The 1,133,438-nt window shown below is 43.8% G+C and overlaps 6 protein-coding genes and 2 long non-coding RNA genes across 28 annotated transcripts; 4 read left to right on the top strand and 4 right to left on the bottom strand.

Moving 5' to 3' along the window:
• Nucleotides 1-113,700: 113,700 nt before the first annotated feature.
• Nucleotides 113,701-370,811, bottom strand: ARMH4 (armadillo like helical domain containing 4). 6 transcript variants are annotated; one of them, XM_029598229.1, is made up of 8 exons: nucleotides 370,589-370,811; nucleotides 349,840-351,123; nucleotides 337,800-338,015; nucleotides 333,398-333,607; nucleotides 292,723-292,983; nucleotides 127,635-127,666; nucleotides 114,140-114,274; nucleotides 113,701-113,938 (listed from the first exon to the last, which is right to left on the bottom strand). In XM_029598229.1, exons 2-8 carry the CDS (start codon nucleotides 351,080-351,082, stop codon nucleotides 113,870-113,872), a joined length of 2,166 nt encoding a protein of 721 aa, XP_029454089.1. In that variant the 5' UTR covers nucleotides 351,083-351,123; nucleotides 370,589-370,811; the 3' UTR covers nucleotides 113,701-113,869. The 6 variants fall into 6 exon arrangements, with proteins under 6 accessions (XP_029454089.1, XP_029454091.1, XP_029454088.1 ...); XM_029598231.1 differs by having other exon boundaries at nucleotides 370,613-370,811; XM_029598228.1 differs by lacking the exon at nucleotides 370,589-370,811 and having other exon boundaries at nucleotides 113,701-113,935; nucleotides 349,840-351,219.
• Nucleotides 370,812-392,477: 21,666 nt separating this feature from the next.
• Nucleotides 392,478-438,633, top strand: ACTR10 (actin related protein 10). Its single transcript, XM_029598226.1, has 13 exons — nucleotides 392,478-392,746; nucleotides 395,014-395,086; nucleotides 396,768-396,850; nucleotides 408,723-408,831; nucleotides 413,596-413,703; nucleotides 417,853-417,920; nucleotides 419,262-419,341; nucleotides 420,153-420,188; nucleotides 427,362-427,441; nucleotides 427,525-427,598; nucleotides 427,782-427,863; nucleotides 430,963-431,164; nucleotides 437,675-438,633. The coding sequence occupies exons 1-13, from the start codon at nucleotides 392,553-392,555 to the stop codon at nucleotides 437,854-437,856; spliced, it is 1,371 nt and encodes a 456-aa protein (XP_029454086.1). The 5' UTR covers nucleotides 392,478-392,552; the 3' UTR covers nucleotides 437,857-438,633.
• A 25,621-nt stretch (nucleotides 438,634-464,254) lies between these two features.
• On the bottom strand, nucleotides 464,255-468,118 carry LOC115089861. Its single transcript, XR_003856254.1, has 3 exons — nucleotides 468,035-468,118; nucleotides 467,246-467,338; nucleotides 464,255-464,892 (listed from the first exon to the last, which is right to left on the bottom strand). It is a non-coding gene; the product is annotated as an uncharacterized LOC115089861 (long non-coding RNA).
• A 36-nt stretch (nucleotides 468,119-468,154) lies between these two features.
• PSMA3 (proteasome subunit alpha 3) lies at nucleotides 468,155-531,857 on the top strand. Its single transcript, XM_029598225.1, has 11 exons — nucleotides 468,155-468,299; nucleotides 490,226-490,308; nucleotides 491,885-492,008; nucleotides 495,870-495,971; nucleotides 496,133-496,206; nucleotides 496,990-497,062; nucleotides 507,470-507,535; nucleotides 514,697-514,743; nucleotides 520,026-520,093; nucleotides 528,160-528,224; nucleotides 531,645-531,857. Exons 1-11 carry the CDS (start codon nucleotides 468,279-468,281, stop codon nucleotides 531,687-531,689), a joined length of 768 nt encoding a protein of 255 aa, XP_029454085.1. The 5' UTR covers nucleotides 468,155-468,278; the 3' UTR covers nucleotides 531,690-531,857.
• Nucleotides 531,858-552,275: 20,418 nt separating this feature from the next.
• Nucleotides 552,276-582,409, bottom strand: LOC115089859. The gene is made up of 4 exons (XR_003856253.1): nucleotides 582,101-582,409; nucleotides 580,278-580,364; nucleotides 557,160-557,291; nucleotides 552,276-554,092 (listed from the first exon to the last, which is right to left on the bottom strand). It is a non-coding gene; the product is annotated as an uncharacterized LOC115089859 (long non-coding RNA).
• Nucleotides 582,410-582,444: 35 nt separating this feature from the next.
• ARID4A (AT-rich interaction domain 4A) lies at nucleotides 582,445-760,555 on the top strand. Of its 8 annotated transcripts, none has more exons than XM_029598217.1 (26): nucleotides 582,453-582,669; nucleotides 583,720-583,854; nucleotides 587,252-587,362; nucleotides 588,812-588,877; nucleotides 591,568-591,658; nucleotides 602,792-602,871; nucleotides 602,964-603,058; nucleotides 608,736-608,868; nucleotides 618,447-618,526; nucleotides 630,637-630,713; nucleotides 645,471-645,670; nucleotides 662,953-663,025; nucleotides 686,972-687,066; nucleotides 687,193-687,290; nucleotides 690,669-690,897; nucleotides 691,338-691,576; nucleotides 701,285-701,482; nucleotides 702,047-702,125; nucleotides 708,225-708,317; nucleotides 718,972-719,173; nucleotides 725,796-725,858; nucleotides 736,708-737,859; nucleotides 738,043-738,147; nucleotides 740,111-740,320; nucleotides 743,705-743,851; nucleotides 758,726-760,555. In XM_029598217.1, the coding sequence occupies exons 2-26, from the start codon at nucleotides 583,774-583,776 to the stop codon at nucleotides 758,827-758,829; spliced, it is 4,101 nt and encodes a 1,366-aa protein (XP_029454077.1). In that variant the 5' UTR covers nucleotides 582,453-582,669; nucleotides 583,720-583,773; the 3' UTR covers nucleotides 758,830-760,555. The 8 variants fall into 8 exon arrangements, with proteins under 8 accessions (XP_029454084.1, XP_029454078.1, XP_029454077.1 ...); XM_029598215.1 differs by having other exon boundaries at nucleotides 582,454-582,669; nucleotides 701,282-701,482; XM_029598219.1 differs by having other exon boundaries at nucleotides 582,457-582,669; nucleotides 583,720-583,779; nucleotides 701,282-701,482.
• A 26,165-nt stretch (nucleotides 760,556-786,720) lies between these two features.
• On the bottom strand, nucleotides 786,721-802,100 carry TIMM9 (translocase of inner mitochondrial membrane 9). Of its 4 annotated transcripts, none has more exons than XM_029598213.1 (5): nucleotides 801,781-801,969; nucleotides 801,551-801,647; nucleotides 799,636-799,702; nucleotides 798,607-798,702; nucleotides 786,721-787,310 (listed from the first exon to the last, which is right to left on the bottom strand). In XM_029598213.1, the coding sequence occupies exons 3-5, from the start codon at nucleotides 799,672-799,674 to the stop codon at nucleotides 787,179-787,181; spliced, it is 267 nt and encodes an 88-aa protein (XP_029454073.1). In that variant the 5' UTR covers nucleotides 799,675-799,702; nucleotides 801,551-801,647; nucleotides 801,781-801,969; the 3' UTR covers nucleotides 786,721-787,178. The 4 variants fall into 4 exon arrangements, with proteins under 4 accessions (XP_029454073.1, XP_029454074.1, XP_029454070.1 ...); XM_029598214.1 differs by having other exon boundaries at nucleotides 801,583-801,647; XM_029598210.1 differs by lacking the exons at nucleotides 801,551-801,647; nucleotides 801,781-801,969 and adding an exon at nucleotides 801,976-802,100.
• Nucleotides 802,101-802,171: 71 nt separating this feature from the next.
• On the top strand, nucleotides 802,172-1,101,872 carry KIAA0586 (KIAA0586 ortholog). Of its 6 annotated transcripts, none has more exons than XM_029598205.1 (32): nucleotides 802,172-802,596; nucleotides 804,502-804,584; nucleotides 807,503-807,569; nucleotides 809,103-809,172; nucleotides 809,343-809,520; nucleotides 819,748-819,981; nucleotides 821,143-821,308; nucleotides 824,540-824,707; nucleotides 831,988-832,102; nucleotides 848,594-848,735; nucleotides 862,783-863,009; nucleotides 880,684-880,756; nucleotides 883,542-883,799; nucleotides 890,597-890,774; nucleotides 903,369-903,428; nucleotides 905,244-905,432; nucleotides 906,289-906,476; nucleotides 906,762-906,878; nucleotides 916,794-916,874; nucleotides 936,894-937,078; nucleotides 937,603-937,715; nucleotides 937,836-938,020; nucleotides 960,157-960,301; nucleotides 966,183-966,414; nucleotides 967,483-967,736; nucleotides 967,897-967,973; nucleotides 972,343-972,477; nucleotides 987,830-988,001; nucleotides 1,007,991-1,008,130; nucleotides 1,018,203-1,018,290; nucleotides 1,061,047-1,061,112; nucleotides 1,101,492-1,101,872. In XM_029598205.1, exons 1-32 carry the CDS (start codon nucleotides 802,347-802,349, stop codon nucleotides 1,101,635-1,101,637), a joined length of 4,782 nt encoding a protein of 1,593 aa, XP_029454065.1. In that variant the 5' UTR covers nucleotides 802,172-802,346; the 3' UTR covers nucleotides 1,101,638-1,101,872. The 6 variants fall into 6 exon arrangements, with proteins under 6 accessions (XP_029454065.1, XP_029454064.1, XP_029454069.1 ...); XM_029598204.1 differs by having other exon boundaries at nucleotides 848,594-848,744; XM_029598209.1 differs by lacking the exon at nucleotides 903,369-903,428.
• The last annotated feature ends 31,566 nt before the right edge of the window (nucleotides 1,101,873-1,133,438 follow it).

Raw genomic sequence — 1,133,438 nt, 5'->3', positions numbered from 1 at the left:
TGGGAAACATGAAAAAAAGTCTTGTGATCTGGCTTTATCGGTTTGGCTATCTTTTCTTCCACTGGTGTCTTTTGCCATTCTGGCTGCTTTCCCCACTTCTTTCAGCTTCACCAGAAATTTTCCCTGTGCTCCTTTTCCTGAGATTCTTTGTACCTATCGAATGATTTTTTTTTTTTGGCTCTTTTCTAGCCGTCTCTCTTGAAAACCATATCAGTTTCTTTTTCCTCTTATCTTAATTTGCTAAAAGTAAGAGCAAAAGGAGACCAATCTGGTTTTCAAATGAGATGGCAAAAAAAATTAGGACAAAAAAAAAAGCTTGAATTTCAGAAAGAGGAGCACAGGGAAAATAGCTTTTACCTAATTAGACTGAGGTCCTTCTCCTTAAGTGAACTTCACCTAATTATTCTCTTCATAGAGTCCCGCCCATCCAACTAGATATTTTCTTATCTACAGTTGTATGTAAATATTTAGGCAGCCCCTGGTCAAATTGTGTGTTTCACTGAATCTGTAAATGAACATTTATTGCATAAGCAGGTTTTATCCAAATGAAGGATGCGTAAACAGATTTTAATCCTAATAAAGAATGATATTTATGCAATAAGGAAAACTAAGTCTGTTTAAATCTGCTGTGCTTATGCAATAAGACTGAGTTTGCATTTAAATTTATGTTTATATAAACTTATTGACTCTTTTGACTGTTAACCAGACCACTTAAAACAAATATCACAGCACACATTTGCTCCAACTTCATTGGATTTCCAAAAAGCTGATACAACTTAGGCATGATACAAAGTTAAATACTCAGCAAATAAAGTGGAAGAATATAAACATTTTTATAAATGTCCATGCAGTTCATCAAGAGGTTCTACCAGTCCTGATAGAAAGTTTTAGGCTGTATGTTGCCACCCTTTTAATTTACTGAATAAAAATTGCTATGAACCTCTGATGAATTGTATGGACATTTATAATGTCTATATCCTTCCACTTTATTTGCTGATTATCTTTTGATGGTTGGAAACCTCACCTTCTTCTGCTATAAAATTAAATACATCTTTCTGCAATTGTTAATGCAAAATACTATTTATTTGCTGATTTTAACATTGGAAAGTATAAATCGTGAATATGGCATATGCAAAACTTTGAAAGACCTTCTAAACTGATTCATTTCTACTTTTAAAAAAAAAAGTGTTAATAAGACCCAAAAAATTCATTGACTGGTTAGGCCTTCAATTATGTGAAGACAATTCCACAGTTGAACAAATACCTTGACTCTTCTAACCTCTCGACTTCTGTCATCTTTCAACAACCCTGGGCTCCTCCTGTTTTACACATTCGGGCCGATTCAGTAAAATTCGCGGGAGAGCCGGTTCTCCGAGGCGAGCGCCCGCTCTCCCGACGCGCGCCCAGGCCACTCTCCTGGGCGCGCAATTCTGTATTTAAATGAGGGCCTGCAGTAATAAGGAGGCACTAGGGATACTAGCGCGTCCCTAGAGCCTCCTTATTGACAGAAGCAGCGGCTGTCAGTGGATTTGACAGCCGACGCTTAATTATACCGGCATCGGTTGTCAAACCCGCTGACAGCCACGGGTTCGGAAAACGGCCGGCGGCAAAACTGAGCATCCGTCTTCCAACCTGTGGGCCGTGGGCACATTTTTAATTTTGGTTTTTTTTTAGAATTTTAATTTTTTTTATTTTTGGGGCCTCCGACTTAATATCGCTATGATATTAAATCGGAGGGTGTACAGAAAAGCAGTTTTTTCTGCTTTTCATTACAGTTTCCCAGTGCTTGCCGAAATTAACTCCTGGGCAGGCGTAAATTTCTGAAAGTAAAATGTGCGGCTTGGCTGCACATTTTACTTTCTGTATCGCGCGGGACTAACCAATAGGCTCATCAACATGCATTTGCATGTTGCGGGCGCTATAAGTTTTTGGGGGGTTGGACACGAGTTTTCCTCGCGCTATTACCCCTTACTGTATAAGGGGTAATATTAACGCGTGGAAAACGTGCCTCTAGACGGGGGCTAACGTTGCGCTCAGCCTGTACTGAATCGGCCTGTTTATTGGTGAGATCTCATCTTGAATATTATATCCTGTTATGGAGTCCATACCTCTGGCAGGATATAAACAGAGTGGAGACAATCCAGAGAAGAGCTACCAAAAATAGTGCAGGAGCCCTAGGAAATTAGACAAGGATCTAAGGGGGTCATTTATCAAAGACTTATCGCATGCGAAAAGGGCCTTTTCGCATGCGATAGAATGCAAATTAGGGGGAGGGGAGGAGTTGGGGTGGGGAGGGGGCGGAGTCGGCGGTGTCTTCGCTGCCGGCGATAATGTTACTAACATTATCATCAGCAGTAGCATGCCGAATAGCACCACCTTTCACAGTGGCGCTATTTGGTGCGAAAGCTGGCAGCCAGCGCACCACTGTGGTGCAAAGGCTGCAGGCTTTCACAGGCCCGCCCCCCCCCCCCCCCCCCGCCTCCCTTTTTCACAGGATTCATCATTCTGCGAGGAATGATGAATCCAGGCCTAAGTATGTATATCCTAGAGGAGGGGTGAGTCAGGAGAAATATGATAGACATTCAAATATCTGAAGGTATAGGAGTAGATTTTCAAAGGGTTACGCGCATAACCTTTTAAAACCTACTCCTGCGCGTGTCGAGCCTATTTTGTATAGGCGGGGCGGGGGTCCGGGGGCGGAGACGGGGGCAGGGTGGCGGTCCTGGGGCAGTCCTGAGTCTTCTGGCACAGCGGCTGTGCTGGGGGTTGGTGAGCCAGCAGCCGGCCGGCAGGCGCAAGTTACTTACTGAATCGTGCGGGAATGACTAATAGGGCCATCAACATGTATTTGCATGTTGCGGGCGCTATTAGTTTCAGAGGGGTTGGACGCATGTTTTCGACGTGCTATTACCCCCTTACTGAATAAGGGGTAAAGCTAGCTCGTCAAAAACGTGCGTCCAAACGCGGGTTAAAAGTGCGCTCCGCCAGAGGGATTGGAAGGAAAAGTTTGCCTTTTTGCAGATGATACTAAGATCTGCAACAAAGTGGACACACCTGAAAAAGTAGAGAGAATGAAAAGTGATTGAAGAAAACTCAAAGAGTGGTTGAAGATTTGGCAGCTGGGATTCAATGCCAAGACATGCAGAGTTGTGTATCTGGGGTGCAGTAATCCAAAAAGAACTGAATGTGATTGGGGGGGGGGGGGGGGGTCGTGGGCGAAAGACTAATGTGCATGGACAAGGAGAGGGACCTTGTGGTGAAAGTGTCTGGTGATCTGATGACAACAAAGCAATGTGACAAAGCAGAAGCTATCAAGCTATATGACAAGGCAGTAGCCATTTTTTGACATTTCCTCTATATCAGCTGACAGTTTCCTGCTCCCTTTAGACATCATTTTGACAAATGTGCTTAGGTGTTCCTGTGAATGTTGACATTATTCTCCCCAAGTACGGTCTTTTTCCTTATTACAATATTTAACTTTTATATTTGATTAATGTGTTATATAGGGGTTCCTTTTTTGTTTATGTGCTTATTTGTATATGTATTATCTCTTCTGAGATTTTTTAATTTTGTTTGTTTTTAGCTTGGTCCCTCCCAAGGAAGCTCTCCGGTGAAACATGGCCATGTCGGGGACTCAGTTTACATATCACTAAGGGGGTCATTTTCTATGCGTTTCGCATGCGAAAAGTCCCTATTCGTGTGCAATAGCTAGATCGGGGCAGAGTCGGCCCCGGAAGAGGAGGAGTCGGGGCGTCATCGGGGTGGACGCAGCGGAAACTTCGCTGGTGGCGAAAAGTTAGGACCCCTTATCGCCGCCAGTAGCGCGCCCAATAGCGCCACCTTTCACGGTGGCGCTATTGGGTGTGAAAGCCGGCAGCGATAACATTGAGGTGGTGCAATCACTGCCGGCTTTCGCAGGCCCTTATCCCGCTTCGCCCCCACCCCCCGTTACCACGTGATTCATAGAGCTGTACATCGTTAGAAAATCCAACTCTAAGTTGGGAGTGAAAGTTTGTTTATACCTTTATTTGCGATTTTTTAAAAATTTGAATCATCAGTGAACCTTGAACCTTCGGTTCTACTATATTGGAACACCATTAGTCCATAAAACAAATACTAAAAAAAAGCAAAATAAATGAAAAAGCTTTTTGCTTGTTACTTCTTGGGACATTTATAATTGTACCTCACATTTTTTTTTTTTTTTTGGTAAAGCAATAGCTATTAAAGCCAGAAAAATGCTGGGCTGCATAGATAGAGGAATAACCAGTAGAAAAAGGGAAGTGATAATGCCCTTATATAGGTCCAGACCTCACCTGGAGTATTGTGTTCAGTTCTGGAGACCTTATCTCAAAAAGGATAGAGACAAGATGGAAACAATTCAGAGGAAGGTGACCAGAATGGTGTGGGGTCTGTTTCAAAACACCTACAAGGAGAGGCTGAAGGATCTAAATATGTATACCCTGGAGGAGAGTAGGAGCAGAGGTGGTATAACACAGACCTTCAGATACCTGACAGGTTGCAATGATTCACAAACTTGCAAACTCTTCTGTTGGAAAGGAAAGAGTAGAACTAGGGGTCGTGATATGAAATGCCAGGGGGGGGGGGGACAATTCAGAACCAATATCAGGAAATGTTTCTTCATGGGGAGGGTGTTAGATGCCTTGAATGCCCTCCCAGAACAGGTAGTGAAGGCAAGAAAAATAAAGAAATTCAAAAGGGCATGGGACAAACACTGTGAATCCCTAAAGGCTTGAGTTTGGAAATGAAGAAAGGGAGTGATATAACATTTCTGCATGGGGGGGTAAACTGCACGGAGCGGCAGTTACTGCCATAAGCAGACAGCTGTGGGCAGAACAGATGGGCCCATGTGATCTTTGTTCTTCCATCTTTACTATGTTACTTATGATGAGTTACAAAAAAAAAGTAAAGAGACAGTGAATGAAAGAATAAATTAATAGCTGGGTCTGTCTGGCAGGATGCAAATACAATAATACGAGGAGGTCCTAGTGAAAACGCAGGTCTGTCAGGCTGTGATGATAATAATTAATTAGCAGCTGGGTCTATATGCCAGGCTGCAAGTCTGGTAAAAACTTAGGGGTCCTAGCAAAGGTGCAGGTGCTCAAGTAGCCCACTCTGCCTAGGAAGCTACATGTTCCTCTTGTTGATCGGGTCCGTGCAGCGGGCTGGACTAGTGACAGAGTACCATCCAGAGAGGCCAGAGGCACCTGCAAGGCTGGATGCTCAGCTAACAGCCATGCTGGAGCGGATGCTTGTTGGATTACTCTGGGACCCTGAGGTTGGACATGGGAGGAGGAGATGCTGGTTATATAAACTAAAAAAGGGGGATCTTGCATGTTCAGCTACCCAGGAGGGTGGAGTACGCTGGAGGAAGTCAGCAAAAAACTGTCTTGGATAAGACCTGATATCTTACAGGCAGTCATTCTCTTTGACCAGCAGCTGACATCTGTCTTTGACACTGTGGACAGGAAAGACTGAGCAGATTGGATGAGCTGCTTGGTCTTTTTTGTGCTGTCATCTAGTATGTTACTATGAAAACCTCCAAAAATAAAAAAGTGGAAGAAATTGACCTACAAAACCTGCCACCTTCTCTTAAAAAATCTAGGGGGTATGTCTCAGTGACAGGAACCTTTATTCAGGTTTGGATACATGAGTTTTGGGGATGGTGTTTATTTTGTTTGTTTTTGACAGTTTTGAAGGCAAAAAGCAGGGCTTAACTTGCAGGGGAATGACCTGGAATGCAGTTCCAGCACCTCTTATCAGACCCAGGAGGCAGAGCAAGCAGGCGTCTTCTGCTCCAGCCCCTCTCCTTCAGGGAGCCTGCAAGGAAGAGGACAGGAGGGAGAGAGCTGATGCAGGAAAAACAGAGAACCATCCCCTTTACTCCCTAATTCAGCTCATCTCCTGCTGCTCTGCAGGGAACAGAAGGGGAATGGGTATTACTGAAGCAGAAACTGCAGAGCAAAGAAGACACACAAAAAAGGATTTGAATCAACACAGGCCTGGAACTAACGAGCAAGAGAACCGGTCATCAACGCTTCAGCCCTGGCCTTGAGGATTGGCACTGCAGCTTACAAGTTCCAAACCTAGGTTAATTCATCTCTCTTTAGTGTCTGTTACCCAGGGCTTAATTTCTGGTGGAACAGCCCAGAATGGCATTCTGCTACCTTTTTTTCTGGGATCCCAAGGAAGTAGAGCAGAGCCTGTGGTGTAAATCAGTTTTGGTTCCCCCCACAGAAACAGAGCAGAGCCGGTGGTGGCATGTATCATTTATTGCCCCCACCTTCCCCCAGGCAGAAAAGCAGAGTGTATTGGAGCTGTTTATCCTTAGAGGGGGCAACAAAAAATCATGGGCTTGATTTTTATTCAATTTCCTGAAACAGTTAAGGAGGCCTTGAGGGAGAATGGCCAAGGTCAAAGAGACACAAGGTGAATGCTTCTCAGCCCTAATGCTTCTGCTGCTACTGGGTGTGTCATCTTCCTGACCAAGTTGCTATTTACCACGCTGGCTTCCCGGGATCTCCCCCATCTCCTTCACTGGTGACCACACTAAGGGGGTTATTTTCTAAAGCTTTATCGAGTGCGTTAGGGCCCTAACGCAGGCGATAATGCCATATCGCATGCGAAAAGGGCCTTTTCGCATGCGATATAATGGAAATTAGGGGGAGGGGAGGAGTTGGGGCGGGGAGAGGGCGGAGTCGGAGTCGGCAGTGGCTTCGCTGCTAGTGATAATGTTACTAACATTATCGTCGGCAGTAGCACATCGAATAGCGCCACCTTTCACGTTGGCGCTATTCGATGCGAAAGCCGGCAGCCGGCGCACTGCTGTGGTGCAAAGGCTGTGGGCTTTTGCAGGCCCGCCCCCCGTTTTCACAGGATTCATCATTCTGCGAAGAATGATGAATCCAGGCCTAAGAGAGGGGGAAAGGGCAAGAGAGTTAGTGAAGTGATGCTGGAGAGAAGGGGTGGGAGAGTGAATGAAGGAATCAGAGGAAAGCAGAGCGAGGGTGAGGGAAGGGAAAGAGAGTGTGCCAGGTATGGACCCATGACCAACTGATCTTACCTCCAGCTCCGAGCCACAGACAGGATTCCCCAACAATGGGGCAGACCCTGTGAACGGAAGCACAGCAGGCCATTAGGTCTGTACAGGCCTGATGCACCAATTTGAGGAATACCGGCACCAGCTCTCTGGGCTCCTCTAGGCATGCGCGCGCCAAACTTGCTGCCCCTTAAAGGGCCCATGGCAGAAAATTCCCCTTGGTGCTCTCTGATGATGTCAGGAGCCACTCTGTATTTAAGGCTCCCTCCAGCGCCCCTCAGACACATCAGCAATAGGCCAACTCCACTGGAGTAGCAGTTTCCCTCTGCATTCCTGGTTCCTGTTCCACTGTGCTTCCTTGAATTCCTGCATCCTGTTACTGGTTCCCTCGCAAGTCTGGTCTTCTGAGTTCTTGTCTTCTTGGACTGCCTCCCCTCATCTGTCTCCAGTGTCTCGTTTGTCCTGCTGTTCCTCCTCTCCTCACCCCTTTGGATTGGACTCCTGGCTCTGACTTTGGATTGTTCCTTGATGCTGCTTGACCTCTGCCTTCCTTTGACCACTGCCTGCTCATTGATTTGTTTAAACTCTGCCTGCCCAGATCTCTGCCAGAACCATGACACTGAACAAACTCCACCTGAATCTGACCACAACCTGAACCAGTCTCTTCTGCCTGCCACCTACCCCGACCTCTGCTCGCACTGACTCTGCTTCTCTCCATGCTGACCTGTAACACCCTACGTGATGGATCTACATCTCCACAGAGGCCCACGCCTAAGTCCAGCCGGCCTCAGCATCCAGGGGCTCAACCTAAGGAGAACGAGGGCTGGTACTGGCAGGCTGAACGCGTGGCCAACCCCCCCCCCCCCCCCCGAACCTAATAGCGCCCGCAACATGCAAATGCATGTTGATGGCTCTATTAGGTATTCCTGTGCAATTCAGAAAGCAAAATGTGCAGCCAAGCCGAACATTTTACTTTCAGAAATTAGCGCCTACCCAAAGGTAGGCGCTAATTTCTGCTGGCACCGGGAAAGTGCACAGAAAAGCAGTAAAAACTGCTTTTCTGTGCACTCTCCGACTTAATATCATGGCGATATTAAGTCAAAGGTCCCGAAAGTTAAAAAAACTTTAAAAAAAAATTTTAAATCGGCCGCGGCTCGCGGGTTGAAAACCGGATGCTCAATTTTGCCATCGTCCGGTTTCCAAACCTGTGGCTGTCAGCGGGCTTGAGAACCAACACCGGCAAAATTGAGCGTCAGCTGTCAAACCCACTGACAGCCACCGCTCCTGTCCAAAAAGAGGCGCTAGGGACGCGCTAGGGACGCGCTAGTGTCCCTAGAGCCTCTTTTTACTGCCAGCCCTAATTTAAATATTTTAGTTTACTGAATCGCGTGCACAGGACACTGGCCTGTGTGCGAACTTTACTCTATCGGCCTGTGGTGAAGCTCCTGTTGGGCCTCTGCTCCAACCAGCTCTGCCTGCCAACAGTAGGGACCTTAGGGCTCCTCTCTGTGAGTTGCGCCAACTCCACCTCGCTCCAAGGGTCCACTTCCGCAACACAGAGAAACAAGGCGACATAAGGAAACCAATATTAAATGTTAGGTAACTAGTGTAGCATGAATCGGACTGTGATAAAGAGATTATCAGAGCAATAAACTAGACATTGGGTTGCTGAAGAAGATATCAAAGTGCTCCTGGAGTCTAAAAAAGACTTCAATTGCTCTGGAAGAAAAAAAACCAAAGCAGTCATTATAATATCTAATAACACATTTGCAAGGATATCTAATTACAAAGGAACATCCTAAAGAGATGGCTTTTTGCCTAAGAGCAAGAAAATCCTTTCTTCCTTCTTGAGCAGCACAACAAGCAAATCTGGAAAAATTTGAATCAAATGACACTGAAATAGAGAAGAAATATTCCTAAAATATCTTTTCATTACTTCACTTAGATCTTGCTCAGAAGTAAAGGACATAACTAACATAGAGCACTCAGAAATCTCTAGGCCTGAATTTACAAGTAAATCTGTTAAATTAAATTATCTATTAACATTAGAAGCCCTATGATGTTGTTGAATATTAGGTTGATTAGTTACTGGTAAGAAAAATGCTCTATTAATAGAGTGAACTTTATCAGAGTTAAAATAAAGAACCTCCAGGAAGTATTTTCTCAAAGTAAATGATGGCATTTCTCCCATCATTTTAGGAAAATTCAGAAAACGAAGGTTTAGATGCCTAATATGATTTTACAGAGATTCAGTCTCCCTAAATAAAGCATTTTGTTCCTTTACAACAGCAAAATTGAAAGCCTGCTGTCTCCATATCCGAGATCTTCATTTTAATATCTGAAATCTGAGAGTCACAGTTCAACCTGATAGACTCTATTTTAATAGACAAAGGGGTAGATTTTAAGAGGTACGCGCGGGCGTACATGTGCTTGCGCTATCCGGCGCAAAGACATGTACACCCGATTTTATAAAATGCGCGCGCAGGCATGCGCATGTTATAAAATCGGGGGTTGGGACGCGCAAGGGGGTGCACAATTGTGCACCTTGCGTGCGCCGAGCCCACGCCGAGCCGCACTGATTTCCCCTGTTCCTCCCTCCACCCCACCTTCCCTTCCCTTCCCCTAACTCCCTCGCCCCCAGCCCTAAGCTAAACCCCCCCAAAAAAAATTCCCCTACCCTGTTGCGCGCACCAGCTGACTGCTGGCATGCGATTCCCTGGCACAGCGGCAAATGGCGGGAGCCTCTGACCCCAACTCGCCCCACCCCCGGACTGCCCTTCCCCGCCCCCTCCCTGCCCCCTCCGCCCCTTTTTCAAAGCCCCGGGACTTAGACGCGTCCTGGGGCTTTATGCGCATCTCCGGGCCTTTTTAAAATAGGCCCGGCGCACATAGGTGCAGTTAAGCATGTAACGTTTTGAAAATGCAGCCCAAAAGATCTATCTTCAAAGTCAGTCATTCAGAGATCTCCTGAAGCCTGTCAGCAACTCTCATATAGTATATAGCATTACAACTGCAAGCTTTGGTGACAAAGAGAAGGACTCACCAGGGGCACCAAGATGTTCACACCATGGGAATCCAACTAGCACCAATCCTATTGCTGCCACTAAATCCCTACCACCATCGAAAGGGGAAGAGGAGACCGGGCATGCACCAAAACTTTCTCTCCCGGAGCCTTCCAACAACAAAGAAGATAACCGCTACACAAACACGAGTCTCCACAAGCCCCTCCACCCCGGTCATCAGTATCGTGTCATCATCTGGCACTGCAAGCTATTGTTCTGTGGCGTGTCTTTTAGCCAGTGGGAGCCTCTGATCCAGGGGACTGAGTGAAACCTCCCCAGGAAGTTTTGGTGCTCCTTCACCTATAGCCGCAGTAAATTCTTCAGTTCCGAGTTCCACAATCAAACAGGATATTTGAGATGAAATGACATGCTGACCAGGCAGGAGTTGAGTTTCTGGAGGGAAAACTCAAACTCTCCCTTTATACTTTGAAGGCATAGCAAAAACTGAGGTAACAATTGCAAACCAGAGTGAAGAACAGTAAATATGTCCACATTCACACTGCCATTTTGCACCCCTTTTCCCCCCATTTTCCAATTATTGAAAGAAGTTATTTTTGCTAATATAGCCTCTTTCACCTCATTTTTTAACCATGCCAATTATTTGGCCTTTCTTTCGTCTTGCCTAATGCATGGAATACATCTGGTCTGGGCTTCCAAAATAGTATTTTTAAACAATTCACACCTGATATAAACTCTTTACCTTTGTAGCTATACCTTTTTGTTTTTTTAACTATTTTCTTAATTTAATCAAAGCATCCCTTTTGAAAATTAAATGCCAGAACAGTAGATTTACTTAATGTCCTTCTGCCAGGCATTAACTCAAATATGATTGCATTATGATCACTGTTGCCGAACAGTCCCACTACCATTAATTCTCACACCAAATCCTATGTTCCCACTAGGAATTAGGTCTAAAATTGCTCCCCCTCTCTTCGGTTCCCATACCAGCTGCTCCATGAAGCAGTCATTTATTTCATCTAGAAATGTTACTTCCCTAGCATGTCTCAATGTGACATTTACACAGTCAATATTGGGATAATTGAAATCTCCCATTATTACTATGTTGCCAAATTTGTTAGCTACCCCAATTCCCATTAGCATTTCATCAGCTGTCTGTTCATTTTGGCCTGGTGGACAGTAGTATACCCCATCGCTATATTTTTCCCTAATACACATGAATTTCCACCCATAAAGATTCTACTGTGCATTTAGTCTCCTGCAGAATTTTTATTCATGTTGGACTTTATGCTATCCATAACGTAAAGCGCCACCCCCCTCTCTTCCCACCAAGTTGATCCAACCTATCATTGCAATATAATTTATACCCTGGTATAGCACTGAACTGCATGTTTGAGAAACTGGATTGGATGAAATGGAAATAGCTGTTTTGAGGGGAGCATTTCCAAAATAATTTTGGCACAGATATAAGAGTGGAAGTACAGCTGATTAAAACAGCCCTATAATGTTTAACGATGTGTTCGGTGAGAAACATTCACAGTGTGGAGAAGAAAATGATTTGACGTAGACTTACAGATGGTTAAAAGCCAGTTTGGAGGTAATTCCAAGGAGACTTTGAATGTTGTAGAAAAAAAATGCCAGACGAATTTACAGGGACTTAATGCTTGGTAAGTTTAATTGTGTGCTCCATATAGGGTGTTCCAAAGCTGTGAAACTGAAAACAGTGCACCAGTGGTTTTATAGAGAGAGTCATTTTTGTAGTTCACTAGGCAGCAATAACCTTGATTTTATCATGATACAACCTGAAAATTTTCATTATCAGTTCCACAGGACATCTGCATGTGGTTCAGTAAGTGTTCTCCTCTATGCATTGTACCCTGTAGTTTCTACTTTCCCCCAGGAATATTCTTATACCAATATCCTTTCTGATATTAAAACTTTATTATGTTTTGTAAGCTTGGTTAATTAGTTTCCCCGTAGTTTGTTTCTTAGTGGACTATCTTATTCACCTAGGATTACTAAAGCTCTTTAAAGACTGGCTTTATTCTAAGCTATCAATTTCCTAAGCATTTATTGGGGGGAGGGGGAAGAGAATTATGCTTGGAAAATGTGGCACTTCGTCTTATATAATGAAGACCAGACACGCCAATTAAAGACAAATAATACATTTATTTAAAGTACAATTTAAAGTTTTGTTACATTTCAATGACTGATTAAAGTTAATTATGCAATAGAAACGTTGGTAGACAACTTCAATTAGTTTATTGATTTGCAGGAGTCATTGTGGGCTGTGATACCTTTTACTTTAAATTGCTTATTATCAGGCATAATGAAATAACAGAACATATAGACCTTCCAAGCACAGCATTTCTGTGCAATTATAACATTTTTACCCATTGATACCCATTATTGAAAGACCCTTTCCCTCCTCCCCCTCCCAACCCCCTCCCTTTCCCAAACAAACAAATGTGATACCTTTTATTGGAGTGACAAAAACCTTGCTGTAGGTCACAAGCTTTGGAAGCTACTTACATATTTGCTATGATCGTTGTGCCATGTTTTCATGTGGAAGTGCTTCTGCCTGATTTTTTGAATGCCTGGGGTATCCATCTTTTGTGATAAGATGTACTTTTCTATTGGATATACTAATAGATTTTCTGGACATATAAGGCAGCCTGGCAAGCTATTTCTTGGATCAGTTCTCTGTCTGAGCAACTGATGGGTTTCCCTAAATAATGATCTTTGTAAAGATGTTTCTGTGCAACTGCATCCGACTGAGAATCCCCAATGTGTATCGCACTTGAGAAATGTATGTGGCGCCCCGGAGTATTACGAGAAATGGAGGACAAGCAATTCATCCTTAACATATAGGAGCACCAAATCTCGTATACCTATAGCCATCCAAAGTGCCCTAAAAATAAGAGTGCTGAAAAAGGGACAATCATTTTATTCTGACCTTCAACTAAATAAGGAAATTTACCGCTATAAGGTAACTTTGTCAAGCTTGTGTTGTTATGCAATAGGGATTCATGTCTAAATCTACTCTACTTAAAAAATAGTGCCTTAATTTCTTGTGCAATTTAGAAAGATTTGTTTATGGATATAATTTAGTTAAGTGTATACACTTAATAAAGGGTATCACAATATGTTTTTGTTTTCCTGTTTCATTTTCTTCGTATTGTTTACCACTATGCAGACATGGTACTTATGTACTAAAAGTTACAGTCCTCCAGAAGCAACCTAATTATTGGTGGCCTGCTCAACAATCTGAGCCAACCTCAAGCATTCTGGGATTCAGTTAACACAAGCGGTAGAAACCAGCAGTACTGCAGGATGCAGTAAGCTAATGGGATGCAAATCATCAGGGGTAAGAAAGGCATGCCAAGTGAAAAAAATGTGCTAAAATGTCAGTTAACCTGAAAGTTTGAAGTTGGAAGGATTGTGACTATAATAGTCTTGCATGCAAGATTGGCTCTGATTATCCCAACTTGGGCAAAGTCTCACATGCAAGGGCATTTGGGCAAGGCATGCAGCGTGAAATCAAAGGATAAGTTCTCTTGGGTGGGCACCTACAGCCAGATAGTTGCACTTTGATACTGTTTATCCTGACTAGGGTACAAAAGAGTGTGAACTGTATGGCTGCAGCTGCCAACTCCAGAGAGCTTACCCTTTCATTTCACTTGGCAAGCCTTGCCCAAATGGCCTTGCATGTGATACTGTGCCCAAATCAAGTTACAATCTTGCATGCAATGGTGCCAAAGGTTAGTGTTGTAGGTGGGCTGTACTGGAGGAAAGGGAAAGTGTCAGGGAATATGTTTAATAAACTGTGTACAGGGCCGGTGCAAGAGTATTAGGCTCCCTAGTTGAACCTTCTGCCTTGCACCCACTCCCCCTCCCTGGTCCCGTCCCCGTCTCTAGTCCTGAGACATCGCTTGTGACCCACTGAGTGTGTGCTTTTTTTGGGGGGGATGGGCACTGCTCGCAGCCAGCGGATTCTGTGTTTCTCTGGGCCGCGAGCAGGATGGGCGCCGTTCCCGGTCCGCCGAATCTGTACTCTTCTATGCCGCGAGTGGGATAGGCTCCGCTCGCGGCCCCACATGGCTGCTCGTCGGCGCCCCCTAATGGTTGGCACCCTAGGCGACACCCCTCCCCCCCTAGTTCACCTAATGGGATACACCAGCCCTGTTTGTGTATAGCTGGGAACAAATTAAATTGCTACGGCTGGCAAAACACTGGAAATGTAACTCGAAGGCCTGAGGTGGAGTTAACTCATTTTTCTGGTGGCTCTGATATTCTATTGCTGTTTTCATGTTGTAGCATCTAGTTGTTTCTACCATACTGGGCACTAGGGATGTGAATCGTTTTTCAACGATTAAAATTATCGTCCGATAATGTTTATATCGTCTTAAATCGTTATAGAACACGATACAATAGAAATTCTAACGATTTATCGTTAAAAATCGTTAAATCGTGTTAGTGCGCACTAACTCGAGTTAGTGCGCACTAACTCCCCGTTAGTGCGCACTAACTCGAGTTAGTGCGCACTAACACGATTGATTGATGTTACCAATATGGTTGGGGGGATGTGAAATGGAAACAGTTGGAAGCTTGACAAAAAAAGTAATGTAATGATCAGCACTCACGTGACTAGAACTTGTTTGTTTATTATTTTTGTTAGCAGGCACCTGAAATGCTAGTGCATGTTGAATTTGCCAATCACTGTGCATTTTAGAAAGGTGGTCCTGGCTGGAACTGTACACAGTTCAAATATATGTAATTGATTGTTGGTAAGTGTATTTTTTAAGTAGCCACACTGGCACCAGTATGTTTACTTTTCCTCCTACTTAACTCACTAGCTCAGCTTTGTAAGAAGGGCTTCTCTGCTTGTGTGTTGTTTTTGTTTGGTGTGAGGAGAGCAGAAACATCAGATCTTTATTCAATCTACTACAGTCATCTCTTACAGTGCCCTATCCCTATTAATACCAGGAGTGTTGTGATCTTCCTGCACACAGTGCCCTAACCCTGATACCAGTCTGAGACAGCTCCCTCCCTGCATTACTAGTGAGAGGCTGGCTTCACAGACAGGGGGGAGCTGCCTGACCCTCACTCCTGACTTCCCCCATGTCCCAGCTAGTGAATGGTGTGTGGGTGAGGGGGGGGGGAGGATGGTGAAGTCTGAGACAGCTCCCTCTCTGCATTACTAGTGAGAGGCTGGCTTCACAGACAGGGGGGAGCTGCCTGACCCTCACTCCTGACTTCCCCCATGTCCCAGCTAGTGAATGGTGTGTGGGTGAGGGGGGGGGGGAGGATGGTGAAGTCTGAGACAGCTCCCTCCCTGCATTACTAGTGAGAGGCTGGCTTCACAGACAGGGGGGAGCTGCCTGACCCTCACTCCTGACTTCCCCCATGTCCCAGCTAGTGAATGGTGTGTGGGTGAGGGGGGGGGGGAGGATGGTGAAGTCTGAGACAGCTCCCTCCCTGCATTACTAGTGAGAGGCTGGCTTCACAGACAGGGGGGAGCTGCCTGACCCTCACTCCTGACTTCCCCCATGTCCCAGCTAGTGAATGGTGTGTGGGTGAGGGGGGGGGGGGGAGGATGGTGAAGTCTGAGACAGCTCCCTCCCTGCATTACTAGTGAGAGGCTGGCTTCACAGACAGGGGGGAGCTGCCTGACCCTCACTCCTGACTTCCCCCATGTCCCAGCTAGTGAATGGTGTGTGGGTGAGGGGGGGGGGGAGGATGGTGAAGTCTGAGACAGCTCCCTCCCTGCATTACTAGTGAGAGGCTGGCTTCACAGACAGGGGGGAGCTGCCTGACCCTCACTCCTGACTTCCCCCATGTCCCAGCTAGTGAATGGTGTGTGGGTGAGGGGGGGGGGAGGATGGTGAAGTCTGAGACAGCTCCCTCCCTGCATTACTAGTGAGAGGCTGGCTTCACAGACAGGGGGGAGCTGCCTGACCCTCACTCCTGACTTCCCCCATGTCCCAGCTAGTGAATGGTGTGTGGGTGAGGGGGGGGGGGGAGGATGGTGAAGTCTGAGACAGCTCCCTCCCTGCATTACTAGTGAGAGGCTGGCTTCACAGACAGGGGGGAGCTGCCTGACCCTCACTCCTGACTTCCCCCATGTCCCAGCTAGTGAATGGTGTGTGGGTGAGGGGGGGGGGAGGATGGTGAAGTCTGAGACAGCTCCCTCCCTGCATTACTAGTGAGAGGCTGGCTTCACAGACAGGGGGGAGCTGCCTGACCCTCACTCCTGACTTCCCCCATGTCCCAGCTAGTGAATGGTGTGTGGGTGAGGGGGGGGGGGGAGGATGGTGAAGTCTGAGACAGCTCCCTCCCTGCATTACTAGTGAGAGGCTGGCTTCACAGACAGGGGGGAGCTGCCTGACCCTCACTCCTGACTTCCCCCATGTCCCAGCTAGTGAATGGTGTGTGGGTGAGGGGGGGGGGAGGATGGTGAAGTCTGAGACAGCTCCCTCCCTGCATTACTAGTGAGAGGCTGGCTTCGCAGACAGGGGGGAGCTGCCTGACCCTCACTCCTGACTTCCCCCATGTCCCAGCTAGTGAATGGTGTGTGGGTGAGGGGGGGGGGGGAGGATGGTGAAGTCTGAGACAGCTCCCTCCCTGCATTACTAGTGAGAGGCTGGCTTCACAGACAGGGGGGAGCTGCCTGACCCTCACTCCTGACTTCCCCCATGTCCCAGCTAGTGAATGGTGTGTGGGTGAGGGGGGGGGGGAGGATGGTGAAGTCTGAGACAGCTCCCTCCCTGCATTACTAGTGAGAGGCTGGCTTCACAGACAGGGGGGAGCTGCCTGTCCCTCACTCCTGACTTCCCCCATGTCCCAGCTAGTGAATGGTGTGTGGGTGAGGGGGGGGGGAGGATGGTGAAGTCTGAGACAGCTCCCTCCCTGCATTACTAGTGAGAGGCTGGCTTCACAGACAGGGGGGAGCTGCCTGACCCTCACTCCTGACTTCCCCCATGTCCCAGCTAGTGAATGGTGTGTGGGTGAGGGGGGGGGGGGGGGAGGATGGTGAAGTCTGAGACAGCTCCCTCCCTGCATTACTAGTGAGAGGCTGGCTTCACAGACAGGGGGGAGCTGCCTGTCCCTCACTCCTGACTTCCCCCATGTCCCAGCTAGTGAATGGTGTGTGGGTGAGGGGGGGGGGGAGGATGGTGAAGTCTGAGACAGCTCCCTCCCTGCATTACTAGTGAGAGGCTGGCTTCACAGACAGGGGGGGAGCTGCCTGACCCTCACTCCTGACTTCCCCCATGTCCCAGCTAGTGAATGGTGTGTGGGTGAGGGGGGGGGGGGTGGATGGTGAAGTCTGAGACAGCTCCCTCCCTGCATTACTAGTGAGAGGCTGGCTTCACAGACAGGGGGGAGCTGCCTGACCCTCACTCCTGACTTCCCCCATGTCCCAGCTAGTGAATGGTGTGTGGGTAAGGGGGGGGGGGGAGGATGGTGAAGTCTGAGACAGCTCCCTCCCTGCATTACTAGTGAGAGGCTGGCTTCACAGACAGGGGGGAGCTGCCTGACCCTCACTCCTCCGGGGTATTGTGATCTTCCTGCACACAGTGCCCTATCCCTGATACCAGGGGTGTTGTGATCTTCCTGCATGCAGTGCCCTATCCCTATTAATACCAGGAGTGTTGTGATCTTCCTGCATGCAGTGCCCTATCCCTATTAATACCAGGAGTGTTGTGATCTTCCTGCATGCAGTGCCCTATCCCTGATATCGGGATGTGTGCAAGAAGATCACAACACCCCCGGTATCAGGAATAGGGCACTGTGTGCAGGAAGATCACAACACCCCCAGTATCAGGAATAGGGCACTGTGTGCAGGAAGATCACAACACCCCTGGTATTAGGGATAGGGCACTGTGTGCAGGAAGATCACAACACTCCTGGTATTAATAGGGATAGGGCACTGTGTGCAGGAAGATCACAATACCCCTGGTATCAGGGTTAGGGCACAAGTTCTAGTCACATTGACTGATCACATTACTTATTTTGTCAAGCTACCAACTGTTTCCATTTCCCATCCCCCATATACTGTCAGTAGGAAACTTGGTAACATGAATAAATAAGAGGGCAGCCAATAGGAATACATATTCATTCCTAAACTGACCTTAACTGACCTGAAAAGTGTCAAATTGTATCATTTTCAGTTAGTGCGCACTAACTCCCAGTTAGTGCGCACTAACTCCCGTTAGTGCGCACTAACTCGAGTTAGTGCGCACTAATCGGAAAAAACGATTTTTAACGATTTTTTAACTAAAAAATCGTGCCTAAGACGATTTTCTTGCCCTGCCACACGATTTCTATCGTTAAGACGATATGGAAAACGATTCACATCCCTACTGGGCACAGCAATGAAGTGACTACAGTGTGTGTGTGTGTGTGTGTGTGTGTGTGTGTGTGTGTGTGTGTGAGAGAGAGAGAGAGAGAGAGAGATTGGACAACAAAATTCTGAGCATAGCTACAGCTTTCTGGTACATTAAGTGCAAAACCATGCCGGAACTGTTATCCTGCACAAAGAATCAACATGCAGGGCTTCCACAACATCACTTTGTTCTTAAAGTGAATTAATGAAGCACGGCCGTGCCCTGGATTCTTCCCCGCTATCATGTGGAACACGTTTCAAGCAGTGGCAACAAGACATGCCAATATGATAGGAAAAGGCCAAATTTTTAGAAAACTCACCTAAATAGTAATGAAAAGATTGCTGTGCCCAGCGTGGTAGAAGCAACTAGGCACTACCACACTGAGCACAAAAATAGTATAACATGGCCACCAGGCAGTTAAATTTCCAGTGTTAAGAAAATGTGCTTTGTGCTGTCTGCCCTTTAACGCACCTCCCTGCATTGCTGAGGAATAGCTAACGCTTTCGTTAACATGGAATGTGCATGCACCTGTGTTCATTTTTGTGCTGGTTTTTACTCCTGTTTTAGCATGCGTTTTTTAGAGTTAACATACTGTGGAAAAATGAGGGAAAATGTACGCCAAAACAGGACTAAAACTTGTGCTACATCAGCACCCCTTCTTACATTGGCTCCTTTATTTATTCTTAAAAGAAAAATCTGTGCAATCTTTGTTTTGAAGGAAATACCACCAACTAATTCCAATAAAAACTATAGGCCTGCACGCACAAATCAAGTTCTACATCTGCATCCCATAGCCCATTTCCACCCATTGCATGTTCTACAAACACAATTATAACATTGGCGCTTTAACTACTTTTTCCCACTGTGAGCTGTGTATCCAGTCCTAGAGGTGCTGAGCATTCAGGGGCCGAATTGCTTGCATTTGAAAGGACTGGAGACAGTAAAAGTTAGATTGCTTTCTGAATGCTCCAGACTTGAAAGTCGATTTTAAAAGCCCTATGCACGCTAAAGCCCGGGAGATATGCGTGAATCTCAGGCCAGCGCGTGCCGCATGGAATTAAAAAAGTGTGTGAGTACGCGCGTATCTCCCGGTACACGCACAAATCAAATACTTTAAAAGGGGGCAGGACATAGACAGAGCATGGGCAGGACATGCGCATTCCAGGAAGTTACTTTGAAATGTGCGTGTAAGTATTTATGTGCACAAGCACGCACCAGAGTCCCTACCGTGTAACTAGGTGAGTCATCAGGGTTTAAGGGTTGGAGTTAAAAGGATAAAAGAGAGGCTAAATAACAGGGGGGGGAGGGGGAAGGGGAGGAAATCTGATCCGTTAACTGAGCAAACTGGGAGCAAACTGGGAAAAAGGGCTATTGCGTTGATGCGCATATCTAATAAAATCCCCCCCACTTACACGGTAGAGCCGGCATTTGGGCGTATATGCGCGTGTCCATATAAAACTGTGCGCACATAATTTTATATCATACGTGCATATACGCGCGTATGTTATAAAATGGCCACGAGCCGGCATATACGCGTACATGTACGCCTGCACGGCTGTTTGAAAGTTACCGCCCCCGTGAACATTTCATTGTCTCCTCCTGTCATTGCTAATATTTAGACACAACTAGACGCTCTCAGATAGACTAATGTGGTGAAGGAAACCACTTGAAACTTGACTTTAATACTCTTCTATGTCTGTAATTTGTAATGTATTAAAGTAGTGAGTTTAGAGATAATTTAAAAATAAAAGCTCAATAAAGATTAACTGTTTACCATTTCGACAAATGTATGACAAATTGACATCTTCACTCCTATAGAAATAACCGCCAGTTCTTATTTACTTAACCCTATTCTGTAGACGTAAACTTTTCTTGAAGACTGTAATCTGTAAACACCTGTATTTATTATAAGAACTTGTATTTACTATTTATATTTATTATTTAGCTATTAACATTGTTCTATTACCACTTGGTACTATTTCTCTCCTTCACCTCTAACTCTAAGTTCCTACTAAGTTAGCCATGTTATTTATACCCAATTGTTGGATGTAATTGTATATTTGTTTAATTGTTCAATCTGTTTGATGTAATTTTCTGTTCCTTGTTCCGTGTAAACCGAAGTGGTATGCACTAGTGCATGAACTCCGGTATATAAAAGCCTTTAAATAAATAAATAAATAAATCTTATATATGTATGAAGTCATTCTTGCCATTAATGTCTGGCCTGCCTCACCAATATAGTTTGCTTCTTCACATTTTCTGCACTGAATAATATATACTGTTTTACTCTAATTCACATAGACACAAGATCAAACATCACAGAGAAGACCAAGGTGACACCTCCATGTGGGAGCACTTTTCAAAACCAGAGCACTGCATCAATAACCTTTTGATCAAGATAATGAAAATAAAAGTAAGTTAAGACTTTTGAAATTAAAATGATCAGATGCTTCAGAACTTACAAGAAAGGAGCCATAAAATAACACTAATTGTCAACTTCTGATCACCCATCAAAATCTCCACACACACACACACACTTATATACCCTTCAGCTATCATTGCAATGCTTTTTATGATTCACTTATATTTCCTGGTAATGTAATTTTTTTCACATTCTATTCTGACCTAAGGAAGAGAGAATTAGCACTCAAAAGCTAGTCAAGAAATATGTTGTTAGTCCAATAAGAAGGTATCATCTTTATATATATTTATATATATATTTTATCTGTTAACATTTATTTCCATGCATTCAAGTTGACTAACATGGTAGCCACACTACTTTTAATATGGGTAGCCAGGACTTACGCTTTTCCCGAGCCAGCCCCTTCATAAAATCATCACAATAAACACACATACATCTAAGTGGGCTCAAACAGGCCACAGCTTTATTACAAGTAACACCCAGGATCCCGAGCCAAATATAAGATAGCAACCAACCCACATTGTTTATCCGCCACCGACCAGCAAGATGGACACCACCAGGCCACCCAGACTGTAAGTTAACATCATTAACAATAACCATACCCATGACCCTTGCCACCTCCCAGCAAGGGGCAGTGCATGTAGACCCCCGCCACCATCCAGCAAGGAGCCGTATGTGGGACAACTGCAGCCAGTTGTTCTCACAGGAATTCCTGACATGACCACCATCAAGTCAGCCAGCCGCTCAACACCAGGCTGAACCCCCAATTGGCTCAAGCTACCCACCGCCTCCCCCAGCTACGACGATAAAACTATACCCAACCACAGCAACAACTAAAATAAGGGCAGGCGGGTGGGATGCAGCAGCTCCAGCGTTGGCAGGCAAGTGTCCCTTACACTGCCGCGCACAATGCCCAAAATGCCCAAACTCCACCCACTACCCGACCATCCCAGCACCCAGGAACCAGTCGGTTCCCAGATCCCCAGTGGTTTAAATTCAAACCACTTGCCCTAGCCTAACGGACTGGAAAAATCCAGTCACCACCAACCCTCCCCTTGGTCTCCATTTACTTCATCTGCAAGGGTCCAGAGGGGCAGGAGGGATGCCCACTCGCCTCCTGCCCCAAGGTCATCCGCAAGAAACAGCTCTGGGCCGGTCAGCTCTAAGAATGGTGTCATTGTATGATGTCAAAATGGTGCTACATACACAGAGTGGAAAGAAATGCTTTCTCTGGGCTATCTTCAGAAAGCATAACGATGTGAGTATGTTGCAGTGGTTCTTTACTTTAAGCTTTTTTTTAAGCATATTTTAAACCTTCCTTAGGCTCTTTATCTATCACTCTAGCAGCCTCTGAGTCTAAATAGTTATTATGCCTGCAATCTACAAATCTTTAACTTAGTCCTTCCTTGTATATGATATCCCAATTCTAAACAAAATACAGTTGCACTGGTAGTGGACTCTTGGCCCAAGATGGGGTTGATGCAACTCGTAGGGTAAGCCCCAGGGGTCCCCACCATCAGAAGGCGGAGCAGACCGGGAGATGGAGGCCAACTGGAGCTTTACCAATACTAGCCCTCGTTCCCCGCAGGTTGAGCCCTTGGGTGCCGGGGCCGGCTGGTCTTATTTTAGCCCTCCATCAGATGACACCCAGTGGAAGATGTAACAGGTAGCCAGGGACCAGCACAGGTATCGGAGGGACCGAGGCTGGTCCGGACGAGGCAGGGATCCAGAGGCCCGGGCAGCAAGGATAGGTCGGAACAAGAGTAGGTAGACGCCCAGGCAGCAGAAGGCCGAAGCCTAGTAAGGCCAAGTCCAGAGAGATATCAGAGGCATGGTCAGGAACAGGCTGGAGTCGGGGTAAGTGGCAGAGCTAGACAAGGTACTGTGGAGCAAGGGTCAAGGCCGGTGATCAGTCCAAGCGTAGTCCAAATGTATCAAGGGTCAAAGCCAGTAACCAGTCCTGAGCATGGTCCAAACGTAGCAAGAGTCAAAGCCAGTAATCAGTCCAAGGCAAAGGCTAGGTAGGAACCAGGAAAGGAGTCAGGAACAGGAACCAGGAAAGAAGTCAGGAACAAGGATGAACAACGAGCACACAACTAGTGTGGAGACCTGTTACCAAGGCAAGGAACAAGTGGCGGGCCCTGCCTTAAGTAGCAGGGCCCGATGATGTCATCATCTGGGGCCACGGTAAGTTTCTCACCGCGGCCCCTTTAAAGGCCAGCAAGGCGAGCGCACACCTAGGAAGAGGCAAGACGCTGGATGGCAGAGTCTCCCTGCTGCACATGTGGGGAGATCCACCAGGATCCAGGGACATCCGCAGAGGAGCCAGGAATGGCCAAGGAGGCAACGGGGGTGCGGGAGTGCAGGCAGCTGCCTACCGCCACCAGTGAGGATGGGCCAGGTCCGGGAGACAGGTGCTGGAGGTGAGTAGGCCCGATTGCAGGCCTGCCGTGGGTGGGACATGCAACACCAGTGCCCTAGTGTTAATTCAAAATGGCGATGGCCAGCCCTGCATCAAAGAGTGACATCAAAATGGCACCTTCTCAAGGCTGGCCAGTGCCATTTTCTTGGCATTGGATACAAACTGTATTTATATATAATTAAGAAGTAAGCCAAACACCAGCAGTGTCAAGAAGATTCATGAAACTCTTTTTAAATCCTCCAATTTGATCCAATGCATTGTATCTAGGGTATATTTAGCAACACTTTTTTTGGACAGGGTGCCAAAAAATTCAAGCATGGAGTTCAACCGTTTTCACATACCACAAGAAAGGGCATCCTAGAACCATCTGCCAACTGGGCAATTCTATTAAACTGTCAGCATGATAGATGGCACAGATAGAAAGTAATGTAGCACAGAAAAAGTAGAGTGGAATGAAGTGACCCCAAAATAAGAAAGAAAACAATTTATGATAAGAATTCCAAGTTACTAAGATGAAGTTTTAAATGTGTGTGTGCATGTGAGATAGAAAGAGAGAGAAAGGGAGAGAGAGGACAAGATTCAGAGCATAACTACGGCTTTCCAGTACATTAGGTGTAAAACCAGGAAGGAAATGTTATCCTGCTCAAAGAATTAACATGCAAGGCTTCCACAGCATCACTTTGTTCTTAAAGTGAATTAATGAAGCAAGGCCATGCCCTGGATTCTTCCCCGCTATCATGTGGAATACATTTCAAGCAATGACACCAAGCCATGTCCTCATGAAAAGGAAAAGGCCAAATTATTAAAAAAACTCGCCTAAATAATAATGAAAAGGTTGCTCAGAAAGTCCCACTCTCTGGTGAAGTGCCCTTACACTGTATTCATCAGCTTAAATATTTATAGCCATCAAAAGCAAGAGAAGGGGTTGGTTATGCATGAGATCACTGCACAGCACCACAATCTGCAGTATTGGATATGGTCTCCATACAGTAATAGATTCTTGCATTGTCTTACTACCACATTAAAATGGAATAGTTAATATTGACTGTTATATTCTGGGCGCTACATTCCAAAGATTTTGGCCTATTTTTTTCCTATGGCAAACCTGAAAATGGAGTACTCTGGCCACTAACAGGTCCAATTTTTAATGTAAAATAATGTGATGTCTGTTAATAACATGCAACAGATAGAGCAAGGTAACTGTCTTTGGAAAGGCTCTACTATCCTATAAGAACATAAGAAATTGCCATGCTGGGTTAGACCAAGGGTCCATCAAGCCCAGCATCCTGTTTCCAACAGAGGCCAAACCAGGCTACAAGAACCTGGCAAGTACCCAAACACTAAGAAGAGCGCATGCTACTGATGCCAGTAATAGCAGAGGCCATTCCCTAAGTAAACTTGATTACTAGCAGTTAATGGACTTCTCCTCCAAGAACTTATCCAAGCCTTTTTTAAACCCAGCTAAACCAACTGCACTAACCACATCCGCTGGCAACAAATTCCAAAGCTTAATTGTGCGTTGAGTAAAAAATAATTTTATCCGATTAATCTTAAATGTGCTACTTGCTAACTTCATGGAATGCCCCCTAGTCCTTCTATTATCTGAAAGTATAAATAACCGATTCACATCTACTCGATCAAGACCTCTCATGATCTTAAAGACCTCTATCATATCCCTCCTCAGCCATCTCTTCTCCAAGCTGAACAGCCCTAAACTCTTCAGCCTTTCCTCATAGGGGAGCTGTTCCATCCCCTTTATTATTTTGGTTGCCTTTCTCTGTACCTATCTTCTTTTCTGTGCCCATGTCTTAAATCTTTGGACAATAGGACTCTTGCTAGTTTTTCAAGTGTTGAGTAATTCTGAAACTATTAAAGCAATTTATTGCTTTTTGCCTGTGCAGATTTTTAAGGATTACAATAAAATGAGCCCAGGTAAAAAACGTCAATAATTATAGTATTTCTCAGTCTAGAAGTTCATGGTTGTTTTGGAAGAGCCCATCTACAATACAAACATTAATATTATAAATTGTCTTAATAGCAATCCAATTATATGATCTGATAATTATAAACAGTATTAAAATGACATTTGATAATTAAATATAGGGTACAGAAATAAAAGTTAACTAATAAAAACAAAAAATATATAAAGTGGTACTTTGATATTGGACTAACAATTCACCAAGTGAGATTTTTTAAAAATCTACCATCATCACCTCCGCCCCTATAGCCTCTCAATGCTTTCCTAACCAGTTCCATTCTTCCTCCCTCCCACCAGACTCTCTCAGCCTTCAGTTTCTTCCTCATTGTCTTAAACTCCAGTCGAGAAGGGAACCCCGACAAAGTATCGGGGAGCCCTGGCATAAGCCATGCCGGCACCCGGGGGAGGGGAGGGGGAGGAGCGGGGAGAGTGGGCCACCGCGTGTGCGTGCCCACACTGGCATGCCCGCTCATTGGCTGCCATCCCTGAGGACGAATCCAGTCCTCGGGGAGGCGGGCCTGGATCCGTTCATGGCAAAGGTAGACATTGAGTCTGCTTTCCGTCTGCTGCCGATACATCCGGAGAGTTTTCCATTGTTGGGTTTTCAATTCCAGGGAGGTTACATCGTGGACAAATGCCTACCGATGAGTAGGCATTTGTCCACGAAGCCTTTTTCGAAGCTTTCAGCACTTTTCTACATTGGGTGATCGAACAAGAATCTGGATTATCGAACATAGTGCATTACTTAAACGACTTCCTATTTGTGGGTCATCCACATGCGAGAGACTGCGAAGACCTCTTACATTGCTTTCACCAGGTTGCAGACAAGTTTGGTATACCCATTACGGAAAACAGCTGGTTTTCTTGGGCATCGAAATAGACTCGATATCCATGCAGTCACGGTTACCAGAAGAAAAAGTGAACGAACTTAAACGACTGATCTCACAAGCACACAGCACGAAGAAATTGATGTTAAAGCAGGTCCAATCACTAGTCCAATGGAACGTTGTTGTGGCAGTCTGAAGCGGTCTCAAATTATGAGTTAGAACTGTTTACTGATGCAGCGGGATCGGTTGGGTTTGGTGCATATTTTCAAGAAGCATGGTGTGTGGCTCAGTGGCCTGAGGAGTGGGTGCAATCCGGCACCACCAGGAATATCAGCTTCTTAGAGCTTTTCCCCATCGTTGTAGCAGTGGTACTTTGGGGCGAGCGGATCAGGAACAAAAAAGTGATTTTCTGGTGTGATAACCAGGGTGTAGTTGAGGTTATCAACAAGAAAGCAGCAAAAAACATGTTAGTCTCGGATTTACTGCTCAAATTCATCCTTCAATGCATGGAATTAAATGTTACTGCGTGGGCACGGCATGTGCCGGGCGATTCTAAATGGCTGATTCTCTTTCTCGTTTGAAGTGGGACACGTTCCGGAAACTCGCGCCAGAAGCGGATCCACAGGGAGCTTCAGTGCCTGCTTTCCTTTGGCAGTTTGGTATCCAGAAGCCTGGAGGTTGCTACAAATGTCACTAGCCCCTTCCATGAGGTCTGCTTACATGAAAGGGGCTGAGAAGGTGGTATCCTTTTTCTCCAAATGGGGATGGAGTGGGGGACCAGTTTTGGAGTGGGGCATAATGCGATACATAGGGGTGGCAAAAGCAGAAGGGACATCAAGGGCGGCAGTTGCAAGACAACTAACAGACTTTTCCTTCTTTATGAGGTCTCTTGGTTGGGGTTTCCCGTGCGGACAATTTTTGATACATAGTGTATTGTTGGGTTGGGCAAAAGAAGGAGCATGAGCAGTAGAGGGGACACGAGCGGTAGACAGGAAACATCCGATTACCCATGATACTCTACAGAGATTATGGGACAGTTTAACAAACATATGTAGTTCCAAATACGAAACACGCTTGTTTCGCGTAGCTTTCGTTTTTGCATTCTTTGGAGCTTTTCGGGTCAGCGAACTAGTGGCTAGGGCCACCAAAGGTTGGGAGTCTTCCGGTTTGCGCTCCCAGTACATCACCCGGATAGCAGATTCCATCATGTTGTTTATACCACGTTCCAAAACAGATCAGATAGGAAAAGGTTCATACATAGTCCTACGCACCATCCCCAACTGCAGGACCTGTCCTTTGGCTAACTACAGGGCTTTCGGGGAACTTCTCCCCTCTGAGGGATCCAGATTTTTGGTTCACTCAGACGGCAGAACGCTCACCAAATTTCAATTCGATGTGGTGCTACGCAAGTGCTTAACGTACTTCTGGTTGGACTTGTCCCATTTCAGAACACATTCCTTCCAAATAGGTGCAGCTACCTCAGCCACTCAAGCTGGATTATCGGGAGGTGTAATTCAGCGGATCGGGTGCTGGAAATCGGGTGCCTTCAAAGGTTACATACACCTGGGACATCAATAACCAATGCAATATACTAACACTTCTCTCTTTTCAGGTCCTAGAAATCGGGTACAGCGAATATGGATTGTGGGACACTCCTTCATCACGTGGGCTTTCAAGCATGCCCAGGAGCGTCTTTATGGGGTTCATTGGACTTAACGCAGTATAACGCAACAATCCATTGGCTGGGACGCAGGGGCACGGGCTGGGATGAATTGCTTCCCTGCCTGCAAAGGAGCATAGTGCGATTTGGGCAACCACAGATTCTGATTATCCACCTAGGTGGTAATGATTGGGGTTCGATGTCTTGGCGCCAGTTTATCGCTATGGTACGGAAGGACTTGACATCTGCCACGGTCTTGCTACTGACTACAGTAATTTGTTGGTCCGACATTATTCCAAGGCCTGCTGAAATGAATAGAAGGATTTGGCAACACTGCCGGGCCAAGGCAAATAGGCAAATTGGTTCCTGGCTTACTTTATTAGGGGGTCGTCACATTCATCACAAGTGGTCATGGGAATGAGGGAAAGTGCTATTTCACCCTGACGGGGTGCATCTTTCCTTTATAGGACAGGACTTGTTCCTAAATTCATTTCAGGATGCCTTGGAAGTGTTGCTGCAGTAGGGTTCTAGGCCGCATCTTTGGGGGGTCACAGGATGGGTCCATCCTGTGCCAGTGGCGGGTTGCCCAAGCCAAATGAAATGCAATGTAGTGATGACAGGACAATTGGGTGCAGTTGTCCTGCGGGAGGCTCCTTGTTGAAGGTGGTGGGAGCTGGTGGTCACAACCCCTTGCTGGATGGTGGCAGGGGTTGTGGGTATAGTGCAATGTTAATGGTTCAAACTGGATCTGCGCACCTTGCTGGCAGGTGGCGGGTGCGCAGGGAAGCATATGTAAATTCCTGGCTCAGGCACCTGATTGTTGTATAATAAAGTTGCGGCCTGTTTGATCCCACTCTTGCCTAAGTCTCATTGATGTTATTGATTGCATTGCTTGTTATTGACTTGTGAGAGGGTGGGTGCTGAGAGAAAAGTCAGTCCTGGCTACCCATATTACAGAAAGGCACCCTGACGAAGTATTGGGGTGCCCAGGCATAATGTGAGTGCCAGGCACCCGCCGTGTCGGCACCCAGGGAGGAGTGAAGGGGGAGGAGTGGGGAGAGTGGGCCGCCACGCTCGTGTGCCCACGCTGGCGTGCCCGCTCATTGGCTGCCATCCATGAAGATGAATCTGGTCCTCGGGGAGGCGGGCCAGGATCCGCAATTGGCTCCCCAGGGAGAGGGGAACCAATAGGCTGGAATCCAGCCGATTAGGTTCCCAGGGAGTGCCGGCAGCCACCTCTGCCTGCTGATGCTCCCTGGACTCGCATCCCCCCCATCCACCCTCATGGCACTTGTTATGTTAAGTGACTATGTTCATGTTGTTTTATGTTAAGTGATTATGTTCATGTTGTTCATTAGAGGTGGTGTTGTCGCAACTGGGGGGGCAGGTTGCCCGAGCCGACGGAGATGCAATGTGGTGTTGGCAGGACAATTGGATGCAGTTGTCCTGTGGGAGGCTCCTTTCTGTAGGTGGCGGGAGCTGGTGGTCACAACCCCTTGCTGGATGGTGGCGGGGGTCGTGGGTATAGTGCAATGTTATTGGTTCAAACTGGATCTGTGCACCTTGCTGGCGGGTGGCGGGTGCGCAGGGAAGCTGATGTAAATTCCTGGCTCAGGCACCTGATTGTTGTACAATAAAGTTGCGGCCTGTTTGATCCCACTCTTGCCTAAGTCTCATTGATGTTATTGATTGCATTGCTTGTAATTGACTTGTGAGAGGGTGGGTGCTGGGAGAAAAGTCAGTTCTGGCTACCCATATTATTGCATCCTTCAATTTCCTGCCTCTGAAGGGATCCATCTTGGGACCCCCTCCCAGCTTATCTTGGCTCTGCCACACAGGCTCCAGCCACTGCAATCTGACGGAGAGAAATAAAGGTTAACAATAAATATTTATTTATTTATTTATTTATTTTTTTATTTATTTATTTATTTATTTGAGGTTTTTTCTATACCGGCATTCGTGATAAGTATCACATCATGCCGGTTTACAATAAACAGGGGGGTGTGATAATAGGTTACAATAAAAAAAGAACAAATAACAAGTGCTGAGCGAAAATAATTGCAGTTACAATAAAACAGGGAAATGTACAATGTATATATGTATATATATGTACAATGTATATATATATATATATCAGTTGTTACCTTTTTATTGGACTAACTATACCGGTGCGATATGTATTCTTTACAGGAACATCGGTATATAAAAATTAAAAATAAATAAATAAATAAATAAATTTCTTGACTCACTTTTGAGAGCTAATACTCTCTTCCTCAGGTAAGCATAGAATGATCATTAGATGAAATTTCCAGGAAATATAAAGGAATCATAAAAGTCATTCCAATGATAGGGTGAAAGGAGGAGAAGGGAAGGGTGCACCGAGTTTGATGGGTGAGCAGAAGGTGACAGGTAGTAAAAATTGTATGGCTCTTCATGTGGTAAGAAACCTAGGTCTTTGTTGAGCCTTTTTCTGTCACTTCCAAAGTGTCTGATCATTTTAACTTCAAAAGTCTTGCATTCCTGAATAGTTTTAAATGTTCCTTTAATTATCCTCTTCATAAGTTCATGGATGCAGTGGTTTGTTTATGAAAGTGCTCCCCCACAGAGGTGGCACCTTCATCCTCCCTGTGGTGTTTAGTCTGTGTGAATTGACTCTTGCCTGTCTCACCAAGATAGCATCTTCCTCACATTTTCTGCCCTGAATAATATATATATATATATATATATATATATATATATATATATATTACCTTAGCGAAGGAACATGAGTAGGATCCCCTTATGTTACATTTTTTTTTCCATGTGGGTGATGGTGGGGTCTTGTGATATGTACTGGCAGGGATATGTGCCCTGTTTTTATTACTGAGTTTTTGTTAGAGGTTTGGGTTGTTTTTGTTTTTTTTACTAATTTCTGCTTCAGATTCGTTATTTCCCTGAAAGAGAAGGAAATATTTCTTTCAGTGCTTCATCTTCCAAGAGTCATGGCTGTAGGTCTTCTATGATTTTTCTTAACTTTTCTAGCTCTAGGCTGTTTGTAAGTACACGAAGTGCTCACTCTTCGGGTTTCCTTTCTTTGTATTGCAGTAGATTTGTCCTGGGTGTCTTAAGCACACAAGCAATCTACTTGGAGATGATTTTTGTGTTATAGCCTTTTTGTTTGAAGGATTCAGTCAGGACTTAGTGTTCATTCCTATCTTTCGAATCAGAGCATACATGGTGTTACTGTGTGGCCTGACTGTGTATAATGAACTTTCTTGTATGTGAAAGCTGAAAGCTGAAACTGTGAAGGTAATGACATCTGTCAATCTGTATACAGATGTTTGTAGATGGTCATTGTTGATAGAAACTGGGGTATCCAAAAAGTTGATTTTTACTGTGGAGTAGTCTATTTTGAATTTGATTAAAGGATGGAGTGCATTAAAGAAGTTGTGAAGTGTTTTGAGTCTCTTTTTCCTATGTCCAAATCCAGTGCCGGTGCGAGGGTCTGCTGCCACCCCAGGCAGTGATCACATGATGACTTCATCTCTCTCTCTCTCTCTCTCCCTCCTCCCGCTGCCCATTTTCAACATTTGCACATTTACCAACAACATCGACTAGACCCGAAGCCTACTGCTCCATTTCTCCCCTGCATCTCCTCCCTCCATGCTGCCGTTTCAAAACGGCCGCCCTCGTTCAATTCCGCAGCCTCACCCACGCCACCTAATGGTCCCACCGGCCCTGACCAAATCATATAAAATGTCATCAATATACGAGTAATGTCTGAAGGGTCTAGTCTGATGTTTATTCAAAAATTCCATTTCCAGTTCTGCCATTATAAAGGTTGCCATACTGTGGTGCCATTGTGTTTGCCCATGGGAATGCCCAGGATCTGTAGATAGACGTCATTATTAAAGCTGAAGTAGCTTTGTGTCCGGATGAATTTTAAAATAGTTTCCGGTGTGTTTTGGTGGTCCAGAGTGGATGGGTGGCTGGCTGGCTTTAGAAATGTTCCACATGCAGTTATACCATGTGCATGGGGAATGTGGAGAGGAAGGGTGGTGATGTCCTTTCTACTGCCAGAGATCTTCTGAATAGTGCCTATGGGAGAGAGACCACCCCCTTTGTCCTGGGAGGCTTGAGCGCTCTGGTAGATACTCAGTGGGGGGGGGGGGGGGGGGAGCGGAAGGCAGGAGGGAGGGACAGTTTTAATGGAAATACAACTAAATGTCCGAGAAGTAGCTGCAAGGCGAATTCCCAAGGAAAGAGTAAGAAGGGGTCAGTATTGCTGCAAATCACACATCATTGCACACAATCAGCTTCGTATCATTATTTACTTTTATTTAGCTTTAGCAGCCTTCGGGTCATGGTCGGCTCCTATTCCTAAAGCATTCATCCTCTGCAGCAGCCCACACAATAGAAATCCAATAATACTGCAAAAAATACTGGGAGTTCAAACACTAGAGTCTGGCCCAAGGGCATTTTAAGGTGGAGAACATCTTTGCTAGTACTGTAGCATTATCTTTTACAGCCCTGAATCCCATTTGAAGTGTGCAGTTTTTCAATCCATCCTTAATTTAAACCGCTGCAGCAAGATCTGACACCCTTCGGCTCCACTGAATTTCCCTCGTACATTATGTGTCACTACGGCAGATGCAATTTTAGAGCTCATTTCGGTATCTTTGATACCAAGCACTTGCTATTTCACAGATAATACAGCATCCAGCACATCTACAAGTAGGGGCAGATGAGGTCTGTCGACATTGGTCCACTGCAAGAGAAAAATCCAGTTGCTTAGGTTAATGTACACTCAATGGATGTCAGTTTAGTTATTGATTAGATATTACATTAAATATACCCATCTATCTAGAAAAAATTGAGAGAAGGCTAAACCTCAAACTTAAGCTGGTTACCTTTCTCAGCTATAATATTTCAAAATGTGTTTGATTTCATTTAATTGCCTACGGTACTTACAAAGCCTCCGAACATTCTCTCTGGCTGTCTTCCTCCACCTCAACCAATACCCCACACCCCCCACCCCCCCATCTTGAAACAGTAGTAGGTGAATGCTGCATCAACTTTTTTTTTTCATAAATTCTTTATTAAAGCTTAAACATATAATCTATGGCCATATAAACATTGCATCAACTTTTTATAATACACAATTTCTGTAGGGAGAGGAACACTAACCTATAAATGTGTGTCTACAACATCTCAACAATCTATCTGACGAGAGAATGTGTATATTTACTAAGCCTGTATCCCAGAAAATATCAATGGAAGGACTTGTAGTAGCACAGTAATGACGGCAGAAAAAGACCAGATGGCCCATCCTGACTGCCCAGCAAGTTTCTTATGATGGTAACTGCCACTCCTATGATAGTAAGTGCCGCTCCGTGCAGGTTACCCCCAAGCCTTATGTTAAAGGTAGCAATAATCACAATCTAAACCAATCATCTGTCAAACCCATGACAACACTTTTTACAGGGTAAGCAGCCTTCAGGATAATTTAGTCAATGCTGCTTGAATGTGCTTTGCTTTGTGGACTTGGCCATAGAAGCAGTCCTGTGCTTTATCCTCAGCGTCTGCATATCAATATTCTAGACCGTAAAGATCGGGGCCTAGCATTGGCTGTCATCTGAATCTAATTCCCCTTTTTCCTCCCCTGCCATTGAAGCAGAGAGTGATGTTGCAGTTGCAACACAAACATCAGGCTAATTGGTTAAGGGTAGTAATCTCCATGCCTTCTGTTAAGGGTAATAACTGCTAGGGATGTGAATCGTTTTTTGACGATTTAAAATATCATCCGATATATTTTAAATCGTCAAAAATCGTTAGAGCTGCGATACAATAACAATTCCCCCGATTTATCGTTAAAAAATCGTAAATCGGGGGAAGGGGGAGAGGAAGGGGGAGGGCGGGAAAACCGGCACACTAAAACAACCCTAAAACCCACCCCAACCCTTTAAAATAAATCCCCCACCCTCCCGAACCCCCCCAAAATGCCTTAAATTACCTGGGGTCCAGAGGAAGGGTCCCGGTGTGATCTTTTACTCTCGGTCCTCCGTGCGTTGTAGAAATGGCACTGGCGCTACCTTTGACCTGTCATATGACAGGTCAAAGGTAGCGCCGGCGCCATTTTGTTTTTTTGTCCCCCAACGTCAGGAGCGTAGGAGATCGCTCCCGGACCCCCGCTGCACCCCCAGGAACTTTTGGCCATCTTGGGGGGCCTCCTGACCCCCACAAGACTTGCCAAAAGTCCAGCGGGGGTCCGGAACGACCTCCTGCAGTTGAATCGTGTTGCCGTACGGCCGGCGCCATTTTGCGCCGGCCGTATGGCAACACGTTTGATCTGTCATATGACAAGTCAAACGTAGCGCCGGCGCCATTTCTACAACGCACGGAGGTCCGAGAGTAAAAGATCACACCGGGACCCTTCCTCTGGACCCCAGGTAATTTAAGGCATTTTGGGGGGGGGTTCGGGAGGGTGGGGGATTTATTTTAAAGGGTCGGGGTGGGTTTTAGGGTTGTTTTAGTGTGCCGGACGATCCTTGAATCAGATCACCACCATACCTCTGGTTCCTGAAGAGGTTGCACAGGGGCAGATCTTCCTTACCCTGGGCCCCCCAGAGACAGGGTTCCCCATGCCCTGTACCCCAGATGATACCCAGGGGTCTCTCAAGGCTTCCTACCATGAAAAAGGTGCAAAAACCTAGTAAAACAATCCAGAAGTAAGCCCAACCAGCCACTAAGTGGACTGGTAGTACAGCCTCCTGACATTGCTCAGGATCCCCAGGCAGGGTTTGCCTGGATCCTCCAAATAGGCCCAAAAATCAACTTAGAGAAACAGATCTGACTGCTACCTAACTCTAGCTCAAAGCACTGCCTCTAGTCTCTCAGTAGAAAGCTGCTTTTATTATCTCAGAGATGGACAGTCATCCCGGCTCCCTCAAAAGTTGCCTCCACTATATCTCCACCTATCTGTCCCTAACTGAAGGAGTTAAACTAAGGGCACTATTAATAATGAACCCCAGTGCATCAATACATGCATATTTGATCACTTTGCTCATTGCTCCTTTTTTAGATTACAGGTATTTATGAATATGTTACCATTGGTCCCAATACAGCTCACTCAAGCACTTCACTATTTACTTCTCTCCGTTGGGAAAACTGATCATTTTGACCTGCTCTCTGTTTCCTATAATTTAACCAGCTATCATTTCACAATAGGAAATTACCTTTTACCCATGACTTTGTAATTTGCTAAGGAGTCTCCTATATGGAACTTTATCAAATGCCTTCTGAAAACTCAGGTGCACTTTATCAACCAGCCCATCCTTATCCACATGTTATTTACACTTTCAAAGTATTGTAATAGAATGGTAAGACATGACTTCCCTTTGCTGAAACCATGTTGGCCTTTTCCCATTAAGCCATGCCTATCTATATACTCAGTAATTCTGTTCTTAACTATAGTTTTTACTATTTTGCCCAGCAATGATGTCAGGATTACTGATCTATAGTTTCCAGGATGACCCTTGAAGCCCTTTCGGCATTACATTGGTTATCTTCCAATCTTCAGGACAGTGGCAGGTTTTAATGTTATAGATTAACAGAAGCAAATCTACTGTTTTATATTTGAGTTCTTTCAGAACTCTAGGGTGAATACCATCAGGTCCTGGAGATTTGTTGCTATTTAGCCACTCAATTTGCTCTAATATATCCTCCAGTGTAATAGTTATTTACTTCTGTTCCTCTGATGCATCTCCCCAATTTCTTCTTAAGTAAAGATCAAAGCAAAAAATTAATTTAGTTTTTTTGTGATAGCTTTGTCTTTTCTGAGCAGTCCTTTTATCTCCTGGTCATCTAGTGGTCCAAATGACTCTCTCATAAACCTCTGGCTTTTGATATACTTAAAAGTTTTTATTATTAATGTTTGCCTCTTCACAAATTCTTTTTTGGCCTGCCTTATTAATGTTTTACCTTGCCAGTGCCTATGCTCTTTCCTATTCTCTATTAAAATTTGCTTTATATTTTTTAAAAGATATCTTTATGGCTTTAATAACCTTTTACATAGCTCCCTTTAACCATGCTGGCAGTCGTTTGGTCTTCCTATAACTTTTTTTTAATGCATGGAATACATTTTTTCTAGGCTTCCAAGATGTTTTGGGGTTTTTTTTTAATTTGCGCTTTATTCATTTTTCAATTCAAAAAGTAAGACAATTCTCACTATTTAGAAAATAGGAACACATTTTCCTGTAAACATCCCATACAGAAAAAAAATACATAAATTAACAAAATCTTTAACATTGGAATATGTTCCTCCTATAGGAAATATAGTGGGGGCGAATATATGGGAGATATATTGGAATAAAATTACACTCTATTATAAAGGTAATTGGCATAACGTTACTGACAACATTACTTTACTTTCAATCTCACTTAGTATTAACTAGGAGTTACAACTGTAATCACCCTAGCTTTACAAATGATTTAAGTTGCTCAGGATAATGAAATACAAAAATCTCTTTCTGTTTCTTCACAATACATTTGCAGGGGTATCTGAGCAGAAAAGAATAACCCAAAGATATCACTTGCCCCCTTAAAAACAAAAACTCTCTTCTTCTTTGCTGCATAAGTCGAAAGAGATCTGGGTATATTCTAACTAATGCCCCATAAAAAGGTGTCGAAATATTCTTTAAAAAACTTCTCATTAAGATACCCATATCCTATCCTGCTCCGAAACAAAAGTCACCAAAAGGGGAGCTTGGTCACATAGCTCCTCAGCTGAATCCTCAAGGTGTTGGGTAAAATTTTCCAAGATCTGTGCTTGATTTCCTTCCTGTTGTCTGTCCTTCCTTGAACCTGGAAGGAAAAACATTTTGGCAATACAAGGCATCTTTGACTCCTCGAATTTCAAAGTTTCCAGGAAAAATTTCTTCAAGGTAATTTCTGAATTTTGACCTGCTATTTTAGGAAAATTTAAAAATCTTAGGTTAAGATGTCGTGAATAGTTCTCTATATTTTCAATCCTTCGTGAAGCACTTGTTAGATCTTTAATTATTTTAGTATTACACTCACTATTACTTTTCAGTGAGGCCTCAATTTCCTCAATCCGAGGTTCCATACTGTTATTTTTTTATTTCCAAATCATCCACTTTTGCACTGATTCCCTCTACGTTTGTGTTGAAACCTTGAAATGCTAAACTTAAACTGGATACTAAGTCCCAGAGCGCACCAAGAGTCACATTATCTGGCTTTGGTATTATCTGAAGTTGGCTAAACTCACCAACTTTCTTCACCAGTTTTTCCTCCGCCTGTACAGCTACAATTCCCCAGGTCTCCTTCCCTCCTCCTTCGGGGGTAGATGTTTGTGGTCTAGCCTCGGTTCCCCTTTCTCCCTCCTCCGAGGCTCCGTCGGATGGCACAGGGACGCTGAAAAATCCTCCTCTCTGCTCTCCTCTAGCCAGGTCTGCAGTCAGCACTTCGGTTGGCTGCTTCTCGGCAGCAGCAAGGAAGTCAGGCGGGGAGGTCATCACTGGGCGCTGGGATTCCGGAGGGCTCAGAGTCACGTCCCCCAAAGACGCTGAGGCTCCCTCCTCGGACGCCTTAGCGGGGGTTTTCACCTCCTCAATCGTCATCGGTGCAGGTGAGTAAGAAGTTATTAAACGTTGTCCCGCCATAAGGGGGGGGTCGGAGAGGTAGACTCGTGTTTTCCCCTTACGTTTCGCAGGCATTCTTCTATAATCAGGAAACAAGTCTCGGAGATGCTCTCACTCAATTCCTGCATGCCGCCATCTTGCCCCCTCCAAGATGGTATTTTTAAAAAATCTGCATGCCACTTGCTGATTTTTAACCCTTGAAAGTGTCCCTTTTAGTTTCTTCCTGACTAATTTTCTCAAAGTCTCCTTTTTTGAAGTTGAATCCTACTGCAGAAATTTTATTTAATATTTTCCATTTGGTGATTATATCTAATTTGCTTGCATTATGGTCACTATTGCCATGCAGCTACACCACCATTACTCTTTGCACCAGGTTCTACAATCCACTAAGAACTAAAATAATTCCCCCTCTCATCAGTTCCAGGTCTAGCAACTCTATGAAGCAGTCATTTATGGCATCTAAAAATAATACTTCATTGAAATCACCCATTATTGACTTCCGGTGATGATGTCATGGTGGTAGGAAGCATTCTGCACTTACTCCCTAGGAGTCAGCAAAAAAGATAAAAATAAACATTTTAAATTTGAGTCCGGAAATAAATACTCACCGAAATGCAAAGTTGAGTTCATGGACAATTTTGTTTTCAAGAAAACAAGCAATATAGCAAACCAATCAAAAAGAATCAGCATAGATAAAAGTGTGACTGTAACAGAGGAGAAAATGGCACCGAAGTAGGTCCAAGCCTAGAGAGTTTATCAGAAGAAATGATAAAAGAACTCACCAACAGCAGCGGTTACAGATGAGCTCCAGAAATTACAATTATCAGTAGATGAGCTACGAAAAAAATGTGAATGTTACAATGCAGAAATCGCTGAACTTGGTGAGCGAGTTAATGCACACAATGTGCATCTTGAAAGCATGGATGCCAAAAATAAGATTATGGAAGAGAAACTCGATGATCTTGAGAACAGAAGTAGATGTAATAATTTACGCATATACTTGGTGTACCAGAAACACTACAAAATATGGCTGCCGGAATTGCTGGGGCTAAGCATGCAGGACAGATGGATATCATCGTGTAGGCCCAGCTGGACAACCCTCTGATAAGTCAAGGCAAATGATGGTAAAATATCTCAACTACACGGATAAGGTGAGAATATTGGCTGCGTTCAGAAAAAACAAAGACCTGACATATGAAAATAAAAATCTGTAAATATTTCAAGATTTTTCTAATAAAGTGATGGTGGAAGAGAGTTTACTCCTTATTGTACACAATTGTACTAGAGAAGCATAAAGTTTTCTTTACAGTTTCCTAAGCGACTCTGTAGTTTTCATCATGTTCACCCTCCTTGTTGAATGTAACTTTGCTGCTTCCGTTCATTTGTTTATTTCTGTTTCAGTTTTTTACCCTGTTCGATGTAAACCGATCTGATATGGTCATTACCATGAAGGTCGGTATAGAAAAGTGTTAAATAAATAAATAAATAAGGAGAAATGAAATGACTCACTACCAGTAAAGTAGCGCAATATTTTATTGCTTAACTTCCCAATTGACATGAAGACGTTTTCATTTAAGTTATTTGAAGATTTTAAGCTATGTGCTTTTTTTCTTCTTTTTCATTGGAAACTGGGCAAGTTGGACTACCAGCTTCTGTGCATACAGCAGTATGCCATGCTTTAAATGGTAAGTTATAAGTTGGAACTGTTTGTCAGTGAGATTGCCGTGCTTGCAATTGGATAGATTTCTTTTAGGTTATCAGCAGAAATGGCATTCATTGCTAAAGACTGTGTCAAGGAAGAAATGTCAGACGATTCCCGTGAGCATTTGTAGCATTATAATGTGTATGGAATGGACTTTATTTTTTCTTTTGTTCAAATGTTTTTATGAAGTAGTTTAAGCCATTAGACCTGAGTTGCTCACTTGTGGGATAACGTGATAACAATGTGATAACAATGTGATAGGTTTCTCATACTGGCATGGCTGGATGTACTGCCGGATGAAGATTTACATCATTTAAAAGAATTTCGCGGGCTCCGGAAGATCCCTTGAATCGAGCTGGAGAGAGTCTCACAACTGGGGAAGGAAACACCCCATGGATTTTGGGGTGTGAAGTGCTCAAAGTGGATGGGTTGGGGGGGGATGGATTTTTAAGGTTCTAGAAATGGGATACGAGGATGGTATGAATGGGAATGTGTGTGTCTGCTGTGTTTTGTATGGTGGTACAGAGAATTTTTTTTTGCATTAACCTCTTAATTTGCTAACCCCTTATGTTTCACTGCTGAATACTTCTGGCCGTCTGCTTCTGGGGAGGGGAGCCTAAAGTGGGGGGGGGGGGGGCCTTCACCAGCTGCAATACATTTAAATACCTTGCACAAAAATGTAGACATGAATGTCTCTTGATTCAGTATATGTTTGTTCATTTAATGTAGATGGGCTGCATTTTCCTGTCAAACAAAAGAAGGTATTAATGGGTTTAAAACATTAAAAAGTGACATAGTGTTTCTCCAAGAGACTCACTTAGATAATTAGTATCACATACAAGATTGGTTCTCAGTCCACAAAAAAACAGAGATTCTGTGGCTAGATAGGAAGAAGACAATAAATTAAATACTTCATTGTCTTTCTCTATACAATGACAGAATATCAAGATTCTTGAATTTGCTCAAGATTTGGGAGTAGTAATTGATTGTAATTTAACAACAACATCAACAATGTAATCAGAGCAGGTTATAATAAAAACTATCAGGGTCATTCATCAAAATGCGTTAGAGTCCTAATGCCTATGATAATGCTATAACACAGGCGTTATTTATTGCATCACATGCTGACTATGCAAATTTCTGAAAATTATTCGGTGGGCAGATTTTGGGGGAAGTAAATAAAAATTAGAAGTGCTAAGCAACCAAAGGCCAATCAAAAAGATTTAGGGGTAGGATTTTTGTCTCAGGAATTATGTCTTATAGATTCTTGGAGATTCTTGCATGTAGAAGATCAAGAATATTTTTATTACTCTAATGAACATAGGAGTGGATTTTAAAAGGGGTACGCGCATATATTACACGCGTAACCACGAAAACCCACTCCTGTGCGTGCTGAGCCTATTTTGCATAGGCCCAGTGACGTGCACAAGCCCTGGGACACGCATGTCCCGGGGCTTGAAAAAAGGGGCAGGGCCAGAGCCTCCAGGCACAGTGGCCATTTGCTGCTGTGCCTGGGATTGCGGGCCGGTGTTGGCAGGCGCGCAAAACCTATGCCTGCCCGGAGGCAGGTGCAACTTATAAGATAAAGGTAAGGGGGGGGAGTTTAGGTAGGGCTGGGGGCAGGTTAGGGAGGGGAATGTGAGGGGGTGGAAGGAAAGTTCCCTCCGAGGCCGGAGCGACCTCGGAGGGAATGGAGGAAGGCTAGGTGGCTTGGTGCGCACAAGTTGCACAATTGTGCACAACCTTGCGCGTGCCGACCCTGGATTTTATAACATGCATGCGGCTGTGCATGCATGTTATAAAATCGGGCGTACATTTGTGCACGCCGGTTTGCGCACACAAATGTACGCCCGCGCGTACCTCTTAAAATTCGGCCCATAATTGTTATGATAAGGTGTGTTTTGTGGATCCTTGGGTGCTGTGGAGATGGCCATGCCCACGGGGAGGAGCCCCGTGAGGAGCCACAGCACTGGGCTAGACTTGTACACACAAAACACGGTAAGGTTCTTTATTTTACAGCTTGAAGATCTCCACCAGAGGTGGCAGTAGTGAGGCAGTCTGTGGTTGTAGTCTCTCCTTAGATGATGTCAAGAGGTTCTGCAGCAGGTCTCCCAGCGAGGAGATACTGTGGATGAGATTAGACTGAGAGTTAGAGTACTCACTAGGTGTTAGCTGTTGGTATGCGATTCCACCAGGTATGTTGTAGGTGGTACAAGCACCGAGGCAGGGAGAGCAGGTCCTCGAGGAACGAGTACCTGTTCCCTGTAAGGCACCTGAAATAAACCAGAGGGGCCCCAAGGAGCAGGTTCCCAGGTTAGCATTTACCCCAAAGGACAGAGAGAGAGAGCTTCCTGCGGCAGCACGGAAGCAGCAGAGTAGCATAGACAGGAACGGATTCGAGTCCTTGCTAACTAACAGGTCGATCCAGTAAAGTGTGCTCCGTCGGAGCGCACTGTCACCCTGCTCTGGACGCATGTTTTCCCTTACCCCTTATTCAGTAAGGGGAGGAAAACACGCGGCCCACCCGCGGCACCTAATAGCGCCCTCAACATGCAAATGCATGTTGATGGCCCTATTAGGTATTCCCGAGCGATCCAGTAAGTAAAATGTGCAGCCAAGCCGCACATTTTACTCTAAGAAATTAGCGCCGCCCAAAGGTCGGCGCTAATTTCTTCCGGCGCCAGGGAAGTGCACAGAAAAGCAGTAAAAACTGCTTTTCTGTGCACCCTCCGACTTAATATCATAGTGATATTAAGTCGGAGATCCCCAAAAGTAAAAAAAAGTAAAAAAAAAAAAAAAAAATTTTGAATTCGGCCCGCGGCTGTCGGGCCGAAAACCGGACGCTCAATTTTGCCGGCGTCCGGTTTCCGAGCCCGTGGCTGTCAGCGGGCTCGAGAACCGACGCCGGCAAAATTGAGCATCGGCTGTCAAACCCGCTGACAGCCGCCGCTCCAGGCCAAAAGGAGGCGCTAGGGACGCGCTAGTGTCCCTAGCGCCTCCTTTTCCTCGTTTGCACCGCGTCGCCTAATTTAAATACTGGATCGCTCGCACCGGCAAGGGGCCGGTGCGCGCGCCGGGAGAGCGGGCGTTAGTCCGCTCTCCCACGGACTTTACTGGATCGGGCTGTAAGGGAGCTAGCAAATGAGTGAAGGTAATATACCCGGATGGCATGATGTCAGCATGAGGGAACGCCCTCGAGGTTCGCACCAAGGGTGGTACAAAGACGTGGGTTGCGCGTGTGCACGCACCCTAGTAGGTACCTGGGAGGAGCAATGGTAGGAGGCTGCACCATAGCAGTTCTGGGGACACCAGAAAGGTCGGCTAGACGACGCTGCAGTAGCCATCTTTCCCAGGCAAGCGGGAGGAGCCATGAATAAGGTGAGACAAACGGGGCGAAGCCGTCGAGGACCGACGGATGCTACAATAATGTGTATTCTCAACTAGACTACATATTTATTGCTGTCTGAAAATTTGTTTCACAAAATTATAACAAGTGACATGATTGATGGTCCATACTCAGATCAGTTTATCATCTCTCTTAAGTTATAATTTGTAGAACCCAAGCCCTAGCTTGATAGTACCCAGCTAGAGATGCATCAAGCTAGGGTGAGAGAACTCTGTAGAAATCTCATCTTTGTGTATCTTTCTTCACTCCAAATCACATCAAATGTTCACTGTACTGTTCATACATCTGCCAATGTATGTAAACAGGCCCCAAAACCCTAGTCCATTACCAAAACCTCACCCTGAGTTACTAGATGGTCCTCCTATATTGGTATAAATTGTTGACTACTATGCAAACCTTATAGCAAGTTTCTCTCTCTCTTTCTCTCTCCTTTGTGACATTTATCATGAGTTCTGTTTCAGGCTTAACACCAGGGAAAAAGGTGCAGTTATTAATGTGCATGCAGCATTAATGCCCCTCATTTTCAAAAACTCCTCCTCTTTGTCTTAAAATTTGCATCTTGCGAATATCGCATACTTTATCACAGGCCCTAATGGCCTAATACATTTTGATGAATGACCCTGTTAGTGTGTTGGACACAATAAAAAATTGCCTTAATAAATGGATGGCGTTTCCCTTGTCATTAATGGGATGCTGTGCAGTGGTAAAGATGGTGATCTTACCAAAAATGTTGTATAGTGCGCGGATGCTTCCAATATAGATTGAAAAATCTGAGATCCAGTATCTTAAAGCGGCTATTAGTGCTTTTGTGTGGAGAAAAAAAAGAGAGCAAGGATAAGTTACAATTTATGGTGTAAAGAAAACTGTCAAGGAGGTCTTGCACTGCCTGACCTAAGGGTTATACAATGTAGCTTCACTGCTTTGTTATATTCGAGATTGGACGTCATTACACATAAAATTGATAATAAAAACGTATTGGAATAATTGATAAAACCTTTTCACCCTATTAACCTTCTCCATACTGTTAAAAAAAATAAATTTTCCTAGAAAGGTTTCACCTTTCTTATTTTTGACAGGTAATCTGGATTTCCCGGCGGAATGGAGAGCAGTGCACTGTGTTCCAAAACTGGAATGTGAAAGGGCTGTATTGTTTAGGACAGTTTATCCATCATGAGCAGTCCTGTCTATACTCATTTCAACGGCTGCAAACAAATGCGGGATATTTAGGGTTGCAAACCGGCTCCAGATTTTCAGCACAGGTCCTTCCAGTCCTGGTTTTACCCCATTGCATGTAGGGATTTGTAGCCTTGCTTTTCTAAGGACCGGCAATAGGGAAATCAGACACTATCGTATGAGTATTACAGCTGAGGGTTTAGAAAAACCCTTTACAGATGAAGAAACCTTCATGGAAACCGTGTCTAAATGTAATAACATTAGCATCTGGGTATATCATATTAAGCGAGTTTATCCAAATATGCAGATTAGTGAAGCGGCACACATGGGGTGCAGACTTGGGTTTTCAGCTTGAAGTTAGGGATAGTATTGCAGCTTTTGCAACTTTATATAGGTATCTTCAACCAGTGAATTTAAGAGAAACACAATTTAAAATACTTCACCGAATATATATTACTCGTGTTTTAGGTGCCAAAATGCAGCTTTGGGAATCAGATTTCTGCTTAAAGTGTATAATCATCAAAGCCATATTCTTTGTCACATGTTTACTGAATGCAACAAAGTACAAGCATTCTGGAGCAAGTTTATGCTATCTAAGATCATGTGTTAAGGAAAGATATGATTTGGAATGGCAAAATGTCATATTTATACTTATTGATAAATCATTGGCAATCCCTGCAGGCAGTGCGAAACTACTAAGTATGGCCTTGACCTTAACAAAGAAGGTCATCCTCTCCCATTGTTATAGCATTGAATTATCAGTTTTTCATGTGCGGAAATCAGAAATGCAGATATGTGCAACTATGGAACAAATGAGACAAAGATTTCGCTGGTAAAAAAGCTTTCTTAAAGCACAGAAATCATTTCCAGTTGTGGAGGAAAGTGAATAGTTTTGTTATAATTTAGCATTTGGTTATTCTAAAATATAGTACTCCCTTGATGTGGTATGGATGAGTAGTGTAAGGGTAATAAGTGGGATGAGTGGCTGGAATGGAAGGATGTGTTGGGGTGAAACTAAATTGCAGTGAGTTAATTTACGGAAAGTTACGATGAATTGTCCTGTTATTATGATGCAAGTTGTTATAAGATTTGTTCTATGTGAAGGATTACTCACTTTAACAAACATTTAGGGGAAAAAAAGAAATCCCCCATTATTATTTCTTGTTAAAATTGTTAGCCTGTCTAATCTCTGTTAGCATTTCACAGTTTGTTTCATCATGCTGATAGTATTCTCTCATTGTTATACTCTTCCCTGTCTCACATGGAATTTCTATCTGTAGAGATTCCAGAGTGCAGTTTGTTTCCTGTTGAACCTTTATCCTATTTGCCTCTATGCCATGCTCAACATATAGGGCCACCCACTGCCAATTTGATCTGCCCTATCATTTCTTTAATTTTTGTACCCTGTTATCACCATGTCCCATTGGTTATCCTCTTTCTACAAGATCTCTGAAATGCCTATTTTGTCTATATCTTCATTTAGCGCCATACAGTCTAACTCTCCAATCTTGTTTTTTTAGACTTCTGGGATTTGCAGACATATAAATCTACGTTTTTTATCCCTAAGCACAAACTGCCTATTGCTAGCAGTTGATTTGGGTAATTTTTTTTTAAACTCTTTATTTTAACTTTTCTGGCATACTTTTGAAGCATCCCTATTTGTCTGCTTTTTCTTCATTTAAATCCACCTGAGCGACCTCAGCTTTTACTGCTTCCTCTCCATCAGGAAATTCAAACGCCTCTGTTTTAACAATATCCTTTAAAAATAACCTCGATCTAAACTATGTGCTCCTGAGCAAGTGCCAGATTTCCCAACATAATCTAGAACAGTGTTTCTCAACCTCCGATCTGTGGACCGGCACTGTTCCCTGGCAACATTTTCACTGGTCTGGGGAGCAATGGAGATTGGAGGGGAGGATGAGGATGAGGAGGAAGCAAGACTGCCCTGCAGCTCCACACACTGCACTGCACCCTGCACCACAGCCAGCAGAGACTTTTCCTAATCTCTTCCCCCTACCCTGTCTTGCCCTGCAGACCATTTGTTTTCTAGTTGGGTTCAGTCCCAAGGCTACATCAGGAAGGGGAGCAGCTGCAGCTGAATGTTAATCTGTTAAAGAGTTATGTGTGAGACTGAACAGCATCTGCTCCACTTTCAGGTCCTGCATCCTGTATAGAAGCCAAGAGGGGACAGGAACCTCACAGGGCCTGAGCGTGGAGCAGACACTGAGTCGGTCTTGCATTGGCTTTTTAACATTAAACATTTGTTGCTCCCTTCCCAGAGATGGAATCTTGGAACCAGCTCCAACTTAAAAGTCCACAGGGTGGAGAGAGTAATTTTAGTTGTATTGCTGGGGGGGTGGGGGGCATGCAGAGAGAGGAAGGAATTCCTTATCTTTTTTTTTTCTTTTTTTTTTAACAAGCTGGTGGCTGACTGGATGGGGAGGCAAAAAGAGAGGGAGGGATTTGTTTTACAATGATCAACTTGTAGCAGACAGGGAGAGAAAGGGAGGCATTATTTTTTCTTTTCTACGTACAATACTATTGGTTGGCTGGGAGAGGAAAGAGAGTGAAAGATCCTTTTTTAACAAAAGCAATTCGTTTTTTAGAAAGCAATTTTCTTAAACTGGTCTGTAACCTTTTGTCGGACTGACCCATGAGGTTGAAGACCAGGTGTGGAAGAAAGTATATCTTTCTTCCCTGTCCCCTGCTTCCAAACTGCTCTTTAATTTTCTGGTGATCCCCATCATCCTGCTCATCAGTGCTGCAACTGGTCCATGCAATTTAACATAAGAACATAAGATATGTCATACTGGGTCAGACCAAGGGTCTATCAAGCCCAGTATCCTGTCTCCAACAGAGACCAATCCAAGTCACAAGTACCTGACAAGTACCCACAAACATTAATACATCCCATGCAACTAATGCTGGTAACAAGCATTGTCTATTTCTTATTGATTAATAGCAGTTTATGAGGGGGGGGGGTCACATGATGTGGTGAAGCCAACAGACACTTGATTGCTGAGCTCCGGGTACCGCTCCAGTTTATTTCTTTATGGCGCCGCATTTACGGGCCCTCCTAATGAGAGTCGTATCTCCAGAAACATGGGAAATCCAGCACAATACCTTCCAAGAGTCGCAGTGGTGCCATGTCTACACTCGTCCACAAAAGAAAGACAAAGAAATAGCTAAGTTGCCAGACAACAAAATAGCGGATGCGCGGGAAGAATCGGAGGCTTGCGGCCTGACTGAACAAATGGTCACCGTGCTGACTACTGCAGTTGTTCAGGCATTGAAACAGAAATTTGATAAACTATCTGGGCAAATCCAGGAATTAAGCAAATCACTTGATTCATTTATCAACCGCATGGATATGGTAGAAGCACGCATTGGTCATAATGAGGATGAACTTTTAGCATTACAAGGCAAAGTTCATACCCTTAAGAAATCCCTAAAAGACAGGGACGCTAAACTAGAGGACCTAGAAAATAGGTCACAAAGAAGTAACTTGCGGTTTGTTGGTCTCCCCAAGGACATACCAGAGCAAGACTTAGCAGGCTACCAGATGCCCTACAGTTGACCTTGTTCCACAGCAACTTGATGTTGGAACAAGTACAATGGCTGGGTCCACATAGAGATAATAGATCTAAGCTGAAGATGGTGATTGCAAAAATCTTGAATTAAGCCCATAAATTGGCAATTATGTTCAATTTTATAGACAGCGGAAATTAGTCTATAAATTTTTTTAAAGTCTTGATATTTCAAGATTATTCGGCAGCTGTATCTCTCAAAAGGAAGGAATTTTCCCGTATCTGCAGCTCTTTGACTAACCAAAAAATCAAATTTGCCCTCACCTACCAGACAAGACTAAGGGTATGGAAAGATGGAGTCACTCGCATCTTTACCACTGTGGAGGAGGCTCATTCCTTTTTGAACTCTATGAAGGGAGAACTGAATGACCAAGCTGCAGAAGGTTGACTCTTTTGCCCAATAAAGCCTAACATGGCTGTTATTTTAAGTTCCTGGGAATCCAGGGCAGTGGTCATATCATTTGCATAGAACATATGCCTTGGATCTTATGTTGCTTATGGATGATATTCTATCCTTGCACTTTTTTTTTTGCTTTCTTTGTTATGTTAATTTTCTGTCTTTCTCAATTATTGAGTGCATAGGAGCCTTATGTCTATCTGAGTTATAGTTACATGACTGGCAACAAGTTGGATAGTTGCCATTTTTTTCAGGTTCTATTTTTGTTAATACTTTAATGCATTTGGTCTTGTAATAGCTTACACAGACCAGGTCGGCACCCGAAAGTATCTTTTGATTTTCCAAGCTCCACTTTGGGAGCTCATGTGGATTTTTTACGCAGGCTAGGGGGGCAAGGGAGAGGGGAAGGCTGGGGATGGGGGATGGGGGAGGGAGCCAGGGAGTAGTGAGAAGAGTGCTGGTAATGTTACTTGTGCAGGTTATATGCTTCATATTGGTATATGGAATAGGTGTAGTTATATATCTCTGCAGATAGTATTAGATGGGGAAATGCAGAGTCCCTGGCATGTTTTAGCATATTTCAGGGCATTGCAGCTATGTTATTATTTGCTTTTCAGTTCACATGGGATCCCGGTTTAATATTATAATCTGGAATGTGGCGGGATTGGGCACGCCCATAAAACGCAAAAAGTGCTGACACATTTCTGCAGGCTGAAAGGCGACATTGTTTTCCTACAGGAAACACACATGAGAACTAAAGAGCATGTGAAATTAAAAAAGAGATGGGTGGATCAAGTTTTCGCTGCTCAAGGGACATCTCATAGCAGAGGCGTTGCACTCTTGCTACATCATAATGTCACATTTATAGAAAAACACACTTTTGCTGATAGTGATGGGCAATAGGGATGTGAATCGTTTTTCAACGATTAAAATTATCGTCCGATAATGTTTATATCGTCTTAAATCGTTATAGAACACGATACAATAGAAATTCTAACGATTTATCGTTAAAAATCGTTAAATCGTGTTAGTGCGCACTAACTCGAGTTAGTGCGCACTAACTCCCCGTTAGTGCGCACTAACTCGATTTAGTGCGCACTAACTGAAAATGATACAAATAAACACTTTCCAGGTCACTGAAGGTCAGTTAGGAATGAATATGTGTTCCTATTGGCTGGCTGCCCTCTTATCTATTGATGTTACCAAGGTTACCACTGAGGTGATGGTTGGGGGGATGGGAAATGGAACTGGAAACTAACGAACACCAACAGAAAATGAAACAAAGTGTTCACACTTCCCAGGTCAGTAAAGGTCACTTAGGAATGAATATGTATGTATGTATTCCTATTGGCTGGCTGTGCTCTTATCTATTGATGTTACCAATATGGTTGGGGGGATGTGAAATGGAAACAGTTGGAAGCTTGACAAAAAAAGTAATGTAATGATCAGCACTCACCTGACTAGAACTTGTTTGTTTATTATTTTTGTTAGCAGGCACCTGAAATGCTAGTGCATGTTGAATTTGCCAATCACTGTGCATTTTAGAAAGGTGGTCCTGGCTGGAACTGTACACAGTTCAAATATATGTAATTGATTGTTGGTAAGTGTATTTTTTAAGTAGCCACACTGGCACCAGTATGTTTACTTTTCCTCCTACTTAACTCACTAGCTCAGCTTTGTAAGAAGGGCTTCTCTGCTTGTGTGTTGTTTTTGTTTGGTGTGAGGAGAGCAGAAACATCAGATCTTTATTCAATCTACTACAGTCATCTCTTACAGTGCCCTATCCCTATTAATACCAGGAGTGTTGTGATCTTCCTGCACACAGTGCCCTAACCCTGATACCAGTCTGAGACAGCTCCCTCCCTGCATTACTAGTGAGAGGCTGGCTTCACAGACAGGGGGGACCTGCCTGACCCTCACTCCTGACTTCCCCCATGTCCCAGCTAGTGAATGGTGTGTGGGTGAGGGGGGGGGGGTGGATGGTGAAGTCTGAGACAGCTCCCTCCCTGCATTACTAGTGAGAGGCTGGCTTCACAGACAGGGGGGAGCTGCCTGACCCTCACTCCTGACTTCCCACATGTCCCAGCTAGTGAATGGTGTGTGGGTGAGGGGGGGGGGGAGGATGGTGAAGTCTGAGACAGCTCCCTCCCTGCATTACTAGTGAGAGGCTGGCTTCACAGACAGGGGGGAGCTGCCTGACCCTCACTCCTGACTTCCCCCATGTCCCAGCTAGTGAATGGTGTGTGGGTGAGGGGGGGGGGGGAGGATGGTGAAGTCTGAGACAGCTCCCTCCCTGCATTACTAGTGAGAGGCTGGCTTCACAGACAGGGGGGAGCTGCCTGACCCTCACTCCTGAATTCCCCCATGTCCCAGCTAGTGAATGGTGTGTGGGTGAGGGGGGGGGGGGAGGATGGTGAAGTCTGAGACAGCTCCCTCCCTGCATTACTAGTGAGAGGCTGGCTTCACAGACAGGGGGGAGCTGCCTGACCCTCACTCCTGACTTCCCCCATGTCCCAGCTAGTGAATGGTGTGTGGGTGAGGGGGGGGGGTGGATGGTGAAGTCTGAGACAGCTCCCTCCCTGCATTACTAGTGAGAGGCTGGCTTCACAGACAGGGGGGAGCTGCCTGACCCTCACTCCTGACTTCCCCCATGTCCCAGCTAGTGAATGGTGTGTGGGTGAGGGGGGGGGGGAGGATGGTGAAGTCTGAGACAGCTCCCTCCCTGCATTACTAGTGAGAGGCTGGCTTCACAGACAGGGGGGAGCTGCCTGACCCTCACTCCTCCGGGGTATTGTGATCTTCCTGCACACAGTGCCCTATCCCTGATACCAGGGGTGTTGTGATCTTCCTGCATGCAGTGCCCTATCCCTATTAATACCAGGAGTGTTGTGATCTTCCTGCATGCAGTGCCCTATCCCTATTAATACCAGGAGTGTTGTGATCTTCCTGCATGCAGTGCCCTATCCCTGATACCGGGATGTGTGCAAGAAGATCACAACACCCCCGGTATCAGGAATAGGGCACTGTGTGCAGGAAGATCACAACACCCCCAGTATCAGGAATAGGGCACTGTGTGCAGGAAGATCACAACACCCCTGGTATTAGGGATAGGGCACTGTGTGCAGGAAGATCACAACACTCCTGGTATTAATAGGGATAGGGCACTGTGTGCAGGAAGATCACAATACCCCTGGTATCAGGGTTAGGGCACAAGTTCTAGTCACATTGACTGATCACATTACTTGTTTTGTCAAGCTACCAACTGTTTCCATTTCCCATCCCCCATATACTGTCAGTAGGAAACTTGGTAACATGAATAAATAAGAGGGCAGCCAATAGGAATACATATTCATTCCTAAACTGACCTTAACTGACCTGAAAAGTGTCAAATTGTATCATTTTCAGTTAGTGCGCACTAACTCCCAGTTAGTGCGCACTAATCGGAAAAAACGATTTTTAACGATTTTTCAACTAAAAAATCGTGCCTAAGACGATTTTCTTGCCCTGCCACACGATTTCTATCGTTAAGACGATATGGAAAACGATTCACATCCCTAATGGGCAATATGTGATAGTAGTGGGATCATTACTGGGCAGGCGTATGGTCTTAGTTTCTATATATGATCCAAATGTTTTTGATGCTACCTTTTTTGCTAAGATACTGACCATTTTTACCAAACTGGGGCCTGTTCAGTAAACTGTTGGCGGGGATATGAATTGTGAAGTGGACCCACTCATGTACAGACAAGAAGGAAATCCATCCTTTTACATGAAAGTGGCGATATGTTGCAGCTTTTAGATATGTTGCAGCTTTTAGATATATGGCGAGTGTTAAATCCTCACAGGACTATACTCATATTTCTAGAGCACACTCCTCTAAAGCTAGAATAGATTATTTCTTCCTATCTAAAAGTTTATTTTCTAGCTGTTCCCAGGCTACCACTGATCATCTCTGATCATTGCCCAGTCTCCTGTGTGCTGGGGGAGAACTCCACCAATGCATTTTCAGCCAATTGGAAAATGCCAGCTTGGCTACTGTTATATAAAGGCTTTAATCACAAACGCACCCACCAACACGCAATAGTGTATTCCAGTAACCTTATTTGTCAACAAAATCAAAAACAATGATTAAACTGGTATAAATTTAAAGCGTTCCCAACTGCCATACAACTCTGTTGGACCCTTGATCCTAGAGGCAGTATTAACAACAGACTCTTTTGAGATATAGGGTCAATTTATTTTTATTTAATATCACTTATATTTTTGTTCATTTTTATATATTTTGTAAAACCAGTTTCTCAAAATAGCTGATGAACTGACAACTCCAAGTCTTAACAACTGATATTCAGTCTTTTCCACAGTGAAGCTGCAAACCAACACAGTAACCGGTAACAATCCCAAAAAGTATGAAAATACTTATTGCAGAAGAACGCGTCACAGTCCCGACACGGCCATGTCTCGGACACCCAGGTCCTGCTTCAGAGGAATGACTTCTTCAAACACTGCTTATCTGTGTAAATCCAAACACCGTTCCATCAGCGTAACCGAATGGCTATTCATGTGTAAATTTTTCCCGCGGCATAAATGCCTCTAGGATCAAGGGTCCAACAGAGTTGTATGGCAGTTGGGAGTGCTTTAAATTTATACCAGTTTAACCATCGTTTTTGATTTTGTTGATATATAAAGGCTTTAAACAGTTTTTAATCAGTATGTGGCAAGCCTTCATTTATCATAACCAGCAACATAGAAGCCAGCCAATATTGTCCTGGGAAACAGCAAAGGTGGTACTATGAGGAGAAATTCTTGGTTATTCTATCCAATGTAGAGACATTCTTTATTTAACTAATAAAGTTAAAAGGGCTAAAAGACAATGGGGCAGATTTTCAAAGGGTTACGCGTGTAACCCCCGAAAACCTGCTCCTGCGCGCGCCGAACCTATTTTGCATAGGCTCGGCGACGCGTGCAAGCCCCGGGACACACGTATGTCCCGGGGCTTTGAAAAAGGGGCGGGAAGGGGGCAGGGCACCGGTCCGGGGGTGGTCTGGGGGCGGGACCAAGGCCTCTGGCACAGAGGCCGTGCCGGGGGATGGCATGCCGGCAGCTGGCCGGCGCGCACAAGTTACACCTGCCAGAGGCAGGCGTAATTAATGAAATAAAGGTAGGGGGGGGATTTAGGTAGGGCTGGGGGGTGGGTTAGATAGGGGAAGGGAGGGGAAGGTGGGGGGGAGCAGAAGGAAAGTTCCCTCCAAGGCCTCAGAGAGAATGGGGAAAGCCATCGGGACTCCCCTAGGGCTCAGCGCGCACAAGGTGCACAAGTGTACATCCTCTTGTGCGTGCTGACCCTGGATTTTATAACATGCGTGCGGCTGTGCGCGCATATTATAAAATCGGGCGTACATTTGTTCACACCGGGTAGCGCGCACAAATGTACCCCGCGTGCGCAAGTTATAAAATCTGCCCACTATATGTAGATAGTGATAAAAAAACCTTTTTTGGGAGTATCACATTCTTCTTATTGCAAAACTCCATCAAAGAGCACTGTCTTCAGTGACCGCCTTGAAGCATAAATTATACTTGCAAGGGAACAAAGTAGGTATGAGCTTATGGCAAACCTACTAGAGGAGCATCCTTTGTTAGAAGCATGCAAACCCCTGTTGGGAATGTGGTGACATCCACGAAAGAGATTGTGGCAATTTTCCAGCAATATAATGCACAGTTATATTCAGCGGAAAGGGAATCCGATATAAGGGATAGATTTTTGGGCCCTCTGTCTCTACCCAGGAGTTATCAACCACAGGAGGACATTCTGCTGAGGGGAACTGAGTGCTAGCAAACAGCTACGGAGCTGGGTATCCGGCGCACATGACTGCCAGCCTGGAGAGACCCGACTGCAAGAAGGTGCTGTGCTGGTGGAAACGGAGTGCCAGTACCGAAAGCTTTGGAGCCTGTGATCAGGCACCTCTGTGAGCCAACCTGGGGAGGCCAACCACGCGAGGAATTTGTGCCAGGGGAAGCCAAATGCAGGAACTCGAAGCTGCGGGGCCATACAGCATTCGTGAGGAGACCAATCACTATAGGGCGCTATAATGGGGGAAACCAACTGCTTGCTTCAGGAGCTGTGTAGCCAGCAGTTGGCCACAAAGTATGCTTGAGTGGGAAGAAAGAGAGAGGGGACACTGCCAGCTTCTCTGCCAAGGTCTCATGAGCAAAAGAATGCCGATTACATCTGTATGCCCTCCTAATGTGTAGCCTTTCCAACTTGTTATAAGTACTTTCTGTGCCTCCAAGTAATCAACCAGCAGGCAGATGCAAAGATAAACCCAGAAAATACACTAAAACCAGAAAACATATAAATGACAACTCGCATTATTGATGGCATGTATGCCTAGAAACCTCAAATTAATTGAATCAAGACAAACCGTGAACATTTAACACCTTTACATTTTGATGCAGTTCTGCAGTAATCTGTCATCTAAATGGCACCAATAATCAGCCAGGCACAGAATTGAACTGCATACACTATGAATTATTTACCTTATAAAGCATTTGCAGGAGGACTGTGAAGGCTCTGGTGCTAGAATGCAGTGTTAGTTAATGCAAACTGCAATGAAAGAGGACTGGGAGCACATTTCCGCCATCCGTATTCCCTTCAACTCCCATTTAGAATCCAGTAGTATGGAAATATACCGTGTCAGTCCAACAAAAGTAAAATGAACTGAAAAAAACACAGCAGGCTAGTTGGGTAGTGATGTTTCCTTTCTAAAGCCAACAACTGTTTTCCAGGATAGAGGTTTTCAGGACTGATTCTGAGTGAGAGATCTCAATAGTCCCAAAAGCTTGTGCTGTTCAGCATTCTTTGGCCTTATCAAAGTATCGTTTCTATCAGATTATTTTTGGGGGGGTTTCTTTTAACTAATTTTATTGAGAACTTGGGTGCTGGAAGGAGGATTTGAAACTAATTGTCAAATGTCGGTGAAGCCAAAGGTTAGGTATAAGAAACATGGTCCAAAGATGTGGTGGAGGCTTCTTAACTGAAGTGGCTCTAAAGCACATTTTCAGCACTGCTTACAGAATTTAAAACCAAAAGGTCAATTTTCTGTAAGTTGCCGAGTGGCAAATGCAACCAGCTAATTTTACCCGGCTGTCTTTAACCACATTTTCAGCCATATCTGACCAGCTAATTTTACCTGGCTGTCTTTAACCACATTTTCAGCCATATCTGACCAGCTAATTTTACCCGGCTGTCTTTAACCACATTTTCAGCCATATCTGACCAGCTAATTTTACCCGGCTGTCTTTAACCACATTTTCAGCCATATCTGACCAGCTAATTTTACCCGGCTGTCTTTAACCACATTTTCAGCCATATCTGACCAGCTAATTTTACCCGGCTGTCTTTAACCACATTTTCAGCCATATCTGACCAGCTAATTTTACCCGGCTGTCTTTAACCACATTTTCAGCCATATCTGACCAGCTAATTTTACCCGGCTGTCTTTAACCACATTTTCAGCCATATCTGACCAGCTAATTTTACCCGGCTGTCTTTAACCACATTTTCAGCCATATCTGACCAGCTAATTTTACCCGGCTGTCTTTAACCACATTTTCAGCCATATCTGACCAGCTAATTTTACCCGGCTGTCTTTAACCACATTTTCAGCCATATCTGACCAGCTAATTTTACCCGGCTGTCTTTAACCACATTTTCAGCCATATCTGACCAGCTAATTTTACCCGGCTGTCTTTAACCACATTTTCAGCCATATCTGACCAGCTAATTTTACCCGGCTGTCTTTAACCACATTTTCAGCCATATCTGACCAGCTAATTTTACCCGGCTGTCTTTAACCACATTTTCAGCCATATCTGACCAGCTAATTTTACCCGGCTGTCTTTAACCACATTTTCAGCCATATCTGACCAGCTAAGTTTGTAGCTGAAAATCCCCCCACATCTAGCCGGAGAGCATAGGAATAGTTTGCCTGCTTAGTTGGAGCTGGGGTGGGGGACAAGGAGTAGGTTGGTCGTATAGGTTGGGCGGGGGGCATAGGTAGGCCAATTCAGCACTATCATCTGGCACATTCGAAGAGGAACCACTGCCCCATCTCCCTCCACCTGCACCCCCAATAAAAGGAAAGAAAACGTCTACCCCAGACTATCATTTGTGCGACCTAGTAGTCTGGTTAAATCTAGCAAGTTAGCACTGAAGATCCGCACTGGCCAGGCACTTCTTTTTTGGCCAGCTAAATGTGTGCACCCTGTAACTTTGAGCAGGCAAATAGTCAGGCAGCAGGGGAGAATACTCAAAGTCAGAAGTTTACCCAGCTAATTTCCAAAATCGAAAATTCACCCCCCAAAATGTTCAAAGATAAGGTTTCCAGTCCCTTGGCTCGCCTTTACTTTGCTTTGGGTACAAGTCACAAACCAATTAAACAAATTAGCAGATGTCTGTTGCATTTTGTAGCTTTTAATGGTACCAGCAAGGAAGTCATTTTTCCCAGACCTAAGCAAGTGTTTAATATATTAACCCAGAGATGCATTCCCTCCTGTAATTCATTCATCAGCTAGCAGACTGCATCCGCAGTGAGAGGCAAGTTTCTGGGATTCCACCTAGTGATTCCAGACAAAAAAACACACAGCGAGGAGCTGTCCCAGGAGACAGGCAGGGCACGAGGAGCAGGCTGGGCTTCGGCAGCAAGAGCAGCAACTGGCAACAACACAGCAAGGAGCAGCGTGCCAAAAATGTGGGCATTAGTTCATTGTAGCTGTGCATTTAGTTCTCCTGCCACTTGCTTAGAAAATCAAGGAGATTCAACTGAGAGAGGCTTATTTTAAGGAAGAGCAACTTTTCCACCAACTCTGGTATCAGCTGTGAGTGATATGGACTCCTGATGCCCCTTGCCATTGAGAATGCCTATTCACTATTATACTGGTGGTTGATGGGCAGGAGATCTGTGGCTGTGTCCTTGATGGGTTCTACGAATTAGAGTGTGGCTGAACTTTGTGCAGGAGTCTCCTTTGCTGGGGGAGGATAATCTCCTCTGCTGCCAAACACTGTTGCCAGGGTTTATGTCAGGAAAGCCTATTCTGCCCATTCCTGGGGGGTGTGGTTGTAAGATAAAGGAGGGAGAGGAAATGGTAGCTAACAGGATGCTGTTCATGCTAACAGTACAATGTAGGGTGCCCACTCTTTCCTGTACTGCATCCCCACACTGTAGTCACCAGTAGTGTCTCCTTACAGTGAATTAGACTGTTAGACCAGAGGTTGATACACCCCTTTATCTGTGGGTCTCATAGCTTGGCTAGCATTTAAGTCATGTATACTTCTCAGTGAGGGGTTTGATCCTATCTTGCACCTGTTGCTGTAAAGAGTCCATGAATGGCAATACTTTTCATGGCTGTCCCTGTTCCTGCCAGAAACCCTCTAACTAACTTAGAGGGAGGAGGAATAGCCTAGAGGTTAGAGCAGTGGGCTACGGACCAGGGTTCAAGTCCTGCTGTCACTCCTTGTGACCTTGGGTAAGTCACTTTATCCTCCATTGCCTCTGGTACAAACTTACAGGCCGATATGGTACAGTACACTCCGGCAGAGTGCACTGTTAACCCACGATTGGATGTGTGTTTTGGACGCACTAGCTTTACCCCTTATTCAGTAAGGGGTAATAGCACATCCAAAACACACATCCAACCCCCCCAAACCTAATAGCGCCCGCAACATGCAATTGCACAGGGAACAAAGTAGGAACAAGCTGCACATTTTACTTTCAGAAATTAGTGCCTTCCCAAAGGTAGGCGCTAATTTCTCTGGGCACCAGGAAAGTGCACAGAAAAGCAGTAAAAACTGCTTTTCTGTGCACCCTCCAACTTAATATCATGGCAATATTAAGTCGGAGTTCCCGAAAGTTAAAAAAAGTAAAAAAAATAGAAAATTTTTTTTTTAAAATAGGCCCGCAGCGCGTGGGTCGAAAATTGGACGCTCAATTTTGCCAGCATCCAGTTTCCAAACCCGTGGCTGTCAGCGGGCTCGAGAACCAATGCTGGCAAAATTGAGCATCAGCTGTCAAACCCGCTGACAGCCGCTGCTCCTGTAAAAAAAGAGGCGCTAGGGACGCGGTAGTGTCCCTAGTGCCTCTTTTTACCGCTGGCCCTAATTTTAATAAATTAAAATACTGTATAGCCCACTCTCCTGCGATTTTACTGTATTGGCCCGTTAGATTGTAAGCCCTCTGGGGAATAGGGAAATACCTACGATACCTGAATGTAAACCAATGTGATATCTCAGATCAAATGTCGGTATATAAAAATAAATAAATAAAATAAAAGTAAATAAACTTCTCTTCCAGGATGTTGACTATGGGTATGAGCTTACCTATAGCAGCTTTTGTGGAACTGAGATCTTCCATGGCATCCTTGAAGGATTTCTGTGTCATATGTGGCCAACCATGATGCCACAGAGGGCGATCTGTACATATCTCACTTCCCAGCAACAAGTCACGAAGGGCCATCTATTGTCCCACGAACCTCTGCAGCATCAGATAGGTGGGATTTCATCGGGTGCCCACATCATGAATAAGCCAGTACAGAGGCACTCCCACTGCTTTCTGCTTCTCGTGGAGCTCCTACCCAGCCGTCTCACTCTGGTGAAAATGCACCACTATTTTCATATACTTCTCTATCAATTTCTTCAGGACTAAGCTGCCATATTGCTCCTTCGCTCTCAGGGCATCCTTTACTGCTAGGTGCAAGTATGGAAAGCAACAGATCCCCTCATGGTCCCCATCTTCCACTGATTTTTTTCAGCACTACTGTCTGAAATTTAAAAAATAAGAACAGTTCTGTCTCTCTGATCTAGCTGCCAGCTCTCCATTATCTTTCTTACTGCTCCAAGATATTAACCAAGGTATGGCCAGGCTGATATCCATTTCTTGGGGTGCAGCACAGACTTGTTGTTGTTTTAGTGGGCACCTTTCTGGTTCCTCTTTTGGCGGCAGCTCTGCCTTGCTCAGTGGGCAGTTTCCAGTTCCCCTCATGGTGCATCTTTGACCCAGTGGCAAAAGAAGAAACTCAGCGCAGCTTCAGCAATGCGTTCCCCGCAGGACCAGTGCAAGCGTATTAGGCGCCTTAAGCGAACCTTCTGCCTTGTGCCCTCCCCCCCCCCCCCCCCCGGTCTTGGCGGCGTGACATAGGGCGCTGGGACTGCGCGAGGCGCCTCCTCTGCCAGCCCCACCCCTGCCTCCTGCCCCCTGCCTGTCACGAGATGAGCTTGTGCACTCTCTCCCACTCCTCCACGCCAAGAAAGCCGAAGCAAGATGGTGGGAGGCAGTGCAAGCCGGGCCTGAGGGAGCTGCCACAGGTGAGGTGAGGTGAGGGGGGGGGGGGGGGACCAGGTTATCACATGGCTGGCAAGCTGTCAGTGCCCGCTAGGGAGAGAGAAGCGCTGGCTGGTGCCCAGAGAGGAGGAGGGGAGGGGAGGCATGTGCGCTCACCTCTCGCAGTTGTCAGCAGTGCAGGGGTGACAGCGGCAGAGAGCCCATGGAGCGTGAGCCAGGACCTTCCCGCCGAGGCCAGAGCTGGCCCCTGTGCCTATCAAGGCTGTCGGTGAGGGCCAGAGGCTGCCTTTTCAGGAGTCATCTGGGAATCCACATGACTGCTCTTCGGTGCCCCCTAATGGTTGGCACCCAAGGCAACCACTTAGTTCACCTAATGGGATGTGCCGGCCCAGGTCCCCCCCCCCCCCCCCAGCTCAACTTCAATGGCATGGTCCACCCCTCCTGCGGCGCATCTTAAGAGTGATCCAGCCCCCTCACCTGGTGGCCATCTTCAATTCCGCGGACCAGCAGCAACACATGAACCTCTTCAGCCCATGACACTGTCCTCGCGGCGCAGCTTCAGTGACGAGGCCCACCCCTCCTGCGGCCTTGAATATGAGTTTGAGAAAGGAGGAGAGAGAAGGAGAGTGCCAGTGTTTGTCAGGGAGAGAAAAGGAGAGTGCCAGTGTGTGTATGTGAGAGAAAGAGAAAGCCTGTGCATGTGAAAGAGGGAGTGCCAGTTGGTGTGTGTGTGTGAGGGAGTGCCTGTATGTGTGGAGAGAGCCACTGAGAATAAGAGAGTGCCTGAGTGTATGTGTGTGAAGGAAAGCGAGCCACTGAATATGAGAAAGTGCTTGTGCGTGTGAGGGAGAAGGAGCCACTGAACATAAGAGAGAAAGAACCACTTCTACACACACTTGTGTGTGTGAAAGAGAGAGCAAGACTGAGTGTGAGAGCGCCTGTGTGAAGAGAGAGAACCACTGAGTGTGTGAGAGCTTGTATGTGAATATGAGGGGGAGAGAATCAGTGAATAAGCACATGCATGAGAATGAATATATGTGTTAGAGTGTGTGTGAAAGAGAGAATTAACATTTGTTACAGAGGAAAAAGTTTGTGTACCCTCCGCGTCCCCCTCCACTTCCCCCACTAATACAGGAAAATCTCAGGGTGGCTGGAAATCAAAAGTTCCCAGGTATGGAAAGCGGATTTTTTTTCATCCTTATTAGTTTTACATAATTTGATGTTATTTGATGTCTCTGCTGTTTTGAAATATTTTAATGATATTTGGTAACTTTTTAAAATTTTTTGTATGCATTTTTTATTATTGGATATTTCACTGTTCATCAGCTGGTTTAAGACTTGGTTATTTAAACAAGCCTTTCTCTAAGTTCACTGATCCCCATAGCTATCATTACAGAACACTCAGCACACTGTAAATAATTGTTCTGCTCATTGAGTTACCTTCTGCTTTGTATTCTTTTTCCCCCAGTTCTATCACCCCTGTTTCAATGTAACTATTACTTCTCTTTGCTATGTTAATGTTTAAGGTTGTTGTACCCTGGTTCCATGTAAACCGGCATGATATGATTGTAAATCATGAATGCTGGTATAAGAAAGCACTAAATAAATAAAATAAATAAATAAATTTATTCTTTTTATTGGAATGGTTGATGATGTTTTATATTTCTTGATTGTATATTGTTATTGATCTGCTCCCCCAGAGGGGAGGAGCTAGCAATCTGTTATCGATCAGCTCCTCCTGAGGGGAGGAGTAGCAATCTATTATGGATCTGTTTCCCCAGAGTGGAGGAGTTAGCAGACTGTTAGTAATCAGTTCCTCCAGAGGAGAGGAGTTAACAATCTGATGTAGATCTGTTCCTCCAGAGAGGAGGAGTAGCAATCTGTTATGGAATCTGCTCCCCCGAGGAGAGTAGCCGGCAGTACTCTGTAGACGGAGTTAGAGATCTGTTATTTATTTATTTATTTATTTTATTTATTTACTTTTATATACCGGTGTTCGATTTTACATATCACATCGGTTTACATTTAATCTGTTGTGGGTTGGCTCCCCACAGAGTGGCAGTCTGTTATGATACCCCTCTAGAAGTGTAAGGAATGAACACTTTAATGTAAATTGGTGAATCCTTGGGCCGATGGCAGATGACACCGCCCCCAGGACGATATCCTGAGAGGGACCACCGGCTAGGCTGGAATATGGAGACAAACACAGATAGTTCTTTATTAAACAGGAAGTAGAACCACCAGAGGTGGCAGTAGTGAGCTGATGTGCCCGGCAGGGCTGAAGTAACCTCAGATACTGGAACTGCGATCTCTGGGTTGCTGAGCTGTAGAAAGAGACTATAGGTAGTGAATAGACAGGGTATGCTGGATACAAAACCAGTAGTAGATGATACACTCACAATTGTAGATATCTGTAATGGCTTTTATGCAACAGAGAGTCTTCAGTATATTCAGGAACAGGAGCCATAGGCGAGTACTGATTCCTATATGCAGTCTGGAATAAGAACTCACAATATCTGTGTATGAGATGGCTTCTGGAATAGAAGAGAGTCTTTGGAGGGTTTTAGGAACATAGGCCCTCGTGGAGCGAGTACCGGTTCCAATCTGCAATCTGTAATAGTAATTCACAAGATGTAGGTATGCGATAGCTTCTGAGATAGAAGAGAGTCTGTGAAGAGTTTTAGGAACATGGGCCCTCGTGGAGCGAGTACCGGTTCCTATCTGCAATCTGCAACAATAACTCACGATCTCCGTACCTGCGATAACGTCTTAGAAGAGAGTCTTCAGAGATTAGGAACATAGGCCCTCGTGGAGTGAGTACCGGTTCCTATCTGTAATAGAACTCACAGTGTTCACGTCTGTGATCGCTTCCAGGCAGTAAGGAGTCTTCTGAACATTCAGGGACGTAGGCCCTCAAGGAACGAGTACCGGATCCCATCTTAGCAATCTGAAATCAAGAAGAGAGAGTGGGGCCCCCGAGGAGCGGGTACCCCTAGGTAAGTTTGTGGAGGCAGAGCAGCAGAGAAAGAATTCCCCTTGCTAACTCGATTCATAGTTGCAAGCAAAGACCTTTTAAGTTGGAAGCGGATGATGTCACAACGGGGGGACGCCCCCAAGGTTCGCGCCCTTGCCAGTACAAACTCTGGAGCGCACACGCCCTTACATCATCAGGAACATGGCAGATCCACAGCGTCAGGCCAGCCTGGGGATTCCGGGAGAAGCGGCGAGGAGAAGCTGCGGCAGCATCTGTCCATCAGACCCGAAGGGAGTCGCCACCAAGATAGAGAGGGTGGAGCGAGGGTGAGAACAGGCACGAATGCAACATATATGCTGTTTAACAAGGAATAGTGATTTTTTTTCCATTGTTGCATTGCATACATATTCTGGCTTGTTGTGGTTTCCAATTCAATTTTTATCTGTCTGTTTCTATTTATACTTTATAGTCAGTTTATTCTATTTGGTGAGGGTCTATCTGTGTTTTGCATTTGTGACTATGGTGAGGTATTCTGCTATGTGTAGTTGCTGTATAGATCTATAGCAGTTTGCTTGTTCTATTTTCCTAATAGGTGGTGTATTGGTGTTGTAGGACCTGTTGTAATATTTGCAGTGTTGCATTTTCATAGGTAGGGCTGTTACTGTTTGAGTTCTGGCATTTAGTGCTGTGTTGGTATGGAAGGTTTATAACATTGTAATCGTAATTAAGTTTTCTTATGGCTATCTGAGGGCCTAGCCTACATCCAACACACTTTCCAGTAGGCCTAATACCATACAGGTTCCAAGTGTATTTTTTGCAGGGTTTTCTGCATAAATGCATAATTTTAAAATGTGTGTGGGGGGGCAGAGAGGTGTAGTGGTGCATGGTTATAAGGTTCACCTAGGAATCCTAATACCCTTGCATCTGCCCTGAGAGAGTGGCAGTTGGTAGGGTTCCTGGGAGTGTAGTAGGTTTACCAGTTTCCTAGAAATGTTATCACTGGCACTTTATCTGGCACTCCTTTGGGAACCATGACCCCTTGCTTTTTCCCTTTCCCCGGCATTTCAAATCACTGAAAGGGCATACTCCAGGAGGAACCCTTTCCCCTGGTCCACTCAGTAATTTGATCTATCCTGCACTTGGTGGGGGGGGGGGGGGGGGGCGCCATCTCATCCCTCGCCTCAGGCAGCAGATTGTCTTGCATCTCGCCCCTCGCCCCTGCGTCTCTTGGCCCGTTTTAGCAGCAGCTGCTCCTCCGTACCATCAGCGACTCTTCACACAGCGGCGGTCCTCTTGTACGGCCTCCTTTCCAGCCGCAGTTCTGACACGGTTATGCTCATGCCCCCCCCCCCCCACCACCACCACCACCACCACCACCTTCAGCGGCAGCGGAAAACACATTTCCTGCCTCCATTCACCGGCTCTGCTGTTTTTCCCTCTGCTTCTGCGGCAAGGATTTTCTGTTCTCTGCAACAAAAACTGGTTATTTAAAAAACAACATCTGGGCCTTGCATCCCACCCCCTCCCACAAGCCAAGAACACCTCCTCTAATTCTCCCAGGGCAACAGCAGGCTTCCTACCCTCACCTGTTCTTCTGGTACCTTGGTTCCCTCCCTAACCACCAAAGTAAGTTGAAAAAAACTTTTTTTTCAGTTATGTGTGTGTGTCTGTGTCACCATGCGTGAGAGTGTGTGTAAGTATGTGACTCAGTGAGTATGACTATGTGTATGTCAGTGAGCATGTTTGAGAGTCAGAGTGAGCGTGCATGTATGTCAGGATGTGGGTGTGAGTCAGTAAGTATAAGCTTGTGTATGACATAGGACCATCGTAAATATTGGTAGAAAAAGACCCAAGTGGTCCATCAAGTCTGCTTAGCAATCTTTTTTATGGGTAGTAGTGAAGGAGTGTGAATCTCAGCATGAGCATCTGTATGCATGTATCAGTGAGCTTGTGTGAATCTCAACGTAGACATGCATGTGTGTGTGAGTCAGCATGTGTTTGTGTGAGACTGAGCATGTGTGCAAGTAAGTGAACAATCCTCTTCTTGTGGGAACTTGCATTCTGCTCACGTGCATACCAGTTGCAGGCGGGGGGGGGGGGGGGGGGGTGAAGGGAGGTGACCCGTGAAGACTGCAGGAAATGGTGAGGTTTGAGTATCCCTACAGGTAGGCAGGCACCCTGAGCGTTTGCCTGGCATGCTGTGAATATGCGTGTGTATGAGAGAGTCAGAGAGCGAATGAATGACAGTGAACATGTGTGTGAATCGGGAGCCCCACAGGTCTCCACCTTTGGTAGGCAAGGCTGGTGGAAAGCAGAGGCCCAGCTGGAGCTTTACCACTACCAGCCCACATGCCCCTTAGGTTGAGCCCTGGAGTTCTGGGGCCAGCTGAACTTAGGTGGGACCTCTGCAGGGATGGATGACCAGGTAAAAGAAGTGTAGCAGGAAACATGCTGAAGGGTCAGAGGCAGGTGGCAAAGCTTGTGGTCAAGGTCCAGGCAAAGGTCAAAGCCAAGATCAGCCCAAAGGAGCGAGGGAGGAAGGCGAGGAACACAGAAAGTAGGAAGGAATTCAGGAACAGGCAATCCACGTCTCAGAAGAGAGGACCTATTGCCAAGTCAATGACTGCAGGCAAGGGCCACGGGGCTTCTACCTCCACGGGCCCTTTAAATTCTGCATGCGTGCCTAGGAGGTTGAGTGCAGGGCAGGACATTGGCGGTGTTCCCAGTCACGGAGAAGGCAGCAACAGCATGGCGGCACCCAGAGCCGCAAGGGAGAGGCAGCGGTTCGTTGGTGGTGGCAGCACTCAGGGTTGCGAGGATAAGGGGCAGCATCAGCGGCGACTTCCCACTGTCACGAGGGTGCCCGGGGCTGTCTCAACCACAGTAGTGTGGTGTTGGGTAAGTGAAGCCACCCATGGGGCTCCACAGGCGGCAGACGCAACAGAAATCAAGCCAGCGATAACAGTATGAAATATTATCCTGGGGCACAGTTCAAAATCCCTGACTTGGACATGTCCCCACATGAGAAAAATTGGATTTTGTTGGCTAATTTTGACTTTTTCTGGCATGTAATTAATTCTCCTGTTTCTAGGACATACCCACCAATATGGAGGCTTTTTTATTGTGCTCAGAAATATTTTATGGTAACAGAATTTGAAGAATGTACTTAAAGTAGATTAGTATAATTTTCCATGGGGACAGTCCACTGGACTTCCCCCTCCCATCAAAATGAACTGCTAATTCACTACAAGCACTAAGAATAAGAAAATGCCATACTGGGTCAGACCAAGGGTCCATCAAGCCCAGCATCCTGTTTCCAACAGAGGCCAATCCAGGCCATAAGAACCTGGCAAGTACCCAAAAACTAAGTCTAGTCCATGTTACCATTGCTAATGGCAGTGGCTATTCTCTAAGTGAACTTAATAGCAGGGAACAAGCGTCCCAGATTCATCTACCAGAACCCTAGTAACCTTCCCACTGGGAGGTGAACAGCACTTCTTACCTGTGTGTGTGCAGCCTCTGCCAGATTCAGTCTGAAGTTTGAATGTGAATCAGCTGGGTCAGGAAGTTCAGATGTCAGACTGAAGCTGGCAGAATGAGGCACACCCAGGTGAAAAGGGCTGATCTCCTGCTGGTAGAAGGGGAAGGAGAGTGAGAATCATGCAAACTTTGGTTTATCACAAGGATTGAGCAAACTTGAAAATGTGCCATGAAATAAAAAAAAGGCTGAGAAGCATCGTTGTTACGTCATTTTTGTTTTAAGTTGGTCAGTGTTAATTTTGTTGATAATGTCCTACCTGTGGGGGTGGGGGGGCGGTGACACCTCCAACAGGGTCTAGGGGTGACAAAATCCATCCTTGACTATAACACTGGGGTCATGGCCCTAACAGAATTGTAGAGAATGAAGAAATTATGATCACCTGGGACTTTCCCATTCTAACCAATGAAAAGCTTGATGCTAGAAAACGGGTCATTGTGGTAAAGGAGAAAAACACATGAATGGCGTTGCTGATAAAAGTGTCAGTTCCGTACCAAGTCTGTGGAACATATGAAGAGAGAAAAGATCCTCAAGTACTTAGGGATGCTATCAGAGAACAAAAAAATATGGCAGTAAGAATCAGAAATAACCCCAATTGTATTGGGTACCACTAGCCTGAATAAAAAGAATATCCCAACGCATCATGATATGTAGCCTATACATATTTCATCCTATGAAATTCAGAAGGAGACTTGGTCAGTCAGTTTAAACTGAGATCATTCCTAACATACTGGTTTAGGGATGAAGTTCATTCCTGTCAAGTTTTGTGTAAAACAAAACCATCTGGAGAAACTGTCCCACAAAAGACAGTCTGAGATGATTTTACTCATCCTTCAATCTAGTTGAATTGAGAGAATGGTATGATTAACAAAGGGGAGGGTTCCAGAAAACTCTATGTTGAATATACCTTATCAGCTATATTTGAGTTTTTTCATTTTTATGAACTCTTGATCAGAATCATTTATTTTCTTTTTTTTTATTATTTTAAGTAATGATAGTGCTTGAAAAAACTGGCAATGTAAAGAAAAAATAGCCCTTCCTGCAAACTTAGTTATAGAAGTTATAGAATATAAGCCTAGCTAAACAAGGCAGAGATAGAGAAAACTTCTAGAAGACTAAAAAATGTGAGGTGCTTGTGCTACTATAGTCAGGATGGGATGACATGGATAACTAGTGATTCTAAAATTAAACATTCTGTTCTTTAAACGAGCCTCTCTAGTCAATCATGACCAACCATGAAAGAATTATTTATTTTCTACGGGTTGACGCCAACTAGTTGAACTAATCTCTGGTGTAGTCCGGGATACAATCTCACAAGTACAAGAAAGTAGCCAAAGGAAAAGCAAGACACACTCCAAAATGGATGGTTGATTACAGAATCATGAAAAGCTCTTTCTGCATCGATGATGGCTAACTCTATTATTCAAGGATCACAAACATAAGGTCAACGATGAAAGAAGTCCTACTTTATGTACATTATTAGTTATTAGGCTACTGACCCTGATGCAATCAGCAATGAAGATACAAGAAAAATGATACATTTGGATACTACTCTTCCAAAAGAAGTTGCAGTAATCCAATCAATCTCCTGTATTTGTGCTTCTTTCCAGAATCAAAACAGTTGGAACAGCAAAAATAATGTGAAACCGTCTGTAGTGTCCCAGTCAGTGTAGGTTTTCACCCATTCTGCAACATGTGAAGGCTGGTACTATTTGTACAGTTGCATATTGTCAGGTATTTCAGCAACATTCAGTACCAGAGAAAACGGAATCAGTCAATCTGAGTTAGCAGTTTGGTTGTTTCCAGTGACTGTTATAGAGAAGTGCGACCAATATGCAGCTACTTAAAGTATGATTCAACTCCCTCAATATTATCTTTCTGTGGGGGGAGGGGGAGGCTACTGTAATAAAACCCAGTAAAATCTTTTGGGAAATAACATCTTTATGAAAGAATGCCTATCGTATTAATAACGACAAAAAATTAAAATCAGACTAAGATGAATGGGCTTCTGCTTCCTAGGTTGTTATGTGGTGTTCACAGTTAGATGTGGTGTTTCTCTTTGTTCACAGCAAGCAATAAAACTCCTGCAGCACTGGCAGTCAACAGAGCTCCGGCGTGGCCACTTACAAGTCAGACACAGCTTTATTTTCCTGCAAAAAATGGATTTACTTTCTCTCTCCATTTTTAAGTTCTGAGCAATATGTACACTGCTTGAGTGAGCTCTTTCACTTGATAGCACTGTGCCACTAAAAACAAGCCAGAACACTATTATAACTGGTGTTTTAAGACCTTTAAAAATTCTATTGTTTATTTCTCCATCTCCATTCACTGTTTCTTGAGCCACATCCCTTCCTTTTGAATATTACTATTCTAACTGAAATCCACAAATTATCATCTTCCAGTTCTCACTGTTCCAACCCTTCAACACCCCAACAACTCCCCTCCATCGCCCCTTCTCATTCCTCCATCTTCCTCTCACTAGGCTACTCCCCCCTCCCCAGTCTCTGGCTCTCTGATTCCCTTGTCCTCCCCTACAACAGCCAGTTCCTTTGTTTAATTATTTTAAAGGATTTATTCCTATACTATCTATCATTCAGGGTGCAGAACATCAAAGACATTCATAATCAAAAAATATATAAATAGGAATCAAACAAACACATATATGGCCTGTTTGATCATTAATAACAAAAAAAGAGTAAGTCAGCCAATCAAGTGAACAGAATGTTCTAATCCTGGAATTCAAAGGTTTGCCGAAATAAAGTGCACATTTACTTGTAGCTTTAATGACTGCATTCTAGTGATTATTCTCAGTGTCCGGTAATGAATTCCACAAAGCAGACTGTGCTACTGAGAAAGCTTTTTCATGGGTATCTGATAATCCAGCAGTAATGAGGAAACCTCCAGTAGACCACAGTGTATTGATTTTAAAGCCTATGGAGGATTATGCAACCTCAGCAGAGCAGAGATCCAAGGAGGCATATTGTTATTAAACAGTTTATGAATCAAGGTCACAATCTTATATTTGACCCGCCATTGTACTGGAATGCAATGACCGCAAGTCTGGAGTAATGTGCTCTCTTCTGCCAGAGCCTGTCAGCAGACATGCTGCAGCTTTCTGCACCAACTGCAGTGCCCTGAGAGTACTCACTGGATCTTCATTGAGGTCAATATTCAAAAGCCATTTGGACGGATTACTTAAAATTATCCGTTTAAATGACAAAACTGGCATATTCAGTGATGTATCCAACTAAATTCTAGTCGGATAACCAGTTCTCTGGCTAGAATATAGCCAGATAAGGGGGGGGGGGGCATTCCGGGGCCAGACCGGAGGCATTCTGGGTAGGAGCATCATTAGCTGGATAACTTATCTCGCTAACTCTGGTTGGACCAGACTTGTCCTAAAGATAGCCAGATAAACGTATCCGGCTATCTTAAAGATAGCCAGGTATATTCATGGCAGGAGCCAGGATCGGCGGATGGTGGAAGGGAGAAACCTGCACTAACTCCCGGCTCTAATCTTTTTTTTAAACATCGAGATGAGGCACTATGGGGAGGAGGCAGCACGTTCAGCCCCACAAGACCTTTGGAGCTCTGGTGGGAGGAAGGCGGAGGAATGGTTTGGACCTGTAGGCCGCAATGTGTTTTTCTTTTTTTTTTAACAGGATCACCATTTAACCAGTTATGGCCTTTGCAAAAAAAGGCAGTGAAAAAATTGGTCTGTAATTTTTTTAATTGGATGGCTCAAGAGATGGATTTTTCAACATCTGGCATACAGCTGCCTGCATCAACTCCAAAGGTAGGCAGCCTTCAAGTACTGAGATGTTCATTACCTTAGCTACACAGCCACTGATCTTATTTCTGAGAGTTTTTAAAATGGTGGTTGGGTGGGGATTTAAAGGACAGGATGATTAATTCATACCACTAATCAGCTGGAAGACTTGTTCCTCAGAAACTGGCACAAACTGATCCCAGCATAGACCCTGCTCAAAGAGAGAATTCATATCTATACTGCCATTGTTTGAAATCTCATACAGATCTTTTCAATTTTTTTCTGAGAAATAGACAGTTCTCACCAACACCACCCCATTCCATCATCCCCAAGCTGGCTCTCTCTCTCCAACCATGCCCTTTCATATCTCCTAACAATTCAATTTCACTTTCCTCCTTTCCAATCATCCCCTTTCATGCTAATCCATTACCTCCTCTTTAAATCACCTTCTTTTCCATGTTCCCTATATTTCATTGTCTTGCAACCTACCTCAATCATCTCCATCTGTGGTCTTACTCCTCCATCTCCCATTTCCTATTTCCCACATCCTACATCTCAGTCTTGTTGTGATTCCACTCATGGGGGGCACCCGTGGGTGGCTCGCTTGCCTCTTGGCATAGCCTGAGTCTTGATGCTGCTTCCCGCAGTGGGGTAGTTACCGCCGGTCCTCTGTGCAGGTGGGTGCCACCATCCTGCTGGTGCAGCTGCTCCCCGGTGGGGAGTCTCCTCCAGCTTTGTGGCAGAAAGCTGCCACCATAGCTCCTGCTCCTCCCAGCATGCCTAAGTGCACTTGTGTGTCTTTTCTGGATTTAAAGGGCTCGTGTGGGAAATGCCGTGGTGTCTCCCGATGATGTCATCTCCTGCCAGTCTTATTACAGGGCTCTTCATTCTATGCTCCAGGCCTTCACAAGGTCTTCTATTTCCTATCTTCATTGTTGGAGGTCCTCCATGTCTTCATTCCTGTGATATTCTTGGTCTCTCATCATGTTCCTGGTCCCTGTGTCTTCTGAGTCCTGGTCAAATCTTCGCCTTGTTACTAAATCCAAGTCTTCATCTGGTTCCTGAATCCAAGCCTTTGCCTTGCTCCTGGTTCTAGCCTTCATCCTGTCTAGAGTCTTGTTGCTGGTTCAAGTCTTTCCTTGGTTTTAAAGTCTGAGCCTGAGTCCAAGGTCCTAAGTCTGAGTCCAAGTTCCTGAATCTGAGTTCCTGAGTCCTGTCCCTAGTCTTCGGAGTTCTTTTTCCAGCTTCCGTCTTGTTCCAAGTCTTTGAGTCCAGTATTTGCGCTGCTATTGGCGAGGTCCTTCATCCTCCAGCCAGGCCTCACGGCGGGGCTCAGTGTCCTCCATGGCATTGGCCCCGCCCCTAGGCATGCATGCGCGGACCACCCGGCACCTTGTAGAGCCAGGGGCAGGTCCCAGCTCCATGGCGTGCCATGATTGATGGATGTATATCAGGAAGCTCCTGCCCTGACTTCCTCGCCTTGGCAATCGGGTCGATCCTTGTGATTTCTAGTTTGCCTCTGCGTTCCAGCCTTTGTTCCAGTCTCGTTCCAGTCCTGTTCCAGCGTCCTTCCGTTCCAGCCTCCTCCTATTCCAGCGTCCTTCTGTCTCCTCGTCTCCCCAGGTAGTACCTTTTGGACTGTCTTCTCGGTACTGACCTCGGCTTCCCTTGACTACATTTGATTGCTGCCTGCCTCTGCCTGATTACCGACCACGTCTGCACGCTGCCTGGAACTGACCTCTGCCTGAACTTGACCTCGTCTGACTGCCTCCTGGAACTTGACCTTTGTATTGACTGACCACCCACGGACTGTCTACTGGTAACTGACCTCTGCTTTGCCTGACCATCCTCGGACTGATTACTGGCTCTGACCCTCACATTGACTGACCACGCTTCCTTGAATCTGGCCTTGATCCTTGCTATACATTCAGAGACCCTCTTCTGGCCTTCTCAGGCATCCAGGACCTCCGGCCTGAGTATCAACTGCATACCCTTGATCGTGATAGGCACACCCCTGAACTTCCTATCAAGGAGATCCTGTGAGGCCCACCTAAGACCAGGCAACCCGGGTACCCAAGGGCTCAATCCGGGAGTACCTAGGGTTACTAGTGGCGAATCTCCAGCTAGCCTCTGTCTCCTCTTGTGCTCCGTCTCCTGGTGGCAGGTGCTCTCTAGGTCTGACCAGGGAGCCTACCAACCTGCACTAGGCCAAGGGTCTGGCGCAACAAGAAGTTGGACGACTGCAGTTGCTGCAGTAATTCTCACTAGCAGGAAGCCCTTCATAGCATAAATGGAGAGCAGCTTCATGGTCTTTCTTCTACCCATCTGAACAGAAGCAAAAGCAGAAGGGCAGCGTTTCTACATTTTTAAATAAACATTTGAAAGGATTCATGTCACTATGTACTATCCCGACCCACAGTGACGATTGTGATGCAGCAGCAAAGATATATAGCATGAAGCAAAACAGACTCAGTAGGATGGACCTAACAATATATTTTTGCTACGACCCCACAGTTTGTAATAAAATATCAGCAATTTTCAAATGTCCTTCTTACCAGCCCTCCTTGCTCTGCACATAGTGCTAATGATCTGTTTTATTTCTTCGGTATTATGTGCAGTTAGGAAACTAAAATATATATCAGCACTTTCATCATGACTATATAACTGCATGAAAAAGGAGACAAGCTGAGCCAGTCCTGGTGTTAAAACATTTCCTGCATGGAGATGTAGTTCTTTTTTTTGGCTCAGAAAAATCAGTTGGAAAATTAGAACTACATTTCCAAACAGGCAATAAGACAAAAACCAGGACTGTCTTAGCTTGTCCCGCTTGACACGGAACTATACAGTCATTGCACCAATTTTATAAGCCATCACCAGCTACCGTTGCGATATGGAGCATCTCCTTGTTTCTGGTGTAAGACTTTATTATGAAGATGATTCCATGCTGGAACAGCTACAAGCTTGATAGAATAGACAGGACCTCAGGAAGATATCTAGTTGTCCCAGCCAGACTAGGAAAATGTTTCTCTACATTAATCTTTAAAAAGTCCAAATGTCAGAGAACCCATGAAATCCCATATAATTTATTTCATAAATAGGGATCTTTTGGCTGAAGTAAATACTCATTTTTCTTGGCAAAGGGTTTAATCTCTTCCCTCGTATCGTGAATGTTCCAGGCCTGAGAGCAAAGGGGTAGATTTTGTCTTCTGCCAGTAAGTGGAGCCTCTGTACAGAAACTCCTGTTCTAAGTTTGCACTGAGGGAATTCTAGGTCAAAGGTAGACAACTCTCGTCCTGGAGTACCCGAACCAGGTCTGGTTTTCAGGATATCCACAATGAATATGCATGAGATATATCTACATACAGTGGAGGCAATGCATGCAAATCTATCTCATGCATAATTATTGTGGATATCCTGAAAACCAGACCTGGCTGTGGCACTCCAGAATTGATGTTGCTAACTCCTGTTCTAAACTTTACACTGAAGAGAAAGGCTGTAGAGTAGGAGCTCTCCCTTAAAAGAGAGGAGGGCGTGGAGGAAGGGAGAAAGGGAGAGAGAGGATCTGTCCTGGAAGAGGAAGGTTTCTAAGTCTTGAGCTATGTCCATGGAGTTTGGAAGGAGGCTCAGACTTATAACCCTAAGCAAGCAGGCGAGGAGATCACCTGCATAGGGCGGCAGTTACAAGCCTGATCACCTTGCTGAGCAGACTGGATTGTCCACTTATTCCTTATCTGCTGTCATTTATGTGTTAGTTTGTTAAATAAATCCCTAGAGAAAGGGGTTTCTCCTCCAAAGAGAAGAGTGGAGCAAAGCACTGGAGAGAGCTGGAGCTTGCATTCTCCAGAAAAGTTCAGCCCTTAAGGTTTCTGTAAAAGAAGAGAGAGATGATCAATTCCTAGTCTTGGGTTAGATCCAGTTCATAACGCTCACACAAAGCCTGAAGGAGAAAAGAAAAGCGATGAAGCTAAGCATGAGAGTTCTGTGTACTAGTAAAGTCTATGGAAGCCCCTAGCTGTAAGGACTGTCTGCAGAGATAATTGCATCAAGTATTAAGGCTGTGGGAGAAATTAAATTACTTTCTTTAAAAAGTCATTTTTCTGCATCTGTTGAAAATTGTTCTTTAAGTTGCCAGAACAGAAGTGTGAAGAGAATGTTCTCTTGCAAATAATTTTTCCTTTTTACTTTCTCCAAGTAAAGCGCCTTTGTTTATGGGAACCCATACTTGCTGTCCAGGGTTATTAGTTTGGCGAGTGAGAGGAAGTGTGTAAAGAGACTTACAAGAGTCAATGGAAGGTCCTGAAGAGATGTATCGTTCCTCCCCACCCCCACCCCCACCCCCCTCGGCCCCATAAACAAGATCTCCAGCATTACTGAGATTTTTGTGTGACCAACGTGCAAGGGGTTACACGTAGGTTAACTACCCTCTCGGTTAGAAGGTCTTCCTGGGAAGGCAAGACACCCTCTGTGATCAGATGCTGAGCGAGAGCTCTGCGAACAGTGTGGCTTTCCCTGGTTATTTTTTTTCCTTATCTTTTTGAGATGTGCAAGCATAAAGGGAAACCGAAGTCTCCAACTTATCCAGATAGCACTCTCTGGGGCCCTTTGGACAAGCACTTGATTGTTTGAGATCTGCTTTTGCATTGTGCCATAGGAGGCAGAGAGTGAAAGGAGACATCAGTGGAGCATCCCTGAGCTCTGGTGCTCCAACCCTGTGCTACTGCCAGCAACTCGGCACTCGTTGGTCTCTCCTGCACCTATTGCACCTCTGATGCAGGGTTTGGAGAGGACAGAGGCAGCGTCAGTGGGAACCTTGGATGTGGGCTTGCTGTGGCTCAGACTGAGGGTAACAGCCCTACACAGGTCACTCCTGATAATAGTAGAAATTCAGGTAAGGTCAGTCTGAGCTTTTCTTTCTCCAGATGGGCCCCACTGCTGGAGAAAGTTCCATCCCCATTGGCACAGATAGGTGATCAGTTATTGGCCCTTGTGACTGTTGGAAAAGCCCTCTCCGAGAACCAAATGGCTACCAGACCGTGAGCATGGAAACTTCCTAGCTCCGTGGAATCTCTGTAATCTTTTCCTTTGTTGTATTGCCTAATCTTATTTTTCTGATGCCACACACCAAAAGAAAGGCAAGGATACGAGACAACCTTACCTCAACCCCCGATGCCTTATTGCGACAAATGCGGATCGAGGATGTTTTCTGGACCATGCAGCAGACGCTGGAGGGCGCAGCCACTGGCATTATCAGTGGAAAGCGGCCATCGGACGCTATGGCCGAAGAAGCGTCACTCAGCCGCGGAGCACCAACAATTCCACCCTTGATCTACAGGCCTATAAATGAAGAGGGGACGGAACAGCAAATACTAACGCCGACAATACCAATTGCTGAAAGATCTGTTGACCCCAGAGAAGAGACAGAATATCACTGTCGTCTTCGGAGAGCCCGTCGATTTTAGGCTCCAGGGGGAATAAAGACGAAGCGCGGCGAGTGGATTTAGACAAGGATGGCCTCTTGGAGAGGGGAGGTAAGGAGTCTGATATACATGTGGTTTTGAATACTCCATTGGAAATGCCGAATAAAATAACTCTTGAAGAAATTTTTAAAGCACTTACAAAAATGAATATGGCTATAAATGATTTAACTAGTGTGGTAAAACGAAATATGGAAGAGACATATAAATTGGAAAGTAAGATTCAATTGGTGGAAACGTCTTTGAATAAAGTGGACACAAATTAAAAATATAAAAGAAGTGCAAATCTGAGAATTTGGTAATGAAAAGAATGGATTACTTTGAGAATGAGATAAGAAGAAATAATTTAAGATTTCTGAATTTCCCTAAAACAAATTGGATGACACCAAAGGACCTTCTTAAAAGTTACCTTATTAATATTCTAGGTTTCTCTGAGACAAGTATTCCAATGACTTCTAAGATATATTATTTGCCTGGAAAAGAAGCAAAGAAGCAGCAAGAAGAACAGGATATTATTTCTTCTGACAATCTTACAGATATTCTGGAAGAATCTTACAAGGGCAAAATAGAAACTAGAGCAATATTGCTTGTGACTTTCATACAGTCTTCTGATAAAGACAATGTTCTAAGACTATCCTTTTGGAATCAATCGCAGTCTTTCTATGGTTACCAAGTAAGGTTATTTCCTGATATTACTAAAAAGATGAAGGAAAAAGGAAATTGTTTCTATTAATGAAGAATGAAGTGATCTCAAGAGTTGCCAAATTCTATTTAAGGTTTCCCTGCAGGTGCATATTGGTACATCAAAATGATAGATATATTTTTTCTGAGGCAGAACAACTACGTATATATTTAGACTCGCACTCCTAATTTAATCCAAGCGGTGTTGGTTAAATGAGAATTACTGTTGCATGACATGGTGTTTCAGCTTAATGTTTAATAATGATTTATATCTCTTTTGAATCCGCTTGAATTGGTTCTCCCACAATTCTTATAATAGGTAATTCGTTATATTTCTTGAATTATGTCTAAATAGAGAGTTATATTTCTACTTTTTTTCTGTAAACATTATTTTCAATGTATTATAATATTGAAACTTCAATAAAAAGAAAAGCCCTCTCCTTGAGGAATGTCTGGCAGTTGGTCACAAGGATTGAGAATACTTTGATTAATTCTACCCTCTCAGCTTTGATTCTTTACCAAAACTATGGCTACAACTTTGTGGACCACGATAAGAAGATTAGAGAGTTGGAGGAACAATTTAGCAGGATGAGTACTCAAGTTTCAGTATTGCAAAGTGCTAGCATGGCCAATATACACGACAGTCTGGTCTTGCGCACCAAATCTGAAGCCTTGCAGAATGCAACAAAGTCTGGGAATTTGCCTATTTTCAATTTTACAGTCTGCTATCCCCTCAAGAGATTTCCAAATTACAAGTGAGGATATAATTGGAACATGCAAACTGTATTATGTTTCATCGGGAGTCCATAATGAGAATGTGGAAGAGGGAGCATTGGTACCATTTTTGCTATGGATGTAGCAGCATTCTGGGAATTTTCACTGGATGGGACTGCAGCTATGCAATGAAATGGACAAAAATTGGGTTTTGTGGTTATGTTTCAAATTTAAAAATGTTTCCTTTTGTGGTCAAACAAGGTTGGCATTCCCTTATGTGGCTCCTGCCACACAACTTAGGGAGATGTTTTTTCTTGAGAAGAATTCACTGAATTCACAGCTTATTAGGGTTATATATAGACTTAATTTTGTTATTCTTATTTTTCTTGTCCCCCACCCATTATACAGACTGGATGTAATATGGCAATACAGTTTTCTTTTCTGAGCTTTAATCGCCTTTTCTTATAGTTAGCCTTGTAAACCTTAATAATGTTGCTAGCAATTTAAGCCTAGTAATTTTTGTCTTATCACCAGTGGTAAAGAGGAAAAAATAATGATTTAATGATCTGTGGATTTTATATACAGTATGTTCACTTACGTTCAGCTGTACCAAAGGGTTTCTTTCATTTTGTGTCCACGGTGTTGAGGATAAGCTGTATTAGTGGACCCTTGGGCCGGCCTGCGGGAGACTGGAGAGAGATGGACTATAGTCTCTGCTAGGGGGCAGGCCGGGAGGCCAATACCAGGCAGACGATGGACGGTGAGCTTCACCCAGGAAGCTGGTGCTCCCCCGGGAGGAGCCCGTAGGATCCCAGCCGCTGGGACTTAGGAGATCACGGAAGCTGGAGCTGAAGCAGGCGGGCAGAGATCCGGAGTCAGGCAGGAACTGAAGCAGGACAGGTACTGGAACCAAGCCGGAACTGAAACAGGACAGGTTACTGGAACCAGGCTGACACTGAAGCAGGAGAGGTACTGGAACCAAGCCGGAACTGAAGCAGGACAGGTTACTGGAACCAGGCTGGCACTGAAGCAGGAGAGGTACTGGAACCAAGCCGGAACTGAAGCAGGACAGGTTACTGGAACCAGGCTGGCACTGAAGCAGGAGAGGTACTGGAACCAAGCCGGAACTGAAGAAGGACAGGTTACTGGAACCAGGCTGGCATTGAAGCAGGAGAGGTACTGGAACCAAGCCGGAACTGAAGCAGGACAGGTTACTGGAACCAGGCTGGCACTGAAGCAGGAGAGGTACTGGAACCAAGCCGGAACTGAAGCAGGACAGGTTACTGGAACCAGGCTGACACTGAAGCAGGAGAGGTACTGGAACCAAGCCGGAACTGAAGCAGGAGAGGTACTGGAACCAAGCCAGAACTGAAGCAGGACAGGTTACTGGAACCAGGCTGACACTGAAGCAGGAGAGGTACTGGAACCAAGCCGGAACTGAAGCAGGACAGGTTACTGGAACCAGGCTGGCATTGAAGCAGGAGAGGTACTGGAACCAAGCCGGAACTGAAGAAGGACAGGTTACTGGAACCAAGCCGGAACTGAAGAAGGACAGGTTACTGGAACCAGGCTGGCACTGAAGCAGGAGAGGTACTGGAACCAAGCCGGAACTGAAGAAGGACAGGTTACTGGAACCAAGCTGGAACTGAAACAGGTTACTGGAACCAGGCAAAAGCAAAGACAGGACTTGGACACAGAAGCGTAGCAAGTCATAGGCAGGAACGGAGCTGCTAACACAATAGCACGCTCCGGGGCTCGGAGCAACTGGGAACCGCAAGGAACCCCATTGCAAGGCGAAGTCCTGGGCTCCATGGCGGCCTTACATAGGCCGCAGCGTCTGACGTCAGGGGTAAGGCGGAGCCTTCAGTGGCGAGAAAAGGCCTTCATAAGCGCGGCTCTTGCGCACAAGCGCAAGAAGGGAGACGGCGTCCAGGAAGGGTTTCTCGGCGGCATCCCCCCCATGGGGACACCGCGAAACAGGCCGCAGGCTCTCGGAGATGGAACGGGACCAAGGAGGTAAGGGCCGGGTCACGACTGTCGCGACCGGGACCGGGAGAAAGTTTAGCACACCTGACTCTAATTTGGTGATGGGGAAGGGATGGACAATTCTGCAGTTTTCAGCTTGTTCACACATCTAGGGCCAATCAGATCTTCAGGGGATAGCCATATTAGTCTGGTGTAGCAAAAGTAGCAAGAGGTGGGTGGCTCTTATAGATTACTTTATTGGTATTCTGCCATGCTCTGCTGGTTTTTCCTTTGTTCATGGACTAATCTGCTACCTTACTGGAAAAGAATGTTATGCTTATTGGACTCTGTTAGAGTATCTTCTGGATACTGCTGGAACAGATTCCATTGTTCAACAGTTTGAGTCATTCTGGATTCATTTTGGGGAAGGCAGGGGACTGGGGAGGAGCAGTAGTTTTCTCCTTCTCCTTTATACTTCTAGCTCAGTCAGAACCAGGGAATTTCATTTATAATTTTCCTCAGATAGTTTACTCCTATTTTCTCACATCTCTGTCCTTCACTTAGGCCGACCTCAGAGGCAAAGATCTATGACCAGGGCTCATAACACCATGGCGCTCTCCAGAGCACATAATTGTGGTCCCTGAGTCTGGCCACTAGGTGTCACTGTTAAGCAATGGCCAAGATTTCCATTCTACAGGAGGATGTGAATGCTGCCTCTGCTGCAGCCCCAGTGCCAATCAGCCTGAGAACCAGAGCTCAAACCCAGATCCTGCTCAGCCACTGGCCAGCCCAAGTCATTTCAGCTTTTTTAGTTTGATCTTGGTTAGGAACACTGAAGGTTTGGGAGGTTTTATCTGCAAAGGCCTCGCTTATTGCTTTTTTGCTAGTTGGGAGTTGTCTAAGGGCAATGACAGACTCAGACAGGTCTATTTTTTCAGGATATCCACAAAGAATATTCATCTGCTGTATTTGCATACCTGTGGTCTAAAAACAAGGCTAATTTGCTGAAATTATTTACCCTTTAAGACCAGACTTGAAAACCCCTCAATTATTTCATTTCATAGTAAAGCTGGACTGGATCAAACTGTTATGCAATGGGAGTCTTGTGGGGGCCTATTTACCATACTACATTAATGCATGCGCTTGCAGTAACGCATATGCATTACCATTAATAAGGGTGTGCACCGAATAGTTTTTTTGTTTCATTTTGATTTTTGTTTTCTTTTCTTTCCTTTTTCATTTCTTTCGTTTTTCATTTCATTTATTCTCTTCATTTCATTTCGTCTGTTTAAAAGAGGCTAAGAACAAGCGGGAAAAAAAAAAAGATGAAATGTTCAGTTCACCCTACCCCTTCCCCTCTGCTGCCCCACTAAACATCCCCAGAACCCTCCTCTCCCAACTACTTACCCCAATCACTCCTACCCTACCAGCTATCCATTTCAAAATGGTGCTAGCGGGCCTTAAGGCTGGTGCCATTTTCTTGTACTGAGGTACATCTGTTCCGCCATATTTTTATTTATTTATTTATTTGTATGCTGTCCTTCTGTTGAACAATCACAGCAGTTCACAAGGTTCACATTCATAAATTTAAATAATACCAAATACATACATAAAATCAAAAACAGTTACTTAACTACAATTCGACCTTTAATCACACATATACAGCTACCTCTGTGCACCAAAAAAAGTTCTGGCATCAGGATCCATCGGCACCATCTTGAAATGGAGAGCAACTGGCAAAGAAGCAATTGAGGATTATTCCTGCTCCTTTGACTGGAGGATGGTGGTAAGAGGTTGGAGAGGATCCAGGGGAGTGCAGGATGGGGCGATGGCAGCAGCCATTTGAAAGCAAAACAAAATGAAAACTAGCAAAATTTCATTTGCTTTTGTTTTGCTTCATTTGCATTTTGTTTCATCTTTTCAAATGGAAGCATATCCCTAACCATCAACACAAGGAGGGTAATTTTCAAAGGAACCTCTGCAGGTAAGATTGTGTTTTGCCAGTAGAAATGGCCGTTTAGAAAATTGCATGGTTAATATGCACAAATACACGTAGAGGAGAGGCGTTCCAGAGGGGGTGGAGTCTAGACAGGGTTGGAACACATGCACATACTTTTTGATTTTAAAAGTACACGTATAAAATCTCCTGGCAATACTACATGCACCAACTAGCAGGTGTAATTTTATGCGTGTAGTTTTGCTGGGGAAATTTTCAAAGTGGACTTAATGTACATAAGAACTGCTTTGAAAACTGGTGGAACTTATGTGCCTATTTGCCGGCTAACTTATGGAGAATGTTACTAAATTAATTCCAAAGCTTCCTGGCATATAGCAAATAATATTTAAATGAGTGGTGTAGTATGTAAATGTATGTTAAAAAGTTCATTAATATTCATATTCAAATAGTGCAAATCATATTAACAAACAATCCTCCAGGACTGCCTAAACTTTGCTAGACTTCAGCGGATATAGTAAGTTATTTGGGTCACTTTGGCATGCTCATGCACCTGTTGAGATAGCCAGCACCCATCCCTCACCAAGACCAATAAGAAGGATGCCTGCTGACCAGTCCACCAACTCCCAACTTGTAAAGATGGGCCCTTGATGATGGTTGTGCCAATAGATGTTCTGTTGCAGAGTAATTGCAGGCCCATTGCCGGGCCGAGAAGTGTCCTGGTAGTCTGTGGCATGCCCTGCCAGGGAAGATGGCATAGCCAGCCATGGGAGGAGGGGACAGGTTTCCTCAGATGATATGGCAGCATTCTGGCATCCAGATAGGAACTGCAGAGAGCTCCTGCTGTCTTGGAGTGCTGGTGGCCCATCCCTGAAAAGGCACGTTGGCACTCGCTTAGTCTGCCTCTTCTGACAGCCTTGTGTAATTGTAATAGACTCAATTAAATTGTCTTCTCAAATGTTTTGAACAGAGTGATTTCCCAAACACAAGTCCTCCATGTTTATTGACTGTACAACACTCCAATTTCCATTTTTTTTGTACATTGTAGTCAGTAACCATAATGACATAACATGCTAACTGGAGTTTTAAAATTATTTGATATCTTTTTTTTTTATTATTATTATTTTTAGGCTAAATTAATGGTAATCATAGAAACTGCAAACAAATGCAAGGCATTCCTCTTAAACTACAGCTCTACCCTGGCAATTTGTCAATCCTGTTCATTTAAAGCCATAATTAGATTTTCTTTCAAGCAGACATGTTGTGCCAAGGAATTTTATTTCCTGGTGGCTGCTGCTGATTATGAGCCTTGCAGTACCAGGCATTCAACAAAGAATGTAATATTGCACCAAGGACCTAATTCACTACCTTTTTTTTCCCCATAAATATAGAATAGGAGAAAAACCTTTGAGAATCAGGCCCTAAAGAAACATATTACACTAAAAGCTTGATTGGAGATATAGGCTCTCAACAGTAATGCACTCCAGTACTGAACATACTGCTCATTTAAAACAGATGGAAAACACCAGCCACATTTGTTGTTTTATTGTGTGATGTTTCCCCTCCAAAACAATACAAACAACAACAAAATTGTGCTTTTCATGGCACTCGCTAAATGGTTTTAGCGCCTACTCAAACAACGTAGTGCACACTAAAAATGCAGAAATGTAACAAAATTTATAAAGGAACTGACTAGCGAAATGAAAAAGAAAACAAACGTTTTTCCCATATACACCCTTACTGACGAGCAGGTAACAAAAAGGTGCCTGGTAATTTAAAAAAAAATAGCTGTGTAGCAGCACCTACATTAATCTATTTGTGAGGAAATCTCCTGTTTACTGGGGAAAAAAAAAATGGAGTGACTAAACCTTTGGGCATGAAATACGTCCATAAAAAATCCATAAAAACTGTAAAGAGATGATGTGCAAGGGAACCCTGTCCCAGGACAGCCATAGCAATGTCAAAAACGATTTACAGCACAGAGGTTTTGCAGTTTCTGAAATACATTTTAGTATTAAGTTAGCGTATTGTTACGCTGGCATAGCACACACCAGAGTGTTTTGGCTGACTGAGAACATGTATAAATATGAAATTTAATTACAAACAAGGTTTGCTCTCTGTATTATTATTATTTTTTATCATCTTCTTTTGTGAATGAAATAACCATTAGGAAAAATTTTTAATTACATTATATGCCACGGGATTAGCTTCCTTTCCATTTCATTACTCTTTACAAACTAAAGTCAATATTTGAAGCTGCCGCACCTTTACCATGCGGCTCCTACTCTCTTGAGCCACCATTTTCTCACTGCACCAAGAAGAAGCAAATGAGTGCAGAGAGGGAACGCAGTCTGGACAGATGATCTTATTCAGGGTATGACCCCTCGGAGCTATTGAACTTTAGATTCCCTTCAATCTGTTGTAGCACAGTTTTTGTGCATTTTAATGTGTATGGCATGATGATGAAAAACTTGCTGGATCAAAATAAGGTGATCAAGTTCTACTTTCAACTTAAGCTATGTTACAAAGCAGAAACAAGACTGCACTAATTCGTCATTGAATTATTCCTGTGTTATTTAGCTCTTAAGAGTTTATGAGAGAGAATGAACCACTTAGAGGAGTGCCTTGAGGATCAGTTCTGGGACCGGTTCTGTTCAATATCTTTGTGAGTGTTATTGTGGAAGGATTAGAAAGTAAAGTTTTTGTCTTTTTGCAGATGACCCTAGGATCTGCAACAGAATGGACACACCTGAAGAAATAGAGAGAACGAAAAGTGATCAAAATACAGCTTAAGGAGTGGTCGAAGATTTGGTAACTGGAATTCAATGCCAAGAAGAGCAGAGTCGTGCATTTGAGCTGCAGTAATCCAAGGGAACTGTACGAGATCAGAGGCGAAAGACTAATGTGCATGGACTGGGAAAGAGACTTGGGGTGATAGCATCCGATCTGAAAATAGTGAAGCAATGTGAAAAGGTGGTGGCTAAGGCAAGAGTGACATTGGGCTGCTAACAGAAAAAGAGAAGCGATAATGCCCTTGTATAGGTTTTTGGTGAGGCCTCACCTGGAATACTGTGTTCAGTTTTGGAGACTGTATCTCAAAAAGTATAGAGACAGGATGGAAGCAATCCAGGGAGAGGCAACCAAAATGGTGTGGAGCCTGCACCAATGATTCTTAGACTGGAGGACCTAAAGCTGTATACCATGGAGGAGAGGAGAGACAGGGGAGATAGGATAGATTTTTAAATACCTGAAAAGATATAAATGAAGCACAAGAATCTAATTTTTTCTGATAGAAAGAAAGCTGTAGAACTAGGAGTCATGATATGAAATGTGAAGGGGGTAGGCTCAGGAATAACATCAGGAAGTATTTCTTCACGGAAGGGGTGGTGGATGCCTCGAATGCCCTCCTGGAAGAGGTGGTGAAGAATTCTAAAGGGCATGGGATACACTCAGAGGATCCCTAGTGGCCAGAGGATGGGAATGAAGGAAGGAGCTCACCTGTGTTAACTTCAGGTGTAACATTTCTGCATGGGGTAACCTGTGAGGAGTGGCACTTATTGCCTTTAACAGAAGGCATGAGGGGTATCCTGCACGGAGTAGCAGTTACCTTCCTAACCACCTGCTGGGCAGACTGGATAGACCATTTATGTCTTTATCTGCCATCATTTATTATGTTACAATTCATGAGAGGTCTTGAACGAGTAGATGTGAATCGGTTATTTACACTTTCAGATAACAGAAGGACTAGGGGGCATTCCATGAAGTTAGCAAGTAGCACATTTAAGACTAATCGGAGAAAATTCTTATTCACTCAGGGCTAGATTTTAAAAGCCCTGCGCGCCTATTTTGCATAGGCCACCGGCGCGCGCAAAGCCCCGGGACGCGCATAAGTCCCGGGAATTCATAAAAGGGGTGGGGGGCGTGTCCGGGGGGGGTGTCGGCAGTCCGGGGGCATGTCTGGGGGCATGTCCAGCAGTCAGGGGGCAGTCCGGGGCGGTTCCGGGGGCATGGCGATGGTTCGTGGGCGGGGCAGGAGGGCGGTCCCGAGTCCCCCGGCACTGCGGCCTGTGCTGGGGGATGCCGAGGCGGCGCGCGCAAGTTACGCCTGCTTCAAGCACAACAAAAGGTAGGGGGGGATTTAGGTAGGGCTGGGGGGTGGGGTAGATAGGGGAAGGGAGGGGAAGGTGGGGGGACGCGGAAGGGATGTTCCTTCCGAGGCCGCTCCAATTTCGGAGCAGCCTCGGAGGGAACGGAGGCAGGCTGCGTGGCTCGGCGCATGCAGGCTGCCGATTTTGCACAGCCTTGCGCGCGCCGACCCCAGATTTTATAAGATATGCGCAGCTACGCGTGTATCTTATAAAATCCAGCATTCTTTTGTTCACGCCGGTTGCGCGAACAAAAGTACGCGCGCGCGTACTTATTTAAGATCTACCTCTCAATGCACAATTGAGCTCTGGAATTTGTTGCCAGAGCATGTGGTTAGTGCAGTTAGTGTAGCTGGGCTCAAAAAAGGTTTGGATACTAGCTGCCATGGTGTGGCAACCCCGTGGCACATGGGTACACACGGGATCCCTGCCACTGCTGCTTGATACAACTTTGAAACTGTGGTTTAAATGGAAGGCTCCTCTAGTGAGCAGAAGGGCATATTTTTATTCTACTCATCTATTTTACCATACACATTTCCCAGCTGGCCGTCTAAATCGATCATTCCGAGACTGGCGTGATCGGGGCCTCATACAGATAGAGCATTTTCTCAGTCGGGGTCCAGTAATGTCCTGGAAAGATATACAAACGATTCATGGACTATCCGCGAGGGATTTTCTTGCAGGTTCCCAACTTTTATACTTTCTGAGAACACTCGATATTGTGTCTTCCCTCAGTCAAGGAAAGACTCTCCTAGAGCATTATTGTGAGAACACAGGCAAGAATAGGGGCATGGTTTCCAAAATTTATGCTCTCCTGATGGGCTCTGATCCCCCACCTTTCCCACATACTAAAGGGTGGGAAGCAGATCCAGACCATCCTCTGTCAGAGGCGGTATACACTGCGGCCCGAAAATGCTCGATATCCGCCACACTGCAAGAGAACTGTTATAAGATGTTGACACAATAGTACCTTACCCCACAGGTATTGCACCGTCGTTACCCTAGGGTCAGTGACCTATGTTGGCGTAACTGTGAGCAAACTGGGACTTTTCTCCATATGTGGTGGTCTTGTGAATCTGTACACAATTTATGGAAAGCAGTGGTAAATTGGATTGAAGGACTCTTAAACTTAAAGGGCCTACTGAATGCAGGATTTATGTTACTGAGTCATCCCCATACAGTTTTGGATAAACCACAGACACAATTATGTCAGCAAGTGTTTATTGAAGCTCGGTTAGCCATTGCATGGCATTGGAAACAATCTGATATTCCATCATTGAGCGTAATACAACAAAAAGTACATCAATATTGCAGGATGGCAGCCATAACAGCAGAACTACATAATTCGAAGCCGACATTTCTGGCCACCTGGACTCCATATCTGCAATGGGAACAAGCGGCGGCTACATAAGAACAGTACATCAACTGCTGAGCAGGGCTGATCGGTACAACTAGACATATTTAGTTATTGACACTTTCTCATCCGGGACAATTGGAGTCTCTATAATAGGACTGCGTTAGTGAGCTCATGGGGGAGGGAGGTTGGGGATTTGGGGATTTGGGGAGGATTATGGATTTCTGCTGTGCCAAGTTTGTATGGTCTTATTTCAATTGCTACTGTTTTGTTGATTTTAAATGCAATAAAATTATAAATTACAAAAAAAAAAGGTTTGGATAAGTTCTTGGAGGAGAAGTCCATTAACTACTATTAATCAAGTTTACTTAGGGAATAGCCACTGCTATTAATTGCATCAGTAGCATGGGATCTTCTTAGTGTTTAGGTACTTGCCAGGTTCTTGTGGCCTGGTTTGGCCTCTGTTGGAAACAGGATGCTGGGCTTGATGGACCCTTGGTCTGACCCAGCATGGCAATTTCTTATGTGCTTATGTGCTCTTAGACATTTACAATTAAGAATGGACGGTCTGCCCTCTACAACAAAGGAGCAGGACACGAAGAATGAAAGTATCCTTTTATGCTCCAACTTTGAATGGCTATAAATAGATGGTTTCATCTATGACTGTTGTTACAACTTCTGCCTTGAAATAAAACAGTGTCCTTGGACCCTGTGTAGTCAGCAACATCATACACTTCCTTCCCTTCTGAAAGCAAACTAAATCTGCCCTCCTCTCTCCTAAACTAAGGGACATCCAAGCCCTTCATTTTTTTTTATTTCATTTGTTGTTTTTCCATTTATAGCTTCATTTTAATTAAATTAAATGAAACAAAGAAATGAAACAAAAAAATATCAAAAACCAAAATAAAAGGAAAAAAATGACTTGTACACGTCCCTAATCCTGAGAGCTTTAAGGTAAAGTATTTCCCTACCGGAAAGCCAAAAATGTTACTGAAATAAAAACATAGATAAACTTGGTAGCACTCGAACCCTCCAGTAGACACCAGACTACATGAAGAACAATGAAAAACGAACTCTTGGTTTTAAAAATATGACCTACAGGAAATTTATAATCCAGTAACCGAAGACATAAACCATTTCAGTTTACATATGCAGATTTTATTTTCCTTGTTTTAATTCAACAAAACCCTACATCCCACAATTACAAGTGGTTGCTGTGAGCTGTTCATAGAAGCAACAGCTGTCTTCTGCAATTCAAAGGGAGATGAACATTTGGCATCACAAACATTTTCATTTGGCAGCTCTATGGTAAAGTTCTGTGTTCCAATAATAAATCAATATCGACAAGGATCAGCTTTATTCATCCCTTTCAAAACAAAATCTATACACAATGCAATTCAATTAGCACAGGTTTCAAACCTGTGACTAGTAGTGCTAATCATCAAGAGCGCAGCCTTCCTACCTACTGTCCATATGCATATCTCTCTTATTAGCATGAAAATTTCCATTACCTTAGGGAAAAAAAACTCTAGAAAAAGTCAAAGTAAAAATTCCATTCACTTACTTCATGCTTGGATCATTAAGAGCTGAGCCTACTGGCTCTGAGCTTCTTAAGGGCTTCCATTAGGAAATTTAAATATCAATAGAGAAAGGAGGTTTGAAGGGGAATGTGATTACCTTGTGATGGGGCACATTAGCCTCCCACATGGATCACAACCCCCTCCAAACTTCCTGTTCTTATTGATTTATAAGTTTCCTAATAGACAGTGTTTTAAGGCAACTCTCTCCAAGCGCTCTGCCTTAGTACATTGGGTCTGCAATCAGATCTGATCAGGTTGCCACGGAAAAGTTACCACTGCCTGATGCTCAGTTACAGATCTGCTCTCTGCACTCTGCAGCAGCAAGAGACACAAACCATGACTCTTAAAATGCAGGAGCTCCTTTTTGAGCACATGGGTAGTTATGCATGCTATTGCTAGCTACAGCACGATCCTTGGGAGTGTGGGAGTTAACAGGCAGCATGCAGGACACAAAATAGCTGGACCCACTCATATTACACACAACATCTCCACTTCTCCCCCTCCTTAGCATCCTCCTCTGAGACCTTTCAGCTTCTGTCTTATCCTCAGTCTGGGTGATATGGGGAGAACATGCCCTGAGCACTGGATGTGAATCACTGAGTGTTGGTAGCTGCAGCAGTAGAGGAGCACTGGCAGTCACGGTAACTAACTGACCCCGGGATTCATCGTTCCGCTATAAATATAGCAGAATGATGGCCCTCGGGGGAAAAAAAGTATGCAGTCAGCCGCATCGCAACTGTGCATTTTCGCCCACCACAGTTACAGCCGGGCCGCACACTTTCGCCCCCATAGCGCCAGGGGGAAAAGGTCTTGTTATTTCCCACGGTACTGACAGCGATAATGTGGAAAACGTTAATGCCTGCAGCGTTGCAGGGCCATAACCCCGCCCAAACCCCACCCACACTCCTCCCCTTCCCCTGATTTAAATTATACCACCACGATAACGGCTTATCGCAGTTTAAAGAATGACCCTGTGAGTCAGCTTACTTCTGCATAGTGTTTAGTAATCTCTTGTGGTCTTTTTTGTGTTATGTGTGGGTCATGACACCTGAAGAATGCAATGAATGAATCTGTGTGTCAGTTTAGTAAAATGCATGTGTCTGTGTAATGTCTGAGCACTTAAATTCATATTACCTAATTATAAAGAAGGATTATTATAGCAGATATAGGGATTACCAGATAGAGGGAGCTAAGGCCATGACAGAATTTGTCTCATTGATTAATTTGAATTTGTTTTGCTTGTTATATTAGGCTTTAAATAACATATAACATAAATAACATAAATAACATATAACCGCTTTTCCATTTTCAAGACTTTAGAACAATACTACAAGCAATAATCTTCGCAAAGTTAGATTACTGCAATGCTATCCTATTAGGTCTCCCATCCTCATATACTAAACCTCCACAGATGGTCCAAAACGCAGCAGCAAGAATACTCACGAATACCAGAAGAAGAGACCACATCTCACCTATCTTAATACATCTCCACTGGCTCCCTATTCACTTCAGAATCATCTACAAATCCGTTACCATCATATATAAGTTCATCCACCACTTTACTTCACTTGACCTTCAATACCCGCTCAGCCTACACAACCCCCGTAGACCGACCGGAGAAGCCTACAGAGGATCCCTCCAGATACCCAATTCGAAATTCACATGACACATAACTGCAAGAGAACGTGCTCTCTCTCGACAGCCGGACCATCACTCTGGAACTCCATCCCCACTAACCTTCGCCAGGAGCCTTGCCTGCCAACTTTCCGAAAAAGATTGAAAACTTGGCTTTTCAAACAAGCCTTCCCAGAGCACATCTGAATCACAACCACCTATTCAAAGAATGTAGCCACTCCGGTTCTATAAATAATTATTAATTTATGAGTTAACTTTCTACTGTATTTTCTCTTGTCCCAGTTCCAGTATCCCTGTTTCAATGTAACTGCACCTCCTCTGCACTAAATTCAGTTTTGTACTGTTTGTACACCCTGTTCGAATGTAAACCGGCATGATGTGATTTTTTCACAAATGCCGGTATATAAAAAACCTAAATAAATAAATAAATAAATATACATCTAATACTGATTTATATGCCTGAACAGAAAACCAACATGGAGAAGGAAATCCCCAGAAGCCTCTGCTTGTCTTTGGCCTGCCTGGGCTGAATGGACTGAGTGACTTACAGAATGTCCCTGAATATTTATAGAAGCATGCAAGCTGGCACCAGACAGGTGATGTCTATTCATAGAGTCACCACAGGGGAGCTTCAGGCACCATTCTCAGGAGTTTGTAATTCACACAGTTACAGACATGTTGATTGCCTTTACCAGTAAGAGTTTAACAGAACAAAGAGAGCCATGGGAAATGGGCTACACATCCTGGGAAGCCAATCAGGGTAGTTAGCGATGATTTAATCATGCAGTTGACATTACAACTTATGTAAATGATCCTTTGGGCAGGACCCAAAAAACACGAAGGAAGGCGATCTATGAAAGCCGTCAGGTTGAACAAAGGAATAGATGCCAATAGTCTTGAAAAAAACTTTATTGAAGTGGAGACACAAAGTAGCCCGACTCAGGCCGAGTGTTTGTCCGCACAAGTGGAGATCGATCCGTGCATGCGACTGCAAGATTCATTACTTTCATTGATCATATAATGGTATATATGATCCCTCATATATGATTTGTTTTATTTGTGTACTGAAGAGAATACACACAAGCCCCTGAGGCAGCCGTCTTGATACGGCGAAACTCGGCCTGAGTCGGGCTACTTTGTGTCTCCACTTCAATAAAGTTTTTTTCAAGACTATTGGCATCTATTCCTTTGTTCAACCTAATGATCCTTTGGGCAGTCATGCAAGTCTCTAGAACCTTCTATCCTTTTCCTGTATTTGAATGTTATCTATAAAACAAGGGTCACTTCCTGTATCCAGGGAGATGCTGGTCAGATTGTAAGATTAAGGGCACCCAGTACCCAGCATCTCCCGAGAACACTTATATTGACTAATAAAAATACATTATACTTTTTACTGAGTCTAAGTGTTCTTGTGTCCCTGGCCATAAGCATAGAGTAAGCTTTACAATAGAGAGGGAACTGGGTCTGCGACTAGGGAGTTTTGCTCATAGGGCTGGATTTTAAAAGCCCTACACACATAGGGGGGGTTATACATGCCGGGCCTATTTTATAAAGGCCTGGCGACGCGTGTAAAGCCCCAGGACGCGTCTAAGTCCCGGGGCTTTAAAAAAAGGGGCAGTCCAGGAGCAGGGCGGTCTGGGGGCGGGACCAGAGGCTGTGCCGGCAGGCTGCTGGCGCTCACAACATGCGCCTGCCCAGAGGCAGGCGCAAAAGGTAAGATAGAGATCGGGGGGGGGGGGGGTTAGAATAGGGCTAGGGGGTGGGAAGGTTAGCAGAAGGGGTGGGAAGGCTAGAGTAGGGGGAGGGGAAGTCCCGGAGCGGCCTGGGAGGGAACAGGTGAAGGTCACGGGCGTCGGCGCATGCAAGGTGCACAATTGTGCACCCCCTTGCGTGCATCAACCCCCGATTTTATAACATGCGTGCGCATTTTATAAAATCGGGCGTCCATGTGTGTGCGCGCCAGGTAGCGCACACACTCATATATGTCCGCACACTTCTCTGAAAATCTACCCCATAGTGAGGAAGAGAAGGGATCGGATAGACAGGAGTCCATGCATGGTGAGAAATGGAGGCCAGAGAAGGTGCAGGAGTCTATAGGCAGTTTCATCTCTAACAGGCATCCCTTTTCCTAACCTGACCGCCGGCACACTTTTTAAAATTTTTTTTACCATTCTCCCTTTTCAGTCCCTCCAACTTAATATCGCCACGATATTAAGAACATACGAACAGGCCATACTGGGTCAGACCAAGGGTCCATCAAGCCCTGCATCCTGTTTCCAACAGTGGCCAATCCAGGCCATAAGAACCTGGCAAGTACCCAAAAACTAAGTCTATTAAGTCGGAGGAACTATAGAAAAGCAGTATTTTCTGCTTTTCTGTAAACTTCTGGGTCTCTTCAAGAATTAATGCCAGCTCCGGGGCCGGCATTAATTTTTGAGAGTAAAAATGTGCGCATCAGGCAGACATTTTTCTTTTTCATCGGGGGGGGAGAGGGTAATAGCTAATAGCCTCATCAACATGAATTTACGGGCGGTGAGCACTATTAGCTAAGCGCTCGATTGGACACGCTAACCCCCGTTGTGCAACAAGGGTTACTTTTCTACTTTAACAAAATATAACTGGATGGTATTTTCCAAAGTCTGCAGTCACTGAAAGAAATTCTGTGTGCACGGTTAGTTCCAACGGTGGAAGATAGTCACAACTACTGAAATAGCTGTCAGTCCCTTCGTTCTCTAGGCAGACGCCTCCAGTGAATGAAGAAACGCATGGGCGAATTGTAGTGACACATTATTGACTGCTTTAATGAAGCTAACTTTTGTAAACATTACTTTTCTCATTAGACTAGCACAGCCAGACTACTATTAAAATATTGTGATAGTACTCTTTATGGCTAAATGTAAAACTTGGCAATTCTGAGGATAACAATTACTTAAGTAGCTTGTACTTCAATGATCCCGCTATGATATATCACATGCAGTACGGTTTGATTCAGGGACCGTAACTCACATGTACCATAGCACATACCATACAATATGTACTAAGTATCTTCCTAGCCGATAGAGTACAAATTTGCATTAATATGTAGAAGCAGCTAGATTATTTTTTAATTTTTGTTTACAAAAAAATTATTATGCTTAGTGATAAAGAAACCTGCCTTGACCACACTCCCATCCACATCTTTTCCTCTCTTACTTGTACAGTATGAATAGATCCAAAGCAAAAACTATAATTTATTGCAGCAGAATGAATTTTTCCCATCAAATATTTCATTATTTTAAATATTTCACGTACACTTTCATTTTGGCAACGGGACAGCCAATGCAAGTTAGTCAAGTCACTCCCAATAAGTGTATCAAATTAAAATTTATCAGAGAAACATGGAGTAACCTGCACAGAGCAGCAGTTACTACCCTTAAGAGAAACATGGGGGTAACCTGCACGGAGCGGCAGTTACTACCCTTAAGAGAAACATGGGGGTAACCTGCACGGAGCGGCAGTTACTACCTTGGGAAGCTTGCTGGGCAGACTAGATGGACCATTTTGGTCTTTTATGCCGTCATTATTATATTAGACTTTGTGTAATTTTCTGCGAAATCTGTAGCTTGGCATGTATGCAGAGAGCAAGGTTCCCTTCCCATGGGGCTATGACACCCTGAGGAGCCACATACAGCAACTTCTCAATAGGCTCAACAAGGGCTACAAGCTGGAGTGTGACACTTGGAAAAATGCTTTAAAATGTTAAATGCTGGAGAAAATTCATTTATTTTCTTCTGCTGTGTGGATACAGCACTGTATTTCAGTGGTGGACATGCAGGTCCACTTAGATGATTTTGTGAGCTGCTCTGATTGAAGTGCTCCTTTAAGTATCTCTTAAACTGTCTCATTTATTCACTTCTTAGTATGGCACTCTCACAACAAAACATCCATTGTTTCTAGCTCAGTTCAGGATTTTACATTTTATTGTGCTCCAGGTCCAGAGGAACCTTGACAAAAACTCTTGAGGTCAATATTCAAAGGGATTTGTCCAAGTAACTTTTTAATTGACAAACAATGAGGTTGAAATATCCCACCCCTCTACAGGCTCCATTTTACCTGGGCACATTATTGTGGATATCCTGAAAATCTGATTAGCTGTGGGGGTCACCAGGACAGTTTTGGGAAGCCCTAGGATAGGGGCTTTCTGTCATATGCAACACCATTAATGCATTTTAATGCTGTTTTAATGCACTTTAGACATCAAAACAAGTATTCAATGCACATTAAGGCATTATCATAGTTTAGTAAATAGGCCCCTTGGTGTTTATAATAGGTGCCAGATAAACACACTGCCAGCTCAAGTGTTACGATTTCAGCTGCTATGCAGCCTCCCCTCCACCAGAGGACTGCAGTAAGCCCCACTCTTGTGGATCTTCAAAAGCACACTGTCTGGGCTGGCCAAGCTCCTCTTGCCTGTCTCTAGCCACTTCTGCCTTGTGGCCTTTAGGCCATCTGACCTCAGCTTCCAGCTTTGCCTTATGGTCTTTGAACCACAGGCCTGCCCAAGCCTAGCTCTAGTCATCAAGCCATAGTGGACACTCTGGATGTTACATGGCTTATTTATTTAATGTAGATTTTTATATTCCACTTTTCACACTTTTTTCAGCACTTCAAAGTGGATTCAGGTACTGTAGGTATTTCCCTAATCTAAGTTTGTACCTGAGGCAATGGAGAGTAAAGTTCATTGTTCATTGATTTATTTTTATATACCAACATTTGATCTCAATTGAGATATCACACTGGTTTATATTCAGGTACTGTAGGTATTTCCCTATCTCCAATCTAAGTTTGTACCTGAGGCAATGGAGGGTAAAGTGACTTGCCCAAGGTCACAAGGAGCGACAGTGGGACTTGAACCTTGGTCTCCTGGTTCATAGTCCACTGCTCTAACCACTAGGCTATGCCTCCTCCCTGAAAAGTGACTTGTCCAAGGTCACAGGGAGTGACAGTGGGACTTGAATGCTGGTCTCTTGGTTCACAGCCCACTGCTCTAACCACTAGGCTACTGCTCTATGCCTAATTGCATCCAATTATTGGCCTTTCTCCACCAGCTTAAAACTAGAGTGCACACAGTTTTTCCCACAGATAAACAGGAGGAATTAGCCATGCTGTCTGGGAGCTCCCTCTGGTGGCCTGAGGCGGGAGCTTCTCTTAGAATGTACAGAGCTTTGCTCCTGCATGCCTGTGCGGTGCCTTCCTGCACGACTGCCTGCATTGCCTCAGTTTTCACTTTTCCCATGCAGCTAACGGATGCAGGTTCTTCCCTCTCTCACCTCTCTAGTTTTTTCCTCTGTTTCTTTCTCCTTATCTTCACCTCGGTGAACCGCAAAGAGCACTTTTCAGTGCTACCATGGTCCCCAAAGATCCCAGGCTTTAAGTTTTGCCAAGGTGGCAAAATAATGTCCGTTATGGACAAATATAATTATTGCTACTTATGCCTGGGGCCGAACCATGACCATACATCCTGCCGGGATTGTGGCAGGATGTCTCCATGGGTCCAGTGCCAGCGGGCTACAAAGATCATCAAGCTTCGGGAGTCAGAAGAGGTCCCATCAGGCCATTATGTCCCCCATCTAGCGCTCCACGCAATCTTACCCGGGCCGAGAGCCCAGGAGGCTGGATGAGCAAAAGCAGGCATCCTCTCTGGAGCCGTCTTCCAATAAGTCTCAGGGGTTGAAACCCCCGAAGAAGTCTAGATGCAAGACTGGGAATGGGAAACCTCGACAAACCTGCGCAGCCTTGGACACCATGGAGCAGAGTAAAGAGGGTGTTCCTCGGTCGAGTGCGTCGACCGCGACGCTCAATAAAGAAGACCGGCGCAGAGCCGATGCATCTAACCTGGCGCATGGAGACAGTTGACGCAAGTCACCCGACACAGAGCATCGATCAATAGAGATGTGAATCATTTTTTGACGATTTAAAAAAATCGTCCGATATTTTTTAAATCGTCAAAAATCGGTACAGTGCGCGATACAATAGAAATTTTCATGATTTATCTTGAAAAATCGTTACTCCCGTTAGTGTCCACGGGAGTTATTTGGGGGGAGGGAGGGAAAACCGGCACACCAAAACAACCCTTAAACCCACCCCGACCCTATAAAACTAATCCCTTACCTTCCCCCACCCACCCCCGAACCCCCCCAAAACTTTTTACGAGTACCTGGTGGTCCAGTGGGGGCGCGGGGACCGATCTCCTGCTCTCGGGCCATCGGCGCCATTTTGGCTGCCACTCAAAAATGGCACAGATGGCCCGATTAAAAAAAACCCACCTGACCCTTTAAAGATGACCCCTTAGCTTCTCCCACCCTCCCGATCGCGCCTTGCTTCGGGAGGAGGAGAGAGGACTGGCAATCCCGAGCGTACCGTAGGATTGCCTGTCCTCTCTCCCCTCTCTCTCTTGCAACTTTTATTTTTTTCACTTTTTCGCTTTTTTTTTTCCGCTTTCGTTGCTTGCTTCGGGAGGAGAGGAGAGAGAACCATCCACTTCCTGGTACCTGTCATTTCAAATGACAGATACTGGTACCAGCGTGTCCGTGAAGCGTTAGGCCAGTGCACCCAGGATACTGTATAGCGCTCTAAACAGTAAAATGGGCTGCGCAGGCCTAACGCTTCACGGACGCTTCTTACCGTAGATGCAGCTTGCATTTTTTTAAATTACTGTATAAAGAGCGTCACTCTTCTTTTTCAGTCAATCTGTGATTCTGTGAGCTCGCAAGCCCAAAAGGGAAGAGAATGCAAGCTTTGTTTTATTTTGTTCAGCAACTGCCCTATATATTGGTGATATAATTGGACATCTAGATTAATAAAATCTCATACAAATTGCTATAAGAAGGAAGGAATCAGATTAGTCTGAGTTTCCTTTCTTCTGCATTCTCTCAAAGATCAACAAATGAATGGAGAAGAATGGATGGAAATGGACAATGTGCTCAACACCCTGTTCTCTCAGGATTCAGTAACATCAGTGATCATTTTCTAGGTTTGAGTCAGCAGCAGCCTCCACCTTTCAGTTTTTCCCAATGGAGAAAAGGAAGCAAGTTAAAAATGATCCCAGCAGGCAGAAGTAGTTGAATACAGGCACCGAGGCAGGGAGAGCAGGCCCTCGAGGAGCGAGTTCATTTTTTTGTTCAACAATATACCGGTATGTGAATTCTTCTTCATGGAAAAATAAGACATCCCCTGAAAATAAGGCCTACTGCATCTTTGGTAGCAAAAATTAATATAAGACACTGTCTTATTTTCGGGGAAACAGGGTAAAGAATATACCCCAATAGTTCATTCTCCCCAAAACCTTTAAGTTCTAAAATTTCCCAAAGCAGTAATTACATGTCAGCTAATTTCAATGCAGCTAAATGGCTTTACCTTGGTGAAAAGGACCCTTAGGCTATATCTTCATCTTGTATACAAGATTCCATTGGCACATATTCATGGGCCTACAGGCTACAAGTAATCACTCAAGGACCACCTTCTCCCCCCACACACCCAGATTGCCAGAGAGTCACACAGACACCCAGACATACTAACAGTGCAACCTACACAATGACAGTAAATGAGAAACAAATAAATCCAACAACCAGACTCTCAGAAACCATAGCAAGCCACAAAGCCCGCAGGCACAAGGCAGACACAAGCCCGCAGACACAAGGACTAACACATACCACACATACAGGCCGGAGCATAATGTGCCGTTAACCCAAGGCACAGGCCTTGAACCCTCTCATATTGTGACTGGATACTTAACTGCTGATGCAGCAAGCAGTTTCATCCTTAGAAAAATAAAAAAAGACTGTAATCTAATTTCTTAGTGCCCTAATATGTGAACTCTATGCTCATGAGGCCATTACATGTCACATTGTAACTCAGTGAGCAGTAGTGGATGCCCAAACATCCATTTAATGGGAGACTTTGAAAGTCTGGGAGCAAGGTGTGGTGTACTTTGGCAGCACAGCTGTAAGGCCACTGCTAACCTCCCAGACTGCTGCATTACCCACTCAGCTGCCACTCTGCCCTGATAAGTATGTCGGTCTCTGCCTGTGTAGCACAGTGCCCAAACCACATTGTGGGAGTTGCCATGCCAATATGTGGCTACACAGAGGCAACTACAGCCAGATCTCAACTCTATTTCATACTCATCTGACAACATGACACTGGGTGTCTGAGCTCTTATGCTGCCAATGTTCTCAAACCCTTCCGGCTGAATGAATAAACAGGGTCAGGACAAGGAGGAATGTTAGGTAACAATGTGCGAGGCCGTTTTCTAACCTCCTACACATTAACATACTTGTAGTTTCCGTTCTAAAGAGTGGAAGCACAGGATTGCTTGTGGCTAAAACCAGTATGTGCTCATTGGGTGCACACATTATACATGCTCTGGTGTATACATTGATGTGGAAAGGAAGAAAACAACCAGACCTACAACACCCCCAGACACTGATATACATCAAGGCTTATACAGCACATCACTCACCCAGATACACCCAGACACACATATGTTAGGGAACTGCTGTTTACAGACTCCCTCCAGCACTTTGGCAACCTACAGAGGGAATACATTGCTGTTCCTGGCCTGTTCATCAAACATCAATGATGTCTGTGCCAAGATTGTCCCTACTTGCTTATGAGGTAGTCAGAGTCATAACTACTCACAGAAGATTGTCTACACCAGGCAGCCTGACAGACATCTGTTGGAAGCATATATGCTCACTGATTCTTCTTTGTAACAGACATGGGCACCTCCAGGCTTCAGGTGCCAAACAATGCCTGTATTTCCACTAAACAACAATGAACGTGCAGAAGACATCATGCCTGCCACATAATACCTTTGGGAGCAGTTTGGCTATGCAGTTTTCACTGTGGCTGTCTTCAGAAAAAGGCTTGTTTAGGCTCATGAGCTCATCAGCTGACAATGCCTTCTCTTGCTTTAATGCTGTACACAGAGTTGATGACTGAGAGTCTTATCAGCACATCTGCCTTAGTCTTAGTATCCACAATGTCAAAAATGCACTAGCACCACAGGAGACACATCCTATAGGACTGTAACTCTAGCATGTTGGCCACATACTCTGGTATGTTAGAACATGACCTTTTCTAACTCCTGCGTGTCAGCCATGTGGAAAAGCAAGGGCCTCAAACCTGTATACACCTGAAAGGTTGCACCTCTGCTTGGAGGATACCAATTCTGACAGCATGTCTCCCTTGGAGTCCTCAGCCTATGTATTTTAAGGGTGGCCACATATAGGATAAGGACTGTAACTGATACTAGCAATCTGAACAATCAAACTACTCTGCAGATCTTCTACGTACCTACATAAAGCAGGACAATATGAATAGCCCAGAGCTAGACAGGCAAAGGTCCTTGCTAGCCTCTGATATCTCAATATTTCCCATTGGCTACTTGTTACATAACTTCTAATAGAGCTTTGCCTTTGGTTCAATGGGGTGAACCTTTTTTTGATGTCACACATGGGTGCTGTTGTTGTCATTGCCAAACTAACTATGATCAATACATTTCAGAGGTTTCTATCTATACCATGTGAAGGCATAACACCATCCTATTCCCAATCCATCCTTACAATAGTCAGACCAGCATCCTTTAATAGCCTCTCTGTTGCATCCGTCGGTCTCAGGTGGCTTCGATTATTGTGCCTCACCTTTTTCTCTGCTCTCCCCACTAGCCTTGGGAAGATGGCTACCGCCGCATCTGCAAGCCGCGTTCTCCGGCGTCCCCGGAACGGCTATGGCAAAGCCTCACGCCATGTTTCTCCAAAGGACCTCCTAGGGTGTGTGCATGCACGCCACCCACGTCTTTATCCACATCATGGCGGGAATCTCGGGGGCATCCCCCTCAAGTGACTTCACGCCATCCGGGTATTTAGCCTACGCTTGTTTGCTAGCTCATTGACTTAGCAAGGATTGGACTCGTCCAGTCTAAGCTACTCTGCCGCTTCCGTGCTGCCGTTGGAAGCTCTCTCTGCCCTTCGGGGTATTCTCTAACCTGGGTACCCACTCCTTGGGGCCCTTTGCTTGTTTTCAGGTGCCTTACTGGGATCAGGTACTCGCTCCTCAAGTGCCTGCTCTCCCTGCCTCGGTGCCTATTACCATCTACTTCTGCCTGGTGGAATCATCAACCTTGCAGCTACCATCTAGTGAGTAATCTAATTCTCAGTCTGTCTCATCTACAGCTCTACCATGCTGGGAAACTACGTCTGGAGCTCCCTATACCATCTCGGTGAGACGGGTTCCCTTTGCCGAGGGTCCCGGTCTGTTACCTCTGGTTCACCTCACTATTGCCACCTCTGGTGGTAGCCATCAGCTGTGCAATAAAAGACAAACTCTGTGTTTGTGCATCCCGAGTCTAGCCCAGTACTGTGGCTCCCCACGGGGCTCCTCCCCGTAGGCATGGTCATCTCCCACAGTACTTGAGAATCCACTCAAACACCTCAAAACCATAACAGATTGCTAACTCCATGGATTCAGCTCAGCTCACTGCATTGCAGGCCATCCCAGGCCTGGCCCAGCAAATCTCCGAACAGCAGAACGTGCTGGAGAACCTGACTGCTGCATTTAACCAACTGCACGCACAGATGAATTCACCAACCACCACAGGTAAAGAAGTCACACCGCCACAATGACGGTCAAGACTATTGTACCTCTATCTGCTCCAACACGCTTCTCAGGGGAAGTTTGGAAATATAGGGGGTCATTTACCAGACGGATCGCACGCAATACCAAGATGGGGGCGGAGTTGGCCCCAGAAGAGGAGGAGTCGGGGCGTCACCGGGGCCGACTCTGCAAAGACGCCACGGATGACGAAAAGCTAAGGGCCTTTTCGTGTCCTATTTTGTGCCCAATAGCTACACCTTCTATGGTGGCGCTATTGGGTGCGAAACCGGCAGCGATCGCACCGTGGCGGTGCGATCGCTGCCAGCTAGCACAGGACCGCCCCCCGTTTCGGCCCCCCATCCCTCATTACCTAAAGTATCGCAGGCCTGCGATACTTTAGAAAATGAGGCCCATAGAGGATTTATCAACCAATGTTGCATGCACTTTTCCCTGCAACCTAATCATTTTCCTTCAGCCTATGCCAAGACCACCTACATCTTGTCTTATCTGGACAGAAGAGCATTGGCTTGGGCGTCTTCACTGTGGGAGCACGATGACCCTATCCTACATGATCTTGCCGGGTTCCTTGAACTGTTCAGATCAGTTTTTGATGACCCTGCCCGGCACACAACTGCAGCATCTTCGTTGGTTCACCTGAAGCAAGGTAATAAGCCTTTATCAGACTTCACCATAGAATTCAAGATACTGGCATCAGTATTACATTGGGACTCTAAATGCCTGAGGATCCTCTTCTTTGAAGGACTGAACTCTCATTTGAAAGACGAGCTGGCAGCTCGTGAAATGCCTAAGACCTTGGCTGAAGTGGTGAAGTTGGCAACAAGGATTGATCGCCGACTTCGTGACAAGGTTCAAGAGACCAAGACTCCCAGGAGACCCCTTCAGGGTGAAACCCAAGTGAAGTCAACACCCAGGCTTGTTCCCTCGGTCCCAGTTGCTGGCAAAGAAGAACCAATACAATTAGGCCGCAGTCACCTGACGTCCAAAGAGAGAAGAATGCAGAAGAGGTTGCGACTATGCATGTATTGTGGACAAGCTGGCCATGCTGTACAAACATGCCCTATATATCCGGGAACCTGGAAGACCTATGTCCTGAGGGAGGACTCTTCTTAGGTCTAACTGCACCCTCTCCTCCACTCTCTCTTCTTATATCCTTAATCTGCAAACATTTAGAATACCAGACTCTTGCCCTAGTGGACTCAGGAGCAGGAGGCAACTTAATTTTGAAACGATTAGGATTCCCACCACCACCATGACATCTCCACTACTCTTATCTTCCATTCACGGGGAGCCCTTACCGGGCGAAGTAACCCAACTCACTGAACCTGTGAGTTTACGGACCGGTGTTCTCCATTCAGAGACTATCTCCTTCTTTGTACTAGAAAAGGCCATGCACCCTGTAGTACTGGGGCTACCGTGGCTGCAGCAGCATATGCCTCAATTCAATTGGGCCACTCTGGAACTTTCACGTTGGGGTCCAGATTGCCATGGTAAATGTCTGATGGAGGTCTCTCCTATACCCTGCATGCCAACTACCCCATTGATGCCTGGGTTGCTGCCTCAGTATGCGTCTTTTCAAGATGTATTTTCCAAAGAAGCCACAGACGTCCTACCTCTACACAGATCCTACGACTGCACCATCAATTTGAAGCCTAACACTGAAACACCCAAAGGAAGTGTTTGCCCTCTCTCCATGGTAGAAAATAAAGCTTGAACCTTCAGAAAGGCTTCATAAGACCCTCCAAGACTCCTGCCGGCGCAGGCTTCTTCTTTGTGGGGAAGAAGGACAGAACATTGCATCCATGCATTGACTACTGAGGTCTAAACGAGATCACTGTGAAAGACCGCTATCCCTTACCACTCATCTCAAAGCTATTCAATAGACTACAGGGAGCCAAATTGTTCTCCAAGCTTGATCTCAAGGGAGCCTATAACCTAGTTCGCATACGCTCTGGCGATGAATGGAAGACACCCAGGATGGGCACTTTGAATATCTGGTGATGCCCTTCGGCCTGTGCAATGCCCCGGCTGTCTTCCAAAACATGATGAACGACATTCTGCATGATCTACTCTACAAATATGTCGTTGTATACTTAGATGGTATCTTGATATTTTCCCAGGACACGAACACCCATCTGGAAGATGTTAAAAGAGTGCTGCAAAGACTCTGTGAGAATCGTCTATACGCCAAGTTGTCTAAGTGCAAGTTCCACAAGGAATCAGTGCCTTTCTTAGGGTACATTGTTTCCAACCAAGGTTTCCAGATGGACTCACAAAAGCTGGAGAGCATTCAGAAATGGATACAACCCACAGGTCTAAAGGCTCTTAGACGATTTCTGGGATTTACCAACTACTACAGAACATTCATCAAGAACTATTCCTCACTAACTGTTCCACTAACAGCAATGCCCAAGAAAGGTGCCAACGTCACCAATTGGTCTACGGAGGCTGTAACCGCATTTCAGAAACTGAAAGACGCCTTCTCGAGCAAGCCATGCCTCCGACATCCGGATCCGACCCGGCCCTTCATCATAGAGATCAATGCCTCAGACGTAGGCGTAGGGGCCATGCTAAGCCAGTCTGGTGACTCTAAGACCTTTCATCCATGTTCTTTTTTCTCCCAATGCTTCTCGCCAGTGGAGAAGAACTATGCCATAGGGGATAAAGAACTACTGGCAATAAAGATGGCATTCGAGGAGTGGTGCCCTTGGCTTGAAGGTGCACAACATCAGATCACTGTTTTCACAGATCACAAAAATCTGGAGTACTTCGGCCATGCTCAGCACCTAAACCATAGGCAGGTGAGATGGTCCCTGTTCTTCAAAAGATTTGACTTTGTGCTGAAATACCGCCCTGGAGATAAGAACATCAGAGCAGATGTCCTATCTCGCTCATTTCTCTCTGAGGACGTACCTGATGAACCCTGACATATCATCGACCCGAAAAGAGTTATCTTGTCAGCTATTCACCCAGTATCTGTGGGTAAGACCATTGTACCCAAGAACCTCAGGAAAAAATTGTAGCATGGGAGCACGATTCAAAACTGGCTGGACACCCTGGTCAACGCAGAACTCTGGCTAAACTTCAGAAGTACTACTGATGGCCCATCATGAAGGAAGACACATTCTCCTATGTTGCTTCTTGCTCCAATTGTGCCAGACAGAAACTGCCACCCGGACTTCATTGGGGCCTTCTCCAACTCTTGCCAATGCCAGACAAGCCCTGGACTCACATTGCTACAGACGTTGTGGTAGACTTACCACTCTCGGGAGGTAACAATACCATCTGGGTCACAGTGGACTGTTTCTCGAAGATGGCTCACTTCGTGGCTCTCCCTGGCTTGCCCTCAGCCATGGAGCTTGCAAAGCTTTTCATCACTCACATCTTTCACCTACACAGCATGCAAAGCACATTGTCTCTGACAGAGAAGCCTAATTTACAGCTAAGTTCTGGAAAGCTTTGAGCAAGAAGTTTGATATCTCTCTCGACTTCACCTCCGCATACTATCCTCAGACAAACGGGCAAACGGAGAGAATGAATAGGACACTCAAGCAGTTCATTCATGCCTATGTGGGTACACGTCAAAATGACTGGGCTGAACTGTTGCCCTGGGCTGAATTCGCCATCAACTCTCATCCAGCAACATCAACTGGATCAACACCATTTGAAGTGGTCTACGGACAACTACCATTACCACCCTTACCTCTTCCACTTTCAGTGTCATCCCCGGCAGCTCAATCTACTGCCAAAGATATCCAACAACTATGGACTAAAACTAAAGAGATGCTCCATAAAGCAGGACAAAGAGCAAAGAAAGGCTATGATGCTCAACACTACAAGGCTCCAGAATTCCAGCCTGGTGACAAAGTCTGGCTGTCTACAAAACATCTAAGACTCAAGCTACCATCAGCTCATTTTGCTCCATGCTTCGTCAGACCCTTTCCCATTCTCCAATGACTAGGTACTCTCTCGAACAGTCTGAAACTTTCACCAGCAATGAAGATTCATAATGCGTTCCATGTCTCACTACTGAAACCGCTAGTCCTTAGTGAGTTCTCCACCAAGACACCTAAACCTACACCTATTGATGCAGAAGAAGACATCGAATACAAGGTAGATGCTATCCTCGATGTGAGAAAGAGAGGCAGAGTATGGGAATACCTCCTGTCATGGGAGGGTTATGGACCTGAAGAAAACTCTTGGGAACCTTTGGCTAATATCATGGATAAAGAGATGCTTCAGCAATACCACAGAACGTATCCTCAGAAACCAAGACCAGGTAGGAGGTCTGGAGGGGGCCCTTTGAAGGGGGATACTGTTGTGTCCGTCGGTCTCAGACAGCTTCAACCCTTGTGCCTCACCTTTTTCTCTGCTCTCCCCATTAGCCTTGAGAAGATGGCTACTGCCATGTCTGCAAGCCGCATTCTCCGGCGTCCCTGGAATGGCTATGGCAAAGCCTCACGCCATGTTTCTCCTAAGGGCCTCCTAGGGTGTGCGCTCGCAAGCCACCCACATCTTTATCCACGTCATGGCGGGAACCTCGGGGGCGTCCCCCCTCGAGTGATGTCACGCCATCCGGGTATTTAGCCTACGCTTGTTTGCTAGCTCATTGAGTTAGCAAGGATTGGACTCATCCGGTCTAAGCTACTCTGCCGCTTCCATGCTGCCATTGGAAGCTCTCTCTGTCCTTCGGGGTATTCTCTAACCTGGGTACCCGCTCTTCGGGGGCCCTTTGCTTCTTTTCAGGTGCCTTACTGGGATCAGGTACTCACCCCTCGAGGTCCTGCTCTCCCTGCCTCGGTGCCTGTTACCATCTACTTCTGCCTGGTGGAATCGTCAACCTTACAGCTACCATCTAGTGAGTAATCTACCGTGCTGGGAACCTACGCCTGGAGCTCCCTATACCATCTCGGTGAAAGGTTCCCTCTGCCGAGGGTCCCTAGACTGAAACCTCTGGATCTCCTCACTACTGCCACCTCTGGTGGTAGCCATCAGCTGTGCAATAAAAAACAAAACTCTGTGTTTGTGCATCCTGAGTCTAGCCCAGTACTGTGGCTCCCCACGGGGCTCCTCCTCGTGGGCGTGGTCATCTCCCACGGTACCCGAGAATCCACTCAAACACCTCAAAACCATAACACTCCCTTTGCAGCTAACATAACCAACATGACAAACCAAGGGCCAAGGCCCTCACTATCTGTTCATGAGAGTTGACTGCTTATATAGATGTAGCAGGGCTTAGCTGTGCATGGTCACATACAACCCCTATGAAATATGCTAGCTTGCAATGATCTGAGAATTTTGGTATTCCCATGATATTGGACATGTGCTTCAAAAATGGCTCTAAGAGAAGGCCTTCTATGTGAGATATGTCAGCATTGCCTCAGAAACTGATGAGGAGGTGCCGACAATGTGTCTTTGCATGCTCATCTGAGACTAAGAATCTGATGTACATGTGGATATATTCAGATTAACATGAATGTCAGCTAGGGAATCTGGCTGTAACATATAGAGTTAGTGACTGATGATTGTAGCTGTCAACTTGTAGATTCGGGGAGTGCCTTTAAGCAGCTGAGTTACTTGTGATTTATTGTACAAATAGAGCATTTGGCTCCATGTCCTAGGCCCTGCAAACTTCCATCCTACATATGTAACTAACTTACCAACATCATGTAAGGGCTTGGCAGGGTGAAAGGTGAAGCCGGGGCTAGCTATGCCATGCTATGCATACTGTTTTGGAAGTCTTACATGAATGCATTGGTGAGATGTGACTCTTACTGACTGACATTCAATATGAATACATTAGGATAGCCACTTCTCTTTGTTGTTAGGTTTATTTTGTATCAACTTTGTATACTATTGTCAATTGCAGCTAATGATCTCTTTTCAAAATGTTGTCCAACTATGCCTAAGTGGTATCTGTTACACACTGACCTAAACAGAGTATCATTGAGTAAAAGAAAGATACAAATGTGAGAAGCCAGAACTACTCTGCTGTGCTCTGTTCCATTCAATGGGAAGGATTAGATGATGATAACACGTTGCCAAAGCTGGCTACCAGTCCGTGTGCTCTCCCTGACTCGTGCAGGGGGGCAAGGGGGATCTTCAGGTAGATATGGAGCAAGGTCAACTGTGATGCCATAACATAGAGCAAGATTATGAAATATACAGCAGATAAGCACTATTTCTGCTACTCTGGCTGGGGCATACATTAAAGTTTCCCCCATTTTGTCCAAATAACAAAATCTACTTTTAGAAACTCCAAAGGTGTGTTCAATGACACAGCAGGTAGACTATAAGGCCTGGTTATACCTCGTCTCTGCTGGTGTGTTGAGAAAAGTGAAATAGCGACAGGTGTGAGAAGCCAGGTCCTGCAACCACATCCTGAATCTCCTGTGGCAAAGAGAGAAAGGCTGCAGCACTCACACCACCATGACTTTGTTATATTGCTGCCAACCCACAGCATGCTGTAAGACACTAGAAGCTAAGCTATAGTTTGACGTGAGACATAAAAGGCTATTTCCAAACCCATGCCACCTTTTACTGTAACACTATATGTATGCAATAGCACTTTATTATGCTATGTCAGATCTTCATGAAAGGAAAAAATGCATCTGGGGTTCATACATAATGTGTACATGTCACTCACAACCAAGCAATCTCTACCCATTTCTAGCACTCCTATAACACTGAAAGTGTACATCACACATGTCACTGGAGAAAGACATCAACCTTGTGGTTTGATTGTTCATGTCCCTGGCTGTTCTGCAATATGTCATCCAGAGATGCACATTTGTCAGACATGACGCTGTGACTAGGATTGGCCCAAAATGCGCATTCCCCAGCTTCAATTGAACCCTATGATGCTCAAGACAAACTGGGTGACATCCTGGCTGCAGAGCAATAACAGGACACACCTGATTTGGGAGTCCCTGCATTATGGATCCAAAAAGGGTTTGGTTGACAAGTGACATTTCACCAGCTCCAAGAAAGAGGAATTGAAGAGTCTTGTTTAAAGTTGACAAGTTGAAAGTCTGTAGTGCTCAGTCACACACTGAGCTTAGTGGCAAGTACACTGTATGAACATACAACATTATCAGGCCTCTACAGCACAGAGAGAAAAACCTGGGCTCTGCCACTATGACTTGTTGACCTAAATATACAAGACACTTGTTATCTAACTGATGCAGTCACATCCCTGACAGACGCCCCCCCCCCCCCCCCCCCATGTCATCTGTCGTTTTCTGTAAGCACATAGCTGGAGAACGATGATAGAAAAAAAGCACTACTCTTACCTATTAGCCAACCATCACCATAGCGGGCATCTTCAAACTGTTCAAACAGGCCAGATTGCCTAAGTATAAAGAAATTGCGAGCAGCTCCCGAGTACCTGGCAACCACATCAAGGATGCATAGTCGAGCTTTACAAACCACTTGCACATTGATGGAGTGGAAGAGCTTTCTGTTGCGGTAGATCTCCTCTCTGAGACGGGGTGGGATGATGGCTATGTAAGTGCAGTCGATAGCTCCCAGAACATTTGGAAAGTTCGCTATGGCATAAAAAAACTCTCTTCAAGTCCAGCAAGTCCTGCCTTTCATAAGGGAATCTTATGTAATGATTAATGCGGCTACGTGCAGCTCTTATTACCTGGCTCAGACAACGGGAAAAAGATGTTTGCGACATTCCCCCAACAACCCCAACTGTTGTTTAGAATGAGCCAAATGCCATAAAATGCAGGGCACACAATAATTTGGTGAGGCCTGGTATAGCGTAGGACCTTTCTGTGACAGGATCCAACTCCTCTATGAGTTCTTGATATAATTCCATGATAGCCTGAGAGCTCAGGCGATACCTCATAACCACATGATTCTCTGGCATCCCCACAATGTGGTGCAGAGATGAAAGATGTACTCCCTGTACTAGGGATGTGAATCGTTTTAGGACGATTAAAATTATCGTCCGATAATTTTAATATCATCTTAAACCGTTATGGAACACAATACAATAGAGATTCTAACGATTTATCGTTATAAATCGTTAGAATCGTGAGCCGGCACACTAAAACCCCCTAAAACCCCCCCCCGACCCTTTAAATTAAATCCCCCACCCTCCCGAACCCCCCCCCCCAATGACTTAAATAACCTGCGGGTCCAGCGGCGGTCCGGAACGGCAGCGGTCCGGAACGGGCTCCTGCTACTGAATCTTGTTGTCTTCAGCCGGCGCCATTTTCCAAAATGGCGCCGAAAAATGGCGGCGGCCATAGACGAACACGATTGGACGGCAGGAGGTCCTTCCGGACCCCCGCTGGACTTTTGGCAAGTCTTGTGGGGGTCAGGAGGCCCCCCCCAAGCTGGCCAAAAGTTCCTGGAGGTCCAGCGGGGGTCAGGGAGCGATTTCCCGCCGCGAATCGTTTTCGTACGGAAAATGGCGCCGGCAGGAGATCGACTGCAGGAGGTCATTCAGCGAGGGTTCCGGCGCCTCGCTGAACGACCTCCTGCAGTCGATCTCCTGCCGGCGCCATTTTCCGTACGAAAACGATTCGCGGCGGGAAATCGCTCCCTGACCCCCGCTGGACCTCCAGGAACTTTTGGCCAGCTTGGGGGGGACCTCCTGACCCCCACAAGACTTGCCAAAAGTCCAGCGGGGGTCCGGAAGGACCTCCTGCCGTCCAATCGTGTTCGTCTATGGCCGCCGCCATTTTTCGGCGCCATTTTGGAAAATGGCGCCGGCTGAAGACAACAAGATTCAGTAGCAGGAGCCCGTTCCGGACCGCTGCCGTTCCGGACCGCCGCTGGACCCGCAGGTTATTTAAGTCATTTGGGGGGGGTTCGGGAGGGTGGGGGATTTAATTTAAAGGGTCGGGGGTGGGTTTTAGGGGGTTTTAATGTGCCGGTTTTGCGATTTTACGTTTTTTTGATTTTTTCACGATTTTTCACGATTTTTCACGATATTTTACCCCCCCAAACGGCAACAATACGATTCCCTCCCCCTCCCAGCCGAAATCGATCGTTAAGACGATCGAGGACACGATTCACATCCCTACCCTGTACTGCCTGCATGCCCTCTTGCATGGCATGCCCTGATGTAGCACAATAGAAAGTCAAAAAAATACCGACAAGATATTGGAAATAGTACAAAGTAGACGTCAATATAATTACTTTTCGCTTAGCAAAATACTTCTTTAGCCAACAACCAATTCAAACAGGACTTTTGTTATCATGATATCACAAAACAAGATATCATGTCGGGTTATGCCAAATGGGGGAAGTATCTCTTCTTTTTATAAAAATGTAAAATCTATAAAAAATATATTGAAAGTGTTTCTATGGACCAATGATTAAAGCTTACCCATAGCGGTGAAAAGACTGTCTGCGGGGTGATATGACGGTCCTCAACAAAAGTCCTATTTGAATTGGTTGCTGTCTAAAGAATTATATTGATGTCTACTTTATACTATGCCCTGATGTAGGCCATCGCGCTCCACTGGCGGGACTTGCAGCTCTGGCTCCAGTGCGGGTACTTCTCTAGGAAGCGTTTGAACCTCCCTTCCCTGTTGTTGTTGAGCAGCCTGAAGCAGCCAGTGTCCCACTACTAGTAGTCTTCCATCTAACATTCTGGCTTTATGAAGACAGAGCAGGAAACAAAAGGCACTTTTATTGGCTAACCAGGGCTTTGTAGGTGTGCTAGAGAGAAGGCCTCATTTTATTGTGTGTGATAATTGCTGCTACCCCATGATAACAGCCGCACTGTCGCAATAAAAACTTTTTTGACACCCTACCACAAATATAAGAGATGTTATTTCCCATGTTAAATCTAGCATTAGTATGTGATATTTTACAGTGAAATGTAGTTGAAGTCCTTCATTTACAATATGTTTTTGATTTTGCATACTCATTATCATATTTAAATACTAATATACATTGTAAAATATGCATTGCTTTATTGAGCACTAGACCCTGTTTAGCATGCAATGAATTTCCTGGTAAGTTTGTACCTGATGCAATGGATGATAAAGTGACTTGCCCAAGGTCACAATGAGCAGCAGTGGGATCTGAACTCCAGTTTCCCTGGTTTGTACCTTACTTCTCTAAGCACTAGGCTACTCCTCTACTCCACCTAAGGCTTGTCATGGACTTTCCTTGGGAAACCGCTATCAATCTTCTAGCCTTTCCTATTGAAAGGTCCTTTTTGTCTACATGCCAGCTTCTGGATGTATATTCAAATAGTCAGGGCCGGATTAAAGTCAACTGATGTCTTAAGCACAGCCCAACAATGGTGCCCCCCTCAGGCCTTCCATTTTTTAACTGACAAGACATTAAGACTCAATGGGCCAGATTTTCAAAGGGTTACGCGTGCCGGGCCTATTTTAAAAAGGCCCGGCGACACGCGTAAAGCCCCGGGATGCGTGTAAGTCCCGGGGCTTTACTAAAGGGGCGGTCCGGGGGTGGGGCGGGGGCGGGGCTGGGCCAGAGGCCTTCAACTGAGTGGCCATTGCCGCTGTGACGGAGGATCGTGTGCCAGCAGGCTGCTGGCACACGCAACTTGTGCCTGCCCAGAGGCAGGCGCAAAAGGTAAGATAAACATTTGGGGGGGTTAGAGTAGGGCTGGGGGGGGAAAGGTTAGGAGAAGAGGTGCGCATGTTATAAAATCGGGCGTACATGTGCACGCGCCGGGTAGCGCACGCACATGTACGCCCGCACGCAACCTTTTAAAATCTACCCCATAATATGCTGAAGGTGAAATAGATGAAAAATTCAGGTTTCTTCCAGGCTATCCCCCAGGCCAGACCCCACAAGTATATTAAATATAAACTTATTTTATTTTATAACAAGGGGGCAACAGAAAAAAATGCAAATTTTCAACACTCTGTGGTGCACCCATTCCCTTGGTGTCCTAAGCACTTGCCTGTTTTGTTTAATGGTTAATATAGGGCTGCAAATGTCCCCCTTCCTCTCATGCTAAAATTTAGAGGGTAGGGTTCATGTACACCAGGATCTGTGCTTCCAAAACCCAAGTTTAAAGCCAAATAGACTTTGAACTGAACATTTTGCTCACTGCATTTTGGTTAATCAGATCTGCTGTTTTGCAAACCAACTTGTTGATTCACAATGCCTCTTACTTCCATTTCCAAAAAAAAGGTTGCAAATATTTTCTCATAGATTTCTGGAAGGATCTCAGGTATGAACCAGATTTATTTTCTTTAGTATCACATTTACAACATAAATATAAAAATAACTGCACAGCAGGCTAAGAACATTTGCAAGAGCACGCTAGCTATAGATTAAGATGCAGAACTCTTTGCAAGAAAGCAGCCAAACCACACAAGCAAGGAAAGTATTATAGCATTTGTCGAGTTGGTTGCTTATATTTATTGCACAATCATACTTTTGTTGAAAAAAAAATGACTGTAGCATTTTGATGACAAATTGTATTATCAGCATGCTAAATCTTTTTTTCTTTGCAAACTCACAATTCTATTGCTATACAAATACAATATTTTGCCTCTTGTGAAGAGCCCAATTCTTGCATTCATCACCTACAATAAATCTTAGCTTTTTGAGAATATCATGCAAAATTCATGTGTTTATTGACAGCATATGCAAGACTTCCAGTATTCATTTCAGAATATTTTGATGTATAATGAGCTAAACAGAATGTCCATGCAAATTCTAAGCTACCTAATTGGCTGAAACACAGGGTATTAATCCCCTAGAAATATGATTTCAGTGACTTCGGTATTCAGAATGATAATGTCAACTGCTGCTTTCAAGAAAAGTAAATTTAAACTTTCAAATAGCACTAAAACAAAATTTAGCCTATGGTAGCAATAAGTCCCTTTGAGCATGGAATTTATAGGCAATTAATGACCCATCTGGGCTAAAGACTCTTGTCTTCACCAGCAGCCTTCACCTCCTCCATACAGGGCACTAACTGCATGTAAATGTCCTGTCCAGAGAGGATTACTGCTCAAGTGCTCTGCATTAGGGATGTGCAGAGGGACGCCATATGTTGCATTCGGGATTCGGATTCGTCGGGGGGCGGATACGTTGCATTCGGCCGTATGGCGCCCCGATGCGTTAATACATCCATTTTGATTCGTTCCCCCGCTAAAATTAAATTAACTACAACCCCCCACCCTCCTGACCCCCCCCCAAGACTTACCAAAACTCCCTGGTGGTCCAGCGGGGGGTCCGGGAGCCATCCCCTGCACTCACACCCTCAGTGCTGGTTTCAAAATGGCGCCGATAGCCTTTGCCCATACTATGTCACAGGGGCTACCGGTGCCATTGGTCAGCCCCTGTCACATGGTAGAAGCACAAGATGGCGCCGATGGCCATGTGACAGGGGCTGACCAATGGCACTGGTAGCCCCTGTGACATAGTAGGTCAAAGGCTATCGGCGCCATTTTGATTACTGGCAGCCGACGGTCCGAGTGCAGGAGGTCGCTCCTGGACCCCCGCTGGACCACCAGAGACTTCTGGCAAGTCTTGCGGGACCCTCCTGACCCCCAAAGACTTGCCAAAAGTCCAGCGGGGGTCCGGGAGCGACCTCTTGCACTCCGGCCGTCGGATGCCAGTACTCAAAATGGCGCCGATCGCCTTTGCACCATTTTGAATACTGGCAGGCGATCGCCTTTGCCCTCACCCCGTCACAGGGGCCGACCGTCGGCCCCTGTGACATAGTGAAAGCAAAGGCGATCGGCACCATTTTGAATACTGGCAGGCGATCGCCTTTGCCCTCACCCCGTCACAGGGGCCAACGGTCGGCCCCTGTGACATAGTGAGGGCAAAAGCGATCGGCGCCATTTTGAGTACTGGCATCCGACGGTCCGAGTACAGGAGGTCGCTCCCGGACCCCCGCTGGACTTTTGGCAAGTCTTGTGGGGGTCAGGAGGGTCCCCCAAGACTTGCCAAAAGTCCCTGGTGATCCAGCGGGAGTCCGGGAGTGACCTCCTGCACTCGGACCGTCAGCTGCCAGTAATCAAAATGGCGCCGATAGCCTTTGCCCATACTATGTCACAGGGGCTACCGGTGCCATTGGTCTGCCCTTGTCACATGGTAGGAGCACAAGATGGCGCCGATGGCCATGTGACAGGGGCTGACCAATGGCACCGGTAGCCCATGTGACATAGTAGGTCAAAGGCTATTGGCGCCATTTTGAAACCAGTACCGAGGGTGTGAGTGCAGGGGATGGCTCCCGGACCCCCCGCTGGACCACCAGGGAGTTTTGGTAAGTCTTGGCGGGGGTCAGGAGGGTGGGGGGTGGTTTCTTTAGGCAGCCAAATAATTCGGAGAAGATTCGTGTATTCGTGCGGAATCGCAATACGTTACGCTTCCCCACGAATACAACGAATATGGCCACATCCATTGCAGATTGCCAATACGTAGGGACCGAATGCACACCCCTACTCTGCATGCTGCAGCTGAAGAGCATTACAGTTTCTGGAGTTTGCAAAGAAAAACATGTTTTTATGATTTACAAAAACAATATGTACTAAACAGAGATGCAGTCATTTAAAAAAAAGGTTAAAAAGTACTGAAACATTAAGCAGTTGCCTTAAACTAAAAACTACAAATTAAATTATTATGGTAATATTAAGCTTGCATAAGGTTCTTTTTCTGTAATTGTCAATATATATATATATATATATATATATATTCTTTCCATTTATCCCATTTTGGTGAGTATACTGTATACTGCTTGCAAAACCCTCTCTTTAGTAACAGTCTTATTTCCACGGTAAATGTAATGAAAACAATCTAATATTTCATCAAAGTAAATGTTTAAAATGGGTTCTCCCAATTTTGGAGGATGGCATTAATGCCAGCTAATGGTGCTTGATGTAAAAGAGAAATGGATGACAATCACAGGCAAGTAGAAAAACCATTATTTAAGACCTACTACAGTTAGAATTTCCTTAATGAACTAATTTGACTCCATGTCGTATCTTATGGATTAAACAGAAAGTCTCTTCTTAATGAACAAAAAAAAAAAAAAAAACGGACACTGCATTTCAGAATGTTGTGGCCTTTGTCCAGAGGTCATTTAAGTTCACCAGCAGATTCAGCAGGGCAAAGACTGCCATACCAAATTAAAAGATTTCAAATGGCATGATTTGTAGCACAAGTTGCTAAGCTGAATAAAATGATAATGTAAAAGAAGGACAAATGTCAAACAGCTCTTGCTGTCTTGACTCTGCATAATAATGAGGAGGAGCAGAGTGTGGATGTGACTGCTATCCTATACGACTCCCCCCTCCCCACCCCCCCCACCCCAAATATTGTTAAGAATACAACATGCCATTCGTTTCAGTGCAGTAGAATTCATTAAAGGATGGTACACAGTTGGCCAATAGAAGTGAGTGAGCACAACCTCATTCCTCAGTATAAAAGTCATTGGGTATCACAACCGCACCATGATTAGATTCAAAATTCATCTTCAGAGCTGTCAGCAAGGAGCATTACTCGATCCTGCATGCTGTTAAATTCTCTCTGCTTGAGAAAGAAGAGAGAGAAGCATTAAACTGCTAATCTTCAGCAGTGAAGTCTAGTATTTGATTTGTTTAACTCACAGCGCTCAGAGCTAGTCATGGACATAGTTCAGTGGATAAGGCATGGTGCTGCAGGATGAGGCACTATTTGCAGGGTAACAGAAAAGTAGAGGGGAACCCATAGTCTCTTTGGTTATTATGGTACCTTTTTCTTGTGCCTTTTGAAGCCATTTCTCCTTCGGCGATTCATAATCTTAATGCTGTAGAGTGCTCCCAAGATAAAAAAGGCTCCAGCTATGCCAACCCCCACAGGAACCAGCATGCCAGACATGGATCCTGCCTACATGAGAAGGGAAGAATCAGAGGAATACTAAAGAAGGATTCTTCGTCTTTGCAGTACTGAATACATCTTTATAAATGCAGTCAGATATTCTGTTTGGTAACAAAACAGCATAAAGCTCCTGCTCTGGGCAGACTAGTCACACATTCTCAAATAAAAATTCTCTGCAGCATTCATAAGCGCATTTGTCAACCTTATTCTTTAGGGGCAGAAACATGATGTGTACGGTGGTTATTAATCAAGGCATTCTCTTTTTTAGAAATTCATTAGTGTAGGGATGGTTTTGTAATAACAGAGATGTAAGAGAAGATTTATAGTCATATAAAAAATTCAGCATTTTTTCTCCCGGAAAATGAAATGGGACCCATTTGCGAAAGGCACCAAAGTATTCTCGGGATTTGGAATGCACTGATGTAACCAGCCAGGTCTGGCCAATCAGATGCTGCTGACCTCACAGTCAAAGAGGTAAGTGACATCACAAAGGCACCATGAAAGTTTCACTCAAACTAGAACAGCTTGAAACAGCTGCAGTAAAAGTTAATACACATTTGTTAAACAGAAGTGCCCTTCATGTATGACATAAACTAAGTATAGAGGGTTTACCCCATATTCCTATCAGTAAGGCTTATTCTCCCTGTTTTCCTGTGAGGGAAGGCTTTTACTGCTTGTGAGTTAGAACACATTCTCCTCCTCTCATAATCTCTCTCTCTCTATTTTTTTCTATGACAACTTCAGTTTGAAATAGAACTTTCCATTGGTTCAGATATTAATTTACCTAAAATAAAATTAACTTCTGCCAACGAAAGCTGTTAATCAGGGCTGGATTTCATATTTTGGTGCCTATAGGCAGAGTGTTACCCTGTGATGCTGTGCCAGCATACTGCCCTAAAGCAAGTGGAAGAATGATCTTTCTTTGGCTTGGATATTTGATGCCTTCAGAATTTGGCACACTAGGCAATTGTCTATGTTGCCTATGCCTAAATCCTGGCTTGCTGTTAATAGCTCATATAGATGATAAACCTTCCAAGGTCAATATTCAAAGCCATATAAACAGATAACTCAAAAATTATCTGTCTAAGGCCTGGATTTTCTAAGGTCGCAGACCTTAGAAAATCCGGCAGTAACAGGGTGCGGGAGGGCGGGCCTGCGAAAGCCGGCAGCCACTGCGCTATAAAATACACTATAAAAGGTGTAGTTATTCGGCGTGAAACTGGCGGCGATAAGGGTCCTTACCTTTTGCCGCCAGCGATGTCACTGCAGCGTCGGCCCCGGTGCCACCCCGACTCCTCCTCTTCCGGGGCCAACTCGCCCCGACTCCGCCCCCATTTAGTGATCAAATGCAAAAAGGGACTTTTCGCGTGCGATCGCTTTTGAAAATGACCCCCTAAGTGTCTACTTTTGAATAATTCCCTTGCTTATCTGGCTAAAAGTTAGCCAGATAAGTCATTATCCAGCTATAATTTAGTAGAATAAGCAAAGGGTATGGTGGGGGTGTTCCAAGGTGAGTTTGAGTTAGCCGAATAACTTATCTAGCTAACTCTGATACCTGGAAGTTATTTACCTAATTCTGTTCATACCTGAGAGCAGGTCTAAAGTATCCAAGAACCTGTTGCCAGATAACTTTAGACTTAACCGGCTATATTCTTTTGGCGAACTGCTAGGAGAAAAAAAAAATATGGTGGGACTACTGGCCCAAACACTGCCCCCCTCTTCCCTTCCTTCCTAGTTCCAGGGCTGAGCCTGCAATCCCCCCCCTAAAACCACTTTTCTCTATTTTTGAAAAAATGCATGGCTCAGGACCAGTGCCAGGCTCAGGACCAGTGCCAGTCTCAGCCCCCCCCCCACACACACACACACACACACTGACACACACACTCTCTGATCCAATTCAAATTTTAAATGTTTAAATCTTACCCTCCTTATTCTTTAATTTTACTGAATCTTCAGCCAAGATTGTAGTAGTGGCTACCTCAATCTGGGACCGGCACTTCTGCCATCTCTATGCAGCTACAATGGAAGTGCAGGCTTCCAGCATAGTGCTTCTAGGAGCTACCCTAGAAACATGCATAGTATAAGAATTGCCATACTGGGTCAGACCGAGGGTTCATCAAGCCTAGTATCCTGTTTCCAACAAGGGCCAATCCAGGTGACAAGTACCTGGCAAAATCCCTAAACAGTAAATACATCTCATGCTGCTAACGTGCAGTGATAAATAGAGGCTATTCTTCAAGTCTATTTGGTTAGTAAAAATTTATAGACTTCTCCTCCAGGAACTTTTCCAAACTTTTTTAAACCCAGCTATGTTAACTGTCATAACCGCATTTTCTGGCAATTAATTCCAGAGCTTAATCATGCATTATGTGAAAATAAATTTCTATGATTTGTTTTGAATGTGCTATTTAATAACTTCAGGAAGTGTCCCTTAATCTTTGTATTTTTTGAAAGAGTGAATAACTAATTTACATTTGTCTGTTCTATTCCACGAATGATTTTAAAGACCTCTATCATATCCCCCGCTCAACTGTCTCTTCTCGAAGCTGAACAACCTTAACCTCTTTAGCCTTTCCCCATAAGGGAGCCATTCCATCCTCTTTATCATTTTGGTTGCTCTTCTCTGCACCTTTTCCAATATGACTTAATTCCCCTTACTTAACTCTCTCCCCCCTAGTATATTATTATTGTACATAAGCTATACTTGCATTTAATTATGTTTTTGTGTCTAATTATTTGTACAACATAACCTTGGTTTCCCTTATCCCCCTACCCCCCCCCCCCTTCCTAGTTCTCTTAACAGTTTCATTGTAAAGCCCCTTCCCTCTACCCCTTTCCCCCCCTCATTAGTTATTTTTATTCAGTTCTATGTAAAGCCCTGTTGGACACTTTTTGTTCTATGGAAACCGATGTGATGTTTTCTAAACGAATGTCGGTATACAAAAACTTTAAATAAATAAATAAATAAATAAATAAATAACTGCTGCACACTGAGCCAAGGATTTCAAAGTATGATCCACTATCACGCCCAGATTCTTTTGCTGGGAGGTAAGTTCTAATATGGAAACTAATATCAGGTAATTACTAGGGATGATAAGAAGAAAAAATTTTGTTTCATTTTTCTTTTTGTTTTTTGGGGGATGTTCTCCCACGAATTTCATTTCGTCTAATGTTTATTTCATTTATTTTGTTAAAAACAAAAAATGAAAAAAAAACCTAAAAATGAAAAAAAAAAAGAAATGGGGCCTCCTGTGCCCCCACCCATCCCTCCTGCCCAAAAAAATACTAGGGCCAGGATTCTCCCTACCTACCACTTACCATGACTAGGGGGAATCTGACGCCAAGACCCACACCCAGGCCAAAACCTGGTCCTCACATAAGCCCTAGGTCAAAGTCACAGTGACCAACTGCAGTCTAGGCCTATGCAAGGCTAAGGATTTGGCCTGAGCCTAGGCATCAGGACAAGCTTCAAGACCTGATTCTGACACCTAGGCCCAGGACAAAGCATCAGTCTTGTGTAGGCCTAGGCTGCAGTAGGTCATCCTAACTTCGGCCTAGGCCCTACACAAGGCCCATGCTTTGAAGCCTGAATCCAACACCTGGGCCTCGGACTAGGCCAGGGCCAGGGCCAGGGCCCAGGCCTGATGCCGGGGCCTGACAGAAGACTGGGTCCCGATGCTGGGGTTTTAGCCTGGCCCTAGGCCCGATGCCAGAGCCCAATCTGGAGGCTGGTTCCCAACACCTGGTCCATGGCCTAGGCCAGGTCCTGGGCCTTGGCCCAATGCTGGAGTCCAGGTCTTGATGCCTGAGCTTTGGCCTAGCCCGGGCCTGGGCCCAGGCCCAATGTCAGGACCCAGTCCAGAGACCAGGTCCCAACACTGGGGCCTTGGCCTAGGCAAGAGTTCGGGTCCAGCCCAATGCCAGGGCCCGATCTGAAGACCAGGTCCTGACACCGGGACTCGGTCTGGATTCAGGCCCAATGCTGGGGTCCGACTCAGAGGCCAGGTCCTGATGTCTGGGCCTTGGCCTAGGCCAAAACCCTGGGCCAGCCCAATGCCAGGGCCCAGTCCAGACATTAAGTCCCAACGCCATGGTCTTGATCTGGATCCAGGCCCGATGCTGAGACCCAGCTTGGAGGCTGGGTCCCAATGCTGGGGTCTTGGCCCAGGGTCAGGCCTGGTCCTGTTGCAAAGGCCTAAGAGGACTTCTTTCTTCCTTCTTTTGTCTTCACCGATGAAATGACCCCATCAGCTGGGGAAGCACTAACTAACTAACTAACTCTGGATGCCCCAGAGTTAGTTAACTCTGGGGCATCCAGAGTGGATGGTGTCATTTTGTTAACAAAGGCATCAGGTCCCGGGCTCCTGGGTCTGGGCCCTGACCTAGGCCAAGGCCTAGGAGTCAGGACTCGGCCTCCGGGTCGGACACTCGCGTCAGACCTGGGTTTGAACCAAGGCCCCGACATTGAAACCCAATCTCCAGACCAGGCTCCGACATTGGGACTGGGCTCGGACGATGTCCTAGACCATGGCCCAGGTGTTGGAACCTGGCCTCTTGGTCAGGCCTCAGCTTCAGGCTTGGGTCCAGGCCAAGGTCCCAGCATTAGACCTGGGTCCGGGCCAGGGCATTGGAATCAGGCCAGAGCCCAGGCCCTGACCTAGACTGAGGCCCAGGTGTCTGGACCTGCTTTCTGGTTTGGGTCCTGGTTTCAGGCAAGGGTTTGGGCCAAGGGCCCAGAGTCAGGATCTGGTCCCTGGCCTAGGCTGAGGCCCTGACATTGGGACCCGGGCTCCAGGTTGGGCCCTGATATCGGGCCTGGGCTTGGACCACAACATTGGATTCCCAATAGAGCAGGTAAGTTTCTACAATTTTTGGGGTATCCGCCGATGCCCTAGCATCATGTCTGGGCCTCAGCTGAGATCCCTGCATCACGCTCGGGCCTAGGCTATGGCTCCTGCATCAGGCTGCAGCCCATGCCTAGGCCCAGGCCCTACCCTGGCTTTGCACTTGGGCATAGAACGAAGTCCCTGCTTTGGGACTCGGCCTATTCCCTAGGCAACGCCCCGGCTACGGGCCCGGGCCTGGGCCCAATGGACCATTTTTTTGTTTTCAAAACAAAACGTGAATACCAACAAAATTTCATCAGATTTTCTAGCATTTCACTTTGAGAATGAAATGAAATAGGAAATATTTTCTCATTTCCTATTCCATTTCTCCCGAATGCCCAACCCTAGTAACTACCTTGTGGATTACTTTTCCTTATGTGCATCACTTTGCTCTTGCCCACATTAAATTTCATCTGCCATCTGAATGCTCAGTCTTCCAGTCTCACAATGTTCTCCTGCTATTTTTCACAATCAACTTTTGATTTAACAACTTGAATAATTTTGTATGATCTGTAAATTTGATCACCTTACTCATTGTTTCCTTTTCCAGTGCAAGAATATTTGGCACCCTAGGCAAACCTTTGGCCATGCACCCCCCTCTTCCAACTTACCTACTATTGGCAGTTCCAACACAGAGCTCTGTCCTAATGGCAGTAGTGCTCTAGCAGTAAGCTTCATTTTTTGATGGTATTGATTCTGGCACAGCAGCCCTCTGCGTCTCATGCTGGTGGGATTGTACCTGAAGACTGGAGGATAGCAAATGTAACCCCAATATTTAAAAAGGGCTCCAGGGGTGATCCGGGAAACTACAGACCGGTTAGCCTGACTTCAGTGCCAGGAAAAATAGTGAAAAGTGTTCTAAACATCAAAATCACAGAACATATAGAAAGACATGGTTTAATGGAACAAAGGTCAGCATGGCTTTACCCAGGGCAAGTCTTGCCTCACAAATCTGCTTCACTTTTTTGAAGGAGTTAATAAACATGTGGATAAAGGTGAACCGGTAGATGTAGTGTACTTGGATTTTCAGAAGGTGTTTGACAAAGTTCCTCATGAGAGGCTTCTAGGAAAAGTAAAAAGTCATGGGATAGGTGGCAATGTCCTTTCATGGATTGCAAACTGGCTAAAAGACAGGAAACATAGAGTAGGATTAAATGGACAATTTTCTCAGTGGAAGGGAGTGGACAGTGGAGTGCCTCAGGGATCTGTATTGGGACCCTTACTTTTCAATATATTTATAAATGATCTGGAAAGAAATACGACGAGTGAGATAATCAAATTTGCAGATGACACAAAATTGTTCAGAGTAGTTAAATCACAAGCAGATTATGATAAATTGCAGGAAGACCTTGTGAAACTGGAAAATTGGGCATCCAAATGGCAGATGAAATTTAATGTGGATAAGTGCAAGGTGAGGCATATAGGGAAAAATAACCCATTCTATAATTACGCAATGTTGGGTTCCATATTAGGTGCTACAACCCAAGAAAGAGATCTAGGTGTCATAGTAGATAACACGTTGACGTTGTTGGTTCAGTGTGCTGCGGCAGTCAAAAAAGCAAACAGAATGTTGGGAATTATTAGAAAGGGAATGGTGAATAAAACGGAAAATGTCATAATGCCTCTGTATCGCTCCATGGTGAGACCGCACCTTGAATACTGTGTACAATTCTGGTCGCCGCATCTCAAAAAAGATATAATTGCGATGGAGAAGGTACAGAGAAGGGCTACCAAAATGATAAGGGGAATGGAACAGCTCCCCTATGAGGAAAGACTAAAGAGGTTAGGACTTTTCAGCTTGGAGAAGAGACGGCTGAGAGGGGATATGATAGAGATGTTTAAAATCATGAGAGGTCTAGAACGGGTAGATGTGAATCGGTTATTTACTCTTTCGAATAGTAGAAAGACTAGGGGGCACTCCATGAAGTTAGCATGGGGCACATTTAAAACTAATCGGAGAAAGTTCTTTTTTACTCAACGCACAATTAAACTCTGGAATTTGTTGCAAGAGGATGTGGTTAGTGCAGTTAGTATAGCTGTGTTTAAAAAAGGATTGGATAAGTTCTTGGAGGAGAAGTCCATTACCTGCTATTAAGTTCACTTAGAGAATAGCCACTGCCATTAGCAATGGTAACATGGAATAGGCTTAGTTTTTGGGTACTTGCCAGGTTCTTATGGCCTGGATTGGCCACTGTTGGAAACAGGATGCAGGGCTTGATGGACCCTTGGTCTGACCCAGTATGGCATTTTCTTATGTTCTTATGTTCTTCCAATTTTTTGGCGCTCTAGGCAACTGCCTAGTTTGCCTAATGGAAACCCCAGTCCTGCTCTTTCCAAATCATTTTTAAATATATTAAAAAGCATAGGTCCGAGTATAGATCCCTGAGGCACTCCACTGTTTATCTTTTTCCACTGAGGAAACTGACCATGTAGTCCTACTTCTGTTTCCTATTTTTAACCAGTTTGAAATCCACAACAGTACATTTCCTCCTATCCCATGCTTTTTTAATTTTCTCATGAGTCTCTGATGGGGGACTTTGTCAAACATCTTCTGAAATTCCAAATATACTATATCCATCAGCTCACCATTATCCACATTCATTCACCCCTTCAAAACAATGTAACAGATTGGTGAGGCAAGATTTCCCTTGTGCATATCTGTGCTGGCTGTATCCATTACACCATATCTTTCTATATGTTCTGTCATTTTGTTCTTTAGAATAGTTTCCGCAATTTTTCCTGGCACTGATATCAGACTCATCGGTCTATAGTTTCCTGGTTCACCCTGGAGCCCTTTTTCAAAAATCGGGGTATCACTGGCCATATTCCATTCATCAGGTACAACACTTGATTTTAATGACAGGTTACAAATCCTGGCCCCAGTATTTTTTCGGGCAGGAGGGATGGGTGGGGGCACAGGAGGCCCCATTTCTTTTTTTTTTTTTTCATTCATAGGTTATTTTTTTTTTCATTTTTTGTTTTTAACAAAATAAATGAAATAAACATTAGACGAAATGAAATTCGTGGGAGAACATCCCCCGAAAAACAAAAAGAAAAATGAAACAACATTTTTTTTCTTACCATCCCTAGTAGTTACCTGATATTAGTTTCCATATTAGAATTTACCTCCCAGCTAAATAATCTGGGTGTGATAGTGGATCATTTATTTATTTATTTATTTTAAGTTTTTCTATACCGGCATTCACAATAGATATCGCATCATGTCGGTTTACAATTAACAAGTGGATAGGTAACAAAAAAGGTAAAAACTAATATTTATCTTATTAATAATAATAATAATAATACTTTCATACAAGTCCAAGGTCCCCGGGGGGACCTTGGACTTGGATTTAGATGGGCCTCGCAGGGTCTCCTGGGAGAGTGGAAGTCCGGCGTGCCCACACACAGAGGGGGAGCGCGGTCAGGTGGAAAAAGGAGGACCAGAATAGCGAAGGTGATGACAAGGCTAGGAATAGAGCCAGAATCTAGAGACGAGGTCAAGCAGGCAGAGGTCAAAGTCCGAGAATCAGTCCGAGGAGTGGTCAACAAAGCAGAGGTCAGATACCGAAGGTCAGATGAGGTCACAGGCAGGCTGAGGTCAGGAGGCAGGCAGCAGGCAGGCGAGTCGAGTAGCAGGCTGGAGTCAGAAGGCAAGCAGCAGGCAGGCAGGTCGAAGAACAGACTGGAGTCAGAAGGCAGGCAGCAGGCAGGCAGGTCGAGAAGTAAACCAAGGTCAGTACCAGAGAGTCAGTCCGGGGTACTACCTCGGAAGACAGACAGACGAACAGGAACAGGAGGACGTTGGAACTAGGATGTAGGAACAAGGCAGGAACAGAACTGGAAGAGAAGGATCCTGGAACGAGACTTGGAACAAGACTAGGACAAGATTCAAACGTAGTGACAATCTAGGAGAACGCCAACCCGATTGCCAAGGCAAGGAAGTACAAGCAGGGACTTTCTTATAACAAGGAATCAATCAGGGTGCGCCGCAGAGCTAAGACCCGCCCTTGGCCCTACAAGAAGCGAGGCGGTCCTCGCACGCGCGCGAAGGGGTGTGGCCAACACAGCCGAGGATGCCGAGCTCCAGCATGAGGCCTGAATCGCAGTGGAACGCCCAGCGACCGTTGCCGCGGGATGCCGAGGCCTGGAAGTGCTAGCAGCTGCCGCTAGGGAGGCCAACCCGGGACCTGCCTTGGAACCATGAAGGTGAGCAGGCCCATGCGCGGGACGGGCATGGATGGGAGGCATAACAGTATCCCCCCTTCTAGGCCTCTCCCTACGTGGCCTTGGTTTGTCAGGATGAGTTCTATGAAAGGTTTTCAGGAGTTCTTTAACAAGGATATTCTGAGAAGGTTCCCACGAATTCTCCTCGGCCCCATAACCCTCCCAGGCTAGGAGGTATTCCCATTTTCCTTGACACTGCCGAACGTCAAGGACTTCTCTTACCTGGAGGGAAGAGTTAGGTTCAGCAGAGACCCATGGAGGAGAGGGAACTCTGCGTGAGGACCAGGAGAGGACCAATGGCTTTAACAAGGACACATGGAACGTGTTATGGATACCCATGGCACGAGGAAACTGGAGTTGATACGATACAGCTCTCACTCTTCAGATTACAGGGAACGATCCTATGTATTTCGGAGCCAAGCGATGAGAGGGAAGTCTCAGCCGTATGTGCCAAGCGCAGAGCCACACTTTCTGGCCGGGACGGAACAGTGGAGCAGGACGTCTATGGATGTCAGAGTTATGCTTGGAGCATTCAGCAGCTTGAGAAAGATGCTCTTTTACTTTGTTCCATACTTGACGAATGGTGTAAGCCATGAATTGTGCCGCTGGAGAAGGAACTGTCAGAGGAACAGGAAGAGGCAGTCGGGGCTGCCGTTCGAATACCACAGAAAACGGGGATACATCAGTGGCTGCAGCAACATGAGTATTGTGCGACAGCTCTGCCCAAGAAAGAAGATCAGACCAGTTATCCTGCTGATCATTTACATAGGAACAGAGGAATGTCTTCAGAGTCCGATTGGTCCTTTCAGCTTGGCCACTGGCCTGTGGATGATAGGCCAATGTATAGCTTAAGGAAATGTTGAACTTCTTACATAAGGAACGCCAATACTTGGCATCGAACTCTGGTCCCCGATCGGAAATAATCTCCTTGGCGAGTCCATGAAGGCGAAATATGTTCTTCAGAAACAGCTTCACCAATTCTGTAGCCGAAGGGAGGCCCGGCAGGGGAATGAAGTGACCCATTTTTGAAAAACGGTCGATGATGACCCAAATCACAGTGTTGTTCTGGGAAGGAGGCAGTCCGTGATAAAGTCCGTCGAGATGCTAGACCATGGCTCGGTAGATACTGGGAGTGGTTGAAGTAAGCCCCAAGGCTTTCCAGTAGGCGGTTTCTGTTGGGCACAGATAGGACACGAGTCCACATAGTTTTGGGAGTCGTGCACCATATTGGGCCACCAATAGTGTCTTCGCAACATCTCTAAAGTCCTGGCACGACCTGGATGGCCTGCCAGGAATCATGAGCCCATTTCAGAACTCGTTCTTGTAATCTATGAGGAACGACGGTTTTTCCATAGGAACTGTAGTGGTCACAGCAAGGGATATAAAGGCAGGATCAATGATAAAGCTAGGAACTTTAGGGACATATTCAGGTTCAAATGATCTGGATAGCAAATCAGCGCGGAGGTTCTTGGAACCTGGAAGAAAACAGAGGACGAAGTTAAAATGTTCGAAGAAGAGTGCTCATCGGGCTTGACGAGGGTTCAGGAGTTGAGCCGCTTTAAGATGCTCGAGGTTCTTATGTTCGGTGAAGATGGTAAACTTGTGTTGCCCCCCTTCCAACCAGGGATGCCACTCTTGGAGTGCCAACTTGACTGCGAGGAGTACACGGTCACCAACAGTGTAACGCTGTTCCATGGGAGAAAACTTATGTGAATAGAAAGAGCAGGGAATCAGTTTGTCCTTAGGGGAAAACTGGCTCAAGATGGCTCCTGCGCCGATTGCAGAGGCATCGACCTCTACGATGAATGGACGTTTGAGATCCAGGTATTGCAGGCAAGGGCCAGAACAGAAAGCCTCCTTGATCACCTGAAAGGCGGCTAGTGCTTTGGGTGTCCACACCCGGGTGTTGGCCCCTTTCCTAGTCATAACGGTAAGTGGGGCAACTAGGGAAAAGTAATTAGCAATGCAGCTCCAGTAATAATTGATAAAGCCAAGAAAACATTGTAGGGCTCGGAGGTCTACTAGCTAGGGCCAGTCACAGATCCCCTGGACTTTCTCAGGGTCCATGGAAAATCCTTGGTCAGAAATGATATATCCTAGGAAGGGTAAGCGATTTTGTTCAAACAGGCATTTTTCCAACTTGGCATACAAGTGGTTCTCTCTCAGGCACTGAAGGATGATCCGAACATGATCTCAATGAGATTCCAGGTCTTTAGAAAAAATCAGGATGTCGTCAAGGTATACGAATACGAAGGAATACAGAAGATCTCGGAAGATCTCGTTCATAAGGCGTTGAAAGACCGCTGGGGCATTACATAGCCCAAAGGGTATCACAGTGGAACAAGGAGGACCAGAATAGCGTAGGTGATGACAAGGCTAGGAACAGAGCCAGAATCTAGAGACGAGGTCAAGCAGGCAGAGGTCAAAGTCCGGGAATCAGTCCGAGGAGTGGTCAACAAAGCAAAGGTCAGATACCGGAGGTCAGACGAGGTCACAGGCAGGCTGAGGTCAGGAAGCAGACAACAGGCAGGCAGGTCGAGGAACAGACTGGAATCAGAAGGCAGACAGCAGGCAGACCCGATTGCCAAGGCAAGGAAGTACAAGCAGGGACTTCCTTATAACAAGGAATCAATCAGGGCACGCCGCGGAGCTAAGACCCGCCCTTGGCCCTACAAGAGGCCGGGCGGTCCGCGCGCGCGCACGTAGAGGTATGGCCAACACAGCCAAGAATGCCGAGCTCCGGCATGAGGCCTGATGCGCAGTGGAAGGCCCGGCGACTGCCGCCACGGGACTCCGAGACCTGGAAGTGCTAGCAGCTGCCGCTAGGGAGGCCGACCAGGGACCTGCCATGGAACCATGAAGGTGAGCAGTCCCATGCACGGGACGGGTGCAGATGGGACGCGTAAGAAAAATATATCCTGGAGAATTTGGGGACTGAAATGAATTTCCACCCATGATCTGGTTATTCCTGGGTAGGTGGGCTTTCTAGATCACAATTCCAAATTGAATGGAAACAACTTAGTAAAACCTCAACAGAATGAATCATCTCTTTGATAACATTATGGACTGCTGGTTTCATTGCAATGCTTCCACATCATTCTTTCACAATCTAGAATCTAGTGACATGATATAGCTACAAAATATAGCCTATGAGGGAACAGGGGTGGGGCTGCCATAGAGCCTGTGAGTGCTCACTGATCTGGCTCAAAGGCCCTGTGTGCTGACTTTCCTTTTTTGTTTCCGCTGAATGCTAGAGAAGAGGAGAGGAGAGGAATGCTGCTACAGGCAGTGGCTGTTGCTGGCCCCGGGCACTCTGTGCCTGCGGGCTGACAGAGACATTGCAACAAGGTGCTCCGTCATCAGTACTGACTCGCAATAGGCTCCAACTTTGTACTGAGTAACTTCCAGGCTTGCCATACACCCTCACAGGTCAGTGCCCAGGGAGCCGAGGCCCACCTTTGCCTTGGTAGCCCACTGGACCACTGAGAGGAAGTGAAGGGAGGATCGGGGCCAAGCAAGGATCTCCCAGAGGATCAGCACCCCGGCCACCAATGCCTATGGTCAGTATTGGAGGAACTGGGGTGGGGCTGGGGGGAGGGGCCGACGGCATTTTGCCTGGTAAGTTCTTCCTGTTCCTTTTGAATTTCCAGCTCCAATTAGAATGGCATCATTAACTTCGTTCACAGTTATCTGGGACTTAATACCATTCTTATTGTTTCATCCCCCACCTCAAATATTTTTTATTTTAATTTTATTTGTATTTTATTTCCCACTTAAAGCTTCAAGATCCAAACATTATTTAGAAATACCATACTCACAAATACCCCCCCACAATACAAAAAGGCTTCTTCCATAGCTGCCACAGCAGCAACAGTCCTCTCTTAAACCACCAGTAAATGTCACTGTTGCACGATGGCTAGGACACCCCCCCCCCCCTGCTTCTGCAGTACCCCCAAGTCCTTGCCAGCCCAAAGAGTATAGAAAAATAGAACAGAAAGGCAGATAAATACCATATGGCCCATCCGCATCTCCCATTCAGCTTTGAACAGGACTCTAACTGGGCCTAATTCAGAGGTTTATTGCATTGCCCTACCACAGAAGAAACAAAGACCTTTATTTAAATTATTTTCCCATAGGCATATAATGGGAAAAATCCCTTTTTGAATAAAGCCCAAAGTTTGAGAATCCCATAGCTGCATTCTCCAATAAGAAACAATAGAAATTTAGAAAAAAATTCAGAGGAGAGATTTATGCCCTACCTTATCTTTCAGTTTCTCCATCCAGTTTCTTACTAGAAAGACAAAGAGTATGATTTGTTACAATTCTTTAGATACATTTTGTGCTGATATTTACTGCCATTACATTTAATTCTCAGATAAATATTTCAGCATTTTGTGCTTCAAAGTCAAGTAAAAGCACAATAACAAAAATACTTGTGGGAGCTGATACTGCATAGGAATTACTGTGCAATCTACCCTTGCTTCTTTTATTTAGGTATGTTTCTTTTTCTTATGCAAATTTACAAGACATACCATGGGTGGTACTAAGAGCAGTAATCCATATTTTTGATGTCAGTGTTCAAAATCTGCCAAGACTTTATACAATACCAATACAAAACCTCCTGCGATAGCCTGCAGCCCATTTCAGACCTTTCCAGCTGACAGGCATCTCTTATTTAGAGGACCCACAACATGAAAAAGGTCCAATCAACTTAGACAATCACATTGGTTAATCTGGCGTTTCCTGGTGCTTCAGAAAGGCACAAGTCAGGTCCTTGATATATAACTGAAATTATTTTTCAATTCCATTCTTTTCTCCTAAAATTTCAGACAACTTCAAAGTAAAGATTAACAATGTAATTCCATTTACCAAACTATTTACTTAAATAGCTTACATTTTTCCTGGCAGAGAAAGCTGTGTTGACTACACATAGTAATCAAGAAACCTTAGGTTAACTTGCAAACTTTAGTAACGCTTAGAGTATTGTATTACCAGTTGACAGTTGTAAGGCTAGGGCTAAAACAAATTATTAGCAGGATAGCATAAGGCACAGCATGAGCAGGAAACTAGAACGGAGAATGTCAAGTAGCGATATCTTTATGTAAATTATTATTTTATAAGCAATTTACGCATATAAATGCGGCACCTTACTTGCGTATATTTACTCCTGCTCAATATCAGGAGTAAGTGATCGTAAACATCTTAAAAGTGAAAATATGACTGGGTAGAGGGTCTGGGTGAAATGGGGGACTTCAGGCTGAAAACCAGGACGGTTTTCACAAGTTACAGATGAACTGGGCGAACTGGCAGACTAACTGGTAATACATTTCATTGCCGCACGCATTTTACAAAATCCCCTGACTTACGCATGTAAAAGCCTGTGGTAAATGCATCTAAATAACATGAATAAACTAAGTAGTGCCTTTGCTGCTACATAGATTTTATTTATTTTTATTTATTTATTTAAAAACTTTTATATACCGCTTATACAAAAAGGTAAAGATCTAGGTGGTTTAAAGGCTAAAACATACATAAAATGACAAATTAAAAGACTAAATAAAATAAGAATAACATAATAATAAAAATAACAAATGACAGGGTATTCATTAAATAAAAAGGTAAGGATTAGATTTTAAAAGGGTTACGCACGTAATATACGCGTGTAACCCTTTTAAAAGCCTCCTTTGCACGCCGAGCCTATTTTGCATAGGCTCGGCGACGCGCGCAAGCCCCGGGATGCACGTATGTCCCGGGGCTCGAAAAAATGAGCGGGGGTGGGGCCGGAGCCTCCAGGCACATCGGCCATTTGCCGCTGTGCCCGGGATCGCGGGCCGGCCGTCGCACGCAACCTACGCCTGCCCGGAGGCAGGCGCAACTTAAAAATTAAAGGTTGGGGGAGGGTTTAGGTAAGGCTGAGGGGCGGGTTAGGTAGGGGAAGGGAGGGGAAGGTGGGGGGGCGGAAGGAAAGTTCCCTCTGAGGCCGCTCCGATTTCGGAGCGGCCTCGGAGGGAACGGAGGAAGGCTACGTGGCTCGGCGCGCGCAAGTTGCACAATTGTGCACTCCTTGCATGTGCCGACCTTGCACATGCATGTTATAAAATCGGGCGTAGATTTGTGTGTGCTGGGTTCGCTCACACAAATCTACGCCTGTGTGTAGTTTTTAAAATCTGGCCCTCAGGGGGTATTACTCTGAGTTATGTGTCCCAAAGGCAGTAGAATGTAGATAGGTTTTTAATTTCTTCTTGAATTCTTTAGCATTGGTTATGAATCTGAGGGTGGTTTGGGATGGAGTTCCAAAGGGACAGACCTGCCACTGAAAAGGCGCATTTTCTGGTTATTTCTGTTATGCTCAGGCTTGTGGACCCTTGGGCTGACGAGGGGATGTTACACCTTGCGGAGGATCCGTAGGTTCTCTTGTCGGGTGGCGAGGCAGGACAGAGGAGGAGAGCAGCTGACTCTTGGCACTGAAGACAGAAGCTACTGTGGAGATGGACAAGGAGATGAGCAGATGAGCGATCTTCACCACTGGTGGTCTGCAGTCCCCCCGGGAGGAGCCCGTAGGGACCCGACCGCTGGGACTTAGGTGGACCTAGAGAGGTCAAGGTATCGGTGCAAAGGCCAACTGGAGCTTCGCCCTGGAAGCCCGTGGTCCCCCCAGGAGGAGCCCGTAGGGACCCGGGCCGCTGGGACTTAGGTGGGCCTTTGGAGACGGTGGTCTTGAAGGAGTCCTAGGTCGGGTGCCAGAGGGTAGACGCTCACCAGTCCGAAGTCGTGTACCAGAGAATCACCGCTTGCCAATCCGAAGTCAGGAACCAGAGAATCACCGTAAGCCAATCCGAAGTCAGGAGCCAGAGAATCACCGTAAGCCAATCCGAAGTCAGGAGCCAGGAACACCAAGACGAAACAGGAACCAGAGTCCAAGCACAAGGAACTCACCGAAGCAAGCAGACTAGACAGCGTTGGAGGACATTGCCAAGTCATGGAATGAGCAGAGGAAGCCTCCTTAAATACTTCCTCTGCTCTGGATCATTGGAAGCAGGTGAGTATCATTAAAGGGATTAGGTCCCTTTAAATCCAGCAGGGGGGCGTGGCCTCGCGCCTAAAGATGGTGGTGGCCATCTTGGATTTCCTCCGAGGAGGAAAGCCATCAGAACTCCGCGAGCAAGGCGCAGGGACAGCTCCCCAGCGGGCGGCCAGACCGCAGACCATCCCCGGGGTGATGGGCACCGGCCCCGGGGAGTGTGTCAGGAGTTGCCACGGCGGGTCCCCGCCATGGTGGAAGTAGGGGGCCGTGCCCGTGGTCAGCCACGGGCGTGGAACATAACAATTTCCAGCCTGGCGATTTTAACCATTGGGACCTGGAGAAGATTTTTATCAATTGATTTTAAATGACGCTGAGGTTGATACAAGTGTAAGGATGTGCATAGCCAGAAGGCAGAGGAATTGTGGATTAATTTGAAAATTAGTATCAGGATTTTATATTGAATGCATTGTTTGATTGGAAGCCAGTGAAGGCTGAGAAGAGCTGGGGTAATGTGTTCCTAAAGTTTGGTATTTGTAAGAAGGCAAGCTGCGGCATTTTGGACAAGTTGGAGTGGACGTATCATGGAACCTCGAAGACCAACCTACAGTAAATTGCAGTAATCTAGGCCAGAAAGGATGAGGGCTTGCAAAACAGTTCTGCAATCTGTAGGGAATAGTAGGGGTTTTAGTCTTTTTAGAAGATGCAGTTTGTAGAAGGAAGTTTTTACTACCTTGGATATGTTGATTGTCATGGATAGCAAATGTTGCTTACCTGTAACAGGTGTTCTCACAGGACAGCAGGATGTTAGTCCTCACATATGGGTGACATCATCAGGATGGAACCCAATCACAGAAAACTTCTGTCAAAGTTTCCAGAACTTTGACTGGCCCCTACTGGGAATGCCCAGCATGGCACTAACCACACAGCCAGCAGGGGTCCCCCTTCAGTCTTATTTGATAGCTACAGGCAGTACCAAAAATATAAAACAAGAAAACGTTACGAACCCAACACCGTGGGGCGGCGGGCAGGTTTCGTGAGGACTAACATCCTGCTGTCCTGTGAGAACACCTGTTACAGGTAAGCAACATTTGCTTTCTCACAGGACAAGCAGGATGGTAGTCCTCACATATGGGCGAGTACCGAGCTGAGGATGTCCGCACATGCACCAAATGCACCCAACGGCGTGCAACAGGCACAACAACTGGGGTGGAATTTGATAGAGGGCATCCTGAACCCCACCGGGCAGGCAGAAGGGTGTTGGTACGTCATGTTGGAAATAGGTTACGCAGGACAGACTGGCCGAAGATGGAATCTTGTCTTCCGGCTTTGTCCAAGCAATAGTGGGCTGCGAAGGTATGGAGAGAGCTCCAGATGGCAGCCCTGCAAATGTCAGGAAGCGGCACCGATCTTAGGTGTGCTACTGAAGTCGCCATGGCCCTCACAGAGTGTGCTTTAACATGGTCTTGAAAAGGAATGCCTGCTTGCTAGTAGCAAAAAGATATGCAGTCCGCCAACCAGGAGGAGAGAGTCTGCTTACCCACAGGTTGCCCTAATTTGTTGGGATGGAAAGAGACGAATAACTGAGTGCTCTTCCTCTGGGCAAGTGTACAGTCTAGATAGAAAGCTAGGGCCCATTTACAGTCAAGGGTATGCAGAGCCTGTTCCCCTGGATTGGAATGGGGCCTGGGAAAAAAGATAGGTAGTATGATGGATTGATTAATGTGAAACTCCGAAACTACTTGAGTAAAGGTAGTGTAAGGTGGATAGATAACTAGGGCCTGTAACTCACTAACCCTGCGAGCTGAAGTGATAGCTAAAAGGAAAATCACTTTCCATGTGAGATATTTTAGGTCACAGGAGTGAAGAGGCTTGAATGGTTGTTTCATGAGCCGACCAAGAACCAGTTTAAGGTCCCAAGAAGGGGCCGGAAGACGTAAAGGTGGCTTGATATGGAGCAAGCCCTTTAAAAATCATGTTACGAGGGGTTGTACTGATATAGGGACATCCCCGACACCTTTATGGAAGGCGTCTACCGCACTGACATGCATTCTGATGGAAGACGTTTTTAGACCTGACTCTGACAAATGCCAGAGATACTCCAAAAACCTTGGGATTGGACAGGAAAAGGGATCAAGGGACTGCGAAGTGCACCAAGATGTGTACCTTTTCCATTTATAGGAATAAGATTTTCTTGTGGAAGGCTTTCGGGAAGCAATCAGGACGTGAGAAACCGAATCTGAAAGGTTAAGTGGTTGAAGGATTAACCTTTCAACATCCATGCCATCAGGGACAAGGCCTGAAGATTGGGATGGCGTAGGCATCCGTTGTTTTGAGTGATCAGATGCGGGTCCGTTCCCAAGGGAATGTGCCTGCGGATGGAGAGATCCTGGAGTATGGGAAACCACACTTGGCGTGGCTAGTGAGGTGCTATCAGGATCATGGTTCCTTTGTCCTGACGTAGCTTCACAAGAGTCTTCGAAAGAAGAGGAAGTGGAGGGAATGCATAGAGCAGACCGGTTGCCCACGAGAGGGAGAATGCATCTCTGGTCTGAGAGCGCTTGCTCCGAATGAGGGAGCAGTAATTGTCCACTTTGTGGTTCTGAGGGGACACAAAGAGGTCCGTCTGGGGGTATCCCCATTGGCGAAAGATTGAGGTCGCTACCGAGGGGTTGAGAGACCACTCGTGTGGCTGGAAGACGCGACTCAGTTTGTCTGCCAAGACTTTGTCCACTCCCGGCAAGTAGGTGGCCCTGAGGTACATCGAGTGGGAGAGCGATTCCGCCCAAATCTGCGCAGCTTCCTGACACAGAAGGAAGGAGCCTGTGCCTCCCTGCTTGTTGATGTACCACATGGCCACCTGGTTGTCCATCTGAATCAGGATGACATGATTTGACAGGCATTCCTGAAAAGCCCTGAGAGCATATCACATTGCTCGAAGTTCTAGGAAGTTTATTTGATGTTTGGCTTCCCGTGGAGACCAAGACCCTTGTGTCTGTAGATTGTCCACGTGGACTCCCCACCCGAGGTTGGAAGCGTCGGTGGTGAGAATGAGTTGAGGATCTGGCACTTGAAATGGCAGTCCCTGGAGGAGATTGTTCTGATCTTTCCACCAGGCGAGAGACAGACGGAGGACAATGGTCGACAGAGGCTGAACAGCTTGAATCCATTGTGACCTCAGAGTCGAATGCATGAGCCTCATGGCCAGGCGGGCCATTGGTGTGACATGGACTGAGGATGCCATGTGTCCTAAAAGGACGAGGAATTGGTGAGGTGTTGCTGTATGCTGAGACTGCAACTGGTGAGCGAGAGACACGAGGGTTAGCGCTCATTGTTGAGGTAGAAAGGCTTTTGCCTGCAAGGTGTCCAAGTCTGCCCCAATGAACGACAAGGTTTGAGATGGGACTAAATAGGATTTTTCATAATTGACGAGAAATCCTAGAGAAATTAGAGCGTGTAGGGTCAATTTGAGGGACGACCGAGCGGCTTGCTGGGTTGGAGCCCTGATTAACCAGTGGTCCAGATAGGGGTAGGTGTGAACACCTTCTTTCCTGAGAAAAGCTGTGACAACCACGAGACATTTGGTAAAGATTCATGGTGCTGATGCTAGGCCGAACGGAAGCTCGCGGTATTGATAGTGCTTTGGGCCTACTAAAAAGCTGAGGTACTTGCGATGAGCTGTGTGAAGGTCTAGAGAGCAGAGCCAGTCTCCTCTTTGCAGAAGAGGTAGAAGCGAGCCCAAGGTTACCATCTTGAACTTTTCTCGCTGTAGGACAAACTCCCCTGGATTTTTTGGGGATCAAAAAGTATCGGGAATAGAATCCTAGGCCTTGCTGCGAGAGAGGGACGAGTTCTATTGCTCTTAACTGGAGAAGAAGGGAAACCTCCTGCTCCAGAAGGACTGAATGGTCGGATACTCTCCATGCTTGTAGAGGTGGTGAGTCCGGTGGAAGAGCAAGAAAGTTTAGGTGGTAACCCTGAGCAATGATTGCTAGCACCCATTGGTCGGTTGTGATTGATTGCCACGTGCCGTGAAAGTGGCACAATCTACCTCCCACTGGTATGCTTGGAAGAGGAATCAGGCTGCTGCTCTCCAAATGAAAGTCAAAAACCTGAAGCAGGCCCTGGCTGGGGAGCTGCTTGCGGCTTTTGCTTCCGAGCCTGGCGAGGCTGAGGTTTTTGGGAAGGCCTCATAGTTCGGGACCTTGCTGGTGGAGGATAGTACTTCCTTGGATGGAAGAATGACTTCTTAGAGTCCTTCCGAAAGGGCTGTCTTGAGGGGAAGTCGGAAGGTATCGATGAGAGCTGTTTAAGGGTCTCATTATGGTCCTTTAATTCAGCCACTATTTGCTGGATCTGTTCACCGAACAGATTGTCTCCTACACATGGTAGGTCAGAAAGCCTGTCTTGTACTTCTGGCCGAAAATCAGAAGATTTGAGCCAGGCCCATCGTCTTGCCGAAATGGCAGCTGCAGACACTCTAGTAGAGGTGTCGAAGATATTGTAAGCTGTTCTTATCTCATGCTTTCCTGCCTCAAACCCTTTGTTCACAAGGATTTGAAGCTGTTGTTGGAATTGGTCAGGTAGGGTTTCAGAGAAGTCCTGTATCTGCTTGAAAATGACCCTATTGTATTGGGTCATATACAGCTGGTAAGTAGCAATTCTGGAGATGAGCATGGCCCCTTGGAACACTCGTCGACCAATATTCTTTTGAGCCGATTCCACCACAACTGAGTGGTGGTCGAGCTGAGATTTTTGAAAGCCGAGGGCTGACTGTACTAAATAGGTAGTGTCAGCTTTTCTATGGATTGGGGCAATGGATCCTGGGTTTTCCCAGTTCTTTTTGAGGAGGTCAAGAAGAACTTGATGAACAGGAATAGAAGTGATCACTTTAGGGGCATCCAGGAATTGGAGAAGCTCCATCATCTGGTGCCTATCATCCTGCTCCGTCTGAAGCTGAAAAGGGACCAACTCAGACATTTCCTTCACAAAATTAATGAAAGAAAGGTCCTCTGGAGGAGAATGCTTTCTACTTTCAGTAGGAGAGGGAGGTGAAGGTAAGTCATCGGTGTCTGTGGAAGTATCATCACCCCAGGTGTCATAAGGATCAGCAGACTGACCTGTAGGACGAGAAGGGGGTTGGATACCCGAAGGCCCCGGCTGAGGCTCCGAGAAAATCGAAGGAATCGCCGGGGGCACCGTGGACGGCCTGGAAGGCATCAGTGCAGATATCGAAGGCATCGATGGCGCCGATGTGCGTATCGCTCCCGATGAATGAATCGGTGGCGAGGGACGAATTGGCATCGATGGCTGAGGCAATACTCCCGAAATGCGGAACAGTGTTTCTCCTCCCGATGAAGCTGTCAACGGGGAGCGCACCGGAGCCATCGGAGACCCGGAAATCACCGGTGGAAGGGTGGTCATAAGCGCCTCCATCCGGGATAGCAGTGGTGCCAGCGCTGCTGTCCTCAGGTCGGTGACCGGTTCCACTCTCGGTGCCGGTGTCGATGCCGGAGGAACCTGGAGCCATTGCATCGCCTTGTTGATGGCCTCCTAGACCATCCGATACAGTTCTTCCCGGAGACCTGGAGCAAGCAGCCCCGGCTCCGTGACGGAAGAGGGAGGCGGAGGCACAGTCGAAGGGACCACCTTTACAGGCAGAATCGCAACTCCCAAACCCTGATCGAGTGAGGGTGGCCTCGATGTCCCGGTCACAGGAATGGTCGGTGCCATTTCTGGACGGGGGCTTCTTCGATGGTGGCCCGGACAGTGGCAAGGTCGATGATTTCGCTCCCTCGACGGTCCGAGACTTACGATGTCGATGCGATGTTTCTCCCTACGATCCCCTCGATCTTGAGGGGGAGTAACGGGAGTCGATGGCTGTGAAGACGTCGATGGCGGACGGTCACCAGACGGAGGTCGATGCTGGTGCGACTTCAACGGTGCCAGTTCCGATGACTGTGCGATGGACGGCGTCGGGTGTGAGCACGGAAGAGGAGTCCCATCTTCTCCATTCTGGCTTTGTGACATTTTGGTATCATGAAGGCACATTTGGTGCAAGTCAGGACATCATGCTCACAGCCTAAACACATTACACAGACTCCAGGAGGGTCTGTGATAGACATGATACTAGTACAGTCTGGGCACCGACGAAACCCAGACGCCATGGCCATAGAAAAAAATCGAGCTGCGGTACTGTCAACGGCCAGTAGGCCGTAAGGGCCAAATTCGACGGTAATCAACGAAAGACGGTCAAAAACTTACCGGAGTACCGCGGCCTGAGAAAAGTTAGAGGAGGGACCCCTGTGGGGCAATTTAAGTTTAATTAACTCCGTGAGGAAATTCCTGTCAGGAATCTCTTCAGAGCTCCTAAACTGCGAGGCTACTGCTGCGCGGAAAAAAGAAGACTGGAGGGGGATCCCTGCTGGCTGCAGGGTTAGTGCCATGCTGGGCATGCCCAGTAGGGGCCAGTCAAAGTTCTGGAAACTTTGACAGAAGTTTTCCGTGATTGGGCTCCATCCTGATGATGTCACCCATATGTGAGGACTACCATCCTGCTTGTCCTGTGAGAAAGTTTTGAATCAACAATGACTCCTAAGTTGCAGGCATGAGTGACAATAGGAATTGGATAGTTATCAAATATGAGATGAGGTGGGGGACAGCATGAGGAGTTGATAGATGTATTATTTCAGTTTTGGCAGTGTTTAGTTTCAGTCGGTTGTGAGATAACCAGGCTTTTATGGTTTCTAGGTAGAGGGAAATTAAAGAGAAGGTATGGGTACAGGAGGAGGTATACGGTATGAGAAGTTGTATATCATCGGCATAGATCTTAAAATCTGTGCCTAGACTAGTTAGTATGTGACATAAGGGCAGTAGATAGATATTAAATAACATAATTGACAGAGAGGAGCCTTGTGGGCCTCCAGTTGTAGTGGTATACCAATCTGGGGACGATTGGATATGGACAAATTTGAACTTATCTGGATAAGTAGCGGCACTTGTCCAGCAGTATTCCAATTTATCTGGTTAAGTAGCAGCCAGATAAGTCCGAAAAGCGCTACTTGTCCATCTAAGTAGCATATATTGGGTAAATCTCAAAAGCAAGATAGCTGGATAAGTCTAAAAAAAAGCACTACTTAACCTGTTAAGTCTTAAAATGCTACTTATTTGGCTAAGTTAGATAGCCAGGTAAGTCTAAAAGCTCTACTTATCCAGCTGTCAGATTTAGCCGGATATGTAGGGCTTTTTAGACTTAGCTGGCTATCTGGCTTTGCTGGAAAAGTAGTGTTTTAAAACTTAGCCAGTCAAGTAGTGCTTTTTTTAGTCTTAGCCAGCTATCTTCCATATCCGGATAAATCCAAAAAAGCACCGCTTAGACGGACAAATAACACTTTTCATACTTATCTGGCTAAGTGCTGCTACTTAGCTGGATACGTCTGGATTTGTGCGGCTCCTGGCTTCTACATAGGAGACATGCTTGCATAGCGTTTGCGCATAGGTTATAAAATACAGTAGTAAATTTGCGTGTGCTCATATACATGTGTAAAAGGGCACACGTAAGTAGCTCTGAAAATTATCCTCTCTGTGAGGGCTACAGGTACACATGAGGTTTACAAACTGAATCCTTAGATTCCATGATCCAAGAACTAAGAACTTCGACCAGCGCCTTTAGAGACACTGTCAGTCGGAAAGGGGACTCGCATGTAATGAAAGAGCACCTACTTTTGGCAGATAAGCTAGTGGAGAGGCCAAAGGAACAGCTGCTAGAGTCTGGATGGTTGACAGCACGTAGAGGCAATAAAGGAATTAGCCCTCTCCATAGCCACTCTAACAAATATGCTCAACGATAAGAGGATGAAAAAGAGGTACATGGAAGCTGAGGGGTCCCTGGATAGTGCAGGGTCCTCAAACCCCTGAGGAACTGTCCCTCCAATGAGGAAGAGCCACAAAAGAGGGGAAGCAGTCAGAGATCCCAAAAGACAATGCATGGTGACACAGGCTTTGATAACCAAGTATACATCTGGTGGGAACTGCATGGCCCATTTTCTTCTAATCACTGTGTCGTAAGGCTGTGGATATTGGATATTGTTTTACACATCTCAGAATTCTGCAAAGTAGAGGTTTTATTTATTTTTATTTATTTATTTAGAACTTTTTATATACCGACAACCGTTTGCACATCGTATCGGTTTACATGTAACTCAACTTTCCGGCAATGCCTTTACAGGGAACAATAACTATGTATACAAGAACAAGGTTAACGTGAATAAGTGGAAATTCAGTTAGAATGCCTGACATACAGGTTGTAACTCATCTAAAGCTGCTTATATGTGTCTGTATAAACCGTGTGCAAGTATTTTTTACAGCTAGTTTTACTAATGACCTGCTACTCTGCTGGTAAAATTAATTTGGGATGTTGAAGGGCCATGACATGAAGTTAGCAAATTAAAAGTGAAAGTGATGGGCATGCAAAGCGAGACTGTAACTTGATTAGCAAATACTTTAATAAAAAACACAACATTTTGTCATTCAGCCCATTTAACTTTGGTATTATTATTATACTGTATGAATTCTGGCAAAGAATGGTGATTTGAGCTTTAACAGTAAGCTGAAACTCATTAGCTCGTGTCTATTCTTGAAAGCAATTCTATAAAATGCATAAAATATGCATATAATCTTCCTTTAAGACCAATATCTAGAATTAGGTTAGTTAATAATTGATGCCTTTGTTCACCAAATTATTCACCTAAGCAATTAAAATAAGTAGTTACTGTATCAATTTTACTTTCAAGTGCTCTGACAACTACAATAGTATGCATACATAGTTCCTTGTGCTAAAAATATGAACATTTTTAAAGATACAAATGCACCCATATATATAGAGAGATAGATAGGAATGAATGGAAGTAAGGTGCTGAGAGTACCTGAAAGGATTAAGAGGACCACCGGACAATTAGAGAAGACAAGTGCAAAAGAAAGAGGAGGTATTAGGGGTGCAGAAGAGAAGTAGAGGCAAACAGTAAAAGTGCCAAGTCTGAGGGAAAAGGAGAAGAAATGATCGAGTGTATGGGTTCAGGGAGGAAAAGAAAGCATTTGCAAATAAACCTTAGGGGTTCTGGAAGCATCAGTATGGGTGAGGGCATGTGGAAACATGAGGGAAACAAAGAGGGGAACGGAAGGTTTATGGGGATAATAGAGTGTGAGGGAAGATGAGAGACACAAGGTGGAGAGGGGGCAACATTGGAAGTCGTAAGTCCCATCTGAACCATGGCGTTAGAAAAAGTCAAGGGTGGGAAAAATGAAAGGTAAAATGAGGAGGGAGGGACTTACGGGGGATAAACTGTGGTGAGGCTAGAGAAGAAGGGGAAAGAAGGTACCACAGAAAGCGAAGGGGGCCATATCTGGGCGAGGCCTTTCAAGAAGGGAGGGCAAAGAAATCCCAAGGGAAAAGCAGAGAGGACATAAAATGTTTATAGGGGAAGGCACCAGAAGGCAGGGCCGGTGCTAATATTTTTGCTGCCCTATGCAAAAATGTGCTGTGCTGTCCCTGCCCCCCGGTTCTTTTTAAAAAAAATAACACTACATTTTTGTTGTTTTCCCCAATAGCCAATACACTACAGAAACTGTCAGTCTCACGCTCTGTCCAAGACCCCCTATTGCCACCGAAAACAAGCTCTGCTCTCTCCAGCAATCCAAACTGTCAAAACTGACACACTTCCATGAACCTATTTTACATTCTCCACAGGTCCAAAATTTCTAAATTGGGCAGGAATGATCCCCAGGTGCTCCAGCTCCACCTACCGGTACATAAAATTAGTGCCAGCTGAGCCCTGTGGCTGGCACCAGTTTGTTATTCAGAAAAACATGCACTGATGTGGTGCCACCCAGAAAACCCTGCAAAAAAAAAAGACACTTGGAACCCATATAGCATTAGGCCTATTATAACGCATGGGTTTGGCCCTTGGACATTTGCTGTCTTCAGACAGAATACTTCTTTTAGATTCTAGGTTCTTCTATGCTACTAAACACTGGGAGTGAAATTACTGGGACAGATTTTTCATTGCAAAAACCTGCTACAAAAATGATCTCTCACTGCCTGACAACATAAGCTACACTACACCTCTAAGTTTCCATCTGTAAAAATTCATTTTTGGATTTGTAGGTAAAGAGCATTATGACCATTCAGCACCTAGGGTTGTCAATTCACCCCAGATTGATCCAGTCCTGGTTTTGCCCCATTGGACGCATGGAATTGTAGTTCTGATTAAGGGAAATCAATGGGACAATCAGAACTACAAACTCCATGCAAACCCAGGATTGGATCAATCTGTTCACCTGAGATGAACTGACAACCCTACCAGCCTCTTCTAGATGGCTTTCCCCTCTCCTTCCACAAACTACAGACCTGCTATGGACGCCCCCCCCCCCCCACACACACACACACACACACACACACACACACTGTCGAAATCTGGACTCAACATTCATAGTCGACTCAAACTTGTGGCTTACACATGTTTATGTATAATGTTAAAACTTCTCCCATTGTAAAACATTACCCCCGATAATTGTAAATAGTTATTTCCTGATTTGTAATTAGAATTCTGCTTTTACTTTGAGCATTTTGGTTAGAAACTGAAGACTGTAAACAAATACCTTGACCAAACTACTCGGAGCACCTCGATAAGTTAGCCGGATATATTTATCTGGATAACCTAATCAGGATATTTAGCAGTGCGGCCACACCGCTGAATATACCCAGCTATCTTAGGCTAACTTTAGGACAGCCCTGCAGCACGAGCAGAGTAAGCCACACAGGTTAAGTGGCTAACTCAAAATATCAAGTTAGCCACATAATTTATGCGGATAACTCTGGCCCACCCCGAAACACCTCCCACATGCCCCCAGACCACCCCCGAATTATGTGGATAAATTCTAGTCACATATCGCGTTATTCAGCTAGAATTTAGCTGTATACGGCTTCAAATATCGCCGCTTTGCCATTTAGACGGATAACTTTTCATTTATCAGTTTTAATGGCTTCTGAATATCGACCTCTCTATTTTCAAAGACAGTACTACATCATCAGTCTACTATAACATGTTTTGAACTCTTTTGCTGGAAAAGTGTGAAACAAATAAATGATGATGATCCAAGAAGTCTTATCAGGGTGCATGAGGTTTTATTTGAATTAAACACTGTGAAGTAGTTATGAGTGGCTTTGGAGTTTGTCAGATACCTCAGGGTCAGTACTCTACCCAGAAGGAAAATCTTACTTTCAGCTAAAGGGAATATTAACCACAATATCTGACAAGCTTTTCACTGCAGAACATTTTTTTTTCAACACAAAAAGTAAAGAATCTGTGAATGGTTTGACACAAGACAATGAAAGAAAGCTAACTTAGATACATGATGCTGGAGAACGTTGTTTGCAGTAAGTGTCGGCTGTGTCTAGTAAGACTGCTGTGTTCAAGCAGAAGGCAAAAAGCCTTGCACGAGTCGGGATGTGTGCTAATATCAATCTTACCATACATAATATCATGGTTTAAGGTGCTCATGGGGAGGGTAATTTTCAAAAGAATTTCTGCAGGGAAAGTATAACTTTCCCTGCAGAAATGGCCCTTTAAAACATTTTGTGACCAATATGCACATAAAATTAAGTGCACACACACATACACACACTCTCTGTGTATACTTTTATGTGCATAGGGAAGAGGAAAGCAGGAGCAGACACAAAGGTCACTGAGATATTGATACTACAATCTCGATCCAGCTTATTGCAGAAAGAAAATAGCCCATAAGTTGTCAGATGCTTGTAATTTTGACTATTTCAAACCAAAATTATAATTCCCCCGGAATGTTTTCTTCCAACCCCCCCCCCCCCCCCCAGCAGAATTTCAGTAACATCTGTTCAGCAGTTTCTGACCCATCCGACAGATGAAAAGACAAAAACATAGACAGATGGACGCACCCTTGACAATGGACGCTCTCCTCCAGCGAAACATACCTAGAAAACTGAACTAAACAAAAGAAAATGTGAAAAGCAAAGAAAAAAATAGGTTTATATTTTCTCAAGTACAAAACATGAAGATTATGTGGTGGAATGCTGCGCGTAATAAACCACTGCATTGACCAAGGGCATTGTTGCATTACAGGCTGAACTCATAAGGTATGGCAATGAATCAAAACACAATCTCAATGATAAGAAAAAAATGTAAACTCTTTATTTAAAGCTAATGGTCAACATAACATCGGTTTACAGATAACTATTTCATAACCTGCAATAAATAAAAATAATCTGTCTCTTGCAAATCTGAGTTTTCATGCCTTCTGAAAATAGGTGCATAAGGTAAATTTAAATCTGTTTTGGTCAACTAGGATGCTCCATTTTCCCCACAGCATTTTGTAAGGATCAATAAAGCGTCAAAGATATTTACACTGGAACTCTGGTTAGTTCTACAAATGTAATAAACAAAACTGGTTTACTTTAGTTAGAGCTAGCACAAGGGTACAAGGTCCTGTGTCTCCCTCCCCACCTGGCTTACCTACTGCTAGCAGCTCCAGCACAGTCCCCCTCCTATGCGTGGTCGCCGCAGGGGAGGCAGCTCCGGTTCCATGCTCCCTTCTGTGCCGGCAGTGGTTCTGGCACAGCCACCCCTTACTGTCTTCTCTCACCCTCAGGCCAGCATCCTCCTCTTTACCCTGTGCTCATAGTACCCATCATCCCTCCTCTCCTCCATCCAACATCTCTTCTCTCTTTTTCTCCACCCTCACACGGAATTCTTCTCGCTCACTTCCCCTGCCTAGCCAGCATCACCCCAATTTTGCCCTCTTTCCACAGTGCCAGCTTCCTCTCTCGACTCCCCATCACCTGCCCAACACCTTCTCTCTCCACTCTGATGTTCAGCATCTTCTCTCTTCACCCCCCACCCACTCAGCACCTTCTCTTTCTCTACCCCACCACCAGCTTAGCACACTCCCCTTCATTTCATCCCCACCCACTCAGCACACGCTCTTGACATCTCACTCAGCTCCTCGCTCTCTCCACCCTCCACCTGCTTTGGCACACACTATCTCTCAAATCCCCACCCTCCTCCTCCGCACTTATCTCATATTTATTTCCATCTCCCTCCTAATTGTGACGGATCCAGGCACTGGGCCTCCTGCATTCTTCAGCCTCTAGTGGGATGAACTCCATCAACAGCCGGTGCCAGCATCACAAGCATGTTTAAAACTTGTGGGCCGATATATGTCTGATCTCCTGACTGCTGATCTCACAGTGCACAAGGTCAGGAATCAGGAATTGAAAGCTGCAGTTTTAAAAATGTGTGGTCAGTGCCATGGGATTTTGCCAGCTCTCAAATGCTGGCACTCTAGGCGACCACCTGCTTTGCCAAATAGAAGAGCTGGTGCTGCTGGCTCTAGTGTGAATGAGAAAATGCTTTGAAACTCTGAAAGGATCAATGGTGTGTAACAAAAGTCAAAACCAGTCAGCCTCCAATTTCCAGTAAACTTGAGCAAGTTGGTGCAGCTTGTGTGTCCGTATCTGGGTCACGCTGAAACAGCACAGCCAGTCCTGCATTGAACAATGCTCTGAAATGCTCCATGGACCTTGGAGCAATTTCCTGAAGGAATGTTCAGAAGGCCAGGAAGCAGGACCAAGACAGTCACAAGACACGCAACTCTTATCCTGCAGCTGAACAACATATATCTGACAAGTGACAAGGGAAAATGACAGGTGTGATGAAAGATCTGCGCAGTTAGCCTAAGGCCTGGTGGAAAAATACAGCCAGACTGGGATACACATGGGCAGAAATAATAAAAATATTTCTGGATTCTTTGATCTTTCCAGGGCTCTCAGAAATGGGCAGCGGGGTCAGATTGGCCCATTGCTCCTGGTACTTACATGCTTCCTTCACTGTGTTGCTGTTTGTCCTTGTATGCCTGGTTTAGGTCTTAGGTGACTATAACTGTAGTGTTTTTTAATTAAAATCATAAACTTACTGGAACTGCTAATGGTACTGCTTTGTGTACTTGGTAGAAATCTTTTTTATTGTACTTATAAGTAGTTCGGTAACACAAGTGTTCAAAATGCTAAAAGCCCATGAGAATTTTTTTTTCTGACTCATCAGTTAATAAACATTAAAACTGCATCGTAACATCATAACAGAAAGCTGCAGAGTGCATCACAGGATGAGGCGCAGGGCTTGGCCTTGAATTTTGCAAGGAGAGCCTCCAACTAGCAGGTAAACCAAGCAATGCAGCAAATAATCTCCTCAAAACTCCAGAGAAGATGGAGAATTTCTAAGAGACAATTATGTACGACTGGAAAACAGCAGTCCTGACTCAGCAAGGTAGAAACCTGAGTCAGCAATGAGGATCTTTCAATTAATATGGAAATGGTTCTTCATGCCAAAAAATGATTCCTCATGCACGAAGAATTGATGTGCTTGAGACGCTCTAAATTTCTGACTAAAGCAGAAATTGATTGGACCTGGACGTATCTCCTTCTGCTTGGATATACAGCAGTCCCCTTGCTATATGAAGAAAGGACATAACAGACTAATGATGGCAATTGGAAAGGGCAACCATTGTGAAATGTTTTGGACAAGAACAAAATTGTAATTAGACCCTGTAGTCAGACATCATATAAGCCCAGAAATTTGAAACCTGGTTTATATTAAAAATAAATCCTTTTGAAAATATTTTTAACATGATGCTTGTAATTGATTCTGATAGTGTAATGTATGGAACTGGGCACCTGAAGGAATAGAGCTCCATATAGGGAAGTGCAGTGGTGTCACTGCAGGAATGATGCTCCCCTATAAGGAAGTGCAGTGGTGTCACTGCAGGAATGATGCTCCCCTATAAGGAAGTGCAGTGGTGTCACTGCGGGAATGATGCTCCCCTATAAGGAAGTGCAGTGGTATCACTGCAGGAATGATGCTCCCCTATAAGGAAGTGCAGTGATGTCACTGCAGGAATGATGCTCCCCTATAAGGAAGTGCAGTGGTGTCACTGCAGGAATGAGGGTCCCATAAAAGGAAGTGCAGTGGTGTCACTGCAGGAATGAGGGTCCCATAAAAGGAAGTGCAGTGGTGTCACTGTAGGAATGAGGGTCCCATAAAAGGAAGTGCAGTGGTGTCACTGCAGGAATGATGCTTCCCTATAAGGAGGTACAGTGGTATCACTACAAGAATGATGCTCCCCTGTAAGGAAGTGCTGTGATATCACTGCAGGAATGATGGTCCCATAAAAGGAAGTGCAGTGGTGTCACTGTAGGAAGATGGAGCTTCAGGCCTGAGCCAGAAGGAGCAAGGGAAGCATCGGGTGCATGAAGATAAGAAGTTGCCATACTGGGTCAGACCAAGGGTCCATCAAGCCCAGCATCCTGTTTCCAACAGTGGCCAATCCAGGCTACTAGTAACTGGCAAATACCCAAACATTAAGCAGATCCCATGTTATTAATGCCAGTTTTAGCAGTGACTATTCCCTAAGTTAACTTGATTAATAGCAGTTTATGGACTTTTCTTCCAGGAACTTATCCAAACCATTTTTAAACCTAGCTACACTAACTGCCCTAACCACAACCACTAGCAATGAATTCCAGAACTTAATTGTGCACTGAGTAAAAAAAAAATTCTGTTTTGTTTTAAATATGCTACTTGCTAACTTCTTGGAGTCCTCTCTTGTCCTATTATTAACCAATTCACATTTATCTGTTCTAGTTTTCTCATGATTTTATAGACTTTCATATTCCCCCTCAGCTTCTCTTCTCCAAGCTGAACAGCCCCTACCTTTTTAGCCTTTCCTCACAGGGGAGCTGTTCCAACCCCTATATCATTTTAATCAACCTTCTCTGTACCCTCTCTAGTGCAATTATATATCTTTGAAGGATCAGAGCAATGCATCAGTGAGCTATCGCCTGAAGAAGGAGCAGGGGGCATGTCAAGGTACGCTAAGCTGGAAGCAGCCATGTGGCAGGAAGATAGAGCAGTCCTGTAGGCCACCCGAGAGAGGTGTGAAAGTTATTGTGTGCGTATTTACCTACAGTAAAATACCTACAGTACCTGAATGTTATCCACTTTGAAGTGCTGAAAAAAGTGTGAAAAGTGGAATATAAAATTCTAAATAAATTTAAAAAAAAAATGTTGACATATCTTTATGAAGGAGTAAGTGTGTAAATGTGCATGTGTATGTGGAAGTGATAAGGAGTGAGTTAAGTGGGTTTGTGTGTGTGGAAGAGAGAACTATGAGTGGGTATTTGCGTAAGAGCAGGTATGCATAAGTGTGTGAGAATGATCATGTGTGTGTGTGTGTGTGTATGTGTGTGTGTGTGTGTGTGTGAATTACAGTGCCCTATCCTCCCCAGTCCCCTTGCCTCCCCCCCCCCCCCCCCAATCCACAACAATCTCAGGGCGACTACAAATCAAAAGATCCCAGGTATGCCAGCAGGCTGCCAGCAGAGTCCAACCTGTGGCCGGCGAAAAATGGAGGCGGCCCAGTGGCTACCTGCAGCAGAACACAATGAGGCCTCCAGCTGCCTGCTGAACTCATCGCACCCACAGCCAAAAGGTAAAATGTGAGGGAGGTAGAGGGAGAGTGTCTGTGTGTGTTTTTGTGAGAGAGCATATGTTTATGTGTGAGAGCGTGTGTGTGTGTGTGTGTGTGTGTGTGTGTGAAAGAGCATTATGTGAGAGTATCTGTGTGTGAGAGCATACATGTATTTCAGCATCTATGTATGTGTGTGAAAGAGCATGTGTGAAGGCAGCTGTGTGTGTGCAAGAAAGAGAGAATGAACATGTGTGTATATAAGAGGAGGAAAATTCCCCTCCTTGCCCCCCTCCCGTGCTAATCCACGGCAATTTCAGGATGACTGGAAATCAAAAGTCATCTTTTGACATCTGCATTACAACAGACCTAATACCATATACACTTCAAGTGAGCTTATTGCAGGATTGTGAGATTTTTATCTCAGAAGACAATACTTTCAATGTCCTTTTTCTTGTAAAATTGGTTATTTTAAATGCGGAATTTGTAATTGTGTGTGGTGAGGGCGGGGAGCGGGGCTGCGGGCCCAAGGCTGTAAAGTTCACCTGAGGTGCCAAATGCCCTTGCAGCTGCTCGGAGAGAGTTTGCCACACACAGACCTCCACCATTCACCCATCTCCCACTTCTGCAGGGGAGAATGCTGCAGGGTAGGAGGCAGGTCTTAGGGTGCCTGGGAGGGTGGCAGGGTTGCCAGCTTCCCAGAAATATATTTTATCACTAACACTCTATTTTATCACTGCCAATCTGCCACTCCTCTGGGAACTCAGACCCCTGCTTTCCCCCTTCCACAGCATTTGAAATAACTGAAAGGGTGCCGTGCCTGGGGAGGGGGGAAGGGGGGAGCGCTATCTCATCCCTCGCCTCGGGCAGCAGATTGCCTTGAGCTGCCCCTGGGGCAGAGTGCAGAGAGCCTGTACAGAAAGGAAAAGGGGGGTGGAGGAGAGAAAGAGAGGCTGGGCAGAGTGTGAGAGGCAGAGGAGAGAGAGAGAGGCTGTGCAGAGTGTGGAGAGATAGAGGCTAGGCAAAATGTGGGGGGAAAGGGATAGAGACTGAAGCTGTGCAGAGAGTGGAGAGAAGGTCAGAGGCTGGGCAGAGAATAGGGTAGCCAGAGAGACTGGGCAGAGTTGGCGGAGAGGAGGAGAGAGAGGCTGGACAGGGTGTGGAAGGGAGAAAGGCTGGACAGAGTTTGGAGCTGGAGTAGACTGGACAGAGTGTGGGGAGAGACAGAGAAACTGTTGGAGACAGGATAGAGAAAAAAACTGGTGGGTGAACAATTATTTGCCCTCCTCAAAGGTGAAGCTCTTTGCTACTGTGTTCTAGTTTTGTGGCTCTTTAAGCTTAGAAGGTTGACCACCCCTGTCATGGGGCCCTGTTCAATCTGAGGTCAATTTTCAACAGGCATAGGCTCCTAATTTCTGACTAGCACAACCAGATCTGAGCCAACTGTACTCATGAAAAGCTTGGCACAAATTATGCTAGTGCAGTCTCCAGATGTGATGCCAACTAACAGAGGGAAAAGGTCCAACCTGTTCTTCCACAGGTCCATGCAGACTTCTGAATGGTAACAAAAAAAGACCCTCCTCTTGATTTTTTTTAATCAGGTTCAGCGGTACCCAGATAGGGCATACATGCCATTTAGTTTTTATTTTATTTTTTTTTCAGCATTTATATTCTGCCTTATGCAATTTTTATCGTTCTGGGATGATTACACTAAAAACATAACCATTTTGTATGGAAATAAATAATTTTATGGGGTTATGAAAGAATTAAAGAACAAATCACAATGCCAAGGTGACAGTAGTCTGTGCCATGAAAGAAGTGCCACTTCACTCCAGTTGTGCCGTCTTCCTGCCCCTAAACAGACACACAGAGAGAGGCAAATGCTTTTACACCAAAAGCAGACTTTTTGCTTTTCTGAATTATTCCGAAAACAAACAATTGGTCTCTTTTGCCACATCCATAGAAGCAGATTTTAAACAATATATTGGTTTTTAACCTTATTTGCTGAAATAGTTAGCTTGATTCCACCATTTTCTATGGAAAGTTTCACCATTAAACGCTAAATGCAGACAGTGAAAAAAACTTAGAATCTGCAAAGAGCATAAATTACTTTCCGAACGTTCTTGCGATCTTTACTAGTTATAAATCGCTGGGTCTAGAAATGTGGTCTTTTAGTTCTTTATTTGCTGTTCAGAAGACTGAGATATAAACTGCAGCCAAGAGCCTGTCGTCTCACTTGGAGGATTAAAACATCTGATCTTCAAGGAGAATGGAAGAATACATTTGGTTTGGTGGAGACAGTTGGAGGATTCAGAAGACAGAATTTAACAGAAACGTGAGATTCATCAACTTTCCAAAACTGGAGTCCATTGGCCTGCATGAGCTTTTTCGCCAATAGTTCATGAGGTATTAAAAATACCTGAAGGATACCAGCCGCCTACAATTAGGGCGACTACTTATTGGTTTCCCTATAGCAAATGATTCACTGCTGACAATGGTCCCGTGGTAGGGAAAGATAAATAGCATGCATACAATTAAATTCTATTTGCTCCTTAATGAAATTAATTTTATTGTAATTATGGCTACAAAAGGAATTTTGATCAGGAAGTTGAGCCGTGTGTCCATTTCATCTGCCACTGTGCCATGACACCCTGAGTCATCCAAACTCTAGAAAAAGAGGAACAGTAAGTATTGCAAATTTATTTCAAGCAATGGATTGTCTTGAGCTGTGTGTACTAAAGAATTGAGTGATGCAATAATAATCTATCTTCCAGAGGCTGCAAAGGATTATAGAGTGTAACAGGTGTTGTATATTTCATAAAATTCACAGCTTTTAGGTCAAGACCTCAACTGCTGCCAAGTTGATTGGATTTCTGAGGGAAATGGAAAGGGATGGAGCATTATTGTCTGCCACGGGGATAAAGGTGATGCTGTGAGTCTTCAGAATGTGAAAGCAGCTGTGAAGGGAGGTCAATCCAGCTCTGTCAGACACAGGAGGTCAATGCATGGGGCTGAGGTGAGGAAAAAAAAAATGAAGAAACTACTTTGGGCTGAGGAGAAGAGGTTAACAGTGAACTGGAGTAAAAACGAGAGACCAAAAGAAAAACTGACAAATCTTTACGTACATATGAAACCCACCCCCAACCCCTACACAATCCGTGTCTCTTGGCCTTCTTCATTGATCTCTGCTACAAAACACTAACATTTGAGGCTTAAGAAGCAACTTCAACAATTATCCCTGTCCCATCTAACCTGCTCCTAGGTTACAGATGGGATTACTGATCTGCCTTCCATGGAGAAATGCCTCCTGATAGCTCAGCCACATCACGGGGAATTTAGGGAGTCATTTTCAAAGCCACTTCACGTGTGCAAGACTCAGTTTTGTGCGCATGAATGGATATATGCTTTTCCATGCGCTGAGCAGAGGTGTTCTGAAGGGGGATGGGGAAGCAGAGTCAGCCCTTACGCACATACCTCTTGATTTGAAAAATTAGGTTCATAAACATGCACGCATAAGCAAAGCCGTGCTTGAAACAAGTGTAACTTTGTGTGAGGTCATCTGGACATGCATTCTTTGTCAACTGCTCGAGGATTTTCAAAGCCAACTTTATGTACACGAGCGCACTTTGAAAATCCTTGGTAAAATCTGCAGGGATTTTGAAACAGCTGGCACAGTGGTAAACCCTGCATGTAAACTGTGCGCACTGATGTTACCAAATATTTTCAAAGGAAGTTGGAGGCATAGGCGTGCCTTGAAAATACTCGGGTAATTAGCCAAGTATGCGTGCACATTTGCTCACGTAAAGTAACACCACCTCCTCGGAGGGTCTAACTTACACATGTACATGTGCACACACATTGATTATACGTGTACGCATGCATGCACACTTTTTAAAATCAAAAAAACATACGCCCCCAACTTGGCTTCCCTGAACATCTCTGCATAGTTCACGTACCAGTTTACGCATGCACCCTGATTCTGCGTGTGGGCTTTACATGCACTGTCCCGGTTCAGTTTCAGAACAGCCATTTTATGTGCATAAAACTGGATATTATGTGTGTAAATGGCTTTGAAAATGACCCTCTTAATGACTATTTTTCAGAAGAAACTAGCAGGATAATCTGGTGTAGGGACAACACACGACTGAGTAGCAGAAAAAGGCATTATCTTCTCAGTAGCTTTAATTTAAAGTAGATAGCCAAAACAGAAAATATGCAGAAAGGTTCTTTACCCCACACTTGAACAATGCCAAATCTTAATGCTATTAGGGTTACCACCTCTCCAGATTTGACACAAAAAGGCGAATTTTAAAAGCCCTGCGTGTGCCAAAACAGGAGATATATACACATAAGTCGGGCCAGCACGCCAAATGGATTTTAAATGCTAACCGTGTAAGCTTGTATCTTCCGCTATGCGCACAAGTCAAACGTTTTGAAAAAGGGGCGGGGCATAGGCATGGTAGGGTAAGGCCAAGAGATGTGTGCATAAATACTTACATGCACAGGCGCACTCTGGGGGTCCCCTGCTGCGTAACTTTACTACTGCTATGGATGGCGTGAAAGTAATAAAATAAAAAATTCTAGGCTAGTCAGCGAGATTTTAAGGGTTGGTGCTAACAGGGGGAAACGGAGGCTATTTAACTATGGGGGTTAGGAAGTCCTATCCCTTGCCAGTCTGAACTGGGAATGAACTGCTAAAACTGGCAATGGCGTGGACGCTTGTCCCTTTTAAAATCCCCCCACTTACGCGGTGGAAGCCGGATTTGCGTACACGTGTGCACCACTTACAATTGCGCACACATGTGCATGCTCAGCCTAATTTTTAACATGAACGTATATACGTGCAAATGTTATAAAATAGCCGTATCCATGGGCACAAGCTGGCAAATGCATGCATATGTGCGCCTGCGTGCCTGTTTAAAAGTTGCCATCCCTGTCTGTGGGTTTTAAGCACCCATCTCTGGGTTCCAGGTCAAGCCTGTACATCTCTAGGTTAAAGGCCAGAGTGAAGATACTTGGTGTGCATGGAATGCAGTGCTGGCTACTTGCCTTTCCCTATTTATATATTTTATTAAATGTATTGCTTGATAAACAACTGAGTGCTCGTAATGACTTAAAGGCACAGTAGGTCCTTACTGTCTAAGCAGGAAATGAACACTAGTGGAGATGTGTATTACAAATGCAAGCTCTCCAACCAGAGACTCTGCAGCCATTGCTACTGCTACATATCACTTTCTGGCCCTGTGATGCCCTCCAAATGGTCTGTCAAACTGCCATAGTTCTGGAGGGCTGCTGACCAGGTACAGCTTAAATTGGAGCAGACCAGAATGCCAATAGTGGAAGTCAGTACAGCTTCACCAGGTCATCACTGCTTGAGGGAGCAGATGCGGCACCATGGTCACTGTTGATGGAGGGCTTGAGTTGCGGGTTTAGCTTCACCAGGCCACTGCCTATTGTTGGAACTGCAACTGGAACTAACGTGACCCCATCAGATTGCTACCAATGGAAGGAGCTGGAGCCGCCCCACTGGTCTGCTGTCTGTAGGAGCTAGAGTCAAAGCCCATGCAGACCCACTGCTGACTGAGGGACCAGGGAACTGATGCAAATATACGGGGACACTGGCAATTGTGGGACTTGGCTCCTCTACTGAGGCTGCTGGAACAGGTCTCTGTTGACCACCCAGTACTGGAAGAGTTCCAGGGTCTAGGAAAAAGCGAGGAGAGATAGAGACAAGAGAGGGAAGAGGGAGATGGTAAGAGAGATGGGGAGGGCGTGAGATGAAAAAGGGCTGAGAGGGAATGAGGGAAAAAGAGTAGTTGGGTTTTAGGGTGCTGGTTTTCCCCCCCTCCCCCGATTTACGATTTTTTACGATTTAAAAAAAAACAAAAACCATGACGATCAGATTTCCCTCCCCCCCCCCCAGCCAAAATCGATCGTTAAGACGATCGATCACCCGATTCACATCCCTAATAGATATTCTTCTATAGTCTCATAATGTTCTTTGGAATAGGGAACAAGAAAATTTAGCAAATGATATGGGTTTTTTTATGTTATTGGATGCTTCTATATAAATATTTTGATATGTAGAAGTAAGTTAGTGGATTAGATGGGAAGACCACATATATTGTACATATATAGATAACAATTACTAATTTTTGCAAATATAAGTAAGTTGGGGCATGACACATGTGCTGTCTTCACCCTTCCATCCTCCTCTCTCCACTGCTCCGTTAAGAAACGCATTTGCAAGAAGAAAGGAAACTTTTTTTTTTGCAAGACTGGGGCAGAGCTGGGTTGCAGCTCCGGAGAGCCCAGGGGGATTGGCCCGTCAATTTGAGAGGACTGGGGCTGCCCCGGAGACCGGCACCCATGGACGCGGCCAGGGCATGTGAGCAGGGGCTGGGGGAAAGTTTGCTGCCTACCCTTACCCCTGCCTCTAACGCAGGGGTAAGGGTAGGCAGTAAGTTAGCAGGTTAAACGCACGGGAAAAGAGCAGGTTTAAAAAGCAATAATAGGGCGCGCGTTACTGTATGGGAGGGAATAGCTAATCCGATCGTTTACATCTCATATACATGCCGCGGGCGGAAAGGGTTACCCGTTGAGTTAAAGAGGCGGTAAGGATGGGTTAAAGGGGATAGTGAATAACAGGTTGGACTAACGCGGGTTAGAAGCAGGGTAACCGCGGGTTAGAAGCAGGGTAACCGTGGCCGCACTTTACTGTATTGGCCTGTTGGTTTGGGATAGAAACCGCCGCAACAAGCAAGCTACTCCCCATTTTTTTGTGAATGCAAATCCTTTTCTCCACATTTCCTCTTGCCGATGAAACATAGAGCAATGCTGGAGTCGCATTGACAGTGAGAATGTTTATTGAATAAGGGTATTAATCTCTAGGTAGTAGCTGTCATTCCCGCAAGCTACCTCCATGCCTCTTCTCTTCATTCACATACTGTTATGGCTAGCGTCAATCTCGAGCAAGCACTCGAGGCTTAGCATACCAAGGCTCTCTAGGTGGAAGAGAAGTGAGGTGTGCCCTTGCAGTGGTGAAGACGGTCCAAGTCCCGGCCACTCCACCGACCTACATGCCCTGGGAGACCACACTATTATGGTGGTCTCTGAATGGTCCTCCGACCATTCCCAGCCCTTTCGGACCTGCCGCAGGGAGCAGCAGAGGCGGCAGGCCAGACGGAGGTCAGGTTGGCACAGGACTGAAGCGGAGAAAGCAAGGCCTTGGAACTTGGAGCAATGCACAAAGGAGTTCAGGACGAAGAGAGGAACAAGAGGGATGAGCAAGACCCTCAGGCGCCCTACTAATCCATTGCCAATGGGTGGTCCCAATGGACGGTTGCGGACCAGACTGTCTCCTTCGCGCCCTACACAGCCAAGAGGCTGGTCGCGGACCACGAGAAGAGCGGGAGAAGCTCGGAAAGTCACTCAACCCAGGGTAGTGGAAACCCCTCGGGGCCTCCAGAGTTGGAACTAGGAATCAGAAGCAAGAGTCTAAGAACTCGGAACAGAAGCAGGAACTCTTGGAGGCATGGGTCCCACATCCTGGAGCATCAGGACTGGAACATCAGAAGCAAGCAGGAACATCAGGACTGGAACATCAGGAAGTCCAAGGGCGACATAGCCTAGGTAGAATAGCGCCATTGGCGAAACAAGGACTGAGTGAAAAGTAAGTCCTTTTATAGGACAGGAACAAGCAACTCCCTGGGAGGAGTTCAGATGAGCCAGGCCTAGCTGGCCCTATAACCGGAGAGAAGAGCTGCAGGCCGACCCCTAGGGAGAAGGGCGTGGCCCATACCAGGAAGTCCAGGCGAATACTGAAGCAGGCCTCAGGCAGGCCCCGAGGACGTCGAAGGCCTCCCAGGTCATGGAACAAAACCTGGGCAAGCAGATCAGGTGAGACCCCGGCTTCAGAGCGGCCTCCAGAGAAAGGTGAGAAGCCTCCCGTAGCTTCAACTACGGGAGGAATCGTAACACATCCTCCATTCTATGAGGGTCACTAACTGTAAAATATGCACAATGTAGGCTCCAGTAAGTAAATCACACACTGGAAGCAATTGTCACATATAAATTATAATATAATATTTCTCTTTTTCAGCCTTTTGGGTGTTATATATTACATAGGCAGAGGTGGAAATATATTTAGATAACGTATTGCAAATTAGTTTCAGACTTTTCTAGCTTTTTCACTGTTTGTTGTTAATATGTTATTCTACTTTAGCTTGGTAATACTATTTTTTTTTTTTTGCTTCTTTTTTCTTTTAATTTTGTTTGCTTTTTTTTTACTTTTAGGTGCTGGATGCCAAATTTTAGGAGCCAATATAATCTAGCTCCTGGATTTATTCCATCCCTGTACTGTTTGGCAGCTCTAAAATATAGTCTATTCCAGGGAAAGGCATCACCTGGAGTGCCACAAACAGATCTGGCTTTCAGAGTATCCACCATGAAAATACATGAAGTATACTTGCCTGCACTGCTGCCACTGTGTGCAATTCTATCTCATGCATATTCATGGTGGATGCCCTGAAAACCAGACCTGTTCACTGCACTCCTGGTCCACTAGGTCCTCAAATTGGACTCCACGCCCAGTTGAGTATTCAGAATATCCACCATGAATACCCCGAGATAAATGAGGTGCATGCATGGAGACTCAGTGTATGCATACTTATTTTGTACCTGCTTCATGGTGGATATCCTGAAAACCTGATTGGCTGTAGAATCAGCAGGACAGGTTTGAGAAGCCCGGAAGTACACGGTATGTGCACCCCCAGTGGCTGCATCTGATCTTTTATGTGCACCTGCTATCTGTGAGGGTGGCTGCTCAGGGTAAAAAGGCATGCATTACTTTGAATATCAGATGTAAGTGGGCCGGGTTTCATCCCCTCTCATCTGCTAAATCTAAACCCCAGTGAGTGTGACCCAGCTAAAATTCGGCACTGTGTGAAAGCCAGCACATACTTTGTAGCTGCTGTGAGGAGGCCATTTTTCAGTCAGAGCAAGAATCGGCCTATGTGAATCCCTTTGAAAACCATCCGTCCCACACTTCAGTCGAAATAAAATGACTGTTTGATGGACCCAATGAGCTTACTGGTGCCAACATAAACTCGGCTTGTTGGCGTTCAGACTCAGAGTCAGCATTTTCTGTTTCTGGAAGTGATCTCATTTCATCTTGTATTTTTTTCCCAGCCAATTTGTTAATCTTTCTTAACATAAGGTTCAATAAGCTTAAAAAAAAAAATAAATAAATTTAAATGATTACTTTCCAGATTTTGACTCTTAGGAAACCATAAATATTGCTGCTTTTCTCATTTCTGTTGTTAATTTCAATGAATGTTTTGTTGTTGTGTGTGAAGGCGATGGGTTTCAGCCAGAGTCCTGCTATTAATTAGTTAGAGCTGCGGAGATGAGGGTGGGGAGGGGGGGGGGGTGGCTGGGGGTATGGAATCACATAGAATGCAGCCTCTGGGTCAGGGGAAAAGGCGGGCTCAGTAATGTAAGGGGGCGGCTCTCTTGCAGTCCTTGGATTAGTTTTGAAGTACTTGATCTGGTTTCCTTTTCATTCCTCTACACACAGTCATTGAGGAAAATGAACAGGAAATCTGCCTGGGAGGTGCAAAGGACAGGGGGGTGGGAGAGAGAAAGGGGGGAATACTAGTAAATTGCTTGGTAGAATTAAATAGGGGTCCCCAAACGCTGGCTCAAGGGCCGGATCCGGCCCGCAGAGCTGATCTGGGTGGCTTTCTGTGCTTTTCCATGGCACAGCTGGATCCAGGCACCACTGAAAGACTGAAGAAAGTCGCTGGTGGGGGATGCCAGGCTCTGCCAGTGAGCGGGAACCACCCTGCACTGATGAGAGCTGCTGGCGAGGATGCCAGGCCCCACCAGCAGGAGAAGGAGAACCAGGACCCCTGGAACTGATATAATCTGTTGAGGGGAGTAAAGGAGAAAATGAGAGAGAGGAATGGGAAAGAAAAAGAGTGAATGAGAGGTGAAGATGAAGGGGAGGGGGTGAGTGGGGTGGGGCTGAGCAATATAGGCGGGAGGGATGAGAGAAGGGGAGGGGATGAGGGAAGCTGGGGGAAGCGTTCCGAGCCTTGAGTGACCGGCGGGAGAGGGTGTGACTGGGATGGGGGCTTGCCGTGCGGGGCGGGCCTGCGCCGCCGGTCGTGGTGCCCCGCGGGGCCCGCCTGGGCTGGCTGCTCCTGCCGCGCCCGAGGGCGGCGCCTGCCTGCGCCGGGCGCGGCGGGTGAGTGGTCCGGGTGAATGCTAGCGTCCTGACGGAAAGGTCAAGGGTGTGAAGAGGGGAGGGGAGAGAGGGGTGGGGCGAGAGGGAGGGGAGGGAATGAGGGCAGTGAAGGGTAGAGGAAGAGGTGAGTGAACGAGATAGAGGGGAGGGGGTGCACAGCGTACACACACATGCACCTCAGAGGGCAGATGCAGGGGAAGGGGAAGCCAGGGAGCAGGGTTCCTGGAGGTCGGTAGGGTTGCTAACTTCTGAGAAATCTAAAAACATTATTGGCGCTATCTGGGAGCCCTCTTCCCTCGTTTCTCAACTCATCCAAAGGGCCAGATATGCCCTCCCCCCCCCCCCTGCAAACTCTTGAGGGGGCTTCTCAAACCTATCCTGCTGATTCCTCAGCCAATCAGGATTTCAGGATATCCACCAGGAACCAGGTACAAGATAAATATGCATGCACTGAGTCTCCATGCATGCACATGTAGGGCCTCTTGGCGATTTGAAATTTCTTATGTGGCCCCTTCCTCAAAAGGTTTGAGTTCTGCTAGAGAAGACAAGAGAGCTTCTCCAGGAATTGTGCACAAGCTTTCCATGTGCTGTGCTACAGGCTAGTAGCTATGGAGAACTGCAAAGCAAGTTCTTCATTACAGATGGAGAAAACAATTCTTTGAAATGACTGCTAAATTCCTGGAATTCAGCCTAATCTGAGATCAGTTGCAGCTCTGCTATTATCTGCTGTAGATGAGGGTTTCCATGAAATGCAGATATTTTACTTGCTTTTGACTGGAAGAGGTAAATCAAAGAACAATGAATATGCTTTGAAAATTAACCCCCCCAGGTGAGTAGTTTTTCTCGTTGCAGAACAGGATGTAAAGATATGTGTGTGAACAGCATGCTGTTTTATGTGCATTACGGGGTAGATAATCAAAGCTGGCCCTGTAGGTAACTTGCGCGAGTTGCTTAGAACTTATCTGAATAAAGTTAGATGTATATACACATTTAGCCGGATAAGTCTGCCTGGCTAAGTTTTAGATCTGCTCAATGGAGCATCTAAACTTACACTTATACTTATGCGGCTAACTTCAAATGTCAGTAGTTAGCTGTAAAAGTCATATGGCTAACTCTCTCTGCGCCCCCAATCTACTCAGTACACGCTTACTTTCTGTGCATGTAACTTTAGCTGTAGAATGGACTTATACAGCTAAACGGTTGCCCCAGACGTAGGCGCATATTCAGCGGCTGCTACTTAGCTGTGTAAGTCCTGCCTATCCGGCTAAATAGCGCTGAATACTCTTTGAATATCAGGCCCTGCTTTTTGAAATTTAGGTATAATGCATAAATCTTTAATATTCCCCAAAAACGTCATCCAAGAATGCCATTCATTTGTGCTTATTATGAAATTACACCCCTATTTTTAGGTGGCCAAAATCCATATTGCATGCTTAGAGTCGAGTTACACATAACTCCTTATTTTATGTATACATTGCTAGGTGGTAGATAAATTTAATAATAATATAATAATATAGATCTTAATTAAGCTTTTGAAAATGTATTCTTTGGAGGTAATTTTCAAAAGAATTTACGTGCATAAATGAACTTTTGAAAATTGCTACTTTCACATATGAAACTTTTGAAATTTCACTGAATTTTCAAACGTTTTTACGTGTGTAAATGGGCTTTTGAAAATTGCTACAATATAAGCTACTTTTACACATGTAACTCCTTTGAAAATTCATTCCTATATGTGCGCACCTGTGTTTGGGGAAGTTACATTCCATTTTTTTCAGACCTGGAAGTTTACTCCGGTTCCTTTTGTCCTCCAGCTCAATTGGAATGAGTGCTGGGACCTCGAAGAATGCGTGCCCGCCGGCTCCCGCCTCGACGAATGCGCGCCTGCCGGCTCCCGCCAATAAGTTTACTTTTATCCCACTTTATTCCCTTTTGTTTTAACTTTCGCCCTGCACCTTGCTTCGGGAGGGGGGGAGAGAGGACCATCCACTTCCTGGTACCTGTCATTTCAAATGTCATTTGAAATGACATTTGAAATGACAGGTACCAGCGCACCCAGGATACTGTATAGGCGCTGTACAGCGCTCTATACAGTAAAATGGATTGCGCGGGCCTAACCCTTCACGGACGCTTCTTGGACGCGGTTTGCATTTGCAAGCTATTTAAATACAGTATCGAGCGGTAGGTGAGCTGGACTGTGCGTGCGGCAAACGCAGGTGCTCTTTGCCCGGCTTGTCCACAGAAAGCACTTCTACCACATTTAATGAATAATACAGAAACTAACTCACATTAGAACCAGGTGTTAACTCCTGGTTTTAATCAGATTTAGTAAATGGACTCTTTGGATAGTAAGCACTAAGGGACAGGTACAGTAAAAAGCACTAGAAGTACTATGTAAACAGTACATGTGCTACAGTTTATACCCACATCAATGTAGTCTGAATACTATCTTTGTGAAGCATCCTTTTATCTCTTCCTTGAGGTTAAGATAAGATAAGATAAGATAAGATAGGAAATTGCCATGCTGGGTCAGACCAAGCGTCCATCAAGCCCAGCATCCTGTTTCCAACAGAGGCCAAACCAGGCCAGAAGAACCTGGCAAGTACCCAAACACCAAGAAGATCCCATGCTACTGATGCAATTAATAGCAGTGGCTATTCCCTAAGTAAACTTGATTAATAGCCATTAATGGACTTCTCCTCCAAGAACGTTTCCAAACCTTTTTTAAACCCAGCTACACTAACTGTACTAATCACATCCTCTGGCAACAAATTCCAGAGCTTAATTGTGCGTTGAGTGAAAAAGAACTCTCAGATTAGTTTTAAATGTGCCACATGCTAACTTCATGGAGTGCCCCCTAGTCTATTATCTGAAAGAGTAAATAAGGTTAACATAACTACCTTTCAACCCACTCTAATAATTTGCAGCCCAGTCTAGTAATGCCCAGATCTTGAGCAGAACATGTGTTTTTCTTATTTACCTTGATAAGTGGAGTAAAATCATCTTTTTATCTGAGGTACTGTATAGTACATGCATGCACCTGCTTACCCAAGAGGAATACTGGACACCTCACCTTTAACTCTGGTTTCCAAATGGTGTCCCTTTGTCTTGAACAGAAACAAAAAAATTCATTGCTCCCTATTCGATGAATAATTTTCCAATCCTTCATTGATCTGCATTGCTAAAAGATTTTTAGGTCAATATTGAGTAGCAGCAAATTACCTCGGTTAATTTTAGCCAAGATATTCGTCGGGATGTGTTTCCCACTGAACATACCTGGTTAAGTTGTTTTCTCGAATAACTTTAGACCTGCTCTTCACCGTGACCTGACTTGCACAGGTAGAGTTAGCCAGATAGCACTGAATATTGGTGCCACACAGCTAAGTTTATTAAACCCCCACCCCCACCAGTAACACTGCACCCTGCCTCTTTTTTACCCGGACAAGTTTTACCTCACTAAAATGTACCCGTTTAGCGGGGCAGGAAGTTCAAACTCAGGGCTTGTCTGGCTAAGTCCAAACATTGCCAGACAAACCTGTTTGAATATGGGCCTCTTTAAAACTCTTTTGCTCTCCTAAAATTATGCTAGATCTGTTACATTTGAGAATAAAGACGGAGAAAACATGTTTTTCCCAGCACCAGAACAGTGTTTCTCCACTAATTAAACCCAAAGCACTAAACATTGATTAGACTCTGGGAAAAAAAAAAAACCTAATCTTCGCTGCAATTCATTCCTATTCAAACCCTTTTATGAGAATCAATAAAAACAAACCTGCTCTTCTGTTACGTCAGAGTAAAAATGCGTTTTCCTCTATCTGCTCACAAACAAAGATGGACCAGGCTTGATGCTTGACAATTAGGATGTAAGGTTTTAGGTTTTAACCAATAAATAGTACCAATAAAATATCCCCCTGCACAAAAAGAAATGAAATCACTTTTTATTGGATAAATGCTGTCCACCCAGTATTCTCCCAACCTTTGCCTGCCTTAGACCCACTGCTCTATCTTTGAATCTGTTAATACTGAGAGGGTCTGACATCTGTGTAGGCCAAGTGTCATCTCTCAAGTTAGGGTTCAGAATACAAAAATAGGTCAAGCAGATGGTGCAGTAGACCCTGGTTAGAGGCAGAAGGGGCATATATACTTTTTTGTTGAGCAGGAACAGAGAAACACCATCCACCTGAGACTCCCCTCCTGGTGCCCACTACCCAGTTTGCTGATGTTAGATCCCTACATGTACTCCAAATAAGATCCACATCTAGATATCTTCCAAACAATCAAACTTCTATTTAGGGGGTAACCAGCAAGGAAATATTTACAGGGTAGCACAGGATAGAAAGGGTAATTTATTTAAACAAAGTTCTCATGCTTTCACAGTCAAATTGCAGCTTTGAAAACATCTCAATTACAAGTTGTTAACCAGTTGCATCAAACCATGAAAATTACTACCAACTCTCCCAAGATTCTGCAAACCTCAGAGTCTTATTCCTTTAGAAATATGGTGCCCATATCTCTTTAATGTTTCAGCACCTCCACCTGTGCCACAACCCACCCACCACATCAATTAGGGCACCTCTTCATCTCAAGATTTCCACAATTAACTTCAGTTACTTCAAGTACTCACTCATAAGCATCAGGGTATCACCCTAGAACCAGTACCTCTATTCCTTGGCAGTGCTCAAGGACCTCCCCAGTATGCTGGGTACACTCCTTCCCTTGGCACTCCACTGACTGTAAGGCCAAGCTCTTCTACAAATTCTCCTCCTATAGGGTAGACCTAGTAATTTCCTCATGAGAGGAACTCCTCTTCAGCCTCAGGCCTTTCCCCTTGAGGGGGAAAGTCCCCGAAGGGCCTATCCTAAAGGAGCTCACCATCCTGCCCACTCCTTATCCATGGTAGTCTCTCTCTGTCAAAGATTGAAGCAGGATCTTCTTTCCAAATCTCTTAAAGGAACCATATCATTATAATTCCATTATTAACCTCATCTAGAAACTTCTCTATTATATAACATACAAAAGGTGCTATAATCATCTACTATGCCATCTAGTGGTGTTTCACTGATAATGCATGTTTAATAATTTTCTACAGTTTTTCGCAAAAAGAAACCCTGGGGCTGCACACAGAGCCAAAGATTTCAAGGTATTGCCCACAAGAACTCTGAGGTCCTTTTCCTAAGTGGTGACTTCTAACATGGAATCTAGCATCGTGTATGAATAGTTGGCTTTATTTTGCACTTGTCCAGAATAAACTGCATCTGCCATTTAGAAGCCGAGTCTCCTAGTCTCACAAGATCCTTCTGCAGTTCTTCACAATCCACTGCTGTTTAACAACGGTAAACAATTTTGTGTCATCTGCAAATTTGGTCACCTCACTTGTCATTCCTTTTTCCAGATCATTTATGAATATGCTAAGTAGCAGAGATCCCATTACAGAACCTTGGGGCACTCCACTAACGAACTTTCTCCATTTGGAAAACAAGCATTCAAAATGACCTAATTTATAGGAGGAGGCAGATATTTTATAAATTATGCACGTATACTTTGTTGAAAATACTTACTCGCGCTCAGACTTGGAATCCCCTAGTGAACCTAAGTGAGCTTAGAACCAAGTTCGCCTAATCCTTCTTCAGTTGGCCTAAACTCTCAAGCACTTCACCCTAAACCTTCACCACTTCACCTAGTCCTCCTACCCAAAAATTGCAGACAAGTCTGATTTTACTTGCATGAATCAATTAGCAGGTGTAAAGGTGCATGAATATGTTTGGCAATGTAAACATGTATATCTCTTGCAAAATAGCAATAACTGTACATACTTTTAAATCCCATCCTGAAATGCTCCTATTCCTTGGTGAAATATACATGCCAAATAGAAAATATGCATATACTCACCATGTTTACAAAATAGCATATATAAAAGTACATAATTCTTACGTGCGTATATTTTGTTTTTAGATCGGAACCCCCTTTGAAAATTCACCTTACAATTTTTCATACTCAACCCATTCTCCATTCATAAATTATAAACACTTAAAAACAGAAGTCATAATTGTACTTTAGTCACTTTTTGTCGACTGAAGTAGACCTGTGGTTGGATTTAAAACAGAGTTCAATTCAAAGAAGGAAACAGCAGCTTTTTATCACAGGAACACCACTTCAAGTCCAACCTTAAATTCAAGTCTCGAAACTAACAAAAGACAAATTGTAAATCAATCACTTAGGAATTCAGGTCACTTGCATTGGCAGATGTCTCAATGCGTGACCTAAGGATTATTTCCATTGCTGTCAATTGATCATGACAAGCATAAGATGACTCCAGCCTGTCAATTAAGCAGACAAAGTTAAAACTTCTTGAAAACCTTTAGTCATATTCCAGTCACCCTTATAGAGACAAAGGCAAAATGGCTCTATATTCACAGCTGCCACCTTTCCCAGAATGTCCTGCTAATGATCTCTCAACCTAAATATGGGGAAAACATTCCATCTGGAGATCAGATACTAGCTGCAGAGTTAAAGTCAGTTCAGTGCGACCTCAGGGCCTCTCTTAAACAAAGATTGTCTTGCCTTGACTGATGCATTTGGGTTTTCTGATAAATGGCTGTTCATGAGAGAGCTAAGGCAAGAAAGCTCATTCAAGTCACTACAATTAAACTGTTCTTTCCAAGGTGAAAAGATAGTGCTTCATCAAATATGTTATTTTTCTGGATTTTCTTTTACTTTTCAACCCTCAGAATCACTCACTCTCCTCTTAGCCCCTGGTTAGATGTCTTATCTTTGTCTCTCCCATTAAGCAACTTGATTTACCTCATAGATTAACTTATGTTCTTATATTCTTAACACTTTCATGAGGGCGAAGTAATCATGGGCCAAGGAAAAGTAAGTATCTGCCTTACCAGGTTTGAATAGCGGTAGATCAGTTTTGAAGCTATCATGCACCAGCTTCCTTTTTATTCTTTCCAGCCAACAAAGTGTTGGAAAGCACAAAAAGGGTTTGCATCTGGGGGCAAAAAATCTCTCCAAAGAAGGAACCATATAACCACCTGGAGTGGGGCAAAGTGCTCAAGCAACTTCCAGGGTCCCTCCTGCATCTAGGTTGTAGACGGTGGTACCGTGGGGTTTTCTTTGGGATGCTACTAATGGAAGTATTATGGACCCCGATGCCCTTCCCTAGACATCTACACAAAGAGGTTACCCTACTGCAAACCCAACAATCCCACTACAGTATCACTTGGCAATTACTCCTCTACTTCCACGACTTTAGGACGGTCCTCCAGGCTACCCTATTTTCCAAGATAGACTACTGCAATGCCCTCCTGCTGGGACTCCCCGCTTCTACCACAAAAGTCCTTCAGATGCTTCAGAATGCTGCCGCCAGAATTCTGGCAAACTCCAACTGAGGAGATCATATCACGCCCATTCTCAGGAATCTCCACTGGCTCCCTATAAGCTTCAGAATCCTGCATAAGTCCCTCACCATTATTCACAAGACCATACACAATCAGCATTCACCCGACCTACATATCCTGTTACGACTGCACACTTCTATAAGGCCTATAAGAGAGGCCTATAAAGGAACCCTTCATGCCCCCACCACCAAATCCACCCTTTGTACATCCACCAGGGAACGGGCCTTCTCTACATCGGGGCCATCCATCTGGAATACCATGCCTCAAGACCTCAGACAGGAACCCTGCCTGTTGACCTTTAGGAAAAAACTCAAGACCTGGCTGTTCCAACAAGCTTTCCCATAACCTGATCCTAACTCTCATAAATCCTCTCTTAACCCCCTCCTCCTAATTCCCTGAACCTGGAAAGTCCAACCTTTATCCATCTGTTAATCCTCTCTTCCAGTATTGCCACTGCATTACATTGCATTGTAGCCACACTTATTCTTTTGTATATAAATTCTATATTTATAGAGTGTTCTATATGTGATCCATGGCACAACCAGTATTTATTTTGTTAAGTTTATATTGTTAAACCTCTGTCACCTGCACTTTCAGTTACCCAAGTTCCCATAACCCCTTTTTTATTGTAATTTATCTTCTTCTTTAATGTTATTGTTATAAAACCCCTGTTCCATGTGAACCAATATGATATGATATGTTTCATGAATGTCGGTATAGAAAAGAGTTAAATGAATAAAATAAATACATTTGGAGAAATCCCACCCTGTCAATGCTTCTTCCGGAGGCTGGAAAGAGGGGCTAGGATGCAAAAATAAAGAAACTTGATTTCTACTCCAGGTCGGTTAGAGGATTTCTGGGAAAATAAAAACAGTGTACAGAACTGACCTGTTCAAAGAACCAGACTTTAGATGAGTGCAACAATATGTGTCTATTCTAGACAGAAGAGTGACTGGTGATCAGAAGAATGATGGAATTCCCTAAATAACAAGTCACAAAAAATTTTATATGCCAAACCTGTCCTTTTTATGTACACTCTAAAACCTCCTTGGTTAACAGGTATTCCTCTTCTGCCAAGAAGATGTATTGCTAAAGTAAATTATTTCACTCTTATTTTTCTTCTACAGTATTCCTAACAGATTTAACATGTTATGCAATAACTCTTTTCTGTTTCTTTTCACTTACAGGTTTTAAAACTTTTACAGATAAAAAGCAATAAATATCTAACAATCAAAACTGTAAACAGCTTCTCTCTTTTAATTCCTGTTTCTCTACCTTCCGAGATATAGTGTGCACAGGATCAGTGTAAGTATTATGATCCTGCACTAATATTCAAGTCTCTAGTCTGGAGCTCCCCAAACTATGGCTCGCAGGCTGGATCTAGCCTACAGAGTACATTTTTCCAGCCTGCCAGCCTTTCCCTGTCCACAGCTTCTTTTATTTTTGGACCAGGTGTGAATAGTTTGATGATGCAACCAATTCTGCAGGGCCAGTCAGATTCCGACCTCCTGCTGTCAGAAGAGAAAAGCTCTGGAATTCATTGCCAGAGGATGTGGTTACAGCAGTTAGTGTAACTGGGTTTAAAAAAGATTTGGATAATTTCCTAGAGGAGAAATCCATAAACTGCTATGACGGTAATTAATAACCAATAGTAGCTTGTGATTTATCTAATGTTTGGGTACTTGCCAGATTCTTATGGCCTGGATTGGCCACTGTTGGAAACAGGATGCTGAGCTTGATGGACCCTTGGTCTGACCCAGTATGGCATATCTTATGTTATGAGAACCGTGCAGTGGTGTGGTGACTGGTGACCTGCCAGCAGGGTTTCCTTCCCCCACTCACTCCAGCCTTGGATTTGTCAATAGGCAACCATTATGCCTGTGCCTAGGGCTGCAAACATTTAGGGGCAGCAGGGTGGTTAGGATTTGCTGCCTTCCAGCTCTGCTGAATCTCATTCACCAGAGAACAGCCCTCTGCTACCCTGTAACAGACTCTTACAGGAAGTGGGGGGATGAAACACCAAAACTGCCTACGGGGTAGCAAAATCCTAAATGTGTCTGCGGGGCCCCACCCCTGCTGACAGAAGTGTAAAGACACCCACGTGGCAGCACACTGACTGGACAAGAGCCTGTAGAAGAGAAAGGAGACCCGTGTGGCGGCACACTGATTGGTGAAGTAACAGCAGGGTTCCCACCCCCACCACCAGCTGAGGAATACCCGCTGGGTGGGGTGGGGGAAGTAGCATGAGAGGAGAGGTGAGGTAGGGGAATGGAGAGGGTGTGAATGAAAGGGGAAGGATCGAAAGAGCAATGTAAGTGGAGTTGAAGGAAGGGGTGTGAGAAGAGAGGGACAAGATTATACGAGAAGGGTAAAACAAACACACACCCATGCCTTGTATCTGCCCCCCACTCCCCTATGGGCAGATACTGAGATGGAAGGAAAGTGGTTGAGTTCTCAGAAGTACTGCAGAGTTGACAACTTCCTAGAAATATTACTGACACTCTATCTGCCTTAACTCTGGGAATCCCCGGCGTCAAGCCCCCCATTACGGTCGGACCGCCCTTCCATACCTAAAAGATATTATTTGATTGCAATTAAGGTAAGCAGCTCTTCATATTTTCTGTCACTAAAATTGAGTTGGAATTAGTTGTGATTGTTTTGAGGGAATTGTAATGGAGTCTCCTATAATACTTTGCATTTTAGTGCAGACTGTTGGGATTTGTAACTATGCAAACCACTGTTATTAGTTGTGTGAGAAAGTCGAGTCAATGCAAATAATCCATTTAATTTTTCAAAATATATGTTTAAATGTTTATTATGTGTTTAATAAAAGAAGATGCGTATACATAAAGTTAAGGATTGATATAACTGTGAAAAAGCAAGTGCAGGCAGATTACTGACTCTGCTAGCCCAGGACAGACCGTTTGCTCTGATGCAATGCCTAAACGTTATTATTTGTTTGCAATTAAGGATCTATGCACTGTGAGGACTTCAGGGTTGTCTGATTTCTTGGAGGTAGAAGATTTCCTTTGCTGATGGCTATTGTAGCGTGGACAGCTCATCAGCAGAAGCAGCAGCAATAACTTTTCCACCCATCCTGCATTCAGATCGGTTACACAGGAGGCCATTTGAGCTGAAAGACTGTTGATTGTAGTGAAAGGACTTGCAAAGAGTTTACAGTAGCTGCTATGCACTCTAGCATTGTTTTGCTATTCTCAAGCAAATCCTATTGCATAATGTTAAGAGCGAGATAAACAAGTTTGCATATTCTCTTAGTAAAACTGAATGATTTCATATGCAAATAGATTGTGCAGTTTCATTATTGATGCTGAGTTAGTGATTGAACTGAAAGTGCCTGTAGTCTTGAACATTACAAAATCTGAGCCCTGCAAAGCCTTAGAGGCAGTATTGTATAAAAGTGAAAATACATATCCTATGTTGGATCCCAACGCTGCGTTAATTGCAAATTCTGATTTGATTGTAAGCTGTTCTAATGCCTCTGTTCATTTACATTTATTGTAATCTGCCTTGAGACCAACTTTGGAAAGAGGCAGAATATCTAATGTTCAGAAATAAATAATATAAATATATACATACAAAGATATATATACACACACACACATACTGCAAGGTTCCACAAGACAAAGTCCAAATCTATGATCCAAAATTACAAGGCACTCATGGCTAGGCAGAAACAAGACTAGGCAAAGCAAAACTGAAACAAGAATCCTTGGGAGAAATAAGGCACTCACGACTGGACAGAGCCAAGGCCAGGAAAACAATGACAAGCCCATGAGCCAGCACCGGAGCCAGCCCAAAGTGAGGTAGAGCCCACTAGAGGCTGGGCCAATCAGAACCAGACAGAAACAAGATGACTGCTGAGAGGAAGTGAGGAGCACAGAGCTAGGAAGACAGAATAGAGATTAACATGCACATTTTTCTTAACTGACATTGTGGAGTCTCCCTTCAATAATGACATATGAGTTTTCTGCAACTTCCTTTGACTAAGTTTGTTTCTGTGTGTTTTGATGTGATATAAGGCCGATTCTTGACTTGCCGGTAAGACAGGTGGAACTTACAGTTGATAGAGTTACTGAGTTGGCCTTTCTTCTCTCCTTTATTTCCTTCTGTACTTGTATTTGCTTGGTTTCCAAGCTGTGGATTACCAAGTGGCAAAGCTACCTCCATTTGACTTTGACCAAAGCCATGTTCTCCCAGCTATTGATGTCTGCCTCCCAGATTTTAAGATTGTGCCTGAGGGTTTCATCGAATCTAAAGAATGGCCTTCCATATGATCTCTGCCAAATCTTCAGCTAGCCATATAACACAGCTTTGGGAATTCTAGCCTGCCCATTAAAATTGAGTTTTCCAATACTAGAAAACTGGAACCTTTCAAGGAATTATCCATTGGAGATTCTGTCTTGCTGCCTTTTACTGCAGATGGATCTCAGGGAGCAGTGATGGAATTGATCCAGTTGCCTGAGATGTCTGCAGTATAGCATCCAGGATTCACATCTGTACAGCAGTGTGGACAGTACTACTGACCAGTACACTTTGATCTTAGTGGGCAGTCTCACCCATTTCACAGCCCATAGACAAGCCAGAGTCTGCCAATGAAGAGCTTGCCTTGGCAATGCACTGTATACTCTATTGTAAGGGTTGGTGGTGTTAGAAAATTAATTTCAAGATAGTAGATAGCGATTATATAAACTATGTAGTATACTGGGATTCTGTGTGGATGAACAAAGCTAAAAATAAATGATTATTACTGTCAGAGGTTCAGTAATCTGTATCATATAACAATCAAAGGAAGAAAAGAAGCAAATAGGCATTGTTCTCTAAAGACTTCTCTGTTATATCTGCAGTTTATATTAAATTTCTCCTGTATGTTTGTGACTTACAAAGTGATATTGCATCCATGCAATGCATCTCTCTACAAGACCTCCAATACTTCATGCAGCCTGCATTAGCAGAGGAAAGATAACCTCTGTAAAGTTGCATGACATACAAATGGAACTCTTTCATTTGGGTTAACATTTCAATCTTTCTGAGATGTGAACGTGCGGCATAGAGCTCAACAACAAAATATATATAAAAGGATATCTTTTAATTGAAACACCACCTGATGAAGGGAGTATAGCTCTCAAAAGGTAGAAAAGAAATGTATTAAGCTAGTCCAATAAAAGAGTATCATTTTATATTTATTTTGTTGACCTTCATTTTCAAAAGCTACTAAACCTACCGACAAGTCTAAGCAATGTTCCTCACCTATACAACAAAAAACAAAAAGGAACAGTTATCAAATTGATCTTCTACAGTTGCAATATCTATATCTATATTATATTGATATTTTGTTAATCTTTTGAAAGCTGGCATCATATAATCACTACGAGGTCCATATTCAAAAGCTATTTAGACGGATAATGCAATAGTTATCTGTCTAAATGACTTACCCAGCTATAATCAGCCCTTATCCGGCTAAATTCTTGCCACCTAATAAGTTAGGAAGCTAGAATTTAGCTCGATAAGTTAGGAGCGGTCTAGGGGCACAACTGGGAGAAGTTGAATTAGCCAGCTAAGGGGGTCATTTTCCAAAGCGATCACACGCGAAAAGTCCCATTTCGCGTGAAATCACTAAATGGGGGCGGCGTCAAGACCAGAACAGGAGGAGTCGGGGCGGAAAAGAACCCTTTTTGCTGCCAATTTCGCGCCCAATAGCACCACCTTTTATGATGGCGCTATTGGGTGCGAAAGCCGGCAGCGATCGCACCGCAGAAGTGCGATCGCTGCTGGCTTTCGCAGGCCCGCCCCCCGCTTTACCCCCGCCCCCCCTGTACCGCGCGATTCAAAGAGCCCGCACCATTTTTTAAGATGGCGCCAGCCCATTGCTCCTACCATGTGACAGGCCGGCCAATGGCATCGATAGCCCCTGTCACATGGTAAGGGCAAAGGGCCACCGGCGCCATTTTGTTTACTGGCACCTGACTGCCCGAGAGCGGGAGATCACTCCCGGGACCCTCACTGGACCACCAGGGACTTTAGGCAAGTTTTGGGGGGTCGGGAGGGTGGGCGATTGTAATTAATTAAATCTGAAGGGTTGTGGGGGGGTAGTTTTCCGGTTCAGGACAGCCGGAAAAAAATCGGCCCGAACTATGGAAAACGAAATTTCCCGCAGCATGCCGATAAGAAAGGCCGAACCAAAAGGTTCGGCTGAATCACATCTCTAAACTTTGCTATCTGGACTGTGTCCGAATATAGACTTCTATGTTGCCTAAAAAAAGGCATAGACATGTTCGAACATAATCATCTACCAGCCCTTCCACTACCTCCCTTGCTTGTCAGGTGTGTAGCTCTCACCTGCAAGAAATACTTATCTTTTTGTATTTTTTTCTGTTATGCACATAAAATAAAGTTAAAAATAACAAGTGAGCACTTCTGTTTTCTTTTTCACAGTGACATAATCACTAAGCAAGTGAATGATTGTAAGATATGCTCTCCTCCATAAACTCTCCAAGGTTTAGGTGATTTCAACCAGCTGTATCATACTTCTTCAGTGCTCGCTTGTTAAGGTCACCCAGTTTAGGTTTAAAACCCACTGGTAGCCAGAAACGCCTAACACTGCAACGTTTCAGGAGACTTTTCTGCCTGCATCAGGGACTTCTTAATTATCTCACTGAAATCGGGGAACTTCCTCATTTCCCATTCAAGTGGACCAGGATGGTAAGTACACTCTTCTGGCCAAAACATGAAAGGAAATAGATAAATCTCCTTGGAAGCAAGTGAGCACAACAGCTTATGATTTTCAGTTGTATGGAGAAGAAATCATCTTTAAAAGTCCCAGAAAAGAATGAATACAAGTGATTATGATGTGAACTGCTTTTATAGCTATAGAAAGTGCTTTGGTATAAAAGCATTATACAAATAAATAATATATATTTGAATTCATAGAGGATATGCTAGGCCGTGGTAGCAACTGGTTTGAGAGAGCTAGTAAAAGACATGGGAAGTAGTTGATTTTGGTTTAAATACGGGAGCAGAAACTCATTAGGCATGTGCTTTTCTTTGTTGAAATTTCCTATTTTGTTTCCAATACAAAAAGAAAAATGAGTGAAATATTGTTCATTTTTCATTTTGTAAAGAACTGGTCACCAAAGTAAAAACAAGGGTTCCTTTTCCCCCCCCTCCCCCCCGTCCAAGCCCCTCCTCCTGCCTGCCCAGCTTGTGAAAATTAATTGGGCCATGGTCCCCCTTATCCCCTTGGATCCCCTCTTACCCTAGGTGTACATGGGGCAGAAGTAATCCCCATTCACTCCTGCCCCATTGCTTCTGCTTTCCCAAAATGATGCTGGCCACCCTGAGTGCAGCGCCATTTTGTTGTATGGCAGATTCTGATGTGGAACAAAATGGCTCTAGTAGCAAGTCAGCTGGCACTATTGTGAAAAACAGAAGTGGTGAGGCAGGAGCAACTGGGGGTTATTCCTGCCCCGTTTAAACCCACAGATGGAGTAAGAGGGGATCCATTGGCTTCAGGATGGGCTGAAAAGGCTGGTTGGCTGGATGGTGCCCCAGACGGACACTGTTTTTTCCTTTTTTTCATTTCATTTTATTTTGAATAAACAAAAACAGCAAATGAAATGAAAGAACCCATAAAACAAAACAAAATGAAAATGTTTCTATATACATCAAATCATCTACCTAGTGTGATAGCGAACCAGAAAGGAAGTATCTAGATGGGGCAGATTAGATGGGGCAAGTTGGATGGGCCAATTGGTCTTTATTTGCTGCTAGAATCCAACAAGGGTAATGCCAGCAGGTTGCTGGTAGCTGGATTTTGAACCACCTAGCTTACTATAACTCACTATTTCTTGGTCTCCCTGCGATAATAATATGCCTCTTGTTCAAAACACTACAGCTAGGATTCTGACCAGTTCACAGCTCAGGGACCACATTATGCCCATCCTGTGTTCCCTCAATACCTTACTGGATTCAATACAAGGTGTTAACACTCATCCACAACCTACTTTGTGGAGACTCTTCTTTATGGCTCAAATTGATTCTTTGTCTCTACAGTGTGCTGTGGCGATCAAAAAAGCAAACAGAATGTTAGGAATTATTAAGAAAGGAATGGAAAATAAAATGGAGGATGTCATAATGCCTCTGTATCATTCCATGGTGAGAACGCACCTTGAATTCTGTTCTGGTTACCAAATCTCAAAAAGGATATTGCTACACTTGAGAAAGTGCAGAGAAGGGTGACCAAAATGATAAAGGGCATGGAATGGCTGCCCTATAAGGAAAGGCTAAAAAGTTAAGGCTGTTCAATTTGGAGAAGAGACGATTGAGGGGAGATATGATAGAAGTCTACAAAATCATGAAAGGACTTAAACAAATTAATGTAAATCTGTTATTTATTCTCTCAGATAATAGAAGGACCAGGAGGCACTCCATGAAGTTAGCAAGTAGCTCATTTAAAACAAATCAAAGAAAAATCTTTTTCACTCAGCACATAGTTAAACTCTGGAATTCATTGCCAGAGGATGTGGTTACAGTAGTTAGTGTAACTGGGTTTAAAAAAGGTTTGGATAAGTTCCTCAAGGATAGATCCATAAACTGCTATGACAGTAATTAATAAGCAATAGTAGCTTGTGATCTATCTAATGTTTGGGTACTTGCCAGGTACTTGCCAGGTACTTGTGACTTGGATTGACCACTGTTAGAAACAGGATGCTGGGCTTGATGGACCCTTGGTCTGACCCAAAATTGCATATCTTAAGTTTTTATGTACAAATCCTCCAGGCAACTATGCTCCTCCATTAAGAAACTACTTTAGATCCCAGCTCCATAACTGGCCAAACTAGACAATACAAGGAACAGAGCTTTTTCAGTCATTGGCCCACAGTTGTGGAACTCTATTCCAGACTGCTTGCGTGATCTTCCTTGCTCTAAGACATTAAAAAAGGCGCTAAAGACTTTTCTCTTCTCCAAGGCCTTTAATCTACCTTACCAGCATCCAGAGCAGTGACTTATTCTGTCCTTCTGTATCATTTTGTGTAACCTCATATCTGTTTGTTTGCTCCCATATTATGTATGCTTTTAACGACAGAAGCCGCCGCAGACTAAAATGAAGAGTGTGGATTTTAAAAAAAAAAATTCAAAAAATTTTTTATTATAACATAGGAGGATAAAACAGGAGAACAATAACTAGTGACCAGTAAACAATTACAATAGCTGACAAAATTCAAGCATGTCATAGGTCAGAAAACAAGAGTGTCACTACAGTCCCATCTCCACCATGTCATTTTAACAATAAATACATTTAAAAAAATGTTAAAAACTAAGTTGAAGTCCCCTTGCATACCTGCAGTTGCCTACTCGGAGAATACCCCAACTCCTCAAGTTTGGCTTGACTTCCTGTGACAGAGCTTCATAAAAGTGTTGCCATATGGAAAGATTCTCCTTCAAGACCTTATGACGCAACATGCAAACATCATATCTCTCCAGCTGCATAAAGTTTACCATGTGCTCCCTCCAAAGTGAGATGGAAGGAGCAGTTTCTGTAATCCATTTCAATAAGATACACTTCCGAGCTACTAGTAAGGTTACGGAGATAAAAAAATATATTGACTTTTCGTAATATATGGGACCACTGAGCATAACAAATTTGTTCCACCCATTAGCAAATTATCCCCTTGGAAGGGCAACTGAATAGATTTACCTTGCCGTATGGAACAAATTACCTCCTCCCAAAAGAAAAGGTTCTTATGATATGTCAACAAAAGATGAGTAAAGAAGCCCGTGTCAAGATTACATTTATGACAGCCAGAAGAGTCTACCAACCCCATTTTATGTAAACGTACCCTGCCAGCTTGACAGTGATGCAGGATTTTATACAGCATTTCTCTGAGGGGAACCCCACTTGTAATTTCTGCATTTCCAAAAATATCAACCTCAAAGCTTCCCCTGTCACCATACCACCAAGTTCCCACTGCCAATAGTCCGCCAGACTGACCAAAAAGGAAGACTCTAAGTGGGATTTACAAAAATGATACCATGGGCTATAAAGTTTTTCCTTCTAGTGATCTGCTTCATCTCGATTGCCAATTTAAGCTCTAGCTTAATCAGGTCTGTGGCCAGTCCCAAAGACTGAAAATAGTGCCGCACCTGTAAGTACCCAAAAAAATGTGATTTTGGGATATGATAGGCAGACTGTAACAGCGAAAAACTCAAGAAAATTCCTGACTCTTCATCCACCAACTGCCGCAAGAAAACAATTCCCCTGGCTTTCCAGTCCACAAAAACATGACTGTCCAACCCAGGCAGGAAACAGACATTATTTAAAAGCGGGAGAAAAGTAGAGACATTCAGTGGCCTTCCCAAGCATCATCTCATATGCTTCCAGGCCGCTGTAACAGAGCGCAAAAAGATATTCCCTTTCACCACCCTAGGCAAGATTACAGGCGACAAGAGACTCAGCCCCATCAGAGACAATGGTGCACGCTTCCTCTAGCAAGTGAAAAGCATCAAATGTAAATTTATCCCCCCAGTACTCACCCAAAAATGTCAAGTGGCAGGACAGATTATATATGAGGAAATTCGGGACATCTAGCCCACCCTTTTCTTTGCTTCGATTTAATTTATCATATCCAATTTTGGGCTGTCGTCCTCTCCAAAGGAAACGGGTAACCATAGGCTTGAGCTGAGCCAAATCATGTGTGGGAATCCAGCATGGCAACATTTGTAGTCTATAAACTAACTTAGGTAACAGAACCATTTTGAACAAAGCATTCCTGGCCATTAAAGATACAGGCAAATCTTTCCAAATCTGCAACTAATGGTCAAAGCCATCAATTAAGCCTTTAAAATTAGCCTCAAAAACTGCATCAAATCCCTAGGAACCCACACTTGTTGAGGTGCCCACCGAAAAGGGAAACTACTCCGCCAATCATCCATCAGTGATATGTGTAAGGGGAGAGCATCCGACTTTTCAAAATTGATTTTTAGCCCCATAAAGGACTGGGAGACTGAAAAAGAGCACAGGACCAGAGCTATTGCAGAGCGAGCATCAGCTAAAAGTAACAAAATGTTGTCCACAGACACATTTCAATTTCCCTCAATCCAATAATCATCCCCTTTAATGCCTTATCCTTCCATAATTTCAAGGCTAAAGGTTCAAGTGTAAGCACAAACAATAATGGGGATAATGGACAACCTTGCATTGTACCACCCCTCAGGGGGAAAGAGTCTGATAAGGTGCCATTCACAAGATAAGAGCTGTGGAGTCTGTATAAAGCAGTTTAATCCAGTCTAGAAAAGGACCATCTATCCCATATCTCCCCAGCACCCAGAACATATACGACCAGTTAACATTGTCAAAGGCTTTTTCAGCATCTAGGCTTAACACCATTCCCTCCTTATAGCACCCTGAAACCTTATTTAGGACAGCCAACAGTTTCCGTACACTATTCACCACTTGCTGGCCGGTGACAAATCCTGTATGATCTTCCCCTACCAAAGAGGGTGGCACCCTTGCTAACCAGACAGCCAAAATGGAAGCTAGCAATTTAGCAACGACATTCAAAAGGGAGCTAGGTTGATGAGATGCAGAATTACCCACGTCCATCCCCTTTATGGGCAAAACTACAATAACTGCTTGATTCATGGCAGATGTAAAGAAGCCATGAGCCAGAGCATAATTCAACATTTTTGTCCCTGGAGCTAGGAGTTGAAATTTAAGGATCTTGTAAAACTCGGGTCCCAGACCACCACTGCCGGCTGCCTTCCCCACTTTAAGTTTAGTAATAACACGGAACACCTCTTCTTCACAGATCGGTTTATTCAAATTGACCATCTGTGCCTCAGGAACTACAGGAAAAGTTAACCCCTCAAAAAATGAATCCCGTTGGTCCACATCACAAGGCCGCACAGCTTAAAGATTTTGGGAAAAGGACCTAAATATATCTAAAACTTCTGTCGTTTCCACCACAGGAACACCACAGCTATCTTTTAGCCCCGTGATATAAGCCTTTTGTCGTGGGCCCTTCATTAAATCTGCTAACAGTTTGCCCACCCTATTGCCAAATTTGAAAAGGTGTAATTTAAATTGATTAAGAGATTGTACAGCCTTAAGATGCAGCAGTTGGTTAAGAGCAACCTGTATGTCCTTCATTGACTTCTTCTGATCATCAGACATGCTGTGAATGTGATCCCACTTCCTATCCCTTAACAGATTAGTGAGGCACAATATCTCAGCGACCCGTGGTCTCCTCTATTTGGCTGTGAAAGCAATAATTTCACCCCTCATTACAGCCTCCCCGGCCTCCCAAACTACAGTAGGGGTTAAATCAGGCGTGGCATTCAACCTATAATATTCCTCTCATTTAACCCTTAAGATTTGGCAGAACTCTTCATCTTTAAGCAAACAACCAGGTATTTTTCAACTTGGGAGCTGAGCAGCTCTTCCCCCAACTGTAGGAAATCCCGAGTATGGTCAGATATGGTACTAACATCAATAGTAGAGCTAAGAACTGCAGGGACTATTTATCAGAAAGGAGAATATAGTCTATTCTAGAATAGCTCTTATGTGGGTTAGAGAAAAAGGTAAAGGGCGAAATTTTTAAAAAATACGCGCATGCATCCATGTGCGCACACTACCCGGCGTGCACAAATGGATGCGCGATTTTATAACATGTGCGCCACTGCGCTCATGTTATAAAGTCGGGGGTGGTGCGCGCAAGGGGGGGTAGATTTTAGCTAGGTTTGCGCGGCGACGTATCGGAGCTTCCTCCAGTTCCCTAACCCCTATCTTAGCCTCCCTTTCCCTTCCCCTCTCCTCCTCACCCCCTAAACCTAATCTGACCTACCTTTTTTTTTTTGTTCTTTAAGTTGCTGCTCCTCCGGAGCAGAAGCAATTTGCGAGCATTGGCAGTCGGTCGGCGCGCGCTCCCCCGGCACAGCGGCAAATGGCTGCTGTACCGGCACCTCAAACCCCGCCCCTCCCCGCCCCCCAGACCGCCCCTCTTCGCCCCAAGACTGCCCCCTTTTCAGGCCCCGGTACTTACTCCCATACCGGGGTTTATGTACATGGCCAGACCCGTTTGAAAATTGGTCCAGCGCATGTAAGGCCCGGCCACGCACGTAAACCCCCAGTTCTTTGATTAAGAGATTTACCCCTTCTGATGGTCCTGAGCTCTGGGAGGCCAAGTCAGTCTGCAATCTTCAGCACTATCCACAACCATATTGAAATCACCACCCAATACCAAGTGATAGTCAGAAAAGGAGAGAATAATATTCAACAAGGAAGAGACAAATTGAGCAGAGTAAACATTAGGAACATAAATACACCCAAGAAGATAGTTCCCTTCATACAAAGTGCCAGCTAAGAAAAGAAATCGACCCTCTGGATCATTCATAGTTTTGTCCATTTGAAAGGGCATGTCTTGGTGCAAAAGTATTGCAACCCCTCTTTGCCACCTTAAATACAAAGCATAGTGCCAACTACTCACTCAATCTTTTTCCAATTTCAAGTGTTCTGCATCAGAGAGGTGGGGCTCTTGCAAGCATGCAATGTGTATTTTTGCTTTTTTTTTAACAAGGTAAGCAGTTTAGTACGCTTCACCAGTGAATGAATCCCATCAACATTCAAGGTGGCAATCGTAAGATCACTCCCTTTCATAATAGTCATGAGGTAAGCTTAACAAGATACGTGCTATGACCAAAACGACAAATATAAGTCTCTGCAACCCCCAGCTTAGGTGCAAAGAGCTAACCCATATTATCAACCCAGCAAACTTTGGGATATAAGCTTTATTTAAATTCCAAGAGTCCCTTACCCAAATTTGGAACTTCATAGAAACAATTACAACCCTTGTATATACCCACCCCCTTCCCCTCCCCCTCTCTCCCCCTCCCTCCCCACTCCCGATCCTGCCAGCATTCACACCGGTATTCATACACACTCACACATCCCCCCAGTATCCACGCATCATACCCAATAAACAAAGCTGCAAGGGCCCACCACCCTCCAAAGAGCATAACAAGTTCCAATGCTCCTCTGGAGACTGGACCCAACGTGGACCCCTCCCAATGACCATAGCATATGAGATACAAAATATCCACAAAGTGCTCTGAAAGATTTGGAGATGGCAATTGTAAATCTAACTAAGATTACATTAAAATCAAACTTAAGTTTTCAGAACATTGAGAGTAAAATTGTTTCACAAGATATGAACATGGGACAATTAGAGGCAAGAGTTGCTAAGGTTGAATCAATGCAGCAGGAAATATTGAGGGTAGAAGTGGTGAACATTAAGAAAATGGAAAACATAGAGAATTTCGGAAAATATTCTAATCTTTGTGTTCTTAATTTTCCGTTTGTGGAAATGATATCCTCTCATGATATGTTTAAAAATTATCTTGTCAATATGTTAAATCTGTCTTCTGATTTGTTACCTGTGTTAAATAGAATTTATCTTCCAGTTAGAGAAGAAAAATTGAACAGGTAACAACCATTAGATGCCACCTTGAATTTAACTCAAGTTCTGGAAATGTCGTTGGATACGAAAATTTCAAAAAGAAGGACTTTGTGTCTTTCACTTTACCTTCAGATCGAGATTTAGTATTCCAAAAGTTTATGCAAAATAGGTTAAAGGAAGTTTATGGTGAAAAAATGTGGATATACCCAGACCTCTCGAGGATCACACAAGAAAGGAGGCAAACGTTTCTTATGATGAGACCAGAGGTAGTATCCAGAGGGGGCAAGTTTACCTTCAAATATCCTTGCAAATGTCTTGTGAATTATGTGAATAATAATTATATGTTTCTTGACCCCTTACAACTGCGTAATTTCTTGGACGCCTATACTCAAGAGGTTCCTGACCAGGTTTTGGTGGTAGGCTAAATTAGTTCATTGGGTCTCTACACTGCGACTTTTACAAAACAAAAATGTTTTATTTTCTTTTTCTAATTTGTATACCGCTAATCTACAACACTCTTCCCATTTTCCTAGAAACAAGTACAGATAACAGATAATTATAGTATAGAAAAGTGTTACAATTGTAATTAATGTGGGGATATCTGTTTTCTACAACAAATGCAAAAATTGTTGTATATTTTGAAAATGATAAATTAAAAATAAAAAAAAATCCACAAAACATTCAATAGTCAACAGCAAATAACAGATCCCCACAAAATGAACGCTTAGAAAACAGCCTCTGAAAAAACAGAAAGGTAATATATCGCCTGCATATTCCTTTCACAGCAGGGACATATATAAGTAGCAAAAAAGGAAATGAAAATATAACAAGATATCATAAAATAAAACATAGCGACAATCTGCGCTAGAATACTAGGATCTGTGATGAAAGATAGAGCTGCTACCAGCATACCCTCGCCAGTCAGAATGGCAGTGAGCAATAATGAGGCGCATCAACACCCCACTAATAAGGCAACATGTAAAAGAAACCGCAGGCCAAAAATCTACAGCTGACGATCATTCATAGGTGACTCCTAAGACAGAGAAACAGACATTTTACTAAAGCGTCACGTGCATATGCAGCTCAATGAGATAGGTCATGTCCACAGCAGCCGTAGTCAACACCTATGAGAGAGTATTCAAAAATTGTGAAATCTCTTCTTTAGTAGTGAGGACCTGTGTTTTCCCTCCATGCTGAACCCTTAACTTAGCACGGTAGAGAGCAGCAAAACGGATCTCCTGTTTGTGAAGCTCAGCACAAGTTGGAGAGAGCTCCTTCCTTTGCCCCGCAATCCGGGCAGAGAAATCATTAAACAGTAACAGTTTTGAGCCTTCGTATTCCAGCCCTCCCTTAGCTCTATAGGCACTTAATAGTTTAGTCTTATCAGCCCAGTTCAAGATCTTAGCGATAACAGGCCTAGGCTTGGAAACATTATCCTTAGGAACGCCGATGAGATGAGCGCGTTCACAGATTATAGGCGAACCAGACAGTCAGGCCCCACCGCAGCAGAAAGCCATTTTTCAAAAAATGCAGGAAGAGCACCGACCTTAACTGCTTCAAGTAAGCCAATGATTCAAATGTTGTTTCTTTGGTTCCTATTGTCCTGGTCCTCCAAAAGCTCCAGCAGATTGGCATTTTCTTTCTGTAAATTTGATATCTGCGCATCTACTTGGGCCGCGTGGTCTTCCTGCTCCGACACTCTCTGCACCATCTCAGTAAGATGCCGAGACTGACTTTCCAAACCATCTTTTATTTAAAAATAAATTAATAAATAAAATAAACCTCACTCACTGCAGGCCATGAGGTAGCCAGGTTGGAACAAGTAGACTACAGTTCCCCAGAAACTAACTGGGTTGAGGTCACAGGATTAGGCAGCCAGAGGTTCAAGCAACAGCTTCACTGGTTTTGGTAGCTGTTTTCATTATTACAAAACTTTTGATAAGACACTAGGGGGAGGGTCTAGGTGGATTAAATATGAGCATGAACACGCTCCTCTACTCAGGGTAGTAGAAAACCAAATAAGAAGATAACTGACTTTGATAAGAAGCAATATCCTATAAGCAGTCAAGCTTTTACAGCCAGCAGCTGCGATATATAACTTGACAGCGTGGATAGGCCCAATTGGTCTTTATCTACCATCATCTACTACGTTAAATATGAGTCTATGCAAAATGCTAGCTACGTAAGTGAACATGACTAGCAATGGTCCATTATGCAACATGGTTCTGCAAACTATCTAATCAAAAGTAAAAAGCAATAACAGCTTTTCATACGCACCAATGAGCATTTTGCTTCAAGGATATTAAGGTATTATCATTCTGACACAGTTCAGTGTGCACTGGAAAAACATCGGCTGCAAACAGAGACGCGAAGCTGATCTGTTACATAATTAGTGAAAACAAAGACTAATTTGTTTTCTATTTCTCTTGCCTTGAGCTCAAATGGTCAATTCATTCTTTCAGAAAATTACCAGGCCTTTGAGGTGACTCTAAACAGCTGTCTTAAGAAGGCAGGTGAAAAGTTTACAGTAATTCTTCACCACTGAGTTTTTCAATTTTCTCAGAAATGTTACACTTTTCTCTGAGCTAAATTACTAATAATGTGAAAGTAATGACTAAAGGATTTTACTTTTACCAACAACAAACGGTTCAATATTTGTAATCTCTTTTTCTTTGCTTATGGATTTCAATACGTTCCTCATGACTGCTGTTAGTAAACTAGTGCTAATATTCCCAGATCCCAGGGGTGCTGAATCTTTTCCCAAAAAAACCTCCAATACTATTCACCTTTCTTCATCTGATGCCACAAAGGATGACTTTTGTAATTCAGCACATAAGTAATGTGAATGGAAGGTCTTCTCTTGACCACTATGGTTTGTTTACAAGGCACACATTTTGTCCATGACCTGTATCCTGCTCCTTCCCGCCATCTAAATAATTACAACTGTTTCTAAAAAGAAAAGCCATGGGATTGGCCCCAGAGACTGGCCCACATTCCAGTCTTCCATGTGGAACTGGTGGGGTGTGGATGCATTACGGAGGTGCTGTGCTCAACCACCGGGAAGGAGGACAGTTGCCAGTGCAGGGTTACACCTGTTGGCACATAAGCAGTGCTGAAGAAATAACGTCCCAAAGAAGACTTCTCTTGCAGTCCTAAACTGGGAAGAGTGACCAGGATCACAATTGCCTAATAGAGACAAAGACTGGTCCTGAGACCAAAGTCAATTACAGTCTGTAGTACTTCAGTAGACAGGGAAAATTGGAAGATTAGACAGGCCCAGTGATTGTAATTATAAAATGTATGGCTAAGAAAATTGCATGAATAAGTGTAACCCTTGTTTGAGGGGTTTAGGTCCCAAGGGCACACACACACATATTTGTTCTCTTCGGTGCATATGTCTGGCCAGCACTTACTCTCATGCTTAGCTCTCTGTCCCAGGGGGGGAGGCTCTTGCTTATGGCCCAGATAGTGTTTTGTAAATAGCTGCATCCCAAAGGGTGAGATGCTGGGCCAAACCAGGCAGGACCAGGTTCTGGGTATTAAAATAAAGTTTACAGATTTTGCAACAATTAAAGCCCAATTTGTCCATAATACTGAAGTTACAGATGGGAGTTTCTTGTTAGGTGAGTGTCCATTATTTCAGGCATCTGGGTGAAGCTTCCCATAGTGGTATTTAATGAACAAAGCTCTCCTAGTGTCTAAATGGGAATCTTATTGGAGGTGTAGGAAGATATTCCATGTTGTACCACTGAAAGCACCAAATATGAATCACAATAGCCAAAGCAGTATGCAGACCAGTGTACCGAGACAGGCCAAAAACACTGTCACAGCTAAAGAAAAGAAACTTTGGCCACATGAGAACTGTAAACAAGCACTGAAGGATATTTATCAAGATCTGCCTGTTTGTAAGGGCCTGTGTAAATAAAACCAAGGCAGAGGGACAATGCAGCCATTTAAGCTCAAAAGCAGGACTCACGGACCATCCAAGGGAAATCCAAAGGTCAGAAGGACCCCCACCCTTGCATGAAGGGGGGGGGTGGCAGTTTGAGATGGAGACAACGCTGATTCTGGCAAACAGCTTGGCATACTGACGTGTCAGCACCCCCCCCCCAAAGAAAAAGGGAGGGGGAAAAGACCTGCAATGCGGCAAAGACCCTCCACCCACCACATGATTATTCATGAGCTAATACATATTTATCAGCTGGAAAGAATAAGATGATAGGGCAAATAAGAAGAGGGAGCAACCCTGAAAGTAGGAGCAAACCTAAAAAAGAAGAGAACCCAAAGCAACCTGGCACCCCCTATCGAGGAGGGAGAAAACTAGGTGTGGCCAGGAGATCGGAGAGAGGAGACGCCTTGCTGGGGGTTGGATGGATGCTCAGTGTCAGGTGGTGAGGAGCCAAGAGCAGCCCGTTTTCTCTGCCAGCACCAGACCCAGAAGCAAGCCCCTAGACAGTCCAGCAGCTCCGCCAGTACCATAAGAACATAAGAAAATGCCATACTGGGTCAGACCAAGGGTCCATCAAGCCCAGCATCCTGTTTCCAACAGTGGCCAATCCAGGTCATAAGAACCTGGCAAGTACCCAAAAACTACCAGACCGGGAAGCAAGCCTTCTCCCCTTCCCACATTCTCCAGACCTCCAGGCAGAGCTGCATCAGAAGTGAACAGAGGGCTATCACCTGAAGTTGGGACCAGGGGAAGTAAATTAGCCATGTATTAATATATTAAGCAGGCTAAGCTTTATGGCATGATTGAAACCCACTCATGGGTACAGAACTTTCTTTAGAGTAAACTGGTACTTAGTAGCCAGGATATTAGAGACAGGAATTGTTGTTATCTTCTAAATGCTAAATCCTGCCAAATCTGATAAATAAAAATCTATTTCTGAGGCGAGCACATTGTCTTTTTCCTGAACTTAGGATCGTGAAATAAAGTGGGAGGGCAATTGGAAGTGTCCAGTAGTCAGAAAATCCTCCCCACAAAGCAATTGTTCAAAATACTTTCTTAATGAAAAACTGGAAACATCTTCAGCCATCAAAATCTCTCTCAGAAGGAGATGTCACTGGTCTTGCCCACCTAGGGAGTAGAGTGGAGCTCACGGACCTTCAGTCCTTTGATTGAGAGCCCCAAAGAGGATTCCGGCCCCAAATCTATCTCTCTGTAACAAAAGACAAGGGACTCTCTGGAAGAAAGTGCACGATGAAGGATTTCGTCGAAAACAAGGAGCATGATGAGGCTGGGAGGCCTCATCAGAGAGTTGAAAAAACAAGACATTCTCGCTGTTCTGAGGCTACATAACACTGACCACACAAAACACTAAAATGGCTGCACTAAACAGGATGCGGCGTCCAATCCAAGCCCTCCAGATTAGGAGGGGCAAAGAGGGATGGAAGGCGCATAGATGTAAGGGTTCTAAGCAAGGATCTAGGACCATCTAGTGGATGACCCATGGGGGCACCACATAAGGTCCTAAGAAAATGCAAATAGCAGAAGCTGCATCTGCTGGTAAGTGAGCAGGACTTGTGAATATTGGTTTGCTAGGGAAAGTTTGTGTTTAAATAGTAACATAGTAAATGACAGCATCCAGTCTGCCCAACAAATTGTTTAGAGTACGTAGTAACTGCTACTCTGTGCAGATTATCCCCATGCCTTCTATTAAGGTTAGTAATTGCCGTTCCATGCATATATCTCCATGCAGAAGCATCACACCTAAAGTTAACACCGGTTACCGTGTTTCTTGATGTCCATCCTTTAGCCACTAGGGATCCTCTGTGTTTATTCCACTCCCTTTTGAATTCCATTACCATTCTTGTCTTCACCACCTCTTCCAGGAGGGCATTCCTTGCATCCACCACCCCTTCTGTGAAGAAATGTTTTCTGACATTATTTCTGAGCCTAATTTCTGGGAGTTTCATATCATGACCCCTAGTTCTATAACTTTCTTTACACTGTGGAAATAATTTACTTCTTGTTCATCATTAACACCTATCAGGTATTTAAAAGTCTGTGTCCTATCTCCCCATCTCTTTTCTCCTCGAGGATAGATCTTTCAGTCTCATCTCAAAAGTCTTTTGGTGCAGACTCCGTATCATTTTGGTTGCCTTTTTCTGAAGTGCTTCCACCCCATCTTTATCTTTTTTGAGATACAGTCTCCCAAACAAAACACAATACTCCAGGTGAGGCCTCATCAAAGAGGCCTCAATAGGGGGCATTATCCCTTCCTTTATCCAGCTGGTTATTCCTATCTCTATGCAACCTGGCACCGTCTGGCCATAGGCACAGCTTTGACACATTGTTCGCTACTTTCGGCTCATCAGACACTATCACCCTGAGGTCTCTCTCCCAATTTGTGCACATCAGTCTCTTGGCCGCCTGATCCTCCCCCCTTCATGCACAGCTCCTTCGGTTTACTGCATCCCAAATGCACACATCTGCATTTCTTGGCATTGAATCCCAGCTGCCAAACATCTGACCACTCCTTAAGTTTTCTTAGATCTCTTCTCATTCTCTCTACTTCTACAAATGTGTCCACTTTGTTGCACATCTTAATGTCATCTGCAAAAAGTCAAACATTATCGTCTAACCCCCTCCATAATATTGCTCACAAAGATATTGAACTGAACCAGTCCCAGAACAAATCCTTGAATCAGTTCACTTATAACAGTTCTCTTTTCAGAGAAGGTTCCATTTACCACTATCCACTGATGTCAGTCAGCCAATTCATAATCTGTTCCACCACCATGGGACCCATTCCTAGGCTTATTATTGTATTCATGAGCCTCCTATGGAGACCGTATCAAAAGCTTTGCTGGAATCCAAGTAAAACTCATTGAGATTTTTTTCCTTGATCTAATTCTCGAGTCTCGCTATCAAAAAATTAAATTAATCAGATTCATGTGACACAACTTTTTTCTGGTAACCCACTGGATTGTAGATAGTTCGCTATCCTTACCTTCAGTGGAGTATTAATTTTCTCACTACCTAGGTAAATCTAACTAGCCTGTACTTTCCAGTCTCCTCTCTGCTTCCACTTTTGTGAAGCAGGACCACAATTGCCTTTCTCCAATCTTGCAGTACCACTCCAGTCTCCAAGGATCTATTGAATATGTCCTTCAGTGGACTCACTAACACCTCTATGTGTCCTGGGATGTACCTCACCAACATCCTTTGTGACCTGGGATATATCTCACCAGGACCCATGGCCTTGTCCAGTTTCAGTTTTGCTAGTTCCATCCAATTTGTTTATGAGTTGAACTATTACTGTGTATGAATATTGTGGGAAAGTAGTTTGCAAGATTGAATTAATCCTGTGTGTAGTTTGAGGTTTTAATTTAAACTCTGAGTGTATCTTTGGATGCTGGGAGAGTAGTTTGCAATTTGAATTAATTGTGTATACTTGCTCTGAAAAGATGTGAGAGCTGATTCCTGAACCAGTAATCAGTGATGTTTAATTCCCACCCCAGTTACATGTTTTGATATAGAGATTGTTACCCCAATTACAAGGAACATTTTTTCACAGTAAGAGCCAATTAGGGATTTACATCTTTCTGAGGCCAAATTGAAAACCCCCATAAATGGAGAAATTATCAGGGATATTCAGCAGGATAAATACCATGCTGAATATCCCCAAATAAAGTTATTGAGTAAATTTTCCTGGATAATTCTCAAACCTAACTTGCTATACTTGAATATCCCTGGTTAGATTTCAAGGTTCCTAGATAATGTTAACCTAAGTAGAACATTTTAATCCATAAGGATTCCAGATAGCAGTCTGTTTCCTGCAGAACTTTTATCCTGCTTCACTCTATGCCACCCTTAGCATATAGTATCACCCCTCCAACAATTTGATCTGCCCTATCACGTCAATATAATTTCTACTCTGATGTCACAATGTTCTATTGATTATCCTCCTTCCATCAGGTCTTGAGGGGACAAATATTCAAAAAAAGATGAGCTCCTAAATTTAGGCCTCAGATCTTTCCCAAATAAGTGAGATTCAGGATAGCGTGGAGCCACCCAAGAATGTAGGTTACTTTGACACGGTCGGTGAGAAACAAGGATGCTTGAAGTTCTAAATGCATCCGTCACTGATTTAAAAAGTCTCTACACTTAACTGGGTCACTGTCATACCTTGGAAGTGGAGGCAGATGCAAGATGAATGTAGCAGGCTGTACCATAGGTGTTGGAACAGGGGAAGATCTGGCATTCTTGACTTGAAGGTACCCTGCCATGGTGTTCAGCTGATCCTGTTGCTGCTGGAGCTGGTGTGTTAGCCCAGCAATGGCGGAGGAGTGAGGCAAGTCTTCTGAGCTTATGGCCTCAGCAGTCTGTAAAGGCTGGCATAAGCACTTGGTGCTGCGGCGTAACTGACACAGCCTCCTAGGTAAACCTATGAGGCCTACGTGGGCAGCTGGCAAACGTGCTCTATAACAGGACATTCTGGAGCTTCACCTATACCAGCCGCCTCCCCCACGGGTTGAGCACTTGGTTTCTGGCAGCCGGCAAGTCCCTAGTGTGGAAGCAAGAGCAAGATTCCAATAGCACACTAAGGTCAGGACAGGCAGAGGACAGACAGGGTCAAAGATAGGCCAAGGTCGGAGCAGGCTGTGAACAGACATGGTCAGGTCCAGACAGAAGGTCAGATCCAGGCAGCAGGCAAAACGTGGTCAAGTTCAGGCAGAAGGTCAAGATCCAGAGAATCAGCCCAAGGGAGGCCAAAGACACTGAAGATACTGGATGTGATGGACATGACAAAGCTGGACAAAGGAAGCAGGAGAAGACAAGGAAGGCAGTGTTACAACCGTCGGTCACAGACGGCCGCGACCGCTGTTGCTCACCTCCTTCTTTGCAGTTTTAACTCTGTGGGGAAGACTTGCGGCCTCCGCCAGCTATCGCCAGCCTGCCTACCATTCCAGGGCCTCCCTGGATGCCGCGGACGCTGCCGACCACCATCTTGCTCTCGGAATCCCCTAGGCACGCGTGCGCACAGGCCAGTTTTAAGCACGTCATGGCGGGAACCTCGGGGGTGTCCCCTCCGGATGACGTCATCCTTCCAAGACATTTAAGCTGGCTGGCCCTGCCTACCTACGACTTGGCAACGAGATCCCTCATTGCTGAATCCGCTTCGCTCACTACGGACTTCCCATTCCAGTTCCTGTTACTTTGGCATGAGACGCTCTGGGTGCCCGCTCCTCGGGGGCCCTTCCTCGTCTCTGGCTATCCGCTCCTCAGAGGGCCTTTTGCCTTGGACTACTACTTGCCCCGTTCCCCAGGGCTTCTCCTGGAACCTTCACTACTGTGAGTACCTCCACTCTACGGACCACTACCGTATCATCTCTAGTGTGGAATCCTCATCGGTGTACCCTGCGCTGCAAGCCACTACCGTGTCATCTCTAGTGAGGAACCCTCATTGGTGTACCCCGTGCTGCAGACCACTACCGTGTCATTTCTTGGTGAAGAACCATCATCGGTGTACCTCGCACTGCAGACCACTACCATGTCATCTCTACGTGAGGACCCCTCATCGGTGTACCCCGCGCTGCAGACCACTACCGTGTCACCTCTACATGAGGATCCCTCACTGGTGTGCCCTCTCCACGGACCACTACCATATCATCTCTACTGAGGAGCCTCTTCGGTGTACCCCGCTCCGCAGACCATTGCCATATCTTCACTACAGAGGTATTCCCCTTGGGTATACCCCATCGCTCAGACTCTGTGTCTTTCTTCTGCACTCCCCGCTCCATGGGCAGTGCCTCTCTCTCTAATAAAGACTCTATTCCACAGCTGTGTCTGATGTTCGCTGAGACCTCGCCTCCCGACGGTGAGGCTCACAGGGCTCCTTTCTGTGGGCGATACCATCTCTCGCCTCGGCCCAGGGCCCACATACCTACAAATCCTAACAGGCAGAACAAGGCTGGAAGAGGCGAGGAAAGGCTGGATGAGGCAAGGCAATGTCTGACAAGGCAAGGCAGTCTGAAAAACATAAGACAAGGCAGGAGAAGACAAGCTGAAGATGCAGGAACTCTGGAACGCTAGTAACATGTACTGCAAAGTAGGAGACCCATTGCTGAAGCAATGGTGAGCTGTCTGTGGAGCTCTTATATAGAAGGGCTGTCTGATGTCATCAGAGGGTACTGCAGGGACTTTCCTGCTGTGAACCCTTTAAGGCTTGGAACTGCACACATAATGGGTCGCAGTGTCATGATAATGAGGGATGTTTAGTCCAGAGGCATTCCTGCCATGCTGAGTCCAGGCTGCATCAGAAGCTGACTCTGGTGGCTTCCAGCCGCACTGAGAATGACTGGCTTGGGGGTGAGTGCTGCGGCTCGTGGAAGCTACCTGCAGGCTGTGAATCTTAACAACACTCTAGTTATCCCCCTCTCACTGGTGAGGATATTTTCATCCAGGATGAAGATTTAAGAGTAGGAAGGGAAGTGACAAGAAAAACCATTTGCTTTTTATTGATCATTGAATGTATGTTAATTCTTAAATTTGTCATTTTGACCTGGATCCTCTTCTTAAAATTACAGTAAAGACTATCCTTTTTTTGCAACACCAACTACAGACTCCAGTGTTTTCTCTGAGTGTTCCCCATGTGGACTTAATAGAGGATGGATGGCCTATTTCTGATTCCTGGTTTCTCCCTGTTTTGCTAATTTTGGCTTCCCTGTTCCTATTTTTTACTATATTGCACTTCCTGGAACTATTTGATCTAGAGTGTGAGGTGGTCATTGAGAGTATGATTGACAGTGCAAGGGCCCCAGAAGAGAGGTCTTTCTCCCCGTCCAGACTTGAAACCGGACCCTAGCACCTCCAGTCTAGGATAAAATACCGAAATGGGGGAATCTGCTACAGAAGTTTATAAAATCATGAGTAGAGTGGAACAGGTAAATAAAGGACATTTGTTTACCCTTTTAAATAATACTAAAACAAGGGGACACTCCATGAACTAACCAGCAGATTTAAAACAAATTGTAGAAAGTACTTTTTCACTCACTGCATGATCAAGCTGTTGAATCTGTTGTCAGGGGGCATGGTCAAGGCTATTAGGATAGTTGGGTTTAAAAGAGGTCCGGACAAGTTCCTTGAGGAAAGGTCCATAGAACATTAGCCAGGTAGTCTAGGGAAAGCATTTGCTTTGATCTACTTTTTGGGATCTGCCTGGTTCTTGTGACTCAGTCTGGCCACTATCAGGGACAGGATGCTGGGCAACATTTTGGGGAAGGGGGAGCCTGTTCCAAAGGGATAGGCTACACCTTAACCAGGGTGGACCAGGCTGCTGGCGCTAACCATCAAAAAGGAGTTAGAGCAGCTTTTAAACTAGAACATAGGGGAAAGCCAACAGTCACTCAGCAGCACATGATTCGGAGGGAGGGATCTTCAAAGGATACCTCCCTCCATATCATAACCATAAAAAACAAAAAACATTCTTTGAAGTGTCTATATGCTAATACAAGAAATCTACAAAGTAAGATGAGAGAGTTAGAATGTGGAGCACTGAATGAAGAGGTAGACATAATTGGCATCTCAGAGTTCTTGTGGAAGGAGGATAACCAATGGGACACTGCTATACCAGGGTAGAAATTATATCGCAATGACAGGGTGGATCAACCTGGTAGAGAAGGGTGGCACTTTATGATAGGGATGCATAGAGTCCAACAGGATAAAGATCCTGCAGGAGACTAGATGCACTGTAGAAGCCTTATGGGTGGAAATTCCATTTGTGATGGGGAAGAATGTAGTGGTGGGGATATACTATCATCCACTTGGCCAAAATGAACAGACAGACAATGAAATGCTAACAGAAATTAGGGAAGCTAATACATTTGGCAGTAATAATGGGAAATTTCAATTGCCCCAATATTGACTGGGTAAATGTAACATCAGGACATGTTAGGGAGGTAAAGTTTTTAGATGCAATAAATGACTGCTATATGGAGCAGTTGGTCTGGGAACCAATGAGAGGGGGATCCATTTTAGATCTAATTCTAGTGGAACACAGGATGTGATGCATAAGGTAACGGTAGTGGGGCCACTCAGCAGCAACAGCAATCATAGTGGGGGTCATTTTCAAAGGAGTTACGCATGTAAATGTGACATACTATCGTAGCAATTTTCAAAAGCTATTTACTCGAGTAAAGTGCACTTACTTGAGTAAATCCTATGGACAATTCAATGGCATATATTGTAGCAATTTTGAAAAGCCCACTTACTTGAGTAAAGTGTATTTACTCGAGCAAAAACCAGTTTTGCTCGAGTAAATGCTTTTGAAAATCTGGCCCAGTGTGAGCAAATTTGACTTAATGACTGTGAAGCCATTAAGTAGATCTACAACTCTAGTATTAAACTTTAAAAAGAGAGACTTTGATAAAATGAGAAAAATAATTAGAAAAAAACTGAAAGGTACAGCTACAAAGATTAAGAGTTTACATCAGGCATGGTGACATTATTCTGCTTTAATGGATCTTGTTTTATGCCAAGAAGTTATGGAGTTTCACCATTGCTATAAAGATTAATCGCTTGCACTACCACGTTTAGTAAGGACTACATTAATTGTTTCACACTCTCCTCCTTTTGTTAATTCTTGACTGTTTAAAAATACCATCTTAGAAGCCCAGTCCAGATGTATTCCACACATTTAAAAAAGTGGAAGGCAGGCCAAACGACTGCCAGCATGGTTAAAAGGTGAAGTGAAAGAGGCTATTTTAGCCAAAATAACTTCTTTCAAAAATTGGAAAAAGTATCCATCTGAGAAAAATAAGAAAAAGCATAAGCATTGGCAAGTGAGATGTAAAACATTGATAAGACATGCTAAAAGAGAATTTGAAAAGAAGCTGACCTTAGAGGCAAAAACTCATAATAAAATCTTTATTACATATATCCCAAGCAGGAAGCCTGTGACTGAGTTGGTTGGACCATTAGATACCAAGGAGTTAAAGGGGCACTTAGGGAAGATAAGACTATCACAGAAATATTGAATGAATTATTTGCTTCTGTGTTTATTGAAGGGCTCCTCCTCAAAAATTTATTTATATGTTGCCTAGTTCATCATATTATATTATGTTATCTGTTATATGTTATATGTACGGGCACTGCCCAATGGTTTTTTGTTCACTGTGAACCGATACGATGTGCGAACGGATATCGGTATAAAAGAAATGTTAAATAAAGAAATAAATAAAGAAATAAAGAAAGAAAGAAAGAAAGATGTTGGGGAGATTCCTGTAAAGGAAACTATTTTCAATGGTGATGTTTCAGAAGAACTGAAACAAATCACTGTGAAGCTGAAAGATGTATTAAGGCAGATCAACAAATTAAAGAAGAGCAAATCACCTGAACCAGATGGTATACACTCCAGATTTCTGAAAGAACTCAAAAATGAAATTGCTGGTAATTTATAACCTATCATTGGGATTGCCCATTGTGCCTGAAGACTGGAGAGTGGCCAATGTAACCCTGATCTTTAAAAAAGGCTTTGGGATTATCTGGGAAACTACAGACCGGAGTCTGACTTCAGTGCCAGGCAAAATCGTGCAAACTATTCTCAAGAACTAAGGCCTGGATTTTCTAAGGTCGCAGACCTTAGAAAATCCGGTGGTAACGGGGGCGGGGTGGTGAAGCGGGGGGTGGGCCTGCGAAAGCTGGCAGCGATCGCACCTCCTCGGTGCAATTGCTGCCGGCTTTCGCACCCAATAGTGCCATCGTAAAAGGTGGTGCTATTGGGCGCGAAACTGGCGGCGAAAAGAGTCCTTACCTTTTTGGCATCAGCGGTGTCTTCGCGGTGTCCGCCCAGGTGCCGCCCTGACTCCTCCCCTTCCGGTGCGGACGCTGCCCAGAACCGCCCCGATTTAGCTATCGCATGGGAAAAGGGACTTTTCGCATGCAAAAAATCTCTTTTTGCGTGTGATACGGATAGAAAATGACCCCCTAAATCACAGAACATATACAAAAACATGGACTTATACAAGTGATATCTTGCCTCACCAATTTGATACATTTTTTGAAGGGTTTAATAAACATATGGATAATGGTAAGCCGGTGGATGTAGTATATTTGGATTTTCAGAAGGTGTGTGACAAAGTGCCCCATGAGAGACTCCTGAGAAAATTAAAGTGTCATGAGACAGCAGGCAATTTCCTATTGTGGATTGCAAACTGGTTAAAAGACAGAAAGCACAGAGTAAGACTAAATAGTCAGTTTTCTTGGTACAGAACACTAAATAGTGGAGTTCCTCAGGAATCTGTATTGGGATCAGTGCTTTTTAATAGAGATGTGATTCAGCCGAACCTTTTGGTTCGGCCTTCATTATCAGCCCCAACCACCCCAAAACTTGCCTAAAGTCCCTGGTGGTGCAGGCCATCCATTACTCCTACCATGTGACAGGGGCCGGCCAATGGCACTGATAGCCCCTGTCACATAGTAAGGGCAAAGGGCCATCGGCGCCATTTTGATTAGTGACAACCAACAGCCCGAGAGGGGGAGATCGCTTCCGGGACCCCGATGGACCACCAAGGACTTTTGGTAAGTCTTGGGGGGGGGTCTGGATTTTGTTTTTTTTATGTGCCCTTTCTCCCCCCCAAAAAAAAATGATTAAAAAAAACACACAAAATTTCGTGGCTTTTCCTATCGTTTCGGCGACCCCCGAAATGTGACAAAATAGGAAATATTGACTATATTTCCTATTTCGTCGCAAACAAATGCACATCCCTACTTTTTAATATATTTAGAGATGATCTGGAAAAGGGAATAATGAGTGAAGTGATCAAATTTAAGATTATTCCGAGTTTTTAAATCAGAAGCGGATTGTGAAAAATTGCAGGAGGATCTTGCAAGACTAGAAGACTGGACATTTAAACGTCAGATAAAATTTAATGTGGAAAAGTGAAGGAATCCACATGGGGAAAAGTAACCCACACTGCAGCTACATGATGTTAGGTTCTATATCAGGAATTACCTCCCATTAAAAGTCCTGGATATCATAGTGGACAATTCTTTGAAATCCTCGATTTAGTGTGGGGTGATGGTCAAAAAAGAAAACAAAATTGGAGAAATTACTTACCTGATAATTTCGTTTTCCTTAGTGTAGACAGACTCAGGACCAGTTGGTTATGGGCTCTTCTGCTAGCAGATGGGAGACGGAGTCAGATTTCAAAGCTGTTGTCACTCTAGATATACCCCTGCAGTGACCTCAGCTCTTCAGTATTCTCTTCAAAAAGCCATTGTGGATATATATTTGCTTAAATAACTTGATTAAACTGATTAAACTTGATTGAACTGATTCAACTGACTTAAAAAACTGGAGACTGCCAGTGCACTCAACCAATTAACGCTGACACTGGACAAACAGCGGGTGTCTTGAACTAGGGGTAGGCAACGGCTTACCCATATTTGCTTAATCTCGAGGTTCGCATTCCGAGGTCCTCCTTCTCTGGGGCAGCTGTGGGCGGGATGCTGAGTCCATCTGTCTACACTAAGGAAAACGAAATTATCAGGTAAGTAATTTCTCCATTTCCTAGCGTGTAGCCAGATGGACTCAGGACCAGTGGGATGTACAAAAGCTTCTCCCAGACAGGGCAGGAGGCTGCCCGTGGCCCACTTAGTACTGCTCTCATGAAGGCTGTGTCTTCTCGGGCCCGAACATCCAGGCAATAGAACCTGGAGAAAGTGTGTAAGGAGGACCACATCGCTGCGCGACAAATCTTGGCGGGTGACAACAGTTTGGTTTCTGCCCAAGATACTGTCTGGGCTCTAGTAGAATGAGCCTTAACCTGTAGGGGTAAGGGCTTTCCTGCCTCTATGTAGGCCACCTTGATTACTTCCTTTGATCCAGCGAGCTATGGTCGCCCGCGAGGCCGCTTCTCCTTGAATCTTCCCACTGTGGAGAATGAACAAGCGATCCGTTTTGCGTACCGGTTCCAATCTTTCCAGGTATCGCACCAGAAGTCTGCCAATATTTAGATGGTGAAGAAGGCATGAGTCTTCCGAGTCCTTAGTTCATCCGGAGATGATAGGGAGATGGCTTGGTTCAAATGAAACTCGGAAACCACTTTCGGTAGGAAGGAGGGGAAGGTGTGCAGCTGTATTGATCCAGGAGTGAACCTAAGGAATGCTTCCCGGCAAGATAGTGCCTGTACTTCGGAGATGCGACGAGCTGAACATATTGCCACCAGGAATACCATCTTCAATGTTAAGAGGTATAGAGACAGACCACGCATGGGTCTGAAGGAAGCCCCTGCTAGGAAGTCTAATACCAGATTGAGGTTCCATAGGGGCACCGGCCACTTTAGGGGTGGCCGGAGTTACTTAACCCCTTTTAGGAAACGGGCCAAATCCGGATGAGCTGATAGACGGATTCCGTACACTTCGGCTCTGAAGCAGGAGAGAGCTGCTACTTGTACCCTGAGGGAGTTGAGTGACAACCCCTTCTTCATACCGTCCTGTAGAAACTCCAGAATCATGGGGATCTTGGCCGTCCTTGGGAATATCCCGCGGTTCTCGCACCAGGCTTTGAATATTCTCCAGATCCGTATGTATGCCAGAGATGTTGAGAACTTGTGCGCTCGGAGCAGGGTGTTAATTACAGCCTTTGAGTAACCGCTCTTCTTCAGGCAAGTCCTCTCAAGGGCCAGACCATAAGAGAGAATCGAGATGGATCTTCGTGAAGAATTGGGCCCTGCTGGAGAAGGTCCTTGTGTGGAGGTAGGCACAGAGGGCTCCCCGCAAGGAGTCTTTGCATGTCTGCGTACCATAGGCGTCTTGGCCAATCCGGGGCCACTAGTAGAATTAGTCCCCTGTGGTGTTCTATCTTGCAGATGATCTTGCCCAATAGTGGCCATGGGGGGAAGGCGTACAGTAAGTCTTACTCTGGCCAGGTCTGGACAAGCGCGTCGTTCCCTTGGGAGTGTGGCTCTCGTCTGTGGCTGAAGAACCTGGGGACTTGGGCACTGAGAGAGGTGGCCAGTAGGTCCATGGCTGGGATGCCCCAGTGATTTACTATCAGTTGGAAGAATGTGGTCGACAGCGTCCATTCCCCCGGGTCCAGGCTCTCTCTGCTGAGGAAGTCTGCTGAGACATTGTCTTTTCCTGAGATGTGGGAGGCCGAGATCCCTTGTAGGTTTATCTCCGCCCATGCCATGAGAAGGTCTATCTTCAGAGACACCTGCAGGCTCCTGGTTCCTCCCTGGCGGTTGATGTAGGCAACCGTTGTAGCGTTGTCCAACATTACTCAAATCGCTTTGCCTCGGAGTTTGTGGCTGAATCGCAGGCACGCTAATCTGACTGCACGAGCTTCCAGGCGGTTTATGTTCCATCCCGCCTCTTCCTTGCTCCATTGTCCCTGTGCCATCAGTTCCTGACAGTGGGCTCCCCACCCTCGTAGGCTCGCATCTGTGATGAGCACGATCCAGTTTGGTGAGGATAGGCTTACTCCTCTGCTTAGGTGGTCCTTCTGTAGCTACCACTGAAGCTGAGAACGTACCTCTGCTGGTAGTTGGAGAAGAATTCAGTAGTCCTGGGACAGTGGGTTCCAGTGTGACAGTAAGGAGCACTGGAGTGGTTGCATGTGAGCCCTTGCCCATGGAACGACCTCCAGGGTTGATGCCATGAGCCTGAGGACTTGAAGATAGTCCCATACCTTGGGGCATGCATTGGTCAACAATCGCCATAATTGTTCCATCAATTTCCTTCTCCTCGGTGGGGGGGGGGGGGGAGGGAGGAAGACTTTGTTCTGTTTGGCATCAAAACAGGCCCCCAGGTACTCTAGAGACTGAGAGGGCTGCAGACTGCTCTTGACCGTGTTCATGACCCAACCGAGTTCCTGCAGTAGGTCTTCTGCTGGTCACCTGCCGGCTCTCTTCCGAAGACTTTGCCCTGATCAGCCAATAGTCCAAGTAAGGGTGTACCAAGATCCCTTCTTTCCTTAGTGTTGCTGCCACAACCACCATAATTTTGGAGAATGTTCTGGGGGCGGTTGCTAGGCCGAAGGGTAGTACTTGGAACTGGTAATGGTGTCCCAGTACCGCAAAGCGTAGAAAATGCTGGTGATCTTGATGGACTGGGATGTGGAGGTAGGCTTCGGAGAGGTCCAGGGAGGTTAGGAACTCTTCCGGTTGTACTGCCAATATTACGGAGCGGAGAGTTTCCATGCAGAAGTGTAGTACCCGCAGATGGCGGTTGAAGTTCTTGAGGTCCAAGACAGGTCGGAATGATCCTTCTTTCTTGGTAACGATAAAATAGATGGAATAACGCCCTGTATTTTTCTGGGGCGTAGGTACCGGAGTTATAGCCTTCAGACTGAGTAGTCCTGCCAGAGTGGATTCCACTGCAAGTCTCTTGGTGGGGGAGTGGCAGGGTGATATCATAAATTTGTCCAGAGAGTAATCTTATCGAATGCAAAACTCCAGAGAGTAATCTTATCGAATGATGTTTAGTACCCATTTGTCTGACGTGATTTCGACCCATCGTTGGTAGAAGAGGGAAAGCCGACCCCCTATTTCCTCTTCCTGTGGATGGGTCGGCCCATTCTCATTGAGAAGCATGGTTCGAGCCTGCCCCCAGGCCTGTTCCTCTCTTGGTTTGTCGGTTCCGAAAGGGCTGGGACCTTCCAGAGGGGCGAGGTACATGGAATGATGAGTTCCTGTAGGGTAAAAAATGTTGGGAGTCTCTGCCCCTAGTTCTTCTGGGGGAGAGGCGTTGGGATCTTTTACCCCTGTCTTCTGGTAGTTGAGGCACTGGGGATTCGCCCCATTTGCTGGCTAACTTCTCTAATTCGCTTCCAAATGGGAGAGATCCCTTAAAGGGCATTCTTGTGAGATTTGCCTTAGAAGTTGTGTCTGCCGACCAGTTCCGCAGCCATAACTGCCTTCTGGCCGCCACAACCGAAGCTACTACTCTGGCTGAGGTTCGTACCAGGTCTGAGCTTGCGTCCGTCAGGAAGGCTGTAGCAGGTTCGATCATTAAACCGGCATATGTTCCGGAATTATCTGCCTCTCTCAATAGAAGCAAGCCGGAATGTGCCACCAGCGCGCAGCAGGAAGCTATCTGCAGTGTCATAGCTGTTGCATTGAATGCTTGCTTAAGGATGGATTCTAGTCATCTATCCTGAGTATCCTTCAATGCCGCCCCTCCCTCCACAGGAATGGTTGTTTGCTTCGAGATGGCGCAGACCATGGCATCCACTTTCGGGAAACGCAGGCGTTCCTTGGTTGCTGGCTCCAGAGGGTACAAGGCTTCCAAGGCCAAACCTCCTTTAAAGCTTGCCTCCAGGGCATCCCACTCCTGGTCAATCAGTTCCTGGATGGCTTCTATCATTGGGAAATAGCAAGAGGCCATACGAAGGGACACCAAAATAGGGTTCTTTGGTTCCGCCATGGGGTCCTTGCCTGGGATCCCCAGAGTCTTCAGGGTCTGTGAAACCAGGGCCGGTAATTCATCCCTGTGGAAGAAGGGAAGCATTGTTCTATATGGTTCCAGTTCTGGAGGGATTTCCCCTTCCTCCAGTGAGGCACCATCATCGTCTGAGGTGTATGGGTCTCTTTCAGTAAAATTCTTGGTGAGGCGAGGCATGTCTCATGGCAACCGAGCAGGGCAAGGAGGGTCAGGTGCTCCTGGCTGGGGTTGGACCTGGGTCGCAGTCGGGGCTGATTACGCCTGAACGAAGGCTTGCAGTCCCTGGAAAAATTCTAACCAGGAGAAGGCCCCCAGTGGGAGTCGGAGCAGGAGCTCCTGAAATGCCCTCTTGTGGAGATGCCATTTCGGAGTTACACAGGTCCGGGGTGCTATCGTATTAAGTAGTTCCGGACCCATCCTCAGACTGTGAGGGACCAGGCTTTGGTACCCCTTGGGCTTCCTCGCAATGATGGCACAGACAGGACTCTAGTTCAGATGTGTGCAGAGTTGTGCACGCGGTTATGCGCGCAACTGTGCGCGCAGCTCTGCATGTGTCTATATTGGATGCGCACAAGTTGGGCGCATCGGCCGTCCGGCCTGCCCCGCACGTACCACCAGTCAGGGAAGGGAAGATGGTGCAGACGCCCCCCCTGAGTAAGATGGCGCCCACGAGGGTCTCCACGTGTCTGGACCACTGCACTGGATCGGGTCCTAGCCCAACCAAGGCTGCTCAACCCAATCGGTGCTCTTTTTTGTTTTTTTACCTCGCTGGAAGAAAAACTGAATTGGAACGGCAATCCGAGCCCCGGAGACCTTAATTTAAAGTTTTCTGCTTACCTGGTCTCGGCGCTTACCGATCGCATGCTGGGACGGTCTCCAGCTGCAGGGAGAGAGGGCTTTACCTTCACCGCCATACTCGGTTGTGCACCCGCTGCCTTTCAGCCACTCTGGGGGCTAAGTCCACGCCGGAAACCAGCTACTAGACCAAGGCCCACTTCTGAGGGACATCGAAAATCACCTCAGGAATTCTCAACTGGGGAAGGGACCCTTAGGTATCACCTCAGGAGAGTGGGGCTAGATCTTCTTCAAGGTAAAACATTTTTCTTCTTTGCTGTAATTCTTAACACTGTTCTAGTGTGTGTAATAGTGTCCGCATCTGCTAGGAGATGGAGAGATACTGAAGAGCTGAGGTCACTGCAGGGGTATATCTAGGGTGACATCAGCTTTGAAATCTGACTCCGTCTCCCATCTGCTAGCAGAAGAGCACATAACTCACTGGTCCTGAGTCCATCTGGCTACACGCTAGGAAAGTTAGGATTTATTAGGAAAGAAATGGAGAATAAAACTGTGAATGTCATAATGCTCCTGCATCACTGCATGGTGAGGCCCCGCAAGGAATACTGTGTACAAGCCTAGTCACCGCATCTAAAAAAAAATACAGTTGCATTGGAAAAGGTCCCTAGGCTGCCAAAATGATAAAGGGGATGGAATGACTCCCCTATGAAGAAAGGTTAAAGGGGGTGGGTCTGTTCAGCCTGGAGAATAGACATCTGATTTCCGCACAGTACTCCAAGCCATCATTCTCCCGAAACTGGACTATTGCAACTCTCTTTTGCTGGGACTCCCCGCCTGCTCCACCAAACCCCTCCAGATGGTACTAAACTCCACAGCAAGAATACTCACCAACGCCAAAAAAAAAGACCACATCACCCCGATCCTCCAGCACCTCCACTGGCTCCCCATTAAATACAGGATACAGTTCAAAAGCAGCATGATGATGCATAAGGCACTTCACAGCTTATCCCCACTCAACTTAACCTTCAAACTGCAACTACATACTTCAGATAAGCCGACTAGAAGAGCATATCAAAATAGAATGATTACCCAGCCCGCAAAATCCTCCCTAAGAAAACGCGCTCTATCAACTGCGGGCCCGTCCCTCTGGAATTCCCTACCACCAGACCTCCGCCTTGAGCCATGCCACACTACTTTTAAGGCGAAACTAAAGACTTGGCTCTTCCTGCAAGCATTCCCAGAGAGCTAAGAACTAGAAGATATAACAACCCCTGCCCTTTGGTTCTAATGTACTGCCTTATTTATCCAAGATTATAAATTGCCTTATTTATATGTTTAAAGTTGAGACTAATTAGTTCCTGTCTTCTTATTACTTAGATCGAGTATTCTGATTTGTTCCATGTAAATGGCCATGTTAACTGTTCCTTGTAAACTGTTCCTTGTAAACTGTTCCATGTAAACTGCCACCCGGCAGTAATTATTACTGTTCTCTGTGAACCGGAGCGATATGTATTGTATACAGGAGCTCCGGTATATAAAAACCATAAATAAATAAATAAATCTGAGGGGGATATGATAGCAGTCTATTAAATCATGAGTGGAATAGAATAGGTAGATGTAAATCAATTATTTACTCTTTCAAAAAATACAAACAATAGTTGGCACTTCATGGAGTTAGTAAGTAGCACATTCAAAACAAATCGGAGAAAATTCTTTTTCACTCAACGCACAATTAAGCTCTGGAATACAATACTGAATGATGTGGTTATGGCAGTTAGCATAGCTGGGTTTTAAAAAGGTTTAGACAAATTCCCAGAAAAGAAGTCAATAAACTGTTATTAACCAAGTAGACTTAAGAAATAGCCACTACTTATCACTGCACGAGATCTATTTACAGTTTGGGATCTTGCCAGGTACTTGTGACCTGGATTGGCTACTGTTGAAAACAGGATCCTGGGCTTTCTGGACACTCAGTCTGACCCAGTATAGTATACTAGCAACTGTATCTGTTCTATGCCCGGGCGGCGAGCCTTTTTATTGGCACATATGCTCTTGTATGGAAGCGTTAGCTGAAAAGGAAAAACAAAATTGTTTTCACCCAGGGCAAGGCACATTTGCTAAAGCCAGGGCTGGCAAAGTTTATTTACCAAGCAGTCTCTCGCACTCCCCCCCCCCACACCCCCTTTCCTCTCTCACACACACATTCTCTCTCACCGGCATCCCCCTCCCCTCTGATGTGGCAGGCTGTGCAAAGAGAATGTCTTCTGAACTTCTTGGATGCTGGTGCCATTGCCTTTGTATACAGATGCACAGGTAATGCGTTTCAATATGCGCTCAGTTATATGCGTGAGCACTGTGCACGCGTGTAGATATAAGCGCGATTGTGTGTGTAGTTATGCATGCGGTGTGTGCTCGGTTGTGTGCAGAGTTGTGCACGCGGTCACCCTCTCTCTGAAACCCACACTCAAGCATCCCCACACCCACCCTCTCTTACCTCCCATGTTCTCTTTCACACCCTCCCCACCCCCTCTTACCAACCATGCTTCCTGTCACCCCCTCTCTCACACACACATTCTCTCTCACCAGCATCCCCATCCCCCATGCTCTCTCTCACACCCTCCTGCTCTCTCTCACCCTCCCCTCCCCTCCTTGACACACATTCTCTCTCACCGGCATGCCGCGGGACCCGCGCGCCGTTCACGGCGAAGATGAAGGCCCGGCGCGCCGTTCGTGGCACACTAGGCCCTTCCATTTTCACCTTGAGCAGAAAATAAGAGAGGAGACCCCAGCATGCCGCGAACGGAAGCGCATCCCGCAGCACATACTCCGTTCGCGGCGAAGATGAAAGCCTGGGCGTGCCGATCGCAGCACACGGTGGCCTTCCCTTTTCGCCGCGAACGGCACACCAGGCCTTCATCTTCGCCGCGAATGAAGTGTGTGCTGCGGGACGTGCTCCATTCGCGGCATGCCGGGGTCTCCTCTGCTATTTTCTGCCTGTCCCGCGATGGCCGCTGTCCTTCCGGTTTTGAATAGTCTTCCGGCGAGGGAGGAAATCGGCGAGGTGAGGGAGGAAATCTGCGGAAAGGAGGAATTCTGTGCAAATTCTGCATTCCGCAATAGCGCTGAATTCCCCCAGGAGTACCTCTTGTAGCTGGTGTTGTGACACGGCCGCTGTACGGCGTGTTTGAGCCCCCAAGGCGGCCAGGGAGCCGCCTACGCCATCTATCGGTGGGCTGGGGAACATGCGCGAGCACTGACGGACACACTACCAAGCCCGATATATTATAGCGCCATCTATCGGCAGGCCGGGGAACATGCGCGAGCACTGACGGACACACTACCAAGCCCGATATATTATAGCGCCATCTATCGGCGGGCTGGGGAACATGCGCGAGCACTGACGGACACACTACCAAACCCGATATATTATAGCGCCATCTATCGGCGGGCTGGGGAACATGCGTGAGCACTGACAGACACACTACCAAGCCCGATATATTATAGCGCCATCTATCGGCAGGCCGGGGAACATGCGCAAGCACTGACAGACACACTACCAAACCCGATATATTATAGCGCCATCTATCGGCGGGCTGGGGAACATGCGCGAGCACCGACAGACACACTACCAAACCCGATATATTATAGCGCCATCTATCGGCAGGCCGGGGAACATGCGCGAGCACTGACGGACACACTACCAAGCCCGATATATTATAGCGCCATCTATCGGCAGGCCGGGGAACATGCGCGAGCACTGACGGACACACTACCAAGCCCGATATATTATAGCGCCATCTATCGGCGGGCTGGGGAACATGCGCGAGCACTGACGGACACACTACCAAGCCCGATATATTATAGCGCCATCTATCGGCAGGCCAGGGAACATGCGCGAGCACTGACGGACACACTACCAAGCCCGATATATTATAGCGCCATCTATCGGCAGGCCGGGGAACATGCGCGAGCACTGACGGACACACTACCAAGCCCGATATATTATAGCGCCATCTATCGGCAGGCCAGGGAACATGCGCGAGCACTGACGGACACACTACCAAGCCCGATATATTATAGCGCCATCTATCGGCAGGCCAGGGAACATGCGCGAGCACTGACGGACACACTACCAAGCCCGATATATTATAGCGCCATCTATCGGCAGGCCGGGGAACATGCGCGAGCACTGACGGACACACTACCAAGCCCGATATATTATAGCGCCATCTATCAGCGGGCCGGGGAACATGCGCAAGCACTGACGGACACACTACCAAGCCCGATATATTATAGCGCCATCTATCGGCAGGCCAGGGAACATGCGCGAGCACTGACGGACACACTACCAAGCCCGATATATTATAGATTGTTTGGATCATCTCTTCTGCTTGTATTGCCTGTATTTACTCCTCCCGCAACCTGTTATAATTGCTGGTTTTCTCTTTTGGGCTTCATAATATTTTATAATCATCGACTCCACTGTGTTTCTTTCATTTGTTTGTCAGGGTTGTGATTATTTTATGAAATTTGTGGATGTCTGTGGTACCCTGCCTCGATCTTTTTGTAGAGTGCGGGCTATAATTTTTTTTTTAATTAATTAATTATTTAGATGATCTTATGTCAAACCAATATTCTTTGACATTTTTTTCATTATCATTTTCTCCATCTTTAGGACTTTCTCCACCCCAAGTGACTACACAGGTGACTTTGTTTCTTAATGGCAGAGAGCTGGAGTAGAAACCTACTTCAACACTGAACTCCTCAGCTCTGTTCCTGTGCCAGCAATTGTGGCACTATTAGCAACCATCGCCTTCCCTTCCTCTCCGGAGCCTGAGTCCATCACCTCCATGACATGTACAGGACAGGACAGGAAACTCAAACTCATAACTCTCTTAGAATAAAGCACAGTGTCTACATGATGCCATGATGCAGACTTAAAATTACTATTTTGCTATATTTTACTTAGTATGTATGTTGATATGTATGCATATCAACATACATACTAAGTAAAATAATCAGAATCAGACTGTTGCATTTCCTGTTATAGACACATCTTATGATAAAAGCTACACATTGACATTTGAAGAAGCTGCTGTGAAAGTAATATACACGGTATTTTTTGGGAGATTACAACCTTTTGGCTCATCAGATCTACTCAGTTGCCCCTACTTACTGTGTCAACACAGACCCTTCTCGCGCTCTGGTCTTCTCTTTTTCTTATCTTTACCACTTCACTTTGGGGGTAATTTTCAAAAGGAGTTATGCGCGTAAATGTAACTACTATTGTAGCAATTTTCAAAAGCCATTTACTCGAGAAAAGTGCACTTACGCAAGTAAATCCTATGGACAATTCAATGACATATATTGTAGTAATGTTCCAAAGCCCACTTACTTGAGTAAAGTGCATATAGCTCTGTTATATTTCAGATGTTTGTCTCATCTGCAACAATATACAAATGCAATAAACATCACATCTATAAACGGAGGCACCGCTTTTTAGCTTATACTCTTAAAAAAAAGAAATCATGATGCCCTTTCCCTGCAGAAGCTTGCTTTCTGCTTGCTGCCATCCTAATTCTTTCCTGGTAAAGCCAAATAAAAAGAGTTTCAGCAGCATGTAATGATGCTGAAACTACATAAATACAGACAATATCAAACTAATAAAATATGACAGCACTGAAATTCTTTGATAATACATTAGAGTAAAAAGCACTTCCCAATGGATTCTAATTGGGTTGGGGGATGGGCTTTGCCTTCTTTCAGGGTAAGCTTACTATCATGTTTGGATGCCACACATTCCAGCTTTAAGACAACTGGTAAAATGAGCATCATTTATGGGAAATAATTTGCCTAATTTGGAAATGCTTTGACCTTTATGGGGAGATATGCACAAGATGGGTTTGTTTACAAAAAAAAGTCCCAGATACAGCTGACTGTTGCGATCCTGTACAGTGACGATGCTCATTTAATTACTGTGTCTAAATATAATCCTCTTTGAGGTGTCACAAAAGGTGGAATATAAATGAATTAAATTACATTTGGTAAGTTTTAATTAATTTACTAACTGTAATCTTACTGAATGTTACCTTTGTGGTCTCCTGTCACCCTCCTACTCTGTTTTTAATACCTTCTCGTGCCTAGTCTATGCACTGTTTTATTATTATAATGCAAGAGATGTTGTCAAAGCCAAATCATATATTGAAAGGTGACTTTTTGATGAGCAGGAAGCTAGCCATTAGTTTTGTGTTACCTTGAAAATTGCCAAATGGCTGAAATTCTCTTTTGCTAAAATATGAAAAATAAATGGCAACAGCAGATCAACTGTGGTTATCCCTTTGCCACTGTTACATAGCAAATGTTATCAAGGTAAAACTCTTTTGTCATGGGGGTTGCAAAGAAAGCATTTTAATAACGAGATCTGTCAACTTCAATAACAACCTTTATTCTAGTTGCCAGCTGGCATTAAATTTTATTTTAATTTAGAAAACTGTGACTCAGTAGTTTAAAACTACATATATCTCTATTTATTGAAAAATTTCTAAGTAAAAGGCAGCTGTACACAATAAGGGATGTGCTTTTATTGAAATGAAATGGGAAACTTTAACAAAATTTCCCAGCTCATTTTAAATAAAAATGAAAGAAAACCAAATTACATTTCTTTCATTTTCCTTCATTTTTTTTAAAGTTGTCTAGTCCATGCACTGCCAAAAAAAAAACCTGTGTCTGTCTCTGATACCCCCAATCTCCCCTAGACCCTCTTACCCCGTGAAGTCTTTAACACTCTTTAAAATCTTCATGAGGCAGGAACAATCGCTGGTCGCTTGTCACTATTTCAAATGGCGACAACAGACCAAGGCTGGCACTATTTATTAATTTGTTCCACTCCCTCCATGCCACATGTACACATCCAGCATGCCCTGAGTTCTTTATTTCCTTAAATGGGACACCTCATGCCGCCCCACAATTTCTAACAGCCCCACCCCCAAACAAATCTGTGACATAATCATTGTCCTTATATGAAATGGGAGCCTGTGGCCTGATATGTTGTCTGGTTTGCCCAGCTGCTAGACTGGTCTCTGGCTTGATGTCTGGATTCCGGAAGGCTTGACTTTCAGCCCCTTGTTGGGACAGGTTGATTGGACTGGAGGTTACAGGAGGTGCAGTGAAAGACGTGTCCCATCCCATCATTCCAGCACTCTGTCTCTAGGTGTGGCAGCTGGGAGTTCCCATCTCGGCCCTGGGCAACTTCCTATAACATATCTGGTTTACATGAACATGAACATGTAAACTACTGGAAAAGAAATCCCAGTATTTCCACCTTATACCAAATACAACAAAAAAATGTACAATCAGGCACAGATAAATAACAATGCACCGAAATTTTATTAGCAGAGTTTTCCTGGCAATAAACAGAATTTAAAGTAACATTTTTAACCATTTTCTTGTTTAATTATTCTAGTACAAACAAGTAAAGCTAGTAATGTTACTGAACACAGCAGAAGCTGCACTTCTCTTTCACTGAACAAAAGCCACACAATATAAACAATATTCTGTGAGTTTAATAAACTGTATATTCTTCCTCTTACCTTAAAGGTATAAACATTATTTCTATCCTCAATTGTTTGTTGGACGAGGCTTTTTATCATTAGTCTCTCCAGTTGTTGCCTGTTAATTTTCCCTTCTTTCCTAGACAACATTTGAGAACATGCCATTCTAAGCTTAAGGTGAATAAATGCAGGGAACACAAATTAGAAGCCTAATCTCAAAATGTTGAATTCCTATTGCCCCAAGTTAATCTCCAAACTAATTAGCTATAAGTGTAATGTATGAATGGGCTAACCCTTAGTGGATCCCTCCACCTCCTAGCCTCTGTAACGAAATACAAACAAATTATATGCTATGTGACCCCCCACCCTTTCCAGTAACTCCACCAATTCCAGGCTTTCACTTAAAATAGGAATTCACCCAAATTTGACAAGCACCACCACCCAGAGTTGCTACCCTGTAAAGCTGATTAGTTACTCCTCATCTAATAATTATATCACATGAAGTTTAGCTACTTCATAAGTCTGTCCAAATAAAAATCTTTAGCAGGACATGCCACTATATTGCCAGGATCCTCTGTGATGTCTTGTGTTCCCACTGCTTCCCACTGTCCACTGTAATATTCTTGGTTTAAACATCTGTGCTGATGATTTTGCATGCAGTCATCATAGGCAGAGCTTAGCTTGTCATTGTTGTGCTCCACGAGCAGCCTCACTCACCCCGCCACCGACGTGGCCAGTCCCCTGCTTTGTTGCAGCCTGGACTGCCGCGCTGGTGCTGCCGCCATGTTTTCCAGCAGGCCCACCTTGCTGCGGGCTCCTGCATCCTTCACTGCATGGAAGCCGCTGTCTGCCTCTCTTCGCAGGAAGCCACCGATGACCTTGTCCTCACGCAGCAGGGACCGTCGCTGTGCGGCAAGGGAAGCGCTGTCATCTCCATCCTCCCGCAGCTGGGATGCCGCTGACACCGACTTCCTCTTTCACCTTCTGGCTCCTCTAGGTGCGTGTGTGCACCTCTGTTCTTCTTTTAAAGGGCCAGCGGCAGAAAAGCCCTACGGTCCAACTGATGATGTCATCACTCCTAGTCATGTCTAGCCCTATAAAAGGACTCTCCTCCACTTCCTCGGTGCATTCTCATGGATCCTCACAGTCGTCTATACTTCCTTCACCATGCAAAGTTCTCCGTGGTCTCCACCTGCCTTGATGGTCTTCATGTTCGATGTTCCTGGTCTCCTGTGAATGTTCCTGGTCTTCTTCTTCATTGGAGCTCCTTTGTCATCTCTCCGGTGTTCCTGATGTCCCATGTTCCTGATGTTCCTTGTTTTTGATGTTCCGAGTTCCTGGTGTTCCAGTCCTGGTCCTGATGTTCCCGTCTCCGGCTCTTCGTCCTGCTTCCAGGTTCCCTGGTCATCCACTTTTCCTGGCGTGCCACCGTCATGGTCCATGACAAGCCCATGGGGGGGTTGTGTAGGGTGCTTCATGGCACAAGGCCTGTCTTCATGTCTGCAGCGCAAGTCTCCAGAAGGTCCTTGCTTTTATTGCCAAGGTCTGTTCCTGAATCCAGGTTCTGAATCCTTGAATCCTGAGTCTTGAATCCTGAGTTTTGAATCCTTGAACCCTGTTCCCGGTCTTCGGAGTTCCTTGTTCCTGCTTCCGTCCATGTCCTAGACTCAAGCCAGAGCCTGCTCCGCTTCAGCATGATCCATGACCAGCCACGGGCAGCTGAAAGAGCGTGCTTCGGTGCAGGCCTCTCCTGAATCTTCGTCGTGTTTCCAGCTTCAAATCTTTGAATTCTTGCCTGGAGTCTGCTTCGCTTTTGGCATGGTCTGCGACCAGCCACAGGCGGCTGTGTAGGATGTGCTTCAGTGCAGTACTCACCCTGTACTAATGCCTGTATCCTGAATCCTTGTCTGAGTCTTCCAAGTTCCTTGAACCCTCGTCTGAGTCTTCCAAGTTCCTCGAGTCTTCACCTGAGCCTTCCAAGTTCCTCGAGTCTTTGTCTGAGTCTTCCAAGTTCCTCAGTTCCATGTCTTGTCATGTTCCTATCCTCAGCCTCCGTCTGGCCTCATGCACTGTTCCCAAGCAGTGGGTCCAGAAGGGCTACTAAGTGGCTGGAGGGCTAGTCTTGAGACCAGTATTGTGTTGCTGGGTCTCACCTGTGTGTGTAGGTCCAGTGGAGGCCTGAACCTGCCTTGTTCCAGTTCCTCGATGTTCCATATCTTAATCCTGGTCCAGCCTTGTTCCAGCTCCAGCCCGTGCTTGGTCACTCTCGCCTCCCATGGTGTGTGCCTTGGTGCTCTTCCCTGAGCCACGCCGTGGCCCAAGAGCTCACATCCCTCTAGAGCAAGTGACCGCACCCCCATGCTCACAATAGTCATCATCAGTATTTGGCTCTTAAGTGGCTGATGTCTGGTGTTAGGCCTTTTTCATTGGTTAGCCAGTTCATAGACATCTGATTATTTGGCTTTCCAGATATCTCACTAGGTATGACTGAGCCTTATGACAATCAGTGGGACACTTTGCAATGTCAGAAAGTTGTTAGAGTTCATTTCAAATCTGACTGGATAGCAAGGCTGTCAAATGTCAGACCTTAATTGGTAATCATGGCCTGTTTAACAAAAGTCCATAGTACTTTCCTGAGTTTTATATCTGCAGTTACTTATTTGGACATCTTTCCATGCTGTGCTGAATTGTGGTACAGGCTTTAGATCCTTGTTTGTTTCATGCTGGCAAGTCACACCCTGTTTCTTCATTCTACCGTCAGCTTACATTAGTCTCTCTGCTTCTCTGGCTTAATCTTGTCTCACAGATAATCATGTTTTTTCATTTTACTGTCAGCTTATATTAGTTTCTCTGCTCTGCTGATTTAATTTTGTCTCACAAAAAACTGTTTTGCTTTTATGATTTTATATGTGTTTGTCTTGTTTTAGTTGCTTGTTTCCTTTTATGAATATTTTTATTGTTCCCCGCCCCAAACTTTGGAGGGGAGGGTAATAAGTGCTTTTAAACAAAACAAAAAATATACATTTTGTGTGTGATATCTACAGCATTAAACTCAGATCTATTTTACTGACCCATTTAGTTTCCTGCATTTTAGTTTCCTGCATTTGCTTCTAACTTCTGAGCTAGAAAATGCTTCCATGTATGTTCCTATCATACAGGATACATCTGCAAAAGGGGCAGAAATTAATTGCCTGTCTCTATGAAATAGTTTCAATCTTTAAGCTTAGAAAGGCAAAATATATCAGAAACAAAGAAAGTGAATATTTTGCGAAGGGTCCCTTACAAATATACCTTTACAAACACATTTAACAGATCCCGAAACTGAACATACGTCATACATAACTGCCCAAAATTTCTTACTAATCTATTATGATGAGTAGCATGGAAATGAGACCTTGGTGCTGTGTAGTAGACGACACTGCCTTGTAGGTGAACCTATGAGACCTACGCAGACAGCTGGTGAACAGGCCTTGAAGCAGGACAGGCTGGAGCTTCACTTATACCAGCTGCCTCCCCCACAGGTTGAGCCCTTGAATTCTGGTGGCCAGCAGGGCTTAGATGGATCCCTAGGATGGTAGAGAAAGCAAGAGTCCAAGAGTACACCGGAGTCAGAATAGGCAGCAGACTGGAGAAGCTGGAGGCAGGTCAAGGTTGGGACAGGCGACAGGCAAGCAAGTTCAGGTTCAATGCAATAGGTCAGGTCCAGGTGGCAGGTCCAAGGCAAGAAGTCAGTACCAGGAGATCAGAACAAGTGGGGACGAAGACACACATAGAGATACTGGATGAGACTGGGACAAGGAGGTGAGGCTGGACGAGTCAGACTGGGCAAGGCAGGACAAGGAACCCTGGAATGCAGGAACAGAGGCACAGGAACACAGGCAAGCTGAACACAGGAGCAACATGCAATGCAGAATGCAGGAGACCTGTTACTGAGGCATCCACCACTTGTCTGAAACAGCCTTATATAGTGGGAGCCGGTAACATCATCAACGGCCATCGGGACTATGTTCCCGCCACATGCCCTTTAAGTATCGGGAGATCAGGCATGCATATACCTAAGGTAAGCTGGAGGAGGCACGGTAGTGTTCCAGACCAGTCTCAGTGGTGGTCAACAGCAGGCAGCATCAAGGCCGCAAAGAGGTGCTGGGGTGAGACCTTCCCATGAGCTGCCAAACATAGCAGTACCGCCCCCCCCCCCCCCCACCCCCAATCATCTGGGCTTGGGTTTCTAGGGGAATCTCCTGTTGAAATCTCATAACAACTGGGGGGGGGGGGCTTGGAGGTTAGAGACTGGCTCCAAGGAATTTTCTTCAGGCCCAAAGTTCTTCCAGGAGATTAGGTATTAGATTTTGTTCCTGACCTTCCTGAAAGCCAAGATCTCCTCTACTTTGTATTGAGTATCTTCGGCTGCTGTTTCTGTGGGCCTGAGGGGCAGTCTGGCTGGCCAAGATAAGATTGCTGGTTTTAACAAGGATACATGGAATAAATCATGGATCTGGAGAGTCGGATGTAGGTTACCAGCCCCACCTGTCACACCGGAGGAAATAAATCCACAAATCTGGGGGCAAACTTCCGCGAATGCATGTTACGGCACAAAATTTTTATACTGAGTTCAAACAAGGTTTCCAGCCTGGAGTTGAGGTGCTAGGCGATGTTTCTTGTTCACTGCCTCTTAAAACACTCCAGGAGGTAATGCGTCTTTTGCCAGAGCTCCTGGAGTTCGTGTCCCATTAAGTTGGCTGCCAGGCAGGTGACAAAGACTGGGACAGGCATTGGCGTATGAGAGTGACAGCCGAACACCATATAAAAATTTGATGATTTACAGTCCTTTGAGATGTTCCCTCCAAAGGGCTTTCTGGAAGGAGAGGATTTTCTTCTTCCCTACTCGCACCTATTTGACTGTCCTCGATAGAGCCTTCCACTTTCGAAGTTCCTGAGGGTTGTGGAGGTGTAATTGGGCCGTTACCTGGACTCAGTGGCACTTCAGAAGTGGCACTCTCACTGTCATTTTGTGGCAATTTCCTATTGACATGGGCATCCATTGGCCCAACTATATTTGGGGCCGGAGAGGAGGTGTAGACTCTAGCTTTACGCTTTTTCCCCATAAGACTTCAAATAATTGAATTACCTGTTCGGCAGAGTCAATCGGGTAACCTCAAGCAGTCAGGAAGGTCCGTGGCTTGGAAAGCGTTCGAAGGCGGTCGAAGCCGGTCAAAGCCGCGCGCGCCCCTTCGGCGCACGCGGCTTAGGCAGCGCGCCGCTCAGCAGCGTGCTTTTGAAGTTCCCGCGGTCCTGCAGTGATGACGTCAGCCAATCGGTCGCGCTCGGTCGCAGGTGGTCTCCTCTCTCCGGCTTGACAGCAGGCAAGGCTTTCGGGTTCCTCTCGCCTCTCTCTCGCTCCCCAAACAGACCTCTCAGCCGCGGGCTTTTGAAGTTCCTGCGGTCCTGCAGTGATGACGTCAGCCAATCGGTCGCGCTCGGTCGCAGGTGGTCTCCTCTCTCCGGCTTGGCAGCAGGCAAAGCTTTCGGGTTCCTCTCGCCTCTCTCTCGCTCCCCAAACAGACCTCTCAGCCGCGGGCTTTTGAAGTTCCCGCGGTCCTGCAGTGATGACGTCAGCCAATCGGTCGCGCTCGGTCGCAGGTGGTCTCCTCTCTCCGGCTTGGCAGCAGGCAAGGCTTTCGGGTTCCTCTCGCCTCTCTCTCGCTCTGTTGAGCCCTAAGGAGCCTTCAGATATTACGCTGAGAGACTTGTGGAGGATGTTAGTCAGACTAGACTCTAATGTCTCAAATGTGAATGAATCTCTTACGTCATTAGTAAATGTGAATAAGTCCTCAATTGATGAACAAGGAAAGAAGTTGTTTGAATTGGAATCTGTCGTAAAAACTATGTCTAATAAGGTGCAAAATATTCAAAATGTTGAAAGTATGCATATTGCAGATAGTTTATCACTGCATTCAGAAATTGAAAACATAGAAAATATGTTACGTATTAAAAACCTACGTATAGTTAATTTTCCAATAACGAGGCTACTTTCACCATATGAGATGTTTAAGAAGTTCTTAATAGAAAATCTCGCCTATGAGACAGATAAAATTCCAATTATATCTAAGATCTTTTATTTCCCTAATCAGACTAGAAATCCTATAGCTGGAGAGCTAGAGAAAAGTCCAGGAATTTCCTCTTTTCTAGAGGATTCCTTGGATATTATTAACAAACGAGCAACATTATTTGTTTCTTTCTCTCTTGAGAGAGAGAAGGATCAAGTATTAGAGAAGTTTTTTAGGAATAAGGAATGTGCCTTTTGTGGGCAAAGAGTATACTTGTTCCCAGATGTCTCGAGGCCTACTCAGGCACGACGAAGACAGTTTCTTTCCCTGAAAAGTAAGGTCCTAGAGATTGGGGCTACATTTTATTTAAAATTTCCCTCAAAATGTTATGTAACTTTTCAGGGAAATAAGTTTATTTTCTCTGACCCCACACATTTAGAGACATTCCTAGCTGATAAATCTGAGACAGAGAGAGTATAGTAACATCTTATTAAGGCCTAATATAACTCCATTGACGCCTCAAGCCTTTCAGAATTATTGTTTTGTTTATATTAATTATAGTTTTTGCTCCCCCCTTTATATTTTCTTGTTCAACATATAATTTTTATTAGAAACTAATATGGAAATATTGGATGTTGTATAACAAGATTTCTTTTTATTTTGAGATTATGGAAAATGTATATAAAAATTCTCAATAAAGAATAAATTAAAAAAAAAAAATGTGATGATTTAGTCAAGCTGCTTACATGATTTTTATGGCAGAACTCCATCCATGGGAGTAAGGATGCCCAGTTGTCCTGTCATTGATTTACATAGGAATGCCTTTAATATCTGATTTATCAATTGGGTTGCCTGTTACTCTGGGAAGCTATACTGAAATGAAATCCAGGATAATTCCAATTTTCTTGCATAGGCTTTTCCAGAAGCAGGCCATAAATTATACTCCCCAATCCAAGAGGATGTAAAGAGGGAGCCCATGTAGATGGAAGATGTACTGGAAGAAGAGATTGGCCAGTTCAGGTGCTGAAGGGATGCCAGGGAGAGGCGTGAAATGAACCATCTTTGAAAAACAATCCACTACCACCCATATAGTGGTGTTGCCACTTGAGAAGAGAAGGACAATGTTAAAATTAGTGGCCAAGTGGGTCCAGGGTTCCTTGGAAACTGGCAATAGCTGTAATATCCCCCAAGGATGAGCTTGAGAACTATTATTTATACCACATGTAGAGCAGGATTCTATGTATAGATTCATGTTGGTCTTTATCTGCAGCCACCAGTAGTGCCAGAAAATTAACTCCAGAGTTCTAGTGATCCCCGGGAGGCCTGCCAACTGGGAGTCATGGGCCCACTGAAGAACTTTCTGATGTAAATACTGAGAAACACAGTGTTCCCCAGAGGAACTGTCACCTCAGTAGTAACCACGATCCTTGCAGGGTCGATAATATGTCATGGGGGCTCTAGAGTCTTCAGTATCAAAAGAATGTGAGAGGGCATTGGCTCAACATTTCTTTTCTGCTGGATGATACTGCAGCTCAAAGTCAAACCAACTGAAAAACAATGGACAGCAGCCTTGCCAGAGATTCATCTTTTGTGCTTGTGCCTGGTGTTCCAGATTTTTTTGATCGGTGTAGATAGTTACTGGGAATCTGGCCCCTCCAACCGATGTTGCCATTCTTCTAAGGCTAACTTCACCGCCAGCAGCTCACGATCTCTAATGATATCGTTTTTCTCTGCAGGAGATAATTTTTTTAAAAAGCAGGAGCAGGTCACAGGATACTATTGTTGTTGCAGGATACTATTGTTGTTGTGCTGCATATGGACAGTCCCTAGACCAAGGGTAGAAGCATCTACCTCCAATATGAACAGTTTAAAAGAGTCCAGGTGGTACAGTCATGGGTCACAGGTGACTTCTTCAAGGCACTCAAATGCCTAAATAGCACTGGTGGTCTAATTCTTGGCGTATGACTTTTTTGGTAAATGCTGTGAATGGAGCCACTAGTGTAGAATAAGCATGGATGAATTTCCTATAATAGTTTGCAAACCTGAGGAAGCACTACAGGGCCTTGTGGCCCACAGGTAGGGCCATTCCAAGATGGCTTTCAACTTTTCCAGGTCCATGCGTAGGCCTTGCCAAGAACTGCGTTAATAGAAATGGCGCCGGCGCCATTTTGCAATACGGCCATACGGCCGGCACCATTTTGCAATACGGCAACGAGTGCAAGAGGTCGCTCCCGGACCCCCGCTGGACTTTGGCAAGTCTTGTGGGGGTCAGGAGGCCCCCCCAAGCTGGCCAAAAGTCCCTGGGGGTCCAGCGGGGGTCCGGGAGCGATCTCCTGCGCTCGTGACGTCGTGACGTCGGGGAACAGGAACCAAAATGACAGGGCAAAGGTAGCGCCGGCGCCATTTCTATTAACGCAGCCGTGGCCCGAGAGTGGAAGATCACACCGGGACCCCCCCACTGGACCCCAGGTAATTTAAAACATTTTGGGGGGGTTCGGGAGGGTGGGGGATTTATTTTAAAGGGTCGGGGTGGGTTTTAGGGTTGTTTTAGTGTGCCGGTTTTCCCGCCCTCCCCCTTCCCCTCCCCCCTCCCCCGATTTATGATTTTTGACGATAAATCGGGGGAATTCCTATTGTATCGCGCCTCTAATGATTTTTTACGATTTAAAATATATTGGACGATATTTTAAATCGTCAAAAAACGATTCACATCCCTAATATAGCGTGTACAGTGGTCACAGAGATCATGGTAGACAGTACCAGGAGCCCGAGAAGAGAAGTATTCCTCCCTGTCCGGATCTGAACCCGAAACTGTAGCACTTATAGTGTAGGATAAAGCACTGATATCGGGGACTGGCTACACTGCTAAATGTTAATTGTAAGCAATTGTAATGGGAACTGCCATTACTAATATCTATCTAGGTTAGTAATTTCCAAGTTTTAAATCTGTGCCCTTTAACCTAGTGGTTATAGGAATAGGCTACAAACCAAAATTCATAACCCACTGACATTCCTTGTGACCTTGGCCAAGTCACTATATCTCCTGTTGTCTCAGGCACCCACCTAGATTGTAAGTTCATTTGGGTAGGGACCTTAAAAATGTTGCAAACCGCTTTGAGCTAAAAAATGGAAAGGCAGTCTAGAAATAATTACATTATTTCTATTATTATTATTATCTCTGAGAGATTCATTACCTCTATGGGACTACCCATTTTAATTTCAGGCTAATAGGGAACCAATTAATCTCCATTAATAACTTCAATGAAAACCCATGCTACCCTCAGCAAGTTCTCATTTCCTTAGGTGCTTTGCATAATAAAACTGATAATGTATTACATGAATCAGAGCAGGGTCTGGTCTAAAAACTCAAATAACAATGTTTAACTGTATGTGTTTTTACTGTAAGCTGTCTAAAACACTGGATCATGCAGCATAGAAATGTTTTAAATAAATAAAAATGAAGTAAACTTTTCAAAGGCACACAAAGGCCTCTGATTGACATTTATTTTATAGTTAAACATGTTTATTGGCAAAACACACAACAACATGCTTAAATTTAACCATACAAGTGTAGTTAAGGGCCAACATATATTTTCTTTTGGCCTAATTTTTATATATTCCTTTTTATATAGATATTAGTAGTTAATAATTTTTTTAGGTAGATCATGTAATCTTTTTTTCACATTTCTCTCTTTGAATTCTGCTGACTTCTAGCATTCCTCTGGCCAGCTAACCTTTCACTTTTATTGTCTATTATCTTAAGTTTCTTGCTACTTTTCTACTCTGAGATAAGGAAGAAGGGAAAGACCAATTTTCTTATGGCAGATGGTGGGTTTCGATAGTAATCACAAGCTGAACTGTTAATTAGCCAAAAGCTGGGAAACTGTCAGAAGTATACCCCAGTGGACATCAACTCATCAAAGATGGCTATTTGAAATTGCAAAAACTGTAAAAATAACTGTTGGTCTTACAAAGTGCTGAATGTGTGACTTTTGTAAATGGACATTGTTTCAAATCTGGACATCGGAAACACTAGCTATCAGATGGAAGGCAACCTCTGCTTAACTGGGAAAAGTTTTCAATATCTTTCATAAACAATGTTGGCATGATGTCACTGCAAGATTTGTGGGATTTGTAAATGTTGTTTCCCTATTTTAAAAAAGAGCTGATCACACATTTAAAAGGATGTCACAAGTTTAAGATAACAGACTACCAAAAATTTTCTTATAATTATCAGAGATATGTTTGATTTTAAACTGGGAGTCACTGAGAATATTGTTGTGAATTGTTGTTGTGGCTAGTGACAAGGTTTTTAAATCAAACTGGAGGTCTCTGAAATTTTGTCATAAAGATGTGTGATGACATACCTTGTCTGCTATTATGAAATATATTTTGTTTATTGTTAGGAAACTTTATTAATAAAATCTGGGTGAATTTTATTTTTTGGGTCCAACACTGTGGTTACCTTTGTTGTATTTGGTGTAGAGTGGGGCCTTAAGATAAACAATGGAAGTTTATTAGGATAGTCTTACCCCAAATTAGCTGAGGAAAAGAGATTTGGGGGTGAATTTAAAGATAATTCACCAAGGTTTCTTCCCTAGTAGTTTATACAAGCACTTCCAATTTTGTTATACCCCTAAGCCAACTAACCAACATGCACTTCAAAACACTTCTTGAAAAGGTATCATATGAAAATAGAGCAGCAGACAATCACAAAGAATTTAGTTCTTAATGCAATCAAATACTACCTATAGTTAATCATTCTTATCATTTCAAAGTTGTAGCATCTTATGCATTTCTTCCTGCAAATGTTCAATGAAGGGGTTCCAAACTTGATGAAAAAAAGCATAGTCCTTGGCAGACTGAGAAAAAAACTATATGATATTCCAAGTAACCATATCTAGAATCCGCTGATTCCAATCATAAAAGGAAGGAGGTATGTCTTTCTGATTCACATTTCTTTAACATAAAATGTGATTACTTTGATTTGAGTTAGTCAGCAAATAACCATTTGCAGGCAAAGTGGTGGAAGAACAAAGCAGACTAAGCTGCCATTTAGAGCACCACAGTTTTGTGGGCGGAACCACAATTGCATCTCCTTCTTCCCACCTATGCAGGCCCAGAAGAGGAAGTGGTGTTGCATGGGCCTACACAGGTAAGAAAGAAAAAATGCCATTTTTAGTGTCAGAAGGAACAGGATGCATTATCCAGTGCATGGCCAGAAGGAGAAGGCAGAGAAGCATCAGCTTGCATAACCAGAAGGAGCAGGAGGCAGAGTAGTATTGCATCAACTCACACAGCTAAAGAACAGATCACCTTACTTGTTGTTCCTGTTACAATGCTGCTCGTGGGCCTAGCTGTGAGCAGCCTCTCACCTCTCTCACAGCCCAGAGGCCGCCGATGCTGCTGCCTTGCATGGCCTGAGCACCACCACTGTCCTCTCTCTGCGGCGGGCAGAGCCACCACCAACTTTCCTCCCTTGCGGCCTGGAGGTCACAGATGAAGCCTCTCCCAGTGTGGCTGGGAAGCCACAGCTGCCTTCTCCTTTGCGGCAGAAGCGCCACCCCAGTCTTCTCTACATGACACGGAGGCCACCAACATCGTCCTCTCTCCAGCGGGTGGAGCCAGCCGCCGCCAACCTTGCCTCCTCGCAGCCCGGAGGCCACCGACGTTGCTGTTCCCTTGGCCCGGGTGCCGCCTTCAGCCTTGCTTCGTAGATGGGACGCCGCTGCAGCTGTCTCCGGTTCTGGCTTCTTCCTAGGTGCGCGGCCGCGCCTCTTCACGATACTTAAAGGGCCCACGGCAGGAAAAGCCCTGTGGCCCTGCCTGATGACATCATCCCAGCATCTTATCTTCAGCCCTATAAAAGGGCTCTCCAGCAGATCCTTGTTGCCTTTGGAAGGAGCCTGTTTGCTCCTGGGTTCCTGGTTTCCAGCTTTTCATTCCAGGAGGCTTCTGAGGTCCATCGTGACTGTGGAACAGTGTATTGTTGTACTGCCACCTGCTCTTCTACTGAAAATAGTAAATGTTCTCAAAGTAATAGGTTTCTTGTTGAATGAAAGTACTTACTGAAATATTTTATAAATGATATATGTGGGTGCGGCCCATGGATTTTATAACATGTGCATGCCGGGTAGCTTTTTTTTATGTTTTAAGGGATGTGTGCATATATATGTAAATTATATATGTAAATTATATTGTATGTGTAATTGGGTACCCATGGGCCAGTATGGAGAAAAATCCCCCGGGCCACCATTTTCCCACAATCCGCCCCTGGGTATGGTTGTTGCAGTTTGAGTGCTGGCAGTTAATGCTGTTTTGGTATAGGATGTTTTCTATATTATAATTGTAATTCAGTTTACTCATAACTTTCTGAGGACCAAGCCCACAGCCAGCATAGATTACAATAGCCCTAATACCAAAGGGGTTGCAAGTGTCTTTTTTGCATTTTTGCTAGATTTTCTGGTCGGTACTATTACAGTGCATGTTAATATAGTATACATGCTATTGTAAATGATATTTTTACCTCAGAAGATTGTACTTTGAATATCCATTTTGTTTTGTAAAATCTGTTGTTTTAAACACATAATTTTTAATTTTGTGTGGGGAAGCTGTGACCGGGATTGGGGGGGTGGGGAGGGACACAAGGCTGTAAGGTTTACCTAGGATGCCTAATACCCTTTCACTAGCCCAGTCTGCTGGAAATATTATTAAATCCTAAACTTGTGTGATTTGAGCACCTTCTTTAAAATTATTTTTACCTCCAGTCAGTGCTCAGCATTACATAAGAGAAATACCCACCCACATGATCATTTCAGCATCCCTGACTCTTTATTTAGCAATTCTGAAATGCTACTTTAGGGAAGATATGTCTCATGTTTGTGCTCCCTGGCTTCTATTCATATTTCCCAGGCAGTTGTGCTGCAAGACAAGAAAAATATACTGGTGTCATTTTGGTGACCAGATTGCTGCGCTCTGCTCTCATGGTTCTGAACTAAAACCTGGCCAGGCCCGCACACCTCCAGGCTCTCTTCCGTCTGAATTAAACGTCTGTTTCATGGAAAGTGCAGAATGTGCTGCCACTGCTAAACTAAGCCAACCAGATTAATATCTCCATGACTTCCACCTAAACGGCAATGGCAGCTGCCCCTGAGCAGGAAGGGCCGCTCCAGCTCAACTGCACTAATGAATTTATTAATGGGGCTCCCTAAGAAGTGCTTACTGCGCCAGAAGAGGAGAGGGAGGTGTGGAGCTGTGGAACCAGAGCTCATGCTCTGGGGGAAAAAATGATTACAAGTGGGAAATGATGTTTAGAACTATAACCCTCCAACCACCATATTCTCCTTGAGAAATGTATCATGAATCATTCTGTCCCTCCTCATCTAATCACAGACCAATAATTCCAAAAGTGGTTCTAATTCAGGTCTAATAGATGTACGGCTAAAAATGTGCTTCGCACGAGAGAGACGATCGCTATGAGTATGAACATAAGAACATGCCATGCTGGGTCAGACCAAGGGTCCATCAAGCCCAGCATCCTGTTTCAAACAGTGGCCAAACCAGGCCAGAAGAACCTGGCAATTACCCAAACACTAAGAAGATCCCATGCTACTGATGCAATTAATAGCAGTGGCTATTCCCTAACGGGCCGATTCAGTAAAGTCCACGGGAAAGCGGACAAACGCCCACTCTCCCGGCTCACGCACAGGCCACTCTCCTGTGCGCACGCTACAGTATTTAAATTAGGTGGTGCGGTAGAAACAGGCAAAAGGAGGCGCTAGGGACACTAGCGCATCCCTAGCGCCTCCTTTTGACCTAGAGCGGCGGCTGTCAGCGGGTTTGACAGCTGATGCTCAATTTTTCCGGCTTCGGTTCTCGAGCCCGCAGACAGCCACGGACTCAGAAACCGGATGCCAGCAAAATTGAGCGTCCGGTTTTCGGCCCGACAGCCACCGGCCCATTTAAAATTTTTTTTTCTTTTTTTTTTTTTTACTTTTTTTACTCTTCGGGACCTCCGACTTAATATCGCCATGATATCGCCTCCGACTTAATATCGCCATGATATTAAGTCGGAGGGTGCACAAAAAAGCAGTTTTTACTGCTTTTCTGTGCACTTTCCCGGTGCCGGCAGAAACTAGCGCCTACCTTTGGGTAGGCGCTAATTTCTTAAAGTAAAATGTGCGGCTTGGCTGCACATTTTACTTACTGTATCGCGCGGGCATACCTAATAGGGCCATCAACATGCATTTGCATGTTGAGGGCGCTATTAGGTGCCGAGGGTTGGATGCGCGTTTTCCTCCCCTTACTGAAAAAGGGGTAAGGGAAAACGCACGTCCAAGGGCAGGCTAACAGTGCGCTCTGTCGGAGCGCACTGTACTGTATCGACCTGTAAGTAAACTTGATTAATAGCAGTTAATGGACTTCTCCTCCAAGAACTTATCCAAACCTTTTTTGAACCCAGCTACACTAACTGCACTAACCACATCCTCTGGCAACAAATTCCAGAGCTTAATTGTGCGTTGAGTGAAAAAGAATTTTCTCCGATTAGTCTTAAATGTGCTACTTGCTAACTTCATGCAATGCCCCCTAGTCCTTCTATTATCCAAAAGTGTAAATAACTGATTCACATCCGCTCATTGAAGACCTCTCATGATCTTAAAGACCTCTATCATATCTCCCCTCAGCCGTCTCTTCTCCAAGCTGAACAGTCCTAACCTCTTCAGCCTTTCCTCATAAGGGAGCTGTTCCATCCCCTTTATCATTATGTACAATCACTGCAATGTTTTAATGCCCATTTCCATTAAGGAACTGTACCCAAGCTGCCTGGTTCTAGGGTTTGCACCTTAAAACATTTGTCAGTCTAAGAAAGGCATCAGAGCTACGGAAATATTTTGTTGAGACCATGATATCAAATTGTATTTTTGGTGGGCTAAGGCTCTAGAAGCAGAGATCAGAAAAATGTATTCAAGAAAGGGATGGGGAATGCATGGAACAGCTTCAGTGGTAGAGGCAAAAAAAAGTAACAATTTGAAACAGCCTGGGATAAGCAAGGAGGACCCTCAGTTGAGAGGAAGTGAAGGTAAAGTGAAACATGAAGTAGAGGTCTACAATATCATAAGAGGAAAGAAATTGGGCAGACTAGATGGGCCTTTTTTGCCATTATATTCCATGTTTCTAAGTTTATCAAACTAGGCTAACTATGGAGTGTCCCAGAAGCACCACATAGAAGTCCCATAACAGAGAGCTGCATGGTAATTTATGATCGTGTATTATATTTGTCCCCTGGCTTTCTGATATGTTAAATTTCCCAAATGCAATACTTTGCTCAAAGCCCAGATAAATCTGAATGTTATTCACTCAGCAGTCAACCTGGAAGTAACTCCTGTACACCAGCACACTTAATCAGCCTTTGAGCACCATTCAGATCTGCTCCTTTATTGCAGTATTTTATGAGTGGTCCTATAAATCCAATCAACCGATAAGCTTATTTCTAATTCCAAAGTCAATTTAAATAGGCCTCTCAGTTTGAGCATGCATTACAATGACAAATTATCCTCAAAATTCTTTATTACTTGTGAAAATAATTCTCTGATAATCTACAACACCTCTCTACCTGGACAAGGAAAAATTAACAGAAGGCACCAAAAGCATTATAAGGTGAGACTTAAGAACCTTAGGCCTAGATTCATCAAAATGTAATGTGATAGTGGGGACCCTCCCTCGAAAACACATCCTGGCTCCATGACACGTTCTTTTGTGTCGCGGCCAAATATCACAACACAAAAGAATGTGGCAAGTGGCCCTTTAACATGATGGTGACCCCCAATCTCACGGGACTGCCATCATCTTGAAGGGCCGCTGGCCGCCAAAAAAATTACCCGCGCCCAAACGGGGAGGTTGAGCGGAGGTCACTGTGACCCCTGTTTCGACCTAGGGCCACCATTCAAAGTAGCCCAACTTCCTAAAACTAAAAATAAAGTTAAAAGAATGCGTACGGTGGTGGCGGCCCTCCCCCAGCACCCCCCAAAAGAAGAAGGCCTCTTCCCCGGGCCCCCTTGACAGAACAAGGCCCCCTCCCCAGTCACCCAAAAGAAGAAGGCCCCTCCCCCGGGCCCCCTCGAAGGAAGGTTCCTCTACCACCTTCCCCCACCCCCCCAGAGACCCCCCCCTTCTCTTGTAATGCTTCCTGCATTGCACCCGTCCCCAACGTGGGAACCATTACAAGGTAAGAGGGTCTCTGGAGCGGGGACAGGGCGGGGGGAGATGGGAGGGGGGCTTGCTCTATCGGGAGGGCCAGGGGAAGAGGCCTTCTTTCAGGGGACCGGGGGAGGAGGGTCTTGCTCTATCGGGTGGGCCAGAGAGGGGCCGCCTTTTTTCAAGGGGGCCAGGAGGGAGGGGGAGAGGTCCTTCTTCTATCAGGGGGGCTGGGGGAAGAGGAAAGGGGGCCTTGCTCTATCAGGGGGGGCCAAGAGGGGGGCCATCTTCTTTCTGGGGGGCGGGGAAGGGGGGCCTTGCTCTATCAGGGGGTCGGGGGTCGCTGCCACTGCCACGTGCATACTTTTAACTTTATTTTTAGTTTTGAGGAGTCGGGCCAGCCTCGACCAGTGGCCCAGGGTTGAAACAGGAGTCAACTTCCCTGTTTGACTGATATTAAGTCAGAGGTAGTACAGAAAAGCAGTATTTTCTGCTTTTCTGTACACTTTTTGGGATGCTTAGAAATTAACACTTGCTCTGAGCATAAAAATGTGCTCAGAGCACTTTTTTTTTAATCAGGGGAGAATAGCTAATAGCCTCATCAACATGCATTTACATGTGATTAGCACTATTAGTTTTCCGGGAGGTTGGATGAGCATTTTGGATGTGCTAATCCCCTTATAGAATAAGGAGTTGTGGACGAGTGTCCAAAACCCGCGTCCAACCATGGGTTAAACAGTTCGCTCGGCTGTGTGCACTGTATTGCATCAGCCTGATATTGTAGCAATTTTCAAAAGCCCACTTATACGGGTAAAGTGAATTTATACATGTAAAACACAATTTTAAATGTGTAAATGCTACTGAAAATCAGAATCTAATAGCCTAACACGCTGAAGGTACATTTCATCCCTTTCTGCTCTCTCCATGAGATCAATATACAGAAGTGCCAGCTTGCAACTTTTAAACATATTGATGGAGCCGGCACAGATGGAAAGGAATAGCGGAAGCATGGACTCCCATTGCGCCTCCTGGCTCCTGCCTAGCCTTATGTGCAGTGTGTATGGGGCCTGGAAGATGTGTCTGGAAGGTCGGACAGACAGATACATATCTATAAAATTAAATTTTACTTTCTTGTTAACTGCAGGATGGAACGGTCCAGATACACGACATTTTGAATATCAGAATAACATTCCATACATTGGCTGACCTGTCTTCAAAATATTGGGGGCCTGGTTTAGACTTAGGGCCGGATTTTAAAAGCCCTGCGCGCATAAATCCGGCTGGATTTACGCGCGCAGGGCACTCACGCGCCGGCGAGCCTATTTTGCATAGGCCGCCGTGCGCACATAGCCCCGGGACGCCCGTAAGTCCCGGGGCTTCGTAAAAGCTTGGGGAGGGGGCGTGTCTGGGGGTGTGTCCGTGGGTCAGGGGGCAGTTCAGGGCGGGTCCAGGGGGTGGCGCCAGCCCAGGGGCGTGGCCGAGGCCTCCGGACCAGCCCCCGGCTCGGGTGATGGCGCGCCAGCAGCCTGCTGGCGCGCGCAGATTTACGCCTGCCTTGGGTAGGCGTAAATCTGCCGACAAAGGTAGGGGGATTTAGATAGGGCTGGGGGGTGGGTTAGGTAGGGGAAGGGAGGGGAAGGTGAGGGGAGGCAGAAAGAAAGTTCCCTCCGAGGCCGCTCCGATTTCGGAGCGGCCTCGGAGGGAACACGCAGCACGCGCCGGGCTCCGCGCGCACAGGTTGCACAAATGTGTACCCCCTTGCACGCGCCGACCCCGGATTTTATAAGATACGCGCACGCGCTGTTTTTGAAAATGTACCCCTTAGTGTTTACAGGGCTCTTTCAATGGATTTTCGACATAAAAACTGAAAAGATAAGTGTCGTTACATTGAACTTATCTTCTTTCTTATATATGATACAAGATTTTATATGCAAAAATCTAACAAATGTTTTTAAAAAAAAATATTATTTGTTAAGAGACCTATGATTAAAAAACTGAGTTGCAATACATTTAAGCAATAGGTGCAATATTCAAGCACCGTTTTACTGCTCTTAAGTGAGTTTTAGCAAGCTCTCTGAATTTATGACAGTCTCAAAAAGATAATTCTTGTGATGTCAATTTATTTTGGTGGTTCTTTTGATGGAATTTGTATTTTTTTTACCACTGAAGTTTTGGGTTTATAATTTATCTCTTCAAAATACTGGAAGCACTAAATGGAATTACTAGAAGACTAAAGCAGGTTCAATTTGATTTTAAGATGTTTAACTAATGGATGATTGTATAATTATTTCCTCATTATAGTAACATAGTAAATGACAATAAAAAAAAGACCAAAGGGTCCATCCAGTCTATCCAGTAAGATTTTTTTTAATGATAGTAAATGCCGTTCCCTACAGATTGCCCCTCATGCCTTCTGTTAAGGGTAGTAAGTGCCACTTTATGCAGATTACATCCTATAGCCATTAGGGATCCGCAGTGTTTATCCCATGCCCTTTTGAATTCCATTAGCATTCTCATCTTCATTACCTCTTCCGGGAGGTATTCCAATCATCCACCACTCTTTACATGAAGAAATATTTCTTGATGCTTTTCCTGAGTCGAAAATCCTGGAACTTCATATTATGACCCCCTAATTCTACAGCTTCTTTTCCACTAGGAATGGCTTGATTCCTGTGCATCATTAATACCATTCGAATATTTGAAAATCTGTTTCATAATTCCTTTGTCTCTCTTCTCCTCCAGGGTATACATATTTAGGTCCTTCAGTCTCATCTCATAAATTTTTTGGTGCAGACCCTACATCATTTTGGTGCAGACCCTACGCCTTTCTCTCGACCTTTTCCATCCTGTCTTGATCCTTTTGGAGATGCAGTCTCCAGAACTGAACACAGTACTCCAGGTGAGGTCTCATGAAGGACCTGTACAGGGGACTTATCACCTCCTTTTTCCTGCTGGTTATTCATTTCTCTATGCAGCCCAGTATCTCTCTGGCCTCAGCTACAGCCTTTTCACATTACTTTGCTACCTTCAGATCATCAGACACTATCACCCCAAGGTAATTTTATAATATCCCATAAGAACATAAGGCTTGCCATACTGGGTCAGACCAAGGGTTCATCAAGCCCAGTATCCTGTTTCCAACAGTGGCCAAGCCAGGTCACAAGCACCTGACAGGAACCCAAGGGGTAGATAGATTCCAAGCTGCTTATCCCAAGAATAAGTAGTGGATTTCTGCATCTCTGCCGTAATAATTGTTAATGACTTTTCCTCCAGAAACTTTTCCAGACCTTTTTTAAATGCAACTATACTAAAAGCTTTCACCACATCCTCTGGTAACAAATTCCAGAGCTTAATTATGCATTGAGTAAAAAAATATTTTATCTTATTAGTTTTAAATGTATTACCCAGTAACTTCATTGTTTGTCTCCTGGTCTTTGTACTTTTCGAAAGAGTAAACAACTGATTAACATTTACTTGTTCCATTGCACTCATTATTTTAGAGACCTCTATCATATCTCCCCCTCAGCCTCCAAGCTGAAGAGTCCTAACCTCTTAGCCTTTCTTTAATTGTTCCATCCCCTTTATCATCTTGGTCGCCCTTCTCTGTAACTTTTCTAATTCTGCTATATCTTTCTTGAGATGTGGTGACCAGAACTGCACACAATATTCAAGATGAGGTCGCACCATGATGTGATACCGAGGCATTATGATAGTTTGTTTGTTTATTTATTTATTTATTTATTTAAAAACTTTTCTGTTTTATTCTCTATTCCTTTCCTAATAATCCCTAGCATTCTATTTGCTTTCTTGGCTGATGCTGCACATTGAGCAAGATTTCAACATCTTTTCAATGACACCTAGATCCTGTTCCTGAGTGGTGACTCCTAATGTGGAAACTTGCATTTTGTAGCTAAAATTTGGGTTACTCTTCCCTAAATGCATCACTTTGCATTTGTCTACATTAAATTTCATTTTCCATTTGCATTTCCAGTCTCTCAGTTTTGCAATGCCCTCTTGCAATTTCTCACAGTCCTCTTGTGATTTGACAACTTTGAATAATTTTGTCATTGTGATCACCTCACTTATTCCCCTTTCCAGGTCATTTATAAATATATTAAAAAGCATTGGTCAAAGAAGAGATCTCTGGGGCACTCCACTATTCACCTTTTTCCATTGGGAAAATTTACCATTTAGCCCTACTCTCTGTTTTCTATCTTTTAACCAGTTGGCAATCCACAATAGGACACTGCCACCTATCCCATGACTTTCTAATTTTCTAAGAAATCTCTCATGAAAAACTTTGTCAAATGCTTTCTGGAAATCCAAATATACTATATCAACTGGCTCACCTTTACCCACATATTTATTTACGCCCTTAAAAAATGTAGCAAATTTGTGAGGCAAGATTTCCCTTGGCTAAATCCATGTTGGCTTTATCCCATTAAGCTATGCTTATGTTGCGACCGTCGCTGCCCGACGTCTTCACTCCGCCCTCTTTACCTCTGTGGCGACTCCCTCCAGGTATGAAGGACGGCTGGCTGCCGCGGCGTCTCCCTGCCGTCTCTCTCCGGCATCGCCGGGCCGACTCGACGCTGCAGATCCGCCATGTTGCCTGAAGCCTAGGGCGCACGCGCACACTCCGAGTGACGTACCAGCAAGGGCGCGAACCTCAGGGGCGTCCCCCTGAGATGATATCATCCGCTTCCGATATTTAAAGGTCTCTGATATCGCTACTAGTTAGTTAGCAAGGGCTAAGGTTCACATTGGGTTCCCTGCCTAAGCTACTCTGCCTTCTCGGACTTACCAGAGGTACCCGCTCCTCGGGGGCCTCGCTCTCTCTCTTTGCCTTTCAGATTACAGACAGGAACCGGTACTCGCTCCTCGAGGGACCTCGTTCCTTACTATCTGCTGATTCTCTTCTGCCTGGAAGTCATCATTATCTACATCTTTATGAATTACCATCGCTCTCTCAGAGCTTTCCCTGGTACCAGGTACTCGCTCCTCGAGGGCCTATCCTTTCCAGCTCCTGAGCTCCCTGAGACCAATTTGTGAGTGTTGTCATCTAGTTCTGTTCATGAACTCTGCATACCCTGCCTACTCACTGTCTCCAGTTTCTCAACAGCTCAGCCATCCAGGGATCGCTGTTACAGTATCTGAGGGACTTCAGCCCTACTGGGCACTCCAGCTCACTACTGCCACCTCTGGTGGTTTCAAGACCTGTTTAATAAAAGTAAAGTCTGTCTCCATATTCTAAGCCTAGCCGGTGGTCCCTCTCGGGATCTTTCCCCGGGGGCATGGTCATCTGCCACCGGCCCAAGGATCCACTTATTACTATCTCCGGCAGTCTATAACAACAGATTGCTAAGTCCGCCTATGGAATACATCAGATTGACACCCCTATCTGATTGCTCCTCCCACCTGCATAGCGGATCATGACAGCTTATCTATATGTTCAACAATTTTGTTCTTTATTTTATTTATTTATTTAACAGTTTTTTATACCGACCTTCATAGTAAATTACCATATCGGATCGGTTTACAATTTAACAAAGGGAAAAAACTAGAGTAACAAATTCACGTAAACGAAAGATAACAATAAGTAGGAATAAGTCAAAGTTACAATCAACAGGGGGAGAGAATTTGGAAGCTTGCAACAAGCTGGAAAGAAGATAGGCCGGTAAAAGAAATTTTACCATAGAGTGTACAATGTCTACCATTTTTTACCATAGAGTGTACAATGTCTACCATTTTGCCTGGCACAGATGTCAGACTCACTTGTCTGTAATTTCCTGGATCACTCTTTGATCCCTTTTTAAAAATTGGCGATACATTGACAACCCTCCAGTCTTCAGGTCCCATAGAAGATGATAGTGTAGTTTACAAATTTCCAGTAACAAGGCCTCAATTTCATTTCTCAGTTCTTTCAGCATTCTGGGATATATACCATTTGGTCCAGGTGATTTGCTATTCTTTAGTTTGTCAATTTGCCATAGTACATCTTCCAGGTTCATTGAGATTCGTTTCAGTTCTTCTGAATCATCACCTTTGAATATCATTTCTGGCATGGGTATATCGCCTACATCTTCCTCGGTGAAAACTGAAGCAAAGAATTCATTTATTCTCTCTGCTATGGCTTTGTCAACTCCTTCATCTTAAATGTACCTGAAAAAGATTTTATTATGAGTTTTTGCTTCCTCAGCAAGTTTCTTTTCAAATTCTCTCTTTGCCTTCCTTATCAATGGTTTGCATCTGACTTGCCAGTGCTTATGCTGTTTCCTGTTTTCTTCATCCGGATCCCTTTTCCATTTCTTGAAAGATGTTCTTTTAGATATTATAGCCTCTCTCACCTTACCTTTCAACCATGCCGGTAGTCATTTAGCCTTCTTTCCACCTTTTCTAATGCATGGAATACATCTGTTCTGGGCTTCCAAAATGGCATTTTTAAACAACATCCATGCCTGAGCTAAATTCTTCATCTTTGTAGTTGTTCCTTTCAGTTTTTTCATAACCATTTTCCTCATTTTATCATGTATACTTTTTTGAAATTTAAATGCTGTCATAGTAGATTTCTTCTTTGCACTTCCTCCAATGTTGTGATCACAGATACCTCTCACACCTGTGTTCCACTAAGGACTAGGTCTGAAGTAGTTTTCCCTCTTGTTAGTTCTTGTACCAGCTGCTCCATGAAGCAGTCATTTATTTCTTCTAAGAACTTTACCAGTTATCCCGCATATTTAAAGTATTTGCCTGCTGTCACACAGCATGAGCAGTCTATGGCTGGCTGGAGAACAGATTACAGTCTGGTGTCTAGCTTTCTCTTGCATGCTTTTATTATATACAATAAAATGATACGTAGAAGCAGCTTACCTCAGCAATACATCTTACCAAATCACATCAACCAAGCACTATTTAAATAGAGCTGCATTCTCCTCATCTTCCCAGGGCCTGTCTTGCTCTCCTCTGAGCCTATGCTTTATTCCTGCTTAGAGGAGATATCCTGAACACAGAATGCCCTGGGATAAGGTGGACTGGAAACAGGCAATTGAGACCAGTCTTTTAAGATGTTCTGAGGGTTTCTGCAATGCACTCTGGCACACCTGCACACTTTCTCCCAATTTTCAAAGGGACAGAACGCACCAGATGGGCAAATATGCAAAAGACCATTTCTTCAGGCAAAGCACTATAACTTGTGGAAATAGCTTTGAAAATTACTTTCGCTTTTTCTCCTGTGTCAATTTTATGTTTGCTATATGTTGCAATGAGGTGTATGTACCATGCAGGTCCAGAGAGGTTAATCCAGTCCTGAGTTTTGCCCCACTGTATGCATGAAGTTGTAGTTTTGACTGTCTAAGGGATTGATTGAAACAACTTCATGCACGCAACGGGGCAAAACCAGGACTGGATCAACCAGATTGTTTGACCTGGAGAGAGCTGAAACCCTAGCACACTGATCTGATACTGTGGGAGCAGGGAAGAAAAGTCTCTGCAAGCTTGGTAAACTCTGAACTGAAAGGGGATGGGGCAGGGAGGAAGAACCCTCTACAAGCATTTATTTTGAGAGTACTAGAGCAAGGAAAAGCCTCTGCTAGAGTTTACTTTGAACACACTGACTGACAAAGCAAGGGCAGGGCTTAAAGGGCACTGTAAGCGTTCTGTGGGTCTCAGGAAACGTTGCAGTGGAAACAAGGAGTAGAAGCTTCAGCAGGTGAAGGGAGGCAGGAGGAATAACTTTTCATGTGGCCAGGCCCTTACTACAGAGTTTCTCCGAAAGCCGTCAGTGTTGGGATTACAGAGAGTTGCTGAGAGATTGTTGAGCCTGGACTCTTAGGTGCCAGCTCTATAGGCATAATGGGTGCTTGAGCACTCTCGATATTGAGCAAACTCATTCACTGTGTGCAGGGAGGGGTGATTTGTATTCTTTAGTACCCCCAATCATTCTGAAGCATTAGCTCCTGTGATTGCACTACAGGAGTATCCCTGGGGGGAAAAAAAAGGGCTAACTCATCAAGGTTTGTCTTGGTTTTATTTTCTGTTGTTTTGTTCGCAGCTTGTGCTACAAGAAAGGAGTAGCTTAGTGTTAGAGCAGCAGGCTGAGTCCCAGAGAATCCAGCATTCAAATCCTGGTGATATTGGGCAAGTCACTTTACTTTCTGTTGCCATAGATACACATTTACAGCATAAGACCTCCAGGGACAGAAGAGTACCTGAATGTAACTCACCTTGAGCTACTAATAAAAAGGTATGAGCTATAAATACATTTGTATACATCAAAAATTGATATCACTAAAAATAGCACTGTGATTGACTGAATTCTTGTATATGATTAATACTGCTGCTGCCAATCGAGGGCAAAGCCTTCCAGTTTCCTCACAGTCTTTGGACACAAGCACTGAACATAGCAGCATACATGCTCTAGAAGAATAGGGTTTCCTGCCATGTCCCATTACCAGTTATGCATCAATAGGACACTTTTCTCCCTGGCTAAGCATACTAATGCTCAGGGTGCTGAGGATGCCAGCAGCACTAACACGATTTCCCAAGCAGTTCCCCGGGCTTTGGGCTACATGACAAAGCACAATATCATGGCCCTTTTTTCCAATGCTGGCCAAGTCAATGAAGAAAAACGAAATGCTATTAAAGCAACTGTGTTTTACCACATTCCCTTCTGGGAGGGTCTGATTGAAGATGAGTTTCAGGTCGCCTTGTGTCTGCTGATGGCCATTTTCAGTCTTTAGTAGGAGGACATACAACCTCCTCTATCCCTCCCAAGTGCTGTTATCAGTCTTAGATCTTTATTAGATGTGTCTAATGTTTCTCATTGGGGCAGATTTACCAATAGGCAGATTAGAAAAGTGCCATCTTGTAGAGGGTCCAGGCTCGCCCACAGACCACATGCTTAAGGGCAGCCAGAGAGTATAAATCTGCAGCTATTTCTAATGATTGTTCATATTTAGAATAGGACCTCTGATTATATTTTGAGAAAGCAGGGCTTGCAAACTTGTAATTTTTCTGGCTGCGGTGCTTACTCATGCTCTATGTATTGTATATAGGAGTTCAGTGCAAATAAAAGAATAGCTTAATGCAACTCAACCTTTTCCTCTTCAAATTAGAAAAGCCTGGGAGTGCTCTTCGGTGATTAACAAAGATGGACACATGAATAAGAAGCTCTGCACCCCTGATCCCTATTTCCACCTGCTTACATTGCTCAAAACTTGCTTTTTTTGCTACCATTAGCTGACTTATTGCTGGTTAAGTGTTTCGGATGGCGTCCAAGCAAAAAAACTGCAGATTTGAAGCAGTTCTCGTTTAGCCAGCAGGCCGCTGAACCCCTTGGGACCGACGACACGGCCGACAGTGGAGGTTTCTGAAGGCTCGACTATGGAAGACGCAGCGGGGCTCTCCTTCCTGCTTCCGATATTACCGACTTATCGACCAGGGATGAACTGCAAGTTTGATTCCTGGAGATATGAGCAGATTTAAAACAGCATAAAAAAAAGATCTTTTTGAGTACCTATCTCTGAGGTGAGGGAGGATTTAGTGCTCTGGGCTCCCGCGTGGATGAAATTGATGTCCGGGTTGAAGGCCATGCTGACGCCATTGATAATTTAATGGCGCAGCAGAGGCTCATGCAAAACAAAACCACGGCACTGGCAGAAAAATTACAAGAACTTGAAAATCAGTCGAGACATTGCAATTTGAAGATTTTTGGAGGGGGGGGTGTCCTGAATCTGATGCGTACAAAGACACGATGCCTGTCTCAAAGAATATTTGCATTCACATTCTTACTTTTCAAGGAGATGAAGCCGTGACTGCTGATAGCCCTCTTTCCCAAGTAAAAACTGAAAGAGTTCACAGGGCATTTAGTCCTAATACTAATAATAGGGCTAGAGACATTGTTTTGTATGCATAGTTTTGCTCAAAAATCTCTCATTTTTGAGGCGGTGGGGAAACATTCTGATTTGATTTGGGAAGATCATTCTATTACTATTTTTCATGATTTGGCACCTTCCACTCTCCGCAAACATTACGAGTTACGTGAAGTGACTCAAATGCTATATGACACACATCTCCGATACAGAGGGACTTTTCCATTTGGCCTGCTTTTTATGATTAAAGCACCACATATCATGTGAAAACCGTTATGGAAGCAGTGGGAAATTTCAAACAAGCAAACATTTCCTTCAACTTTTCTGCACCTAAAATGGCAGCTGGTGCATCAAAGATGGATAACTATCCGAGATGGCAACAAGCTGGAAAAGGAGGCAGGAGGCTGCGTCGGCAATCGGAGAACTCCCATTCAGCTATATCTGAAGTGCTTCAGATCTACTCTTTTTGGTGTTCGTTTGGACTTCCGAGTCTAACTGCTATCAGTTACAGACTTCTTATCTTAGCAAGCAGCTCATGATGCTTTATTTGATTTGCAATGGTTTCATTGCATTTTCACAGCTTATATGTTGGAATTTACTCCTGGTTATCTTTCTGCATGATGGTTCTTGTTGGGTGATCAGGGGGGATGGTTTCACTTCCATTTTGGTTTGTCACTTATGTCCCCCAGGAGTAGTTGGACCTGCCGGGGAGGCTGGGTGGATCAAATACAGGGTTGTGGGCACTTCTTGGGGGGGTGTTTACATTTTTTTTTTCTTCTTTATGCGTAGAATTCGGTGGATCAGCTTACACTTTCTATCTATATCACCAGAGCACAGTATCTAGGGTCTTGAGAGTAGGTTTATGTAATATATAATGGTCACCAGAATGTGAAGGGACTTAATTTGTTTAGGAAGCACCAAATTTTATTTGCAGAACTCACATATCAAAAAAAAAAACAGCTATCGCATTTCTACAAGAGACCCATTTACAGAAGAGGTATGAATGTCTCCTTTCAAATAAAGACTATCCACACCAATATTTTGCAGCTAGTACTATAAGAGCCAGTATTCGGAGTGGTCATTTTGATTTCTAACTTTTTTACTCAAAAAGTACTTTTTCAATTTCCAGATCCGTGTAGTAGATTTCTTTTGCTAAATATCAAAGTTTATTTAATTTATATATTCATCTAATTCAGAACAGCTTTCTTTCTTTCTTAAGAATGTTGGATGAAGTATTGCTTTCTCACACGGAAGGGCTTTTAATCCTAGGTGGAGACTTTAATATCACTAAACGTCCATCTTTAGATAATTCACATCAGACATCCAGGTCTTTAGAAGGGGCAAAGAGAATTCTTTGTTCTCTGATATCTCAATGGGGCCTAGTTGATATTTGGAGACAAAGATATCCTAATTCCTGAGTCTATACCTTTTTCTACTCTTCCCACAGGTCATATTCCCACATTGACTATTTTCTTATTGATAAACTACTGCAAAATCAGGTGACGGGGTCCAATATAGGGAACATTACCTGGTCCAACCATGTACCCCTCTGGTTGGATGTCTCTTTTACAAATTTGGATTGTGGCCAATGATTTTGGTGCCTTAATGAAAGTCTGTTAAAAAAATACCCTGTTTATCGATACTCTAGGTAAGCAGATACAGGAGTATTTTCAATTACATGCCCATACATCCACATCTCAGTCCATGATTTGGGAGTGCTCTAAAGCAGTAGTGAGAGGTCTCTTAATCTCTTATGCTACACACTGCAAAAAGGAAAAGGAATTTAAATGCTCTCGGCTCTTAACAGAGATTTCACAGCTATCATGAGAGCATATGCGGACGCAATCCAAAACTATGTTTTGAAAATTATCCTCAGCCCGTTTAGAGCTACAGTCCCTAGATGATCCAAATTAGTTAATAAACCTGAATTAACTAAACAGGAGTATTTTGAAGACGGAAACAAAGCCGGAAGATATTTAGCAAAGCGTTTAAAAACCATATATATCCAGAATTCTATTGCTAAAGTCAAAACTACACAAGGGGACATGGTTACTAAATCGGTGGAAATTCAGTACAGACTTCTCTATTGCTGATACTGATACACATAAATAACTCACTTCCATCCCACTCCCCTGTCTTACACCCAAACAACAGAGCTTTATTGATAGCTCAATTAGCATGCCTGAGGTCTTACAAGTTATTAAAACCTTAAAAGCATGCAAATCACCCGGACTGGATGGGTGTTGTAGTGGCTATTATAAACTATCTTCATATGTTTTAGTTGCTTGACTGATATATTCAATTCTCTACAGGGCAGGGGTTCTCTTGCAGTAAATTCTAATGTAGCTGGAATCTCTTTCCTGCGAAGCCTGGCAGGGATCCCACCCTCTGTGGATCCTATCGTCCAATCTCCTTAATTAAATTAGACCTCAAAATCCTAGCTAAGGTTTTAGTGGAATGTCTGAATAAGATACTGTCTCAACTAGTGCACTATAAGAACATAAGAATATGCCATACTGGGTCAGACCAAAGGTCCATCAAGCCCAGCATCCTGTTTCCAACAGAGGCCAAACCAGGCCACAAGAACCTGGCAAGTACCCAATAACTAAGTCTATTCCATGCTACCGTTGCTAGTAATAGCAGTGGCTATTTTCTAAGTCTACTTAATTAATAGCAGGTAATGGATTTCTCCTCCAAGAACTTATCCAATCCTTTTTTAAACACAGCTATACTAACTGCACTAACCACATCCTCTGGCAAATACGCTTCAATCCTAACTGATCTCAGCAGATAATGTTCGTAACATTGTTGATCTGTTAAGGTGGATACATAAGGAAAATGCTTTGACTGCCTTGCTGTCTATTGATGCAGAGAAAGCATTTGACATGGTGCACTGGTTCTTTTTGTTCAAAACTTTACAGAAAATGCAGTTTGGCCCTTTTCTTTTTTTTATGATGGATTGAGAAACTATATGACTCTCCAGAAGCCCATGTAAAGGTAAATGATGGATATTGGGACTGTTTTGCAATAGGCCATGGAACACGGCAGGAGTGCCCACTGTCTCCCCTGTTGTTTGCTCTCTTTTTAGAGCCCTTTACTACCAGAGTTAGACTTTTAAAACAGATTAAGGGAGTTAGTGTGGGGGATCTGCAATTTAAAACATCTTTATTTGCTGATGATATTCTTTTCATCATCACCGAGCCATTCCTTTCCTTGACAGGGGTAATGGATGAATTGCGCTGTTTTAGTGCGGTTTCTGGCTTCAAAGTTAATTTTGACAAATCCAAAATTCTGAATGGCAATTTAGATGAGCCTACTGTGGGCAGACTCATTCGACAATTTCCCTTTCGATGGGCTAAATTTTCTCTGAAATACCAAGGAATTCATATTGGACCCAATGTAGATGACCTAAATACGACAAGTGAGATAATCAAATTTGCAGATGATACAAAATTGTTCAGAGTAGTTAATCACAAGCAGATTGTGATAAATTGCAGAAAGACCTTGTGAGACTGGAAAATTGGGCATCTAAATGGCAAATGAAATTTAATGTGGATAAGTGCAAGGTGATGCATATAGGGAAAAATAACCCATGCTGTAGTTATAAGATGTTAGGTTCCATATTAGGTGCTACAACCCAAGAAAGAGATCTAGGCGTCATAGTGGATAACCCATTGAAATCATCAGTTCAGTGTGCTGCGGCAGTCAAAAAAGCAAACAGAATGCTGGGAATTATTAGGAAGGGAATGGTGAATAAAATGGAAAATGTCATAATGCCTCAGTATTGCTCCATGGTGAGACCACATCTTGAATATTGTGTACAATTCCTGTCACCGCATCTCAAAAAAGATATAGTTGTGATGGAAAAGGTACAGAGAAGGGCACCAAAATGATAAAGGGAATGGAACAGCTCCCCTATGAGGAAAGACTAAAGAGGTTAGGACTTTTCAGCTTGGAGAAGAGACGGCTGAGGGGGGATATGATAGAGGTGTTTAAAATCATGAGAGGTATAGAACGGGTTAATGTGAATCAGTTATTTACTCTTTCAGATAATAGAAAGACTAGGGGGCACTCCATGAAGTTAGCATGTGGCACATTTAAAACTAATCAGAGAACGTTCTTTTTCACTCAACGCACAATTAAACTCTGGAATTTGTTGCCAGAGGATGTGGTTAGTGCAGTTAGTGTAGCTGTGTTTAAAAAAGGATTGGATAAGTTTTTGGAGGAGAAGTCCATTACCTGCTATTAATTAAGTTGACTTAGAAAATAGCCACTGCTATTACTAGCAACAGTAACATGGAATAGACTTAGTTTTTGGGTACTTGCCAGGTTCTTATGGCCTGGATTGGTCACCTTTGGAAACAGGATGCTGGGCTTGGTCTGACCCAGTATGGCATGTTCTTATATGTTCTTAATTATAATCCACTATTATGAGGTGTGTTTAGAGATCTGAAAAAGTGGACTCATGAACACTTTTCATGGCTAGGTTGAATAACCATTATTAAAATTAATGTATTACCCAGTTTCTTTATTTGTTTATAACTATCCCTGTTTATCTGACTGCTGCTCTTTTGCATTTGTGGCAGAGGAAAATTTTTTATTTCAAATGGAAAAGGCGACCACCTTGGGTAGCCCAGATAATTTTGTATCAGCCTAAAAAAAAAGAGTTGATTTGGGAATCCCCAATTTATTGTGGTATTTTGCAGCATCACAACTTGAGTTTCATAGATCCTATACAGTAAAGCAATGGACCTTACTTGAACAGAAGATGATAGGGAATATACCCCTTTTGGCACTCCCGTGACTACCCCGTCCCACTTGGCGCTCTTTGCAATGCTTACCTATAACTTTGCGAACAACGAAACAAGTATGGTTTCAGTGGAAACTCAAGCTTGTGGGTAACACCTTTTACTTTTATCTTTCACAGCTTTTCCATAATATGACCTTTCCCATATGTATACCTTTCAAAGCATTTGAGGAATGGAAAATGTACGGAATAACATGAGTCAGTCATTTATTACTTTGAAGTGATGTTATGCAACCAAGTGATATTATTGGTAATTATCATATGCAAAAACTGAATTTTCTGGAATATGCTCAAATAAGGCACTTCCTAATTGCACAACAAAAGGCTTCAGCCTTAAGGCAAGGCAAATCATTGTTTGAAAACTTTGTGATCAGGTGGATAAGATAAAAGATCTGGTTTCTAAGGTTTATGACCTTCTTAACAGTCATGTAACTGATAAATTCCCACACTTGCTTGCCTGGGAGATGGATTTGGGAGATAATTTGAGCACAAAGGATTAGGATTCTATATATTCCTGTGCTATATCTCTGCCAGTCTTCAAGAAAACTGTTACAAAATGTTGTTTCGCTGGCACCTAACTCCAGCTAAGTTACATCATATTTATCCATCGTGAGTAATTTATGCTGGAGGAATTTTGGGGCTACAGGCACTTATAAACATGTCTGGTGGCAATGTAAATTGATTGAACCTTGTTGGCGTCAAGTTACTGACTGGACTTCCACTATAATGTGGGTGGGAAATGTATTTGATACCCGCTATGTATTACTGAGACTGCCGTTGTAGGTATTACTAAGCCTCAACAATATCTTTGTCAACAAATCTTTATAGCTACTGTCTAGCTATAAAGTAAACAATGGAAACATGTAGACATACCCTCTTTTAAAGATTTAATACAACATTTATATACTCGTTATTGTTTTGCCCATATTACGGCTCTGCAACATAACCGTTTATTGTCTTTTCGTAAAATCTGGGCTCCTTTTGTGCAATGGAGATGTTCCCAGGAAATGGATACTTCTTAATAAGAATTTATATATATATATTTCTTTTCAGAATACCTTGACTTTAGTTTTCTATTTTATTAGTGTGCTCATGATGATTTATGGTGGCAAAAATTAGGTGATACTCTCTGATTGTGTTTTTCTTTATAACACACATTCGATGCTTTTCCAGGCATGTGCAGACCTGTTCCTATTTATGCTTTTGTTTAGTTTCTCTTCTAATATGTGGTAAGGGGTGGGTAGGTTTGGGGTCCATACTGAAAAAATGTATGGATGTTTGTTATTGTATCACTCTTGTGCTGATATCCAATAAAAATTCCCAATTATGGAAAAAACAAATTAGAAAAGGTAAATTTCATGGATTTGCCCCTCTAAGTCAGAGGAAGAGTGCATTATTTCTGATCTCAGCAGGTTCATATAGCCACAATTTTAAAACTGAGCAAATGTAGGTATTACTGTTCTGGGTATAATAAACACACTTGATGTTGTAAGAAAGACAGGATAGTGATGCTAAATGAAACAAATCCTGCAGATTCGAAGCCCGGTACTCTCTGTGGTGACCTCTGCATTAAGGTGGGCAGGAACATCATTCATGGCAGTGACTGTGGTAATTGCTGAGGAGGAGATTAAAGCCAGTTTGAACCTGAGGAGCTGGCTGAGCTGTGACTCTCAAACGTGTCAAACTTATGCTTAGCTTCTCGCGCAATGTTTTCTGGAACTTCTGGAGCATCTCTCAGACAGACTGCCTCGCTCCACCACACCTGAGGATTGGGGATGCCAGAGAGCATGCAGTTTTCATTCAATGCCTGGCATATGCAAGACAGATTGAAAAAATGTCCCAAACAAAAAGCTGGATCCCTATTTGAATCAATGCATTGTGGGATACCACATCTATAGCTCGTTTCTCTCCAGTGGCACTAAAATATGGGTCGAGGTAGATAGAGAAAAGCAGCTAGACAGTAGTCTAGAAATTTATCTTAAAAAAATGTTTAGTGAAATAAGTCAAGAATATCCAAAATTCTAGCAACATTTCCTAAATGCTTCTTATGAAAGCAGTAGATCCTCTCACAATCTATACACTGATATGAATCACCTTCCTACAAGGCAATGTAAATATATGTAATTTCAATACTGGATATTTGGACATAAAAGCCTGAATAATATTCACATCTAAGACTCAGGATCCTCATTTCAGACAGGGCACCTTTGGCTATAACAACACTTCATGTTTTTCAGAAGATGAAGTCATATAGCATCAGAAGGCAAATGGTTGATATCCAGAATCTTCCCCAATTTAAATTCAAAGCATGGGCAGTCAGCACCTTACATCTCTCAGCACTGAAATTCAAATAACAGTGATTGGCACCCCATGGGTTCCCAATGAATTTCAATAGGAAGAGTCGAGTGGCATTGTGTCATTTCACCTTGGACAATGACTTTGGCGTCAGGCAAAAAAGAAAAATGACAACAGAGGCAGCCAACAAACAATTTAACCATGTTTGATATTGAGAATACATTTGTGTCTTGTTTTATACTTCGGAGTCAATATTTCATTTGTAGGTGCATTTATCAATGCAAAGCACCTATTATTGACAATCAGTCTGTCTACCTGTCTGTCCATTCCCCATCCGTAAAACTCGCATATTACAGCTGCACAACCATGTTATCGGATTTGCCTGGAATTCGGTACGGTGGTTGCCTGATGTATGTTGTGGGGGGATTCCCAAATTTGGTTTGGATTGATCCAGGTTTGGAACCACCTGAACACGCCCCTGTGTTACACACACCTTAATTCTTTCCAACTTTTTTCACTAAAGCCTTCCAAAAAGATGGGGAGAGAGAAATATTTTGAACTTTAAAATCAGTTGCCTCTTTGAGCGGTCTTCAAATAGTAAAACATCTTCAATTCTAGAAGCTTTTGTACCAAGGACGATCACTGCACTGCTGGAGAGGAGGAGGCATTTAATATGTTTGATAAGATCATTTTATTGGGGTGGAAGGGGAAGAATATGGGAAGGAGCACTGGGAATTAAATGGGAAGAGGAGCTTGAATGCTTTCTACATCGGCAGACTAGTGTAACACTGAGCCAGCTGTGTCGGCAGTCGTGGCTGGCCTCACTCACCCAGGACACCATCTGGCTGCCCTGATGCTGCTGCTCCTTAGCGCAAGCCCATGCTTCATCGCAGGATAAGTAGACCCCGCGGCGGGAAGACTAGCCTGGCACACACTGATGATGTCAGCCTGCCAACAAAGCTTCCAGACCTCACCTCAGCAACAGGTCATCCTGCGTAGCCTGCAGTATGTGTTGCTCTGTGTTCCTGCCTCGCCTTGCTCCAGTCCTGTTCCTCGCCTTACCTAGTCCATGTCTTGCCTATTTTGTCTCGTCTGTCCCCACTTGTGTTCTGTCTGTACTCGCCTTTGTCTCCCCCTTCCTTCTCTGTCTAATGATTCTTAGTTCTTGACCCTGACCTAGTTTCTGAAACTGCTTGATTTCCACCTGCCCTGACCCCCGCCTAAACTCTGACACCACTTGACTGCTGCCTGTCCTGATCTTGGCCTTCTGCTGGACTTTGCCTGATTGCTCCCTACAGGACCTTCGCCTAAGCCCTGCTGGCCCTTGGAACCCAAGAGCTCAACCTGCGAGGAACGGGTCTGGCTCAGGTGAAGCTCAGACCTCATCCCGGTCAGAGCGTGTCCACCTACTGTTGGCTTGGGGCTAGTGAGTTTTCCTGCCAGGCTGCATCAACCGTGCCACAGCCAAGGGCTCATATGGCATGACAACTGGACTGGCTATATTATCTTTATCTGCAGTCATGTTCTATGCTCCTATGTACAACCTCATATCAAAACTGTTATCTTCATTCTGACAATGTTATTTTTTTTTTTTTTTTGCATCCTTGGTGAATCTTTAAAAAAAACAAACAATTGCCTAAAAATGAAAGCTTAAATTCTTTTCAATTGGAGTTTCATAGAATTTGAAAGACATATATCATTCTGACAATATCCGTGTACGTCTGAAGAGGCTTTAAAGCTTTGGTTTGTATTTGACATTTATTAAGATGCAGTGAAGATCGTATGTCCATAAAATCTTGCATTAATTTTGTCTTTGCTCCAAGAACATCAATTAGTCAATTGACAATTGTCAAGACTGCAGAGACACAGAATATTGTTAACAAACTGAATGCATTAATGACTAGTATATGCAGACTGGTTTTATTGTGTCCATATTTCACACCTAATTTATGAGCATCAAGCAGAAGCCAAGCTAAGTCTGAGGCATAGGAGGCAGCAGACCTGCATCAGTTGTCTTGTGAAGCAGTTATCTGCAAAGGCTCAGAATGGTTATCAGACTGCAAAGCCTGGAAAGAGAAGCACCTCCCACTGGTTCAGAACCCTCAAGACCGGGAACTCTTATCTGTTAAAAAAAAATAAATAAATAGCACTGCAAGATTGTGTTGGCATCTGGCCGAGTGTGTCAGACATCCCAGTTTGGTATGCAAGGTTTTCACTTTCCTTCCTAACACCAGGATACCATGTCTGGTTAGGCAGTACAGCATCCTCCACAGTGCCCATCAGCTGGCAATGTATGTCACTGGTCTACGTGTCAAATTATGAGTGAGACTTTGAGATATAACTTAGTAAATGGTGGTTTCCAAAATGACCCAGTGTTTAGGGGTGTAATTGCTGCTCCGTGCAGGTTATCCACTCGCCTTCTTTTTTAGGGTTGAAACTGTTGCTCCATGCAGGTTACCCCCATGCCTTCTATTCAGGATCAAAACTGCCACTCCAAGTTCCATCCTCTTGCTACTAGGGATCCTCTGTATTTATCCCATGGCTTTTTGAATTCCATCACCATTTTTGATTCATCATCTGGAAGGGCATTCCAAGTATCCACCACTCTTTCCATGAAAGGGACATTGCTTCTGAGTCTACCCTCTGGAGCTTGTAGAATATCCTGAAGGAAAAAATACCAGAGGCCTCAAAATGAATTAAGGCTCTGAAGAAAGAAGAAGAAGCTATGGTGAACTATGGCCTAGTTCTGCAAAGCAACATATGAACTATGGCCTAGTTTTGCAAAGCAAAACACACATTAGCAGAATCCAGGTGAAACGTCAACAAGTGAAGTCACAGGATGAGCATAAGATAAGAAGATGACAGGTCTGAGAAAGGGTATCTGTGAAGATAACAGATCTGAAAAAGGGTATCTGTGAAGAAAGTTTGTGCATATGAAGTAAGATAAGATCAAACAGGAACAAAGAACAGCTGTATTTGCAGCAAGGTTAACTGAAATCTTGTGGTTTGGAGTAAATAGTAGTTATCAATTAGCTTACTGAAAATGTATATAAAAAGAGCTTGCAAAAAGAAAAAATTAAGCAAATGTTCCAGACCATAGATGTGCTATGTACATTGTTGTAAGTATACCTTTGCTTCCTGCGTATACCATTGCTTATACTCAGTATAATAAATATATTATTGTGTGATTTAAGACTTGGTCAGAGTTGTTTATTTGCAAACAATCAGAGTTGTTATTACAAACAATTGGTGGATTGAATGCGGGCATTCGTCACATGTTTGCGGAAGCAACTCTGATTATTTCTTGGGAAGAGTAGAAGATTTACGTTCTCCTGGTGTGATCCCCTAGGGCCCAGCTTGATCAACTGGTCCAGGAGTGATCGGTAATTAAAGCCAGGAGTCCTGTGTAAATCGTGGTGATAGTTTTGAGAAAAGGCGCCTGAGGTTTTAACGCTGCAGCAATTGTTGTTTTTCTTGTATTTACTGTGTGGGTTAATATTAGCGTGTATATATTTTGTGTTCTTATTTTGTTTTGGTTACTATATACAGTTATATGTGCGTAGCCTAAGTAAACGACAGTTTAAAATGATTAACACACACCCAACCCCTAAAAGGGTCCCAGAAGGACAATTAGGAAAGCCTAACACGGTACGTACATTATATGTTAACAGTGATGATACATGTACGGCTGTCCAGCATGTAATTAATTTATTTCCATTTGAAAAAGACCTTATTAAGAAAACAAATGACAAATGGGGTAAATACTCTGCTAAAGATTCCTTTTCCTGGCCCATGGAAGGATCTTTGAAACTCAGTTATTTATTGCCATTGTTAACATTCCTACAAGATAATAAAAAGAAAAATAGTCTAAAGAAACACCTGCATGTCTGGAATTTATTTTCAGTGACAGGTGACTTATATACAGCTGATAAAGAAATAAAAAAGAAAAATAAGGTTATAGGTGAGATAGGATCAAAATCCCTAAATCCGCCCCCATATGTGACTACATGTCCCCTGCTGGAAGACAGTGATCACGAAATTTTAATGCCTATACCAGCAGGCTATGGTCCGTTGAAAGGTCCTGTACAAAAGCCTAAACCCTTATATCCGGACTTAGAACAAGCAGCTAAATTTGAACGGGAAGCTGCTGAGCTTTTCCCTGGAACAGATAACTTTAAAATCAAGGGATTAGTGCACCTGACACCTGCCGATGGCAAGGACTGTCAGCAATTACGGGTTAATGTGTTATCAGAAACCCCACAGAGTCGGTCAACAGAAACGGCTCAAGGGTCATCCTTGACACCAGAGATGATTAAAGAAAGGATTAAAACGAATGAGGAAGGTTCATATGGGGCTCCATGGTGGACCACTGTTAAGACAGAATTAGGCAATGCAAATATAAACACTCCTTGCCACCCGGAAGGGCCAGTAACTGAAGCACAGCTTTCAGAAATAAGGGAATTAGTCGACAAATATTGCAAGGAGTCAGAAGATTTGGAATTTATCCAAAAAGGTTTAGACATATGGTTAAAATGTATACAAGATTTAAACTCGCCACCTGCTAAGGGAGTAAGAAACAAGAAAGATAATGTGGAATTGAAAGAATTTCCTATCTTCTTAAGAGATAATGGGCAACAGCCACCCATTGCAGCTTATAAACCATATACACCAGTAGATATTAGTACGATTATACAAAAATTGCCTAGTATACATAAAGGAGCAAGGCTCTGGCTCGAGGCAATAGATACTAATACGGCCGGAACACATTTAGCCATAGGGGATTTTAAGGCGCTATGTGCAGCTTCCGGCATTAGTTTACCACAACTCTCAGCAGTAAGCGCACGTCCAAGGTTTCTCACCCATATTGCCGACGGAATTCCTTTCCAAGGCCAAGATAGGATAGATTTGGTAAATGCTTTAAATGTCCTGTATCCTACAAGTATAGATTTTACGGCCATCACTGCAACCAAATGGGATGGCTTAACTGATTTTGCAATGCACTTGACAAAATGTATGGACATGTATAAGGCACAAACCGGGCAGGATGCTGATATACAGCCAAACATCCCTGTATTTTTACATTTATTCTATGCTACTTTGCCTGCAAATATGCAGACTAATTTGAATAATGTTGTGGCACTTTCAACAAAAACATGGCCAGAGGTGAGAAACACTTTAATGCATTTCGCCTCAGTGCATTGCAAAATGATAAGAACTTCTAATAAAGAGCAACAGAAAATGGCTAGCAAATTAATGACATTACAGATAGCGGACTTAGAAGAGAAAAAGAATATGAAAACACAAAGAAATCAGGATACAGTAAACCTACAAGGCAGTGATATACAGGATTGTTATGTGATACAGGGTCCTCCGCGTACCCCGTATGCAGGAATATATCAGGGAGCATATCCCTCCTATATCCCCCGAGGTCGAGGGATGAGAAGGGGAAGGGGAGGAAGAGGTTTTGCACAAGGGATAATGAATAGACCGTCCCCTGATAGAAGAGCTCATGTGCAGTGCTGGAATTGCCAGTCATTTGGACACTATGCAACTGAATGCAGGCGATCAGGAGTCCCTGATCACACACAACAAACATTACAGACACCGCCGCCGCTTAACCAAACATTGCAGACACCCCCACCGTTATCTGCACCAGATCAGTTACAGGCTGGCCAACAGCCCTCACAATTCCCTGTGTGGGGCCAAGGTAATTATTGACAGACTTCGGGGAATAAGGGAATAATGCAGGGTGATACTGTGTTTTTACAGAATTCAGAGCCGTTTATTCAATTATTAGTAGGTCCTCAGCAGGTTCCAATGCAATTTTTGATTGATACAGGCGCTACATCATCTGTTATTTGTGTTAAACCAAGCGCTGTAAAAAGATCCATTGAAACAAACACCACTATTGGCTTTGATGGCAAGCCCAGTAAAAAACATTTAACTGAATTAACCCCAGTAGTAATTAACACTACACAAGGTAAAAGAGAAGCTTCAGTTAAATTCTTAATTGCTGAACATTGCCCTGTAAATTTACTAGGACGAGACCTACTTACTCAATTTGGATTAACTCTCACCTTTAAAATCCCAGCATCTAAGAGCCTCCTTTCCTTACTCACTTCAATAGGAAGTGAGGAGGAGAATGAAATCCCAGATGAATGGAAATGGGATCAACTACCTTTAGATTTGTGGAGCACTGAAGAGTCTCCTTATGGTAGGGCAAAAACAGCTCCAGCTTATCGAATTAAAACAGTACCATTTGAGCTGGGACCAAATGTGAGCCCTTATCCAGTAAAAGAAAAATTAATGGAACCTACTATGAAACATATTGCTAGATTGTTAAAACATGGTATTATTGAAGAATCACAGTCACCCTATAATACTCCTTTGTTCCCTGTGCCAAAAGGAGAAAATGATGTCAGAATTGTTCATGATTTACGTGCATTGAATGATATAGTGATTCCACAATATCCAGTTTGTGCTAATCCTCTGACATTATTACAAACACAGCCCATATATAAGTTCAACTCTGTCATTGATTTATCTAATGCATTCTTTGCAATTCCTCTACATACTGCTTCTCGTGATCTAACATCTTTTGTATTAGGCACAAAGGCTTATCGATGGGCACGGATGCCCCAAGGTTTTACAGATAGCCCGACTGTATTTTCAAAACAATTGAACAAGGATCTAGAGCAGTTCAGAAGTATTTTACCTAAATCAGTATCTTTATTTACATATGTTGATGACATATTGCTTTCTGCTGAAACTAAAATAGAATGTTGTGAATGGACATTTAAATTATTACAAAGGCTTGGTGAGGCAGGATATAAATGTAATCAACAGAAATGTGTATTAGCTAAGACTCAAGTAAATTTTCTAGGTCAAATAATATCCTCAGCTACTAAACACATAACAAAGGACCTATTGTTAGAACTACAGAAACAGGAGTTTCCCCAGAATTTAAAGCAATTACGAGGTTTATTGGGAACTTTTAATTACTGTCGACAATGGATACCAAGTTATTCAGCGCGCATTTCTCCTCTACTGAGGCATTTACAGGTACCGGCTGGTACTGGGCCTTATGCGCAAATAAAATTGACTGAAGATGACGAAATGGTAATACAAGATGTATTACAGACTTTACTACAGGCTGAACCCTTAGGTACTGTAGACCCCAGGCTGAAAGTGCATATATGGGTCCGAGACATGGGAAACACATGGGCTGCTTTTGTAAATCAAGAAGATACACCGAAACAAGCAGTGGCATTTCTATCTGGATCCTATAGTCCAGTGGAAATGGCTCTACCTGAAATTCCAAAGTTATTAACTGCTATTGTCGCCGCTATTGGTAAATGGCGAGCTATGATGCCATATAGCTCGTTAATTTTACACTGTGCTCATTCAATACATCATTTGCTAACGACTAGTCAGGCTGCATTGACAGCAACCAGATTTGGTAAATATCAAACAATATTGACTGGCCAAGATATAGTAACAGCACCTCTCACGAAAGCTCAGAATAAGTTACTAGATTGTTTTTTTCCTAGTAATGTACAGAGACAAATTGAAAGAAAAGACATCCCGGATCTTTTACTGACCCAGTTTGATCCCCTTGACAAGGGACTAATATGGTTTACAGATGGGGCACAGAAAGACCAGCAAGCAGCGTTTGCAGCATTAAGTGTTACACCCAGTTTAGATATTATTACCAAAATACAGTATCAAACAGAGAAAGGTGTAACAGCACAAGAAGCTGAACTCCTTGCTGTAATAGCAGCTTTGAAATCTTCAGGAATAAAAGAACACTGCACAATCTATACTGATAGTTCATATGTAGTTAGTTCTCTACAATACCATTTATTGAAATGGAAAAGAAGGGGAATGATTACTGCCACGGGTCAGCCCTTACAACATATCAACAACTGGAAACAAATACTGAATTTATTATCGAAAAGGGAAGGGGTTGGTTCTAAAACTGCTATAGTATGGACGCCAGCACATACTGGACATATGAGTTTTGAGGCACAAGGAAATGACCTAGCAGATAAAGCTGCTACAGAAGTGCTTACTGTGAAACTAATGACTATGCAAACACGGTTTAGCTCAGAATTAATGCATACTCCATATCCCATGCCACTTGACATACTCCATGAACAACCTAGTGGTGAGGAATTACAGAAATGGGTGACAATTGGATGTTATAAAAAAGGGAAAGAATGGCTCCACCCTAATGGAAAAAAATGTTTGACAACATCAGAAGTGTTGCGATACTTCTTTGCATGGCATGCAACCATGCATCTGTCTGCCACTGCACTATTAGCAGGCATACAAAGTAATCATTGGAACCAGAATCTTTATGCTCTAGCTGTACAGATAATTCATAACTGTTTAGTCTGTTCTACTCATATAGCTCGTCGAGGCCCAGCTGTGAGTCCTGGTAACTTGCCTATCCCCCAGGGACCAGGTTTGGAATGGCACATTGATTACACTGATATGATTGAAGCAGTTAAAGGAAAACGGTATGTATTGGTATGGGTGGATAGCTTTTCACATTGGATAGAAGCTTTCCCATGTACAAAAGAAACAGCTCATGTAGTTATTGATACCTTTTTACATAGAATTTTACCAGCCCATGGATGTCCAATCAAAATTGTATCTGATAATGGGACACACTTTAATAATCAAATTATGAATGAATTACAAGAGATCTGTAATATTATCCATCGACGTGTGTCAGTCTATAAGCCAACCTCGAATGGTTTGGTAGAACGATATAACGGAATATTGAAAACAAAATTGAGGGTATTGCTAGCAGCATTAAATAAAAACAAAACAAACAAATTATATACCTGGTTGGATGTATTACCATTGGCCTTAATGAATATACGGAATACGCCAGGTACAATTCATGAGATCACTCCATTTCAATTACAGACAGGACGGATTATGAATCCGGTGAGAATAAGACAAACTGATACTCAAGTAGAGTATTGGAAAAAAGTTCAGCCCCTAGTAGCCATGGCAGCAGATCTAATACAGACTGAATCGAAAAAGGTTCCTAAACAATCTTTTTGCGCTTCCTTTTCAGTAGGTGATCAAGTACTACGAAAGAATTACACCCACAAGACTTGGAAGGATCCGATATACGTTGGACCTTTCACTATCACAGACCTCAGCCATACTGCTGCTAAACTGTCTGAACATTCCACTTGGGTACATTTGTCGGATATACGGACATTTAATCCGATACTATAATTGGACTGTTGCATTATCTTTTCTCTCTGAAGTAGACTGACGACTGCAGGAAAAGAAAATGTTATGTTTACTAACCTGTTTATATGTACTAACGTATACATGGCCACTTGTTACTTCTTTCCCTCTCCAACAGGCCCCTGTTTCAGGTTTAACAAATTTGTGGGTACAGACAATACAAGAATTAGTAAAGACTCTTCCAGCAGATGTTACTGATTGTATCGTCTGTACTCCACATCAAAAAGCCCATTCACATGTCCCAGCCATTTCCTTTCCAGTTCCATTACACCATATTTTAGGATTTAAAGATAATGGACCACACAATATGACCATAGATCCATTAGCAGGACAAACATGGACACAATATTTGGGTAATGCCAAACCTCCCCCACTTACAGCTGATTTACCAAAAAATGGTTTTCTTTGCCTTAGTAATGTTACTTCCCCGAACCCTATTCCTTGCAACTATACTTACTCCACATACAATACAACATGGATTATTCGTAAGGGAACCATCTTACCCAGCACCCCTTTCACTGACATTGTAATAAGCTGTAATTGCACATTTTCACATATTACTGCATCTCCTCCACCAGGTTGCCTCCCATGTATAGCAAATCTGTCCAAGATTGTACATGTAGCCACCGACACCCAATACATACGCACTTTCAATTCCACATACACTGTCTGTCCACGTCTGTGTGACCTCTTCAACATAGCAGACAATAACTGTTCATCTGAAAATGACTTATCTTTGGTTCCTTGTAGTGTATTAGGAAAATATAAATCTCCTTTTGTTTATGGCCCTTATGACAATAGCAATGATACCGTAATACAAAACTTTGCAAATCTTTATGTTGGACATTATTGGTTGTGTGATGGAATAGTTTTCCTCAAACTCCCTACATACTATGAATTTTGTGTGTTAGTTACATTTAACTATTTTTCTCGAATTATTCCATTAAATCACCCTATGCATACCCGCTCCCGAAGGAGTGTTCCCTCAGCTGTCCCTGAAGATCAAGCAATCCAACTCTCATTGGATTATATTAACACAACCTACCCTTTAACTAAAACTAGATTAGACGCATTAAGCTATACCTCATGGTTACCATTTGCCCAACCTGCAGTTGCAGCTGAATTGGGAATGGCCATTCGGCGACTACAATCTGTTCTCCATGTAGTCACGCATGAATTAGAAATCGCCCTTAAAGCCCTTCAAGACACGGTAGATGAATTAACTACTGTTTCTACATATAATCGACATGGTCTGGACTATATATTGGCTGCCCAAGGCGGATTGTGTACGGTACTTAATAGCTCTGAATGTTGTACAGTAGTGGTCAATCGCTCTCATATAGTTTACAACGCTATGCAAAAGATACAAGAACTGGCTAGACTTCAAGTTAGCGATTTTGAGGGAGGAATCTCAGTAACTTGGTGGGATTCCATAACCTCCTGGTTTTCTAACTTATCTAGTCATTTGAAGGGGATAGTAGGAGTTTTTCTTGGATTACTAGTTTTAGGTATAATGTTATGTTTTTGTATTCCATGTATTTGTTCAGTATTACAATATTGTCGACCAAAGATGCCAACACCAAAACCAGTAACCAATATGATAGCGTATAGCAATATAAACTTGAGAACTACTAGAATGGTCCAAACCACAATCAGTACAGATGATAGCTGGGAAACGGAAAGTGAGAGCAGTTAAAAAAGGGAGGTCCTAGGGAGGTGTCCACAGATACAAAGAAGAAAACACAAAGAAGAAAACCCTAGTCTCTATGCTGTTCCCCTGTGTGAAGAATGAAGACACCTAATGTGAGCCAGAGTCAATCTGGCTCAAGGGAGGATTGTAGAATATCCTGAAGGAAAAAATACCAGAGGCCTCAAAATGAATTAAGGCTCTGAAGAAAGAAGAAGAAGCTATGGTGAACTATGGCCTAGTTCTGCAAAGCAACATATGAACTATGGCCTAGTTTTGCAAAGCAAAACACACATTAGCAGAATCCAGGTGAAACGTCAACAAGTGAAGTCACAGGATGAGCATAAGATAAGAAGATGACAGGTCTGAGAAAGGGTATCTGTGAAGATAACAGATCTGAAAAAGGGTATCTGTGAAGAAAGTTTGTGCATATGAAGTAAGATAAGATCAAACAGGAACAAAGAACAGCTGTATTTGCAGCAAGGTTAACTGAAATCTTGTGGTTTGGAGTAAATAGTAGTTATCAATTAGCTTACTGAAAATGTATATAAAAAGAGCTTGCAAAAAGAAAAAATTAAGCAAATGTTCCAGACCATAGATGTGCTATGTACATTGTTGTAAGTATACCTTTGCTTCCTGCGTATACCATTGCTTATACTCAGTATAATAAATATATTATTGTGTGATTTAAGACTTGGTCAGAGTTGTTTATTTGCAAACAATCAGAGTTGTTATTACAAACAAGCTTCATATCATAACCCTTAGTTCTATACCTTCCTTTCTATCAGTAAATGTTTCTTGTTGTGCTTTTCTTAATACCTTTCAGGTATTTAGAAGTCTGTGTCATATCTCCACTGCTCTATCTGTTGCATTCGGAGGTTCACAGGCTGCTCTTGCAAACCATTGCACTTATCTCCTCGGCCAGACCTCCTGCCTCCATGGCTGCCGGACTCTGGCTCCCCGCACGGCTAGACAATGCACTCTGATGCAACAGGAGGCTGTCAATCTCACGCTCAGCAGGATGCTTCTGGCCCCATCTTGACATACAACTCCTTAGGTGCGCACGTCCAGCATTCCCTCATTTAAATGGCCAACAGTGAAAAAGCCCTGTTGGCACCAGATGATGACAACACCCATTCAGGTCTATATAAGGCCAAAGCTGACACACTCTCTGCCTCAGCAACAGGTTCTACTACTTTACAGTAGAGAATGTTGCTTCTCATCTCAGCCTTGTCTTCAGTCCTTGTCTTGGGGTTGTCTTCAGTCTTTATTCCAACTTTGTCCTTGGTCTTGTCCAGTTCATCTTCATTCTTTGGCACTGAGTCTCCTGCCTTGCTCCTGCTGTGCTTGTCCTTGCCTACTTGCCCTGCTTATCCGCCCCATCTTCTCCCACGGATTGACCTCAGCCTGCAAGCCAGATATGCTTGACCGCTGCCTGCCTTGACCACTGCCTGAATACCGGATATGCTTGACTGACACCTGCCTAGACCATTGCCAGTCTCGACTCTCTCGGACCATCCTTCTGCCACTAGTAGAGACCCACCTAAGACCTGCCGGCCTTGGTACCCAAAGGCTCAACCCAAGGTGAACAGGGACTGGTATAGGTGAAGGTCTCCTCAGGTCTCTGCTTCGCCTAGGTCCACCTGCTGACAGTGGGAACCTGCAAGGCTGCTCTCTACAGGTAGCACCAATCCTACCTTGGTCCAAGGGTCCACAGTTGCAACACTATATCTCCTCGCCTTTCAGGTATACATATTTAGGTCCTCAAGCCTCATCTCATATACCTGTTGGACTGCTTCTATCTTATCTCTATCTTTTCTTAAATATGCACTCCAGAATGGAACACAGAACTCTACATGAGGCCTCACCAGTGACCTTCAGTAGTATTATCACCTCCTTTTTCCTACTGGTTATGTCTCCTATGCAACCTACACTCCCTCAGGCCCTAGTCCCCACTTTGTCACACTGTTTCACTACCTTGAGATCATCAGATATGGTCACCCCAAGGTTTCTCTCCAGCTCATGCATGTGAGCCTCTCACCTCCCCATCACGTATAGCTCCTTTGGTTTTCTGCATCCCAAATGCATGACTCTGCACTTCTTGGTGCAGAATCTTAACTGCCAAGCATTCAGCTGCCACTTTACAGAAGCAGAAGTGCTGCAGCAATAGACTGAACAGAATTCTACTGGAAAGAGGAGACAGAAGAGGCTGTGAAAAGGAATGTTTCAAAGCATCATGTCATCCAGTTTCTGGAGGGAGGCATTTAGTTATTCCTGGTTTGGGGAGGCTTGCATATGAAAACTGGCTCCACAAGTCTTAGAATGCATTGGGAGATGTATTCTTGTTATATTTGTAAAATGCATAAAGATAAAATTAAAATTAAAACAAGAATGCATTGGGAGCAGTATCTAAGAGCCAGGACTAGCCTAACATCTCTTTCCAGACACTGAGCTGCTTGGCAGCACTATTATTTTTGCAAAACTAAAATTCATCTATGAGGTGACATTGAAGAGGCAATTTTTAATGTCCTCAGTGGAGGCTGCAGGTCTGCAGATACTTTATGGGGCGGATTTTCAGAGCCCTGCTCGCGTAAATCCGCCCAAAACCGGGCGGATTTACGCGAGCAGGGCCCTGCGTGCCGGGAAGCCTATTTTACATAGGCCTCCCGGCGCACGCAGAGCCCCGGGACTCGCGTAAGTCCCGGGGTTCTCCGAGGGGGGCGTGTCGGGGGCGTGTCGGGGGGCGGGCCCGGTCGTCGTGGCGTTTCGGCAGCGTTTTGGGGGCGGGTACGGGGGCGTGGCTACGGCCCGGGGTGGCCCGGGGGCGTGGCCGCGCCCTCCGTACCCACCCCCAGGTCGCGGCCCGGCGCGCAGGAGGCCCGCTGGCGCGCGGGGATTTACGCCTCCCTCTGGGAGGCGTAAATCCCCCGACAAAGGTAAGGGGGGGGTTTAGACAGGGCCGGGCGGGGGGGTTAGGTAGGGGAAGGGAGGGGAAGGTGAGGGGAGGGCAAAGGAAAGTTCCCTCCGAGGCCGCTCCGATTTCGGAGCGGCCTTGGAGGGAATGGGGGTAGGCTGCGCGGCTCGGCGCACGCCGGCTATACAAAATCCATAGCCTTGCGCGCGCCGATCCAGGTTTTTAGCAGATACGCGCGGCTCCGCGCGTATCTACTAAAATCCAGCGTACTTTTGTTTGCGCCTGGAGCGCAAACAAAAGTAGGCTATTCGCGCGCCTTTTAAAATCCGCCCCTATATCTTTAAGCCTACAAGCTCATTTTGAAAGAGAAACTCTCCCTGGGAACTTTTGTATTTTGCAAATGCAAACCACTAACAGGGATTTAAAAATGCCATGCAGAACACATAGAGGAAGGGAAATTTTCAAAAGGAGATTTTACGCAAACAACCACATTTAATCACATAAAACATTTCAAAAATTGTCCTCCATGTGCACAGCTACGAAAAACTACAAAGTTAGCACCTGGGGATGAGTTTTTTGTCAAAGTAATTTAGAGTTTTGCTTTCCCATCGCTTGCTAATTACAGCAAATATAATAACTGTAAGAATATTCAAGGTTTTATAAGCTCTGCCTAGGTGCAAAAAAAAGCATAACGTCAGTGCACCTGGGTCACAAACCTCTGTTAGCCACTAATCAATTAGGAAGACTAAAATAAGCAACTGCCAAACAGGAAAAAGACTAGGAATAATCATCTTGGGTGACCTGAAGGTTTTCAGTCAATATAATAAAGCTGTAGGGAAAGCTGAGAATATGCTCTGATGCAAGGTTTCGCCAGTAAAAAAAAAAAGGAGGTAAGATTGCCCTTGCCTTCTTGTATAAAGGGCCGTATTTACCTTGTGGGTGCCCTTAAGCCATGAGGGAGTGGGTGTAGTCTCCTTAGGATGTGCCATTGTAAAAGAGGTGCCCCTTCGTCCTCGGCGTGGCCCTCTCTTAAGCAACACTGGCCCACTCCTGCTCTTTTAAAGAGGCAAATCCAACAGGACACTACCACCAAGGCTGAGTAGTACTTAATAAAAGAGGACACTCTGCCCCTTTCGGTATAGCGCCTCTAGGAATGGTCCTATATGGCCTAGTGGGTAATCCAGGCCTTCTGTATACTTCACTAGCAAGACCCCAGCTTGAGTACTGTTTTCAATTCTATAGGCCATACCTTTATAAAGATACTGAAAAGATAGATGTAGCTCAGAGAAGGTCTACCAAAATAGTACAGAGCCTGTAACGCAAACCCTACACAGGGAGACTTAAGATACTCAAAATGTACTCACTGGAAGAAAGCAGGGAAAAGACAATATGATGGAAGCAGTCAACTGTTATGGTTTTGATGAATTGGTGAACCCCGAGCCGAGGTGAGAAATGTCTCCGCCCACAGGGAGGAGCCCCATGGGCCTCACCATCGGTAGGCGTGGTCTCAGTGACATAGGACACAGCTGTGAGAGAGACTTTAGTAAGGAGAAAGATAGAACATTACCCGAGGAGCGGGAAATGTAAATAAACACAGTCTTAGTAAATATAGTGGTCAGGATGATGTTGTATATACGAAGGTCCTGGTAATGGCCCACAGCGCAGGGTATACCCAGGAATTCCTGTAGGCTGATGTAATACCTCTGAGTGCAGATGCGGTAGTGGCCCGCAGCGCGGGATATGCCGAGGAAGCTGTACTGTAGAAGTCAAAGAGGCAGAGGTTGATGTTGCAGGAACAAGGCCGTAGACCCAGTATAGGAGATGAAGTATCCTGAGGCACAGATAGCATAGAGTGAATGGACTGAAGAACAGTAGTGGCCCGAGGTACGGGGTACGTCATGAATCTTCAGTAGAGATGACAGAAGTTGGAGAATGTACTCACACCAGGAAGTCCGAGTAGATATACCCAAGGAGCAGGTCAGGATGTCCCAGGCAGGAGGGCCCTCCGATGAGCGGATAGCCAAGACACGAAAGAGCCCCTGAGGAGCGGGTACTCAGAGCGTCCAATTGCCCGAAGGAGAATCTAGAACAGAAGATCCAAGTAGAGCGGATTTAACAAGCAAGAGAACCCCTTGCTAACTCGTCTTAGCAATGGGTGAGTCTGTATAAGTACACTAGCAGTTCCCGCCATGACGTATTCATAAGGAGGCCCTGCACACACACGCGCGCCTAGGTGATGCCGGAAGTAAGATGGCAGTCAGCTACCCCAGGGATGCTGGGGAAGTCGGCGTTGGTTGGCGGAGGCCGCCATTCTCCCAATGATTGACGGTGCAGGGAAAAAAGAGGTGAGCATCAGAGGTCGCAGCCACCTCCGACCAACAGATGCAACATCAACTTCATTAAAGTATTAAAAAGTGTCTTTTTTTTACTGAAAAAAAGAAATTCAAGGCCAATAGGTCATAAGAGGAAGCAGGGGTGGATTCCGGGTAAAGTTTGGCCAGGCCAGCCCAGGAGATACCCCGTGGTCTGCCGAGCACGGCTCTGTCGCAGCCACGCTCGGCAGACCAAGTGACCAGAGCAATCGGTCCACCGGGGGATGCCTGATCCCCAGATAGGCCAATCCGCCCCTGAGAGGAAGGCTTAGAGCAAACATAAGGAAATACTTCTATATAGACTAAGTGATATATGTTTGAAATAGTCTGCCATTAGATGCGAGACAAAAACCAGGGGATATTAGTGAGAGCAGAGGTGGGGGAGAGGGAGAATTAAAGAAATGGGGGAAGCAGGCCTTGGTGTTGGTTTAGGTATAGAAACACATGTGCTGAATTATCCAGAACAGCAGAGTATCAAAAAGAAAAGATAAATAAGGTAACGTGCACAGACTGGCAATACAGATACTTTGAGTTCCCAGGAAAAAGCAGCAAAGTCAACCATCTTGGAGCAGCAGTAGGCCCCTGGAAAGCTGTTAGATATAATCAGGAGGTTGACTTGGCTACATTCCCTAGCTAAGGATAAAAAGGATAAGGAGTGATATATTGCAGGAGGTCAAGCTTATATGTCTGACAATTGGGAGATATCCCTAACAAAGTGGGTGGTCATAAGTGTTGCGGTTCTGGCCGTGAGTACCACGGCCAGGCCCTTACCTCCGCTTCCGCTTCCAGAGGCCTGGTTTGCGGCCTGGTTGGCGATGTTCCCGCTGGGGCTGCGCCGCTGCAAGCCCTCCTGTGGATGCCTGGCTCCTAGGCGCGCGCGCGCCACTTGGGCGCTTTTCTAGGCCATTTCCCGCCACTGGTGACTCCGCCCAACTCCTGACGTCAGATGCCGCGGCCTTGATAAGCCGGCCGCGGCCATCCAGTCTTCGCCTTGCAACGGGTTAGACTCCCGGTTTCCTGTTGCGCTGTGCCCCGGAGTGACTCGCCTTGCTTCGTCGCTCCGTTCCTGCTACAGTACCTGCTTGGTTCCTGCTTGCTTGCTACAGTACCTGCTGGTTCCTGCTTGCTCGCTACAGTACCTGCTGGTTCATGCCTGCTCGCTACAGTACCTGCTGGTTCCTGCTCACTTGCTACAGTACCTGCTGGTCCTTGCTTGCTTGCTATAGTACCTGCTGGTCCGTGCCTGCTTGCTACAGTACCAGTTTGGTTCCTGCCAGCCTGCTACAGTACCTGGTTGGCCTCAGTCCATCTGCTACAGCTCTTGTCTGGTTCCAGTACCCGAATCTTGCTACAGTTCCTGCCTGGTTCCAGTACCCAAATCCTGCTACAGTTCCTGCCTGGTCCCAGTACCCGGTGCCTGCTGCTGTTCCTGCCTGGTCCCAGTACCCGAATCCTGCCACAGTTCCTGCCTGGTTCCAGTACCCGAGTCTGGCTACAGTTCCTGTCTGGTTCCAGAACCCGTAACCAGTTACAGTATTGCTACTGTCTTAGTTTGGTTCCAGTTACCTGTCCTGATCCACAACCCGCCTAAGTCCCAGCGGCCGGGCCTCTACGGGCTCCTCCCGGGGGGGCTTCGGCTTCCAAGGGTGAAGCCACCTAAGTCCCAGCGGTTGGGCTCCTACGGGCTCCTCCCGGGGGAGCACCAGCTTCCAGGGTGAAGAGCAACTACGTCCTGCCTGAACATCTGCATCCCGACCTGCTATTCACTAGAGCAGAGCTTTCCAAACTGTGTGTCAGGACACATTAGTGTGTCGCCTGCAGTGTGCAGGTGTGTCGCGCAAGCCCGGTCAACTCTGATGCGAGTTTGGGCTTTTTTTTTTTTTTATAGAGATTCACTTTTTTTTTCAGTTTATGGGTTGCTTATTATTGGGTGATTTTTGCTGTCAATCGCGTTTTTTGGGGGGGCTTGGTGGGTGGAACGAGCCCAGCCATCCTTGCATTGGCTGCTGCTGCCGATGAGGCCTGGCCATGAGGAGTACTGACTGCAAGCAGCAGTGTCTGGTGATCATGGAAGGGAGTGAAGCACTTAACTGGCAACAATCAAAAAGATGAGGTACATGAGTGTGGGGGCCAGACATGTGCTGGGGGGAGAGAGATGAGTGAGTGGGGGGCAAACGTGCTGGGCGGACAGACATGTGCTTGAGGGGGAGAGATATGAGTGTGTGAGGGCCAGACATGTGCTGGGGGACAGACAATTTGTTTTATTATTGTTTCTCATAAATTATAACAATAACATGAATCTTGGAATATATATTTTTAATATAAATTTAAGGTTTTCATGAGATAGGCTGTGTCGTGAAACATTTTATTTATGTATATATTTAAGGAAACATACATAAATTGTCGAAATATGTTTCGTTCGTTTAACCTTTAACCTCTGGTTTACTAGTAGACTGAATTACCGTGTCGTGAAATTATGTTTGTCTAAAAAGTGTGTCACCAACATGAAAAGTTTGGAAAGCTCTGCACTAGAGACACTGACCACCTTTCCCAGTCTCCAGCGGGTCAGCCCAAGAGTCCATTAAACAGAGACTCCCATAACAATAAGGACAAGAAAGGAGGATGATCAAAGCAAGAACAGTGCAGGTGGTGAAGCTGTATGGATGACAACTTCAAGATGTCCTAAACAGAGCAGTATAGCCAGGGATAACCAAACAAAAGTTTAATTTTTCAATGACATTGATTATATTATAAACCAGCAAAAACATCTGAATACAGATTGTGTTTGATATTTTATGAGCAAACCAAACATTTTTTCATTTTCCAACCACAAGTTCTGTTTGTAGCTGGTTTTTGTCATCATTTTACGACACTATAAATGTTTGAAATATGTAATCAATTCCCTCCCTGTGTGAATATGAACAAAGAGCATAATTAAAACCTCTCTGTGAAGAATGTATTTCAGGATGCACCCTCCAGGGTTATTTGAATAGCCAGTGAAAGCTACATGCAGTTTAAAACTATTTATAAGAAAGAAAATTCAGCTATGTGATTAAAGGCACCTGCCTCTATAGCTGTGAGTGAATAGCGTATAGCTAGAGTCATTCGTTTTCAGTTTAAACCAATTTTCACCCATACATTCCAGGATTTTTCCAAAGGTGGCATTTGGTTTAAATAGATATTCATCCTAATTTGGGGCTGATTAAAAAGGTGCTCCACAGCTGCTGGTAGGCAGTGTGGGCCAAAGTCCATGCTGTGCTTCAAGTCCTACCCGCCACCCTCCAGTGCCACCCATGCTGTGTTCCAAGTCTTGCCTCTTCAACACCCAAGCAGCCAAACTACCTGCTGACTGGCACCGTGAATGCATTTCAAGAAGGCCCTATCCACCAGACGCACTTTCCGGCAGGCTCCCTGACCCTGCATAAAATCAGAAGTGCAGTGTGGCAGAGCAAGGGAGTCTCAGTAATCATGCTGCCGAAGGGGAGAGGAGACGCCTGGAGCTACCACCAGTAAGGATGAATGCTGTTACAATGTGTGTGGAGGGGAAGGAAGTGTTGGGAGGAAAGAGAGAGAGAGGGGCATGTTAGGCAGGTGAGGGAGGGAGAGATGGGAATGATGCTGAGTGGGTGGGTGGGAGAATCTGATAATGTTGTTTTATTATCCTGGCTTCTGTCCACCAAAACAAACTCTGATATTTACCCAGAAAAATGAATCATTTTTTTCAACTGATTTTCTCCTGTTTTTGTTCTTATCACAATAAACTCAAATAAATTCCCAGCAAAAATAAAGAACAATAAAAACTAAAAATGAAGGTCCCTAAGTACAGGATACAACTATATATCCTTCAAAGGAAAAAGCAGCTGCTTTCCCTTCCAAATGCTGTAACCCCCACTGTCTTCTAAACCCCTACTCAGCCCTAGCAGGAACTGAATACCCTACTAAAACCTGCAGCAGCTTCAGGAAAGAAATGGCTGATAACCTTTAAATTATAGAGAAAAATACTGATTAAAGAAAGATTGTTAGGGGGCACGTGATCCAAGATGGAGACATAGCGAGTTGCTTGGGCGTCCGCTTTCCTCTTGTTTGATATTTTTCCCCGGATTAATGCCGCACTCGGCCCGCAATCGTAGGGCGAGGGAGCGTCTAGCTTCGGAGACATCCTCCCCACACACTTTGGCTGGGCCGATGGACACACATATATTTCAGCTCTCTGGAAATACCGTGGAGGGCTCGCTGGGAGGAGAGTGGGGGGAAGAAGTGCCCACAACCTCCCTTGAGCTGATGACAACACTATCTCCGGTAGAGAGATCTCCACCTGAGAATCCAACAGAGGCCTGACCCAAGCCTCGGTGGAGGGACTCAGAGGGGTCGGAAGTCAGCGCCCAAGGTGAGTCCTTCTTGGAGCCCCTGCTGCTGGAGAGAGAGGCCCCTAATTTTCCAGGTGAATTTGCAGCTCAAATGCCCAGATCCAGGGACATGGGAAGGAACCTAAATACCCCCCACTTCAAATAACGGAGTTGGTAAGACCTCAGCTAGCCTTGAAACGATTTGGGAAGCCATTAATATTTTGAATACAAATGTTTCACTTCAAATTAACACTATTTCCAAAGCAGTTCAAGATGTGGACAGAAGATTGGAACTGGTTGAAAATGATTTGGGAGAAAGTAAAAAGATTCGGGACTTACACAGTACTAAAACTGAAAGTCTCACCCTTACTCAGCAAGAGATGATTAAAGATAACACTTCTATCAACTTTAAGTTGGAAAATTTGGAAAATCTATCACGTGCAAAGAATATTCACTATATAAATTTTCCGAAAATCCCATACACTTCACCTAAAGATATCTGGAAAAGGTATCTAATCGAGACATTGAAAATTCCAGAAGAAACGCTTCCCATAATAGCTAAAGTGCATTATATACCACAAATAAAGAAGGTTTCAACACAAGAAGAGAAAGATAATCAAGTTAAAGATATACCTAAGATGAATATCTCAGACATACTGGAACATTCGGGTGAGGATATAGCCATATCATCTACATTGATCGTCACATTTCTACTTGACTCACATAAAGAGTGGATTTTCAAAAAATATTTTCTACATCAGAAGGAACCATTCCTGAATTGTAAAATACAGATCTTCCCTGATCTCTCCAGGCAGACGCAGAAGTGCAGAAGCCAATTCCTGTTATTAAAACCTAGAGTTTTACAGTTGGGAGCACTATTTGTTCTCAAATTTCCATGTAAATGCCTGATAAAATATCAGGGTGTTTCATTTCAGGTTTTTTTTCCTTCCCAACTAATTAATTTTCTTAGTAATAAGGGGGGGAATTGGGTTAGATCCTAATCCCTGGCTAAGGGAGTTAAATGAGAGCAATTGATCTTGAATAATTATATAGACTCGTTACCGCTAATTTCTTATGCTTTTCCCTTAGGATTGTGAATACTTGGCTCACTGTTGGTCCTTTAGGGGTCTAAATAGATGCATGTGATATAATTGTTTTTCTGAAATATTTCCTAAAATTATGTTCAGTAACATTTTTTTTTCATTTCAAGTGTTTGCTTGAAAAATAATGTAAAAGATTGATAAATAAAAAATTTAAAAAAAAAAAAAGAAAGATTGTTAGGCTTAGATGGGCTTTCACAACTAAATCAAGTAGGAAGGTATGACAATCTAACACAAATCACTTAGAAAAATGATCAGCAAAGAGTACTATAGGAGGCTGAAACTAATATTGAAAAGTGCTTTAACAGCAAGGAATAAAATACAAGCCATCAATTAGATTGTAATCTCTGCACTCTTATACAACTTACTTTGAAATAAAGATCTTGAAAAGCAGGATATCACAACAAGAAAATGCCATGTTCATGAGGTAATCTAAGAACCAGTATATGCTGAGACTGTACATCCCAAGATCAGGAGGAGGAATGGGTCTTATAGAAAGAAATTACACATATAGAGTAACTATCATTGGCCTCCAGACACACTTAGTGGCATCAGCAGACCCAAAATAAGTGCTTAAGTGTAAAAGTGAACAACCACAATTGGTCTCCATTCTTAAATTTGAGCAAGTGTTCTTTGAACAGAAGGAATGCGTGAAAATCCACCAACACAGGAGGGGAAAGCAGTAACAGAATTTTCAAAACAAGAGTAAAAACTCTTTAAAGAATCACACCAGCAAACAAGGAAAAACAATTGGCAAAAGCACAGATATAGTGAAAAATACAAAGAGTTACTTCAGAAACCTTATATAGATCAAAATCTGACACAGGAATGGCTAAATAGAAGTGAACTTAAACCTAAAGATGAGAGACTGATAACACAGCACAGGACAGTGGACTATGAACAAGATGGTCCACAGCCAGCACAGAAAAAATGGTAAAACAAACAAATGCAGATTCAGGAGCTGGCGAATCTTGTATAGGAGTGGGGAGGCCACAACAGGAGTGGTGCTCTGCCTCCAGAGCTCAGAGGTGCGGTTCAGGGAGAGAGGAGAGAGGATGGGGCTGGACTGGAGACCACAAATATGTTTGGGCCGGCCTATCTACCTGTCTCGTCTTTTGGCAGTTTTCTACAGCCAGAATAGGAGAAGAAAATAGTAAAAACAGACAAATGAAGATTCTGTAAAGCGGAACTGGAAATGTTTACACATCTCATTGCTGGGGTGTGATGTGCTGATGTCAGGGGGCCTCTATACAAAAAAGTACAATAAGACAGCATGGCTCATCCACTAGAAACTGAGTACAGACTATAAAATCGCTGTTATCGGAAAAACACTTGAATCACTATCCAAATAGAAATGTAGAAAACGAAGACGTTTGATCACCTGGGATATTCCAATTCCACTAATAAAAAACTTGATGCTACAGACACTGTGATAAAAATACAAAAATGGTACCGTGGATAGAAGAATCAGAACCAAGTCACTTTTCTACAGATTGTAAGGAGAGAAAGAAGATCCTGTAAAATTTAGGATGCAATCAGAGACCAAGAAAATGTGGCAGAAAGATAAAGAAATAGACCCAAATGTATTGGGCACCACTGACCTGATTTAAAAAAGAACTTCCAGGCACACCTTGATTGTGTTGTTTATGCATATTACATCCTATGAACTCCAGAAGTAAATCTGAGAGAAGGTTGATTCCTGTCACGGGATGTGCAAAACAAACCCATTTGAGGACATTACCTCTAACTCATATTATATTACTATATTCCGTTGTAGTTCTATTTACGCAAAGAACAGGATTACAATCAACTCCTGATGGCTTTACAAAACGCTGCTGCAAAATTAAAGATGAAAGTTTACTCCTTTCTAATATGAACGCGGATGTCTCAATACCAATCCTAAAATTCAAAGTGTTGTAGACAAAGTTTTGGGTTCCAGACACCGTTCCTTCTAAGATGTGTGCTTGTGCACATGCGCACACAGCAAAGCATAGCACACACAAGAAATCCCGATATTATTTTCATTATACTGGCTCATAGCGCACAAATTTGAACTCAGCTTATAAAAGGTTGCAGGAGAAGTCATCAGTGCAGCCATAGAAAGTCCCTGGTACTGCACAGTGGTAACATTGCCACATCTTTGCTACCAGAGACATAACGTCTGATATCAGAAAGAAAGAGTTCCAAACATGAGCTAAAGACATGGCTCTTAAAAAATGCATATGATTTAACTTAAATCACAAATATCCAGATAACTTCACCATCAAAAATCATAGATATTGCCAGTAGACGGAGCAAAAGTAATGAACAATGTAAAGTGTAATATGACAACTTACTGACTAATATGTGAAGGTCATTGAAGTGTATCTTATGTTTTACAAACTACTGTCCTGGTCTCTAATTAACTTATTTATTTATTTATTTATTTAAAGTTTTTTTTATACCGATTTTCCTGCATAAAATGCATATCAAACCGGTTTACAATGAAACAGAATGAGCAGGAAGTAAAATTCCTTAGTCTAATACATTTAAACGTCAATAATGAAATAATTTTAAACAAAGCAAAAAGCTAAATAACATTAATAAAAGTTAAATTATTAACATAAACATAAATATAATTATATTAGAAGGAGCACAAAGGTTAGCATGAAGGGGAGCACAAAGGGGAAAACCCCTTGTATCTGATGCTGTGTTGACCTAGATTATGAATATTGACCTAGAATATGAATGTTGCTTTCATAAATTGTTGTGATCTTCTTTTGGAACAATGGCGCACAAAATGCCTAAATAAATAAATAAATAAATAAAACTTAGTGCTACAGTCTACTTCACATAGCTGATCATAAGCCTGTTTGCTCTGTGTTAGGCTACTCATACATAAGCCACTGAATCCTGATAAACTTCAAAAGGTAACTACAGTACAGAGATGCAACAAGAAGAATGTGTGATAGAAACACCAGCTCTTTCCTACCCAATCTTTAATTAGCTTTCCATTACTTGAGTCAGGCACTGAGAGCGAGTGCCCAGGGTTTTAGAAGACACTGTGCTTTTACTGATAATTTGACCTTCAAACCATGTATTTACAAGTAAAGCCAGAGAGCAAGCAGGGTCTGCAGTACTGCTAAAGGATGGGAAAATGAGCTGACTAGATAGCCCCTGTAGTACTCCTGTGCTCTCATGCTGTTTCTATGATCACATACCAAAGTACATCAGACTGACAGTGCAAAAACTATTTTATTATATATCTTTCTAATAAGCACTTAATCTGCAGAACAAAACAACTGCAGTTTACAGCATGGAAAAGCTTTTCCTTATTCAATGTGTAGCAAGCTACTAAAAAACAGGTTCTTGCCCCAACAAGCTTATCATGTGTTGGAGCCTTACAATGTGGAACGAGCTGTGTCTGGATCTGAGTGATGTGTTTTGGACCTGTCAAAAAGGGGCTTTCAACCCTGCAGAGACTGCAACCTGCCGCAGCCAAGATGAAGGAATATAAAAACACACAAAAAACCCAGTGTGCTCTCCTGTGAATGACAAATGTTCTGTAAGAACCAGCATCCAGCACGCAGTGTTAACAAGTTAGCAAAAGGGCTTTACTGTTTATCCTGCCCAGAGAACAGAACTATGTAGCCAGCAGCGGAGGAAGCCAAAAGAATGCTGGGAGACCATTTAAGGTAGAAAAGGAGCAATTTGGCTGGCTCTGTCTGTGTATGTGGGGAGGGGACGGCCAGGAATTGGAGCCAGGAGCCAGGAAGAGAGGAGTGCATCTGGCAGCCCTGCAAACAGTTCTTCTCCTGAAGAGCTAATTATCGAGAGGGAGAGACAAAAGTCTGCACTCTGAGGAAATAGAGAGACAGTCAGCTGTTCTTGCTTCATAGCCGAGCTAGATGTAAAATCCCACAAGGGACAGAGGAGCCAGGAGCTGAGAGACTTCTTTTCTAGAGATATCCAGGCCCAGAAGCACATGACTGGATCACCCTCTTAAGAGTCTGAGGTAAGTAATCTAAACTTTGCACAGAGAGTTTCTTAACAGAGGAAGAAGGATTATTTCCTTGCCTTTTGCCATCTACCTGGCTCCAACATCAAAAGGGTGCTTCTTAATTATCTTGATTGTTTTCTTTTTCACACAGGATGTATCCTTTAACAAACTGGTGACACTGGGGTGGAACTGAACCCCCCCCCCCCTTTTTTTTTTGAGTACTCGGGGTAAAGACAATTTTTTAAAGTGGTGTACTTCACTGCTTATCTTTCTCCATTAGCATACTTTATTGTGTTTTTTTTACTATCCATAGAGTATGTTGGATGCCCCGGCTAACAGGCCACACCCAATGTTATTTTTGCATTGCTTGATTTAAAATAAGAATACTACAAGTTTATATTATACTTCACTACTGTGCTTTTCCCATTTCATGTTCTGTTTGGATTTACTTACACAATACTAGTAAAAGGGTTAATTATTGTTTTATTCTGGTGTGATGATTTTATCTGGTCTATTGTGTCACAAGTGAGAGATTGTTTGGGAAGGGCACAGAATTGTGATATCGGGGTGACTGGGACTCTGTCTCATTCCCTACTCGGGCTACAAACCAGTAATCATTTTAGTAGAAAATAAATCATTTTAGTATATATATAATTTCTCATGTGGTACTTCCCACGTGAGAGTACCCCATGTGGGGTAATTCATAGTCTGGACCAAGGAGGGCCACAGACGTTTTGTAATTTAATTATATAAAAGAGTCTGCTGCCTCTATATGGATCCTCATTTGCTTTTAAGAGAAAAGGTGAAAAGGACTTATGGAGTACCAGTAAAGAGTAATTTTAAAAAGTTCCCTGGTGATTCCTTCGTTACCCAAGGAGAGGTTTGCGGGACCTGTGGCATTAGAGCAGAGATGAGCAACTTCAATCATCGGGGGACACCAAACAGACAAGTTTTCAAGATAGTTAGGGAAGGTAAATTTAAAACGAGCATGTGTGCACCCATACGTGTGCGTATCGGTGCAAGAAAGGACATACGCTGGAATTTTTAATCATGTGCGCACGTATGCATGTATGATTTAAAATAGGCCTACACTGGTTTTACCCCATTGCATGTTGGGACTCATTCTGATTTCCCTATTGCAGTCCCTAAGAAAAGCAGGACTACAAGTACCTGCATGCAGGGGAGTAAAACCAGGACTGGATCCACCTGTCCTGAAAATCTGGAGCCAGTAAGCAACCCTAGCCCAATCCAAGAACTGCACTGTCCTAAGGCTTATAAGGCAGGCAGTCCTCCTCCCATCTCCTGAGTCACATCAAACACCCAAACATGCCAAAGCCTTTAAAATCATGGCACTGTGCTTCCTGGCTGTAGAACAGACTGCTGCATCTCCATAACCCCCTCACAGAAACTACACTGACCAGTTAAGCCACTGCAAGCTCAGCAGAGGGGAGGAGAAAATTCTGACAGTCCAATTTGCTATCTGTATCTGTAAGAAGTAAAGGTGTTTTAGAGATTACTGCAAATAAAAGATTGATTCACTTTCTTTCTTTTACAATAAATATATAAATATATTTACTGTATAATAATTTCACGACGCAGTCTTCAATTAAAATGTGGCCTTCCACAGGCAAACCACAGCATTGAACTATTATTTCTACACGTTTTAAAGATGTGGCGATTTTCCAGAGGCAATGTTCAATGAATCTTGTAGAATCTAAGACCCTGAGCTCCTCAGCCAGTCAGGTTTTCAGGATAGCCACAATGAATATGCATGAGATCAATTTGTATAGGCTGGAGATCTAATGTATACCAATATCTCTCCTGCATATTCATTGTGGACATCTTGAAATTCTGACTGGCCTGGTGGGTCCCACTCTTTTCACAAATTCACTTAGTCTTACCATAGTTTCTCTGCCGATATTTTCCCTGTTTTTTCATGTAATACTAGCAGAAATACCCATTCTTTGCCTGAGTTAAAGGATCCCCCGACCCCATACCAAGTCCTCATTTGAGGCAAGAATGTAACTTTTTTTTTTTTTTTTTAATTATTAATTGATTAAAGCCGCGTGGTAAACAACATTAGGGGTCACTGGAATGTCTCCCTCCCCGATCTGCCCGGCTCCCACGAGGAGGACAGCTTTTCTCCCCTTCCTTGAGCAGCTACGGGATGGCCTGCCGCAGTCATAGGAAGAAGCCCCTGCCCCGAAGCGCTGGCTGTCATTTTGCCTGTAACGCTCAAAGGTGGAGGCATGCTGCGAATGCACGTACACAGGGGCACTGGAACACCTTTTTGGTTGGGGGGAGGGGCATGCAAATTGTGCCCAACTCTGCTCTGAACTCCCCCCCTCCCCCCCCCACTATCATTCTCTTACATACTTTGGTCTAGGGAGGAAGGAGGGCAAGGGATCTGGGAACAGGAAGAGAGGAGAGATCACAGAGGAACGTAATGAAGAAGGAATTTTAGGCAGGAGATGAAGTCAGATAAGGGATGGAGGAGGATATAGGGGAAAGGGGGGAGGAGATGTAGGATTCAGGGAGGAGACGAAAAGGGAATGGGAGGAAATGAGGGAGGGGGAGAAAAGAGGGGTCAGGAGTGGGATCAGGGATGGGAAGGTAGGAAGCAAGGGGGTAGTGGGGATGGAGTTGTGCCAGGGCTTTGCCCGCCACCAGAATTGCTTCCATGTAGTAATTTTCCATCAGTGGGGAGTGGGAAGAGTTTTGCAGATGTCTGAATCCTCCCATAACCCAAACCCAATCTTCTGGGGGGGGGGGGGAAGGCTTCTAGGGGTATATAATCCCTTGAAGCGTGCTCATTTTTCCTGAGGGTTGGTGGATTTGAAGGTGATACAGGGAAGGAGAGCGTCCGAGAAGAGAGAGGTCCCCACTAGATCTCAAGTCAAGGAGTCAGTTAGAAGCTGAACAGGAGAGAAGAGATGAGAGATACCTTCTGGATCTAAAACAAGTGATTATGAGTTGGAAGAGGAGAGAAGTTCTACAGGGCCCCGGCCTCATCCCAGGGGGTTCTGTGACTTATCTGTATCTAAGGAGTAAGTTTGCTGTTTTTTAAAACATTTTTGGACTGTAATTGATCTGTCTCAGAGGAAGGGCATCCCCTCCAGTATCCCAAAAGGCTGCATCAAATTACCTTTTTGCCTAAGCATCCAGGAATAGCTTGGGTGAAGAAAAATATTGAGACTTTTGAGAGAAAGAACTCAAGAGACTTAAAGTTTTCCCTTTGGACTACAGTTTTGATCAGGTTTAACCCATGTTTGGGGAGTTTATTCTAAAGTTTTCTGATTGCCAGATTTATGCTGGAGCTCTACTCCAGTTATCACAGCCTCCAAGGGGAGGATATTTTCTCCAAGGATGAGGATGTAAGAGAGCCTAGAAGGGAGTTAACACCTAAGATGGACAAGGTATCTATTATTTTTGTTGCAATAATATTTTTTGTTATTTTTCCTCTGGATCGTACTATTTAAGCTGCAAGAAAAACTTTCATTTGAACACCACTCAGGACTGTGTGTGTGATTATTTTGGAAACCCAGGTGAATGGATGGCCTGTGGTGTGACTATTTTGGCCCCTGTGCTCCTCTCTTGGATCTTTTTGTACATTGTGGGGGATGTATACAGTCAGAGTGCGACTCCTTCGAGACATCAGTGACTCCCCATCTGGACTTGAACCCGGACCCGCAGCACCCCTGGTTGAGGCTAAATACCCACACTGGGGACAGGCTACAGGGTGGAAGTGAAGAAAGAAAGAGTGAGAATTAGGGATGGGGTTAGAGGAGAAGGAGAAGGAAGAGGAAAGATTGGGACAAGCTGCAGAAGGAATAAAGTCACAGCCCCCTTAACATCTTCATCCCCTCTTTCCCTTATTCCCCCTTCCAAAGCACCTCTGATCCCACCCTCTCCCTCCTTTTACTTCCTCCTACCACCCAATCCCTTCATTCATCCTTGTTCACTCTCTCCCCCACCCCACAAACCTCTCATTCTCCCAGGTCACTCCTGCCCCCATCCTGTTTCTCTCTCCATCTTCCCTGCAGTGATCCCCGGTTCACTCCATCCCCCCTCCTCCCATAATCCAGTTTACTCTTTCCCTACTCCACCCCCATTCCCATTTCACTCTATCTATTCTCCCCATCCCACGATCAGTTCACTACCTCCTTCATCCCAATCCAGGTTCACTCTGTCCCTCCCCACCTCTCTCCCCCTGTGATCCCAAGTTCACTTCCCCCTTTCCTATCCCATATGCGCAGTTCACTCATTCCTCCTTCCCTTCCCCAGTTCACTCCATCCCTTCCTCTGTTCCTCCCATCCTCAATTCACTCCATCCTCTCCCTCCATTGCCCTTCCCCATCCCCAGTTCACTCCATCCCTCCCTCCTTCCCAATCCCCCCCCCCCCCCCGCTGGTGTTGATGAGTCACTGCCTCTATGAGCCCCCAAATCCCTTCACTCACCCCTGATTAATTTAAACTGGAGAAGGAGGAGATGGGAGCTTTGTACTGGCTCCTCTTCCTCTGCCCCTCCCCCCGCTTTGCTGGGCACCAGCATCAAAGTGCAATGCTGGAGTTCGGCAGGGAAGGAAGAGGTGCCGCAGAGCTCCCAGCTCCTCCTGTTTGACTTAATCAGCGCTGATCCGGGGATCCAAGGCAGGTGGCTGGGTGGGGGCAATGCAGCCGATGCCATCGCACTGCCATCAATGCATTTTTTTTAAAAAGGTCCGTCTCCCATGGAAATTTGGTAAGTGGAGAGGGGAGGAGTCAGCCACACTTTGGGGGGAGGGGCCACGGCCCCTGCGGTCCCCCCTTCAGACGCCTATGCTTGTACATCACGCTGAGCTTTGGAAAGACAATCTGAAAAATAATAAGAGCCAGTTTGCCCCCTCCCTTCCCACTCTCCTTGAAAGGCTCCTAAGAGAGCACAAACTCACTGCAGGGAAATGCAGCCTTTGGGGAGAGAAAAAGATTAGCACAGAAGCCTGAAACCTCTAAGCCAGGGCCAGTACTACTGAAACGCTCGAGTACATTTCCAGGACTCTTCTGGAAACGAGCCTTCGTGTCTGAGGCCCTGATTTCAGTTTTCCATAATCTAGTAATGAACTGTGAATCCCCAGCGCTCCGGCACGTTCGTCTCATCGATCCTTCTTTCCTGGACTCTCGGCCGAGAGTGATATACTTCATTGCGCTAGTATAAGCCTTTTCCAAATGAGGCTGATATAGAACAGACTGCAAGCTCGCATGAGGGTCCTTCTTCGGAGTGATGTGCCCCCATGGTACTGAAGGTTTCCATATGACCCCACCACCATGGAATAGTTCTTATGTTCATCCCTTAAAAGTTACCACAAACTGCCTGCAAAGACTCTTTTTTTTCCATTACTGATATAGTACTAAAAACTCTGCCTTACACTGTCTCTTGCTGATGCTAACATTTTAAGGAAGAGCTATACCTCAAGTCTTCGGTGTCTCTCATTCAGGGCCGTAACCTTGGCTGGACCAGAGGGACAGCCATCCAGGGCAAAATCTTTCGGAGGTGGGGACAGGGGCAGAAAAATGACCAAAATGATAGTGAGGGGCCAGCAGTTGATAAAAAAAAACAAATGGGTATGAATTGCAGAAATCCATTTTAAGCAAGCTACTGTCCAACTTTATTCTTTGGAAAAAGATCTAAATGAAGAGGCAGCTGGTGTGCACTTTATTTTTAAGAAGGTTACTGTGAGCCCTGTGATCACTTACCACAGGTAAACCACAGAGAAAAGTGGAGATCAAAAACACACCAGAGGATGAATCCACTAAAGCAAGGGTGTGTCAGGGAAGATACGACATCTACAGGCACAGGAGCTGCACTGAAGTAGTAAAGGTCTTTTATTCAATCAACGTAATTATCAGGCAGACATATCTTGCATAGTGGAGCAGTAGAGCAAATTATTGTGATAACATTGTAGGTCCCCCTGACATGGGGCCGTGTTTCGCACTGGCTGCATTGGGAGGGACAGAGCAGGAGATCAAAAAAAGATCTTCAACAATTTAAAAGCAGATCTGCGGGATGTAAAGGTAGATGAACCTGCCACTTACTTATAGAACACAACGTAATTGGTGACAAGACATTTCCCCAAAGTGAAAAGATTAGTCAGGCGCACACAAAAAATATTTTAAAAATAATCTCTGCAAAGTCTCTGAAGCAACTGCCATGCAGAGCAGCGAGCAGCGGTGTAAGATGGACAGGGAAACTTAACTAGCAAATAGACATCGCGTACAAACGGCGATTCCAGCAACGCTGCATTCCTGATTACCCATACGGAGGTATTTTGTATTCAGGGTTTATTTGTTTTCACACACCCTTTTTTGTCCTCACTCCAACTCTTTCACATTTTTTCCATTGTATCTTTCATTAATATTAAAAAAAAAGGGCTTTGGTTTGATGGTATTATCACTTTTTTGCGATCTTAATATTTACCCTACTACAGCTAGGCCTATTTGCAGGGGCAGGGGTGAATCTCAGAGAGGTTGGGCACTCTAGAGCAGGGGGTATTCTGCCTGAAGCAGCTGTCGTTCCTCGCAGGTTGGGTCCTTGGGTGCAGGCAGCTGTCAGGACTTACCAAGTGGAGGCAGGAAACAGGCAGGAGGCAGGAACCCAGCACAGAGCAGGAAACAGTCCAGGCAAAGAGTGGTATCATGGAGCAAACTCTATGAGAATGGTTGGCCCAGCATAGGTGTGTCAGGCTAAGGCTCCTTATATCTAGCCCTCAGTTTGGGACACACTTAATGCTGGTCCAATAGGGAGCTGCCAGAGGCAGGTCTCCCTGCTTAACTTGCTATTTTCGACAGGATTCTTGATGAGCCCAAGTCCCTGTGGTCCCACTACAGGATTCCCCTGGCCTTGAACACCCAGGGCTGTAGGTTTGATCCCTGCTGCCTCTGACAAAGCCAGGCTTCTGATGTCCCTTCAGGGAGGGTAGCTCTGGATGTGGAACTGCAGTGATGCCAGCATGGGAATTTTATGCCTGCCGTAACATTAAAAGTCAAAACATAAATATGAAAAAGGACTGTTATTTTATAAATGGGAGTCATTTCCAAAATCCCAGCCTCCTACCACAATCACAGCAGTCTCTGCAATATTCTTCAAAACCCGGCAGTAGTCCGCCTTGAAGGGATTTAGTGTGAGAGATTATTGCCTAAGGATTTGCAAGTGCAATGCTGTACTACACACTTATTCCATTTATTTCCTACCTTCTGTCTAGGTCCCTCAATTGTCATTTGATGGAGTTAATTCTTCAAGAGGGAAGGAGATGGACATATAGGTGTCGAGCCCCTTTTTGTTCTCTGCCAGGTTGTGGGGTTAAAGCATTTCTCAAGTGGGGAGGAAACATAGTAATAGTGTGGGTGGATAACTCCCCCATGTGGGAGAAGGTGAATGGTGAGTCCCTCTGATATGCAGCCCTCTGACCACCATTTTACTGCGTGGAAGGTTTTCGTTTCCCCTTGCAGGGGCAGCATGCTTCTAGCTGTCCCCCTTTTGATTGTGTTGAAGGAGAACGGCCTCTGGGGTGGATATGGAGTCAGAGAGCCGTCCATTTTTTTTAATGACACCTTTTCTTTATTGAACTGGAAGTTTTTTCCACCCTCCTGGACTCAGGGGGGGGGGGGGGTTTCCTCTTTTTCTTTAAAAGGATTTTCAGTTTGTATTATCTGAGCTCCCATTAGCTAGGGGCTCAGCCATTTTGTTTTTTACATCTAAAAAGGAGCGGTTTTATTTTTATTTATTGATCAGATTTCTATACCGCTTGTCAACCTTTCACTGCGAAGGAAGCTGGAATCATCTGCATCTTGAGAAGGAAGGACTTACAGCCATCCGGAGGAAAGAAGGTGAGAGGGGAGAAAGGAGGTTGAATGGACCCTTCTAAGGGCTCATGCACATCTACTGAAGATCTTAGGAGAAGTGGAGTACAACAAGTAGTAGCTTTCTGACACTATGAGGAGAAAGAGAGGCGAAAGAAGACTACTGGAGAGGTAGGAGACACAATGTGACTGGCTGGACACTTAACTCACCAATTTCATGGGAGGAAAGCTTACAGCTGCCCCTTACCATGGAAAGGGCAGAAGAAATTGATTTTAAGGATTTGGATAATTGGCTTTTTACATCTATTAATAAAGTAAAGAACCTACAGATGTCACAAATCTATTGAGATACTTGAGTCCAACATCCTGCCATGAAAAGTACAGCTGTAGAGATCATTTCATCATTGCACGTCGCTTCTGTGAAAGTATTGTTGGAAATCATATCAGCTTCAAGAATGTTTCCTACTATATAGATAAGGCAGCACTCATTTCTGCCATATTCCATATTGCTTCCTGGTGACACAATTACTTGCAATGCAGAGGGCCTAGACGAGTTGTCTTATTTATTTATTTATTTTTAATTTTTATATACCGAGGTTCTTATAGAGACTACAAATCACTCCGGTTTACATATAACGATAAACTGCCCAACAGAGATAAGGGGCTTTACATAGAACAGTCTTCTCCCCACTAAGGGAATCCTGGCTATTAACATATTAGACCATTAAGGGCAGTTCAGCATCAATGACTGTGTTTGAGATATGGGCCTCTGGAACCTCTGTCCAGGACTATTAGCCCAGGGGTTACATATGTAATACTTATATAATAGATTTAGAGAGCACCTTTCATCCAAATAACATTCCATTACATTTTATAGTTTAATATTTAAGAAGCATCCATGGAGCAACGCTGGGCTGTAACTAATACCTAAAATACATAAATATGTAAATGCATGAAATTTAGGTATTTGTTCTTGTATGTTTTTATGATGTTTTACTCTTTATTTATGGATAATTATTTTATATTTGTATGATATTATTGTAAAGTGCTTTAGGCTTAGCTGGAAATGCATTTTTTAAATCAAATTAAAAGAAAAGAAAAAAAGGAAGTAAGAAGTAATTAGGAGTGGATGAGAGGGGAAGCTGCTGGAAAAATGACTGAAATACAAGTACGTGCAGGAAGTGAATGAAAAGCCAGCAAGAATACAGCTTTCCTCCTACCATCTGGGATAGGGGTGGGGCTGGAGGGAAGAGGACTAGGAAAAAGAGTGAAGGGGGAGAGAGAAACAGGGAATTAGGACTAAATGCACACTTATGGCTCTGAAGCCACCCCTGTGGTGGATGCCCTGGCAGTGTGCTTCTGGCAACTAGATTAAAAAAGAAAGCTCATAAGGGAATAAGGCGGAAAGGATAATTCTATTACTATCATTCCCCAATTTCACACTCCCCTCACCATGGTTGGCTGGTCCCAAGCCCAGCATCAGCAATAGTAGGGAAATCAATTCATAGGGCACTCAGCAGCCCTGCCCCTCACATGAGTTTCCTTGGTAACAGAAAGCCCAAGTGGGAGAAGGGGATGAAGCCATCGCAAGGCCTGAGAGCATGCACTGGCACACAGGCCCCATGCTGATTTTCCCTTCTATTAGTGCCGGTGCCACCTGAAGATCACAACTGGCCCTAATCAGCTGTTCTAGAACAATGAGGCACTCAGCCCCTTTCTTTTTTCGGCAGAATTTAGCCACTGAGTAGAATGAAACAAAAATGCTACTAATTGCTGGAGCAGCTTGAATTAGGGAAGAGCCAGGCTTCTCACAGCTGGCCTACAGAACATGGTAAAGAACATAAGACTTGCCATACTGGATTCAGACCAAAGGTCCATCAAGCCCAGTATCCTGTTTCCATCAGTGAACTGGGCTTGATCGTAAAGCCATCAATAGAAACAATCGTAGTAGTAAGTGTAGTACTGAAAATTTCTGACATCACCAGCACATACTTTTCAACCTAGTGAGACGTTTGGAGTTTTATGATATTTACGAGAGGGTTATCACTGAACTCTATGAAGGTAAAGAGTGCAGAGAAGAGGTTTTTAAGAGAGCGGTGCTATTGAAATGCAATTGTCTTGCTTTGAGGATATCACCTTGGCAGTGAAGGTCTTGTGAGAGGTATGCCACTGTGCCAAGATGCATTTTGATCGTAGTCAGGCCTCCAATAGAAATCAGAATAATGTAGTTGTTCTAATGTTGTATTCAGACAATTGAACCTGGTAGGCCAGTTTGAAAAAAGGAATGATTACAAATTGAACAGGAGTATGATGAAAATCACAGCCTCATTAAATCCGTTTTATTTAAAAGAAATACTTGTTTCCTGCACCTGCATCAATGAATTACTTTCTTCCTTATTATAATTCCAGTCTATTTTGGTTTTGGCTTGTTTAACAAGATTAAGGCAGATCCTTTCCAGTGGGGGGTAATCTACTCTTCCATCTAATGGAGAGAACTCGGATGATTAAAATGTCAAGATTATTGCATCTATCACCTAAGCTAAATTACATCAGAGTCTTATAAATAACTGTGGGTAAATAATTGTAAGTCAATAATTTATAAGTAAATAATTATTTGTAAATACAAGAATTAAGTAAATACTTATTTCAATAAATAATTATTTCTCAATACAAATAATTGTAAGCAAGTAATTATAAGAATATTGGGGCAGATTTTAAAAGCCCTAGGTGCTTAAATCCAGGGGGGGTTACGCGCGTCGAGCCTATTTTGCATAGGCCCAGCGATGTGCTGGGGGATTGCGCGGCGGCACTTGGCTGGCGCGAGCAGTCTGCACCTGCCCAGAGGCAGGCGCAACTTCCAAAATAAAGGTTGGGGGGTAGGAAGGAAAGTTCCCTCCGAGGCCGCTCCGATTTCGGAGCGGCCTCGGAGGGAACAGGGAAAGCCATCGGGGCTCCCCCTAGGGCTCGGCCCGCGCACACTGACCCCGGATTTTATAACATGCGTGTGACTGCGCGCGCATGTTATAAATCGAGCGTAGATTTGTGCGTGCCGGGTTGCGCGCACAAATCTACACCCACGCGTAGGTACTAAAATCTGCCCCATTGCATCTATCACCTAAACTAAAATACATCAGTCTTTCAGTAGCTGAAAAACATCTCCAAGAGGGGTTTATTGATAAAATATTAATTGATAGTTTTAGAAAAGGGTGCTTAAGACCTAAACAATTTCATCTTCAGTCACGGAAGTGGTCTAAAGATGCTGCAGCCTGGGTAAACCACCTATAAAATACAAATCCACTCAGTTTAGTGTTACCAGAGGTTCTGGACAATCAGATAAGGTTGAATCAGTCCTGCTCTTTTCAATGTCCATTGCCACCACATTCTGGGATTTGTGTTCTAATTCTTCTAAGAAAAGCTGAATTGCAAGTTCCGGCATGCAATGAAGTGGAAGCACGGTCTATCTCTAAAGCCCAGTGTGTCGCCAACGACCTAAGGGGGCTGTAACTTTAGCTGAGATACTGTAGATAAAGGATTTTGAAACTTTGATATGACAAAGCATGGCCATCAAATTCCAGTGTGTCTTACCAGACATATTACAGTGATGTGCTGGAGGAAATTGCCGGGGCTCTCAGGATCCATTGCTAAATTATTTTATGATCACAAAGAATGTCTCTCCAAGTGGAGCAGAGCTGGCATGAGCTCCTTGAAAAAAATTGGCAGCACAGAACTGCTTCCTCCCCAATTAAAGTCACTCCAATGCATCCCCCTGCAACCTTCCAAATGTTGATAAATCTTGGAAAGAAAAAGAAGCTCTAGAAGGCAATAATGTTTACTGAGTAATATTAAGAGGAGGCCCAGGCATGAGTTAGGATGTACCTAGTCATCATATTTCATTTAATTTAAAGGTTCATATACATAATCACTCTTTAGATATTTTTCAGCTTCTGATGTATGAATACAGAGCAACCAACTTGAAATGAGTGAAGTGAAATTAATAGTAACCTCGCTTATTTACAGCACTCTTCAAGCAAAATATGAGGGCACTGTTGAATGAAGCACATATATATAATCCAGGCCCTATAATCAAGGCTGACTTATTGTGAGCTCACTGAGAAAACTAATTTTCTTCAAGTGCTTTTTTCACCCACCAAGAAGCCACAATATACTGAGCAAACTATCCTCCTAGCCATGGATAAGAAACTCCAGACCACAATAGCCACAAATAGTTCTAGTTTATAGAATAGCCAAAATATGCAAATGAGTTGGACTATTATACAAAAGGCATGAAAATATATCATTTTTGGGGATCCGGCGTTTTTCTTCTGTTCCTTTGGTCTTCCAGCTTAATCATAACTGGCACTCTGAGCCTTCATTTGTAGCTAACCAAGGTTTCTCCCATGTATTTTGGATCCTCCCCCAACTCATCCAGCCCAATCATTACAGTGACAGTTGTCAGATATGCACCATGTCTCCTTCTGGAATCCTGCAACCATACAAGTACATTTTAAAAGGAACGTGTGTGCGATTGGGCACGCAAGCAAAAATACGCTCAAATTATATCGTGCAAGCATATTTAAAATAGCCCTACCATGCTTTGGAGCCTTTGCACGCATTCTCACAAGTGCTGAGAGAGGGAGACTTTTAAAGAGACAATCTCCCACTGTAAGAGGGTCACTTTCAACTCAAAGTAGATTTTGGGAGGGGCAGTGTTTCAAGGGTCTACAGACCCTTGCACCCTAGGCAGACCAATGTTACACCACTCCCCCCAAAACCCACTCTTTCATATGGGTTGAAAGTTCCCTTCTTACAGTGGGAGATATATAATCAGATTGTCTCTCTCTCTCTCTCTCCCCCCTCCCCTCCCCGGTGTTCAGGATCCCTCTGGCCCAAAATCTCCAAACTTGCGTGTCATCAGGACCAGAAGTAAAGTTATGCAGGTAACGTGGCGCACGTTGTCATGGTCAGCCTTGCAAAATTGGGGGTTACACACGTAAGTCTTTGCCTCCTTATTCTTGAAGTGTGTACTTCCCGGCTTCTTAAAATTCGCATTGCTCACGCGCCGCCCACATACTTTGTCTGGGGCCATTTTTGCGTGAGCAATGCTTTAAAATCTACCTGATAGGCTCCAAAGCCAAACACTCGGTGTCACTGTTGTACAACGGCCGGGACTCCCTCCCCAGGCACTGTGAACACCACCTCCACGGCTTCCCCAGCCCCCAGCCAGCTGGGAACTAAACCCAGATCCACTGAGCCAGCCCCAATTAGAAATACATCTGACAAATACTTTTTATGAACATCCTGAAAAAAAAAAATGAGACTTGCTTGTATGTCACGAGGACCAGCATTATCCAGCTCTGCTCTTGGCTGCTCTTGTCAGTAGGAGTTAGGAGAACTCCCAGACTGATGCTTTCATCCTTCTCTTATTAATGCCAAAGCCTCCTCATGTCTGAGAAACTGCTGTAAGCTTGGGGAGATGAATCAAAATCAGACACAAGTATTAAGCTTTTTTTTCAATTTAGTTATCAATGAGTGCTAAAAATCTGCATTCTTTTTTCACATCTTGCAGAAAAAGGAAATTAAATCTAATTCTATCTTATAATGTTTTGTGGTGCCTATACTTAATATTGTTACAAAAATCTGTTCCGTGGAAAGTCTCATAGGAAAAAAACAAATCCCAGAATCCACTTATAATGTGAAGGGGAAGCCATATGGAAGTCCGTTAGTGCCATTTCAACACAGAAGACCTGTAAGTCAGCTATGCTGGCCTCTCTCCAACATGGCATGCAGGACTATAATATATCTTAGCACACAAATCTGGCAATGTGTCTGGCTTGCCATCTGGCTACTTTACAGGGCTTGAATGTTTTGTGTCCTTACACAGAACCTCATTTCCTTTAAAAGGCAAAAGCAAAGAGGGACCCCACTCACTGATCGTTTGAAGAAAGTAGTTTCACAAAAATTGTTCTTTACATTTTAGCAGGTTTCAAAAGATTTAAAAGGCACATTTAAATCGTGCCTGGACAGCTCCTGTGACTGATCGCAGGCATTGGTCACAGGAGCTGTCCAGACGACAGTGCTGAACAGTGCTGAAACATCCCTTTTGAGCTCTGGATAGACATACATATACGTATTGCTATTTATTGTACCGTATTTTTTGCTCCATAAGACGCACTTTTTTTCCCCAAAAGTGGGGGGGAAATGTCTGTGCATCTTATGGAGCGAATAAAAAATAATAATTAACTACAACCCCCCACTCTCCTGACACCCCCCCCCCCCCCCAAGACTTGCCAAAAGTCCCTGGTGGTCCAGCGGGGGTCCTGGAGCAATCTCCTGCACTCAGGCCATCGGCTGCCAGTAATCAAAATGGCGCCGGTGGCCCTTTGCCCTTACTATGTGACAGGGGCTACCGGTGCCATTAGTCGACCCCTGTCACATGGTAGGAGCAAGATGGCGCCGGCTGTCCATTACTCCTACCATGTGACGGGGTCGACCAATGGCACCGGTAGCCCCTGTCACATAGTAAGGGCAAAGGGCCTCCGGCGCTATTTTGATTACTGGCAGCCGACAGCCCAAGAGCAGGAGATCTCTCCCGGGGCCCCCGCTGAACCACCAGGGACTTTTGGCAAGTCTTGGGGGCGTCAGGAGGGTGGGGGGTTGTAGTTAATTAAATTTGAAGGGCTGGAGAGGGGTTTTGTTTTTTATGTTTTTTCCACAAAAGAGAACGATAAAAGTTTTCTGATCTGGGGAGTGGACCGAAATTGCCCTCCTCAGACCCGAAAACAAAACAGGGACAAAAAAAATTGTATGCACACCCCTAATTTGCTCCATAAGATGCACAGACACCTGGGAACAGAGCCGGTTTAGCACACCATTTTTTTTTTTTTATTTTCCCCCTCTGAATCCTAGGTGCGTCTTATGGAGTGAAAAATACTGTATTTTTATGTTTTGTGATCTGCCTTGGGTTGGACTATGTTTCAGGAAGGCGGTAGACAAATTTAACATATATCTCCCCAGCTTGTTTCAATTGCGCAAAGAGAGGCTATTTGGCCAAAGACTGTCACCATGAAACAGGCGAACCTACGGAGGACAGCCTGGTAACACAGCCACCACTGAAGATTAAAGTACCCACTAGAAAAGGAAAACCTCCAAAAGGAGGAAGACCACTGGCCTGGAAGGGAGGAAGAGGACCGGAGGTACTTGCATGAACAAGTAGCAAGATTACTGTTTTCCCCTTTTGCTCACGTTGTGCTGGGCAGGGACATAAGGAAGAGCGTTGAAACTTATGCTAAGGAAGAGGACAAAGAATCTGGAAGTAAAAGGGGAACAGGCCCCGCAGGCGGGTACCTATTGTGGGGTGAAAGAGCACATTGTCAAGGACTGTCCCTGGCTTGAAGATAAAGACTGGGAGTGCATTTTTGAGAAAGGGGGCACAGTTTAGCAAAGTTTCATAGCTGTAACTTCATGGATATTCCTAGTTTGGGACTTAAGGACTATGTGATCCCAGTTGAGCCAGATGAGATCCCTACTCTAGCTTTGGTAGATTCAGTGTATGTAGGGTCTCCTATCCGGAAGCAGCTAGCCCAGAGTGGGCATACTGATTACAGAAAGAAGGCAACACTCACTGCATATATGGCGACCAGCAACAGCACCCAACCAGTCAGGTCTTACTGATGACCTCAGCGGAGCATACTTCCTGAGCTTCCATACCCTGTTGTTCTGGGACAAGATTAGCCTCAGTTTGAGACTCTGTGGGGCCAGCTCACAGCCAGCCAAGCCAGCCCAGACCGCATAGAAACATCTCCTCCAGAAGCCTCTCCATGGGATGTTGCAAAAGTATACCACATGGAGTCAAAGACACCCAAACCATGGAGGCAGTATCTGAGAAAATCTGAGTGATCTCAATGTCTAAAGACTTCCAGGGACTTTACTGTTTTAACTTTACATGGTGATATGTATCAGAGGAAACTGGGGGTATTCCAAGAACCCTTTGCTGCTTCCCCAAATAGGGTAGGGTAGGGTAGGGTAATCTTAGAAAACTTAAGCAAACCCCACTCAAAAATAGTTCCCTTGAGTTGGGCCAGAGATGTTTACAGACTGAGGAGAGAAAGGCACCCTGTGGCCTAGAGGATCCCATGCCAACCTTACCATCCGCAGTAAAGAGAAATAGGCAGCTCCAGTTTGCGGTAGGAAAAGAATATAGGAAGGAGGATTTATTTTCCCTGGAGTTAACCCGGGTAATGGTAGATGCTTGACCTGATGAGGTCAAGCTGAGGAGAAGGTAATGTAATGGAGTGTTTGTAAGGCCCTCCTTAAAAACCCAGGGCCAGGCATTTAACCCGGTCCATCTTAGGCCACAGACAGGTAGGGAGTTCCACTCTGAGGGTGTTCTTAGAAGGGAACAAGAAGCTAGGCCCAGAGGGCCCCAGGGAAGAGAAAGAAGCCTAGGGAAGGCTAATACTGCTGAACTGTGAGTTAGATTGCTGCTTTTAGTTTGTGAACTGCGAAGGTAAGTAGAGATGCTTCTGTTTTGTTTTCTTGTCATTAATAAAGCAGTTTATGAGAGAACAGCCAGAGTCCTGCCTGAGTCTTTTCTCTAGCCAACCCAAGACCGTGCATGGTGCCATAGCTCCTAAGTAGGTATCCTTTTTGAAGAAGATATTTAATGCGCATCTAGAATCAGCAATGCCTCATTTTGACATTTGAGCCGCAACAGAAATAAAAACTTAACAAAGAGCACTAAGTTCTATTTGTAGAACTAAGCTATCTTTTCAAGCCACTAAACACCACTATCAAAAGAGTGATCAATGACTGCTCATTAGTTACTAACTAATCCCTCAGGAAACAGTTACTACCTCCCTGACAACCTCCTAATCTCCAGAAGTCACTGATGATTCGGGTTACAATAATCTAGATAGCAAAGTAGGTGGCCTTCACCGAGATTTATAAAAAGCGTCACCTGGGAAAACATTTAGGTAAAAATAAAGCTTTAAAAGCAGGTAGGTGAAAGAACTTTGTTACCAGAACTTCGGTATATAAAACTGTTAAATAAAAAAAAATAAAAATCTTTCTTTGTCACCTATGGTACACAGTCATTTCATGAGTAAACGTTTGCCATTAATAGTAGGTTTTGGAATGTAGTGAAATCAATAAAACAACAAGTCCAATATACAGGCGTTCTTTTTACAAAGCCTCCAGCATACTCAGGAAAGCTTTAGATTGACTTTCCCTTCAAAAATGGAACACACAAAAGGAACACAAGGCTCAGGCCGATTCTTTCCGGAGGAGATGTCATAGTAGGAAGAAGTTGTCCTATGATGTTGGTATCTGAAATATCCAGCTCTTCTTACCTCAAGGGAGCCAGACAATGCGATGCAGTAGTTGGAAAATCTGCTTAAAGAGAAGCCTCACTAGTAGAAAGAAGGAAGTGATATTACCCAGGGCCAGATTTAGGCATAGGAAACATATAGACAAGTGCCTAGGGTGCCAAATTCTGAAGGCACCCAAAAACCAGGAATCCCTGTACTGCTTTTTGATTTCCAGGTGTCAAACACCTCATCCCCAATCCTCTGCCTATGGATGCCATAATCTTAAATCTGACCCTGATGTTACCTCTCTACAGGATTCTGGTAAGAGCCCTCCATGAGAACTGTGTCCAGTGCTGGAGACCGTATCTACAGGAAGGACATTAATTAGGTGGAGACAATTCAAAGGGGGGCTGCCAAAATGGTGCATGGACTGCTCTGTATATCACACACAGAGAGTCTTAAGGAGCTTAAGACGCATTCTCTAGCAGAAAGGAATCATAAGCTTCAAACATGCTAATATTTAGCAGGCTTTAAAAAGGATCAGAAGGTAGAATTTTCCATAGATTGAGACGTTCAAGGTGAAGGGAGGGAAAGTTCAAAACATTTTATTTATGCCGATGATGTATAAATCATCTTCCCTTTTTCGGACACCATCCAAACCGCTCTACACAGCTGGGAATCCTGTCTTTCCTCTATCAACCAACTCCTAAAAGACATGCATCTAGCTCTTAATTCAAACAAAACTGAGCTCTTAATCATATCCAATAAGCAATCGCTCCCAGACATCCCTCCTGCCTACTCTGCTACCAACTTCCCATCACACACTCGCAACCTAGGAGTTATCATTGATAATCACCTCTCATTCAAACCATTCATCAAATCCATCTTAAAGGACTGCTACTTTAAACTTCAAACAATAAAGAAACTCAGACCCCTACTACATCTCAATGACTTCCGCACTGTCCTCCAAGCTATTATTTTATCGAAGATTGACTATTGTAATGCGCTCTTACTCGGCATTCCTGCAATACACACTAGACCTCTCCAACTCCTACAAAATGCCGCCGCTCGGATCTTGTCAAACACAAAGAAAAGTGATCATATCACCCCCACACTTATTGAATTACACTGGCTCCCTATACAGTCATGAATTATTTATAAAACTCTCTCGATCATACACAAGAGTCTAGTAAACTCCAACCTCAACTGGATTAACCCCCCCCTCCTACCCCGTACCTCCAAGAGACCCACCCGCCCAGCACTCCAAGGAACACTCCATGCCCAATCCATCAAACCTTTTAAACTCTCCTCCACCATGAACAGAGCTTTTTCCCTTGCCGGCCCAACTATATGGAACTCACTGCCACATGATATTCGCATTGAGACCCATACCCCCGCCTTCAAAAAGAAACTTAAAACCTGGCTCTTCCAGCAAGCCTACTCCATCTCACCCCCTATCACATAATTTCCCCCTACAAATGTTTTTCTGATGTTTTTCTGATATCCTGGTATGAACGCCTTTTTGCCTGCTGATTTGGTACTGTGCACTAACTTGTATATAGTTTCTGTTATAGTTCAATCCCATAGCATATCCCCATAGCATTTACTCATTGATGTTTGTATTTCTTGTAAGGGCTCCTCCCAAATATTATTTATATGTTGCCTAGTTTACTATGTTATCTGTTATTTGTAAGGGCTCCACCCAATGGTTTTTTGTTCACTGTAAACCGATGCGATGTGCGAACGGTCATCGGTATAAAAGAAACGTTAAATAAATAAATAAATAAATAAATAAATAAGAAATGCAAGAGAATACTTTTTCACTGAGAGAGTAGTGGACACTTGGAATAGACTTCAGGTGGCAGAATTCAAGTAGGCTTGGGACAGACACAAAGGAATCTTCATGGTGAATTTTGTTTCATTTTTTAGTTTCAGGTGTTTCTGTCTATTCATATTTCAGCACAACCAATAAGAGAAAAGTGCAAAGCTTTATTATCACAATTATCAAGACATTTTTAGAAATGTGTCCATACAAATTAAAATCACACATACACTCATTCACACCTTAAAACATCACAGAATACACATAAGTGCCAGTATATTAGACTCTGTTGAGCCTATATAAACATACAATATCCTTTTAGATGTAACTCAAATTCCCTGTGGGATTTTCCACTTACAATCTATATATTTCTAACTTACTCCTCCATTATCCAGTTTTTATAAACAAACTCTATCACTTCAACACATTACAAAATGTATGTTAGTAGTAACACTGGTCACTCAGGAAGACCAGTGTTACTACTAACATACATTTTGTAATGTGTTGAAGTGATAGAGTTTGTTTATAAAAACTGGATAATGGAGGAGTAAGTTAGAAATATATAGATTGTAAGTGGAAAATCCCACAGGGAATTTGAGTTACATCTAAAAGGATATTGTATGTTTATATAGGCTCAACAGAGTCTAATATACTGGCACTTATGTGTATTCTGTGATGTTTTAAGGTGTGAATGAGTGTATGTGTGATTTTAATTTGTATGGACACATTTCTAAAAATGTCTTGATAATTGTGATAATAAAGCTTTGCACTTTTCTCTTATTGGTTGTGATGATATAGTTCATAGAGAAAATAGTTCAGATTACCCTGTGAGTGCACCTTATTCATATTTCAGTTCATTTAAGAGTGAATTTGCAAAAGAGTTATGTGTATAAAAGTAGCATATGTTGTAGCAATTTTCAAAAGCCTATGCACGCGCGGAAAACCTTTTGAAAATTCAGCCCTGTGGAGTGAATTTGCAAAGGAGTTACATGCGTAAAAGTAGCAATTTTCAAAAGCTATTTTACGCACATAAATGCTTTTGAAAATTGCCTCCTCTATGTTTATTTCGCTTTGTTGAATTTACTGAACCAAAACAAACATTAAAGATAAACTGAATAAGAAAAGAAAAGGAAGTTGCTCCTACATCTCTCCCACCAGCCTCACCTTTCGGGGGTCTGCAAAGTTGGAAGGGGTAGGAGTAATCCCCAGTCCTCTAGCCCCACCAGATTCCTGTTTGGAAATGCTGCTGGCCAGCCTTAGGGGACCCCAGTAAGTCAGCAATGACTACTTCTACCACTATCTTCTTTGCAGACCCCAGAAAGGGGTCTGGGGTGGAGGGGGCTCATGAGGAAGGACCAAGGTAAATCGATTTTGCCTCTTTGGCAGCTCTCAGGGTTTTTTTTGTTGTTGTTGTTGCTGAATTTATGAAATGAAAGTCAACCAAAAACCTCCTGATTTTTGCAGGTGTTTCATTGCATTTTTTCATTTTGTTTAAAAGCCTAATGTACATCTCTACCCACCTAACCTTATTTCTCTTCCAACGGTATCTCTCAGTTAAACGTACTTTTCTGGCTCGGTGACAGTAAAGCCTCCATCCTGACTCTCTTCCGGGTCCTGGGCCAGCGGTGGCAGCTTGGGTTCAGCTCCACCGAGCTAGGAAAGTTTCCGACAGCTGCTGACATCTTCTATGTTTCTGTCCGTCCTTCTTGCAATGCAGCCGAGTTCTGACTTTGCACAGAGCAAATGAACTAACTGCACAGGAGACAAAGTACCTCTGTCTTCTATGAGACCCTCCCCTCCTTCACCCCCACAGAAGCTGTACAGTACATACAGTGACTCAGGGAGCACCCATAAGCACAGCTCCCAGTTTTCATCACCAGCTCAGGGGTAAACGTCTGTGGCAAGAGTTAGAAAGTTCTGGTTTCAGTTCTCCAGAACATGTGCATAGATTTGCATATTAAGAGGCCTATGCAATAAACTTTAGCATGCACATTAAGGTCCCCTTGTGCAAAGTAAAAAGAGTAAGCAATATATAAAGAACAATCTGTGCAAATGAAGCAACGGAAAGCACAAATGAGGGATTATGCCGCTCACGCTAAAAACATGGCATGCCCACCTTGCATACTGTTTCGCAAGAGCTAACTGGACACTCTTTAATACCTGCTAGGTCTTGGTGTTAACATATTAACATGGGCACAATACTTAGCAAGGGCAAGTTAAATGGCAAGATAAACCTAAACTAAGCATGTGCTTGAGAGGGCTTAGATTCCTAAAAACAGAGGACCTGAAAAAATGAAGGCCATGGACAGAAGATGACCCTGTATAACTGTCCACATAGACCCTTAGAGATAAATATGTTTGGCCTCACTTCTCTTTGCCAAAACACAACACAGATAATGTACATTTTTTGCACTCATTCTTACAGGCATACTACAAGTAGGTCTCCCATAAAGCAGTGACACATCACAGAGACTTTTCAAGCATTGCTCCACATCTCACAAGGTACACAGCACGGAGGTTTCGCACTGTTATGGAAACGGATGGGTTGCAAGGTGCTGGCACGCTTTTCAGGATCATTGCTGTGGCTAGTCTGGCCACTGAGCAATGCTGGCATTTAAATGCCTGTCCACGATGGTCGTTTTTGTGGGGCCCGAGTCTCAACCCCTGTCCAGTCACAAAAGTAGGGGACAACCTCCTTCCCTGGGGCTTCTCCCTCAAAGACAAGTGACAAGTCAGTGGACTCCCTCAAGTCCTCTCCCTCCCCCGCAAATATACAAAAAAAACAAAAAGCATCAGCTAGACAAGGGAGACATGGACAACAGAGACAGAAAGAAAGGAAGGTGAAAGAGGAGACATTTTATCTTGTTTTTGGCCTGAGCATTTGAAGCTTTTCTTCTTCTGTGATAATTGACTATGGTACATTTTGTATATTTTTTCTGTGTGGTTTGGAACCCACCCCTGTGTGAACTGAATTCTTTTTGGACTGATTTTGGTGTGACTATGAAACCCTCCCAGTAACCTTCCAGGAGTTCCTGCCCCCTTCCATGGGAGCCAGTAGTGCTGTTCCCTTTTTCTCTGCCCTGTGGGAGCGATCCAGGGCTCCTCAGAAGTGGGAAGGTGACACTAGAATTCCCCAGGGAAAGGGGCTTTACAATTATTTGAGTTTGTGATAGTCCCACATTTCTAGATTAGCGCATTTAACTTATGGGTTAGCCAAATGACCAGAAAATAGAATCAGGAAAATTAGTTTAACTAGTGCATCCTGGAACTGTACACTGCTGCATTAGGGGATCATAATTAGTATCCTATCAGGGCCCTCTGCTTCCTGCTCCAGCACATCCCCTGTCAGGCACCAGGAGGAGAGGCGATGAGGGGGAACAGGAGGGGAGGAGATGAGGCGGGAGCAGACAGAACAAGGCAAAGCAAAGCTGATTTGCTGCCTAATCCAGGCCCTCCCCTCCTGTGCAGAGAGGTGCGAGTGTGGGCACTGGGGGTGGGGGTGACAGTGCCATCAGTGCCTAACAGAGCCAACTACCCAAGTCCATCATGGAGAAAAGGCACGCACACATTCTTAAATAACCTTAGCAGAAGGGGAGATTTTGTGCAGTCTCTTTTTACTCCTCATCTGATCATGTTCCAGATGAAGCCTAATTATGCATTTACAGCGGTGCTTCTAGCAAAACCACTTCAGCAAACACAGCCAGCTATGAAAGCAAAGACACAGAGTTCTTGCTTCCTCGTATATATCTTATTCTGGAAGACATCTCAGTGTTTCAAGTTTTTGAAAGCTCCTCTACCTCTTCTTGACTCCCACCATCATGAATCCAAGCAAATTCAAATCTTGCTGTGCTGGCCCCATGCAGGTGTCACCCTGATAAAGCAGAATTACTACTGGATAACTAATAAGTGGCCCCCAGGGAATAAGGAAATGGGGGGAATAATGATCAGATAAGGCACACATCTTTTACTCTAAAAAAAATGAAATAAAATTGCTAAGTGTACATGAAATAGATGTATTACAGCATAAAAAACAGAATATGAGGAAGCAATAGAGTCAAGGTAAATTAATATTGGGAAGAATGATGATGATGATGATGCTTTTTTCTGGGGGGTTTTTTAGTTCAGCTTGGTCAAGTTTGTATAAAGTTCATTAGAAAATGTCTGTCCACTCTTTGTGGTCTCTTTTTTTTTCTTCTTCTTTTAAAGAAGTGCTTTAGATTTCCAGCCAAAAGTAGAAAAAGGATAGGCCAGGAATGAGCTCACTCTGCCCCCTGCAGGATAAAAGAGATTTTGCAGACCGAGACTTTCAGAACTGGTGTCTGACTTTTAAAAAAAGGCCCAAGGAGGAAGGTTAAGCATCTGGGAACTGAGGATATTCCAGTAAACGGAAAACACTTACATGCAAAAGGGCTCTGAGATATCAATTACTTAGCTAGGCTCTGAGACAGCAATAATGAAATGTGTCTGCTGAAAGATTCAAGGCTGCAAAAAGTTGAATTAAATAATGTAAACTCACAAGTCTGCACTGTTCATGTTTTGAGAACTACAACTAAATGAGCAAAGTCATTATTCCAGAGAAAAAAATGGTTGAACTTCAAAAGGATACTGTAAATCAAATTTTCATTTGCATACTGGCTGTTTTCAAATACAGTTTTGAAAAAGTCAGTATAATAATATTAAACAGAATTAAATATTGTTGGAGGCACTTTAATTTGATCAGTTGTTGAGTCAGAAAACTTGGGATCCCTTCACCCCGTAAGTGTACAGCCCAAAAATACCACCATATACCCCACGAATGAAGAACATCTTGTTAATCAACATTTATTTCCTCTGTAGTTTGTGGACTTTATCCAGCTGCCCTTAGTTGTAACTCTCACTCAATGAGTGAGAGTCAGAGTTACAATTAAGGGCAGCGAGAGGACACAATGAAGGCAGCCTATCCTAGAGCTCCACCGGGAGCACATGATGGAGGGAACCTATCAGAGAGCTGAAATAGGAGACCATAGTTTTGAGAGGCTCAGCAGAATTTTGGATCACCACAACGAAGAGAATGAGAGGTCAATTCCCATGTTCTCTGTTTGAACTATACAGAAAATTAGTTTTTATGGAAAGTTTGCTCTCTTTGTCTTGCACTATATTCTTGCCGTGAATATTACAAAAGTCATTGATGCTGAAATATCTCAAGATCTGTTGGTACAAAAATAAAATACTACCCTGATCAAAATCACCAGAGAATTATAACCCTTACCCTACACAAACCTGGGAGTGGTGGTTACAACCCTAAAAAGCAGTAGTGAGATTGTATCAGGCCTCTAAGAAAGCAATGGGGTAACTTGCACGGAACGGAGGTTACAGCCCTAAAAAGCAGAGGTATAACAACATCAGGCTTCAAAGAGGGCTGGGATGACCTGCTTGGATGAACCATGATTAAAACCCAAACTTCAGTGAGAATGGGGAGGCTGGATTTTTTACAATGACCTTGGTAACTGTGCAGATTATTACAAAACTTGGGAAATAATGCATAGAAGGGAGTCTGGGTGTTGGCTTAAATATTGGTCTTGAAGAAGGGAAGTTGAAGTTGGCAAGGCCTGAAATGGCCTATCAGCAAAGGTGGCGGAGACCATCACTGCAACAGATTTTGGGCACGTTTGGGACAGAGATGGAGAGTGGTGGTAGGGAAAGGGTTGCGAGGTCATCTAAAAGAAATGGGGGGGGGAGGGAGGAGTTGGTGAATTTATATGATGGGAATTTATATGATGTATCTACCCAAAGAGGAAGAATCTCAGCTGGGCAGACTGGATGGGCTATTTTGGTCTTTATCTGCCATCATTTACTATGTTACTTTGTAATAAATTAAGATTCTGTACAGTAGCACAACTGCGTGGCATTAATGAATCTTAAGGACAGACAAAATCCTCTTTCCCGTTATTCAAATTCATCAAGCTAAAGTATGCTTTCAATGGTAAACGAAAACTCAGATTTCTTAATTAAAAGCACTCCTGAAAGCAACACAAGGGATCCACACACTAAAAAAAAACCTTTCCCTGCAGTCTGGCAAATCCCGTCCCCGGCCCCATCCCTCCCCTAGAGGTTTGATATTTTTTTTTTTTTTTTTTAAAGAAAGACATTCTCAAGCTTGTCTGCATTTCTTTTTCTTCTACACGACATCTCGATCTCCGTGGTCTCAGAGATCGCCTTTCCTTTACATCTTTCTTGCATTATTCCTGATCTCTATCCATCGCTCTTTGTTTGTATTTTATTCAGTTTTCAGTGGTTTACTTTCTAATTTTGCCCATTTCTCGATATCTCTTACCGTCTCCCACTTTTTGTAGAGAGCTCTCTCTCCTGCACTATACTTTGTTCTCTCTCAAGTTTCGGTTCCCGTTATCTTTACTTTGGAATCTCTTTGTCCCTTTCTCATGCCATAATCTGCCCTCTCTTTCCTTTGTTACATTCCTTATTGCCTCTTCCCTCCCACATGCACTTCTTGTTCCCCATCCTTGACTCTCCCACCTCTTTCCACCTTCCCCCATCCCATTTCACCTCACCTCGTCCCACCTCTCTTTCCAATCGCATCACTCCCCCCATCCCCTTTCATGCTTTCAGTTCCTATCATACCTCTCCTCTCCCCTTTCCAAGTCACCACCCTGGTGCACTCTGGTCCCCAGCGCACATACGCACCGCAGCGCTTCAAGGTTGCAGGCCGGCCGCCGACCCGCCTGTTGTGCTCCAGGGTCAAAGGCACGGGCAGGCTAAGATGGATGTGGCTGTTCGACTTTCTATGGTACTTCTCTTTCAATACACCCATGCACTACGGTGCTCCTCTCCTGCTGTGGTGCTTCAGGCCATCGCACATTTCAACCATGCAGCCGTCCTCCCCTCTCCCACCCCCTTCCCCAGAGAGCACTGCAACCTTGCCAGAGTCGGGTCACAAACCCTAGAGACTCAAGGGGAAAACTGGCACTTTTTCCAGCTATGATCCTTCAGAGTTAGACTACTTAACTAAATCTCTAAGTCAAGGCCGGAACAAACATTTTTCTTTTTAACACATTCACCTCTATTCTGCAAAATTCCTGAGTCGCATAAATAGCTGAACATGTGGAGACAGTCAACATGCAACACCTTTTTTATGTTGCGTAAGAGATAGGCCAGCATGTGGGATATTCAGTTCGCTCGCCCAGAGTAATGTAACATGCGAAATCTTATCTATCCCTCTAAAATCTGCAGAGCAGCCACCACGGTAATTAGACTGAGACACAGATTAAATATCACAGTTTCTATACACTTGAAGCTAAAAGGTTAACCAAATAGCATTTTAACGGGGCTGGCTCTACCATGCTGTGAATTAGGCAGTCACGAAGAGCGGCACAATTACTGCGCAGGAGCTGCCTGTGGAAGAGCTGCGGGAGCGGCCGCTGGCCGAGCGGAGTAGCTGATGGGGGATCTGCCAGTGGCTGCAGCAGTTCCAAAACTTGCGGGCCATCACAAGATCAGCAGCAGCAGGAAGTCCTCATCGCTCATGAGCGGAGCAACGAGGAGCAGCAGCAGCAAAGGCTCCCCTGACTCCGGTGCCCTGAGGGAGGGAACAGAGGCCCCAGGGGCAGAGAAAGGTTGGATGCTGGGGAATCGGGTGGAGGGCAGATAACAGAGAAGAAGGCAGGAAAGACCGATGCAGAGGAAGGGTGGCAAGGAGGCAGAAGAACAGATGCTGGGAAGAGAGTTGGGGAGAAAGAGGGGTGATGCTGTGTAGGAGCCACCCGCTGCCAAAGGAGGGAGAGCTTTCGCAAAGCCGCAGTGGTAGAAGGGAGTGCCGGGCTGGAACTGCTGCCAGGCGGAAAGCTGGGGGCCCAGCCAGGTGTGCAAGGGTAAAGATTCACCGAGGGCACCGGCCCTGCAGCTTAACTTTGGAAACTTGGAAAAAAAAAAAATAAGTAAACAATTCTGTTCTGTGTTTAATGCAGTCAGCATGCACTGAACAATGCAAGAAGAAAAAGAAGTAACATGACTCGGTCGCATTTTCCACTCATGAAGCAGATCACACAGCGCTGTATAAGTGAGAAAAACGTTCTCTTACCGAGACCTTGGTTCTGTTGCTCCCATTCCAGGACATCTGGAACTCGATAGCCCAGACCCTCCAGTTGTGTGGGATTTCGCCCATCCCCCAAGGGGTCCTGGGACTGCAGGCCTGGGAGAGTAAACGCTGGCAGCTCAGCGTCACCCTCCACACTTTCATCTGTGGAGTCGGTGTCTTTATCCTCCTCCTCCTCTTCATCATCTTCCTCATCCTCCTCCTCATCATCATCATCATCCTCTTCTTCGTCTTCCTCATCTCCCTCTGGGAAGGAATAAAGCAGACAACAGTGCATCAAGGCAGATGTAGCACTGTCTGGAAAACTTCTGCCTGGCAGCTAACCTGGCAGATTTAGACCCAAGGCCAACAAATGTTTAACGCTGGAAGTTTCCTTGGGCAATGCTGGCTTTCTTTTAGATCATGTTAATTTTGCAAGGCTACCGCAGTGCTCCCTTTCCACTTTCTACATTTAGAGTCTGATCTATCGAAAGGCTAGGCCCCCTTGGTATTAGAACAGCCTCCAACGCCTTTACAATTGAATGATTATGTCAACCAAGTACTACTCATCATCAATGACAGCGAAAGCACTCCTCTAAAAGGCTTCTAATGGAGGCTGATTGCAAAATTAATTGTAATTCCAAAGGAGGGTAGGCAGCTTAATAAATAAAGGCAGGAAATAAAATGGTTGTAAACGGTCTCCATATAAGACAGCATCCGAGAGTGATAGCTAGGTTTTAAAAGTGAGATCGTAAGCACGGATCAGCTGCCAATATCACATTAAATTCACTTTAGAGTATTATTAATAATGCATTCTGCTACAATATTTTTGTTTACCAGGAGGCAGGACTTAATCAGAGAGGGGGGCATTAAATCTTCAGGGTTTTATGAATGGGGAATTGCAGCCCTTTTAAATTCCCAGTGCTGGGAGCATTGGCATACATGTTAGATACAGCTAAGCCTTCCAGGGGCAGTGAAGATTTTTCATACTCTGCACTCCTCATTTGCAAGGCAATAGCAGTTCAGTTGCCTACCTGCATTGCTCTGGATTTCAGGGCCAGGGAGAAAACAGGCTGAGCTTGCAAGTCCTGTGCATTGTTTCCACGTTTGCTGTGCCAACGCATTCTATCACGGGACATCCGCTGCCTGCCACACGGAACCGCATTAGTGCAGCTTAGTAAATAGGGCCCCAAGTTAGGTGCGTAATGCTGAAAACCAATGCTAAGCAACGAGCTTTTCTCCCCACTCTAAATCCACCCACACACACACCCTCCCCAGCCACTTACTTCTTAGGGCCCTAAATCTAGGGACTCAGCCTTAGTAAATTTTCAAAAGTGTCAATTTAGAAGTCTAACTCCCCACTAAACTCTTTGAAAATTCACCTCCATTTTGTTAAACCACCACTATGAATAAGCTAAATTTGGCATGAAAATAAAACTTGAGGAATAAAGAGGGAATAATAATATTTTCATGAATCTACTCTTAAAATCAGAGAGCACCACTCTCAGACCCCAGGTGGCTTGTTTTCCAAGAATGGCCCCAGACATATCCTGAGCCCTCCCCTCTCCTCAGCCACCTACTCTTTGCAGGGCGGAGGGAAGGGGTTTCTTGTTTTTGGCCCAACAGTTTCCTCCTCCTTCTCCTTTGTACTTCCTGCTCAGTCAGAACTGGCTTCTCTCAGCATGATGGCACTTCCTTTCATGACTACCCAAGGTTCTTCCCCTATTTTATAATCTTCCTTAGACCAGCTATTGCAGTGGTCACAGAGGTCACAGACAATGGCTCTCTCCGGAACAAGGTACATGTGCACCCCGAGTCTGGTCAGTAGGTGTCACTTTTGTGCACCGAGACCTTGGTTCTGTTACTTCCATTGCAGGTCATCTGTGTGGAATTTCTCCCATCCCTGCAGGGGCTCCTGGGACAATAAGGCTAGAAGATTAAAGACTGCCATCTCAGCATCATCCTCACCACCTTCATCAACAGAGTTGGTGTGGAAGAATGGCCTAGTGGTTAGAGCGATAGAAGCCTGACTCTGGCCGGGTTTCGCTCATTTGAATGAGCTGCCTCAGGGGCTACAATAATTTAAAATTAAAAACAAGTATATTAACATGAATAAATAGTACATGAAAAGTGACTTACATATAAATACATAATTTTAAATCATAATAACTTAAAAACATATATAGACATATATTAAATAACTCAACTTCAACATAAAATATATGAAACATAATATGAATTGCAAATACCAAAACTCAATAACAGAAACAACAGAACAATGAAGATGCCAATTTTCTTTGGAAAGTAGAGCAATGCGACGAGAGGTTATCATTTATATCTACCTGTAAAGGTTCAGACCCGTTTTAATCATACAGTCACGGCCAGCTTCTGGTTTAAGCATAACGCTGCAGCGTCAAACTCTGATCAAAAGGTTAAAAATGTGTTTTTTTGATCCAATATTATATTTTAAATGATGTACTAGTATCAATCTATGACTCTTGATGCTGAAACGGCCCTTTTTTTCAGGTGGAAATAGTCAGTCTTACAGATACTATATAAAGGTAACTTATTTCCCTTATTAACAAAACCTACGACGCTTAGATCTTGACCGACATAACAGGCATCATTGTGTTGTGCTTCCCAGCATTTTGCACTCTGCCTTATATATAATCATAGGTCAATGTTACCATCAAAACAATTGTTTATATATTTTTGTGTGCTTCTTCACCCGTGATAATAAAATATAAATTGACTACTTAACTTGTTATTCTTAGTCCATAATCTGTGAGAACTTTTACTTATCTTGTATTCCAATCCTCATGCTAGTTCTGCTGCAATCTTTATATTCATTTCGGTCTCTTTGTTCAATGCTGTTAATGTGTTGCAATCTTTATGTTTGTTACGATCTCCTTGCCCGACACAGTGCTGTGTTTCGGACTTAATAGTGTCCTTTCTCAAGGGCTTATGCTTGCAACATGGTTCCTCTCAGCAGAACTAGCATGAGGATTGGAATACAAGATAAGTAAAAGTTCTCACAGATTATGGACTAAGAATAACAAGTTCAGTAGTCAATTTATATTTTATCACGGGTGAAGAAGCACACAAAAATATATAAAAAATTGTTTTGATGGTAACATTGACCTATGTATATTGTAAGGCAGAGTGCAAAATGCTGGGAAGCACAACACAATGATGCCTATTATGACGGTCAAGATCTAAGCATCGTAAGTTTTGTTAAAAGGGAAATAATTTACCTTTATATAGTAATAGCACTAGTATCAATGCCATTCCGTTTGGCTGTATGTTTTAGTTTTGCAATATTACATTCATTTTGAGGAGTGCTTAATGTTATGTGCGATAGTGTAATGCACATTATCATATATGTTTTAATGCCTGCAAGAATTACAACTGTTTTCCTGGTGTTATGCCCAAACCGAGATTTGCAATAAATGTCACAAATCCTGTTTCAGAGGAGAGAGAGAGCGCGTGACAGAAAGAGAGAGAGAGAGAGACTCTTTATAAGGCTCTCATAATAGTCAACTATTTATACCACTGTAGGAGGATCAACTGGTAACACAACAGTGAAGATTTCATGTGATTTGAGAGTGCATCAAGCTAGAGTGAGAGTACATTGTACAAATCTCATCTTTGTGTATCTTTCCTCATTCCAATCATCTCGCCCTAGCTTGATGCACTCTCAAATCACATGAAATCTTCACTGATGCGTTCTGTGCTGTTTGTGCTTCTGACTGTGCATGTAAAACTTCCCCCCAAATCCTAGACCTCCACCAAAACCTCACCTCGAGTTAACAGTTGATCCTCCTACAGTGGTATAAAAATAGATGACAAATGTGTGCCCCCCAGAGCCCCTCTCTCTCTCTCTTATGTGAAATTTATAACAGTTCTCCACAGATAGCTTAATTTCTGAGAAGTCCAGAGTTCCCTGGGGGGGGGAAGCAAGGCTTCAAGGTCCTGTAAACAGCACTGATAACCTCCACAGTCTTTAGCAGCAATAATCACACTGACAGGCAATGTGGTTTCCAGTTCCTTTACTGATAGTTGATTAAATGGATGAAAAGATGTTTACAGCTCTTTTGATGTTGACACTGATTCATTTTACAGATTGGAAGAAAATAATAAATCCAATTCCTTTATCATTTGTCTCCTTCTCCTTTTCAAATATGCAAATTGAAGAACGTGTAGTCTTTCTTCCAACTCTCAATTTAGCTTTTCTCTACGTTTAAAAGGTTAGAATTGAGTCCCAATTACTTCTCAGGATACCATAATTCCCAACTCTCATACCTCTTCTGTAGTCGTCTTAAATCTCTTAGATCTCCCTCTAGAAGCATCAAATAGGCTCTCTCCTCCCAGTGCAGGCCACCTGAGTCAGCAGAAAAATACTCTTCAACTTCTCCTCTCAAGTTATGGATGGGAATCTGTTACTGCCCAACCACATTGCTACTCTTCAGGTTCTTTCTGCATGAAAGACATCTCTCCCACCTACTCTCTTGTTATTAGAAGTACCATCTCTCAAGATAGCCCCCTTAGCTGAATGCAGAGTGTAGATGTTCAGCACAGCAGGTCCCAGACTCTGGAATACCCTTCCAGAAGCAATTAGACTGCAAAATGTTTGTTTGCTTTAGAAAGCCCACTTCTTTGGCCTCACTTTCTCTATTTAGGTTCTTATTGTACTCCCTCCCCAGGTGAGTTTATGGTTTGTTTTATGGTTTGTTTGGGGGGTTTTTTTGTAAGGTTGTTTTTACTTTGTGTGTGAAATTGTCATCCACTGAGACTGTTGAATCAGCAGGCTATAAATGATGTAACTACATAAATAAGAGGTCCAGGGTCATTGGGCTCTCAGATGACCAAGACTCAGACAAAAAAATTATTCAAAGGGAAACTCAATATGAGAGAGGAAGGGTAGAAAAGAACGTCCTTCTTGCTAACTAAAGTCTTCAAGAAAATGTGGTAAGGCACTCTTCTCCAAATCTCTTTTTCTCGGGGTTCTGTGAAGAATGCCTTCAGAGGCCTTATCTCCTAGAAAAATAATTAACAGAGTGACTACACAACAGGGCTGTCCCTCATCAGGGCAGCACAAGAGTCTAATTCAAAATCCCCAACTAAAATCCACACCCCAAGATGGTGGGGCAGAGGTCTATAAATGCTCAGACACACACCATCTTTTTTCCCCCACATGGCTGAACTCAAACCCAACCTCTATTTGCTATTTCCTCCCTACAAACTTGGTTAACTCCTTCAGTAAGGAAATCAAGGGTTTCTTACACACGCTTAAAACCGGTATTTATGCTCATAAATAGGCTTTTGAAAATTGCTATATCTAATTTTACGCATTTATTATTTATTTATTAAAGGCTTTTATATACCGACTTTCTTGATACAAATCAAATCAACTCCATTTACATCGAACAAGCAGTAACTATAACCAACCAATAAACAAGAGACAATTTGAAGGAGTATAAAGTTACATTATAACAAGAACGCATGTAGAACGCATGTAGATCCCTCTAAAAAAATACCCCCTAGATTGTATTGTAAGCCTTCTGGGACAAGGAATGCCTACAATAACTGAATGCAACTTCCCTTGCATTAACAATAAAAAGGCGTGAATTAAATATAAATAAATGGCCAAGACTCCCTCTCCCCCCTCCCCCCATCAAAGACTGTGAAAATTGCCTCTTCAGCATCAGGCAGCCCAAGGAATAACAAACCGGATAGCTGCAGCCCTGAGTTGTAAGACTGTGTACAGATGCAAGGCAGTTGGATTTGCAATGCTTAAATCCTGCGGCAAGAATATTTTTGTGACTGCATTTTTGGTTCATTCCTGGTGTTTGCAGTTGAAGTAAAGAGCAGGAATGCTTTTCGCAGCTGCTTTACATACTGCTTTGACATAAGACAGAGGGGGACCTGATCCTAGGATGTGACACTATCCTGACAGCACTAAACAAATGACACTAAAAAAATTTCTTGGGGGAACAGAAATTCTATAGCATATGGGAAAATGATTTAGGGCTGCGTTCAGGTGCTTGATCTTTCTTTCACAGAGAACCAATATGTACAGTGTTTCCAGAGAACACGTTCTGTTACGTGTAATGGGGACCTCCGAGAAACACAGCATACATTTCTTATGAGGTATTACATTCCACAGCAGTTAGCCTGTAAGGTGCATTTTACTGATTCAGAAATGTGTAATAAGCTCACCCAGGAACGTAGGGGCATCAGTTCTGGCAACGTTCCTATATTGTTGTTGTTTTTCTGTTTAAAAAGTGACGAAGGTAAGGGTGCCCTTTTGTCCGAAAGTGTTCCTGTTTGATTCTGCTGGTCAGAAATGTGTGAAATTGTAGTTGCGTAAGGTTGTGTTGCTCAGCAAAAAAAGGTGATTTTACAATGCTGGTTGAAGGAAGATCCTCCCACTTTAACTCAGTGATGGAACTTGGTACATTTTTTGTGTCTTTTTGAAAAATACGTTGAACAAGTGGATTGCCTGAAGAAGAGAGAGACTTTTCTATGGACTTGGGACCTTTATACTCAGTCCTTACCTCATAGCATTCGAATGATCTTTAGGGGACATTTTTCTGATCCTTGTCCTATGATGGTTAATGTTTTTTTCTAGAGGCCTTGTATGTGTGTGGGGGGGGGGGGGGGGGGGAGGATGATCCTGGTGGATGGGGGGAGACATTTATAAGGAATAGAGGCACTGGTAAGAGTCCACCAGTGTTCCCGAGTTGTACTTTTTGATTTGGCTATGTCTGTTATTTGAAAATTTAATAAAAAGATTTAACTATACAAAAAATTCTTGAAAGTGATAAAAAAAAAAAAAAATCAAGAGGCTTCTGTTTTGTGTTCAGTAAGAAAGCATTCCAATGGAGCACCACTGAAAAATGGGGAAAAAAAATAGGAATGCAAATTTATATACATTTAAAAAAAAAACCTCATAGAAAGCCTAAGAACATAAGAATTGCCATACTGGATCATAGCAAGATCCACTGTGCCCAGCATCTTATCTCTAACAGTGGCCAATACCTGGCAGATCCCATAAAGGAGATCTTAATTCCTGATACGCCCAGGGATAGCAATAGCGTTCTATAGTCTACCTGGCTCTTCCAGGAACTTGTCCAAACCTCTTTTAAACTCCCGCTATGCTAATTGCCTTGACCACATCCACTGGCAATAGATTCCACAGCTCGATAGTGCATGGAGTGAAAAAGTACTTTTAACCAGTGCTGGCTGTTTATTTCCTAGAGTGTCTCCTTGTTTTAGCATTATTTGAAAGGGTAAGTAACCATTCTTTATTTACCAGTTCCACCCCATTCATGCTTTTATAAACTTGTATGATGACCTCTCTCAGCTGTCTCTTTTCCAAGCCGAAGAGCCCTAGCCTGCATAGCCTCTCTTCATAGAAGAGATGTCCATCCCCTTTATCATTTCTGTCACCCTCCTCAGCACCTTTTCTAGTTCCGCTATGTCTTTCTTGAGATGGGCGACCAGAACTGCACCCAGTACTCTAGGTGTGGCCGCACCATGGCTCAATACAGAGGCATTATGATATTTTCTGTTTTATTCTCCATTCCTTTTCAGATCATTCCTAGCATTCTATTTGCTTTTTTGACTGCCTCTGTGCCCTGAGCTGAGGATTTCAACATATCGTCCACAAGGATTCCAAGGTCCTTTTCCTGGGTAGTGATTCCCAATACAGAACCCAGCATCATGTACCTCTCATTGGGATTATTTTCCCTATGTGCATCACTTTGCACTTTTCTACATTAAATTCTGTTTGCCATTCAGTTACTCAGTCTCCTAGTCTCACTAGGTCCCTCTGCAGTTCCTCGCAATCCACTGCTGTTTTAATAAATTAGAATAATTTTGTGTCATTTGCAAATTTGATCACCTCACTCGAATTCCTTTTTGATGATCATTTATGAATATGTTAAACAGCACAGGTCCCAGTACCAATCCCTTTGGTACTCTGTCCAAAGACAGACTAAAATCTCCTAATGACCTTTCACCATTTGGAAAAATGACCATTTAGTCCTACCTTCTGTTTCCTGTCTTTTAACCAGTAACCAATCCACAATAGGACACTGCCTCCTATTGCATACATTTTTAATTTTCTGAGGAATCTTTCATGTGAGATTTTGTCAAATGTCTTTTGAAAATCCAAATACACCATATCAGCTGGCTCCCCTTTATCCTCACCTTCAAAACATTCTAAAAGGCTTTTTGCACTAATTATTCTCCAAAAGGTCAAAAAGAGTTTAGGAGAAACGAGCCCATCGTGAATGTGGATGATGCAAATATTTCTGAACACATCACGGTTGGCCTATACCGAGCCAGTGAGCAGGAAAGTTATCTGGATAAGATTATGCTGGGCGGGCAGTGCTCAATATCTGCACATACCAGCTAAAGTTTAGCTCCATCTCCAAAACGTCTCCAGCTCCACCTCTTTTTATCCATTCTGCAAGGGGAAATATTCAAATCTTGGGGTTAGCCGGAGAAAGCCTTTTGAATATAGACGAATAGATTTAGTGGATGACAGGATAGTAAATACGAATGTGTGCACCATTTAGCTGGGTCAGAAACTTAGCTGAATAGAGGATTTCGACTGTAGTTGCATCGGCACAGAGAGGTAGCTGGTTATGGAAGACAAGCTAGTGGGGAGGGAGGTAGAACTCAATGGCTATTACAAGCCTTGCAAAATAATTACTTTGAAAGAGGGCAAGGTTTCAGTTTGTTTTAGGCCAGTGGGTCAGAAAGCCAGGCTTCAAGGCACCCAAGCAAGCCTGAGCTTCCGAGCATCCAAAGTATGCACACCAACCAGATTCTTAAATCAAACCTATCCGATTAAAATTCATTCATTGTGGATATCTTGAAAACCAGGCAGATTTTGCAGGTAACAAGCTCCAGCCTTGGGAAGCACTGTTTTAAGCAAGATTTGTAATAAAGGAGATTGCTCCCTGTGATTACAAAACATGTGGTTTGATCGAAATCAAACTACAAGTGCAAATACAATGCAATGGCTGTTCTTGGCTTGACCTGTGAACAAACTGCCTCCAGCCGAGCTGTGCTGAACTGGGAAGTGCTATTTTGCTCACTTGTCGAGAGGCCAGGCAAGCAGCAAGTTACGAGTCGCCTTCTTCTCCCGCCCCCTTTTCAGCAGGCAGCGTCCTTGGAAAGGACTTTACTCACCAGCCCTTCGAGGTGAGGGAGTGGGCAACAAAGAATAGGAGGGGATTTAAGAGATTGGGGAAAGCAAAATGTAGAGATGCAGGAACAAATAGGAAGGCAAAAATCAGTGAAGCATTGAAGATTTGAAAAACCAAAACAAAGTGACACAAGAATGACAACATAACACCCCACCTGCGTTATCTGACAGAGGAAGGATATTAAAGTGCCAGTGAGCAATCTTCCAGACAGCTAAATATCAACAATGGAGTAGCGAAGCCTCAAAATGAGAATATAAACTACTGGAGCAGAAGTTCAGAATGGAATGCCTCTTTCTAGCTAACGTAAATTTCATAAAAGACAAAACTGACAAAGCTGTATCATTAAATAAAAATGTAAAAATGACTTCTTCTAGCCAATGAAGCCTGTTTAAACAAGCTTTACAAGCACTGGTAGTGGCCGCTGCGTTATTTTAGCAATGCAAACACTAAGGATAATTAACAGTCTTTTTGTAACTTCACATGCACTTGTTTCCTTCGTCACAATTCAGCGATTTCACCCACATATTCTCCTTTTCACTCTTACACGAAAGTGCATGCTCTGTGTACTGCCCAGTATTATTGCAAAATTATGCAGAGCAATTTGCAGTACTCACCTTTTATCAATTAAAACATTTGCTAAGCCATTACATTTTCTGTTCTTTAAACTGCTCCCCTTGCAATTCTCCTGGGAACGAGCATGATCAGTGCAGAGTCATCAACAACTTCACATGGAAAGGGATCGGATTTGTTTATGCAAAGCATGTGAGGTCACTTGTGGCATCATAGCCAACACTCACCAATCAGCTCCAATGAATGTGAAGTCATTTGTGACTCTTGCCTAGATCGCTGCTCCCAAAGATCTGGGATAATTGCAGAGGGGTCATGGATGGAATGTAAAAATAAAATAAAATAATGATTTGACGGTTCTATTTTTAATTGAGACAGGATGGTGTTACTCCTTGGACGGTGTAAATTTGAAAAAGCACACAGTAAGTGGAGAAATTCACAGCCAGTGGCTCCCTCTTGCATGTGATGCACATCAGAAGCTGAAGTTGTGCCCAAACCAGATGGCTGATAACATCTCCTTACTTTCTCTTTTTGATCCGTCATCGCACTTTGAAGCTGATGTATCAAATGGCAAAGTTTTTCACCAAAATAAGCCAGCATCATGAGAAGTTTTTTCTGCAATGCAGTCTTATTTAAATATAACTGAAATGAGGTGCGTGGGATCTTCATTGCTATAAAATCTGCACAGTCATGAAAGTTATCACAAAAAAAAGCAAAAACCACTATTTCGTCCTGTGCTTATGTTTTGCTAAAAATTTTGCTTTTTCAGAATTTTTCTTCTGTAATTTAGTGAATGTTGCATTGCTAATAAAGCTGATGTGTATAATTTTTCAGCTTATAGGCAATTTAGCATAGTTTCTGCAAACAGCTTTGCAAACTTAAAATTTGTGTGTTAACATGGAAAATAGCGCATGCAAAATTTCACAAATGCAATTATGCATTCTACTTGACATTTTTCCCCACACAAAATCGCATTTGCACAGCAATTCAAGACTTAGTACCTCAGCCCCCTTATGATTCATCAGCAGATATGTAGAAATTATTTGTATTATTTACTTAGATTTAGCACAGGTCTTTTCATTGGTAGCTCAAGGCAAGTTATATTCAGGTACAGTAGGTATTTACCTGTGTCCAGAGGGCTTACAGTTTATTTAAAAAGCACGTTTCCCAGAGACAAAAAAATGAAAGAAAACCTTTCATAGGCAGGCCCCTTAGATTGTGCTTGAGGCAATGGAGGGTGATGTGACTTGCTCAAGGTCACAAGGAGCATCATGTGAGTGCTCTGCACTGGAAGGGAGGGGAAGAGAGGCACTGAGACACAGCAGAGAATGCGATAGCTCCTTTAGCCACCAAGTACCCATGGCCTTGCTTCCATTAGCCGCTCCAAAAAACTCCTCCCCAATACCTGGAGCAGGTTCTCGATCAGGTCAGGCCTCTCTGCCTTTTTAAATGCAACATACTGTTATGTGTTTCGTTCTACCAATTCAGATTTTATTTTTCTCTGCTTTTGTTTCAGAATTGTGAAAATGGGACCTATGCACGCTTGAAAACTTCACAAGCTAAAACGTATTTTGATTCTTTTTGCGGTGCTCCAACAAAAAGTATCCCGGCCCGCCATGATTCTGGTATTGCCCCAGGTCCAATGTGGCAGCTACTGACAAGCACCAGAACTACGGTATTGCAACTGCAGCCAAGAAGCATGTTTAGCACCGTAAAAATACAATATTGTGCCATTTTGCTTTTGTGGAGGTTTTGTTTTGGGTTTTTTTAAGAAAAAATGTTTTTTTTAAAAAGAATCTTGTACAGTTATAATGTGCGGGGTTTATTTTTCTCCAGAGCAAGGAAGGCTTCCAGTTTTCTCAGGCAGCAGGGCACTGCATTTCAAGACATTTTCCTCTGCTGCTTCTTATTATTATTATTAATAACAGTCCCATAGACATTTCAGTGTTGGGCTGCATGATGTTTTCTGCATTAATTGCTAACAGTATAGGGGACTTGTACATTATGTCCCAAATATAATGCTATCAAAATAAAAGCAGTGGTATTTGGACAAAATTAAAAAAAAAAAAAGATAGGAGAGCTAAAAAAAATTCTAAGCTCACAGCCAAGAAATTGGTAGTTTGAAGAAAGTAGCAAGTGCTTCCACTTTAAGAAAAGGGACAAACATTTTTTTAAATGAGCTCACATGTGTCCCAGACTCTTACAAATGAAATCTTATGAAAGTTCAAGGAAGTAAACTGTTGACAGTTTCGGGGGACGGCACAGAATGGTGGGTACCATACACAGAGCGATGTTACTGACGTAAGCTAACAGTGGTACTGAGCAGAGAATGCAGACAACAAAGCAAGAATTCACTTTACTGCAAGAGGATGTTTATAGTCATTATATGTGCAGTATAGTGCACAGACGGAGCCGTAGGGCGCCCTCTGGTGATATACACATGCATATTCTAAAACAAAAAGTGTGCTTGTACTGCTCCAGTTCCTGCCTACTATCCAGCAATTCACGGATGCTTCCACTGTTCTGGCACATTTGTTATTATTATGTTGACAATGATTTATTATTTGTTCTCCTACCAGAGCACTCAGAGCAATATGCAGGATTGCCACATGGTTAAAACACCTGCACAACTGCTTAGTCTCCCCACAGATCAACAGTGGAACAAGAACCATTCCCCTAGGGGTAGATGTTTTGAAAAGCGCATGTGCGTCCATGTGCACACGGTTCCCAGCGCGCGCACACATGGACGCACCGACTTATTAACATGCGCGCACATGCGCACCAGATTTTATAATCCACGTGTGCATGTGTGGGTGGCACACGCAGCAGGGGGTGAATTTTCAAATATTACATGCGGTGATGCAATCGGGCCTCCCCCAGTTCCCTCCCGTTCCGCTCCAATTAAAGTGCGGACTGGGAGGGAACTTCCCTACCTAACCTTCCTTCCCTTTCCCCTCTCCACCCCAACCTCTACCCCCTACCTAACTATAAGAATTTTTTCATTTTTTTTGCTTACTCCTCCGTTGGAGCACAAGCAACTTGCGCACGCCGGCCAGCTGCCAGCGCGCGCTTCCCTGGAACAGCGGCTAATGGCCTCTGTCCCGCCCCGCCCACACCCCGCTCCCAGCCTGCCCATTTTTCAGGGCCCAGCACTTGTGTGGGTATCGGCAGTGATGCGCGTGGCTGGGCCCTTTTAAAAACGTGTGCAACGCGTGCAGGGCCTGGCCACATGCGTAACTACCGGTATTTGCGCAAGTGACCCTTTTAAAATTTGGCTTCTAGTGAAGAGATCAAAGTGTTAGGAGTTAGGTTAGACTCTTCTCTCTCTTTCCAAAAATACATTGCTAATGTGGTTAAGAACATAAGAACATGCCATGCTGGGTCAGACCAAGGGTCCATCAAGCCCAGCATCCTGTTTCCAATAGTGGCCAATCCAGAATACAAGTAACTGGCAAGTACATTCAATGCTATTGCTGTCAGTAATAAGCAGTGGCTCTTTTCTAAATCAGCTGGAATAATAGCAGTTTATGGACTTCTCCTCCAGGAACTTGTCCAAACCTTTTTTAAACCCAACTACTCTAACTGCCTTTACCACATCCTCTGGCAATGAATTCCAGAGCTTAATTGTGCATTTCTTATCATTTGTTTTACCACCTATGAAATATTAGATATCTGCATCCCTACCTTTCTAAGTCAGATTTACCTTTAGTTATACAGGCACTAATTTACACATGTGTTGACTATTGTAATGCTATCCTGGGTGGTCTCCCAAATAACGAATTACAAAGATTGTAGCTTGTACATACCATGGCAGTCCATTTAGATAGGAATAGAAAACATGGGTACATATTTTCCCAGTATTTATTTATTTGATTTATATTTATTTATATTTATTTAATGTTTTTTTTATATACCGACAATCGTTTTGAACATCATATCGGTTTACAGAGAAAGTAATGCAGCAACAGGCTTCACATTAAACAAGGCTTTACATTAAACCTTGCAGGCATTTCAGAGCAGATTCAATTCAGATACTGTGGGTATTTCCCTATTCCCAGGGGACTTACAATCTAAGGGCCCGATTTCCTGAGGCTTTTCTCCCATTCTGTGTCTATGGGGAAAATGCTTAGTAAATGAGGCCCTGAGTTTGTACTTGAAGTGACTTACCCAAGGTCACAAGGAGCAGAAGCAGGATCTGAACCCTGGCTTCCTTGCTTTAAAGCCTGCTACTCCTCCACTTTGGGGCGAAGGGGTTTGTAATGGGGCACTAGGCCCACCATCTTGGCTTTTTTTTTTTTCTTTTTTTTTTAAAGACCCTGCAGCCCAGCACTTAACCAGCTATTTTCCTTTATAAATTCATGCTCCCAGATAACTTTAGAACTGGTCTCAAGCATGTCTAGAGATAGCCAAATAACTTATCCGGCTAACTCCAAATATCACACAATACATGCACACAGCATAAACACACAACAGATCTGCACGATTTTTTCAAGCAGGGCCCACTTTGGCAAGAAAACTTCTGCATGAGAGCCAGGATCATTGTCAGACAAAGCAGCTGGCACCCTGGGTAAAGGGGGTCCCCCTCCGATGAGGCAGTTGTCCCTGCTGCTTAGGCACACTCAGAGTGATTCGTGTAAAGTCTGCTCCACAACTCTCTCTCTCTCCCCTTGTGGCCTGTATCCCCAATAATTTCTCTCTTCCCATCTCCTCTCCCCCCCCCCCCCCCCTTCAACCCTATCCCAGTCATCTCAATCCCCATCCACCTCATCCTGTCCCTACCCCCATCCTCTCCAAACTGGCTCTCCCCCTCAGTTTGTTAATTCCCCCCACTTTCTCCAGAGACTTGCTGCCAAGGCTGCCTCAGGAATGGCCGTTCTGTTTTCTACTGGCAGCGTGCCCACACTACTTCCGTGCTCTTCTCATGAGACTGGAGCTGCACTGTGAAGGCACAGTGCAGCTCCAGCTCAGTGAGAGATGCATGGTGCAGGTAGAAAACAGAATGGCTGTTGCCATCAGCAAGCCTCCAGAGATGGGAAAAAAAGAGCCAGGAAGCCATACTTAAGGTCAATGGAAGCCGCCACTGACTCCGGAGCCTTACAGTGAAGAACACTACCATACACAGTGTACAAGAGATCAGAATAAATCGGAACACACCAAAATAAGTGGTTAATGACAGTGGAGGGAGGTCAGAGGTGTGAGGAAGCTTCAGAACAGCCATGGAAGTACTTGTGGCTAACAGGGGTGAATGTAGCAGAAACGTCAGGACTTTACTTTATAGTGGAATGTCAACAGAGGCGTCATGAGCACACGTCACTTGGGGCCTGTGCCCCAAGTCTCAACCACAGCTGCCACTAAATTTTTTTTTCTGTCCTCAGTTTGTCCTTGCTGGCTTCAGGCTGCAGTGCACCGCACTATTGCTGCCTCAGATTATCCCACAGCTCCTAGGCCTGCCTCCCGTGCAGATGCAGAGACACAACACAACACAAGACACAATACAAGAGAGGCGTGTGCAGCAGCAACTTAGTCTGCTTGGAGCAGACTGGGAGGGAATTTTCCTACCCCTATCTCTATCCCTCCTCCCTGCTCCCTAAACTTACCCTAACTATCCCCAAATTTTTTATTTTGCTACTTACTGCTCCTCCGGAGCAGAAGTAATCTCCACACACCGGCCGGCTGCGCACTTCCCCAGAACAGCATCGAATGAAATTGGGTGGGGGTGGACACAGCATCCAGGGCCCACCCCCACCCTGCTCCTCCCAGACCATGCCCCCTGGCCCGGCCCTTTCTAGAGGCCTGGCACTTCAGAGCTTAACGGGGGTTACGCACATGGCTGGGCCCTTCTGAAAATGCGCACAGTGGGCACAGGACCCACCCAAACATGAAACCCCTGATTTTTACGTGCTCGCTTGTGTTAAAATCGGGCCATATGTGTTTTGTAGTCCTGCATGATTCCAATTATCATTTATTTTTCTAATATATTTTAGGATTAAGTTCTCCTTTTGCTACAAGTAACTTGGTACCTTGCTGCCTACACAGGCCACGGTACAAGGACACACATACAAAGTAGAGACATGATTTAAGAAAACCACTTATTTAGAGTGAGACAGGAGATTGAGAGTCTAATGCAAACAGTTCTCTCCTAGTGCTGGAATGAGTTAACAGCTGTCTAAGATTAGTATAGACGGAACATAAGTTTTATGGATACATTTTTAATTTTGGAGCACACACATTTTTGAGACATGATGTATAGGAAATGACAATAGGGTTGGATCTTTAAAGGTTTAAGAGTTCATAATTTTAGAATTATTTTTACACAATACAGTAGAATCAGAGGAACATATCATTCAATTAAGAGAAATGTTAGCTACTTTACAGGATCATAGATTGGCCCTGGATTTGCTGTTATTATTACCATGAGGCCTATGCCATACACTCTGAAACACTTATGGTTGTTAGTGCTGTGTAGAAGTTACTGATTGTACCCCTATAATTCTTAATTTAACCAAACATTTAGAACACAGTTATAAATTGTCCCCTGAACTAGAGTGATGAAAATTTTTATCTTTATGGAAACAAAAATTATTAGTTTCCTCACAGGATTTGCATGTTGCATTGCTGTGGCTTTCATTATAATGTGTTTAAAGGTACTATTGCAAAGATTTTTTGTCTCATGCCAATTACCATACATGAAGAGCCACTTAAATCAAGAGCTGAAAACTCATATACATAATCATCCAGATCACCCTACATGATACCATCCTGAGAGGTACAGATAATGGACAAACTTATCTTCTGATGATGTTGGACATTTCTTCAGCGTTCTACATGGTGAATCATTCAACCTTATTAGACAGACTGAAAGAAATAGGCCTACAAGATATGATTTTATGCTGGTTTAAATCCTATTTGGAAAATAGGTCATACAAAATTAGGATAAACAATGTTGAATCTGATCATTTTAATCTTCCTCATGGTGTACCTCAGGGATCATCGCTTTCTGCTACTCTTTTTAATATTTAAATGTTTCCACTTTGCAAGCTTTTATCTGGTCTTAATCTTCTTATTTTATCTATGCAGACGATGTGCAGATTTTAATACCTATTGAAAACTCTATAGCCTCTACTTTAAAACTTTGGGACATCTATCTAGTCGCCATTAAAAAAGTATTAATTCAAATGAGTATTTCACTCAATGACAAAAAAACAGAAATCTTATACATCTGCCCAAAATTATGTCCATTAAAAGAACTTGAGGTACGGGAAGCTGCTAAAGCCTAGCCTATCGCTTTTGATGTTAGAAATCTAGGGATGATATTAGATTGCGACGTGAGTCTCAAAAAATGGATCAACAGTATAGTTAGAGTTGGATATTTTAAGCTGAATATTTTAAAGAGATGAAAACATCTTTTATACCGTAATGATTTTAGGATGGTATTACAAGCTCTCATTTTTACAAAATTGGACTATTGTAATACACTTCTGCTGGGCCTACCTACCAGCGCCATACGACCACTGCAGCTCTTGCAGAACTCTGTCGCTAGACTTTTGACCAACACAAAGAAATTTGACCATATCACTCCCGTATTAAAAAAGCTTCATTGGCTCCCTATTGGCAATAGATCTCAGCACAAAGCACTTTCCCTAATTCACAAATCCCTTTACAATGAGAAGGTTGAATGGCTCAATGCAGCCCTACATTTTCACATACCAGCACAAATAATGAGACCCGCTAATACTGGTCTATTACCGATCCAGACTCTGAAATCCGCCCATATGAACACCGTTCGAGAAAGAGCGTTATCCATTGCCGGACTCAGCTTATGGAACTCCCTGCCACCACACTTGAGGATGGAAGTTAACATCAAAGTCTTTAAGAAAGGAGTCAAAACATGGCTTTTTAATCAAGCATTTAACAACAACAGTTGACTTTGATTGTGTTTACTTTTATTGTTATAGTTTTTTATCATTTTATTTTTTGATGCATAGCTGTTTTAGTTTTTATTTTAGATATTTTTAGGAAAAACTGATAACATGTATTTAGACTTTAAATCGTTTATTTTTAAAATGCAAATGTGTTATTGATGTCTGCCTTGGAATGTAAACTGACGTGATATGTTTTTACATGAATGCCGATATACAAAAATGAATAAATAAATAAATAAATAAAATCTTTTTTGATCCAAAGAGATAGGGATGGAGCATAGGAAGATAATTTTAGGCAGCTTAGCTAGATCCTCAGAAGACTGTGTGGATTAGATCAGGTTCTAATGATTGATGATTGTGGATCAATATATTGCATATAAGTTGAGTAAAGGTATTGTATAAAGACAAAGGCATCTGGTGTCTCTAAACACCTAGAAAGATCAAAGACTAGTACTGAAATACCTTCCTGGTTGTAAAAAGTGCAAACTGAAATACTTAGTACTTGCAGACCCTGAGGTTAGAACAGAGAAAAAAAAGATATATAATGGATTGCATTTGCCCATTTTGTTTGGATGGAGCAAAAAGCAAAACAGCTGGTTCTTTTTAGGGTCCCCAAGCTCGCAATCTTCCAGGTTTTTCATAGACACTGTCTTATAGAAGGGAAACGTATGAGGGAAGTTTCCTTTGTATTGCCAGGTTCTTGTGGCCTGGTTTGGCCTCTGTTGGAAACAGGATGCTGGGCTTGATGGAGCCTTGGTCTGACCCAGCATGGCAATTTCTTATGTTCTTATAATATTTTATCTTTATTTCTGTCTATATTAATTCAATCCTATATACATTTTAAAATATTTTGTTCTAATCCCAAACAACTAAATATTATACTAATCTCTCTAAACATCCCTACCATACAAGGGACATATTTACTGCAATACAGAGGACCAAATATTTTTATGTTTGTAACCCTTACTTAGGGTGTGTTAAGTCCCAAGGGCACACAATCTAATTTATTTCTTCAGGTCTGCTCTGGCTAGCTGACTTGTCCAAAACGTACTCTCAGACCCTTGAGGGGGGGACTCTTTTTACAGGAGGGAAGCCCTCGCTTATGGCCCAATGATGAGAAAAGGTTGCGTGTGTGTGTGTTGTACCTTAAGTGCTTCTCATGAGGTGAGAGGCTATAAGAATTAGACAGGATGAGAACTGGATGTTAAAACAAAGTTTACTGATTTATACTGTTAAATAAAGTCCAGTTGTCCAACAGTTATTCTATTGCTGTGTCCAGTGTGGTAGAAGCAGCTAGACAGTACCACACTGGGCACAGCAGTAGTATAATGTGGCAACCAGAATGTCAGTTAAGTTTTTCTCCTGCTCTTACTCCGGAGATACATTTCCAGGGTTAAGAAAATGTGCTTTAAGTTGTTTGCCCTTTAACGCAGTTCCCTGCTGAGAAACAGCTTCTTTTACATGGGATTTGCATGCACCCATGCTAATCTTAGCACTGTTTTTAACTCCTATTTTAGCATGCATGTTTTAGGAGTTAAAACCCCTTTGCATACCAGAGGTAACCTACTCCAGAAAAGTGACAACTAAAACAGGAGTAAAATCCTACGCTAACATTAGCGCCCCTTATTACATCTGCCCCAATCGCCCTAAACACGATTAGCCCTTTTTCCTCCCATCTTGTGAACATTATTCCTTCTTTCCAAGAACAAATGGGAAAGTTTATGTTTTATTGTCATTAACAGCGAGTGATCTCTTTCCTGGTGTAGCTATTTCTTTTTGCCTTTTTCATACCTGCATTATATGCTCAGTTTGTGGATTCTATACCCTGCCTTTAATTAACTGAGGCAAAAGCTAAATGGGATCTTTCCCTGTAAATCCTATTCCATCCCCACCTAATCTTTTTCCTCTCTCTCCCCTCTGCCACTCAATTATGAAGCTCCGCTGAGCTGCTGATAGTTTAGCCTAAAACTCAGAACCCCTCTTGCCCTTCCCCCCAACCTCCTATCTTGAAACATGACTACTTTTGTCACTCTGAGAGGCCTCTTTCTCCATATGTATTGAAATGGCCTATTTTGGAAGGCGATTAAGCATTCTGTTTGGAATTGGAACTGACAAAGGCTGGAACAGATAAGCAAGCCTCAGCAGAATGTTCATTTTTAAGCTCGCTGTTCTCTCTAACCAGGAAAGCGGAGAATCTTGCCATTTAGATAAATCCTCATATTTTCTCTATCCATGAGGGATAATTTGTCTGCAGTATCTTTTAACATGCCTTGAAATGATTATCTCTAGTTATTTCACATGAGCCACAGCCCATTTAAAGTGTAAGCTTTGCCACAGAAGTACATAAGAACATAAGAAATTGCCATGCTGGGTCACACCAAGGGTCCATCAAGCCCAGCATCCTGTTTCCAACAGAGGCCAAAACCAGGCCACAAAAACCTGGCAAGTACCCAAACACCAAGAAGATCCCATGCTACTGATGCCAGTAATAGCAGTGGCTATTCCCTAAGTCAACTTGATTAATAGCAGTTAATGGACTTCTCCTCCAAGAACTTATCCAAACCTTTTTAAACCCAGCTACACTAACTGCACTAACCACATCATCTGGCAACAAATTCCAGAGCTTAACTGTGCGTTGAGTGAAAAAGAATTTTCTCTGATTAGTCTTAAATGTGCTACTTGCTAACTTCATGGAGTGCCCCTAGTCCTTCTATTATCCGAAAGTGTAAATAACCGATTTACATCTGCTCGTTCAAGACTTCTCATGATTTTAAAGACCTCTATTATATCCCCTCTCAGCCATCTCTTCTCCAAGCTGAACAGCCCTAACCTCTTCAGCCTTTCCTCATAGGGGAGCTGTTCCATCCCTTCTTCATCCAGTAAGCTAATATGTCATGCATCTGACTTGTTAATATTTTTCCCTTAAATCCTACTATTTATTTATCTTATTTATTTATTTAAAGTTTTTCTTTACCGACATTCGTCCGGGACATCATGCCGGTTTACATGGAACAAGGGTAACAAGTTAATAATCAGTTACAAAAAACAAGGGCATAGTAAACTGGGAGAAGCGACAGAGTATATAACTATGGAAAAGACGAATTGTATTAGAACAGAAAGGCTAACTGATGATGAAGTATATATTCGCGGGAAATAAATAGGTAAAATTATGTACATGATATGTTTCTAAAACTAAGGTAGCAAGAGACAGGGGATAATCAAAGTGGCAAGAATTTCTACAACAAAGAGCAAGTTTCCTGGAGGATAGAAGGGAAGCTAAAGGAAAGAGGGAAATTTGAGGAGATAGCGGAGAGTGCTAGGTGAGAAAAAAAAAAAAAACGGAGGGAGATCCAAGGGGATTAATGCATACAGAGGTTGGGGTAGGCTTGCTTAAATAGCCATGTTTTGAGTTTTATTTTAAATTTCTGTGCGCACTGCTCTAGTCTGAGTTTGGGTAAATAAGTAGCAGAAGAGTCAATTGGGGCTTTGCTAAGCAGTCCCTGCTCCAACTTCTCCTAGCATGCGGGGGGGCTCATGAGAGAGGGTTCTTCCCATACAAATGGGAATGAATCTGTGACTCAGGACCCTTGGGGGTTTTCTCACCTGCAGCTCCTCTGCAAACAGTCCGGTAAAAAGGAACAGTCCATACCGGAATTGTTCACAAATATAATCCTTTCCTGCTCACATGAGTGCAGGAAACAAGACACCACAGCACATTTCGAACAGAAAACAAAATCCATGACTTAATCACAGTCTCGAACAATAGCAAAGGCTGCACGCCCTGGCAGGTAGGCGCTCTGGGTCAGGAGCGCCCTCTCTGGGCATGCTCCTTGGTTCTTGCTCTTCTGCATACAGCCCTCTGAAATCCAAAACGCAGGCACCAATGAATCTCCGGTTGAAGCTTTCCTCAGAGAGCAACTCTTGGGAGCTTTCCTCTGACTCCTGCAAAGGCAAAATCCTCTCTCTTTCTCCAACCTCTGAAGAAATCTCTTTTAGACTGATCAGAGAGTAGGGAGCTTAAATCCTCTCTTCTGGGGTCTGTCTGAGGAATCCACTCTTGGACCCCCAAGACAAGACTTCCCCAATCCTGATGGTCTGGGCACCCCAACCTTGGGTCCCAGCTACTTCCTCAGGATAGGAAGCATCCTCCAGTCCTCTTTCTTGAGAGAGAAATCCCCGAAGAATGACCTCTCCCATTGGAAGGAAAGACCACTTTCCAAAACCTCTCTTAGCCAGAGACACACCCCAAAGGGCCCTGAACCACAAGAGATTTGTTTAAACTCATTGCACCTCCTTCTGGGGAGCGTCAGGCCCCCTCCACATTCTGCTCTGACATCATACAGTGGTTAGAGCAGCAGAGAACCAGGGAAGCCAGGATTAAGAATGAAAGGTACAGTAAGCTGAGTCAGACCAAAGGTCCACCGAGCCCACCATCCTCTCTCTGACAGTGGCCAATCTGGGTCGCAAATACCCAACCGATCCCAAAAGTAGATCCAGTCCTCGTTGCTGACTCCCAGTGATATCTGATGGATTTCCCAAATCTACCTTTATGGACTTTTCTTCCAGGAACTTCTCCAAGCCCCTTTTAAACCCAGGAATGCTAGATGCCTTGGCCACATCCTCTGGTGTCCTCCATTCATCGTTGGAGGTATGTGCACGTAACGTTTTTACATGCTTAAGTGCATAACTTCTGAAAATAAACTGAATCAAATGGGACTTTCATGCTGAAAATCCCAGAACAGGGATTAAATGAAAAAGAACCAAAACTAATTTTTTTATGGCTCCACACCCCTACAGGTAATTATAATATCTAGTATCAGTCTGAACTGGCACAGAGACTAATGTGTAGAATTGTTTTTAATGTAGTTTAATAGTGAAAGCTAAATACAATGTGACAAAATGTTAGTGTTCAGCTGCCCAATTACTTTATTTGACTTGGCACATATTTAAAAAGCTTGTCTTTCAGTGCATGGTGTTTCACAGTCAAAGAAAATAAATGATTTATTAAAAAAAAAAAATAATATATATATATATATATATATAGCAAGATGACAGCGATGCAAAAATATACACCAGTCAGCCACTACACTACATCCTTAGTGTGCAATGTTCTTGCTGGAGATATGGCAGGATTTGTAAACCTGTCATCACTCCCAAGAAATACGATCAAGTGCATGTTTGCTTACAGCCCACTCTGTCTACATCTAATATCCATAAAAGGAGCAGTTCATTCAATTTCCCACAGAATTTACTTGGCCAGAATCGCAGCACTGTACGTGCTCCCCCTCTGGTACAGATTTGTTTTATTTTTACTGATTTTCTCTTACTCCTTTTCCAGGCTCTCATTTCATTTTACTTTTCTTCCTCTCTTTCTCTTGTCTTCGTCACATCCTCCCGTCCCCTGACATGAATTTTTCCCTTTCATCTAAAAACATAAGAACATGCCATACTGGGTCAGACCAAGGGTCCATCAAGCCCAGCATCCTGTTTCCAACAGTGGCCAATCCAGGCTATAAGTACGTGGCAAGTACCCAAAAACTAAGTATATCCCATGCTACTGGTGCTACTAATAGCAGTGGCTATTTTCTAAGTTAACTTGATTAATAGCAGTTAATGGACTTCTTCTCCAAGAACGTATCCAAACTTTTTTTAAATCCAGCTACAATAACTGCACTAACCACATCCTCTGGCAACAAATTCTAAAGCTTAATTGTGCGTTGAGTGAAAAAGAATTTTCACCATTTAGTTTTAAATGTGCTACATGCTAACTTCATGGAGTGCCCCCTAGTCCTTCTATTAATCTGAAAGAGTAAATAACTGATTCACATTTACCCGTTCTAGACTTCTCATGATTTTAAACACCTCTATCATATCCCCCCCTCCCCCCTCAGCCGTCTCTTCTCCAAGCTGAACAGTCTTAACCTCTTTAGTCTTTCCTCAAAGGGGAGCTGTTCCATCCCTTTTATCATTTTGGTCGCCCTTCTCTGTACCTTCTCCATTGTAACTATATCTTTTTTTGAGATGCAGTGACCAGAATTGTACACAGTATTCAAGGTGTGGTCTCATCATGGAGCGATACAGAGGCATTAGACATTTTTCGTTTTATTCACCATTCCCTTCCTAATAATTCCTAACATTGTTTGCTTTTTTGACTGCCGCAGCACACGGAGCCAACGATTTCAAAGTATTATCCACAATGATGCTTAGATCTCTTTCCTGGGTGGTAGCTCCTAATATGGAACCTAACATCGTGTAACTACAGCAAGGGTTATTTTTCCCTATATGCAACACCTTTCACTTATCCACATTAAATTTCATCTGCCATTTGGATGCCCAATTTTCCATTCTCACAAGGTCCTCCTACAATTTATCACAACCTGCTTGTGATTTAACTACTCCGAATAATTTTGTATCATCAGCAAATTTGATTACATCACTCGTCGTATTCCTTTCCATATCATTTATAAATATATTGAAAAGCACAGGTCCCAGTACAGATCCCTGAGGCACTCCACTGCCCACCCACCTCCACTGAGAAAACTGTCCATTTAATCCTACTCTGTTTCCTGTTTTTTAACCAGTTTGTAATCTGCAAAAGGACATCGCCACCTATCTCATGACTTTGTACTTTTCCTAGAAGCCTCTCATGAGGAATTTTGTCAAATGCCTTCTGAAAATCCAAATACACTGCATCTACCGGTTCACCTTTATCTACATGTTTATTAACCCTTCAAAAAAGTGAAGTAGATTTGTGAGGCAAGATTTGCCTTGGGTAAAGCCATGCTGACTTTGTTCCATTAAACCATGTCTTTCTATATGTTCTGTGATTTTGATGTTTAGAACACTTTCCACTATTTTTCCAGGCACTGAAGTCAGGCTAAGTAGTCTGTAGTTTCCCAGATCACCCCTGGAATCCTTTTTAAATATTGGGGTTACATTAGCCACTCTCCAGTCTTCAGGTACAATGGATGATTTTAATGATAGCTTACAAATTTTTACTAATAGATCTGAAATTTCATTTTTTAGTTCCTTCAGAACCCTGTGGTGTATGCCATCTGGTCCAGGTGGTTTACTACTCTTCAGTTTGTCAATCAGGCCTACCACATCTTCTAGGTTTACCATGATTTGGTTCAGTCCATCTAAAACATTACCCATGAAAACCTTTTCTGGAACAGGTATCTCCCCAACATCCTCTTCAGAAAACACCAAAGCAAAGAAATCATTTAATCTTTCCACGATGGCCTTATCTTCTCTCAGTGCCCCTTTAACTCTTCGATCATCTAATGGTCCAACTGACTCCCTTGCAGGCTGTTTCGGATATATTTTTTAAAGTTTTTACTGTGAGTTTTTGCCTCTGCGGCCAACTTCTTTTCAAATTCTCTCTTAGCCTCTTATCAATGTCTTACATTTAACTTGCCAAAGCTTATGCTTAATCTTATTTTCTTCTGTTGGATCCTTCTTCCAATTTTTGAATGAAGATCTTTTGGCTAAAATAGCCTCTTTCACCTCACCTTTTTATCATGCTGGTAATCATTTTGCCTTCCTTCCACCTTTCTTAATGTGTGGAATACATCTGGACTTTACTTCTAGGATGGTATTTTTTTTTTTTTTTTTAACAATGTCCATGCCTCTTGCACACATTTTACCTTTGTAGCTGCTCCTTTCAGTTTTTTTCTAACTATTTTTCTCATTTTATCAAAGTTTCTCATTTGAATGTTTAGTACTAGAGCCGTGGATTTGCTTACTGTCCCTGTTCCAGTAAGCAAATTCAAATTTGATCATATTATGTTCACTATTGCCAAGCAGCCCCAACACTGTTACCTCTCTCACCAAATCCTAATGCTCCAATGATAATTAGATCTAAAATTGCTACCCCTCTCCTTGGTTCCTGAACCAATTGCGCCATAAAACTGTTATTTATTCCATCCAGGAAATTTATCTTTCTAGCATGTCCCAATGTTACATTTATTGGGATAATTGAAATCTCCCATTATTACTGCACTACCAATTTGGTTAGTTTCCCAAATTTCTCTTAGCATTTCACTGTCCGTCTCACCATCTTGGCCAGGTGAACAGAAATATACTCCTATCACTATACTCTTCCCCAACAGACAAGGGATTTCTACCCATAAAGATTCAATTGTGCATTTAGTCTCATGCAGTATCTTTATCCTGTTGGACTCTATACCATCCTGGACATAAAGCACCACCCCGCCTCCCAGATGCTCCTCTCTGTCATCGCAATATAATTTGTTCCCCAGTATAGCACTGTCCCATTGGTTATCCTCCTTCCACCATGTCTCAGATGCCAATTATGTCTAGGTCACCATTCACTGCTATACACTAATTCTCCCATCTTACTTCTTAGACTTCTGGCATTAGCATATAAACATTTTAAAGTGTGTTTTTTGTGTGTCTTTTAGCTCAGGTGAGTTTTTAATTACAGGCACTTGGACTACTTTTCTTATTATTGGAACCTCACTGTTGGGATGCCCTAATTCTAATGCATCATTAATATCATTTGAAAATACCTCCCTCCAAACCATATGCTGCTGAGCGACTGTTGGCTTTCACCTTTGTTTTAGTTAAAAAGCTGCTCTATCTCCTTTTAAAGGTTAGCGCCAGCAGCCTGGTTCCACCCTGGTTAAAGTGGAGCCCATTCCTTTGGAAAAGACTCCCCCTTCCCCAAAAGGTTCCCCAGTTCCTTACAAAACTGAATCCCTCTTCCTTGCACCATCGTCTCATCCACGCATTGAGACTCCGGAGCTCTGCCTGCCTCTGGTGACCTGCGCGTGGAACAGGGAGCATTTCAGAGAATGCTACCCTGGAGGTTCTGGATTTCAGCTTTCTACCTAAGAGCCTAAATTTGGCTTCCAGAACCTCCCTCCCATATTTTTCTATGTCATTGGTGTCCACATGTACCACGACAGCCGGCTCCTCCCCAGCACGGTATAAAATCCTATATAGGTGACGCATGAGGTCTGCCACCTTCGCACCAGGTAGGCATGTTACCAGGCGATCCTCACGCCCACCAGTCATTCGGCTGTCTACATTCCTAATAATCGAATCACCAACTATGACAGCCGACCAAACCCTTCCCTCCTGGGCAATAGCCCTGGGAGATACATCCCCAGTGCGAGAGGACAATGCACCACCTGGTAAAGCAGGTCATTGCTACAGGATCCTTTCCTGCTGCACCAGGGTTGACGCTCTCCGATCATGAGACCTTCTTCCTCCAAGGAAAAAGGGCTGCCAGTCTGAAGTTCAGTTCTCTCTTCTCTGCCTCTAAATCTCTCTTACATCACTATCACTTTACAATCTCTATCCTCTCACATTCTCTCTCATTCCGTCTTCTCTCTCACTTTTCTTCTATCTTTCATCTCTCTACTTATAACTCTCCCTATCCCAACACTTCACTTCCCCAACTCTCCCCTCCATTGCTTCTCTCCCCCTTCATCTCCCCCTCACTGGGTTGTCTCCCCCCATCAATCTCCCCAATAGAAAGCCCCCTTCTCTCACTACTCACCATCATCCCTCACTGACTGACTTTCTCACACCCTTTCAATCATTACATTTCATTTACCTCCTCTTCCATCTGGTTCTGGCTTCTTCCCATTGTCTCCGCTCTGACTTCCTTACCCCAAATTATTCCCTCCCATACTTCCCCCATCACCCTCTCTCACTCTATTTGCTTCACCCCCCGTCTTATTCTTCTCTCCTTTTCTCCTCTTCCACCCCACAATATACCCTCTCTAGCTCTCTATCATACATGTCTTCCCACCACCTCTCATAGCGCTCACACACTAATCCCCCCATCGTCCTTCTTTCTCTTTCTCTCTCAAACACTTCCCCCTCCCAATCACTACCTATGGCTCCCTCTCACTCACTCCATGCCAATTTATTTACTTATTTATTTATTTACAAATCTGATAGACTGCTGCCTCCAAAATCATTCGGAGTGAGTTTACAAAAGACATACATAATAAAATATAAACTATAATTGTAAAATATCTTAACACATACATATTAAAAAACATTAAAATTAAGCAATACTTGCTGCATAAAAAATAGTCTTTAATTCTTTCCTAAACTTTCTCAAGTCAGGCTGTGTTCTTGACTCCTTTGCTTAGGAGTTCCACTAGATGGGAGCAAACTATTGTTTACAAAAATTTCATTCCAGGGGCACCTCTAATAACTGAGTCCCAACTGATCTGGGAGCTCTTTTTTATTCGTGCCAATTTTTTATTTATGCAAGTTTCATTTATAGTGCAAGAAAAAAAAATTCTTGCATAGAAAAGAAAAAGAAGAATGGAAATGTAACATTACAAACTATATATAATAGGAAATAACATTATTTCTTACAATTCTCATAGTCCACACAGAGGATCCCTTAACACAATTCATGGAAAATTTTTCCAAAGGGAATAAAAGGAAAAAGTAGTGAGAATATACGGAGATTACTTCATTAAGAACACTCAGCTGACTATGGAGTGGAGTCAGGCAAAGAGAAACCCACTCCCTCTGGGTGCGGAACCACTTTCAGGCCGATACAGTACAGTGCGCGCCGGTGGAGCGCACTGTTAACCCGCATTTGGATGCGCGTTTGACGCGCTAGCTTTACCCCTTATTTAGTAAGGGGTAATAGCGCGTCGAAAACATGCAAATGCATGTTGATGGCCCTATTAGTCATTCCCGCGCGATACAGTAAGTAAAATGTGCAGCCAAGCTGCACATTTTACTTTAAGAAATTAGCGCCTACCGTTAATTTCTGCTGGCACCGGGGAAGTGCACCCTCCGACTTAATATCATGGCGATATTAAGTCGGAGGTCCCAAAAGTTAAAAAAAAAGTTAGAAATAAAAAAATAAATAAAAATTTAAAATCAGCCCGCCGCTCACGGGTTGAAAACCGGATGCTCAATTTTGCCGGCGTCCGGTTTCCGAACCCATGGCTGTCAGCGGGCTCGAGAACTGACGCCGGCAAAATTGAGCGTCGGCTGTCAAACCCGCTGACAGCCGCCACTCCTGTCCAAAAGGAGGCGCTAGGGACGCGCTAGTGTCCCTAGTGCCTCTTTTTACCATGGGCCCTAATTTAAATAAATTAATTTACTGCATCGTGCGCACAGCTCTCCCGCGATTTTTACTGTATCGGCCCGTTTATCACTAAGAATCAAAGACAATTGTGAAGGAATATAAAAAACACATGAGACACCCTTGAATTTTATGAGACATTTACAAAGAAACTTGAGAAGAAAGTGAGCCCCTTTTGTAAAACTCTTGGTCTCATCAACAAAAACTGTTTCCTTTTGTTCTGGGTTTGTCTGGAGACATCTGGGTATAACCTAACATTGAGATGGAAAAAGGAATCTAATCGGTGTTTGAAATATAGCCGTAACATCCAATCACAATCAGGTTCCAATGCAAATGAAACCAATATAATGGCTGCTTCAGTCAGGGCAATATGTGATGTTTCCAACAGCTCTGAAATATCCATAGTCGATGGAATCACAGGTTCCATCTCTTGAGAACCCACTGATGCCTCTATCCCCTTTTTAAAAGGGGGCAGATAGTATGATTTAGATATGGAACCTTAAGTATATCCATTAGATATATCTTAAATATGTCCTTTGCTGAAAGAGGTGGTAATTTAGGAAGTTAATAAATCGTCAATTTTTCCCATGGGAAACATTTTCCAGATTTTCCAATTTATTCTGCAAAAGATGATTTTCTTTCATCAAGAGTTCCTGAGTAGTTTTCATGCCTTGAAGCTCTAGTTTAACAACATCCATATTTTGTGTAGAAATCAAATTAGAGGCTTCCAAAGATGTTATCCTATTTTCATTTTTTTTCACTTTCTCAACCAAAAAGTTTAAATTGTAAAGGTAATCAAGGCCCCTAAAGATTCAATAGCCTCCCATATTGTTTCAAGAGTAAAATGTTTTGGTCTTACCAAGAGTGGTTACAATATAGATTGTTGTGACTCAGCAAACAGTGAGGGGAATCGTCTCCGCCTGACACTGAAAGAAGCCCTCCATTGGCGAGTCAGCAGACTCCATTACAGAGTCCTCACCGGCGTCCACTCCATTTTCCCCAACTAGCTCTGACCCTGCATGGGATCTCTGGAGGTGGCCGGGTTAGCTGGTGAAGCCTTCATGATCGGGGAAAGCGAGATGGAAAGACCCGGAGGCGAGGATATGCACATCTTCTCCAATCTCCGCCTCCAAGGGCCGCACACCCAATTGTTTTCTGGGGACAATGTGCTCATCCAATCGGGCCAGTGACCGAGGTATCCATCGAAGCTGCATGGTAAGACCTCTCTTTAGCCCTCCATTTTCACCCAGTATGCGGCGTTGTACAAAAGGTAATTTTAATAGGCAACAGGCAGAGCTCACACTGCTATCCCTGTGAGCACTATCTTGGATCCGGCTCGGTTTGTTCCATTTTATTTACTTAGCTATGACAGGCTTGTGTTCAGCATAGAGCGGTTTGTGGATCATGGTCAAAATTTTAAACTTTGAATGATATCTTATAGGCAACCAGTTCAAATCAATTATAACTGGGGAGATATGCTCTCCTCTTGTTTTTCTGCTCAATAATTGAGTCGCCATGTTCTGGACTAACTGTAGTATTGGACTAACTTCTTAGGAAGACCACCCCACAAACTATTACAGTAGTCCAGCTGGCCAGTAAGTAGGGACTACATTATAGATCTAAACATGGTTTTGGGCAGAACAGATTTAACAACAACTTTAATCATTTTAGTTTGAAAAAGATTACCTTTGCCACATGCTGAATGTGTGGTTCTTGCATCAATTCAGAATCTAAAATTATTCAAAGATTCCTGGCTTCCTTTAATATTGGTAAAGAAGTTCTTTCAAAAGCCATAGTAAAATCATCAATTGGTGGAGACTTTTTCCAATCCACAGCAAGCAAGATTTACCAATATTCAAGGCTAACCCTTGCTCAGCAAGCCAATCCCATATGGACGATATACATTGTTGAAACAACGTCTGAGGAAAGATATCATTCTCATCACAAGGGGTATACAATTGTATATCATCTGTGCAAATATAAGATGTTACAGCCATAGGGGTATATTTTAAGATGAATGAGTGCACGCACACATGGACACCCGATTTTATAACATGCGCAAGCAGGTGGCGCGCATGTTATAAAATCGGGGGTCGGCACGCGCAAGGGGGTGCACATTAGTGCAACTTGCACGCGCCATCGCCCACAGCCTTTCTCCGTTCCTCCCAGGCCACTCCAATTTCGAAGCGGTGGAGGAGGAGCTCCGGTGGAGCGCACTGTTAGCCCACGTTTGGCTGCATGTTTTCAAGTAAGGGGTAATAGCGCTTCGAAAATGCGCAGCCAACCCCCCCCCCCCCCCCCTCCGAAAATAATAGCGCCTGCAACATGCAAATGCATGTTGATGGACCTATTAGTCATTCCCGCATGATCCAGAAAGCAAAATGTGTAGCCAAGCCACGCATTTTAATTTCGGCCAGCACCGGGGAAGTGTACAGAAAAGCAGAAAAAACTGCTTTCTGTACACCCTCCGACTTAATATCATAGCATTATTTGGCCCCAAAAGTAAAAAAAAAAATTTTAAATCTGCCCGCGGGTTGTAAGATGGCCGCTTAAATTTTTGCCGCGGGTCCGTTTTCCGTGGCTGTCAGCGGGGTTTGAGAACCAATGCCGGAAAAAATTGAGCGTCGGCTGTCAAACTCGCTGGCAGCCGCTGCTTCTGTCAAAAAGGAGGCACTAGGGCCGCACTTGTGTCCCTAGCGCCTCCTTTTACCGCGGGCCCTCATTTACTAATTTTTTTTACTGAATCGCGCGCCCAGGAGAGTGGCCTGGGCGCGCGTCGGGAGAGCGGGCACTCGTCGGCTCTCTCGCAGGTTTTTCTGTATCAGCCTGTTAGATAGCTCCCACCGATGCTAAATGTTAAAATTATATATGATTATGATTAATAAGGCCACTTGGATCTTTAATCGTGGACTTGAAATGTATACATAGTCTGCTTTTTTTCCCCTTTTTATAAATTCCTTTTTTGTTTGTTGTGAGAATTTATGTATGTATGCATTTGATTGAATGTCAGGAGATTTATCTTGATATAATTGTTAAAAATTAATAAAGAATATATTAAAAAAAAAAAAAAGAAGGAACACTAACAGCAGCTCAGTGTTGTGACCTTTACAGAATCCGAATTGGTGACTAGATAAATATCATCCTCTAAGTATTCATGTAATTGTACCATAACATTTCTCAATAATTTTGGCTAGCGTAGGGAGATTTGATCTTGGGCAAAAGTTTGAGACTTCAACTGGGAGATTAATGTTCTTTCAAACAGGCCTTATGGTTGCTAATTTGAGACACTCAGATAATAATCCTTCTGTCATGGATTTATTTACTAAAGACATCACTTTGTATGAAATATCTTTCATTGTCCTAATTGTGGTAAATGGGCAAGGATCCAATGGGGAAAATATGGAATGTAGCTTATCCACCAATACTGTTAATTCATTTTCAAATTTGACAGAAGGACCACTGTAGGAAGACCGCTACAGTATTTATTCTCAATGTAAGTGGGACTACAAAAAGGATTAAAGAACTCCTTGATGCAGGATTAATGAAACATGGCATCATGTTGGTGTTGCGATCCTGTCCGCACTCCTCGCGGGCAGGCCCCTACCTCCATGCGGCCAGCCGGGCCGCTGCAGCAGTCCCTCTGAGGTATCCGGGCTCCTCCCCGGCCGCCCTCTGCTTCGTGCAGCGGGGCCGACCCGTCACGAGCTCTCCCTCGCGGTCGGGACCCCCGCTGTCTCTCCTGGCCCTCCCCAGCGTGCTCGGCCGCTCCCGGGGTCCTCACCCGGCAGGGAGGCCGTCCCTGCCGGTGCCTGGAGCTCTCCACATTGCTACAGCTTCCCCAGTTCTCCGCAGCCAGCCTTACCTCTCCTGCTTCAGGGCAGGGTTGCCCCGCTGCTTGCCTGGCTTCCATGGCCCTCCACGTGGCTGGGGACACCACCAGCTTCCAGCATTCACCTTTCCAGCTTCCTTAGGCGCAAGCGCGCGCCTCTCGTCTGCTCTTCAAGGGCCAGCCAGGTGTGGCCCCCTGCTGGCTCCTCCCTGGGCATTGTCTACCTCAGCTCTACAAAAGGATTCAACATCCAGTCTGTCTTTGCCTTCGCAAGGAGTTGGTCACTCCTGGGAGTTTACCATCTTTGCTCCAGGAGTTTCCGTGTTCCAGCCTTCTACAAGGTCCAGTGTTACTCGTTCTCTGTTGCAGCTGCTCGTCCCGTCTGATGTCTACCTGCTGTTCCAGTCCTGATGATTCCTTGATGTACCAGCCCTGATGTTTGCCTGTTCCTGCCCTTGGCCTGTCTTCCAATCCGGTACCCGTGTTCCAGTTCACATGATGCTTACTTTGCCTTTGGCTGCCGGTGTGCAGCAAACCCCGCTTCAGGCTGCCGGTGTGCCTGCTTCTACCCTGTTCCTGAATCTTCTGAAAGCTAGCACCTTGTTCCTGTATCTTCAAGATGTCCTGGTGCCTTGCGGCAAGCCATGTCGTGGTCCGTGACCAGCCCCATGGGCGGGCTGAGTAGGGCGCTTCGTGATGCAAGCCATGCACCTCATTCCTGAGTCTGTGAGAAAGCCCTACCCTGTTCCTGAATCTCCTGAAAGCTAGCACCTCGTTCCCGTATCTTCAAGATGTCCTGGTGCCTTGCGGCAAGCCATGTCATGGTCCGTGACCAGCCCCCATGGGCGGGCTGAGTAGGGCGCTTCGTGATGCAAGCCATGCACCTCGTTCCTGAGTCTGTGAGAAAGCCTTACCTTGTTCCTGAACTCTCTGAAAGCCTGGTATCCTGCAGCAACCCCTGTCGTGGTCCGTGACCAGCCCCACGGGCGGGCTGTGTAGGGCGCTCCATGTTGCCAGTCTCGTACCTCGCCCTTGAGTCTCCTGTATGCATCATACCCCGTTCCTGACTCCACATCTGCACCTTCAGTACCTCGCTTCTGAGTCTACGTCAGCACATCCAGTACCTTGTCTCTGAGTCTCGTTTGCATCCATGTTCCAGTCCTCGCTGCCCTGGCCTCCATCCGGCCTGCCACTTCATGCCGTACCCTGCGGCAGGTCCGAAAGGGCTGGGAACGGTCGGAGGACTGTTCACAAGACCAACATAGCGTTGTTGGGTCTTCCGAAGCGTGCAGGCCCGGAGGAGGGCCTGTCTTCCAGTCTTCACTCCAGCCTGCTTCCGTCCAGCCCATGCTCGGGCATGCCACGCCTCCCGCGGCACCTCTTCAGACCTCTCTGGCGTCGAGCCGCAGCCCAAGGGCACACCCATCTCCCAGGAGTGGGATCGCTCCGCAACAGTTGGGGGCTCTATGGGATCAATGTTACTTTTTAAGATAAGTTCCTTTGTTTGGAACATGTTACTCACATATTTTTTGAAAGACACAGAGTATTGTTTTTATTTGCAATATGAGAAATTTTCAAAAAAAAATATTAAGTATGGACCAATAAGGTTGTTTGCAGTCTATAATACATTATAATGAGGCTGATCTACATATTAAGGCTTCCTTATTCCTTTATCAGTTTTTTTAAAATACTGACTGGGAAATTGTTGTTTGGGTAGTTCAAGAACTGATACAGTTCAGAAAGTGGTCCAATATGAAGCTGGACAGTTATCTATTACAATACTAGTGTTAGCAGTTAGATTCGATGTAATCATCTGCTGATGGATGGAGGCGATATTTTCTTTAAAGTAGTTCGCCAATTTAACACAACTAGGAACATTATGCTGATCAGTTATTAGTCAAGAAGTCAGATTCTTCTATGGCAAGTGGTGTTTTACCAAATCTTGAAAGAACCAGGGGGGCACACTTATCTGGAGTCCTGAGCACTAGGTCTTGTTTGGGTGCCAATTTATCATAAACCCCTGGTAGGGTTGAATACCATTTTTCTACAACCTTTTCAGCTGACAATTCTACCCATTCTTCAGGGGCAACCAATGAATGCCAGTCGGACAAAAATTCAGCTTTATCAATTTGTGATTGGACTGATCTTTTCATCCTAATTATGTCACAGTTATCATAACAATTGCAAAGGCTGTACAAAATAAGAAGATGGTCAGATCAAGTGATCTCATAATTTCTTAGAGGTCATTTTAATCGACCCATTCTTCATGACTGATTAAGAGATCCAGCATGTAGCCCCCTTTATGGGTGGCAAAAGAGATTTATTGGTTAAAATTAATAACATTCATAGCAGACATAAAAATCCGAGCTCTACTGGAGGAAACATCATCTATGTGGAGGTTAAAATCACTTATCACTGTTAGTATGGGATAACTTAACTGTAATTTTTTATTTATTTATTTTCTCTTTATTAAATTTTTCATAATAATACAAAGCTTTAAATCTTTGCACAGAAATCTTTCGGAAACAAATTATAAACGATCAAACTGATCATTAACAAAAGTTGAAAGAAGAAAAAAATAATAATATTACAGTCCACAAAATACTCTTTTGGGGGCGGACGTCAGAAAGAAAAAATGAAGCCTTCCATCTTTCAAAGAAAAATAAAGAAGAAATTGTCAATAGCTTGCTATACCTCGTTACAATAAATTATTGCTGAGAAATTGGACTAACTATAGGTGATGATTTCCTCATCACCCTGTTTTGGGAGTCAAGCCACACTTTGAGATGATCGGGGTTAAGAAAAACATATGTGGTGTTATATTTCACGATATATCTACATGGGTACCTTAGCTGGAAAGTGGCTCCCAGTAGTCCAGTATCTTGCCTTAAAGCCAAAAACCCCTTCCTCCTCACTTGTGTAACTTTTCGCCAGATCAGGGAAGATCTGGACTTTTTGGCCCATAAACTGGGTCCCTATATTCTGGAAATAATTTTTCATAATCAACCCCATGTCTTTTTCATATATGAAAGAAATCAGCAAGGTGGCTCTTCCCACAATCTCTGCATCCGAAGAGTCTAAAAAAGCTGTCAAGTTCCCCAAGTCCAACTGGTTCTGATTACCATCTCCTTGTGATCGAGAAAAGGGAAGGAAATAAGCCTTGTTAAATGCAGGTATCTCTTCTGAGGCAATATGTAACACCTCTATCAAATATCTGCGTAGAGTCGCTCTAGGCAACTCTCCCAATACTTTGGGGAAATTTAACAGCCTTAGATTTAGCCTCCTGAAGCGGTTTTCCAGAAATTCAGTCTTTTTATTTAAGGCAATATTATCTTATACTATAGTCATTTGTAATTTCTGGACCTCTTTAATATTTATTTCCATCTGCTGTACTTTATTCTTTTGCTCAGACAATTGCAGGTTGTGGTCCTGTGTCACCAAGTCCAAATGTGAAGAAATTTGAGTGATTTGAATCATAGTCCCCTGGATTGCCAAGTTTTGCTGGACCAGCAATTCCCAAATCGCATCCAAAGTTACCACAGGTGGTTTGGGAGGCATAGCTAGCCCCTGCTGTATTCTCCGGGTGACATCCTCCGGTGTTGTTGACAAACTGGGATTACTAGTATAGGTAAAACAAGTCTTACCACCATTTAGTTGGTTTCCCTCTGGACTCAGAACACTGCTCAGGCCTGCCATGGCTCCTTGAGGTGTCACACTTCCGGGTGTCTCAGCTGCTTCTGCTCCCTCCATGGTTCGCGCTAAACCCTGTAGGTTTGCGGGTTCCAAAGCAGATTCTAGCGGTGACAACAAGGATATCACCTGAGGCAATCTCGGCATTGGAGGGCTCAGTGTAAGCTCCCCTGGCGAAACGGAGGCTTCTCCTCTGTTTTCAGCAATGGGGACTGGCTTCTCCTGCTTCGTAGCGAGGTGAGTGCACCTGGTGATCTTTCTTTGTCCCGAGGGGAGAGAGGGCGTTGGAGGGTATGTCCTCAATTTCCCCTTGCGCTTCGGAGGCATAATAACGGTGAAAATCCTTTTCTAGCAAAAGAAACAACAGGAGCTCCGACGAGCAAGCGGCCATCTAACTTAACTGTAATTTGGCAAGGAATTCATCTAATTCCATTATCACCTCTAAGGTCACAGATGGTAGACAATACAACAAACAAAATAGTCCATTTACCAAAAGTTGCAACCAATATTTTGTAAGGAGAATGAGATTTAACTTCAATACTTTTAGGCTGGATTGATTTTCCATAAATCATCAACATCCCATTTCCTCAACCTAATTGGACATGCTTGTTGTAGATAACGGCAACCTGATGGACATAACTGGTTTAATAATATTGAATCATGTTCATAATACCAGGATTCAGTAATTGTCTAAATTGTAATTATCAATAATGTTGACCAGGAACTCTACTTTACTTCTTACTGAATGTGTATTTATGTATCCCACACTGATACCTGTTGAGGGGGTACCTGTTTTCTGACTAAGTATTTTGCTATAAGCCCTCTCAGGATATACCAAATCCTGCTTCATGCCATGGGAGTACCTATGTTTAGAAAAGTCAGCATATTGACCACGGTTATTCATCACCGGAATTGTGGAAAGCATAATTAACAAATCCATCCATGTTAATAACTGTGAATATATGTTTTTACAATCTAGAACATAAACAATTCCATGCATTCATTTAATAGCGAGCTTACAGAAAATGCAATAGGAAACAAGGTCCCATAAAGGAGCAGACCCTTAGACAAGGGCCTTTAGGCGAGGTCCACCTAGCAGTCTACTTCCCTATGGAGTTGATGGGATTACGGTGGATTACATCACTTCCAGTGCCAGAGGTCTTCCTGACCCCAGCGGCAAATTGGGAACAGTCTGAGCAGGTAAAGTAGAGAAGTGCAAAATTGTAGCAGTGTTTAGGCACCAAATCGGGAAAGGAAGAAAGGCTCAGTTCCTGGTGTGCCTAGCAGTTTGCCTCCTTATGGAGCTGATGTGGTTACTGAGGATGAGCCAATCACACCTTTGTCTCTCCACCCTTCGCCCCATCAACACCTCTAGCTTTCTGTCACTATCCTCCATGTCACCACTTTTAGTTCTGTCACCCTCCCTCCACGGCTTAATATGTAGACAAAAAGGAAGTGGAACTGTGGAGGGGGGTGAGATGGACAGGACCAGAGTCAGGTGTGACCTGTGGAAAGGGGCTCTGTTCTGTTTCCTCAGGGGAGCCAGACTTGATGTACACTCCTGGCTCTGGTCTGCTTTCTCGGGTCTGGGTTATTCTGTCAGAAATGAAGCCCTCGGTAATGGACACAAAAAGGGGTTGAATTAGCACAAGTTTGAGATTTATGAGCAGCAGTGCCATTCATCAAGGCCGGGGCTGAAGCCTTGGCAATTGGCCCTTCTGCTCAAAAAAGTTTCAAACCTGTGCCAATTCAAACCCTTTTTTTTTTTTTTTTTTTTTTTTTTTTGAGTCTGTGTCAATATCACCCCTTCTGTTTCCTGCAGTACAGGATAGGGGGAGGGGCTGGATTAGGGAGCAGAGTGGTTGCTCTCTTCTCTGTGTTCCTCCAGGCTCCCCGCCTCCCCTTCTCTTCCCTGAGGCTGCCTGGAGGAGAGGGGATCACTCCTGCTGCTCTGTCTCTTAAGACCAAAAAGAAGTGCTGGAACTGCGTTCCAGGCCGTTCCTCTACAAATTAAGTCCTGCCTCCCTCCCCTTTCACCACCTCTGGTTCTCTCACACACACACACACCCTCCATCAGTAGCTCTGCACCACCCACACCCCAACACCATTTCCTGCTCTCTTCACCCCCATTAACACCTCTGGATTTCTTTCACATAGATCCTCCCCCTCTGACTCTCTCTTGCACCCCATTACCAACTCTTTTGCATCCCCCCCAGGCACTGTACACCTGCACTCCCCCACACAATTCCCCCACTCTGCCATGGTTCTCAAGCACCCACATACTCTGGTTCTCTCTCTCATCACCACAGTTAGCCCAAGTTGCATTGCTGATTTCAGGGAGATGGGGAAGGAAATAGCCTTCACCTCCCTTTCTGTGCTCCATCCAGCATTCGACTTCCTCCTCATCTCCCCAAAATTCATCACTTTTGAGCCATCCACAACATTAACCCCCTCAAAACATGACCCCCACCTCCAAAGATTCACCCCCTCCTCACCTCCCCCAACACTACCAGCATTCACCATGTTTTCACCTAATTTCTCTTTCTGCGTTTACCTCCTCTCCTTCCCCTCACTTAAGCTCTCGGGTTGTGCTCCTATTTTTTGTCTCCCCACTCTGCCCTCAGCTAAGCCCAAGTTCTGGGATCACAGGTGATGGCTGGGTTTGTGTTTAGTCCAGGCCCCGTTCCTCCTGATAAAACAAGGGGGATGAGACACAGCAAACAGAGCAGCACCGAAAACTATTGCTCACCTTTCTTGTCCAGCCCTTCTCCACATTCTGAGGCCCATGCAATTATGTGCGCTGAAAGCGGGAGCTGACTTCAGCACCGCCTTTTTAACGCAGCATGGCCCCCGCAAGGGGGGGCATCATGCAATATGGAAATTAGGGGTTTGCGCCGCGGCTGTCGGTTATGAAGACCGACGCCGGTAAACTCGACCTTGGTTTTCATAACCTGCCTGTCTGCCATTAATAAAAACTGGCCGTTGAGTTTATCGGCGACCATTTTCATTACTGGCAGACGGCCGGTTATGAAAACCGATGCCAAGTTATTTTATTTTTATTTTTTTACTTTAAAAAAAGAAGTACAGAAAAGCAGTTTTTTCTGCTTTTCTTTTTTTTTTTTTTATTTATCAAACAAGATGGCGCCCTGAGAGGTTGTAAGTCAGTTTGCTCCGGAATCTGAGATTTCTAAATTTAAGCTTTCGCGCTTTTTCTTAAGGATAATGCCTCATAAGAGAAAAGGAAAAGTTCGGGTTTACCCACCCGACCGGGATAATGCTTTCGGACAACGTTTAATGTCAGAGTTTACCTTTATCGCATCTGATTTGAGGGTTTCAAGCCCCGCTGGAGAGCAGGCGAGAGGAGAGTCATACTCTCCTGGGGAACTTTCGTTGAGCCCTCCGGATCCAAGGACGCCGCCAAGAGCTTTTCTGTACTTCTTTTCAATGCGCTCAGATATTAACGCCTGCTACATCTCAGATGCACATTTATCTTTTTGCATTCGGAGTGAATGAGTAATAGCCTCATTCACATGCATTTACATCTGATGAGCGCTATTACATTCACTCCGCATCCGATGCGGGTTAAAAGGCGCTAATCCACCCCCTAATGCAATAGGGGGATTAGCGCCTATTTATCCCACGACTGTGGGTTTAACAGTGCGCTCAGCCCCTCTGCCTGCAGTATCTGTTCCAGTCTCACCCCCTTCCCTCCTGGGAGGACAGGAAGGGGACAGCTGAATATGAAGCAACCACTGATGAAGAAAAATTCTCTGCTGTCTAGGGCTGCCTGGATGGGAAGGGCTGGAGCACTAGACAGAACAGCTGTTTGAGATTCAGGGAACTGACCCAACAGAATCGGGGCACAAGCTATGAGCGTGCCCATGCCTAGCAACACCACCACCCTCGAGGCCCCCATTCAGATATTAGCCAGGGAAGAGGCTGCTTAGCTTTATAAAATCTAAATTTCTCACCATCTCAGGTCAGTGCTGCTGAAAAGGCTCCCAGGAAACCATAACTTGGGGATAAAAGGGGCTCCATACTCAAGGAACAGAACATCAACATACTCTCTAAGAGAGGAAGCCTACTCCATTTTTCCTGCACTGCCCAAAGCAAATGGTTTATGGCGTGCCATGGATGGCATCTGTACATCCTTCCCTAGCCAGCTGAAAGTGAGGTACCAGAATTGTAGCCTTATGCAGGACATTGGTGTAATGGAAACAATCTAGAAGAAGATGCAGCTGTTGCCTGGGAACCAAGGATAGCTAAAGAGAAAAAAAATGCTCAAATTCCAGGCAAACTGCACTATCCAAATCCTTCCCACTTGCGTAAAAAAAAAAAAAAAAAAAAAAAAAAAAGTATGTACCTTCTGATTCCAGCTTGTCCAATCCATATGCCACAGTTGTACTAAGGCGTCTTACGGCCGGAACCGCAGCCGTATATTCAGAGGATACAGATGCAGACGTTGCCATGGCGACGCTGGCCGTCTCCTCCATCCGGAGCCTTATTTCAGATGGCGAAATTACGGCTTCAGAGACAGCAGAGAGTATATCCTGCCCCAGGACTGTGCTCAACCCTGTTCAAATCAAGAAAAAGAACACCTAAATCATTAATCACCTTTAAGGAGGAGACTGGCAGAGAAGGAAATTTCAGAAATCAGATTTATAGCACAACCAGCACAGGAATGTGTACATCGGCTATAAATCAGACAGACTACCTCATGCCGGCTATGACATTTCATCTACAACCCAACGTCAAGGGAACTCCTTACTACGTGGTCAATGTGCGGTGGCTTTTACCCAGGACAACACTTTACGTGGTTGTCCTATTACTCAGCCACCGTAATTTATTCTTCCATGATTTTATTCAAAAACTGCTGGTTTTTTATTTTTACTATTTTTTGGTTTTTAATTTTTATTTTAGTTTCCTGTGCTCCTTCCTCTCCCCCGGCGTCTTGTCCGACCCACCCGCTGTTTTTCACTTCTTCATTACTATTTATCTATGAGCTGGAAGGCTATTAATCGCTTAATGCCACTCACGTGGGTCCGGATCCGCCCGCCCGACATTAGCCTTGGTACTGCCTGCTTCAGGGGCCGCGGGGGCACGTTATGATGCGTCCGAAATTCGGGTTCACCAAGACTGAAGCACACATGAATGATGTTGTATACGAAAAACAAAAATTGATGTGCTTCAGTCTTGGTGAACCCGAATTTCAGACGCATCATAATGTGCCCCCGCGGCCCCTGAAGCAGGCAGTACCAAGGCCAATGTCGGGCGGGCGGATCCGGACCCACGTGAGTGGCATTACGCGATTAATAGCCTTCCAGCTCATAGCTAAATAGTAATGAAGAAGTGAAAACCAGCGGGTGGGTCGGACAAGACGCCGGGGGAGAGGAAGAGAGCAAGAAGGAGCACAGGAAACTAAAATAAAAATTAAAAAACAAAAAATAGTAAAAATAAAAAACCAGCAGTTTTTGAATACAATCATGGAAGAATAAATTACGGTGGCTGAGTAATAGGACAACCACGTAAAGGGTTGTCCTGGGTAAAAGCCACCGCACATTGACCACGTAGTAAGGAGTTCCCTTGATGTTGGGTTGTAGATGATTTCTGGATAGAGGGAACGAGGTCTGTTGGTGAATAGGCTATGACATTTCAGCAAATCTGGGCTAACAACTGAGGGTATAATTTGCAAACCAGATGGGTAGCTGCAAAGCCCAAGCGTTCTTTCACCCATTCTCAAAAGGTAAAAGTACTTATTTTCCCTTTGAAAGATGCCCAGGGGAAATGTTCCAACAGAGATTTGCACCTGCTTTTCTATAGATACTTTTTCCCTTTCTTCCCGGAAAGGGTGGTGGATGCCTTTCTTCACGGAAAGGGTGGTGGATCCCTGGAATGCCCTTCCGGAGGATGTGGTGAAGACCAGAACTGTGAAGGACTTCAAAGGGGCGTGGGATAAACACTGTGGATCCATAAAGTCAAGAGGCCGCCAATGAAGAGTGGGTGACTCGCCAGAATGATGGCTAATACCTGGAGACAATACCCTTATTCAATAAACGTACACATGCTTACTGTGACTCCAACATCATTCTAGCTTCAACAGCAAGAGGAAATGTGGAATAAAGGATCTGCACTCACAAAGGGGGGAGTAGCTGGCTTGTTACGGCGGTTACTACCCCAAACCAAATAAGCCTGTTACTACTTCAATTTCTATGCAAATACAGCATAGTTCTCTGCTTCAACGGCAGGGGAGAAGAAAAAACTGATACTACACACATCCAGCAGAGCTCTCTGCTTCAACGGCAGGGGAGAAGAAAAAGGGTTCGCACTCACAAAGCGGGGAGTAGCTGGCTTGTTACGGCGGTTACTACCCCAAACCAAATGTGCCTGATACTTCACTTTCGATGCATATCCAGCATGGCTCTCTGCTTCAACAGCATGGGAGAAGAATAAACTGATACTTCAAGCATATCCAGCATAGCTCCCTGCTTCAACAGCAGGGGAGAAGAAAAACAACCAATAAGGGCTGTATAACATAGTCTGGGTAAAACAAATAAGCATGGGTGTAGCTTGCTTATTGCGGCGGTTACTACCCCTACTACCCCTAACTTATCAGCTAGATATTCACTTGGATGCAGCTCCATCACTGCTTTCTACATTAATGGTGGGGGTGGAAGGGAAATAGAACCAAGAGCTAAGAGAAACAGATAAGTATGAGAGAAAAAAGTGTGTGAAGCTTGCTGGGCAGACTGGATGGGCCATTTGGTCTTCTTCTGCCGTCATTTCTATGTTTGTATGTTAAAACAAAAACCCCACACATAGTTCTGATAATGCAAACAGAGACGTGTGGTTACCTCCCCCCAGACAAACCCTGCCTAATTTTCCTGTGTGCTGGCCATATGTACTTTTATCCAGCCAAAGAGCGGGCAGTTTTCCGATGCCCAATTTTCCCGACTCAATGGCTTTTGTAAAACTGGTCCTCTCTATCTCTCGTTCTATTGATGGAACGATGACAAAATCACATGCCACAAACTTGTCCCTCTACACCCCTGGCTTGCAATAAATATGCTAACAAGCCCAAAGTTGTTCTTTTGCAGGTGGAGGTGAGGGATAAGTGTATGGATACGTCAGAAGTACATCACAGATTAAGCAGTCACCCAACTCCAGTGTATAATTCACCACGTGCAAGAAGAAATGCCACATCAATGGTTAACACGAAAGTGAAACCTCACATTTCAAGATAACGCGATGCCCAGTCAGGTAAAACTTCCTGCCTGGCTGGGCACAAGAGTCTCCAGCCAAGCCGGTCATGAAATAGTTTGCCCTGAAGAGGACCATCTGTTGCTGCTCGAACCCTAGAGCTGGAGAAAGCAGCAACAGAGTGGGTAGTGATGTCGGCATGGCCTCCGTCTCCCACAATGGGATGGGAAATGGACATGCTGGCAGCATCCCAAAACTGGAGCCTCCCTAAAGAAGAAGGAAGACCTACCAAGTCAGCTAGCTCAGGGACAACTTTACATCCTGCTCGTGTGTAATGGCTGGGACTTCAAGACAGACATTTCTAATGGACACCAATGGAGTTAAAATACATCATCATTTTACAACTGGATGACCTGTGAGCTTCGCAGCACACAGCATTGTCAGATACCAATGTTCTTGTACAAATGGGTTAAAACAGAAACCAGGCCCTTTGACTGGTAGCCGATAAAAAAAAAAACTGGATCAGGGCAAAGGTCAAATGCAAAGATCTGATCCTATAAACTCTTCTGATCATCTCTCCTATGACCTCTTACTGTTCAGAGCTAAGCTGGACATGGGATGGGACTGTCTATATTATGAAGAGCTTCTATTAACCCCATTTAGTAGTTTAATTCTAACGGGCAGATACAGAAAAACGCGTGGGAGAGCCAGCGAGAGCCTGCTCTCCCAACACGCGCCCAGGCCACTCTCCTGGGCGTGCGATTCAGGAAGCAACAATATGCAAATTAGGACACCTGGTAAAAAGGAGGCGCTAGGGACACTAGTGCGTCCCTAGCGCCTCCTTTTTGACAGAAGAGGTGGCTGTCAAAAAGGCTAAAGGCTTTAGAATGAGGAGGGGCATTGGGCGCGACCCCTCACCCCACTAAAGGTTTGACAGCAGACGCTTAATTTTACCGGCGGTTGTCGAACCCACTGGCAGCCACGGGTTCGGAAAACGGAAGGCGGCAAAATTGAGCGTCCATCTTACAACCCGCGGGCAGATTTTTTTTTTTTCCTTTGGGGCCTCAGACTTAATATCGCTATGATATTAAGTCAGAGGGTGTACAGAAAAGCAGTTTTTTCTACTTTTCTGTACACTTCCCTGGTGCCGGCCGAAATTAACGCCAAAATTTCTGAAAGTAAAATGTGCGGCTTGGCTGCACATTTTACTTTCTGTACTGCGCGGGACTAACTAATAGGCTCATCAATATGCATTTACCCCTTACTGTATAAGGGGTAAAAATAGTGCGTCGAAAATGCGCGGCCAAATGGGGACTAACAAGGCGCTCTGCCTGAGTGCACTTTACTGTATCAGCCCGTAAGAATGGTTAATGTCCTCTAAATATAACGCAGCAAAAATACATCTGTTTTGGATTCTCCTCTAATAATTCTCTCAGAAAGATTATCTTCACTGTATTCCTTCATTACAACGTTTACAAAGGTACTGTATATTTCTAACATTAAATTCTTCAGCATAATATTTTGTTGAATAAATCTTGGTGTTCTGGACTCGTGCAACTCTACCATACCTTCTGAGGGAGAGGCTGTGTGAGAGGTAAGAGCAGCTGCAGACTCTGGTTTCTTCTTCCATAGCTGGCTAATGCTAGAAATGGTCTGCGTTTCGGATGCAGTCTCTCCTGCATCCGTCAGGCCTGGCAATTCTGTGGTCTCCTCAGTAGTAGGATGCACTGATGTCAGGGTTACAATGCTTTCTTGACTTGTCTCTCCTGTTTCTTGACCTGGACCTGCAATAGCAACACCCTTGTTTCACTTTGAGACATAACACAGGCTCTTTGATCATTTAGGTGATCATTTATGATTAATGGCATGAAACAAGGGCAATGGGTGTTTAAAAGAACATGACTCAGCATATTTTAATACAGTCCAACCCAATAAATCCTTGCACTATATACAGATGTCTTGGCACATGCAATCGGCCTTGTAACATGCATACATTGCACCACTGCCTGATATATTCTCATGAGCAACAGATTATCGCAAATTATTGTGTATAACAAGGTTTTCTTATAATCCATAAAAACCATGTTGACCAGTTGATATCTGGCCTTAATATGTCCGATATGCTAGGAAAATGATGCTTAAAAACGTTTCTAAAAAGTGAATCCAGGTATAAGTCAGTGGCAGTTTGTGAGCAGTCCAAGGTGAAGCAGAGTTTTGCATCCAAGTTAGACGATAGCCAGACAACACCGAATAACTTAGCCTTATATCTCTAGGACTGCCTCGGAGCACATCTACCGTTATCTAGGTATGTGGACCTGGATAATTGGTTTCTTGACGAGATATATTCAAAGTATCTCTGGTTAAATAGCAACCCCCAAATTTTTTAACTTTTTTTTTTTTTTAAATCCTAGCAGGACAGCCAGCCCGTTCCCCCAACCGCTTCCCCCCGCCCCATACACTCCCCTCAGTAAAGGCTTTAAAATAATGTGGGACATTGCTCCCAAGTCCCCCCCAACAGATCATTTTTAAAGTTGCAGGTCTTTTAGCCTGACAAGCACAGGGCTCTGGGCCCCTTCAGGCCTCCTACCCACGTCCACACGAACCCACGCGCCCTACCTGGTACCTCAAGTGGATTTGGGGGGTGTTGGGTGAGGCAGGGGGCTTGCATTGCATGGGTGGAGGCAGGGGGACAAAGAAGGGGACAAAGAGCCCAGACGTTGATTTTTAAATTGCAGGGGGGGGGGGGGGGGGGGGGGGAGTGGCTGGAGCTACTCATCAGGCTGAAAAGTCTTTTCAGCCTTTAGTGGGGTGAGGGGTCGCGCACAATGCCCCTCCTCATTCTAAAGCCTTTAGTGGGGTGAGGGGTCGCGCACAATGCCCCTCCTCATTCTAAAGCCTTTAGTGGGGTGAGGGATCGTGCACAATGCCCCTCCTCATTCTAAAGCCTTTAGTGGGGTGAGGGGTCGCGCACAATGCCCCTCCTCATTCTAAAGCCTTTAGTGGGGTGAGGGATCGTGCACAATGCCCCTCCTCATTCTAAAGCCTTTAGTGGGGCGAGGGATCGCGCACAATGCCCCTCATCATTCTAAAGCCTTTAGTGGGGTGAGGGGTCGCGCCCAATGCCCCTCCTCATTCTAAAGCCTTTAGTGGGGCGAGGGATCGTGCACAATGCCCCTCCTCATTCTAAAGCCTTTAGTGGGGTGAGGGATCGGGCCAGCTAGGATTTTTTTTTTTGTAGTTGCCATTAAACCGGAAATAATTTGAATATATCAGTTAGGTAGCAAATTATCTGCGTACTCGTACCCGGATAACTTTAAAGCCTAAATCGGTTATATATTCAGACATAGCCCAGTTAGGTTTTTAAAGTTATCTAGCTACATGAACCTGGATAACTTTAGTGAGTATATTCAGTGGGGCATTTATCCCGCCGAATGTTAGGCACAGGTTATCCATTTGCCAGCTTACTGAATATTGGCCTTAAAGTCTATAGCATTTTCCTGCCTATCAAAATTATTTAACAAAATAAACTGTAACAGATAATAAATGAAAGAGCAGTGCCAAAATAGCTCAGATTTTTCACATAATTTATTGTACATACCAAAATAAAGACAGACCTAGGCCTCTGTTCATTTTTGAGTGTTTATGCGATGGGTCTCCCATCAAGGAGCCCTTTTCGCCACTAAAGAGATCCCTAGGAAAAATTCTGAGTGGGGGAGACTGCTTGGCTTCCACTTGAATGCTGCTATATATTGTAATAATGTCATAGAATAAGTTAACTGTTAAAGTGTGATATTCGGAATGACCACTAGATGGCACTCATGTTGGTAAATTTACCCAATTTGTTGGTATTGTGCTAATGGGAAGAGAAGAGTGAGGAGCAAGGTCCTGTAGAAAGAGTTTGTCAGCCGGTATAAAAGGATCTTGACAGGGGTTTTCAGAGGAGTATCAAGATGGAGTGGGCTCAGCTTGGGGGTGGCCTCTCGGTTGAGAGGGCCCTGCAGGAGCTTTTCCACCTCAAATGAAAAGGCCCGATGTGTGAAGTGCTTTTTCTCAAGAGGAAAGATCCAAGGTGTGGTGTTGTCTCTTCATGGAGAGACAAACGGTGGGGGGGGGGCATGACCTGAGTCCTCGAGGTGGAGTAGAGTTGTAGCAAGAAGTCTACAGTGTGAGAAGAGCTTGGAGTGGAGATCCTTAAAAAAAAAAAAAAAGACAGCCAGGACATCCGGAAGTGCCGGATGAGAGCTAGGAAAAGAGGATTGTGGAGTGAACAAGGTTTCCTGTGTTAGACGCTCTAAGTCCTGTTCTTGGAGAAGAGATACTATGCAACAAGCTGTGACGCCTGTAGTCATTTGAAGAGAAGAGAGACTAGGGGTATATGAGAAGTAATAATTGCGTTCAGTGACAGTGATTGAAGCACATGTACCTTTGATCTTTTTATGTATCTTTTACAACTAACTCAGCGTAGCTGGGCAAGCCTAGGCACCCTGGTCTGTTCAGCGATTTTCGCTATTCTATCACATTTAAATCTCGCAGGCGCTCTACGCCTGCTTTTACAGCAGCAGTCACGCTAGCCTGGAATAATTTACCAGTCTTGGTTAGAAATTAATTGACTTACATGAAATTTTGTTAACTACTTAAGGCTCATTGGTTTTCTTCCCAGTTTTCAGAGGAGGGTGCCAGCTGACTTAAGGTTGGCGTTTGATGTTGTGGAGAATTGGGATTATGATTTGTGCAGTGGTAGCAGTCGGTAGTTTGTATATGTAATGCTGTATTGTAGATAATTGGTTTTATGTTGGATTTATTATGTATGTTAAATCTGTAAACTGCTTCTATTGTAAATTTCATTGGTTATGCAGTATATACATTGTTAAATAAATAAATATTCTGATTGCCGGTAATACCAGAAAATAAATGGTTGGAATATATTCTCAGAGTGAGATCTATTTTTCCTGGTAATTGTGAGTATTGGATCACTAACCCCTAGGTTCATCTTTCTGCCCTATTTACAGCAGAATGATGTGTAGTGGAAAAAAAGGGGGGAGGGGCGATAGTGGGCAGCCGGCATCATCACAGTGGTGCAGTTTCACCCCCATAGCGCCACGGGAAAAGGTGTAGTCATTTCCCGTGGTGCTGCCGGCGATAATATGAAAAACAAATTATCACCCACAGCGCTGCCGGGAGATAACTCCGCCCAAAGCCCACCCACACTCCTCCTCTTCCCCTAATTTTAATAATACCGCACATCACACAATAAAAAAATGACCCTATCAGATAGAAGGGGAGTATCCTCATTAACTGATTTAATTGGTTTTATTTTCTGGGGGTTTTGTTGGCACTTCAAAGTAGATTACATTCAGGTACTGTAGGTATTTCTCTGACCCCCAGGGAGCTTACAGCTAAGGGCCAGATTTACTAAGGCTGTTCTCCCATTTTGTGTCTATGGGAGAAATGCTTAGTAAATTAGGCCCTAAGTATGTACCTGAGGCAGTGGAGGGTAAAATGACTTGCCTAATGTCACCAGGAGAGTCAGTGTGTTTGTAGCCTGCTGCTCTAACCACTAGGCTACTCCTCCTTACCCAGCTACACACACCTGCAGATCTTCCTAGCCTCTGGACCCAGGTCTACTACACCTTCTGCTTGACCTACAATTCCCTCTGAACGCTTCCCGAGAGAAGAGCACTCGGCTCACTCAGGCACCAGACCTGCTCATATTTTATGTGCCAAGTCAGTGGAAATAATAAATGTTCCTAAACTTTATTTATTTATCTATCTATCGAGTTTTATATACCGTCATTCGGTTTTGCCATCACAACGGTTTACAAAGGATCGATTTCTACAATCATACATTTGTTAACATGGCTTTTTAGTCATTCTAGTATATATTCTTTCAAAGAGTCATTCAGGTATAGGCTGGTATATTCTGGTATGGTCGTTTTAGCATAGGGTCATTAGGAGTTTTGGTGGGCTTTTGTAAACATCCAGGTTTTTAGTTCTTTTTTGAATGTTTTTAGATTTTGTTGTGTTCTCAGGTCCGTTGGGAGGGCTTCCCTAGGGCTTCCTAGGGATAGAGCTCTGAAATAGAGGTGGCAAACACAATTTAACTTAAGAGCAGAATGGCAGAGCTGCCAATTGCGGATATCTCTCAGTCTGTCACATTAACAATGAAAGAAAGCAATCCTTTTAAGTGGGGTTTTTTTTTTTACTGTTGCGATAACTTTTCCCAATTAGACCTGTTTCTGGATCTCAAAAGAGCTACATACCTCTTTCAGATCACTTACTCAGCCCTTCCAGAGACTGTGGGCTCTATTTGCATGAAAAGAGGGGAAAAAAAAACCTTTTGAAACGATATCATTTATGTATAAAAATGTAACCTTTTTGGAGCTGCCTCTGTGGTTCAGCCTGTATTGCTGTGGTGCAAAAGACTTGGGATTAGGTCTGCTGTCCACTGTTCTTATCATTATGTATGTTTTATTGTTCATCGCCCAGGCCTATTTGTGTTGGGTGATCTATAAATTCAATAAATGTAAATGAAGCTGGCTGGTGCTGGATGAACAACAGTGGCAATGCGCTCAGACCTAGGGAAGACCGTGCCAGGATACCATCCCCATGACCCCATGCCTAGCAATGTCCCTAGGGTTATCAGCTGGACAATCGCAGAGCACTTTATTTTTGGCAAAACAACCGCTCAGCCTCAGGGAAGCAACAGTGCATGGCCCAGAGGAAGGGAAAGAGAGGAGTCAGTCAGCCAGGAGGAGCTCGTAGGAGCACCATAATGGGGTCGGAGGAGCCTGGCTGAGGGCCTGAGGGGTAGGAGAAGAGACGGCAGCAGCAAACGGGGTCACCAAGAGGAAGGTGGACTTAATGGCCCTTGGGATGGGGGAGTGGGGGAAAAGTGAGGAAAGAGAAAAGGGAAGACCGAGGATCGAGCAGAGAGGGAGAGAACTGGGGATTCTCAGAGCAAGTTCGCACAGGTAGAGAACTTGGGATCATTGGACTAAGAGGGAGGGAAGAATGGAGAAGACTGCGAATCATTCATGGGAAAAAAATAAAGAAAAAATGAGGGAGGGAAGGGGAGAAAAGAAGGTCTGAGGGCAGAGAAAGTTCTCACCCCCCCTCCCCTCCTTGCTAATTTCAGAAGTTCCCAGGTGTGTCTGCTTCATCCATAGCTCACGTTAGACGCTGGGAAATGCACACATTTGACAATTTAATATATGTGTATCTTCCCACCTCACCCTTCCTATCCCCCCCCCCAACCTCCTCAACTGCCCATTTTTCCAGCAGCTAAATTTTGGGACCTCGTGAAACTAATCAACTAAAGGCAGCAGGGGACAATTTTCCCACCCTTTGATCTGGCCAAAAAACAAGGGGCAGATAAAGGAAAACACAACCTGGTGCCAGAAGCAGGCCAGGTTACAGCTGCCCAGAAACCAAGCGGGTCAGTGCTGGCAGCCTGGTAGTGGCCGGCTACCATCCAAAGGAGGTGATATAGAGAAAACAAGAGGCAGATAAAGGAATCATGACCTAGTGACACTGGAGGAGGACCCAGGGCATCCGGCACCTGGGAACTTAATGCATTTGTGTCAATTTCCCCGTGCACCGTTCTTCTTGTAGAAATGCTTAAAGTCACAGAAGCTCACACGAATGCAAACCCCGGAAAAGAAAAGAACTGACAGGCTGTTGTGAACAGTCTGTGGGGCGAAAGCTTCCCTGCGCTCACCGTGATGGGCATCCTTCGCACTACTAGGCTGAAGACTGACTTCATCCCAAAAATCCCTGTTTTCTCGCCCTGTAGGGATCCACGTATAAAACTATTCCCACTTTCTAACTGGTTAACAAAACATGGAAAATCCTATTCAGCTACTGCTGCCCCATAGGCTGGGGATGGAGAGTGAAATCTGAAATGAAAAAAAACTGGAGAAAAGGTAATGGGGAGGGATCCCCTTGAAATAAGTGAGAAAGGAGACCCAGCAAGTTCAGCCTCTCTGAGGAAGCACACGGGGATCACTGCTCACCGCTAGGCAAAACAAGATACTTCTCAATAACTTTGTACCAATACTCAGACAAGAGGGATTTTCTTTTTTCCCAGTACAGGTCTCTGGCACTAAACAAAGACTTTTTTTTTTTTTTTTTACAAAAAAAAAAAAAAAAAAAAAGGCATGGCATGCTCAATTTTATGCTGTTCATTATTAATCTAACAAGGATTATCCCTTGGCCTGCACAAGCCACAACCAATTAAATCATTTTCAGGGGTTTCTTTCAGCACAATACAAATTCTCCAGATGATCACCACAAGCTAACATCAACAGAAGCTCCAATGTGCCGCACAGTCATAATTCCCAAGGGAACAGCGTTTTGCAAAAGTCCTCCTGCCCCAATAGCAGCCTCTCTCGTAAGCATTCAGTGCCGTTCTTTGCAAATATTTTATTGAAAAACTCCTGCAGTACTTATGTCCTGCGGACTTTATCCCACGGCAGCGATCACACTCTGGCCACAAAACTGCAGGGCACCGCTGATGTGGTGCTCACAGCCTTGTAGTACTGATTCTTTTTTTTGTTTCTCCATCCCCAGTAACGGGTGAAAAGCACCTTGTGGTTGCTCCTTTGCAGCTCAAATTTAAAAGGGGAGCTACATCACCTCACAAAACAGGCATCCAAATATATGTTATAACCATAGGTTACACTGCATTGCTTGCAGCAGAGGGCGACAAAAATGATCAAGGGAATAGACTGGCTCCCTTACAATCAGGTCGATACAGTAAAGTGTGCTCCGTTGGAGCGCACTGTCAGCCTGCTCTGGACGCGTGTTTTCCCTTACCCCTTATTCAGTAAGGGGAGGAAAACACGCGGCCCACCCGCGGCACCTAATAGCGCCCTCAACATGCAAATGCATGTTGATGGCCCTATTAGGTATGCGCGCGGGATCCAGTAAGTAAAATGTGCAGCCAAGCCGCACATTTTACTCTAAGAAATTAGCGCCGACCCAAAGGTCGGCGCTAATTTCTTCCGGCGCCAGGAAAGTGCACAGAAAAGCAGTAAAAACTGCTTTTCTGTGCACCCTCCGACTTAATATCATAGCGATATTAAGTCGGAGGTCCCCAAAAGTAAAAAAAAGTAAAAAAAAAAAAAAATTTGAATTCGGCCCGCAGCTGTCGGGCCGAAAACCAGACGCTCAATTTTGCCGGCGTCTGGTTTCCGAGCCCGTGGCTGTCAGCGGGCTCGAGAACCGACGCCGGCAAAATTGAGCGTCGGCTGTCAAACCCGCTGACAGCCGCCGCTCCAGGCCAAAAGGAGGCGCTAGGGACGCGCTAGTGTCCCTAGCGCCTCCTTTCCCTCGTTTGCACCACGTCGCCTAATTTGCATGCTGGAGCATACTGGATAGCTCGCACCGGCAAAGGGCCGGTGCGTGCGCCGGGAGAGCGGGCGTTCGTCCGCTCTCCCGCGGTTTTACAGTATCGGGCTGATAGAGAGGTTACACGGGTCATAAGGGCCAGCTCTGTGGGTGCAGTGGGTGCTTCAGCACTCCCGACACTGAGATTTCTTCACTGGGTTCATGGAGGTATCATCTGTATTCAGTTTAGCACCCCAATCATTTTGAAATGTTGGCTCCCGTGAGACAGGTTAGGTCTGTTCAGCTTGAAAAAGAGATGGCTGAGAGAGGACAAGATAGAAGTTTATAAAATCATGAGTGGAGTGGAACAGGTAAATAAAGGATGGTTATTTACATTTTTACATAGTACTTAAATAAGGGGACACTCTATGAAACTAACAACCACCAGATTTAAAACTAATCGTGGAAAGTACTTTTTCACTCAATGCACAATCAAGCTGTCGAATCTGTTGCCAGAGGACGTTGTAAAGGCAACTAACATAGCAGGGTTTAGAAGAGGTTTGAACAAGTGCCTGGAGGAAAAGTTCATAAACCATTATTAGCCAGGAAGCCTAGATAAAACCATTGCTATCTCTGGGAGTAATAAGAAATAGATCTATTTTACAGATCTGGTGGGTATTTGTGACCTGGACTGACCACCTAACCTGGCACCACCAGATGTGCAAACCGTGCAATTGCACAGGGCGGCACATCATGGAGGGTGGCGTCAGGAGCAGGAAGAGTCCCAGGCTACTGCCTGTGGAACTGATCCCACCAGCGGTGGGATCAGTTCCACAGGCAGTAGCCTGGGACGGCAGAAGAAGCAGAAGGCCAGAGAAGAAAATGATGCCCATCCTGAAGCTCCTCCTCTTGTGCTGGCTCTGTGGTAATTCAACACTCGTGGTACTAGTACTTCCTGTATTCTCATCTTGTGAGAGCTGCCGAATGGCCGCTTTCCCAAAGAAGAAGGTACAGGCTGGCAGTAGTGGCAGTGGAGGAGGAATGACCTGCATGGGTGTGTGAATGAATGACCTGCATGGGTGCATGGTTGTGTGAATGAATGAGAGGGGGTGTGTGTGTAGATAGCTCTATCTATATACACAGAGAGGAGAAAGTTTGTGCATCCTACTCCCTCTAATCTACGACTATCTCAGGGCGACTGGAAATCAAAAGTTCACAGGTATGGAGAGCAGGAATTTTTAAAATCCTTTTTAGTTTTATTTTTTGGGTGTTATTTGACTGCTGTTTTCAAATATTTTATTAGTGTTTGGGTCATTTAAAAAAATTGTGAGTTTTTACTTCTTCAATCTTTTGTCATCTGTTTTTGAAATATTATTATTGTTTTTACTATGATTATGTATTTATTATATTTCTTGAATTTTATTTATTATATTTCTTGAATTTATTGTTTGATATTTGAGGAATGGTGATGGTTATCAAATTTGCGGATGATACAAAATTATTCAGAGTAGTTAAATCACAGGCAGACTGTGATACATTACAGGAGGACCTTGCAAGACTGGAAGATTGGGCATCCAAATGGCAGATGAAATTTAATGTGGACAAGTGCAAGGTGTTGCACATAGGGAAAAATAACCCTTGCTGTAGTTACACGATGTTAGGTTCCATATTAGGAGCTACCACCCAGGAAAAAGATCTAGGCATCATAATGGATAATACTTTAAAATCATCGGCTCAGTGTGCTGCAGCAGTCAAAAAAGCAAATAGAATGTTAGGAATTATTAGGAAGGGAATGGTTAATAGAACGGAAAATGTCATAATGTCTCTGTATCGCTCCATGGTGAGACCACATCTTGAATACTGTGTACAATTCTGGTCGCCGCATCTCAAAAAAGATATAGTTGCGATGGAGAAGGTACAGAGAAGGGCAACCAAAATGATAAAAGGGATGGAACAGCTCCCCTATGAGGAAAGGCTGAAGAGGTTAGGGCTGTTCAGCTTGGAGAAGAGACGGCTGAGGGGGGATATGATAGAGGTCTTTAAGAACATGAGAGGTCTTGAACGAGTAGATGTGACTCGGTTATTTACACTTTCGAATAATAGAAGGACTAGGGGGCATTCCATGAAGTTAGCAAGACTAATCGGAAAAAATTCCTTTTTCACTCAACGCACAATAAAGCTCTGGAATTTGTTGCCAGAGGATGTTGTTAGTGCAGTTAGTGTAGCTGGGTTCAAAAAAGGTTTGGATAAGTTCTTGGAGGAGAAGTCCATTAATGGCTATTAATCAATTATACTTAGGGAATAGCCACTGCTATTAATTGCATCAGTACCATGGGTTCTTCTTAGTGTTTGGGTACTTGCCAGGTTCTTGTGGCCTGGTTTTGGTCTCTGTTGGAAACAGGATGCTGGGCTTGATGGACCCTTGGTCTGTCCCAGCATGGCAATTTCTTATGTTCTGTTTTTTTTTTTTTTTATTGTTGCGCTGCATAGAGAGTCTGGCTTTTTGTGTTTTCCAGTTCAGGTTTTATGATGCTCGGATTTCTATTTTATGGTTGCTCTATTCTGTATGGCTGAGGTGAGGTATTCTTCTAATAGAAGTGTTTTAGGGCTTTCGGAGGGCCAAGCCCACACACAATACATGTTGTAGGTCTAATACCATATGGGTTCCAAGTGTGTTTTTGCAGGGATTTCTGGTTGGCATCACAGCAGTGCATGTAAATATAATGTAAGAGACATTTTTACCTCAGAATACTGTACTTTGATATTTTTCATGTAAAATCTTAACTGTGTGTGAAGCAGGCCGGGGAGGGGGCAGATTGGGGGGAGGGATGCTGTGCAAGGCTATAAGGTTTGCTAGGGCATCTCATACTCTTGCCCTAGCCACGGGCTCCGAGAGGGGTGGAGGTGTCAGCTTTTTAAAGTTTGTATCACTGGAGGAAACTGGGCTTTTTTTTTTTTTATGGCCCCGGGATAGACAATGAACGAGTGGGGGCAGCACAGTAATTGTTCACACAGGGCAGCAAAAAAAGTTAGCACTGGCCCTGTTAGCCACTGTTGGAGACTCCAGCATTAACCCCTCTTGAACCTCCCACAAGCATTCAACCTCTCTCTGCCTCTCCTTTCTTTCAGCATTTACCACTGCTCCCCAACATGTGCTCCAGAGAGAGAGTCTGCTTTCTCCTCCCCTACTCAGCCCTCAGCCGAGTCCTGGGATCACAGAGATGCCAATGTGTCTTCTCCAACACCTCCCCATCTGTTCCCACATTGCCGAGGAAGGGAGGCGCTGCAGGAGAGAAACCCAAAGAAGCCCGATTCTGCATGTGATGCAAAACATGACAAAAAGGCAACAGAAAGACATTTTCTACTATAGACTGTGCAAAATACAAAGATATCAGAGATGCAGATTTCTCAGAACAGAAATAAATAAATAAAAAAGACTTCCCACAGAAGAATAAGCAAAAAAAAAAAAAAACACCTTGTAATCATCCTGGGGGAAGCAGGAGAAAGAGCAACTATAGCAGCAAAATACGTGCTGTCCTGCCACCTAACCAGAGCCTTAATGGCCCGAGATAAGATGGATCAGCACCAGCTGACACACCAGAGCTCCCTGATCTCTCTGGTATGTGCACTGCTGACCGGCCATCAGCGCTCCCCTCCCTACAGCCTGGGGCCGGGGGACCCGCTGATGAATTTAACTATTGGTGTGTCCCCCGCCCCCCTAAGGTTTCCAGATGTCCCCAGATTTGCATTCTTGTGCCCGATTGGTCACTACCAGAATTAAGTTGCCTCCAGTTTGGTCCCCAAATGCTGCAAAGTCCCTGTGTTTTCTCCTTCTGACCCTGACAGCATGAGGTGGCAGTATTAGCAGCAGCTCAGTCAGTACCTTGTACTACCGCAGCTGTACAACAATGGGAATGGCCAGCAGAAACCGCAGCCAGTGCCAGGGAGCGGGAGGACCCCAGCGACAGGAGGGTCAGGAAGAGAAGGGGGGGTCTGGACACTGTGGCCTGGCAGCAACAGAAACAAAAAGCACCCAGCCCAGTCAGTCACTATGAAACAAAAAATGCTCAGCTTTCAGCTCACCGCTGACACCCTGAGAACGGGAGAGCTGGAGTCGCAGGACAGATGCTGCTTGAAATAAAACCTGATCATTTCTCTTTTAACTGGAAGTTAAAATGTAGCCCTCTCCCAACATGCTATAGCATGCAGTAAATCTGAATTACAGAAAGTCACGTCTCTTTAAAGTTAACACTAGCATTAGGCAGTAAGCAGGATTTTTACCTTTGAACATAGCTCTTGTTGGATCATGCTGTTCTAGCATTGCATCTGTGAGAGAAGCCACAGTGTCTGGCAGCGCCTTGGAAATCTTTTCTTCATGCTGCACCAGAAGTGTGCCTTGGGGTGTACTACTAGCTTCTTCCATACCTTGTCCAGTGAGGGCTGTTCCTAGCTCCCCTTCTTGCAGGGTTACCGGCAAACTTTCTGCTGCACCAGGGCTGGCACTCTCTTCCGATTTCAGTGTGCTCGTATCCGTAGGACCCATCAGGGGCGCTGCTGTTCTACCACCAGCCTGGTCAGCATCCACGGCTCCGTGGCGAAGCTGTGTCGCGTGCCCATGTTCGGTGTGTTTTATTTGACCTGACGTTATTTTTGTGTCATCCCATTCTTCGTTGAATACCAGGTCAACTGAAACATTTGAAGCTATAATTTTGTCTCTGGTCGTATCATCCATTTCCAGAGAGAGTGAGGCTTCGGCCCCTGGTGGTTTGACAGCCGTCAGCTCTTCTGGGCTCACCATACTTGATAAAAGGACACCATTCTCAGTGGTCATTTTCTGGTCGACAAGCAGCAGAGATATTGTAGACTGGTCATGCACTGTTTTAAAGAATCCGGTCCTTGGACTAGTGGTCAACATTTCTTCCGTGTTAAACTGAGGCGAAGATGAATGTTTAGAACTAGGGCCATCTTTTTTCCTTTTTCCTTCACCGCCTACTGTAAAAACGTGATTATACAAAGGCCTGGTAAAAGCAGGTTCTTCCTTGCCAGCAGTGGCACTAAACACCTCAGGGCCTGAAGAGGATGCTGTGGTTACAGATGTGGTTAGCATTTCCTTTCCGATGGATCCTTTATCTTGTCCTTCTCCGTCCGCGGCAGACAGGGGCACCGTGGGGCCGGGAGCATCGGCGCTCTTCTGACCGAGGCCCCCTTGGGTGGGAGAACGGGCGCGGGGTTTCGCTCCCCTGGCGACCATGCGGTTTAAGGGCGCCCCCGAGGGTGCCGCCGAGGCCCCACGAGGATCCTCGGACACGGCGGTCCAAACTGCCTTGGCGGAAGAGCCGGAGGGGTTTTCCAAGCCGCCGGCGCTCTCTCTCCCGCCGCGTTCTCCGAGCTCCCTTTTCGGCAGCGAGGTTTCCAGCGGGCGGCCCGCCTCCCTTTTCTGCAGGGTGGCGCATCTCAAAGCCGGGGAGCAGAGCCAGACGCTAAAGAGGAACACACAAATGTGCAAGCCCGTTGATCTCTTCATGTCGGGGAACCCCTCTGCAGACTGCTGCAGATGATTAAATCCTGGAAGGGAAAATAAACGCATGCATTACTTATATGCATCTCAAGGAAGCAAAGACACAGTCTTACAGGCAGGATTGATTTGCTTGCCGTTATTATCAAAGCTGCTCAAAGCCTGCACGGTTTTGCTCTTCTACATTTTATTATCTTCTAGTAACGATTAGTTTCAAGTAGTTTGCATGGCTTTCTGTCAGAGAGATTAGCATGGTGTGCTGAGCAACCAACAAGTCCTTGAATATGCAGAAAAGCCAGTCAAAAAGGAAACATTATTACAAAGCTCTGATTGCAGCAGCAGCTAAAAGCAACAACCATTTTACACCGCAGAATGCCTTCCCAGAGTAAAATGTAACCCTAAAAACAAAATTACAGAAGCTAATAATATGGGTACCCAGGACTTACACTCCTCCTGCCATTGCAACTCCCTCCTTAAACTCCCCTCCCCCCCCCACAAAAACACAAACAGAATTGGAATCAAACAGGCCGCAGCTTTATTGTACAACAGGTGCCCGAGCCCAGAATGCCGAATTTAAGAACTCGAAACGACCACCTGCCACCTCCCAGCAAGATGATCACCGTTGGCCAACCAGGCCAGCCAAGTTCCTGTGATTCTAGAACTTACATCACAGCCCCTGCCACCTCCCAGCAAGGAGGCCCAAAGTTGACAGCTGCACCCAGTCGTCCGTATAATACAACTTGAACAAAGTCAATTCCGCTGAATTAATAACATTGCACCCCAAAAGGCTCGGGCAACCCGCCGTTGCCCCCAGCTGCGACTAAACCAACCATTGTACAATCAACAAATCGGCAGGGCGGGCGAGAGGGAAGCGGCCGAAGCAGCAGAGAGGCGCGAATGAAGCTATTCGCGCCAACGCTGCCCACAAACACCCACTAAGCTCCACCCAATTACGTGGTCCTGTCTAACTGAGCCAACAGGCCACCAGGGATTTCAAATTCAAAACTGCTCTGAACACAGGTGCCAAACCGTCCGTGCTCAGAGCCTCCCCCCTCCCTTGCTACCGATCGCAGGAAGCACTGCTCCCTACACTCCCCCACATGCTCTCTGAACTCCCCCTCAATATAACCTAGTCCCGTTCCCCCCCCCCCGGTCCAGCTTCCTCGGGGGCCTGGCACCATATTACTTTTGCCAAGCAGACACTGGGCCTGCTTGGCTTTCCAGAATGGCACCTCGGTGCTGTGTCCATGTAAGACATTTCCAAAGGGAGGCTGCAGGAACAGAGCATATAGTGGGCGAGTGAGCACCTCGTGTCTGCCACGCAATATTCACAAGGGAAGTCCCGAGGCTCAGTGCGCATTATTCCCTCCAGCTGTACACTAACGGCTCTCTACTTAGCCACGGCGCCCAGGTGATTTTTTTTAACCCGGGTTTCTGAGCACCTAACTGGTGATCGGGTGCAGAGTTGCAAAGAGTCCTCAGAATAGATTTGAAAAGGATTTTAAAAGGGCTTTTGCAAGTCAAGTTGCCTTATTGAAAATCCAGGGCTCTTTTTTAGCCACAGCCTTTCACCAGTGCTCATGTGAAATCGGAGCGGCCTCGGAGGGAACATGCAGCTCGTGCTGGGCTCGGCGCGCGCAGGTTGCACAAATGTGCACCCCCTTGCGCGCGCCGACCCCGGATTTTATAAGATATGCACGGCTACGTGTGTATCTTATAAAATCCAGCGTACTTTTGTTCGCACCTGGTGCGTGAACAAAAGTACGCGCTCGTGTATTTTTTAAAAATCTGCCCCACAGTGAATAAAAAAGTCAACTGTATAAATATAAACCTACTGAATGTTTAGACTGTACAGGGTGCATGTGCTACAATAAAATGTCAGCGTGTTTGATCAAAATGTGATGAAAAACCATGTGGCAACCTGTGGGGCTGTTTCCTCTCTTAAAATCAGCAAAACAACTAAGTATAAATATCCCAGTAGGTCTCAGAGATATGAAATGGACTTAAGGGTTCTTTTGGGTCAGGGGAAGAACATACTTGAAGACCCTACTGCAGGCAGTGCCAAAGTTCGAATCTCTGCTCTTCAAAAACAAACACACCAAGCCTGATATTCCCAAAGGCTTCTCATTCCTTTCCAGTTAAACCAGGGGACCAAGCTTCATACATTCCATCCCAAAGCAATAGGTAGGGAAGCTTCAGTACAAGTCACTTCCTACTGTTTGTTAAGACTGAACAGAAAGCTTATTTTAGAAGAGCTATTGAGTCAAAGGAACTAAACTTTCTCATTACCTCAAGAGCAAGACTGTGGTGTCTTACCTGTAAGTTGGCAGAGTAAGCCCACCCTGTCTGCAAAAGAGTAAGAACATAAGAACTTGCCATGCTGGGTCAGACCAAGGGTCCATCAAGCCCAGCATCCTGTTTCCACAGAGGCCAAACCAGGCCACAAGAACCTGGCAAGTACCCAAACACTAAGAAGATCCCATGCTACTGATGCAATTAATAGCAGTGGCTATTCCCTAAGTAAACGTGATTAATAGCCATTAATGGACTTCTCCTCCAAGAACATATCCAAACCTTTTTTGAACCCAGCTACACTAACTGCACTAACCACATCCTCTGGCAACAAATTCCAGAGCTTTATTGTGCATTTAGTGAAAAAGAATTTTCTCCAATTAGTCTTAAATGTGCTACTTGCTAACTTCATGGAATGCCCCCTAGTCCTTCTATTATTCGAAAGTGTAAATAACCAATTCACATCTACTCGTTCAAGACCTCTCATAATCTTAAACAGCTTTATCATATCTCCCCTCAGACGTCTCTTCTCCAAGCTGAACAGTACTGGGATATGGGATTTTTTGGATCTTTCTCACTAGAATAAAAACAATATCTGGTAATGCAGCAGTAGAGCTCATCTGGGATCAAGGTAATGACCCATTAGTGTTGCATGGGTACCTAGGTATCCCGACGGTGCTTACTGAATTGGGAGCCTGGCAAGGGAAAAAAAGTGGCAGGCATTCAGTGCAAGTTGAGGGATTCCTATATCTTGGATCTGTATAGCCCCCCCCGCCCTGTGTGAGATGGGAAGCAAATCTAGCTTCTGCAGTTCTTTACTATTTCAGTTGTTTCTAGGGCGCCTCTGGTATATTGCACACGTACACAAGGCTGCATAGAACATAGATAATCCCATCTCTGAATGAGACTTAGATTTAAATATCTATATGGGGAGGTGCAATATTCAAAGCCCTTCTCACAGGTAAAACCATATTTTATCCACAAAAGTGGGGGCTTTGAAAACTGCCCAATCTGTCTGCTTGTAAAGGGATGCCTATTCTACAACCTGCATACTTTTACCCATGGATTCTGGAGGCATTCTCTCTGGAGTGGAGGGAGGGAAAAATTGCATGCAGAGAAAGCAGGAGCAATATCTCATTGGGTAATATTTCTGGGGGCACTAACGCAGGCAGTTTTGATTATCGCCCCCTTAGAACATCTGCATCTGGTTACCTCCAGCCTGAGAATGTGGGAGAAAATTGTCAGAGTGACCAGGCCACCCCTTACTGCTAGAAACCATAAGGGGAAAGAGAGAGGGGCTCTCCTAGTCTAACCCTAACCCCAATACAGACAGATCTCAGAAGAGAAATGCAGACTTTTCCCCGACAGTGTGGGGGTCATTTTGTAACAGCTGCAAATATTTTAAATCAAAATATTCCCTTAAGTTGCACCAATTCTCAAAAAGGGAGAGCATGTGCATACTAATTTGTACACAGATATTTTGGGGGGAAAATTTGCATGCATACTTTTGAAACCCCCCGCCCCCCCAAGCCAAGCAATCTGGTAATGCCTCTGCTTACTTACTGCAGGTGAACTTATGCACACTCAAGCTACATGGAAAATTGACCCTATCTATCTTTTTCAAAAAAAGTCACAGAGAATGGTTTTGCCTTCTCAGCACAAGGACTAGAGTGATTAGGAACACACAGGAGAGGGATATTCTGTGGTAGGGAAAAAAAAACCAAACAAAAACCGGACAGAGGTTTCAAGTTCGGTTTCTGAACAAGAGGAGAATCATTTTTGTATAGGCAGAGCTTTCTGAGTATTTTCAAAGCAAACCATTGTGTGTAACTGACCTAGTCCGCACACACATTCACTCATGTAAAGCCCCCCACCTCCTCTTTGGAGGGTGGAAGTCACGTGTGTTCAGTGCCAGATTTAGGCATCTGACGTCCCTAAGGCACTTTTAGTGCTGACACCCCTTGCCCCTGCCAAGGGACAATAGAGCAGAAGGTACGAGGCACAGGGTTTCTTTTTGCTCTGCTCTGTTTCAGGCTTATTCTTCCCTTTATGTCCCTAAATAAGAGGAGAAGTGGGGGGGGGGGGGTGGAGAGGGGGGGGATTAGGGAGGTTTTCTTTGCTCCCTGTCTACTATGGCCTCACCCTTTTCTTCCTGTAGAGACCAGGAGGCAATGGGATGGAATAGGGATTGGAGCAGTTTGTCTTTGGCTCTGTCTCACCCCTCCCCCTCCAGTTCTCTGCACTGGGGGGGGCTGCAGCAGAAAGCAGAAGGCCTTGTGTGGCTATTGGGAAATCCAGGCCTGTATGTACACACTAACGCCCATATTTTTCAAAACCAGAAAATGTGTGCATAAGTGTCGATTCTACATTCCCAACTCCATTCCCAGAGCACTGCTCTCTTTTGTGCACACAGAAGCACATGGAAAACTGAGTCACACGCACCGAGCCTAGGGTGCAACCATTTATTCACATCAAACCAGGTTTTCTAAAATGTGAATGGCTTTGAACATTTAAAAGGCAATTTATAAGTTTGCAGCTGTGTCGTTGCTGTATTAACCCAAAAGGTGCACACTTCAGCCTGCCATGTTTTAAAGGTCAAAGCTGAACACTGTAACCAATGTCATAAACCTGCAACAAAATCATCAAATCGTTTTCATAAAGGCACAGAAATACTGCTTTTCTTCAGTGAACTCTGATAAAAAAATGTGCTAACCAAACCAAATTAACTTTTTGAGTTTTTTTTCCCACACTGATAAACCCTTCTCTCTCCTGAAAAAAAAAATCAAGTTTTTGTTTTATTCTTCAGTAATTAATTCATTGAAAAGGGCTTTGTCAGTGGCCACCTGACTCAGCTGGCAGCACACAGCACCAGAATGTACAGATTACGCTACAGTTTGGGAAACTTGGCTTTCGGCCTACACTGAAGGTGCAAGGCCTGGGGAGGGTTGCCATGGCGACAATCATCCTGTGCTGGAGGAGAGGCCCTGCATTGCTCGCGAGCACCCCCGCTGACTGGCACGGAGTGGCACTGCAGTACTGCAGGAGGCTATCAGCTCTCGCATGCACCAGGGCTGGTGCTGCAATGCAGCTGCTGCTGACACCAGGGGAGGAGAGGATGCATGCAAAAAGTGGGGGGGGGGGGGGGGGGGGGTGGAAGGAGTAAATTGCACAGGCCAGCATGAAAGGATACTGGAAACCCTGGCAAAATCGCAACCCTCATGGCATGAGTTACTTTTTCAAGGTGAAGGGAACAGGAAAAGACCAGAGCCAGAGAAAAATCAAGAGGGATAGATTGAAAAACTATTTCCAAGAACTGCTTGTCCTGTGCTTAAAAGATATGCTATTTTAGCAAATACGGGCTGTAACAGATGGTCCTCTCATTGATGTGCAGCTGGCAAGAAGGCCTTGTGTGAAGGGGGCCACAGAGCCATGATGGCAGTAATGTGCACACTGCACACATCGAGGCTCAATGTCATGAACTCATTTTGTGACCAGTTCTATGAAGGTATAGTCACACAAGGGTCAACACAAAAAAAGAACCTCTTCACCACAGTACTACACAACATACATCAGAAGAGGAATACAAGAAATTGCATCAATATTTTATTTGCATTTTATAAGCCTGTCTAACATTAAAAACTAACACACTCATACTATACCCATGCACTCACATCTAAAAACAAACATCTTCAATTCAGTTCTATGAAGGGACAGTGGCGCTCACTTTCTTAGCCTCCTTGGGCAATCTGACGTGATTACTCGGGCACACACCAAAACTCATCTGAGCTACGATATACAGCACAATGTTTACGCAATCCTCTGTCTCTAAGTCCCATCTCTTCATTTTATGGATGAGGAATGGTCATTTTGTTTTGTTGGGGTTTGTTTTATTTTGGGTTTTTTTTAAGATTGCAGAGAGCACAAGGTTTCAGTAAAATGAGTTTTCTGGAGAAATGTAGCTGGTCGATCAAAAACAGTAAAACTGGTATATAACGTTAGTAAAAGGGAAGTCCCAGTTCAGCGTAAGGGTTCCCTGCCCAACAGAAGGTTATTGTAATTTTCTTGAATGGCAGTCAGGAACCTTAACCTAAGTGATGCTACGGCCCCCAAGGTGGGGAAACGGCGGGAAAATGTCACCTCCCAAGTCCTTTCTGCCAGCACCCGCAGAAGTGATTCTCAGCAACGCGTGCCCAAACTTCTGGGGGTGCTTTAGTAACTGTGCAGGAAGAACAACAAGCCAGCTGGGTAATACAGGCTGAGTGAGAACACAGACCAGCATTTTCGGGACTTGCTAACCTGTGAGCCAGGTTCTCTCACAGACCTGAAAATTTGGTGCATGGCCAAAACCAGCAGCATACAGCAGAATTCAGCCTTCTAGCAGGGATGGTAACTATATAGGGGGTCAGCTCACCCCTGGCTATTTAGGCCTCCAGAAGGTGAGCAGCAGCAGAATATTGGGTTTTCCTGGAGTATTTACTATGGTAAAAAGGAATATTCTGCATATTTGGTGTGTTATTAATCTCTTATAAAAGTTATTTGCAAGGGCCTAAATGAGTGTTTCCCCAGCCAGTGTGCTGTGGCAGCAGTCAGGTGTGCCAGGGACCAGTCACCATTGCCTGATGCTCAGATCCAGTCCAGTATCAGGGCTCTGCTCCCGGCACCAAGAGGCGCCAGTGGTGGTTCTTAAACATGCGGAAGCTCCTTTCTGAGGATATGTATAGTCACCCCATGCCTCTCTTTCCGAGCTACAGCATGAGCCCTGGAGTGTGGGAATCAACAAGCAGCATGCAGGGTACAGATAACTGGGCTCTGCTTTGTGTGGCAAACACAGTGGACACAGAACGTCCTCACCTTCCCCCTTCTAAGCTTCCTCCTCTCTGAGTCCTTCCAGCCTCTGTCTTATCCACAGGCTGAGAGAGACCGGGAGAGCATGCACCGAGCGCTGGATGTGATTCATTCAGAGAGCCTTGTGAGCAACAGCAGTGGAGGGGTTCTGGCAGCCACACGCATGCAATAGCCAAGGTAACTGACTGAGTCACCTGCCCCCTTCTCTTGCACTTGCACGCAGCGGGAACTGCTCCATTGTGACGGGTTCATGTGTGCCTCTATCCCCTCTCTCCCCTTTTTTTTTTTAATTTGGAAGAGAGAGTTTTGGGGGCTTTCACTGCTTCTCTAGCTCTTCTGACCATACGAGTCCTTTCCAGGTCCACACTGCCTGCTCCGTGGAAGCTGGTGTGCCACACATCATTTCTGTAAATGTAGGCGTGCCTGTGGAAGCATTGACCTAAATAAAGATAATCAGAGGACCCAGGAGGCAGAGCTCACCTATACTTTTACTGCCAGGTTCCCTTCCCACCCCCAAAGGCTTATTCACCCATCTAGATATGAGGTTTATAGTCTCCCTCCGCACCCACTCCCATCCCCCTGAAGAAATTTCTCTGACTCAGAATAGGGGTCAGTCTGGTCAGCCTCCATGCCTGCCTCACTCCCACTATGTCCAAGGGAGGATAAAAAGGTGCATTTTATTTCCTTTTCCTCCCATGGAAAATCATGGGAGCTGATCCATGATGCCACACTGACTCCACTGAATGGAAAGCAGGAAAATAAGTTGTATAAAAGTCCCATTTCTGCCTGCTTTAAAGAGACAATACCACAGTTGCCACAGAACATCGTGGCACTTGTCTGTTTAAAATCAGCAGTGCTCGACCTTACTTACTGCACAATCATCTCACCACCGTAGCCATGTTTCCCTACTTCCACCGCTCTTTCTTACGGTCACTGTGTGACCCTACCCTGTACCCAAACACACACACCCGCCGTTCACGCAAAAAAAAAACAAACCACCAAACATTTTCTTTAAACATGTTTCCCCTTCCCAGGCACATCTGTGATTCAGAAAGGAGCGTGCCGAGCTTTCAGAGTCCTCCATCTGCCAACGGAACATCTGTATCCCCTCCACTTCTACCTCCCTGTATCCAGAAGACAGCCTGATCAGAATCAGCTGTCTTGTAAGGCCCAGGTTCATTTGAAAAACCATTAAAAAAAAACAAGACTCTCATTAGTGGACAGAGTCCAAAAAGTGAACAGCAAAGCCAGGGCCGGCTTTTGGTTAGGGTGAACTGGGCGATTGCCTGGGGTACCAGGAGACAAGGGGGGTGCTGGATATACCACTGGCACACTCATTGGGTTGGGCAGCAATGGTGCTGGCTGGATGTGGACAGCGTAGGAGGAGGCAACTAAGACAAATGCTAGCTGCAAACGCCATAAAGATGCAGGTCAGCAGCACTGAAATCACCACAGGCTTATGTGCCCCTGCCCCTTTAATAAGGCAGATTTGATGCTCCTTTACTGGTGCCCGCACCTCTCCTCTTTACCCAAGGTTGAGTGGCTCCCTGATGAACTGTTTGGACTGCATAGGCGCAGTACAAAGAGAAGAGGTGCCAGTACCATAGATGAAGGAGCAGCCACTCGAGAAGCAAAGATCAGGGCACAAAAGCAGAGTGGGTGTGAGTGTGCAGCATGTGCCTGTGTTTATAAATGTACAATTTCATAAGACATCAATATTCATCCAACTTTTCCTGGGTAATTGTATCTAGATATTCAGCCCAAAGCCACAACTTCTGAATATCTGGTCTAAAGTTACCCCAACTTATCTGGATAATTGTTAGTTACCCAGAGTTACTCAGATAATTTGAACCCATACCTTGGGAATGCCTCCTACACTGCCTTTTTTTTTTTTTTTTTTGTGCGGGGAAATTCTGTCCAGGCAATGATTTGCTGGGGAAAAATGCAAACCTCGGGGGTTTATCTGGCTATCCCGAAAGTTAGCCAGAGAAGCTATTTGAAATACTGACCTCAGAGTCAGTCATTTAGATTTTCCAAGTGAGCTAAAATCTTTAAAAGAAACCACCATGTGACTATGAAAACTTTTAAAATACAGTTATTCAATGGAGGGCATTTTTGGTGAGGTGTTTTTTACACTTATAAGCAGCATGTGAAGAGGCTTGCTTGAAGCTCTCTGTGGGGGTGAGGGAGGGGGAGAGAGTGAGGATAGAGACTGGGGGGGGGGGGGGGGCTTGCATGTACAGGAAAGAACTGGGACTTAGGGATATGAGTGGTTGGTGTGAAATGGGGCCTGTAGGGAGATCTGGAAAAAAAATATAAGGGGGGCCCCCATCTACAAATGTTTGCTCAGAACTCAGTAAATGGTTAAAGCAGCCCTGGATCCAGGACAAGAGACACCTGGGCCTTGTGGACAGAATGGAGGAGGAGAGAATGCCTGGAGGTGGGAAGGTGTAAGAAAGAGGGAGGGGGGGGAGAAGGAGTGAGAGAATGGATAGCAAATAAAAGAAGAGGGAATACTAGAAAGGAGGGAGAGAGAGAGAATTCCTGGAAGGAAGGGAGAGGAGGTGAGAATGTATGGCGGGAGGGGGAGAAAATGAATGAAAGGAGAAGGGGGATAATGCTCTGAGGGGGAATGGAGGAAGAAATAGTTTTTATGGGAGGGAGAAGAAGGGGAGAGAACATTTGGAGGAATATGGGCGCCATTTTCATCCATGGCATCAATTGCTCTGAGCAAAGCATTAATCCAGGGAAAAGACCCACACCCATGGTAGCAGCACATCGTGTGCATGGGCCCTACTCTTCTTACGCAGGAAGACAGGAGACAGGACATGCCAGACCTGATACGCTGGTGATATGTATATTATACAGGAACATCCAGTATATAAAATCCAAAAATAAATAAATAAGTCATCCCACTATTGCTCTCAGAGGACTGGCTGTAGGAAATATGGATGAGCAGGTGGCAGCGGGTGGGCGATGGCCGAGGTGCTGGCTGCCATTCTGTCTCTCGTCAGGCAATGAGCATGAACGCGTGCGTGATGCCTGCGCATCCAGCACAACGAAAATGACAAAGCTAAAATTCAGTCCACAATTTCAAATACAGAGTGAGCAAAGTACACTTAAAGATCTAATCCTATAGAAGCCTAAAGTGATTAATCACAACCCTGCTGAGGGAAATGGGTTTCACAGCATTGTTCAACTCAACCCAATCAAGGATCAGAGCTTAATTTATGGGGGGGGGGGGGGGGGAACAGCCTGGAAGCAGTTCCTACATTTCTTTTCAGACCTAAGAGGTAGAGCAGCAGGGGTGCTCTGCTCGAGACCCTCTCCTGCAGAGAAGATAAGGGAAGAGAGAACAGCGCTCTGCTGCTTAACCCAGCCCCTTCCCTCCAGTTGTTCCCTCCTCTTCAATCAACAGGAGTAGAAAGGGTGATACTGAAGTAGATGCTGCAGAGAAAAAAAAAAAATAAGACACCAAAAGGGATGAATCAGCAGGAGTTTGAAACTTACGTTAATAATGCCAGTCATCAAAGTTTCAGCCCTGGCCTTGATAAGCACTACAGCTCACAAGTTTCAAACTTGGGCTAATTCAGCTCCTTCTTGTGTTTGTCACCCAGGGCTTAACGTCTAACCGAACAACCAAGGATGGTGTTCTGCCACCTTTTCCCTAACGGTCAGTCAGCTCTGGCTCCCCCACAGAAACAGAGCAGAGCTGGTGGAGTAAATCAGTTCCAGTTCCCTGCAGAGACGGAGCAGAGCCATGCCAATGCTTATCCCGAGGTGAGAGCAGCCACATGGCTGTGATTTTTTGTGCAATTTCCTGGCACAGTTGAAATGCCAGGAGAGAGGCTGGAAGGAGTGAAGAGACAGGAGCTGAATGCCTGTCAGCCCCGCTGCTTCTGCGGGTATGTTCACATATGTGTGTGTGTGTGTGTGTATGAGTGAGAGTGAGTGTATGTATGTATGTGTGTGTGTGTAGGAGAACGCCAGCCCTGGCCACATTCCCTTCAACTCTCTCCCACCCCCATGGTCCCACTTGCTTTTTGTCTACATCCCTGTCAAGAATGGAATACACTCTTATTCACTTGCCACACTTTACAGAAAAAAAGTTGTTAAAAAGGGATAAGTGATTAACATTGTTTTCCCCACGTGGTTTAACCTGGTCAAGCTGAACACTGCTATGACACTCATTTCCCTGAATAGGATAATTAATAACTTTAGGCTCCTATACGATTGGATCTTTAAATGTTCTGTGCTTTCTGCATTTAGCTATACTAGGACAAAAGCAATAAAGTGCGATCAGCCTAGGGCACGGGTTTCCGAGTGGTTGGAAGCACATTTTGGATGTGCTAGACCAGCACTCGATTCAATAAGATTGGGTGTGCATTTTGGATGTGCCAAACAAATGCGTACCCGATAGCGGCTGTCAGATATAAATTGCATGGAGATGAGGTCATGAGATATTACCGGCCGATGCAGTAAAGCGCTCGGCACCCAATGCACATTTTTTAATGCAGTAAATTTAACTCCAGCCTCGGAGGTAGAATAAAGTCAACTTACAGTTAAAGGCTCATGAAAATCATTAAAAAATAGATTTTCTGTGTTGCAATAAGTGTGTCCACCTCCTTAGTATGCTTGCGACACTTTAATTTACTGCTTTTTGGTGGTGATAAATAATCGTATATTTTGATTTGATTAAAAGAAACCCACTTTTCTCATGACCACACAATTTAGACATCCAAAGCAAGGGTGCCTAATATTTTGCTGAGGTTGCTGAAGTGAATTATAACAAAAAAAAGAAAATGGGATGAAAATGGACGCTCGTATTCTGTGCCTGATTGTTGAGCACTACAGATGCACAATTCTCTTTTAGCGCACCCTTTTTAACGCTGACTCTCAGTGTTAGCTGCGCGCATGTTAAGACAACGGGCACTCAGTACCAGCGCCCGTTTTACTGCATAGGCCGCACCGTTTCCACCATCACCACCAGGGTGGCACTTTATCAGCACTTAACAGACCCACATCTGTTTGTGCTGCCTGGGCACAGCTGAGCGGCATCTTGTGAACTTTGATCATTCTAAAAACGGCATGCATTACAGAAGAGGCAAAAACAATGAGTGGCAGCAGTCACTCTGTGTCTTCCAGATGTCTGTTTGTGCAGGACATGGTTACTTCCATGAGTACTGACATGCATTCCTGTTCACAGCAATGACAGCATGAGCTGTCCATGTCCTCCTAACCCAGAAGGCATCATTTCAAGCAGATGTGGTATAGAAGTTGCAGGGTGCATGATGAAGTGGGATGTATGAAGGGAGAGCCCACTCTATACTGCCAGGGATGCAGGATATGTGATGCAGTGTGACAGGCGAGGATCCAGTGGTTAGTGCCAGTAATCTTGCTGGCCTGTACGGAACAGCAGTGTGAGACTGTGAGGAGCTGAGGATTGCATGTGTGCGTAAGGGAAAGGCATGTGGTGCCTTCATGGATAGGAAAGCCATAAGTGAAGGATACAGAATAAAGACTGGACAGATGAAAATGTGGTTGTGGATGTGTATGTTGGGGGAGGAGGGATGTAACATTTCGACACATGCTGGCCTTCCATGTCAGCAGTTCCTCATATCCTGAACTTTCTAAAGCATGGGAGGTTTGTTTTCAGGCTATAATGATATGATATATTGTATGTGTGAGTGCTGGGATTTTCCCATTGAATCCCCTGGATCTTGGGAGAAGGACTGTTTAAAAAAAAATAGGCAAATGGGGTAGTATGGAGGTAAATATATGGCCAGGCTTTTTTGGCTTCTTACCCTTAGATCACACAGACATCACGGTCGGAGCATGCTCAGTGTGGTTTCCCTGCTTTTTTTTTTTTCTATAAGTGACTGACATCACCCCAGCAACTTTGCATGCCTGAAAAGGGATGAAGCTTACTCAGAAAGCAATGAGAAAGTGAATGCATTCAATGGCTTAAATAGTGCAGGCCAAAATGCTTCATTATATGCCAACTTTCACCCTATTCAGCCTTCTGGGCAGCCTGCCCAAATAGCTGTTCACCACATCCTACTATCTGGCCACAAAACAGATGACTCAATCTCACAGAGGACAAAAGCAGGCCATATATAACCTTGCCCAACATTAACACCTGTCTCCACTGAACCAATTGAATCATTTGTTGTTTCTGGGTGGAAAAAAAAACCCCACATTTTAACTAATCGGTAGTTATTGTGTTTTAAAAAGTTTAAGATAATATAAATGTCCCCTCTTTTCTCACATTCAACACAAAGCTTAAGAAGAGCTACCCCTACCAATCCCTATTCCTCGGCTGATGCCTCTTCCCTCGCTTACACTGAACTATGCACCAGAAGCAGCCATAAAAAAAAAAAAAAGCCAAATCATATAAATGTACCAGATAATTCTACTGAAAACTGCAATAAGAGGGGCGCGTGCAAATGAAATGAAGGGAGAGTCTGAACGGGTGTGGGCATGGCCAGGCTTTCTCTAGAGACTATGCTAGCTCTCCTAGCTCCCCCTCCCCCACCCATATCCAAAAAAAAAGGCTGAACAGTGTGGTGTCTGTATCTTAGATCTCTTGTTTTAAAACCCAGAAAACTGAACGGAGAAGGAGAGAGTGGGCTGGGAGTGACTGCCATGAAGTTTAGAGAAGGTTCTAAATGCTGTCATGGCCATTAGTTAACGTCCTTCCTGAATTAAGTTAACCTTGTGAAAATTAGCTGGGCATTATCAGCATGGTCTAGATAGCATTGTAGCTCTTTGCTTCCTTAGGTGGATGTGTGTGCAGAGCTCATTTCTCAGATTGCTCACCTTCTTTAATCTGTCTGACAATATTTGCTAAAGTAACTTGAGCTAAGATAAAAAAAAACCCTCCCGCCCACACCCAGCTGTATAAAACTAACAGATACGGACAGGCCTGGTGACTGCGGAAGGGCCTGGGTTTGATTCCTGGCACTTCCTGGGTTGGCCGGGGCTGGGGGATGTTGTGGAGGTAGCTTTCACACAGCCCTTACCATGAAGGGGTCACTGTCACCACACAAGGACACGTAGTAGCCAGATTTAAGGCCCATGATTGCAGGGCTACAGAAGGACCCTAGTGCTTGCCTCCTGATTAAGGAATATCCCTGCACTGACTGGGCTACGGGGGAGAGAGGATATAAAATAGGGGGGAAAGAATCCTTGGGTAGTTGTGAATATAGAAACATAGAAATGATGGCAGAAAAGGCCCAAATATTCCACCCAGTCTGCTCAGCAAGCTTATGCCAGTATCTGCTGCACTGTGCAGGTTACCCTCATGCTTATCAGTTTCCCAGACCATAAAATTCAGGGCCCTCGGATGCTGTTTGAATCCAGTTTCCCTTAACCGTTGCCGTAAAAGCAGAGAGCAATGTTGGAGTTGCATCAAAAGTATCAGGTTTAGTGATTAAGGTTAGTAAGCGCCGCATCAGATAGTTACCCCCATGTTTATTTGTTCCCCAAACAGTAAAAGTCGGGGCCCTCGGTTGCTATCTGAATCCAATTCCCCTTTTCTCACTACTGTTGAAGCAGAGAGCAATAATGGCTTAATTGTTAAGGCTAGCAACTGCCACACCAGCAAGTTACCCCCAGTTACCCCCATGCACTCTTTTCTTTATTCCCATCCTCTAGCAGCCTTTAGGGATCCACATTGTTTATCCCATGCCCCTTTGAATGTCTTGACTGTTTTCGTCTTCACCACCTCTTCTGGAAGGGCATTCCAGGTATTCCAGGGCATTCCTGACATTGGTTCTGAGTCATCCTCTCTGGAGTTTCATTTCAAGACCCCTAGTTCTATTGATTTCTTTCCAATGGTAAAAGATTTGACGATTGTGCATCAATAAAACCTTTCAGATATCTGAAGTTCTGTATGAAATCTCCCCTGCACCTCCTCTCTTCCAGGGTGTACATATTCAGATCCTTCAGCCTCTCCTCAAAAGTCTTCCAATGCTGATCCCTCACCATTTTGGTCGCTCTTCTTTGAACCACTTTCCTGACTTTATCCTTTTTGAGATACGGGCACCAGTTTTGAACGCAGTACTCCAGGTGAGGCCCCACCAAGGACCTGTACAAGGGGATTATCACCTCTTTTTTTCTTACTGGTTATTCCTCTCTCTGTGCAGCCCAGCATTCTTCTGGCTTTAGCTAGTGCCTTGTCACATTGCTTTGCCACCTTCAGATCATCAGACACTATCACACCAAGGTCCCTCTCCCAGTCCATGCAAATTAATCTTTCACCCCATCACCTAAAACTCTTTCAGATTGCCACACCCCAGATGCATGACTCTGCACTTCTTGACATTGAATCCCAACTACCAAATCTTTGACCATTCTTCAAGCTTTCTTAAATCACTTTTCAATTTCTCTACTCCTTCAGACATGTCTACTCTGTTGCAGATCTTAGTATCATCCGCAAATAGAAAAACTTTACCTTCTATCCCTTCCGCCAGGTCGCTCACAAAGATATTAAACAGAATCGGTCCCAAAGCTGATCCCTGTGACATTCCATTTAACATCATTCTCTCTTCAGAGTATTTCCATTTACCGTAACACACTGTCTTCTGTCAGCCAACCAGTTTGCAATCCACGCTTCTACCCTGGCACCTGCTCCCAAGCCTATGTGGAACTGTATCAAAAGCTTTACTTAAATCCAAGTAAATTACTTCAAGCAATCTTCCCTGATCCAATTCTCTAGTTACCCAATCAAAAAAAAAAAAAAAAAAAAATCAGATTTGTCTGACAGGACCTTCCACTGGTGAATCCATGCTGCCTTAGGTTGAGTAAACCACCAGATTGTAGATAGTTCACTATCCTTTCCTTCAGCAGAGTCTCCATTAGTTTTCCCACCATCGCGGTAAGGCTAACCGGCCTGTATTTTCCAGCCTCCTCTCTGCTCCCAATCTTGTGGCACCACTCCCGTTTCCAGTGATCTATTGAACAGGTTCTTCAGTGGATCTGCCAGCATATCTCTGAGCTCCTTCAGTATCCCGGGATGTACCTAATCCGGCTCCATGCCCTTGTCTGCTTTCAGTTTTCCTAGCTCTTCCCATTCTCTTCTGTAAACGGAGTTATATCTACTCTACCCCCATCCACATTTCTTGTCAACTAGCGATGATCCTTCTCCAGGATTTTCTTTAGTGAATACCGAACTGAAGTATTTAATATTTCTGCCTTTTCCTCGTCTCTCTCCACACATTGATCTTTTTCACCTTTCAATGTCACTATACCACTTCAGACCTTTCTCCGATATATCTGAAAAATGTTTTTCAACTCATTTTACCTCTTTGGCAATCCTTTAATCCTCCTGACTTTTTGCTTTCTTTCTTAGTCTCCCTCAGTGTTCCTCTTTTTGGGATCCTTTATATTTCTTGAACACTGTTCTTTTGCTTTTATTTTATCAGCCACTCCTTTGAGAACCAGATCGGTTTATTATTTCTTTTACTTTTGTTTACTTTTCTAAACATAGATTTGTTGCCTTTGTAATTGCTCCTTTTAGTTTGGCCCACTATGGCTCCACCTCTCTCATTTTCTCCAGGCCTTCTAGTTCAACCTCAGATACGTCCCCGTTTCAACAAAGTCTGTATTTTTAAAATTCAAAACTCGGGTCTTTGTGTGACCTCTCTGTATCCTATTTGCAATATCAAATCATACCGTTTGATGATCACTGGTGCTGAGGTGGGCACCCACCCGGACATTAGAGACATTATCCCCATTAGTGAGCACTAGGTCGAGTATAACTCCCTCCCTCATGAGTTCCATTACCATTTGTTTGAACAGAGCCCCTTGCAAGGCATCCACGATTTCTCTGCTGCTAGTAGATTCTGCAGAAGGGATTCTCCAGTCTATGTCCGGCAGATTAAAATCTCCAACAATCAATATGTCTCCCTTCTTTCCCACCTTTTGGATGTCTTCAACGAGATCTCTGTCTAGTTCTTCCATTTGAGTCTGAGACCTGTAAACCACTCCAGTAAACATGGATGCACCATCATCTTTTTTTTTAGGATGGCCGATAATGCTTCTTGTTTACCTCACATTTCTTGCAGTTCAGTTGCTTGGATATTGTTTTTGACATAAAGAACTACTCCTCCCCCTTTTCTGTCCTCTCTGTCCTTCCTTATAAGTTATAGCCCAGTATAGCCATATCCCAATCATGAGACTCAGAGAACCAGGTCTCTGTAACAGCAACTATGTCCAAGTCCGCTTCCACCATTAGGGCCTGCAGGGCTGGGATTTTATTGCCCAAACTACGAGCATTTGTAGTCATAGCTTTCCAATTTTTGATTTGTTGCACTTTCTAGTCACCTTTTCTGCTTTTTTTGAGCCAATTGATTTTGTTATTTTCTCCTCCCACTTCCTGTATTGCTTGGGGAGTGACGTCAATTTCATTGGCCATCTCCTGCCACCCCCATTCTTTAGTTTACAAGTCTGATAATATATGATCTGAATTTCTCACTTAGCATCCTCGTTCCTACTACAGACAAATGGTATATTCCAGCCCTAGTTCTGCCTAAGTTGGAAGCCAAAAGGATTAGGAAGGAACCACTGAGTTTAAAAATACAAAAAGACAGATGTGACAACCACAGAGGAGTTGTTTAAACATTCTGTTGTACACCTTAACCCAGACTGCTGCTGTAGCTTTATAGCCAGTACCTAATCAGCAGGATTTCAATTTATAAGAAAACAGAGCTCAGTTTACTTCAAAAAACATAACCTACTTGGCCAAATACAAACTTTTCAATGTGCTTCACAATCAAAATCCAAAGGTCTGAGGCTAAAGCCATCTTGGGAACTGGCAAGCAATGCAGCATCTGAAATGAGGCATTTTACATCCATCAATATAAACCCATATTCAACACACAATATTGCTGGGGTTTGTTTTAATATGCTGCTTGCTTTCAGTCTTCAGTGGCATTTAGTCCATAATCCCTTTGTTCCAAAGTCAAGTGGAAGACTACACAAGTAGTCATCTCCTTCCCACTGTACGAACATACACAACATGCCATTCCTGTATGCTCTATATTAGCAGATGTGGCATAAAAGATTCTATTAAGTACCTTTAAACAAAGTTATATCTCAATGTCTAGCCTTAAAATGAATTATGTCGACCACTTGAATTTCACATTAAACAACTGTGAATTAACACGTTGCACTTATTTTATTCGGGTTGTAGTATGTTATGGAATATTTTCATATAAAGCAAGTTGCTCTACATAAAATGAATTTACTGGGTTTGTAACCATTCAGTGCCCTATAACGTCAACTCACATCCTTAGATCTGACATTCAGCATAGAAACGTCTGACAAAAGTGAGGACCACATCTAAGACCTGATTTATCACGGAGCTTCCCACAGGCACAGAACTGTAGAAAACCTTTACTGAATCAGGTCTCATGATGTTATAATATGGCTTTGGCTGCCAGTGTATAAATGAGAGCTGTGCTGTGACTTCCCATGAGGCTGCTTTGTGATGTTAAAAACCTGGGTCTTGATAGAGTTAATACCACAGATGTGATATCATAACTCTGTAGAATTAAATTTAAGTGATCAGTATCTGAATAATAAAGACATTCTGAAGCATATTTTACCTGGACATTACAACAATTCTTGAATGTCTGGAGTTGCTGCATCACCTTCAACCTGGTAATTTACTTGAGGTGTATTATAACAGCCAGGTAAAGCACTCCTTGCCTAAGACCATACATCAGGACAGCATCATTCAGTTGCTAAGTCATCCTAATTAAGTAAACAACAAGCATCATTGTTTCTTATGGTAGAAACAGACAGCACTATTCCATGAAGTAGAGGAGCAACATCCTGCCTAATTATCTTTTAATTTCATATTACCATAACGTTTTGGCACTAATTAGTGTGTTAAAATGTATGGGGATACTCCAGTGATACACAAACCTGTTTACATCAAAATGATTATTAGCAAAAAAAAAAAAAAAGCATCATGCAACACTCCAGCTTGTGATGTATGAGAATAGGTGAGATTATTTCTAGTCTTTAACCTCAAACAAACCCTTCCTGGACTCTTGGCATTTTTAGACCCTTTGAGAAGGCCTGCTTTCTTATTGTCTAGGTGCACCGATCAGAGAAGCAGTTCATTCAGACAGGCCAAATAAACACTCTCAAAATGTTCGAGCTATTTTATTACTTTTCCTGACGAGCCCCCTCCCCACCCAATAATTCGTTTTATAAGCAGCCCAGGTCTGCCAATAGAAAACCCACAGCAAAAATGAAGCATACATTTTTATTTTTTTTTAAATCAACCCACTCATAGCTATATAACTAGCAAGAAACACACACAAAAGATACCCAGCATACATCTAGATAATATAATAAAGGCTTTACCAGGCAACGGCTGAGCGTGTCTACCTTTAGCTTGCCATTTCTGTCAGACATATCCTATTTTTTTCAGCATCCTCCACAGACAGGCGGGTTATCTCTTCACGGCATCAGATTGTTATCGATCCTCGCTTAATTGCTTATTCATTAAGCCCTCAGCAGCCTCCCTATTGGGCGACGCCAGCTCCTCTGATTTACCTGGACCCACTCCGCCGGCTGCAGCTGCTAAGTCTGGGAGGAGGAGCTGCCTCTGTGTGGGTTGGGATTTCTCTCCCTCTCTTTTTTTTTTTTTTTTTTTTTAAACAATGCTTTATTGAGTCCTTCCGCAATGTACCACAAGAGGCACGAGACAAGAGAACAGTGCCAGAATAATGCACCTTGAATGGAAAGATGCAACCTAACCTCCAGAAAAAGAGTCACATGCATAATTCTATCCTTAAAATGTCGCTGCATTTCCCTTTCCGTTATAGTATGACAGCTACTCGTAGTTGAGATACAGATATTCTGCGCTTGTATCATACGAGGTAAAAAGCAGGATTTTGGACCTAGTGCTTTCGTTTTGTGAGTATAAAGCAGTAAAAGCACACAGCAACTAGGTTTTGGCAAGCAGATCCCAATATAGCCAGCCTTCGAGAGAAAAGTGATCTGTACTCAAGGTTTCTGACATTCGGACTCTGCAAATCCAATTGCTTCAATCATAAATTTCCTGAAGGACAGGATCCTGGGAACTGGACTCTGAGAAGCAGATATTGAAAACCTTATCCCATCCCAGGAAACATGAATCTTGGGAGTTATAATAACCTATAGCACAAAAGCAATCTTTGAAATTTAGCGATAATACCCAATTGATAGGACATTTGTTGGCAGTTTATGCCTCGGGTGAAGGAGGGGCTAATGACATTATGAATGTAAACCTACTTCTATAGGCGGGTCCACATAACTGCACCTCTCAGCTGTGTGATTTAGAAAAGCAAGTGTAAGGAACCCACACAACTAAAAGTTCTTCCAGGGATGGCCAGCAGAGGCTGAAGCATAAAAAAAATGAAATATTCCTATTACAAGTAATATAAGCAAAATCAATGCATGCCATTTACATAACACATAGACTCTCATACCCTACAGGAGACAGAAACGCATGGCAGAATTCAATTCATTGGTATTGGAAAAGATACAGTATTAATATAATCCGTACATCCTTTTAGTATTGGATAAACTTTGTTTTAAGGAATAATCAGAAGATATGTTGCGATTGTGTTCAGAATAGAGAGAGAATTAGTTTATTTTTGTGAGGTCTTGATCACATTATCTCCGTGAGGCATAGCTCATCACCTGATCCATGTGGAGCCACAGATACATTCATACAAAGAAATCACTTGGGGTTGAATTCAGAAACAATGTGCTAATATTCTGCCCAGAATTTAGATGGGGATTTTTAGGATTCATTCTTAATCTTCTTGAACTGAAAGAAAGGGTGAGATTTGTGTGTGTGGGGGGGGGAAGGAGAGTTATCTAAAAAATTACCTTACTTGCCTTTGCTAGAAAATAACAAACTACCTGTTTCAGTCTGTTAGATAAATAATTTCGTACCAGAGGTAGTTAAAATAAAACCTCCCAGCTACATGAAACATCTTTCTCTTTTTAATTCGCCTCTGCAGCCAAGCTGCAGATAGACTACTCACCTGACGAGTATTCCTCCATCTCTCTCTTCAAACAAATGCAGACCCTCCTTTTTATATGTAATTAGTTATGAAGTCTCATTAGTATTCAGTATCCTGCTTATTACTGGCTACAAGGATATGAATAGATAATGCACCATTTAACTAAACTTTGGGACATAAGTCTGCTATTTCAGAAGAGTGTTTATGATAATATTCTCCTTTTCTAGTAGTGTACACATGGTATCGCTGTTGGCTAGCCAATGGCTTCCCCCAATAAGATCACATATTTCTTAATTGGCAGTTAGAAGATGCTATTCTTCCTCACTTATTAACTCTTCAAAGGGGAAACACAGCTCTCAAGTGCCCATCATAAACAAGGGTTGATTGCCCTTCTGTTGTCTTTTGAAAGGATATTTGTTTACACCCCAGTTGTACTGAATTTCCTGACTTCAAAAGTAATGGCCAGGAGATGTCTCATTTATTACTTAAATTACATTAGCTAGGCAGGGACAAAAATGTAATAAATGAACTACTTTTTTGTTTTACTATTTTTAGCCTGCTTTCCAAAGGAAAAAAATGCCTTATTGGTGGGGGGGGGGGGGGGGGGGGGAGTTTAGCTCTTTTGGTGTCCTATCCATTCTAAATTTTCAGGACATATGGGGGGGACATTGACTCTGACACAGTGGGGGATTTTTTTTTTTATCCACACAGATGCATATAGCATGGAATGTAAGGAATTTTTTCAAAATATCTTTGAATTTAAAAAGTTGACACAAACATTTTGAACCATTAAATCTGCAAAACAGGGATAAATAATTTGGGTTCCTAACTGAATACTCTATTTGGTTATAATTTAACAATTATATATTTGTTGATGGATATCTCCATGCCCCATATGTACTGTGAAAAATGAGGCTGAAGGCTGAAAACAACTGATTATCACCATACTACAATGCAACCCTGAAATGCCTTATTACAATTATGAAAATATTTTTTTAACCATCTCACATTATTTACATCTCATTTGCATTGGTGTGGAGGGGGATAATCATGGTGCAGCCAATCACAGATCAGAGTCTTTTATAATTTCCATTAAGTATACAGAGATGAAAAAATGGACCTTAAAATAGACTATTATTGATTCATATTGAACCATGGTTAATAGCATATATTCTTACGGCATTAGTCTACAAAAAATAGTTTCTGGTAGATAAGGAGAAGATTTCTATCACACAGAAATTTCAATAATTAGCACTTTTAAAGTACCTAGTTAGCAGCACTTTTACAAACCATTCTGCCTCCTTGTTAAGATACCAAACAATTTGTTAGACTGGGTCTTAAATCTATGACAGGTAAAACTGACAAAAGTGGCATCTTTATTGAATATTATGCTAAGTTTCTGTGACTAAAAGATGTATTTAAAACACTAGGGAATAGGACACCCCAGGTAAAGATTGCCATTGATATTCTTCCTTGTTAGGGCAGGCACAGCCTGCATGTGTTGTTGTTGTTTTTGTTTTTTTAAACTGTTGAACCTCCATGGAGATTTTCAGTTACTTTTAGATACAGGAGTATTATTCCACCCTCCCTAGCTATTCAACTTTTAAGATTTTGAACCTTAAAGAGTAGAGGTTGCTTCAGTCAGAAGGAACCTGTGGATCATCAGTATCCAGAAGAGGGATGTCTTTCAGCCATCCAGAGGTGAAGAAGGAGAGAGGGGAGAAAGGAGTTGGGGTGGACCCTCAACAGTGCCCAAAAATATCTACCAGAGATTTTGAAAGAAGAGGATTATTGTTCTGATACTAAAAGGGAGACAAGGAGAATAACTGGTGCTAATCAGATACTGTAAGGAGTCTAAGGAGTGCAAGAAGACAACGTGGAGAGGTAGGAGATAAATGACTGTGTATTTGAGTAAACATCTAAAATTGGATTTCATCTTTAACATGTTGCCTACATTGGAAGGGAAGACCTACAACTTGCCCTATGCTAATGGAATGGGAGAAACATCAGAATAAAGATTTAATTAATTGGTTTAACCATTTTAAACACACAAATTTGAGAAATCACAAATTTATTTAAAAGCATTTGTAACATTGATAAGTGAATCAAACAGCTGAAAAGACTATTTCATCATTTCTCAATATCTCAGTAAAATAATGTTGGAAACCAAAGTCAGCTTCCAGGGTGCATTCCATCCCAGGGGTTACATATTTAAAAACATTTCTATTCCACACAACTGCAGCAAAGCTGTTTTAGGTGGATCACTATAAGTACATAAAACATCTAGATCAACATAAAATACTGAGTGAGAGAGAAAACCTCTGGGATGGCAGACATATTAGTCAACTATTTATACCACTGTTGAAGGGTCAACTAGTAACTCGAGGTGAGGTTTTGGTGGTGGTCTAGCGTTTGGGGGGCAGTTTTACATTCACAGTGAGATATACGAACAGCACAGTACACATCAGTGAACATTTGATGTGGTTTGGAATGAGGAAAGGTACACAAAGATGAGATTTCTATAGTGTTCTCTCACTCTAGCTTGATAGCACCTAGGTAGAGAGTCCATCAAGCTAGGGCAAGAGTACAATGTAGAAATCTCATCTTTGTATACCTTTCCTCATTCCAAATCACATCAAATGTTCACTGATGTGTACTGTGCTGTTTGAACTCAGTTTCAACATCCTCGGTGTTTCTTCATGGCACGCTTTTCCAACAAATAAAAAAAGAGGTCAAAGCGAGTTACATCAAATTATCCATCACACACTACATCAAAAGTCAAGATATAAGATCTGTTATTGAGAGTGTGAATGTAAAACTGACCCAAAAACCCTAGATCATCACCAAAACCTCACCTCGAGTGACTAGTTGACTCTCCTACAGTGGTATAAAGAGTTGACTTATATGAGAGCCTTATAAAGAGTCTCTCTCTCTCTCTCTCTCTCTCTCAACTGACTGAAAAAGTCTGGTTTTATATTTATTGCAAGCAATATTGCTTAACAGAAGCAACAGTAAGCAACAATTTTTCTGCAGAATGAAGCATTAGAGATGAAACACAGGACTATAATAATGATGATTTAAGATAAACTGGCCCTTCTTCCTTGAGGGCTTTGTGTAATAAAGTTAACATTTTAAATTGGGCCTGGAAAATAATCAGCAAACAGTGTAGTCTGGTAATACTGGGAGTATTATGATCAGTCTGACCGCAATTGGTTATCAACAGAGCAGCTGTATTCCGAATCAACCTTTGTAACTGCAGATGATTCTTAGGAAGCCCGAGATAAACTGAATTACAGTGATGCAGGCGGACTGAACACCATTGCAGGAACGTTAGATGCATGCAGTACACATTTACATAAGTTTCCTTATTGAGTGTAATTTTAAAAACACTGACTTGCCGGGGGTCACGTGACATGGTGGAGGGGTAAGAAGTGTTGTTGCTGAGATCCTCATTCCCTCTCTCCAGAGACGATAATTATCTTTATTTTTTTATTTTTTGCCTGTTTTGAAACTCAGAGAATCGCTGCGCTATTTATTCAAACCTCAGGAAATTTTTTCGATTGACTAAATGACGGCCAAACCGCAATGCGTGGCTTAGAGAAGCTCAGACAAACTGAATCCAAATTGGCAAAACACTCCAGTGCTCCTCCGTCCCCCAAGCGCGGGACACCCAGGTAATGGAGGCAGTTATATGAAAAAATGTGAGGATATAAATTAGCTATTAATGGCATCAGTGACTTGCTTTCAAGAGGTGGAAGCGTGTATAGCGGCGGCGGAAGATCGGGCCAACACTTTGGAGAAACAGCTAGCACAAGTGAGATCGGAAGAGGAGAAGCAAACTAAAAAAAACTGACGATTTGGAAAATAGATCCCAGCCTGGAAAGTTACGTTTCATTGGTTTCCCAGAAACAATTCAGAGGTAGACCTAGCGGAGATCCTAGAGGACTGGTTGCCACGTGCTTTGGATCTTTCTGTTAAACATGGCACACTCAGGATTGAAAGAGCACATCAGCTAGGCCTGAGCAGTCGGAAGGGAGCAAACCACGGCCAGTCATAGCCAAACTATTAAACTCAGCCTATAAAATGGAAGTCCTCCAAGCTTACCGTAAAAATTAAAAGATAGATTACAATGGTGCTCCATTATTAATATTTCAGGATTACTCCATGCTGGTGGCGGCACAACAGAAGGCCTTTGCCCCCACATGTGCAAAGTTGATACAAAACAAGATTCCTTTCATGTTACAATTCCTGGCCAAATTTAAAAAAATCACGTGGCAGAACACATCTCATACCTACGACAGAGCAGAGACAGCTCTTCAGTTTTTGAGCACTGCAGAACAACAGCTTCCTGAATGAGACTATGTGACGGGCTTATGGCTCTGCGCTATACTGTTGTACCTTTAATTGCTTAGGGCAGCGATATGTTGGCCCTGTGTGTGGCTATAATCCAGTAGCCAGTTTTCACTTGACTAGATCGGGAGCGGCTGCTCACATTGAAATTGTTTGTTTCTGGATTTATTGCCTAACCAATGACTTCTTGTTCACCATCAGGTTTTTGTTTTTTTTCCATCAGTTTTTGCCAACGAACATTGGTGTCCGTCTTCAGGTGACTGGAATCCTCTTCCAGCTGGACTTCCCTCAAGTGTTGCCTGGACTCTCTTCTCCATTCTGTGCACGTCCTGCTCTCAACGTGGTCCGCGACCAGCCTTCCAGGTTGTGCAGGGCACGCAGCAGGACAGGTTGGTCTGTGACCAGTCCACGCCGGGCTGTGTAGGGCGCCCTGAGGGATAGCACCTTCCAAGTTCCAAGAGCCTCATCTCTTCTTCGTCTCCAAGAGCCTCGTCCCTTCTTTATCCCCAAGAGCCTCGTCTCATTTTCGTGTCCAAGAGCCTTGTCTCTTCTTCATCTCCAAGAGTCTCGTCTTTTCTTAGTCTCCAAGAGTCTCGTCTCGTCCAAGTCTCCAAGAGTCTCTGTCTCTTCAACGTACTCTGACTCTTTTTTTTGTTTCCAGGTTCCGAAGTCTCCTGTTCCAGTTCCTGGTCTCTTCGCGGCCAGCCTTCCATCTCTGTCTGACTTCATTGGGGTGTGTAGCTCAGCGGGGGGCTGACCCATTTCGTCCGGTTCCAGTATACATGCTCCGCCCATGCCTGCACTCGCTCACCTCCCTTGGGGATGTCTTGGGGCTCCTCCCTGAGTCGCCTCGTGGGTCAAGGAGACGAAGAAGGGCTCACTCTCTCGTAGGAGCAGACGATTGCGCCTCTGTATCCCTCATCATGGTTCGCAGGGCGCGTTTGCAACACTGGCCAATATTAAAGATCATACGGCGAAATGTATCTCATATCTACGACACAGTAAAGACAGCATTTCAGGTTTAGAGCATTGAGGAACAAAAACTCCCTGAATGAGACTATACGATGGGTTTATGGCTCTGTACTATGCTGTGATGCTTTTAATTGCGTGAAATGGCGACTTGTTAGCCCTGTGTGTGTCTACAACCAAACAGCCCGTTTGCAGCTTTCACTTGTTTATAGATCGGATGTTGCTGTTCACATTGAAGTTGCCCGCTTTGAGATTTGTTGACTGACCAGTGCCTTGTTGTTGTTCATACGTTTTTTTTAAATTGGCTTTTAGCACTGAGCATAGTTTGTGTGTGACATTTGCACTGTAATATTCTGTCAGCATATTTTGCATTTAGTTCCACGCACCCCCCCAGTAATGTCTGGAGGGAGGGAATGTCTCATGTAGCACACGGGGTTTGTTCTCCATGTGTTGGGAGAAAGATTTGGTTTTGGGTTTGAGGAGGTGGGGTTGGATGGGGGGAAGGGCTTTTAGGAGATGTTATATGGGTTCACTGATCCTGACCTTGATAATGTTATTTGGTAGGGTATATTGTCACTTTCACATTTCTCTTCCTTTGAGTTCAGGTCCTGGCTGGGAGATCTGAGCTCTTGGTTGAGATTCCTTTTTTATACTTTTACCACAGAGAGAGTGGGAATCAGATGATGCCCCCGCACATGCGATTCTGGTCCTGGAATGTCTCGGGGGTGGGCTCTGTGCTTAGGCGTTATAAAATTTTGCAGTCTCTGCAGAGACATGGGGTAGATTTTCAAAAATATGCACGTGCGTCTATGTGCGTGCGGTTCCTGGCGCACACACATGGACGTGGAGTTTTTATAACATGCGCACGCCGGCTTGTGCATGATATAAAATCCGTTGGCACACGCACAAGGGGGGTGAAATTTTGCAATTTTCGCACGGTGATGCAATCAGGCCTTCCCCAGTTCCCTCCCAGTCCCCATGTCTCTGCAGAGACTGCAAACTTTTATAGCACCTAAGCACAGAGTCCACCCCCGAGACATTCCAGGACCAGAATCGCATGTGCGGACTGGGAGGGAACTTCTCTAACCCCCTGCCTAATATTCCTTCCTCTTCCTCTTCCCCTCTCCTCCCCACCCCCTAAAGCTAATCTACCTTGCATGAATTTTTTAATTTTATTACTTGCTGCTCCTCGGGAGCAGAAGTAATTTTCGTGTGCTGGCCAGCTGCCGGTGCGCACTTCCCCAGGACAACAGCTAATGGCCACTGTCCTGGATGGCCTCCATCCAGTCCCACCCCTCCGGCCTGCCCCTTTCTCATGGCCTGGCACTTGTGCGCATATTGCCATTTACGCAAGTGGCTGAGCTCTTCTAAAAATGCACACGGCACAAGCAGGGCCCGGCCACACACATAAGTGGCGATTTTCACGCGCGTGGCCAATTTAAAATTCGGCCGATAAGGTGCAAATTGCATCATTACAAGAGACTAAACTAGATCGAGTGGCGCATCAAAAACATCGTATGAGGGTGGAACAAGTGTTCTCCACACAGACTTTATCGCGGACTGCGGGAGTGGCAATACTAATTGGTAAGCAGGCCTCAGAACAGACAGTGGCAGATGACCAAGGGAGATATCTTATTCTCATTAGGAGGTTAAATGGGCAGCTGGTCACAATTTGCAACATATGTGCTCCAAATGTTTATCAGCATGCGACCATAATTTGGCGACCATTAATTTGGCGGTTTAAAGTATGTGAAGCCGAGAACATTTTTCAAATTTTGGATTAGAACTACTGTCCCATGATGAAGAATCTACGATTCGAAACAAGGCCTTGTCGGGATATGGCCATGGATTTGAGATCTAGAGCGTGCACAGATAAGTGACAGGGAAGTTCCCTGCAGTAAGATTGGATGGAAGAGAACTGTGTGTTGGCGTTATTGAGAATTGTTTTGGTGCTTCTTGAAAAAGAGAAGGTTAAACAAAGCCCAATCGTGGGTGGAAATAACTTCAAGGAAAAGTTTTAAGTCATTTTTCACTAAATTTAATCACGTTAAAAATAGAAAAAATATTCACGGGTTGGAGGAGGTCGGTTTATGATTAAAAATGCCATACATTGCTGGATGCGATGATATGAAATTGTATGAAACCTTCCTCTTCTTCCCCTAAAAATTTTCTTTTGCCTTGTTGGTGGATAAACAATTTCATTCGATAGATTTTTCAATGTTGAGAGATTTTTTCCTGTTTGAAAAATGTTAGGAAAATTAATATAGTATTGATCTGAGGTGATATCAGTTTTTGTGTATTTGTGATATTTATATCCCTCTAAAAACAGTTTGTGCGTTGTTTTTGTTGTTTGTTAAAGTAGCACAATTAATTGCGGAACACACCAAAGGCCGCCTACTTATAGGGGGTGACTTTAACTATGTATTAGACCCGGCCCAAGATCAAACATCGGGATGTCCTGATACAGGGAATATAGGGACAAGAGAGATGTCCTATGTTTGTAACTTTGGGAGTAATAGACATTTGACACACGCTCCATCCAATGGATGTTGAATACACCCACATTTCAAGAGCCCAAGGCACTGGATCATGTATAGATTATATGTTGAGCAGAGATGTGGACTTCACCTGGGTGTTGAGAGCAGATCATGCCTTGGTAATGTTGGCCAAGTGCATAGCATTCATTTGTGGATGTTTCCAAAATATTTGTATGGAAATGAGGAGTTCCTTTTTTTTTTTTTTTGGCAAAATGGGAGGCATATTCCAAGGATAATATTGAACATAAAAGTCAACCACACCTGTTTTGGGAAACAGCTAAGGTGGTCTTGCGAGGGGAAATTTCAGCATTTTTGGTGGCTCGAAGTAAAACCATGCTTCATCAAATTCAGTATTTAGAAGGTAAATTCGCGAAGCAAAACAGGGGTTTGAAAAACGTCCAACCAAGCAGAATAAGGAGATGGTAGCGAATATACAATATGAGTTGAACTCCTTATTGCATCAGAGAGTGCAGAAAGTGTTGTGGTATTATAAGGCCAAATATTATCATTATGGGAATAGGTCTGGGAAGATTTTGGCGAATATGACAAAGACTTGGGGGGGGGGGGGAGAGATATATCCCAACCATGTGCTCTTCCTTAGGTACAATGGTTAATTCTACTGATGATATTTAATGTGGTATTTTGTACTTTTATCAAACTTTATATGCAGTTGACCCGATTAATATGACCCGCATTGATGAATATTTGTAGCAACAAATTCTCAAAATAGAAATCCTGAATAAACCCATCCTGGCCCAAAAAGTTTTAGATGGTATTAAGACAACCCAATTGCTTAAGCCCCCGGGACCAGATGACTATTCAGCTGAATTCTTTAAGATCTTAGCCTTGCAGTTGACAATGCCTTTGTGTGCAGCATTTGAAGATCTGATAGATCATCAATGCTCGCCCTAATCCCCTAATATGGCATATATCACAGTTATCCCTAAGGCTCATAAAGATCCAACTATCCCAGAGTCATACTGACCCATTTCCCTTCTAAATTTTGATTCTAAATTACTAGCCAAAATAATGGCAAATAAGTTAGCGGCCATTCTACCACATCTTATAAAAGATGATCAGGTGGGGTTGTCAGGGGAAGGAGCTCCTCTATGAATGTGTGGAAGATCTTAGCTTTTTTGAAATCTTATTATTGGCAAAAACTCCCATCAGTGCTGATTAGCTTTGATTCTAAGAAAGCATTTGACCGGGTGAATTGGTCCTTCATTTTTGCCACCTTAGATAAAATGTGCTTTGGTGGATATTTCTGTAAGGTGCTAGAGGTTCTTTATCATGGAGGTTCTCTATCATCAACCTTTAGCTTTGGTATTAATTAATGGAACACCTTCTGCTACTTTTGAGCTCCACCGGGGAACGAGGCAGGGATGCCCCTGTCCCTATTACTTTTTCTTATTACTTTAGAGCCCCTATTGAATGCCATTAGACGTAAAGATCATATTAAGCTTGCCCCATTTAAATTGGTAGTATTTTCTGATGACATTTTAGTTCATATTAGCGACATCAAAACATCTTGAATAGCACTGTTGGGGGAAGGCTTATGTGAAGGTCACTGGTTTACAATTGAATTTGGGGAAGTCTAAAGTCATGTTCACTAAACCAGAAATGCAGAACTGGATAGGTGATGATTTCCCAGTCCCTAGAGCTGGGGATTCCTTGCCCTATTTGGGGATTTTGATTCCTCAGATTCCTACTCGGATACAATTCTCAAATTATGTGGCTACCTGGAAAAAGCCGAGTAAGCAGGTAATAAATTGGATAGATATGCCGATTTCTCTGGCTGGGAGGGTAGCAATATATCAGATGCTGATTCTTCCTGAGTGGCTGTATGTGATGCAACTGATTCCTGTGTATTGGTCTAGAAGGGAATTGCTGGGTATTGACAAGCAAATATAATGATTTCTATGGAAAGGTTTGAAACCTCGTATTGCTCTGGCTAAGTTAAGATACCTTAAAGCACAAGGGGGGAGGGGGGTTGGGATTTGCAGATATACAATTGTATAACATCGCTTGTAATCTATAATCTATGACTGGATTATGGACACTAATTATTATACACTGTTACAGATTGAGGAATTTAGAGTTCAGCCATTTCAATTACATTTTATTTTGCATAGAACCAGACAGTTACTTCCCCTTCATCTTCAAACCAGTGTTCTTCTGCAACCTATTTTGAAAGCATGGCACTGGTTTTGTTGTTTGATGGGGCTCACTCCCCAAATTAGTCAGTTGAATTTATTTGTAGGCTTTTATATACCGATGAACATTGGGAACATCTCATTAGTTTACATAAAACATAACAGTAGCTAATCGAGCTTTACAGAGAACAAGGAACAATGCGCATAATATAGGAAAACTGCGAGCAGTGTGTAATATAACATATAAGGGGGGACCACATAAAGTAAAGGGGGGTAAAGGCAATGTACAGGTAAAGGTACAGGAACTTATAATAACTAATTACAATACTTTTAATAATTACTTATAATAACTAATTACAATACTTATAATAACTAATTACTAATAATAAGGGAAATAAGGACTTTAGTCCAGGAATGCATAATAAAGTGTTTTGAGAGTAGCATGATAAGGGGATTCAAATCATATTGCATGTAGTTGATAACACGAATCAGGTGCATCCCTTTCAGACACTAAAAGAAGAATATGGTCTCAGTCCTAAACATTTTTATGCCTACCTCCAGGTAGGACACTATATTCACTCTTTGACCTTGCCGGACCCATATAATCATGCTTAGGAACTCCTCTCAAATTTTCTTGATTTAGGAGACCCCAGTAGACATAAGATATCCTTCTGGTATAAGTTATTATGTAAACTCCAGCCTATCTCGTGGTGGGATACTATAACTGAGGGTTGGAACAAGGAGTTGGGGACTAAGCTGACCTCGGCATACTACAAGGGATGTTTTACACGGGCTCAATTTTTATCTGCCCATACCCTCCAATTTAAGATCCTTCATAGATTTTCTATTGCATCAGCGAAGGCCAGTACGATGGGGGTTCCAGGAGCTGGATGTTGCCCTAAATGTGGAGATACTAATAGTACGCTAGGTCGCCAATTTTGGACCTATGTTCGTAATTATCTAGTTCACTTAAGTGGAGTTTCCTTCTCTTTAACAGTGAACATTTTTCTCTGGGACGATTTGTGAGGCGCTCCCTTTCTTAATCAATATGTGAAATGGTAGTGTAGAGTGACGATGCTATTAGCCAAGAAATTAATACTACAGAAGTGGACATCCACAGATTCACCAACTTTGACACAACTTAGGAATTTGGTCCATCAAACATTTGTCTTAGATAAATATGTTGAAATAATTAATGGTTCGGAAAAAAAGAGAGATTTTTTGAAGCAATGGGAAGTATATTTGAATTCTTTGTCTCCTTTTGTTCAGGGGTTGCTCCTCAATGATTTGCCTACAGGATGCTCTTACGTGACAATCACTCATTAAGTAAATGAGGGTGACACTATTAATTTAATAATTCTGATGAGAAGGGTCAGGAACTAGTAGGGTGGGGGGGGGAGGGAAAATTGGAGGGTTTGAGGGATCTTCAATGATGTATGTCTTCTGTTCCTTTTCTTTTCTGTGCCTGTCAGTTTGCAGAGTTCCTTTCCAACAGGCAAATAATGGGTTTTGTGTCGATGTTCGAAGAGGAATACTTATTATTTAACAGTTACTATGTAGTTGATATCTGAAAACATGTTATTCTGAGTCCGGAGCGAGATTTTTTTTTTTTATGCCCATGACTCTCGTTTTCCTGAATTTTTGTATGTCAACTTTAATAAACATATTTGAGCATAAAAACACTGACTTAAATAATGCTTGTATCTAGGGTTTAAAGGTGAGCGAGTGTGGGTAACCCCTAAGCCTCCCTGGCCAGGGATACAACCCCCACCTCCCATTCAAAACCCTCTCCTCCCAGAAGAACGATGCACCTTCTGCCCAAGCAAGAGGCAGAAGGTCACTGACAAGTTTTCTTTTCTTTCCTTTGTTTAGAGGTTGACTTGAATTTATGTCCTATTACCTACTATCACACGCTGGAGCGTGAATGATTTCTTACACTCGTCAAGAGGGCAGAGCATCTGCGGCAACCCTCACCCTCCTTAGGACATAAATAGAAACTCTGTTTTGCTGTGGCAAAAATAAAGTGTCCAATGAGGAAGTCAATAAAGTTTCAGAACTATGGCCTGGTATGACTCTACATCGGTGGCAATTACCTGGTCTTCAAATCCTGCAACTGTAGGAGGGCATGTTTCTCAATAATCTTGTTCAGTGAGAGAAAGTTTGGACATAGGACAGTAGTTCGCCAACTAATATTTTTTCAGCTGAGGCTGAATAATAGCATTTTTAAGATGAGATGGAAAATGATCTTCAGTAAAGAATGTATTAAAGACTCTTGGTAGTGGGTTGGCAAGGATGTTTTTAACATTACAAATATCCTTAAAGGGCAAGTGTCTGATGCATACTCCAATGACATCAAAGATGTTAAGAGATTACTTATAATGTCCCTACATAAGGCATCCAAACCATAAATTTTACAAATGAAATTCTAAATTTTCACTGGTGCAGCTTAAGGATCTTCATACCATCCACATAAAAGTTTTTTAGACAAAAATCTGAACCTATGATTTCAGTGGAACACATCTAATCATTGGTCCATTGAATTACTACGCATTATTATAGACATTTTCAGAGACCATTTATGGGTTTTTTTAGGAATTTTCTTGTGATAAGCATTTGGAATAAAACAGCAGCATTAAATAGATACTTTTGCCTTAAATATTTTTTAACAGAAAAATGTAATTACACATTCCCCTTACTATTGTGTATCCTGCATGTGTAATTCTTCTAATTCTCTTGTTGTTTCTATGAATAAAATTTAGAGTCATTATGTTGTTTTTTTAAAGAGGCACTTAAGTTAGCTATATCAGCATCACAGATGCTATTGGTTGTACCATCTTTTAAAGTCGTTTGGCTATATACAAGGCCATACACTTTCGAATGCATTGCCATAATATTTAAAAAAGGAAACTGTGTTAACAAGAGTCATGTTGCGAGTGCAGCCTTCGGGAGCAGATGGTGTGGGCTCGGTGCATGTCACTTGGCTCATAGAAGAGCGGAGCCCTTGGGCTACGCAGCAGCTCAGGTCGGGACACGAGTCGCACCCGTGGTGAGGTGTGTGTGCACCTCACCACGGGTGCAGCACAGGAGCAGAGCTGGACAGAACTTGGAAGACTGGTCGTAGACATGTAGACTTGGACGTAGACCTGGAGTCTTGGGCGTAGACTTGGAGACGTAGAGACTTGAAGACTTGGACATAGACTTGGAGATGTAGAGACTTGAAGACTTGGACATAGACTTGGAGACGTAGAGACTTGGACGTAGACTTGGACGTAAATTTGGACATAGACATGGAGACTTGAAGACTTGGATGTAGACTTGGACGTAGACGTGGAGACTGGAACGTAGCCGTGCAGGCTTGGACATAGACTTGGAGACAAAGACAGGAAACCAGGATGGATAAGCAAGACTCTCAGGCGCCACACACAGCACTTGGGGCTGCTCGTGGACCACACTGTCTCCGTCGCGTCCTACACAGCTGGTTGGTTGGTCGCGGACCACGAGGAGAACGGGACAGGCTCAGGAAGTCTCTTAGCGCAGGGTTGCAGCGACCCCTCGGATCCTCCGGAGTTGGGACTAGGAAGTCAAGAGCTTGGAGCTTGGCAACTCGGACTAAAAGCAGGGAATCTCCGGAGGCACGGGTCCTACAGGACCTGGAGCATTAGGACCAGTAACATGATGGAACATGACGGAACTGGGACACAAGGAGACTTGGAACATCAAGGAAGACTGGGACATCAAGGAAGCTTGAGACATCAAGGAACTTGGACATAACTGGAATGGAGTCATGGATGTCTCTCTGAAATGGAGTCATGGATGCCTCTCTGGAATGGAATCACAGACATCTTAGAATGGTCTCACGGACATCTTGGAATGGACTCATGGAGCATAGACATCAGGACATGGATCAGACATCAAGATGTGGGACAGACATCAGGATTCGGAGTCACAAACATCAGGACATGGAGCAGACATCAGGATCTGGAATCATGGACCTCAGGACTTGGAATAGGCATCAGGCTGAAGAGAACTCTTCAGGAGCATCTGGATAGATGCGAAGACAACGGAGGAATGAAGCAAAGCCCCTTTTATAGGGCAGATCCAGGAAGAGGGTGGAGACAAGACATTGGTGGGGCCGCGGGCACTTCCTGCCGCTGGCCCTTTAAAGGAAGGAAGGAGGCGCAGACGCGCGCCTACGGAAGGCCAGAGACAGGCTGCAGGACCATGGAGAGCGGCTTCCTGCCGCACAGGGCAGAGCAGGCCCGAAGCAGAGGCAGTTCCTGCTGCTGAAGAACAAGATTGACAGCGGCTCCCTGCCGTGAGAAGAGGAACTTCCGGGCGGACTCCGGTCCACAGAATAGGACATCGGGTGTGGCCCTCAGGCCGCAGGAAAAGGCCCGGTGATGGTGGCATCCAGACCGTGTGAACTGAAGGCTTCGGAGCGGCCTCCAGCCTACGAAGAGGCAGAAGCGGTGGCTGGCCCGCTGCGGAGCACAGAGAGGTGTCTGGGAGCGGAACAGGCCCGGTGAGGTAAGGCCCTGTCTGCAATTCCGAGGGCAGGGGCGCAACAAGTCTGGAAGATGATAAAGGTCTTTTTATTTAAGCAAGCTTTTAGTTTTTGTCCAAATGACAGGAAAAAGTTATTGCAGGTACTGCCTGTGTTGTTTTGTTAGTCTGTGTATTTTAAATGATAGGAAATTGTTTTGTTTTATTGTTTTTAAGCTATGTTTTAATTGTAATATATGTTTTATTAATGAATGTTCATATGCTAATATATGTTTTTATGGAAACGGCCTAGAAATGTTGATAAGCAGTTTATAAATTGTGAATAAATAAATAAATAAATGTGCGAGAGGAGAAAGTCTGTGCACACTCCCCATCCCTAACAAGCTCAGGGTGTTTGGAATCAAAACTTCCCAGGTATGGAGAGCAGGGGACTTTTTTATCCTTACTGGTTTTAATTGGTGGGTGTTTGACTTTAATATTGATTAATTATTAGTTACCTATTTAATTTTCATTGTATGTTTTGTTATTTTAATTTATTTTTACTGATGCTACTGATTACCATTGATATAATTATTCATTGCTTTGGCTCTTAAATGTAAGAAAAGTGATTTTATCAAATATAAATGAAAGGCGGTGCAGGCTTGTCATGCGCCGCCGATCCTAACTAGGGCACAAGCGCACACAGGCGGAGGACCAGGGGGAAGGAGGAGGAAGGGGGTAGCACGGGAGAGCGTCGGGGTGTGTGTGTGGGTGTGTGTGTGTGCAATGGCCGGTGGCTGCAGCGATTTGAATCGCTGCAATGCCATTGGCCATTGCCATAGCAGCCGGTTGGTGATGTGGCAGATCCCCTGCCAGACGAACCCAGCCGGCTGCGGAGGAGGTCGTGCTTGCTGTTTTGTCCCGCCCGCCCACCCAGAGAATGGATTGTTTATGGGAAAATGTTTGCAAAGTTAAGGTTTTGTCGCAGTTGGAGGGGAAACCCGAGCCCAAGTTGTAATTGTAATACTGCATTGTTGGAAAGAACATTGGGGGGGGGGGGGATCTCATGTAGTTGGGGGGGCTGCTACATCAGATGGCCAATAAGCTAGGGGGCTAAAGCTCAAGGCCGCAGCTTACCCTCGCTGGGACGAGGCGGGGTAAGAAGGAGGGGAAGCAATGGTATGCCTCATCACTGGGACGAGGTGGTTGAGGCGCAGAAAGAAAAGAGGGAAGGAGGTGGCAGGGGTACTGTTTGAGTTGTTACATTTGGTGCTGCATTTGTGAGGGCTCTGGTTAGGAATAAACTGTGCCCTTTTTGTAAAGCTAAAAGTTGTATTGTGTTTATTGCGAGTGGGACAAGATAGAGCCAAGTGCAGGTTTTGCCTCCTAAGTTATTAACTAATTAAGGGGGTCATTTTCCAAGGTGTTATCGCGGGAGATAATACCGGAAATCGCGCTAACAGCCGTTAACACGATTTGCGAATGCAAATTCGTAATTATATATTCAGGGGGCGGAGTATATGTAAAACGGGAAACAGCCGCAGTGGTAGCGCGGCAACACTTTAAATTGCGCGATTAGGTATGAGCATAGGGGGTTGGGGGCCACTTTCACATTCAACATGAGACGTACGGAAAGAACAGTGGTCTCTAGTGAAGATTTGCTGGCCGTCAGAGTGAGGGAACTCACTCCAAGAAGAGATTTGGGCAATATTCTCTCAACCTAGCTGGATGGACACTCTACCTGGGCAACAAGCTAGGGTGAGAGAACATTGGCCAAATCTCTTCTTGGAGTGAGTTTCCTCACTCCGACGGCCAGCAAATCTTCACTAGAGACCACTGTTCTTTCCGTACGTCTCATGTTGAATGTGAACGTGGCCCCCAACCCCCTACGCTCATACCTAATCCCCACCCCGAGTTACTAGGTGGTCCTCCCATAGGGATACAAATACCTGTTTAGGGCATAGGCACTATAGCAAGTCTCTCTCTCTCTCTCTCTCTCTCTCTCTCTCTCTCTCTCTCTCTCTCTCTCTCTCCCCCCCCTCATGCGTTATCACTTTTGTGTTTGAGAAATTTTTAAAATATGATATGAATTTTTAAACATTGAATATTCTATTCATCAACTGTTTTGAAATATATATTAGTTTTATTAGTATGGTTTTACTGTCGTGATTGATGCGTTATACTTCTTAATTTTATTGTTTGTTGTTTTATGAGGAATGGTGATGTTTCTGTTTTTCCATTGTGGTACTTCATGCAGAGTCTAACTTGTTGCAGTTTTCAGTTCATCTTTTGTCTGCACATTTCTATTTATACTTTATGGTCTCTTCATTTTGTATTTGGTGAGGGTCTGTCTGTGTTCTGCATATATGACTAAGGTGAGGGATTCTGCTAGCATTTAGTTTCTGTGTATTTAATTATTTAAAAGTTTTTATAATCTGCTGATTTCCAAAAAATAGTTCAATGTGGAGAACATACAACATTCATAATAAAATACATATATACAATGTCATAAACATACATAATAAAAACAATATAAAATACAAATAGGGATCTATAGCAGTCTAACTTGTTCTGTTTTCCTAATAGGTGGTGTATTGGTGATTTAGGGCCTGGTGTAACATTTGTAATGTTTCCTTTTCATAGGTAGGTTTGTTACTGTTTGAGTGCTAGCAGTTAGTGTTACTTTAGTATGGGAGGATTACTATATTGTAAATGTAATTCAGTTTATGCCCACACCCAGCATTTGTAACAATAGGATTAATACCATTTGGGTTCCAGGGTTTTCTGGTTGGCACCACGACAGTGCATGTAAATATAATGTACATGGGTCATGGTCCAGCAGGCTGGCAAGGAGCACCTCCCCCAACAGGAGTGGTACAGGACTGCAGGGCTGGACTGGTGCTGATCTTGTCTAACCAGCCCTCTCCCCCACAAGTTGAGCCCTTGGGTTCTGGAGGACAGTAGAACTTGTCTCCACCTAACATCATGGCTAGACTAGGAGCTGAGTTCAAGTATTGGCTGAAATGGACACAGGTACTGCCTGAGAACCAAACACAGGTATTTGCTGAAAGCTGGATACAGGTGCTGGCTGGGAGCTGGAAGCACAGGCTGGTATTGGCATTGCAGGACTGGAGAAAAGGGCTGGATGCTGAGACAGTTCATGAATGGAGAAAGATAAAGAGTGAACTGGGCAGGGCAAGACAAGGACTAGACAAGGATGAGACAGGACAGAGAACACAGAAGGCTCAGAGGCCACAAGGCAGAGGGCTCAGAGGCCATGAGGCAGGAGGCACAGAGACCACTATGCCGAAGGCCCAGGTTCTTATGGCCTGGATTGGCCACTGTTGGAAACAGGATGCTGGGCTTGATGGACCCTTGGTCTGACCCAGTATGGCATGTTCTTATGTTCTTAAGCTGCTAAACAAGACAGAAGGCCCAGAAGCCACAGGGCTAGGCAAGATAGGAGGCCCGGAGGCCACAAGATAAGACAAGGCAGAAGGCCTGAAGGCCACAAGACTAGGCAAGGCAAAAGGCCCAGATGCCACAAGTTAAGCAAAGCCTGGGTAGGCTGTAAGATAAGGTAGAATAGCAAGATAGAGGTGGCCAGGCCAAAGAACTGAGGTGACTCAATAAAGTGTCACTGAGGTACTAGACAGGATGGGTTAAGCAGGGCTGAGGCTTGGATGTAGTGTGATCAGCGAGGAGTTAACTACGAAGGCAGTGAGCAAGGCTTGCTGGGGACTCCTGGTGGAGGGAAGACTACGTAGCAGGCTCAACCTTGGCCCAGGAAGACTGCCTTGCAAGCAAAACTGTGACATTTATTTATTTGATTTATTTATCTTTATTTGTTAATTGCTTTACAGAAAAAAATCATCCAAAGTGATGTATAATAAAATCGCATAAAACATCAATTTCACAAAACAATCAACATTACAATAGTCATGATTAGTGCATCTTACCCATACTTGGCTAACAAAATCTCCAATAAATACAGTATTATACTACAATCCTACCAGTTGACATAAGCCAGGTCTTCAAATTTCAACAGATCACTCTCAGCTCTCAGAAATTCTGGTAATTCATTCCATAAACTTGGTATTATAGCTGAAAATAATCTTTTGAACAATCGCGATTGATGAAATGTCTTCTTTGCAGACAATTTGAAAAAAATTGTTTCTGCTGATCTGAGATTTCTTTTAGCTTCAATCCAGTGTAAACTGCCCTTCATCTGAAAGGGACAAATACCCCTAAGCATTTCGAATGCCAGAACTAGATTTTTAAACTTATAATGGTCTTCTATCAGTAGCCATATTAGACTGAATGACCTGACTATGTATAATCTGGAGGAGAGGAAAGATAGGATACAGAGCTTTAAATTTATGAAAGATCCTAATGATGCACAAGAATCAAACCTTGCCAAAGTAAAGAAAGCTGTAGAACTAAGGGTCATGATATGAAACTCCAAGGGGATAGACTCAGGAATAAGGTCAGGAAATATTTCTTCATGGAAAGGGTAGTGGATGCATGGGATGCCCTCCCCATTGCAGTAGTGAAGGCAAGAATGGTAATGAAGTTCAAAAGGGTTGGGATAAACTTAGAGTAGCTAAAGGATGGAAATGAAGAAAAGAGGTAACCTGAATGGAGCAGCAGTTACAACCCTATAAGAAATTAAAAAAAACAAAAAACCAACTTGCTGGGCAGACTGGATGATCCACTTGGGTCTTTTTCTGCAGTCATTTACTATATTAACCAAACTTGAGGGGGGAGCGAGGGTTAGGGGAGCCAAGCAGCTGAATGAATGGAAGGGGGACTGAAGTTTAGTTTCCCTCTCCCTGGTCTAGTGTGAAAATGTGAAATTTATGCTAGAAATATTTTGGCTCAGGTCACATGAAGTACCTCTCAAGGGTTGGCTTGGCACGCTTTTGGGAGCTGTTGAAGCACCTTCAGCACAGAAAGCTCACATGGGTGTCAGACATATAACCCATTGGCCCTTTTTGAAAAGGAAAAATCCCCTAGGCTGATATATACTTTCATGAAACCCCTGCTTACAATATAAGGAATTTGTATGCTTTGCAAGTCTATGAACAGACTATGACAATCTAAATAACCATAAAGCAATCTAGTCTGCCCACAAAAATGTCAGAGGTCACTGAAAGTATGTCAAGACATTGTCTACTGCATGTCAACTTAAAAACAACAACAACAACAACAAAAAAAGTAGGAGAGCGTAGTAGTTTAACACAAAGAAGATGTGCTTCATGCTTGGCATTCCTCGCTTGGAACAGTTATCAGGAATCCTTTTCATGTACGAATATAGGCAAAATTTGGCAGGCATGGCGAACTCCATTGATAGCACTAGCCTACAAAATTCATTCATTTTTATACCTCCTCCTTAGGCTCCCCTTCCTTCAAAATGTCAGATATTATCGTGTACGTGGATCTGCGCGTACTGAGAAGTCGTGCATAAATGACAAAAGCAACAGAGGTCCAGCGCATAGGAAACGAGTGAGCTTTATTCTTGTCATATGCACAAAACGAATCCATTTGGGACACTCCCCATGAAACAGGTCTAACTAGCACTTATAGTTTTTTTTAATGTTGCTTTTAAAATATATGATACTGCGTGTTCTATGAGAGGTAAGTATATGATATGTCAGGTTTCATTGTTTTGGGTTTTTTTTTTTTTTTCTTATAATGCATTTTATGATTGCCGCAGTTTCAATAACTACTAAGAATCCTTTGCCCGCCTCAAAAATGGCCGCCGGGAGCCTCAGGTCCTTCCATTCAGCGGAAGCTCGCGTCAATAGCAGCGCGTCTAGCCATGCAGAAGGCCCCTTTTCCTCACGCGTCGGCGGCGCAGGCTGGTGAAGTCATTTGCGAAGATTACCTTAGAATTGGTGCCTGGAGTGTTGTGGCGGCCGACTCTCGGGGGGTCAAAATGCCACTCTATGAGGGTTTGGGCTCCGGGGGAGAGAAAACTGCAGTCGTTATTGACTTGGGAGAAGCTTTCACCAAGTAAGTGCCGTGAAGAGCTCTGGGCGGGCCAGAGCGGAGAGCTGCCGTCGTTTGTTGGGGGCGGCGGGGGACTTTCTCAAATTTTCTATTGAAGTAGACGAATTTTTGGAATAAAGAAAGGGCTGTAATTTTGTGGTCCCATTTCAAAAGATGGGAAGATGGATTGCTGTCCTCTCCTCATCACTGGCCTTCATTAGCATGGATGAGACCCATTCAGGGCTCATTTCTTCTTCTAAGAGAACTTGTCATTGTAAATCATATGGTATTCTTTGTCAGGTTTTAGAACAGCTTCATTCTTCATAGTAATAGAATTATTGGAAATAAATATACTGAAAGATTGCTAATGTGTATAAATTGGGATAAAGCAGTAGTTTTATAGTGGGGGTCTTTAATCTGTTGAAGGTATTGCAAATATATTCCACTTCATGTAAGTTCAGTATATTCCTGCGAACTGTTCTCTTCTGGTTTTTGTTTGGGTCTGAACTTACCTATTCATAAACAGTTCAGTTTAATTCAACTTTCACGTGTCCTTTATGAAAGGCAGATCAGTGTTAACTGTAAAGCACCAGCTGGTATTTTTTTCTGTTCATAGATTCCCTTCTTCGTGACTCACTCAGTACCCCAGTTTGTACTAATACAAACTCACTGTTGTTTGTATGGATGCTTAGGGTACTTTCTCTTGTCCTATGTAATTGCATATTGTTGAGGTATCTTTGGAAAGCATGAAAATTGTACTTTTGACAAAACTGTGATTTTAAGAAAAATAGTGAAACCAGTCTTTATAATGGCCACTAGAAAAATGACTGTGATGCATGCATTATCCTTTGTCATGTTGTCAGCTCAGGGCCAGCATCTGTCAGCTAAGATTTATTGAGAAAAACTTCAGGGTCATGCATTTGGGGGGTGAAGTTTTTTTTATGCATGAAACAAGAGTGGAGTCTGGGGGTGATCATATCTAATAATCTTAAGGTAACCAAACAAGGCGATAAACAAAATCCAGAAGGATGCTTGAGTGCATAGAGTGAGGAGAAAAAGGGGATGGTGCCTTTGTATATCTGTGACAATACTTCATTTGGAGTACTATGCAAATTGTAGAGACGTCACCTTCAAAAGGATAAAAATCAGTCCAGAGGGCAGCCATTAAAATGATCAATGGTCTTCATCATAATGCATATGGGGAGCAGACTTTAAGATCTAAACATGTATACCTGTAGGGAAAGGAGAGATACGATAGAGACATTTAAATATCTTCAGAGAATAAATGCATAGGCGGTAGGCCTCTTTCAACAGAAGCCTAGCCCTCACTTGTTCCTGTTGTCAGCATATCTACCTTGAGATATTGGACCTTTTATTAACAAAAAAGGCAAACTTCTCAATTTTGAGCTGTAACCTTAGGACCAGTTGGTCCCCTTTCACTTTGCCATCTCAGTAACCAACCAAAACAATTCTTTAGTAAGGTTAACTTCATTCTCCACCTGAAAGAGAGAGAGAAAAAACTTTTTAAGCTTTGGTAATCTGCAGATGTCTATTTACACTTAAGATCATCCTCGCTATTTGATTTGCTCAAACAATTCTTGAGGTGCCTTGCCTGGCGCTTAAAGTCCAACAAGTTCTGTGTAAACTTAAAGAAATCTCTTATGAAGCCTCTCAACAGAAAGGAGGCTCCAGATCAAGAGGTCATAGGATGAAAGTGAAAAGGGGTAGACTTATGAGTAATCTAAGGAAATATTTCTTTACACAGGGGGTGGTGAATGCATGGAACAGTCACTTTGAGATGGTGGAGACAAGGACAATATCAGAATTCATGAAAATATAGAACAAGCACAGAGGAGCTCAGAGGGAGAGGAAGGGGTTATAAATCTGAATAGAAGATACGGATGGGCTCTATGGTCTTTATCTATCTGCAATCATGTTTTGTGTTATGATCCTGCTCCCTGGTCCTAGAAGTAAAGAGAGAATGATTGTAAGACTGATATTTCCCTCCTTGGGTCCTAGGAAGAGAGAGGCAGTGAGTGTGGGGCAGGAAACATCCCTCTCTGAACCCTCTGAGCACAAGAGTGAGTTCAGAGCAAAGGGTCCACATGCCAAGCCTCAGAAGGAGAGAGATGGCAATGGATCCCCTAAGCAGAGCGAGAGCACTGGTAAAATTGTACAAAAAAATCACTGCAATTTTTCACTGGTTTCCACTTGTTAGATTCTGAATGTGCAAGATTTAACAGTTGTAAATCATTATATAAAATATTAATTTTATTTTCAATGTCTTGTAGATGCGGATTTGCAGGAGAAACAGGGCCAAGATGTATTATCCCTAGTGAAATAAGGAGACCTGGTATTCCTAAGGTAACTCTCTTATTGAGTAATGCTGTAACCTTTTGCTTTAGAGCAATTAACTAAGCAGAAAGCTACACAAAAACAATCCACAAACATGTCATATCTTTAGCTCCTTTTGTTTCACCTTCACCTTCTTATTTTACCCCCTCCCCACCCCCACTCTTCTAAGGTTCCAATTACAGTACTGTTTCTGGAAGTGATAAAAACCCTTCCCTCTCTTAATCAAATTTCATTTTTATATGTAATTGTATTTGTCATGTTCCTTGGTGATGGTCCTCTTTGAAATAAGTCCATCTTTTAGGTGCACAAATCAAGCAATAGAGAGGCCACTTTAGTTAGTTTTACCTGTCAAGATTTAAGATCTTTCTAATTCATGTTTTGGTATTTAACAAGGAATGTATATATTCAAGTAAAGTAATTAATGAATGCGAAACTTGCTGAGAACTGATTTCAAGTACAAGATATGTTGGCTATGGAATGTATAATAAGTTGCTTGAACCTATGGTTTTAAAAGCATCATTTTTCTTATTTATTACTTTGCATTTCACATGACATACCGTATTTTTCGCTCCATAAGACGCACCTGACCATAAGACGCACTTAGGATTCAGAGGGGGAAAATTAAAAAAAAATAAATTGTGCTAAACCGGCTCTGCGTCTGGGCGTCTTATGGAGCAAATTAGGGGAGTGCATAGTTGTTTTTTTTTCTCCCCATTTTGTTTTCGGGTCTGGGGAGGGCCATTTCGGTCCACTCCCCAGATCAGAAAATTTTTCTTTCTGTGGGAACCCCCAAACCCCCCCCCCCCCATCCCTTTAAATTAACAACCTCCACCCCCCTGACCCCCCCAAGACCTGCCGAATTAATTTCCTGCAACCCCCCACCCTCCTGACCCCCCCAAGACCTGCCAAACGTCCCTGGTGGTCCAGCGGGGGTCCAGGAGCGGTCCGGGAACGATCTCCTGGGCGTGAGCCGTCGGCTGCCAGTAAACAAAATGGCGCCGACGGCCCTATGCCCTCACTATGTCACTGAGACCGACCGCTGCTATTGGTCGGTCTCAGTGACATAGTGAGGGCATAGGGCCGTCGGCGCCATTTTGTTTACTGGCAGCCGACGGCCCTATGCCCTCACTATGTCACTGAGACCGACCAATAGCAGCGATCGGTCTCAGTGACATAGTGAGGGCATAGGGCCGTCGGCTGCCAGTAAACAAAATGGCGCCGACGGCCCTATGCCCTCACTATGTCACTGAGACCGACCAATAGCAGCGATCGGTCTCAGTGACATAGTGAGGGCATAGGGCCGTCGGCGCCATTTTGTTTACTGGCAGCCGACGGCCCACGCCCAGGAGATCATTCCCGGACCCCCGCTGGACCACCAGGGACGTTTGGCAGGTCTTGGGGGGGTCAGGAGGGTGGGGGGTTGCAGGAAATTAATTTGTCAGGTCTTGGGGGGGGGGGGGTTGTAGGAAATTAAGTCGGCAGGTCTTGGGGGAGTCGGGGGGGGGGGGGGGTGTTTGTTAGATTTTTGTTTGGTTTTTTTTTTATATTCGCTCCATAAGACGCACATACATTTTCCCCCCACCTTTGGGGGAAAAAAAGTGCGTCTTATGGAGCGAAAAATACGGTAATCTGTTGCATAATAAGTCTGTCTCAGGCTAATTTTTAAACATTGATTTTTGTTTTCCTGCAGCCAATAAAAGTTGTCCAATATAACATTAATACTGAAGAACTGTATTCATACCTGAAGGAATTTATTCACATGCTCTATTTCAGGTGAGTTGTACTGCGTATTTTTTTTCTTCTCCTTCATACTGTAGCCCAGAGGTTCTCACACTTCTTCATAGTATGCTTCCAGAACTACACTGAGCCCATCCTCTTCTCTTAGTCCTTATTTTCTCCCCATCTAGTTCTTTTCCTTTTGTTATCCCCATCTCCTCCTCCTCCTCTATATAAGAACTTGCCATACTGGGTCAGACAGCGGGTCCATCAAGCCCAGTATCCTGTTTCCAACAGTGGCCAATTCAGGTCATAAGTACCTGGCAAGATCCCAAACAGTAAATAGATTCCATGCTATCATGCAATGATAAGTAGTGGCTATTTCTTAAGTCTGCTTGATTAATAACAATTCTCTTCCAGGAACTTGTCCAAACCTTTTTTAAACCCTGCTATGCTAACTGCCTTAACCACATCCTTCGGTAATGATTTCCGGAGCTTAATTATGCATTGAGTGAAAAGAATATTCTCCAATTTGTTTTAAATGTGCTATTTACTAACTTCATGAAGTGCCTCCTAGTCTTTGTATTTTTTTGAAAGAGTAAATAACTGATATACATTTACCAGTTCTTTTCCATTCATGATTTTATAGACCCGTATCATATCCCCGTCAGCTGTCTCATCTCCAAGCTGAATAAAGACCCAACCTCTTTAACCTTTCCTCATAGGGGAGCTATTCCATCCCCTTTATCATTTTGGTCACCCTCCTCTGTACCTTTTCTAATGCAACACTATCTTTTTTGAGAAGTGATGACCAGAACCACACACAGTACTCTAGGTGCAGCCCCTCACCATGGAGCAATAGAGGCATTACGACATTGGCAGTTTTATTCTCCAGTCCTTTCCTAATAATTCCCAACATTAATTGCTTTCTTGATTGCTGCTGCACAGTGAACTAAGGATTTCAAAGTGATGCCACTTTGACGCCCAGGTCCTTTTCCTGGGCAATAATTCCTAATATGGAACCTAACATTGTGTAATTATGCCAGGTTCTTGTGGCCTGGTTTGGCCTCTGTTGGAAACAGGAAGCTGGGCTTGATGGACCCTTGGTCTGACCCAGCATGGCAATTTCTTATGTTCTTAACTACACTGTGGGTTACTTTTCCCCATGTGCATCACTTTCCACTTGTCCATATTAGACTTCATCTGTCATTTAAATGCCCAGGTTTTGCCAGATGGACCCGATCCCCTGGAGGGGGATGGAATTGGTTCTACAGATTTCTCCTTGGACTTTATGCTGCTTATGCACAAAGCCTTTTTGGCTACTCAGCAGAGCAGTGCTCCATGTCTCAGTCATCTGGCTCAGCCTCCCATTAAGCTTGCCAAACATATAGAAGCTCTGGCGTCCCTGCGGGTAGCCAAGTTACGGGCTCGTCCGTGGCAGGCGCATCTGTCCCTTCCAATGACACGGACAGCGGGGCTGCAGACGCACTGTCTCCACCCTTGCCGCCTTCGGGGCAAAGAAAGACCTAGTAAAGCAGTCCCTTCTAGATGGTGATGACCTAAAGTGGTCCGTCTATTCCACAGGGAAGAGTTAGAGCCGCTAATTCCCTCTGTTTGATCTGAACTTGGGGTGGATATCCCCCAGGATACCCTTCCGCAAGATTCTGTGGACCCGGTTCTAGCGGGCCTGCGAGCCCCAGCCAAGGCCTTTCCCTTTCATCCCATGCTGCAACAGCTGATGACCCGGGAGTGGGACGTGCCAGATGCCGGTTTAAGAATGGGAAGGGCTATGGATAAGCTTTATCCCCTGCTCGACGATTCTCTGGAGCTCTTGAAGTCCCCTAAGATGGACGTGTCAGTGTTAGCGGTAACAAAGCGTACTTTTCCCATCGCAGGGGCAGCGGCCCTCAAGGATCTACAGGATAGAAAGCTGGAGGTGCTTCTCAAACGGATCTTCGAAGTTTCAGCTTTGGGAATCCGAGTGGCGGTGTGTAGTAGTTATATGCTGCAGGTGAGCCTCGGCTGGGGCCAACAATTATTAACTTCCAGAGAACTACCACCGGGAAAGGCAGAGCAGGCCGAGCGCTTGGAAGTGGCAGTGGCTTATGGAACGGATGCGCTCTATGATCTCCTGCGGACTTCCTCTCATACCATGTCTTCCGCAGTATCTGCACGATGCCTCCTGTGGCTCCGTAACTGGTCGGCGGATGTCTCATCCAAGGCTCAGTTAGGGGTATTGCTGTTCAAGGGAAAATTTCTTTTCGGGGACGACTTGGAGCAGTTGATAAAGTCCCTGGGTGAGAACAAAGTCCACAAGCTCCCGGAGAACTGACGAAACCTTCCAGGGGTTTTCCTTCTGCTTGTTCCCGCTTTCGAGGACAGTGGAGGTTCCGACAGAGCAGACCTCAGCCTGCAGCGCAGAGTCAGCCTCTGGGCCACCAGCAATTCTGGAACTCTTCCTTTCGGGGGCGCAGAACCACTCGTGAAGCAAGTTCAACAACGTCCCTTGTCTCCAATTCTTCTCAATGAGATCAGGCCGACTCATCCCTTGGTTCCTCGGGTAGGGAGGGCGTTTATTCTGGTTTCACGAGGCAAGGGTCAGAATAACCTCCGATCAGTGGGTCCTAAGCATTATCGAACACGGCTACACTTTGGAATTTGCTCGGCTACGCCAAAACTTCTTTCTGGTCTCCCCCTGCGGTTCACGGACCAAGGCTCAGATTGTTCGGCAAATTCTCGACCGACTCCTTGCCCTCGGGACAATAAAGGAGGTCCCCCATGAGGATTGGAAGTCGGGACACTACTCCATTTATTTTGTGGTCCCAAAAAGGAGGGATCCTTCCGGCCTATTCTGGACCTAAAAAAGGTAAACAAGGCCCTCAAGATACTTCACTTCCGTATGGAAACCTTACGTTCTGTAATCACTGCGGTTCGCAAGGGCGAGTTTCTGGCATCCCTAGATCTGATGGAAGCATATTTGCATATACCCATCTGCGAAGATCATCAGAAATTTCTTCGATTCATGATTCAAGGCATGCATTTCCAATTCTGCGCACTGCCGTTTGGTCTGGCTACGGCCCCTCACACATTCACCAAGATAATGGTGGTTGTCGCAGCAGCCCTGAGGAAGCAAGGGCTTCTAATTCATCCCTACTTGGACGACTGGCTCATTTGAGCAAAGTCAAGAGACCTCTGCATTCAAGCAGTCAACACAGTTGGCACGCTTCTGGAGTAGCTGGGATGGGTTGTCAGTCAAGCCAAAAGCAACCTCATCCCATCACAGACAATGGACTTCCGAGGAGCACGGTTTGATACCAGCTCGGAAAAGTATTTCTCCCGCCGGACCGAGTGACCAAACTGCAGGAACAAGTTCATCGCTTGTTATCGCTGCCACTCCCCAAAGCCTGGGACTATCTACAGGTCCTCGGTTCCATGGCATCCACCTTGGAGTTGGTCCCCTGGGCTTTTGCTCATATGAGACCATTACAACGAGCATTACTTTCCCGTTGGGATCCCAAATCGGAGGACTTCCAGTTCCCTCTGCCACTCACCGATCACGCCAGGTCCAGTCTTGGATGGTGGCTTTGCCCCCCACAACCTGACTCGCGGAGTAGACCTCGAGGTTCCGGATTGGATCGTGGTGACCACAGATGCCAGCCTCTCCAGTTGGGGAGCACTCTGTCAATCCCACTCAGTCCAGGGCAGCTGGTCCACGGAAGAGTCCAGTTGGTCGATCAATCATCTGGAAACCAAGGTGGTTCGGTTAGCGTTGCAGCACTTCCTCCCATTGTTGCACAATTGAGCAGTCCGAGTCCTCTCCAACACTGCGACGACGGTGGCAGTGTTGGACGGTGGAACCAAAAGTCAAGTTGTGGCTGAAGAGGCGGAACAGCTCATGATTTGGGGGGGGAAAACATCTCACTCTACTGGCGGTGTCTCACATCGCCTGATCCGACAACATTCAGGCGGACTTTCTCAGTCGGAGACTAATAGATTCAGGAGAGTGGGAACTGTCGGACCTAGCAATGGATCTCATCTTGCATAGGTGGGGGACTCCCCACATGGACTTGATGGCGATGAAAGACAATGCCAAGGCTCCTCGCTTCTTCAGCCGCAGAAGAGATCACGGAGCAGAAGGGGTTGATGCATTAGTTCTCCCATGGCCCGCCTCAGTTCTCCTGTATGTGTTTCCACCCTGGCCTCTGGTGAGCAAAGTTATACGCAGGATAGAAGTTCACCCAGGAACCGTAATCCTAGTTGCTACAGAGTGGCCCCTGACGTCCATGGTTCGCAGATCTAGTCAATCTTGTGGTGGACGGGCCCCTGAGACTCGGTCACCTTCCCAATCTGCTTCATCAGGGACTTATATTTTTTGACCAGGCAGATCGCTTTTGTCTAGCGGCTTGGCTTTTGAAAGGAGGAGGTTAAGGAAGAAAAGGTATTCAGAAGAAGTAATTTCTACTCTATTGTGAGCCTGCAAAACCTCTACCTCCCTCTCCTATGTCAGGGTGTGGCAAGTTTTTGAGACGTGGTGTCGTGGCCAAGGCATTCTCCTCAAACAGTCTTCGGTGGCTCATATTTTTGCAGGCCGGCTTAGTGAAAGCTTTGTCCTTTAATTCCCTCCGGGTACAAGTGGCGACTTTAGGTTCCCTGGTAGGTACCTCCTTGGCATTGCATCCGGATGTGGTTAGATTTCTCAGAAGAGTAAGACATTTGAATCTTCCCGTCCGTCCGGTATGCCCCTCCTGGAACCTTAATTTGGTCTTTCGGGTCTTATGTGGTCCCTCGTTTGAACCTCTAAAAAAGGCAACGTTGAAGGATCTCACTTTGAAAACTGTGTTTTAGTAGCCGTATGCTCCGCTCACAGGATCTTGGAACCTTTTTTGAGAATCTCTGAATCCGGAATGTCTCTTCGTACAGTTCCTTCCTTTTTACCGAAGGTGGTTTCAAGTTTTCATTTAAGTCAGTCAGTAGAACTCCCAGCCTTTTCTAGTTTGCAGCATGCGAGAGAACTACGGTGTCTGGATGTTCGGCGAGCTCTTTTACGTTATTTGGAAATCACTAATCCTTTCAGATATTCAGATCATCTGTTTGTTTTGTGGAGCGGTCCTAAGAAGGGTCAGAAAGCTTCTAAACCAACGATTGCACGATGGTTGAAAGAGGCTATTGCTTCTGCTTACATTTGCAAAGGTAGACCTATCCCCAAGAGGTTGAAGGCCCATTCCATTCGTTCACAGGTGGCTTCATGGGCCGAATGCCAGCTGGTATCGCCACAAGAAATATGTAGAGCGGCTACCTGGAAGACTCTCCATACATTTGCTCGTGTCTACCGCTTGGATGTTCAAGCCCCAGATGTCTGTAATTTTGGCAGTGGGGTTCTTCGTATGGGACTCTCATCATCCCACCCTGTTTAGGGAAACTTTGGTACATCCCACAGTCTGGACTGATTCGGGTACGTACAGGGAAAAGAAAATTGGCTCTTACCTGCTAACTTTCGTTCCTGTAGTACCATGGATCAGTCCAGACGCTCACCCAGGAAAGGGTTTTTCGATGAGTCCGCTCTGATATTCACTTTTATTGCAGATAGCTACAGAAGAAGAAGAAAGCTACAGGTTGCTTGTTCACAAAGTTTACTTTATTACAGTTATTGCTTGATTCGTTGTTATGGTTAATATTTTTTTACTGTTCTGCTTGGATGTTCTTAAGACTGAAGGGATGCAGTGGGCACACCAGATTAACTAAGGGTGCCCTTGAAGTTTTTTCTGTCTCCATCTGCTGGAAGGGAGGCATAACCCACAGTCTAGACTGATCCGTGGTACTACAGGAACGAAAATTAGCAGGTAAGAACCAATTTTCTTTTCAAAGCATAGTCTTCTGAGGTAAAAATATCACTTACAATATGTACATTATATTTACATGTACTGCTGTAGTACCAATTAATAAATCATTCCTGAAATGAATAGGGGGTGGGAAGCTCTCAGAGACCTCATATATTAAATGCCCAATGACTAGGCTAATAAAAGCTTATAGTAGCGCAAGCTTTCCTTTATTTATAATCATAGGTCTCAATGAGCTGTATTTGGAAGGGCGCTATATAATATATAGCTGTCCCGATGCACTTGAAGTCTCAAATTGTACTAAAAAGCTGTACTTAACTTGCAACTTTAATGTCCGGCATCAAGATCGGAGTACTGATGATAAGAGTGGTAAAGTGGTGACATCCGACTTTGTTCCGACACGACGTGTTTCGGAGGAAACCTCCTTCCTCAGGGGGTTGGATACCGCTGTTACCTGCTTCTATCGCTGCCTGGAGATGCTTGACATTGTGTGTACAACATGCAGACTTAAATTGCTGCTCCTAAAGGCGTCTCTGTATAATTCTTATCACGATGTTGGAGCGTGGTCAATCGCTGGGCCGTGAATGAACTATCGGCAGCCAGCGATTGACCACGCTCCAACATCGTGATAAGAATTATACAGAGACGCCTTTAGGCGCAGCAATTTAAGTCAGCACGTTGTACACACAATGTCAAGCATCTCCAGGCAGCGATAGAAGCAGGTAACAGCGGTATCCGACCCCCTGAGGAAGGAGGTTTCCTCCGAAACACGTCATGTCGGAACAAAGTCGGATGTCACCACTTAACCACTCTTATCATCAGTACTCCGATCTTGATGCCGGACATTAAAGTTGCAAGTTAAGTACAGCTTTTTAGTACAATTTGAGACTTCAAGTGCATCGGGACAGCTATATATTATATAGCGCCCTTCCAAATACAGCTCATTGAGACCTATGATTATAAATAAAGGAAAGCTTGCGCTACTATAAGCTTTTATTAGCCTAGTCATTGGGCATTTAATATATGAGGTCTCTGAGAGCTTCCCACCCCCTATTCATTTCAGGAATGATTTATTAATTGTTGATATCATTTATTTCCTGGTATTTGTGGATTCATCAATTTTGGTACTGTAGTACCAAGCAGAAAATCCTGCAAAAAGCAAGAGACACTTGGAACTTATATGGTATTAGACTTACTATAATGCAACTTGGGCATGACTCTCAAGAGAGCCACAAGAAAACAGAATTCCCTCTACGTACCCAGATCAGTCCAGACTCCTGGGTTTTGCCTCCCTTTCAGCAGATGGAGACAGAGAACATTTCTCAGGCACTGCCTTATAACCCGGTATGCCACCTGCAACTCCTCAGTATTTCTCTGTCTCCAGCAGATGGAGGTGGTGCAAAACCTGCAGTTCTGAACCCAAGTTTAAAAATAAAAAATCGGAAAAAGGAAGCTGAGTTTATCTTCCCAGGGAGTTGGCAGGTCCTGGTGGGACCTTCCCCCCTGGTAGTAGGTGAGGATGAGCAGAGGTTGGGAATCTCCAAAAGTGCTCTTTCTGGCGCCGGGGGTGACAGCTGGTGGTCCAGCTCCCTCTATTACAGCGAGAATCCTGAGCAGCCTCTGTCACCTTTTTTTTTTCTTCAGCTAAGTATTTCTTTCTATTTCTTTTTTAATAAAGTTAAAAAAAAAAAAAAAAGTTTAAGTGAATGGGTGCGGAGGCGTGTTGCTTGCAGTCCTGATCGCTTGGTCAAAGGCAGTGTCAGAAGGCAGTGAGTTTGCGTTGTTTTGAGGTTTTGTTTGTTGCTTGCGGCTCTCAGCCGTTTCCTGCTGCTTCCAGCACCTGCTGCGTGGTCTTAGTCGGCCCGTGCTGTGCCCTGCACAAGTCATTGCTAGTCTGTGGAGAACGGCTTTCCAGCATGGCTAAGGCAGACCGATGTTCCCGTTGCCTCCCCAGGGTGGAGGGCTCTTCATGGGAGACTGCAGCGGCTCAAGCGAAGCGGGGTGGCCCTGGTCAGTTGCCGGCTGCCCCAGAGGAAGAGGCCAACCCGTTCCCTTTGAGCACGGGAATGGTGGCCATTTTGAAAACCTTTAAAACTGCTGCAAGGACATTGGCAGGGGGAGGGGATCTCCCGCTAGCGCTGTCCCCTGCCGATTTGAGCCCCAATGAGGCCCAGGGGGCTTTGGGAGACCAGTCGGGGGATGAGCCTGATCCCCTGGAAGAAGATTTGGAGGGTCCCACTCATTTTTCCCCTGACTTTGTGCTATTCTTGCATCAGGAATATTTGGCCAGCAAGCACAAGAAGAGGGCTTCTGCCGGACATATACCTTTTGAAGGGCCACCTAAGAAAGTGTCCAGGTGCTCGGGGATGCCAGGGGCCACGAGAGTCTGGAGAGTTCAGGTTCCAGTGGTATGGTGTAGCACAGAGGACCTTTCCTTGGAGGAGTCTGACTAGGGGATGTCAACAGGGGATGGTTCTCCTGGCATCCTTCCTCCTAGAGGTAGGCCAGATCAAGAGGAAGAGCCTGTGAAGATTCCTTCCATGGAGGGGGATGATCCGAAGGTGGTGCTCTTATTCCAGCAGGAAGAGAGCTGGTTCCTTTTGATCCTGCATGTCTTGGCGGAGTTAAGGATTGCGGATTCGCAGGATGAGCTGAACCAGGATCCGGTGGGACCCGGTCATAGCGGGTTTGCAGGGTCTGGCCAGAATGTTCCCCTTCCACAGCTTGGTTAAGTAGCTAATGGTCAGGGAGTGGGATACTCCTGAGACACACGACTTAAGGTCCGTAGAGCCATGGACACATTTTATCCCTTGCCTGAGAAAACTCTGGAGCTTTTGAGGGTACCTAAGGTGTATGTATCTGTATCTGCGGTCACTAAAAGAACCACCATATCGGTTGCAGGAGTGGTGACTCTGAAAGATCTCCAGGATAGAAAGCTTGAGGTACACCTTAAGAAGATTTTTGAGATCTCTGCTCTAGGCATCCAGAGGCAGTGTGCAGCAGTTTTATGCTTCGAGCAAGCCTCATATGGGTGCAGCTGCCGAGCGCCAGAGAGCTCTCGCTCCAGGAGTCTGAGCAGGTGGAACATTTAGAGGCAGCAGTGGCATATGGGGCTGACGCTTTATATGATCTTATTTGCTCCTCTTCCAGGACGATGGTGTTTGCGGTCCGGTTAGGAGACTCTTGTGGTTGCGAAACTGGTCAGTGGATGTTTCGTCAAAAGCTCAGCTTGGAGTGCTCCCTTTCAGGAGTAATCTGCTTTTTGGGGAAGATTTGGAGCCGCTGATAAAGCAGTTTGGAGATAATAAGATGCCCAAGCTCCCAGAGGACAAGCTGAAAGGGCCGAAAGGTTTTCTGCTGGTTCGCTTTTGGTTTCGCAGCCAAAGACACTTCCATCAGAGCAGGGCTCCTGTTGCAAATCAGAGACAGACCTTGGGAAGGTAGCAATCTTGGTCCCAATCCTTTCGTGGACGCAGAGCGATCTGAGATGGCTCTGGTCAGGGGCCTAGTGGAGTCAAATCCGCGCAATGAGTGGCGGCCAGCTCACTCCTCAGTTCCTGTCATCAGGGGTCAGTTGACCCTGTTTTACGAGGAGTGGGTCAAGATCACGTCAGACCAGCGGATTCTAAGCATGATAGGACAAGGCTACACGTTAGAATTTACTCGTCCGCTAAGAAACCTGTTTATGATATCTCCTTGCGCTTCCCTGGCAAAGAAGCTCATTGTTCAGCAGACCATTCAGAGGCTGAGGATGCTGGGGGCCATTGTTACCGTCCTCAAGGAAGAGTGGGGGATGGGGCGTTATTTCATTTATTTCGTGGTGCCGAAGAAGGAGGGAACCTTTCACCCAATACTGGATTTAATAAAAGTTAACGTGGCTCTCAGGGTCCCCAGTTTTTCAGATGGAGACTCTCAGGTCTGTCATAGCAGTGGTGCGAAGCGAGGAGTTCTTGGCTTTGCTGGATTTAATGGACGTGTATCTACACATTGGAATCTGCGAAGATAATCAGAAGTACTTCAGATCCATGATCCTCAGACAGCATTTTCTGTTCTGCGCCCTTACGTTTGGTCTAGCAACTGCTCCAAGAACTTTCACCAAGGTCATGGTGGTGGTAGCAGCGGCCCTCAGAAAAGAGGGAGTGTTTGGTTCACCTATATCTGAACAATTGGCTCATTTAAATGAAGTCAGAGGACCTTTGCAAGCAGGTGGTGGAAGTGGTCCTTCAACACCTGAGAACCCTGGGCTGGATTGAGCCACATTTCTCCTTCTTGGGTCCTGGAGTTCTTAGGCACCCGCTTTGATACCCGCAAAAGTCTTTCTAACAGAGGGCTGGATTGTAAAGCTGCAGGTGCAGGTTTGGAACCTGTTGGACACCCGAGTGCCCAGGGTCTGGGATTACTTGCAGGTCCTTGGTTCCATGGCCTCGTCCTTGGATCTGGACCCTTGGGCGTTTGCGCATATGAGACCTCTACAAAAAGTGTTGCTTTCCTGCTGGGATCCAATGTCGGAACAGTTTCATCTTCCGCTCCCATGTGCAGAAGTCGCCAGGTCCAGTCTTTGATGGTGGCTTGTCTGGGGCTATCTGGAACAAGGGGTAGACCTTGAAGTTCCTCAATGGATAGTAATGACTACCGGCGCCAGTCTCTCCAGCTGGGGGTGCTGTGTCAGGCCCAATCGGTACAGGGCTTTTAGTCAGCGGAGGAAGCAACTTGGTCCATCAGTCGGTTAGAGACCAGAGTGGTATGGTTGGCTCTGGAGAGTTTTCTTCCCCTACCACGCATTCGGACAGTCAGAGTCCTTTCAGACAATGCAACGACGGTGGCTTACATCAACCGTCAGGAGGAACCAAAAGTCAACCTGTGTCTCTAGAAGCGGAGATGCTGATGTCCTGGGTGGACCAGCATTTGGCGTTTGTTAATGGCTTCGCACATAGCGGGGTCCGACAATGTGCAAGTGAGCTTTCTCACCTAAGGGCCGCTTCCATTTAAGACATCTGGAAAACTGCAACTTGCTCATCTCTGCACACCTTTGCATCCCACTATTGTCTGGAGAACAAGTCAAGAAATGACAGTAATTTGGACAAGCAATTTTGTGCAACTTATTTACCCAATAGTCCAGGGCCAGATTGATTATTCAATAAGTGCTCCACTGTGCAACACTCAGCTTGGGACTCTCCATATATATGGCTAATTCAACTCTGCTTGTTGATGGAGAAAGCAAGTTTGCTTACCTGTAAACAGAGTTCTCCTGGCAAGATGAATTAGCCATGCTTATTTCCGAATTGCCTCCATGGAGAATCATCTACCTTGCTAAAGTGTAATAAGCTTTGAGATGGACTGAGGGGTCACAAGACCACACACACCAGCTACTGCTGTACATGTGCAGTAAGACTTTTATTGAGCTTTGAGAGATGGATCTTGTTTAGTGCTGTCACATGACATCACCTACATGTCATAGATAATGCGTCTTGCTGTCTACAGAAAACCTGTTTTATAGGTAAGTAAATATGCTTTTGTGTGAATAGAAATACATTTTCAGATCCTTTCTGCCACGTTTTCCTCATTTGCTTTCTGAGAATGATCTCCCCTGATGTAGGTCATTGATTCTTGACTAAAACACACATTGAGTATGCAAATATAATTTGTGTTCCTGTAAACACATTTTCTTTGAGGTGTTGTTGAGACACTGATGAACTTGTCATTGTACTTGTGAATTTTCAGTGATATTTTTGTATCACCTTTCTGTGTATGTTAATTTTTAGTCTTTTTGGATATTTCACATCCATTTTTTACTTGTTTAGCATTCAGTTATTTAATGTTTTTATATGTAAATGTTAAACATTATTTATGGGGGGTTTCTTCCATTTTCTGCTTTGTGTTTTTTCATGTTTTAGACCTCTAAGGAGGAAAATTTTTGAGTGGTAAAGAGTTTATTCTAAAGGAGTTTTTACTAACTTTAAATTTCTCAGGATATATGATTGGCAAACATTCATTCAGAGAAAACAGGGAAGTTTCACATAATTTCTAAATGTATTTCTCGTGATTGTTTTAATTGTATCATTTCCACTTACCAAATGCCTTCTACTTCCCAGACATGTACTGGTGAATCCAAGGGACCGGCGCGTTGTGGTGGTAGAATCTGTGTTGAGTCCCTCGCACTTCCGAGAAACGCTTACTAGGGTTCTCTTCAAGTATTTTGAGGTATGGTGCCTTAGACAGCTCTTGACTGGCATTACGATTTCACAGCTAAACATAGTCTGCAAGGCTGCAGTTCAGAAAAATGAGGTTTTTGAGAATGGTAGAATAAGTTGTGTTTGCATAGAAGGTAAAAGGCTGATTTTCATGTGCTGTGTGTTTTTTGGTAGCTTTAGAGACGAGAATGATCTTGTTTTAAAGCTTGAAAATAAACTGTTATTACAGGTAAAGTCACAAGTTTGATTATTTTTCTTCCCCCCCCCCAACCCCCCTCCAAAAAAGTAAATAGTTTGACTCTTCACCTCAGAAATGGGATCTTCTCTAACTCCTCTCCCAAACAATTGAATTTTTGAAGCCTACCTTTTCCATGGGTGTAGTGCTTGTCAGTGATTTGTGGCTGATACTTGCTAGATATATCGGGTGTATTTCTAGTAGGATATTTATTATTTAGACTTTGGATGTTCTTTCTACGGAGCTTAAGGTGATGCACAAACTATTGCACAATAATGACAAGAAACACAGAAATTTAATTATAATGATTGCTAAGGAAGGGCCAAATTAAGTTGATTTTTTTTTTCCCCCCATAGACACAAATTAGATGACACAGGATGTGGAACATTGTACTGTATGGGTAATTTCAGAATTAAATCATTCATTTCCTGTAGGTTTACTTTTTGCTTAGTATGTACATTCTTGGGCAAGGCTAGTAGGGCTATAGATTGTACTTAGGTGCAAATAATAAAACATGAGACCCAACATGGATCCTAAAGACCCTCTTTTTCCAACAAGCATCTGATAAAAATCCACATATCATTCATATTTTTTTCATGCAAATAAAACTAGTTGTTGACTACTATACTTCTAGAATTCACTTCTGAAGACAAATCAACATATAGCCAAACCTCTAATATGGAATGCTTAGCTGTACTGGCTGCCAGTGGGAAAGCACTTCATGTGATACTCCTGATGAACAAACACACTATTTTCCTGATACAACTAGTGTTTTGGCAGCAAAACCTTCATGCAATTGGGAACCCCTAGAACAGATGATACTGAATACGCCATCTTCTAACAGAGTGTCAATCCAGCTTGTCAAAACACACTCCAGTCTGTGTCTGTATTGAGACTTTTGGAGTATATGATGCTCAGTGAAAAAAATCCATTTTTCGGTCATATCTCAAAAGTTGTTTAATGTACATCTCTGGATTTACCCTAATACACACTGAGTAAAGTGGAATAAAATAAAATTTGAGTTGTCTTCCAATGATTCCTCTGGGGAAGAACTTACTAAACCATCCGGAATGGACACGGTTTGTTTTTTTAAGCTCAGCCCCCATACATCAATTGTGGAGAGGGAAGAGATGGTCGAACATAACATGAGTTGTCCTCGCGATCGCTCTGCAAATTACAGAATCAAAAAATTGGTCATACGCACGTCTACAAAGTACAAAAAGTTATCAGTAATTAACCTGTCAGTTAAGGTGTTAACAGCTCATCAATTGACTATTAAATAAAGGCCTGTAATTTGTACCAACCAATAAGTTTGACCTATTCCAGACACAAATGTTCCTACAAAAGGTTTTTCAGAACGCTTTGGATGAAGTTCTTTTTATCTATGAACACACCGAGTAATGATCCCATTGGTAGCAAGACTTTTTACAGTGGATTCCACCGGGACCGGTGAATGCAGCCATTCAGACCTTTCAGCGTTTGGTATTAAGGAACTTGAGGATTGTTTGATGGCCGGTGAGGTCATTGCATGATATTATTTGACCCAAGCGAGAAGCCCTTTACTCCCTTCAGAATGACAGCACCATCACAAGGCTGCCAACAAAGGTGGTACTAGAGTTGTGATGTATAATCTCTTTAATATGTGGCATCATCTGTCGACGTTCAGATCTTTTTATTCACCTTTTGGTAGGAAATCCCACCATCAGTCTGAAAAAATAGATTGACAGCTGTCTTCTACAGGTGCGGGAAAATGGAATGGATTACCAAAGGGGGTTTGTTTTTTAAGGTAGATTTTCACATTACACCTGTTTTAATATTTTAGCAAAAATACACAAACTTTTGGTTAATCCTCCTGGTCACCCCATATCTGCAAAAGGATCCTTTTTGGAACGTTTATGGATACATTTTTTAGTTCCTTTTTACTGAGCTGCCTTCTTATGTAAGGAACTCAGCAGATATCAAAAGATAAGTAGTCTATGTGGGGGCATTTCATGGGATTAGTCTTGTCAGTATAGATATAGTTTCTTTTTATACCAATATATCTCAAGACCAGGCATTTACTATCATACAGCAGACTCTTGATCACCATCCATCCCCTAGGAGAGTACCAACTGAATTTTTGTGTAAATGAGCAATTTTTGCCTTTAAAGAACATTTTTGTTAATGCTCAATCAGCTTTTTCATATACACAAATTTCACTCAGCTTAACAATGCACATGACAAATTAAGGAAAGACCTCATATAAGTAAGCACCAGATTGCACCATTGGCTTAGTGTCTCATGTCAAAAAGTGCCAATATAGTTATAATCCTAGGTCTGGGATAAATGCTTATCCTTCAAATCCCAACTGTTTTTATGCAAATAATTGCTTCCTAGTAAAAGTGATTTAAGGTACCAAAAAATAATTTTTTAAGTAAATGTTTTTATGCAAATAAAAACTACCCACTTGGGGTAGAACAAGAATTGGTAGAGAACTGTTACTTATCTTTAAAGCTCCAAGGTGCTGTCCTTAAAGGTAATTCCTGAGTGTTCTGAGTCCAACAGGAGCCAGGTTTTAAAATGTGCTGTCTCAATAATAACTCGATGCTGCAGCATTTCAGAATCACTTTTCTTCATTAGGGATTAAATAGAATGTACGGTGGTGGAAATAGAAATAGCCTGTTAGGCTGCCAAAACTCAGCCTGGACTACTTCACCCGCACATTTGAAGGATTCCCATAAGGACTGCACTTTGTATCATGGTGCTCCTAAATCAGTTTTTTCAGTAGGTTAAGGGAACCGCAATGGGGGCATTAGGGCCTCCATCGCTGCCAACCTGTATGTGGATGATGTTGAGCATATCTTTTAAATAATTGTCCTTTTTCTCAATTTATCCAACTGTGACGTCGTCATATCGACAGCATGTTGATGATTTGGTCAGAAGATGATACTATTATGCAGACATTTCTAGTTTGGCACAACTGTGATGTGAACTTGAAATGTACACATCTTGTGAGGACTCACATGATATTTTTGGATATCACAATATCTGTGTCCAATGATTTTCTTCAGTTCTCTATATTTAGGAAGCCAACTTACTGGAATACCATTTTACAGTTTTTGAGCTGTCTTCCCAAGACACTTAGAGAAAATGTATTCTTTGGACAGTTTTGCATCTTTGGAGGCTATGTTCTTCTGTTACTGAATTTAAAACAAGAGTTACAGAAATGAAGCTGAGGTTTTTAGCTTGGGGATATCCACAGCCCACAAGACCTTGATGGGTAGATTGGGACTTGTTATTGCAACCTAATCCTGTAGATAGAGATGTGCAGATAGGATGTGTTCTTCCCAATTCTCCTAAAACTTGCCCTGGTTCAATATTCAGTAAGGACAATGAGAGATGCTCAGTCTACATTCAGAATTCCAGGAATTATTAGTATTTGCTTTGAAACGAGCACCGTCATCTGATGATGAGAGAATGAGTGGAGTGGAGTGGTCAGTCATGGGAGTCATCTTTCTTGTGGTCAGTGCTGACTATGCCAGCAATCATTAGCAAGTAACACCCTTCTCGATTCTCTTTGGCTGGCACAAGCTGAAAGGGTCTACTACTTGTTCAACATCAGGGGTTGCTTATGTGATATGATACCCATGTCAGCTTATTAAATATCTGTAAGATCATGTGCTCCTTGAGGGTCCATATGCTGGAGAATCAGAGCTGTATCAAGAAGGCAAGCCTTGAAGCTCCTTTGGTGGATCATTGTGTTTCTGATCCACATACTTTAGAAAACTATATGTTCAGTATTCGACAAATCATGGGCTAATGTATGAGGTGGGGACTACAATAAGCAACTTTTGAGGAGTGAACAAAAATGGATTTTTTTTCACTGAACACCATACACCCCAAAAGTTTCAATAGAGACAGAATAGAGTGTGTTTTTTGAAAAGTAGATTTGTCAATCTGTTGGTAGATGGCATATTCAGTGTATCTCATTCCGTAGGTTCCTGATTGTGTGAAGATTTTCAGCCCCTAAAGCAGGCAAGTGAGTTTCTATTCACCTGGAGTTTTACATGAAGTAACAATTTAATATTCCATTTTAAAGGTTTGGTTATGCTGACTCATCTTCAGGAGTGAACACTACTAGTATAGTAGTCAACAACTAGTTCTATTTGCATGAAAAGAAAAATATGAAAAATACTGATGATGTGTGTGGACTTGTACATGATTTGAATTCTGTGCTTTTCGCAATGTATAATCATTTCAAGTATGAGATTCTTCATTGAATAGCACTATTTTATTACACCATGATTTATTAGAAACTTTCATTAAATGTTGGTTTGGACACAAAGGGTTTTTAGAATCTAAGTTGGGTCTCATTTTTCTTGATTATATCTATTTGCTGTGAGGCTCAGGAGCTTCTCTCATTTTTAGATTGTTTTCCACTTGGTACAAATGTCATACCTGAATGTAATCTACTTTGAAGTAACTGAAAAGCAGAATATAAATCAAATAAATAAATACCTTTACTTTTTACAAACGGATGTTCTTTTGTTTTCTTTACAGGTTCCATCTGTTTTGTTTGCTCCAAGCCACCTGATGGCTCTTTTGACACTTGGAATTAATTCAGCTATGGTTTTAGATTGTGGATATGCAGAAAGCCTGGTATTACCTGTATCTTTTAATGTAAATAAAACAAGCAATAAAGTACATTCCCACAAGAAAATTAGTGTTCCTGTTCGTACGCCAGATCAGTCCAGACAAGTGGATTTTGCATCTCTACCAGCAGATGGAGGCAGAGAACTAAAAACTTTTGAGGCACTGCTACATAACTGAGAGTGCCACCTGCAGTCCTTCAGTATTTCTCTGTCTCCAGCATATGTTAGAGGTGCAAACCTGCAGTTAAGAAAGAAAGAAGGGACAGAATAAGAGAAGTCAGAAGACGTGCCCTGAGGTGTTTGATTCCTTCGTGGGCCATCCCTCAGGTTTAGCCAGGCAAGTGGGGGGTTGGTAATCCCTGATCAGCTTTAGCCCGCGGCAGATCCAAGGGTCTGACAGTCAGGGTCCTGGCTCGCTCTTATTCCCTGAAGAGGTGTTGCCAGCAGCAGGAAAGTAAACCTTTTTTTGCTTGAATTTCTTCCTTTGCTGAGGCTGCTGTTTCTTTAAAAAAAAAAAAAGTTACATTTGTCCTTCAGCAGCAACCACTCAGGCTGTTCCTAGTTTAATCATTGGGGTAGGCCTGGGCTGGGGAAGGGAGCAGTGTAGCTTCTCTGTTCATGGCTTCAGGGTGCTTGGGGAACTGGAGGCTGAGTTGGGCCATGTTCCCCTCCTGGACTTCGGCCAGCAATATGGTCACGGCGATCTCGGTGCGATGTCTGCTGTGATTGCGGAATTGGTCAGCTGGTATGCGGTCCAAGTTTCAGCTTTTTAATCTTCCCTTTAAAGGAAGGAAAATTGTTGTTCAGGGAGGACCTGAAACAATTGATGAAGGTTTTAGGGGAGTCTAAAGGGGATAAGATGACAGTCTGTGCGCACGATGATGGATATGGATAAGTTCTTGGAGGAGAAGTCCATTACCTGCTATTAATTAAATTGACTTAGAAAATAGCCACTGCTATTACTAGCAACAGTAACATGGAATAGACTTAATTTTTGGGTACTTGCCAGGTTCTTATGGCCTGGATTGGCCACTGTTGGAAACAGGATGCTGGGCTTGATGGACCCTTGGTTTGACCCAGCATGGCATGTTCTTAAGTTCTTGAGCTGGTTGGTGAATTTGGCGAAGAGTCACCCGAGCCCTACCCAGATTCTGGAATATTTGGGGACAAAGTTTGATACTCAGCTCGGTAGAGTGTTTCTCACCTCGGGGAGGATTCAGAAGTTACAGTCCCAGGTGGTATGGATTTTGCAGATGCCAGTGCCCAGGGTTTGGGATTATCTTCAGGACCTGGGTTCAGTGGCATCTATGTTGAATTTGGCCATTGGTTTATGCCTATATAAAGGGCATTGCTGTTGCGCTGGAATCCATTGTCTGAGTTTCATCGGCCTTTACTGCTACAGGGTACTTCCAAGTCCAGTCTCTTGTGTGGTGGCTGTGTTGGCCCATTTTGGTGAAAGAGATGGGCCTGGAGGTTCTGGACTAGGTTATAGGGATCATGGATGCTAACCTCAAGGGTTTGGGGGGGGGGGGGGGAATCTGTCAAAAAAAGGATGGCACAAGGACTGTGGTCGCCAGTGGAACAATCCTGGTATATCAATTGCTTGGAAATGAGAGCAGTGTGCAGGGCGTTGGTGGAAATCTTTCCACAAGTCCGAGGTCAAATGGTCAGAGTGTTTTCAGACAATGTGACAACAGTGGCTTATATCAATCAGCAAGGGGAACGAAGAGTCCTGTGGATGCCCAAGGAGCCCAGTACTTTTTTGCCTGGGCGGAGCAACATTTGCACGGGATTACCGCTTCACATGTTGTAGGAGTGGACAGTGTGCAAGCGGACTATCTCAGCAGGCAAAGTTGGACCCGGGAGAATAGGAGCTGTCGAAGGAGGCCTTTGACCTTATCCAGTCTCATTGGGGCTGTCCCCGTCTGGATCCAATGGCATCAAGGAGCAATGCCAAGTCAGCAAGTTTCTTCAGCTGCAGAGGATAGGTCGCAGCCAAGGGCATAGACACTCTGGTTCTTCCATGGCCGACAAGGATTCTGCTATTCGTGTTTCCTCCATAACTGTTAATAGATCAAGTGTTTAGGTCATTAAGAGGCATCTGGTACTGGTGGTGCCAGAGAGGCTGCATCATCTGTGGTTCGTGGATCTGGTTCAGCGTGCAATTAACGGGTCCCTGAGATTGGCTCATTTGCAGGGGCTGTTAAGGCAAGGTCCTATTTTCTCTGATCGGGTGGATCACTTTTGTCTTGCAACTTGACTTTTGAGAGCAGACGCTTGCGACAAAGGATGCTTTGAGCCTGTGACTTTCAAGAGCTTAGTTTACAATTCCTTGCGGGTTCAGGTGGCAGCCTTGGGGTGTCTGAGGTATACTCCAGGGAAAAGGTTGTTGGCCTCACGTCCATATGTTGTGAGGTTTTTGAAGGGGGTCGAGCATCTGCGGCTGCTGGTGCATAGATTGAGTCCGGCAAGGAGTTTAAACTTGGTCTTTTGGGTACTTTTTCGGCTCCATTTTGAGCCGTTGAGGAAGGCGTTATTAAAGGACTTCATGCTGAAGGTGGTATTTTCAGTGGCGATTTTTTCATTCAGAAGGATCTCTGAGCTGCAGGCTTTGTCCTGTAGGGAACCATTTCTGAAGATTTTGGACGAGGGGGGGTGTCTTTGCGCACATTACCTTTGCTCCTATCTAATGTGGTATCTTCCTTTCTCCTGAATCAGACTGCGGAGCTTCTGCCTTCCCAAATTGGTCTGCTGAGTTGCTGGAGGCAAAGGTCACAAACAGTTTTCGGCGGTCGGATCATTTGTGTGTATTGTTTGGAGGTTCCAGAAATAGATGCAAGGCCTCCAAGGGCATGATAGTGCGTTGACTGAAGGAAGCTGTTGTTTCAGCCTACCTTTGTAAGGGGAGAAGAATTCTAGAGCGGTTGTGTGTGCACCCTACTAGAGCGCAGGCAGTGTTTCGGGCCGAGTGTCAGTTAGTGGCTCCGCAGGAGATTTGTAGAGCAATGAAATGGTCTTCTCTTCACACTTTATCTTGCCATTACTGTTTAGATGTTCAGGCTCCAGGAAAGCCGACCTTTGGCAAAGTGTGTTGAAAAGGGGGGTCTTTTGCGGGCCCGCCCAGGGGTGCTTTGGTACATCCCACTTGTCTGCTGATTTGGGGTACGAACAGGAAAGGGAAATTGGTTCTTATGTACTGAAGTACCACAGATCATTCCAGAGACCCAGCCCCTTAATGTTCTCAAGCCCGTTATGGCAAGTCTGTGTTCTGGCTTGCTCACTGGGAAGAACTGTCAGAATGTATACATACAGAACCTAAAGAAGTTTGCAGGTTGTGGTTAGCCCCTTGGATTGATTTGTGGGTTTTCTGTTTGGGGGGGTTCCAACCTTTTGGATTTGGTGTTTGCCCTGATTTAGGGGGATGTTGAGTTGTTACTCTGTAGTTAGCTTGGGTACAGGGCAGTACTGAGGGAGTGCAAGTGGCACTCTTGGTTATGTAGCAGTGTTTTAAAGTTTTTACTTCTCTGCCTCCATCTGCTGGTAGGGATGCAAAACCCACCTGTCTGGATTGATCTGTGGTACTTCAGGAACGAAAATTAGCAGGTAAGAACCAGTTTTCCTTTGTAACTGAAACTTTTTACATTTCTTTCAAACTTTTAGAATTGAGTGTAGAAATGTTTTTTTTGTAAATATTGTAAAAGTATTCCAGGCCATATTTTCCTGACAGGCCTAAAATGGTTACAGAAATGTTTTATTTCTCTTCAACATAAGCACTTAAAGCTATGGAACAGTGCATCTGTCCCTGCTAGAGTGAATATCTGTGTAGTGAATGCTTCTTGCTAACGCATTGGAGGGTTCGAGGATGAAGGGGAACAATCCAAAGGCCTCAAGCTTATACACTCATTTTTAATCCTGTATTTGGGATCATATGGCTTAAATCAGTTTGCTAAAAAGATCCCTCCATCTGTGGTACTAATACTACTACAGATGGCATGCAGATATGTGAACGGCAAACAGACCGTGCTCTGCCAAGTGCTAAAAGCAGAGAAATGTTTATACACCCCTCCTTCCAAACAAAATCCCTCTTTGTTCTTCTCTATACCCTCCTCTGTCACTATCTGCATTCTAGCAAACATGCAATAAGAGTTTCCTTAAATTCAAGTAGATATATGAAGGAATTCCTATTCTGAATTGCTGGGGAGCTCTGCCCCTCGGGGGAAAAGCCATTCACAAGTAAGCTTTCAAATATGAATTATTCTATTATGAAAGTACAAATGTATCTATAGGATATTTAAAGTTTGGGGGTTTACATAAATTGTAAGTATGATTGCTATAACTGTTTTTTCAATATGGTATAACTTTGTGCTGTTTTCTGGGAAAAAAAAAAAGACAGTTCTCTATTAGGTCTGGAACTGTGTGTGTTCGTCAGAACAGTGAGTATTTATTCCAGGCAGCAGTGTCGTTTTGGATGTATTTATTTTGGGATCTGTGCTTTGTATTTATAAGACTTGGTGTTTATGATTTGCAATGGAGGAGTCGTCCCTCAATACAATATCCACAAAGTTCAAATGTTCATTTTACAGCATCTGAGAGCATTAATGATGGCGATACCTGGTGCATGGCTCCTGCTCTCAGGACGATTGCTCCAATAATCAGATTAGGGAGGGCCTATTAAAACAGGGGGAAAAATCCCCCGGGTAGTTGGAAATGAGGGCTCGTGACGCCAGGATCCCAGTCCTGGTTGTGTCTGAACTGGAAGAAAAATTAAGAAATGAAGAACGACTATCATTCCACACACAAAAAAGAAAAAAGCCCAACAGTCTGTTAGTGTGATGGTCATATTTTATGAGCATGGAATTTTAATTTTGAATCTTTTTCAAATTGTAAAACAGTAGCTAGCAAATATTGTTTTGAAAGGAATGCCGGCCAAGCCGCTACAAGGATTATTCAGTCCATACCTCACTGTGTTTACTGCCTCATTTCTTGTGCTTCATTCTCTGGAGTGTTTTAACTAAGTACACAATGAGTGGATCCCAGAAAGGATAACTGAAAACAGATTACCAATCTTTCTGTGATAGTTTGACACTTTTTTTTCTTTCTTTAGTCATTGGTTGAACAGTTATTTTATTGGGAAAATGGCTACTATTGATTCTTACACCAAACAGAGGGAAGCGCAGGTAATTGTGCTTAGAATGTTGGTTATTATTGGATCCTTCTTATAATGGTCCCCTTTACTATATTATTTATTTTTCTTTGTTATAGTTGAAGAATCCCTGTCTCTAAATGCTTGTCCCTCCTGACGCAGCCAGGTTTGGCGAAACACGGGTCCGTGTCGGGGGACCCTTCTTAAATTCTGTGCTTGTCTAAGCAATGGAGCTGCCGATGTAAAAATAAAAAGAAACCTTTGATGAAAAGAATCTGAAGTTGAGGGGACTTATTGAATTACCTGCACTTCCCTCTGTTTGGTGTTGAATATTTGAAGTGCAGGCTTCTGCTCCTGCATTGTGTTGTGGATTACTATTGATTCTTAACCAGGGGTTGTTTCTTATCATTTGAAATTAAAAATTATTTCAGGGAGCTGGAGTCTCAGTTGTTGGAACAATGCACTGTTGACACAGGAGCAGCCAAAGGACAGAGTCTTCCATCAGTGATGGGTAAGACTTAGTGATATGGGGACTTTTTCTGTTATTTCTCCTTAGTGGGTGGTGTCGTGTACTGGGTGGCCTGCCCCTTGCTCACCAGGTCCAGAGGAGGTGTGATGCAATAGCTGTGTGGTTGGCTCCATGACTTCTAGATGCTGCTGGACTGCGTAGTCACATAGACTGCCACGTGGGCGGGATGGTTGCTTCAGGGGGATGCTGGAACTGGCATTCTGTTTTCCTACCAGTCTCCACCCCTTGGCCTGGCCCAAGTGGGTGGATACTGGTGATTTAGCTGCAGAGACCTAGGCACAAGACGGTGGGGGCGGAGCAGCAAAGGAGGACAAAGGGGGGAGAGAGAATGCTCCAGCCTTTTAAAGGTACACTGCATTGCAAAACAAATAAAGCAAAATAAAAACTAGGCACCTAGGGCCCACTAGCCTATGGCTGGTGCAGAGCGGTGGCATTGTTAGGCATTTTTGTTGTATCTTCTGTTTGGGGAGGGTTTGCTGCCTCTCATCCTGTGCTTCTCCTTTGGTTTAACTACTTCAAGCACGCTCTCATTCTAATGCAGTGGTGGAGCAGTGAAGCTATGCACTACTCTGCCTTAGAAAGGGGGAAGGGGATATCTTCCCTTTAGGTGCAAGCAGTTAGGGACCCCAGAGGATACAATATACATCAATTCAAAGTGGCGGTTTTCTGGGAAGAAAAATAGGAGGAAAAATGTTTTGTTTTGTTTTTTAGGTTGACTTATTGAATAGGTGCTAACATTCAACAGTTAATATATAAACTATACTTTTAGCTACTCTTATGCTCAATTTTTCAGGTTCTGTACCAGAAGACATTGTAGAAGAAATTAAAGGTAACATTTTTCACTACTAAAGAGTTTTATTTCTAGCTAAGTTTTTGAAATAAGAGCATATCCTGACAGTAATATGTGTCAGATCAGTCACTGTTGGGGATAGTAAAATGGAAATTTAAAACTATAATGCATCTTCATCGCTTCATTTTTATTATTTTGTTGCTGTCCACTTGTTCTGTTGGAACCAGTGAATTGTTGCACACTGTGGCTGCAAAACATTTTCATTACTCAGAATGGGGAAAAATCTCTTGATTCATGTCCTACAAGAGACAGTAGCGCCTCTGATAGTTGTAAGCAGGTTTGTCGCCCATACAGCATCTTTGTCAGTTCATTGGCCAAATACAACTTCTAGGGAGCCAGATTTCTTTTGAGACCCCTTTATTTAGGGCATTGGAAACCTTTCCTCTTGTCTTCCATTGAAAGGTTTATTGAGGTCTTTAATATCTTGCATATGCAATATATGTTCCTACATTTATGTCAATATACATTCCTACATTTATGTCAATATACAAACAAAACATCATCCGTGCACAGCATTATATGAAGAGAGAGCCAACAAGACACTACATCTGTTTAAAAAAAAAAATCTGTTACAAATATTTTTCGGTGAGGACAAGGATGAATGAGCCACACACATGGGTGAACATCATTGACCGTGCTGACGAATCTACCAGAGATTTTTGAAAAAGCTTTTCTGGGCATGCATAGGGTTTCCCCTGTGCACACCAACTTCTGGAATCTCTCAGCCCTGCTTTGTCCACAGTGACAGTGGGACGCATTTCTCTTGTATATGAAAGAAATTTCCCTCTCTGCTGCTGGGCCTCCTTGGTTGGCTGCTTCTGTTTTCTTTGGACTTTGGTAAATAGTTTTTTCTTTGCAGCATTTTCTTAAAATTTGGTCCTTTTTTGACACAGTTCCTTGACTTCAAGTCTTTCATTTTCTTCTGCTTCAGATGGCCCCCATTTTTCTATAAAATACAGAATTTTTGGATTAGCATTGTCTGTTTTCCTCACAAGGCCAAAAAACGACCAATTGTGTTGAGTATTATTCTTACTGCAATTTCAAGATGTCCATTCCTGGTCATCCCAAAATTTGTATGAGTTGTCTAGCACTAAAGTATGATGTATCTGGTTGTGCTATTTGCTCAAAGATGTTACACAGGGCATTGAGCTCCAGAGATTCAGATTGCAAAATATCTTTGCCATCAAAGCAAAGTCTGGTGCATGTACACTGGTAATGAAGGCATTAACATTGAAGGACCTAAGAGCTGCATCAACCACTGGTGGTGCTTTGACTGACTCTGAAGGAGTCTCATCCAGAATTCATGGCCCAGGAACAGAAGCCTTCTTACTCTTACTGCTTGGCACTTGAGAGTAGTTCCTTTGAGTCGGCTTCATATCCGAGGCGACATGGTACCAAACCTTGAGTGAAAACTCTGAAGTCTCCGCACCATTCCCCTTTGATGTAAGCATCCAAGAGCAGGGAAGTTTTAATCTTCTCAATCTACCTTCCCAAATAGTTTCTTCAGGAAAGCTTGCCCTCCCGTCAAAAGACTCAGCTGCATCAGACTCTAGTGTGTTGTCATTGGTACACTTCACCTCTGATTATGTAGGAGGATGTATCCATAGAACTGACGGCAGAAAAGGACCAAATGGTCCATCCAGTCTGCCCAGCAAGCTTATGGTAGTAACTACTGGCCACCTTTACAATTATCAGTTTCCCAGACTGTCAAAGTCAGGGCCCCTGTTGGTTGCTGTTTGAGTCCAATTCCTCATTACTTCTTGCCATTGAAGCAGAGAGAAATGTTGGAGTTGCATCAACAGCATGAAGGCTTATTGGGTAAGGGTAGTAACTGCCACACCAGCAAGTTACTCCCAGTTACTCCCATGCACTCTTTTCTTCATTCACATCCTCTAGCCTTTAGGGATCCACAGTGTTTATCCCTTTGTCCCTTTGAATCTTTTGTTTTTGTCTTCACCACCTCCTCCGGAAGGGCATTTCCCACCTAGCCTTCTACAGTTTTGGCTTCAGCAATTTTTGAGAGAAAGTTGGATAAGAGGATCTTCGAGGATCTCAGTCAGCACTTCAAGCAGGTAGTGGAATTGGTATTGAGCATTTTATCATTGTTTGTGGTACAAGTCCTACAGCGTGTTTATTAAGCAGATCAGCATTAACATCAGTTTCTTAGCACAGAGACTCAACACTGATGTAGCCTCCATAGAATCAAAGCCAAACAACTTTGGCGAGGGAAGCTTCCCCAGTTCCAGAGCTTCCTCTGATCTCTGTGTCCAAGGAGTCATTGAAGAGACTTTTTGAGACTATGTTTCTTTGAGTCTGTGCCGTCTCGAATCTCGGCTCCAATTTGAATCTGATGGCCTAATGTAATAAGGTGTGGATTAAAACTTGGGTTAAAACTGTGCACTGAAACTCAGATCACAGTTTAATACACAGGTTAAAACATTTTTTACTCACAATGCAGTGAATGGTATACTAATGCATCAGAAGTTAAAAAACAAAAATGTGCACACAAACAATGTGAGATCAGCACAGGTTGACTGCATATTTTAACCTGGGGAAGTCTGTCCAGCATGATTTTAGCGCAAAAAACATTTTTTGTGCACTTAAATCATATTTATTTTTAATTTAATATCATTTGTTTATTGCTTTCCTGATTAAAAATCATCCAAAGCAATGTACAAATTTTTAGTGCATGCATTACAGTATTCAACAGCACAGTATAAAAATAAAGGAAAGGAAAAGAAAGTTTGTCTAGTTCTCAGATTTTAAATGTTACCTATTAGACATGAGCCACATTTTCAATATTTTTCTAAATTGCTGCTATTGCAATATTTATGTGCAGAAATGCTGATACAGGTCCCAGCACTAGAACTCCAACTTCTGTCTATAGACTGACACTAGCACCAGCAACTTTACTCCACCTCTGAACAGGAATATAATTTCCAGCTCCAAGAAAATCTGTGTTAAGCCAGAGCACCTCTTTGCAGTGGGGGTAATAACCAATGTCCTCGTTTGCATGGGATTTCCATAACGCACAGTTTTACACACACATTTTTGTGTGCAAAACTTGCTGCATTGGGAGTAATATTTGCACACAACTATGATATCAAGTAGTCAGTGGTCATGCTGGTTCACCAGCTCATACAGGATGCACAGAAAAGAATGTGGGAGATACCACTCTTTATACTTCCTGTTGGAAAGAAGGTGGACACTAAGTGGCACAAAGATTCAACTAAATCCAGTTACACAAATCTGTGGTGGTTGAATCCACCCTGAAAAGGACCAAGAGGTCTAGGTTTCAGTCGTGATTCCCAGACTTTGGACCTTTTTATAGGAAGAAGTTTTTTCAGAACAATGTTGTGTTCCTGCATACTGTTCTATCTGGTCTTCATAATCAAATACATGTATTCCAACCAGGAAGGGGCAAATAATTTCTCTCGAATTTCTCGCTCCAGAGAATCAAGAAGAATTTGTTCATCTATTGGACACCTCTAAGAGATGTGGAAAGTATCAGGTCTATTTGATGTAAGATGCTCTAAAGACAGTACTTAGGGCAATAGCCATAACGCCCTGTCAGAGAGAACCTCTTTAGGGATAGAGTCAAAGAAGCACTAGTTCCCTGTACGTACCTGGATCAGACTCCTGGGTTTATGCATCCCTGCCAGCAGATGGAGACAGAGAAAGTTTCACTGGCACTGCATCATAACCTCTGGTGCCACCTGCAGTTCCTCAGTATTTCTCTGTCTCCAGCAGATGGTGGATGGTGCATAACCTGCAGTTCTACAGTCTGGAGAGTTTTCTAGTGTTATGAGCCTTCCTCCCAGGGGATTTTTGGGTCCTGGTGGATTCTTCCCTGAATGGTTGAGGTGGACAAGCTGGGGTCTGTGATCCTTTTGTACGCTCAGTTCGTGTTGAATGGGGTGTAAATCTGGTGGTCCAGATCCCTCCCCTTTCCAAGGCTGCTCATGTGGATTTAAGCTCAGGGCAGCTGGTTTTCTCAGTGTGCCGCCTCTTTTTTTCAGCGGGCTGATCCTCCTGTAGTGCTGGATAGCTCTGTTTTCCATGGCTAGTAAAGTTTCTTAAAAAAAAAAGGTAAAAAGGAGTGTAGCAGCGAAGGAACAAGGAGCTGAAGTAAGCGATGGCTGTCTGCTCAGTAGAGGCGTCAGTAAGGAGTGCAGGGCTTGTCGAGTCTCTCTGTTTTCTTTTTCTTAGTCTGAGCAGGGTTTTTTCCACCGTTGTGCTATGGTGTGCGGTGCCAGCACATCTGAGCCGTTGGGGCCTTTGTGCCGCATGTGTGTCGGGTGGAGAAGGGCCATCGGAGGGGGCCAGTGCAGGCAAAACAGTCACTCGGCATTCAGATTCGCCCGTGGCTTCTGTACTCGCATGCTGGGGTTCTGAGCAGGTCTAGACCTCCTCCATTGGCGCGGGAATGGTGGCAATTTTTTATTACCATGCGTCGCTACCCGCGCAGATAGAGGAGGGGGGAATTTCCCCCAAGGTTTTCCCCAATTCGCACGAACTCTGTGTTGGTTCAAGGCAGGGTAGATGAGGGCTTGGCCTCGGATAAACTGGTGTCTGGCTCCTCACAACAGGTTCTTGCTACTCCCAGACCTTTTTCAGCCAATTTTGTTTTGCTCCTCTATGAAGCGTATTTGGCTTAGCAGTCAGGGCTGAGACCTCAACCCCCTCTTCATCTGGGTCCGTGCTTGGGCCCTAGGCTGGGGCAGGCCCAGAAGCAGAGACCTTTTGGGGTTTAATGCTTGCTGGGTCCTACTTGGTGTGGCGAGGATTCGGATGAGTCGGTCGCTTCGGAGAGCGCTCCCGGAGATTCGGGAGTTTTGGTACCGCAGGAAAAGGGGGATCTGGACGTGGCTGGTTTGGTTCCGGGGGATGATATGGAAGAAAACCCTGGTTCGGAGGAGGATGACCCCAAGGTGGTCCGATTGTTCCAGAGGAACATCCTCAGGATGTAGAGGAACTTGGGTTGAAGATTCCCCAGGAAGGCTCAGACATGGAAGGAGTGGACCTGGTTCTGGATGGGCTTAGGGGTCCCACGAGGGCTTTCCCCTACAATAAGTTGGTGAAGAAACTGATGGATCGAGAGTGGGGAGCTCCTGATGCCAACTTGAGAGTTGGGAGAGCAATGGCGAAGCTTTATCTTTTGCCTGAACAGACGTTGGAACTATTTGCCCTCCCAAAGGTGGATGCTTGAGTGTTGGTGGTCATGAAAAAGACAACTATCCCTATTATGGATTCCGCGGCATTGAAGGATGTGCAGGATCGAAAAATGGAGATTCACCTCAAGAGGATTTTTGAGGTGTCAGCCCTGAGCTTGCAGGCAGCCATTTGCTCCAGTTTCATGCAAAGAGCTTGTCTGCGTTTGGGTGCAGCAGCTCCAGGATGGTCAGTTGAGGTCGAGTTTTGGGGGCAGACAAGGCTGAACACTTAGAGGCAGCAGTGGCCTACATTGAGGATGCCTTGTATGACTTAGTGAGGGCTTCGTCACGCGTTATGGGTTCCGTGGTATTAGCCAGGAGATTGTTATGGCTGCATAACTGGTCAGCAGATGTGTTGTCTAAGTCCAGGCTAGGGGGTCTGCCTTTTAACGGATGCCTTTTGTTTGAGGATCTGGATAATTCATGAAGGATCTGGGTGAGAATAAGGTGCATAAGTTGCCGGAGGACAAGCCTAAGAGCAGAAACAGTTCACTCCTCAAGGTCAGTCTTGGGGGCAGTACTTTCCAGGGGATCGAAGGCCATTCAGAGCTTCCACAGGAGGTGGGGCTACAGGATTTAAGTTCTCACAATGAGGTGAGGCCGGCCCATTCTGCCATTCCCTGTATAGGGGGCCGTCTAGCACGTTTTTATGGGGAGTGGGCTGAGATCACTCAGGATCAGTGGATCCTCAGCGAAATAAGAGACTGTTACACTGTTCTCTTCTGTTCTCCAGTGTAGCCCTTGGGCTAAAAGGTTTGTTTTCTTTTGGCCCCAAAAGACCTGGGATACTGTAGCCAAATGAACAGTTTCTAATTAGACAGTGGATTATATTTCCTTCTGTTATGTCCAAGCAAGTCTAACACTGGATGCGCATGTCAAGGTTTATAATGTCAGAATCATGACTGCCCATCTAATATCAACCTCCATTGAGGAGATCGCATTGTGGACTTCAGTTTACCTGTTTACTTCTTGTTACTGTTTAGACACAGATTCTGACACAAGAATAGATTTGGTCAGTCTATCCTCCATGGTCTCTCTTTGAGGGTTAGAATCCAACTCTATACTATCTAAGGACCATTTTTATTATTTTGGTTTATCTGTCTTAAAAAAAAAAAATAGACATAATTTTGCCCACAAGAATGTTAAACCACCCTTTGGTAGTTTCTGTAATTCCCTGTTTTTGTTGAAAGGCAACTCTTAGCGAGGGTTTCCTACTTGTGTGGCCGATTTCATCCTGTTGGTACTCAGAGAAAGCAAAATTGCTTACCTACAACAGATGTCCTCTGAGGACAGCAAGGTAACTGGCCACACCTTCCCATGCTCCTCCCCTGTGGATTGGTTCTTTAGCTGTGATATAAGATGACTCTGTAAAGGAGTGTGCACTTGTGAAATCTTGCACATGCTCAGAAATCTCTGGGAGAAGTGTCTGCATCAGCACCGTTCCTGATGTTGCTATCCACAAAGAACGTCTGTTTAGAGCTAAGTAAGCTTGCTTTAGAAATGGAGACAAAGTTTTAGAAATTGACCACACATTCTCCTTCATGACTTAATGCTCCCAAACCCTAGATAACTACTCTGCAAAATGTGGCGCTCTTAGATTTTTCCAGAAACCAGCTACAATACAACAGACTGTAGTCAGTAAACTGATAACGAGCTGCTTAAATTTGCATTTTATGGAAAGACCCAACAAAAAAATCTTCCAGAGCCCAAAGAGTCTATTATCTCACTTCTAACCTGGACCATTTTCCAGAAAGGTTGAATTTATTGTACGATCCTACCAGATGTGCTTAAAATCACCCCAAAGACCCACATTGTCTCCAATTGTATATACATTAGGAAAGATTCTATGTGGTCTTGGGATAAGTACCACCTACTAAATTCTGTACCTGTTTTCTATAACTTAACTCTTTATTTCCCTCTTGTTAATTTATTTCCAAAGTGCGGACATGTTTTGTAAGCGATCTTCAACGAGGACTCAATATCCAGGCAGCAAAATTTAACATTGATGGCAATGCTGAGGTAGGATGATGGAGTACTTTGCCTGTTCTCCAGAGAAGAATAATTTGTTGGCCTCATTAACATATATATATCATGTGTTTTAGCGTCCTTTACCACCTCCAGATGTTGACTACCCATTAGATGGTGAGAAGATATTGCACATAAAGGGATCTATCAGGTTGGTGATGTATTATGGCACAGAAATATTTTACTGGATCTTTTTGTAGCCTTTAATAATAATTTTGTCCTAATTTTAAAATAGCTTAGGGTTTTTTATTTTTCCATTTTTAGGTTCATGCTTAACATCACTGTGACTCATGCAAGGAATAACTTTGTTAAAACTCTTCTTTATCTCTAATAGAGATTCGGTCGTAGAAATCCTGTTTGAACAAGATAATGAGGAACAATCGGTGGCTACTTTAATTCTAGATGCGCTGGTACAGGTATAGTCATGTAAAGATGTGCCATTTTATGATAGACTTAGAATGGAATAATTTGCATGTTTGTTTTTTTTTTATTTTCTGTGTGGAATTGGCATAATGTTTTTTGATATTGTTTTAAAAAATGTATGTAAATAGTTCATCCTCAGGTGTAATTAATATAATTGTTGCTGTGTTTTAGGGTTAATGGTTAAGTTCCTTGCATACCTTTCTGGACATTAAAAAGTGAATTTTAAAAGACCAAAAACCAGGAGATATGCGCACAGGTTGGGCTTTTGTGCGCCAAGCAGACTTTATAAGCCGCCAGGATATGCGCATACGTGCCGTTACACAAAGAAAGAAAACGGTTCCAAAAAGGGGCGGGGCATGGGCATTCTGGGGTTTTACCATGAAATGTGTGTGTACATTTTTAAGCACACTGGCGCATGCCGGGGTCCCCTGCCGTGTAACTTTATTTCTGCTATGGATGACGTATAAAAAAAAAAAATTTAGGCAAGTCAGTGGGGTTTTAAGGGTCGTGGCTAATGGGAAAGAAAGGAGGCTATTAAACTAGGGCGGTTTGGAAGACCTATCCCTTAACTGCGCAAACTGGGAATGAACTGGGAAAACTAGCAATGGCATTGGCAGACGACCCTTGTAAAGATTTCCCCACTTACGCAGTAGAAGTGAGATTTGCGCACACATGCGCACATCCATTTAAAATTGAGCACACATATATGCGCCTCCAAGCTATTTTATAACATGCACACATATATGTTATAAAATGGCCGCGTTCCTGGGCGTGGGCCGACAAACACCCACACATGTGCGCCCGCCTATTTAAAAGCTACCGTCCCTGAGATCTGAATTACATGAGCACGGAGGAAGAGGATACATGTAGGAAAGGGCTCTAGAACAAGAAGTCATGGTAATGAGGCTCCAAAGGAAGCAACCTAAAAAAAAATGTCTTCATGGAAAGGGCGGTGGATGCATGGACCACCTTCCCAGCGGAGGTGGTGGAGACACAAATTTGTAACAGAATTCAAGAAGGCCTGTGAAGAAATACGGTGAAACCAGATATCATCTGGGGTTTGTGGCACTGTACCAGGAAATGCATTGGGTAGATTTGATGGGCCCATTGGTCCTTTTCTGCTGTCATATTCTGTCATTGAGCTCCATAAGAGAATAGTCATCACTGTATTACACATTTTACCTCAGGACTAGTGACTAGGAATGCATATTTTTTTTAATCCTGTTTCCAGTTGTTCCCTACTGAAAATCCCAGCACAGAGCTATTGAAGACTGCCCTTTTCTCCCCTTCTGACCTGCCTTTGCAGTTGATTCATTAATTCATGTGGCCTGCTCAATGTGAAATGATCTGAGCAAGTGGTGTTAATAAACAAAAAACCAACACTTAAAAGTATTGTATGTCAGGAATAGGCTTCTAATATTTGTCCAGCCCAGCTGAAGACTGTGTTTATGGTTGATTGATAGTTTCCCTGTACGAATAGTCAGGGGCAGTGGAAGGCCTTTTTGGTGGGGGGGGGGGGGGGGGGCAACCAAGCTCCGCCCCAGCTCCATTTCCAAGCTCCACCCACAATCCCACTACCATTTTTTACTTTACAATTATAGTTAGGTCATTCTATCTTACATACATTCTTTGCATAAATCATAAGTATAATTATTCATTCCCAGACCAATTAAATGCTTGATGGTAGAAAACGAGACATAGCGGTAAAAGAGAAAACAGCAGCATTACTAATAGAAAATGCAGTACTAAGTGACTATTCTGTTCTATGCATGGCAAGAGAGAAGAGCATCAAGTACCAAGAGAGGTAATCGGAGACCAAAAAATGTAGCCTAAAGATACAAAAATAGTCCTATTTGTTTGGGCACCACTTACCTGATTAAAAACATACAAGCCCCCCTCAATATGTTGCCTGTATGTGTGTGTGTCTATATACACACTTTAACAAGCTTTGGAAAGAATGGGGGAATCAGGGAGGATAAGGGGCGGGAAGAGGAATCATGAATGGGAAAGAGGAGGTAGGAAAAAAGATTATCGTGGATAGGGATGGAAGAGGAACAGGGAAGATTCGTATGAAGAAAGATAAGAACATAAGAAAATGCCATACTGGGTCAGACCAAGGGTCCATCAAGCCCAGCATCCTGTCTCCAACAGTGGCCAATCCAGGCCACAAGAACCTGGCAAGTACCCAAAAACTAAGTCTATTCCATGTAACCATTGCTAATGGCAGTGGCTATTCTCTAAGTGAACTTAATAGCAAGTAATGGACTTCTCCTCCAAGAACTTATCCAATCCTTTTTTAAACACAGCTATATTAACTGCACTAACCACATCCTCTGGCAACAAATTCCAGAGTTTAATTGTGCGTTGAGTAAAAAAGAACTTTCTCCGATTAGTTTTAAATGTGCCCCATGCTAACTTCATGATGGAGGACTAGGGATAGAGGTGGTAGAGAAGATTGGGATAAGGGTTCGAAAGAAGGAATCCACAGCCCCACCAATCACAGCCCATTCCCTCTCTCTTCCTAATTCACTTTCCTCCATCTGTTTGCTGTCCCTCACCCTCATTCACCCCTCCCCACAATACTTTCTTTGAATCTCACCCACACAGTCTCCTCTCCCACCCCTCACTCCTTCCCTCCCCCTGGAAGAGAAGCCTCATTGGTGACAAGTGGGATGACACATTATTTCCTATGTACGTCCCTTTTGTGTGCAGCAAAATGTAGACTGTGTGGTTGCATGTAGCTAAACACCGCAGCTTACAGGAAACTGATTGTGGCCTGAACCCGAAGAAGGCTTCTTGCTTGTCATTGCTGGCAGAAAGTTTGGGGGGCCATGTCCCCTGTAGGCCCCCTCCCCTGTTCCGATACCTATGCAAATGGTTTAACCCAAATTAATTTTTCTATATAGAAAAGAAATCCTGATTTTAGTTTGACTTAGATGTGCATTTTGTTCAGAGAATGTTAAGGCAGTTAAACAAAAGCCATGGATATTTCACAAACTCCTCTGATTTAAAGAGAATTCTGCACAGCTGAATTTCAAGCATTTGCATTAAATAAAATTCAAGCTAATTTTTCCATTGTTGCTTTTTGACAGTGCCCAATAGACACGAGAAAGCAGCTAGCTGAGAACTTGGTAGTCATCGGTGGTTCAGCTATGCTGCCTGGATTCCAGCACAGACTGATGGCAGAGATAAGATATCTAGTGGAGAAACCAAAATATAAAGGAGCCCTGGCCACTAAGACTTTCAGAATTCACACACCACCTGCTAAACCCAATTATTTGGCTTGGCTGGGAGGTAGGAACTTCAGCTTCAAATGCATTAATGCACAGGATGATCCATGTGTTTGTCAGAGAATTATGCAGACATTATTAAGCATACATATGGTAAATATATTTGCATAATGCTTTGGCAAATTGTTTCAGGTGAATATTGAAATTGTATCCATTTTGAAAAAGAACATTTTCTTTAGCTTGCTACTGCAATTTTTGTAGACTGATGTTGCAAGTATTTGAAAGTAAAGTCAGCACTTAGTGTGGGATTCTGCAAACCCTTCATGTTCTTGCTTTACGATAACCTGATTATATAAATTCCAAAGTAGTGTGTCCCCAAAATGCTGCAGGACCAGCTTTAACTCCCATCATATTCCTTCCTACCCACTGCTAGAAGCACACAGGCTCTGTTTAAAAAAAAAAAAAAAAAAAAAAAAAAAAATAGCAGTTTTTCTCATATTTTGGGAATGTTAAATTTCTCTCTTGGTTTTGTGTGTGTGTGTTTTTCTGTGAATATGGAAGAGGATTCTTTAGTGGAGTGACCTCCTCTTTCAAGAATTATCTCTTGGAAAGGAAAATTGGTTCTTACCTGCTAATTTTTGTTCCTGTAATACCACAGATCAGTCCAGACCAGTGGGTTGTGTATTCCTACCAGCAGATGGAGTCAGAGAACAATTAGAACTTTGGACACTGTTACATAACGAGAGTGCCACCTGCAGTCCCTCAGTATTGACCTGTACCCAAGCCTAATCAACCAAACTTTACTTAAAAAGGCGAAGGGGGTTGGAACTCAAAACGTAACCGTCAACCTCTCGCCCGGAACAGATAAAACAAAAAAACCACTAGACCACCTCGGAACTTGCCCCTTCCGGAGCATTTGCAAAAAGACCAAATTGTTTCTTCAGGAAATATCACCTCTCAAGGTAGTCTTTCGGAATCTGAAAAGGGGTACGGGTCTCTGGACTGATCTGTGGTATTACAGGAATGAAAATTAGCAGGTAAGAACCAATTTTCCTTTCCTGAACATACCCAGATCAGTCCAGACCAGTGGAATGTACCCAAGCTACTCTACATTGTGCGGGAACCCGAAAGACCTGATCACAGTACAACCTCCCCAAAGGATGCTTCATCTTGCGCCCTCACATCCAAACGATAATGCTTGGTGAAAGTGTGCAGGGAGGACCAAACTGCTGCTCTGCAGATCTCCTAAGAAGACAGAAGCTGACACTCAGCCTAGGAGGTAGCCTGGGCTCTAGTAGAATGAGCTCTAAGACCCACGGGCACCTGACGCCCACGGCAACATAAGCCGCAGCAATAGCCTCCTTAATCCAGCGCAAAATTGTCACTTTCGAAGCCTTGTCACCCTTCTTAGGACCCCCAAACAAGACAAACAGATGGTCCGAATGCCGGAAGTCATTAGTAACCTCCAAATAGCGCAAAAGAACGTGACGCACCTCCAAAAGATGAAGTTCCCTCTCCTGAGGAGAATCCCTGAACCAGTTTGGAAATCCTGGCAGATCCACCGACTGATTGACATGAAAAGCAGAGATCACCTTGGGCAAGAAGGAAGGAACCGTGCGCAGCAAAACTCTATCATAAATCCTAAGAAAGGGATCTCGACACGACAAAGCCTATAACTCTGAAATGCGTCAAACAGAACAAATGGCTACGAGGAAAACGGTCTTCAAGGTCAAATCCTTAATGGGAGCCCTCTGTAAAGGCTCAAAGGGGGCTCCGCAAAACACCCGAAGCACCAGGTTCAAACTCCAGTCCGGACATAATGGGCGTACTAGAGGACGTAAATGTTTTACTCCTTTGAGAAAACTCGAAATGTCTGGATGCACTGCCAGCGACCGACCGTGAACTGTGCCCCTTAAGGCACCTAAGGCAGCCACCTGAACCCTAAGAGAGTTGAAAGCTAAACCTTTGACCAACCCCTGTTACAGGAAGTCCAACACCTGGGGAATCTCCGTTGACAAAGGATCCAAGGAGCGCTGGCGGCACCATGCCCGAAATAACTTCCAGACTCTAATATAGGCCATAGAAGTAGAAGGCTGACGCACCTGAAGAAGAGTGGAAATGACCTGCTTGGAATATCCCCTCAATCGCCACCTCGCTAAAGCTAGGCCGTGAGAGAAGTGATCCTCCCAATCCAAAAATATGGGCCCCTGACAGAGTAGATGTGGAAGATGCACCAACTGTAGAGGACCTTCCAAGGCTAATTGCACCATGTCCGTGAACCACAGGCGATGTGGCCACTCTGGAGCCACCAACACTACACTGCCTGGATGCCGCTCTATGCGTCGTAGAGGTCGACTGAGAGGCCAGGGAGGAAAGGCATAGAGAAGAATGTCCATGGGCCATGGACATACCAGAGGGTCCAGTCCTACTGAGCCTATTTCTCGACAACAGCTGAAGAAGTGCTCCATCTTTGCATTGGCTTGAGTTGCCATCAGATCCGACTGAGGCACACCCCACCTGGCGCAAATGAGGTTCCATGCTTCGGGAGCTAACTCCCACTCTCCTGGATCGAGCTGTTGCCTGCTGAGGAAGTCTGCCTTTACATTTTCCATGCTCGCGACATGAGACGCGGCGATTCCTTTGAGATGGTGCTCCACCCAAGTGAACAATAGCCTCTCCTCCAATGCCACCACAAGACTCCGTGTCCCGCCTTGCTGGTTGATGTAAGCTACCGTCGTCGCATTGACTGAGAACACTCGAACCATTGTGTCTTTGACCAGAGGAGGAAATGCTCGGAGGGCCAGTCGGACAGCCCTCGTCTCAAGGCGGTTGATGGACCAGAATTTCTCCATTGGAGACCAAAGCCCTTGGGTGGATTTGTTGAGGCATACTGCACCCCATCCGGATAGACTGGCATCCATAGAGATAACCACCCAATTCAGAGGGTCTAAGTCAACTTCCTGTTCCCCTGTTCCAGGTTGCTGCATGAAAGCCACCATGATAGACTGACTTTGGACTCTAGAAGGAGAGGTAACGATATATGGAACTGTTCCAGCACCAGGCTCCACCACGATAATAGTGCATGCCGCAACGGACGCAAATGAGTGAAGCCCACGGGACCAAATCCAAGGTGGAGGCCATGGATCCCAGAACCTGTAAGTGATGTCAAACTGTCGGATTCTTCTTCTGAAGCAGGGCTTGGACCTGATCCTGCAACTTTGTTACATGGTCCGCTGCCAGAGAAACCTTGCCTCGGAAAGTGTCGAAGAGCGCTCCCAAGTAGATCAACGACCGCGTGGGCTCCAAATGACTCTTCTGGACATTTCTGACCCAGCCGAGCGACTGCAAGGTGAGCATCACCCTCTGAACCGATCTTATGCAGTCCTCCTGAGACTTTGCTTGGATTAGCTAGTCGTCGAGAACAAGGACTCCCTCTTTGCGCAGGAACACCGCCATGACCACCATGACCTTGGTGAAAGTACATGGAGCCGTCGCCAGGCCGAAAGGAAGAGCTTGAAACTGGAAAAGTTGGCCCATCACCTTGCAGCGGAGGAACCGCTGGTGAGCCCGGAGAATCGGGCTCACCAGCGGTTTCTTACGTCATTAGACCTCGGTGAGGTCTAATGACGTAAGAAACTCTACTCTCCATAACGTGGCCACCACAGTTCTCAACATCTCCATGCGAAAACGGGGAACTCGCATACACCTGTTTACCTTCTGCAGATCCAGAATGGGACGAAAGGTGCCCTTTTCTTTTTTTTTTTGGGACTACAAAGTAGACCGAATACTGTCCCTTGCCCTGTTCCGCCAGAGGAACTGGAACAATGGTCAGGAGATCGAGCAGCCATTGTAGCATCCCCTGTACTGCCTCGCAGTTGTCCCGCAAAGTGATGAGAGACTCCACCAAGGCCTCCAGCAACGGGTGCAAAAACTTGAGACAATCTGCCTCCGACAGCTTCTACGACAGAATGGGTGCCTCTGGCTTCATTGGGTAGGTTTTCCATGACTAGCACCCTGGCCCGTGAACTCTGTCTGGGCGCCGTCCTCCACGAAAGGACTGCTGACGTCCTGAGCTCGGCCTGGACCCCGAAGAAGCTGAAGAGACCTACCAGGGCGAAATCTGTGAGAATACCGAAAACGAGCACGCGGGGGAAAAACCTTGCCCGAAGGTTTCCTATCCTCTAGCAGTTGGTTGCCCTTGGACTGCCCCAGCAATTTCACCAACTGGTCGAGATCCTCCCCGAAGAGAAGCTTGCCCTTAAAGGGGAGGTTACATAGTTGAGACTTGGAAGATAAGTCTGCTGACCCATTACGCAACCAGAGCAGTCTACGAGTCGTAACCGCAGACACCATACTACGTGCCGAGGTCCTAATCAAGTCATACAACGCGTCTGCGACAAAGGCAACTCCTGCCTCCAAACGCGCGGCTTGCAAGGGTCCCCAGCCGTCGGGACTGGGGGTTGCGGCCGCTTCCTGAACCCAGCAAAGACAGGCTCTCTGCATGAAGTTGGTGCAATTCGCCACCCTGAGACCTCAAAGACTCGCTTCAGATGAATCTCCAGTTTGCGGTCCTGAATGTCCTTCAGCGCAGCGGCCCCAGCCACAAGAATGGTGGTCTTCTTAGACACGGCAGACACCGCCACGTCCATCTTCGGTAATTTTAGAAGATCGAAAATACCCTGCAATAGCGGGTAAAGTTTCACCATGGCTCTTCCCACTTTTAAACCCACAGCCGTCGAGTCCCACTCCCTGGTCACTAGCTTGTAGACCTTCTTAAGTAATGGGAAGGAAGTCGTCGGACCCCGAATCACATCCAGGACCGGATGACACCTTCGCTGTCTGATTCCCCTTATGAAACTTTGATCCCCAGGACCTCCAAGCTCAGGAGAATGAGAAGTCTAAGCTCCTCTCGCTTAAACAAGCACACTATGCTGGGATCATCGCCTTCCGAGAGTGGGAGGTCATCTTGGTCCGGGTCGTCCTGTATCACATCACCCATATCCTGGGTGTATCCTGGATCTTGATCCACTCCAGAGTCTGAGATATCCCCGAGTGGGGCCAACAACCTATCCACACCTTCTAAGGTGAGCCCCTGCAGGGTGATGGCGGTCCAGGGACCCTGTGGGTATCCGCTTTGGTGGAGGTTCAGCCAAAGGGTCCAGCTGCGCTGCTCTCTTCAGGATTTCCTGTTTTCTAGCCAGGAACACCTGATGCAGCAGGAGCACAAACTCAGGGCAAAACTCCCCTGAATCAACACCCCCCCCTCCCCCCCCCCCACCCCCCCCACCCCCCCCCCCCCCCCGCAGGAGGGTCCGGTTGCCCAGGGTCATCCCCAAACATGGGAGTTTGGTCCATCAGAGAGAGAATGCGAGGGGCCGCCTCCTCCCTCGGCAGCCACCACAAGCTACCCTCCCCCACCAAGGAGGACCACGGCCCGGAGCCCGAGGAAGTTCTCTCCTACCCTGAAGAACAGGCAGTACACGGAACTAGCATTTATGGCCTGCCCTGACGCCCCACACGTGTGGCAGGTTCCCAACTTAGGCCGGGGTGCCATTGAGAAAAACAAGCAGCAACGCGGTCGGCTAGTCAGAAAACCTTTGCGCGACTGCAGGAGCTAAAAATAGAAAAATTCCCCACAGGCGCGAAATTGCTGTGAGGAGAGCTACCGGCGCGAAAATAAAAAGAGGCCTCACACGCACGCGAAGGCCTACCCCTCCCCGCCTACCTACCCGGAGCCCCGGGCCGTTGTGAGGACCCGTGGGATTAAGCTCGCCACTCCAGTTGGCCTGCTGACCAAACGGCACGGCCCGTCCCCCAAATGAACTCCTCCTACTTTGAAAGGCTTCTTCCTTGCTTTCTTTCTGAATTTTCTTTTTCTTTTGAAGAAAACTTTACCCTGACAGAGTTGGAGTCTGAGGGAAGGATTGAGAGGAGCCTCCTCAGTGCTCGAGGAAACCAGGAGCCCCTGAATATCGAGACACTGGCACCAATGCGGGCAAGACACAGGCAGGAGTATCCAACCCCCCGGACGCCCGGCTTCAACTGAGGGATGGCCCATGAAAGTGCCTAACACCTCAGGAAGCTACATTACTAACTACAAACTAGCCTATCCTAGGAAAAAAATCTATCCCTAATATCCTTTTTTTTTTTTTAAACTAACAGACTGCAGGTTTGCATCTCTACCATCTGCTGGAGTCAGAGAAATACCGAGGGACTGCAGGTGGTGCTCCCGTTATGTAGCAGTGCCCAAAGTTCTAATTGTTCTCGGACTCCATCTGCTGGGGGGAATGCACAACCCACTGGTCTGGACTGATCTGGATATGTTCAGGAACATATCTTCAAAAGAATTTCATAAAAATAAAATACATAAACTACAATGGTTATAGATTTTTTATTTTTTTAAATATACAAGGTATGTCTTAATGTGAAAAAATGAAGCACTTTAGCTTACATATCTAGCCATTCTGTTGTTCTGGTTAGCTTTTTAGATATCGCATGTACAATCGTATAATATATATATATATATATATATATATATTTAAAATATATCAGTTCCTTTCGTGTTTCAATATAGGTGCCATTTTTGGAGCTTTGCAAGACATCCTTGGTAGCCGTTCAGTCTCCAAAGAATATTACAACCAGACAGGTCGTATACCAGATTGGTGCTGTCTTAATAATCCACCTCTAGAAATGATATTTGATGCTGGCAAAGCACCACCACCGCTGATGAAAAGAGCTTTCTCAACTGAAAAGTGACAAGCAAGCAGCAGCAGAGATGATTTTTCAAGGCAGCAAAAAGCTTCTGCAAAACTTATTGTAGCTCTCACATTGGTATGGGACCACAGGTTGGTCAGGATGCAAACATGATTTTATTGATGCCATTGAAGTGGCTTCATTGCACATGAAGCCTTTACTCCTTTCCAGAGAGCTCACAAGAAAATCTACAAAAACTTTGATTATAAATGATGAAATATTGTTTGCTAAAGTCAAACTCCTATTTCAAGATTCTGTTGTTCTTTTTGGTGCATGTATTAGTAGATTTTTGCTTTTTTTGTGTGTCTTATTTCTGTAGTGCACAGTGCAGTTGTTACTAAACTGGTAATCAAAAGCCTTGAGCAAAACACTAATACTCTCCACAAAATTTCAGGATATTACTTATTGACACTAACATGCATGAACTGATTTCATGAAAAAAGACACTGCCAGGATAAAAACAGAATAAGTACTAATATGGGCACTGATTATTGCCCAAGGGTTATTGGTGCTTGAAGTATGATATATTGGCCCCACTGTCTCAAATAAGGCTACTCTTGAGTACTCCCATGTCCTTTTTCCAGGTCTACTGTCTTATTTATAAATGAAGCAATGCAGTGCAATTAGTTACAGTTCCAAGTACAGCAAAATGTATATAAGCTGTTGAAGTGTACTGATATTACAAAATCTATTATGTCAGTAATTGTATCAAACAAAAACAAAATGATTCTTTTAAAATTATTTTGTTGTCCGGAATAAAGTATGTAAATATGCAACCAATTTAAAGTTTGTTTATTCTGTAAGAAAATAAGTTTGGTAGGTGGACCATCTGTAATTTATTTAGTTAGGCTTTTAGCCCACTAGTATGAGAATAACGCTCCTAATGGGTGACAACAGAAAAATCGCCACATAAGCAGAATTTTCAAAAGTCTAGAAAAGAGTAGACTGTTCCTGGGGATGAGTTACAGGGGACTGACAGATTTGTGATTTTATTTTGGCTGAAGAAGAAGCAGGAAAAGGCAGCATTTATAACAGCCATTTTGAAGAATTTTGGAATTTAAAACAAAGTTCCCCTCCCAATGAAGATTTGAGTGTTAGAACCTGTGTAAACACACTTTATTACACTAAAGTGGTGCATCCTGAGGCTTCAAGTTTAGATTTTTTAGGCCACTTTCTAAGGCGAAAGGCTGTGGTATTTTATCTGGGTTCAGAATAATCAAAGGACCCCAGAAATGTCTGCATGCGTTAGATCACTTTGAGAGGATTCAAGAAGCTGGATGCTTAACAGATTTTCCCAGTGGTTGAATTATCCTGCGTGGAAATAGCACTGTCATCAGCAGCCATTCGATAGGTTTGAGGGTGTGGCCAGAGGCACAGATGACTGTAATAAAACTTCTGGTTGGAGTATTCTTTAAAAGTCTTTGACTGCCCCATAATCAGAAGGGCTTATATAACAATGTATTTATATTAGATTTTTTGAGTGGTCAACAGTGTTTAAAATTAAACACAAACAAGAATGACCAATAAACCTATGACTTTAATAAAAGTGCATTTCACTGCTGTTTGGCCATATGAAAATGGAGTTTTTCAGCATCTGAAGCTTGCTTAAAAAAAAAAGGTTTATGAAACACAGAACTGAAAAACAAGCAAACAAAACCTTGTTCTCAGGCTACTGGCAGACCTGGGGTCTGTGAGCCTCTCTATCCCTAACCACCAAGGGGAGCCAGTGCATTCCTCCATGCCCAGAACTGGTCTGGCTTCCTTTCAAGTGAGCTCGAAGCTTTGGCAAGCTCAAACAGCAAGTACCACTTTAATCAAAAAACCAGTTGGAATCTGATCAGTGGCATGTATACTTATATACACAGAGCGTTAGGTTTGTTTTGGGGTATTTCATTCATCTGGGGTGCGGTAATTCAAAATTGCTGTATGTGATAGGGGGTGAAAGACTAACGTGCACGGACTGGGAAAGGGACCTTGGGGTAATAGTTTCTGATAATCTGAAGGCAGTGAAGCAATGCGACAGAGAGGAATAACCAGCAGGAAAAAGGTGATAATGGAGTACCTTGTTCAGTTTTGGAGACCTCATCTCAAAAAGGATAAGGTCAGGATGGAGGGCGGTGCAGAGAAGGGCAACCAAAACAGTATGTGGTCTGTATTGGAAGACTTATGAGGAGAGGCTGGAGGATCTGAACATGTATACCCTGGAAAAGAGGAGGTGCAGGGGAGATATGATACAGACCTTCCCTTGGAAATGCATCTAGACAACTAGGGGTGACGAAATTAAACTCTAGGGGAGATGACTCAGAACCAACTTCAGGAAATATTTCTTCACGGAGAAGGTGGTAGATGCCTGGAATGCCCTTTCAGAAGAGGGGTTGAGGACAAAAAAATAATGCAGAAGGGCATGGGATAAACACTGTGTATCCCTAAAGACTGGAGGGTGGGAATGAAGAAAAGGGTGCATGGGGGTAACCTGCACAGAGCAGCAGTTACTGCCCTTAACATACAACATGGATTACTACCCTCAATCAATTAGCCTTGATGGTTGTGGCACAACTGCAACATTGCTCTCTGCTTCAGCAGGGGGACAAGGGGAATTGGATTCAGATGACGGCCAATGCTGGACCCTGGGATACTGATCTGCAGACATTAAGGATAAAGTACAGGACTGCTTCTGTGGCCAAGTCCAAAAGCAAAGCATGTTCAAGCCACATTGTCTGAATTATCACGAAAGCTGTTCACCCCATAAAAATGTTGCTAGCAGTAATTTTGTTATGAGTTTGACAGTTGCTTGGTTTTGATTGTAAATCTTATTACTCTTAACATAGGGTTTGGGGTTAGCCAGCATGGAGCAGCAACAACTACCATGGGAAACTTGCTGGGCAGAGTGGATGGCTTATTTGGGTTTTTTGTGCTGTCGTTACTATGTGGGGTTGAGGGGGGCACAGTGTGATTGCTGGTAGCTTGCTAGCTGATGAAATAACTAGTGGCAGCCTTAAATATATGCCTTTCCATAGCTTGCTTGTGAAGAGTTACTAGACTCACTGCTGCCGGTTTATGACGGGCAAATGAGTAAAGTCACAAAAATAGCATTTCACTAATTGATGTGTAGAATTTCATAATAGCTTTCTAAAATAGTTTATTTTAGGCTGAAAGTATCCCTCTGGTCTGAGTCAGGCATGGTCACTGATGAGTTATGAGAGTATAGCTCCGGCTGCCTGTTAAATATGAGACGGGCACACAGCTCTTGACTGTAAAGGTGTGGGGGAAGGAAGGAAATAATTTATTTAGTCTTAATTTCTCTCAAATAAAATTCCACATTGGTGCCTGATGTTCTCAATGACTATCCTTTTATGTAGGGGTATGTTGTGCATTCTTCTGTAAATACTTGCAGCTATTTAAATTCCAATTGAATTTGACTGGCATCCATACTGTTTAATCCTTGCACCTCTGTGATAGCAGGACAAGTACTGTTCAAGCTTTGTCTCTTGTGAGCTTCCTGCTTTGAATGAATGAGTTAAGTCTCTTGCCTTGTATTGTACAATCTCCATTTACTTCTAAGCCAATTTAATTCAAGTGGTAGATCATTACCTAGCCATTCATACAGTACTGTTGGATTGTCAGTCCTCTCCCAACACAGCATGACTATTGGCTGAGCAGGAAGCCTGGTTCCAAGTTAAATGGGACATTGGCTTTCTGGCTGCATTTTATCTCAGTATTACAATGAGCTTACTCTACAAGTGACTTTTTTTTCTCTTCACTAGATTCTGCAGCTTCTACCATTCTGTTTTCCAGAGGAAAAATTTGTCTAGCCTCCCTCACCTCTTTTTTTTTTTTTTTTTCAATTAACTTTTATTGGCTATCCAAGCCCAGACAATCCAACAAATACAAATATTCTTTGTGTATTAATTCTGCATCAGAACGAATGGCAATACAGCAACAATATGTCACTCTAGAGGTTTCATCTCAAAGATTTGTGTGTTCTTGTCTGATGTGAAAATCCCATCTCCCCTCCCCCCAGTATCATCCTATTAACAAAGAACACTACTCATTGATGTGAGCTAGGTTACTCTCTAAGTTAAAACTATTAGTTAACCAGCATCCTTACTACTGTGTTTGGTTTTCTTTCCAACTGATATCCAACACCCATGTTTTTTCAAATTTTGTGGTTGAGTCACGTAAACAGTTCCTTAGCTTATACATAACGAAAAGCCTAGCCAACCTCTTAATCACATTCACTCTTTGTGGCACATCCACTTTATACCACCACAGTGAGCCGCCACAATGATATGGCGTGTCAGCTGTTTGGACTATTCACATAGCCCATCTACTTCCATAGATAGTAGAAGTAACTTGGGATTTCCTAGTATGTAGCCAGATGGACCCAGGACCAATGGGTTTTATGCACCCCTGCTAGCAGATGGAAACTGAGTCGGGTTTCAAAGCTGACGTCACCTTAGATACACCCCTGCAGTGACCTCAGCTCTTCAGTATCTCTCAGTCTCCTAGCAGATGTGAACGTGCTTTCCCTATGGGGGATCATTGAACCCTTTGGAAGAAGAAATTCTACCTTTAAATTGGAGAAAGATTGAGCCCTGCTCTCCTGCAGTGATGCCTAAAGGTCCCTCCCCCAGTTGAGAATTTCTGAGGTGATTTCCGAGATCCCTCAGAGGTGTGCCTTTGTCCAGTAGCCGGTTCCCACTGTGGATTTTGCTGCTGAAGCAGTTGAAAAGCAGTGGGTGCAGGAAGCCAAGCGCAGCAGTGACTGACAAAGCTCTCTACCTCTGCAGCCAGAGACCATCTCTGTACTCAGTCGTAAGTGCTGAGCCCAGGTAAGTTTAAAACAAAAAAAAAAAAGCTAAAAAATTTGACCCTAATCCCATTTTGTCTAAAACTTGAAAAAGGTAAGGCTGGTGCACTCTATCAAAAACGTTCTCAGCATCTACAGCCAGTAATGCCACAGGTATCTTCTGATGCTGTGTCCACTATGTAAGATTTAGTACTCTCCGGACATTGCAGCAAGTCTGCCTGGGACAAAACCGGATCGAATGCCATGTATAAGAAGAGGAGCTATGTCTCCCAGTCTAGACGCCAGAACTTTTGCCAGGATTTTTAAATCTAAGTTGATTAGGGAAATAGGTCGATATGACCTGTAGAGGGTAGGGGCACGGCCTTCCTTTTTTATAACTGTAATACCAGCGACAGTCACCCCTCCACTAGGCTACCCCCCTCTCTGAGATAATGAAACATGGCAGTTAAGGGCTTGACCAGTGCCTGCTTGCAAGTTTTATAGAATTTAACAGTATACCCATCAAGTACTGGGGCTTTTCCTGACTTTAAATCTGAGATAACTGCTAACACCTCCTCTTCCCTAATTTTTGTATTCAGTTGTTCTTTTGCTTCTTTGGGAAGACATGGAAGAGAGCTACAGTCAAGATATTCCTTAATATCTGCCTCCAAAATGTTACTATCTACAGAGTAGAGTTCTTCATAAAACTGAGCAAATTGATTAGAAATCAACTTACTCTCGGTCACCATTGTCCTTCCCCTATCTCTTATCTTAAGAATCTGATTTCTCAGAAATCAGTCCTTCAGCTGCGCCAATAAACAACTTGCCTTATTCCCAAATTCAAAGTGAGTCTGTTGAACCTTCAGCAATCTCAAGGCTATCTCAGCCAAATCTAGCTCCCTTAACTACTGTCTGGTCAGGTCAAGCACAACCTTTGTGCGGTCGTCACAGCATCTTTTGTGTTTGATCTCCAGTTTACAACTAATGTGAAAATTGCTAATCTCAGACTATCCTTTTGTTTTTGAAGAAAGGATGGCCTAGAAATCAGGGTCCCATGTATCACTACTTTTAAACCCTCCCATAATACACCCGGGTTCACATCCCAAATATTCAAGGTTAAGTATTCCACAATGTTTCCCACTAGGCATTCATTTAACTTTTTATTTGAAAGTAGGTCCGTATTTAGCCTCCAGAATTTCCACCCTAGCTGTAATTGGCCAACCTTGAGTTCCACCCAAACGGGCATGATCAGACCAGGTTATACTATTTATACCCAAATTGGACACCTTTCCCACTAGATCTTATCCATCAGAAAATAGTCTATTTGGGAGTATGAATCATGAGGCCCTGAGAAAAAGGAATAATCCCACATGGATGGATTCTTGAGCCTCCAAATATTGATAAGGCCCTATTCACCAATCATCTCTTTCAATCTCTTCCTTTGAGAGTGGATGTACCCACAGCCGCCATTGGAGTTAGCTAGACAAGGGAACCGTGTTAAGTTGAAATCACCCCTCATCACCAGGTATCCCTCTGCCCAGTCCAACAGAATCGTTGACACAGTATTGAAGAAGGCCCCCTGATTGGCATTGGGAGCATATACATTCACCAGAGTAAACAATTCCCCATGTATATGTAGTTTCAAAATTAGAAACCAGCCTTTAACATCCCTAAGTACAGCTTTTATATCTACTATTAAATTTTGTGCAAAAAGAATCCCCACCCAACCATACTTATCTGTCGTCGATGTGGGAGCAAAAAACTGAGTAGGAAAGTTAGTGGAAAGTATCAATTTAGTATGTTGCGCTTTCAGATGCGATTCCTGATAAAACAAAAAAAAACTATATTTGCTTTTAGACTCTCAGCTTCTTTCATCAGCAATTTCCTTTTAACAGGTGAGTTCTGGCCCTTAGCATGTAAGGACATTATTTTTATAACACCATTGTACCAGATATATTAAATTGCCCAATTGTTTACCCAGCCACACAAACCACCTTCCCCCATACCACCCATAAATCCTACCCCTGAAAGCACCCTCTGGTAGCTCATAGAATGACAACGATCACCCACCCCTCTGCCCTTCCTGCTCTCTCCCACTTCCACTCCCAGTATCTCCCATCCCCCCTGAGCCACTTCCCATCCTGCTCCTATCCACTCTTTGGTACATATCTTTCCCTTTGAGAAACAACCCCACTAGAACTGTCTGACTCTGAATGCTCTGTATTATAGCCCCACACAAAGAACCATTCATTCTAGCAGCTAATATTCATGACTCCATCCCCCTCCCCCATAACCCATAATTTCACAGCACAGTTCAACGACCCACAGCCATCAGACAACAAAGACCTCCAATAACTACACCAGAATTCCCCAGCACAGAGCAACACACAACCCCGTTCTCCTACACTCGCTGTTCCAGATGACGAGGTTTGCTCCAGATGCCTCCACGGGCGCCTGTTAATTCCAGGGGTCCTCCTCCACTTTGCTGGATCATCCCTCTGTTGCACTTGAGATGTCACAGCCTCTGCGGCCACTTCCGTAGACACCAACACTCCTGCACTATGTAGGAAGTCCGTTGCCTCAGTCTTTAGTCGATTTTCCCTTCATTGTGAATTGAAGATTGAAAGGAAATAACCAGCGATACCTAATTTCTTCTTTTCTTGGGACTGCCAGGATGCTCCTAAATTTCCTATGTGTCCGGATAGTAATTAGAGACAGGTCTTGGAATATTTCTACTTTTTGATTCTCCCATTTGAACTGTCCCACTCTTCTGGCCAGCACAGCCACTTTTTCTTTAACTATAAAACTGTGGAAGCACACTAGAATGTCCCAGGGCAAATTACCTCTTTACACCCCCAATGCTCTATGTGCTCTCTCCAGCTTAATTTTCAGTAGGTCCTCACAGAGTCTCCCAATGCAAATAACTGAGTACAGATACCCTTTGCCACCTTAAAGCAATCAGCAAATCCTGGCAATTTTTGCACCCCCCCCCCCCCCCTTCCCCCAAAACCGGAGGTTTGATCTATGCGACCTGTTTTCTAGGTCTTTAAGACGCTCTTCCATGTCCTGCACTGCTTTATGAACATTAGCCATTTCCTCCCGCCATGTGGTCATGTCAGCAGCTTGCTCCTCAGCCCGAGCTTCCACCTCTTCCATGCTTCTGCCAAGACCTGTGACTTCTTCCCGGAGCTCTACAGCCATAGCTACTAATTCTGATTTTATCTGTGCCATGTCGTGGCACAGCTCTGCAAACCACTGCCGAAATTCAGCCCGGGTTAACATCCTGTCCGAGTCATCACCACTTTCATTACCTCTGCATTCTTGACGTGCTATGTGGGCCTCACTATCATAAGAACATGCCATACTGGGTCAGACCAAGGTTCCATCAAGCCCAGCATCCTGTTTCCAACAGTGGCCAATCCAGGCCATAAGAACCTGGCAAGTACCCAAAAAGTAAGTCTATTCCATGCTACTAATGCTAGTAATAGCAGTGGCTTTTTTCTAAGTCAACTTAATTAATAGCAAGCAAGAACTTATCCAATCCTTTTTTTAAACCCAGCTACACTAACTGCACTAACCACATCCCCTGGCAACAAGTTCCAAAGTTTAATTGTGCGTTGAGTGAAAAAGAACTTTCTCAGATTCGTTTTAAATGTGCCACATGCTAACTTCACGGGGTGCCCCCTAGTCCTTCTATTATCCGAAAGAGTAAATAACTGATTCACATCTACCCGTTCTAGACCTCTCATGATTTTAAACACCTCTATCATATCCCCCCTCAGCTGTCTCTTCTCCAAGCTGAACAGCCCTAACCTCTTTAGTCTTTCTTCATAGGGGAGCTGTTCCATCCCCTTTATCATTTTGGTCGCCGTTCTCTGTACCTTCTCCATCACGACTATATCTTTTTTGAGATGCAGCGGCCAGAATTGTAAACAGTATTCAAGGTACGGTCTCACCATGGATCGATACAGAGGCATTATGACATTTTCCATTTTATTCACCATTCTCTTTCTAATAATTCCCAACATTCTGTTTGCTTTTTTGACTGTCGCAGCACACTGAAAAGAAAATTATTCCTTACCTGCTAATTTTCGTTCCTGTAGTACCAAGGATCAGTCCAGACGGTGGGTTATGTCCCCTGTCCAGCAGATGGAGTCAGACAAAAACTTCTGAGGGAGGTGCTACATAAGCCCGCATCCCTGATCTCATTCCTCAGTAAATAGACTAACAAAGCCATAGAAAGAGAGAAGAGATGGAGGGATCAAGTAAACAAAATGAACAGGATACTATCGTAAATCCGAACCAACTAGTGTGCAGAACTGCAACTTGCGAACAGAACTGTAAGAAATAGCTCCCCAGAAAATATAGAGAGCCCATAAGGATAACCAGTGACAAGAATCGAGCAGTAGAGTCCCTGATGAACCCCCATGATACAGAGGGAGGGCATCTGGACTGATCCTTGGTCAGTCCAGATGCCCTCCCTCTACAGGAACGAAAATTAGCAGGAAAGGAATAATTTTCTTTTCCCAGGACGTACCAGGATCAGTCCAGACGGTGGGATGTACCAAAGCTTCCCTACTGATGGTGGGCCATAGATAACCCTGCTTGAATGACCCTGACACCAAAGGAACCAAAGGTCTGCGCCCGGACATCCAGACGATAATGTCGAGCAAATGTATGGAGAGACTTCCAAGAGGCCGCTCTGCAGACTTCCTGCGAAGAGACCGAAAGGCTTTCTGCCCAAGACGTGGCTTGAGAACGAAGCGAGTGGGCTTTGATTCCCATTGGTGGTTTCTTCCCTGCTCCAATGTACGCTGCCGCAATGGTCTCCTTCAAGGGCAAGATGGTAACAGATGGGCAGGCACTGCTCTCATTGGAGCTGTAGTTACTCTTCCCCTAGTGCCTCTTGAGCAGTTTGGTGAAATATTTTTAATGATAACTGCAAAGAATGGCAAGCTGAAAAATCCCACAGAGGGCTTATCACTTGAAACAGGAGAGGTTCCAAGAGATTGGAGAAGGGGCAGAGGTAGTACCACTCCAGAAGGGTGGAAAACTATAGACCTCGGTTAGCTTGGATTTAATAGGACTGTGTATAGACATATTTTTGGCTTTAATTCCATTTGTTTTGTTTCTTTGAAAAAAAAACCAAAGAAACCTAAATTAAGAAAAAAACAAACCAAAAAAAGTCTGGCTCGCTCCCCCCCAAAACAAAATCCCCATGGCCCTCTTCCTGATTTTCCTCCTGCCCCATCCCCAAACGCACTTATAGTGTTAATGTTCTACATGGGTGCCAGGAATGATCCCAGTTGCTCCTCTCCATCAATGCTACAATTAAAAATGGCACTGCCAAGCCAAGGCTGGCACAGCTTTTTACATTTTTCACGTATAAAATGACACAGACTTGGGCCTGCTTACTGGCATTTTGTATGGAAACATTGTGATAGCAGGCCAAAGCCAGATCCATTGTTAATTTTGCCATATAAAATAACGACGCCAAGGTGGGTACCATTTTGTAATGAAGAAATAAAAAAAAAATGGCACCCACCTTGGTCTGTTCTTGCCATTTTTATTCACAGTTCTAGTGGGATAGGAGCCACAGGTACTCACTTCTGCTCTGGAAGTACATCGGGGGGACTGGAATTTTTTTTTTTTATTATTATGGCAGCATACTTATTTTTTTTTAATTAAAGGAATGAAAATGACCTTTCATTTGTTTTAAAAATGAATTGAAGTGACTTGGGGAATTTTGTTCAGATTTTCCATTCAATTTCAAACGAATGCCAAGTGCACATCCCTTGGATTTAATTACTTGCCTTTCCGAATTGAAGCTTAAGTCAGGTTACAAATTCAGGGAGGTCCCTTCCCAAAAGCCCTGTTTCCTAAACATTTTTCCCATAGACACAAAATGGGAGAAAATATTTAGTAAATGACCCCTTAAAGTTGTACCTGAGACAACAGTGTGTGAAGTGACCGCTCAAGATCAAAAGGAGCATTAGAGGGAGGAACAGGATTTGAACGCTGGTTTTTCAGCTTGCTGCTTTTAACTCTTGCTACTCTTAGTGTTGGGGCAGGTAATGGAAGCATTACTAAAGGACAGAATAGTGCAGTACCTTAAAGCTAGTGCGTTACAGGATCCTTGGCAAGATTTGCCCCTTGTGAAATCATGTTCTCTAACAAATTAACTGATTGATTTTCTTTACTGAAATATAGTTCCTCAGAGTTCGGGCAGGTCAAACCCCATGAGTGGGTTATGCACCTCTGTCAGCAGATGGAGATGGAGAAAAGCATATCCCACTCTTGGGGACTGACCTGCCCTTACTAGAAGAAAGAAAATTATCAGGTAATTAGTCATTTCTCCATGGATCACATCTGCTACTCCCCCCCTCCCCCGACAAGGCCAATCTGGATGCTACACTTCCACATAGATTAGTGAGAAAGCTAGGCAGGCTAGGGTTTGGAACAAAAATTAACTAGGTGAGAAACTGGTTGAGCAACAGCACTCGGAGAATGGTAACAAATGGGGTCTAAAGTTACCAGCATGGTAGCACAGGGATCAGTGCTGGGTCGGATTGTCTTCAGTGTCTTTATAAGTGACATTGGGGAAGAGTGAGAAGGGAAATCATCTCTGCTTACTCTGCTGCAAATGTTTATATCCGCTGTGGTTATACTAAAGGCAGGAAATAAGATTGGAAAATGGTCAAAGGTATGGCAAACAAGCTTTAATATAAAAAAAATCAAAAAAAGTATGCATTTGGGATGTATAAATACAAGATCCAAATATTAGTTTATAGGTGAAGAAATAATAATCAGCAAAGAGCGTGCAGCTCATCATTTTTTATTACCTTAAAGTAGTTTGTGTTGCAAAACAGATAGGAAAGCTAATAGTATACTTGGGTACATAAAAGGAGGTTCCTCTAGTAGAAAGTAAGTAAGTAATATTATCTCTCTGCAGGTCCCTGGTAAAAACCTGTTTCAAGAACTATGTTCTGCACTAAAGGACATTGAAAAAGGAGAGGCAAATCAAATGAAGGCCGCTAAAATGGTTTATCCTGCCTGTCTTGTTGGACTCTATTCCATCCCAGACATAAAGCACCACACCGCCTTCCGCATGCTCCTCTCTGTCATTGCGATATAATTTGTACCCCGGTATAGCACTGTCCCATTGGTTGTCCTCCTTCCACCATGTCTCTGAGATGTCAGTTAAGTCTATGTCATCATTCACTGCTATACATTCTAACTCTCCCATCTTACTTCTTAGACTTCTGGCATTAGCAGGCAAACATTTCAAAGTTTGTTTTTTGTTTGTATTTTCATTCTGCTTTTTATTGATAGGGATAAGCTAGAATTTTTTAGCTCAGGTGAGTTTTTAGTTACAGGCACTTGGACTAGTTTTCTTATTATTGGAACCTCACTGTCGGGATGCCCTAATTCTAATGCATCATTAGTATCCTTTGAAGATACCTCTCTCTGAACCATGCGCTGCTGAGCGACTGTCGGCTTTCCCCTTTGTTCTAGCTTAAAAGCTGCTCTATCTCCTTTTTAAAGGTTAGCGCCAGCAGCCTGGTTCCACTCTAAGAAGTATTCATAGACCCGTCCCCTACTGAAGTGACGGCGATGGCGCGAACCTTGGGGGCATCCCCTGAAGATGATGTCACCCGCGACGGATATATAAGGTCTTAGAATTTGCTAACAGATTGAGTTAGCAAGGAATGACTACGGACTCGCTTCGACTTTCCAAGCTACTCTGCCTCCTCAGACTTACTAGGGGTACCCACTCCTCGGGAGCCTCGCTCTCTTTGTTTTTCAGGTGACAGTCTGGAACCGGTACTCACTCCTCGGGGGCCCTTGTTCCCAGACTTACGCTGTACTCTCTTCTGCCTGGAAGTCATCACTCCCAACTACTTCAGTGAGTTACCATCCTTCTCTCAGAGCTTCCCTGGAACCAGGTACTTGCTCCTCAGGGTCCTATACATTCCAGCTCCTGGGCTTCTATGAGACATTGTGTGAGTGTTACCATTAGGTTTGGTACATGAACCCTGCATACTCACTATATTTCAGTTTCTCTACAGCTCAGCCTCCAGGGATCGCTGTTCCAGTATCTGAGGTACTACAGCCCAGCCGGGCATCATTCCAGCTCACTACTGCCACCTCTGGTGCTCCAGTATACTGTCTAATAAAAGAACTAGTGTGTGTCTGTCTCCTAACTCTGAGCCTGACCGGTGGTCCCTCTTGGGATCTTCCCCCGGGGGCGTGGTCATCTGCCACCGGCCCAAGGATCCACCCACAACTCTCCTAAATAACTAACAGTTTGCTAACTTCAGCACAACATTAACAACAGATTGCTAACGCCCAGGAGACTGTTCACTCTGAAATACAACAGTCTGGTACTGTAGCTTCATGGAACAGAAGGAGTGGCTCCAGGGCAATAGCACGCCATAGTGTCACTTTCCCTAGCATACTCTGGGACGACAGTCTTCCAAAGGGCTGATCTTCCCTTCCCCAGTGCAACCAGGTGTTCGGTCTCTCTGGTTTCCTGAGGTGCTTAGAGGTAGTCTTTCACTGAAAAAGGGAGGGCTCTGCTGAGATAACCTACATTCTTCTATTAGGGAACCTACTCAATGGAATCTGAGTCCCAGTGCCAAGGAGCAGGCACCGAGGGAGAATTCCCTGTGGCTTTACCTTGGTGGGTCCGGCAGCAGGAGCTGAGGACTGGGCTCCCAGGGCAACAGACTTGAAAAGATACTGATTGCCCTGGTGGAGCGGGGCAACAGGCCAGACAAGGCTCTGGTTTCCCTGGTAGGGCAGGAGCCAAAGAGGGAGAAAGGAAAACAGTGCAGGTAAGTCTTAACGGATCACAAGCCTCTGCCGGCCTGAGTAGCAGAAACAGAGCTTGGGCATCCAGCCTTGTTCTCCTGCATGGTAGCAAAGCTCCAGCCCACAACTATTGCAGTGAAACAGCAGGTGGGCAACTCAAGAGCACAGTGAGAACATGCCTTGCTGGTAATAAGCATAGTAGAACAGATTTTGGGATACCATAATCCGGACTGGATAAGCTCCCCTATTCAGGCTGGAACCTCTTTGGCAGAGAGCTGTACCTTGCTTGGGCAGGCACAGCCACTTAACCTGGCGAGCCAGCTTCAGGGAACCAGGAGAGGAAGTGGCTAACTGGTTAAGATAAATGACTAGTAAGCAGGAAAACTGTTAGTATCTGTAATGCTGGAGAGCAATCTGTTATTAACGGAGCTACTGGAAAAGCAATCTGTTAGGGAGTTAGCCATCAGATATGCTGGCGTAGTGGGTGGATCCTTGGACCGGTGGCAGATGACCACGCCCCTGGGGGAAGATCCCGAGAGGGACCACCGGTCAGGCTTAGAGTAGGGAGACAAACACACACTAGCTCTTTTATTAAACAGTCTGTTGAGCCACCAGAGGAGGCAGTAGTGAGCTGGAGTGCCCGGCAGGGCTGTAGTCCCTCAGGTACTGGAACAGCGATCCCTGGATGGCTGAGCTGTTGAGAAACTGAATATAGTGAGTAGACAGGTATGCAGAGTTCAGATAAGGAACCTTGATAGAACACTCACACAATGGTCTCATAGAAGCCCAGGAGTTGGAATGAATAGGCCCTCGAGGAGCGAGTACCTGGTTCCAGGGAAAGCTCTGAGAGAGCGATGGTAACTCACTGATGTAGCAGGCAGTGATGACTTCCAGACAGAAGTGAATACAGGAACAAGTCTGCGAACGTGGGCCCTTGAGGAGCAAGTTCCGGTTCCAGACTGCAATCTGAAATAAAGAGAGAGCGAGGCCCCCGAGGAGCGGGTACCCCTGGTAAGTCCGAGGAGGCAGAGTAGCTTAGGTAGAGTATCCCTTGCTAACTCGATTAGTTAGCGATTTCTGAGACCTTAAATATACGTAGCGGATGACGTCATCTCAGGGGGACGCCCCTGAGGTTCATGCCCACGCCAGAACTTCAGTCGGGGCTGCACTGCGTGCGCGCCCCTAGGCCTCCAGGAAACATGGCGGGTTGCAGCATCATCCGGGGACGCCGGAGGACTTTGGCAGGAGGACGCCGCGGCAGCCAAACTTCCCACGGGTGAAGAGGGAGTCGCCAAAGAGGTAAGGAGGGCGGAGAGAGGGCGTCGAGAAGCGACAGACACAACAAAAACCAAGGCTCTAAGCTAGTTTGTTACATGGTAATTCTTTCTAAGGAGACCCGAGTCCTCCTACCTTGCGTTGGGCAAGAAAAAGAGGAGGGGTGCCTACCTGTCTCTCGTGGTAAGCTAACAATATGCTACAGTTTAAGAAACGATATATAAGGTCTTTGGTAGTCGACAACCAACCCCCGACGGATGGTCCGAGCCTGTGGTTCCTATCCCTCGGCTGTGATTAATCAATCCTGGTGCGAGCCAAATACATTCCCGGCACCAGTCCGGGCCCCCCCCCCCCCCACCAGGCTACCAGCCGTGTTTTCTAGCAAGGCAGCCCCTTATGCCTGGCCCCCCGCTGTGATTTCCAAGCAAGGGGGCCCCACCCGGGCCAACAAGGTCACCCTACCGGCTTGTGCACCAGCATAAATAGCTGTGATGGTGTAATCAATACAGGTTTACAAATAATCTACTTGTTTATTTATTTATTAGCTTTTATATATCCACATTCGTGGGTACATCATGCCGGTTTACAATATAACTGAAGGAGGAAATTACAAAAAACCAGGGTGGAGAGAGAGGAAGCAGATAGGAAGAGAGAAGGGGCGAGAGAAGAGAGGGAAAAACAGGAAGAGGAGAAAAGGAACTTAGCCCGACACGTTTCGTGCTCTAGCGTATCGATAGATGATTAAGCACCAGGGCGACCTCTTGATTGTCGCACCCAAATATTATTGCTTGTTTTGCAGCTTAGTTTTTTAAAGGACTAGAGCCTGCAATGGGAAATAAATTCAGGGCTAAGAAAAACATTTGAGTTACTCCTATCCTCATCCAGGTGTCTGGCCCAGGTGCAGTTGACCATCTAGTGTTGGCTAACGATCCTCTTCTGAGGCCCCTGGTAGTCGGCAATCAATCCATGTAAGTGGAGCAGGACTTCCGTTCCTGGCTCCACTGATGCAGGTACCTCCCCCTTCAGTCTGACCTGGGTGCGGCAACCCATGCATCCCGGTGGACTCCATCCTCTGAAGGCGTCCAAGATCCCTGCTGGAAGGTGCCAGCTCCTGCCTCAGAGGTAACCCATTGCAGTCGGCCAGGAAGGATACCCAAATGGCAATGTTGTTGTGCCGGAATCGCAATATCCTAGTGAAGTGATGAGGCTTGCATGCACTCCTATTCACCATGGCCAGCCCTGTGAGGGAGATCCTTCTCGTGAGTAATGCTCTAAATGGAACTCAGGCTGGCTGCGATGTGTATCGATTCTTGTATAGTCCCAGCATCCCTTGCTGCAGTCCCTGTGCCTCTATTTAGCCCAAGGAGGAGGGGGCTGTGCATTCTATCACTGAGGGCCTGTGGGAGCTTATCACTCCTTTATGAACTTGGTAAGTGCCATCTGTTGCTTCTCTTTTCCCCCTTGCCTTATTTTAATCTATCTTAGTTCCGTTTTAATTTGATTCTTTTTATTGTACTTTTGTGCCTGCCCCTGTGGTGCTGATATAATCTGCCCCTTTAAGAGGCCAGGCTATGACATCATCATTGCTGGGTTGCTAAAGTGAAATTAAACAAGCAGCTCTGTTGAGGGGGCAGGGTGGGAGAGACAGCACCCAAACAAAAGAGCAGCATGGTGTCCTCTGCCTAGTCCTGCCCCTGCAGCAGCCCAGGTAACCTGCTGATGAGGGGTGGGAATCATTGAGGGGATGGCTGCACCAAGCCTGCAGAGAAGGGCAGCTGGCTGAGGAGGAACCTGCTGGGGAGTGCAGGGATGGAAAGAGGAACTGGGAGGGGAACAGAGAAGGACAGCTCAGTGGGAAAATGAGAAGCAGGGCATTCTAAACAGATGTAGGGAGTGGAGCTGGAAGTGGGGAATTAAACCCCCCTCCCTCCAAATATAAACTTCAAAGTATGCCCAAGCAGGAGGGGGAGAATTAAGTGTAGACGGAGTAAAAAGGGGAGTGGGGAAAGGAGAATGAGAGAAAAGGGAGATTGAGAGAGGGATGGTGACAGAAGAGGGTGGGGGAAGAGACTGTGATGTGCATGGGATGGAGCAGGAGGGAGGAAACTGGTGAGGATGAGCTGGGATTGGGGAAAATAATTAATTGAGGGACTATGAATGCTTCCCTGGCTTTTGTTTTGACCACATGAGCCTGTCCCATATCCACATTACCTGCTCCGCTCTGGACATTTAAATACAGCTGATCAGTCACACTCACAACCCACTGTCTTCTGTTTTTTTTATTTTTTTGGGTTGAGAAGTTCTGAAATTTGTGTTCAGTTCAATACCCGTAATCATTGTCAAAAGTTGGTTCCAATAGTGAGGTCCAGCACCCAGCAGGCAAGTTTACGCGATCCCCATGTCCACCAGCCACCCGACTATCTCCATTCCTAATGATCAAATCATCAGCTACAAAGGCCACCCTAAGTCTTCCCTCCTGGGGATGTATCCTGGGTATGAGGGGATAATGCATCACCTTGAGGGCAGGTCCTAGCTACAGTATCACTTCCTGGCATACAGTACAGTGCGCGCCGACGGAGCGCACTGTTAGCCTGCTCTTGGACGCGCGTTTTCCCTTACCCCTTATTCAGTAAGGGGAGGAAAACGCGCGTCCAACCCGCGGCACCTAATAGCGCCCTCAACGTGCAAATGCATTTTGATGGCCCTATTAGGTATGCGCGCGGGATACAGAAAGTAAAATGTGCAGCCAAGCCGCACATTTTACTTTCAGAAATTAGCGCCCACCCAAAGGTAGGCGTTAATTTCTGCCGGCACCCGGGAAAGTGCACAGAAAAGCAGTAAAAACTGCTTTTCTGTGCATCATCCGACTTAATATCATGGCGATATTAAGTCGGAGGTCCCGAAGAGTAAAAAAAAATTGAATTCAGCCCGCGGCCGTTGGGCCGAAAACCGGATGCTCAATTTTGCCGGCGTCCAGTTTTCGAGTCCGTGGCTGTCAGTGGGCTTGAGAACCAACACCGGCAAAATTGAGCGTCGGCTGTCAAAGCTGCTGACAGCCACCGCTCCTGTCAAAAAGGAGGCACTAGGGACGCGCTAGTGTCCCTAGCGCCTCCTTTTGCCCGGATCTACTGCCGGACCTAATTTAAATACTGCATCACACACACCGGCGAGTGGCTGGTGTGCGCGCCGGGAGAACGGGTGTTCACCCGCTCTCCCGCGGACTTTACTGTATCGGTGAAGCTCCCTTTCCAGGTGACCTTTCTCTTTTCAGCAGCATATAAAAACCAGCATGACATCTGTTTTTTAAAACGGAGGGCTCTGTGTGGGTTTAAACCACTCCTCAATTCAGCTGATTTTCGCTCAGTTGTCCAGGCTTTAATTATGCCCCTCCAGGATTACTGTAATGTGAGCTATTTGGATCTTCCTGCCTACATGTTAAAAGCCTTTCAATGTCTTCAAAGTGCTACAACTCGTCTTATCATTGGTACACACAATCGCAAGCATATTACACCTGTTTTGGCTAAGTTACATTGACTTCCAGTTCAATGGCGGGTGAAGTTTAAGATTGCTGTTATGGTGCACAATCTTCTTCAGCTCCACTCCTTTCCCTGGCTAATGCATTACTGAAAATTTACACTCCTACTAGAAATTTGCGTACTCCCACCCAGGGCGTGCTAGAAATTCCATCCCCCAAACTGCAGGAGACACGGGAGAGATCTTTTTCATTGTTTTCCCTGAATTTTTGGAATTCTCTCCCCATCCATCTACAGCTAGAGACTGACACAAAGAAATTCAGGGCTGAGATAAAAAAAAAACTTCCTTGTACAGATTAGCATTTTTGTAATTATGCTGTTTATTCTTATAGAAACACTCTTAATTGGGCAGGAGTTATTTGCTCTGATACTTTAGTCTCTGTTTGCAATATGTGGTTTTATGCGATTAGGTACAAATCTTTGTAAATCGCTCAGCCTTATGCACCCAGCGATTCATACATTGTTAATAACGATACAGATAAGGCAGCACAGGGTTGACTGAGTGGAGGTGCGATTGCTGTACGATGTCCCTGAAGGTCTCCTCTATATACCTCTCTGCCTCCGTTATCTCCTCCAGGTGTGAGAGGAGGGAGAGTGACAGAGCTAGAAGTGACAGGGGGAAGAGGGATAGTGAGGATGGGTGACAAAGTCATAGGTAATGAAGGGGAAGAGGGAGGGTAACAGAGTCAGACTTAGTGATGGGGGAGGGAGAGAATGAGAGCCAGAGGTATGATGGGGTGGAGGATTGAGAGAAAGCCAGAGGGAGATTGGGAAGGAGGAGGGTTTGAAAGATGGACGTGCAGGAGGGAGTTAGTCTTGGAGGGGTATAGGGAGAGTTGTGTGTGAGATCCAGCAGGGGTAATGGAGGATGGTGTAGGAGAGAGAGACAAAGAGAGAACAGGAGGGGAAGGAGAGAGAAAGAAGGGGTCAAGTTAGAGGAAGAAAAAGAATGATTGAGGGCTGAGCCCCTGTTATTATTATTGTGGAGGTTGCAGGGTCTATGCTTGGGCTGCAGAGAGACGGAGTGAGAGAATCTTTGGATGCCTGATAGAGAGACTTGTGAGGATAGGATGGGGGCATTCAGAGGGAGTCTGGTAGGGACAGTGTGAGACAATTGAGAGAGAATGGTGGGGAGTAGAAAGAGAGAGACTGGAAGAAACTGGTGGAGACTGGTGGGAATAAGGTAGGGGATTGAGAGACTTGTAGGAACAGGGTGGAAGGACAGAGAGAGACGGGTGGGAAGAGGATGTGGGCAAGAGATAGGGGGGACTGGGAAGAGACTGGTGGGAGGATTGTGAGAGACTGGTAGGGACAGGGTGGGGGGATTGGGAGAGAGAGACTGGAAGGGATGAGGGGCACTCATTGGGACCCCCTTTGGTAAATTCTGATTCCACGAGTCTTGGTGCATGAAAGGTTGGCCACCTCTGTTCTAGATAAGTGGTCATGGTGTGAGGCTGAAAGTGAGCAGATTTGGGAAGTAGTTTGTGGACAGGCTACTTGCACATAGGTAACTGGAAATCCGGTTGGTGGGTGGGAGATTGTTAGGAGAGAGGCACTCACAAGAGAATAAATCCATATGACGCAGGGATGTAGAGAAGCTCTGTCAGATTTATTTATAGGATATTATAAAATATTTAGGAAGTAAAACAATCCTCCAGGCCAGCAATTCTTCAGTTTTCCAGAGATATGTTTTTCTTTAATCTGACAGCAAATTCCAGGACTGAGATGGGCTGGAGAGCTGTGTACATCTAGGAGTGCTGTAGACTGATTAGCACCAGCATCCAGAACCATCAGTTAACTAAGATCCCCCCCCCTCAGTTTAATGTCTGACTGCGCCACGATTAATCAGAAAGTTCAGGTCCTGCTAACAAGATCAGATTCCTGCTTTCCTCTCGCTGACACCATCACTGCATTGTGTTGTGAGCAGAGAGCCTGGGCTGTGCAGACTTGGGAGTTACAGGTCAGGGAGAGGCTGAGCTCAGACAGGAAAAGAGAGAAAACATGCAGAGAGGACCAGGGGCGAGAGACAGACATTTCATGGATCATTCATTCCACCAGCAGTAAAACCAATCCAAGGAAGTGTAGGAAGTGCGTAATTAAGATGTCTGGTAGCAGAACCACACCCCCATGCTCTCTTTTCCTTATCCCCCTTCCAAAGCCCTTTTCACTCCTCTCTTTCACTTGCTATTCCCACCTGATCCCCTTTCCAAAGCCCCCTTGACCCCCCCTCACCCTCACTCCTTCACTTCTCCCCCCCCCCCCAATAAACCCCTTGGTCACTCAAATTATTTGCCCCTCCCAAGCCCCTTACTCACCCTGATAACTCTCCATGGTTTATTCACGCCTCCCAAACCCCTCACTCACCCTGATACATTAGCTTCCTCCCTTCTTCCACCACACAAACCCTTCACTGCTCTCATCCTCAGTTTACTTCCCCATTTCTCCAGTCTGTTCTCTTCCCTCCAGCCCACAATCTCAGGTTAACACTCTACAAGACCTCCCCATGCCCATGGACCCCCTCACTCAGAGGGTACTATCAGCAAACCAGGAAGAGGAATAGGACAGTGACTCTGCAGTATTCATGATACATCCTCCCTCCTCCCTTATTGTGCCTGAGTATCCTGCTTTGAACCAAGGGTGTGAAACTGCACCATTCTGGTCTCAGAGGAGGAGAGAGGAGGATGCACTGAAGGATCTGCAAGGCCTCAGTCTTCCTCCTCCTCCTGTTTGTCCGATAGGAGCCAGTGAGTGAGGAGATCCAGGGGAGGGGAGCGGGAAGATTGTGCTGTTCATTGCCACCAATATGTCTTTTCGGGGACAGGCAGGTGGGCGAGTAAGGGGTTAATGCAGAGCTGGAGAGCACAGCCTGAGAGAGAGAGGGGCAGCGCTGGAGAGCACAGCGTGAGAGAGAGAGGGGAGCAGAGCATGAGAGAGGGTCAGAGCTGGAGAGCAGAGCGTGAGAGAGAGGGTCAGAGCTGGAGAGCAGAGCGTGAGAGAGAGAGAGGGGCAGAGCTGGAGAGCAGAGCATGAGAGAGAGAGGGGCAAAGCTGGAGAGCAGAGCGTGAGAGAGGGGCAGAGATGGAAAGTACAGTGTGAGAGAGGGAGGGGCAGAGCTGGAGAGCACAGCGTGAGAGAGAGGGCAGAGCTGGAGAGTACATTGAGGGAGAGATGGGCAGAGCTGGGGAGCACAGCATAAGAGAGAGGGGCAGAGCTGCAGAGTACAGTGAGGGAGAGGGGCAGAGCTGGAGAGCACAGCATGAGAGGGGAAGGAGCTTGAGAGTGCAGAATGAGAGGGGAGTTCAAGTTCCATACAGACAGCTGGAGACTACAAGGAGGGAGGGGCGGAGTTCAGGTTGCACGCCGGTGATGCAGACATGGGGCAACTTTCCTCTTTATTATATTCAGATTATTTTAATTAATTTGTACTGAACTGAATTCAGTTGCTCCTCCTCTGCCACCTTTCCTCTCCCCTCACCATCAGCCTCACATGGTCACTCCCCCCTCTTGTGATGTTATGATGACAGGAGCTGACATAATAAAAGGCAAAGCTGCCAGGGTGTCTATTATGCAAAGTAAGCAGTGAGAGAGAGATGGAAGCAGAGCATGAGAGAGGAGGGCAGAGCTGGAGAGCAGAGCGTGTGAGCATTTCTGCTGATTGGGGCTCTGGATAGCAAGAGACCAAAGGACCTGAAGCTTCAGGAAGTAAACCACAAGCAAGAGGAGAAAAGGGAGGAGCATTGACTCAACATGGAAATGAACTACAAGCGAGAGGAGAAAGAGAAGGAGCATTGACTCAACATGGAAATGAACTACAAGCGAGAGGAGAAAGAGAAGGAGCATTGACTCAACATGAAAATAAACTACAAGCGAGAGGAGAAAGGGAAGGAGCATTGACTCAACATGGAAATGAACTACAAGTGAGAGGAGAAAGAGGAGGAGCATTGACTCAACATGGAAATGAACTACAAGCGAGAGGAGAAAGAGAAGGAGCATTGACTCAACATGGAAATGAACTACAAGCGAGAGGAGAAAGGGGAGGAGGATTGCAGTGCAGAACTCAACTCTACCTGCAACTGAATATTGTAACAACTCCTCCCACCCCTCCCTCCAAAGCTCCCTCTGCTCTCCTCCCCTCTCCATATCTCCCCTCTTCCCTCTCTCATCAATCTCCCTGCCTTATCTCCTGCTCTCCCCCTTCCATCTTACTTTTTCTCCTTTGCTTCTTCTTGCTTAGAGAGAATAACTGGATTGAATGAGATCCGAAATGAGGATATTATTTCCCTCCCATGTAAAATTCCCTTTTATTACCATTAGAGTCATTGCTGCTGAGGGTCCCTGAGGCAGACAGAGCTGTGGGTTACTAGGGACAGACAGGGAGAGTTTGTTAAGCTAAGGAAGCGTAGCCAGTTGTACAGTCTGAGCTGATCTTATCAGCACCCTCACAGCTGACTGAGTCAGGTGCAGCATTCAGCTCTGCAAAGCGGTTCACTTAAAAACCAGTTGGAGTTACTGTGAAATTCCTTTTCTTCTTCCCCTGCTTTTAATGCAGTTTATTTAAAATCCTTTGTGTTCACTGATCTGCCTTCATAACAAGCTGTTTATTAGCACTGTGGATCCTAGGTAAGTGAGTTTTTCAGTGATTCTTGTATTTTTTGGATGTACAGTCTTTATTTGTCTGGATACTGTGAAACCCCAGGCTAAGGGAGTCACAATGTCCCCAGAAAACCTTCATGAAGGAGCAGGTGGAAAGGTACTTGCCCCAGATCCAAGGGGAAACCCAGTTAGTGAGTGGGAGGTTGTCAGGAGAGAGGCACAAGTGCAGGAGCAGGCAAGGCCTCTGCAGTGCTTGCTAGGACCTTCAAGATCCAAGCAAGTAAGCAAGGGTTTAACCTCCAAGTGTCAGCTGAAGCAGCTTTTGCTTTACTTCTGCTATGAATGTTTTATTCCAGGGCGGTAAAAGAAGAGATGTGATGTGTGCTCTTCATTCCTGCCATGAATATTTAATTCTGGGTGGCTGGGGAGTAGCCAGGAGCAGCAGCAGCTCTTGCTCTGTTTTCCCTGTGAACATTTACTTCTTGGGGTGGGAGGCTGCAGGAAGGAGCCAAGGATGAGGCAGGAGCTCTTGTGCCACTCTCCAGTCCTTATGAAAATTTAATTCAAGAATAAGGGGGAGGGATAAATCAAAGATGTGGCAGCAGATCATGCTCGCTCCTGCCTGGAACATTTGATTATGGGGGGGAGGGGAGTCAGAGACACGGAGCAAAAGCTCCCTCCATGAACCTCTGGTTTGGGGCTCTGGCAGCAGCTGCCTGGGACTGAGCTGTGGGTCTCATTTGGATCTGGATGTTTCACAGCCTTGACCTAAATAATCAAAGTATACAAGGTCTGGCCAATCCCATGCGAATTTTAACCTGGAAGTTTGCGTGATAATGAGTGCAAAAGTACACATCTAGTTTTGCTTTGTTTATTGCCCCCTCAAAAATACCCCTGCCTGCTCTTTGTGAGGGCACGTTGTTAAAGGAAAACTCTGCATATAGTTTTCCCCCTGACCTAACCCCAAACCAGAAATATTTACAAACCTACATGGGGAAAAGCCCACGCCCTGTTCTATGCTCCTACTTTAACTTGTGTAGAGGATGGATAATAATCAAACAGCCCATTTCTGTGGATAAAAGAGCGCTTTACCCCCAGAAATGGCTTTCATTATTGTCCTCCCTGTATATAATGGTGATGTGCGTTCGGCCTTACACATTTTAAAGTCTGAATCTTTCTTTATTTAACAGATAAAGAAAAAAAGCAAGAATGAAGAGGACGAATGACTGTGCCCCATCCCCAGACCTTGTTCTCCCCTTACCCTGTTCCCTTCCATGTCGTGATCCCACCCCTGTAACTCCCTCCCCTGTCCCCACCCCTCCTTCCCCGTGTGAATGTGTGTGAATGTGTGTGAATGTGTTCCCTCACCTTCCCTCCCTCCCCAACCTCCCACTCCCTTGCCCCTTCCATCCTTGACGCCCTTCCCTTTTCCCACTATCAATCCCATTTCAGAACCCGGTAAGTTACAGCTACAGTCTGTCTGGTTTTTAAAAATTACCCATCTTCTCCCAAATATTCCTGAAAAGTGAATTTAATCTACATTTCTAGTAAAACAAATGCCCTCCGAATTTCCTGGGTTTACCTTTATCTTCTTCCCTTCTATTCCTGCCCCTTCCAAGTGGTGAGGGAGAGGAAGGTGAATAGAGACATTATTGATAAATATATATTATTAGTGCATCTAAATGGCAGATGAAATGTAATGAGGGCGAGCAATCCATTCTTTGGAATTCTGCTGACCTGGATTGGCCTCTCTAGGAGACAGGATGCTGGGATTGATGGACCTTTGGTCTGATCCAGAATGGCATTTCTTATGGTATTTATCTAGTTCCAGCAGCAGAGAGAGAATAACTGATGTTATTCCATTTATTTTTAAGTTCAGACACAATAACTAACTTTGCCGGCCTTTAGATGTAAAGTATTATGCACTTTACAAACTAGAGGCATCATCCTCTCACTGGCAGTGCGGCCCGATTGATGGTGAGGGAGCACAGTCCCCATGGAGGGACATTCTTGTAAGATGGAGCAGTGAAATTGCTTTGAGGGGTGGAATTACCTGCTGGGGGATGCACGATGTCCAAGGATTGTGCTCTGTCACTGGCAGGTCATGGGTAATAACCACAGTGTATGCGAGTCCCAGGAGAGGGGGATGGAGACATGCAGTCAAAGACTGGAGAAGAGGGGTGAGGTCAGGGGTCATAAGGGTGGGCTCTGGGGTCAGGAGGGGGTGAGGTCAGGGATCTTGGTAAGGGTGGGCTCTGGGGCTGGAGTAAGCTGTGGGGTCAGGGGAGGGGTGAGGTCAGGGGTCATGGTAAGGTGGGCTTGGGCTGGAGTAAGCTCTGGGGTCTGGGGAGGGGTGAGGTCAGGGGTCTTGGTAAGGGTGGGCTCTGAGGCTGGAGTAAGCTCTGGGGTCAGGGGACAGGTGGGTATTTTTTTTAGATTAAGGGGCAGGCCCTTCAGTGAAGGTAGATTCTCTGGAGCTGCTCAGGGTAAGTTTTCAGGAAGCTGCTCAGTGCTGAACCAGCTAAGCTACATTTGGGAACATTTCCAGCCGCCATGCTGTGATTGAAAATTTATCCAATAAATGTAATCAACGCTTGGAGCTCTTCTGAAAAATTGCCCCTTACTTTGTATACAGAAATGGACACAATTAACTTTGTAATAACCAAGATCAATGCCTGTACCACAGATGGAAATTAGGACATCAGGAAATGCTCACATATCTCCTTTCTTTCTCTTTCTGGTTCCGCTCGTCCTGCCAACTTCTGCACCGGTGCATTAGATTTTCCCTTGACATCCCGTATCCCGTGTGTGTGTATGATTGCAGTGAAGACAAGGTAAGGAGCCTTTGCAAACATCACTTTGTGCCCTGTAATACTTTTAAAAGTCCTTGGTCAGCGGATTTGTCCGGCTGAGTTTGGAATTTAGCTGGACAAACCACAAAGTGTTAAAATTGTGGGCCAATGAATGGTTAACTTACCTGGATAAAAAGAAATGACTGGGTGTGGGGCTTATGTTTAGTTGGGTAGCAGCCCTGAAGTGAGCTGGATAAACTTACTCCACTGTCTTTGGGTCTATCCAGCGGGAACTTGTACCTGGGTAAGTCCAGCTAACTTCCTGCTCTCAGCACCGCTGCATGGACCTATTAGTTTATAAATATAAATGAAGAAACATTTTGTTGGTATTCAGGGATTTCACAGTGCTAATCAGTGATTTCTCAGAGACGAGGAGTCCCTCAGATCACAGGGAACTGTATGCCCTCAATAGTTACTCCAGTGAGCTATAGCAAATGGTTTAGTCCACTCACTACCCTAAACTAGGTCCTCCTCTGGGAGGAGCTTAGACCTTAGAAAAGGGACCCAGAAAAGACAAAACAAATAACAACTGAGGAATCACTAAACAGCAGTCAAATGTTTATTTATTAGCACAATCTGTAGCCACTGATTCAGATGCTGGTTGGTTACTCCAGCTCTACCTGACACAAAAACTTGAAGGAACTGTGTGAGACTTTGTGCACGACCCTGCTGACTCCCAGTCCTAACTCACCTGTCACATTCACAGAAACAGTGCTAATAAATGAATGTTTGTTATTATATATAAGAAAAGGATTTACAGTTAACTCAAAAGGCTTGAAAAACTGGAAACAGGAAAGAGGGAAAAAGAAAAGGAACAGCAACTGCTGGTGCTTAACAGTTTGTCTACAGAGTGAAATGCTGCATCCTTCCCAGTCAGATGTGAGGGCCCTGTGCAACCTTTTCCTGTCACCCCACAGCTGTACTTCCCGATCTGCTGAAACAGGTCTCTCTCTCTCTTTCTGCTAATTCCAACTGTCATTCTCTCAGCCCGTTCTATCACTCTAACCAGTGCAATGTCTGCTGAAACGAGCATCTCTCTCTCAGTGTTACAGTCTCTCTCTCTCAGAACCTTAGCAGCAGGGTGAAGACATCGGTCCTGGGATTCATCCCCTCAGCTCCAGCTCCTGCTGCCAGTGGAACACTGCGCTCTTATACTGCCGCCTGCTGACCGGCTGAAGATCATCTGAATAAAAAAATACATTCTCTCAATATACCAGGCAAATAATACTAACAATTACAACTCCTGCTCATCACCAAGAACAATTTTCCAAGTGCGTGGCTCAACTTTTGTGCTGTACCGGAGAGACATTTGAAATTCTGCTGACTCTGCCCCTCGAGCTCTGCCTCATCTTCATCCCTGAAACGCATCTGCTCGCTGGCTGAACAACTAGTGGTTCAAGCAGTGTGGAAGCCAGGGTTCAAATCCCACTGTTACCACTCCTTGTGGCCTCAGGGTCAGATTGTGAGCCCACTATGAAGAGAGAAGACTACAGTACCTGAATGTCACGCACTTTGAAGTGCTGAAAGTTGGAATATAAATTAAATTAAATTTAAAAAACTCAGACTCCTGATTGATTTACCCCAAGTAACCTCTACAGTACCGGAGGGAAGGCTTAGGTTGGCCATCATAAATGTAGATAGCTGGGTGGCTGGTGGACGGGAGGACCGCCTGGTAACTTGCCTGCCTGGTGCGAAGGTGGCACACCTCATGCATCACCCAGATAGGATTAGAGAAAGTGCTGGGGAGGAGCCGGCTGTTGTGGTACATGTGTCATAGTGGATAACACGTTGAAATCGTTGGTTCAGTGTGCTGCGGCAGTCAAAAAAGCAAACAGAATGTTGGGAATTATTAGAAAGGGAAGGGTGAATAAAACGGAAAATGTCATAATGCCGCTGTATCGCTCCATGGTGAACCGCACCTTGAATACTGTGTACAATTCTGGTCGCCGCATCTCAAAAAAGATATAATTGCGATGGAGAAGGTACAGAGAAGGGCTACCAAAATAATAAGGGGAATGGAACAGCTCCCCTATGAGGAAAGACTAAAGAGGTTAGGACTTTTCAGCTTGGAGAAGAGATGGCTGAGGGGGGATATAATAGAGATGTTTAAAATTATGAGAGGTCTAGAACGGGTAGATGTGAATCGGTTATTTACTCTTTCGGATAGTAGAAAGACTAGGGGGCACTCCATGAAGTTAGCATGGGGCACATTTAAAACTAATCGGAGAAAGTTCTTTTCTACTCAACGCACAATTAAACTCTGGAATTTGTTGCCAGAGGATGTGGTTAGTGCAGTTAGTATAGCGGTGTTTAAAAAAGGATTGGATAAGTTCTTGGAGGAGAAGTCCATTACCTGCTATTAAGTTCACTTAGAGAATAGCCACTGCCATTAGCAATGGTAACATGGAATAGACTTAGTTTTTGGGTACTTGCCAGGTTCTTATGGCCTGGATTGGCCACTGTTGGAAACAGGATGCTGGGCTTGAAGGACCCTTGGTCTGACCCAGTATGGTATTTTCTAATGTTCTTAATTCGCTACAGACACCATCAGTGAGTACTACTATCATCTACTCCTCAGAGCTGTCTCCCTGGAACCAGGTACTCGCTCCTCGAGGGCCTGCCTCCGTTCCAGCGCCAGTGCCATCTCCTACGTGGAACCGCTGTGTAAGTACTTTGCCAACAAGTCTCTCTGCTCCCAGGGATCTGGTACTCGCTCCTCGAGGGCCAGCTCTCCCTATCTCAGGGCTTCTCCATATTTGGGACTCTGTGAATGTGCTATTGTACTCATTCTCTCAGTTCTCTCCACTACAGCACTGCTACCGGAGGAACCGCTGTTCCAGCGTCTTGGGGAATACTAACCCAGCCGGGCTACATCTTCTACTCACTACTGCCACCTCTGGTGGCTTCTCAAACTGTCTAAATAAAGAAATATCTGTGTTTGTGTGTCCAGAGCTGACTCTCTAGCTGGATAACATCAAGCTAGGTGGAGAGACCATTGCCCAAATCTCATCTTGCAGTGAGTTTCCTCACTCCGAAGGTCATCAAATCTTCACAAGAGACCACTGTTCTGTTCGTACTTCTCACTTGGAATGTCAAAGTGGCCCCTACCCCTCACCTCGAGCTACTAGGTGGGCCTACCATAGGGATACAAATACCTATCTAGGGAGATGACATTATGGCCAGTCTCTCTCTCCCCCTCCCTCCCCCCTAGAGGAGCTTCAATTCACTGAAAATAGGCCTTGCAGGAGACATCACGAAAGGCAATAAAACCTTACCACCCGGTCATGGCAGCTATCGCACAGCTTAACGCTATTCAAAAAGGTGTAGTTAAGTCTGTGTGATAGTTCTTCACAGACAGACAAACCCAGCCCACTCCCCACCCCTAACTACTCCTGTTTTCCAAATTTGCATTGCACCATACGATATGGTGCTATCGCATGCGGTAAGGGCCTATCACATGCATTAACAGGGCTTTGCCTTAACGCATGCAAAAATGCCTTAGCACATTTTGATAAATGACCCCCTAAATTAGTTACCTTGGCTGCAGCATGTGGCTGCCAGAGTTCCTTCACTGCTGTTACAACACTTAGATTTCCAGTGCTCAGGGCATGCTCTCCTTATCTTTCAGCCTGGGGATAAGACAGAGGATGGAAAGGCACAAAGAAGGAGGCTCAAGACAAGGAAGATGAAGTGCTAGGTGCAATTTATGCCACACAAAATAGAGCCCAGATATCCAGGCTGCCTATTAATTACCACATTCAGGAGCTCCTGCTGTAGCTAGGAAGAAGGGGCATACCACTTCATCTCTGTTTCTATGTGAGCTATGGCAGTAGAATCTACAGTACATAGATTTCTTGTTCCCTTTGCCTATAAGGACACTGTGTGACTACCCCATGCATGCTTGAATTCTGTTATGGTTTTGGATCCCACAACCTTTGTTGGAAATCTGTGCCAGGTGTTTTATCTCTCTCTGACCAAAACGTTTTCTCACATTATGTTTGTGCTTCCTATGCTATCAGACCGCAGCTCTTACACATTTAAAAGCCAGTCCTGGTTTCTGGCGGGGCTAACAACAGAACTCAAATGCTAATCTTGATCTGACCATTAGCTAGGGGTGATTTTTCCAAGGCAAACAGTTTGGGAGACACTGCACTAAAGCCATTCTGTACAATCACAGCAATGTGGAACAAGGAGGTAAGTGCACCGACTCCAAAGTTAACCCGATCTTCCGAAACTCAGTGCAGGAAACAGAGATATACAGAATATACATAAAGCTAAATCTGACATGCGGGATATCCAGTGTGTAATAGAAAAGAATGCGGAACCTCTCATTTGGTTATTTCATCCTATTTTAATTTTCTCTTCCGGTGACCTATGCACCATCCGTCTCGCCGCGTATTCCAGTCCTGCGCTCTCATTGGCTAAAGCGCGATAGCGTCAGCAAACTCGAAGTAAAGCGTAGCGCAGGATTGGTTGGAATCCACGCAATGGGAGAGCGTGTTGTTAGCCGGTGACTGTGCTGAGAAGGGAAAGTGGAAGGGAAGGCGGACTGTCTTTAGGGTGGTGAAAATGAGTTCCATCGGTACCGGGGTGAGTATGGCCCTTTCTGCGCTGCTGCGGTTCCGCTTTCCGGAGATCGCCGGGGGAGGATGGCCGCGGGCAAGGAAAGTAAAGAAAACCCACAATCGGGCCTGGAGGGAAGGACGCCCCTTCCCCCACTTCCTCGTTTAAACGCTAATGGAGACTAGGAGGCCTGATTTGTTGCCGCAGAGTCGTGTGCCCGGTGATCTGTGTGGTCTTAGCTGTCTCTCTTCTGGGGTGCTGTGAGGGTCCTGCAGCATGTGCTGAGTCACTACCGGATATTCACCTTACCGTGGTGGCCGCCCCTTGAGCTTCAGTGCTTGTGCGAAGTGATAATGATAAGCCCATAAGCTTTTCCCATTTTTTATTCTTGTGAAGAAGGGTTCACAGCACTGTGAATGGGCAATAGTTTTTAAAAGAGAGATTTTTAACTTGCTCCCACCTACCCCCTCCTGCCTTACAGAATAACACCTTATTTACACCCCAAGGATACATGAGAAGGCCGGATAACAGCTGGGAGCCGGCCCTTTGCCTTAGACAGGTCACCTAGCATAGGAAAAACAGTAAATCCTTGTCAAAATTAAACACATTTTCAACTGTATATTTGTAGTTTGATCTGAATCCTATTTGCTGATTCCTCCTGTTTGTTCCTTCTCTACGGCTGTGGTTTTTCTGGTGTCATCTTTCTTTTCTGTTTGGTATCTGTCTTTTTGCGTGGATATTTTAATCTTTCTTCTCTTTCTGTTGCACTCTTTTAGTTTTCTCTATTCTCTTCCTATTCTGACTCTTTCTGAGTGTGCCTCTTTCCCTATTCCTGCTCCACTTTCTCCTATAAGGTCTTATCCATTCCTTGGCCCCTGCCCACTTCCATTCCCACTATTCCAACAAGTAGAAGAGAGCAATAGAAAGAGAGAAGGAAGAGATTATTACAATATCCATTTAAAAGAAAAGAACTAAAAGGATGAGAGAAATGAAACTGAAAAGAAAGGATGACACCAAAAACAAGGCTGTAGAGAAGGAACAAAAAACAAGAACAAGCAGAGAAAAGAATATAGAGATCAAACTACAGACACACAAGTTGGAAAACTGTTTAATTTTGACAAGAATTTACTGCCTTCTATCTGTCATCCTGTCCTGGGTCCTTTCTTCTTACTCTTATCTGTATCCCAGGTCATCCTAGGACCTTTTTCTCTCTCTTTTCACTTGGATTCTGTTTCCTGCCCCTTCATTCCCTGTCCTTTCTCTGCCCCATCCCTGACTCTGTTTAGGCTCTTCAACCATGTTTTCATTTTAAAATTGCCACCGGGACTATATAAACAAATGATGTCACATATCATAAGCACAGTGGGTGCTGTGGTTTGACAGCATTGTGCTTCCAAGAAGGCAGTGGGGTTACTTGGTACATCATTGGACTTTCAAAAGGCTGAAATAACCCGTATGGAGAAACCATGGTTAAAACCCAATGAGTATGGGGAGGCAGGAATTTTTTTTTTTTTTTTTTTTTTACTACAGCCTCACTAATCTTGATTTAGTGGGGATTTTTAAAAAATTTGGTAAGATGTAGGGGGGGGGAGGGAATGGATGCTGGCTTAAGTATCTGTCTTGTAAGAAGCAAAGTGGAAAATGGCAAGGCCTGAAAAGTTCTATTGGTGGAGGTCATCACTGTAACAGATTTTGAACATGCTTAAGACATATGGAGAGCATTAGTAGGAAAAGGATTGAGAAGTTGGGTAAAAGTCAGGGATGGGAAGTTGGAGTTGGTTGTATATGGGAATTTAAATGTTTCTATCCAAAGTGGATCAATTTTAGCTGGGCAGACTTGATGGACCATTTTGGTCTTTAATCTGCCATCATTTTCTTTGTAATCTTTGTCAACCATCCATTTTAAACTTGGAATTTTATGTTTGACTGAAAAGTGACATCTGTTACTATTATTAGTAACTCATTATGGTAAGCTGAGAGCACATTATTAGTTTCTGGCAGTGAGGAGGAGGGATACACAAGCTCTGGATGTTAGCACTGAAAGTTCTTGCTTCTTTTCTTTTGACATTATGTTGGACCCCACTAAAAGTATTGATGGTGGTGGGGGTTCTGTTCAGAGACAAGGACCTAAAGTCCTGGTAATGTAATGCGTTGTAGCATGAACTAAAGTGTAGGTACTTTGATCCTTTCTCAAATGTTACAAGATGGTACTGCCTGAGTAGAGGGTGTAAGAAACTCATATTGTTAGTATGTGGTTGTCATGCTATAGTATGTGATTCCTCATAGTCCTGTCCAACCAGTCCAGAAAAGTTGGATATCTCCTCCCTGCCAGCAGATGGAAGTAGAGAGCAACTCATTGCACTGGTCTTTATAGTTTAGTACAGCAGCCAAAGCCATCAGTACTTTTCTACCTTCAGCAGAGAAAAGAGAGGCTCCTAGGGCAACAGCCTAGCGAAGGTTGATTTCCACAGTGGCAGCCTGGACTGAGTCTGGGGAACTTCAGAATGATAGTCTAGTTGGGCTAATCTTCCATCCCCAGGAGGAACAGTGTCTCTGTGGAGCCAGATCACCCCCAAGCAGAAAGGACTGCAAGAAGGAAAGCCTTTGCCCTCGCAAGAAAGCTTGAGAGAAAAAAAAAAGGTTGCAGTAGTGGGTGCTTCCCGATCTGCAGTGGTGTCTTTGACCTTGCAGCTGCTCTTCCCATGAACCTCCTACCAAGCAGGTAATGTTAAGGGGCTGGAAGTGTGGCTGCTGTGGGCTGGCCCTGCAATGGCACTGAGCCCTGGAAAATGGAGAGGAGGTTGGTGAACCTGGAGGAATAGCTTGAGCAGGCAGCATCAGAGCAACATGTAGATACTGTGGCAGTGTTACCGGCCTCATTAGGGTGCTACAGCATTCCTCTGCAGCATTGGAGTTGTCATATGCCAACCCATGGAAGGAGTGGAAGCGCCAGACACCCAGGGGGCTAGGGGGCATGGCTTCTCCTTGGATTCTGTTCTATTTATGCTGAAGGCATGTGGCCAAAGGAAGGCAGGCATAGGGGGAAATCCAGTGGTAAAAGCAGGGAATTTTTCCCATAAAGGGACAGTTAAAGACCTGAACATAAGAACAGGCCATACTGGGTCAAACCAAGGGTCCATCAAGCCCAGCATCCTGTTTCCAACAGTGGCCAATCCCAGCCATAAGTACCTGACAAGTACCCAAAAACTAAGTCTATTCCATGTTACCGTTGCTAGTAATAGCAGTGGCTAATTTCTAAGTCAACTTAATAGCAAAACCTGGATCCACGATTAAGAATCCCCAGGCTCAAGTTGGGGCAGTACACTCCCACACATGGTCATTAGCCTCCTGAGCAATCGAAGAGACCATAAGGAGGGTGAGACCGTACAGTGGGAGTCTGGGGAGGAAGAAGTGAGCCGACGTCTTCAGATGTGAGAAAATTCGGCAGTGAGACTGGTCAAGAGGAGGAACTAGGAGCCCTTATCTCCAGAATTACTCTGTCCCTAAGATTAACTCATGAGTAGCTGAAGGACACCTTTCCTAGCAGGCATTAAAAACAAAACAAAACTGCCGGCCAAGGCCTTTTTAATACATCCTAGCTATTGAGGAAGGGTTGAATGATGTACACTGACTCAGCAGTAAGGTGTGTATAGGCAACAGAAGGGTTGTGCCTGGTACAGCAGGATGAGAAAGAAAGCCTTTTGGGAGTGCCAAAGGTGACACTTAGGACAGAAAAGTAAAGTCTCTGTTAAAGATGATGTTCAAACCAGCTAGCCTATCTTTTGAGGCAGCAGTATGACTATGCTACATGGCTAGAATGTTAATGTACTGGGTACAAAAAGGTAAAGAGGAGTTGGTAATGGAAAGGGGGTCAGGCCAGTGGCAGAGAAGGAGCATGCCTGGAGTTAGGTACAGCTTTCCTAAGAACATAAGAATTGCCATACTGGGTAAGACCAAGGGTCCATCAAGCCCAGCATCCTGTTTGCAACAGTGGGCAATCCAAGTCACAGGTACCTGGCAAATACCCAAACATTAAATACATCTCAAATTACTATTGCTTAATAATTAATAGCAGTTTATGGATTTTTTCCTCTAGGAACTTATCCAAACCTTTTTTAAACCCAGCTACACTAACTGTTGTAACCACATCCTCTGGCAATGAATTCCAGAGCTTAACTATGCACTGAGTGAAAACATAAATGTCTTTGATTAGTTCTAAATGAGCTACTTGCTAACTTCATGGAATGCCCTTTAGTCCTCCTATTATCTGGGAGAGTAAAAAACCGATTTACATTAACATGTTCATTATTTTGTAGACTTCTGTCATATCCCCCCCTCCCCTCAGTCGTCTCTTCTCCAAACTGAACAGCGCTAACTTCTTTAGCCATTCCTCATAAGGGAGCTGTTCCATGCCCCTTATCATTTTGGTTGCCCTTCTCTGCACTTTCTCCAGTGCAACTATATCTTTTTTGAGATGCGATGACCAGAAATGCACACAGTATTCACTTGCTTTCTGAATCATCACCCTTGAAGACCATCTCCGGAACATTGCCTCTCTCACCAAATCCTGCGCTCGACTGAGAATTAGACCTAAAATTGCTCCATCTCTCATCAGTTCCTGAACCAGTTGCTCCATAAAACTGTCATTTATTCCATCCAGGAACTTTATCTATGTTTCACTTACCAGGTCAATTGAAATCTCCCATTATTACTGCACTACCAATTTGGTTAGCTTCCTTAATTTCTCTTAGCATTTCACGGTCTGTCTCACTATCTTGGCCAGGTGGATGGTAGTATACTCCTATCACTATACTCTTCCCCAAAACACAAGGGATTTCTATTCATAAAGATTCGATTGTGCATTAGTTAATTTTGTTGTGCCCAAGAAGGAGGTCTCCTTTCGTCCCATCTTCGATCTGAAGATGGTCAACCGTCACTTGAAGGTGACTCATTTTCGAATGGAAACCTTATGCTCTATTATAATGGCGGTGCAGTCGGGAGAATTTCTGACCTCCTTGGATCTATCAGAGGCTTACCTTCATGTTCCCATCCGATTGGAACACCAATGCTTTATATGCTTTGAGGTGTTGGGGTGCCATTATCAGATTTGGGCGTTTTTCTTTTGGTTGAATACAGTTCTGGTTATCTGTTTTTAATTATGCTTTTAATCAAGTATTTTCCTAGTCTAACAGTTGCTTTTGAAGGAAATACTGGCAGGTGGGATCAATGCAGGGTTATATATACTGTGACATCAGCTTGTTCCATCTCCATCTGCTGGCAGGGGAGCATAAACCCAGTGGTCCTCAGTTCATCTGTCTAAATTAAGGAAAACAAAATAATCAGATAAGTAATTTCTCCTTTCTACCTCTGATGCCCCTGAGACTTTGAACAAGAATATAAGAACATAAGAAATTGCCAAGCTGGGTCAGACCAAGGGTCCATCAAGCCCAGCATCCTGTTTCCAGCAGAGGCCAAAACCAGGCCACAAGAACCTGGCAATTACCCAAACATCAAGTAGATCCCATGCTACTGATGCAATTAATAGCAGTGGCTATTCCCTAAGTAAACTTGATTAATAGCCGTTAATGGACTTCTCCTCCAAGAACTTATCCAAACCTTTTTTGAACCCAGCTACACTAACTGCACTAACCACATCCTCTGGCAACAAATTCCAGAGCTTTATTGTGCGTTGAGTCACTTTAGCCTCTATTGCTTCAGGTGCAACTTAGATTGTAAGCCCTCTAGGGTAGGGACTTACCCAAATTTACCTGAATAAAATTCACCTTGAACTTGGATTTGGAAAGGCAAGCAATTAAATCTAAAATCTAATGTTAATGGCTAAAAAATTTTAAGAAAAGAAATGTTGTCATGCTTCTATTTGTACTGTATGGTCTTTTTCAATCTATGCTGCCTAGTCAAATCAACTTCTCGGTTCTACAATCCTTACCACTCCCTCAGACATTCCCTGTGCTTATATTATACTTTCTTGAATTCAGATAGTGTCCTCATCTCCTCTTCCTCCATTGGAAGGCTTTTCAATACATCCATCTCCCTGTCTGTAAATAAATATTTTTTTAATTACTCCTGAGTCTATCCCCCTTTCACCCTCATCTCGTCATCTTCCAAAGTCTTCTCTCCATTGAAAAGAGGCCCTCATCCTGTGTATTGCTTCCTTGGAAGTATTTAAATGTTTCTATCTTATCTCCCCTAGCCAGGCCTGGCGCGATCGTGCATTTGCACAGAGCGGCACACCTGGGGAGGCAGTGGGCTGCCAGCTGGTTAGGCTCTGCCAGCGGCACATGGCCTCACCTGCTGCCGTTCACCCACTGATCTTCCTGTTTAGGAGGGGGGGAAGGGAACGGGAAGGTGTGTGCAGGCATGAGTGCATACATGCCCGCCCGCCCCCCCCTCCCCCAAAGCAGGAAGTAAGAGTGGGCCTTCACCGCCACTGCTGCCTAAAGGAGGTCTGCACCATGGCACAGGAAGAGGGCGAAGAGCGAGGAAGGGCCAGCAGCAGAAATAAAGTGAGCCAAAGCCAGAGCCTGGGGAAGAGAGATGAACTGGGAGGGAGGGGAGTGCTGAAAGAGAGAGCCTGGAGGGAATGTGCTCAGGAGAAAGTGGGGACCACCTGGTGGGAGAGAGAGAGAGAGAAATGGGGTTGGGCTGGAGGAGAGATCAGTGGGGGGTGATGAGAGAGACTGGTGGGGATGGGCTGGGGTGAGAGGGAAAGACTAGTGGGAATGGGCTGCTGGAAGAGTGGTGGAATAGCAAGAGAGACTGGTGAGGATAGGCTTGGAGGAGAGAATGGTGGGGAAGATGGAGATTGGTAGGGATGGACTAAGGGGATACAGTGTTGGGGACAGACTGGGGAAAAGCATGGTGGGGAAGGGAGAGAGATCACTGGGTACAGGGGGAGGGATTTGGGGCAGGATGGAAAGAAGATTGGCACATCACTCCCTTCCCGCCATCCCCAGTTCCTCCCCCCTCGCTCATACACACCACTGATCGAGTCTCTTTATTTCTTACATAATCACCCTGAGCACTGACTCCTCAATTTCTGGAATTTGAATTCATTAAAAATGTACATTCTGCACTTTCTCAGGCCAAATAGCATTCAGGGTGGATTTCAGTCAATTACAAGCATAAAATCCTTAACATGATAAAACCAGAATGACCACAGCAAAATACAAAACTTATAAGAAGAAACATTCTTGTATCAGCTCTGACACAGTGCTATAAAGTAGGAGAATAAGGGTGTCCTATCCATTGCTGCCGCCAATAAACGTGCCCAAAGTTGTTGCTGGCAGTGTGCCCGCGCACAGCTTCGTCTCCGCCTGATAGCAGGAGGCCCTCGGGGCTTTGGTGGAGCTCATTCCGCCATGGACCGAAGACAACAGGAGACCATTATATGTGTGAGCTTGATTGCATGAATGCATGTGTGAATGAGTGAGAGCCTATTTGTGCCTGTGTGTGACTGTAAAAGCTTGTGTGTTTGTGTATGTTATATGTCACACACAGGCTATCACAGCCACGCACACACACAATGTATGGGTGAGGGAGAGGCAGCCTGTGTATGTTAGAGAGAGGGAGTGTGTGAGAATGAATGTGTTTTGTGTGTGAGAGAGAAGATAACATTTGTGCAGCCCTATCTCCTCCAATCCACGACAATCTCAGGGTGACTGGAAATCAGATCCCAGGAATGGAGAGCAGATATCTAAATCCTTATTAGTTTTACTCATTGGGTGTAATTTGATTATTCTACTCTTTTGAAATATTTTTTATTTGTGGGGGGGGGGGGGAATAGAACATTCTTTTATTGGATTTTTTATTCATCAGACTTTTGAAATTTGTTTTGGTGTTTGGGAAATTTTTGATATTCTATTCATTAATAGAGATGTGCATTCGTTTTTCCCGAATTAGGCAATGAAATTTCCTGCGGGGGCGCCCGAAACGATTAAAAAAAACGATGCACATCTCTATTCATTAACTGGTTTGAAATATTCTTTTTATGAATGTCTTTACTATTCTGTTTAATGTTTTATGAAGAATGCTAATGTTTCTGTTTTTCCATTGTTGCTCTGCATGTAGAGGCTGGCTTGTTGTGGGTTCCAGTTCAGTTCTTCTCAGCCCATTTCTGTTTACACTTTCTGATCTCTTTATTCTGTATTTGGTCAGGGTCTGTCTGTGTTCTGCATATGTGACCAAGGTGAGGTATTTTGCTGGCCTGTAATTTCTGTGTAGGGATCTATAGCAGCCTGGTTTCCTAATAAGAGCTCTTATTGGTGTTCTTGGGCCTGTTGTAATAGGTGCAGTGTTGCCTTTTCATAGATAAAGTTGTTAGAATTGTTTTTGTATGGGAGGTTTACTATATTGTAATCTGTTTTGTTCATGGCTTTCTGAGGGCCAAGATCACATCCAATATGCATTACAAAAAGTCTAATTCCATAGGAGCTCCAAGTGTCTTTTTTGCAGAGTTTTCTGGTTGGCACCACAGGAGTGCATGTACATATAATATGCATGTTGTAAGTGATATTTTTAACCTCAGAAGACTGTACTCTTGAATGTTTTCATGTAAGAACATAAGAAAATGCCATACTGGGTCAGACCAAGGGTCCATCAAGCCCAGCATCCTGTTTCCAACAGTGGCCAATCCAGGCCATAAGAACCTGGCAAGTACCCAAAAACTAAGTCTATTCCATGTAACCATTGCTAATGGCAGTGGCTATTCTCTAAGTGAACTTAATAGCAGGTAATGGACTTCTCCTCCAAGAACTTATCCAATCCTTTTTTAAACAAAGCTATATTAACTGCATGTAAAATTTGCATGTTATAAATATACATAAATATAAATACATAATTTGTTATAAATACATAATTTAATTGTGTGTGGGGATGGGGTAGCATGTGTACAAGGCTGTAAGGTTTGCATAGGGTACCTAATACACTTCCTTATCCATGGGTTCTGGGCAGGAGAGGGCTTGTCATTTTTTAAAAATATAGATTGCAGGACAGAGCTGGGCTTCATTTGACAGGCCCGGGACAGATTCTGAATGAATCAGGGGGGCACACTCAACGCACAATTAAGCTCTGGAATTTGTTGCCAGAGGATGTGGTTAGTTATTAGTGTAGCTGGGTTTAAAAAAGGTTTGGATAAGGTCTTGGAGGAGAAGTCCATTACCTGCTATTAATTAAGTTGCCTTAGGAAATAGCCACTGCTATTAATTGCATCAGTAGCATGGGATCTTCTTGGTGTTTGGGTAATTGCCAGGTTCTTGTGGCCTGGTTTGGCCACTGTTGGAAACAGGATGCTGGGCTTGATGGACCCTTGGTCTGACCCAGCATGGCAATTTCTTATGTTCTTATGTAATTTTTCGCACAGGGCAGCAAAAAAGCTAGCACCGGTCCTGCCCCTTTCCCACCTTTCCTATGGGGTATACAGGTTTAGAAGTCTTTCCCCATATGCTTTAGAATGGTGACCATTGACCATTTTAGTACCCACCCTCTGGACTGGCTCCATCCGGTATATATCCCTTTGAAGGTGTGGTCTTCTGAATTATATACAGTATTCTAAATGTGCTCTCACCAGGGTCTTATACAGAGGTGATATCATTTTCCCTTTTTTCTGTTGACCTTTCCTCTCTTTGTACACACGAGCATCATTTTGCCATTGCCTTAACCACTTGTTTGGCCACCTTAAGATCATCAGATGCAATCACCCCCAGATTCCACGCCTTATTTCGTGGATTATAAGATCTGAGGCAGCATAGTTTTACCAGAGGTAGATCTTGTCAGACAACTCTGATCAGTTTCTTTTGACTGGGTGACCAGAGAGTTGGATCAGGGGAAAATGCTTAGATGTAGTTTGCTTGTATTTCAGTAAGACCTTTGACACAGTTCCATGTATTTGGTTTATAAACTGAGTGCCCTTGGTATGGACCCTAAAGTGACTGAATTAGAAACTAGTTAAGTGGGAGGAGACAAAGGGTAGTAGTAAATGGAAAGGGGCATTACTAGTTGTGTGCCTCAGTGATTGGTAGTTTAACTGGTTCTTTTCAACATTTTTGAAAGCACTGTTTATTTGGTTTTAGCTCATTCATGCCTTATTAGCAGCTGAAGGACTAGCAGGAAAGGTTTGTCTTTTTGCAGATGATACCAAAATCTGCAGCTGGGTATGGAAATCATGAGGAAGTATCTAATGAAGCTCGAGGAATTGCCTAGATCTGGCAACTAAGGTTTAATGCTAAAAAAACCAAAAATAGTCATGCATTTGGACTGCAAAATCACAAGAGAGCAGTACAATCTAGGGGGTGAAATTCTTCTAATCTTATTTATTTTTTAGGAGCGATTCCATTAATTTACTCGCCTCAGAGATCAGACTAACCAGCTCCTTCCATGTTTTTGTGAAGAGGAACCCCATCCTCCTGACTCTAGTCTTCTGGACCTACTCCCAGCTGTAAAGAAGCATTGACTAGGTCATCCAGTGGAGCTGCCAGAACTTTTAAGTTCCCTTAATACCCTCGGGTGGATCCTGTCTGGCCCCACCACTTTATCTACTTTTAGTTTGGTTAGCTCCTCACAAACACAGTCTTCTGAAAATCATTTGAGGTTTACCTCTCTTCCAATCCTGTTTTGTATCTGTTTTCTGTGATCCTATTCCTGGACCTTTCTCAGTGAACACCGCACAGAAATATTTATTAAGCAATTGCATCTTTTTTTGTCATCGGCCTCTACAAATTTAAGGCCCTGCTTACCAAGCACTTTTTCTCTCGACACAAAATGGGAGAAAACCTTTCTAGTTAATAGATCCCTTAGATTGCAAGCACTCTGGGGACAGTGAAGTGCCCTGTATTTAAGATGTAACTCACCTTGAGCTATCAGTGAAAAGTTATGAGCTAAATCCAGATAAATATATGTTCCTCCCCTTCACCTCCGAGTCTCACAATCCCACTTTTGCACTTCCTTCTATCACTAACACACCTAAAGAAAAATAAATTTGGTCCTGCCCCCATTTTACCATATTAGCTATTTTTTCTTCCATTTGCATCTTTGCTCTCCTGGCTGCTTTCCCAGCTTCTCTTAGCATTTCCGGATATTGTTGCCCATCTTCCTCTTTCTGCAATGTCTTGACTGCAGCTCTTTAGAGAGGGAGAGGGAAAATAGTCTTCACCTTGTTAATGGACTTGGCTCAACTGAGGGAGGAAGTCCTCACTGCCACCTCAGGAGCTCCTAAGGCCAATCCCAAACCTGACAGGCCTATGTCCATAGAACAGTATGCATATCCACCATCTGCTGGAGACGAGATTACTAGCAGGATGGGGTCAGTGCAAGAGTATATGAAGTTGGTATTAGTGAGTTTCTTATTCTGTCTCCATCTGCTGGTTGGCGTGCATAAACCTAGTTATGCAGACTGGCCTGCCTGGATGAAGAGGAAACCGCTTTTGCACTTCTTTCTATCACTAACATATCTAAAGAAAAATCTTGTCCAGCCCCCATTTTATCATATTGGCTATTTTTTTTCTTCCATTGGCATCTTTGCTGTCCTGGCTACTTTTCTATCTTTTCTTATTATTGCCAGGTTTCCTCTTTATGCGATCTCTTGACTGCAAAGCTGCTGTTCATGGGAGAATTTTGTGGACTTAAAGAGCTGCACTGTGAGCACATCAGTTATAAAAACTCTAAAATAAAAGGAACCCAAAACTGGCTTATTGAAGAACTAAATAATTTGTCTGGCTTTAAAAATTCAGATACATTCATACATTTCTTAAACCTTACAAGGACACAAATGTATAGCAGCTGACCCTGAAAATTTCACACAGAGTTGCTGCTCTTCAGGTATTCTAAATTTAATCTGGATAAATGAAGAAATAACACACTGATTATTAAACGTACATGTTATTGTTTTTGTAACATTTTATTTAATTCGCATATAGTCACAGTCACAAATCAACATACATAGTGTTTATCTTTTAGGCGTGTAGAGGCAATTTACAGCCAAAAAGCAAAGGCACATTACATCAAGTTCACCGTAAAAGATTGGGAAGAGCCCATTATAGCAACCTAGTTGGAAACATAAGCTCATGGTGCTTGGGGTATATTTTAAAACTTCAATATAATTCCCAGATAGCATCATATTGAAATTTGCGATATTTAAGATAGTAGCGCAGCTCTCTGAGTCAGCTATGGCCTGAGTTTGAGTTCGCCAGTTATCAAGATTAGAATTTCTTTTCCACACTGAGGGGCCGATGCAATTTAAATCGTGGAAAGCGGGCACTGAAAAGTCAGCGCCTGCTTTCCTAACGTGTGCATGGGGGGCACTATGTGTGCAAGAGGTGGGTAGGGGGGGGGCGCCATGCAATATTTAAATTAGGGGGTTGCGACCCCACCACAGCTGTTGGCTATGAAGACCGACGCCGGTAAACTCGACATCGGTTTTCTTAACTGGCTGTCTGCCGAGTTTGTTAATAGCTCAGCTAACGCCTGGCTCGAGCAGCTATTAACGCCTGCTCCAGCCAGGCGTTAATAGCTGAGCAATAAATGGGCATCAGAGACGCACATTTATTTTTTTGCATGTGGAGTGAATGAGTAATAGGTTCATTCACATGCATTTGCATGTGATGAGTGCTATTACATTCACTCCGCATCCGCGGGTTAAATAGGTGCTAATCCTCCTATTGTATTACGGGGTGGATTAGCGCCTATTTAACCCGCGTCGGAGTGCAGGTTATACAGGGCGCTCAGCTGAGTGCACTGTATTGCTTCGGCCCCTGAGGCAATAGTATACTGAGCTGCCAAGAGCAATTAGGAAATCAGAGCTTTGAACTCCCAGCCCGGTCCACTTACCCAGCAACACCAGAGCTCTAGAAAGGTGAAAGGGGCTACCAAGAATATCAGAAATTTCTTGTGTCACAGCTGCCCAGAACTGGTTTAGCCCAGGGCAGTCCCACCATATATGCAAATATATACCCAGTGCGCCACAACCCCTCCAGCAGCCAGGGCTTGCTCCTGCATATATGTCTGCAAAGTAACAGGATATACAAGTAGCTACATCATCAGTTCAACTCTTTTTTTCTAACATTGAACTTTTATAAAAAGCACAGATACCCAAAGGATTTTCCAATCTTTTTCTGAAAAAGTAAGATACAGGTTGTCACTGGGGTTTGTTTTTTTTATTGTAGAATTGTAATAATTAGATCTGCTCTGACTGTGCATTTGAGCAGACTAGCTCCCTCTCCTGCAGGCGTGCGCCTGGAAGTTGAACAGCTTGATTAAGTTCAGTACAGTTGGGCATGGAGCATCACTTTGCTGCAACCAAAATATGTATGGAGTGAGGACATTTTCACAGCAATATACATCTTGGATTTATTTCGGTTACCACTGGATGTCACCATTTCACCACATTTCCAGCATTTTTCTTTCTAATTGGAAAAGTGGAAAAAGAAGAGAAAAGAGCATAATTGATCTCCAACAAAAAGAAAAACTTGTTTTAGAGTTTATTCTTAAGAATAGCAGGATTAAATTGGAATGCAAAATCAAATGTCAGTCATTTCTGAATCAGTGTTTTATATATCTGTCTATCTCTGTCTCTATCTCTCTCTATTTTTTTTTTGCCAGAAAATTCATTGTAAAATTAAATGATTGTGTACTCAGTTTTTCAGAGTTGCATTTTACTCTGAAGATTTTATGTATTTTGTCGCTTCATGTATGAAAATATATTTAAGAATAGCTGCCACTTATATATCTATATCTCTAATTCTAACCAATTTCTAGACCACATAGCTTAAATTTTGCATGCTGATAATACAAGTATTCAAATGAACAGGAAAAAAACAGAATATTAAAAATATTTAATTTGAAAGGGAAAATGGTCCTCCAAAAGTTTACAATTGTAATAGATTGGATGAAATGGATTCTAAGGGGATTTTGAAGGATGCTGAATTGAGATTTTTAGATATTTTGAAAACTCAGGGTATTTCAGAAATGGAGAGTTAATGTAATTATTTTTCAATTTTAACTCTATACTATGTAAGTTAATATTTTTGACAGCCCCTCTCGCACCTCCAGCTACACAAAACAAAGAAGAAAATCAGCCACAAGAATGCAAGCAAGATATCCATGAATAACATTTTATCTATTATGCCATTTGTAACACTTCTTGTTAGGAGTGAGAAACACTTTTAGTATTCCCCTTCGTAGAGAAAGTAAACATTATCAAGCTTCCTTTCAAAGGAGGAAAGTGCAGGGGTTTAATATAAAATAACTAGCTGACACCTGTAAAACATTTTCAGGGCAATAATACCAACACCATCTGCCCCTGCCCATCTGACCATGGCGTGCTCCTTCTTACTCCACCAGTATCAATCTTTGCTCTCATCACCATGCATCCTGTATGATTTCTGTGACCGCTACACTTTTTTGGCTCTCATTGGCCAACGGAGCCTTCACAGACCCTTACTCCATCTGCAGGCTGCTGTTTTTTTGGCCATCTTGACTTCTTGCCATGTGGGCAGTTGGTCCGAGCCTAGGCCCCTCAGGGGTAGGAAGCCAGCCAGTTAAAATGGGCTTGAAGTTCCTTCCAGGTCTGCCTCAGGATTCTATTCTGTCTATAGAACCCCCCCCACCCCCACCCAGATGGGGAAGAGTTGTGATTCATCCCTCACCAGCAGGGACACCACATTATGGACATGCCTGATGGTGAGGTTTGGTTGCCTTGTTGGGGTGGGAGGGGGGGGGAGCAGGCCAACTTGGAATAAGTTCATCCCAGATGAACTGGAAGTTCACACGTGCCGTGGAAAACCATATGTGCATGCGATCATCATTCATGCAAACATATGCATGTACAAAGTCAATTGTGCATGGACGTTTGTATAGATGGCTATTGTATGTGCATATCTTTCATATATACATGTATTTTGTAATCTGCCAGATATATGCGCACAGATTATGGAATGCAGGTGTACTTCTATATGGCCCCATATACGTATATATATGGGACTGCATGTAATTCTTTGAAAGTTATCATCTCTGACATTACTGACTAATCCTCCCAAATTTTCTTCATCTACTAGCTCTTCAATTTCTGAATTAGAGAATCCCAGACAAGATTCTTCTTCAGAATCAGTTTGTAAAAATACTGCCTTCTCTGCCTTAGCAGCAGTAACCATAGAGAAGCAGGCTGGTTTTTGCCATTCGGTTCTGCTGCCTCCTTCACTGTTAATGCCAGCTTTAGATAGCTTTCCTACCTTTTCCTTCTCCAAAACAAGAGGAGAGGAACAGGTACCGGTGGCCCATGATCTCCAAACGTCAATTTCTTGTACCTTAAGCTGGCTTCCGCTCCTGCCATTCTGTGGCTAAAGAAGTCTCTCTTTAGCTTAGGGGCAGGATTCCCTTTTTTTTTCTCACTGCTAGTGCTATGGTCGGCTAGCTCTGCAGCAAATCCTTTCCTCCTGCCATTCCCTCCTCTGTCCATTCCTCTCAATGACATGATGAAATTTTGAATCCTTTTAGGGGTTTTGATATCACACAATTTAATATTGATGTTGTATGACTCTACTGTGTGAAAAAATAGTGTATTTAAGATTGCTTATATATCTTCTATAAAAATATACAAGGCAGTTTACAATAAAACATTCATAAAACAAATCAATAATAACATAAAATGTAAAAGGTCAAATCATAAAATACACTAAACTATTAAAAACTTCAATAAAATGTCTCTGACATCAATTCTCACTAAAGCTTCCGAAATTAATTTGCTAAAAGCCTGCTACAATAACCAGGTTTACAGCCCTTTTTTAAATAACTTATCTACCATTCTTAAATCATTCTTAAATCTTCTGGCATGGTATTCCACATTTACCCCTCCCCTGCCCCCCCTGTTGTCACAGTTTACCCTTACCCTGCCCCTCCCCATGTCACCCCCAGTTAAACCCCCCCCCTCCTCTAGTTTTATCTAGTTATTATTTATCTGTTACTGCTTTTACTGTTTCACTGTTCTTTGTAAAGGCCATGCCTATATATACATTAGTTGTAAGTTACTTGTAAACCGACACGATGTGCGAACAGTTGTCGGTATATAAAACCATCTAAATTAAATAAATAAATAAATAAATATTGGGCCAGCTACTGAAATTGCTCTCTCCTTACCTCACCCAAGTGTGCTTGCTGAACTGAGTGTGCAGTTAAAAGGCCTTTATTTGCAGATTGCGAATTATGTGAAGGAATGTGCACATGTAGTCTTGTTCCAAGCCACGACATATCACTGTTAAAGATAACAGTATGGATTAGTGTCAGTACTTTATATTGTATCCTGTACTGTATTGCTAACCAATTTAGGTTAAATAAAACCACAGTTATGTGGTCATATTTATGTGTACTAATCAAAACTTTTGCTGCCGAGTTTTGAAGTAATTGAAGAGGTCTAATGGTCTTTTAAGGAACTCCTAAAAACAGCGACTTGCAATAGTCCAAACCTGCAAAAATAATCATCTGACGCATAAGCCTGACGTCCTCAGGCTCCAAAAATGGTTTTAGCCTTCTCAACATTCTCAATTTAAAATAACCAGACTTCACCAAATTATGCACATGCTGTTTCATAGACAAGCGTGAGTCAATTGCAACCCCTAAATCCTGCACCACCAACTGAATTTCAATCTGATTTTTCAAATTGAAATATTGGGAGCTCTTCTGTACGTGCATGTGCTGTGCACTGCTGAGTCCTGACAGACTTCTTTCAACACACAAAAAAACCCCAGAATGAAGAACTTGAAGGCTGGCAGTCTGACAACACAGAGACTTCTTTACTTCAATCTGACAGTGTGCTAACCTCACTGTGCTTCAGACACTCAGAGATGACAAAATCATTAGCACCGTGTTTCAGTCTTCACTTACACTCTCCTCCCTCTCCCCCAGTGAACGCCGAAAAAACCCCCAGTGCCACTGCTTGTCTTTTTCTCTGTCACAGTGAGACCACTGCAGCAGGGAAGATCAGAAAAAGTCCCTTTACCAGTGCCAAAGTTAACTTTTTAAAAGCCTTTTGTAAATTGTGCGAGAGCTTCTCACATGAGACCCTTCTCTACCAACTGCTAGAGAGGAAATAGAGACTCTTGGATATCCTTGGACCTATCACTGGGAGGATGTCAGCATCACTTGATCCATACAGCAGCAATAGACTAGATTTAAAAAAATGCTACATTGTGATTTGTCCTCCATCTGATCTCCTTGCCAACTTGGCCTGACTTTGCTCCCAGGAGGATGTGATGTCACACAGGCAAGAGTTGGTTGCTTTAGTTACCTGCACTTGTTTGTTTGTCCAGTGCTTATAGCATAGCCATAGACAAATATTTTTTGATTCAGTTCATGAAACTTCTCCATTTGTTTCAGGGATTTACAAATGAAACAAAAAATGGACTTATGTGTCGCATTTTACCCATTCATGTCAAATGTATGCACATCCCTATTCTGACAGGACCAGACCCATGACAAATAGACATTATCTTCAAATTATACCCACACAAATTACCTTCACAGAATTAGAAACAGATAATTACAAAACATATCTCAAGTGGTAGATGGAAAAAAGACATCCCCTGTTAAAAGATCTCAAAATAGAAAAATCCTTCTCTTAGGAGACTCATTATTAAAGGCATTAATTTGAGGATAAACTTGGAAGGTAATAAAAACATCAAATGTCTACCAGAATTCACAGCTTGCAGGAATACGAACCCAATTCTTTGTCCTATCATAGAAGAATGGAATTCTGATACTGATCTCATAATCCATTTAGAAACCATGACCTGGCCATAAATGAAGTCCGTAACATGCAGATTGACTTACAGACGTTAGGGAATGGGCTCAAACACTGGGCAAGAATTGGAGTATTTTCAAAGCATTGCTTGTTCATGGTAATGGAGATGAAAGGCTTGGTTTATATAGCCAACTTTTAGCAGTTGCAGCCCAAGGCAGCCGTGATGTGGCTGCATTGTGCCTTCTGGAAGTTATAGGGCAATCTGCACAGAGTAGCAGTTGCAACCCTAAAAGGGACATAGTGGGGATTGGAGAAAGATTCCATGTGGGAATTTGATCTACTTTGGGAAGATGTACACAAATTACTTGTGGGAAAAAACCAAACAAAAACAGCCCAAGATCAAACTGAATGGGAATCCACGAAACACTTGATACAAATATCCCACTGTACCAAAACAACAATTTTTGTTGGTTCTTGTTATATTGGGTTTGTCAGACCTTAATAAACTAGGAGTCTGGTAGTATAAATATCACAAGACTCAATTTGTTAACCCCCAATCCAAACAGACAAATTGTTTTGTATATTTTTTATGTAATAGTATTCACAAAAACATATTCAGGTGCTAATAAAAATTAATTGACATCAACTTAGCTGATCCTAAGAGAAGGATTTTTCTATTTTGAGATCTTTTAACAGTATCTTTGGAATATTTATTAGCACCTGAATATGTTTTTGTGAATACTATTGCGTAAAAAACCCCCCAATCATATGGGACTAATTAACCAGTTGAGTCTTGTGATATTCATACTACCAGACTCCTGGTTTATTAAGGTCCGACAAACCCAATATAACAAGAACCAAAAATAATTGTTTTGCTACAGTGGAATTTTTGAATTGAGTTAAATCACTTCTGGGTAGACTAGATGGGCCTTTTTGGTCTTTGTCTTCATTTACTGTGTTACATGGCTGTCTGACACCTATGCCTTTCTGGCTGTGCAGGCGCGCTCCCTCCTTTTGGTTTTTCAACCCTGTTGAGCCTCGCATGTCACCTGCTGTGTGGCTGCACATTCCAGAGCTGCCTCGTTTTTCCAAGAGTGTGCATTGCAATGTAAGGAATACCATTTTGTGGCCACCGGTGAAACCGTGTGGGACCTGATAAGGTGCCATCTTGCAGAAGCTAAGCATATTATATATAGTTAATGATAATGATTTGAGCTCATAAGTAGAAAACCTGGAGGAGATCCTGGCTTGAATCCCACTTCCACCACTCACTGTGTTATTTCGGCAGTTCAGTTAACCCTCCTTATGCTGTTACACTGACTGAAAGCTTTTTAGAACAGGCGTCTAGAAACTATGAAGGCAGTTTTCAAAGGGGTTTGCCCAGGTAACAAAGGAATTGCGCAGATAAATCCCTACAAGTGAAAACTGCCTTTACCACAGTTAGTAAAAGAGACTGTGTTGGGACAGGGAATTCAAAGTACATGCAAGGAGTTCATTTTGAAATCTTTGTGTGCACTTTGCACCTGTTATAAAGCCAGTACAAAATGTGGCTTTAATGTTCAAAGGGAAACTTTATTTTGCTGCAGACCTACAAAACTGCCTGTGGGATTTTAAAAATTGTCCCCACCCCCACCCTCCCAAAGGGACCTCTGTTGCCAGCAACAGTAGTGGACACTGTCACCAGACCATGCAGTAAGTAGCTGCACGGTCTTCAGGCTCCATCTGTCAACTAGAGCAAAGACTGTCTGTTAGGTGTATCTGTACAGTGCTGCTCACACTTTGTAGGACAAGGAGCAGCTCTATCTGCCGCAGGAGACTGTTATCTCTGGGAACCTCATCTAAGAGGACGTCCACCAGCTGCAGATCTCCATCTTCTTGCCTCTTCCACCCCCCCCCCCCCCCCCCCCGCACTGCTGAAGAGAGGATTTCAAACTGAGGAACCAACAGCAATGCTGAAGAGGCTAGAGGGGATCTGGGGAAAAAAAGCTGAAGGGAGGAAGAGAAGCGGCCAAAACAAAATTAGATCGGTGTCGAGAAGTACTTTAATTATAAATGGTAAAAACCAATGCCCGACTCGGGCCAAGTTTCGCCCATACAATGTGGGCTGCTTCGGGGGCTATGTACGTAAAATAATGTGGAATAGAAGATGATCTTTCAAATAATGGTAAAATCAGAAAATCCTCCACAGTAACTAGTGGCGTAGCTATAGACATCAGCTTGAGCACAAAGGCTCAGTGCACAGCTTGTGAACTGATTGGCATCCCAGCAGACCGGGAATCTACTATATTTGTTCTCTGCTGAAGTGTTATTTAAATTTACAATACTGAAGAGCACAAATCAGTGTTTCATCTTCTATTTTACATACATAGCCACTGAAGCAGCCCACATTGTATGGGAGAAACTCGGCCCGAGTCGGGCATTGGTTTTTAGCAGGAGGAAGAGTAACACAGAAAAAAAAAGTAGCCAATGAGGAAAACAAGCCTAGATGGGTGCAGAGCTGGTGGAAGCACAAGATGGCCTACTGGCTGCATAGGGCGCCATGGTTTTAGGGTGAAAAGCAGTAGTGGCAGATCAGCCTTGCCTGATAGATACCCTGTAATCAGTTAAATCTCACTGCCACTCATCCCCACCCTGGCATCATGAAGCATTTGTGCTGGCAGTCCTCTAGCTTGTACAGCTGCTTCAGAAGACATTACTCTGGAGGAGCATGCACTATCTAGAAACAGCAAGAGCAGCACAGTGCGGAGGAGGATGATGGCTTTTTTTCTTTTTGAGCCTTGCTTCTACTGTCTCCTGTTTCAAAACCTGCTATGGCACTCTGAGTCCAGTGTGGACATTGGCTAGCCTAGCACCAAGTGAGATGGAAAGCTGCTATGTCTGGAGTGCCCCCGATAGGAGGAAAGGATAGGGGATCCCTGGGGAAGAGAGTAGAGGATGTTGCTTCTGCTGGGTGAGGGAGGGAGAGAGAGAGCAGGATGTTGGGATGGGATGCCTGGTTGAAATTTAGGACAGTGAATATGAGTGGACATTTTGAAAAGCAGGTTGGCTGGATGTGTCCCGAGAACTAGGTTGAGAACCACTGGCCTAGGGTCTCTGTTTCCCTTGTACTGGCCCTCGCTGGGCGTCGTGGGCAGGGAGGCTGCACATTAGCTCTGGCACCTCATGCTAAAAAAGTTTAAGCAATCACTAATAGATCTTTTTGGTGGAATACGTGAGCGTTGGGCACACTATTCAAGGATGTGGGAATTTTTATTTTATTTTATTTTTTTTTGTATGAACTGTGTGTTTTCATCCTTGCTGTCCAATTTTAGCTATGTTTAAATTTTAGCATTATATTAGTTGATATTACTTTTCTCCCTTTTTAAAAATATTGTTCTTCAATCTCTGATTTTTCATATGAATGAAAAGTTGGGAGACTTAAGTCCTTAGTTCTAGAACTCATCTTGTCTGGCAGTTTTACTCCAGAAGCATCCAAAGAGTTTACAGTTTGTAGGTATTCTATATTTTATGTTTTCTTCTACATTTATCTACAAATATTTTTAGTACTGATGAACCTGGTGAAAAAATATCACGACTCTGAGAGATCGTGATGTGGTCCAAACCTCAACATCACCAGATAAGTGTGGCTAATTTTCACTTTAAACCTTGTTTGTCCCCTGAAGCAGTTTACAGACCAAACATTTAGCTAATGTCAGGTTATTCTTTCCGGATTGTGGGCCATCTTATTGGGACTCAAGAGAGTGGTATTTTGAGACTTGTATATTTTCCACTGATCTAGTGACATGGTGCAAGTTATGTGTTTGCAGTCCATTTTTCATCTTGTATTACTTTTTCACAGGCAGACAAAAATTTAAAAAAAAAAAAATTACACATCTCCAGGGTGAATGATCAGGCGGGACCACACTGCTGGCCTTGCTGACACCCGCATAACGCTCACTACTTGGATTCAAGACAATTGTGAGATGATTTGGTGGTGCTGATTTATCCCCTTGATTTGTACCTCTCGCTTGTGGTTTTGTGATTTTTAACTTGGGTACATTTTTGGTATAACTTATACTCTTGTAGACTATATTTGTGTTAATGAAATTGGTACTGTTTTTTAATTCATAAAAGCTAGCTTGTGAAAGAGTATGAAAACAATTTAGGCATTTAAATGTCATTGAGTAGCATTGCATTCTGTGTCTAAGTGGAAAATGCCTTTATTTTCCAGTATGACTTGTCTGCCTCCACATTCTCTCCAGATGGCAGAGTATTTCAAGTTGAATATGCCATGAAAGCTGTGGAGAACAGCAGGTGAGCAAAATATACCCTTTTTCATGTTTAGGTTTAGAAACCTTTTAAAATTCTTTACAAAAGGTAATACAGTACTTGTTCTTAAAATGAATACATTTAAAAAATCATATGTAGAAGCATTAAAATGATGCCTCGATGTGGAAATATGTACCTAAGTGTACCTTTTTGGCTGAAGTTTCTTTCCATTGTTGGTGCATTCACTGGAAATATATGTAAATATATTTTTTTAAACCTCTTGTGCTGTTCCTACTCTCTGGATAAATAGAAAGCTTTATGTACCATTATTGTTAATTTGGTATTTTGCATATGAACTCAATTATATAAGTAAACATGATGGTTAGAAAATCTATTTATGGGCTTAAATCATTCACAAATCCAGAAATTATGTTAGGAAAACATTCTTAGAATTATCATGTGACTTTCAAATTAGACACACTTTAAGTTTTAGTGATGAAATATCTAGTATCCTCTGTTAATGATTTTAGTAAAAATAGTGATTCTTATAGTTTAATCACTCATTTGAGGTTTGTGCCTTGTGTGGAATGAATTGAGCCTTAAAATTGATTTCCTAGAGTTGAAAATTGTATTGACTTTTATAATGCTGTGCGTCAAATGCTAGTTTTTTGTACCCTGGCTCAAAATAAGATTTAAAACCTAAGCTTGTGATATTCACTTTACCTTGCTGTTCTCATGTTCCTTACATAATTTTTTCCCTCATATTTTTTTTTTGAATTTGACAATTTTTATTCCATTCATAATGTAAACATGTATCACAGAAACATAGCTGGAACATTGCTAAACCAATAGTACTTCCCAAGGAAGTGAAACCCCTCCCCCCCCTCCCCTCCCCCCCAAAGAGTGTCATATAAGCTCAGACAAACAATCCCTGAAATGATAATCGCATACAGGAAAGGGGTGACATTATATAATAACAGCAAGGAGCACCGTCTAACAGTCTTACTCAAGAGCAGATAGTGTAATACTCTGACATTATATAAATTCAAATAAAGTCATACATAATCATAGCAAGAGGTTCCCTCATATTTTTAATAAGTTTTACATCCCAAAAGATTTTTAGCAAGCTCTGTGTAATTTGTTTAGGGATGTTTGCTGGATGCTTTCAAATAAGAAAAATCTGCATTAACAGATGAACAGGATACTGGCTGTTGCACAGACCAGTACTTTGTTGTTAGCCTGCTACAACCTGTAAAATAGGTTGTCTTTTTAAATTAAATGAGGGAATTTATAGAGATGTGAGTTTCTGCTCTCTTTTAATACTGAACAACTTTCCATTTTGATTTAAAGATCAAGGATTTTATTAATGAAGGAAAACCTACTGTAAAATATTTCCTGGTACAATACTTGCATTCTGTGTCAGCTAACTCAGTTTTCAGTGTGGGTGGTGGGTGGGAGGGAACCCACCTTTTGTAGTCATCCCAGAATTGCCTTATCTGCAGTTCTTCAGAAATTTCAGTTCTGTTCAAGACACAGAATGTAGATCTTGCTAATTACAATTGGTTTAGCTACTTAAAACTATTTACTATACTAAAAGTATCCTCTTTGATTTGTATTGCAGTACAGCCATTGGCATCCGATGTAAAGATGGCGTCGTCTTTGGAGTAGAAAAATTAGTCTTGTCTAAACTTTATGAAGAAGGGTCTAATAAACGAATCTTTAATGTAGATCGGCATGTTGGAATGGTGAGATGACAGCACTGGAACTTTTTGTTTACTAGATCTGTGAGAAATGTAGCAGGCAAACTTACTAGTGGAGTTTTAAGATTTTCAAAAATAAATAGCTAGGTGCATATTAAACACTTCTTTTCAAATTCTGCAAGCAGCTTACCACAAATGGGGTATCGTGGTTCCAAAGATATCATGCCTGTTCATTTCAGTATTAGAAAAAGCAAGTTTGCTTACTTGTACACAATTCTCCATAGGCAGTAGGATGAATTAACCATAACACACGGGCAATGTCAGTCAATGGCGCCAATAAGGACCCAGTTCTGAGGTTAGTAAAGACTTTACTGAGCGTGCACAGCACACCGCCTCAAGAGCCCTCAGTCTCTTCCAGACCTTAAGCTTTAGTGAGGTAGTTAACACTTCAGAGAGGTGGGCGGGTTTAAAGCGTGGCTGTATACAAACTTGCTTTCTCTAACAAGCAGACCTGAATTAGCCATAATTGTGGAGAGTCCCAAGTTAAGGGTTGTATAGGGCAGCAAATACTTAAAACAATGCAGCCTCACCATGTGGCAAGTGGACTACTGGTGAACAGGATCCATAGAACTGCTTCTCCAACATTGCTTTTTGCTTAGGACATGCTGTCCGGATAGTAGTGGGACGAAAAGGCGTGAACAGATGACCAAATAGCAGCTTTGCAAGTGTCTTCAATAGAAATGGCAATGAGATGATCCACTGAAGTTGCCGTGGCTTTCACTTGAGTATTGACTAAGAGGGTTATTTTTCAAGCCGCGTTATGGGCTTTTCTCTACCTGGGTAACATCAGGCTAGGTTGAGAGAACATTGTACAAATCTCATCTTTGTGTGTTTTCTCACTCTGAAGGTCATCATATCTTCACAAGAGTGTACTGTTCTGTATGTATGTGTCACTCTGCATGTCAAAGTGGCCCCTAACCCCTACACTACTACCTCAACCTCACCTCGAGTTACTAGGTGGGCCTCATATAGAGGTATAAATACCTAACTACTACACGGGCCTTATAGCTAGTCTCTCTCTCTCTCTCTCTCTCACCCCCCCCCCCCCCCCCCGAGGTTGTAGGTAGGAATTGCAACAATTGTGATACTTACCGCAAAATGTGAAAGTTATCGCACTTTGCGGTAATACCTATGTGAAGCGCTAAGAGAGCGCACTTTGTGATAAATAGGCTATTACCATAAAACATGCCCCTCTTCCTATCGCATGTGATAGTTTGATGAATCCTGGACTAAGTTTGTAATCTATAAGCCAGCCAGTGAGTAACAGTGTCTATATAGTGCACTTTGAATCCAGACATTCAGCATGGATCCCTGGAAGACTTTCTTTTGTTTCCCTGGACGCATCCAGTGTCGCCTTTCCATGATCACAAGGGCGCACAGTGTGTTGTTTCAGCACAGACCTCACCACTGCTGAATGTTGCAGTAATTGAACCACTTCAAACCCTGGGGAGGCCTGGACCCTGTACTTTAGGTCCAGCTTTTGGGCTACCGGAAGACATGTTGTCAGCGTCTGCCAGATCCTTGAGAAGTTTGTGAACATGGAGTCCACTGAAGGTTGAAAGAGCTGATACCCAAAATCATGTTTTGGGGTCTCTTTCCATCCCGACACTGATGGGCAGTATCTCTGCCAGCTTATCCCAAAATTTGGAATAGCAGAGATCTTCTGGAGGTGAGGTGCTGAGTTAAGTCCAGCAGGGATTTGAGGGAATCCCCATGGAAACATTCTCTTCCCCTGATGAGGAGGAGATATCCAATGGCTCTGGGGGAAACATCCAGTAGTAATTCAGAATGAACTGATTCCATATCTTCTCCTTAGGATTGTGAAGGGACTCCCCTGGAGGAGGAGAATTCACCATCTCATAATGAGGACTTATTCCCATCACTGGAAGCTTTTGACTAGCTCCACTATGTGGAAAAATGTCCTCCATCTTGAAGAGGAGAGGTTCTAGACTCCCTTTCTGGTCTTCAGAGCTTAAGGAGGCAAAAATACTCCACTAGTTCTAATAACTGGGCTCCCACTGGCTGGGGACCCTCTGTGCTAGAGTTGGAGGAAAGGCATCCTCTTCAGGAACTCAGGTCATCTTATCCTAACTAAGGACTGCTAGTAAAGCCAAAAAGGAACTCTGTGCTGTGGCAGCTGCCGGCTCTGAGGTGCCCCGCACTGATTGCATCAACTCTTGTTGAACAGCACCTTGATCCATGGACAGTGCTGGAGGCAGGTCCTTCCACACCATGGCACCAGCAATGGGACTCGGGCTTATGTGCCAAAGAAGAGCAACCAAAATGATAAAGGGGATGGAACAGCTCCCCTATGAGGAAAGACTAAAAAGGTTAGGGCTGTTCAGCTTGGAGAAGAGACAGCTGAGGGGGGATATGATAGAGGTCTTTAAAATCATGAGAGGTTTAGAACGGGTAAATGTGAATCGGTTATTTACTCTTTTTCGGATTATTATTAGAAGGACTAGGGTGCACACCATGAAGTTAGCAAGTAGCACATTTAAAACTAATCAGAGAAAATTCTTTCACTCAATGCACAATTAAGCTCTGGAATTTGTTGCCAGAGGATGTGGTTAGTACAGTTAGTGTAGCTGGGTTTAAAAAACGGTTTGGATAACTTCTTGGAGGAGAAGTCCATTACCTGCTATTAATCAAGTTATCTTAGAGAATAGCCACTGCCTATTACTGGCATCAGTAGCATGGGATATACTTAGTGTTTTGATACTTGTCAGTTACTTGAAGCTTGGAATGGCCACTGTTGGAAAGAGGAAGCTGTGCTTGATAGACCCTTGGTCTGACCCAGTATAGCAGTTTCTTATGTTATGACACAATGGACAGTGCCTTAGTATGCCATGCACCCTAGAATGTAAGATCTGCACCAATGAAATGGATGGTGCCCTGGTCAGCCCTGAGTCCAGATAAAATAAATGACTTGGCATGATGGGGAACTTCTACGCCATGTAGAATGATGGGACCTGCAGTGATGAGGATCTATCTCATCTTGGTGAAAGGGCCCACCCAATGCCATGCACCAATCTTTTCTTTGGCTACAAAGTGGATGATCCTGAAGGGGGATTCCTCATGTCATTTTGGTGCTCTTCTCTGCGCCCAGTACCATGGAGATATTGGAACTGGCATCTCATGCTTGCAGGAATGAGAAGGGGAAGATTCACTTCTGTTTCTTGTGCTGAGAAGTCCAATGTCTTACTCTTGGATGAGAGTTGATGCTGCTGCTCAGCCTTCTGTTGAATTTTGACCACAGCTGTAGCAGTTGGAGTCATAGTCTGGGGCCAGGTAGCGATAGCAGACCAAGTGCATATCTGTGATGGACATTCAGTGCTCACAGATACAGGCCTTGAAGCTGCTGCCTGGGGGCTTCTTGGCCTTGGGCTTGTCCGTGCTCCTCATTTTCTTTTTTTTTAAGAATTGAATGGGAAAAAAGTTCTGTTTGAAGGGTTGCCATGGCACAAAAGTGGAAGAAGCAACAAGGCAATGAAAAGCTCTAAGGCTGAAAACAAACATTTCAAGAGAGAGGCTGGGACAGGTCCTTGTGGGTAGCTCAGGTAAAAGGAGACTGAGAGGGGCTCATGAGGTAGTGTGCACACGTAGGAACCCGTGCACATACTTTGAAGGTCTTTACTGAGCTCTGAAAGTTGTATCTGCCTCGGTGCCATCTTGGAGAAGTCTCTCTCTCATTTTTTTTTTTTTTTTACCCGCACATAGTGTAACAGCAGTTTTTCAATATAACTAACTTAAAGTTTCATCTTATTGTAAAAAGTTCATAAATCACAGTTCACTGACCTTGTTAGTAAGGGCCTGTTAATGGATTGCTGCTTTTCTTTATTTTAGGCTGTGGCAGGGCTCTTGGCAGATGCTCGGTCCTTGGCTGACATAGCTAGAGAAGAGGCTTCAAACTTCCGATCTAATTATGGCTATGATATTCCATTAAAAGTAAGTGTCCGCTCTTCAGTTTCACTGAAATACGTGTCCTCTTGATGCTATTATATTGTCAGCCTTTGACAAGGAAGGAGATTTCTGCTGTAGGTCATTTTAGGACTGTATTTCTTTGTGATGCATGTACTGTTCTAAAACTTATTTCTTCCTTTTATCAGCATCTTGCAGACCGCGTGGCCATGTATGTGCATGCCTACACACTGTATAGTGCTGTCAGGCCTTTTGGATGCAGGTAAGGTTGTCCTTCATCTATAAAGCATTTCTGGGGCAAATAGTGCTGAACAGAACAAATCACAGGGTGTTATAAACAAAGGGTCCAATTCTATACATGCCACACAACTCAACTTTATGCTGGAAAAGGTCAAATAGTCCGAACAGATGGACTAATTCAGCATTTTCTGCAGATAGATGAGGTTTACAATTGCATATTAAGAGTAAAAGGCAGTCCCTCAAACAAAAATATATAAAACATTATTTAATCCTTATTTTAAACTCAGAATGAATTGTATAGTTTCTCAAGTGAATGCAGTGTTGTGGTTGCTGTGTTAATCTGCTTGAATACACAGAAATAGTGATATCGTTCTATTGGACTGACTAAAAACACTTCCTAACAAACTATTGGTAGATGGTGCTCCCTTCCTGTGTTCCAAAAATGGAAGGTGCAAAAGAGGACCTTTGCCAGAAAATACAAATGAATCATAAAATGATAGTGTGAAGGGAGGGAGGTAGGGGGGGGATTTCATGTGTTAGTGATCAGAAGTTGACAGGCAGTGGAATTTTTATGGCCTTTAGTGTGTTAAGAACCCAGCTCTCTCTGTCCTTTCTTGTTGGTTCTAAAATATTTGATCATTTTAACTTCAGTTGTCTTGTATCTTTTCGATTGCTAATGGTGATTCATAAGTCTTATAAATAAGTAAATGTACCTTTCATTAATTTACCAAGTTCATTAATGTGGTAGTCTGATGTTGTTGAATGTGAATGTGCACACTTTTTTCATTATTACTTCCTTTCCCAGTTTTATGTTAGGGTCTTACAATGAAGATGATGGTGCTCAGCTTTATATGATTGACCCATCGGGCATTGCCTACGTGAGTAAATTTCACAAATCTAAATCAAAACACATTTGTACCTTTTTTGCTTTTAAAGCAGCATGATGTATTGCAAAGTCTGTGGGTGGACATTTTCCTTTTGCAGGTACATGGCATTATTACATTGCATTGTACGCTCCTCAGATATAAGTGACTTTAAAATTAGATAGATTAAAACTTCTTTCAGTATCTATCTATCATACAAAACAGCTGGATTTTTGTGAAGATCTGTGGGTTTTCCCAAGTCAAAAGAATGAGAAGCAGTGGAGTCCTCTGCAGCAGCTTGGCTTGCTTGTGGGATTGTGCAGAATTTCTAATGCTGTGCAGTATACATATTTTTATTTATTTATTTTTTATATATGCCATGCTACTTATTTCCATCATGGAGAAGGTAATGCGCTTTATCTCCTCTATGTTTATAAGGTTATCTTATTTCGTTCAAAACCTGCAGTGGACCATGGTAATATGACTTTCAGGATAGCTGTGTTGACAAGTCCTTATTTTGTTCAGATAACTAATCCACACTGAAATCATGAAGTAAAATTATGGTGATCATCGCTGAGATTTTATCTCCTGTTTGGTACTCTGTTTTTCTTTAAATAAAAATAAAATGTGTATTTGTGCTCGAAGTAATTTCACCTGTGTAGAAAAGCTGCTTACTAGAAGCAAAAGGCAGGTACTGTTAAGTGAACATTTTTGCACCTATCCTGGCCTGCTATTCACATGTATAGAGCCACTTCCCAAAGCTGTGTAACTGAATAGAAAAAGCATGAATGCTTATTTTCAGAATACAAATCATTCTTGACTCTGTAAATGCAAATCCTTGCTTTGTTTCCATGTGCCAAACAGTAGCAAATGAAGATTGTATGCTTTAAATAGAATTTTGTCTGTCTGCTTAGCTCTACTATTTTGCCATGGTACTAACTTTTTAAAGATAACATTTTTTTTTACCTTTTTATTGTTTTATGGCTGAGATGATTTTCCCTAATAACCTTTAAGTTTCTGACATATTGGTCATTTGGGCTTAAAATTGTTTTGCTTTAAATTTGCTTTGATTTGTTTTAAAGTGAAAAATGTGTGTTGAACGTTAGCCCACATCTTCTTTACTCACATGCTAATGAGTTAACTCTCGAAGCAATTAGCTAATGATATGCTAATTTATCAGAAACTTAAAAAAAAAAGTATGCTAGCCTAAAAATGTGCACGCACAAATATGCTTGGCATACAGAAAACACAATTTGTACACAAATCCTGAGTGCAGGACCCAGTACTACAAACTCCAGATTCAGCCTTACTGATTAACGCTAGCCCCAGAAACCCACCTCTGACCAGGAGTTAAATTTCCACCATTAAAAACATGAGTTAAGCAGGCACATCTCTCTGCATTGGGAAGTCAAAGTTAATGCCTTGGTTACCATGGGATTTGTATGAAGGAGCACTTAATTTGTTTGCACATGTATGCACAAATGTGAGTAAACCTTTTTTTTTTTTTTTTTTTTGGTGCACTAAATCCCTAGTAAGGAGTATATATTATTACATTGGCCATGAAGCTTGTAGTTTGATGGTTGCTTGTTTATATGAAATCTTGCATAGCATCATTATAGCTTAAGGTCCCTGGGCTCCTACGATGCCATGGGAGGAGCAGCAAAGTCCAGATCTTTCCATAGAATTCCCCAATCTCTGAGGAATCACCATCGAGACCCGGGGCCATCTAGCAGGAGCTTCTGGGGCAGCATGTCAGTCCTCTTCCCCCCCGCCTCCACCCACAGGCCCTCCCCACCCTACCTTGATTTTCAGAAGTTCAGATCAGGGTGGGTGGGGCCAGAAGGGGTGAGAGGAAGACTGGTGTCCTGTCGTCCTGGATTCTCTCGCTACTTCCATATGCTCCATTCACAAGAGGACACTGGCCTTAGGCAAATAAGGAAAAAGACGTGAACTGAGGCATTGCACTGTTCTGTGAGGTGGATGGGAGGGCAAGAGTGAGTGAGATTCTCGGGGGGGGTTGCAGGGATTGGAGAGTTGGGAGTGAGTAGGAGCAGGGAGGCAGGAGTGAGTGAAGGGATCTCAAGTTTTACAGGGAGATGGAGCATGAGTGAGGGTGAGAGCATAATTGGAGGGAAGGGAGTGAGAAGGGAGATTGGAGAGAAAGGAGAGGAGTGAGTGAAGGGTTTTAAAGGGATGCAGGGAGTTAGTGAGTGGACAGAGGGTCTATGGGATGTGAGTGAGTAATAGAAGAGAGTATTTGGAAAGATAGTGAGTGAGAGGACTGAAGTGATGAGAATGAGACACAGAGAGGATCAGTGTTGGAGGCAGATATGTGAGTGGATCAGTCCTTTTTTTGACCCTAGATCCCCTCCCTTCATCGATAAGTAGGCTGAATTAGCCATTACATGTCGGTGATGTCATCTGGGCCACTGAACGGACTCAACTCTCCAAGATGCTAGAGCTTTGAGCTCTACTGAGCATGTCTGGGAATTCTCACATGGGCTTTGCCTTGGGAGCTTCATCTGTCATTTTATGTCCAAGCCCTTGCATGGACATGTACATTGTCTCCTCACAATTTTTTCATAAAATCACATTTTTTCCTTAACTTTATCTAATTTGTTGCCTTGCTGCCTTGGCAGCCCCACTACAGGACTTTTCAGTGCTAACTTAAAAAAAAAAAAAAGTAGTAGTAAGGGTCAATACCTACAGTAGTTTTCTCCACTCTGAGGCCTTGCTTCCTCGAGTTGTCACAGAAGAAAGAACCAACAGTGAGCAGTTTTAAGCGGTGTATATGCGAAAAGGTAATGGCCATAACTGACGGCCATGAGCTGTGCTATATCTGCTTAGGCCTGGAGCATGAACAACAAAATTGTTATGCCTGTAGATGGATGTCCCCACATTCACAACAATCCAGGGCACACAACATTGAGGAGCTGCATAAATCCTCCTCCTGCAGTGCAGCAATCATCTGCCTCACCAGGAAAAGACTGAATGAAAGCTCCTTTACGACTCCCCCCATTGGTGCAGGCCAGAGCTGTGGGGTCACGTTTCGGCAGCTAGTGAATGGATCAGATCCCAGCAGACAGTGGTGGATCCCACCCCTGGGCCACAGCCTGGACATCTGAAGTTTTCACCTATACCAACCTCCTCCTCCGCAGGTTGAGCCCTTGGGTTCTGAGGATCAACAGGACTTACGGATGCAGGTGGGCTATAGGGTGACGAGTTCCAGTGGGGAACAGATGGGACCAGCCAGACACAAGCAAGGTCCATGAAGGTGGCCAAAAACAGGGCAGGAAGAGGTCAAGTAAAGTTGGAGTCCAGGCTGAGGTCAAAGCAAGTGGAGGTCAATTCGGGTCAGCACAGAAGATAAGTCTGAAGAAAGGCTGACTGGGACAGCAAGGCCAAGAAGAGCAGGGCAAGTTAGAAAAGGAGGACAGGACAAGATGGAAACACAACACACACTGCAGGCAAAAGTATGGCAGGAGACCTGTTGCTGAGGCACTGAATGGAAACAAGGGACTTGCTTATATAATTAAGCAGGTATTGATGTCATCAGCCAGCAACCCCAGGAAGTCTTAGTAGTAGGGCCTATAAGAGGGTTTCTGGAGCAGGAAGTGCTGTACATGGCCCTTGGATGCTGCACACAGGGGACACTCAGCCAGAATTGCTTGGTGATAAGGAGTGTTACAGAAAAAGGCAAAATGCCAATCCATACAAATTCACCACCAGGAAAGACCCCAGACCTTTAGACCATTTTGGCAAGAAAATATTTCAAGCCTCCATCCTGACTGCATGCATTACCATTACCAATTTTATATGGAACAGCATATCCTTGACTGCCTCCAGAAGCTGAAGCCAGTTATCCCCAGCCATTTTTGAGTGCAGAAGAAGGTATCTGCCATCTCTTCCATTTTAGTCTAAGAAGCTTTCAATTCTATTTCTGTTTACTGAGGAGGATGTTGGGGAGGTACCCGTAATGGAGAAGGTTTTCATGGGTAATGATTCAGATGGACTGAATCAAATCACGGTGAACCTAGAAGATGTGGTAGGCCTGATTGACAAACTGAAGAGTAGTAAATCACCTGGACCGGATGGTATACACCCCAGAGTTCTGAAGGAACTAAAAAATGAAATTTCAGACCTATTAGTAAAAATTTGTAACTTATCATTAAAATCATCCATTGTACCTGAAGACTGGAGGATAGCAAATGTAACCCCAATATTTAAAAAGGGCTCCAGGGGCGATCCGGGAAACTACAGACCGGTTAGCCTGACTTCAGTGCCAGGAAAAATAGTGGAAAGTGTTCTAAACATCAAAATCACAGAACATATAGAAAGACATGGTTTAATGGAACAAAGTCAGCATGGCTTTACCCAGGGCAAGTCTTGCCTCACAAATCTGCTTCACTTTTTTGAAGGAGTTAATAAACATGTGGATAAAGGTGAACCGGTAGATATAGTATACTTGGATTTTCAGAAGGCGTTTGACAAAGTTCCTCATGAGAGGCTTCTAGGAAAAGTAAAAAGTCATGGGATAGGTGGCAATGTCCTTTCGTGGATTGCAAACTGGCTAAAAGACAGGAAACAGAGAGTAGGATTAAATGGGCAATTTTCTCAGTGGAAGGGAGTGGACAGTGGAGTGCCTCAGGGATCTGTATTGGGACCCTTACTGTTCAATATATTTATAAATGATCTGGAAAGAAATACGACGAGTGAGATAATCAAATTTGCAGATGACACAAAATTGTGCAGAGTAGTTAAATCACAAGCAGATTGTGATAAATTGCAGGAAGACCTTGTGAGACTGGAAAATTGGGCATCCAAATGGCAGATGAAATTTAATGTGGATAAGTGCAAGGTGATGCATATAGGGAAAAATAACCCATGCTATAATTACACGATGTTGGGTTCCATATTAGGTGCTACAACCCAAGAAAGAGATCTAGGTGTCATAGTGGATAACACATTGAAATCGTCGGTTCAGTGTGCTGCGGCAGTCAAAAAAGCAAACAGAATGTTGGGAATTATTAGAAAAGGAATGATGAATAAAACGGAAAATGTCATAATGCCTCTGTATCGCTCCATGGTGAGACCGCACCTTGAATACTGTGTACAATTCTGGTCGCCGCATCTCAAAAAAGATATAATTGCGATGGAGAAGGTACAGAGAAGGGCTACCAAAATGATAAGGGGAATAGAACAACTCCCCTATGAGGAAAGACTAAAGAGGTTAGGACTTTTCAGCTTGGAGAAGAGACGACTGAGGGGGGATATGATAGAGGTGTTTAAAATCATGAGAGGTCTAGAACGGGTAGATGTGAATCGGTTATTTACTCTTTCGGATAGTAGAAGGACTAGGGGACACTCCATGAAGTTAGCATGGGGCACATTTAAAACTAATCGGAGAAAGTTCTTTTTTACTCAACGCACAATTAAACTCTGGAATTTGTTGCCAGAGAATGTGGTTCGTGCAGTTAGTATAGCTGTGTTTAAAAAAAGGATTGGATAAGTTCTTGGAGGAGAAGTCCATTACCTGCTATTAAGTTCACTTAGAGAATAGCCACTGCCATTAGCAATGGTTACATGGAATAGACTTAGTTTTTGGGTACTTGCCAGGTTCTCATGGCCTGGATTGGCCACTGTTGGAAACAGGATGCTGGGCTTGATGGACCCTTGGTCTGACCCAGTATGGCATTTTCTTATGTTCTTATGTTCTTAACCTCTGCAACACTGATTGGAGCAAGTCGCGTGGCATGACTTTGAACCTGCAGTATATGAGAAGCTAATGGATCTCCCCTGTCTCAGGGATGACCTTTTCAGAGAAAAGCTTAGGGAGACGGTTGCACAAATAAAAGACCTGAACGAAGCAGTTCATTTCCTCTTGACTAGCCTTGAACAACCATCCAATGGAAAACAAAGCTACATTGCAGGCCAACTATGTACTATTTTACATGTACAAGTCCTTTTTTTCATACATAGAAACATAGAAATGACGGCAGAAGAAGACCAAACGGCCCATCTAGTCTGCCCAGCAAGCTACGCACTTTATCCATTTTTTTTCCCCTTTTTTTCTCTCCCACCTGTTACTATTGGCTTTCAGTACCCTCCAGCCCTAATTCCCCTCCACCCCACCACCAATTTAGAGAGCAGCGCCGTATCTGCATCCAAGTGAACGTCCAGCTCAATTAGGGGTAGCAACCGCTGTAACAAGCAGGCCACACCCTTACACCATACTCTTACCCACCCCTGTTTTTATTTTTTTGTTTGTTTTTTTTGGAGATAGCAGCCCTCCATCCTTCCGCTCCGTGAAGGTGGAGCTCCAACTACTGGCCACTGCATCCCGCTCCGTGAATGCCTCTGTGGCTACTGCCGCTCCGTGCAGTGTTTGAATGCCTCTGTGGCTACTGCCGCTCCGTGCAGTGTTTGAATGCCTCCTCTTTATTCATGTATGCAGCTTTTCAAAATTCACTTTTAGATGCATAACTGAATTTTTTTAACATTTAAATCTTAGCTGCCAGATGCTAGACCATTCGTTAAGCTTCACTATATCCCTCCTTATGTTTTCCACACCTTCCTTGCTATCTACCCTATTGCAGATTTTGGTATCATCAGCTAAAAGAAAAACCTTTCTCAACAATCCTCCTACAATATCAGTCATGAAAATGTTGAAAAGAATCTGTGCAAGGACTGATCCCTGTTGCACACTGCTAGTAATGCCCCCTTCTCGGCGTGTTCTCCATTTACCACCATCCTTTGTCATCTCCAACTCAACTGTTTCTAATCCAGCCAGTCACTTTAGGGCCCATACCAAGGGTGTTCAATTTATTTATGTCACCTATGAGGAACTATGTGAACGACCTTACTGAAAGTCAAGTACATTACATCTAATACTCTAACGCTGATCACATAATCAAAGAAATTGATCAGATTCAACTGACAAGACCTACTCTGGTAAAGCCATGTTGCTTTGGATCTTGCAATCCATTGGATTCAAGAAACTGCACCATCCTCTATTTTAGTAGCGATTCCATTAATTTGCTCACCACAGAAGGCAGTCTAACGGTAGTCCCAGCCTCCTCCTCCCACTTGTGAAGAGGAATCATATCCGCCCGTCTCCATTCTTCCAGAACTACTCCCGACTCTAAAGAAGCTTTGAAAAGGTCAGCCAGTAGAGCTGCTAGAACTTGTATGTTCCCTTAATACCTTTGGATATGTCCCATATGGCCCCATCATTTAATCTACTTTTAAGTTTAGTTAGTTCATGAAAGCTGATTTGAGGTTTACCTTGCGTCCAATCATACATAGAAACATATTATTTTTATTTATTTTTATTTAAAATATATAAATTGCAAATTATAGAATGTTCTAAGCGATGTAAACTACATAAAAAATAAGTAATAAAACTAAAAATACCAATAATGTGCAAGAATGCCTTTTAAAAAAATAAAATCAAAAGTCACCAAAAGCTTCACTAAATAAATAGGTCCTCAGTTGTTTATGAAAGATTTTGATATCGTTAATTAACCTTTAAATACTGTTGGAGTGCATTCCACAATTGTGATTCAATATAAGAAAATGCACATTTGCGTGTTTCAGCCCAATGATAACCTTTCAAAGAAGTAAAAGACAGTCTGCCTGAACTTGTAAAGAGCATTTGGGCTCATATTTGTTTAACAGGGCAGATAAATAATGTAAATGTTGACAGAAAAAGACCCAAATAATCCATCCATTTTGCCCAGCAAGTTTTTTTTTTGGGGGGGGGGGGGGGGGGTTGTGTGTGTTTATTTTTCCTTGTCCGTCTCTGCATATTTCTTCCCTTCATCTCTCACAATGACACTTTTGCACATTTTCTGTTCAGTTCCTTGTAAACCGGTGCGATATGTATTCTTTACAGGAACATCGGTATATAAAAATTAAAAATAAATAAATAAATAAATTTTCCTATTGACATATCTGATAAAAAGTCTTGTCCCCTCATTATACCATATTTGTTCTTCTATTTGAACTTTTGCACTCCTTACTACTTTCTCAGGTTCACTTAGCCTGTCCAGATATTGTCACCAGTCTTCCTCTTTCTGGAATCTCTTGTATTTTATGAATGCCAACCTTGAACAGCTGCGATATGCCCTGAAGAATGAACAGTTTAAGTATAGAGTAAATAATAATAAAAAAAAAAGACTACTATGCAAAACAGATACATGGAGTAATGTTTAACTAAAAAATTCTCGAAAAAGCTGTTCTTTCCAAATTAGTCTCATCTTGAAGACAAGAAGACCCTATATCCTAACCGATTTGGGTTCCAGAAGAATTGCTCAACTGCGAGGCTTTGACTCTAATGAATCATACTGCCTAAAGCTGATCGACTTAACTGCAGCCTTTGACACTGTAGACCATAGTATTCTGTGCCACCAGCTGAGAAACATAGGGATTGATGGAAATGAACTAAGTTGGTTCACCTCATTCTTCGCAGTTAGATCTTGCCAGGTAAGACTAGTCAACCACATTTCTGACACATTCCAGTGCACAACTGGTGTTATGCAGGGTTCAGCACTATCAGCAACCCTATTTAATATGTACATGCTACTGCTGTGCAGATTATTAACAGAGCTAGGAATTAACATTTTATATGCGGTCGATCTGCAATTCTATATCCATCTGAAAAATACATTTGAGAAAACAGCTTTACTTATCTCTGAGTAAATGAAAAATTTGCGCAACTGAAACTCTCGATGAAACCCCCCCCCCCCCCCAAAAAAAAAGAATTAATTTGATTGAGTCGAAACCCACCAAAATCTATTCCTCCAGTTATTGATCTTGGAAATCACCATTTAATCCTAGATTATCTCTCGAGTCCAAATCGATGATAATTTAACAATGAAAGCCCACATTAGCAAACTGATCAAATCTGGATTCTACAAGCTGTGAATCCTAAGTCAAATGAAACCTTTTCTATGCACAGTAGATTTCAGAACAGAATTACAATCTCTAATTTTCTCTAACCTAGATTACTGTAATTCCCTACTTCTAGGTCTTTCAGCCAGTTACTTAAAACTACTACAGAATGCCACTGCCAGACTTTTGACTAGAACAAGGAAATACGACCACATCACCCAAACTCAGATAGCACTGCATTAGTTCCTTGTGCAGTCAAGAATATTATACAAAGTTCTATCAATAATATTCAACAACATTAATATGAACAATGACATTTAAACCACATATTCCCACACAAACTCTTAGATCTCAAAATAAAGGCACACTAGAAATCCCAACTGCAAGAAACTTTCACCTAACACAAACTAGAGACCGAGTGAGATCAATTGCTTGCCCAAAGCTATGGAACTCAATGCCAGAGAATCTTCGAATAATAAGATAAGAAATTTAAGAAGGACCTGAAAACTTGGCTATTCACTAACGCCTACTATTTGACTGATATATCCAATTCACCTTGACACAGGTAACCAAAATTTGTCCTGAACAATACCCCCCCTTCTCTCAACCCCCTTATTATACAGCTACAATTGCTTTTATGTGTCTGTCTTTGAAGTACACCCTTAATTTTAGAATGTTATCCTTATTCACCTGCCTACCTTTGTAATTCATCCTACATTTGCGAGTGTCTACCTTGTACACCGGTGTGAACTAATGATTCTCACATGGCATGACAGTTTATAAAACACTCAAATACATAAACATTGTGCAATTCCATTGCTTAAATAATTAATTCTCTTCTGTTGTGTAGGATTGCAGCATGTAATCGAAGCCTTGTGTGCATTTGATGCCCGATTTACTGTCACTATATGTGTGGTTTGCATTTATGTACTTTTACATGCATTACATTTGTATGTCTAAAAAGTCTTTACAATTAAAAAAAAACTCAACTGTAACTCAAAATAATACTTCAGCAGGATAAGCAAATCTTTGATTTGCATACTGTGGCACTGTAGAGGAAATTGTAGGTAAAACCAAAAGTTTTGTGCAGAGGGATTGGTTAGAAAGTTTTTTTCCTCCCTCAGAATATGCACTGAAATTAATTTGCAGTTCAGAGCTTTTACAATGATTGGCTCAGTTTTACAAATTAACTTGTCATTTTTGTAGATGCAGCAGTGAAGCGATGCAAATTAAAGCATCAGTATTGGCTGTTGCTGAGCACTAATTCTCAAACTGTAAAAGACTGTCAATTACTGTAATGTGGCAGCCTAAATTCTAATGCTTATTAGAAATTTGAAAGCATTTAAAAAGTAGTGAAATACTTAAAGAAATCAAAGCATCATTATATTTTTTTCCCATTACTACCAGCTTTGGATGTTTGGTGTACCACAGTTTTTTTGTTTTTGTTTGGGGATTTTTTTTTTAAGGCTTTTAACTGAAAAAAGTATTACTGAGTATCACCTTATATAGTAATCATGATTTTCTTTCTAGGGTTATTGGGGGTGCTCTATTGGAAAAGCCAGACAAGCAGCTAAAACTGAGATTGAAAAACTTCAGGTATGATTTAAAAAAAAAAAAAAAAATGTAAGTAGTTAAAAAAAAAAACAAAAAACCACCAAATAGAAAACTGTTCTTTGCACAGCAAAGTCCTGTCCTGCCTTTTTGGGAGACCTAGCTGATACCCGGCTATTAGTGTAGGCTGCTCGCAGCCTGGTCAGGAAAGAGGCAGCTGGACAAACATTTCCTGCTCCTTACTGAAGGTGTGCAGTGACAAGATTTCTTAAGGACGAGAGAGGCAAGGAAAATGCTGTTGGCTCAGCAGCACATTTAGGGGCGGATTTTCAGAGCCCTGCTCGCGTAAATCCGCCCAAAACCGGGCGGATTTACGCGAGCAGGGCCCTGCGCGCCGGGAAGCCTATTTTACATAGGCCTCCCGGCGCGCGCAGAGCCCCGGGACTCGCGTACGTCCCGGGGTTCTCGGAGGGGGGCGTGTCGGGGGGGCGGGGCCGGAGCGCGCGGCGTTGCGGGGGCGTGTCGGCAGCGTTTTGGGGGCGGGTACGGGGCGTGGCTACGGCCCGGGGGCGTGGCCGCGCCCTCCGTACCCGCCCCCAGGTCACGGCCCGGCGCGCAGCAGGCCCGCTGGCGCGCGGGGATTTACGTCTCCCTCCGGGAGGCGTAAATCCCCCGACAAAGGTAAGGGGGGGGTGTAGACAGGGCCGGGTGGGTGGGTTAGGTAGGGGAAGGGAGGGTAAGGTGAGGGGAGGGCAAAGGAAAGTTCCCTCCGAGGCCGCTCCGATTTCGGAGCGGCCTTGGAGGGAACGGGGGGAGGCAGCGCGGCTCGGCGCGCGCAGGCTATACAAAATCGATAGCCTTGCGCGCGCCGATCCAGGATTTTAGTGGATACGCGCGGCTCCGCGCGTATCTACTAAAATCCAGCGTACTTTTGCTTGAGTCTGATGCGCAAGCAAAAGTAGGCTGATCGCGCTTCTTTTAAAATCTATCCCTTAGTGTTTGTGATGGATAAGTGGTTGGAGAAGCTCCATGGGACAATTTGTGAAAGTCCTGAATATTCCAGTTAAGACTAGGATATTTTTTTATACAGTGGCTATAGAAAGTCTTCCAAAATATTCACTTTCTATTGCCTGGACGGAAAAGGCATTAAACTGGTGTTTGCTCTATACTTCCACACATCCCACACCACAACTGCCTAGTGAACAATTATTTTAGAATTCCTTAGAAAGTAAAATAGAAATAAAAGTGTGGAATAGCTTGGTTAGCTAAGGATCCACCCTGCTTGTACTTCTGGTGCCATCCTAAATAAAGTAAACTGACCTTATCTGTGTTAAATTGTACTGATTCGCATAATGACAGGATAACCTCAGCACTTCCTGTTGATTTTCTCTGCTGGGTAGTGCCTGTCAAAGCAAGGATCCAAATCAACAAAATCAGAGAAAATAAATGCAGATTGTCCAAGTAAAAGTCCACAAAATAAAAAGTTTTAATAGTAGCAAAAAAATACTCCAAACTTCAAATACAAATACTGGACATCACCGACATGGACTGTTTTTGAATCACTTTACTGCTGTTTGCCTGGATTAATTTGTCCCTTATTTATACAATTCTTTATACATTTCAGATGTCGGTCCCTCCCAAAGCAGTGTATACGAAACACAGTCCAAGTTGGGAATGTCCAGTGTTTATATTTGAAGTTTGGAGTATGTTTTACTACTATTAAAGTATTTTATTCTATGGACTGTCACTTGGACAGTCTGCATTTATTTTCTTACACGTCTGATTTTCTTGATTTGGAATTTTGGTGTATGCTTTTCCACCTCCTCTGTTTTGCCAAAGCAAAGATCTAACCACAAGCTCCAGGAAAAAGTTGTGGAAAGGCACAGATCTGGGGATGGGTATAAAAGAATTGAATATCCTTTGGTGCACGATGAAGATGATTATTTAGAAGTGGAAGTATGGCACCCACCAAGACTTTGCTTAGATCAAGCCGACTCTTCAAAGTGGATGATCAAACAAGAAGGAGAACAAGAGGCCAATGGCTGCTTAAGAGCTACAAGTTTCCATGGCCAAGAGTGAAAATGTGCATATGACAATATCTCAAGCACTCCACAAATCCGGCTCACACGTAGGGTGGCAAGTAGGAAGCCATTACTCAAGAAAGCCCACCTTGAATTCCATTTGAAGTATAGTATTTATTTCTATTCTGATTTTTTGCCCTTTAAAGCAGATTACATGCAGGTACTGTAGATGTTTCCCTACACCCAAGTTTGTATCTGAGGCAATGGGGAGGGTAAAGCGGCTGTCATAAGGAGTGACAGTGGGATTTGAACCCTGGCTTCTTGGTTCATGGGTAGCTCACTGCTGTAACCACTGGGCTACTCTTCCACTCCAGTGTAAAGGAACACTTAGGAGATACTGTAGCCATGTGAAATAAAAGGATTTGCGAACGGCAAAACTAAAATAGAACTTTTTGGATTGAATGCAAATGGCACAAACCCAACATGGCACATCACCCAGAGAATACCATAGCAACTGTAAAGCATGGTGGTGGAATCATGTTATGGGGATGTTTCTCATTGACGGGGACTATGGCAGTTGTCATGATATAGAAGGGACAATGAATCAGGAAAAGTACAGAAAAGTCCTTGAAGAAAATTTGCTGCTGTCTGCAAGAAAGCTGAAACTGGGATGGAAGTTAATTTTTTAGCTTGACCACAAGCCAAAGCATGCAGCTATAGCTACACTGGAGAGGTGCAGTCAGAGCCTTGACTTCAATACAATCTGAAATCTGCGGCATGACTTGTATATTGCTGTCTATCAATGCTCCTCAAAAAATTTGTCAGAGCTTGAACAATTTTGTAAAGAAGAATTGTCAAATATTAACAAATCTAGGTGTGCAAAGTTGGTAGAGACCTAACCCAACACTCATAGCTGTAACTGCTGTCAAAAGTACTTTTAGCAAGTATCTATTCTTCATTCTGACCCACCTGGCCAGGATGAAGAAAGAGACTACAAAATGCTGACAGAGATTAGACTGGCTAGTAAAATGGGCAAAACAATAATAATGGGAGACTTCAGTTACCCAAACGTCACATGGCCATGCAAGGGAAGTAAAGTTCCTAGAAGCTATCAATGACTGCTTTGTGCAGCAGTTTGTCATGGGAGCTGATGAGAAGGGGGAACTATATTAGATATAGTTCTCAGTGGCGTGCAGGATCTGGTGCAAGAAATAAAGGAGGTGGATCCACCTGGCAATAGTGATCATAATCTCTGGAGGGCAAATACTAAGGAGCAATAGCATTGAACTATAAAAAGGGAGGTTATGAGAATATGAGGAAACTTGTTAGAAACAAACTGAAAGGAGCAATCCACAGGGTTAAAAACTGAAGGAGGCATGGGCACTGTTTTTAAAAGTACCATCCTTGAGGCCCAGACAAAATGTATTTTGTGCATTAAAAAAAAGTTGAAGGAAAACCAAGCGATTGCTGGCATGATTTAATAGTGAGGTGAAAGAGATAATTAAAGCCAAAAGTACATCATTCAAAAAATGGAAAGCGGACCCAAATAAGGAAAATAGAAACGAGCATAAGCACTGGCAAGCTAGATGTGGAAAAAAAAGTAATTAAGCAGGCAAAGAGAAAATCTGAAAAGCTTGCCATAAAGGTAAAAACAAGTAATAAAAACTTTTTCAAGTACCATTTGAATTAAAAAGCCTGTGAGAGGGACTCGGTCGGGCTGCTAGATGACTGAGGGGGGTAAAAGGGGTGGTCAGGTAGGACAAGGAAAATAGCAGAAAAATTAAATGACTTTTTTTTACCTCTATCTTTACTGAGGAGGATGTCGGGGGTCAGACCCACACTGAAAACATTTTCTGATGGTGATGACTAAGCGACTAGATGGAATCAGTGGGGAAACTGGAGGACATAACAAATCACTCTGACTCAAAAACGAAATGTTGATTTGTAACTTGTCATTTAAAACAGGCACAATACCAGAAGACAGGAGACTGGCAAATGTTATGCCAATTTTAAAAGGGCTCTAGAGGTGATTTGGGAAACTCCAGACTAGTAAGCCTGATGTCCGTGCTGGGCAAAATGGCTGAAGCTGCTATTAACAACAATATTACTGACCACACAAATAGACATGGTTTAAAGGGAAGTCTTGCCTTACAGACAAAGGTGAGCTGGTTAATATAATGTATTTGGATTTTCAGAAAATATTTGATAAAGTCCCTCATGAGAGACTCCTTAGGAAGTTGAGAGATCATGGAATTGGAGGCAGTGTCCTCTGTGGATTGGTAATTGGATAAAAGGAAACTGAGAGTAGGACCAAATGGTCAGTTTTCCAAATGGAGAGAGTTCTGTGGTGGAGTGCCCCAGGGGTCTGTTTCAAGGCCTGTGCTGTTTAGCATATTCATAAATGATCTGGAGAAAGGAATGGCGAGAGAGGTGACCAGATTTTCATGTAACAGAAAGTTGTTTTGAGTCATTAAAACAGCAGCAGATTGTGAAGAACTGCAGAACACAGAAGACTGGGCTTCTAAATGGCAGATGCAATTTAATGCCGACAAATGTAAAGTAATGCATGTAGGGGAAAATAATCCCAACAACAGGTACGTAATGCTGGGAACCGTGTTAGGAGTCACCACCCAGGAAAAGAAACTCTGAGTTTTTATGGATGATACCTTGAAATCTTCAGCTCCAAAACTGAGACTATCATAATGCCTTTGTATAGATCCATGGTACGCGCACACCTTGAGTATTGTGTATAATTCTGCCAAAGCATCTACTTCAAGGTCCCATATTTTCAGATCAGGCAGCTCGCTTCTGTCTCGCAGCTTGACTGCTTTTGAGAGGAAGCACTTGAGAGAGAAAGGGTACTCTGAGGATGTTATTTCTACTCTTTTGCAAGCTAGAAAGTCTTCTACCTCCTTGGCATATGTGAGGGTCTGGAGAGTATTTGAGGATTGATGCGCAGAGCAGGAGGTTGATCCTATGTGAGCTTTCGTCGCACATATTCTTGCCTTCTTGCAAAGAGGTTTGGTGAAGGGTTTGTCCTTTAATTCCCTCAGAGTCCAGGTGTGGCGGCTTTGGGTTGTCTTCGAGGCAAGATGTACAGAGCGGCTCTGGTGGCGCATCCAGATGCGGTGCGTTTTCTCCAAGGGACAAAGCATTTGCACCCTCCATTTCAGAAGTTCTGTCCCTTCTAGAGCCTTAACTTGGTTCTGAAAGGGATGTGTGTGGTGCCGTTTGAACCTCTTAAGAGGGCCACTATAAAAGATCTTACTTTGAAGGTGGTTTTCTTGGTAGCGATTTATTCCGCTAGACTGATCTCGGAGCTTCAAGCTTTGTCATGTAGAGATCCTTTCTTGAGAATTTCGGATTCAGGGATCCTCCTTACAGACGGTTCCAGCTTTTCTTCCAAAAGTGGTATCGTTTTTTCACTTATGTCAGTCAGTCAGAACTCCCAGCTTTCCCAAATTTGGAGGCTACAGTGCATCATGCTAAGGAGCTGCGGCTTTTGGATGTCAAGTGCGCTTTGTTGCGGTATCTTAGTTACCAAGAGCTTCCATTTGTCGGATCACCTTTTTGTGCCATGAAGTGCTGCGAAAAAGGGGTATAAGGATAAGGCATCCAGAGCCATGATTGCACGGTGGTTAAAGGGAAGCCATTGGATCCGTGTATATCTGTCAGGGGCATCTGGTCCTGGAGGGCTTAAGGGCTCATTCTACTCGTTCCCAGCTGGCTTCCTGGGCCAAATGTCAGCACGTGTCACCGCAAGAGATTGGCAGGGTGGCCACTCGGAAATCTTTTGCACACTTTCGCCAGGCATTACCATTTGGATGTCCAGGTCTTAGAAGCCATGGACTTTTGGGAAGGTGTGCTTCGAGTAGGACTTTCGCGGTCCCACTCCGGTTAGGGAAGCTTTGGTACATCCCTCCTGCTAATACCCCCCCATTATTGACACTGCTTAGCTCTCGTAGCTAGCTTCCTGTTTGTATATAAGTGCCGCTTATACAGAGCACTGTATATCTGACACAAGGCACTTCCAGTATATCCTTGTTAAGTTTATTACGTTAAACCTCTGCCTCTGGCTATTTCAGCTCCCAAGTTCTCACGACCTTGTTTTATTGTAACTTTGCTTCTTCTTCAATGTTAAAGTTATAACTCCCTTGTTCCTTGTGAACCAATATATGATATGATTTGTATCATGAATGTCGGTATAGAAAAGAGTTAAATAAAATAAATAAATCCCAGGAGTGTGGACTGATCCGGGTACGTACAGGGAAAGGAAAATTGGTTCTTACCTGCTAATTTTCGCTCCTGTGGTACCACAGATCAGTCCAGAGTTCAGGAGAGTCCGCTCAAACTGTTATAATTAATCTGAAGAAAAGCACAGGTTTTGTTTAGCTCTTCATGCTTTTTTATTGGGACAAGGTTATTTGTTGTAAGTCTCTTCCCACTGCTCGTTCAGGGGATATTAATTCGTGTTTAGTATTGGTGATGTTGCTATCTTAGCTTGGGTACAATTTAATACTGAGGGGCTGCAGGTGGCACACTGGGTTATATGGCAGTGTCAGAGAAAGTTTCTCTGTCTCCGTCTGCTGGCAGGGAGCCAAAAACCAGGAGTATGGACTGATCTGTGGTTGTACAGGAATGAAAATTAGCAGGTAAGAACCAATTTTCCTATGGTGTGTTGATTGGTGGAAAAAAAAGAATCCTCATTTGAATGCATACAGGTCTGGCGCATTGACTCAACAAAATGTGAAGAATGTTCAAGGGGGTCTAGACTTTCTATAGCCACTGTCTATATACCCATAAAATAGCTTTGTCTGTGACTTATGGAAATGTCAGCACCAAATCTAAAAATTAAAAGGACCATTTCTTACTCCTGCTTTGGTGACAGTTCTAGTGTAAATTGTTATCCTGTTCAGTTTGCTATTTGAAACTACAATAGACACATTGTTACAATGATAGAAAAGTGCAGATTCGTTCTTTGTTCTGGATGAGCCTGCTGCACTGCTTCCACTGCGTAGCTTCTAGCAGTTTCCCAGCGTGGTCAAAATTCCATCCAGTGCTGACGGGAAAACTAGTGCATGATTTTGGCTGTTGAAGCATTATTTTGGTTCTGAAGAAGTATACAAAAAAAAAGTAGTAGCTGGATTGTTTATCTGTATTTTTTTTTTTTAATTATCTTTGCCAGATGAAGGAGATGACCTGCAAAGAAGTTGTTAAAGAGGTAGCAAAAATGTAAGTTTCCTTTTTCTCTTTTCAAGCTTTAAATGCTGCATGTATATATCCAATGACCATAATTATGAAACAGTATTTGGCTATGTTTTTTCATTTGTAACTAAAGATTAACTTTTAAGGGGAAAAAAATGTAACCTATATGTTATAATTATGAGCTATCTCCATTCTCATAATTTTCAGATGTTCCTCTTCCTTACAGCCTTAATTTTGATCTACTTGCCAGCCTGTCTTGCGATTAACAAGAAGGTATACTAACTGCCCTTTAAACGTACAGAGAGCGAGAGCACCAGGACTTGGCTAGAATTAGAGTGGGAAGAAGTCCATGCTTCAGTGTTAGTGTTGACATAATGCGTGTAATCAGATTTTAGGAAATAAATGAATTAAACGGAGGCCTTTTACAAAGAATAAACAACTGTCTCTGTAATAGTAAATAAAAAAGAAAGGAAAAGTTGCCCTGAAGTGTCCTGACTGCATATGTGCTCCTAGCCTAGATTTAACCCTTCTAGAAGAGAGGGCAGTGCTAGATTGTCTGCTACTTGAACTTCTGTCCCATGGAAAAGTGCTGCAGTGGGACAGCCACGGCACTTTTTAATATTTTGATTTCTGTGTATGGTGTTTACTTTGATATGTTAGGATGCAGACAAGAAAAAGAAATCCCTGGAGAATCCTAACACAGAATTCTACATCTGGCCTGTAATCTTCAGTCCACTGACCAATAGATACACAGGGCCCCTTAGTAATTAGTACTCAAATTAGGGACTGATCGGGATGGGGTCTGCTGCTGTTATTGCATTCCATTGTTACTTATATAAAATAGAACTGTAACTTAAGATAATTGCTCCAGTATCTTCAGTACCTTGAGCGAGCTGGTGTTTCACTGGCTAACACCGACATTTGGATGTCCTATGGATATAGCAATTGTTTGTTATTTGAAGAAATTTGCATGTGTAACTTTTGGTTTATTAAAGCAACATTACAAAATAACTGATGCAGAACTCAGCTGTTGAAGGGCTACCTCCCGTAGAAGAAAAAGCATTTCCATTTAACAGGGCTTGTGCAATATCTTGCATTGTCATGATTGTTTTTAGGGTTGGTTTGTTTGTTTTTTTTAAATAAACCGTCCCATTGAGACTGACTGTCACTGAGCTTTAGTTTTAATACGTGGCTATCTTATACGGTGTGCAGTCATACTGAAGCCATCTCCCTTACAGAAATGAAATGTTAGTCACTTCCACCTTCAGCACTCTTCTGTAAGATGTTTTTAATTGCTGTCAGGCCGATACAGTAAGGACGCGGTAGAAAAGGTGCGGCAGTGCCGGGCGCACAGTTCGGATCACATACCGCTTGATACAGTATTTAAATGGCATGCAAATGCAAGCCGCTTCCATGAAGTGCAATCCATTTTACTGTATACAGTATTCTGAAAAATAACTTTCAAACCCAGGGTGGTGGAGCATTGTTGTGCTTGATAAAACTTGCACTCAACAGGATCGGGCAAACTTTCCCCCAGCCCCCGCTCACCTGCCCTGGCCGCGTCCATGGGTGCCGGTCTCTGGAGCAACCCCAGTCCTCTCTCCCCTCCTCCCGGGGGCAGCCGGCGGCGAGAGCGGCTTCAGCAGCCCGGGGTGGATCGGGCACTCCCCATGCGAGGCGGCTTCCAGCAGCCCCCGCTGGCAATGGTGAATGAGCGCACGCCGTGACCTCAGACGTCCAGCCGGGCTCTCAGGTCATGGCGTGCGTTCATGCACCCTCGCCGGCGGGGGCTGCTGGAAGCCGCCTCGCATGGGGAGTGCCCGATCCACCCCGGGCTGCTGAAGCTGCTCTCGCCACAGGCTGCCCCCGGGAGGAGGGGAGAGAGGACTGGGGTTGCTCCGGAGACCGGCACCCATGGACGCGGCCAGGGCAGGTGAGCGGGGGCTGGGGGAAAGTTTGCCCGATCCTGTTGAGTGCAAGTTTTATCAAGCACAACAATGCTCCACCACCCTGGGTTTGAAAGTTATTTTTCAGAATACTGTGCGCATTGCAGTGGAAAGGAGAATGCATTGACATAGCGGAGAGAGGAACTGGGACGCTTAAAAAAAATCTTTCGTCCTTCCAGTGATGGGATTAGTCACGATCTGAAGAGTGGCTTTCCCGCTGCGTTGGATTTTAGGTTGGGCAGGCAAGAGTTTAGGTTATGCTTGGAAACAACAGGTCCTTCCTTCCTGCTCCGGAGTTGTCAGTGCGCCCGCACGGGAGATCGGCACCCATGGGCGCGACCAGGGCAGGCGAGCGGGGGCTGGGGGAAAGTTTGCCCGATCCTGGCTCCTCTAAAGGTCTTGTCCCGGGGGGGTGAGGGGGTCGTTTGCCCGTGAAATTTCGTCTCTCTGACCTGACGCTCCACACTAACGCAGGGGTAAGGGTAGGTGGTAAATTAGCAGGTTAAACACGCAGCAAAACTGCAGGTTAAAAAGGCGATAATCGGGGCGCATGTTGCTGTATGGGAGGGAATAGCTAATCCGATCGTTTACATCTCATATACATGCCGCGGGCGGAAAGGGTTTCCCGTTGATTTAAAGAGGTGGTAAGGATGGGTTAAAAGGGACAGTGAATCGCGGGTTGGACTTGCGCGGCCAAATTGTGGGTACAAAATGGGTTAGAAGCAGGGTAACCGCGGCCGCGCTTTACTGTATCGGCCTGTGTGTTAAGATGTAAATTTATATACCTTTTTAAGTTTTTCTAATTTCTAGCCTTTATCTGTCTCTGTTTTCCCAATGTTATGATTTTTTTTCCCCCCATCTGTGAAATATTACATCTGTGAAATATTACATTATGTTCAGCTGCAACTCTTATCTGCATCAGGTTCTCCTTGGCTGCGATTTCTCCCACTTCAAACATCAGCCAGTCTTGGATGACTTTTTTTGTTTGTTTTCAATTAGAAAAATGTTTCCCTGATGTATTAGTAGTGCTGTACAATGTTTAAAATACTTCTTTTCCCCCAAGGTAGGTCAGGGTTACCAATTGTCAGTAAAAAAAAAAAAAAAAAGCATATCCATAAAAAATGTCATGAGTGATGGGGCCTGTCTGCAGTGGATTCAGCCTATGTGCATAAAGGGATTAATTTCAGCATAGTGACTCTAACTGTGCATGAAATGGCAGTGGTAAAACAGGTCTGTAAACACAGCAGACTGCTGGAAAAAAATAAAAACATTTTCATGAATTGGCAGTCCTAGGGTAAATCAACAGGGAGCTTCATTCTCTTTCGTCTACACCCTTTGGCTATTAGGGATGTACAATATAGTGCATCCAAAAATAAAACGAATAAAACAAATAAAATGAATTTTGGCTGCACATATCTTAAGCTCCAATTATTTGAGACCCTTTCCTGAGGGTCTGTTGTAACCCTGCACTATGTTTTCAAATTTGCAATGTTAAAATAATAAGTTTAGGAATTAACTGATCTCGTTAAGCACATAAGAAATGCCATGCTGAGCCAGACTGGAGGTCCGCTGAGTCCATTATCTCTGAGAGTTGCCAATCCAGGTAACAAGTATCTAGCAGATCCCAAGAGTAGGTCCATGCTTTGTTGCTCACTCCCAGGGCTAATAATGGTTTATGGACTTTTCTCTCCAGGAATTCATCCAAACTCTTTTTTTAAATCCCACTATGCTAGGTGCCTTGACTATGTCCTCTGGCATTACATTTGCTAGCTGTTAATATCATACAGAGGTCTTAGTACTATTTAAGAGTGTCCTAACCTGTTCCATCCCACTCATCATTTTATAAACCTCTATAATATTGCCTGTCTCTTCTCCAAACAACCTGTTTAGGCTCTTTTCATAAGGGAGCCATTCCATTCCCCATTATTTTTGTTACCTTTTTTGTACTTTTTCTACTTCCGCGTCATTTTCTTTCTTGAGATGAAGTTGACCAGAACTGAAAACAATAGTCGAGATGCAGTCGCATCTTGCTTGGATTGATACAGAGGTGTTCTGATCATTTTTATTCTGTTTGCATTACTGCCACCCCACACTGAGCTGCCTCCAAGATCCTTTTCCTGGGCGGTGACTCCTAATATAGAACCTGGGTGTTCTGTACCCATAGGAATGATTGTTCCTATCCACATTACATTTCATCTGCCATTTACATGCCTAGTTCCCGACAGTCCACTTGTGTTTTGGCAGGTTTGAATAATTTTATATTGCTTGTAAATTTGATTGCCTTATGCATTGCTCCCTTTTTCAGATCATTTATGATTATGTAAAACGGCACTGATCCCAATACAGTTTCTTGGGGTTCTCCACTAGTTACCTTTCTCCACTAGGAAAAATGACCACTTAGTCTTAACTCTGTTTTCTCTGTTAAAAGCACTCGCCTCTTCCACAGGTACTGATCAGCTGGGCAAGGAGCTAATTTCTTAATGGAGTTAACGCAGATGAGTTAATTATCTGCAGTCAGTGTGGTTGGTTGCAAAATCTCATAGGGAGAACACATTGGAACATCTGTTGGCTTCGGCCCCCATACCTAGAGCTTCCTCAGTATCAGATCTGCCTCCTTTAGTCTTCCTTTCATCTCTGCGGCTGTGGGTCTGGGAGAAGAGCAGATGCAGAAGGCAGACCAGATATCGGGGACTGCTCTAGCAACCAATGGAGCTGCTGCCTATGCTTGCTTGTTTATTTTGCTCTTCAGGCATCAAAATGATTTTTACCCCACCCATTCTCAGTTAGTCCAGATCTGGCAGTGGCCCGATTAGTAGAAGGTAGTAGACTCTCTAAACTACCTCAGGCTCTGTCAAAGCAGCTTTTCTAACCCCCTGCCAGCCAGCTTTCCTCCTGTCGGTCATTTTTATTTTCTGGGGAACTTGCCACCCCCCCACACACACACACACAATTTGCTTTTCTGCTCTTTCATGTTTGTGCATTCTCTTTTCAGTTAGAACCTCACAAAGCAGTTGGCCAAGTCTTATTCAAAGCTTTGCATGAGAGCTGCCGGTTGCCGCACCAGAGTTTCAGCATTTAATTGCCTGGCTGTTTCTGACAATGTAGCATCTGGCTCCGAAATGAATGAGAGCCAAGCAGACGGCCAGAGAACCAGTGGGGATTCCCACTGCGTAGAACGTAGTCCTACGGTATTATGTCTCTCTCTCTAGTAAAACTAGCAGAGAGCTTGTTAATTAAATTCCTGTTTGGTAGCCTCAGACGAACTTTATTATGCTGAAAAAGTTTATTTTTTCTGCTATTGTTTTTAGGGAAAACCAATTCTATGACATTTACAGGTGACTGCTTTTTAATGTCTTTTTCTAGAATCTACATCATCCATGATGAAGTGAAGGATAAAGCTTTTGAACTTGAGCTCAGCTGGGTTGGCGCAAGTAATAACCTTTTTTTTTTCCATATTATGAAGAAAGTATTTCTCAAATCCAGTCTGAAATGTAAACATGTGACAAGAAGGCAGCTCTAAAGCACCTGCTTCCTTGAAGAGTGTATTGGCACCACAGCAGTCCTACAACCCATTTTTAATTAGAGCTTCATTCACACTTTGAGGCCTAACAATGGGTATCTTCCATAGAATGAGTCAGAGGCCAGGAAACAATTTGATTTGGCCCCTAAGATTATTTGGGATCTACTTCACTACGGTGGAAAAGTAACAGAAGTTTAGGAAATCTCATATCCACTCATCCATTGCCACAATTGCATGCTGCTCTGATTATTTTTAGAAACCTATGCTAGCAGCACATGTAAACAGTTTATAGGAGCTCACTAGCAGAAACTTTTGTTGGGGTGGAAGGGGGAAGATATGGTTATAGAATGCTACATACCTTTTGATCTAAAGTATATAAAAATAAAAAAATCTGACATTTAGAGATCAAAGCAGGGGGAGAATGTATCATGCAAAAAAAGTCAGTTACTTGAGGATCACAGGCAGTATTGATGCTTCAGGATGTGTTGATAGTGCTTTGATTTTTTGTAACATTAACTAAGAGTTGTATATCCTAAGCAATTATGTTTACACAGTAAGTGCAGTGAAGCAGCAGTCCCAAGGCAATCTGAAGATTTAAATAAGACTGTGCTTTTACATACACATAGGTAATGTGGGACTGACTAAATCTACATATGTGGACACTTTCATTTTGGTGCAGAAGTCCAATATGGCTGCTTGACAATTGCCATTCTGTTGTTTTGTTTTTTTTAGCCTACTTTCAAAAGATAAGACTTATGTGATCACCCAATAACGTTTGTTTGGTATCCTATCCACACCATATTTGAAGGAAATGTCGGGGGGGGGGGGGGGGGGAGCAAGAGGATTCTGACAAGCTGTTCGGTTTTTTTTTTTGTTTGTAACTTTTTTTTTTTTTTTTTTTTTAAATTCTCAGCCGCATGCATCCCAGAAAGAAGGTTCTATTAGTTCTGTGTGGAACTTGTTTCAGTCTGTTTATTGAGCTGTTAAGAATTTATTTTTTTTTTTAACAAAATGTCCTTTCTAATGAGTCCCATAATATCTCCAATGTCATTCTATTCTGGTTAAATCACATTTCTCTTTGCATCATTTGCAATGGATATTTTCAATTCTGTGCTCCTTTTACTTGGGAGATGTGTATATCTGTGCTCAAGAGAACTTAGTTTGAGCTCTGATCAGTGTTTGGAAATTGCTGCATGCTTTATCTTTGGACCAAACATGTTGATCACTGCTCATACTAAGGAAGAGCACTGAATGGCACATCTGTTTGTGAATTAGCCTGTACAAAAGATCATCTTACTGCAAGGAAAAGTGAGATTACATGGCAACAATTTTATTGTTGTCTTAATGCTTTTAATTAGATGCAGTTAGGCCCTTTCAGGTAGAATGTTTGCTTATCAAAAGTGAGAAGCAGAAAAAGCTCTCATGGCTTTTTTTCTGCCATGCACTCATGGACTGAAGGTTCAGATCACTGCCTGTCAGACAGTCACTCTCCTACAGTCCTTCCCTCTCTGTGATACACTGACTCACTGTATCTTACAACCTGTCTCTCACACAATCATGTGCATGCTCAAACACTCACTTTCACAGTCACACATAATTATTCTTTGCCCCATGTTCATTCTGTGTATCCCTTAGCGTTCTATCTGTTTAGGGTATATTAGTCATCTTGAAAGCATGATCCTAGTCAGAAATAAATGCTTTCTGGTTCAAGAGGTCATTAGCATGCATAGCAGCATTTAACACATGCTGTTGACTATTTACTGTGTGCTCTTGCTCTTGGCAGTTAGTGCATGCTCACAGGTCTGGAACTAAAGGAAATATTTAAATTCCTCTTCAGTCAGCCAGACCAGTTCAGATGCCTGCATTATGTCTCCCAATCTGCAGATGGCAACAGAGACTAACAGGTTTGCTGACATCACCCTATATAGGCTCCCCTGCTGATTTCAGCCTGCCAGTATTCTTGGTCTCCAGCAGATGGTAGGCAAGCATCCCATGCTGTGAGCTAAGGCCTGGTTAGGTTAGGTCAGGTGAAGAATAGAAATTTGGATGGGCAGTTCCTGAGGTGAAAGTCTTATACTCCCTTCCTTAGCTGAGCACAGTGAGTGGACCAGGGGCTTCCAGTTATTGGAACAAGGAGGTTCTGGCTATGGTTGCTGGAATTACCCTCATCCCTTTCCCATTTTTTTTTTCTCTCCCCTTCTGTGATCTCTTCTCCGAGACTAACAAGGCTTCCCTCACTGTCATGAAATCTCTTCTCCTGAGCCCTGTGGCTATGCCTGGTTCCTATTTGTTAAAGCTGTTTAAAAAAAAAAAAAGGGAAAGCAAGAAGAAAAGTTTTCTCTCTGAAGGTGAGTTTTAGTTATTGGGGCGGTTTCAGCTGTTTGGTCAGAGATTGCAGGCTGAGGCAGGGGAGGAACGCCCAGTAGTTTGTAGTACGGGTCGATTGCACCATCGGGCACCGGGAGCGGGCAGCCTGTAAAAGAGAGGGCAGCATGTGGAATTGTCTGTGCATGGAGGCCACATTTGCAGGGTTGTCTGCAAGCCATTTCCACTGGCCTGCTTGCTGCGGCGGCAGGAATAGTGGCCATATTGAAACCAAGAGCAGGGAGTAGCTCAGAGAGAGGGCCTCCTACGCTGGTTCCGGGGGTCTTTGATGCTACAGTGGTCTGGTCTGCGGCTCCTTCCGGTGGCGTTCCGAGAGCAGCGGCTCCTTTTTCTTGACATGGAGATGCGACGCCTTGCTCTTCCTGGACCTTTGTTGCCACAGAATTGTGAAGGGTTTGCATCATGCCTTTTTTTTTTTTTTTCTAGAGAGCTGAGAGCATCTCTGGGTTTTTACCCTGTGGGGACCCTTCTCTGGGAACTCCTGGGAATCCAAAGCAGGAGGATTGGGAGGGAAGGAAATCCTGTGGTTTCGGTTCTGTCACTTTTAGACCGTATGGGTTTAAGGGTAAGTGGCAAGGATGGGGAATGTTCCCTAAGGAAGAGGAAGCTTCAACTGGGGTTCAATTCTTCCATAATTTCACTGAACCTAATGGAAGAAAAAGGAGAAGAGTCTGCTAACTCCAAAGAAGACCATATAATGACAAGCTTAAGGAAACCATCCAAAGTGTTTCTGTGGAATAGATCAGTTAAAAATGTTATTTCTGTGTAATTGGATGTCCCAGAATTAAATTTTAAAGTGGATGAGACAATGGCAAGGCTGTGTCCCTCTCCTGGTTCAGAAAAGGGAAACCTGAAAATTCCTAAGGTGGATGTGTTCATTTGTGCTGCTACTAGGAAGATCACTATTCCTGTGTAGGAAGATAGCGTGCTTCAGCAGGCATTTGAGTCTGCTGCATAGGGCAGCATATTCGTAGAAGGTTGTAAATACCCTTTTGTGATACAAGAAGGTGGCCACATCTTTGGTGTATGTGAGAGTCTGAAAGTTGTTTGAGGTTTGGGCTTGCTTAGGTAGATCTCAGCGAGAGGGTCTTCGGTGCCGGCTCTCTTAGAAGTTCTGCAGGGGAGATTGGATGATGGTTAACCCTACAAGTGCAGGTAGCAGCTATTGCCTGTTACAGAGGTCAGTTGATGGGCAGACCTTTAACATCTCATCTGGTTGTGTCTTGTTTTCTTCAGGGAGTGAAGCATATTCAGTCTCCAACAAATTAATTTTCAGAATAACTGCTTATTTGCACTAGTGGATGTGATGGATATTAATATAATAAAGCTTATCAAGGAATGCAGGCTATGTCTGTTCAGTTTCTTTTCTTTGAAAGCCCTCTGGTTTTTGCATATTGAATGAGGAAAGGGTTTAGTGTATTAAAACTGTTTCTTAGCTTGTTAGAATACTGGCAGGCTGAGGTCAGCACAGGAGCCTATATACCGTGTTTCCCCGAAAATAAGACATCCCCCAAAAATAAGACCTAGTAGAGATTTTGCCGAATTCTTAAATATAAGACCTCCCCCGAAAGTAAGGCATCCCTTGTAAACAGGGGCGGATTGACCTATCGGGGGATCGGGCTTCCCCCGGTGGGCCGGTCAATCCTGTGACGTCATTTAAAAAAATGTATTTATTTATTTATTTATTTTTAAATAAAGTTTCCAAAGTATTAGGGGCAGACGCGAGCAGTGGTATCCGGAGGGGAGCCGATGCGCCCGGGCGCAAGGAGGCTCATGCGGCCGCTGAGCCTCCTTGCCCGAAGAAAAAGATTGCGTTCAAATGCGCTGATGCTCTTTCTCCTTCCTGCCTATGCGGCCCCGGAAGTAAACGTTGCCGGAGCCGCATGGGCAGGAAGAAGAAAGAGCATCAGCGCATGCAGAAGAGGAGCCGCCGCGGGCTGCTGCGAATCCCAAGTCGCAGCGGCCCAAGAAGAGGAAGAGGCCCGGTAGCGAGGAAGAGGCCCGAGAAGTTCAGGGCCGCTGCAGAGCCCATCCTGCGGCGACCCGCGAAGAGGAGGCCCAGAGGTTAGAGAGAGGCTGAGGGTCTGTAGAGGGTGTGTGCGTGCATGTATGAGATGAGTTGAGAGACTGTGTGTGGGAGTGAGGATCTGAATGTTTGCAGAGGCAGCATGTGAGAGCCTCTGTGTGTGTGAGAGACAGCGTGTGATGGTGAGAGCCTGTGCTTGAGCAAGACAGCATGTGGGAGTGAGAGAGAGCCTGTGTGTGTGAGCGTCAGACACCATGTGCCAGTGAGAGACTGTGTGTATGAATGATTGTATGAGAGACAGCCTGTGCCAGTGAGAGACTGTGTGTATGAATGATTGTATGAGAGAGAGCATGTGACAGTGAGAGCCTGTGTGTGTGAGAGAGAAATGCATGTGAGAATGAGAACCTGACTGTGTTTGAGGGAAGAAGACGGAGAGAAAAGAAATACGGAAGAAAAAACGGACAATATAAAAGGAATTGGCAAAAAAATAAGAAAGGGAAGGTGGGAAAAAAAAAAAGCCTGTGACCAACCGATTAGAAAACTAACATCAGCCAGCAAAGGAAAAAAAAAAATTAATTACTTTTTAGTGATTGGCACATGTAATCTTTGGGAATGTGCAAGAATAGCACTTTCTCTATGCGGATCTCACAATGTACGAGATCAGCATGGAGAAAGTGGAAGCCCACGGGGCCTGCAAAGAGGAGGCAGCAGAATGGGCTTCAGTGTCAGTAGCAGCAATCGGCGCCTCCCCAATAGCCATGTGGCAGCAGTGACAGTGGCATCAAGATTACTGACATCTGGGGATGGTGGCAGTACCAGTCGGGGGACCCCTTCCAAGCAGTGTGCAGAGGTTCAACAGCAGCAGAGTCAGCCCAAGCTGACTACCATGAATGCTGCACACTCCTACCTCTCTCTGACAGCACACTGGTGGGACATGGCTGAGGCAGGGGCAGCCAGCAGCTCAACGGTATTAGTCATCCCCTGAAAATAAGGCCTAGTGCATCTTTGGTAGCAAAGATTAATATAAGACACTGTCTTATTTTTGGGGAAACAGGGTAGGATGACAGCAGCAAGCCTGTAGTCTGTCTCCATCTACTGTCTAGGAGGTATAAACTCGTGTGTCTGGACTGGTCTGGCTGGATTCATGGAAAGGAAATTATCAGGTAAGAATTGTGTTTTTTCTCACTGACTATCCACTCTGCTGTTGCAAAATAGTGAGAACACCAAATTCATTATCAGCAGATTCCCCAAAAGCTGTGGAAAGTTGACAGTTTAACATGACCAAAACAAAAATGCTAGGTGACTAGATATATAGAGAGCATAACATATCAAGTACAGCCAAAGGAATCCTATGAGTTCTATAGGATAATGGTAAGGGTTATATTGCTGCCCCATAAAATGTAATATAAGCAAAACTATAGTTAATACACTGCTTGACTTGTAAGAGGAAGTGTCAAGACAAGTAGTATTTAAGTTAGTCCAATAAAAAGGTATCACCTTAAAAAAAAAAAATATATGTATATATTTTTTTCTGTGCATTCAAGTGGACTAACATGGCAGCCACACTGCTATATCTTACAAGCTCCTGTTTATCAGCTCCTGTTTCCTGCGGCTGCAGATTTTACATTGACATCCCTTCTTACATTTATGCAAGAAATTAATTCTAAAGCAGCATGTGACAGCACTGGAAGAGTTGACCAGTTTGGTATGCATGACTCTAATTTGAATAGAATTCAGTGCCGGGAAAGATTGTGGAAACTGTTATAAAGAATAAAATCACAAAACATTTAGATAGACCTGGTTTAATGTGACACAGCCAGCATGGATTTACCCAAGGGAAGTCTTGCCTCACAAATCTCTACATTTTTTTGAAGGGATGAATAAACATGTGGACAAAGGTGAACTGGTAGATGTGGTGTGTTTGACACAGTCCCTCATGAGAGGCTTCTAAGAACACTAAAAAGTCATGGGATAGGTGGCGATGTCCTTTCGTGGATTGTAAATTGGTTAAAAGACAGCAAACAGAGTAGGATTAAATGGTCAATTTTCTCAGTGGAAAAGGTCAAACAGTGGAGTGCCTCAGGGATCTGTACTTGGACCGGTGCTTTTTAATATATTTATAAATGATCTGGAAAGGGATAGAACAAGTGAGGTGATCAAATTTGCGGATGACACAAAATTATGCAGAGTAGTTAAATCTCAAATGGATTGTGATAAATTGCAGCAGGACCTTACAAGACTGGAAGATTGGACATCCAAATGGCAGATGAAATTTAACGTGGACAAGTGCAAAGTGATGCATATAGGGAAAAATAACCCTTGCTGTAGTTACACAATATTATGTTCTATCTTAGGAGTTACCACCCAGGAAAGAGATCTAGGAGTCATAGTGGATAATACATTGAAATAGTCAGCTCAGTGTGCTGTGGTGGTCAAAAAAGCAAACAGAATGTTAGGAATTATTAGGAAGGGAATGGAAAATAAAACTGAGAATGTCACAATGCCTCTGTATCACTCCATGGTAAGACCGCACCTTGAATACTGTGTGCAGTTCTGGTCACCACATTTCAAAAAGGATATAGCTGCTCTGAAGAAAGTTCAGAGAAGGGGCATGGGACGGTTGCCCTATGGGGAAAGGCTAAAGAAGTTAGGGCTGTTCAGTTTGGAGAAGAGATGACTGAGGAGGAATATGGTAGAAGTCTACAAAATCATGAAAGGACTTGAACAAGTTAATGTAAATCAGTTATTTACTCTCCCAGATAATAGAAGAACCAGGGGGCACTCCATGAAATTAGCAAGTAGCTCATTTAAAACAAATTGAAGAAAATTCGTTTTCACTCAGCGCATAGTTAAGCTATGGAATTCATTTCCAGAGGATGTGGTTACAGCAGTTAGTGTAACTGGGTTTAAAAAAGATTTGGATAAGTTCCTAAAGGATAAATCCATACTGCTATGACGGTAATTAATAAGCAATAGTAGCTTGGGATCTATTTAATGTTTGGGTACTTGTGACCTGGATTGGCCACTGTTGGAAACAGGATGCTGGCATATCTTATGTTTTTATGTTAAGGAAAATTTCATGACAAAACCATTTTTAAACAGCTCAACTGTTATCTCTTTACTCCAGAAAGCTGCACATTTCATCTGTATCACATTACCTATGTGTATGCAAAAGCACATGCTCATTTCAAAAAGTGCTGTGTCCTGCCTCATTTTATAGGATTGCTGCTCGAATAGCAGTGTGGAATATCTGATTGCCAGAGAGCTAAAAAAGCAGCATAATAGACAATTCTGGTAAGGAGGAAGAGAGAGGTTACAGACAATTTCACTTTATTTTCACATTGACATCTTCCCTTTCATTTTAAGTTAGGATTTTGAGGAGAATTATCCTAAAAAGTCATAGCATGACTCTGAAATATGAGGCTTGCAGCACTGAGTTTACAAGCCCCAGCATTTTAAGAGTGCCCCCACCCATCGGTCTGTGTTAGGATGGTAAAAAAAAAATAAAAAAAATCTCCATTTTGGATTAAGTACAGAAAATACTAAAGGTAAGATTTCATTCACAGATACAAACGGAAGACATGAAATGGTACCAAAAAACATTCGGGAAGAAGCAGAGAAATATGCCAAGGTAAGCAATTAAGGCATTCACTTAAAAGAAAGTGCTGGGCTAATCACAGTGCCCTTATGACATTAAAGTATATTATATTGTGCATAGTACATGCTTATAAATACATTTTAATAGGTGTTAGGCCAGAGCTTACAAAGAAGTTTGGTGTTGAGCATATATATGAGGGCTCGAGCTGCTTGCATAGGATCCCACTTGTAACATTTTGCCAGGTTCCCTGATCATCCCACTACAGCAGGCATGCGTTGGGCGGCCTCGGGGGGGCCTATGAGTCACCCATCACACTATATCATTATGGGCTGCCAGAAGGGGGGGGGGGGCAAGCTTGGCCCTGGCCCCATCCGAGGAGGTGTGCGGGTGATCTCAAGAGACCTGGAGTAATCATAATTAAATCCTGCGACCAGCGGTATTCGCCATATTTGTAAGAGTCGGTGGTGCTCCCACCCTCCTGCCCTAATTTTCATTGTATATTACGCTGGGTTTAAATTGCTGCTGTTCTCATGACATTGTCCTTGGTTTTGGTGAGTTGGTAAAGAATTCACACAGTAACATTGTACATTGTATCTATTTTCTGTCACAGCTGAGTCACAGGGGTGGGGTACCCAAGCCAATGGACAACTGGGCAGTGGGTGTCAAAGATTTGGCATGGATATGCCCTTTGGGCAGTGTTTTGATTTGCTTTGGTCCTTAGCAATGCCTGGTTAATTAGGCCCCCTTGCTTGGATAATATAGCGGGGTGTTGGATGACAGTGGCTGTCTTGCTAGGTTAAGGCAAACAGCAAGGACGGATATGGTTTGTTTGCCATTGGTTGAACAACTCAGGTATGGAAAGATAATATTCAATGTCATTAGTAAAACTGCGGCCTGCTATATCCACACTATGTCTTGTTGGTATTCAGCATCCGCTTGATGGGCTAGGTTAATGAGGCTGCCAATGTTACTAAGCTATGTAAATTGACCTAGTTCTTGGACTAAATTACATACATATCTTAAGGTGCTTAAGGACTGTAGATGGGACCCTACAGCAGATGCTGCTGTAGATCCTACAACAGATGCTGCCCTTACAGCAAAGGATACTCAACTTCTATGCCTCATATTCGGGCCGATACAGTACAGTGTGCTCCGATGGAGCGCACTTTTAACCCTCTATTGGATGCGCGTTTTCGACACGCTAGTGTTACCCCTTATTCAGTAAGGGGCCGAAAACACGCGTCCAACCCCCCCCCCCCCCCCCCCCCCCCGAACGTAATAGCGCTCGCAACATGCAAATGCATGTTGATGGCCCTATTAGGTATTCCCTCATGATTCAGAAAACAAAATGTGCAGCCAAGCCGCACATTTTGCTTTCAGAAATTAGCGCCTGCCCAAAGGTAGGCGCTAATTTCTTCGGGCACTGGGAAAGTGCACAGAAAAGCAGTAAAAACTACTTTTCTGTGCGCCCTCCGACTTAATATCATGGCGATATTAAGTCGGAGGTCCCGAAAGTTACCAAAAGTAAAAAATAAAAAAAATAAAAAATTTGAAGTCGGCCCGTGGCTCGCCGGTCGAAGACTGGACTCTCCATTTTGCCGGCATCCGGTTTCCGAACCCGTGGCTGTCAGCGGGCTGTTGATGGCCATATTAGTTATTCCCTGTACGTACCCAGATCAGTCCAGACTCCTGGGTTTTGCCCCCTATCTAGCAGATGGAGACAGAAGTTTACAAACCAAAACTCCGCCTATATCTAGGCTGGTGCCACCTATAGTCTGGCAGTATTCTTCTGTTTCCTAGCAGGTGGAGGGGGGTGCAAAACCTACAGTCTGTGCTGAGGCCTAAGTTCTAGGTGGTAGTTAGTGTAAAAAAAAAAAAAGGGATAGTTAATAAGGTTAGGGTTCCGGACCGCAGAGGCTTGCCTGCTGGTCCATAGTTATGCCTCCCAGAGGGTTGCGAGGTCCTGAAGGGACCATCCCTTCTGGTTTACGAGGCCGCTGACGAGTGGGGGATCCCCATATACCGGCGCACCATCGCCACTGGGGGTGACACCGGGGTGCCCGGTTCACTCCCGCCAGATGGATCCGGACCTGAGGTGATCGGTAACATTATATAAAAAAAAAAAAAAAAAAAAGTAGTTTGTCCAGAGACAGCCTTTGTTCCTCCTGTGTTTCTGGAGGTGAGGGAGTTTCTGCGGCTCAGATAGGGACCCGGGGTGGTAGGCAGTCGCATGCCGGGTCCGCGGGAGCCAAGTCAGTGGTCAGTGCCCGGGAACGGGTGCCATTTTGAATGATAGCACTTCAGTTTATTATTTTATTTAAATTTCGTTTATTTTAATTTTCGTTTCTGTAGTACCACGGATCAGTCCAGAGTCCCGCCCTGTCGTATTGCTGATGCCGGGAGAGGCAGTACTGTTTGTGTGTTTGTGCTTTTTCAGTCAGAATGCGTTGCAGTATTTTTCTGTTATCGGTGACATGGGTTCTGTTCCCAGTTGGGGGGTTGTGAACTGGTACTGATGTTACTTGTTATATAGTTAGTTGGAGATGTTTGCTTGATTTATTCTGCTTTGACATTAAGTAATACTGCAGACTGTAGGTGGCACCAGCCTAGATATAGGCGGAGTTTTGGTTTGTAAACTTCTGTCTCCATCTGCTGGGGGGGGGCAAAACCCAGGAGTCTGGACTGATCCGTGGTACTACAGGAACGAAAATTATCAGGTAAGAACCAATTTTCTTTTCCCACATGATTCAGAAAGTAAAATGTGCAGCCAAGCCGCACATTTTACTTTCAGAAATTAGCGCCTACCCAAAGGTAGGCGCTAATTTCTCTCTGCACCTGGAAAGTGTACAGAAAAGCAGTAAAAACTGCTTTTCTGTGCACCCCCCGACTTAATATCATAGCGATATTAAGTGGGAGGTCCCAAAAGTAAAAAATAATTTAAAATAAAAAAAAATTTAAAATCAGCGTGCGGGTTGAAAACCGGACGCTCAATTTTGCCAGCGTCCGGTTTCCGAACCCGTGGCTGTCGGCGGGTCCGAGAACTGACGCCAGCAAATTGGGCGTCGGCTGTCAAACCCACTGACAACCGCCGCTCCTGTCAAAAAGGAGGTGCTAGGGACGCGCTAGTGTCCCTAGTGCCTCCTTTTACCGCGGGCCCTAATTAGCATATTTTTATTTACTGGATCACGCGTTTCTTTCTGTATCGGCCTGTTTGATAGCCAGAAACATTTTAGAAATTATTAACTGTCACATTGAGGAGCCTAAACATTTTTTCGAATAAGCTGTGCTAAACTCTATACATTCGCTGCTGTAAAAACCATTTGAAGTTTGCCTTTCAGAAAAGGGACACTTTAGAGTATTCTAGTGTACTCACATCTGTAATTATGGAAACAAATTTGGGCTCAAAAGCTTCTTCTCTAATGCAGTTTTTTTAATCTTTCTATTTCTAAACAGGAATCTTTAGAAGAAGAGGATGAATCTGATGATGACAACATGTAAAATTTTATTTAGCCCTGGATGTGTATTTTTTTGTTTTGGTTTTTTTTTAATGGGAAAGCTGTGTAACTCATTGGAGCTGCAGCAAAACAATCTGTTTAAAATATATTGTAAGAGCTGTAGCACTTTTTTTATGTACATTAAAATCGGAGTGACCAACTTGAACTAAAATCTCTTGTTAACTGCACCATACAGATAATGAAGTACTTAGTAACAATCCTATCCATAAAACACGCTTGTTTGGTTATCTTGTTGTTTTATAGCACTTTTAGTTACCATGATTTTTCTGCAAGGAAATAGTTCAACAAACAAAATAAGGCAATGCCTTTTTATTGGATTCATGTCATAGTTATTAGGAGTTACACTCCCTTCATCAGTGCAGAGGTTGTTTGAATGTAGAAGTGAATCACAAATTGTATTGCAATGGTAGTGCATGGCATTATAAGAAGGTGATACAATTTGTCTCTCTCTCTAGTAGTAAGACAGGCATGGGTTTTCTAAGTCCTTTTATGATTTTTTTTTTTTTTAAAGTATCATAACTTGTTAGATTCCAGCAAAAATCACAAGAAGCTTGAAGTAAATAGAGTCCTATATAATACTACTCTAACTTTGATGTGAAGACACAAAAGTGACCAGAGATTTAATCTCTGGGCAGCAGAATTCTGATCACATGGATTCCCTTCCATCTGTGTGGCCCTAGGACTTCATGAAGAAATAGTATCGGCTCTAAAAACTCCAGAGCAGGCCTTTGCTGAATCTTACTCAAGCTTGTAGCTTTTCTGTGGGGCTGCAGACATCTGAGGACTGTTTCATTTAGTCTAGAGCATCTGCAACATTTCAAAGAGACTTTATTTTTTGTCTTTTTTCAAAATACTTTGAGACCTACATCACACACACGTACATGCACCCTTATAGGGGTAATTTTCAAAATTATTCACCTAACCACAAGTTCTTGTTCATACCCCAGATCAGTCCAGACAAGTGGGTTTATGCATCCCTACCAGTAGATGGGGGCAGAGAACCAAACTTTGAGGCACTGCTACATAACCAAGAATGCCACCTGCAGTCCCTCAGTATTTCTGTGTCTCCAGCAGATAGTAGAGGTGCAAACCTGCAGTCTGGAGTTGGGGGGGAGGAAGAATAAGGAGATTCAGCTCACCGAGGTGTTAAGTTTCTTCAAGGGCCATCCCTTGGCTGGAGCAGGCAAGCAAGGGGGTTGACGACGCCTGTCCTGACTCGGCCCTTCTTGTCAGGGGAGGTTGATAGCCAGGGGTCCTGGTTCCCTCACCCCCTCTGGGCCCTTCACTCCCTCTGTGTCCTTGGCTCCTTCAGCGCTCATCCTCCAGAAGCAGGGAAGTATTTCTTATTCCTTTGTTTTTGGTTTCTGGCTGGGTCTGTTTCTTTAAAAAAAAAAAAAAAAGACAGGAAGTACAGCAGTAGCTGCTGAGAGCAGGGCCGAGGCAGCAAGTAAGTTTGTTTTCCTGCCAGGCGACAGGCAGGAGGGAGTGGGCTGAACTGCAGTAGCTGGTCAGGGCTGGGTGTTGTTTTTGCAGCACTGGACAGCGCTTGTCAACTGGGGCTACTATTAGGCTCGACCGTGCTGGCATGCCAACTTCCATGAGACAAAGTATATTGAAGATGCGGATTGAAGTCGGCTTGACTTGATTCGGCCTAGTTTTGCCGCAAATGTATCTCGGGGATGGGGGGGGGGGGTTAGAACCTCCACAGGACCCCCCGAGGGGTGGCAAAAGCACGATGGCAGCTGGGCTGGCTCTTGAGAATCAGGGAGGGGGGAGGAGCCGGCAGCCATTTTGTCAGCACATACTGGGAGTTAGGCTGCTATTTTGTAGCTTCTGGACTCTCCTCCCACACTGCTTCCCACTGAACAGGACCCTGCTGGTGGTAGGGGAAGGGGAGAGGGTCGGTGAGTTGCTGGTCAGGAGTTTTCCACAGACTTTGTGCTTTTCCTCCATAAGGCTTATTTAGCCAGGAAGGGTTTAGGATTGAAGAGACCCTTACCCAGGAAGTTCTGGGCAGCCAAGAAGGCTAGGGATCGGAGGCCTGTGGAGACGGGGATCCTAAGCTCATTGAGACTCGGAAGGGCCATGGTGGAAGAGGATTTGTACTGATCAGATGCAGGGGGGTCCAGTGGATCCGGACAAAAAGACCCTGTTGGTGCTGTGGGGGATCTGGATGCAGTGCCAATCACAGAAGGTGATGACCTGCAGATGGTCCGTTTGTTCCAGAGGAAGGAACTGGGGCTGCTGATTCCCCAGGTGTTAGAGGAGCTGGGGATTAAAGTCACCCAGGCAGACACAGATAATGAGGGAGTGAACCCAGTCCTGGAGGGATTATGGGGATCCCCTAAGGACTTACTGTTGCCGAAAAAGGTAAAGAAAGCTGGTAGATGAGGAGTGGGAATCTCCCGAGGTGGGCCTGAAGGTAGCAAGGGCTATGGCGAAGTTGTATCCCTTGCCAAAGCAGACCTTGGTGTCATGGAGAATACCCAAAGTGGATGCAGCTGTGTCTGAAATTACCAAAAAGACGACCATCCCGGTAGTAGGGGCGGCGGCTCTAAAGATTGTCCAGAATTGGAAACTGGAGATTCTGCTCAGGAGGATGTTTGAGGTTTGTTCCTCAGCTTTGAGTCTTTGTGTGGAGGTGTGCAAAAGTTTGATGTAGAGGGCCTACTTATGCAAAGTGCAGAAAGCACATGATGAGCAGTTGGGGACAGCAGCTGAGTCAGCGCAGGCTGCTCGCTTGGCAGCGGGAGTGGCTTATGTGGCTGATGCTCTTTATGACAGGATCTGGACTTCCGCCAGGAATATGGTCTCTGCAGTAGCGGCACTGAGGCTCCTGTGGCTGCGAAATTGGTCAGCGGATGTGTGGTCTAAAGCCTAGGTGTCTAATCTCCCCTTCAAGGGGAAGCTGCTCTTTGGGGAGGACCTGGAGCAGCTCATGAAGCAGTTGGGAGAATCAAAGGATAATATGTTACCTGAAAAGGCTCATAAGAAGCCCTTTCCACTGCGAGCTCATTTTCGGGAGTCACGGAGGTTTTCACGCAGGCAGGAGCTCTGGTCCGGCGTCGCAGAAGCAGAGTTCTGGCAGACTGTAGCCCTTTCAGAGCCAGTGCAGATCCCTAGTGGTTCTCAAGGGGGAGGAGGAAACAAGATTGAGCAATGAAGGCGTGTCAGTCTGCTCATCTCCAAAAGGTATTGAAGGGAGGCTGTCCCTTTTTTACGAGGAGCAGATCAGAATCATGTGGGACTGGTAGGTCCTGGAGGTGATAAGAGATGTTCATGCCTTAGAATTTTCTCATCCGCTCAGGAACGCCGTTGTGGTCTCATGCTGTGTCTCCCGGTGCAAGGAAAGGTGATGCAGGATACACCACATCACTTATAACTCCTGCACGCCATTGTACTGGTGCCCCCTCAAGAGAGGGGGCAGGGCCAGTATTTCATATACTTCATGGTGTCAAAGAAGGAGAGTACTTTTTGGCCCATTCTCGATCTGCAGACTGTCAATGCTGTCCTCTGGGTGCCACTGTTTTGGATGGAGGCGTTGCGAATGGTGATAGCAGTGGTGCAAAAAGGGGAGTTTTTACCATTATTGGACTTGACAAAAGCCTATCTTCATATCCCCATTTGGGCTGAATTCCTGAGATTCATAGTTCTGGGAGAGCATTTCCAATTTTGAGCTCTTCCCTTTGGGGTGGCGGTGGCACTCAGGAAGGAAGGTATCTAGTGCACCCGTACCTGAACGATTAGCTGATATGGGCAAAGTCTGAGGTTGAGTGTCATTGCTCAGTCCAGCTGCTACTGCAGTCGTTGGGCTGGCTGACGAACCTAGCATAGAGTCATTTGGAGCCAGCCCAGAGTATCTGGGAGCGTGCTTTGATACCCGGTTAAGGAAGGTGTGTTTCTGACTTCAGAGAGAGCCATCAAGTTGCAGAATCAGGTCTTTCGGCTGCTGCACCTGTCGTTGCCCAGAATCTGAGATTACTTGCAGGTTCTAGGTTCCATGCCATCTATGCTGGAATTAGTTCCATGGACGTTTGCTCACATAGGTCCTCTGCAGGTTGCTCTATTGTGCCGATTCGGATTCGCTGTCAGAAGAATTTCAGCTTCCTTTACTGTTGCCAGCTATCTCGGCACAATCTGGGGAAAGGGAAGAATCTGGAGGTGCCTGACTGGGTGCTGGTGAACTCGAGGGAAATCAGCCCAGAGTCCCCAGAGGAGGCAACCTGGCCTATCAATCAGCTGGAAACCAGGGCAGTGCGCAGAGCCTTGCTGACGTTTCTTCCGCTTGTTTGGGACAAGTCGGTGCAAGTGTTTTGGGACAATGCAAGACAATGGCATACATCAATCATCAGAGCAGTACGAAGAGTTGTCTAGTGGCTCTGGAGATGCAAGAACTGTTCATGTGGGTGGAGAGCATCTGGTGCTTCTCATGTCGCCGTTGTGGACAATGTGCAGGTGGACCTCCTTAGCAGACAGCGTCTGGCTCTGGGGGAGTGGGAGTTGCCAGCAGAGGCCTTCGCCTTCCTGCAGATAAGGTGGAGCAGACCAGCAAATTAAAAAATGGATCAGTTTTTCCTTCGCAGAAGAGAGGTCGGATTGGAGGGCATTGATGCTCTAGTTCAACCGTGGCCAACACATCGGTTGTTGTACGTGTTCCCACCGTGCCCTTTCATAGGATGTGTGTTGTAGCGAATCAAGCTTCATCCAGGCAGGGTGATTCTGGTGGCTCCCGAGTGACTGCGCTGACTGTGGTTTATGGACCGTCTGCATCTAGTGGTGGACGGGCCCATCTCTCAGGATTGCTGCACCAAGGGCCCGTATTTTCAGCCAGGGAGGATCGCTTCTGTATAGCAGCTTGGCTTTTGAGAGGTGACAACTCTGTTTGAAAGGTTATTTGAGCCTGTGATTGAAACTTTGCTTAAGGCAAGGAGACCTTCCATGTCAATGGCTTATGTCCAAGTGTGGAGGGTGTTTGAATCTTGGTGTTTTCAGAACAAGGTGCCACCTTTGAAGGTGGATGTTCTGCAGATCCTGGCCTTTTTGCAGAGCAGTTTGGCTAAGGGATTAGCTCACTCTCATGCACATATTCAGACTCTCTCTCTCTACACCCATGCTAGTAATTTCCTTGCTGCTACCGCAGATGACATTGCTCGGGAGGAGGTTCTTAAGAGATCATACAGAGCATCCGCCGTATAAGAGACTGCTGCTTCCAGGCAATCTGCCTGTTCTGCCTCTGCCGGGGGTAGCTCCTGTGCCCGTAAGCAGCTGCTGAACCCATCGAAGGGTGGCTCTGCAAGAAACTACTGCAGACCACCGCCCTAACTCTGAGAGCCGACACTTCAAAAATTCTTTTAAGAAGGATCTCAAGCTTCCTGTCTTGTAGATCGTTGAGGGCCATGCTGCCTGTCACCGGAATGGTAGTGTGCTTGGCAACGGCTGAATCTACCTTAGGAATCTTAAGGAGGTCCAAATATTCATCTGGAAACGGATAGAGCTTCTCCATGGCTCTGCTAACGCGCAGAGTGGCTTCAGGAACGTCCCATTCCCGAGTCATGAGCTGCAAAAGGCTTGGATGGAAAGGAAAAGATCTAGGCAGAGCGCGAAGACTGGACAACATCGGATCCCCTGGGTGTCGATCCACCACTGACTGTGGGACTGGCAAATCCAGCTCCGAAAGCACATGTGGAATTAGAGGATCTAGCTCCTCCCTCCTAAGCAGTCAAAGCACCCATGAATCATCACCTTCAACCGGAGTGGCAGAATCCACGTCATCGCCCAGATCCTGATCTGGGTCCTGGGACACGGGATCAGTCAACAGATCCAGCAGCGTCCCTGCATCAGGGACCAGCCGAGGTACTGGAGCCCAAGGTGCCTCCTGAGGATCAGCAGGCCTGGGTCTTTTGGAAGGCAGAGGTTGCTATGAAAAATCAGCTTCTGCCTCCATATAAACTCTTTAAGTAAATAGGAGAATCTAAACTCCCAAACTGTACCATATGCAAAAGTTTTTTGGTTTTTTTTATACTCACTACCCTGTTGATCTAGTCATTAGGCCACCACAGTATAGAAAGAAAATACTCTTGGATAACTATGAATTAATTTTAGTAAGACCGGGACCGCAGGTTATGCTGTCTTACACCTGCTGGAGTCAGAGAAATACCGAAGGATCGCAGATGGCACACTGGGTTATCAGGGGGGGCCTTTTTCAGTTTGTTCTCTGACTCCACCTGCTGGAAGGGAGGCGTAACCCAGCAGTCTGGACTGATCCGGGTACATACAGGGAACTCCATTTGAAGGGTTATTTGTAGCCTGTGATTGAGACTTTGCTTAAGGCAAGCAGACCTTCCATGTCAATGGCTTATGTCTGAGTGTGGAGGTGTTTGAATCTTGGTGTATTCAGAAGAAGGGGCCACCTTTGAAGGTGGATGTCCCGCAGATCCTGGCCTTTTTGCAGAGCAGCTTGACTAAGGGATTAGCTCACTCTCTTGTACATATTCAGGCTTTCTCTCATATATGCACACACACCACTCTCAGGTGCCCTCCTTTCTTCTGGGCCTTGGCCAAGCCTACACTGCTCATTTACTGTCAGAGGGGGAAGTGGCCCTGCAACTGCAAGATGCTTCCTGTTTTTGAGCCAAGACCTCTCTTGGGCCATGATAGTTCCATGGCAATCATTCAGCAGGAGTTGAGCTTACCATGTGATCAGGGTGACCGGCCCACCAGGGGATCCCTGATAAGCCAATCCACCCCTGGTCTGGAGTGATCCGAGGAACGAACATTGGTTCTTTCCTGCTAATTTTCATTCCTGAAGTACCATGGATCAGTCCAAAGACCTGTCCACATCTTTTGACGTTCCTGGACTGGTATGTGATATACTCAGATTAATGAGGTGTACATAGTTTGTATGTGTTTGTGTTAAGTCAAGGGGGCCTAGTTCCAGGGTGCTCAAACTTTGATTCTCTATTCACCCTATCCTTTATTGGGGTTTTGTTCACATACAGGCCTATCCTGTAAAGTGCGGCCGCGTTTACCCTGCTCCTAAGCCGCTTTTAACTCCCGTTCCGGCCGCGTTAGCCCTTCCTGCGATCCCGAATCCCCTTTAACCTACTCCTACCGCGTCCTAAATTCCCCGGGTAACCCCTGCCGCCCGCGGCATGTATATTGCATGCAAACGAGCGAATTAGCTCTATTGCATGCAAACGAGCCAATTAGCTATTCCCCTAGCATCCCGTAACCCGCGCCCCGACTAACGCTACCTTTCCCTGCCGTTTTGTCGCGCGTTTAACCTGCAAACTTACCGCCTACCCTGACCCAGGCGGTAGAGGCATGGGTAAGGGTAGGTGGCAAGCTTTCCCCCAGCCCCCGCTCACCTGCCCCGGCCGCGATCATGGGTGCCGGTCTCCGTGGCAGCCCCAGTCCTCTCCCCTCCTCCCGAAGCCAAAAAAAAAAAAGCTTTTTTTTTTGGCTTTGGGAGGAGGGGAGAGGACTGGGGCTGCCACGGAGACCGCTTTCCCCCCATGCAAGTAAGTTGTTTCGCCGCTTGTCTCTTCTCCCCCCTCCCGGAGCAGGGCGCGAAAAGCTGCCTTGCTCCGGGAGGGGGGGAAGAGATGACAGCGGCGAATCCAAAAAATAAGCGAAAAAAACTTAAGCTAAAAGTAAGTTGCTTCGCCACTGTCATCTCTTCTCCCCCCCTCCCGGAGCAGGGCACGAAAAGCAGCCTTGCTCCGGGAGGGGGGGAGAGAGATGACAGCGGCGAAGCTTTCCCCCAGCCCGGACGCCGGCAAAAAACTTACTTTTTTGCAGCCAGCCATGAGCAGGAACATGATCTGGCCTGCCTTAGCTCCTCCCGACAAGATGGCCGCCTGCACGGGGAAAGCGTGCAATTGGCCGCTGAAGACGTGACGTCACGACATCACGTCTTGAGCGGCCAATTGCACGCTTTCCCCGTGCAGGCGGCCATCTTGTCGGGAGGAGCTAAGGCAGGCCAGATCGTGTTCCTGCTCATGGCTGGCTGCAAAAAAGTAAGTTTTTTGCCGGCGTCCGGGCTGGGGGAAAGCTTCACAGTTGCTAGTGTCCCCCCTCCTCCCGGAGCAAGGCGGCTTTTCCGCTTTGCTCCGGGAGGAGGGGGGACACTGAAAAGTCGTTTCGCTGCTGTCTTCGCCGTTGCTTCGCCGCTGTCAGTGTCCCTCCTCCTCCCGGAGCAAGGCGGCTTTTCACGCCCTGCTCCGAGAGGAGGGGGGACACTGACAAGTCGTTTCGCCGTTGTTTCTGCGCTGTCGCCGCCGTTGCTTCCTGGTATCTGTCATTTCAAATGACATTTGAAATGACAGATACCAGCGTGGCGTGAAGCCTTAGGCCCACGCACCCAGGATCCTATATAGGCGCTCTATCCAGTATCCTGGGTTGCGCGGGCCTAAGGCTTTTCGGATGCGGCTTACATTTACATATAATTAGGCTTCAGGATCGAGCGGTAGGTGAGCTGCACTGTGCGGGCGGTAACCGCAGGTGCCGTAGGCACTAACGCAGCTCTTCCTACCGCTCGGTACTGGATAGGCCTGATAGTTTGGCTTGTGTACAGGTCAATAGTGAGGGACTGCAGGTGGCACTCTTATATGAACTTTTTCTCTGCCTCCATCTGCTGGTAGGGATGCATAAATCCACTGTCTAGACTGACCCATGGTACTTCAGGAACAAAAATTAGCAGGTAAGAACCAATTTTCCTTTGTGAGTAAATGACTCATTAGAAAATTTGCCAGTATCAGCATGCAAAAACCATGCAGGTAACTCAATTTTGTGTGTACTTTTGTGCATGCAAAAGAGGCTGTGGGGGTGGCAGGGTTTGGAGTTACATAAGTATTGTATGGAAATCCACATTATACCATGTCCATATCAGGTGGGGGCAGCTGTGTGTATGCTTTCCAAAAACTTTCAAAGCAAGCTATTCCGGTACTCGTGGCTTGGAAAATTTTGTTGGATGGCTGTGGGTGAAAGTACCTGTAGACTTTCCCTCTTTACCGATAGAAATGGGCTTTTTGAAAACTGCTCACCCTTTCTACTGCTAAAAGTATGCACAATGCCCATACTTTACCCACATGGAGCAAAGGTGTTTGTGGGGGCAGGCAACACCACATGCACTTAGGTCCAGAAAAAGCAGGTGAAAATGTGTGTTCTTCCATCTCATGACACAGTAAACCTACAACCATTGATTTTTTTTTTCTTTATTGGTGGAAACTCTGCAGTGCCCAATCTATTACAATATTTACACCATTGCAGGTAGTGCCCTCCATGTAGTGGCTAACAAACCCTAAAAGATACAATTAGTCTGTCATGTTATGTAACTGATGGGAGAGAGAAAAAAGGGTAGGAAATACAATTTTTTCACAGAGATGTCTTTTTTCCCCCCACATGAGCCCATTATTCTTCCAATCACTTTAAGTCCTGCAAAGAAGAAGGTGACCAGCAGCATATCACACCTACCCTGTCTTCAATATTTTCATAACTGATACTACAGCAGGAGGATTAGACCATAAAATGTAAGCTACAGCAAAAAAAGCAATCTATTTTTTAATTAAAGGAATTGATAAGAGGTGGCTGTTTAGATTTAATGCATAACTTTTTCTGGAAAATTTTCCAATGCCCTAATCTTTATGCTCTGAGTTGGCAAGTTGTTTGACATATGGATATGGCTTCAGTGAATTACACCTATTCCTCACCCCCTCTAAGTTAGTGGCCTATGTGTGTTCTAAACTAGCCACTAGATGATGAGTAGGGGAGTAATTCACTGAAGACACTGGGTTTAAATAAATATTATACCAACCCAAACATGAAGCTTGAATTTTCCATGTTTGCTTCATCTTTAAGATGTGCCATACTGGGTCAGACCAAGGGACTATCAAGCTCAGAATCCTGTTTCCAACAGTAGCCAATCCAGAATCCAAGTTATCGGGCAAGTACCCAAACATTAAATAAATCACAAGCTACTATTAATTAATAGCAGACTTGAAGTTGAGACTGAATCTCTCTTAACATGGCCCCTATCATAAGTGCATATAAATCTACCCTAGGCCCCAAAATATTTAATTTAGTAAACTTTCCAAAAGATGTAAATAGGTGAAGTAGAAAAGCAATGAAATTTAGGAGTTGCCTAAAAACACTTGCATCTTGTCTACAAGTAAATATATATATATATAGCAATCAATTCCCTAATTTTTAGAGCTAAAGGTGCTATAGTCAATCAATTCATCAATAGGGATAAAAGGGCATTCTTGTCTTGTTCTACTAAATAGAAGGAACATTGTAAATATACATCCATTCACTCTGTCGGGCTTGAAAGCACATGGTAATCTTATCCATAAAACAAAAAATCCAAACTCATATGTACCATACTTCTCCAGCACCAAAACATATAGCCCAACTGGACTTTATCAAAAGCTTTTTCTGCATCTAGGCTAGCCACTCTACCTGTATTATTGTCCAATATTGGTGAATAAAGTGCCTCCAAAACTTGAAAATATTACAGATTTGATCTCTAGCTATCAAGGATGTTAACACTGCACCTATTCTCCCAGCCAGGACAGATGCTAATAATTTTACATCACCACCAAGGAGATGGGCCTAGAAGAACCTAGATCCAAAAGATCATTCTCCTTAGAAAGTACAGTAATAAGGGAATGGTTCAAATCAAAGGGAAAGGAACCAGTTGTGTGACAGTGATTATACATATCCAGTAAGGACAGATTACCATATTGTTAAACTGTTTTAGTACAGTGGTTCTCAACCCTGTCAGGTTTTCAGGATATCCACAATGAATATGCATGAGAGAATTTGCATACACTGCCTCCATAACATGCAAATTTTCTCTCATGCATATTCATTGTGGATATCCTGAAAACCCGACTGGCTGGGGGGGGAGGGGGGGTCCCCAGGACAGGGTTGAGAACCACTGGTATAGGATGACTGTCCCAATCCATCTAAACCTGGCACTTTGGCCAATTTCAATTCACATAGCATAATGAATTTCCAAAATTTAATAGGGGAATTTAAATATTCTTGCTATGCCTCTGTCAGCTGCAGTAAAAGGAGTTTCTTAAAAAAAAACAAAAGAAAAAAACCCCCTCTGTGACATTCAACAAATCCAAGCTCTGCCCAGTACAAAGCGGAATAAAACTGGATTAAAATTTCAGAAATTCCCTTAGTATCAGTAACATCGCCTTGCTTGTTTTACATGTTACAAATGAAATATTGTGGCCTAGCACTATGAATTAAGTGAGATAACTTACCAACCTTGTTGCCATAATCGCAATCCACTGGCATCCATGCATTGTCACTAAGGAATTTCATGAACCAATGAAATTTAAAAAATGGAACATTGGCCATAGAAAAACATAAGCATGGGAATTTCTGCCATCATGTTCACAGTCAAGCATTTGCAGTACAGAAATAAAAGGTGAGCAGAACGATGCACTACTTCTGATTGTGCTGCTGTCTGATGCTATCTCATGGTTACCAAAGAGAGAGGTGCGTGTCGGAGGAAGGCAAAGGTGCATGGAGAAAGAACAAATCAACAGACAAAAGGAGAAACAGAGCTGCTGTAATTAGTGGTGAAACCTCAGATTATTCCCTCAGCCAGCATGGTAGCAATTGCAGCACTTGCCACAAAAAAAGGGGGGTAAGGTAAGAAAGCTTGAGAGAAGCAGAGAATGCTAGGCACTGGGAAAAGGACAAAGTAACTCGGCAAAATCTTGTCTGCTTACCAGAAAGACATCCACGTCCTCTGGAGCTGGCTTTACTTTGGAATTTGATGATAGTAGAGATCTAGTGAAAGTTAGTGGAGACCCAGCCCAACCTGCAACTGATCATCTTCTCCCCCTCAAATCTGCCACACTTGGGTATCCTCTGTCACAGGCCAGAACCTTCCTACGCCTACAGCCCCGATCCTGTGTCAGTCCATCCACCCACAGCCCTGCCAGCAGCCTCACCCACCCAGCACTAGCAGACAGACAGACTTTCCTAGCTGTAGGAGGACTGAGGAGGCATGTAGGGTCATTCACATACGCATGCCCTGCACGTCCTCAATAGATGGAGGCTAGCTGCAGCTGCTGTGTTTTATAAGAGAAACAGAATATACATCACAAATTATAAACTAGAGGGTGTGGAGCTGTAAAATGGTATTGTTTAAGATCCGGGACTGGAGGTAACAAGCCAGATAGGAGGGCATGAATGTTCCATTGAGACTATGACAGTGCCTTATAAAAGTCTTCACACCCTTCTACATTTTTTTTTTACATTCTGCTGTCTACAAAATACAAGTTGCATTAAAGTAAGAGTTTCACAGATCTTTCAGAATGAAAGAACTGTGGAATATTCAAAAAGAATTAAAAAAATCATGATTATGTAAGCCTTCACCCTCCTTGACTCAATACTTGGTGAAAGCTCCTTTTCTAGCAATAACAATTATGAGTCGTTTAGCATATGTGCCTACTCACCTACAGTGGCATGGTGCAGATATAGCCCATTCTTTTTGGAAGAGGAGAATAAAAACTCTGGTTGGCTGGGGGGGTCAGCTGTGGCCTGTCTAGCTGTGGTTGAGCTTCCATTATTGCTGTTGCTTTGTACTCAGAATCTGTCCTCCTGAAAGGTGAATCTTGCCCCCAATCTATAAGGGCCTGGGACAGATTTTCTCCAAGATGTGCCTGAATGTTACACCTTCCATCGCTCCAAGCCTCGCTGGTGTAATAAAAGCATCCCCACACTATAATACTGCTACCTCTATGCTTGGGATGATGGGCTGTGTTTATTTTTACATCACATCGGCAGCTGTGAGATCAAATGTTTCCTCTTTGGTTGTGTCAGCCCACAAACCCTTCTTCCATCTATGTCCCACATTCTTTGCAAACACCACGCACCATCCTATGGCTTTTCTTCAACCATGCCTCCCCTGCACCTACAGGCCAGAGTTGGGGCTTGAGCTTGAAATTGTTGACCATGCAATATTTTCCCCAGCCACAGACCATTCTAGTTCTTTTAAAATAATCTTAAGAGAAGACAGATCGTGACTTGTTTAATTGTCAAACTTTAATAAATAAATTTAACCATAAAATAATCTTAAGCTTCCCCCTAACCTTCAGCAGCAGTTTCCTTAACCCAGAGCTACAGTGGCACAAACTATTTCAACTTTTCTATGATGGACCTGAGCGTGCATCAAGGGCTATTAAAAAAAAAGCTAACCGTTTGTTGGGGCTTCATCCCAATCTGTGCCTTTGAATAATGTTACTGGAGCTCTTTTAGTAGTTTCTTGTTCTGCATGTTGTCATCTTTGCTTCAAAATTCACTTTATACAATTGAAATAGTTCAATTTTTCATGATTAGACACAGGTTGGCTCTTATTCTGGCCCTTGTTAGTGCTGGCTCAAAAAATTGACTTAAGTGTACTATGATAAAGGGTGTGAAGCCTTACACAACCAAGACTTTTTTTTTATTCTTAATTACTTTGACACTTTCTATAATTCTGTCACAAGTATACAGTATGTTACATCCATCAGTAAAACAAAACTATTAATGCATTTTACGTTGTAGCTTTATACAGCAAAATCTGAAAAAAGTGTACAAGGGTATGAGGACTTTTACAAGACATTGCAGATAAACCAATAATCTAAAAGAGAAACATTCCTGCTGTAAAGCAAGCATAGTGCATTAATGTAGTATAAAATATTTTAAGACGACTGAATTATTTGCTTCTGCTAACTCCCTTCTCTATACAAGATGAAATAACTGATGCTGGCTGTATAAAAAAAAAAAAAAAGAAGTTAGAGCCACGTTAAAAAACCCAGAGCTGCTTTCGGTGGAAAACTGAACGCTGGTCAGTGCTCCATTCCAAAAGCACACCTCATCACCCTTGCACTGCTTTGGGACAGAGCCACACCGGCAAAGACAACACCGCAACTGGAAATGGGAAGTAGCAGCCCTCAAAGGCACTTCCAAATTACACACCCTCTAACAATCCCACACACTCTCATACCAACAGAAACAGGGAAATTGGGTTACCACATGGCACCAATTCAAATTTTTTGAAGGGGCAGAATTAAAATGAGGGGTAATATTGCACCATGTGATAGCATAACACATGCTATCACATGGTTTTACCACCACAAATAACTACACCTTTTTTTGTGGCATTAAGCTGTGCAATATGCCCAAAACAGCTGTAATGCAATTTGTGTTAAAGATTGCAAATTACATTTCAGCCATGTCTGGGCTTGGGGAGGGAGAGAGCCTCTGGGGAGGCCTTCACAGTATTCTACTATTTCTCTCGCTATAGGAGGGCCAGCTAATAGCTCAAGGTGAGGTGGGGGTGGTGGTTTAGGGGCCAGTTTTACATGCAGAGTGAGACGTACGAACAGCTCATTACACCTCCGAAACCCTAAAGGGTAGATTTTCAAAAAGCTGCGTGGGAAAACTAGGATTTAGGGGCTGGGGAGGAAGGTAGGATTTAGGGGCTGGGGAAGGCCTGGATGTGTGGCCGCACAAAATTTGCATATGTCTACCCCCCCCCTTGTGCACGCCGCCTGCACATATGCTCGCAGATTACAAAATCTGGTGCACAGGTGTGCGCAGCCCAATGATTTTATAACGTTTGCATGTTATAAAATTGGCACATTTATGTGTGCACGGCAGGAAGTGCACGCACATGGAAGCACATGCACTTCTTTAAAAATCTACCCCTAAACCACCACTTCACCTCAAGCTATTAGCTGGCTCACCTAGAGAGAAATAGTTGAATACTACGAAGGCCTTATAAATAGGTTTGCTCTCTCCCCCCCTCCCTAAAATTACCATAAACACACCCCTTTATCTTACCGCAGGCATTATTATAGCATTTTGATGAATCTAGGGGTTAGATTTTAAATCCTCGGAGAATAGGGGGAATACCTACAGCACGTGTCACTAACATCTTGAGCTATGAACAAGGTGTGAGCTAAATGTAAGTAAAAATTTATGTTCAAGAAGTTTGTATTGGTTCCAAACTCAGAGCTGATTTGGGAAAAAAAGTTAACTTTTGGTTAAGGATCCATGCTTTCTAATCTTAAGGGATTTTAGTACCAACTGAAAACCCCAAAACACTAAGGCCTTAATGGAATAAGATGTGATCACCCCTTCCTAGCTGAGCTACTGAGTTCTAGTGTACCCTCACCAAGAGTCTGGTATTATCCCATGCCTGTTTTTAGAAATGATACAGAAATCACACATACAGTAGTAGTAGTAATTGTCAAACTTCATTAAATGCTATTTTGCTTGAATTGAGAATAAGATTACCAGTACTTGCTTTGCAAAGAATAAGCTTCTCTGACCGCTAAATAAGGCTTTGTCACAGTCATGTCTGTGCACTATAATGAAGTTTATAAATATTATATGTATATTAAGAATGTGAAAACCTAATACAAGATTAGAAATGTGGATTCTATGTTAAACCATCACTCTTTATCAGGCATATTCTGCACCCCAGCTCAGCCAAAGGATCATCAGCTGGCCCAGGCCTAAGGTGAGAGGTGACAGCACAGGAAGCTCCTTAATACCAGTGCTGATGAGGGGGGGGAAGTCACTGCCACAATGGAAGTGGTTCCTTGTCTGGCACAGAAAAAGGTGCTCAAGCTGGCACTCACTCACTCCTGCAACTAACCCCAATGCTGCCTCCACCTGGGAGGTTGCGTCTGCTGATCAATTCTGCAGCCACCACGGAAGCTGCTCATCTGGCAGAGGTACAGACTAGGGCCAAGCCTGTATCAGCTAAAACGGCGGTGGCAGGCTCCATAACCACTCTGGAATTCAGCCCAGAGTCATCCACTACCCGAGAGAGGTGCAGGCATGAATGAGCAACCAGGACACAAGAAGCAATCTGTAAGGTCATTGCTATTGTGTCAAAAGGCCTGTTTAAGGATGGACTCCATCTGTCTATCGTGCATATCCTTTAAGGCCACTTCTCCCTCCACTGGGATAGTTGTTCGCTTAGGGACGGCACAGGCCAGTGCATCCACTTTAGGGAAACGCAAACATTCTCTTACTGCTGGATCCAGTGGGTATAGAGCTTCTAACACTCATCCATCTTTAAAACTTGCTTCTGGGGCATCCCATTCCAGGTCAGCCAACTCCTGGATGGCTTCCAGCACTGGAAAGTAGCAAGAGGCTTTCTGTAGAGAAATCAGAATGAGATTCTTCTTTGGTTCCATCAGAGTTCACCCCCAGGAACTCCCAGCATCTTCAGGTTCTGGGAAATCAGGGATGGCAATTCGTCTCTATGGAAAAACCTAACATGGTCTGATACAGTTCTAAACCAGGGGGAATTTTACCATCTTCCAAGGAATCAGGCTCCTCCTCTTTATCCATGCTGTACAGGCCCCTGTCAGGGATACCCTTTCAGGCCTATCCAGTACCGAGCCGTAGGAAGAGCTGCGTTAGTGCCTACGGCACCCGCGGTTACCGCCCGCACAGTGCAGCTCACCTACCGCTCGATCCTGAAGCCTAATTAAATGTAAATGTAAGCCGCGTCCGAAAAGCCTTAGTCCCGCGCAACCCAGGATACTGGATAGAGCGCCTATACAGGATCCTGGGTGCGCGGGCCTAAGGCTTCACGCCACGCTGGTATCTGTCATTTCAAATGTCATTTGAAATGACAGATACCAGGAAGCAACGGCAGCGACAGCGCAGAAACAACGGCGAGACGACTTGTCAGTGTCCCCCCCTCCTCTCGGAGCAGGGCGCGAAAAGCCGCCTTGCTCCGGGAGGAGGAGGGACACTGACAGCGGCGAAGACAGCGGCGAAACGACTTTTCAGTGTCCCCCCTCCTCTCGGAGCAGGGCGGAAAAGCCGCCTTGCTCCGGGAGGAGGGGGGACACTAGCAACGGTGAAGCTTGCTTCGCCGCTGTCATCTCTCCGCCCCTCCCGGAGCAAGGCTGCTTTTCGCGCCCTGCTCTGGGAGGGGGGGGAGAAGAGATGACAGTGGTGAAGCAACTTACTTTTAGCTTTTAAGTTTTTTTCGCTTATTTTTTGGATTCGCCGCTGTCATCTCTCCCCCCCCCGGAGCAAGGCAGCTTTTCGCGCCCTGCTCCGGGAGGGGGGAGAAGAGACAAGCGGCGAAACAACTTACTTGCACGGGGGAAAGCGGTCTCCGTGGCAGCCCCAGTCCTCTCCCCTCCTCCCAAAGCCAAAAAAAAAAAAGAAAGCTTTTTTTTTTGGCTTCGGGAGGAGGGGAGAGGACTGGGGCTGCCACAGAGACCGGCACCCATGATCGCGGCCGGGGCAGGTGAGCGGGGGCTGGGGGAAAGCTTGCCACCTACCCTTACCCATGCCTCTACCGCCTGGGTCAGGGTAGGCGGTAAGTTTGCAGGTTAAACGCGCGACAAAACGGCAGGGAAAGGTAGCGTTAGTCGGGGCGCGGGTTACGGGATGCTAGGGGAATAGCTAATTGGCTCGTTTGCATGCAATATCGAGCTAATTGGCTCGTTTGCATGCAATATACATGCCGCGGGCGGAAGGGGTTACCCGGGGAATTTAGGACGCGGTAGGAGTAGGTTAAAGGGGATTCGGGATCGCAGGAAGGGCTAACGCGGCCGGAACGTGAGTTAAAAGTGGCTTAGGAGCAGGGTAAACGCGGCCGCACTTTACAGGATAGGCCTGTTTGTGAGGTGAGGCACGCCTCAAGGTCTGCTGATAGGACTGGAAGAGGGAGGGCTTACTGGCTGAGGTTCCGTCTGGACAGGGGCAAGTGAGGTAGCAGACTGCACCTGTACGAAGGCTTGAAGGCCTTGAAAAAAAACATTCCACCCAAGAGAAGGCAGCCTGGTCCATGCCTAGCCCAGGAGGTGTTGGGTTAGGTGCTGCCAAATTTCCCCCTCCCATGGCTGACCCAGTCCCAGGGTACTTCCATTTAAGGCTGTGGCTGCCCCATCCTCTGAATGGGAGGAGCTGGGATTAGCAAAGTCCAGAGAGGCCATCTCTCCCTGGGCTTCCTCACTGTGCTGACATAGCAAGAATCCAGGTCAGACTGTTCAGCCCTAATATGACAACCAGCACAGAGAGAAAGGCTCTTATGTTTCTTTGCTGCCGGAGCCATTGGCAACGGTAACTGCGTGTTCAGATGGCTCCCGCTTAATTTTATGAGCACAGATTTCAGGCGGCTATGCAGGCCACGGTGAGGCGCATGCACAGCCCATGCGCCTGGCTTTACTTGGATTCTGCGCCTAGTAAGTTGTGCGCATATGTACATGCTTGGTATGCGCAAAGCACGTGCACAGAGCAGACACGCACTGTGCGTAGCGACGCTCTATGGTGGGTAGTACAGAATGCAGAAACACGTGTAAGGAGGTGCCACTGCAGCCTACCCACGTGGTGTGCCAACCACGCCTAGAGTGGGGCCTAGCCCACCGGGAGGCTGCTTAACCTGCTTGGAAGTCCATTTTCCCTTACCCCCAATGGGATCGGGAACAACATCAGTATGGCATGCCAAGCAAGGAGAGCAGAGGAAGTCTTACCTAAACCCCTGCAAAACGTCTCTTAATCAAGAGATAAATACTTTACACATTTACTTGGGCTTTGCGCTTACAGCTGAGTACAGAATGTCTCCAGCTGCAGGGGAGAGGGCTTTGGCTGTCACTGCCATGCTCGTCTTTCTGCACCTGCTGCCTTTCAGCTGCTTTCAGCTACCGGACCAAGGCACACCTCTAAGGGATCTCGAAAATCACCTCAGGAATTCTCAACTGGGGAAGTATCACCCCAGGACAGCGGGGCTCAATCTTTTCTCCAATTTAAGTGTAGAATTTTTCTTCCAAAAAGAGCAGCGATCCACATAGGGCGAGCACGGCTATCATCTGCTGGAGACAGAGAAATACTGAAGGGCTGAGGTCACTTCAGAGGTGCATGTAGGGTGACGTCAACTTTGAAACCTGACTTCATCACCATCTGCTAGCAAGGGAGCATAACCCATTGGTCTTGAGTCCATCAGGCTACCTGCTAGGAAACACTTGTTTCATTGATTAGAAGTGACTCTGGCAGTCACTCTTAAAATTTCTACAAAGGAGTAAAAAAAACCTTCAGTTTTCTGTGTCTCCAAAGAGGGGATAGAGTCCCCTGTTATTGTTTGCATTATGCCTGCATTTTAGGGATTGGATTTGGTTTCTCTAGGTGACATTCAGTTGGCTCTTACAGTGCTATTTTGGTCAGATTAGCTCCTAGCATCAGCCTGCGCATTGCTCTTCTGTATCTGAATCATTCTGTCTAGGAGTACAAACTGCTCACTCGTTCTCTACCAAACATCCTAATTAGGGGTTTTCTTTAGTAAGAAATGCCAGCTGTACAGTGCATGAAGTGCAGCAATAGTCTCCTGCCTGCTTTAGCAGGATATTGTGCAGCAACTGTGAGAAAAAACATTCACCATCTAACAGACTGCAGCTCAAGAGATGTGCAAAGGACACGTTAATGGTACGTAGGAGCCAGTGCTCTTATACAGAACCTCTCCGAATATAGAAGGGCTAGCTTAATACCCATGAATGTACTGCGTCATTGTTGGCAACTTTATTTAAACCAGAATACAGAGATCAGAGCTGAAAGTATACCTAATGTACAACATACCAGCCCTTTGTACACTGAAACAAGAAAAAGACTGAGATGCATCCTAACTTTTTAAAGGAATGGCCAATATCACCATAACCCACCTAATCTTAGATAGGTGGGTTATAAATTTATAACTAATACCATGATAGTAGTGCTATTCCCCCACCCCTCGAGCACAAAAGCCTCTTAAAGGGCATGAAATTTCAGAACCAAAGAGACTCCTCCCCCTCAAAAAAAAAAAAAAGTATAGCTATACATTATAATCAGTCTTGCTCACCCTGAGATTAATTTTGAGGGAAGGAAGAGTGGCAGGACTCAATTCTAGTTTTCTGGTGCATGCAATAGTGCTACTGTTATGTTTTTTCCCATGACTAGGTGCCACCATCCAGATATGGTGAAGGAAATCTCGAAGAGACCCATCTTGCTGGCAGCAGTGATTTATGGTACACATGTATCCCAGAAGTTACTATACTTCTTCCTCCCCACCATAGCTTCACTTACTCATATTGACATCTGCTTGTGCTCCTCTTCCTCAGCTTTCTCCTTCACTTTACATCTACTGCAGCTCAGTAGTGAGCCACAGAACAACTGGCTCCTAGGGAAGCGGGAAGTGCTTACCTTAAGCACTGATCTTGCAGTCCATTGTGAGCAGTCCGCTTATATCAAACAGGCAGCAGGGAGAGCTGGGAACAGCAGTACTCCACTACTTCCTGAAGGCCCTCTGGCATGGGCTAGCCAGCATGAAACGACCAGTTGCCGGTGATGAGCAGATGACCAGAAATCTTGCACCCCCCCCCCCCCCCTTATAATTAGCCAATTCTTTATTGTAATTTTACAATTGTTACTCATATTGAGGGGTAACAATGCAAAAAGTTAAATTACTCATATCATATGGCACTTGTGTGCTCAAACATGAGTGCTATCAGTATCCAGTGATAACTAAAATATTTGAATTTTTTTAAAAACATCTTTATTAACAATGTATAACATTAATAAGTTAACTGTAAATTAAAAGGTAAGAACTACAATTTAAAAGTTTTTATGTACCGTCGTTTGTATTTACATCACAACGGTTTACAGAAAGAAAATCAAATTTGAGAACAAAGAACAAGTAAATTAACAGTAAAGTTATTTTAAGATGTTAAAATATGAGAACTGTAAACTTCTGACAGTCTATAGCAATCCAGCTCTCATGGCATGTGTTTCAAAGTTCGGTGCAGTACTGCATAGCATAACTGCATACCACATGCATAAAAAAACCAGGTACTCAATACAGCATCCTTGCAATTTCTGTCCGTTACCCTGAGGCATAGTGCCTCTGGATGGGTTACTGCCGTGTGTGTGTAGGGGGGCAGGGAACACCACAGGAAATCTTATAATTCTGTGCCACCATTGCAATTTTAATGGTCTTACACAGACCACGCAGAAACTGAACATGTCTAATATGAACAGTCAGTTGCTCTCCTAGCTTTTAGGAGAAACTGGTGTCTCTGCTGGTGACTTCTTACCTTTGATTCAGGAAGCATCCCAGCCAAAATCAGACTTGCTAGACAAGAAATGTCAAACATGTTGAAGAACAGTATCAGTGGCCACCTTTTGATTGTCCTCCAGCAGGTATTCATCTTTATTCAAGCAGTCAAGTACAGTAATTTTGGTTTTGTCCAGGACGACAACAGCTTCTTTTTGCCCTCTATGTACTTCCACTTCATAGTGCATAGCGGAGAGCTAAAGCACAACTTTTTTCTCTTCTCTTGAGGACGACAGGCATGAGTCATGTTTGCATGAAAACCAGGAACTGCTTCCTACTTGGATTCTCGGTTTGGATACCCAGCTTGTTTTTGCCAATGGTCTCCATGTGTTACATCTGCCAATACTCCTGGCCAGTTCAGTGGATGTGAAGCAGTTGTCACCCACAATATTCTATCCCACTTTTGAACTAGGGCAAAAACAATTTTTCCCAACCAGCTGTGCCCCATGCTGCGTTTGCTTTTGGGTCTCAGTTCAGGTAAATATCCCTCTGAGGACAAAGTTTGTGCATCACTAGATTCCGCCAAGTTTCGCAGGCTTGCTAAGCATATACTGTCTGAAGGACACCGTTCCTCTGTTGAGATGACTTCCTGGAATGTAGAAGTCCACAAGGCATCTTTTTCAAATAAAAGCCACACATCTTGGAAGGCTGCAAGATCAGCAGCTCTTTGGGGCTGGATTACCTTATTTTCAAACCTCATAGAAGACTATCTCCTGAAACTTTAAGTACAGCATGGCACAAAAGTGCAGGCATCCAGTCTGTACCTCCCTAAGCTCTTCCACTGCTTCACTGTTTGCTTTGTAGATTCCAATGAAGATAAAGAGGCCAATGCAGGCAATATGTTCAGTCATCTCCATTTCTTTCATTACCAGGGGGAGTCAGGATGACTTATGCCAGTCTCTGGCCTCTTTCCCCTATTAGTCTCTCTAATAGGGTAAAAGTGACCTCTGAAAGTGAGAGAAAATGTCTCTTTGCATGCTCATGAACAATGTGTCTGGCTGCCCTGCGTCGACGGGTGGGAGACTGTCACTCTACCATCCTTCCCTGTATCGAGGGCGTCTCTCTAGGGGCATCTGGGATTTCTTCCACTTCAACACTCCCATCTTCCCCTTGCAGGAACAGCTGGAATCTCCTCTGGCACTCACTCTTGCATCTGAGACATGGTCCTCATCTTCAGACGAAATGCCTTAATTCCTCACTGTCTGTGTCAAGTAGTGGTAAAACATTCACAGCATCTTATGCTTCCTTGTCACATGGAACTGCAGACCAAAAAAATAAGAAGTTAGCATTGAATGAACTCAAGTAAAAAGGAAAAATCTATCCGCTGTCATAGAAACCAGCATACAGCATCTACTCCAAATAACAGGGTTCATTAGTGATGTTGAATATTAAATAAAAAAAATATATAACACACATTTGCCAATAGGCATACTAGGCCTATGCTTAGGGCTGAAAAAGTCCACAGGGCAAGAGGCCAGCTGAAGATTTGCTGCCTCTCAACAGAGCTGAATTTTAGGAGAACAGTCTTCTGTTTCCTGCTTCAGCCACTCCCCTCCCAGTTAGTGGTCAGAGAGAGAGAGGAGAGGAGGGGCTGAGGCTGGAGCAGAAAGAAAAGCAAACAAGAATCCCTCTTAATTCCAGCCCTGTCACAGGAGGAGTGAGTCTGGAGCAGACAGAGCAAAAGGGGATCATTTTGGGGAGGAAAGAAGGAGCCGAGAGAGGCTCAGCATTTCTGAGAGAGACAGGATTGGCACTGGGTGTGCAAGCACATGCACCACGTTAGATGGGAGGTTAGAGAGGATGGGAATTCAAGGGAAAGCAGAGACCACCTCCATTCCCCTACCACTTGATCTCGGAACCTATCCCCAGAACCTCATTTCTCATCAGATTTTGGGACCCCTGCCTCTTATGATCCCCACTCCTGCTCCTTTTCCCCTTGTTCCAGATTCATCTTCCCCTATTCTTTATCTTCTGTTCTGCATCCTCTCCCACTTGTGATATTTAAGATCCTTTTTTCTTACCCAATAAGCACAAAAAAACTATACAGACAAGCCAGGTTGAGAAAATGACTATTTTTTATGAAAGATGGCAATATTTACCAATGTCCTAGTTCTTATTACAGAATCTATCCTTGAGCTGTTGCAGGAAGCTGTGTCAGACCTTATTATGGGAGGAGTGGTGGGCAATGGCACCAACAATGCCTAGGGGGGTGGCAAAAACCTAAATCAGTCACTGTACTGTATACTGCATTTAAATGTTCATTCCCTTTGCAGCTTGAAAAACACAGATTTAAAAGCTAATTTAACAAAGTAAAGAGATTCTTGCTGTAGAAGCAATAGCTTCCCTGCTCTTCTCCTCTGAACTCCTCTCCCCAATCCTTTCCATTCTCTTTGTAGCAAAGAACAATTGTGGTGGTGTGCACTGTTCCTTCTCCTGGCTCGGTCCTCAGTAAAGGGTTTCTCACCACCAACAAGGGGAGACTAGGAGCTTCGAGACCCGACTAGCAGCAGGGCTAATTTGCATTTCTATTCTAAAGGCCAGGCTCCTAGGCTAGTGGTCTTAAATAAGCAGGGGCAACTTTAGATACATAGGGGCTGGAGGACTGAGCTTACTGTTTGCAAGGCAGTGGACATTCATGTCCCCATACTCAACCCTCACATCAGCCAACACCTGAACCCCCCACCCCTCCCTACATAGCAGCCTCCAAACCCCTAACCCCAAATAGCAGCATCTATTTTTCAACCACCACCACCCTTCTGAACAACTGCAGTCTTAATGTGGTTCACCACAGCACAGGATCACCACAGCCTCCTATCATCTTTGCATGCTGGCAATTACATCATTGCCACTGACTACTCCTCAGCCAGCATGGACCCCATAAGATGCCTCTTTTGCATCACTGGCCTGCGCAGTCATTGCCTCTTCCTCTGATTGGGGGGAAAAAGGGACTGCATTAGAGGTCTATGGAAGCTATCACTGGCCTGCAGACCTTATCTTGAACGCTGTCCTAGGCCATCAAATGAGTTTCAACTGACCTACGGAGGTGCGAAGTAGCTTGGAATTTAACTTGAAGCCTCTTCCCTTGATAAGAAACAGCTTGCAAGCAGCAGTAAATGCCAGTTACAATGTACCATAGTTTGTTTTGAATGGGTTTTCCTATTGGGGCACCAGAGAAATCAGTATACAGTGTCATTGGGGCCCTGTTGACCCTTGTAGATAATGTCCTAAAACTGTAGTTATATGTACTTAGTTGTCCCTGTTTTGAATGGGTTTTTCCTAATTGGGACAAATTCCATTCAAAACTGCAGTACCATGGCAGTTATTCATCCACAGAGCACTGTACATAGAGAAATTACTTACCTGAATTTCATTTTCCTTAGTGTAGACAGATGGACTTAGGACCAATGGGTTATGCTCCACTGCCAGCAGATGGAGATGGAGCAGGAACGACGTTGGTACAATGCGCCGAGTACAGAGACCGGAGGAAGTCCTACAGAAAACCCCTTTAATCATTTTCAAATTGGACAGTAAAGGCTTCTTCCTTTGTTTTAAAAAAACAAAAAAAATCCCACCACAACTTACCTGGGCTCAGCGCTCACCGGTTGGGTACAGACACTGTCTCTGGCTGTGGGGAGAGAGGGCTTTGGCCGTCACTACCGTACTCTGCTTCCTGCACTCGCTGCATGAGCAGCAAAGTCCACGCCGGAACCAGCTACCAGACCAAGGCACACCTCTGAGGGATCAGGGAAATCGCCTCAGGAATTCTCAACTTGGGGAAGGAACTTTAGATATCACCGCAGGAGGGGCTCAATTTAGAATGTAGAATTTCTCCTTCCAAAAAGTACAGCAATCCCCATGGGGAGAGGTATGTCCACCATCTGCTGGAGACTGAGAATACTGGCAGGGGTATATATATATATATATATATATATATATATATATATATATATATATATATATATATATATATATATATATATACTGTGACGTCAGCTTTGCTCCATTTCCATCTGCTGGCAGGAGAACATAATCCTTTGGTTCTGAGTCCATCTGGCGACATGCTAGGTAATGGGTAATTGCTGCCCTTTGTAGATATTATATACGGGACTTCCAGTGACAATGTCCTAAAATTATATAAAATTGTACAAAAATCACAACTACATTGGGGGATATTTACACAGGCTATACTCAGGGGTACCATGGGACCACTGTATACAAACTGAGGATTAAAGCAATGGAGTGTTCCACTTACATGAGTATTACAACAAATCAGAGAGGAGTATTTTTCTCCCAAGGTTAAAAGAATAATCACTAGGACCATTTTACCTGATACTTTAGGAGGGGAAAGAGTTCCATCTTATTTTAGGAATCTTCTTTCTGCTCACAGTACATTCTGTAACTGCTACCTATAAAAGGGAGGGCTAAGCAAACTCCGGCCTGGTGCCATCCTTTGTGCCACTAGGGAAGAAACAGAAAAAAAAAAGAGCGCAAGGAAATTCATAATTAGCCAAAACAAAATATCACACAAAAACCTCAGCACAAAAAACAAAAAAAAAATTTCCCTCCCTTCCTTTTCTTGCTAGTGTCAAAACTGTACCTCTGGTAGGAGGCACCACTGATGTAAAAATGTGTGCATGTATCGCAGTAAATATCTTGCACCTATTTTAGCTAGCAAGAAAACTGACATACTGACCCATGGCCACAACCTGAATAGGATGGTCTCATTGATTAGATCAAGGCCTCTGTTCCCTCAATTCATTTGTGAAACATATCAGCTAGGCAGAATCTATGGACAGAACTCTGTTTTCGTGCAAAAAGGTCCATCTTGTTTCATCAGCTAATAAAATGCTGAAGCCACCCTGGCAAACTGAAAACGTTGTTGATGGTAATCCAATATTTCTTACTTTCACGTGCAACTGCACTTAAAAAAAAACAAACAAACCTTAAATATTAAGCCAAGATTCAATTTAACTCTATTACAGTTTTAGAAAGCATTATGTTTAGCATTCTTGTATCTTTGCTGGTTTATTTTATGTTTTTTGAACTACATTTTATATTACCATATTTGTTTTTACTGTTAAAATTTTAAGTTAACTCTAGATTATGTATGTTTTATTTTTAACAGTTTTGATTAATCTCCCGATTGTAAAAGTGGTATACAAACATTTTTAAATAAATAAATTTAATAGTTATTTGTACTCAATATCTAAGTAGCTAAACAAAATATTTCAGAATGATTCTCTTGATTATGAGGCAAGCATTTTAAAGCTTACACAGATTTTCCACACGGATCTGCGAAGAGCAAACAGGCATAATACTTTTTACCCTTTATATTACTAACTTACTTATGATACACTGAATGCAAATCTTATATGTAGAAAATCATTGACTTATGCCTTTGTGTAGCAAGACAGTTGCCAAAGAAAAAATTCTACATACAAGTATTAACGAAATTCAATATATAGAGCATACAAAAGGAAAAGCTGAAATCAGTTTGGGATTTATACAACTTCAAAACCGCTTTGTGATAAAAGTGGCAGTGAGCATGACATGCATGGAGTCACGTAGGAAAGACTATAATCCAAGTTCATCCACTTCTGCTCATCTTCACTCTAAAAGCTCTCTCTATTTTTGCTGATGACAGTCTCCAAGAAATTAAATGTTTTTACAATTGCAAGTGAGGCTTTATTTTAATTGGGACTAGAGAATGAAATGAAATTTGCTTCACTAATCATAAGCAGAAAAAAAACCTTAGAAAACTTTGGCAGTCAAAATTCTTAGGAGCTGGGGGGTGGGGAATAGATCTTTAAAGCTTTATGTTTATTCTTTGTTAAACATTTTTTCTGCTTATTTCTCATTTGACGTCTGCTCTTTTCCCCTCCTGTTTGCCGCCTCCATTTCTTTTTGCAGCCTGGATCTGTTCACAATTCCCAGCAGCCACTGTTCCTCTTAGCACCCACCCCCACCGCCAGTTTCCCTTCTGGCCCAAAGTAGCTATTGCTTTTCTCCACCCCAGCGGTCACAGATTCCTTCTCACCTATGCAAACTGCTCCCCTCCACCTCAGGCCATGCTCCTCTAGCAGCAGGTGCCTAGCACTAAATTTAAAGCCCCAGACCCAGCTCAGCAAAAACTGGCCTTAGGGAGTAGCAACCCCAGCTGGCCCAGGACCTTTAATTTCTCTTGTTCTAGAGAGGAATCGCCTTGTGATTAATATTACAAATCTGGATTTAAAACAGATAAAAAAGGCATAGACTGGATAATTTAAAGTGATTTTAATGCATCTATGTTTTAAAGAACTCACTGTTCCCGTGCAGATATAAATCTAGGAGTACTTCCTACTGCCCTCAACACATGGCTCATCTCTCTTCAAAAAAGAGAATGCAAAGGGTTAGGCACACCTAGCCAATTTGTATGTTTCAGCGAATCTCCAAGTAAACAGAAGCCAACAACCTCTACAAGGTACATAACGATGTCTTTCTGCAATTATTCATGCAAAATTACTCTGCTAATTTTAACAGCCTGAAATAATAAAACTGTGAACGTGGCACATACAAAAGTTTGGATAGCCTTCCAGTTAATTACTATTTTATAAAAAGTAAAGGCCCAAAAAGTTGATTGACTCATTATGCTTTCAATTTGTCAGGTGACTGAACAAAGACTGATCCTTCTAGCCTCTCAGGTTGACACTGCTGCTCTGGTTACTTTCGACCATGGGCTTCTTAAAGCCACTGACTACGAGTGTTGCACAGCACACTGGTGTGCTCTCAGACCTGATCAGGTGTGCCACAGGAAGTCACCTCGCTGATGCTCAGAACCAGGACAATACCTGGGCTCTGCTAAGCTCCTCACAGTAACAAAAGGCACCAAAGATAGCTATTAAACACTTAGGAGCTCCTGAGTACGTGTGTAATCATCCTAGCTACAGCACGAGCTCCGGAGTGTGGGGATTAATAAGTAGAATGCAGGGTAGCTGGGCCCCGCTTTGTGTGGCATACACACTGCATGCAGCAGCTTCTCATCTTCCCCATCTAAGCCTCCAAGTCCTTCCATCCTCTGTCCTATCCCACAGGCTGAGTGAAACAGGGAGTGGGTGCATGGAGTATTGGAACAGAAGCTGAGAAGGAGCTCTGTCGGCAGCTGTACCGAAAGCACACTTCTCCCTTATCCTGCATTTTTTGTACTATAAAAGACGCACCTGACCATAAGACGCACTAGGATTTAGAGGAGGAAAATAAGAAAAAAAAAAATTCTGTCCTCATGAAGGGCTCTGTACGGAGCTCCCTCCTGGTGGCCGTCCGTGGATATTTTTTCGGTTCGTTTTTTATAGTAAGGCAGAGAACATCCACACAGGTACTCATTCACTGGTTTTCTCTCCCTCACATACATAGGCTCTTTCCCCTACACACACAGGCTCTTTTACACTCACTAGCTCTTTCCCCCACAGGCTCTTGTACATACAAGCTCTCCTCCCCCTCCCCCCACACACACTTACTGGCTCTCCCTCACATACCCACAGACGCTCAGACTCTCTCCCTCATACACACAGCTCTTTCACACCAGTTATTTTAAACTTTCATGACTGCTCCAAAGTTCAATAATAAATAGTCAGGGTTATATTACATTGATTAGGAGAGCAATTTGCTCCTAATATTTCAACAGGTAGCCACTTAATCAGCACAGGCAGTAATTCTATTTGCTTTTCATTAATTTCAGCTGTCAAAAGCTAATCAGTTCTGAAAATCCACATTGCTTCCTATGCAAGAAACATTTTATCATAAAACACTGAACTATACCATGAACTAAAAAAGAAAAGGTTTGTGTCATGTGTCCTCTACCCCAGGCAATATATTACCCTCATGATTTTCTAACACAGCTAAACAAATGAGAAGGAAATGGCCGGTACTAACCATAAACTGATGCCATGTATCTTCTTCTGCAGGCAGAGCTTGAGCTCCCTGCCGGTCTGCTGTTCCCATGCTTGACTGAATGTGGGGGAAATGGAGCATATATGCTTTTATGTCCATATCAGATGATGCAAAAGTTCTGATGCACTTGCTTCATATAAACTGCCTTGGGTTGAATTTGTTTTAAGGCAGGCAGTATAAAAATATAACAAAAAGGAGTTTGGACAAAGCACTGAACATATTAACTGGTCTTCAAATTAGCAGTGCTGCAGCTTGTGGCTATGAGAGACCAGAGGGCCAATTGGTATGCAGAAAAAAATAAATAAAAGGACAAAAAGGAAGGAGTTAATAAACATGTGGATAAAGGTGAACCGGTAGATGTAGTATACTTGGATTTTCAGAAGGCGTTTGACAAAGTTCCTCATGAGAGGCTTCTAGGAAAAGTAAAAAGTCATGGGATAGGTGGCGATGTCCTTTTGTGGATTGCAAACTGGCTAAAAGACAGGAAACAGAGAGTAGGATTAAATGGACAATTTTCTCAGTGGAAGGGAATGGGCAGAGGAGTGCCTCAGGGATCTGTATTGGGACCTGTACTTTTCAATATATTTATAAATGATCTGGAAAGAAATACGACGAGTGAGATAATCAAATTTGCAGATGATACAAAATTGTTCAGAGTAGTTAAATCACAAGCAGATTGTGATAAATTGCAGGAAGGCCTTGTGAGGCTGGAAAACTGGGCATCCAAATGGCAGATGAAATTTAATGTGGATAAGTGCAAGATGATGCATATAGGGAAAAATAACTCATGCTATAGTTACACAATGTTAGGTTCCATATTAGGTGCTACAACCCAAGAAAGAGATCTAGGTATCACAGTGGATAACACATTGAAATCGCCGGTTCAGTGTGCTGTAGCAGTCAAAAAAGCAAACAGAATGTTGGGAATTATTAGAAAGGGAATGGTGAATAAAACGGAAAATGTCATAATGCCTCTGTATCACTCCATGGTGAGACCCCACCTTGAATACTGTGTACAATTCTGGTCGCCGCATCTCAAAAAAAAAAAAAAAGATATAATTGCGATGTAGAAGGTACAGAGAAGGGCAACCAAAATGATAAGGGGAATGGAAAGACTAAAGAGGTTAGGACTTTTCAGCTTGGAGAAGAGACGGCTGAGGGGGGATATGATAGAGGTGTTTAAAATCATGAGAGGTCTAGAATGGGTAGATGTGAATCAGTTATTTACTCTTTCGGATAGTAGAAAGACTAGGGGGCACTCCATGAAGTTAGCATGGGGCACATTTAAAACTAATCGGAAAAAGTTCTTTTTTACTCAACGCGCAATTAAACTCTGGAATTTGTTGCCAGAGGATGTGGTTAGCGCAGTTAGTATAGCTATGTTTAAAAAAGGATTGGATAAGTTCTTGGAGGAGAAGTCCATTACCTGCTATTAAGTTCACTTAGAGAATAGCCACTGCCATTAGCAATGGTAACATGGAATAGACTTAGTTTTTGGGTACTTGCCAGGTTCTTATGGCCTGGATTGGCCACTGTTGGAAACAGGATGCTGGGCTTGATGGACCCTTGGTCTGACCCAGTATGGCATTTTCTTATGTTCTTATGAAGATAAATGATTTTAAATATACTTAACACTTAAATCTTTACTTATTTTGCTTCATAAGAGTTATGGGATGGAGAAGAGAACAAACGTGGCAACACTTAAGGACCAAGCTCTCAAGTTAGATGTGTAGGAAGAACAAAGGCTGGGAACCCTGCAAGATGCCAATATAGCATTGAGGGAAATAAATCCCCAAGATGTTATTTGGCATGGTAGCATCTATGGTAGGTGGCAATGTTCTATTGTGAACCACCAACTGGTTAAAACAGTGGTTCTCAACCTTTTTTTGGCTAGGACATACCTGACAGATGGTTCTCACATGTGTGACACACTGAACATGTGACCATCAAGGGGCTATATGTAAACATATATTCTGCATCTACAGGAACCCCCTCGACCCCCAATAATGGGTAAGATCAGAACTAGAGCATTACCCGTACAACTCACCATACAAGAAAGATATTCTATTTCTGGTGACATCTTAGTAAAAGCAAAACAAACTCCCTTTACTACTAGGTACAATAACCTTCCTTATGAAAAGGCAGTAAATAACCACAAATGCATGTCCTATTGAGAAAACACAACAAATAAGATTGATACAAATGCCTACATGTTAGTAAAATACCTCACCTTGGTCACACACAAAGCTGACCTTCACCAAGGACAGAAAGACCACAAAATATAAATTTGGAGACAAACTGGAATAGAAAACCAACGTAGCCACTCTGCATGCAGTGCAAACCTGGAGAAATGGAAACAAATATAGCACCTAACAGACCCAGGATCTGCAATAATGCACATAAACTAATCCACAAAGTTGCACCTGCATTATGGCATGCACTCCAACAGTAACAATCCTATCTATGAAAAGGTAACACTACAAATATTAAACCAGGCCCTAAACACCAATATACTTCCTATTAGGAAAACAGAATAAGCCAAGCTGCTATAGATCCCACGCAGAAATAACTGTAAAACTATACTAACAACATCCAACAATTAAAAACTCAATTTAAAAATTGTCCAAATACCAATTACATATGTCAAAACAGATTACATAATACCCAATAATTAAAATGGTAGTCAATCAAGAAAAATAAAAACTTTAAAAGCCACCTTAACTTACCCTCTCCAGCAACTCTCCTACTCCTTTCCCTTCCAGGCCAATAGCACTCACCAGAAGCAGCAGCGGCTATTTAAGCTCTGTCCTCACGATCCTCTTCTTAGGGCCCACAACCAGTCACTCACACACACACCCAAATTAGACCCCATGACCAGTCTCTTTCTCTCACCCAGAAAGATCACCTCTCTGACCAGTCTCTCTCTCATTCACACACAAATGCTCTCGCACCCACAGCCACACGCAACCACTCCCACCAGCCCTCAACCCAGGCTCCTATTCTCACATGCATGCCCTGGGCCTCACCACCAAACCTCTTCTTCCTTCTCTGCAGGGATGGGCTCCATATCCGCCACGGCTTTACTCCAGCGAGACTTTTTCGCCACCATGGGGATGGGCTCCCTAACAATCTAGCTTGGCCAAGGGCAGGCTTCTTCTTCACTGCCACAGGGATGAGCTCCCGTGGTGGCCTCACTTCCACACTGCCACTCCTCCCAACCCCCCACCCCCGACCTATGCCATGTCCCTTCTTCCTGCCTCTCCGGCCAATCAGAAGCTTCCTCCCTTCTTTCTACCCCCACTGGCAGGTAAAAGGAGGAAGGCTTGCCATTGGCCTGTGAGGGCAGGATATGGGGGAAGAACAACTGGGGCAGTTGGACACAATGGGAGCTGCAACACACCTGCCGAGAATCGCTGGGTTAAAAGATAGAACACAATAAGGCTGAATGGTAAAAGCTTTCCCAATGGAAAAAAGTGAATAGTGCAGTGCCCCAGGTTGCTGTTCTGGGACAGATGCTTTAATGTATATAAATAACCTGATAATGGGAACAAGTAGGGGGATCAAACTTGCAGATGACACAAAATTATTCAAAGTTATCAAATCACAGAAGGATTGTGAGAAACTGCAAGAGGACATTGCAAATCTGGGAGACTGGGCATGCAAATGGCAAATGAAATTTAATGTAGACAAGTGCAAAGTGATACACTTAAGAGTAACCCAGATTATATCTACAAAATGCAAGGTTCCACATTACAAGTCGCCACTCACGAAAAGGATCTAGATGTCATTGAAAATGTTAAAATCTAATGTTCAGTGTGCAGCAGCAGCCAAGAACGCAAATAAAATGCTAGGGATTATTAGGATAGGAATAAAACAGATAACACTCCTTTATATAACTCCATGGTGCAACCTCGGTCACTACATCTCAAGAAAGTTATAGCAGAATTAGAAAAGGTACAGGGAAGGGAAACCAAGATGATAAAAGGGATGGAGCAATTCCCCTATGAAGAAAGACTAAAGAGGTTAGGACTCTTCAGTTTGGAGAAGAGACAGCTGAGAGGAGATATGATAGAGATCTATTAAATGAGTGGAGTTGAACAAGTAAACTTTGATCAGTTGTTTACTCTTGCAAAAAATACAAAGATCAGGAGACACGTAATGAAGTTACTGGGAAATACATTTAAAACTAATAAGAGAAAATATTTTTTTACTCAATGCATAAGCTCAGGAATTCGTTGCCAGAGGATGTAGTTAAAGCTATTAGCACTGCTGAATTTAAAAAAAGGTTTAGACAAGTTCCTGGAGGAAAAGTCAATTAATTATTAAGGTAGAGTTGCAGAAATTCACTGCTTTATTTGTGGGTTAAGCAGCTTGGAATCTATCTACCCCTTGGGATCCTGCCAGGTACTCATGACCTGGATTGGCCACTGTTGGAAACAGTTTTGGGTTTGATGGACCCCTTTGTCTGACCCAGTATGGCAAGCCCTATGTTCTTATGTAGTGATGGTACAGGAATTCTAGCTGCATATATGTCAAACCTTAGCATGGTAGTTCAAGAAAATTAACCCTTTCCAGGGTAGAAGCAACTGATAGTGGTCACCGATTTGGTCTGCGAGTTCTTGCCCAGTGCTATAGAGAGCAGCAGGATATTCTGAATAATCCAGCACAAAATATTCCGCTGTGCAAGGTGTCAAATTAGGAGAGGGTAGATATCTGCAGCACTGGGCATTTGCAAATGTGAATATGAATATAAATACACACATTGTAGAGAACACTGCTCAAATATTACAGCAAAGGTTTTGCTCTGAAACTTCAATTTACTCTTACTTGTACCATTCACTTTAATCAGACACCTTTGCTATTTCTAGTAGAAAAATCTGAATACGAGTTACCTCCTTGGAAAGGGGTAGAATCTATTTTAGGTCTTACCACCACCCCTTGGGAAGCATCTTCAGATTTTCAAACCTGCAGCAGATAATTAAACCCCTGCTGCAGGATGTGTGAAACACAGACATGGACCTCAATTCAGGATCAGAGGGGGCCTCCGTTTTAGATTTTTTTTGGGAGATGGGAAATCCCAGTATGGCTGTGCCCTAACAGGCATACTAGGCCTGTGCCTAGGTCTGAAAAAAATTGGGGGGGGGGGGGGGGGGGGGGGGGGGGGGCAGGCCAACTGAAGAATTTCTGCACTCTTGAGACCTGCCTTCTGCTTCCTGCTCCAGCCATTTCCCTTTCAGTTAGTGGTCAGAGACAGAAGGGGAAGGGCTGAGGCTGGAGCAGAAAAAAGAAACAAAACAAAAACCACTTAACCCATCCCCACACTTCTCACCTTCTCTTTTCACATTCCTTATCTTCTGTCCTCATGTTTCCTCTCCTCCCTTCTAGTAATATTCGAGCACCCTTTTCCTCACCCAATAAGCACAAAAAATTACAGACAAACCCACATTAAGAAGTGTACTTTTTTTTTTTTTAATAAAAGATGGCAATATGTTTACCAATGTGCTTCATAATTTTCTATTTCTTTTTTTAGAATCTACCCATGAGCTGCAGGAAACTCAGACTTTCTACTCCCAGTTGTTTGACCTTATTTATTGGCTTCTTTATACCAATATTTGAGAGAACATCATATCGGTTTACATAAAACTGAAAGAAATACAATAAAACAAGGGCGGGGGAAGGGGAGCAGGGGGAAAAAAGATGGTTTGAGAAAGGAGGGTGAAAAAAGGATAGGTGGTAACTGTCAAGACTGAACATCCAGAGCAGAGGAAGAATATAGGATTATAATGGTAAAATACATATTTGCAATAAGGGGTTATATATAAAACTTTACAATATGGTGAAAAGCAATACTATATAAAGGTGTCAATATTTACAAAAAAACATGCAAAGGATGTGATAATAAAAGGCGTGATATGGGGGGAGGGCATACAATAAAATAATTACGGAAACTAAGGAAGGAATAACAATTCAAGGCGAAGAGGGGAGGGGGGCGTAGAGGAAACATACGACAGAGGCAATGTACATTGTGGCAGGGGCAAGGGGACTAAGTGGGGTCCCGAACTGGGAAAGCCTGTTTGAAGAGCCAAGTCTTTAGCCCTTTTTTGAATTTTTGGGTGCAGGCTTCCAATCTGAGCTCTCGAGGCAGAGAGTTGCAGAGGGTAGGGCCTGCGATAGAGATGGCTCACTCCCTAGTGGAGGTGAGGTGTGCAGTTTTGAGAGTGGGGGTGTAGAGGGTGGCTTTGTGAGCTGTTCTAGTCGGGCGGGTGGATGGACGAAAGTGTGGGGGCATCATCAAGCCAATTTAGATTATGGTTATAGAGCGATTTGTGAATGGTCGTGAGGGTTTTTATGTATGATGCAGGCCGAGATGGGGAGCCAGTGTAGTTCCTTAAGAATGGGGGTGATGTGGTCAGCTTTACGAGTGTTCGTAAGGACTCTGGCCATTGTGTTTTGCAGCATCTGTAGGGGTTTTATGGTAGAGTAGGGGAGGCCTAGGAATAAAGAATTGCAATAGTCCATTTTGGTAAGAAGCGTCGCTTGTAAGACTGTACGGAAGTCATGGGCATGGAGGAGTGGTTTGAGCATGTGGAGCTTGAAGAAGCCTTCTTTTAGGATTATGTTAATGTGCTTTAAGTTTAATTGGTTGTCTATAGTGACTCCAAGATTTATTTAAAAAAACTTTTCTATACCGTCGTTTAGTAGTGCACCATCACAACGGTTTACAGTTAGGCACAAATATGTGGTTTCTCAATTATCCATAGGGTGCCATTATTATACGGTTACATGGTTCAATAATATACTCTAAATGGGGAATGGGTGTGGTTACCATTTATGATTAACTGTCTTTCTAATTTAATACTTAATTGTGAGAAAATAATAAAAAAAATAAGCAATTTTGCTTTTCTTGGTGACTTCCTGCTTTGTGTATGTGTTATTCCGCTACCTCACTGTGAAATGCTTTTTTGAAGAGCCATGTTTTTAAGCCTTTTTTAAAGAGTTTTAAGTCCTTCATTAGTCTTAATTCTAGTGGTAATGTGTTCCATAATAATGGTCCTGCCAAATATAGTGCTCTCTCTCTAACTTGGGTTAACTTTGCTGTTTTGACTGAGGGTATGGTTAGTACAGCTTTATTGGCCGATCTGAGATTTCTTTGAGGGACATGTAATCGTAATGCGGTGTTTAGCCAGTCAGAATTTGTCATTAATTAGCTTATGAACTGTGAATAGTGTTTTAAATTGAACTCTCTGTTCTATTGGGAGCCAGTGTAGATCTGCAAGTGTTTGGGTGATATGATCTCTTCTGCCTTTACCAGTAAGTAATCTGGCAGCCGAGTTCTGTATTATTTGCAGTGGTCTGATAGTGGTATATGGTAATCCTAGGAAAAGTGTGTTACAGTAGTCCATTCTGGCAAATATTAATGCTTGTAATACTGTACGAAAGTGTTCCTGATTTAATAGGGGTTTTAGTCTTCTAAGGACCATTAGTTTGGCGTAGCCTTCTCTTGCTTTTATTGATATGTGTTGCTTAAGGTTCAGTTCAGCGTCTATAATTACTCCTAGGTTTCTAGCTTTATCAGTTAACTCTACTGATTTGTCATTTTTAAGTCGAATGGGATTTTGAATTTGTGATGTTTTTTCGTTCAAGATGTATAAATTCTGTTTTTCAATGTTGATTACTAGTTCCATTTGGTTTAATAGTTGTTTAATTATGTCTAGGTATAACATTGCAAAGTTTAGTGTTTTTTCAATTGATCTCATGCACAGACTGTGAAGGAATCTATAGGGAGGGAAGGATCGCTGAGATTGAGCGGTTTGTAGTTTTGTTGGTTGGAGATGAGGAGGAGTTCGGGTTTGTTTTTGGTTTTTTTTATGAGGAGGGAGGTGGGTGACAGTACAAACAGTAAGCCTAAATCCATCATTGGGCACAGCATTCACACAAGCTCTTTCCTTGCCCTCTCTATGGAATATCAGCATCTCACCTCATTCAGCTAAAACAGATCTTTTCATTTAAAATCTGCAACGTGATATCATCCATAACATTACTGAAGCAACTCTTGTAATTCCCCCCCAAAGTTTTTTCTGATCTAGGTACAGGCCTAGTATGCCTGTTGGGAAATACAGTATGGTTGTGCCCTGTCTCCCAAAAAACATCTAAGAAATGGAGGCCCCCCTCTGATCCTGAATTGAGGTCCATGTCAGTGTTTCACACATCCTGCAGCAGGGGTTTAATTATCTGCTGCAGATTTGAAAATCTGAAGATCTAAAATAGATTCTACCCCTTTCCAAGGAGGTAACTCATCTTCAGATTTTTCTACTAGAAATATCAAAGGTGTCTGATTAAAGTGAATGGTACGAGTAAACTATATATATAACACCCACAGACCAAAAAGGACATATGAAATCAAGATTCTACTAGGATAGCTCCTGGGAAGCAGCATGAATAGTTAGAAAAGGGATCAAGGAGATGCATGAACATTTTCAGAATGCCCAGCTTCTCTTTTGTACAGAAATGTGCACATGGTTATAATAACTAACCAACAGCATGGCAACTTTCAAATTGCTCAATTTCAACCAATGGCAGGACAGCTGTCAAATGACTAATGGCATCACAAGCTATTCTCACCGGATTTCAACTGCAAAGAGAAACAAAAACAATTAAGTGTCATGGGCATCAGGGGCAGAAGTCAGAATGAAAAATTGGAAGAATTTAAATATTTAGAGGAGGGGATGAGCACAGAGGGGTGAATGCAGGCAGGGAATCAGGTTGGCCTGTTCAAAGGCAAGAAATTATCACATTAAGGGGGCAAGAAACTCCACATTAAAGTGTGAAATCACATATAAAACAAAATCAAAATGAGAATGTCCCAGTTAAAAAAAAAAAAGTGGTCTGTAGTCTTTAAAGGCAGGGGACCCCAAACTATGGTCAAGGACCAGATGTGGTCCTTAGCACACTTCTAAACTAAGCATACCCTAGCCTGCCATTAACTGCATCTGGCAGCATGTCTATAAGATAAAACTCCCAAGGGCCCTATGTGCAAGAGGGCCCTAGCCAGTTCTAGCCACCCAGCAAAATGAGCAGTTACTACTTACCTGATAATTTCCTTTTCTTTAGGACAGTCAGATGAATCCAGAACCAGCAAGTTAGGCACCTCTACCAGCAGCTGGAGATGGAGCAAAGCCGACATCGCAGTATATATACCCATGCAGTGACATCAGCCTGCCAGTATTCTCTGCAAAAGCCAACTGTGGATAGACTAGCACAAACTTGGTTAACAGATCATTTCAATACTCAGGCAACACCGAGCTCAGACAAAGAATGCATCAACACTAGTCTAGGGAATGGATTAACACTTAACAGTAACCCCTGGAACCCGCAGCCATGCAGGAGGAACATAGCCCAGTCATTCAGCAGCCAAGGGTAGAAAGCTGGAGTCATTTGACGGTCCTAAAGAAAAGGAAATTATCAGGTAAGTAGTAATTTCTCATTTCTTAGTGTCTAGTCAGATGAATCCAGAACCAGTGGGCTGTATTCAAGCTACTCCCGAATAAGGCGAGAGGCTACCCACGGTCCAGTCAAAACCGCAAATGCAAAGGCTGTGTCCTCTCTGGCTTGCACATCCAGAAGATAATACCTGGAAAAGGTGTGTAAGGAGGACCACATCACAGTTCAGCAAATGTCCATGGGACAATCTAGCCTCTGCCCATGATACTGCCTGAGCCCTAACCTGACTAGGCAACGGCTGTTCAGCATCCACATATGTGGCTGTGACCACCTCCTTAATCCAGCAAGCTATTGTAGCCTGCAAAGCTGGCTCATCCTGTTTACTACCACCGTGGAGGGCAAACAGGCGATCAGTCTTCTAAAAAGGTTTAGAAACCTCTCGATAACTCACGATTTGTCTCTTGACATTCAAGGATCACAAAAGGCGATATCTCTCCCTATCCAGAGGCAGCAGGAAAATGGACTGATTCAACTGAAAATATGAGACCACTTTTGGCAAAAAAGGAAGTAACAGTATTGCAGCTGTATCGCTCCTGACAAGACAACGTCTGAGGCTTGGAAATTCGACATACAGAGCTAAAACTGGACGCACAACCCAGACGCACTTGCATGAACCGGATCCTGAAGAGGTCAGTTTAATTAAAGGAAAAGACATGCAAAAAATCCTGCCACGACCTACCACATGGCAAACAAAGAAAAACTTAGGGGCCTAGCCCAAAAAGGGCTGCTCAACCCACCAGGATGCCCACGTACCTTAACCTCCCTCAAGGATGGGAACAAATGTCGGAATGGCACGCCGAGCACTGCAACCGAAGGAGGAAACCCTACAAACTTTTTTTTCAAGCTTTACCTGAGCTCAGCCCACCCCAGCTAAGTACAGAGAGTCTTCGGCTGTGGGGGGAGAGGGTATAGACTGTCACTGCCGTGCTCGGCTTTCTGCACCCATTGTCTTTCAGCTGTTTTAACAGCAAAGTTCAGGCTGGCTGTGAAAACAAACTACTGGACCAAGGCACTCATCTGAGGGACCACAGAAATCACCTCAGGAATTCTCAACTGGGGAAGGGACCATTTGTATCACCACAGGACGAATTAAATTTCCTTTCGTTTTTTCTGCTTCTAAAATTTGAAGCAATCCCCAGTAGGGAGATGCATATCCACCATCTCCCGGAGACTGAGAATACTGGCAGGCTGATGTCACTGCAGGCGTATATATACTGTGGTGTCCGCATCTGCTGGTAGAGGTACATAACCCATTGGTTCTAGATTCGTCTGACTAGGCGCTAAGAAACTATTTTTAAAATCATTTGACAGCAATGCATCAATTTTAGAAAATGGACACAAGATCTTATTCAGATTATATTTAATACCTCACAGATGACACAATATACCCACAGCTATCAGTTAACTGCTAGAGACAAATACAAAATAAAGAGGCCATAACACACAAATAGAAACATTCAGACAAAAACTGAACTAGAAATTATAAGCCAGATTCTGTATGCATGCAACATTACCATTCCTCATAAAACATCAAGAAATATAAATCAAATAGTAAAGCCATACTAAAATGTAAATTTCAAAACAGATGAATAGAACATTCAATTAATCGTTAATTTTCACACCTACCAGTAAAATATTTTAAAAAAACCCCAAACAAACCAAGGAAAATCAGGCACCCAATAATTAAAACTAATAAAAATTTTAAAAATCTGCTCTCCACACCTAGATAGTTTGATTTCAACTCATCCTCAAATTGTTGTGGACTGGGGGGGAGGGGAGAGACAGCACAAACTAACCACACACATCCATCATCTACATTCCCTCTCCCTCGCATACAAGATGTTCATTCTCTTGCACAGTCCCTCTCTCCTACACACCCCCATACTCACACTGGCTCTCTCCCTCACACACCTCCCTCTTTGGGTCATGGTGAGATGAGTTCTGCCACAGCCATAATCTGGCATCTTTGGGTTGTGGCAGGATGAGTGATACTAACTCCCCTCAGCTCACCCTACCCAAAAACTGGTTCTGATCTACCACATACCTAAACCTTTGGGAATCCTGCTCTGTTTCCCCATTCCCAGTATTTCAAATCACTGAAAGGGCTAGATTTTGTCTTCCATCAAACAACTCAGAAATGCTCTCCATCCTTCCCCCCTACTCAGCAAACTGAGAACAAATCCTCCGCACTCCATCTCCCAGTGAAATGTACTATATGGCCCTTCTAATGAAGAGTACGGGACCCCTGCTTTAAGAATTACATAGAAGTAAAGCTCAAGAAGCTAACAGAAGCCCTCTTTACATCTCATGTGTCATGAGTGATTCACAATTCCAAGTCTTAATACCCCAGCAGGAAAGAAATACAGAACTAAATGTATGCTCATACAGTAAAATTAAATTGCACAGTTCCTCTAAAAACAGCTGCAAAACCAGTGCATGTACTGAGAGAGATAAGGCCAAACAAGTGCTTATTTTGAAATATTTTCCCAGCAAAGATTTTATCAGGTGAAATTTTAGGAACACATCAATGGATATCAATACATTTAATTGATAATTATCAATACTGAATGTATTGCTAATTAGTAACTGATTCTCTTCCAGTAGCACTTAACTACACAGCACGTCCTAAAGCCAGCAATGAAAGAAGAAAAAGATAGCAGTACCATCCATTGTGAAGTAGTGAGTTTATTTCCCAAGAGATGGATGGGGCAACAACCCCCGCACCCAAAAAAAAAGCTAAGAGACACACACAACATACAATAGCCAGAAAGTTACTACTGGCAGAAATCCTACTCTTAATATTCAGACTGTATGTTACAAGCTGACTGCTGTTAACCACCCATGCTTATCAGATAATGCCCCCCTCCACTACCCTTCAAAAGGTTCCAAAAAGACACCTAAGGACTTTCCGTAAACTGGAAGTTTGATCTCCATCTGCACGGTGTGGATGCACTGCAAGGCACTTACTAACCCAGGAGTTCTCTGCAAAAGCACACACTGAGGAGGCCCACTCACATGTGCTTACTAAGTACTGACTTTCAGACACACGTGTCATTCTTGGGGGGTACAAAGAAAAGGCTTTAGACTAAGGCAGGCTGTGCATTATTGTGAAACATGAATACATGAAACAAAATGCAATCAGAACACAAGAATGTAAGGCAGTACTTAAGAGACCATACAATTCGTCTTCTACTTCTGGGAGAATTCTGCATAATTCCATGCGGGGAGAATAGCGTCAGCCTACACAGACTAGAAGAGGAAGAAGGCAGCAGAGTCAGCCCTGCATAGGTCATAAAATGCTGCAGCAGCATTTGGTTTATTTATTTTTTTTTTTAATTCCACTTTACAGCACTTCAAAGCAGATTACATTCAGGTACTGCAGGTTTTTCCTTATCCCCAGAGGGCTCACAATCTAAGTTTGTACCTGAGGCAACGGAGAGTAGAGCGACTTGCCCAAGGTCACAAGAAGCCACAGTGGGAATCGTAGTCCTCTGCTCTAACTGCTAGGCTACTCCTCCACTACTTGCCTACACAGGCCTGGAAGAAGTGACATCCACAACCTGGAGAGAGTGCGAGCCATTGGGTGGAGTAGAATCTGAAAGGAGTGGGGAGAAAGCAAGCTGATGGATCCAGCAAGCTTTATGGTGTATTACACTACTCCCGATTTCTGTGCAAAAAAAAAAAAAATAAATTCCAGTAGCATTTTTCTATTTTAAGTTAATTACTCAAAATAGTAAATATAGTGTTAGAGAAAAATATAGTATGAAGAAATTTGTATTCTTTTTGCACAGAATTCCCCCAGAAGTGTATTTATATATATATATATATATATATATATATATATATTTTATTTTTTTTTTAAGCAGTGTGCACTTTTCTGACTAAACATGAAAATATGGCCATAATCAGGTATCTGCTCAGGACCAGTGATAATTTCATAATCTATAAGCAAGAAATACTGCTAGCTCCCTGAAACAGGGGCAGCCCAAAAGGAAAAAAAAATAAAATAAAATGCAAAAAATAGAAGAAGGAAACAATATTGAAACTATTTCAACTCACACTCCCATACATTTCCAGGCAGAGGATGCAAACCAAACCGTGCAGTTTAATTTTGTATGACTCACATCTACTGATTACACACAGTTAAAATGTAAATAAATATTTCTTTAATTTTTTTCCTAACAAAAATATTGAAAGAAACAGGGAAATATGCACAGTACCAGAATGTAATCTGCCTTGAACAGCCAACAAGCAGAATATAAATGTACAGAAATATAACATTTAAACATCTTGATCTGAATGCAGAGAAAAAAAAAAGATAACTAGTGCAATAAAATTAATTTCTGCTTTTCACCACTCAAGAGTGCAAACATGAAATGAACCATGCAGATGAGAAAAAGCTAAAAAAAAAAAAAAAAAATACAAAAATATGTTTAATATTAACTTCTAAGTTATTTTGCCCCAGTTTGATAATCCCTTTCTGTGGCTTCATTTCTGGCCTTCAAATCTATTAGAAAAAGGCAACACCATGGGGATTTGACCAGCACAGAGGTTTGGCTGCTGTAACTGCTATGCTGCAGTAGCTACCACCAATTCAGCACTGGCAACAGCTGAAAGCCCATCAGGTCCCACCTTGCAGAATTAAAATTCACCCCAACCCTGGGGGGAGATATATCCCTAGGCAGTAACAGCCAATAAAATCCTGTCTACTAGAGCTTATTACTTAAATCAATGCTAGACAAAGCACTGAAATGTGAATGATAAGAGTAAACACACAATCAGCAAAACTAACACTTAATATTTCACATGGGAAGATGTGTCAACAGTACAAAATATTCAGATAAAAAGCTAGAGTACACCTACAGAGCTTATGGTGCATCTGTACACAAACCTGTAGCATGCTGTGTTGTCCCTAAAAGAAGTAGTGCATTTAATTTTTTACTATAAACACTTAAATTAAAAAAAAAATAAAAATGGGACATGAAAGTTAATGCTGAAATATACCAATAAAACGGCTACAAATACCAGTTTTAGACAATAAAAGTTACCAAGAATTTTTACAAACATAGCCATGCCTCATGATCGAAGCACACAATGCCAGTCTATGCCTAGCAAGCAGGATTCAAAGCGCATTACATAATGTTTTCAATGTATATGCCACTCTCCTTCAAAAAAAGGCTCCAGCCTAGCTTACAACATATCAAAACCTCTCTCAATACTACATGCTTTGGCCAACAGCTGGAAAGTGTAGATGCCTGAACAGAGGGGCAAGCAAGGCTTCTCCTTGTAACCCTTTGAATGCAGAAAAGATGCAGAAAAGCGCTCTCTATACTCCCTGTAATGGGAGCAGACTTTGAAAATATAGAAGATATCTGGGCAGCAGAGAAGGGTCTGAGGTTCTGAGACCTGAAAGTTTAATACCTTGATGTCAGAGGTGCCAAAGTACACAATGAAGTCATTTTCTAGGCAAACAAGATTGTCCCACCATAGCCTGGAGACTGTACTAATACTGTTCTCCCATCACCCATGCTTCAGCACCCTGCAGTCCCCTAGCCCGATAAGTGGGGTGCAGAGGATCAGGGAACTGGATCAAAACCATGATAGATGCCATCAGATCCCCTAGGAAGTCTTATTACTGGGACTAGCACCTCCATCCTTGACTCCTGTACCAAAGCACAAATCCCTCCTGGCATCTAATGCCGTCTGCCAATGCAGGGGGGCACCCCGAGACATGAGGTAGTTACAGAAATGTCTATCAAACATTTTTTCCCATGCATAAAGGAGTAGAGAAGCAATACACTCCAGGCTTTTCTAACCAGACTGACTCAAGCTTAAAAAGAGTTCATGAACCCGAGTACACCAAGCTGTCTCAGCCTGCTATTGTATCTTTAAACTGGCATCAGCAAGATACCAAAAGGAAAGCTTTACCATTGTCATAATGTACACTCCCATTTCTTTCAAGCGAAAAAACTGATTTAGTAACCGATTTCCATACAAACAGCTTTATTGCATGCCAAGAGATATTTAAGTGCTGGCACAATATTAAAGCAATAAATAGAAAAAGGGACTTTCTTGGCATTGTCAAAATGTTTCCACAAGTGTGGATGATACTACAAGTCTATCTGAAAGGCTTCCAAAAAGCCAATATCTTTAGCAACCCCCACCATTTCTTACTTTCGCAGGTTATCATACCTGGATAGAAACCTAAGCAGCAGTCTGAAAGAACTCTACTTTGGTTCAGAGGGCAACCGGAGTCGAAAAAGTGACCCAGTGTTTAGAGAAGCTGTTTAGCATGCTGCGTCCTCCTCTCAAATACACACTGATAATATATCAGCCTGGCTTGGTCAAAAAGCAGAGTTTTCCCAAGTATATTAAGTAAACCCCAAACAAGCCAAAGACGCCTCAGAACCAACATCAGAAAATATTTCTTCACAGAGAGGGTGGTGGATGGAATTCAAAAGGGCATGGGATAAATACTGTGGAACCCTAAAAGCTAAAGGATAGAAATGAAGGGAAAAAAAAAAGTACATGCAGCAACTTGACGGTGCAGCGGTTAATTACCCTTAGCCAATAAGCCTTGATACTGTAGATGCATTACTCCATCACTGCTCCCTGCTTCAACGTCAGGAGAAGGGGGAACTGGATTCATTCAACAACTGAGGGCTCAACTTTTACAGTCTGGGGAAACAAATATAATTGTAACTTGCTGATGCGGCGGTTACTACCCTTAAACAACAAGACCGTTACTGTGACGCAACTCAAACATTGCTCTCTGCTTCAATAGCAAGGCATAACAGGGAATTGGATTCAACAGCAATCAAACGAGGGCCCTGACTTTTATGGTCTGGGAAACATAAGCTTGGGGTAACCTACACAGCACAGGCTTACTGGGCAGACTGGATGGACCATTTGGTCCTTTTCTGCCATCATTTCTATGTTTGTAACTAGAAATAAACAGCACAAAATACAGGAAGATCTAGTTCAACTGGTAACCTCTTCCCCAGCTTGATTACAGCTTTAGAAGCTGCTTTAGTATGCAAGCTCAGCCTTCTCTCTTCACCATGTATGGAAAACAGATCAGCTGAGGAATGGAAAGCATGCTCCCTGAGGGACTCCATCATGCGATCACACATGCAACATTTTAGCATGGCTGAAAGAAGGCATCTTCATTCTCTACAATGCACAGTACACCTGCCTGTAATTGCACAGCTCCCCCAAGAAGAGATCTGGATGCATTCATTTTATAGATCCTAATTATGAAAACTATGGATTATAAAAGATGCAGAAAGAGGATGTGACTTAAGTAATCTAGTTTTGTTTTTTCTAAAGTAAGTTATGAAGAAAAATGTGTTTGTTCCAGTTTCCAGCTACAATTAGAACTGTTGGACTTGCCCTGTTTTACATGCACATGCCCAGTATGGGAACATCCAGCTCATGCAAAAAAAAAAATTTTGGATCCTGGTGTTCAATGACAGCTACTGAATTATCACAGATTGCCTTAAAAGCCAACTAATCTTAACATTTTGGATATTTTTGCTGGAATAACACTGCTAGACATCTAAAGAGTTACAGCCAGCCAAAACAGAGGAAGCTGCAAATAAGACACTAGACACCCACTATAGCAAACAAACCACACCTGAAATTACAACTGTTGTCATCTTCCTCGTGGCATCAGCTGTAATTAACGCCACTCTTGTGACTACCAAAGAAGAGGCATAGCAAGTACAACTTGGAGATTGCCACTGGAATTAGCCTGGGTATCAGAAGAGAGCAACTGAGCAGCTTCCTGCAGGGGCACAGGATTAGACCACCTAAAATATTCTAATTGCCTCCATAACCACATCAGAAGCCAACATGGCAACTGTGGGGAGAAGCAGAGCATGCAAAGCCTTTTGATCTGCCCACTGCTCAGGGACAGCCCCCGTATGGTTTAGGATCGAGGCCAAATCATGAGCACTAAACATGTTTGTCAGTTGAAAGATATGATTTTACTGAAGACGAGAAGACAACCTGAATATTTAAAAAGTTCCTTGAATTTTGGAGTGTGCTCTGTCCTGCTGCTCAGATGCCAGTTTCTTAGGACTAGAGGCTAAGTCTTACTGTAGTTGTGATATTTTATCAAATCAGGTGTCAATTTCCTGTGACAGGGAGAAACAGGAGAAAAAAACAAACAGATTGGCACAGTATAAGACAGATGAAGACAAGAGCTACCTGGGTAAAAAAAAAAAAAAAAAAAAAGCCAGCATAGTTAGCTTAGAAGAGCAAGAAAACTGGATAATATGATTAAGGAGAAAAGCACAAGAACATACTCCTAATAAAAATATCAGTGCCAAGTGACTAGTCTGTGAATCATTTGGAGAAAGATACTCAAAGAACTAAATAATACAAATCAGAGACCAAGAAAATGTGGCAGGAATACACAAATGTTTATAATTGCATTGGGTGCCACTGGTCTTATTTAAAAAAAAAAAATAAAATTCTAGGCATAGACATGTTGCCTGTGCAATCCTTGTGACCTTGGGCAAGTCACTTCACCCTCCATTGCCTCAGATACAGATTGTGAACCCACTGGGGACAGGGAAATACCTAAAGTACCTGATTGTAGTCTGCTTTGAAGTGGAATATAAACCAAATAAATAAAAAAAAACCCAACATAATACCTCATGAACTTCAGAAGAAAGCTCTCAATGGCACAATGCAAGTATTAAGAGCATTGGCAATAAATTTTAGAGCTTGAATTCAGACTCATTCCCTGGCTTATGAATGAGGTATTCCTGTCAAAGTATGTGCAAAATTACCCTGCATGCAGAGATCAGAAGCATGCTGAGTAAGGTACTGTGTCTAACAGTATTTGCATTCTCTCCTGCTGGGATAAAGCCATCTTGTTAGAGTGAAGACAGGGAATAATGAATGTTTCCATAGGTTCTTATATAGTTTTTGGTGTGTTTTCTTCTGATGGCACCGTCTAAAAAGTCTAGTAGAGATGGTTTTGTTACATATGAAACGTTTTGCAAAGGGTGCAGAGTTGAAGGCTATCTTCGTGGAGATGTGACAGTCTGAATACAGTTTGCTTTCCAGTAATTTACCTCAGTGTTCGTTTTCCCCCATAATATTACATTGTTTGCTGTCTTATTCAAGCTTATCCATCTGGAAAAAAAATTACAAAATTTTTCCCCCACTAGAACATATCCCCACATGATCTTACATACAGTTTTGGACTTTCCCATCCTGGAAAATCAAGAATGTTATTACAAGTTATTCTTGTACTAGGTTAAAAGTAATCAGTACAGTCAAAGCATCAATCTTACTCTATGATGCCTTCAACTCAGTGTAATTTATCTTCAGGTACTCACTCGCCTTCAGTATGTCATCTCTCTTCCATTCTAAAGTTGATACAGTCTCCTCTGTTCTCAACTCCTTTAAGGTTACTTCTTTATGGCCCTATCATTCACTTTGAGACTATGGGGTTTAAGACACAAACAGCAAAGCTAGGGTCCTCCCAATGGTAGTGCTATCCAGAAGGCTCAGGTTCCATCCTCAACCTGAGAACACCAAAGCAGCACACTTCACAGCTCTTGGAAAGGAGACTGAATGGAAGAGCGGGGTGAGATGAAGGAGTCCCAATCAGCATACATCAGCAATACTTGTGAACTCTAAAACATACCTGAACCAGGTACTGCTGAGCCAAAGAAAATGATTAGAGATCAGGATTACTAGCTGCTTGGGACAAAGAAGCAAAATCTCAAACTCTGCTCCATTTAACACAACAAAAATCTGTTTACTGCTAAAATCTTTTCAATCAGTTTTTTTTTCTGACATAAAATGTAAGGAGGGACCAAAATCAATTTTAGTCAGTCAATGCACAAATAAGACTGCAGGTGAGATGAGAACCAGTCGATTTTGTAGAGCTTTCTGACAGGCTCTGTGGAACAGAAGATTGTCCAATGAGTAGTAAATTGGAGAGACTGAGGTTCAAAGAAAAAATTTAAAAAAGCAAGTACACTGCCTTCTACCTACTTCTTAGGATAGTTGATCAGGTAATCTTGAATAACTTCCTTTTTCCAAACTGTTTAATGAAAGACGTCAGAACAAAACCAGCCAGCACTATAGAGAACACAAAGCAGAAAATATGATAAATTTAACATGTCATGATTTCTCCGTTAATTTCTACAACAGCTCTGCCTAAATTAACCTGAAGAAAAAAAAAAAAGAATTAATTGGAAGAACACTGGAATGGCAATCTTTTATAGGGACTTTATTTTCAGGTTTTATTTTATTTTGCCTAGGAATTTCAATGTATAAACAAAAAGAAATCAGTGGAAACTGACTGTCACTGATTTTGCACCGTTTTATACAGTCATTTTTAACAGACATTCCCAGGGAAAATAAAATAAAAATTTAAAATGAAGGTCCCCATGTATTGTTCTGATCATATTGCAAGCTTTTAAAATGGAAATGCTGACTTAGCCTAATCTGTCAGAGAACATACTTGCTTCTAAATAATTTTGCAATATAAAAAAAAAGCTAAAAAAATAAAAATGTTTAAGCTCCAATTCTTCAATCCTAAATGAATTACAACCATATCTAAAGTGGACTATACAGTACTTTATATGATTTGCTCTAATTCCCTACTCAGTACTTCTACTCCCCAGAGCTAACATATATATTAAGGACAGCAGATAACTATCAAATGGTCCAATCAGTCTGCCCAGCAAGTTGCTTATGGTAGTAACCCCGACGCCATGCAAGTTATACCCATGTCTTCTGAACTACAAATTAACTTCTAGGGAACTAATTCCCTTAAAACAGCTCAGTTAAAATAGACAAGGATTTCCTCCTTGTTTAATAATAGAGTACCAGTTTTATAGCCAGTTGACAATTTTTGTCCCTAGCCAATAAAACACACTGCAGCATTATAGCAGAGCACTGCCCCTTATGTAAGGATCACAGCACTGCAGCCTATTTTTGTTTAAGATTGGATCTTCAAATCCTCTGGCTTCAAATCAGGGATTATCACTGAGCTAAAGCAGAAATTCCCACGGTAATGTGTTCTTCCTCCTCACACTTTTAGCACAGAATAGTACGATATGGGAAAAAGAAAGAAAGACTTGCACACAATATTTCTTGCCATCCAAAATAAGATGTTTTCATTTGGCAAATAATAAAGTCATTGGAAACCAGTTTATGAACATAAGCCTTTCCTACTTACATAAGAACTGAAATTCAGATGTTAGCTATTAACATCATTTGTTAGAAACATCATCATGTTGGGATATAGCAGCCTTATTTGTAGATCATGCTTGTTGTGTATACTTGCTCGATTTGTACATCGCTTAGTCCTTTGTGCATAAGCAATTCATAAGTTTTAATAAAAATAAACCTCATTAATCAGAGCCCTTGACTGTACTTATCCCCATAGAGCATGCATCTCCGGCGACATGACACACAGCAGGCAAGATGAGAGGACGCCGAGAGCATCCAAGCTCACAGCGCTTCAGAAAGGAAACACGTGAGAAGAGGGAATACAATGCGCGCCGAGTCAGCGACTAGAGCTAGGCTCCGCCCGCAGCCGCAGGAGGCAGCACCCAGGCGGGTCCCTGCTCCGTCACCGCTTCCGGCTACGTAATGCAGGGTACGCAGCAAGTCAGCCCAGCCGAGCGCTCCATGGACGCCGAAAAAAAACAGCCTTCATTTGACCTTTCGGGTTTTATTTCCCTCTCACCTTACCGAGCCCAGAAAACAGCAATTTTTCACTGAGCCAATAACACAGCAGGATCTCAAGCTCACGGGCAGACTATTGCTTTAGTGCTGTACAAAATTAATGTGAAAGAAAAACACACCTTGCGCAGCCATGGCCTTCCCTGCGAGCTCCCTTCCTCCCCGAGCATAAAATGGGTAAGATCAAATACAAAATGGCGCCGACTACTTTCAGCGGCGCAGGCGCGATGTCGCGAGCCCCCGCCCCCCTGCAGGAGCCCATAGCTGCAGCTCCCTCAGCTTAGTTCCGTTTCTATGTAACCACTACACCAATCGTGACCTGGGGCCTGCCTTACTTCACCCAGTCCCGCCAATTACCATACCCAGAACCAACATCCGGCTTCACTTCAGCCACTCAATGCTCAAGGAAGTCTGACTTAATATAGGATACCCCAATCTAATTTTCGACCAAACCCCAGCCAGTCATAAGTCGAGCCTTTGTTACCTGTGCTCCTTTTGGCCTATGAAAATTTATGGAGCGACGTGACCAATGGAAACTCCGTCTCAAGCCACCAATCAGGATTTCCGAAAGCTTCTTCGGCGTAATAACGACCCAATCCGATTTCGAGAAGGACAGCTCCTGCTCAACAGCTTGTTATTCCGCTTATTGCTCGCAATTCCGTGCGAGCGGGGAGTAGTGGGAGGCGAGTATGTAAGTGAACTTTTACGGATTTCTCCCCTAAAAATGGTTGGGCGGGTGGTGGAGGTTGACAGGCGGCGCGTCGCCGGCCGCCGAGGCCCATAGCTTTGGCGCCCCGGCGCAGCTGGCTGACAGCGGGCTCCACTTCTTTCGCAGAGTTTAAAGGTATGTGGCTGGGCAAGGAATTGAATGGCAAACAGCTGCAACTCCCGTACTTCTTGCCGCCGCGGAGCGGAACGCAATTCTCGGGGGCTGCCCAACCCCCGTTAAAAATGCCCGCGAGGAGCCGGGAGCGTGTGTGTGTGTGCAGCAGTAGTGGTGGCGGGGGCCGGGGAGTTACCGTTGCTGCTGCGTCTTAAGTTTTTAATCGCCACATTGGGAGGGAAAAGCCCAGTGTCGGGCTGTCGCCATCAGAGAAAGAAGGGGGGGCGGGCCGTGGCTCTTCCCCCCTGTAAGCCCCGGGTGGGGGCAGAGGGGCGGTTGGCTTCTTCCTAGGGCTGCGAGCTGTGCGGAATGGCCCTTGTTTGTTTGCAGCGCTGCCTGTGCGGAGCCTGACATGGTGCAAAGCGAGAGAGGGGGGGGGAGGGAGCAATGGCGACGTGACACACCGTCGGGATGAGGGAGCTAAAGCGGGAAGCGGCAGCGCAGCTCTTCTCTCTTTCTCTGTCCAGTCCCCACTACGGAAAGATCGGCAACAAAACCAAGCTGCCCCCCCTCCCCTCCCCTCAATACTTTAAGAAGTACGTTACCGGAGCTTCCCTGCAACCCGGCCAGAGAGCGCAGGAAGTGGAGCCCGGATCTACTCGATTGAGTTGTAGGAAAACAGACCGAACCCTCCCACTCCCACTAGAGCAAATTACCAGAACTAATAACCCCCAGATCCGCAGGTCAGCAAAACTCTCTTCTGTACTTATGTGCTTTTTTTTTTTTTTTTTTTAGCAGTGTTGTCGGGGTTTTCCCCGATAAAAGGTCGACTTTTTAATGACGTTATCTATGCGGTGTTTTGTTGTAAGGCATGACAGATATTGATTTCTTTCTAATTTCTTGTTCCTATTTTTTAAGCACTTGTGGTAAAGAAAAGGCTTCGAGCTGGAATCCATCAAATAACCTTTAAAGATGAAGGTACGTGGAGCTGTGGTAGAGATCAGTGAGGAGCTGCTGGGGGAAGGCGTGGAGGAATCGCTTCTTCATTTCAAGGTTCTTGTTAAATAAAACTGTGGAGCCATCCTGGGAGGCATATGCTGGCCTGGAATCTGCCTCTATACTTTCCGGGTTCTCAATTTCCTACACGCTTTATGTCTTGATCTGCAGTGATGCAGTCCCTGGCTTGACAACATTTGTTTATTCGCAGAACTAATGTTTTCAGGCCTGTTTGCTTTTTTTTTTTCTTATTTATAGTAGAAAGGTGTAGAGTTGCAGATTAATTCCAGGAGGAAATCATATATTATGAAAAATGCTGCTTCTGGATTTGTTTTGTGAATATTTGGTTTGGGGCAAAGAGATAGTAAAAGTGCATTTGACTACATCATGTTTAGAAAAGATCCTCACTTAAAAGGCAAAATATATTTAAGACTTATTTTTGCAGGTAGACTTGATACTTTAGATATCCTTAGTATCTGATTTTTTGCTGCTGTTTGAAGTGATACAACACTTTTCAGTAAAGCTTTTAATCTGCATTTACAAAATTGTTGCATGCATTTTGCAGTCCCAAAAGATTGTCATACCACTTTTCACATGAAGTTAGTTAATCCCCCAAAACTTTAATTCTGATGACTTTTTAAGTTTCTGTAGGCCTTAAGGCAAATTCACGACTCCTGAAGTGAGGAAGTCTTAACCTGGCTAGACTTGGAGTGGATGTATACCAGGTTCTAGAAGGAGGTGTGGTCTGCGGTTGAGGTCTAGGATTGCAGTGATTGTTACATGGGAGGGGGTTTAAAAGTGGGGAAAAACCCACTGTCATCCTGAAGAATTGCTCATGGTGCTGAAGTCCCCATAGGGATTGCTTCTGAATTGGAAACCCAAAACAGTAGGAGGGAGTTCAGCCAAAAAAATGTATTGAAAATACAGTCTGACTTATTTTATCGTACCATTTTAAGTTTTGGAGCTGTTTTGATCACAGAGCAAAAACTGTTATGAAAATGCACTTTTACCTTTTACATATAAACAGAATACGACAACACATAAGGACTGTAGGAGCCATCTAAAAAAAAAAAGTTTTGGAAAGTGAAATCTTTTACACAGACATCAAGCTGTTACTATAACTATAAAGTGTACTCCTGGGGGGAATGCTGTGAAAATTTTTAAAAAAAGTGCACACAGTATTTTAATATTGCAGACTGTATATTGTGAAATCTGAACAAATAACTGAGTAATAATTTTATAATGCAATACAGATTAATGCTATTACTCAAAGGTGTAAACATTTTAATTTTTTTGTGTAGCATTTCCCCAGTTATGAAGCCTGACTCTTCCACATTACACCCACTCTGCCCCAAGCTCAATTATCCTCCCCAGCACCCAGGGGTTGACTTCTCTCTCTCTCTCTCTCTCTCTCTCTCTCTCTACCCCCCTCCCCCCTCCCAACTTTCTCACCTCCCTCCCCTCAACTCGGCTTCTCTGATCCGCCAGTATTTTCTCTCTGCTCTCTGTCCTCCAGCAAGACCCCCTAGCTTTCTCTTTCTATTGCTGCCTCTTTTTAGCAAGAGTCCCATCTCTCCCCCCCCCCCCCAAGTTCACCGTCTCTGTTTCTCATCCAATCGGGCACCCTATTATTCCCTCCTCAGTTTGGACCGCACAGGCCAAGGCAGACACTGCAGGCTTATCCCTTCCAGTCTGCATGGGCCAATGTTGACTTTCCCAACTCTCTTCTGGCCCACATAGGCAGCCTGACGCTGCTGCTTTCTTGCTTCCAGCTGACATCAATGCTATTTCTTCCTTTCTTTTGGCCTGCACAGACCTCCACTTCCATTGCTGTTCCCTGCACCTAATTCTGTGGGGCAGATTCAGGATTCTGTGCGGCGCAGAATTCTCCCAGGATTATAAATGGAATAAAATATATACTGATAACAATGTCCAGAAAAACTTTATAGTTTTTAGGGATGGAATTTTGTTTTTTCCCAATTTTCAGATATTTTTCCCTCTACCTGTGTGATGACTGTGATGTAGGCGGGATAGTTTAAGCACATCCAGTAATCTTAAACTTTGTATATGACTGTGATCTGCAGATATTGTTCCCACTTTTAATGCTATGTCCAGGTGGTTCTTCCAGCAACCCCCAATTTAAGATACTAGGTTGGGTGGCTGCACAATGCTCCTATTATTTCTATGTATGGATTCTGCTAGAGTTGTTAAGCTACTTTAGGTTTTAGTTCCTGTGTTTTACTGACATTAGTGGAACCCCATAATACTTGTTCTGGATGGATACAAAATACACTTCATTATACTTTGGGGAGTTTTTTAATCAGCAGGGTTAACTGCCTGATCAGCTATAATTTATAATTCATAAAGATTTATTATGACCTTTTAAATAGCTTTCCTCACAGAATCTGGTATTGCTGATCATTTTAAAGTTGGGTTTCCTAACTCAAAGAAGTTAAGAGCATGTAATGCGAAAGGTGGAATCCATGCCAGTGGGGCCAGTCTTAAAGTGCATAAGTGAAACCTTAAAATCTCTTTATTTTGAATTATTTTTTTTAAAACTGAATTATAGCATGTTTCTACTGTTAGATAAAGCTTCCTGGCTTTTCTGCTCAGTCAGGAAGATACTGTAAAGTGCGCTCAAGTGAGCGCACTGTTTAACACCCTATTGGACACGCTTTTGGATGTGCGCCCACAACTCCTTATACAATGAGGGGTTTAGCATGTCCAAACACCCCCCTGGAACTAATAGCACTCATCACAAGCAAATGCATGATGATGAGGCTATTAGTAATTCACTCCAGAAACCAAAAATAAAGTGTACCTGAAAAAGTGTACAGAAAAGCAGAAAATGCTTCTTTCCTGTTCATCCTCTGACTTAATATCCTAGTGATATTAAATCGAAGGAACCAAAAAGGTTAAATAAATAAAATAGAAATGTGCAGGTGGGTCAGGTTAGGAAAACGGATGCTCAATTTTACAAGCGTCCATTTTCCTAACCTGTGATTGTCAGCAGGTTTGGAAAACAGGTGCTCGTAAAATTGACAGTTTTTCTGAACCCGCTGTCAGCCACCTCTCCTGGGTTCCTGCTGCTAAGAAGGCACTAGGGACGCGCTATTGTCCCTAGCATCTCCTTTTTAGCGAAACTCCTCATTTAAATGCAGTATCGTGCACCCAGGAGTAGTGACTGGGCACGAGTTTGGGAAAGCAGGCGCTCAACACTGAGCGTCCATCTTACCGCACACCTTATAGTATTGGCCTGATTGACAGACAAATGTTCTAGTTTCGAATACCTTAATTACCTTGAATTAATACTTTGTCCAGTTGGCATTTGCGTGGGAAGCAGTCCCTTTGTACATTTGGCTTTCAAGCAATGAGTGAAGAAACAGGGTAAACCTAGTCTGGTGGATGCCCTTGTAGGCAAAAATGCTTTTTATCATGTTTCTGTCCTTATTAGGCAGCAGATGAACCTGCCTACCTGACAGTTGGGACTGATGTCAGTGCCAAGTACCGTGGTGCTTTCTGTGAGGCAAAGATTAAAACCGTGAAAAGGCTGGTAAAAGTTAAGGTAAGTAGACACATAGACTAGCTTGTTAAGGATTAAACTATGACAAGGTAGGTGATAGTTCTGATTGACACACTATTCATCACAGCTGTCTTTGGTGTGTGTTGGATAAAAAGGATAAACCAAGTTACAGGACAATCATTTTTAAATATTGATTCCGGTTTGGTTAATGAATAACTATGTTCACTGTTTCATAAGCAAGCACAAGGGACTATACTGCAAGTTAATTCCTAAAATAAAACATTATTTTGATCTTGTTTCTTGAAAATATCATGCACTGTGATGACATAAAATTTTCTGCTATTCTACAAAAATTGGAAGTATACAGAGAACTCTGCGGATTAAATGCCAGTGATTTGCTTTTTGGTTTACATCGTATATTTTTCTAGTTGGCTTTCTAAAGTAGTATTTCTCTTGGATTAAAGAAAAATAATTTATAAAATTGAAGCAAAATACTTCTTCATAAACTCATATTAAAAATCAAATTTTGTTAAAAAAAATAGTACTTTCAGTACAGAAAAGATTCAGATCATTTATGCATCCTATGGAGGTAATTTTCAAAAGGATTTATGTACCTAAATGGGCTTTTGAAAATTGCTACTTTTGTGGACGTAACTCCTTTGAAAATTCACTCCAGAGTGTGTAATTTTCAGAGATGTTTTCTAATCACTGTGGATGGCATCTGCAGCATCCCCTGGCTGCAGCCAATCCGAGGAGCGGAAGACCTGAGCTAAGAATCAAACCCAGGTCCCTTCATGTGGCAATGCTGCTGAGCCCCTGGGTTAGCCCTCTGTTAGTAGTGTTTATTCTTTTCTGGAGCTTTCCTTGCAGCAGGTGCACGTGCTGCACCCAGGAGTCTTCTTTTAGTATTTTAGTATTGATCAAAAAACATGATAGCGGTATCTACAGCGCTCAAAACAATAAATGCACAGCACAATAGTAAACGTCTATTTTGTGTTACATTGCACTAGCTAAAAAGGATTTCAGTATTGTACTGGAGAATAGCAGGCAAAGTCACTGGTAGTAGCTCTGGGTATTCAATATAGGGAAGAAATGGGGTATTGTATTTACATGAGCACAATAGTATTTGTTAAAACCTTTTTTTTTTGTTCTCTAATTTTTTTTTTCTGAAGTTCGGGGAAGAGAGTAAATGTGCTTAAGGGGGTGAGTGGTTCACAAGAAAGCCGGTGTGGTACCGGAGAGCAGTTGGGAGGGATTGGGAATGGGGAAGAGTTAAAATCTGGTTTGTGCGACTTTGTCTTCAGTAATCTGATTTCTCCTAGTGGGATTTTTTTTTTTTTTTTTTAATGGAAAGAAGGAATTGCTTTTAAAGGGTGCAAAAGGGGAAAGCGTACTGCTTGCCGAGCGTAGTCTTTCTGAGAATTGTACAGATCTACCCTCAGAGTAGTTGGTTGGAACATTTATTTCTGTATGTGGCAAAATATTTTTCAGGTGATCTTGAAAGAGGATAATTCCACACAACTAGTCCAGGATGACCAAGTGAAAGGCCCTTTGAGGGTATGTATATTGCAAGACGGAAGTAAAACATATGATTGAACTTTTAATAGAAATTCTTTACGTTGCATCTTTACTACGAGAAAGTCTTTTCAAACCTTTCAGTATTAAGGGCTAGAGTGTTGGAAACAGATGCAGTTACTGAGGTTTTATAGAACAAAAAATTGGATAGGAAACCTGTTTGTGTAGCATTTGAAAAATGTTGCTGGTTTACCAAAGTTAAAAATGCTTTGCTTTTAAACTGAATCCTCTCCGAATCCCTTAGCCATGTTCTAAATAGGATGTGTAGAACATTAGTCCTGTAGGTCACGCTGCTCTTGTGCTTTATCTGTGCTTGATGGAATGGCCTTTCAGTATTGCTCACCCAGTGAAGAACAGGAATATGAAAATGTGGTGTCCAATTATTAAGGAAGCCAGCATCTCATGGCAAAGTGAAAACAGATGAACTAAATTAGCTGTTTGAGTACCTAAACCTTTCCTGTTCCTGTTTTCTAGTTTTTCAAAGTCTGGTTCTAGAAGAACAACTAACAATAATATGCTTAATTTATTTTTTTCAAAACCTCATGTAGAAGTCAGAGATTCAGAAGAATGTAATGTAACTCAGCTGGTTTACAACTTGGTGCACTTCCTATTTAAATCACTGTTTTTGTCTTGGAACTATTGAGGTTACATTTTTCCCCTCCAGCTATCTATATCCTTATAAATGAATGCTCCATTCCTCTTGCAGGAAAAATACTTTATACTGGTAGCAAATCTTCATTTAGTATACAACACTGTTTGCATTTTATAATTTCAAAGAAGAAATGTGTCCTTTTTTTAAATTTTTGGGTGTGCAGAGATCTCAGTTTCTCTCAGAATAGACTTAATAGGATTAGGGCACACGCAAGGGCTGTGATGGGGAGCACACACCTCCAAATGAGTGTAACTGTAAAATGAGGGTTTGCAATCATCCAGCCCCACAAGTATTTTGCTATAGTGGTCTCTCTGGTTTTGTGTTGACAGAATTCCATTTCTGATTTTTAACATAAGGCATTTCTCTTAAAGCTCTCAGTTTTTGAGAAATCGGCAGGATGCCGCCGGAACTACTCGGCTGTGTTCTGTTCTGTTGGCTAGCTGAGTGCATGTGCACACAGAAGGCTGATGTACTGCTCAGTTTGGACAGCTGTTGATTTTAGTAGCTTTTTTTTTTTTTTTTCTAAGATAGGTCTGTAGCTGGCAATAGCAGGTACCACATGTGGGCCAAGGAATATTTGATCCCTTGTGCTTATGAATACAATATTTCTAATTTCATTTTCTGTAATACATTTTTGACATCTCTTTTATAAAGAGAAAGCAATTGTACTTGTGTTTAAGGACTTAGGAAGTTGGTTTGCACCATTGAGGTTTTTTCAGAGTCTGGATGGTGTATGAGGCCAGCTTAAAAATGAGAGGTTTGCCTGGAATGGCCCGATCAGATGATACTTTGTCTCACGTGCTATCTGCAGATTTGTTTCAGAGTAGCAAGAAGGCACCTGCAGAGCAGTTTTCCAGCTTATAAAACTGCAGTGAACAGACAGGTCAGTGAAAGAGAAAAATATAGCAGATGAGAATGACAGGGCCCTCTTTTGAAACTGTTCACAGTAGTAAACTTTTTTTTTTCTCCAGAAGGATATCTGAGTACTGTTAATTCAGGGGTGAAAGTAGTAATCACAGCTGCAGATCAGAGCTTAATCTGTTCTGTTTATCTGTGGACTACTTCACAATAGTGAAAATGGAAACATTCCTTAAGACAAGTATTTGTGTTACTTTATACACCAGTGTTGTTGATATTATAAGGCAGAATACCAGTCCTATTTGGACCACCTATGATTTAAAAAAAAGTGTCTTGTAGCTTCATCTGGAAGGAAGAAGGGGGGAAAAAAGGATACAGTGATGGGAGAGTTTGATATAAGCTTTGGGTGGAAAACCACTTTGAAGGAACAGCCAAAGCGCTATAAACATTGATAAGATTGGAGGATTACGGTGGAATGATGGTGCAGTTACACTAAAAGCCTGCGTCCACTACTGCCCACATTACAAAAATTATGAAAAAGAAGCACTGTTTCAAACCATGCATTTTCCAAAATAGATAACTCTGGTAAGTGGTGTGTTCATTTTACAGTAATATTCTTATAGAAAATCAGAAGGGTTCCTGAGCTCACTAGCATTACTGCTTTTTTTTTTTTTTTTCCCCAACTTGAGAGCCATGGCTTTTCTCATGTATGTTTCCCTGACACATGTTTCAGGCCAGCTAGAGGCTGCTTTAAAAAAAAATAAATAATAATTTAGTGAACACTTCTATTTGATTGAACTGAGAATGAAAAATATATAACATGTTTGGTACACTTTCCTGTGTCCTAGCTTCATTATAGCCTTTAGACCCCTGCAATAAATTCAGCAATCTCACCCTTTTTACCTATGATTCTCTTACCCCAATTCTCTAGGCAAGAAAATTTTGTAATTCAACCTTTCTACAATTTCAAATTAAAATGTTTACTTACTTAATCTAGGGGGCCTACCTCTAGATACTGCTTTTGTCGTAAGAGGGCTCTCTAAGCAGTGCTCATTTTAGAGTAGCCATGATGTGGAGGATGTTTCACAAAATTGAAGTAGCAGTATGTGTTTTGAGATCAGCCCCATGAAAATATTGTGTGTTGTACTTTTGGTCAATATAGGTTGGGGCGCTTGTCGAAATGAAGGCTCCAGATGGTTCGTTGCAAGAAGCTGTCATTAGTAAATTGACAGATGCCAGCTGGTACACTGTAGGTGAGTAGTGCTTAGAGCATGGGTCTGCCTCCTGCTGGTGAGAAAGCAACACCTAAGCTTTCAGCTGGCTGGGGAAAAAACATTAAAAACATCTGCTGGAAGTGAGGGAAAAATCAGCTTGGTCTAGTGAAGGTAACATATATATATATTATTATTTTTTTTTTTTTTTTGTATAAATTGTTGGCAAGGTGTACTCAAAATATAGGCAGGTGTTTTTGAAAGTAATACACTGGTTTTCTCTTTTCCCCCAGTTGGTGGTTTAATTCAGTGCTGAGATTTGTGCCTAGTTTGTATTGGATAGATGTGGCGTGCCACTGTTATCACAGGATGTATTTCCTTTTCTTCCTCCGGGTTAGCCCCAGAGATGTAGAGGGTTTCTTCAATTATTTTTTCCTATTCATGATATGAGCCAGTGTCTGGAAATACCTTTCAGCTTGAATTTTAAAACTGGCAACATGTAAATGGAAGTACTCATTAGAGGCAAACAGTCCATTCACACAGACCACAAATGCATACAGATTGGTCCAAGATCTACATTTACAGATATAGTAATAGTGGTAAGCTGAGAAGGATAGAATGGTGGAAAACTAGTTGTACAGGGCAGAGAGGCAGCGATTCTTTGAGTTTATAGTCAGAGAAACTATCCAGGATCTTACCATACAAATAGAGACTGTGATTTGCCCATGTCTGTTTGGTTAGTAGCCTCAATGGTTTTGGTTGCTGTTGAGATAATTGCAAAGGTTGGTGGTCCAAACAAGGAGGAGCATGGGGGACCTGTGTGTTAGATTAAGTATGAGATCTTATATGCTTATTTATCCAGGATAGTAGATAAGTACTGGGGTAACATGCATGGAGTGATAACCCTAGAGGCCAATGAATTAAAGTGCAAATGGCTTTGCAGACATGATTACACTCGCTGTTTTTCCATACACAGTTCTGTTTGCAGATTTTTGTTTATGCTCTCTTTGCCTCTTTTTCATGCCTAATTTTTATATTTGCGAAGCCATTCACAGAAATTATGCAGTCACTAATGAACTGAAGAGTCATGCAGATTATCTTATTCAGGATTATGCAGTGGCAAAATTACATGCAGAAAATAGTACAACGTGGCAGGTTTTTTGTTTTTTTTTGCAAATACACCTCAGGGAAAAGTGTGTGATAGTCTGCAAGTTTGCTTGGGCTATATCGGAAACAAAATCCCCACAAAGCTATTTGCATGATATCTAAATGAGCAGGTATCACAAGAAAAACATCTGCTGGGACTAGCTTATTTTGCTAAAGAACTTGACGGGTTAGTACATCGGTCTCCTAAATAGGCCTGTGATCGAAGCTAGAACTTTTGAGTTTGGACTGAATTCCCGAGTTGCAAGCAGCAACTCTCCACCTTCAGCCCCCATCCTGGGAAAAAGAAATAGGAAGGATCTATCAAAAGCTTGGTATGGTTTAAGCAATGAGAGTATCCTAGTATTTTTAATGCAATGCATACCTGGAAGAAAGCTGTGGCAATTCCACTTTCCCTGTGTTTGAAACAGTCAGGCCTAGCAAATTTTTCACTTAGCTGCTTGTTGCCTTTTTTGTACTGCTTACTTAATGGCAAAGTCTTGTAATAAAAATGATGGTGCAGTTCTTGTAAATGTAGATTTTTGTAAATTAAAAACAGATGACATGCTATAATGTTTAAAGTCAATTAAATGTATTTTAAATGAAGTCCAAAAATATTTGTGTGGTTGAAAATTCAACCAATCTACATCTCTCAGGATGACTTTGTTTATTTCAGTAAATGGGAGCAAGTTTGGGCATTGCCTTGTCGGTGTACTATGAGAGCGGACACCATGGTATTCTTACAGCTGGTGTACTGCTGCTTCGGGCGTTTGTTTATCCTGTGAGATTTTCAATGTGCATGATCTCTGAGTTAATGTTTTTTTCTTTAAGTAGTATTACTTAAAATATTTTGGACCTTTAACAAGAAGTACAGCCTAGAACTAAAGGAGCCTTCTTGCTGGGATGCACACATCCATGATCCGTGTGGACCCAAAAAATACACCCTGTCAGTCACTTAGCCCCCGACTGTACCTGAAATATTAACAAAAGGTAAACCAAGAATATGCAGCGGGAATACTTGAACCACATAGGCTTAGTGGTTCTGTAATACTGGCCATTTGTAAGACGTGTGCTTTTTAATTTTAACGGAATAATTACATAATTGCATGCTTTACATTTTCTAAGCTCTTAGTTTAATTGTATTGCTTTTGTTCTGAAACATTAACTTGTTTGGCCCATTAGAATGGTCTTCCTCGGGGAGGGGTTAGGAATGTTACTTATAGTTCCACAGACTCCTAGTACAGTTGAAGGGTTTGTTGAATGATGACATTTGTCTGCAATCGACCTTTTAATTGCTTATATCTGGGCAATTATTTGTACGGGGAGAGCAACAGAACATCTGGTGGTACTGAAACCAGTTTATTCCTTTCTGACCACGGGGAAACTAATTGGAACAAATCCTGGAGCAACACCTATTAATCGGTATATCAGCACATATAAAGGGTAAGGTAATCTTTTTGGACTTCATTTAAAAATGTTTCCAACTGTGTCTCAATTAGTTTTGTGACTGCCCCTCAGCTCTGCACTGCAATGATTGCAGCACTGGAAAACAGCTGAATGCTGCCTTCTTACCGCTGTCCTGCTTTAGTTCCCAGCTTGTCACGACTCTGCTTTAATAGCAGCACCCCCAGCTACCCTTCTTAGTCGCCTAGTGCAGATCCAGGATGCCTTGTACTGTTGCTGCCATGGGTGCTGGGTCGGGGGGTGAGTGAAACAGTGAGCCAACATGTGTTTGTGAGAGACTGTGTGTGTAAGCAAGAGAAGGAAGGCTTGTGTGAGAGAGCCTGGTCAGGTGGGTGGGTGTGTGTGATGTATGTGTGAGAGACTAGTCGTGGGGCCCTAAGGAAAGAGGACTGTGAGGACGGAGCATTAGCTACCATTGCTGCTTCTGCTGTGGGCTATTGGCCTGCAAGGGAGAGGAGAAGGAGAGTTGCTGGAGAGGGAAAGTAAAAGTGGCTTTTTAAGTTTCCTTCTTCATTATTGGGTATTACGTGATGTCTGTTCTTTTGAAATATTTTATTGGTGTTTGGAGAATTTTTAATCATTTTTATAGGTTTTTAATGATTGGCTGTTCTATTTATCAATTGTTTTGAAACATATTTATTCTAGTTTTAGAATTATTTTATGTTTCTTGAGGAATGTATAAATAGAAATGCGTAGATGAAAACTGACCTGGAAACAGCAAGAAGCCAGACTGAGTGTATGAAGTGCAATAATGGAAAAACAAAAACTCTGTTCTTTTTATTCTGTATTTGGTGAGGGTCTATCTGTGTTCTGCATGTATGACCCAGGTAAGGGTATTCTGCAAGCTTGTAGTTTCTTGCAGGGATCTATAGCAGCTTGGCTTGTTCTGTTTTCCTAATAGGAGGTGTATTGGTATTTAGGGCCTGGTTAAATTTGTAGTGTTGCCTTTTCATAGGTAAGGTTGTTACTGTTTTAGTGCATTCCATAATACAGGTGTAACATTTTGCACATTAATTCGTGTGCATTATTGCATATCCTGGTAGTCTGTTAGGTGCTATATTTGTTTCCATTTCTCCAGTTTTGCACTGCATGCACAGTGGTATTTTTTTGGGTTTCCATTCCAGTTTGTCTCCATATTTGTAGTTTGTGGTCTTTCTGTACTTGGTGAAGGTCAGTTCTGTGTGTGTGACTGAGGTGAGGTATTTTACTAGCGTGTAGGCATTTGTATCCATCTTATTTGATAGGACATGCATTAGTGGAAAATTACTGTCTTTTCATAATGAGAACTATTGTGCCTGGTAGAGGAGAGAGTTTGTTGCTGTTACTGAGATGACACCAGAAATATATTTTTTTGTATGGGGAATATCCTAGTTCTGCTCGACACCCATTGTTGGGGGGTCAGGGCAGTTCCTGTAAATGCAGAGTGCAAATTTACATTCAGTCCCGTGACTGTCGTGTTCAGTGTGTCACGCATGTGAGAATAATCTGTCAGGTGTGTCCTGACAAAAACCACTGCTCTAGCCTTTAGGGATCCCCAGGATTTATTCCATACCCCTTTGAATTCTTTGACTGTTTTTTCGTCTTTACCACCTCTACATAGTACACCCGAGCTCAGCATGCACCCTCCACAACCACACTTCTCAATTAGGCCCTCCCTACACTTTACAGTATCTTCCTGTCCCTGGGCGGGCTTTTACTTCTAGTCAACTTAGATCTGTTGATGGTGTTGAAATGCCTTGATCCTTGACACAAGCTTGTGGATGTCTGCCTGCCAGCAAATCAGTTGCCTTTTATCAGGAAACTGTTGTAAACGACATGAGATTTCATCACTACCTGAGCAGAATAAGCAAGCTGCTCTTCCGAAGACTTCAAGGCATTGTGCAATAGTAGTCCAGGTCACTTTGGTTTCTTTGCTGTGATCTTCAGGTGCAGTGGATCTTTCAGGATCCAGAACATTTTTTTGCAATTTCAGCAGCAGTAAGGGTTGGGATAACATAAAAATTTTGATCAGTACTAACCACTCTTCACTTTCAGTCTCTTTGACTTCAGTGACAGTTTGTGGGGTCAGCATTTTGAAGGGCATCAAGAATCTCTCTTAATGAAGTATTTTCTCTCGCTCTCGCACACCAAAACCTTCAAATTCTTCTTCATCAGAAGATTCCCCTGCAGAAATCACTGCTACCCACAGTTTTCTCCAAGCCTTCTGTAAAGCTTTACTGAAAGAAGACCAGGCTTTTGCCCCATTGAAAATTGCATCCATGTTTTTCATCAGCCTCATCAGCTGATTTATTGTTTTCCCCTGATACTTCTAAGTTTTCTGATACCATGGCAAATTTTAAAGCAAAATAGCCATCCATCTGAAACATTGTAGGACTCAGTAGTAGTTTGATAAAGTCTTTTGGCTTTTCAATTGGCATAGGGCCATAAAACTGGAGCTCCCTCCAAATGTTTTAGGGCAAACCATTCATACATGACCTTATCTAAATGTTCCCGTTTTGTACAGCATTGATCAGTTGTGGTACTTGTCTCTGAATTTGTCACAGAATGTAATAACTCTGTGCCTTGATATTGTAGAGGAGCCACAAAAATCAAAAAAACTGGTGAGGTATGTGATAGAATCAACACTATATCAAGGAAAATCACACACAGAAATGTAAGGTATAATCGGACAGGTTTTACCCTCATAAATGAGTGACTGTTCATATACACCGAACCCGGTGTTTTTAAACCATACAAGCACTTTAGAATTTTATGTGCAAGCACTCGTACAAATAATCACGGGGTAACCCAAATTCTCTTTTTTTTGTAATTTTTCAAATTTTAAGAGTCCCTTTTTCACCAAACACAAGTCGCCGTACAGAAATGTGTAGATATTATTCCTTCTGAATTTTAACGAAGGTAAATTTCTTTTAAGCATGAACTTTTAACAGCATTTAAATATGGAAAAGTAATACTTATCTTGAACTTTTCCAAAAATCAAGAACAACGGCTCCTCAGCCTTGTTCAGCAAAAAAGCCCTTTTTTGCTGAACAAGGCTGAGGCCAAGCCGCACATTTTACACTCAGAAATTAACACCTGCCCTTGTCAAAGCAACCCAGAAAAGTGTGACTTAATATCCTAGTGTTGGAGGAACCAAAAATTTAAAAAAAAAAAAAAATCTGCCTGCTGATCAGCAGGGTTACAGAAACAGATGCTCAATTTTAGCGGCATCTGTTTTCCTAACCCGTGGCTGTCAGTGGATTTAAAAACGGACGCTGGTAAAATTGAGTGTCAATTGTCGGACCTGCTTAGAGCCACCTCTACCGCTAATAAGAAGGCGCTAGGGACACGCTATTGTCCTTAGCCCCTCCTTATTAGTGCGGCGACTCGTTTGTATAGAGAGGTGCCTGGGCATGCGTTGGGAGAGCAGGTGCTCAGCACAGAGCGCGGCTCTCCTGCACTTTGTACAGTATCGGCCTGTTTAAGTGCTGCTACAGTGCAGCAACTCCAGCTCCTTGTGGGGCCTTAAAAGAGCCGGTGCATGTGTGCGCCCTCCCTGCTCCCTTGCAGTAAAAGAAAAAGTGCTCCCAGTTGCGTGGACTTTCCAGTTTTTTTTTTCTTTTCTTTCTTTATTATTTTTATATACCGACATTCATCTCAATCGAGATATCACACTGGTTTACATTCAGGTACTGTAGGTATTTCTCTATCCCCAGAGGGCTTACAATCTATGTTTTTGTACCTGAGGCAATGGAGGGTAAAGTGACTTGCCCAAGGTCACAAGGAGCGACAGCAGGACTTGAACCTTGGTCTCCTGGTTCATAGTCCACTGCTCTAACCACTAGGCTATTCCTTCTCCCTTTTCTTCTGAAAAGGCAGTTAGAAAATAAATAAATATCTGCAATTCTACTGAATGCAGGTAAAAATGATAGAAGGAAATGCCAGTGCTATGAAATGGAAAAGGTGCTTTATTTTTAAAAGTTAGAAAAATTGCAACAGGATAATGAATTTGATGATTAAGGTTGAAGTCACACATTTTAAAAAAACTTTTCAGTTTATTTTGGGTATGCCAGCTGTAGTGGGAGACAAATTGTTCAGGAAAGTTTCTGAACTCTTGCCCGGTATCTTAGAGGTGAAGTTCTGCTGTGTCCTGCAAAGCTATAAGGCTTATAGAATAATAGGAGATGAAATGAACTTTGTTTCTTTTGTGGAACTTGCTTCACAGAAAATAGATCAGCCCCTGAAGTGTTTCCAATTCCTTGATATTTTATTCTCAGATTGGAAAGAGTATAGTATGCATTTGTCTTAAAATATAAAATAAAACCAGAAGCTATTAGGCTGAGCCAAAGGTTGAGTGGCAGTGCTGCCAAGTAGGATATCGGCAATTTTATTCCTGAACCTGGCTTCTGCTCTTTGGACTGGCTGGGATGCTGTAGAGGCAGTGCTTGGATCTCTATGGGGAGGAAGTCCCAGCTGTTACCCAACAGTGACATCTAATGATCAGACTCTGTGAATGCATCCTGGGTTTTGTAGGGAGCTGCAGCGCATTGACTAAAGGATTGTCACTCCAGTAACTGAATTGGATAGAAAGGGGGATTTAAAATTGAAGGTTCGTGGCACTATAGCCTCAATAGGAGCTGCTTCCACTAAGCATATGTATTTCTTGTCTAAAGTGACACACATGAAATAGAAGAGATTTGGTTTTGTGTATGAGGCCAGTTCAGATATTTAAAGCTGAAGTTGTAGTTCTGCATTCAGTGAAGTTTGGTGGAACATACCTTATGCCTGAGAACGTAACATTTTTACTGGATGGAGAATTGTAAACGGTGGATAAAAGCATGGGTTCAGAAGCATGAAATGAGGATGTTTTCCGTAAAACAGGCCCTGATAAGTATTTTAATGTCACAGCTAGGTAGATTATCAGAACTTGAGATTTTTGTGATCTTTTCCAACTGTTCCTAATATTACATAGTTAACTTGTACTTCTTCAAAATGGATGGATGATGATTATTTTTTTTATTTTTTTTATTTATTTTTAATTTTTATATACCGGAATTCCTGTATGCAATACAAATCAATCCGGTTTACAAGTAACGAAAAGGTTGCCCTGGTCTGGGAGGTTAGACCTGGGTTTTTTTTTTACATAGAACATTGAACAATAACAATCAACCATTGAACATTGTTACAAGGAACATTGAAAGTAACAATAATATTTAACAAATAACAAATAACCTTATTCGTGTATTGAATAGTATGTGTGTGTTCACCTTATTACAAGGTACTTTAGTAGCGAATATGGTCTGCAGTAAACGGTTATATAAAGGTGAATAATGACTGTTAAATAGACATGCGAATAAGCAAGTACGGTATGAAATTAAGTGTCAAGGTGTTAGTGACACCCTGCAATGGTTGGATCTGAAAGTCGGGAGGAGGTGCCTTGTTACACTCTGGGAATTGGAACGCTTGCCTGAAGAGCCAGGTTTTTAACCTTTTTTTGAACTCTGGTAGATTGGGTTCGAGTCGTTAAATAAAGTTAAATATCCATATATTTAACTTTAATCCTTCTGGAAATTTCTGCATTTTATGTTATGATGATGTGATGCTTGAATGAGGGATTAGGTGGAATCCTGTTTCCATTACTGCTGCTTTTAGGTACTTGAAATAAGTGATAACGAATTGTAACTTACCCTGGACAAATAGGTGTTTTTGGTTTTGTGGATAGTGGGTCATTTCCCCTAACTGAGTAGAAAATTAAATATTCAGTGTGTGGGGAAGACTGTAATGTTTGTGTAGTGAGGTATTTGGTTTGAATATTAAATATGAAAAACTTTTATAACTGATTTTTCTTAAGATACATTTAGCTAATTCAATGAAATGTGTGCTTCCATGCTAGAAAACTCTTTGCTTGAGCTTGTAAATAGACTATTTTTATTTATTTTCTATTTTTTTCCTATACCGTCTATCATCAGTCTAGGCGGTTTACAATTAGTGAAGCATGGATGGTTTTGGTCCTGTATGGTATGTGTACAGACATACGGGCCGATACAGTATAATGCACTCCAATGGAGCGCACTGTTAACCCTCGATTGGACGTGTGTTTTCGACGCGTTAGCATTACCCCTTATTCAGTAAGGGGTCGAAAACGCGCGTCCAACCCCCCCCGAACCTAATAGCGCCTGCAACTTGCAAATGCATGTTGATGGCCATATTAGGTATTCCCGTGCGATTCAGAAAGGAAAATGTGCAGCCAAGCCGCACATTTTACTTTCAGAAATTAGCACCTACCTTTCTTCGGGCACTGGGAGGTCCCGAAAATCACAAAAAGTTAAAAAATAAATAAATAATAATAAAAACATTTTGAAGGCGGCTCGCGGGTTGAAAACAGGATGCTCAATTTTGCCAGCGTCCGGTTTCCGAACCCGTGGCTGTCAGCGGGTTTGAGAACCGATGCTAGCAAAATTGCACGTCCGCTAGCGCGTCCCTAGTGCCTCTTTTTACCGCCAACCCTAATTTGAATACTGAATCGCACACGCACAGGAGAGTGGCCTGTGCGCGCGCCCTGGGAGAGCGGACTTTACTGTATCAGCCCAATAATTGGCAAGCATATTATTTGATTTATCTAAAACTGAAAGAAAAAAAAAGGTGTAGTCATGTTAAACTCCATCTCCCACCCATCTTCTCCATGCTCCTTTTCAGGCTTGGGGCCTGATTTTCTAAGCCCATGGAAACAGAATGGAGAAAAATCTCTAGCACATCACTCTCAAATAGGAACTTTGTTTTAAGTCACCCTGATCTTGGATTGATTTTCCAGGAATAGGCAACCTGCAACTGGCCTTGTAGGCAATGGAAGTCTGTTGGGGTATACTTAAGTGAAGAAGTAGGATGAGAAGGTGTTAGTAAAGTACAGGTGAAAAAAACAATAGTGAGTAAGCTGTCAACAATGATGCACAATAGGGGGAGGCATTTTGACTGGCTTGGATCCTTATTTAAGGTCTAGGAAATGTTTGGTCTCCTCTTCCCTTCCTCTAATATTCCAAATACCTATTTTGAAAGCTGAGTATTTATGTTGGCCAAATAGCACCCCTTGAATTTCTCCTCTATCTGAATTGGTTAGAAATCTCAAAGGCTGTGTCTAAAAGTGGATGTTCCCTTTTTGAGTGATTTTGCCCTCTGTGTTAACTCGGACCATCGAAGTAAGTGTGCAGCAGTTCTCTTTTAGTTTCTGATGGAAACCTTTTAATTTGACTAGAATTTAACCAGAATTTGCAACTGAAGTAGTGTTAAAAATTCAATTCTAAGAACATAAGAAATTGCCATGCTGGGTCAGACCAAGGGTCCATCAAGCCCAGCATCCTGTTTCCAACAGAGGTCAAACCTGGCAAATTATCCAAACACTAAGAAGATCCCATGCCACTGATGCAATTAACGGCAGTGGCTATTCCCTAAGTAAACTTGATTAATAGCCGTTAATGGACTTCTCCTCCAAGAACTTGTCCAAACCTTTTTTGAACCCAGTTACACTAACTGCACTAACCACATCCTCTGGCAACAAATTCCAGAGCTTAATTGATAATTTTCCAGTTTGTCTCACCTGTCTCAGAAATGAACCTTCATTGCAAGTCTTCAAAAAAACACCTTAAAACATGGCTGTTTTTAAAAGCCTTCCCACCCAACCCTTAACCTGCCCGAACGCAACACACCACACCCCCTACACAGTCTTCTCATCCCCCTGCATCCCTCCCTGACACTACTTCCTCCCACCCCCCCCCCCCCACCATTATTCCTAAATTATTTTTATCAACAAGTCATTCATGTACATATGTTATATCCTATAACCTATTGTTATATCCTATAACCTATTGTTCCATGTACTACTGTTATAATATGTTATAATTGGTTTTTTGGTTACCATGTTATAATGTAAAATAGGGCTGATATCGCCCTATTCTCTTGGTTATCTGGAAACCGATGTGATATCTCGATTGAATGTCGGTATATAAAATAAATAAATAAATAAATAAAATATGTAGTGGGCACATACTTTTAGGTCGCCCATATTCCCCAGTATTGTAGGGCAAGTACAGAATTTATCCAGAGAGGAAAACACTTTGAAAATTGAACCCATTCCCCACCCCACCCCCTAACCCACTTAATCTGGGGCAAAGGGGCAGTGCCAGGTGCATGGTAAGGCTGACAGGTCAAGTACATACAGGGATGTTTAATTCTGAAATCCCCGTTACAAAGTATGTGGAGCAAAAAAATCCCCTTGGCACCAGCTGCCGTGAGCTTTTCAAAGGGGCCTGCAGACACTGGAAAAGAATGATTTGTAATACGTTTCCAAGCAGACCTTTTTTTATAGCTTCTGTATATTTATCAGATTTAAGGGAGATGTTCGAAATAAGCTTGGAGCCCTTACGTTGTGCGAGTCTCGCTCATTTATAAAGTGCTTGGTGAAAAGTTTTGTGCTTAACTATTCCGCTATACCTAGCACTGCTTCCTTAAATACTAAATTAAAGTTGTGCGTCTCCGGTGCATGTTTGAATCCTCTAAAAGCAGAGCTTTTACAGCGCGCCCTTTGCTTCCTTCTAGTGTTTGATGATGGAGATGAGAGGACGCTGAGGCGAACCTCGCTCTGCTTGAAGGGAGAGCGCCATTTTGCAGAGAGTGAGGTGAGGCAGCATTTTCTGGTTCTGAAGCAAATCACATACTTCTGGGTATGGGGAGAAAAGTAAAATGGACTTCTATTGGCTTTCTTTTTTAGACACTTGACCAACTACCACTAACAAATCCAGAACATTTTGGCACCCCAGTAATTGGGAAGAAATCCAACCGAGGAAGGAGATCCTCTCTTCCCATGTGAGTATTGAGACTTTGTAGAGAATTTTCCTTAAAACTACTTCAGTGTTCTTTATCTGAATTTATTAAGATTAGTCCAACATGGAAATATTTTTTTATTTAATGTCAGTATGGTATTTTCTCCTTAATGTTTTCTTGTGAAAAGAAAATGAATATTTAAAAAAAAAAAAAAAAAAAAAGTTACAATGTTATCTAGAGCAGAGAGTATTCACTCTTTTCCTAATATGCAATTTGATGGGATTCCAATGCTGATTGGAGATCAAGTCTGAAATTTGGGAGTCTTTATAGATTTATTGTTATCCCTTCGTCCACACTTTAAGGTTTTGGTTCAAACATGTTACTACAAAATGCACATCTTACGTAATTTAACAAATTTAAGTTATTCAGATTTTCTATTAGTAACGCAATCACTAATTTTTTTTATTTTTTTTTTTATCATCATTTTTGGATTTCGGCACTGTTTATGGCTTTGGTTTTGCCAAATTCTCATTTGAATACGCTTTAACTGACTTTGAACTCTGCAGCTCTGTCAATATCAGGTGGGAAGATAAAAACACGTATACCCGGTTTTAGCTTCTTTGCTTTGGCTCCCCGTTAAGTGGTGAATGATATTTAAGGTGTGTGTTTTGATGTTCAAAGCCGAGCTGCACCTGGCAGCTCCATGTATTCCAGCGGCAATTCAGGTGCATCAAGCTCATTGTGCACTTCGGTCAGCGAGTACAAATCTTAGGGAAGTTCCTACTACAAGAGTAGTTCGATCGAGAGAATCTAGAAACCTGCTATTTAAAGTATCGGGGCCTATCCTTTGAATAATCTGGCTGGTATTAGAGAAGAGCAGGACGTAGTTCCGTTTTAGAAGAACACTCAAAACACTCTTTTACACACTTGCTTTTGGTAGCTACTTTTAAGGTAGATAACCTAAGGTAATTACTAAGGGGGATAAAGAAGAGGCATTTTATCATTTTAATGAGATGTAATGTCTATTTTAATTATGTTTGAGCTACTGTCATTGATAGATTTGTGTAGCTATGTTTGATAGTCTGTAATCATGTGATCCACCAAAAGTTACAGATTGGAATGTAAATGCTTTTTAAATAAATAAACTTTTAAAGAAATTGTGTCTTGAGGCTTTTGTCATTTTCTGTAGTGATGACATGTTAATTAGTAGGTTGCTATGGTAATCGCTATGCCACATTGCTGTAGCTTGGCTATATTGACTGTAATTACCACATAATTACTGCAGTATCTTCTGACACCATTTGTGAGAACTGGTATTTACTCCTTGCCACCTCCAGAGAAAAGTTTTTAAACCTTTCTGCAATATTTATCTTTGGACCCTAAGGAATTTGATTGGCAGTATCTTTGTACTTTGGAATGTCTTTTTTTTTGTTTTTGTATGATTGTAGTTTGAGCAGCATGCAAATATAAGCAGACAGTTCTCTTTTAAGGTTGTACTCGTGATTCTAGTGGTGGAGCCCCAGTTGGACTGTGCATAATGGAAAAATAAGATTTACTAATGTCAAGACCGCATTGTTTGTTTGTTTTCTTTCCATTATAAAAGCTAACTGTAATGGGGTCTGTTTTGGGGGTGGTAGGGAGAAGGGGCTTGTAGTAATCTAGCGCTCGAATTAGAGGCCCATCATCCAGTGAAGATGATGTCCTTTCCTTTTTGCTTGATGTGTGTAACCATATTACTGTTGGTTTAGCCCCCCCCCCCTCATCCCTGCAACTTCCTAAAGAAAGTGAATGGGGTTGCCTCACAGGCCAGACTCATTTGTAAGCTCTAAGGGAGAGGACATGACTAGACCTGAACAAGGGGTGCGGATTTTGGTACTTGTGCCCCTGACATGCACATTTTAGTTCTTGGTTTTTCCGTGTAATTTTGTGCGTATTGTCCTTGTTCATTATTTCAAGGACCTATTTCTCCAAGCATTGCCCTTTGTGTTGGAGTATTTTTTGTAATTGCAAATGTATTTATTTTATATTCTGCTTTTTGACACTTCAGAGTGGATTACATTCAGGTAGTGTAGTTTATTTCTCTATCCCCAGAGGGCTCCTAATCAGTTTGTAGCTGACAATGGAGGTTAAAGCAGTGAGATTTGAACTCTGGGTTTCCTTGTTATACTTTTAATATTTTTTTCATGGTTGTACAGAACGAAAACGGTGGGGTTTTTTTTCCTGCATGAGTGCTGCTGTCTTCTGTCTCTGACCTTCAGCTGTTGGTAAAAAGAACATATTTTTTGTACCTTTTGGTAGAAGCATATTTCCCTTTAAGCCTCTAAGACGGTAACTTTTAAACAGGCATGCGGTGCAGATGTGCACGCATTGGTCTTCCCAAGCCCAGGGAGGTGGCTATTTTATAACACATGCGTGCGTATATACGCTTGTTATAAAATAGCCTGACTGCACACACGTGCTCATGCAATTTTATGTAGATGCGTACCTATGCTTGCAAATCTTGCTTCTACCGTGTAAGTGGGGGATTTTAAAAGGCACTACCAGTTTGCCCAGGTAAGGAATGGGACTTCCAAATCCCCTAGTTTAATAGCCTCCCTTCTCGCTGTTAGCTCCAACCCTTAAAACCTCATCGATCTGTCTAGTTATCTTTATTTTATAACTTCTCTTAGCAGAAATAAAGTTACGCAGCAGGGGGGCCCCAGCGTGCGCCTGTGCACCTAAGTATTTACGCGCTCATCTCTTGGCCAGACGCTGACAGGCCCTGGCCACGCCTTCCTCTTTTTACAGACTTTTCATTTGTGCACGCAGTGGGAGATATGCACATGCCCGAGTGGCTACTGCCCAACATATTCAAGCATCCCCTGTTAAAATTCACCTTTAAGCGTCGTACGACAGTTGCATATTAAGGAGGTACTCTTAAAAAGGATTTACATGTGTCAAACTGGGTTTTATGCATGTAAATGGGTTTTTGTAAATTGCTACTTTTTACACCCGTAATTCCTCTGAACATTCATTCTATAGGGCTGGATTTTCAAACCGTTTTACACGTGTAAACGGACTTTTGAAACTTGCTATGATATAAGCTACCTTTGAAAATTTACTCTTAAGAGTGTTAAGTCCGTACTTTGAATCTATCATCTTTAGTCATAACTACAAAAGGCATAGATCTTAATATTTACTGAATGTCAGAGTTAAATAATAATTTGGTGCCAGTTCCGTATGTAATTTAGGCCGGCTATTATAAAATTACCCCCCTAAAGTGGCAGGTGCCCGTGTGAGTTGCTGCAATTTTCATAAAAGATATGTGCTCATACATCCACTTAGAAAATTAATCCTACCAGATTTATCCACGCAGGTATGGCTGCTGCTAAGTGCGTGGGAAAACTTACACATACCACTTCTGAAAGTGTGGAAAGTTTCAGTGCAAGCCCCTTCCCGCGAATGCCTCCTCTCAGTCTGGGGAAACTTTATACACAAGCGGCCTGTTCATGTACATAGCGGGTGGACAGTGTTTTGTCAAAGGTTAGGACCATGTGCTAGGCACAGAAATGTTTTTGAAAATTGCCCTCTCTGGGCTGCACTTTAACTGTTCATGTATCTAAAGCCTGTTTTTTTGTTTGTACTTTCTTGCACATAAAATAGCCTGGGCTTCAGCTCATGTAAAAGTATGCCCGTAACTGCATTTCATGCATGCCTCTACGCAAACTGGCAAGAAACGGGGCAGAGTTCAGACTTGGGCGCACCCAAGTCGTGCTTGTGTGTAGTTTTTCACTTAGAAAGTCTAAGGTAACGTCTCTGCAGACTTTACCCCACGGCACACAGTTATAAAATTACGCTTCTTACTGTTAAACTGAATCTTAATTTCAGGCTTTAGTAGCTCATGCAGAAACTGAATATGATGGCAGATAAGCACTGTAAGGCCCATCTAGTTTACTTCTGTTCCAGTGCCATAGATCCAGCTGGTCTGTGACTCTCCCATCTCTTCACGCTGTGTTTTTCCCGGGCTTTCTTGGATTCTGTACCTGTTTTCATTGCATCCACCACTCTCTCCAAAGAAATATTTTCTAATGTAACTCCTGAATCTTTCCTTTGAGCATTATATAATATTTTGTTTTACAATTTCCTATCCATTGAAAAATGTTTGCTTCCTGTGCATTAATTATACTTCTTGAAATATTTGAATGTCTCTCATTTCCTCCCCTCTAGGCTACATATATTTAGGTCCTTTATGAATCATTTCATAGGATTATTGGGACAAACCCTCCACCATGTTGGTAACCCTTCTCTGGATGACCTCTACTGTCTGTATCCTTTCTGAGGTTTGGACTCAGTTCTCCAGAGGAGGTTTTGCCAATAACCTGTACAGAGGCCTTATAACATCCCCCTTTTTTTTTTTTTTCCACTGGTTATACCTCTCCCTATGAGCCCTAGCGTTCCTCAGACTCTGGCCAATGCCTTGTCATACTGTTTGGCAACCTTGATCATCTGATATGATCAGTCCAAGATTTCTTTCCTGATTGCATATCAGTATTTCCAGGCATGTCCCCCTCCTTCCTCTCAGTATATCATATTGCTGCTTTTGGATTTCTACATCTCAAAAGAATGACTTCATATTTTTTTTTTTGCAGTGAATCTTGACTGTTGAGCACATGACCACTCTGATACCTTAACTGTTTTTTCTTTAAAAAAAACAAAACCCTAGTGTGCCAAGTTCTCCCTCCCCACATGCCCCTTCAGAGGTGCTCATCTGTTTCAATCCCTTACCCAATAATCTCTTGCTAAAAGAGTAGGCCGCATCTTTTCTTCTTCAGAGTTCAGCTAATATCATTCTCTTTGGCCTGCATGGCCACTGATGCCACCACTCACTGATGCCAAAATATTCTGGGTTGGTGACCTGACATGATCCATCCGAAAACCACCACTTCTCAGATTTTCTTAGATCATTATCTGATCCCTCATGAGCATTCAGTCTGTTGCAGAGTTTAGTGTTCTCTAGAGATGTGAATCGGAACTGATATCGGATCCGATTCTGGTTCCGATTCACATCTATAGAGATGTGAATCGGAACTGAAATCGGATCCGATTCTGGTTCAGATTCACATCTCTAGTGTTCTCTTCAAAATGATTAATTTTCCCTGCTAACCTCACTGCAATGTGAATTGCAAAATACTGAACAAAATCAGCCCCAGGACTGATTCATGAGACACTCCACTGATAACCCTACCTTTCCCAGTGTGATCTCCATTTGCCAGTACCCTTTTGATATCTATTACTCACCCGTTTTCTAACGCAGTCAGCTACCTTGTGGGCCCACCCCTAGGCTTCTTGGTACATCAAGGGTCGTCAAATAATTTATGGGCATTATATTTTTATTGGACTAATTTTAATGTTATTGACTAGCTGTCAAGAGCTGTGTTCCCTTCATCAAGTTGATGAATAAATTCATGGATTAACATGGCGACCACACAATTTTATTCAGAAACTTTGCTGAAATTCAAATATGCCATATTTGGTGCTCACTCCTGATCTAATTCTCTGATCTCACTACCAAAGAAATTGATTAGATATGTCTGACACAATCTTCTGTTGGTGAAACCATCCTACCTCAGAACCTGCAAACCTGTTTAGATTCCAGATAGGCCACTGTCCTTCCTTTACCAGTATCTTATTTGTTGTGATGACATGTTCATTTGTGCTTTTGATAATATCTTCATCTTAGGACTGAAGATGAGAAAGAATCAGAAAGTAGTTCAGATGATGAAGATAAGAAACGTCTTAATGATGAACTACTGGGTAAAGTTGTGAGTGTGACGTGCAGCCCAGAGATAAAGAGCGACTGGTATCCAGCCTTGGTAAGTATCGAATTTGAGAATGTTTTCAATCAGGATTTTTTTTTTCCCTATTAAAGATTTCTGTGAGAAGTGAAAATGCAGGTCCTTTTTTATAAATATATTCTACTAGACTTTCATACCATCCTTCAGGCCTTAGTTATCTCATGTCTTGATTACTACAGCTCAGTCTTTCAGACTGCCATCAATTGCAATAAAAGGTCCTTCAAATGCTGATGAAAAAAACTCGGCAGCCAGGGTCTCAACAGGGACAGGTTAGAAGGCATATTAAACCAGTATTATACTCTCTCCACTGGCTTGCGACATATTGGCGCGTAAGATTTAGAATGTGATCTTCTTCATAGAATGTTGAGTGTCAATTCTCCAATCTAGTTTAGTTCTGTTTTAAAGAGATATAAATCTCCTTAAGGCTTTGAGATTTTGAATGAAATTTGCTAGGACATTCGAAAGGACTCTTTGTCATTGGGCTGCACCTAGGTAATTAGCTTCTCGATGTACTCCAGAAAACCTTGCTTTTTAGATAAGTGGCACAGATGCGGAATAAGTCAGCTGTTGAATTGTATACTTTTGGAATTTGTATATAAATTTGTTTGTCTTTTAATTGAGTCTGTGTTGTGTTGTCCCACTTAGAACCATGGCTAGTGCAGGTTAAAATGTTTTATAATAAATAAATTTCATGCCCATCATAAATTACAGTATTTGTGAATTCAAAAAATGTCATGGTGCGTTGCTCAGGTAGTCCATGCCCTCTTGGGATCACAAAGGTGTACTCCATCGAGTTCACACAGTTTCCAAAGATAAGTGCTCAATTCCCAGATTCCCTTGTCCTTAATTTTGTATCGTCCTCACCTCTGGCCTCAATGTCTCTTTTCTCAGCAGCTCATTCCCTTATATCAATTGCATGGGTCAATGGCCACAGGTGAGCCTCAGTTGTCTCCTCTTGGGTATGCCCCTGCCTTAATGACCCTGTGTGTGTTACAAAATGTTACACCAGCTTTTAAAGAGCACAGGAGAGAACTCCTTTTAGCAACTTGAAGAGAAACAACCTGTGCTTTTGAGCTGATGGCCAGCAGTGTGTTCTGGATAGTGAGCAACTGGTTCAAAATGCCAATTGGCCAGAGACAGACCTCATTGTGTTGTGCTTTTGTGGCAGCATGACACACCGGCTTTTATTACATAGAATGTCTTAACATATTGCAAACATCTGAAAAGCTCTCGTGCTGTGTTTAATCATTCTGGACATCAGAAGGCATGATAACTTGTTTTGTATCGTTCATTGTGTGTATACTTACCATACCCTGTGATGGTGTCTTCCATGGTTCTTGTAATCTGGCGCTGAGCTTAGTCATTGGACAGTCATCAACAGCAGCATGCAACAGGGTTTGTATTTTGCCAAGCTCAAAGTTTGAAGCTGATGTACAAAACTTTCAACCGCTTTACAAATGACAAACAGCATGCACAGGCATGTTTGAAAACTTTTACACACTTTATTTCGATTGTAATGTGCAAAATTTTGTTTGCAAAGCCTTATGCTAATTATCTGCAAAATCACTTAATGAGCTGAAAAATCATATAAATCAGCTCATTATCAATTGTGCATGTGTAAAATTTCACATGCATGAATCTTACAAAACAAACCTTTTGTGCAGAACTTAATTAGACCTCAAGGAATGTAGTGGGAGTTTTTTTTTTTTTTGGGGGGAAGGGGATTGAAAAAGTCTTATTTATTTTTTTAATGCAAACCTTTCACAAAAAATGTGCTATAAAGAAATTTGCATAATATTAAAATGAGCAGACACTATGAAGAGACTTCAATTAATTGAAAATTCTCCCTTCTGGGAACATCAGCCCCTTTGCGTGAAGAGCAACCATAGGGTCTGGAAGTTAATTCAAAATTCAGCAGAAGCTGATTTTTGTAATGCTTTTCAAGTTTTTACTATCTTTGGCATGCCTTGCTTTAAATACAGACAGACTTGCACCCTGGGTCCTGTGTGAAGGTGCAAGTGTTCATCTTGGTAGTAGCACAACCTACCTTCCATCCATTAGAAGACTGTTTTCTAGTTGGCATTTTTCAGCTGCTCCCCTCCAGTTCCCTTGAACATCTGGGAGAAGCTGTGTTTATGGGGGGCTTGGGGAGGGGGGGGAAACTTTCAGACTAGGTGGCTTGTTTGATTAACTGGAATCTGCCTTTTTTTGCTATTTGTATTTTCGATGTAAGTATCTGATCAGGATTTTGACATTTCCTGTGTGCCCTGTGAAGTGCTATGTTAGTTTTTGTTTCCTGTAGCAGAGGTCACTGGGTAGAAGTGATGTCAGTTCTGTGGGAAGTTCATGCATGTGTTCATTTTGTGTTTGGCACATTTCCTTATCTCTCCTGAATGGGTCAATGGCCACACTTGCCATTCCCCCCCCTGCTGTCTTCCCCTCCCCCACCACTTGGAGCAGCTGTAACTATGCAAGATTATTCATGGAGGGCTGAGGGGGCTAGAAGTGTGGGAGGAGAAAGAGCAGCGCAGCAGCAATGTTTTCTGATGAACACTATAATACTAAAACTGCAGAAGAAGGAACACTCATCACTCAGAAGGGCAGCTTGGATACTTCTTGGCACAATAAGAAAAAGGCAAGATGACTGCAAACATGTTGCTATCGAAGCTTAGAAACAATTACTTTAAAAAACAAAACAAAAAAAAAACCCTCAGCAGAAAATGCCTGCTATTTGCAGCTTTCACTAAGGTAGAGTACGATTATGCATAGGGACCTTCGTTTTCAGTTTTTATTGTTCATTATTTTTCCCAGGAATTTATCCAGGTTTTTATGAAAAAAAAACAAAACCCAGGAGAAAATCAGTAGAAAAAAATGACTTATTTTTCTGGGTAAATATCTGAGGTTTATTTTGGTGCACAAAAGCCAGGAGCATAAAACAAGATTAAGCAAAATCTCCTACCCACCCTCTCGAAGGCATCTCCATTCCCTGCCTAACATGACCCTCTTTCCACCTCCCTACCAAGAATCCCCCTCCCCCGCACTGCATTCATCCGTACCGGAGGTGACTCCAGGCTTTTCCTCTCTCCTTCAGCAGCATGTTTACTCCCACGCTCTGCAGCACTGTACTTCTGCTTTTTGTCCAGGGCCAGGAAGTGCTTCTGGTGGGCAGGGCCTGCTTCATACACATTTGTGGCACTAGACAGCAGATACTTTGGGTGCTTGGGGTTGAGCAGGTGGGATTTGAAATGTGGCATGGGCGGCACTGGTGGGTGGGGTGGAGGTGAAATGCAGTGGCTGGGGGGGGGGGGTCTAGAAAGGCTGCATCTGCAGCACTGGAGCAGCTTTTTCATCGTCCTAAAATTAGGATGAATATCAGTTTAAAACGATTGTCACCTTTTGAATAAATCCAAGAATTTAGGAGTAAAAATCAGTTTAAATCGAATACGAAGGACCCTAAATATGTGAAATACATGCAGGTGGTGCTCCCCTGCCCCATGTACAATGGAATTTTTAAGATGCTGGCTGTTTTGTTTAGATATCACTTATAACATTCTAGCTAACATGACTCAATTTTATATGCTAGCATGGGAGGTTTATTTGTACTACTATGTCAGTCATAAGATTGAGGGACAGTCATATGAAAGTAACTTAGCTTAAAAAAAAAATAATGCCAAGTAACCCACTTGATACACACTGCAAGCAGCAATATTCATTCTGTACTATTGAGTGACTGCTTAGTGCTTGATGGATACAGTTTTTATATCATGCTGACTGCTGTTTTTAAACCAAATTATGTATATTTTATTTAAAAATACTTACATAGTGCCTCACCATTCACAAGAAATTTTGAACCAGTGAACATCAATAATGCTGACAAACCAAATAACATACTTGCTGCACTCTTTTTGATGCATTTTTTTGTTTTGTTTACAATTGATCCTCGTTAGTTCAAAGATGTATTTGTAGATTTGGGATGATCAAGTTTGTATTGAAAAGTACAGCATTGAAAACCAGTTTTCCAGTAAGCTTGTTAAGTTACCTTGTAAGTTGCAAGACTATTTTTGTAAGTTAAGAATAGTGGAGATGTTCATTTAAGCATTATGAACAATTTTGTCATCCATAATTAATTTGCTAATAACTATTTTGGTAATTCTGTGCACTTAAAGAACTTTCATTCCATTTTAAAATTAGTATTCTTGCCAGTGAATTGAATTCATGTTTTGTATATTACCACCACACCCTGTGTAACATACGCACAGCTTGGCACATGTCCATATACATGCTGTTGTCACTGCTAGATTTACTCTGGGCACCTGAGCAGGAGAGAGAATAGAAATTGAAAGACAATGAGCTGTAAAGTAGTATGTCTGCATTCTACAAAGACTCATAACATTTTCTGATAAATCAAGAGGAAAGATGATATGTATATGGAAATAAGCTAAGAGATCTACTGGGGAATATCCAGTGAATCTCTTTTCACAACTGATTTAGTCACAAATGAATGAATGCAACAGTTCCCCTACCAGTGGTTTGAAGAAATGAGTGACTAGAAAGAGAGCCATTTTTGTAGACCACCTAAAATATACCAAGATATAGAGACTGCTTTCTGACATGCATCGGGTTGATGTATTGGGCCAAAGTGTTATGAATGATGCCAGCGACTGAGTATATCACTTTCAGGATATTGTCATCCTGCAGCTGAAAATATTCTTATTGTGCAAATTCCAAGATAATTTTTACTTTGAATAAGTTTTTAGTATTCAGCCACTGTTTAGGAGATGGATGTTGGTATTTGTGTGTGCTGGTCATGGAGGCATCAGTAGCATAGGTTAAATGGATCAGTGCAATAGTGGGAATTGTTGGATATCAAAGAAATGAAGGGTACAAATCTGAAAGTACTTTTTTTTTTTTTAACATGCTGACTTGTGCACTAGATTCCACTTTCTTTCATCGCCTGTAATGTTCCCAACAGTTTTTATTGTTCTCATCTCATTGCAAACTTGCCTGTTTTGTCCAATTACCTTCTTGCACTCAAAGTATATTCTGCTCTATTGAGTTATGAGGTCCTTCAGAATGGAGCTTGCTTCTGTATAGACTGGTCCCCAGCTTAAGCCATTGAAATCCATTCTCATTCTGTCTGTATCGCACTTTGTCGTAAAAGGCGCGTGGAGGTGCCGATTGGCCGAGACGACTCGGCGTAGCTGATACTGGAGTAACAGGAATGCTTCGGATGTGGCAGGAGCGGTTTCCCCCCCCCCCCCCCCCCCCCCCCCCATCGCTGCTCGCTCCAGTGGAGCAGGCTGACTCCCTTTTTGGCCACTGCTGGTGGTTTCATTCTTAGCGCCTTGCTTACTCGAGCAGCACTGTCTGTATGGCTGCTGGAAACATTCCCCCCCCCCCCCCCCCAAAAAAAAAATAAAAATAAAAACACTGATCTCTGACAAGCACATGTGTGTGTTAACTGATGAGCAATTGATGCAGACAGAAGCGTCCAGCCTTGCATCCAGCAGGCAATGTGCTGACTGCTTTTACTCTAACTCAATGGCCACTGATGTGGTGCATTTCGGGACCTCTCCCTAGCATTTTAGAATTAGGATCCTTGAGAGAAACTCACTGCCACAAACTTGGGGGGGCCACAGGAAGTAAGTAGAAGGATTTGGCTTAGGGAAGAAAAAGGGAGAGAGAAAATGTGGTGGGATCTGGCTTAGGGGGGAGTAGAGAGCAGTGGGGGTCTGACTTGACATGGACTGGGCTGGGGGGGGGGGGTAAGAGAGACTGCTTAGAACTGGCTTAGGAGAGGAAGGGGGAGAGAAAACAGGTAGTGTGGAGGGGTTTCAGCTTGGTGTAGGAGGAGAGGGCATGAGGTGGTGGTGTATGAATGTGTGTGGTCGGGGTCCCATAGGAAAACCTGCACCAGTGCTCAGGTGATCATTTCTTCCCCCAGGCAGTTACTTAAGATGGGCATTTCAGCTAGCAGTGTTAGTAATGCTATGATGTGTCAGTATACAAAGATGCACAACTTCCGTAGGAGAAACTCCATCCTAGGGCACTGAGGGGAGATGAGCTATTAGTACATATGATTATGAGCTACAGCAAGTAGTTCCTAATAGAGGTTGAAACAAGTGGAAGATTTAAAATACAAGGAAGTACTGCTTCACAGAGTGCACCATTAATCCGTGGAGCTCCATGTCTTAGGATATTGTGCAGGCAAATGTTACAATTAGATTCGAGAGAAGATAAGAGAGATTTTTGGAAAATAAACTTTTTCTGACTTCTCTAACATACGGGCCGATACAGTAAAATTGCGGGAGAGCGGGCGAGTGCCCGCTCTCCTGGCGTGTGCACAGGCCACTCTCCTGTGCGCACAATACAGTATTTTAATAAAATTAGGGCCGGCGGTAAAAAGAGGCGCTAGGGACACTAGCGCGTCCCTAGCCGCTCTTTTTTGACAGGAGCGGCGGCTGTCAGCGGTTTGACAGCCGACGCTCAATTTTGCCGGCGTCGGTTCTCGAGCCCACTGACAGCCACGTGTTCGGAAACCGGACGCCAGCAAAATTGAGCGTCCGGTTTTCGAGCCGCGGGCCTATTTCAAAATTCTTTTTCTTTTTCTATTTTTTTTTTTTTTTTTTTTACTTTTTTTAACTTTCGGGACCTCCAACTTAATATCACCATGATATTAAGTCGGAGGGTGCACAGAAAAGCAGTTTTTATTGCTTTTCTGTGCACTTTCCCGGTGCCTGGAGAAATTAGCGCCTACCTTTGGGTAGGCGCTAATTTCTGAAAGTAAAATGTGCGGCTTGGCTGCACATTTTACTTTCTGTATCGCGCGGGAATACCTAATAGGGCCATCAACATGCATTTGCATGTTGCGGGCGCTATTAGGTTTGGGGGGTTGGACGCGCGTTTTGGACACGCTATTACCCCTTAATGACAAAGGGGTAAAGCTAGCGTGTCCAAAACGCGCGTCCAATTGCGGGTTAACAGTGCGCTCCACTGCCCCTTTCTTGCACATTACTAAGAACCTGCTGCTTGTTCCTATCAGAGACAGGATGCCAGGAGATCTTTGGTCTGATCCAGTATGGTAATTTGTATGTAACTATAGTGTCTGCAGTATTGTTTGCCCCAGGCTGGAAGACAAAGTTATTCCTGTTCTTTGTTGAGTAGGAGTAATAGGCTCTGGCTCATAGTTGTTAATGAGTTCAAGAGAAATGTTCTGAGATTATTGCACATCATTCAGAAAGCAAAGGAAAGGATCAAGGTACTTGGCAAGAACTTACAGGACCAAGGAAAAAAATCTTTACTGTTCCCATACAAACTGCTTTCATGGTCCAGTCCAGCTATGAATGCTTTCAATTGGTTTTAACCTTGTAGAAACAAACAGGCGGTCATTTATCATTTTACGTTAGGGGCTTAAAGCGTGCGTTAAATAGTGCAACGTGTGCTAATATCCAAATGTCGCACAAGTTTTATGCGAGTGGGAGGAGTTTGGGCGGGGTTAATGGTAATGAGCGGCTCCTAACATCGAATGCGATAGAGTAATGCACAGCAATGCGGGTTTTAACGCCAGGAATCACTACACCTTTTTCTGTGCTTTGTGCCTGTGTTAGCTGTGCGTTACCGACCGAAAAGGTTTTTATCTCCCATGCCATTGAGAGAGAGAGAGACTGTAAAGACCAATATGTAACTTTACTATTTATACCCCTATAAGAGGGGACACATTTAACTCGGGGTGGGGGAAGTTTGGGGGGAAGTTTTACATATAGAGGTTTCTCTCTTACCTTTCATCGCTGCAAATGACAGAAAATCTTTGCTGTTCGTACCTCTGACTGTGTATGTAAAAGTGCCGCCTCTTACAATGGCATAAATAGTAGTTAGGTATTGGTCTTTACAGAGTTGCTCTCATTCGCTCTCTCTTGTGCCTGCAGTGGATTAATTGGCATGTGATGGGAAATTTAGCGCTGATAAATCTAGGCCAAAGATTTGTTCTTTTTTTCCTGGTCCACTGGTTCTCGGTGAGTGCTTCTCCTTTGCTGTTTGGTATCTAATTCCATGGTTCAGATGGTACCAAGGTTTTTCTCCTTTTGAGGGTTAATGTTCAAAGCTGTTTACACACTGGTTATGCATGGTAATGGTTAGTCTAAAAGCTTACTTCTGATTGGGGTTAGTTTTTAGCTTTCTTATCACAGAATCCTGCAGTAAGCTGTTTTTATTTTGTTATTGTCTAATTGGTTTTATTTGATTTTATGAATGTTTGTGTTTTCTGTACCTTGCCTAGGCCTTTCCTGTGTTAGGTGACTAATAAATTTTAATAAATGTAAATGATAGTTTCACATATTTCACATGTACCTGGGGGGGGGAGGGGGGTTGGATTTTTAATGTGTATACTTTATTGATTTTCATTTTTTTAATATGTATGTATGTAAGTTACCCTGCCTCACTTGAAGCAAAAGCTCAACCAATTACATGAGGATATGCAATGTGATCTTGCCCACATAAGTTTACTTGGAAAATATGAAGTCTGCATGTAAAATGTACACTCGCACTTTACCACTGTGCACACTGCTACAGATTGCCTTCCGTATGTATGGTACTTTTGCTACATGGCTCGAAAATTGTTATTGGTTAAATGTAGACATTTTTTCCAAATCTTCCGCCTCATTTCTCAGAAGAGGGTTGAAAACCATGATGTCAGACTTTCAGCAAATATTGGCTACATGTTTTTTTTTTTTTGAAAAACAAAATAAAACTTATTTAGGTGTCTTTCTTATATAGGGTGCATTGTGATGTAACTTTTGAATTTAACCCATTTGGATGTATGACTATCGAGCAGTTTCCTGCTTCACAAAAGTTTAAAAAAAAAAAAGAACAGTAATGTAAAATGTTTACCATGCTAACATTTGCTGAACCTCTGTAATGGGTCCAGTTTCGATTGCGCAGTTAATAGTTTGCCTAGTGAAGACAAACATGCTAAAATGAGCCTCCCTGTATCTTACCCCAAAATAGTGCTGCATGAGCCATGTTCAGTCTTGCATTAGTTACTGAAATTTCATCACTTGGGTGGCCCCATGGCAGGGCTTTATAAAAGATTGTTGTACTATACTTTCACTTTTTAAGGACCCAAATTTGCTAGACAAGTGCCTATACATAATTAAAATCTTTGCAAAATTTATAGTTTGAGTTGCCAATTTCTATTCATATCTCTAAAATGTTGAACAGCACTGCGGGGCGAGTGTACATTAACGCATGTTAAGTGTTAGTGTGTGCAATCTAGTATATGCATCTTGACAGGACTTTGAAAGTGCAAGTCTTTTTAATGCAAAAATCTATGCTAATGAGGTAATGAGACTATAAAACAGCTCATTGCCTACTAGTACAAAGAAAAATGACACACGTTAAACCTCACAAAAGTTAACGCAGACCCAGTAACACTAATGCTTAGAAATGAATGCAGGACTCAACTATATGTCATAACGGGGGCTGTTAATGTGGGCTAATTTGTGTAAATGGACAATGTGAATGCACTTTAAAACATTAGCCCCTGTGTAGGTGTACTGTTTGGAAAGTAATTCTGTACTTCCTTGTATTTCATAATGTAGGTGGTATCTCCCAGCTGTAATGATGACACCTCTGTAAAAAAGGACCAGTGTTTAGTGCGATCCTTTGCAGATTCCAGATTGTAAGTAATGCATTATTCATCGATTTTATTTAATTTATTTGACTTATATTCCACCTTTCTGATACTTCAAGGTAGATTATGTTCAGTTACTGTAGGTATTTCCGTATTCCCAGAGGGCTTACATTCTAACCCCTAGATTCATGAAATTGCTATAAATATAGCGAAAATAGCGCCTGGGATTAAAAAAAAAAAAATAATGGGGGCATCGCACAATATCTGTTTTTAATGCACACAATATATTATTGCGCAACATTAGTCATAACAAATTTGCAGTTAATTCCTCTGTGTATGTAATACCACCCTGAGTTGTCCCTTCTTCCAGTCTGATGTTAAGTCCCGCATTAGTGTGCGTTACTCTCCCCCATTCCTCACTAGTAGATCCTCCTTTCCATTAACTCCTCCCCAGCTCCTCCCACGTGCATAGTAAATGTAAACTTTGCATACTAACGTGCAATGTGACCTGCCCAAGTTCACAAGGAGCAGCAGTGGGATTTGAATTCTGGCTACGTTTTTAAAGTTTTTTTGGCAAAGATTTTTGTCAAATTATTTTGAGTTCTTTCCTGTAATTTTTAAGTTATAGTGACCCAACCTCTAATACCTGAGGTGCTGGCCATGTTGTAAAATAGAAATTGAAACCTGTTACATTTTTTTAATTTATTTATGCATTTATACAATTTACAAGCATCCACTATTTAATTTCCTACAATGCCGGAATAGTAATAAATCTATACGGCAAAATAATGACTCATAATTAAACTTCTGTATTATAGTCAAATAGAAGAAATAATGGGAGAGCTTATAATTAGAGCGATAATAACAAATAAAGAAATCTAAAAGTAGAATATCTGGCAACTTGAACAGTCCCCCCCACTATATTAACATAATACACCAAACAGCAGGCCTATGTGGGGCTAGAGTGAGTGTCCAGAAGCGCTCTGTTGTATTGGATCAAACAATCCCATAGCGCTGTCCCTGATAAACAGGCAACACGTGCATGGAAATTGCGGTTTGAAGGTAGCACCTTTCTGCACTGCTTCTCCCCTTAAATCAAGACAAGTTTTTCTTCTCAGTTGTGTCTGCTTCACCAGGTCTTGATAGCACCAGACGTTTTGTCCAAAAAATAAAGCTTGATTGTTCCTGAAATATTGGTTGAAAATATTGTTCTTATCCATCCAAAATGTAAATGTAACCAGGAGGGGTCTTCAATAAGATAGTATCAGGTCTTGTGATGAGTTCAGCAAAGTAATTAAATCTGGGATGTCTTGTTCTACTGTAGTTTCACGATTTATTTTCAGTGGAGTATAAATAAAAAGCCTTTGAGACAACTGGCTTAAGTTCTTCCGGAGCCTTTAGAGTTTGAGTAACATACAACTTAAATAAATCAATAGGTGAAATATTTCTCAATACTGGGAAATTTAGAAATCTTAAGTTGTGTGCTCTTAAGGTATTCTCAACCTTTTCAAGCTTTTTATTTAGTTCAATATCATTTAATACCACTGCTGAATGAATTTTCTCCACATCTGTTACTCGTTTTTCCATTTTTTCGATTTTATTATTTTGTAACGTTATCTCAGTAGCATTATTCTTAACTTGTTGTTTTACTTCAATGACCTCCTTAGTCAAACCCAGTATCGCTTTCTCTAACAATTGGAGAGCTTTCCAAATAGATTGGAGAGAGATCTCAGAATCAGGTAACAATTTCTTTTGCAATGAGAGTTCCTGGCTCCCTTCTTTGCCCATGCCTGCTGCTAGGCTGTCGCCATTTCCAAGACCCGCGGTTCTTATCCTTGCAACGGGGACTAGCCCATTTCCTCCCACTGCTCCTCCAGGTTCTACCTTGTCGTCTTGCTCCTGCATGGTGAGTCCTTCCACAATTCCAGCTCGCTCGGGTGTTCCGGCCTCTCGCCGGATTACCTCCGTTGGGCTCACGGCACTCCGCAACCTCAATTCCTCGTTGCGGCCTGGAGGCGCTGGCCTTAGGTGATCCGGGGCTTAAGGATGTCTTGGTTGGGGAGTCCAGCTCTCGCTCCTAAGCTTGCTCCCCAGCGACCCGATCTCCCAGCGTTGGTGGGGGAACAGCGGCGAAAAAGCTCCCAATCCTGTGCTGAGATGACTCCAGAGGAGTGGAGGAACTCTCTCCACCCCTCACCCAGGCTTTCCGTTTGGTGTGAGGCATGCCAGAAACAATTAATAAGAAAAGGAATCAGGAGCTCCTCACGCCACAACCGTTCAGGTCGCCATCTTAGAAAGCTCTTCCTGGTAAATGTTAATCTTTCTTTAAACTTGAGACTTGAATAATATTGTATGTCAGTATCTCATTAGCTATAATCATTGTTGATGGGGTATAGCAGCAGATATTTACTGGTAATTAATATCCTTTTGGATTAGATAACTTGGCTTTTTTTGCTTTTACCTATTTAATTTCCCTCAATTTTTGACACACGATCCTGCCTCCCCCTTCCCTGCATGGCATACCCAGGAACCTTTCTTAAGCCTGGTGTTGCCAGTTTAGCAATTTGCTGACTCTTTCAACCTGATGGAAATTTTAGAAATGTGACTGGGAAGTAGTTTAGCTATTTTAATAAATTTAGTGACCGATCTAGGGACACTGACATTTTCTAAAATCTGAGGTTTTCCACTGATTGAGCAGACTAGAAGCAGGATTTTTTATTTTTTTTTAAGCAAGCACCATGCCCCTTTGAACTTCCTGATGTCTTCCATTTCTACCAACCAGTCACATGAGGGAAGGGCCCTGAAGTCAGCAGTCTATGTGGAACATGGCCAATGGAAAAGCACTGGGGCCAGAGAACTGGAGGGTAAACACCAGTCAATGGAAGGGAGGAGGAGAGTGTCTCTGCTGTCCATAAGTTCTATGTGAGCAGGTTGAGCTGAGGTAGCTTAACCAGTGAGTGTTCTGGAGGATGAAGGATGGCAGCAAATGGAAGAGCTTTCCATGATGCCCCAGTTCTATTGGTTAATCATCTCTAGGAGGGGAGTATTTGCTGAGTTGAGCAATTCAGTATGTGTATCTCAGAGAGAAAATGAGTGTGCATGTATCAGAGAGAGAGAGCGTATCTGAGAGCGTGTGCATCTGTATGTCTCTCTGTATTAATCACACACGCATTACCTCCTGAACACCAATCTACATCAATTTTAGAACAGCAAGAATTCAAAAGTTTCCAGCTATGCTGGTGCCACCTTGTGGTTCTAGGTATTTTTCATCCAGTCAGGAGATTTTTCACAGTGGATCTCATGACTTTCTTCAGATGGAAATTAGCAATACTGCTTAAGCCCGAAGGCTGAAAGGGCACCACATCCAAGACCTGCCTTATATCTGACTAGATTACCTGCATTGCAGCATTTAAGCCACAGAGCTGACCCCAGAGAAGTTAAAATTGAATGTAGAAAAGGCATTTAATAATATCCAACTAAAAGGATGCCAGTATTCCAAGGCTAGCGTATCCCTAATGAGAAGTGGAAAGCCAGGAACTCTTAAAAATGTGTTTGATATTTTGTTACCTGTTCATATTTTTCCATTATGAAAAAGCAATCAATGGCGATAAGATTTCCTGTGCATTATAAGTAGCATTTTTGCTACTTAAACAAAAACTGTTTTTATTAAGCTGACTTTTTGTAACTTTTTTTTTTTTTAATTGAAAGAGAAACCTTGAACATGCAACTTCATTTCAGAATAGCTGATTCAATAGTTAGCTAAGTTAAAATATTCTGCCATGGGTATTCAGTGCTATTTTACAATTGCAAAACGTAATTTTGTTATTAAGATTGTCTCCTCTAATTTGTGGATGAGTAACCTAGTGGGGAATCATCTGCTTTGCAAAAAGCTCTCAAAGAGGGTCTATCCAGATTTAGAAGCTAGCCTGGATTGCAACATACAAGTGGCAGTTGGAAAAATGATTTATATATAGCAATTCATAATTATATCAATATTGGATATTTATATCTTGGCTATGTTAGTGCTGCTACTTTGTGAAACAAGAATGGAGTTAGCACCTTGTGTTCAAACCAAACTGTGACCTGAAACACACCATGCCTATTCATACCCCAGATCAGTCCAGACAAGTGGGTTTTGCATCCCTACCAACAGATGGAGGCAGAGAATAAAAACCTTTCAGGCACTGCTACATAAGAGAGTGCCTCCTGCAGTCCCTCAGTATTTCTCTGACTCCAGCAGATGGTAGAGGTGCAAACCTGCAATCTGAGAGAAATTAAAAAAAAAAAAAAAATAGTAAAGCAAGGGTAGAGGACTTATTGGAAGAGCTCCCTTAGGTGTTACATACCTTCGTGCACCAACCCTTATGTGGAGGCAGGCAAGTGGGGGATTGGTAATCCTTGTCTGGTCTCTGCCTGCAACATCCGGAAGGACAGATAGCCAGTGGTCTGGTTCCTTCTGACCTTCCGTGGTCTCCCCAGAGCCTCCTTCGGATTAGGGAAGTATTCTTTTTCCTATTCAAAGGGAGAAAGTATTCTTTTTTTTTTTCCTATTCAAAGGGAGCTATGCCTCTAAAAATATATATAAAAAAAAAAAATGAGGCCTGACTTGCAGGCAAGGCCTATTGGCAGTGGGAGGCTTCAGTAGGAGCTGGAGGCACCACGAGGAGTGAGATTTTCAGGTTCTCCTCAGCCTTGGGGTCCGGAGCAGTTTGAGGAGGGTGATTCACGCCAGCAGCTGGACTCTTGCTCTCGCGTGTCTGAGCGGTCTTCATCAACCACGCTGCATTGCGATCGGGTTATGTTCGCTACTAAGATGGCGCCGGCTTCTCTCCATGGGGGGGACCCTGTAACTCATGCGGCTCACAGCGCGGCTGCCTTAATTCAGCTGTGATCTGCTCTGATTGCGCCTCCGGTGGGGGGATATCCTTCTCCGGGGCAGACAGCAGAAAGTCCCTGGGGGGGGATTGGGGATGCAGCTAAGGTGGATGAGGTGCGCAAAAAGAAGCAGGTGGCTTCCCGGGGCGCCCAGGGATTTCCCGCCCCCCTCTAACACCGATGGTGCAAGCATCACAGGATCAGGAATGGGAGGAGGAGTGAGTTGGATGCAAGCTGAGAATTCTTCGGAGATGGAAGATTTCTCAGATTTTGTTCTGCCCCTTCACAAAGCCTATCTGGCAAGGAAAGGGGCAGGGAGGAAGCAGACCCTGGATCAGCAGCCGTGGTGCTCCCTCTAAGAGGGCAAAGATGATCCTGGCAGGGGGTGCTGGAGGTTTGTGGTCTGGGGGCTTGCTTAGATACCTGGGTCTTGGGCATACTACAGGTCTGAAAGAATTATGGCCCGGTGGATGGTATTGCACAGGGGAATCCGGATGCTGATCCAAATGTGGACAAAGATGACCAGGATCCAGATGAAGTGCCGGTGGCAGAAGGAATTAATCCTAGGGTTGTCCGTTGCGGCCGCTTATTCTGCAGGTCCTGGGGGAGTTAGGACTCAAAGTTACCCGATAGGATTTGGACAATGAAGGGGTGCACCCAGTTCTAGAGGTCGGTCCAAAGAAGCAACACGGAAGACGATTAAATAAAGCCAGGAGGCAAACAAAGTAGAGGAAGACCAGATGCCTCAGATATAGGGATTCCTTTATTTAAGATTCAGTTCAAATTCACAAATAAAATAGGATATGCCTGACTCAGGCCGAATTTCGCCCGGGAGTGGGGCTGCAAAATATACAAATCACATTTTTATATAATAAAAAAAAATAATAAAGATGATAAAAAAATAGTTATTAACAAGCATGAAATTAAAAACTTATACATTAAAAGAATGATAAACTTATTACTGACAAAAGAGGGGTTAAACAAAGCAAAAATGTTTTTTCGGTCCATTTCCTTCTCCCTTCCTCCCTCCTCTCACCTTCCTCCCTCTCACCTTCCCCCCTCTAGTCTCCCTCACTCTCTCCTCCCTCCATCCCCTCAGTCACTCCCCCTCTCAGCTCATCCACAACCAGCAGACGGAAGATCTCTGGGGGGGGGGAGTCACTCCCTCCCTCCCTGCTGCCGCTCCTGCTCCTCGCCGTCGCTCCTGCTCCTCCCAGCGCCATTTTTTTTTTTTGGGCAGGCTCCGCTCTGACCGATGTGCTCGCATGCGCGGTAGAGCTGCTCTCTACTGCGCATTTGTGGGCCGTCGGTCAGAGCCCATTTATAAGGTAGCTAACTGTATATACAATAAGTAAAAAAAGATATCAGTTCTTTAAATCTTTACTTTTTAGACAAAAATATGAATTGGCACAGATGTGTAAACGGGGAAGGAAAGAAAAAAATTACATAAGAACATAAGAAAATGCCATACTGGGTCCATCAAGCCTAGCATCCTGTTTCCAACAGTGGCCAATCCAGGCCATAAGAACCTGGCAAGTACCCAAAAACTAAGTCTATTCCATGTTACCATTGCTAATGGCAGTGGCTATTCTCTAAGTGAATTTAATAGCAGGTAATGGACTTCTCCTCCAAGAACTTATCCAATCCTTTTTTAAACACAGCTATATTAACTGCACTAACCACATCCTCTGGCAACAAATTCCAGAGTTTAATTGTGCGTTGAGTGAAAAAGAACTTTCTCTGATTAGTTTTAAATGTGCCACATGTAATATATAATATATAGTATTACCTTCCAAATCACAACAATTAGGAAGAGTTACAAAGTGTGATTCACCAAGCCAGAAATCTTCCCGATGGTAGATATGAATCATGTACAGCTAGTGCTGCTAGTATTCTTAGCGCAAGTGCGACTCTGAAGCCTCGATTTACTGCAATATATATTTTTTTTAATATGTTTTATGCCAGAGGACCGTCGGTGTATCAAAACTTGTATTGTAGATGTATGAGAAAATCCTGATTAATTTTACCTTAAAACGCCACAACTGAAAGGAACAGGACTAACCTGCATTCATCAAACATATCAAGATCGATCCTCGTATGCTGTGACATATTAAAAGAAATATTACGAATTACTAATAACTATGTGCTTAACCATAACATAAACAGCAGCCGGTAAATTATAATATAATGAATTAAACCACACCAAGGGAGCAGTAAAGTATTATTCAATAGTGTAGGGAAAATTGCTGAATAAACTGCCTCGCTATCAAAAAGAATGTATACGCATGTCTAAAATTTAATATAACGATTAACTGAAATTTGTATTTACAGCGAGCCTGGAATATAAAACAACCAATTAAGACAGCAGGCGGCGGATATATTACAGCAATGTGTGTATCTAGGTTTGAGCAGTATTCAGGTGTCCTAAAAGTTTTGCTGGCATATTTCAAAGTTTTATTATACTGTAACGCAAAAGTAATTTAAGGCTGATCTTAGAAAAACAATACGGTACCAAGATGAATAACTTTTCATACCTGTATAAACATTGCATATATGGTGCTGCACATTGGGACGTGTCGGTAGAAGGAAACTGCCAGCGATTATACAAGCAGATGTATAGAGAAACTCAAGAGCACACCAAAATTAAAAGCACGTCATTTCCTGCAGCACGGCAGTAGTTTGATTGGCATGTCAAGTTGATCCTCCTCTAAATAGTTAAAATAAGAAATATAAAGAAAAAATATATATAAAAGTGATAAATAAAAAATCAAACTTAAATACAAAATTTAAAATTTTTTTTTTTAAAATCTAATATATTTTATTAAAGAATGTTCACGAAAGTGGTGGTAGCAGCGGCCCTCAGAAGGGAAACTAGTGCATCCGTACTTGGATGATTCGTTCATTTTGGCACTGTCATAGGGTGGAGTGTCACTGTTCTATTCAACGCCTGACAGAGCGTCTAAGGTCTCTGGGCTGGGTGATAAACCTTGCGAAGAGCTGTCTCAGTATTTGGTTTTTCTGGGAGCACTATTTGACACCCAGTTAGGCAGGGTGTTTTTCACCCCAGAAAGGGTGATCAAGTTGCAGGTGGTTCGTCTGTGGGATCTGGTGGTCCCTAAAGTCTGTGATTATTTACAAGTGCTAGGTTCCTTGGCTTCTACACTGGATTGGGTGCCATGGGCCTTTGCTCACATGCGACTTCTTCAGAAGGTGCTCCTGTCCCGTTGGAATCTGTTGTCTGAGACGTTTCAGCTACCGTTACTACTCCAGAAAAAAATCTAGGTCCAGTCTGTTGTGGTGGCTGTCACGTCCCAGCTTGGAGAAAGGAGTGAATATGGGTGTTCCGGTTTTGCTGGTGTGATGACAGATGCCAGTCTCAGTGGTTGGGGAGCGGTATGTCAAAGATCTACAGCCCAAGGGCAGTGCTCACCGGTGGAGACACCCTGGTCAGTCAACCGTCTGAAAACAAGAGCGGTCCGTAGGGTGTTGCTATTTGTTTTTTCTCAGATTCAGGGACGTGTGGTGCATTTGTTCTTGGACAATGTGACGACTGTGGCCGATATCAATCAACAGGATGTAAAAAAGAGTCGTTTGGTGGCTCAGGAGGTTCAAGAATTCCTTGCCTAGGTGGAACTTCATCTAACAGCACTAGCAGCTTCCCACATGGCAGTTGTGGACAATTTGCAGGCAGACTATCTCAGCAGACAACAGCTGGACCCGGGGGAATGGGAGCTGTTGGCAGAGGCATTTGTCCTCATTTGGTGCAGATGGGGCGAGCCCCAGTTTGATCTCATGGCAATGCAGTAGAATGCCAATGTGAACAAGTTTTTCAGCCACCAGAGGGAATTTTGGCTCCATAGGGATCGATGCTCTGGTTTAGCCGTGGCCAGTGTGATTTCTGCTATGTATTTCCCCCCCCGTGGGCCTCGTAGGTCGAATGTTGCGGCACATCAAGCAACATCCAGAAGAGTGATCCTGGTAGCGCCGGAGTGGTCGTGCAGTCCGCGGTTTATGGATCTAGTTCAGCTGGCAGTAGACGGGCCTGTCCAGTTAAGCCACCGGAGGGGAGTGCTGCATCAGGGTCCCATCTTTTCGGAACAGGCAGATTGCTGCTATCTAGTGGCTTGGTTTTTGAGAGGAGACATTTCTACTGGTGATTACTACTCTTCTTCAGGCTAGAAGATCCTCTACTTCGGCGTATATCAGAGTTTGGAGAGTGTTTTTGAGTCCTAGTGTGGAGTCCATCATGCTGATCCGTTGCAGGTGAACATTGCCCAGGTCTTGGTCTTTTTGCAAGTTGGCTTGTCAAAGGGTTTAGGCTATAATTTTCTCAGAGTTCAGGTTGCAGCCTTGGGTTGTTTCAGAGGGAGGTTGCAGGGATGACCCTTAATGTTTCGTCCAGACAAAGTACGTTTTCTTAAAGGAGCGTAGCTTTTGCGTCCTCCAGTCCGTAGAGTTTGTCAGTCTTGGAATCTTAATTTTGGTTCTTTGAGTATTGTGTGGAACCACCTTTTGAACTTTTGAGAAGGGATTTGAAAGACCTTAGCCTGAAGACTGTGTTCCTGGTGGTGACTTGTTGGCGAGATGAATTTCGGAGCTTCAAACCTTGTCGTGCAGAGATTTAGTTTTTGGTTTTTTTTTTGCGGATTTCCAATATTGGAGTTTCATCGTGTGTGCTGCCTTTCAGGTCTATACTGTAAAGTGCGGTTGGAGATTCTTCGTCTACAACTCGCTGTGGGCGCACAATTGGGACGCATAAAGCGATCCTGCGATACAGTCTCCAGTTTCACTCGTCCTTAGCGCTTCTTGAAACCAACGCATAACCCTTTCCGCACCCAGCATGTATATCATATGTAAATGAACGAATTAGCTATTTAGTGAAGGAATTAGCCTCCCGATACTGTGACGCGCGCTCCGATTGTCTCCTTTGTAACCCGCTATTTTGCTGCGTCCTTAGCCTGTTAGTTTACCGCCTACCCTCTACCTGGTGTTAGTCCTGCACCATGGACGACCTCCATATATACTAACCCGCTTTCAAACTGCATTCAGCCTTTCTTTTTGCATGAACGATGCTGCACGGAACTCCGATTGCATTAGTTATTTGCTCAAAAAAATTATTTCATCCCGCATGTTCCGTGTGTGTGTGTGTGTGTGTGTGTGTATATATATGTATATGTGTGTGTATATATATATATATATATATATATGTATGTATATATATATATAATGTGTGTGTATATATATATGCGCCGAAATCACACGGGTCGCACAGGCGCGCATTCATTCACTGCCGGCGGGGGCTGCCGGAGGCTGCTTTCGCTGCCGGCTCCCTCCACCTGGATGAACCCGGATAAATGCGTGCCCACCCTCCCGCCGCCGCCTGGATGAATGGGCACCCGCCGGCTCCTGCCAGTAAGTTTACTTTTTTTTTTACACTTTATTCCCTTTTGTTTTAATTTTCGCCCTGCGCCTTGCTTCGGGAGGGGGGGAACCATCCACTTCCTGGTACATGCCATTTCAAATGTCACTTGAAATGACATTTGAAATGACAGGTACCAGCGCACCCTTGGATACTGTATAGGCGCTGAATATACCGCCTATACAGTAAAAGGGGTTTCGCTTCATGGACGCGCATTGAGCACGGGTTGGACGCGGCTTGCATTTGCAAGCAATTTGAATAGAGTATCGAGCGGTATGTGAAGAGAACTGTGCGTGCGGGGAACGAGGGTGCGCCCGGCACTGCCGCACTCTTTCTACCGCGGCCTTAGAGTATCGACCTGTTTGTTTGTTTGCCCAAGGTTGCATCTGCTTTTCATTTTAGCCAGTTGGTGGAATTTTCAGGCTTTCTGCGCCTGACAGCTGATTCTCACCATGCAAGGCAGCTTCGCTTTTTGGACGTGCATCTGGTTCTCATGCGAAACCTCAAAGTGCCAAATGGATTTCAGAGGTCGGACCAAAGTAGAGTTGCGAAGTGGCTAAGAGCACTATTGCATGGTGATTAAAGTGGGTGATAGGCATCGACCAACCTTTACAAATATAGGACTAAAACTGAGGATTGTGAGTGCATTTTACTAGGGCACTCATAATCCTGAGGAAGTGTCAATTGGTTTCTCCGCAGGAGATTTAAGGAGCAGCGACTTGGTCCTCTTTGCACACTTTTACTAAACATTACCATTTGGATGTCAGGCGCCCAGAGGAGGCCTCGTTTGATGAAAATGTACTGTGTGCAGGTGTTTCGGGATTCCACCCAGTGTAAAGGGGCTTGGGTACATCCTACTTGTCTGGACTGATCTGGGGTATGAACAGGAAAGGAAAATTGGTTCTTTCCTGCTAATTTTTGTTCCTGGAAAACATAAGATCAGTCCAGACTCCCATCTCCTTATTTGTTATAATTATTCTCTTGAAAGATTTTTTTCTGCTTCTGGATGCTGTTGGTGATGCAGAATGGTGGACAAGAGAGTTCTCGGTTAATTTGAGATTGGAAGTTTTTTCATTACCCTAAATTGAGGGTTCCAACTTATTCCTCAGCTTGCTTTAGAGGGAGAAATCGTTGGAGTTTGGGAAGCAGTCAATCATGGCTTGGGTACAGGTCAGTACTGAGGGACTGCAAGTGGCACTCTTGGTTAAATAGCAATAAAGTTGTGTTTTGTTTTGGGGTTTTTTTTAATTCTCGGCTTCCATCTGCTGGTAGGGATGCAAAACTCGCTTGTCTGGACTGATCTGTGTATTCCAAGAATGAAAATTAGCAGGTAAGAACCAATTTTCATTTTTTTAAATTGGTAAGATAAGATGAAAACATGTTACCATGTACTGGAAATCTTCATTGTTATGTCATATATAGTATTTCTAGACACTACAGCAGTGGTCTGGTATCACAAAATAACCTGCTGTAGGACTGAAGTCACATTTTAATCCCATCAGAAGCGAAAACCAAATTAGGATTTTCAACACTTCTGTAGAAATAAGGCTCAGCAAACAAGTTAGTTCAACAACCTAATATAGCAGTAATTAGCTTTGGCGTGTTATCCTTCCTTCCTTAGGTCAGTTATGCTGCATTTAAATAGTACAGAGTCATCTAGGTCTTAGGCTGCCTGCATACGCCCTTAGGATGGTTTAAGCATTGCAGGTTTGTGTCAGTTTTCTTATTCATAACAAGATCTGTTTGCCTAATGAGCTCTTCAGTTGATGGCTAATTGGAATGTTGGAACTAGTTCATTGATTATGCCAGTTTTTTAAAATTTGATATGGCTTAGGGTAATTATTATTATTTATTTTTTATACAGTTACTCAATAGCAAGAAAGGACATCAGAGAACTTGATGTGTTAAACTTGTCAAAATCAGAATTATCTGCTAAACAAGGTAAAAATAGGACTATGTATTCTGTTCATCCAAAGTTGAAAGCTTATAAAAATGTAATTTTTTGCTGGGGTGTGAGTACATTACTCCTTTCTGTTTAAAACCTGATCATCCTGTAACCATGTAAATATCCGCTGTTTATAATCCATGTTTCTGTATTACTAATTTATTGTTTTTGTTAATTTATTGTTTTTGTTGATTATATCTATCACTCATTAATGTTATAGTTTAATTCTGCCCTATCTTCCGACATCCATGTTTTACACTCCCTGTTTTAATGTAACTTGTCATTTCTACTTAGACGTTAATTGGTTTCCCCATGTTCTAATGTAAACTGGTACGATAAGACCTGGTCTTGAGTATCGGTATAGTAAAAGAAGTTAAATAAATAAATAAATAAATAAATAAATCCTCACTTGTAAAGTTTTTAATATTTGGCAGTATTCATGCACAACATTTAAAGCCTGAAGGCTCATTATGTTTCTATTCCACTGTTGCTGTAAGGAAGAAATATCATTGAAATCTTCTTAATTCATTCAATGTTATCCAATAGAAATGTTAGTTGTATATTTCATTCCTAAATGCATTTCATAATGCTCACACACACAAGCAGAATGTAAACCAAGCTACCAACCAGAGTCTGACAGTACTGGAGAATACTTGTTACATTTATGTTGTAATCTGCTTGCTCTCCTAGAAGTATTGAAAAGTTGCAAGACAAATATATGAAATCTTGGATCTTTCAGGTGGGGCTTAAAGGACATATTCTATTTTGGAACCTGAAGGTTGAATTCATTACCTGAAAACCATTTGGTGGCTTGTGTGAGGGTTTGAGAAATGTGCTCTGTTTTCAAGGTCACCCAGAGGGCAGCCTGAAAAGTCAAGGATTGAATTAACACAGGATAACTTTCTCACCTTGGAAAGGTAGAAACATAGGCTTATCCACAGACATGGTCTATCTCCTTTACCACAGACCTTAATCTATCTTTGGCACATCAATTCTTCACTCCCAGAATTGAGATACAGAACATTTTGACAAATAAAGGCCAGTGGGGCACCCAGAGTTAATAATGTTGCAGTGGTGCTCCATGTTTAGTAACTGTTCTGTGCATAAATGGTAAATGGGCAGCCTGACACTTTTCTTAATCTAGTTTTCTACACAGAAACTGGCCTTATAAAATAATCATGCTTGGCTGTCCATTCATCCTCCATTAAGTTTTGAACCATTCATTCAATTTCATTTACATTTTTGCTGTAGATGAGTGACCCCCCCATAACACACACAGAATTGCTGTTTGGGGATTTTTCCCTACTTTATCAATGAAGGGGAGGCTTATTCCATCACCCTGTCTGTCTCTATTTGTGTGTTCCCCATAATAGGTTTACCGTTCAGGATCTTATCCATACCAGATTTTCAGGGTACGTCAGGGGACATGAGAGTTATGACCTTTATTTTTTTAATTCATGTATTCCACGAATGTGTGCGCATAATTAGTAGGGCTAGTGCAAGGGTATTAAGCACCCTGGGCAAAACTTGTAGTTGGTGCACTTCCCCTGCCCCCAGATTCTCTCTCTGTCCACCCTACATGCCACATGTTTGATTCACCAACACTTGGTGAGAGGTTGTATTTTAACATTCGATGCAAAGAGCTCTTGGCTGTTCAAGAGTCTGTTCCCTATAAGTGTCCAGACTCCTGGGTTTTGCCTCCCCTCCAGCAGATAGAGACTGAGAGTTTTATTGACACTGTCACTTAACCTGTTGTGCCACCTGCAGTCTGTCAGTATTTCTCAGTTTCCAGCAGATGGAAGGTAGTATAAATCCTGCAGTCTAGGGAATATAAAAAAAAAAAAAATTCCTGGTCGGGAGGGGTTTGAAATGCCTGGGTCTCCCGGATCCTTGACCCACTGAGGGGGGAGATAATTGTTGGGGCCCATTCCCTCTCCTTCCTCCCACCGGTGGACAGCCAGAGCCTGCAGCCACAAGTATAAAGTTAAAAAAAAAAAATAAAAAATTAAAAAAATGCCTCTATTTTTGTGTTTTTGCTATTTGTGCTGATTGGGTATTCAGGTTTGTGGCGTCCCGCGGGATCGTCAGGCAAGCTTGAGGTCTGCTTCTAGCAGCACAGTCTGCTTGGCGCAGCATTTGTGAGAGAAAAAAAAGCTAGTGAGGCTTTTGCCGTGTGGCGTGGGACACACGCCTGCCTCTTCCTTGCTGGCACTTGCTCCCACTGCATCTCTGGTGGGGAAGGCTGCTCAGGGGGCACTCGGGGAGCCTTGGACAGGCAGCGATCCTGGGCGGGGGGAGCCAAACAGCCTGAAAATGCCTTCCTGGTTTCGGCGGGAACAGCGACCGTTTTGTCTTCTTTTGCTGCCATAACTGTCGGGGCCTGAAAAGACGCTGCCCTGCCCCCGCTGACGTTGCCTTCCCAAACCACTGGACCTGCAGGAGCCAGTTATGGCCCAGAGGCCAAGTCCTCGAACTGGAGGGGCTACCAGAGTTCAGAGAGTGCTGGCATGGCAGTTTCCCCCGTCGAACGCTGATAATAGTTCGGAGAGCTCTGAGGCTGATGATCCCCTAGTAGTAGATCTGACTGGGGTAGATCCTCATTTCGATGGCACAGACCCTGATGACGCACAGGATCAAGCACCCTCTGTAGAGGGAGATGATCCGAAGGTAGTCAGTCTTTTTTGCCAGGAGGAATTGTGGCCCTTAATACCATGTGTTCTAAATGAAGTAGGTATTGAAGAAGCCCAGGCTGATTCGGACTATGAGGGAGTGGATCCATTCATATGGGGCATGAGGGGGCCAACTAAGAAGTTTCCTTTTCACAGGTCAGTGAAGGAGTTAGTGCTTTGGGAGTGGGAGACTCCAGTTACAGGCTTGAAGGTTGGCAGAGCCATGGAGAAGCTGTATCCATTGCCGGAAGACACATTTGGCTCTTTTGCAAATGCCGAAGGTTGATGTTTGTTTCTGCAGTGAGGAGAGAAGTGACAGGATCTGCGGCACTTAAGGCTATGCAGGATAGGAAATTGGAGGTACACCTCAAGAAGTTTTTTTTTTTTGAGGAGTGGATTTATTTATTTATTTTATTTATTTACAAGTTTCTTTATATACTTCTTATACATAGCATGGTCTAAGCGGTTTACAAATTGGATAGCACATACATAATTCAAAAGATGAAAAACATAGGCATTTAAAATTAACGTTTAAACAAGGCAAATAAAACACAACGTAATACAGAAGAAAAATAGTATAGGTGGGATGGTGATGTTAGTCTGTATAAGTTAAATTGAAAGCAGTGCAACAGAGATGTTTTTAATTTTTTCTTAAATTCCTTTGGATTAGATATGGTTCTAAGGTTGGGAGGGAATTCCAAAGCAGAGAACCTGCCACTGAGAGAGCACGTTTCCTTGTCATTTCTAGTCTCGTGATTTTAATAGTTGGAACCTCAAGGAGGTTTTTGTTTAATGACTGTAAGTGACGCTGGGATGATATAAACGAAAGGTTGTACATAGCCAGATAGCCAATGGGTTATGGATTAAATTGAATATTAAAGTTAGATTTTATAGTGGATTCATTGTTTGGGTAACCAGTGAAGGTTTAGCAAAACAGGGGTTATATGATCTTTAAATTTGGAACCAGTTAAGAGTCGAGCGACAGAATTTTGGATAAGTTGAAACGGACAAAGTGTTGAATCTGGAAGGCCATTATATAGGGAATTACAAAAATCTAATCCTGAAAGGATAAAGGCTTGGAGTACAAGTCTAAAATCGTCCTGAAATAGTAAAGGTTTAAGTCTTTTTCAGAAGGTTGAGTTTGTAGAATGAGGTTTTTGTTAATTTTGATATATTTTCTGACATTGATAGTTTTGAGTCCATAATAACACCTAAGTTGCGTGCTTGAGTAACAATTGGAATGGAGTGCGAGCTACATGTAAAATGTGATGGAGCTGAACATGAAGAATTTGGAATGGCTGATATGTATATTTCTGTTTTTGCATCAAATTTTAGTCTATGTGTGAGCCAGGTTTTTTTGTATTCATGTATATAGTGATTAATGAAAAATTGTGTGCCCAGGAGGAAGTGAAGGGAATGAGTAACTGTATATCATCGTCAGCATAGATTTTGAAATCTATGGCCAAACCTGATAGTATATGATATAACAGAAAAAGATAAATGTTAAACAAAATGGCGGATAATGCGGAGCCTTGTGGTACTCCATTTGTTGTGGCGTACCAGTCCTAATGGTGGGAGTTAAGGTTTATCTGCTGAGAGCGATTTGATTATAAAGGAAGAAAACCAGTCAAGCACGGTGTCTTGAATACCAATAAACTGTAAACTAGAGAGAAGAAGTTCATGATTTAGCGTATCAAATGCTGTGGTGAGATCAAGGAGAATGAAATCAGTGTTGGCGTCAAAACCACGAACGATTGTATCAAAAGCATTGAGTAATAAAGTTTTTCAGTACTATGACCCTTATGAAATCTGTGTTTATTTGTGTGTGATAAGTTGGTGTAATACAGTTGATTCAATTATTTCGGCTAATGAGCTTAAATATGCTATGGGTCAGAGATTTGAATGGTCATATAAATCTGGTATACTTTTCTTGGGATTGTCAAGATCCAGGGTCAGATTGGCAATTTGCTAAGCAGTGCGGTTCCCAGGGTCTGGGATTATCTGTAGGTTCTTGGGTCTATGTCTTCTACCTTGGAATTGGTCCCTTGGTCATTCGCTTATATGCGGCCACTTCAGTCAGCCTTGCTCTCCAGGTGGAATCCAGTATCTGAGCAGTTTCATCTGCCACTACCTTTTACGGAAAGTGCCAGGTCGAGTCTGGATCGGTGGCTGTGTCAGGACAGTTTGAGCTGTGGAATGACCTTTAAGGTTCGGAATTGGATAGTGATCACAACCAATGCCAGCCTATCCAGTTGGGGGTTTATGTGTCAGGTTCAAGTGGCACAGGGGGCACTAGTTTCCGGAGGACACGTCTTGGTCTAGCAACTGTCTAGAGACAAGAGCAGTGCGTCTAGCATTGCAGGCCTTCTTGCCAGTGAGAGTTTTATCAGACAATGCGACAGTGGTGGTTTACATCAACCAGCAGGGCAGTACCAAGAGTCAGGCAGTGGCATAGGAGGCTCAAGAATGAGTTCACTGGGCAGAGAGAGTGCCACCTGGAGATGCTGGCAGCTTTCCACATAGTGGGGTTGGACAATGTCCAGGTGGGCGTCACGCCTTGAGCGGCCCAATTGCACGCACAGGGGCCGCTTTTGCCCTTGCAGGCATCCATCTTCGCTGGCAGCTGCCTCCGGGAGGCAGGGGAGCCGCGGTCCGTCTCCGCCGATGTCAGTCTCCTGAGGGGGGCTGCAAGAAGAGTAAGTCGCTTCGTTGCTTTACACTGCCAGTCCTCTCTCCCCTCCTCCCGAAGCAAGGCTGCTTTACGTGCCTTGCTTTGGGAGGAGGGGAGAGAGGACTGGCAATCCTGAGCGTAGGAGAACCGTCCACTTTAGTTGCTACTTTTTTTTTTTTCACACTTTCGATTTTTTTTTTTTCCGCTTTCGTTGCTTCGGGAGGAGGGGAGAGGACTGGGGCTGCCCCGGAGACCAGCACCCATGGACGCGGCCAGGGTAGGTGAGCGGGGGCTGGGGGAAAGTTTGCCGCCTACCCTTATCCCTGCCTCTAACGCAGGGGTAAGGGTAGGCAGTAAGTTAGCAGGGTAAACGCGTGGCAAAACGGCAGGTTAAAAAAGCGATAGTCGGGGCGCGCGTTACTGTATGGGAGGGAATAGCTAATTCGATCGTTTACATGTAATATACATGCTGCGGGCGGAAGGGGTCACCCGGGGATTTAAAAAGGCGGTAAGAATGGGTTAAAGGGGATAGTGTATCGCGGGTTGGACTAACGCGGCCAAAAAGTGAGTAGAAAGCGGGTTAGGAGCAGGGTAACCGCGGCCGCACTTTACTGTATTGACCTGAAATTTGGCAGCATAGTAATGGCGATTTCAGTTACCCCAGAATTGACTTGGTAAATGTCACATCAGAATTTTCTAGTTTCTAGATGAAATAAATGATTGCTTCATGAAGCAGCTGATCCAGGAAATGATGTGAGAGGGGGAGTTATTTTAGATCTAATTTTTAGTGGAGCACAGGGTTTGGTGTGGTAGTGGGGCTGCTTGACAACGGTGAAATACCACACTCAAATTTGATGTAGTAATTGGAGGAAGGACGTTAAAGAAAATTATTGCTGTAGCATTTAACTTTCAAAAGTGAGACTTAGAAAAACAAAAAGGTGCTGTTTAAAAAGTTGTTTACAGACCAGATATATTTTATGCATTTAAAACAAGTGAAAGAGAGGCCAAATGACAGCCTCTTTCACCTCATCTTTTAACTATGCTGGCAATTATAGCCAAAAAAACTTATTTGAAAAAAAGGAAAAAGTATCCAGATAAAGAAAATAGGAAAAAGCTTAAGTGCTGGCAAGTTAGATAGAAAACATTGATAAGGCAGGCAAAATGAGAATTTGAAAAGAAGCTTGTTACAGAAACAAAAACTCATATTAATCTTCAAATACATCTAAAGCAGGAAACCTGTGAGGGTGTCATTTGGACTGATAGATGATTGAGAGGTAAAAGGCACTTAAGAACATAAGAAATTGCCATGCTGGGTCAGACCAAGTGTCCATCAAGCCCAGCTTCCTGTTTCCAACAGAGGCCAAACCAGGCCACAAGAACCTGGCAATTATCCAAACACTAAGAAGATCCCATGCTACTGATGCAATTAATAGCAGTGGCTATTCCCTAAGTAAACTTGATTAATAGCAGTTAATGGACTTCTCCTCCAAGAACTTACCCAAACCTTTTTTTAACCCAGCTACACTAACTGCACTAACCATGCTCCTGCAAATCATGCACACTGTATAAGGACAAAATGGTGATAACCTCCTTTTATGGTGATACACATGCTGATCATGGCAGTTCATCGACAGAATTGGCTACCAACATCCACCTGACAGCAGGTCCCTCTGTCATCTTCAGCCACACTGCAGGCAATCTTTTTCTTCACATCTTCTTCATGAGCTTCGGTTCCACACAGTCTCACAAGGATTCTTGTTCCTCTTTTTTCTGGCAGAAAAGTATGCTTGCATTCCATGATGTGTTCCAACTCTTAGTGGACATCTTGCTTAATGAAAGACGATGGGTACATTTTTCAGCATTTGTAAAAATGTTTAAATATATTGAGGTCCATATTTAGCCACCACACAGCTCTAATTAGCCAGTTATAAATAACCGGCTAGCTTTAGTACAGCCCCTTGGTCTAACCACAGTTGGCTGGATAAGTCAGCCGGCTAGCTTTGAATATCAAGTTAACTGGTTAATTTATCAGGCCAATTCAACTCCTCCAATTCCCTGCCTCTGACTTGCCTGGCTAAAAACATAGCCGGCTAAACCACTTAGGGGGCTCAGTATTTCTTAGCCGGCTATTTTAAGAACATAGGAACATGCCATACTGGGTCAGACCAAGGGTCCATCAAGCCCAGCATCCTGTTTCCAACAGAGGCCAATCCAGGCCATAAGAACCTGGCAAGTACCCAAAAACTAAGTCTATTCCATGTTACCGTTGCTAGTAATAGCGGTGGTTATTATCTAAATCAACTTAATAGCAGATAATGGACTTCTCCAAGAACTTATCCAATCCTTTTTTAACCACAGCTATACTAACTGCACTAACCACATCTTCTGTCAACAAATTCCAGAGTTTAATTGTGCGTTGAGTGAAATAGAACTTTCTCGGATTAATTTTAAATGTGCCACATGCTAACTTCATGGAGTGTGCCCCCTAGTCTTTCTATTATCTGAAAGAGTAATTAACTGATTCACATCTACCCGTACTAGACCTCTCATGATTTTAAACACCTCTATCATATCCCCCCTCAGCCGTCTCTTCTCCAAGTTGAAAAGTCCTAACCTCTTTAGTCTTTCCTCATAGGGGAGCTGTTCCATTCCCTTTATCATTCTGGTCACCCTTCTCTGTACCTTCTCCATCGCTATTATATCTTTTTTTTTTTTGAGATGCGGCGACCAGAATTGTATACAGTATTCAAGGTGCGGTCTCACCATGGAGCGATACAGAGGCATTATGACATTTTCCGTTTTATTCACCATTCCCTTTCTAATAATTCCCAACATTCTGTTTGCTTTTTTGACTGCCGCAGCACACTGAGCCGACGATTTCAATGTATTATCCACACTGACGCCTAGATCTCTTTCTTGGGTAGTAGCACCTAATATGGAACCTAACATTGTGTAACTCTAGCATGGGTTATTTTTCCCTATATGCATCCACATTAAATTTCATCTTCCATTTTGATGCCCAATTTTCCAGCCTCACAAGGTCTTCCTGCAATTTATCACAATTTGCTTGTGATTTAACTACTCTGAACAATTTTGTATCATCTGCAAATTTGATTATCTCACTCGTCGTATTTCTTTCCAGATCATTTAAAAATATATTGAAAAGTACAGGTCCCAATACAGATCCCTGAGGCACTCCTCTGCCCATTCCCTTCCACTGAGAAAATTGTCCATTTAATCCTACTCTCTGTTTCCTGTCTTTTAGCCAGTTTGCAATCCACGAAAGGACATCGCCACCTATCCCATGACTTTTTACTTTTCCTAGAAGCCTCTCATGAGGAACTTTGTCAAACGCCTTCTGAAAATCCAAGTACACTACATCTACTGGTTCACCTTTATCCACATGTTTATTAACTCCTTCAAAAAAGTGAAGCAGATTTGTGAGGCAAGACTTGCCTTGGGTAAAGCCATGCTGAGTTTGTTCCATTAAACCATGTCTTTCTATATGTTCTGTGAGTTTGATGTTTAGAATACTTGTGTAAGACCGAGCCATAGTGGAAAGACTAAACAAATTCTTTGTTTCAGAGGAGGATGTTGGTGAGATACCTGTGCCAGAAACAGTATTTAATTGAAATGATTTGGAGGTACTGAAACAATGAACCTGGAAGATGTAATAGGGCAGATTTGACAAAATAGAGTAGCAAGGCAGCTGGACTAAATAGGTAGTATACACCCAAGAGTTCTGAAATAATTTAAAAATGAAATAGGTTACGCATTACTAGTAATCCATAACCTATCATTAAAATTGTCTATTGTACCTGAAGACTGGAGCGTGGCCAATGTAACCCCAATCTTCAAAAAAGGGCTCCAAGATAGTTTATAGACCAGTGAGCTTGTCTTCTGTGCTTAGAAAAATTTTTAGAAACTATTCTAAAGAACAAAATTACAGAACAAATAGACATGTTTAACGGCACATGGTCAACATGGATTTAGGCAATGGAAGCCTTGTCTCACCAATCTGCTGCATTTTTTTTTGAAGAGGTTAATAAACGTGGGTAATGGTTAGCTGGTGGATATAGTGTATTTGAATTTTCAGAAGGCATTTGACAAAAGTCCCCCATGAGAGACTCCTGAAAAAAAAATAAAGTCATGAGATAGGAAGCAATGACCTAATTTGGATTGCAAACTGGTGAAATGACATGAAACAGAGTAGGACTAATTGGGCAGTGTTTGTAATGGAGAAAGGTAAATAGTGGAGTGCCACAGAGTTATATACTGAGACCAGTGCTTTTTAATATATTTATAATGAGTGAGGCGATCAAATTTGTTGACAATTCAGAATTATTCGAGAAGGTGGATTGCAGGAGAACCTTACAAGACTGGGAAACTGGGTATACAAAAGGCAGATGAGATTTAATGTGGACAATTGCAAAGTAATGCACATTGCGAAAAGTAATCCAAACTGTAGTTACATGATGTTAGGGTCCATACTTGTATTTACCACTCAGAAAAGGATCTAGATGTCCTGGAGATTGTGTTGAAATCTTTAGCTCAGTATGCAGCGGTGGTCAAAAAAGCAAATAATGTTAGGAGTTATTTAGAAAGGGAAGGATAATAAAATGGAGACTATCATAGTGCTTCTGTATTGCTCCATGGTGCGATCATGACTAGAGTACTGTGTGCAAGTATGGTCACCACATTTCCAAAAAGATATAGCAGAACTTCCAAAGTTCAGAGAAGGGCAACCAAAATGTTAAAGGAAATGAAATGATTCCCTTATGAGGAAAGGCTAAATAGATTGGGGAAGAGGCAGCTGAGGGGAGATTGATTTATTTGATTTATATTCCACCTTTCAGCACTTCAAAGTAGATAACGTTCAGGTTCTGTAGGTATTTCCCTTTTCCCAGAGGGCTTTCAATCTAAGAGCCTGATTCACTAAACATTTTTTTCCCATGTTCACAGAATGGGAGAAAAGTCTTAGTATTTCAGACCCTAAGTTTTTATCTAAGGCAAAAGGAGTGTATAGTGACTTGCTCCAAGACACAAGGAGCAGCAGTGGGATTTGAACCCTGTTTTGCAGCCCACTGCTATAACCACTAGGCTATTCCTATAAAACCATGAGTGGAGTGGAGCGGGTAAATGAGAATTGGTTTTTTTTTGTTTTTGTTTTTTTTACTCTTCCAGAATATAAAAAGACTAGGGGATATTCCATGAAATTACAAAAACACATTTAAAACCGGCAAAAATATTTTTCACAAAATTAACGTCATCTGGCAATGAATTCCAGAGCTTAACATATCTGGGTTTAAAGGTTTGGACAACTTCCTGAAGTAAAATCTTTATTAACCAGGTAGACTTGAGTGTAAGTAAATATAGAATGTTATCTACTATCTGGGATCCTGCCTGGTATTTGTGACCTAGATTGGCCACTGTTGGAAACAGGTTACTAACTTAGGGCCTCAAAATGGAAGAACAGCTTTAGTAAATTATGTCCCTAGTATGGCAGTTCTTATGTTTTTATGCTTATGCATGGACTCGCATATATAAACGTATAAACATACACTCTTACACTGGGTGAGCATGGTCTCTTATACTCTTTCTCTTCCCCACCCATTGGAACATGCAGGCAGTAGCAGATTTCTTTCTGGGCCCAGACAGCATTGGTAATCCTCTCCCTTTTGTGGAACCAATTCTACTCCTCTCTTGGGTTGGGCGTGCCCAGTCAATGCTGCTCTGCTGCATCCTTCAAGTCACGCTATTTTCTTCTGGCATTGTGGGGGCTTAAGAACATAAGAAATTGCCATGCTGGATCAAGCCAAGGGTCCATCAAGCCCAGCATCCTGTTTCCAACCGAGGTCAAACCAGGCCACAAGAACCTGGCAATTACCCAAACACCAAGAAGATCCCATGCTACTGATGCCAATAATAGCAGAGGCCATCCCCTAAGTAAACTTGATTAATAGCAGTTAATGGACTTCTCCTCATTCCAGTTGCAGCAGTTGGGCCACCTCCTTCCCATCTGTGTGGGCCCACAGTATACTTCTCTTCCTGCCCTTGCAGGCGAGGAGGCCCACCATCCTGCCACCAGGAAGAGTTTGGAGTGTTGCTTCCCCCTCTGAGTAGGGCCAGTGGTAACACTAGGCGGTCATCCCCAAACCTGGGGCATGCTAGGTGGCTGCCTAGTGCTTTCACTGATCGTTTTATATCTAAGCCACACCAACTTTATTATTCTCATCTACTGACATATTGTATAAAGGGATATTTATTGGGGGATCCACATATGCTATGAATATGTGCACAATTATACCTTATAAATGGTTTCCATCTGATTGATATCAAATTTTGAGGACATGTCAGTGGACATGAGAATTCTGACAGGGAATTCTTGGCAACCACATATTCCAGGAATATGCACATGCAATTGTCACCCTTGAATATTTTTGGTTTGGCATGACAAGGGTGTATTTTGTAGATCCATGTGTTCATAAGAACATGCCATACTGGGTCAGACCAAGGGTCCATCAAGCCCAACATCCTGTTTCCAACAGTGGCCAATCCAGGCCATAAGAACCTGGCAAGTACCCAAAAACTAAGTCTATTCCATGTTACTGTTGCTAGTAATAGCAGTGGCTATTTTCTAAGTCAACTTAATTAATAGCAGGTAATGGACGTCTCCTCCAAGAACTTATCCAATCCTTTTTTAAACCCAGCTACAGTAACTGAACTAACCACATCCCCTGGCAAAAAATTCCAGAGTTTAATTGTGCATTGAGTGAAAAAGAACTGTCTCCGATTAGTTTTAAACATGCCACATGCTAACTTCGTGGAGTGCCCCCTAGTCTATTATCTGAAAGAGTAAATAACCAATTCACATCTACTCGTTCTAGACCTCTCATGATTTTAAACACCTCTATCATATCCCCCCTCAGCTGTCTCTTCTCCAAGCTGAACAGCCCTAACCTCTACAGCCTTTCCTCACAGGGGAGCTGTTCCATTCCCCTTATCATTTTGGTTGCCCTTCTCTGTACCTTCTCCATTGCATATATCTTTTTTGAGATGCGGCAACCAGAATTGCACACAGTATTCAAGATGCAGTCTCACTATGGAGCGATACAGAGGCATTATGACATTTTCTGTTTTTCTAATAATTCCCAACATTCTTTTTGCTTTTTTGACTGCCACAGCACACTGAACAGATGATTTCAATGTGTTATCCACTATGACACCTAGATCTTTCTTGGGTGGTAGCTCCTAATATGGAATATGTTCCATGTATGTGTGCATATGGTTATGCCACTTGATGACTAGTTTTATATCTGATATGTATCACATTTTCAGGAGAAGTGAGGGATTTTTGAAGATCATCATCATGAAGGAATTTTGAATGCAAGCCATGTATTTTATGAGTATATAACTACAATTATACCTCCTAATAACATTTAGGTTTTGCATATGAGCTATAGCAAATTTTCAGGATATGTTGAGGACTAGGAGAAAAGTGAGGGCTATTTCAGGTGTGAATCCATGTCTTCCATTAATATTTGTGCAGTTATGACACTTAGTAACTTTTGGGTTTAGCATTCGATCCACAATTCATTTTCAGGAGATGTCAGTCCACGAGGAGTCAGACAGGTATTTTGTTTCCCCAATATCCATGTAGACAAGAGCATTTATTTAATATGTCATCGCCTCATATTGGATATGTATATACTGTTATAATATTATTTTATTTTATATATATTAGTAAAGCTTATTCTTAACATTTAACATTCAATGTTACTTTCCCTCCTTATATCCCCCCACTTACCCCCCCCCCTCAATTGTTCTTTTGTTAACTTGTTATAAATTGTCGATATAACTCTGTTCGATGTAAAACGCCTCCCCAGGCGTCTGTTTGCGTTACAATGTGAACCGATGTGATATCCCTGATGAATGTCGGTCTATAAAAATTTTAAATAAAATAAATAAATAAAATAAATGCCGGAAAGTAGGCTTGATCGGTTATTTGTAGAACTTCATTTGTTTCCTATATGAAAAAGACTCAGTTCAGTTCATGTGCAATCTCAGGGAAGTTGGAGCACATTGTGATGCCAGGCATTTTGGAAGCTTATCTGTCATTTGTTTGTGGTCCTAACCATGTGCAGGTTTCTCTAGCAAAGGAGGAGACTAGGCATTGAGGGTAATTTTTGTACATTTTAAATCAAATACAATTTTTTTCAAAGGGAAAGCATGCGTGGACTTTGCTTTTGAAAATTTCCCACCAAATCAATCCACCCACTATTGCACCTGCTAATTTGTGTGTAGGGTTTTTTTTTTTTTTTGAAAATGTACACACAAGTTTGAAAACATGAAAGATTTGTGAAAGTGCCTCTGCTCACTATGGGTAACCATGTAGGCGTATGTGACCTAAACGCATAAGTTTACCCACATATCATACAGGCAGTTTCATAACGAGCAATTTCTATGGCTAAAGCCTTGTTTTACCCACGGCAGTGCCTTTGAAACTACTCTCCCTGAAATAGTCACACATTGCTTTCTGTTTTTATAATAGTGTTTGGAAATTCACTAGATGCGTTTTATATTGAAACAGAGTGAAAGTCAATGGTAGCTTTTAGTGCACATCTAAGGAAGGGGCTTGTTTTTGTTGGTCCTTTAAAACTGGTCCTCAACCCTGCCATGGGGGGGCCCACCAGCCAGTCAGGTTTTCAGGCTATCCACAATGAATATGCATAAGAGAAAATTTGCGTGTTATGGAGGCAGTGCATGCAAATTTTCTCTCATGCATCTGGCTGATGGGCTCCCAGGACAGGGTTGGGGACCACTGCTTTAAAAGGTATCACAGCCAACTAAGACTCCTTTGATAAAATAGGTAATGAAAACTTATGGGGCCCGCTTAGTATTTTTTGCTCTGGTTACTGTAGTAAAGAGTAACAAATACCATAAATAAAAAAATATAATGAAAAACTAGTATATTTTCACTGAAGACAATGGAAAAACAAGTTATGAATTGGATAAGGTTAGAGTGCTAAACTTTATCATTTAGTAGGATGGAGGAAGGGAGACAGAATTGTTGCGATTTCTGACAAAGCTTTGGTTTTGGGAGACAAAATGAAACGTATCTTTTGGTTGCAACTTTTCCTCCTTAGTGCTGATTTCCCAAATAGAAGGAAGTTTGGTGCTGGAAAAGAGCAAATTGTTGCTATTTTTTCACTTTCTCTTTCTGACCTGCAGAGAATGTGCATCAGCCAAAATTATGAATCTTCTGCTTTGATGTTTGAATGAACTTGTATGAAATGCTTTCTTGTATAGGTCCTCTGTTTAAAAAAAAAAAATACAATGCATCATCATGAGTAAACTTATTCTATTGTGACTGCATAAGGGCATTGCCAATGCATGATGCTCTCTCTTCCCAGGATTGCTGGAAGCAAATTCTTTCTTAAAAACAAAAGCTGTTCCAACTAACTGGAAAATGGATATGAGTGAAATTCTTGAGTCCTCCAGCAGTGATGGCGAGGATGGAGAAGCTGATGGAAGTGAAGATGAGCAAGAAAAAGAGGAAGAAGAGGAGGAGGAGGAAGAGGAGGAGGAGGAGGAAGAAGAGGAACACATCATGGTAAGATTGCTTCTTGCCAAAATAATTTCCAACTGTCATGGTCAAGAGATGTTTGTTTGATAAAGAAGTTAAGGAGTAAGACCAGGTTTGTTTTTAAGGTGCAGGTATGTTTGATTTATAGTGGAAACTAATTTTGAAACTCAGGCTGAAAAATTAAAAACAAGTGTGTTTATAAAAGTTGTCTTGCTATCCTTTTTCAGTAAAAATCCTCTTTGAGGCCAATGGAAATATTTATTAAAATACAAATCAATTTTGAATGGCTTATTGGCTGGTTTTATCAGTTTATAACACACCGAACAGAAAAATGCCTTAGCATGGTACAAAAAGAAAAAGCAAAATATAAATTACATAATAGCAAACACATCAAAGAATAAAACAAAGATTCAGTACATTATAATATCAAATCCTTAACATCACATTATACAAATTAAGATGTTAAAACTAAAAAAAATATTTACTAACTAAAGCCCCCTTCCCAAGCTATTAAACAAATATTAAACATTTTAGTCTGCCAACTGAATCAAATAAAATAGCAATACATACATCAGCCAAATTATCTACCCTAAAGAGTCAGGATAAATTACATAGAGCCATCCATCAGATACAGTTGATTGTGAACTTAGATTTTCAGCTTTTAGTAAAGATTTTTGTATTGGGGGTTTTGGAGGGAGGGGGGGTTGGGGGTTTGGTTTATTTTTATTTATTTTTTCTTTTGAGAAGGTTCTTAACCTAGAAATCTGTGTTTCATCTCTTGAATATCTTTATTTTTTTATTTGGATTTACTACCTGCCTTTTTGAATAGAAATTTACTTTGTACAAATATAACGCAATTTATTTATTTATTATTTATTTAACAGTTTTATATACCGAATTTCTTGTAACAGGTTACAAATCAAAACGGTTTACATAATAACAATAACAGTGCCTCAAATAGTGCAATTACATAAAACAGAGGAATACAGAACTAGGATCCTGAAACTGTTGAAACAAACCAGGGTGTGTGTGTGTGTGTATGTATATATATATACACACACACACCGAACTATGATACATGGCTGGTAGAGAATGGTTAGGTTAAGACCATGGTATTGGCAAAAAGGGCCTTGGGAATTGGGGCTAAAGTAGGACATATAGCATTTGACTGAATCGAGAGAAAGCAGGCAAGAGTCAATGAGTTACTGGTGATAGAGTTGATTTTAAATCAACCAGTGATCTATCCAATGTGAAGAGCTCCTCTTCAACAAATTTACAACTGAAATATTTTCATGTTGCTGGAACACAGTCTGCTGCCATGCATAGCTTGCTTTATTTACTCATGGGCACATGCTAAAGTGTTCTAGGACCTAATCTCAAGAATGCCCTCCCCTTTGGGGTCCGAGATTATTGGCTTGGTGGTTTATCTTAAGCCAAATGGAATGTTCCTGTTTAGTTTGTGATCCAGATCTTAATATTGCTGATGTGCACAGTTGTGCTCCTCATTTGGCATGGTTGGATTGCAAAGCACACAGGGCATTTGGGCTGGGGCTCAGTGGTAAAACTGGAATGCCCTGTCAAACATTCTGTGAGCTTGTGCAAGCCTCTTAACCTGCCTTTATCTCTTAGGGCAGATTTTACCTGTGGGCAAAAGAGACAGCTGCCCCGGGCCCTGCATAGTGTGGGACTTATTGCAAGAACAGCCAGGGCTCTGCCCAGATGATACTAATGGCAAGTGATCCTCATATCAGGCAGCAGAGAATAGCCGCCTGCTTCTCTTCTCCCAGGCAGTGTGCACTGAACAGGAAGAGAGGGGTGAGCTTGCAGACAGAGCATAGAGCCACTCTGTTCCCGGATATAGCCCTTATCCTCCTTTCATTCAGGGACAGGAGGGCTGGAGTGAGCCTGGAGGAGACCCCTAAGAGCAAAGAATAGCCACTCTGCTCCCTAATCCAAACTTCACCTCCACCCCCTTTCTGACTGTAGTCATCAGGAAAGGTAAGGGGAAGCTGGAGGGAACATCAGAGCAAAGACTCAGCTTGCTTGTGTCTGTATGTTTCTAAATTTGTTGTCATTTATTCTGTGTTTGGTAAGGTTCTGTATTCTGTGCGTGTGAGACTGAGGTGAGGTGTTCTGTGTTGGAATCTGTAGCAATCCAGCTTGTTCTTGTCCCAAAAGAAGATATGATGCTAGAGCTGAGTGGGAATATTTGCAGTGTTGCCATTTTTATAGAGGGTTGTTGCTGTTTGAGTTCTGGTAGTTAGTGCTGTTTTGGTATGGTAGATTTGCTATATAGGTGACCTTTTTTGCATGGAGTTTGTGTCACTGTTATTAAAATGTAATTTGAATCTTATTTTTCTGTAGTTAGTAGTAATGGGAAATATCAGCATTTAGCCCAGCCAAACATTTCAGAGATTACCTTCAACCAAGGCAATATGCATTTCTTTTAATTTGTGAATCTATGGGTTTGGACTTTTAGATTTGATTACTTGCCTTTCAAACCCAAGCTCCAGCCGAGTCACATTTCAGCTCTGGTAGGAGTAGGTATGTCCGTGCACGTGTGCTGTCTACACAATGAGGTGAGAGATATGCTAGGCTCCTTGGAGAGCTGTGCAGCGTCCCCCAGCCAAGAAGTCAGTTTTGGTCAAACAGAGACCTGAGTTTGGGAAGCAGTAATTGATGGGTTTAATTGAAAAAAAAAAAAAAAAAAAGATTACATCAATATTTAGCAAACTATATGATCCTAACATATTCAAGAGCTTTATAATAATTGACCCATTTGAGGACTTTTTCGTTAACTTGTTATATTGTTTTTGTTTTGGAAATAAGTATTTATTTTTAAAGTTCAATGTGTACATTGCGATTCAAATTTTGCAACTTTGTTGCTTATTGATTTGTGTGTGTGTATAGAGAGAGAGAAATTTTGTTTTTAACAGTTCAGTGGTTGCATTAGTGCTTTCTGTGGAGGTGGGTTTGATAACTGAGCGGATACTAAATTTTCACCAAAGGTTTTTTTCAATCTACATCGCCCAAATCATTTTGGGATAAACTTCTTACTCTGCCACATTTAAGTATTCAATTTGCTATGTAATTAAACATCCAACATGTAAATAGTTATTTTTGTGAGTATATGTACTCCTCCTCCTTCCTCTTCTGCCCATTCTTATTCATCTAATCAGCTATGTAATTAGAATTCCTTCCTGTAATTAGTTCTATGACTTCCTGTACCTGTACATTGCTTTTACCCCTTATGCTTTAAGTGGTCCCTTCCTTATATGTTATATTACACTGCTTGCAGTTTTCCTATATTATGCGCATTGTTCCTTGTTTTCTGTAAAGCTCGTTTAGCTACTGTTATGTTTTATGTGAACCGATGAGATGTTCCCAACGTTCATCGGTATATAAAAGCCTACAAATAAATAAAATAAATAAATAAACTTCAGAATAGCCAGTGTTATATTTATAACACCCCGAAGAAGCCACCATCAGATGGCAAAACAGAGGCCTTAAATTAGGGTATTTGTGTCAACTACACTGTACTGCTTTATGAACATTACAGATTATGCTTTCTAAACAGGACAATGCTCTATACAATTTAGCATATAAGCAATATGAACAATTTTTATTCATAGAATTTTCATGATAAAAACTTTTTTCAGTAAACTTTGAGGCAATTAATAATTTTGGGGTTTTTTTGCCAGTACTATAAATAGTATTAAATACTGATTAAAATCCCTAGAGGCTTGCTAACACATGGTGTGGCAGACCTCAAGTTTGCTTGCAGGTTGTCCAGGAAGTCATGAACTAGCTTTTCTCCTTCCTTTTAATGCATTAACAAATATAAAAAAAAAAAAATTATAAATGTGGAATTGTCTTTGATTCACATTTTTTCACATATATGATTTATGATAGTGGATGTTTGGTTGTGGTTTTTACAAATAAGCACTATTTTTAGTTATACATCAGTACTGCTGGTTTTGGTTATATCTATCTATGTATCTACAGTGGCTTGCAAAAATATTTGACCCGCTAAAAAAAAATCAGCAGATTTGTGTGGATTACAAATGACACTTGCACAGATTGTTCCAGATAGTATATATTTTGCAAACCAGTATGCAATTAAAATAAAATTTAAGTCACAATTCATTATTTCTCTATTTTGGTAAAATAAAATTAAAAACTGAAAAATACTGCTTGCATAAGTATTCAACCCCTCTGCTGTGGAAGCTCCAAGTTTACAAAGATGAAAGATATTACCCTAACAATTGCCATACAGTTGGCCTCTACCTTTGAATCATTAAAGGTCAACTTTTCTGGATAAAATCCACTAATTCCAATACCATTGGTCAGACTGTGAATCTGAAGGAAAGCTGTGAAAATGAAGACCAATACCAAAGAGTATTCTAAGGAAATTTAAAGATATAGACATTCACAAGATAGGAAAAGGCTATAAAATAATATCCAAGTGCTTGGATATCCCAGTGAGCACAGTTGGATCAATTATAAGGAAACAAAAGCTGCATCATACCACCCAGACACTGCCTAGACAAGGCAGTCTCTCAAAACTCAGCATCAGAGCAAGAAAGACTTGTGAGGGAAGCCACAGAGAGGCTAACAGTCACTTTGAAGGACCTACAGAGTTCAGTGGCTGAAGCTGGAGTGAAAGTGCACCAGTCAATCATATCAAGAGCTCTGCATACAACTGACCTGCATGGGAGGTTGACTAGAAAGAAGCCATTATTGAAATAAAAAACACAACAAAGCACATCTGGAGTTTGCTAGAAAGCATCAGAGTGACCCAGCTAAAATGCCGGATAAGGTTTTGTGGTCAAATGAGACAAAGAATGGAGCTTTTTGGCCAACCCAGTGGGAGCACTGAGAGGAGAGGATCACCTTGCTGATGGCTGGAAAAAATCAGTAAGTACAGCTTGGCGAACTTAACAGTATTGGAGAAGTAAACTATTGGGGAATATTATTTAGTGTGTTTTATTTTAAATAGGTACTCAAAGTCAGGCAACAAACAGAAGTTTGTGTGTTTTTTGTATTTCCCAATCCTCCCACCCCTAGAACATCTTTTAATTTATATGCAGATGTTACTTTTTTTTAAAGTATAAATCAGCCTTTTAACTTAAACTCAGAAATTCCCCACACCTTATCAAGAGTTTGATCATTCCTTTGTAGATCACTATCAGATATATAGTGAATACACTAATACATTTAAAGGACCCTAATCTTATGCAATCCTATACTCATAAAACCCTAAACCTTAACTGGGAACTGAACAAATTTGACTTGAAGACACCAGTCCTGCAGCAAGAGGGGGGCCTCCCAGTCTTTTGCATTGAGTGTCATATATATGATTGATAGGTGAGAAGTTGTATGTTTGCATCCGATGCAAAGAGCTTCGGTCTCTCAGAGAATGAGTCCAATCTCTGGTGGCTAGAGTGGCAGACCTGAAGGAGCTGAGGCAGACAGAGGTATATAGATGAGACCTTCAGGGACATAACCAAGTCCCAACTCCAGTCTGGCATTCCTGGTAGTACCTTGGAGGAATGTCTCATGATTGGAGAGCATCAACCTGGTGCAGCAGGAAATGATCCTATAGCAAGAACCTGCATCACCTGGAGAGCATTGCCTCTCGCACCAAGGATGCTCTCCCAGGGTTTCTGCCAAGGAGGGAAGGGTTAGGTCTGCTGTCATAGTTGGTGATTTGATTATTAGGAATGTAGACAGCTAGGTGGCTGTTGGGCGTGAAGTTTGCCTGGTAACATGCCTACCTGGCGGACCTCACGCATCACCTAGTTAGGATTTTAGACTGTGCTGGGGAGGAGCCGGCTGTCGTGGTACATGTGGGCACCAACGACTTAGGAAAATGTGGGAGGGAGGTTCTGGAAGCCAAATTTAGGCTCTTAAGTAGAAAGCTGAAATCTAGAATCTGTGGGTAGCATTCTCTGAAATGCTCCCTGTTCCACACGCAGGTTCCCAGAGGCAGGCAGAGCTCCGGAGTCTCAATGTATTGATGAGACAATGGTGCAAGGAAGAGGGATTCAGTTTTGTAAGGAACTGGGGAACCTTATAGGGAAGGGCAAGTCTTTTCCAAAGGGATGGGCTCCGCCATAACCAGGATGGAACCAGGTTGCTGGCACTACCCTTTAAAAAGGAGATTGTTCTAGTTTAAAAGCTGCTCTAAGGGGAAAGCTGACAGTTGCTCAGCAGTATATGGTTTAGAGGGAGGTATCTTCGAAGGATACTAATGAAGCATTACAGTTGGGGCATACCAACAGAGAGGTTCCAATAATAAGAAAAGTAGTCCAAGTGCCTATAATGAAAAACTCACCTGAGCTAAAAGATTCCAATTTTTCCCTGTAAACTGAAAAGCAGAATGTAAATACAAACAAAAAACTCACTTTGAAATGTTTGTATGCTAATGCTAGAAGTCTTAGAAGTAAGATGGGAGAATTAGTGTATAGCAGTGAATGGTGACCTAGACATAATTGGCATCTGAGACATGGTGGAAAGAGGATAATCAATGGGATAGTGCTATACCGGGGTACAAATTATATTGCAATGACAGAGAGGAGTATCTTGGTGTGTGGGTGGCAATTTTTCCAAGATGGCATAGAGTCCAACAGGATAAAGATCCTGCATGAAACTAAATGTACAATTGAATCTTTATGGGTAGAAATCCCTTGTGTGTTGGGGAAGACTATAGTTTTATTTATTTTTATTTATTTATTTGTATTTTTCTATACCGGCATTCACGGAGTTCGTATCATGTCGGTTTACATAAAACAAGGGGTGAGAAATACATTATAACGTAAATATCTAATAACATAAGAGTATACATTAAAAAGTAAAACAAGTGCATGGAAGAAAAAGTTACAATAAAACGGGGGTCATTCTAACTGGGATTAAAGTTAGAGGAAAGATAAAAAGTTTAACAAGAAGTAAAACATTGTAATGATTGGTAGATAGTGACTGTTTCAGTTTAATAGGAAATGTTCAGTAATGCTGCATTTGACGGTAGTGAATCTTTAAGGGTCCGGAAATGCTTTCATGAACAGCCATGTTTTCAGTCTGTGATAGGAATATACTACTGTCCACCTGGCCAAAATGATGAGATGGACAGTGAAATACTAAGAGAAATTAGGGAAGCAAACCAAACTAGTAGTGCAATAATAATGGGAGATTTAAATTACCCCAGTATTGACCGAGTAAGTGAAACATCAGAGCATGCTAGAGAGATAAAGTTCCTGGGTGGAATAAAAGGCAGTTTTATGGAGCAATTGGTTCGGGAACCAATGAGAGATCGAGCAATTTTAGATCTAGTTCTCAGTGGAGCGCAGGATTTGGTATGAGAGAACGGTGATGGGCTGCTTGGCAGTAGTGATCATAATATAATCAAATTTGAATTAATGACTGGAAGGGGGGACAGTATGTAAATCCATGGCTCTAGCACTAAACTTTCAAAAGGGAAACTTTGTAGCTGCACTTCTCAGTTTTTTTCTAACTATTTTTCTCATTTTATCAAAGGTAAAAAGTGTGCAACAGGTGTGGGCACTGTTAAAAAATAAATAAATACCATCCTAGAAGCACAGACCTTATCTATTCCATGCATTAAGAAAGGTGGAAGGAAGGCAAAATGATTACTGACATGGTTAAAGAGTGTAGAAAAAGAAATAACAAGGGTGAGGTGAAAGAGGCTATTTTAGCCAAAAGATCTTCATTCAAAAATTGGATAAAGCATAATTGCATAAGCATTGGCAAGTTAAATGTAAGACATTGATAGGTTAAGAGAAAATTTGAAAAGAAGTTGGCCATAGAGGCAAAAACTCACAATAAAAACTTTTAAAATATGTCCGAAGCAGAAAGCCTGCAAGGGAGTTGTTTGGACTTTTGGATGATCAAGAGGTTAAGGGGGCACTTAGAGCAGATAAGGCCATTGCAGAAAGATAAATGATTTCTTTGCTTCAGTGTTTACTGAAGAGAATATTGGAGAGAGACCCATTCCGGAGAAGGTTTTCATGGGTGATGATTCAGATCAACTGAACGAAATCACGGTGAGCCTAGAAGACGTGGTAGGCCTGATTGACAAACTAAAGAGTAGCAAATCACCTTGATCAGATGGTATACACCCCAGGGTTCTGAAAGAACCAAAAATGAAATTTCAGACCTGTTATTAAAAATTTGTAATCTATCATTAAAATCTGATGTACCTGAAGATTGGAAGATGGCCATTGTAACCCCTATATTTAAAAAGGGATCCAGGGGTGATCCAGGAAACTATAGACCATTAAGCCTGACTTCAGTTCCAGGAAAAATCATGGAAACTGTTATAAAGAATAAAATCACAAAACATTTAGATAGACATGGATTTACCCAAGAGAAGTCTTGCCCACAAATCGCCTACTTAAAAAAAAAAAAAAAAAAAAGTGAATAAACCTGGACAAAGGAGAACCAGTAGATGTGGTGTATTTGGATTTTCAGAAGGCGTTGGACAAAGTCCTGCATGAGAGGCTTCTAAGAGAACTAAAAAGTCATGGGATAGGAAGTGATGTCCTTTTGTGGATTGCAAGTTGGTTAAAAGACAAGAAACAGAGTAGAATTAAATGGTCAGTTTTCATAGTGGGAAAAAGGTAAACAGTGGAGTGCCTCAATCTATACTTGGCTGGTGCATGTCAATATATTTATAAATGATCTGGATAGGAGTAAGACGAGTGAGGTAATCAAATTTGCAGATACAAAATTTTCAGAGTGGTTAAATCACAAGTGGATTGTGATAAATTGCAAGAGGAGCTTGAGACTGAAAGATTGGGCATCCAAATGGCAGACAAGTGCAAGGTGTTGCATGTAAGTAAAAATAATCCATGCTGTTATTAACAATGTTATGTTCCATATTAGGAATTTCCACCCTGAAAAAAGATCTAGGCATCATAGTGGATAATACTTTGAAATCGTCAGCTCAATGTGCTACAGCATGTTAGGAATAATTAGGAAGGGGATGGTGAATAAAACAGAAAACATCATAATGCCTCTGTATCGCTCCATGGTAAAGACTTCACCTTGAAGAAGGTACAGAGAAGGTTGATCACAATGATAAAGGGGATGGAACAGCTTCCCTGTGAGGAAAGGCCAAAGAGGTTAGGGCTGCTCAGCTTGGAGAAAAGACTGCTGAGGGGAGATATGATTGAGGTCTTTAAAATCATGAAAGGTCTAGAAAGGGTAAATGTGAATCTGTTCTTTACTCTTTCGATAATAGGACGACTAGGGGGCACTCCATGAAGTTAGCAAATAACACATTTAAGACTAATTGGAGAAAATTCTTTTTCATTCAACACACAATTAAGCTCTGGAATTTGTTGCCAGGGGATGTGGTTAGTACAGTTAGTGTAGCTGGGTTTAAAAAAGATTTGGAGACGTCCATTAACTGCTATTAATCAAATTGTCTTAGAGAATAGCCTCTATTACTGGCATCAGTAGCATTGGATCTACTTAGTGTTTGGGTACATGCCAGTTAATTGTAGCCTGGATTGGCCACTGTTGGAAACAGGATGCTGGGCTTGATGGACCCTTGGTCTGACCCAGGATGGCAATTTCTTATGTTCTTAAACCCAGGGACTATGGTCCCCCAAAGAGTCCTACTACCAGATTAACGTTCTAGAGTTGAGAGCTATTTGCAAAACGTTAATGGTATTCGAAGATTTCCTTATGGGAAAAACAATAATGATCCATACAGACAACCAAGTCTTGATGTTTTACATAAACAAGCAAGGCAGATCAGGTTCGCTGATTATTGTGCAAGGAAGCACAATATCACCTTGGGAATGGGCGACCAAGTGGGCCATATACCTTCAGGCAATGTATCTCCCAGGAGTGACAAGCTCAGCCAGAGTGTTCCATCCACATGAGTGGTCCCTCGACCAAAATGTGGCAAACAGTCTCTTTAGCAAGTTGGGAATGCCTTTCATAGACCTGTTTGCAACCCAGTACAATCGCGAAAGTGGAAGCCTTCTGCTATGTCCTTCTTTCCTCCCTGAACAGGATAACCTAGGATGCTTTTTTCCTCTCTAGGTCCGAGGGCCTTATCTATGCTTTCCCGCTGATCCCACTCATAACCCGTATGATTCAGAAGTGCATCCATGACAAGGCGTACAGGCCGGGACAACCATGCTATGCATATCTAATACAACTATCAGAGCGACCATCCTGTCCTCTGGGTTGTCAGCCGACACTTCTGACGCAAGAGGGGGGGGGAACCCTTCTACACTCCCTTTTCTTATCTCTCCATCTCACTGCTCAGAGATTGAGCACCAAGTCTTAGAACCCTTGGGCCTCTAAATGGCTGTTCAGGATGTTCTCTCTTCTCGGACAGCCTCCACTCGTCGTAACTACTCCTTCAAATGGTCCCATTACTTGATTGGTGCCAAGAACAATCATTGTTCCCCAAAACTCCTTCTCAACTACTTATATTTCTTTTCTCAGAAAGGTCTCCAGACTTCATCAGAGTCCATCTGAGTGCCACTGCAGCATATCATCATCCAGTAGATGGGAACTCCATCGCAATGCATCCATTTAGTATTTCACATCATGAAAGGACTCTTAAACGTTCGCCCATCAATACAGAAACCTCCAGTCCCATGGGATGTGAACACAGTGTTAACTGCCCTCATGTCCAGTCCATTCAAACCCCTGGCTATGGCTGAACTGAAGTTCCTCACTTGGAAGGTACTATTCCTAATGGCAATTACATCTGCCTGAAGAATTAGAGAACTGCAAACCTTAGTCCATTTTCCACCATTTCTTCAGTTCTTCCATGAAAATTTGGGCCTCACCCAAAATTTATGCCAAAAGTGGTGTCTGCCTTTCATTTAAATGAATCTATTGCTCTCCCGACCATTCTTTCCAAAATCCCATGCTTCACAAAGGGAAAAGACTCTGACCAACTATTCATCTCCTACAATCCTAACAATCTGGGAGTGGCTATTTCCAAAAGAACCTTTGCTAACTGGTTGACAAGTTGCATCCACTACTGCCACGCCAGGTCTTCTACTCCTCTTCCTGGAAAGGTGAAGGCACACTAAATAAGGGCCACAGCAACCTCACTTGTACATGTGAGAGACATTCCCATTGCAGACATCTGCAGAGCTGCAACATGGTCATCAATCCATACCTTCACAGCACACTATTGTCTTGATAAACTCTGAGTCGAACACTTCAGTTGGGAGAGTCATTTTAGCTGGAATTTCAAGTGGGCAGAGCTTGCCACTTAGGTGATTGGGTTGCGGATTATAGACTGAGCATCGCCATGCTTCTCTAGGTAGCAACCCTCAGCCTGGGACTCCCCAGTCAGCATGGCTTATTCATGGGAAAAGGCAAGTTTGCGTATTGTAAACAGCGTTTTCCTTAGAGTGAATGAACCATGCGAACCCACCCACCTCCCTGGCAGACTCTGAAAACTTGGAAAAGCGTAATCCATTCTTTGCATACCAACTGACACAAACCGTTGATGGCTGAGGTACGCGCGCAGGAACTCCTGCGCATGAGCAGAACAAAAAGACTCTACTATTGGAGAAGATTCCGAGCCGCACCGCTGGAGGACGTTGCACCCATCGACATGGCTCATTCACTCTATCTACGGAAAACACATTTTATAATAAGCAAACTTGCTTATCTGCTAGGCCCAGAGAAATGCATGAGAGGCATTCTGTTGGCACCTGGGTGTGCAGGTAGCTTATGTGCCTGCTTCTGTTTCTCTCTTCTCTTGCTGATTTGATTTGATGTGCAAATAATCATTTTTGCAGATTTGGAGGAGTATTGATGTATTCAGGAAACTTCAGATTTGGTTTTTACTTGTTACTCAACATAGTATTCAAGCATGTCTTGCTTTTCTGAAAATGTGAGATTTCCTGTTACGTAAGGCATGTCATTTTGTAGTATGTAGGAATGTCTGGTGTTATATATTTGTTTTTTCTTTTTCTTTTTGCTTTAAAGATTTGTTTGTGAGATTAGAAACTGACGACTGCATCAGCTAGTGAAATGCTCGTCTGCTTGTGCATCAAAACTTCCTTAATGAGACTTTTATGCACTTTATGAATTGGAAATAAATTTGACTGAAAAAATTCCTGCTGCAGACAGAAATGGCTAGCATTGTGATTTCTCATCTGCTCTGTGTCATTGGAGCAGAGACTTGGAGGGATTTCCCTAGATCTGGAAAAAGTCATTGTTACTTTTCATGTCCCACACCCTAGGAATAAATGTGACGGCTGCTTTTACAATAGCTATAAAATGCTTTGGGACTTTTAGGTTGTTCGTTTTGCTCTCTGACTTTGCTGGCTTTGATTGTAGTATATTGCATTTCAGTAGAGATTGCAGGCTTCTTAATGTTTTGTAAAGCCTTCCCCTTTGAGGTTTTGAATTCAGGGCCACGATAGCATGGTATAGCCTCACCGACTTGCCCTCTGAGCACAAATAGCTTCCAAGGCGCCGTAGTAATCCATTGCAAAGGAGACTTGGTTGCTTTCTAACCCCTCGAGTACCAGGTTCCATTTAATCTATGCAGCGCTGTATATTGTATGTGCAGACTCGCTTTGTATTGGGAAAGCCAATCTGCTGCTGCTGCTGCGTTCCCCCACCGTCCTGTGTGTGGTTTGGACACCAGAAGCAGAATGGTTGTTCCTACTCGGGGGCTGCCTAGAGCGTTGCCATAGTAACCTGCTGTTGGTTGGAACTGAGCATGCTCGGAGGGGACAGGAAGGCTTAGCAGAGGCTTGGCAAGCTGCCAGGGGAGGTTTGCCAGATGCTTTCAAACGGGCTGTCGTTTTCTCCTGCTTTCATGTAATGTCTGATTTTTTTTTTTTTTCATTTGGGAGAGAATGCTAGTAATGCAGTAACTGGGCAGATGCCTTGCACGGAGGAAGAAAGCAAATCTCAGCAAGTCTGCCTGACATTCACTAGACTGTAGGCGGAAGGGAGATATGAGACTTGCATATGAAAGGAATGCGGCATCCAGGTAAGCATTAGATATGTTTAATCTGCAGTGTCAATAATTCCCATTCGTAAGGTTATCTAAGCCTTTTAGAAGGCTTCGGGTCATTCTAATGCAACATGGAACCAAGATCATTTTCTTAGAAACATCAGGGCAAGAACAGTTTTTGAATGCTGGCTCAAATTTAGAGCTCCTCTTATATAAAATAAGCTTTCAGAATGAGAGAACGATGTGGGGTGTTTTGATTTAGATGAAGACGACGAGGAAAGGTGCACAGATTCTGAAATGCATTGTCTGGAATGTGAGTGCATTGTGTGGCTTATTTTCTTACAGTCTTCAGGGCTGAGCAGGCTGTCTGTTTTTTTTATAGGGTGTGAACTGTTGCCTGTTATGGTGTTCTGTTCCTATTCTGTTGGAAATGATTCCTAACAGCAAATGAAAATCATAAAATATTGTGCCGTCTTGCCTCTTTTTGTCCTTGCTCTGTTGTGCATGGTGCCTGAAAACACGGTCAGGTTTGAATGCAAAGGTAAAGAAAATAGTCAAACATCTGTTTTCAAACACATAGCATTTCATTTGACAAGCCAGCAATTTTACTTCAAGCCAAGATGGAATCATTTGGCCTAAGCACATGAGGCAAAGCTTCTGAGAGATTACTTACAGCAGTGGGGAAAATGAGAGCCTACAGTTTGCAGGCTACAAAGAGAAATACTTACTTAAAAAATAACATGAAGGTTTAAGATCAGATATTAATGGAGGTAAAGTTGTCTGTATATTAACTTAATGTTTGAGCAAAATTATCAAATGCTTGGTCATTAGAAAAGGATTCACAGTGATTATGGAAGTCCAAAGAAAATGTGAATTCTCCTAGTATAAGCACAGTCTTTTTTGGACATCTGAATGTATATTACGTTTTCCAGGCTATTTGTAGTGTGGTATTTTTTCCTTCCTCCAAATGGAAGATTTGTGTATTTAAAGAGGCCACTGCAGTTGTACTTGCTCTGCTTCTCTGGCCCTGTTAAGTGTGGGCCAGTCTGTCCCTGACATGCAGCAAAACCCAGTGAGCCTTGGAAGTAGCACATGTTGGGATGGCAAGCCCCACTGTCAGGTGCAGTGTCATGTCCTGCAGTACATTAATACTAAGGATGCTGGATTGAGCCTCCAGTACACCAATAACTGATCTCGTTCAGGAGCAAGCATATGAAGAGAGCCTGACCCAGACTCACTCTGACTGAATGTCTTTTGGTGTGATGCCTGTGTAGAAAGAATGGGGTGTGTGCTCATCCTTCAGCACGGTACTCAGTAATCGAGGGTTCATTTTAGAACAGATTTCTTGTTCTTTTCAAGATCTTAAATTCTAGGGTTACAACTATGATTTCACATGTTAGATTCCACCCACCCCAGTTTGTGCTGCATGTGCAAAAGCAATACAAGTATATAAAATAATGGATCACTGAATTTATCAGCAAATGTGTAATATAGCTACACTGTTCCAGAGCAGTGTGAAATGCTTGGCATTCCTAGTCATTCCTAACTATTCAGAACCTTTGTTTTATTCTCCTGAGCACTGCAAACCACTCCCCCGCTTTGTACTGCACAGAATGACCATACAGATGCAGAAAAGGAAGATTAAAGTGCTTGTACCTTCAAGACCATTTCCTTCGTGCCTGTGCTGAGCTAGAAGTGATTTACAAGCAAGCCTTCACTAAAACTCGGCAGGATAGAAAACCTAGACACTTCCCAGCACTGTTTGGCAAAATGTAGCTTAGATGTGAGTGTCTGTGACACACAGATTGTATGATGTGTCATGCTGCATTATTTCTTATTCAAGTGCTTACATGAATTTACAATGAAATCCTTGTGCTCAGTCTCAGATTTTATGGTTAGCCCAAGTGGATGTTCTGATTTGAAAGTTCAGTGGAATATATGTTCAGGTAACATTTTACTTTCTCTTTTTTTTTTTCTTTCCTGCTTCTTGATATAATTTTTTCTTTCTCTTGATTCAAACAGGATTCTTTCTTGGGAAGGAGGTACTGGCCACAGGGGTCTGGTCACTAGTGTAGGTCTTGTTTCTATCGCCGCTCCCCCACCCCTTACCTCAAATCCTAGGCATAGAGAGAGAAGTGTGGGCAAACAAATTTGCAACTGTGCTGCTGTAATTTCTATACCCAGACAGAATTTATGTAGAAGAAGCATCTGATATTGTTCAGAATAAATTATTAGATTCTTTTGAGCATCCATCTTAAATACATGTTTAAAGCTATTTTATCCTTTGAACTAGCCTCTTACAAAAAGCTTGTCCTTCATTGTACTGCAGGATAGTATCTCCACATATTCAGTGAGCCAGAGAACTCAGACAAGACTGTCAGATTTCTGCAGTTTTTAAAATAGGTGATTTTTTTCATTTTAGTTTAATACCAGTTAAATCTTGACTTTTTCCCATCACTTTTTGGCAGAACAGCTTTGTGACTATAGTTTTGTTGTTTGGTTTGTTCATTTTTCAGCAGAAACTTTATTGTTGTATAGGAAGACTGGAACACTGGAAAGAATTACTGTGACTGTTCAATAAGTGTTCATGTCACCTACTAATATGTTACAGCAGCAGCAATTTTTATGGTTATGATGGTTGGCCTCTTTCATATGAGGCCTGCTGAGATCACTAAATTCTAGTTATTGATCACATTTCTCAGGACTTTGGATCCTTAAAACACCAACAATTGGGAGGGGGAAAAAATGATACGAATGTCAAATTATGCTACAGGGTTTTACAGATTTGTTCAACTTGTGACAACTCCCCTTTCCTCAATCACATTTATGTCTGAAAAACTGTTAAAATGTACTTTCATAAACCGGTTTACTGTTCAGTATTGGTTAAATCCGATTTTCCTGACGTGTGTATGCATCTGTCCTGGTAGCAAAATTATGCTGCGACCTTGAACTTGCTTATCACTGTCCTAGAAAATCTATATTCAGATTAAATTTCCCTGGAGTCTAAAGTCAGATACAGAAAACACAACTGACAAAATACTAAGATTTAACATGTCACATATTAATATATTATAGGTAAAATATGCTCCCCTTGCTCTAAAACTGTGTGCTCATTTATTCATAACTAAATGCCCCCTCAAAAATGAATGGGAAGTGTTTGGCTACCTACAGCCTATTTGCAGAAAATATTATCTTCTTCAAGGGATTCTAACTTTTATCCAAGAAAGCTGATTTCCCACTAACCCCCCCCCCCCTCCCCCCAAGTCCATCTACTTTTATTGGACCTGCAATGAAGGTGAGCAAACAGGGAACGTAGTTTGTGTAGAAACCACCAGGTTTGAAGGGTGGAAAGGTTACTGCTTGCTTCCAGACCAGGTTTTGTACATTTATCTGAGAGACTGGCACCACCAGTAATCTTCCTTTTTTTTTTTTTTTTGCTTTCCACCTTGAACTGCATCTGGCACTCATCATGGAAACACTTGCATTGTATTTAATGACTTGATACCCAGATTGTTGTACAGTATGGGGGTAACCTTTATAATAGGCTGCCTAATTTGTTATCAAAACAAACCTGTCCTATGTAAGATAGCTTCAAAAAATTGCCCTGGCATAACTACACACACAATTACACTTGCGATTTGGTGCACACAGTTTGGCCCAGAAAATGTACACAGACGTTTTTTAAAGTCAAAAAGTGTGCCTGCAAGTCCCACCTCTGCCTAAAACCCCCCCTCCCCCCAAGCATGCCTTTCCACTACACACATTAGTGTGTGTGTGTGTTTGCACATGTAATTTTAAACCCATATCGGGCCATTTCGGTGGGTGAAGCACTACTTTACCAGCAAAGTCCTTTTTGAAAACTACCCTCTGTTTGTTCCATTACTCTTGGAGATAGTAAGGATATTGGGGGAGAAGCCTTTTTAAGATTGTTGCTATGAACAGTGAATAAACTCTGGCATTGTTTTTACGGGGCATAAATAATGTAATGAAGAATGCACCACAGCATGCACTTTAGTGCTTTCATATCCATATGCCTTGGGCTATTTGGTAGACAAGTGACAGACGAGCTATCCAGGATGTCTGATTTTGCTTTTTATATTACCACATATCTGTAGATGACTTACCTGCACAGTCATGTGTTCATACCTGACTATGTCTACTTCATTATATGTCTCCTTAGCAATATATAAATACTTTCCTTTTATTTTTATTGTGAATGACTAATCCACAGGATCATTGGTACCCTATGCTTTTGATATTTGATTTAAGTAATAAATGTTTGTATGTGTGCATGTACCTCCATTTCATAAATTGGTACCACTTCATATTTCCTCAGCCTGAAGAGGAGCTTGATCCTGAAGAGAGGGACAACTTCCTCCAGCAGCTTTACAAGTTTATGGAAGACAGAGGTAACGTACCATTCAATTATTTATCACAGAGAAAGAAGAAAATAGTCCTGAAGCAGCATGTTATAGATGACTCCAAAGTTGCCTGCAGAAATGCAGTGCAACAAAGTTTAGTGGCCAGAAGTGAGGTTTCTAAAGCTCGCTTGAAATAATTCCTTGTGAGCCTATAGCAATATATTTATAACTTTGTACACTTCAGGGAGAAAACTGTTTAAAAAAAATGATTTTCCTTCCTCTTTCAGGAGAATCACTTGTATGGAACTCAGTGTTTCCTTCCCGTTAGCACTCTGGCTCTTAAATGCCATGTCATCCCACCCCAGCTACCAGAGCATTTTCATGCTAGTGAGCTGCAGGGATAGATTCTAGAAGTGTTAGACTTGGCAGATGACTTTCAATGCAGAGCAAAATGATACAAAAATAATGAATCCTCCTGTTCTTATTGGTATATGAAACCATACAGCCCTAGGAAAGTATTTCATTTGAAGTTGATTTACTAAACTGCTGCTTTAGTTGTTGGAATCTTCTGCTATTCATGTGATTGACATAGAACATATGGGAATACTGTTTAATTCAGGTGCACAGTATTCGTACCTATGCTTATATAAAATTGCAGACAGTTGTATTTGCAGTGCCATGTTAAATTTGCAAATATGTATGTGAATAATGTATAATCAAAATGCATTCGATATTGCTCAATTTAAGAAAGCAGTTAGCAGATATTACATTATATTACAATTTGGGCTTGTTAGCCAGTGCAGAGAAACTTTGGGTAAAAGCTTTTATGCAAGAAATGACCTTGTCGAGCAGGCTGTAGTACGAAACATGCAGGTGAGAGCGCCCATCCATTCTACAGATCTCTAAAAAGTCCATTTAAGTGACTGCAGCATTTTATAGCACTATACTCTTGCACGTAGCATTTCAGGCTGGCTGACTTTTAGTTGCCTGGCCTGAAATGCCTTTTTAAGAAGCTTCCATAAATGGTTGCAGCTCGGAAAAGCTTCCTGTTGGTGTCTTGATTTTACCCCAAAAGAAAACAGGCATGTTTACATTTTAACTCATTACCATTAAATTTGTGTTACTGTTCTGTCTCTCATTTCTACGGGCTAGTGTTGAAGATTGAAGTGCATTGGTAATGGGAGAGGTCCTACAGTACTATTTTAATAACTGCTGCTTTGTCTCCAATTTTGATCCCGCTAGCTTGGCATATGTGGCCATAAAAATAGTGTAATATGAGTCTAAGATCACATATGCAACCATTTTTCTTCCAGATATTTCCTGAATTTCCAACATGGCCTTCTATGAAAGTATTTGGGGTTTGGTTTGAGTTGTATTTTTATATTACCCCAAACACAATTCCCAGTGCCACTGATTAAGAATTCGGGGTGTATGGTAGTGTGTTTGTTTTTGGGGGTTTTTTTTTTTAGTTGAAATGTTTAGGAGTAATTCGTTTTACTTGTGCCACCACATATATCAGATCTATCCAGGTATGAATTGGCCCTTTGGTGTGGTTCCTTTTCAATATCAGAGAAAAATGATTGCATATTTTTTTTATTTAGGGGGTAATTTTCAAAAGGATTTACATGCTTAAAACCAAGTATTACATGTGACTGCATGTCATGTGTGTAAGTGGACTTTTGAAAATTGCTACAATACATGCCATTGAATTGTTAATAGGTTTTATCCACAAAAGTATAATTTTAAGTGCATAAATGGGCTTTTGAAAATAGCTATAATAGTATGTTGCATTTATATGCACAACTCTTTTGAAAATTACCTCCTTAATGTTTTGGCTAATCACTAATTTTTTTAATTTTATTTATTTTTTTAACAGTAGCACAGCTTCACTTTTCATTCTTGAACAAAACAGTCCCCTAGGAAAAGACATTGTGGGGCCTATGAAACAAACTTTAGCATGCATGATAATGACCTCTTCTGCATGTTAAAGCCTTCCTGTCTAGCACACTATTTTTATCAGGCATGTTAGTGATCTTAAGAAACATTTACAGGGGCTTGCAAATATTTGCGCATCTACACATGCAAATGAAGGAATGTCATATGTAAATAAGGGGTTTGTGCGCTCTTGTTAAACTCATTTTCCACAGTACTTAGTGAGAGCTCACCAAATGAAAGCATTTGTACACCTGCTCTAACCTAGTGTTTACTAACCTGACCATCTCACATACTTGAGGGCAAGCTAAATAGTGTGAACAGGCTTCTCCTGGCTTCCAAGGGCTATACCAGTAAACCTGGCACATGGGACTTGCACATCAGTGCAGATGGAAAAAGTGAGAGAACTACTACACTGTGGATGAGGAGGTCAAAGGAGAGCAGAAAACGGACATGAATGTGTGTTTCCTTGGCAGACCAAGTGGGTCAGCAAATAGAGACAGGGGAAAAAGCTCAAAAATGACTTTACTTCCCTATAGGGGTCTGGTGTTGCCTTCAGCTTTTCAGTATTCTACTTTTCCAGCAGGTGATGCAGACATTTGGAGGGCTGCAGCTAGAAGCAGGCCACTCCTGGGCAGGCTATAGGCTCAGGTTCCTGATGGAGCATAGGCTAAGTCTTGGGAGTGCTCCAGGTGTCAGTCCTATTGGGACTCTTGGAAACTGAGTTCCCGCATCGACAGGTCAAGCCTTAATGATTCTGGCAGCAGGAGCCACTGATGGCACATTCTCCCTCTCTTCTTGGAGAGCTGCAGGGAGGGAGTAAAGTTTTTATTTAAAAATAAAAGGCTTGCAGCACAGCCTCTTGCTTGGGCTGCCTCCTTGTCTTCTGAAATAATCACCCGCCCTGCTTGCCTCCACTTCAGGTATGGCCTGAAGAAGAAAAAAAAAAGTCACAGCACCGCAGGTAACTCGGCGGTTCAGCATGTCAGCTGGTGCATTCTGCCAGGTGCATGTGGGTGCAATCCATGGAAGGTAGGCACTATTCTAAAACTGAAATTGGGGAGGGGTTCTCCAGATCGAGCCCTGGCCTTTAAAGTGAAAGGCAGTATTTTAGGGCACATAGAACAGGGTCTGTTTGGCACTTCCATTTTTCATGGTCAGCAGTCAGTTTTGCCACTGCTCTGTGCCAAAACTAAAAAATAAATGAAGCATGCCAGGTTCTTTACCCCTTCCCCTTTCCTTCTAATAGTTGACCAGGGAAGTTCTGAGGTAGCTATATATTTTCCCTCAGGCATGGCATTGCCTCTGCAGCTCCAGTTTTCTACTGGATTGTTTTAGCAACTGATCTCTCAGGCACACTAGTCCTCCTGTCTCCTGATGGAGGGAACAGCCTGTAGAAATGGCACTCTTCCCCACTACACAAATGAAGCTTCCCAGAGGATCTTAAAAAGCCAAATTAGGTTTGCAATGCTGAAGATTGCTGTAGTCTATTTAAAAAAAAAAAAAAAAAAATTCCAGGGTGGTCCTGCTTGGGCAGAACTTTTTTTTTTTTTTTTGTTCTTCAATCCCTTCCCAGCTCTTATCCATATCCTCACATGAAAGAACCTTTAAGTTTGGGGTGCTAGAGCACACCACAGGCTGGGACAGTGCTAGGGAATCAGCTGGACAAGAGAAGAAGGAGATAGATGATCTGGTGGACAAGGGGAGATTATCTAAAGAGGATATAGCCTCAATGTCAAGGCTGTTAGGGAGGACAAACTGGTGACCCTTAAGTCTGGGGCATGACCTCCTGCAGCTCTCAGATGATCAATGAGTGGCAGTGATCTGTAGAGGGATTCCATAATCCTGAGTGCTTGTAGGCTCCTCCAGTCCTTCTTAAGAACATAAGAACATGCCATACTGGGTCAGACCAAGCCCAGCATCCCGTTTCCAACAGAGGCCAATCCAGGCCATAAGAACCTGGCAAGTGCCCAAAAACTAAGTCTATTCCATGTTACCATTGCTAATGGCAGTGGCTATTCTCTAAGTGAACTTAATAGCAGGTAATGGACTTCTCCTCCAAGAACTTATCCAATCCTTTATTAAACACAGCTATACTAACTGCACTAACCACATCCTCTGGCAACAAATTCCAGAATTTAATTGTGCGTTGAGTAAAAAAAGAACTTTCTCCGATTAGTTTTAAATGTGCCCCATGCTAACTTCATGGAGTGCCCCCTAGTCTTTCTACTATCCGAAAGAGTAAATAACCGATTCACATCTACCCGTTCTAGACCTCTCATGATTTTAAACATCTCTATCATATCCCCCCTCAGTCGTCTCTTCTCCAAGCTGAAAAGTCCTAACCGCTTTAGTCATTCCTCATAGGGGAGTTGTTCCATTCCCCTTATCATTTTGGTAGCCCTTCTCTGTACCTTCTCCATTGCAATTATATCTTTTTTTGAGATGCGGCGACCAGAATTGTACACAGTATTCAAGGTGCGGTCTCACCATGGAGCGATACAGAGGCATTATGACATTTTCCGTTTTATTCACCATTCCCTTTCTAATAATTCCCAACATTGTTTGCTTTTTTGACTGCCGCAGCACACTGAACCGACTATTTCAATGTGTTATCCACTATGACGCCTAGATCTCTTTCTTGGGTTGTAGCACCTAATATGGAACCCAACATTGTGTAATTATAGCATGGGTTAGTTTTCCCTATATGCATCACCTTGCACTTATCCGCATTAAATTTCATCTGCCATTTGGATGCCCAATTTTCCAGTCTCACAAGGTCTTCCTGCAATTTATCACAATCTGCTTGAGATTTAACTACTCTGAACAATTTTGTGTCATCTGCAAATTTGTTTACCTCACTCGTCGTATTTCTTTCCAGATCATTTATAAATATATTGAAAAGTAAGGGTCCCAATACAGATCCCTGAGGCACTCCATTGTCCACTCCCTTCCACTGAGAAAATTGTCCATTTAATCCTACTCTGTTTCCTGTCTTTTAGCCAGTTTCCAATCCACGAAAGGACATCGCCTCCTATCCCATGACTTTTTACTTTTCCTAGAAGCCTCTCATGCGGAACTTTGTCAAACGCCTTCTGAAAATCCAAGTACACTACATCTACCGGGTCACCTTTATCCACATGTTTATTAACTCCTTCAAAAAAGTGAAGCGGATTTGTGAGGCAAGACTTGCCCTGGGTAAAGCCATGCTGACTTTGTTCCATTAAACCATGTCTTTCTATATGTTCTGTGATTTTGATGTTTAGAACACTTTCCACTATTTTTCCTGGCACTGAAGTCAGGCTAACCGGTCTGTAGTTTCCCGGATCGCCCCTGGAGCCCTTTTTAAATATTGAGGTTACATTTGCTATCCTCCAGTCGTCGGGTACAATGGATGATTTTAATGATAAGTTACACATTTTTACTAATAGGTCTGAAATTTCTTGCTACATTTGACTGTTGGAAATGGGGTTTTCTCCTATTTTCTTCCCAGGAATGACAATATGAAGTTGGGGGGGGGGAAGGTTGTCATATTTTAAGACCACAGTTTGTGAAAGGTAGCCCAACATTCAGGGACCACCCCCTCCCCCCATGAAATAGATTGTCCCTGCCTAAATGATCTTTTTGTTCCTATCATCTATCTCCCAAGGCAACTATATATAATGGCTTTGTGACTCAATCCTCTTGCATTGGGTCCAATATCCCTTAGGGGAGGCCATGGTGACCACCTCTGTAGGTAAGTATGTTAAGGGGGGTAAATCTCAATACTCCTTACTCATTGGCTTGCAGTTCCTGAATGGATTCACAGCTGGTGAGTCTCCCTTCGTAGAGGTAAGTGATGCTAGGAGCTTTTTCGGTTGCATCTCCATATGGCTTGACCTAGTTCAAATGGAGCCACGGTATTTACAACCATGCTTCTTGGAAGCTCCACCAGAGATTAACAACTATTGCAGTCAACCCTGTTGTACTGTTTTACCTTTTTTAGGAGAATTGTCTTTTGTAATAATCCCAGAAGTTTAGAAGCCAGAGGCTGGCTAGGACAGTAGTCAAGGACTGTGGGTTTGACTGGAGTGTCCTCTCCATGTTGCAGGCTGTTATGTCTGTGGCATGCTCCTTCACAGCTACTCTTGGAGTCTTCTGCTCTGGGTAGTCAGGTACCACTCAGGGGGACTTCCCTGGTTAAACTGGTTTGGTCCACTACATGTTTTGGGAGTCTACCTCTTCCGTTAAACAGTACTAGGTCCCTGACTTTTATTTATTTATTTTTTTTATTTCAAGCATCTCAGAAAGGGTTGCAAGTTTTACTCTTTTTGGGTCTCCATGCTGAATGTCAGACTTCTTGAGTGGTTCCCCATATAGATACACAAGGGCATTCCCCCTTATCCTCTGCATGGGCTACTACCAAATTTTTCTCAGATAAGGTATCCTGGATCTTTTTTTATAATAGCTATCAGGTTTTCTCCTGCTGTTCAAGGGATAACAAAGGCCTCCCTATCCAGGGAGGGACTCTGGTTCCATTTTTAGTCAAACATCTGTTTGTTCAGGGCCAAGTCAGAGCAGCAAAGCCACTGGCCACAGCCAGGGATATGTAGTTGTGAAATGCCTAGGCTGACAAAATTATCTTGAGCAGCAGTTAGTTTTTTCCCCAGTCTCAAGAATGTAGGGAAGCCTTCTTATGGCTTTGAACCTCAAGGGCTCCAGGCCTTATTCCCAGTGTCCAAATCTCCCATTTCCGTGTTCGCGCTCAGCATAATCCATTCTGCAGGTCCTAGTCTCCAGGGCAACAAACCTGAATATAATGCCTTGGGTGCAGATCCATATGCATTTAACTGAATTTGCATTCCTCTCAGGTAGATATCCAGTCCAATGCCGCAAGGCTACTTTCCCTCTCTCTAGGGAGGTTAGAACCAGCCTGATAAGGTAGCTTTTCTTAGTTATTTCCTGCATGGAATGGATTTGGAGTCTTATTCATGGTTATTTCATACTGTAGATATGAGCCTTATAGGTTGGGAGGAGAGTTAGGATCTGGGACAGCTGAAGTCCTAGTAGAGAACCAATGGGGACAGAGCTAGCCAGAGGCTGCAGCCTAGTGCTCCAGAAATCCTGGCCTCTAGCTCAGATGAAGGCAGTCTGATGGCAGTAGTCAGTATTACACCATTAACTTATGTGAACATGCTGAGGGAATCTAGTAACATTCAGGTACCCTAGTAAATGAGTCCGATTTGGTATGGAAAGGAGGTCCCCAGCAGGACATAGCAGTAGTTCACTTGGCTGATACCATCATCATACAGATAAATGTTTTGAGCTGATGCTCTTGAGATACAGAAGTGTAAGGACTGGCTGAAGTGGCCTTTGCTCTACTAGGGGTTAGGTGGAGCACCTGTGAGCGGATTTCAGATTAGCTTGATGAAGCTCCAGGATGAGCAAGTTCTTTGGCCAGAAAAGGAAAGGAGCCAGGGAAGCTTGGATTTCCTAATAGATACTGGACCAAGTTTTGAAAGTGCAAGAATGGAATCTTCATCCTATCCACCTGGTCAGAGGATCCTTCCCTAGATCCCTCCCATTCTGTTTTACAATTTTGGCTATTTGAGAGAGAACCAGGCTACTTGGTATCGGGGGTTACAGCCTTCAGTGGTGTGAAAGAGTACTACACAGCGGACATAAATTAGAGTTTGGAGCCTCTATGAGTTCACTTTATGGAGGAAACAATATTTCTCTTTGATAGATCCATGTCTTCAATCTTGTCCTTCTACCAGAGGAGACTGGGATGAAGGCATAAACTGCAAATCTCACAGAGGACAGAGATTGGCTCTGGCTTGCTGCAAGGGAAACAGTCATGGAAGCTATTTCTTTACTCTCTCAAATGGGATACTCCATTCCGGGGAGTAAAGAATGCAAGTCCTCTGCTGTGGGAGGTTTCGTTGACTTTGAACCTAAGCTTAGTTTTGAAGAGATCTGGCCTCTCTTCCTTTTGAGGCTCATAGGATAGAATGTCTTTGAGTTTTTTTGTTCAACTCTGTCTTCTTGGTAGCCTTTGGTGCATACAAGGACAATATCTGAATTCAAGAAAGCATGGGATAAACACAGAGGATCTCTGAAGGAATGATAGTTTGTAAAGCTCAGTAATTGATATGGATAGGCTTTATGGTCTTTCTGCCCTCATGTTTCTGTGTTAGAGGAAAGAGTATCTCTGCACCCAGCATTCTCCCTCTTTGGAAGATAGTGTTTCACTTCTGTCAGAATTGGTCTTTTGTCACTTGCAATGGTGAGTGAGAAGATAGGTGAAGTAGGCCAGGGCAGGGATGGCCATTCTTGAGTTCATTGAGATGTTTGCGGGTGACCAGTTTCTTCTCAGATAGGTTTTTGGTTTATTAATGTGTCCCGTTAAAGCACAGAGGTTTCTAAGGCATTAAGGGGATGAGTGCTTCAACCTGCTCCAGCATGAGTTTGTAGGTCCCAGAGGGTCAGCAAGGGCTCAGGAGTCCTCATAGATAGTCAGAATCTGTCTTTCCATGGGATAATGATAATACAGCACCCTTGTTTCTATTACATCCTTGTATTAAGCCCCTCAACTTGGGTGTGCAGGCCACAAGAGGTTATGCCCTGGTTGCAGGAAACCTGAGAGCTATTGTAGCTTCCTCCTGCCCAGCCTGATGGTGCTTGGGTATGTCTCTCTTGTCTAGACTTGTCTGGCATAGATGATAAGGAAGGTGACATTTAAACTTACCTGTTAATTTCCTTGCCTTTAGTCCTGCCAGACTAATCTAGAACCTATCCAAGGAAGCCACAGCATTCAAGTTCAGAAAACTAATAGTGAGTAAGTTGTTGCCTGTTCTGAAGGTAGTTGGCCTAATTTTGACCTTGGTGTATGGATTATCTTATTTCTGGGTTAATGACCAAAGAGTGAAGTTTCTTGGCTACATCAAGTTTTGGTAGTGGTGTCAATTTGAAACCAAAACAAACAATTGCCTTTGGTTGTCCAAGTTTTGACATAGAATACTGAAGAATTGAAGGCAACACCAGATCCCTGTAAGGGAAGTGGTCATCTTTGAACTTTTGTTTCCTCTGTCTGCTGGCAAAAGGACATAACCCGTTTGGACTGGTCTGACAGAGCTAAAGGAAAGTAACAGGTAAGTTTAATTTTTGCCTTAGAACCTTCTGTTTTCTTTGTCAGTAAAGATCTTCAAAGAACAGTGCAAGAGAAGTTATTGGGGACAAAAGGGAGCTTGCAAAGGAGAGACCCAGGAAAGAAACTAGCTGCCCTGACTTAGAAGAGCACTAGCATCTGACCATTCTCATGCCTCTGTGACCTTCCTGTAGTGTGGGCACCATAGTGTCTACTGCCAGCTCAAAGCTCACAGACATGCACTCTGTACTCAGTTTAGCAACTCCAAAAAGCTTCGGAGGCTCACCCTGCACTTCACCCTGAAGCCTCTGATTGCTTACAGTGGTATTTGGTTACACTAGTGTAGGGATCATCTGCCTCACAAGGAGAACCTGTTGCAATTGACGAGAAGCATTTCCTAGGAATTTCCCATACAATGTGCACTAATGGTGCATTCCAGGAGTTTTAGATACTGTCCCACAGAGTTCTAGAGAAGAGAGGAATTCCTCTTGAGGAAAGTTGCACAGGTAGTGTGTGACTGTGTGTTGGGAGCTGCAGTCCCTGGGTCTGGCAACTTCTGGTCCCAAATTTGGAAAATGACTTGGGAAGTAGGAAGTAGGGTGAGGTTTCAACTTCCTATTTTACCTTTCACTTTTTAGTATTTTGTGTTTTTGTGGGTGGCAGAAGTTTGCCAAAACAGGGCCTTGTCAGAGATATAGATAGCTATAATTTTTTTTTGTTGTTGAAATCAAAGGAGTTTTAAATGAACTAATTAAGTTTTTGCCAGGTACCACAATTATCTTGGGGAGTTGGAGTAGAAAGTACCAATTAGGTAGCTAAATCGGGAGGAATCAAGAGAAGAGAGAGTGGAGCTTTCACATTTGGAATACAGGTACCAGGGATTGTTCCAAAGGCATAGGGGATTCCTAGGACCACTTGCTTATGGAAGTCATTTATGTTAAATCCTGGAAGGGACTTTGCAAGTGTAAAGGGTGAATGCTTCATTGTAACTGAAAATATGATTCATCTTCCATGTCCAGCTGGTGCCCTATGAAAGGTTGGTTAGGGTTTGCTTAAACAATAGCAGTCTGGGAGGTTCAGCCATTGCAGTGCTTACACTACAGGGCAGTCAGATGGCAGTGCCCTTCTGAATCAGAGTGGCCAGATTCCTTCTCCAGTATCCCCCTTGCATGCTCCCTTCTGTCCCCCCAATTATCTCCTTTCACCCCATTCTTTGAAGATTGTTACTGAGACAGAGGTTGTAAATATGTGGTCCCAAATTTTTTTTTGCTCTTCTGGAACTCTGCTTTCCTTTGACCTCACCCAGAGTGTAGTTGGTCTCTCACTTCTTCCCTCTGCACCAACAACCTAGTACCCCTTGGAAGCCAGCAGAAGGAACTAGGTGGAAAAGAACTGAGTATACTCAGCTTAGCCTGCTCATGTTATTTTGGTTATTTAACAAATGCTTTTTTTGTTACCATGCACAATTATAATGTAACCATGCAACTTTTGATATTTTTTGTTGCCAAGATCAGAGCTAGACTCAGATTTCTTAAATGTCTTTAGAAGAGAAGATATACCTGTTTGCAGATGTTATGAAACCGTGTAACAAACATGCCAGAGTGGGATAGATAAGATGATAAATGACTTTAAAAATTGGAAGAATGGTCAAGGGTTTAGTGACTGTTGGTATAATAAGCTCAAAACCTGAGCACCAAGCAACTATTTTGTGGAAGCACCCCCACAGTGGATCATTCACAGGAGGAGAGTTGCAAGGAAGGGTTCTGTTATGAAATTGTTGGATTAGGGAGGATGGGTCCTTTCCAAAGATCCAATTCTTCTCAACATTCAGAGCCAGGCTACAATCCCACCTGCTCCTTGTGTCTTTAAAGGCAGGAGCATCCCATCTGATTCCCTTAAAGGTGTAGGGGCTAGTGGGCTCTTATGAGAACAGTGACATTTGTGTGCCAGTGCCTGGTGACATCCCCCACTCCTACTCTACCACCCTCCACCATGGTATGTTCCAAGATCTTTCATGTCTGCCTGCCCTTTCTCCACCTCCCCACCATCACCAGGGTTCCCTTCACCTTGGCTCTCCTCATTTGGCTGATAAACAGGACCAGCACCGGTAAAGATAGTCAGGCCACAAAGACAGCTAAAGGAGCATGGAGCTTGTTGTGATATGCTCTGTCACCCTGTGCTGGGGGAAGGTGTGAGCCTGCTACAGGGCCTGTGAACACTCCTGTTTTGACAAGTCCCATGCTGAGTGTTTTTTCTCACCTTGCTGCATCGCTGCTTGAAGATATCAATCTTTGGGGGGGGGGGGGGGGGGAGTCATCATTTGTAATGACCTAAAGGTAGCCCAGTCAGCAGGACAAAGCACTTTAGAAGTCTAATAGTATATGCAGGTGCAAAAAGAGGTATTATTGGGGAAGGAAGTAATATCTCTACACCGCTTTCAGACACACCAAATTCAGTACTTTTTCCAGTTCTAGAGACATCTACCAAAGGACATTAAGATGGTCTGCACTATGAGCCATACATAGATTTTAAAATGTATTCTCTAGACTGAAAGGGAAGAGATGATATCAACAAATCTCTAGAAGGTTTCAACAAGGTACCAGAAGGTAGAATTTTTCATAGCTTGAGAAACTCCGGAGAGCCACTGAAGGGGAGGCAAGCCCAAATGCTTCCACTAGTAGGGTGGTGGACATCTGGAATAAACTCCAACAGAGGTTAAAGGAGCCAAAACAGTGATAGAAATCAAGTGTGCATGTGACAGAATCAAAGGGACCTTACAGGGATGGAGAAGACCATACATCAAGTGATATCTGTGACAGCACAAATTAAAGTCTGGGTGGACAGAGTGGTTTTCATCTGACATCCTCTGCTTACATGTGCAATTTTTAAGCACAGTGGCACCGATGTTAATAAGTGAAACCCCCCCCCCCCCCTCCCCATGCCTTATTGCTAAGGGAGGGGCACTTAAGGGATTGACTTAAAGGATTGTTCGTGGTTATTCATCCTTCCATTTAATTCCTTGAGTAGAAGCAGTCAGAACAATAGTAGTTTTCCCATGTGCTAGGGGATAGATAAGTATACGTGTATTGGGGGAGGGGGGGTTTGGTTGCAGATATTTTGCTGGTATTGTGCGTGCAAATATTCTTTACATTTTACTACAGACTCATGTTCTCGCTAAGCTTCTCGGGGATCTACTGACACCCATGTAACCACTGGGTGACATTTGAAGCATGTGGGGCCAGCAGCTCCATGAGCCTTTGGGACCCCGTGAGGTTCAAATCATGATGTCTGGAGTACACTCTGCAGGTAAATGGGTTTCAGTAGTTCCATGCAGCTTAGAGGAAACATGCTGACTATATCTGTGGCTTCCTGACATCAGCGCCTGCGCTAGATATAAGTAATTATTATAAGTATGACACAGCTAACTTATTTTTGTCAGCATTCTAGGTGTATACTGATACACAGATTTGGTTAGCATTCCTTTTGTCCACTTCATACGAATCAAACTTGTTAGAACATAAGAAATTGCCATCCTGGGTCAGACTCAAGGGTCCATCAAGCCCAGCATCCTGTTGCCAACAGTGGCCAAACCAGGCTACAAGAACCTGGCAAGTACCCAAACACTAAGTAGATCCCATGCTACTGATGCAATTAATAGCAGTGGCTATTCCCTAAGTCAACTTGATTAATAGCAGTTAATGGACTTCTCCTCCAAGAACTTATCCAAACCTTTTTTAAACCCAGCTACACTAACTGCACTAGCCACATCCTCTGGCAACAAATTCCAGAGCTTAATTGTGCTTTGAGTGAAAAAGAATCTTCTCCGATTAGTTTTAATGTGCTACTTGCTAACTTCATGGAGTGCCCCCTAGTCATCCTATTATCTGTAAGAGTAAATAACTGATTCACATCTACCTGTTCTAGACCTCTATCATATACCCCCTCGGCCGTCTCTTCTCCAAGCTGAACAGCCCTAATCTCTTTAGCCTTTCCTCATAGGGGAGTTGTTCCATCCCCTTTATCATTTTGGTCGCCCTTCTCTGTAGCTTCTCCACTGCAACTATAATCTCTTTTTTTTTTTTTTTGAGATGCGGTGACCAGAATTGTATACAGTACTCAAGGTGCGGTCTCACCATGGAGCGATACAGAGGCATTTTGACATTTTCCGTTTTATTCACCATTCCCTTCCTAATTCCTAACATTCGGTTTGCTTTTTTGACTGCCGCAGCACACTGAGCCGATGATTTCAGTGTATTATCCACTATGATGCCTAGATCTTTTTCCTGGGTGGTAACTCATAATATGGAACCTAACATTGTTTAACTACAGCATGGGTTATTTTTCCCTACATTCAACACCTTGCACTTGTCCTCATTAAATTTCATTTACCATTTGGATAACCAATCTTAGTCTCAGAAGGACCTCCTGCAATTTATCACAATTCACTTGTGATTTAACTACTCTGAATAATTTTGTATCTGCAAATTTGATAACCTCACTCGTCTTATTCCTTTCCAGATCATTTATAAATATATTGAAAAGCACCAGTCCAAGTACAGATCCCTGAGGCACTCCACTGTTTACCCTTTTCCACTGAGAAAATTGACCATTTAATCCTACTCTGTTTCCTGTCTTTTAACCAGTTTGTAATCCACGAACGGACATCACCTCCTATCCCATGACTCTCTAGTTTTCTTAGAAGCCTCTCATGAAGGATTTTGTCAAATGCCTTCTGAAAATCCAAATACACTACATCTACCAGTTCACCTTTATCCACATATTTATTAACCCCTTAAAAGAAATGAAGCAGATTTGTGAAGCAAGACTTCCCTTGGATAAATCCATGTTGACTGTGTTCCATTAAACCATGTCTTTCTATATGCTCTGTGATTTTGATCTTGGAATAGTTTCCACTATTTTTCCCAGCACTGAAGTTAGGCTTACTGGTCTATGGTTTCCTGGATCGCCATTGGGGTCCATTGGCCACCCTCCAGTCTTCAGGTACAATAGATGATTTTAATGATAGGTTACAAATTTTAACAAATAGATCTGATATTTTATTTTTGAGTTCCTTCAGACCCTGGGATGCATACCGTCCGGTCCAGGTGATTTGCTACTCTTTAGTTTTGTCAATCTGGCCTACTACATCTTCCAGGTTCACAGTGATGTGGTTCAGTTCACCTGACTCATCACTCTTGAAAACCATCTCCGGAACTGGTATCTTCCCAACATCCTCATTAGTAAACACAGAAGCAAAGAATTTATTTAGTCTTTCTGCAATGCCTTATCTTCCCTAAGAGCCCCTTTAACCCCTTGGTCATATCACGGTCCAACCAATTCCCTTATAGGTTTCTTGCTTTTGGATATATTTTAAAAAGGTTTTATGAGTTTTTGCCTCTACGGCCAACTTAATTTCAAATTTCTCTTGGCCTGTCTTATCAATGTTTTACACTTGACAATGCTTATGCTTTTTACTATTTTTTTCAGATGGATCCTTCTTCAAATTCTTGCAGGATGCTTTTTTGGCTAAAAAACCTCTTTCACTTCTCCTTTTAACCATGCCAATAATTGTTTTGCCTTTCTTCCACCTTTCTTAATGCGTGGAATACATCTGTACTGTGCATCTCAGATTGTATTGTATGTTAAGGATTAAAACCAGTGAATCCCTCAAATCTGTTTATGCACAGCCTTGAAGATAACTACTTTTTGTTTGTCACTAATATTGTTGGTATATAAATTATCCGAGGACAAGCAGGATGGCAGACCTAATATATATGGGTACAATCATTGGATGGAGCTCGGCCTGGAACTTTGAACTCAAAGATTCCAGAGCTTTCGCACATGCTCTACTGAGCATGTGCATCAGTAGTTATCATCCTACCCCCCTAGGCAGAGTGCCTCAGTCCTTCTCACCCCCCCCCCCCCCCCCCCCACACACACACACACACACGGAGCCACAATATTCAGCTTTGCTCTCTTCTCACAGTGTGTGTGATAATTTTTTTTCTGGAGCTGCAGATGCTTTTCTTTTTCCTTTCCTTATAGTAGTTTTATTTTTTTGTTCTCTTTTCAGCTTTCTGCCAGCCACATGGCTGGCTTTAGTTGCTGTGCAGCCTGGCAAGTCTAATAAATACTGCATCTGCAGTTTAGTTTGTGTTCTCTCCTTGCTATGTCCTTTTTTTTTTTTTTTTTGTGCCTTTTTCTGGTGATGTGGGTGTGATCTATGTAGGCCGCTGAGCCTGGGATTTTTACTCAGGCAGGAGTTCCATGTCGTTTCACCACTCAATCAACATCGATGGAGGCTTGCACAGTGAAGGGATCAAGGACTTCACCATTCCTGTTGGGGGTGGTGGGGAAGAGCTTATCCTCCCCACATTCTAACAAACAAGTCGCCATGGCACAAGCCTTGGATGACACAGCTTCTCCTCCTGCTTGCTAGTGATGGCAATGGAGTGTCCTTGCGAGAAGTGGTAAACAGGAGGGATCCCGCATGCGAGAATGACTGGCAAGAGCAGACATCCACAAAAAAACACATTGTGCTCAGCAGATATGAAATGGTTGACTCTTGTGAGGGAGAAACCTCTAATCTTCATCGGAGAGCTGCTAAAAAGGGAAGACCCTGGATATAATGGGGAGGCCTTATCTGGAAAAACTCCCTTGCGAAATAGACCTGCTGAGCCTTAGGATGACTTAGGAAAGAGCACTAAGCCAGACTTGCTCTTAGATCCCACAGGGAGCATAGAGTAATTGCCAGAGGTACTGAAATCTTTTTCGGGAAACTGAGAACAAGGGCCACTCCTTGAAAGGGTGGACAGCCCAGCATCCAAGGGGGAACTCATAAGGCTCACCTCTGAAAATTCAGTTATCTCCCTTTCCAAAGGAGCAGGAAAGCAACAGGAATTGGGGCCTCCCGATCCCAAAAAACCTTCCTACTCTCCAGGAGAGAGTGGGTTACTGTTGCTGATCACTGAGGTTCATAAGTGACCAAATTGGCGCAGGTGACTATCCAGTCAAACAAGGTAGGCCACTACAGTAATCCATGGACCAACAAGAAGGGTCCAACGACCACCATCCCAACACCTGCAGGTCCTGGCATGCAAAGAGGAACTCCAATTAAAAAGAATTGAGAATCCAGTTTGGCAAGGGACAAAGCCCAAGAAGCTTCCCCCTTAAGGGGATTCAACATAACTTAACATGGGAGGGGTTGAAGGACATACCCCTTTTCTGTGGGGGAGGGAAAAACTCCTGACACTATCCTCCTGGTATCCATGCCCCTAGTGGTTCAACCAGGAACGCAGTCTTATGTCAGTCTTGTGGTAGTGGCACACAACCTGTTTGCTTGCCACAAGGGAAACACACACACTTCTACTAGAAGGCAACTGGAAGAATAGTGCCCTCTGCTTTTAAAAATGCAATGACCAATAATCATGCAGCAGTAACCCGTCCTGCAGATGACGGTGCACATATGCATCCCATTGCCTCATTTGTGGGTAGAATTCCATGGCACAGCAGGACAGAGCACCACCTGTTAACAATCAGCAACTGAGCATGGCCAAAAAGCAATCCAAGAACGTATGATGGTACCCTCCTTGCTAGTGACCTAGTGCACCCCCTAAGGTGCGAAGCAGATGAGGAAGTTGATTGCCGGAGCACCATTATCATATCAGGGTACCTCTGGTATAGCACAGACAGAATGCTGTCTGCTAGCACCTGAGATGCTTGGAGGAGTATACGATCCCCACTATACCCAAATGCTTATGGTGCGCTCCACTGTTGCCCTAACTCCTAATAGAGTCAGCATGTACAGTGTGACGGCGGTGTTCCCAGCGCTACTGGGGTTCTGACTATAGTTGTTCCAGGTTGGGCTCCATCCGATGATGTCACCCATGTGTGAGAACTGATATCCTGCTGTCCTCAGAGAACACCTCTTACAGGTAAGCAACTTTGCTTACCCTGGACCCAGTTTTCTCCCTTTCTGCTTTCTTCTATAAACCAGGGGTGGGGGAACCTTCAGTCCTTGAGGACTGCACAACAGCTCGATTTTCAAGATATCAAGTAATATGTTTGCAGTAGATTTGCCTTGATTGTGTGCAAAACTCTCATTTGCATATTCAGGATACCCTGACACCCTGACTGGTGTATGGCCCTAGAGGAATAGAGGTTCCCCATCCCTGCCAGAAACTTTTTGTAAATATTACCCCTCTGTTGTTCTGATGAAAAATGTTACATTTATTTAGAATCCTAACCTGATGACTGAGAGCAAATATTTGTCATGCATACTTTACTGTGTAAAGTGAGGGACAGAGAATATAATAACATAAGAAATTGCCATGCTGGGTCAGACCAAGGGTCCATCAAGCCCAGCATCCTGTTTCCAACAGAGGCCAAACCAGGCCACAAGAACTTGGCAATTACCCAAACACTAAGAAGATCCCAAGCTACTGATGCCAGTAATAGCAGAGGCCATTCCCTAAGTCAACTTGATTAATAGCAGGTAATGGACTTCTCCAAGAACTTATCCAAACCTTTTTTAAACCCAGCTATACTAACTGCACTAACCACATCCTCTGGCAACAAATTCCAGAGCTTTAATTGTGCATTGAGTGAAAAAGAATTTTCTCCCATTAGTCTTAAATGTGCTACTTGCTAACTTCATGGAATGCCCCCTAGTCCTTCTATTATCCGAAAATGTAAATAACTGATTCACATCTACTCGTTCCAGACCTCTTATTATTTTAAAGACCTCTATCATATCCCCCCTCAGCCGTCTTTTCTCCAATCTGAACAGCCCTAACCTCTTCAGCCTTTCCTCATAGGGGAACTGTTCCATCCCCTTTATCATTTTGGTCGCCCTTCTCTGTACCTTCTCCATCGCAACTATATCTTTTAAATGGAAAAAGAAAAACAAAGCCTAGATAAATGTTTGTCATAATACTTAATATGAAGAGTTGATGATGAAATTGAAACTATTGGTACTTCATAGGTACCAATGATCCATAGTGTGGGAGCTCCACATTTTCTTAATCAATCCTGCTCATTTAGTTTTAATATTGGCTAGTGGCAGAAAATTCTTTTTTACAAAATGAAAGCAGAAGGGAAGCACTGGAACATGAGGTTTGAATCTAATCAATCCAAATCTGATTCCATTTACTTGTGGGATCACTTTTCCCTGAAAGGCCAGTATTAACCAGTGGCCTACCATCATCCATCTAACTTCTGGGCACACTCCAGCCATCTTGGAGTTTGAACTGTACAGGGTTGGCAGCTCCAGTAAGATTCTGGTGTCCCCTGCTGCTAAAACTGCAAGATGCCCAGAGAGAGGGGGGTGGTGGGCTGCCGCGTAGAACGAACATGGGTTGTAACTTTTCAGTTTAGATTCTCAGTCTAATCTAAACATTTTGGTTGACCCTATATTTGTTGTGTAGAGGGACGTTAGGTGTTGTAAAAGACTAAATCAACCAATTAACATGGCTCTTCAGCCTTTTACGGTACATACATTCAAATTCTAAAGGCAATACACAGGGCTAAAATATTTTCAACTGGCTTATGAAGATTAAATGTAATTTTAGTGGTAAGTTTTTGTTTTTGTTCTTTTTTTAAATGAATTAAAATATAAATTATATATCGGACACTGGTCTTAAATCAAGTGAAATAATACTTATGCATACAAACAAAATATGTTCCCACATCTGTTGCAATTAACATTAATATAAGAAAATAAATTGCCATCCTGGGTCAGACCGAGGGTCCATCAAGCCACCCATCCTGTTTCCAACAGTGACCAATCCAGGTTACAATCACCTGGCAAGTACCCAAGCATTAAATAAATCCCATGCTTCTAATGCTAGTAATAGCAGTGGCTATTCCTTATTTAATAAGTTTATGAACTTATCCAAACTTTTTAAACCCAGCTACACTAAGTGCCCTAACCACATCTTCCAGCAATGAATTCCAGATCTTAATTGTGCGCTAAGGGGTAGATTTTATAATGTGCTTGCACGCTTCCTGGCACTCACACATGGGACACGCCGATCATGCTATAAAATCCGAGGGCCACACACACGTGTGTTGGATTTTAAAAACCACAAGTGGGGGTGGTGCGTGCGCCCGGGGGGGGGGGGGGGTTAGTAGATTATGTGCGGCGCCAAAATCTGGCCTTCCCCCAGTCCCTCCCAGTCCGGTCCAATTAAGGAGTGGACTGGGAGGGAACTTCCTACCCCCCCCCCCCCCACCTAAACCCCCTTAACCCGTCCCAAAAACTTACAATTTTTTGTTTCACTACTTACTGCTCCCCTGGAGCAGAAGTAGTTTGCACGCACCAACTGACTGCTGGCGCACGCTTCCCCAGGACAGCAGCTAATGACTGCTGTCCCGGCTGGCCTCCTTCCTGCCCAGAGCACTCCCCCCGGCCTGCTCCCTTTTCAGGGCCCAGTAATTATGCGCGCATCGTCACACGCATGGCTGGCCCTTTTTGAAAATGCGCACAGTACCTGGCCACACACGTAAGTGATATTTGTGTGTGTGGCCGATTTTAAAATTCAGCCGTAAGTGAAAAATGTTCTCTTTGTTTTAAAAGTATTACTTTCTAACTTTATGGAATGCCCCTAGTCCTTCTCATGATTTTATGGACCTCTATCATATCCCCACCTCAGCTGTTTCTTCTCCAAGCTGAACAGCCCTAACCTCTTTAACTGTTCCTCATAGGGGAGCCCTTTATCATTTTGTTTGCTCTTCTCTGTACCTTCTTGAGTGCAACTATATCGTGGTGGGTTTTTGTTTTTTTGTTTGTTTTTTTTTAAGATGTAGTGACCAGAATTGCACGCAGTACTCAAGGTGCAGTCTCACCCTGGAGCAATACAGAGGCATTATGACATTCTTTGTTTTATTCACCATTCCTATCCTAATAATTCCTAACATTGTTTGCTTTTTTTGACTGCCGAGCACGCTGAACTGATTATTTCAATGCATTATCCACTATGACATCTAGATTATTTTCCTGGGTGGTAACTCCTAACATGGAATCTAACACCATGTAACTAATACATGGGTTACTTTTCCCTATATGCATCACTTTGCCCTTGTCCACATTAAATTTCATCTGCCATTTGGATGCCCAATCTTCCAATCTCGCAAGGTCCTCCTGCAATTTATCACAATCTGCATGTGATTTAACTACTATGAATAATTTTGTATCATCTGCAAATTTAATCACTTCACTAGTCTTATCCCTTTCCAGATCATTTCTAACTATATTGAAAAGCACCAGTTCAAGTAAGATCCCTGAGGCACTCTACGGTTTTTACCTATTTCCAATGAGAAAATTGACTATTTAATCCTAGTCTGTTTCCTGTCTTAATCCACGAAAGAACATTGCCTCCTATCCCATGACTTTTTTTTAGTTTTCTTAGAAGCCACTCATGAGGGACTTTGTCAAATGCCTTCTGAAAATCCAAATACACTTCACCTTTAGCCACATGTCTCTTAAACCCCTACAAAAAATGTAGCAGATTTGTGAAGCAAGACTTCCCTTGGGTAAATCCATGCTTGCTATGTTCCATTAAACCATATCTTTCTGTATGTTCTGTGATATTGTTCTTTAGAATAATTTCCACTATTTTACCTGGTACTGAAGTCAGGCTCACTGGGTCACCCCTCGAGCCCTTTTTAAATATTAGGATTCATTGGCCAGCCTTTAGTTACAAAGGACGATTTTAATGATAGGTTACACATTTTTACTAATAGATCTGAAATTTTATTTTTGATATTCAGAACCCTGTGGTGTATACCATCCAATCCAGGTGATTTGCTACTCTTTAGTTTGTCAATCTGGCCTACTATATCTTCCAGCTTCACCATGATTTGGTTCAGTTCGTTTGAATCATCACCCTTGAAAACAGTCACCAGAATCGGTATCACCCCAACATCTTCCTTAGTAAAACATTGAAGCAAAGAATTTGTTTAGTCTTTCTGCAATGGCCTTATCTTCCCTAAGAACACCTTTAACCCCTTGATCATTTAATGTTCCTACTGATCTCAGGTTTCCTGCTTCAGATATATTTTAAAAAGTTTTTATGAGTTTTTGCCTCTATGGCCAACTTCATTTCAAATTCTTTCTTAGCCTGTCTTATCAATGTTTTACATGTAACTTGACTGAAAAAATAAGGCAAACGCTGTCCCAGTAACAGTAGATGAATCTAAACAAGGAACAGAAAAAAAGTATAAGGCAAACTCAATACTATACAGGTAAAGTGAAATAAATGGGTGTCAGCAAGCCAGGAGTATGTGCAAAACTTCTCTACCACAAGAGAAGTATCCCGAACTTTCTTGATCTTTCACCCTTGTGGACCCTAAAGATTGCCAAAAAAGTTAAATTTTTCTTCAGTTTTCAAAATGCACATAATACAATACTACAGAACATCCCCATAAATCGACACAGGCATGTCACAAATCAGTTATTTCAAATTGTGTCCAAACCAAAAAAAACCAAACAAACCATGAGTTCATCTGGTATTTTGTATGAAGCTACATCAGGGGGACTTATCTGGATTACTTTGGAGATCGGATGATCCCTCAGAGAGCCATTTTTTTTCCTACATGACCTGATTCACAACTCCAGCCAACATGATCACTTGGCAGTCTTTCACACTTTTTAAAATCATTACTGGTCGACTTTTAAAAGCTCTACGAGCGCCAAAGCCGGGAGATACACATGTGATTGGCCTGGCGCGAGCCACGGATTTAAAAAAACTGCATGGGTAGAGGCGTATCTCCCTGTACACTGATAAAAAAAAAAAAAAAAAAGTTTGCCGAAAAAGGGGTGAGGCGTGGGTGAGGTCTGGGCAGACCAGGACTGCATCGTAAAGTCAGCGCGTAAGGAGTTACACGCAAAAGCATGTGCCAGGGTCCCCTACCGTGTAACTTTACCTCTGCTACGGACAGCATGTAAATGGTGTAACAAAAAAACCCAAAGCTAGACAGCGGGGTTTTAAGGCTTGGGGCTAATAGGGTAAAAGGGAGGCAAGTTAGCTAGGGGGTTTAGGAAGTCCTGTCCTTTACTGGGGCAAACTGGAAAAAGGGCTATTGCATCGCAGCACATACTTACTAAAATTCCCCTCACTTACACACTCAAGACGGCTTCCACGCACACAGGCATGCGTTGATACAAAATCGTATGCGTGGATAACAGATTTTATAAAGTTCACACGTGCGAGTCTTACATTTTTACTTCTTAGCCTCACAACTTTTACTGCTAATCCACCATCCCATGTCACAGAGCAAGCAAAAGCAGCAGTTATATGGAGTCATTATGGCAGAAAAATGTCTCAATCAGATTGCTTAAATAGAATTGCCAGAGAATTTTCTTCCAAAAATAAATCAACATTTAAACCATGGAGAAATCAGATTCCCTGATAAAACAGCCCTAGCATTCAGACAGGCACAAGCATCTTCCTGACTAAGAATCTGAAATGTTTATGGCAAATTGATTTCCCAATTGTGGTGCTGCAGTGTTGAATGCATACACTTTGTGCCCATCCCCAAAAGCAGCCATATCTGTCTCTCTCTCCCCCCCCTTCAATAGAAAGTGAGGTGATGCAGTCCTTTTTTGTTTTTCACTGTCATCCAGTCCAAGGAACTGTTGCCAGCCTGTTAGGTAGCAAAACCTCTCCTGTCAGCCAGGCTCCATAGTTGAGCAAAGATTGTTTATAGCACAGGTGGCAAACTCCGGTCCTCGAGGGCCACAAACAGGCCTGGTTTTCAGGATATCCACAATGAATACGCATGAGAGAGATCTACATGCTCTGCCTCCAATGTATGCAAAACTATCTCATGCGTATTCATTGTGGTTATCCTGAAAACCTGGCCTGTCTATAGCCCTCGAGGACTGGAGTTCACCACCCCTGGTTTATAGGAACCAGCTGTTTTTTGTGGCTTTTTTTTTTTGTGGGAGGGGGAGGAAGGTTCTATGGTGTTTATGAAGATTTTAGGTTATGGGGCCTCTCATAAACCTGATTTTGATTTTTCTATTTTTTCAGCGGCTGCCTCCAGGCATCAGACTGTAGGCTGTCCCTCACCCACTCTCCTGACCAAGGGCCCATGCCATGGGGTGCTCACCTCCCCAAGGCAGTGACTCGTTCTGTAAGTTAGGTTGGTCTGTGGGGGGCCCTGTAGTTTCATGTTTTTCATCAGTGTGTATTGACACTTTTTTTTTTTTTCCTCTATGTAATCCTGATTTCTTGCAGCTGCATCTTTCTATAACTGTGTGCCCCGGTCTGCTCCATCCTACCGTACTTCCCCTGTTGCAAAAATACATTGTTTTCTTCAAGGTGATAAAGCTCACTAGCAATGAATGTGTGCTTTACAAACCTGTTGAACTGGTATTCCCACTTCTCCCTCTTTCCCAAGACTGAAAGCTTGAGCATGGAGGTGCTCCCAGTTATGACCAACCCAGCTTCTGAATTCCAAGGTTACTTCATAACAAGAAACCAAATGAATACAGTGCTGGTCTTTCATCTTCACATTCAGTTCTATAAACCTGGTATATATTTATCCATAGTATTTGTAAGATGCATTATTCAGAGAATTTGTTTAAAATGGGTGCATCTATGCTTTGGTCATTTGGGCAGTACTTTAGCAGCTTCATACATTTTATAAAGTAGATACAGGGAAAAATATAAGGACCGATTTGACTATTTATGAGAAGTCAATGATCATTTATTCAGGTTTTATTTGCTGGAAAAGCTTGGGTAGGGCACTCTGGATAATTTTGGGGTTTTCCAACAAATAAAGGCCAATTGGACAGAAATGTGTTCACAAGTGTGTTGAATCTGGTCATAAAGTTGACAGCAATAACTTTCAGCTATTGTGTTAATATCTTTTATGTATTTCTTTATTTTTTTTTTAACTGAGAAACCTGTTTTCTTTCATGTTTTAATTAGGTACCCCCATCAATAAAGCACCTGTGTTAGGCTACAAGGATCTTAATCTCTTCAAACTTTTTAGGCTTGTTTATCACCAGGGTGGATGTGACAATGTAAGTATATAGTACAAGAGGTAAATATTTTTATTTCTTTCTTTCTTGAACACTGCAGTGTAGGCTGTTGATATGTATTATATGCCTATTCATATCTATTAAGAAAAACTTATTTTTAAATTCCAGATTGACAGTGGTGCTGTATGGAAGCAAATTTATATGGACCTTGGCATTCCTATTTTGAATTCAGCTGCTTCCTACAATGTAAAAACTGCATATAAAAAGTGAGTGGTTAAGATTTATCTAAAAAAGCTTGGCATGAGATAGCTATTAAGTCAGAGCTTCCCCAGTCAGTTGTTTTTTCCAGAATATCCAGATGAATATTCAAAGATCATTTTGCATACATTGGAGACCTAGGGATGCAGTTTGAACTCATGCATATTCATTTCAAGTATCCTGAAAATCCTGATTGGCTGTGGGGTTTGCACAGGAAGCCCGGTGTTAAGTTGGCTGGTTAAATTGTATGTAGTTTTTAGGATAAATAAAAATTGTCAGTTGGGTTAATTTGCCTTCTGACTCTCACTTGCAGCTGATCAAGTTCAGTGAAGAGCAGCAACACCATATCCATTAATTCTTTGTTAAGACAATTTACCAACAGGCTGATACAGTACAGTGTGCTCCGGCAGAGCGCACTGTTAACCCGCGATTGGACGCGCGTTTTCGACGCGCTAGCTTTACCCCTTATTCAGTAAGGGGTAATAACGCGTCGAAAACGCGCATCCAACCCCCCCGAACCTAATAGCGCCCGCAACATGCAAATGCATGTTGATGGCCCTATTAGGTATTCCCGCGTAATTTAGAAAGCAAAATGTGCAGCCAAGCCGCACATTTTACTTTCAGAAACTAGTGCCTACCCAAAGGTAGGCGATAATTTCTCCAGGCACCGGGAAAGTGCACAGAAAAGCAGTATTTCAGGTAATATTTCATGGTGATATTAAGTCGGAGGGTGCACAGAAAAGCAGTTTTTACTGCTTTTCTGTGCACTTTCCTGGTGCCCGGAGAAATTAACGCCTACCTTTGGGTAGGTGCTAGTTTCTGAAAGTAAAATGTGCGGTTTGGCTGCACGTTTTACTTTCTGTATCGCGCTGGAATACCTAATAGGGCCATCAACATGCATTTGCATGTTGCGGGCGCTGTTAGGTTCGGGGGGGGGGGGGGTTGGCTGCACATTTTGCTTTCTAAATCATACGGGAATACATAATAGGGCCATCAACATGCATTTGCATGTTGCAGGCGCTATTAGGTTCAGGGGGGGGTGGATGCACGTTTTCGACTTAATATCATAGTGATATTAAGTCGGAGGTCCTGAAAGTTTAAAAAAAAAAAAAAAAATTTGAAATCGGCCCTCAGCTCGCGGGTTGAAAACCGGACGCTCAATTTTGCCGGCATCCGGTTTCCGAACCCATGGCTGTCAGCGGGTTTGAGAACAGACGCCGGCAAAATTGAGCGTCGGTTGTCAAACCCGCTGACAGCCACCGCTCCTGTCCAAAAAAAGGTGCTAGGGACGTACTAGTGTCTCTAGTGCCTCTTTTTGCCGCAGGCCCTCATTTAAATACAGAATTGTGCGCACAGGAGAGTGGCCTGAGCGGGCGTTTGCCCGCTCTCCCGCAACTTTTACTGTATCGGCCCGTATGTAATCTGGCTGCATCGACAGATTCACGTGCCTCGATTGCTGCACCTGAAAATATTCTTGGTCTCTCACATCATCCAGACCTTTAGCCGGATTAGGACGAGACATTTCTGGGAGTGTGTTTAGGAAAATGGCGCACTTTCTTGACATTTTCAAAAGTTTACATGCTGTTTTACCCCTCTCTGCTGTCCGCACAAAGTGCGAGAGGGGTAAAACAGCGCGTGAACTGGTAGTTTCTCTTTGAGAATTAGCGTGAAGTACGTTTCCGAAAAGTGCCCAGACCATTCAAAAATTGCCCCGTATATTTATGGAATTATTGCATCTCTTCTCTTAATTGAAGTGTACCTTTTGCTGTAGTTTTTAAATTGTAGCATGTTTTTTGATGGAATGGTTAACTGTGAAGTCTGAACTTCCATGAAATGTTTTCAGAATAACCTTCCTAGTTGTCCTTTGTTGGCTCTGACATTCGGAGTAGGGAAATATCTACAGTACCTGGATGTAATCCACTTTGAAGTGCCTGAAAAGTGGAATATAAATCAAATAAATAAAGTAGATTAAACTGCTCATAAAAATTGCTAAGAAAAAAATGAAGCTGCCCATAAAATCTGTAAATATTTGTCATGCAGCCTGTACTTTTCTACAGCTCTTCTGGCTCCCTCTGCCAGGCTGGAGCCAAAAGCGATGCATCTTGAGCAGAGCAAGCTGAAGAGTGGCAGGACTGTGTGCTGCATCAAGGGGCAGAAAATAAGAACTTGTTCCTTTTGGGTGGGGGATATCTTACGATAGGGATCCTCCACCTTCGATCTCGGATACGTTCTGTACTCGCATCTTCAGCGGAGCACACCCGTGCCTCCCTCCTGATATCGCCTGAGGGGACCTGGCCCCCCTCCCCACTCTGAGCCCTAAACTCTTAAGTGTCCTGTGATAGCTCTGATGACAATGTGTAAAAAAAAAAAAAAAAAAAAAGTCTTTGAAACTGTACTTTGGGAGTTGGCAACCCTGCTTCCAAGAAAAAACTACCTAGGTTCATAGTATGTTGCTCAGGCTCCATGGGACTGAAGTACATTTATCATTCTTGTTGTCCTTTTAGGAGAGAAATAGGATCTGTAATCAGAGCACTGCCTTGTGGCAAAAGGATTATCTTTTGGTCTTGGAGAAGATTATTTCTTTAAGCCTCTACGTGGTGACAGTTTTCATATCCTCTGAGCAATTAGCTTTAGTGCCCTATACCAAGTTTAGAGCTCATGGCCAGCTACCGAAAAATAGCAGTTTTCTAATAAAATGGGCTTAAATTCTCATTCCTTAGATTCTGGATGCATCCTTGTCCAGCTGCAGCCTTTTTTCATCCTGTCCTGCATTCTGCTGAAAGGGGTGGAGGGTCATGTTGTACTCCAACAGCTAAGAAAGAAATGCTTATGTCTGTTTTCCCAGCAGCAGGTCTTTTCATGGTTGAGCAGTTAACGATCTGGATGCTGGGCCTGCTTCTTGAAAGGATAATGATTAGTTATCCTTTAAAGAAAGTTCAAATGTGGTAGAAAGCAGGACTGGAATAGTGGATTGAAATCTGGAAGATGCAGATTGCGTTGAAGAGAAATGTCCGCAAACTGCTGGGAATTCCATTCACTAAGCCTCATGCATATATATTTAACTGAATTTATAAGCATTTTCATCCTTAGTTAATTTTATGTATGTATTAAAGGCTTGCTAATATCGCTAATATCGCTAATATCGCTATTAAACTCTTTTCCTTATAGTTATCACATGATACATACTGAATGGCATTAATCTTGTTTAAGTTTGATACTCAATTTATTTAAAGTAAAGTAACGGCCTCATTTCATGCATGCCTGTGAAGCACAGCATTAAATTAGTGGCACTGTTCTGCTGTAAGCACTATTAGCCTATTGCATTTTATTAAAAAAAAAATGTGCATGACTATGATGTTGACATCTCTTTAAAAATGTTTATACAGATATCTTTATGGGTTTGAGGAATACTGCCGTTCTGCAAGTATTCAGTTTAGGACAATCCACCATAATGATCCTAAGCCTGTAAAAGAGATTCAAACACCGGAGAAAACAATGGAGGACATTGTTCCAGCAGCACAAGAGACGTCTCCAGTAGAAGTAAAGAAGGAAGTAGAAGAGAATATGGGTTCAGATAGTGAAAGTGAAAAAGAAATTGAAATTCGATCGCCAAGAGTAAGTTTCTTACTATTCAGAATGTGGTCATCCATCATCGCCAGTTGAAATGGATGTATTTTAGAAACTTTTATTACTCTGAGTTTGTTACGTGGTGAATCATTGAGTGTCCGATAAGCATCTTGATTCACTTAACCTGAGCATCTCAGAGTCATGGATTATTAAAGGTAACTTGAAAATATTTTTAAGGTAAAAATTTGACAACCCACGTTTACCACATACAGATTATTGCATCACTGTAGCGCCTGGAAGGCAAGTGCCCTGTGAACGTCATGAATAAGTGATTTTAATGAGAGAGAATCCTGCAGTAAAGAAACCGCACTTGTTAAAAAGGATCTATACACACCACCACCACCAGAGACTTTCCACCAGCCACTCTGTTCTGCACATATAAACAATTGGATATCTGAATGTGCTAATGCACCTTTTTTTGGTCACAGGGCCGCCGACGCATTATTCGAGAGATAACACCAGTTAAAAAAGAAATTGAAGAAGCTGACAAATCAAAAGACAGTAACAAGGAAAATAAAGACGTGGAGGAAGAATCTCAGAAAACTGAGAAGGAAAATGAGACGCCATTAGGAAGGAAGGGCACACTAAAGCAAAAAGGAGAGAGGAGAATAAAGAAAGAGGAATCCGACAAAGAATCTGAGGAAGACGAAGAGAGAAGGCGAGAGGGGTATGTATAGGGTTTGCATTAAATAAGAGTAGGCTAGCGTAGCGGCTGACTAGCACCTGGATTGGGCCTTCTGTGCTCTAGGTCAGCTGGGAATGCTGTAGATACCGTGTTTGCAGTCTTTGAGATGACAGGGGAGTCAAGGTCGTCATTAAGCGTGACATTTGCTGGACAGAATTAGATCCATGGGAGTGCTGCTACAATGACAAGACTAGGAGCAGCGGAAGAGAGAGTCTGTTAAAATAGAGGTAGTTGCAAATGAAGGCTCTTGGCACCAGGATCCCAGCACTGGGTCTGTTTTGATCTGGGGAAAAAAAGAGGAGAAAGATACTAATAGGCCAAAATAAAAACATCTAATAGACTTGATATAATGAAATGGCAGTTGTAAAAAAAATAGGTAAGTGAAGTTTTAAGTCAAGTGAGAAAACTTTGCTGGAGGCAAAGGGCCTTACTCAGAAAGGACTTTTCCCATTATGTGCCTATGCAGAAATCTTAATTGAATAAGGTCCAATATCTTTGGTTACTTGCGTTAAGAAAGATGCTTAGTTATTCACTTCAGAAGGATATGAAGCAAAACTCCAAAAGACTGAGCCTTCTGGTTAAAGAAAACTGGCTGACTGGGATGTGCACCAAAGTAAAATGGAGTCAGATAGGTGTGAGGAGGCTGCTCCAGTAGATGGCATTGCTCTGTTGGAGGATCTGGGTTTGATTCCCAGGCTGACTGGGGCTGGGGATGCTGTGGAGGTAGTGTTCACAGCCCTGGGGAGCGGGAATCTGAGGCATTGTACAAAAATGATGACTGGGATTAGGTCTATGATTGCAGGAGCTCTGGCGCACAGCTCCCAGCCGAGGTCTGTTGCTGTAATAGCTGGGTTAAGTGACTTGGGAGGGATATAAAATAGGGTAAAAATATCCCTGGGTAGCTGTGAATGAAGGCTTATGTTGCTATATACAAACATATGTTTCAAGTGAGCTGGAAGCCCAGAGGAGCAGCAAGGAAACTGATGTGCCCACCTGCCATCCTCTGCCTGCTGCCCCCCCCCCCCCCAAAAAAAAAACAACAACCCAAAAAACTATGTAAGACTGGTGCTGCCTATGAAGTGTACAAATAAAATGTGGTGAAGGTGACTTGTCTGTTTGCACTACAATTATAAAGCTGAGCTGCAGAGATCCTAACTCATCATTCTTAGTTACCATGTTTCATGAATTAAGATTGCTTTTTATGCTCTACATAATCATAGTAGGTTCCACTGTATATACTTTTTATTCTCCTAGGACAAGCAGGATGTTAGTCCTCACAGATGGATGACGACATCAGATGGAGCCCGGCATGGAAAACTTTTGTCAAAGTTTCTGGAAGCTTTGACTGGCACACTGAGCCTGCCACTGTCCATGTGAGGTCCCCCTTCGGTCTCTCTTTCTGTGGTGCAGTAGACTCGTGGTCTTTTGGAGCTCCTCTTAATCTGCCTTTTTTGTGTGTTAAAATTTTCTCCTGTTCCATCGCCGGTTTCCCCTTTGCCGGTTGGTGTATCTCCTCAGCGTGGCAGTAAACATTTTTTCCCTTCTTCGCGGTCAATTCCTGGCGTCCCACTTCTCTGTGGCCCCTGGTCATCGACCATGTGCAAGCAATTTTTCATGCCATCGTCCAGCTTCTGTCAATGCCCCCAGAGCACGCGGACACTGTCCATCACGGATCCACATGAAGTTTGCATCCTCTGCTTGGGGACATCACATAACGTCAGAGGGTGTCAGTTGTATGATCAGATAACCCCCAAGGGCCGTTGTGTGCGACTCAATAAAATGGAGAAAATTTTGGTTCCAAAAAATCTGCTCCATCCACCCCCATGTCAGTCATCAACACCAGGGGTTGGGAGGAGCCGCTTGATACGCTCCCCTTCGCCACAGCCCTGGCAACATCTTCTAAAGACCAAGGGGACGGTGACCGTTCCTCCATGGTCTCACAGGTTTCCAGGACATCGGGGTCCTTCGCACTGGGCAAAGACTGGGCCGAGCACCATAGGAAATCCTGCAAGCACTGACACCGGGATCCGTCGGCACATGGCTCCAGTTCCAGTGGGGTGCCTGTGGCTGCTGCACCGCCACCAAAGTGACCCCGTGGTACGGAGGCCCCTATCTTCCGATAAACCCGGGAGTCCCAGGTGTTCCCCATCGATGTCTGTGCTGGGCACCATGCCCCTTTAGAGACCTGAGGCGGCACCAGTGACACCTCGTCCCCCTCCTTCAGTCCTGTCCCCACAATCTTTCAGGAGGAATTGGACCGCAGGGTGCAGAGTGCGGTGATCTGAGCTCTGCGGAGGGTTATTGCCCTTGCCACTGGCCCCTGCTCGAGCAGGGTCCTATCTTAATGCCCCTGCTCGAGCATCTGGATGTCCTCCTCAGGCCCTCCCGATGCAGCCGATACCAGAGGGACCCTCAGTTCCCCAGCGACCACCGATTGCCCCCCCCCCTTGGGAGCAATCCCCATCATTGGGTTTTCAAGGAGGAATATGCGTCCAGTGCCGTGGTCCTCAAGCCTCAGTTCCCCAAGCCTTTGCCTGGGCCCTCTGGCCTCCTGCAGTCTCTGGTCCCCCTGCTACTAGCGGGACCTTAAATTCCCTCTGTGGCTTCGAGACCCTCGGAGCCCAGGGCCAGGGATTTACACAGGCCTCATCCGCACAGGTGCCATGATGGCCTCAGCAAGGAAGAAGGCCCTTTCGACCCGTGGGGGGATACATTTTCAAAGTCTTCTTCTGAGATCTCTGATGACCCCCTGACAGAGCCTTCACCACCAAAGAAAGGTGTTGGTTCCCTCCGGAGGACACCTCCTTTGCGGGTTTTGTCAGGGCCATGGCCAAAGCTATCCCCTTCCAGCTTCTCACAGAGGAGGATGCATGACATAAAATGTTGGAGGTCTTCCAATTTGTTGACACTCCTAAGGACATAGTGGCTGTTCCCATTCATGGCATCTTTAAGGATCTTCTCCTTCGGATGTGGGAACACCCAATATCCATCTCTCCATTGAATAGGAAGGCGGATGCCACTTACCTGGTTCAGTAGGCCTTAGGTTTTGAGAGGCATCATCTCCCTTGCCAGGCCATAGTTGTGGAGTCCGCTCTCAAAAAGGTGAAGCACTTCTGCAGCCATACATCTGCCCCTCCAGGGCGGGAACATAGGGAAATGGATGCCTTTGGGTAGGAAGGTTTTTCAGGACACTATGTTCATTGCCCATATTGCTTCCTACTGGTTGTACGTGACCCAGTACAACCGAAACCTGTGGAAACAGGTCCAGGAACTTGCAGAATGCCTACCACAGCAGCAACAGGAATAGTTCTCTGCGATTGTATTTATTTATTTTTTTATAATTTACTTTTTATTAATTTTCATTCTGTACATTAACATATTCTTATACAACATCTCAATATTCTTTCAAATAGAAAAACTTCTAATACAGAAATCATTCTTTCCATATTAATCTAATTAGAAATGAAAATATTTTTTAAGCAATTTATGGAAAAGTGGGGGCACATAAAAAGCGGCTCAAAAAAGAAGTATTAAAGTATTACTAACACATTAGCACACCTTGTGATGTCTGTGAGTCATTCTTTACTGCATCAAACCTTAACAGCTAAACCGTTGGGTGACCATCCAAAAACTTACGTAAATCTAACGGATCAATGAACACATTTGTTATCCATATAGTTCAAAATACATTTGCACAGATATTTGACAATAAATTTTCCTCCTCTCCCTTAAACTTCAGATTTGATTGATATGAATTTTTTCCTTCTCTCCTGAGTAGTTCTCGATAAGTCTCACCTTGAAATAGGTTAAAACTATTTCGCATAAAGAATCTAAAAACCATATCTCTGTCCGATAACAAGGTAAAAGATACAAATAGTGTTCTTTTTTTCATTACAATAGATTCTGATGATAATTCCAGAAATTGTGATTAAAATTCACTTTTTCTTCCAGCTGTAAATTTTGTTGTTGATGGTCTTCTCTTTGCCTTTCATCTCTCTCAGGTAAATAGTATATCTTATTAAAGACAGGTAATATTTCCTTAGGCAATTCCAAAATTTATAAAAGGTATTTCTTTTTAACATCTCTAAAGCGGAGATAATTTCTATATAAGAAAAATTCAAGATCCTTAAATTTGCATATTTCCCCCAATTCACCAGGTTTTCAATTTTCTTTATATCTTCAACTCTCATTATTTCATGTTTCCTCAATTTTTCCAACTTTTGTTATTTGCTCTATTTTTAATTCTTGGTCATTAATCCTGGTCTCAATCTTTGGAAATGTTGATTATTCTCCAATTTTATCTGTTAGATTTACTATCGCAATCTCTAAGTCTTTTAATCCCCACCCCCGAGAGTCCAAAGTTATTACTTTTGGTCTTACCATCTGGGGTATTATATATCCGTAAGTTGCTTGGAGAGATCCTTTCCCTTTGCTGGTAAGTCCCCAATCTCGACTCGAAGATTTTCATCTTCCTCTTCTGTAGCACCAGCAGATTCTCCCGAAGAAGATCCTTTTTTCAGTTTGGCAGATTCCTCACCAACAGTTATTTTAAAAAAAACTTTTCTTTTTACTACTCAGAGGTCTGCAGTTCCTCTCGGCTACGTCTCTCGGTCTCCCAGATCCAGCTCTTGCTCTGCTTCAACGGTCGAGGGAGGGGGTGGGGTGTTTGGTGCGCCGGGACTCAATGAGATGTCGTCAGCCTGCAGATTCGACACCCGCTCTGCGTCTTCCTCTGCTGTGGCTCCCTCCACCGGCTTCAGATTCCCAGTCTGGGCAAAGAGACTCGATTCTTGGCTGAAGCGTCTCTGATAAGGGGGACGATGTTGCTATCTCCCTTACCCTTTCTTTCCTCTTGGTATGCGGCATTTTTCTTCAAAAAGCAAACTTACCAGGTAAACAGAATCAGAGCATTCCTGCCCTACTACTTATGCGGTGGCCATCTTACCCAACCAATTTCAACAACACACATTTTTGAAACAGTCCAGGTGGCTGCCGTGGCATCGGCGCCCATAGGATGGCCTGGCTCTGTGCTTCCGACTTTTGGCTAGAGGTGCAGGAGAAGTTGGCTGACCTCCCATGTATGGGTGAAAACCTTTTTGGGGATAAGGTCAGAGATGCGGTAGCTCAGTTGAAGGATCACCTTGAAACTGTTAAGCAACTCTCCGCTAGTGCTTCAGGCCCTCTATCCTCTGTCAGGAAATCTTCCAGACCAAGCTCCAGGAAGTCTCTTTATCGGCAGCGGAAATATTACCCCCCCCCCAGTCGCTTCTCGGACTAGCACACTCGTGTTAGCTCCAGGGGCCGCTCCCATCAGCAGCGAGCGCCTAGGCCCCAGCCGGCCCCCCAACAGGCTCCAGCTACAGGCTTTTGACTGGAGGTGAGGGAGCATGGATCAGCAAGATATACCCCTGATGCTAGATCCCCAGTGGGAGGCAGACTTCTTTGTTTTGCCCACCACTGGGTGGCTATCACTTCGGACCAATGGGTTCTTGCCATAGTTTGCCAAGGGTATTGTTTCAATTTCAGAAGGATCCCAGAGGACTCTTCCCCCATGTCCATTGTGGGGTTCGGCTGCCAAGCAGGTCATACATCAGACAGAGCTATCCGCCCTTCTCCCTTCAGGAGTGGTAGAGCCCGTTCCTCATCTTCAGCAGGGCCGAGGGTTCTAATGGAGGTATTTCCTCATACCAAAGAGGACTGGGGGCTTGCACCCCGTTCTCGATCTCAGGGTGTTGAGCAAATTTCTCACAAGAGAAAAGTTCAAAATGGTTTCTCTGGGCACTCTGATTCCCCTCTTCAAAAGAGGAGACTGGCTCTGCTCCCTCAATCTCAAGGATGCTTATGCCCACATTGCCATCTTCCCCGGGCATAGAAAGTATCTTTGCTTTTTTGGGATGCTGCCTTTTGGTTTGGCCTCAGCCCCTTGCATCTTCACCAAGTGCCTGGCAGTGGTGGCAGTGCATCTCAGGCGCCATGTGGTGCAAGTCTTCCCCTATATGGATGACTGGCTGATCAAAAGCGACTACCACACATAGGCGTGGGATGCTTTGGCCCTGACTATGTTCTCTTATGAATTACCCGAAATCTCACCTCTGCCAGACTCCCTAGCTGGACTTCATAGGAGCCAAGCTGGACATAGTTCAGGCGAAGGCGTTCTTGCCCCACGATCAGACCTTTGCCCTATATTCGTTGGTGGCCTTCTGCCTTGCTTGCTGGGCCACATGGCAGCCTCTGTCTGTTATCCCTTTAGCTCATCTTTGCATGCGCAGTGCACAATGGGCATTGCAATTGCAATGGCAGCAGGCATCCCAGGACCTCTAGGCCCTTGTCTTCATCACACAATCTCTGAAGAGCTGTCTGTCCTGTGGAAGACACTCTCCAATTTGGAACAGGGGATTCTCTTCCAGGCTGCCCCACCTCAAGTAGTGCTTACTATGTGGATGGCATCCACACGCAAGGTCACTGGACTGCTCAGGAAACTCTCTGCCAGTTAAACTTCTTGGAGCTTCAGGCGATTCGTTATGCTTTCTGGGCATTCCGAGACCAGTTGTCCTACAAGACAGTCCTGCTTCGGGTGGACAACCAAGTCGCGATGTGGTATGACCACAAGCAGGGAGGCATTGGAGGGGGTCGTTCCTCATCTGTTGGGAGGTGGTACAGATCTGGTCCTGGGCCTATCGCAGTGGATGTCGCTTTGAGCAGTGTACCTACCCGGGACTCTGAACATTCTGGCAGACTGACTAAGCCGCTCATTTCTGCCACATGAGAGGTCCCTGAATCTGGAGGTGGTGACCTGGATTTTCCACTGGTGGGGAGCCCTGGATGTGGATCTCTTCGCCTCCCCATATCAACTGCAAGGTGAGCAATTTTTGCTCCCTGTTCGTGTGGGAAGTCTGTCCAGCCTCTGCCTTCACCCTTCATTGGGGAAAGGGTCTCCTGAACACCTACCCTCCTCTTTCACTTCTCCTGAAGCTTCAACTGGACTGAGGGACCCTGCTCCTCATGGCGCCCTACTGGCCCAGGCAGGTCTGGTTCCCTCTCCTTCAGAGTCTGTCAATCAGGGATCCCATCAGACTGTGCCCGATCTGATAACTCAGAACTAGGGCACCCTGTGTCATTTGAACTTTCTGACGTTAGCCTTGACGGCTTGGATGTTGAGCGCCTAGGCCTTCAACCCCTGGACTTCTCAGAAAACATCTCCCAGATGCTAGTGGCTTCTAGAAAGCCTTCCACCAGGAAGTCTTACAAGTTAAAATGGAAGAGGTTCTTGGACTATTTGTGCACCTTTCCGAGTCTGGGCTTAAAACCACCTCTGTCAGGGTTTCATCTCAATGCGGTTAGTGCGTACCATCGGGGTGTTGCTGGTACACCCAATCGGTGCAACCTATAGTAGGTGATTTATGAGGGGTCTACTTCAACTAAAGCCCTCTTTTGCCTCCTGTTGTGTCCTAGGATCTCAACATTGTCCTGGCGCAGCTCATGCATCCTTCCTTTGAATCCTTGTGTTCCTGCAACCTGAAGTTCCTCACCTGGAAGGTTATATTCCCAGTGGCGTTCACTTCAGCTCGTAGAGTTACTGAGCTTCATACATACTGCGCTTAGTTACATACTGCCATACACTAAGTTTTTTCATGATTGTGTGGTCCTGTGTACGCTCCCCAAGTTCCTGCCTAAGGTTGTGACTAATTTCCACATCAATCAGTCCATTGTTTTGCCCACCTTCTTTCCAAGGCCTCATTCCCATCCAGGGAAAAGAGCTCTTCATAGACTGGATTGCAAGACAACTTTGGCCTGCTGTGCATTTTGTTTGGAATGCACAGCAGGTTACAGGCAATCCACGCAGCTCTTTGTATCTTTTGATAACAGGCTAGGAGTTGCGGCAAGCAAATACTCTAACTGGCTGGTGGACTGCATTGCCTTCTGCTATGCACAAGTGGGCCTTCAGCTTGGAGGCCGAATCAAAGCTCACTCTGTGGGCCATGGCAAGGTCGGTAGCCCACCTGTGGGTGGTTCCTGTCGCCGACATTTGCCGGGCAGTGACGTGGAGTTCCCTGCACATGTTCGCTGCCCACTACTGTTTGGACACGGATGGTCGATAAGACAGTGACTTTGGCTAATCTGTCCTATGCAATCTCTTCCGGGTTTAAACCCAATTCTTCCTACCTAAGGCCCCTGATTGGAACCAGGCTGCCCCGCTAATGACCAACAGCACCACAATTGTTCTTGTGCCCGTTGGCACCTTGTTTAGTAACTGTTTGTTTTGGTTGTTGCTGGGAGCAGCCTAGAGCTTGGTATTCACCCATTGTCAGGACTACCATCCTGCTTGTCCTAGGAGAAAGCACAGTTGCATACCTGTAACAGGTGTTCTCCTAGGACAGTAGGATGTTAGTCCTCAGGAATCCTGCCTGCTGCCCCGCGGAGTTGAGTTCTCCTCCGTCATGTTTTATTTTTTCACTTGTATTTTTTTTATCTATGTTACGAGACTGAAGGGGGACCTCGCGTGGATGCGCAGATACTGGCATGCTGAGCATGCTCAGTGTACCATCAAAGCTTCTAGAAACTGACAAAACTTTTCCATGCCGGGCTCCATCTGATGATGTTACCTGTCTGTGAGGACTAACATCCTGCTGTCCTAGGAGAATAATTGCGCTTTACCTTGAAACATTAGAATATTTCATTGACTATCTCTGTCCTCTGAAAGCAGAGAATCTCTTCTTCCTATGGCATTTTTTTTTTTTTTTTTTGTGAGGGTGGGTTTCAACATACTGGTTTTAATACATTGTCTCAATTTTTAATTGAATTTTACCTCAGGACAGCAAATTTTAAGCCAGGCGGTAAGTGTTGGGAAGGATACAGATACATGTAAACCAGTGGTAGGCAACGCCAGTCCTGGAGGGCCACAAACCGGTCTGGTTTTCAGGACATTCACAATAAATGTGCATGAGATACATTTGCATACAATAGAGGCAGTAAATGCAAATATACCTCCTGCATATTCATTGTGGATATCCTGAAAAACAGATCTGTTTGTTGCACTCCAGGACTGGAGGTGCCTAGCTGTGATGTATGCCATGGTGTATTAGCTTTTTGAAGTCTTACGTAGCCTGGAATAGAGCATGACTCTCTAAGATTTATGTATCTGTTACAGTTGCGTTTACGTGTGAGTGATTTGCATACAAACACATATCAGGAGACAACACCTATGCATTCAGCCTTATACAGTTTTCAGCATACAGTGGCTGAAGCTGATTTGCTACAGCTATTGGAGAGTGATGATGTGACTGTAATGTACCAGGCTATATATATATATATATATATATATATATATATATATATATATTTATTTATTTATTTGGGAAGTGGTCATTACTACTAATGCTAATAGGACGAACGCAACAACCATTCTTCCTCTCTATTGAGTTTCTTTGTACATCCTGCAACAAAAGTTAGCATAGTAGGAAACGTTTCATCTAGGTTAACATCATGTACTGGTTAGGAAAGTGACCCCTTAGTTCTTGTTTTGTCCTTAATTTTAGCTTTACAGAAAAGGAGTCTTGAATTTTGTTCTACACAGCTTTCTTACAAATGATCTTTGGTTTATAGTTGATTAACCCGGTAGAACTTGGTCTTTCTGTACAGAGAATTTGGTTTAGTGCTCAATAACCAATTAACATTGTTACTGTACAGCAGGGAGGAAGTGGAACTCAAAGGTGATTCGGAAGGAGGGGAAGATGAAGAGGAATTAGACTCCAGTCTTGCAGGAACCAAAGTAAAAGTAAAATATGGACGTGGAAAAACTCAGAAAATTTATGAAGCCAGTATTAAAAGTACAGAGAGTGATTCCGGAGAGGTTCTGTATTTAGTACATTACTATGGGTGGAATGTAAGGTAAGAAGCATGTAGTTCATCTTTTTCCACAGTCATTTTTTAAAATTTCATTTAAAGTTTACAGTACTGTGTGATAACATTTAAATGACGATGTATATTGCAAATATTAAGCTGTTTTAACTGCTTAATATTCATATTTATGTTCAGTTGAGGCTGAATGCCAAAAAAGGGCATGCATGACTAAAAATATATTTCTATGATAGAAAATGCAAGAGAAAATTTAAATCTTAATATATTAAATATGCACATGGTTACATGAAGCCATGTGTGCCTTTGTGATTCGATTAATAAACCAGAGTAAGAAAAGAGATAACGGAGGGAAAATATTTTTAAGATGTATCCACTCTTCTAAAGCTTGCCCAGTAAGGCCGCTGCTTAGTATACCTGCACACCGCTGTAGAGCACGGTGGCAAATTAAAAAATGGCTAGAATGCACATCTTCTCCACGCTGTGTGGCTTGAAATGAGTATCCCTCTACATGTTAACAATGTTCTGTTTAAGGGCAGCCTCTTTACCAATTAACTGCGTTTAGTCACAAATCTTTTTTTTCTTTTCATTTTGTAGATATGATGAGTGGGTGAAAGCAGACAGAATTATCTGGCCTGTGGAGAAAGGAGGACCAAAGAGAAAACAAAAGAAAAAAGTAAAATTAATATTTGTATACCTTAAATAGTTGGTGAACTGTTACTTTTTCAATAGCAGATAATTTTTTTTAATTTTGTTCTCTGAAGACCAGATGAATCACCAAGTCAGAAACCTGAAGCTCCCTTGGGGGTGTGCGCAGTACTTTCTGCGTACTTGTTCCCACGCAGTGTGCCTCTGTCACTTTCTGCAGAAAAGAATGGGTGTGGGGGTTTTTTTTTATTTACCTGCTGCAGTTAGTGTGCTTTTTCAGAGTGGTGGTTCTCTTTCTTTTCAGTTTATAATTATGCCATAGTACTTTTTTTCTTTCCTTTACTGTTCATGTTAGGTGTTTTTGATTTAGAATGTTCTTTTTCTTCAATGTTTGTCAGACTTCCAGGAGCTTCTGGAATCAGGAACCTGAAAACAATTTTTCTACCCAAGAAAGCGCTTTCAGGTTCTGATTTGGCCAGGGAGCAACAGAACTTTAGATCTCTCCATTGCAAAGATAGAGATTCAAAATGCACCCTCCCCCCCCCCCCCCCCCCATCCCTTACTGCTACCCAGTCAACACCAGAGATGGGGGTTTTGACTAGATCCAGCATCCATAACCAATACTGCCATCTTTGTTCTAAAAGATCTTCTAGTGGAGGAAGGCTCAGGCTATATACAAACCATTGCCCTTAACTTGGAGCAGGTGGTTCTTTAGATAATATCACAAGACTATAGATTATATATATATTGGGAAATACTTCAGATTGCCCACCATAGAGAGTTTTGATATTTTATGCTCACCAGGAATAGTTAAACTTGGAAATCTCAGTCTTGAAGACTGAAACAGTCAAACCTATCTCACTGCAGGAAAGAGGGCATGGGTTTCACCACAGGTTCTTCCAGGTCTCGAAGAAAGCAGGAGGATTATGCCCCATCCTAGATGGAAGGGTCTTGAATAAATAATCTTGTGAGAGAGGTTCAATATGCTGATCTTGGGCATCCCTTTCTAAGTGAAAGTGACTTGCTGTGCTTTCTGGATCTGAAGGGAAGTGTACATCCACATAAACTTCCTCTGACCTGAATGTATCTTATATTTGTTGTGGGGACACAGGGCTTCTGTACTGGGTACTGCCTTTTAGCCTGGCATCAGTTCCATGAATGTTTACAAAATATCAGGTTGCCATTGCACCGTTCTTATGTGCACTGGGAGTTCATGTGTTTCCTTACTTGGATGACTGGCTAATCAAGAGCACTTCTCTGACAGAAGCAGATTAATCCATGCATATTGCCACCTGGTTGTTGGAATAACTAGGGTTTGTTGTTGATATCCTAAGTCCAAATTGTCTGTCACCTCAGTTGCAGTTTGTAAGGGGTCTGCTAGACATTATTTCCTGCCATCAGGATCACAAACTTTTAACTTTTCCTAGAGTGTAGCCAGTTGGACTCAGGGCCAATAGGTTTATGCTCCCCTGCCAGCAGATGGAGATGGAGTCAGGTTTCAAAGCTGATGTCACCCTAGATATACCCCTGCAGTGACCTCAGCCCTTCAGTATTTCTCCATCTCCAGCAGATGTGGACATGCTTTCCAAGTGGGAATCACTGTACCTTTTGGAAGAAGAAATTCTACTTTTAAATTAGAGAGAAGATTAAGCCCTGCTTTCCTGCGACGATACCTAAAGGTCCCTCCCCCAGTTGAGAATTCCTGAGGCAATTTCCGTGATCCCTCAGAGGTTTGCCTTGGTCCGGGAGCCAGTTCCCGGCGTGGACCTTGCTGCTGAAGCAGCTGAAAGGCAGCGGGTGCAGGTAGCCGAGCGTGATGGTGACGGCCAAAGCCCTGTCTCTCCACACCGGAGACACTCTGTACTCAGCCGGTAAGCACTGAGCCCAGATAAGTGTTTAAAAAAAAAAGAAAAGAATTTCCTCCCAATTCAAGACTAATTTGGTAAGACTTCCTCTGGTCTCCTTGCTCAGTGTTCGTATTGATGTCATTCCCGATCCCGTTGGGGTAAAGAGAAGTGGGCTTCCGAATGGGTTGAGCGACACACACATACACCCCCCCACCCCCGTGGACTAGGCACCGCTTTAGTCTTCGTCGGCACCTTTGGGAGGATCAGAGGGACAGGACCTCTCCAGCCAGACACAAGAGAAAGCTCTACCCTTTGTTTCTCTCCGTACATTAGTAAAGTCTTCTTTTTATAGATAACTTTTTTTTTTTTTAACTCTTATGAGAGTATCATGTACGAAGTTTCTTACATCAAAACAAGATGAATTAAACCTAAGTTACCCTGATCCCCCTCCCAAATTGAGGCCCACTTGCCTAATGTTCACGTCAATCTTCTGTTAGTCCTTTGTCCTGTTAGGTTTTCACCCTCAGGGAGGTTTCCAAGACTCTGGTTTCGCTGGTACCAATTTAGCTGGAACATTAGCCTGTGAGATTCTAACCTTTTCCTTCTACTTTTCTGTGTCCCCCATGACCTTCCATCATAAGTTTTTGACATCTTCTGCTGCAGTCCAGGTGTCTCCTGTATTTTCTCCAAATCAGGGTCAATAGGGCATTTAAGGTTCCCATGGCCAGAACTGCAAGCAGGCCAAGGCAGCAAACGGTCTGGAACTGTTCCTACTGATGACTTAAGGAGCTTTGTACCGTTCCATCCTTCTTGCGTATGGCAGTCTCAGAGTTTCATTTGAATCAGTCCATTTCGTTGCCATCCCTGGATAAACACAAGAATGTGGAAGAATACTGCCTCCTCCGCTATTTGAATGTCAGTAGGCTTTTGGCGCAGTATCTGGGAGTTTCGGAACCAGTCTGAAATATGGACCGCCTGTTTGACCTTCATGGTGGAAGGTCAAACAGGGCGAACCAGCTTTGAAGGCTACCATAGCTCACTGGATTAAGGAGGTGGTTACAGGAGCCTATGTGGAGGCAGGAAAGCCACTACCCCTTAGGTTAAAGCTCATTCCACTAGGGCTCAGGCAGTCTCATGGGCGGAAGCTAGACTGCTGTCTTCCTTCGACATCTGCTGAGCGGCAACATGGTCCTCCTTGCACACCTTCTCCAAGTTCAGGCCCAGGAGGACGCAGCCTTTGCAAGGGTGGTTTTAAACGAACTGTGGGCCGCCTCCCACCCCGATCAGGATTAGCTTTTGTACATCCCATTGGTCCTGAGTCCATCTGGCTACATGCTAGGAAATGGAGAAATTACTTTCGTGATAATTTTGTTTTCCTAAGTGTAGACAGATGGACGCAGCATCCCGCTCACTGCTGGCCCAAGAACAGTGCCAAGGATTCGCCTGTTTAGTGGATATTGATTCCAAGAGATTACGGGTAAACAGTCATCCTGTCCCTAGATCAGGGCATCTATAATCTTAGTGGGGTTCACTGTTTGGTTGTGCACAGTTACAGTTATCTGTTTTTAATCAAGTGCTTTTGATAGTATGTCTACAGTGGCTTTTGAAGAGAATACTGAAGGGCTAAGGTCACTGCAGGGGTGTATCTAGGGTTACATCAGCTTTGAAACCTAACTTTGTCTCCATCTGCTGGCAGGGTAGCATAAACCCCTTGGTCCTGAGTCCATCTGTCTATACTAAGGAAAATGAAATTATCAGTAAGTAATTTATCCAATCAAGCAGTGGAAGAAGTTAGGCAGAGTCAGCAGATGCTAGCTTGGATCATGTTGAGGATATTGGACCTTTATAGCTTCAACAGTCCATGTAATTCCTATGGCTTGTCTCCATATGATACACTTTAAAACATCATTCACACCACATACACACATGCTCAATCATTATTATACAAACAAATATTGCACCTGATTCTAATACAACAATTCACCTATACTAATGTATTGGAATACATCCATATACCGTTTATCAAAATAATATTACAATCAGATAACTCCAAAAAAAATGTTTTTGTATTACATTTATCAGTTTTTATTGAACAAACAATTATCAACTTATCTTCCTCTTAGTTCCCTTTCATGTTCTTTATTTGTTCATCAATTTCCTCTTTATTGTTGTACATTCCCGACGACAAGCTTTCGTTTCACCGAGGTGGTTTCCTCAGGGGACCATTAGCAACTCTATAATTTCTTTTGAAGAACCGGGAACTTCTCTATACACTGTATAGGATGATTGTTGCATGTGCTATCGTTACTAAAACCATCACCATAAATATATGAATATTTTATTATTAATCATGAATTCACATCATAAAATGTATTGTATTAAAATAAATTATTTATCCAGTCACCATCCTTAAAACCCAGCAAACCCGCTTACCTATATATCCATCTGTATAATTCCTTACCACTATTATTCTTAACTTCTTCTTTATTAATCAGAACCTACCAATTAAACCAAAAAACAATGTAATCCACCACCAAATACCACATGAATTTATGTAGGTTCATTCTTATGCATCTACTAACCTTCCAATGTCCACTGTTTGTTTCAATACCATCAACGTCAAACTGCAGCGTTTTTAAACTGAACTTCTTACTCTACGCCGCTACCTTCATACACGCCGCTGTTTCACATACGCTCAATAGCTGTATCACAAATGCTGATTCCAATACATCATTCTCATCTACAACATATAACAACCCTTTTATTTACTTTAAAACTGACCGAAGTTTTACTCCTAATACTTTATAAATTAACAACACACCTTACCTTCTAGCGTGCCTCTCACTTATACTTCACCTTTCCCAGAAAGGTGAAGTATAAGGTGCAATATTTGTTTGTATAATAATGATTGAACATGTGTGTATGTGGTGTGAATGATGGGGTGATGTTTTAAAGTGTATTATTTGAATAATGAAATTGTATTTAAAGATTAAAAAACAATAAATGAGACAAATAATACACAGGTATCTAGATATTATTTATTCGTTAGAATTATACCTGTGGGTTACCCATTTTGATATGATATTGTCTCCATATGAGACATGCCCAATGGGCCATGAAGTCCCAGTTGAATTGAGCCATTCAAAGACTTCACAAGTGCATTTGTGTGCAAGAGAATTTGAAAGACTCCTTTCTTGGTAGCTCTCTCTTTCCAGGCTGGCTAAAGGCATGTCTTTCCAAATTCAGTGCATTCGGTTATACTTCACTATCATCTTCGTTTATTACATACTTTTCCAACAAAAAAGCTCAGTGCAAGTTACGATCTACATTAACATTATACATAAGGTATAGATATACAGTTTGATAGTGTATTGAGAAAGTAACCAAATAAAGCACAAATAAGTAGAGAAGGGTAGAAACAGAAATATTTGCGAGGCATAAGGGAAAATAGAGATATGGAATTTAAGTGGCCTAGGAGCAGTTCTTCTGTATATCCATGTCTTTTTAGGTGATTGGGTAAGGAGAAAGGTATTTTTCTCAGTGGTGAGAGAGTAAAGGGGTAGGTAGTTTCTAGATCAGAGGTGCTCAAACCAGTCCTTGGGGCCCTTCCCCCCACAGCCAGTCAGGTTTGTAGGATACCTCTAATGAATATAAATGAGATTTATTTGCATGCACTACCTCCTATATATGTAAATATTTTTCATGGTTATTCATTAGGGATATCCTGAAAACCTGACTGGCTGGGTTTTTGAGCACCTCTGTTCTAGGGTACATCTGGATAAGGTACAGTAAGTTAATGATGCTGGGATACAGCATCAGAACTTACTATGGCAGTTCCTCTGCTTATCAGCTAGTTCTTTTAGGCACTGAGGAGTGCGTCTTGAGAGGCAGGTCATGTTTTAGTTTCTGGTTTGAAGATTGCTTCAAGGAGCCATGTAACTTTTTTTTTTTTTAATATAAGTTAGCAGGTTGGGAATACGTTTGATGTTAAATGGCAGGCATTCCATATGTTTGTACTGAACCCAAGAAAATTCTGTCTTTGGTTGTGAGGCAAAGTTCCTTTAGCGTCAGGATGGCTAGACAAGCTTGAGGTGAAAATCACAGAGATTGGGACAGTGCATAAGGCTTTAGATGACTGCTGAATTAGGTTAGTTGGGGCATCAACTTTGAGGAACTTAAAGGCCAGCATCAGGATGTTGAACATGGCTTGGTAGAGTATTGGGAGCCAGTGCAGAAATTTTGAAATGGTGATCCATTTGTATTTTTTCGTGCTCTGGTAGTATTCAAGCTGCTGCATTCTGGATGAGCTGCAAGCATCTCTTGAGTCTTTTTGGAATTCCAGTGTGAAGCAAGTTGCAGGTCAGCGAGTCCAGGTCAGTAGCAAAAGCAAGGCTGTTAGAGAGGATATTTATCATAGATGTGTCCAACCTGGAGAGCTCACTTAAATGGATCCATCGTATGGGTAAGAGGCTGTGTATTAACTTTCTGAGGGCATTACCCTAAATTCTAAAGATTTTCAGAAATTGATTGACCAAACAAATTGTCCTGGTTCAGAGAGTCATGTTCTGCCTGAATGAGCAGAGATGTATGGGGTCTTGACTTCTGTGTTGGGAAGCAGTCATATTGTGGAGTTGAGATGTCTCATACGGAACAGTTCTAAGAGCCACACCTGGCATATAGGCTACATTGTCAGTTAGACCCTAATGAGTGAACCCTGAATCATCATAACAAATAGTTAACTTCTCTTGATGGGGGAACTCCCAAGATAAACCTGTTCATAATGGCTCGGAACAGGAAGGTACCATCTTCCTGCTCTAGAAGGAGATTGGAAAATGAGCCAGTGCCTGCCTTCTCCCTGCAATACTTCTAGCCACTAAAACATTGATAAAACTCAGATACTGAGGATCTATAGTTCTCATAGTTATCTTTTGATTGAGAGAAATGTTGGTTTTTGATCCTTCAGAATTTATCCATTGGGAAGCCAATCAGACTGGATAGATTTTCAACTCTGATATCACAGAACTTGGGGAATCTTACTCCACCCCAACCTTTAATCTCTAGACCTCATAGCTTGGGTATTGAGAGTGTAATAATACATTCTTTGGTCTGTCTCATTCAGTGTCTCAATTACTTCTAGCTTCTGGAAGGAAATCCACTAAAAAGTCTCATGATTGTAAATGGAGGAGACTTGCTATCTGTTGTGTTGGCAAAACCCTGGTTCCCTGTACGTACCCAGATCAGTCCAACAGATGGAGACAAAAGTTTTCTGACACTGTACATAACCTAGAGTGCCACTTGCAGTCCCTCAGTATTTCTCTGTCTCCAGCAGATGGTAGATGGTGTTAAAAAAAAAAAAAAAAAAAAATTGCCGTCTGGAGTGTGTAAAGAGAAGAAAGAAGATAGATGTGTCCTCCCAGTAGGTTGTTAGGACCTGGTTGGGCTTTCCCTCCTGATTGAGGTAGGCAAACAGGGGGTTGGTGACCCTCTGTATGCTTCTGCCCTGAGAGAGTGCTGAAATCTGGTGGTGCTGGCTCCCTATCTCTGCTTGGCTGCGGTCCCTGTGTTGGCTCTTGGAAAAACTACTACTTTCAGGGAAGTAATTTTTTCTTTAAAAGAGAAAATATATGTATATGATATGGAGGATGGGGAGCCAGGGAATGTGGAGTCAGCACTCAGTGACTTTGTGACTTCAGGTGATTTAGTCTGACTGTTCAGCCTGTAGTGCCTGGATGCATGTTTCTGTGGTCAGTGGGCAGGCATTCAGTGGTGTCTTCATGAACTCACCTAGTGCAAAGCAATTGTTTTACAAATTGTTTTAATTGCAAGAGAAAAGAGGGCCACTGTGATCGATCCTGCTGGTAGTGGGTGCGAGAGGTCGCTGCTCAGATTAATATTGCATCGCCGTCTTGCTAGCTCCTGTTGAGAGTGGGAAGATAAGTTTGGCGATGGCGGGCAAAGTATTCCTGCTTAACTCAGGCAAAGTGTTTGGATGTGGTTTTGCGTGCTTCTGCTGATGGTGGAAAGGGGAGCTGGTGGCGCCATGACGGTCATTCGCTAAGTGCAGGCTGGGTAGTTGCAGCCACAGTGTGCTCCAATGGCATCAGGGACACATGCAGTTAATTTAGAAACATGAGCTCACTCTTTGGAGCCGAGAGGAGGCTGGTGGCATCAAGGCGAGTGGGGGCTCTCAGTGTACGCTTTTAGATTGGCAACCATCATGGTAATCACCTCTAAGGGAGGCAAAGTCCAGGGGTTCTGTTGCGGGGTTTTTTTTATGGTACTGGCTCGGGGGCAAGTGCTCCCGCAGGAAGCAGAGAAAAATTCCACAGGGCCATGACAAAGGTTCCTGTCATAATAATGCACATAGGCAAGATCTACAGGACAGGTTTAGCATCTCTTGTTTTAGCCTGAAAGAGGAAAATAGTTCCATCCCAGCCACTACAGGCTGGAAAGGGAAATTTTGTCTCTCTCCCTCTCTCTCTCCCCCCCCTCCCCCTCTCAAGTGGTCCAGTAGCTATTTTAATACCTTGGGCAATGGGCAAATCCTACAGATCTCTGGCAGGGGAGTGAAGGAATTGGGGCACAGCAGGTTATTTCCAAGGGGGCTGGTTTTGATGTACCTCTTCTCCTGGATCTGGGCTGATTGTTCCCTTCTGTTAGAGTATTTCTACTGCTTGCCCTACTTGGGAGATTGCTTAGTGCCCTTTTTTTTTTGGGGGGGGGGCGAGTCCCCTGATAGAGCAGACTGATTCCTGCAGGAGTTTTGGAGGCACTTCTCGCGTGACCAAAGAGACAGGGCTGCTAGATTCTAAGCCTTGGTGAGCATTGCGGATGCTGTTTGCTTGGCGGCATAATGGCTTGGGGGAGTTCTGGTCTCAGAAAGGGGGAACATTTCCATTGAGTTCAGGCTGTGTTTTTTGGTGACAATTTAAGGTTCTAGTTAACATTCTGATTTACAGACATTTGATCCGGACCTTGATTCCGTATGTCCTTCAGGAGCTCAGAATTGAAGCTTTTGCATGAGAGCTTTGTCTGGGAGGTGGAATCCAGTATGTGGTAGCGAGACTGAGAATAGGTAAAGCCCTTACTGGAAGGTCTTGAGAAGAGGAGCTACTCCCTCAGACACTCAGTTCTGTTGAGGTGTAATTCTTTCTAGGATGGTGTAAGTCCACCCGAAGAAACCCCCTTTAATGGGGTTCTGAAGTGTAAGGGTCCCATCTTACCCTAGGTGGTGTAGGGGTAGGATTGCTCCACACGGCAAGATAACCGGCAGACTTACAGGTACTAGCAGTCCTCGGGGAGGGCTAGCCTTAGAATTTGCTTGCCCGATCCCCGAAGCTTACAGGTTTTCTCATGGCGTTTGCTTGTCCAGTCCACGAGGCTTGCAAGATTGCTCCTTGTGACTCCAGTCATCAAACAAGGCACAGCTTTCGCCACTATATCTCTGTTGTCGCTTTGGAGGGCGATTCCCATCGGGATGGAGGTCAGGAAGTCATTCTTGGAGGTGGTTCACAAGGAGGAGTCTTTTTTTTTAGCATCTATGGATTCAACAGAGATGTATCTGCGTATAGCCATCAGGCCGGAGCACCAGCGGCTTCTGAGATTTAATTTCCTAGGGGGGAACATTTTTTCAGCTTCGGGCTCTTCCATTCGCACTGGCTACGGCTGTAGCTCAGCGTAGGTTCACCAAGATGATGGTAGTAGTGGTGACGGCCTTATGCCGAGAAGCTGGGCTGGTGCATCCATTTCTGGATCATACAAAGTCAGTGGACATATGTTGGTGGATAGTACAGAAGGTGATACTAGCATAGAGCCATTTTGTTTCCTCTCAGACGCTGGAGTATCTGGGAGGGCTCAGTTCCACTTGCTGGAATGGAGAGTGTTTCTCCTGGAAGAGAGGATGCTGTAGTTTGCAGAGTTAGATCTGACACCCATTGGAGGCTTTTGATGCCCAAGGTCTGGGACTGTTTGCAAATCCTGGGCTCTGGCATCATTGGGGTTGGTGCCTTGGTTCTATGGCATTGACATTAGAGTTCACGCATATGTGGCCTTTTCAGTGCTCTCTTTTCTCTCCCGGTGGACTCAGTTATCGAAGGAGTTTCATCTTGTTCTTCCACTCGAGGGAAAAGGCAGAAGACAGCCTTTCGTGATGGTTTACTTGGAGCAGTCTGGCAGTTCTGGATTGGGTGAGACTCTCCATCGATGCCAGCTTTTCAGGCTAAGGAGCAGTGTGTTGGGATCAGGCGGTGCAGAGCTAGTGGTCCAAGAAGGAGGCTTCATGGTTTAGCATTCGATTAGAGATGAGAGCGAGGCATCACACTTTGCTTGGCTTTCTACTACGGTTACTCGACTGTCCGGGGCAGACCCTATCGGGCAGTGCGGTGACCTAGACCAACTGACAGGGAGGAACCAAGAGTTGGGCAGTGGCTCAGGAAGCCCAGGAGTTAATTCTCTGGGCGGGGCAGTATTGGGAGCATATAGCAGCATCTAACCTAGCTGGCATGGATAATGTTGAGGCAGATTTTCTCATTGGAGATGAGGTTATCCTCATATAGGATTAATGGCAACCACACAGATCGCCAGGCTGTCTCGTTTTTCAGCTGTTGCAGAGCACATGGGGCAGAAGGCATCAATGCTCTGGTTCTACCATGCCCTCGAGGCATTCTTTTGAGGCTCTTGTTCTGCCATGGCCTAGAGGCATTCTTCTGTATGTTGAACTATCCAGGTAGTGTGTTTTGACGACTCTGGATTTGGCTGCATCTTCTATAGTTCTCGGATCTGATCAGTGTGGCCATAGGCAGGACTGCTGGCATTTTGCTCATCTCTCTAGTCCTATGTGCCAGTGCTCACTTTTTGCAGAATAGACTCGTGGCCTGGTTCTTGAGAGGAGACGCCTGAGGCAAAAGGGATATTCTGAAGCAATTACTACCTCCTTGTTGCAGACCAGGCAAATCTCCACATCTTTAGCGAATACATGAGTTTTGGAAAATCTTCAGGCCTGTTGTACTTCTCTTCCAGTAACGGATAAAGCTTCACCATAGCTCTATCAAGCCTATTGAAAATATGGTATCACATATTTTGACTTTCTTCTGGAGTTTGTGGTCAAAGGTCTGTGCCTCTCTGAGTGGGCAGATATTAACTTTGAGCTGTATCCGAGGCAAGGTACAGGGTTGTTCTCTGTCCCCTCATTCAGATGTCATGCCTTTTCTTTGGGTGGGGGTGCAAAGAATTTGTACCTGGTGTAGAAGGCTTGGAATCTTAATCTGGGGCTTAGAGAACTGTCTGAGTACTCTGAGGATGGCACCCTTAAAGGACGTGCCTCTTACAGTGGTTTTCCTGTTGATTATTTGTTGGGCCAGGAGGATTTCAGAGCTCCAGACTATTGACAAAGATAAGTTTCTGCAGATTTCCTTTCCTCCTAAGGTGGTTTCAGCATTTCATCTTAATCAGGCTGTAGATCTTCCACCCTTTTTAGATTCCTCCACATCTCATGCAAGAGAACTTAAGCTCTAGGATGGTAGGCATTCTTTGTTGAGGTATCTAAAAGTTACCCATGAGTTTCATAGATCAGAACACAGAGGGGAGTGTTGGGCTTCTTAGTCTACATTTGCACATTGGCTTGAGGAGGAGATTTGTTTGATGTATTTATCTAAGGGTCAACCAGTGACTTATAGATTTGAGGACTTGCTCGGCACATTCTCAGGCAATTTCTGGGGCTGAGGTTCAGCAGTTGCTCCACAGGAGATTGCAAGGCAGCTACTTGGTAGTTACTGCCTACTTTCACCGGACATTAACACATGAATGTCATGCGTTTTGGTGAGAGGGTTCTACGAGTGAGATCCTCCAGGTCCCATCTAGTTTAGGGGAACTTGTGTACATCCCAGGAGTCTGGATTGATCTGGGTACATACAGGGAAAGGAAAATTGGTTCTTACCTGCTAATTTTTGTTCCTGTAGTACCATATCAGTCCAGAGACCCACCCATTTGGTGGGGAGAGTTGGCTGCTCGTTATGATGATTTGTGGATAATACAGAGTTAATGTTTCTCTATGCGGTTTATTTACTTTAATTTCTGGGAGACAGTTTCCAGTGGGTATGGCATCTTCATCCTGTTCGTTGGGGGAGATTGCTGTTAATGTTTTGGCTTTTTTTTTAGTGTGGTTATATTGGCTTGAGTTCAGGTCAATACTGAGAAGACTGCAGGTGGCACACAAGGTTATGTGCAGTATCTGTAAAACTTTCTCCATCTGCTGGGCAGGGATGCAAAACTCAGGAGTCTGGTCTGATCTGTGGTACAACAGGAACAAAAATTAGGTAAGAACCAATTTTCCTATCCTTTCTCTTGTCCCAAACAAAGTTTTGAATACCTTCTACATATCTTAAGGTTAGAACTTAAAACCAATTCTGTCAGAGTACAGCTTAGTGCAGTTGGTGCATATCATCATTGTAGGAGATCAGTTTCTGTTCAATCATTATTTTGAAGAATCATACGGAATTTGAAACATAGTAATGACAGTAGAAAAGGACCAACGGTCCATCCAGTCTGCCCAGCAAGCTTATGGTAGTTTCTGCTGTGCCATACAAGTCACCCCCATAACTTATCAGTTTTACAGACTGTCAAAAGTCAGGGCCCTTGTTGGTTGCTGTTTGAGTCCAAATTCCCCGTTACCTCTTGCCATGAAGCAGAGAGCAATGTTGGAGTTACATCAAGAGTTAGAGGCTTATTGGTTAAGGATAGTAACCGCCACATCAGCAAGTTACCCCTATACTTATTTGCGTTCCCAGATCGCAAAAGTCAGTGTCCTTGTTGGTTGCTGTCTGAATCTAATTCCCCTTTTCCTCCTGCCATTGAAGCAGAGAGCAATGATGGCGTTGCATCAACAGTATGAAGGCTTATTGGTTAGTAACCACCACACCAGCAAGCAAGTTACCCCCTTGCACTCTTTTTTTCATTTCCATCCTCTAGCCTCCCATCAAGCCATTTTTAATGTTGGGAGAACTTAACATAGTTTTAAACCAGCTGATGAAACCCACTTTTCTGGTTTCTCTCGTAGGCTAAAGTATCTGACCTGGAAGCTCATTCTTTTGGTGACAGTCACTTGATCTCACATACTTAGAGAACTTCAGGCCCTAATAATTTATCCATTTAATACTAAATTTTATCATAACAGAGTGGTGCTGCATATGCATCCTAAATATCTGACTAAAATCACATCAAACTTCCCCTTTAATAAATTAATTGTTCTTTCCACCATTTTCTGAAGGCCACATGCTAAGTGAATGAGCTCCTAACAACTTGAATTGTAAGAGTATTGCCTTCCTTCTGGAACCTTAGAAAGTCCACCCCACATTTTGCTCTGTTGTACCCTAATAAGCTTGGGATTGCTGATTTGAAGAAAACGCTGTATGCAGACAGAAGTCCAGCAGCAAGATAGGGGCTATCCAGTCTTTTGCACTGAGTGCTACATGTGGTCAGAGGTTGCATGTATGCACCTGGTGCAAAGAGCTGCTGGTTTTGTGACCTAGTCCAGTCTGGAAGCCAGAGTGGCAGACCTGTGGGTGCTGAGGCAGACAGGTATATAGAGGAGACCTTCATGAATATAGTAGTCCAGTCCTAACTCTAGTCTAGCAGCCTATGTGATGACTTGGAGGAGCAAGTTTACCTGGTAGGAAACCAATAGGAGAATAATGGCCGCAAGTGATTCTGTAGCTAGAACCTGCCCTCCAGGTGATACAGTATCCTCTTCTCTTTCACCAAGAATGTGTTTCCAGGGTTGTGTGCCCAGGAGGGATGGGTTAGGCCAGCCATTGTAGTTGGTGATTCGATTATTGGGAGTGTAGATAATTGGGTGACTAGTTATCATAAGGATTGCTTGGTAACTTGCCTGCCTGATGCGAAGGTAACAGGACTTCACACATCACCTAGATGAAATGGATTCGCTCTCCTAAAATGAGAGGCTATGCAGGTTAGGGCTTATAAGAACATAAGAACATGCCATACTGGATCAGACCAAGGGTCCATCAAGCGCAGCATCCTGTTTTACAGTGGCCAATCCAAGTCACAAGAACTAGGCAAGTACCCAAACATCAAATAGATCTCAAGCTACTATTGCTTATTAATTAATAGCAGTTTATGGATTTTTCTCCAGGAACTTATCCAAAGTTGCTCCTTAAAATATCTGATCTCATAACTTCTTTGTTACAAGCAAGTTAAAAATGGCATATTTATTTTCAGAACTTATAGCCTTATAAAAAGCAGTTACATTGTCAATATTAGTGATTTTCTTTGTTGCATTATTTTCTATCGCATTACAAAGTTCTTCACATTAAACTAAATAACTCCCTAAATAATTTTCCACAAGACGTCCTCTACAACTCGCCCATTAAAGTACACCCCATTACTAGGCCGAGAAGCAGAAAACTAAAATATTAAACTCTTTAATTGTTTCTGCAATGATACAACAACTTGCATCCTTGCATCCAGTTTTACAGCTACAAAGATTTTACCACTGGATTCACATAAAAGGCACTCCATCTACTACAGTTACAGATGAGACCTGTTGTAAACTAGGTCATAGACTCTGCTTCTTTTTTTCTTGCAATCAGATGACACCCCTTAACTCCACTAAATGATTCCTCCAGGTGAATAGGCCTTGAAATCCTTCATCTGCGGAATTCTTCAATCGAAGCCTCACAACAAACATGTGCTTGCCTGCTATGCCTGATAGACTGTTTCTGTTCTTCTGCACAAGAAATAATTAAGCACCCCTCTTCACAGCTGTTCCTGAAAGAAATGCTTGCCTGATCTTATCAGCTACTGCATTCATCTCCTGATCACAATCACTTCTGCCTTCCTTGCTGTTCGAGAATATCTTAACTCCAAAGTGGACTCTGTTCAACTACTGAACTGCCTCTCTCCCTCAACCTGACTGAATGATATTTCAAGTAATCCAAGTGAAATGCTTTCACCTTATTGAAGTTTAATCTGACAAAAGCTACACTCTTCTTCCTGGCTGAAAGAAAACTGCAACCTATGATCCAGTACCAAGTACTCTTTTGGCCTACAAGTGGCATTATGGGACAATTGAACTATTTCATCCTTTCAACTTGATGCTCCTCACCTCCACCTGATTGCTACTTTGTTTCCTGCAAACAAACTTGTATTTATACAGAGACATGCTCAGCAACCAGCTACAAGAGTTTTATCTTACTTCAGTTCATCTACTCTGACACCGCTCCTGCATCTGGAAGATTTTGTCTCCTAACATTACTTACTTCATTCACCTCTCATGCCTCGCTGGCCATCAGCGCTGGAGTGCTGACTATCAGAAACATAAGATAAGATGCTAAAGTTCCTACTTCCACTATTAGTAGCCTGGATTCACCTTTTCCAAGATACTAAGTTGTACACTCCTGGAACAATTCACTGATAAGAATCCTCACAATGGCCTATTAATATCGATCCTAGAAACTTTATCAAGGCAACTTTGCAACCTATATTTCTGTGGACTTCTAGCAAACATTATCTGTTGGTTCCAAGAACCATCATCTGCTTTCAGACTTCCTAACTCCGCCGAACACCATTTCGTCCAACCATGAATCCAAGTCTATGCTGATCTTGCCAAACTGCTTCATCCTGACCCCAGTCATATATAATTCGTATGGAAGATCCAAATCACAAAAACTATCTTCAAGAAAATCGGCACGCACCCCCTTTCAGGAAATGGACAAATAGCTATAAAAATTACAAGTGTCTTGTATTTGCCAAATAGCTTTTAAAAGACTGATTTTCCATTACCTTTCAAGTACATCATTTTTCAACTTCCCTGTCCATGATTGCATCTGCTTCCAAATATTAATTATCAAGTGAAAAGAAAATAACTAACCCAGATGGTATCAACTTATGCATTACTTAATTCCCAACTAGTGAAAAATCTCTCCTCCATAGCAGAGCAAAAATCTCTCCTCCATAGCAGAGCAAAAAGCCAATGAAACTAGCAAAAGACTGATGGTCTCAACAAGAAATGTCCTTACTTGCTAAGGTAGTTATGGATAACAAAAAGGATTGAAGGATCTCTCCTTTCATGAAGAGTCTGTTTGATTACATATGGACTTACTGTAAAATGTTTTAGGGTATGTGTAAATGTAATGTCAGTATCTGATAGCATGGTATGTGTAAGAAAGTTTTTACATTTGCACTTTACTCAGCCAGAATATTACTGATAATATAGCTGAGAAGGGGACATGATAGAAGTTTATAAAATCATGAGCGGGATGGAACAGGTGAATAAAGGATGATTGATTACCCTTTTAAATAATACTAAAACAAGGGAATACTCCATGAAACTAACAATCAGTAGACTTAAAACAAATAGTACTTTTTCATTCAGGGCACAGTCAAGCTATGGAGCCCATTGCCAGAGGATGTGGTCAAACTGACTAGGATATCATGGTTTAATAGAGGTCTGGACAAGTTCCTGGAGGAAATGTCCATAAAACTGTATTTGCCAGGGTGGCTAAAGAAAGCTATTGCTATCCCTCAGAGTTAGTAACAGATCTACTTTTTGGGATCTACCAGGTACTTGTGACCTGGACCTAGCCACTGTCAGAAGCCGAATGCTTGGTCTGACACAGCTTCATTTAAGCCCAAGCTAGATTGACCTTGGAAGGATATGTCAAGGCTCATAATAATGATCTGTAATGTGTTTTTCTGAAGTCAGAGGAATCGCCAGTCACACATACTCACTGTCCCTGCCCCCCTTCTGACATTAAGTTTGTAAGCTTAATAATAGAACTGAGGCATGAGTGCCAGTAAATGGGAACTACATGCATGCCCAGAGGGGACATTCAGGTTTTTTTTTCTATAAATCTCTGGAAATGTTATAGTGGTACTGTGGAATTGTCACTGTTGATTCCTCTGTCTCCAGAGAACACCTGTTAAAGGTAAGCAACTTCATTTCACAAGTATTGGCTGAAAGGTAAAAATACAAGACTGAAATTAACTTTTGAATGTTTTTTGTATATTCAGAATAAAGAAGATAATGAAAAAGATGATAGAAAAGAGGAGGAGAAACAGAAGTCAAAGCGTGGCCGCCCTCCTCTGAAATCAACTCTTCTGTCTAACTTAGCCTGTAGCTTATCCAAAACGCCAAACAGTGAAGGGAAAACAGGTGCCAGAAGTGCACGCTGCAGCTTACCAGACAGTTCTCCGCTAACCAATGGAACAGAAGGTATTTCTCATGCAAAGCTTTGATAAAACTTTCTTCTTTCATATGTACTGAACACAGATTCCCGTTCTAAGAACATCCTGCTTGTAAAATCCCTTCATCTTTTTCTTGTGAAACTCATTCTTGCCATTGACTCAGGAGAATTCTTTAGAAGAAACTATTGCAATGTGATCCACAGAGCCGATAATGGGATTTGATGTTTATTAAATCATTGATTTCAAAGCAGCAGCCTAAATGAAAGCTGCAAAACTATGGTCTGGCTGAGGGCTGCAAACAGGCCTGGCTGTAGGTTATCGGCAACGAAGAGTTTTCCGATATATTTGCTTTTATCTGGGCTGAGAGCCAGGTTAATTTGGTACGTGGAAAACCAAACCTGTTTATTGCCCTAAAGGGCCAACACTCAGGCCTTTACAGTAAAGTGCGCCCAGCTGAGTGCACTGTTTTACATGCAGTTGGGCACACACATTGGGCGCATGTCCAATACCCCTTATACAATAAGGGGTTTAGCACTTCCAAACCCCCCCTCCCCCAAAACTAATAGCGCTCATCACATGCAAATGCATGTCGATGAGGCTATTAGTTATTTGCCTGGGATACAGAAAAAAAAAATTTGCACCCGAGCCGCACATTTCACACTGGGCAGGCGCCAATTTCTGAGCAACCCGAAAAAGTGTACAAAAAAAGCAGAAAATATTGCTTTTCTGTACATCCTCTGGCTTAATATCGTGGTGATATTAAGTCTGAGGAACCAAAAGGTTAAAAAAAAAAAGTGCCAGTGGGTCAGGTTAGGAAAACAGATGCTCGTAAAATTGAGCGTCCATTTTCCAAACCCTCTCACAGCCACCTCTCTTGGGCTTCCGCTGCTAAGGGGTGCTAGGGGTGCACTATTGTCCCTAGTTCCTCCTTTTTAGTGTGACCCCTCATTTAAATACAGTATCGTACGTCCGGGAGAGATGGCTGGGCGCGCGTTAGGAAAGCAGGCCCTCAGCACGGAGTGCCTGTTTTCCTGCGGACTTGATTATATCGGCTTGATTGTGCACCTCTGATCTAGATTGCCTACTACTTGGCTTATTTCTTCTTCCTCTGGTATTTATATTTACGTCTCCTTAATTGGTCTCATTAATGTTATATCAGCATTCTAAAAAAAAACAACCCAAAAACTAAATATGCAAAAATCTAATTTTTATTTATTTCAAATATTTTTTACATGCTCTCTTAAGTGTTGCATCAAGTTAATATGCACTTGCCAGATGTGGGCCACAAAACAAGCATCTCCATACACATCCCACACTAAAATACAATTAATTAATTTGGCCCCTAAAATTCAACCTCTGTTCAATCCAATAATCTCCCCATCCCCACTAACAGGCATCCAAAGAAGTCACCCTCCTCCTGTTCTTCCACGTGCTTGAGTAAATCATTAGTCTGCCTTCTTCACATCAAATGCAGTATGTAACAGCCATATTTTTAGCTGTCTTTGGAAAGCCAAATCTCTTTCTGTGCTAACCTTGCATGGGAACTTATTTGACAAATATGGAGCAGTGCAGGAGAATGCTCTCCTACGTACCCATCTCCTGTCTAATCAGCCAGCATGCAGTCCTCTTGGGCATATAGGAGCATAATCGCCCTACCTTCCAAAGCCTTAATTTAAATATAGTGCTGTAAATTCTGGCTCTGAATTGGAATCCAGTCAAGATTTTTCAAGGGTGGTGACATATGCTCTCTTGGCTTGCAATACACCAAAACACATGCCGCTTCAGTTTGATTTATTTGCAAAAGCTTGATGTCTTTGACTGGCAAACAGACATACAGTGTGTTGCAGTAATCCATGTGCAACATCATCACAACATGTATTAAAGTGGCCAACTCCTTAGTAAACTGTGGTTTAAGCTTCCAAAATCCCAGCAGTTGCACTTCTAGTAAATCTGAGAAAATTGTTTCAACTTTCCCATAATGTTTACACCCAAATTCCAACCTTCCCCAATCTAATTACAAGAATTCATTATTTGCTAGGGACTAAATCCAAATAACATCAAAATATAAGTTCAGCCCGTTTGCTATCAAAGCCTTCTCTATATCCAGGGACACGTATGGCGGACATTGTCTGCATATTCATGGAAATCCATTCCAAACTGCCTGATCAAGTCTCCTAAAGGTTTCAGAAATAAACTTAAACAGCAGTGGTCAAAGCAGGGAGTCCTTTGAGCAGAGTAACACAAGCTAACTCCCCCAGGATTGCCAGCTGCATTCTATACCTCATAAACAAAGTGAACCACTGTAGCACCTTCATCCCATGTATCCCAAATGTTGCCTGTCGAGTCACCAATGACTGATGGGCCACAAGATCAAACACAGATGAAAAGTACGACTTCTGTTGTCTCAGCCCTGTCCTTGGCATAAATAAGATCGTCTAAATTTACGATCAATGGCACTTCAGTTCCATGACCCATCCTAAAAACCAGACTGCTGCAAGTCCAGCAGGTTCCACTCTTCAGTAGACTCCTGGCCGAAAGTTCTCAAGAACCCCTGGATGGTAGTGATGGTTTCTTTTAAGAATAGATGAATGCTTTAAGCAAGCTAGCGCCACTCTCTAACTGAAGGAGAGAGTAATGATTTGGACGACCCATCCCACTAGATTGTCCTTGAGCTGCTTCACTATTTGACGCAGAGCCCTGTCCCTCGATGGTGCCAAAGATTCTACTCCCATTGAATATTTAAGTGCTTCAGGCTCTTGCCTTAGTTGGAAACAGCTCAGACATGTACCCTCCTGCACTATATTGTTACTGAACTCCTGCTGCACACCTGGTTATTTAATGGTTCGGGAGAACAGGGCACTTGGTGGCCCCAGCTTTGCCTGAATCTTAGTCACCTTGCCAGTGAATGGACAAGTTATCCAGCTAAAGTTAGCCGGGATAAATGTCCTGCTGAATATACTTTCCTAAATGTACCTGGCTAGGTGTAGCCAGGTAAGTTAAAAATCTAATTGGCCTGATTCCCAGCCTCTTCCCAGTACGTTTTTAATTGGCCTTGCTGGGTCAAGCAGTTCCCAAACCCCCACAAAAGACACACGCACTTTATTTATTTTTTTTTCCCCCAATTTTGCAGATTGCCTCTACTCTACCTCCTTCCCCAATTTGTTGCTTTTTAAAATAGGCTTCCTTCCAGGCCCATTCCCTACTCTGCCCACCCACAGCACTCAACAAAGTGTACCCCCCCCCCCCCCCCCCCCCCAAAGACCTTGATAATCCCTGCCAGGAGCTCAGTATCTCCTGATGCTTCCAGCTCTGTTTTGATAAGAGAAACACTGGAAGCATAAGCTGCATGCAGTGGTTAAGTAGCACGTTGTCTGGACACACAAGGCCAGGTAACTTTAGACCCGTTTTAAAGCAGGTCTAGAGTTACCCAGCTAACTTTAGCCAGTTTCAATTGAAAATTGCCTGAGTTAGCCAAATAACTTTACCTCGCCCTAGAACGCCTTTTTTTAATCCAGCTAGATTTTAGCCAGATAATGATTTATCTTACTAAATTCTAGCTGGATTAGTGTCCCAGTATTACAAAAATTGCCATTTAGCTGGATAACTTGTGAGTTATCCAGCTAAATGGCTTTGAATAGGAACCTCCTTGTGTACAAAAAATGCCATAAGTTCACTGCATACTTTACTCAAGTATTACTGGTTCTTTTTTTCTCTGAGACTTTCCCAAACTATTCAGTATCATACTTCTTTCTTTCTTTTCTCTCTCTCTCTCAGTTGAATTTGAAAGGAGAGATACATAGTAATTTTTCTTCGCTTTAGTGATTCCCTTCTGATATCAATGTCTTTTCAACTTACATCTCTGCTTATCTAGCAGTCTACGGTACTTCACTCAAATTCTTTATCTCCTGCCTCAAAGTTAACAGCAACGTTGAAAACCATGTCAGTCTATTCTGGCCATTCACACATCATAATTATTCTGGAGACAGTAAATCCAGCACCCTTCCTATCTCCATATGGAAACCCAACAATTCTGCTGTCAGATTGTCCTGGTCTAAATCGAGCCTATATTGTTCCAGGAAAATAATGAGATCAGTCTGAACTAACCCTGGGATTTTCTTATAGATACAATCCAAGCAAAGCCACCTTCCCTGGCATCTCAAGCACAAACTGTTCTGTCCAGTGATCACTCTGACAGTGGTCTTGTTTCTACATTCCCCCTATATCTTTGTTAGAAAAATCAAATGTAATGTGTGGCCCAAATACATTGGCCCTAACATATCCTGCTACAAACCTGTCATTAACATGGTCTCCACCTTGTGCAATCGGTTCTTCATTCGTGGAAAGCCATGATCGAAAGTAGCTCAAAGACTGCCTCCAAGGTAGACCTTGGGGATCAGGGGAGAAGGAGTAATACCACAATGGAAAGACTTTTGGTGGGCCCTCTAAAACCACCCACAACCCTTCATTCTTACCTTGTACCAGAGACAACTCCTGTATCTTCAATCAGAGGTAATAGCTACTCCCGCCTTCTTCCTTAAAGCCCTTCCGATGCTCCAAACATCAAAACTCAGGGACAAAGTAATCCTGAGGTCACACTATCCTGGTCTCTAATCCAAGTTTCTGATAAAAATATTACCCACAGCATGATTCACAAATCAGTAATTGAATCTTATTGTGGACTGACCTTGCATACATCAACAATGCTCTCAGAAGCTGAGATGGATAGTTAAAGGTGAAAGCAAGTGATCTGGAGCAACAACCACCCCAAATTCCTTTTATGAACACCTTGTATTCCATATCTTTCTTCTCCATCTATTGCCCCTACACAGCTTCCAACTTTCTCACCCACCTTCAAGCCAGAAACCAATGAGATGCTTAAAAAGCACCAGTTGTCTGGCCTTCTCTTGCCATTCCCTGTACGTACCAGGATCAGTCCAGACAGTAGGGTTATGTCTCCCTTCCAGCAGGTGGAGTCAGAGGTCAAAGTTCTAAGCACCTCCCATATCCCAGGGTGCCTCCTGCGATCCTCCAGTATTCCTCTGACTCCAGCAGGTGAAGGAAGACATCCCCTGCGGTCCTGTTGCCAATCCATATTCTCCTCTGCTGGTCCCTTTTATAATAACCATTCCCCCAATCTCAATAATACCTCCCTCAGATTTGGGCCAGCACATATTCAGTAAAACTGGGCATCCCCTAAAGTATGCTTAGACACTTATTCTCACACGCCTCAATCCTGCTGCAATTAGGACTCTCATTTGGATTCCCAAAGGGGGTGGTCCCATTTGGTATATCCCTTCAGTGGCATCACATTTATTTATTTGTTCACTTTTATATACCGACATTCGTGTTAACTTCATGTCGGTTTACAGGACAAATCAAATACAAACCAGGTCATTGGTAAAATGCAACATAAAACAGTTCAAATAAAATTGCATCATCTCCAGGGTACTTGAAAGACCTGCAGGATGGAGACTAATGTCAAGTGAAGGCCCCACTCTCTGCAAACCAGCTGGTCCAGAGCTGGTAAAATACCATCTGACGAGGGGCGGGAGGAGGAACAGGGGATGGATGCTGGCTGCCATTAGCAATTTCTCACAGAAGCCTCTCAGCTCACATAAAAACCAGTCCCTGGGAGCACTGGAAGAAATCCTTTGATTATGGGGAACTGTAACTAATATTGATGCATGAAACCCCACCACCTCTGCAAGAATATGTAAAGTATGCATCTTTTACTAATGCCATATTTTTTGTACTTATCTCCTCCTTTCAGTCCCTTGTTTTAGTTTTGTCTGCTATGCTAGTAATTTTTATATCCATGCGATGCCTTCTTGAGGTTCTGAAAGGGATCAACAGGGCAGCAACCTGGTTTTATTTGGATTGATAATGGTGGGAACAGCAAAATAGGAGGAGCTTTGGAAGTTGATTAATTAGAAATGAGAGGGGATTACAGTGATTTTCTCTATCAATGGATTTATCCGAAGTACTATGGAGGTAATTTAGGGGGCACATTTTAAACTATCCCTGGGGCTTGCTGCTTTTTACCCATGTAAAAACCTTGCCAGGAAATCCCCCCTTCATGCAATAGGAGTGCATGTGCTATTCACCGTACACTTTTAAATGCAGGGGGAAAGGGTTAGGTCAAGGGAGCAAAGAGAAGGGATTTAATTTTGAAAGCCCTGTGTGCACTTGGCACCTGATTCAAAACAGATACAAAGCACCTACATTTTTCTACTGGCCTGAATTTTCAAAAGGGGATCACCCCACCTCCCACCCTCCAAGTTTCCATTTGAAAATTCAAGCCACTGGAGTATACCTGGGGATTTCAAAATTAAATCCCCTCACACTGTCCTTCCCTGACTCAAACCTGCCCCATTCTCCCTGCGGTTAAAGTCCAGCATATGGTGAATAGCACATGTACCTCCTGCAGGGGGACAGTTTTCAGGCAAGCTTTTTACATGGGTGAATATCCGGGTACCCACCTACAAAGTTTTGAAAATTACCCACTCCGAGCCTGCAATGTAGTACAGTAGATGTTGGCAAATAAGAACAATGTGGCCTACCCGGTTTGCCCAGCCATCCCTGCCTACACCATTCTGGCTGGTTTCGTTGTTGCCTTCAAGTTTTCTAAAATAGATAAATTATCATTTTAGGTATTCTTCGTAGGCGGACGAGACGGAGCTCTGGACTGTTTGATTCTGATAGAGGATCAAATGGTGAGTGAGACACCCCTCCCCTGCTTTCGCTACTCTGTGTATATACTCCTGTTGTTAATCTAGTTTAATTAGTCCTGTTGCTAAGAATCAGAGCATAAAGAAACCAGTAATGTCTCACTTGTACAGTAAGCTAGGACCACTGATGCTGTCAGATTCTCCTTACCAGATGACCCAGCCCATACAGGGATCAATGTAGTTTAAATTCTTTTCTTACATTTGTGTCCAGTTAATTTGATTCGTTCTTAGAGGAAAAAGGGATTTTAGTGATTGGGGCTGGGAAGAAAGCAAGGTAAGGGATCTGGGAATCGCAGGGAAGAGAAATGAAACATAAATTCTAGGTAGGAGAGGTAGAGAGGCAAGGGATGGAGGATGACAGAGGGAGAAGGAAGAGAGCAATGGGAAATTCAGGGAGGATAAGGAAAGGGAATGGGAAGATAGGAGGGAAGGGGAAGAGAAGGAGAACAGGAATTGGGATGGAGGAGGAAGGATCAGGGATGGGAAGATGGGGAAGCAAGGGAGTATTTGAGAGGGGTGGAAGAAGAGGGAAGACTGGGATGATGAAGAGAATGACTGAAAAGGGGAGGACTAGGGATGAGGGTGGAGGAGAAGGAGAAAAGTTTGGGATGGGGTAGAGAGATAAGGAAGCTACAGCCTCCCATCACATCTCCATTCCTTCTTTCCTTTATCTCTTCTTATAAAGTGCCTATGATCCCTCTCTCTATCTTTCTCTTTCATGTCTTCCCCATTCAATCACCTCACTCATCCTGGTTCCCTCCCCATCATGAATCATGGTTCATCCCCTTCTAGGACAAGCAGGATGCTAATCCTCACATGTTGGTGACATCATCCGATGGAGCCAGGCATGGAAATCTTTTGTCAAAATTTCAGGAAGCTTTGACCAGCACACTGAGCATGCCCAGCATACCATTATCCACGCATCCACATGAGGTCCCCCCTTCAGTCTCTTCTTTTCCACAATGCAGTTGCCTCGCGGTTTGTGGAGCTCTTGCCTTTTCTTGTTTTCTCGATAAATATAGAGTTTTATTCCCGGGTTCTTCCTCGTCTGGTCCCCCTTCGCGGTCGGTGCCTCCTCAGGTTGGTAGGTTTTGTTACTTTTTTCCAACTTTGAGGTCGATTCCTGGCCGCCTGTCATCGATCACGTGCCGGGGTTTTGTTCATGGTGTCGACTGGTTTTCAGCAGTGCCCCCAGTGTCCACAGACCTTGACTATCACAGATCCGCATGAGGTCTGAATCCTCTGCCTGGGCGCCTCGCACAATGTCCGAAGGATCGTGGGAATGGTGCGAGAACCTTGATGATCTCACCATTCTCCCGCACTTCGGGATCCTCTGTTTCCTCAGCACCGGGGAAAGTCTGGTCTGATCACAGAGGGAGATCACGTAAGCATGGTCACCGTTGGCGCACAGCTCTGGTTCTGGTGCGGAAACAGTGGTTGCTAGGCCACCACCGAAATGACAAAGTCCAGGATGCGATAGCACAACTGAAGGATCATCACGACACCCTTCAACAGCTGTCTGCTAGTGCCTCCGAAGGCCTGTCCTCGGCTGGGATCCCAGAAGCCCTTATACCGGCAGAGGAAATATTATCCTCTGGCCTTCCGGGCTCGTACGCCATGCTCCAGGGGCCGTCCTTGCCAGCAGCGAATGCCTAGACCCCTGCCAGCGCCCCAGCAAGCCCTGGCCACAGCTTTTGACTGGTGGCGAGGGAGCGGAAGTCAGTCGACCATATCTCAGACACCGGCTCCCCCAGTAGGAGGCAGGCTTCTTGGCTTCACCCATCGCTGGGAAGAGATCAATTTGGACTGATGGGTCCTTTCTTCATCCGTCAGGGGTATCGTCTTAATGGCAGCTGTCGCCCAGGGACCAATCCCCCATGTCCATCTTGGGGTTCATCAGCCCAGCAGATCATACTTCAAACTGAACTCTCCGCCCTTCTCATAGCAGGTGCAATAGAGCCAGTCCCTCACTCCCAGCAGGGCCGAGGGTTCTGTTCGAGGTATTTCCTCATTCTGAAAAGGAACTGTGGCTTGCGCCCCATCCTCGACCTCCGAGCACTGAACAAATTTCTCGCAAGAGAAAAGTTCAAGATGGTCTCTCTGGGCACGCTAATTCCCCTCAAAGGGGAAGACTGGCTTTGCTCCCTCGACCTCAAGGAAGCGTATGCTCACATATCCATTCTCCCCAGCCACAGGAAGTACCTCTGCTTTGTGGTGGTGAAGGCTCATTATCAATACAGAGTGCTGCCCTTCGGGTTGGCTTCCATCCTCCACATTTTCACCAAATGTCTGCAGTGGGGCGGCCTATCTCAGACGTTGATCGGTACGTGTCTTTCCGTACCTCAATGACTGGCTGATCAAGAGTGACTCCTGGGCAAGCACCCTAAGGGCCGGATTTTAAAAGCCCTGCGCGCGTAAATCTGGCCGGATTTACGTGCGCAAGGCACTCGCACGCTGGCGCACCTATTTTGCATAGGCCGCCGGCGTGCGCACAGCCCCAGGACGCGCATAAGTCCCGGGGCTTCGTAAAAGGGGCGGGGAGGGGGTGTGTCCGGGGTTAGGGGGCGGGACCGGGGGCATGGCGCCGGCCCGGGGGCGTGGTCAAGGCCTCCGGACTAGCCCCCGGGTCGGGTGATAGCTCGCCAGCAGCCCGCTGGCTCGCGCAGATTTACGCCTGCTTTCAGCAGGCGTAAATCTGCCAACAAAGGTAGGGGGGGGAGGTTTAGATAGGGCCCGGAGGGTGGGTTAGGTAGGGGAAGGTGCGGGGATGTGGAAAGAAAGTTCCCTCCGAGGCCGCTCCGATTTCGAAGCGGCCTCGGTGGGAACAGGCAGCGTGCGCCGACCCCAGATTTTATAAGATACACGCGGCTACGTGCGTATCTTATAAAATCCAGCGTACTTTTGTTCGCGCCTGGTGCGCGAACAAAAAGCTTGCGCAAATTTATAAAATCTACCCCTAAGTGCGCTGGCCCTGACGGTGCAGGCGCTACAGACGTTGGGGTTCGTTATCAACTACCCCCAATATCATCTCTGTCTGTCTCCTTAGCTGGACTTCATAGGGGCCAGGCTGGACATGGCGCAGGAAAAGGCGTTTCTGCCCAGGGATCGGGTTCTCACCCTCACCTCCCTAGCCACCCTTGACCGGACAAGTCTCCGCCCACCTTCTGCTCCGTCTGCTACGCCATATGGCAGCTTCCGTCTGTGACCCCTCTCGCCCCATGCGGAGGGCTCAATGGATCTTGCGATCCCAGTGGCGGCAGGCTTCCCAGGATCTCGAGACTCCTGTTGCAGTTAAGGACCTTCTGCGAGCGTCTCTGACTTGGTGGGATGACCTATCCAGTCTGTCCTAGGAGAACGCCTGTTACAGGTACGCAACTGCGCTTTCTCCAAGGACAAGCAGGATGGTAGTCCTCACACATGGGTAACATCATCGGATGGAGCCCGACATGGAAAACATTTGTCAGAGTTTCTATAAACTTTGACAGGCACACTGGGCATGCCGCTAACTACGTGTCCATGCAGGGTCCCTCTTCAGTCTCTTCTTTTCCAAGGAGCTATCGCCTTGTGGTTTCGGAGCTCTTTCTTCTTCTGGCATTTTTTGTTATTTTGAAGTGGTTTTTCTTCCACGTGTTATGTAGGGTCCCTCGCCCTCCTCGGGCATTGATCTGTAAGTGTTTCATGCTTTGTGGTCGATCGCTGACTGCTTCCCTTACCGGTGCCCACCAACAATAGACCGCCCGTCGTGCTTTTTTTTCCATGCCCCTACTGCCCCGGACCATGTCAATCACAAACCCCCCACAAGTTCTGTGTCCTCTGCCTGGGGGCCTCCCATGACATCCGCGTCTGTGATCTTTGTGCCCAGATGACCCCCCCCAAGGGTTGTCGGGCCCGCCTTGACAAATTGGAAAAACCTTTTGGGTCCAAGCAGTCTATCCATCCTTGGCATCGGGGGACCTTCACCCCACTTGGAAAGGAGCCCCCAGCCGCAACTCTGTTGGGTTTGCTTCCCCTTGCTCTGCATGGCCCCGAGCTAAGCACAGGGGACCATCCACGCTCCCTGTCATCCTTTTCTCGGTCGGGTTCCTCGACGTCATCAGTACCACGCAAGGACCACAGTAATCATCAAAAAAAGTCGAAGAAACAGTCATCGGTCTTCCTTTTCATCGAAGCCAGACCGGGAGAAGGCATCAACCTCTGTGCCTTCTCCCGGTCTGGCCATTCCCTCTGACCCTGCCGATGTTTCCAGGAGGCCTCCACTGACCCTAGTGGAGGGTTCTGTTCTCCTCGATCCAGGGAATATCCTGATTCCGCCAGCTCCTGCTCAGACCGTTCTATCCTCGACGGCCTTTGAAGAGGTGTTAGAGAGGCAGACCCTCAGGTCCCCCGTGTACCGCCTCTGCCACAAGAACCTGCTCCACTAGTATTTGAGCCTTTGCTAGAGCGGCTCGACATGCTGCTCGGTATGTTGCCGACGCAGCCGGCTCCGCTGCTCTACGCCCCTTCGTGGCCAATAGGCACACCGCTGCTACCACCACCGGCTCCCATACTGGTGAGCGACTCCTCAGAGGAGGAAGGACCATCGGGCTTGATGGCGGCCCGGAGACTCACAGTGCCACCTCACCTGCCAGCTCTCTCAGAGCCCTCTGGGTTGGTTCCATAATACCCTGCGGTGCCCCCGATCCTGCTGATGCTATCGGACCCGTTGCCACTATTGCAGCCTCGAGGCCCATCGGTGCCCTCGAGGACCATGCCGCACCCACCAATGGGCCTTCGACCACCCCTCGCATTCCCAGAGGGTCGCAGTGAGGGAGAAGCTCCCTATGACCCCTGGGAGGGGAGGCATTTGTATCCTCCTCAGAGGACTTGAAGATTTGCCTTCTGAACCCTCTCCACCGGAGGAATGATGGCAATCTACCCCCGAGGATCTTTCCTTCATGGGAATCTGCAAAGCCATGGCGGAATCTGTGCTTTTCCAACTGTTGACAGAGCAGGCCTCCCAGGCATAAAATTGAGATCCTGCAATGTATGGATGCCCCGAAAGAGGTGGTGTCAGTACCAGTCCATGACATTTTCAAGGACTTGGGTGCTCCCATAGAAGGGTCACCCATCTTGGTGCCGCTAGTTAACAGGAAGATAGATGCAGTATACCTAGGCCAGCTGTCCACTGGCTTCAACTGCTGTCAACTCACCCACCAGTCAGTGGTGATAGTCAGCCCTGAAAAAGGCTAAATGGGTGCATACCCATGCCTCCACACACCCCCCCCCGGGCACGAGCACAAAGGTCTCAATGCATTGGGGCGCCGAGTGTTTCAGACAGCCATGCTCATTGCCCACATAGCGTGCTATTAGCTTTACAAGGGACAGTATTCCCAGAACCTGTGGAAGCAGGTCTTGGAATTTAGTGAGCGCCTGCCTCAACAATTCCAGGAGGACTTCCAATCTATTGTTCAGCAGGGCTTGGAGTGTGATAAGCACGAGGTTCGCTTGACTTATGATGTCTTCGAGACAGCCATGAGAACCACCGCAGCGGGCATTAGAGCCCAACAGTTAGCTTGGCTACAGGCCTCCGACTTGTGCCTTGAGATCCAAGACAGACAGATAAACTTGCTGTATATGGGGAGAACCTGTTTAGTGACAGAATTAAGGAGGCAGTGGCTCAGCTGACTACCAGGAGACCCTCCAGCAGTTTTCAGCTAGTACTTCCGACACCCAGCCTACCCGTAAGTCCCCATGGCAATCTCTTAAGCGGCCTTTCTATCAGCATCATAAATATTACCCACCTGCACCGAGGACCAGGGCTCAAAGGCCTGTCCCCAAGACAAGGCAGAGATAACCTAGGCCACCTCGGGCAACTACAGTTCCGCCGCAAAACCCCTCAACAGTGTTTTGACTGGCAGCCAGGGAGCATGAGCCAGCCTTCTCCACGAGACCCCGATTCTAGTTATTCGCAGATCGGTGGATCTCGATCACATCGGACCTCTGGGATCTGTCCATCATCCATCAGGGTTACAGGCTGCATTTCCAGTGACTTCCACTTCACTCCCTTCCATGTTCCTCAGTGGAGGGCGGCAGGGGACTTACGGATACTTCAAGTGGAACTCTCCACCCTCATTCCTGCTCAGGTGGTCGAATCTGTTCTGCCCAGCCAACGGGGCAAATGATTCTACTCCTGGTATTTTCTAATCCCCAGGAAGACTGGTGGCCTCCAGCCCATTCTGGACCTGAGAGCGTTAAACCATTTCTTGGTAAAGGAAAAGTTCAAGATAGTCTCGCTGGGCACCCTGATTCCCCTTTTCAAGGCGGGAAACTGGCTCTGCTCTCTCGATCTCAATGATGTTGTCGCCCATATCCCTATTTTTCTGTCGAATAGGCAGTACTGGAGATTCCTGGTCGACGGGAATCACTACCAGTATGGAATTCTGCCCTTTGGCCTGGCATCTGCACCCTGGGTCTTTACCAAATGTCTGGCAGTTGTCTGTGCCCATCTTCAAAGGCGTGGAATTCATATTTTCCCCTACCTTGACTATTGGCTCATCAAGGGCAACTCCCGACAAGAGGCTCAGACTGCCATGCGCTTCATGATCGACACCTTGGCGCCTGGGTTTCTTGATCAGCTATCCAAAATTCAACTATCTTTGCAACTGGACTTCATTGGGGTGCAGCTGGACACTGTCCAGGTGAAGGCTTTCCTGCCTCGGGACAGAGTGGAGGCCCTTGCGGTTCTTGCCCGACATGTCTCCAGTTGCCCCCATGTCTCAGTTCACCAGTTCCTCCGACTGCTGGGCCATATGGTGGCAACGGTGCATGTTACCACATTTGCTCGGCTGCACATGCACAGGGCACAATGGTCATTATGCTTTCAACTATGTCAGGCTGTGCAGAACCTGCATGTTCGAATTCTAGTCACTGCACGGTTGCAACAGTCTCTCCAGTGGGTGGACAATCCCCCTCGAACTTGGAGCGGGGTTGTCCGTTTTGGAATGCTCAGCCCCAGGCCACACTCATTACCGATGTCTGTCAGATGGGCTGGGGAGTGCATGTTCTGGGCTTCCGCACCCAAGGGGTCTGGTTGGTAAAGGAATTGCAGCTCCCTCTTGGAGTTGCGAGTGATCCGCTATGCCCTGCGGGTTTTCCGAGAGCAGCTCGTGAACAAGGTTGTTCTTATTCCAGGAAGACTTCCAATCTATTGTTCAGCAGGGCTTGGAGTGTGATAAGCACGAGGTTGTCAGACTGTCAACCAGGTGGCCATATGGTACCTGAACAAACGGGGGGACGGGATCCTTCCCCCTCTGCCAGGAGGCAGTTCATGTTTGGTCATGGGCCATCTAAAACGGCATCACCCTCTGAGCGCTGTACCTCCTGGGGGTGGACAACATTCTGGCGATGCCTTGAGCTGGATGTTCTGGCCCCACAAATGGTCCTTCAGCCAGGAGGTAGCGAACCGTATCTTCTGCTCCTTGGGGGACCCTGGACATAGACCTCTTTGCCTCCTTGGAAAACAGAAAAGTGCGCTGCTTCTGCTCCCTCTGCAAGAGGAGCAGGGGATTGATAGCAGATGCCTTCTCGATCCGCTGGGGCACAGGCTTGCTGTATGCTTACCCTCCCCTTCCTCTCATATATCCAAGATGCTCCAGAAGCTACAGTATGATCAGGGCTCCATGATTCTGATCGCCCCCTGCTGATGAGTCTGGTTCCTGACCCTCTGAGATCTTACCTCGCCCCCCCCTCCCCCCGATCTGATAGTGGATGGCTCCGGACCTAATTACCCAGGACTAGGGCAGGCTCCGCCACCCCAATCTGCAAGCCCTGGCCCTCACAGCTTGGATGTTGACCAGGTGATGATAGAGGCCCTTGGCCTATTGGAAGGAGTGTCTTATGTCATCCTGGAATCCAGAAAACCTTCCACTAAAAAATCCATAGTCTGAAGTGGAAGTGGTTCTTATCTTGATGCAAGGGTCGTGGTCTGGATCCCTTCTCTTGCTCCCCTCCTGCACTCTTGGACTACCTATTGTCCCTCCCCAAGTCTGGTCTGCAGACCACATCAGTGAGGGCTCACCTAGGTGCCATTGGGGCATACCACTGGGGTTTGGATGTTCTGCGACTTCTTCCCATCTGCTAGTGGGCCGATTCATGAAGGGCTTAATACAACTAAAGCCCCCAACTTGCCCCCACCGGCGGTTTCCTGTGATCACAACATAGTCATCTCGCAACTCATGAAACCTCCATTTGAACCGTTGTGTTCTTGTGATCTAAAGTACATCTCCTGGAAGGTGATCTTCTTGGTCGCAGTCGCATCAGCTCGCAGGGTCGGTGAGCTGCAACCTCTGGTATCGTACCTGCTTTATACAAAGTTTTGTCACGACAAAGTGGTCCTATGGACACACCTGAAGTTCCTTCCCAAGATGGTTTTGGAGTTCCACCTCAACCAATCCAATGTGTTGCTGCCTTTTTTCCCGAGGCTCATGCTCACCAAGGTGTATGTGCTCTACACACATTGGATTGCAAGAGGGTGCTTGCTTTTACTTGACACGGACAGCACCCTACTGTGTCTCCACTCAGCTTTTTGTCTCCTTTGACAGAAACGGATTAGGAGTCGCTGTCTCTAAGCAGACTCTATCCCACTGGCTAGCGGATTGCATCGCTTTCTATTACGCACAGGCAGGTTTGCAACTTAATGGCCATGTCAAAGCTCCAGGCTATGTCGGTCTTGGTGGCTCACTTGTGTGCAGTATCCATCCACGAGATTTTCAGAGCGGCGACGTGGAGTTCCCTCCACACATTTGCCTCGCATTATTGCCTGGACAAGGATGGCCGGCAGGACAGTCATTTTGGACAGTCCGCCCTCTGTAATCTCTTCCAGTCATAGAAACCCAACTCTTCTGCCGTGAGCCCTATCCTTGGGAGCAGGCCTGCTCCTGTTTGGCAGCTACAGTTGTTGTGCATGTTGGCACCCTTTCTTTGCTGCACATGTTCGGACTGGCCAGGAGCTACTTAATCACCAATGTGTAAGGACTATCATCCTGCTTGTCCTTGGAGAAAGCAGAGTTGCTTACCTGTAACTCAAGAAATCCACCTGCCTTCCTGGTTTTCTCTTTTTATTTTTTCGCAAACTCTGTTATAAGAATAAAGAGGGGACCCCACGTGGGTGCGTGGTAAGCAGCATGCTGGGAATGCCCAGTGTGCCTATAAAAATTTTCTGTACCAGGCTCCATCCAATGATGTCATCCATGTATGTGAACTATCATCCTGCTGTCATTGGAGAACACGTGTTACAGGTAAGCAACTTTGCTTTCCCCACCCATGAATCCATCACTCTTGCTGGTTCACTCCTGCCCTCCTTCCATACCTTTCTTCCTCCCCCCCTGTGATCCCCCATTCACTCCCTTTCTCCTCCCACAATCTCTAGTTCACTCTCTTCCCACCCCCATTCTCAATTCATTCTGTCCCCACCTCCCCTGCCCCCTCCTCAGATCATTCCATCCTTCCCTCCCTTCCTTCCATCCATAGTTCACTTGGTCTCTCTCTCCTTCTTGATCCTCAATAGGCTCATGCCATTCCCCCTTTCCACAATCACAAGTCACCCCCCCCTTTCTCCCCCTCTGCCCCCTGCCGAGTCACTCCCTCTGCGACCCTGGATCCCTTTCTCACTGGCACCTTCAGTGCCACCTCTTCCTCCTCTGCTGTGTCACACTTAGAACCATGTGGTTCAGTGCACAATGCTTGGGCTTGATGGGGGAGGAGAAAAAGGAGGCACTGCAAGGCTGCCCATCTCCTCCTCCTTCACGAATAGGTGAGTGAGGGGAGAAGGGGGGGGCAAAGAAGGGAACATTGCACCTCTCACAATGCCACCAATGATTGTTTTGAGAGGCAGGTGGGCGGGAGAGGGGCGATGTGCCAAGTGCCATTCCAGTGCTACCAGTGCCGTTTTTTATTTAAAGATCACCAGTTTCCCCCAGCAATTTGGTCATGCTTGGCCAAATCTGAAACAAGGGCTGAATTTTGCAGCCCTTACTGCAGCCACAGAATTACGGGAGACCAGGAGGCCCTGGTTGAGATGTTCCTGATATAAACAAGCCTTCCCCGATCTATGACATACCCTACTGCTACAACTAGGTATAGGATACCATGTATAATTGATTATATTCAGTCCTGAGTACAAGTGTCTATTATAGCCTTATGTATATATCTTTATATTATTTATTTCTGAGACTAAATATTACCTATTTCTATGTTAGCCATTACTCTGGCTTTTCCTCCTCCCAGTTCAAGTGCCCCTGTTTATTGTAACTTTCACTCTCTTTCTTTTTCTCTCCTAGCCTATTGTTCACGTTGTTGTTAATGTTATTGCACCACTGTTTATTGTAAACCGATACGATATGATTGGTATCATGAGTGTCGGTATAAAAAAGCCCTAAATAAATAAAATAAACATAGTGCTAGGATAATTGTGTAATATACCTACAGAAAGAAAAAAGCATTTTTGAAAGTTTCTCTCTAATTGGGAGCCTACCATACTGAGAGACTTCCATTGGTGTTTCAATACCATCCTCCTACATTGGTTCTTGATAGATTGAACTGCAGGTTAGAGGGATGCTGCGAATGATGCTAAACTCAAAAGATGTGGAAAAAGTAATTTTTGGTTAACTTTATTTAAAATTTATCTTTCAAAAAGTATATATAATGCCATATTTTAGTGTTGTATGCCCCTGGGGAACAATCCAAAATAGCCAACTTCTTGACATCATAATCTTTCCTACTGGTTTGTCAAATTGTATTTTTTTTTTGTTCAAGTAATTATCCTTATTTGATGGCTAACGTTTCTTTTCATTTGCAGACTCAAGTTCATCTGACAGTGAAACAGATGAAGCTGCTAGGACGCTATTGCTGAAAAAAGAATTTGTTCCAGAGGTCACACAAGAATCTGAAAAGAGCGAAGAAGTGCTTGATGACCTAGATCAAGAAAACCCAAAGAATATGCATATGATAGAAGAAAATAAAAGGACTCCAGTCAGCCTATTAGAAATGCTAAAGCAGGAGGTTGAGAAAAGTGAGCAAATTGTACAGAGATATGGAAATAAAACAGAACAAGTAGAAGAAATAAAAAAGGAAAACGAAAAATCACCGAAAGGGAAAGGGAGAAGAAAAGCAAGAGACCCTTCTTTGGAGAATGCAAGGCTTTCATTGGCAATCCAAGAGGAATTAACAGAGATTCACATAGAACCTGAAAGGTTAAATCTTTCTGCCCTCCGTAAAGAGTTGTTACCAGCTTTTGAAGATGAAACGGACCCTCTGAATGACTCTTTAACAAAAGAAAAAAAAGTATTAAAGAGGAAACCACTGGAACAATCATCGCCCGAGAAGAAAGTCCGAGTAGAGTGTGAACTGGAAGTGCCAAATATAGTGGTGGAGTTGGAGACCGCTGAATGTAGTAAAACAGAAGAATGTAAAGACTGTAATGCTGAAGAGCTATCCGAAAATGAAAATGTGGAAATGCCCTCTCTGACAGCGGAGTTGGATCAACATGTGCAAGAGCTGGCAAAGGAAGACTTTGACACGCCATCTAGTGAACTGGGCAAAATGTCTTACAAGGATGAGGAGGAAGAGGAGGACAGCATGCCTCAGATTGGTCCAGAAACACTGGTGTGCCATGAAGTTGATCTGGATGATTTTGATGAAAAGGATAAGAGCAGCAAAGAAGGAACAGCACCTGAGAAGTCGGAGCCCAATACTCCAACTGCATCTTCAAATCCTCCTGCATTACCTCCCGTTGTTCAGCCAAACTTTTCAGCAGCTTCTCCCCTTGCTCTTAGCCAGGATGAATCGCACAGCATAAAAAGTGAAAGTGACATAACAATTGAAGTGGACAGTGTGGCAGAAGAATCTCAAGAGGGGCTCTGTGAGAGTGAGTCTGCCAACGGGTTTGAGGCCAGTACCACTTCAAGCAATTGTAGTATCACCGTGCAAGAACGAGAGCTTAAGGAGAAGGGTGAGTATTGCTTAGTCATCACCTTCTGTTCAGAGGGAGAACATATCGAGCATACATTCAGCTGAAAGGCATGATTAAAACAAATGTGGATCAAATCTTTTAAAAGCTCTTCTCTCTATTAATTACTTTGTGTAATGAAAAATGGAGGAAGGAGTAAAGGTTTAAAATGCCTTTCTATTTTAGGTCAGAAAAGATTAAGTGATGGCAATAGTGGATCACTGGCAAAGAAACAAAAGCGTAACCCAAAGCGAGGAAGTGCTACATCCAAAAATGAGAAAAATGGAACAGGTGAGAGTCTTCCGGGGATGGTGCTTGGAGCTGCAGTATTATGAACAGCTACCAATCATCCTGACATTGGATGAAACCTCACCGTTTTGCACACTTAAACTGCATTCTCTCCCACTCATTCTGACATTTTAAATGGTTATAAGAGATTGTTTCCTTCAATAAGTGATGTCTGTCAGATCAGACTGCACAGGAATCGTGTTGCAGCTAAGGCTGCTGACAATATTTGATTCCATTGTTCAGGAATATCAAACTAGTCGAAAGGTTTACAACTATTCCCACTTTCAATCATCTTGTTCCAAGCATTCCAACAAATCAGCCCTGGGTCAGGATGTCTATAGAAATGAGGATTTTTTTTTTTTTAATAGAACAAGCTTTCTGTTTCACATCCATACCTTTCCCTGTATGTACCCGGATTAGTCCAGACAGTGGGTTGTGTCCCCCTTCCAGCAGATGGATTCAGAGCAAAATTTTAAGGACGGCCCCTTTTAGGTTAGAGCACCCTCTGCGTCCCTCCAGTATTACTCTGACTCCAGCAGATGAAGGTGGCACCTGTGGTTCCCCTGTACTTTTGATAGATTTTTATTAGTATTTTCTTTCTTTGGATGGATCTTATTTAAAAAATAAATAAATAAAAATTTAATACAGAGGATCTGTGAAAGAGCTTGATGCATGTACACAAAAAACATATTTTTAAAAACTGGCAGATGCAGCATGAGTATAGTTACCACAAGTGTAATTTGTGTGTTTGTGAGCAGGAAGCAGAGGAATTTGTCCACATCGGCTCAGATGCAGAAGTTTTGCAATGCTTTCAGCAGGTTGAGCAGTAAATAGATTAGGTGTAATAGATTAAGCAGTCGATCCCACTAATGTAGGTCTACGTAATCAAGGCCCTTAGCCTTGTCTGTGGCCACAATTTTCAGTTCTTTGACATCTCCAATGTAAAGCATATATCCTGAGTGCTTTTCAAAATTGATGATAAACATTCTTTTCATGTGTAATTATCAAAAATGTTACTGCTGCTTAACTGTAAAGTAATCTAATTGTTGGATTTCTTTTAACTATCCTGTCCCTGTTTTGAGTTCGTAAAGGTAGTTAGTAACATACTGTATAGGTGCTAGACCCTAAGACTGTTGCTTCATTTTTTCCCACTTTTTAAATTCATTTTCAAATTAGGACACAATACAAAACCCGTCTGAGTACATCCTAGGTAATCACAAGTACTGCACAGAACAAAATTACGGTTGCTGCTGTTTCTACAGCAGGCGCATCTGACCACTAAACCTGGGTACATTTTTTTAAAAATGTTAGCTCTTCTCTATCAGACCTGAGCAAATATCCTTCAGATAGCTCACAAGCCCACCCAGCCTGAGTCCAATGAAGAATAAAAAGTTGTGGGGGAAACTCAGGAAAACCAATGATCCGTCCAATCTAGCTTTTGAGCTCATATTAATATGGGGGGGAAATTAACAGACTGTTTCTTTATATCTAATTAATCAGATCAGGCTGGTTTGAAAACTATAGGCGCTCGATTTTTTGACTGCTATAAGACAATAAATAAGTAGAATGTTTTTTCATCTTTTTAGGTTTGGTATTTTGAGATATGTTAGATTATAGGCGGTTCTATATACAAAAAATAGCAGATAGCTAAAAATCACATTAATTACATTTTGAAATAATAAAGGACTTTTTAAAATAGTTTTTATATTAGTATTTGTAGTTGGCAAAAGGTAAATGAGGTGATCCAGAGTGCTTTACCAGTGATACAGGTTGAAACCCATTGTGGGCAAGAGTCTGTGGATTAAGAGTTTGAGGCACACAAAATCTGATACCATTCCCAAAAAATTTAAAAATAAAAATTACTGTTTTCTAAGTAAAAATGTAGCACTTTTTTGTTTTTTGGTATAGTCTTATTAGATACATCTAGTGGATATAATCTGTGCCTTCTAATTATTCTTTCATACAGGACAAAGTAGTGACAGTGAAGATCTTCCTGTCCTTGAGAGCTCAAGTCTATGTACTCCAGTGAAGCACATAACTGTGTCCAAACCACAGAAGCTTGCCAGATCTCCAGCAAGAGTGACGTCGCCTCACATCAAAGATGTAGAAAAAGAGAAACATCGAGAGAAACATCCGAATGCTTCACCTAGAATATACAAATGGAGTTTCCAGCTTGGTGAGCATTATGTATATTCCTTTCAGAGAGCATCTGTTGCTTCACTAAGTGAGAGTACAGTAGGAGGCTGAATTTCTGGCAGGTACACAGGAAGGGTTCTGTTTTAAAGACCACTATAGTATTGTGAGTCTAAGGATTTCAAAATAAAACTGTAAGCAACTTGTGATACCAAAAATGAAAATATGTTTCCACTTAAATGGTTGCACTGTGGTGTTTAAATCAGTTATCAGGCATTTTGTAATAACACAGATAATAATTTTGGGAGCCAGAAGTGCAAATTCATTTTGTCTGCAACTTTGGGGATAAATTTAGAGATACCTTCAAATCGACGTGAGCAGTGAAGCCAGAAAGATGATCATTGCCATTTCCGAGCTGATCGTGCACAAAGAGCCTCCTTAAGGCTGAACCGCTGCTATAGGGGAAAAGAATAGGACATCTGTAGCATGACGTGCACCATAGCAGACTGGGATTTGCTTGGAGCATTTGAATATTTGGTATTGTGGGGTAAGTTCATAGTCTTAAACTTTACCAGAATACAAAAGAGTGCGTGCATGTGGTTATAAGCATTGCCTCAGTTTCCTGTAGCAGCTCAGGGAGCGACCCAAAAAACAGCAAGGCAGGCGATCTAACAAAGCCGTGAGGAAACAACAAAGAAGTAGATGCCCAAGAAAGTCTTTGCCAAATCTTTAATAGGTGGAGACGTATAATGTTAGTTAAAATTGCCCGACTCAGGCCGAGTTTCGCCACATTCCAGTGGCTGCCTCAGGGACTTAAATTTGAACACACTGAGAAAATCATAAAGGAATTCAAAATGCCATCCGCAGTAAGGACGTATCTTATGTGAAATGAGTAGTGCTTTAACATCTATCGGTTCCATTCATTAATGGTTCCTCATACGTTTTCAGCAGATCAGCATGAATCGTCTCCCCTCTTGTCAGTGCAAAGAGGCAGAACGGTGTCAACTCAAAATTTAAAACGAGTTTTGGCGCCAAAGGAGTTGTCAGTCATTAAAGGGGGGTGTGGTTAGATCGATAATAAAAAAATAAAATAACAAAATGATTTTATATTCAGCTTATTGAATATACTGAAACAGTCTCAGTATAAGTACTGATAGGTTTAAACCTTTTCTGTCAAAATGTTTGATATTATTTGGCGCCAAAATTAGTGTCAATCACCCCCCATTCTTCAGTGATTGACACTGTAATTTTGGCGCCAAATAATATCAAACATTTTGATAAAGTTTAAACCTATCAGTACTTATACTGAGACACTTTCAGTATATTCAATAAGCTGAATATAAAATCATTTTGTTGTTTTATTTTTTATTATCAATCTAACCACACCCCCCTTTAATGACTGACAACTCCTTTGGCGCCAAAACTCGTTTTAAATTTTGAGTTGACACCGTTCTGCCTCTTTGCACTGACAAGAGGGGAGACGATTCATGCTGATCTGCTGAAAACGTATGAGGAACCATTAATGAATGGAACCGATAGATGTTAAAGCACTACTCATTTCACATAAGATACGTCCTTACTGCGGATGGCATTTTGAATTCCTTTATGATTTTCTCAGTGTGTTCAAATTTAAGCCCCTGAGGCAGCCACTGGAATGTGGCAAAACTCGGCCTGAGTCGGGCAATTTTAACTAACATTATATGTATCCACCTATTAAAGATTTGGCAAAGACTTTCTTGGGCATCTACTCTTTGTTTCCTCGCAGCTCAGGGAGTGCAATCTGTGGCAAGGGTTTGAAAGTCCACTGCACAAATTTCATCGTTCAGTGGTACATCTGCATAAATGAGCATAAAGGGATATTTTATAGAAAATGTTTTATTTTTTTTAGACCTCTTTATTTAAAGAATACAAATTTTTTTTTTTAATCTCTTGGTATAGATATAGTTTTCCATTTTTTCTGTACTTTAATATTTCTCTGACTCTTGGTTTCTTTTTTTTCTCTCCTCATAACTCACCTTCCCACTACAGAAGGGGTGGCAAATTCCTGTCCTCAAGAGCCACGAGCAGGTCTGGTTTTCAAGATATTCACAATGAATATGCATGAGAAATTTGCATGCACTGTTGCCATAATATCCAGCTATATCTCACGCATATTCATTGTGGATATCGTGAAGATCAGGCCTGTTTGTGACTCTTGAAGACCAAGCTGGCCATTGCCTGCACTCTAGCTATACCTTCTCTCAAAGGTTCTTTGTTCCTCCCTCTTCGCCTCTTTTCCATTATATACATCCTCTTCTCTTCAATCCACCTAATGTCATCTTTCCTCCCTATGTCCCTTTTCCTCCCTTTCTCTTATAACTTCTCTTTCCAAGTCTCTTCTGTCTCTCCTATCCTGATCCTTCTATTCCATGTTTCTTGCCTCCCCTAGTCACCATCTCATTTCTTTAAAATATTTATATACCACATCATTGGTGTAAAAACAATAAAAGCAGTCTGCCTGACCCTCCTGCTGCAAAGACATTGCCATCTCTCACTTTTAGCTGCTGATCTTCTGATCCAAACTGCTCTATTTACTCTGCAATATACCATAGTGCCAGCCAAACTCTCTTGCAATGTCTGAGAGTTTGACTAGCATTCTGCCTCAGAGTAAAAGGCCATGGGGGTCCCAAAAGAATCTGGTGGCAAGTGCTGCAGCATCTAGAAAAGAAAACAGCTAGAGAGGAGGAGAAAGCCCAGTTGGGTCTTTGGGGGAGGGCTAACAGAGGGAGGGAAGAGGGAGATGGTTTTGCAGGGGTGAGAACAAAGTGATTCTACAGGAAAAGGTAAATCACTGCTACCACTACTCACTTTGTGTAGCACTAATCAACATATGCAGTGCTATACAAAAACATTTCTGAGACTGTCCCTGTTCAGTAGATCTTAAAGCTGATCAAAATAAATTATGCTGAGTAGCCATGGAATTGCAAGAAATTGGGGTCTGTTCTAGGAAATTTAATTTTTGGGTATCTTTTTCTGCCCCCAAACATTTAGATTCTATATTTTGGAACCTGCGTCATTCTAGAAAGTTTTCATTTTATATTAATCTGCTGTGCTGTAAAAGCTTGCATGATATTTTTTGCTTTGGCTTTGCACATTGGTAGTGTACCGAGATGACCCTGGTGTAGAATATTTTTTCTTCACTTTAGTTTCCCAATATCTGTAAGAGCATCCTTCAAGTATCTTCACATTTCAGACACCAAATCCTCTGCTGAGGAAGCATAACATCATTTGCTGTTCAAACTTGACTGTCATGATCTCTCATCCAAAAAGAGGAGGTTTTCTTTTCCTTAACATCCTTATCCATATACTTCTTACTTACATTCAGACCTGAACTGATCTAGAGGAAGGAAGAAAGTAATGTGGAGGGTTTTGTTCTTTACGTTTCTAGATGAACTGGACAACATGAGTAGCACTGAGCGGATAGGCTTCTTACAAGACAAACTACAGGAAATCAGAAAATATTACATGTCTTTAAAGTCAGAAGTGGCAACCATTGACAGAAGGCGAAAAAGATTAAAAAAGAAAGATCGAGAAGGTAAGGTTTGTTTTTTTTTTGTGTGGTTTTTTTTTTTATTATATCAAATGCCTTCTAGTCTGTATGTTCTTATTACAGCAAAAGCAAGATATTGCATTTGAAACAGTTCATTGTAACCTCAAACGTTTTGTAGTGTTAAGCTTACACTAATTAGAGCTTGAGTGAAAGAACTTCTTTGCCTGTAAGGTGGTGAGAACCTGAATTTAAAAGTGATCAGTTCTGAATTTCTATGGATTTGTCTTGATTATTAATGCAAAAGCATCCAAAATCAGTACTTGGTTTGGAGAAATGGAATTCTTTTTTTCCTTTGCTCTTTTGTGCTTCCAGGCTGCGTTTAGAGAAAGCAAAGTTGCTTACCTGCAACAGGTGTTCTCCAGGGACAGCAGAACAGTCAGCCATACAGTTGGCCAAATTTTAAAAGCCTGGCGAGCATAAAAATCGGTACTTGCATGTGTGGCCGGCCCTGCATGCATTTTCAAAAGGGCCCAGCCACATGCATAAGTGCTGATGCACGCACAAGTGCTGGGCCCTGAAAAAGGGGCAGGCTGGAGGGGGGGCATGGTCTGGGTGGGACAGAAGCTGGCTGCGACAGCGGCCATTTGCTGCTGTCCTGGGGAAGCGTGTGCCGGTAGCTGGCCGGCGCGCGGAAGTTACTTTTGCTTCCGAGGAGCAGTAAGTAATAAAATTTTAAAAAATTGAGGAAAGGTAGGTTTAGGGGGTGGGGAGAAGGAAAGAAGGTTAGGCAGGGGGTTAGGGAACTGGGGAAGGCCTGATTTGCGTCGCTGCGCAAACTTTGCAAACATTTGCCCCCTCCCCCCCTTTGCACCCGCACATGCGCACATGTTATAAAATTGGCGCGTCCATGTGCACGCACTGGGAATTGCACACATCTTTTAAAATTACCCCAATATGGCTGACATTGGAAGGCAGAGAGTCAAGCTTTTTCCTTCTCCCAGCTCAAAGTTTTAATGTCACTTTGAGCATGCATGGAAGTCCCCATGCTTGCGTCACCATGCATCATTTCCTCAGTCTGTTGCGTAGCTGAATTCAACTTTCTGGGGAGGTGGGAGGGACTCTGTGGCTTACGTGTTTTCCGTGGACAGCAGAGCACAGTTACAGGTAAGCGACTTTGCTTTTTCCATGGACTAGCATCACAATCCAGCCACCAGGTATGGGACTCCCTAGCTTAGGGTTACAACACTGTTGTATTCTTAGTTTGCTTATTGCAACCCATATCAGATGGTGGGAAGTTGAAACATTTTACATGAATATGCTTCTTAGTACAGATTAACTTAATTCTTTGGCCATATGCAGTTCTTGATCTAGACAGTAATGTGTAAACATGTGGATTGTTGACCACCTTGCTGCATTACAGATATCCTGAATTGATGAGTTAAGATGTGCTATTGTGGTACTAACTTTTCATATGTGTTGCGCTTTTATTGACTGCAATGCTGTGGCCTATTAATTTATAACAATGAGAGATGCATTGAGATAACCACCTAGATAGTCTGTCCTCCAATAGTTGTCTTATTTATATACAGAGTTGAGTTGTATTTCTATTTTGCTTAGTTCTGTGTGGGTAAAAGAGGAGGGCTCTTCTGCAATCTAGTGTAGGCAGTGTTTGCTCTATTAGTGTTGGGTGCGGTTTTTGGAAAAAATGTTGGTACGTTCTGGTTTGGTTTAGATGAAATTGCAGTAAAGCCTTTGGATGAATTCTTAGCATCACTTTACTTTTTAATATCTGCGTATATGGTAGGTATTTGATGAGTGATTGCAGTTCACTTACTCTACATGTCGAATTATGATAATTAAAAATATTGTTTTCCATGTGACACATGGCATGTTTGTTGTAGCTATAGGCTCATAAGGATTTTTCATTAACTGCTGTAATATCATATTCAGGTCCCACTGAAGTGGTAGGGTACTTGTTGAGGGTCCTAAATTATAATGACCGTTCCTAAACTTTGCTACTAATATGGTTCTTGAGACAGAGGCTCCCTTTTTCACAATGGTGATATGCAGCAATGACACTTAAATAAACATTTATTAAATTTGATCGGAGCATCTCAACCTTCTTTATTTCAGGGCACCCTTTCAGGTTTGCTTGATTTTCATAGTCACTGGTCATGTGACTGTGAAAATGCCAGGAAATGTACTTTTAACTAAATTGAACATTTAAAAAAAAAAATCTAAAATATAATTAGACAAGCTTAGAAATTATAGGATGGGAATCATGGCAGAAACAATGGCAATGTGTGCACTTATAATATTTTTTTGTGATTTTAGCTTCTTTCCCCAAGCCAGCTTTTGAATTTAAATTTTTTATTTTTTTTGTGTACTTCCACATTCCCTTGCGGGCTTCCATTCTCCATTGATATAAACATTTCCTAACAGCGGTCTTTAGAAAGTCCAAGCCAGTGCCCCCCCCCTCCCCCCACCCTGTCATCCTCTCACCCTTAGGCTAGACCCCAGCATTTTCTCCTCGCCTCATTCAACCCCAGCACTCTCAACCCCCCGCCTCCAGGCTGAAGTAGTCGTATTTTCGTCCTCCCCCTCCCTATGCTGACCTCAGGAATAAAAGATATAAAACATTCATAATAGTAAAATCATACTAAAAAAAAGAATAAATGTCAAAACAGCCAACAAACATCCAATAATTGTAAAAACTTGTATAAATTTGTTCTATTAAACATCAAAGAAATATTTAAAACATCTGATGAATAAAATATCCAATAATTAAAAAATGTTATAAACTTCCCAAAACACCAACAAAATATTTCAAAACAGAAACATCAAATTAAAATTAATAGATTAAAAAAAATCTACTGCTCTCCATACCTGGGATCTTTGATTTCCAGTTACCCTGAGATTGTTGTGGATTGGGGGACAGAGGGCCGTACAAACTGTCTTCTCTTTATCTCATGTGCACACTCCACATTCATTCTCACACATTCCCTCTCTTATATACTTGTGTGTGGGGCTTTTATGATGTTTTGTGCAGAATAAAGAATTCCTGGTGTTCACCGGTCCTCTGGTTTTGGTTTCTACTGCAGTATTGGATCTGTTTTTCTCACACACACACACACGCTCACATACATACACATGTACACACAGGTTCGCTCTTTCTCACTCACACACTCACTCTCTCTCTCTCTCTTTCACACACACACACACACACACACTCTCTCTCTCTCACACACACAGTGTCTCCTCTTCTCTTTGGGCTGCAGTGAGATGAGCTCCAATGCAGCTCCTAATGCTGCTGCTTCTCTTCAGGCCACAGTGATACAGGCTCCACTATAGCCCTACTGGCCTCCATGACTCTTCAGGCCATGGAGAGATGGGCTCCACCATGACTCTTACAGCTTCCTCGGCTCTTTGGCTGCGGAGAGGAAGGGAGACCACCATGGCTTAGGAGGAATCTTGCTGTGGCACAATAGTGTACTATGGCACAGTGGTTGAAGATCTGAACTAGATACAATAAATAGCCAAATATAGATGGAACATAGTATTGACTGTAGAAAAGGATCAAATGGTCCATCCAATCTGCCCAGCAAGTTTCTTATGGAAGTAACTGCCACTGTACACGGGTTACCCCCAAATCTTATGTTAAGGGAAGTAATATTAACAATCAAAACCAAGCCCTGTCAAACCCATATCAAAATTACTGCTGTAAACATTTTTACAGGGTAAGCAATCTTCTTAATAATTCAGACAACGCTGCTTGAATATGCTATGCTTTTGGACTTGGCCATAGAAGCAGTCCTGCACTTTTCCCTAATGTCTGTGTATCAGTACCCCAGACTGTAAAAGTCAGGGCCCTTAATTTTTCTTCCCACCGTTGCAATGGAGAGTGATGTTGCAGTTGCATCACAGTCAGGAAAACTAATTGGTTAAGCGTAGTAATCCCCATGCCTTCTGATAGGGATATTAACTACCACTCCTTGCAAGTTACCCCCATGCACCCTTTTCTAGTTTTCCGCCTCTAGGGATCCAAGTGTTTATCCCATGCCTTTTTACTGTTTTCGTCTTCACCGCTTCTTCCGGAAGAGTATTCTAGGCATCCATCACTCTCTCCATGAAGAAATATTTCCTGATGTTGGTTCTGTGTTGCCCCACCTGAAGTTTCATTTCATGAGCCCTATTTCTATTGCTTGTTTTCCAATGGAAAAAGTTTGAGGATTGTGCATCATTAAAACCTTTTAAGGTATCTGAAGGTCTGTATCATATCATAAGAACATGCCATACTGGGTCAGACCAATCCAAGCCACAAGAACCTGGCAAGTATCCAAAAACCAAGTCTATTCCATGTTACCATTGCTAGTAATAGTGGTGGTTATTATCTAAGTTAGCAGATAATGGACTTATCCTCCAAGAACTTATCCAGTCCTTTTTTAAACACAGCTATACTAACTGCACTAACCACATCTTCTGGCAACATATTCCAGAGTTTAATTGTACGTTGAGTGAAAAAGAACTTTCTCCAATTAGTTTTAAATGTGCCCCATGCTAACTTCATGGAGTGCCCCCTAGTCTTTCTATTATCCGAAAGAGTAAAAAACTGATTCACATCTACCTGTTCTAGACCTCTCATGATTTTAAACACCTCTATCATATCCCCCCCTCAGCTGTCTCTTCTCCAAGCTGAAAAGTCCTAACCTCTTTAGTCGTTCCTCATAGGGGAGCTGTTCCATTCCCCTTATCATTTTGGTAGCTCTTCTCTGTACCTTCTCCATTGCAATTATATCTTTTTGGAGATGCGGCGACCAGAATTGTACACAGTATTCAAGATGCGGTCTCACCATGGAGCGATACAGAGGCATTATGACATTTTCTGTTTTATTCACCATTCCCTTTCTAATAATTCCCAACATTCTGTTTGCTTTTTTGACTGCCGCAGCACACTGAACCGACTATTTCAATGTGTTATCCACACTGATGTCTAGATCTCTTTCTTGGGTAGTAGCACCTAATATGGAACCTAACATTGTGTAACTATAGCATGGGTTATTTTTCCCTATATGCATTACCTTGCACTTGTCCACATTAAATTTCATCTGCCATTTTGATGCCTAATTTTCCAGCCTCACAAGGTCTTCCTGCAATTTATCACAATCTGCTTGTGATTTAACTACTCTGAACAATTTTGTATCTGCAAATTTGATCACCTCACTTGTTATATTACTTTCCAGATCATTTATAAATATATTGAAAAGTAAGGGTCCCAATACAGATCCCTGAAGCACTCCACTGCCCACTCCCTTCCACTGAGAAAATTGTCCATTTAATCCTACTCTGTTTCCTGTCTTTTAGCCAGTTTGTAATCCACGAAAGGACATTGCCACCTATCCCATGACATTTTATTTTTCCTAGAAGCCTCTCATGAGGAACTTTGTCAAATGCCTTCTGAAAATCCAAGTACACTACATATACCAGTTCACCTTTTATCCACATGTTCATTAACTCCTTCAAAAAAGTGAAGCAGATTTGTGAGGCAAGACTTGCCTTGGGTAAAGCCATGCTGACTTTGTTCCATTAAACCATGTCTTTCTATATGTTCTGTGATTTTGATGTTTAGAATACTTTCCATTATTTTTCCTGGCACTGAAGTCAGGCTAACCGGTCTGTAGTTTCCCGGATCGCCCCTGGAGCCCTTTTTAAATACGGGGATTACATTAGCTATCCTCTAGTCTTCAGGTACAATGGATGATTTTAATGATAGGTTACAAATTTTACTAATAGGTCTGAAATTTCATTTTTTAGTTCCTTCAGAACTCTGGGGTGTATACCATCCAGTCCAGGTGACTTACTACTCTTCAGTTTGTCATTCAGGCCTACCACATCTTCTAGGTTCATCTTCTCCCCTACACCTCCTCTCTTCCAGGGTATACATATTCAGATCCTTAAGCCTCTCCTTATAAGTCTTCTGATACAGACACCATGCCATTTGGTCATCCTTCTCTGGACCACCTCTGTCCTGTTTCTATCCTTTTTGAGATATGGTCTCCAGAACTGCACATAGTACTACAGGTGAGGCCTCACCAAGGAACTGTACAAGGGCATTAACTCTTCCTTTTTCTTACTGGTTATTCCTCTCTATGCAGCCCAGCATTCCAGTCTTTAGCTATCTCCTTCTCACATTGCTTCGCCGCCTTCAGATCGCCAGACACTATCACGCCAAGGTCCCTCTCCCAGTCTGTGCATATTAGTCTTTCATCTCCCCATCACATACAGCTCTTTTGGATTACTGCACCCCAGATACATAACTTTGCACTTCTTGGCTTTGAATCTCAGCGGCCAAACCTTAAACCACTCTTCAAGCTTTCTTAAATCACTTTTCATTTTCTTTACTCCTTTGGCAACAGAGTGGACATGCCTGATCTTAGAAGGAGTTAATAAACATGTGGATAAAGGTGAACCGGTAGATATAGTATACTTGGATTTTCAGAAGGCGTTTGACAAAGTTCCTCATGAGAGGCTTCTAGGAAAAATAAAATGTCATGGGATAGGTGGCGATGTCCTTTCGTGGATTGCAAACTGGCTAAAAGACAGGAAACAGAGAGAGTAGGATTAAATGGGCAATTTTCTCAGTGGAAGGGAGTGGACAGTGGAGTGCCTCAGGGATCTGTATTGGGATCCTTACTTTTCAATATATTTATAAATGATCTGGAAAGAAATACGACGAGTGAGATAATCAAATTTGCAGATATACAAAATTTCAAATAAATAAATAAAATAAATAAAATTGTTCAGAGTAGTTAAATCACAAGCAGATTGTGATAAATTGCAGGAAGACCTTGTGAGACTGGAAAATTGGGCATCCAAATGGCAGATGAAATTTAATGTGGATAAGTGCAAGGTGATGCATATAGGGAAAAATAACCCATGCTATAAATTACACAATGTTGGGTTCCATATTAGGTGCTACAACCCAAAGAGATCTAGGTGTCATAGTGGATAACACATTGAAATCGTCGGTACAGTGTGCTGCGGCAGTCAAAAAAGCAAACAGAATGTTGGGAATTATTAGAAAAGGAATGGTGAATAAAACGGAAAATGTCATAATGCCTCTGTATCGCTCCATGGTGAAGACCGCACCTTGAATACTGTGTACAATTCTGGTCGCCACATCTCAAAAAAGATATAATTGCGATGGAGAAGGTACAGAGAAGGGCTACCAAAATGATAAGGGGAATGGAACAACTCCCCTATGAGGAAAGACTAAAGAGGTTAGGACTTTTCAGCTTGGAGAAGAGACGACTGAGGGGGGATATGATAGAGGTGTTTAAAATCATGAGAGGTCTAGAACGGGTAGATGTGAATTGGTTATTTACTCTTTCGGATAGTAGAAAGACTAGGGGGCACTCCATGAAGTTAGCATGGGGCACATTTAAAACTAATCGGAGAAAGTTCTTTTTTACTCAACGCACAATTAAACTCTGGAATTTGTTGCCAGAGAATGTGGTTCGTGCAGTTAGTATAGCTGTGTTTAAAAAAGGATTGGATAAGTTCTTGGAGGAGAAGTCCATTACCTGCTATTAAGTTCACTTAGAGAATAGCCACTGCCATTAGCAATGGTTACATGGAATAGACTTAGTTTTTGGGTACTTGCCAGGTTCTTATGGCCTGGATTGGCCACTGTTGGAAACTGGATGCTGGGCTTGATGGACCCTTGGTCTGACCCAGTATGGCATTTTCTTATGTTCTTATCTTCAAATAGACAAACTTTACCTTCTATCCCTTCCACGATGTTGCTCACAAAGATATTAAATAGAACCAGTCCCAAAACCAGTCCTTTTGGCAATCCACTTAACACCATTCTCCTGAGTTGGTTCCATTTACCATTATACGCTGTCTCCTGTCAGTCATCCAGTTTGTAATACACTCTACCACCTTGGTGCCGTTTCCCAAGCTTCTCATTTTAATCATGAGCCTCCTATGTGAGACCATATCAAAAGCTTTATTGATCTCCAAATATATTGCATCAAGCACTCTTCCTCAATCCAATTCTCTAGTCACTCAATCAAAATTAATCAGATTTGTCTGATAAGACCTACCCCTGGTGAATCCATGCAGTCTTGGGTCCAGCAACCCACTAGTTTTGTAGATAGTTCACTATCCTTTCCTTCAGCGTTTCCATTAATTTTCCCACTACAGAGGTGAGGCAAACTGGCTTGCAGTTTCCAGTTTCCTCTCTATCACCACTGCTCTTCTGCAGTCACTCAGCACCACTCCCATTTCCAGGAATCTATTGAACAGGTCTTTCAATAGACCCACCAGCACATCTGAGTTCCCTCATTCTCCTGAGATATACCTCATCCAGCCCCATGGCCTTGTCCATTTTCAATTTTCTTAGCTTTTCCCATACATTCTTTTCTATAAACAGGGCTTGTTGAGAAGACCTTGTATCTACCCCATTGCCATGTATGGTCTTCACAACCAACCATGGTCCTTCTCCAGGATCTTCTTTAATGAACACGAACTGAAGTTTTTATTTAATATTTCTGCCATTTCTTTGTTTCTCTCCACACATTGCTCCTTGTCACCTTTCAATTTCATTATTCTACTTCAGGCCTCCCTTCTTTCATATATGTCAGAGAAAAATGTTTTCTCACCTCACTTTACCTTTTTGGCAATCCTTTCTTCTGCTTGACCTTTTGCTTTCCTGATTTTTTTCTTCATCTCCTTCACTTTCAACAAATATTCTTCTCTGTATTCCTGTTTTGGGATCCTTTACCTCTTGAACACTGTTCTTGTTGCCTTTATTTTTTTCAGCCACCTCTTTTGAGAACCAGATTGCTTTCTTTTTCCTCTCGTTTGTTTACTTTGCTAAAGTATAGATTTGTTACCTTTGTTGTTGCTTCTTTTAATTTGGCTCACGGTTGCTCCTCCTCACCCGTTTTCAGCAAGTCTTTTACTTCTTCCTCTAAGAACATTCCATTTCAACAAAGTCTGTATTTTTGAAATTAAAAACTCGGGTCTTCGTGCGACTTCTCTGTATCTTATTTGCATTATCAGACCATACTGTCTGATCACTGGTGCTCAGGTGGGCACCTATTCAAATGTTAGAGACATTATCCCCATTTGTGAGCACCAGTTCGAGTATCTCACACTCACTCATAGGTTCCATTACCATTTGTTTGAGCAGAGCCCCTTGAAGGGCATCCACTATCTCTCAACTTCTTGTAGGTTCCGCAGAAGGGATATTCAAATCTACATCCAGCAGATTAAAATCAACGAGCAACACTTCTCCCTTCTTTTCCACCTTTTGGATGTCTTCAATCAGATCTCTGTCCAGCTGTTCTGTCTGAATTGGAGGCCTGTAGACCACACCAATGTAATGGAAACACAATCTTCGTATTTTTAGGACAGCCCATAATTAGAAGGACTAGGGGGCACGCCATGAAGTTAGCAAGTAGCACTTTTAAAACAGAGAAAGTTCTTTTTCACTCAGCGCACAATTAAGCTCTGGAATTTGTTGCCAGAGCATGTGGTTAGTACAGTTAGTGTACCTGGGTTTTAAAAAGTTTGGATAAGTTCTAGGAGGAGAAGTCCATTAACTCCTATTAATCAAATTGACTTAGAAAATAGCCACTGCTATTACTGGCATCAGTAGCATGGGATCTGTTTAGTGTTTGGGTACTTGCCAGCTACTTGATATAGAGTGTCTATTGTCGTCATGTCCACATACCTTGTATACAGACTGTGTCGAAATGCACTCCCCATCCTTAGAGTGATGCATTTGTCATTTTTACCTTTTATATATTTGGAGAGTGAATTTTCCATCCCCAAAGATTTGTCCACCATTCCATTGAGGAGATTAGATCCCCAGTGACAAGCTTTTTCTTTTATCATGTCTAGGCAATCCCCAATGAATGCTAGTTGTTTAGGGAATATAGTTTTAATTTTTCTGGTAACTTTTTTGAGAGATCTTTAAGTTATTACAAGTTGTTATATTGGAATTGGACCATCTATCACTGATGTGTTCCTATTATTGCTTGTATTGTTGCTCCTTGGAAAACTCTCTTGCCCATAGAATCTAATAAAGCAGCATGCATTGGCACTGCTTTGATCTGTTTTGATGGTTTAATGAATTTAAGAACTCCCGTTTGATTCTGTTGTATTTACACTTTTCTCTTCAAGTTCGAAGGGTATGGCTCTGACATCTGTGAAAGAAGCCAGGTATGTTATATTTTCCTGTGGCGTAGAACTTCATAATGGCTCTTAAGAGGAGTTTGAGGGTGGATGTATTGATAGACACTTGAGTCATAATCTTTTGAAGCATATGAACTCTGTAACTCGTCCGACAGGGTTACAATGATCAGCAGGTTCAGTTTTTGTTTCCTCTTTTGAAGTTGCAGAATATGATGGTAGGAGTTTTGATCTGACGTGTCCCTCTAACTTCTCCGGAATTGGATACTTTTGTGCAGTTTTATGTTTTGGCGTTTCCTTCATATAAATGTTTACAAACTCTCCATGATTTTTGGACGAAGGAATGGCATTCTGGATAAGGTGGGGGTGGGGGGGTATTACTTCTGCATCCAATACTGGAGGTGAACCCATATTGCCACTGAATGAAGAGTATTTGTTCTGTCCCTTTGTCTCAAAGTTGTTTCTGGACAATTGCATTTTTTTCATTGATTCCTTATCTGAGGATTACCTTGTTGCAGATACATTGGCATGGTGATGGTGCTTTGGTGCCAATAACTCAAAGGCACTACATTGGTACTTCAGCTGCAATACATTGGTGTTGCGATGGCACATATTGGCACTATGATGTTCCTTTGCCGACATTTTGGTGCCAGCTTATCTGTGCCATGATATTTTGGCACCAACTTACCAGCCCTGTGATGCTTTAGCATCGATACTATGGCATTGTCCTGATGTTTTCAGACTTTACTCACACTGAAGATTCTTTTCCAGAATATTTTTGTCATTGATAAGTTTCATTGGTGTTTCTTGCCAAAGAGACCATTGAAGACAATGTTTCACTTCCTTTTATAATTTGAAATAGCTCTTTTCTTATGTTCTGATAAGCTGGAAAGCTCATGGTTGAGGTCATGCAAAGCTAAAGCCTCAAGGGACATTTTTCCACAGGAACCACAATTTGTCATACCATGGTCTGGTCCGAGATAGCCTAGCAAATGTCATGCAGATATAAAATTGACATTTTGTACCTACATTTTCCACATGCTTTGTAAGGACTTTTCCCTTTCTTGTTAGATATTTGTTTTTTAAATTGAAATTGTTTATCGCGGTAACGCGTTGAAAAGAATGATTTGCCGACTGAGAGGAAATGGTGTACAGTGACACAAGCACAGCAAATTTTGTGCATGCTCGGAAAGTGACATTAAAACCTTTTGTGCTGAGAGAGAAAAAGCCCAACTCTATGCTATCTGATGACGTTACCCGTACTGTGTGGCTGAATTGTGATGCTCATTCACAGAGAACTATTTTAACTTTCTTCAACTTTCATGAAGAGGGGGATGTACAGGGGAGATATGATACAGACCTTCAGATACCTGAATGGTTTTAATGATACATGTTCTGCTAACATTTTCCAAAGGAAAGCAAATGGTAGAACTAGGAGTCACGAAATGAATCTTTAGGGGGATGACTTAGAACCAACGTAAAGAAATATTTCTTCATGGAGTGGGTGATGGATGCCTGGAATGCCCTTCCAGAAGAGGTGGTGAAGACAAAAGCAGTAACAAATTTAAAAAGGCATGGGATAAACACTGTGAACCCTAAAGGCTAGAGTTGGAAATTTAAGAAAAGGGTGCTTGGTGGGTAACCAGCATGGAGTGGCAGCTGCTACCTCTAACAGAAGGCATGGGAATTACTATCCATAGCCAATTAGCATACATAATTTTGATGTAACTGCAGCATCATTCTCCAGTTTGGTGGAGGAGAGGAGGGAAAAAAGGGGAATTGGATTCAGTCGACAACCAACGCTGGGCCCTGACTCTTTTTTTTTCATTTACTCTTTATTAATTATAGCAATATTTGACAGTAATAAACATGCCAATAACATGCAGGATAAAAAGAAAACCATATTCCATATACAAGAAAGTATTCCTAATACTATATTGTACTAATACAGCATTATTACTTATCCCTTAACTTTATTTATAAAGTAAATATATAATATTTTGTCTAATATCCTTTGTACTATGCAATCAGGGGAGCCAAGATTTTAAGGAGCTATATTATGAAAACGCAATTATAAAAAAAAGAAAGAAATAAGGAGGATATCCCGGTATCTCTTATGTGCAATATCAGCTCAGTTTGTGGTATTCCCTACCAGGACTTTAGCCACCAAGAAAGATTTAAGATCCAATGGCTCATAGTAAACATATTTGACGTTATTAAACCTCATAATACATTTTCAGGGAAATCTTAGTTATTTGAGCACAGATTTGTCTAGCTTGTGGGCAAAGAGCTAGAGCTCCTTCCTCTGCTGTGTAGCGTTAACTATATCTGGAAAAATCCATAATTTTTGTCCACCATATAAAACCTGTCTGTTACGCAAGGATAATCTAAGCACTAAATCTCTCTCTGATGGAAAGATAAATTTAACTAATAAAGTTCCACATCTAAGTACTTGCTCTTCACGAGAAGTTTCCAACAAGGTTGATAAATTGGATATTAAAGGTTCTGGCGCTGTACTCTGTTCTTCCGGCGCTGCTGCTGCTGCTTCTTTGTCAAAAGATAAAAAGTAAATTTTTGCAAGGGGTGACACAGCTTCGGGAGTTATTTTTCAAACCCCCTGAAAGTATTTTTTAAATTGCTCAAGTGGAGTAGTATACTGAATCTGAGGAAAATTTAGTACTCTTAAGAAACCTTATTTCATTTTCAATGTTTTTAATTTCCTTAGTTGTACCATCTTTCCTTGTATGAGATCAGTTTGGACCTTCTGTACTTGAATTATTTTCTGCTCCATTTCTTCAAATTTGCCAGTATGTAAAGAAACTTGTTCCGATAATTGTGAACGTCTATTTATATTAGCTACCACTGTAATCAAAGACTAAATTGACTGCTCCAAAGTCATAATAGCTGTCCAAACAGAATCTAGCGAAATGACTGAGGGTTTTTCAATTTTCTTTTCGGGAATAGCACATACCAAATTTGTACCACCAGGGATCCCCACAATACTGTGCCCACTGGTGGTTCCTCCTTCTCCCCGAGGAGCTGATGCCATTAACAACTCTTGGCGTCCTTCTCTCCCCGGTATAAGTTGTTTCATACTGTGGAAGATGTTGTTAATTTTTCCACTTACTTCGGGGTTCACCGACTCGCCCGATGGGTTCACCTCCTCAATCTCTGAGAAAGTTTGTCCTATTACAAGGCCTTCCTCGGATCGATTCGCTCCAAAGGATGCTTCATTGAAGGGAGGGGAGGGAGTTATCGGCGCTCTAGGACTCAACAAGGTGGATGAAGCTAGTGATACCGCCATTAGCTCAGAGGCAAAAGTCACTGCGCTTCCCGCTGAAGCTCTTCCAGGTTCAGCAGAGAAGAAACTCTCAATTCTTTGCTATAATGGGCCCATCGGGGAAGAGATTGAGGCAACTTCCCTGAGTTTCCCTTTTTGCTTGGTATGCAGCATGTTTTCCAACACCCGTACTAGGTATACAAGTTCCAGCAGCAAAGCCAAGAGCCTCCTCCGCGTCTCTCCTTCAATCCACCATCTTGGCCCCCCTCTGGGCCCTGACTTTTACAGTCTAGGGTACTGATATGCAGACATGATAGAAAAATCACAGGACTGCTTCTGTGGCGAAATCCGAAAGCAAAGCATGTTTAAGTAGCAGCATTGTATGAATTATCAGGAAGGCTGCTCACCCGGTAAATGTTGCTAGCAGTAATTTTTGTTGTGGGTTTTGACAGTTGCTTGGTTTCGATTTTTAATATTACTATCCTTAATTTAAGGCTTGGGGATAACCTGCATGGAGGGGCAGTTACTATCATAAAGAAGCTTGCTGGGCAGAGTGGATGGACCATTTGGTCTTTTTCTGCAATCATTACTATGTTACTATATAAAACTGGCATTTTTTCTTTCTATTAACTGCTCCATGACCTGTAGATTCAATGGAATCCTGACAGGCGTATGTGGTGACTAATTTTTATCTTAATGTGGGGCTTGTCCAGACCAGTCTTCAAGGTCCTTCTGAACACAGTGCTGTTTCCAGGATATCAGCTGTGATCATTCATGACGGAGAGATATTACGTTATACTTGTATGCCGTCTCTCTCAAAAGCTGGATCCAAATCAGTTCACAGCAGTCTAGTAAATACATCAGTAAATGACAATGCATATGTTTAGTCCAAGAACCAGGTTACTTTTTGTATTTTAGCTACCCAGAAAACTGGACTCGTTTTGAGACATTGAGGATGAGTTTTTGGGGACCGCCTTAGTGCTTCAGCCACAAATTCAATATAATATAATGCAAGTTAAATATTTGCAAATTAAATAAAAAAAACAAAACCAAAAAACAAAAGAGCTTGCAATGCAGAATTGGTTGTCATTGCATTATAACAGCTAGTGTCACCTCTATGTAGTATACTTTAGTAATAAACCTGAAATAGTAATCAATGAACTTATCCTATTGTACATGATGGTCCCTAAAACTTGTACCTGGTGTCTTCTTCAGACCATATTTCTCTTCAAGAAACTTTATTAATAGAAACTTATTTAATGTAAAGGGGTGTGTGTGTTTATGTATGTATGTGTTTGTATGTATATGTAGAGACAGACATGATTTTTATTTTCTTCTTTCTTGCAAAATTTATTTTACATTTGAAAACATATTTGGTATGAATTTTGTCGTCATATAAAGTTTCATTATGTAATATTCATGTTTTTATGTCTCAACAGTGTCACATACTGGGGCATCTATGTCATCTGCTTCCTCAGACACTGGAATGAGTCCATCCTCTTCCTCCCCCCCTCAAAACACACTTGCTGTGGAGTGCAGGTGATACACAGAGATCATCTCTGCCTTCCCCAGAGGTCTGCTGCCATGGACATATACTGAAACCCTGAAATACAACCACAGAAAGCACTCGACTGATTTGATGTTGCCAAGTATATTCTTATACTTTTCCACTGCTGAATTATATTGCTCTGATTTTTTTATTTTTATTTTTTTTTTATTTGTTTTGTTTTTTCATTTTAACTGAGCAAAAAAGCTAATTTGACTAGAAATTAGCAGGGAAATCTGCCACATTTTTTACTGGTTTTTTTCCCCCCTTCCCTTTTTCCAACAAAAAACAAGGAGAATGTTCAGCAAATTTGAGAAATGTCATCCAAGTGAAACTTTAAGGAAATGGCAAAGAACAGCAAGTGTGCTCACCAGAACATCACAATACTCGCAACTAGAATGTAGTTCAGACTGCACTTTGACCTAGCTGTACCTTAGCCCTATGAGAAGCTCTTGGTGGCAGAAGCACTTGCTATATATAGAACTGCCAAAGTCCATGTGTTCAGAGTGCCCAGTTTTAAAGCTGTAAATGGGACAAAATAAATTGTGAATGGAAGTGTAGTTGACTGAAAACTACAAATATAATAAGTCTTCCACTTTTATAGGATTTTCGAGCACACAATTATGCAAATATTTTAATGTTTATTAATGTTTACAGTGGAATTGTGAATAAGTTTTCAGTGGACTATCTTATCCCTTGACAAAAATATTTTGTCTTTTTTTCTATGTAATTTCAGAGTTTTTATTTTGTTACAAAAAAGACAAAAATGAAATATATAACAACAATGAAGTTATTTAACAAGATTTCTAAAGCTGAAATTTTTTTGTGTAAAATAAGGTATTATCTTGCAACTTGTTAAATATATTTATTCAGACATTGGATGTTGTATTTTTATGTATTTTTTAAAAATATTAATAAAACTGAAAAAAAAAAGAGAAAATTCTAGATTAGTTCACTCTTCCAATAAAGCATTTCAGTTGTAGTTCTTACAGGAGGGTTTGATCCATTAGCCATACCTGTTTGTGAAACCAATCTGTCTATTCTCCAATGAAATCATTAACAGTGCAGAAGCTATAGCCGGTCATTTTAAAATACTACCTTATTTCAAAACTTTGGCAGTCCTAGAACAAAATCTATTGGGTTGCCCTTCCCACACTGTCACAAATTTTCTCTCTGCTGTACTGCCGTATGAATTTATCTCTCTCAGAGCTGAGATGCAACAAACAGTAAAGCAACTATGTATGCTTTGTGGATTGTCCCATGGACTGAAATTTTGTAAATAATTCTTCCAAAACTATGTATTTAAAACAGTTTGCCTATACATTATGTATAAATAATTTTTTTTATCAATTTTTTATTCATGTTTGTACATTGAGAGGAGGGTTTTTTTACCCCCTTTTCCTGTGTTTAATATGCTGTAGAGTAATAACATAGATGCTGCAGACTGTATATCAGGATATTATGGTTCACAAAAGCAGAGCGTCTGAGCAGAACACTAGTGATGGGTAGCATTACTAAAATCATTGTGTTTTGATGGAATTTTCTTTTACTGCATTGTGAACTTGTGATTCAGATTCCTTCCATTTCGCAGAAAATTAAAGAAAAAGTACTCTTGTAAATTGCACTTTTTTCTGTCTTTTCTTAAGCAAAGCAGAATTATTTCATTGTAAAATACAAATTGAGCTCAGTGGCGAGCATTAATAAAGGCCATGTTTTAAACGGGCTTTATTCTATTTTTTATATGTGCAAATCGGATTTTTAAAGACTAGGAAAATTAGACTTCATGGCGGTGTAGGAATTTTCAGAGCTTGTTTTCTGTTTTGTATTGGCTATGAATAAAAATAACTGTTCACTTCAAAAAAGAACTTGAATGTTGATCGCATTTTCTTATGTCATCATTTATCCTATATACTGGAAAAGATGACATTTTAATACATAGTGGTGCCATTTTAAAGGGTAGACGAGTATACGTATAGTGCTGTTATGTATTCTCTGCCAACAGTAGGGCTAAATTAGCCATGGTACATAGGTCCATTCAGTGCCATCAGATGTCACCCATCTTTCTAGCTCAGAATTTTTACTATTGAGCATGCTTGGAAGTTCCCACACTTGCCTCCTCATGAGTCCCTCTTGTCTTTTTTGCAGAGCTTCCGCATTGATTTGTAACCTTTCTCTAAATCTTTTAGTCTTTTTTTTTTTTTTTTTTCCTTCAACATACTTATTGTTAGAGTTGCTACACTGCCTCAGCAGCCTCTCAACAGCATGTTTCAGTGCTATCCAAAAATATATATTTCACATCCAGTGGCCTCAAGGCTGCAAAATGTTTAACATAGAGAGCCACAATATCTGCTACAGATATCTCTGCCCCAACCACGATTCAGCCAGCTGCTTTGACTAGCCATATGTTACTAAGAGCCCAGGGCCTGGAAGATGGAGGAACTTTGCAGGTAGCTGAAAAGTCACAGGACAAGCAGGATGGTAGTCCTCATATATGGGTGACATCATCAGGATGGAGCCAATCACGGAATACTTTTGTCAAAGTTTCTAGAACTATGACTGGCACCTACTGGGCATGCCCAGCATGGCACTAACCCTGCATCCAGCAGGGGTTTCCCTTCAGTCTCTTTTTCCACGCAGCTATAGCCACGCGGAGTTTTGGAGCTCTTCACAGTTCTTGACAGGAAATTTTCCTCAGGAAATTTCTTTTCAAAACTTGCAAAAGTTTATACCCCCAGGGGTCTCCCTTCTCCGCTGTTGATTGCCGTGTCCGTACAGTAAGTTTGCCCCATTTCTCGGTTGGTTCCCCGCGGGTACTGCTCGGGGCTTTGTCTGCACTGTCCACAACCGGCCTAAATTTTTTGACGGCCACGATGGCGATGGGTTTTCGTCTGTGCCCGGACTGTCCGAGGACTAGGTCAATCACAGACCCCCATTTGGTCTGTGTATTATGTCTCGGACAGTCGCACAACCTGGAGACATGTACCAAATGACCCCAACAGGCCGTCTGGCACGTTTTGAGAAGATGGCACTTTTATTTCAGCGTCCGTCTCTAGAGACTCAGTCCCCGGCAAAGCATCGTCCTTGCTCCGATGCCGGTGAAGCCCGATCAGTGTCTCTATCTTTGATGTCTGTCATCGATACCGGAGTCGGGGAAATCTGACCACCGGGAGAAGCACCGGCATAAACATCGGAGACCGGGGCCTTCGACTTCCAGAGCACCGGTGGCACCCTCCTCGAGTAAGCCACCGAAGAAGATCCGAGCTGAGAAGCTTGAATTGCCCTCGAAGCCGGATGCACCGAGGCATCCCTCGCCTTCGGTGGGCACGGCCACCAAGAATCCACCGGGACCGGTGGACCCTCCAGTGCTGCCCGCCATGCCCTCCCACTCCTGACCTGGGGCTCACCACCCCAGCGCTCCGAGAGGAATTGCACCTGATAGCGGAAGAGGCAGTGGTCCAGGCTGTCCAAGGCCTCCCGAGACCACCGGTGCCGGAACCAGCACTGATGCCATCAATGCTGCTTCCTCTTCTAGATAAGCTTGACTTGCCTATCTGTGCCCTGCCAGGGGTACCGAGGAAATCACCGATCCCCATGGCTCCATAGACACCTATTCCGCTCTCATCTGAGGAAGAGGACGCATCGAGGCCAGAGCCCATTCCGGGGCCTTCAGGAGTACCAGCACCGAGGCCACCGGCGAAGTCTCCGATGTCATCGGTGCCACTTCGCCCGGCACTGATACTGGATCTTGATTTATCGATGCCGAGGCCAAGACCATTGATGCCGGCACTGATGCCTTCGATGCCAAGGCCCCCTCCAGCTGGAGGGATCCCATCTCTTCCATCAAGGCCGCCGATGGATGCAGGGGATCAATCATATGATCCGTGGACAGACGATACATCTGATTCCCAGGACTCCACCGAAGTTCTGTTGGAGCCGTCACCTCCAGAGGAAAGGCGCAAATCTCCGCCGAAAGACCTCTCCTTTATAAGCTACATCAAGGAGATGGCGGAGTCGATTCCCTTCACACTGCAGACGGACGAGGACTCCAGGCATAAAATGCTGGAGGTACTTCAGTTCCTGGATCCTCCAAAAGAAATTGTCTGTCCCTGTCCATGAGATTCTACAGGATTTGATGCAGCGGAACTGGGAACATCCTGGATCGGTTCCCCCTGTGAACTGCAAGACTGATGCAGTATATCTTGTGCAGCCATCTCCAGGCTTCCAGAAGATGCAATTGGTGCACCAGTCGGTAGTGGTGGAGTCTGCCCAGAAGAGGGCCAAGCGTCAGAAACCTCATTCCTCAGCACCACCTGGGAAGGAGCAGAAGTTTCTTGACGCTTTTGTTCGCAGAGTGTTTCACGGACCAATCCTCATTTTACATATTGCGTCGTATCAATTATATATGACGCAGTACAATCGGAACCTGTTTAAACTGCAGGATTTTGGTGAGTCCCTCCCAGAACAACTTCAAGACCAGCTGAACTCTATCATTAAGAAAGGCTTTGCTGGTAAACAAGAGGTCAGATCAGCGTATGGTGTCTTCGATACAGCCTCCCGATTGTCAGCGGCCGGCATCAGCGCTCGCCGTTGGGCATGGCTGAACTCCTCGGATCTTCGCCCGGAGGTGCAAGATTGTCTGGCTGACCTCCCCTGCACAGGGGATAACTTCTTTGGTGAAAAAATCTAGGAGATGGTAGCCCAGCTGTAGGACCACAACGAAATACTCCATCAGCTCTCAGCAGCTCATACGGAATTCTCAGCTCCCTCCAAGTGCCTGTTTAGATGGGAAGCTAAACGAACAGTATACAAAGCCCAGAAATATCCGCCATCGGCACAGGCTTGTCCATCCCGCCCATTCCAAAAGTCTGCGCCCCGCCAGCCATGGGCTCAGAAAACTCAACCTCCCGCCCAGCCTAGTCCTGCTGCAGGGTTTTGACTTCCAACCCGGGAGCGAAGATCATCCCCCTATGCCATTTCTGCCTGTTGGCTGTTGACTATGCCACTTCACCACCAAGTGGCTAAACATCACCACAGACCGGTGGGTACAGTTGGTCGTAGCTCAAGGCTACCATCTAAACTTCCTCTCCGTCCCGTCGGACAATCCACCTTGGCTGGGGTGGACCTCCTCCGACCACTATCTTCATCTGCAGAAGGAAGTAACTTTCCTTCTTCAAGTGAATGCCATAGAACCGGTTCCTTGTTCACAGAGGGGGCTAGGGTTCTACTCCAGATACTTTTTAATTCCAAAAAAAGACAGGAGGTATTCGCCCGATATTAGACCTTCGGGCTCTAAACAAACATCTTCAGAGAGAAGTTTCGGATGGTAACCTTGGGCCTCCTTAATTCCACTTCTCCAATAGGGGGATTGGCTTTGCTCTCTGGACCTGAAAGATGCATACTTTCTGTGAGACGGGATAATTGTGATGTTCATGCATCTCCACTTCCTTGTCGGAGACCAACATTTCCAGTACAGAGTATGAAATGCCTGGCAGTCGTAGCTGCATACTTAAGACTGGGCACTCACATCTATTCTTACCTGGACGACTGGTTACTGAGAGCTCTGTCATCGGAAGGAGTTCTTCACTCCCTCCATCTTATGGTGCAGCTACTACTATCATTGGAATTTGTAATCAATTATCAGAAATCTCACCTGTTCCATCTCAGTTCCTCTCCTTTATCGGAGCGGATCTCGACACGATCCAAGCAAGGGCTTTTCTTCCCAAGGACTGAGCTCACATGCTAGTGTTGCTGGCGCGTGCTATGCAGTCTCACCAAACCATGACGGCTCGTCATCTACTCTTCTTGCTGGGGCATATGGCATCCTCGGTCCACGTTAACCCAATGGCTCGTCTAGCTATGCGAGTAACGCAGTGGACTTTAAAGTCCCAGTAGTCACAGGCACATTATCCAATGTCCGACATTGACCACATCACCAGGCAGCTTCACCTCTCACTGGCATGGTGGATCCAGGAGTCCCACCTGCTTCAAGGTCTACCATTTCAAGTTCCAGAACTTCACATAATCTTAACAACGGACGCTTCCACTCTAGGTTGGGGAGGGCATGTCAACCATCTGCAGACTTCAGGGTACCTGGTCGGCAGAGGAGTCGCAACATCAAATCAATTTTCTGGAGCTCAGAACAATCAGATATGCTCTCTCTGCGTTTCGGGATTGTTTGTCCAACAAGACAATCCTGATCCAAATGGACAACCAGGTAGCAATGTGGTACATCAACAAGCAGGGAGGCACCGGTTCCTACCTTCTCTGTCAGGTGGCACAAATTTGGGCTTTTGCTCTTATCTCAGGCCATGCTTTTGAGAGCGACCTATCTGGCAGTTGTGGACAATGTTCTAGCGGACAATCTCAGTCGAGAGTTTCAGCCCCATAAGTGGTCTCTCAACCCTGTAGTGGCAGACTGGATATTTCGGAAGTGGGGATATCCAAGTGTCGACCTTTTTGCGTTGTCTCACAATCACAAGGTGGACAACTTCTGCTCCGTACATCGCAGTCACCAAGTTCTGCCTCTGGATGCATTCGCCCTATCCTGGAAGAAGGGCCTCCTCTATGCCTACTGACCACTTCCTCTTATCAGCAAGACTTTCGTGAAGCTATGCATAGACAAGGGTTTGATGATTCTCATTGCCTCTTACTGGCTGCGACAGGCATGATTACCCATCCTTCGGGATCTCTCAGTACGTCCGCAGATTCCTCTGGGAACGAATCTGTCCCTGATCTCTCAGAGGAACAGTCAGTTGCGCCACCCCAACCTTCACGCCCTGTCACTAACAGCTTGGATGTTGAAAGGTTGATTTTGCAACCACTCGATCTGTCAGACTCTATATCCCAGGTTCTCGTAGCTTCACGAAAGCCTTCAACTAGAAGATCTTATCATTCTAAATGGAAAAGATTTTCATTGTGGTGCACTTCAAAGGAGTTAGATCCTTTTACCTGCCCCACAAATCAGTTTTTAGACTACTTCTGGCATCTCTCGGAGTTGGGTTTACAAACCTACTCCATCAGGGTTCATGTTAGTGCGGTGGCCGCCTTCCATAGGGGTACAGGGGATGTCTCTATCTCGACACAGCCCCTGGTAGAGTGCTTTATGAAGGGCTTGCTTCACCTGAAGCCTCCTCTCTGTCCACTGGCCCCATCTTGGGACCTTAATGTGGTTTTAGCGCAGCTCATGAAACCTCCGTTTGAGCCTCTGCGTTCCTACGAGTTGCGGCATATCACTTGGAAGGTCCTTTTCCTTCTGGCATTGACGTCTGCTCGCAGGATCAGTGAGCTACAGGTGCTGGTTACATACCCCCCTTTCACGAAATCTCTTCATGATCAGGTGCTCCTTAGCACTCATCCTAAATTTCTACCAAAAGTGGTATCTGAGTTTCATTTAAATCAGTCCATAGTGCTGCCTACTTTCTTTCCAAAGCCCCATTCACTTCCTGCTGAGCAGGCTCTCCATTCCTTGGACTGCAAATGTGTGCTTGCCTTCTACTTGGAATGCATTGCAGGCCATAGGAAATCTACCCAGCTCTTTGTTTCCTTTGATAAGCTTAAGCTGGGAATCCTGGTAGGAAAGCAGACCCTGTCCTCCTGGTTGGCGGACTGTATTTCTTTCTGCTATCAACAAGCAGGCCTCCTGCTCCAGGGACGCGTTAAGGTGCACTCCATTAGAGTAGTGGCAATGTTGGTTGCACACCTTCGCTCTGTACCTCTTATAGATATCTGCAAAGCTGCAACCTGGAGTTCTCTCCATACCTTTGCAGCCCACTACTGCATAGACAAGGCTGGTGCACAAGATTCTATCTTTGGTCAGTCTGTTCTACGCAATCTATTCTCAGTGTAATATTCAACTTCCTTCTACATCCGCTGGGAAATTTAGGCTGCCCATTATCCAAACAATCACCCCTGTTGTTGTGCCTGTTGCACGTCTTTGGGTGCTTTTGGTACATGTGCAGGCGTCCTCAGCTCGTTATTCACCCATATGTGAGGACTACCATCCTGCTTGTCCTGTGAGAAAGCAGAGTTGCTTACCTGTAACAGGTGTTCTCACAGGATAGCAGGATGTTAGTCCTCCTGAAACCCACCCGCCACCCCTTGGAGTTGGGTATGCTTGCGATTTATTATTTTATTTTTCGCCCATTCTTTTTGCTATACATGAGAGTGAAGGATGCAGGGTTAGTGCCATGCTGGGCATGCCCAGTAGGTGCCAGTCAAAGTTCTAGAAACTTTGACAAAAGTATTCCGTGATTGGCTCCATCCTGATGCCACCCATATGTGAGGACTAACATACTGCTGTCCTGTGAGAACATCTGTTACAGGTAAGTAACTCTGCCTTCCTCCTTCCAGAGTGGGACCTGTGCAGGCTCCCTCTGCACAGAGTCGAGCAGGAACTTCTTGGAAAAAAAACTACTCAAACTGCGGTGCCAGACTACTGATCTGCCATACTTCAGGGATCAATCAATCAAGACACAGAAGCATCAAGCCTAACAGCCTGTGAGCTGCTCTGTGTAGCCAGGGGTTGATTCCTTATTTTTGCAGGACTTTGTGCAGAAGAAGTAATACCATTCCTTGGAGCAAAGGTTAGCACCAAAGCAGGCATTACCACATCACCAGGCCTTGACACAGTCGAATTGGTCCCTTGTGTCATTGCATTCAATCACCTGATGCAGGAGCAAGTGTTGGAAGAACCAGAAGTGAACTCCTTACAATTATCTTCCTTCATGTTGGAGTCCTTGTTTCCATCTTGCTTCCTTGGTACAGACCCCAGGACTTGCTGCCCTTTCACCATCTCATGGCTTCTGCTGGAGACACTGGATCCAATATGCTGCATTGTACTTTTGGTCTCTGTGACCACTAGCTCAGTTAACAAAGGACAGGGGATCTTCTTGTACATGTTTCTCAGGAATATGACCCTATATTGGTTTCAGTGGACTATGTCTCTTCCCCAACTGTGGGCCAAAGGACACCGCAGTCCATAGATCAGGTGGCTGAATTGGTAAAGACTTTCTTTACCTTGTCAAGTCAGGGCATCTTCTAAACTCTCTTATCCAGAATGTTGGATTTGTTTCCACAAGGGGGGAGTCCTCTTGTCTCCATGCCTTGGGAACTCACATCAGATGTCCCACTAGTGAGTTCTAGCCTGTGTCAGCCATCCCCCCTCTGTGTGGAGGAATCCAGGTAGTCTGTGGATGGAGTTTAGGATGGCACTATCTGGAGTATTCCCCTCTGCGTTGACTGAGGACCCATCCCAATAGCTATTGTCTTCAGTGGGGTCTTGGGCTACAGTTCTGTCACATCTGGATTCTGAGCAAGGATTTAAGGTAATCTGTTTAGACCCCTCACCTGACCTGCCAGAAGACCTCTTGTACACTAAATTCCTGGATACATTTGGTAAGGTGAGTGGAGTCTACGTCCATGAGGACCAGGATTGCTGTGCAGAGGTATTGGGGGTACTGCAGATTCTGGAAACATCTTATGAACCTGTAGCAATACCCATCTATTCCCTCCCGTGGGAACTGCAAATAAGAATGTGGGATAATCTGGTCTCCTTCCCCACAGTAGCCAGGAAATTGGATCTTAAATACAGGGGCCAACAATCTCTAGGGTTTGGTGGTGTTCAATTACTGCACCAATCCATGGTTGTAAAATCTGAATTGAAATGGGCTAAAAAGACCAGGATTTTTTCCATCCTCCTCACTCCAGGGAAGGATCCTAAGTTGTTTGACAACTTTGGGAAGGTCTCTTCCAGAACTTGATGCTCAATGCCTGCATTGCTGCCTACCAACTATTCATGGTACAATATTTGCACAGCTGTGTTGACAAATCAAAGCCTCTGGTAGAGTCTCTGGTCAGGGAGCAGGAAGACCTTTCTGGATGCAGAAGAATGCAAACATCATCTCTGGTCAGTGTATGAATTGTCTAACACTGCAGCTGGATCTTCTTCTGTAGTAATTGAAGCATGCCAGATGGCCTGGCTGAGAGCTAGCAGCTTACAAGAGGACATTCATGAAAAATTGTCTAACATCCCATGTTCAGGGTCGAAGTCAGAAACTGTTGCCTAAATCAAGGAATAGCATGTAGCCATTCATAGAAACAGAAATGCAATGGCAGAGAAACTGCTTGGCCTTTCTAGTCTGTCCATCTACCCAACTAATTTAGCTTTACAATTCTCATCACTCCCTCAGGGATCTCCTGTGTTTATCCTATGCTTTCTTGAATTCATACACTGTTTGTCTCTTTCACTTCCACTGAAAGGTTGATCCATGCATCCACTACCCTCTGTAAAGAAATATTTCCTAAAATTACACCTGAGTCTTTACCCTTTTGCTCTCATCCCATGACTCCTTAGTGTAGAGCCACTTCTCCATTGAAAGTTCACCTCCTGTATATGGAAACCTTGGAGGTATTTAAATATCTCTATTGAATCTCACCTATCTCCTCTAGGGGAAACTGTTTAGATCTTTGTCCTTATATGCTTTAGAATGAAAAGTACTGACCATTTAGTAGTTGCTTTCTGGACCAACTCCAATCTCTCAGGAATTGTACACAGAATTCCAAATTAGGTCTCGCTAGGGATCTATAGGGGACAATATTGCTTCCCTTTTTCTGCTGATCATTTTTTTTCCCTATGCAGCCATGTATTTTTCTGGCTTTTGCTGTCACTTTATCCACCTGCTTAGCTACCTTAAGATCATCCGATACAATCGCCCTCAGATCCTGCTCTTATTTCATGCTTGGAAAAACTTCACCACAATGTTGTATCACTGTTTTTGCATCTTAAATGCTCTGCATTTTAAGAACATAAGAAAATGCCATACTGGGTCAGACCAAGGGTCCATCAAGCCCAGCATCCTGTTTCCAACAGTGGCCAATCCAGGCCATAAGAACCTGGCAAGTACCCAAAAACTAAGTCTACTCCATGTAACCATTGCTAATGGCAGTGGCTATTCTCTAAGTGAACTTAATAGCAGGTAATGGACTTCTCCTCCAAGAACTTATCCAATCCTTTTTTAAACACAGCTATACTAACTGCACGAACCACATTCTCTGGCAACAAATTCCAGAGTTTAATTGTGCGTTGAGTAAAAAAGAACTTTCTCCGATTAGTTTTAAATGTGCCCCATGCTAACTTCATGGAGTGCCCCCTAGTCTTTCTACTATCTGAAAGAGTAAATAACCGATTCACATCTACCTGTTCTAGACCTCTCATGATTTTAAACACCTCTATCATATCCCCCCTCAGTCGTCTCCTCTCCAAGCTGAAAAGTCCCAACCTCTTTAGTCTTTCCTCATAGGGGAGTTGTTCCATTCCCCTTATCATTTTGGTAGCCCTTCTCTGTACCTTCTCCATCGCAATAATATCTTTTTTGAGATGCGGCGACCAGAATTGTACACAGTATTCAAGGTGCGGTCTCACCATGGAGCAATACAGAGGCATTATGACATTTTCCGTTTTATTCATCATTCCTTTTCTAATAATTCCCAACATTCTGTTTGCTTTTTTGACTGCCGCAGCACACTGAACCGACGATTTCAATGTGTTATCCACTATGACACCTAGATCTCTTTCTTGGGTTGTAGCACCTAATATGGAACCCAACATGGTGTAATTATAGCATGGGTTATTTTTCATTAAATTTAATTTAACATTAAATTGCCATGGTTGTGAGCCCTTGGGCTGCGGCGTGGTTGATGCAGCCTAGTAGGCCTATACCGACAGTTTGCAGACACACCCTTCTAGGACTGGAGCTGGAGTTTCACCTGTATCAGCCCTATTCCCTGTGGGTTGAGCCTTTGGGTTGCAGGGGCTGGAAAGGTGTAGGCAAGTGTACCTTAAGGAGTGGTCAGAGATTTCAGGTACAACCAGTGGTCAGGCAGGCAGCAAGCAGACTTTGTCCAGATCCAGGCCAAGGATCAGGGCAGGATGCGAATAGATATGAATCCAGGTCAAGGGTGAGGGCAGGCAATGAGCAGACTAAGTCAGAATCCAAGGCATAAGTCAGAAACAGAGACTGCGGCCAAGACAGTCAAAGACAAGACATTGAGGGACCAGGAAGGGCAAGGGCATGGATAAGGCAAGACAGGATAATAAGGTAGGCATGAGAACAGCAAGACAAGGCACAGGGGGTAGCAACATGCACTGCAAGGCAGGAGGACCTATTGCTGAGCCATCGGTTGAAGTGCGGCTGGCGTTTAAATTCCCTGCCGCTGCTGATGTCATTTTTGTGTGCCATGCTGTAGTTTCTGTTGCGGGGCCTATATCAGGTGTCTGATGACACCTGATATAGGCCCCGCAACAGAAACTAGGTGATGCGTGGGAGCTGAAGAAGAAAGGCGTAGGTGGCATCTTTGCAGCAGTGGCAGCTCATGGTGTCCCAGAGTGAGTGGGGCTGGTCACAGGGCTGGCCCACAGCCAGCCAAACATTACATAAATCTTAACTGACAGACCTTATTTATTTTATTTTATTTATTGTATTCCTCAAGCTTTACTAAGACCTTTTCCTCTTGGTTTCCACAACTTTGTGGCTGTCTACCCTGTTGCAGATTTTGGCATCTTCAGTGAAAAGACAAACCTTTCTTGACCAACCTTCTATAATGTCACTCATGATAATGTTGAAAAGAACTGGTCCAGATTCCTGAAGCACTAAACTAGTAATTCCACCCTCCTTGGAGTGAACTCTACCACTACCCTTTGTCACCCCCTACTCAGCCAGCTTGTAACCCAGTCACTCTAGAGCTCATATCAAGGGTGCTCAATTTATTTGTAAGTTGCCTATGTGGAAGCATGTCAAAGGCCTTATAGAGATCTAAATATGTTACATCTAGTGCTCTCCCTTGATCCAACTTGGATCACCCAATCAAAGAAATTGATCAGATTTGTCTACCTCTAGTAAAATTATGCTGCCTGGAATCTTGTAATCCACTGGATTCCAGAAACCGCATTGTCCTCTGTTTTATCAGTGATTCCATTAATTTGCTCACCACAGAGTTCAGACTAACCAGTCTGTAGTTACCAGCCTCTTTCCACTTTTATGAATAGAAACCATATCTAGCCATCTCCAGTCCTCTGGAACTACTCCAAGCTCTTAAGAAGCATTGAAAATGTCAGCCAGAAGAGATGCCAAATGTCTTTTGAGTTACCTTAATATCTTCTAATGTATCCCATTAAACCCCATTGGTTTATCTACTTTGTTTCATTAGCTCCTCACAAACACACTTTTTGAAACTCAATTGTTTACCTTACTTACAATCTTACTTGTGTTCATTTTAGATAGTTCTGATCTTGCCCTTTCCATAGTAAACACCAAACAAATATTTGTTAAGCAGTTTTGCTTTTCTTCATCAGCCTATACATATTCTTCACATTCACCTCTGAGTCTCACAATGCCACTTTTGCACTTCCTTCTGTTATATAAAAAAAATCATCTTATCCTGTTTTACCATATTTGCTATTTTTCTTCCATTTGAATTTTTACATTCCTGACTGCTTTCCCAGCTTCTTAGCTTGTTCCAATATTGTCACCTGGCTTCCTCTTTCTGTGATCTCCTGTTTATGAATGCTAACCTTTTCAGCCACTACTTTAGAAAACCATAGCAGCCTCTTTGTCCTCTTTCCTTTATTTACTTTTCCTAATGAAAAGTTTAGTTGACCTTATAATAATTCCTTTTAGTTTTGCCTATTGCTCTTTTACTTCCCTTAAATTTTCCTATCCAGCTCATTGAGATACTTCCCCCATTTTTAAATAATTAGTTTTCCTGAAATCTAGGACCCTTGCCTTTGAATGAATGTGTTCTAGTACTAAACCACACCATCCGGTGATCACTGGAGCTCAGATGATCATCCATTACAACATCAGCGATACTGTCCCTGGTGGTAAGCACCAGGTCCAATATCTCCCCCTTCCATGTGGACTCTATTACTAGTTGACAGAGCAGTTCTCCCAGCAGCGAATCCAAGATCTCCCTACTTCTAGAAGATTTAAATTATATAACAATAGCATCTTCTTTCATAGCAGGGTTTGTAAATCTCCATTAAATCTTTTTCCATTTCTTCTGTCTGTGTTGGAGATCTGTATATTATAATTAGATGTTTTATTCCCTCATTCCAGATTACTCTACAGTGCCACCTCCTTACATCATAAGCCCTGCAGTTCTGTTGTTTTAATATTTTTTACGTATCGTGCCACACCTTCTCCTTTCCTTCCTACTTGGTCCTTCCTGAATAGATTGTAACCTAGTATAACTATATCCCAGTTGTGATTTTCCATATAACATGTCTCTGTTGTCATGGGGGGCCAAGCAACCATAATAATCTAAATGTCCTTATTTTAAGCATTTCTTTTTCCAGAGATGCTCTTTTCACCAATTTCAGTAGTATCATGCTCCATCTGTGCTTCCACAACAGCAGCTTCTAACTTGTGGGTGTCCACGTAAGAGACATCAGCCAAAAGTACCACAGCAAGCACAGCCTAAGACTGGGCCTTGAGCCTCGGGTCTTGGTTCCTCAGCTAGGTAGACAAATTCATCTGTTTCTCAGAGAGTAGTGGACGATTACCAAGGACCATTGTAGAATCTGAATACTGTTTGTGCTTTTTCCATTTTCCTCTGCTGAATCAAAGTTTAGCCTTTAATCTGGATCTGTCTCACTTGATGCAGCTACAGCTTGAGCTGGAGTTACTTTTCTGCCAGTAGGCAAAAGAACCTGTCCCTCCCAAATAGCAGAGCATGGAGGAGTTCTTCTACTATTCCCTCCATACCATCCTGCCCTTCACCCTGACAGAAGACTGAATGTGTACCCTGGATTTAAAAGATGTGTATGATCACTTACCTATCCATCGGTCCTATTGGAAAAACCTTAGGCTTGTGGTAGATGCCTCTTACTACTAATACAAGGTTCTTCCCTTCAGACTTTCAGCAACCCTGAGGGTGTTTATGAAACGCCTAGTAGTGGCAGTGGCATTGGCACACCTTTGAGGCCAGGGATGAGTGTCTTCCCATACCTGGATGATTGATTGGTGCCTGATCCTTCACAGGCATGGTTGTTGAACTCACTCAGAAGATGATCTGGCTCCTTCAGTTTCAAGGATTCATAATTAACTTTACCAAGTTGAACCTCATTCCCACCCAGAGAATCAAGTTCATCGGGCATGAACAGACATAGTGAAAAAGAAAGCATTCCTTCCATCAAACATTGGTTCATAATTTACCTCAGCAGGATTAAGTCCTGGCCCAAGCTATCCTGGGTGTTCTCTGGCACATGGCAGTAGCAATGTATGTAGTCTCCATGACTTATATCAACATAAGAGTTCTCCAGTGGGGTATCTGTGTCTATTAGAATCAGCTGCTCCAGCCTTTGTCACACCTCGTCAATGTTACCATGGAGATGAAGACATTTCTTCTTTGGCTAGATCCACAGATCCTGGAGATGGATTTTGAAATTGACCTCATTGGGTAAAACTGGTGACAGATTTGTTCATCAGAGGGTGGGAAATTTACATGAGCCCCTTCTGTATTCAAGGGATCTGGTTAGCAATGGAACATCTCTTTCAGATCAATCTCTTGGAGCTATGAGCCATTTGTCATATGTTGAGAATATTCTCACCTCTCCTTCAAGTAAAGAGAATTTTGATCCAAATCAGCAACCAATTTTGTAGGTGAACAGGCATGGGTGCACTGGGTCCTGGACCCTCTACCAGGAATATCTGAAAATTTGGGTGGGGGCTCGCAATCACAGAGCTTTTAAGTAGCTTACCTTCTCAGAATCTTCAACATGTTGGCAGATTGCCTCAGCAGGTTTTTTTCATACCCATATGTGGTCCCTGGACACCAGGCGATGGCAGGCTATTCTTCCTCTAGGGTCACCCATTCGTCGACCTGTTCCTGTCAGAAAACAAGAAATTTGACAAATTTTGCTCCGTCCATCAAAGAAAGTTCATATTTGCTCCAGATGCTTTTCAGCTCAAGTAAGATGCAGATCTGCTGTATATTTTTCCTCTGTTTCCATTAGTAGTGAGGGATGTTTAGAAGGTATTCAGACATGGTGCATCTTATCCTCATTGCTCCAACTTGGTCCAGGCAAATCTGTTTTTCTTATCTCATCAGATTATCAGTCCATCTACCAATCCCTCTTGGGGCCGAGCCAGCTCTACTAATGCAGGAGCAGGGTAGTTTGATTTCTGAATCTCCTCTCCCTTAGCTTGATGGCATGGATGTTGAGCACTTGATAGTTTCATCATTGTCACTATCTAATGCAGTGCTTCTGAACCCAAGCCCCAGGGCACACCTAATAGATTTGCATGTACTGCTTCTATTGGATGCAAATCTATATCATGCACATTCATTGTGGAGATCCTGAAAACCTAACTAGCTAGGTGTGCCCTGAGGAGTGGGTTGAGAAGCATTGATCTAAGGAGATTGAGTATGTCATGATTTTCAGGAAGCTGTCCACTAGACACATGTACCGTTTCAAATGGAAGCGTTTTGCCTCTGTCGGGGAGGCTCCTTGAACCCATTCGTCTGTGGCCTGAAAGGTCTACTTCAGTAGTTGCTCTTGCTCTCCCTCTCCTTTTTGGGCCTTAGTACATCATCAGCCAAAGTGCATCACTGTGCCATTACTGCTTACCACCCTCAAATGGCTGGAAAGCCAATCTCCAGCCATCCTTTGGTATTAAAGTTCATGAAAGGCTTTGTAGGGATAATTAGATTTACAGATTATTGGAGGTATTTAAAGCAGATAGCATGTGTCAAGTTCATAGAAAGGAGCAGAATGCCTACACTTTTTAGAGGTAATAAGAGTTTTATTGTAGCAGCACAAATTATACAATTGTTTTATAGAGGGTAGATATTTTTAAGTTTGTAGTTTAAAAGACTAAATCACTCTTGTTGCATGGTCTGGAAAGACCTTATGTCTAATTCAAAGATAACCTGTATATTTCAAACATACTGCCAATTGACTACCCCACTTAAAATAGTAATTTAGCCACTTAATATTTTGCTGATCAGGAATGCATGAAGAAATCGTGGGAACACTCTCAGAATCTTATTCTCTGCTGCAATTAGGTTGTTCTTCAGGAGAGTCTAATACAGCTAGTTGATCCCCTAGCAAGTAAACGACAGGTTAACACCACTGTCTTAGGGTGGAAGACCCAAAGCTTACAGAAGCCTCTGTAAGTTGTGCAGGCAGGGGACAGGAGTGAAGATTGGCTAGGCTTGCAAAGGGTTGTGCAAGGGTTAGATTGGCAAGATTTACAAAGTTAATAGAGCAGAGCTAGGCTGAGTCTCAAAGCCTAATGTGAGGCTTTGTAAAAAGTCTGAGGTGAAGTGCAAGATCTGTAAGTCCAAGTCTTCTCTTTATCAGGACTTTATGCATATACTTCAAAAGTTAGTGTTAATTGGAGATTACCCCAATTACACAGGAATTAAGAACATAAGAACATAAGAAAATGCCATACTGGGTCAGACCAAGGGTCCATCAAGCCCAGCATCCTGTTTCCAACAGTGGCCAATCCAGGCCATAAGAACCTGGCAAGTACCCAAAAACTAAGTCTATTCCATGTAACCATTGCTAATGGCAGTGGCTATTCTCTAAGTGAACTTAATAGCAGATAATGGACTTCTCCTCCAAGAACTTATCCAATCCTTTTTTAAACACAGCTATATTAACTGCACTAACCACATCCTCTGGCAACAAATTCCAGAGTCTAATCATGCGTTGAATAAAAAAGAACTTTCTCCGATTAGTTTTAAATGTGCCCCCTGCTAACTTCATGGAGTGCCCCCTAGTCTTTCTACTATCCGAAAGCGTAAATAACTGATTCACATCTACCCGTTCTAGACCTCTCATGATTTTAAACACCTCTATCATATCCCCCCTCAGTCGTCTCTTCTCCAAACTGAAAAGTCCTAACCTCTTTAGTCTTTCCTCATAGGGGAGTTGTTCCATTCCCCTTATCATTTTGGTAGCCCTTCTCTGTACCTTCTCCATCGCAATTATATCTTTTTTGAGATGCAGCGACCAGAATTGTACACAGTATTCAAGGTGTGGTCTCACCATGAAGCGATACAGAGACATTATGACATTTTCCGTTTTATTCACCATTCCCTTTCTAATAATTCCCAACATTCTGAAGCTTTTCCTTTTACAGCAGGCCTACGGCTAGCCTAAGTTAACAGAAGCTTGATCAGGTGATGTTTGTCTATTCGACAATTCCTTTAAAACACAGACTCCTGAAGAACTCTCTTCCGTATCATCTTTATGTTTATCTTGTGCTGTTGTTGGTTGATCTTGAGTTATTGTTATGCTTTTATTGTGTATGTGTTGTCATTACTATTAATTTTATGTATGTTTTATTGTAAATCGCTTAGACCTATTTTGTGTTAAGCAATTAATAAATACAAAAATACAAATAATGTGGGCTGGAAGAAGTGATGAATAATACTGGGTCTTATAATTAGATACAAAGTTGATCAAGGTCATAAGCTCAGCAAGTTTGTACCAGCAAAATTGTAAGACAAAGACAGATTTCTCGATATGGAGAGCAATAGCAGCAGCTTCTCAGTGCAGTTCTGACTGGCATTCATATTAAATTGTAGGGCCAATTATGTGGCTGAACTTTCATCATGCATTGCTTAGGCCTGCACATAGTTTCATTCAGATGCATATTCCTTTTTAGGGTAACTGGCTTTTCTCTATAGTCTGTAGCATATGAGATTTCAAGTTGCAAAGCCACTAGTGCCATGGGATCTTAATGTCATGGTACAAAGCCCCCCCATGAGTTATGGGAGTCAACTTCCTTATAGTTTCTTACCTAGCAAGTAGTATTTCTAGTTTTTATTGGTTTATTATACTCTTTATCTATAGTTTTTCCAGAACGGGTTCCGTGCTTGATATTCACTCGAAGTTTCTGCCAAAAGTGGTTTCATTATTTCATTTGAATTAAGCAGTTCTTTTACCACATGCTTTCCAAAGCCTCATACACATAAAGGAGAGAAGGCCTTCCATTCATTGGACTGTAAGAGAGCCTTGGCCTATTATCTGAAGAGAACTTGAACAGAGGGTCAGGCTTCTTAAATGTTGTCTCCTCTATGATCCAAACAGACTAGGAATAGCTGATGCCAAATGTATGCTGTCCAACTGGCTGGCTAGTTGAATCGATCATTGTTATGCTCTGTTTTCACTCCAGATCACACATTGTCAAAGCCCATCAAGTAAGAGTTGTGACTATTTCTGTTGCTCACCTAGGAGCTGTCTCTATTGAAGACTTCTGCAAAGCGGCAATTTGGTCATCAGTTCACACCATGTCCCGTTACTATCTGGAAAATCTATCAACACGTGGCTAACTTTGGGCTAGCAGTTTTGTACAGCACTCTCCGGGGGGGGGGGGGGGACGGATAGGTTGCTTTTTCAGTAGTGCTCCACTGCAGCTCTTAGCTTTTAACTCCCCACATGCCATAGCTAATTCAGCCCTGTTTGTCAATGGAGAAAGCAAGTTTGTGTACCATAAATGGGGTTCTCTATAGACAGCAGGATGAATGGGCTATGCTTAGTACCCATCCGCCTCCCTGGTGAGTTGATTATCTCGCTAAAGCTGAGCTCTACAATCAACTGATTTTGCTGAGCTAGAGAGTGGTCTGTTTGATACTTTCAGAGGATGTCATCCATGTATCATGGCTAATTCATCCTCCTGTCTATAAAGAATCCTGTTTACAGTAAGGCAAAAATTGTGCAAAGGTCTCTCCTAGGATCCATTAGAAATGTTTTCACCAGGGCTGCCTCAGTGGCTTAATGTTAGTGCTGCCTATTGCCATGCAGGGGGACCTGGCTTCAATTCCTGGCTCAGGTGTTATGGGTCACCTGGGGCTAGGAGTGCAGCAAAGGCCGTGTTCACAGCCCTTGAGGGGAAGGAGTCTGTCAGTCATTGTGCAAGGCTGACACTTAGTGGCTGAATTCAGAGCCCATGCTCGCAGGGTTTTAAAAGGAGCCCTGGTGGATGGCCCCTAGCTGAGAACCGTTGCTGTAATGACTGGACTAAAGTTAGGAGGGAAAAAAAATGGTGGGAAGTTGCAAATGAAAGTTTATGGGTCCAGCTCTGATTCTGATTGAGCCAAAAGCCCAGAGGACAAAGAAACTGCTGGGTCAAAAAACAAGAAACTCTTTTCTCACCTCCCTGCTGATAATCTTAGTAAACCTTTAACTGGGAATTTTACCAAAACCAGTGGTTCTTAGCAGTCACAAATTAGCTCTTTGCATCATACTAATAAATTCCAAAATGTACTGATTCAGTCCACTATAGAAAATAACCAGCCATAATCACATGTGACCTCTAGTGAAAAAATAACTGTCTGGAAGCTGTTGCTGCCTTCATTTGGGTATATTCCCACATGCCTTGTGCACTGAAGCTGCATGCAACCTGCACAGCTCTGATGGAATGCATGAAGTCTCTCCGTATTCTGAAGGTGATAAATCCCACATAAGGAAAATATGGCTAAACTTATATAAGGTGATGTTAAATTAGCAGCTGTTTGTCATGAACTGTATATAAAGTGAATAGTAAAACAATTCATCTCAGTTTGTTGAATGAATGAACCATTAACTGTTCTCAGTGCGGATTCATTAGAGGTTATAATGCCTTTTTTTTTATTGGGCCAATATGAATCTTACACTTTTATAGGTTAGCTTTTTCGATTCTACACCGAGCCCCTTTTAGAACCAAACATAGTTTAATGTATGTACCTTTCTTTGTAGGCCCAATAAACGCTACTTATCAAAAGAACCCTCTTCTCTTGAGAAAGAAAGTAATGCTTGCCTTCAGTTTAATTTTTAGTTGATATTCATTGTTTTAGATCATGGAATGGTTGAAGTGGTTTAGAATAAGTATTTTTTTTTTACATCATCTTTTGCATTTTTTTGTATACCACTAATATTTGAGTCTTAAACATTAAGCTGATGAAGAAATGTGTGTTCCCTGTACGTACCTGGATCAGTCCAGACAGTGGGTTATGTCCCCCTTCCAGCAGATGAAGTCAGAGCAAAAACTGTAAGGACGGCTCCTAATAGGTTGGAGCGCCCTCTGCATCCCTTCAGTATTACTCCGACTCCAGCAGATGAAGGTGGCACCTGCGGTTCCCCAGTAGTCTTGGACAGAAGATAATTCTATTTCTGTTACTTCTCTACTTACTTTACTTCCTTTAATTTGTATGGATCAAATAAAAAAAAAAAAAAAAGAAAAAAAAAGATTTTTACAGCTATTTACTCTGAAGCTTGCAGACAAGAACTCTGTTAGGGACAGTTTCCCTCTGTTTCTTCTTTTCTGTCTGTTCTTAAGTCCTATGTGATTTTTCAATTTCAGGTATTGTCTTACCTGCTGTCTATTTGCTGTCCAGGTGCACGTTGGTGGTCCAACCTCTCCCCCTTCAGCAGCAGCAGGCGGCTGCCCCGAGATGCCGATTCCTCAGGGCAGCAGGATCAGAGAGGTGCCATTCCTCTGACTCCTGCACTTAAAGCACAGTTACCTACTTCTCTGCTGCTGACAGTCTTTCGGGAGAAATTTCTCTTACTCTCTTTCTCCCATGCCACGCTCGGTGCGATGCTCAGCCTGTGGAGAGCTCGGATCGCGGTTCTCCAGGGAGGGCCCATGCACGAGGTGCCTCTCTGGCAGGGAGGGACCCTCAAGGCCAGCGGGATGCCCAATTTCGCACTCCCAAGCGCACCCACCCTCAGGGAGGTTGGCCCCGTTCCCTCCTGACGCGGGAATGGTGGCCATTTTGTTTTCACAGTTGCCAGCTCCTGCACCTCCCGATGCTGATTCGGACCCTGGGGTTTCACCCTCCCCGCTGATTCTGACTCTGGTGATCCCCCCTCCCCCCAATGCAGTCTTAGCGGTGGGGCAGTTCGATGCAGTTCCTCCACCTGCTCCTCCCCCGGGACCGGTTTCTACTGATTTTATTTTGCTGCTTCACAGTGCTTACTTAGCATGGCTCTCATGGGGCACACTTCAATACCAGTCAGGGGAAGGTCTTCCTTCGTCAAGATCGGGCGCAATCTCGCCTCGCTCAAGTGCAACGCTTCAGGGGTCTCTCACTCCCTACGGCCTGGGACTACCTCCAAGTGCTGGGATCCATGGCCTCAACTATAGATTTAGTACCGTGGGCCTTTGCTCATATGCGTCCATTACAGCGGGCGTTACTATCTTGCTGCAAATCAGTGTCTCGGGATTTTTAGGCCCCTCTTCCACTGTCGGACTCGGCCAGGAACAGCCTGCTCTGGTGGCTTAGTCTGGATCATTTGTTACAGGGAGTGGACCTAGAAGTCCCACAGTGGGTGGTCATCACTACGGATGAGGAGCAGTGTACGGGATGCAGTCTACCCAGGGGCGGTGGTCTCCCGGACAGGCGACTTGGCCTATCAATCGTTTGGAGACCAGAGCGGTTCATTTCACGCTGACAACAGTGGCGTATGTCAACCGTCAAGGAGGTACAAAAAGCCGTCATGTCGCCCGGGAGGCGGACAAGTTGATGGAGTGGGCAGAGCTTTATCTGAACAACTTTGGCACCCACCGTTTAAAGTAAAATCTATTTCAAATTTATTTATGTGCCTATTGGTAAACTGTTGTGATGGTATATCACTTAATGACGGTATAGAAAAGTTTTTAAATAAATAAATAAATCAATCAATCAATCAATCAATCAATCCAGGCTGGCGGCATCCCACAAACCGGAAGGGGACATTGTTCAAGCGGACTTCTTAAGCCGGCAATGCCTGGACCCAGGGGAGTGGGAGCTGTCCGGAGCAGCGATGGAGCTGCTTGTTCAACGATAGGGCTCACCCCATCTCAACCTCATGGCGACGCATCGGAATGCGAAAGCCCCACGCTGCTTCAGTCGCAGGAGGGAACATGGTGCAGGAGGAGTGGATGCCATGGTCCTCCCCTGGCCACAAGACTTCATCCTCTATGTGTTCCACCGTGGCCACTGGTAGGGAAGGTACTTCGAAGAATAGAAATCCACCACGGACCTGTAATCTTTGTGGCACCAGAATGGCCTCGAATGCCGTGGTTCGCAGACTTGGTCAACCTGACAGTGGATGGACTCCTTCAGTTGGGCCATCTTCCGAACCTACTAAGGCAGGGACCGGTATTTTTCGACCAGGCAGATCACTTCTGTCTTGCGGCCTGGCTTTTGAACGGCGCAGATTGAGAAGACATGGTTACCCAGATGCAGTTATTTCCACTCTCCTTCAACCAAGGAAAACCTCTATGTCCATTGCTTATGTCCATGTCTGGAAAGTGTTTGAGGTGTGGTGTACCTCTATGCATGTGTCTCCATGTCACGCTTCCATCGCCAACATTCTCTCCTTCCTGCAGCAAGGCTTGGAGAAAGGCCTGGCCTACAATTCTCTGAGGGTTCAAGTGGCGGCCCTTTGCGTCATCTCGATGGAGTTCTTCTTTCCTCCCATTCTGATATAATCTGGTTTCTATGGGGCGCAAAACATGTCAAGCCTCTGGTTCACTCCTTGTGTCCCTCTTGGAGTCTCAATTTGGTCCTCTGGATTCTGAGTGGGTTGCCGTTTGAACCTCTTGCCAGAGCTACTCTTAAGGATCTCACTCTCAAGACGATCTTCCTGGTTGCCATATGTTCGGCTCACAGGATCTCGGAAATTCAAGCTCTCTCATGCAGGGAGCCCTACCTCTGCTTCACAGATTCTGGAGTCTCCTTACACAGGGTACCATCCTTCCTTCCCAAGGTGGTCTCCGCCTGCCATTTGAATCAGTCAGTGGAACTTCCATCCTTCCCGGACAACGGTCCCAGAGAGCTTCGACGACTTGATGGAAAGCGGGTCCTCATACGCTAGTTGGAAGTAAAGAATTAATTTCGCTTAACGGACCACCTTTTTGTTCTCTGGGGTGGTCCCAAGAAGGGGTACAAGGCTTCCAAAACCACTATTGCTCGCTGGTTAAAAGAAGCGATCTCTTCTGCATACATCGGTGCTGGTTGTTCTCCTCCGGAAGGCATCAAAGCTCATTCAATTCGGGCCCAAGCAGCTTCCTGGGCAGAGAGCAGTGAGGTCTCTCCACAAGAGATATGCAGAGCAGCTACCTGGAAATTGCTGCACACCTTTGCAAGGCACTATTGCTTGAATGTCCAGGCTCCGGCTCGTTCGGAGCTCAAGTCATTTGAGCTGGGCTATCAGAGGCCCACCCTACGTAGGGAAGCTTTGGTACATCCCACTGTCTGGACTGATCCGGGTACAAACAGGGAAAAGAAAATTATTTCCTTACCTGCTAATTTTCGTTCCTGTAGTACCACTGATCAGTCCAGACGCCCTCCCTAAGTTTTCTGGGATAGGGTTTGGGCTCAGCTAGACTGCTTATTTCTATCTCTGTCTAACAGTTCATTTTGCAGGTTCTTCCTAAAAGTTACACGTTTACAGTTTTCAAGTTTGTGTGTTGATCCAGCCAATGTGCTATTTCTGGCTTTGTTATTCATATACAGAAGGGATGCAGAAGGCGCTCCAACCTATTAGGGGCCATCCTTACAGTTTTTGCTCTGACTCCATCTGCTGGAAGGGGTATAACCAACTGTCTGGACTGATCCGTGGTACTACAAGAACGAAAATTAGCAGGTAAGGAAATAATTTTCTTTTAACCTAATAGTAATTCAAAAAGTAGTAGGCTTTGCCACTGGGATAACTATTTGATGGTTTGGGAAGCCCTAGAGGTGTCATTTAAATCGTTTTTCATTTTCACAAGTAATTTTGTTTGTGACTTCGTCATATTTTTGTGGTATTGTACAATTTCACTTTTATCTTTTATTCTAAGTGAAAGTGCAGTTGATTTATGTAAAAGGCCAGGAAGTCATGGTTTATTTTACTTCCTCACACGCAACCGGCGTGAGGAGCCAAATCAATAATCCAGAGACAGAGATACACAAGGATTTGGCAACAAACTTGATATGTCCAGAATTTTATACTGTTCATATATAATTTATTATATTCATCAAATCACATCGTGATATCTTAGTTCAAGCCTCCATGGTCTCCCGCCAAAGACCATGTTTTGAGAAACTGCGGCGGAAGGGACCAAGCTGTGAATAGAAGAATAATAAATGTCAGAATAGAGGACAAAAGAAAATCAGCAGCCAGCAAACAAGAACATCGCAGGAGTGTAATGTCTTATACAACTCCACAAAAGGATCTGATCTTCGATTACAGATTTTAACAACATGAGGTAAACTGCATGACCACTGTGTTTCCAATGGCTACGATTGGAAGTTAGGTAGCAGAAGCTGCTTCGAACAGAGTCATATGTCAATCAGAGGAGGCGTATCGTCAAAAACAAAACAGACGATAACAAAAATTAGTAAGCAAACAGCTACAGTAATGTATGAAAATATTTCAACCTTGTCCATCTAAAATGCTAGATGTAAGCAGGAGAGAGAGAAAGTGAGAGTCTCATCTTGAATGGCAAGTGTTTAGTACATCAAATGAACAGTGTAACAGAAAGGACCTTCCCGTAGCTAAATAGATTAGAAAAACATGCCAAAACAGAGGAGGGGGGGGGAGGGGGGTGTGTGTGTCATGTGATCTTATCTGTGGCAATCAAAGATATATCAGGTCAGCAGCACAACAAAAGTGAGCATAGATGGGCAAATTGGCCATAGATATGGAGCAGAGAAATAGTTAAAGAAAAACCAACCAGTCTAATTCTTGATTCAGTCCATGGAGGGAGACAGTGTTTAGGAGGTGAATCTATCTTTGTTCATACTGTAAAAGATATCGAAATTACCACTCTGTGATGAGGGCACACAGATTTCAATAATAAAAATTCTCATGTCATGAAGAATATGGTGTGCCTGGGTCCAGTGTTGTACAAGAGGTGTGTTCTCTCTCCCTAACCGCAGACAAGAGCAGTGCTTGTATATAAGAGTTCTTGTTTGCTGACAGCTGATTTTCTTTTATCCTCTATTCTGATATTTATTATACTTCTGTTCACAGATTGGTCCCTCCCGCTGCAGTTTCTCGAAGCACGGTTCATGTGGGGGACTGCATTAAGATATCCCAATGTGATTTGATGTCTATAATAAAATGATATATGAACAGCATAAAATTTTGGACATATCAAGTCTGTTGTGAAATCCTTGTGTATCTCCATTTGTTTTATTTCCTCAACATGAATCTTAAAGATAATGTTCACCCAGAGTAATTATATACAAGGCTGTGTTGTCTATTCATTTTAATTATAAAATTGGGTGATGCCAACCTTTTACTGTTGAAATAAATCACGTGTTTTATTTTGTTAGGTATTCAACCACACAATCTAGACAGCACAGCTTAACACCCTTTTGGAAGGTGAGACTAACAGTAACATCATAGATATTGAACTAACACTCCCCACTCTGCTGTTGATCTACTATAGCTTAAGACTTGTCTCTCGGTACACTCCTCGGCTGAGATTTCTTTTTTGCCTAGTCTCTGCTGTCCAGGCTCAACCACTACAACTTTGACAGGGTAAGTGGAAATGACTTCCTAGTTGAACCCACTGTACTGGCCACCAAGTAGTAAAACAATGTGGCAGATGGACCCTTTCCACCACCTTCCTCCCTGCCCCCACTCCCACCCAAGGATCTTCTGATGGAAGCTGCCACAACTTCACTTAAGAAGAAAGAAGAGGCTTCTATTTTACTGGGTCACTCATCAAAATGCATTATGGTCTTAATGCATGATATAATGCTTTAATGCCATAATATGTGTTAACACTAGCACATGGTACAAATGCAAATTTTTGGAAGGGGTGGGATTTAGGGAAATGAGGGACTATATTGTATTTTAGAATTGCATTCTGGGCTGAGAGAGAGAGACTATCTACAAAGCCCTCATATTAGTCACGTATTTATATCGCAATAGGATGGCCATCTAATAGCTTGAGGTGAGGTGGTGGTGATAGTTTAGGGGTCAGTTTCTCATGTAGAGTGAGACATACAAACAGCACAGTACACATTGGTGAAGATTTTTCGTCATTTCTTCACCAATGTGTACTGTGCTGTTCGTACGTCTCACTGGTTCACTGAATACTGATATAATCAGAGTAAACTAGGCTTTAAAAAATCCAAGCAGTGATTTTAAGTGTAGGGGGTATGAGGGGCGCATGCTCCCATCTGCCCCAGATTATGAATGAAATTGGATGAATGATTACAACATGTGTGTTTGGGGGAGGGGGGGGGCCCGCCCACAGCCAGCCAGACTCATCTTTTAAGCCAAGTTCCCGGCAGGAAATTATGTTAAGCAGAGGGAAAGAAAGCTCACAGCACCCAAACTCCACAGAGGCCAATTTCAGAAGAAGAGAGGGGACGGAGCTCAAGAGGCTGCCGAGTTCTTCAAAGCTCAAGCACTGCATCATTTTTCTGGGCCTTAAAAAAAAAAAAGTCTCACACCCTACAGAGACTCCAAATCTAAACGGCAACAAACCACAATGTAAAACAGTCATTTACAGGTGACTCGTAACCGGGCCTGGGCCCCTGGGCCTCCAGATGAGCTTCAGCTTCTCACTGATTTTAAGATTTTTAGGAAGAAACCAAAGGGCTTATTATTTATTGAAGCCTTTTCATGAATATTTTGTAGGATGATTATAATTAAATTATTTTAATTGTCTTATGTTTTATTATTTGGATTGTTATTAATTTTTTACAATTGTATTTCACTGTTGCATTGTTACTCACTGAGCATAACAATGTTACTAGCAGCAGGCTAGAAATATTGCAATAAATAAATACACTGGACTAGTCAATTGCTTTCAGCTGTTTGCCAGCAACTGTGGAGGAATAACTTGCAAAACACACTGAAAAACATACAGCGGTTTGTACAAACCTTTTCTATAGAAAATACAAATTGCAGATTTTTCATTTGTTTACTTTTTTTTAGTAAATAAAAAAGGTCCCCTAAAATTATGTATTTTCATATATACAATCTTGTTTTAGGCTTTTCTCTGAACATTACAATCATCATCACTGAAGAAAAAAATAAGATTTTCTATTCCATTGCTTGGCATGCTGTAACCAGAAATCTTAAAATAGTCTGTCCTGGATTTACTTCATACAGTTAAAATAAAAAATAATAATAATCCACAGTAATTTGCGTTTGGATGATTATTGGTTTCTGCTGTAACTTGTGTGGAACGTTCTACTTGTCAGGCATTTGCTTCAGCTCTCCTGGCAGATAACATCCACAATGGTTCAGTTGTACCAAAAAAAAACAAACAAACAAAAAAAAAAAACCAACCCACTCTCTTCTTGGCAATGCAACAAAACATTAGCAGTGTTAATACAGCTCACTGAAGAAATTGCTTCATGTCCTATCTAGGGCCAAGAAGCCCTGCCTTAGCAGCCAAAGCTTCATTCTGCTGAATATGATATTCCTGAAACCTCATCGATATCCGCTGGGTCATTTTCAAATATTTCTGTAGACAATGTTCTGTGCAAGTAATCTAGAATAAAATAAAAGGGGGGAATAAACATCTCAACTGGATATCACTAAAAGTACACCAAAGCATTATTTTATTCATTAGCATTATGATTTTGCTTGCATGTGGATGGAAATAAATACATTATTTCACATAAGAGTGATAGCATGCAACTGAAATCCATGATTACTTGAGTGCTACTGGCCACCCTTCCCTACATCTGATGCAAGGTAAAAGACAAGACATAGGGAATGTTAGCGATGTCAAGTGCAGGCAAAGGGTGAATGGTGTATGAAGAACTTATTGACTTTTGGTATTTCAACAAAAAATGCTAGGTAATTCCTTTGTACTTCTCCATAAAATATTTTTTTGCAGGTCTTCCTTCCCCTGCTATGAAATTCATTTGACCAGATTATTTTTTTCTTTATATGTGGCCCATCAAGAGCTTTTCTTTTATAATTAATAACTTTTGACAAGGACTGACCTTTTTCACTGTGGATTAAATATTCTGCTTTAGAAAGCCTCAGACAACCAAATAATACCTACTGTGCACATGAAAATTGGTTCTTACCTACTAATTTTCGTTCTTGTAGTACTCAGGATCAGTCCAGAGAAGTGGGTTGTGTATCCCTACCAGCAGATGGAGTCAGAGAGCAAAACTTTGGGCACTGCCATATATACTATAGTGCCACCTGCAGTCCCTCAGTATTGACCTGTACCCAAGCCCACCGATACCAAACTAACATACAGTTAACTGAACCAAAGACTAAAACTGCTCCATGAACCATGTCTGCAAAAAACGGAGCCCCGTGCAACGAGCAGCAGAAATATAAAATCTCAGTAAGGCAGTCTTTCGGTATCTGAAGAAAGGGTCGGGCCTCTGGACTGATCCTGAGTACTACAGGAATGAAAATTAGCAGGTAAGAACCAATTTTCATTTCCCTGTACGTACCAGGATCAGTCCAGAGAAGTGGGATGTACCCAAGCCACCCTACACTGAGCGGGAACCCGAAAGACTCGCAAGCAGAACACTCTCACCGAAGGAAGATCCCTCTGCAGCATGCACATCCAGACGATAGTGCTTAGTGAAAGTGTGCAAAGAAGACCACACCGCCGCCCTGCAGATTTCCTGAGGCGACAGCAACTGACATTCCTCCCAGGAAGTAGCCTGGGTCCTAGTGGAATGAGTTCGGAGACCCTAGGGGACTGGACGCCCACGGGCTATGTACGACAAACAAATGGCCTCTTTAATCCACCGAGAGATGGTCGCTTTAGACACCTTGTCCCTCTTCTTTGGGCCACCAAAAAGAATGAACAAATGATCGGACCTCCGAAAGTCGTTAGTAACTTCCAGGTAACGCAACAAGATGCGTCGCACGTCCAGCACATGCAGATCCCTGCCATACGAGGAGTCACGAGACCACTGAGGGAAGCCCGGAAGCTCCACCATTTGATTGACGTGAAACGCCAAAACCACTTTCGGAACGAAGGATGGAACCATGCGCAAGGATACCCTATCATCGTAAATGCGAAGAAAAGGATCCCGACACGATAGAGCCTGTAACTCCGAAATCCGACCAAATGGCCACCAAAAAGACTGTTTTTAAGGTGAGATCCCGCAACGAAGCTCTGCGGAGAGGTTCGAAGAGGGTACCACAGAGCACCCGAAGCACTAGGTTCAAACTCCAATCAGGGCGCACAGAACGGATGGGAGGCCGCAAGTGTTTAACCCCTTTGAGAAACCTAGCAATGTCTGGATGGACTGCCAGTGAACAGCCCGCAAACTTGCCAAGCAAGGCACCAAGAGCTGCTACTTGAACACGAAGGGAGTTAAACGCTAACACCTTAGTAAGCCCCTGCTGCAGGAAATCCAGGATCTGTGGGACATTTACTGCTAACGGATCGCAGGATCGCTGTTGACACCAGGCCTCAAACAGCTTCCACACTCGCACATAGGCCATAGAAGGGGCTGGGTGTCTCGCCTGTAGGAGGGTAGAAATGACCTGTTCAGAATAGCCCTTCAAGCGTAAATGTCGCCTCTCAAAAGCCAAGCCGCGAGAGAGAAGTGATCCTCCCGATCCGAAAATATTAGGCCCTGCCGAAGTAGTCGCGGTAGATACGCGAGCTGAAATGGACCCTCGAGAGCCAAGTGAACCACGGATGACGCGGCCACTCTGGAGCCATGAGTACCACCCTGCCTGGATGGAGCTCTATTCGATGAAGAAGTCTCCCGATGAGGGGCCAGGGAGGAAAGGCATACAGTAGAATCCCCATGGGCCAGGTGCACACCAGAGCGTTGAGCCCCACCGAGCCCGGTTCCCGTCGACGACTGAAGAAGCGCAGAGTCTTCGCATTTTCCCTGGTCGCCATCAGATCCAATTGCGGCACGCCCCACCTGGCACAGATGTAGTTCCACGCTTCGAGAGACAACTCCCACTCTCCTGGATCGAGCTGTTGTCGGCTTAGGAAGTCCGCCTGTACGTTCTCCACTCCCGCTGCATGGGAAGCCACAATGCCCTTGAGATGGCATTCCGCCCAGGCGAAAAGAAGTCTCGCCTCGAGCGCCACTGCCGGACTTCTTGTCCCTCCTTGTCGGTTGATGTAAGCCACCGTCGTCGCTTTGTCCGAGAACACCCAAACCATTCTGCCTTGGATCCAGGGTAGAAATGCCTGTAGAGCAAGACGAACCGCTCTGGTCTCGAGCCAATTGATGGACCAGGCCCCCTCCGACGGGGGCCAAAGCCCTTGGGCGGATCAGTCTGCACAGACTGCCCCCCATCCAGTCAGGCTGGCATCGGTGGAGATTATCATCCAATCCGGATTGTCCAGATCCACCCCCTGGTCCAGATTGGCGCGTGACAGCCACCACGACAGACTGGCTCTGGACTCGGGAAGGAGCACCATACGGATATGGAACTGTTCCGATACCGGTTTCCATCGTGACAACAGTGCACGTTGTAAGGGAAGTAAATGTGCGAACGCCCAGGGGACCAAGGCCAAGGTGGAAGCCATGGATCCCAGGACCTGCAGATGGTGCCGCACAGTGGGATTCTCCATCAGCATCAGAACTCGGAACTAACCTTGTAACTTCGTTACACGATCCTCCGCCAGGAACACATGCCGAGCAAAGTATCGAATAGCGCTCCCAAGTACACCAGCTTCTACGTGGGTTCCAGATGACTCTTCCGCAAGTTGACGACCCACCCGAGCGACTGTAAGGTGAACAGCACCATTTGTACCGATCATTCGCAATCCTCCTGGGACTTGGCTCGAATCAACCAGTCGTCCAGATACAGGTAGACCAAGATGCCTTCCCTGCGAAGAAAGTCGGCCACCACCACCATTACCTTGGTGAAAGTTCGGGGTGCTGTGGCGAGGCCAAATAGAAGGGCTCGAAACTGGAAGTGCTGACCCAAGACCTTGAAACGCAAAAACCTCTGGTGATGTAGACGGATTGGAATATGCAGATATGCCTCCGTGAGATCCAGGGACGCCAGAAACTCATCTTTTCGCACCGCTGCCATTACTGTTCTCAGGGTTTCCATGTGAAAACGAGGGACCCGGAGACAACGGTTGACCTTCTGAAGATCAAGGATTGGCCGAAGGGTACCTTCCTTTTTGGGAACCACAAAGTAAACCGAATACCGTCCCCGCCCCTGCTGTTCAAGTGGAACCGGGACGATAGCCCTGAGCTCGAGAAGTCATTGAAGGGAATTCCGCACCGCCTCGCGTTTGCTGCGAGAGACCACGCGGGACTCCACGAACACCTCCCGAACCGGCCGCATAAACTCCAGGGCGTAACAGTCTCCGATTACTTCCAAGACCCATCGGTCCGAGGTAATTCTTGCCCATTCCCTGTAAAAGCTGGACAATCTGCCTCCAACAACTTCAATGACGGAATGGGTGCTCGTGGCTTCATTGGGCGGTCTTACTGGTTCCCGCACTGAGGTGTCCAGAGTCTCTACCGGAGCGGCGGCCACCGCGAAAGGACTGCTGGCATCCCTGAGTCGGCTTAGGACCAGAAGGAATAGAATATCTGGTAGATCAAAACCGGCGAGCATCCCGAAATTGAGCCCTCAGGGGAAAAACCTTCTTAGAAGATCGCCTATCCTCTGGCAATAGATTACCCTTGGATTCCCTGAGTAGCTTCACCAGCTGATCCAGTTCTTCCCCGAAAAGGAGTTTGCCCTTGAAGGGAAGGTTACAAAGATGAGATTTGGAAGACAAGTCCGCCGCCCAATTCCGCAACCAGAGGAGCCGACGAGCTGCCACCACGGACACCATGGACTGAGCCGATGTCCGAATGACATGTTCCATACGCAATGCCTGCTTCCAACTGGGCCAAATGTAGTGACCCATCACCGCCACTGCCTTCACTCGAGCTCGCAGGATGTTAGTCCTCACAGGTGGGTGACCTCATCAGATGGAGCCCAGCACGGAAAACCTTGACTGGCACACTGAGCATGCCCAGCATGCCACTATCTGCGCGGGGTCCCTCTTCAGTCTCATACCTTAGCAAAAAAAGACGAGCGAAAAATAAAACAAACCGACTGAGAACCCAACTCTGTGGGGTGGCAGGCGGGTTTCCTGAGGACTAAAATCCTGTTGTCCTAGGAGAACACCTATTACAGGTAAGCAACTCTGCTTTCTCTTAGGACAAGCAGGATGGTAGTCCTCACTAAGCTACAAGCTGCTCCCGGCTATAACAGGACAAACAGCACTTAACCACATGCCAGCAGGCACAAAAACAGAAGGGCTGAGGGTAAAACCGGGAGGCAGCATGAACCAGATACTGGGCCCTAGGTAGGGAGAGTTGGGTTCTTATGCTTGGAACAGATTACGAAGGGCCGACTGGCCAAAGGTACTGTCATGTCGACCATCCTTGCCCAAACAGTAGTGGGCGGCGAACGTGCAGAGAGCTCCACGTCGCAGCCTTGCAGATTTTAGTGATGGGGACCGCACGAAAGTATGCCACAGAGTGCCACCTGAGTGCACCTTGACGTGGCCTCCAAGCTGAAGGCCCGCCTGCTCATAGCAGTAGAATATACAGTCCGCCAACCAGTTGGACAGGGTCTGCTTGCCCTCCACAATGCTAAGTCTGTTTTTGACAAAGGAGACAAAGAGTTGTGTGGACTGCCTGTGGGCCTCTGTGCGCTCAAGTTAAAAGGCAAGAGCACGGTTGCAGTCCAGGCTGTACAGAGCCCATTTACCCTGGTGGGAATGGGGCCTCGGAAAGAAGGTGGGCAGAACGATGGACTGATTGAGATGGAAATTGGACATCATCTTAGACAGGAACTTAGGGTGAGTTCATAAAACCACTTTGTCATGAAAGAATTTCGAACAGGGCAGATATGTCACTAACGCCTGAAGTTCACTGACCCTGCGAACGGAGGTGACCGCAACCAGGAAAATGTCTTTCCAGGTAAGATGTTTAAGCTCACAGGAGCGCATAGGCTCAAAAGGAGGCTGCATGAGCCATGCTAGTACTACGGTGAGGTCCCAGGACACAAAAGGAGAATTCAGAGGGGGCTTCAGATACAACAGGCCCCTCATGAAGCCACCTACCAAGGGCTGCACAGAAATAGGTATACCACCTATGCCCTGGTGATAGGTGCTGATAGCACTCAGGTGGACTCAGATCAAGGTGGTCTGTAAACCAGACTCCGAAAGGGACCACAAATAGTCCAAGAGTTGCGGAGTGGGGCACAAGAAAGGGTCTAAGCCTTTTGCCTCACACCAGATGAAGAACCTCCTCCACTTCAACCGGTAAAACTTCCTGGTGGAAGGCTTTCGGGAAGCCACCAGGACCTGCGACACATTATCAGAGAGGTCGAGGGGCTGTAAGACTACCCTTTCAACATCCAGGCAATGAGGGCCAGCGACCGGAGGTTCGGGTGGCACAATCTGCCCTGATCCTGCGTGATCAGGTCGGGGGAGGTGCCCAGAAATATGGGATCCTGTATCAACAGGTGGCGCAGGATCAGGAACCAGACTTGTTGCAGCCAATATGGAGCAACCAGGATTATGGGGCCCCTGTCCCGCTGGAGCTTCACGAGAGTCTTCCCCACCAGTGGGAGTGGAGGATACACGTACAGAAGGCCCTTGCCCAAAAACAGGGTAACGGCATTGAGGCTGGTTTACCATCTTCCCTGTACAAGGAGAAGAAGCGGACCACTTTGAAATTCCGTGGTAGGCAAAGAAGTCCACCTCCAGAACACCCCACAGGCAGTGAGTGTGTCTGTAACTGTCGGGTTGAGCGACCACTCGGGAGGGTGAAACGCCCGACTCAAGGGGTCCGCCACCACGTTCTCTGTCCCTGCCAGGTAAACTGCTCTCAGAAGCATGTCCCTGGTTAGGGCCCAAGCCTAAATCTGTACCGCTTCTTGGCAGAGCAGGAAGGAGCCCATGACTCCCTACTTGTTTATGTACCACATTGCGACTTGGTTGTTGGTCTGGATCAAAACCACTTTGTGGGCCAGGTGATCATGGAATGCCGAGAGGGCGTACCGGGTCACTCACAGTTCCAGGAAGTTTATCCGACAACTTGCTTCCTGTTTTGACCACATGCCTTGCATGCGGAGGCTGCTGACTTGTGCTCCCCAGCCCAAGGTGGAGGCATCAGTGGCCAGTACCACTTGTGGGGATGGGGCTTGGAAGAGGAGGCCCCTTTCCAAGTTGGATAGACTCTCCCACCAGGAGAGGGAGTCTCAGAGTGGCAAAGTAATTTGTACCGGCGCCGAGAAGTCCTGGGTGGCTTGAGGCCATTGAGAACAGAGAGTCCACTGGGCTACCCGTATGGCTAGCCGGGCAAGTAGAGTGATGTGAATCCATGCCGCCATGGGGCCCATCAAGCGGAGCTACACCCAAGCAGAGACAGTCTGACTCCGTTGGATGGAGTGTGCTAACGATGCCAGAGCCCGAGCATGGTCCCTGGGGAGGAACGCCCTGGCTAGAGTTGTGTCCAGCAGACCCCACTAAATGCTAGCTGCTGGGACGGGCTCAGATGGGATTTGGGGAAATTGATCACCAACCCCAGCAACTGTAGCACCGTGGCTATCAAACGGAGGGAATGCAGCGTGCCCTCCTGCGTGGTGCTCCTGATGAGCCAGTCGTCCAGGTAGGGGAATGTGCATTCCACTGAAGTACAGGTGTGCCCCTACCACAGACAGACATTTTGTGAAGATCTGCGGAGCTGAGGTGAGGCTGAATGGCAGCACCCAGTATTGGAAATGTCTGTGGCCCACTACAAAGCGGAGATACTTCCTGTGAGGTGGGAATATTGCTATGTGGATGTAAGCATCCTTTAAATCAAGACAGCCAATCTCCTTTGCAAAGGAGATGAATCAGGATGCCCATGGAAACCATTTTGAACCATTCTCGCCGCAAGAACTTGTTTAAGGCTCTGAGATCGTGAATGGGTCGGAGGCTGCCTATTTTCTTTGGTGTCAGAAAGTATCTTGTGTAGAACCCCTGGACTGTTGAGAGTGGGGCACAGGTTCTACAGCTCTGGCCTTCAGCAAGGCTGAGAGCTCTAATTTGAGAAATTTGTGATGCCATGACAGGTCCCACGTGGGGGGGTGGGGGGGGGGGGGGGGGGGGGGAGACAGCGAATCTGCTGCGACCGTCCTGAAATTCAGGCAGTAACCGCGTTGTATGATGGTCAAAACTCAGCAGTTGGTAGTAATAGGGGCCAGTAGTCTGCGAACAGAGATAGCCGGCCCACGACCAGTGGGCACCGTAAGCTGGCATCCACTCTCACTGCCAGTCAAAGGTCTGCAGCTGGGCTGGGGTGCGGGTTTTGGACACGCTGCTGGAGAAGCTGGCCCCTGACTGCAGTGCATGGGGTCCTAGTATGAGAAGCTGGAGGGTAGTATCTCCTCCGGAGATAGAGGACCCTCGAGGTCCTTGACATAGGGACCTACACACGGAGGAAGGTGGGTCTGAGGTGCTGGCCGAGAGCTGTTGCAAGGTCTCATGATGGTCCTTGAGCGGAGTGACTGCATCCCTGACTTTGTCACTGAAGAGATTTTTACCAGTGCAAGGCAGGTCCACCAGCTTCTCCTTGACCTCCAGCCGAAGGCCAGAAGCCAGCCATATGTCGGGCGCTAATGCCCGCAGCCGATACCCTGGCTGCTGTTTCGAAGACATCGTAAGTGGACCTTACCTCATGCTTTCCAGCCTTGAGGCTCTTCTGTACTACTGCCTCTGGCGCATCTTGCTGCTGTTGAGGCAAATGCTCTGCCAGCTCCTTGAACTTGCTTCCATAAGTTCCTGTTGTATTGAGTAATATATAATGGTAGGAGGCGATGTGGGCATTAAGCACTGCCCCTTGAAAAATCCTCCTTCCAAGGGCATCCAGGGCCTTATGATCTCGGCCTGGAGGAGTAAGTACGAGATCTTTTAGCCTTTTTTATGGCAGACTCCACTACCACAGACTGGTGGGGGAGCTGATGCTTCTGAAAGCCAAGGGCCTGTTAGACCAGATAAAGGGCACCTGTCTTCCGGTAGACCAGGGGGGACAGAGCCCGGTGCTCCCACATCCTGTATCGAAGTTCTAAGAGAATTTCATGGATTGGGATGGCTACCACCTCCTTTGGGACATCCACAAACTGGAGCACCTCCAGCATTTTGTAGTGGGCATCCTCCTCTCTGAGGAGCTGGAAAGGAATGGCTTCTGCCGTAGCTCAGACAAAGCCTGCGAAGGAGAGGTCTTCTGGGGGAGAGCAATGCTGCTCATCCAGCGGAGAGGGCTCGGAAGGCAAGTCCTCGCTAATATCCACCAGGGGACATCGAGGAAGGCCGGCACCCAAGTCCCTCGGCAATGGCATTGAGGGATGCCTCGGCAGACTCGGTGCCAGGGGTCTCAAGGGCACTGACATAATCAGGGGCATTGATGGAGCAGAGGGCACCGGGGGCCCCAAGGGAACTGACGGCCCTGGAATTCCTGAGGGCCCGGGAACAGGCTCAGGGAGAGGAGGCGCCCTTGAGGGCTTTGGGCATGGTGGCGCATCTTCTTCCTCAGAGATTCAGGGAATCGATATTGCTCCAGAGGGGGGACCTCTGTGGTTGACAGGGAGCTGAAGAAGTCCCGGGCACCAGTTGTGTTGGTAGGACACCCAAAAGGATGTCGAGACACTCCAGCAGGGGCACTAACAGTGCAGGCGCTGGCATGGGAACTGGCGCCAGATTAAAGCTCCGGAGGGCTCACTGCATCGCCTGCTGCACTTCTCATGAAAGTCCGGTGAAGAGAACGAGGACAACGACGGAGGAGGCGGCGTCACTTGAGCCTCTGAGGGGGGGGCCGAGGAGCTCTGTACCCAGCACCGCACTCGGTGGGGAACACCTGGGACTCCCGGGTTTGGAAGAGGATGAGGCCTTTTCACCATGAGGTTGCTTCGGAGGAGGCTTGGCATGGGTTGGTGCCCCTCCGGAATCAGCACCAGTGACGTGCGAGAACGAATGCCAGTGCCGGTGTTTCCCTCGGTCCCGTCCTGCGTAGAGGTTGACGGCAATCTGGATGCCTTGGATCGATCTGACGATGGAGAGGGCTGGTCCCCTGAGCCCCTCTCTTCACCAGGAGGAACTGGACAGGACATGGAAGGCAAGGGTGCATCCTGCCTTCCATGTCCTGTCCAGGAACCTCAACACCAAATGTCTGCAGCCATTTGGTGTTGAGGTTCCCGATGCCGGAGTTGATGGAGTCAACTTTTTTGGCACCGAAAAGCTGCTCCATCTTGTCCAGCTGGGAACGACGGCCCTTAGGGGTCATCTGAGCGCAGTCGGAGCACCTACAGACGTCATGTGAAGCCCCCAGGCAAAGGATATAAACCTCGTGCGGATCTGTGAGAGACATGGTCCGCAGGCACTGGGGGCATTTACGAAAACCGGAAGACACCATGAAAATAAGCCAGCAAGCGGTCGATGGCTGGTGACCACCAGGAGGCAACATAGTAACATAGTAATGACAGCAGAAGACGACCAAATGGTCCATACAGTCTGCCCAGAAGCTTCCCATGGTAGTAAATTGCTGCTCTGTTCCACAAAGAACGAGAGAAACACCTACCAAGACACCGGGGGAACCGACAGCGAAGAGGGACCCCGCGCGGAGGGAAAACTGAGTTAAAATCCTCACTGAAAAAAAGTTTTTGAACTTGCGTGGAGAGAGCTCCAAGAACTGTGAGGCAACTGCTTCATGGAAAAAAACAAGACTGAAGAGGGACCCCCACATGGCCATGCCGGGCTCTATCTGAAGATGTCACCCATCAGTGAGGACTACCATCCTGCTTGTCCTAGGAGAATCTGTGCTATCAGTCCATCGTAAAGCAGTCCCTTTTATTTTCTGTGTCTTAATAACTTATGTTTGGTGTCCTAGCCACACCAGATTTTCACCTGTCAAAGGGGTCAAGGATTGACAGGGAAATTTTTTTATTTGACTCCTTTAGATCTGGCTGGAACTTTTCCTTTTTGCCTTCTGAAATTCTTTGAGAACAATCACAGGAGGATTGACAGAAGCATTCATATTTGATTAATCAGTACACCTAAGTTTTCGCTTGTAAATTGCATTTATAATATGGAATTTGGATTGTCCAGATTGTGACAGTCACACCTAAAACATTTTCTTCCATCAAACGAGTAAGAGTTTTGTTCAGACCATATAAAGATGCATATAAATGTTGGAATAGTACTATGCTCACTTGATATACATGTTCATATGTATTTAGTTAAAAAAAACAAAACAAAACATTTGGTGAAAATAACATTTTCAAATCAGAGAAACAATTAATTCTGAGCTATTTTTTCATCTTAGAAATAAGTCTATTTTAGGTCAGAAAATGTCATTGTTTCCAGATGCAGTTAAAGAAAGCAACACAGAAGGAAACTATTTTTTATAAAAAGAACAGAGGGTTGGAGCTTTGGGTGCAAGTTTCTTGTTAAAGTTTCCCTGTAAATCTTTGGTTCAATTAGAAGTCGAGTGTGTATATTTTTATCAGAATCAGTTGGAAGGATTTCTCCAGAACAAAATAATTTCAGGTAATACTGTTGCATAAGTATCTGTGCATAGGCCATATAGTATTTGCTTTGGCATTTTTTATTCCTAAACGTACAATGGTTTCCTTTGTATCACCCCCCTATATTGTGGACTGTTTAAACAGTGATGTTTCTTTTTATTTTCTTAAGTATATTGCTGTGCTTTTCTATTTTCAAGAGTCTGTTGATTAAATATTTCAGAAAATTAATAAAATGTAAAATAACATTTTCAAAGAAGTTGCTAAGTACCAGTTAGGTAGAAGGCAAAATGCAAGAGACAGCATCAATGTACCTCATCTGGTTTAACGTCCCTTGTTGTGAAATCCTTTACACAGTCCAGGAAACAGGTTTCCGTAAGTTTATTGTAAGTTCCAAGAAATTCTTTGAACTGCAGAAAAGAAGTAACTGTAAATATCATGATGAATGAAGTTAATCTATAAGTAACTGATGTGCACAGCCTGCTTAAAATGGCTGTTTCCTCGTAGGATTTGGGGAGATAAAGTAACTGGCACTGATAAAAAAAAGAAAAAGTGATGCAGACATGCTGAAAGGTAACCCTTAAAAGCAGCAGTCCTCTGCTTACTCTCCAGCCAGGAGGAAAGGGCCTTGTTGGCTAGACAAAAGCTTTTAAAAGCCCATGGATTTTTATTTATTTATTTATTTAAGTTTTTTATATACCAACATTCAAGACAGTGGTCCCATCATGCTGGTTCACAAGAAACAGGGGTGAAACTTTACCATTTAACAAAAGTGCAAAAAAGCAGTTACATATAACAAGGACAACAATAACTTGGAATGAGAAGGGAAAAGAAGATTAGATATTGAAATATAAGTATAAATAACATTTTGAAAGGTGGCTATTAACGCTAATACTAGCGGAGCTTGTTGCGTGAAGGGAGATTAGATGGGGTTGGAGTTAGGAAAGGCCTGTGTGAACAGCCACGTTTTGGATCTGCCACTCCCTTATATTTGGAAGGATTTTTTGCTACTCCTGCTGGAAGCATACATTTATCTGTTGAAGTCTGCTCTTTAGCTAAACCCCATGTCCTTCAGCAATGGGGCCTGTGTATTGTTTTAGAAATGGTGTCGGAAACTCTTTATTTTGATTAAAAGGGATATGAACAGCTTCCTGGGTTTCTGCTTCAACTATGTGCACGAGGGAGAAAGAATAACATCACAAGACGAAAAAGACATGGCAGCCTTATCCATATTTTTCAACCCTTTGGATGATGCAGTGTAGTTGCTCTGTTAGTCTACTTAACTACATAGAAGTATGCCACCATAGACAAATGCTTGAAGACAAAAGATCTGGGTACAATACCTGTTTAATCTGGTCAGATTCTGAAATTTGCCCAGCCATATTCCCTAATGGCCTTTCAACCAGTCACCTGATTTGAAAATAAACAAAAAAGTTACTATTAGAAAAGTCTGTAATATCAACCTTTCTCTGCTCTGGACTATACAGTCAAAATCCATAACAGATTTTTACTATTGAAAATAAATTTAAAAAATATTACTTGAGATGAAATACTATACTTATCTGTTTTCATCCTAAAAAAGCTAGTTAAAGCAGATCTACCTAGATCTTTACAACATGAACTTATCCATTTCTTTAGGTTAGTTTCTTCTCTTGATCTTATCTAAGTCTTTTTCCCCCACCTAGTATATCTTATTTCACCTTTTTTTCCCCATAATTTTATAATAGATACACCTGTTTTAAAAACACTCCCCCAAAATTCATCCTCCAGCTTTCTGTGGTGTGATAGCAATGGAATGGTTGCATGGGGTATGATTACTTAGTAAGAACATAAGAAGCTGCCATACTGGGTCAGACCGAGGGTCCATCAAGCCCAGTATCCTGTTTCCAACAGTGGCCAATCCAAGTTACAAGTACCTGGAAAGTACCCAAACATTAAAAAGATCCCATGCTACTAATGTCAATAATAGCAGTGGCTATTTCCTAAGGGGTCAATTTAAAAAAGACTGCGTGTCCTTTGGGCACATGGTTCCCGGTGCGCATGCATGTTATAAAATCTGTTGGCCATGCGCATGTGCGGGCAGCGCAAAGTTTAGAATATTAAGTGTAGTGATGCAATGGGCATCCCCCAGTTTCCTCTCAGTCCACTCCAATTAAGGAATGGACTGGGAGGGAACATTCCCTTTCCCGTCTCCACCCTGACCTAGCTATCCAAATTTTTTAAAATCTTACCACTTACTGCTCCTCCAGAGCAGAAGTAGTTTCTGCATACCGGCTGGCTGCTGGTGCGCACTTCCCTGGGACAGTGGCTAATGGCTGCTGTCCCAGTCTGCCTCTGTCCCACCTCATCCAGATCACATCCCCACCCACCCCTTTTTCAGGTTCAGGTACTTTTATGCACATAAGCCTTTGAACATTTGGCTGTAAGTCAGCTTGATTAATAGTTAATGGACGTATCCTCCAGGAACGTATCCAAAACTTTTTTAAACCCAGGGACACTAACTGCCCTAACCATATTCTCTGGTAACAAATTCCAGAGCTTAATTGTGCATTGAGTGAAAAAGAATTTTCTCTGATTTGTTTTAAATGTGCTACTTGCTAACTTCATGGAGTGCTCCCTAGTCCTTCTATTATCCAAAAAAGTAAATACCGATTCACATCTACCGATTCTAGACCTCTCAAATTTTTAAAAACCTCTATCATATCCCCCTTCAGCTGTCTCTTCTCCAAGCTGAAGGGCCCTAACCTCTTTAGCCTTTCCTCACAGTGGAGCTGTTCCAGCCTCTTTATTATTTTGGTCGCCCTTCTCTGTACCTTCTCCAGTGCAACAATATATTTTATGACATTTCCCATTTTATTCACCATTCCCTTCCTAGTTCTTTGTAAACCGGCATGATGTGTTTCACGAATGTCGGTAAATAAAAGTTAATAAATAAATAAATAAATAAATAATAATTCCTAAAATTCTGTTTGCTTTTTTGATTGCTACAACACACTACTGCTGAGGGGGTACTTTCAAAATCTGTGAAGCAACTAACCCCAGGACTTAAATAATTAATGGTTTTAGTTGAATTATTCAATAATGTTTTCTTGCTAATACCCCTGATCAAAACACTGATCAGTCTATTCACCCAAACAAGTTACGACCTTGGAAGATTATAAGTAATGCTACATGTTACTCTAAAAACTTATGTACAAGCTTGAAAATGCAGGATATTAACATTTATACTTCATTTTGGAAAATAAATAACTGCAGTACCATGTGATCTGACAAAATAAGTATACAGTGACCTTGAGACAACGCATACTAAGGTCGAATTTCTTTTTTCTCCAGCTATGCTGCCTTCCCAACGACTCTGCAATTACAGAATATTACTGTAGTCAATCTTTCACAAAGAAATTTTATATTCTTGTTTGTGGCCAACAAGCGTGGGAGGCTTAGAATGTGGAAATCAAGCAATAGCACTAGAAACGCCTGGCAAAATGTACCGGGAGAGGAAACGAAGATTTCGGTAAAGGAAAGCCCTAATTTCTGGGCTTTTGACCGGGCCTCATTTCCTTTCCTCCACGAACAATAGAGGAGATTTTTGCGGCCGAAAAGAGCCACTTCCTCCTCTGCAAAGCTAGAGCTGAGCGGGTCTCTCCCCCGGGACGGCAGTCCTGGCGCGGGGAGCAGATACTCACTCGGGCGGGCTCCGGCTCTCTCTTCCGGGGGCGAGGGACATCCTTCGCCCCGCCCCCAGCCAGCTTCCTTACCGCCGACCGCAGATTCGTCACAGCCCCTCCTTCTCAGCCAAACGGGCCTTGCATCGACGCTATAGTCAGGCTCAGGGTCCTGGCGCGTGTTGAATCTGAGGAGCCGAACCCCGCGCTGATTTTACTTTCTGTTGCCAAGTACTGCGCTGGGTGCCGCTTCCTCGCTAGAAGGAGGCGGGACCTCTGCCTCCAGCCCCCTGAGCCTGACTATTTCTTCTGTTAGCAGGGGCTCGGGCCCCCCGGGTTACTGTAACGGGCGCTTCCTCCCCTCTCCGGGCACGGATTCGCGGCTGCCGGCCATGAGCAGGAACGGCGTAGAAGCGGAGAGCTGCTACCTGGACTCGGACTCGGAGCCGGAGCCCAGCAGCACTACCAGCCAAGTGCTGATCCGCTCTACCTGTGCTCGCCCCGGTGCCGGGTTACCGGGCGGCAGTGGGAAGCGGCGCCCGGAAGCTCTCTCGCCCGCTCCGTGCCCGGCGCATCGGAAGCCGAAGCCACAGGAAAGCTGCTCCCCGCCTCCGGCCTTAGCAGCTAACCGACCTCCCGCAGGTAGGCTCGCCCCTTCCACTGTCGCAGGGCCGTGCACTTGCCGGTACGGAGAAGGGCAGTCGGAGTGCTGAGAGGAGTTGGGGTATTTCTCCTAGCGAGAGTTAAGAAAAGGTTAGGGCTTTTGAGACTGAAGAGGGGACGTGATAGAGAGGGTGAACAGAAGAAAGCAAATCGTAAGCAAGTGGCTGTTCACCCAGCCCCAAAATACTAGGACTAGAGGGCATCCAGTGAGACAGGATGTTCGCAGTTTTAAGACAAAGGCAAGAAAATATCCCTTTAGGTGCTGTGTAGTTAAATTGTGGAGTCTGCTGTTGTGAGATCCAGTCACAACAAGCAGCATAGCAGAGCTCAGGAAGGATCTGGATGCGTTCCCCGAAGACAAGGACATAAACATGTTAAATATTGTGTGGGGGGCTCTTCCCTATTGACTTCTCATTTCCCTTGATTTAACTCCCTATCCTATTGAGCAAAGACTTGAAGTTATATTCCCTGCTGTGAAGTTCATCAGCACTCTACCTTATTTCATATGTATTTGTTTAGTTTAAATTGATTGTAAGCCGCCTTGAGGCCAGTCTTGGTAAAAGGTGGAATATCAAATGTCTATATATAATTTCTAAACCACAGAAAAAATCACCACAAACACCTTGAGAAATAAAATTTTACTCTATTGGCTATCAAAAGAAAACTATAATAAATTTTAAAGGTGAACAGTGTTAGTTTCATAATCAATCATGATATAGGTACCATCCAGGTTACCATTATTCTACTAATCATTAACTGCCACCAACCCTCCTCATTTTTTTTTGTAGTCAAATGAGTATCAACAAAATTTTTGGAAATTTTTTTGCTAAAAAATTTTGCATTTAAAAACTATGCACTAAACATGTTTCCATTATAATTTTTGAATGCACTTGCAGATATTACAAGAATGACTATTTTTTTAAATATAAAAAACATGGTGTTGTACTTTTGCAGTTAAAGTGACAAGCATCCAGACAAACTAGACTTTATGATATCTTCCCATAATCAACTTAACTTTATGTGACAGTCCCAATGTGGCTGCGTTTCAAAGAAAAATCTTTCATCAGGGGATACTACAAACGTCCTTGATGTTAACCAACTGATATATAATCCATGTTTCTCCACCAATGGTCTGCATTCAATCAATATTTATAGGGAACATGTATATGATCATTGGTTTAGGTGTATTGGGTGGCACTGATAACGCTAGACTAGAGTTATTGTTGAGACCGGATACTGAGCTAGATGGACCATTGGTCTGACCCTGTTCAGCCGTTCTTATGCTCTCAGCATTAGTACTGGAAAGACTGCTGGTGCCCACACTGACTGCTCTTCCTATGTGCTCTGTGGAAAAGATGGAACAATAGAATGGCTTCTAGAAAAACCACTTTGGTATTTAGTCTCTTCTATGTCTTATGCAGTTGTAAAATCATAATTTAACTCTACTAGTAATTATACTGCACCATTAATTTCCACCTCCCTAACAAGAAATAACTCTTGAAGTTCACTGAGAGCTTATTTTATTTTAATGATATGAAAACCCACTGCTCAAAAAGCAGCATTATGTCTGTATCATTGCAATTAAATGTGTGACTTGTGCTTAAAAATCCAGCTCATGGCCATTAAGACTGCAGAATCTTTTCAAGCTACCTTTAAAAAAAAAAAGAAACCAGACATATTGTTTGGACCTCTATCAAACTGGGAGAATTAAACTTCCTGTTTAAAAAAACCAAACAAACAAACCCAACCCTCAACTGTCCTTAAAGTAGCAACCTGAAAACTTGCTTTTCATCTCTCATGATGATGTATAAAAACAAATCCTTGTTTCTGTAGGGATTGTTATGTTCACTATGTATGTCATTATTGTAATCTCTGTGCTTTTAGACATTTTAAATGTTTCCGAAAGAAATTTGGAACAAGTCTGTCTGTCAGAACACAATATGGATATGCCGTTCTCATCACAGAAGGTACCAAAATTTATTTGTTGTTAATGTTATGCAGTTCAAGCCTCAGATTGCTTTTGGCTTTGTTCAACAGCACCATGTGGTGCACACAATAAAATGTCAATCAGGTGCATTAACAAAAGAAGTCATGATGGGGGTAATGCTCTGCTCTCTCATAGTTATGTTTTTTGTAGCTATGTATTTTTATTTTGCTTGTTCAGTCTGTTTTATATGTCAATTGGTTGTGGAAATTTGTACACCACTTAGAGCAATCTCTTTTTGAGCCCAGAAAATTGGTTTATAAGAATGATAAATAAAACCTTATCCACCAGGCATTGTCCAATATTTAATCCATGTCACAAGATTTAATAGCCTCTCTGTATGTCTTCAGATTTTTGTCTTTTAAGTTTCATTTTGAAGTTCTGCATGTAGCTTCCTTGTAATTATCATGAAACTGGGGGAAGCAGGTGAACTGTAACTGCTGTGATGTGAGGGTGGTATCGGATACAGTGTATCTACCAGTTGGATGACAGTGTGCTCTCACACTGGCCAGGACTGTTGCTGCAGAGACTACTGAGGAAGCGCAGGAGAACCACTTCAGCTTGTCAAAAAATGGCAACAAAAAGTAAAAAGTTTAATTGCTATTAGGTGAGAATCCTTTCTAGATAAAGGATTCAATAGTGACTTTGTGGGCTGGTCCACTGGCATTCCCATGTTCAGTTTCTGGACTCTGTTCACAGCTTCTGGGAGGTCATACTAGTCAACAAGCAACATCTACTACCACTAGTACTGGGCTCAGAAAGAACTGCAGTTTGTATCTTTTGGTTGGGGATGGTCACAGTGCTGGCAAACAGGGAGACTAAAGCACCAAAACCTCCAGAGGATGTGCATGAAGGCATATGGCATCCAAAACCTGCCTGGGCAGAGACTGCCTGAGCCAGAAGCCCAGAAATGATACAGAAATCCTTGACTTAAGGTGTTTTTGAGTTACAATTCTTGAGTTAACACTTGTAAGTTGGATAATGAATGTCAATTTAGAACACTGGTTTTGACTTAAAACACCTGAGCACCTCCCAACAGGAACACATTAGTGTGTTAGTGATCATGAAACCTGCTGAGGTAATGCCAGTAGGAAGAGTATCAGGGACTTCCTGTTCTCTAAACAGTGTTGGTGCAATGTCCTGTAGGCATGCCGTGGCACTTTCCTTTCCTTTCCAGACAAAAAAACAAAACAGTAATGCTTTAAAATGTCTGCTTAATGTACTCCCATTACTCCTAGGGGAATTCTGTGCAAAAGAACAAAACTTCTGCAAAATTCTGCACCCTTTATTTATGAAAATAATAAAATATAATTGCTGTTTTGGAGTTTTTTTTTATATATTTCGGGGGGCAGAATTCCTCCAGGAGTACTGTAGTAAGGCCCAATCCCATGCCCCTTTCTCATTCGTTTTTGTTCAGCTTGCTTGCTTCTTCCTTCTCTGCCACCCCAGCTCTCCCCACCTGACTGCATCAACTCTTTGGTGCTCTTTTACCCCACAAAGCTTTCACCCCTCAGCTCCTTCTCTTGCCCTACCTACACCCCCCCCCCCCATTTTCTTTATCCCCACAGTTTTCACCTCCTCACAGATTTATCTCCTAATTCTCTCTCCTTAGTTGTCCCCCTCCCAGTTCTCTCTCTCTCTCTCTCCAGCTGTTTCCTCCTTCCACACTCCTCTCAACCTCACCTAGTTTTCTCTTCCCAGCCTCAAACTCCAACCTCCTGTTCTCTCTCATCAGCTGTTACCCCATTACCCTTCCCCAGGTTCCAGCCACTGCACATTCCCTCTCTTCTTCCCTCCCCTCCAGCCATTTCATTCTCTCCCAAAGTCAGTTCTTCTAGCTTGACCCCACCGCTGGTTTGATCTCTCTCCCTTTTCCTCACCTTGTTAGGTTTCACCAATACTTCCTTCCCATAGGCTTGAATCCATCTTTACCAGCCCATGAGAGCCGGAGCACTGCAATCTTTTCAGGGGCCACAAGGCCGACAGCTTCGATAGCTTCCTCTTCTGGGGCTGTGCAGGCTGACTGAAGAGCTCTTTTCTCCCTAGTCAGTGTGGCTTGCTTTGGGAGCCATGCAGCTGAATTCTGCATGCAAATTTTGAATTCTGTGCTGTGCAGAATTCTCCCAGGAGCATATGTTACTATAGTCTGGGTTATTTTGGTGAACCCGATTTCCCCATTTTTAACATTGTTCTTATGGGACAACTGTTTTTGACTTACAACATTTGAACATAAAACATGGTTTTCGGGATCCGCCAGCCTTTGTAGCCTGCCTACCTTTCAGCTTGCAGGCTGTGTTGAGACCTGCCACTTTTGAAGCTGTCTTTATAACATGTCTGATAAAAGGTATGAATTGAGGCCTAAGACTCATTCTGACTTTCCTGGCATGAAATATGGTGAAATGCCAGCATGTTGGTGGTTGATGGCCTCTGCACTATGGAAGCGAGCTAGCTTGAGCTTTAATAACTTTTTTTAAAAAAAAGAATGTTTTGTTTCTTTAAGTAGGAGTTGTTATACCTAGTTTTCCCCCCTCCTCCTGAGGTATTTGATTAAGGTTTCTGATGTTTCTGATGTTTCTGGCACTCCGTTTCTCAAAGAAAATAAATGGACTCTGAGACATTCAGGTTAAAGCACCGTCCTTAAGTTTTTAACTTGTACACTCTATGGTAAAATCTCTTTTACCGGCCTATCTTCTTTCCAGCTTGTTGCAAGCTTCCAAGTTCTCTCCCCCTGTTGATTGTAACTTTGACTTATTCCTACTTATTGTTATCTTTCATTTACTTGAATTTGTTACTCTAGTTTTTCCCTTTGTTAAACTGTAAACCGATCCGATATGGTAATTTACTATGAAGGTCGGTATAAAAAACTGTTAAATAAATAAATGTTTGTCTGTTTTTTACAAGGTACATCTGCTCAACATTTCCAAAGACTTTCACTTACATAATGGTGAAGCAAACAGAAGACAAGAAGGTAAAGCTCTCAGATTGCATCAGTAGCATGGGATCTTCTTAGTGTTTGGATAATTGCCAGGTTCTTGTGGCCTGGTTTGGCCTCTGTTGGAAACAGGATGCTGGCTTGATGGACCCTTGGTCTGCCCCAGTATGGCAATTTCTTATGATCTTTCTGCTCACTTCATTTAAATCCATTTTTACATACATAAACATGCTATATACAGAAAATGCTTTGCTACAGGTTTGGCCCTTTGATGAAACAAGTTTATTAATTTAAAATAAAATCCTTTTATTGCTTATTTCTTGAATCTGCACATTTGATGTACTGGAAGTTACATTTTTTTTACTGGATTTATCAGGTAACAGTTGTATATAAGGTGTAAGTTTAGTGTATGCATGAAAAATCTGTTAATCAAACATCACAAAATAGCAGATGTTTTCTTAACTAGTTTAGACTTTATTAATCTTAAGTCTTGGAGAGATATATACAGCTATTTTCCTTCAAATGTTAGGGTTTGCTTTCAGCCTTGCACTCCTGCTTTGATTCCTAGGTTTTGTCAGGGAGCAGCTAGCTGAGTGCTCTACAGACTAAAGCTGCGGTAAGACTAGCAGTATTTTTAGTAGATGACTCTTCCGCCTGTAGATTTCTTTACATTCTTCTGGCAGGGACCCAAGATAGAGAGCAGGTTTTTTTTTTTTTGTTTTTTTAATAAGTATGTAATGGAAAAAAAAATCACCCTAGGCAGGGGACCCGATCTCCCCATGATTCATGGGCCTTCCGCTGGAAGCAATGCAGGAGCTGGACACAGAGGACATGATCTCCCTGGAGCTTGTGGTCCCACCAACAGGTGCAGGAGCTGAGCATGGAGGCTATGCCTTTCCCATGCATCAAGGTCCATATTCAGAGGCATTTAGCAGGATAACTTAACAGTTATTTAACTAAATGACTATTTGGGCACTTAACTGGCTAAATTTTAGCCAGACAACTTAGGGGAGCTCCGGGGTGTTCCGGGGAATTCGTCAGATAAGTTATCCAACTAACTCAGATATTCAGAGGTAGCCGGATAACTTAGCTGGTTAAGTCTGGCTGAGCCAGGAGCTGTCCTAAAGTTAGCCGCACTATTAAATATACCTCCAAAGTTAGCAGATAAGCTTATCTGACTAACTTTGCTCTTCAGACAGCGATTGAATATGGCCCTCATCATGTTCCTACTAACAGACTAACAAAATCTATTGTGGGAGCAAGAAGCAGTGCATGACCTATTGAAAAGAAGCGTAATAATATTCAAATGTGGCCTTTTCTGCATTCCGTAGAGCCTACTTACCACTTGCTTTCTGAGGGAAAGGTGAACTCCAGTTGGAGAGAGAGGTGTGCTATTAATTTTACTTAGTAAAATATTGACATCCCATGCATGTGCTACACATGCTGAAGAAACTTTTGCTATGCTGAATTGCTCACTGTTAAACGTTTAGTTGTGTGACAAAGCCAGAATGTTGTAGACTTCTTGTTGACTGGAAGCCTTATGTATTGCTTTCTCTCCTTACTTGGCAGTGAGTGATATCTGTATTTCTCATTACACCATTGGCCAGAAAGAAGCTCTGAGAGCAGTTTTGAAACAAAGGTGAGTCTGAAACTGGAAATTATTCAACAAATCAGATTAGTTATGCGCAGCCCCCCTCAAAAGGTGAGCCGTATCTGTTGGGCTACCCAAAATGAAAGACCATCCTGAGCTGGGGAACAGGGAAATCCAGATGCTTTAAACCTGGCCTAAAGAATTGTTTGTAATTTTAGAACACAGAATACGCTTGTCAATAAGGAAGTGAGTGTGCAGCTTCTGGAAGATGTTGCTAGAGAAAATTCAGAAAGCGCTACCCTGGAAAAAGGCCATGCCCAAACTGCCCTGGATTCAGCTGCTGCCGTGGCTGCCGTGACAGCTGCCGCCATAGCTTCCTCTGCTCCACTTTTCAAAGTGAGTACTGGCCTTGAAGTCACTCTAAAAGTTTGCAAATGAGATTTTAAAAAAACAGCATGTTTCTCTGCACTCAGGCAGGCCAGTCCACACCAGTGAGTTATGCACATCTATCAGCAGATGGAGATGGAGTAAAACTGACTCGCTGACATCTCCGGTAGATGGTGGACATGCATCTCCCATGGTGGGATTGCTAGTGTTTAAAATTTAAAAAAGAAAAAGGAATATCAGAAGACAAAAGGTAAGAAAAACAATTAGACACTTGATCTCCTGAGGTGACGTCCGATTGATCCCTCCCTCAATTGAGCAGTTTAAGTCTTGAAGCCTGACCAGCCTTAAGAAGGACCTAGGAAGTGCTCGGTGGTGAAGGCTTGTACCTCTCCCTCCGTAGCAGAGACCTGATCGTGCTCTCAGCTAGGGAAGGGCTGAGCTCAGGTAAAAAAGAGTTGAGGGAAGTGTAAGGTCCTTCTTCTTTTTACCTTGCAGGTCAGTTTCTTCCTCAGCATTTTCTACCTTTTTCTATCTCACTTCTTCGGAGCATTAGTTGAAAGTGGAGGTGGCACAGGTGGGCGGATTAAGCAGCTTTCACTAGGCCGCGCATTACAGGCTCGGTTCAGGCTTGGTAGGCCGCGGTGGGCGGTTTTTCTTTACTTTGTGCTCAGGAACGTGCGTGTATGCTCTCAGCGTGGTGGTGTCTTGCTGTGGACACACATGTTAGTGGACACTTGTGCGCATAATTACGCGGCCTAGGTTTGAGTGCATAATTGCGCGGGTACACCCAGACACAGTTTGGTGTGCGCGCAGGAGACCGCTTAAGACCGTGTGGGGGGAAATCTGGCACTGGGGACAAAAGTCTAAATGCTTTGCTGTTTGTTCGACTTTCCATATAAGGGCAATCCAGCCATCGCGCTCTCTTTGCCTGAGTCTGTACTGTTTGGACACTCAAGGTGATTTGCCTACTAAGACTTTTGCCGACGTTGGGACATCCCCTTGGCCTATGATGGACTTGGAAGGAGGAGGTGCAGGAGGCGATACAGTGAACAATTTCCCTCCCCTCTTCCTCTTAATGGGAGAGACATCACTGGGGTAGGGATTGGAGAGTGTCATGTATGGGCCCTGGTATGGATCCATCCTCCTTTTTCCTGGGTGGAAGTTTTCCAGGGCTCGCAGACCTTTCTGAAAAGGTGTCCAGTGGAGGCAAAGGAGCCCAGTAAGAAGAGGTCATGTTCTCGGGCGACCTGCTTGCTGTCCACTTCTGGCAAGCGCTGAAGGGAGGCCGTACCTGGAGATGCTGAAGAGGATGCGGATCATGACCCATCAGATGGTACCAGTGGAACTTGGATTTCATACCTCTTAGAAGAGGGAGAAATTCTACCTGACTTGGAACCACAAAAAAAACCACTCCGGGTGTGTGTTTTTTTTTTTTTTTTTTTAAGCAAAGATGAGTTGCCAGGGCTGTTGTCTCAGACCCTGAAAATGCTCAGAGTAGACTGGGATGATGCTATGGATTACAAAAAAGGATCCGAAATTGGTCACTTGGCGCAAGGTGTCTTGTTTCTTCCTCCTCTTGGAGCCAATTTAAGAGATGATTGACATTGAGTGGAATGCTCTGGAAGCAAGTTTTAAAAGGGGGGGTGGGCACTCTTTTTGGCAAATTTATACCTCTTGGACCCAAAGGCAAGGAAGCAATTACTATTCCCGAAGGTTGATGCCTTGGTGTGTGCCGTTACTAAGTGAACCATTATCCTACAGCTCTAAAATATGCTCAGGATAGGAGGAATGAAACCATTCTTAGGCAGGCCTTTGAAACCATGGCAATGAATTTGCAAATTGCTTCTTGCTGCTGGCAGGTTTCGTCTCTCTCGGGAGTCTCAAGGCTTGGGGTCCGATAGTGGGCTGGTGCTGGAACTGCGATCTTTGGCTTGGTGCAGCCAGCTGCTAAAGATGTGGCTTTTGTGATAGCAGCTAGGCGCCAGTTGTGACTGCGAAACTGGTTGGCAGACACTATTTCCAGCTCGGCAAGTTTGGCAAGGTTTCCTTTTAAGGTTCTTTCTTATTCGTAAGAGAGTTATAGAAGAGGCAAATCAAAAATTCTGCAATTGCCGGAGGACAGGAAAGTGGCGTTGCATTCTTTTGGGGTGAGGGGCTGTCCCAGGGATTCCCTTCATTTTCGCCCTTATAGAGGAACAGTTTCTCAAAAGTTTTGGCCCTTTGGAAGATCTCCATCTTTTCGGCCTAAGAAGCCTCATAAGGAAGTGGGCTGTGGGACCAGAGCATCTTGACCTTACAGTGAAGTTGTGGGGGCTCATCTATTGAATCAGGAGATAGGCGATCATCTACCTTGCTTTTATCACAGGTGTGCACAGATTACTATGGTCCTGGATGTGGTAAGGGACGGCTTTGCTCTAGAATTTCTCCAAATTCTTCCGCATACATTTTTGGTCTCTTCTCAATTTCTTAAAGTTGAAATTCTATTAATTTTGGAATTTTTGCAGGAAGGGCTGGTTAAAGGCTTGGCCCTTAACACTCTGAAGGTACAGGTAGCAGCTCTTATTTGCTATAAGGGGCGGGTCAGTAGTAGACCCATGTCCTCCCATCCAGATGTACCCAGGTTCTTGAAGGGAGTCAAGCATCTATGTCTGCCCTTGTGTCTACCAGTACCTCTTTGGGACCTTAATCTTGAATTGTATTTTTTGGCAGGACCTACATTTTGGCCGCTATGTGATCACTCCTTGAGACTGCTTATCTTGAAAACATTTTCTTCTGGTGGTAATCTATTTGTCGCAGCAAATTTCTTGGCTACAGACTCTTTTTTTTTTTTTTTTTTTTTTTGCTGTGAGCCATTTCTGTGAATGACTCCAGGGTCAATACAGCTTAGGACTGTACCTTCCTTTTTACTGAAAGTGGTATCGGAATTTCATTTGAATCAGTCTCTTTCCCTGCCCACTCTGGACAGGGGTAGAGATGAGAGGGATTATCTGTTGCATGCCTTGGATATCAATGGCGACCGTATACACGGCCAGTAGAATTTAGTAAAACGCCGAACGACATCAACTATCTGGATACAAAAGCACGGGACTAGGACAAGGGATATGGACATATAAGAAAAGTTTTGGAAATTTGACTCATGTTTTCAACTTTTGGCTTACATCTAAAAAAGTTCACTCATGAACAAATCACTCATGTATTTGTTCATGAGTGATTTAAAGGCCGATAAGTTAGATGAGGAGGGCTTTTTTCGCCAATTCTGCTCCTTTTTTCTAAGTTCACATTTCAAAGTTGTTAATTGTGGCGTGAACCATGGTTTTTTTTTTGTCATTGTTGTCACTGATGATTTTGGTTGTAAGCGGGCAGGTTGCATCGGCCACTTTGTTAGTGATATAGCTTTCTGAATTGGACTGTGGATTTCTGTGTTACCGAGGGAGTTGAATGTAGGTATCGGAGGGAAGTAGAGATAAGCTTGTGGTCCGACCAAGGAATTGACAGACAATCGATATGTGACGCTAGAATAAAGCTCTGGTTGATGAAGATGAGATCTAGCGTGTGACCTGCTTTATGGGTGGGTTCGTTGATTAGCTGTTTGAAACCCATGCAGCTGAGGGAGCTGAGGAAGAATTCGCAATTGGAGGAGCGAGGAGTGGCGTCCACGTGGAGATTGAAGTCTCCTAACAGAATGGTCGGTGAGTCAATGTTAATGTGTTTTACAGTGTATTCTATTAAAGGTGAAGGGTCCGCATCAAGACGTCCAGGGGGGGCGTAAATAAGGCCTATTTGTAACTGAGAGGATTTGAAAATTGAGAATTCTAAGGAAAGTGAGGAGATAGTTGAGTGTAATGACAAACCAAGTTTTTTATTGGCAGCGTGTAGCAGGCCGCCGCCTCTTCTTTTCAATCTGGGGACAGAGAAAATGTCGTAGGTTTGTATGGGGAGTTGATTGATGAGGACCGTGTCTTCGGGTTTGAGCCATGTTTCTGTAATGGCGCACAGGTCTGGTTGCTCATCCATGAGGTAGTCGTATAAGAGGTGAGTTTTTTTACGATTGATTGAGCATTCAGTAGAGTTAGGGAGAAAAGAGTGAGACCCAGGAGTTGGTTGAGAGGTGAGAGCATGATGGGAATAAGTCTTTTTTGTTGTTGCTGTTGCTGGGCGGTTGAGTTGGTAAGTTTTGATGTTGTGAGTCTCCTGTGGTATTGTATGGTGGGAATGGCTGAGATGAGCATGCTTATTATCTTTAAGGCTGAAATGGTCCGGCGTTTGGTCTGTGTGGGGGAGGCAAGATATCAGACTCAGAGGGAGAGAGATCTGTGAAGTCCTGCAGAGTCAGGTCGGGTCTCGGGGCTGTACGAAGGGGCGTACAAAGGGGCAGGCTGTTTTGAGCTGGACAGCTCTCTTCAGGTCTGAGAGGGAATCTCGATTTTTTGTTAGTTAACTTTAAAGTTAAAAAAAAAAAAAAAAAAGTTTGTACAAAGCAGGAATTTGGCTCCTGCTTTGTACATAAGGCTCCGGGGTGTCTGTTTCCCCCCCCCCCCCCCCCACCTTCCCCGATCGGGTTTCTTTTCGGCACTTTCTTTACTTTTATTTTTTCTGGGCTTACCGTCATTGTTCGCGGCTCGGCTTGCCACTCGTGTGGGGCAGTCCCCGGACGCCTCAGTTGTTCGGGCCTCTGTTCTGGGTGTATTTCGGGGGGGGGGGGAAGGGCCCTCTCTTCTCCCGGGTGGGGGCAAATGCTGGCGCCTCTGCAAGAGCGCGGCTGCCGCGATCGGGCCCGTTTTGCAGCCTCCTGCTACCGCCGGGTCTGCCGGCTCCCTCGAGACGGGAGTGGCGGCCATTTTGGATGCGGTTTCACGCCCACCGCCATTATTGGAGGGAGAGGGGGATTCTCAGAGGCTTTCTCTCGTCCATCCCGGGCCCCCCGATGTGCAGGGGCTCGCTGCAGGGGCAGGTTCTTCGGATCCCTTACCTCAGGGACCGGAGGGAGGCCAGATCCCCAATTTACTTCCGGGGGCGCGTCCTTTTTCCCCAGACTTTATTCTCCTGTTGTGCCAGGCTTACCTGGCGCAGGAGGGGATGGAGGCGGGGTTCCGGGGTTTTTGTCCCCTCCCAATCCGGATCCGCAGCCTATTAATTCCGGGACGGGAGCCGCGTGGCCACGAGACTCGGACATTCCCATCATGCCTGGCCCCATGGGGTGACAGGGGGCTTACAGGTCCTGGCTCCTCCAGCTGGGGCGGTGTCGGGGTTTCAGCGCCGGATCCGGACCAGGGAGACGACATAGGAATGCCATCGGTGGCAGAAGGGGATGATCCCAAGATTCTTCGATGAGGAGCTGGGATTGAAACCCCCGCAGGAGGTTCCGGAGGTGGATGGTGCGGACCCCATCCTGGATAGTCTTCGAGCTCCCCCTTCCACCTTCCCGTACCATAGGTCGGTCCGGCAATTGATTGAGCACGAATGGGATTCTCCGGACTCAGGTGTGAGGGTAGGTAGGGCTATGGCCAAGCTCTACCCATTACCAGAACAAACCTTGGAGCTTTTTGCACTTCTGCAGGTGGATGCAGCAGTTTCTGCGGTCACTAAGAAGACTACGATTCCCGCGGCCCTCGAGGATCTCCAGGACCGAAAGTTGGAACTTCATCTTAAGAGGGTTTTTGAGAGTGCAGCCTTGGGACTCCGGGCTGCCGTATGCTCCAGCTTTATGCAGAGGGCGTGTCGGCGATGGGTGCAGAATTTTCAGGACTCACCTCATGGGACCGATACGTCTGATGTGGATCATGTGGAGGCGTCGGTCACGAATGTAGCGGATTCACTGTATGACTTGGTACGTTCGCTCTCGCGCGTCATGAGTTTGGCGGTCGCGGCCAGATGGTTACTTTGGCTTCATCACTGGTTGGCGGATATCTCTTCTAAGGCTCGGTTAGGCTTTTTGCCTTTCAAGGGTCGTCTTTTGTTTGGTGAACAGCTGGAACAACTCATCAAGCAGCTGAGCGAGACAAAGGTTCACAAGCTGCCGGAGGACAAGCCGAGGAATCTCCAAGTGTTTCAATCCAGGTCGCGCTTCAGGGATGCCAGACAGTCTCGTCCTTCAAGTGGGCCAGTAGGGGCACAGTCCCAAAAGCCTTTTCAGCAACCATGGGGCTCCGGCGGAGGGCGATAACCTTTTCGAGCTCCTGCGACGGGAGGAGCAGCAGCGGTCAAGTCCTCCCAATGAAGCAAGGCCAGTTCACTCTGCCGTTCCCTATATAGGGGCCGGCTGGCAGATTTTTATGGGGAGAGGACCAAAATCACACAGGATCAGTGGGTACTCTCAATGATAGATGGTTACGCTTTTGAATTTGTACACTCAGTTCCCGACCTCTTCTTGGTCTCCCCTTGCGGGTTTTTGACAAAGCGCTGAGCAGTTCAAGAGACGTTGCGAAGGTTGCGTGAATTGGGAGCGGTGATTCTGGTACCGCCTCGTGAACGGGGCAGGGGTCGCTACTCCATCTATTTCGTTGTTCCGAAAAAGGAGGGGACGTTTCGCCCTATTATGGACCTCAAATCGGTCAACAGGTCCTTACTTATCCCAAGTTTTCAAATGGAAACGCTCCGGTCGGTGATAGTGGCGGTCCGTTCTCGGGAGTTCTTGGCATCCCTAGATCTGACGGAGGTATGCTTGCATATCTCAATTAGTCCAGCGCATCAGCGATTTCTCTTTCGCGGTATTGGGTCAACATTTCCAATTCCAGGCTCTGCCTTTCGGGCTAGCAACTGCTCCCCCGCACGTTCACCAAGGTGATGGTGGTGGCAGCGGCTCTCCGACGCGAAGTGTTGTTGGTACACCCTTATCTCGACGATCGGCTAATTCGGGAAAAGTCGGAGGGTTGCTGTGCGTCAGTTCAGAAAGTGGTTCGCCTGTTGGAGTCTCTCGGCTGGGTGGTGAACCAGACGAAGAGTCACTTAGAGCCGTCCCAAGTACTCGAATACCTCTGCGCTTGATTCGACACTAGCCAAGGCAGGATGCCTCTCACACAGGAGAGGATGCTCAAATTTCAATCACAGGTCGCCGTTTATTGGCATTGAAAATTCCACGAGCCTGGGATTTCCTACAGGTTCTGGGTTCGATGGCTTCCACCTAGCATTGGTACCATGGGCCTTCGCGCATATGCGTCCACTTCAGAGGACTCTGTTGGACAAATGGAATCATCTGTCGCAGGCTTTTCATTTACTGGTTTTGCTGGATGCGTCGGCGTGGAACAGTCTATCATGGTGGCTACAGTCTTCCAATCTGCAGCATGGAGTCAGCCTGGAGGTTCCGGAGTGGGTGGTTTTCACTACCAACGCCATTCTCTCTGGTTGGGGAGCGGTCTGCGAGCGTCAGTTGGCCTAGGGTACTTGGTCGGTGATGGAAGCCTTGTGGCCAATCAATCGGTTGGAGACCAGAGTGGTACGACTGGCACTTCAAACATTTCTTCCCCTCGTTTAGGGACATTCGGTCAGAGTTCTGTCGGACAATGCCACAACGGTGGCATACATCAATCGCCAAGGCGGGACCAAGAGTCAAGGAGTAGCGATGGAAGCACAAGAGCTGTTTTAATGGGTAGAAAGGTACTTGATTCAGCTGGTGGCCTCTCATATCGCAGGGGTCGACAACGTTCAGGCCGATTTTCTCAGTCATCAAACCTTAGATCCAGGTGAGTGGGAGTTGGCGGAGTCCGCGATGCGGCTCATCCGGAGACGATGAAGCCGTCCCCACGTTGATTTGATGGCGACTCGGCTCAATGCGAAAGCTCCTCTGTTCTTCAGTCCCAGGAGAGAGTACGGGGCCGAGGGAGTCGACGCTCTAGTTGTGCCTTGGCCGTGGCTGCTGGTGGGCAAAGTATTGCGCAGAATAGAAAAGCACCCAGGAAAGGTGATCCTGGTAGCTCCAGAGTGGCTGCGTCGACCGTGGTGTTCGGATCTTGTCAATCTAGCGGTGGACTGTCCATTACGCCTGAGTCATCTCCCGGAACTTCTTCGTCAAGGTCCCGTATTTTACGATCAGGCAGATCACTTTTGTCTAGCGGCTTGGCTTTTGAGAGGCATCATGACGGAGAGGATACTCAGAACCGGTGATTACTACACTTTTACAGGCTCGGCAGCTATCCACTTCCCTCTTATATGTTCGGGTCTGGAAAGTGTTTGAAATTTGGTGTTCTGAACGAGGGGTTTTTGCGGTTCAGGCCTCGATATCTCACGTCTTGTCTTTTCTACAAGAGGGTTTAGCTAAGGGTCTTGCTTTAATTCCCTTAAGGTGCAGGTAGCGGCGCTTGCTTGTTTACAAGACAAAATTGAAGGTTATTCCCTGTCTTTTCACCTGGACATGCAGCGGTTTCTTCGGGGAGTTAAGAATTTCAGACCTCGGGTGCGGAAAATTTGCTCTCCCTGGAGCCTTAATCTGGTTCTGTGAGTATTGTGTGATGCTCCATTTGAACCTATTCAGAGAGCGACTCTTACAGATTTGACTCTCAAGGTGGTGTTCTTGGTGGCCATTTGTTCCGCTAGGAGGATTTCAGAATTGCAGGCCTTGTCGTGTAGGGATCCATTTCTTCAAATATCTGATTCAGATATTATGTTGTGTACGGTTCCTTCATTTGTCCCAAAGGTTGTGTCTGCCTTTCATGTTAATCAGACTATCGAGCTCCCAGCATTTACAGACTTGGATGCTTCTACGCAGCATGCTCGGGAGCTTAAGACGTTAGATGTCCGCAGAACCTTGCTTCGTTATCTCAAGGTTTCTAATGAATTCAGAAGATCGGATCATCTGTTTGTGTTTATGGAACAAGCCAAAGAAGGGGACCAAGGCCTCCAAAACAACGATTACCAGGTGGCTTAAGGAGGCTATTGGGTCAGCATACATTCTCAAGGGCCGCCAGGTTCCTGACGGTTTGCGAGCTCATTCGACGCGGGCTCAGGCCGCTTCATGGGCAGAGGCAAAGTTGGTATCTCCGCAGGAAATTTGCAGGGCAGCAACTTGGAAGTCGCTGCATACCTTTGCAAGGCATTACAAGTTGGATTTGGGATTTTCGGATTCCAGATCTTCTGGTGAAGGTGTCTTGCGAGTGGGACTCTCCAGGTCCCACCCTCTCTAGGAAGCTTTGGTACATTCCAGGAGTTCTGGACTGATCCGGGTATGTACAGGGAAACGAAAATTGGTTCTTACCTGATAAAATTTTCATTCCTGTAGTACCAACGGATCAGTCCAGAAGTTATTTGAGACCTTTTTAGTCAGTTATTGCAATAGTGTTATTTTTCAGCTTGGGAACAGATCAATACTGAGCTACTGCAGGTGGCACCAAGGGTTTTCAAGCAGTGTCAGCGAGACTTTATCTGTCTCTGTCTGCTGGCAGGGATGAATTAACCCAGGAGTTCTGGACTGATCCGTTGGTACTACAGGAATGAAAATTAGCAGGTAAGGACCAATTTTCTTATACACAAAATAATTTCCGGAGAAGCAATAGAATGGTTTAATGCAGCCATTAGATTACACACACCCCAAAGACAGTTAAGATCCAGTAATAAAGGGCTGTTATTAATCCCATCGGTACAATCAGCCCATCTTTCACAAGTTAGAGCGATCTCTCTAGCTGGTCCAAAAATTTGGAATACGTTACCTAAAAAGATAAGACTACAGTAGAACCCTAAATCATTTAAGAAGGATATAAAAACATGCTGTTTTGTATGGCCTATGATGAAAAAACTCCATGATTGGATTGAATACCTATGCAGGTCAGATGGGGCGAAATAGTTTTAAAACTACTTGATTTTGTTTTTCTTTTATTATTGACTTGATTTATATTATTTTATTGAATCTATTTTATATTATGTTTTATATTTGCTTATTGTTTAAGATTGTATTTTGTTTTATATTTCTTTTAAGTGTTCCTATTTTTTAATTAATTAATTAATTAATTATGTAAACCATTATGATAGTCTATTAGGTGCTTTCACTGTAAAACAGATATCTTCCTACAAGAGTAATGTGAAACTGAGTTATAGGGATTTGGATTTTTTTGTTTCAGAAAAATATGATATTGCTAAACATGGTGATAATATAGTCCTAGAAAGGAATAAATAGATGATATTAATAATAAAATATTCAAAATTACTCTTTAAAGGTGAACAAAAAAACCTGTCTAGTTCTATATCATTTGTATTATGTATTGTTAGCATTGTGACATCAAAATTGAAAGAGCTGTTGTTTTCTCTTAGGCACAGAATGAATTGGAGGCCAAAATTAATTCTGTTTCTGGACTGCTTAGTAAATTAGAGGAGACAGATAAGCAGCTGCAGCGTATCACTGAACAGAAAACACGCACCCGGAGTCCAGCGCTAGAGAGACCTCGATATGATCGAGTCAGCGAGCTGGAAAAACATCTGAACCAACTCACCGAACAACGGCTTCAACATCTGGAAAAATTACAACAGCAGCAGTTAGATATTCAGGTACCTGGGCTGCACGGAGAGTCCCTGCAGAGTATTCAGCAGTTAGAAATTCAGATATCTTGCATCTTTGACTGGAGGGTCCCTGTGGAGTCCTGATCTATGTGTCACGTTCAAGGCATAGTTCTTGTTTGCTTGCTGGAGGAGGTGTAAATCTGTGTGTGTGAGGCAGGGGGTGGCCTGTGGCGGAGGATTTTGTATGTTTGTATGACCAGCTGCGTGGGAGACAAATTTTATTCTTTTTTTGTCTTCTGTTAATTAAGTTATATCAATTTAAGGCTATTGACCTGGAAATATGATTCACATATTGTGAAACGAGGCAGTGAATCTTCAGTTGATAGATTTATTTTTACCTTTACCAGCTCACTGTTTTACAGTTTTTCGTACCATGCATTGTTTTTCCTTTTCTATTACTTTACAGCTTGGAAAGGAAAACAGAAAAGATTTCTTGGTTATAACACTTTGAAATAAATATTCATACTTCTAAACATAGGTGGACCCAGTCCAAAAAGGAAGAAACAAAAGATTATCTAGAGATCGCCAAAAAAAAGACAAAGTCTTTATCAAAATGCCAATAGTATACAATTTAACGAGCGATCCTAGAAAATCCTATGAGTTCCTCCCGCAACCTCCCATTATCAAGAAGTGATAGAAGTCTAAAAAAAAAAATTGTTTTTACTTTGGTTTGTCTCTTTCAAAAACTGTTGGTGTGAAAACACCCTGTACCCTTGTAACACAATTGAACGTTTTTATGTGTAAATTTTAAGCCAGCATTGGTTCCAGTAGTCAGGACTTTCCCCTGCAACCCCCCAAGACTTCCTACACTGGCCTAAACCAAATTGTTTTTTCAGGAAAAATGTGTGCATAATGATCTAAAAAAAGAGTCCTTGCTCATGTTTTCAATTCCATCCCTGTTTTTCAATAAGACATTGGGTCGCTTGCCTCGCAGTATGTGAGCCATGCTTGAGAATTGTTCTGACTGAGAAATCATTCTCGGTTGGTTGATGGGGGAAGGCCAAGGTCCTGGAAATCTTCCAGGTCAGACAGTTACCTGTGTCTGCACTGCTCGCACAGGCGTCTTCCCAGGTTTTAAATATGTCATATGCTCTGGCACCCATACTCTGTCTCTGATGTTACCAACCTACTGAAGAATGTGTCTCCCAGTCTCATTTTCTTAGCTCTGCAATCAACCTCGGCAATTTCCAAGCAAGTGGGGCACCTGTAGCATGTGCTGCCAAACAGGCCCTGTTGCAGGTCCCTCCCAGCAGCAGCAGGAGCACATCTGTCCACCCCAGAGATTTCACTGCTGTCTCGGCGCCTGCATTGCATGGTGAGAAATCTTGGTTACTACACCTGTCACTTGCTAAAATTCAAGTTTTTCTTTTACCATGCTGAAATATTTTCTCTGTTTATGTTTCTCTCTCACATCTTTTCCCCAACCTTCCTGTCAGGCTCTGCTGGTTCCTTCCTACGATGGATGTCCGTTTATGTATTCATGTCTTTTGCAACTTTTTTTTTTTTTTTAACAGATAAAGAGGTCGTTTTTTAATAGACTGCATAAATTTGCAGGCTGTTTCTGCATAGATAAGCAGGCTGAATTAGCCATGCTGTCTGGGTCATCCTCGTGGGTGGACAGACTCGGAATCCTCTCAAAGAATGCAGAGCTGGGCTCTGTGCACCTGCGTGGCTGTTCCCACACGATTCCCCTCCCCCATTCAGTTTTTGTTTCTCCGCAGGAGCTCATGGTCATGTTCCTCTCACTAATGCCTAAATTTGTTTCTTCAGATCTTTCTACACTCTTTAGTGTACTAAAAAAAAGCACTTTTAAGGGCTAACATCTCCCCCCGAGAACACCGGGATTTAAGTTCTGCCAGTGTGGCAAAATTATGTCCGTCACGCCCTCCAGTCACAAAACCAGTGGTTCCTTGGGACATTAACATAGTTTTGGAAAAACTCATGCACCAACCATTTGAACCATAAAAATTCACCTCCATGAAATTTCTGACATGGAAAGTATTATTTCTGATAGCTGTCACATTGGCAGGAAGAGTCAGTGAGTTACAAGCTTTAGTACACTACACTCTATACCTACACTTTTACCATGATAAGGTTACCTTAAAAACCAGCCCAGCGTTTCATCCTAAAATAGTCTCAGCATTCCATCTGAACCTGACAATCACCTTACCCAAAGCCACGTGCTACGGAAAAAGAAAAAAACCCTGCACACCTTGGACTGCAAAAGGGCTTTGGCTTATTATTTTCAAAGGACTCAGTCTCCGAAACATAGTTCACAACTGTTTCTTTCTTTCAACCCCAATGCGCCAGATTTGCCAGTCTCTAAATGAATGTTAGCAACTTGGTGGATCATTTGTATTAACTTCTCTTACTCGGCGAATGATAAGCTCGCAGATGGTGTGAAAGCACATTGAATCTGAGCCATGGCAACGTCCATTGCTCACCTGAAAAATTTTAGATATCTGCAGAGCAGCCTCATGGTCCTTGTTGCACACCTTCACATCACACTACTGTCTTTAAGCAACAGACTCAATCAGATGCAGCAGTGGGAGAAGCAGTATTGTGCTTTGCAACCAAAACTTAAGCTGTCCCCAAACTTCATTAATTCCTTTGCACACAGTCGTCCAATTTACACATGACTAATAACAATCGGAAGGATCAGTGTGCTCCAGAATTCACAGCTGGGGAAAGCTTATTCTCTGACTATCTCTGTCCTATTCTTTCTCTGCTGCATGCTTATGCTTTCTTTAACTGAGCGGGAGAGGGGAATAGCACGGAACAGGCGCACAGAGCACAGCTCTGTGTTCTGTGAGAGGATTCCGCATCAGTCTACCCGCGAGGATGTCCCAGAGAGCATGGCTAATTCATCCTGCTATCTAGGGAAACACCGTTTATGGTAAGCAAACTTGCTTTTATGTGCCCAAGTTACACACCCAAGTTTGCTTTAAAAATTGGTGTAAGTTATTTATTGTTAGCTTTGAAATTATTCCAGCAAAACTACACACACAGTTATACCTGTTTGGTGCATGTAGTTCTACCAAGAGAAACAATACATGTTTTTTGACATGTAAATTTTTTATTATGTCAGGAATCTGAAAACATACACACATGTTTCTCAGCTTTCGGACAGGTAAATCCACAACCAGTGGGTATGCACATCTACCAGCAGATGGAGACTGGACAAAGTTGACATCAAGGTATATATAGGAAAACAACAAGGAATAGATGCCACGGTCTTTTTCAATTCTTTATTGAAGTGGAGACGTATCTAAAGTCTTACAGCCCGACCCTGGCCGAGTTTCGCCGTTATCAAAACGGCTGCATCAGGGGTTTAGATATGTAACTATTTTTGGACTCAGGCTGGCTGAAACAACTATAAGCTTGTGTGAGAAATTTGTCTTTTCAAATACATTCCGCTGTGACATTAATTCTTATTGTTTTAATTGTGAATCATAGTCTTGTAAATGCGATTCGTCTATTGGTTCCCCAATTCAGAAAACGCATTGGTCATGTACTGCGGCAAGAACAGCTATGGTTGTTAGTGCAAGTGGAGATGACAATCCGGATGTGAAGCATAAGGACATAGCTGTTCTTGCCGCAGTACATGACCAATGCGTTTTCTGAATTGGGGAACCAATAGACGAATCGCATTTACAAGACTATGATTCGCAATTAAAACAATAAGAATTAATGTCACAGCGGAATGTATTTGAAAAGACAAATTTCTCACACAAGCTTATAGTTGTTTCAGCCAGCCTGAGTCCAAAAATAGATACATATCTAAACCCCTGAGGCAGCCGTTTTGATAACGGCGAAACTCGGCCAGGGTCGGGCTGTAAGAATTTAGATACGTCTCCACTTCAATAAAGTATTGAAAAAGACCGTGGCATCTATTCCTTGTTGTTTTCCTGACGGCTTTTTTAGATCGCCTGCCTTCGTGCTTTTTGAGATCAAGGGGTGTGTGTGTATGTGTATATGTGTGTGTACGCCATGCACATAATGGTGTAAGTCTGCTTTGCAAATTTATTTAAACTTACACATGGTTTTGCTACTTCATTTAGGAAGGCTGTTTACAAAAAAAAAAGACCTCCATGGTTATCAGGCTCTTGATTGCTCTCCCCTCTCTGAAGATCCTTGTTGCGAGGGAGCACCCAGCATTGGCTACACAGCCCCTGTTGTCCCCACCTGCACTCTCCAGATCTGAATGTGGTGTTTGTGTGGTAGCACCCAACCTTTTATGATTTGCATGTGTCAGGGTGTCTGCCTGACTTTCCCATTAGACTTCAGACTCTCTTTAATTCTTGATTTGGGTGCTTTAGATGAATACAGGGGAATAAAGGGTTCAGCTGTAAAAAAATAAAAAAAAATTTACTTCAAATGCTATACAACAATTAGGCAATCTAATGGTTTATGCTTATTTTTATACTCATTAACTACATATGTTTGTCACATTTCAGTTGTATGCCAAATCATTTTTTTGAGAGCACACAAAGAAGCAAATTACTCAGTACCACTGTCTCTTTTTTTTTTTTCCTTGACCTGCAAGCTCACCCTTCTCAGTCTGGAGTGGGTACTGGAAAATCCCCGCTGGAGACCCCAGCTCCTCGCAGATTTGCCCCTATACCTATGTCAAAAGATGGCAGCGTTTCACAAAAGGAAAAGCTGGCGGTGGGGAAGGAAAATGTGGAGGAGTCCAAACACGCATCCAATCTAGGCAAGTATCCAAGAGAGTAATGTACAATGCTGCACTCCTGTTAAAGTACCTACTGGACTGGGCTCAGTGAGCTGCTGGATTTGGGTCTGCTTGAGATCGGGGAATCATGCATTGAACAATAAGGGGAAGTGATAAATGACAGGCCCTGGCAGGATTTGTGTCCCACATTTTTTGGGTTCACCGGTTTATGCTCTGTGGTTATCTCCTGGTAACCCTCACCCATGGGAGGGGGAGGTTACCATTGCAGAAAACAGGATCGCTTGGTTCATTTTCTCTTTCTGTTCATATTTTTTTTTTTTTCTTTCTCAGGAACCTATTCCTATTTTTACTCCATGAAGCTTTCAGAATAACTAATACAGCAGACATTTCTTCCCCTTAACAGCTTTCTGCAATATTCAAAGATCTGGAAACTCATGCATTGGAGTAAATCTCCATTGGACAGAATATCCCCTGAACCGGCCCGAATCTGTTTTGTAGCCCAAGAAAAAAAAAACGTAGCAGGCTGATTATCTCCTGATCAAGACTGTCAACCATCAGTAAAAAAAAAAAAAAAATTGTAAAAATTTGTCAGTAAAAAAACCCTCATAGATTTGGGATAAGGTTTTGCGAGGCTGCTGTATATGTGATTCAGTCACTCTGTTTCTGTCCACTTATACCTCTCCTGGCTTAGTCTGACTATCAACAGGGACAGGAAGCAAGAGCCACTCCTGAAGCAGCACTCGTTGACTGAAAATCCCCCCCATGGCCTGATACACTGAGCTTTTTTTTTTCCCCATGGGTGCAGAATGGGAGAAAAGCCTTTGTAAATTGGGCCCATAGTGTAAGTCTGGAAAATTGTTTTCACCTCCGCAATTGTTTGTAGTCGCTGGTTGGATTGGTTCCAACCCGGCTGTAGAACAGAACTAAAATCATGTGAGTAGAAGGAGCAGGCCTACCTGACCATGACAAGCCCCTGCATATGGCTGGGAGAAACCTGCTCAGGCAGGCTGAAGTAACCTGGTTGCTCATTAAGGGGTGAATGTCTGTCTGTATAGTAAATCCAGATGTAAACAAAATGGCAATGGTTAAATGTGCATCAATTAAAAAAAAAAAAAAAAAAAAAAAAAAAAAAAAAGTTATGCTGTTAAAATAGTTTGGCAATTCTGCTCCTGATATTTTGGTTCTTCACAGAATTTGGCAAACTTCGAGGCTTTGATAATCCAAGTTCCCTGTACATACCCGGATCAGTCCAGACAGTGGGTTGAGCCTCCAGTCCAGCAGATGGAGACAGAGAAAAACTGAAAGGGTATCCTATATCAGGACAGTGCTCACCCTGCGTCCCTTTAGTATTTCTCTCTCTCCAGCAGATGTAGGCAGTTGAACATGCGGTTCCCTAGCATTATCTTCCTTTCTTCTATTTGGTGATTTCTTTTCTCTTCTTCCTACTGGGTTGATACAGGATCAAGCAAGTATCATTTATTCCAATTTAAAAAAAACAAAACAGAATCTGTGCAAAGGGAGCTCTTACTGTTCCCGGGGGGATTGTTCCTCTTGATCATTCAGCCTGGGACCCTCTTTCCTGGCGATCTCCAGCCTGGCTGCTTGGGGTGATACTGATGGTCCAGTGACTCCCCCTACTTGCCTAGTCTGACCCAGAAGAGGCTCCTGCCTCGGGTTCTATAGCAGAGAGGTGTTTTTTCCTCAGCTTGCCTAAAGTTTCACCAAAAAAAAAAAGTAAGAACTCACAGGCTGACAGGCAAAAGGCAATCGGCAGCGTTTTCAGCAGCACTTACAGAGGAAGGAGCGTAGCAGGGCTTGTTCTTTGCTTCAGCTCGTGTCAGCTAGGCCCTATAGTTTTCCTTCTCCTCAAGCGTGCTTCTCCCCCCCCCCCCCCCCCCCCCCCGGAGCGGATGCCGCGTTCCTCGGCCTGCCTTGCCTGCGGGGAGCCTGCCTCTCGGCTCTCCCACGATGGGCTTTGCTCCTTATGCCTCCCCAAAGGGGAGGGACCCTTTGGGGCAGCATTTAAGTCGGCGGTCCAGGGTCGGGCCGCGAAGCACGTTCCTAAGCCGGCCTCCTCGTGAAAACCCGCGGGAACGGTGGCCATTTTGTCTCCGGAGCTCCCTTCTAATACAAGCCCTGAGGGTCCCTCAGAGCCGAATTTTAATCCTTTGCCGCCCGATCTTAGCCCTTGGGTTCCCCATATCCAGTTTCTGACCTCTCCCCACCCTTGTTTTTCTACAGAATTTGTACTCTTAATGCACAAATCTTTTCTAGCTAGTTTGGAGGAACAGAATGACCCTCCCCGAACCCCCCCCCCCCCCGGCTAAGATTCCTTGGGTGGGCATCGGGCAGGGCCCTAGGGCCCCAGAGTTACCGGGCACAAATAGGGTCAGAACCGTGCCGTGCGTACCGGATCCTCCAGACCCTCCTCAACCATCACCTCTGCCAGATCCCGATCCAGACTCAGATCTGACTCTCCCGAATCCACCTGCCGACGGGGACGAACCCCAGATTTTGAGGCTGTTTCAACAGGAGGAGCTGGACCCACTCATTCCCTTTGTGTTGGATGAACTTGGCATTGAAGTTCCCCCAGAGGAGCCACCCATTGTCTCAACCTCACGCACAGTGGACCCGGTCCTGGCGGGATTGAGGGCTCCGCCGCAATCTTTTCCATTCCACCCCATGGACAAGCTTTATCCTCTGCCAGATGAATGTCTGGAGATGCTTAAGGTACCTAAAGTAGATGCTTCTGTGTCTGCAGTCACCAAACGCACCACCATCCCAGTGGTAGGAGCCACAGCTCTGAAGGATCTTCAGAATCGGAAGCTGGAGCTTCATCTCAAGAGGATCTTTGAAGTTCTGGCACTGGGAGTTAGGGTGACAGTCGGTAGCAGTCTCATGCAGCGGGCAAGTCTCAGGTGGGTTCAACAATTACTCAGCACCCAGGACCTTCCATCTGCAGAGGCAGAATGGCTGGAAGCTGCTCTGCTTGAACTCTGCCTCTGCCTCTGCATTCTGCCTCTGCTTGAACCCTGAGGAGATTGTAGAGAGCTGACGCTCTCTACAATCTCCTCAGGGTTCAAGCCAGAGCCATGGTCTCAGCGGTTTCAGCCAGGCGCCTCCTCTGGCTGAGGAATTGGGCTGCAGACTCCTCTTCTAAATCACAGTTGGGTACTCTTCCCTTCAAGGGTAAGTTGCTTTTTGGCGAAGACCTGGAACAGCTTATAAAATCCTTAGGCCATAACAAGGTTCATAAGCTGCTTGAGGACCGACCCAAACAGTCCAGGTCATTTTTTTTCTGTCCCGCTCTCACTACAGGGGGCAGTGCCGGTTCAACGAGCCGAGAGGTGCCTTTCAACGAATGAAACACCTCCACTTGAGCTCAAGCATGGTCCCAGTCCTTTCGGGGACAACGATCCTTCAGAGATGGCACCCACCAAGGCCCTGCTGCAAAGCCCTCGCAAGGAGATGCGGCTGGCCCATTCCTCCGTTCCAGACTTAGGTGGTCGGCTGTCCCTATTTCTCGAGGAATAGGTCAAAATTACTGTGGATCAGTGGTTCCTCGAGGTGATCGAAAGGGGTTACGCTTTAGAATTTGCTCGAGACTCCCGGACCTCTACTTAATCTCTCCCTGCGGCGTGTGGAAGCGTCCGGCAGTCTGCCAGACTCTGGACAGGCTTCTATCCGCCATAGTCCCGGTCCCACCTCAGGAGCAGGGATCCAGCCAGTAATCCATCTACTTCGTCATGCCCAAAAAGGATGGATCCTTCCGTCCCTTCCTGGATCTCAAGAGAGTCAACAGGGCGCTCATGGTTCTCCACTTTCGCATGGAGACCCTGAGAGCGGTCATAGCGGCAGTGCGCACAGGCAAATTCCTCGCCTTTCTCGATCTGACAGAGGCCTACCTACACATCCCGATTCGTCAGGACCCCCAAAAGTTCCTTCGTTTCAACATTCTGGGACGACACTACCAGTTTCGGCCTTCTGTTCGGTCTTGCCACCACTCCCCGCACATTTACCAAAGTTATGGTTGTAGTGGCGGCCTTCCTTCGGCGGGAGGGAGTCCTAGTCCACCCGTACCTGACTGGCTCATTCGGACGAAGTCAGAGGAACTGTGCGTGAAGGTGGTCAGCCGGGTCTCGTCGGTCCTCACCTCCCTCGGGTGGGTAATCAATTTTTCCAAGAGCAACCTCAAACCCTCTCAGGTCCTCGAGTTCTTGGGAGCGTGCTTAGACACCCGCATGGGCAAAGTGTCGTTACCCGAGACTCCTGCGCTCAAGATCATGGATCAGGTGCAACATCTGGTATCTCTCTCTGTTTCCACGGCCTGGGACTATCTCCAGGTGCTGGGTTCTATGGTATCAACTATAGATTTGATTCCATGGGCCTTTGCGCATATGCGTCCTTTACAGAAAGTGTTGCTGTCCCGCTGGAAACCTGTCTCTGAGGAGTTTCGAGCACCTCTGCTGCTCTCCAATGCTACCATCGCTGACATAGTGGTGGCTCTCTCTCGCCCACCTGTTGAAGGGGATGCCCCTGGAAACTCCTCAGTGGATTATTCTAACAATGGACACCAGCCTCTCCGGCTGGGGAGCGGTGTGTCAGCCTCAGTCTACGCAGAGATGCTGGTCCCCAGTTCAATCCCACTGGCACATCAATCGCCTGGAGGCTTGAGAGGTCCATCTGGCTCTCAAGGTCTTTCCTCCCCTGATTCGTCTCAAGGCGGTGCGAGTGCTCTCAGACAATGCCACCACGGTAGCCTATATCAATCGACAGGGGGGCACCAGAAGTCGTCCGGTGGCTCTGGAAGCCAGCAAGCTGCTCGCCTGGGCAGATCATCACCTGGATCGATTGGCAGCTTCCCACATTGCGGGGAAGGAGAATGTTCAAGCCGACTTCCTCAGTCGTCAACGTCTAGACCCCGGAGAGTGGGAATTGTCCGATGGGGTGATGGATCAGATGGTCCGCAGGTGGGGGGATTCCCCACTTAGACCTGATGGCTACTCTGAACAATTCAAAAGCTCCCAGATTCTTCAGCCTCAGGAGGAAGCATTGCTTGGAAGGAGTGGTTGCCCTGGTTCTTCCCTGGCCTCACAACGTTCTCCTTTACATGTTCCCCCCCCCCCCCCCTTGGCCTCTGGTGGGAAAAGTACTCAGAAGAATAGAACTCCACAGGGGGTCCGTCATTCTCGTAGCACCAGAGTGACCTCGAGGGCCGTGGTATGCGGATCTGGTGAACTTTGCGACAGACGGTCCTCTTCACTTCTGTCACCTCCCAAACCTGCTCCATCAGGGTTCAGTATTTTTCGATCAGGCAGATCGCTTTTGACTAGCGGCCTGACTTTTGAGCGGCGACGACTGAGAAAGAAGGGGTATAAGGAAGAAGTCATATCCACCCTGTTGTGGGCCCATAAGCCTTCTACCTTTCTTGCTTACGTTCGAGTGTGGAGAGTGTTTGAGAATGTGTGTGCGGAGTCCGGAGTGCTGGCTCACAAGGCTCCGGTATCCCAGATTCTCTCCTTTCTCCAGAATGGCCTTTCTAAAGGTTTGTCTTTCAACTCTTTGCGGGTCCAGGTTGCCGCTCTCTGGTCTCTCTTAGGAAGTATCGATGGTTACACTGTGGTGGCTCATCCGGATGTCGTTCAATTCCTCAAGGGGCTAAGCATTTGAATCCGCCTGTCCGGGCTACTTGTGCTTTGAGCTCTTTGTGAGGCACCCTTTGAACCCCTCCAGCGGGCCACGCTTAAGGATCTGACTCTTAAGATGGTTTTTCTCGTTTCTGTTTGCTCCTCCAGGAGGGTGTCTGAGCTTCAAGCGTTGTCTTGTAGAGAGCCCTTCCTCTGTTTTTCTGATTCAGGTCGCTCCCTTAAGATGGTTCCTTCTTTCTTGCCGAAGGTTGTGTCTTCCTTTCACGTCAATCAGTCGGTGGAACTCCCTGCTTTTTCTTCTGAGGACATTGCGAACACGCCAGGTGGTAACCTACGGTGCCTTGATGTAAAAAGAGCACTACTGCAATATTTACAGGTTACAAACGAGTTTCAAGTCTCTGATCTCCTCTTTGTCTTATGGAGTGGCCCAAATAAGGGAAACAAGGCTTCTAAGGCTACGATTGCTCGATGGCTAAAGGAGGCGATTGCGTCGGCATATATCTGTTCGGGGCCGGACGGTTCCGGAGGGCTTAAAGGCCCATTCTTTGCGTTCACAGGCTACTTCTTGAGCGGAGAGTGTTGGTCTCTCCACAGGAAATCTGCAGAGCAGCTACTTGGAAGTCTCTGCATACTTTTGCTCATTATCGCCGCGATGTACAGGTGCCAGTTTTTGGCTCCTTCGGAAGGCAGGTGCTTCGAGCGGGACTGTCTCTGTCCCACCCTATCTAGGGAAGCTTTGGTACATCCCTCTGTCTGGACTGATCCAGGTACGTATAGGGAAAGGAAAATTGGTTCTTACCTGCTAATTTTCGTTCCTGTAGTACCACGCATCAGTCCAGACTCCCTCCCTGACTACATACGTCCGCTTGAAATTTCTTTCACAGAATTTTTGGATCTGTCTACTTCCTATCTGATATATATAAGGCACCGGAGATACTCACTACATTGTTCTTTATGTAAGAGCGAATTCTTATCTGTTTGAATTTCCTGTTTTCAATTGAAGGATACAGTTGGTTACTTGCTTGATCTTCTTCTGGTTCACTTTTTTTCAATTACTAGTTTTCTGCTTTGATAACGTTTTTACTGAAAGGGCGCAGGGTGAGCACTGTAATGATATAGGATACCCTTTCAGTTTTTCTCTGTCTCCATCTGCTGGACAGGAGGCTCAACCCACTGTCTGGACTGATCCATGGTACTACAGGAACGAAAATTAGCAGGTAAGAACCAATTTTCCTTTTGTTGATGTTTTACACCACACAGCGTGCAAATGGCTTCTGATGTGTCTTTCAGCTAATTATGGGGGTCATTTTCAAAGGAGTTACGCATGTAAATGTGACATACTATCGTAGCAATTTTCAAAAGCTATTTACTCGAGTAAAGTGCACTTACTTGAGTAAATCCTATGGACAATTCAATGGCATATATTGTAGCAATTTTGAAAAGCCCACTTACTTGAGTAAAGTGTATTTACTCGAGCAAAAACCAGTTTTGCTCGAGTAAATGCTTTTTAAAATCTACCCCTATTTTTGAATATTGCTTTATTTTTTTCTCCATTGTTATATCATTAAATAAGTGGTTTGCTTATAGGTGTTGGACGTTTTGGATCGGACAGAAATGTTAACTTTAAAAACACTTGCTTGTCTGCTACTTTAGAAAAAGGAAGATTTTTGGATGAGATTCTGAGGTATCAAGAAACACCCACAAGTCAGAGAGCAGAGAAGGCACCAGTAAGCAAGACCAAACTGGGCAAGTCCCAAAGGAAAGACAGGTAAATGGTCCATTTATTTTATTTTTTTTATAATTTAATGTTTATTGAAATCAAGTAGTTTCCAACAATAAAGTGTTGCACTACATTGCAATAACTTTAATAACATAACCTTGGTTTCCCCATCCTTCTACCCCCCTACTAGTTCTTTTATCAGTTTCATTGTAAAGCCCTGTTGGCTACTTTTTGTTCCATGGAAACCGATGTGATATTTTCTTAACGAATGTCGGTATACAAAAAAACTTTAAATAAAATAAATAAATAACTGATGTACTACAACACATTTGTCTTAACATTGTGCTTCATAATAATAAACTTCCAACTCATAATATCTATGCGTGATTTTAAGGTTGTTATACTCCCATCCCTATACCCAACCCAATGGTGTCCAAGTAAAGCTATACAAACCCAACAAAAGTTATTACTAATCTATATGCTATTGAACAACTATGGCCAGGTGTGAAACTAAGGGAAAAGAGAATGTAAAGTATAAAAAGGGAGACTGGGCTAGGTCATACTTTCTTTTCAGACATATATGTAAGAGGCAAAGGTATAGACAAAATTGCACCCCCCTCAGGCCCCGTCAGTCATGTGGGACAACTAAATATAATTATTATTATTTACAGGTTTGATTTTAAGCATTGCATGCTGCCCATTTACCATATTTCCAAGACTCTAAACTCAGAAGAATGAGTATTGTTCAGTTACATAGTGGAGGGATTCCCATTCTTCTCTGGGTTTATATAGGAAGGTGGTGGCAGCATTACATGACATTTCTTCTAGTATTTGAATATTTTTCTTCCCTTTTTACTTCTCCCCCCCCCCCCCCCCCAAATCAAAGGTTATCTCCAAATCTGCAAACAAAACAGAACCATTATGAAATATCGAACAATGTAGTACAGTATTAATGATTCAAATTTTGTACAAATATCAGTCCAATACAGACATGTTTCACCCTTTCCCCACCAGTTTTACCTCTACCGCTCCCCTCCCCACACCAGTGATGTAATGTATGTTCAAAGTTTAAAATGAAAGTTTTGGTATGGACAAAGCAGAATAAACACTACAATATATAGAGAGATAAATAAAGTAGAGTAAAATCTAAATCTAAAATATGTTCTCCTCGTGATCTCCTAGGATGGAAAACAACAATCCTTGATATTCTATATCCACCCACGTTGATTCTTAACTTGGGTGACCTTCCATCTGAAGTACGCATCCCATCCCAACTCAGATTTGTGTATTGAATGTCTCTTTATGGTAGTTAACTTATTTAAGTAATAAATTTGGTCCATTCTCTGCATCATAGCTATAATTGGCGGGACTTTAGATTTTTTTTTTTTTCCAAAATCATTCTTATTTCGCAAGGAGCTGCTAGTGTTGTTTGTTGTACTAACCTCTGCTTTTATTTATCATAATCTTCATTGGGTATGTTCAATAAGGCATGTTTGGGAAGGAGTTGCCCTGACACCCCAGTAATGTCTTTAATCAAAGAGAAAATGTCTTCTCAAAATTTGGAAATCAATCTACAGTCTCACCAAATATGAAAAAAGTACCCACCCCTGAACAATTTCTCCAGCATTTGTCAACCTGAGGATATAACTTGTGCAGTTTCTCTTCTTCCCTTTTACTTAACTATAGCCTGTAGAGATCTCATCTCAAGTTCCAAAAGCTTTTGACAATTATAATCTTATGTTTGTGGCAAGAGAGTTAGATCATAGTGAATGTATTTAATTGGTGTACAATAGAGAGACATTGACACACCTTAAATACTCTATCTTTGCCTCTCCTTTGACTTCTAAGTAGGCCACATGCTGTTCTCTTGCAGGGCTTGATTTTTCAGAGCAACCTGCACACACAAATCCCTGTTTCCTCTGCACTCAGGCAGGTCAATTCACACCTACCAGCAGATGGAGACAGAGTAAAACTGACTTGCTGATGTGACTAACATATAGTCCTTCCCTGACATCAGCCTGCCAGTATTCTTCCTCTTTAACATATGGTGGACATGCATCTCTCTTGTGGAGGTTGCTTGTAGTAGTATTCCTAATAATTATCAGGCCGATACAGTAAAGCGCGGCCACAGTTACCCCGTTTCTAACCCGCTGTGTACTCACAATTTTGCCGCGTAAGTTTAACCCGCGGTTCACTATCTGTTTTTACCGATTCTTTCCGCTTCTTTAACTCGACGCGTATCCCTTTCCGCCCGCGGCATGTATATGTATGTAAACGATCCGATTAGCTATTCCCTCCCATACAGTAAAGTGCGCCCCGACTATTGCCTTTTTAACCTGCTATCTTGCAGCGTCTTGATTTGGAGATGGGCTTTAAAAAAAAAAAAAAAAAAAAAAAATTGCCTGCCTGATATGCTGGTAAACTAGCGCGTCTTGATTGACTGTGTGAATCATGAGGGCGTGACCCCTTTGTGCAATCCTTGGTGCCTCATTTAATATTCTTTGTTGGTACATTTTCTGTTATCTAACCCTTTTTTCCAAGTTATTTACCCTTTTAGCTTGTTAACAAGTTTAATTTTAATTGTTCATTGTATCAGACTATGGAATTATTTTCCTGCTGTTTTTGTTTTATGTAAACCGGTATGATTTACCTTTAATGTAAGAATGTCGATATATAAAAATAAATAAATAAAGAATAGATGCATAAAAGCTTTGATAGCATAACTCATGGTTCTGAATTCTAGGAGATTTATTTGATAAATCCTCTCGACTTGTGACCATTGACCCTGTGTCTTGTAATGCAGAGATGTCCCCCCCAAAACCCTGCGTGGAGGCATCTGTGGTGAGGACTAGGTTGTGAGCCTGATCCCGAAGAGGAGCTCGCACTGTTAGAACTTCTGGATTCACCCACCAGCGAATGTCTTTTCCCATGGTGTCACTACAGTGGACATTGGTTGGAGATATTGGAGCCATTGTGCTTTTAATCCCCATCGCAGGTGCCGCATGTGTAGATGAAGGTGGGGAGCTACGTGGATGGCAACTGCCAACTGACCCAACAGAACCAGGACTAGTGGGCAGTGACTCTTGACTTTAGAAGTCTGTATATAGATGATGAATTTGCTCGATCCTTTCCTGGGGAAGGAATTTACGAGACTGGACAGAGTCTATCCTGGCTCCTTTGAATGGAAGAATCTGAGTTGGTTTGAGTACCGATTTTTTTGTAGTTGATGGTGAGATAAGGAATTCTGGTTGGGAGAAACTATTAGCCAATTGTCCAGGTAAGGGAATAGCCAAATTCCTTGACATCTTAGATGGGCTACTGCCACGGCCAGGCATTTGGTGCACTCTGGGAGCAGAGGAAAGTCCAAACGACAGAACCTTGTACTAATAGTGTTTGGAATTCACTTGGAAGCACAGAAACCGCCAACAGGAGGAATGTATTGGAATATGGGTGCATGCATCCTTGAGGTGAACATATCCAGTCGTTTTGCTGGGTAAAATGTAGAACTAACTTGAGAGATGTCATCTTGAATTTCTGTTTCTGAAGGTACTTGTTCAGAATAGGGCGGAGCCTCCCTGAGGAAGTATTGGGAATAATATCCTGAATTGATTTTGCTCTTTGGAACCAATTGGATTGCTTGCTGCTAAAGCAAAATCTGTATGTCTTATTCTAGAAGAGGTAGATGGGGAGTATCCTTCATCATGGCAGTGAGGCGAGGAAGGGGGGGGGGGGGGCAGGAAAAGAAAGTTCCCTGTACGTACCTGGATCAGTCCAGACAGTGGGTTATGTCCCCAATCCAGCAGATGGAGTCAGCACAAGCTTTGAGGGGGCGTATCCATATATACTACTACCCCCTCTGCAGGAGTTCAGTATCTTCTGACTCCAGCAGATGCGAGTAGGGGATTCAAGCTCCCCTTCATTCCTGTATCTCTCATTTTCTTTCCAGTTTTAGTTATCTGGCTTCTTGCTGTTTGCTTGTTTTTCTTGTTATGGATCAAGTTTGTTTTAAGTAAAAAAAAACCAAAACAGAATGGCCCAGGCGACCCTGGTTTGCGGATCTGCTACAGATGGTTATCGACGGGCCAATCAGGCTGGGGCACCTCCCCCGACTCCTACATCAGGGCCCGGTATTTTTCGAGCAGGCAGAACTCTTCTGTCTTGCGGCCTGGCTTTTGAGAGGCGCCGCCTCCGGCGCAGGGGCTACCCAGAGGCGGTAGTATCAACGCTGTTGCGGGCACGAAAGACATCGACGTCGGCGGCCTATGTTCGAGTCTGGAAGGTGTTCGAGCTGTGGTGTACCAGCCAGGCCACGAGACCCGCAAAGGCTTCGGTACCTCAGATCCTCCAGTTTCTACAAGCGGGGGTGGAAAAAGGGCTCGCCTATAATTCACTACGGGTTCAGGTGGCCGCCCTTGGTTCGCTGCTGAGCAATGGGGGCTCTCTTCTACAGCATCCGGACATTGCTTGCTTCCTCAAGGGTGTCAAGCATATGCGTCCTCCGTTACGGGACCCCTGTCCCTCCTGGAGCCTTAACCTTGTTCTTCGCTCCCTGTCGGGACCACCGTTCGAGCCACTGCGCAGTGCAATGATAAAGGATCTCACCCTCAAGACTGTATTTCTTGTGGCCATCTGTTCCGCTCGACGCATTTCGGAGCTGCAGGCTCTGTCGTGTAGAGAGCCTTATCTCCGTTTTCTCTGACTCTGGAGTTTCGCTTCGCACCGTTCCCTCCTTCCTTCCTAAGGTGGTTTCGGCATTCCATGTGAACCAGACGGTGGAACTGCCGTCCTTCTCTTCCTCAGAGCCGAAGTCTCTCCGACTATTGGATGTCAAGCGCACTCTGCGTCTCTATCTGGAGGCTACAAATGAGTTCCGGACCTCTGACCATCTCTTCGTACTTTGGTCCGGTCCTAAGAAGGGGTCTCAGGCCTCGAAGACGACCATCGCCAGATGGCTGAAGGCCGGCATTGCTGTTTCCTACATTGGGGCGGACTCCCCCACCCGGCATTGTAGCGCATTCTACTTGGTCTCAGGCGGCCTCCTGGGCGGAGTCTCGCTCGGTCTCCTCTCAAGAAATTTGTAGAGCAGCCACCTGGAAATCGTTACACACGTTCTCGAGGCACTATCGTCTGCACCTCGCCTCTTCGGTCTCTGGACACTTTGGCGAGCAGGTTCTCCGAGCGGGCCTCGCAGGACCCCACCCAATTTAGGGAAGCTTGGGTACATCCCACTGTCTGGACTGATCCAGGTATGTACAGGGAAAAGAAAATTATTACTTACCTGCTAATTTTCGTTCCTGTAGTACCATGGATCAGTCCAGACGCCCACCGCGTTTGGGTTCTTGATCCTGCTCTGCTCTGTGCTACTTCTTGCTCGCAGTGTTCTGTGTCTTCACAGTCGTTTCTTTTCACTGTTTTTCACAGCTCCCTACAAGTTGGTAGGATGTTTGCATTTTACTTGTTGCGGTTACAATTGTTGTCATTATCTGTTTCCACAAACTTGATCCTTCGGGGGTTTCTACTCGGGCTTTGATATACTCGATACTGAACTCCTGCAGAGGGGGTAGTAGTATATATGGATATGCCCCCTCAAAGCTTGTGCTGACTCCATTTGCTGGATTGGGGACATAACCCACTGTCTGGACTGATCCATGGTACTACAGGAACGAAAATTAGCAGGTAAGTAATAATTTTCTTTTAGTTTGAATCATCCAGGAGGGTTACTAAGTACCCATTGATCTGTCGTGGTTCTGCTCCACTCTGAAAAATAACTCTGACTTCTCCCCGCTCCTGGGGGACCTGGCTGTGGCTGAGACATCTTCAAAAAGATGGTGGAGGTTTTTGAAGAGAGGTCTGGGATGGTTTTTGTTGTTTTCTGTTCCTTTGGCGAGGTCTAGTTTGAGCTCATTGAGATTGTGAGTGTGGTAATTGATATGACTGAAATTGCTGTGCTCTATAAGGTAGGAATGTCCTATGGCCTTCGTTGGTAGTAAAATGGTTTCCGCTGGTAATAATGTCTTGCCGACATTTGAGAATCTAAGGTTTCAGAGAGGGACTGAACTGCTACATTTTTGCTCTTTTAATTGGGCCACCGTATCCTTGAATTTGTCTCTGAATAAATTATCTCCTATGCAAGGAAGATTAGCCAGTTTTTCATCGATATCTTCTCTAATAGAGCTAGAATGGAGCCATGCTATGCGCCAAGCCGCAATGGCAGTGGCTGAAGTCCTAGAAGATGTCTCAAAGGACTCATGTACAGTTCTGAGCAAATGACACAGACCTCCGTGTCATAGAATGATTGCGGCGTAATCAGTAGTCCTGTCTCTGAACGAAGAAAGGGTTTTAACAATTGTAGGGACTCATAGAGGTACTGAACTATATAAAATTGATGCTGTTGTATACAAGAAGTTATCATTGCGCTTTGAAAAGACTTTTTGGTGAATTTATTGAGGATTCTGTGGTCCTTTATTGGGGGATTGGATGAATGGAGCTTAATTTTCTTTGCTCGCTTCATTGCTGATTCCACCACAACCAACACGTGGGGAAGTTGAACTACTCGGACTGTTGTAGATTTTTGTTTTTGTAACCTGCATTTCAAATCAAGCTTTCTAGAAACAGGAGGAATTGTCTGAGATGATTCCCAAATTTTTGAGAGAACGGAGTCCAATAATTTGTGCAACAGAAGAGCTGATGGTTCAGCTGGAACATCTAGTATTTCTAGAATTCTGAATACCTCTTCCCTAGGGTCAGGTATCTTTTAGATATCTACTCCCAGGAAGTTGCCTATTTTGTTCGACAAATTGAGAATAAGTGAGATCTTCAGGCAGAATGGAGTGAACAGAAAGTTCCTCCGGCAGATCAGATGGTATACCCGTTGAACTTTCAGGAGAATGGTCACCAGGGGAAGCTGGAGGTATTGACTGAGGGGCATGATGCTCCGTATCTTGGGTTTCATCTGGAGTTGGAAATGAAAAAAACTTGGGAGCTGAGTGGTGGTGCATCCCCCACTGAACCTGGAATATGAGGAGGTGACACCTGGGGATGCAGGGTGGAGAAAAGGTTCATTATAAATGAAGAAATCTGATTAATGGCCTCCTGTGAAGGAGACCTGGTCACATCTTCATGATGGTTTGGCTGATATGGTCTCATTGGTGAAGAATGGGAAGTTGACTTTCGGTGGTGTGTTCCCACAGGTAATAATTCTGAAGAAGGTTGAGATGCCCAATAACCCTGTTTCTTTAGAGGAGGAACTTGTCTTTGTGAAAGCTTCTCTTACAGAATAATTTTGTCCCAGTGAGAGTGAGAAGATAATCGTGAACACTCTAAAAGGTTACCATGTGAAGAGCCTGAGCTAATAGACAGGCCGATACAGTAAAGTGCACTCCGATGGAGCACACTGTTAGCCTGCTCTTGGACGCGCGTTTTCCCTTACCCCTTATTCAGTAAGGGGAGGAAAACGCGCGTCCAACCCGCGGCAACTAATAGCGCCCTCAACATGCAAATGTATGTTGATGGCCCTATTAGGTATGCGCGCGGGATACAGAAAGTAAAATGTGCAGCCAAGCCGCACATTTTACTTTCAGAAATTAGCGCCTAACCAAAGGTCAGCTCTAATTTCTTCCGGCGCCGGGAAAGTGCACAGAAAAGCAGTAAAAACTGCTTTTCTGTGCACCCTCCGACTTAATATCATAGCGATATTAAATCGGAGGTCCCAAAAAGTAAAAAAAAAGTTAAAAAGTTAAAAAAAAAAAAAAATGAATTCGGCCCGCGGCTGTTGGGCCGAAAACCGGACGCTCAATTTTGCCGGCGTCCGGTTTCCGAGCCCGTGGCTGTCAGCGGGCTCGAGAACAGACGCCGGCAAAATTGAGCGTCGGCTGTCAAACCTGCTTTCAGCCGCCGCTCCTGTTAAAAAGGAGGCGCTAGGGACGCACTAGTGTCCCTAGCGCCTCCTTTTACCCGGATCTACCGCGTCACCTAATTTAAATAGAGAATCGCGCGCACCGGCGAAGGGCCGGTGCGTGCGTCAGGAGAGCAGGCGTATGTCCGCTCTCCCGCGGACTTTACTGTATCGGCCCAAGAGAGAGGCTTTGGAGGAGATACCCAAGGAGGATGAAAGAGAACATCTAGTATGGGATCCTTAGTGTGGTGAGATCGAGATGGTGACTTTTTATTCCTCTGATAGATCTGGACCTCTTGGTCACCACTATTTTGAGAATTCCTTTCTTTGGACGACGCATGCGTCAAATGGTTTTCAAGCGTCGAAGAGGCACCATGTGAATAGTGTGAATGCGTCAATACGCCATGAGCCGAGTGGTGCATCTGTGCCAATGCATCGTGCTGAGTGGGGCGCGACATAGAATGCTTCTGACTAGATGACTGCGTTGATGCATCCTGCCATCGTTGTGGCATGTTTTGTATTAATGCCCTTTTTGAACCTTGCGTGGAGGTATCCCACGGGCTAGAAGAGGACGCCTTGTGTCGGTTGTCTGGCAACGCAAGTGGCGCACTTGCATCAGGTCCGCTCGGGGCTTGAGCTGGAAGTCCTTTTTTTTTTTTTTTTTTGTTCCAGATCGGTCTGATGCTTTTTCGGTTTCAGCTCTACCTACGAGGAATGTTTTGGGCACGCTATGAGGTTTTGATTTTAGGCCTGGGTTCGATTGGACTGAACATCCTGGAGTGGGCGCATAGCTTCCTGAGGCTGGTGAAGCTTCCTTATGCTTCCAGAGGCTGGCAATCTTCACGGCTCTTTGCCTCTGGGCCCAGGCTGAAATGCGTCCGCAATCCCTGCATGATGATTAGTCATGGTCCGGGCCGAGGTAAATGTAGCAATAATTATGGTTGTCAGTGATGGACATGATATTGTCCGCACTGACAATACTTTAAAGCCAAGTGTTTTTGATGATATGCTAGCACTGAAAAGTGCTGTTTGGGGATCACTAGCACAAAGTAAAATTTTGAAGAGAGAGAGATGGAGAAACATACGTCTGTGTCTGAGTTCGGGGAAAAAAACAAACGTAAGAGAGTGATGATGCACTGTGTGCATGAATTGCCGTGCAGGCACAGCACCACAAAGCTTTTCAGTCTTGGAGAAGATGTCCGCTAGAGTGCGCCATCGGTGATGTCACCCAAATAAGGCTAATTCAGCCTGCTTATCGACGGAAAACCATTTGATAATCTCTTGGGCAGGTAGAAGAGGAGTATTTATTTATAAGTTTTATAGACCGTCATTCGGAATATACCATCATCACGGTTTACATAAATAATTATTTAAAAAGTTAAATGAAATAAAACAAAATACAAACTTAATCAATAAAACAGTTATCACAAAATACAATAAAAATAAAATCAGTAAAATTAATCATAGTAAAAGATGTTTTATCCCACTTGATTTACTTATTTCAGCACATACCATGTTCCCTCCTTCAAAGGATTTCTTTGCTGTGGATAGCAGCCTCTCTAGGTTTATTGGGAAGGACAGGGGCCCACAGATCAGCTTGACAATTCTACGACTTTCGTAGGAGGAGGGATGTATGGCATTCCCTTTCCTCCAGGGATAATACTGGGCAGCCCGATCAGATTGTTTCAAGGATTGACTCAGCTGTGATTTGTTGATCTCTTGGTTGTCTCTTGAAAGTGGGGCTATAGAGAATCCTGATCTTGCACTGCTGCTTTTCCTCCCTCCCTCTTGTATGTGGGTTAGAAGGGTGACTAGATCTAGCTTAATGATAGCTCACACCATTTAATGTATAGAAGGCCATTTGCAAATATTTTAAAATTTCGGAGGGATAGTTGTCTCCTACCTCTTATTAAGCAATAACTCCAGTTTTTCCATACATACCTTTCAGTACAGAGATGAAGGATTGATGGAACATGGGACTTAGATTTTTGGGACAATTATAGCATGCTGGTGGCTGGATCTCTTTCGAAACCCTTCAGGCAATATGACATGGCGATATCTAAAACTAGAGGAATGCTTGGCTGCATAGAGAGAGGAATAACCAGTAAGAAAAAGGTGATAATCCCCTTGTACATGTCCTTGGTGATCTAAAAAAGGGGTAGAGACAGGATAGAGACGGTCCAGAGAATGGCAACCAAAATGGTGGTGGTGGGGAGGGGGGGGGGGTCTCCATCAAATGACTTATGAAGAGAGGTTGAAGGATCTAAATATATATCCCTTGGAGGAGAGGAGGCACAGGGATGATATGATACAGACCTTCAGAAACCTGAAAGGTTTTAAAGATGCACAATCGACAAACCTTTTCCGTTGGAAAGAAATCAGTAGAACTAAAGGGTCATGAAATGAAACTCCAGGGGGGACGACTCGGAATCAACGTCAGGAAATATATAGTTTGTCTTATAAGACTGTTAGGGCCTTTGGGGAGACCCTACTACCACTGATGAATAAATGGAACAGCGATCTTGAGCTAGAGCTTGCTTGACCAGCTTGGAAAATAATTTGGTGGAGATCCCATCTGAAGTTGCAGGGTTGGATTAATATATGTTATTACACAAGGTCTACAAGGTATCCTGTTTTGTGAAATTCTCGCCTACCTCCTCATGTCTTTGCTAGCAGGGTTGGGAGCAGGATGGCATATATTTGCATATCTGGTGGTCACATATTTATGTGCAAACATTTTGGAACAGGCTGGGATGAGGAGGAGTAAATATTCTTTTAACAGCAGACATATGCTTACTTGGGAACTATGGGAATTTTAAAATTGAGAAAGTAACAGCGTAAGCTGTTCGACCAGATGGCACATGCTGCCAGGTTCTCCATTGCTTCTGTATGGAAATCACTTCCTTTGCACTCCCATTGGGGAGTTAATGTACATACTTAAACTTAAATCCCAGGAATATTGAAAGGATTTGGGGAAAATATTGGTCTTTTCATACAATATAGTTTTCCCTGAGACTGACTGGGGGCACTGACCATATGTAGTCCGATGGTTTGTTTATGGCACATCAAATATAGACAATTTGCTTGACCCAAATTCTAGTACTCTTTTGAATAGTGCCTGTGCTTGATATATGTCCCTTTGTTGCATTAATCTTACAGATGTACATAGTTTGTGCTATTATATTATCTGCTGTTTTGTTAAATAAACAGTTACCAAAAAAAAAAGGAATGTAGATGGGAACCCATTCCAGATAACGTAAAGCAAACAGTATGCTTGCCATTTTAGCCGCCTTATGTAGAAATAATGTTTCTACAGATAATGGAAGGAAGTAAAAACAAAAGCTTTTCCTTAAATGAAATATATAAAAAGTTCTCAGAAGTAATACTAGGGAAAACCTTTTTTCCTTTTTGCCCAACAATTTTCTCATATCTCTTAGCTTTCCAACTCAGTCAGAGCTAGTCTCCATGAGGGCAATATTAAAAGCCACGTGTGCAGGTAAAGCAGTTCATTCCCTGTGTAAATGGCCTCCAGTGTAGTTTACCCACAGTTGGCGAAGGCATTCCTGGGGGTAGAGTTTGGAAATGTGTGCATACATTTGCAATTTCAAGAATACATGTGTGTTTTTAGCTGGAAATATACCCACACAAATAGCAGTTTTCAAAGGGAAACTTTTCTCTGTGAAAATTTGGTGCAAAGGCTGGGGGTAAAAAATACCCACGGATTTTGCAATAGTGTGGGTAGTTGGAATGACTGCCTCTGTTTGTAACTATCCACAAGATCTTTTATGGTGATAAGGCAATCCACCCCTGGATAGGATTATCGGGGGATCAGGCTTTCCCCAGTAGGCCAGTTGCACCCATTACGTGTTTTTTTTTTTTTTTTTTTTCTACCCCTGGCCAAAGAGAAGAGGGGCTGCTGCGGCCCGAAGAGAAAACTGCGGGACCATGGCAGTGCCATCTTGCCACGGCCGGGAAAGAGGCCTGTAAGGCCATGACCAGAGCCCATCCTGCAGCGGCTGGAAGAAAGCCATGCAGGGCTGTGGCAGATCCCATCCTGCCATGACCGGAAGACAGCCATGCTTGACGCAGCAGAGCCCATCCTACTGCGGCAGGAAGATAGGCCTGCTAGGCCATGCGTCCCTACCCCCACCAATTTTGCAGGAACCGCGCAGTGAGGAGCAGGGCTGCCATCCGATAGCGGTAAAGACAAGGCCAGAAGAAAGTGGGATGCCTGAAAGCTGTAGGTGTATATGCTTGTGTGTGTGTCTGCCTATATGATTGAGAGAGAGAGCGAGCCTGCATATTTGAGCGAGCGAGAGAGTCTGCATGTGTCTGTTAGAGTCTGTGTATGTGAAAATGAGAGTGTGTGTGGGGGTGTGAGAGCAATAGAGCCTGTATATCTGACGTCAGAGAGAGAGAGAGCATGTGTGTGTGTCAGGGGGCAAGAGAGAGGGTAAAGACTGAGGCAAACCCTTCTCTGATCTCCATGATTGTGTGGGTGACTGGAAATCAAAAGATCCCAGGTATAGAAAGCTGTAGAATTTTAATCCTATTTTAAATTTTTGGGTGTTCTTTTGTATATCTTATGTTTGAAATAATTGGTGTTTGGGAAATATTTAATAAAAATGTGAGTCTTTTTAATTACTGGATGTTCATTGGCTGTTGCCTGCTTGACATTCCTTTTATTAGTGTGGCTTTAATATTATGATTTATATTTCTTGACTTTATTGCTTAATGTTTTATGAGGAATGATGATTTTTCTGTTTTTCCATTGTTGCACTGCATAATACAGTCAGGTTTGCTGTGGTTTCTAGAGCATGATGTGAGTGAGCGTGCGTTAAAATACCTATGCAATGTGGCAAAATATCACGCGTTGAGCTACCTCGAAAATTAGCCTAACCGTGCCCCTTTTTTTTATTGTGGGCGGTATTCCTGTGAAATGTATAGCAAAATGATAAATCTAGGTCTTTGTTGAGAGAAAATTATGAACGTCACTTTGTAAACCATTGTGATCTACAATGGAACAACGGTATATAAAATGTCTATAAGAACTGTACCGGCTGAAGAATTGAGAACCTCCTCCTTATCAGATGGCTTAGATATATCTGAGAATTCTAATGTTAAGTTCGTACAAATGGAGAGGGATTTAACTAAAAAAGATTCTGAAACCGTAACATTGGAAATGATTTGGAAAGCAGTAAATGTAATCCATAAAGATATCGGAAGGTTAAATACAAATGTTAGTGATATGCAAAAAGTAATATCTAATATGAATCTATTGGTAGTAAATAACCAATTAGAAATTAAAAAAGTAGAGCAAGAGATATCTCAGCTGAAACAGACTCAGGCAACTATTATACAGGGCGAAACAATCCTCTCAAAAAAAGTAGAAATGATAGAAAATAGCATTCGACAAGTAAATTTGCGAATGGTTAATTTTCCTAAGTGTAGGATGACCTCTCCAAAAGAACAATTGAAAAATTATTTACAGGAGATTTTACTATTCTCTCCTGAGAAAATACCTAAAATAATAAGTGCATATTTTATAAATTGGAAAAATACTGAGGCAACCATAGAGCAGATTGAAACAACTTTGAATGTTACAGCATTGATAGAGGAGTCTTTTAGTGCCCAAGTGGAAAGGAGGGGAACTTTGTTGGTAAAATTCTCCCAATCATTAGAGAGGGAGAAAGTATTAAAAAATTTTTTGGAAAAGAGGTCCTCCTTGTTCTTAGGCCAAAAGATATGGGTATACCCTGATGTTGCTAGGGAAACTCAGCTGCGAAGGAAAAAATTCTTGACATTAGCCAATCAGGCGAGAACGTTTGGAATTAACATTTCTGTAAGATTTCCATGTAAAGTAGTGATGTATGTAGAAGGTAAGAAATATATTTATTACGAACCAGAACATCTTGAGAAATTCTTAGAGGAATATCGTAGTCAAAAGAGGGAGGATCAGTCTCAGTCTTAAATTGGGATTATATATTGGCCTAGAAATCCCTTATAATTAATTCCATTAGGAATGTTAAAAAATTTTCCTTAATTATTGCTTATGTTCTCTCCCTGAGTGTCTTGTTTAGTACATTAGAAACAAGGAAGGAAGAAATTTAATGGGTTCAAAAATGATTTAAGTTGATGACGTAATGTTGAGATTTAAAACCTTGTTTGAAGTATAATTGTATTACTGGATTGTAATATTTGAAACTCAGAAATAAAAAAAAAAAAAAAAAAAAAAAAAAAAAAATGTCTAAATAAACTTGTGAGCATATGTGTGAGTGAGAAGAACAAGTGAGTCGATGGGCAAATTGTGAGCAAGAAGACTATTTAAACCACTGAGCATGTGTGTGAGCAAGAATGAGTTGGTGAACATATGTGCGAGCCAGAGTTTGTGAGCGAGTCAGTCTCTCTCTCTCTCTCCCTCAACAGTTTCTGCAATCTAAAAATCTGTTTGTGACTGACCGTGTGTGTCTTGACACTGGCTGGCAGTGTATTACTTGCAACTGCTTCAAGAACCAGACAGAATCCAGGATATATCTCTATAAGAGATATAAGAAGATGTGCAGGGGCCCTACCAATTTGCATGAATGGAACGGGCTGCAGCTCTGCTCACCCCTGGTCTACAATGTCCTCCAACACTTCAGTTATGTAGGAAAGATGATGTTTATTTTGGCTCAGTTCTACCAGGATCTGGGGTTGATTTGGCATGCTTTTGGGAGCTCTTGACACATGTGCCGCAGGGAAAGTGCATGAGGGCGTCATTTTTGAAAAAATTGCCTGGGCTGATATTTTCCTGCAATCTGCTCCTGATCCCATCTCTTTAAATAAATTAAGAATTTGGAATTCTGCATATTTTTTTCAGTCACAAGAATAAAATATCTTGGTTATCCCTTCTTTGTGGGATTATATTTTACAGGAGAAATGTTCCCGGGCTTTTTCTTTTTTTGGGGCCAACATTATGAAATTCATTGCTGAGAGCTAAGAGAATAAAGTATCAGCTTTCTTATTGAAGCAGGTATTTAGTTAGCAGGCAAACCAGCATTGTTGTTTTAATCTTCATAAATTAATTTTTCTATATATTTTTTGTTTGACTTTATATTGCACTATGTTTTGTATTTTATGACTTGTATGTTATGACTGTATATTTGGAATCCACACTGAGCATTGTTTTATGGAAAACAATTTAAATACTGTAAATAAAATATTGGACTACTTTACCATGAGTTTTCATTCACAGCTATTCAGGCTTTTCCCCCTATTTTAGAACTCCTCCTCCACCCCTACTCCGCACCACGGCCAACCAATCAGGGCTCTGAGTGGAACTCGGTTCACATATACTCTGAGTTTGGCCACTGGGTGTCGCCATGAGGGCGATGGCTGGGACGCCTTCATTCCAAGGACTGTGAATGATTTTCATGTTTGATTTCTAATAAGATAAAATACAGTTAATGGCTGTACACGCCAGATATACATCTCTTCTACTGGCCCATGCTTCTGTTTTTAACAATATCCTTGGAGTTTAGCTTAATTTGTTCAACAATTTTATATTTTTTTTAAATGGGAGATTTAATCCTCCTGATTTGGTCAGGGATCAGACGATTTTTTTGCCCGAAATGGGGATAGTGCTTTACTCTCCCCTCCACGCACCATATCATACAGGTACTTAATCTAAGCTGAAAGGCTGAAAAAGGACCATGCTCTGCTTGTGACTCAGAACTTACATTTGTTCTTATCCAGAAAGACTGACAAGTTCAATTTCTGTTTTTCTCATTAGCCACAATTCCATGATAGCTCATTGTGGTGATGCAATAGATAAGGTGGATAATTTTATAATAGAAATTTGGGAAAAGTCTGTACGTACCATTTTACATGCAGACTTACCCCCCAAAATTTCAAGGCAAACTTATGTGCACATTTTCGCTTTTAAAATTTACAGGTAATTGGCCTGATATTGCACAGAATAACTTGTACAACGTTACCCCTGCTCTTTGGAAGATGTAACTCAAGTGGCTTAATTTGTATGCATTCTTTTTAAAATAAAAAAGTATGTGTCTCTGTTCCAACTCCACCCTGCTGGAACACCTCCCCTAAGTTTGTGTAAAAATCTATGCAAAGCCAGGTTACATGCATACACAGTTTTGTGTGTAAATGGCTTTGAAAATTCAGCCCATAGAGGGTAATTTTTCAACAGAATTTCTGCAGGTAAAATAGTGTTTTAAGTGCAAAGATGGGCTTTAAAAAAAAAAAATTGCCTGCATGTATGTTCAGTTCACATGTAAGTTTACCCACCTGGAGCATCACCTGGAATTGTGTGAATTTTTTGGGCTAAAATTTGGGACGCGCTCTTCTAGTCCTTGTAGACACTTATTGATGACTTCCAGGGAATTGTCTTGATAAAAGGAAGGATCACGTGTCTCTACAGTGAATAGTGCTGCTTGTTTTGCCCAGAAGTTGAAGAGTGTCAGTCCGATTGCATGTTTGCCACTCCTCTTTCAGGAGATTCTGTTTTCTCTTGGTTTTCTGCCATTTGGGGAAATAGTATTATGTAAAGCGATTTCTGAGATGTCTCTGGCATATTCGCACATCTGTTGCTTGGTCAAGAAGCAATCTGTTCTTGGCCAATTGTTTCTTGGTTTTTCTCTCCGCAGTTTTGAGCCAACTGCAGCCCCTGAAGGCTCTCTCCATGGGATGAAGCCTATGGGAAGTTCCTCCATCCCAGCTGTGCAAAAAGCCGATGACGTGCTGCGTGACCTGGGCCAGCTGAAGAAAGAGATGCACAGCATGCTGCAGGTCAGAGAGGTCAGACATGACCATTACAGGGGTCACTGCTGGGCAGATTTGGGACGTAAAAAAAAAAAATTTAGTATCTTGGTAGTAGCTTTTTTAATAGATTTGAGAAAACAAGCTTTTCCCTTCTGTTGATGTGTAAACATTGCACCATTCTGAGAGATTTGGTATGGCATTCTCTCCTTATGAATTCTTGAAAGAAATTCAGCACACCTGTGCATCGAAACCTGTTTGTATTTGGGAAGCTGAAGAGCTGATTTGCCCATAAAGGCTGGAGTAAAACATGACTTGCTTTGGGCTGCTCAACAGTGATTCCCTACATCTGCTGTGGACTTCTTTAAAAATTATGGATGTTGGCAGCTGATCAATAATATGCATTATCAGTACAACATGGTCATATTCCAGTTATAGGAGAAAGCAAGTTGGGGAATCCCTGGGATGGACTTACAGGTGTTGGATGAAACTTTGAAAAGGTCAGTGGTCCCATTTACAGCTAGACTGGAAACTCTTGTCTAGGAAGAACATGTAGACTCCTCAGAGTAAGTGCCTGAAAAGTTTCAGGGTATTAACTCTACTCCCTATAGGGTGTGATTTGATAAGTCACATATATTTGTGCATCCAAGTACACACATTTTCAAAGTGACCTATGTGTGTGCCTGCTTTCAAAATTATCCTGGCAAAGGTACATGTGCACACTTCCACCTGCTGGTTGGTGCACATAGGTTATGCACGCATACTGTTCAAAATCAAAGAGTTCCAGCCCTGCCAATGTGTCTCCCCTATGTGTGTGTAAAAGTTTGCACTGCCGTGCCTATGCTCATGGTTTCCTGCGTGCATGGGTCACCCAGTTTTCTAAAGGCCATTTCTGCAGATAAAGCATTCTTTTCCCTGCAGAAATTACCCTCATGATGATCTGAGCCTCCTTTGTATATGAATGTTTGTGTGTAGTGAAAGTTTAGCTCATTAGATTTTCACAGTCCATAAGTCAAGCTGGAATTCTTTTGGATGAAAGATATGAGAACATATGGAAGACTCTCTCCAAAGTCATTTGTCCGGGTAAATTGGCCTGTCTGATAATTGCCCATTCTTGGCCCAGCTAACAGTGTGCCTAGTCTGCCATAATGCTAGGCTGTGAGGAAGTGTGTTTATGTCATGGGAGGAAAGTAGCACACAGATGTGGCTGCCATTTCACCCCTTCTTGGCTGCCTGCACAAAACTACATGGCTGCTTTTAACATGCGCAGTTTGCTCTTTCTACCTGCCTTGTTTCTTTTTGAAAACTTGTACAAAGCATGCATTCTAAAGGCATCCGCGAACCTTACAGGAGCACGGCTGTTTGGACATTGTCTGTTTGATTTACATTGCAGGAGTGTCTGCTAGCCCTCAGAATACTGAAAAGAAACTTCCAGAAAGGTTGTGGGCCTTAGATATATTTAGGAGGTAATTTTCAGAGGCGTTAACAAGTGAACGTAACACATTATTGTAGCAGTTTTCAAAAGCCCATTTCCAAGGATAAAGTGCATTTATATGTATAAAACCCAGTTTTCCATCTCGTCCTGCTATGCCAGTCCAGCCCCGATAAGCGGGTTATTTCCCCCTGCCAGCAGATGGAAGCAGCCAACCCTGTTTTTCTGTGTGACATCATAGCCACTACTTAGGAATCCAGGTGGTAGATGGTGCAAAACCTGCAGTTCCGCAGTCAGGAGACTGTTTTGGATTTATGATCCTTCCTCCCAGGGGGGTTTTGGGTCCTAGTGGGTCCTTCCCTGTCTAGTAGAGGTGGACGAGCTGGGGGTTGGTGACCCTTTTGTACACTTGCTCCTTTCTTCCGTGGGGTGTAAATCTGGTGGTCCAGATCCTTCCCCTTCATGAGGCTGCTGAGGCAGCACAGGCTCAGGGCAGCTGTTTTCTTTTAGTCTGTCCCTTTTTTAATTTGGCTGATTTTCTTTTATTCTGCTAGCATCTCTGTGTTCCATTCTAGGGGGTAGGTATTGTAAGTTTGGTAAAGTTTTGAAGAAAAGAAAAGGTCTGGCTTTTTTTCTGATCTGCCATGTGGCCTGCGCCCCTGGAACCTGAACCTCTGCACCAAAGGAAAGTATTGATTTATATGCATCTTTATTTGTTCTCAGAGAGTAAAAAAAAAAAAAAAAAAAGAGAACAAGGAACTCTAGGAATCTGTGCAGTCACAAGGTTCCAGAGAGGGGAATCTACCTTAGCAGTTCAGTGATGATTTTTTTTCAGCAGCTTCTCTGCCTGTGGAGGAGACCAGGTGTTGGCTCCATGGCACTGAAGGACTGTTCCCCTGCTTGCCATTGAGGTGCTGGTGGTGCCATGGGTGCAGGGAGAACAGGGTATGCGTGCAGCAAAAGCATTCAGGGGTCAGTATCAAGTATGACCGCACCGGTAGAACAAGCCTCACAGATGACGTGGTCTAGCACTGAGGCTTTCCCCGTCAGCACAGAAACGATGGCCATTTACGATTCCCTAGCAGGATCGGCGGGAGAAGCAGGGGAGTCCCCTCCTCAACTATCGCCGGCAGTTCCCTGTCCCACAGAGGTGCAGAGAGGCACTTGCACTGAGAGGAGTAGAGGGTTTCTGCTGACTTAAATTTGCTTATGCGCAAAGTGTGTTTCGCGACATGCTGGCTCTTGGCTCTAGTCTCCATGGATTCTCGGCCAGTCAAGAGGCCTGAGCTGTTGAGAAGCTCGTCAGGCTGATGATTTTTTGTGCCAGATGTTAAATGGATCCAGGCATAAACGAGATGAAGGTGCAGGCAGGCCACTGCAGCGGTTCTTTTCTCGTGTGCTTAGACATGTGGACACATTCTCACTGCATGGCAGTTGCATGTGCTGGGACCTGTGCGCATAAGGCCACAACTTAGATTTGAGCGGATACGCCTGCGACCTAAGACTTGAGCGCATATTTGTGCATAAGGCTGTGACCTAGACTGGAGCATGTATTTGCACGTGTACTTGTGCACATATGACTATGACCCAATTTTGAGTGCATATTTGCGTACGTCCAGGTGGCATTGGTGTGCGCACAGGAGGAGGCCTAGAGCCGAAGTTCAGGAGAACTAGGTGCCAGGGACGAGCGCCTTGCTATCTGTGAACCTTGCTGTCTGAAAGCAATTCAGTCCTCACTCTCCGTTTTGTGTCTGTTTTTTAGATGCTCAAAGCGATTTGTCTACTACAGCTTTTTCCCATGTTGGGTTATCCCCTTGGCCTATGGTGATTCTGGAGGGGGAGTGAAGTAGGAGGTGAGGCTATGGTCATTTCTCCTCCCTTGTTCCCAAGGCAGAAGCTTCCCTGAGAGAGGAAGGTTGGGCCTATGGACTTTGGTATAGATCCTCCTCCTCCTGGGTGAAACATTTTCAGGGGCCTGCAGACCTTTCTGCAGGGAGGCTGCCCCTGGTAGCATTCAAGGGGGGTGTGGATCATGAGACATCAGAGGATTCTGATGGGGAATTGGCTTTCTCACTTCTAGAAGAGGGAGAAATTGCATATGATTGAGAGCCACTTTGGACTTTGCTCAGATTTTTCTTTTTTTCACAGAGATGTCTTGCTGAGTTTGTTGACTCAGACCCTGAACACACTTAGTGTGGCCAGAAGTCAATTTTAAGTTAAGCATCCTTTTTCTTTCCCCCCTTTGTATCCAGTTCAAGAGATAATGGATTTAAAGAAGGTAAATGCAGTTCTCAAGATTCCCCATTTCCACATGGAAACTCTGAGATCCGTCATAGTGGCGGTACACAAGGGAGAGTTCATGCCTTGATAGAGGCATATCTGCACATAGCCATCAGGCCGGAGCACCAGAGATTCCTGAGGCTCATGGACCTAAGGGAACACTTTTGGTTTTGAGCCCTTCATTTTGGCTGGCAATGGCTCCCACATACCTTAACCAAGGTGTTGGTGGTGGGGGCAGCCATATTGCAAAAGGAGGGTATGTTGGTATATCTGTATCTGGATGACTGGCTTATTCATGTGAAATCAAATGACCTCTGTCGGCAATCAGTACAAAAGGTACTGATGCACTTGAAGTCTCTAGGATGAGTGGCAAACCTAGCAATGAGCCATTTTAGTCCTCTTACAAACTGGAGTATCTGGGAGTTCAACATACTAGCGGAGAGAGTGTTTCTCACAAAGAGAGTGCTGAAATTTCAGAGTCAGATTAGAGTCTTCTGTGCTAGAGCTTTTGGTGCCCAGGGTCTGGGACTATTTATAGGTCCTGGGTTCTATGGCATTGAAATTGGAATTAATGCTTTGGATGTTCGCACATATGCGGCCTCTGCAGGGGACTCTTTTCCTGCTGGAATCTGTTATTGGAAGAGTTTCATCTTCCTCGTCAGTTAGAGGGGGAAGCCAAGGACAGTCTTTTGTGGTGGCTTACTTGCAGCAATCTCAAGCGTGGTGTGGAATTGGAGATTCTGAATTGGATAATAGTTACCACAGATGCAAGCCTTTCCGAAAGGAGAGCGGTGTTGCAAGATCAGTCTGCGCAGGGCCAGTGGTCGAAACAGGGGGGGCCTCATGTCCTATCAATCAGTTAGAGGTGAGTGGTGCATTTCACATTGCTTGCCTATCTGCCAAGGTTGTGCAGCCTTCCGGTACGGATCCTATCAGTCAATGCAGCGACGGTGGACTACATCAACTGTCAAGGCGGAACCAAGAATCAGGCAGCGGCTCGAGAGGCCCGGGAGTTGATTCTCTGAGCAGCACAGCACTTGGAGTGGCTGCAGTGTCTCACATCGTCTGCGTGAATTACGTTCAGGCGGATTTTATCAGTCGGAGAAAGTTAGACCCCGGGGAATGGGAGCCGTCTGAGGCAGTGATATGTCTCATTCATGGAAGATGGGGATATCCTGACCAAAGAGAACTCCAAGGTATCGCAGTTTTACAGTCGCTGAACAGAATACTGTACAAAAAAATCAGAGCTCTGGTGCTGCCATGGACTCGAGGGATCCGTCTTTGTCTTCCCTCCTGTGGCCTCTGGTGGACAAGGGATTACAGCAGATAGAGAATCATCCAGGCAAACGTGATCCTGGTAGCTCCAAAGTGGCCACATCGACCATGCTTCCCAGATCTGATCAACATGGCTATAGATGGGCCCCTGAGATTTGGATATCAATTGACTGTTTTCCACCAGGGCCCAATATGTTTGGGTCAGGTGGTTCACTTCTGTCTCGTGGCTTCACTTCTGAGAGGAGACAACTGAGGGGATATTCCAAAGTGGTTATTTCCACCTTCTTATGTATGTGCGAATTTGGAGGGCCTTCGTCTGCTGTTGACGGAGAGCAGCCTCAGTCTTTTCAGGCTACAATATTTCATATTTTGGCTTTTCTACAGAAAGGTTCTGGTCAAGGGTCTGGCTTTTAACTCTGAGTGTCCAGGGTAAGGTGCAAGGGTATCCTCTGTCCGCACATCCAGATGTTCTATGGTTCCTTCAGGGAGCTAAGAACTTGTGTCCTTAGGTGCTAGGTGCGGAACATTTGTCCATTTTGGAATCTGAATCTAGCCCTTGGAGGAGTGTGTGAGGTTCTGTTTGAACCACTAAAGAGAGCTATGGTTAAAGACTTGACTCTTAAAGTGGTTTTCTTGGTTGCTATTTGTTCAGCCAGGAGAATTTCAGAGCTCCAGGCATTGTTGTGTTGAGATCCCTTCCCTCAGATGTCTGAATCAGGGTATCTTTATGCATGGTGCCTTCTTTTCTACCTGAGGTAGTCTTGGCGTTCCATCTTAGTCAGACAGTAGAGCTTCCAGCTTTTATGGATTCGGATTCCTCTATGCCTCATGTGGGGAAGCTTAGGCTCTTAGATTGGAGGCATGCATTATTGAGGTATCTAAAGATCATTTATGATTTCCATAGGTCATATCTCCTCTTTGTAGATCGTACCTTTGTACTGTGGAGTGGTTCAGAGAAGGGAAATAAGTTGTCTAAGGCTACAGTTCTGCAGTGGCTAAAGGAAGCAATCAAATCGACTTACACTTCTACAGGGTGCCCGCTGCCAGGGGGTTTAGGGGTGTGCCATGTTCTCAAGCAACTTCCTGCACGGATTCACATCAGATGTCTCCGCATGAAATTTTCTGGGTGGCTACTGGGAAGTCGTTGCCCACTTTTGCTAGGCATTATTGCTTGGATGTCAGGGCTTCAGCTTCCATGTGCTTTAGTGAGAGTGTTCTATGTGCGGAACTCTCCACGTTCCACCCGAGTTAAGGGGGCCTTAGGTACATCCCAGGAGTCTGGACTGATCTGGATGCGTACAGGGAAAGGAAAATTAGTTCTTACCTGTTAATTTTAGTTCCTGTAGTACAACAGATCAGTCCAGAGACCAGCCAATTTATTGGGGGGGGGGAAGTCCGCTGCTTGTACTGTGGCTTTGTATATAGTGCAGAGTTGTTGGCGCTTAGCTTGCTTAGAAATTTATGGTTGTTGCTGCGTTCTTGGCATGGGTACAGGTCAATACTGAGGACCTGCAGGTGGCACACTGTGTTATGTACAGTGTCAGTGAAACTTTCTCTCTTTCCATCTGCTGGCGGGAGGCAAAATCCAGGAGTCTGGACTGATCTGTGGTACTACAGGAATGAAAATTAGAAGATAAGAACCAATTTTCCTTTTCCCTCCCTGCCAGTAAGGTATGCCTTTTGGACTGCTGAGGACAGGAGGTATGGCAATATCTCTGCTGGGGGGGTGGGGGGAGTCATTTGTGTTGCTTGATCTCGAGGCATATTTGCAGAGGGAGGAATGGAGAGGCCCACCTGCGGTTGTAGTGTTGCAAGGCCTATAGAAAACTAAGAGCTGTGGCTAAAAAGGGACCACTGTGTTTGGCATGTGCCTGCTTGGGGGGGAAACACCTGGACATTGCTCCAAGGTGGGCTTAGCACCTGCTTTGCTACGCAACTCATTTTTGGCGCACCAGTCTCTGGATGCCACACAGCGTGTTAGGCCCCCCAAAGACGGCAGCCATCTTAGACTCTCCAGTGCATTTGGGCCCAGATTCTGGGGCGGCGTTGCAAGTGGGTAAGGAACAGGAGAATCCTCCGATTTTAATTCTTGCTTTTCCCCCCATGGGGCCATTGCTGGGAGATGTAGCACTGTCAGCCCCGGGGAGACTTTTTAACGGAATCCTTTCATTTCTTGTGCCAGGTTTTCTGTGTCTTTTTTTCAGTCAGGGGAAGTGCTTCAGGGGACCCCATTGAGGGTCCCAGAAGGTCAGGGTTCAGTTTCTTCCCCCTCAAGAGGGCATGGACGGCCATCAAGGTGCCAGGGCTCTTATGGGAGGACCCTTGAGACGTGGAGAGTTTGGAATCCTTAGAGGAAGGGAAGATTTCCCCTGGTCCTGAGAACAGTTTAATCTTCAGTGTCTTCCATCAGGAAGAGTAAGGGTTCCTGACTGATCAGATGCTGGCATGTCTTTAGCTGGAGGAATCAATTGCCGCAAGAAGCTCTTGTGTGGGACTCCATTATTAAGAGTAAGCATAAAACCACTTCCGCCTTCCTGTTCCATCCAGAGGTGGAGGAGATTTTAGTGGAATGGGAGTCACTGGAGTCGGGCCTCAGATGTCAACCTCCTGCAACAACTGTATTCCCTTCCACAGGTCACAGTTGAGTCCAGGTGCATCACTATTCCTGTGGAGGGGGTGTGTCCCTGAAGGACAGAAAGATGGAGCCCCCCCCTCTCCCAAGGAACTTGTTTCTTCAGCACAGGGGTGCACATTTCCATCTGCTCAGCTCTAGTTGTCCATGCTCTTCTGCATTGGATCCAGCAGCTACCAGAGAGTGAGGAGGTAGCCAGGATGGAGTCTGCTGCAGCTTTTTTGGCAGATGCTCTGTATGATTGGGCTGAATTTGCAACAAATCTGTGGCCCTTTTGGTGATGGTGCGTCAAATTTTGTGGCTGTGCAGTTAGACAGCTGACTCTTGGTCCAAGACTTGGCTCAGGAAGTTGCCTTTTAAGGGCAGACTGCTGTTTGGAGAGGATCTGGACCAGTTGGCTTAGAACCTGAGCAATCCTAAGCCCCAGCACTTGCCACTGGATAAGGGTCATTCCTTTTTACAGAGCTGGCAGAAGTCAAGGTCAGTTCCAGGCCTCATAGTGGTTTTGTCCTGGTAGGCAATATTTTGCTAACACCTCTGCTACGTATTTGGGGTCCAGAGACCGGGGTTAGTTCTTTCGTAGAGCCAGAAGATAGAGAAGATGCCAGCTACTCTTCAGGAACCGGTAGGGCTGCCTCATGAGGCTCTGCGGATTCATTCACTTTTGGTAGTGGACCCATATAACATCCAATCAGTGGGTGTTGGAGATCATTTGTACCATATACCCCATGGATCTCTATTGCCTCATACAGGAAGTCTTCATGGTCTCCCCTTGTGCTGCTCCAGCCAAGCAGAGGGTGGTTCAGGAGACCCTTTGGAATGGGGCTGCGGTTGATAATCTATTTACTTTGTGGTGTCCAAAAAGGATAGGTCTTTTTGGCCTATGCTTGATCTCAAGGGCATGAACTGCTGTCTGCGGGTCCCTTGTTTCCACATGGAAACTTTGAGGTCTGTTCTGGCTGTGGTTCGGCATGGGGAATTCCTGTGCTTGCTGGACCTGTCAGAAGCCTAACTCTATATTCCTATTCGGGATGGAGGTCAGCAGTACCTTTTCATTTTGTGTGCTCCAGGAAATTTTCAGTTTTGAGCATTACCATTCTGGCTCACGAGTGCTCCATGGGTTTTCACCAAGGTGATGATCGTGGTGGCAGCTGCTCTCTGCTGCAAAGGAATTACGGTATATCTGTATTTTGATTGGTTAATTTGAGCACCGCCTCGTGAGGAAGTGGAGCGCATGGCTCGTTGAGTAGTCTGCTTTTTAGAAAGTTTCTGGGCTGGGTTATCAATTTTTCCAAAATTTCCCTAGAGCCTATGCAGTCCCTGAAGTATCTGAGGACATGATTCGACACACCGGTGGTGCAGGTTTTTCTCAAGGATGAGAGTGTGCAAAATATGCAGTCAGATTCATGGATTCCTGAAACTCTCCATTTCTTCTGGTGGGACTATTTGCAGGTGCTCGGTCTGGTGGCAACCACCGATTTGGTGCCCATATGTGCCCTTTCCAGGTTTCGCTTCTGACTTTGGTCTAGTGTTGAGAGCCCTATTTGAGCCTTTGAAATGGAGTTCACTAAAGGACATGTCACTCAAAATGTTTTTTCTGGTGGTGATTTGTTCTGCATGGTGGGTCTCTGAATTGCAAGGCCTGTCTTGTCAAGATCCAATCTAATGATTTCATTGGAGGTGGTGGTTTTTCATCCAGTGCCGTCTTTCCTTCCAAAGGTGAATTTGGCTGTTCATATCAATCAGTTGATTTTCCCTTCTAAGCTTTGTCTAAGAGGAATGTGGCCCTAAGTTTCATTCTCTTAGGTGCTTGGACGTACAGAGGCTTATCATGCGGTTCTTGGAGGGCACCAATGCCTCCTATAAGTTGAGCAAACTGTTTGTCCTTTTTGGAGGTCATGTAAAGAGGAGGCAGCCTCCAAGGCTACTCTGCCTCACTAGATAAAGGAGATGGTAGAGTCTGCTTATATGTTGAAGGGCAAGAAGCCACTCAGGACAAGTCTGCGTCCTGGATGGAGGTGTATGTGCTTGTGCTGGCTGATGTTTGCAGGGTGCCACTTGGTCTTTGCTGCACACATGAAGTATTACTGGCTGGACATACTGACACGGGAAGACACGTGTTGCAATTCGGGGATGTTCCAAGCAGCCCTCGCTTCCTCCTGCCTGGAAGCGATGAAGCTTTGGTACTTCCAACTTGTCAAGGCTGGACTGATGTAGCAGGATGAGATGGAAGGAGAAATTTCCTTACCTGTTAATTTTCTTTCCATTAGTCCTACTACATCAGACCAGGACATATCCAGGAAGCTATTTCTGATGGTTTGTTTGTTTTCTGGTTGAGAAGGCTTCACCTTTTACTGCCGTTGTCATCTTTCCGTCTGTTTTCAGTTTACAGGGAAATGTCTTCTCCGTTAAGAACATAAGTTGCCATATTGGGTCAGACCAAGGGTCCATCAAGCCCGGCATCCTGTTTCCAACAGTGGCCAATCCAGGGTACAAGTACCTGGCAAGTAACCGAACAGTAAATAGATCCTGTGCTGGTGATAAGTAATAACTGTTTCCTAAGTCATTTTGACTAATAGCAGTTTATGGACTTCACCTCCAGGGTGTCCATATGGCAGATGAAATATGTGGACAAGTGCAAGGTGATGCATATAGGTAAAAATAAACCATGCTGTGGTTACATGATATTAGATTCCTTTTTAGGAGTTGCCACCCAGAAAAAAGATCGAGACATCATAGTTGATAGTACAATAAAATTGTTGGCTTAGTGTGCTATAGAGGTTAAAAAAAGCAAACAGAATGTTAGGAATTATTAGGAAGGGAATGGTAAATAAAATGGTGGATGTCATATGGTTCAATGGTTAGACCGCACCTTGAATACTGTGTGCAATTCTGGCCGTTGCATCTCAAAAGATATAGTTGCATTGGAGAAAGTATGGAGAAGGATGACCAAAATGATAAAGGGCATGGAATGACTCCCTTATGAGAGAGGCTAAAGAGGTTAGGGCTGTTCAGCTTGGAGAAGAGACAGCTGAGGTGGGGTATGATAGAGGTCTACAAAATTATGAAAGGATTTGAATGGGTAAATGCGAAATGGTTATTTACTCTTTCAGATAGTACAATGACCAGGTGGCACTCCATGAAGTTAGCAAGTAGCACATTTAAAACAAATTGGAGACCTTTTTATTTTTCATTCAATGCACAATTAAGATCTAGAATTCATTGCCAGAGAATGTGGTTAAAGCAGCTAGTGTAGCTGGGTTTAAAAAAGGTTTGGATAAGTTCCTGGAGGAGAAGTCCATAAACTGCTATTAATCAATAGGGAATAGCCTACTGCTTGTTGCCGGTATTAGTAGCATGGGATCTATTTAATGTTGGGTACTTGTCAGGTACTTGTGACTTGGCTTGTCCACTGTTGGAGATAGGATACTGGTCTTAATAGACCTTGGTCTGACCTAGTATGGCATATCTTATGCTCTTATATTCTAACTTGTCCAAACCTTTTTAAACCCAGATAAGCTAACTGCCTTAATCATACCCTCTGGCAACAAATTCCAAAGCTTAATTATGCGTTGAGTGAAAAAGAATTTTCTTCAATTTGTCTTAGTTTCAACGGGGTCTATATTAAAAGCCATTTAGATGGATATATTCAGCCCACTATGTTAAATTCTAGCTGGGTAACTAATTACCCGGCTAGAATTTAGCCAGATAAAAGGGCATTTTGAGGTGGTTCCGGGGAGGGGCTGAGACATCTAGCTAACCTAGCCGAATTTAGACCTGCTTCTGAGTAGGCTTAAAGTTGGCCAGCCTCATGTGGCCGGATTACTGGCTACTTACCCGGATATCTACAAAAGGTATCTGGGTAACTAGCGCTCTTTACTAAAATAAATACATTAAAATCGTGGGCCGCAGCCGCAGTCCCAGCCCCTTTCCCAACTCCCTTCATCAGCTACAAGTAAAAAGTAAGCTGTGACGTCGGGCCTGGCTCTCCCCCTTCCTTCCATCCCCACTAAATAAAAAAAAGCTTAAACCCCATCTACTGCCCCCTAATACCTCCGCTGGCTTCTGACACACTCTCTCCCACCAGTACCTTAACTGGGCCAGTTCTTCCACCGGGACGCTGCCAGTCCATTAAAAATCCCAAACTTGATGTCTTGCATGAAATCTTCATCTTTTCTCTCTTAGGAGGCAAAACAGTAGCAATCTCTGCTTGGGCAGAGTGTTACCAACTGTTATTTCCAAAGAAATTGTTGCTTTAGTGTCTGAGCATACTTTGCAGCCTAAAATACGTCAAAGACACCCTCTGCTCCTGCTTCAGGTTCTGGGGCGCAAAACCTAGAACAGGTGGTTGTGTGCACTCCAAGTTTTGCAGAACATGGCCGCAAGAATTTTAACTGGGGTAAAGAAAAGCGATGATATTACCCCCTATTTTAATCAACCTACATTGGCTACCAATTGAATACAGAGTTAAATTCAAATCCATATGTATTTTGCATAAATTAATTTATAGCGAACAGGTTGACTGGCTGAACGCTGCTATTAAACTACTTGTGCCCCAAAGAAATTTCCGCTCTGCTAATAAAGGCCTATTGACTTTACCATCAGTCAATCAGCCCACTTAAATCAGTTAGAGATAGAGCTCTGTCTCTCGATGGGCCCAAAATTTGGAATAGTTTACCAACAGCCATTAGACTTGAGTAACTATAAACAGTTTAAGAAAGACCTTAAAACTTGGCTTTTTAGTGAGGCTTATTCAAGTCAATCTTAAAAATGATCAATGTTTTACATATAGTTCTTATTATCTGACAACAGCGCACCTACTTGGAGAGTAGAGCAATGATGCTGCTAACTGTTTCAGCTAGTATTATCCTTCGCACTGATTAGTCATCAATAGTTTTAAAGTGATCTAGGTTTTTTCGATATTATTTATTTACTGTTAGTTTTTAAGAACTATTCCATGAAGTACTTTTAGGTTAATTTAAGATGTGTGTTTATTTCGATGTATTTTAGGTATAATAATGTATTTTAGGCTAATAATGTGTTTAATAATGTATTTTAATGTATTTTAGGTTTGATAAGGTATTTTAAATATACTTTAGGTTATTAATATTCTGTATGTTATATTTAGCTGCATGTTTTATTTTGTTGTGAACTGTTACGATGGATCCCTAGTGACGGTATATAAAACTTAATAAATCTAAATCTTCTTGGTTATTCAACATCGTAAATCATTTTCTTAAAAAAAAATAAAATAGCATGGACATGATCAAGTTTGTCAGCAAGGTATAGTGCACTATGGAGTAATCTTCAAAGTCATTTCTACATGTAAAACAGCATTAGAAAACTGCCTGCCTGCACTGTGTGGAAACGTATGCACATGAGCCATGTAAGCAAATGAATTTACCCACATTTGGGAGTGGCACTCCAGGGGTGTGGTCTGGGTGGGGATTTTCATTTGTGCAAATGTTTTTTGCTTTATTACAAAGAATGTATGTAAATTCTCTAGTCAAAACTACCTGCAGGTGTAATTTTCAAGATGAACAACATAGCATATATTTGCTTTGAAAATTGATGCAAATTTCTGTGAGCTTTTGCAAAAGTATCCTCCTCGTGTGGATTACAGTGACACGCATGCTTTTATGCAGGGTAGCAAACTCACAAGAACATAAGAGGTGCCATGCTGGATCAGTCTAGTAGTCCATCGAGCCCGGCATCCCGTCTCTGACAGTGGCCAATCCAGGCCACTTGGAAGTACCTGAGAGATCCATTCCCTGCTGCTCATTTGCCAGAAGTGGCAATTCCCAAATCTGCCTAGCTAATAGTTGCTAATGGACCTGATCTTCAGGAGCTTGTTCAAATCTTTTTTAAACTCAGCCATCCTATTAGCCTTGACCTCATCATCTGGCAACAAATTCTACAACTTAATTTTTGACTATCTGAAGAAATACTTTCTTAAGTTTTGTTTTAAAACTGCTGATCAATTAGTCTCATGGAGTGTCCCCTAGTCCTAGTAAATTTATTTATTTATTTATTTATTGATAGATTCTTATATACCGCGGTACGTAAGGTTATACATCACCTTGGTTTACAGTAAAACAAATTAGCAACAGGCTTTACATATAACAGGTTATACAGTAAGAAAAACATTTAACAGCTACAGGCTTTACATAAATAACGGGTTTCAAGGGAAAAATACTAACTTCATTAACTATAATAACCAATATATATTCATTTTCAATAATTAAGCTGATGGACTGATGGCAGGTTTAAAACATATTTAAGAAAGTATTCAAATTTCTAGAAGACATGTCCATAAGAATCTATTAGCCAGAAATAAAAGTAAATGTAAAGCAATAAATGGATGGTTTCCTTGTATGTATTTAACAGCTGTTTTGGTAGGTGACATGACTAGACTTGCATATGTTGGCTTACTTTTAGTCTTTCCTCATCTACTTTAGCCCAAAGAACCAGTTAGAATGTCTGCTTTTTCCGATGCTGACCACATTTCCAAGCCAACTCTTCTGCAAACGGTAAAAGCCCCAAAATCCATGTTTGAGGATGCTGAAAGGATTTTATGTGAAGTACGAAACAATAAAAAGGTCCTTGAAGATAACCTAGAAGCTATCATTCGTGCAAAAGATGGAGCTGCCATGTACTCGCTCATCAATGCCTTGAGCACAAACAGGTGGGACAATGGTTTTCCTCCAGCCTCAATCTTTGGAACGGCTTTACAAAATTGGCTTTACTGGGAGACGTTCACAAAGCTGTCTCTCCCTATACACGAGCATTGCCGTCTCTACAAGAAATATTAGCAGTAACTTAGGAAAGCATCAGCTTTTTTTTTCTGGTTGTGGAGTGGTGAAGGTAGTGCTAGATGGGTGGTGATTGTTAGGATGAAAACAAATCCTTGGGCTGGGTCTCCGCAGCCCAGTTCAGGGATAGACCAGCTCCAGATCTCACCCTTTGGGTTCAGGAGTTCTGGTTTTACTTGAGCTCCTAGCTCATTTCTGCCACTGGATTGAGAGCCCTGTTTACAAAGAATGGTTTTGAGGAAGGGGGTGATGAGCTGGGAGTGTCTCCCACCATGTTCATTCCTCGCACCTGCTTTCCTGCCAGCATTGCCACAGAAATTCCTACAGTCTCTGTCCCTTATCTTCCCAGCCCTCCAGCCAACACCACTGCAGCAACTCCTGATGCTCCAGTTTCTCCTTTCCCCTTGTACTCCTGATAGAATTGCCACTAGTACGCCTGCTCCTCAATCCCTCTTTTCCCCAGCATTTTTACAGTGACTTTTTTATTATCCCGGTCCCTCTCCCCTGTCCGTCTGCCAGCATCACCACAGCTAGCAATATCTGCTGGCCCAGCCTCTGTCCCCCTTCTTGCAAAAAACATCAGACTGTGGATTAGAGAGAGAGAACAAGCAGATTGTGGCTGTAGAAAGAAGTCAGAAAATAAAGGCTTTCTTGGCGTACAGACAGGTGAATCAAAAACCAGTGGGGTTATGCACCTCTGCCAGCAGATGGAGATGGAGCAAAGCTGACATCTGTTAGTGTTTGAGGTAGTTGTGGGATCCTTGGTCTGGTGGCAGATGACCACGCCCCCGGGGGAAGATCCTGGGAGGGACCACCAGTCAGGCTCAGAGTATGGAGACAGACACACATTAGTTCTTTTATTAGACAGTATATGGAACCACCAGAGGTGGCAGAGGTGAGCTGGAATGCCCGGCTGGGTTGTAGTCCCTCAGATACTGGAATAACGATCCTGGATAACTGAGCTGTAGAGAAACTGAATATAGTGAGTAGGCAGGGTATGCAGAGTTCATGAGCAGATCCTTGATGGTAACACTCACACAATAGTCTCTTAGAAACTGCCCAGGAGCTGGAAAGAATTAGGCCCTCGAGGAGCGAGTACCTGGTTCCAGGGAACGCTCTGAGAGAGATGGTAACTCACTGAGGTTGTAGTAGGCAGCGATGACTTCCTGGCAGGAGTAGTATTCAGTAGCAAGTCCGAGCACGTGGGCCCACGAGGAGCGAGTACAGGTTCCAGACTGCGATCTGAAAAGCAAAGAGAAAGCGAGGCCCCTGAGGTGCGGTACCCCTGGTAAGTCCGAGGAGGCAGAGTTACAAGGTACCCTTTGCTAACGCGATTAGTTAGCGATTTCAGAGACCTTAAATATCCGGTGGAGATGATGTCACCTCAGGGGGATGCCTCTGAGGTTCTCGCCACTGCTGGTACTTGAGTCGGGGCTGTGCCGCGCGTGCGCCCTTAGGCTGCTGGGAAACATGGCGGAGTGCGGCGTCTAGCTGGTCCGGGGACGCCAGAGGAGAATGGCACGATGACGCCGCAGCAGCCAAACTTCCAACAGGCAAAGAGGGAGTCGCCAAAGAGGTAAGGTGGGCGTAATGGAGATGGGCAGCGACGGTCGCAACAACATCACAGTATATATACCCCTGCAGTGACATCAGCCCGCCAGTATTCTCTGTCTCCAGCAGATGGTGGGCGTGCATCTCCCTACAGGGGATTGCATTAAGTTTTAGGTGGATTATAAAGAAGGAAATTAATTTGCCTTGCTCTCCTGTGGTGGCGTTTTTGCACGCTTTTTTCCTGCACATTAGGCTGCCCTCTTCAATTCTGTAGGTTTGTGCGAGTTTGTCAGGCTGTGCTTCCAGTTGTGTGTCCAGTTGGGCTCCTGGTTGGACATCCAATTGATTAGGGCATCCATTGTGCGCCTGTTCGTGCACGCTTATTTGTGCGCGCAGATGGATGCCCCTAACCAATTGAATGTCTAACCAGGAGCCCAAACTGGACACACAACTGGAAACACAGCCGGACAAACCGACAGAATTGAAGAGGGCAGCCTAATGTGCAGGAAAAAAGTGTGCTGTGCGTGAGGGCTCATATGCGTCCTCTTCACAACACTCTGCTGTCTTGTTGGAGCCCATAGTCTCAAGGCTATTAGATTTGGCTCCACCTGCTGATGGAGGTCTGCTTTCAACTACAGTAGTGGTTAAAAGCAGATCATCTAAGAAAAGGGGTTTCCCCAAGATCACTGGACTGGCTAGTACTCATAACAGATGCGAGCCTCTAGGGCTGGGGAGCTCACTGTTGGGAACTGACTGCGCAAGGGTGCTGTGGTGCAGAAGAGTGTCTGGAACATCAATCGGCTGGAAGCCTGCGTGGTCTGGTTGGCATGCTTACAGTTTGGCATCAGATTGCAGGGTTGAGTAGTCCGGTTAATGTAAGACAATACAATGACAGTGGCATACATCAATTGGCAGGGATGAACCAATAGCCGGCAAGAGTTGCAGGAAATAGCCCAACTTATGGAATGGGCTGAATTGCATCTTCAGGAGCTCTCAGCCTCACACATTGCTGGAAAAGACAATATGAGAGCAGACTTCTTAGTGACAGTCTGGATCAAGGAGAATGGGAATTGTTAAACAAGATGTTTCAGCTAATAGTGGATCACTGGGGCCTTCCATTTTTGGACTTGCTGGTGACTTCTTGCAATGCAAATGTTCATTGATCCTTCAGTCACAGGAGAGATCCAAAGTCCTTGGGCATCAATGCTTTCGTGCAGGAGTGGCTGGAGGGCAAGCTGCTGTATGTTTTTCCCCCATGGCCCATGTCACAGAGGGATGGTGCTTCTGGTGGCATCAGATTGGCCCAGAAGACTGTGGTATGCAGATCTGCGAAGCCTACTGGTGGAATCTCCCCTCTGGTTTCCAGCGCACAGGGATCTGCTGCGGCAGGGGCCTGTTCTTCACGAAGATCCAAATCGATTTTGTCTTACGGTATGACCCATGAGAGGGCTTGGTTGTTGAAACATGGATATTCTTCCTATGAGCGAGAGAGTTTTCCACTTCCTTAGCCTATGTGCGGGTTTGGTGAGTGTTTGAGGCTTGGTGTGAAGATTAAGGGGTTCTTCCTCATTTGCTTAAGATTCCACCCACTTTGGAAATTTTGCAGGATGACTTGAGTAAAGGGTCAGTCCTTAATTCCTTAAAGGTACAAGTGGCGGTTCTTGCCTGTTTCTGAGGTCAGGTGAATGGTGGGCCCTTGTCAGCTTATCCAGATATGGCCCGTTTCTTGAAAGGGGTGAAGCGTCTTCATTCTCCCTTGCGGTTACCAGTGCCCTTGTGGAATCTTAATTTAGTTTTTAATTTTTTTAGCAGGCCTACTTTTCAACAGATGCGTAACCTTTCTTGAGTTTACTGGACTAAAAACAGTGTTTCTTGTGACCATTTGTTCTGCTTGTCTAGTATCTGAACTACAGGCCTTGTCTTGCCAGGAGCCGTTTCTACGAGTAACTCCAGGGGTGATACAGCTGCGTACTGTTCCTTCTTTTTTGCCAAAAGTGGTTTCAGATTTTCACTTGAATAGGTCTATTTCCCTGCGGTCTCTGGACAGGGAAAGAGATGTGGAGGAATATCGCCTGTTATGGCCCTTGAATGTCAAGATGCATATCTTGAGGTATTTAGAAGTTTCTTGAACCTCTCAGGAAGACAGATCAGCTGTTTATACTCCACGGTGGGAGTAAGCAGGGTGAGCTGGCGTCGCGGGCTACAAGAACCTGCTAGATTAAGAAGGTAGTCACAGCCACGTATGTGGATGCTGAGCAGCTGTTGCCTAGGTAGGTTAGGGCCTATTCTACTAGGGCTCAGGCAGTGTCATGGGTGGAGGTTAGATTATTGTCTCCCATCGACATTTGCTGAGCTGCGACCTGGTCCTCTTTACACATCTTTTCCAGGCGTTATTGCCTGGATGTACAGGCCCAGGTGGATACAGCCTTTGCACGTGTGGTTCTGACTGGACCGCCTTGTTTGGGAGTAGCTTTGGTGCATTCCACTGGCTTTGGATTCATCTGTCTGTACGCTAAGAAAGGAGAAATTACTACTTACCTGATAATTTCCTTTTCCTTAGTACAGACAAGTAAATCCATCTTCCCACCCCTTGACTGCCAAATGGTTGTGCTATGGTCCTCCTGTGTGGCTGTGTTCCACGGAGTACTGGTAAGTGTCCATCTAGTCCTTAGATTAGTGTTATTACCCTTTGTCTGAGCTCAGTGTTTTCCTGTTGGCTGAGTGCTGGAATGGTTATCTTGTCAATAATCAAGTTTTTGTTAGTTTGTCCACAGCTTTTGCCGAGAATACTGGCAGGCTGGTGTCATTGCAGGCGTATATATACTGTGATGTTAGCTTTGCTCCGTCTCCATCTGCTAGTAGAGGTGCATAACCCACTGGTTTTGGATTCACCTGTCTTTACTAAAGAAAAGGAAATTATCAGGTAAGTAGTAATTTCTCCATTCTAATGTAAAAAAAAAAAAAAAAGTGCAAATGTGTACTGAATCTTCTCATGTGGTGCATGCTGAAAGAAAAGGGGACATGCCAGCTCATGAACACTGCCAAATTTCTGCTGGATAGAAAGCCGGAGTCTTTGAACCACTTTTAACTGTTACATTAGCAATTCAGCCTAATTGTTTTCTTCAGGACAATTGAAGGCAATTATGCTAAAATATTCACATGGAGTACAATTTTCAAAGACTTTTTACCTGGGGAAATTGGCCTGTCTGGCAGTTGCCCCCCCTCAGAGCAGCTTAAAAAGTACAGCTGGGTTCACAAAATGTGTACTTTAGCTGTATTAAAAAGTACATTCCCTTGGGCGTGATTAAGTTGGAAAGGAAAATAGCACACATATGACATTTTTGAAAGCATGTGCAGTATTTCCCTCTTCTCACAGGACAAGCAGGATGGTAGTCCTCACAAATGGGTGACATCGAGGATGGAGCCCTGTACGGAAAACTTTTCTGTCAAAGTTTCAACAAGCTTTGACTGACACTGGCACACTGGGTGCACTGAGCATGCCCAGCCTGCAATTATCCCTGTGAGCCACAGGTGTCTCCCAGTCTTCTTTTTTCCGCTCTGCAGTCAGCATAGCGGTTGGAGCTCTGTGAGGATTTTTTAACTAATTACCTCATGGAAACACTTAACTTTTCACTTCAAAAAACACTTTTCCCTGCACAGGTCTCCCTCCGCGTACGTTTTTACGACGCTCGGTGAGTACTAATTCTTATTTTTCGGTCGGTTCCTGTCACTATCTTAAGGCTGTTAACTGACTGAAGCCTTCCCTTCCCCCATTTTTCAGTTAGCTTTAAACAGCTTGCGAGTGTCTCTGTGACACTCTGCTTGCTTATGCTAGTGGGGTAGGGATTTTTTCCTTAACTTAGGACCTCTGTAGCTTCAAGTCCTTCGTTCCCTCGATACCCTATCGCTACACCGGGACCCGCCTAAAACCGCCCTGGGCTTTTATATGTCATCAGCGCCCCTCCCCCCACGGTGCCCTGATGCCTTTATCCATGTTTTTTGCTTTTCAGTGCTACCAGGCTTTTTCCTCCTACGCACTGTTTTTTTCCTTGGGCTTCCTCGGTGCCGTCCCTACCCGGATGCATGCCATTGACGCACACGCTGTTAGTCACTGCCATGCATACTCGGGTCGCCGCCACCGCTGCCCGAGACACTTTTTAACGATCCCAGGGTCACTTCATCGATGCCACCCCCCCTTTTGGGGATGCCATCGATGCCCCATCCTCCCCACCGATGTCCAGCCCTTTCCATCGGGGGGCATCGGTTGCCACATCGATTCGTCGGTGGGCATCGATGCCGGATGGTCCCCATCGGTGGACATCGGTGCCGGATGTCCCCATCGATGGACATCGGTGCCGGAGGGCTTGTCCGTCGATGGCATTGGTGCCGGATGGCCGTCCGTCGATGGCATCGGTGCCGGGTCCTTTTGCATCGATGGACACCGATGCCCAGGTGTTTCATCCATGGGCATCTATGTTAGAATGCAATCCATCGAGGGCAGTCGATGCCAGGCTGCTCCCATCGGTGAAATTCGATGCCCAGGTGGATCCCATCGGTGGATATCCATGCCGGCTCGATTCCGTGGATGGGCGTTGATGCCAATGCCAGCCTTATGGCTGGCATCGATGCCCATGCCGATTCCAGGACTGGCGTTGATGCCGGGATGGAATTCATCGACTGGGAGATCCATGCCATCGATTCCATACGTGTCCATATCGATGCCACCGACACACGTGTCTGGGGCACCGATGCCATGTACACTTGGAAATCTGAGTCTGTCCAAATCGATACCGTCAACGTCTGTGGCCCTATAGTTGATGCCCGTGGCCATGCCACAAACGGCATAAATGCCCGCCTCCATGCATCGATGCCCTCGACACCTCCGTTTTCCTTCGGTGTCCTTGACGCCCTATTGATTCGACTCAGTCGATGCCGGTATCTTTTTCAATAACGGCAATGTTTTTCGATTATTCGATTCCACATCGTTTCAAAGATACCTATGCCACTGCTGTCAGTGCCCGTCACTGTCATCATTCTCCTGGCCAGTCATCGACGATTTTTCAAACCCATTTTGATGATATCCTCGAAGCCCCTTAGGTTGCCTTCAATATCGTCAATACCGACATAGCACCGCCACATAATACCCTCGCCTCCTCACATTGCTCCACGCTTTGGGTTCTTTTTAAGCCCCGTATTAGCTTAAGACACTCCATTGTGTCAGGAGCAGAGCAGGCGTGCTGACAGTTCGTCATCGATCGCCTTCCAGGACGACGAGGGGCTTCCATCTCGGCGCTGGGGAAAGACCGGGCCGAGCACCGTGGCACCCATCATCGCTGACATCGTGATCGTCCGCCCGCTGACGCCATCCAGCACAATCGGTTGCCATCCTTCTCCAGGCTGGACAACGCTCGGGCAGAGCGACATCACCACTGCCATCAGCACTGTTCCTACAGTTTTGGCAGTCCTTGGTGATCCAGAACTTCCGGATCCAGGTCCGACAGCTTCTGCATTGGCGTCACGACACATCGAGGCCGCTGTGACGAGGGAGGGAACATGAGTTCCGTTAGGGCTCCTCTGTTCCTGGCGTGCCCCACCGTCAAGTGGTGTGGGACTATGGCCATCTGTTACACTTAGCAGTCTAAACGCCACTCACGCCTGGCCTGTCTCCTCTGTACCTGTGCCACCATACCGGGTTTCAGAGCGAGATGGACGTTTACGTCCCGGCCTTACCCTCGAGGACTCCGGAGACCGTCGGGGTCAACAATCTTCACCGGCTCGTCTTGCGGCGATCCACGTCGGATGGTAAGTACCCGCTTCGGCGGCATTCCCATAGAGTTGTGTTCTCCCATTCGGACTGTGGTTCGAAAAGTTCTGGGTCATGTGCCTTTTAGAACTGTATTAGTGTCACATATCACTATGTTAGCTATGTTAGCCACAATATCAGGAGAACCCCTCTATCTTCTTGGGATTGCAGCAGGGCTTCTTCTCTTGTCAGTAACAAGTCCCTGTGCCGACCAATGCTCTGACTCTTGGTTCCCTCCCAACCAAGGTCCAGCTGCATTGGCTGATCTGCTAAACATGAGATTCAGCAACCATTGCCCCATGTACAAGTCCACCTTGAGGCCTGGCCACAGGTCTCAGTGTCTCCTTGTACAGCATACAGAAATGCGGGTACCACTTACCGCTCACACACCTGCAGGAGCCTACATGATATCCTCCATTGGGACACCTCTTGGTCTCCCATCTGGTCAGATATCAGAGCGGCCACCCCACCTTGTACCAAAGTCCCGGTACACTCCCCCAGGCGCTACGAAATGCAGAGGGGAGAAGGGAGGGGGGTTGGGGAGTTTTAATTGCACTATTCTTTCTTTTAACAGAAAATAGTTACTCTCCGCACATCCTGGACCTAAGAAAATCCAACTTTCTTTAGACGTCACAGGTACAATGGTATCTTTGGTTACCATCACTCCATACTGCAGTAAGTACATTATTTTAATGTTTCTATGTGCTTTATGGTGAGTCAACATTACAACCCCAAGCTCTGCCGCCGGCACCAGCTTCGGTAAGTGAACTGTCTCTTGCATCACTGTTGGTGAATGCTGTTTTCTCTGCGGAGTGTAACATCATTCACTTTCCTTTCAGTACATGCAAAGAGCTCTCACTTTTTTCAGGACTCACTATACATTTACTAACTGGGATTACTGTCACTGCCATAAATCCCTTCTGTAACACTTCTGGACACCACAGTCTTAAGACCCTCTTGTCCAGCATGCGCACAGACATTCTGATACATTGTTATATGTCCCTGCGCATATTTCCATAACCTCAACCTTTCAACTTTTCATGGTTGGGCTATGGGGTTTCTTCCCACTATGCATTTTTTCTCATAATTCAAAACTGCTATGGGTTATATTCAGTGACATTCTATACTCAATGGACCTAAGTGGTTTCATTGCTTTCGTCCCCTGATTCTTATCCCAGTTCGAACTAGGACCTAGTCTCCTTCGACTCATGCTCGCAATTCCTTAGGGTTATAAAGTTTCTCCTGAAAGCTGTCAACCCATTATGCATCTATTGCACTCCAGCATAGTTTCTCATAAACTTCCTGGACGTTGCACCCATGAGTTATGCCCTTATGCCTTCCAATACTGCTTTTGCAACAATTCTTTGTGCATACAGACAGACAGCATAGGGACAATGTGCTTTCCAACTCATAAGCACGCACAACCTCTTAGCTGCTCTGCTAGACAGCTGCGCAGCTCTACCCTTGGCCCTTGTTCACTTCATGCGTCTTTGGGCCACATATCTAAGAGATTTAATGAACGCTCTATCTGACCTTCTCCACGTAGGTTCTATCCTCTCGAATGGTCTCAATTACATGTGTACAGGGCAAATCTTTTAACGCTGAGTTTAACTAAACTTTCCTCTGCGTCTGCATCATTCCATACGATGCACAGGTTCTGCTCCCTACACATGTTTCCTATGCGTTCCCTTAGATGCCTTTTCTTCCATCAAAGGCCTCTTCAATATATCTCTTCTGCTGCCTCTCGTAGCCAGCATTCTTCTAATGTTGAACTGGGATGGGGTTCAGTATTCTTTTCCCCACTCCCTGACTGAGATCAGTATGCTTCCCATACTTCTCAATCCATCATATCAGTAACCTTTTATTCCCTCACCAGTCAGTCCCAAATCATAGACTTACTGATGTTCTTAGGTTCTGGTAGCGTCACAAAACCTTCTAAACATAAATCTTGCCGTTTAATATGGCAGGCTTTACCTCCTGACGCTAAAAAAAAAAAAAAAAAAAAAAAAGAGGTATTACCCCTTTTACTTTTCCACCATTTTTTCTTACTCCCTCGGATTCTGTTCTCCAGACATCCTCCACATAGATACACCTTTCTCTTAGGAGGTGTATCGTTTTGGGAGTTGGGTTCCCGTTTTCGGTAATCCTCTCTGAGTCGGCTTACCATGGATTATCCACTGATCAAGCCGCCTCTATTTCTCTAATCACGGAATGAACATATATATTCTCCTTATAAGTCTCATACATTCTACGTTTGAGCCTTTCCATTCCTCTCTTCCACAGTTTGGCAAGGGAACTTCTTTCCCTCTTAATGTCATTCCTGCCAGCAGGGTCCGTGAGTTATGCACTCTTTCCATACTCACCTGACTCCGTTCCTCTGCCACTGAGTAGTTCTACGCATTCAACTTTCTATCCTTTTCAGGTAGATGTTGTATCTCCGTTCCTCAGGAAATACTCTATTAATTTTTCCTAACCTCTCTCTCTCGCCCTAGGGAGAGACTGGGTTTTCCACATTCCTGGACAGTAATGCTGCGCTTACATTCTATCTACATTGCACTGCATTCCATGTGAATTCCACTTGACTCTTTCCTTCATGCAAGGGTCAAGCTGCTACTTCCAGTGGCCACACAGACCTAATCCTTCTGATTAAGTGGTCTATATTTCCTTTCCTACCAACAAGCAGACATTTCACTACAACGCTGTGGGTATCCACATACTGTTGTGTCCGTCTTAGCCTTAACAGCTTCCCTTTGGTTACTGCTGCTTGTACTTTTTTATCAGGTTGCAGCCTGGAGTCCTCTCCATACCTTCGCAGCCTATTATTGCTTACATTTGACTAGCCGGCATGCTCCATGTTTGGCCAGTCCGCCTACTCTTACTTTTTTCAATTCACTACCCAACATCCTTCCACGAACCCATTATGGTGTTGCGGATGCCCTCCGTTCCCATTTCCACCTCAGTTGTTACGCCTTTGCGCATCTGCGGTGTATCTGGTGCATTCCCGGGCATCCTCAGCTCGGTACTCACCCATTTGTGAGGACTACCATCCTGCTTGTCCTGTGAGAAAGCAAATGTTGCTTACCTGATGTAACAGGTGTTCTCACAGGACAGCAGGATGTTAGTCCTCACGAAACCCGCCCGCCACCCCGCGGAGTTGGGTCTGTATACTTTTATTTTAGTTTCGCTTGCGCTTTTTAGCTATAAGACGAGACTGAGGGAGACACCTGTGGCTCACAGGGATAATTGCAGGCTGGGCATGCTCAGTGCACCCAGTGTGCCAGTGTCAGTCAAAGCTTGTTGAAACTTTGACAGAAAAGTTTTCCGTACAGGGCTCCATCCTCGATGTCACCCATTTGTGAGGACTAACATCCTGCTGTCCTGTGAGAACACCTGTTACATCAGGTAAGCAACATTTGCTTTCTCAGCCCCCTGCACAAAAGAGCAGGTGCAAACTACGCCAGCGCTTTTAATGCTTGTTCTCTAATTTTCAAGGGGCGAGTACCTGAGTGGTTTTCCTTTGGAAATGTAGGTAACGCACACTCGTTAAAATTGTAATGTAGTTTCCAACTATGAGGGCTGCTTCAAAATGGCCCCCACAAAGCAATAGTATTTATTTATTTATTTAAAGACTTTTCTATACCGGTATTAGTGGGGACATCATACCGGTCACATTTGAACAGCAGGTTTGAAAGTACATATTAACAGGGAGAAAAAAAACTGGGAGGGGATCACACAAGTGCAGAGTAGAAATATAGCGCAACAACTCCTTAACATAAGGAAACTAAGATTGTCGATATAGGTGACAATATAACATCATAGTAATATATGCCTGGGTGAACATCTTAACTGCATGGTCAGAAATATAAGGGTAGAGGGAGGATAGATGAGAGGTTGATTAGTTCAGATATGCTTGTTTAAACAATCATGTTTTTAACTTCTTTTTAAATTTGATGGAGCATGGTTTGAGGCGTAGGCTGGGGGGCAAGGAGTTCCAGAGTGAAGGGCCAGCAATTGAAAGGGCATGGTCTCTTGTGGAGGAGAGGTGTGCTATTTTCAGGGAGGGCACAAGTAAGGTTCCTTTGTAAGCAGTTCTGGTGGGCCGATTAGTCTGATGAACGCTAAAAGGAATATCTAGCTAGTTGGAGTTATGAGAGTGAGTGGATTTATGTACGATGGTCAGTGTTTTGTAGAGAATTTGGGAAGAGATAGGGAGCCAGTGCAGATCTCTGAGGATGGGAGTGATATGGTCGGTTTTGCGGGCATTTGAAATGATAAAATTAATTTGATTTATTAAATGGAGAGAGGCAATACAAGTAAAGGGTGACAGAGATTGAGAAACATGTATCCATGCTTTAGGAACTATTTTCTGTAGAAGATCAAAATCTAGAGGTAGATATTCCTAAGTTCAGACTTATCCAGCTAAGTGGCGCAGTTTGAATATTTGGCTGCATTGAGCAGCCGCCACTTAGCCAGAGAAATAGTTATCCGGCTAAGTGGGGGTAGGGTGGGGGGGTAGAGCTACTTCTCTGACTAACTTAGCCAAAATAGTGCTGACATTCGGTTAGCCAGATAAATGTATCCAGCTAACTACTAGAGAGCCAGGTATATTTAGCTGCACGTTCTTGCTGCTGAATAACCCAGCCAAGTTGCTTAGCTCCTGCCATAGAGTCCTGAGTAGGCCATCTTTGGACCCATAAAGCAGGTTTCCACTTTATCCAGCCAGACCACTTCCGATGCATGTATAATGTCTCCCAACCAGCAGATGGAGACAAAGACTGACAGGTCTGTTGACATCACTCCTTATAGGCTCCTGTGCTGACCTCTTTCTGCCAGTATTCTCTTATCTCCAGCAGATGGCAGGCAAGCTTCCCCTGCTGTGACCTGAGGCTTTGGTTAGGCCTGCTGAAGAAAATAGAAATTTGGATGGCAGCTTCTGAGATTAAATTATTGTACTCTCACCTTTGCTTGAGCACAGCCAGTGGACCAGAGGGCTTCCAGTTGTTGGAAAAGGGTTTTTCCTGAGTACGGTTTCTGGAATTGCCCCTCTTTCCCCCTCCCCATGCTTTTTCTCTCTTCTTCTGTGGTTCCTCCTCCCCTTTAAAAGGAAAAAAAAGACTAAAAAAGGCTCCCTTCTCTTGAGCTCTATGACTGTGGTTGGTTTCTGCTTGTTAAAGCTATAAAAAAAAAAACAACAAAAAAAACCAAACTGGAAGGCAGAAGAATGGTTTGCTATCTGAGGAACTGTGTGCTGAAGCGGGAGAGTAAGGGAGGAAGCGAACTCAGGAAGCGCTCAGTAGTTTGCAGTGCATGTGGATTTTACTGGGAGTGGAGAGGGAGAAAGAGCAGCATGTAGAATTGTCTACCCCAGGGTCATCTGAAGAACTTTCCTGCTAGTATCCTTGCTGCTGTTGCAGAAATAATGGTCAATATTGGAACCGCAAGAAGGGAAGGAGCTCAGAGCATAGGCTGCCTACTGGTTCACATGGTCTCAGACATTGCAGCAGTCTGGTCCGTGGCTCCTACCAAGTGGAGTTCCAAGATGAGCAGTTCCTGTTTCTTGAGGTGGAGACGTGATTCCTTCCTCTTCCTAAGCCTCTGTTCCCATAGAGTTTGCACCGAAATCGTTTCTATAGAGCTGAGTGCAACTCCAGGTTTCTCTCCTGCAGGACCCTCTCCCCTGGAAGACCTCCTGGGAATACTAAGCAGAAGTAAAAATGAAGTAGAGGAGGTTTGGGAGGGGAGAAAGTCTTGCAATTTCAGATCTGTTGTTTGGGGAACCTTAAGGTTTTAAGAGGAAAGTGACAATGAGGGAGAGTTGGAGGAGGAATGTTCCCCTATGGAAGAAGATAATTCAGCTATGGTTCAGTTGTTCCACAAAAAGGAACTTCCTCCCATAGTTTCACAGTCCTTAAGAACGCTGGACCAAGCAAAAAAAAAAAAAATAGGAGTCAATTAACTCAGAAGACACTAATGAATTTAAGGAAACCATTCAAAGCATTTCCATAGCATAGATAGGGATCCGATTTCTGTGTAATGGGTTACCCCAGTATTAAATTTTAAACAGGCTGGGGCCAATTTTCAGAGTTTAGGCTCCTTAATTAGCTCTTTTGAAAATTTATTAGGGTTGAGTACCAAAATTTAGGTACTAGTTTTATTAGACTCCTAAAAAGTGGATGGTTACGGGGGCAGATTTAGGACGGGGACACAAAGTTAGGAGCTTAGCACTGATTTTCAGAACTAGGCACCTAATTTAGGGGCCTAAATCTAGGAAAATAAATAGGCCTAAATTTATGTCCCTAACAGCCACCTAAATTTATGTGAATGTTCAGCTGAATATAGGTGCCTAATTTAGGGATGTAATTTTAGAGGCCTAAATTTGGGAGCTCAGCTTTTTTTGAATATCTGCCCCGGTAAGACTATGGTGAGGTTGTATTCCTTCCTGGCTCAGAAAAGGGAAAAACTGGAATTTCCTCAAGTGGACACTTATTTGTGCTGTCATTAAGAGGGCCACTATTCCTGTGGAAGAGGGCTGTGCCCTCAAGGATAGGAAGATAGAGGCTATGTTTAAGTGTGCTTTTGAAGCTGTTGGTTTGATGCTGCTGGCTGCTGTGTGCAGCGGTATTGTAACTAGGGCAGGATAGCATTTGTCTCAACAAATACAGGATAGTTCCTTAGAAAGTGTGAGAAAAATCCTGGAGGATGCAATTCATATGAATTGGTCTGGGCTTCGGCTAAGAGTATGGCTTCCACTGTAGCTGTCCGTCATTTGCTGTGGCTTTGAAAGTGGTCAGCAGTTTCAATTTCTAAGACAAGGTGGATCAAATGTTTCTGCTAGAGAACTTTTTCTTTTTGGAGAAGATTTAGGAAAGCTGGTGAAAGCATAGGGGAAACTGAAGGTCATGAGATTGCCTGAAGAAAAGCCTAAGAGGATGTCATGACCTGCTCTGGCTTGGAGCTATTTTAGGGATTCCAAGCATGCAAAGCCGAGGAGGTTGGTGTGTGTTAAGTGGTCTAGAGCCTTTGGTAGACTCCAGTCCTTTTGGAACTCTAAGAAGGAAGTTCGAATGGATTGGGACAATCCAGCAGTTCTCAGAACTTCCATTGAAGATGTGGGAGGCCGCTCTCTGATGCAAAGACTGGGTAGGTGGTTGTCAGCCTTTTACTGGAAGTGGGCCCACATTATTTTAGATCAGTGGGTCTTAATTGTAGTTGTTAGGGATGGCTATGCTCTAGATTTTTTCCCATCCATTTTTTTTAGATGCTTTATGGTTTCTTCTTGTCTATCCGTTCATAAGGGGAAGGTATACAGATGACGTTTTTGTGGCTGCTGCATATAGAGGTGGTAGTTCCAGTCCTGTACTCTTAATGGGGTCAGGGTTGGTGCTCAATTTTACATTGTGGTACCAAAGAAGAGGTTACTTTTCACCCTATTCTAGACCTGAAGCAGCTCAACAAGGCTCTGAAAGGCAGGGTGGAAATTTCTGAAGTCTTGTTGTAATACCAGCTGCAACAAGGAGAATTCTTAATGTCATTAGATCTGACGGAGGCATATCTGCTTATTCTGATAAAAGAAGGACATCAGAAATATCTTTGACTTGCAGTGATGGGAGGTGGGGTGCTTTCAGTGTCAGGCTTTCTCTTTTTTGGTTAGCCACAGCTTCAAGATCTTTTTCCAAGGTGATGGTTATGGTGATGGCCCTGTGGAGAGAAGGTATTTTGGTACATCTGTGTCTGGATGATTGATGGATCTGACAGAAGTTCGGCCAAAAAAGCAAATCAGTGATGGCCAGAGTTATGCAGTTTTTGCAGGATTTGGGCTGGGTTTCCAATTTCGACAAGAGCATCTTGCTTCCCTTTTGATCTCTGGAGTACCTGGGGGTTTGGTTTGACACCAGGGAAAGCTGGGTCCATTTGTTAGATATAAAGATCTGGAAGTTTCAAAATTAAGTGTATGGTTTGAGGATTCAAAGATGCACAGTGTACATTTATCATCTGATATTGGGTTCCATGATGGCTGCCTTGGATTTAGTGCCCTGGGCAAGGGCGCAGAGGAGCTTATTCTCAAAATTGTTTCCTCAGTTCCAGGTGTATTTCATTACACTGCCTGTGATGTAAGCAAGAGAGAGTTTTGCTTTGGTAGCTAGTTTGTAAGAACTTGACAGTGGGAATGGATTTTGAATCTCCTGTTTGGATAATGATGATCTCAAATGCCAGTCTCTGGGGCTGGAGTGCTCATTGTGTAGTGTCTCAAGGCACTTTGAATACGAAAGAAGTCAAATGGTCCAGAGCAATAAGAAAGGTACTCCTTTTCTTCAGGGTCAGGTGGTCAGAATCTTGTCAGCCCAATCTGTGTAGATTCTCATGGTTCCTTCATTTCTTCATAAGATGGTTTTACTTTTTTTCATCTTAACCAGATGGTATGTCTCACTTTCTTTCAAAGGGACTTGGTTGGAGAAGTGTACTGAATTTCATCATTTAGATATTAGAGGTTTTCTGCTGTAATTAAAGGGCACTAATAATTTCATAACCTTGGAGTACCATTTCTTTGGTATAGTGGTTCTAGAAGGGTCAGAACAGCTTTGAAGACATCTATAGCTTGTTGGAGTAAGGAAGTTATAGGAGTAGCTTACATATCCAAGAGATTGCCACTTCCCAAGATACTGAGACTGTAATCTACTAGGACACAGGTGGCTGTGGGCAGAACTCCACCTGATGTCACCACTGGAGATTTGTAGAGTAGTAACCTGGTCTTCCTTTTATACTTATTCAATGCACTTTCATCTCAACCTTCAAGCCATGGAAGAGGCTTTCTTTGATTCGGAGATCTTTAGCGTGGGCTTTGCAGTGTCCCACCCAGTAGAGGAGGGATAGCTTGGGTACATCCAGTGCCTCTGAACTGGTCTGGCTGGATGTGAACAGGAAGGAGAAATTAAATACCTAATAATTTCCTTTTCTTGAGTCCAGCCAGACCAGCCCAGGACTCTCTCTGTTCTATAAAATGTATTATTCTCCTGATTCATTTTTAGAATTACTGTTTGTATGTGTTTGTCGGCAAGCTGCATGTTAAGGTTGTATCCTGCATTCCTTGATAAGAATTGTCTGTTCATTTCTTGTTTCTGTTTTGTTTTTCCCTCAGAAACTTTGTTTTTTGCTTGGGGGCTGAGGGAAAGTTTAGTATATTAGCTTGTTACATAGAATGGCAGGCTGAGGTCAGCACATGAGCTTATATTGAGTAATGTCATCAAACTTGTTAAACTCTGTCTCCATCTACTGGTTGGTAGGCATAACTCATGTATCTGGTCTGGCTGGACTCAAGGAAATGAAATTATCAGAAAACTAATTTCTCCTTTATTCCTCTTTTCTCAACACTTTTTTCTTTTATCCCATTGCTTTTAACAATTAACTTCCTTACTTCTCTCTCTGCTTCATTCTGTCTTCCTATGCCTTATTCTTCTGTCTCTCCTTCTCTTTAATTTGGAAAATTATTAGTAAATAGGTATATAAAAGATTTTTCTGTAAGTAACGATCATATTCAGACCACATTGGTACAAAGGCCTTGCATGCATTTTCCCTGTGGGCTTTGCACCAGTTCTCAAATTGACAGTGCTTGGGCTTTGAAACTTTCTGTAGGTATAAAGCACACATGGTGACTTGCACCTGCTTTGTGTGCGGATAGACGTTTGTTGGAATACTGTGCCCAAAGAGGGTAATTTTCAAAGGAGTTACGCGTGTAATTGTAACAAACTATCATAGCAATTTTCAAAAGCCATTTACTCAAGTAAAGTGCATTTACATGATTAAATCTTATGGACAATTCAATGACATATATTGTAGCAGTTTTTAAAAGCCCACTTACTCGAGCAAAGTGCATTTACTGGAGTAAAACCCAGTTTTACTCCAGTAAATGCTTTTTAAAATCAGGCCTCTAGATTTGAAAATGTAATTAATGCATGTGCATTTCCTCTCCTGACCTAAACACGCCCTTGAGCACACCTCTGCTGTGCGGCTAATAGCTCACATTTTGTGGGACAACGCAGGGACTTCTAGACACATGGGAAAGGAACAACAATTTTCTGAAAGCTGATTAATGTGGGTAAAACACTTTTTTTTTTTTTTTTTTTTTTTTCCCCACCCACACAAATTACTTTGAAAATTGTCTTCCCCAAAAGCTGTGATTATTTCTACTTTTTCAGGGATGCAGCAGAAGAAATTCGCATCCAAAAGACTGTTGATGCTTGGATTACAGCAATCAGTACAGAAATACAGGTGAGTGCTATGGTATGGAGCCTTGAAGATCTACTTGGTCAGATTTTCGAGGTTTTAGCTTGGCAGAACATTTGATTGGTGAAACTAAATGTAGACTATTTCCCACTGATAGGCCTCTTATTGCTCTTTTCAGGCAACTTTGTCCAGCTTTAAGTCCCCTGCATTATCTGCTATATTTTCCTTGATTATTTTTTTTTCCCTGTCTACCCCATCCATTGATCATGTTGCTTCTGCTGTTTGTATTTGCTGAGAGAATGTAAGCAGCTTCTTTTATAGTTGGATTTCTTTACTTGGTTACCCAGTTGGTTAGGTTCGAAGAAGACAGTAAAGTCCAACTTTCTGCTCATTGTCTTCTGCCAGTTGACCTGTACAGTGAGAGCACGAGTTCATTTCCAATCAGCATGATGTATTCTAGCCAGTACTGGAATGATTTGTCCTGCTTGATGCGTCTGCTCCATGATATTTTCATATGGTGGTTTGAGAATTAGTCTCCTGCACTGCAGGAAACCAAACTGGCATAATTAAAAATTTTATTTTGAAATAATTTATACAGACTGGTTATTCTTAGAGTAGATTTTTAAGAGATAAATATGGTTTGCATTTTTTACTTTTGAAGAATTCTTCAGTCTTACATTGCAGTGGACTCAGCTCATATAGTTTAAAAAAAAACATGTTTTAAGACCATTTTCGCTTTTCTTTCAAATCAAAATTAGTCGATTAGAAGAAAGAAATATATATATTTTTTCCTAAACAAAAAATAAATGCCACTTATGCAGTGAAATCCACTTGTACATAATGCTGATATGATTGCAGGATATTCTAGAAAAGACTAGCAGCGTTCACAGGATGTGCTATGTATCCTGTCTTTCAGGATGATCTGTGTGTTTCTGATTAGAGTTGGCTTGACTGCTCCCTAGCTGGCAGTAATCCACCTGAGCCGTGGTGCTAATTAGTAGAGATGTGAATCGTGTGATCGATCGTCTTAACGATCGATTTCGGCTGGGGGAGGGAGGGAATCGGATCGTCGCAGTTTTGTTTTTTTAAATATCGTGTAAATCGTAAATCGGGGGAGGGCGGGAAAACCGGCACACTAAAACAACCCTAAAACCCACCCCGAACCCCCCCAAAATGTCTTAAATTACCTGGGGTCCAGTGGGGGGGTCCCGGTGTGATCTTCCACTCTCGGGCACACTAAAACAACCCTAAAACCCACCCCGACCCTTTAAAATAAATCCCCCACCCTCCCGAATCCCCCCAAAATGTCTTAAATTACCTGGGGTCCAGTGGGGGGGGTCCCGGTGTGTTGTTCCACTCTCGGGCCACGAGTTGATACAAATGGCGCCGGTGCTACCTTTGCCCTGTCATATGACAGGGCAAAGGTAGCGCCAGCGCCATTTTGGTTCCTGTCCCCCGACGTCACGAGCGCAGGAGATCGCTCCCGGACCCCCGCTGGACCCCCAGGGACTTTTGGCCAGCTTGGGGGGGCCTCCTGACCCCCACAAGACTTGCCAAAAGTCCAGCGGGGGTCCGGGAACGACCTCCTGCACTCGAATCGTGTTGCTGTAATGCAAAATGGCGCCGGCCTTATGGCCATACGGCCAGCGCCATTTTGCAATACTCATTTTGCAATACTCATTTTGCAATACTCGTTGCAAAATGGTGCCGGCCGTATGGCCATATTGCCGTACTGCAAAATGGCGCCAGCCATATGGCCGGCGCCATTTTGCATTACGGCAACACGATTCGAGTGCAGGAGGTCGTTTCCGGACCCCTTCTGGACTTTTGGCAAGTCTTGTGGGGGTCAGGAGGCCCCCCCCAAGCTGGCCAAAAGTCCCTGGGGGTCCAGCGGGGGTCCGGGAGCGATCTCCTACGCTCGTGACGTCGGGGGACAGGAACCAAAATGGCACTGGCGCTACCATTGCCCTGTCATATGACAGGGCAAAGGTAGCGCCGGCGCCATTTGTATCAACCCGTGGCCCGAGAGTGGAACATCACACCAGGACCCCCCCACTGGACCCCAGGTAATTTAAGACATTTTGGGGGGGTTCAGGAGGGTGGGGGATTTATTTTAAAGGGTCGGGGTGGGTTTAAGGGTTGTTTTAGTGTGCCCGAGAGTGGAAGATCACACCGGGACCCCTCCACTAGACCCCAGGTAATTTAAGACATTTTGGGGGGGTTTGGGAGGGTGGGGGATTTATTTTAAAGGGTCGGGGTGGGTTTTAGGGTTGTTTTAGTGTGCCGGTTTTCCCGCCCTCCCCCTTCCCCTGATTTACGATTTTTGACGATAAATCGGGGGAATTCCTATTATATATCGCCTTTAACGATTTTTGACGATTTAAAATATATCGGACGATATTTTAAATCGTCAAAAAACGATTCACATCCCTACTAATTAGTTCTTAAAATGAGCAATTTTTCTATCAGGTTAAACTGTGGGTTGGGTGTCAGGCCTTGAAAAGAGGGCTTATGTTGTAAATTGTGATGCCTTTCACATTCACTAACTTACCTTTAGTATTAGTGTCTCCTTTAATGTTCCCAGATGACGCTGCCATTCACCCTGAAGAGAGCTGTACCTCATGTAGTCATGTCTGAGCAAGCTCCAAAGAATCAATTTTTACTTTTTGAAGCTCATGTGGGGTAGATAGGAGCTAGGTCATAATACAGTGGGTGGGGCGGAGAGATCCGTGCTAGCAAATAGCAAACTCTCTGTATCACTCATGCATTGGCAATGAAGGGACGCTAGAAAAATCCAAATATTCTATATATCTCTATGCTTTATTTTTAGGATGAAATGGCAAGAAAGGATTATGAAAAAAAGAAACTTAATCAGAAAGATCATGAGTCATCTGTGATGAGGAAAGCACAGAGCACAAAAGGTATAAAGGTTAATAAAGCGAGAAAAGGTCAACAGACTCCAAACAAAACTGGACCAGTAGCAAGGAAATCTTGCCCTCAAGGCACAGCCAGAGAGACGGCTACAAGGTCCAGTGTGAAAACAGACAGCCGTTGTCAGCCTTTGCAGAAGAGAGAGAGGAAGTCAAAGGTAATTGCCTGCATATTCAGACAAAGGAGCCAGACTCCTGTTTTCTGTCACTGCTGTTAAGTAATGAGCTCTGTGAAGAGGTATGTAGGAGAAATTCTCAGAACACCATATAGGACTGGCTCCAGTTATCTAGTTTGGTCCACATTAAGGGACACCCAGGAGGCAAAACCAAGACCAGAAGGTGGTTCCCTGGGGAGAAAGATAAAAGCTTAGGCCTAGGGAAGAACAAGGGGCCCTAGACAGGAGGAGAAAGTAGAAGAGAGTACACTAAAACTGTATATGTTTGAATGCCATAACTGATAAGCTGCTGAGGTAAGCAGGCTTTCTTTTTGGCTGATTTTGTTTTAGTAAATAATACAGGCTGGAGTCCAGTCTCCTTCTCTCCTTCAGCACCTTCCCTAAGCTAAGGACTGCTCCCAAGGTACCACAGGCTCCTTTTCCACAAAAGCAGGACTAGGTAGAGTTTGAAACTAGTTCCATGTTGGCCCTTTTGTTTAGTGTGCTAAGAAGTTAGCTGAGGTCTTCTTTATGAACAGAGAGAACCCATCTGTGCCTTATACTGTCACTTCACTATACAAACACGTCTGTGACGATTGCTTTTATATATTTTTTTGTATTAATTTTTATTTATTTATATGAAAATCTATATACAATAAGCATAAGGAAGAAAAAAGTAAAACTGGAGAGCGATGAGCACATTATAGCAATACCTGTATTCAGTATACTGTAAATTGCAAAATATTCCAGTCACGCCACAATAAATAATTAAATAACTCCAACTAAAATCCTGCTAATGGATGCAAAGAAAGAAACTTCTGTAACTAACAAGCAGAAGTAAAGTACATCTCCCATACATAGGCAAATCACCAAGGCTTGGTAATATAGAGAGAGTAATTTTGTTCTTCATTGACAAGCAGGGCTGAATTAGCCATGACATGTGGGTGATGTCATCCGATGGTGGCAAAAGAACCCATCTGCCTAGGTCAGTAAAGTTTTATTACTGAGCATGTGTGTGGGAGTGCCTGCATGCATGTTGCCTTATGAGCCCAACTATCTTTGTCTACTTTAAATTTTTGGCCTTATAGGCCTTCTTTTTTATTTTTTGTTTTTCCATCTTTTTGGACAGCCTATCAAATAGTACATTCAGTGCTAAAAAAAAAAAATAATAATAATTTTTTCTGTTTCTGTGCAAGTTCCAGATTGTCCATGGGGGACAGCTCTACTGTTGACTCTGTCCGCTGAGTTGTGCACAGGGCTTCTCTTCCCCTCAGTGCCAGACTCTGGATCTGCCATAACCTCAAGGTTGAGCAAGATGCAAAAGCGCTGGGCATAGGAGCTGACATCCCCCCCCCCCCCCTGCAGGCTTGTAGTGAAGAAGAGGCTCCCTTGTCTCTATTGGGCACCAATATGCCTGACATCAGAGTGCCTGGCTCCAGTGGGGAAGAAATGTTTTGGCGCCATTGTCGTTAGGGTCTTTGGGCATGGGCACAATTGTGCTGCACTACTGGGATGACTCATTGCAATGCCTTCAGGAACCCCCTTAGCACCCTCTGCTGGAGGTGCCAGGAACATCTTAAGGGGAGGTGGACTTTTTTTTAGTGGATCTTATAGCCTCTGGGATGGAAGAATGTTTGTCTCATCAGCAGGAGTCCCACCCCCATGCTGCAGCCTGCCAGGGATACTAGCTGGGGGAATTAGTATGCCTCAGTTGGCAGTCTCTCCCTGCTGTGGAGGAATTCCATACAATAGTCCGAGGATGACTGAAGAGTAGCCCTCCCCTGGGAGTTTTCCTTTCGAGACATTGAGGCCCCCCCCACCCCAGTAAATGGATAGCATCCCTTCCTCGTTAGGCTCTGAGGAAGGATCTGTGGGGATTCCCTCAGTCCCTTTACCTGGTCTGCTCGAGCTTTCATCTCGATCAGTAGATTTATTTTCTTCATAGTTCCTGAAAATTGGGGAAGGAAGATCGAAATCAGCATCCTAGGGGTAAAAGATTTATAATGACCCCGGTACATCACATTTGCAGGAAACTGATGAGAATGTGGGTCAATCAGCCTCCTGCTCTCCGTGGCAAACTGATTCTTAGAGTTTCCCATTTTTGGGATAGTGTAACTACCATTCCAGTCCTTGTGGTGCAGTATTCATTTTTATGGGCAAAGGAGTTGCTTTTTCTAGCATCCCTTTGAGGAAGGACCCCTTCTGGATGTGTTTGCAAAGGAAATCTTCCAAAGCTCCATATTGAATGTTCATATTACCCATTCCGTACATGGGTGCTTTATCTAGCTAAAGCACCTCATAGCTTCTTTGGACAGGGGGAGCATGTAAGCTATCATTAGGAGTGCATGGTGAACTGACTACTTCCTATGCTCTGGTGATATTCACTGGGGGACAAGGTCTGAGTAACTGTTGCCCAGGTTAAGGAGCAGCACCAACCAAAACTATAGGGTTGTTTTCAGTCCAAGGGCACTTTTATGAAGGGCATCCACCCAAGGAGCCGCAAGGTCTAGACCAGGGCCCAGCTTTTTGATGAGCCTAAAATCTCAACCACCGTCTCTGCCAGTAGAGGGGAGTCTTCAGCAATTCCTTGAAGATTGAAAGAAAGTCACCAAGGACTGTCGGATCTTCCAGTTTGCAGAGTGTAGTTATCGTTTATGCTTTTCCTACCTTCCAGTACACCACTGTTTGGTTTTCAGTTCAAATCTGTCTCAACTGATTTAACTTCGTCTCAAGGTAGAGTGGCTCCTTTGGCAACGGGTGTTAGATCCTGTTCCTCCTGAGGAGTGTAACAAGATATTCTATTCCCACTACTTTCTCATTTCCAAAACATTTGGGGGGGGGGGGGGTTGGACCTATCCCAAATATACGAAAGTTGGACAGGGAGCTGTTTGGGGAGAAATTCAAGATAACACACTCCGCATCTCCCTTTCATTCTTTGCTCTAGATTTGAAGGAGTCTTTCTTTGGTTTATGGTTATACTCTGGCTCCTAGCTGTCCTGAGGGTCTTCACTTCATGACTAGCAGTAGTGGTGGTGCAGTTATGCCTATGCCTAGCTGATTGACTGGTAACTGGATCATTTTGGTGGGTTTCTAGTCTCCCTGAATAAGTCTATTCAACTCCTTCGGTCCTGACATTTCTTATCTTTGGGGTGTGAAGAGACTCAGTAGAGGAAAGGACTGTCTGCCTCTTGGCAGTGAGTTCATATCCACGCCAGATGCCTTTCTGCTCAAGTGGGATGCAAATATGCTATATGATTTTACTTCACTTCCAGTGGTGGTGAGGTTGGTGATTAAGGTACTCCAGACTCTGCACACCTTATCCTCATTGCTCCAGCTTGGCCTAGACAAATGTGTTCTTATGTAGTCGGGTTGTCAGTCCATTGACTGGTCCTTCTGGGAGCCGAGCCGAGGAATACCACTTTCCATGTAAGAAACTTCAAGGAAGCTGCCTCCACTGAGATGAATTTATTAGAGGAGGGTCGACTATATCATCTAAGGAATGAGATAACTACCAATCTCATAACCAGTTATATATTATTTATTTGTTGCTAATTTCCGCTCTACCTTTCTTCCTGGCTACTCTAGCCCCCAAGTTCAATGCCCTTGTTTTATGTAACTTTGCTTGATTCAGCCTTCTTGTTTTTGGTTACTCTTGTTTATCCCCTAAGTTCCATGTAAACCGGCCTGATGTGAATTCTATTCGTGAAGTCTGGTATAGAAATATATATTAAATAAATAAATCATCTGAGCCACCTCTTCCTCAACTTGATAGTATGCATGTTGAGTGTCGATAGTCTCCTAGTTGTTACAGTCTAAGGAAGTTGAGGACATTGTGATTTTGGCCAGGAAGCCATCTACCAGAAGAGCATACAGTTGTAAATGGTGTGAAGCAAGCTCCCTGAACTTGTTTACCTGTACTTTAAAAGATCTGCTTCAGTACTTGTTCTCCCCCTCCACATTGGGCCTCAGTATATCATCTGTCAAGGTGCATCTCAGTGCAATTGCTGCTTACCACCCTCAGGTAAATGGAAAACTGATACCCATCTATCCCGTGGTATCGAGTTCATGAAGGGCTTGTGGCCTATGAGATCTCCAGTTGCAAAACCACCAGTGCCATGGGATTTCAGTGTCATCTAGGCATGACTGATGAAGTCTCCTTACAAGCTGTTGGAGTTAACGTCCTTGAAGTTTCTTACACAGAAACTGGTATTTCTAGTCACCATCACTTCATGTAGAAGTCAGTGATCTACAAGTATTGGTTCCTTACGCTCAATAACTATAATTTTTTCACAATAGGGTGGTGCTCTGTACTTATCCTAAGTTTCTGGCTAAAATGTTTTCTATTTCATTTGAATCATGCCATCGTTTTGCCGATATTCTTTCCAAGACCTTATGCACATAAAGGACAGAAGGCCCTCCATTCATTGGAGTGTAAAAGGGCCTTAGCCTATTACCTGAGGAGAACTCAACCACATTGTCAGGTTTCTCAACTTGCATAAGAATTGCCATACCAGGTCAGACCGAGGGTCCATCAAGCCCAGTATCCAGTTTCCAACAACCCATCCAGGTCACAAGTGTCTGGCAAGATCCCAAACAGTAAATAGATCCCCATGCTGCTGTTGCACAGTGATAAGTAGTGGCTATTCTCTGTCTACTTGGTTAATAACAGTTTATGAACTTCTCCTCCAGGAACTTGTTCAAACCTTTTATAAACCAAGCTACACTAACTGCTTTAACTACATCCTCTGGCAATGAATTCCAGAGCTTAGCTGTGCGTTGAGTGAAAGAATTTTCTCCCATTTTGTTTTGAGTCTGCTGTTTACTAACTTCACGGAGTGTCATCTTCTATGATCCCAACAGCCTGGGCATGGCCATTGCCAAATGTACATTGTTTAACTAGTTAACAAACTGTATTTCGCATTGCTATGCTTTGGTTGGCCTTCAGATCACTAACTCTGTCAAGGCTCATGAAGCAAGAGTCTTGGCTACCTCAGTAGCTCACTGAACAACTGCCTTAATCAAGGACATTTGTAAAGCTGCATCTTGGGTCCTCAGATCACATCTTCACCCTTTCACTACTGTCTGAAAATTCTCTCTGGGAGTGCCAGTAACTTTGGGCAAGCAGTTTTATGCAGCCTGTTTACCCAGTAGCCCATTTTCCACAGGGGTTACAGGTTGCTTGTTCAGTAAGTTCTCTGCCACGCAACGCTCATCTTGGGGCTCCCCACATGTCATGGCAGTCCTGCAGGTGAACAGAGATGGCAAGATTGCTTACTGTAAACAGTGTTCACTGTAGACAGCAGGATGAAATAGCCATGCTTAATGCCTGCCTGCCTCCCTGGAGAGTCATCTTTCTAGCTAAAGCTAAGCTGTATAATCGACTGAGGGGCTAATGAGGTAGCATGTGTGTAGGGGAACTCCCAGGGATGCACAGCAATAAATCTTTATTGAACTAGAGAGATGGGTCTGTTTGACTGATGTCACCCCCGTGTCATGGCTGATTCATCTTGCTATATTCTGAAGTCCCCTTTACGATAAACAAACTTGCTTTATATCGTGGGTAATATATGCGGCAAATAGGCACATAAGTTAGCCCAACTGTTAAGGAGTGTATGTGCATAAGTTTGCTTTGAAAATTATCCCCCTGAAAGTACCTGCATAAGTTACACCTGCTGTCTGGACCATGAAAATTTTGGGGCAGATTTTCAAAGGGTTACACATGCAACCCCCGAAAAGCTGCCCCTGCGCGCGCCAAGCCTATCTTGCATAGGCTCGGCGGTGCGCGCAAGGCCCGGGACGCGCGTATGTCCTGGGGCTTGCAAAAGGGGTGAGATGTGGGCGGGGAATGGGCGGGGTGGGACCTGAGCCTCCAGGCACAGCGGCCATTTGCCTGGGATCGCGGGCCGGCCATTGGCCAGCGAGCGCAATTTCTTCAACAAAGGTAAGGGGGTTTCTAGGTAGGGCTTGGGAGGTGGGTAAGGGAGGGGAAGGTACGGGGGGGCAGAAGGAAAGTTCCCTCCGAGGCTGCTCCGATTTCGGAGCGGCCTCGGAGGGAATGGAGGCAGGCTGTGCGGCTTGGCGCACACAAGTTGCACAATTGTGCACCCCCTTGTGCGCGCCGACCCTGGATTTTATAACATGCGCGCGGCTGTGCGCACATGTTATAAAATCGGGCGTAGCTTTGTTCGCGCTGGGTTGTGCAAGCAAAACTGCGCCCACGCGCAGGTTTTAAAATCTGCCCCTTTATGTGCATACTTTTTAAAATAGAAAAGTATGCATGTGAGTGAAAATTGTGCCCCATTCCCACCCTAGGAATGCATCTGCATGGTTCTAGTACACTTGCGCACAAAGGTACATGTTTATGTAAGCGTACCTGCACATCAAGCGGGTAACTATATGAAACCCCATTTCTGTCCATAAAACAGTGTTTTATGTGCGCAAATGCATTTGATAATTACCCCCATATTGAGGTTTTGTACTGCAGATTTTTATTTGCTTTTGTACTTCACTGTGACCAGCATCTCCCAAGGAAGAGCATCTTTATCTGTCTGCATAAGTGTTTGTTATAAAGTGGCTGTTGCATATTACAAGGATTGTATTTGATGCGACACAAGCCAGATGTTGGAGGATATGTACTGTACTGTACATTCAAGCCATGAGCCATATGAGTAAGTGGCAGCCTGACATTTCTGTTGATCTGTTAATACAGAGTTTTGTTTGTTTCATCTAGGAATAAATTGTTAAAAAAAAATAAAATAAAATATGTGCAGCAGACTGTGAAATAGCTATTTTGCATGCAGGTCCCTCCACTGATACCGGAAGGAGCCCTGCCAAATGAAGAATTTCTGTCACAGTTGTATGGCAAAGCCATTTATCAGGGGCACCGCAGCACCCTTAAGAAAGGACCATATCTTCGATTTAATTCTCCATCCCCCAAATCCAAACTGCAGAGGCCTAGACTGATAGAAAGTGTAAAAGGTAAGGTGATACATAAAATATGCAAGGGAATCCTCATGTTTTTGCCTATCTTGTGTTGTCTTTCATGCAGTTGACCTCTGATTAGACTTCTGCACTCACTCCCAAAGCCTTTACTGCTGTCTTTCAAGGGCTAAACAGGTGAATGTTGGCCATTTTTACCATCTTGGCTAGAGCTGTCAAATCACTTTGGGCTGCACAACTTGGTCACAGGTGCTAAGAAAATTGATTTGCAAACTCATAAATTTAAAGGGAAACTTGTTGTTGCCTGGTAAAATGAGATTTCTTTATCATCTTGCTAGACCAGTCAGGATGTGTATGTTATACCTCCCTGCCAGCAGATGGAGCCAGAGGCCACAACTGTTTTTAGTGACATCCTCACCACTATTAAAGAATGGTGCAGCCTAGGCACATGCCAGTGTTCTCTGTCTCCAGCAGAAGATGACACATGCAGCACTGATACAGCAGGAAGTTTTCTCCTAGGACAAGCAGGATGGTAGTGCTCATACATTGATGACATCAGATGGAGCCTGGCACGGAAAACTTCTGTCAAAGTTTCTAGAACTTTGACCAAGCGCACTGAACATGCCCAGCATGCCACTATCCATGCACGGGGTCCCTTTGTCTCACGGAGGTGGAACTCGAGCTTTTTTTCTGCTTTGGAATGGTGGCTCCCGGCCATCGACTGCTCGTTATTCTCTTTTTTTTTCAATGGCATCATCTGGGTTCCACCACTGACCTCAGTGCCCCCGGACTATGTCCATCACAGACCCCCATGAGGTCTATATTTTGTGCCTGGGGGCATCGCACGATGTGTGCTGTTTTTTTCTTTTTGCGCCCAGACGATCCCCAAGGGTTGCCAATCGTACCTTGATAAGATGGAGAAGTTGTTTGGACTCAAGAAGTCTGAGCCCTCGACCTCAGCATCAGAGGCATCGACTCCTAGGGGCAAGGAGGATCCGGTAGGTACCGGTCCTGACCTGCCATCTGCTCTCCTGGTTCCCCAGATCAAATTAGGGGCTGGGATCAGCCCATGTCTATTTCTTCCTATTCTAGGTCCAGTTCATTGCCATTGCCCTCGCTGCTGGGGAAAGACCAGGCCGAGCATCATGGGAACGTGAGGAATCAATGTTATCTGTCATCTTACTCGCATGACTCGAAGCTTGGGAAGGCATCATCAGAGATGCCCCCGAAGTGGCCCTGCATCAACGAGGCATCAACCTCCATCGAAGCTAAGGGCCCGAGGTGGTCCCCACTGCCGCCGCCTCAAGTTGTCCTGCCATCGGCAGCATTTGAGGAGGAGTTAGAGCACAGGGTGCAGTTGGCGGACGGACGAGCTCTACAAGGTATTGAGCCTCCAATCCCCTTGGGGCCACCACTGTCAATGTTGGCACTGTTGTTGGAGTGTCTGGATTTGCTAGTCTGTGCATTACCGATACAACCCGCATCGATGCCCTGAGAGCTTTTGATGCCTTGGGGGACACCAGTGCATCTGCGATCAGAAACCATTCCCATCGCTGACTCCTCGGATGAGGGAGAGTTGGTATAGTTATTCCTCTGCAGGCCCCTTCACGCCTGCTGGGCACTAATTGGCCAGGTCCATCAATGCCCCTGGTTCCAGTGCTGTCTGCGCCCTCTGGTCCTTCGATGCCTTTGGGGCTGTTGATGCCCCGAGCCAAGGCCACGCTTTGGGCTCCTCTACCAGTGTCTCCAGGTGATCTGAGTGAGGTGGATGCCCCCTGTGACTCGTGGGAAGACTAGCCTTCCGAATCTTCTTCAGTGGAATCTGAGGATCTTCCTTCTGAGCTATCCCCAGCAGAGGAGAGGCGCCACTCTCTTCCAGAGGACCTGACCTTTTTCAGGTTTTGTCCAGGCCATGACTGAGTTGGTACCCTTCCAGCTCCTGATGGAAGAAGACTCCAGGCATAAGAAGCTGGAAGTCCTTCAATTCATGGATGCTCCCAAGGAAGTGATAGCAGTCTTGATCCATGACATTTTCAAGGAACCGTTTGTCCGCCTTTGGGAACATCCTATTTCAGTTCCTTTGGTTAACCAGAAGACTGACGCTGTATATCTGGTTCAGCCTACCACTGGTTTTGAGCGGTGTCAGCTTCCTCACCAGTCTGTGGTGGTGGAATCCACCCTGAAAAAGGCTAAGAAGTCCCACAGCCACGACACTCAGCTCCTTCAGTCAGGGGATAGCTACGATCTTTGTGGCCCAGTGGACGACATTCACCACCGACTTGGTCCTTTCCATCATCCGGCGAGGGTACCAGTTGCATTTTCAGGAGTTTCCTCCGGACTCTCCCCCATGTCCCTCTTGGGAGTCCTCTGCAGATCAGGAAATACTACTCAAGGAGCTCTCTGCCCTATTAATGGCCAGAGCAATCGAACCCGTTCCGTCCAGTTAGTGGGGAAGTGGTTTCTACTCCTGGTATTTCCTCATCCCAAAGAGAACAGGGGGCCTTCTCTCGATCCTGGACTTGAGAGCATTGAACAAATTCCTCAAGTGGGAAAAGTTCAAGATAGTGTCGCTGGGTGCCCTTTTTCCTCTCCTGCGACGGGGTGAATGGCTTTGCTCCCTTGATTTAAGAGACGCATACACCCTCATAGAAACTTCTCACATCCACAGAGAGAACCTCAGATTTGTGGTGGCCGGGAAGCATTTTCAGTACCGGGTACTACCCTTCGGGTTGGCATCCACTCCCCATGTCTTCACCAAGTGCCTGACAGTACTGGGGGCCTACCTAAGGTGGATCCGTGTACAGGTCGTTCCCTACCTGGACAACTGGCTCATCAAGAGCTCCTCCAGGCAGGGAATGTTGCAGTCCATGGAAGCCACCATTCGTGTCTTGGAGACATTGGGGTATCTGATGAGCTACCCGAAGTCCTAGCTTGTCCCAGTACCACAGCTGGACTTCATCGGTGCCAGGTTTGACACATTTCAGGTTCAAGCATTCTTGTCCCGGTATCAAGTACTCACCTGTTGCGACAGTCGCTGCCAGTCGTGTCCACTCCACCCACCTTACCTCTTTTGCGACTCCCTCTTTGGTTGATGGAAGTTTGGCTGCCGCAGCATCATCTTGCCGACCTCCTCTGGCGTCTCCGGACCGGCTAGACGCTGCCTTCCGCCATGTTCTCCTGAGGTCTAGGGGCTGCCTTCCGCCATGTTCTCCTGAGGCCTAGGGGCCCCGATTCAGTACCAGCTGTGGTGCGAACTTCTGGGGCGTCCCCCTGAGATGATGTCATCCTCACCAGATGTTTAAGGTCTTCGTTTTTGCTAGCTATTCGAGTTAGCAAGGGCTTTCCTCCAGGTATCACTGCAGATGGGATTTGCTCTCTGCATACCTTGCTACTCTGCCTCCTCAGACTTTACCAGGGGTACCCACTCCTCGGGGGCCTCGCTCTCTCTTTCTTGCTTTTTAGTTCTCAGTCTGGAACCGGTACTCGCTCCTCGAGGGCCCATGTTCCCGGACCTACTACCGAATACTACTTCTGCCAGGAAGTCACCGCTGCCTACAACACCAGTCAGTTACCATCTCTCTCTCAGAGCTTTCCCTGGAACCAGGTACTCACTCCTCGAGGGCCTACTTCATTCCAGCCTCTGGGCTGCTTCAAGAGCTATGGTGTGAGTGTTACTATCAAGGTTCTGTTCCTGAACTCTGCCTACTCACTATATTCAGTTTCTCTACAGCTCAGACATCCTGGGATCACTGTTCCAGTGCCTGAGGGACTACAGCCCAGCCGGGCTCTTTCAGCTCACTACTGCCACCTCTGGTGGTTCACTATACAGTCTAATAAAAGATCTAGTGTGTGTCTGTCTCCCAACTCTGAGCCTGACTGGTGGCCCCTCTCGGGATCTTCCCCCGGGGGCGTGGTCATGTGCCACCGGTCCAAGGATCCACCCACAATTATCACAAGTAATATCACCTTAGCTTCGCTTGCAGGTATAATCTCTCGGAGTTTCCAGGTCATGGCACACTGTGTGTTGTGCCTCTTGGGGCATATGGCTGCGACGGTCCATGTCATTCCCTTTGCTCTCCTACACATGCGCAGAGCACGGTGGACCCAGGCCACTCAGGGTCTTCGGGTACGCATTTGAGTCACTTTGCCACTTCAAGCCTCCTTCTTGTGGTGGATGGCTCTGTCCAACTTGGAAGTGGGGGTTCCATTTCAGTCTTCCCCCCACTCAGGTTGTACTCACCAAGGATGCCTCCCACATGGGGAGCCCATGTGGGTGATCTTCACAGCCAGGGTCTTTTGTCGCCATAGGAAGCATGCTGTCAGATCAACTTCCTGGAACTGCGGCGATCAGATATGCCCTCTGGGCATTTTGGGATCATCTAGTCAACAAGGTGGTCCTCATTCACACCAATAATCAGGTAGCAATGTGATATCTGAACAAATATCGAGGCACGGGATCCTTTCTCCTCTTATCAGGAGGCAGTCCAGATATGGTCGTGGGCCCTGTCCCAGGGCATCTTTCTTCGAGCCGAATACCTGCCAAGACAGGAGAACATGCTGGCAAATAACCTGATTCAGTCTTTCCATCTGCATGAGTAGTTTCTGAAGCAGGAGGTAGCGGACCGGATCTTCCATCTTTGGGGGGACCCCGGACGTAAATCGCTTTGCTTCTCCTGACAACAAGAAACTAAAGAGTGGCAAATCACCTGGACCGGATGGTATGCATCCTAGGGTACCAAAGGAACTCAAAAATGAAATTTCTGATCTATTAGTTAAAATTTGTAACCTATCATTAAAATCATCCATTGTACCTGAAGACTGGAGGGTGGCCAATGTAACGCCAATATTTAAAAAAGGCACCAGGGGCGATCCGGGTAACTACAGACCAGTTAGCCTGACTTCAGTGCCTGGAAAAATAGTGGAAAACTATTCTCAAGATCAAAATCGTAGAGCATATAGAAAGACATGGTTTAATGGAACATAGTCAACATGGATTTACCCAAGGGAAGTCTTGCCTAACAAATCTGCTTCATTTTTTTTGAAGGGGTTAATAAACATGTGGATAAAGGTGAACCGGTAGATGTAGCATATTTGGATTTTCAGAAGGCGTTTGACAAAGTCCCTCATGAGAGGCTTCTAAGAAAACTAAAAAGTCATGGGATAGGAGGCGATGTCCTTTCGTGGATTACAAACTGGTTAAAAGACAGGAAGCAGAAAGTAGGATTAAATGGTCAATTTTGTCAGTGGAAAAAGGTAAACAGTAGAGTGCCTCAGGGATCTGTACTTGGACCAGTGCTTTTCAATATATATATAAATGATCTGGAAAGGAATACGATGAGTGAGGTTATCAAATTTGCGGACGATACAAAATTATTCAGAATAGTTAAATCACAAGCGGATTGTGATACATTACAGGAGGACCTTGCAAGACTGGAAGATTGGACATCCAAATGGCAGATGAAATTTAATGTGGACAAGTGCAAGGTGTTGCATATAGGGAAAAATAACCCTTGCTGTAGTTACACGATGTTAGGTTCCATATTAGGAACTACCACCCAGGAAAAAGATCTAGGCATCATAGTGGATAATACTTTAAAATAGTCAGCTCAGTGTGCTACAGCAGTCAAAAAAGCAAACAGAATGTTAGGAATTATTAGGAAGGGAATGGTTAATAAAACGGAAAATGTCACAATGCTGCTTTATCGCTCCATGGTGAGACTGCACCTTGAATACTGTGTACAATTCTGGTCACTGCATCTCAAAAAAGATATAGTTGCGATGGAAAAGGTACAGAGAAGGGCAACCAAAATGATAAAGGGGATGGAACAGCTCCCCTATGAGGAAAGGCTGAAGAGGTTAGGGCTGTTCAGCTTGGAAAAGAGACGACTGAGGGGGGATATGATAGAGGTCTTTAAGATCATGAGAGGTCTTGAACGAGTAGATGTGAATCGGTTATTTACACTTTCGAATAATAGAAGGACTAGGGGGCATTCCATGAAGTTAGCAAGTAACACCTTTAAGATTAATCTGAGAAAATTCTTTTTCACTCAACGCACAATAAAGCTCTGGAATTTGTTGCCAGAGGATGTGGTTAGTGCAGTTAGTGTAGTTGGGTTCAAAAAAGGTTTGGATAAGTTCTTGGAGGAGAAGTCCATTAACGGCTATTAATCAAGTTTACTTAGGGAATAGCCACTGCTATTAGTTGCATCAGTAGCTTGGGATCTTCTTAGTGTTTGGGTAGTTGCCAGGTTCTTGTGGCCTAGTTTGGCCTCTGTTGGAAATAGGATGCTGGGCTTGATGGTCCCTTGGTCTGACCCAACATGTCAAAACTCATTCCATTCGGGCCATGGCGGCCTCGGTGGCTCACTTATGAGTGGCCCCTGTGGACGAGATTTGCAAATCTGCAACATGGAGTTCCCTCTGCAGCTTTGCTTCACATTACACCTTAGACAGGGAGAGCCGACGTGACAGCCATTTCGGTCAGTTGGTCTGGCAAAACCTTTTCAGTAACTAAACCAACTTTTCCTGCCTCAGGCCCTGTTTTCTGATTCAGGATGACTCCTCTTGTTCCAACAGCACTGGTTGTTGTGCCCGTTGGCACCTAGTTAAGTGCTGTTCGTACAATGTTTGTGTGGGAGCAGCCTGTAGCTAGGTATTCACCCACATGTTAGAACTACCATCCTGCTTGTCCTAGGATAAAGCAGAGTTGCTTACCTGTAACAGGTGCTCTCCTAGGACAGTAGGATGGTAGTCTTCACGAAACCTGCCTGTGACCCTGCGGAGCTGGGTTTCTACTGGGTTTGTTATTTTTCTTTTTGTCATAATTATATGTTACAAGATTGAAGAGGGACCCCGTGTGGATGCGAGGATAGTGGCATGCTGGGCATGCTCAGTGCACTTGGTCAAAGTTCTAGAAACTTTGATAGAAGTTTTCCATGCTGGGCTCCATCTGATGATGTCATCCACATGCTAGGACTAACACCCTGCTGTTCTAGGAGAATACTTGTTACAGGTAAGCAACTCTGCTTTACTAGGCTTTATCTTTCTTTATTTTTATTAAAATGTATGGATCGCCTGGTGCACAAGGCTCTAGGCAATTTACAAAAGGTGCATATATAATAAAACATGAAACAATACAAGTTGCACATGAACAAAAATAAGGTGTCAAAAGATAACTTAGAAAAACAGCATCTCTTATTAATCATAAGCAAGCCTGAACAAGTATGTTTTTAGCAAATATCGAAAGATGAGGTAAGTCTCAACTCCTGTGGGAGCGAGTTCCAGAACTTTGGTGCCACAACAGAGAAAACCTTTTCTCATATTTTATCCAAATAGGCCATTTTAGGCAGTGGCACATCTAGCAGTCCCCATCCTGCAGATCACAGTGCAAGCTGGAGTATGACTTCATAAGAAGTTGTAGTAGCTTGAAAACCATTACAGCTGTTTTGTAATGTACCTGCCAATAGAGCTAATGGAGATAATATATATGGGAGTGATGTGTTCCCTTATATTTTTGCCAGTGATAAGGCGACCTTTAGAATTTTGTAGCAGCTGCAGTGAGGAAGCCGGAAAGCCCAGCTAAGCAGTGTTGCAATAATCCAACAGAGGAAAGATTAGTGCCTGAACAACAGATCAAAAGTCATTACAGAGCAGTTGTTTTAGACCACAAAGTACCCCGAGTTTGAAGAATCCAGCCTTAACAACAGCTTTGATTTGTTGTCCAAATGTAAGTGTGGAGTCGAGCCATACCCCAAGGCTTTTCACATGGGGGACAATCAACAATATCAAATTGTCATTTGAAAATTACGTGGGTCTCTGCTCAGGAGAAGGGTGCTGATACACAAATTCAGATTTTTGTAAATTGAGGAAGAATGTACTATGAGACAACTATGACTGGATGGTAGAAATGTAGAGTGATACAGAGGCAACAGTGTCAGACCAGGTAGATTGCAGATGAATGAAAATTTGAATATTATCTGCATAAATATGGTACCCTAACCCAAGGCCTTCAAGTATTCTGCCAGTGGGTGTTTATTTAACGTTAAGCAGCACTGAGCTCAAGGCAGAACCCTGCAAGACACCCATGGGTACTCTAGCCATTGAGATTACTCACATCAGGCTTGATTAGATAATAAGCAATCAGAGACATTGCTCCTAGATCCTAGCTGTTCAGGCTGTACTCTAGTAGAGCAGCTTCAGGTACCACTTCCAGGGCTGCAGACTCTGAGCTGTCTCCTATGATTGAACAGGTCTTCAGCTCCTGGGGCAACAAATTGTTTTTAATTGTTCCGTAGTTGAACAGGCTCCAGGCCTGGCTCCCAGGATGCCTTTAGCCTCTGGTTGAGAAGGCCAAGATAGGTGGCTCCCAATGTCATTTGGCACTTGGTTGATCCAAAAAAAGGCTTCAGGAGACTCTGGAGGGGTTCCTCTATCAGGCACCCCCCCCCCCCCACCCCACCCCTTCAATCTTCTCTCTCTTCTTCTGGCACTGTAAAAAGAAAAATATTTGAAAAGTAGAGGGACAAGTTCTGCCATGTTTACATAGGACTGTGATGTCCTGGTCGGTTGGATCTGTCAGCTGCTCAGAGAATCATCAGCCTCCTGGGTAGGCTTTAGTTGGGCTTTATCTTGGTGAGAAACTCTTCATTGTCAGGAAGCTCTGCCATGGCCCTTTCTGTGATCATGGAGGCCATTTTAGGCCACAGCTGTTTTGTTTCTGGAGAGTTGGATAGACCTACTTCAGATTCTGGCAGGCCGTCTGAAGCCTCTGGAGAAGCTGGGTCTGCTGATCAGGAGATAGTCTTTCAGGGGAAAGTCCTGGTGAGGGCTGGTGCTCCTATAGTAACAGGTAATGTCAGCAGAAAAAGACCCAAGCAATCCATCCAACCTGCCCTGCAATCTCTTTTGTATTTATTTTATTTTATTTTATTTTTAGGGTTCTCTACAGTTACCCCAGTCAACATGAGTTTTCTTTTTTTCTGTCTCCATCATTTAGCCACTATGAATCCTTTGTGTTTATCCCATGCCCTTTTGAATTCATTGCCATCTTTGTCCTCACGACATCCTCTGGGGAGGGCATGCCATACTTTCAGCACTCTTTCTGTGAAGACATACTTCCTGATGTTGGTCCTTGTTCTACAGTTTTCTTTCTATCGAAAAAAGATTGATTCTTGTGCATTATTAATAGCTTTCAAGTATTTAAAAATTTGTATCATATCACCCCGTTTCTTCTCCCTTCCAGCACAATCATAGTTAGATCCTTCACTTTTATCTCATATCTCTTTAGGTGCAGACACCATACCATTTTGGTTGCCTTTTTCTGGACTACTTCCTTCCTGTCTCCATCTTTTTTAACACAGACGAAGCCTCACAAATGATCTGTATAGGGTCATTATTGCATCATTTTTCCTGCTAGTTATGCCTCTCTATGCAACCCAGCATCCCTTTGGCCTTAGCTACCAGCTTGTCACACTCCTTCGCCATCGACAGATCATCAGACACTGTCGCCCCGAGGGTTCTTTCCCAGTCCATGCAAATTAGAATGTTATTTTTAGGAAAACTCTCTCACTAAAACGACTTTCCTGGCGTGTAGCCAGATGGACTCAGAACGAATGGTTCTGAGTCCATCTGTCTACACTAAGGAAAAGGAGATTATCAGGTAAGTAATCTCAACATTTGTGGACCAGATATCAGGGTCTGAATGTATGTTAGTAAAATTGGATTTTCAGGAACCCTTATAATTTCTTTGGCATTGTCGTCCTGATTTTTTTATCTGTATCTGGGAAGGAGGTATTGGAGGGTTTACTAGTATTAGCTTCTAAATATCCCTATTTTTTTTGGTTTTAGAAGATTTTAATTTACATGAGGCTCAGAATTCAGGATTTAAGATTTCTGACATTTTAGATATATTAAGGGTAGGGGATTTGAATCAAATAGTGGTGGGAGTGACTCATGTTAAAGACCATTTACTCTGATCTAGTCTTTGGTTCTGATATGGCAATTTATTTTGGAGTACCGAAGAAGTTTTATGGAGTGATCATTTTTTGATGAACTTAAGCTCTATTTTTTTAGGGGATTTAGTTAGAAAGAACCAGGTAAAGGAGTTTCAGTACCCTACTCTAAATAGGGGAAATTAGATTCTAAGAAATATTATGAGAAAGTGGATGCTTGTTGGATGGAGGGAGATGTTGAGAGTTTGAGTAGAGGATGGCGTGATTTGATGGAACAAACTTCGAAGGAAGGGAGGATGGAAAGTAAGAGAGAATGAATGGGAAGAGAATTCCTTCCCCTTGGTATACAGTTGAATTGGCTGAGCTTAAGAGAGGTTGCTATTGCCTGGAGAGGCGATGGCATAGAACATATAATTCAGAGGATAGGAATCTATGGCGAAGGTTTAAATGCAGTGTATTTTAAGGTAATTGTTTTAGCAAAAATGTATTATATGAGTAGAGTGAAATCTTGAAATCTGTGGATTATAACTCAAGAGCTTTATTTCGGGTGGTAAAATTGTTGGTGGGAACTCAATCAAAAAATTTGATTTTTGATGAGATTCCGGATTGTGAAATTATAGCACAGTTTTTTGTTTGTTTTTTTTTAAAGAAAATGTTGAATCATTAGTGGAGGGGATGAAAGAAATAAGGGGGGGTGACTGTGGGAGTATGAGGTCATTCCTAGGGGAGAGGGTAGTTTTTAGTTTGGAGGTTTTTGATTCATTATCTTTACTGGAAGTGAAGCAATTGGTTGCTCAGGTTAAACCATCCTATTTTTGTTTAGGTGCTTGCCCGTCTTGGTTGATCCAGGGATGTTCAGATAAAGTGGTCGCTTGACTTCATAAGAACATAAGAAATTGCCATGCTGGGTCAGACCAAGGATCCATCAAGCCCAGCATCCTGTTTCCAACAAAGGCCAAACCAGGCCACAAGAACCTGGCAATTATCCAAACATTAAGAAGATCCCATGCTACTGATGCAATTAATAGCAGTGCCTATTCCCTAAGTAAACTTGATTAATAGCTGTTAATGGACTTCTCCTCCAAGAACTTATCCGAACCTTTTTTGAACCCAGCTACACTAACTGCACTAACCACATCCTCTGGCAACAAATTCCAGAGCTTTATTGTGTGTTGAGTGAAAAGAATTTTCTCCGATTAGTCTTAAATATGCTACTTGCTAACTTCATGAAATGCCCCCTAGTCCTTCTATTATTCGAAAGTTTAAATAACCAATTCACATCTACTCGTTCAAGACCTCTCATGAACTTAAAGACCTCTATCATATCTCCCCTCAGCCGTCTCTCCTCCAAGCTGAACAGCCCTAACTTCTTTAGCCTTTTCTCATAGGGCAGCTGTTCCATCCCCTTTATCATTTTGGTTGCCCTTCTCTGTACCTTCTCCATCGCAACTATATCTTTTTTGAGATGCGGCGACCAGAATTGTACACAGTATTCAAGGTGCGGTCTCACCATGGAGGCATCATGACATCTTCCGTTTTATTAACCATTCCCTTCCTAATAATTCCTAACATTCTGTTTGCTTTTTTGACTGCTGCAGCACACTGAGCCGACGATTTTAAAGTATTATCCACTATGATCCCTAGATCTTTTTCCTGGGTGGTAGCTCCTAATATGGAATCTAACATCGTGTAACTACAGCAAGGGTTATTTTTCCCTATATGTAACACCTTGCACTTGTCCACATTAAATTTCATCTGCCATTTGGATGCCCAATCCTTCTTACTCAAGATCATGTCACCCTTTCTCCTTGGCCAGATAGTCTTGCTTTTGACCTTTCAAAAAGGAGGAGGTTTTACTCAAGATAGATTTATAGCTTTTTAAATATTTATTGAAGCCTTCTCTGGTATCTAAAATGTCTAATTTCTGTAGGAAGCCTCATAGACCGTTTCTCTTTTGGTAGACCGTGTAAAGGAGAGGTAGCTTCTAATTTGTTTTTGTAGAGCTGGATCAAAGAGCTGATTTTTGTCAGCAGAAGGGCAATCAGGTGCCAGAGATGCTGCAGGTGAATTCCAGGCTTCCTTGTGGGCTGAGTCTACAGCAATTACGCTGCAGGATATTTGTCAGACAGTCATATAAGTTGTCGTTAAATTTCTTTCATCAAGCATTACAAAATTAATGTGAAAGCTAAAGAACAATGCAGCATTTGGGGCAGTTGTTCTCCATGGACAAGCATCACATAACAGCTACACAAGATGGGTGATGTCATCCAGGGCGCTGATTTGATCATTTTTTTTTTCCCCTCTAGCCTAGACACTTCTGGATTTTGTTTTGGCCATGTGCGGGATTTCCCACATTAGCAGTGGCTGTGATTCATTTATCCTTAATTCAGAGACCTCTAGTCTTTAAAAGGTTTCTTTCCTTGAGAGAAACCAAAGATTTTATAGGTATGGTGTTCGCTGTTCTTCTCCCCTTCTAATCTCTAGCAAAATTCCAAAAGGAGGCTTGCTGTTGGAGTTACTCTCCTGTTTTGGAGTTTTATAGGGGGGTTTTTTTTTTAATATAGTGGTTTTTCTACTCCATTGCTTTGACCTAAATTTACTGATAGTGCCCGAGTTGTACCGCTCTTAATTGTGGCAATGATATCATTAAAAAGAATTGTTCTCTTTCTCCATCTGCCGGCAGGGAGGTATCCCCCATGCGGCTGGACTGATCTAGCAGGATTCAAGGAAAGAAAACTAACAGGTAAGATTAAATTTCTCTTTTTGAAATCAAAAAGAATCTTCATCTACTATCGCTTTATTTTGAGAAAATTGCTTCCTGTCTATCAAAATGGAAAAAGCAAATTATTTGACATTGCGATTATTTCACCATGGGTGAAAGTAGAAAAGCATGAAGCAATTTGGGAGAAATTTTGGAGGAACTGGGATAATTCCAACTGATGTATTTTGTCTTTCAGTCCTTTGACTACTGCATGTAAGGCCACTGCATTCTCTCTACTTATTTGTTCCTCTGTTGTTAATTAGGGATTTTGTCTTTGTAACAGGTCTGAGTTAATTGTTATCTCTGATGTTGTACAACTTGTTTAAATAAAAAGTAAAAAAGAAAAAAGAATATTCATGGAATGAGACTTGAGCAATACTGCGCCCTCTTCCGCTCAACTACCTCTAAACTGTGGTTGTCCGCTTTAACTTTCCCAAGAGAAATGCAAATTATATGTGAAGTGGTTGTCTCATAAAGAAAAATGACTTCAGTATAGTTTTTTAGGAAGAAACAAGCATTTGATCAGACGTGCAGAAGCCACTTCCCTGAAGGCAATCTGACACTGCCTGGCCATCCCTTTAGGTGATCCTAATACAGGTCTTGAGTTTTCAGTCTGCCTTATCAGAGGAAGCAGACGATCACAGATAGATAATTTGATTCTCTCTGAAGGGCCAATGTACTTAGGAGCACACATTTTTACGCATATAAGATTTAGTAAGGGTTTTAGCACAAAAAATGTATATACAAATTAGCACACACCCATGCAAATCCCATGTTCATGAAGACATTAGCTATTACTTCCCAATGCAGAGAGGTATATTTAAAGCCCTGAAGGTTTAACTCTCATTTTTGTAATGCTGGAAATTTAACTCCTGGGTCAACGTTAGGTTACAGTTAACTTACATTTCTGGGACTAGTCTTAGTCTCTGCGATGATGTACCAGTGTGGACCCAGACCTGGAGTTCCTGGGTGCGAGGGACTTGGACTTGGGTCTTTTTGGGTCCAGAGTGGACCAACACGCCCAGGAACCAAAGGTTTGGGACCATACCAGCACAGCATCATAATTTTATTGCTCTGGGATTAGTGTTATGTTCAAACATTCTAAGTGAAATAAGCATGAATAAGAACATTAACATTCCAGCATACATTTGTTTCTCATGCATACAACAAGCAAAATCACAGTTTTAAAATTCTCAGCTCTTACCCTTCACTCCACCCAATCCTATTCCCCCACTGCAGAGAATAAAGAGCAGAACACACTTCAAAGCAACAAAAGTGCAGAAATGGAAAAAATAAAACAAATTATCTAACAGAAACTCTGAAGCAGGTCTAAAGTTAACTACTGTCTAACTTAGCTAAATTTCAGTGTTATCTGGCTAAGTTAGCCAGATAACTTTCTTAAAATACTACCACAATGCCTCTTTTTTTTTTTTTTTTTTTAATCCTGCTAAGTATTCAAAAACTAGCCATTTAGACAGATAACTTGTAAGTTATTCATCTAAAGGCTTTGAATATTGACATCCGTAAATATAAAAGATTTAAGAGACAAAATATACAAATTGCAGTTGACTTAATTAGTATTCTAGGCTGCCCAGGGCTGCCTTAGCAAAAACTCCATTATCTTAGAGCATGGCTCATGACTGAAAGGATGTTGTTACCCAAGCTATAGCTAAATTAATGGAGGTTTAAAACTTTTACAATATGATAAATACTGAAAGCTCTTTGAAGTCACTGTGTTTAGTATTCTTAATCTTCTGGATTGTTGTGTAATTGTGATATGAATTGTACCCATTCCAGGTGTGAAGGTAAAGTCTGCAAGAACACAGACTGGCTCTTTCCCCCAGCAGATGATAGGAAGGAGCCCTCCAATGCAGTATCCCCTATTGGTACCACTTCAGCAGGATCCACAGTATGTGTTCAGCCTGAACAACCCCAACATGTCTGGCCCAATGGAAGGGCATCTGATCCCTATGGCTATTCCGTTAGGTAAGAAGGAAGAGAGCAGTGGTTTTTCTGATCATCTCAGTTTAGGTCTCCTGATCAGGACTGCTGAGGTGAAAGCAGCAATACTAGTGACAGTCTTCAGACACCAGCTTTCTCATTTCTTGGTTAAAGATCACCCTCTTAGCCCTGTTTGTTTTTTTTTCTGAAGTATTATATACAGTACAGTAGTGCTAAATTTTGTTAGCCTGCCTTTTGCAGTCTAGGTAGTGACTGTGCAGTTGAAAAGAAGCTAGCAGTAACATATGAGATTGCGCTAAAAATCAGTAGCTCTTGGTTGGATCCTGACTGGGGTGAAATGTTTCTTGCTGTAGTCACTGCCTTCCCACCACTAGATGTCACTATAGCTAATGAAAACACAGGAGAGAAGCTGAGAGTGGATCTAAGCAAAAAGAGCCAAGGCTTCAAACTACCCCTGGAAGATTTTAGATGTTAACTGAAGAAGTAATTTGTATGGTTTCTTTTTGGAAATTATGTAGGAATAGTACTGTTGCTCTTTCCTGTATTATAATGTATACTTATCTTGAATTGGTGATCATCACTGCCCATGGTTAAGAACAACCAGGAGGTTGAAAAATATAGACCGTTAGAGAATCAGATTAAGACATAGGCACATGTCTAGGGCTCCAAATTTTGAAGGCACGCAAACATTGAGATTTCCCCTGCTGCTTTTTGATTTTCAGGGAGTAAAAACTCCTACTCTTAGTCCACTGCCTATGGGTGCCATGACCTTAAATTTGGCCCTGGACTGTTAATCTTGTTAAAATAAATAAATGGTGATGGGTCAGGAAGAATCTTGTAAACTACAATGTGCTTTTCTTATTACTGACATGAATGTTAGGCAGATCACAGTTTGATGATGTTGCACCACACCCAGCTGCTGTCCTTGTAACTCGACCACAGCCCATCACAGTCACCACTTCTATCCCTCCAACTGCTCCCAAACCACAGCTGACAGTAAAGAAGCCCAACGTTGCTGTTGTGGAGATGAAGTCTGAGAAGAAGGAGCCCCCCAAACTCGCCGTCCAGGTAGGAATCCAGAACAGGAGAAGAAAGTGGCACAGATTTGTGGAATAATACGTCAGCGGTGTAATGAAACCAGTGAGACCCAAAGGGGCCAACTGAATCTTTTTCTGACTGACTGATAGGTCTTTAACAGCCTGTAAAATGCCTTTTCCTCGTGGGTTATTGTCTGTCGGGCCATTGCTTCTCAATCTGCTCAGCATCCCATCAGTTTTGAACTTTGGAACGAGTGGACTCAGCTGTACGGTGAAGGAGAAGCAGGATGTTTCAGTATCTGATGTCTCTTTGTAGGTGCTGCCAAATGTGGATATTGACAGCGTTGGGAGTGACAGTGCAAGTCTCAGTGAGAGGTCTCTGAGCCCAGTAGTAAGACTGCCTCCGCCTGCTCCAGAAGAGACTGTCCTACAGGTATGCACTAGAATGTAGTTCACTGTTTTTTGTAAGTATTAATTATTGCTGCAATTTCATATTATATAGTAATCAGTTAGAAATGAGTTCATCACACTTGCCTCCAGTAACACTAGCCTAGGAGATTTTGACTGATTAAATCACAGAAGATAAAGCAGAATCAGGCTTGGCTCATAACTGGATGGACACCACCAGGGAAGAATGAGTACTGTTGGCTGCAGAGGGCAATGATAAACCTCTGCTGTTGGTTCTGCCAGGAAGAAAAGGTCACAAACACCATGGTGAAACCATGGCTGCTTGATTCTTGACACCTAGAAATGGATAGAGGATAGGAAAACTAGCTGAAACCCATTACATTTCCTGGAGGTCCCAGCACTTCCTTCCTTTCTCCTCAGCTTGATCTCAGCCTGTGCCCAGTACATTCTGATCCCCCTCCTCAGCACATCCTAACCCACTCCTCCATCTCGATCACAACACTACTCACCTCTGTTTTCTAGTTCAGACCCTGCACACTATGATTCTCCATGCCCAGCCGGCCCTAGCATACTCTGATCCCCTCCTCCCCCCTTCCCATCTGGATCCCAGCATACCCTGACTCTGACCTTCCCCTTCCCAGCTCAACCCCAGCACAACCCTGGCCCCCCCCACCCCCCTTTTTTCCCTCTCTCACTGGCCTAATCCAAGCACATCCTGATCCCCTGCTTCAGCCTGATGCCAGCACTCCCTTATCCCCTGTCCAGTGTGTCCTCAGTACATTCTCGATCCCCTTCCCTAATCCAAACCTAGCACATTTCACCCCCCAGCCCAGATCCAGCATACTCTTGACTGCCCCCCCTTTCTCCCACTCATCTCCTGCACATGCCCAACCCCTTGCGCCAGCCCCCCTTCCCAATATCCAAAATGAAATAACATTAAACATCCAAAAAAAAAAGTCCTTAAAAACCAGAGGGAAATAAATTACCTTGCCCATTGAACCCCTCACAATAACCCCTCCCCATTGCAGACCTTACCAAATTATGGGTCCATGCCAGTGTAACCTCTAATATTTGAAAGGCTGCATGCTTGTTAATTTTGCTTTTGTGCAACTTTTTATAAGCGGCGTTCAAATTTGTGTGCTAACAGGCAATATAATGCAAATAATATCAGGATTTCTTGTGCGCAGAGCTGACGACCTGTGTGTGCACGCGTATATGCAAAGCCTATCACCCTATCATTTCTGTCCCAGTCCTCTGGCTTAGCAAAATGGCCCCAGTCAACCCGAGGCCAGGCACCATTATGATGTACAACAGATTCTGCCATATAACATAATGGTACCAGGCCTCGGGTTGACCAGCAGCCATTTTCCTAAGCCAGGGAAGGGGCAGGAGTGGCAGGGGATATCTCCTGCCTTTGGGAAGCCCTGTAGAACTGAGATTACATAAGGGCTAGGGTAGAGAGAGAGGTTGGTGGGAAGTCCTGGGAGCCGGGGTTCCTTCACATAAGTGGGCTTGGTGGTGGGGGCCTGAACCAGGATCGGTATTGTTTTTTTGTTTTTTTTTCTAATTTGGTGGTTAGTGTCAGGGAGCGCATATGTGTTGCGGAGCGCATGCACATCCCCACCAGGTTACCAGCAAACAGAGATAGAGATATATATATAGAGAGATAAAGATTTAGATATACATAGTTACATACACAGATACATAGATATCAATATCTTTATCTCTATATATGTGTGGGTGCATGTAGTAGAAAATAACAAAAGGCAAAACATATACTAAAGTATTCTGAAATTACACTGTACTAATAAGAAAAATGGACCACTAATCTGTCAATTTTACTAACAATTTTTAGGAAAAAATGTATTCTTAGTACACTATGTGTATATATGTGTGTGTGTATGTATGTATGTATGTATATATAATATGACTACTGTGATGCTTACTATTTTGCTGAGTACAACAGATTAATCTTAGTTGATCTGTTTTGCATTTGTCATGTGCAGGCTTCACATGACCTTATTGCTCCTGGCTTAAAAATAAATTACTCAGAGTGAAACCCCCTGCCAATAGTGGTACTTAGCCTCTGCTGGGATTACTTCTATTTTTGTCAATTTGCAACCACATAAAATAATTCAGTACCCTGGAATTAGCGTTTTTCAAAAGCTGTTCACCCAGGTAAACAGGTTGTCTGAAAAATGTCCATCCCTAAGCTAGCTACAATCGCGTATCTTTAGCTGAGTTAAGGGGAAGTGTTCTTTTCCTGATATTTGGACTAAAATTCAGATTGATAACACTGGAGATGACAACACCAGATTGCTTTGTTAAACTGACTGTTACAGTTCAATTTTCTGCCAGCTTGGCTACTTTGCAATAGTACTGCCCAGACAATGTACCGGACCCAAACACTGTAGGTTTGGGTCCAGTGCCCAGGGAAGATGACAGGGCTTTGGCATGTCCTTTAAGATATAAGCTCTACGGAAAAATGCTGTTCCCTGTATGTACCCGGATCAGTCCAGACCATGCGTTATGCCTCCCTTCCAGCAGATGGAGACAGAAGAAAACTTGTGAGGCGCCCGCTACTACCCTAGAACGCCCTCTGCGTCCCTTAAGAACATAAGAAATTGCCATGCTGGGTCAGACCAAGGGTCCATCAAGCCCAGCATCCTGTTTCCAACAGAGGCCAAAACCAGGCCACAAGAACCTGGCAATTACCCAAACACCAAGAAGATCCCATGCTACTGATGCAATTAATAGCAGTGGCTATTCCCTAAGTAAAATTGATTAACAGCCATTAATGGACTTCTCCTCCAAGAACTTATCCAAACCTTTTTTGAACTCAGCTACACTAACTGCACTAACCACATCCTCTGGCAACAAATTCCAGAGCTTTATTGTGCGTTGAGTGAAAAAGAATTTTCTCCGATTAGTCTTAAATGTGTTACTTGCTAACTTCATGGAATGCTCCCTGGTCCTTCTATTATTCGAAAGTGTAAATAACCGAGTCACGTCTATTTGTTCAAGACCTCTCATGATCTTAAAGACCTCTATCATATCCCCCCTCAGCTGTCTCTTCTCCAAGCTGAACAATCCTAACCTCTTTAGCCTTTCTTCATAGGGGAGCTGTTCCATCCCCTTTATCATTTTGGTTGCCCTTCTCTGTACCTTCTCCATCGCAACTATATCTTTTTTGAGATGCAGTGACCAGAATTGTTCACAGTATTCAAGGTGCGGTCTCACCATGGAGCGATATAGAGGCATTATGACATTTTCCGTTCTATTAACCATTCCCTTCCTAATATTTCTTAACTTTCTATTTGCTTTTTTGACTGCTGCAGCACACTGAGCTGACGATTTTAAAGTATTATCCACTATGATGCCTAGATCTTTTTCTTCCGTCTCCAGCAGATGAAGGCTGTTAAACCTGCGGTTCCCACTTAAATTTCAAATTGCTTTCAAGGAAAGTTAGGAAGATAATTTTTCTTTTCCCTTTCCTTTCACAGTGCTTGTTTCTTTTGAATGGATCACCTTTAAAAAGAAACTCAAAACCTGGCTCTTCCTCCAAGCATACCCCCAATCACCTTCACCACCTATAAACACCTTAACCCAACCTCCATCTAGTACTAGTACTAACACCCCTACCACAGGACCTACACCCATCCCCTCAAGACAACCACAAACCCCTCACTTATCATCCACACAATAATCTATCTCTTATTAGCACCGTACATATCTTTTTACCCCTTTCACTGTTGCCCTTGCGCATTTTCAAATGTTGCACACAACCTATGTACATACCACTTGTTCATTGTTTCCCTGTACATATTTTCTCCTCACGTTTCCGTCTTCACCCCCCCTGCCCCCCCCTTTGTCTCGACCACCCCCTCCCCTCCCTCCCCTATTTATTTAGTTATTGATCTGTTACTATGTTCTAGGTTACACAATGTTCCTTGTAAAGGCTTTGCCTATATATATCCTTTTTTTAAGTTATCTGTAAACCGGCACGATGTGCAAACGGTTGCCGGTATATAAAATTAAATAAATAAATAAAATAAATTTCACAGGAAAGTGATAGAATTCTTTTAAATTGCCTGATTTACAGCTTGCATTTGTACCTGGTCTTGAGAATAGGCATTTATTTCTCAGGTAGGTCCTGGTTCTTTTAAGTTTCTCTGTTCCTGGCTCCTAAGGGTGCAAGCTGGTGGTCCAGCCGCTCCCCCTACCCTAAGACCGACTGACCTGAGAGGTGACATTCCTTGGGGCTGTGTGTGCTGAGAGGTGTCATTCCTCACTTTTTTTTTTTTTTTTAAATAAAAGAGCTAAGACCAAGTTATTGCGGTCATTAGGAAATAGTCGACTCCGGTTTTTTTTTTTGTTTTGTTTGTTTTCTCTGCGACTGCCAGGGACCGTTTCGGGGGCACGTTTCAGTCAGCGACTCAGCTGTTTTCCTCCCCCCATGCCGCGTGGGACGTGATGCTCAGTTTGCGGGGAACCCGGGATGTGGCTCTCCCGCAAGGGTATTTGTACTAGATGCCTCCCCAGCGGGGAGGGCTCATCAAGGGTGGTTAGTCGGCCAGGAATTAACTCTCCAGTCCGTCCTTCCTCGGGGGGGGGGGGAGGTCAGCTCCATTCCCGCCAAGTGCGGGAACGGCGGTCATCTTGAATTCAGATGCGGCTGCTACAGCGCATCCACAGGGCAACCCCGATGCCGATTTTTCTCTCTGCCCCCGCCCGTTTTGAGTCCCGTGGACCCCCTTGGGGACCCCTCAGCCGCGGGGGCAGATTCAGGACACAGTTCCTTTGCACCTCCAGATGCATAGGGGTAGATTTTAAAAGAAGCGCGATCAGCCTACTTTTGCTTGCGCATCAGACTCAAGCAAAAGTACGCTGGATTTTAGTAGATACGCGCGGAGCCGCGCGTATCCACTAAAATCCTGGATCGGCGCGCGCAAGGCTATCGATTTTGTATAGCCTGCGCGCGCCGAGCCGCGCTGCCTCCCCCCGTTCCCTCCAAGGCCGCTCCGAAATCGGAGCGGCCTTGGAGGGAACTTTCCTTTGCCCTCCCCTCACCTTCCCCTCCCTTCCCCTACCTAACCCACCCGCCCGGCCCTGTCTACACCCCCCCCTTACCTTTGTCGGGGGATTTACGCCTCCCGGAGGGAGACGTAAATCCCCGCGCGCCAGCGGGCCTGCTGCGCGCCGGGCCGCGACCTGGGGGCGGGTACGGAGGGCGCGGCCACGCCCCCGGGCCGTAGCCACGCCCCCGTACCCGCCCCCAAAACGCTGCCGACACGCCCCCGGAACGCCGCGACGACCGGGCCCGCCCCCCCGACACGCCCCCGACACGCCCCCCTCCGAGAACCCCGGGACTTACGCGAGTCCCGTGGCTCTGCGCGCGCCGGGAGGCCTATGTAAAATAGGCTTCCCGGCGCGCAGGGCCCTGCTCGCCTAAATCCGCCCGGTTTTGGGCGGATTTAGGCGAGCAGGGCTCTGAAAATCTACCCCATAATGCTTACCTGGCCCGTATGTATCAGCAGGATAGCGTGCATTCTGTGCCCCCTCCCCCTAAGGTAAGCAAATTTGATGGTTCCCAGGATGTTTCGGGGACTCCTTCAGGCTCTACTCAGGTTTGAATAGTCCCCAGACCAAGCTTGCTGGACCCGTCTCCTGTCGATCCGGCTGCGTCCGGTATGCACGTGGAGGGGGATGATCCCAGGGTCTTGCATCTTTTTAAAAGGGATGAGCTGGAAGCGCTTATTCCCCATGTGCTATCGGAGTTGGATATTGATGCGCCTCAGGATCCACCAGACACAAATACAGGAGTGTCCAAAGGGGATCCTGTTCTAGCGGGACTACGTCCCCTTGCAAAATCTTTCCCTTTTCACTCCTGTTACTGCAGATCCTGTCCAGAGAGTGGGATTCTCCTGACTCGAGCCTGCGAGTGGGGCGAACTATGGATAAGCTCTATCCTCTTCCGGAGGAATTCTTAGAACTTCTCAAAGTTCCAAAGGTAGACGCATCTGTGTTGGCGGTCACTAAGAGGACACCATCCCTGTGACAGGAGGAACAGCTTTGCGTGACCTACAGGACCGAAAACTAGAAGTCTACCTCAAGAGAATTTTTGAGCAGTCAGCCTTGAGGGTCAGAGCAGTGGTCTGCAGCTCTCTAATGCAAAGAGCAGGGCTGAGATGGGTACAGCAGCTGCTCGGTGCCCAGCAGCTGCTGGGCACCGAGCTCATTTCGACACTAGTGTGGGCAAAGTGTTCCTGCACCAGGACCGGGCGCTCAATATCATTTCTCAGATACGTTTCCAGCGCCTGCCACTTCCCATGGCATAGGATTATCTCCAAGTTCTAGGCTCAATGGCATCCACCATAGACTTGGTACCCTGGGCTTTTGCGCAAATGCAACCTTTACAGAGAGTATTGCTCTCCCATTGGAAACCGGTGTTGCAGGAGTTCCAAGCTCCCTTGCCGCTCCTGGATCTGGCCAAGGACGGCCTAGGCTGGTGGCTCAGTCTGGATCATTTGCTCAGCGGAATAGACTTGGAGGTGCCGCAGTGGGTGGTCGTCACCATGGATGCCCTCCACCTCGGGGATGGTGTGTCAAACTCAGGCGGCTCAGGGCCACTGGTCCTCGGAGCAAGCGAAATGGCCGATCAATCGGCTGGAGACCCGGGCAGTTTGTCTGGCCCTGAAGTGGTTTCTCCCTTAGAATCCGCACAGGCATGCCGCACACCAATCAGACAATGCTACCACAGTGGCATACATCAGTTGGCAAGGGGGAACGAAAAGTCGGCACGTCTCTCGGGAGATGGACAAGCTTATGACAAGGGCGGAGCATCACTTAATGCGTCTAGCGGCTTCCCATATAGCGGGAGTGGACAATGTGCAAGCGGATTTCTTAAGTGGGCAGAGGTTGGATCCCGGAGAGTGGGAACTATCCAGAGAAGCAATGTCACTTCTGATCCGGCGGTGGGGGTCTCCTCATCTCGACTTGATGGCCACTCTAATGAATGCGAAGGCACCCCGCTTTTTCAGTCGCAGAAGAGAGCACGGGGCGGAAGGAGTGGATGCTCTGGTGCTGTCCTGGTCTCACGACATTCTACTTTACGTGTTTCCCCCATGGCCTCTGGTGGGAAAGGTCCTATGGAGAATAGAAGTCCACCGCGGAGCGGTGATTCTCGTGGCGCCAGAGTGGCCAAGAAGGCCGTGGTTTGCGGATCTCGTGAATCTAGCAGTGGACGGTCCGCTTCGTCTGGGTCACCTTCCTCGGCTCCTTCGTCAGGGTCCCGTATTTTTTGACCGGGCCGATCGCTTCTGTCTTGTGGCCTGGCTTTTGAAAGGAGATGGCTGAGACAAAGAGGCTATCCAGAGGAAGTCATCTCTATGCTTTTGCAGGCCAGGAAAACTTCCACCTCCATTTTTTATGTGCGAATATGGAAGGTGTTTGACTCCTGGTGTGAGTCCAGGGGGATTGCTCCTCCTCGGGCGTCTATGGTTCAGATTCTTTCTTTCCTGCAGAGCGGTCTAGGCAAGGGTTTGGCATACAATTCTCTTCGGGTTCAGGTAGTAGCCCTTGGTTCACTCGTAGGGCGTATGGATGGGGCGTCACATCCGGAGATCATCCGCTTTTTGAAAGGTGTAAAGCACTTGAGACCTCCGGTCCGTGCCCTGTGTCCTTCGTGGAATCTTAATCTGGTGCCACGGGCTCTGTGTGGGCCACCCTTTGAGCCGCTGAAGAATTCTACGCTCAGATTTAACTCTGAAGACAGTGTTCCTAGTGTCTATTTCTTCAGCCTGCAGAATTTCGGAACTACAGGCATTATCTTGTAGAGAGCCCAATCTGCGCTTCACGGATTTGGGTGTCACCCTGACCACAGTGCCATCTTTTCTCCCGACAGTGGTGTCCGCCTTTATGTTAATCAATCAGTGGAGCTCCTAGCATTTCAAGAAGTCTCCAGGGAGCTGCAGCGGCTTGATGTTAAGCATGCTTTACCTGGAGGTCACAAACGGTTTCTGTTTTTCGGACCACCTGCTTGTCCTCTGGGGTGGCCCCAAGAAAGGACACCAGGCCTCAAAGACCACTATAGCTCGCTGGTTGAAAGAAGTTATTGTTGCCTCGTATATTGGCTCGGGTAAGCGTCCTCCGGAGGGTATTAAAGCGCATTCATTCCGTTTTCAGGCGACTTCCTGGGCGGAAAGTCAGGCAGTGTCTCCTCAGGAAATTTGCAGAGCAGCTACATGGAAGTCACTACATACCTTCGCGCGTCATTATCGTTTAAATCTCAGACCACTGGGGTTGGGTTCGTTTGGCAATCAGGTCATTCGAGCAGGGCTATCTGGGGCCCACCCTATCTAGGGAAGCTCTGGTACATCCCACGGTCTGGACTGATCTGGGTTATGTACAGGGAAAAGAAAATTATTCCTTACCTGCTAATTTTCGTTCCCCCTAGTACCACGGATCAGTCCGGATGCCCACCCAGGGGTTTTTCATGCTTGAACAATGTTCTCTTTCAGTATAGCCAGCCAGCTCGATGTCGTTACTAAGAAGCTGCAAGGATTCTCGAAGGTTTCGGGATTTGCATTTGCAAGTTGTGACCTACAGAAACTATATGGCTTGACGACAACATGTATATAGTTCCCTGATCAGTTGGGATTTTTTGCTTGATCCATTCACCAGTTAGTTCTGTGTTTGTTCTGCTTTGATATTCTTAATACTGAAGGGACACAGAGTGCACGCTAGGGTAATAGCGGGCGCCTCGCAAGTTTTCTTCTGTCTCCATCTGCTGGAAGGGAGGCATAACCCACGGTCTGGACTGATCCGTGGTATTACAGGAACGAAAATTAGCAGGTAAGGAATAATTTTCTTATGGACTCCTATGACTTGGGTGATCTCTGTAGTTGGAGCTGAAGCTTTGAAGGATCCAGATTCACTTAAGGCTTTCTTCCTAACCTTTGGCTAGTTGGCATTATAGATTGCACAGTACTCTCTGGGCAGAGACAGACAGCAAAAAATAATCTTTTTATCTTTATTGAGATTTATTACTTGCTTACATGCAAAGCACAGGGACAGTAACTTTGAAACAGTCGCGCGGGTGCACATGTTCAAGTGTATGTTGGCTTGCGCCAAAGTGCGTGGCCATATTATGCGCGCGTGGTATAAAATAGGCTGTAGGCACCTACATGTGCGCATAATTTGATATGAACGCATACAAACGCCACCTCTATCGCATAAGTGGGGGGGATTTTAATAGACGTGCACCGACACAATTACCAGTTTCCCCAGTTTGCCCAGGCAAATAGAACTTCCTAACCCTCCTGGTTAATGAGCCTCCCGTTTATCCTGTTAGTCCCTACCTTTAAAACCCTGCTGACTAGCCTAGTTTTTTTTTTGTTTTGTTTTAAGACTTAATGCCAGCCTTAGCAGAAATAATGTTATGCAGTAGGGGACCCCGGCGCATGCTTGTGCATGTATTTACGCACTGGTTTCATTCTTAAATCCTGAAACGCCATGCTCTGCCTAGATCACGCCCATGTCCATGTCTTGCTCCTTTTTGTGGGCGCCTTTTAAAATCCACGCGGTGCGCACCGACCTGACATCTGCGCATATCTCCTGGCTTTGGTGTGTGCTGGGCTTTTAAAATTCACCCCTAAGCAATTTACAAAGCTAAACGTACATAATTCTAAAACACAAATAAGAATTCACGGTATCATAAAATCAAAAAAAGATAATGACAAACAATAGTGGGGACTGGCCTGATTTTAAGGTAATTTAGTTTAAAAGTAGGCCAACTTTAAACAGATGAGTTTTTAATAAAACCTTACTAGTCTAACAGACTAATAATGCCTTTGGAAATGAGTATGCAAGTATATAACGTTTTACTCAAAAATATATATATTTAAAGAAATCTAACATTATTTTTCAACCTGTTTTTAAGACTCCAGAACCTGGTCAGCATGAAGAGGAATGTACTGAGTTTCCAGGAACAGACTTTGTTGATGTAACTGATATTGCACAGGTAACAGAACCCCTTGGGCTCTTGGCTAAGAACAGCAAGTAACCCAGACAGTGCATTATAGCATTACTGCAGGCAGACTGAATGAAATATGGAAAAATAGATGTTTGAGATCACTAGATTCTTAATAGTCTGAGTTTGCTAATGATGTTCAGTTGCTGCTTTGATATCAATAGAGTTTGTTGTCTTTGTTCTCAGCAAATACTGACGTCCAGTATGTAAATCAAGCTGCTCTGACTGGTCTTGAGCTTTGGGTCTTTTGGCATAGCAGATGGGGGCTCTTGAGCTGAGGAAGGACTCATGGCCTCACCTTGCTAACAGAGGAGAGCTACTGATGGATTATTTTATTAAATTAAATGTTTATTAAGATATTTTCAATTATAATGCTAAACAAAGATAACACTTTTTCTAAAGCTGAAATTACCACCACACTTAACTACAGAATGCAGGAAGAACAATATTCAAACACCCAGCTTGCCCCCACTCCCCACCAGACCTTATCCCCCATGAGACAGTGGTGGAATCTAGTGGATCTGCACTGCAAGCCCTGTGGAGTAGGGAAGCATCCTTTTTATACGGTTTATCCTGAGCTGGGTTGCTAAAGTTTGGCGAAAGAAGACTGATATATAGCCAGTGATTTGGCTCTCTTCGGATCTGCCATGCGGCCTGCGCTTCTAGAACCTGAACCTCTGCACCAAAGGAAAGTATTGGTTTCTATGTATCTTTATTTGTTCTCAGAGTAAAAAAAAAAACAAAAACAAGGAGAGAACAAGGAACCTAGTTAGAGGAATCTGTGCAGCAGCGGGGTTCCAGTTGCAGAAGCTACCTTAGCTCGAGGAGCTCAGCAATGGGGTTTTTCAGCAGCTTCTCTGCCTGTGGAGGAGACAGGGTGTTGGCTCCGTGGTGCTGAGGGACTGTTCCCCTGCTTGCTGTTGAGGTGCTGGTGTGCCGCGAGTGGGGGAAGGAACAGTGTGTGCGTGTGGCAAGAGCAGCATGGCGTTTGGGGGGTCTGCGTCGAGCATGGCTGCACCGGGAGAACAAGCATCACGGGTGACTGGATTTAGCTCTGAGGTTTTTCACGTTAGTGTGGATACAGCGGCCATTTTTTTATTCTCTGGCAGTGTCGGCGAGAGAGGCAGGGGAATCCCCTTCTCAACTATTGCCAGCAGTTCCCTATTCCACAGAGGCGCAGAGAGGCTCTTGCACTGAGGAGGAGTCTCTGGTTCTTGTAGAGGTCTTTTGCTGGTTTTAATTTGCTTATTTGCTAAGCGTGTTTAGTGGGATGCTGGGCTCTTGGCCCTAGTCTCCATGGATTCTCGGCCAGTCAAGAGGCCTGAGCTGTTGAGAAGCTCTTCAGGCCAATGATTTTCGGTGCTGGATGTTAAACAGATCCAGGCTTAAACTCGCTGAAGGTGCAGGCAGGCTTTGCTTAGCCATGTGGTAGGCCATGGCTGTGGTTCTTTTCCCATGTGCGTAGGCATGGGCGCTCATTCTTGCTGCGTGGTGGTTGTATGCACGGGGACCTGTGCACGTAAGGCTGTGGCCTAGATTGGAGTGCGTACGTCTGCGACCTAGACTTGAGTGTATTTGCGCAAGTACATGAGTGTATACTTGCATAGGGACTTGTACATGTACTTGTGCGCGTGTGACCGCGACCTAGTCTTGAGCGTGTATTTGCGTGCATCCTGGAGGGGTGTGTGTGTGTAAGCCCGGGTGGCATTGATGTGTGCCCAGGAGGCTGTCTAAAGCTGAAGTTCAGGAGAGCTAGGTGCTGGGGACAAACAGATCCAAGCACCTTGCTATCTGTGAGACTTGCCGTCTGATAGCAACTCAGTCCTCACTCTCTCTCTGTTTCTGTCAGTGCTGTTTAGATGCTCCAAGCAATTTGACTACTACAGCTTTTGCCCATGTCCCCTCGGTCTATGGTGCCTCTGTAGGGGAGTGGAGTGAGAGGTGAGGCAATTGTCAGTTCTCCTTTCTTGTTCCTGGGGGGGCAGAAGCTTCCCTGAGAGAGAGAGGTTGGAGAGAGCAAGTTTGGGCCCATGGGCTCCAGTATAGCTCCATCCTTCTCTTGGGTGGAATGTTTCCAGGGCCTGCAGACCTTTCTGTAGGGGTGCCCAGCGAAGGTGAAGCAGCCTACTATGTAGGGATCGTGTGCTTAGGCCTCTCATTTATCAGTCTTGGTTGGCAAATGCTGCAGGGAGGCTGTCCCTGGTAATTTTCAAGGGGGTGTGGATTATGAAACATCTGAGGATTCCGATGGGGAATAGGCTTTCTCACTTCTAGAAGAGGGAGAAATTGCATATGATTGAGAGCCACTTTAGATTCTGTTCAGATTTTTTCTTTTTTTTACAGAGATGTCTTGCTGAGTTTGTTGGCTCAGACCCCCCCCCCCCCTCCCCCTGTATACAATCATGAGTTATTGGATTTAAAGAAGGTAATTCCGGTTCTCAAGGTTCCCAGTTTCCGCATAGAAACTCTGAGTTCCAACTCTGAGATCCATTATTGCGGTTGTATGCAAGAGAGAGTTCTTGGCATCTCTCGCTTTGATAGAGGCATATCTGCACATAACCATCAGGCCGGACCACCAGAGATTCCTGAGGTTTATGATCAAAAGGGAACATTTTTGGTTTTGAGTCCTTCCCTTATGCTGCTGACTGCTCCACGTACCTTCACCAAGGTAATGGTGGTGGGGCGGCCTCATTGTAAAAGGAGGGTGAGTTGGTGAATCCATATTTGAATGACTGGCTCATTCATGTGAAATCAGATGACCTCTGTTGAAATCTGTACAAAAGGTACCGATGTGCTTGACGTCTTTAGGATAGATGGTGAACCTAGCAATGACAAAACAACAAAGAGCACTGAATAGGTCCTTAGAATCAAATAAAGAACACAAAAGGCACCACCAAATCACTTTAGGTGTGCAACAAAATTCCAATTGTGTAAGATAAAAAATTGTTCATGAATTAAGAGCTGCATCTGCAAGCCTGTCGACGTGTTCAAACACACCTAGTTGAACTGTCCGGTCTTTTCTTCATTTGCAGCTCTTACTGGGCTCAAAAGCCTCTGGTGGTTGTTATAGCTGGTAAGCTTAAAGAAAATATTTTGATGTGTTAACGGACTTTTGTCGGTAGCTTATAAACTGCATGAATAATGTCACATTGTCCCGTTCTTGTAAATAAACTGTCTTCTCGTTCTTATAAATAACCAATCTCCCCGACAGCGGCCGGTGTTTCGCTGCACAACTTGCAGCTTCGTCAGGGGGGAATACCTCCTATCCAGACATAGGTCTCACAAAAAATGTTCAGAGGAACGCGGGACAGAGACGCGGGAAAAGACCGGTCGGTTCAACTAGGTGTGTTTGAACACATCGACAGACTTGCAGATGCAGCTCTTAATTCATGAACAATTTTTTATCTTACACAATTGGAATTTTGTTGTGCGCCTAAAGTGATTTGGTGGTGCCTTTTGTGTTCTTTATTTGAACCTAGCAATGAGCCATTTAGTCTTCTTACAAACTCTGAAGTATCTGGGAGCTCAGTTCGACACACTGGCAGAGAGAGTTTTCTCAGAGAGAGAGTACTGACATTGTAGTCAGATTAGGCTTCTGCTAGAGCAGCGGTTCTCAACCTATGGGTCGCGACCCCGGCGGGGGTCGAACGCCCAAAACACAGGGGTCGCGCGCTCCCGGTCTCTCCCGCTGCCGTTGCCGCCGGGCTGTCAGCACGTTCAAGCCCAGCGGGAACGGCAGCGGCGCTAGAAGAAGCTCTGCACCCGCGGCTGGGCCTTTTCTTCTTCCTGCGCCTGCCCCCCCCCCTCCCGTGACCCGGAACAGGAAGTGAATCGTGGTGCGCGGGAAGGAGAGAGAGCCGCGCGAAAAAGTAGCAGCAGCGGCTGCAGCATCGGTCCCCGAGCAATAGAAGCAGCCGGTAATGGAGAAAGGAGACAGCAGCATGAGCCTCCCGCGGCCGATGGGATTCTTCTTTCTTGGCCAGCGGAGGCTGCTGCAGCTCCCATTTGTGCTCGGGGGAGAAGAGGAAGTGAGTGAGAGAAAGAGAGAGAAGCAGCCAGCCAGCCTGTGTGTGATTGACTGGTCAGAGAGCTGATGTGTGTGTGTATGTGAGAGACAATGAAAGTGATTGCTCAGGGAGATGACTGATGTGTATGTGAGAGTGTGAGACATTAGTCAGGGAGGTGTGTGTGTGAGAGAGAGAGAGAAAAAGCATGGAAGTGAGAAGTCTGGGTATGTGAGAAAGCATGGGCGTAAGAAGCCTGGTGTTGTGGGGGTGAAAGAAAGCATGGGAGTGAGAAACCAGGGTGAGTGTGCATGCATGAGAGAGAGAGACTGCTTGGTAAGGTGATGGTGTGTGTGAGAGAAAAAGACTGGTGTGTGTGTGTGAATATGAGAGAATGTGATTCAGGGAATGAGAAGCCTGTGCACGTGGAGAGTGAGCATGGAAATGAGAGAGACTGGTGTGTGTGTAACAGAGAGAAAGTGATTATGGGAATGAGAAGCCTGTGCATGTGGAGAGAACAAGCATGGGAGTGAGAGACTGGTGAGTGAGTGTGTGTGTGTGTGTGTGTGAGAGAGAGAGAGACAGAGAAAGTGATTATGAGAGTGAGAAGCCCATATATGTAAGTAGAACACGGGAGTGGGAAGCCTGTGTGTGTGTGTGTATGGCATGAGAGAAACTGTTCAGGAAGGTGACTGGTGTGTGTGTGTGTGTGAGAAAGTGATTATGAGAGTGAGAAGCCCGTATATGTAAGTAGAACACGGGAGTGGGAAGCCTGTGTGTGTGTGTATGGCATAAGAGAGAAACTGTTCAGGAAGGTGACTGGTGTGTGTGTGCCAAAGACTGTTTGGGAGATGATTGGTGTGTGAGAGACAGAAACTGGTCATGGGGGCATGACTGGTATGGTGTGTGTGTGTGAGAGACATGGGCACTAAGGAAGAGGACCATAAGTATAGAGCTTAGCTTCTACTGCTGCTTCTGGTGAGTGCCACGGCCTGCAGGGAAGGGGAGTAGGAGAGCTGCTGGAGGGGGTAAGTAAAGGTGGCTTTTTAAGTTTATTTTTCTTGACTGCCATTTTAATTGTGTGATGTCTGCTTTTTTGAAATATTTTATTGGTGTTTGGAGAATGTTTAATAGTTTTTATGCGTTTTTAATTGTTGGATGTTCATAGCTGTTTTGAAACATTTATTCTGCTTATTAGTATAGTTTTACAATTATTTCTGTGTGGGGATCTATAGCTGCTTGCTAGTTCTGTTTTCCTAATAAGAGGTGTATTGGTTTTTAGGACCTGATTTAATATTTGTAGTGTTGCCTTTTCATAGATAGGGTTGCTCCTGTTTGAGTGTATTCCATAATACAGGTGTAACTGTGTGCGGATTAGTTTATGTGCATTACTACAGATCCTGGGAGTATGTTAGGTCGGTTCTGTGTCTGTTACCGAGATGAGATATTTTGCTAGCATGTAAGCGTTTGTAACGGTCTTATTTGTTGTGTTTTCTCAGAGGACATGCATTGGTGGTAAACTGCTGTCTTTTCATAAGTAGGGCTATTGAGCCTGGAAATAGAAGGAGTTTGAGTTGCTATTACTGAGATGTCACTAGAACCAGAATATCTTTTTTGTAGGGTGAGTTGTATGGGGAATGTCATAATTCTGCTTTACATCCATTATTGTGGGTCAGGGGGGTTCCTGTGGATACAAACTGTACTTTTACATCTAGCCCTGTGACGATCATGGGTCAGTGTGCCATGCATGTGAGAACCTATGGTGAGTTGAGTTACATTCACATTATAAATGTCATAATTAAATGATAAGTGTGCACTAAAATCCAACCCCATCCATAACCCCGCCCCCATATGACCAAAGCCCCGCCCTCACCCCACCCTCACGGGGCGAGGGCGGGGCGAGGGGTCACCGCAACATGAGGAACTGTATTGCGGGGTCACGGCATTAGAAAGGTTGAGAACCACTGTGCTAGAGCTTTTAGTGCCCAGGGTCTGGGACTATTTACAGGTCCTGGGTTCTATGGCATTGAAATTGGAATTAATGCATTGGACGTTCGCACATATGTGACCTCTGCAGGGGGCTTTTCTCCCACTGGAATCCGTTTTTTGAAGAGTTTCATCTTCCTCTTCGTTAGAGCGGGAAGCCAGGAACAGTCTTTCATGGTGGCTTACTTGCACCAATCTCAAGCATGGTGCCTAATTAGAGATTTTGAATTGGATAATAGTCACCACCGATGTAAGCCTTTCCGGATGGAGGGTGATGTGGCAAGGTCAGTTGGCACAGGGCCAGTGGTCAAAACAGGCCTCATGGTCTATCAGTCGGTTAGAGATGAGAGTGGTGCATTTTGCGTTGTTTGCCTGTCTGTAAGGTTACGCTGCATCTAGTATGCATCCTATCAGACAATGCTACGACAGTGGACTACATCAACCTTCAAAGCAGAACCAAGAATCAGGCAGTGGCTCGAGAGGCCCGGGAGTTGATTCTTTGGGCAGAGCAGCACTTGGAGTGGCTGGCAGCATTTCACATCACCGGAGTTCAGGTGGCTTTTATCAGTCTGAGAAAGTTAGTTCCCAGGGAATGGGAGCTGTCGGAGGCAGTAATGTGTCTCATTCACAGAAGATGGGGGTATCCCGACCAAAGAAAACACCAAGGCGTCATGTTTTTACAGCTACTGGAGAGAACATGATTCAAAGGAATCAGAACTCTGGGATTCTTTTGTCTTCCCTCCTGTGGCCTCTGGTAGACAAGGGATTATGGCAGATAGAGAAACATCCAGGCAATGTAATCCTGGTAGCTCCAGAATGGCCACATTGACCATGCTTCCCAGATCTGAACATGGCCATAGATGGGCCCCTGAGGTTTGGACATCAGTTGACTGTTTTCCACCTGTTGTGTTCGTGCCTATTCTCGCCCTCGCTCCACCCTCTCTACCTTTGTGGCGACTCCCTTCGGCTCTGATGGACAAATGCTGCCGCGGCTTCTCTCTGCCTCTGTGTTCTGGAGTCCCCGGGCTGGCTTGACGCTACGGAACCGCCATGTTCCTGATGATGTAAGGGCGTGCACGCTCCAGACTTGTACCAGCGAGGGCGCGAACCTCGGGGGCGTCTCCCGTAGGGATGTCATCTGCTTCCAACATAAAAGGTCTTTGCTTGCAACTACGAATCGAGTTAGCAAGGAGGAATCTTTCTCCGCTGCTCTGCCTCTACAAACTTACCTAGGGATGCTCGCTCCTCGGGGGCCCCGCTCTCTCTCTTCTTGATTTCAGATACAGGACGGTATCCGGTACTCGTTCCACGAAGGCCTATGTTCCTGAAGTATCAGACTCCTATTGCCTGGAAGTGATTGCAGACGTGAACACTGTGAGTTCTATTCAGATAGGAACCGGTACTCACTCCACGAGGGCCTACACTCCTAATCCTAAAGACTCCTTTCTGTCTAAGACGTTATCTCAAGTATGGCGATCGTGAGTTATTGCAGATAGGAACCGGTACTCGCTCCACGAGGGCCCATGTGCCTAAAACCCTTCACAAACTCTCTTCTTTCTCAGAAGATATCGCATACCTATATCTTATGGATTGCTATTACAGATTGCAGATAGGAGCCGGTACTCGCTCCACGAGGGCCTATGTTCCTCAACTCTCCTCAACTCTCTTCTATTCCAGAAGCCATCTCATACACAATTATTGTGAGTTACTATTTCAGACTGTTTACAGGAACGAGTACTTGCCTATGGCTCCTGTTCCTGAATACTGAAGACTCTCTGTTGCATAAGAGGACCTTGCAGACATCTACTATTGTGAGTGTATCATCCACCGCTGGCTATGTATCCAACATGCCCTGTCTACTCACTACCTATACTCTCTCTCTGCAGCTCAGCAACTCAGAGATCGCAACTCCAGTTTCTGAAGGACTTCAACCCTGCCAAGCAGATCAGCTCACTACTGCCACCTCTGGTGGTTCTACTTCCAGTCTAATAAAGAACTATCTGTGTTTGTCTCAATACTCCAGCATAGCCGGCGGTTCCTCTCAGGATCTCCTCTTGGGGGCGCTGTCATCTGCCATCGGCCCAGGGATTCACCATTTCCACTAAGTGTCCATTCCTTACACTAATAGAGCGGTAATATATCATCTACCACTCTGTGGGAGCCAACCCACATTAGTTCACTATTCTGCCTACGGAGTATCATCACTGTTACTCCTTCTTCAAGGGAACAGATCCATAACAGATTGCTACTTCAGTACAGAGATTATTAAGTGCTAACTCCCTAGCAGATCTGTCTCAGATTGCTCAACTCCAAAGCAGAATTACAACAGAGTGCTAACTCTTTCATTCTACAGGAACCAGTGCATACCAGGTTGCCAACTCTGCCATATCAGACTACCAACTCCTCCCCTCGGAGGAGCTGGTCGCTACAGACTGCTAACTCCACCCTCCTGGCAGGTTGAGCCACAACAGTTTGCTAACTCCTCCTCCCAGAGGAGCTGGAACCTAACAGATTGCTAACTCCGCCCCCCCTGGTGGGGTGAGCAATAACACCACCAGGGCCCAATATTTTTGGGTCAAGTGGCTCACTTCTGTCTTTTGGCTTCACTTCTGAGCAGAGATGAGTGAGATGAAGGAGATATTCCGAAGCAGTTATTTCCATTATATTGCAGGCTAGGCGACAGTTTACGTCCTTGATGTATGTGCAAATTTGGAGGATCTTCGTATGCTTGTCTGCTGTTGACTGAGTGCAGCCTGTATGTTAAGGTTATGGTGTCGCATATTTTGCCTTTTCAACAGAAAGATTCTGGTCAAGGAACTGGCCTTTAACTCTCTGAGAGTCCAAGTAGCAACACTAGGTTGTCTCTGGGATAAGGTGCAAGGGTATCCTTTGTCTAAGAACTTGCGTTCTCAGGTACAGTACATTTGTCCATCTTGGAATCTGAATTTAGTCCTTTAGAGCAGTGGTCCTCAACCTTTTTCCCATCGTGACACACCTGACAGGCCACGCTCACATGTGTGACACACTGCTCATTGCAATTCAAGGCGGAAATAAAAAATAAAGCTCCAGTATTATTTTTATTGTTAAGAATAAAAGATACATATTCTGTCTGAACAGAAATTGCATAAATAGTAAACAGCCCACACCAAAACAGTACCAATTTCCAGCACTTAAACAGTAACCACCTTGCCTAGGAAAAGGCAACACTGAAAATATTACACCAGGCCTTAAGACACCAATACATCTCCTATTAGGAAAACGGACCAAGTCAGGCTGCTATAGAGTCCTACACAGAAACTACACACCAGCAGAAAACCTCACCTGAATCACATGTGCTGACCCTCACCTAACAAAGAATAAAGAGACCAAAACGCATAACTAGAAGCATGCAGACAAAACTGAATTGGAAAACGCAACAAGCCAGAGTCTCTGTATGCAGTGTAATAAAGGAATAAAAGAAACATCACCAGTCCTTATAAAACAAATAAAAACATATAAAATCAATAGCAGCAAAACCATACTAACAAAAAGAACAGATTATTTCAAAACAGCTGATGAATGGAATATCCAATAATAAAAACTCATATCAAAAATTTCTAGATACCAATAAAATAATGAAAAATAATAAGAATACAAACAATTTTTTGCTCTGCATACCTGGGAACGTTTGATATCCAGGTACCCTGAGATTGTTTTGAATTAGCAGGAGGAGGGATGGTTTGCTTGCAACTTTCTCCTCTCTCTCTCTCTCACTGGCTCTCAATCGCTCACATATACACATGCTTTTTCTCTCTCACTTATATAGGCTATTAATTACACATTTACACACATGCTGTATATCTTTTCACGCTTTTCACAGGCTTTCAATCACACACACACACACACACACATGCTGTCTTTTTCTCTCACACACAGACTCTCATTCACATGCTTACAAACATGCTCTCTCTTTCTCTCATTTATACACATGCTCTCAATCACATACTCACATGCTCCCTCACCTAAACCAGCTCTCAATCACACACAGACACACATGATCTCTCTCTTACTTATACACACAGGCTCTTAATCATACATACACATGATCTCTCTCACACACAAAGGATCTCAATCACACACATATACTTTTTTACACAAACTGGTTTTCAATCACAAACTTACACATACAGGTTCTCAATCACAAACTTACATTCATGCTATCTATCACACACATACTCTCTTTCACATATACAGGCTCTCAATCATTCACATACATGCTATCTCACACACATACAGGATTTCCAACACACATGCTTGCTCATTCACTCACTCTTTTCCCCCCCCCCCCCCCCCCCCAACTAGCGGCGGCAGCAGCAGTAGCAACCTCCTTAGTTTTCAGCCTTCGCGGAGAAAGGAGTCCCATCTGCCGCGAGGGTTGACGTTGTTCCTCATCTTACTCCGACCTGCGCTGCTCATTTTTCAGGGTACGCCTCTCCTTTTCTTCGGGCCGATGCTGCCTGCACTAGCATGGTCTCTAGTTCCCGCGCACGCACCCACTGCTCACCACTTCCTCTTCCAGGCCACGGGGGGGGGGGGCGTGTGAAGAAGAGAGCATGCCAGTGGCGCTGACTCTAGCTCTTCTGCTGCGTTCCACCCAGGCTATCAGCATTAAGCCCGGGCGGAGGTCCTATTTCGCTTGGGTAGGGGGAGCAGCTGGGTCAGCGGGGGACCTGGAAGTGTGGTGACACACCTATGTGTTCTTGGCGACACACTGGTTGAGAACCACTGCTTTAGAGGATTATCTGAAGCTTGGTTTGAACCACTAAAGAGAGCTACAGTTAAGATCTTAACTCTTAAAGTGAGTTTCTTGGTGGCTATTTGTTCAGCCATTAGAATTTGGAGCTACAGGTGCTGTTGTGTTGCGATACCTGCCTACAGATGTCTGATTCGGGGGTATCTTTATGCATGGTGCCGCCTTTTCTGTGTGAGGTCTCAACGTTCCATCTTAGTTAAACAGTAGAGCTTCCAGTTTTTATGGATTTGGATTCCTCTGTGTCTCACATGGTGGAGTTTAGGCCCTTAAATTGGAGGCATGCATTACTGAGGTATCTAAAGGTCACTTCTGATTTCCGTAGATTGCATCACCTCTTTTGCTGCGGAGTGTTCCAAAGAAGGGAAATAAGTCGTCTAAGGCTACAATTGTGTGGTGGCTGAAGAAAGCGATCGAGTCAAATTACATTTCTAATGGGCACCTGCTGCTGCGGGGTTTAGGAGCTGTTGCGACCATCGCTGCTCGATGTCTCCACTCTGCCCTCCTTACCTCCTTGGCAACTCCCTCTTGCTAAAGTGGAAGGTTGGCTGCCGCGGCTTCATTCTGCCGACTCCTCCCGGCATCCCCGGAGCGGCTCGACGCTGCAATCCGCCATGATTCACAAGAGCCCAAGGGCGTGCGCGCGGTGCGGCCCCGACTTGATGTACCAGCAGTGGCGCGAACCTCAGGGGCGTCCCCCTGAGATGACATCATCCATACCGGATATTTAAGGTCTCAGAAATTGCTAATGAATCGAGTTAGCAAGGACCAGTTTCTCACTCTCCTAGCTACTTTGCCTCCTCGGACTTACCAGGGGTACCCGCTCCTCGGGGGCCTCGCTCTCTCTTTGTTTTTCAGGTCACAGTCAGGAACCGGTACTCGCTCCTCGAGGGCCCATGTTCCCGGACTGGTTGCTGAATACTTATTCTGCCTGGAAGTCATCGCTGCCTACTACACCAGTGAGTTAACATCTCTCTCTGAGCTTTCCCTGGAACCAGGTACTCGCTCCTCGAGGGCCTAACTCATTCCAACACCTGGACTACTTCGAGACTATTGAGTGAGTGTTACCATTAAGGTTCTGTTCCTGAACTCTGCATACCCTGCCTACTCACTATATTCAGTTTCTCTACAGCTCAATTATCCAGGATCGCTGTTCCAGTACCTGAGGGACTACAGTAATGCCGGGCACTTCCAGCTCACTACTGCCACCTCTGGTGGTTCAGTATACTATTTAATAAAAGAACTAGTGTGTGTCTGTCTCCATACTCTGAGCCTGACCGGTGGTCCCTCTCGGGATCTCCCCCCGGGGGCGTGGTCATCTGCCACCGGCCCAAGGATCCACCCACAACTACCTCAAACACCAACAGGGGCACACTTGACGCAATCTCAGGTGACTTCCTGGGCTGAATCACAGCAGGTGTCTCTGCATGAAATTTGCTGGGTGGCTCCTGGGAAGTTGTTGCACACTTTTGCTAGGCATAATCACTTTGATGTCAGGGGTCTGGCTTCTATGTGCTTTAGTGAGGGTGTTCTACAAGCGGAACTCTTCACGTCCTACCTAAGTTAAGGGGAGCTTAGATACTTCCCAGGAGTCTGGACTGATCTGGGTACGTACAGAGAAAGGAAAATTGGTTCTTACCTGCTAATTTTCATTCCTGTAGTACCACAGATCAGTCCAGAGACCCGCTGATTTGCTTTTGGGGGGGAATCCATCACTCGTACTGTTGCTTTATATGTAGTGCAGAGTTGGAGATTTTCAATGCTTATCACTTATGTTAAATTTGGGAAACGAGTTTGCCATTGTCTTTTTGGGCAACTTCATCATCTTCCGGCTCGTTGGAGGGGAGCGAGTTTGCTTAGAAGCTTGCTTAGAAATTTATGGTTGTGGGGGCGGTGATGTCACAGAGCGGGATGGCAGCTTGAGCGGGGAACTCCCAAGCACCACGAGCCATTAACAAAGAAAATCGCCATCCATCTCCTCTCAGTTGTGGAGATTTGCCGTGTCTCACATTCCTCATATCCATCCATCCATGTCTCATTAAAGAAAGGGGACTGATCTTAGTAAATATTCATACTTAAAGTCCCGAGAAGATTTGGAAGGCCTGAATAATAGAGTGGAGCCAGAGATGGCGGATCACTCCGAGGACGATTCAGACTCTCAAAGCGGAGAGCAGGGATCCCAGGTATCGGGGGTGCCCACACGAAAATTTTGCCAATGCTTTAGCAATCTCAGGCGGGATTTAAAAGCAAACAAAAAAGAGCTGCTTGAAAAAATCGCGGAACTATGTGATGAAATGGGGGAGATAGGCCATAGAGTGGATAAATGCGATCTTAGGCTTGATTCCCAAGAAGACAAGCTGGAGAAACTTGGATCCCACTGCGATGCAATGGCCAAGGTGGGTGACGACCTGCTTCTAAAAGTAGAAGACCTGGAAAATAGAAATCGCAGGAGTAACCTGTGATTTCGCGGGGTCCCCGAAACCAAGGTTCGATTGCTCTGTAACTTTTTATTAGCACACGGCGGAGGTTGCAATGCAGAAGCCCCTCATCCATCGATTGAGCTTGAGCGGGCACACTGAACCTTAGGGCCGCGACAAGGGAATCAACCACGCGACATAATTGCCTGTTTTCTCCGATTCCCTGGTGAAAGGAAAGGTCTTAATGGTGGCAAGAAACAACAATCTTGGCGGTGGGAGGCGCAGACAATATCTATCTTTGTGGACTTGTCCCCAGGAACCCTCAAGTGATGCCAGACTTACCACCTGATCACCGCCTTGTTGAGGAAAGAAAAAAATTAGGTACCGGTGGTTGTTCCCGGCGGGGATCTCAATCAGTATCCAATGCATCACCTCATGTGCAACTACTCCGAATGAATAGGCGTCAATTTTGAAGATGGCAGGCCTCCATATCAAAACTACAGCAGCAGTCGAGAACAGAGGCAGATCGGAGTCTCCACAGTGGCAACGGATCGAGAAGGGTGGACGGAGATTAAGACACAATGGGAAATCATCAGTCACCAGCGCGCAGGAAGGAGCGGGAAGAAACAGCCAATTGCGGACTTTTGAGAGGTCTATTCAGACATGGGTGATTACTAATTACAAGTCACAAAGAGGTTTTCCAGTATCTAATGCTGGATTGTAGAATTGTTAAAGTATATCAGTGTAACTGTTCTGAGGAGTGTTTAATTTGAAATGAAAGGAAGGGAGGGACTGTGGGGTTAATGTTGTAAGTGGTTGAGGGAAAGTTGCTTTCCCAAACCAAGGGCGCACATCATCCCTTACCTGCATAAGCAGGAAAGTCAAGATGCTTTGGCGATCACAAAGACGGGAGGGGAGGGGGGGCAACATGGAAAAAGGGCATACGTGGTATCTTGGTATACAATGGGAGAGTCATTTTCACGGGTTTTATCCTGTCAGTTATATGGGAGGGGATGACCAGATGGGTGGTGTCATGGGCAGTGAGACAAAGGCTGAGCATATCAAATAGGCTCCACTATAAGTGATTAATGGCACTTAAATTTATCTCTCTAAATGTCAAAGGTCTCAATGCCCCACGCAAATATCATCTTCTAAAACAGGACCTTCAAAACCAAGCAGCAGGGATAATATGCTTACAGGAAACGCACTTGCGGCGGCGATATGAGTACCTGATAGCTTGGCCAATGTTTGCATATCAATTCTTCTCCCCAGCGAGTAGATTGCATAAATATACAGGGGTCTGTGCATTGTTTAAGTAAGGTAATGATTATAAAATAAAAACACATATAGAAGATGTTAGTGGTAGGTTCTTATTGGTTAAATTTGAATATCAGGGGGAGATGTTTTCTCTGTTGAATATTTTTGCCCCATATACAGACCAAAAGAGTTTTTTTTGAAATGATTGACCAGTTACTTACTAAAGAGGGAGAGGACACCATAATCATGATGGGGGATTTTAACTTAACTCTTTGTCCACAGTTAGACAATTTAGGAGGGAACAGCATGGGGACTGGGCTGCCCAGGAAGAGACTTCAGTCTCTTATGTCAAAATGGAATCTCATGGACGTTTGGCATCAGAGGAACCCACAAGTTAAGTTTTACCTTTTTCTCCCCCCCCCCCCCCCCCACACACACACACACAAATCATATTCAGGTATAGATTACTATTAGGTTGAAATGATATTGCTTGGGAGGGTAAGCAAGGGGGTATATTGATCCCATAACATGGTCTGACCATGCACTAATAGGATTAGACCTAGGGGACTTGGCTGAAGGGAGAAGCTTCCGTCCATGGAAATTAAATGACTCCCTGATATCTGATGACTTATATTGCAAAAAACTGGAAGGGGATATCACCTCATTCCTAAAAGTTAATGAAGGAGATCCTGGGGTAATCTGGGATTGTATGAAGGTAGTAGTGAGGGGGTCATCTAATCTCAAAGGGAACACATGACAAAAAGCAAAAGGCAAAACAAGCACTGCTAGATGAAATTGGGCTCTTCCCTCTCATCCACCCTTTTCAATATCTACCTCACCCTTCTCTGCCATTTTCTATCAGATCTCTGCCTCAAATTCTACCTCTACGCCGATGATGTGCAAATCATTATCCACGTTCACGACTCCTTAACCTACGCCCTTGAATTCTGGAGGAATTGCCTAGCCTCCGTCAACACCCTCCTCTCTAATCTCCATCTCGCCCTAAACTCCTCTAAAACAGAACTGCTCCTCACCTCACAACATTTTCCCCCCAAACCCGCCCTTGCGAATGATCCTGCCTACAATGCCCACCTCATGCAGCCTTGCGCACGAAACCTAGGGGTTCAAATTGACCAGCAACTGAACCTAAAAAAAATATCAACAAAATCCTCAAAGAAGGCTTCTACAAACTCAATGTGATGAAAAAATTAAAACCCTTACTTCACAGCAGAGACTTCCGCACCATCATCCAAGCCACCCTCTCTACAAAACTTGACTACTGTAACTCACTCTTCCTAGGCCTCCCCTTTTCTACTCTAAAACCCCTCCAGATGCTTCAGAATGCAATAGCGAGAACTATTTCCAATGCCCGTAAATATGACCACATCACTCCCATCCTCAAAGACTTGCACTGGCTCCCGATTCCATCTCGCATCCTCTATAAAACTCTTACCATGATCCACAAAGCCATACACGCTCACAATTCCAACTGGCTTGAGGAACCATTCCAACCCATATACTCGAAGCACCTCACCAGAGCCTCCAATAATGGGACCCTTCATGTGCCCGCCCTAAAAAAAAGCTCACCTCACCTGCACGAGGGAACGAGCCATTTCCATTGCTGGACGTACACACTGGAACTCCTTACCTACTAACCTGCGGCTTGAGACATGCTCCTCTAAATTCAGAGCTAACTTAAAGACCTGGCTCTTCAAATAAGCGTACCCTCAATAACCCGCCCTTCCGCTCTTCCCTTTTCCTGCCATGCCAGCCTTTTGCTGAATCCTTGTACATAGCTCTGTCATTTTGTTATTCAAGTAGTTGATGTTTCCTGGATACTGGTTACATTTCTTTGCTAATTTCTTTGTTCCTATGTAATCCCCATTCCCCCCCCCCCCCCCCCCCCCCGATACCTGTTGTAATTTCCACCTGCCGTTCTGCTGTAAACAGATATGATGTCGCCACTAATATCGGTATAAAAAAAAGGTTATAAATAAATAAATAAATTGGGAAATTGATGGAGACCTATAGACAAACGCTAGCAAAGGCTACATATGTGAAATTACAGAAAGCTAGAGACGAGTTACAAATAATGGCGGATACAGAAATCAGAGCTAAACTGTCTTTAATAACCCAGGAAAAATGTGAATGGGGCAATAGGTTGGGGAGATTGCTAGCTAGATATTTGAAACAAAAGCAAATTCAATCCCAGATTACTGGGTCAAAGGTCCAGATGGGAGCGTACTCACCTCTCCCCCAGACATGAGACACAGATTCCAACAATTCTATGGGGATCTTTGTGATGCCAATTTCTCCTTTCTAATAGATCATATTGAAACCTATTTACAGGAAATAGATCTTCCATGCCTGACAGAGGAGGAGCGAGAGTATATGGAAAAAGATTTCTCAGGGAGAAATTTTAGAGGCCATAAAGGGTCTTAAGGCTAATAAAGCTCCGGGATTAGATGGATATACCCCACAATTTTACAAAAAATTCTCATCTGTGCTATTGACTCCAATGCAGAAGTTTTTCAATTACCTGAGGGATGGGCAGTCACTAGGAGCGGTGGCTAATACAGCCGGAATCACTATATTGGGAAAACCAGGGCGAAACCCTAACGAATTGCGGATCTTACCGCCCGCTCTCCCTCATCAATATAGACCTTAAATTATTGGCCCCCAAGAATATCCCAAACTGTTATGTATTGACCCAGACTGAGGGGAGGGTTAGGAGTTCCCAGTTTACGGTGGTATTACACGGCGGCTCAACTTAGAGCGGCTCTTGATTGGCATCGGAAAGGGGAGCAAAAACAATGGGGGGGTTATTGAACAGTCCTTAGGCAAAATGCCACTCCGAGCCCTCCTCTGGCTGCCTCAAAGGTCATGGTTTTTATTACGACGTATCCCATTAGCAGTTAAAACCACTATCACAATTTGGGAGACATGGAAGAGCTATATAGTGGGGGAACTGAAATATTTTTATAGCTCCAGCATGGCAGCTAATGCCTTTTTATCTACAGGAGGCCAGCTTGAAAACCTTTCGATCCTGGGAAGCAAAAGATATTGGCTGTCTGGGAAAGCTTTGGGTACAGGGAGCAATAATTCCCTTTCAATCGCTACAGGAGCAATATCAGTTGCCACAGAGTGATGTTTTTGCATACCTTCAGGTTCGACACCTTTTCCTGGCAGGGGATTAGCCATGACCTGGGAATGGGCAAAACACAAATGTGATCCGCGCAGATACCTTTAAGAGGGCGATATCACTGATTTATAACTTTATTACTGTTGCGTCCGTCAGTCTTCGACGGCTTCACCCCACCTACCTCTCTCTACTCTCGGCTCCTCCTACTCACCTTGGACTGATGGCAGAAAATTGTTATAAAATCTTATTTCGATGGTATTATTCCCCGGATAGACTCCATAAATTTGCGGCCGCAAATGATCCTCTCTGTTGGAAGGACTATGGATAGATAGGCACATTCTACCATATGTGGTGAACCTGTCTTAAAGAAGTCACCTATTGGACTTATATTACTCAAATTTTAAATCAAATTTTGGGGGAAGAAATATTCCTGGCTCCTGAGAATGCTCTCGTGAACTTACCTGTCGATATCCCATCGGATAAATGGAAGCTTGCTCACCTTATTATTGCTGCTCATTGTGAATTGTCTATGCTGTGAAGATCTGATAATTTGCCCTCCGAAGGCAATTTGCGGACGAGATTATACAATCTTTGGACGATTTACATGGGGATAGAAAACTTAAAAAAAATCAAACCTGAGGCACTTGAAGATATGGCACCCTCTTGAGAAATGGTTATCCAAGTGATATTATATATGTATATTATAATATAATATTATCGTGTGCCTGTCTCCTTTATAGAATGGGTTATATGTTTTCCTTATCATGCTTTTCTTAACATTGTGTTTCCAATATTTCTGTTTCTTACACTTATATACCACACACTTAATGGACTTTGCTGTCGAGATATAGCAATATACCGCGAAGGGGGAGGGAGGGGATGGGAGTTTTGGGGAAGGGGGAGGGAAATAACTGGTACCGTCATCTTGTCAATCAAATTAAGGAAAGACAACTACAGCTGTTATACTAGTTTATTGTTTCTGTATTCACACTGTTGGATATTGTTATGCATTTGAAAAATTAATAAAGTATAAATTAAAAAAAAAATAATTTATGGTCGTTGCTGTCATCTTGGCTTTGGTACAGGTCCATACTGAGGGACTGCAGGTGGCACACTGGGTTATGTACAGTGCCAGTGAAACTTTCTCTGACTCCATCTGCTGGCAGGAAGGCAAAACCCAGGATTCTGGTTCTTACCTGCTAATTTTCATTCCTGTAGTACCACAGATCAGTCAAATTTTCCTTTATTGGCTCACCTTGAATGCTCGAGCAATGGTAGTGAGGCTGAAAATGTGTATTTTCGGGGTCAGATTTCAACATAATTTTTTCAGCTATTTGTCCTTGTTAGGTATATAGATGAGGTCTAGTAGTGATCAATAAAGCACTTTGCAGAAAGTCACTTTATATCCGGAATAGTATTATTCACTTTAATAATCCTGGGATCTTGAATTGTTATGGAATTGTCCAGAAAGTTCTTTCTACTCTCTGGATTTCTAATTTAGAGAATTCCAGGTTTGCATTATGCACAAGATGGCACTTTTACCTTCTTGACTAGGAGCCGAGGACTGACAAACCATTCTTCACTCAGCGCATGTTTGGCCCGTGAAGCATTCTGTTCTGAAAACTGTAGAAGGAAAGTAAAAGTATCCCAGGATTAAAGAATCCTTAGGGATGGTAGAAATGCTGAAAAAGCATCAAAAAGCAAGGGCATGTTTCTGGCAGCGATTTTACTCGGAAAGTGCCTGAAGAAATATCGGAGAAGGATGTGCAGGAAATATGAGCTTAATTGTGTGGTTTGACAATGAGCCTTCCATGTGTGCTTTTAATTTGTTGCTTTTTATGTTATTGGAAAAGTCGCATGTGAACAGATTCTCTGCTCTCTAGAGGGGAGAGCAGCGCAAATGGATTGTTATAGGGAGGTCACAGCATCCTGTAATGAATACTGTACGTGGAATGCCACAAAGCTTCGAGAAGATGAACGTGTCCAAGTAACAGGGTTAAGTGAGGAAAACTCAGCCTTTGTAGTGCAGCCGACTTGTGTCTGAGTGGAACCAATTGCACATCTGTTGCAGATGTTGATCTGGCCCTTTCCTCACAGTATTCTGTAGTATTAACAGCCAAGCCCTCAAATCTGTCTGCTCCAATAAAATAGCAAAATAAAAGCATCATTTTGCTGTTTGGCTGAGGGTCAACATTCTGTGCTTTTCTCTAAGACAAAGTGTAACAAAATGATGAAATATTAGCCACTTCTGAAAAGCAAAGTGAAGAAATCGAAGTACTATAGCAAATGACAGGATTTTACAACTTTATCCACACAGCAGAACAGACTATGGTTTTCCCTGTAGCATTGTCATGCGACTTTGAGGATGCAAAGTAGACAGTTCTATTTTTATTTTATTTATTTTCCTGCTCCTAGTATCAAGAAAAGGAAGATGAAATACCTGAACCAGTCCTGGAGTTAAATGGCTGGTCCGAGCCAGTGTCTGCTCCATACAGTGGCCTTCCATTTCCCCCTACTGTGTCTGCTCCTCAGCCCACAGCGGATCTTCTAGACGGGATCATTAAAAAGAAGGAAACATTAGAGAACCGACTGATTAGCTGGTGAGTCTACAGGGAAGAAAGATCCAATAATACAGAGCACTACATGCAGACTCCGCGAGAGGAAATCTACCCCGTAAAATTATTAAGGGCTTGTATTGTTAGTAAATAATCTCTAAAGTCTAGGGCCTCGTTTTCTGCCTGGATTCTCATTCATTTTGTAACAGCTTAAAATGGATAACAGTGACAAATAAGTGTGTCTTATTTCCTTTAAGTGATGGAAATAATTTGGGAAAGATCTAACAGAATCTGGGCCCTACTTTCCTCCGGCATGTTGGTCAAGGAGAATTAAGAATACACTAATCTCATATGTGCTCCGAGTCTGACTTTCTTTTGACCAGTGCTAATGGTGGGTGAAGCACAGCTAAGGTTTGAGATGAAATCATTACACTGAGATGTTTGTGTAGTTTTGGGCTATCACACACACAATGCCTAAGATGCCTAAAACAACTATGTAGCTTGAAGAACATATAAGTGAATTCCAACCTATACAGAGAAAGGCAGTCACAATCTGTTTTTCCCTTTAGGGTAGAACAAGAGATAATGGCACAGATCATCAATGGGATGTTCCCTGTCCAATCAAAGACCATGCCTAATGCAGGCACATCAGATGGTGAGGAAAGTGTAGTCTCAGACATTGGTGAGTGTAAAGTGAAGTTTTTTTGATTCTGGAGCTCTTGCGGCACTGCTGACTGGAGCATTGACTCTGATTTGGAGTGTTACAGCTTTGTGTTTTCAGTGCTGTCTGCTTCCTTTCCAGTGGAAGCAGCAGGTGGTGGAGGACTCCAGCTGTTTGTCAATGCCGGTGTTCCTGTGGATTCAGACTTGATTCGTCAGTATGTGAATGAGGCCCTCGCTGAGACTGTTGCAATCCTTCTGGGTGACAGGGAGGCACAAAAGAGAGCTCCAATGCCAAGAGTTCCTGAAAGTGCACCAGATGTGCAGGTAATAGTGTGGATATTGAAGTAAAAAGAAAGTTTTGCGGTGTTTTGCTATCTGGCTATACCCTGTAGGGTTCTTTTCTAACTCTAAATGAAATAATAGTTTAACTTTATACAGCATTTTTCATTAAAATTGAATTACAACTATTTAATATTTTAGAAATATACATATAATCATAGAAATTCTTCCATTCACAGAACCCCAGAGACAGGCTGAGGTCCGGAGTCTCAGAGCTTGGCTGAGACAGTGGTGCAGGGAGGAAGTCTTTAGATTCATTAGGAACTAGGGAACTTTTTGGGAAGGGCCTGATGGGGGGGTGGGGGGAATCTGTTTCAGCTGCTTCATAGAGTAGCTGGCCCTAGAACTAACTTTAGATCTAGTGTTCAGGGCCTGGTAAAAGGGGTTACTATAGTGGGGCTGCTTAGCAATAGTGATCATAATGCAATAAAATTTAACATAATTGTTAGAGGGAGGATATTAAGTAAAACTACTGCAGTAGCATATAACTTTAAAAAGGGAGCCTATGATAGATTGAGGAAATTAGTTAGAAAAAAATTAAAAGGGATAGTTATAAAAGTTTGAGTCAGTACCATTTTCCACGTTATCCTGCTACACCAGTCCAGTCGATGCAAGTGAGTTATGTACCCCTACCAGCAGATAGAGGCAGAGAAAAAAAGATTTCCTGGATGACATCTCCACCACTACTTAGAGGTGGTGCAGCGCAGGAACAATTCTGTGTTTCTCTGCCTCCAGGAGATGGTAGGACTAGTGGTGCAGCAGGATTTCTTCAGGCAGAGTTTGAGACTTAGGGCCAGTCCCCTGGTACCAGGAAAGCTCGCTCACAGAGAGGGTTCCCAGTCCCAGAGGGGAGTTAGTTGAGCCTGAGCGGGAGGGGAATTAGTTTTTCTCCAAGGACAAGCAGGATGGTAGTCCTCACACATGAGTAACATCATCAGATGGAGCCCTGATGCGGAAGACGTAAAGTTTGTAGGACTTTGACTAGGCACACTGAGCATGCCATATACAATGCGTCATGTGGGATCCCTCTCCAGTTTCTCTTCTGCAGAATTGAAAGCCTCGCTATCAGGCTGATACAGAAAAACACGTGGGAGAGCCGGCGAGCGCACAGGCCACTCTCCTGGGCGCGCGATTCAGGAGGGTGGCCTATGCAAATGAGGGCCTGCGGTAAAAGGAGCAGCGGCTGTCAGCGGGTTTGACAGCCGACGCTCAACTTTGCCGGCGTCGGTTCTCAAACCCGCTGACAGCCACGGGTTCGGAAAACGGAAGCCGGCATAATTGAGAATGCGACTTCTGGGCCGCGGGCCAATTTTTAATTTTTTTTTTAAGTTTTACTTTATTTTATTTTTTTTACTTTTGGGGCCTCCGACTTAATATCGCTATGCTTATATGCTTAATTTCTGCTTTTCTGTACACTTCCCTGGCGCCGGCAGAAATTAATGCCAGCCTTTGGGCAGGCGTTAATTACTGAAAGTAAAATGTGCAGCCAAGCCGCACATTTTACTTTCTGTATTGCGCGGGAATAACTAAAAGGGCCATCAACATGCATTTGCATGTTGCGGGTGCTATTAGTTTCGGGGGGGTTGGACGCGTGTTTTCAACTCGCTATTACCCCTTACTGAATAAGAGGTAAAGCTAGCGCGTCAAACGCACATCCAAATGCAGGTTAACAGTGCGCTCCACCGGAGCGACGATTCAGGTAAGTTTCCTTTCACTGTCGATTCCCCATGATAGTGGTGCATCGGTGCCTACCGGCCATCTGCGCTCTGCCGCCATCATTTGTGCTTTGTGCCCCTCTTCTTTTGTCAGCCATGGCCATAGCCGGTTTCGGCAATGCCCTCTGTGCCAGAGGACCATGTCCATCACAGATCCACATGAGATGTCCTCTGCTCTGCCTGGGGGCATTGCATGACATCTGCGGGTTGCCACTTATGCACCCAGATGACCTCGAAGGGCCATCTGCTTAGACTCAAGATGGATCAGCTTTTCGGGTTGAAGAATGCTGAGCCATCGGGATTGGCAGCATTGGCAGCATTGGCATCGAAGGAACCATACCAATGGATACCGAGCCATTGACATTGGTGGGACCATCAGTTTAGTTGATGCCCTTAGTGGATAGAAGTGCCAGAGACCGAGGCAGGAAGAACAATTTGTCTTTATTCTGTGGTGTATTTTGGAGTGTTCTGGGTTCTGGTACTCCTTGGAAGAGAAGTTTTAGATCACAGTTTGGATAGAACCAGGTTTGGTTCTGATCAGATGAGAATTTTCCTTAAGTTCCTTTTTGAAGGTTGAGTGTTCTGTTTATTTTGTGCCTTGTTCCCTTGAAGCCCTTGGGTTTTAGAATACTGGCAGGTTGAATGAAGCAAGGGACTTTATAAGGGGTGATGTCAGCGAGCCTTTTGTTCTCTGTCTCCATTTGCTGGTTGGGGAGCATAACCCATGCATCTGGACTGGATTGGCTGCATTCAAGAAAGGAAATTATCATGTAAGAGTAAATTTCTCCTTAGCCAAGTAGACTTAGGGGAAGCCACCACTTATTCCTGGGAATGAGCAACAAGAAATGGATCTACTCTTTGGGATCGGTCAGATACATAGTGATCCTGATTGGCACCAGTCAGAGTCATGATGCTGGGCTTGATGGACTCTTGGTCAAACCCAACATTGCATGTATTATTTTTAAGATGGTGGTGGTGGGGGGTAGCTTTTTCTTTTTCTTTCACACTTATTTTCTTTGACCCCAGTATTCAAAATTGCTGAGCTCCTAAGTTTAGGCATCTATTCTCCATGGAACTTAGGGGCCTAAATTTTCAGCTCAAAATTCTCCTAAATTTAGGACTGTAATTCATTTGTCTAGATTTAGGATCCTAAGGTAAGTGCCTAGTGCTGAAAATCAATGCTAAGCACCTAAGGGTGTAAATCTGTACTCCGCATGGAACACTGTTCAGTTGGAAATTGCAGATTATAAGACTTTTTAAATAAATAAATACTGAGTAGTACAGGCAGCAGCAAGTTAGCCAGGTAAACGTACCCAGCTAACTTTGGCTGGGTTATTCAGCAAGAAACTTAACTGGTTAAGTCCTGCTGAATATATCCAGTTAGGTTTAATCTTATCCAGATGACTGTAGACCTGCTCCTCACCATGATTAAACTCACCCATATAACGTTATCTGGATAGCACTGCATATTGGCTAAGGTTAAGCCCCTCCCTGGAACAATTCCACCACCGCCTCTTTTTTTTTTTTTAATCCAGCTAAATTTTATGCAGGTAGTAAGTTAAATGGAGAGTAGAGGGAGGGAGAATTTTGAAACCAAAGATTTGTCCAGGAAATTGAAGTTGAATATTTTATTTTGTTTATTTCCAGCTTTTATATACCATACACACAGCAAATGCTGATCGGAACGGTGAACAACTGTTGCGACCATAGCTGCCGAAGTCTCCACTCTGCCCACCTTACCGCATTGGCGACTCCCTCCGGGGTTGATGGAAGGCTGGCTGCCGCGGCGTTCTTCGGCTGTCCTCGTCCGGCATCCCCGGACCGGCCCGATGCTGCAATCCGCAATGTTGACCTGATGCCTAGGGATGCGCACATGGCGCGGCCCCACCTCAAGTACCAGAAGTGGTACTTGAGGTGGCGTCCCCCTGAGATGACTTCATCCACTTCAGATATTTAAGGTCTCTGAATTGCTAACAACTCGAGTTAGCAAGGATACGGATATCGGATAAGCATTCGTTCTATCTATGCTACTCTGCCTCCTCGGACTAACCAGGGGTACCCGTTCCTCAATGCCTTGCAGGCCATACTGGGCCTGGCCCAGCGCATTGTGGAGCAGCAAGACGCCTTGGAGAAACTTACTGCAGCATTTCATCAGCTACACACTCAGAAAGTTCAAGACACAGCCTCCAACCAAGGTCAGTTACCGGAGGTAACTTTGAAGACTGCTGTACCACTGGCGGCTCCAATCCGCTTTTCCGGAGAAATCCAGAAGACCCAGGGCTTTTTGAACCAGTGCTGCAAGCACTTTGCCTTACAGCTGTCTTTATTTCCTACAGCTCTCTCCAAGACTACCTACATCCTTTCATACCTGGATGGTAGGGCCCTGTCTTGGGCATCCACTTGTGGGAATGCAAGGACTCTATTTTGCAGGACATAGAAGGATTTAGGGACTTGTTTAAATCCGTTTTTGATGACCCTGTTCGAACTTCTGTAGCCGGTTCTGCTTTAGTGGATTTGAAGAAAGGCAACAGATCTTTGGCTGAATTCGCCATAGAGTTCAAAACTCTTGCAGTAGAACTTCACTGGGATCCCAAATGTCTCAAGACTTTCTTTTGCAGAGGTCTGGATAACCGTTTAAAGGACGAGCTGGCTGGTCACCAAACACCTGACTCGCTGGACGAAGTAGTAGCCTTGGCTACTCGGATTGATCAACGACTCCGGGACAAGGTGAAGGAACTCCAGCCTAGGGTGTTATCCAGGTTGAAACAGGCCAGTGCTATCTCTACACCTCTGATGGTTCCAGTAATCCTTGCTGCTGTTACAGATGAACCTATGCAACTTGGTCATGGACGCTTGACTTCAAAGAAGAGATTTCGGAAGAAGCCCGGCTGTTGCATGTACTCTGGTCAGCCCGGCCATGATGTTTATTCATGCTCCATTCGTCCGGGAAACAGATGGGCCTAAGTCCTGCAGGAGGACTGTTCTTAGACCATACCGCGACATCTCCTCCGCTCTCTCTCCCAGTCTCTTTGACCTACGGACCGATCACGGTTCAGACTCCTGCCCTGGTGGACTCGGGGGCAGGAGGCAACTTCATTCTCAGATGTCTAGTGGAAGACCTGAGGAGTCGATTCATCAAATTAGAAGATCCACTATTGTGTTACAACTTGAAGTGGGCTTTAGACGTTCCCCAACTTCGCCACTTCCACTGAAGATCTCAGTGACGTCCCCAGCAGCTCATCCATTGCTGCTGACATCTACAACAACATACTCAGCGAATTTTCTTCCAAGACTCAAGATCCACCTGTCATCAGTGCAAAAGATGACTTAGATTACAAAGTCGAAGAGATTCTGGATGTTCGTAAAGAGGCAAGACTTTTTGAATACCTTCTAATGAGGGAAGGTTCAGGCCCCGAAGAAGACTCTTGGGAGCCTCAGACCAATATCCTGGACAAAGAGATGCTTCATCAGTTCCATCTCGCGCATCCTTCAAAACCTAAACCTGGTACCCGAAGAGGAGATCGCCCTTTGAAGGGGAGTACTGTTGCGACCATCGCTGCCCGACTTCTCCACTCCGCCCACCTTACTGCATTGGTGACTCCCTCTGGGGTTGATGGAAGGCTGGTTGCCGCAGCGTTCTTTGGCAATCCTCGTCCGGTGTCCCTGGACCGGCCCGACACTGCAGTCCGCCATGTTGACCTGATGCCTAGGGGCGTGCGCGTGGCGCAGCCCCGCCTTAAGTACCAGAAGTGGTGCGAACCTCAGGGGCGTCCCCCTGAGATGACATCATCCGTTTCAGATATTTAAGGTCTCTGAATTGCTAACAACTCGAGTTAGTAAGGATACAGATATCGGATAAGCATTCGTTCTAGCTACGCTACTCTGCCTCCTCGGACTAACCCGGGGTACCCGCTCCTCTCTGGCCTCGTTCTCTCTTACTTTGTAGATTGCAGTCTGGAACTGGCACTCGCTCCTCGAGGGCCGTCGTTCCCGGACTTCTTCAGAATTCACTTCTGCCTGGAAGTCATCGCTGCCTACTACATCTGTGAATTACCATCGCTCTCTCAGAGCTTTCCCTGGAACCAGGTACTCGCTCCTCGAGGGCCTACTTCATTCCAGCTCCTGGGCTTCTATGGGACATTGTGTGAGTGTTACCATCAGGTTCTGTCCATGAACCCTGCATACCCTGCCTACTCACTATATTTCAGTTTCTCTACAGCTCAGCCTCCAGGGATCGCTGTTCCAGTATCTGAGGGACTATAGCCCAGCCGGGCATTCCAGCTCACTACTGCCACCTCTGGTGGTTCAGTATACTGTCTAATAAAAGAACTAGTGTGTGTCTGTCTCCTAACTTTGAGCCTGACTGGTGGTCCCTCTTGGGATCTTCCCCCGGGGGCGTGGTCATCTGCCACTGGTCTAAGGATCCACCCACAACTCTCCTAAATAATAACAACAACCACATATCAAAACATACAAATACAATAACATAAATTCAAATAACATATTATGGCCCGGCTCCTAACATTTTCCCCTACCCTAACTCTGCCTCTGTAGCCACCCACTTTTAGGATTCTAAACTTGGGAGCCTAATGGAACTAGGTTCCTAATTTCCTAGCGTGTAGCAAATGGACTCAGGACCAATAGGTATAATGTACTCCTGATAGCAGATGGGAGACTGAGTCAGATTTCAAAGCTGATATCAGCCTACATATACCCATGCAGCATGCTTAGCTCTTCAGTATGTCTCCTTCTCCTAAAGCAGATAGGGACACATCCACACACTAGAATAGTGTTAGCAATTCTAAAACAAAGAAAGAAAATTTACCTCAAGAAGATGAGCCCCGCTCTCCTGCAGTGATACCTAAGGGTCCCTCCCCCAGTCGAGAGTTCCTGAGGTGATTTCCGAGATCCCTCAGAGGTAAGCCTCAGTCTGGTAGCCGGCTCCCGCCATGGACTTAGCCCCCAGGGTGGCTTAGAGGCAGCGGGTGTTTGAATCAAGCGCAGCAGTGAAGGTATTTCCCTCTCCTCCGCAGCTGGACACCGCCCGGCACGAGACCGGGAAATGCCGAGACCAGGTAAGGTAGAAACCTCCTTTTAAGTCTCCGGTCTCTGAGGCTCGAATTGCCGCACAGATCGTCCCTTCCAGCGTCTGTTAAATCGGGTTGAGCAGCTCCCCCCTGAGCTAGACCCCGATCTGGTGCGAGGGTCCACAAGTGTGGAGACCCTCCGGGGGGGGTTGCCATCTTGCCTGCATGGTCGTCTGCACCATTTCCCCTCCTTGACCGCCATATTGTCTGCACAACTGAGCCGTGCGCTCAGCGGTGAGCTTGGGCGCACAACAGACTTGCGCGCACTACGGTTCCGGGCACATAGTGGCCCTCATAAACGGCCCGAGAGCACAAATAGGCCCATGCACACAGCGGCACGCACATCTCACCCAGGCGCAAAAAGTGGTAGCCTGCATGTGCATCCCACATGCACATCATCGGTGCACCCGGAGCGCACAATTAAGCCTCCCGGCATGCATACCAACGCCACAGACGAGTTTTGAATCACTCCATGCACACAAGTCATGGCACCTCCGGCCAAGAAAATCAAGGGACAAGCCCTCTGCCCAACCTGCCACCTGAGAGCTGTGCAACCTGAAGTGGTTTCCGCTCCATGGTGAGACCGCACCTTGAATACTGTGTACAATTCTGGTCACCGCATCTCAAAAAAGATATAGTTGCGATGGAGAAGGTACAGAGAAGGGCAACCAAAATGATAAAGGGGATGGAACAACTCCCCTTTGAGGAAAGGCTGAAGAGGTTAGGGCTGTTAGCTTGGAGAAGAGACAGCTGAGGGAGGATATGATGGAGGTCTTTAAGATCATGAGAGTTCTTGAACGAGTAGATGTGACTTGGTTATTTACACTTTTGAGTAATAGAAGGACGAGGGGGCATTCCATGAAGTTAGCAAGTAACACATTTAAGACTAATCAGAGAAAATTCTTTTTCACTCAACACACAATAAAGCTCTGGAATTTGTTGCCAGAGGATGTGGTTAATGCAGTTAGTGTAGCCGGGTTCAAAAAGGTTTGGATAAGTTCTTGGAGGAGAAATCCATTAATGGCTATTAATCAAGTTTACTTAGGGAATAGCCACTGCTATTAATTGCATCAGTAGCATGAGATCTTCTTAGAGTTTGGGGTAATTGCCAGGTTCTTGTGGCCTGGTTTGGCCTCTGTTGGAAACAGGATGCTGGGCTTGATGGACCCTTGGTCTGACCCAGCATGGCAATTTCTTATGTTCTTATTATGCCAGCAGTGCAAAGAGGCTCAGGGGGGAACCTAAGCAAGACCCCCCCACAGCCAGTAGAGGGTTCTGGATCCACTAACGCCACAACAGTTGCCTATATCAACCACCAGGGAGGAACCAGGAGCCAACAGGTGTCCCTGGAGATAGACCCCTTCATGGCATGGGCGGAAACAAACCTGCAAGGAATCTCAGCCTCCCACATCGCGGGAAAGGACAATGTCTCTGCGGACTACCTCAGCAGAGAGAGCCTAGATCCAGGGGAATAGACGCTGTCGACCGCAGCCTTCCAGTTGATAGTAAACCACTGGGGATCTACTGGCAACCCGGTCCAACACCCAAGTTCCCAAGTTCTTCAGCGGCAGACGAGAACTGCAATCCTGGGGAATCAACGCCCTCGTCCAGACCTGGCCACAGGAAGACCTGCTGTATGCCTTTCCCCCATGGCCATTACTGGGCAGGATCATCCGCAAGATAGAACACCACAGGGGATAAGTACTTCTAGTGGCCCTGGACTGGTCAAGAAGGCCAAGTTTGCAGACATGCGAAGACTTCTTATGGGGGACCCTCTGTGCCTTCCTCCACACAGGGATCTGCTCCGACAAGGACCGATTCTCCACGAAGACCCAAATCAATTCTCTCTTAAGAACATAAGAAAATGCCATACTGTTCATCAAGCCCAGCATCCTGTTTCCAACCGTGGCCAATCCAGGCCATAAGAACCTGGCAAGTACCCAAAAACTAAGTCTATTCCATGTTACCATTGCTAATGGCAGTGGCTGTTCTCTAAGTGAATTTAATAGCAGGTAATGGACTTCTCCTCCAAGAACTTATCCAATCCTTTTTTAAACACAGCTATACTAACTGCACTAACCACATCCTCTGGCAACAAATTCCAGAGTTTAATTGTGCGTTGAGTAAAAAAGAACTTTCTCCGATTAGTTTTAAATGTGCCCCATGCTAACTTCATGGAGTGCCCCCTAGTCTTTCTACTATCAGAAAGAGTAAATAACCGATTCACATCTACCCGTTCTAGACCTCTCATGATTTTAAACACCTCTATCATATCCCCCCTCAGTCGTCTCTTCTCCAAGCTGAAAAGTCCCTAACCTCTTTAGTCTTTCCTCATAGGGAAGTTGTTCCATTCCCCTTATCATTTTGGTAGCCCTTCTCTGTACCTTCTCCATCGCAATTATATCTTTTTTGAGATGTGGCGACCAGAATTGTACACAGTATTCAAGGTGCGGTCTCACCATGGAGCGATACAGAGGCATTATGATATTTTCCGTTTTATTCACCATTCCCTTTCTAATAATTCCCAACATTCTGTTTGCTTTTTTGACTGCCGCAGCACACTGAACCGACGATTTCAATGTGTTATCCACTATGACGCCTAGATCTCTTTCTTGGGTTGTAGCACCTAATATGGAACCCAACATTGTGTAATTATAGCATGGGTTATTTTTCCCTATATGCATCACCTAGCACTTATCCTCTCTTACGGTCTGGCCATTGAGAGGACTCACCTGAAGAAGAACGGATACTCTAAGGCAGTGATTGACACCTGGCTCCGAGCACGCAAGTTCTCCACATGTCTAGCTTACATACGAATATGGAGAGTATTCGAAGCCTGTTGTGAGGACCGCACGATCCTTCCGCGGACAGTCAAAATCCCCATGATCCTGGAATTTCTGCAGGACGGCTTAAAGAAGGGGTTGTCTCTCAACTCCCTCAAGGTTCAGGTGGCTGCACTAGCCTGCTTCAGAGCCAAAGTGGACGGCATCAGTCTATCAACCCATCTAGATGTTTCCTGTTTCATGAGAGGGGTCAAACAAAATCGACCACCCCTAAAGGGGCCGGTACTCCTATGGAATCTCAATCTAGTACTAGACTTCCTTGCGGGAACTTCCTTCAGACCAACACGCGGTCTGTCACTATGGCTTCTGACCTTGAAGACTGCATTCCTAGCGGGAATATGTTCAGCCAGTCGCATCTCTGAGCTTCAAACACTATCCTGTCGGGAACCATTCCTCAGGTTCACACCGGGATCCATACAGCTTCGCACTGTCCCCTCCTTTCTACCGAAAGTGGTTTCTCAATTTCATCTAAACCAAACCATCTCGCTACCATCTCCAGACGAACATAAGGGCGCGGAAGACTCACGCCTTCTTCCCCATCTTAACGTTGGCAGACTCCTAGTCCGATACCTGGAAAGATCGGAATCTGTTCGAAAGACTGACCACCTATTCGTCCTTCACAGTGGGAAGAAACAGGGGGAAGCGGCCTCGTGGGCAACTATAGCCCACTGGATCAAAGAAGTAATCAAGGCGGCCTACATAGAGGCAGGGAAACCCCCACCTCTACGAGTCAAGGCCCATTCTACAAGGGCCCAGGCAGTGTTCTGAGTGGAAACCAAGATCTGTCGGGGGGGGGGGAACGTGGTCCTCCATACACACCTTCTCCAGGTTCTACCACCTGGATGTCCAGGCCCGGGAGTACACAACCTTTGCAAGGGCAGTGCTAAGTGGGCCAAGGGCAGCCTCCCGCCCTGTTCGGGAGTAGCTTTTGTACATCCCATTGGTCCTGAGTCCATCTGCTACACACTAGGAAATGGAGAAATTACTTACCTGATAATTTCATTTTCCTTAGTGTAGACAGATGGACTCAGCATACTGCCCACGACTGGCCCGGAATCTGGAAACCTCAGGTGAAAAACCCCGATAACAAGACAAGTACGGGTAAGCCAGGTATTACCCCTAGTTCTAGACACCCATAGTTGCTGGGTGTTGATGTTATCTGGTTGAGTGCACTGGCGGTCTCCAGTTTGGAAATCAGTTGAACCAGTCCTAGTTAATCAAGTTATTAAAGCACACATATATTCACAATTGCTTTTCGAGGAGAATACTGAAGAACTTCTCATGCTTCACGGGTATATGTAGGCTGACGTCAGCTTTGAAATCTGACTCAGACTCCCATCTGCTATCAGGAGTACACTATGCCCATTGGTCCTGAGTCCATCTGTCTACACTAAGGAAAACGAAATTATCAGGTAAGTAATTTCTCTAATTCAGACATTCAGCCTTAGTAAGTTTTCAGAAGGGCCAATTTAAGAACTTAACTCCAAACGTTAGGAGCCTAACCTCTTTGAAAATCAGCCTCTTGTCTTCAGTTTGCTCCTCCTCCACCCCCTAGCAATATATCTGAGGATTGTAGGGCGCCACCTCCAGGGCACACCCTCATTGCCACTCTGTGGCTGGCAGGGGTCGTCATCAGCATAGTAAAAGCTGTCTTTCTTGCCTCCCTAGGCCTGCAATCACCACTTTTGCACATGTACCTAAGCCTGACTAACCTGAATCTGGATACCCCCAATCATAACACTGCAGCCTGAACTACAAGGCCACCTGCCTTTGGAAACTTTTATACAGACCAAGAACTAAAAGCAAAGGAAAGGGGTGGTGGTGAAAGAAGAATGTTATTTCCCACTTACAGCTGGATAAAGTCCAGCTGTAAGTGGGAAATCTCTCCTCTGACAGTCAGTAGGAGAGATTTGAACTAAATCTCAGGAGCTTTATAGGCATGTAGATTACTACTTTTTTCATAGAACATAAGTAGCAACTTCTAAATACTGAACTGTTTTGAAAGACTTGAATTAGAACAACATGGTATAGGACTGTGCTGTAGTATACTTAAAGGCTATGCTACTGTTTGCTTTGTTCCCTTTCCCGACAGGCATGTAAAGTATAAAAGTATCCAGCACTAATGATTTATGAGACCAAACCCATGAGCAACTGTGAACCCAACCTTTATCAGTCCCTTCCTCTTCCTGCCAGTGAGGAATGCTTTATAACTGCACTGTATGGAGACCTTTTACAAGAGCTGATTCTAGGTTTTTTGCCTCAAGTTGGAGGTTGACCTTTGTGTAACATGCTGTGTGAAGATGATAAAATCAGTATTGAGCCATAGAAAGAGCAGAAAGTTAGCCAGATACAGTTACCTGGGATATCAAGCGAGACTTAACTGAGTAAGTCACCTGCTGAATATACCCAAGTGAAGTTAGCTGGGAAACTACTTGCCACTAGAGTTACTCAAGTAAATTTAGCTAGGAGTCGTTCAATATTGGCGCTACCTGGCTAAACTTTAGCCCTGCCCTCAGAATGCCCTCGTTGGCACCTCTTTTTGTCCCGGTAAGTTTTAGCGGGTAAAGACATATCTGGCTAAAACCTATCCATTCAATGGTCTCATAAATTGAAAAAATGGGGTTTGTCCAGCTAAGTCACAAACTTAACTGGGCAAACCCATTTGAATATCAATGTTTCCTTTTTTTTTTTTTCCGTAATGGCTCAGCCAGAGACCGCAAAGGGTAACTTGTGTGTGATGAGCATATATTTGAATCTAAGCAAAATGCTTCAGAGTACCTTTATATTAACAACACTGAAGGCAATTTTATTTTCTCTTATATTACTACTACGTGCCAACCCACAGAGAAAATACAATCTTAAATATAGTTCAATTTTATTTATTAATGAAATACAAAAATGCTATCTATACAAATAAAAACTATCACACTCATACATCATTATACATTCACACACATTAAAAATATATTAGGTCAGATACAAATATCCCTGTTATAACATAATACTTTTTGCTAGATATGATCAATGATTCAGTAAACATCATAAATATACATGTACTCGACCTATATTATATATCCACATCAGCTCTCATAAAATCCACTTACTATCATTCCCTTCAATATACATCCAATGTCTTCATAGTCCTCCCTTCATTTATTCATCCGTTGTCCACCCTTCATTTATACATCCCACAGAGAATTCTCTATTCCCTGTACGTACCCCGATCAGTCCAGACTCTTGGGTTTTGCCTCCCCTCCAGCAGATGGAGGCAGAGAAGTTTTGACTGACTCTGTCCTAAACCCTGAGGTGCTACCTACAGTCTGTCAGTATTTCTCTGTCTCCAGCAGATGGTGGAGGTGCAAAGCCTACAGTCTGGTCTTAGTTAGTTAGTTGTGTAAAAAAAAAAAAAAACAAGCCAAAAACAAAACAAGGAATTTAGTTAGTTTATGAAAAAAAAAAATAAATACATTCCCTGTACGTACCAGGATCAGTCCAGGACACCTGGGTTGTGACTCCGCACCAGTAGATGGAGACAGACTAAAACTTGTGGGCGGAGCCATATATGCCCCTGTGCCAGTCACAGCCCCTCAGTCTTACTCTGTCTCCAGTAGATGGTGCAGGTCTGGTCACAGCCCTGTCTGACCTGATTCTGGTGGTTAGTCAGGTTTTGAATTTTGGGCTAGTTTTTGTTAGGCCTAGTTGTTTTATGCTAAATTGGGTTTTTGTTTTTTCTTTTAATCCTTCGTCTCGGGTGCCCTGCCTCCCAGGGGGGGGTTGAGAGGTCCTGAGGGGACTACCCTCCCCCGGTTGAGGCCGCTGCCAGGGTCGAGGACCCGGCTGGTCTAGTGGCAGCGTCAGGGGTGACACTGGGGAGCCCGGTTCACTCACCCCTGCAGGACTAGGGCTCCAGGACCCGGGACAGCGGCCAGCGTCAGCGTTTGAAAAAAAAAAAAATTGTTTCTGTTTGATTTTGTTGCGGCCGGCTTTCCGTTGCTTAGGCGTCACTGCTCCTTCGTTTTTCACGCAGGGGGGCGCCGCTGGCAGGGGGAAGGTCGCCGAATTTGTTTTTATTAATTTTGACGCGCGCCTCAGTTTTTTTTCTTCCCGCGGTCGCCGGCAGGCCGCGCGGTTCTCCCTGCAAGGCCTGCGGATCGGCGCGCGCGTGTGTTTGTCCCGGGAGGGCCTCTGCTCGGCCTGCATCCCGGGCGGTGAAGGAACGTCCGGGGCATCGCGAGGGGCTCGGGCCCGGAGCGCGTGTTCGCCGCCGCGAGGGGTAGGCCAATTAGATAGGCCTCAGGACATGTTCCCGCTCAGCGCGGGAGTGGCGGCCATTTTGGCCACCGGCAGGGAATTCACGCGGACCGCGGCGGGCGATTCCGCTCTACCTCCCGTGTTAGTCCCACAGCGGGGCGCAGCGGGAGGGGTCGTCGCGGAGGGGCTTCGGCCCCGGGGGGATTCCGGGGCCGATTCGTCTGACTCGGGTTCGTTTTTGCAGGATTTTCACGGTTTTGCTGCGCAAGGTACTTAAATACAAGCGTAGCACGCGCTCCCGAGGGGGGGGCTCTGAGGAGGGCTTCCACCAGGCCCCACCAAGTAAGCACAAGGCGAAAAAGACCGCGGTGCGCGCCCGGGAGCCCTCACGAGGGAAACAGCGGCCCCGGGGCGTACCTCAGGAGTCAGATTCCGAAGATTCCTCCACGGTGGATACTGCTGATCCCGAAGAGCCCCCGAGGGGGGCCGAGGCGACGGGGGCGGATGACGCCGCCCAGCCCGTCGTGGGGAAAAGGCACACAGGCTGCGGACGGGGATGACCCCAAGGTAATCCGCCTGTTCTGCAGAGAGGAGCTATCGCCACTCATCCCGGCCATCCTCCAGGAGCTGGGGATAGAGGCTCCACCCGTGGTGGTCCGCCAGGAGGCCAATATGGATCCAGTTCTGCTAGGTCTCACGGGACCGGCGGTGGTTTTTCCTTTTCATTTTTTCTTCGGATATATTTTTCCGGGAGTGGGATACCCCGTAGTTAGGGTTGAAAGTCAGCAAAGCCATGGATAAGCTCTACCCGCTCCCGGAGGAGGCGCTGGAGCTTCTTCTACTTCCAAAGGTGGATTCAGCGGTCTCCGCGGTGACGAAAAGGTCCACTATCCCGGTCACGGGGGCGGCGGCCCTTCGGGATATACAATACAGGAAGCTAGAGGTGCAGCTCAAGAAGATATTTGAGGTATCCGCCCTAGCGGGCCGCAATCTGCACTAACTTCGCCATGCGAGCTATTTTACGCTGGGCCCAGGTCCTTCAGGCGAATGCGGGCCTCTCTGCAGAAGAGACGTCTCAGGCTGATAGATGGGAGGCGGCAATAGGTTATGGAGCTGACGCCCTCCACGACCTTCTGCGCACCTCGGCTAGGTCCCTGGTGGCTGCAGTTTCGGCGCGCCGTCTCCTGTGGCTGCGCAACTGTGCGGCGGATGGCTCTTCCAAGGCCCATCTGGGTTCGTTACCTTTCAAGGGGAAGTTGTTGTTCGGTAAGGAGTTGGATAATTTGATGATTTCTCTGGGAGAGAACAGGACATTCAAGCTGCCCGAGGATAGGACCAGAGCGCGGTCCTCTTTTCCGGCCAGGTCCCGGTTTCGGGGGCCCAGGAAATCGCGCCCTCACAGATCCGACGGACCTTCGTATAGGCATCTCCTTCCCGGAACACTCAGTGACAGCAGTCCTTTCGTGGGAAACGTTACGGGAGGCAAGCCGGAGCCCTGTTGGGTGCGGGGTCCAAGCCCTCCCAATGAAGTCCGGCCGGTAATGGACCAAGGTGATGTCGGATCAGTGGATCCTCAACGTGATAAGACGCGGCTACGAGTTAGATTTTGCTCGCATCCCAGCGGACAACTTCCTGGTCTCGCCTTGCAAGGCCTCCGGGAAGAGGGCAGCGGTGTTGGACACCATCCGTCGGCTGGAAAGCTGGGGGGCCATATCCCCCGTCCCTGTCGATCAGCGCGGCACGGGCCGTTACTCCATTTACTTCGTGGTTCCCAAGAAGGACGGCTCTTCAAGGCCAATTCTGGACCTGACAGGAGTAAACAGATGTCTTCGAGTTCCCCACTTCAAAATGGAAACGATTCGGTCAGTTATCGCTTCGGTGCGTCCGGGCGAATTTCTGGCTTCCCTGGATCTCACGGAGGCGTACCTTCACGTGGGCATTCAGCCATCGTGCCAGCAGTTTTCTGAGGTTCTACCAGTTTCGGGCGCTCCCATTTGGCCTTGCAACGGCGCCTCGGACATTCACAAAAGTGATGATGGTAGTGGCGGCGCAGCTGCGACGAGAAGGTCTCCTGGTTCATCCTTACCTAGACGATTGGCTGATTCGGGCGAAGTCCGAGAGTCAGGGTCGACGGGCGGTGGACAGGGTCCTCCAGCTCTTGCAGCCCCTGGGCTGGGTGGTCGATTGCCACAAGGGTCATTTGGACCCCACTCAGTCCTTGGCATATCTGGGGGCCTTATTCGACACGGATCGGGGCAAAGTAGTCCTCTCTCAAGTTCGGATTCGCAAGCTGCAATCTCAGGTGAGGCGTCTGTTGTCTCTTCGCCGTCCGCGAGTCTGCGATTACCTGACTGTGTTGGGGTCTATGGCTTCAACGCTCACGTTGGTACCCTGGGCGTTCGCTCACCTGCACGGTCCAGTCTTCTTTGGTGGCTGGATCCAAGTCATCTGTTCTGTGGCGTCTCCCTTCTCATTCCAGAATGGACGGTGGTGACCACGGATGCCAGTCTCCCCGGCTGGGGAGCAGTTTGCCTAGGGAAGTCGGTACAAGGCTTTTGGTCAGAATCACATGCTCAGTGGTCCATCAACCGCCTCGAGACCAGAGCGGTCCGTCTGGCTCTCCAAGCCTTCCTACCATTGGTGCGGGGACAGGCGGTCCGGGTACTGTCGGACAACGCCACCACCGTGGCCTACATCAATCGTCAAGGCGAGACGAGAAGTCCGCTGGTGGCGGAAGAGGTGCACATGTTGATGGCCTGGTCGGAACAACATCTCAGCAGCATAGCAGCGTCTCACATTGCCGGGGTCGACAACATACAGGCGGATTTTCTCAGCAGGCATCGTCTAGATCCCGGAGAGTGGGAATTGGCGGACGAAGCGTTTCTCCTCATCTGCAGGACGTGGGGAGTTCCCCACATGGATCTGATGGCCCCGTGGCACAACGCGAAGGCTCCGCATTTTTTACAGTCGGCGTCGAGAGAGGGGAGCAGAGGGCGTCGATGCGTTGGTGCTTCCTTGGCCGACGGATGTGCTGCTGTACGTGTTTCCCCCATGGCCAATGATCGGCAAGATTCTGCGGCGCATAGAATTGCACCCGTCCAACGTGGTCGTGGTGGCACCGGAGTGGCCACGCCGTCCATGGTTCGCAGACCTCATTCAGTTGTCGGTGGCGGCTCCCCTTCGTCTTCAGGGATTCGCGGGGCTGCTTCATCAGGGCCCCGTCTGTTTGGAGGATGCGGATCACTTCTGTCTCTCGGCATGACTTTTGAGAGGACTCGGTTGAAGAGAAAAGGTTACTCAGATGCGGTTATTGCTACGCTACTGAGATCCCGGAAGCAGTCTATGTCCCTGGCCTATGTCAGGGTATGGGTAGTTTTTGAGGATTGGTGTGTGACGCGAGGTTTGGATCTCCCTACCGTTGCGGTCCCTGATATTCTGGCTTTCCTCCAGGCGGGACTGGCCAGAGGATTGGTGTGCAGTTCCCTACGGGTCCAAGTGGCGGCACTTGGTTGTTTGCGGGGGAAGTTCGGTGGATCCTCCCTGGCTCTTCACCCAGATATAGCCCGTTCCCTGAAGGGGGCTAAACATCTCCGTCCTCCTTTGCGTCCTCCCTGTCCGGCTTGGAATCTCAATTTGGGTTCTTTCGGCCTTATGTTCGGCACAGTTTGAGCCTTTGCAGCGCTCTACTGTCAAAGATCTCACGTTAAAGACCGTGTTTTCTGGTGGCGATTTCTTCGGCTCGCCGTATCTCGGAATTGCGGGCATTGTCCTGTAGGGAGCCGTTCTTGCGAATTTTCGACACAGGCGTTTCCTTGCGGTCTGTCCCTTTCTTTCTTCCTAGGGTCGTCCCGGCTTTCATTGGAACCAATCCGTTGAACTTCCCGCTTTCGCGGTTGGGGAGTCGTCGGATCCGAAATCGAGGGATTTACGGAAGCTGGATGTGCGGAGGGCCCTCCTTCGCTATCTGGAGGTCACTAATCCTTTTCGGGTAGCGGATCCTCTGTTTGTCCTCCTTTCCGGCCCCAGGAAGGGTGCTGCAGCGTCTCGTACGACGAGCGCTCGTTGGCTTAAAGAGGCCATAGGCTCAGCGTACATGATACGGGGACAGCCTCCGCAGGTGGTTCTTCGGGCTCATTCGACAAGGTCTCACGCTGCGTCTTGGGCGGAGGCTTCTCAGGTGTCGCCTCAAGAGTTTTGTAGGGCGGCTACCTGGAAGTCATTGCATACCTTCGTCCGACATTACCGTCTGGATGTTCAGGCCGCTGAGGCCGGAGGTTTTGGGGAGAGGGTACTCCGAGCGGGACTCTCTGCTTCCCACCCTCGGTAAGTTGGCTCTGGTACATCCCAGGTGTCCTGGACTGATCCTGGTACGTACAGGGAAAGGAAAATTAGTTTCTTACATAGAAACATAGAAATGACGGCAGAAGAAGACCAAACGGCCCATCCAGTCTGGCCAGCAAGCTTCACATTTTTTTCTCATACTTATCTGTTTCTCTTAGCTCTTTGGTTCTATTTCCCTTCCACCCCCACCATTAATGTAGAGAGCAGTGATGAGGCTGCAACCAAGTGAAATATCAAGCTTGATTAGTTATGGGTAGTAGGGGAAGTAACCGCCGCAATAAGCAAGCTACACCCATGCTTATTTGTTTTACCCAGACTGTGTTATTCAGCCCTTATTGGTTGTTTTTCTTCTCCCCTGCCGTTGAAGCAGGGAGCTATGCTGGATATGCGTGTAGTATCAGTTTTTCTTCTCCCCTGCCGTTGAAGCAGAGAGCTATGCTGGATATGCGTGAAGTATCAGTTTTTCTTCTCCCCTGCCGTTGAAGCAGGATATGCATTGAAAGTGAAGTATCAGGCTTTTTGGTTTGGGGTAGTAACCGCCATAACAAGCCAGCTACTCCCCACTTTGTGAGTGGTTACCTGATAATTTTCGTTCCTGTAGTACCAAGGATCAGTCCAGGATCCCGCCCGCAGTACTACGCTAAAGTAACGGAGAGTCCGCTCATCGCTCTTTCTGTACGCTCACTGCTTGTTCGCTCTCCCGGTTGGGGAGTCTGGTTCCTACAGGAGTTGGAATTGTTTCTGGTTAATTAGCAAGTTTTGTTAGTTAGCTATGGTTGCCTACTTGGGTTTCTACTTTGACATTACGTATGACTGAGGGGCTGTGACTGGCACAGGGGCATATATGGCTCCGCCCACAAGTTTTAGTCTGTCTCCATCTACTGGTGCGGAGTCACAACCCAGGTGTCCTGGACTGATCCTTGGTACTACAGGAACGAAAATTATCAGGTAAGAAACTAATTTTCCTATTCAGAAGAAGACAGAAGAATTTAGTTTCTACACAGCCTTCAGATACTCCCAGGGGGGTTGGCAGGTCCTGAGGGAGCAAGGGGTTGAGGACCTCCTTGTCGGCTCTGCCCCCCCCCTAGGTTTTGGGGTGATACCGGGGAGCCCGGCTCAGTCACCCTCTGAGGCAGAGGACCCAGGAAGACATCAAACAGATAAAAAAAAATAAAAATTTCAGCTTTGTTTTTCCTGTTATAGAGGCAGAGTGCCTCGCTGTGCCGGCTCTCCCTCCATTATGGGGGTGCGCTGGGGGAGGGCTTGTTACCTGGTCGGCGTTCTTTTACTTTTAGTGCGGCTGCCGTTTATTTTCTTCATGCCATGGCGAGCGGCCTGCAAGGTGTGTGGAGACGAATGTGTGTCTCCAGAGATGGCCTTTACTCCGCCTGCCTCCCCAGGGGGGAGGGAATGTTGGCAGCCGCCAGCAACGGCGTTTCTAAGCTGTGCTGCGAGCCGGGGAGACTCGGACGGCTGCAGCAGGACACCACAGATCCATTCCCGCTCAGCGCGGGAATGGAAGCCATTTTATAATCTTTTCACGCGGCTGAGCTAGCCGCGGTGGGGGAGGGCAATTTCCCCCCACCTTTATTGCCGCATTTTCAGGCCCCTGAGGGGGGCGAGCAGGCAGAGAATTCTGTTGATGAGGAGGGGCAGGGCCCTGAGGGGGATTCTGACTCCTCCTCTTACTCATTTTCTTCGGATTTTATTATGCTCCTGCACAAAGCATTTAAATCCCACAAAGCTGCCAAGAGAGGAGGCAGCAACTGCCTCACTGGTCTCAGGGGCTCATCTCGGGCTCATGGTCCAAAGTGGCCTCGGCTTCCAGAGAAAGGGGGGATATTCCGGTACCACAGTCCCTCCGTCGTTCCACGCCTTCCCGTCCGGCGGGCAATGTGTCCTCGTTGGATTCTGACCCGGAGGACCTGAATTTAGGGGACAAGCCCCCACTGGGGGTGGATCCTGACAGCAACTTGGACCAGGTCAAGCCACGGGGCATGGAGGAAGATGACCCTAAGGTGGTCTGTCTCTTTAGAAGAGATGAGTTGGACCCGCTCATCTCTGCTGTTTTGGAAGAATTGGATATTGAGATACCTAAGGAAGATTCTCGATTGGGGAAAATTGACCCGGTCATGGTGGGTCTCAGGGGGCCGACAAGGTCTTTTCCCTTTCATTTGTCCGTCACCGATTTACTGTTCCGTGAATGGGACCCTCCAGAGTTGGGGCTGAAAGTCAGCAAAGCAATGGATAAACTGTATCCCCTGCCCGAGGAGGCTCTTGATCTGTTGAAGTGCCTAAGGTGGATGCAGCGGTGTCTGCTGTAACCAAAAAGACCACTATCCCGGTGACAGGAGCAACGGCACTTTGAGACCTTCAGGACCGTAAGCTTGAGGTGCAGCTCAAGCACATATTTGAAGTTTTTGCGCTGGGGGTCTGAGCTGCTATGTGCAGCAGCTTTTCTTTATGTGCGGGGCTTCGTTGATTCCAACATCTGCAGAACATTACTTCTCTTTCTCAGGAGCAGACCATTCAGGCAGGACACTCAGAAGCTGCGGTGGCATACAGCGTGGATACCTTGTATGACCTGCTCCGTACCTCAGCCCGGTTCATGGTGGTGGCTGTCTTGGCCCGCCAGCCTACTCTGGTTGAGGAACTGGTCGGCCGATGTCTCCTCTAAAGCTCAGTTGGGATCTTTGCCGTTTAAAGGCAGATTACTGTTCGAAAAGAACTGGAAGATATGATCCAATCCTTGGGAGAGAACAAGGTCCACCGCCTGCCTGAGGATAAGCCTAGACCAAAGGGTACTTTCCCTTCCCGGACTTGTTTCAGAGGGAATCGTAGATTCTGAGCTTCTCGTTCGTTGGGTTCCTCCTCCAGACAGGCTACAGGCAGGCAGCCCTCATGATCTCAGTCCTTTCATGGCCATAGATTCAGAAGATCCAGGGCCCCTCAATCCACAGGAGGGGTCAAACCCTCTCAATGAAATGCGGCTGGTCCATTCCTCTGTTCCGCTTGTAGGAGGCAGACTTTCTCAGTTATACGAGGAATGGGCCAAGTTAACGTCAGATCAGTGGGTCCTCACAGTGATAAGACAAAGCTACGCTTTAGATTTTGCTCAGCGCCTTCGGGTCCGCTTCCTAATCTCCCCTTGTTCGTACGAAGAGAAACGCCAGGCGGTCCAGGACACACTACGATGCCTTATCGATCTGGGAGCAATTGTTCCAGTTCCTCCCGTGGGACGACGAAAGGGCCGTTATGAGATGAAGAGAATTAGATTTTGAAGAAACTGGAACATGATGTAGTGATTATAGCAGATATAAATTTATGCAAAGATGAACAGGCGGTGTACATAGACGGATGATCCCTGAAAATACACGAATTAGTGAAGAATTATTTGGATAATAATGTCTATAGTTCCCTGAAGAAGCCCTTGGATGAGAGGGTGAAACAGAGAATTTTGTCAGATATATAAATAAAGGGTGCACAATGGATGTATAAATGAAGGGAGGAGTACGAGGACATTTGGATGTATATTGAAGGGAATGATATTAAGTGGATTTTATGAGAGTTGATGTGGATATATAATATAGGTCAAGTACATGTATATTTATGATGTTTATTAATCATTGATCATATGTAGCAAAAAGTATTATGTGATAACAGGGATATTTGTATCTGACTTAATATATTTTTAATGTGTGTGAATGTATGATGTATGAGTGTGATAGTTTTTTTATTTGTATAGATAGGATTTTTGTATTTCATTAAAAAATAACATTGAACTATATTTAAGATTGTATTTTCTCAGTCTACCTTTAGTCATTTAATATGTGATCTTCAGTGATTTTAGCCATTTAAGGTCTGTTTCTGTTACTTTCTTTCAGGCCACTGTCATCCATACTCCAGTGGCCACCCCTCCATCCACACCTCCTCACTCTCCTTTGAAAGAACCAGCCTTGGTAAAAACTCCAGTGCTATCTCCCCAGAATTCTGAGCCAGAATCTGATGGGTTGGAGCAAAGATCCCCAGGTAACAACCTTGAGCATCTATGGCAAAGGACATTGTATGGTAGTTTATCGTTGATAAACAGGGTTGAATTATCCATAAAATGTGGATGACGTAATCCAGTGGCACTGAACAGATCTCCCTCTCATAGCTATTGGAGCTTTTTGTTCTACTAAGCATGTGCGGGAATTCCCACTCAGATGTTGCTGTGTGAGCCCCTTTAGTCTTTTCTTCATCTGAGCATAGATATGTACCTTCATCTTTGTTTTTGCTGAAAAATTCTTCAGAGGGGACTGCTGAGGCCTTGGCCTCAGCAGTCCCCAAACAGCACTTTTCAGTGCTACGTTTCTTAAAAAAAAAAAAAAGTTTTGTATTTTTTTTTTTGTCATAATGTCTATTAAAAAGAAAGGCCAATAAGTGGGTTTAAAAACTATTTATGACAGGAAAAATTCTATTACAGATGGACATTAACTCTGCTACTTCTATCTGGGTCCAGACCATGACCAAGCCACTTGTTATAATTGTGGATGGAAGTCTCCACAAACACAAAGAGCCAAGGCCTGGAAAATGAAGGAATTGCATAAGCTACAGTCTGTCCTCTTCCTGAAGTGCAGCCTCATCTGCCTCACCGGGAGTAGAGTTGAGCACTAGCTCCTCTAAAATATCCTCCCTCCCTTGCCAGAACCCTCGAAGTCGAGTAAACATAGCTGCTATGTGTCAAAGAAAGGGAGGCGGCACTCAGTGGAATCGCTGGAGCAATGAGTATCGAAAATACAGAGGCTCAAGTGTATCGGCACCATCTAAGGGCAAGGCTGCATCAGCACTATTGATGGAAAAGTCACCGGCACAACCTGCGTATAAGTCCTCAAGGTGTCGAGTCTCTGAACATTGATCTTCAACACTTTTGCCATTGGAAGAAGATAAGAAATTGCCATGCTGGGTCAGACCAAGGGTCGATCAAGCCCAGCATCCTGTTTACAACAGAGGCCAATCCAGGCCATAAGAACCTGACAAGTACCCAAACACCAAGAAGATCCCATGCTACTGATGCAGTTAATAGCAGTGGCTATTACATAAATAACTTGATTAATAGTAGTAAAAGTAACTTACACACGGTCACAAACAGTAGTAGTGGGATTTGAACCTTAATACCTTGGTTCTCAGCCTGATTCACTAATTACTAGCTACTCCTTCACTCTTCTCCCTTGAGCTAGTCATCCATGCTACCTCAGCTAGTCATCCATGCTGCCTATACTATCATTCTGCAAATATTCCTATGCAGCTATATGCTGGTCAAGGAGTGGAAGGGGCCAGGATCCCCCTTCCTCCACCGATTACTAGAATACTCTCACCTACAAAATTACTATCACAGAGTCTGCATCTAGAAACATTAGATCCTATTGAAAATAAGAGGCATCAGATTCTATCCTGGTGCATCTTATTTCTAATTGGCCTCCAGTTCATATTTTGTAAAGTCTAGAAGATTTACAAGATTCCATGCTAGTATTTGAAAAAGATATTCCACAAGTCACACCAGGACAGAGGGCATATCTGCCACTTGACCAAGTAGTGGAGCTGGTAAAAGATTTCTTACCTCATTAGTGGCTAGGGATAAAGAGGGTACCATATAACTTTCGTTTCCAGGATTTTATCTTTACTGCTACAAAAAGGAGTCCCAGTATCCCCAATTCACGTGTATTCTCCATCAGATTGCCCTCAAAGTGCTTCTAGCCCATTGTATTCGCATGCAGTATACTCTAGCCATTCTGAGGATGTCCATTAGTACACTTCTCCAAGGTGACAAGGACCACTCCTCAGTCATCAGCTTCATCAATGGAGACCTGAATCAGTGTTCTGTACTCCTAAGCTCCAATGAAGGGTCAATGGGAATTTCCTCTGATCTCCATCCAGAACTTCTGAAAACTTGTCTTCCCACGAAGACCTTTCCTTCTCCAGGTTTCTGGACAAATTAGGAGAAGCCCTTGGAGTAAATGTACTTAAGGACAAAGATCCTTGTGAAGGCATCTTGGGCCACCTCCAGATTCTGGAAGCTCTAGCACACCCAGAAACTATTGTGGTCCATCATATCCTGCAAGATTTACTAATGAGACTGTGGGAAAATCCCATTTCTTGTGCCCCAGAAGCAAGGAAACTTGACATCAAATACAGAGTTCAAAAATCCCCCAGTTTTGGAATAGTACAATTAGCACAATCAGTAATGTGGCATTAGCTCTTCAAAGAGCAAAGAAAACAAGAATATATTCAAATATGCCTCCAGGGAAAGATCCAAGACTACTGGACAATTTTTGCAAAAAGATGATTCAAAGCTCTATGCTTAATGAATAGATCACTGCTCATCAGTTCTACATGGTTCAGTACTTACACGATTGTATGCAAAAACTAAAGTCATTTCTTCCAGCCGGTGATGGCGAAATCACATACCCTCAACCACTATTGGATGCCGAAGAGTATGCTGTCGTCTTAGATCTGTCTGAGGAGTTCAATATCACCTCACGTTCTTCGTCAAACTCCATTGCAGTTCACTATATGGCTGGGTTGAGAGCCAATACCCTAAGTGAGGATGTCCAAGAGAAGTTGGTAGACATGCCCTACCTAGGTGATAACCTCTTCAGAGAAAAGATCAGAGAAACAATGGCTCAAATAAAGGAATGCACTTTGTGGTGCAGCCCCCTCCAGAGAACCAGAACAGTAGCCTTATGCAAGGCGTACCTTCTATTTATGTTCCTCGAACCTTTTCCAGAAGAAAGCAAACTGTAGAAATAGAGGTCACGATATGAAACTTCAAGGGAAATGACTCAGAACCAATGTCAGGAAAAACTTCTTCACAGAGAGAGCGGTGTATGCTTGAAATGCCTTTCCGGAAGAGGTGATGAAGACAAAAGCAGTAAACAAATAAAAAAAGGCATGGGATAAACACTGTGGATACCTAAAGGCTCAAGCTGGAAATTTAAGAAAAGGGTGTATGGGAGGGTAACCAGCATAGAGCAGGAAGGTATGGGGTTTACTACCCTTAACCAATTAACTTAAATGACTTTAACCCAACTGCAGCATCACTTTCTGCTTTGGTGGGGGGGGGGGGAGGGGGATTGAATTCAGACAATAATCAATGCTGGGCTCTGTCTTATGGTCCAGGGTACTGGTACGCAGACATTAGAGAAAAAGCTCAAGATTACTTCTATGGCCAAGTCCAAAAGCAAGGCATATTCAAACAGCAGCATTAAATGAATTATCAGGAATGCTGCTCACCCTGTAAAAATGTTGCTAGTAGTTAATTTTGTTATGGGTTTGGCTGTTGCTTGGTTTTGATTTTTAATATTACTACCCTTAACATAAGGCTTGGGGGTAACTCGCAAGGAGCAGCAGTTACTAACATAAGCTTGCTTGGCAGACTGAATGAACTATTTGGTCTTTTCTGCCATCATTACTATGTTACAATGTAAAAGACCATATTTCCAGAGATGCCCCTTCTGGCAATTCCAGCAATACTGAATACTGTCCTTACTTCCCTAACAGCAATTTCTGATTCCATGCTCAGCAGCATGAAAGCTGTAGACTAAAAGCATCACAACAGATCTAGTCCAAGCCTGGGCCAAGTTTTTGACCAGCTTTTGGACCCAGCAACCATTGTCTCCAGTAGGGGTGAGAATCCATTACTACCTGGAAGAATGGTGCAAGATCAGTGAAGATTGCCGAGTTCTCAAGATTGTGGAGTCTTGCTACTTCTTGCCTTTCTCCTGGCTTCCCATGCTTCATTGCTGCTTCGCCTTCAATCTGATTCTATCTCACTCAATGCAGCTCTGCCTGGAGATACTCCTCAAACAGTGAGTGATAGGAATAGAACCCCTGGCCATAGAGATGGGGAGGAGCTGGCTCTATTTCCTCATTCCCAAGAAATATGGGTGACTGATGCCAATCCTGGATTTAAGAAGGCTAAACAAGCGCATGCTCCGGAGAAATTCAAAATGAGCTCCCTCCACACAATTCTCCCCTTCATCCAGAAGGGGGAATGGATGTGCACTCATCTAAAGATGCTTATGCTCATATTCTCGTTCACTCCCTACATTGGCAATACTGTGCTTTATAGTGAATTCTTCTCACTATCAGTACAAAGTGCTTGCCTTTAGCCTCTCAGCCATACCAAGGGTCTTCATCAAATGCCTAGCATATCTACGCTGCCAGAGTATCCAGGTTTTCCCATACCTGGACAACTGGCTTATGATAGCAAATTCCAAAGAGAATGTTCTACCCTCCCTGGAGAATCAATACATTTTCTATAATCACTTGGCTTCCTCATGAATTTAAAAAAAAATATTCTGATTCCTTCCCAGAAAATCAGATTCATTGGGTTGTGGATAGATTCTCTGCAGGAGAGAGCTTTCCTTCATTCTGATTGAGTGCAAATTCTCCAGACTCTGGCTCATAGATTGCTGAACACAGATTGATCAACTACCAGAGAAGTGCTGCTGGTTCTTGGTCACATGGTGGCAGCAGTCTATACAATATTGCCAACCCACCTGCACATACAACTCTTACAGTGGGCCTTCATTTCCAGTAGGACCACTTAACTCAAACCTTTAACAACCATAGTGGAGACTTATCAGAAATGAAACTAGAACTGAGCTGGTGGCCGAGCTCCTTCATTCTAGAAGAAGGAGCACCACTGCGACTATCTCCTCACCAAGTAACCTTAGCAACAGATGCCTCCACAAAGATTTGGGGGGCCCATTCAGGCCCTTTACAAACTCAAAGGGCATGGTAATTCCAGGAGAAACAAGTTTAGATCAATTTCTTAAAAGTTGAGAGCTACAAAGTATGCTCTAACACTTTCACTTGCTACCTTCAAAGAGAGTATTCTCATTCAAACAGACAGATTGTCATGTTCTACATGAATAAAAAAATGAGGCATGGGATCTTAGACTCTGTGCCAAGAACAATGGAAGTAGGCAAGCACATATCAAGCTATTCTGCAAGTGATCTACCTTCCAGGAATTTCTAACACATTGCCTGGTTGTTTTGTGCACCCTTGGGTTGTTTGTGGTTATACTATGTTCAGGGGATTCAAATCTTTCAGGTTCGATGTTTCCCCTCATTTAGGCAATTGTTGGGATGGTTGTTCTCTTAATTTGGCTTTGGTACAGGTCACTACTGAGGGATTGCAGGTGGCAATCTCGATTATGTAGCAGTGCCTCAAAGTATTTGGTTCTCTGCCTCCATCTGCTGGTAGGGATGCAAAACCCACTTGTCTGGACTGATCTGTGGTACTTCAGGAACAAAAGTTAACGGGTAAGAACCAATTTTCCTTTACTCTGAAACTATTTGCAGGAGTCCCTTTGGTTTGGATCTGTCTGGTGTATGTGAATACATCTCATCTGCCACCATTAATTTGGTCAGGGAACAATTTTTGGAAGGATTGCCTGTGGGTAAACAGATGTTTAGCTGCAGAAACACGCCTTCTAAAAATTGGCCCTCCTTTCCCTCACAGTACAAGGAAGAGGGGCAGCTCCATGGCTGTCCCAGCAAAGTATGCTTTGGGAGTTTGTTTAGCTTCTCAGCTGGGAGTTTACACTTGCAGATGCAGTGGATTCTTATGTATGCATGGTCCTGGCCAGGCAAGAATTTTTCAAAGAGAAACTCCTCAGAGGGTTTCCCTTTGAAAATGAACTTGCAGGCCCATGGGTATTAAGTAATCAGGGACCTGCAAGCACTGCGGGCAAAGTGAAAATTACCCCAATTAGACAAATGTTTTTTAAAGTTTGCTAATTGTTCATGCTGAAAAAATGAAACCTATACCACAGGCAAATTTGATGTGAAAACAAAATAACTTGTCTTACATTCAGGTTATTTTCTGTTTTCTTCACATTGTAATTATTTTACCGTCTCTAAGCTGAAGGATCTAAGATTCCAGAAGCTACAAGTCCTGTTGTCACACCTGCACCTACACCTGTGGCGACACCACCTCGAGTAACTACACCAACGCCCCCTGTGTCTGAGCACGTCTCCGATGACGCATACACGCCAAGCCCAGAGCGTCCCAACCCATGGGGAGATGCAGAACTGCCTCTGGAGGAAGAAAATCCCACTTCTGCAAGAGAGGACGAGCCCCTCCCAAGAGCTGTGTGAGTCTCATGCAGGAAAAGTCTCCTAATCATCTCCTCACTCAGACAATGCTAGTGAAAATAATGTGGAGAAACGCCATTGCAATGAATCTAAACCAAATCATCATGTGGTATAGGGATCTCAAACTCATGTCATCGAGGGGCTAGACTTTCTATTAATCTACTTGAAGCAGACCAAATGGGGAGTCCTCCTCAGAGCTCTGATTGACGAGAAGGGTTGAAGGGGACATTAGGTGCCAGCCAAAATATTTTAGGAGCCAGAGGAAAGCACACGTTGGCCCCGCTTTGCCCCGTTAGAATTCTATTTTGAGTTGTACTGATTTTGATACTCCTGCTTTAGTATATTGCCAGTATACATGCAGTCACCTCCAAGACAGATGGTTATAGAAAACCATACTGAGCTACAGGGAGAGAGAGGGGCTTGGCCCAGGTTGCACAATGATGTAAGAGATTTGAACTTTGGGGCTCAGCAGTTCTTCTGCCTCATGGTTTAATGCTCTTATTTGCTGTCCCCACCCCTTCTGTTTCTGGATGGCTGGATGAGTATTGCAAAGTTATTTCTCTTCTGTATGTCAACGTGGTTTGTAATGCACATATTAAGGGGATCATTTTTTAACAGCCAGCATGAGAAAGTCGGTAAATATGCACATCAGTTACCCCTATTTTCAAAGTGAACTTGCGCGTGTATATTCACTTTGAAAATTATCCCACCAAACTACCTGCACACAATTATATCTGCTAATTTGTGCGCAGGAAACCTTCCAGGAAATGTACGCACATGCTTTTGAAAATCCAAAAGTATGCGTGCGAGTCCAAATCCCCTCCCCACCTCTGACCTGGGAAAAGCCTCCTCTCAGTCTAGATAAACTTAAGTGCATACAGGTTATACATGTACATGTTCGCCTGCAGATTGGGAAGGCATTTTTATAACCAGCCATTTACATGGACAAAGCAATGTATTACCCTTGGAAATGCCTTTGAAAATTACCCTATAAATCTCTTAGTAACTGATTTTATTCCGTTCTAAGTACGTATTGCTGTAGGTAAAATGTTTGTATTCCATTTTAGTGTGATGTCTGTGGCAAGAGATGATGAAGCAGTGAGCTTAATCTCTCGAGCCTCTCCTGTGCCAGAGGGATCCCTGGTATCTCCTTCGCCTGTACCACAGGCCCCATCACCTGTGCCTGTGCCTTCTCCAAGCTCCACTTCATCAGCACAAAGGAGCAGCTCAACGGAGACGGTCACCGAAACGGATACACCAGACAGACCCATCTCAGAGGGGGAGGTCTTGTACAGCTATGGGCAGATGGTGGCTGCAAGAGGTACAATAGACTGCCAGGCCTTTGTCTCTCTGAGTTATGTTGCAATCATTTAATGATGTTGGCTGAACGAGGAGGAGTAGGTATTAAAGCTTGACCTAGTAATAGATATCTGGTCTTTCAGGGTACCTTTTACATACATGGCTTTATTTCCCCTTTCTAGCTTTGGCAGAAGGAGGACTTCCTTTTGATCAGCTTCGTGACAGCTTATCTAGCACTCTGCAGGATGCCCATGAAATGGTAAGGAAGCCCATGTAGCCTGGAGTTTGATTGGCTACCCAGAACAAGTAATCTGTTGATTTTGCAGATATAAACATTTGTATGTAATCTATTGCACTTTTACAGGTGAATTTTCAAATATTCCACATATTAAAATTAGCACATAAAATAGCACATATGCGATTTCATGCTATTTTCAAAACTGCAACTTGTGCAAGGAAATCGGGGTCCACAAATAACTGCACTTATAAGAAAAGGGTGTGCCAGGGGCATTTCAGGGCGGGGCCAACATTTGCACACACAAGTTACTATTTTAAACCTGACAAAATGTCATGTATATATTTACTTTAGCTCAATATCTGGTGCAGGTGATCGTAAATGTCGTTAAAGTGAAAAAATGATTGGGTAGAGGGTCTTGGTGCAATGGGGAAACTTCAGGCTGAAGAGCCAGAAAGGTTTTTATGAGCTGTAGATGGATTGGACGAACTGGTAGATTAAATGGTAAAACTTGATTATTTCATTTACCCTGATTTTCACGTGTGAAAGCCAGGGGTAAAAGCATCAAATTAGCATGATAAAAATCTACACGTGTATCAGTGTAAAACCGGAAGTACAAATACACAGACATGAGTTGTGCACACTTATGTGGCAAATTTACAACTTATTCAGCTAGGTAGTGCCTTTCCTGCTACTTAGACCAACAAATTTGAACTTGTTTATATAAGTAGCAGCGCTAATCCAGGGCTAATCCAGTAGCAACTTTGTGAACATCGATATAAAATGGGCAGATAATGAACAGTTTTGAAAGCTATCGTGTGCATCTGTTAATGGTTCAAATTTCTTAACCATAGTTTTCTTCACATTAAATATATTTGGGAAGACATCTCGGATATCTGAAATAAATGTGTAGATGTCGCAAAACCTTTTTTTTTCTCCGACAAGCAGCATGATAGTCCTCGCACATGAGAGGCTTCTAAGACAACTAAAAAGTCATGGGATAGGAGGCGATGTCCTTTCATGGATTACAATCTGGTTAAAAGACAGGAAACAGAGAGTAGGATTAAATGGTCAGTTTTCTCAGTGGAAAAGGGTAAGCAGTGGAGTGCCTCAGGGATCTGTACTTGGACCGGAGCTTTTCAATATATTTATAAATGATCTGGAAAGAAATACGACAAGTGAGGTAATCAAATTTGCAGATGATCCAAAATTGTTCAGAGTAGTTAAATCACAAGCAGATTGTGATAAATTGCAGGAAGACCTTGTGAGACTGGAAAATTGGACAATGAAATTTAATGTGGATAAGTATATATTTATTGGCATTGTCATAAACATGGTACCATCTTACAAACAGAACACAATAGTCAAAAGAAAAAATAAGAGAAAAATGCACATAGTACATATGTAGTACAAAGTCAAATAAGACCCCAGCTTTTACATCAATATCTTATGCCCTCATATTACTGAAATTGCTTATTTCCTGTTTCCATAGTAATTCTAATAGAGCAGTCTGTTGCATAAGTTCTTTCCAGTGCTGAAATGCCAGCAGTTCATCACTGATCCAATGACCAAGAACAATTTTCCTTGCCAAAAGAAATGAAACAACCAAAAATTTCCTTCCTCCTCTCTTTTGTGGGAGAACCTGGGTTCTGTCAAAAACCCCCCAAAAAACCCAAAAACCCTCAATTATAGAAACAGAAAAATGATGGCAGAAAAGGACCAAATGGCCCATCCAGTCTGCCCAGTAACTTTATGGAAGTTTGTGCTGTGCCGTGTAGGTTACCCCATGCTTATCTGTTTCCCAGACTATAAAAGTCCGAGCCCTCATTGGTTATTGTTTGAATCCAATTTCCCATTACCCCCCGTGCTTATCAGTTTCCCACACGAGCCCTCGTTGATTGTTGTTGAATCCAATTCCCTGTTATGCCTTGCCATTGAAGCAGAGAGCAATGTTTGAGTTGCATCAAAGTATCAGTCTTACTGGTTAAGGGTGGTAACCACCACATCAGCAAGTTACCCCCATACTTGCTTCCCCAGACCATAAACGTCAAGGCACTCGGTTGCTGAACGAATCCAATTTCTCTTTCCCCCTTGCCATTGAAGCAGAGAGCAATGATGGAGTTGCATCAACAGTATCAAGGCTTATTGGTTAAGGGTAATAACCGCTGCACCGTCAAGTTCCTCCATGCATTCTTTTCTTCATTTCCATCTTTTAACTAGCTGAAGGGAGGATACGATAGAGGTATTGTTTAGGGAGCACTTCTCGGAACATGGACTTCCCTTCAGGCGTTTCTGAGTCACTTTATTTTTCCCAAGAGGGGGGAAAAAAACAGAAAACAAAGAGCGATTTCCTGCGCCCAGGATAGCCCCACAACCAATCCCCCTCCAGACGGTTGCAAGCCTTACCAGTCTAGTCAGTAGAACAGCCCATAATATTTTCCAGTTAAGCAGCAATTCGACTCCAAAAACACTGCAACATGTATAGTTACGTTTTAAACATACCTCGATCTCACAACTTTGTTTTAGCACTCAGTAGACAAATAAGATAAACATGAAGAATTTAAAACTGTATTTCTCAAATATTAGCAGATAATAAGTATTTATAAATGAATGAAAAGACTTTTGAGACATGGAGTCTTAAGAGTCCCTCTTTCCAAGATTCACCAGATCCTCAAATCACGACTGCCTGCGCCATTCTGGAGCTGCCAGGGTTACCTCACCTTGATATCTTTCTATGCTTCTGACTACTCTGCCTATCAAAGGCCAAGGTCAAAACATGTAAAGCATGATCTATCATCCTAAATTTAGGCACTCAATCCTAGTAACTTTTTAGAAGGGCCAGTTTAAGATCCTAATTCCCAAAGCTAGGCTAGTAATTCCTTTGAAAATTGTTTTTCTTGTTTTTCAGCACCCCTGACTTAGTCTCTCCTTTTGTGCTGTCTGATAGGGCTCACAATTGATGCCCCCTTTTTCTCTTTGGTCACCTTTGTAAGAAGGGATAATGATGTCTTTAGATTTTGCTTCATCATTTTTTTTTTTGGCTGTGACAGAGAAGAAGGCCAGTGGCTTCAAGTATTGCTCAAACTGTTGATAGATGATCTCCATTGCCAATCACCACAAGACCTGCTATATAAGTGTCTCAGAATCACGATGTGCTCTGCTGCAGTGTCTACTCTGGTGTTTCATCATGACGAAAAGGCTTTGCATCCTCAAAACATAAGAATTATGAAGCTTCTCCAACTCCTGGAGGCAAGGATAAGCCCAGAGATTAAGACAGATATCGATCACTGAAGTTTTCGCTGACTGTCATGCACGAGCACTGAAAAAAGGACTAACAGCACCAAGGGCCTATCATGGGTCATCAACACCATGCTTTAATACGTAGTTCAGAGAGTAGGGAGATGCTGGAGTGTTCTCTTCAACCTCTGATGCAGCTGTGTTTGGAGGACAACTCTACCTCCCATCCTGAGCATTTGCCATATTCTCTGCAGGTTTAGCTTCCAGGTTTCAGCACCCCTTGAGGCACCTGGAAGAAGGATCGCCTTTCTGAAGAGCCCCATCTATTCTTCTGCTCAGTTATCTTCAAGGAGGAGCTTTGGTGGGAAGTAGCAGCAGCAGTTGCTCAGCACATGAAAAGTACTGAGCAGCTGACATCGACAAGTGAAACTCCACTTGCAGCATGAAGTGACCTGCCTTGTTCTGCCTCCCCTGTTGCCCCGAGTGTCTGAGCTCCAGCCTCAAGCGCTGAGGCTCGGTGATGGTATTGAACACACTTAGTCAAAGCTAGAGGGAAGCATTTCTAGATCTTTGGTGGTGATTGACACAGAGGACATGAGAGCCAAAAGTTGGACAACTCTAGGACTGGTGCAACCTCAGCTAAGCTTTCTGACTGATATGGAAACCCAAAGGAGCAAGAGGAAATTGCCCAGCCAAAAAAACAAAAAGGCACACATGAGTAGAAACATTTACTAGTAGCTGTGAGTGTTCAGGTTTGTAAATTACGAAATTAAACTGATGCAATCTTGTACTATCAGTCTTAAATGTAATGGTTATAGCTAATTTTATTATGAAACAGATCATTAGATCTGTGTTTTCACTGAATCTACTACAAGCTATTCAGGAATAGTGCGTAATTTTCTCTGCTGCAATATATGATGATATTCAACAGATACATGGCTTTGCCTTCTCATAGAATAATAAAGCTGGAATCCTTTCCATATCAAAGGGAAAAGCAGTTTTATATAGCACTAATCAATGTTTTTACCAGGTGGTATTAAATATTCATTTTATGCTAACTTTTTTTTTTTTTTTTGGTTTGGTCTTTTCCTTGCATTAGCCTTCTGTTTTTTTCAAGTCAAATGATGTTCTTCCAACCCTTTTTCATTTTCATTAGGACTATGATCCTCCCAGTGAAGGACAAGTGGTAAGGAGGCCTCATAAAGGGTATCACCGAGACCCAGTCCTTTCTGTCTTGGCCCAACTAAAGCAAACCCCGATCGCCGCACAAGAAGTCCTATACCATGCAGAGGTATTTCAACACATCCATTTCCACAATTGTTTTTAGCCTGTGGGGTGCTGTTCTAGCCCCTCCCTTCCCCTCCCCAATGTGTTCTTTCTACTGTAGTGTGTGTTTGTTTATTTGCAGATTTTTCTGTACCGCCCATATCTGAGAACCCTACTAAGCGGTTAGCAAAAGTAAAAAAAAAAAAAAAAAAATAGTACAAGCAAAACAAAAACAACAAACATCAGGTCAGGTTAAAATCATAATATACATAATAACAGAAAGTTAACACCAGAGATTTAAGTAAAGGGCAAACGAAAATAGTGAGCTTTTAACTGTTTTATAAAGGACTTATAGTCGGTAATGTTTAATGCCACAGGTAGTGCCACCACTTAGTGCTTCTGTCCCTAAGGACCTGAACTCTTTCTTCTCCTCTCTGCCTCGATCACTTCATCTTTCTTTTCTCAACTTCCTTCTCACTCCTCCTTAGCTTTTCTCATATCTTTCAGCTCCCTCGCTTACCCCTCCGTTTTTCTGTCTTCCACACTGCCGTTCTTTTTCATTGTCTCTCATCCAGGGCCGGCACAACGCACTGTGCATGCCATGCACTTGCACAGGGCGGCGGCTCCGAGGAGGCGGCGGCCTGGGTCCACCTGAAGCCGAGATGGAGTGGAGGCTCCGGGGCTGCCCGGTGGACTCCATCCTGTGGGCAGCTGAAGTGGAAAAAAAAAAAATCTGTAGGATGCATAGCAGGCTTGCCAAACCCCTGCCTGATCCGATGTAGGGGGAAAAAAAAGCAAATCCTTTGAGCAGGCCAGCAGTGGGAGCAGCAGCAGTGTTTGGGTGGCATTGTCGACAGCTGCTGCAGGCTCAGTCTTGCGAGAGGAGCAGTGAGACTTTGCAGCTCCTATTGCGAGATTGGCTCTGCAGCGGTGGGGGGTGGTGTCACTTGAGTGCTGCCCTTGCTCCTGCTGCTAGCTCGTGCAGGATGAGGGAAAAACCAGACACTAGTAGACTCTTTTGTTGAGTTCCTGCACTTGGAGTGTGCGGAGGAATAGCCTGGGAGTGACTGGTTGGGGGGGGGGGGGAGAGGGTTGCGGAGGAGGAGCAAGGCGATGAGAGCATAGGAAGGGAAGGAAAGAGCAAAGGATGGAGGGAAGGCATGAGAGGGAAAAGGGGGAGGAAGCTGAGGTAATGAAGAAATAATGTGAGAAAGGGGAATCATCAGATGATAGAGGTGAGAGGGAGGGGGAGTCTCTGGATGGATGGGTGTGAGGGAGGAGCTGAGGTAGTGGGAGGAGGGAGAAGCCTTTGGAGGGAGAGAGGGTGGGGGAAGGAGGAGGCATGGTGGGCAAGAGGGGAGAATGAGCTGGAGTGGTGGGGTGGGGGAAGGAGCCAAGGTAGTGAGGCCGCAGTCTGCCTGGTGGACCCCATCCGTCCACCGATGGCTTAAGTGGAGAAGAGGCTTTGGGCTGCCAGCGGACCACATCCCAACAACAGCTCAAGTGAAGTGGAGGTCACCTTGTGATCCCGACCCGATAGAAGCCAAAGTGAAGAGACAGGCCCAGAGCTCCTAGGGGAGCAATTGGAAGAAAAGAGAAGGTGAAGCCTGTGAGTGTGTGTGCATCTGAGAGAGGAAGTATGAGTATGTGCGTGTGCATATGTGAGAGAGAAGGGAGAGGGTTTGTGTGCACTCCCTCCACCACTAATCCCCAGGTATGGAGAGAGAAGGTTTTTGTTTTATCTTTTTTGGTTTTAGTTGTTGGGTGTTTGTATCTGCTGTTTTGAGGTATTTTGCTGGTGTTGGGATATTAAAAAAGACAATTTGAATGAGTTTTTAAATATTGGATAGATATGTGGATAAAGGTGAACTGGTAGATGTAGTGTACTTGGATTTTCAGAAGGCAAATCCCTCATGAGAAGCTTCTAAGAAAACTAAAAAGTCATGGGATAGGAGGCGATGTCCTTTCGTGGATTACAAACTGGTTAAAAGACAGGAAACAGAGAGTAGGATTAAATGGACAATTTTCTCAGTGGAAAAGGGTAAACAGTGGAGTGCCTCAGGGATCTGTACTTGGACCGGTACTTTTCAATATATACATATAAATGATCTGGAAAGGAATACGACGAGTGAGGTTATCAAATTTGTGGATGATACAAAATTATCCAGAATAGTTAAATCACAAGCGGATTGTGATACATTACAGGAGGACCTTGTAAGATTGGAAGATTGGGCATCCAAATGGCAGATGAAATTTAATGTGGACAAGTGCAAGGTGTTGCATATAGGGAAAAATAACCCTTGCTGTAGTTACATGATGTTAGGTTCCATATTAGGAGCTACCACCCAGGAAAAAGATCTAGGCATCATAGTGGATAATACTTTAAAATCATCGGCTCAATGTGCTGCAGAAGTCAAAAAAAGCAAACAGAATGTTAGGAATTATTAGGAAGGGAATGGTTAATAAAACGGAAAATGTCATAATGCCTCTATATCGCTCCATGGTGAGACCGCACCTTGAATACTTTGTACAATTCCTGTCACTGCATCTCAAAAAAGATATAGTTGCGATGGAGAAGGTAAAGAGAAGGGCAACCAAAATGATAAAGGGGATGGAACAGCTCCCCTGTGAGGAAAGGCTGAAGAGGTTAGGGCTGTTCAGCTTGGAGAAGAGAAGACTGAGGGGGGCCTATGATAGAGGTCTTTAAGATAATGAGAGGTCTTGAATGAATAGATGTGAATCGGTTATTTACACTTTCGAATAATAGAAGGACTAGGGGGCATTCCATGAAGTTAGCAAGTAGCACGTTTAAGACTAATCGGAGAAAATTCTTTTTCACTCAATGCACAATAAAGCTCTGGAATTTGTTGCCAGAAGATGTGGTTAGTGCATTTAGTGTAGCTGTGTTCAAAAAAGGTTTGGATAAGTTCTTGGAGGAGAAGTCCATTAACGGCTATTAATCAAGTTTACTTAGGGAATAGCCACTGCTATTAATTGCATCAGTAGCATGGGATCTTCTTAGTGTTTGGGTAATTGCCAGGTTCTTGTGGTCTGGTCTGGCCTCTGTTGGAAACAGGATGCTGGGCTTGATGGACCCTTGGTCTGACCCAGCATGGTAATTTCTTATGTTGTTATGTGCATCGGGGGTTTTTTTTTTCGGTTCAGGCTTCGTTTTTGGGCCCCCGTGAAAAATTTTGTTTTTCCCACGGTTTGGGGTTTTTTTTCCGTGGGCTCCCAATTTTCGTGTTAGCGCGCACTAATGTTTTAAATTTTGGAAAAATTCTGTTCGGTTTTAGTCACCCCCGAACCATGTCGAATTAGATAATTTCGTTGAAATTGTCTAATTTGGGAAAAACGAATGCACAGCTCTAATACTGTATGTTTATTCTTCAGCTGTCTTGAAATATTTTTTTTTAGTTATTGGTATGGTTTTACTATTATGATTGATGATGTTTTATATTTCTTGATTTTGTTGTTTGATGTTTCGTGGAGAATGGTAATATTTCTGTTTTGCATTGTTTCGCTGTGGACAGGGTTTGTCTTGTTGCAATGTCCAATTCGGTTTTGGCTGCACATTTCTGTTTCTACTTGTCTTTTTTCTGTATTTGGTGGGGGTCTGTCAATGTTTTGCATGTTTGGCAGAGGTGAAGTGTTCTGCTGGTATGTGGCTTCTGTGTGGGGTTGTGTGGCAACCTGGCTTGTTCCGTTTTCCTGGTAGGAGGTGTATTGGTATTTTGGGAGCTGCTGTTGGTATTTGCAGTGTTACTTTTTCATGGGCGGGATTGTTGTTGTTTGAGGGGTTTTCTGATTGGCACCACAGCAGTGCATGTGGATGTAGTGTACAGGGATATTTTCACCTTGGAAGACTGTTCTCTGAATGTTATTTAAATGCAAAATCTGCTATTATAGATGCATAATCTGAAATTGTGTTTTTGTAGAGGGCCAGAGTGGGGTAGGGGGTGCTAGGGCATCTAGTGCTCTTGCTTTGGCCATGGGTTCCAGAGGAGAGGGGGTGGACTCGGGTGGGGAGGAATGTCAGATTTTAGGGTATGGATTGCTGTTGGGAGATGAAGGCAGCAAGCTACTTATTCGCACTGGGCAGCAAAAAAGCTAGCACCAGCCCTGCTCTCATTCTCTCCATCTTCTTATACTATTTCTCTATCTTTGTCATTCCTTACCCCTATAATGCTTCCTTTCCCTTTCTTTCCACGTTTTTCACACCTTGCTTCTGTTTTCTCCCTATTTACCCATTGCATACATTTCCCCTCCCTCCTAGCACAAGGCCACTGCAGATCCTCCTTCCTCTACCCTTCCATCCCTAATACCTGTAAGTAAGAGGCACTGCAAACACATTTGATCAATAAACTTCACTCTCCGTGCCCTACCTCAAGGCACGTCACAGGAGTGAGGATTCAGTTGATTGGCCACAGACAGGAGCAAGAAGTAGAAGTCCAGGAAGGAGACTGCACTCTGCCCCTCCTCTTATTTATTTATTTAAAGGCTTTTATATACCGGAGTTCATGCACTAGTGCATACCACTTCGGTTTACACAGAACAAGGAACAGAAAATTACATCAAACAGATTGAACAATTAAACAAATATACAATTACATCCAACGATTGGGTATAAATAACATGGCTAACTTAGTAGGAACTTAGAGTTTGAGGTAAAGGAGAGAAATAGTACCAAGTGGTAACAGAACAATGTTAATAGCTAAATAATAAATATAAATAGTAAATACAAATTCTTATAATAAATACAGGTGCTTACAGATTACAGTCTTCATGAAAAGTTTACGTCTACGTGCCTAAGTATCTGTTTCTGATTGGTCTTGAAGACTCGTGTAGGCGAAGTGGAAGGCTTAGATCTAGCGACGTTTGTGAATGGATGTTCTTGTGTGTTATAGTTAGCACTTTGAAAATGATTCTGGATCTGATGGGGAGCCAGTGTAAGTGTTTTAGTATGGGTGTTATGTGTTCACTTCTGCTGGTTTTAGTAAGAATCCTTGCGGCGGAGTTCTGCAACATTTGTAGAGGTTTTGTGGTAATGGTTGGAAGGTCTATAAGCAGAGAGTTGCAGTAATCGATTTTGGAAAATAGTATTGTTTGGAGGACTGTTCTGAAGTCCTGAAAATGCAGGAGAGGTTTCAGCTTTTTCAGAATATGTAGTTTATAATAGCATTCTTTCGTTGTGTTCTTGACAAATTCTTTGAGGTTCAGCCTTTTGTCTAAGGTGACCCCAAGGTCTCTTACTTGAGTGGAATTGATCATTGGTGGTGAGGTTAGGTTGTTGGTAGGCTGAAGGTTCTCATCTGGAGTGATAAGCAAAAGTTCTGTTTTTGACGTATTAAGTACTAGGTTAAGGCTAGATAGGAGTGAGTTTATGGACTGTAGACAATTGTTCCAGAAGTTGATGGTGCTGGAGATGGAGTCAGTGATTGGCAGCAGAATCTGAACATCGTCTGCGTATATGAAGTGTGTGACCTTAAGACTTGAGAGTAGATGACATAGGGGGAGAAGATAGATGTTAAAGAGGGTGGGGGAGAGAGAGGATCCTTGGGGAACTCTGAAAGAGGATTTGACCGGGAGGGAATCCTTGTTGCTGATTCTGACCTTGAAAGTCCTATTGTGTAGGAAGGATCTGAACCATTCCAGGGCTGATCCTGAGATGCCTATGTCTGAGAGCCGGTTGATCAGGATAGAGTGTTTTACGGTATCAAACGCAGCTGATAGGTCGAGGAGAATCAGGAGGTATGGGGTCTTTTTCTCCAGACCTACGAGGACTCTGTCAGTTAGAGAGGTTAGGAGGGATTCCGTACTAAGGGATTTGCGGAATCCGAATTGGGCTGTTGTGAGTATTTTATGCTCTTCTAGGTATTCAGATAACTGTTTGTTGACTATCCTCTCCATAAGTTTGGCTACAAATGGAAGGTTAGCTATGGGGCGAAAATTAGCTGGGTTTGTAGGGTCCAAGTTGGGTTTTTTGAGGAGAGGTTTGAGGGTGGCTAGTTTCAGGATGTCTGGTACTAGGCCTTGGGTTAGTGAGCTATTAATTATCTCTGCTAAGGGCTTCGCTATGATGTTCGGAATGGTGAGTAGGAGTTTAGAAGGGATGGAATCTGTCGGGTGAGTGGAGGGTTTCATCTTTTTGAGAGTCATTTCGATTTCAAGTGAGGAGATAGGTTCGAATGAATCTAGGTTTATGTTCTGGTTGCGTGAAGGAGTGATGATAGAAGGAGGTACTGTGATACTGGTTGCCAGAGGGGCCATTAGATTGAGAATTTTGTTTTCAAAAAATTGAGCAAGTTCTGTGCATCTTGATTGTGCTTGATCATCTGGGATAGTTGGTGAGGTGGGTTTTGTGAGCTCTGAGACATATGTGAACAGCGCTTTGGGATCAAAGGAAAAATTGTGAATTTTGTGGGCATAAAAATCTCTCTTTGTGCGAAGGATGTTGTTTCTGTAGTTGTGCATGAGGGTTTTGTACTCATTCAGTGTAGTGTTGGAAGGATTCCTCCGCCATGCGTGTTCTTTTTTTCTCAATTCTAATTTGATGGTTTTTAGTTCCTGCGTGAACCATGGTTTTTTGTTTTTGCAGGCTGGGTTGATCTCTTTGGTTTTTTGGGGGCAAAGTTTTTCTGCCACCTTGTTCGTAATGTTGTGCCATGACGAGGTGGCTGTTCCCACCTCGTCATGGCACAACATTATGTCATGTTCTCTTATTCCCCCACAGTAGGAAATGGGTCATTGGATTCACTCAGGCTCAGCAAATGGGCTGCAGGAGGCAGATGGGCAGGAGGACTCATGCAGGCTCAGCAGATTGGCTGCAGGTAACCAGAAATGGAGCCATAAGGCAGCCAAGTCTCAACCTTCATGGGGATATGAAAGCTGTGCACAGGAGAGAATAACGTTGTGCGCACCTGCAGAACAGAGAGAAGATTTCAGTTCAGTACTTTTTACATGTGAAGAGCTTCTGATAGAATCTTCCCATTGCCCAGTCCATAGTACCTGCTGAAATATCTCTGGTTGTCAACATTGATTTTTTTTTTTTTTTTGCCAAAGTGAAGGGATTCATCCATAGTCCTTTCTGAAAATGTGGTAGCCTAAGAATAATTGGGGGAAAATTTGGGACTCTATTATATTCCTTAGAAGTTTAGTAAGCAGGAAACTCACTTGGACATGGATATATTTGCCTCATCACCAGTGAAGATTAATTCGAGTAAGTTTGTAGTAGCGTTTTTTTTTTTTTTTTTTAAAGATATATTTTGTTTATTGGATATGCTGACAACATTATTGAGAAAAAAGAATGAAAACACAAATGCCATGCTGAGACAGACCAAGGTCCATCAAGCCCAACATTCTGTCTCTGACAGGAGCCAGTCTGGGCCACAAGAATGTATTTATTTTAGTTATTTAGAAGTTCTTATTTCCTGTTCGTTTCCCGGATCAGTCGAGACTGAGTCCCTCAGTCTCTTTTTTTTTTTTTTTTTTTCCTGTGGAGCTGTGTGTGGCAGAAGCTGTGTGCTCATGGTATTCAGCATTGCTGTCTTCCTCTACAGTCTTTGTAAGTGATTTCTTCTAGAGCTGCAGCTGTTTTCTTTCCTTTATCTAAAGGTAGTTTTCTTTTCTTTTACTTTTTCCCTCTCTTATGTCTGCCAGACGCAGGGCGGGACCTTAGTCACTGTGCAGTCTGGCAGAGTCTATTTCTTCCATTTTGAAACCTGCAATTTAGTTTGTGTCCTCTCCTTGCTCTGTCTGTTTTTGTACCTTTTTGTCCGATACTGGCAGGACTGACTAAGTGCAGTCCATGGGTGATCCGTGTAGGCCGCTGAGCCTGGGGATTCACCTGAGTTCTATCCAGGTAGGAGTTCCATGTCGTTTCACCGATTGATCGGCATCAATGGAGGTCAGACAGTAAGAACATGCCATACTGGGTCAGACCAAGGGTCCATCAAGCCCAGCATCCTGTTTCCAACAGTGGCCAATTCAGGCTTCAAGTACCTGGCAAGTACCCAAACACTAAGTAGATCGCATGCTACTGCTGTTATGCTAGTGGACCCTTGAACCGGAGCGAGAGATGACACCCACCTGCAGTACTCAGGCGAACTCGTCTCCGGAAGGTGGAAGTTCTGCAAATGGCCTTGACACGGTGTCCTCAGAGAGGCGACTGGTACGCAGTCTACGTTCCAATCAAGGGTGGAGGCAGGCGGCAAGCAACAAAGTCCAGATTCCAGGCAAAGGTCAGGGCAGGCGGCAAGCAACAAAGTCCAGATTCCAGGCAAGGGTCAGGGCAGGCGGCAATCAACAAAGTCCAGATTCCAGGCAAGGGTCAGGGCAGGCGGCAAGCAACACGGTCAGATACCAGGCAAAGGTCAGCAGGCAGCAATCGAGCACAGTCCAAATTCCAAGCAGGGGTCGAGGCGGGCGGCAAGCAGCGAAGTCCAAGGCAATCCGAAGTCAAACCAGGAAACACAGAGAAGCACAGAACACAGCCAAACCACAGGAACCTGTTGCGAAGGCGTCCTGCTCCTCACCGAGGGAGTTTAAATCTCCCTTGCCGATGACGTCATCTTCCAGGGCCGGCCTCGATTCAGCGTCGCGGCCCCTTTAAGAGACGGAGCCAGCCGCGGCTTCTCCGCTGCTCCCCGACGTCCCACTGCCGTTGCGCCGCGGCCCGTGCGCTGCTGACCGCCGCGGCCCGTGTGCTGCTGACCGCCGCGAGGGGGATCCCGATCGGCCTGAGAGAAGGAGGTAGGGAGGTCTGGCCGCGAGTGAGCGCGACCGGGCCTCACAACAGTACCCCCCCCTCTTACGCCCCCTCCTGGCCGGACCCGGCTTGTCGGGATGTAGAAGATGAAAGTGGTGAATTAACGATTTATCCAATATATTTGCCGCAGGTTCCCAGGAGTTTTCCTCTGGACCAAACCCCTCCCAAGCGATCAAATATTCCCATCGTCTATGATTACGGCGAATATCCAGAATCTCCCGTACTTGATAGATGGGATCTTCATCAGACTCAATGGTAGGAGATTGATGTGGAGTATCATGGAATGAAGAAGAAATTAGAGGTTTAAGCAATGAGACATGAAAGGAATTGTGGATCCGAAGATTGGTAGGAAGACGCAGACGATAAGTTACAGGACCCAGCCGTTTACTGATGAGGAACGGTCCGATGTACCTGGGAGCGAGTCTCATGGAGGGGATCCGGAGGCGTAAATGACGGGTGGAGAGCCAAACTCGGTCTCCCGCATTGAATTGCGCAGCGGGACGGCAATGCTTGTCGGACATCCGTTTCGCAGTCTCGGCCGCCTGGCGAAGTCTAGCATTGGTGACCTCCCAGAGTTCATGGAGCCGCTGTGCCGACAGTTGGGCTGCTGGAGAAGCAACAGTAAGGGGTAGAGGTAGTGGAGGCTGTGGTTGTTTACCAAAGACGATCTGAAACGGAGATTGTCCAGTGGCCAAGTGTATATGGGAATTGTGTGAAAACTCGGCCCAGGGTAGTAGGGAAGCCCAATCATCTTGGCGATGGTTCACAAAGAGACGTAAAAACATTTTCAGCCCTCTATTGATGCGTTCCGCCTGACCGTTCCCTTGCGGGTGAAACGCATTGGTAAAATCTAATTGTATGCCAAATTTCTTGCAAAGCGCGTTCCAATATTTGGCCGTGAATTGAGGGCCTCTATCAGAGGTTATATGAAGAGGAAGTCCATGGAGGCGAAAAATATGCAGAGAGCATAGCTCAGCCAATTCAGGAGCAGATGGCAACTTAGGCAAAGGCACGAAGTGTACCATTTTTGAGAACCGATCGACTACAACCCATATTACCTGATTTCCGTCAGATAGAGGGAGATCTACTACGAAGTTCGTGGATATGTGGGTCCAGGGTTCTTGAGGAGGCCCCAGGGTCGGCCAGGTAATGGTTTTTGCTGGGCACATTTTGGGCATGAAGTCACGTAGGCCCGCACATCCCCCCTTCATCTGCGGCCACCAATAGTAGCGAGATAGCAGCTCGAAGGTACGTGCTCTCCCAGGGTGGCCTGCAGAGAGAGAGTCATGCGCCCAGGAAAGCACTTTGGGGCGAAGTCGGAGTGGTACCACAGTCTTCCCGGGGGGTACGGTCTCGGTAGAAGCGAGCATCAGTTTGGCAGGGTCCATAATATAGTTAAGAGTCTCTTGAGTGTCCTCTGTCTCGTAGGATCTGGAAAGTGCGTCCGCGCAGCTATTCTTGACCGCCGGACGATATCGTAGAATAAAGTCAAATCGCGAAAAGAACAATGACCAGCGGGCTTTTCGAGGGTTGAGGCGTTGGGCTCTGTTGAGATATTCTAAGTTCTTATGGTCAGTGTATACAGTAATGGTGTGTTGTGCCCCTTCCAACCATTGTCTCCATTCCTCGAAAGCCATCTTGATGGCCAACAACTCCTTATCGCCAATTCCATAATTCTTCTCGGCAGGAGAAAATTTCCGGGAGAAGTAAGAGCAGGGAAATAAGATGCCTCGATCCGAATGTTGACTGAGGACTGCTCCGACCGCCACTTCGGAGGCATCTACCTATGAATGGTCGGGTAGGATCAGAGTGGTGGAGGCAAGGTTCTTGTAAAAAGGCAGTCTTAAGACACACTCAAATGCCTGTACGGCTTCATCGGGCCACTTCTTGGTGTCAGCTCCCTTCTTGGTCAGAGCAGTAATCGGTGCAACGATGTGAGAGTAGTGTGGAATAAAATTCCAGTAAAAATTGGAGAAGCCAAGAAATCGTTGTATCGCCCGAAGCCCCACTGGTCGTGGCCAGTCTTGAATACAGGCCACTTTTTCTGGGTCCATTTGAAACCCTGTGGTAGACACGATAAACCCTAAAAAGGGTATAGACTGCCTCTCGAAGAGACACACTTCCAGTTTCACAAATAGGCGATTCTCTCTTAGACGTTGTAGAACTTGTCTAACATCCCTGCGATGAGTAGCCAGGTCCTTCGAGTAGATAAGTATATCGTCTAGATAAATGATCACCTGCTTCTACAACATGTCCCGGAACACTTTGTTCATTAAATTCTGGAAGACCGCGGGTGCTTTACACAGGCCGAAAGGCATAACAAGATACTCGTAGTGGCCATTTCGGGTGTTAAATGCGGTCTTCCACTCGTCCCCAGGCTTAATTCAGACCAAATTATAGGCACCACGTAAATCAAGTTTAGAGAAGATTCTAGCTCCGTGCAACTGATCGAGTAATTCAGGTATCAGAGGAAGAGGGTATCTATCCTTGCGAGTGATAGCATTGAGCCCTCTGTAATCAATGCAAGGTCTCAAAGACCCATCCTTCTTAGGTACGAAGAAGAACCCTGCCCCTGCAGGGGACGTAGAGGGCCGGGTGAACCCTCGTTCAAGGTTTTCCTTAATGTATTCAGACATGGCCTGCGATTCTGGCCCAGAGAGAGGGTAAATCCGCCCCCTGGGTGGACTGATATTGGGAAGTAGGTTGATGGCACAGCCGAACCTTCGGTGGCAAGGAAGTATCTCTGCTTTCTCTTTAGAGAAGATGTCCATGAATTCGGAGTATTGGGGTGGTACTGAAAACCTGGTGATAGTTACCGGGATCGCCGGTTGGGGTCTCTGTTGGATGCAGGCCTCTTGGCAGTCTGGACCCCAGGCAGCAATCTGGAGGGTCCTCCCAACTATGGTAGGAGAGTGTCTTTGTAACCAGGGCAAGCCCAGTACTACTGGGTGGACAGCTTTCTCCAATATAAAGAAAGTTATCTCTTCTTGGTGGAGGATACCGGTCTGGAGTAATATAGGAGCAGTACAAGATGTAACTCATCCTGGAAGGTTCTCACCTTGGATAGATGAAATGAACAATGGCGTCTTGTGAGGACGTACCGGGAGCTGTAACTGGTGGACAAGTTCGGCCAGGATAAAGTTCCCTCCAGCACCGGAGTCAACCAGAGCCTGAGTGGTGAAGGACCCCTGCTCACATTGCAATGTCACAGGAATTACGAAATGAAGAGCGAGGTTACTCCCTAGGGTCTGCTCCTCGGAGACACCTAGGATCTGTAGTTTCCCAGGCGCTCCGGGCACTGAGCCAAAAGATGTCCTCTGTTGCCACAATACAAACACAGTCCCAACCTTCTCCGGCGTTGTTTTTCTTCCACAGTCAACTGACTTCTTCCCAACTGCATAGGTTCCTCTCTGGACTCTGCTGGAGCTTCCGAAGCGGTGGGAGTAACCAACGGACAGGAGAAGTTTGGGGCCATAGGAACCAGGCGTCGAGGTGGTCTCGCTTCCTTGGCACGCTGTTGCAAACGTCGGTCAATACGGCCTGCCAGGTCAATAAGTGCGTCCAAGTCCTCCGGGAGCTCCCGGCCAGCGAGTTCGTCTTTGATGCGGGGTGACAAACCTTCCAGAAAAAAGCCCCGAAGACAGTCCGGTCGCCGTCCCAGTTCGGAAGCGAGGGTGCGAAAATCAATCGCAAAGTCTGCCAGGGTGCGGGTACCTTGTCGTAGATTAAGAAGCTCCGAGGAGGCTGTGGATAGTCGACCCGGCTCATCAAACACCTGGCGGAAGGTTTGAACAAATCTAGATAAGTCATTCAAAATGGGATCCCCTTTTTCCCAGAGGGGAGAAGCCCAGGCCATGGCTTTACCGTCTAGCAGAGAGATGATGAAGGAAGTCTTCACTTGGTCAGTAGGGAATTGCTGCCCTTGCAGAGAAAATCTGATGAAGCATTGGTTCAGGAACCCTCTATACAACTTAGCCTCTCCAGAAAAACGAGGTGGCGCGGTCAAGTGAGAAACCGAAGCAGAAGTATTCGGAAGGGTAGGTGCAGAGCGGCCGCCTCGGCTCCATGAGCAGAATCAAGCCGACGGACCAGCCATTCCACAGTGGCAGTTAACGCCTCCAGACTCTGCTGCTGTTGCTGCTGGCGTTGCTGCATCATCTGCTGGGCAAGACCTGGAATAGCCTGGAGACCAGATAGATCCACCGGGTCCATGGCCTTCGCAATCTGTTATGCTAGTGGACCCTTGAACCGGAGCGAGAGAGGACACCCACCTGCAGTACTCAGGCGAACTCGTCTCCGGAAGGTGGAAGTTCCGCAAACGGCCTTGACACGGTGTCCTCAGAGAGGCGACTGGTACGCAGTCCACGTTCCAATCAAGGGTGGAGGCAGGCGGCAAGCAACAAAGTCCAGATTCCAGGCAAGGGTCAGGGCAGGCGGCAAGCAACACGGTCAGATACCAGGCAAAGGTCAGCAGGCAGCAATCGAGCACAGTCCAAATTCCAAGCAGGGGTCGAGGCGGGCGGCAAGCAGCGAAGTCCAAGGCAATCCGAAGTCAAACCAGGAAACACAGAGAAGCACAGAACACAGCCAAACCACAGGAACCTGTTGCGAAGGCGTCCTGCTCCTCACTGAGGGAGTTTAAATCTCTCTCGCCGATGACGTCATCTTCCGGGGCTGGCCTCGATTCAGCGTCGCGGCCCCTTTAAGAGACGGAGCCAGCCGCAGCTTCTCCGCTGCTCCCCGACGTCCCACTGCCGTCGCGCTGCGGCCCGTGCGCTGCTGACCGCCGCGAGGGGGATCCCAATCGGCCTGAGAGAAGGAGGTAGGGAGGTCTGGCCACGAGTGAGCGCAGCCAGGCCTCACAACAATTGCTACCAGTAATAGCAGTGGCTATTCTCTAAGTCAACTTGATTAATAGCAGTTAATGGACTTCTCCTCCATGAACTTATCCAAACCTTTTTTAAATCTACTGCATAGCCACATCTTCTGGCAACAAATTCCAGAGCTTAATTGTGCGTTGAGTGGAAAAGAATTTTCTCCAATTAGTTTTAAATGTGCTACTTGCTAACTTCATGTAGTCCTCCCTTGTGTTATCCAAAAGAGTAAATAACCGATTCACATTTACCTGATCTAGACCTTTCATGATTTTAAAGTCCTCTATCATATCCCCCCCTCAGCCGTCTCTTTTCCAAGCTGAACAGCCCTAACCGCTTTAGCCTTTCCTCATAGGGGAGCCATTCCGTCTCCTTTATCATTTTGTTCGCCATTCTCTGTTCCTTCTCCATCACAACTATATCTTTTTTGAGATGTGGTGACCAGAATTGTACACAGTATTCAAGGTGCAGTCTCACCATGGAGCGATACAGAGGCATTATGACATTTTCCGTTTTATTCACCATTCCCTTCCTAATAATTCCCAACATTCTGTTTGTTTTTTTGGCTGTCTCAGCACACTGAACCGATGATTTCAATGTGTTATCCACTATGACGCCTAGATCTCTTTCTTGGGTGGTAGCACCTAATATGGAACCTAACATTCTGTCACTATAGCATGGGTTATTTTTCCCTATATGCATCACCTTGCACTTATCCACATTAAATTTCATCTGCCATTTGGATGCCCAGTCTTCCAGTCTCACAAGGTTCTCCTGCAGTTTATCACAATCCACTTGTGATTTAACTACTCTGAACAATTTTGTATCATCTGCAAATCTGATAACCTCACTCGTCGTATTCCTTTCCAGCTCATTTATAAATATATTGAAAAGCACCGGTTCTAGTACAGTTCTTACAAAAAAGGCGCAGGCCAGGAACATTCTGAGTAGGTGCCAGTATTTACTCAAATAAATTGCTATTTAACAGCTCCAAAGTGACTGGGTTGGTGGTCTGGGTGACAAGGGAGGACTTCAGGCTGAAGAGCCAGGAGGATCTTCATGAGCTGCAAATGGACTGGGTGAACTGATAGACTAATTGTTAAAACTGGTTATTTCATTGCCGCATGCATGTTAGAAAATCCCCTGACTTACACGTGTAAAAGCCGAATTACTGAAGGGAGTAAATGTTTCTAAATAAGTGAGTAAAATCTATTTGCATATCCCTTCAAATTTTGAAGTCACATGTATATCATTTGCACACACTTATCCAGCTAAATTCCGACTTATATGGCTATGTAGCACCTTTTTTTACTTTTCCGACTATCTTACTTATCCAGATAAGTCCAAAAATGCTACTTAGACAGACATGTAGAGCTTTTCAGATGTATCCGGCTTAGTGCTGCTACTTAGCTGCATAAATCTAAACTTACCTGGATAAGTGATGCTACTTTTCTGGATAAGTCTGAACTTGCGCGGCTCATGGTACTTGTATTTTATAACCTGCACATATCATTTGTGCTTAAGTTATAAAATACAGCAGTAAATTACTGTGCATATATGGATGCACATGTGCAGTTTTGAAAGTTCTCCTCCTGTTCATAAATGGGCTTTTGAAAATTGCTAAGATAGTTTGTTATATTTATGTGTGTAACTCCTTTGAAAATTATCTCCTTAGGTTTTATTTCTTCAAGGTGGACTCAAATGAGCCATTTTTCTCTTGCCTTCACCCTTTCTAGAGTTCTGAGGATGACAGGAGTGTAGGAGAGATGAGCGAAGGACAGAGACCCCGCCTAACCACTGAAGCAGAAAGTATCATGGTGGGACATTCCATCTATATGAGTGAGCCGAGGCCTGCTCAGTCCAGAAGCAGCCGTGTGGCCTCCCCAGGGCAGCTCGAACGACCCACAGGTACAATATATGGGATTACAGTACATATCATTTTAACTGCTAACTAATCGCCTGATATGTCTGCCTTTGTTTTATCTGAATAGGTTCTGTAAGCCACAAAATGTTGCATTTATGTGTTGCAGCTCAATGAGATCTGGCTTCGTATTATTTGTGGCGTCTCTTAGACTTCACAATGAGAAGCATGTTTCCTGGGTTATCCACACTAGTGCACTAAATACTGTTTGGTAAAGCTGAAGGTAACAAAGTCTTATCGGTGCTTCAGGTTGTTACACGATGAGGGTTATTTATGAGGAATGTAATTATCTCTTTGGAGCCTAAGGCCTTCTGAAAATTCTACAGAATCCTTTATTAATGATGGGTTTATCTGTTAGACACAAAGGGTTAAGGATTTTAATGTTTTTTAAGTTCTGACTTTTGAAAATCTGTTTACACTGGCCCTAGAAACAGCTATGTTTTCAGAAATAACACAAGATTGTATGTGTATTGTCTGACTGATTTATGCAGAGCCCTAAGTCGCAGGAGAATTTAGGGCTCAACAGCCTTTTTGTTCTGAGCTCAGCCTCACTCTTCCAAAGGTAGAGAGAAGAGATGGAAGCCAAGTATGGTTTCCCAGTAGGGGCCTAATTCAGTTTGCTAAAATACAGAGAGGGTAATTCTCAAAGCCTTTTCCAGGGGTCAAACAGTGATTGTACCTCAGGTTTTGAAAAATTATTCCACGCTTGCCACCATAGGTTCATCAGCTCTGCTATAGATTAGAAGTGAGATGTATACATTATAGGTTTAATTTTCAAAAGCATTTACATATGTAAATGAGCTTTTTTGAAAATTGCCCAAGGGTTGTGCATGTAAAAGTATGTATGGAAGCAGTTTTGTGCATACTTTTATGTGTACTTGAAAGAGGAGTTACCACAGAGGAGCTGGGGCAGGGAAACCTTTTACGTACATACTTTTGATTTTCCAAAGTATGTGCATAAATGTACTCGTACATATTTGCACCTGCTCCCAAGAGGGGTATATAGCAGGTCACCCACTCATTTTTAAAGCAGACTTTTGCATGTATGAGCACTGCTATAAAATTATCCTCCCAATTTACTACTGAGATGTACACAATATATACTGACTGAGATATGAATTATGCAGTAGTGTTTTTTTAGTGTCCATTTTGTGCATATTCAGATTTCTCAGAAGATAAGTTGAATTGGTTGCATAAATGAGTGATGTCATCATGAGGGTGCTTCAGTTTTTCTTTTGACACATGATGGTATAAATGTATTTTCCAAACCAGAGTAGGGTTCCCCCTGTTAACTGAGGGGTGAATTTTAAAAGTTGTTTGTGTTAAAAAGCCCATAAACGCGAGTATATAGGCTGAGCGTAAGCAACTGTTATTTTAAATTTGGCAAATTACATGCGTATATGCGCAAGGAACAGAAGGGATGAATTTGGGGCAGGTCAGTCATTCTGGGATGGGACCAACATTTACAGGCATAAATCCTGATATTATAAACGAATGCAGCACACATCGGGCTGCTATCTGCGCAAATTTTCTTCTGCTCTTTTTCAGGTGTAAGTCAGAATAAAACTAGTTATATGCAAAAACTGACTGGGTGAGGGGTCTGGGTAAACTGGAGAGAGTGCAGGCTGAAAAACCAGAGAGGTCTTGATGACATAGAGATAGACTGGGCAAACCGGTGGACTAAGTGGTCAAGCTTGTAATTTCCTTTACGCATGCATGTTTTAAAATGTGTTCACTTGCATGTGTAAAAGCGAACAAGACCTGATGAAACATACCTGAATAACATTTCCTTTTGTAACCTTAAAATTAGGAGCACACATACTTGCACAAGCATTTTTATATTATATGCGTGCACTTATGTACTTGATTTAAAATTCCCCTGTAGATGGGCATATGGGCACTTGTTTTAAGCTTGTTGAGATATCTTTTGCCAGTTTCCTTGCTTTCTTCAGTGGTTTGCCTCAGGTATCTCTTTTGTGCCCCTTGTATTTAAAAAAAACATAACAAACAAACAAACCTTTCTAGTGAACAATCTGAAGTTTTTTTTGTTGATCTCTGTAGCTGGGCCTGCTTTAGGCTGTGTGCCCCTGTCAGAGCTTACAGTCATAGATTTTCTTGGGTTATAATGGAGTTTTGAAATTTTCCTATCCTAATTTGACTTTGTCAGTTTTCCTCACAATGTCCATGAAGAAGTCAAACAGCTTCAAGTCTTGCCCAGTGTGCGGGCAGATTTCCATCACACATTATCACCAGATCTTTACCTGAGTGAGGATCTTGATTTGATCCTTTATGCTTTAGACTGTCATCAAGGGCAATCAGGCCGAAACTACAGTCTTATCTTAAAAGAACCACAGAACTCCTAGTACACGGATTTGGTGCAAAAGGCTATCACAAAGCAGAAGGAACATGGAGCTGCATTGTCTGCTGGACAAGGAAGTGCAAAAGGAGGCATCAACTCTTTCAGTGCCTAAGTCACTCGAGATATCCCAGAGACAAGAGAGACTGACAGTGAAATGCTAAGAGAAATTAGGGAAGCTAACCAAATTGGTAGTGCGTTAATAATGGGAGACTTCAATTCCCCCAATATTGACTGGGTAAATGTATCATCGGGACACGCTAGAGAGATAAAGTTCCTGGATGGAATAAATGATAGCTTTATGGAGCAATTGGTTAAGGAACCGACGAGAGAGGGAGCAATTTTAGATCTAATTCTCAGTGGAGAAAAGGATTTGGTGAGAGAGGTAACGGTGGTGGGGCCACTTGGCAATAGTGATCATAATATGACCAAATTTGATTTAATGACTGGAAGGGGGACAGTAAGCAAATCCACGGCAGTCGTGCTAAACTTTCAAAAGGGAAACTGATAAAATGAGAAAAATAGTTAGAAAAAAACTGACAGGAGCAGCTACAAAAGTAAGAAGTGTGCAAGAGGCATGGTCATTGTTAAAAAAATACCATCCTAGAAGCATAATCTAGATGTATTCCACACATTAAGAAAGGTGGAAAGAAGGCAAAACTATTACCGGCATGGTTAAAAGGGGAGGTGAAAGAAGCTATTTTAGCCAAAAGATCTTCATTCAAAAATTGGAAGAAGGATCCAACAGAAGAAAATAGGATAATGCATAAATGTTGGCAAGTTAAATGTAAGACATTGATAAGACAGGCTAAGAGAGAATTTGAAAAGAAGTTTGCCGTAGAGGCAAAAACTCACAGTAAAAACCTTTTTAAATATATCTGAAGCAGAAAGCCTGTGAGGGAGTCAGTTGGACCGTTAGATGATCGAGGGGTTAAAGGGGCACTTAGAGAAGATAAGGCCATCGCGGAAAGATTAAATGATTTCTTTGCTTCGGTGTTTACCAAAGAGGATATTGGGGAGGTACCCGTACTGGAAAAGGTTTTCATGGGTAATGATTCAGATGGACTGAACCAAATCACGGTGAACCCCTATAAGATGTGGTAGACCTTATTGACAAACTTAAGAGTAGTAAATCACCTGGACCGGATGGTATACACCCCAGAGTTCTGAAGGAACTAAAAAATGACATTTCAGACCTATTAGTAAAAATTTGTAACCTGTCATTAAAATCATCCATTGTACCTGAAGACTGGAGGATTGCTAATGTAACCCCCATATTTAAAAAGGGCTCCAGGGGTGATCCAGGAAACTACAGACCAGTTAGCCTGACTTCAGTGCCAGGAAAAATAGTGGAAAGTGTTCTAAACATCAAAATCACAGAACATATAGAAATACATGGTTTAATGGAACAAAGTCAGCATGGCTTTACCCAAGGCAAGTCTTGCCTCACAAATCTGCTTCACTTTTTTGAAGGAGTTATTAAACATGTGGATAAAGGTAAACTGGTAGATGTAGTGTACTTGGATTTTCAGAAGGCATTTGATAAAGTTCCTCATGAAAGGCTTCTAGGAAAAATAAAAAGTCATGGGATAGGTGGCGATGTCCTTTCGTGGATTACAAACTGGCTAAAAGACAGGAAACAGAGAGTAGGATTAAATGGACAATTTTCTCAGTGGAAGGGAGTGAGCAGTGGAGTGCCTCAGGGATCTGTATTGGGACCCTTACTTTTCAATATATTTATAAATGATCTGGAAAGAAATACGACAAGTGAGGTAATCAAATTTTCAGATGATACAAAATTATTCAGGGTAGCTAAATCATAAGCAGATAAATTGCAGGAAGACCTTGTGAGACTGGAAAATTGGGCATCCAAATGGCAGATGAAATTTAATGTGGATAAGTACAAGGTGATGCATATAGGGAAAAATAACCCATGCTATAGTTACACAATATTAGGTTCCATATTAGGTGCTACCACCCAAGAAAGAGATCTAGGCGTCATAGTGGATAACACATTGAAATCGTTGGTTCAATGTGCTGCGGCAGTCAAAAAAGCAAACAGAATGTTGGGAATTATTAGGAAGGGAATGGTGAATAAAATGGAAAATATCATAATGCCTCTGTATCGCTCTATGGTGAGTCCGCACCTTGAATACTGTGTACAATTCTGGTCGCTGCATCTCAAAAAAGATATAGTTGCGATGGAGAAGGTACAGAGAAGGGCAACCAAAATAAGGGGAATGGAACAGCTCCTCTATGAGGAAAGACTAACTAGGTTAGGGCGGTTCAGCTTGGAGAAGAGACGGCTGAGGGGGGATATGATAGAGGTCTTTAAGATCATGAGAGGTCTAGAACGGGTAGATGTGAATCGGTTATTTACTCTTTCAGATAATAGACTAGGGGGCACTCCATGAAGTTAGCATGGGGCACATTTAAAACTAATCGGAGAAAGTTCTTTTTTACTCAACGCACAATTAAACTCTGGAATTTGTTGCCAGAGGATTTGGTTAGTGCAGTTAGTATAGCTGTGTTTAAAAAAGGATTGTATAAGTTCTTGGAGGAGAAGTCCATTACCTGCTATTAATTAAGTTCTATTAGAAAATAGCCACTGCTATTACTAGCAGCAGTAACATGGAATAGACTTAGTTTTTGGGTATTTGCCAGGTTCTTATGGCCTGGATTGGCCATTGTTGGAAACAGAATGCTGGGCTTAATGGACCCTTGGTCTGACCCAGTATGGCATGTTCTTCTTATGACATCGCTCTCTTAACTTCTACTGGCCATCTGCCTCTAAATGCTGAAGCATGAAACAGAGGTGTCATTATGCCAAGGATCAGTCAAAGGAGTTGAAGCGTCAGCGCAGCTCAGCCCTATTCAGAGCATCAAGCAAACTGCCTAGAGTAGCCTCTTAATTGGCAGTGAGCATCTCTGTGCCAAAAGTATGGTTCTGCACTGAACATACCAGGTCTGAGGCAAACAGGCTTGGAGAGGGAAGCTCTGCCAGCCTTTCTTAGCCAACCGAGCCCAATAGTTGACCTTTTGGAACTGAAAGATTGTGAGCTTATGGAATGGCACTGGCTCGATTGTCATCTTTTGCTTATTTTGAGCATGATTTTGAACATTCTTGAGTTTTTTTTCCTATAGATCAGATTAGTGTGTTTCTGAAGAAAATTCTCCTGACATCTGAATTCATTCCTCCACAGCAGTGGTTCCCAAACTGGAGTCCACGAAACCATCCTAGGGAGTACTCCAGAAGGAATCGAGAGAGTTTTTAGCTAGGGAGAAAATGAATGGGATGCTGCAACAGACCAGGAGAACAAGAGTGGGGAGTATTATCACCCTGAAAACTTCACCCCACGTTGCTGTCAAGTGGAAGAGGGACAGAGGGGGGGGGACTGTTTGCACCTATTAGAAGCCACAACCTGCAGTGCTGCATGTTTAGCGGCAGTGGGAAAGAGAGGGACTGATTGCATCCCTCAAGAATCATAGACCCCACTGCTGCACTTTGTGAGGATGTGGGCCAATTGCGAATGTCAGAACCTTTGCAGCTGCTGCAGCACACAGAGGAAAATGGAGTTCACAGTGGTGAGAATCATTTCACACCACTGCCATGTGCTCTGCCACTGGCCTGACAGAGAGAGAGAGGGAAGGAGAGCTTCACCAGAAAAATGAATAGAATGCCTCAAAGGAAGAAAGGAGGAAATGGGACTGGGGTTGACAGTATGAGGGGAAAGAAAGGGGAAGAAGGAATGAGACAGGAATGAAGGAAGAAGTGAAGGATATGGAAAGAGAAAGGAATCATAAGACTTTCCATACTCGTTAGACCAAAGGTCTGTCAACCCAGTATCCTTTTTCCAACAGTGGCCAAGCCAGGTCACAAATACCTGGCAGGATCCCAAGGGGTAAATAGATTCCAAGCTGCTTATCCCAAGAATAATCAGTGGATTTCTGCAGCTCTACCTTAATGGTTAATGGACTTTTCCTACAGAAACTTGTCCAAATCTTTTTGTAAACACGGTTATACTAATAGTTCTCACTACATCCTCTGCAACAAATTCTAGAGCTTAATTACGCGTTGAGTAAAAAAAATATTTTCTCTTATTAGTTTTAAATGTATTTTTCCCACAGATAAGCAAGCTGAATCAAGCCATGCTGTCTGGGACGTCCCTCCGGGGCGGCTAGGCGGAGCTTCTCAAAGATGACCAAGCTTTGCTCTATGTGTGGCTTTGCATCCTTTCCCATGCGGCTCCATTTTCTCCTCAGTCTGTTCTTGCTGTGCTGCAGGCTGCACACAGAGCTTTTCTTCTGTCCTCAGAGAGCACCATTGCTTTGGGGGTGAGAAAGGAAAATGCCTCCAAGACAGCCTGGCTTTAAATTCTGCCAGTGCAGTAAGATTGTCTGCCACAGATGGGCATGATCATTGTTATTTATGCCTCGGCCAGGACCACAACCAGGCAGCATGCAGGGACTGCGGCTGCATGTCTCCCTGGGCTAGCATCAACAGGCTGCCAAAATCACCTGGCTGCAAGAGGGAAACTCGAGGTCTTATGCCCCCGGCTCAGAGTGCCTGGCGGCCCACTCATTTCCGGGGCCCTGTCTGGATTGCCCTAAAAAATCTGAGGGCCTTCTCCATGGGACCACTGGACAAACAATGAGGTCAGGTGGGCCAGCCCCCCAGCGCCCCCAGTCCATCCAGACGCACAGAGCATCAGGGGATGCATCGACCCAACCACTGAGGCAATCTGCGTTGTCCAAAGTCAAAGCCCCAATGCAGCCGGCCGACACACCGCACACCATGAAGTGTCACACACATGAAACACTGTCAACGTGTGTGTCGAAGTCGAAGCACAAGGAGGAGTCGAATCATCAACGCACCATCATTGAAAGTCATTGGGATCAACACGGGATAGCCCGTCGATGTGGATGCCGATGCAAGCCCACAGCGCATCACGCACCTTAACACAAAAGGCATCTACAGATAGCCGGGATCCAACCGCCTTCAGTCCCTCGAATGGGAAGTCCACCCAGAAACCACCTCTGGCTGTGGAACCACATAGGGCCTTTACTCCTGACTTAGTGGATCTCGTTTTTTCTGATGATGAGCCGACATCTGACTATGCCTCCATGGGCTCCTCTCACTCCTTGAAGTGTGTCTTCTTCGATTTTCGTCAGTCTGTAGACAGAAGAAGTCGGCGGGGCAATTGCAGGAGCCCTCTGAAAGCGACACAAGAGGTCTTCCTCAATGGAATGAGTGAAAATCCGGCCCAGACATCCTGCTCTCGCAGCACTGCCACCAAGGAATCCCCCAGCAAATGACTTGTCACCTTGTTCAGGTTGAGAGGCCTTGGCTTCACAGATGATGTCACAAATATCCAAGATCTTGACCCAATTCCTCTCCTTTGTGGAGAATCAGGGAAGCAGAAATTTCCGCCCTATACCACACAAAGACTCCCCCCAAGGCAGACCACCTTCTCCTCCACAAGGGAACATCAGTCCCGAGCCTTGGTCCAGCAGCCCAGCTCCTGGGCACTCTCCACAGCCTGACGTCTCCCCGCAGCTCTCGCCTCCAACATCGCCATGTTCCTTGATAGGTTTCCCATCTGACCCTCCAGAGGAACAACCTGAACCATCCTCCTCTCTGGAAGACCTCTCCTATTTGAAATTTGTGGAGAAGGTGGGCACTAGACTCAATATTGAAATGCAAAAGATGCCAGACTCTCGTGCTGAGGACTTCGGGATCCTAAAGATCTTCAAAGTGCCGGCCAAGCCAACCACCTTGCCTTCCCAAGCAGTGCTAGACACAGTCATGACAAAGGCTTGGGAGTCCCCCTTTTCGGGGCCAGCGCCCTCATGGAAAACAGATCTCATGTTCCGGATGTGTCTATCTCCATTCTACAGCATGGTCCAACTCCCACACACCTCCATAGTGGTCAAGTTGGCCATGAAGAGGGCTAAAAAAAATCACGCCTTCATTCAAACACCCCCCCAAGGTGTGACTGTAAATACCTGGACAACTTCGGCAGAAGAATGTTCCAGGCGGGCATGCTGAGCGCGAAATTCCAGCAGCACCAATTCTGTATTACTCAGTATGTTTACGAGTGCCTTCAGTCGCTCAAGCCCCACTTTACCACCGCTATGCCGGATGAAGTCCCACCACAACAGTTTCACAACCTGGAGGAGGGACTAAGGCATTTGTTGTGTACAATATATGAGGCCTTTGAAACCTCTGCTCGTACCACAGTAGGAGCCATATCCGCTTGGAGGATGACGTGGCTTCGAACCAGTGCCATTCCAAAGGATGTCCATGAGAAATTGGCCGACCTCCCCTGTCTCCTGAACAACCTCTTTGGAGACAAAGGAGCAGAACATAGCGGTCTTGTCCTTGGCATCTCCCACCGAGCAATCCTTGGGCAAGAAGTATTATTCATCATACAGAAAGATCTATTTCCAAAGATGGCCGTACCTTGTATCTTCTGCCACCTTATCCTCAAACCCGGCCACAGCCATCACAACTGCAGCAAAGTCACAGCAGGCAAAAGAACCAGAGACTAGATAAAATTAGGAAAATACTAGTATCTAGTAATCAATATAATAAAATGACTAGTGTATATGCAAAAATGTCAATGTATAAGAAATATTACTTATATTTTTATGTTATGAAATTCTATTAAAACAATTTTGTATAAAGAGGAAAAACCTCAGCACTTGTTAAGGACGTACAAGTTCAAACTTTATAAACCAGTTGTTGCAACCATAGGTCACAAACCTTAATTTTTAATTACAAAAGTGAAAATTCATAAATATCTTTTGTGCTTTATAGTCCCCCTTTTTTTAAAATTGTTATTATTCACAGACCCCGTTAGTGTTTAAACCTGCTTGAGGAATCAAACTTATACATTGATCCTGAAATTTCATATAAATTGTTATATATGCCCAAAAAAATTCCTTTTCAACTTGAACTATGTAGCTTATTCCGCACTTATCTGTACATTGCCCAAAATTTCTTCAATTTCTATGAACTTGTTAATATATGTTCAAACAACTTCATCTTCTCCAAAATTAAAGCGCCGATGTTGACAATGTTTCGCTAACACTACATCAGGGCAAATTCTACAAATTGGAGAGATATAAAGAAATTTTTTTGAAAAAAGTTAAATTTTCTGGCAAATGTAAACTTAGTACTTACAAACGTTTTCTCTAAAATGCTCACTCACTTTTTTAGCTTCACATCTTTTGTCTGAAAAAAAGTTGGGCTCAAACGACTAATATGGCCATGCCTTCTTTTAAAGCTTTCTGAGATGTAAGTATGCACCAGTCACAAGTCACATTTTTACTTTCTCATGGTTTTTTAAAAAAAACGTCATTACGTGATGACGGCACCTTACCTATCAATTAGATGGAAATTATAAAGTGTTCATGCATCATTTTAAATTAGTCTGTGCCATTCAATCTTACTATTAAGACCAATGGGCTCCTCTGCGCATATAGTAAAAATCCATTGGTGTTCTCTTTGATATAGTGAACGCTCATGATTACCTCCCTTCAATTTCATTTATCATGATCTATAGCAAACCATTTAAGATCTTTTATACAATGTTCTTCCTATAGACAATGTGACACAATGGGTGCTGTTTCTCTCATATTTCTAAGACAGCTTTTATGTTCTTCTATGTGTTGTCTTAAAGATCTTGTAGTTTGTCCCACATAAATCTTGTCACAGGGACATACAATAATGTAAACTACAAAACTTATTTGACAAGTAGTGAAATGTTGTAGTTTGTATGCATGTCCCGTTGTTGCACATAGGTACTCCTTGAGCTGTAAAGTTTGGTCACAGATTGAAAAATGACCACACTTATAATCTCCCAAGTACTTGCTCAGAATTTATTGATATTATCTAAGAGGATTACCAAAAGTGAGTTGCATGGGAAAACTCTTGAGTACTGTAAGCTGGAAAGGATACCAATAGGTTTAAGGATACATAAAGACCGAGAATATTTACAGAAGATTCGTCCTTTTTGGAGAGATGGAATGCCATACTCAACAAATGCTTGCTAGATCTAATGATCTTAATTACTGAATCAACACAGAATTTATGTAGTAAATTGCGAGCAGAGTTGGACAAAAAAATAGTCAAGTTACAAACTGAGATTGATCATGAAACCTTTAAGAACTTAGAGAATATAAGCTCTCCAAATTTAATAGGGATGAACAAGATTATAAGAAGGTTAGTATTTATGCATGGATGTTACCCAAAAATAAGAAAAGAAATGTCACTTTTAACAACTCTTCTGAAGGCTCCTCTTCCGAAGAAGATGAACATGAAAGAATGCAATCTGACATCGATTTTTTAGAGAAGCCAGCTTTTGTTCAGAGAAGAGGAGGAACTGGATGGAAAGACCACAGGAATGTACCTCCCGACAATATTGTGACAAGGTCGCGATGTCCATCGAGAGGAAAGAAAGTGCAGTGATTTAATTTGTTAATTTCAATTACATGAAGAGGAGGTGGAGGTTTTGAATTTGGGGCTATCTTTTGTGCCAACAGAGAAGCATGATCCTTTCCAATTGTGCATAGATTTTCAGCGATTTATCAGAAAATTACTGCTAAAATATTTCTTTAAATACCTCCTATTGTGGGAATTTAAGCATAGTGACAAAACCTTCAACATGGATTCCACCAATGTATCCATTGATAGATACATTCCAACAATTGGTTTTTAAGAATGTATCAGTCTTGGAACAAAAAGATGAAAAATATTTTTAACAATCTTGATAAAACCTCACATCAAGCGTTATCTAATCTGGCCAAGAATCAAAAAATCGTAATTAAACCAGCCGATAAGGGGCAGGTTGACAGTGTTGGACAGAAAATATTATATTCAAGAAATTAAATGCCAACTTGATGACACCACCTATAAAAAAAAATTGAGGATCCAACTAATAAATTACAGCAAAGGATTCAAAAAAATGTACAGACAATGGTAAAGATTTAGCCTTTTTGACCTCAAAGGAATATACAAATTTGAATTCTAAATATCCTCTGGTGCCAGTGATATACGTGTTATCCAAGATCCATAAAACTCTTTGTAATCCTCCAGGAAGACCTATTATTTCATCCAGTGATTCCATTTTGTTACCACTTTTGTGAAAGAAATGGCTGACACTATTCCTTTTAAATTAGTGTCTGAAGAAGATACCAGACAACAAACCTTAGAGGTTCTTCAATTTGTAGACCCTCCTAAAGAGGTATTGGCGATACCAATACATGAGGTCCTGGTAGAACTAAAGCACAGATTATGGGAACACCCATGCTCAGTTCCATCGGTAAATAAAAGGATGGATACAACCTATCTGTTGCAACACATCCCTGGCTACCAAAGGGCCCAGCTTCCACATCAATCTGTAGTGGTGGAATCTGCTCAGAAATAATCAAAGAGTACGGCCTCATTCATCCACTCCACCAGGAAAGGAACAAAAGTTCTTGGACACTCTGGGCAGAAAAGTCTTTCAAGGATCAATGCTTACTTCCAGAATAGCGTCATATCAACTTTATATGATGCAATATCAGCGTAACCTCTGGAAACAGATGCAACAATTAGCTGAGACTCTGCCTCAACAATATCATGACTCTGCTAATGACATTATACATAAGGGTTTGGAAGCAGGCAAACACGAGGTCCGTGCTGCTTCTGACAGTTTTGAAACCTCTTCACGAGTAGCGGCAACTGGCATCAGTGCACGTCGTTGGGCCTGGCTCAAGGCTTCAGACCTTAGGCCTGAAGTTCAAGAAAAGCTGGTAGATTTACCTTGTGTGGGTGATAACCTTTTTGGAACACAAGTTCAAGATGCAGTAGCCCAACTTAAAGAACACTCTGAGACTCTTTGTCAATTATCTGCAATCCCACAGGATACTTCATCTACCTCACGCCGCACGGCATGAAAGGATTCCAGGAAACCCTACTGTAGACCACGTATGTACTATCCGACAGTTCCCCATGGTAGAGCATCAAGACCACTGCAAAGATCCCAGCCTAGACAACCGAGGGCTTCTAGGCCTCAATCTCCCCCTCAAACAGGCACATCAGACTTTGAAAAACAGCCAGAGAATAGCAGCCACTCCACCAACCCCAAGCCAGCCATAGCATTGGGAGGTTGTGTCTCTCTCTTTCACAACCATTGGTCAAAAATCACAACAGATCAATGGGTACTCTCAATTATAACACAAGGTTACCAATTAAATTTTCTCACAGTACCAAAAGACTCCCCATCACAGTCTCTTTGGATACACAAGGATCATATTACTCTTCTACAAGCAGAATTATCCACCCTTCTGAGAGCCAGGGCCTTGGAACCAGTTCCCTGACCTCAGCAGGGCAGAGGATTCTACTCCCGATATTTTCTCATTCCAAAGAAAACAGGAGGCCTACGTCCTATTCTAGACCTCCGAAATCTCAACAAATTTCTAAGAAAAGAGAAGTTCAGAATGGTTTCCTTAGGCACCATGCTTCCACTTCTTCAAGCAGGAGACTGGCTCTGTTCTCTGGATCTGCAAAATGCTTACGCTCACATTCCAATATTCCCTCCTCATCGCAAGTTTCTGTGTTTCATGGTGGGTCATCAACATTACCAATACAGGGTTCTGCCATTCGGACTGGCCTCAGCACCCCGAGAATTCACAAAGTGCCTAACAGTGGCAGCGGCTCACTTGTACAAGGAAAGTGTACACGTTTTTCCTTACCTGGACGACTGGCTCATCAGAAGCCAATCACAACAAGGAGCTCTCGCTTCTCTCAAGCGCACAATCAATCTGCTCCACTTGCTGGGATTTCTAATCAATTACCAAAAATCCCATCTTCTCCCATCTCGTCTACTACAGTTCATCGGAGCAGAGTTGAACACCATAATACCAAGAGCCTTCCTCCCGGAGGACCGGGTGGAGACACTCTCCTTATTAGCGAACTCTCTCCACTTACAGAAACAAGCGACAGCACATCAGTTTCTAACTCTGCTCAGCTACATGGCCTCCAGTGGCCAGATTAGCCATTAGTGGATACAAGCCATTCAACCACTGTCATCACCAGTTCAAATAACCCACCTTCTCTCCTCTGGTGGGCAAACAAGAACAACTTGTGCAAAGGCCTACCTTTCCAACAACCAGTTCCGCAAGTAACTTTAACTACAGATGCATCCACCTTGGGCTGGGGAATTCACATAGACAATCTCCAAACTCAAGGTACTTGGACAAAACTCGAAGCAACCTTTCAAATCAATTTCCTGGAGCTTCGAGCTATACGTTATGCTCTACATGTGTTCAAGGACTGCTTTTCACACAAGACTGTTCTGATACAAACAGACAACACAGTTGCCATGTGGTACCTAAACAAACAGGGAGGTATGGGCTCGTATCTCCTTTGTCAAGAAGCCGCACAGATTTGGGACTGGGCCCTGACACATTCCATGTTTCTCCGGGTCACTTATCTCGCAGGCATTCACAACGTAGTTGCAGACCGCCTCAGTCGTCAGTTCCAGCCTCACGAGTGGTCCCTGGATCCTTCAGTAGCGACCAGGATATTCCAACCTGCGAACTCAGATACCTTACATGGAAAGTTCTTTTTCTAGTAGCCATCACATCTGCTCGCAGAGTGAGTGAGTTTCAGGCCCTTGTGACCTACTCACCCTACATAAGGTTCCTCCATGACCGGGTAATTCTCTGCACTCACCCTAAATTCCTTCCTAATGTGGTAACTGATTTCCATTTCAATCAGTCCATAGTCTTGCCCACTTTCTTTCCAAGACGTCACACTCACCCAGGTGAGCAAGCTCTCCACACCTTGGACTGTAAGTGTGCTCTTGCATTTTACTTAGACCGTACTACAAAGAACAAACTTGGGAATGTGATGGGCAAGCAAACACTGTCAAACTGGTTGGCAGACTGCATCGCATTCTGTTACCAGCAAGCAGGCCTTCCACTACAGGGACGAATGAAGGCACACTCAGTCAGAGCAATGGCAACGTCAGTAGTACACTACCATTCAGTACCGATTGCTGACATTTGCAGGGCTGCGACATGGAGCTCTCTCCACACCTACGCAGCTCACTACTGCCTGGACAAGGCTGGACGACAGGGTTCCATCTTTGGCCAGCTGTCCTAAAAAAATTTGTTTCCAGTGTAGGAACCCAACTTGTCCTACCTCAACCCGCTGTGAATTTCAGGCTGCCTCATCCTTGCCAACAGTACCCCAGTTGTTGTGCTTGTTACACATGTTTGGTGCTGCTTGGCCTCCTACGTATGACTCAGCCTGTAGCTTGGTATTCACCCATATGTGAGGACTATCATCCTGCTTGTCCTGGGAGAAAGCAGAGTTGCTTACCTGTAACAGGTGTTCTCCCAGGACAGCAGGATGTTAGTCCTCACGAAACCCACTCGCCACCCCGTGGAGTTGGGTTCGCTTACGTTTTATTATTTTATTTTTCGCTTGTACTTTTGCTACAAACGAGACTGAAAGGAGACCCCTGCTGGCTGCAGGGTTGGTGGCATGCTGGGCATGCTCAGTGTGCCAGTCAAAGTTCTGGAAACTTTGACAAAAGTATTCTGTGATAGGGCTCCATCTGATGATGTCACCCATATATGAGGACTAACATCCTGCTGTCCTGGGAGAACACCTGTGAAAGGTAAGCAACTCTGATTTACCATTAGAATGAATATATATTATCTTTGTTATGTTATCTTTTTCAGACACTCAATATTTGTTCCTGATATAATCTTGAAAAGTCTTCAGAGACATATTTTGGCTTCATTTGGAGGCAAAGAGCCTTTAGGGTTGCAAAAGTGTCTATTATTAACCAAAATTAGCAGGTGGGCTGGGTGTTCCCAATTTAAAGACTATTTTTTACCCTCTCAGTTAGAGGATAGTTGATTGGCACAAGGAAGGGGGCATTAAGCAGTGGGCCTATGAGCAAGCCTTTGTGGGAGAAGTTCCAGTTAAGACTTTAGTTTGGCTTCCCAAGAGTGTGTGTTTAGACCTCTGGTCTCCCTTTGCTTAAGAACATAAGAAATTGCCATACTGGGTCAGACCAAGGGTCCATCAAGCCCAGTATCCTGTTTCCAACAGTGGCCAATCCAGACTACAAGTACCTGGCAAGTACCCAAAACACTAAGTAGATCTCATGTTACTGATGCCAGTAATAGCAATGGTTATTCTCTAAGTCAACTTGATTAATAGCAGTTAATGGACTTCTCCTCCATGAACTTACCAAAACCTTTTTTAAACCCAGCTATACTAACTGCACTAACCACATCCTCTGGCAACAAATTCCAGAGCTTAATTGAGCATTGAGTGAAAAAGAATTTTCTCTGATTAGTTTTAAATGTGCTACTTGCTAACTTCATGGAGTGCCCCTAGTCCTTGTGTTATCCGAAAGAATAAATAACCGATTCATATTTATCCGTTCTAGACCTCTCATAATTTTAAGGTTCTTTATCATATTCCCTCTCAGGCATCTCTTCTCCAAGCTGAACATCCCTAACCTCTTTAGCCTTTCCTCATAGGGGAGCTGTTCCATCCCCTTTATCATTTTGGTCACCCTTCTCTGTACCTTCTCCAGTGCAACTATATCTTTTTTGAGATGCGGCGACCAGAATTGTACACAGAACTCAAGGTGCGGTCTCACCATGGAGCGATACAGAGGCATTTTGACATTTTCCGTTTTATTAACCATTCCCTTCCTAATAATTCCCAACATTCTGTTTGCTTTTTTTGACTGCTGCAGCACACTGAGCCGATGATTTTAAAGTATTATCCACTATGATGCCTAGATCTTTTTCCTGGTTGGTAACTCCTAATATGGAACCTAACATTGTGTAACTACAGCATGGATTATTTTTCCCTCTATGCATCACCTTGCACTTGTCCACATTAAATTTCAACTGCCATTTGGATGCCCAGTCTTCCAGTCTCGCAAGGGCCTCCTGCAATTTACTTTAACTATGCAATTCTGGAATTCTTGGAAGATAGACTTGGTGGGCAATAGGGAATTTTTCTTTAGGTCTCCCTTAAGGTTCAGTAGGAATTTTTTTCTCTGGACTTGATTTGCCTGACTTTCGGTGTGGGAACAATTGGGGATATCTTATTTAGGTCGGGTGTGGGGCAATGCGCGAGTGTTGAGTTTTAAAGACCTTAGGTGCAAGTTTCAGCTGGCTACGTGAGATAAGTTTTCCTACTCGCAGCTGCAACATTTTTGTGCATTTGAGGTCTTACTATGGACCTGTTTAATGATAAAACATTTCTGGAAGGTTATTAGGAGAAGGCCAGCTCCAGTAGGGGGATTATTTTTTAATTGTATATAACGTTGAATTGGGGACTTGCCTACCAAGCCATGACATATTGTGGCTTGGAAAGAGCATTTAGGAAAGTGTTTGGAAGAAAAGTCTTGGGATCATTTGGGGGGGTTTTATCGGTGGGCCAAAACTCCACATCTGCCCTACTTGCTGAGAATGGGTACAAATTATTGTTCTGCTGGTATCTTCCTCCAGAGATATTTTTAAAAACTTATTCTGCTGCTAAGTTAGACTGTTGGTGTCAGGGTTGTGGAGCAGACACCTTGCTTCATATTTGGAGGGGGTGCTCTTTCATACAGACGTATTGGAATATGATTATCAGGTTAATCCAAGATATTGCCCCGGTCTCTGTACATATTGATACCAAGATATTTATCTTAAACCTTCCCACACCTAATGTGGTGACCTCACTGCAAATATTGATACTATAAATTATTATTGCTGCAAGGTGTGCCCTGGCGGCTTTTTGGAAGAGGCTAGAGACTCCAGCTCTTTCATCTGTATGATGTCACCTTTGTAGAGTTCATTATTTGGGGAAATTGACTGCAATTAGACATAATAAGGTCCATATTTAGTCACTGTCTGGATAGAAAAGTTAGCCAGATAAATGAATCCGGCTAACTTTGAAGGTATATTCATTAGTGTGGCCACACTATTGAATATAGCTGGCTAACTTTATCCATTTAACTTTAGGACACCTCTTTGACCTGACCAGATTTAGCCATCTACGTTATCCGACTAACTCTGAATATCAGTTAGCCATGTAACTTAGCCAGCTAACTCAACTTCTCCCAGTTACACCCCTGAAATGCCACTAACTTATCCGGCTAAATTCTAGCTGGCTGACTTATTAAATGCCGGCTAGAATTTAGCTAGATAAGAGCCCAAATCTTCCTTTGGCCAGATAATTTCTGAGTTATCTGGCTAAATGCTTTTGAATATGAACCTCAATACAGTTGGGAAATTTTGAAAATATTTGGTTGCCCTAAATTTTGTGGCTGAAATTTGGTACTTTCTGATGTGCATTTCCTGCTTGAGCTATATATGCCCCCCTGTGATTTATTTCTGTTATTATTATGCGGGAGTGGCTGAGGGGTAGGTTAGTTTGGTGATGGGGTACATATCTCATATTGTTAAACTTGCTCATGGATATACAGTTGTTTGAGTATGTATTTAATGAAATTTAAATTACCAAAAAAAAAATGGAAAGAGGAAATTGATGCTTGTCCCTAAAAATATGTATCCTTATAAAAGAGAGAGCTATTTAAATGGCCACGTTAACCACAACATCATTAGATCAAAGGTGAACTTTTGGGATCTGACACAAGACCCAACCTGGGTTCTTTGTTCCTTCAAAGGCTCTCAAACTTATGGCCTCCTTTACTCAGCATTTTCCCCATAGACACAGATTGGGAGAAAAGCCTTAGTAAATCAGGCCCTTAGGTTGCTAACTGGCAAGTAAGAAGAACTAACTTGCTCAAATTCTACCTTGGTCAACTGGAATATTTTAATGTAACTTTGTGACTCAATCTCGTTTCCTGTGTTTGGAAAGTTTTCTATGTCGGTTGCTTGCATTGGTTTTATGTGTAATGCCACTTTCAGGTGAAACTGACATGAGAAATGTAATTGTCATCATCTTCATGTCTTCTCAACTAATTCTTTGGTACAGCTGATGCTTTTATGTGAGTGTGCAGTTATAGGTCTGTCAACAGGTAGCTTAAAGTACAAGTTTTCCTTTAATGTAAGTGCCTACTTAAGTCTGGAAAAGTTGTATTTAACAGTGGACTGAAGTAAACATTACCTCATCTGGACATGAAAGATTATATTTCACTTTGAAGCTTTGACTAGATGGATATCTCTAGTGCTCACTTGCAGTGCTGCATGTTGGTGAATGGTATCGAGTGCTTGAACATAAGAACCATGTTGGCAGAGTTAATGCACAGTTTTCCAACATATCTAAATATTGTCAGCTATTTTACTTGATGACTATCAAGGGCTAAGAAATATTACAAAAGTATTTAATTTATTCTGACTTTTATAATGAATTTTGATTGAAGCCACCTTTCAAATATAATTAACGCTTTAGATATATTGGGTTGAACCAGCATGATAGGCATTAAGCAGGGAAAATGTTAAGACTCGCATGTCGAGGTATTTGAAGCTATTTCGGCTTTGGATATAAGTTGAAACAGGCAGACCTTGGTTCCTACCCTTTGCATGAGGTGGGGTAGCTGATTTCCTGTTTAGATAAGCTAATTAAGCTCATTCTACCAACTGGAATGCATGACACTGCTATACTTCAGGAATCTCAAAGCCTTAAGTCTTTAATTCAGTGCTATAAGAGTATTAAGTACAATTTTTGACTTAAATCCAAAGTACTGGCCTTGAAATACTTAAACATAGCCACAACAATCATTTGATATTTAGAAAAATCTAGTTAAAAGAAAACTAACAATAGTTAGATAGAGTTAATACCTTTTTATAGGGCTAGCAGATGTTTAAATCTTTAAGCTTCCAGCACTATGAACAGCAGTAACTTTTTAAAAATGCCATTTCTAAACTGTACTCTTTCTTTAGGACTAAAATGTAGCAAAACATAAAATGAGCAATTCATTAAGCAAGGGCTGTTGTGCCCTGAGGGAATTCAGAAGCACCAGTAGTTAAATCCCTTATAATTACTCTGGATGTGATTATCCAAAATAACCATAAATTCTATGGTTTTTTTTCCTCACCTGTACAGAAGTCGAGTCTTTACTAGAAAGTGGGAGGAATGACGACATGAAGTGCTGTGCCAGCTTTACACAATGGTGACAGCAATGCACTCAAATCGGGGATGTTCTCTAAGCTCCCCTCAGGTCCTACAGGACCTGGGGCAGAAAATGAGAATCTGAAATTAGCCAGTAACTTGTGTCACAGACAAACGGAAGCTTCTCCATGAGATCACTTACAAAAATCCACAACTCTGTGGCATTTGAAAGCCTAGTCTCTGTCAATCAAGTATAGAATCTGAAGAAGCAAGGCACAGCCTTGGAGGTGATCCTTGTGTTTCTTGGAGCCACATGGGAGCACAGGGTTAGCCTGCTAAAAAGAAAATCTGAGCAGAATTAAATTAATATTTCAGTTCCTTTTGTTTATTTGATGGCATTGCCCAAAGTGATGAACAAAGACAACAAATTAAAACAAAATGCAAAGTTCACTTATTTAAAACAATATCATGCTGGCACTGTAAGTGTCTTTTTCAGTTTCCTTTGCCTGATGTGGATTAGTCTTCTTCTCCTAGGAGCTGGCCTCAGAGATTCAGATGCTAGTCATGGTCCAATGAGCATCGGAGAACTGGAGTTACAGCCGGCACCTATCCCATACCCCACACAGATTAATGCCATTCGGTCAAGAACGGCCACAGATGAAGGTCTTTCCCAGGTAAAGCAAGACTTGGTGGGGTGTGTGAAAAATGTTTTCAAACTCAAATAAATGGTAGCTGCTATTTAGGGACCTTTCTTTTCCTTGGGAAAACTTTTGCGCTTTTTAAAGAAAAGTTCATTTTAATTTGCTAATTAACATTTTCCAGTTTGTAGGGTCCATAGCCTATTACTTGTGGTTAGGGCCAAAAATACAGGCAAAGTAATGAACACTTTTTGCTAATTTATTTTTGTTGTTGACATTTTTAAATTCATTTGATTCTGAAAGTAAGACAACTAGGGCATGGCATAACTGCCAGAATTATCCTTTTCCATTACAGTAAATGTCATTCTCTGGTCTCTGCTGGAAGATTTGTGGTGTTCCTGCCGGCGGGATCTAAGTACTGTCCAATTTTTTAAGCAGTCACTCAGCTCACTTGATCTATGGTCATTCAGATAGAGACGTCCAGTCAAGTGCAGAACACTTTCTTTTATTTATTTATTTATTTATAAAAAAATTTTTATACTGAAATTCCTGTATGAGATACAAATCAATCCGGTTTACAGAGAACGGGAACTCGCCCGGGGCTTGTCTGGCCAGGGCTTTTTACATTAAAACATTAAGTTTACATTAAAACATTAAACTTACATAACATTGCATTGAAACTTTGAAACTAGTGCAGATAGGAAAGTGCCGATTTGTTCCATCAGGGAAATCATCACCAACTGGAGGGAGAGCTTTGAGGGCCCGGGGGAAACGAATAGGGTGTAAGTTGGAAAGCATCATAGGTTACATGCAAGAAAGTAATTACGATGAAAACAGAGATGGGACGAAGAAGGTTGTGGTTTACCAATAATGCTGCCTGTGCACATTTCTTAATGTTCTAAGTAGTACAGGAAGGCAACTGCATGTTAGAGTGCCAAGCTCTGATTTCATAGTATTTCTTGATAAAAATGAACTCACGTTATGGGTCTGTCTGGGTCCTTTTAGGGAGCAAGTTTCATTGTACCAGCATGGCTGCAAAGTCGGTGGGTACTTCTATTTTATTTAGACTTTTTATAGTTTGCTTTTTGGCACTAAAAAGCAGATTACATTCAGGTACTGTAGGTATTTCCCTGTCCCTAGAGGGCTTACACTCTGCTTGATTCACTAAGGCTTTTCTCCCATTTTATGTCCATGAGAAAATACCTTGATGAATCAGGCCCTAAGTTTGTACCTGAGGCAACAGAGGGGAAAGTGACTTGCCCATGGTCACAAGGAGCAGCATTGTGGTTTGAACCCTGGTTCTGCACCACTTCTCAAAGGGAAAGCACTCCCATGCTTTCCCTTTGAAAATTGTCCCAGGAAAAAGTACCTGTGCCTGTGGATAATCTTTCTGACCAAAACCATGACGTGAATTTTCAAAAGCATACACTCGTGTAAAAAGCCATTTTACACATAGCTGTAGGCCTTTTGATTTTTACCCCAGGGGTTGGATGCATAAAAATACACCCAGAGAAGCAATTTTGTGCATGCTTGAAAGAGGCATTCTGGAGGGGGGAGTTAGGGTGGGGAAAACCAGTTATGCACCTACTTTCTAAAATAAAATGTGCACATTGGCACATTTCTATCTGCTCCCACACATGTGCACGTGTGTGCTTGGCGTACCTGCCAAGCAGAGTTGTGTGCATATCCCCCTTTGAAACTTGTGGCCAAAGTCCACATGTACTTAGTTTTAAAAGTGGGCTCCCTGTGTGAGAGTGGAAAACTGGGCATAACCTTACCCACAGACAGAGAGGTAATTTTTCAACGGCTCATACATGTGGGCAAAATGCTTTTTACTCACGGAGATCCCTCCGAAAATTGCCCTTTTAATGATTTGCACTTTTCACTGTTTACATCCAAGCTACATTTTTACCCTGCAAGCAGGATAAGGAGCGTTGTTCACCTCCTGTCTCCTTTGGGTGACTCTGCTGAGGGTATTTTGCTTCTGGTTTGTGGGTCAGTATCTGCACTGTGAAGTGTGTATGGTCGGTAGCGTAACTGCATTGGCTTAGTTTATCCTGGTGCTGGCCCAAGCAAACCTCCAACCAGTATAAAGGGATTCATTAGCAAATGAAGATTTACTAGTTCCTGTTCATACCCGAATCAGTCCAGATTCCTGGGATTATGCCTCCCTTCCAGCAGATGGAGACAGAGAAAGTTGCACTGGCATATAACCCGAGTGCCACCTGCAGTCTCTCAGTATTTCTCAGTCTCCAGCAGATGGTAGAAGTGCAATTCCTGCAGTCTGGGGGGGGGGGGGGGGGGGAAAAGAGGGAGAGAGAACAAAGATTTTTTTTTAATTGTCCCTCCGAGGAGGTTGCTAGGCCCTTGTTGGGCTATCCCTCTTGATGTTGAGGGGAATGAGCAGGGGTCGGGGACCCTTGTCTGTCTCAGCTTTTTGCCACCAGGGGGTGAATAGCTAGTGGTGCCAGTTTCCTCCCCCCCCCCCCCCCCCCCCCCCCCCCGGAGAACAGGTGGAATCCGGCAGCTCTTCGTACAGGGAAGTACCCTTTGGGTTTCTTTCCTTCCTTCCTTTGTCTGAGTAAAGTTTAAAAGTTTTACAAAAAAAAAAAGATAGGACGGGGAAGAAGTGAAGCAGAGTGGCAAGGTTTTTAGCGGCTGGGAAGATTGCATTGGAAACTTGCAGGGTTGATGGAAGGTGTGTTCCAGACGGCAGGCAGCGTTGCTGTTTGATAGTGTGGTGAGGCTGCTTTTGCCACACAGGCCTTGGAGCAGGTAGCGTGGCGTTGTTTGATTTGATGGCATGTGGCAGTGCATGCCACTTGTGTGGTGATGGTCACACACAATTGTTTCGCACTGGGCCGTGTTCCTGCTGCCTCGCTGGTAGAGAGGGCAGGTTGGGGCCGGCAGACTGTGCGCAGGAGCGGCAGCTGAAGCAGCGGTCAGGCATGGGAGCGCTTTTGAAATTGGCCGCCCCTCCCCCACCGAGCGTGAGAAAGGTGGCCATGTTGTCAGGAGCTGAAAGCTTGCCAGGGCTGTTCCGGGGGGGGGGGGGGGTGTGTGTGTGACAATCTCTCCCCCACCCCCCGTCTCCTATGGGGCAGGGCTCTGTTCACCGGAGGGAGAACAATTCTGACAGCAAGGGAGGTGCTCCCGGTCATGGATTGGAGGCTCCCGTTCCCCTTTCGTCAAAGTTCATCCTTATGCACGAGGCATATTTGGCACGTAAGGTGGCTGGGAGGTCCTCAGGAGAGGCCTGGTGAACCGCAACAGGGCAAAAGATCTGGAGGGTCCATGGGTCTGGTACCACAGAAGGTGCCCAGTCCTCAGGATGAGGACAGTTCTGGGCAGTTCAAATGTCAACTCTGACGATTCAGAGGGCAGAGCTCCATAGATTTCTGCTTTTCTGGATCCGACTATGCCTGACCAGGATCCAGCTGTGCCTGATATTAGCCAGGATGGTACGGATCCTGATGGAAATTTGAGCCAGGTGCCGGTTGTGGAAGGGGATGACCCAAAGATGGTGTCTCTTTTCCGGAAGGAAGGGTTGTGGCCCTTGATCCCTCATGTTCTCGAGGAACTGGGGATCAATGTTCCTCAGGAGTAGTTGGATCAAGAGTGAGTGGACCCAGTCATGGATGCCTTTCCTTTTCACAAGTCAGTGAAAAAGCTGGTGGTCAGGGAGTAGATCGCTCTGGAGATGGGCCTGAAGGTGGGCCGGGCAATGACGAAGGTGTATCCATTGCCTGAGGACACACTCAAGTTGTTGGCGCTCCCTAAGGTGGACATGTTGGTGTCTGCAGTCACTAAGAAGACCACTATCCCTGTGGCTAGTACAGCAGTGCTGAAGGATATGCAGGGAAGTTGGAGATACACCTCAAGAAGATATTTGAGGTGTCTGTACTTGGCATTCATGCTGCTGTGTGCAGTAGTTTCATGCAGAGGGCCAGTTTACGCTGGGTGCAGCAATTACAGGCCACTAGAATGCTATCTCCATCCGAGGCTAAGCAGGCGGACGGTCTGGAGGCAGTAGCAGCTTATGTTGTGGATGTGCTGTATGACCTCATCAGAATTTCAAGGCAAAAAACAACACAGGGACAGCCTTATACCGTGGAAGAGTTTTATTTCAAATTGCCCGACTCCGGCCGAGTTCGCCACTTAAGGCTGCATAAGAGGCTTAAAATTTATAATAAGAAAAAGATATTAAAATTACAATATTAAAATATAAAAACATACCAAAGCAATAATACATGTATATAGATTACATATTACCTCAAATCACAATCAGTGGTTATATAGAACATCAATACTATGTGGCAAGATGATGAACAATCTAAATACACAAACAAATTAAACATAGTCAGAGGATAAATTGACAAGTGTTATAAAGATATTAAAAATAAATAAAAATAATCACAGAGCTATATAATAATAATGATTACCTGGATTTTATATGTAGCTCTTCACTGCTGATTTAATACAGTGTATCAAACACAACACTGATTCTGTACTGTCATCAGTTTTGATGATTATTTTTATTTATTTTTAATATCTTTATAACACTTGTCAATTTATCCTCTGACTATGTTTAATTTGTTTGTGTATTTAGATTGTTCATCATCTTGCCACATAGTATTGATGTTCTATATAACCACTGACTGTGATTTGAGGTAATATGTAATCTATATACATGTATTATTGCTTTGGTATGTTTTTATATTTTAATATTGTAATTTTAATATCTTTTTCTTATTATAAATTTTAAGCCCCTGATGCAGCCTTAAGTGGCGAAACTCGGCCGGAGTCGGGCAATTTGAAATAAAACTCTTCCACGGTATAAGGCTGTCCCTGTGTTGTTTTTTGCCTTGGCTACGTGGGACCGCCTTCCGATTTGTTTCATTGGACCTCATCAGAATTTCATCCAGGATTATGATGTCTGCGGTGTTGGCCAGGAGGCTCATCTGATTGAGGAACTGGTCAGAAGATGTTTGGTCTAAGCCTCAGTTGGGAGCCTTACTGTTCAAGGGAAAGCTTCTGTTTGCAGAAGATATAGAGGAGCTCGGAGAGACCAAGGGGCATAAGCTGCCAGAAGATAAGCCAAAAGGAAACAGAGGTTCCTTTGCATTTCTGGGTTCGGTCCAACAGATGGTTTTGTTAGAGTAGGCCCTTGGCAAGAGCCCAGAGGCAAGACCCCAGGAGGCAGCAATCCTGGAATCAATCCTTTCGAGGGAGCAGAAAATCAGGCAGAGAAGGTCTCGGCCAGGGTTCTGGCAGAGCATAGTCTTCCCAATGAATCAACGCCAGTCCACTCCTCTCTTCCTTGTTTTGGAGGACTCTGACTCTGTTTTATGAGGAGTGGACCAAAATCACAACAGACCAGTGGGTCATTGGTGTGATAAGAGATGGCTATGTGTTAGAATTCTCTCGCCCGCTGCGGGACTTGTTTATGGTTTTTCCCTGCATTCCTTGCTGCAAGAGAAAGGTGGTTCAAGGAACCATGGAACAGTTACAAGAACTGGTAGCTGTTTTTATTGTTCCTATGGGGAAACAAAGGATGGGAGGTTATTCCATTTATTTCATGGTCCCAAAAAAGGAAGGGTCCTTCCGTCCAATTTTGGATTTGAAGAAGGTGAATGTGGCTCTCAGGGTTCCTCGCTTCCGAATGGAGACTGTGCATTTGGTGATTGCAGCAGTACGCAAAGGAGAGTTCCTGGCTTCTCTAGACTTGACCAAGGCGTATCTACACATTCCACTCCACCCAGATCACCAGCGGTTTCTGCACTTCATGGTCTTCGGGTAAACGTTTTCAGTTTTGTGCCCTTCCATTCACTTTGGTAATAGTGGTTGTGGCAGTGATGCTCAGGAAGAAGGGCATCTTGGTTCATCCATATCTGTATGACTGGCTCATTTGGGCAAAGTCAGAAGCCCTTTGAGCTCAAGTGGTGGCTCGGGTCTTACAGCACTTGAGGTCTCTGGGCTGGGTGGTGAATCTGGCGAAGAGGCATCTCACCCTGTCTCTGGTTCTGAAGTTCTTGGGAGTGCACTTCGACATCAGGGTAGGGAAGGTTTTCCTTATGGAAGGTTGTATTCTCAAGCTGCAGAAGCAGGTACGCAGGTTGTTGGATGCAGTGATTCCCAGAGTCTGGTATTACCTTCAAGTATTGGGCTGTATGGCCTCTACGTTGGAGCTGGTCCCTTGGGCCTTTGTGCATATGAGGCGTCGGCAGAGATCCCTCCTTTCACATTGGGATCCTTTGTCAGAGCAGTTCACCTTCCTTGAGGAACCTGCCATGTCCAGTCTGTCATGTGGCTTGGTCAGGAGCATCTCAGGTGCAGAGTGGACTTGAAGGTCCCAGACTGGGTGGTAATTACCACAGACATCAGTTTTTCCGGCTGAGGTGAGGGGTGCCAGAATCAGTCGACCCAGGGGCAATGGTCCAAGGAAGAGAAGTCCTGGTCTATCAATGGTTTGGAGACAAGGGCAGTGCGGTACACATTACTTGCTTTTCTGCCTCTCTTGAGCGGCTGCTCGATGTGCATCTTGTCAAACAATACGACTGTACCAGGAGTCAGGCAGTAGCCCAAGAAGCTCAGGAGTTGTTTCTCTGGGCGGAGCAGCATCTGGCAATGCTCGCAGTGTCTCAGTTTGCTGGAATGGACAATGTACAAGTGGATTTTCTCAGTCAGCAGAAACTGGATCTCAGAGAGTGGGAGCTGTCAGGAAAGATGATGGCTCTAATATGTTGTCGGTGGGGTACTCCTACTCCTGGGGAAATTCTGCGCACAAAAATTTAAAATTCCGCAAAATTCTGCATATTTTATATTGGTCAAAATAACACAATTTACATGACAGTCTTTAATTACATTTTAAATTAATACAGAAAAACATTATTACTTAAAGATGCAGAATTTTAAATATTTTAAGCAGAATTCCCCTAGAAAGTCACTGTAAGAGTGTCCCTTCTACTCGCTCTCCCTACTCCCCTGGCCACTTTGCCTTCTCAGGCTCCAACTCCACCTGCCAATATTGCTCCCCTCCACCTCTAGGCTTAACCCCTTCCACCCCGTTCTCAGTGCTGCCACTCACACAGGCTCCCTCTGTCTCTCTGTCCCTCTCTCTCACACATATGCTCCCTCTCTCTAGTGCACATACACCCACCCTCATACAGGCTCCCTCACTCTCTTGCACACACACATCCCCTCATACAGGGTCCACCTCTCTTGCATACACACCCACACAAGCTCCCTTTCTCTCTCATGCATACACCCTCACAACAGGCTACCTATGTGTCTCTCTCTCATGCACCCCTTCACACAGGCTCTCTCTCACATATACAAGCCTTTCACACAGGCTAGCACCCTCACATACACATGATCCCTTTTTCATACATACCAGCTCCCAATCTCTCACACACATACACACTCCTTCACAACCTCCTCATATAGGCTCCCTCTTTCTGGCATCCACACTCAAGTACCCCCCCTGCTCTCTCTCTCTCACCCTCTGCTCTCTCACAATCCCCTGCTTACCCCCCCCTGGTCCCTCTTACCCCCACCCTGCTCTCTCACCTTCTCTGCTCTCTCACTCCTTCCCCACCTCCTCCTCCTCCTCTCTCGCCCTCACCTCCCCCCTCACACACACCTCTCTACACACATTCACTCACCAGAGCCTTTATCTACACTGCAAGCGGAGCACGTCCCGCAGCACATGGGGGCCTTCATCTTCACCATGAACATGCACGCTCCATTCGCGGCACGCCGGGGCTTTCATCTTCACCGCACATGGCACGCTGGGGCCTTCATCTTTGCCACGAACGGCTCGCACTCCGTTCGCAGCACGCCAGGGCTTCATCTTCGCCTCGAATGGCGTGCTCTGTTCGCGGTACACTGGGTCCTTCATCTTCTATGCCACTTTCTGTGCACAATTTGGCAATTCTGCACTCCACAGTAATGCAGAATTCTCCCAGGACTAGGTATTCCTCACCTGAACTTGATGGTGTCGTGGAAGAACACCAAGGCACCCCGGTTCTTCAGGCGCAGAAGAGAGCATGGAGCAGAAGGCTTAGATGCTCGGGTTCTTCCTTGACCCTGGGGATTCTCCTTTACATATTCCCTCCGTGGCTTCTGGTGGGAAAGCTGATACGGCAAATAGAAAATCACCCCAGAGAAGTAGTTCTGGTGGCGCCGGAGTGGTCAAGGCATCCATGTTTCACGGATCTGGCCAACCCTGGCGGTCGATGGTTGACTGCAGCTCGTTCATTTTTCTGAACCTTTTTCGGCAGGGTCCAATATTTTCGGATAGAGCGGATCACTTTTGTCTTGCGACTTCGCTTTTGAGAGGTGGCATTTGAGAGAAAAAGGATATCTGAAAGATGTCATTACCACCTTGTTGCAGGCTAGAAAGACTTCCATTTCTTTATCATATGTAAGAGTCTGGAAAATCTTTTAGTCCTGGTGTGCCACTCAAGGAGTAATTTCGACTCAGGCCTCAGTAGCTCATATCTTGGCTTTTTTACAGAGCGGTTTGGCAAAAGGCTTGGCCTTTAGCTCTCTTAAGATGCAAGTTGCGGCCTTGGATTGTCTTTGAGGCAAGGTGCATGAGTGTCGTTGGCTGCTTACCCGGATGTGATTCGCTTCCTTCGTGGGGCAAAACATCTGCATCCTCCATTGCAGAGAATATGTCCATCATAGAACCACAGTATAGTCCTTAGAGGGATGTCTAGGGCTCCTTTTGAATCTTTAAGAAGGGTAATGGTAAAGAATCTCACCTTGAAGGTGGCGTTTCTGGTTATCTTTTGTTCCAGCCGTAGGATTTTGAAACTCCAAGTGTTGTCATGCAGAGAGTCTTTACTAAAGATCTTGGATTCTGGAATCTCTTTGAGGATGGTGCCCTCTTTTCTTTCGAAGGTTGTGTCAGTGTTTCATTTGAACTAGACCGTGGAACTTCTGGCCTTTCTGGGTTTGGACGTGTCTACTCCACATGCTAAAGACCTGCGGTGTTTGAGGTAATGCAACTGACCATCTCTTTATGCCATGGAGTGGCCCTAAGAAGGGGCAGAAGGCTTCAAAGTCTGTTAGTATGATGGTTGAAAGAAGCAATAAGCTTGGCTTATATCTCTAAGGGGCATCCTGACCCAGTGGGACTGAGAGCTCATTCAATTCGGTCTCAAGCGACTTCTTGTGCCGAATGCCAGCTGGTGTCACTGCAGGAAATTTGTCAGGTGGCTACTTGGAAGTCATTGCACACTTTTGCCAGACATTATCGTTTGGATGTCTAGGCTCAGGAGACCATAGGTTTTGATGAGTGTCCTTCAAGTGGGACTCTTGCAGTCCCACCCTAATTAAGGAGTCTGTACTGAACCGGGTATGAACAGGAAAGAAAAATTGGTTCTTATCTGTTAATTTTCATTCCTGGAATACCACGGATCAGTCCAGATTCCTGCTCTGTGTTGGGGGAGAGTCCACTTGTACTTCTGTCATGGTTCTATTGTATATAGGCTGCAGAGCTACTTAAGATTTCAAGTTTGCTCTCCTGGTTTGGAGTTAGGAAGCGAAAGGTTTTCTTTCACGGCAGGGTTTTAACCTCTTTTCCTGTCACTCGTTTGTGGGAAGTTGTTTGGATTTTCATTAGGATTGTTATAGGACTAATCTTGGCTTGGGTACAGGTCAGTACGGAGGGACTGCAGGTGGCAGTCCAGATGGCACTCCGGGTTATGTGCCAGTGAAACTTTCTCTGTCTCCATCTGCTGGAAGGGAGGCATAATCCCAGGAGTCTGGACTGATCTGTGGTATTCCAGGAACAAAAATTAGCAGTAAAGAACCAATTTTCCTTTAGTTAATCTTTGGTCACAGATTTTGACTGCAACCTCTGTTAGTGGAAGTGGGAGGAAACAGATGGTGACCACCATCTACCGATGCAAGAATGGGTAGCAACCCAAGAATAAACATGAGCAATTGTTAATCAAAATATTTTATGAATTGCTTACATTTCCAATAAAACCATGGTTGTACAGACATATCTGCCTCTAGCACGTATTTCTCTGATGCTGCTAGAGATTTGTATTAAAGTAAATAAAATGTACATCTTTGCTACTGATGTCATCCACAGAGGCATGGGATCGTACTAGTTGAGCCCAAATCAGAACCCATCAAATCAATACAAATGGGAATGGAAGCAGAAGTTACTCAGCAACAAGGTAAACTTGAATCTGGATCAGATCAAGAACTGAGTTATGAAGAGCCATGGTGATATGCACTATAGGAAGTGAAAAGCAGAATTCAACTGAGGTGTACGCCAAGGGCAACAGGAATTACTTGTGGGAAAATAGATAAGCCTTATCTACCTTCATATTTGTTTTCTGTGTTTCTGTAGCCTACTGTATTGCTTGCAGCCTGATCTGGAACGTTTCCTTTCTCATAAGAAGGGGGCCAGAGAGACAAGATGGGAAATATCAAAAGACAATCAGAAAGAGGGCTGGAGAATAAAAGAGGCAGGAAATGTTTAAGTGAACTAGGTAATCGCCTAGAACACCTGAATTTTGGGGGTGACTGAGGGGGCATCTCTTTATTTTAGGCCGCAGAAAACAGTGGTTCTATTTCAGTTCTAGCCCTCTGCTTCCAGGCAGCCTGTGAGGAACAGAAGGGGAGAGGGTGAGATTGGAGTGCAGAAATCATAACAAAAAAGGACTTCCACTGCTTTCTAATCCAGCCCCCCCCCCTCCCTTTTGTTCCCCACCTGCCCCCCCCTCCCTTTTGTTCCCCACCTGCCCCCATCTCCCTCCTTATGTGCAAGGAACAGGAGGAGAGGGGATGAGGCTGGAGTGCATAGAGCACAACAAAGGGAAGACTATTGGCTCTTGAATTAAGCCCCTCCCCTCTTGTTCTTGCATCTCTTCCTGTCTGCAGGGAACAGAAGGAGAGGAGTGAGGTTGGAGTGGGCAGTAGAACAAAGAAGAGTTTGGGATTTGTCTGTGTTTTTTCTTTCTAATTTGTGGTTGCTTATACTGTTTTTTTGTGAAGGCCTTTGTGCTGCTTGTGTGACCGAGGTGAAGTATTCTGCTAGAGTGTAGTTTCTGTGCAGAAATCTGTAGTAGTATGGCTTGTTCTGTTTTCCCATCTGGAGGTATATGGATGTGTTAGGGCCCTGTGTAATATCTACAGTGTTGCCTTTTCATAGATAGGATTTATGGCAGATTTGCTATATAGCTTCTGAGTGTCTAATGAAAGGCTTTTTGTTGATTTCCAAAGTGCCTGGTAACAGAGGGAGTTCGTGTCACTGTTTGTAGGTGGCACTAGTCAGTGTTTGAATTTTGTTGGGATGGTGAGCAGTAAGGGGAAACATCCTAGTTCAGCTCAGCTAGCCATTTCAGAGGTTACCTTCAGTCAATGCAGTATGGATTTCTTTTAATTTATAAACTGAATTATTTCTTGATTTTTTTTTTTTATTTTTGCAGTCTTTCTCCAGAAATCACACATGACATGTTCATCAAATATTGACATGATTTCTGAAACAAATATGTGCTATGTGTATGTATGTGTATAATTTATAAATATACCTTCTACGTATGAAGCAAAGCTTAATATTTAATAGCATTATGTCCAGTTATGTGTTTTTACAGGATTGTTCTGGAGGGATCATCAGATTGTTGAGTTTAATTATCACAATCCTGTGGTTGTGGGGTGGGATGTTTCAGAGACCTTTAGGAAGAGAATGCAGAGAGCACAGGGCTCCAAGTGGGGGTCAGTTTCCCAAGAGTTTGAGTTAGACACCTGAATTGGCCCCTCTGAAAATTGACTAGGGTTGAGCCTCTCAATTTAGGGTCCTATACAGTGGGCGGAATTAGGGTAGGGGGTGGGGAATAGTTAGGTGTTTAGCACTGATTTTCAGCACTAGGCACCTAACTTAGTCTTCTAGGGAACAAATTGTTAAATGCCCCACACATAAGGCCAAGCATACCCTTGATTTAATTTTTATCAATAGTGAAATCAATAATCAGACCTCTATAAATTGCATCAATTGTACCCTGGTCTGATCATAGACTAATTAGCGCTGATATTAACTTTCAATTAAATGAAGTTAACTTTAAGGAGAATAGAAAGATAATTAGATATCAAAAATCAATTAAATCTGATGACCTACTTGTTAAACTACCAAAGCTTCATGAAGTTCTTAATTTAGAAAGTATTGACCAGGCTGTTATTTCGTGGTTTGATATCATTGAATCTATTGCTGATGAAGTAAGCCCATTAATTACTAAACAGGTGAGAAATAATAAAGATAATCCTTGAAATAATTTGGAACTAAAAGAGATAACATAAGAACATAAGAAATTGCCATGCTGGGTCAGACCAAGGGTCCATCAAGCCCAGCATCCTGTTTCCAACAGAGGCCAAACCAGGCCACAAGAACCTGGCAATTACCCAAACACTAAGAAGATCCCATGCTACTTTTAAGAATAAAAGAGAGAAGCTTTTGTCAAAATATAGATATTAATTAACAAAGCTGACAAAGATTATTTTACCAAGAAAATGTGTGATTTTAAATTTTAATGCAAGAGCTCTTTTCACCATAGTTCAAAATCTTACAAAAAATAATGATGGGAATGAACTAGTTATACCTGAAGATAAATGCACTGAATAAGCAAGCTTTTTTAAGAGAGAGGTTGAGAATCTTATCAATAAGATTCCATTAACCACTAATCAACCACCTGCTTTACACCCATGTGCTGTTCCTAACTGATCTAAATTTGAATGCGTGTCTGAACTAGAGATTGAATCAGTAATCAAAAGATAAATCCCACTCTACATCCCTTAGATCTAACTCCTACCTCATCTTTAAAACTAGTAGCTAAACAGATTTTTAGACCAATTGCAAAAATAGTTAACCTTTCTTTATTAGAAGGAAAAATACCATCCTCCGTTGTTAGACCGGTACTAAAAAGAAAAATGCAGATACTCAAGTTTTTGATAATTATAGGCATATATCTAACCTACCATTCATTACAAAGATTATGGAAAAGGTCGTACAATCTCAATTATCAGAACATCTTGACACTAATAATATCTTATTTCCTTCTCAGTTCGGATTCCACAAATATTTTAATACTCAGTCACTTCTACTTGCCTTATTGGATACTGTGCTAAGAGGCTTTGAAGCCAGTCCATCTTAGCTACTTATTTTACTTGATTTATCTGCGGCATTTGACACAGTTAACCATCGGATACTACTACAACTATTATCGGAAATTGGGTTGAGTGACTTAAAACGAAATGAGCTAAACCATTGTAGAGTTAAGTAAAAATAGCAATTCTCTATCGGAGAAAATTGAGTTTAAGTAGGGTACACAAGGATCTTCTCTAATAGCCACCCTTTTTAACATATATATGCTGCCCTTGTATCATTTGTTGGCTGGACTGATTATTACACATTATTTATATATGCGGACAACATTCAGTTTTTGGTGCCTGTAAAAGATATACTTTGTGTTTTTATATACCGTTGTTTGGAACTGGCCTTCACAACATCTGAAAGAATAGTACATATAATGTTATGTAGGTGAAACAATAATATTTGTAACATTTAACAAGAACAATAGCATGTAATATTTGACAAAAGAATGGCTTAGAAGTATTATGGTTGTTGATTATGATCTGATTTCAATGTATGATCCGTGAGGTGGGTTATCGTTTAGGAGTAAAAGGGGTGTTACGGGGGGTTGTGGTGAAGAAAAGATCGATAATTGATAGTTAATCAAAGTATTTGTTTGATGTGCTATATACAAGGTGGGTTTAGAGTGATTCTGTGATTGGTGGGTGTGTTTGTGTTGGGGGATATCTGAGCTCAGATTTTCTTATCCAATGTCGTCTCTGTAGGCTTGCTGGAATAGTCAAGTTTTGTTGAGTTTTCTGAAGACTCTTGTATACTTCAAAATACTATGAAACTAGTAGAAATGTACATCTCTGCAATTAAAACATTATTAACTCATTTGAAACGTATCCTCAATCTTGAAAAGACGGAAATTATTTTATTAAATAGGAAACTGAACCCAATTCATCTTTTGCTTCACATAAGTTCCACCAAAATTGAATTGTCCTCGTATGCTAGAGACTTTGGAGTGATTATAGACAACGAATTAAACATGAAAAAGCATGTCAGTACAAAAATTAAAGAAGGCTACAATAAACTTCAAATTTTGAAACGTTTAAAACCTTTATTACACCATGAGCATTTCCGTACAGTTCTTCAAACAGTCCTTTTTTCTAGCTTAGATTACTGTAATGCTCTACTACTCAACCTACCAACAAGTACCTTAAGACCGTTACAGCTATTACAAAATGCGATTGACAGAATATTAACTGGTGCCAGAAAATTTGATTATATAACACCAATTCTAAATTCTTTGCACTGGCTACCAGTTAAATCAAGGATTGAGTTTAAAGTTTTATGCTTATTGCATAAATACTTAAACAACATTAATACAGAGTGGCTAAATGCATTTATTCATCTTTATACACCGCAAAGAAATTTGAGATCTGCAGATAAAGGTTTCCTTGTGCTACCCTCCACACCCACAGCCCACCTCAATGAAGTTAGAGAGAGAGAGCCATTTCAATAGCAGGAACGAAATTGTGGAATTCTTTACCTTTGGAATTAAGAATGCTGACAGATCATGTGATTTTCAGAAAAAGCTAAAAAACATGGCCATTTGTGACTGCTTTTGAATGTATAGTCAGGATTTATATTTTACTTTGACTTGTAGATTTGATTGCTTTTTATATATATTTGATATATTTAGTTTGTTTTTATTTTTTTATTATTTTAAGCTTAATTAATTTTATGATTTAATTTAACCATATTATTGTTACAATATAAAATAAATCAAATTTATATTTTTCTAAATTTTTTTATTTCCCCTTTCATTGTAAACCGTTATATTTGAAATGCAGAATGATGGTATATAAAAGTTTTTAAATAAAAATAAATTTTCAAGCCTAAATTTTCAACTGAAAACATGTACCTAATGTGGCTAAAAATCCAGCAACACATAGGAACCTAAAATGTATGCATTTATTCATTTACCACTATTTATAAACCACCCAAAGTGAAGTACAATAAATTATACCAAAAACCCCCCAAAAAAACTGCAACTAAAGGGGTCATTTTCAAAAGCGTTGCACGCGAAAAGTCCCTTTTCACGTGCGATCACTAAATGGGGGCGGAGTCAGCCCCAGAAGAGGAGGAGTCAGGGTGGCACCGGGGCCGACTCTGCGGAGACATCGCTGGCAGCGAAAGGTAAGAACCCTTATCACCGCCAGATTTGCGCTGAATAACTACACTTTTTATGGTGCAGTTATTCATTGCGAAAGCTGGAAGCCAGCGCACAGCAGTGGTGCGATGGCTGCCGGCTTTCGCAGGCCCGCCCTCCCCCCCGCCCCCCAGATTTTCTAAGGTCTGCGACCTTAGAAAATCCAGGCCTAAGTGAAGCACAGGATATTTTTTGAAAATTGACCCCAAAAGGAGATGATGAACCAGAAAAGTTTATTATGCAACTTTTTCAAAAGTCATTCATAAGAATGTTTCTTTCAGTCTAGCTAGAAACCTTTAAGAGGAAATTTTTGAAAGAGACTTCTATAGGTAAATGCTTTGCCCACTGAAATGGACGTTTAAAAAATTGGCAGCCAATACACACACAAGATTATACACACAGACCCACGCACACACTGGATGAATAGGGGTGGAGTTTGGACGGGGTTGGGACCTTTTAATTTTAGAAAGTATGTACGAAGGCTCTTTCAGCAAATACTGCACACACGGAACAGCAGGTGTAATTGTGCGTGCGTAGTTTTGCTAGAATAATTTTGAAAGCAAAAGTACCCATGTATTTTCTCATTGTAAATAAGTATAAAGTGTGCAGGTAAGAGGGACCCGCAGACTTTCCACAGTCTGAAAATTACCCCCCCCCCCCCCCCCAATATAAGAACAATCCCAGAACTCTTGCTGTGCAGATTTCTTGTTTGTACAACGGGGAAATTTTATTTCAGAAGTAAGGCAATATCAAAAGCCAGGGCTTCTGAAGTTGTGCAATCAAAATCCTGACCAAATTAAGTGGCGGACTAACAGGGCAATCGCCCAGGGTGCCAACCAATAGGGCAATGAAACCTCACCGGGTGGGGGTGAGGAATTACTAGCCTGCCCTGGGTGCCAACATGTCTTAATCCAACTCTGGGCATTGTCTGTGGGTAAATGCAGAAGGTGGCAGCTTTCCTTGCAGGGAATTTTCCCTCCTGCTTGCGTGGTTCCAGGCACTGGCATGTCATCTCTTGATCATTTTAGGCGATTTTGTTCTTGTAAATTAGTTTCAATGGTGACTGAAGGGTTTCAAGAACTTCTCTAGGGGAAAAGTATGCATAAGTGGGCACATATACACATAAGTACTACTACTACTACTACTACTACTATTTATTTATTTTTAACTTTTATATACCGACATTCCTGTATAAAATACAAATCACACCGGTTTACATTAAAAACATAACTTCGCCTGTGAGCGTTACATAGAACAATCAACAAATTATATTAAAAAGCATACATTACCTTTGTCAGAAATGTAAAACAATTATAAAGTAGAAATTGTTAACAAGGGAATAAAGATAACAAGGGGAATATTTAAAACTAGGGGGTGCACAAAGGGGAGTGCCCCTTTGTGCACACCCAGTTCCGTGAGTGATGACGTCGGGGGAGGGGCGGGTCCCTCAGACCTTTTATTCTTTTCAAATTCATCATCTCTTCCCAGATTCAGCGCTGTTCTTTTCTTTTTTCAATTTTTCAATATTACTATTACTACTACTTTCCATATAGCAGCCATATTACGCATTTACTCCCACCCTTCTGAAAGTTTGCTTCCTATGCACAGAAACTATTTGCAGATGTATATGCTGATTTTACACACACAACCCCATGTATATTTTTGAAAATTCCCCCTGTAATGTCCTCGAGCGATTATTTATTTATTTATTAAATTTAATGTGCCGTTTGAAATCAGAAAAACCTAAATGCTTCACATGTAAAAAAGAAGATACTCCGTAATGCCCAGTCTCCTTAGATCAGACAAAGCTTTGAGGGGCCAGTGCATTGATCAGCATTAAACCAGCATGGCAATGCCGATGCAGAACCTGGCAGCATTACCATGACCGTGTTAAAGAGAGTGCAGCCATACTAATGGTGTTACTCTCAGCAAGTCAAGTGTCTTCGTGCCCACCGGTTAGCCCGGGGAGTCTCAATGGGCCTCTGTGACCCACAGAGACCCCCACCTCCTCATATTGTTTGTGGGTCAGAGTGTCAGCAGCACCATTTTGATTTTGGTGCTGCTTCCAGCAGGAAAGAAACCGGCTTCCTCCTACCGATGAGATTTTGAAGACTGTAGGATCATTTTGGTCTGGGGGGTGGTAGGGAGGGTTGTTAGCAGGGTGGTTGTTTTTTTTTGTTTGTTTTTTTTTGGGAGGGGGCCACAGAAACATTTGTCAACTTTGGGGGAGGGAAGGTGCTAAATAACCCCAGAGGCCATTGTCTGGGGAAGAGCTCGGGGTTTTCAGGCTCGAGTTAATGGGACCTTTTAAGGCCACTAAAGATAATTACATCTTCTAAAATTCATGTATTAGTAGGCCAGGTTAAGCCTTTTAGATGTTTACACTGAATAGTACATTTATTTACATTCAGCGTTAATACCTAATGAAATCACTTAAATATTTTAAAAAATCCGGTCCTTGGCATGCGTGTTAGCATTAATGCTGGGAAGCCAGCAATAATGAGTGCAAATGTAAATAGTGCACATTTTTATACATGAGCTCGTTGACATTAACACCATTATTACATTGGACCCAAAACGACAGTTATTGCCCTGTCTAGAGCTCATTTTTTGTAATCAGAACTGTCTTGTTTTCACAATATTTCAGCATGCTCACCACATCTGCTACAAATCTGCTACAAATGCTGCAGAACGCTGTTGCTAGAATCCTTACTAATACCCGCAAATCCAACCACATAACCCCCATCCTTAAAGATCTCCATTGGCTCCCGATACCCTCACGCATTCTCTACAAAACCCTTACCATTAGTCACAAATCCATCTACAATCACAACTCCAACTGGCTCAACAAGCCTCTCCGTTTTATCCCCTCCAACCGCCCCACCAGAGCAACCCTGAAAGGTACTCTCCACATCCCATCCCTTAGAAATGCACCCCTCACCTCCACCAGGGATCGAGCTCTTTCCATTGCAGGCCCCACCCGTTGGAACTCACTACCTACGGATCTCCGCCTCGAGCCTTGCTCCATCAAATTCAAGAAAAAGCTAAAGACCTGGCTCTTCAAACAGACATACCCAGATTAGATCCCCTGTGCACTAATCCCATCGCTTCATCACTGCCTCTAAGTCATTAATTGTTACATTCTTTAAGTTATCATGTTTCCCTCCAGTTAAATTCTCCAGTTCCTCTCTCCTTTTCTCTCCCTTGACTTCTGGTTTAATTACAGTCCCCCTCCCCTTGTTCTATGTACTTTCTACCTGCAGTTCGATGTAAACCGATATGATGTAACCACTAATATCGGCATAAAAAAGTTTATAAATAAATAAAAAAATCTGCCATCCGGGTGTATGATTCAGAGTGAATCCTCTTTCTAGAGTGTTTTTGGAGAGGCTTAGGTGCATTGTTTGATAATTCAGAGACGTGAATTAAATCTTTTAGATAAGCTGTCAGAACTTGTACAATGTGGAATTTGCGGGATTTCATTTGGGGTTTTTATTTTTTTGAGATATTGGAATCCATGTAGTTGTAAACCACCTTACTATGTTTCACAACATAAAACATGGCTCAAAAATAACCAGAAATCTGATTGTAAGTCCAGAGAGAGAAGAAATTTGTAGTGAATTCAAATGCATAGTTAAATCTCTTAGAATGTTTGCAAGCGCAATAAGTGACGTGTACTGTAACCATGCTCTGTAGATATTTGCAGGAAGTAAAACCATAGCTTCTCTCTAGAACAGTGGTTCTCAACAGGTGTGTCCCGAAGTCCCGGGAGGTGTGTCGCAGAGCCAGCAGAAGGCTGATCTTTCCTCATTAGTCTGGGCGGGAGTTGGCTGACTTCTCTCTTATTGGGTATGACAGGAAGCTGCTCTTGCTTCCTTATCCTCTTCCTGGCCCGAGGGAGGTTGTTCCCTCCTCCTTCACCCAGATCAAAGCACAAGATCACCAACTCCTGTTCATATGGGCCTGGCAGGACACCAACGTTATCTTCCTCTGCCTGGCCTGGCAGTGAGGCTGCTGATGCTCTTTTCACCTCATGGGGCCTGAATGTGAAAGCAAGAGCATAAGGGAGAAAGGTGCATGTTCTATAGATCCGCTGCTGCTGCCTCCTCATCTTCCTCTCCTCAGTGCTTCTTGCCCTCATCTGCTGCTGATAAAGCAGGAGGGAGACTCTGGATTGGACTGAAGGCTTTTATGCTGGCTGAGAGCCAGGAGGAGGGGGAAATGTACTGGACAGAAAGGCCTTGGGAGATAGGGAGTCAGGAGTCTTCTGGGTAGGAAGGAGGGGCTGGAGGCTGCTGGGCAGGGAGGAGATGGAAGTGGAGAGAGAGATGGAGGTGTGGGGCCTGCTGGCTTGGGGGAGAGGGGTGACCAGGGGATACTGAGCAGGAAGGGGTGGGAAAGAGGTGGTCAGAAGTATGCTGGGAAGGGGAGCGTGAAGGGCAGAGAATTGAGCAAGGGAGAGAGGCGGCAAAGGGAAGAGGATGCAGAAATGGGGGATGTCAAAAATGTTGGACAGGGGTATGAGCATGTGAAGGGATGATTGAGGAGTTGGGAGAAGTGAGGGGTGATGGGGGCATGGAGGGGAGGGACAGGGTACAAGAGCTATATTATGTCAGTTTTGAGAATATGCATTTCTTCTCTCTTTGAACTTTTTTAGTGTAGGAGGAAATATATTTTTGTTTCTAGTTCTCCAGTTTTGCATTGCATGCAGAAGGTGGCCTTGCGGTTTCCATTCCAGGTTTTGTTTCTGCATTTGTAATTTATGGTCTTTTTTTCTATATTTGGTGAAGGCAGGTCTGTCTGTGTTCTGTATGTGTGTGTCTGAGATGAGGTACTTTACTAGCATGTAAGGATTTGTATCAGTCTTATTTGTTGTATTTTCTCAATATGATATTGCACTGGTGGTGAACTGCTGCCTTTTCATGGGTAGGGCTATTGCTGTTTCATTTCTTGGAGTTAGTGCTGCTGAGGTATGGCAGGTTTGATAGACATGTTCAGAGTAGGGATTGTTTGTATTATTTTACAATGCACCTGGTAGTAGAGGGAGTTTGTGATGCTGTTACTGAGATGACACCAGAATCAGAATATCATTTTTGTATGGTGAGTTGTACAGGGAAATGTCTTAGTTCTGTTCTGCACCCGTTGTTAGGAAGCAGAGGACTCCTGTGGATGCAGAGCATATGATAATACTAGCCTGTGGATGAGAATACTCGCCGTTAAGCCCGTTAAAATGGGCGAGATTCCATCGGTCAGACCGGCACGGTTAGAGCCGCTCTGTTCTCCACAACTTCCTTTTCTCATCTTTCCTTTCCTTCCCCTCTCACCTCATCTACAACCCATTCCCTCTCCCAGCCCTCCTCCCCTCTTTTTTCTCTTCTCCAAAACTTCTTACCCTTCCCACTTGTTCAGTCATATCCTCTTCCCTTTTCCTTCCCTTCTCACCTTCCCCTTCTCCCTTCTCCCTCAGCCCTCCTCCACTCCACCCTTCCCACTTACTCACATGCTCTTCCTTCCATCCCTTCTCATCTTCCCTTTCCTTCCCCTCCCACCTCCTCAACCCCTTCCCTCTCCCTCAGCCCTCCTCCACTCCCCTTTTCTGTACTCCACAACTTTACCCTCCCCACTTACTCACATCCTCTTCCTTCCCCTCCCACCTCCTCCACAACCCTGTCCCTCTCCCTCAGCCCTCCTCCACTCCACCCTTCCCACTTACTCACATCCTCTTCCTTCCCCTCCCACCTCCTCCACAACCCCGTCCCTCTCCCTCAGCCCTCCTCCACTCCCTCTTCTTTTATCCAGAATGCGCGCCTCACCACCGGGCTCGTTGCTGGCCTGCCTGACTCTTAGATACCGCCGCCGCTGCTCCATGGGAGGTCTCTGGGGGTCTCCCTCTCACGCGCACCTCTCCATCGGGCTCGTTGCTGGCCCACCCGACGCTCGGTGATGAGGCGCGCGCGAGAGAGACTCCCGGAGACCTCCCATTTCTGTGTCTGTGCCACCGCTTCTCCCCGCGCGAGAGAGAGACCCCCGGAGACCTTCTGTGCTGCTGCTGCCGCCGCTGCTCCTCGTCGCCGCTTCCAAGCAGCCCTCCGCTGCTCCATTTCTTCCCAGCACCATGCTGCTGCCCTCTGACCGACGTGCTCTTGCGCATGCGCAGTAGAGCTGCTCTCTACTGCGCATTTGCGGCACCTCGGTCCAAGCCCATTTATATGGTAGATTAAGAAGCCATGATGGTCCTGTGTTCAGTGTGTCATGCATGTGAGCATTATCTCTCAGGTGTGTCCTGATAGAAAAAAGGTTGAGAACCACTGGTCTAGAACATTGGTGGAGCAACGCCAGCTTTCTTGTTTCACCTGGTACTTTGTTTCAGGAAGTGTCTTTTAATGATAGGTATTCCCTGGCTGTAGATGGGCTGCAGTGCAGGAGATCCATGTTTGTCTCTTGTCTGAGTTTGGAGGGGCTTGGGTGCAGCAGAGAGGACAATGGCTAGAGTGCTATCGTGGGCTTTGAACACTCGAGCAGCAAAGAAACTGGGGTGGGGAGGGGGAAAAGCCAAATCAAGTTCGCTTGAATGTTTCATGGCTCTTGGTTGGAAATCTGTTGTGTAGCCATACTTTGAACTATTTAACTTTTGAAGTTAGGAAATTTAGAGTTGTTTGTAACAATATGTAAGCTTTTAAACTGCGTAATCTAAAAATAAGCTTCTGTAAAGAAGCTTTTATGGTCACACAATTCTCTTGTCTGACCAGGATCCTCTCTGATATGTTGGCTAAATCTTGATGTGAATGTTGTACTTTTCCACAAGGGGGCAGTAGTTAGTTTTGTTACTTGTTTCATTTGTTTTTGTCCTGATTAGAAAAGCTGCCATATGCCTGCATTATATTCGTATTGCTTTATGTTGACATTTAATAACTCAGTATAAAATTGGACAGGCAGGAAAAGAAGCTACATTTTGTGCTAGTGACTGCTGTCAGGGTAAGGGGGTTAAATTAGTGTTGAATCCTCACACCTTCTAACATAGTAATTACTGGCCCAAGGAGCACTCTCTGAAATGGGTAATTAAGAGGCAGAGTTACAAATGTTCTTTTTGTTAAATCCGAGCCTGTAATGAGTGCCCATCACTGACAGCAGAAGAGCCAGTGCACATTTTGAATGTGGAATCGGTATCTGTTGTGACATGTTGGTGTGTGTTGCTGGAAGCGAGGCTGTATTGGCATAGCGGAGAAGAAATTATAGCCCCACAGTGAATCTGACTGTGCACATTGATAAGAGAGAGTCAATGACAAAGGGTGGTAGTGTATTAAAGCTGTATTAAAAAAAAATAATTTATTGGCTGTGCCTTTCAGGTGAAAAACCTGTGGATAGCAGTACTTGATATATGTGTGCAGTATGTCTGGCGCTCTGTTCTGATTGTGAAATACAGGCCATGCCTTCCTTGGTATAACTACTCCAGGACAGCCACTGCATTCTGAAAAGATTAGGACTATGGCAGAAGAGTCGGCAGTCTTGTAAAGAGGCACAGCTATGAAAAGTGGAAGGAGTGGACGGTGAGAATCGAACTCTTACAGTCTATGCAAGTTTGAATTCCAAGTTTATCAGGACTTGTATGTGTGCTTGCTAAACATGGCAATTCCGGTTGGATTTGAGATCTATTTGTAGCATTATGGCCTCCTTGAATCTGTCTGCCACATCCTACAGATGTTGGCTTATATTCTCTAATAAATCAGTAACCCACAGCAGTTATTTCCATAGTGCAGATTCTTTTGCAAGGCTGCTGCTTTCAAGTCCTTTGTTTTAAACACGATGTTGTCGTGTTCTTGTATGTCTTCCAAATTCTACATTGATTGATGAGGGAAGGAGCGCATTGTTGTCTATAAGCACAGTGGTCTGACCGGCAGGATAGGTAGCAGCTGTCTCACTTGCTATCAGAGCTGCACCTTCTTTCTCACATGACTGCATTATAACTTTATACATAGTCCCTTGTTCAATTTCCTGTTAAAAATGTAGGAGCTGATCAATCCCTGGGAGCCCTCATTCACTGCAAATGAAAAGCAATCTTCTTACTCTGTGTCCACACAAAAAAAAAAAAGTTATATTCATTTATCAGCATCTTATAAAGATCTGCTAATATGTTCTTAATTGTATTTCATTTCCTTAAATTTGAAAAACCTACCTGTCCCTGCTGTTTCCCCACTTGTTTATCTTTATTCCCTATCCATAGTCAGAAAAGTCCTTTTTGTCAAGCTGCTTAAGTTGCAGCAGATCATTTCTGATCAAATGATTCTTGTTTTAATCACCTTTACAAGGTTTACAAATAGCTCTTTGCCTTTTTAAGATCAATTTCAGAGCATTCTATACTTCCCACTTCACTGCTCTCACTTGGATAGTTTGAGTGGAGTGCAAGACATTTTGGAACAGTCACAAATTTAGTTTGAAATGCCTTTTTATTTGATGAAAAACTAATAACAGATTTGGGAATCAAAAAACGAGCGAAAAGGGAAGAGTGGTATGTTACATACGGTAGTTTATTTATTGATTGATTTGATTTCTATTCCACCTTTCAGCCATTTTCTTTGTTGATGGCAAGGAAAGACTATTGGATAGTAGAGGAAGCCTTGGAAATGAGAGCTGGGTAGAGAGTAGTTGACATTTGAAATCTGAGTCTCTTGTGGATGCCAAAATGTAGAGGAGAGTTGGCATGTTCTGTGGTGGAGCATTCTCTTTTTTTTCTGAATTCTGACAGCCAAGAGAGCAAAAAGAGTCATGTGGCTATTCCCAAATCTTTTGTCTTCCATAGCACAGCATGCAACGTTTCTGATAAGCTGCAGGACTATGGAACTGTATATTAATTTTATGGATGTAGAAGGAGTTAAGAAAGGAGCTCATTTTTGGAAGCCCTGCCATGAAATATGAAGCGGGAAGAATTTTCTGAGGATAGTATTCAAAGGGGCTTGTCCAGCTAAGTTCAAGACTTAACTGTATTGTAAATATCCCTCTAAGATGAATGTTTGTTTTAGCCATATAAGTCAATATACAGTTAAAAGTTAGCCGGATAAAAATGGGGCAAGATGTGGGCATTCCGGTATGTGGTTTACATTTACCTGACTAACTTTAAATATGAGCACTATCTGTGTAAAGTTCTCTGGCTAACTCTGATATCCAAAATTCAGTCCTAAAATTAGACAGAACTACCTCCCTGCCAAAAAAAAACTCCCCCAAAAAATCCTACAAGTGGCTGTGCTGCCGCAGCTTGCCCTTCTCCCTCCTGATCCCCCAAATAAATTGTTTTCCGTCAATAAGCAGGCTTAATTATCCATGCTGAATAGGTGACATCAGAGCAGCATTAGGCGGAGCTGTCTCTCAAAGCTTAAAGCTTTTGCCCTACTGGGCATCTGTGGTTGTTCCCATGCGAATGAGCCTTCTGGACGTCTCCTTAGTACTTTTTTTATCCGCACTTTGCACAGATGTGGAATCTCTCTAGATTCCTCCTCAGTCTTTTTCAATCTCTTTTCTCACTTTGGTGATCTCAAACACATTTTTCAGTGCTGTTATGGCTCTGAGAGAGACTGCCAGTTTCAAATACAATAGTTGTGGCCATATAATGTCCATCCCAGATGGCCACAACTATTGCTATTTGTGCCTGGATTCGGACCAAGGCCAGTCAAATTGCTACAACTGAGGGAGAATGTTCACCAGAGCGAAGAGGCAGCGAGCTGAGAAAATCACTAGATTTCAAGCTGAAGAAGCCTCTGGTCAATTGTTGAACATAAGAAAACATAAGAAATTGCCATGCTGGGACAGACCAAGGGTCCATCAAGCCCAACATCCTGTTTCCAACAGAGGCCAAAAACCAGGCCACAAGAACCTGGCAATTACCCAAACACTAAGAAGAACCCATGCTACTGATGCAATTAATAGCAGTGGCTATTCCCTAAGTATAATTGATTAATAGCCATTAATGGACTTCTCCTCCAAGAACTTATCCAAACCTTTTTTGAACCCAGCTACACTAACTGCACTAACAACCTTCTCTGGCAACAAATTCCAGAGCTTTATTGTGCGTTGAGTGAAAAAGAATTTTCTCCAATTAGTCTTAAATGTGTTACTTGCTAACTTCATGGAATGCCCCCTAGACCTTCTATTATTCGAAAGTGTAAATAACCGAGGCACATCTACTCGTTCAAGACCTCTCATGATCTTAAAGACCTCTATGATATCCCCCCTCAGCCGTCTCTTCTCCAAGCTGAACAGCCCTAACCTCTTCAGCCTTTCCTCATAGGGGAGCTGTTCCATCCCCTTTATCATTTTGGTTGCCCTTCTCTGTACCTTCTCCATCGATCTTTATTTTCAGGAGAGGTAAGAGAACTTCCTCGCTCAGCACAAACCTCTCTGGGGCAGCTGCGAGGCCCTCATGCACAGGAGGGCCATCCAGCCTCCGCAGGGACACTTCCCAACTCAGACAAGCAGCACACGGGGGCACAAGATGATGCACCAGGCGATAAAGACGCCTGCGTCAAAGCTGATATCTCCTACACCCCCACTGCCAAAGCCTATGCATAAAGCGCTGAAGATGTGTCTCTGCACTGAAGGCCACACATCTGGCACCATCAGTGGCGCATGGCACAAAAGATGGTGCACCATGCCTCGGGCCCAATGCACACACCAAGGAGGGTGTACCAAGTGTCAGAATCAGAACACCGGGCATCCAAATCACACCTTGCTCCAAAAGTACCGCAGCACACAAGCAAATGCCCTCCTCTCAAAAGGAAAAAGCAGGAGACGAGACCCTTCATTTTTCTCAAGACCTGCAGAGGAGGCACAGTCCCCAGCCCATTCTCCTCCAACCTCAAGCTCATCTGCTGAGTATTTTTTCAGTCCCGCATCTCCAGAGGCTCTACAAGAGGAGTGGCAAGAGTCTGCCTCATCCTTGGGAGCTTCCCGTCCACTGGATATACTAGCAGCTGCAATTCCACCACCAAGAATCCCAAAGGTCATATACCATCCTATCACAGCACCAATTTCAATTCTGCCAGGGACCCAGGTTCCTTTACTACCTTCCAGTTTATGGCAGCAAGGTCTCGGACTCCCTATGTCTGAACCCATCTGCTGTCTCCTGCCTCTTTCTCCAGTCTCAACGTTAGACAAACAGGGCTTAGAACAAGGACATCCTATTCACCACTCTCCCAGGCAACATTCTCAATAAGCGGCAGAATAGGTAACGGACATTGTTCTCAATTTTTTCACATTTCTATTTCCACAAGCCATACCTCCAACTTTCCCTCCAGTGTACCCTATTCATCGACTGGAAACTACACAGAGCCGGGTGTACACCAGTCACTAGCGGCTGACACGTCCGAGCGTGATAGGAAAGAACTTCCTTCTCCATTTCCACCTTCTCGGGATCCTTCACCATCATTATCCCCGAGATCAGAGAGTCCTATGCTGTCTTCCCCTGAGGAGTCCCAATATCGCTCTACAGGCATTCCTTCTGACCCACCAAAGGAAGTACCAGATCATTCATCACCTCCAGAAGACCTGATATTCACTATTTGTTGAAAAAGTGAGTACTCTTTTTGAATGTTGAGATTTGGAAGGATATAAGCAACCAAAAAAACAAAGTATAAGAACTTTATCTACAACATGCTAGTATCCACAGCAATTTTGAAAATAATTCTTGCAAAAATGTATGTTTTTGAAAATATATGTAAAACCGCATCAGCAAGCCAGACGGCAGTGAACCCACTTGCCGTCCGGACTTCTCGTCATGTGCGGCGTGATGTTGTATAGATTTTTTTAAATAGAGGCAACTTATTAAATATCCTCTAGATCCCGTTTGTGAGTTGAAAAATGCATCAATAGCCCGCACTGTCCCAAATAGCACCCGACAACAACCGGTGTTTCGCGATCAAAAATCGCTTCATCAGGAGCAAATTTCACAAAATACTTTGTTGCGGCAGATGCTTTCTGTTGGACCCAATAGTCTCAAAGAATTTTACAGCATTTTACAGCCGTACGGCTGTAAAATTCTTTGAGACTATTGGGTCCAACAGAAAGCATCTGGCGCAACAAAGTATTTTGTGAAATTTGCTCCTGATGAAGCGATTTTTGATCGCGAAACACCGGCCGTTGTCGGGTGCTATTTGGGACAGTGCGGGCTATTGATGCATTTTTCAACTCACAAACGGGATCTAGAGGATATTTAATAAGTTGCCTCTATTTAAAAAAATCTATACAACATCACGCCGCACATGACGAGAAGTCCGGACGGCAAGTGGGTTCACTGCTGTCGTCTGGCTTGCTGATGCGGTTTTACATATATTTTCAAAACATACATTTTTGCAAGAATTATTTTCAAAATTGCTGTGGATACTAGCACGTTGTAGATAAAGTTCTTATACTTTGTTTTTTTGGTTGCTTATAGTTTGATAGACAAAACAAGTGCTGTGGTTCTTTGTGTTGAGATTTGGAAGGAACCAGATCCCTATACAGAAGTAATGAATTTACTGCACATCCTAGAGCTACCAAGTGAACCCACCACTTTCCCATCTCACCCAGTATTGCAAAAATCTCTTACGAAATTCTGGTAGACCCCCCTTCTTCAGGTACCATTGCAGCGTGAACACTGGACCTGAAATTTTGCCTTCAAAAATCACCTGGTTACGGGGTGGTGCAGCTTCCACATAACTCCATTGTGGTAGAGTCAGCCATATGCAGGGCAAAAAAGACCAGACTCCACTCTAATTCACCCCTAAGAAGGGACCTCAAGCTGCAGGACATTTTTGGAAAAAAGGTATTTCAGGGCTTAATGTTGTTGACCCAGATCCAACAGCACCAATTTTACATAGTACAATATCTGTATGAATAGTTACAACAGCTAAAACATTTCATTCACTACGAGGAAGGACAGTCTATTGTGCCACAACCCCTTCTGGGCATGGAGGAAGATCTGCATCACCTCTTGAGAGATATTTATGAAGGCTTTGACACGCGACGACGACATCAGAAGCTTCCATTGCAGCACGACGAATGACCTGGCTCCATGCAAGCGGCATACGTGAAGTTGTCCATGACAAATTGGCTGATCTACTATGCTTGGATGAAAACCTCTTTGGTGACAAGCTTAAGAAACTATCACCTAGATAAAGAACCAAAACCTTGCTGTGCGGTCACTCTGTATGGCTGGAAACCAATCCTCCACTTCACTACGCTTCTATCCACAATTTTAAAAGCCTTTCTACCAATGGAAGCCCTATTGGCCTAATCAGGGCTATCGTCAATCTCCCTACCAGTTGCCATGATCTCAACCGTCCACCCAACAAAGAGAAAGGCAAAAGAATGGACTCTAGCAGAAACAACCAGCGCAAGTGGCTTCAGAGCTGCAGCAAAATCTTTAAGAACTCTGTCGCCACAGTAGACATCTATTGGGGGCAGACTCCAACTGTATGCCACAACATGGGCCCAAATAACATTAGACCAGTGGGTACTATCGATAGTACTACACTGTTACCATCTCAACTTTAAGTGTAAACCTCAAATGCCCCACCTCTCCTCCCTTCTAATTGATTAATCCCAACAAGATCTTTTACAGCAAGAAGTTCAGTCCTTCCTCAAGCAGAACAACATACATGAACTAGCCCACTACAACTATAATCAGGGCTATTATTCCAAATATTTTCTCATTCCCAAAAAATCAGGGGGTCTCAGACCCATTCTAGATCTCAGAAATCTCAACAAACATCTTTGCTGAGAAAAACTCAAGATGAATTCCTTGCAATCTTCTCTCAATTTCATGGCGTGGAAATTGAACACTTGACTCTTGCACACTTCCACCTATCATCTGAGGTCATAGGTGTCATAGTCTCAGCAAGGAAACCATCCACATGACATAACTGTTCTTTCAAATGGAACCGATACACCAGATGGTGGGAAGAACATTCCTTAAACCGATTCACATGTGAGCCTTGACTACTAGATTATCTCCTCTACCAATCCAGCAGAGGTCTCACAACATCTTCCATTCGCGTTCACCTAAGCGCTATATTGCTTATTATGTCTCGGTGGAAGGAAATTCCATAATCACACCATCCTCTCATCTCACATTTCATGAAAGGACTTCTGCACTTATGGCTCCCTTTACAAAAGTCTCCTGGGCTGTGGGATGTGAACATAGTCTTGCAGGGATTGATGGAAACACTCTTCAAACCCTTGGAGAATGTTGCACTAAAATTCCTAACATGGAAATTTGTCTTTTCTTTTTAGTGGCAGTCATGTCCGCAAGAAGAATAAGCGAACTGCAGGCCCTAGTCCACTTCCCACCTTCCCAAAGTTTTTTGCCAAAGGTGGTCTCCGCTTTTCACATAAATTAGTCCATTTTGCTTCCCACATTTTTTCCAGAGCCGCATAAACATTAGCGAGAGAAAAAGTTACATTTGCTGGACTGCAAGAGGGCCTTGGGCTATTATAATGGCGAACACACAGTCATACAGTCCTCTCAACTTTTTGTGTCATATGACCCAGATAGACTGGGATGCCAGTTGCAAAAAGAATGGTCTCAAATTGGATTACATCCTGCATGCAATATTTTTATACATCAAAATCCCTTACATTATCGCATCCTGTAAAAGTGCACAAAGTCAGAGTGACGGTAGCTTCCCTAGCACATTTGGGAAATGTATCCAGTGAGGACATCTGCAGAGTGGCCACATGGTCATCCATCCACACATTCACATCGTGCTACGGCCTATTTGAACAGGCTAACTCAGATGGCGCAGTAGGAAAAACAATATTACACAATTTATCATCCGGGCACATGCTGTCCACAGAGAAGAATAAATACAATACGTTATATGGCCACAGTGTATTTTTTCACAACCCTCAGCTTGGGATTCCTCATGCAGCATAGCTAATTCAGCCTACTTATCGACGAAAAAAAGCAAGTTTGTTTATTATAAATGTTTTTCCATTGATGGCAGGATGAATTAGCCATGCATTCCTGCCCTTCCTCCCTGGACAGCATCTCTACATGCCTTGGATATCTGTTTGCTTGGATATGAACCGAGGAGACTTCTGGAAGGCTCAATTGCTGGGAACTACTGCTCATTCCCAGATCAAAAGCCTTAAGCTTTTGATGACGACACCCATGCAACATGAATAATTCATCATGCTATCTACAGAAAACACCATCTAAGGTAAATAAACATGCTTTGTAGCAGCAGCAATGCCATGCCCCTTCCCAAAACCCATCCACTTTGAATAAATAAATAAATAAATACACCCCCCTGTTCAAACTCTTCGCAGCCCCACTTCCATAGAATAGAATCCTTGGTGTCTAGTGGCCTTTCCAGTCCCCTTCTTACATAGAAAATAGACCCTTGTGATCTAGGGGGGCCCCCGGAACCACCCCTCGCCTTAAAAAAAACAAAAAAAACCCCCAAAAACTCTAGTGGTCCAGTGGAAGCATGGAGCACCCCCTAGCCCTTGGATCTTTGACACCATTTTCCAAAATGGCTCCAACTGGCCTTTATTCTATGTGATGGGGGCAAAGGCTGATCGGCACCATTTTGGACAATGGTGTTAACTGGCCTAGAGCTAGGGGTCACTCTGTGCTCCCATTGGGCCACAGGGATTCCTCTTTAATTTTAGATAAAGGAGTGGGACCAGGGGCCCTCTTAGACCACCAGGGTCTATTTTCTATACAAGAGGGGTAGCTGACCACTAGACACTAGGGATTCTATTCTGTGGAATCATGGGGAGACTGGGGGAGGGAGGTTGACCCAGGGGAGTTTATTTTATTTAAAAGGGTAGGGTGTTACCACATGCCATTAAAAGGATATATATGTTTGGTTTTTTTTTACTACAGGAGGCAGCTGGGGGTTAGGCAGGGGTCTACCAAGCCCCCACGGGGCTTGGTAAACCCCTGCCTAACCCCCAGCTGCCTCCTGTAGTAGCTGTGAATGATAGAAGGGAGCTTATTTTTGGGCTATGTTGCCCTTTAACAAGATGTTGGCCCTGGGTGAAGGTGACCATTTTTTCCCCCGTTTCCTCGTGATATTTTTATTGCAGATTTTTTACATGATAAAAATATCTAGGGAAATGACCATGATATTTTTGCCGGGGGGTGGGGGTGGAGGAAGCCAAATATTGTGGGAACTCCCCTTCTGTGATTTTCGGCCCTTCTGCAGTAAAATATTGCAGTATAGTAAATCTCTCTCTTAAATTGTGAGCCCTCTCTACCAGAATGTAACTCAGCCTGAGATCAGATTTGGAAAGATGAGTAATCCAAATCCAGGAGTTCCACATGAAGATTCAGCTGCCTAAGACTGCCCATAAATTCATAATGCACATAAATTTGGCCGTTTGGGTTCATGTTATGAATCTACACATGTAACTGTACTTTTCAAAAGTTTGCTCATAACTGGCATGCTGTTAGTACATACAACTTACACCATCATTTTAAAATGGGTAAATTTACATATGCACATTTATCCACTTAACCCAATATTCAAACACAATTTACCATATGTGGTTACCTTGTATTTGAAAATCAGATTATTTTGTCTGTAGGCTGAAATGCATGTGTGTAACTTTGCAGTTAGGATCCCTGTTGAAACTTAACCCCACAATATCTATTTATTCAGGAATTGGTCCATAATAGCTATCAAAGGTACATCTAGCCCAGAATCCTTTATTTCAGAGCGGCAAGCAGCAGAGGCTTACAGAAGCATGGGAGAGACTACGCAAGTAAAGATTGTTCTCATCCTTTTGATACCCTTGCAGTAGCATTGAAGCTATAGTGACATTGCGTGACTCCTATATTACATAGCTTGTGATTGCTCTTTCTTTCATAGATTTCTGTAATCAAGAGGTGAAAAGCCTGGGTGTTAATTGGCTTGGGATGCTTATTTCATTTATTTACATTTGATGCATCGCCCATCTTTGCAGCTCAAAGTGATGTACAGTCTAACTTATCTCATTATATAATAAAATTAACACTCCAAAATATCACAATTCTGCATACACACTGTCAATTACAACAAATATTAAAATAGATTCCTCAAAATTTAAAACCCCCCACCATGTATACAGCCTGCACAACTTGCATCCTTTTTAGGCATTCCACAAGATTAAGACTCAACATGGGCACCGGCATCGACAACCATAAGGGAGGACGAAGATGCTTCACCTCTTTTTAAGAACCGGGCCACATCCGAATAGGCTGACAAGGGTTCACCATTCACCTGACCTCAGAAACAAGCAAGAGCCGCCACCTGTACCTTCAAGGAATTAAGGGCCAAACCCTTAATCAACCCATCCTGCAAAAAATCCAAAATGAGCAGGATCTTAACCGAACAAGGATGAACCCCTCATACAGCCTCAAACACTCGCCAAACCCGAACATAGGCTAAGGAAATGGAGAACTTTTGCACTTGAAGCAAGATGTCCAAGCACAGATCTTCAGGCACTGTGCTGTTTACCTCTCTCCATTGAAAAAACTGACCATTAATCATACTCTGTTTCCTGTCTTTTAACCAGTTGCAATTCAAAAAAGTATATTGCCTCCTATCCCATAACTTTTTAATTTTCTTAGAAGCCTCTCATTTGGGACTTTTCCAAATGTCTTCTGAAAAGCCAAATACACTACATCTACCAGTTCACCTTTATTCACATGTTTATTAACCCCTTCAAAAAAAATGTAGCAGATTTGTTCGGCAAGACTTCCCTTGGGTAAATCCATGCTGGCTTTGGCCCATTAAACCATGTCTGTCTATATTCTATGATTTTATTTTTTAGAATAGTTTTCACAATTTTTCCCAGCACTGAAATCAGGCTTACTGGTCTATAGTTTGCTGGATCACCCCTGGAGCCCTATGAGTAATGGGGTTACATTGACCACCTTCCAGTCTTCAGGTACAGTGGATGATTTTAATGATAGATTACAAATTACTAGTAATAAATCTGAAATGTCATTTTTTAGTTCTTTCAGAACCCTGGGAAATATATACCATCTGGTCCATGCGAGTTGCTACTCCTTAGTTTATCAGTCTGGTCTACTACGTCTTCCAGGTTCACCATGATTTGGTTCAGTTTATCTGAATCATCCCATTTGAAAAGCATCTCTGGAATGGATATCTCCCCAACATCTTCATTTGTAAACACCAAAACAAAGAATTCATTTAGTCTTTCTGCCATAGCCTTATCTTCCCTAAGTGCCCCTTTAACCCTAAATCATCTAATGGTCCAACAGACTCTCTCGCAGGCTTGGATATATTTTTTTTTAAATGTTTTTACTATGAGTTTTTTGCCTCTATAGCCAGCTTCTTTTCAAAATCTCTCATAGCCTGTCTTGTCAATGCTTTACATTTTAACTTGTCAATGCTTATGCTTTTTCCTATTTTCTTCAGATGGATCTTTTTTCCAATTTTTGAAGGAAGTTTTTTTTGGCTAAAATAGCCTCTCTTATTTCGCCTTTTAACCAAGCTGACATTTATTTGGGCTTCCTTTCACCTTCACCCGTATCCTCTAGGAAAGCCATAAGATTCCTGGTATCTAAAGGAGTAGATGAAACTATAACCCCCACTAAAGTTGAGGGGTTTTCCAACCAAGGAGCCAGTATATAATAAGCAGGGGCAACCAGGGGAATAGTTTCCATGGGAATCTTTAAGACCTCAACCAAATATTTTTGAAACATTTCTTTAGGAGAGATTGAGGCAATCTTGGGAAAGTTAATTAAACGAAGATTTTTAGCTTTAGAAATATTCTCAAGAGATTCAAGTTTCCTGCGAATGGAAGAATTATCTTTTAATAAGAAGGAAACATATGTTTGCAATTGTTCCACCTTCTGCTCTCCTACATCCATTCTTTTGGAATATTCAGCCAAGGCTTTCTCTTGAACCATAAGGCGCAGATTAACATCTTTAAGGTTGGTGGCTATCTGGTAAATATGACAAAGTTCCACCCAACCTGATGGTTTCCAATGAGAATACTTGTTGTTTTGGAAGTGAAAAAATGAACTCTGAAATCACACCCAAAACAGGCTGTGAGAAGCTCCTTCCTGAAAGATGATCGATTCTGTGGCTTCTGAGCAGGTAAGCTCCAGTGACCTGACTGTGCTTCCCTCAGCACTACTGAATGTTGCCACTGCAGTGGAATCCATCCAGGTCCTTCTCAGCGTGTCGATCTGGGTGATGTCATCGGCTGGGAACACAACCTTCCCTCAGTTGGAAATGCTGGAGCACTTCTCTCCTCTGGACTCAACTAGGTGTCTAGTGCCACACAAGATAAAGACGGGACCATCCCAACCATCCCACCGCAAAGTGAATTCATGGAGGTGTCAGGCTGGAGACTCTCCTGGGCGTCATAGCGATCGATAGTTCCTTGTACGGAAGTGTCGGGTGGCTCAGTTGGTTACATTCTACTTTCCCTTTTCACTTAACCGTTGTGCAAAAGGAAAAGCAGAAATATCAAAACAGGAACGAAGAAAAGGGAGGTTGACTTGAGAGAACAATGAGCTGCTGCCATTTGCTCCGTCCCCCCCCCCCCCCGCTCTATCTTCTTCATTTTATCAAAGTCTCCCTTTTGAAAGTTTAGTGCTAGAGCTGTAGATTAACTTATTGTTCCCCTATCAGTCATTAATTAAAATTTGATCATATTATGATACTATTCCCAATTGACCTCACCACTGTTACCTCTCTCACCAAATCCTGCATTCCACTAAGAATTAGATCTAAAATAGCTCCCTCTCTTGTTGGTTCCTGAACCAATTGCTCCATGAAGCAGTCATGTATTCCATCCAGGAACTTTAGCTCTCTAGCATGTTCTGATGTTACATTTACCCAGTCAATATTAGGGTAATTGAAATCTTCCATTATTACTGGTTAGCTTCCCTTGTTTCTCTTATTTTGGCCAGGTGGATAGTAGTACACTCCTATCACTATACTCTTCCCCAACACACATGGTATTTCTACCCATAAAGATTCTACTGTGCATTTAGTCTCTTGTACGAGCTTTATCCTGTTGGACTCTGCCATCCCAAACATAAAGCTCCACCCCGCCCCCAAATTGATCCCCTCTATCGTGATATAATTTGTACCCTGGTATAGCACTATCCCATTGGCTATCCTTCTTCCATCAAGTCTCTGAGATGCCATTTATGTCTACCTCTTCATTCAGTGCTATACACACTCCCTTCTAGATTTCTAGCATTAGCAAACAAAGTATGTTTTTTTGTTTGACAACTTGCTTTTCAGTTGACAGGGATAATTTGGAATCTTTAACTCGGGTGGTTCTTTGCTTAAAGGCACATGAACTACCTTTGCTTTTATTGGAGCCTCTCTGTTGGGGTGCCCTAACTCTCCTGTTTTGTTAGTATCCTTCGAAGATACCTCCCTCTGAACCATGCACTGCTGAGCGACTGTCGTCTTTCCCCCCTTGTTCTAGTTTAAAAACTGCTCTATCACCTTTTTAAAGGTTAGTGCCAGCAGCCTGGTTCCACCCTGGTTAAGGTGAAGCCCATCCTTTCGGAAATGTCTGCACCTTCCCCAAAAGATTGTCCAGTTCTTTTACAAAACTGAATCCCTCTTCCCTGCACCATCGTCTCATCCACACATTGAGACTCTGGTTACCTGCACGTGGAACAGGGAGTATTTCAGAGAATGCTACCCTGGAGGTTCTAGATTTCAGCTTTCTACCTAAAAGTCAGAAAGGTTTTAAATGTTTTGGAGTATTCCATCTCTGACACAAAGGACCCAAAGTCTGTCTATCACAATCTTATGTCTCACAGTGTCAAAGGCAGCTGAAAGATCTAACAGTACTAGTATGGAATAGTTCCCTGACTCTGCATGCATTCTAAGATCATCTATTAGTGACACCAGCATAGTCTCTGTGCTAAAATCCACAAGGAAACCAAACTGGAATGGATCAAAACCATTCCTAGTCTCTAAGAAAACATTAAGCTTTATTGGAGACAGCCCTCTCAATCAACTTAAAGAGGAATGTAAGATTAGAAACTGGTCTATAGTTACTAACACAGCATCCAATGATGGCTTGCATATTTCAGAGACTCTGGAAATGAAGATTCTTGCGAAGAAGCATTTATAATATCTCAAGTATTGCAAAAGATTTCTTTACCATTTTAATCAAATTGGAAGACAAGTCGTCACATGGGTTTTTTATTCAAGGAGGCCAAGACCTCTTCTTTCAGCACTGGCTGAAATTCCAGCGAGCTTTGATAGGAATGAAAAGCTTCAACCCGAACCAAAGAGGATTTATCTTGTTCACTTGAAAGAATTCCAGCCAAGGCAGAGGGCAGTTTTACAATCCTTTCAGGAAAAAAAAGCTGTAAAATCTTCATGTCTTAGCTTGGAATACAAGGAAGCCTGCAGGTAACTGGGTGGCAAAAATTATATTCCATGGGGCCTGTTTTCAAAAGCATTTACATACTTAAAAATGGGTTTTACACGTGTAAATGCACTTTACCCTCATAAGCAGGCTTTTGAAAATTGCTACAATATATGCCATTGAATTGTCCATAGGATTTACCCATTAAGTGCATTTTACATGTGTTAATGACTTTTGAAAATTGCTACAATAGTAGTTATATTTACATGTGCAACTTCTTTTGAAAATGACCCCCTTAGGACTGAATTTTAAGTGTTACGTGCACTAAAAATATATATGCGAGTATGTGGCCTGCACGCAAGCGAGGTGTATTTTAAAAGACGGGTGTTACACGTGTGTATATATACATGTGCAAGTAACAAAAAAGGGGCAGAGTTGGGGGCAGGGTATGGGCGTTCTGGGCCAACTGCTTCTTGTGTAACTCCATATTTTAAAACCAGAGGCCACAGCACACGGCAGCTTGTTAGCCGCGTAATTTTACTGCTGCTGCTGAGGAGCAAGTCTTCAGCTCTTGCGTTTTTGGCCTTACATGATAGGGTAAGGGGTCCTGGTCACCTTGGGGGGGGGGGTGTGCAGGATGAAGAACCAGAGCGATCTGAATGACCTCAAGATTAACTGAGCAAATTGTTGGACTAATTTGAAAAACTGGGAATGTCCCTCACGCGAGCATATTTTAAAATCTGCTTACATATGCGCGTTAAATCTGGCAAAGTCCTATGGAAGATATGCAAAGTAGGTTTGCTTGAATAACCTCTTAAAATTGAAGCATACTTATGCATAGTAAGCGTATTTTGAATCATATGCGCAGAAGTGCACATGATTTAAAATTCAAGCGAATCTCCGCTCATGCGCCGATACATGTATATGCATGCATGGGTGCTCATTTTAAAATTAGCCTGTATGTCTTATACAGCTGATGGTGTGTATCCAGAACCCTCCCTATTTTCATTTGAAAAAACAGACACATAGCATGCATAATGCATTTCCATTAGGGATGTGCATTGGTTGGGCTATTCATTTCATTCGTTGAGCCCATATGCACATACCTAGCAAATTTATGGTATACATATAAGAACGGGTAATACGTGCATATTTTTTAAATGAATTACGCATGTACTAACCTTTCTTATGCGCATAAGTCCACTAGGTATGCGCATACAGACGCAACAAATGAAACAAATAGCCCAATGAATGCACATCCCCAATTTCTATACCTCTTCAATAGACTTAGATATCTCTGTTTATCATCCTCTGATTTGATTTCTACCATTGCCTTTCAATCTGTCTCTAAAAAGGCATCTAAGGGTAGCTTTTTCTTGATTTTGATACTGGATCATATTTCTAAGTATGTATATGATTTATATCCTATTGAGTCTCATAAGTTAAAAATATCTGCCTCTCAGTTCTATAAATAGTCATGTTTTCTGGCTTACAGCTTTAAACCATTTTGTAACAAATTATTTGCTCTACGAGGAATACATTGATCCGTTAAAAGATAAAGATATTCTCGCTATAGTTTATTGCTGTTTCACAGGAACTTTTTATTTTATATTTTTTGGTTTAAAATCTTCGTTGATTTCCATTTGACAGGAATTCACTTATAAAGACTCTACTGAGCTATGAAGAGCAGTTCAGGCATGTCTTGCTCACTCTACCCTCAGCTTTGAGACAGAAGAGCTTATTTGTAGTGCACAGCATGGGCTGTCAAAACAGTTCGATAAACTGCAGCACATCTTCACTTCCTTACCTTACCCTGTGGTGGTTTTGTTGCCGTGATCTCAGAAGCTGAAGTCATGCAATTGACCAGATGTGATTACAGCAATTTGTTTGCAAGTTGCAAAGCTCTGTGGGATATACATTTTTTTTTTGTTTTCTCTCTTATAGAATCACAAGTAGCCCCCTTGGCCAGTATACCAAGGAGAAGATAATGAGCAAGCCAAGCACCTCTTTTTGTGTTTTCATGCTCCCTTATAAGCGGAAGCAGAAGGAAACCGTGTGCACTCAAGTTGAGATCTTAAGAAAGCAGCAGTGTAGTGAGGCATGACGTTGTGTGTACATTTTGTGACTAATTTCCCTGTGCTCATGGAGAAGAATAAAAACAAGATGGGTGTTATCATTCTGGCACTGATCCTGAGTGATACTGAATGAAGACAGATGGTCGTGTGCTTAAGGAGCTGCTCTCCCTTTGCTTTCATTTACACATCCCTTAAATTAATGGCAAATAAAATGCAATTAATGGCTTTGGACAAGCCTCCCCACATATTTAATAGTTACATCTGCTATATAGTTGTTTGAGCTACCCTCTTTTTGGGGTATGAGCTTCCATGTAGACTACCAGTTTTCTAATTCAGTGCTCTGCTTTGGCAAAACAAAATTGGCCTGTATAAAGGGAAATAAAACCTATGCGGTCCATATTCAAAAGATTTGTCCCAGTAACATTTGATGTTACTGGACAATTCTTTTGTTTAAAAAAATTATTCCTCAGTCCCCTCTCCTATTCTTTGTTTTAATTTTTATCACAATGAAAGCGCAATATATTTTCAGCATCCACTATAATGCACAAAATATATGTTATTTCAATGCCAAAAATTAAATCACAACTTTATATTCATCACATATAGTTTAGCCAGATGATAAATGAGGCAGGGGATACATTGTGTGATTTTTTTTTTAGAATTGGTATTGTATATTTTATGTAATTGTTATTTTAACGTTAAGATTTGTAGATCGCTTTGAGTGACTTTTTAATTTGGAAGGCGAGTTATAAATGATATTAAATGAAATGATAGGGCATTCCACGGGTGGGGCTTCCTCATTATCCTGGTAATCTGGTAATGCCTCATTATCCGGGAAGTCTGGTAATGCCAGAGGGCTGTCCACTTACCTTGAGCTGGGTAACTTTGACTTTGGCTGGGTACATTCAGCAGAACACATATTGGGTTATACTTTGCTAACCATCTGATAAAAGTTACCTGGGTAACTTTCCCACTCCCTGTCTTGCTCAGTATGGACCTCAATATATAAATTGGGTTAGCATTTTGCTCTGCTTGAATAGAAGCTGTTAATTCGAACCTGAACAAATGTTCTATTGCAGAGTACAGGTCTTCCCTAGCGTAGGGTACTGGAGACTATATTAAGATTTTCTAGATGGTGGCCCAAAGCTTTTAGGTGTTACTGTTTTGTTTTGTTTTTCCCTTGTACATGAAATTCATTTTGTTGTCATTGATTAGAATCTCATTTCATGCTCTGTTGAATGCTTAGCAGATTGGACCTAAAATCCAACACACCAGGACAAAAGATGGCAACCATCTCCGTGCGTTTCATTGTTTTAGTAATCAGCTCTCAGGAGGAACCTCCTGAAATGTCACGGCATTGATTTTGACTGCTGACAAGATTTTACATCTCTATACCATTAAGAGAACTGTATACTGGCAGCTGCTGATATCTGTAGAATGTAGGCTGCTAATTCTTCTTCCAATCCAGGGACGTTGGAAAAGTTGATGATTCCAAAGGCCAGTAACCTTGTGAGAGGTGTTTCTTGATTCACAAGTCAGGGCAGTTTTAGATCACACATCTAAGTCTAAAAATTAGATTAGGGAAGTTTCTTCTTCAGAGAGCTAGAAATCATACTTATTTCAAATGATACCTATTCAGGTTCATAATTCATCTTGTTAATATGTGTGTTATCTGCATTTACACTGTGTGAAGAAAACCTAAATACAAACCAATAGATTTTCCAGTTGAAAATATACATTTATGCTGTCAGTTCCATCAAACTGTTGTCTTTAAATGTGAGAAGTCAGAATTATTTGTGTGTATTTGTCTTTTTTGGATTGTTGAGGCTTTTTCCCCTTCTGGAATGTTCCTCTTTGACAATTTTTCTCCCATTACAATGTACAGTGACGACCCAGGCTGCCTCACGTACTCTCTGGAAAGAAACTTATCATGGAGGTGCTGAGTGCTGGGCACCATAGTTACTAACAGAGCCAAGATAAGACCTCCATTTAGAGAGGTGCTCAGTTTCATGCTGCCAACACATACAGCCTTCCAAGGCATCCTGTTACCTCAAGGTGTTTTGTTTGGGATAGACAGGAAGAGACCTCTTAGTCACTGAAATAAATGGATAATGTGACCTGCTTTAAAGAGAAATTTAATGCTGTTGCTAGTGGACTTTAATAGAGTGCCGAGCAAGAAATAACAGCAAGTGACAGCCCCTTGACTCCCCAAAGCTGTTGAATTCTAGACACTGTCGACTTGTTTACTAAACTTTCTTCTCATATACTCAGAATGGGAAATAGTAAATCTGGCCCACAGGATAGTTGTAATATCCTCTAAAATGCCACACAATAAATTTGGTGGTTACAATCTCAAACCAAGAGCAGGAACTAAGTTTCTCCTATGGAAAAATTAGGAGAAGCAAGTACCTCCTGAACTATTCTTGAAAACTCTGATTTTAAATTAGTTTCAATAACTTAAATGTTACAGCTGTTCATATTTATATACCTTTAGACATGACAGCGTAACTTAAATTATTTCTCAAGTATCATCTGCCTTGTGAGGCCTGTCCATTTTCAGAAATACTGGAGTTAAACATTGATTCCCAGTTTTAAATGTGGACAAGGCATCAGTATTTTAAACCATTTTATTTGCTCTCACCTGAATCAGTTTTCTGATATACTGAAATGAATGATAAGCAATTTGAGAAATATTTTGATACATTTGAGACCTGAAACACAAGTCATTTTAGGGTTTATGTGCTCAGCATTTTTCCCATAGACACAAAACAGGAAAAACCCCGTAGTAACTCTGGCCCTTTATCTTCTATACTGTACCAGATGGCACTCTCCCTAAACTACTGTGCACTGTACCTTTCTTGAGTCAATATCTCTAACAACCTTCTGTGCAGGATCAGTAGAGTTACTGAGAAGGCCAGGAAGTGAAGCAGCTTTCCAGTGTTGTAAAATGCAAAAGTTTCAAGCTTTTAACTGGCTCATCCTAGACAACTATATCTTTTATGCCTTTGGCAAGCTGTGGACATTAATGTTCACTTTGTTCTCTTGTATGGCCCTTAACCATCAAGAGGTTTGACATTACTCTTTGAAGAGACATCCTTCCTGAGTACAGGGGGAGGGGCGGAGGGAGAAGAAATCTGTGTAGCCTATCTTTCCCTATGAAAAACAATTGTACATTTGAAAAGCACCAACTTGGGATTTTCTTTTCATGTAACCATGAATTAGAACAGTAGTGGCTATAAATGCAAAGCTGTATAGGTTGGTACCTTGAGGTAAACTGCATTATCCTAATATCTAAAAGTCAGGGAAATCGGGTCACCTATTGCTCTTTTTTTTTTCTTTTTTTGAGATGAGAACAGAATGAATTAATGTCAGTGGTTTCATATAAAGTAACAATAAAAGTGGCAACACACAGAATTATTGCCAGATATCACCTTTTCCCTGACATAAATAATCCCTAGGGACAAATTCTGATTTATTACTGCTGAAAGCTTCATTTGTAGCAATTCTGCAGAAACATTAGCATAACATATTTATGCATGTATGCATGCAAATGTGTTGAGAAAAATACAGTGTTCTGAAGAATTCTCCATCAAAAGGTTAAAAAAAAAAAAAATCTGCCACAGGGTTTGCTGTATGGGGTTGGTGCATTTTGTCTCATCCCAAAATCATGTAGGACTGCCACGATGTTTGCTTTAAACCAGATTTAATTAAGATGTGTACTGGTGCTTGCTCATTTTTGGGAATTTGTCATGGTTTTCTTAAACAGCCAAAAAAGCAGCATGAGCTATGTTCTCGGCACTTTGCAGGCAACTCCCCTCTATTGTTACAGAGCTCTTCCTTTCTAAATAGGCCTCATGACAAGAAAAGATTCTATAAGCAAGTTCTACGGACCTTCAGACTAAAATGAGTGAATGTAGAATTAGGAATCATAACTGGATGTTTAGTCTGTGAAGCTCCGATTTTTTTTTTTTAAAGCATGGCTACGTCGCTGTTTCTTGTTTGCATCAGCTCCAGTTGACTGTTATTGTCTTCTGTTAATTCTCCGGGGCAGTGGCCAGACTTTGTTGAATGAGCCAATTGTTTTCCTTTGTGTTGCCCATCAAGCGAGTCCCCATCTGGTTTGGATCAGACTATTTTCACAGCCAACAACTGCTGCCTTTTCTATATCCTGACACTTAAGGGCCCCCATGCTATCAAAGCATTGCTACGATAGCTTGTCTGGCTGGGCCTGTACAGCTGTGCCTTACAGATTGAAACTATTACCCAAATAATGGTAACTTAGAACTTGAACAGGCTCTTATTCCCATTGGTGTCGTGTGTACAGTGAACAGAATAGGCTTTGCTGAGGCTTAGGATTCAACCAAAAAAATGTAAGGCTTTTCTAATTTGTAGCATAGCCCATTTTACTTTTAATCTATTTTTAATATACATATTTGAGATCATTATTCTTTTAATTTGTTTGAAGAAGCTTCCATTATAATGAATGCCTTATTTCAGAAAGCAACTTTTCTTACGTGTTTCAAACGATTTGATTTGTATAGTGCTTTTATCCAAAGTACTCTTACATTGAGTCATCTTCTCTATAGACCAAATAATTGTGCAGGGGTCATTTTCTTAGCCAGTTTTTTGACTCTTTCTAATTGCGGAATTTTCCCAGGCCAGATTCTACAATCTGATGGTATAGAAACAGAGAATACAATGGCAGATAAGACCTTCCTTCCCAGCTTCTGTACTTCTTCCCCTCCATCAGAGGTCCTCTGTGCTTATCCTGTGCTCTCTTGAATTCTAATATTCTTTTCATTTCCTCTACCTCCATTGGGAACCTATTCCATGTGTCCACCAGCCACATTTCCTTACTCTTGTTTTATTTCTTATAGTTTCTGTAAGACAGCAGGATCTTGAACTGTTGGCTATGGGGGCGGCAGCATGGAGCCCTCCAGAGAGAGTCATTCCAGCAGTGGCGAATTGGGGAAGTAGTTTTCTTTCTATTCCCCAAGTATTATAGGCTGGATTATACCCAGCCACAGTCTCGTTGGCCCAAAGGGAGGACCCACCCTTAATAGAACGCCTGTTTTAATTTCTAGCCGGCAGACACTATCCCTAATCCTCAGGGTTGGGTCTATAAGGGCTACATTGAATCATGTTGAGCTACATTGGATTTCACTCCTTGCTTGCCTGGTAAGGAAAGCACTCTTGGATATCTTGCTTTCTCCTGCATATTGTAAGACAGGAACCCAAGTTAGGTTTGTTACATTTTACTTTCTTAAAAGCTCTTGGTGAAGCATGCCTATTGTCTATGCATTGATCATACCTTGACAAACATAAAACATCAACATCATTACTCCTGAGTCCTCATCGTCATCCCAGGACCCTCGTTCCAGAGCTTTCTTTCCATTGAAAGAGGCCCGCCTCCTTGTGCAGTTAGGGGTTGATTTTAAGACCCGCACGCATCGATGTGCCCGCAGTTCCCGGCATATGCGCACATGAACGCAGCTATTTTATTACGCGTGCGACGGCACACATTAGAAAATAAAATTCCCGCGTGCACGTGCGCCGAATTTTAATGTCCGTGCTGGCGGGATGGCCGCCTCTGTACATGGGGGTGGGGATTTTTTCAATTACATGTGGCAACGTGATCGGGCTTTTCCCCAGTTCCCTCCCAGTCACTCCCTACCCCTTCCCAACCTTCCTCCCTTTTCTCCTCTTTACCCGACCCCTAAATATGCCCTGGCTAACCCTTTATTTTTATTTATTTATTTATTTTTAACTTACCTGCTCTAATGGCGCTGCCCCAGCCCGCCTCCCGCCCCTCCCAGACTCCATCCCCAGCCCGCCTCGGGGGCTACACACATGGCCAGGCCCTTTCAAAAATACACACAGCACGTGCAGGGCCTGGCCATGCTCATAACCTCTGAAAGTTGCACACGCAGTGTTGCGGTCCTGTCCGCGAGGAGCGCGGGCAGGCTCCTTACCTTCACGCGGCCAGTCGGGCCGCGGGTGCTGCAGTCTTCGCGGCGGCACGCTGCCGTTGCATGGCTCCTTTCCAGCCTCTGCCGGTCCTGCGTGGCAGGGTCGGGCCGCTGGGAAACTCTCACCCGTGCGGCTGTGACCCTCCGCTGCCCCGCCGGCTCTTCCCCGATGCTCTGCAAGCCTTCCGGGTCTTCAGCCAGAGAGTGAGGCAGTCCCTGCTGGTGCCCTGCGTCACCCTGGGTCCTGGCCGGACAGGGGAGGCCGTGCCTGCAGTCTCCTACAGCCCTCTCTGTTTCCTGCAGCCAGCCTGGAGTTATCTCGTCCCGTGGCTGGAGGCCACCTCTGCTCCGCTGCCCTCCTGGTTTCTTCAGGCCTTCCACGTGACTGAGGACGCCACCAGCTTCCAGCTCTCTCTCATCCAGCTTCCTTTTTTTTTTTTTAACAACCACGTTTTTAGATCCTTTTTGAAGGTTTTTGGTTTTCTTGAGTTCTGAACTCAGTCGGTAGGGAGTTCTTAGTCGGTAGGGATCTTCTTAGTGTTTGGGTAATTGCCAGGTTCTTGTGGCCTGGTTTGGCCTCTGTTGGAAACAGGATGCTGGGCTTGATGGACCCTTGATCTGACCCAGCATGGCAATTTCTTATGTTCTTCTTATTCTTATGTTCTAAGGCGCGGGTGCGCGCCTCTCTCCTCCTCTTCAAGGGCCAGCCAGGTGTGGCCCTCTGCAGACCCCTCCCTGGGCGTTGTCCTCTTCAGCCCTACAAAAGGGCTCAGCGTCCATTCCGGCTTTGCCTTCACAAGGACTTGGTCACTCCTGGGATCCTGCTGTCCTTCGCTCCAGGAGTCGTTCTTGTTCCAGCACTTCTTCAAGGTCCTGTGTTCCTGTTCTTCGTTGGAGCTCCTCATCTTGTCTTTTTGTCTAGGTTCCAGTTCTGATGTTCACCTGCTGTTCCAGATGTCGTGTTCCAGCCCTAAGGTCTGTCCTCCTGATCCAGTATCTGTGTTCCAGTCCAGATGTTTGTTCCTGATGTCCGTGACCCAGCTCTGATGTTGTGTCTCTTGATCCTGACGTCAGTGATTCCGTCTTGGCCTCCTGAACCCCTGGTTCCTCGTTCCTGAATCTCTGTACACTTGGTACTCGCGGCAAGCCATGTCGTGTCCGCTGACCACCCACAGGTGGGCTGAGTAGGGCGCTTCATGATGCAAGCCTTGTACCTCACCACCCCACCCGCGTCCTGAGTCTTCTGAAAAGCCAAGTACCCTCGTTCCTGAATCTTCTGAAAGCCAAGTACTTGTTCCTGAATCTTCTGTTCGCATCGGTACCTCGCGGCAAGCCATGTCGTGGTCCGCAACCAGTCCACGGGCGGGCTGAGTAGGGCGCTTCATGATGCAAGCCTTGCTACCTTGTTCCCCATGAGGTCTTTCGTCTATGCCCTGAGAGTCTTCGTCTGTGCATCCCAAGAACCTCGTTCCTGAGTCTATGCCTGTGCCCGAGGTCTACGTCTGTGGGATCCAACGTACCTGTTCCTGAAGTCCGTCTGAATCTCCCATGTTCCCGGTCTCTGCTGCCCTGGCCTCCATCCAGCCTGCCGCTTCTTGCCGTACCTTGCGGCAGGTCCGAAAGGGCTTGGAACGGTCGGAGGACTGTTCATAAGACCATCATTGCGTTGTTGGTCTTCTGAAGCGTGCAGGTCCGGAGGAGGGTCAGCGTCTTCAGTCTAGTCTTGCTCCTGTCCAGCCCATGCTCAGGCATGCCTCGCCTACCACGGCGCCTCTCCGGAGTTCCTCTGGGGTCGAGCCGTGGTCCAAGAACACACATCTCTTGGTAAGTGGGTAACCGCTCTCCTAGCACTCCACAACACGCAGGGCTTTTAAACATTTGGGCTTTATTCCTTAGAGGTATTTGAAATGTCTTTCTCATCTCTCTCCTTTCCCTTCCTTTCTCCAGATTAAAACATAACCAATAAATCTTTGGAGGATAATTGTCAAAGCAGTTTTACTGGTAGACCATGTTTGAAAAATGCCCTTGGTCAGAACCAAAGGTATGCATGTGTGCCACTTTTAGGTGGATTAAAACTAGGCATTCCGGGAGGTGTGGTTTAGCTCCAAGAAGCTTAGGGTAACCCATGCAGTGTGACCTTGGGTTAAAAACAGAAACATAAAAAAGCATGGGGAGGGCCTTGGATGATTTGGACAACAGCCTCGCTAATTTTGGTGGCCGTGTGGCATTATACAAAATTCGACATGACGATGTGGATATTAGGATCGCAAGAGGAAAATTACAAGGGCTGACACGGCCTACAAGTGGAAATGATGTCGGATTTCAGATATGTTCAAAGACAGATGAGAGTTAAGAGGTCAGATGTAAGACATGGGGAGCTGGGGTTGGGTTTTTTTGTGGGACTTTGTATGCTCAACTACCTCAGATGGTAGAAAAACCAGAGGAAGAATCTCAACCTGGGCCGACTGGATGGGCCAATTGGTCTGTTAGCTCAGGGCAGTAAACAGCGTGTGTACATGGGATTGCATAAACTGTGTGCAGTATTTCACAAATAACAGGTGAAAAGTTTGTGGGCAGCTGTTAGCGCACAGACTCTACGCTAGTTGATTTCCAAAGAAAAACTATCTGGGTAGCTTCTCTTGGGAAAAGTAGGGACAAAGTACAATCTGACATATTTAATAATTAATTTGCTCAGGTAACTAAACACATTCCCTGAGCTGAATATTGTCCTCTCCTCCGCAGCTAAAAGTCTGCACACTGTTTCATGATACGGGTACTTTTGCGGCAGGGAAAAGAAAGGAAGGTGCACTCATACTTTGCCCCAGTTGCAGAGTCCGTGGGTACTTTTGTACCCTGTTCCCCCACTCCTTGAATTTTCAAACGAACACTGCAGGTTGTTTTCTTTTGACAGTTGGCTTGCAGGTTGCCCACAAGCTGTTTCAAAATTGTCCCTGAATGGTCCTTGATGTAGCCAGTACCTCAGTTTAACATCTGCCATGAAAGACCATATCCTCCAAAGCATCGAGTCATTGCCACGTTACTGACTGGGAGATACAGTGTCCCCTAAAGAGATGCCAACATCAATTTGGCAGCTGCAGGTTTTCATAGAGGTCTGTCATGTCAATATTCATCTCGCCCTACTTAACTCCTGCGATCTTAAGGATCAGAGCTCATGGTGGAAAGACTGCAGATGTTAACATTCCATTTTAGGGCAGGCGTTCATCGCTTCTTTTCTTCTCAAACCCAGATCATGAACAAAATATTGTAAGAAATAGTCTCAGTGAGGGCAGAACAATTCCTGTAAGTACTGATATGTCTGTGCAGTTTCTAACAGGGGTCACTGAATATCTCCATAGGTATAGTCAAAATACTGATGGACTATTATATATTTATAGAATGTATATACTGCAATATTAACACTTCAGTGTGGTTCACATTAAAATGTCACAAATACAATGTATAATATGTAATATAAATTCAGCACCTAGCAGCATTAACCTAACATCTAATAACAGCAGTGGCCGATGTTCAAAAGATTCTGAGCCCTAAATTTTAGGCCCTAAATTAAGTGCCTATTTTCAGGCAAACTTGGGAGTATTAAGTTTTCAGCTGAAAATTCACTTAAATTTGGGTCCCTAAAACATAGGTCCCTAAATGTAGGCCTGCTTTAAATTTGCCTAGTGATAAAACCCTAACCCCTAGATTCATCAAAATGTTATAATTTCTCATGGATAACGCCCGTGATAGACGCGCCCCTTTTCCTTATGATCATTTTTTAATTACCACAGTGCCCAGCCAGGCACTGGCTGGGCACTGTGGTAAAGAGAGACTCTGGTAAAGAGAGACTCTTTAGAAGGCCTTCATAGTATTCAACTATTTATATCACTAAAGGAGAGCAAGCTAATAACCTGAGGTGAGGTTTTGACGGTGGCTTAGAGTTTTGGGGCCAGTTTGACATGCAGAGTGAGACGTACAAACAGCACAGTACACATTGGTGAAGATTTGACATCATTTGGAGTGAGGAAAATCTCACAAAGATGAGATTTCTACAGTGTTCTCTCACCCTAGCTTGAATAGTACCCTGGTATAGAGGCCATCAAGCTAGGGCAAGCTCCGCCTCTGTAGTCATCCACTTTATATGTAAACATAATGAAGGTAATTTTATAACTGTGCATGATGGGCTAAAATCTGTGCATACCTTTTGCATACAGACTTTACGCCAGATTATCCAAACAAACTTATGTGTATGTTTGCTTTGAAAATTCATACATATGTTCCAGGATACGTGAGCACACACACACGCACACCTGTAGAAAGAAATACCTGTTGTATTGAGGGCGTAACTTTTTGGGTGAACTCAGATGCACACTTTAAAAAAAACCTCAAAATGTGTGTGTGAAGTTCCGACCCTTATCACCAGTTCCACTCCTCCCCCACCCTCCCCCCAGAATGCCTCTCTAAAGTTCATGTAAAAAGTTTACATGTACTTCTATGCACATCGAGGTAGGTTTTAAAAGCCTGCTGCTTGCCAAAATCAGGGAGATGTGTGCACACGTTGGACTCACGCACGCCCACCGAATTTGAAAAGCCATCCAGATGCATGTGTATCTCCCACTGCACGCGTATGTCACTCGATTTTAAAAAGGGGCCTGAGCGTTTTGGGGCATGACCAAGAGATGTGCGCATAAATACATACCCCTGGGCGAGCCCAAGTCCGCTGCCGCGTAAGTTTTCTTCTGCTATGGAGGAGGTGTAGCAACAAATAAATTAGCCATTTCTGTTGGGTTTAAAGGGTCTGTGATATCTGGGGGGGGGGGGGGAGGGGGGATAGTCTGTCAAACCAGCGGGGGGTTGGAGGTCCTAGCTCTTAATTGGATGAACATGTGGACAAACTGGTAAAACTGGTCATGATGTGGATGCACATTGGTTTTAAAATTCCCTAACTTAGTAGAAACAGGATGGCTAGATGCATGCCCACTTAAAACTAGGCGCACATGTGCGTGCACTGCAGCTATCTTATATCGTGCACACAAATGTGCATGCAAGTTATAAAATCGCCGCGTCCCTGAGTGCGTGCCGACACATACTCGCCAATGTGCGCCCATGCACTGCTTTAAAAATTACCATCCCTGAGCCCAAGTCAATTTCAGGGCTTTAGGTGTGAAAATGGCTTTTTCAGTGAGATGCTTTGAAAGTGGATGGCATGCATTTTCAAAAGCAAAGTCCGGCTCTAAGTGGCTAAAAACTGAGTAGAATGGATGAAATCGGATAAGTGGCTTTTGATCCAGCTGAAAGTATATATGCAATTTTATAACACACAAAACTTAAGACACAAGATGTTTTCGGGGGTGTAATGTACCCATGCACATTAAGCGGGTAAATTTCCAAGGCATTTATGTACTTAGAATGGCTTTTTGAAAATGACCCTGTACATGTAAACGTATGCACGGAATGATTGTGTGCATTTTTCCAGTACCTCAAAGAGGCATTTGGGGGCAGAATTGGGGCACAGAAATTATTTGCACCCGTACTTCCTGCTTTTGAAAGTATTCACGTAAATGTTTGCATATTCATTTTTACCTGTTCTTTTTCGGGTGCCAATGTGCACGTCCATGCCGCGCTAAGGTGTGTGTGTGTGTGTGTGTGTGTGGTCTCGCTAATTTGAAAAGTTTCCCAAATGTACGCTTGTAGCAGAGATGTGTACTTTTAGCTGCACAACAAGTCACTATTCAAAAAGCAAGTCTGTGTTTGAATATTGACTGAATGTATGCAGGCTAAAATGTAGGCACACAGCGTTGCCAGTTCGGTGCTCCATTGACAGTGTACCCCTAAGTCTACTAAATCAGATGCGCACTAATAAGGTATTAGCCCCAACTATTACCCATCTCAGGAGCATGCTTTTTGCTCACTAGCAAAGCATTAGAAGTTGAGCAAAAATCCATTCGGTCTGCCACAAATGAATTGCTCTGCCATTCTTTCCAGTCCCTTAGCTGAGGGGCACAATCTCCAGTTTGCTGTATAACTTTGTCATTCTGGAGGGACAACCTTGAGGTGGGATATTCTGTGTTTGGCTAAAGATATACACACAGAGTCTGATTTATCTGCTTTTATGGCTGGTTTGGTTTTGAGAGAGACTTTTTGTTCCACTTCAGCAAGATCTGCTTTTTTTTTTTTTTCCCCAATTTACAGTCCTAAACCAAATGGCTGTGTAAAGTAGCGTAATATTTCTGGAGACCTTTCTGGGCAGAGTGTGTGCTTGAGGAACGAACTTCTCCATTGCTCTTCTGATAAAGCAGTCCTTTTGCATAAATGAAATACATTTGGTTGCCTTGGTTCCAAGTTAGACGAAAGCGCAATTTCTGGAGTTTCCAGATGACTAGCGGAATGTATTCGTGAAAGAGGTGGGACGAGGAGAGAAAAAAGGTGGCTTTGTATGGACAGGGTCTATAGGGTATAGTCAGAGCAGCTTAGGGAATCTCACATTGCATGTATTTCTGGACTCCAAACAGAAAACGTCATCTTCTAAGCACCGTCCGTCTCGCTGCCTTCTCACTCGCTGGTAAATGGCTTATTATTACTAAAGTGCTAATATTTCCTACACTAATTTCTCAAACGTAGCCTGTAAGTAACTGGATTTGACTTGGGGAAAACATGTTAGGATGGTAGAATAACATGAGGGCCTTGTTCAGAAAGAACTATTTTCCCATTCTATGCCTATGGGGAAAAAGAAAATCTCTTCAATAAAGCTCATTGTCTTTAAATGAATGAATATACCAAGTGTAGCAGCTGAAGAATTCTGCGGAGACTCTTGTGGGCTCCTATTTGAAGAGTGAACTTAAAAGCACCTTTTCATTGTAGCCCATCAAAAAGTTTGCTGTGCTGAAATGTTGAAGCATGGGTGCAGAGCACAACAGTTCACTGCTGTGCAAACACAAAAAGCTATTTACAAATTATATTTTCTTCATGCTTTGGGGCTTATGTGCCCAAGGAACCTTTTTTTTGATCCCCTGCAACAGATTTCTGCTCCCCCGCTGGGTCCAAGCAAAGAGCTCCACTCCTTGATCTTTTTGCTCTCTGATAGGGCCCAGCAGGGGTCGGAGGTTATCCAGGAGTATATGATTGAGAATTTGTTCTCAGACATAAATAACATTTGTATATAAAATGTATTTGTTCATCTCTAAAGGGTACTTTACGCACAGGAAAAGGAGTTTCCAGCATTGTCAGCTTGCAGCCAGCCAGTGTATGTTGAAATGCTGCTTAGATAGAGATGATGAACCCAAGAACAAAAGTTGCTTTACTTGCAAACTAAGATTAAGGCAGGAAGAGGTATTGTTTTGTGGCTCAAGGATGGCATATTGAAATGCATGGAGAGAATGAGTGTAATTACAGTACCGGGGGTAAAACCATTTTGAAATGACAAACTAGTTTCCAGGCATAATGGGATTTTTTCACTCTGAAAGCCCTGGTATGCTTACTTGAGCTTAGTTTGGTAGATGGAAGCACCCAGCCCTTTGAGGTAGCTATTGAATGGGTCTATGGTCCAAATGTTATTTTGGAAGACTTCAGCTTACTTTGTATCAACATTACAGGGCAGCAATGTGATTTTCACAGATGTTTTTAAGACCTGATGAGTTCTGGAATGTATTTATTTAAAACCATGTGAAACCTGAATCCTTTTCTTGAAAGCATATTTGCACTCTTGTGTATTTGCTTTCTCTTCCTGAGTTCTGTTTTTCTTGGTTGTTAAGGCAAGGTGGGTTCTGTAATTCTGTGTTATGTAAAACATTGTACAATTCAAGGTAATCTGTCTGCTCCAAAGTCAGCAGAAGGGAGCAACAGTAAGAAAGCCAGCTCCCCTTATTGTCAACTTGTGAGTTTCAAACTTGTGCTAATTTAAGCCCAGTTTGTGTCTAAAGCCAAGGAGCAAAGAGATTGAATTGATGCAGAGGAGATCATGTCACTTGTTGTTTGCAGTTTGACACCCCTGAGTTAGAATCAGTGCTGCATGTAACCAGCAAAATATGGTGACTGTTTATACAGTAAACCCATTTAATGCCAAGGAATCTTGTTTCAGTACGTTTAACTCAGTCAAGTAATCCCTTAATAAAGGATGATACAGAGACTTCGAGGAAGAAGAATGTGTTAATCTTAAGTGTTACATTATAAAAGGAGTGTATTATTTTATTATACATGTGTTAAATTTGGAAAAGTCTAACAAAGAGATTAAAAAAAAAGCAGAGAATAAAATCAAATTCATTCTCTTTTAGGTTCACCTGGGGACTTGGATCGGACTCTCATTGAACCCAACGCGTACCTGACTTTGTTGCTCTCAGGTAAGACTGACGGCGTTGTGAACCACTCAGCTACGTTCTTTGAGATGCTTTCGAGCTGCTCTTTTCCTAGAGGATAAAAATCAAAGCCATTTACTCATGAAAACTGGCTGGCTGAAGACTGCCCTTCCTCCAGGCGGCTACAAATCTGTAGATTCCGCTGTATGTGTGCACTTTTCGAGGAGGCGTTCCTGGGAGCGAGGGCAACAGCACGCGTAGATTGCAGTTTCGCATCTGCGCATGTTATTTTCCATGGAACCGGTGCTCTTGAAAAAAGCCAGTGCAAGTGTCCACAAGTACTTTGAACTCCCCCCCCCTGCGTGTTTCCTATTGAAAGTGTGCATGTGGACTTTTAAAAATTGAACAGAGGGTAAAGAAGTAACCACAGACTTTGTCCCAATGCAGACAAGTTAACAATTGCTGCTTTAATGACTGACTTGGCATAAACTCATGACACTAAACTCTGGGTATGAAACACATTCTGCTAATACAAACCAGATGTACCCCCCCCCCTCACTTAAAAAAAAAAAAAAAAAAAAGATAGTTCTCGCTTCCCTTTTGTGGGGAGTATCGAACATCGGATAAAAGGGCTGCAGGTGCTGCTTTCTGAGCATGGAGGACAGCACTTGAGAGAAATCCTTCTTAGGGAGGTTTATTGTTGGGGGACAGGACAGGGTTTAACCTTTGAAGTCAGTATGAAGCAGGGTGAAGCAGCTGGATTCTGGCAAAAGACGAAGCAAGCCTTTCTGACTCACCGCTGCTCAGAAGAGAACAAGAGCATGCGAATTGTTTTTACAGGTGCCTTTAACTTTCCCCTTCTATAGGAGGTACGGGCTTTATTGTTGTCTTTGAGTTTAGACTTTGTAAAACAGTCGTGCAGCACCGTCAAGGGTTTATAACCTACTTTCCGAAGGAAGAAAAGAAAGCTTATGAGATCCCAGTGTCTGTGTGCGTGTCTGTCGGGGTTTTCAGGACATAGCAGAAGGATCCAAAGGGATCGTGACACAGATTTTTTGGGTATTCACGTACATGTACAGACATGCGCAGACGCACGCCGGCCCAGCCAGGAAGCTCCGTCGGTGCGGTGTGGAACGTCTTGTTTTTGACAGTTGTAGAAAAATCTAGCAAACAGAAAACAAAAAGGTTTGTTAAAATATTCAGGTTCTTAGTTTGAAATGAACGCAGACGTGACTAATATGATTACAGAAGAAACACCAATTAACATCAGATTTGCTTACTCTGTACAAAACAAGTGAACTAAACTGAAAAGTCCTAAGTGTATGTTTGCTTTTGCTCAGAAAATCATATTTGTATTCATCTAGAAGTAGATTTTAAAAGCCTTGCACGCGCAAAAAACGGTCAGATGCATGTGTAAGTGGGCCGCGCAGGAGCTACGCGAATTTTAAATAGCCGGGAAGGGTTCACGTACATTCATATAGTCGTGTCGAGAAAAAGTAGGCAGAAAAAGGGGCAGGACCTGGGCGTTCCAGAGGCGGGGCCAGCACTGACCTGCGTAACCCCTAATTTTCCTCAGCCAGCAAATACGCACGTAACTTTGCTGCAGCTCCTCAAGCATAAGAGTCATGTGAACGTGTGAGTGAGAGAGAGAGAGCAAGAGAACCTCTGTATAGGGCTTGGCCTGACACTCGATATATGCACCATTGTACGGGGGCGCTTTGATTCGGGGTAAGTTTTCGGGAGGTGGGTTGGAGTTTGGGGTGTGGAATTACAGCAGCATTTAGGGGTATTCGTTGTAAAATTGCCATCATTAAAGAATTTTAGACTTTATAAGTGATAAAAATTCTAACAAGAGGAGTTGATTTGTACACTGCCATCTCTGCTAGCTTCATTATACAAATCAGCTCCTTTTCATCGCTTATAAAGTCTAAAATTCTTTAATGATGGCAATGAATACCTCTGAATGCTGCTATAATACCTCACCCCGAATCAAAGTGCCCCAGTACAATGGTGCATATATTGAATGTCAGGCTGAGCCCTATACAGAGCCTCTCTCCTTGCATAAGCTATGCATGTAAAGGCTGCATGTGAAGAGCATTTTTAAAAACTGTAAAAAAAATAGCGCGTATCTTTGCAGGCAGCGAGATACGCACATTTATGGGCACAGGTGCGTCCCTTTTAAAATCTACCTGTTAATGAGCCAATAAGAAATGTGAAATAAATTAAACATTTTTTTCTCCTAACGTTGACAGATAGTATTAGTCTGTTTTATTCCTACTTAGATAAATTGACACACAATTACGCATACCTGCATATCCAAAAACATGCACCCCCACCCCTCCCATCCCCCAGCTCAAAGCCCAGATTAAGAAAGAGGCTCCAGTAATAACAGTAAAGTAGAGAGTGCCTTTGGGCCAATAAAAACCTATCAGTAATTTTGCAGTATATATAATTACTGTGCAATCATGTCAAGATTAACTTTAAGTGGCCTAAAATATAGGAACTTGTAGGAACTGAACCTCTGGCTTTTTTTTTTTTTGGAAAGTAAAGGAAGAAAGATTGAATTGCCATGTTTGGAGCCTATCGGCAGTAATGTCACTTCCTCACTTCACTTGCTTTTGTCCTTTCACACACCTGTCCATGAGCTAATTCATTATTGTAGGTCCGGTGAACGCTACACACATTTCAGACAGTACCACAGCCATGACATTAGCAATCTTGTGAGAAGAGCAAAACTGCTGAGTAAAAGCTTATCTAAAGCCATACCCCCAAAAAATATCTGTATAAATCTACGTGAAAACTGTCATCAGGAAATTGGTGTATTGAGTGCTGGAAATTGGCACTGCAGGTAACTCGGAACTTCAGGTGGGGTCCAAGGCTGGCCATATAAAAATCCCCAAAGAGTACAAGTTCTAGTATGCAAAGCAAACCTGAAAGTAGTACATCCCAAACAGGGAGGGTTGGATCATTAGTGGATAGTGGAAGGCTTGCCTGTGTTTCTCATTGGAAACATCTAACCAGAACATTATTTACTTATTTATTTTTATTTATTTAAAACCGCATCTCTTCCATGTAATCCAATCTGTTCAACACAGATTACAAATCCACAATCACAAATATTAAAACAGACAATAAAACAAATAATAAAATAAAATAGAATAATAAAAACATAAACTCATTGTACACCAGTCCTCAGAACTTAATATTCTCCCCACCATATGCCTTTCTAAATAATTTATCGTTCAGTAACTTTCTAAATCTCAGATAATCTTGCTTTTGTTGCAGCCATAAGGGCAATTTGTTCCAAATTGTTGGAGCTGCAATCAAGAATGCCCTTGATCTAGTTCCACAGAGGCAATAGTCTTGCAAGGAAGGAGTGAATAACAATTCCTGGGAGGCAGAACGTAATGTACAGATGGGTATTTATTTCAATTAAATATGTAAAAAAAATAAATATATATACAGACATTTGCAATTGATTTTTTAAAAATGTGGCATCACATTTATGGTATTAGTATGATCAAAAACAGCACAACTTGGTCTAGATTTTGAAATCATTTGATTTTGTGGTTCAAAAATGGTGTCACCCAAACAAGGAGCCTAGGGATAATTGATTCTAACCTATTTTTTGTCTATCAGATAAAGGCTGTAGTGAAATCTGGTTTTTAGGAATAATGATTGTTATGTGGGCTTAAACACTTGTTTCAGCCTGCAGATTTCAAAGTAGTTGTGCAAGTTTTTATGTTACTGACATTAGACTATTGTATTTGGTTTTCTTGGCTTTACCAGCATTCACTCTAACTTTAATTTTTGTAGACCGCCGCGGCTCAACTTATTTCCGGTCACAGTATGAGAGATCTCATCTCACTTACTTTGTTTGACCTCCACTGGCTTCCTATTAAGTGGAAGATCAAATTTAAAACTGCGATGCTTTAATATAAATTGCTTGCTGTCAATGCTTTACCATGGATGAACGTCATGCCGTGTGTATATAATCCCACAAGGGCACTCCGCGCATCACAAAGAGCCCTCCTGGACATACTGATGGCTCGCTAGGCTAGATTGGTACTTTCTTGGTGGCGGCACTGATATTTGGAATGCTCTGCCTCAGGAACTAAGGATGATAGAGTGCACACTCTGACATTTCAAAGTCTGTTAAAAATGTTTCTGTTTAGACAAGCCTTCTCTTGAAGTACAGACCGACTCCGGTTTGATTTAAGTTGTCATACTTCCGGATTGTTATCTATTTCTTGTAATCCTGTTTTCTTTTTTCATTATTTTGTATTTTAAGCCATCTAGGTAGAGGCAGCATATAAATATAATAAACAGGTGACGTGGGTACCACAGCTTTAAAGAAACAAGGAGTTCCACAATCTGCCATTTGATTTTCCCCCATGTTCGGAATACCAAAGACAAATGGACATTTTGCAAGCCTTTTTTCACAAACCTGTTTCAAGTACTGTTTGTGTTTAGACAGGGATGACTGCGTTTCTCCTTATCGTATTTAGCAGATGTTTTAGGTCCTTCAAGGCACAAGTCACGGCCCCCAGAAGTGTATGCCACATGTTGCTCTAATTTATAACAGCATTTTGCAGTTGTCTAAGCTGACAAAACACTAGAGTGGATTAGCAAAGACTGAATCCATCCAGCAATGTACAGTAACATTGTTTCTGTGACCTCAGTCTGAAACCCTGAAAGTTAGGGGAATCTGTATTCTGAGGCTACTTCTGTTAGCAATGCAGAATGTTTTATTTTGGCCTTTTCCCTGCCCCTTTGGAATATTATATCAAATACAAAATTGTGCCCAGTGCATCTGAAAAATGTATTAGAGCATGTGCTTGGAAGGACTGAGGCTGCATAGCCTGTCATCACTACAGCTTCAAACGCTTGGCACTGTGGATGAAATTACTGTACACTCCTGAGAGGGGGCGATTTTCATTTTTAGGAAACCTGAAAACAGCTGTTGAAACAATGACATCATAGGAGTAGTGGCACGACTGGAGATTTATTAACCAGCTGGAGCTTTAGAAGTATTGAATTAGGTGCAGAACACAAAGGTTTGCTTTACTGCTTAACTGTGATTTACTAAAGCTTCTTCATTTGACGTTTAAAAAAAAATCCCCTTGGTGACCATAAATGTAAACAAGTAGGGATTCAGCACGACTTTCTCCTCTGCATTCGTTCAAAAATTCTGCTTCTTGTTTTGGGTTTTTAAAATATATATTTTTTATTTATTTTATTTAGATTTTTGTAACAGTCCTCCCTTGAAAGTTTCACTATACAATATTTCTTTGTCTGTTAGACTTCTTTCTGTTTCTGCCATTTTGTCCTAAACTGTTTTCAGGTTGTAGGTTTGCACGTTTTGGGGGATTAGAGGTACCCATCCCTGTTTATAACAGTACCCTGGATAAACTGCCAATTTCCTTCCTGTAGATTATAGAGATGTGCCATCACGTTAAACCAAAGAAATGAAACCAAGTGTTCTTTCCTTATTAATTGTAATCAAGGATGGAATCACCCTGGTCATTGGCCCCTGCCTCTGGCCCAGAAAAAGTTGCCTTGCTATGGCTGTCTGAAAGACAATGGCTGCTGCCTGCTGCAGGCCCAGGCTAGGAGGAGCTGCTGCTCTCCTCTCCCTACCCCTCAGGCTGAACAGAGGGGATAGTGGTGGAAGACAAGGGAGGAAGACAGGGATACTGAACGGAAAGAGAGGCTGAAGGAGGAGAAAAGACAAGGATGTTTAGACCCAAGGGCACACAATTACATATATAACCTCTGAGGCTGCTCCGGCTAGCTGACTTCTTCCCAGCTCGACTCTTGATCCCTGGGGGGGGTGGATTCTTTCTATGGAGGGAGACTCTGGTCTATGGCCCAGACAATGAAAGAAACTTTAGTGTGTCTCTTTTGTGTATTTGTAGCTGTGGCATCCTCTGGAAGGAGAAGCAATGAATAACCAAACAGGACCAGGCGCTGGGTGTTAAACAATAATTCACTGATTGGTTTAAGGCAAATAACAGTCCATCGTTAAATACTTGCGCAGTTACAGACTATGTCTTTACAGATAGCATGTTTCACTGTGGGTAGGCGCCCTTTCCTTTCAGCACACTGATTGGGCTTCCCATTGTGCACTCAAAGCTCCCCAGCAGCTTAACCGGGATTCCTAGGTTAGGGGTCCCCTTCTAGCATAGTAAAAAAAATCCTACCTTGCAGTTCAGTGTCTTCCTGAACACCCATGCCTGTGTCCTGGTCCCAAATTAGTAGAGATCCAGATGGGGTCTCCTTGCTCTTCCTTGACTCTTAAGCAGATCTGAAAGGGCGACTCCTCGGGTTGAAAAGTCTTTGGGAGGGAACCTACTGATCCAGCCAGGCTTCCAGTGAAGAGGGGTGACTTAAAACCTCTTCACAACAAAAAAGTGTATTTTCCTTCTTGAAAAACAGGATACTTTCTTAGCATCTAGACAGATGAATCCAGAACCAGTGGGCTATGTACCTCTACCAGCAGATAGAGACAGAGCAAACTAATGTCACAGTATATATACTCCTGTGGTGTCATCAGTCTGTCCGTATTCTCCGTCTCCAACAGATGGTGGATGTGCATCTCCCTACTGGGGATTGCTTTTGCTTTTAGAAGGAGAATTTGCAAAGAAAAATTAATTGCCCCGTTCTCCTGTGGTGATTGCAAATGGTCCTTCCCCCAGATGAGAATTCCTGAGGTGATTTCCATGGTCCCTCAGATGTATGCCTTGGTCCGGTAGCTGTGTTTTTAAGGTGGAGAGGACATAGCTGATTGTACAGTTTAAAGGCAGCGGGTGCAGGAGGCCAAGCGCAGCAGTGACAGCATATGCCCTCTCCCCCCACAGCCAGAGACAGTCTCTGTACTCAGCCAGGCTGAGCTAACGTAAGTGCCAGCCATTCCCGTTCCCAAGGGGGTTAGGGGAACTGGGCAGCTTGGCGGGTGGCTTGGCCTCATTGGGCTAGGCCCCACTATTAAGCTTCCTTTTTGTGAACCACATTGTAGGCCTTTTCGTGCACTTTTTCTGCACGCTCGGCTGCCTTCTACAGGGATCGTTGGTGCGCACAAGTGAGTCCTGTGCGTCCGATTGGTGCATGTGGCCCGTGCATGCATTCTCTCACATATCAGTTGTGCACCAAGGTTTGGAGCAGTAACAGTGCGCTTAACGTTTTAGCACACAAACTTGGGACGTATAAAATTTGTGCGCATAAATTATGTGTAAGTGGAGCTTCAGCTGGACACACAATTTTCAGTCGCCTGTTAAGCATACTGACGGATTAATTGTGCCAGTGGCTAAGAAACCTAAGCGTCTTTCTCTGTGTGCTACCTGTCACATTAGAGCATCTCAGCCTGAAGGACCCTCTAACTTATGCCAGTGCTGCTTTAGAAGCTCAGGGAGAATTATCTTCCTCTGATTTTACTAAGCCTGGGTCTTCCCAGCCTGATGATGGTTGGGTTAAGGATATGTCAGGAGGGACACCTAACCTTGGAACTCCCTTGACTGGTTCCTCAGCAGGGGATGGCAGCTCAGTTAGCACTGCACAAGTACCTCCTATTCTTGGCATGGATCCTTCTGCCTTTTCTTGGGCAGAATTTTTTCAAGGATTGCAATCCTTCCTTCAGGCGCAGTACTCAGCGCCATCCATGCTTGTCAGTGCAGATCCTCAGATGGTGGCCTCTCCCTCTTCCAGTATTTAAGAGCCGAAGTACACCTCAAGCTGCAGGTGTTTCTGACAGGAATCCAGATGGCACTGATGATGAGGCAGGTCCTGACTCCCTGGAGGATGGGGAAATCCCTCTGGGGCTGAAATTGTATAGAACTATGTTGAGGTTCTTTCATAGAGATGAATTGCTGGCTCTGATTTCCCAGACATTGCAAATGCTGGGAGTTCCTGGGGCAGATTCCATATCTGAGTCAAAGAGAAATCCCATTTTGGTTTCTTTGCGTAAAGTCTCTTGTTTTTTCCCAGTTATAGAGGCCATTCAAGAACTGGTTGATCTTGAATGGGATACCCTGGAGGCAAATTTTAAAGGGGGTCGGACCTTGGAAGGCCTGTATCGCCTGGATCCAGTGGTGAAAGAGCTTCTGTGTTTTCCAAAAGTGGATGCGCTTGTCTATGCTGTCTCTAAATGGATTACTATTCCCGTGGAGGGAGGAGCGGCCTTGAAGGATGTGCATAATAGAAGAATTGAGGCCATCCTTAAACAAGCATTTTAAGTAGTGGCAATGACATTGCAGATTGCTTCCTGTTGTTCCCTAGTGGCTCGCTCTTGCTTGCGTCTCTCTCAGGAAGTTGATGACTCTGGAGTGCATTCCAGGGTAGTTATGGAACCTGACGCCACCTTTTTAGCAGATGTGGACTGTGATTTAGTCTGCACCTTGACCAGAGGAGAGGTTTCGGTAATAGCAGCCAGGCATCAGTTATGGCTGAGAAATTGGGTAGCCGATGCGACTTCCAAAGCTAATCTTACGAAATTGCTTTTTAAAGGATTGCTTTTGTTTCTGAGCGAGTTGGAGAAGCTATCCAGTAAGTGGGGCGAATCCCCAGTTCCTCAGTTGTCGGAGGATAAGAGAGATGACCCATCATAGCCCCTTTGCTATGAGGGGTCATCTCAGGGGTTCAGGTGTTTTCATCCCTACAGAGGGGCAACCTTTCAGAGGACTTGGCCTTTTGGCAGTTCTCAGTCCTTTCATCCCAGACAGCCCAAACGGGTAGTGGGCTCGGGTAGTAGAAACTCCCGATCCTCCCAATGAAGCTTTGCCGATCCACCCCTGCAAACAGGAGATGGGGGGGGGTGGGGGGGGCGCCTCGCTCTCTCTCTCTCTCTCTCTCACTCATCCTCGCGCTCTCTCTCTCTCTTTCTCTCCCTGGGTCCTGAAAGTAATAAGAGAAGGATATGCGCTGGCGTTTTGCAGTATTCCTCGGGACGTGTTCATGGTGTCTTCCTGCCACTCTCCACAGAAGATACAGGCAGTCGAGAGTACGCTGTCAAAGCTCCTCAGTCTGAGAGTTGTGGTTCCAGTGCCTATGTCTCAAGAAAATACAGGTCAATATTCCATTTATTTCATTGTGCCCAAGAAGGAGGACTCCTTTTGTTCCATCCTGATCTCAAAGTAGTCCAAGTCCAAACTCACTTGAGCAAAAAAACTCTAACTTATCCCTATCAATTAAAAAGCAGAATGAAAATACAAACAAAAAACAAACTTTGAAATGTTTATATACTAATGCCAGAAGTCTAAGAAGTAAGATGAGAGAATTAGAATGTATAGCAGTGAATGATGACATAGACTTAATTAGCATCTCAGAGACATGGTGGAAGGAGGACAACCAATGGGACAGTGCTATACCGGGGTACAAACTATATCGCAATGACAGAGAGGAGCACCCGGGAGGCGGTGTGGTGCTTTATGTCTGAGATGGCATAGAGTCCAACAGGATAAACATCCTGCACGAGACTAAATGCACAATTGAATCTTTATGGGTAGAAATCCCCTTGTGTGTTGGGGAAGACTATAGTGATAGGAGTATACTACCGTCCACCTGGTCAAGATGGTGAGACTGACAGTGAAATGTTAAGAGAAATTAGGGAAGCTAACCAAATTGGTAGTGCGGTAATATTAGGAGACTTCAATTACCCCAATATTGACTGGGTAAATGTATCATTGGGACACATTAGAGAGATAAAGTTCCTGGATGGAATAAATGATAGCTTTATGGAGCAATTGGTTCAGGAACCGACGAGAGAGAGAGCAATTTTAGATCTAATTCTCAGTGGAGAACAGGATTTGGTGAGAGAGGTAACGGTGGTGGGGCCGCTTGGCAATAGTGATCATAATATGATCAAATTTGATTTAATGACTGGAAGGGGGGACAGTAAGCAAATCCACGGCTCTCATGCTAAACTTTCAAAAGGGAAACTTTGATAAAATGAGAAAAATAGAAAAAAACTGAAAGGAGCAGCTACAAAAGTAAAAAGTATGCAAGAGGCGTGGTCATTGTTAAAAAATACCATCCTAGAAGCACAATCCAGATGTATTCCACACATTAAGAAAGGTGGAAAGAAGGCAAAATGATTACCGGCATGGTTAAAAAGGGAGGTGAAAGAAGGTATTTTAGCCAAAAGATCTTCATTCAAAAATTGGAAGGATCCAACAGAAGAAAATAGGATAATGCATAAACATTGGCAAGTTAAATGTAAGACTTTGATAAGACAGGCTAAGAGAGAATTTGAAAAGAAGTTTGCCGTAGAGGCAAAAACTCACAGTAAAAAAGTTTTTAAATATATCCAAAGCAGAAAGCCTGTGAAGGGAGTCAGTTGGACCGTTGGATGATCTAGGGGTTAAAGGGGCACTTAGAGAAGATAAGGCCATCGCGGAAAGATTAAATGATTTCTTTTCTTCGGTGTTTACTGAAGAGGATGTTGGGGAGGTACCCATACTGGAGAAGGTTTTCATGGGTAATGATTCAGATGGACTGAACCAAATCACGGTGAACCTAGAAGATGTGGTAGACCTGATTGACAAACTTAAGAGTAGTAAATCACCTGGACCGGATGGTATACACCCCAGAGTTCTGAAGGAACTAAAAAATGAAATTTCAGACCTATTAGTAAAAATGTGTAACCTGTCATTAAAATCATCCATTGTACCTGAAGACTGGAGGATAGCTAATGTAACCCCCATATTTAAAAAGGGCTCCAGGGGCGATCCAGGAAACTACAAACTGGTTAGCCTGACGTCAGTGCTAGGAAAAATATTGGAAAGTATTCTAAACATCAAAATCACAGAACATATAGAAAGACATGGTTTAATGGAACAAAGTCAGCATGGCTGTACCCAAGGCAAGTCTTGCCTCACAAATCTGCTTCACTTTTTTGAAGGAGTTAATAAACATGTAGATAAAGGGGAACCAGTAGATGTAGTGTTCTTGGATTTTCAGAAGGCATTTGCCAAAGTTCCTCATGAGAGGCTTCTAGGAAAATAAAAAGTCATGGGATAGTTGGCGATGTCCTTTCGTGGATTACAAACTGGCTAAAAGACAGGAAACAGAGAGTAGGATTAAATGGACAATTTTCTCAGTGGAAGGGTGTGGGCAGTGGAGTGCCTCAGGGATCTGTATTGGGACCCTTACTTTTCAATATATTTATAAATGATCTGGAAAGAAATCAGACAAGTGAGGTAATCAAATTTGTAGATGATACAAAATTGTTCAGAGTAGTTAAATCACAAGCAGATTGTGATAAATTGCAGGAAGACCTTGTGAGGCTGGAAAATTGGGCATCAAAATGGCAGATGAAATTTAATGTGGACAAGTGCAAGGTGATGCATATAGGGAAAAATAACCCATGCTATAGTTACACAATGTTAGGTTCCATATTAGGTGCTACTACCCAAGAAAGAGATCTAGGCATCATAGTGGATAACACATTGAAATCGTCAGTTCAGTGGGTTGCGGCAGTCAAAAAAGCAAATAGAATGTTGGGAATTATTACAAAGGGAATGGTGAATAAAACGGAAAATGTCATAATGCCTTTGTATCGCTCCATGGTGAGACCGCACCTTGAATACTGTGTACAATTTTGGTCGCCGCATCTCAAAAAAGATATAATTGCGACGGAGAAGGTACCAGGAAGGGTGACCAAAATGATAAAGGGAATGGAACAGCTCCCCTATGAGGAAAGACTAAAGAGGTTAGGGCTGTTCAGCTTGGAGAAGAGATGGCTGAGGGGGGATATGATAGAGGTGTTTAAAATCATGAGAGGTCTCGAATGGGTAGATGTGAATCGGTTTTTTACGCTTTCAGATAATAGAAAGACTAGGGGGCACTCCATGAAGTTAGCATGTGGCACATTTAAAACTAATAGGAGAAAGTTCTTTTTCACTCAACGCACAATTAAACTCTGGAATTTGTTGCCAGAAGATGTAGTTAGTGCAGTTATTATAACTGTGATTAAAAAAGGATTGGATAAGTTCTTGGAGAAGTCCATTACCTGCTATTAATTAAGTTGACTTAGATAATAACCACCGTTATTATTAGCAATGGTAACATGGAATAGACTTAGTTTTTGGGTACTTGCCAAGTTCTTATGGCCTGGATTGGCCACTGTTGGAAACAGGATGCTGGGCTTGATGGACCCTTGGTCTGACCTAGTATGGCATGTTCTTAAGTTCTTATTTGTGGGTGACTCGCTTTCGCATGGAGATATTGTGCTCAGGATAATGGCCATCCAGTCAGGGAAATTGTTGACCTCCTTGGATCTGTCCAAGGCATACCTCCATATTCCTATCCAAATGGAGCACCAATTTTTTCTGCGTTTTGCAGTACTGGGGTGTCATTATCCATTTTGGGCGCCGCCTTTTGTCTAGCTACTGCTCCTAGAACCTTTTCCAAGGATATAGTGGTAGTGGCAGCAGAACTGAGAAAGGATGGGTTCCTTGTACACCTGTATTTTGCGACTGGTTGATTTGCGCCAAGACACTGGAAGAGAGCTGTCTGGTGACCTGCAAGGTTATTTCCTTGCTGCAGGAACTTGGTTGACTGGTGAACCTAGCCAAAAGCAGTCTTCAGCCATCTCAGTCATTGGAGTATCTGGGGGCAGGTTTCAATACAAAGCAGAGCAGAGTTTTTCTTCCGGAAGCTCATATTCAAAAGTTGATGGCATAGGTGTATCTCTTGGTGAGCACTATACGCCAGATAACATGGTCCTATCTACAGGTGCTCAGGTTGATGGCGGCAACCCTGGAAGTAGTACTGTGGGCAAGGGCATAGATGCATCCACTTCAGCATTCCCTGCTGTCTCGATGGAACAAGCAGTCTCTGGACTATTTGATTCGGCTCCACCTGCCAATGAAAGTTTGCTCTCACCTCCATTGGTGGTTGCAAGTGGAACATCTGAGAAAGGAGTCTCCCTGACATCACCAGACTGGTTGGTACTCCAACAGATGCGAGCCTCCAAGGTTGGGGAGCTCACTGTCAGGAACTAATGGTGCAAGGGCGCTGGAATACAGAGAAGTCTCTCTGGAACATTAATCGGCTGGAGAACCGGGCAGTCCAGTTGGTGTGTTTACAGTTCAGCTGCAGGGTCGAGCAGTCCGAATAATGTCAGACAATGCAACAACGGTGTCTTACATCAATCGGCAGGGACCAATCAAGAGCCAACAAGTATCACAAGAGAGAGACCAACTTATGGAATGGGCGGACGTGCATCTTCAGGAGATCTCAGCCTCACACATTGCAGGAAAAGACAATTTAAGAGCAGACCTTCTCAGCAGGGAGAGTCTGGATCCAGGAGTATGGGTATTGTTGGACGAGGTGTTCCAGCTGATAATGGATCGCTGGGGTCTTCCATTTATAGACCTGCTGATGACTTCTCGCAATGCGAAGGCTTCTTGACTCCTCAGTCGCAGGAGAGATCCAAAGTCCTTAGGGATCGATGCTTTCGTGCAGGCCTGGCCGGAATTTAAACTGCTGTATGCCTTTCCCCCGTGGCCCCTATTGGGAAGAATGGTTCATAGGAACGAAGGCCCCAGCAGAATGGTGCTTCTGGTGGCACTTGTTTGGCCCAGAAGACCGTGGTATGCAGATCCAGGAAGACTTCTGGTGGAAACCCCCATTTGTTTTCCGCTGTACAGGAACCTGTTGCAGCAGAGGCCTGTTTTTCATGAAGATCTGACTCAGTTTTGTCTTATAGTGTGGCCCTTGAGAGGGCTCACTTTTTGAAGCATGGATATTCTTCTGTGGTGATTTCCACTTTGCTACTAGTACAAAAGTTCTCCACTTCCTTAGCCTATGTGTGGGTTTGGCGAGTTTTTGAGGCTTGGTGTGACGATCAATGGAGTACTTCCTCATTCAGTTGGGACCCCGCTCATTTTGTAATCTTTACAGGATGGGTTGAATAAAGGGTTGTCCCTTAATTCCTTGAAGGTACAGGTAGTGGCTATTGCTTGTTTCAGAGGCAGGTAAATGGTGAATCCTTATCTCATCCTGATGTGGCCTGTTTCCTGAGGGGAGTGAAATATCTTCGTCCTCCCTTGCGATTACTGGTTCCTTTCTGGAGTCTTAACCTGGTGTTGAATTTCTTGGCGGGCCCTTCGTTTCAACCGCTGCGTACCCTTTCCTTGCAGTTACTGACCTTGAAAATGGTGTTTCTGGTGGTGATTTGTTCTGCGCTCGAATTTCTGAGCTACAGGTCTTGACTTGTCGGGAGCCGTTCCTTCAGGTGACTCCAGGGGCGATACAATTGCATACTGTTTGTTCATTCTTGCCTAAAGTGGTCTCAGATTTTCACTTGAATCAGTCCATTTCCTTACCATCCTTGGATAAGGAATGAGATGCGGAGGAATACCTCCTGTTGCGTTCCTTGGATGTCAAGAGACGGATCACCTGTTCGTCCTTCATGGTGAAGGAAAACAGGGTGAACCAGCTTTGCAGGCTACAATAGCTTGCTGGTTTAAGGAGGTAGTCAAGGCCGCATATGTGGCGGCTGAAAAGCCATTGCCCACTAAGGTCAGGGCTCATTCCACTAGGGCTCAGGCAGTGTCATGGGCGGAGGTTAGAGTGTCTCCCATCGACATTTTCCGAACTGCAACGTTGTCCTCCTTACACACCTTTTCCAGGTATTATCTTCTGGATGTGCAGGCCCGGGAGGACGCAGCCTTTGCATGTGCGGTTTTGACTGGACCACGGGCAGCCTCCTGCCCTATTCGGGAGTAGCTTGGGTACATCCCACTGGTTCTGGATTCATCTCTCTGGATGCTAAGAAATGAGAAATTACTACTTACCTGATAATTTCCTTTTCTTTAGGACAGACAGATGAATCCAGCTTCTCGCCCTTGGCTGCCGAATGATTGGGCTATGGGCCTCCTGCATGGCTAAGAGTTTCCATGGATTACTAGTAAGTGTTAACCCAGTCCCTAGACTAGTGTTAATACATGCTTGTCTGAGCTCAATGTTTCTTGTTGTTTGAGTACAGAATTGGTTATCTGTTTTTAAACAAGTTTTTTTTTCTAGTCTGTCCACAGTTGCTTTTGAAGAGAGTACTGGCAGGCTGATGTCATTGCAGGAGTGTATATATACTGTGACGTCAGTTTGCTCCTTCTCTATCTGCTGGTAGAAGTACATAACCCACTAGTTCTGGATTCATCTGTCTGTCCTAAAGAAAAGTAAATTATCAGGTAAGTAGTAATTTCTCAATTTTGGCAATCAAAAATCTCACTTGGAAAAGTCTATCACCACTTAGAGAGTAGAGTGGTGCTCACAGATCTTCACTCCTCTGGCTTGATAGCCCTTTTGCCCCAAAGGGAAATCCGGCAAAAATCTATCATACTGAACTGAATACTTAGGGATCCTCTGGTAGGTTGTGAACAGAGGCCAAGCCCCACAAAAAAGGGGAATCCTGATGAGGCAGGAGGCCTCAGCAAGGAGGAAAAAAATCTTACATTTTGCTTCACTGGTGTTTGCTCTAAAATGAAACTAGTCACATCTAAACCAGAAAATGGCTGGTTTTATAAAGGGCATGAATAAGCAATCCCTGCACGCCTAGGTGGAAGGGAGGGCAAGACGGGATGGATAGCTCTAGATGTTTTAGAAAAGGGAAATGGAACTAAGGCATATAGCTTTCTTCTCTGCTCTGCAAGCCAGGATCCAGGGCTTGGATTGAGCTGTTTCCTGCACCCAGCCCTCCATTGGACCCCCTCCTCCTCCTCCACCTCGTGGCTGTTGACCCCTCCCCCAGCTGGAAGACTGCCCTGCTTCTAACGAATGTGCTTTTAAATCTCCGTACAGGTACTTGCCTTTCTTTTCTTCTCTGCTCTGCAAGCCAGGATCCAGGGCTTGGATTGAGCTGTTTCCTGCACCCAGCCCTCCATTGGACCCCCTCCTCCTCCTCCACCTCGTGGCTGTTGACCCCTCCCCCAGCTGGAAGACTGCCCTGCTTCTAACGAATGTGCTTTTAAATCTCCGTACAGGTACTTGCCTTTCTTTTCTTCTCTGCTCTGCAAGCCAGGATCCAGGGCTTGGATTGAGCTGTTTCCTGCACCCAGCCCTCCATTGGACCCCCTCCTCCTCCTCCACCTCGTGGCTGTTGACCCCTCCCCCAGCTGGAAGACTGCCCTGCTTCTAACGACTCCGCTTTTAAATCTCTGTGCTGGATGCTAAGACCCATATTGATGACATCACTTTTGAGCGACACAAAAAAGAGTCATCTATAAAAATCTAACCTGGTCAAGCGTCACGCGCCGAAGGAGCGCGACAAAGGGGCCTGCCCCTTTGAGCGCCCCTTCGAGCAGCCCCTGCAGACAGCCCAGAAGGACATAGATGTGGCTCCCTGCACCCTCGGACATCTCTAAGCAGTACCACCGCACGGCTTCCTCGGAATGAACAGTGAAACCCCCGGACGACCAGCCCAAGCAACACCAGGCTAAACAAAAAGTCCCTTCCCATATTGAGGGATCCTTCCTCTAAATGTTTGATGGTTTCCACCAACGTCTCACATGACTATGATAATAGCTGGTTCATCCATTATCCTCCTAACAGCAAGTAACCTAATTGGTTATATTGAAACCAATGTGAACCCTCATAAGTAAGCCAGCATCCATCCTGCTTCACGTTCTTCCAGCTCTCTCCCAACAAGCACCATACTGCACCCAGCCAGTGTCATCTCAGCAAGCTCTCAACAAGCATCCATCCTGCAAGCATTCAACAAGTGCTCAGCAAACAAACAAACATCCTGCAAGCATTCAGCAAGCAACCATCCTGCAAGCATTCAGCAAGCAACCATCCTGCAAGCATTCAGCAAGCAACCATCCTGCAAGCATTCAGCTAACAACCATCCTGCAAGCATTCAGCTAACAACCATCCTGCAAGCATTCAGCTAGCAACCATCCTGCAAGCATTCAGCAAGCAACCATCCTGCAAGCATTCAGCAAGCAACCATCCTGCAAGCATTCAGCAAGCAACCATCCTGCAAGCATTCAGCAAGCAACCATCCTGAGCAAACAACACTCAAGCAACAGCAAAACAACTACCTCTCAGCACTCTACATTAAAACAAAAGACTCACAAAGACTGCCTTCGCCCCTCGGTCCATCAACAGCACTAACGCAGCACCACTACAACACAAGCACTACACGCTAAAATGTTCCCCACCTTCCCAATACCTATTTTACAACACAGCCTGTCAGCAATAGGAAAACCGAACAGATCATTCATACTACAACACAAACGACAGGCGCTACACCGAAACCTTAAATCATTCACCCCAATTTTGATAACACCCATCACCCAACTCTTAGGCCTCACTGTATTCTCACTTTCACTATTCAATGCACAATCTCTGTCCAAGAAATCTCTAATCCTCAACGACTATCTCCTTGATACCAAACCAGATATATGTGCTATAACAGAAACATGGCTCAAACCCACGGACACAGCAATTATAAACCAACTTCCCACATCAAACTACGACATCTTCTCCATCCCCCGACTGAAAAAAAGAGGAGGAGGACTCCTATTTGCATCAAAAAAAGACCTCGGGTTCATCCAGCACCCATACAACTCAGACTCTAAACTAGAAATGGGTCTCTTCACCTCGGAACAACTACAAATCCTACTCGTCTACGCCCCTCCGGGCCTCCTTGAGACAGACCCCTCCCCCTTAGTAGAGGAAATCACAACCCTCATCAAACTGGACGCTCCAGCAATTATCCTAGGAGATTTTAATCTGCATGTGGACAATCCTACCCCATCATCCAGCTGTGAATCCTTTCTCTCTGCCCTCTTAGCCCTGGGTTTCAAACAACTAGTTACCAAACCCACACACAAAGCAGGCCACACGCTGGATCTTATCTTTATTAACCCAGGCATCAAACATTCTTCACGCCTCAAAAGCAAGAAGGTCCCTTGGTCTGATCACTCACTTATCTCAACCGCATTCTCATTGAACAAACCCTCCACCTCCAAAGGGCCCTCACCATCTTTCCCATACAGAAGATCCTGCTCTACAGAAGACCTCAGCTCCCACCTAGCCTCTCAACTTCCATCCATGGATCTCTCAAACCCGAACACAGCTCTCCGCTCTTGGAAAGCCATCACAGATTCCATAGCCGACAAGCTATGTCCGCTAGCAACCAAAAAATCACTCCCAAACGCCTCCAAAAGACAACCATGGTTCACGGAAGAACTAAGAAAGCTAAAACAAAATCTAAGACAGAAAGAGAGCGACTGGCGCAAATCCCCAAGCACCAATACACGATCCATCTACAAAGCCACCCTCCATCAATACAAGTCAACTACCTCTAAATCCAAAAGGGACTACTATGCATCCAAGATTCACCACTTAATCTTCGACGCAAAAGCCCTCTTCGCCTATGTCTCCAATCTCACCCAAATCATCCCACAGGAGATTCCCAACGACCTAGCACAACCCAAAGCTGAAGAACTTGCTCTTCATTTTCACAACAAAGTCAACAGCCTTCTAACTCATCTGCCTTCTAATCCCACCGACCCTGCTCTTTACCAGTCTCTTCAACAATCATCCCTCAACAACAATGGTCTGGAAACACTTGAACCCATCTCTATCTTAGAGATACAAACTCTTATAAGAAGAATGAAACCTTCCTCCCATCCTTTGGATACTATCCCCACCAAACTGCTCCTGGCCATCCCTGACTCCATCGCTAAAACCTTGTCGGACATCATAAACTGCTCACTCTCCCAAGGACTATATCCTGACGACCTCAAATTGGCCTCCATCAAACCTCTACTCAAGAAACCCAACTTGGATCCTAAAGACCCCAACAACTTCCGTCCTATCGCCAATCTCCCATTCATAGCCAAGATTCTAGAAAAAGTTGTCAATACTCAACTCTCCGAATACATAGAAGAAAACAAAATCCTATTCCAATCACAATACGGATTTCGCAAGTCACTGAACACAGAATCCCTCCTCATCTCCATGTCTGACTTCATATTAATGGGCCTTGACAAAGGCCAATCCTTCCTCTTAATTCTACTGGACCTATCAGCCGCCTTTGATACGGTCAATCATTCCATTCTCACTTCCATTCTGGCTTCTATAGGTATCTCAGGCACAGCTCTCTCATGGTTTAAATCTTTTCTCTCCAACAGAGGCTTCAAGGTTAAGATACAGAACAAAGAATCTTCACGAATGGACGCATCCATAGGTGTCCCCCAGGGCTCCTCACTGTCACCTACACTCTTTAACATTTATCTTTTACCTATCTGCCAACTCCTCTCCAACCTTAACCTCAAACATTTCCTCTACGCCGACGACATCCAGATCGTGATACCCATTAAAGAATCTTACACAAAAACATTGGTTCACTGGGAAAACTGTCTCTTCGAAATTAAACATCTCCTGGCTAACCTAAACCTAGTTTTAAACTCCTCTAAAACAGAACTGCTTCTCATCTCCCCAGATAATAATGCCATCTCTAATCCTCCAACTATCCCAACTACTACACAGGTGAGAGATCTAGGAGTATTAATTGATAACCGGATGAACCTTAAAGCTTACATCAACAGAACCACCAAGGACTGTTTCCACAAACTCCAAGTTCTGAAAAGAATTAGACCACTCTTCCACACTCAGGACTTCAGAACCATTCTACAAGCTATCATTTTTTCTAAGATCGATTACTGTAACTCTATCCTTCTGGGCCTACCTTCCTCCTATACTAGACCCCTCCAGATGTTACAAAACGCTGCGGCAAGATTACTGACAAACTCCAGGAGGAGGGACCATATATCTCCAATCCTAAAAGATCTCCACTGGTTGCCTGTTCACTTTAGAATCCTCTACAAATCTCTTTCCATAATATACAAAACCATCCATCAACACACCCCACTCGACTTACAAGTCCCATTCCAAATTTATAACTCCTCCAGACCAACAAGAGACACACTCAGAGGATCTCTTCAAGTGCCCCCAGCCAAAACTACCAAACACATTACCTTGAGAGATCGGGCCTTTTCAACAGCCGGCCCCCTTCTATGGAACTCCATCCCACCGGACCTTAGACAGGAGCCCAGCCTCCCAACCTTCAGGAAGAGACTTAAGACCTGGCTGTTTAAAAAAGCTTTCCCGGACACCGATTAATTCTATTCAGCCAGATTCTACCACTTCCACATGTAAAAATGTTATTACTAATGTAAATACCTATACCTAATGTTATTCTCTTTCTTTTCTTCTCTCCTCCCAGTTCTATTACCTTGTTATTTGTAACTGCTTCCTTCTACACAAATAGGTTATTGAATTGTTTACTGTACACCCCTGTTATATGTAAACCGGCATGATGTGTTTGCAACATGAATGCCGGTATATAAAAATTTTAAATAAATAAATAAAATAAATAGTGATGGACTGGGGGATCCGTTCAAAAATACAAAAATAAAAATGTGAAAAAATGATCCAAAATATAGACAAAACAACAAAAAAGAACAAAAAGCAAAGTTAAAAAAATAAAAAACAAAGATAAAACAAAAAAAATGCAAGAAGAAAAAAAATGATGATTAAAAAATCCATTTTTGCTCTGGCTTTTAAAAATATTTTCTGATTCTAAGTTTTCAAATCATTTTCTATCCCTGGTTATTATACCAAACTGTGAGCTAAACTAAAACAACCATGAGTGTAACAAAAGCACACAATAGAAATTCCAAACATGACCAAAAAATAGCAATTGAACTTGAACAATGAAACAGCACCTTTTAAGTTAAAAGAAACTTGTACCCTCTGAGCACCATGCAGTATTACAGAAGTGGTAGCACTCACTGTCAACTCCAGATGGTATTATCTAGTTATAATTTCTGAAATGCTTTAGGCAGCTTCCTCACACTGCTCCTGTACTCCCGGGATCAGCCATGGTAGCAAAAGAGTCATAAATTACCTTGCTCCAACTCTGTGAAGAGAGAATGAAGGACATAAATATGGGTACCCTGGAGGAGGAGGAGTGTGGGGGATATGATAGACACCTTCAATTACTTCAAAAGTATAAATAATATGCAAGACGAAAGCATTTATCAATGGATAGGAGGCTCTAGAACAAGGCGTCTTGATATGAGGCTCAAAGGGAGTAGCCTGAGGATTAACACACAAACATTTTCACTGCAGAAAAGTTGGTGAATATACATTGAATAGCCTCACAATAGCGATGAGGGAGGCAGAAACAGTATCAGAATTCAAGAAAGTATAGAATAAGAACAGAAGTAAATGTAAAGCCAAGGGTTTCTCTTTGAAAATTAAGTACAAAAATTCCCTACATACTTTGCAGCAGTGTGAGACATTAGAAATTGAGGGTAAGTTTCCAAAACCATTTACCTGTTTAAATGGCTGCTTAGCTGGGTAAAATGGCTGTCTATTTATTTATTTATTTTATTTATTAATAATACTTTTTATCTGCCTATATTAACAAAATGCTAAGTGGAGTACAAAATATAAAACAATAGCAGTACAATAAAATAGCGGTAAAAGTATGTGCGGGAATTAACAATGTGTGTACTTTTACCCCCAGGAGAACTAGATGGAAATGGAGAAAGAGTTAGGTCGGGGGAGGCAGCAGCGTGCATAGTTTTTTGCATTTTCAAAACTAGGAGCATTGTTTTTCATGGGAGAAGAATCCGCAGAACAAGGAGGTCCCGATCTCTGCGGGTACTTTTTCCCACGGTAAATTTCAAAGAGAAAGTACCCGTGTACTTTCCGTTTAAGAACTGGTACAAATGCTACAGGGAAAAGTACAGCGGACTTTATAAGAATGTACATATTTCTGAAAATTGTCCCTTAGATGTGCGCATCGCCCTCACTGGATCCCATTGGTCTATGTTGGCTGTGCCATCACACATTTCTTTATATTTCTAATCTGCTAGTCCCAAGCATAGCTCAAGATGAAGCACAACAGTCAGTGAGATACAATAAATATAATATAAATGTTACAAAAAAACCCCAGATATCCGTGAAATATTTGGTTAATGTTCATTAATAAAATAAGATACTGTTTTCTATTCATAATCACAGAAAAGGAATATTTTGCCTGCACATGTGAGTCCTCCCAAGTGCAAGCCATCAGTCCAAACCATAATATTCAAGTTAACTCCCCCATATTTGATACTTTAAACTCTTGTTCAGTAAATCATAACGCAGCCACTCAGTGTCCGCAAATTCTCTGAGTTGAGCTCTTCAGGATTCCAAATCAGGATCACATTTCCATGAAGTCACTATTGTAAACCTCGCAGTGAGTAACAGTTGGCCCACCAAAGGTCTAAATGTCACAGGTACTTAGGACCCCTGCCAGACTCCTAGCAACTCTAACTTGGGCTGTAGATGTATATCAATGCACAAAGACGTTAGCAATTTCTTGAGCTTCCCTGTTCCAGAACCAGGCCACCCACTGACAGTACCACCACATGTGGATGTATGTACCTTGCTCCCCACAACCTCCATGACCCAATGAGAATATCTCAGGCTTGTCATAGTTTAATTTATAGCCTGATAACAGTACCAAACCGAGTCACCAAATCCTAAAACGCAAGCCCAGATATAGCCGGCTCGGACAAAAACAGGTCATCCACATAAAACGAGACTTTGTGCTCCCTGCCTCTACTGGGGGAGGCTATAGCGGACAGTCCTGCCTGGTACCCCTGTTGAACAGTTATAGGTGCTGTTAGGTAACCATTGAGGATCAAACGAGCCCTAGGCCACCTGTACATGGCCTGTATCCACACAAAAAACTGATCTGGGAGCGATACAACTCGCAAGACTGTAAACATGTAAGGCCAAGACTCTCTCAAAGGCCTTCTCAGCATTGAACAAAACCAGAAGACCTGAAATGCCTTTGTTTTTGCACCTTGCAGAATATTGAACACCCACCTTGTGTTATGACATCTATTTGGTCCGGGTGTGCCAAGTGAGGTTTCATAGACTCCAGCCTAAGAATATAAGAACATGCCATACTGAGTCAGACCAAGGGTCCATCAAGCCCAGCATCCTGTTTCCAACGGTGGCCAATCCAGGCCATAAGAACCTGGCAAGTACCGAAAAACTAAGTCTATTCCATGTTACTGTTGCTAGTAATAGCAGTGGCTATTTTCTAAGTCAACTTAATTAATAGCAGGTAATGGACTTCTCCTCCAAGAACTTATCTAATCCTTTTTTAAACCCAGCTACAATAACTGCACTAACCACATCCTCTGGCAACAAATTCCAGAGTTTAATTGTGCATTGAGTGAAAAAGAACTTCCTCCGATTAGTTTTAAATGTGGCACATGCTAATTTCAAGGAGTGCCCCCTAGTCTTTTTATTATCTGAAAGAGTAAATAACTGATTCACATTAACCCATTCTACATCTCTCATGATTTTAAACACCTCTATCATATCCCCCCCTCAGCCATCTCTTCTCCAAGCTGAAAAGTCCTAACCTCTTTAGTCTTTCCTCATAGGGGAGCTGTTCCATCCCCTTTATCATTTTGGTAGCCCTTCTCTGTACCTTCTCATTTGCAACTATATCTTTTTTGAGATGTGGCGACCAGAATTGTACACAGTATTCGAGCTGCAGTACTTTGGCCAGGATTTTTATATTGGAGTTTAACAAAGAAATAGGCCTATAGAAGCAACATTCTAGCAGGTCTTTCCTCTTCTTGTGTATTAAAGTAATATTGGCATCCACCATATTGCCCAGAGAACCTCCCGGTTCCCCAGTCCAGCAAAAAGTACTCACACGAAAGGAGCTAGCTCTGACAACTATTTCTTATACAAGTCTTATAAAATTCCTCCAGTTCAGTACTGGAGGGGTACAAGTACAGACTTGTAAAAAGATATACCCAGACAGTCTAAATACCGCTTCTCTCAAACCCCTCCTTAAGAAACACAATCTAGACCCTAATGTTCCAGCCAATTTCAGACCCATCTCTAATCTCCCATTCTTAGCCAAACTAACGGAGAAATTGGTAAACACCCACCTTTCAGAGTATCTAGAAGATCACAACATCCTATACCCTTCGCAATATGGTTTCCGCAAATCACGCAACACGGAAACCCTCCTTATTTCTCTTACAGATCACATTATAATGGGTTTAGACAAAGGCTACTCCTTCTTATTAGTCCTGCTAGACATCTCGGCGGCTTTTGACACCGTCAACCATTCCATCCTTCTGGATCGCCTAACAGATATCGGTATCTCTGGATCAGCCCACAATTGGTTCAAGTCCTTCCTCAACAATAGAACCTTTAAAGTCAAAATAAATAATAAAGAGTCACCTTTAACGAAGTCCACTCTTGGTGTTCCACAAGGATCCTCCTTATCCCCAACCCTCTTTAACATCTACCTCCTCCCACTTTGCCAATTACTAACCAATCTCAATCTAATTCATTATCTGTATGCAGACGACGTACAGATTCTAATCCCTATAACAGGTTCTATCTCAAAAGCTCTCTCTCATTGGAATAACTGCCTCCTATCTATCACCAGTCTTCTCAACAGCCTAAACTTGGTACTCAATGCCTCAAAAACAGAGCTCCTCCTCATCTCTTCAAACGAAGAAAACCTCCCCCTTCCATCCCCACACAATGCACACATTACCCATACTCATGTCAGAGACCTTGGGATAATTCTTGATAATCGACTAAACCTAAAGAAAATGGTCAATACCACATCCAAAGACTGCTTCTTCAGACTACAGGTTCTAAAACGTCTCAAACCACTCCTATTTTTCTATGACTTCAGGACTGTCCTCCAAGCGTTGCTATTCGCTAAGATCGACTACTGCAGTGCCCTCTAGGCCTCCCCAAATCTACCACCAAACCACTGCAGATGATACAAAATGCCGCAGCGAGATTGCTGACCAACACCAGCCGTGGTGATCACATCTCTCCTATTCTCAGAAACCTACATTGGTTACCAGTGAATTTTAGAATATTATACAAATCAATCACCTTAATTCACAAATTCATCCACCATCAACTTCAACTCGATCTTGAATTCCCCTTCAATCTACACTCCTCCAACAGACCAACTAGAGATATTCACAAAGGAACTCTGAAATTTCCTCCGACTAAAGCCACACGTCTCTCCTCGACCAAAGACCGAGCGTTTTCGATCGCAGGACCATCTATCTGGAATAATATCCCTTCAGACCTCAGATTGGAACCCTGCCTTTTAACTTTCAGAAAAAAACTCAAGACGTGGCTCTTTCACCAAGCTTTCGGGGATTCCCCAGACAATCACTAGTTGCCCTTTTCTTACTTGGACGATGGCCTTGATCTTCATGAACGATGACTAGGGCACCTCTAGGTTAAAGCACTCTTAAGCCTTAACCCGTATCCTCTATTGTATATCTTAATTTATTTCCATCTTCACTTCCTTCCAGCTATATAAGCTTCCAAGTTCTTTACCCTTGTTGAATGTAACTTGCCTTATTCATTTCTTTTTGTTTAATTTTCTTCAGTTATGCTACAGTTTACCCTTGTTAAATGTAAACCGATCCGATATGGTTATTACTATGAAGGTCGGTATAAAAAAGTGTTAAATAAATAAGTCAATAGGATACCTGTCTGGACCAGGGCTCTTTCCCGTGGATAAGGCCTTCACAGCATCCTGGATTTTAAGGGATGTGATGGCAGCTGCACCACCTGGTCCTCTATGATTTTAAATAAGGGTAACAAGGTAATAAACCTCTGAATGTCAGACCAGAAACCTCTTAATGTCAGACCAGCCGGTGAGTCCTCCACATATAAACTATCATAAAACTTAAAATAATAATAATAATAATAAAAAAGCCTGTTGATGACATCCAAATCTGATGAAATCCCCCCCCCCCCCGCAAAAAAATTCCCTAACACCCAGAATCAAAGTTTTGCTAACTTTTTTCCTGACTGCATGAACCAGGAATGCATCAAGGCTATTACTGTGTTCATAGAACTTTAATTTTATGTATTTAAGAGCTTTACGTATTTTTGTGAACTCTAGAGATTTTAGCTCTCGTCTACATTGCTCTGAATTTTTCAGGGTGCGAGGGGAGCAGTTCTATTTATGCTGTGCCTCAAGGTCACAAATCTTATTCAAAAACACCTCTGGGGGTTTTTTTTTCCTATGGAAGCTTCTATAGATGGCTAGTATAGGAAATTATCTTACCCCAAAAGAACACTTTAGAGGCCTCCAACACAGCATGGGGAATAATCTACCTCTGTATTAAAGGTATTGAACTCCTCTACTATTCCCTTTTTCAAGTCCAGGAATTTTTATCCTCCAGTAACAAGGTGTAAAGTTTCCAGAAAGATCCCCTAAACCTGACAGCTCCCATATCCAGAAAAATCTCAACTGGGTGGTGATCAGAAATAGCACATGCAATGATATTACTCCAAACCACTTTGGGCACATAATGAGGGGAGCATAAAAAATAGTCTATCCTACTATACATTGCATGTCTAGGAGAACAATATACGCATCTAAGTCCCGGGGCTTTCAAAAAGGGGCGGTCCAGGGACAGGGCGGGGTCAGAGGCTCTCGGCACAGCGGCCATTTGCCGCTGTGCTGGGGGATCGTGTGCTGGCAGTTGGCCGGCGCATTCAGGTTACGCCTGCCCAAGGCAGGCGCAACAGGGTAAGGCAATTTTTTGCCGGGGTTTGGCTTAGGGCTGGAAGGTGGAGGAGTTAGGAGAAGGGAAGGTGGGGTGGGAGGGTAGGGAATGGGGGAAAGCAGCAGCGCTCGGCGCACACAAGGTGCACAATTGTTATAAAATCGGGCGTACATGTGTGCGCGCCGGGTAGCAAGTGCACATGTACACCTGCGTGCAGGTTTGAAAATTCACCCCTATGTGTAATCCTTCTCATTGTTGTGTTGGACCCTCCATATATCCGTAGGATGCAGAGTTGTAAGCAAGTCTTTTTATCTCCTGGGAGATGCCTGCACTTAGCGTGGTCACTGAGGATTTATCCACACTGGGATTTGGGCAGATATTCCAATCTCCACCCAGTAGCAAAGGACCAGCGTGGCTGTCAATTTAGTATAATACTCCAGTTGGTTCACATTTGGCCCATATACAATAACCAAGGTGAAAGACTCCCCCAGTAAGGTGCAGTCTAGCAACAAATATCTTCCCTCAGGATCTGTAAGCGACCTCTGCACCTTTTAATATATGTTGTTATGTATGAGTGTATATATCTCCCTGATCCGTGAATTGTAAGAAGATTAGTATGCTTACCCAGCCCATCCGGATTTAAGTTTCTCGTGTTCTGCCCTAGTGAGTTGAGTTTCCTGTAAGAACAAAATAGCCTGATTTCTGCGGGCAAATTGAAGCATACGCTTCCTTTTAACACGTGTTGATATTCCTCATACATTGCGTAAAATTCATTTAAGTTGAGAGCTCATAGACTCACACTATTCCAAAAGCGCCTATTTGGATACTCAACCAAGTCAATAATATGTAGAAATCCACCCCCACCCATATTATTTCCCATATATTCATCTGCATCACACTATCTGAATACAAAGTTTACTACATCACCGTTACATTTGTACTTCCTGTCTGCAAGTAAGGTACACCTTTTTTCCTCCCAATCCCCCCCCCCCCCCAAACCTCCAGAAACACCCCCCAAAACCAACAACCAATCCATTCTCTGCTCCCCCCCCCCCCATTCCCCTCCCCTTAACATACCTTGCACCATCCCACCATCTCCCCAGAGATGGGACAACTCTCAGGACCAGTGGGATGGCCCTTCCCCTGTACCAAACCTTCCCTCCCAACAATCAGACCATAAATGTGTCAAATGAACTGCTAGAGGACAAGACCTCTGCACCAAACCAATGAAGGCAGGAAAAAAAACAAAACAGTCTCCACATTTGGCTAGTTATTTGCATGTTTGGAGGTATTCTGCAAGGCGGATCTTGCCCCAGCGGTGATCCACCATTCCGATGTCAAGGAGTGTACTCGTTGAATTCCCATGGGGGCTCAGCCTAGAACCGAATAGTCCACATACACCGGACGTTCACACACAAAGATTTGTTTTTCATGCCCAAATTTAAGATTTGAATTCTGTAGACCCTTCATCAGGAATAACATCATCTAGTTTGGATATGGAAAGAAACAAACGATCACACAAAGAACTTTTTGGTGTGGCGGATTCTTTAGTTCACATGTGTGCATTTGCACTTCTGTTTGTTACATGAATAAAAATCTGTGTGAGGTCGTTTGTGACACAGGTTCAAACACGGCCATTTCCAGGGGATGGAGGAGCATTCAGTCAAGGAAGTCGTCACTCAGAAGGAATCACCATTCAAACCTTGAAGCCGTGGAGGTGGCAAGGTGGCCTTCAAATACATTTGACAGACCTCAAAACAATTGAAGATGATGCCCTTTGTCTAGCTTGGAGCCATATTTTCCCATAATACGGAGCACTGCCTTTGTATTTGAAAGAGATGTTTTAAGAGTCATTTTCCCTTGTTGACAGCCCTAGAATTTGAAGCCTTCACATCATAAGAAAGCCATTCTATTACAGGAAAAAAAAAGTCTTGCCACCAAGGGATGCTTGCTTTTGATCTGAAGGCAGAGCTAGGATAAAACCCACACACATTTAGTGTGGCCAGTGATTACAGTCTGCATTCATGAGCTTCCTGTGAAAGCAATATCAAAAATAAAAACACAATGGAGGTAATTTTCAAAAGCATTTACCTGCATAAACTGCGTTTTTGAAAATTACCTCTAAGCTTGTGCACACAAAAGTACACACGGAAGCCATTGTGCATTTACTTTTACACCCAATTGAAAGAGGTGTTCCCAGGGGCTGAGGAAAGTATTTGTGCTTTCTTTCTGTTGTCGAAAGTCTGTGCGTAAATGCATATGTACATATTCGCAGCTGCTCCCAAGCAGGCTAAATGTGGGCACCTGTCCTGTGCAGGGGTACGTGTGCACCTGCTAGTTTTCAAAGTGGACGTACTTTCTACCTGCACACTTCAGCCCTCTGCGGGCTGTTATGCAGTTTTCCTCCGAATTTTCAGACTAGTGGTTAGACTGTTTTATTAGTCTTTTTGATTTCTTTAGTGAGACATGCTGAAATTCCTACTGTCAGCTGGAAGAAGAGGGTTCTTTTTGTGGCTGGGTAGATAGTGAAGTGTCTGGCAAATATTTATCCAAGACCTGAAAAAAACTGGAGGATTATTTAAGCTAGTGAAAACAGAACAAACCTTCCAACTTGATATTCTGTTTGCTTAAAAAACAAGCTAAAAATGAAACTAACAGGTAAAAAAAAGAAAGCCAGCAAAGCAGTTGTGCAGAGATGTTACCTTCTGTAAGGCTGGCAAATGTTTAAAGATGAACTGTTTCCCCCAATCACAGGAGAAATTCCAAAAAAAAAAAAAAACGCCGTGGAACTCCATGAAGGTAGAGGCTGCCAAAATAAAATAGCCCTCGTAAAAGGACTCCGTTGTCCGAAACACGGCCCCGTGTTGGGCATTGGCACCGTTGATCAGCTGGATGGGCGGCATAAAAATGTTGGCATCTTTGATAAGATAAGTTTTATTGAGATATTGATCAATGATTCGTTTAGATTAATGTATGAACTTTTAATGGTGGAGGTATACACAGCAAGAAACATCAAAAATATAAAAAGTTATCATTCAAGATTGACCAATGATTAAAAGTAAGGCAGAGCAGTGAAGTGAACCTTTATTGTGCAATGAAGCCTATTATAACGGTCAATAGAGGCATCTAGAAGTTTCTGTGATTGGGGGAAACAGTTGGTATTTATTAAGGACTGGATGTAAGCAGCGATCCCCGACCATACAACGATTTGGCACTTTTCTAATGTATTAAATGTTTAAAGATGCCCATCTTTCATGACTACTAAGGTTCTTTCCTTCTACAAAGCTGAATCCAACTATTTTGTTAGTGCTCTTTTAATATGATTTTTAGCAGGCTAACCCCATGCTCCCTTTCTACCATGTGAGTTCTGTATCAATAAAACCCAAGGCTGTACCTTGCTGATTCGGATTCTATACTTTGGCCTCCAGCAAAGGAAGGCTGGCCTCCAAACAGCACAGGATTGGAGAGGTTGGTAAGTGCTTTCATGGAGAGTTTCTTTTTGATTGTGACACAAGTTGCTGGCTAATTAGACTTTCATTCTCTACTCCAGCTCCTGAAGTACCTGAGGGGAGCTTAGAGAATGTCCCCAATTTGAGTACATTGTTGTTACCATTGGGGTCCAATATTCAAAAATTCTAGGCATCTAAGTTAAGGAATTAGGTGCCTACATCTCCCTAAATTAAAGCGTGCATCTCCCCGCTCCATTGACACCCTAAATTTAGGAACTTAAAAATTGGGCGGGGCCTAGCTAGGGGGCAGTGGGCACCTAATGTAGGGTGAAAATAGAGCAGACCTAAAATTAGACAGATTTTCAGATGAAAACTTAGGACCCGAAGTTTTGCTGAAAATTGGCTTATCTCCAGGTGCCTAGGTCAGGTGTTCAGCTCTTTTTTTTTTTTTTTTTTTTTTAATTGGCCCCATTATGTGTAAAGCTGGCACAGCACTTCGTCTTCATTCCTCCCACTTCCTAGTAAAGACTTGACTTGTGTATAGGCGAGGAGAAAACCACAGAAGCTGTGGTTATTTTGGATAATCACATCCAGAGTAATTATAAGGGATTTAGCTACTACTACTGCTTCTGAATTCCCTGAGGGATACAATAAGCTCTTACTTAATGGATCACTCATTATGTATTTTACTGCAGTTTTAATCTTAAAAATAGTAGAGTGCAGAAATTGCATTTTTAACTGTGATTGCTGCTGACAAGGGGTTCTTGGGAGTTTGGATGGACAGGAGTTAGGGACGTTTTTTGTTTTGTTTTGTTTTTTTTACAATAGTGCTTAAAATTTGAACCTCTGCTCTGCAGAAAATGAGAATAAGGAAGGTCTAAAGATGTGAGAAATTAAAACCGTTTAATAGTGCTGGAACAGAAGATTGTGGAGCTGAAGCTACAAGCAGATTAACAGCCAACTTGTTGAGACAGCGAATGCTTGTTCAGTTAGAGCAGGATGAGTCTTGTAAAGTTATGAGCAATTGTAAAATCTGTTAAAGTAAAAAAAAAAAAAATTCCTTCTATAGTTGCAGATTAATTTATGCACTAATTCATTCAGCTTGAAGTATTACTCATTTGTGGTGTCTATGAGCAGCTATTCCTCATTCTCGTGAAGACTCATTAACCTTTACAGAAAACCTTCATTTGATAGTCACCAAATAGATTTGTCACAGTCATTAATTATATCCATTCAATAAATGTTATGCATGGATCAGCTGATTCTTGTTAGTAGGCCAGGCTTGGAGCACAGGTGTGGAGTTATGGAAAGAGAAAATCCCTGTGTTTGAACTGTGGCATAAATGCAGTAATGTAGAGGAGAAAAAAGACTCTTTCTTGGGGATGAAGGTATACAGTGCCATCCCAGCATATGTTCTACCCCATCGAGAAGACTGTTTCAAGGACAAGACTGGTCTTGATTGACTTTTATCACAATGGCATTCTGATGTCATCAGCCACTCCATTTGTCATGGTACTCATATGATCTCATGAACCGTTATGACACATGCTTTTCACTGCCCTGAGTTTTGTGACATTTATCGGCACTCATTGGTCCTTACTGTATTTTAATTCCAGGGCCGTGGTTTTTGGTTCTGAGAAGAAATGAAAACAGGCTATGTGATTGATGGGGCAGAATTAAGTAATTAGACACCGTGGGGTGTGAGATGTCATGAATTTATACACACCTCGTAATCTTCTGGGGGGTGTGTATGTAGTTTCTTTGCCAGGACACACACCCAAATGTCAAATTTAAAGTAATTCTTATTCATGCTCTAATGCTTTTTGTCATTTATAAAATCATGCCAAACTTTTGATCACTAATCATGGTACAAACGTTTCACCTAGCATGACTATGTTGATATAGGCGGATAATACATGTTTTAATAAATAAATAGGTCAGAAATGATTATACAAGTGATTAATGCGAGGTCATCCCTAGTGACTGAAATTCATAACACTGCTTGCACTTAATACGTATTCTTTGTATATTAAAGTGTTTTATTTAATACTAAAAAGTAAGACTTTTGAGCAAAGTGGCCTAGTAAAATGGACCAGCAGTAGTGGAAATTCTCTTTATTTCTGAAATGTTTTTTAAATAATTTTTTTACTAGTGATTCTGGCATTTGAGAAAATTGCTAAATTGACAGCATTGGAAATTAAAGTAGCTCATAGAAAGGTATCAGATTTCCTGTGATATGACATAGAAAAGTATTTAAACAGGGTTCTACTCTTGTCTTCAAACATTTGTAACATTGATTCCTGAATTTGCATGTGGATTAGGTAATCCTCCTCCGCACTTTTGCTTAAGCCTCAGAAACATTTCCAGGAAGCATGCATTTTTTTTTTGGAGGGGGGGGGGGGGGGGGGGGGAGTTAACGCCATAAGTAGGGACACTGATTCCACTGCATAAACTTCTGTATCATTGTATACATTTTGCAAGCTACAATCAATTTCAAACTATTACAGAAATTAATTTGTACTAGGGTATGTGAGAAGAGGGGGAAAAGTTCACAGTGTATGTTAGCAACATTGAAGTATTCTCCTGGATAAATGAGGGGAGAGGCCCAGGGTTACTGAGCATTTCAGATCAGGGCCAAAAGGCCCATCTACAGGCCGATGCAATACAGTGCACTCAGCTGAGTGCACTGTTAACCTGCAGTCTGTCGCAGGTAGAATAGGCACTAATCAATCTCCTAATGCAATAAGGGGATTAGCGCATATTCAATGCGCGTCCAATGCAGAGAGAATCTAATAGCGCTCAGCACATGCAAATGCATGTGAATGAGGCTATTAGGCATTCACTCCCGATGCAAAAAAAAACCAAATGTGCATCTCGGATACACATTTAACTGTCATCTATTAACGCCTGCCTGGAGCAGGCGTTAATAGCTGAGTACATCAAAAACATGTACAGAAAAGCAGAAAACACTACTTTTCTGTACTGCCTCCTTCTTAATATCATTGTGATATTAAGTAGGATGAAAAATTAAAGAAACAAAATAGTTTAAAAAAAAAATAGACAGTCTGGTTCAGGAAACGGCGCTCGACTGACAAGCATTCACTTCCTGAACCCTCGGCGTCTGTTTTCCTTACCAGCGGACAGCCATCACGAAAACCGACGCCGATAAACCTGGCATCTATTTTCGTGACTGCTGTAAGAGAAGGAGAAAGTCAGTCTCCTGTCTCTCCAAAGGTGTTAGAAGACGAGAGTAGCCTGCCTTCTGTCCCAAGTGTCTCCAGATTCTGCAGTGCAGTGTTTTCCAAACCTCTTCTGGAGTCACATCCAGCCAGTCGGGATTTCAAGATTGCATAATGAATATGAATGAGAGAGGTTAGCACATCCTGGGTCTCCTATATATGCAAATCTATTTCATGCATATTTGTTATGGATATCCTGAAAACCCGACAGGTTAGGTGTGCCTCCAGGAGAGGGTTGGGAAACGCTGCTATAGTGAGCATAGAGAACCACAGTAAAGTGGTAGTTTTGATACTTCACAAAAGTAGATACTTTGAGTAATCCTGCCGTAAAATTAATCCCCACTCTAAGAGTGTAAATCTGTCACTTTGGGTCTGTCTCTTATGGAAAGAGAAGACCCTGAACTGAGTTTCCAGTGTGAACAATGATCTACGTAGAAGTAGCAAGAAATGCATGTCAGGTGCCTATCCTGGGTGCCAAGCAGTGTGGAAAGAAGAAAGGTGAGAGCTGTACATGTGATACTATCACTCAGGAGTCCGGAAGAGGGAGGAGAAAGGTGTGCAAGGAGAGAGTCAAGCATTTATACAACCAGATTCCAAAAAGGGTCCTTGGGGAGACAGCAAGTCTGAGCCCAGTACCAGTCCAGGGGAAGTGAGGGTGATCCAAAAGGATTAGACGTCCAATTTTGTTTGTGTCTGTAGCTTTTGAAATTGCAACAAAGACTGTTCCCATTTACAACTGTTTTTCATAAAGATAATTTTACAGTAAAGACTTTTATTTTTGGAACAACAAAACATTGTCAAGTTAATTTTAAGAGTTGCTCATACAAAAATGCCCATATGCACGCAAATGTGGGCTGGGCACAAGCATTGCAGGTTTTAAAAAGCAACAAAATACGCACATATATACCTGTGCGCACGTGAAAAATAAGGGGCATTCCAGGGTGGGGACAAGACTTATGCATGTACCTTCATATTTTAAACCAGAAACTGCAGCGTGTGAACACTGGATATCTGTGTAACTCTACTGCTGCTTCTGATGAGTAAGTCTGTAGATCTTGAGTTTTCAGGCTTATAGAACAGGATGAGGGGGCTCAGTCAACTGGGGAGATCTGAAAGACCTCAATATTAACTGGACAAACTGGTGGACTAATCAGAAGAAAATAGGATAATGCATAAACTTTGGCAAGTTAAATGTAAGACATTGATAAGACAGGCTAAGAGAGAATTTGAAAAGAAGTTGGCCGTAGAGGCAAAAACTCAGAGTAAAAACTTTTTAAAATATATCCGAAGCAGAAAGCCTGTGAGAGAGTCAGTTGGACCGTTAGATGATTGAGGGGTTACAGGGGCACTTAGAGAAGATAAGGCCATCGCGGAAAGATTAAATGATTTCTTTGCTTCGGTGTTTACTGAAGAGGATGTTGGGGAGGTACCCGTACTGGAGAAGGTTTTCATGGGCAATGATTCAGTTGGACTGAATCAAATCACGGTGAAACTAGAAGATGTGGTAGACCTGATTGACAAACTGAAGAGTAGTAAATCACCTGGACCGGATGATATACACCCCAGAGTTCTGAAGGAACTAAAAAATGAAATTTCAGACCTATTAGTAAAAATTTGTAACCTATCATTAAAATCAACAATTGTACCTGAAGACTGGAGGATAGCTAATGTAACCCCAATATATAAAAAGGGCTCCAGGGGCGATCCGGGAAACTACAGACCGGTTAGCCTGACTTCAGTGCCAGGAAAAATAGTGGAAAGTGTTCTAAACATCAAAATCACAGAACATACAGAAAGACATGGTTTAATGGAACAAAGTCAGCATGGCTTTACCCAAGGCAAGTCTTGCCTGACAAATCTGCTTCACTTTTTTGAAGGAGTTAACAAACATGTGGATAAAGGTGAACCGGTAGATGTAGTATACTTGGATTTTCAGAAGGCGTTTGACAAAGTTCCTCATGAGAGGCTTCTAGGAAAAATAGAAAGTCATGGGATAGGTGGCGATGTCCTTTCGTGGATTGCAAACTGGCTAAAAGACAGGAAACAGAGAGTAGGATTAAATGGACAATTTTCTCAGTGGAAGGGAGTGGGCAGTGGAGTGCCTCAGGGATCTGTATTGGGACCCTTACTTTTCAATATATTTATAAATGATCTGGAAAGAAGTATGACAAGTGAGATAATCAAATTTGCAGATGATACAAAATTGTTCAGAGTAGTTAAATCACAAGCAGATTGTGATAAATTGCAGGAAGACCTTGTGAGACTGGAAAATTGGGCATCAAAATGGCAGATGAAATTTAATGTGGATAAGTGTAAGGTGATGCATATAGGGAAAAATAACCCATGCTATGGTTACACAATTATTAGGTGCTACAACCCAAGAAAGAGATATAGGTGTCATAACACATTGAAATCGTCTGTTCAGTGTGCTGCGGCAGTCAAAAAAGCAAACAGAATGTTGGGAATTATTAGAAAGGGAATGGTGAATAAAACGGAAAATGTCATAATGCCTCTGTATCGCTCCATGGTGAAGACCGCACCTTGAATACTGTGTACAATTCTGGTCGCCGCATCTCAAAAAAGATATAATTGTGATGGAGAAGGTACAGAGAAGGGCTACCAAAATGATAAGGGGAATGGAACAACTCCCCTATGAGGAAAGACTAAAGAGGTTAGGACTTTTCAGCTTGGAGATGAGACGGCTGAGGGGGGATATGATAGAGGTGTTTAAAATCATGAGAGGTCTAGAACGGGTAGATGTGAATCTGTTATTTACTCTTTCGGATAATAGAAAGACTAAGGGCACTCCATGAAGTTAGCATGTGGCACATTTAAAACTAATCAGAGAAAGTTCTTTTTTACTCAACGCACAATTAAACTCTGGAATTTGTTGCCAGAGGATGTGGTTAGTGCAGTTAGTATAGCTGTGTTTAAAAAAGGATTGGACAAGTTCTTGGAGGAGAAGTCCATTACCTGCTATTAATTAAGTTGACTTAGAAAATAGCCACTGCTATTACTAGCAACGGTAACATGGAATAGACTTAGTTTTTGGGTACTTGCCAGGTTCTTATGGCCTGAATTGGCCATTGTTGGAAACAGGATGCTGGGCTTGATGGACCCTTGGTCTGACCCAGTATGGCATGTTCTTCTGTTCTTATGTGTTAAAATCTGCTGACACACGTGTGTAAAAGCAGACAGTCCTATGGAAGACACGTGTGCACTAGCTGTGCTAGAGTAACCTCTTAAAATTAGGAGCATACTTATACGCAGTTGGTGTATTTTACAACATAAGCACACAAATGCACCCATAACTATAAATTCCAGCGTATCTTTGCTCATGTGCCGACATTGTTATGCGCCAAACACTGCCAGTTCTCTGACAAACTACATGCTCATGTATAGGTTCACACGCACTCGTTTTAAAATTACTGTCTGTGTATCGTGTCTCCTTGGCATTACACCATCTTAAACTCCCTGAAGATTAATCCATTCTTCCATTGAAGAATCCGCGCCAGGGTTTGGAAGAGCGAGTCAGGGATTCGGCCCTGGTATCGAGTGGTGCTTTCTGGCAATGGGATGTATGATGGCCCTTTAAGTTCCCGAAGAGCCTTTTATGCTTTCAGCAAGGGTTACACACATTATTCTAGATAAATAAAGAAGACTTGTTTGTTTGGAGTTTCTAAAAGTGAACTGAAATACAGATTTGTCTGTAGGAATCCTGTAGTGAGTTGCTGGCAGTCTGTTGCTTTTTTGGATTAAATGAGGAAACTGCTTTCTGAGTTTGTCAGGGAGCTTGGGTATATCATAAATAGGTTTTTCAGTCTCACTGATTTGACTGAAGTTTGTTAATGTATGATAGGTGCATCTCTAGAATTTCTGGGCTTGTTTACATTTTGTACACGGTTTCCATTTTAAAATATGACATACAATTGGCAGGCTGCACTGATAGCTACAGACCACTTTTATGCTACGACACTATGAAATCTTTAGTACGGGTTCAGTTCACGCAGATACATTTTGGCCTTTGAAGTGCAAATAGTGGGAAGTATTTTGGATTTACCAAATAGGAAGTTGCCATACAATCAGATATAAACCAGGTACTTGGCTTCAACAAACAGGTATTTGTCATGACCCGACAAAGATATTCAGAGGTTGATAGTGAAGATCTTTGTGCAAGTAACATTGCACAAATATATTCCTTTAGTTCTCATTTCCAGGCATAAATTTTGTGCACGCAACCTTTTGTGCATACACAATGGGGCGGATTTTAAAAGGGTTACTCACGTAACTCTTAAACCCCCCCTGCGCGCGCCTAGCCTATTTTGCATAGGCTCGGCGGTGCGCGCAAGCCCCGGGACTCGCGTATGTCCCGGGGCTTGCAAAAATGGGCGTGGCGGCGGTCTGGGGGCGTGGCCGAGTACCCCAACACAGCAGCCTGTGTTGGCCGGCGTGCGCAAGTTACGCCTGCCAGAGGCAGGCATAACTCAACAAAATAAGATAGGGGGGGATTTAGATAGAGCTGTAGCAATTTTCAAAAGCCCACTTGCATATGTAAAGTGCATTTACATGTGTAAAACCCAGTTTTAAGCATAAAAATGCTTTTGAAAATCAGGCCCAATATGTGTGTTCGCTGGCTGAAGTTTAGCCTCGCTCCTGGAACTCCACACCATCAACACCCCTTTCTGGCCAGATACATTGAGGCAGATTTTTAAAATTACGCGCCGGGTAGCGCACACAAATGTACCCTCCCGCGCGTAATTTTAAAAATCTGTCTCAATGTATCTGGCCAGAAAGGGGTGTTGATGGTGTGGAGTTCCAGGAGCGAGGCTAAACTTTAGCCAGCGAGCACACATATTGGGCCTGATTTTCAAAAGCATTTTTATGCTTAAAACTGGGTTTTACACATGTAAATGCACTTTACATGTGTAAGTGGGCTTTTGAAAATTGCTACAGTATATGCCATTGAATTGTCCATAGAATATTCACATGTAAGTGTACCTTATGCATGTAAATGGCTTTTTAGAATTGCTACAATGTAACTCCTTTCAAAATTCCTCCATACAGGTAGATTTTAAAAAGGCATTTCTCGCCGCACACAAAGATGCGTCCTATTTTATAAAGTATACGCATAGGTTTTAAAATACTCTTCACGCGCGGACGTCTGCAGCCTTTACATGCATATTTTGTGCGCTCCTCAATAGGCATAGGAGTCCGTTGAATGTGTGTGAGAGAGAGAGGCTCTGTATAGGGCTCAGCCTGACACTCAGTATATGCACCATTGTATGGGGGCACTTTGATTCGGGGTGAGTTTTCGGGAGGTGGGTTGGGGTTTGGGGTGTGGTGTTACAGACACATTCAGAGGTATTCATTGTAAAATTGCCATCATTAAAGAATTTTAGACTTTATAACACAAACAATACCCCAAAGAACTCATCAATTCAATTTCAAATCCTTGGCAGTCCAAAAAAAAAAAAAAATCAATACCCAAGCCTATGTTTTTATGCCTTTGCCTACATTAGGCTTTATATATTGTATCTATGTTATAATCTCCATATATTTACTTCCAAGTTATTTCTTCCTGTTCATTGTAAGACAATTACTTGTCACTGTTAAAGTTTAAAATGTAAACCGAATTGATCAGTAATTCTGTTATTGGAAAGTCGGTATAGAAAAGCTATAAATAAATAAATAAATAAGCGATGAAAATTCTAACAAGAGGAGTTGATTTGTACACTGCCCCCTCTGCTAGCTGCATTGTACAAATCAGCTCCTTTTCATCGCTTATAAGTCTAAAATTCTTTAATGGTGGCAATTTTAGAGCGCCCCCGTACAATGGTGCATATTTTGAGTGTCAGGCTGAGCCCTATACAGAGGTTCTCTTGCTCTCTCTCTCTCTCACTCACACGCTCACTTGACTCTTATGCTTATTGAGCTGCAGCAAAGTTACGTGCGTATTTGCTGGCTGAGGAAAATTAGGGGTTACGCAGGTCAGTGCTGGCCCCGCCTCTGGAACGCCCAGGTCCTGCGTCTTTTTCGCCTACTTTTTCTGGACACGCGTACATGAATGGAGTGGAGATAGAACACCCTTCTCCCTTCCTTTTTTTTAGTTTATTTTCTTGCTTATAATCTGGTCTGGACCTTTATAATATTGTGGACTTGTGTAGCAGAGTTATAGTTTGCTAGCTGTTTGTCAGCTTTGAATTTGTGATGCAATATTTCCTGTTAATTTACACTTAATTTCCATTCAAGTGTTTACTTAGCTTTGTATATTGAAAATGATTACTTTTTTTAAAAAAGTACCAGGTGTACCCAAAATTACAGAAAACTTGGTTGTCCTGTTTTTAAACCGCCACAGAAACTAGCAATAAACCATGAAACACAGAAGAGAGAGAAGCACTGTGCTAGAAATCCCAAAGAAAAATGTCTTCATTGCTTCTGAAGAATGGCATTTTTGCAATTTCCGTAGAGCACCTTTTTCTCCTTTGCATTTCTCGAGTTCTTATCAGTCAGATGTTGGTTCAGTAGTGGACACAGTTCTTTGCTGCAGTGTGCTTGGAGAGATGTTCGGGTTTATCTGTGTTGCACTAATAATATAAATACCAGTTTATGACACACAAGCTAATAATAACGTTATGATTTTTGTGTATTAGTGGTTCAACTGCCATTCATAGAAAATCATTTAAAATGTAAAGTAAAAGCTAGAAAGCAATGGAGTCGTGTTTGTGCAGTGCCTAGTTACATTTCCGAATGTTTGCCCCAAGCCTTTAGTGTCCCAGATTCTGTTGGAGCCAATTCCATTTCCCTCAACAAAAACAAGTGCTGCAGTATTGGACAGAACCCACCAGAGCCACAGATATAACTAGAAATAGACGTTTCAGTCAATAATGTAGGGTGCCAGGATATTCTAATGGCAATCTTTGATGTAGCCTTTCCTATCTGATTACTAAAATACTTTGCTGTAGTAAGATACTCCAAAGTAATGAAGAAATTAAAATTGTCCTGTTTGGCATCTGTTTTATGTATGTATATAATATGATTTATTAGGTTTCTGTATATAAATGTCTGGGCATAGATGCACATGAATCAGAGCTAAACATATGTGTAATGCTATCATAATGTTGCTTTGTGTTTTATTTTAGGCCTACCAGCAGACCCAAATGTAAGATCTCTGCCAGCTCCTGGAAGGATGACTGTGACTTTACCTTCTGTAAACACAGAGAAACATGCTGGCAATATTGGCAGCCTGCAAGATGATACCGACTCCTCTGGAGCTGATACATTTTGAAATGTGCAATATGAACTTGGAATATTTATATAACTTGAAAATGTATTTGTGTGTGCAGTTCTTCTGTTTGGAAAGAAAAGCCACAATGTTAGGGCTTTTGTTCTGTTACATGTGTTTCTGTAGTGTGTGTGTGTGTGTAATTTTTTGCACTGAATTCTTTTATATTAACAAAATGAAAATCTAAATATTTTCTACATTTTTTGATTTATATATAATAAAATCAGTTTTGTAAGAATGTTTTTCAGCATTGCTTTACTTTTATTGGGGTCTTCCAAATATTAAGAGTAAGGTTTGTGTTTGTGTACGTAGGCACACACAATTAAAGAGAATAAATAAAGGCTAAAGATCAGGTTTGGAGGAAGTAGCACACCAAGATGCCTTTTCAGAATATAGACGTTCTCTGAGCATATAGAGAGGGTGAAGTCAGACACAATATACACTGACTTACAAGCGAAGTTCATTCCTGTCAAGTTATGCACAAAATGTACCCATTCCTTGTCTTTGCTACACCAGTCCAGAATGATTTTTTTATATATATGTGACATCACTACTATTACTTATACTATGAGTGGACCCAAATAAGACTAGTATTCTGATGAGAAGACCTTCTGATGGTGTAGCAGAGTTTCTTTTGATATAGGCCTATGATTTAAATTTTAGCTAAATTAAAAAAAAAAAGGCAGCTATAGATCTTGGGCCAAGCTACTTCCTTCAGGTCAGTGAGGTGTGAACCCTTACCAATTTAAGCTCCCTTTCCTCACAGGAGAGGTTACAGGTGAGCATGCTGGTGCGCTAAGACTGAATAAGAAAGGAAGTCTCTCGGAGAGCTTTCCTTTGTAAATGCTTAACAATTAAGTAAAAAAAAAAAGTGTCCAGTAACAGTCACAGCCAGAGCACTGGTAAGATAAGGCCCCAGATTTACAGGTAACTTCAATCCTGAAAATAAGTTCTCAAATTCACTAAACTATAGAGAAGCTTCGAGTTATAAAAGCAAGCACCTCTTCCAACCACAATCTCTGATAAGAACTGCTGGTGTGGGACTTGTGGGAGCAAACACTGCTTCAGCAGCACAGCCTATACCAACTGTGCAGGGGAAAGGCATTGGGCGGCCATGTCATATCAGTACCATTTTCAAAAATTAGGCTCAGGCACTAAAAAACTTATTTCAGCTAATCCAAACTCCAAGGAGGACTTGAATTGGGCTGTTGAAACGGCCACAACAGACATTTTGAAATCCGCTCGAACCAACCAGATAGCAGTGCAAACATGTTAAATGGGGGGGGAAAAAGACCCAACATTTTGAATTTCCTGACCTGAATGCACCGAGAGCGACCTCATTTGACTTAAATTATGCATCTTCAAGCTGCTATTCACCTGATTTTAACTTTATGCATCAAGCTTTCTGTGCTTGGCAGAAACATAATGATACAGGAGAAATTTCTATAATAGATGTGTAATCAAATTTTAATCCTTTCCAGTTAGCAAAACAATCTAAGACAGCAAGGCTTAGGTCTGAATTAAAAGCCCTTTTCATCCATTAGACCCAGTTAATTATGTGGAATTGATAAAAGGAAGTTACTATGATTCTCTTGAGGAGGGTGAAGTGTTTTCAGAATGAGAGGAAGAAACAGTAATTCACCTGTTCCACAGAGACAAAATTACATGATTAATTTTATAGATTAATACAGCACTAAGGTTTTCAGAAAATAATTCAAAAGAGACTCTAGATTGGAACTCAGTAATAAAGGTTATATGTAAACCTCCAGTTTCTTTTCCTCTCCATTCAGAAATTAGTACATGATATTATCTGAATGGGATACTCCAGAATCAGGTTTAAAATGCATTAAACATTTCTCAAAGTTATATCCGCTCCCAACAGACATCCAGGAGCGCTTATTTCAAATGTGAAGAGTTGATGCTTTGGTCTTGGCTGTGACAAGAAGGACAACCATTCCAGTGGAAGGAAGGGCTTGCCTAAAAGATCCACATGATAAAAAGGTTGCGCTCATATTGAAGCATGTTTTTTCGACAAATAACCTATCTATTCAGGGAGCAATCCATTTAAGTTATGTTTCAAGAGCCATCCTACTCTGGATTCAACAACTTTAGAAGGAGAGGATTCTGCAAGGTTAGAATCCGCAGCAGCTTGTCTAGCGGATAGATTATACAATAAGGCTTTCTTTAAGGTCTCTATCATTATTGGTAGGTGTTAGATGACATTTACGGCTCAGACAGTAGGCAGCTGACTCTTAGTCAAACATTTGCCTCTAAGTTACCTTTCAAATGTCAGATGCTGTTCAGAGAAGAGCTGGAGAAATTAGTAAAGCGTTTTGGTGAATCAAAACCTTGACATCTCCAAAAAGATAGAAGCAGAACCTCTTTTCGATCATATAGACCATGCAGCCAATACCAAGACTACAGAAGATACTGATCCAGCAGGCAGTTGAATTCACAGCCTTTCAGACCAAGAAAAGAAAGGCAGCCCTTTTGGAGAGCTAAGAAAAGGCCAGATTCATCAAGGCCTTCAACTTCAGCAACCAATCAACAATGGGTTACGGATCCACTCTTTGATTCAGTCTATAAGAGGATGATGTCAAAACTATTTCAAAGAGTCTTCACGGAGATGGTGGTGGATGCCTGGAATGCCCTTCCAGAGGAAGTGGTGAAAACCAAAACAGTGAAAGAATTAAAAGGGGCATGGGATAAATACTGTGGATTCCTAAAGGCTAAAGGATGGAAATAAAGAAAAGAGTGCATGGTGGGTGACTTGATGGTGCGGCAGTTACTACCCTTAACCAATAAGCCTTCATACTATTAATGCAACTCCATTTCTGCTTTCTGCTTCAACGGCAGGAGGAAAAGGGGAATTGGTTTCAGATAGCAACCCACGAGGGCACAGACTTCTATGGTCTAGGGAATTGATGTGCAGACATGAGGAATAAAAACACAGGACTGTTTCTACAGCCAAGTCCATAAGCAAAGCATGTGAAGCAGCACTGTCTGAATTTTCAGGAAGGCTCATCACCCAGTAAAAATGTTGCTAGCAGTAAATTTTTATAGGTTCTCATAAGGCTCGGGGATAACTATATAGAGCAGCAGTGGCTACTACTATGGGAGGCTTCCTAGGCAGACTGGATGGACCATTTTGGTCCTTTTCTGCTGTCATTTCTATGTTTCTATATAACTACAGATCATTGGGTCTTGGACATTATTCAAATTGGCTATGCCTTAGAGCTAGCTCATCCAGTAAGGGAGAGTTTCATGGTGTTGCTGTGTTTGACTCTCACAACGAAGATTGTAGTAATTTGCACAGCTTTTCTTGTACTGCAATTTTATGCCATTTGTCCAGTGCCTGTAAAAGAACAAAGGCTCAGTTGTTGATCAATTTATTTCATCATCCCAAAGAAAGATGGCACTTGCCAGCCTGTTCTGGATTTGAAAGTGGTGACCTTGAGTTTGTTCATTCCTCACTTTTGAATGGAAACACTTCATACAGTCATGTTATCAATTGTCAGGCTGAAGACTTCTGCAGCACGTGCATACAGGATTGATGTTGCAGTAGAGATTTTATTAGGAATGCAAACGGAGCACTTCCTGACTTATGCACTGCAGATAAACTTAAAGGGATAATTCACAATCAAGGTAAATCACAAATAGGATATGGCTTACTTCCAGATCAGGAATCAGTCTTTGCATGGTAGATTTTTCCCAATAACGGTTCACACATAATTAGACACAAGACTTCCAAACTTCACAGTACAGTATGACATTAACACATAGCAGCAAGAACTCACGGGTCTTGTCTGGGATCCCACATCTTTCTTTGGTCTTCATGCCATCTAAATGCTGGGAACATCTAGGAGGTGTCCCAACATTCCTTTTGAGGACCAATCTGGATTCTCAGGGACGGAGCCATAAGCAGGCTATTTTTAGGTTGAAGTTGACTTTCTCTGAGCCATCTTGTGGCTCTGTGTACAATACACCAGCCACAGTTTAAGATTGGGCAACGCATCTTTTTTTCTTGACAGTTTGAAAAAAGGAATGCTAGCATCCTTAGATCTCAAAAAGACATTTTCCATATCCCAATAAGGCAAGATTATCAGCAATGTCTTCACTTCTGCATAACAGAAAAACATTATCATTTCAGAGCACTCCCTTTTGGTTTGGCCATGGCCCCAAGAAACTTTACCAAAGTAATGGTGGAAGCAGCAGCCAACTTAAGAAAGGACCGAATAATGGTTCATCCATATCTTTGAGTAGAGGAAAGTCCCTTCAGTAAGGGATCGAAGTAACAGATTGGGTGTTAGAGGTTTTAGAGAGGTTAGGTTGGATATCAATTACACAAACAGCAATCTATGAATTTTTAGGAGCATATTTCAGTATCAAGGATGGAAAGGTATATCTAACTGACAAGGGGATAGAAAAGATTATAGTCAGTATTTCTTTGATTTGAAGACCCCTAAGGGCATGGGACTATCTCCAACTAATGGGGGCAATGGTTGCAATGACAGATTTAGTCCTTGGCAAGGGTGTACATGAGACTCCTACAATGTGCTCTCCTCGCATGTTGGAGGCGCCAGCATCAGAATTATGAATACCTGATTCTACCCCCCCCCCCCCCCCAAAAAAAAAAGTTAGTTTAAAGGAAAGTTCAAGAGAAGCTTCTTCTTAATCTAATAAATGTATTTTATTTGGAAGATATTTTAGTATAACCTTTGTCAGAGGAATACTGGCCTTATTTGGTTCCACTCATAGTATAAGTAGTAGTAGTAATGATGTCCTCTATATAAAAATAAATAAATTCTGCCTTCATCAGCTGAGAGAGCGATAAATCCCAATCATTCTGGACTGAAGTAGCAGAAATAATTTTCTTTCCTTTTATCAGGTGAATTTCATTTTTTCTTTGGCAACATTATCCTAAGTAAGGGATTATGGCATGAATCTTGTAAGGAAAATCTCCCATTAGTGGAGATAGCTCACATTAAATCATTTTGTCCAATCCATTTAAGGTTAAATAAAACTGATAGGAGCTGAACTTTATTGGTGAAAATTACTCTGTGGCATGAAAACAACCTTCGTTTCAGTAGAATTTTTCACTGTTATCCTCCAGTTCAGTAAATAAATTAGAAGTAGAATAATTTCTCTCTCACCTAAAGTCCTATGACACAATTTGTAGGAATCTAATAGAAGCACGATGTGGATGCTGCTTTAACCCTTGGAACTGGACTGGGGCCACCTTTTTAAGTGTCTGCCATAGACCATTTGAACCACAGACATGGCGGTAACAAGCTCTATAATGCTGTGATAGTTCCCGTCAACCATCGAAACTTGGGCATGATCTTTGAATTTCTTGTAATAAAATTTGATACAGTGCTCCCTACTGAAAAATCGGCCTGTTTTGTATGGTGTTTCGAATTCTGTTTAGGTGAAGTGTCCCACAACCATAAGCTTGGGGTTTGATAATTTCACCCTGGACAAGACAAGAAATCAAAACAACCTATTGTGTGAAGACTAGGTAGGCTTCCTCAGACCTGAGACACTTTTCTTTAACTAGCACCTAGAGCTTGCCAATAACAAACTTGAGTGCATAAAGCAATACTTTGGTTTCATTCAACATGACTAAGAGATCCTCTGATATTGTGTGCAATAAAATCCCTCTCAGCTTGGAAATTTCTTGACCTGTCTTATATGATCTAAACAAATGTACCAGTGTTGAGGGCTTGTACATATGTTTACGTAGCAGTCTTCTTATTCCGAATTACTTGAACTCTAGTACAAATGGCCAGTGCCACTGTGATCTACCTACCTTTAGAGAAGAGCTTGAAGAATCTGCATGATGGCATTCTCACTGTACAATATTTGGTCATGTCTCAGTTGTTTGGCATCCTGAAAATTGCCTTTCCTGTGATTTATTGAAAATCGGAAAAACACTTTGTAGTGCCTTTTTTGTGTGCCAAGGGCAGTGCTAACACTGTGATTTCTCCTCTCTTGAAATGTGCTAAATGTCAGTTGGTGCAAGAAATAAATAGCACACATATTCTACTGCTTCAAATAAATAAAGGCAGTAAATTCCTTGTACAAGAAAAACATCTTTGGGACAAAGCAAAACCAGTCTTGTGTAGTCATTTATAGCATGAAACATGTTGGAACATTTCTGGGAGCAAAATGTTCCTTTATCCCATTGTGACTGCTTTTCATGTCGGAGAAGACGAACAAATAATGATTACTGCTGCCGCTCTTTATTATTCCTCACTTGCCTGAATGTGAGCCTCTGGAGAGAGCTTGCAGTGCTGTTTGTGATTCAACAGTAAAAGTTAAATCATCTTAATGGTTTCATGTGCTTTGGTGAAAAGCCGTTTTCAAAAGCTTGCCTACCTACAGGTACATTTTAAAAGCCCTACGCGCCCCAAAGCCGGGAGATATGCGAATGTTTTGGCCGGGGCGCCCCATGCAGATTTTTAAAGGGGGCGAGTGTGCGTATATCTCCCGGTACGCACACAAAGCAGGAAGTAAAAAAAAAAAAGGGGTGGAGCATGGGCATCCCCGGACTGTAACCTGAAGTATTTATGCGCACAAGCGTGCGCCCTGGTCCCCTGCCACATACCTTTACTTCTGCTACAGATGACGTGTACGTTTTAAAATTTAAAAAGCAGGGCTACTCAGTGGGGTTTGAAGGGTCGGGGCTAATAGGGGAAAAGGGATGCTATCTAGCCTAGGGGGTTAGGAAGTCGGGAGCCTTTGGGTGAACTGGGAATGGACTGGGGAAGCTGGTAATTGCGTTGGCATGTGTATTAAATAAATTCTCCCGCTTATGTGGTAAAGCCAACATCTAAAGGCACAAGCGTGCATCCATACAAAACTGCACACACACACTGTACAGCCAATTTTATAATCATGCGCACATATGCTATAAAAGGGCTGTGTCCATCCGCGTGAGCTGCTCTATGCCCGTACATGTATGTTTATAAATTACTGTCCCCATGTATAAGGTGATTTATTTCATGAAAAGGTAACACGTGAGCAATTACAATACATTTTTAGGCAGGTCTAGCTCTGAGGTAGTAAAATGTTCAGACAGCAGAGATCTGATGATATAAGAAATAGGACAGACTATCCTGAATTACAACATAATGCAAGGTGGAAACTGTAACAACTTGCACTGACATGGTTTATTTGCTTGGAATTTATGAAGAAAAGAAAAAAAAAGAATCAATTGAGTAAACTAGAAAATATCTAAGATATGAGTACATTTTTTTAATGATGACCTTGACAGGAATCATCCAGCTGCTGAGTTTAGCAGAACAGAAGGGTCATTGGAGCTGTGCTGGAAGTCATTTGGAGGCTTTGACACTGTAGAGCATTATTAATTTATTAAAATAAGGTTCTTATTGGGATTGGTGGGAGAAGACCATAACTTCTGAGTAGTTTATTGGATGGGGGATTGGGGTTGGATAATATAATGGATTTGGTGCTTTATTGTAAGTTGTATTGACATTGATTTTTATTGTTATTCAATTGCATATTTACTTTGTGCTCTATATAAGTTTTGTGATGCTTGTTTCCTTACTGTAACTTGCTATATTCTTTTATGGTGACTTAAAATAAACAGTTTAAAAAAAATCAGGCTCTGTGTAATCAAGGTAACATTTCTTTGTCTATTTTATAAATCACTTATATCCCACACCCTCCAAAATTCAGGGCGGGTTACATAAAAAGCATACATAAAAATAGTTATAAACAAAACGTAATCACAGACAAAGCATACCTATGAGGAGCGTCGTAACATAAAAGTGAAATACAGAAGGGGCAAGGGGAGGGAAAACAGCAGAAATCTGTTGGCAAAACAAGAAAATGTTGCAAAAATATATGAGTAAAGCAACTGAAAAAAAGATGAAACATTGGAAGGGAAAGCAATGTTAAGCCTCTGACAGGACAGTTTTGTTTCCTGGTGTGAACAGTAAAAATGTTGGAATTAGCGGATATACAGGTTACAATTGGTCATGTCTGAAAATTAAAGGCTGTGGAAGTAATTTTCAAAGGATTTATGCACATAAATGTAACATACTATCCTAGCAATTTTCAAAAGCCATTTACGCGAGCAAAGTGCACTTTTGCGAGTAAATCCTAAGGACAATTCAATGGCCTATATTGTAGCAATTTTTAAAAGTCCACTTACTCAAGTAAAGTGTATTTATTCGAGTAAAACACTGTTTTACTCGAGTAAATGCATTTTAAAATCAGACCCTGTATTTGCTGGGTAGGATATTTGAATATAGTGAGAAATCCAGGCTTTAATTCCTAGTGCAGGAAATGTAGTAATAGGTCTCGTTAACAAGTCTGAGGGATTCTAATTAAAGCATGCAGGCAGATGTATAGTTGTTTTTTTTCCTGTACAGTCAGTGTGAGTGATTTAAAGTTACTTTGCATCAGCTGAATGTTGCGAACCTCTGTGAAGCTGTGTTTATGCAAAGACTAATAGCCACCTTGGATGTGTTAAAATGCTGCATGTTCTGCAGACTCTGTTTCTGCAGTATTTGTCTGGCTAATGGTGACAGAATTATCAATATTTTTTTCCTAATATTCACTCCTTGACCAAATCACATCAGATAACTAAGAACATTGTATAATTATTGTTCTTTTGCTTTATACACAATACATTACATAATTTTGATGTTGCCAAAACGGACAGCTCTCATTAGAGGGAATACTGGGATAGCGCTCATGATTGTGGAGAGCCACGTCACCATGTGAGATTGCAATGTACCTGGGAACACTTAAATTCTTTCCATTTTCACTGGAGATTGACTTTGGGATTCTGTGGCATTTTAAAAAATTTCCTAGCCCCCTTCAAAAACCTGGCCCACTCAGGATGTGTTTGGGGATGGGGGCTGATTCTATTCTTTTTGGATCATGATCCTAAATCTCACCAACAAAACCTGATTAAAATTGACTATCTTCATGAAAGCCTAGGCTTTTTTAAAATCTAATTTTGTTAGATTGTTGTTCTGATCTTTAATCCTTTAAATATTTTCTTTTACCAACTGCCCATCCACCAAATATACCTTCAGAAGATATAAACATTTTATTCTTCACATATCAAATCACTCGTACAATACACCACATCCACACATCACCATACAACCACCACTCAAAACATCATTAAAATAATAATAAAAATCCCCCACTAATATTCTTATATCACCCACAGGGATGTTTTGAGTGGTGGTTGTATGGTGATGTGTGAAGTTGGTGTGTTGTATGAGTGATTTGATATGTGAAGAATAAAATGTTTATAAAATGTTTATATCTTCTGTATTAATGTGATAGTATGGATTTAAGATTATGTAGCAATATATATTTGTTTAGTATCATATTGATTATATAAAACATTTTATACTGAAAACATAGTAATATATACTGATTAATAAAAAGTATTTTGTATTGGAACAATTTGATATTAAATAATTAGTTTGATAAATATTTTTAGAAATTAGATGATAATTTTGATAATATTGATCTACCCCTATATGTATGCATTTGGATGTTGATATCACATGGGGGGGGGGGGTATAGTACACTCTTTGTGTAGTTTACCTGATTATGGTTTGAACATCATCTTTGTCATGAGAGCATGTTGGCCAAAATCCCTAAGCAGAAGCTGAGCACTGCCAAAAAAAAAAAGGCATAGTGCACAGAGCACTGCTCTGGTAGGATAAAGTCATTGACTGAACAGCTCTCAGGGTATGACAGATTGTGAATCACCCCATATTTCCCAGGATCCTATTCTGGAACCCCTGCCAGGGGGGGGAAACCAGCATTTCATAGAAGGGTCAGTATGGGAAAGGATCCACAATTTTGTCAAGCTGTAGCTCCTTTGCCAACTTGTTCCTGCTAGATGACTGGCAGAGTGGGAACTCGGGGGGTGTTTGGGTCTTTTTGGGGGGCCTGTATACAGTAACCTGGTTATTTGAGGCAGAGAACATGCTTCCATGCTCCTCTCTGCTACCGTGGAGCTCCTCCTGCCCATGGAACAAGGCCTCCACCCCATTACTGCTATGAGAGGGCTCCACCACATGTGACGAATGAGGTGCAGCAGCCTGAATGTGCCCTGGGGGAAGGGCTACCCCCTCCTGATAGACACCAGCCTCGCAGCCCACAGACCCAATCCTTACTGCTGCAGTTTGGATCACTGCCCCCTTGCTGAGCTGAGGCGCTGCCATGGCCAGCAGCAGGATGTCCCTGTGTTTTCATTTTCTATTGCTGGATCCTCAGCCAGCCGCCATATGGCTCCAAAGCTGGGATGCCACCCCTTTGTCCACAGTGACACACCTCTGCCCAGCCTCCATTTCACCTACATTTTAATAGAGGGGGGGGGCTAAGCCCTGGCCCTCCCTTGGCACCGCAGGCATCTGAACCCCTGCAGGTCTGTAGTGCTTAACCTGCCCCATCAGACATGGATACCGACAGACAAGGCATTGCTAAAGGGACCGCCGAAAGGCGGGGTCCAAGAGACACATGCCACGTGCCACTGATCATTGATCTGGGTCCAGAGCTAGAATCAATGACGGGAGAGGCCAGCCTAGGCAAGCGGCAACAGACAAGTGAATAACCAAATGGAGAAATTAAATTTAAAAAGCAAAGAAAGGTCCTGGGTTTTTTTTTGTTTTTGTTTTGTTTTGTTTTTAAAGAGCAGCCCAGCCAAGCAGCAGACTCCACCGAGAGATTCTGGGCCTGCTCTTTCTAGCTGGGGTATGGCCCTTTAAATGTGACTGGTCATGCAGCACACACACAAGCAACAAAAGCAGCCAGCAGGAGAGGCAGCCAAGCAAAAAGGGAGGGGAATGGGCTCCCCACTCCACTATTCCCCTGCTGGCTCCCTCCCACTCCCAAGCAGCTGGCCAATTGCACCAGCCCCCAGTCAGCCACAATGTTAACAACCTCCCCACAGGCCATGCAGCATGCTGGGCCAAAACCTGGAAGTAGTAACTTGCAGCCATGCAACTTGCCCACCATGTGGCTCCAGGGGGGCCAAGGGTTGGGTTTAGCTCTTCCCCCCTGCATCTTGTCCTTCACGTCCTTCCTTCTTGCCGCTGGTGAACAAGCCCAGTGTAAAACGTGGGGTGGCTGACTGGTAGGTTATATGTCACAGAATACACAACACCCTTATTTACAAGTATAGAAGTTTACTTATGTCTGACACTAACCTAGGCCAACACAGCACCTCCCCCCAAACCGGTAAGCAATCTCCTCTCTTTTGGGGAGAAGGAGAGAGGATTGAGAGGGGGTGTCCAAGTTGCTGGGGAAGGAGCGGGAGAAGAGGGGGCCGGTTGGGATCCCTGTTACAGGCGGTCCTCGTGCGCCACGGGTTGAGAGGGTTCTTTCGGCGTGGTAGCCACCCACATTTTAGAAGCTGACGTGGTGAACCAAAATGTTGCTCCCTGTACAATGTTTGCACATTTTCTCATAAATAGGGGAGCACTGGATTATCTTTGGGCATATGCTGAAGCTAGACATGATCAAAATCATGGAGGACATCAGTCAACAAAATGGCTGACACCATGTCAAGATGCATTTAAAATCCAAGCAGAATTGTTTGTCGGAGGGTAAAAGTCCTCTGTTCTAATGTGGAATGCAACAGCTCTTGTTGGAGGTAAATGTCCAGGTATGACTGCAACGAATATTCATGAAGCACACTGGTCATGTTTTTCATGTATTATGTATTTTGTTAATTATTTCCTCCAAAATTCTAAAAGTCAAAATGAAGTCCATATTAGGAAGTCTTTTCCAGTCTTCAGGAAAAGACTTCTTAATATGGACTTTATTTTTCACAGACTTTAAGGAGTCGTTTATATTTCAGAAATAATGAATGAAAGGGGTTTTTCCCCCCATGATGGCAGCCTGTATACAAGCTTGTTACTAATCCCTGCAGAAGTTTTTGATCTCTACAGTTGCTGTCTTGAGAGTTTCCCCTTCAATTAAAAAAAAAAAATGTTTGTTCTTGCTAGCAGAATACTTTAATTATGGTAGTGTGATTATTGCTGAATGCTTTTTGGGTTTGTGTTTGTTTTTTGTTTTTAATTAAAAACAAAATTTTAAATTATTATTCATTATGGATGAATAATGCATGAAAAATGTGACGTGTGGGTTTTTTTTTTGGGGGGGGGGAGGGGGTCTTGGGGATTATAAGTAACACCGGGGAGTCTCTTTTGGGTGATTATTCATGAAACGGACTATCCTGCCATGACCTGGCTTTCCACTGACCTCCTATTTAACAAAGAATCGGAAAGCAAACCATTAGAAAATGGCCCCCTTCTGCCAGTCAAAGAGATGTGAGAGCAAACAGGCATTGAAGCCTGCTGCCAGGGGTGGGGAGCAAAAAAAGAGTGACCACCCTGGACCTCCCTTTTTAGGGGGGTAATTCTATTTTATTGCCCCTGCACCGTTCTGGTTGCCCCATCCCCAACGGGATAATTTCCTGTCACTATCTGGGTGGAAACACACACACACCCCGTTATTCCAGGGTCCTACTGCAGTTCATTTGTCCCAGGCCCTCGCATGTCTAATGTGTCCATCTGAAAACATAATGAAAAGATTTTTTTTAAAATCACATGCGCATTTCCTTTATGTTATAAAAACAACAAACCGCTTAGCGGCAAGCTCTGCCAGAAAGGTAATTGCCCTTCCTTTGCCTTCGGTTTGGGCCATCCAACTTCTGGCATGGGCAACAGGCCCGGATTTAGGCGTAGGTAACATGGGCCGCTGCCTCTGGCGCCAAATGTGAATAGGGGCTGGAGTGTGGCCTGCTCCCGTGCCTCTGTCTGCACTTGCATCGGAGCCACAGCGCTCTCCCACAGTGTTGCCCAGATGCCAAACATTTTTATAGCCCAACCAAGCACAACATCTAGCCTAAAAGTAGCCCAAATTGTATAGCTCCTATTATAGGCTGTAACCCTCACAGTAAACTGTAGCTGGGCATTCCTGACGAGCAAGGAAAGGGCTGCACTGAGACTTGGACCACTATTGCAAAGCTCTCTGCTAAGAAACCTTCTGGATCATAGCCCTGGTTCATATTGGCTGGTAGTACAACCCTTACCCCGCATCTTCCTAGCAGGGAGACAGCAGCACTTCTTATTCTTGATCTGCCTCCTCGTTTGCCAGTTTCACTATGAAGTTTGAACTGTGCAGGCTTGGCAGGCCCTGTGGGTCCCAAAAACCTACTGATCCCTGCATGCTTCAAACTAAAGTTATCAGAGGATACAGACGCAGGCAGGAAACACTGACATTCTCCTGGCAGCGGGCAGGGGGGAGGGAGGATCTAAGCAAGGGAGCCCACCAAAGCATGGGACCCAGAACCATCATCTTAGTTCACTCCCCCCACCCCACTCCTCCAAGGTGGCTCTGCCACACCGGTGAGCAATTCAGAGCATTCATTTTGACATTTCCAGCCAAACAAACAGGCCGATACAGTAAAGTGCGCTCAGCTGAGTGCACTGATTAACCCGGGTTGGACGCGCGTCCACAACTCCTTATACATACAATAAGGGGTTTAGTGAGTCCATAGACGCACATCCAAACCCCCCTCGAAACTAATAGTGCTCATCACATGCAAATGCACGTTGATGAGGCTATTGGTCATTCGCCCCAGATACCGGAAAAAATGTGCGCCCAATCCTCACATTTTACGCTCAGGCGTTAATGTCGGAGCAGCCCGAAAAAGTGTTCAGAAAGGCAGAAAATACTGCTTTTCTGTACATCCTCCAGCTTAATATCATGGCAATATTAAGTCGGAGGAACCCAAGGTTAAATAAATAAATAAATAAATAAATAAATAAATAAATAAATAAAAAAAAAGTGTGCCGGAGGGTCAGGTTAGGAAAACGGATGCTCAATTTTATGAGTGCCCATTTACCTCACCCACCTACAGCCACCTCTCCTGGGCCAAGGACGTAGTTATGAGTAAGCTTGTGTGAACAGGGAAGTTTTCAGGTTGTCCCTAGCGCCTCCTTTTAGTGCGACCCCCCTCATTTGCATTCTGTATCGCGCACCCAGGAGAGAGGGCTGTGCGTGCGTGGAAAGAGCGGGCGCTGCAAAAGGGCATGCTTTTTATTTAGCGCCTCCGTATTGTATCGGTCTGAAAAGAAATTACATCATAGCAGCAAAAATAAAGTAAGAACGACAATAGCCGGGCGGGACCGTAAGCCAATTCTTTTGATCAGCAAATAAAGCTGATCACTCTAAAGCACTAAATAGGCTAATTTAAGCCGATTCTCAGCAGCACAGGATCAAGCTCCCTGAAGATGGAGTTTTAATGCTCCGAAACCCTGCAGTGTCGGAGGACCAACTTCAGGATCAGCAGATTACAAAGATAAGTGCACAGTATATACATTTTAAATTGTGCACACTTTGAAAATTGATAGCCACAGCTATGACAAGGACCCAGCGACCAATGATTATAAAAGTTGTAGTGCTTTAAGGCAACATTAACAAGCCAATAGCACTTAAAGATACCAAGCTCCTCGTCTTTCAAGACTTATCCATAGAGTCTGAAAGCATTGAAGGTACCATATGAGGTCACTTTAAATCTTCATTATAAGATATGATTAGAGTTATTATATGAGCAGAATATTTTTTTTTTTATGTTGAATTCTTGATTTCTGCATCTTCTTTGGGTTTCTTTACACTTGACTGTCAAAAGGGAGCAGGTAGCCCAAAAAAACTCACATACCCTTAAAAGTAGCCCCAAAAATGCAACCCACAACCTCCCCCTCTCAAATTACCTGCAGCTCATCTCAAAAACTAGCCTAATTGGGCGTGAAATCCACCCAACTGGCAACACCGTGAGTCCTCCACTCCAACTCCTGCAGCAATAATTTAAAAAAGAAATGTAGCACGGGGCCTCGGGCCATGCACTTAAGGCCCTGCGATGCCCCGCCTCTCCCCTCCCATGGGTTTTCAGATGGGGTGGGAGGTGGCGGGGCACCCCAGGGCTTTGTGAAAATGATGCAAGGCTGGATGTCCCGCATTACATTTCTTTTTAAAAATGTTACTTTCACTGCAGGAGCTGCTCAGAGGGAAGGGAGAGGGCTTTGCTCTGGTGGGGGATTTGCAATGATGACCTCTTCCCTCCCCCCTCTCCCCTCTCCCTTCCTCTGCTGATGGGCATCAAATATAAAAATCCAGTCCTGACAGGCAATTATACTAGAACTCGCTGCTACAGGAACTAGCAGCTAACTGGAAATAGTGTGAAGCCAGCTCATTTGCAGAGATCTGGACATAATCAGGATATGGACAGTGTTCCCTACTGCAGGGGAAAGCTTCCATGCTGAGAATGTCAGAAACAGCATTTTAAGAGAAGTACAATGTATTCTTAGATATCTCTTTCCTGGATAGACTGGAGTACTATGGTTCCTCAGATTTTACTGCTTATCAGCAAGCTACTCTTTTCCAGGGCTGAGCTTTTGCTGTCCTAAGCAAATAAGGCTCAATAGATTAGGAATCCTTTTGCCTCATATACTGGCCGATACAGTACAGTGTGCTCCGACAGAGCGCACTGTTAACCCGCGTTTGGACATGCGTTTTCGACGCGCTAGCTTTACCCCTTATACAGTAAGGGGTAATAGCGTGTCAAAAATGCGCGTCCAACCCCCCCCTCCCAAAACTAATAGCGCCCGCAACATGCAAATGCATGTTGATGGCCCTATTAGTTATTCCCGTGCGACACAGAAAGTAAAATGTGCAGCCTTTTCTGTACACCCTCCGACTTAATATCATGGTGATATTAAGTCGGAGGTCCCAAAAGTTTAAAATAATCAAAAAGTTAAAAAAAAAAAAAAGTTAAATCGGTCCGAGGCTCGCGGGTTGAAAACCGGACACTCAATTTTGCCGGCGTCCGGTTTCCAAACCCGTGGCTGTCAGAGGGTTTGAGAACCGATGCCAGCAAAATTGAGCGTCTGCTGTCAAACCCAGTGACAGCCGCCGCATCTGTCCAAAAAGAGGCGCTAGGGATGCGCTAGTGTCCCTAGCGCCTCTTTTTACCGCAGGCCCTAATTTGAATAAATTATTTTTCTGAATCACACGCACAGGAGAGCGGGCACTCATCCGCTCTCCCGCGCCGTTTACTGTATCGGCCCGAAAGATTTCATTTAGCAGAATAAAAACCTTGAAAACCAAAGAACCATTACATTTTGACAGCTTGCTGCTCTTTTACACTGTGTGCATAATTTACAGTCCAAATATAAAGTCATATAGACACAATGCCTATGAAGGATAGACCGATTTCCACTAGGATTGTGTCTGGAATGAAGGAGTGGGTGAAAGTCAGAAGGGGAATCAAAGGCTGGAAAAGCAGTAGGAGACAGAGGAGGAAATGGGTTGACTGGGAGGAGTGAGTGAGAGATAAGTTGATAGGTAGCTGAGAGGCAAAAAAGAGGGGATTTGAAAACGGGGAGGGTGAGAGTAGGAGGAAGAGAAGTGAAATTCAGCTATGAATATATAGAGAAGAAAGAAACTGAGGGAAATGTTGAAAGATCATTGTGAAAGATGGATGCAGGGAAGGATTAGAGAAGACATGGTTTTCGATTTAATGACTTGCCTTTCTAAATCCCAGCTCAAGGCACGTTATAACCAGGTACAGGAGGTATTTCCCTGCCTCTGAAACCTTACAATCTAAGGTCCCTATTTACTGAGCATTTTTCCCAGAGACACATCGTAGGAGAAAACCTTTCAGTAAAGAGGCTCCCGTGTTATCTGCCCAAAGTCACACAAGGAGCACAAGGGAGAGAAGTGGGATTTGAACCCTGGATTACAGCCCCGCTGCTCCCCACTCCACACGACTCCTCCACTCTGTGAAAAGACGTAGGAGAAGGAAAATGGAAACAAGACTCTGACCATCCCGATTAGAAAAATAAGATACCCATGCAACAAAGGTAGAAAAAAAATGTATCTTCAGTTTTACTGATTGTAATATGTCAGCTTTGCGAATATGCGTTTCTCACATCTTCGTATATAGCTTCGAAGTGTCTCTTGCAGGTTTTTGTGTTTTTTTCACAAAGGGTTTGGCAGTGGAGGGATTCTGAGTTGCTGTTATGGAGGTGATGACAGAATAAATCGTTTGATGTTGTTTGAGGGTGAGATGCACTAGAGTTTTCCTACCCTTCAACCTTGTATTCTGAAACTGTGTGGCACACCAGTCCCACATTTCTCCCTGATGAAGTAAGCAAAGATTAAAACTTGTAAAATAATGCAATTTAATAACTTGTATTTCAATACCAGCTTGGAAAAAATTAAGACTATTTTATCTTTCTTTTGTGCCATTTTTAACAGTAAAATAATAATTAGGATTTTTGTTTAGTTCAGCTGCGGTGTGTAGCGTGCAGTGTCTGCCAGGCATGTCAAAATGGAAAAAGGTTGCGAATCGCTGCTTTATAGAACATTTCCAATCATAATGACTTCATAATTCATGACTTAAATTCCATATATATATAGTAGGCCTACATCAGGCCCATCCAAACATTTTGTGAAAATGCAATGCTTGCAATAACATATCTTACACAGTATTCATAATGTTTTCTCTTTATATTGAAACAATAATAATTATACATACATTTCATAGGAATGTCAAAAGTACTTTTTATAAGTTTTTATATATTTTTTAAAATAAAATCATTCATATATATCACATATTTCTCTACATAAAACTACAAATAACATTTTAGATTTATCACACTTTAAGTATACAAATTGAAACTTTTTGAAAGGATCCACCCATGCACTCAAGTGTTCCACATCTCTAGGGCATTTCAAAAATCTTCCAGATTCTGCATTGCCAAATTTAAATACCTGTGGGGTGAGAATATAGTCTTATGATAATTCTTAGCTGACACACATGTACAATCATATTGTCTGTAACTTTGTATATCAATGAATTACAAATAGTCATATCCCCTTCACTAAGTTGAACAGAAATATCTTCCTTCGATATATCTGCTAGTCTGCAAAGATTGTGTAGGTTTGTATAGTATGCAGCAATTTCTATAGAGTTGACAGTGTGTCTTATATTTGTGTAACATTATTAAACTGTGAAAGGTTGGTGAAGTGTACATCGATGAGCTGGATTTAAGTCTGGTGATATAGTTTCTAATTTGTAAATATGCAAAAACCAAATCAATATAATCTAACACAACAAAGTTATGGGACTCAGCAGTCCCTGCTTAGAATTATTCCTGTCCGAGGACACAAAGTGCACTCATGAAATGTTTGGGTGCCACTCCCTGTCAAAAGTACCAAACCATTGTTTCAAAGCCCTGGGATTATAAAATATTTTGTGGATAACTTTCAAACCTATTTGCTTTACTGGATTTTTGCACATAAGGTGATGCACAGAGATTTATCTTAGTATTTGATAAACTGTGTAGTGGGTTGCTGCACAGTTTTATAAAATACCATGTAGTACAGCAGTGAAAGTATGCGCATATGTTGCAGTACATGCGAATATTTGCAATGCATTGAACATGTTTACTTTCTCGACCTATTTTATAGACATATATGTGTATATTTTATGCATAAAAAATATAGCTTCCTCCTGCTAGACCAGTCCTTATACTTGTGATTTCTCCCATTCCTCAGCTGCTAGACACAAAGGACACAACTCCTTCATGATCTCATCATTGTCTATAAAGGAGGAGTATCTCCTAAATCCTTGCCAGTAGTCTCTGTCTCCTGCAGCTGCAGCCTGATTGAGCCCATTTGCTCCTGGGTCAGTAGTCCCTTGGAGCTATTTTGCCCCAGTAGAGCTGCTTCTCAGGAAGGATCCTGGTTGAGTACATACTTAGGGTAGATCATAGTAATCCTAGGGGACTGGTAATCACACCTAGTAAAGGGTTCCCTATTCTTAGGATTGGAGGAATCAGGAGAGTTTGTCCCTAGTGAGTTAACCTCTAAGGGCTCCTCAAGGCTCTCTTCTCTCCCTTCCCTTCTCTCCCTTCCCTTCTCTCCCTCTCTCTCTCTCTCTCTCCTTCCTCTCTTGCCTTGACTAGGCGATCCCCACTATACTCCACTCAAAGTAAGGTCCATTCATTATGAGGGGCCATAAAGTCCAAGAACAGCCTACCAGCAACAGTAAGAGGTAGTTGCCCTCCCCAGTGATATTCAACAGGTCCCTTCTGTGGTAATACTCATGGGTGGGCACTTCTCGCAGTATTACGCAGAGTGGACTCAGATTATTACAGACCAGTAAGTCCTGGATATCATACAAAGAAGGTATGTGTCAGAATGCCTAGATCTACCTTTGTTTGCATAGGCGGTATACAAAAAACTTTTAAATAAACAAATGCCTTATGCCAGTCCCAAGTGCCTTTATGGTATCCCCCTTAACATCTCAAGACAAGAGAGAAGCAGTAAGGACCACCTAGGTTACAAGACCTACATGTCATAATTTCCTTTCCACCCTTGGAACAGAAATTAGAGACACATTCAATTTTTGTAGTTCCTGCCCTAAATCTAAAAGGCATCAACAAGTGTTTACAAATATCCCGCTTCAGAAAGGAAACCATTCGCTTCATCAAGGCAGCAGTAAGAAAAGGATAGTTTCTTCACTAGACTTGGCAGAAGCCTATTTCCAGATACCTATTAGGAACTCCCAAAAAAGTGTCCTATATTTCTGTGCTCTAGGTAAACACTTCCAGTTCCAGGCACTACCCTTCAGGCTTCTGACTGCCCTGAGGATCATTACTAAGGTCATGGTGGTCATAGCAACTGCTTGCACAAACAGGGGGATAATGATTCACCCTTATTTAGATGATTAGCTCAGCAGGGCCAAATCCATCTAGCAGAACCAAAGGGCATCAATCACGGTGGTTCATCTTTTTGAAAAGCTAATTGGGTGGTAAATTAAGCAAAGAACAAGCTAGAGCCATCTCAGTCCCTGGAGCTCTTGGCCACTCTTTTTGATATGGCAGAAAGGTAGGTGACCCTATTCCCCAAGAGGCTCACCAAGCTGATAGACCAAGTGCGATCCTTCCACTCCCAAAGGGCACTCAAGGTTTGGGACTGTCTTCAGTTGTTAGGTCTGATTGCAGCCACTCTAGATTTAGACCTGTGGGCCAGAACACATATGCACCCATTACAGCAGTTCTTGTCGTGCTGGTCCCCTGCCTCCCAGAACTATGATCTCCACCTCTGAATTTCCCAGGTAAAAAAAAGGAGTTTGTGATAGTGTATGACCCAGTCTAACCTGCTGGAAGAGGTAGATTTAAAGCCTCCCAACTGAATTATCTTAATGATGGATACCAGCATACTCAGATGGGGAGAAAATTGTCAGGGTGAGCTGACACAGGAGTGCTGGACAATGGAGAAGACATCATGGTAAATAAACAGATTAGAGGCAAGGGCCATCAGGCTTGTACTCAAGCACTTCCACCAAATAATAAAAGGAAAGGCAGTTAGAGTCCTCTCAGACAATGCCATAATGGTGGCATATTTGAACAAACAAGGGGGCATATGCAGCCCCAGACTTGCAGAGGAAACAAGCATGCTATTCAGGTGGGCAGAAAGAAACCTGCTCTTCTTATCAAGATCTCATATTGCAGGAAAAGAGAATATCCAAGTGGATTTTCTCAGCAGAAACCGGCTCGGCTCAGAAGAGTGGGAACTCAGCCAGGAAGCCTTACAGATGATAATTGAACACTGGCCCCCATTCATAGAACTGATGACAACCTGAACAAATTCCAAAGCCAACAGGTTCTTCAGCTGCTGGACAGAAGTAGAGGCCAGCGGAATAGATGTCCTGATCAAGTCTTGGCCAAGTGACAGACTTCTGTATGTCTTCCCATCCTGGCCCCTCATAGGCAGGGTATAAAGAAGATAGAGGATCACTCCTCAGTAGTGATCCTGATAACTCCAGATAGGCCAAGAAAGCCATGGTATGCAGATCTAATAAGACTTCTGGTGGGAGCTCCTCCACAGCTCTTCAGGGAGCACAAGTTGTTGTGGCAGTGCCCAATACCAATGGAAGACCTGTCTCCATTTTGTCTTATTGCCTGGGTCTTGAGAAGGCTTGCCTATGAGGGAGGGGCTGCTCCCCCACTGTGGTAGCAACCATGCTAAGGGCATATTGTTAGGATCGTGGACCCTTGGGCCTGCTGAGACGACAGGTGTAATGCTGTGGGAAACCCACAGTGGGCATTGCAGCCAGGAAGTGGCGTTGCTGAAAGACTCCAGAGAAGACTTCACCACTGGAAGTCCGAGGTCCCCCCAGCAGGAGTCCGTAGGTGACCTGGACCTCTTGGACTTAGGTGGGACCCTCTGCGACCAAGGATCCAGGAGCGGCTGAAGAGATAGTCGATGAGGACGGTAGGGCCCAGGAGGCTGGAAGAGTCTTCACCCTTGGAAGCCCGTGGCTCCCCTGGGAGGAGTCGGTGAGAGCCCGAGCCACTGGGACTTAGGAGAATCCCCTGGGCCAGCAAGAACCGGATCCTGAAGAGGTGGAGGGAACAGAAGTCGGAGTCCAGGAACGAAGCAGGGTCAGAAGCCATAAGTCAGAGGTCTGAAGTCTGAAGTCAAGCCAGGGGCGGAAGCTGGAAACAGAGTCGTGGATGGAGCCTGGTCAGTAGTCAGAAGTCAAAGCCAGGGGCGGAAGCTGGAAACAGAGTTATGGGCGGAGCCGGGTCAGAAGTCCAAACCAAAACCAGGAGCAGAAGCAAAGATGAAGTCAATGGACGAAGCCGGGTCGGAAGCCAGAAGTAGAAGAGACGATCCAAGATCCAACGCAGCAACTAGCGCAATTCAGGGGACTGAATGAACCTTGTGGCAAGGCACTGGCTGGCTGTGGCTGCCGGGTTTAAATAACCCAGCAGCGTCTGACGTCAGCAGGGGGCTGTTTTCCTGTTTCCCGCGCTGGCCCCTTTAAATCAGAAGCCCTGGCATGCACGCGTGCCTAGGGAGTGGGACCAGCTGTGGATCGGCGGCGGCATCTCCCTCACGGGGAGAAGGCCGCTGTAGGCCACATTTCAGGCCTGGGGTGCCGAGAATCTTTTAACCAGTTTGTAATCCACGAAAGGACATTGCCTCCTATCCCGTGACTTTTTAGTTTTCGTAGAAGCCTCTCATGAGGGACTTTGTCAAACAACCTTCTGAAAATCCAAATACACTACATCTACCAGTTCACCTTTATCCACATGTTTATTAACCCCTTCAAAAAATTGAAGCAGATTTGTTAGGCAAGACTTCCCTTGGGTAAATCCATAGAAACATAGAAATATAGAAATGACGGCAGAAGAAGACCAAATGGCCCATCCAGTCTGCCCAGCAAATTTCGCACTTTTTTTTTTCTCATACTTATCTGTTACTCTTGGCTCTTAGTAACCTTTTGGTTCTATTTCCCTTCCAACCCCACCATTAATGCAGAGAGCAGTGTTGGAGCTGCATCTAAGTGAAATGTCTAGCTTAATTAGTTAGGGGTAGTAACCGCCGCAGTAAGCAAGCTACACCCATGCTTATTTGTTTACCCAGACTATGTAATTCAGTCCTTGTTGGTTGTTGTCTGTATATAGATTCACTTTTCTTCATTCCCTCTGCCGTTGAAGCAGAGAGTTATGCTGGATAGGCATTGAAAGTGAAGTATCAGACTTTCTCCCCTGCCGTTGAAGCAGAGAGTTATGCTGGATATGCATTGAAAGTGAAGTATTGAAATTTCTTCCCTGCCATTGAAGCAGAGAGCTATGCCAGATATGCGTGAAGTATCAGTCTTTCTGTGTTCCATTAAATCATGTCTTTTTATATGCTCTATGATTTTGATCTTGAGAATAGTTTCCACTATTTTTCCCGGCACTGAAGGCAGGCTCACTGGTCTATAGTTACCCGGATCTCCCCTGGAGCCTTTTTTAAATATTGGGGTTACATTGGCCACCCTCCAGTCTTCAGGTACAATGGATGATTTTAATGATAGGTTACAAATTTTAATTAGTAGATCAGAAATTTCATTTTTTAGTTCCTTCAGTACCATAGGATGCATACCATCCATTCCAGGTGATTTGCTACTCTTTAGGTTGTCAATCTGGCCTACTACATCTTCCAAGTTCACAGTGATTTCGTTCAGTTCGTCTGACTCATCACCGCTGAAAACCATCTCCGGAACTGGTATCTCCCCAACATCCTCATTAGTAAACACGGAAGCAAAGAATTCATTTAGTCTTTCTGCAATGGCCTTATCTTCCCTAAGAGCCCCTTTTTTTTTTTAATTCTTTATTTATCCATTTCACATTATTACAAAACAAAACATTTTGCAAATAAGAAAATCAGATAAGATGGAGTAATAAAAGAAAACATTTCACTTAATACTTATTTAAATTGATAGTAACTTTCTCCATCAATCTTAATTTTGTAAATCAATATACATTATAATCCAAAATTCCAAGATCCGATATAACAGAGAGACATAAGGAAAAAAAACAATCAGATAAAGTAACGCAGCCGTCTAAACAACCACCTCATTAATTACTTGGGGTTGATGTAAGGGGAATTTTTGACTTAAGAAAATCATTTAATTACTGAGCAGTGAAAAAAAAGTTAACCTCAGCTCCTTTCTTCAATATACATTTACAAGGAAACTTTAAATTAAATGAATAGCCCAGAGTAATAGCCTGCTGGCGGAGGGTTAAAAACTCTCTTCGCCTGCCTTGAGTAATTGGAGATATATCAGGAAAAATTTTAATATTTTCACCATAATAATTGATAGGAAATTTTCTGAAATAGTTTTTCATTATTGATTGAAGATCCATAAGTGATATTACGGAAACCAATAAAGTAGCCCTATCAACTACTTCTGCAGTTGAATCTTCTAAAAATGCCGTCAAATTCTCTTGTATATTTATTCTGTTTACAGCAGACTTTGATTTCGGTAGAAAAAAGCATTTATTTATAGCTGGTAAGTGTTCCTCATCAAAGCAAAGAACCTCCTTCAGATATCTCTTCAAAGAGATATAAGGATTTTCTCCTAAAATTCGAGGAAAATTTAAAATCCTTATATTTAGATGTCTGGAGGTGTTTTCTAATGTTTCAATTCTTCTTGCCATAAACAAATTGTCCTTTACGACCACTGCTTTAAAATTACAATTTTCAAGATCTTTTTCTTCCAATTTCTCTACCTTCTTAAGTACAGAGTCATATTTCTGCTGATATTCGAACAAATTTTGAGTACCCTGGGAAGCCAGCATTTCCACTTTTTCACTCACTTGGTTCACCATAGTTGCTACCCCCACAATCAAATCCCACAGTGCAGCATTGGTCACGTTTTCGGGTCGCTCTGGGATTTTTAGGGGGGTATCAGCTTGGGGAATTGCCTGTGGTAGAGGCAAAAAAATATCCACAGGACTTACCCCAGGACCCCTTTCTCCCAATCCGATAGATGGTCCCGCATTGATAGTTACTTCACCCTGGGCTGCTAAGTCGATGGTCCGCGCTGGAGATGCTATATTCAGCGTTACTGCCTCTGCTTGCAGCCCGGAAGAGGTTCCTTCAAGCAATGCTCCGGGTTGAAACAGTGACACCATTCCCCGTGCTGGTGCTGACCTCAGTTCGGGACTCAGGCTCGTCTCCTCCGGCGCGACTTCCTCTTTCTGCTGAAGCTGCGCCAAGGGCTCCTCGACTCCTGGTAAAACTGTGGTTGAGGAGGTAAAGAACCGAGTAATCTCCTGCAAAACAGCCGTAGAAGGTGGGGGCGTCGAGGGATATACCTAACTTTCCCTTTCCTCTTTGGTGGCATAGTGGAAAATTAAAGCAACTTGTTTACAGAGAGAAATGCGGAGGTACTCGGTGTCAGCTCCTATCGTGACGCCATCTTGGATCTGCATAGGTTTTTAAATGTTTTACCCCTAAGAGCCCCTTTAACCCCTCAGTCATCTAATGGTCCAACCGACTCCCTCACAGGTTTCTTGCTTTGGATATATTTTAAAAAGTTTTTATTATGAGTTTTTGCTTCTGTGGCTATCTTCATTTCAAATTCTCTCTTCGCCTGTCTTATCAATGTTTTACACTTAACTTGACAATGCTTATGTTTTATCCTATTTTCTTCAGATGGATCCTTCTTCCAATTTTTGAAGGATTTTTTTTGGCTAAAATAGCCTCTTTCACCTCACCTTTTAACCATGACGGTAATCGTTTTGCCTTCCTTCCACCTTTCTTAATGCGTGGAATACATATGGACCGGACCTCTAGGATTGTATTTTTAAACAATGTCCAAGTCTGTTGAACACTTTTAACCTTTGCAGCTGCATCTTTCAGTTTTTTCTAACTATTTTCCTCATTTTATCAAAGTTTCCCTTTTGAAAGTTTAATGTTAGAACTGCAGATTTACTTATTGTCCCCCTTCCAGTTATTTGTTTAAATTTGATCATGTTATGATCACTATTGCCAAGTGGCCCTACCACCATTACCTCTCTCACCAAATCTTGCGTTCCACTAAGAATTAAATCTAAAATAGCTCCCTCTCTTGTTGGTTCCTGAACCAATTGCTCCATGAAGCAATCATTTATTACATCCAGGAACTTTATTTCTCTAGCAAGTCCTGATGTTACATTTACCCAGTCAATATTGGGGTAATTGAAATCTCCCATTATTATTGCACTGCCAAATTGGTTAGCTTCCCTGATTTCTCTTAGCATTTCATCATCTGTCTGATCATTTTGTCCAGGTGGACGGTAGTATGCTCCTATCATTATACTCTTACCCAACACAAATGGGATTTCTACCCATATAGATTCTACTGAGCATTTAGTCTCTTGTATGTTCTTTATCTTGTTGGACTCTATACCCTCCCGGCCGCACCCCCACCAAGTTGATCCTCCCTATCATTGCGATATAATTTGTACCCTGATATAGCACTGTCCCATTGGTTGTCCTCCTTCCACCAAGTCTCTGTGATGCCAGTTATGTCAATCTTATCATTTGCTGCTATACACCCTAACTCTCCCATCTTACTTCTTAGACTTCTGGCATTGGCATACAGACATTTCAAAGTGTGTTTTTTGTTTGTTTTAACAACCTGCTTTTCAACTTACTCAGCGAATTTTCTTCCAGACTCTTTGTATTCCAAGACTCAATTCCACCTGTCATCAATGCAGAAGACTACTTAGAATACAAGGTCGAAGAAGTTCTGGACATTCTTAAAAGAGGCAAGACTTTTGAATACCTTTTAAAGTGGGAAGGTTTTGGCCCCGAAGAAAACTCTTGGGAGCCTCAGACCAATATCCTGGATAAAGAGATGCTTCATCAGTTTCACGCATCCTTCAAAACCTAAGCCTGGTACCCGAAGAGGAATTCACCCTTTGAAGGGGGGGTACTGTTGTGTCCGTCGGTTCCTGACGCCCTCTCTCCACTCTGCTCACCTCTTTGGCGCCTCCCTCTTCGCCCGCGGGAAGATTGGCTGCCGCAGCGTTCCTCTGACTGCCGAGGTCCTCCGGTGTCCCCAGACCGGCTCCATGCTGCTGACCACCATGTTTCCTGGAGGCCTAAGGGCGCGCGCGCGGCGCAGCCCCGACTGAAGTACCGGCAATGGTGTGAACCTCAGAGCACCATTCCAGCTTCACTTTGTCCCTGAGCTCCAGTTTGTGCTTGTTTCTCACTGGACCAACCACGCTTAGCTCCAGCCTTGCCCTTCGAAAGGAGAGGTTTTCTGTGCCTCTCAAGGACCACTGCTGTGAAGGCTGGACTGGGAGGGAGGAAGAGAAAGAAGGAAAACCTTGTAAGGTGTATGTGAAGGCTCATGAGTGGAGGGTACCCGAGGAAGATAATCCAGAAACAAGCAGCTGAAAGCCGCTGGGTCATAAAAGTAATAAGTAAATACTTTTAAAAAGGCTGAGCTACTGCTGTTTGAATTCCATTCTAAACTGTACCACGTTACTAATGAACATGCATACTTATTTCTGTATCTACTAAATTGAATGTGAGGATAACAAATGAAAGGGAGAACAACCCTGTTCCTATCTATCCCTTCCATGAAGGAAATACTCTTAGTTCCATCAGGGACTGTCTAAGGCTGGAAGCCCCATTTCATTACATTAGCTGTAAATGGGGATCCATAAATCACAGTTCCCAACAAATAAACACAACTGGCAGATGTTATTCTTCACTTACCGTACTAACATCAGCTCCTTAATCTGTCGTCTTTCATAAGTCAGCCTACTTCAAAAGAGTAAAACCTTAATGTATATTCAGAGATACCCTATGTTTGTTCTGTTTTCATCTGAAGATGTTTCTCACGTCTTGTTTGGCAATGAAAAATGTGATTTCCACTAAGAGAATTCCTGCTGTCAGGAAAGGATGGCAGGGCCAGTGAAAGATATTCTGATTGGGAAGTGTTTCCACCGCCTACCACTAATAATAATTTGGATTTATTTATCACCCTTCATCTAAACAGGATCAAAACATGCTCAACAATTTGCTAATTCCAAAACCCATATGTAGTCATGGCCTGAAAGCACATTTCTGGCACCCAAACTGCAGATAGCATCCAAAGGGCCAAAATGTCAAGGAACAATGTTTTGAGTCAATTACAGATGGGTAAACTCAGGGCTCCTGTTCTCCTGTGATTCCATGGTATGGTAAGGCCCATAATATCAGGTCCTTGATTGCAAAATCTGACAGGACTCTCACAGAATTGCAGGATCCAGGAGCTTGTTCAAGTATGTGCAGATGTGCATGCCGAGGATCCCAATGTGAAAAATAAACCACATGAGGTGATTTTTGATTCATTTCAGATCATCCAAACCAAATGGTCATAGTCCTCCAAAAAATCTGAATCTTTTTAAGCTCATTTAGTTCAGTTCCATTAAAGTCAATGGAGAAAGAAAACAATGCATTTCTGTCTTCAGATGAGACAGAGTGGAGCCGGTTGGGAATGGGACAAGAAAGGAGAAGGACCGGGGCGGATTCCGGGTAAAGATTGTCCCGGGGATTTTCCCCAAAAACCGGCCCAGAAGATACCCCGTGGTCTGCCGAGTGAGGTTCTGTCGCAGCCGCGCTCGGCAGACCACGTGACTAGAGCGACCGGCCCACCGGGGGAATGCCCGATCACCCGATAGGCCAATCCGCCCTCCTGAGAAGGACTAATCATGTTTGAGCACTTTTTCAACCAGCCCATCCCACCTGGCAACTGCATGGCTTGACTTCATCATTTTCATTTAGGTGAAAGTAAAACTAAGAAACCTTTGAGCAGCCAGTGACCATTTTGTTCAGTCATTCCTTGGTTGGATCTCAGAGAGGGAAAACAGATTTTCCAACTTAAATTCTTAGAGTGAAAGAAAAGATTAGAAAAAAGATTTCATTTAGAGGAGAAAGTAAAGTATGTTTTAATTATCACTGACACTGTGCTTATCTGTGGTTTGGGGTGCCAGTTACCTAACTGAAGGAGAGCTTGTGATCTGTTTAAGAGATTTACAGTGTCTATCATCAAGATAGGGCTACCACTGCAGATGACACTGTGTCAGTGGCTGCAGGAAAGGTACAGGCAGAGATTGTCTGATTCTTGCAGCCTATGTAGTCTTTGCTTGCTGCATTTTATTTAATTATTTAATTGATTATTTAAATTTATTTATAGACCGCACCCTCCAAAGTTGCCTCTAAGTCATAAAATGTATGACTTAGAGGCAACTTACTGCTTTCTCTCTGTAAAAGATAAAAATAAAACAAAATAAAAAATGTACATATATATATAGAAGAATGCACTTGATCTAAGGGAGACCAAGATGGCTGCTGCATGAATCGGTAGCAAAGTCGGTCTCTCCTCACATTCTTGAAAAATTTTTCTTTTTACCATGCCGCACTCAAAAAGAAAGGCCAAACTTAGGGAATTGACTGCCACATCATCGCCGATGTCCGAGGATGGCCAGACGAGGATCGAGACATTCTTCGCTACTGCTGTAGCAAAAGAAAAGCCAGTGGAGGAGGCCGCTGCTAGTCCTGACGTAGGGCAGATGCCAGACTTGCTGGCCGAAGAGATCACGCTGAGTCCCGGCGCTCCGGCAATCCCCCCACCTCCAAAACCAACGGAAGCCGACCCTGCAGGGGTAAGTCCTCATGTTGAGCTTTGCTTCTGAAGCTATCTCTTTGAATATTATTAAAATTAGTGACTTACCAGGGAGCAGTGAGGAGAAGGAGAGATGGGCTATTGAGGAGGTGGTGAGAGAGAACACTATTGGAGGGGAGCAGCTGACCAGAAAACGTTTTTGGAAACGTTTGTTCCTATGGAGAAGCCGGCATGCAATAAAAGGTCTTGAAAATGTTATATTCGTTTTGGCTAAAATAACAATTGATTCAAATAGCAGATTTTTGAATTTGGAGCAAGAATCTAACAAGCAATCATCTAAAATTCACCAAATGGAATCACGTGTTGAGAAATTGGAAACTACTCAGTTAGAAATTCTGAGAGTGGATGATTTAAATCTGAAAAGAATAGAAAATATGGAAAATCAACTTAAATATTTGAATCTTCGAATTTTAAATTTTCCATATGTAAAAGAAATATCTGCATCTGAGATGTTAAAAGAGTATATGATAAGAATTTTGAAAATACCAGTAGAGGGACTTCCTGTTCTTGCTAGAGTTTACTATCTGCCGGAAAAAGGAGTAAAGGAGAAAAATATCTTGGAACAAGAAGAAAAGGAGCAACAACTGAATTTGACTCAAATATTGGAACTTTCAGTGGACACTGAGATTCAAAAGATGACATTATTTCTATCTTGCACGTTTGCATCAGACAGGGAAATGATTATGAAAAGATTTATGAGGAATCGCTTAGAGTGTTTCTATGGGAAAAAAATCTGGGTTTATCCTGACATCTCACATATAACACAGGAAAGACGAAATAAGTTCCTATTGTTAAGACCTGAAGCGGTGGCCAGTTTTAGTCTTAGGTAGGTATCCCTCGAAATGTGTTGTAAAATACTTAAATGCAAAATATATTTTTCTTGACCCTAATCATTTGCAAAAATTTCTGGAACCAGTTAACCCTTAATCCCCTGGTGATATCATAGCAGAGAAAAATTTGTCTACATGCATGCGATGTTCCTGTTAAATTTAAAATTGATTTTTTTCTTTAATAACTGCCTATTAAACTCCCTCCCAAGGATTGCTTGGAATAGTAGAGAAGGGACTAATTTGTGATATTATTGAACAAAATGTATTTCTTTGATATATATTGTTCACCACTGTATAATGTTTACTTTTGTGAATATTGAAAAAGCTGAATAAACGGTAAATTGCCAAAAAAAAAAATAAAAAAAAAATATATATATAAGCTGATACCGTTTTATTGGACGAAATACATTTCTTGACTAGCTTTCAAGAGTTAATACACTCGCTTCTTCAGGTCAGAATTCAAATGAGCAGGGGGGGAAGGCAAGAATTCCAAGATGGCTGCCGCAGGACGCTAGCTGCTCCTGCTCTGCATTTCTGTTTCCCTATATTTGATTTTTCTTATTTTTCTAAGCGAAATGCCGCACAAAAGAAAGGGGAAAGTGAGAGTCTTTCCACCACACTCACCTGGACCCGTCGGGCAGAGATTTTTAACTCAGTATGCAGTTCCTGGCTCCGGTACAAGGGCCTCCAGCCCAGTAGACGAAACGCAGAGAGGAGCTCCGTATTCGCCAGGTGAAATGACCTTAAGCCCACCTGATCCCCAAGGACCGCTGTGTAGCTCTCCCCTCCGAGAAGCCGGTACGGCTCTGCACCAGGACCTAAGCGTCAATGGACAGACACAGCGTGGTGGACCTACCAACCAAATGGTAGCAGGGACGGACCCACCTCCGCAGACTGGCAACTGAGGGACTCCTGTGAAGGGAGCTTGAGTGCAGGAGTCGATTCTCTGGAAACAACAGGAGAAAGGCCGCATTTGAAGGAGGTAGGAGAAAACATCTTGGCTCCCCTGGAGATTGTGAAACCAGCGGTAATAAAGTTTTAGTCCATTTGGGACTTAATGGCAGGAATGGCCCAATCATTTGGTGCACAGTCTCCATTACTGGGAAAATTTGAACAAAGATTGGACTCAGTTGAAAAAGAACATTCAAAGTTGTTGCAAGATCAAGCTAATGCTATACAAGTTATGTCTGATAATATTAAAGGAATTCAAAATACGAATGGCATTTTCATGAAGGATCGAATAGTGTCTTTGAGGAGACTTGAATCGATAGAAAATTATCTTGGGCATTTGAATGTGAGAATACTAAATTTTCCGAAGATTATGGGCAAATCACTATTGGTAACTTTCAAAAGATATGTGACTGAGTCTCTAAAAATTCCCCTTGAAATGGTTCCATCGGTGAAAAACATTTTATTTTTGCTTACAAGGAAGAGCCCCTCCCAGATACCCTTGATGCGAGTTAGGGATGACTTTGCAAATTTAACAGGTTACCTGGAGAATTCTTTTTTTTTTTTAATTTATACTTTATTAGGTTTTTAGACAATTTAACATTGTATAAAACAAACAAGAAAATATTTTTGTTTTAGGAAAATAACAACATAATAGAAAACAATCTTCTTACCACAAGTAAACAAAACAATAATATTTAGTCCTCATTATGGGAGGATATTTCCAAATATAATTTTAGGAAAACTGTTCTCACCTTACAGAAATGAAAAAGGACAATATACTTATCTTGCAGTTTAATCTTTCAGCCTGGTTCTTTATCTACCAGAAAGTACTCTAAATGGGAGGGATCTTGAAAGATGAATTTATTCTTCTGATAAACAACAGAGCATTTACAGGGAAATTTTAGATAGAATGTTGCCCCTAGGGCTAACACTCTAGACTTTA

The sequence above is a fragment of the Rhinatrema bivittatum genome, chromosome 4, assembly GCF_901001135.1.
Source record: "Rhinatrema bivittatum chromosome 4, aRhiBiv1.1, whole genome shotgun sequence".
Lineage (NCBI taxonomy): Eukaryota > Metazoa > Chordata > Amphibia > Gymnophiona > Rhinatrematidae > Rhinatrema > Rhinatrema bivittatum.
This window is presented reverse-complemented; position numbering and strand designations above follow the sequence as displayed.

Bases quoted from the DNA above. Each gene is read 5' to 3' on its own strand.
- ARMH4 (XM_029598227.1), bottom strand. From the start codon at position 351,145: ATGCGTTTATTTTCCCTTCCAGGATTTAATCATCTGCAGCAGTCTGCA. The intron at 338,016-349,839 runs GTAAAAATCCTG...TTGCTATTGCAG, and splicing joins AACAAGAGCTATGTTCAAAG to GTCCAGGTCAAGAAACAGGA. The intron at 113,939-114,139 runs GTACCATAATAA...TTCTTTCTCAAG, and splicing joins TCAAAAGGCACAAGAAAAAG to CAGAGAGAATTTAACAGCAT.
- ACTR10 (XM_029598226.1), top strand. From the start codon at position 392,553: ATGCAGAAGGCCCCTTTTCCTCACGCGTCGGCGGCGCAGGCTGGTGAA. The intron at 395,087-396,767 runs GTAACTCTCTTA...GTTTTCCTGCAG, and splicing joins GGAGACCTGGTATTCCTAAG to CCAATAAAAGTTGTCCAATA. The intron at 408,832-413,595 runs GTATGGTGCCTT...TTTTCTTTACAG, and splicing joins TTCTCTTCAAGTATTTTGAG to GTTCCATCTGTTTTGTTTGC.
- PSMA3 (XM_029598225.1), top strand. From the start codon at position 468,279: ATGAGTTCCATCGGTACCGGG. The intron at 507,536-514,696 runs GTATGATTTAAA...TATCTTTGCCAG, and splicing joins CTGAGATTGAAAAACTTCAG to ATGAAGGAGATGACCTGCAA. The intron at 520,094-528,159 runs GTAATAACCTTT...TTTCATTCACAG, and splicing joins GCTCAGCTGGGTTGGCGCAA to ATACAAACGGAAGACATGAA.
- ARID4A (XM_029598215.1), top strand. From the start codon at position 583,774: ATGAAGGTACGTGGAGCTGTGGTAGAGATCAGTGAGGAGCTGCTGGGG. The intron at 602,872-602,963 runs GTGAGGCAGCAT...TTTCTTTTTTAG, and splicing joins GCCATTTTGCAGAGAGTGAG to ACACTTGACCAACTACCACT. The intron at 603,059-608,735 runs GTGAGTATTGAG...TCTTCATCTTAG, and splicing joins AGGAGATCCTCTCTTCCCAT to GACTGAAGATGAGAAAGAAT.
- TIMM9 (XM_029598210.1), bottom strand. From the start codon at position 799,674: ATGGCTGGGCAAATTTCAGAATCTGACCAGATTAAACAG. The intron at 798,703-799,635 runs GTATTGTACCCA...TCTTTTCTGCAG, and splicing joins AATCTGACCAGATTAAACAG to TTCAAAGAATTTCTTGGAAC. The intron at 787,311-798,606 runs GTACATTGATGC...ATTTTATTCTAG, and splicing joins GGGACGTTAAACCAGATGAG to ATTACTTGCACAGAACATTG.
- KIAA0586 (XM_029598204.1), top strand. From the start codon at position 802,347: ATGAGCAGGAACGGCGTAGAAGCGGAGAGCTGCTACCTGGACTCGGAC. The intron at 848,745-862,782 runs GTCAGACATGAC...CATCTACTTTAG, and splicing joins GCATGCTGCAGGTCAGAGAG to CCCAAAGAACCAGTTAGAAT. The intron at 938,021-960,156 runs GTAATAGTGTGG...ACTTTCTTTCAG, and splicing joins AAAGTGCACCAGATGTGCAG to GCCACTGTCATCCATACTCC.